This window comes from Meles meles, chromosome 4, assembly GCF_922984935.1.
Source record: "Meles meles chromosome 4, mMelMel3.1 paternal haplotype, whole genome shotgun sequence".
In the NCBI taxonomy this organism is placed as follows: Eukaryota; Metazoa; Chordata; class Mammalia; order Carnivora; family Mustelidae; genus Meles; species Meles meles.
Genome location: NC_060069.1, coordinates 41,351,696 through 42,384,871, shown reverse-complemented (window position 1 = coordinate 42,384,871; position 1,033,176 = coordinate 41,351,696). Strand labels below are relative to the sequence as shown.

Genomic DNA, 1,033,176 nt, shown 5'->3' with positions numbered 1-1,033,176 from the left:
ATATGGCAATGAGACTAGGAACATTTTCTAAAATAGAGGGAAAGATTCTGGCCTGAAGATTTTACTGAGCAGTACACAGTTGTAGGTAAGAATGTGTGAATGAGTGAGGGTCATATCAGACCTTCTAGAAGCATGAATGTCTCCCTTCAGGCCATATGGTCTATTGATTAATCTATCCAATGAACTATCATTCCCCCATCCACCTATCCACCTACCCCCTCACCTGTTGATCTAGACAATTATCCACCCATCCACCCACCCACTGATCTACCCATCCATGGCTGGAGCAACTGTATACATGGCCAAGACCACCTCACCCGAGCCAGATACACCTCACCAATCTCAGAGCTGTCATTCCAACAGAAATGAACTCAGCCCCCACCCTCAAACTTTCAGGGTGAAATCAGACCAATTCTAGAGCCTCCTTGAGTTCAGGGCTGGGAACCAGAATAGGGGTCATTTCTCAGAAGTCTCTGGGAGTCATGCTAACAAGTCCTTTGACTTACACAATAGAGTATATCCTGCACAAACATTATAAATCAATGTGGAAGTTTGAGGTTCAAGATTCTTTTTTCCTTCCTCCCCCCCTCCAGGTTTCTGACTGAGGGAGTATATCTAAGGATGGGAAATAACGTGACAATTTATGTATTAAACCTGGACAAGGGTGTAGGAGCTATAGTGGGGAAGGCAGCTGAGGTTAGAAGGTCAGCGTTTGGGGTAATTCAAGGTGTCAGAAACATAGGAGTGAGGCAGTGGGAGGCAAGAGAATTATGAGGCAAGACCAGGTCCTGAATGGGCTTGCAGCCCACTCTGTGTGCTATGAGAATGGAAGGCTGAGAAATGATCATAAAAATCCATCTCAACATTTTATGGGGCTTCATCAGAAGAACCTTGTAAGAACTAAGTGAGCATGATCCAGGAACCACACAACTCTACACCTCCCCTGACACGTCTTGCTATTCCTGCCCTTCCACGCTGGAGACGGGGTGAGTGGGGTCTCCCACCCCTGAGGTCAGAGCCAGTGAGGGTAGGGGCCGTGGAAGCAGCCATGAACTCTGCGAGGGCAGGGACCGGCTGCTTGAGGCCCCCGTAGCGGGTGGGTGTGGGCCATTAAGGTGGGAGGGGGCAGGGTTCAGAACAGAAGGAACAGAGCACTCGTCCGGCACTGCTGTAGCAAGTGGCCTAGAACAGCACAATGTATCTCTTAGTAAGTTCAGGAGGCTGGCCATCTGCAAGGGTTCTCACAGGGGTAAACCCAGGGCATCGGCAGGGCTGTATTCCTTCCGGAGGATCAAGAGGAGAATACTTCCTGCTTCTTCCAGCTTCTAGAGGCCGCTGGCAGGCCTGGGTGGTGGGTCCGTCCATCTTCAAGCCCGCAGCCGGCCACCGCCTGCACTTTGGCGTCTGCTTCTGTCACCGCGCCTTCTCCAGCTCTGCCGTTTTCTTCCCACGCTTCTGAACACCCGTGTGGGATGACATTGGGCCCCCCGGATAATCCCGCATATTCTCGCCATCTCCGTATCCTTAGCTGAACTCCATCTGCAAAGCTCCTTTGGCCACGTGAGAAACTAGTCACAAGTTCCGGACCATCCGTGGGGGCCGGGGAGCTGGGGAAGGTGCGCAGGGGGACAGCTGAGGCACTGCGACAGAGCCTGAAGCATCCCCCCGCAAGACTCACTTCGAGTCACCTCACACATGCTGAGGAGATGTGAAGGGAGGAAGACATCCGGGGGACTTCTTGGGGAAGCTTTTTTTTTTTAAATATAAACATATAATGTATTATTAGCCCCAGGGATACAGTTCTGTGAATCGCCAGGTTTACACACTTCACAGCACTCACCATAGCACATACCCTCCCCAGTGTCCATCACCCCACCACCCTCTCCCTCCCTGCCTTCCCCCTTATTTTGTTTTGTGACATTAAGAGTCTCTTATGGTTTGTCTCCCTCCTGGTCCCATCTGATTGCATTTATTCTTTTCCTACCCCCCAAACCCCCCATGTTACATCTCCACATCCTCATATCAGGGAGATCATATGATAGTTGTCTTTCTCCGATTGACTTATTTCGCTAAGCGTTATACCCTCTAGTTCCATCCACGTCATCGCAAATGGCAAGATTTCATTTCTTTTGATGGCTGCATAGTATTCCATTGTGTATATATACCTCATCTTCCTTATCCATTCATCTGTTGATGGACATCTAGGTTCTTTCCATAGTTTGGCTATTGTGGACATTGCTGCTATAAACATTCGGGTGCACGTGCCCCTTCGGATCACTACATTTGTATCTTTAGGGTAAATACCCTGTAGTGCAATTGCTGGGTCTTAGGGTAGCTCTATTTTCAACTTTTTGAGGAACATCTCTGCTCTTTTCCAGAGTGGTTACACCAGCTTGCATTCTTGGGGAAGCTTTTGAACCAGGTTGGGCAGAGGATATGGAAAGCTTGTGAAACAACAGAATGAGGTTCAAAGACAGATGAGACAGAAGGAGCAGAGCAAGAGAAGGCAGGTCTCACCTCCAACCCCACCACGCTTCTTCCTTCCTTTGCCTTTTAAGTGGACTCACCTGGAGGGAGTTTGGTGTAGTTGCAAATTCATGGGATTCAGGGAAGCCCATCTTGGTGCGAATCCTGGCTGTATCCCTTGCTAGCTCTGTGACCTCAGGCAGCCTTCTGAACCTTTCCGATCCTCGATTTCCTTCTCTGTGGAATGGGAATTCTAATTTTGCCTGCCTCCAAGTGGTGTTGCAGGCTCCAAATAAGATGAGATGCGCCTTACTTGGGAGGAAATGGAGGTGGAGGAGGCGGCGTAAGAATGTTCTACCGCCCCTGCTGATGCCACGTCATTCGCCATGGGGAGCACAGAAAGGAAGAAACAAGTCTACCCATTGCTGCAGTGATTCTTGGCATCTGCGAGCCTGAAACTTCAGAGCAGACTGGAGTCCCACAGCTTCAGCAGGCCACACTGGATCTTGTCCACCACAGATGTAGCGGGACACCCTCCCCAGCCAGCAGCGGGAACTCTGCTCCCGCACAAGAACCAGGAGAGCCGGCCTCCCCCCAGTTCATGCCTCTTCCCCCACAACCCCTCAGTTTCTCAGACTCTTCGGCCACATTCCTACACCACTTCTCCTCTCGGGCTTCTCCCTTCCCTTCCCAGAGCGTTGGGAATTTCTATTAAACATCAAAACCCTACTGACTTTCCTTTCTTTTGAACCAGGGCTTCCCTCTAGAGCAAAGAACCCACTTTCCTGCTGGGTCTTATCCCCTCATGTCCACACAGAGCCCAAGAGGACAGGATCAGATATGGTGGTTACATGGGTGTGTGTATGTGGGGGTGGCAGTGGGAATTCTGGACTGTTTGCTCTTCTCCGGAGTTGGGGAACGCAGAAGTCTGTACTCACCACACATTCCTCGGCATCCCCACATCTGGAAGATGTGCCTGGGTTCCTTGAAGGGAGCTCATGAGCAGAAATAGATGCCCGTTTGAGGCAGTGAGTGGAGGCATAAGCCCCAGACTCTTGTCAAGTTCCTCTTGTTGGGGAGAAGGTCACATTCAAGTAAAAGGCAAAGCAGATGGCAAGAAAGGCCCCCCAGCATCAGGGGGTCCCCAGTTGGCTGTGCTCCTGGGCAAGCAGTCCATTAGGGTTGGTGCTCTTTCTCTGTTGCCTTGTCTGATGGGCTGGGAGTGAGTGGAGGACGGATAGCTGTCGGCTCCTCACTGCCATTCCCTGAGGTGAGGGGGGCCACAGCCTCCTTCTAAAAGACGCAGAAGCAGTTCTATACAGGAGTTCTGTAAGGGAGAGCCTGGGTTTTTTTGTTGGTTTTTTTTTTTCCCCCTAAAGAAACTGGACTCACCAAATGTGAAGTCTCATTTACAATAGGGGCCACGTGGTCCACATCAGGTTCACTTTGGGAAGCTTAGACGGTGAGTGACATTTCAAAGGATTAGCAGCCACATCCCAGCAGCAGCAAGCAGGCTCGATGAACGCTGATTTTTGCAATGTGACATGCAGCCTATGTGATAAGAGGCTGAATGAAGATGGAGAAAACAGCCCTGCTTTCATATATGAACCGCAAACTGAAAGTCACAAGGACAGATGCTCCAAATGGCAGTGTCAGTTTTGAATTGGGCTGCTTGTCAGATGGGGTATTCTGTGTAACTCTGTGTGTATTAGTTGGGCTCGATTTGCTGCTGTAACAAGCAGCCCCCAAATTTCATTGACCTGACACTTCAGAGATTTATTTCTGGCTCGTTCCAGTCTGATGCAAGTCAGAAGGGGGTGGGAGTCCTCTTCCCCATCATTCAGGGACCTAGCCTCCTTCTGTTTAGTACCTGAGCATTGTCTAGGCAGGCAGAGTCTTCCCCTTGAATTCTTAACATCCAGCTGGCAGGTGGAAGAAGGGGCCCTTCTAGGGAAGGGGGCCCTAGAAGTTTTAGGGCCCAGGGCTAAATGGGCTCATATCATTTCCTCTTGTTTTCCATTGGCCAGCACTAGACATACAGATGGTCTAAATGAAAGGACTGGCTGAGAAATACAGAATAGCTTTGGTTTCAGGAAGGAGAGGAACCAGGTTCGGTGGGCCCTGGTCGCTCTCTGCGACTCCCTGCCACTGTGCTGGGGACGGGAACAGCTGTGATGAGTTTCTTATTGATGGCAAATGAGTGCTGTCTTCCGATCTGTTCTTACACTTAAGCCAATGATTCTGCCATTCCTTAAACTGTGTGTAGAATTCCATTTTCAGTGTCCTCTTCGGAGCCCTTGAATACTCTAATGAATGGCAAGTCTTTGTCCTTTGAGGGTTCATTTGGGTTTCTGGAAGCATCTAAAATCACTAGGAACCCGATCTGGAAATACGGGGAGCAATTAAGCTACATTTTCTTCTTTGGGTCAAAAATGAAGTGTGACCATAAAGTCAACTGACTCTTGAGGCCATTTCCAAAGTTGGGATCCCAGCATAACACATTTTGAGGACTGACAAGACCTCTCAAAGTGCTGACTTGATAGCATATATTTAGATAAACTGTGTGGGTGTGCATGCGTGTGTGCGTGAGTGTGCGTGCACATGTGTGTGGTGAGGGACGGTGGCTATGCTTCATACACTGTCTTTTATTCATGATCTGTGTTGGTCTTTTTTGCCTGACCAGATTGTAAGACCTTCGGGAGTACAGGTGTATCTTCACTTACAAATCATCCCAATTTGTGGCTTTAGATATTTTTCCTGTGCTCTGTCAACCCATGCAACCTATCATGGATTTGTTCAGTCGCTCGCTTAGTGTTTATTGAATGTCTGTGTGTGCAAACCCCTTAAAAAAAAAATCAGACACTGTGAAACCAGATGACAGCCGTTGCTTCTGCAGCTCAGTCCGTAGGTGCTAGAAGAAGAATGTTCTGGGATGAAGGAGCAGGAATTGGGTACAGACTTCTTGGATGGCCAGGAAGGGAGGAACTGGGCTTGGAACAGACTACACTTGGATGTTTCAACCAAAGTGCTCTGGGAAGAGTAATTACCGGCAAGATTTTTATTAGACTGAAGAGACTAGATTAGCTCTTCTCTGGACTCACGTTTTATTTTTCGGCTTAAACTCCATTCCCTGGAAAATCTTCATGTCTGTTTTAGAATTAGTCACGTTATCCCAAGACACCAGACCTGAGCTTACCTCTTCCTTATGAGCAGTAGGAAGAAGCGTAAGACATAGGGTGGGCTGCAGTTCCAGGAACGAATTTGGGGAGCCCATTGTTCCATCATACAGCTGCATTCAGGGGTGAGGTGGTCAAGCCTTATTTCTGAAAGTGTGATCCTCAGCTCACGAATATAAGAAATCATCTGGGACTTTTTTGCTGAATGCAGATTCCCGGGCCCTTCCCAGACCTCCTAAATCAGCCAAGGAACATACATTTTTTTTAAGATTTTATTTATTTATTTGATAGAGAGAAATCACAAGAGAGGCAGGCAGAGAGAGAGGAAGGGAAGCAGGCTCTCCGCTGAGCAGAGAGCCCGATGCAGGACTCGATCCTAGGACCCTGAGATCATGACCTGAGCCGAAGGCAGCGGCTTAACCCACTGAGCCACCCAGGCGCCCGGAACATACATTTTTAAGCAACCTCCCCTCCCACCCCCAGGTGATGCTCGAAACTTTGAGCATCCCAGGTAGAAAGGCTTTGGGCTACGTGAATCTGGGACTAGCTGTCTTTATGAGCTCCAGGCTGTGTGATGGGCAGTAGCCCTCTCAGGCCAGGGCTTCATGTGATGTCTGCTGGGGAAGCATGCTGGTCTGTGCTGGGGTCCCATAAACTGCACTATGGGGAGCCCCTTCCCCATGGGCCACAATGATTAGCCAGAGACAAAACGCCTCAGAATATTGTCCCACTAAGAACAGTGGAGTTGGGCTACATCGCCTCGTGTGTGCACGTCTGTGCACAGGGCTATGTGTGTGTGTGTGTGTGTGTGTGTTTGCAGCTGTGAGTCTGTTTATTTCTAGAATTAGATATACACATTCTGTTGTCTTTGCCGTTAGTGGGTACAACCCTCCCCTTACCTTCCACCTCTGTCCCCACATCCTCCCTCCCTTCTAGTCTCACCTCTCAGGATGCTAGGGCTCTGTGGTCGTGGTGTTCATCTGCAACTGGGGTCCTGCAATTGGCGGTCAATCCCTAAAAATTAAATAAGAAAATCTTTCCTAAAAAAAAAAAAAAAAGAAAAAAAGAAAATCTTTCCTGAGCTGGGCATTCATTTATTATTCATTATTCATTATTACTATATGTCTATTCATATAGACACCCATATTCCTTGTCCCGTATGATCCTCGGAACAGCCCAGTGAGGTAGGCACTATTTCCCCCATTTTACAAAGGAAGAAACTGAGGCTCGGGAAAGTATTCTATTCAAGATCCCATAGCTAGGCAGTGGCTGGTCTGGATTTGAACTCAGATCATCCCTCGGTCACTGTCCACAGTCCCCATGGAGGACAGTCCAGATCCGATCTCTCTGGAAGCTGCCAGCTGCTCACCCTTTACTTCTAGAGCAGGCAGCACTGGCAGACTGTAGCCCCATGAGTCAAATCGAGGCCAGAGCTGCTTGTTTTTAACTGAGATGAAATTCATGTAAAATGAAATTAACCATTTTAACCACCACCTGTTTTTAAATAACATTTTATAGAAACACAGCCGTGCCCATGAGGTCACATATTGTCTACGGCTGTTTTTGCACTACGGTTGTGGAGTTGAGCACCTGTGGCAGACACCATGTGGCCCACAAAGCCTCAAATACTGACCATCCAGCCCTTTCCAGAAAGTTTCCCAGCCCCTGCTTTTGAGAGTTTTGACATGGATCCAAGCCCTTGGGAATGAGTTTTCTCAGACATCTGTCTGTCCGTGAAGAAGTGCCCTTCCTTCCTAAAGGTCAACTCTCCCTCTCTGTTGTAAGCCATCCTTCTGTACCTCACGGACTAGCTCCTTTTCCTCCTTATTCCTCCTGTTTCCACCACCCACAGGTCAGCCCTGGCTAATACACACCTGTGCCTGGTCTGTGGCGTGCCACGCCCTTTTTCTTTTGGGCCAAATAACTAGTATAGATGTTTACACCTGGACATCTCACGTTCTCTCCCCGTACTTTCCCTCTTTGCCTTCCACCATCCAGCATCCGGCTTCTACCCTTCGGTTAGCCTTTTAAACACATCTCCGTGTGGATGTCTCAGAGCTCCGGGAAATTCATATAATCTTACCTGATGCTAAGGCCATGTTCTCCAGTTATCCTGCTGTCTCAGATTAGTTTGTTTCTCTCTCTCTCTTTCTCCTTACATCGGTTCTGTTACCAAACCCTGCTACCTTCTTGGGTTGCTCTCTTCTTCATTTCCACCATTAATTCTTTGGTCCAGCCCTACATCACTCTGGAACATTACAAACGCTCCTGACTGGTGTCCCTCCCTCCCCCTTCTATGTTCGGTTTTCAAATACCGGGAGCTCAGGTGGAATCAGATGCTTGGTGTTTGCCTTCACCTTTCTTTCCAGAGTCCTCCCCGACACTCCCTGTGTCATGCTGAACACGGGGTCTCTGTGGCGCTCAGCACCCGTGTCATACTCCTCCTTCCACTCAGAACATTCTCTTCTGTTTGCTTTGCTTGGCAAACCCCCTCGGGAAAGAATTCTGATGTCACCTCTCTAGAAAGCTTTCTCCAGCAAATCCTCAATGTTCTTAGAGGACTTGCTTCAGACTTTTGTAAAATGGCATGTTATACTTATTTGTAGATCTGTATTTTCTTCTAATCTGCTGGTTAGACAAGGGCAGGGACTATACGTATTGTCCTCATCTCTGTGTACCCAGAGCCTGGTATGGTGCCTGCTTGTACAGAGTAGGTGCTCAATAAATACTTCTCAAGCCACTTTTTTTTGCTGAAGCTCTAGAGAGAGCAGATACAGACGAAGGGACTGAGAGACTCAAAGGAAAGGAGCATGAGTTTTGTCTTTATTTGGGGTCTGGGTTTTTTTTTTAAAGGATCGTGCTGTGGTGTATGTGTCCTCTCAGGCATCCAGGAACTGGGGAGACCCAGGTGTTATTCCTTGGGACCAGGGCGTCTTGGTGTGGAGATGTCTAGCACTGGTAGTGCATAATTACCATTTCTGGTGCTCCTAAATCCTGTGTGTATTATGGAGTTCCACCTAACACTTTTTTACTGGAGGACTTCTTTTTTTTTTTTTTTTAAGATTTTATTTATTTATTTATTTGACAGATAGAGAGAGATCACAAGTAGGCAGAGAGGCAGGCAGAGAGAGAGGAGGAAGCAGGCTCCCTGCTGAGCAGAGAGACCGATGCGGGGCTCGATCCCAGGACCCTGAGATCATGACCTGAGCCGAAGGCAGCGGCTTAAGCCACTGAGCCACCCAGGCGCCCCTGGAGGACTTCTTTTTAAGGTTTTTGTTGTTCTGGTATTCTGGTAATGAATTCTTTCAGCTTTTCAATGTCACAGAAAGTTTGGGGTTGTTTTATTGTTTTGTTTCGTTTTTATTTTTTTGCATTTTTGTTGCGTTTTGTTATGCATTTTTTCATCATGTTATGTTAGTCACCATACAGTACATCATTAGCTTCTGATATAGTGTTCCATGATTCATTGTTTGCGTATAACACCCAGTGCTCCATGCAATCCATGCCCTCCTTAATGTCCATCACCGGGCTAACCCATCCCCCCACCCCCCTCCCTTCTAAAACACTCGTTTGTTTCTTGGAGTCCATAGTCTCTCACGGTTCATCTCCCCCTCCAATTAACCAGCCCCCCTTCCTAAGTAGGCTCCATGCCCAGTGTAGAGCCCAACTCAGGGCTTGAACTTATGACCCTAAGATCAAGATCTGAGCTGAGAACAAGAGTCACATACTTAACTGACTGAGCCACTCACGTGGCTCAGAAGTCTGTATTTTTAAAGATGCTTTGTCGAGCCACCATTTTGATCATATCCCTCTACTGCGGAAAGCTTCCACTTGGTCTCTGTGTCCTGCTACATGAAGTTTAAGGCAGTGGTTGTCTACCCCGAATGCACATTAGAATCACCTGGGAGCTTCAGGAGACTCCTAATGGCCCGGCCCTACCGAAAGACTCTGATTAGGTACGTGGGTTCTAGGGACCACCATTTCGTAAAAGCTCCCTGGCAATTCTCCTATCCAGCCAGGTTTGAGAACCACCGGCCTGATGCCTAGTTTTCAAGACTCCCATCCATTTCTCCGTCTGCATAGGAGTTCCCGCTCGGTACCCTTCTCACACATGCGGCCTCTTCCCAAATCCCTCTCTCGCGCAGACCACCCTCCCCTCCCCACCAGACGAGGGCAGGGATCCTGTCGGTGGCCTGCACCTTCAGAGCACTGAGCTGGGCCGGCAGTGTGGGGCTGCTCCCTCAGGGTGCGAGCCTCAGAGCACAGGGTCTGTCTGGGTTGGGCAGAGAGGAGGAAGAGCTGGGTGGCACTTGTAGCGCGTACCCAGGCTGCCTCCCCACACTGGGGCGGCAGCACTGCCCTACACCAACAGTGACTGCATGTTGGCCCAGAGCATAGGGCCTCAGACTGGTTCTGCTCTGCAGCAGACATGCAGCCCTATTTCCGGTCCCACACTCTTTTCCAGTTCTCTCCTTATGAAGTGGGGACAGTACAGAGGAGTGGACAGGGCACCGGGCTGCTGTCTGAAGAGAAGTCCCATCTTGGCCTTCTGTGTGTCTTCCATGGGCCTATCGTTCAAGTCCCCGAAGCCTTGTCAGTGACATTTTTATTACTCCCCAGATGAGCACGCTCGACTGTCAGGATACTTAGAAGGAACAAACGGTGTCGCAGGCCACGTCTCCACTTGCTCCTGTGAAACAAAGACCTTTGGAAACAGGACATCTTGAGACATTTATTATCTTTTACCTAGTATTTGTTATCTTTGAGACCTTTACTTACCTTTTATGGTCCACAGTGGGTCAGAGATTAGAGAGATCTTTTGTCTAATGGAAGTCACAGGTTCAAATGTTCCTTTTTGCCAATTTTAAAAACAGATAAATCAAGAGACTCCTAACATATCTGTTATTTAGTTTAACCAATACTGAGAGAAGTCAGGATGGCAGTGACCCACAGGGGCAGAGAGTGGAAGGGAACACAGGTGTCTTTCCCTCTGAGTGCTGAGGACACAAACATTCTATGAGGGAAATTCGTGGAGCTCTGTGGGACATGTTTATGGCATGCCACGGGTATACTTTTTCCTATGTATATCCCATTTAAGTAAAAAATTCAAATAGTTGCTCATGCTCTTGGGAGAAATTCAGACAACACAGAGAAGTACACAGATTCTTCAACCAATTTTGAATATAAAACCCAGGGAATGTAAAAGTTGATTCCACAGGGCGCCTGGGTGGCTCAGTGGGTTAAGCCGCTGCCTTCGGCTCAGGTCATGATCTCGGGGTCCTGGGATCGAGTCCTGCATCGGGCTCTCTGCTCGGCAGGGAGCCTGCTTCCCTCTCTCTCTCTCTCTCTCTACCTGCCTCTCTATCTACTTGTGATCTCTCTCTGTCAAATAAATAAATAAAATCTTTAAAAAAAAAAAAGTTGATTCCACAAATATTTTTTTTTAAACGCCTTTAGTTCTATTGAACAGTTTGTTAGAAGAAACAGAACAGAGAAGGAGAGAAACACTGGGTGTGAGTTGATTGGAAGAAAACCATACAAAGAGGAAAAAAAACAAAAAACCAAACCAAACCCCCAATGGAGAAGTAGAAAAATGGATGGGCTGAGAGACACTCAGGAATATCAAGTGAGACGTGGAGAAGAGACAGAAAGAAGCAGAAACAGCCCCATCGAGGAGACACCCAGGAACACAAAGCAACAGAGAAAGACCCAAAAAAGTGGGGGGAGGGTGTGGGGGGTGTTAGAGAGGCAGTGAAAACCCCTAGCCTCAGAGAGCAAGGCAAAGAGGAGTGGCGGGGGGGAAGGGCGGGGGGAGTCCAGCTGAGAAGGGGGACGTTGCCCCTGATCACCAGCTGGACTCTGAGTTGTGGCTGCATGTTAAACAGCAAGGCAGCTTGGCAATCGCAGTGCATCCCCAGTGACTCTGGATCAAGGCACAGCCCTTGGGAATGTGCTCATCCAGTAATTGTCGACTTCTTGACTGAACGAAACGATGTCTAAAGACCCAGGCTCCTCTGCCCTCCGTGGGAAGTTCACCTCTGAGTTTTCTGCTCTTCCCCTGGGCCCCCTGCCACTTTGCCCAGTGTCCTGGCATCCTAGGAATTTCCCTGCTTGCTCCGGGGAGGACTTTTCATGCTGGAAGGTTTTGCAAAATAAGACCGCTTTATCAGAATCCTGTTGCGTCGGAGAATGTTCCTGGCTCATTGACGTTTACAGTGTGTAACCGATTTTATCGGAGGAATGTTGTTTGGAATGGAATGGTCCTTTCAGATGGGCAGACAAGAAACGGAAGGTCATTCGAGGACCCACCCCAAGCTGTCTAAGTGGTTACTCCGGGTTGCTGTATGTGATGCTTGGGAGCCTGGCCAAGCTGTGAGCAAGCCTTCCTCCCTGGAGGAGGTCCCGGCGGTCTGCAGCGGGACTGTGGTGTTTATGGCTCACCTTGGCCTTCAAGGCAAACGCACCCGCGGGTGAAGGCAGAGCGAGGCCTCCCTAGGCCTGGGGCCCAGCAAGCAGCCCAGCTCACCCGGATAACATGAAACCATTCCTGATATGGCAAAAAGGGGACAGTAAGCCTTCTCCTGAGAGGTCAAAAATAGGAAGATGGGTTTGTTCTTTTAGTTCTTTTGTCAAAATCCCAAGGCACCCCGTTTCCGGGGCTCTGAGCAAAACGGTGCTGGTGGGAGGGTGGGGCTTGAATTCTTTGTCCTCTGTTGTAACCCCTAGTGTTGCCAGGGTCAGCAGCTTCTGTCTGAAAGGGTTCTTGTACTGAGTGGGATGTAGAGACTGGGACAGGAAGGGGAGGTCATGTGAGGTCAGAAGTCTTTGTTCCTGGTGGGAGGGAACTTACCCCAAAGTGGGAGAGGACTGAGGTGCCCCTGCTCAGGTCAGGGATGCTGGACACTTGTCAGCAAAGAGAGGCAAGTTGGGAACGGCTCGTGCTACTGGTTACTCTTCAGTAATTTCTGTGAGCCCTTGACAGGGCTGGGCATTCTAACACATTTCTCACACTCGCTCTGATTTCCAAACATCTTCATTGTGGTAGGTGGAACTGTGTCCCCAAAAAGAAATGTTCAAGTCCTAACCCCTGGTACCTGTGAATGTGACCTTACTTGAAAAGGTCTTTGCAGACATAATCAAGTTAAAAGGAGATTATCCCGAATTAGGCTGGGTCTAAATCCAAAGACTGTTTTCGCTGAGAAGAAGGTCATGTGAAGACACGGATACTGACACACGTGAAGGGGCAAAGGCCATGTCACCAGAGCGATGTGCGGACACGCCAAGGAGCACCAAGGCTCGCCGGCAACCAGCAAAAATTAGGACAATGCAAGGAAGAATTCTCTCCTAGAGCCTTCAGGGGGAACGTAGTCCCCCTGACACCTTAGTTTTGAACTTGGGACCTCCAGATCTGAGGGAGGATACATTTCTGTTGTTTTACTCTACCATGTTTGTGGCACTCTGCTATAGCAGCCCTGGGAAAGAAATTATATTCGTGTTCCTCCAGACTTCCAGTCCCTCAGCTCCCCTGCCCCCACTCCAGTCCCTCCACCCTTAGCAGATAGCCTTGTATTTGCTATTTTACAAAGAAAATCGAAGTCCTCGGCCAGAAACCCAGACCCCTTCGCTGTGCCACCCTCTCTTCTCGCCCCCCCCCAAGGCCAGTCCCTCTGCCTGTGCTCCCAAGTCTCAGAACCCTTTATCCTGCCAACCACATTTCCTCTTTCTTAGAGCTTTGATTTTCTCTCTCCCATGTACACCCTTTCCATGTTCAAGTTCTTCCCCTAAAAGCAAGAAAAACTGCCCTACTCCTTCATTCCCCTGTGGCTGCTGTCCTGACTCATTCTTCCCCTTCAAAGCCAGACTCTCTAGAGACTTCATTTCTTCGTCTCCCGCTCCTCCCTACTCGCTCTTCTGCTGTGTCTGCTCCAATTGCTACACCGACACCTTCCTTATTATGGCCACAGGGGACTTCTGTGTTGCTAAAGCCATTGGGGGTTTTCGGTGATCACCTTACTTGACCTCCTGTCAGGGTCACGCACTGTGAACCACCACCTCCTTCCCTTCGCTCCAGTGACATGACCTTTTCCTGGGCTTCCTCTCACATCTGAGTGGTTCTTGCCCCGGCTCCTCCCGGCTCAGTCTCCTCACCCCAGCCATTTCTTGTTGCAGCACCAGGGCTCATTTTTAGGCTCTCTTCACTTACTAGAGTGTTCTCTATTCTTGATGCTCTCATTCCCTTGTAGGCAGATCTGGACCTCTTCTCTCAGCTCCACATCTGCACATCTGAAGACACACTTGACATTGCCACTCAGACGTCTGAGTCACCCAGACCCAAGTCCAAAACAAAGTTCATGGTCTTAACCTCAAGGATCCAGTTCTCCTCCACCGTTCCCTCTCCTTGGGAACAGTGCTACCATCCATGCAAACATAAAGGCCGGAAACTCGGGAAATCTTTGACCTCTTCTCCCACATCCTCCACACCCATCAACATACCTTGTGGATTTTGCCTCCTACAATCTCAAGTCCATATTCTTCAGTATACTGATCTCTATCATCCTTGTCCAAGAACGATCATTTCTCACTTGGACTCCAAGTGTTCAGGCATCAGCTTTCATGTCTTTCTAAGTCATTCCCCATATCATAACCAGAATAATGATTTCCAATTGCAATTCATGTCAATCCTCACCCCTTTCTCTTCTCCACTCCCACCTCACCCTACCTCCCCAACTTGAAACCTTAAAATGGCTTTCCTAAATTCTTAAGGTAAAGCAAAAACCTTTAAAATGGGCTGTGAGGGTCTGTGGGACCTGGTTGCTATCAGGATCTCCAACTTCACTTCCCTCCACACTCTTCCTTGCCTGTACTCCAGCCACATGGGTTTTCTTTTGGTCTTTTAAATGTATCCCAATTCTTCCTGCTTCAGGACCCTTGCACATACTGTCCCTACTCTCCCTTGCCTGATTTTCAGCCTGCATATTAATGGCCTACACAGCTTTCAGATGTGGCTCAATCTCATGTTTACAGGGACATTGAAGAACCCCCCCCCCCCCCAACAAGTATTCTCTTTTAGGGCACTTCCCACAGTGACAAGCTTCCATTTATGTTCTTTTGATTACTGTCTGTCTTCTGCAAACCTTTAAGGCCTATGAGGTCTGAGACTCACCCAAAAACCAGAACAATCCTAGGCACAGAGTAGTTACTTAGTAAATATTTGTTGAATGACTAAAGAAAAGAAAGAAGGTAGTATGTTGGATTCTGGGAATACAAAGATGAATGAGGCATGGAACTTCCCAGAAAGCAGCTCACAAATTGGAATTGGGGGTGGGAGGGTAAAGCAGATGAGAGGATGACTAAACAGACTCAGGGTGTAATGAGGTGATGAGCACACAGCAGAGGCCAGAGGAGACGGTACTGCCTGGGCCCCATCCACCACCCCCAGATGAAACTCTATGCAGGTGTCTGTTGGCTGATATCAGCCCCCAAGGATCCTGGTCCTGGGAAGTCACTGCTCTGCAGCCGCCCCTGCACCCCAGCCATGGCCATGCCACCCCACACTGCCATGAATTCTACAGGGCACTGTCCTCGGGAGCTGGGCACACTTTAGGCCTGTTCAGAGTGCAGTGTTGTTAAAGGCTCTGGTTACAGTGTGGAGTACTTCAGTCAGAAGAATTCTATGCCTTCCGGACGGTGACCTCATCGTATCCTCAGACCAACCCAGGGAAGCAGCAAAGGGTAATGATTTCTCTCCCCACTCTACAGGTGGGGAGACTGAGGTCAATGGAGATCACTGGACCTGGCCAGGGAGTGAGAACAGCTTGGGAACAGAACTTGGAGGGAACCCAAGGCCCTCTCTCCAGGATCCGCCAACCACACCAGTTGGCAGAGGAGAACTCCTCAGGCCGAGGACGAGCTGCAGCAGGAATCTGCAGGCTTGTTTACTTTGGTGCAGAAGGACATTTCGTCACCTCTTGGAACCACAGAATGCTAACACAGATGGGCCCTCAGAGATCATCTGATTCAATACCCTTGTTTTAGGCAGGAGGAAACTGAGGACAGAGCAATGAATCTCCTTTGCCCTCTCTTTCCTCTCCCTGCCCTACTGATAGTGAGTAGTAGGGCAGAGACTGCTAGCTGTCTATCCAGATCCCTTTTCCCCTTCTTTGTCTCTATGCCTAGGCTCTATTTCCCAGACTCCTTTGCAGTTTGGGGAGCCACGTGACAAATGTTCTTTCTGGTAGGATGTGAGAGGAAGTGCCACGTGGCACGTTCAGGCCCAGCCTTTTCAAACCTCCTGTGCTCACATCTCCATGTTCTTTCCATGTTCTTTTGACTTCCGGTAGACTGGGATGTCAATTCCAAGGACAACTTCGGAAACCATACATTAGAGAAGGACAGAGCGGCCATCATGTGGGTCCTGGGAATGCTGTGTGGAGAAGAGCCACATGCTCACCTGAGTGCCTACAGCTGCTAAGAGAACCAGAGGAATAAAACATTGGTCACGCGAAGCTGCAGCATTTGGGGGAGGCCGATTCAGTACGGCAGTCTGGCCTAAACCCAATCTAGCTCACATAGCAGCCAGATAAGCCCCTGCAAAGCTCCCATTACAGGCATCTTTGGGTGGTGAAGACACAGCCTGACTGTGGAGCTCGCTGTCGACCACTTTGGAGGGTCCCCACTCCCACCTCTGGAGAGGTTAGGAATGTCTGGCTCCTGCCTCACTCAGTCTGGGAACTGGGTCCAAGCCAGCTCCCCAACCGATTCATTTTAGGTCAGTAGATGCCCAGGGCTGGCATGGATCTGAGATGTCATCTGATTTCTCCCCTGGCTCCAGTAAGGGCCTCTTCCAATCCATCCACGGTGACCAAAAATCATGCTTCAATTTTTATATCCCTGGGCAGAAAAACACCACAAACGTCCTTAAACGCCTGTCTCTTACCTCCTTGCTACGGTGTCAGAAGGTCTTTACTGCACTGTAAAACACCAGAGCTGGAGCACACCCTTAGCAATCATCTCAGACAATCTTCGTTTTACAGATGAGGAGACTGAGGTTCGGACCACACAGTTAAACAGCGGTCAAGTCAGGAAGGCCCAGCTGACTGTTCTTTCTAAGGTTCTCTCTGCCTCCAACTCTCTCTTGCTGTTTTCTCTTCTTTTGTCCTAGAAGGTGATAGAAAAGTGCCCGGGGCCATTTCACTGTGATCAATCTTTCCACATTCTCCTGGGTCTCCCCCTTCTCATCCCCAGGGGAAGCACTTCCCAGCTGATGTGAGTTTGGCTATTTCTTTTAGAAGACAAAGAGAAGATTAGGGAGAGACAATCTGGGATGCCTGGAAGGGAGGGACATGTCCAAGGTGCATGTTTGCTCCTTGGGCCTTGGTAGTCAATGCAGACTCCCTAGGGATCTCTGAATCCGCACAAGAAGCCTGTAAGGGCCATTAAACCCTTGAATGTGACTGGTTGCCAGGGAGGGCAGCCTGTGCTATGTGAAGAGTAAGAGGAAGGGAGGGCGTGGTGGTGACCAGAACCTCCGAGCACAGTGTCTTGGCCTGTTGGGGCTTGTCTGGCTGCATCTGGGCAGCTGGGCAGCTCTGACTGTTAATATGAGAGTAAGATCCTAAGAAGTTGAGCTGGGGACACGAGAGCAAACCAAGTTACTTATGGGGGATCATTATATGGTCCTTTCTTGGAAAGACCTGAAAATTCCATGTGAGAGCCCTGGCAAGTTGGGTTTGTTTTGTGGTTCTTTACAAACGAAATAAAATAAACCCAAATGGTTACTCCCCACTCCCCTGTTTAAGGTGAAGTTGTTTATACACGGCATCCTTTATGTTTTCTGCCAAGTGACTCATTTGGACTGAATCACTAGAAAGTGGGCCTAGGTCCATCTGCAGCTGCTCTGGACACCATGATCTGCTCATTGCCCTGGAGGTGGGGGTCATGGAGCTCTGGAGACAGCAGAGAGGAGTGAAGAAATGGGGTGGGGTGGAGAGTCAGGCTTGAAAGGGAAGGCCATACTCATAGTTTCCTGAGCATCTGGTGGCCAGGGAGTCCCTGATGAAACTGACGAGATTCTCCCAAGAGCTCCAGTATTCATTTCAGTTGAGATATCATCTAGGTTATTGCAAATTCTGGATTGTGGGACCAGAATTAATAATGCCACACAATCCTTTTGACCAAATTATTTTCCCATTTTGAGCCCCTTTTTCTTCAGCCTAGAAATAAAGAGACTTGCAGTCCCTAAAATTTAGACATTTTTTTAATCTTTTATTTACCGGGAAGGAAAGGGATAGGGACACAAATGGAACTTTATTTGCCAGGAAATTTTATTTTCACTGAATCTTTGAATCTCTCCCCTGAAAGTATTCATTTAAAATTCAGTGATCTCTGTGTGTCCCTTTGTTTAATTTTTTTATCTGCAATCCCTTTTCTGATTATGAAAACTCATAATGCCATGCCCGAATTCATTTCTCTTTTCCCGGTGGCCTGTTTGGGTGTCCTGGACGTGACATTTCTGCAGAACTCTTGGTGTGAGCCAAAGGCAATGGTCCCATGGGGATGGACTCCAGACTTGAGAAGGCTCTGGAGAATAAGGTGACTCCCGCGTTGGGCACAGGATGAGGTGTTAGGCTTGGCAGCAGCGAACCCAGCACCAGTCCTGGGGCCTGGAGGAGGAGTGGTGATGGTGGAAGGGGAGGGTGGCAGTTCCAATTAGCTAGGGGCAGTGCCTCGCGCGACGGGGAGAGGGGAACAGGTTCCACTTCTCTCACGCACCAAAGCACTTTGTACAATCTGGTTAGTGCTAACCACATCACCCAGTACCCGCTTTTCATCCACTTACTGGGCATTCAAGGGGTTGGGAAATTCCGGTCCTGATTGGGAGGACTCGGTTTTTCTGATTTTTCTCCCACTGGCAGAGCAACCCTAATGGGGGTGGGGAGGGCGTATGTGTTTGTGTGTGTGTGTGAGAGAGAGAGAGAGAGAGAGAGAGAGAGAGAGAGAGAGACCAAAGTTGGCCGGCTGTGCGGACCTCACCCCGCGGTCCCCGGCCGGCCCCCGCCCCCTTCCTGCCCTCTCCCCGCCCCCGGCCCGGCCGCGCTCGCCCGGTGATGTCAACCCGAGGAGGAGCCGCCCGCCCGCCCGCGGCCCGCCCGGGCTAATTAGCATGTAGCGGCGCCGGGGCCGCCTCCGCCTCCGCTGCGCCCGCCCGCTCGTCCCCGGCCGCCAGCCCGCGGCTCCCCACAACTTTTGAGGCGGGGACTGCGCTCGCTGCCTCACTTCGCTCACTTCCCCGGCCCCGCGCGGCGCCCGCCGCCCGCTTCCCTCGCACCCGCGGCCGCCCCGCGCCCGCCCTGCACGCCGGGCATGTGAGCGCGGGCGGGCGCCGCCACCATGGCCTCGCCGCCGCTCCCGCGCCCGCTGCTGCTGCTGCTGCTGCCGCCGCTGCTGCTCCTGCTGCTGCTGCCGCCGGCCGCCCCCGGTACGCGGGGTTGGCCGCCCTCCCCGGCCCTCCGCGCGCCGAACGGGGCGCCCCTCGCAGGAGCGGGGCTGGCGCTGCCGCCGGAGCCCGGCCCCGAGCGCGAGCTGCCGCCCACGCCGCCGCCGCCCACGCCACCCCGAGAGAGCCGCGGGCTTGCGTCCCCCGGCCCCAGCCGCACAGCCCCCGGGCCGGCCGCCGCCGCACGCCGGGGACCCTCGCGCCGGGCCCCCAGAGGCGGGAGCGCGGGTGAGTGAGAGCCACGGCCGGGCACCGAGGAGCCTCGAGCTGGGGGGCGTGCGTGCGCTTCTGGGCCGCATCCCCCGCCCTAGGCCCTCCTGCGAGCTGGGTCCCGGCCGGGGCCCCCCGCTGACCCGGGTCGCTGGTGGGGGCGGGGGGTGGCCCAGGGGTGGGCAGCCTGGGAGGGCGGCGAGCAGGAGAGTGGCTTTCCCAGACGCTTTCGCCAGTGGCGGGACTGGGGGTGTGACCGCCCTGTTCTCCCCCCACCCCTTGGAAGAAAACTTGTCTTCCATGGTGCACCCCAGACCTCTCCCCCCCAACACCTCCCTTTGAAAAATAGAAAAGAACCGAACCCCCCACCGCAAACCTTCCAAAAGTGCTTCTCCCACCTCGGCGGTGATAACATCTTCCCGTCAATTCCCCAATTCCGTTCTTTTCCTGTAGCTACACAGAAATGACCTCTCCAGGTACAGAGCCTAACTTTTAAATATACCTGATTTTTAAGGGTTCTAGCCTTGAGGATATTGGAAAGGACAAAGGATGTAGTTGGAAAGACAACGCTCTACTGGTTCACTCTAAAAGCAGAGGAGGGGCTGGGGCGACGGTGTGGAGGTCGGGGGTTGCAAGGGCAAACCCCTGCTGGGCAAACGGTGAAACTGGACTGGCCCTGAGCCTTTCCTCCCCACCCCCCCCACCTCTTTCCTTTCCCAATGGGCCTCTGCTCCATTCATAGCCACTGCCTATCCTGCTCAGAAAGGGACCTGCCCCCTCTCCTCTGGACCTTTTTATGCATTTTCTTCTTTAGATCTGGAAGAAATGGTTAGGACCCGGTGGAATTCCAAACACAATACCATTATGACCTTGGGAATGTCACCGCTTTTGATCTCAGTTTCTCCATCTGTGAAATGGAAGTGATGATTCCTGTTCCCCCTAGCCTCCTAGTTATGGCATGACAAAATGAAAGTAAAAATAAACGACAAGTGCTTTGAGCAGTCAGCAATGTGGTGGTGTTAGCCCCTGCCTTCCTGTGAGTGACACAAGGCATACCCTCTCTCTCAGGGTTATTCTGGAAAAGCAAGGTTGCTAGCAACACCGGTATTGATTTGAATTTTAGGTGAAGTTTGAGAAGATTTCCTAATTGGCACTTCATTTAAGTTTATCATATCACGGGGCGCCTAGGTGGCTCAGCGGGTTAAAGCCTCTGCCTTTGGCTCAGGTCATGATCCCAGGGTCCTGGGATCGAGCCCCGCATCGGGCTCTCTGCTTGGCTGGGAGCCTGCTTACTCCTCTCTCTCTCTCTGCCTGCCTCTCTGCCTACTTGTAATCTCTATCTGTCAAAAAAATAAATCTTTAAAAAAAAAAAAAGTTTATCATATCACACACACTATCTGGTATAGGAATTAGCTGGCTTCATTGAACCTAGGGATGCTTCCCTTACTTAAATAAGAAAAAAGTTAAAAAAGAAAATGTCAGACCCCCAGTAAAAACTCAACTCCGTATTCAGTAGTATTCCGTCATTGCAGAATGCCTTGTGCTTGTGAATTTCTAAGCCACTGGCCCAAGACTGAGAAACTCGGAACGGTAAGGGAAGGGATGGGAGAAAGAAGCTTTAGAAGACCGATCAGAGACATACCCACTGTGACTCTAACTTCAGATGACTTACAACATACATTGTTTTAAGTTCCATGGGAAGGAATCAACATGAAAGAGAACATTCCCAGGCTTTCCCACACTAGAAAAGTAACTAAGGAACACTGTGTAGTATGTTTTGAGTTTTCTAAGTGGAGACGGAGTACAGGGGATCGAGGCTCTTCCAGAGGAGACACCCAAGAACTGGGGGAAGGTTTCTCTGGTTGGTGGCCAGGCATTCTTAGCTGCGGAGTCCCATCTTATTAGGGATGGGTGGAGGGATGCTGATTTGTGGGGACACTGGCTGGACAAGGCCTGCACTCGAGTCTCCTTCCTTTTCACAGCTGGGTATCCCTACACATCACAGAACATTTGGAAGCTGAGAGCCATGGAGGCCTGGGGTGCATGAGGCTTTGGAGGAATGCACATGGGAGTCCCTAGAGCAGGTAGCAGGAGCCAGAGTAGTCTAAAACTTCCCCTACCTAAGTGGGTCTCTCCTGGCACCCCCACAAATCCCACCCAAGTCATGCCTGCTCTTCAACAGACCAAAGGCAGAATCTCAGGTGGGATGTTAGAAAGGTGAGGTTAAGAGAGGAAATTGATTACCTGTTGAAAACTGCTAGAAGCTACTAACTGTGGCTGAGGATCCAACATGACCTGTGCTTGGTTTCTAGTGGTGGTTCAAACAACTTCACTTAGAGGGGAAACGGCAATGAACAAGAGCTAGCAGTAAGTGATTTCTGTGAGTCTGTAGTAACGTCTTTGTTTTTGGGGGAGGTGCTCACTCCTGCTGGTAATGAGCCCCAAGTCTTAGAAATAATGTGCTTCGTTGGATTGTTGGGGAAACTGCCTGCAGCCCCTTCTGCTGTGGGCATAACAATGGTCCGTGCCTGGCACTCATGGCTGGGGCTTCTGGATACGTGGGTGTCAACAGCAGGGGCCAGAGATGTCCTTTTCTTCCTTGGGTGCCATTTCTAGCCCTTTTCCTCTTGGCAGAGGGCAGGACCCTCGCTGCTGAGTAAGTGTACTTGTGTTCCATCTGTGGGGTGTTTGCCTGCCTTCGTTGCCAAGTCCCCTACTTGTGTACCCACCTATCACCCTGCTGACTGTTCAGATGAAATTCGTGGCTGGTGTTTGAGCTGGTGGAGATGGAGAAGATGCTAAGTCCTAGAGATTTTCTTTTTCTTGGTGTGTGTGTGTGTGTGTGTGTGTGTGTGTGTGTGTGTGTGTGTGTTTGAACAACTTAGGGCTTCTGAGCTGCAGCTCTGAGTGCTTAAGTGTATATGCCTTGATTTTTGTGTGCTCCATGGACCGTGATTTAATGGTGAGATCTGCAGATGAAAGGGGATGAAAAAGGCTTAAGTCTTAATGAGAATCAATGCAAAAGGAAAGAACTTTTCCCACCCAAAGGGGAAATGACGCTGAGTAGCTGAGCAGCCAGCCCAAGGAATAATAATCTTAGAAAAATGCAGCTCCCTGGAGCAAAGGAAGCGCTGTGAGCCCGGCCCCTCCTTACATAGCTGTCCCCTGAAGTGCTCTAACTTTTCAGGCCAACTAGCCGGAGCTGCAGGGAGAAGCATGACAGGGGGCAGCGGCCCAGGCTGGGCGGGAGGGGGCCCCAGAGGGAAGAGCATGTGCTGAGGCTGGGAGGGGTCATTGTGGGGATTCCTGAGAAGCCCACTTGCATTGATGCAGGCTGCTCCAAATAGAAGAAGTATGTGGGGAAAGGGATTCTCTGTGGCGTGTGTGTGTGTGTGTGTGTGTGTGTGTGGTATGTGTGTGGTGTGTGTGGTGTGTTTAAAAGCCACATCCTTTTAACCTTGCAAGAGCCCTTTTACTACTTCCCTCGATGGACGTGCAAATGCTGAAATGGTATTTTCTGCCCAAGACCTGAACCATGTGGGTAGAGGAAGAACAAAAGAGGTCTGGTGCCCAGCTGGGCAGTGACTGCATACCTAGGCTTGAGGGGTTGGGGAAGGAGCCTGTGCGGTCCCCTGTGACTTCAGTGGCCCTGCCGAGCCGGCTGGGAGCTGTGTTCTTTGAGCTGACTTGCTGCCGTCTCAGAGATTCTCACAAAGCGAGCAGAGAACAGATGGCAGTTGTCGCTGTTAGCCGCTTACTGCCTTCTTCCATGGCTTTGCTCTGCCCACTGCACTTCAGGGGAGGAGACCAGTTTGGGGTTGTCCTTGGACTTGCAGCCTTTGAGCACCATGGGGTCTGGTTGGCGCTTTCCCATTTAAGCCTCAAAAAAGTCCTGGGAGGGATAGCTCTGCTCCTTCACAGTGGTCGAAACGGAAGCCTGGTGAGGTTGGATCACACAGTACACGGAGGAACCAAAATTCAGATGGGTTTGACCAGATTCATTTGTTCTCACCACGGTATCGTGCAGCCTCGGTCTTCTCGATGGGATCTCCAGGACCAGTGCAGCATGCTGCTTCCTCTCTTCCTTGGTCCCTTGCTCCTACCCTTTCCTGGAGATCAGGGCACAGAGGCAGGAGGAGGCTATGGAAGTGGTGGTGGGTGGGGACAGGTTGTCCTGCAGAGTAGAGATCCAAACCAAAAAAAATGTTTTTGGAAATTGCTCAAGACAAGACCATAGGTCTGTCTACATGTATGAAATATCATTTTATGTATATATGGTGAATTGTGCCCTCTCTGTGTGCCAGTCCATATGGTATTGATGGCAGAGGTTACGCTGTTAATTATGGGCCCTGCTGAAATGAGTTGATGATGTTCTCACTGGGCTCTGTGCTGGGATCGTGGCTGATGTTATGCGGCAGCTGTTACGCAACCCCGTTCACTAGGAGAGGTTGGATGGTACCCCGATTCAGAGGCGGTGAAATCGTTTTCTTTCTAACGGCTGTGCATGCCCTCTCCGACTCATTCCCTCTTCATCTTGCACAGACAGAACAAAGATGTTTCTATCCTGGCTTTTCCCTCTTCTTTTGTTGTAGTGGGGCCGATGTGTCAGGCTGTGTCAGTCTGGCTAATCTGTAAACCAGAAAACACTGATAGAGCCCTTTCTATGTGTGGGGAGCTCTGCCAGGTGATGTGGAGCCCCCCACAGACGGGAGTCTTATTGGGGCATCAGCATCCACACTGGAACCAGTAAAATGATGGTGTGTTAGTGATCCAGAAAGGTCCCAAGGAGATCACACTGACCGAAGGAATGGTGTGGAGAGAGGTGACTGGAGAGGTGGAGTGGCTGCTGGGGCCCGGAAACGTAGGCAGGAGGAGAGCGTGGACTGGGATATGGATAGCACAGAGAGGGTAGGGTATTGGCATCAGCAAAATCCCACATACTACAAAACTCAAGACCGACTCCTACTCCCTCCCCTTTCTTTCCCTTCCCTTCCCTTCCCTTCCCTTCTTAAAAAATTTATTTATTTTAGGGATGCCTGGATGGCTCAGTTGGTTAAGCATCTGCCTTCAGCCCAGGTTGTCTTCCGGGGGTCCTGGGATCGAGCCCCATGTTGGGCTCCCTGTGTAGCAGGGAGTCTACTTCTCCTTTTCCCGCTACCCCTCCCCACCGCTTGTGCACTCTCTCTCTCTCTTTGTCAAATAAATGAATGAAATCTTTTTTAAAAAATTATTTGAGAGAGGGGCACCTGAGTGGCTTAGTTGTTGAGCATCTGCCTTCGGCTCGGGTCATGATCCCGGAGTCCTGCATTGGGCTCCCTGCATTGGGCTCCCTGCTTGGTGGGAAGCCAGCTTCTTCCTCTCCCACTCCCCCTGCTTGTGTTCCCTCTCTGGCTGTGTTTCTCTATGTCAAATAAATAAAATCTTTAAAAAAAAATTATTTGAGAGAGAGAATGTGCAGGGGTCATGAAGGGTAGAGGGAGGGGGAAGGAGAAAATCTCCAGCAGACTCCCCACTGAAAAGCCCAGCTAGGGGCTCCATCCTACAATCCTGAGATCGGGACCTGAGCTGAAATCAAGAGTCAGGTGCTTAACCGACTGAACCACACAGGTGCACCTGAAAAGCTTGACTTTTTAACTGGAAGTGGTCAGTAGCCAGGAAGTCCAGGGAAGAGTGCACTTGTTAGGGTCCAGAGTCAGTGGAGTGAAGACCAGACTGGAAAGGTGGATTCAGGCCGATCATGGAGGGCTTTAAAGGCCTGCTTGCAGCGTTTGTTTTCATCTGAGGAGCCTCTGAGAGCTCTTGAGGAAGGAGCAGTCCTGTTTGCTTGGTCAGTGTTCCTTTGTGCTTGGAGCTGGGGCTCGCAGATGAACCACACGTGGGTCTGTCCTTCCTACAGTCCGGGACTTAATTCAGAAATCTGGGAATGCTAGCAGGCAGCTTATCAGCATGTTTGGAGGAAAGCACTGAAGGCATGGACTAGAATGGGGGCAGTGGACATGGAACGGGAGCAAAGCAGGGACCATTTCCAGGAGGACGGCCGGAGAGCCTGGTGATTACCTGGCGGAGGGGATGATGGCGTCAGGGTCTTAAATGAGAAGCTGACAAGCATTCAGCATGTGTCTCCTTCCCTCACCTCTGCATCTTTGTTCTGGGGGAGCAGGGAGGGGACTCCAGTTGCTTCTGCTTCTCCACAGATCGCAAATCTGCCCTCACAATCTCCACGGCTCTGTTTTGCTCTCCCTGCCTCCATGCATGCTCTCCCTCTGATCCTGTTCACAGGGCCCAGGGCAATCTTCTTAAGTGTAATTCAGGTCACCTCACTCTCAGGCTGAAAACCCTCCAAGGGCTTTGCATTGTACTTAGAATAAAATTTAAAAAAAAAAATAAAAAATCTAGGCTCCCTGCTGGGATACCAGGTCTGCAGCCCCTGCCCTGCTGACTCTCCAGCCTCTTCTTGGCTGCCTTCCCTTCTAACCATGCCAGGCAGTTGCATATAACATGCCAGACCCCATCCTGTCCTGCAGACTGGGTGCACGGTGTGTGCAACCGTCCTCTAGGCAGAGGGAACAGCCAGTGTGAAGGCCAGAACAAGCTTTCATGTCTTGAGATTGGAAAGAAGGAAGACCGCTGTGGCTAGATCACGTACGGTCCTGAGAACCAGTAGGACAGTCAGATTTGCTGCTTGGCCCCATGAGGGGTTTTAGCAGAGGAGTGACGTGGAGAGGAGACTGGGTAGACAAGGCAGGAAATGAAGGTGGGAAGGCAGGGCTAGTTCAGGGCCTGACACGTGGTAAGCACTCACGGTACTTGTTGAGTAAATGGATGCTAAAGGGAACCATTTATGATAAAGGGAAAATAGGTCCACATAGAAAAATTGGAGGTAGAAAGAAGAACGCATGCTTGCAGTAATATTTCTCTGACTGAGCAGCCCTCATGTTCTTGAATCTTTGAACACGGGATGGGCAATACCTTCCTCATACTTTACCTCTCAGTGCAATAGGACAGCGGACTAGACAGTCTCCCCAAGCCGAGGGAGAGTGCAGACGGCAGAGGGGCTGCGTCGTTACCGTGGGGCAGTCTGGGGTGCCTGGGCTGGGGTGTTGCCGTGGTGGGGGGGGGTCTCTGGAGTTCGGGGTTTAGATATATGTCTCTAGTGTGTCTGTTGCTTGCATTCCTGCTCCCTTGTTGGCCCAGGAGCCCTCAGAAGGCAAGGATGCCTCTCCCTGTCAGTCAGGGGCCCCCTCCTCTCTGACATTTGTTTCCTCTGGAAGCCTGCCTTGCTGTCAGTCAACAGTGAGGCCGTGAGGTGACATTTTTGACTGAGGCTGAAGACAAAAGTACGAGCATTGAGGTATTTCCAAGCTCATCGTCATCTTTGCCTTTTGAAAAGTGTAACATTAAAAAATAATAAAATAAGGAGCGCCTGGGTGGCTTGGTGAGTTAAGGCCTCTGCCTTCGGCTCAGGTCATGATCCCAGGGTCCTGGGATCGAGCCCCACATCGGGCTCTCTGCTCAGCAGGGAGCCTGCTTCCTCCTCTCTCTGCCTGCTTCTCTGCCTATTTGTGATCTCTGTCTGTCAAATAAATAAGTAAAATCTTAAAAATATATATATAAAATAAAAATAATAATAAAATAAAAATCATAACATTTTATTTTTTTCTGATTATGTAAATTTTATATGTGTAGCATATACGATTTGGAAGTTACATTAAAATGAAAGCAGCAAATGAAATATCACCTATATTCCAACTACTAGAAGCATATTAAAACATTAGCAATTATTATAGTTCTCAGTTATAAGGAATATAAAAGTATATATTTCAAAATAAGATACACAGGGGTGCCTGGACAGCTCAGTCCTAAAGCATGTCTTGATCTTGGGGTTGTGAGTTTGAGCCCCACCATGTAGAGCTTACTTAAAAAAAGTAGGGTACACACCCCCGCAGCCCCCATATATATGACACATGTATATTTCCGTATGATATCCAGAAAGGATACTGTCCCATTATAACTTTTAGCTATGTCTTTATTGGCTATATAACTGTTTCCAATTATTTACTGTCATAAATAATGCTGTGATGAACATATTTGTGCATCAGTTTTTATATTTGTCTCTGATTATTTGCTTAGTGTTAATTCCTGGATGTGGAAATTGTTAAAATTCCTGACCCTACTACCGAACAGTACCAGATTATTTCAACAGCATTGTATGATTATGTAGATCTCACCACACCCTGTGTATTACCAGGCAGTTTGATTAAAACACAGTACATTTCTCCTGCCTTTCTTTTTTATCCAGATGTCTTCAGATAATGATGTGTGTTTGTGTGTGTGCATGCATGTGTGTGTGTGTGTGTGTGTGTTGGGTGTGGCCAATCATAACATCTCTCTACTAACCACATTTCTGGAAGTTTCTGGGGCTCCACCTCATTCTGTGGTCTGAGTCAAGTTGAAGAGAAGATGTTTTGGTGGGTGACTGACTTTGCGGGGTATCTAACTAGCAGGAACATGGCAGACACCGCTGATGGAGGTGGGTTCCTCCAGAGTGGGCAACAGCCCTCTGCCATGTTGTGTTAGGGGGCTCTGTCTGGGCAGGAAGACAGCCGAGCCAAATGCTGTGGGCAAAGTGGCCAGGCAGAAGGGAAACACAGTATTTTAGAAAGAACTGGAATGTAAGATTTGTGGTGGGGCAAGAGAATGCCACGGAGACCTTCATATCTTTCTAAATGAGAGTCATTTCATTGGAAGTAATTGATCCTTTAAATTGTGACATACAGGGCAAAATTAGATTTCAGTTTTTGGTCTGTAAGAACATTTTGAGAATTCTCTTTACCTTCAGAGAATCCTAGATTCTCTGGGTTTGAAGGACCTTTATAAAGCTTTCTTGGGGTGCCTGGGTGGCTCAGTTGGTTAAGCCCCCGACTCTTGATTTCAGCTCCAATCATGGTCTCAGGGTCCTGAGATCGAACCCTGTACTTTGTGCTGGGCATGGAGCCTGCTCAGGACTCTCTTTCTCCCTCTTCCTTTTCCCCTCCCCTCCCCTCCTTCTCTCTCTCTCTCTCTCAAAAAACCTTTCTTCATTCATTAAACGATGGACTTATTTCCAAACTAAGTAGGGAAAAGGGCTCTCACTCTTTTGGCTCATCTACCCTGGTTGATTTCTAGCCAAAGTGAGTAAATTTTACTTTGTGCTCAGAAACTTTTGGTCTCTTTGTTCAGGACATGGTACAAGATTAGAGGTCACCTTAGATCGGGAGATATCTGACAAATCCAGACGCTTCCAATGGAGTGATGTGACTGGCTGCATTTCACAGACACAGTTGTTCCAGGGAAGTTCTGGAAACCAGGGAAGCAATTTCACAACCATGACAGTGACAGAGCTATAGCTCATTGTGGAAGTGATGCTCCAGCAATGGGAGTGGCCACAGGCACCAGAAGGTTCAGGGTCAAGCTTGGCTCTGCCTCTTAGACACGGGGTAACTTTGGGCCTATTGCTTCCTGCTCTGGGCCTTACATTTTCTTACTTATGAAATAAAGTGTTGGTCCATCCCATGCTGAAAGCTTTATTTCTAAGGGTATCAGGTTTATCTTGTGAATACGTTCTGACTTCCATGATGCTGGCCTGACATGTGAGGAGACTCAACACCTGGCTTCCTAGCTGAGGGTCCGGGAGCTGTGGAGCCTGTGTGAGGGACACCTGTGAGCCTGCTGGACCTCTAGCTCCTTGAGAGGAGGACTGGGTTATATCTGTCTTCAGCCTTGGCCCAGGAAGCATCTGTCCAGCTGGTGGCAACCCACTACGCAGGTGATACTGCAGCAGCATCAGCTCCCACGTGACCTAGGGCTCCTATCAGAAGATCTAAGGAGCTGCTAAGCCCATCTCTAAGTCCACACACACTGTTAAAAATGGACACATTCCTTTTGCTCTATACTTTGGTTCTGGGATACCTGAACTTCCTGGTATTCTCCTGGCTTTCCCACCCCATGAGAATGTTCGAGGAAGGCTACCAGGTCAGGTGGTGTGGCAGGCAGGCTCTGTGCTCTCCGTTCCTGCGGTTGCGGGGGCCTCAAGGAACAACTTGGATCTCACTGAAGACCCTGAATAACAGCAGCCCCTGTGTCTGCTGGGAAGCAGCTGGGCTACTGGAAGACAGATCTGACACGGTGACAGATTTCTGCTCAATGTCTTTGATAAGTCGGGAGATGAAGACCAAGGAGGAAGACAGGTGACTAGAAGAGGGGGAGGCCAGGGTCAAGCTCACTGGCTGTCCTTGTCCATGTGCATTGAAGCAGTCCCTTTGGAGGACAGAATAGCAGGAATATAGGAGAGAGACACTGGGTTGGAATGGTTGGACGTTGTTCTTTGCACAAGGTTGTTACTAGTGATTATCATGAATTAGGCTAGTACTGAAAACCACTCCATTTTTCCTTTCCTTAGTGGTAGAGGGAGATGGAAACAGCTCAACCTGGGCATGAATGTCATTCCTGTAGCCTCTGGGCCACAAGGAATTTTGTTGTGCCATGCAGTGAGACATGTTCTGGAATCATCTCTTGCCAGGGTGTGGATAAGAGTTCTGTGGCTTTACAGTCATGGCCCTGGGGAGGTCCAGGCTTGGGAGGCTGGCAGCCTCTGTTCAGACTTGTAGACTGGGGGACCTCGGTGGGTTACTCAGCCTCTCTGTGCCTTTGGTTTCTCATCTGTCAAAGGGGCTATTAGTGGGCCCTACTTACGGAATGTAAGTGTCCTCTATCCCTGTGAAACAGATTGCTTGTTGCTGGGGCAGGGGAGCTCTGTAAATTCTGGGGCCATGGTGATGCTGCTGAAACCAATGCCTGTCTATCCTGACCTTTGTACTGATGACAATATGCCCTTCACCTCCAGGTTCATTGGATGGGGGACAAGTTCTGAATGCAAAAGGCTCAAGTCCACCTTCCAAGGACATTTGTTCCTTGATCCGCCTACCCTGACCCTGGGCCCTGCCAGCCTCACTTCTTGGTATTCCTAGAACTTTCTCTCCATCCTTAGCTTCCAATGCAGGAAGGAAAGAGCAAGATTTGAAGACTTGAAGTCGGGAAAACTAAGTGCCACCAATATAGCCCTCACCCATAATCATCTGAAGAGACTGGCTTAATTAGGATTCAATAAAAACAGTATGTGAGGGGTGACTTAAAAATAATAGGCCTTTAAAATCAGAGTAGGACCTCTGGGGCCAAAGGGTAGACCTCCTTCAGGTCAGAATCTTTGGAGGTTATTGACGCAGCCCTCAAAAAGCATTTGAAGGAGTCGGGAGTGACCTGTGGAGCCAGTGTCTGGGTCACCAGCAGCTCACTGGTGTTTTCTTTGCCCTTAAACCTCATCCCGGAACCAAAATGGGGTCACGTATCTCAGTCTCCTGCGTCAGTCATTAGATTGGGCTTTGGATTTTTGTCTGTTTCCAGAATAACTCAAATCCGTTACCAGGGGATGGAAATGTGTCATTATTTAGGAAACTCGAGATTGTTCCTTAGGCTCTGTTAAAGATGAGAGGATCTTAGGAAACAGCTTGAGGAGTAACAGTGTTACTGGAATAAGTATGGTCTTAAAGGGGTCTCTTCCAAGAGGACCATGTTCATTGGCAGGTGAATTCCTGTGGTTGACTGGCAATTATTTAGAATATGGCCATGCCTGGCGGTGACAGCGTGCTGCTGTGTGTGGCCACAGGCAGGGTTTAGGACAGAGAGATGCCAGTGGCAACTCATGACCTCTGACGGTCTTAACCCCTTCGCCTTCTCGCTACGTCGCCCGGGACATCTGCCTCATGTCCCTGGGTCTTCCTTTCCCTCTGTTAGAATCGGGGCTAATGATACCTCTCCTGCTTCCTCGACAAGGCTTTCAAGGAGGAGGAGGAGCAAATATAATTATGACTGTAAATGCACTTTAAATGCAGACACAGCAAGTAATTTGAGTCAGAATACAGGGAACTGACTATGAGCCGGGCCAGGCATCCCATCTCTGAGTCTGTTGTCATATCTGCAAAAATGAAGACTATACTGCCAGTTCCGTCCACCTCACAGTGCTGCTATCGGGGTGAGATGAAAGGTCATCCTCGTGGAGAGGTGTTGTAAGCATGCATCGGGCCTTACTATTATTACTCCGGATGAGGAGGGTCTTCAGCAAGCAGGTACATGTGGGCAGACGAGTAGAAAGTAGGAGAGGAGGGAGAGAGAGAAAAAGAACATTCTAGAAAATCTCACTGGCCTCTTTTCAGTCTGCCATCTCCGTCCTGTCAGCGGCTTCCGGTCTGGGTGACTAGCTCTTCCATCTCCTCTACCTCCTACCAAGTGGGATGTTCTTCACAGGCCTGCCCTTGACCTTTCACCTGCAACTCAGTTTAGTGAGTATTTATTGAGCAATTCCCAGGAACCAGTCTCTCCTAAAGGAAGTAGAAATATGACCAAATAATTTATAGTTGTATAACAAGATAAAACAGTAGTTGAGAGGGAACGAGTTCTCCAGGAAAGGCTTCTTGGAAGTGGTGTTCTCTAGCTGGTTGTGAGAAACAAGTCAGATTTTGCTAGAAGCCCGAAGGAAAGGGAGGGCATTTAGGTAAGGAGGTCCACAAAACAGAGGCATGGAGGGAAGACACAGCATGGCTTCCCCTGTTTTCTCTGCGGGGGTGATTCCCACAACTACCTTTCTTCTCTTCACATATCCAGGTCCCTGCCTGGATTTGGTAGGTTCAGCCACCTACCAAACATGTACACATGTATCGTGGTTCACTCTCAGCACAGTAGATAACCGTTGTAAACGCAGACATGTCACCCCTTCCTCCCCAAGAACCTGCCCTCCCTTTGCTTGTTTATGGGCCCATTAGTTTCTCCATCACACATTCAGAGCCTCGACTATCCTTATCTTATGGCTTTTTCTTTTTTTTTTTTTTTTTTTAAGATTTATTTATTTGACAGATAGAGGTCACAAGTAGGCAGAGAGGCAGGCAGAGAGAGAGAGAGGAGGAAGCAGGCTCCCAGCCAAGCAGAGAGCCCGATGCGGGACTCGATCCCAGGACCCCGGGATCATGACCTGAGCCGAAGGCAGAGGCTTTAACCCACTGAGCCACCCAGGCGCCCCCTCTTATGGCTTTTTCTTACTCACATGGGATCTACCGACTCTTCCCTCCCTCCTTTGCTTTTTTCTTCTGATCTTGTCCATACACTTAATTCCTTTTGGACAGTGGGCCCCATAGGCTGCCAAGATGTGGTACTTGGGTCCTGAAATGGCAGTTTGAATCCAGGCATCCTTAGGGAGATGCCCTGGAAGCCCACCTGGGGAGCCCTGCCTGTGTCTCCTTGGCTTGCCCTTTCAGATTAGCTTGCCATTTCCCTGTAGCTCTTTGTCTTTTTGTCTTTGTCTTGCGCTTTCCTTTCTCATCCTTCATTCTCTTTTTTTATTTCTGGGTTCTGGGGTTTTTTTGTTTGTTTGTTGATGTTTTTTAGATTGACCTTTGGAGTCAGACAGACCTGGGCTGGGTCCCAGTGTAGTATTTGCTATGGAATCTTGGGCCATCTACTTGATCTCTCGACACCTCAGTTTCCTTATCAACAAAATGGGGGGTAATAATGGCGCCCACCTGCCAGGATTGTGGTGAGGATTGACTGGGACAGTCCCTGTGAAATGCCTGGCATGGTGCCTCGTCCGGGCTGCTGCGGTCATCATCCTCCTCGTCGTCGTCATCGTCGTCTTCGTCATCATTGTCATGACCCTGCTTTGGTCATTAGTCTCCCTAACTTTAATCTCTTTTCTTCTCTCTGTAGGTTTCTCCCTTCCCTTTTTGTTTCATTTCTCTTTCCTGCCCTCTTCCTTTCTTCTCCCTTGATTTTCTCTCTTTTTCTTAACTAGCTGGGGCATACAGCTGATTTAAAGGATTGGTTATGTTTGAATTGAGTGTCAAGTTTCCCAATCTTAATTGTAAAAGCCTATCAGTAAACTTAGTTTTTTAAAGATTTTATTTATTTATTTACAGAGAGAGACACGGCAAAAGAGGAAACACAAGCAGGGAGTGGGAGAGGGAGAAGCAGGCTCCCTACAGAGCAGGAAGCCTGATGTGGGGCTCGATCCCAGGACTCTGGGATCATGACCTGAGCCAAAGGCAGACGCTTAACAACTGAGCCACCCAGGTGCCCCGCCTATTAGTAAACTTTAAATTTTGGTCTTTAAATAGGTTTTATTCATGCAGCCCCAAGGGCTCCCACGGGGCTGGCCATGAGAGCACCGCACCCTGGGACAGGCCGTGACAGCCCTGTCCTGCTCCCTTCCCGTGCCCCTCTCAGTAGGCCCTCCATGCTGCGGCATCATCCCACCATCCAACACAGTAAACTTTCCAGACAAGTGATGTTGCTTGGATTTCCTTAGAGTCCTGGGCCCCATCACACAGGGCTATGGAGCAAATTCACGGCAGGACTCAGCCGAAGTCAGGGGGCCATGCACAGTGTGTGAAGGCCCAGGGCCACATCTCATTTCGTCCTCCCGCCGGCCTCCCTCCCACCTCCCTCTTCCTCCTCGGAACCAGGATGTTTTTCCTTTGGCCTTTTTATTGTTTTGCCAAGCTGGCGGCCCTCCTTTGGTGGAGCTCTGCCACCGGGCTTCCTCTCTGGGTGTAAGCGAATGTTAGGGTGACAACACTGGAGACAGGCCTGCTTCCTCGTCTCCCCCCAGCTTCACTTCCAGGTACCACGGGCCCCCTTCTCAAACCTGCCCCTGCCCAAGAGCCTCCTCTTCAACCCCTCTGCAGGGTGTTTATTTTCAAAGGATGAGGGGGGGCAAAGAACACTGGGGCACCAGATAGACGCGCCCAGAGACAAGATAGCGCCGTCCCCCACCCCGCAGAGAGAGGCAGAGAGCCTTATTTTACTTACTTAATTGAATGGGAATCATCTGATCTGACCCTGGGGCTTTTTCTCAAGCCCTCCTTTTTTTTAAGCCTATAGAATTATTTTTAAAGCAAGGAGCATGAGGTCGGTCACATTGGAGTCCTCCTTCTTCCTCTCCTGTCGAGGTTGGCCTGCTTCCCTCCTTAGCACCCCCAGGCCACCTCAGAGGCGATTGTGTTTCTGGAAACCTGCCCCCAAACTCAGAGGCTCCAGGCCAGCCCCACCCAAGGTCACGGCTCAGTCCCCCAAGCCTGCCTTGCTCCCCAGAGGATGCTCAGCTAGACAAAAGCCAACTGTCACAGGGAGGGGAGGATAAGACGCCTGGTGAATTTTATACTTTTCATTACCAGAGGCTGTTCCAGCGGGATCTGTTTTTAAAAATCAGATCATTGGGTCTCAAGTCTAAACACTTCTTAATGTGTACAGTTTTTCTTAGGGCTGCTCCTTTCAGGGCAAGAACAAGGAAGGAAATGAAACTCCCCGAGAGCCCTGGACAGTCCCCGATCGAGGGCTGCCTTTTGTTCACACAAACTCATTTGGCTCCTAAACGTCCTCCACCCAGAATCATTACATCCGCAGCAGTGTTTCAAAACACAGCCCAGAGCAGCTTAGCCGAGTAGGCGGCTGCCCTCCGGTGAGATCGAGCCACCTTCCCTCCATGCCCCCAAGGTTCCTGCCTGCTCCCACATCTCCCACCTGCTGGCCATCCGGCAGGAAATCCCCCTTGTTGGGTGGATTCCTGGGGTGAAGGGGGTGATCTGGAGAGAGAGTGCAGCCTTGGAAGGGAGGATGGGATTCTGGTCCAGCTGTGCACCTTCCAAACTCCCACAGCACCTTCTCCCCCCAGCTGCGCAGCTTCTCACACCCCAGGGCTATCAGCATTGGCATCATTCAGCTCTCTTGGAAGCAACAGGTCCCTTGAGATAAAGTCCACAGTGTCTTATGTGTGGTTGATGCTCAATAAATATGTTTTTTCTCATTGCGGCAAAATACACGTAACATAGAAGTCGCCATTTTCACCGTTTTCAAGTGTACAAGCTCTTGGCACTGAGTACATTCACAATATTGTACTCCCGTCACCACCACCCATTTCTGTCTCATCAGCCCAGATGGGAACTCATTAGGTCAGGACTCCCCATTCTTCCCTCCCCTCAGCCCGTGCAAATCTCTGTTCTGCTTCCTGTCTCTATGACCTTCCTTCTTACCCGTACCTCATGTAAGTGGAATCATATAATACTTGTCCTCTTGTGACTGGCTTATCTCACCTAGCATGACGTCTTCGAGGTTCATTCATGTAGCAGGTGTCAGAATTTCCCCCCTTTTTAAGGCCGATTAATACCCCGTTGTATGTAGAGAGCCTGTTTGGCTTATCCATCCCTCCATCAATGGACACTTACATTGTTTCCACCTTTAGGCTATTGTAATAATGCCGCAGTGAACGTGGGTGTCCAAACATCTGTTTGGTTCCTTGCTTTCAATTCTTTCGTGTGTGTACCTAGTGGTGGAATTGCAAGGTCATATGGTAGTCCTATGTTTAAGTTGTTTTTTTTTTGTTGTTTTTTTTTTTTATTTGACAGAGAGAAATCACAACTAGACAGAGAGGCAGTCAGAGAGAGAGGAGGAAGCAGGCTCCCTGCGGAGCAGAGAGCCCGATGTGGGGCTCGATCCCAGGACCTGGGATCATGACCTGAGCCGAAGGCAGAGGCTTTAACCCACTGAGCCACCCAGGCGCCCCTATGTTTAAGTTTTTAAGGAATGGCCAAACCATGTTCTGCAGTGGCTGTACCATTTTCTGTTCCCACCAGCAATGCGTGAAGGTTCCAATTTCTCTAAGTTCTCACCAACATTTACTTCCCTTTTTCTTTTTCTTTTTTTTTTCCCCTCCCTTGGTAATAGCCATCCTCATGAGTATGAAAGTAAACATTTTTTTAAAATGTATAAATGCCATTCACTGGCTGTATTGTGGACTTGGAACTGTTCCTGCCCCTCTTGGGCCCTGTTTGTCATCTGAGGTCATACTACTTGGTTGCTATGATTCCTAAGGGCAGGGGTCACTTTCGGAGAGGGATGGGGGCACCAAGGTTAACCCTGGCAATTTCCCAACTTCAGGTAGAATGAATGATGCAAAACACTGTGGATGCTAGCTAGTGAAGCAGGCTGCATGCCACCAGTTAGTTAGGGAAGAGCTGGCTGAGCTTCTCTCTGTCCCCATTGGTTTCATTTGGGTGTGGTTAACTAGCAAAGACCCCAGAAAGAAGGCGTGGGTCCCTGGTCTCCACTCTGCCATTTAGTTCTGGGTTACTCCGGGCAGGTGACCTCAGTGCTGGGTCTTAGCCTTCTTTTCCTAAAATCGGGTAAGAATTCCTATCTTACCTGCCACTCAGAATGTCAGGATGTAACAGGATAATTTAGCCCCTCTGAAATTATCCTGTAAAAAAAGTACTTCGCAGATTGTAAACATGTGGGATTTCTTCATTAGATCTCTGAGAATAGGGGCAAAATTCCCTTCTCCCATAAAGTTCCTGTGGACAGTGTCCTCCTCCTCTTGTGGTTTATAGACATCTGCCATGCCAAAAGGGGAATTAAAAAGGGAGCTTTTTCATTCTAATTCAATTCCTGTGTGAGCAATTGAATCTGAAGAAAATCTTTTCAAGTTATGGAGAAATTCACTATCACTGGTGTAAGAACCCATGCTGTCACCTATAGCCGTGTGGCTAAGAGACACCCAGCTCTCCCAGGTGTTCTCCAAGTTGAGGGATCCCAGGAAAGGTCCAAGGGGAAGCCAGAAACAGGAAATTTGCAGCTGGACAGTCAGTATCTTACTGTTCCAGAACCTTCCCTCATGAGCCTTAACCCCTAAGCAATCTGAGCTTCATCTTCTGTCTGCCAGGTGACGCTCAGGAAAGTCCCGAGGGCTTTGTTTGTCGAATCCCCGGCTTTTCAGCCTTTCTTCAGGCCTGGCCGAGCCTCTCTGCTCTGTCCTGGGTACTCATCCCCTCCCCGACTCCTACTTCTAATTCATCCTAGCCTTCCCTGGTCTTCTCTGTCTCCTTCACTGACTCTTTTTCTCTCTCTGATCCAAAGTTCCTCTTAGTTCAGTCCTTGACCCTCACTTTTCCTTTCATACCCCTTATCCTTCCTTATCCTTCCTCCTAATTGACAGTCCCAAATTTTAACCAACCACCTGTCAGACATTCCCACTTGGAAGTTATGTCACTTCTAACTTCCTATTTTGAAAATAGGCTTTTCTTGTCCCTCAAACTCATTCTCCATTCTGCCTCCACTCTTCTTTATTATCATTCTTTTCATGACCCGTGAAAATTATCTCTGAGGAGCTGATGTTAGAGGTCTTCTTGCTCAGTCTTCCTGCTAGTAAGTGCAGCTGTCCTCAAACCAAGTCCGGCGGATTCCACAGCCCATGTGACGCACACTGTGTCACTCTCAGTGAGGAGCAGGGCAGTGCAGATAGGCTTACCAAAGGAGTTTGAAGACCAAGGGATACTCTCCTGACCAGCGCCTTAAAGCCCCATGTCACGGAATAAGCTGGGATGTGTTGGAATGAGACCTGGGTTCAGGTTGTGTCATCTGCCCTTGACCGCATGACCTTGAACCCCCACTTAACCGCTCTCCCTCCTAGTGCCCCCAGGTGCCACGATACCCACTTGACCGGCTGTCGTTCTCATTAAATGAGATAAATGCCTGTGAGAACACTCAGCACGTGGTAAGCCGTGAACCGACCTTTGTGAAATCTGAATCCAAATGGGAGGAAATGAAAATAAAGGCAGGCTGCTCTCACTCTGCCACAGAGCCCTCCCGGGAGCCGGGGGTGGTGCCACGGGGGGCGGGCTGGGCCCTCTGGGAGGAAATCGCCTCTTCAGATGACACAGCACACGCCCTGTACACACCCACTCCACCGCTCAGAAACAATGCAAGTTGAAAACCCCCAAATCACGGGGTGGGTGGTGAGGAGTGGACTCTGTAGCAGCCGCTAATTAGGAAATCCTACTCCTGGGCTGGGCCAGCATCCCTGATGTTGGTTTACCAACAGATGTTTTGGAACATTAAGACACTATAGAAGTGGAAGTTGTCAACTTGGGGGGAGGGGAACAGTCAAAAGCAATCAAAGTCCCTTGTTAACTGAATAGCCATTCACAGTACAAGGGAAAGCAAGGGCTGACCCAGGGGGCTGAGGCCAGAGGGAAAGATGGTACCTCCCGCTCAAAAGATACCTGGGGAACTGGGACATCTCAGCTCCAGTGCGAGGCTGGTTGGTGTGGCTCAGTTGCCGTGGCATGTGAGTGGGGTGAGAGCAATAGCCTCCGACCATCTGGGGAGAGGGATGAGCGAGGTGAAAGGTGCCAGCCTCCGGGGGCCCCTCCCACCTCAGAGGCTACCCCTGAGCATCTGGGAGCACACAGTCTCTTCTCCTCACTCCCCGTCCGGCCCAGACTCCGAAGCCTGCACCGTACCTTCTTGCCATTTCTCCAGGGCCATTTCACTTCTCTACTAAGCGCCAGAGTAGGTTCCTGGATAGCTTCCCCTGCCTGTGGTAGGTCCCTGCTGACTCCTGTCCACTTTACTCTGAATTTCTCTCCCCCTCAGGGTTTACACCTGTGCTGAATAGGGAGCCACACGGAAAACAAAATTCAACCAGGGTAACCCTCAACCACTCAGGGCTTCTGAAAGGACTTATCCTTGCACCTCAATAGATATTTTAACATTTGACCCATTGTTGTCCCCAGGTTACCAAATGGAATCATGGAAAGCACTTGTATGTCCACAACGAAAGTGTCTGGTGTGCTGCGTGGTTGGCAAACCCTTTTCTCAAGAATAGTTCATAGGCAATAAGAGAAGTGAAGAGACATCCAGAGCTAAATGGGGCAGTGGGATACTGTCCTTTTAGAACCCTGGGCCAGTGCCATCAGGGGCTAATCATGCCGGAGGTGGGCCCAGCTCTCACCCTGGGCCTCCCCAGCCTCTCTCTGCACTTGCTAGGAGAGCGTCGCAGAGGAAAGCCAGAACGAGGCCCCAGCGTTCCCTCAGCTCCTCAGCCCACCTCAGTCCTTTCACTGGAACTCTCTGAGCTTCCAGGAGAGTTTTCACGTCTGCGGCCACCTCAGCTGCCCAGAGAAGGGTTGGAAGACTGGGAAGTACCTGCCAAGGTCGTCTCTAAATGTGTTTGTTCAAACTTGACAGACCTAGATCCCCTGAACAGCTCTCACAGATGCGGCACTCACTACGCACCCGATACTCTTGGAAGCTCCCCCCTCCCCGCCCCGTGTGTTCTCTGTCACAGCCCCGGAGGCCGGTGCTGTTACAGATGAAGAAGCCAAGGCACAGACAAATTATGTAACTTGCCAAAGGTCACCGAGCACGTCCACGGTATAACAAGAAGTCTAACGCCGACAACCGACTTTAACTAACCACAGTCTGTGCGGTACCCACTGCTTCTCTTGTGAAGCACTGGATTTCTAGATCCAGGCAGGGAGCTGCAGGCAGGCTGTTTTCCTTTTAGAAGACAGGCTCCTGTAGAGAACACAGTTTCACAAGGTCTGGGGAAAGCGAGCAATTTTTTAGTGTTGCCTCATGTGTTCCTTGGGGAAGAAAGGGAGAGAGCCCCAGGTGAAAAAGGACCGTACAGGTAGACGTTTCTCATCAATCCAGGGGGCCTTGGCACCTGCTACTGAGGGGAGGAGGGTAGAAGTGGCATCACAAGCCCACAAGTCTCTGAGGTCAACGGGACCCAGCAGTGGCAGTACCGACCAGGGCTGTGTTTGGTCTCTAGCTGCTGTAGCGAGATGGTTGTGGGCACCTGTCTTTTTTTTTTTTAAGATTTTATTTATTTATTTGACAGAGAGAGAGATCACAAGTAGGCAGAGAGGCAGGCAGAGAGAGAGGAGGAAGCAGGCTCCCCGTGGAGCAGAGAGCCTGATGCGGGGCTCGATCCCAGGACCCTGAGATCATGACCTGAGGGGAAGGCAGCGGCTTAATCCACTGAGTCACCCAGGCGCCCCTGGGCACCTGTCTTTGATCAGGCCGCCAGCTGTGGCCATGACAGGTGCTGACCGGCTGGGTACCCCGAGGCGGGGTGGTCCAGACGCAGGTAAACCTTCAGCCAGGTAGTCCAGGCCACTCACGTGCATATGTTTCAGAAATTGCTGGATTCTGAGCAAATTGAGTGAGCCACCTTTATGTTCAAAGTCTGCAGGCTTTACCTGCCTCTGGGAGCAGGTCTAGGGACCAAAGAAAGGCTGTTATAAGTGGTTTCCAGACCTGGAGTCCCTTTACCAAGATTCCAGCCTTTCTGTTGTTGTTGTTCTTTTTCCTAGGAGATGCATTTTTTTTTAAAACATATACTTTTAGTAACATAAGATCATAGGGTACAATCCGTTTTTTAATTTATGTCTTCACTTAACAGTACAGGGCAAGCATAGTACATATCTATAACTATCAGTAATATATTTTGACCATCCCTTTAAAATTCTGTTGTCTCATAATTAAGTTAACCAACTTCCTATTGCAGAAATTTAGGTTGTTTCCAATTTTCATTATTATAAATAGTGCTGCGATAAACTTCCCCATGCCTGAAACTTTGCGTACATCCTTAGTAATTTCCTTGGAATTAATTTCCAGAAATGGAATTTCTGGGTAGAAATATATGCCTGTTTTTAAGGCTTTTTGTGGTGGATCGCTAAGTTTCTCACCAGAAAGAATGCTGTGTGGGACTGCCCGTCTTCTATGCCCACAGTGACACGGCATCTTAACTATTTTTTGAGTCTCTACCAATTTGATAGGCAAAACGAATATATAAAAAGCTTGAAAAGTCTTTTCTAGTTTGGATTTGTGTTTTCTTTCTCTCCAGCAACACTGTCATGGATTTACTCCCCAATCATACATTTTCTTCTGTGAATCACATGTTCTTGTCCTTTGTCTGTGAGATTTCCATCTTAGGAATTTGAAAAGCTTCTTTGTGTATTAAGGATGCTGAACTTTTGGTTGCTTGGGTGGTTCAGTTGGTTAAGCGACTGCCTTCTGCTCAGGTCATGATCCTGGAGTCCCAGGATCAAGTCCCGCATCGGACTCCCAGCAACATGGGGGGTCTGCTTCTCCCTCTGACCTTCTCCCCTCTCATGCTCTCTCTCACTGTCTCTCAAATACATAAATAAATAAATAAATCTGAAAAAAAAAAAAAAAGAATACTGAACTTTTATCATGCACTGCAGACATTTACCCCGGCTTGTTATCTGATGTCTTTAAATTTAAATTTTTATGTTATATCAAACTCATACGTAGTTTAAAGATCCAGTATGTTTTATGAGGCTGGTATAAAAACCCGACCACTCCTACCATCATCGTTTTCTGTTTCCCAGACTGAATCACTTTAAACCCCTGTAGCAAGTTCTTTCAGTAATCCTTCCATACCTCTAAATAACGGGCCTATATTGCTATTTACTGAGTCATTGTTTTGGTTTTAGGCAATATTTGTTGGTTTCACTCAATGGAAATTTCATATTATTGAAAGCTCTACAAGTTGGAAGTGATACACCCTCTTTCTATTCTTTAGGGTCATTTTGAGGAACATGAAAATGCATTTCTGACACAATTTAAGGTCACTCTTCAAAACAACATGATTCCGATTATCCCCTCCTGACTTATGCGCGGGTGTTCTCCAGGATTTGTTCTATCTTGTTTCATTAATCCCACAAATGAGAAATTATTTTATACCTTCAGTGTTGCTTGTGTTTATATGCATATGTACCATTTTCTTTGCTCGTTATATGTTCTTGCTTCTTTCGACTTTTTACCTAGCATGGTTTTTCTTCTGCTTGAAATAAATTCTCCATAATTACCTTTAGTGGAGGTGGTTGATAAACTGAAATTTGACTGAAAATGTTTCTATTTTGAAAGTTAACCTGAAGATATTTTTCAAAGATAGTTTACTGAGTGTATAATTCTGGTTTTTCCTCTCTCAGCACATTGAAAATATTTACCTATTGTCTTTTGGCTTCCATTGTTGCTGTCGAAAAATTAGCTGTTAGTCTAATTGTCATCTTCAGTAGAAGATTTGTCTTATTTTTTCCTTCTGTTTTGTTTTTTTTTTGGTGTTTAGTTTAGTTTTGTTTTGTTTTAAGTAGGCTTCATGCCTAGTGCCCAGCACAGGACTCAAACTCACAACGCTGAGATCAAGACCTGAGTTGAGATCAAGAGTCAGACACTTAACCAACCAAGACACCCAGGGACCCCTCCCCTCTGGTAGTTTTTAAGACATACTTTGTCTGTGGTTTTCTGCAATTTGACTATGATGTGGATTTGTATTTTTGTTTTATTTAGTCTCCTAAGAATTTGTTGGGCTTCTTTAGTTTACTTGATTCATTTTTATCCATTTGGGAAATTTCTGAGCCATTACCTTTTTAAATATTGCTATTTCTCTCTTTTCTCTCTGGCCCACTGAGAACTCCAGTTATATATATGTTAGACTTTCTCACTGTATCTTCCTTGTCGCTTCATCTCTTTTTTGTATTTTCTATCTTTTTTTATCACCTGGGCATTCTCTCATGATCTGTTTTATAATTATTAGTTCTTCTTTCAATCATGTCTGATCTGTTGGATTTCCTAATTTCAGTTATTATAATTTATTCATCTCTAGAATTTCCATTTAGAATTCTTTCATGTCTTTTGGCCATTATTCATAGTCTCTCTCTCATTTTCAATTCTTTCTTTTCATGGATTTTATATTCTTTGACTGGTAATTCCAATATTTGAAGTCTTTGCTTGTCTGGGTTGCTGACTTTTGCCCATTGATGCCTTCTTTTCCTTATATATTTTGTGCCTTTTGATGTTGATCGATCTCTTTTTCCTTAAAATCGTATCAACAAATGATAAAGTTGGATTGAAGGTATGTTCGTTTAGAGAGCATTCACAATTATTTTTTGCTGAGCAGGAGCCACTGTATTTCAGAACCACTTTTCCTTCCCATTAATGAAGTATATGTATGTATGTGTGTGCACATATGTGCATGTGTATTTGAGATGTAATTTACATACCATGTAGTTCACCCTTTTAAAGTATATGATTTAGTGGTTTTAGTATATTCACAAAGTTCAGGACCAATTTTAAAATACAACCTCAGCTTGAGGTTTAGACCACAAAGGCATTGTGAATTCATGCTGCACACCCACATGAAGGCTGCCTTTATGGTTAAAAATTCTTGAGTGAAATTTACTTTTCTTCACCTAAAACTGAGATCAAAAGGGCACCTTTCCTTGCTGTCCTGTTCTGCGGGGAAAACTGGTTTTCTGTGTGCCTTATAGATATGGTATAACCCTCGTCCCGGCTTTCTACAGGAATTTCCTCAGGGTGCCTGGGTGGCTTAGTCAGTTAGGCATTTACCTTTGGTTCATGACATGATCCTGGGGTTCTGGGATCAAGCGCCATGTTGGGCTCCCTGCTGAGCAGGGAGCCTGCTTCTCCCTCTACAGCTCCCCCTGCTTGTGTTCTCTCTCTCTGTGTCAAATAAATAAATAAAATCTTTAAAAAATAACAAAACAAATAGTCTTTAAAAATTCAAACCAAATTAAAAAAAAGAGAGAGAGAGAGAGTTTCCTCTCAGACTCCCTTCTTAAGAGTTTTGTCTCATATCTCCTATATCCTCTTGGTAATCAGAACAGAAGTTCAAGGTCACAGAAGTTGAGCAGGTGTCCCAGGGCAGCTGCCAGTTCTGGAATTACCTCACTTCTCTGAATTCCAGCTCTTGGTTCATATTTGGTCTTAGAAGATTTGATTCTTTACTTCCCAACTCAGCAATGTATTTAGAAAAAAATTTTAAAAATACATTATTTAGCATATTTGGTTTGTAGTGGCAAGGTTATTTGGGACAGTGCAAGAGTATTGTCTGCCTTTCTCTTTTGTTGATCGTGTACATTTCTTTTTCTTTCCTCTGTCTCTAGCCAACCCTCCAGGGAGACCGCGTGGTTCACTGCTAGCCACAGCTTGTCTTTGTGTGGCCCTTCTGTTCTTTTTGTGGGCTGTAGTGGAATTCCTTGAGCTGATTGAGGACTTTCCCAGTTCCTTGAAGAAGGCCATCTTGCTGCTTCCTCAGAGACTCAGCCATACGAGCCTTAGAGGCTCAACAATAACCAAATCTCAAACTCATCTTAAGCCTATAATAGAGTGAAATTCATTTTCTTCCTCTGCTCATGGCTTACCAGCTTCAGTGTATGGTTTTTGAGTCCTTTCTACCTCCCCACAATCACTTTTATTCTGACATCTTTTAAAACTAATTTCTCTCATTGTGCCCAAAGGGAGAGAAAACTTCCTCAAACCCTTTCTTCACCTTCTTTCTGGAGGCCAGCTTGCTGTGCAGCTCAGATAGGAAGAACAAGGGGGAACATATCATGTGGGTCAGTCTCTGGTCTCTGTAACACCCCCACCCCCGCCAGTCTCAAGATTAATTTAGGGACTTGGTGGCTGCCCCTGGAAACACCCCTCCATAGCTCACTGCCAGCTAAATGTGGGACTTGCCTGTCTGGGGCTGGGCCCCAGAAGAGCCCAGATGCCTGTGCAACTTCCCTCCCTTTTCAGGAAGTTTCTGTTAATTATCACTTACAGGAAACAGAATAGGAAGCATGGAAACAGCAGTTCTCAAGGGATTTGGGGAGAAAAGTGTTCCCTTAGGAAAGTTTGTTAGAATCTCTTATGGAAGATTTTTAAATCACCACGCCTCCAACCCCAATAAGTGAGCCACACTTCTGGCAGGAGGGGACCAGAGTGGGAAATGCTGAGAACCACTGGTCTAGAACTACACTGTCCAGTATCGTAGCTACTAACCACGTGGGGCTATTGTACTCTTGAAGTGTACAGCTAGAATAATACTCTGGATTTTATCAGTGTAATACCAGAAAAAGAAGACAAAGTATCTCAATAATCTTTATATCAATTACATATTGAAATGCTACTATTTTAAATGTCAGAGTATGTAAAATATTCATTAAAATTAATTTCACCTGTAATTTTTTTTAATTTGTTTTTTTTTTAAAGATTTTATTTTATTTATTCGACAGACAGAGATCACAAGTAGGCAGAGAGAGAGGAGGAAGCAGGCTCCCCGCCGAGCAGAGAGCCCGACATCGGGCTCGATCCCAGGACTCCGGGATCATGACCCAAGCTGAAGGCAGGGGCCCTAACCCACTGAGCCACCCACGCGCCCCTCACCTGTAACTTTTTAAAATAAAGTTACATACATGGCTTGCATTCATGTCTTACTTTATACACCTCTTAATGCTGATCTAGAAGATAACTTGTTCCTTTTGGGAAAGTGTGTGTGTGTGATATTTTGAGCCAAAACGTTGGTTCAGCTGTAGTCTCTACTGGTCTGATGGTTGGCCATTTTTGCCTGACTCATACAGATAGAGGTGACTTCATTCATTCCTGCAGAGGTTTCTCAACAGTGCCCACAGGCCCTGATCCTAGGCAGAAAAGAAGATTGCATTCCCAAATGAGGAAAATAAAAATAGGTTTTTAAAGGAGCCATGTAATCAGCAATAATTTTAAATGGTCCTTGTCCTCATTGCTTTCTCTAGAAACTCATTAAACTCTGTGCCCTCCAATTAGCACATGTATTTCCTATTCTCTTCCATATTAGTCTGGATATCCAGGGACACGTCTCTTAGAATGTTCTTTTGGTGTGATCTTCAGGAGCTGGTACCTTAGCTGTGGCAGGCTCTGGCTTGCAAGCCATTTCTGGGTCATGTGCAGACATCGTCAGGCGGCCTTCTTGGGTTGGACTCGGGCGTCCGACCTGCCTGCTCTGACTCTGAACCCCCTGCCTTGACAAATGGCACTTGACACCACCGATGACCACCTCTGTGCCCAGTTTCCCCACAACTTTTATAGGACCCTGATGTTTTTAACAGTGCTCTCTTTGCCGCCATCTAGGACAATATGACTGCAAATGATCACTTCAGTATATTTTCTGACTAACCTGCATCCATCCCTAATTTATCAAGGCCAAATAACAGTCCATATGAATAAGCAACCTTTCCTTGGCACCCCTGCACTGGAGATGAGGGGAACCCAAGGATTTGCTACAGTACACTTTGTTCTGCCCACTGGGTACTGTGAGAGTTCAGGGAGCAGGCTGCCTGGTGACTGGGGCAGGGAGCATGACCCCCTGTGCCTCCTCTGCCTCCCTTGCAAAGTGGGGAGGATGAGAGCACCTTCCTCGACATTGTGCAAGATTGAGCAAATGAGGGCACCTTGAGAGCTTACATTGATCGGTGTTTGGCGCACACACACACACACACACATGCATGATTGCTGTTCAATCCTATTTTGAAACCTATTGTTTTAATTCAATAATACCTGTAGAATATCTTTATCTTATCTTATAACATTATTTTAATACCTCAGAGTATCCTTTCATATAGATATACTGCAACTGATTTACTTGATCTCCTACTGTAGGATTTTCAGTTTTGTTTGTTCCTTCCTTCCTTTCTTTTTTGCTATTATAAACAATGACATCATGAATATCAGTGCAGCTAAATTTTTCTCCACATTCTTGAGTGTTTCCTTAGCATGAATTCGAAGAAAACAGAATCACTGCATCAAACCTATTTATATTACTGAGGTTTTGGTAATATGGCCAAATCCTTCACAGGTTTTCCAGAATTGTGTCTGTCCCAGCCCTGATCCCCTGCCTGCAAGAGTGGGTGTCAGGATGGAGAGCTAGCTGTCTGCTTTTACCTTCTACCACAGGGGAAACACAGTTCACAACCTTGATGCTCAGAAGTACTTCCTTCCTTGTTCTCACACCTGACCCGTACCCCCCACACCCCTTCCTGAGCCGGCCCAGCCCCCTGAGCTGCTCCCCCCTGAGCCCCACACTGGTCTTCTTCTAGTGGTTTCCATCATTTATTCCACTTCCTGTAAAATTCAATTCTACCCGGTGTTGTTGCTTCATAATTTCTCCCACTGGACTGTCAGAACAGTTCCCAAGGAGGAAAAAAGAAAGGTGAAATGATTCGATCTGCATCCACTTCCTCACCGATACATCTGCTCATGGCTTTTCTGAAGGTTTCCTTCTTTTTCAGAAACCAGCGAGTTCTCACTGATCCATTTTCTTATTGTTTCAGCCGCTGAAAGGAGCAGTTGGACAGAAAGTAACACTGAATCCCACATAGAAAACATCACCTTTGATCAGAACCAAATGGACTTTTCCACAGTGGTCTCCAAGGAGGCTGTGAGGACTCGGATCCCCACAGAGAACCATACTTCTTCAGATGCTCCAGAAAACTTCACTCCACAGACCGAAGCAGCAGATGCTAGAGGAAGAAACAACTCTTCCTGGAGGACAAATTTTACCACTTCCCCCACTGGGGCTGACACAGCAACAGCTCTGACTTCCCAGAGCCTCGCCAGAGGTGAGTTTGTGCCAGTGATGGCCTGTTTCCTGCAGGTATGTCCCCTCCTGGAAAACGAAGTTTCTGCATCTCCCTCTTCCCCTGCCTGAGCCCGGTGCCCATCCAAGGGTCCCGGGCTGTGGGTCCTGGGCGGTGCAGCTCAGGCGCCCTCTGTGGCTCGCTGTGATTAAGTGAGTTCGCAGCATAGTCCGCGTGAGGGTGCAGATTTTGCCTGGAGGCCTGAGCAGTCCCGTGGAGTTGACATTCTATGGCCAGACTGAATCCCAGTGACACCGGTGACCGTGCCACACACCGCAGTCTCCAAGGGAGGTGTCAGGTCTGGTCCGGTGGGCCACACAGCTGCGTCTGTGTGCACGTGGCTCCAACGGTAGTTCCTGCTTCAATCTGCACAGCTCAGCGGGTTGGCACCTTGTCACGAAAGGTTTCAAGAAGGGGCTGGGGCTGGATGTGCAAGATTTGCCTGGGGAAGGGAAGACAAAGAAAAGTGGCACCAACTGGGTACCTACTGCACACCCACACATCTGTTCCTTCAGTTCTCACGGCAAGCCAGTGAGGTCACATTATCTTCATTTGAGGAATTTGGAAACTGAAGGCAGGGAAGTTAAGTAATCTGAGGTGTCTAGGTCAAACAGCTCATAGGTTTTATGGTTGGGATTTGAGGCTCTCTGTGCTTCTGAGCAAGGTAGAAGGAGTAGCTGAGGAGTGGGGTGCACACACCACGTGAGGAAAGAAGAGAAGCTGGGTCTCTTTTTTTTTTTTTTTTTTTTAAAGATTTTATTTATTTATTTGACAGAGAGAAGATCACAAGTAGGCAGAGAGGCAGGCAGAGAGAGAGGAGGAAGCAGGCCCCCCGCGGAGCAGAGAGCCCGATGCGGGGCTCGATCCCAGGATCCCGAGATCATGACCTGAGCCGAAGGCAGCGGCTTAATCCACTGAGCCACCCAGGCGCCCCAGAAGCTGGGTCTCTTTGTGAGGCTGGCTGGCCAGTGGCTTCCTATGGGAGGGGGTCGGTCCCACATGGAGGAGAGCACAGCTGTGTGGTGGGGGTTAGGGGCAGTCACAAAGGACTTTGAAGACCAGGCCAATTAGATTTGGTGTGGTAGGAAGAGTCACCGAAGGTTTTTGAATAGGGCAGTGACATGATCACAGCAAATCTGGGGACAAGTCGGCTGGCAGGCAGGTAGAAGACGTCTGGGGTGGGAGATGGGGCAGAGGGAACCTGGAGTCAGGGGACCACCCAGGCAGATCCGGGTGCCAAGATCCATGGCCTGGTGGTCTCAGGGGCGGAGAGAAAGGGATTGGTAAAGACTCTTCACAAAGGAAAATTGATATGACTTGGTGACAGCCTAAAAGTAGAGGGTGAAGCTATCAAAGATGACCCCATGGTTTCCCGAGCTAGTTCCAGGAGGTTGAGTGGGGAACTCCATGCTATAAGGAGTGCAAAGGACAGTATTTTATGTTCCATTCATGAGTGACTGATGTAGAGCTTAAAACTGCCCAGGGTGCCACCTGAGGGTGCTGGTCATGCAGATATTGGAAATTTTGTTTACGTTGACTTTAAGTCAGTTCTGAGACCAGCTTTGTGGAATGTGAGTGACGAGTCATGGGGATCAGAATCGGGATCTCTGATTCCATATCGTCTGACACTTAGCTTCATTGTGCCCCTTTTATAAATGACCACTAAAAATGCTATCTTTGTTGGTGAGATCTGAACACGGGCTTTGTCTTGGTTTGCGGTCTTTCCTTCAGGAGTGAATTTGTCGTCGAATGAATAATTGCTCCTCATTTCTCCTCACAGAGGTCAGAGGTGAGCCCACTGCCCATTACTCAGATGTTCGGAGGTCTGGCTGATGGAATTGTAATTGTTACTCTCTGCTTTCAGCTCTGGGAACACTTCACTTGCCATCCAGCTCGGGGTCCGAAGGAAGAGCTGACCCTTCCCACACGGAGAACGCAACATCCCGGGGTTCCCTGGTGAGAGGAAAGGGGCTTCCGGAAGAAGTGACCATGCACAGCCAAGTGGCTACCACTTGGGTTTTAGGCCAGTCCCCTCCTCCTGCTCTGGAGATGGGAGAAGAGATCACGGTCTTAGGGAAGAGAAACACCTCAGGCCCGGCGCTTTCCTGGCTGCCTTTATCCAGGACGCTGGCTTCCTCCTCTCCCTCAGAGCCCTCCTCAGGTGAGTGCTCCTATCCCAGCCTCCCACACGGATGTCATCCAGAATAGAAGTAGTAGATGCACACAGCTCCCTAGTAACATCCCTGTCACAGGGGCTGAGGGGAAAAGGCATTAGGGACAAATGCAAAGTATTTGGGGGCAGAAGTACCATCTGTACAATGTATCTTTGTCCTGAAGTCCATCTTTAAAATATGTTTTCTTTAACTGCATAAGGAGGAACATTAGAGTGGGTCTAATGGCTGCTCTAGGCCCTTTGTGTCCACCATCCCCTGCTTGTCCCCCTCTCCCCACATATACTAAGAGTTGTCAGTGTGTCTCCTTGCACAAGAGGCCACGCTTTGGGGTGAGTGAAATGGTGAGTGTTGTGTCATTTGATTAGGAGATAGATTTGTGTTTCTTCATCATTGCAAAATCGCTTCTTGCAATGGCAAAGATAACATAGACATTTTTCTGGGTATCTTTAAAAAAAAAAAACCAAAGTGCAAAGATAACAGATAGACATTTTTCTGGGTATCATTTAAAAAAAAGTACAAAGATAACATAGATAGATATTTTTCTGGATATCATTAAAAAAAAAAAATAGGGGCGCCTGGGTGGCTCAGTAGGTTAAAGCCTCCGCCTTCGGCTCAGGTCATGATCTCAGGGTCCTGGGATGGAGCCCCACATCTGGCTTTCTGCTCAGCAGGGAGCCTGCTCCCCCCCCCCCAACCCTTTCTACCTCCCTCTCTGCCTGCTTGTGATCTCTGTCTGTCAAATAAATAAAAATCTTTTTAAAAATAAATAAATAAATAAAAACAAAAATAAAGTGCCCGTGTTTGCAAGACAGCCGGCAGGGGAGGCCTCTCTCCTCTTCAGCTACTAGTCATCAGTTAAGCTCCACTCCCCACCCCCCCCTCCCCCTCCCCCTCCCCCCTCCCCGCCCCCACCCGCGCAGGTATTCCCTTCCAGCAAGCCTGTTCTCAGCCCTCTGAGCCTATGTGCCGTCCACCCTGTCACACCAGGGTATCCAGCATCCGTCTCCCCAGAGGCACTGTGATCCTCTCCCAGGCTGTGTCTATCACTCTCTTAGGTTCCCTGCCATCTCAGACCACTGTATGGTTGGTAAGTAATGGGGATTAGCATGTGCCCCAGTATCACAAGGCTCCTCCAGCGTCAGGCTAAAGAGAATGCTGGAAACTCTGCCTGTCTTTTCCCTTCTCTGAGGTTTTGTTCAGAATCCGTGTATGCTGCATGTGTTTTTATCCACATGCCTGAGGAAGCAGGACAGAGAGGGCTGGAAATCGTCTTGGAAACAGAGATTAGGTTGCTTCTGAAATTGCCATTTCTAAATTTTCATAGGTCAGGATTTAGAGATACTTTGAAAGACTAGGGGTTTGGGTTTATGTCACCAAAGCAAATACTGAACCTGGATATCCTTTACGGAATACCTAAAGCAGGCTGTTTCTCCTTTATATACTACATAGAGTTTCTGCTGACTGCATATGTATATAATTTATGATTCATGTCTTTAGGAGATTCCTTTTAAGATTATTCTTAAACATTGGTTAGATTGGATAAAAGCTATGAGCCTGTTTCTAGCTTCAAAGGTCTGCGGTTCAGTGATTTACAACCAACTTTACTAAATGGTAGAAAGGAAGTGTTTTCTAGGAAGCTACACTTTGATTCTGGTCAAGGCCATTTAATATTTATATTTTAAAACAACCCACTAATGTGGTTTATATTTTGAAAATCAGCCTATGTTTCTAATTTTCCTGGACTTGGCTCTGTCATCATCTAGATTTTTCAACATTAAAAAAATTAGTTGGCCCTCAAGTTCCTTGAGCATTTGTCATTTTAGAACCTTATACTTGCAGGGGTGACTGACAGAGTCAGTGGACCATGTAACTCTTGATCTCAGGGTTGTAAGTTCGAGCCCCACATTGGGTATAGAGACTACTTAAAATAAAATCTTAAAAAAAAAGAAAAAAAGAACTTTACACCTTTAGTTTTTGGGGTTTTTTTTAGATTTTTTATTTATTTATTTGACAGACAGAGGTCACAAGTAGGCAGAGAGGCAGGCAGAGAGAGAGAGAGAGAGGGAAGCAGGCTCCCCGCTGAGCAGAGAGCTCGATGCGGGACTTGATCCCAGGACCCTGAGATCATGACCTGAGCCGAAGGCAGTGGCCCAACCCACTGAGCCACCCAGGCGCCCTACACCTTTAGTTTTTGAAGAGTTCTGCCATATCGTTCCTACTCCTTGAGTCTTTCACTGAGCATTTCTCTTCCTTTTTACTAACCTGGGTATTCTGTGCTATCTCGAGGGCCACCTCTTTCAAAAACTAGATGCTACATCACGCTTTAGGTGCTGCTAAATGAGGGAATGTTAAATGACCCATCTGGGTCTAGCCTCCCAGCCTCCCCACTCCCTGGAGAGACTTGAAGCCATATGGGAAACACAGCTCTGTGGGGTTAGTAACGGCTCACCTGTGAACCAGAGCTCTGGTATACCTCCTACCAGCCCTTAAATCTACATCCCGGGAGCTTACTATCTCGGCCTGAGCCTGACAGCGGGATAGAGGGGCAAGCGGGCGTGAGCTCTGAGAGCCAGCGGGACTTGCCCGAGGCAGACCTGGAGGCGCCTCACCTGGCTGGCACTCTGTACAAGGGAAGCGGAGGGGGAGCGTGGCGGGTGGGAGGGGGGAGGTGTGCCTGTTGACACTTGGCAACTCCATCCACCCGTAAATGTGACCCAGAGAAAGTTCTGGCACTTAGAGCAGTCCCATGAGTTGTGCTCTCTTCAAAGTAAGCTTTCACACAGCCGCCGGGAGCCTGGTCCAGAGAGGATGGGGCTCTCTAGGAGAAACATGAAGGGATTAGACCCCATGATCGTAAAGATCCTTCCTAGCTCCAGCCTCTGTTACTCCCAACACACCCGGCCTTGGTATTTTGTGCTCCTGTCCCTCCTCGATCTGCTATAAAGAAACAGAGATTCAGCACAGCCTCATCTGCAGCCTGGCCAGCCAGGCGTTCTCTGCTCCCCAAAATAAGTGATATGCCAGGAATGTATGCTTTAAAGCAGATATAGGTCCAGACTGCTAAATCAGATTTTTAAAAAGAGATCAGGAAAAATAAATAAATAAATAAATAAATAGAGATCAGGAGTCATTTGAAATTATTTTTCTTGCTGCTTTATATCTTTCTGTACTTTCCACATGTTCTGCAAGGACCATGTGCTATTGGATCACTGGGGGGAAAATAAGTAATGCAACTAACAGGAAAAGTTCTCTTTGGAAGGCAGAAAGAGATATGTATATGTTGAATTGTGTGAGAATGGCTACAGTTGAACACTAAATTTAGCCTTGAGCTTCCTGGAAACCAGGGCACAAAGGGAAACTGGGTGGGGCACGAGACCATTGTCAGATAAAGTAAGCAGACAATTTCATCCATAGGCAGGCGTGTGTTGGGGGCCATGAATGCTAAGACGACTGTTCATGTAAGGAGTGTTGAGAATCCTAATAGAAAATGCTGCCGATTGCTGTTTTGAGGAAATTGTGCTAACGATCTTTAAAAGGCAGTATTTTATATAGATTCTCAGTAGGAGTTCAGGGTATAATAATGGATCTCAACTCATGAAAGTCTGTGGGTGGCTGAGCCAGTGCGGTCCAGGTAAATTGCTTTGTGGTGATTTCACTTTGTAAAGGAAGAGAGCATAAATAACTCAGGAGATTGTAGATGTAGCATATCTTTCTCAACCATCAGCTGCTTCAGCTGGGTCTTGGTCAGGTCCTGGACAGCTGTCAAGCCAACGTTGAGCATTCGCTGCACGCCTGAGGTTCCAGCATTTTGTGGTGGGGTTGGGGTGTGACCCATACACTTTCATCAGATGTGTGGGGCATTCTTTATACCTCCTGTTCTAAAGATTAGGGAACGTGGCTCATGGATCTTTAAAAAAAAAAATCATTGATATAAAAAAGAGAGAGAGAGACAAACCAAGAAACAGACTCTTGACTCTAGAGAACAAGCTTCCCAATTTTGAATGGGTGCTTCAGGGGTAGAAATGAGCAATGGACGGTGGTTATTAAATAACCAATATTGCTGGCCCATTGATTAGAAACATGGTAAATTTCCCCCTAGATGTATTCAGCACAGAGACTAGTGTAAGGGGTGACTCTCGATGAGTTTGACTAACTGTTCTCTCTTTCTGGGAAGAGGCGCCACTTGTATAGAAGTACTCAGTACAGGACTCATAACTTCACTGTGAGAATTCAGTGGGACTATGTCTATCAAGTACTTACTTAGCACAGTGTAGAAGGGTGTATGTAAGACACCGGCACATCGAACTGATCGGTAAATGGCAGCTTTTAATAACGGCGGTGAGATGATGAAGCAGTGTTCCACGGAGCCTTGGTCAGGGACAGCATAACCATTGTCCTTTTGTGGTCTTCAGTGTTTGTGACTTCCGTAACTGTGTGTCTGTGGCCATTGATTTGCTGTACAGGTACTCAGGCTGAGTCCAAGTTAACCGCCACTGTGCAGTGAATAGATGAAACCCTGCAGTTGGCCAGGAATAGCAGTGGTTTGAAAGAGCACCCCGCAACTGAAGAGCTTGTAACTTGGCAGGGTCAGACGATGGCTCTAATGACGTGAGGCCTGAGAAGCTAAGTGGCTAGTGAGGCTTTGGGGCATGTCTATATTATGCGTTCCTTTTTTTTTAATACTAATGGATTTTTATTTGTTTGGTTTTGCTTTTAAGTAAGGGTGTGTTCAAGTAGGCTAGGACTCTATTTTGGGGTCCAGTCTATTTTTTTTGTTTGTTTGTTTCAATCACTAGCTGTGTGGATTGCTCCCGTCTTCGATTTGCTTTCCTTAAGGCCCAGTGAGCAGAGCCGCAGGCTGTGTTCTAGGCGTAACTGGTTCTGTGGTTTGTACAAGAGTCAGAGGAAACTTTGTGTTTCCTGTGCTCCCCCTCTCTCTAATTATATTTAATTTTTATTTGTGCTTTTGGTCACAGCTACACATAGGACTGGTCTTCAAGGAACCATTTTTTTAAGATTTTATTTATGCATTTTAGAGAGAGAGTGCAAGCAGGGGAGGAACCGAGGGAGAGGGAGAGGAAAGGGGAGAGAATCTCAAGCAGACTCTGTACTGAGCACGGAGCCTGATGCGGGGCTCAGTCTCACGACCCTGAGATCAGGACCTGAACCAAAACCAAGAGTCAGACACTCTACCGACTGAGCCACCCAGGTGCCCCTTTAAGGGACCAGTTATAATGAGAACTTAATTCTTCCCTTTCTGGGTTGTAAATAACAGCTTGAAACTTTTCATTATAAAGGTATAAAGTACTTTTATTACTTTTGGCTTAAAAAGAAAAGTGTTTTTTCTTGCCTTTGGATCTTGCCGGCCATGTTTCTTCCCACTCACCACGCTTTCCTGCAGTTTATTCCTGTTTAGAATGAGGACGTCAGGGTCCCCTCTGGAGGCCAGTTTTCAGGGTGTCCTTTGGAAAGTTCTTTGTGGAAAGGAGCCATTAGCAAGCCACTTTACTTCTGTGGAACAGTGCATATTTTGACCAAAATGACCTATTTTTGAGGCTCTTGAGAATTAATACCGGTGTCTGCCATCCTTTTCATCAAAAAAGTGTTCTCACGGGTCGCCTGGGTGGCTCAGTTGGTTAAGTGGCGGCCTTTGGCTCAGGTCATGATCCCAGCATCCTGGGATCGAGTCCCACACTGGGCTCCTTGCTCGGCAGGGAGCCTGCTTCTCCCTCTGCCTCTGCCTGCCACGCTGTCTGCCTGTGCTTGCTCTCTCCCTCTCTGACAAATAAATAATAAAATAAAATCTTTAAAAAAAAAAAAAAAGAAGTGTTCCCACCCTGGAGTCCTTGATCTCCCAGGGGCCCACTGGCGTGGTATGTAAGCTTGAGAGCCGGTCTCCAAAGCCTCATGAGGCTGACTATAATTATGGGACCTGTTCACTTTTGGATGGAATTAAATCAAATCAGTGTGGTGACATTGAGTATATCTTGCTGACTCGAAGCTCTGTTACTTCTTTTTTTTTTTTTTTTAAGATTTTATTTATTTATTTGACAGAGAGAGAGATCACAAGTACGCAGAGGCAGGTAGAGAGAGAGGGGGAAGCAGGCTCCCTGCTGAGCAAAGAGCCTGTTGCGGGACTCGATTCAAGGACCCTGAGATCATGACCTGAGCTGAAGGCAGAGGCTTAACCCACTGAGCCACCCATGAGCCCCTGCTCTGTTACTTCTTAAATGCAGTTCAGTTAATAGTCTTTCAAAACCTCAGGTTTACGTGGCCGTGAGTTGGGAAATATAGAGAACCCTTGATGCGGACAAGGCCCGGAATTACTGCTCTAGGCTAATATTATTCCCACTGTGGTCTGCAGAGCCCTGGCCTCTCCACGGATGGTCTGGGGACAGGGCTTCTGGAACTGCCTTACTTTTATTCATTTATATATTTGGGTTTTAATCTACAACAGCATTTGAACAAAAGGATCACATGGCTAAAATGAAGCAAAACAAAAACCTATACCTTATCAAAATGGCCTCTCCCTGTATAATCTCTAAGCTGGAATTCCAGAGTAGAAGTTTTTTCCTTCCTCTATAAAAACCAAGGCAAAGAATGTCTAGAGGCTTTCTCCCATCTTCCTTTCAGCTAGAGCCAAAGCTTTCCAGTGTGCTAAGTGAAGGACCTCACCACTTCCTCGCTTAGCTCTGTGAGAATCAGAGCCCGTGAAGAGAGAGCGTCAGATGTGTTTATCTATATTTAGGTCCACATTATCTAGATTTATGCAACAAAAGGTATTAAGCATTATTTGTATCTAGATACATCCCTGATTTTCTTAAACCCTGGAGTAGTGTTAAAGCGTATTTTCTTCCATTTTAGCTTCCGGAAGCACAGAGGAGCTCAACAACTCCACTATTCTCCCAAGTGCCTTGGCGAGTCAGAGAGCGAGCAAGCGTATCGCCACCATGCTCCCCACTGGTGTCCCCGGGATGCTCCCGTCTTTAACCGTCAGCCTGCAGCCCCTAAATGAGACCGAGAATTTCCCCAAGGACTCCGAAATTGCCAGGACTTCAGTATCGGCCCATTCTTCACCCTTTGAGGCAGGATTGCAAAGAAATAGGGAAATAATCAGGAATCCAGGAAATGGGGAATTCATCGAGCCATCCACAGAAAATGGATTTGGCCTTGCATCTTCCCAGGTCTCCGTGGGATTCTGGCAAAATGATTCCCCAAGTAAGTATTTAATCTTCACTTGATCTCTTATGGACATTTTAAAAAACTGTTGAGGGGCACCTGGGTGGCTCAGTGGGTTAAAGCCTCTGCCTTTGGCTCGGGTCATGATCCCGGGGTCCTGGGATCAAGCCCCGCATTGGGCTTTCTGCTCAACAGGGAGCCTTCTTCCCCCTCTCTCTCTCTGCCTGCCTCTCTGCCTACTTGTGATCTGTCTGTCAAATGAATAAATAAAATCTTAAAAAAAATAAATAAATAAAAAACTGTTGGGTTGTCTTGAGAGATGGCTTCATGACCATTTGCCATCTCAAAAATAAATAAATAAAAGGGAGTGTGTTCTCAGCTAATGCCATCTCTTCTGTCTGGTATAGCACATTATCACATTTTTATTTTCATCCTTATGAGAACATTGTGAAGTCCGTCAGACAGGCATCATGCCCCCTGCTTTTCTATAGGCGAGGAAACAGGCTCAGAGGGTTGAAGAAGTGAGGGCGCGGTCCTGTCGCTTGATCCGAGCAGAGTCGAGAGATCATCCTCGGAGCTGGCCCTGTGGATGGCTTCTTACCACCTGTGGGATTGTCCTCAGTGAGAGCGGGCCTGTTCTTTCAGACTAGCTGGAGTCAGCTTATGCACAGGTTGTTCTTCCGAATAACACGTGCAGATAGAAGTACAGTCCTTCAAATTCATCGTTTCAGTATGCACCCTCTAGTTTATTTTTTGTTTGCTCTACTTGAAAATTAGAATTACTAGTGGAAAAAAAAGAAAGAATTACTAGTGGAATGGCTTGAGAAGAATGCCTCTGAGCAAGCCCTTTATGTAGCACATCATGTATGTTGGACGTAACACCCTCTGTCCTTTGACCCCTTTGGGGGAAAGACAAGAAAACACCCAAGCCTGCAAGTTACTCCGCTACTTAGCACATTCTCTTTAAAAGCTCCCTTCTTCACTAGCGCTTATTTTTAGTATTGCTATCTTATTGACACTGAAAAGGTTTGAAATAATTATCTAGACTGGGAAAATGCCTGTCAGGTCACCCGAATAATATATAGTCTACAAGGTCCTCGCGAAGGGGATCTTTGCTTAGGGAGGACGCACGTCTAGGTTGTTGGGGAATCTCTTTCCCATCTGTGTCATGGCCTTTGTTTCCCTGACCCCTTCCAGCCTTGGGAGGAGACCAGCTTGCCAGCAGCTCGGAGGCAGAGCTGGGAAGCCCCATGTCTCGGACCGAGGCCGCATCCAGGCCCGTCCCGTCGGGCAGAAGCAGAGACAGCACGGCGCGCTGGTTCCTGACCGACAGCAAGACATCTGCAGATGTGACAGGAAGCTCTACTTCCTATCCCGAAGTTGTGAACGCCTCAGTTTTGACCCACTTCGCAGCCTCTGCCCCCGAGTCTAGAGGAAGTGACAGAGCGCCGGGCCAGAGGAGCTACGCTGCACCGGCCACCGAGTCGTTGTCCTCGTCCTCCTCAGAGAGCCTGGATTCCTCAGCTCCGCGTGGTGAACGCTCAAGTGAGTGTCCCCTTCACAGGACTGCACCCCCCCGGGGGGCGGAGGGGCCGGTCACGGAGCTGCTCCAGAGGCCCTTCTGCTGTCATCATTCCCAGGCCGTTCTCCCAGCTGTATAACCCCACTTTTTTTCTGGTTCATCTCCCAGGAGCTAATCTTGCCACCGGCCCCTCCCACACACAGACCACACACGGCCCACCCCACGCCCCCAGGCCTGCCTTAATTACACAGCTTCTGGAAGGTCAAAATCTCACCTTCTCGGTGAGTTTTTGGGCACTGTTCTCGGGCACTGTTGTTCACCCCAGGCCTGGACATTCCTCAAGAGCAGCTCTCCCTCCCCCTTGTTTAAATAGCTTGATGGAGATAGAATTCACATTCTGTGCAGTTTGCCCAAACTGTACATTTCAGTGGCTTTTGGTGTATTTGCAGAGTCGTGCAGCCAGCACCGCTAATTCCAGAATGCTTCCACCGCCCCAGAAAGAAACCCAGCGCTCATCAGCACTCGCTCCCTGTGCTCTCCTCCTCCCGGCTTCTGACAACCACTAACTTATTTTCTGTCTCTGCGAATTTGCCTATTCTAGACAGTTGTTGGGGGTTTTTTTTTGTTGTTGTTTTTTAAGATTTATTTATTATTTGACAGAAATAGATAGAGAGTATAAGTAGGCAGAGCAGCAGGCAGGGGGAGAGGGAGAAGCAGGCTCCCCACTGAGCAGGGAGCCTGGCACAGGGCTCGATCCGAGGACCCCAGGATCATGACCTGAGCCGAACAGATGCTTAACCAACTGAGCCACCCAGGTGTCCCTGTTCTAGACAGTATGTGAATGAAATCCTACAACCCATGGCCTTTTGTGATTTTCGCTCTGCATACCATTTTCAAGGTTCATCCCTGTTGTTGCCTGTGTTAGTACTTCCTTCCTTTGTATGGCTGATTTGCCACACTGAGTTCATCCTTTCATCAGTGATCGCACGTGTGGGGCTTTCCAACCTTTGTCCATTATGAATAATGCCACCGTGAACATTCTGGTACAAGTTTTCATATGGACATGTTTTACTTTCTCTCGGAATGGCTGGGTTATAGGGTAGCTCTGTATTTAACCTTTGTGGAATTGTCAGACTGCGTTCTAAAGTGACCGCACCATTTCGTCTTGCCACCAGCAACGTGCGTTCTAGTTCCTCAGGGCCCTCCCCCAGCACTTACTGCAGATCACCTGTTGTGACGATGGCCGTCCTCCTGGATGTGAAGTGGCATCCCAAGCGGTTTGGATTTGCATGTTCTAGCTAATGACATTGAGGGTCTTTTCACTTTGGGGAAAGTCTACTCGGATAGGAGTTTCTTTCTATAGTGTCTGGACCCGGTATTCCTAGTCCTCTATCAGATACTCCATTTACAGATGTTTTCTCCCATTCTGTGGGGTTTCTTTTTACTTTTTGACAATATCATTTTTTGCAGCACAAAGGTTTTTAATTTTGATGAAGTCCAATTTATCAATTTGAGAACACTCTTTCTTTGATGGTCCTTTTTAATAATGTTTTTGGGTAATTTTACCAACAATTCTCAGTCACCTTGTCAAGGTGAAGTGTGTGCTGACTGAAGCAAAAATGCAGCAATTTACCATTTAAGTAAATTTAAATTAAGTAAATTTAAGCCCCTTAAATCTGTACCTCTTTGCCACAGATAATGGGGGCTCCATTTCCCCCATATGAATGTCCTAATTGATGGGGAAAATTAGCATTTATTGATACCGATGATGGAAAAGCATATGCTTATTATGAAAGAGTACTACATGTATGGGTGGGGAATGTTTGTGTTTTTTCACGTATGCACGTGGAAAGTGCAAGCTCTGTCTCCTGGACAAAAGAGTTCATTTTCCACCCTCACAACATGGGGCTCAGAGTTTTCTCCTTCTCAAACCGGGAGCTTAGGTACCATGCCCTTTCCTGTGTGCATCTTCTGAGTACCATTACCCTTCACTCCATAGTGTGTACTCAGTGGGTTTGTGTGGGAAAGGTGATCTCGGGGTGAGCAGGTCTTAGGGTTCAGATAAGGAATAGCCTCATTCCCGAAACCAGCTCACCGTCAGTTCACCTAACGCTTTATCTTGTTTGCTTTGAATCAGTCAAAGCAGACTTCTTCTGCCATCCAGCCTTTCAGAATTCTTGGTCTGTTCCTTTTTCTGGGCTTGGAGGCAGCCCCCGGTTTCAGGCCACGACTCTCTGCTTTCTTAACTCTGTAAGCCTGATGGGGTTGTTTGCCTAAATTCCATCTAAGAGTCTTGTAATCTCCCCAGCCTGGACCTTGTCCCCTCTGCCCAGGGAACTTGTACTCAGATACACTCAACCCTCAAGCCTCTCCTGGCGGACTTCCCATGGGTCTCCTAAGCCCTTCAGCTTGGTCAGGTCACATCTCTCCCTGCTTCCTGGCTGTCTCAGCACTTGCTGTGTATCCCTGTCCCCACACTCATTCCTGCCATTTAATGCAAACCTACCATAAAGAGAGCTTCCCTAACATGAAGCTTACCTATGTTTTCCATGAGGTTTTAAGAGCTAGTCTGGGGGCACCAGGCTGGCTCAGTCGATAGAACATATGACTCTTGATCTCGGGGTCGTTCATGAGTTTGAGCCCCATGTTGGGTGTAGAGATTACTTAAATAAACAAACTAAAAAAAAAAGAGCTAATCTGGTCTGGGAATAGGAATAAGAACTGGGGAAAGAACTTGTTTTCTCATAGAACCAGATTATGCAGTATTTAAGCTAGGAAGAGTTGGACCTCATTTCCATAATTTCTGAGAAGAGTTTGTTTGATAGTCTAATATATGAGTCTTCAAGCTTGTAGCATAATACACGCAAGAAAGGAGGAAAAGGATATTTATTCACACATCACCTGTCCCATTCTCACCAAGAAAATAAATGCATTAAGAAAACAAAACTGGGGTGCCTGAGTGGCTCAGTGGGTTAAAACCTCCGCCTTCGGTTCAGGTCATGATCCCAGGGTCCTGGGATCGAGCCCCGCATCAGGTTCTCTGCTCAGCAGGGAGCCTGCTTCCTCCTCTCTCTCTGTCTGCCTCTCTGCCTGCTTGTGATCTGTCTGTCAAATAAATAAATAAAATCTTAAAAAAAAAAAGAAAGAAAACTTGGGGCACCTGGGTGGCTCAGTCAGTTAAGCGTCTGACTCTTGGTTTTGGGTTTCAGGTCGTGATCAGTTAAGTGTCTGACTCTTGGTTTTGGGTTTCAGGTCGTGATCCTAAGGGTTGTGAGATTGAGCCCTACATGGGGCTCTGGGCTCAGCGGGAAGTCTGCTGGAGATTCTCTCTCTCCCTCCCCACTGCCACTCCCCCCGCCACCTGCTTGTACCTGTGCTCTTGGTTTTTTGCTTGTTTGTTTTTTTAAGATTTTATTTATTTGATATACAGAGATCACAAGTAGGCAGAGAGGCAGGCAGAGAGAGAGGAAGGGAAGCAGACTCCCTAACGAGCAGAGAGCCCAATGTGGGGCTCGATCCCAGGAGCCTGGGATCATGACCTGAGCCGAAGGCAGAGGCTTTAACCCACTGAGCCACTCAGGTGCCCCATACCTGTGCAGTGTGTGTGTTCTCTCCTCTCTCTCAAACAAATAAATATTTTTTTAAAATTAAAGAAAAACAACATAGAACAGAAAATAAGCCCATCTTTAATCTCCAACCACCGTGCATTTCTCACTGATGAGTTAAGGGAAAAAACTAATGCTCTAGAAGAATGATAAGCGCCATGTCAGTTTAGGCCCTCCGAGGAGGAAAAAGCCTTCTGAGTAATAGGGGGAGGGATCTCCCTCCTGGACCTCATCAGAAAATCTAAAGCCCCCGTGGGCCAGTCAGTCTTTTGCTGGGCATCCCCCATCCCCACTGCCGCCACCAGTTTCCCTGACATAAGCTCCCCGAGCAGAAATACAGTATCGGTCCTGTTCACTGAAGTAGTAAACCTTCCCACCAGTCCCCAGTCGCCTGAACGGGTATGCTGATCTGCAGTGCCTCTTGAGGTTTTGGTCCTGAGACGGGTTTGCAGGGAGCACCACATTGTGGTTTCTCACGTGGGGGCTTCAAGAAAGACCCGGGAAAACCCAGGTCACTCCTGGGACTCCCACACGGTGCTGCCGCTCCAGTCCTGCGCTGACCCGCCATCTCCTTTCAATCCCCTTGCAGCCACTGAAGACAGTCCAGGGCCCGGAGGCAGTTCTGAGGTGGAGGAGAGGACTTCCCAGGCTCACCACCCGCACACCTCAGCTACTTTCACTGGGAATGGAGAGCACACGCTGCGGTCCCTCACCAACGCCAGCACGACTTCAGGGGAAGTGGGGCACTCTGTGATAGTGCCTAGAGAAACCGAGAGCGCCACCCAGCATGGGAACGTGACCGTGACTGGTGACGCCCGCTTGGTCTCAGGTTCCCTGGCAGCCTCGCCAGCTCTGGGAGGTGAGGAGCAGGAACTCTGCCCACATCCCTTCAGCTCACCTGTCAGTGTACCTACAGTTCTAGAATGATCAAGTTTGCTTGATCAACCCAGAAAGTACCTTAGAAGCTCTGTCTGAAGGGAACTTTCTGGATTCTCCCACTTCCCCCCACTTGCCTCAGCCATGTGTGATGTTGTCTGCCAGGATGCCTGGAATAAAGGAGACCGGCCAGTCGTGGCCAAAGTCAATCTCCTGGGAAAGAAATATCTCATTATCATTATACAGAATGGAAAATTGGGAGGGTTTTCCTTTTTCCATTTAGACATAACAATTGTTCTATTGGGGTCTTAAGAGCTTTTCAGATACCAGTTTGCTTTTATCAAAAAAAGCATGTGGAAGGAATTTGGACCCATTCCCTCTTCTTCAGCCACTGGCCCCACTTCTCTTTTATTACCGTTTCCATTGCCGCCTCCCGCACTCCTCCCAGGTGGTAAAAATACTCCGCACAGACTCTGTGCATTCCTGCCTGCCCACACCGCTCCTCCAGAAAATCGCCTCTCCAAGGAAAGCATTTAGGATGTGTTTGGGAGATTTCTTGTTTGTCGAGTTGACCTAACTTTGGTTTTTCCATTTGCAGTCACCGGAATTAGCTACAATCAAGTGAGTGGCACGGATATGGAACAGGGGACTTCCAGTGACTACACGGACCACACCTATGTCTCATCCACTTTCACCAAAGGAGAACGAGCATTGCTTTCCATTACAGACAACAGTTCATCCCCGGACTTAAGGGAGAGTTCTACCTCTTCTACTAAGATCTCAAACTCCTCACTTTCAGACTCTTCTTCCTCGTCTCAAGCTCAGACTGGAGGAAGGAATGTGTCATCCTATGACAGGGAGGACGCCCAGCCTTCCACTGAGTCGCTGGCTGTGCGCACAGCCAACGTTCCCTCATATACGCCCACCATCAACATGCCCAACACTTCGGTTCTTCTGGACACTGATGCTGCATTGACTCGTGACTCTTCTTCTTCTTCTTCAGGCTCCCCTTTGCCCCTGCCCTCAGTGTCCCACTCCCACCAGTTGTTCTCATCAGTCTCACCATCAACCAGGGCCTCTGCTCATCCACTGCGGTCCATTCCCGATGCGCCCACACCCATGTCTTCCTCACCACCGCCCTTACCAGTATCCCTGACGGCCTCTACCCCTGCCTCACCGTCTGCCTCCCAAACAACCCTACCACCTTCACCTCCTACCCTGGTCCTGCCCGGAGCCAGAGACACTCCTGTGACCTCAGTTCAGACTGAGACAACAGCATTATATGTGGCAATGCTCCCCAAGAGTCAAACAGCAGATCCTAAGAACCAGAGTAACTCACAACCTGAAAAAGTCATTACAGAATCAAAGCCACCAAGCCCAGAGTCTCTGCCCACAGAAGCCACCGAAGCTGTAACAATGAGGTCTACACCAGGGATCGCTAGGCCCTCGACCTTAACAGAGTCCTCCACTCAGCGAACCCTTCCAGCCACGAGCACCAGCATACCCCAGACGTCTCCAGCTTTGACAACCACCATTCTCCAGACCTCTCTTCCTTTCAGCCCTGTGTCAACCAGAGCAGCTCCGATGGCTGACCCTACAACAGTACAGACTACGGCTGAAAAACAGCTCTTGCCAACCAGCCCTGAAATCCCAGCACCGCAGATCTCCACAGAAAGGGCTGTCACCACAGAAAGGAGCCAGGTGCATGGAGATGCTACCAGCCAATTGAGCCCCCTGACCAGTGTACCCACATCAGTGAAAGGATTGACCCCAGGGCCTGGTGTGACGGAAGAGTACAGCCCAGCTTCACATCTCCTCAGAACATCTCCTCTCCCAGTCACACACACTTCCACGGCTGAAGTATTGACTCCTAAATCTACCACGTCCGCTGCTCAGAGCAGCACGCGGTTGCCAGAAGTGTTGTCATCTCCAGCCGCAGGTAAAAGGCAGTCACACAAGCACACTGGGGGCTGCACAGGCGCGGGATTTGTGGGCACGTGTGGTAAGGGCTGCTCTCTGCAGTAGGTCAGAGTCTGGGCTGTCACCTCGTCAGATAATGTCATGGCAGTCCTCTTCTTCTCACCTCAGAGTTCCCAAACTCTTCCTAAAGCATGAGGGGAGGATGCCGTTGGCTGTGCGTGGTATCGGTAGATAGTGCCAGTGTAGCTTGTAATGCCGCAAATGGCAAGAGTCTTTTAAGGTGCCTTGAAGTCTTCCGAGGCTGCAGCAGGGAAGTGATGTGGGAACTGACTTTGGAAACACTGCAGTCAAGAAGCTTCAGGTGACCTTTCTCAGACACCGCGTGATTACCCCCTACTCCCGGGTCAGAGCCCTGAGCTTCTCTTCTCAGATCCGGGAAGGTTTCTCCGGATCCGAGGGAAGCCTAGGCTCCTTGGTCTTCCTGGGAGTGTGTTGCTAGTTGACAAATGTAGGAAAGGGACATGTTCCGTAAAAGGATGATGAACAAATGTTTTCCGGTCGTGATAGGTGACCCGAGCTCCTTTACACTGCCCTCAAGCTTATCTTTGTATTTGTGTGAAAGTGGCCAGTACGGGAGAAATAAAGCCATTCGTGTGACTCTTCATAATTTAAGGAAGAGTGGGAGGAATTAGAGTGAAAGATCTTTCAATGTCATGTTCAGAATTGTACCTTTGGCTTGTCCAGACCCGAGGAGGGAACACTGCTGCTGGTGCGGGGCTGACAGGGAGCCTGACAGCCTTAAGGAAAGAGGAAAGAAGAGAACGCTTTGTAGTGACTAGAGCAGGGAGCTCAGTCAGTGTCCTGGTTCCGGCCAGTCGGCCACGGCCAGCCAAAGGGCAGGAGGGCCATCACCACCCCTGCAGCCAGGCCCCCACGCCCGCACATCAGCGATGCCTTCTTTGTGCCAGCGATCCGAGTATCTCTGGGACACGAAAGGTGGACTCTTCTCCGGGGAGGCTGGGAGCCCTGCTTCGGGACTCCAGGAGGAGCGTCATTTCCTGCCAAATATATTCCAGGACCAGACGGAGCATAATTCACAAATCTCCTTTAGAGCCGATTATGGTCATTACAATGATAACTGTAGGGCAGAATTAACAGCATCATGGCTGGCTGTCAGGATGGTTTTTCTGACAGTGTCGATGGGACAGAGTTTGGTTTTGGAGGGGCCGTGCTCCTGTCGGTGATTTTAGGGATACATAAAGCAGCCTTCTGGAATAGGAGCACCATCTTTAGGGTTAGCTCTTGTTTTTTTTTTTTGTTTTTTTGTTTTTGTTTTTCTTTTTGTTTTTGGTGTTACAACTCTTGACTTCGGCCTCCTTTTTCTCCTTCTACCAGCGATTCTTCTGCTTGGAAATGATGCAGTTATGCTATGGGTTTTGACTCTCCTGAGCATGTGGCATAAGTCTTTAGTAGGCTGTCGTTATGTACCTGGAGCATGACAGTGCTGGTTCTCGACACAGAACCCAGGGTTCTGGTCTCCGCTCTGGGAGCTGGGAGTCCAAGGGGCCACCAAAGCCTGGGGGCCTTTAAGGCCTAGATGAGTCAGAGAGGGCTCATTGTTACATTATGGAAAAAGGGCACCGGAGTGCCCCACTTTGATGTTTTTCCAAACGATGGCACCACATGTAGAGGCCCGGTTATATTTTGAGATTTCTTTTTTTGGAAAGGAGAATCCTGGAGCAGGGAGGATGGTTAGTCAGGGACTTCTTCCCCTCGATGTGTGTTTTAAATTGGTATGGATTCAGGTAGACTTGTCTAAATGTCAAAGACAATATAACCATCAGTCCGCAACCCAGCAACCCGTAAGCATGTCAGCAGCATTTCGATTTGAACCAGTTCTTGCGTCCAGGGGTCTAGACACATGTCTAACACAAGTGTCCACTCACGAACTAGCGCCGGGGTCCCGTCTCTACCGCATCTCTTCCGTGCCTCTTGGGAACCTGTTCTATTTTAGTGGTGTGACCTTTCGTGGTAAGTCAACAGAAATAAGCAAAAATCAAATATTAGCCGGGAGAATTAAATATTTACCTAGAGCTGCTTTTACATTTCCTCTGTGATTAACTGCTTTATTCCGGGATGTGTTTTTAGTTAACAGCTGTGCCGTGAACCCTTGTCTTCACGACGGGAAGTGCATTGCAGACCCCACCGGCCGTGGGTATCGATGCGAGTGCTCACCCTCCTGGCAAGGGGATGACTGCAGTGTGGGTAAGAGGAAAAGTCACCCCCAGGGGTCTGTACCACACTACCTCATTGAGATCAGCAATGACACTATTTCCCTTCAAAGTGGAGGAGAGTAGGATTTTTTTTCTTAATTAATACCCTGCTGATTGGAGAGTCAGCATGCTTATGTGTTGTCTGCAAAGTAATGTCAGATAGTAACGTTGACAAGCCTCCATGCTCTGGCTCCATTCTGTGGGCCCCCTACACCCGTGCCACACTGGACCATCTACAGCTCCCTAAAGACCCCTCAGCTTCCCCGGCTCCAGCCTTCACTTTGTTGGTGCCTCAGCCTCCCTTCCCACCCATCTGCTTGTTAAAGTCTTTCCAGTCTTAGTTCAGATGTTATTTGCAACAGTCCTTAATTCTCCCTCCCGTCGAAATCTTCCTCTCTCTCTGTTCTTTCAAGTCCTGGTTTGTATTTATGTCAGCTGTCCACACAGCTGCCTCCACCCTGGACAGATGGGCAGCCCCTGGAGGACAAGGGTAGCATCCTTCTCATCTCTGGGCCCCAAAGCACCTAGTGCTGTTTGGCTCTTAGGAAGTGCTTACTAGACCGGATAATGATTTTGCTGTCTGCTGCGGATTCAGTATGGCCCTGTTTGCTCTCCTCTGCAGATGTGAATGAGTGTCTCTTGAACCCCTGCCCACCGCTGGCCACATGCAACAATACTCAGGGATCCTTCACCTGCAAATGCCCAGTTGGCTACCAGCTGGAAAAGGGAATATGCAATCTGGGTAAGAGAAGGAATCTACCTTGGAATGTATCCTGCACGACAATGTATTTTTTAAAATAACCTTTATTGTTTTCCTCCCTAAACAATGAGTATTTGTCCAAGGCAAAACTTAAGGAGTATAGAAAGAAGTGAAATTGCTACCTATTTTTTAATCACTTAGAGACATAGCGCCTTATTTGACATCTTTTTTAGTGTGCCCTGTATTTTTATATAGTTGAAACCATGTGGTATTTGTACAAACTTTGTATCTTAAACATTTTTCCATATTATCAAAAATATCCCAAGGGCTACATGGACATGCCATTATTGGCTCACAACACTATTTGCCTAACCATTCCACCCTGTAGTTAGGAAAAAATATATATCAAAGGGATCTTCTAAGTACATAGTAATAAAAAAATTTTTTTTGAAGGGAGAAAAAAGAGAGAATAAAACCCAGATTATCTTACTGCATTCACACATTCATTTGTAAAAGTGATCTTCACAGGCCTGTCCTTAGGCAGATACATTTTTATAAAGCTGCTGTAATTGGACCATTACAATCTGTCCTATTTCATTTCCTAATGTGATAGTCTTGAAACTGGTTGATTTTGGATATACTCTCCAGTTTACAGGTTAAAACGCAAACACAAATGAAAACTAAGATCCTGACAAGGTGCTAAGTGGCCAAGTTTATGCACCTGTTCGCTGAGAGGCTGCATTCCAGCCCACAACTCTCATCACATAATAATGTGTTCATCAGAAGAGCTTCCTTGCACATAGGGTCTAACCCTGCTTTAGAGTGCTGAGTTCAACACGTAACTTGTTGAAGAAATGAGAAGTGTGGAACGTAGAGTTATCTAAGCGTGATAGGGAAACTGGCAGGTAAAGTGACTCATCTTTGAATCATCTTCCATTGAACAGTGTGATACTTAACATGCAAAAAGTGCTCAGTAAACATCTTTTTGAGAGAACAAATGTCTGTGACCTTTATATGAATGCCTGTTGCCCACGGGCTGAGGGGAATCACCAGATATTTTAGGAAGCTTGTGTCAGATGACAAAACCCAAATGATTAGGTAATGAGTTTGATGTCCTTTATTTAAGGGAGAGCCACTATGGCCTGGGGGAGTCTGGGGTCTCACAGGCAGTGGAGCTCTCTCCCCGAGAGGACCTTGGGTAAGGATGAGTCTGTAGAGGTTAGAAGCCGGGTCACTTCTGAAACAGGGCCTGATTGGCTAGGGTTGCCTATCTAACCTTATTTAGAAGGATCAAGGACAAGGGAGTAAGTACCAGGCCCAGAAGTGACGTGGTTTGGGGGGCTTGGCTGACTGCACCCACGCTGTTCTGGTCCCGGGGAACATTTACAGAACCGCAAAGTTCATTTTGCTGACATGGCCTCCTGGGGGAAAGCAGCTTCGTCCTGGGCCTCGAAATTTATTTCAAAAACTTGGTACCCTACTAAATTAATGGTAGAATTTTGGAAATGGTTTAAAATACAAGGATCAAGTCAAAGCATTATTAAAGAAAAAACAATCTAGGCCTCTAGACATCTGTTAAAATCAAGAACTCCTCTTTCTCTATTAGCTTACTTGCTTTTGGGTAACCTATTCCATTTTGCTGCACCCTGGTAGAAATAGGCCTAGAGGCTTTGGTTTAAGAATAGAGAAGCTGGGGTGATCTTGTTTTGAACCAGTGTGAAAATCGCCCCTGCCAGGAGCCCCGCTGCCCGGCTTCCAGCTCCAGAGCCACCGGCGATGGCATAGAATCCCTCAGCCTCAATGTTCTCATCTGTAAAATCAGATTACCACCTGCTCTGCTTCCCACTCAAGGTTATTGTGAAGATCAGATAAAATAAAGTATCTGAGCCAGCTTGGAAAATGGTAGAGTTCTCCAGATGGGAGGTGTCATTTAACATTTAGTCCTCAACCTCTTGGCCCAGAATTGAAAGCAATGAAAACACCAGGTACTCCGAATACAAAGTAATCATCATGGATCTTTAAAAAAAAAAAAAAAAAATCATTGATATAAAAAAGAGAGAGAGACAAACCAAGAAACAGACTCTTGACTCTAGAGAACAAGCTGATGATTACCAGAGGGGAGAGGTTAAGAGGGATGAGGGAAACGGGATGGGGACGAAGGATCACCCTTGTCCTGATGAGCTCCAAGTAATGTACAGAATAGTTCATTCGCCGTAGTGTACATCTGAAACTCATGTGAGAGTATGTTCCTTCTACTGGAGTTGGAATTTAAAGCTTAATGAAATAAAAAATAAATAATTTAAAATATCATTTCTATCACCGATGTAAATTCACAGTTGAGCATGAAGTAGAAAATTCCCTTTAAGCCAGGTGAGGTAAAGTAGGCATGAAGATGTCCAAGTGCTGGGCAGGGGGCGGCAGCTGGAGGGTGGTGTGATGCCGTTTTCTTTTCTTTTTTTTTTTTTAAGATTTTATTTATTTATTTATTTGACAGAGAGAGATCACAAGTAGACAGAGAGGCAGGCAGAGAGAGAGAGAGGGAAGCAGGCTCCCTGCTGAGCAGAGAGCCCGATGCGGGACTTGATCCCAGGACCCTGAGATCATGACCCGAGCAGAAGGCAGCGGCTTAACCCACTGAGCCACCCAGGCACCCTTGTGATGCCGTTTTCATAGCTGCACGGAAAGCAGAGGCCACGTTCACTGTCCTGGTTCAGAAGAGGTCTGTGTACTTAACATTTCCGAGATGTGTATTTCCATCCCGGGAGTCTGGATATCAGCCTGGACCAGGGAGAAGGGTAGATGAAGGAGCGGGGTGGTGGTTCTGGAAGCCTGTGTGTCCAGGGTCCCCCAGGCACCTCGGATCAGGAGGAGGAGAGCCCTGCTTTTGTGTTAACAATCATCTTTCCCTTTTCAAGTCATTTAGCTTCATTGTTCATAAACATCAGAGGAACATGCAAATTAGAGCACGCTGAAATGCTTTCATTTGGCCAAGAATGTTTTCAAAGAGCTCCCTGCTGCTCAGCAAGAGTCCTGAGCAGCTGGCTTCACTGAACTGTAGAACAAGCAAAAAGATGTTAAATAAGGATTAAGGGCTTTAGACAGTAAGTATAAGATGTTAAATGTGTTCCCTGGCTCATTTGTGGGTCTTTTTCTTAATTCCGCAGGCAAGCTTTCTGTGAAGGAGCAGCCTTATGGGTTCCTGTGTTTTGGGTCTCTTTTTTCCCCCCTGTCCAGAGGGAAAGATAAGAATTTAGTATAAAGGAAGATAAGAGGCAGATATAAAGCAGGCTATACTAATTGTTGGTCGTCTGCCCATTTTTAAGTTCCATTCCCCCTCAGGCCCCATCAGCACAAATTGATGTTAAATACAAGTTTACTTTATGCACAAAATGGGCCTTGAAAGAAAGGCTGCTTTCTTTCGGGCCTGAACTCAACAATATCTTGAATTTGGGGCATGTGCATTGCCTGGCTTGTGACTGTGGGGCCTGGCAGCCTCCTGAGTGCCGGCACACCACAGATGTTTGGCACCTTCCTCCATAGCCCCTCAGTTGTCCTGAATCAGTGAGCTGATTTCTGAAAGTGTCTCTCATCAGCGATAAAGTGGGCATTTCCTATGAGTGAGAGGGTTGGGGGCTGATGGGGTGACGCTGACCAGAAGAGGAAACCAAAACACAACCTTGAAGCTGAGGGCTTCACAGCATGGGCCTAGAGGACAAGAGTGGTTCTCTGTGGAGAGCTTTCTCAGGCCTGACCCCACATCTCCTCCCTTCCTCCTGGGGTTGTATCATTTAAGCCAGCCGGTCTTTCTTTCTTCTTTGTCACATGCTTTACTTGGCATCGGTTATGTAGGCCGATCAGAGACCTATCAGAGAGGTCTCAGGATGGCTTCCCACAGCAGCCCACACAACGTGCAGAAGGCTCCTTGGCATTTTTGACTCAAAGGTTTACTCGGTCCGAGCCTCCTGCCCAGCTCAGTGGACACCCACCTTCCTGGAACGGAGCTAGAAGAGGGAGAGGTGTTCTCTACCCTCAAGGAGAAAGACATGCACCCAGACTGTCTTACAAGGTGCAATAAAGAGTGGCACACCAGAGACTCACAAACACATAGCCACGTGTGGTTGCATGCTCTGACAGGTTGTGTTTTCATTTCCAGTTAGAACCTTCGTGACAGAGTTCAAATTAAAGAAAACATTTCTCAATACCACCATGGAGAAGCAAGCAGACCTACATGAAGTTGAAAATGAGATCACCAAAACAGTAAGTTTTCCAAAGGCATCTTACTTCGAGTCCTTTGTTTTCTCCAACAGATTTCATTTGGAATTGGGAACCTCATGGGGATCAGCTATCTCTCCTAGGATATTCATTTCCATTATGTTTGGAAGGTAAACTTCATGGTGAAATTAAAAGCTTCTCAGAAATAGAAGGGAAGTGTTGAGAACCACTGGTGCCCAAGAGAAGCATTTCTTCCATGTGCTCTCACATGCAGCCTTTATCAGTGCCTTGGCGTTTCTTTTTCATGTGCAGACTCAGAGTCACAGATGGTTAGAAGGCATGCACCAGTAAGAACTATTGGCAATGAGGAAAGATCCAGAAAATCCTACTATCCCATCTGCAACTGACTTTCTCTCTGTTTCCAAACTTGGGGAGAAGGATGCTCTTTCTCCTCAGGGCAATGCCGAAGGTGTATCAGTTAATCCTGATTTTCCAGGGTTGAGAAATCACTGCATAGATTATCTAGGGGTCTTTGATTCCTCTTCTTTCCTTCTTTGCTTCTTTTTGTCAGGGGAAGAAAAAAAAAGAAAGAAAGAAAAATGAAAAAGAAAGGAGATGAAAATGAAGCTCAGATAGTAAATTTTATCTCTCATCTGCTACCTGAGTCTAAAATTTGGTGTTCAGAACATTGAAAATTGCCATTAAAATAAGTTTTAGACATTGATTAGTTTCTGATTTCAATTTTACTTGCTCTTTATGAGTAAGAGTATATTAGCCAAAACCTATAGGGTTTTATAGGACTGTAGATTTTATTTGTGTAAAATTTAGATTCCAGTTCCATTTCCGTATCAATGGAGCATTTACTCTACGACGGGCACTTTGCCAGAAGCCTCACTCCTGTAAGAGGTATTGTCTGCCCCTTTACAGCTAGAAGAGCAGGAAGCCCTGAAAGTTAATGACGTTGCCTGAGTTCATACAGAGCAGGTGCAACGTTAAGGAATAGTCCACTAGACCAGCCTCACTTCTGACACCATTTGCAAGTTTGGGGATCTCTCAGACCACCCTCAGATTTGATAATTCACTGTAAGGAGTCAGATCTTATGGACGCTCTTAAACTCATGGTTGTGGTTTATTACAGTGAAAAGATCCAGGTCCCAGTCAGCCATGGGAGAGTAACACAGGGCAGAATTAAGAAGGATTCCAAATTTGGCCCTTCCAGTTTTCTTTTACCCATGGAGTCATGTACCATGTTAACTCCTCTTGGCAATGATGTATACCGTATTCATGGAGTCCTGCTAGCCAGTGAAGGTCCCCTGAGCCTTGGTGTCAAGAGCCAATATATGGACATAATCAACTGCTCATATAGTTGACTTCAGTCTCCAGTCCTTCTAGAGGTCAAGCTGATACCATGTAACCCAAAGCCCCCACAGAAATCATGTTGTTAGATATTTGGAGTAGCCAAGGGCCTCTAGGTGGACAAAGGCAGGGCATTCCAAAAGCTTATTTGATGCCAAGGGCTAGACCTCTCTTTGGGCAAGGTTAAATTCTTTACCATACAGCAGGATATTATGTCTGCTAACCCCTTGTCACTTCTGCACAGTTGCCTTTGGTTGTGCTGTAGGTCAATATTTCCTTCTGGGGTCATACAGGGTCTTCGAACCTGTGCAGAGATTCAGTCCTTCCCAGTACACGGCACTCAGTGACTTCCCTGATTTGTTCATTTTCACCAGTGTTAATGTATAATTTATTAGTGATGTGACATCCCCGTGCCCAAGAATAGTGAAGAGTTAAGCAGTGACTAGAGAAGCCATTTAAGTGGCCTTCCCCAAGATGCCATTCAGTTCTGAAATGTGCCTTTTTTCTTTTTCCTTGGGAAAAAAAGTTCAAGTCGTTATACTATGAATAAATCATTGCCCTTCGGAATATAGAGCAATGTCACACAAAGCCAGAAAGGGTTTGCTAACATTCTCTGTTTGAATCCATCTAATAAGAGTCAGGTGTGCCTGACATACAGGCTTTGAAGACAGGCACGTCTGCATAGGTCAAGGTATTATGACTTTCTGCTGCACAGAAAGGATCCCCAGCCCCTACTATTGGGGGAACAGAAAGGCAGGCATGGAACTTTATGCCCTAGAGGGATTTTCTGCTTTCTCTGAGGGTACAAGGCAAACACAGGGAGAGTCACTCTTAATTTGCTCTCAACAAAGGGGCTCTTGACCCACGTAATGTGGTTTCCCGTGGAGATCCTTTTTGAAGAGGACCTATCTTTGAGCTAGGTCAACTCACTGTAGATTATGAGGGGTCTGTGTTGGACCTGCCAGACCTGGGGTAGCTGAAGCCTTTTCAGTGAGCCTTGTTCACTCTGCAAAGTCCAAATAAACAGCTGCCTCTGAGTTTTTTGAAACCCTGGTCTTAGAAGAGATCTGTTCCTTTGAAGATGTTTTGCATCCAAGGGTGCTGTTCTGAACATCATTTCCTGCCAAGATTTTCCCCACTGATTTACTATCTGCCTCTCTCCCTTTGTACTCAGGGAACAACAGAACAAGAGCAGGGAGGCATTTAAGAAGGGCACAAAAAAGGGACACCACTGCTCTGTAAAGCTGCCTGCTGATAACTTGAGGGCTGGAAAATGCCAGTTTTATCCTGAAAATAGGAAACTGGTTCCAGGTCTAAGGCTTTGATCTAACTCACAGTAACGACAAACCTATTTTTCCTTTCAGTTAAATATGTGTTTTTCGGCATTACCTGGTTATACCCGATCCACAGTTCATGCTTCTGGGTAAGTAACAGAATTACACTCCCTTGTGAACCAGTCTATATAAAGGGGAGATTATTGTAACATAGGCGACAGCAACAAAACGGGGCCCCGTTTGTCCAAGCCACAGAGTGACCTGGGGCCAAGGTAACTGGACCTCCCTGCTCTCCCACTCCCTTCCGGGAGAATGGAGATGCATTCATTTTCCAAAAACCCCGGGGCCCACATGGCATTCTAGGATAATTAAAAACTTACCCACTTTGCCAACAGGGAGTCCAATGCCATGGTCGTGTCCCTGCAAACCACCTTCTCCTTGGCCTCCAATGTGACGCTGTTCGACCTGGCTGACGTGATGCAGAACTGTGTCAACTCCTGTAGGTCTTCTGCTGAGGTCTGCCAGCTCTTGGGATCTCAGAGGCGGATCTTTAAAGGTAAGAGGATGGTCCTCTGGGAGGACCCTGCCCATACGGTTAGGTACAGGGGCACTTGGGGCTCTGGCCCCACATGCTGGTCACAGAGCCAGTCTATGTTTGAAACGGGTGCTCTGCGAGGGGCACCTGGGTGGCTAAGTTGGTTGAACTTCAGACTCTTGACCTCAGCTTGGGTCTTGGTCTCAGGGGTATGAGTTCAAGTCCCGTGTTGGGCTCTATGCTGGGCATGGAGCCTAACTGTGTGTCAAGCAAAAGGCCTTCACATGTCTGTACCTTGGTACACGTGTGCGTGCACACTCATGCATAGCCTTAAAGTCACCTGGTCTTTGGCACGCTGTCTCTCCTGTTTCTCCTGGACTTTGTTGGTGTGGGAATGGATGCAAGAGCTTTTGTAATGAAATCAGTCTTCTTGACCTTGAAAAGTTCCAGCTCTCTCTGGGGAGACAAAGTGACACACAGAATATACATGCTTATAAATACCTGAGATCTGCATCATGATATTCCATTAAGTAAACAAAACAAAACAAAACAAAACATGGCCAGTGTTACCCATCTTGTGTTTTTGCAAATGATCAATGCATAGAAACAAGACCAGAACGATATAAGCCAGACTCTACTCATAGGGCCATTCCTAACCCTTTTCTTACCCACTCTTTACCTGTTTTGTCAGAGTTTCTGCAGTACATCTGTGTCTGATGAAGCAGATTAAAAAGGGGATTATAGACAAGAACTTCACAAGGCAGATTTGGGTCTTAGAAAGGAAGTTTTACCTCTGGGATGGGAAAACTATACTATAATTAAAAGGGCTTGCTCACCAAGGGGGCTTGATTCCTGCTGCTGTCTTGTCAGCGATCAGAGTGGGCTCCGGTTAGCAAACTGTGCTGCCCAATTAGGACCTGCGAAGGATGCAGAGTCTGGGAGCCTCCCCGTCGGGTGTCCAGACACCAATGTAAGTTGCTGGGAGCAGGTTTGGTGCTGTTTCTGCTGGAAGATCCAGGATGTTCCTAGTGGCCCTGGGCTTTCTGAGCGCTGATCCAGAAGGCTCTCCTCACGGCCCTGTCACGGCAGAGCCTGGGAGCTGGGGTTACCCTTGTGCCCGAACATAGACGCTGGAACTCTAGCTCATTGCAAGGCTGGTTATTCATTTGGGGGAGAAAAGGAGCTAAGCTTTCTGGAACGGAAGCGGCTGTTATTTAGCATCAGTGGGGAATTAACTAAAAAGTTCACGCCCAGTTATACTGTGCTCTCTACTTGGAGGCAAGAGCTCTTTGATTTTACTTTGTTTCTCTTCCAGTGATTCAAAGGTCCCGGTTTTTCCTAGTGCGTAGGAAGGGGACATTTCAATTCACTGAATACTTAGAGACTACATCCTATGTGGTCAGCATTGTACCGGGTTACTTCTATGTTCCTAGTAAATGCATTTCATGTCTTGCAAATCAAGTGACCACATACTTGGAGTTGTAAGAACCTGCTCAGAAGTAGCCACGCCCACTCTCTGACCCCATTCTTTCTACTGCTTGGATGTGGCCTATGGGGAAGCTCCTGTCTTCCTTGCTTCCTTGCCGAGGTCCCATTCTTTGTTTTTTGTTTTCTTAAGATTTCCTTTTTTCTCAGAGCACTGTTAGGTTCAGAGCAAAATTAAAGAGGAAGGGCTAGAGTTTTCTCATCTGCTCCCCTGCCCTGACCTATACTGGCCCCCATTCTGTACCTCCCCTTTCAGAGCTCTTGAAAACAAAGACAGCCATGCATCTTGGCTGAAAACAGGCTCACTTCTCTGTTTTTCCTCCCAGTTCTTCTTCAGGTTCCTCTCTGTACCCAGCTCTGTGTCGTGCTCACCTTTCCGAGTGCAAGAGAGGTAGCTTGGATAAGCAGGGGCTGTCATGTTCTGACATCTGGGTGTTTCCAACATATGGGCCACACTGGGCTACACTGGGCTTTCCACTTCCTCACCTTCCAGAGGACCGCAGCTCTCATGCCTCCAGAGGTTGAGGGTCTTTGGAAATCCCCCAAGGAGTGTCCCAGCCTTGGATTTACATAAGTTCTCATTGTCTGTCTGGCGGATGTTATGCCCAGGAGCAACCATGGGAATTGTGGATGGAGAACAAACACATTGTCAGGCTTAAAATGAAAATGGGATTGTACATGGTTGCATTTGATGGATTTATGACAGAATGTTCTTTAAGGATTTTTAGGTTGGCAGTTCCTCTCTTGCAGGGGCAAGGCCAACTTTCTTTGCTTCTGCGCAGGGAAGGGTTGCTTTAGCAGGTGACTGGTATTTGCCAGCAGGCCGGATTCATGGGCAGGATGGAAGGAAAATGTGACATTGGCTTCCAGAAAATATCTAATCAGGCCAGGCAACTCAGGCTGGCTCCTGGACAAGGCCAGCGCCTGCCTTTTGCCCCAGAAGTATTTCTTTATATTAAGGCTTGAGGACTGGCAAAGCCTTCAAAAGTTTAGAGGAGGGACGGTGGGGGGTTGGAACCTCTGTAGTGCCAACTTCGCAGTGAGCCTCGTGAGGTTTTCCATTTTTCTAATTTTTCTCTCTTAAATACAATCTTTTCACAATAAACAAAGGAAATTCTATCACACACGCAAATGAATTTCTGCTTTAGCACGCCAGCTTCCAATGATAAAGACAGGAAACGCAGTGTTGAAAACCAAAGCTGTGTCCTAAACTTACCTCCCTGTGACCAGGCCATCCAGCAGGTACCCAGCCCTCGGACTCAGAACAGAAGGCGGATGCGGGGACCCCGTGTGGGTGTCCACTCTCATCACCCATAGTGGGGGCAGCTGTGCTATGATAAGAGCTGATTCCTGGGTTTTTTGTTTTTTTTTTTTTTTTTTTTTTTTTTGACAGAGAGAAATCACAACTAGGCAGAGAGGCAGTCAGAGAGAGAGGAGGAAGGAGGCTCCCTGTGGAGCAGAGAGCCCAATGCGGGGCTCGATCCCAGGACCCTGGGATCATGACCTGAGCCGAAGGCAGAGGATTTAACCCACTGAGCCACCCAGGCGCCCCTGTGGTTTTTTAATACATTGGTGTCTTCCTTAAGGTGGGAGAGCAGAGACCATGCCTCCTGGCACCATGTACACACATTGCCCTTCGTTGACATCTCCGGGTTGCAAACTTGCTGTTAACCTCCCAACAGCAAAAGCAAATCTCAGCGTCGCTCTCCCCTTTCCCCAGCTATGAAGATGTTACTGCTCGTTCTGCAGTTAGTTGCCTAGTTTTGTTCTACTGTGTACCCCATTTACATGTGTCATTTTGTCGAGCCTGTCTCAGATAGTAAACGTACCCTCATTAGGTCTCGTGTGTACAGAGAGGGTCTAATGTATACAGCCTTAGGGAGGGCCACATGCCCAGCAATGAATGCTTTTGGATAAGGAAATACTTCCTTGTCACCCACGACATGAGCACAGCCCACGTGCCCAGAGCTGGACAAGCCAAGTTGATCTCTGTGTAGAAAGTTTCCTTTGTTTATTGGGAAAAGGTTGTATTTAAGAGAAAAATTAGAAAAATGGAAAACCTCACCAGGCTCACTGCAAAGCCTGAAAGAGACACTCCTCTGCCCACGCCTGTCCCCCCATCGTGGTGACGGCCTGGAGACTGTGGCCCGACAGCCCCTTCGGCGTGCATGTGCTGAGCGCTGTGTCTGACCATCTCTGGGCACAGTGATGGAGCCTCCGAGATGGAGAAGCCCCAAGGAAACCTCCAGCGTAGCGGGGAGGCAGCCAGGAAACGTAGTGAGGGAACGCCATGCAGGCACAGCAGAAGATCTGCCCCGCGGGCCCTCGGGGTCCATGTGTGGGCGGCAGGCTGCCCTGCCTCGCCAGTGCATGGACTCCCTTGAGGCCTCAGGGACCCAGAGCAGCCCTAGACACACCCTCTGCTGGAGACAGGTCTGCGTCTCCCCACTTCCTCAGTGGCGCATGGCAACGGTTCCTGGCTTTGTGCTGGCTCCCCGGGGCAGGCCGTGGCTGCCGTGGCTGCTGGGGTCGGGATTTCTTCTGTCCCACAGTCTGCTTGGTGAAGGAATGGCAGAAGGGGCTCCAAGGGGGCCTCCAAAAGGAGACTTGCACCAGGTGGGCTTTTCAAGAAACCGTGCTCCGAGCCTCTTTAAATAGTAAGTTCATGCATCTTCGGGTTTGCAGTGGAGGTTTTGTTTTGTGTCACCGTCTTGTTTTTCTATTTCTAGCGGGTAGCTTGTGCAAACGGAAGACTCCAGAATGTGACAAGGAGACTTCCATCTGCACCGACCTGGACGGCGTCGCCCTGTGCCAGTGCAAGTCGGGCTACTTCCAGTTCAACAAGATGGACCACTCCTGCCGAGGTATCAGCAAGATCTCGGAGCTTCTGCAGCCCATCCCCGCACAGGGAAGATGCTTTCCTCTGCCCCAGACTCTCTGCTTGAGGTGTGACTGTTCCAATCTGGGGGTCACTTGTTGTCCTATTGCCCACAGCGGGATTGGACATGTTATCTCTGTAGAACAATAGCATTATCTCTGACGGGTGCACACTGCTCTGGCCAGTCACCCTCAGAGGAAAAGAAGACAGAATGGGAATGCTGATGGCAGTGCCTCTTCTTCCCCCCCCCACCCCTCCCCCTCTTAGGGGAAGTTAGGAAAATTATTGTTTTAGTTCCCAAAGATTGATTCTATTGTCTGCTAATCTTTGAAAACGGAGACCCAAGCCCAGAGTCAGGCCCGTCCCTTTGTGAGGCAGCTATGGTCTCAGGGACAAAGTCCTGCCAGGGATCAGGAGAGTCAGGAGCTCGGCTCTACCTCACAGACCACGTTTCTTCCTGGGCCAGACACTTTGCTATGCTGAGCCTCAGTTTCCTCTTCTGTGAAATGGGTATGGTGGTGCTCCCTTGGACATTCTAGGAATTGAGGAAGGCTGTGTCTAGGGAGGTGTTTTGTAAACCATCAGCTTTGGCCCTTGTTTTTCATCCAGGACGGGGCTGAATCGGTGAGTTCCAGGTTTAAAGTTTTCATGAAAGGTGTGAGGCCAGAAACCTAATTCTGCTAACCTTTTAGGTGAGACGTAAATTCATTCGGTTTGGAATAAAGGGTGCTCTGCAAGGATGGCCAGAAGGCTGCTGGCAAGTAAAATTCATTCAGGTCCAGTGCGCTGCGTCCCTGCCTTACAGAAAAGACTACTGGAATGTGTAATCCCAGGAAAAACGAGCAATACCAGGCCCTCGTGTGGCTGGCAGCCTTGCCTCACATTGGCATGTCTACAGCACAGGCTTCCTGCTCGGCTAGCACCTGCTGGTGACAGATGTACTGGACCCTGAGTGAAAGCCACATACTAGGGAAAGGTGACATGCCACTTCTTTCTATCAGGACCTCGCAATAGAGGACTGGCTCTACCAGGAGTAGATAAAAATACATCTTAGGGCGGTGTGGTCGTCCTGAGCTTCAGACCTTCTGACTCAGGTACATACACAATGGCTTTGAAAGTGCACACCCTCTGCTCCGCTCACTGGCCCCATACGGGGCTCTGGAGGGGAGGCTGGCCCGTGCACTGGCCAGCAGCCCTGAGGCACGGTGACCCCACAGCGTTGATTGGCACCTTTGACGCAAAGACGACGACGCTTCCTAGTTCCATCTTCCCTGGTTTAATGCAAAGTATTCCTTGCTCTTGGAGGCCAAGGGCATTGAGCCCCGCTTCGTGTGGGAAGGTGACCTCTGCTAAATCCATGTGCTAGGGTACTGGGGAGCTGGTGGGAGGGAAGGCAGGGTGGGTAGAAGTGGGGCCCGTGGGAGTGGTGGCCCCAGGACACTGAGTCTCTGGGAGTCTCTGACAGCCTCGAGAATAGCCCTGCCCCCCTGCTCTGGTGGCCCCAGCCACATGCCTATTTCCAACTCAGCGATTTGTTACTTATCCCGCTTGCAGACTAGCAATAGTGACAGCAGGACTGTGCAGGACTTTCCAAATGCAGTGACACAGTCTTCAGCAACCTTACGTTGATCAAGTAAGGACTCACGGTGCAGCGTGAGGATACCTTGACTGGCTCTCCGGCTTGTTGCCAAGGCCCTGCGAAGCCTTGTTTCTGCAGTATCCTTGTTGGTTAGACTTTTGTCCGTGGCTGTCAGGCCTTGGCAGCTGCTCCTCGGACCACAGCCTTGTTGGCTGGGTTCTGATGGGTGGTAGTGACATCTTCTGGCCATCGGTGCTGGAGCGCAGGGGAATTTAAAATAAGTCCCCTTTTGGACACCTCAGCTCTGGGGTCAGTCCTCAGTCTCAATGGGAGATAGAGGTATGTGGGTATGTTTTCTAAAGCTTTACATCAGTGAGCCTGTATTGTTCTCTGTTGTACACATATATACACTCCTTAGTGTCACATAAAAGCTTTGCAGTGGCTTTACCAGACTTGCAAAGCATCCTATAAAATTAAAGTGGGTGCCCTTCCCATTGAGGTCTTAACTTCGTTCCACCATGCAGGGCTTTTTCTCTCCCTAGGCTCCAAATGCCTTAAAAGCCAACCCATGTCTAGAACATGCTTAGCACATTGTGGGCTTTACCTGTCGAATTCACACATGGATGCCAGGGCAGCAAATATGGTAGGACAACAGTGCAGGTCTTGGGAACAAAAAGAATCTTGAAGACTCCACCACTTAATCATATCGAAAAGGCCAGAAGACCTCCACTGGCTTGTGTCCCGTGTCCGTAGGCCAAGCCCAGTCTGGTCACAAGCACTAGTTGTTACTACACTCATCTTGTCTTCGGTGTCCCCCGGGTCACAGTCCTGCCAGCGTGTGGAGAAGAGGAGCTGGGGTCTAACATTCCCTGGAGCTCTCTGGTGAGCTTTTCCTCCAAGAAGCCCGAGGACAATGCCAGGCCCACGGTGGCCCGCTGTCTTTGATGAGCGACCAACGAGCCCATTTGAAGTAAAGAAATATCATTATGCCAGGAAGTGAGGCCCCTTCTGAGGCCCAGTGAAAACAGCCCAGCCCATCAGCTCACAGGCGGGACACCAGATGGACATTCCGTCTGGCAGGATGACAGCCACAGGGTGGGATAGCTCCCACCGGGCAGATGAGGGCCGGGTGGGTCGATCTGATGTAAAAACATTTCCAGGAAGAAGTGTTCAGAATAGAACAGACCGGTGTGACATCAGCCTGGCCCTCGGTGCCGAGACGGACGGTAGTGAGTCACAGGGATGCCAGCAGTGCCTGGGAAGCTGCCTGCAGATGGAGGTGTGAGGCACCCAGGGCTGGCTCCCCAGCTCCCGCCAACCCCTGGAGCATGAGGACAGCCTGAGCACAGCGCTCCTCACACCCAGGAAGCAGGAGTGCTCAGCTGTTTCCTCAGAGGAGCCCCACCTGAGGAAGGCCAGCAGCGGACTCAAGCACGTCCAAGATGTGGGAGGGGGCCTCGTTCCTCCTTCCCTGCATGGGATATGAGTTTGCCCTACTTGGTTGCAAAAAATACAGAAAGACAGGCTATCAGGTCCCGCCTGTTTGCTGAAGTTAGGCCCCTTGGTCCCATTCTGAGCTTCCTGGATACCGGGGCAAAGAAAGAAATACGGTCTTACAGGGACCATAAAATAAAGTACAGTTGTTCAGAAGCATCCCCATCTTTTTAGGACTCAAGGCTCAAGAGAAATTTCTCTGGAGTGCCCTCACTGAGCGCTTACTGAATGGTATTGTGGCGGGTGGCGTGGTCCGTGGCAACTTGCCCCAGGTCCCGGGAGCTTTCCCAGCACGGCTGCTTGTTGCAAGAGACTGCGGCCCAGGACAAGTGTTTCTGTGGAGTGAGAACAGGGCGGGCCAGGTTTCCAGCTGGAGGGATCTGCCGGAAGGGAGTTACAGAGTGTGGAGAGCAGTGTTGTCTGAACTGTTCAGTCCACCCTAGCGATAATGCCGGTAATCTGTGACAACAGAAGAGATGGTGGGAACAGGCAGTGTCCAGCATCCAACGTGGAAGAAAGAACAGCACTGAGCGCATCCACAGCACTTAATGTCATCATGCGCTAATCTGCAGGGGAGGCTGTGGCACGTGGATGGGAGAGCACCTGTCCCAGCCCACAGGGTGTGCGCCCCTTGCCCCCAGCCACGCCTGCTGCGGGCACTCATGTCCCACCGTTAGCACCTGCGCTGTCAGGGGATCACTGCTCTACACCATGGACCTTTTCTTCTCTGGGATCTTCAATGCAGTGTACATCGTACATTATTCATGAATCAAATTTCTCTCACTTCCTGCAGCTATGAATTGGACAATGAGGCCATTTTTTATTGTCTGCTTTCATCCAAGCACACATTATAGCTCATGCTGTTCTGTCAGCTTATTATAGTGTTGCAAGTGTTCCGTGATCGGACAAATTGGGGAACTGCTGACTCCCAGCAATGGCTGGGCGACAGCCCTCCAGTCCATCAGCAGCACCAAGCAGAGGGTTCCAAGTTCTTTTCTGGGGTGCTGTGCTGATTAGCACTCCCCCAGATACATCCAGAATTCCCTGCACAGGCTGTAGATAGGGTGAGCATTCGCCCGTGGAAACTGAGGCACCCACCGGGACCATGTCCCAAAGGATTTCACAGCTCCCGCTTCCTCTTGGAAGGGACTGATGAGGCCAACAGCAGGTTAAAGGTTTGACCTACATTAAAGAAGATAAAGCATTTGTGTATATGGAAGGCTGTTACACAGGGGCCCCAGAGAACTTCCAAAAAGAATTATATTTGTTGGATAATAATTATAACTATAGTCATTTATTTGGTGGTAACTATGTGCCAGGCACTATGCTAAGCCGTTTGCATGCCTGATTTTACCTAATTCTTTCTAAGGAACTATAGGGTAGATATTACTATTTCTATCATGATCCCATATATATATATAGAGAGAGAGAGAGAGATGGGAAACCAATAGCCACCAATATGTTAAGAAAATTTTGTGATAAAATTAAGAGTTGAGCTGGGTGCCTGGGTGGCTCCATCAATTAAACGTCTGCCTTCAGCTCAGGTCCTGATCCCCAGGGTCCTAGGATCAAGCTCTGCATCACATCTCACATCCGGCTCCCTGCTCAGCAGGGAGTCTGCTTCTCCCTCTCCCTCAGCCCCTCCCCCTGCTTGTGTTCTTTCTCTCGTAAATAAATAAAATCTGTAAAAAAAATTTTTAAGAGTTGAGCTGGCAGGTTATAGATAATTCTAAAGCTATTTGTAGGCTTCTGGTTCTAGAATATTCTTGTGTGCTTTAAGGTGGCCAGTGTCTAATAATTGCCAATTTGGGCCAAGGGAGGTCAAGGGACATATTCATGGATTTTCCTTTTTCTCTTGCAGCATGTGAAGATGGGTATAGGCTCGAAAATGAAACCTGTATGAGGTAGGCTCTATAACCATTTTTTCTGATAAATTTGTTACAAACCATATCTTGAAGTTACTTGGGTAGATTGCCGCAGTTATTTCTTTTGATTTTTGAAACTAATTCTCATTCTTTTTCTTTGTTGACTTGCAGTTGCCCATTTGGACTTGGTGGTCTCAACTGTGGAAACCGTGAGTATGCAAAGATCTCAAGTTTCAAGGGGGCAGAGTGGGGAGTTTGGGGGAATAGAGGGCTGACATGGTCTCTGTGCACAAGGCGTGAGTCTCTTTCCCTCTCCCTCATGTCTCAACTCCTGTGCTGGGGGGTATGGGGAAAGCAGAACGCCCTCCAGGGCCTCCAGATCTGGCAGGGGAAATGAGTGCATTCCTAAACAGCCCTCACTGTGGAGTGTTAACACAAAAAATTAGGTGGGGGGAGGTGGGAGCAGGGAGGGAGGGAGCAGGCCTAGGAGACTAGAAGAGACTAGAAGCACCTCTTGGAGGGGATGGGATTGGAGGTTTTGGAAGGCTTTGAGTTGCAGGTGCGGAGGAGAGGGAGTGGAGGCAGAGGGAACAACTTGAAGGTCTCAGGGCAGCCTGGGTTGGTGCTGTTCTGGGGATGGTGTGTGTGGTGTGGCCTAGGACAGAAGGAGAGGAAGGCAGAATGGAGGATTAGTTTGGCAGAGTACACGCAGACCAAGCTGTTAGCTTGACGGCCAGCCGGAGACTTGAGACTCTAATCAGTATCCATTGTGGAAGCAGCAAGAGTCCCAGAGCAGGACCGCAGCTGATGGAGAAAATCAGGTCAGGCTGCAGGATGGAGGGCAGATTCAGTTCCTGGAGAAAAGCAGTTGTGACTCATTTCAGATCACTTTCACTGACATCTTTTGGTATCCAGAGCTGAGAAATTAATGAAAGAAATTGTGGGATATAGGATATAATAAGAATAATAACATTCAGTACTTTATTTGAGGAGAGTTTTGACCCTCATTCTATAGATGAGTGTGCCTTAGACGTGACCTCATAACATGTATAGAAGTGCCCAGTTCCTAGTACCCCTGACAGTTTATGTCTTCACTGGTATTTTCTTTGCTTATAAAGCTTTCTTGTTAGTAAGTTTCATTACTGCACTTTGAGCATAAATAAAAAGTAAATAAGATAAAATAACAAAGTAAAAAAATGCAGTACTCAACAGACATAAAGCTATGTGGGTGTGCGGGGCATGGAGCCACTTTGAGGCCAAAGTCTGGAGACTTGGAATTACATTCCATCTAGGATTTTTGGTGATTTGGGGCACCGGCTTGATCCTGATTACAACTAGCAAGAGGTGACAGTGGAGAGCCTAAGAGAAAGATGCGGGAAACGCTTCTAAAAGCAGATATATTTAGAGTCATATAGAACAGAGGGAGGAGATTACAAAATTAATGTTCTTTTCTTTCTTTCTTTCTTTCTTTCTTTCTTTCTTTCTTTCTTTCTTTCTTTCGTTCTTTCTTTCTTTTCTTTCTGTTTTTTTAAGTAGTGAGCTGAGGCCACAGCATGGTAGACAACCCTATCTAATTTAGTAATCCCTGAGGACACCTTGGAGCCATAAAAGCACTTAAGCACAGATTCATCACGATGGACCCAAATCATCACACACCGAATGGTGTTCCAGGCTATTGTGAACTGATTTTTACTCACAAAGCTGCTAACACCAAATTGGGGGGGGGGGTCCCTCACAGCAGGCGATTCTGACATTTTCCAGAATGTCAAACACCAGATATTAAGGTCTCAGTGTCCCAGGACTGCCCCGATTTCAGATAGTCCCAAGTCTGGGCCTCTGGTACTTCTGACCAGCCAGCTATAAATCCCAGATTCCCATGACACCTTCCTCATGTTCAGTAATTTGCTAGAACAGCTTATAGAATTTACAGCTACAGTAGAGTGGACTCACATGTGCAAGAAACTTAATGTTACCAGTTGATTATAAAGGATACAACTCAGGAACAACCAAATGGAAGACATGCCTGGGCAGGAATGGGGGCAGCTGCTCAGAACTTCCATGCTTTCCCAGGTGCCTCACCTTCCCGGCACCCTTATGTGTTCACCAGCCCAGAATTTCTCTGAACTTCATTGTTTAGGATTTATAGGGGGGTTCTGTTACCTAGTATCAATTGATGAAATCAATGGTCATCGGCCATTGGAAGCCGGAGATGGGAACTGAAGGTTCCAACCCTCTGATTGGTTCCCCTGGCAACCAGCTCTAGCCCCCACCCACTTCATTAGCATGAACAGAGGTGTGGTGGAAAGAGGTTTCTTAAAAATAACAAAAGATGTAACTCTCACCCCTTTCACTCAGAAATTCCAAGGATTTTAGGAGCTCCTGTGCTAAGAACTGGGAGTAAAGACCAAATAGGTATTTCTTATTATATTACAGTATCACAGGTATATACATGGTTTAATAAGAAGAGGAAGTTATGGGCACCTGGGTGGCTCAGTGGGTTAAGCCTCTGTCTTCCGCTCAAGTCAGGGTCTCAGGGTCCTGGGATGGAAGCCTGCATCGGGCTCTCTGCTCAGTGGGGAGCCTGCTCCCCCCCCCCCCCACTGCCTCTCTGCCTACTTGTGATCTTTCTCTCTGTCAAATAAATAAACAAAATCTTAAAAAAAAAAAAAGAAGAGGAAGTTATCATTCTTTAGACTTTTTAAACATTAAAAAGTAGTCAAAATTATCTTTTAATACCAGTGCTTGAGAAGGTAGCCTTCAGGACCTCTCTCTACTTGCTAGGTGGGACTGTGCCTGACTCCTGAAACACTTCATAAACTCATTAGAGCCTCAGGAAAAAAAAAAGTGGGCTTTAGTTTTTTGTTTTTTGTTTTAGTAGAAGTATAATCGCCACACAATGTTACATTAGTGTCAGGTGTATGACATGATGATCGGACAAGGGTATACGTTTTGCTGTGCTCGCCACCTGCGTCGCTCCCATCTGTCACCATACAGCACTAGTACAGTTCCATTGGCTCTATTCCCTATGCTGGACCTTTTATTCCTGTGACTTACTCATCCCATAACTGGAGGCCTCAGGACTTTTTTTTTTTTTTTTTTTTTAAGATTTGGCTCATATAAAACCCTAAGGATAGCAGTGTATGTCCTTTTCTTTTTTTTTTTTTAAAGATTTTATTTATTTATTTGACAGAGAGAGATCACAAGTAGACAGAGAGGCAGGCAGAGAGAGAGAGAGGGAAGCAGGCTCCCCGCTGAGCAGAGAGCCCGATGCGGGACTCGATCCCAGGACCCTGAGATCATGACCTGAGCCGAAGGCAGCAGCTTAACCCACTGAGCCACCCAGGCGCCCCTGTATGTCCTTTTCTAAAAAGTCACTAGACAAGCTTTCTCATCTGGGTCCGGGATCGTTATGCCTGTGTTCAGGAAGGTATCTGTGCTTTCCAAGGGCTGCCTGGGATATGGAATTATCTTGTTCACTTTCTCATGTGAATCTCCTCCTTTAAAACCAGAACCGAGCTGAAGAGCACTCTGAAACTGATCATAGAATCGAGTAGCCTGCACACAAAAATAGAAGGCCTAGAACTTTCAATGCAGAAAGAGGAGCCTGAATAGTCAAGCACAACGTTTAAGCTGTCTGAGACCTGTTCACCAAATGCTAGAATACTACAACGCAGTGACTGAGTTTTTTAGAGGAGGTTTTCAAGCTAACAGGTACTGATTGCACCACAAGCCTGCGGACCTGACTCTGAGAGGTCCTAAGTATTAGAAACAGAGAGGCTTTGGGACACCTGGGTGGCCCAGTCCCTTAAACATCTCCCTTTGGCTCGGGTCATGATCCCAGAGTCCTAGGATTGGGTCCCGCATCCGGTTCCCCGCTCAATAAGGAGCCTGCTTCTCCCTCTGCCTGCTGTTCCCCTTGCTTGTGTGCTGTCTCTCTCTCCCTCTGACAAATACATAAATAAAATCTAAATAAAATAAAATAAAAATAAAAAAAGAAACAGAAACAGAAACAGAGAGACTTCGATAATGTCACAGAGGATGGCTTAAGAATAATTTGAGGAGGAGCGCCTGGGTGGTCCATTTTGTTAAGCGTCTGCCTTCCGCTGGAGTCATGATCCCAGGGTCCTGGGGTTGAGTCCCCTATCAGGGTCCCTGCTCAGCGGGAAGCCTGCTTCTTCCTCTGCCTCTCCCCCTGCTTGTGCTCACTCTCGCTCACTCTCTCTTTCAAGTAAATAAAGACTTTGGAACAAAAGAGTACTTTGAGGGAGGGACGGAGGAAGAATCAAGGTACAGTAGAGTTGTATCACATGTGCAAGAAATAGACTAGAACACCCCATCAGAATGCAGAGAAGAGAGAGTGAGGGAAGCAGATGATTAGTGTGGCTCTAGGGTTGAACCAGGGAGCGGGAGGTAGGAGACGCCATCTGCCAAGTCCTCCTGGCGCCTCCTGGTCCTGACAGGCCTCTCGTGAGCCCGTATTTCAAACCTCCTTTTGTCGAACAGCTCTTTAAATAGGCTTTACCAGGAAAGGTTTCAATTCTCAGTGAGCGGAAGAGTGATCCAAGGAGGGAGAACGGATCTAGGGGAAAGCCCCACAAAGGGTTGAGGGGGGAGGGAGAGAACTGCCAGCATTGCTTTAAGAGGCACTTAGTGATTTTTTTTTCAGAGTTCATTAAATACTATATATGTATGGAGATGATATACCCCTACATTCATTGACCCTTCCGCAAGTTCCTGTGTCCCCCTGTTATGTTTGTGGGGTCTTGGCCGTAGCCAGGATTTCTCTCTGATTCTGAGACTTTGCCTTCCCCTTTCATCCACGTTGTCATCATTATGACCAGCAGAGGGCAGGCTTCTGTGTGGATGGCTCTCTCCCAGCCATGCTGTGTTGGTGACTTTGGTTAACACTTTGATGGTGTGGGGCTATCACTGTGTGATTTTGCTATCTGTCTTACTATTGATTAGCAATGAACAGTGACTGATAGTAAACAGCACCTGTCCCCACCCTTGTCTGAGCTCTCAGATCATCCCTCGGTGTTAAGGAATGGGGAACACCTGATTCACCCCCTCTGTGATGATGGCACCTTGAGGCATCTGTGGTTTGTCACTCAGTGTTTTGTGTCCAATTACAGGGCCCTGACCACTCACACTGTCACTTCTGTTATGGCCATCAAAGACAGTGAGGGCCTTCTTGGGGCTACAAGAAGCCCCAAGAGGGGCTTCCTTTAGCTGGAAACTTTACAGGCAAGAAATGCTTCTTCTCTGTGCAGATATCTTGGGGCACAGGCCCTACCCAAGCCCCGTGAGATGGAGAGCCCAGCTTTGTTCAGTCACAGTCTTGAGAGTCCCTCACCCCCACGTTCCTGGGAGTGATGCAACTTCACTGTACTCTGGGTTTATGGCCTGCCTTTCTACAAGTTTCCATTAGCTTCCTAGTTGTGCGCAGATTCCACTCCTTGTTGCTTCAAGCTTGAGGGGTCGGGACGAGCCCTCTGCCAAGCCTGTTAGACTTGGAGGTAGCACGAACCCAGCTGGACTCCCGCGGGCACCTGACAGGGCCGGCCACCTGCGGCCCTAGCACCCACCCTCCAGATCATGTCTGCACCTGTCCCTGCACTCCTTTTTATTTTCTTTCCATGTCACGTATGTCTTTTGATACTGAAGATTCACGCAAAGCTGCCTTCTCCCACTTGTCCTGGGCTCAGGATTCCCTTACAGACCCATCAGCAGAGGTGCCCCTGGCTTCCCGAGCCTCTGCCTGCGTTTACACCGGCTCCCCTCGCATCTCCCCCGTGTCTCTGTTTGCTTCCCGTCTTCCCTCTCTTTAAAATAGATTAATGAGGTTGTCTCATCATAAAATTAACACATGCCCATTTTCATTTTTAACTCCAGTTAATTAGCAATAGATCTAAGTTGAGGGAAGAAAACTGCAGTCCACCGTCTCCACACCCATTAATCACCACTGTTCACACTGCAGCATCTACACTGTCATCCACACTAAGTGTGGCACAGGCACTGGCAGCGCCGGCTTCACCTCCACTCCGGACCGACAGAATCCGAATCTGGACTTGAACTGGAGACCTCGATTTGATCAATGTACAGATTTGTATGCATAGTAAAGCCTAAGAAGCGCTGGTATTATATATCTCTCCAGAGATATATATGTATATCTTTCTAACCGAATATACTGTTTTATAGCCTGCTTTCAAGCCTAGTAAGCTGTGTAGTATTTCCATTTACGTCATTTTATAAGGTCATTTTCGATAACTATGGAATCTACTCGCAGATACACCATTCCCCTCTTGCTACCTTTTTAATGGTTTTTTTTTTTTGTTTTTTTTTAATATTCCCATTCTCCAAGCCATCTGTTTGGTGGTTCTTGTCACTTTGTGATTACAGAACTCACATAATTTTCCTAGGTTATCTTTGGCTGCAGACATTTTTACCTATCCCTTTTTTATGTTCCCAATGTGCCTTTTTGTAGGGCAGTCTTTCCACTCAAAGGTCTGTGTCCCCCTCAGCAGAGACTCCTTCCCCACCAGTCTCTTAGCGTAGCCTGAAAGGATTGAGAGCCTGTTTTCCCCATGTACAGTCCTTTTCCTCAGCTTCCGATGAAACTAGAACATTCAACTTAAAGATCCCCTACATTGTCTTCCCACCCATCCCACCGTCTGGTGGCAGGTGTATGAAGTATCTCAGAAGTGTGTTCAGGCTATTGTTACACTGGGCTTCAAAAAGATTCACACCAGCGGAAATGCTGTGTGTTGGCAGGAGTCCATCACTCATCACGGACATCCAGGATGACAACATTAAACTGCTTAGGAGAAAAAAAAGATAATCTTCCAGAAATCAGCTGGAAATCTCATTCATCTTGAAGCCAGCATCTCAGGCAGTCTTGCCTGACCTCATTCAATGTTGGAATGGAAAGCAAGCAGGGCTTGGGAGAGGGGAGTCCTGCTCTCCGTCTGCTCTTGGGCCTGTCCCCAGAAGACCTGTAGGTGTGAGAAAGACACATTTCAAAAAGCACAGAGATGGAATAGATGCTGTGAACAGGGATTCTAAAGGAAAGCTGATGCAAGAGGAATGGAAGGATTTAAAAGGCAAAAATTTAACTGTGCATTACTAATGAGCTCATTGAGGGGGGATATGGGGAGTACTAAATGAATTCTAAAATAAAACTAATGAGAGCTGTGTGGGTGGCTTAGTAGGTTAAGCAGCCGACTCTCGGTCTCAGCTCAGGCCTTGATCTCAGGGTGGTGAGTTCGAGCCCCAAGTTGGGCTCCACTCTGGGCAGGGAACCTATGTTAAAAAGTAATAAAAAGGTACGCCTGGATGGCTCAGTTGGTTGGGCATCTTCCTTTGGCTCAGGTTGTGATCCCAGGATCCTGGTCGAACCCCACATCGGACTCCCTATTAGGTGGGAAGCCTGCTTCTCCCTCTACCACTCCCTCTGCTTGTGTTCCCTCTCTCGCTGTTGTCTCTCTCTGTCAAATAAAAAGTAAAATCTTTTTAAAAAGTAATAATAAAATAAAGCTGATGTGGCCACCTAGAAAGGTCTGTAATGGGTTCAAGGATTTTAAAACAAGTTGTATTGGTTGGTTCAATTCTGACACCATTTCTGATGTGTGTTTTTTCCACGCTACCAAGCAATTTAACTCACTTCTGACACTTCTGATCTACCTGGACATAGCATCCGATCCCACAGGTGAGGGCTCAGTCCCGTCAGACTATCCCCTCCTCATCAGATGCCAGTTGGAAATCCAGGTGCCTGTTACTGTGCTTCTGAGCAAGCGGCTGTAGATCAGTGGTTGCCACCATCCCCCGGTTGGGTTGGATTAACCCGCTACAGCAGCTCACAGAACTGAAAGTAAATCATTTACTCACTAGATCACTGGTTTATTATAAAAGGATGTAACTCAGGATGAACAGCCAGATGGAAGAGGCGCATAGGGCAGGGCCTGGAGAAGGGGTGCAGAGCTTCTCCCAGCGAGCCACTCTCCCTAGCTCTCTGCGTGTTCACCCACCGGAAACTCTGCGGACTCTGTCCTTTTGGGGTTTTTTAGAGGCTTCATTACATAGGCACGACTGACTAGGTCATTGGCCATTGGCAAACTCAACTCCAGCCCCTCACCTCTCTCCCGGGCTCAGGGAGTAGGGACTGAAAGTTCCCAACCCTCTAATCACAGGGTTGTTCTCCAGGCAGCCCGCTTCCCTCCCCCACCAACCCCAGGCCTCAGGTGATTTCCAAAAGTCACTTCATTAATCTAACAAAAGACCCACCTTTCTATTCTCTTCACTTTTTGTTTTGTTTTGTTTTTAAGGTTTTATTTATTTTTTTGACAGAGAGAGAAAGCACAAGTAGGCAGAGCCGCAGGCAGAGGGAGAGAGAAAAGCAGGTTCTCCGCTGGGCGGGGAGCCTGATGCAGGGCAGGACTCCAGGACCCTGGGATCATGACATGAGCCGGAGGCGGCCACTTAATAGACTGAGCCACGTGGGTGCTCCTCTGAGGGTTTTAAGAGCTCTTGGCCAGGAAGAGGGACAAGACCAGATAAATATTTCTCATTATAAATCACAGTGTCACAGTTGGCTAAGGTTCTTCTGGAGTAAAGAAGCCTCGCTAGGGGCGCCTGGGTGGCTCAGCGGGTTAAAGCCTCTGCCTTCAGCTCAGGTCATGATCCCAGGGTCCTGGGATCAAGCCCCGCATCGGGCTCTCTGCTTGGCTGGGAGCCTGCTTCCTCCTCTCTCTCTCTCTGCCTGCCTCTCTGCCTACTTGTAATCTCTATCTGTCAAATAAATAAATCTTAAAAAAAAAAAAAAAGAAGCCTTGCTAGCTGAAGCAACAAAAGAGGGTTTGTGGGAAGGATTCTGAGGTGTGTCATGGAATTCCAGCATCAGAAGGAATAAGATTCAGGGAATTGTGGGGGAACCATTGCAGCTGGAGGTTGGGGCCTACTTTTCAGGGTACACATTAACACGACTCCATCTTCAGCTCTCACCTTCGCTCTTCACTGTGTCTGTGTACAGGCTTTCCCTCCTTCCCAGACCACGTAACTGAAAATAGACTCACCAGAGAGCTTCAAGTGTGTGTCGCTGGTTCGGCCATTTTGAAAGAGAAGGCGCTTGTGCTCTCTCATCTCATTCTCTCTTTCTTTTTACCAAATTGAGATTCCTCGGAAGGAACTGACTGATCCAACTTGGATCATGTGTTTACTCCCAGACCAGTTAGTTGTAGCCACGACTGACGCTATACATACAAGCATGACCCGCTCTAACCCTGTCCACCATAACCTACCCGTGACAGGGTGAACATTCCCAGGGAGGGGCTAGCTAAGTAGACCATCCAGCAGTAGTTTCCATCCTAAATGAGCACATAAGCAAGAACAGATGTAGCTTGTAGGAAAGACCAAGGCCCCCAATGGGCTCCCAATAGTAATGACAGCAGTAGCAACCTATGACCAAACCACAGAAAGAATAAAGAAAAGATAAAGACTGTGAAATACCAACAAATGTCAAAGAGAAAGTAAGGGTAAGAATTCCAAGTACATCATTCTGGAGAATCTCTTCAAACTAGAATGGATAGAATGGGCAAGCCTAAGATGACATTCCCCGCCTTCTGTCTCACCCTAATGAATAAACATTCAGAGCACCCACAAAACTGTAAATGTTATAGTTAATGCTGATTCAAATCCCATGCTCTTTTTTTTTTTTTAAGATTTTATTTATTTATTTGACACACAGAGAGAGAACATAAGCAGGGGTGGAAGGCAGAGGGAGAGGGAGAAGCAGGCTCCCCACTGAGCAGGGATCCCCATGCAGGGCTCAATCCCAGAACCCTGAGATCATGACTTGAACTGAAGGCAGATGCTTAACTAAGAGAGCCACCGAGGTATCCCAAAATCTCATGCACTTGTGATCATTATGTGGCCTCATAATAAAGTCAAAGTCAGTCTTAAGTTCAAAAAATCAGTTGTTCATGAACTGACTTGACAGCAGATTTGAGAGAAAAACAATCTGGATTATCTTGTCCATAAGCTGATTTCAAGTTCCCAGTAATAAGATCTAACTGCTAAAGAGCATCAAATATACTCTAAAAAATTGTGTGTGTGTGTGTGTAAGCATATGAGTAACAGTTGGGAAGTATAGGGAAGCACAAAGAAGAAAGAAGTTAGCCATGATTTCCCAAGGCAGTGCCAACTTCTGGGAACATTTCAGTAGATCCCCTCCTGGCAATTTATGCTCATGCACATGAGGTCTTCTGGCTGTCAGGACTGGTTCTTGGCTGCAGATAGTTTAAGAAGCACTGGTCTACTCCAGCTATGCCTCTCTTTAGACAAAACTACCTGTTCCAGGGGCGCCTGGGGTGGCCCGGTCAGTTAAGCAACTGATTCTTGATTTCAGCTCAGGTCATGATCTCAGGGTCCTGGGATCCAGCCCCCCCCCCACCCCCTACCTCATCTGGCTCCCCACCCAGGGGAGAGTCTGCTTCCTTCTGTTTCTCCCTCTGCCCCTCCCCCTGCTTGCGCAAACTACCGCCCCCATAGTAAATAAATAAATCTTTAAAAAAAAAAACAACTGCTTGTTCCAAAGAGTACTCTGCCACAGCTGCGGCCACTTGCAAGGGTCACTTCTAAAATGAGCACCTGCTTGTTTTGCTGGAAGTGGGAAAATTTGAACTTGGTGTGGAGGGATAAGCAGGAATAGACTTTCGTTAGGAACAAAGGAAGCCAGTGTAGGATTTTAAAGCTGAGAAATGGCATAATCAGACTTGTTTTTTTAAAGGAGTGGGCAAAATGGGGCATAGGAAGGTGAGCTAGGATGTGGTTCCAGTTGCTGGGTCAAAAGTTGATGGCGGTTTAGGGTGGTGTTGGTGGGGATGAAGAAATGTCAACAGATTCAAGAGATTTTGTTTAAAGGGAGACTTAAAGACGTGTCAGGAGGTGAAGGAGAGAATTACCTTATTCCATGGTTCGGCTTTGTTTCCTGTATATCTTAATACCGATGGTTTTTCAAGATAATCAGGTTTCTGTGTTATTTATTTAAATAAATGATAGCTAAATGGTTAGTTTGCTTTTATCACACAGTCCACTTGCTGTCAGCTCTGTGCATTACTGTGACTTTACCTGAATACCTGGAGAGCATGTAAATTCCAGTCATAATGTACTATAGAAAATCTGATTTTTGGCCCTTTTTTGAAATCCTGTGCCTTACAACCTGAGAATAAATTTTATTTCCACAACAACAAAAATCAACTGAATACTTAGTAGACTTTATTGAAAATACCATTTTGCCAGAAATATACCGGTATAAAACCATTAGTTAAAATTTTAATATTGTTCTTTACATATGATATGCACGTGCTTACTAGTATGACTGCTACTATCTGCTGGTTAAATTCAATTTGTATGTATCAGGAAACAACCCATTCCTGGCATGGTTCAGCAGTGATTCTCAAACTCTGAATTTAGTTGACCAGTAATATTTCTTATAATATAGGGTTCCCTACTTTTTATCTTATCAAGTAAGGACGTAAAACTAAATAAATAATTTTTTTTTTTTTTTTTTATGTATTTATTTGACAGAGAGAGAGATCACAAGTAGGCAGAGAGGCAGGCAGAGAGAGAGGAGGAAGCAGGCTCCCTGCAGAGCAGAGAGCCCGATGCGGGGCTCGATCCCAGAACCCTGAGATCATGACCTGAGCCAAAGGCAGCGGCTTAATCCACTGAGCCACCCAGGTGCCCCTAAATAAATAATTTTTATATCTACTATATCACCATCAGTTCAAAAAATGAAAAACAGTTAACACCAAAGGGTGGGAAATAGCCAAGAAATGATTCTCTGTTTTCTCCATAACTTTTTTAAAAAACAACTTTATTTTTAAAAAACAACTTTACCGGGGCACCTGGGTGGCTCAGTGGGTTGAGCCTCTGCCTTCAGCTCTGGTCATGATCGCAGGGTCATGGGATTGAGCCCCACGTCGGGCTCTCTGCTCTCTGCTCATCATCTCTGCTATCTCCTCTCTCTCTCTCTCTCTCTCTGCCTACTTGTAATCTCTCTCTCTGTCAAATAAATAAACAAAATCTTTAAAAAATAAATAAAAATAAAATACAACTTTACTGAAGGCATAATTTACACATAATAAAATGAACCCAGCTTAAGTGAGGGGGAAAAAAAGAATAGAATGGATAAAATCTTAGAAGACAGAACAGTTATTAAAGCCAAACAGATTTAGTTTTTGAAAACTTCATCCATATCCTTTAGTTTTTTCTTTTTACCTTGCGTTGGTAAAGATGACCTGGGGGCTGATCTACAGGTAGAATTTGGGTTCCACCCATTGTTCTAGAAGTGACTGAGAAAGGAGAAATCTTGGGGTGCCTGGGTGGCTCAGTGGGTTAAGCCTCTGCCCTCGGCTTAGGTTATGATCTCAGGGTCCTGGGATTGAGACCCGCATCAGCAGGGAGCCTGCTTCCCTCCCCCCACTCCCCACCCCCCACCCCCGCCTGCCTCTCTGCCTACTTGTGACCTCTCTCTGTCAAATAAATAAATAAAATTTTTTAAAAAACACTTTAAAAAAAAAAAGAAAGAAAGAAAGGAGAAGTCTTCTCCAAACAGTGCAGGCAGGGGAGGAAAAATCATTTTCTCTCTACCCTTCTAGAACTCTACTGCCACCCCCACCCCTACCTCAAATAAAAGACTTAGTAACAGGAGAAAAAGAAAACAATTTTAATTACATAGCACACACGGGAGCCCCACAAAGATTCGAGATTCAAAGGCAGCTGGATATTTGAGGCTTCCGGGCCCTTCAGAGTTAAGGAAAGGGCTAGGTATCCAGGCTGCCAAGGGCAGGGGTGGGAAGCCACCTGGGAAAATGAGAGGAGGAACTGTTTGGTAAACACAGGCTGCTGGGCCCCAACATCAGGCTCTCAGGTAAAAAGGTAAACTCTGAGCTGCCTTCTGGCACAGGCCCCTTTTCTAATGTAAATCTCCCTTAAAAAAGGGTTACTCCTGCTATTTTCAGAGCTTCTCCTGAGTCTCAGTTTCTCAAAAATAAACAGTACAAGGGGTGCCAGGGTGGCTCAGTGAGTTAAGCCTTTGCCTTCGGCTCAGGTCACCATCTCGGGGTCCTGGGATCCACCCCAGTTCAGGCTCTCTGCTCAGTGGGGAGCCTGCTTCCCCCTCTCTCTCTGCCTGCCTCTCTGCCTACCTGTGATCTCTGTCTGTCAAATAAATAAATAAAATCTTAAAAAAATAAATAGTTCAAAATAATAAGCATGCTAAAGAGGACTATTTTGGGTGGATATCCTGCCATTCTCCAACATAGCAAATGCCAGAGCTAGCATTGAGGAGCCCTGCCTGCCCCCCACCCCATGAAAGGTGAGGTCACCAGAGGAGGCAAGGTCTTAGCTGTGGGGCAGGGAGGGCAACTCTTCTTTTGTATTCAACTTATTTATTCATTACCTCTTAACTGTCTACTTTTCTCCTTTTTAACACTTGTTTAGCTTATCAGCTGATCACGGTGGTGATCGCAGCAGCAGGAGGTGGGCTTCTTCTGATTCTAGGCATCGCGCTGATTGTTACCTGCTGCCGGTGAGTCCCAGGAGTTCACATTCTTATTCACTTTGCCGCTGCTAAGCAATAGTCTGTGTAGATTTTAAAGAATGTTTGGGGTGCTTTACAGTATTAAATCATCCTGTGTAACGGAACCATTCAAAAAAGGAGAAAGGAAAATTCATGATAGATAGTGCCATTGAGAAAGGACAGCAAATGGGACTCTGTTTCCTTTACTAAAAAAAGAATATCCCTAAGCACAAGCAACAAAAAAGTGATTGATTGGACGTCATCAAAATTTAAAAACTCCTGTGCTTCAAAGAACCCTATCAAGAAAGTGAAAACACAACCTAGGGAACAGGAGAAAGGGTTTGAAAATCATATGTCTAATAAGGGACTTATGTCTAGACTGTAGAAAGAATTCTTAAAACTCAATAATAAAAAGACAACTTCATTTAAAAATGGGCAAAACACTTGAATAGGCATTTCACCAAAGGAGATGAACAAATGGCCAGGAGGCACATGAACTGACGCTCCGCATCATTAGCCATCAGGGAAATACAAACAAAATTGCCAGGAGACACCACTGCACACCCACTAAGATGCCTATTTAAAAACCAAGAAGGGGGGCGTGGGAGGATGGGGTAACTGGGTCATGGGCATTAAGGAGGGCACGGGCTATAATGAGCACTGGGTGTTATATAAGACTGATGAATCATGCACTTCTACCTCTGAAACCAATAATACATTATATATTAATTCAATTGAATTTAAATGAAAAATAAAAATTAAAAAACAAGAAAATGGCAGGCATCGGTGAGTCTGTGGAAGAATTGGAGTGCTCCTGCTCTGCTGGCAGAAACACAAAATGGTGCAGCCCCTCTGAAGGAGTCTGTCAGCTCCTTGGGAAGATAAACACCTTGTCCACCTGTGACCCAGTGTTGGATCCCCCAATAATGGGTCCGTGATTAAAGGAGCGAGACTGATAGAAAGCGAAGGTCAAGCAAAGCTTTATTTCGCGCCAAGCATCGAGAATCAAACGGACCGTCAGACCGACTGGTCCGGCCGCCCCTTACAGAGAGGGCGACCCCTCCCTGCCTTACAGACTAACTTTTATAGAGCAAAGGCCATGTGGTTGGGCCTGGCCACACACAGGTGGCCAGTTGAATTACAATTTACCCTATAGTATCTATTTGAACTAGCCTATCACCTTGGTCAGAAATAGCCCCCAAAAGGCGCCCAAAAGGTGGGCCCACATTCCTTGGTAGCTAGGGAGACAGTATGCGCCCCCACTATTGGATACCTCCCCCTGACCCAACTCATCCCTGCATTCGGGCCGTTATCTCCACCTGACCTGACCCACCCTTGTATTTGGGCTTTGTTACCTGGGTCTGGTTTCCCCAACTTGCTTTTAATTAAGTTTCCCTGGGGGTGGGCAGGGTCAGTTTAAGTTTTGCTGCATAAACAAAATCACTGTTTAACTGGATGGCAATGCTCTGGCTAAATAGACCCTTACACCCAGTACCCGCCCTCTGACGTCCACACCCTGGAAAGTGAATATGTACAGAAACATGCACAAAAGACCACCTCTCATATGATTCCATCTCTATGAACTATCCAAAATAGGCAAATCTCACAGACGGAGAGGTAGATTAGTGGTTTCCTGGGGCTGGCGAGTGAGGGGTGCGAACTGGGGAGTAAAGGATAAGAGGCTTCTTTTTAGGGTGACATAACTGTTGTAAACATTGATTGTGGTGATGGTTGCACACATCTGAATATACTCAAACCATTGGCTTACATACTTCAAAGGGGCAAATTTAGAAGCGAACAAAGATGAAGGGTTAGCAGAGCTGTTTCACTGGTAAGCAAACGGTAGTCGGCACATAGGGTGAGCATGCGCTCAGCAGCATGCTGGGCTCTGGGCTTCTTGGAAGCCAGTGCAGTGCATGTCTGCTGGGAAAGGAGGAGAAAGGAAGGAGTTGGTCCCTTCTGTGGGTGGTTATCTAGTCAGATAATGGAAAACTCTGACCTTTGATTTAGATGGTTATAAATGGCAGGAATTTTTCTGACTAACAGATGGCAGGAACCTACCAAAATAGCAAGTTATCTTTTTGACCATTGATAAGAAGGACACCATAAGATATCTTTCACCTTCAGAAAGGCTGCAGAGAGCAGTTTTCCCTAACTGTCCTTCTGGGAACCCACACCTCATGGTACTGCCTTTGCCTAACATTTGCCAAGTTGCCACCCAATCATCAAAGACAAACTGTGAGTGGAAATAAAATCCTGGGTAGGAGACCAGAAACTAGAGGGATTAAACCTCAAGAGGAAGTAAGCCTCCTATTTGCTAAGTATCGGAGAACCAGGTAGTGTGACCACCTGGAGAAGGAGCCAGTGCCTATGGGCTTTGGCAAAAGGGAAGATAGTCATGAATTACTAGGTCATTGTTTGAAACCGGAGGCCCCACCCTCCAGGGAGCAACACAGTGGCAGATCTGTTCTTGAACTTGCAAGAAGGAACAACGCCTAAGCCACATGCGGGACATTTGGTTTTATGACCCTGAGTCATTTTGTGCCTTCCCAGAAAGTTTATTTATAGGGAAGGGAGGCAAGAAGGAAGAAACTTCAGATTATTTTATCCAGGGCAAATATAACGAAAAATGTCTGCTCCTAGGCCCATTCCATATGTAAATCACACATATTTCCACCATTTCCAGCCAGGGAACCCCTCACAAGTAGGGGAGCTTGTCCTGGGCTTTCCCTGACCTGCTGAAATGAGAATGTGTGAAGGTAATATAAACAGATGGGCATTTTTGCAAATGAGAGAGCCTGGTTTTATGGTCAGTGGAATAGCTTCATGGGGTAAAAGGGCCCTGGCTGATGCGGCAGGAGGCCTGCACCTTATCCCAGCTTCGCTAGTAGCAAAACGTGACCTGAGGAACAAGTCTTATTTTTTCACAAAGCCAGAGCTGTCCGGTCCCCAGAGCCCATCTCTTAGTAAATTTTGGTGAAACCTACAAGTTTCCGTGTATATCCTGATCTTCAGGCAGGTTTAGAACCATAGGATTAAAGAATCCTATAGACCATTTGGCTCCAGCATTCTGGGAATTTATGACTCTGATTTCCCTGACTGCCCCCAAGATGCAATGACCTCGGTCCCCTGGAGAAGACTGCTTCACTATAGATAGCTATTCAAACTATCTGTCCATGGTAACCGGTCCCTTCCAGTTGGAAGATCTTTTTGCAATTTTTTTTCATCTAATTGCCTTTTTATTTGTTTTAGGCAAAATATAACAATAGTGCCATTTCTTCAGTGGGCATTTATAAAAGAATGTAATGGTAGCATTCTGTCTAATTTACCTTCTAAAATAATAAAAACATGCTTTTATAGATATTTCTATGAAATAGAAACTTTTTCATTTTACATTTCATTTAAATCATCAACTATTTTCCACTCTACAGAAAGAGTAAAAATGACATAAGCAAACTCATCTTCAAAAGTGGAGATTTCCAAATGTCCCCATATGCTGAGTACCCCAAAAACCCCCGCTCACAAGAATGGGGCCGAGAAGCTATTGAAATGCACGAGAACGGAAGTACCAAAAATCTCCTCCAGATGACGGATGTGTATTACTCGGTGCGTATCACTGTGCCCGGGGCAGCTCAGGCTCTGATCCCCTCTGAGAAGTACAGGGATTGTGTTTTGTGGTAAAACAAAGATAACTTAAGCTGCTTAAGGGTTAAAGAGAATGGTGGCCTGAGCCTCTTATTTATATAATTTAATATTCAACTTACTTACGATCTATTTGCATGGTATTTGTTAGTTTTGACATTAAGATCATGAAGGCTACTTCCCCCGACCGAACTCATTACTTTTATGGGGTTGTAGCGATAACCCTTCCTGGGATCAAATTTGCTTTTGAGTTATAAGATTGGAAACTGAAAGTTAGCAGAAAGAATTTAGTGGTGTTTAGACTGTGGCCCTCACATTTTCATCTCTTTTCTGCCCCACTTTACCTCCTGTGCTTGTGGGACTGGGAACAGGGATAAAGAGAACAATCCAGTGGCCTCCCCAGTAGCACTTCTCAGAGTTTTAGGAGATGTTGACTCAGTGGGTCTTCAACAGTGGGCCCCATCCAGCCCTGGACCGCATCATCTGGGAAGACGGTAGACCCCCCCGGGAGCTCTGGCTCCTTCTGTCCCACCTCAGATAACCCGTGCCCTGCCTGTTTCATTTCATGTAAGGTGGCAAACACAAATGGGGCTGTCTGAGCTGGGAAGTAAACAGACGTAGGTGACTTTTCATCCCACGTGGACCTCTTTGAGGTAGCAATAAATGTGAAACCTTGCCCCATGGGGACTTAACAGCGCTGTGACAGAAGTTACAACCCTGCTAGTTGCTATGGGGATGAACCCTGAGGGTTCAGACTTTGGATGGGAGAGGTTCATGCTAAGGAAGCTGTTGTTTCCATTGGACCCTTTGGAAAACTTGAAACTGGGGGAAGAATAAGAAGAAGTAAGAGGGCACCTGGGTGGCTCAGTGGGTTAAGCTTCTGTCTTCGGCTCAGGTCATAATCTCAGGGTCCTGGGATGAAGCCCTACATCGGGCTCTCTGCTCACCAGGGAGCCTGCTTCCCCCTCTCCGTCTGCCTGTCTCTCTGCCTACTTGCGATATTTCTCTGTCAAATATGTGAATAAAATCTTTAACAAAAAAGAAGAAGAAGAAGAAGAAATAAGGGAAAAGACAGACGCAGACACAAACTTCGAGCTGGGGTTAAGTGTTAATGTTTCCGTGCAAGTGCTTGGCTGTGTTCTCCGTGTGGGAAGCCCTGTTCCTCTCACAGCAGCCAGGTGTCTGCCGGTGTCTGCTGCCCGAGCAGGTGTGCCTGCACCCTCACACCTTTTGCCAGGGACTCTTCCCCTGTGCCTGGCGAAATCACACAGGGACAAACAGACCCAGGGCACCAGAGGACCAACCCCGGTGTGTTTCCGCGGAGTTAGCCCAAGAGTTGCCTGAAGTAGAAATAATCAAGAACTTAAACCAGCCCCATCTTCCTTTCAGAAATGGGCTGAGCAGTCCGTAGAGCCTACGCTTATGGTATGAAGCTGTCCCCTAAGTGAGAAGTCTGTCTCTCACAGTGGCTTCAGGTGTACCTCGGGCACTCCTAGGATCCATGTTCATTATATACTGTCTCCAGTGTTTTCTTTCTGCCAGGCAAGCATTTTCTCCTGGTGGGCCTCTCCTCAAAGTAGCTGTGTCATTTCCCCGTGAGCTGCTTTTGCACGTCAGCTAGGGAGCCATGGCCTAGGCTGGGATCTGGTCAGAGATGGCTGCCTGTTTCTGACGGCCTCCCACTCTGGGGTCCTGACTCCACTTTTGATAGGCAGTCCTATGACCTTGCAAAAGTCAGTTCCCTGTTTGTGGCAGGGACCTTAGTGCTGTGCTCTGCAAGAAAGACACTTTTTTTTTTTTTTAATGTCAAGATGATAATCAGGTAATAATTAATCTTTATGATAATTAGGATAATTAGTCCACATCTTTTCCTATATTGGTCTAAAATTGCTGGGCTGCCCTTGATCACTTTTTAAAATCTCCTTTGAAAATATGGACAAAGGTATGCCAGGCCCAACAAAGAGAGGGCCTGGGACTTCTAGGTCAGACCTTGCTCCACTAGAGTTAGCTGCCTCCCTCCTGGGTTTATTAAAACATAGCGTTCTTTTTTCTTCTCTTTTTTTCCAAAGGGGAAAAAAAAACCAAAAACATTAAATTTAAATCCATGAATAATAAATGCACTTCTCTTCTCTTCTCTCTGGCCACCAGCCCACAAGCGTAAGGAATCCTGAACTTGAACGCAATGGACTCTACCCGGCGTATACTGGTCTGCCGGGGTCACGGCACTCGTGCATTTTCCCTGGACAGTATAACCCATCTTTCATCAGTGATGAGAGCAGGAGAAGAGACTATTTCTAAGTGCGGAAGAGAGACAGACAGCCCAGCACTCTGAGCAAGTTGTGGGCCCTCCACGCTCAGAGGACTGCACCAGGGGGGCCAGCGTGCTCACGGGCTGCTCCCAGGACTCACGGAGCCACACTCCTGTGGCAAGCAGGAAGCAGCGGGACAGGCGTGAGGGGCATGACCACAGGGGAAGGGGACAGACGGATCCGGGACGTGGAACTGAGGGCTGCTCCTTGGGCACCTTTGCCCTTACTGTGAACATGAACAGGGGCCAGTCCCGGAAGTCCCCGAATGCGGCAGCCACCTCGGGGCCACCAGCCATGGGTCATGGGCCACGGGTTGACTCTTAGCCAGGGCATGTCTTCAGGCACCTTCGCCAGGACCCAGTCTTTCCTTAGTTTGCACTTTAGTCAATTGGATAGAGAAGTCTCTCTCCTTTTGGATTTTTTCCAAGACTGTTCCAAAAAGAAGGCCTCTTTTCCTCAGACCCTCCCATAGGCCTCAATCTGGTGATTAATTTACTGCAAAGTACAGGCTCTTTCGTGGTTCCCCTGCCCGGTATCTACATGCTAAACCACGGTTGAACATACCACTAAGGTTTGGAGATGCTGCAGGTGAGCACACAGTATTTTTAGTAGGTTCTAGGTCTTCTGCAGTTTCCATCCCAACCCTCAAAATGAGCAACTGAACTGTGCGAGGTATAGCACACACTCCATTTTGTAGTCAAGGTCACATTTATTTAAGAGTGTTTCTTTTTTTCCCTCCGCAGTTAATTCTCCCTTTTTCAAACAAGTCTGCATCAGGGCAAGACAAGTTGCATTTGCTTTTAATTAGAGGCCTCCCGCTGCCCGTAGTGAGGCGGGGCGCTGTGGGGAGGAGGCCCAGAGAGTCGCAGAGCCGAGGGCCAGGGTGGAGGGGAGGCGGGGGGCTTCTCTTCCCTGAAGCAGCGCCGGGTGCCGGCGCGGGACTCGGGACTCGGGACTCTGTCCTCCCCCGCGGAGGTCGAAGCTGCTATGTCTGTGCAGTAGAAATGGGAAGCCGAACGCAGCTGGGCCTGAGCGGGAATTCCGCCACTGAGGGAGAAGCACCCGGATGTGGCTGAGGACTGGGCTGACCGGGCACGGTCCACTTCCTGAAACCCTCGTGCTTTGGGAAGCCTGTGTGGGTTCCTGAGGAAGACCCGGGAGCTGGGATGGAGCCACACGTCCGTGAGTCTGCTTCCCTTCTGGGGCGGCTTCTGTGACCCTATCCGGGATCTTGCCCACAAACTCAGTGTTCTCTTTCAACTAAGGGCTCAAAGCTGTTTATTCACGGAAGAAATAACTTATTTTCTCTCATGCAGTAATTCGTCCCTCTTTATACTACTGCGGAGTCCCCTCCAGAAACATGGTAGTTTCAGTGAGCGTCGGAGAACTAAAGACTTCCGGCCAGTTTAGGCGTTGAGAGTTTGCCTTTGGAAGGAAGTGCCGCGTGTCTTATTTATTATGCCTGTGAGTTGGGTCCTGTGGGGGGAGGGGCACCCCCAGGGCGGGGTGTCTTTACCTGCTCCTTGTGGAACTGCGATTATTCCCGCCATGTGCTTTTGACACATCCCGGTTTGGGATGAAGTAAGGAGAACACGGTGGTCAGAGAAGTGTTCCCACCCTGAAGCCTGGAGCTTCTGGAAGCGGTCTAGCCTTTGGGGACAGTTCTGTCCTGGGCATGGTTGTTTCTTCAGAGTTCTCATCTCTTCAGAGCCTATCTCACCCTTACTGTTCTGTAATCCTCATCCTTAGCGTTCTAAGTGTCAACTTTTGTGTCCCCTGGCCTCCATGAGCCACCATCACTCTGCTGGCAGCAGGAATACAAGTCAGGTGTGACGCTTTTTAATCATTACATTGGACTCATCTCCTGAGATACCAATTCTCTTGTTGTCAGCGGATGCCAGCTTCAAATTTCAGGGCATCACCTTTCTGAAATCTCTGGGTCTTACCTCTTTCTGGGGGAACCAAAGGGCCTTCATGCCCCCTGGTCTCACACCTAACTGGAGAGCTCCGAGCTCCTGCCCTCTGCTCACCTAGGCCAACAGACTTGCCTCCCTGGTGAAGTGACCTCGCTTCCTGGCTCTTGATGCAGATCCTTGCTTATCCCCAGAACCCAGAGCCATGGTGGGGTGTGTGTGGGGTGTGTGTGTGTGTTCCCAGGCATTCGCAGCTAAAGGTGTCCGATGCTGTCTCAGCTGACCGATCATCTCCTGTGTCAGGACCAGAAGCTATAAGCTACACAGTTAAGTGTTTTGTCTCAAAAGCATTCTTAAGAAGAATGCTGAGGTCCGGAAGAGTGTCCTTGTGAGTTCCAAGAGTGCTTTCTTGTGAGTAGGTTTGGTGCGTGTGAAGTGGATTAAGAATGTTGTTTTTCTTTTACTGTGAAAAAAGGAGGCCTCCAACGATGTGAGGTTCAAATGTATCTCCTTGCTAGGAGGCTGTGGTGTTGGGGAGGGGCTGTCTCAAGAGCACGAAGGTCTAAGAAGGCATGAAAACCAGCATGACTGCTCCCCAGTTACATGTTAGCTGCCCACCCTGAGTGAGGAAGGGAGAGGCCAGCTGCACGTCTGCCTGGGGTTCAGTACCTCCCAGAGGGTCCTGCCTGGGCGGAGGGCAAACAAGCAGTGGGACAGCAGCAGCCTCTGGACTGGAGAGACAGGGTAGGGTGCGCCCCTGCAGAGCAGAAGCCCTCAGCTCCAGCGCGGGTGCTCCGTGCCTGCCCCTGACCCTGGAATGTGCGATTCGTGCCCATAGAAATGCCACAGTCCTGCCTCGTTGGGGCCCCACAGCTAGGGGAAGGTGGAAGGAAAAAGGGACAGTTAACTGCTCATGAGAGGCTTCAACTTCTAGAGGGCCGGGCAGTGCCTCAAAGCAGGATGGGAGGTGGGGGTTACCTGCCAGCCTCCTGGCCACTGTGGGTTTGTTTAAGCTGGGGCGGCGGGTGGGGGGAGGGCTCTTTCTCCTGTCTTTTCCTCGGCCCCACAAGCCAGCCCAGGGCCCTGGAGAGAATTGACGAAGTCTACCTGTCGTGACCCGAATCTCTGGTGTTCCCACCATGACCCGGCTCTGTGCAAGGCCCTTGGCCTCACCACACCCTGGTGAAGCATGCATGAGAATATCTGTTTCTTGCTCACCTGAACTTCCAGAGAGAATGAATATCTTGCCTTAGAGAGCCAGGATTCAAACCCCTCTACCTGCCTTGCCTTCCTGTGAATGCCTCACCATCCAAATGGACCTTATATGTCAAAGAGGGCAGGAGAGAGTGGGCTTATAATATACTTTTTTTTTTGAAGAACCTTAATATTATTAAGCATTAATTGAACTAATGACATGAAATGCAAAACAAAACAAAACAATGTTGATTCCTTTTTGAAAAAGTCCTTTTGGGTTCATTGCATGTAATTGCATCTATTTCTCGGACACATGAGGTTAAGAGTGGCTGGCTTGTGTTTAGCGAGAAGTGTACTGGTACGTGGCTTGGGGCGTAGGAAGGGTGAGGCAATGACCCAGGTTTCTGGCAAACACAGCCAGACTTAGATGCCCGCTGAGGGCCATTTTGCCTTGTGTTCGCGGGAAGGCTGTGGCTACCACTTATTAGAAGCATATTTTTGTGAATGTGATCAGAGTCGTGAACATATTCAGTTGAATGTCTTAAATGCTGAAAAATCTTCCTCCTTGGACGAAAATTTATTTTCAGAAGCGGCTAAGTCATTCAGAGTCAAGTATGTTGAATGGAGAGGGTAATTGAGCTGGCTGCTAGCATTTGGAATTCTAAACAAAGATGTGACTATTAAGTTTTCGAAGAGGTAGTTCTTAAAGTTGGTCCAAACAGAAAGGCAGCATCTTTGCAGGGCTGGACGGCTGCCTAAGAAAATGTTTCTGAAGGATGGTATTTATTCAGATGTGGAAGTTTCCAGAGCGCCTCTGAGGGATATACCGCGCATGTGGCTTTGTGGGGTCTCTGTGAAGCCGTCTTGCCCACTGGCCAAGGGCCCGAGTACCCGGTGACCCTGGGAACTTAGGCTGAAGAAGCTAAAGCCAAGCATTCTAGTTGCTTCTGGCTGAGTTTAGCCTAGCATGCTCCAAAGTCGGGTTCGGACCCATTGTTCTAAGATACTTACCCCAATCTCAAAATGAGAACACTTGTTTGGAGACAGGAAGAATGCAAAGTTCAGTATTTCAGTATTCTCTGTCTTCTTTAAAACTGCCCTTCACATCAGAGATATTTTTTCTATGGGAAGACTTTTGTGGGGATTAGAAAGGATGTGTCATTTCCTCCTTCCTGACCAAGCATCTTTCTGAGGTTCTTGTGTGCATTCATGGAAACAGATAGGGTTTTGTAGAGTTGTCCTTTGAGTGTGTGTTCTTTTTTTCTTTTCTGAAATCCCCAGAGAAGGAGACTGGTTAAAAGACTAGAAATATCAAAGTATTAAATGCCAGTGAATTTGTTGTGCTAAACTATCTTTTCATAGTGTTATAATCCATCCTGTTTGCTGGCAACTGCTCACAAAAAAGCCTGTGAAACCCAAGGGGACAATTTAGGTCTATAAACAGAGATCTTATACCAGCTTTGTCCCCTCGGCATTTTTTAACAGGACATTTCAAAAGATTTGCCTACTAGATTCTGGTTTGTTTGTTTGTTTGTTTAATTATTATATTTTTTAAGTACATGCAATGCAGGTGCAGAGTTCTTGCCTAGGAAGGATGGGACTGGATGGGGGTGGGAGGGAACCAGTCTATCCAGGAAACTAACCCAGATTTCTGTATTACCTTGGCCTGTTTCTTCAAAAAAAAAAAAAGGTTTTTCATCCTGGGTTGCTGTGAGTTTCATTAATGTTTGTGTTGTTGGACTTACGGTTAAATGAAGCATGTTGCTGGAATATGAACTTCTTGAGTTTTCACATTGTCCCGAATTCCTTTTTGCAAACCTTTAAACCTTAAACCCCTGGTCGATTGTGTTAAAACCATTATGAGAATGTTATTTAAAGTTGTATTATAATTGCCACCTCCACTAATTATTCAGTACTGTAGCAGCAAAGTATTATTTGTAAGAATCTGGTTATTTTTATACTTATATCTACTTTAAGTCTGGCGTTCTAGTCAGTAAATGATGCAATAAAATGAATATCATTTTCACTGTGCATTTTTCTCATAATAACAAGCAAACAGGGGGCAGCAGGTTACCTTTCACAAGTTAACAATGGAACTCTTCGGGAACCTCTTGTGTGGCAAACATAGGGACTGAGTCATTTCTGGATCCTCAGTGCCCAGCTCAGTGAGGAAATACACTTTTGATGATGGGTGGATGGACAGACACACTAAATGATTAAAAAAGCCTGACTCAGGTGTATAACACCTGCTGGTGTTTGCTTTCCTTTCTATGGATTGGAGAATAGATAATCAGTTAAGACGTTCCATATTTCCTCCTGAATGCCTCCCCCGCAACCACCCCACGCCATCTTTTCACATCTTGGAGGGGAAGGGGCAGGAAGCAAGCATGTCTGTGCTCCATGGCCGGGAGAATCTGTGGAACATGAAGACAGCAGACCACGAGACTTACACTCGTGCTGGCCGCAAATATGGCTGCCTGGCTAGATAGATGTTCATTAATTATTTGCTTCCTTCAGTTCCTCTCATGGCAGGGATGGTGAGCCTCTCAGACGCTGTATGATGGAAACCTTGGTCACTAGGAGAGGCTAACCATGTCGGCTTGGTGCCTGAGGGTGAACTTTGGGCACATTATATCAGGGTAGCAGTCCATCAGACAGCTTGGAGTGGGCATGACCAGCAGCACTCTCCTCTCCTAACCCAGCTGCCCCTCAACCCAGCTTTCTTAGCCCGTCCCAACGGAGATTTCAACAGGACCCCAAAACTGACCCTCTCGTTCTCCCACCCACCTCAGCGGGACATCAGAGCATTTCCAGGACCCACTCACCCGTGGTATTGTCTTAGGACCTAACAGTGGGTCTATTGCTGTCCACTGACAAGCTGGCCAGAGTGCTTGTCCTACTTGTGCATCTGACCAGATTTGATTTGCCAGTAAGCAAAGATCTAAAAAATATTTTTAGACTCTTGGACTTAAAGGACTTCATCAATGCACACTGAGTTGTTCCAGTTGCTTGGGAAATGACAAAAAATAAGGGGGGTAGTCCACAGTCCTTGTGTATTGGATCCTGGATGGCCAAGACAGCTCTGAATCCCCAGAACTGGGTTGTGGCATCCTGTAGCCATCTGACGTAGCAAGCATGAACTTCAGGAGGATAGAAGAGGGATGCCGGGGGCTCTGGAATGACTCAGTCAGTTAAGCGTCCTGACTCTTGATTTTGACTTGGGTCATGATCTCAGGGTTGCAAGATTGAGTTCTATGTTAGGCTCACACTCAGCATGGAGTCTGCATGGGATTCTCTCTCCTTCCCCCTCTGCCCCACCCTGACTCACCCCACGTAGCTTCTCTCTCTCTAAAATAAACAAATAAATAAAATCTTTAAGAAGAAGGGAGAGAGGAGCGCGTGGGTGGCTGAGTGGGTTAAAGCCTCTGCCTTCGGCTCAGGTCATGATCCCAGGGTCCTGGGATCAAGCCCTACATTGGGCTCTCTGCTCAGCAGGGAGCCTGCTTCCTCCTCTCTCTCTACTTGCCTCTCTGCCTACTTGTGATCTCTCTCACTGTCAAATAAATAAATAAATCTTTAAAAAAAAAAGAAGAGAGATGCCAAGAATAAAGATATTTCTTGATTTTTTATTTACCTTGTAAAAACTTACTGCACCACTGCAAGGCCTGGGCTCCAACCACTGGTACGAGACATTCTCTAAATTTCATGGCTGTTTTCCCAGATTGTGATCTCAGGCGCAAAGTGTTACTCAACTCTCTGAGCCTCAGAGTTCTGATCCCTAAAGCAGGAATAATAATGACTGCCTTGCAGAGTTGTAAGGATTAAAAGGGAGAATCATGTGAGAAGACTCTGTAAACACAGAAATGCAACACCAAGAGAACATACCGGTTCTCTACAGTAGTGAACTCCTGTCACCCAAAGAAAGACATCTGCAGAATTAATGTTTTCTCAATGCTGATTCACTAGTAACTGGCCCCAAAGACCTTGGACTTGCTGTCATTTCCCTCTTCCCTCCCCTCCTCCTGCTCCCCATATAACAAAGAGGTTAATGAGCCCAAAATTGGATATCTGTAAGGGTGGAAATTAAGACTGTCCTGTTGAACATTAGATGTTCAAATGCCACCTAACAGGCATTTGCTAAAACAGAATGAGTGAGTAAGTGAGAAGACGAACCATTGCAACAGAAGAAATACACTGAAATTGAAGGTCCTAGGGAGTCAGTCACTCTAGGAGCTGCAGGCTGGTGACTCCCTGATAGCAAGCGTGTGCACAACTATGAGGTGTAACTGAACAGGAATGCTTAGCAAGGATCTCTTGTAGCAAAGCCCAAGCAGGTATTTGTAGATGAAACACTTTATTATTTTTTTAAAGATTTTATTTATTTATTTGACAGAGATCGCAAGTGGGCAGAGAGGCAGGCAGAGAGAGAGAGGAAGGGAAGCAGGCTCCCCGCTGAGCAGAGAGCCCGAGCCACCCAGGCACCCCTAATGAAACACTAAAGATGTGCTAGGAAACCCTTCACCTGATGAGCTGGGGAACAAGGGTACAATGGACTAGTACTCAGCAAAGAAAAGGAACAAACCACCGCAGGAGGCAGGCCCCTGCTTTGGTCTCAGAACCAGGTGCTAAGTAAAAAGAGCCAGATGTAAAAGCCTTCATACCAGGTAATGCCATCTATATTATATTCTGGAAAAGATAAAACTGTGGGGGCAGGAAACAGATGAGTGGTTCCCTAGAGGTGGGGAGGAGGATTTCTGTGGTTCACTAAGGAAATGTCCAGCTTTCCTCCTTCCAGGCATGAGGTAGCATGTACTTCCCCACCTCTTGTGAAATACGGCTATAGGACTTGCTTTGGCCAGAGAAACATGAACAGAAGTGAAATGTATCCCTTCCGGGATGATGCTTTAAGAGCCAATGTGTGAGGTTCACTTTTCTCGCCTCCGCAATCATGGAAGTACACGTTGAGACGGAGCCACTGTTGTTGGCGTGGGACCCTGGCTCTCTGGGCTTGGAAACGTCCTGTTGTTTTGTTAAGGCTCTGAGATTGAGGAGTCGCCTGCCGCAGCATCACTCAGTCCATCCTGACTAGCGCAGCGCTCTAGAATTAACACTAGTCTAACTGTAGCTTATATGAATGGCTTGGTTCCTAGTTCAGTGCCTTGGAACAGTAATGATTATCACTGAAATTCTCCAACGAAGTGATTTTAGGTTTGTTTGGTTGGGGGTTTTGTTGCTGCTGTTTTGTTTTGTTAAGAAGTCACATTAGAGGGCGCCTGGGTGGCTCAGTGGGTTAAGCCTCTGCCTTCAGCTCAGGTCATGGTCCCAGGGTCCTGGGATTGAGTCCCACATCAGGCTCTCTGCTCAGCAGGGAGACTGCTTCCTCCTCTCTCTCTCTGCCTGCCTCTCTGCCTACTTGTGATCTTTCTCACTGTCAAATAAATAAATAAATAAAATCTAAAAAAAAAAAAAGTCACATTAGAAACATTCAATAGTGGCTAATATTTTCTAAGCCTGCTGCTGAAACTTTGTGATATATATGAGTTTTGAACCAGAATGACGTAGGTTTGAAAGAGCTTATTAGCTATGAGATGTTTTTTCTTAAAGATTTTATGTATTTGAGAGAGAGAGAGAGAGAGAGTGTTTACAAAAGGGGGGAGGGGCAGAGGTAGAAGCAGACACCCCACACACACCGAGCAGGGAGCCCAAGGCAGGGCTCGAGGCCAGGACCCCAGGATCATGACCTGAGCCGAAGGCAGAAACCCAACCAACTGAGCCACCCAGGTGCCCCGTGTGCTATATCTTGGTGAATTTCTTTACTGTTCTGATCATTAGTTTCCTCCCCTATAAAAGAGAAATACTAAGATCCTAATTTAGAGGTATGTGGAGAGGTTAAATGATAGGATGTCTCTCAAGTGTATCTAAAGAATAGGATCCTTCATTTAGCTCTAGCCTGGGTTGAAGCCAACATTGAATAGGTGTGGGTTATAAGCTCCCTAGTAGGCATACTTGAGACCAATGTCTTGTTTGTATACAACTAGAATATTTGTTCTTCTGTCTCTCCCTCCCGCTTACTTCACAGTTACCAAGTCCCACTGAAAGGCATTATCACAATGATATCAATAAGACAAAAGTTATTTTGAGCAATACACTATAATGTTATACTCCATGGGGAACTTGATCTATATATGGCCCAGTGATGACTAAGGAAATTGAGGAAAAAGTCTGTCTTCCTTGTCTATTCATACCATCACCCCAACCACAGAATTATCTTCTTCTTTACTTCCTTATTGGTTGGTTCACATTTCACTTTGAGACTGATTCCTTTCTAAAGACCAAGGGACTGGGGTATAGTCATCATAACCTGGGAAAACGAGAACAGGTTCGCCTTTGCTCACAGGTGTGACCTGGAGAGCAAGGCAGTGAGGTCATCACGACATGTGGCTTACAAAACCTTCTTTTTGAGAGGGGCTGCGCCAGGAAGAAGTCATTGCTGGGCTGAGGCCAAATGCATGAAATAAGTGGTCAGTTTTTCAAAGAGCTAAATTTATTCAACTTAAATGCAATGTCTTTTTTTTTTTTTAAAGATTTATTTACTTGACAGATAGAGATTACAAGTAGGCAGAGAGAGAGAGGAGGAAGCAGGCTCCCAGCCAAGCAGAGAGCCCGATGCGGGGCTTGATCCCAGGACCCTGGGATCATGACCTGAGCTGAAGGCAGAGGCTTTAACCCGCTGAGCCACCCAGGCGCCCCAAATGCAATGTCTTTAAGAGATACTGTCTTTTATACTTGTTTTTAGTTATAAAAATGTCCTTTATTTTATGAAACAGTGGTGATAGCAGATGGTAGTTCTTTTCTCCTTCCCTCCCTCCCTCCTTTCCTTTCCTCCCTCCCTCTATCCCTCCTTCCCCTTCCCTTTCCTTAACTTTCCTTTCCTTAACTTTCCTTCCTTAATTTTCCTTCCCTTAACTTTCCTTTCCTTAATTTTCCTTTCCTTTCCTTTTCCTTCCTCCCTTCCTTCCTTCCGTGTGTGTGTGTGTGTGTGTGTGTGTGTGTGTGCGCGTGTGTGCCCACATTACAAGTTTGGGACATATCACTAGTTTTTTTGTTTTGTTTTGTTTTTAACACCTTTGAATCTGAGAACCACTGACATGGTCCACCTGGGTCATTTTATGAAAGAGGAAATTGAGGCCCTATGAGTCTGAGTTACTTTTCTCAAAGTTTCCTAATGTCCCTGGTAGTTGTACAAGACAGATGCCAAGTCATGCTGTTCTTAGAAGATTGCAGGCTTCAGAGACATCTCCTGGGCTCAGATGAGATACTCACTAGGCTAAAGCCTTGAAAAAGCGTGGCATCCCTCACATCATAGTTGCCTCTGGTTTTTGTTTTTGTTATTTTTCCCCATTTTTATTTTATTTTTTAAAAGATTTATTTATTGGGCACCTGGGTGTCTCAGTGGGTTAAAGCCTCAGCCTTCGGCTCAGGTCATGATCCCAGGCTCCTGGGATTGAGTCCCAGGTCGGGCTCTCTGCTCAGCAGGGAGCCTGCTTCCTCCTCTCTCTTTCTGCCTGCCTCTCTGCCTACTTGTGATCTCTGTCTGTCAAATAAATAAATAAAATCTTTTAAAAAATTAAAAAAAAAAGATTTATTTATTTGACAGACAGAGATCACAAGTAGACAGAGAGGCAGGCAGAGAGAGTGGGGAAGGTAAGCCCCCTGCTGAGCAGAGAGCCTGACGTGGGACTTGACCCCAGGACCCTGGAATCATGACTTGAGCCGAAGGAAGGCAGAGGCTTTAACCCACTGAGCCACCCAGGTGTCCCCTTTTTCCCCTGTTTTTAAAGCTGGGTTAGTCTCAAGTATGAAAAGGAAGTCCCTTTCAACAGGACAGAGTCGAGCTGATCTCAGACTTCACAGCAACATGCAAAGCTTGAGGGCAATGGAGCAATATCTACAAAGTTACTCACTTCATGAAAGAACAAGGCAGAGACTGTCTAAAAGGAAAGATTTTAGGGAACCCAGCACCCAAAAAATTGCTCCATGGTGAAGTCCTGCCAGCCAAGAGAAAAATCAAAATACTGAACATAGGAATGAAGAAGCCATGAGGGTAAGCATTGAAACTGTTTAGCTTAGAACTAAGACTGAAGAAAGAGAATAAAATCTAGGAATAGAATAGAAATGTTACAAAACCCTGACAAAGCATAAATAATGTTAGTAACCAAAACAGTAAGTGTGGGAGAATGGGATGCTCTTTCCCTCAGTTTTCACAGCAGGTAGATCAATCCATACTGTTTGAAGTTAATAAGTTTTTGAAAATACTGTATCTCAGGGGTTTGTGCACAATACACACATATGTTATTTTATTGCACTTTGCTTTATTGCACATTTCAGATATTGCATTTTTGTTTGTTGAGTGAGAGCACAAGTGGTGGGGTGGGGGAGAGAAAGGGAGGGTTAGAGACAGAAAGAGAATTTTAAGCAGGCTCCTCGCACCAGCACAGAGCATGATGTGGGGCTTGATGTCACCACTACCCCCCCCCCCCCCCCCCGATCATGACCTGAGCCAAAATCAAGAGTCGGAAGCTCAACTGACTAAGCTACCCAGGTACCCTGCAGATACTGTGTTTTTTCCAAACTGAAGGTTTGTGACAGTCCTGCATCAAGCAAGTGCACATTTTCCCGACAGCATTTGCACACTTCATGTTTCTGTCACATTTTGGTAATTCTCGCAGTATTTTAAAGATTTTATTTTTTATTTGAATGAGCGAGAACAAGTGAGGAGAGGGAGAAGCAGACTCCCCACCAGCAGGGAGCCCCATGTGGGACTCCATCCCAGAACTCGGGACCACAACCCAAGCTGAAGGCAGACACTTCACAGACTGAACCACCTAGGCATCCCAAATTTTGCAATACTTTGAAATTTTTCATTATTATATTGGTTATGGTGATCTGTGATCAGTGATCTTTGATATTACTATTATAATTTGGGGGGCAACATAAAGAGTTGCCCATATGACATGGCAAATTTAATTGACAAATGTTGTATGTGTTCCAACTATTCCACTGATGGGCCGTTTCCCCATCTCTCTCCCTGTCCTCAGGCCTCCCTGTTCCCTGAGATACAACAGTATTGAAATTAGGCCAACTAATAACCCTACAACGACCTCTAAGTGTTCAAGAGAAAGGAAGAGTTACATGTCTCTCTCTTTAAATCAAAAGCTAGAAATGATTTAAGCTTCATGAGGAAGGCATGTCACAAGCTAAGACAGGTAGCCTCTTGTACCAAAGGTAGTCTACCAAAAGGTAGTCTACCAAAAGGTAGGCTTCTTGTACCAAAGAGTTAGCCAAGTTGTAAGTACAAAGGAAGAGTTCTTTTTTTTTAGATTTTATTTATTTATTTGACAGAGACAGTCACAAGTAGGCAAAGAGGCAGGCAGAGAGAGAGGAGGAAGCAGACTCCCTGATGAGCAGAGAGCCTGATGCAGGGTTTGATCCCAGGACCCTGAGATCATGACCTGAACCAAAGGAAGAGGATTAACCCACTGAGCCACCCAGGTGCCCCCAAAGGAAGAGTTCTTGAAGGAAATTAAAAATGCTACTCCAGTGAACACATGAATGATAAGATAGTGACACAGCCTTACTGCAGATACGGAGAAAGTCTGAGTGGTCTGGATAGGTCAACACAAACATTCCCTTAAGCTAAAGCCTAATCCAGAAAAGAGCCCTAACTCTCTTCAATTCTAGGAAGGCTGATAGAGGTGAGGAAGCTGCAGAAGAAAAGTCAGAAGCCAGCAGAGGTGGGTTCATGAGGGTTAAGGAAGGAAGACGTCTCCGTAACATGAAAGTGCAAGGGGAAGCAGCAGATGCTGATGGAGAAGCTGCAGCGAGTTCTCCAGAAGGTCTAGCTCAGATAACCCATGATGATGGCCACACTAAACAACAGATTTTCAATGCGGACAGAACAGCCTTCTGTTGGAAGAAGATGTATCAAGGACATTCCTAGCTAGAGAGGAGAAATCAATGCCTGGCTTCAAAGCTTCCAAGGACAGGCTGGCTCTCTTTTTAGGGGCTAATGTAGCTGGTGACTTGAAGTTGAAGCCCGTTCTCATTTACCATTCTGAAAATCCTAAGGCCCTTAGGAATTGTGCAAAATCTACTCTCCCTGTGCTTCATAAATGGAACAACGAAATCTGGCTGACAGCACATCTGTTTACAATGTGGCTTAGTGCATATCTTAAGCCTACCGTTGAGACCTGCTGCTCAGAGAAAAGATTCCTCTCAAAATATCTACTGCTCATTGTCAATGCACATGGTCGCCCAAAAGCTCTGATAGAGCTCTCCAAGGAGATTCACACCATTTTCTTGTCTGCTCACGCAACATCCATTCTGAGCACATATATCAAGGAGTAATTTCCATTGTCAAGTCTTATTATTTAAGAAATACATTTTGTGGGCACCTGGGTGTCTCAGTCAGTTAGGCATCTACCTTCGGCTCAGGTCATGATCTCAGGGTCGAGGGATCGATTCCCACATCAGGCCCCTGCTCAGTGGGGAGTCTGTTTCTCCCTCTCCCAGTCCCACTCCCTTTGTGCTCTGCCCCTCTTCTCTCTCAAATCAATAAATAAAATCTTTAAAAAAAATACATTGTGTAAGGCCACAGCTGCCAGAGATGACTCAGCTACCACGCTGATCAGTCAGCAACCACCAACATCAAGGCAAGACCCTCTGCCAGCTGAAATATTATGTCTTGCCGAAAGCTCAGATGTTGGTTAGCATTTCTTAGCCATACTGTATTTTTAAATTAAGGTATATGTATACTTTTTTGGTATAATGGTCTTGCACACTTTATAGATTATAGCATAGCATAAACATAACTTTTGTATGCACTGGGAAACCAAAATAGCCGTTTGAATCACTTTATTTTTTAAAAGATTTTATTTATTTATTTGGGAGAGAGATAATGAGAGAAAGAGGAAGCATGGTGGGGGATAGGGTCAGAAGGAGAAACAGACTCCCCGTTGCGCAGGGAGCCCTATGGGAGGCTTGATCCTGGGGACTCCAGTATCATGACCTAAGCCAAAGGCAGTCGCCCGACCAACTGAGCCACCCAGCCTCCCCTGGGTTATTGTGATATTCACGTTACTTGATACTCACCTTATTACAGTGGTCTGGAACTGAACCTGCAATACCTGTAAGGTAGGCCTGTACTTGCTTCCTTTCTCTTGAAGGCATGTTTTGGGAAATAGTATCTCTTGTAGTAGAGAAACTATTTTTTTAAGTTTAGAAATCATTTCATTTTTACCCCCAATTGATTTTTTCTTCTGTTAATTCCAATTAAAAACTAAATGTCTTGGGGCACCTGGGTGGCTCAGTGGGTTAAAGTCTCTGCCTTTGGCTCAGGTCATGGTCCCAGGGTCCTGGAATCGAGCCCCACATCAGCCTCTCTGCTCATCAGGAAGCCTGCCTCCCCCCACCCCCTGCCTGCCTCTCTGCCTGCTTGTGATCTCTCTCTCTCTCTGTCAAATAAGTAAATAAAATCTTAAAAAAACTAAACTAAATGTCTTGTTCCATTTGAAAACAAGAATCTATATTATCTCATACAGTTATCCCTATCCATCTATCTACCTCCACCCCCTCTCTCTCCATCGGTCTATACGCGTGGACAGAGATGTCTCCCATGGCATCCTCCACGTGTTAACACTGCTCACTGGATTATGGGTGGCTGTTCCCTTCCTCCTCAGGCTTTTCCATGTTGCTTGAATTTATTTAATAAGGATGAGTGATTTTAATAAAAACAATAAAATTATTAATTTTAAAAAAATAAGATGATGGGGCCCTGGGTAGTTCAGTCGGTTAAGCATCCCGACTCTTGGCTTCGGCTCAGGTCATGATCTCAGGGTCCTGGGATCAAGCCCCGCATTGGGCTCTATGTTGGGTGTGGAGTCTGCTCAAGAGTCTTTGCTTCTTCTCTCTGCCCATCCCCCTGCTCACATGCTCACTCTTTCTCAAATAAATAAATAGAATCTTTAAAAACAAAAATAAAAAATGACAAATAAGATAAGGACAAAAATATATAATTTTCAGAATTGTTGAAGAATATGTGTGTATATATGTACACACACACACACACACACACACATACACACGGTCTAGCACACTTCCTGGCATATTGTAGGCACTCAGTGGGCAACTAAGTGCTATTATTATTGTTTTCTTGGAGAGAAGAAGAGTCTTAAATTTTCCTGACTGTAACAATCTCCTGTATTAGTTGGGGTTCTCAGTTGCAGAGGTGGGCCTCCACTCCCTTTGGCTTTTTTAAAGGCTATCAGATGACTCACAGAACTCCAGCAGGGACTCAGAGGATCCCCAGACAGGAACAACGGCCTCATCACCCTGCAGGAGTGCCCCATCAAAGACAACCTGGCTGCTCCCACTGCTCGGCACAGACCCTACCGCTCCCACCACGGACCCCAGGCAGGAGGCTGACACCTCAGCTGCTCATCCTTCCAGAGACAGGACTCCATCTGGTGCTGCTTCCTTTCACTTCTGTCTTGTAAATATGAGTCTTGTGCCCGTGCCCCCAACTGATGGCACCATGTCAGAGGCCTGCATCCCAGGGGCAAGAGAGGCTGTGTAAGCAAGGTCTTGGCTTCTACCTTGGAGCCCCAGGACTCATGATGGAGGAGACCCCCACACATGGAATAGGTAGTCAAAGACGCCGGACAGCCTCAACAGGGCAATCACCATCAGCACCATCTCTGAAGTATCCCTTGCAAAGCCTGATGATCCAAAGACCAAAAAGATCTCAAGAGCACTTGAATATTTGGGTGAATAGTTTCCTTATTTATCCACAGGTTCTGCTAATTCATTGGAATATGTTTACATAAAATTCTAAAATCTCAGAGACCTCTCAATTCTTAGCTAACAGAGGGGCAGTGTTGTTATACAAACTAAGAAGAGGGTATAAAGAAAAATATTTAAAAAGCAAATGAGAATGACATATTTACAGCAGATACGATGGAAGGAGGTTAATACATATGTTGATGCTCCAAACCTCATACCAATTACTTAAAAAAAAAAACCAAAAACTGGGGTGTCTGGCTGGTGTAGTCAGGAGAGCATGTAACTCTTGATCTTGACATAAGTTCAAGCCCCGTATTCAGTGTAGAGCTTACTTAGAACACAAAGAACAAACAAAAAACAACACTGAAAACCCAACAGATACGTGGATAAAAGACATGCACAGATGACTGACAGAGGAGAAAGTGCAAGAAGACCGATGATACAGAAAATATTAATTTTCACATAGTGCTGAAGAGGAAGGGAGACTACCCCTGTCTGGAGACCAAGCATTTTGCATATATTCTTATTTCATCCTCAAGCCCATAAGCATGTTAGATCTCATAGTCGCCATGTTGTAAGTGAGAAACACGATGGTCGGAAGGGCTGAGTAGCCTGTTGACCAATATCACTTGGTGTGTTCCCTTCAGGAGCACAGAAATTAGAACCACAGGGGGAAGATTAACATGACTCCTGCACAAGGATGACCAGTATCACTTGGCAACACTGGAGCTGAAAGACCAGGATCCTTTCGTTCACCAATCTAGTGACTGGTGTGATTCAGACCAAACTCTTTCCACTTCTGAAATTAACAAGACCTAATGCTAATGAGAACATGGTGGAAAGGTCCATCTCATGAGGGACTGTGGGTAGGTGAGTAAATTAAAAAATCCTTTGAAATCTGTCAGTATTCATTAAGAGTCGTAAGAATTTGATTTCCATTGACCCAGATTCCACTTTGGGAGAATCTTCTGTTAGGGAATAATTCAATATATGGAGTGTTATGGGCAAAAAGATATTCATCAAGGATTTAAAAGAGTGAGCAATTGGAAATAACCTAAATGTCTAGAATTATCTAATTCAACTGGTAAATATTTATTTACCTCCTAGTAAAAGATTATATAGCCATTATAAACATGCTATACGTATTATAAAGAGAAATATTCATATAGTTTTTTTAAATCTTTTTTTGATTATAGCTGACGTACAATGAATACTACATTAGTTTCAGGTGTATAACATCGTGATTCAACATTTACATACATTATGAAATGATCACCATGATAGTACAGTTACCATCTGTCACCATACAAAGTTATTACAATACCATTGACTATTTCCCTATGCTGTATTTTTCATCCCCATTCCTTATTTATTTTATAACTGGAAGTTTGTACCTCTTAATCCCCTTCACCTATTTTACCCATCCTTCATGTTCTCTCCCATCTGGGAACCAACCACCAGTTCTCTGTATTTATGAGTCTGCTTATTTTTTGTTGGTTTATTCATTTGTTTTGTTTTTTTAGATTCCACATATAAGTGAAATTGTGTGGTACTTGTCTTTCTCTGTCTGACTTGTTTCACTTAGCATAATACTCTCTAGGTCCATTCATGTTGTCACAAATGGCAAGATCTCATTATTTTTTTTTTAAATGTTTATTCGACAGAGAGAGATCACAAGTAGGCAGAGAGGCAGGCAGAGAGAGAGGAAAGCAGGCTGCTCGCTGAGCAGAGAGCCCGATGCGGGGCTCGATCCCAGGACCCTGGGATCATGACCTGAGCTGAAGACAGAGGCTTTAACCCACTGAGCCACCCAGGCACCCAGATCTCATTATTTTTTATGACTGAGTAATATTCTGTTGTCCACATTTTCTTTTTCCATTCATCTATTGATAGATACTTACATCACTTCCATATCTTGACTATTGTAAATAATGCTGCAATAAACATAAGGGTGCATGTATCTTTTTGAATTAGTGTTTTCATTTTCTTCAGGTAAGTACCTGGAAGTAGATTTACTGGATCATAGGGTAGTTCTATTTGTAATTTTTTGAGGAACCGCCATACTGTTTTCCATAGTCCCCATGCCAATTCACATTCCCACGAACAGTGCACAAGGATTCCCTTTTATTAGCCTCACCAACATTTGTTATTTCTTATCTTTTTGATACTGGTTATCCCAACTGGTGTGAGGTGATATCTTATTGTATTTTTGATTTGTAGCTCCGTGATGATGAGTGAGGTTGAACATTCTTCATGTGTCTCTTGGCTATCTGTATGTCTTCTGTGGCAAAATACCTCTTTAGGCAGGTCCCTCTGCCCAATTTTTAACCAGATCGATTGTTTTCTTTTTAGTGGTGAGTTGCATGACTTCTTTATATATTTTGGATATTAACCCCTTATCAGATATATCATTTGCAAATATCCTTTCCTCTTCAGTAGGTTATGTTTTCATTTTGTTGATGGTTTCCTTCATTATGAAAAAGTTTTTTTTTTTTTTTTAAAGATTATTTATTCATTTATTTGACAGAGAGAGACCACAAGTAGACAGAGAGGCAGGCAGAGAGAGAGAGAGAGGGAAGCAGGCTCCCTGCTAAGCAGAGAGCCCGATGCGGGACTCGATCCCAGGACCCTGAGATCATGACCCGAGCCGAAAGCAGCGGCCCAACCCACTGAGCCACCCAGGCGCCCTATGAAAAAGTTTTTAATTTGATATCCTTTCAGTTGTTCATTTTTGCTTTTGTTGCCCTTGCATGAGGAGACAGATCAAAAAAATATTGCTAAGGCTGATGTCCAAGAGTTTATTGCCAATGTTTTCTTTTAGAAGTTCTATGGTCTTAGGCCTCACATTTAGGTCTTAATCCATTTTGAGTTTATGTGTGTATCTGGTGTAAGAAAGTGGTCCAGTTTCATTCTTTTACATGTAGCTGTCCAGTTTTCCCAGCACCATTTACTGAAGAGACTGTCTTTTTCTTACTGAATATTTTTGCCTCCTTTGTCATAGGTTAAGTGGCTATATAAGCATCAGTTGATTTCTGGACTTTCTATTCTGTTCCATTGATCTATGTGTCTGTTTTGTGCCAGTACCATACTGTTTTGATCACTGAAGTTTTGAAGGATAGTTTGAAATTTGGGATTGTGATACTCTGGCTTTGTTCTTCTTTCTCATGTTTGCTTTAGCTATTCAGGGTCTTTTGTGCTCCCATACAAATTTTAGAATGATTTGTTCTATTTGTGTTGAAAAACACTACTGATATTTTGGTAAAGATTACATTGTAGATTGCTTTGGGTAGTACGGACATTTAACAAAGTTAATTCCTCCAATTCATAAGCATGGTATATCTTTCCATTTATTTGTGTCTTTCTTTCCTCAGTGTCTTATAGTTTCAGAGGGTAGGTCTTTCACTTCCTTGGTTAAATTTATTCCTAGGTATTTTATTCTTTTTAAAGCAGTTAGAAATGGAATTGTTTTCATAATTTCTTTTTCATTATTAGTCTATAGAAATACAACAGATTTCTGTATATTAATTTTGCATCCTGCAACTTTACCAAATTCATTATTGTCATATTCCTACAACCTCCTAAACTATGAAACAAGCTGAAAATCACCTTAGAACACGAGAGGCACTGTCACGAACATTGCTAAGAGAGTAGATCTTAAAAGTTCTCATCACAAGAAAAAAGTATTTTTGTAACTATGTGTAGGGATGGATGTGAATTACACTTACTGTAGTGATCATTTCACAATAGAAACCGAAATCGAATCAGTATATTATACACCTAAAACAAGTACAATGTTATATGTCACTTACACTTCAATTGAAAAAAAAAAAAAAAAAAAGACAAGGTCTCCTCCTGAAAGAGAAGGCAAGTGTGTGGAGGGGTTGAAAGGAGGAGAGGAGAGAACATCTAGAGGAGCGGTTGAGGAATGGGGAGATATGGAGTGGTACTGGACAGAGGTTGGGAACAGTGGCTTATGGTGGCAGCAGTCTTCCATAAAATTACTTCCCCCAGGGCGCCTGGGTGGCTCAGTGGGTTAAAGCCTCTGCCTTCGGCTCAGGTCACGTTCTCAGGGTCCTGGGATCAAGCCTTGAGTTGGACTCTCTGCTCAGCGGGGAGTCTGCTTCCTCCTCTCTCTCTCTGCCTGCCTCTTTGCCTACTTGTGATCTCCGTCTGTGAAATGAATGGATGAAATCTTTAAATAAATAAATAAAATAACTTCCCCATAGGAGAATTCAGCAGTGGGTAATAGAGCAAGAAGGGGGCCAAGGTTGGCCTGGAATTAAGGTTTTGTTTAGTAGGGGCCACCAGGAGGGGAGGGTACCGGCTGGAGGACTTTTCTATGAGTTATAGCCTGTGGGTCTAGACTTAGAAGCAGGAAAGCCCAGATGACAATGAAGGGCCGACCAAGGTTAATAGCTTTAGTCCATAAAATATATAAAAAGCTCATATACTGTAATTATGACACTATGAATAGCCCTTCCCTTCCTTAAAAGCCCTTCCCCTAAAAAAAGAGACAAAAATTATGAACGGGAATTACAAATAACCTAACAAATATATGGAGTCTGTTCACCCTCATAGTGGTCAAATCAATGAGAACTTAAATACTGAGGTATAATTTTTCACCTATCATGGTAGGAAAGAAAGCCTAATTTTTTTTTTCTTTTTTAAAGAGGGAGAGGGGTGTGGGGTGAGGGGAACAGAAGGAGAGAAAGAGAATCTCAAGTAGGTTCCACACCCAGCACAGAGCTCAATCTCATGACCCTGAGATCACGACCTGAGCCAAAATTGAGAGTTAGACATTCAACCCACTGAGCCACTCAGGTGTCCCAAGGACAACTGTTAAAAAAAAAAAAAATGAGGGCACCTGGGTGGCTCAATGGGCTGAGCGACTGCCTTCAGCTCAGATCATGATCCTGGAGTCCGGGGATCAAGTCCTGCATCGGGCTCCCTGCTCAGCAGGGGGTCTGTGTTTCCCTCTGATCTTCCCCCTTTCATGCTTGCTCTCTCTCATTCTCTGTCTCAAATAAATAAATAAAATCTTTGAAAAAAAATGAAAGTGCTTCATGCCGTGGAATAAGAGGAAAACTTCAGGGGTGTTAAGTTAATGTAAATCTTTAAGAAGATAACTTGGCAACAATTTCTCAAAGCCTTAAAATGTTTACCCCTTGAATTAGTAATTTTACTCCTGGGAATTTATACTGAGGAAATAATACAAAAGAAAAACAAAAAAATTGAGAGAGGGACATCCTTTGCAGTTCCTTGCCAGTCAACATTACACTGGAACCCAAAGAACCAAGTCAGGTTAACCTTCAGGAATAATGAAACCTTAGGGCTATGACTGTCTCATGAGGCTCTCTGTTCCCCCAGGTGATAGACCTCACAATAAAATAAGCTTTCTCAATCTACTTCTCCACAGAGGCAGGTCAGTCAAAAGGTTCCCTAACTTGATTGCAATTACTCCTGCATTTCTGTTCCTCCTCAATTTCTATTTTTAGCTTTGTGGTTACCACCCACTAGACTATGAACTCCTCAAGGGCGGTGATGTTAATCTTCTATATCTATCTTCTATCGACCTCTGCACCTTTTTGCTAACACTTACATAGAAGGTGCTTCATGATTTGGGTAGTATTGGCTTTCATTTCAGTCACCCCTCACTCCATCATCTCCCATCCTCTACCCTCTTCAGTCTGTGCATTTGGCTGAAGATCAAGTTGGTCTCTTTGTTCAGTTACTTTATTCTTAAGTATCCTTGTGTATGTGCCAACCAGTTGGCATTTCAGAGGTGCCATGTTTATTAAGAGACTTTTGCATCACATACCTTAAAGCAGCAAGGTTCAAGGTCAAAGCTCTCTGGGTTTATCAGCATAATAACTTTCTATAACACTTACCAATAAAGGGATGTGGCAACACGTGGGTAATAAAATATGGTATGGAATCGGCTGACTCATGGAAAGTTGAAACTGGAGAGTAGCTTAGGAAATGATGGTTTCGCTACACCCACCACTCCAGTTTTGCAGATAAGGAAACTGAAGATCAGAGAGGGGCAGATTTACCAAGTTTACGTAACTGGTTCATGGGGTGGTTGAGATAAGAGTCCAGGGTCTAGTCATCCAGTGTATTCTGATTTCTATGTCATCAAGAGTTTGTGTCATGAGAACAGGTGAGCTGCAGAAGCGTAGGAGAGAGGGCAAGGCCAGCAATCCCAGCTATGTTGAGTGACGTGGCACAACTCCATAGTGGAGGGAGAAGTTACCAGTAATTCTGTGAGGGGGCCTGGCTGGAGAACGGGGGCAGGGATGTGGGGCAAATGTAGACAGGTGTCTGGATGGCATAGGAATGGTGTGGCATGGTGAGTAGAGCATGGCCTTTGAAAGCTGGAATGTAATCCCAGGGCTGTCACATATCCCGTTGTTACTTAACTTCTCTAAGACCCAAGTCACTACTCTGTAAAACTTGCCCATAGAACTGACTTCTCAGGGCTGAGTTGCAGGAGACAATGGATCTATGGTATTATTTGCTCAGTACCTGGAGAGAGCTCTAGAAGATGGTGGTTTGTGCCATTCTCACGGAAGGCAAGACTTGTGGCCTTGTGGTCCTTCTAGGAGGTTAAAAGTGAGCACCGATCCCTACGTCAGTCTTCAGGATGCTTTCGGACAGGGATGAGTTCCTTCCCTGAAGAGGGAGGACCTAGCCCTAATGGGCAGATGGCACTCTAGAGCAGACTCAGCAGACTATATGCTGTGGGCCAAATTCAGCCAGCTGCCTGTTTTTCTGGGACTTACAAGCTAAGAGTGATTTTTACATTTTTTAATCACTAAAAAAGAGAGAGAGAGAGAAGAATCGTATTTTATAAAATGTGAAAATTATGGAGAATCCAGATTTCAGTGTCCACAAATGAGGTCTAATGGCAGCCAGTCACACACATTTGTTCGCGTATTGGCTGTGGCTGCTTTCATGCTGTCGTGGCAGAACCCAAGAGTCAAGACAGAGATTCTGTCTCATTACGTCACACTGCTCCCCAGCACTTGGCACACATGGCAGTGATGCAGTTTGAATTCAACGGTGTTTCCAACACCATGGGTATGGTCTTACCAGGACATTTTTTTTTCTTGTTTAAATCACCAATGCAGGGCACCTGGGTGGTTCAGTCAGTTAAGCATCTGCCTTTGGCTCAGGTCGTTATCTCAGGGGTCCTGGGATCCAGCATGGGGCTCTCTGCTCAGTGGGGAGCCTGCTTCCCCTTCTCTCTCTGCCTGCCTTTCTGCCTACTTGTGATCTCTGTCTGTCAAATAAATAAATAAAATCTTAAAAAAAAAAAGACTTTCAGCAAGAACAGACAGCTGCTCAGAGAGCTGAGAACACTGGGAAGAGTATCAATAGTCAATTAAAGAATACCTTTGAGTGGCTTTCCCTGGGCTCTTGACGATTGATAAATGTCACTAGGATTACTCAGTTGTTTATTCAAGGAGTCAGTGACAAGTTGGAAGTGACTAAAGAATTAGCATCTGTGGAACAACTATAGGAAAGAATATTTTCAAAATGAAGGGCTGCCTGGTGGCTCAGTCAGTTAAGTGTCTGCCTTGGGCTCAAGTCATGATCCTGGGGTCCTGAGATTGAGCCCCATGTTGGACTCCTTGCTCAGTGGGGAGTTTGCTTCTCCCTCTCCCACTGCCCTTCCCCCCATGCATGTACACATGTGCACACACTCTCTCTCAAATAAATATAATAATAAATATATATATTTTATATAAATATGTATATTAAACATAAATAATACAATAAATAAAATCTTTTTAAAAATGGAATTATACCCTTTAAATGGGTGCATTAAATCTCAATAAAGCTTTTTTTTGAAAGAATATTTTCAAAGGAACTGGAAAACACTATTTCAGTATAAACCAAAGTACGATCTACTAAGATATGTTACAACTGAAGGTGGTAGAAATAAATATGGAGCAGAAAAAACTATAGTTGGATTCACTTACAAAGCATGAAAACATTAAGCATTTAAAGCTTATGGTAGTTTGGGGTACCTGGCTGGCTCTGTCAGTAGAGTGTACAACTCTCCATCTTGGGGTTGTGAGTTAGGCCCCACATTGGGGATAGGGTTTACTTAAAATAAAAGTCGGGGCACCTGGGTGGCTCAGGTCACGGTCCTAGGGTCCTGGAATCGAGCCCCATATTGGGCTCCCTGCTCAGAGGGGAGCCTGCTTCTCCCTCTCCCACACCCTGGGTTTGTGTTCCCTCTCTCTCTTTCTGTCAAGTAAATAAAGAAATAAATAATTTTATTTAAAAATAGATAAAAGTAGAGCTTATGGTAATTTGTTCAATTATTCATGAGTATTCTGTGGGCAATATTTCAATATATCACCTGTTAAAGAACAAGTAGTGTCAACAGCGAACTTCATTTGCTGCCAGTTGACTTAACCATCATTGGGTCTGTGCATTTCTCTTTCTAAAGAAATTTTTTTTTCTTAGTTTTTAAGGAATCTCTAAACCCAGTGTGGGGCTGGAATTCACAAGCCTGATCAAGAGCCACGTACTCTTCTGACGGAGATGGCCAGGCGTCCTGCTTTTATCAGATATAGAAGCTGGTATCCTGACTTACCCTACAATGAAGCAGTTTGATGGCTCAGCAGTTGTGAAGTTTTATTGGAAGTTTTTGAGTGCAGGGCTGAGATTAAAATCTTTCTGAGTGAGAAGAACCACTCTCGACCACTATTACCAAACAAGAATGGCTTGTAAAGTGATCTTTTGCTGAAAACCTAATAATGGTTCCTAGTAAACTCAGCTTGTAATTGCAAGGCAAAAACAGGAAAAACAGTACTTACAAGCAGATTTTATATTGTGGTAAGGTCATTTGAACAACTGATGTTGTATGTAAGTCACAAGTAATATGTAGCTGTTTTCTATACATCCCCATGTGGTCAAAAGTTAAAATGAAAAGCAAGATCTTCTTTCCCAGACAAAATTGCAGCCAACATATTTTTTGAACTTAAACTACAGTTCCGGTGGTGTTTTTCAGACTTCATTACAGGAAGAAAATTTCTATATTCCAAAATCTGTTTTACTATGTAATTAGGAAGAGCATCTTCTTAAATTTCAATTGGATGAGATTAGTTTACAATATAATGACATGCTAAAAGGCAACCACCAATAGGAGAATTTAATAGAATTCTATAACTGTCTTCTCAGCAATGAATATGCTCAATTAAAATTATGTATTCGTGGACTGATGTCAGCATTTGGCAGTACCTATATGTGTGAACAGACATTTTCAAAATGAAATACATAAAATTTCATTATACATCAGCATTAACAGTTGAACATTTGTGATCAATTTTGATGATGGGGAACCTGATTTCGAACCTCAATTAACAAAATACTGTCCCCGCCAAGGAATTCCACTCTTCTATTAGTAAACTGGTATTATCAAAAATTGTGCTCAGTTATTATTATATTTTAAATTTCATCAATAACATTTATTTTGGAAATGTGTTTCTTTCCTCTGTAAATGTCTACATAATATCCTCAATTTTGCCTCGTGGCCCACAAAGCCTAAAATACTTAGTATCTAGCTCTTCATAAGAAGTGTTTGCTAAGCCTGATCTAAGTAACAGTCTTACCTGTGCTATTATGGATATAAATATACTTCATGGTTTTGAGTTAATAGGTTTAAAGTGTATATGGAGGCATGTAGTAGGTGCTTTTTCAAAGTAAGTTATTAATATTAATAACTATATTTCTATAGCTTTTCTGAACTATACAGAATTGTGGTCCTTACCAAAGGTTGTCTGTAGGCAAATAAAAATGTCCTTTCAGACAGCCCTCTCTAAAAGTGCACTGGTGTGGTTTCTACCTAATCACCCCTGCTCAATTTATTTATTTGTGTGTTTCTTAAATTAAAAAAAATTTTTTTTAACTTTATTTATTTATTTGAGAGAGAGAGAGAGAGAGAGTGAGCAGGGGCAGAGAGAGACAGAGAAACATACTCCCCACTGAGTGTAGATCCCAATGTGGGGCTCGATCCCAGGACCCTGAAGTCATGACCTAAGCAGAAGGCAGACACTTAACCAACTGAGCCACCCAGGTGCCCCAGGCTCACTTTCTAAAATCTTTTTCTTGGGACACCTGGGTGGCTCAGTTGGTTAAGCTACTGCCTTCAGTTCAGGTTATGATCCCAGAGTCCTGGGATCAAGTCCCACATCAGGCTCCTTGCTCAGTGGGGAGCCTGCTTCTCTCTCTGCCTGCCACTCTGCCTGCTTGTGCGTGTGCTCTCTCTCGCTCTCTCTCTCTCTCATAAATAAATAAGTAAAATATTTAAAAGAAAAATAAAATCTTCTCCTCCTCCTCCTCTTAATCCTGCTCCTCCTCCTTCTTCTTTGCTTTCTCTCCTTCTTTTTTGTAGCAGCTTTATTGAGATATAATTTATATACCAAACAATTTGCTCATTTAATTCAGTGCATCACCACAACCAATTTTAGAACATTTCCTTCATCCCACAAAGAATCTTGTACTTTCTCCACCATCATCCCTCAATCCTCCCTCCTCCCCCACATCCCTAGGCCATAACTAACCCACTTTCTATCTCCATAGTTTTGCCCATTCTGGGCATTTAATATAAAAGGAACTATCTGATACGTGATCTTTGGGGACTGGCTTGTTTTACTCAGCACAATACTTTCAAGCTTCACCCACATGGTAGCATGCATCAGAACCTCTTTTTATGACAGAACAATATTCCATTGTATGATGTACCTATTTTATTTATTCATCGGCTGATGGACACTGGGCTCCTCCTAGCTTCTGGCTGTTATGAATAACGAACGTTCATGTGTAAGTTTTTGTGAGGACATATTGTCATTTCTTTTAGGAATACACCGTGAAGGGGTGCCTGGGTGGCTCATTGGGTTAAACCTCTGCCTTCAGCTCAGGTCATAATCCCAGAGTCCTGGGATCAAGCCCCTCATCAGGCTCTCTGCTCGGACGGGAACCAGCTTCCCCCTCTCTCTCTCTGCCTGCCTCTCTGCCTACTGGTGATCTCTCTGTCAAATAAATAAATAAAATCTTTAAAAAAAAAAAAAAGGAATACACCATGAAGAAGATTGGCTGGGTCACATGGTGACTCTGTGTCTAACTCTGAGGAACCATCAGAATGTTTCCCAAAGTGGCTGCCCCAGTTCTGCATTCCTACTAGCAGTATGTGAGCGTTCTGGCTGCACATCTTCACCAACACTTGCAATTGTTTGTTTTTTATTATTATGAGAGAATTAAAAATGAGCTGGATATCACTTTATAGTCTGTAGGAGGGCTATGAGATGAGGCTCTGGGGAAAACCACCTTCCTCCCCACTCCACACTGGGTCCTCATAGAGTCACCACCCTGGGAGCCCAGCTCTCAGAGCCTACCAGGGTGTTGCCGCTCAAACTTGAAGTTTTCCTCAGAGCCCAAAAGGTTCCCAGATATTGTGCCCTACTGGTAGTTTTTCAGTTCACTAATCCACACATTTACTTGACCCTCCAAGAAGGCATTATTGGGAAATGTGGAAGTATCTTTTGAAGGACTACAAATGCAGGCAGATGATGACTAGGGAGCTTGCCTCAGAAGGATGATATCGCTTCTTGAGAGAACTTCTGCCGAGACTGCTGCCCACCTCCCGCCCTCCATCCCTATGATTTATGAAGACATTAGCGGCCTTCTGGGAAGAGGAACCAGGGCCACTGGGAGAGAAGTCTCCAGACAGGAAGGACAAGGGTCCCTGGAGAGGCAGGTCCCACACCCAGGGACGAGGCCAGAAGGGAGAGTCGTTTCTGGTTCTGCCCTGGGAGGCAGCTGCTTCCCTGAGTGGAGGAGAAATGGGGATTTCTGTCCTTGCCAACCTTACAAATAAAATAGCCGGTTATTTAACCAGCAAAATAAGCGTATGTAGGAATAACAGAAGAATTGGAAAGTATGGCAGACCACAAGCAAGTCCAGAAACAAAGAGAAGGGAATGTCAGCTTCTATTAGCTTGTAGAAAGACATCAGGGAAGATTGTTTTGAACACAAGTTCACTGGAGAAGAACAAGAGTTGGAGGTTAGGGTGGTTTCTCACTGGCTGCAGGTCCTGTGCTGTAGCTGGGGCAGGGATCTTCCTTCTTTTTCTTACAAGCAGGCAGTGAAATTGCTCTGTGAAAACTGTCCCTCCCTTGTCAAGAATGATCTTCCTTCTTTCTGCTGGTTATACGGGCTGCTGGGAGTGGTACGCGCATGACAGAGCCCATTCAGGGCTTCCCAGCTCGGTTTTAAACGAGTTCTCTTTTATTTCCACACCGCTGAAGAAAGTCAGCCAGGGGAGTAGTGCCCAGTGTGTGCTGACTTCTGCCGAGTATTGCCCTTACCCTGCCCTTTGCAGTGTTTTGAGGAGAGCTTTTCCCGTTATACACGCTCCCACCTCATCAGGAATGCGTCCTTAAGCGCTTTGCACAGAGTTACCTCAGAAATGCTCATTTCGGTTCATCACTATAACCTTAGAGCCTGGGACCGTGTCTGGCACGTATAGATAGATACTCTAAAGTATTTGGTGAATGAAACAAATAATGTAAACTCAGCACTGGCAGGTGGAACCCACCCCCAGTACCTCCTGGTATATGTTATGTTGTAGTTTATTCACACTTAGTAAAAATACAGTATTGTTGAAATTTTCTTTTGGGATGATGACTACATTGTATTTTTCTCAAGAATTCACCAAACTTGTTTTGACCAAGCTCAGTCTCTGGACATTTATATAGTTTTGCATTTTTTTCTTTTTCTTTTTAAAAGATTTCATTTATTTGAGAGAGAGAGAGACAAGAGAGCATGAGCTGGGGGTGGGCAGACTGGGGGGGCGGGGGGGGGGAAGGAGAGGGAGAAGCAGACTCCTCACTGAGCAGGGAGCCTTCCATGGGGCTCAGTCCCAGGACACTGAGGTCAAGACCTGAGTGGAAGGTAGACACTTAACCGACTGAGCCACCCAGGTGCCCCATTTTACATTTTTTTCTTTGAAAAATAATAGTGATACATCATTGTACCAATGTCTTTGAGCACATGTCTAGCTATTTCCTTAGGACAAATTCCTAGAATGGAATTATTGATCAAGGGATATTTCCATATTCTTTTCTTTCTTTTTTTATTGAAGTATAACTGTACAGTATTATATTAGTTTCAGGTGTACAATATAGATTCAACAATTCTTTACATCAGTGCTCATCAAGGTAAATGTCCTCTTTAATCCCCATCACCTCATTCATCCCTCCCCTAACCCAACTCCCTCTTGGTAACCATTAGTTTTTTGCTGTAGTTAAGAGTCTGTTTCCTGGTTTCTCTCTTTTTTTTTTCTTTGCTTGTTCATTTGTTTCTTCAATTCCACATATGAGTGAAATCATATGGTATTTGTCTCTGACTGACTTAGTAGGACAATACCCTCTAGGTCCATCCATGTTGTTGAAAATGGCAAGATCTCATCCTTTTTTATGGCCAAATAATATTCCATTGCATGTAGATCATATATGTAACGTATCTTCTTTATCCATTCATCTATGGATGGACACTTGGGTTGCTTCCCTGTCTTGGCTGTTGTAAATAATGCTGCAATAAGCATAGGGAGCCTGTATCTTTCCAAATTAGTGTTTTTATTTTTCTTACTGAATCATATGGTAATTCTATTTTTTTAAAGATTTTATTTATTCATTTGACAGAGAGATCACAAGTGGGCAGAGAGGCAGGCAGAGAAGGGGAAGCAGGCTCCCCGCTGAGCAGAGAGCCCAATGCGGGGCTCGATCCCAGGATCCTGAGACCATGACCCGAGCCGAAGGCAGAGGCTTAACCTACTGAGCCACCCAGGTGCCCCTGGTAATTCTGTTTTTAATTTTTGATTTCCTCTTTGATTCCTTGGTTGACCCATTCAGTGTTTAGTAGCATGTTATTTACCCTCCCTGTATTTGTGGTCTTTCCACATTTTTCTTGTGATTGATTTCTAGTTTCCTACTGCTGTGGTCCAGAATGATGCATGATGTGATCTCAGTCTTTTTGAATTTATTGAGACTCGTTTGGTGGCCTAACGTGAGTTTGGCTGCTGGGACTGCAGGCACACTGGTATGTGTGTGGTTACCTTCTCCGCTCCAGGGCATGAGCTGCTTTGGAGGGACTCCAGCTGAGTGGTGCAAGTTGGGTGGGGTAGCTCTACGGGAGACCTTGGGGGTGGGGCCCCTGGGCTAGCCAGCTAGGTGGGGTGTGTTCCTGCTGGTTCTGTGAGTGTCCTGCTGTCCTCGCTGGGGGTGGAAAGGAGAAAGGTGCGTTCAGCCCTTTAGTTCTTGGAGAAGTCTCCTGAAGAAGCCTGCCCCTCCAGCAGTCATTCTGAGGTTAGTTAAGTAAATCTCCTTCACATATACCTAGGGCTCTGTTGAACTGCTGCTTCTTTGCTGTATCTGAATGGGGTTTTCTGGCGCTTCTTAAAGGGCGGGGAGTCTGTTTCCTCTCACCTTCAGCTCTCCCAGAGCTAAGGCTGCTGCTATTTTTTTTTAAGATTTTATTTATTTATTTGCCAGAGAGAGAGAGAGAGAGAGTACAAGAGAGCACAAGCAGGGGGAGCAGCAGGCAGAGGGAGAGGTAGAAGCAGACTGACTCCCCGCTAAGCAGGGAGCCTGCTGTAGGACTCAGTCTGAGGACCCTGAACCAAAGGCAGACTCTCAACCGGCTGAGCCACCCAGGGGTCCCATGCCTGCTGATTTTTAAAGGACTCAGAGGTAAGCCCTGATTATTATAAAATTTGGAGAGTTAAGCCCCCCTGGTTTTAAAGTCAAATGTTATGGGTAGTGGTGTTCCCAAGGCAGGTCTCCCAGGGCGGGGATGGCATCTGATCCTCTTGCTTCTTTCTCTCTGCAAATGGTAGCCCTCCTGCTTGGGGTTAGTCCTGTTGGGGGTTTGGTTCCCAACCTGTCTCTGCCGCTCCTACCCTTCTTTTTTTAAAAAATATTTTATTTATTTATTTATTTGAGAGAGAGAGACAGTGAGAGAGAGCATGAGCGAGGAGAAGGTCAGAGGGAGAAGCAGACTCCCCATGGAGCTGAGAGCCTGATGTGGGACTGGATCCCAGGACTCCAGGATCATGACCTGAGCCGAAGGCAGTCGTCCAACCAACTGAGCCACCCAGGTGTCCCCCCTCCTACCCTTCTTGATGTGGCTTCTCTACAGTTCCCTGTGGAAAGGCTGTTCTGCCAGTCTTTGGGTTGGTTTCAGAGTTAGTTGCACTGATCTGGCTGTGACCTCAGCATGTCTATGTGACGAGATGAGCTCAGGATCCTCCTACTCTGCTGTCTTTCCAGAAGTTGGGGTATGTCCATTTTTAAAGGTCTGTAATATGTATTGCCAACTTTCCCTTCCCCCAAAAGCTGTGCATAAGGTCTGTTTGTCACACACCATTGCCAACAGCAATTTTTATCATTCTTTAAATCTTTGCCCTAAAACAGGCCTGTAGTCATAGTATTAAATCGGTTCCTAGTGCTGAGCAGCCTCTCAGGTCATTGCTTGTGAGTACATGGTGAGGTTTTATTTAAAATTTGTCATAGAGAAAACCATTCCTTAGAAAGCCAAATCAAAAATTCCTTCTTAGAAAAGACATTTCTTTTTTTTTTTTTAAGATTTTATTTATTTATTAGAGAGCGAGAGAGAGCAAGCCCACACAAGTAGGGAGGAAGGGGCAGATGGAGACAGAGAAACAGACTTCCCATCGAGTGCTGAGCCCAACATGGGGTTCAATCCCAGAAACCCAGGATCATGACCTGAGCCAAAGGCAGACGCTTAACTGACTGGGGCACCCAGGTGCCCCAGAAGTGACCTTTCATAGGTAACTTGACCAACAATCAAAAAGAATTCTGGTTAAAGATTATTAGGATAGTTGTCAGTTGAGTTCAAGCCTTGAATGTCAAATTAAATGTCATTAACCTCCCCCATAACTGACAGTCAGCTGGGGTATAGGAGCCAAATTCCCAAGAATAGGCACTTACCTGATTAAATTCTATTAGAAAACAACAGAGGTCAGCTCCACTGAGGTTTGGGTTAGCTTTCTCTTTTTCTAGTGTAATACGACATTTTTCCTGGTGCTGGCAGTTTGTATTTCTTTTTTAGGTAACTTACTTGTTTGCTTCCACACCGCCAGTAAGTCTGAAAGACCTTTTCTTCAAGTCACCCAAGGATGTGTTCTAGCATGGTGACTTCTGGCTGTCAGACAATTTTGTACCACCTTCAAGATTCTTGACAAACTACATGCTGTCTTTACTCTTTCTTCTAGAATATTGTTCTTGAAATTGGCTTATTTAAGACCTAAATTAATGTGAATTTTTTTATTTTTAAGATTTTATTTATTTGGGGGGGTTTGGTATGCAGAGGGAGAGGGACAAGCAGACTCGCTGCCGAGCAGAGGCCTGACACAGGGTTTGATCATGGGGCTCAGTCCCAGGACCCCGGGATCATGACCTGACCTGAACTCAGATACTCAACTGACTGAGCCACTGAGGCACCATATGACCTAAATGAATTTACTTTTTTTTTTAATATATTTTTAAGAGTTTATTTATTGGGGCCCCTGGGTAGCTGAATTACAGTTTGGGCAGAAAGGGAGTATCCGCACCTGCGTGTAACAATCTCCCCCCACCCCCACGCTCAGTGAGTAGGTGAGATGTCAAGCTACTTCCTGGGGAAAACCCCTCCATACAACTTCTCCAAGAGCTTAATTCCAGGAGATAAGGGAGTGGTGATGTCAGAGAGGCAGAGGGGGGCCTGAGCCATAGGGAATGTGAATTTTATTCCAACAACAGGAAGTCATGGGAGCATTGAAGCAGGAGAAGGCAAAGAGGGTTCTTGGTGGTCTCAGCTAAAGGAGTTGCTCTCCCCACCTGACCACAGGCCCCCAGTTCGTTTCTTCCATGACGTTTCTCACAACATGAGCTTACTTGGCCTGTTTGTTGGTTTGGTTGTCTGTTGTCCACCTTCCTTGAGACCTTCCTTGCTTTATTTCCTCCTTTGTGCCCTGCAGAGCGGATGGCACATAGCAGGTTGCTGGGTAAACATTTATGGAACAAAGGAAAGAATGGGCAAATGCCATTCGGTTTGCTCGAGGTGCAGGGTCCAGGGAATGCGAAGTAAATGAGATATGGTCCTGGGTCTTCAGATTCACAGTGTTTTTGGATAACTTATTTCCCAAAAGTTGGCTATCACAATTGAATGATTTGTAGAAGAGAAAATAAAATTCATAAAGCAATGTGAGGAAAATACTCTTCACTCATTTCAAGGACGTGCTACTAGCAAAATAAAATGCAATAACATTTTACATCTTTAAAAATGCTTGCGTGGATAATATCCAGTTCTGGTGAGGGTACAAATAATTCTGTAAGCTTACAAAGGCTATATTCCCTTCAAAAGGACATTCAGCAACAGATAGTAAGAGCTCTAAAAAATGGTTTTGTGGGGGGCACCTGGGTGGCTCAGCCGGTTAAGCATCTGCTTTCAGCTCAGGTCATGATCCTGGAGTCCCGGGATAGAGTCCAGCAACGGGCTCCCCATTCAGTGGGGAGTCTGCTTCCCCCTCTGGCCCTTCCCTCTCATGCTCATTCTCTCACTCTCTCTCCAATAAGTAAATAAAATCTTTTTTAAAATGTGTTTTTTTGACTGAGAAATTCACTTCTGGGACTTCACCCTAAGGAAACACTTTCAGATAAATGCAGAATTATATGTACATACTATTAATACACAAAACAACAGGGATGAATCTCAGAATAATTATGCTGCGTAAAAGAAGCCAGACCAAAAAATAAAAATCCCCAAACCCAGTACATCTGTATGATTCCATTTCTATAAAAGTCTAGAAAAAGCAAACTAATCTATAGTGACAGGAAGCAGATGAGTGGTTACCTCAAACTGGGGGTGTATGGAAGGACAGGCACAAAGCTTTTGAGGATTATGAGAACATTTGGTATGTTGATTATGATCATCATTTCATAGATATATGCCCATATCACAACTTTAAAATAATTACATAAATTATTATATATAAATTGTACATATGTACATTATACATAAATTGTAAAAGAAAGGACTGATATACACAGTAATATGGATGAATTTTGAAATCATTGTACTAAGGAGGAGCTTCAGACATAGGCTAGTACATACCCTATTACTCCATTTATACACAGTTCTAGAAAAAGCAAATTAACCGCTAGTGACAAAACGCAGGTCAGTCGTTGCCTGGGGTTGGGGGTGGAGGGAGGAATGGGCAGCACAGGGGCAAGAGGAAACTTCTGGGTGTGAGAGAAATGTTCTGTATTGTGATTATAAAGGTGGTTTCACATATATACACATCTATTAAAACTCACTGAATTTTACATTTTAAAGGGATCCATTTATTGATGTACGTTAGAACTAACTCAGTAAAGCAAATTTAAAAAGAGAAAAGGTGAAAAAGAGGCTTTGATTTAACTTCTGGGACCAGGAATCCTTCAAGCTGAGAGTAACAGCACGGGGTGTCTTCGTTTGGGAAAAATATTTAAATAAGCCTCTTGGCTATATAAGAGTAAACCCCAAATCCTACTCCTGAACGGAGACTTTTGGGACCACAAGAAAGCAATCTTCTCTGTAATAATATTAAAAAAAAAAATTGGTCTTCACTAAGGTGAGAGGTAAAAACTGGCTAATATTCCCAAGGGGTGGCTGGATTCACCCTCTCGCAGGCCCGGGCCATGGGAGAGCTGTTGTTCTGAGCTGTAGGGAGGGAGGGCTGAGTTAAGAAGCCCCCTCTCTGAGTGATGGGCCTGGTTCCCCGCAGGTGGCGAGAAGTCAGGGGTTCAGGGACAAGAAGTGAGTCGAGGAGCTGGGAGCAGACGGCCAGCCAGGGAACAACCAAGGAGTATAAACATGTAGTCATCTGTTTTAAGTTTTTCCTTTTTTGCACTAATTTCCCCCTCCTGGAGTGGTCACCCCCAAGCCTTCAGTAAAGTTAGGCTAAGTGCTACAGTTCGAGATCGAGTGTGTTTGAGGGCATGAATGTGGCGCCTTGTCTAGGTAAAGTGCTATGTGGAGCACTATGGAGAGCCATGGAAGCCTGGAGACAGGATTACAAAGTTGCTCAAAGTGGCCTTCAGGGAGGCCGACCAAAAGCTAGGCCACAGTGTGGGGAAACCACGGTAGAGCCCCCCCAGGGATTCTTGAAGCTACGGTGGGAGGAAACTGCATCTCCACGTTCAAATGGCAGGGAGTGGCCCACAGATGCTCCCATGGGGTGTTCAAAGGAATGGTGACCTCTTAACAGGTGGTTGCCCAGGGACAGTTGGGGTATAGAGATTAACTGCTCCCTCACCCCACACCACCTCCCAAGGATATTTAGGCTGTTCTGAACTATTTTGGATTATAATAATTTGGATAGAATATTTTGAACAGAAAAATGTTCTCTAAGGCCAGGCCCACTTCTTTTATCTCAAAAGCTCAGAAGAGACCTACGGCATGGGACCAAACCCCAACAAGTAATTGCCTCTGGCTCACTGACGTCAGTTAATGACTGGACTTTGCACCCAAAAGCGAGTTAAAAACTAAAGACGGTTGAGGGGAAGTCATTTCCTCCTTAGATCGCCCAGCGAGAATGTCTAAAATGAGAGCCCTTGCTCACCTCACTCTTCTCAGCCTCCTTTTTGCAACCTCAGGTAAGAAACATTTTACAGTTTTTTTTAAATGATTGCTATTTTTACATTTTATTTTTTTTTAAAGATTTTATTGATTTATTTGAGAGAGAACTGGCACAGGCACAAGAAGCAGGGAGGGGCAGAGGGAGAGGGAGAAGCAGACTCCCAAGCAGGGACCACCCCCCCCCGCAGGACCCTGGGATCAAGACCCTGGAATCATTACTTGAGCCAAACAGATGCTTAACCTACGGACCCACCCAGGTGCCCAACATACTTACTATTTTTAATTCTTTTAATCACATTTGCTGTCTTGGAGCTAGAACCAACAGGCTTACTGAACCAGTTCTGTGGCCCAGCAGGCTATTTTCTGACTCTGCTCAAAGACACAGGGCATTTAAGTCTGAGATGAAGAAAGACAGAGCAGAAGTCAAGGGGCCTCTGCACTATGGGGTGTGGGGTTCAGTAAGTCAGAGATTTGTCCTCCAGAGTTCCTCAGGCCAGACAAGCACAAATCAGTAGATTCAAAAGGCCTGGTGCCTGGTAGCCCTTCCTTCGGCCCCTACAGGGTCTGGTTTAATTTCTGGTTCTAGCTAGTGTCAACAGTCCTCCGCCTGCTTCTCCATAGGAATTAAGGCTTACCTCTGGGCAAATCCCTAAACCCCTCTGGGTAGTGGGGGGCTCTTCTGTCAAATGTGGATACTTGTATCAATTTCACAGTTACTATCTGGCATAGGGTAGGCCCTTGTTAGATGAAAAGAGAAGCAGAAATCAATCGGTCAAGATGACCAGGTGGTAAGCCATTTCCTTGCCGCTAGAAGGCCCATTGTTTATCTCTTTAACCTTCAATGACTATTTGAGCCAGACCTGTTAAAGGTGAAGACCCAGATTCTGTCGGGGGTGGGGGGGTGGGGGGCGCTCACAGACCCAGGGGCCATCAGCAGTTTTTTGGTTTTTGTTTTTTTGTTTTTAACTATGACGGTTTAGGAATTGCTTCCTCACTAAAACTTGTTTTGTTTTGTTTTCTCACTAAAGCGTTTAATAATTTTTTTTAACCGGTTGTCAGTGTCAGAGTTCTTTGAGACAGTGAAGGGTTCCGGAAGACTAATCACTGGACCACTAAGAGTTTACTTTTCCATGTGTTCAGGGATTCCTAAGAGTTGAAAAAAGGCAATTCTGATGATCACTGTAGCCTTTAGGGCAAAGATCATCTCTATTCATCCTACTCTTTAAAAAAATTAATGTATCTAAAATTATTAATGGTAAACATCACTAGAAAGAAAATTTGGGAAGAAGGTTTAATACATACTTAATGAAGTATTTGTATTTCATCTTTTTTTTTTTAAGATTTTACTTTTTTGTTTGACAGACAGAGATCACAAGTCTGCAGAGAGGTTGGGGGTGGGAAGCAGACTCCCTGCTGAGCAGAGAACCCAACTCGGGGCTTGATCCCAGGACTCTGAGATCGTGACCTCAAAGGCAGAGGCTTTAACCCACTGAGCCACTCAGGCGTCCCTCATCATTCTTTTAAACATGCTCCCTTTCCAACCCTCCCTAAAATGCTTTATAAATGGGAAATGAGGACTATTGCCTTAAACTGTAAAGACAAAAGGAGGCCATTTTCGGGTAGTAACAGCACCCCCTGCTGGCGCTTTCAGTTGTCCTCACAGAGGACTACTCAGGAGTGTTAAAAAGCCAGATTCATAGTTAGCAACTGTAGGACGGAAAGATGTAACTTCTTGGTATACATATTAACTTTTCATAACAGATTTCAATAACATTTTTGCCAGTTTTGTCTGTTTAATTTTTAATTTTATTATGGGGATCTGTGCGTGTGTTCGAAGCAGCCCTGTGTTTTCCAGTTTGTTTGTTTTTTCTAAGATTTTATTTACTTGTCAGAAAGAGAGAGAGCACAAACAGGGGGGTGGCAGGCAGAGGGAGAAGCAGGCTCCCCGCTGAGCAAGAGAAACGATGCAGGACTCAATTCCAGGACGCTGGGATCATGACCTGAGCCAAAGGCAGATGCTTAACGACTTATCCACCCAGGTGTCCCATATATTTTTATTTTTAATGTAGTCACGTATATTTGTTTTTCAGAAGAGCATGATTGGGTACTCATAGTATGAAATAGTAGCAACTGCCAGTATATATTGAGTGTTCTGCCTTCTGAAACTTGGTATCTCTATTCCCCCAGCTGTCCAGTCAGACACATCTGACCCCCCTTCAGACGCAAGTACACCTACCACCACAATAACTCCATCTGCTACTCCAACAACTCCGTCTACTGCTTCCACAGAAGCACCATCTACTGCTTCCACAGAAACGCCATCTACTGCTTCCACAGAAACGCCATCTACTGCTTCCACAGAAGCGCCACCTACTTCTCCCACAAAATCTCCGTCATCTACTACTGCTCCCACCACACCAACTGCACCCACTCCCACGGTTCCAGACTCCACGGTCACGCCTACGCAAAGTGAAACAAACACAACTGCTAAAACAACACCTACAGCTGCCACTAACACCACCACCCCTGGAAGTGGCAGTTTGGGCTCAACTGCTACTTCTCCAACAAGTAATGGATCGACCATCACCTCAGGCACACAGAATAATTCCTCAGAGTCTGTTACTTCAGTGACTTCAGGCAACATCACTTCGTCCACAATCAACACCCCAAGCCCCAGTCCCATAGGTAAGAGCGATTCCTTCCCTCAGAGACTGCTTACTTGTGGAGCCAGGACATTGTGGAGGACGGTAGGTAGGTGTGTTCGGCTGGCAGAGAGAAGTGGGTATAAAGACACCCAAGGTTTCCCTGACCATGAACCCCTGGAATTAAAAACACTGAGTCACAAAGGCTAGTAGTGATGGCAGAGACTCTAAAAGCTAAGCCACAGTTTCATTCTGCTCTCCTTTCCTTCCCACTTGGTGCTTGAAGCTAGATGTGGAATGTTTTTATGAGTATGGACATTATGCAAGCTACTTCTCCAGGAGATTTTTTAGAAATAGTTTCAACTTCTCTGAGAAGGCCAGATCCCAACAAGCACTGCCTTGCCAGCCACACTTGTCTAGCTACCTGATCTACCCAAGGAAGTAGTCTGTTCTTCCCTGACTCCTCAAGAGTATTAGTGAAAAGTGGGACATTACGATGGTGGATGATCACAGTCTGGAATTTGAGTTAATTCATGGAATTGGAGCCTGAGGGATAAAGTGCCAAACAACAGCAGTCCTCAGACAGCCCTAGACAAGGATTGGGGCCATTGTCCAAAGAACAGATGTTTTGGGACAACTAAGAGATGGCAGTTTGACCTCAAGCCAACATTATTGAAACTACTTGCCTCATTTCCCAAAGTTTGGTCTAGAATAGGGGTTAGCCAACTTTATCAGTAAAGGCAAACTAGTAAATATTTTAGGTTTTGTGGGCCACAGTAGGATTTCTATTGGAACTACTCCCCTCTGCCATTTTAACACAAAAGTGGTCGCGGTCAACATATGGTATACTAGGCTCATTTTTTTTTTTTTTTTTTTTTTTACTGGTATACCAGTAAAAATGCTATTTACAAAAACTGAAGACTAGGCAGATTTGGCTCATGAGTCATAGTTTGCCAACCCCTGGTCTAAAATAATCCTCAGATCTAGGCTTGAAGGGTCTACATGAACCCTGTCATTTTCAGGGAAACTGAGGCCCAGTGAGGGCAGCAACTTGCCCAAGGTCAAAAAGTGAGCTGATGTCCCCCTACACTGACTACTTTTGGTTTCCCCAGTGTTCTTTGACAGATCTGAAAGATGGATGATGAAGCAAGTGGAGCTAGAGCCTGTACAGGGCACCTGGTTCCCAGTCTGCTTTCATGTTTGAAGGGCCCACTCTGAAGGCCAGGCCACCTGGGGCACAGCTGCAAGACCAGCTCCACTGGAGTCAGGAAAGGGAGCTCTTCGAAGCTATTCCTGCTTACCCAGACATTCTCCTGGAGTAGGGCAGCTTGCCTTGTGTCGTGGCCCAACCACTAGCTCACTGTGGGGAGGGGAGCAAATTCCTCTCTCTCTCTGCTTCAGCTTTCCCAGCCATAGTAAGGTGTGACTGAGCTAAATAGCCACCAAAATCCCTTCCAGCTGTACCATCCTGTGCCCTTATTCCTGGCATGGAAGACCAGCAGACAGGTCTCTCCTTTACTGCTGGAAAGAAGCCATACCAGGAGTTATTTGTCTGGTGTATCCTGAGTGGAGTTGACTCCATTTCTTCCCTGGGATTGTCCAACGCTTCCTTGCTTACTTACGGCTGAGCCTTTTTAAAAAACCCTTTTATTTCACTTAAAATGTTAACTCATGCCTTGTTAGAGAGGTGGTGGCCCTGCTGTTTTTTATGAGATACTAAGTGCTCAAGACTTGCTTTGTCCCAGGATGGCTTTTTTTTTTAACTCTTTAAAAAAAAATTATTTTAATAGACTTTATTTTTTAGAGCAGTTGTAGATTCACAACAAAATGGAGAGGAAGGTACAGAGCTCTCCCATATATTTCCTGCTTCCTCTCGTGCATAGCCTCCCTCATTATCAGCACCCCTCCCCAGAGGGTACATTTGTGACAACAGATGAACATTCACTGACGCAGCAGCATCCTCCAAGGTCTGCAGGCTATGCTAGGGCTTCCTGTTGCTGCTGCACATTCTGTGGGTTTGGACAAATGTATAATGTATAATGTATAATGACTTGTATCCAGCGTACGGTATCGTAGAACATTTTCACCGCCCTACCAATTGACTGTGCTCTGCTTACTCATCCCCAAACCAGCCCCCCAACCCCTGGCAACCAGTGATCTTTCCACTATTGCCACTTTGGGTATGGGTGTCCATGATTTTGCCTTTTCCAGAAAGCCATGTATTTGGACTCATGTGTTAGTCTTTCCAGGTTGGCTCCTTTCACTCAGTACTATGCACTTAAGATTCTTCCATATCTTTTCATGCTCGATGGCTCATTCCTTTTTAACTCTGAGTAATATCCCACTGTCTAAATGTACCCGGTTTACCCATATTACCTAGGGCAGAACATCTTGGTTGCTTCCAAGTTTGGGCGATTACGAATAAAGTGGTCATAAATTCTCCTATGCAGGTTTTTGAGTGGACACGTTTTCAACTCCTTTGGGTAAATACCAAGGAGTGCACTTGCTGGATCCTATGCTAAGAGTATGTAAGAGATTGTCTTCCAAGGTGGCTGTACCATTTTGCTTTCCCACCAGTATGAGAGTTCTTATTACTCTGTATCTTCATCGCACTGTTTTGTTTTTGATTTCTTAATACAAGTGCGTTAGACCCACAGTTAGGGAAGGAAAGAAGCTTAAACAGTGCAAAAGTATATGCAGTAAGCTCCAGATCTCCCTCCTATCCCAAACCTCTAGCACACAGACCCCTGCTCCCTTCCCCAGAGGCAACTTTTGTGGCCGGTTTCTCTTATCTTTCTCCAGAGGAATGTGTGCAAATATAAGCATACATACTTAATATGTTTGTGCATATCCTTTTTTATCACAAAAGAGAAGATGCTCTACACATTGTACCTTATATATAGTTTTTTTTTAATTAACAATTTTTATTGTAGGTTCATAAGAACATTAACACTTCTTACCAGTCACTCGAACTTTTCTCGAATCAAAGCTCAGAATTATTTCATTTTACAGAGAGGGAGAAAATGGCCAGCCAAGTCAGCTGTCTTCCTCTGACCTAACTCTACTCCCGGTTCCTACCACTTCTCCAGAGAGAAGAAAGATGTTGTGCCCTACCTGGTCTGAGAGCACCAGCCAGTGGTGTAGAAACCATTAACCATTGCAGTAATTCCCAGCATCCATTCAAGTCATCCACTCAGAAAGCCGGGGGTGGGGTGTGCCCTCATCACTTCCTCTGAGAATTTTCACTGAGTTAATTTGCAAAGTCCCCTTACCATTCCTTTCCTCTCTTTGTGTGTCTGTATACCTTGTATGCTAACCCAAAGAGAGTACCTCATTTCTTTTTGGGGGCTTCCTGCCTGTCATTCCCTGTAAGATAGGTATGCATACTTCCCTAGAAAATAGGATGCTTTCTTTCAAATGGTACTAGGAAGCTCTGTCTAGTGTTAGAGGCCAGAGATGCTAAAGATGGAATGAGGAGACTGCTGTTTCTCTGAGCAGACTCTTGCCCACCCACCTCTGTCTTTACTGTTGACAAGCGCCTGGCTCCAGAATTTCCACAACTACCTAGAGGCACCCGCTCTTCTAAAGGTGTACCGCGGATTAACACAACCAAAGAAAAGAACGTGCCTAGGAGGCAAGCATGAAGATTTTTAAGTCTGTTTCTGGGTGTAATCTGTTGTCATTCTGTGGATTTGTAACCTCTTTTTCCTCTCTCAGTTCCCATCAATCCTTGCCAAGGAGATCCCTGTCGAGATGGTTCTGCATGTGTTAGCCTACACAATAAACATTTTTGCCTGTGCTTATTAGGATATTACTATGAATCTTCCACCTGCAGGAAAGGTGAGTTATAAGGGGTGAACCCTGTAGAGCTGCATTTCAGACCTAAAGTGGAGTAGAAAATGCAAAATAATGTAAACAAGAGCTTCCAGAGTAGTAGAAGTAGAGGATAATTTATGGGCAACAGAGGCTCCTGCTTTTATCTCGGTGGAAACTACAGGGACCACAAGGATTAGAGAGAGTCCAAAAGCCAAACAGGTGTTCATATTTCAGCACTAATAATCTCATTTCTGGGATCCATTCTAAGTAAATGACCCCAAAGATAGGTTTGTGCATAGATATTGGCTGCAGACTTTTTTTTTCCTTTTAAATAATCAGTAGCATGAAAACCGAAAAATGACTATCAATGAAGATAACACTGTTTTCAGAGAGTATTATACAGTCTCTGAAAGCAGTAGTTATGAAAAAAAATAATAGTGATGGGGAAGGCGCCCATCTGGCTTAGTTGGTAGAGCATGCAACTCTTGATCTCAGGGTCATGTGTTCAAGCCCCACATTGGGCATGTGGAGCCTACTTGAATGAATGAATGAATGAATGAATGAATAGATAGACAGTGACGAAGACTAGGTAATATTTGGAAAAATTCTTATTATGTAACAACAGTTAAAGAAGACTCATGGAATGATGACAATGTAAACTACACATGGAAAAGAAGAGCTACGAGAAATACACCAAAACAAAAATGGTTGTGTTGGGTTCGGTGAGATTTTGGGTCATATTTTTTATCTTTCCAGACTTCCCATAATATCATCCATGTTTAGAATTTTTAAGAATAATCTGTGTTTTAAACAAAATGTAAATTGATCCTCTTTACATTAAATATTATAAAAAGATTCTGCTTAAATTTCAGGAAAGTTATTTCCTGGAAATGTTACAATGAAAGTATCAGGAACATCTGGTTTGGAAGATGGAAATTCTATGGCCTATCAAAAATTACATACTGAAATTACTGATTTTGTAAGTATTTTCCAACCCTTTTTCCCTGTATAAGTGTTCTTCATTCTAACACTTTCTTGCAGCACGTAGGACTGGTGTTCAGGTAGTACACACTGGTATAGCTATCCCAGTTGCTGAAATAGTGAAAGGCGCCCTTACTCGTTGGTAAATTGCAGCTGTACTGAGCGCCCTGGTGCCTGGTTGCCCAGGTCCTCCTCTGGGACCCTTGGTCCTCCCCATGATCTGCACCTACATGGGTAATACCCGGCATGGCAGAGGGCCTTTAGAAGATTTCTCCAGCCATGCCATGCCCATTGATAGAGAAGCTATTAGAAATTTTTTTTTTTTAAGTAGCCATGCCCAGAATGGAGCAGTTCATGGGGCTTGAACTCATGACCCTGAGATCAAGACCTGAGCTGAAATCAAGAGTTGGACGCTTATTGAACTGAACCACCCAGGTGTCCCTACAATAGTTTTAAATGGACACATCAAAATAATACTGTTTTAAAATAAATTATTTTCATAGAATTGGTGAGAAAAAAAAACCCTGAAGGTTTTTTTCCTTTCTACAATCAAATTTACGTACATTTCTATACCAGTCTGGCTTTTTTTTTTTTTTTTAAGATTTTATTTATTTATTTGCCAGACAGAGCACAAGTAGGCAAAGAGGCAGGCAGAGAGAGAGCAGGGGCGGGGGGGCGAAGCAAGCTCCCCAAGGAGTAGAGAGCTCGATGCGGGGCCTGATCCCAGGACTCTGGGATCATGACCTGAGCTGAAGGCAGAGGCTTTAACCCACTGAGCCACCCAGGCACCCCCCCTCCCTTTTTTTTTAATGTTTAGTAAAGGAACTCTGTTTGAATTAGTATCTGTCACTTTTCTCCACTATTAAGAATCTCAAAATGAACAATAGCCTGATTTCATTTAGATTACTGTGAGTGAGTGTGTCTGCGTGAAAAGGAATGGAAATCTCCAATCTGGAACCACAGATATAGATCTGAAGGAGCTTTTACAGGACCTTCAGCCAATGTTTCTGAAAGTTCAGCTTTAAAGGGAAAAAACAGTAGCTTGTAAATATGTCTTAGAACCCTAAGTGGAGAAACCCTTATAAAAACTAAAGAAGACATTGAAGACCATATCTTTCAATTCAGAATTATTTCATTACAAAAGAGTTTTGCGAGCAGAACTGGTAGAACATAAAACATCATTGTCCAGATGATTTTACAGATAGCATGGAGAGAGCTAGTGCTCATGACCAAACAGCCCTTGCCTGGTGCTGCTAGGATAAAAACCATGGCCTTGGCCTTAGCCCCTTGTCATACCACCTGAGCACGATGGGCCAGCTGACCATGACTTACCCTCTCATCCCGGACCTACATTCCAGCTCACCCACTTGGATGATACTCAGTATATTGAGGATAGCAACATCAGTGTGTTCCTAATTCCAGGGAATCCCTGTGTTGTCCAGTGGCTTCACTGAGCAGCGGCCACTATGTCGCCTAAACTTGCTTTGGATATGGGTGTCCAAAAGACCCCTCCTGCCCTTCAGATACTAGTTTTAAGACTTGATCTCAGTCAGGTCTTAATAATTTCAGAGGGACCAGGAGGGGATAGAGCATTCTTCTAATTTTCAGGAAGCTCTTCTCCTGAAGGGGATAGCCAGAACTCTTTTGCAGCTTCCTGGAGACAGAAGAGAGAAGCAATTGACTTTCTTCAAGGTCCTCTTAGCAGACACTTTGTAGCCCTGGGGCTTCCCAGCTCAGGCCCTGCATGTCTCACAGGGTCCATTATCTACTCAGCTGGATCCAAACAGTCTACAGAGGGATTTGGAGTTCCCCTGATGTGTATGTGCCTGGCGTTTTATGTGTAATATTTCAAATTCTCAAAACAGCCCAACGGAAGGGATGGTACTATGGTGCTATTTTGCTGATGAGGCCATCAAGGATCAGGAAGGTTAAGTGACTGTAGGTCACCCAGCTGATGAGGGAGGAGGTAGGGACTTGAACCCAGACCTCCAAGCTGCTTCTCGAACTCCTCCTCACCTGCTGGCTGTGTTGTGCAGTAGAAGCCTGGCAGGCCTGTTTGGGTAACTCCTGCCTTGTCCAGACTTCAGTTTGAGACGTGTATATCCCAACATCCTCAAAGGATAACGTGGAAGATTAAAAAAAGAAAAAAGAGAGACACATTTTCCTATGCCAGATGCTAATTTTGTAATCTCTCTTCTTTGGGAATAAGAAAATTAGATGGGCTCTGGTCAGTAGGCCAATGAGAGGGACTTTGGAGGTCATCCATTGAACTTCCAGGCCTCTGATGGTTTACAGAAATACCAGCTGCTCCTCGCATTTAAAAGAATTGAAAAAGGCATATAGATGTGTTCTGGACATCTGGACATAAGGCTACCCAGAAGAATTAGAGCATCAAATTTATTTGAATTTGAATTTGACTAGAAGAAAAGAGAAGTAACATCTTTCTAAAATGACATTGTTTACCATGAAGAGAAAAATAATAAAAAGTCATGGATTATAAAAAGTTTACACCAACCCAGTTCAGTGATATGTGAACCCAGTTCATATGATAAAATAGGGAGGCTGGGGCCTGTAGAGGGGAAGACTCGTCCAAGGTCATGTCTTCCACATTTAATCCATTCCGTCATCTGTCTGCCAGTGTTTGTGGAACATTTCCTGGGGGTTGCCCTGTGCTGAGTGCCCTGGACTAGGGGAGGATATGTCATCAGAAAGAGAAAAAACACCCTATTCTTGGCATTAATGAACTTAACATGCTTATTGGGACCCTCACCCCAACCCCATCTCACCCCACTAGAGGTTCCAACTTTATCTCTGGCCCTTTGCAAGTATCTGGAGTTGTCTGCCTAGAAAGACGTACATGCTGGGGCCGCACCCAGCTCCCAAAGCCATGGGTCACATATTCCATCTCACTGGATACACACTGTAGCCCCCTGTGGTAGGAATTACTCTCAACTCCAGGTTTCTGAAGAGAAAGGTGAAGTTCAAAGCCATCGTGCAAAAGCTGACACGGAGAAATTTGGCTTCAGATATCCTTCCCCGTTCAGCCTGCTCCCTTCTGAGCCACGCTGCTTCTGAACATCCCTGTGTAGACTCCTTTCTTCTCCCCATCCTGGCACCACTGCCTAAAATGCTCTAAGGCTGGTCTCCTTTCTGAAGCTCCGCCTGGTTCTCAGCAACCGGAAGTGTCTTTGAATTTGTGTGGTAGCTTGTGTTGCCCTGTGGCATTCACCTCTCCCCACTTCAGGGTGTAGTCCCCTGACTCATCACGGGGCAGGACCCGCCTGTCTCCGCCATCTGTCTGTGGCATGATGCCTTATCAAGGTGGGCGATTAAAGAAGTGTTCCCTAGGGGAATGGAGGCCTGCATGAAGCGTGCTTGTAGAGAAGTCTTTAACAGACATGCAAACCACATATGCAAAACTCCACAGAGACTTTGAAAACACAAACTGAGTAAGTTGGGCACCTTATTTTTAAAAGTATGATCACTGATTGGGCTGCGTGCCTTGAGTCTTTTTCCTAGATAACCTTGACATTTCAGAACCGTATTAGTGTAAAACAAAAATTAATCAAAAGGTGTTAGAGCCCATGTAAGGGACAGATTATTGTGATGAGCCACGTGTAATTACACAATGAGGTTAGAAATGTATTTGTGTGAAAACTCAGATGTAGTATCACGTTTCCCCCCTCTTTGTGGTCATTAATATATCTGTTCGCCTTCCTCCACAGTTTAAAACCGTATTTGCCAATTCTGATTATGGACAGACTGTGGTTGATAAAGTAAGGTAAGTTTGCTATGGACAGATGGGATACTTGGGAGGCTGGTGTATGTTTGCCTAACTTCTGGTCTTCTCTGAGTTCTCTGAGGCCCTTCAGTGGCAAATCATAAGAAGAGGTGGTCAGTCTGAGCACTGGAGAGGGCTGTGCTTCCGGTGTTACACTGGCTCTGGCCTGGAGGGGCCAGTGGTAGCTCGGGGAAGCAAGATGCTGTCTGCAGTTGTCTCCTTAGCAACCTGTACATGTGGCCCAGGGTCTCCCTCCGACCAGTTGGTTTGGTTTCATTCCTTGGCTAAAACTACCCCTGGTCAACCCCTAGAATGTGCATTCCAGAGGGCTAGGAAGGGAAGGAATGGCTCACGGTCATCTCTTTTCTCAGGGGATGGGAAGTAAGGGAAACAGGAATATCCCAGTCACAACCTAGCTACTAAGGGGCCAGCAGTGAGCTCTTTCTGCAGGAATAACAAGCAATTACTGAGCGTATCCATATGCAGTGACCAGTGCTGGATGCCATCTGGGGACCCAGAGAGGCAGAGGAGTCTCACAAAGTTATTGATTCCATCGTGGCCTTCTCTGAAGCATATCAATACACGTGCACTCCAGGCTGGGGAAAGAAGGTTCTAAGGTGAATGGAGTTGTACGGAAAAGGCAGCCCTAATGTAGTTACATTTTAGGGTTTTCCTGTCACAGCTGTCTTGATGAGCTTTGTCAGATCTTTGTGGAATAAGACATGGCATACCTGTTTGATACACATACATTCGGAGAAGACCTCCTATAAAGGTGGTGAGGTTGGAGCTTGGCAGTGAACAAGGGACCAATGCAGTTGGTAGCCAGGAGGCCAGCGAGCAGCCTGATGGGGGAGGCACGGGGCTCACATGGTGAGAGCAAGCCGCCGGCCGAGGCCCTGAAGCTGGATGTGGGTACACGGCAGACACCTGCTGGAGTGCCGTGCATTGTTCCTGTCTGTGTCCCTTCCGGAATAGGGAACCCTACAAGTGTGATAGAGAACTGGTCCCATGGGGTCGGGGGGGGTCCCTGATACTGTTGCATACATTCCCTTTTTTAAGGACTTACTGAAAGGGAGCCAGGAGCATTCAGAGGCAACCTTCTACATAAGAGAGGGTTTCGGAGCATCAGCTCGGGTACCCCAGGGGATGTGCAGGGCCTTCTCTCACCTAGAAAGGCATTTCTTCGGCTCTGGTCCAGTGCTCTCTGCTCCCTGAGCTCTTTTCTCTATGGCACCAATGTTGGAATTAGAAGGATCCTCAGAATTTCTCTCTCAAATCTCTCTCTGGAAAGAGGAGGAGACTCAGCCTTGGGGAAGCTGTGACTAGTCTTGTTACAAGCCTACTGCCCTCATCATTTATGCTATGTCGTTTGTCATTAAATATGTGGTGATTCCATTGTTCCTTTCATTGTAATATCTTGCCCCCTAAATTGGAGCATGCTCTGGTAGCTTCTTTGAATGAATTGTGCATGGCATTTCTTTCCTATCCCCTCTGCAAAAAGACACCAGAGATTTCTGGTCATTTTTCAACTGATAAAGAATGACTTGTATCAAATACCCTTTTCTCACTGCCCTGTATATTCCCCAGCCACCCCTAAATCCTATCATGAATGAATCGTTTTACTTTAGAATCTGAAGCCCATTTTGTTTTGGGGGACTTCCTTTGGTGGTGACCGTTCCTAAACACAGAATTTGTTCCGATTTTGGATTTTCTCGATTGTCCTGAAGAATTAACATAGCTGTAAACATTTCCTAAGTGGGTTGGCTATGTTTCCAAGCTTCTGATGTTTATTCAAAAGTCAGAATGGAAAAAAAAGAAAACAGGAAAAATATTATCATGAGTCTTAAAAATGCATAGCCAAGGTTGAAGAGGGAAGGAGTTTTTGAAAGTCCTTTTTTCCCCTCCCTATCTCTTTTAGTGGTTGTATCACTTATTTCCTCTTAGACAATGGAAGGATTAGAACTTGGCATGGCGGTTCTTGGGGCTCCAAACTGTAGTGCTCATGTCTTGCTCATCGCAGGCTCTCAGTATCTGGGGCTCTGATGGTGTTCTGTACCCCTGCTCCCTACGCCCCACCCTCCCTGTTTCAGTGTATCACGGGTACCAGCTTAGCAGGAGACCTCTCGATTTTCTACAGAAGGAGGCAAGTTTCAGATGTTCTGTGTTCTACTTCTGGTTAGCTGCAGGCTTCTAGCTTCTAAAAAGGATTGTCCATAAGTTTTCTCATATCCTTCAGCAGGACATCATTTGGCTAGAGATTATTGCTGAGCACACATTGAAGAGAGCCAGATCTCTGGGCCCATAAATCGCCATCTTCCTGCACCCTCAGGCCCACCATATTCGGGCCCCAGTTATGGATGTAGGATAGTGGATTGGGACTAGAGCTGGGAGGGGTGCCTGGATGGCTCAGTTGGTTGAGCATCTGCCTTCAGCCCAAGTTGTGATCCTGGAGTCCTGGGATCAAGCCCCACACTGGGCTCTCTGCTCAGCGGAGAGTCTGGTGCTCCCTCTGCCTCTGTGATCTCTCTCGCTCTCACTCTCTCTCAAATAAACAAATAATTTTTTAAAGGGGGGGGCGGTGGTGGTGTGCCTGGGTGGCTCAGATGGTTAAGTGTCTGCCTTCCACTCAGGTCATGATCTCCAGTTCTGGGATCGAGCCCCATATCAGGCTTCCAGCTCAGTGAGGAGTCTACTTCTCCCTCTCCCTATGCCTCTCCCCCTGCTTGTGCTCTTTCTCTCTCTCTCCCATTTGAGTAAATAAAATATTTTTTTTAAAAAAGGACTAGAGCTGGGAGACTGGGGAGTCTGGGAGGTTTTGAAGACCGGTCTGTGGACCCTTTAGTTCAGTTCATCAAGGGATGGATTCCTTTCATTTTCAGCATCCCGTCTTCAGCAAGATCAGAGATGCGTGCTGGCGACAGTGCTGTTGTGGTTGAGGTCTTAAACATCTTCGCAGAAACTACAAAAGAAAATGAGAAGACTGTGTCTGAAACAATTAAAAATGCAATTCAAAACAGCACGAGTGATATGGCATACAGTCGTAAGCATTCAGTACTTTTCTTTGAAGTCCCTTGAAGACCCACCTTTTTGTAAACATTTCTATTCTCTGTGAGAAAGGGGGGAAGAAAAGCCGGAGACTTGAATCCACAGATGGGTCCTGTTCCAGTTAACTAGTCATTCTTCCTCCCTCTCTTCCTTTGCTTGGTTCTAACCTTTCCAGCCGCCCCTCAACCCAAGTCATCACACTGACTGATTAGTTTGCTTCTCTCTTTGGAAGATAGGAAGATAGAAAGGAGAAACAAGAAGGCTTTATACCAAGTTGTAGCTTCCAGATAATCCCAGAAAGACTTCCTTGCCCTGTTTCCCCTTCAGGCTGACTCGTCAGCCCCCAGCACAGCTGGAACAACTCACTTTTGCTGTGTTACAAAGCACCCCTAAGCTTAGTGGTCTGAAACAACCACCATTTATTTGTTGCCCTGCCGTAATTCCCCTCCCTATTGTCTTGCTGACCATATTTTGGAATTGTCTTTGCCTCTCAGCTCAAAGTCTGTGTGATTATTACGGTTGTGAACCAGAGAACGAGCAAGACAACTGTAACAATGGTTTGCTGTGTAAATGCAAGAATGGGATGGAAAGACCTAACCCCCAGGTCCCTATGTGTGTGGGTGAGTGCTCCACTTGCTTGTGTTTTTCGCAACCCATGTGTTCTCTCCTTTTGCATTTGCAAAATACGAGCTTTACTGCTCACGTTTCCATGTGCATTCCAGAGTCTGAGGGGTCTGGGCACACACGGACCTGGTGAGGTAGCTCATATGCCTCTTACACGGACTGTTTGGGTACGCAGCCAGAGAGCACCTCGCTTTACCCAGGAAAAACAGTATTAAAAAATCATGTTCTGTGGCATAGTCCTTTGGGGGTCGAGGGGGTTGTTTCTGAAAATAACTCAGAAATTTCCTTTTGAAGCTTCTGCTGTCAGGTGTCCCGACACTTGCAATGCAGACCACAATAAGCAATGCTTAGTGAACAAGAACACTGGGGACGCTGAATGCATGTGCCTGCCAGGCTACAAGGAAATTGATGGCGGGATCTGTCAAGCGTAAGAGAAGTCACTCCTTTCTCATCTTCCCACAACAAGAGCTAGCCACAAGGGATAGAATGTATAGCATATGCATGGGTTGAAGTGCTGCCATATGTTGGTAGGTGTAAGAGCACCATCCTGTAATCGTTATCGGCATTGATAGTTCCAGAACATTCTCTGTGTGCTGGGACCGTACTAGGTAATACGCGTCACACAGCAACACTGTCAGGAACAAACTCATTTCCCATTTGCCAGAGAGCAAAATGAAGCTCAGAAAATGTCAGTAACAAGCCGCAGCTTCCAGGGCAGCAGTTAAGGGGCAGAGCCACGTAGCCTTGCCCCTGAGGGGACCCATGATGCTCCGTGCCTCTGGGCTTCAGCTTAGTTTGAATTGCTGGATCTCCCCGAAGCTCAGAGGATAGAGGGTTCTGTCAATAGGAAATGGGACCACTTGGAATTGTGTCCCCTTTTCTGCCTTCCAGAACTCCATGTAAGGTGCTCACCTGGAAGAGTGGGAGCACAAGGAAAGGAAAGGAAGAGGAAGTGGAGAAGGAGAAGGGGGAGCAGGTAGAATGAAAGGCAGATGGAAAGGAAGACATGGCAGTTGGGTGGGAACTCTGATGTATTCCCCACAGAGACTCTATATCATGGTTTCCATTCTTGTATCTTAGGTGTGCGTTTGGTTACAGTGGAGTTCGCTGTGAAGACCGTGAGTATAAAAGTTTTGTTTTGTTATTAAGCTTCTGAGAAATAGGGAACACATTCAAAATTCTGCCCAGGATTCAAAGTCCCTGGTTCCCTTCAAAAAGAGCTGGAAAATCTGCCTGCAGTCTCTGTTCTGCGTCATGCCAGCCCATGCCTGCCTTGCGGTCATGGGCAGCAGCCCCCCTGTTAAAGCAGAAAGCAGAACCCAGCCCAAGAGGTGGGCTCTGGACTTGGCCAGACCAGAGGAGGGCATCCTGTCATTCTATTCATTTCCTCTTACTAGCAAGGATAAAAGACAAGTATATTCCAAAAATGTTTGCGGTCGTAGGAGAGCAGGACTAAAAACCCTTTAAATACTCAAGTCTTTTTGTCCCCAGGCTGTTTACTAGCTTGTGATATGTTGTTGCCAGTTCAGTTGCTTCATTCTGTCCCACACTCCACCCCCACAGGACTGGGACAATACTAACTTTGTATTTTTGATTATATTATATTTTAAATTTTACACAATGAACTAAAGACAGATGATCCAAGATGGAGGAAACATTACTGTTGGCCTCTCAGCCAGCCACAGAGTTGGTGGTGAAAGTGCTCTCAATTTCTACTGTATTTTGTTGCAAGGCAGGGTTTGCTAAGACTTTTCTTCCTTCTGGGCTTCTGGTGTGCATACCTACAAGATGAGAGGTTGGACCAAATGACCTTTGAGGTCTTTTCCAGACTAGGACCGCACCCCAGGAATCCAGGTTGGAGGTGGCATATATGGCAGTCACGAAGCTGAAAGAGACAGAGTGTTCTAGAACAGCACTGTGCAATGGAAATGTAATGGAGCCTCATATTTAACTTCAAGTTGTAAAAATTCTAAGTACATTTCTTAAAGAGAAATAAGTGAACCTGATTTTAATAACATTTCACTTCATGTATCAAAAATATTTTTCAACATGTCATCATTGTAAGAGCTACATGACAAATTTTGGTTTTTTTCTCTTGGTGTTTGAAATCTGCCATGTACTCAGGCCACCTCATAGCCACATTTGCAGTGCTTGATAGTGCGAGAGAATACGGGTAGCCATGAGCCCTTCCCCCACTGATTCTAGCAAGCCTCTGTTAGTGAAAAAATGTAACTCCAGCCTTGTTCCCCTGCTTATCAGCAAGACAAGACTCGGTGGGCAACCAGAGGCAGCAGAGCTTAGGAAGGGATGCATCCTTCCATTGAGATCTTATCTCCACAGAGCCCAGGAAGGCCCTGCCCCCAGACCGTGGCTGCCTCTGTGTCTATAGTCTTCTTTTATGTGACAAGACAGCCTCTTTGATTGGATTCTAAGGACACAGTTGTGGGGGTGGCGCTAAAGGAGATGAGCCACCCCTCCCCCAGCCTGCCACCCAAGCTGCCCCTGGTGGGGGTGGGAACTGCTGGGAGCACAGGGATCTGTGCAGTACCCAATGGGGGTTGCTTGTGGGAGGCTGTGCCAACTCTTTGCTTTTCCTTTTCAGAATTTCAGCTGATCCTCACTGTCGTGGGCAGCATTGGTGGTGCCCTCATTCTCGGTCTGGTGATCTTGCTGATCGTCTTAGCAAGGTACGGAGGGGACGCGTCCCTTTCCCTAGGGCACATCACCACCAGCATCATGCTCAGGCTTCTAAACATACCCAGTCTTGCTGGGGCAAAAAAGGGGACGGCGAAACCTCTCTAATACTGTTGGCTTTCTCTCTACCTTCATTTGCTTTGGCTTATGGAAGCCATACGTGATTACTGAAGAGAACAGAAAAATGTGTAAAGGAGCACAATTAAAAAATCACTCAGAACTTAACTACCCTGAGACAACTAATACTTTGGCATATATCTTTCCAGATTTTTTCTTTTCAGATGATTTTTTTCCTTTTTTTTTTTTTTTAAGATTTTATTCATTTGACAGAGGGAGACACAGTGAGAGAGGGAACACAAGCAGGGGGAGTGGGAGAGGGAGAAGCAGGCTCCGTGCTGAGCAGGGAGCCCAATGCGGGGCTCGATCCCAGGACCCTGGGATCATGACCCGAGCTGAAGGCAGATACTTAATGACTGAGCCACCCAGGCTCCCCTCAAATGGTATTATAGACATAGTTTTGTGTCCTTTGTGTGGGTTTTGTTTGTTAGTTTTTAGAGAGAGACAAGCACGTGCGGGGGGTGGGAGGGAAGATAGAAGGAAGAATACCAAGAGCTTGGAGCTCAACTCAGGGCTCAGTCTCATAACCCTAAGATCATTACCTGAGCTGAAACCAAGAGTCAGACATTTAACCAACTAAGCCACTCAGGTGCCCCATCCTTTGTGTTAAAAAAAAAACCAAAAAAAAACAAAAAACATTGTTGAACAGCTTAACAAGGTCTGTTTTTACTTAATTTTATAATGTAACATAACAACCCTTTTCTGATGGCCCTGAAACTCTCCATTAGTAGTTTTCAGCCCCACTCATGTTGTCAAGGATCATTCGTCAAGGCCCTGGGCCCAGTACCCTGTGGCAGGGGCCCGACCTGGACTTCAGCTGAGCCCCGTGCCTTGTTTTCTCTGCAAAGCCATTTTGCATGTGCCTTAAGTGCTCTTCCGAAGAACTTGAGTAGAGTCCTTTCATTTATTCAACAAATATTTAGATAAATTTCCCTGCATTAACTGGGAGAGAGAACACCGTTATCTCTATTCCATTCAAAATGTGCCAAGTGGAGATGCACTTTGGTAAAAACAAGCTGCTTATGGGTGACATTTCGCTCATATCTTATATTTTGGCAAAAGAGGTATTTTTGCACAGTAATATGAGAGGATAAATAGATATTGTTTCTTTTTTATTAGTCCAGTTTGATACTAACTTTTCCCCGAAGCCTTTATTACAAGGACGCAAAGCTGAGAACCAGAAGTGTGACCTTCCCTCTTCTAGGAAGATGGCCAGAACATTCTGTTCTGGAGCAGGGCTGTCTCCTCCTTTTGTAGGAGGATTGCCTAACTGTCCTGGGTCTCCAGCATCCTCAGGGGCTGTGTGTGGAACCTTGTAACCCCACGACAGCTATGTTTCTCAGCTCCTGCTTCCTGCTGCAGAGCGAGGCTGGCTCCTAGTTCAGCCTCAGGTTCATGGTTCCTGGGAACACATCAAGAATTATTAATTGCTTGCCCATTCCAGACGGAATGAAGCTTCTCTCCTCCTCTCCTTCTTTCCTTGGTTAGACAGGAGTGCTCCCAAAGGGCGGGAACTCTGCCATAGGTTGGGCTGGCTCCCAGGTTCACAGGGTGAGTGGGTCTTCCCTTATGACATTTCCGGTAGGCGACAATCATTCTGGGAGTACCCTGTGGGCATCATTATTATTATTATTTTTTAAGATTTTATTTATTTATTTGACAGAGATCACAAGCAGGCAGAGAGGCAGGCAGAGAGAGAAGGGGAAGCAGGCTCCCCACTGAGCAGAGAGCCCGATGCGGGGCTCGATCCCAGGACCCCGAGATCATGAGCTGAGCTGAAGGCAGAGGCTCAACCCACTGAGCCACCCAGGTGTCCCAGACATCATCATTATTAGCAAAATTTGCATGAGACCAACAGAACTGGATGGCTGTGTTGGATCAGTGTTAACATTCTGGAGTTAATGGTTACAGAGAGCTTTTGAGGAGACTGCCCTAAAACTTAGGGAATGTACAGTGAACAAAGTAGTGAAGCATTATGGGTAGTGGGGTGTCAGGTATAAGTGCTTATTCTTAATGCTGCAGAAATGGTAACAGTTGGGGAATCTGGGTGGGGAACCCATGGAAGCTCTATATAATTTTTGGTGTGTACCCTATATGTAAATTTGAGATTATTTCAAACTTGAAAAAAAATTTTTTAAAAAGAATACGAACATTTGCTTCAAGGAACTTTCTGCCATTGTCAGATCCTAATTCTTGTCACCCTTTATAGCTCAAAGAACAAAAAGAAGAATATTGAAGAAGAGAATTTGATTGAGAACGACTTTCAAAATCTGAGACTGCAGCAGACAACAGGCTTCAGCAATCCCGGAGCAAATGGGAGCATCTTCCCTAAAGTCAGGGCAAGTATGCCTGGTCAGCCACAGAATCCCTATGCGCACCAGAGAAGCTTGCCTCGCCCTGACTACTAGGTGAGTCAGCGGGCTGGGGAGGGAGTGGAATGCCCAGGGCAGCGCAGGGACAGGGACCAGGCCATTGTATCTTCATGTCCTGGCCGCAGGTTTTTCTTTGTTTTCGCTTTCTGATCAAAAGGGAAAGATCAGAGAATGCCCCCTCCTCTTGTTTGTTTTTGTTTTTTTGTTTTTTTTACTCCCTCTTACCGTTAAGTGGCCACCACTCGGTCCCTAACACTGACCATCTACGTGACTTATAGACACATCACTTAATTTCCCTGGCCTTCTATGTCCTCAGCTATAAAAAAGAGAAACAATTTAGATGCCCTTAAGGTCCCTTTACATTATAAACTTTTCCGGACAGGACTCCAGTCATTGTGATGACAATTTCCAAGCTGTTTGAGGATCTAGGATCCAGGTCAGGGAAGAACTGTTGGACGTAAACCGGGTTCTGTCCCATCCTTCTAGCCTGCCTATATCAAGGCAGATCTCTCCTCTCATCCCCCTAGACCTCAAGGCATAACCCAGTCAGTTTCTACAGAGATAAGGCAAGTGGAGCTGGTGCTGTTTTATCTCCCTTGGGAGGACTTTCAAGGAGCATAGCTTGTGTTCATTAGATTTGTATTGGATAATTGTCCTGGCCTTGCTTGCTGTGGTCTGAATGAATCTTTAAGAAGCAACTTTGATGGGGAAGGAAGCCAAGGGAACTGAGCTAGAAGGAAGGAAGGTGTGGGGGGAGAGAAAAGGGGGCCAGAGAAGAGAGAGGTTAAAAGAAAAGCAGCAAGGGGAGAAATTACTTCCTAAAGAAGCAAGAACAGGGGAGGAAGGGAGAGAGGGAGGGGTGGGAGAAAGCCTAGCTTCCAGAAGAGTCAAAAAATAAAGAGGGTGGAGGAGGTGAAGGCAGCTGGAGGGTGGCAGAGGGGGCTGAGGAAGGGGACAGGGGCTCCGCGTTCTCTGTGCACATTTCTCTCCTGCAGACTTCCCTGGGCGAGCGCGCTGCCCACTGAGCTCTCAAGTCCCTATGACCGTTCTGGGAAAACCTGCCTTGTTTCTGTTTTGAAATTCCATGATTTATTTTGCACATGAAGTTTTCTTTAGTCGTAGAAGTCATTAGTTTCATGTGGGTACAAGGGGTTGACTCACGAGGCGTGCCATGTTGGGCCAGACACATGGTCTAGTCCTCAACAGCCAAGAGCCCGCGTTCTGTGGGAGTGCCTACTGGCCCCACCCAAGGGGAACCTTAACGGGCAGACTCCTTACAAACCTCCCTTCCTCCTTATGGGGGAGCCTTCACATCAAGCATGCTCTCTAAAGAGAACGCCTTAGAGGCAAAAGTAAGCATGGGATTTAGAGCGTGGGTTTGACGCCTTGCCCCTTCTGTTAACTCATATCAGCTGTGTGATCTTGGGTAAGTTATTTGACTTCTCTGGGTTTGTTTTCTCATCTGTGACATGGACATAAGGATTTTTATCTCATAGGATAAAAATCAGATAAGCTACTATGGACAGAGAACCTAGAACAGTGACTGTTCTAATTTAAAAAATAGTATTCAAACAGTGTTACTCGAAGTAATGGTACGCGTGTATTAATCTTTCTTTCTCAGATAGATCTGTTGTAGTACTTCTTTTCTAAGAGTTTTGTTTTGTTTCTTTCCCCATCTCTCTCTTTCTCTCTTTTTGTCTAGAATGGTAACAATTGGGGACCCTCCATGGCCCTCGACCCAGTGTCTGAACTTTTGTTTTGAGTGTTTAAAAGACTAGTGGAGAAGCAAGCAGCCACGAAGATCTGCCCTTCGGAATTCCTCTGCCGCCCAGCACCCAGCCTCTCTGGATGGAAGTTGTGACTGTTTGCAATGGATGCCGCTTGTTTGCTACGCACCTACCAAATTAAATGCACATCGATGCTATTAGCACTTGTAAGACACATGATTTTGTCCAATCAGTACAATGGTTAGGTTGGTTTTTTTTTGTTTCCTGGTGGGCAACAATAACCATTTCCAATCTAGAGGAAAGCCCCCAAGATTGTTGACTCCCGGGAGAATGTGGCTTTGAGTTGATCCTCTGCAGATCTGTGACCTAATTCTGAGCGACTCTTAGGCGTCAGCTATGGAGGTCCCAGGGCATGGGAAGAAGTACCATCTTTTAAGGTTCTCGGGCTCATTCTCTACTAAGTTAAATAGGATGCTACTTCTGTCCCTCCAGTGTAGGCATTTCATCACCCTTGCCTCACGGGGAACCTGTGACCTGGCCTCACACCAAGGACACAGAAAAAAAGACATGTCTCTCAGCCTGCCCGGGAGGGCAGGATCTTTTGATGTTAATTAGAAGGCCCAGACTAGAACTAGCCACCGTGGAGTACATTCTAGAGTTTCTGAAATGCCAGGAACTGGTAGAGGCAGAGGAGGAAAACACAAAAAAACCGTAGCCAAGAGTAGGAGGAACAGAGGCAGAAGGAAGCTGGGCTGGGAGTATGAGTACAGGACAGTGCACGTGCAGTCCACCTTGGTCCTCAGATCCCCCTCCTCGATGAGCGAATGGACATTTCCTCCAATTCACGTCCTGCCCACAACTTGGAGCCTAAGGAAGTGTGAAGAGAACACGCCAGGAGTGAGAGCTGGAGGGCACTTGGAAATTGCAGATTCTGTCTGGCTGATGGAGAAAGAGAGAGCTTCTGCTTGGGCTCCGGATGTCCGGCCTCAGGACGCAGACTCCAGAGCTCCTTCGTGGAGGCCTCGGCCGCCTCTGTGGCCACCAGCGTGCACATAGCCACAGCCAGCGCACACTTTCTTTAATGTTAATAATGTCCTTGTTTGTGTCTAATGTCTGGTCCTCTTACAAATTATTTTTATTTGTTATTATTATTTGTTCTTACTATTAACTGTAAGAGGTAATGAATAAAGTGTCTTTGGTAGATGGTGTTCTTCCTTGTATTTGGGTCCACAGAGCAGTGAGTCCATCCGTCCTTCCTTCCTTCTTTCCTTCCTCCCTCCCTTCCTTTCTTTCTTTCCTTTCATTTAAAAAAAAAAGATTCACATTTACCTTTAGAGAGGTTAGAGTCAGTCATCCTCCCCGCTCGGCACGGAGCCGACATGGGGCTTGATTGCACTGCCCTGAGATCATAACCTGAGCTGAAATCAAGAGCCTGACGCTCAACTAAATGAGCCACCCAGGTGCCTCTAGGCTCACATCCAATAACAGATATGACATGTGGCAAAACAGACTGACTGATATCTGCAGCCCTCGTTAGGGGCTGTTAGACCACCCAGGGTAATTTTTTAATCGTGTAGTAGATGTTTCTGGCTGTTGTCCCATGAACATCCTACTTCTCTCCCATTACGAAGCTGCCAAGCATTTTGGGTGGGACCATTCTGACCTCCAGCTCCAAGGGCCCAAGCCAATCAGTGGAACCCCATTCCCCCTGTCGCTGATGCGTTTAGTGAGCACATGGCTAAGTGGATTCAGTTAGAATAAAGCCTAGGACACCTGGGTGGCTCGGTCAGTTGGGTGTCTGCCTTCAACTCTGGTTGTGGTCCCGGGATCCTGGGATTGAGTCCTGCATCAAGCTTCCTGCTCAGTGGGGAGCCTGCTTCTCCCTCTCCCTCTACCTGCTGCTCTGCCTACTTGTGATCTCTCTCTCTCTGTCAAATAAATAAAATCTTAAAACTAAAAGAATAAAGCCTAAATTTTACTAGGAGGCTTGGAGAAAGAGAAACTCTTTGTTCTCTTGACAAAGTGGGCTTAAGGATGTGAGGCCTTGGACTGCTTCAGTTTTGCTGAGCTGATGTTCTCTTAGCAGACCATGGAAAAATGGGGCGGGAGCCCTGATCAGACCATGTCTGAAGCATCTGGAGTTTACTGTTGGTCCACTGTGTGGAGCTGAAAGCATCCTCACGGACACCACTTGGGTTTACTCTTGTGTTCACAAGGCTAGGGGGTAAATGGGATTAAAGAAACATTCTTAGGAGCTCTTAATACCTATAAAGACATTAGCTATTCATCAGGTCATAGCAACAGAAGTAATGTAGATGTAACAAAATAGTTGACCTCTTTTTTTTTTTAAAGATTTTATTTATTTATTTGACAGAGAGAGATCACAAGTAGACAGAGAGGCAGGCAGAGAGAGAGAGGGAAGCAGGCTCGCCGCCGAGCAGAGAGCCCGATGCGGGACTCGATCCCAGGACCCTGAGATCATGACCTGAGCCGTAGGCAGCGGCTCAACCCACTGAGCCACCCAGGCGCCCTTTAAAAAAATATTTATTTATTTGAGAAAGACATCAAGAGAAAGCATGAGCTGGGAGGAGAGGGTGAGGAGGGAGCCTGACAGGGCTAGATCCCAGGACATGACCTAAGCCAAAGGCAGACTTAACTGACCGAGCCACCCAGGAGTCCCAGATTGGTTGACCTTGTATCATGCTATCACAGACTTTATTCCTGACCTGCATGTTACCTCTACATTTAAGGATGATTTTTTTTCAAAGATTTTATTTATTTATTTGACAGACAGAGATCACGAGCAGGTAGAGAGGCAGACAGAGAGAGAGAGGAAGGGAAGCAGGCTCCCCACCAAGCAGAGAGCCCGACGTGGGGCCGGATCCCAGGACCCTGAGATCATGACCTGAGCCAAAGGCAGAGGCTTTAACCCACTGAGCCTTGGGAGAGAGTGTGTGAACATGGGGGTAAGGGAATGGAAAAGCAGACTTGGGGATCATAACCTGAGCCGAAGGTGGACACTTAACTGGCTGAACCACCCAGGTGTCTCTACACTTGAAGATTATTCTGGATTCATTGTTAGAAGTAGACTGTGTGAACCTCTCTTCTAAAGAGCCCCCCCTTCTTTATGGCATACTGGACCTTAGCGTGCCAGTTTCCATCACTTTGCAAATGTCCTGGGCCATACGGACTCTGGCTTCATGACCAGAGTATCACCCATTTTTCACAGACTCTTGTTGCTATTGTTTAAATAGAAAGAATTCTCTAAATATAATGTTCATGAAATGACATTCACATTCAAAGTTGCTTTTGAGTCTTACATAATATGACCTACAATTCATTTGTTTCTGCTCACTGGGAACTTGGTAAAGTTTTCCACACTTACTGTCCGCCAGCCTTGGAGGGCTGTTAGAACAAACGTTCTAAGATGTGAATCTGGTCACGATGCTCCCTTGTTTGAGGCTTTCAGGGCTTCTCCACTGAGAGAACAAAGCTCATAGAACTGAGGCAGACTCTCGTGGCTCATGTCTCCTGGCGACCGGGCTGCCACCACCAACTGCTCCAGCTTTGCTGAATCTCCCCACCCCACCAGAACCTGCTGTCCTGCAAACACACCTCCTCTTCATAACTCCATTTCTCCACTCATGCTGTTCCCTGCGCTGGGAAAGCCCTTTCCTTAAAATCTTATTTTAAAAAACTCGGTGGGGGGGGGGGTGCATCTGGGTGGCTCAGTCAGTTATGCGTCTCTTCAACTCAGGTCCTGGAATCGAGCCCCGCATCAGCCTCCCTGCTCAGCAGGGAGTCTGCTTCTCCCTCTGCCTGCCACTCCCCCTGCTTGTGCTCACTCTCTCCCCCTCTCTCTCAAATAAATAAAAACTTTTTAAAAAGCGCCCTTCCCTTCAACTGTCTCATAATCACCTCCAGCTATCTTGATCAGCTAAACCATCATCTCCTGTGACCAGCTTTTCCCAATCTCCCACAGCCCTCTCCAGGAGAGGTACGCCTCCTTCCCATCCCAGCAGCACCCTGAATCTACTTCCCTGGGAAGGAGCTGGCACACGGTGAGTCTGGGTTTCCTTCTCCCCAGGACAATGCCTGGCATGGAATATTAAGTAATTGTGAAACAGCAGTGTAAAGCCGGCTCTCCCCGCTTGGTCTTGAGTATGTTCATTACATGGTGATGGTTCATTGTGGTGATGGTTTCACAGGTGCGTCAAAACGTGTCCAATGGTACACTTAATATATGTACAGCTTACTGTATGTCCGTTATATATCCACAAAACTATTTTTGTAAGTGGGGAGTGGACTCTCACACAGGGGTCTCTCTGACCTTGATGGAGGCATCCTCTGATCACGGCTCTAAGACGGGACAGGAATGTGCACATGTTATTCTGCTGGTCTCTACACTGGAATGAAGGTTCTCTGAGGTCAGTAAAGGGGGAAATGAGCTGGAGATGGGACACTGCCCAGCCAACGGCAGATCTCAGCTGTACATTGGTGTCACCCGAGGTTTAAAGCTCACTGATGCCTGGGCCCTAGAGCACTTCATTGGTCTAGGGCAGCTTGAGCTAGGGATTGCTTAAGCCCCCCGGGGTGACTGGAATGTGCAGCGGATTTTGAGAATCTCTGTTTTAGATCAGCGAGTGGTTTGGCGCCCCCAACCCTTCCCAGCAACTGGGCAAATTTCGTGGCCAGTAGGTGGCGCTATTTCCCTTGACTTTCAGAAAACTTCGGCCCAGGCAGCTCTGTCATAGGCACCCTTGACATCCTTAATTTTGATTGCACTAATAATTTCCCCTCGACTTTTTCCTGGTCTCTTCAAATGCTCGTTCTTGTGCCAAAGAAACATGAATGTTAGTTCACTCTCATAATATTTGCGCCATTTTTACTGGGTCCTTAGAGATCAGACATGATTCCCTTTATTGGCTCTAAAATACCTGAGTATTGAAGTAGTATTAATATCATATTATGGTACATAAGATTTGATACAACTATTCAAATAATAAAGGTTTTCTTTCTTTCTTTTTCTTTTTTTTTTTTTTTCTTTTGAGTGGGGAAGGGCAGCGGAAGAGGGAGAGGTTGAATCTTAAGCAGGCCCCATGCCCTTCCCTGAGCCTGATCTGGGTACTATCTCAACCCTGAGATCATGACCTGAGCCGAAATCAAAGTGTTGAACACCTAACTGAGCCACCCAGGCACCCCCATCAATGTTTTATTTCATGGTGATTTTCCAAAGTAAAAAAAGGAATCCATTTTCACAGAAAAATTCTTCAGTTAAGAAAACAAAATGTCACCAGTGGGAGGTCTCTTTCATCCGCTTTCATGAGGTGAGCAGGTCTGGATGGGTTTTTTATTTTTTATTTTTTCCATTTTCAAAATTTAAATTCAATTAATTAACATATAATGTGTTATTAGTTTCAGAGATAGAGGTCAGTGATTCATCAGTCTTATATAACACCCAGTGCTCGTAACATCACATACCCTCCTTAATTTAATGCCCATCACCCAGTGACCCCATCCCCCCACCTACCTCCCCTCCAGCAACCCTCAGTTTGTTTCCTATGATTAAGAGTCTCTTATGGGGGCGCCTGGGTGGCTCAGTGGGTTAAAGCCTCTGCCTTCTGCTCAGGTCATGATCTCAGGGTCCTGGGATCGAGCCCCGCATCGGGCTCTCTGCTCTGCGGGGAGCCTGCTTCCTCCTCTCTCTCTCTCTGCCTACTTGTGATTTCTCTCTGTCAAATAAATAAAATATTAAAAAAAAAAAAAAAAAGAGTCTCTTATGGTTTGTCTCCGTCTCTGGTTTTGTCTTGTTTTTGTCTCTTCCCGTATGATCTTCTGATTTGTTTCTTAAATTCCATATATCAGTGAGATCATATGATTACTGTCTTTCTCTGATTGACTTATTTTGCTTAGCATAATACCCTCTAGTTCCATCCACATTGTTGCAAATGGCAAGATTTTGGTTTTTTTTGATGGCTGAGTAATGGATGGAGAGGGAGAGTAGAGCCGTGTGTGTGTGTGTGTGTGTGTGTGTGTGTATGTTTGTGTGTGTGTACCACATCTTATTAACCTATTTGTCTGTCAGTGGGCATCTGAGCTCTTTCCATAGTTTGGCTATTGTGGACATCTCTGCTATAAACATTGGGTGCACGTGCCCCTTCAGATCACTACATTTGTATCTTTGGGGAAATACCCAGTAGTGCGATTACTGGGTCATAGGGTAGCTCTATTTTTAACTTGTTGAGCAAACTCCATGCTGTTTTCCAGAGTGGCTGCACCAGCTTGCATTCCCACCAGCAGTGCACCAGGGTTTCCCTTTCTCTGCATCCTTGTCAGCATCTGTTGTTTCCTGACTTAACTAATTTTCTGGCTGGGTTCCTTAGAGAATGAGGTTGGGGAGAGGCCTGGTACAGTATGGGGGTCTTCCCCTCAACCTCCATGCTATGAAATATGGCTTCTTTTATTCAAAGAAACTTGGGACAAAATCATCAAGGACTCAGTAATTCCTGTAAGCCTGATTTTCTGAACCCACAGCGATGACATATGGCCCACTGGAATAATTTTCTTCTGCCTCCAGGTGAGACTAGGAAAACATTCTGCAAAAGTCTGTTCTGGAAGGTTTGGATTAGGTATCGAAGGATGAGTCAGAGTTTACACGATGGAAAAGATCAGGGATAAAGACTTCTGTGAAGAGGAAACACCAACGTGCAAAGGTGAGAGTGTTTTTGAGGGTGAAATGCCGGGTCTGGAGCAAAGGGCCTTGTGTGTTATATCCCCATTGGATTCCTGGACTTTTGGTTACACCAAGTATGTACACTGCCTTCTTTTTCTAAAGAGCAGGCTAAATAGCTACAATTGGTAAGGTATTTACTCAAGTCCTGTCTTCTATAATAGTTATTTTAAATTTTTTTAAGATTTTAATATATTAGAAAGAGAGCGAGAGATCACAAGCAGCAGGGGAGAGTAGAGGGAGAAGCAGGTTCCCTGCTGAACAAGGAGCCTAAGGCGAGGCTCGATCCCAGGACCCCAGGATCATGACCTCAGGATCAGGATCTGAGCTAAAGGCAGACGCTTAACCAGCTAAGCCACCCAGGCATCCCTCAAGTCCTGTCTTCTGAGGTAGAGTAACTTGCAAGCCCTCAGTGGTCTCTCTGGAAGGAGGGAGCCCAGCTTCCTCAAGTTATGGCTCACGTGCACTCCGCCTCGGGTCTGGCTTGGCTCTGTCATGCGCACCACTTGGAAAGCAGTGACTTGGGTGACCTCAACTAAGAGCCACAACCCCCCACATCTAATTACATTTTGGCCTATTGATCTGAGGGTAAAAGGCCCTGTGTTTGCTGTCAGTGAAGATTTAATTGTGACTGGGGACGGATGCTGGAAGGGCATGCATGGCACTCTGTAACAGAAGGCCCGCTGTAACCCTGGAGGGCCACCTTTTGGACACGACTTAAACGACTAGTAGGTCAGAGCTATTGCCCTTAAAAGTCATTTAGGTCTGCCTCCCAAATTTAGGAAGTACCAGGAAGATTCAATCAATAATTATTGAATGCCTACTATGTACCAGGAATTTTTAGATGCGTTTACAAATTTAACCCGCACACAGATATTTTCTAAAGTAATCACAAGACCACCTATTAGATGACATTGCACTTTAGAAAATATTAATTTATTACTGTGAATTTCTTTAAAATGCACTCAAATTATATTAAGACCATGTCGTAGTCACACTGACGACCAGACATTCCAAACGAGGCAGGTGTCATATCATAGAACGGAGAGGGGTCCCTGGAGTCAGGGAGCTCAGCTCTGTCACTTGTTAACACTTCTCCAAGCCCCAGTGTCCAAATGGGGGAGAATAAGGCATGTTTTATGGCGGTTATTTGTATGAACGATACGTACTCGTCTGGGCACCATCCTCTGGGCCTTTCTGAATGTGCAGACCCGTAGAACTGCATTCGTTTTCGTGAGGAAGCTGGAAACCCATGGAACTATTTGGAAATAGAATGGCTTGTAAGCCAGGGAGTCTCCCACACCTGTGCAACCAGGCTCCTACCTCCTTGCGCCGGAGCTGACTGCTATGCTGGACTAACCCTGGAGCTCTGTGTCTTGGAGGCTGCCATGCTGGTCTGCTGTGATTCTTAGCCACATTTTAAAAAAAGATTTATTATATATACACACACACATATATATATATACATATATATAGAGAGAGAGAGAGAGAGAGAGCACACATGCATGCTCACATGTGTGGCAGGAGGGGCAGAGGGGGATGGAGAGGGAAAGTAGAGCCCAAAGTGGGGCTCAATCCCATGACCCTGAGATCATGAGCCAAGCTGAAATCAAGAGTCAGATGCGGAACGGATTGAGCCAACCAGCCGCGTTATTTATTTATTGGGGGGGGGGAGAGGTAGAGGGAGAGAATCTTAGGCAGACTCCCTACTGAGCTCGGAGCCTGCTTGGAGCTTGATCTCATGATCCTGATATCATGACCCGAGCTGAAAGCAAGAGTTGGATGCCTAACCAACTGAGCCAGCGAGGCACACACCACACCAGCCACATTTTTTGAGTAAAGTGAAGCATGGCTTCTGGAAGCCTTGTGGTTGGAAGGTCTATTTGAACCTAGGAGGAACCTCTGGAGGGCACTGCAGACATCATGTGTTATGATCTCTGAAATGTTAGAGCGGACGTTGACCTACCTCTACCCAAGCCAGGGAAGAGGAAATTACCGAAGAAGGAGCTTACAATCAGAGTACCTTAGCTAGGGAGTTGATGGAGGCTCCTGGGACATCACTTAAAGAGCCAGGGCAACTATTTGCAGAGGTTCCTCTCCAAAACAGGTCCTCACAGTCTTCCCACTTTTCCACCGTTAAAGGGCAGTGGCTTTTTGAAGGACACTGTTGGTACAACAGGTTATGTAAACCAGAGCCTGCTGCCAGGTGCCAAACACATCTGACTTCACAAGTAGTAATTACAAAACCAAGTCTGGCATGGGCTAGAGTCTTCTCTTTCCACACAAGCAAACTGAGGTTCAAGGAGGGGCAGGAAGTTACATGGTTGTTTAGCTAGGTTATGGCATTGAGACTGGAGATCACTCCTTCCAACTCGGAGCCCAGATCTCTAGTTTTTCTCTACTAGCCATTAAATATGAAGACTATATTCTTTTTTTTTTTTTAAGATTTTATTTATTTGACAGACAGAGATCACAAGTAGGCAGAGAGGTAGGCAGAGAGAGAGGGGGAAAGCAGCTCTCCGCTGAGCAGAGAGCCCAATGGGGGGCTCAATCCCAGGCTCCTGAGATCATGACCTGAGCGGAAGGCAGAGGCTTAACCCACTGAGCCACCCAGGCGCCCCTGAAGACTACATTCTATAAAAGGACAGCAGCCCCTGCACAGAGGCTAAAGTTGGGTCCCAGGCTGGTGCTTGATGCCTCCTGCAGGGCTTTGGCCCATGGCTTCTTGCAGACCCAGCAGTTACTTCATCTCCACCCCCAAATCTGGCCCACCAGAAAGAGGTAGGAGGTCAGGAGCTTGTCTTACCTTTGGAAGAGCTGTAGAACTCCTAGCTAAGCATTCTCTTAAGGACCATTGATGGAGCTAAGACAAGGCAGAAGAGAGAGGCAGGAAGGAAGTGGGAGGTAGCAGGTAAGGGAATGGAGTGTAGCTGAAAAGGAGGACAAAAAGAAAATGGTACTCAAGTGGCCAGGGCAGAATGCTGGCTCAGCTTTCGGCAGCATGCCCAAGTTACTGGCTTCCTCCTTCCGGTCTGCAGATGTCTCCGTCCTTGCCTATGTCCCTGGTGTTCACTGCTTTCTGTCCCTCCTCCTACTCTGTGGCTTTTACCCACGTCACATCTCTATGGACCACACCTGCTCCCTGTGTGGGACACCTGTGTCCTTTCCCCATCCCCTACTCACTCCTTTTTTCCTGCCACTTAACTCTCAGTCTCTAGATATAATTAATTTAAAAGGAGTGTGTGTATGTATGTACCCCTGTATTCATTCATTATACTTTTTATTGAAATAATTGGAAAAGAGGGGTACCTGGGTGGCTCAGTGGGTTAAAGTCTCTGCCTTTGGCTCAGGTCATGATCCTAGGATCCCTGGGACCGGGATCGAGCCCCACATCGGGCTCTCTGCTCAGCGGGGAGCCTGTTTCTCTCTCTCTCTCTGCCTGCCTCTCTGCCTACTTGTGATCTCTGTCTGTCAAATAAATAAATAAAATCTTTAAAAAAAAAAAAAGAAATAACTGGAAAGGAATCTATGCCTTTAGGTGGTATGAGGTAGCTTCTAGAAAGACAGAAACAAACTGTGATGGCTTTGTTAGAGTGGAAAAGGGGCATTTAGGGAAGCACACCAATGGTCTCTTCTGGGTAAAATTGCCCTACGGACAATTTTAAAGAAAAGTTTTCTAAAAAGAAAACACTCATGCCAAAATTTGTTGAAAAACATAACAACTTTTACTGTAATTTTATTTATGGTTATTATTTTTAAATGTTTTAGTTCATGAAAACCAGAAAACATATATTCCTTCTCAAAAATACTATCTTAAAAGTACTTTCAAAACTACCTTTTGAAAAATTGCTCTCAGAAAGATATAATAATGAATGTTTTCAGAATTGATAATTATATAAACAGAGAGGGTGGAAATACACAGCTTAGGGTGTCCTGGCTACTTCATAAAATAAATTTCATGATCACAGGTGTTACTTAGCTTCAGAGAAACACATGTGTACATTAAAAGCAACAACCACAAGCAGAAACCCCTTTCCTTATTGTTGAAAATCTCTGTCAAGACCTGTTTTGTATTCCATTTCTCAGTGTGCAATTCTACCCACCTCAGGCTTGGCATAACCCCAGTGTGCATCCTTAACTCCAAAACAAACAAAAATCACTAAGGGACCTGCTAAAGGCCAGTTAACATCGTAGGCTATTTTCACCAAAATGGGACCTGGTATCCTCACCATGACTCACCATTTGCTCATCTCCTGTGTTTATCCATTACCTGGAGGTTGCCTTTAGGTCTGTTTTGGTGGTCCTTTAGGGGCTGTAAACTCTGAGAGTCAGCATAGGGATTATTTTTTCCTAACCAGGACCGTTGTGTACAGGAGGAGAAAAACCCATTAGGAACAGGTCATGATCCAGTCGAGTCCCGCATCGGGCTCCTTGCTCAGCAGGGATCCTGCTTCTCCCTCTGCCTGCGGCTTCCCCTACTTGTGTTCTCTGTGTCAAATAAATAAATAAAATCTTTTAAAAAAGGGAACATTTTCCCACAAAAAGAAATAATTTGGTATTTTTAAAGTAAAAAGTTAGTATTAACATTAAAGAAAATTTTATGTATGTTTCATAGCCCTATTAATTGCTGCAAAAGAATTTTGTAGTATCCTGCCACCAGGGTCCTTCATTTCTTGCACTGTTACAAAACCTAGGTTAAAAGAAGAGTGAATTAAGCACATTACCTAAACTAAGGTGAATATGGTAGGGTTGTCTTCCACTCCTACCTTGAACTTTTCCCCCTGCATATTAAATTATGACTACGTATTGGTAGAAGGTTTTTGATCTGGATTATAAATTGAATTTCAGAATATGACAACTCACTCTGGAAGGGAGTTAGCGTGTAAACCTGAATTGTGAAATAGAGGAAGTTTTAACTAATCGATTTTTAAGTATTTTTTTTAAATTACAGCAAAATGAACAGTACATAAAATTTACCATCTTAGCCATTTTAAAGTGTACAGTTCAGTGGTGTTAAGTGAACTCACAATATTGGCCACAACCCATTCATTTCCAGAACTTTTCCATTACCCCAAACTGGAAATTCTGTACCCATTAATTAATGACTCCGTATTTGCCCCTCTCTTCAGGGCCCTGGTAACCGCTATTACACTTTCTGACTCTATGAAACGGTCTATTCTAGAGACCTTAAATAACTAGAATCGTACAATATTTGTCCTTTGTGTCTTGTTTATTTCGCTCAGCATGTTTTCAGGGTTCATTTGCTTTGTGTCTTGTTTATTTCACTCAGCACGTTTTCAGGGTTCATTTGCATTGTACCATGTGTCAGAATTTCATTCCTTTCAAGGCTAAATAATGGTCCATTGTATATAGATACTACATTTTGCTTATCCATTCATCGGTTGATGGTCATCTGAGTTGTTTCCACCTTTTGGCTATTGTAAATAATGCCACTTTGAACATGGGTGCACAGTTAGCTCTTTGAGTTCTCTTTTTTTTTCTTTTTTAAAATTATTTTGGGTATATCCCCAGAACAGAAGTTGCTGGATCATGTGGTAATTCTATGTTTAACTTTCTGAGGACCAAACCCTGTTTCATTTTAATTTTTTTTTAAAGATTGTTATTTATTTGAGAGAGGGAGAGTGTGCTCATGCAAGTGTGAATGGGGGAGGGGTAGAAGGAGAGAGAGAGAATTCTCAACCTGACTACCCGCCCCCCAATGTGGTACCTATCCCCCAAGCCATGATATAATGACTGGATTGGACTAGTCGGGGAGGATTTACCTACTGAGCCACCCAGGCACCCCCTGTTTTAAAACTAATAGGAATCAGGGGTGCTTGGGTGGCTCAGTCTGTTCAGCGGCTGACTCTTTCTTGATTTTGGCTCAGATCATGATCTCAGGATCCTGGGATCACCACCGCTCCTTGGGCTCTGGGCTCTGGGCTCCTGGCTCCTGACTTAGTGGGGAGTCTGCTTGAGGATTTTCTCTCTTCTCTCCCTCTGTCCCTCGCTCCCCACACCCCCTCACGCTTGTGTATGTGCACACACACTCCCAACTAAATAAATAAATATTTAATGTAATAAATAAAACTAATAAGAAACATAAAGTTTCTCTGGGTTATCCTTGCTCAAACTTTGAGAGTCAAACCCAGTCCAACCAGCAGTCTCCTGCAAGCCCAGAAGCTCAGCGACGATCAGCAGTGGGTTGTGTCCAGGGCAGCTACAAGGGAAGCTGTTCCAGGAATTGTGAAAAGTGCTGCCAGTCTCCCCTTCCTGAGGGCGTGCGTAAGTGTACCCTGACTTTGCCTATTAGAGGACGTCAAAGCATTTGAAGGGCATTTCTACCCTCCAGCTTAATAAAAAGAATGAAGAGTTCTAGAACAGGCTAAGAGCCACAAGCCAGAAACCAAAAGCTTCAGAGGGATTAGAAGAGGCATTTTCAAAGTAGTTCTAGGATAATGGAGGATGGGAGAATGCTTAGGGCAGGTCTGGGCAGGCTGGGAAAACCAGGTGGGACAGGACAGGGGCAGATTTGACTGCAGCACTTTCCAGCACTCTGCAGATTTGAGACTGCAGTCTAGGTAAACAGGGGTCTTTAACTCCCTGTTCCCCTGTTATTATACTATCTATTATAATTTCTATTATACTTTCTGACCCCATGAATTTGCCTATTTTAGGTATGCCATATGAGTAAAATCATACAATATTTGTCCTTTTGTGTCTCATTTATTGCACTTAAATAAGGGTCTGAGCTGTGAAACACCCTGTTAGGGGTGGGGAAGGTGATGCACAGATCAGACATCAAAAGGCTTAAAGGCTGCTAGATAAATGCAAATTAGTATGTTTATTGATGCAATATTTACCTGGTTTTTGAGACCTTCCTTCCATCTCTGCCAGAGAGATCTTCTAAAATCACCACTTGGTACATGACAGCTCCCCATTCAAACTCTCTCTCCAGCTTCCTATTACTTATGATCTGTGCCTCCCAAGGCTGGATAAGTGTTGCTCCCAAGGCCTCAGATAGACCCAGGGAAGCCTCTGCAGTACCACTTCTACTGAAAAGTATTTGGGAATGAGTGTGACTGTTACATCAGAGCAAACATGGGGATGTTATGGAGTGCAATGCTGGCATGCAGGTTAAGGACGAAATGCTGGCTCTCTGATTTGGAGCTCTGCCACTAGGCACAGCATATTACAGTTACTTCCTTGGGCATCAGGGCCCCACCGGCAGAGTCTGGGAGTGGAAGGGGGCACAAATGAAGAATAAATTATAAACTCCTTCATCTGGGCTATTAGAACTATCTCCCGCCCGGCCCCTGGGAGCTATCCCTTTGCTCTTTACTCCTTAACTGCTTCTGTTTTTAGTAAAGGCATTCTGAGCCTTTCGGCAGGTATCCCAGCTCAGTCATTTCCTCCCGGAAATTAACACCTCTGTGCCTCACTTTTCTCAACTGGGTAACAGTAGGGTTGTGGAGAGGATTCTGTGAGTTAAGGTGGTAATTTAGAACAGTGCCTGGCTAGCAGAGCGTTCTCAGTCCGTGCCAGGCAACCTGTTACTATTGCTTTCCAGACGAAGGCCACCTCTTCCCTTCCTGCCTATGAACCACTCGTGTTCATCCGTTCATAGAAGTCCAGCCCAAGCCCACCTGTCCCTTCGCGCGCGCTGTCAAGGGAAGCTCCTCACTCTCGGCTCTCGGTGGCCATTTCAGAACTTGCTCAGATGGAAGGGATCATCTAGCCCGAGCATCTGTTTATCAGTTTAGCTCCACGAAAACCGCCAGCGTAGCGAGATAAGGAAAGGGAAGGATAGCGGCATGTCGTCCAGTCTCGAATCCTCGGAAAGGGCAAAGCGCTGTTGAGGGAAAAGTGGACATTGCCTGGGCCTCCACGCCCCGCATGTCCTCCCTTCCCGATCAAACGCGTCTCCTTGTATTACACCGGCGGGCGCCTCGGTCGCTCCTCTCGCGAGCGCGCGGCCGGCAGTGCGGCTTTGGGAGAAACCAGACGGCCACGGCGGGGTCTCACCGTCCTGCTCTCCCTCCCGAGGTTTAGCAACCCAGAGTAATGGGGGCCGTCCTCCGCCCCCTCTCCGTGGCGCCTGGCTGCTAAGAAAGCACTGCGAGACCCTCCCCACCGCCTTTGCGCCCCCGCCCCGCCGCCAGCGCTCCGGAAGGGACTTCCACCTGGGAGCCCCCGGCTCCGCGTCCCGGGCGGGTCCCCGCGAGGGGCGGAGCTGGCCCAGCCCGGAGCTAGCCCCGCCCGGCTCGGCTGTAAACTGACCGTGTGGCAGCCAGGCGGGAGCTTGGAAGGAGGGAGAAGGGGAGGAGAGAAGAGGGTGGAAAGTGGATCCTGGCGGGCGGGAGGGAGGAAGGGAAGGGGCGGAGGCGGAGGGCAGAGTGTGGCTGAGCGTCCCGGAGCCCAAGTCGCCGTCCCATCGCGGATCCCGCCCCTCCCGGGCCCAGAGCCGCCCGCCGGGCTGTCCAGAGCCGCGACCTCCCCGCCCCCCACCCCGATCCCGGGCAGCCCCGGGACTCGGCTGCGAGCGCTGCGGGAGGGATGGTGGCGGCGGGGCGCGGGCCAGCGCAGCCGCCAGCTTCTCCAGCCCGGCCGCGGGCGCTGTGAGCCGGGCATGCGGCTGCGGCCCCCGGCCCTCGGCCCCCGCGCTCCGGCCCCGGCCCTGGGCCCCCGCGGAGCCCGCCGCCCGCGCCGCCGCTGAGGCCGGGCGCCCCCACCATGCCGCGGGCCCCCGCGCCCCTGTACGCCTGCCTGCTCGGGCTCTGTGCGCTCGTGCCCAGCCTCCCAGGTAAGCCGGGCCCTCGCGGCGCAGAGAAACTTTGTCTGGCGAGCAGCCGCCCGCAGGCAGCGTGGAGGGCCGGGCTGGGGGCGCTGTCGGAAGGGGATAGCGTCTTTTGGGACCCCCAGGTGGGCGAGTCGCAGGGTACGGTCCGGCGGGGAGCTCGCGAGGTGCGTGTGCCGCTCCGCGCGCAGCCTGCAGCCGCCCCGCTGTAGTCCGCCGCCGGTCAGTCCGGGCCGAGGAGGAGCCTTCCCTTCCTGTGTAAACAGCCTTGCCCGGCTGCCGACCGGCCCGCGTGCGCCCGCGCCCAGTGCCGGGGGAGGGCGGCCGCCAGCCCTCCGCGGGGGCCGGGGCGCCGCAGTCCCAGGCACAAAGCGGCCCTTGTGGCCGGCCGGGGGCGGGCGGGGTGCGGGGAGGCGCCGACAGATGCCGCGGGTGCCCCGGTGCTCAGAGAGGCGAAGGGCAGCAGGGCGGGGCGAGAGACCTGGAGTCCTGGCTCGAGCCGCGGCTACTCCGGACCGGGTCGTCTCTTGGAACTGCGGGTGCTCAGGGCGCCTTAGCATGCCCTAGGGTTTCACTGCACCCAGGCCGACCGCCTGCCTTTAAAGTTGTAATCCCCTCGCTTCCTCCCCCAAGCCACCGCATATCCCGGGGGAGACCGGCGTCCCAAGTCACAGCTCCACCTGGACTTCCCGATCTGATTCCTTCTGCCTGGCTTTATCCCGGGACTTACACGCACTCGTCCCCCGCACCCCCAACATTCCCCTAACTCTGGGGCGTTCTGGAGGGGAGGGTTAGGAGGTGTGCGATTGCTTTGGCGCGACTCTGCCAAGGGTTGGCAGCTGCGTGAGGAGCCCCCAGTTACCTGCTGTTAACTTTTCCGAGTTGGGAGGCCCCAGAGGGAGGATGCTCTGTTTTGCGCCTGGCTGCCAGGCAGATAAGCTACCCCTAAGCCCTCCAAAAAAAGCAGGAAGTTCCGATCTTTCCCCTTTCCCGGAGGAAATAATTGTGTGCTGGGGTGCTTCGTTGCTCCGTTGGCTTGCACACCCAAGATACTTGATTGCTGTTGTGCCTGGCTGCCAAGCGAGAGGGGTCTGTTCTCCCGTGGCACCTCATTTAGGAAGGCAGTTGAAGGTTTACCCCTGAGAGAAGGACGGTTCTGGGCACACAAAAACTTCCTTTACGCTCGAATTCAGACTTAATACTCTAGCAAGATTTCTTTAATGGGAAAATAATCACTCTGGAGCTTGGAGCAGATCAGTGGTTTCCAAACACCCATCTGGCAGCCAGCGCCCATCAGTGTTTTCCTGCGTCCTCAGGGAAATGCAAAGAGAAAGATGAAGCTGGTGTCAGACCCAGGAGTTGATCTTTGGCAGTGGTTCCCTGCCTCACAAGGACTGCCCTTCAATTTGAAATCATGTCTTTTTTATTTTTGGTGGGAAAACTTATTTTAATGATTTATAGTGATGATAAAGGTAGTTTTTCTTTTTGGCAAAATAAAAAAATCTGGCCATCCTGTGTAAAGAGGCCATCGCTGCCTCTTTTTCTGTTTGTTTTCTTCTGTTCTGTTCTTCATGTTCCGTGAAATCCCAGAGTTTGGGAGTTGCTAAAGGAGAGGATTTCTACGTTTCCCTACAGCTTGACATTCTCTGATTCTAATAAAAACTCAAATGCTTCCAGTTGTGAAGAATTCTTTTCATATATTGCTTTGCATTTGCGTTGTGGTTTCTGTTTTTCACAGTTCACGTGCATCTTCACGACCATCTCCATTTTTTCCGTCGGGCGCCAAAGGGTGAAGTGACTTGCCCACTCTCCTTGTCCGTGATCTCAAAGCTTCTCAGTCCAGGCCCCTTTGTCCCACATGACGCAGCTTAGGCCGGGAGAAAAGTGTGGAGCCATCGTGGTTTCTCTCCAACTCTTTCAGAGCCCGCTTTTCTTCTGCTGTTGCTGTGTGAGAGCTCAGCCAGCCCACTGCGGGCCAGCAGAGCCAAGGTACAGCAAGCCCACCGCTGGCTTCCAGACCTGTCTTCTCCCTCTTAGCCTTGGAGCTTCTCAAGGTTAGACGGGGCTGACTCACATCTTTGTGATTTCTCCTAGTGCCCCAGTGTTGCTTCCAACAGAGTTCAAAACGGTTTTCCTTTCCTCTTCCTTCCCTTCACTTCTCTCCCTCTCGAAGCACCTCTCGAAGTACTTTTTTCCCCAGAGCATGTTTCCTGTCTTGCTACTAGGAACATGATTGGAAAGAAAAATCTTCGTTGTCCAGTGGAAGAAGGAGGTGACCTGCAGGGCCATGCCTACCCGGGTGTCCTGAGACGGGGGGCCATGCTGTCCCATCTGTTGCTTTCACCACACTTCCATCCCTGTGCCTAACCCAGCAGAAAACAGACTTTTAATTTAAGAGGGCTCATTTCAAACAAGTCGGTGCCAGGCTGACAACCACCCGGCTGCCCTTGTCCTAGGTTATCTCCTGCTCTTCTCATCCCGTGGCCCAGAGACTCCAGACAGGACCTTTGGACACAGAAACCTTCCCACAGAACCAGAGAAAAGTTTCTCTGGGGTGAGGCCTTTGCCCTTCCAGAAGGAAGGGGGGGAGCATGGTATTGATCTTGCTGCTGGGACTGGAGAATGTTTGCTGTCATCGTTCATGAAAAAAAAAAAATCAAATGTTCTTTCGGGAAATGCCCTGCAAATTAGAATGCTCTGAATCTTAAGAGAGAGCCCTTTATTCTGTTCTGTGGGCTCCTGTTGGCAGCACTCTCCCCTGCACCACAGGTTCCAAGGCCTGTGAGGGGGCTGCTGGAACTGGGCCTTGGCTTTGCACCTCTCTCCAGGTGACCGGGCCTGGGTTTAGAAATAACAGGGCAGCAGGGTCCAAACAGTGGCCTTGGTTTGGGGACTGCTCTTTACCTCAGGTATTTGCGTTTGAGCCCCCACCATCCTTGAATGAAGGGGGTGGTTTATAAAGGGGATTGAGGCAGAAGAGGGCAGGGTCTAATTAGGTCTAATTAGTATTCTCCTTCTGCTTGTTCTCCGTGCTTATTGCGCTACTGAGGCAACGGAGAATTACAATATCTAAGTAGTTGGCAGAAGGCTTTCTGTGCCTGCCTGCCCTGGTTACTGGTTTCACTTCTTCAGCTGGCTCCTGGAACTGTTCTGAAAAGTTTGAACGATATCAGTAACCCAGCACAGTTACGCACTGCTTCAGTAAAGGCGTCATATTCATGCAGCGGCGTGCAGCTGGGTTCTTGGGGCCGGGGGTGGGGGTGGGGGGTCTCTTTTTTCTCTTTTCACAGGTGTTTTCTGTTGCCTGGGGCAGGGGGAAGGCTTCAGAAAGCCCACTGCTATAGTTTGTTTGCTTTCTTTCCCGTGGCAATGGGATTAGTGGGCTTTATAGATAAAAAGGAATACTTTATTTATAGGCACCCACTGTTTGTGAGGCTGCTTCTTGCTTCTGTTGAATGCAGGGTTTGATTCCTGGGCCACCTGGTGAAAAGCCTGCTCCAAGGCAGGCCTTGACACATCCCCTATGTGGTGGGGGGGGGGGGGGGGTAGGGGATGGGGGGTGGGGGGGGACGTGTGTGGCACTCAGTCCTTACTGGATTCCCTCCTCCTCCCTCCTCCCCTAACACCACCCAAGTCTTTCCCCTCCCCCCGAGATGGGGCCTGCTCCTGCACTTGTCCTCTTTCCTTGTTTGTAGCTCTCACTCAGAGTGATTCTGTTAAAACTCAAGTCAGATCCTACTGCTCTGGTTAAAACTCTCCAGTGGCTTCCAGGAGTCCTGACAGTGTCCGGCCAGGCCTCTGCATGCACTCTGACTTCCCTGACTTTATGTTTCTGGCCATTGCTGCTGGTGCCCTTAGCTCTCTCTGTTCCTTGCAGCGCAGCAGGCCCCTCCTGGGGCCTGGGATACCCCCCTCCCTCCCCGTAGCTGCAGAGCCGGCTGCCTCCATCCTGCAGGCCTTTCTTGGTGGTCTCCTGCTCAGCTGAGGTGGCCCTGGCCACTCCCAACTCAACCTCCTGCCCCACATTCCTCCAGCCTCTTTTCTTTAGGGATTTTTCTCTGCAGCCCTCATCCTCTCTGGTGCTCTCGGATCTTGTGTACGGTCTGTCGCCTCTCCCGCCCCCAAGGAGGATTCTCCTTCGACCAGAACCTTAAGCACTGTGAGAGCCGGGAGCTGTTGATTTTCTTTATCATTGTGTCCTCCCTGCTTAGGATGGTGCCTGAGGCACACGGTTCAATGCCTGGATGAACTTGAGTCTTGGGGAGGGCGGGTGGGGCTTGTTCTGTCCTCTGCTCTTTGCTGCCTGCTATAACCAGTCTGGAAGTCAGAGACTGTGCATGCAGTCAGTGTACTAGTAGGAAACATTCTGGGAGAGAGAGATCATGTTTCAATGTGTCAAGGTGTCTGGAGCTGGAGGAGGTGATAGAGGCCATGGACTGCCCGCCTGAATTGCCTGCAGGAGGCTACTGAGGCCTGGAAAGGATAAGTGACGAGCCAGAGGTCATGGAGGCAGGAAGTGGCTGAACCAGTGCTTGGATCTTTCCTGCCCCGGGCAACCTCTCCTCGCCCCCTAATTGTAGCCCAAATGTCCCCTCCTCTGTGAAGCCTTCTCTGCATCCTTTAGGTAGGTGGAATTGGCTTCTCCTTCCTTTGCTCCCATAGCACATTTTGTGAGACCACGGCTGGGGGCGGGGGGTGGGGGGAGAGGGAAGGAGGTCCCCCTCACCTGCTAGGTGGCAAATTGCCCAGGTCTCATTTACCTTTAGGTTCCTGGTACAACTGCAATGGACGCCTCTATCCCCCTACCTTATGGTTTCAGTATATTTAGAAAAGCCCTCAACTTTCTAAAAATGTAAAGCAGTTTTAGATTTATAGAAAAATGGAGAGGGTAGTACAGAGAGTTCCTATGTACCCCACACCCAGTTTAGCCTATTATTAATGTCTTCTCTTAGCATGGTACATTTTTTTTCAATTAATGAATTACACTGATACATTATTATAAACTAAAGTTCATACTTTATTTTATTTATTTATTTTTTGTAAGTAGGCTCTATGCCCATCATGGAACTTGAACTCGTGACCCTGAGATCAAGAGTCCCGTACTCTACTGACTGAGCCAGCCAGGCTCCCCTAGAAGTCATACTTTTCGCAGATTTCTTTCTTTTACCCAGTGTTTCTCCTGTTCTAGGATCCATTCTGGATGCCACCTAAATTGAATTGCCCTGTCTCCTTAGGCTCCTCTTGGCTTCGACAGTTTCTCAGTCTATCCGTTTTAGATGACCTTGACAGTTTCGAGGATACGTTTTGTAGATTGTCCCTCTGTTGGGATTTGTCTGATGTTTTTTCTCATAATTAGACTGGAATTATGGGTTTTTGGAGGAGGCCATAGAGGTAATGAGTTGCCTTTTAAAAAATTATTTTTGAACAGATAATATAGTCACATGATATTTTTATGGTGTAACAGCTATACAGTGAGAAATCTGTTTTCCCTTCTTATTGCCCATCAGTCCAGCATGTTGTCCTGACCCCTTCCTGGCACAGACTCTCCCTGTTAGGTTTCTTAATGTATCCAAAGTGTTTTCTATGTGTGTGTTACAAATGTCTCTCCCCATATGTTTATTGAACGATAGCACTGCCCAACTGTTCTGTGTCTTGCCTTTTATTTTTGACTTAGTGCTATGTCAAGGTAAGCTTCCTGTCAGCATCTAGGGAGCACACACATTCTTTTTTGAAGCTGCATCTTATATGCAATCATATGAATTGGGGTTTTAAAAATACAAGTCCTGTCTGTCAAGCTGTACATTCTGCAGCTGTGTGATGTTCAGAAAGGCAGTCTAAGATGGGAACTGAGATCAGGCCTTCCCAGGGCATATTTACAGTTTATGGTAACATCTTTGGGTCAACGACTGTTCAGTTGCTAGGTTCTGAACCAGAAACATTCTGTCTGCCGTGTGAGTGTGTGTGTGGAGGGTGATTCAGGGTATGGGGAGAGGCACTCCAGTGGCTTGTCACTTTTTAAAAATCAAAACCAAACAATAATGAAATGTTTTTATTTTCTGTTGTCTTGACAGCCGTGACTAAAATGTAATTTAGGACCACGGGAAGCCCACTTCCCACTTGAATCATGATGGTGACACATACAAACTGTTCTGAATATCACGATCTGTTACTGTTCGTGTGTTTTGTGGGGGGAGTATACACCCTATGTCTTCATGATGCTTTTCCCACTGTCCCAGCTGAGTAGCATCCTGTCCCTTCTCCCCCTGCCAGTACCGGGTCCTTCCAGCTCCGTACTAGTTTCTGTTCTCCCTCTGAATGTCTCGGATCAGGAAGTTCCACCTGCTGGATGTGTGCTTTAGTAAGTGTTGTCTGACCTTGGACATGTGGGGTGGACGGAAATGGGAAGAAGCTGCCTGGAGGGATGCTGGCAGGAGGCCCCTGCAGGACTCTAGACCAAGTGCAGAGGGCTGGCTTGGGCACTGTAGGGCAGGAGGGGGCAGGCAGGAAGGGCTGGATTAGGAGAAACGTTTCATACATCTTGAAGGAATGATCAACCGGACATGCTAGCTGCCTGGATATGATTGATGAAAGAGAGCAGTGAGTCATTGAGTTTCGGAAGGAAAACACATTTTTAGATTATGGTTTGCAGTAAACCCTGGCTTCAGAGATATTAAGGGCTGCAGGCCATTGCAGTGGGGCTGGAAATAGTCACAGTGCAAACCAAGAAAAGATGTGGCCACCGTCTGGGCCACCAGTGCCGATTTCCATGACCTAGACACGACACTTCGACATTTGTGACTCTAGCTGTTTGGCTTTTTATTCATTGCTTCCGCCCTTTCAAAATGCTGTCGGTGCCGAGTGACTCACCCAGCCGAATCCAAACTCTGCAATATTATTAGGTGGAGAGAGGAGTGATGCCAAAGGGAGGAAGTCTGGCACTGTGGCGCCCATCAGCGCCCGACCTAGGCTCTGGGTTCTGGGAGTGCCTGTCCTTACCTGCTGCCTGGCACCCTGAGTTCCCTGGGAGCAAGGCTTGGCCCAGCCATCTCCATCTCCGTATTTTGCTAGCATCCCCTAGTCCAGAGCTTAGCATTTAGTACGCGCTCAGTGCAGGCTTTCTTGAATTTGGATGTGTCCCAGTAGCAACCTCATTCCAGAGGAGTCATTTTGGGTGCAGTAAAACGACTTTACTGTTGCCTGTGAATATGCGATGGTAATAGAAGCAGTTAGTAAAGCAGGACAATAAATATTTTACAGTCGTTCAGTATGTTTTCATAGCAGATGTCTGTCATATCCTTTGAGCCACATCAGTATTACGTCCAAGATCTTTTAGGCTGGCAGAGGGGAAGACCAGAGCCCCTTCTCTCTGGGTCAGAATGGAGGAGCCCTGAGCTCAAGACTCATGATCCAAATTCCTAAAGCTCACTGATGAGGCCCTGGTTATTAGAAAGTGGTCTTTGTGAATTTCTGTGGGTTGAAGCAGAGACATAAATGAGACACCTGACTTCAAATCCCTCCCGGACTGAGGGCCTGTTATAGCTCCTTGCCAGAACCCTGGAATTCACTGGTTATGTGTCCCCGAGTCTGGGATGGTTTCTGGATTGCCAGGCATTCCCCACATGGGCACTCGCTAGGCAGCAACCCTTCAGACTTCTTTTCTTTGAGACTGAGCTCCTTTGTTTCAAGTCACTTACTCTCGTTTTCATCTCTAAGATGAGCTGACTTGACTACCTCATTTTAATAAGACATTTCTAGTTCTGAGGGTCTGCAGTTCCATGATTTTATGGAAATGACTTTACGCACCAAAGGAAATGATTGCCACAAGGGCCCGAGTTTGTACTTGGTAAGGAGAGCAGGGGGAAAGTCACTTTTATCCCCAATATGACCCCCCTCACCCTACATTTGGGTTTCTGACAGGTGAGGAGATTTGACCCCAAAGTAGAACTGGCATTTTCAAACTCTTTCTGCACACACTTTTTTTTCCCCTTAAAAGCTTAAGTGCCTATTTAAAAGTCATCATGTGAGTAGATTCACATTAAAATGAGAAAGGATTTTGTCAGGGCAAGCAGGAGGCAGGCAGGCCCAAATTCCCAGTGGGGGTTGGGTTCGGAGACCTTCTTAGTGTTTAGATCCAGGAAGGGCTCTCCTTGCTGGAATGAGGTTATGCATGGTGGTTGGTTCCAGCTTGTTTCTGCTGAGAAATGTGTTCCAAGGCCAGGTCTAGCACCCAGGAGGTCCTGGTGCAGGCCTGGTGGTGAGATTGGGGTCCCCCAGCTCGGGGGGTGTGGTGGCTGATTGGGACCAGGGGCTCAGAGTTCAGGATTGAGGTCTCTGCCTAGGGGAAAGCATCTGATTTACCTGCTCTGGGACTCCTAAGCCACCCCTCCTTTATTCCCAGCATCTCTGGTCCTGCCAGTTTCTCCTCCCTTCTATCCCGGTGGCCATTCTTATCCCAGATAGTATTTGTTCCCTCTAGTGTTCCTCGGGATGACACAGTATGGCTCCCTATCACTTAATTTCTGTTTTTACTGCTAGTGACAGGGAAGAAGCAGGGAGTTAACATTAGCAAATTGGGGAAATGCTACATCTTCAAGATGTCTTGCAATAACTGTTCTCCCCTTTCCCCCCAGATCTTTAAAAAAAATTTTAATGCCTATATTTTTAAAATTTTGTTTTTTAATTTAAATTCAGTTAGCCAACATACAGTACATCATTAGTTTCTGATGTAGTGTTCAGTGATTCATTAGTTGCATGTAACACCTGGTGCTCCTCTCATCATGTGCCCTCCTTAATTCCCGTCGCCCAGTTACCCCATCCCCTCACCCCCCTCCCCTTCCACAGCCCTCTGTTTGTTTCCCAGAATCATGAGTCTGTCATGGTTTGTCTCTGTCTCTTATTTCTTCCCATTCAGTTTTCCCTCCCTTCCCCTATGATCCTCTGCACTATTCCTTATGTTCCACATATGAGTGAAACCATATGATAATTGTCTTTCTCTGTTTGACTTATTTCACTTAGCATAATCCCCTCCAGTTCTATCCATGTTGAAGCCAAAGTTGGGTATTCATCCTTTCTGATGGCTGAGTAATATTCCATTGTATATATGAACCGCATCTTCTTTATCATGTCAATGGCCATCTTGGCTTCTTCCACAGTTTGGCTATTGTGGCCATTGCTGCTGTGAACTTTGGGGTGCATTTGTCCCTTCTTTTCACTACATCTGTGCTTTTGGGGTAAATACCCAGTAGCGCAGTTGCTGGATCGTAGGGTAGCTCTATTTTTAACTTGTCGAGGAAACGCCATACTGTTTTCTGGAGTGGCTGCACCAGCTTGCATTCCCACCAACAGTGTAGGAGGGCTCCCCTTTCTCCCTCTCCTCGCCAAAATTTGTTATTCCCTGTCTTGTTAATTTTAGCCATTCTAACTGGTGTAAGGTGGTATCTCATTGTGGTTTTGATTTATACTTCCGTGATGACCAGTGATATGGAGCATTTTTTCACATTTCTGGTGGCCATTTGTATATCTTCTTTGGGGAAATGTCTGTTCATGTCTTCTGCCCATTTCTTGACTGGCTTATTTGTCTTTCGGGCACAATAATTGTTTCTATGGTACAATAATTGTTTTATGAACTTTGTGGAGTTCACTATATTTTCTCTTCCATTCTCCCTTTTAATCTTTTTGGCTCTGCTTTCCCGTTACACGTTGGGCCTTTCTTTGTATGGCTGGTGGCTCTCCATTTCTTTTTCCATTGATTCAGTGGGCCTCTCTGCTTCTAACAGTCGAGGCAAAGACTAGGAGAGACAAGTGGGTCCTGTAGGGCTATGAGGGCTGAATAGAGTCATTTTCATTCAGAGAATAACCAACATGTTCTGCTCTTGATCAAAAGAAATGTATGGGGGCGCCTGGGTGGCTCAGTGGGTTAAAGCCTCTGCCTTCGGCTCAGGTCATGATCCCAGGGTCCTGGGATCAAGCCCCATCAGGCTCTTTCCTCGGTGGGGAGCCTGCTTCCCCCTCTCTCTCTGTCTGCCTCTCTGCCTGCTTGTCATTTCTGTCTGTCAAATAAATAAATAAAATCTTTTTTTAAAAAAATAAAACAACAAACAAAAGAAATGTATGCTCGACCTTTGAGGAAGGGAAGAGAAGGGACGATAGGTTTCACCAAGGATACCTGTGCCGTTGGCAAGGTTGAGGAAGGGTGGGACAGGCTGTGGGGTGGGGAGTTGGCGGGCAGCGGGTTTTACTTCACCACCACAATTCAGCCTGCTTCCAGGTGCCCAGATTAATGCAAGAGAGGGGGTAGGGTAGGCCTTAGTTGGAAATGAGTAACTTCTACAATGATAGAGAAGTTTCCTTCTGATCTTGGTTTCTAGATTTGATCAGGGATGGGTTTTAGATTTGATCAAGTGCCTTTTCATTACCCAGCCAGGTGATGATAGGATTTTCCCATTTGACCGAATAGTAGGTATACCGAATTAAGGAATTGTCTTTATCTTAACCCACCATTGTATTCCTTGGGTACATTCTTCTTTAAGGGTTCTGCTGGCTTCTTTTGGTGCACTTGGATTTGATGTGATAGTACTTGATTTAGGATTTTCTTTCTTATGCCTGAAGGTGATCAATCTGTTCTTCCTTTTTCTTCCTATCTTTTTTTTTTTTTAATTTTATTTGTTTATTTGAGAGAGAAGGGGCACAAAGGGACAGTGAGAGGGAGATGCAGACTGCTTGCTGAGTAGAGAACCCCATGAGGGACTCAATCCCAGAGATCATGACCTGAGCGGAAGACAGATGCTTAACTGACAGAGGCCACCCAGGCGCCTGTCTGTCTGTCTGTCTGTCTTTCTTTCTTTCTTTCTTTTTCGTACCATTTCTTTTTGTCATTTTGGGTGGGTTAAGTGTGATGAGGCCTTCACTGAGGGAGGACCTACGTGTTATGGGGGTGGAAATCCAAGTGGGTCCAGGAGAAGAAATGGGAGTTGCTAACACAGTGTGCATGCTTTACAAACCACCCGTGGGTCGCCTCAGCCGCTGTGCCTTAACCTGCCTTTGGCCCAGAGGCCGGTACCCTTCAGCCTTGCCCAGACTCCCTGCTGAGAACAGACGTGACTCCTCCTCCCACCGCATTCAGAGGCTTCATCAGTAAGCTTTATGGCCAGGAACCCGTGAGTGCCTCTCTCTCTCTCTCTCTCTCTTTCTCCGAAGGTCTCAACATATGCACTAGTGGAAGTGCCACCTCCTGTGAAGAATGTCTGTTAATCCATCCAAAGTGTGCCTGGTGCTTCAAAGAGGTACGTGGTGGTGTGTGGTGGGGTTGAGGGGGTGGGGGAGTTGGGGGGGAGGGTACGGGGTGGGGGAAGGTGGCGGTGGGGGAGGGGTGAGGGGAGGGAGTAGGGGGCGGGCTACGCCCAGCACCCCAGTTGACGGTGCAGAGGAGGGGTGAGCAGATTCTGCAGGCTGCCTCTTCTCTTTCCGAGGGCAACGACAAAGCGGCATTTTTAGAACAGAAATTCAGTCGGGTCTTCAGATGGCGTTGAGTGTTTTAATCCTATTTTAGGAAAACAAGACCTTCCTTCCCTTTTGTAGGGGAGCCAGTTATGACTCTTGTCCAGTTTCCTGCGATTTGGTAAAAGATCTGAGCATGTGAAGGGAGTTTGTTGTATAAGAGTTGAAAACGTGGGCGGGTGGGTGGCGTGTGGATGGAGGCCAGTCATCTTCACGTGGCTTATGTGGGGATAGGAGTATTATGACTCGGCCTTTGTGATAGGATTAAAAGTCATGGTTGCTGTTTCTTTAGGCCCCGTTAAGAAGGGTTACAAGTTCGGGGAGATGTTAGACATATTGCCACCATAAAGCAGTACAAACCTCAGAGTGCGGTGAGCTCATCAGCAAGTGATCAATTTCTAAAACTCCTGTCTTGACGGAAATTTCCGGCTCAACTTTTGAAATTGTTTAGAACCACCAGGCACAAACTCTCCTTGCATGAATGTACTGTTAAGGTGGTTTTTTTTTTTTAAGTTTTATTTATTTATTTTAGAGAGAGAGTGCTCAAGGAGGGAGTCGGGGGTGGGGGGGTTGTTGGCCAGGAGCAGAGGGAGAAGGACAGGCAGACTCTGTGCTGAGGGCAAAGCCCGACATGGGGCTCGATCCCCTGACCCTGAGATCATGACCTGAGCTGAAACCAAGAGGCAGACACTTAACTGACTGAGCCACGCAGGCGCCCCTGTTAAGGTTATTTTTTAAAGAAGTTGAGACCTGCCATCTTGGATTGGCTCAGTCTTTGCTGTTTGGTGTGCGGTGCCCGTCAGGACAAGAGATGGCCTGGGAGGCTGAACATCTTTGCCTCAGTGCAGCCTCAGAGGTCTGGGGATGGGTTCAGCCTTCGATGGGGAGCCCCATGAGTACCCCACACCTTGTATATAGTATTGATGAAAATCGAAGGCTCAGAGAGGTGATGTGATTTTTTTTTCAAGGCCACACATGGTGCCAAAGCTTGATTTTAGAGCCCAGGCTCTTACCCTTCGGCTACCCGGCCTCTTACATGTGACCTCTATGGAATTTTTTCTACTGGAGAGTAGGATTAAACTAAATAAATGATTCCAACCACAATAAGTTTATTCCAATAAATCTTCCCAATATATGAAAACGTCATTGTATTTGTGCTTAATTGTGTAAGTTGTGAACTTTCTTTAAAACCTTTCACTGGCATTGTATGTCCCAAGTTCCATGGCCCCTTTCTGCCTCCCCACCATTGCCCCTTGCCTGCCCCCAGCACTTTAGTCAGAGGGAACTACCTGAAGATCACCAGAGAGCCCCGCCTTGTGGACGCCCTCATGGTTTTCCCTGTGTTGCTCCTTCGCCTAGAAGGCCTTCCTGGCTTCCACTCCTTTTCCTGACCAATGTTTTGTCATCCAGTTTTCAAGAATCAGCTCAGAACTCATCTGCTCTATGAAGACTTTCATTGTTTTTCCTAGACATGGCTGTCTACTTCTTCATCCATCAGTCTGCCCAGGCCCTTTGGTATGAGACTGTCTCTGTCTTCCAGAATGTTAGGGCATGGCTTTTATCTATTTTCTTCATTGCTACATCCCCAGTACCTAGAGTGTTGTCTGGTTGCTCGATAAGTATTGACTGAAGGATTTCACTGGATTGGTATTTATTGTGTATCTCCATGTACAGGCCATGACCCCCTCTTCGTCTCCCCATATTCCTTACTTCCTTGGATAGCACTGATAATCTTTTATTGTATAAATTTGTTTTCATGCCCGTGACTGACTAAATCGTTGTCTTCTTGGAAACCAAAACTATGTCTTATTCATCTTGACTCCTCAGATCCAGCCCAGAATCTGGCAGAAATTCATAGTTGATAAAAGAGATGGGCTTGGGCGCCAGGGGGGCTCAGTGGGTTAAAGCCTCTGCCTTCCACTCAGGTCATGATCTCAGGGTCCTGGGATCGAGTCCCACACGGGGCTCTCTTCTCAGCAGGGAGCCTGCTTCCCGCCCCCTCTCTCTGCGTGCCTCTCTACCTACTTGTGATCTCTGTCAAAAAAAAAAAAAAAAAAAAAAGATGGGCTTAAACAACATGTAGTTAGAAAACCAAAGTTATTTTTAAATTTTTTTAAAGATTTTATTTATTTGAGAGAGAGACCGCATGAGTGGGAAGGGGGGGGCAGAGGGAGAGGGAGAAGCAGGCTTCCTGCTGAGCAGGGAGCCCAATGTGGGGCTCCATCCCAGGACCCAGACATCACAACTTGAGCTGAAGCCAGATACTTTACCGACTGAGCCACCCAGGAGCCTCTAGAAAACCCAAGTTTGAATCTCAGTTTTGCCATGCTTAGTTCCCAGTTGTGTGATGTGTCAGATGCTAGTGACAATTGCCGCCCTCGGCAATTCCAAGCGTTCTTGGGAGTATAAAATGAGACGAGTGCATGAGAGCACTCTTGGATGGGACTGCTGATGAACGGAGTGAGTGTTACCCAGCACACTGCCACTGTCATCCGTGGTATCGTCTAGTAAATGGAAGCAGTGGGACCTGGAAGCCAGGGTCCGCTGTCTGCGTTAGGTTCCTTCCTTTCTTGTGCTAGTGCTTCTGGGAGTCTGATATGCTGATATTGACAGTGAATGACGTTATCTCCAGAAGCCTTGCATTTCCCGGGCCCACACCTGGATTCCCTCTCTAGCCCAGTGGGTTCCTGGGAGCTGGGCTTACACGGAGGCTTGGTCTTGGCTGCAGCGCTCCCTGTGATGCCTGCGTGGGAATGCAGCTTCCCATTTTCTTTGGGGGGTTGAACTGCCCCCAGGATGTGATGTGTTTCAGGGAACTGGGTTTGGACAGTTCAGGAATGCTTTCTGGTTGACTTCTGAACTTCAGCAAGACAGAATAAGTGTGGTTGAGTGCCTTCCTAACTGTACGTGCCAGGGTGGCATCAGAGAAGTCAGGTATCTGCCACGAGCATATGACGAGTGTGCACTGAGGCAGGGTCCCTCTGGGATGGTGAGGGAGGGCCAGGCTGCTGACCGGCTTGTTTGTGTGGATTCTGCCCCGCCCACCTGTTGTGGCCGCAGGTGTGCGGAGTCATCAGGAAGCATCCTCCATCGGGACTCCCAGCTCTTGATCTCGTAATGCTGTCTTATTTTACTTGAGGTGGGGTGGACATCCTCACTCTGCGTTTAACATTCCTTGTAAACTAATTCCACCTCCTCTCCCTCCTCTGCCCTGCCGTTCCTGTGTTCCCTGCAGGTATTGAATTGGAGTCGGCTGGCGTCAGGCTCCCGCTCAGCACTTCTTGCTGTTTTCTATTCCATTCTGCTGCATGCCCCCCCTTTTTTTTAAGGTTTTATTTTTGGGGCACCTGGGTGGCACAGTCTGTTGAGCCTCTGACTTTTTTTTTTTTTTTTTTTAATCTGAGCGAGAGAGGAGGAGCAGAAGCAGGAGGAGCCACAGAGGAAGAGGGAGGAGGAGAGGCCCCACTGAGCAGGGAGCCCGATGCGGAGCTGGACCCTAGGACCCTGGGATCATGACTTGAGCCGAAGGCAGCTGCTTAACTGACTGAGCCACCCAGGTGCCCTGAGCATCTGATTCTTGATTTCATTTTGGGTCATGATCTTAGGGTCGGGGGATGGAGCCCTGCGTTGGGCTTCGTGCTTAGCACAGAGCCTGCTTGCGTTTCTTTTCCCCTCTCCCTCCCCCTTCACCCTGTGCTTTTCTCTCTCTCTCTAATAAATAAATGTTTTTCAAAAATTTGAAAATAAAAAGATTTTTTTAAAAGATTATTTATTTATTTATTTGACAGACAGATCACAAGTAGGCAGAGATGCAGGCAGAGAGAGAGGGGGGAAAGCAGGCTCCCCGTGGAGCAGAGAGCCTGATGTGGGGCTCGATCCCAGGACCCTGGTACCATGACCTGAGCCAAAGGCAGAGGCTTAACCCACTGAGCCACCCAGGCGCCCCAAAAAAGATTTTAGAGTTGCCAGACTTTCTGGTACTCTGAGACCAGGAGTGTGGGAGGCCGCCTCTCCTTGCCAGTCCTTACCTGTTCCCATGGCACCCCTCACCCCTGTCCCTAATTCATTCTTCATGACACCTCCTTGGCCCTTGCTTCTCAGCCAGTGTGAGCACTTAGGGCGCTGTTGTCCTGCACAGGATAAAACACACAACAAATTCCAGCAGTGTATCAGCCATTTTGTCTGCCCCTTTTTTTTTTTTTCCCAAGTGGAAATCTGCCCCTGATCTCAGCTTGTGAGCCTCTCAACCCAGCTGGCTGTGAGAGGAATTTGTAGGGCAGAGTGTGTATATGCTTTTCCCGCAAGGCCCGGGGCAGCCCGCCTTCTCTCCACTCACACTTCCTGGCCGATCACCCAGTTACGTCGCTCTTCCTACATGCAGGGAGAGCCAGGAGACTGGATCCAGCTGTGTGCCCAGGGAGATTGGGAGCACAGGGTTCATGCTGGGAGCAGGGGGGCCAGTGTGGCTTGTAGGAGGATGGTGGTTTTGGAGAAGTGGGCAGGGCTGAAGGACCCAGACTCCCCGTGAGGGTAGAAAGCAGAGTCGGTGGGAGCAAAAGAGGAGAAGGAGACAGGCTACAAGATTGCATGCAGGGCTGGGGAACTGGGGAGCCCATCAGGCATGATGGTGAGACAGCTTGAGGTGATGTGGCCTTGGCCAGCACAGGCTGCTGAAAAACCAGAGGGAGAAGGACCAGGGAAGCACGGCCACGGGCTTGTGGTGTGTAGATGGAAATGGGGTTGGAATGGAAGACGGACGACTAGGGAAGTGTGGGCTGGAGTGAAGGGTGTTTGCCTTGGAGATAGACATGGAGAAGCAGAAATGAAGAGGTCAGTAGGGCTGGATGCAGGAGGAAGGAGACCATTTATAGGCAGGAAAGCAAGACAGTGTTAGAGGTTAATTGGACACTTAGTGAGGTCCAGGGTCCCCAGCAAGAAAGCTGGGACAGCTAAGCCAAAACCACACCAGCATCCTGTTGTACAGCTTAGACAAGACCACAGTAGCATCCCGTCATGGGCCAAGTGGACTTTCAGGGGAAATTATGGTGGCCCGAAGGGCTATCAAGGGGACATTGCCTGTATTCTCATTTGAGCTGGGAGGAAATGAAAAAGAAATGAGCATTTGCTTTAGCTCACATTAAATTATAGATTCTTTGAGAGAAAAGCTCTTTTTGGTCATGAAAGGAATAATCGTGGCCTCTTGTAGATGCTTCATAAATATTTGTTCAGTGAATTAAATGAGCTGCCTGAAAGCTGACAGAGGGACTTCTCCATCCCTAGGCAGAGGTTAGTGCGCTGAATGAAGCCGACTGCCCTGGCCAGGGTGCGAGCACCAGCTTGCACCGCAGGGAGAGAGGTCTTGGTGAGCAAAATGTCCCGGGAGTTAGGTGTTACAGTGTGACAATCAGCAGTGGAGCTCGTCCTGTCCTCCACATCGTAGGTGGTGGAGGGAGGCAAGGGGAGCAAGTTCCAACAACGTGCAAAGGCCAGTGTTGTAGCAAATGAAAAGGGATTTACTTTTGGAACACTTCCCTTGTCTTTTTATATTACCGCAGGGTGACTAAAAGCCATAAAAGATGTTTCAAGTTCCTGTTCCCATTCTGATGCTTCTCTTGGAAGTTTGCCTGTAATGCCGTTTCCTTTTATGAACCCTCCGAGGGTTCCTGGAGGCATTCCTGTAGACCGTGGATGGACGGATGCTTCCGCTGTGAGCTGAAACTCCTTCCAGCTCAGAGATCAGGAGCACCTGCTCGCGGTTGTGCTGTGCCCCACCAGGAGCCCTTCCTGATACTAGTTTCCATGTTGAGATGAAGTCTCCCCCCTCCTTCGGTAGCTGTTTTTCTGCATAAGAAAGAATATTTATCCTCTCACTTTGAGAGGTGGCAGGCAGATCTCTGCCTTGGGGGCAGCAAGGAAACAGTAAATTCAGAGGGATGGGGTCTGGGGACCCAACATTGGTTTCCTGCTGCACATTCAGCTGCGGCCTTGTTGAGATGGAAGGGAGGCCAGGCAAAGAGCACTGGGGTCCAGGCAGCTGAAGCCAGGTGACCTTGGGCTTCTCGGATGAACTTAGGCATGAACTTTGGCATGTGGGCCTCTGATTCCTCACCCACAGAGACCGGGGGCTGGCACCCGAGGGTGCCTCCGAGTCCGTTCCCCTTGGAACTTGCTGTCTTCTGGCATCTGAACGACGACCTAGGGAAGAGCTCAGGTGTGGAGGGGGAGGAGAAGCCCTTGGGCGTATGGGGTCGGCACTCCCAGTTGGGCCTACAGTGTTCTCTGTCCTTTCCTTGGGCAGCAAGAGATGAGTCGTGGCTCTGTTCAGACTCTCTGCCAGATGGACCTTCAGCTATGTGGGAATCTCAGAGATAGCTGCCTTCCTCTCAGAAGGTGCTTCACACCTGCCAAGGCCAGAGGTGCCTCGGGGGTTATCTTCGAGGCTTCAGACCCCAGGACAGTGACAAGATTCAACATACAGGTAAAGATGTCCCAAAGGCCGTGGAACACATCAGTGAAACCACTGGGCCCACCCCAAGTAACAGGACACTGAGCTTTGTGAACTAGGACAGGGTTGACAAACCAGCGATGGAGAGCGATAGCACTGAGACGAAACCTAAATTTGGCACAGGTGCCACAGGAGGGTGTCCCTTGCTGTGTGTGCAGCTGGGACTGCTGAGAAGGGGGCTCCCTGTGTTGTCCCGTTGTTGACTTGATCGGCACTTCTGAAGTCACCATATGAGTTGGCAGTTTGTTTGTTTGTTTTATAGTGGTCTCTGTGCCCAGCGTGGGGCTTGAAGTCAACACCCCTAGATCAAGAGTCTCCTGCTCTACTGACTCAGCCAGCCAGGCGCCCCACCACTTACAGTTTTAATGTGGTCACCAGTAGTTCTCCTGCTGGCAGTCAGGGGACGATACAGAGGTTGATGGGCCTCCCTTGCCCGTGCACTGAACTTCGGAAAGCCATAAGCACTGGAGTGGACGTTTATCACAACCTCGGAGAATATTATTAATGAGAAATATGCTGGTACCAGTGAGGGGGATGAGGAGAGCTTGCTTCTAACACCCTAGAGATTAAAGAAGCCGCAGAGTCTCTAGAGTGCGGGTGGAAAAGCCAGACAGGCAGGCCCGGTTGTGATTGGCATGGGTGTGGCTATCTGATTTCTTCAGGTCTGGGAAGGGTGACCTGGGCTTTAAGTCTCCTGGTGATCTCAGCTGTGCGTGTCCCCTAGCCAGCAGGTGGCCCCGTACAAGTTCTCCATCAAGGATGGCTCGTGTCTGTCAAAGACCCCTTTGAGCGGGTTGACCGGGAAGCTTGGGTGAAGTTCACTGCTAGTGCAGGTGTCCCGGTGGTAGGGTGTGACCTCGATGAATGAATTGCCAAGGCTGTGGATTAACAATCATGCCACTACCTGCTGCGTAGAGGGAAGCAGGTCGGCTCTATGACCTGGTCTATTCCAGAATGCAGGCTGCTCCCACCAGTGGGAGGGGTGTCAGGTTCCCATCACTTCAGGGACACCACAGATGATTTCATGGCCAACCTGGAGGCAGAGTTTTGCACTGGAATGCTCAGGACACTGTACCTTGACTACCGGAACTGGGCCAAGCACAACCAGCTCGTCAGAATTGGGGTCGCTGGCAGCAAGTGCCAGGATGCCAGAGGCCAGCAAGAAGTTCATGAGCAGGCGAGCCCCTTCCAGCTCTGGACAGCCAGGTGGACCTCCGCTGCAGGTGGCTCAAGACAGCAGACCGCTACTGCGGGGCCCTCAGAAGTTACTCCTTCCCCCCATCCCTTGGCTTTCTCACTACTTTATTAGAATTTCTACATCAGAGTCATGCTTGTCCATTTGGAACCCAGTTTGGAAAGCCTAGCTTTGAAATCTTTTATCATTTCAAGGATCATCATTTTAAGCTGGGGTAATTATTTTCTCACCTGATCCACAAGTGTCTGGAGACACTTAGACTTATGGCACCGTCCCTGAGGTTGACAGGCAAGGTCTCCAGGGGCTCAATATATCAAAACAAACAAACAAATAAATAAAATTAGATTATAAAATAAACAACAACAACAAACCTCACGGAGGCCCAGAACAACCCATCTGGTTTCACTTATATAAAAACACTGCAAATTCTTCTTGACTTCTTGGTGTTGAATCTTGCGAAGGCTTGAATAGGGGTTGGCTAGCCCTGGAGCCTTGACCATGGTGAAGGGCGAGTCCCGTTGTCTCTGTGCTTCTGCCAGCCGTCTGACTCCTAACACAGCGGGGAGGACACTTGACTCAGTTGAGGCTTTCTGACAAAATGTTATAGAGGCAAGAGGAAGAGATCAGCATCAGAACCCCTCCAGCTATCAAGAGGGTGAACAGGGCCACCAGCAATGGCCTCCAACCAGCTGGGGGAGGCGATCTGCTTTGCTATATCCACCAGCGAGAGGGTGTTCGGAGAGCATCCTGGATTTGCTTTGCTGTTAAAAAATTCCCTTACTGGATGGGGCGCCTGGGTGGCTCAGTGGATTAAGCCGCTGCCTTCAGCTCGGGTCATGATCTCGGGGTCCTGGGATCGAGCCCCGCGTCGGGCTCTCTGCTCCGCGGGGAGCCTGCTTCCTCCTCTCTCTCTGCCTGCCTCTCTGCCTACTTGTGATCTCTCTCTGTCAAATAAATAAATAAAAAATCTTAAAAAAAAAAATTCCCTTACTGGAAAACAACCAATTCTTACAAAGTACCATATTTTATAATAGAGTATATTATTTCATTTTAAAGTGGATTGCCTTAAAGTCCTGGTGCCCCAGATAAGGTTGGGTAATCCTGATATCTAGCCTTCTCCTAAATCCATCTTAAGAAAAGGAAGTTTTTTCTTATCAATGTGGCTTTATTGCTCAAACTAAAGATAATAAAAGAAAAAATGTAATTTTAGTCCCTCTACACTAAGGCCTCAAACTGTATTTTTAAAATTTTTTGTTTTGAATCCTAATGTGGATACAATTTTATTTTCTGATCTTCTTTCTTAGCATGTTTTGGACTTTCTTTTCAGTCTTCATAATTTTGAATGACCATGTCATCTACGGAGGTGATATACCATGTTTTTCTTATGGTTGAAGGATTTATGTTTACAAGTTTATACTCAGTATGTATCTTACAGAGTTCCCCCCACTTTTTTTTGAAAGATTTTATTTATTTATTTGACAGAGATGGAGACAGAGCATAAGGAGGCAGAGTAGCAAAGAGAGGGAGGAGCAGGCTCCCCACTGAGCAGGGAGCCTGATGTGGGGCTCGATCCCAGGACCCTGAGATCATGACCTGAGCGGAAGGCAAATGCTTAACGACTGAGCCACCCAGGCACCCTCCCCTCTCTTTTGATTGACGTCTTGTGATAGATTGCTGGGACTCGACCACAAAGGGTACAGTGTTTATTGCCAGGTTGTCTCGCAGAATGGGTGTGTAATGCCTGCACAGCAGATGAGTGGATGACTCATAAGTTAACTCTTGATTGCCTGAATGATGACCACTTGTCTACTTACATAGTATCTTTATAACATAAAGATTGAGTTGAGTTGTGCAACGGGCCATGTCAGTTACTTTCCTCCCGCTAATTGTCCAGACAGGCCCATTTTTTTAAGGAGAATTTTGATCATTAAAGTAACAGCGAATCCAAACCTTTTTATTATGCATTTACAGTTTGCGAAGGGCTTTCGTATCCAGTACCTTCATTAACCCTCGTAATCCTCAGCGAGCATTTGGGGTATGTGTGATCGGTTTCACCACTTTCCGACAATGAAAATGGAGTGTGGAGTGTTTCGGGTACAGGCACTAGGTGCTGTTGGGTCCACTCCCTGAGGTGCTGTGGAAAGACAGCCTGACCATTCTCTGCCCTCTTCCTTTGTTGCTGCCTCTAGGACTTCAGCAGCCTGCGCTCCCGCTGTGACTTGAAGGCAAACCTGGCCAGAAATGGCTGCGGGGGTGAGTTTGAGAGCCCCGCCAGCAGCACCCAGGTCCTGCGGAGCCTGCCTCTCAGCAGCAAGGGCTCCAGTCCCGCCAGCTCAGATGTCATTCAGATGACGCCACAGAAGATTGCCCTGAACCTGCGGCCTGGTGAGCGCCATGAGGAGGGGTGGGCTAATGATGGGCAGGTGAGCAGGGACAGGCTGAGAGCTGAGCCCACAGAGGGAAAGGGCAAGGCCTGGCCCAGGCCCCGGGAGGCAGAGTAAGTACAAGGCCCCTGTGGACAAATTGGGATCTTTGCTATCTGTTTGATTGAAGTAAAATGTATATAACATAAAACTGAGCATTTTAACCGTTTTAAGGTATATAGTTCAATGGCAGTAAATACATTCACCATGTCTATCCCACTACCTGTCTCCAAACCTTTTTCATTTTCCCAGCCTGAAACTCTGTGCCCATTAACGCTCATTCTTTTTTTATCTTCATGAGAGAGAGAGAGAGAGAGAGAGGCACACGTGGGGTGGGGTGGGGCAGAGGGAGCAGGGGGAAGGGCAGGGGGAGAGGGAGAGCAGCAGACTCCCTGCTGAGCAGGAGCCCTGTGATCCTGAGATCATGATCTGGGCCAAGTGGGCCAAAATCAAGGAAATCAAGAGGCGTAAGCTGAATGGCCTGAGCCAGCCAGGGGTCCCTGAACACTGCTTCTAGCTTCTACCTGCATCCTCCCTCCCGCAGCCACCATTCTGCTTTCTGCTCTGATGAGTTTGACTACTCGGGGTGCCCATATAAGTGATAGTAATCGGACTCATACAAAACTTTTACTTTTGTGTCAGCCTTTTTTACTCAGAAATGTCTTCAAGCTTCATCCATGTTGTCGTGTGTGTCAGATCTGTTCCCTTTTTAAGGCTGAGTAAAACTCCCTTGTGTGTCTTTACTGCATTTTGTTGGTCCGTTCATCCTCCAGTGGACACTTGAGTTGCTGCTACTTTTGGCTGTTTTGAATGACGTTATGGCCTTTTGTGGGAAGACACTGCTAGGTTTACTCCCTAGTTAATGCACGTTTCTCAGGAAGGTGCTGCCTCCAGGAAAATGTATTTTTTCTTATCAGCAAATTCCACTGGAGTCCATGGCATTCTGAAGGGAGAAACTTTTAGAGTATTTTGTTTTATGACCCTAGAGCCCCTGCAAGCCCTAGCATTGGTTGTGATATGAGGAAACTAATGGATTTTGTATACCTACCATGTGCTGAATGTGGGCTTACTCCTAGGTAGCTAAGACCATTTTACATGAGGAGCGACCTGCTCAAGGTCTGCCAGTTAGAAATGGTGACTCTGGGGGCACCTGGGTGGCTCAGTTGGTTGAGCGACTGCCTTTGGCTCAGGCCGTGATCCTGGAGTCCCAGGATCGAGTCCCGTGTTGGGCTCCCTGCTCGATGGGGAGTCTGCTTCTCCCTCTGACCTCTCCCCTCCCAGTCTCTCATCCTATCGCTCTCAAATAAATAAATTAATTAATAAAAAAAAGAAAAAGAAATGGTGACTCTGATTCCACCCCAGCTCGTTGCAACAACAAAACTCATGACTTTCTCTAGTTCACCATGTTTTAAATATAATACTCTACATACTGGAATTGTGGAAGGTCAAAAAGTGGATATGCATGTGCTTAAATTAGAAAGTATCACATTTTGAGGGAAGGTAGCCTATTTCCAAATTCCTTTGATTTTCCTCCTTTTCTTCCATCTCATTGCCTAAGAAACCATGGCAAAAACTACTCCCAGATGGTTTATTTTGACTCCAAGGCCGCTTGGAGCCGGTGGCAAGGTCACGGATGTGGTTGGCCATCTGGGGTTCTAGCGCTGGCCCTGTCCCTAGCTGGGAGGGCCTGGGCAGTTCACCCCACCCCTTCGCATCTCAAGGGCTTTGCCACCTTCATTCCTTACAGCCACATTCAGAAGCTTAAATGAGAATTCTTGTATACGTACACTTTAAAAAGTCAAAATTACCATTATTTTTAAAGACTAGTGGCCAAAGATGCAGATCCTGGAGTCAGCGAGGTCTAGGTTCGAATAGCCATTCTCAGTGTCTCAGAGACCGGATTTCGCCCAACGCTGCCATCATAAGCGCTTAATGATGCTTGTTGTTGCTGTCTTCGTATATTTGAAACATGTTTTATTCTGGGGATACCTGGGTGGCTCAGTCATTAAGCATCTGCTTTCAGCTCAGGTCATGATCCCAGGGTCGCTGGATCGAGCCCCACATTGGGCTCTCTGCTCAGCGGGGAGCCTGCTTCTCCCTTTCCCACTCCCCTGTTTGTGTTTCCTCTTTTGCGCTGGCGTGCTCACTGTCTCTCTCTCTGTCAAATAAATAAATAAAAATCTTTTAAAAAATGTTTTATTCTGCTTATTGAATTGTCTTGGAAATAAGAAAAAAGGGGGCACCTGGGTGGCTCAGTGGGTTCAGCCTCTGCCTTCAGCTCGGGTCATTATCTCAGGGTCCTGGGATGGAGCCCCGCATTGGGCTCTCTGCGCAGCGGGGAGCCTGCTTCCTCCCCCCCCACCCCACGCCTGCTTATGATCTCTTGCTCTCTCTGTCAAATAAATAAATAAAATCTTTAAAAAAAAATAAGAAACAAAAGGAGGTGTACGCGACGGTGCTGTACAGAGAGGCACAAGCTACTGGATGGCCAGGGATTAGTGCGGGGATTAGTTGAGGCTGCTATTTTTACAAATGTCCATGATAATGACACTTAGCCTTGTTATTTGATGAGCTCCCACACAAGAGAGGGCAGAGCCCCTGCAGAGCTGTGTGAGTGGGTGGAGAATAGTCAGCTGAGCCTCTCTGTGGGCAGCTGCTTGGTGATGTCCTCTGGGTTAAGATAACTCATCTCCATCTGTGCAGACTGGCCCAGGGTCAGAGGCTGTGACCTAGATGGGGATGTGGGAGTTGTGGCAGATGATTAAGGTATTGGAGCATCGTGTGGGATGAGAGTAGCTATCAATTAAAGTGAATGATGTTTCTTCTTTTGTATTTAATTACAGTGTAACAATAACTTAAAGTCTTGAGAAATCATCCACTTTCATGCAATGTCGCTTTTCATTTTTACTAGACCCTTTCTCTATTCACATGTTCAGAATTTTCATACATTCACATTGTATTTGTAACCATACACTGTCTTCACTTAATCATTAGCAAAGACCAAAATTCACACCGCCAACCAAGTTTATAGTTTCAGTCATCGTCAGCAGAGGTTTTTAACTTAACACTTTTGAAACTCCTCATTTAGAATTGCTCTCAGAGCCTCTGATTTTCTGAGAAATATATTCCTTCAGGGTGGCAAATCCTTATCCTTTAGGGTGGATTTAGTTTAGGAAGGAGCTAGAGGTGACACCAAGTCAGACATGCCACAGTTTGAATTCTGCTTAGAATCAGAATGAAGGTCACAGTCACATGTGAGGCAGAGAGACTGTTGTTTGATTTGATTTGCCAGGGGGCTCTTTAAACAGCCTCCAACAAGGAGCTAAGGAAGTGAAGGCAGCCTCCTTGGGCCAAGTTCTCCCGGCATTAGACGTATGCACAATATTGATTTATGCCTCAAGTTTAATGTATGTTCATTTATGGAAGAAGGAAATCAGCCTTATTTTGATATGCCTGTGGTGGTTGTTGGAAAGAGCTCTGAGTCATCATATATATAAGAAAGGTTTCCTTTTGCCTATTTGCCTATTTGCCTATATACAAGAATAGTCTTGGAAATAAGAAACAAAAAAATGGGCTTAAGTGGCTCTGCTAGACAGAGAGGCACAAACTGCCAGATTGCCAGGGATGATTATGGGATTAGTTGAAGTTGCTAATTTTATAAGTCATAGTATAGTCATATTTCCTGCTAAACATTAAGATACAGTTTCTGGTACTGGAAATAAAATGGAAAGCATGGTCCTGTTTTTTTTTTTTTTTTTTTTAAAGATTTTTATTCACTTATTTGACAGACAGAGATCATTTGTAGGCAAAGAGGGAGGCAGACAGAGAGAAAGGGAAGCAGTCTCCCTGCTGAGCAGAGAGCCCGATGCGGGGCTCGATCCCAGGACCCTGGGATCATGCCCTAAGCCGAAAGCAGAGGCTTTAACCCACTGAGCTACCCAGGTGCCCCGGTTCTTTTTTTTTTTAATGATATATATTTTAAAGATTTTATCTATTTTTGCAAGAGAGAGAGAAAACTCTAGAGCACAAATGGGGTTGGGAGGAGGGGCAGAGGGAGAAGCAGGTTTCTTGCTGAGCAAGGAGCCTGAGGCAGGACCTCGTGACCAGGACCCTGGGATCATGACCTGAGCCGAAGGCAGAAGCTTAACTTTAAGTCGTTTAAGCCCAATATGATCCTATTTTTATATAAAATCATGATGTGGGTGCTGTATGTGAGCTCTCTGGTTGTGTGGAAGGTGTGATAAGAGAGCCAGTTTCCGGAAGGTCAGGGTGTTGGAGATGTTGGCTGCCCAGTTAAAATATACCCAAACTGTGAGGACGTTTGTAGAGCTGAAGACTTGGAGGAGATCTGATGAAAATGGGAATTCCTAAAGGTCTAGAGTCTTGTGAATCTCTTTGTCACCTGAAGCCAATGAAGCCTCTTAAAATCTTGAAAATTTTAATATTTTTTAAGAGACAAACCCCAGATATTTCTTTGGGGAAGAGAATGTTACGTTGCAGTAAACAGCAGTTTACCAAGTGCATAGTCAGCCTCAAGGTAGTTACCCCTGACTCTGCTGAAGGCTTCAGATCTAGGGGTTGGTTTTTCCATTATTGATTTCTAGAAATCCTTTTTTGTCTCCTCCCTGACCCTGCTCCCCTATACCTCATAACAGATATTTGTTGAGCGAAATGTAACACTTTGCCAGCCTTATCCTAATGACGAATCAAAGATAAGCCTCAACATAATATGAGTGATACTTCAAGAAAGCAAAGTTATTATTCCAGTATAAGCCTGGGGAAAAAAGATTGATTTTCCTCTATGTGGAACTTTTTGTTTTGGTTTTCTTTCTTTCTTTAGATGTGACTCCCATCCCATGGAAGTCACCATTTTATTTTTATTTATTATTTTTATTTTTAACAATTTTATTTTTTAAGGTTTATTTATTTTTCTAGTGATCTCTATACCCAACGTGGGGCTCAAACTCATGACCCTGAAATCAAGAGTTACGTGGTCTTCTTACTAAGCCAGGTAGGCGCCCCAGGTCACCATTTTTAAGTAAATAATTCAGTGGTTTGTAGTATATTTGCAACATTATGCAGTCATCACCATTGTCTCATTCCAGAACATTTTCCTCACCTCAAAAAGAAACCCTGTATGCATTAACAGTCACTCCTTATCTTTTCCCTCCCAGCCACATTCAGTCCTAGGCAACCACTAATCTACTTTCTGTTTCCATGGTTATGTCTGGCTTCTTTCACTTTGCAAAATGTCTTCAGGATTCATTGATGTTGTAACACTTGCCAAGACTTCCTTTTTATGGCCAAATAATATTCCTTTGTGTATGTCTAGATATGCCGCATTTTTGCTGATGAATATTGGGGCTGTTTTCACTTTGGGGCAATCATGACTAATGCTACTGTGAACATTCGTGCCCAAGTTTTTGTGCAGACCATGTGTTTCCAATAATCTTGAGTATATAACTAGGAGTAGAATTGCTGGGTCATGTGGTAATTCTATGTTTAACTTTTTGAGGAACTGCCAAACTTTAAGCAGGATTTTGTATAAACACAGGATCACGTTTTCCATTTTGTTTCCAGTCCTGGAAACTGTATGTCAGGAAAACAATCTTAAAAAAATTCTTAACAAAGGATACAAACTTTGGAATAAAGCTTATTGAAATGGTGAATGAAAGCCTAGCGGTGGTTTTGAAGCATTGGGACAGATAGAGTTTACTTATGTCATTAATTTTCCTCGATCCTTTAGTTCATTGACTAGTAGCCTTGTATTTTCATGTTAAGTGTTTTAATCTGAAATAATCGTGGGCTCACAAGAAGTTGCAAAAGTATTAGTGTTCTTGTAGACCCCTCCTGGCTTTCCCTGGTAATAATGTTACATAACCGAAGTGCATACTCAAACCAGGAAATTGACACTGGTTTGTGTTAATAGCCCTGTTAACTAACCTAGGGTACTGGTTGCTTTTGAGCCCTTTTCCCAGCCCTTGTATGTGCTACTTTTTATCCCGCTCCTCCCCGGCCCTACTTTGAGGTGCCGGTTACCTCACTTAGGTGTTGCTTCTGCCACCCAGACCGACAGAATACATTCTTTATTATAAAATCTGAGAAAGACCTGATGGAGGCTGGATAAGAGAGGTTGGCTAACACACGGTGTTTGTGCCTTCCCTGGAACATTTGTAAATTGCAATCCTGACCCCCAGTTGTGATGGTTATCAGGAGGGCAGGGTCTTTGGGAGGTGATTAGGTCATGAAGGTGGAGCTCTCATGAATGGGATTAGTGCCGTGAATTATAAACAGACCCCAGAGAGCTCCCTCCTCCCTTCAGCCTTGTGAGGACACCGCAGAACGCCTGCAATCTACAACCCAGGCTTGGCATTCCTAGTTTCCTAGTGCCCTTGGAGAAAAAACAAACAAAACCAAAACCCAGTCTTAGTCCTTTTGGGCTACTCTAATAAGTACCCATAGACTGAGGGCTTATAAGCAACAGAAATTTCTCTCTCAGGGTCCTAAAGGCTCTAAATCCAAGATCAGGGTGCAAGCCTGGTTGAGTTCCGGTGAGAACCCTCTTCGGGGCAGACACTGGTAGAGGCCAGTTGTGTCTTCACATGGTTCCTTCCTTCGTTCCATCTGTCCAGAGTCAGAATTCTGCAGTGGGGAGTGGGGTACAGTGGGCAGGCACCCCAGCCTTGTCCTAGACCAGGGAGGCAATTCTTTTGTTCTAGGTCTGGATTTAATTCTGGGATACTAATTACCTTCCACTACAGTAAAGAGAAGAGCTAGATGATGGTCCTAAGGTGTACACCTGGGCCCTAATTCCTATTCAGCTGCGGTCCTGTTTGTAATATAGTGGATTTTAATGTGCTGCTGCTGCTTTCAGTTTTTGGCACAGAAAGGTAATTCTGAGGAATCAAAAACTACTTACATTTATTTGGGCACGGCAAGCATCTTGTTATGGGTTAGAATACTACTTTGAACATTTGGACAAAAATCAGTCTTAAAAATACCAGAAGTTCTTGGTGGAATTCCTTCCTTCACTCTCTCCTCACTTTTTTTTTTTTAAGATTTGTTTATTTGTTTATTTGGGGGGAGGGGCAGAGGGAGAAGGAGAGAATCCTCAAGCAGACTCTTCAGCTGAGCAGGGAGCTCCATGCGGGGCTTGATCTCACCACCCCGAGATCATGACCCCTGCCTAAATCAAGGTTTGGCCAACTGACTAAGGCATCCAGGTGCCCTGACTCTTTCTCTCTTCCCCTTTTTTTTTTTAAAGATTTTATTTATTTCTTTGAGACAGAGAGAGAGAACACAAGTAGGCAGAGAGGCAGGCAGAGAGAAAGGGGGAAGCAGGCTCTCTACTGAGCAGAGAGCCCCATGCGGGGCTCGATCCCAGGACCCTGAGACCATGACCTGAGCCGAAGGCAGAGGCTTAACCCACTGAGCCACCCAGGCGCGCCTCTCTCTCCACTTTTTTTTTTTTTTTAAATATCTTTTTTTTTATTTGACAGACAGAAATCACAAGTAGACAAGTAGACAGAGAGGCAGACGGAGAGAGAGGAGGAAGCAGGCTTCCTGCCGAGCAGAGAGCCCGATACCGGGCTCGATCTCAGGACCCTGAGATCATGACCTGAGCTGAAGGCAGAGGCTTTAACCCACTGAGCCACCCAGGTGCCCCTCTCTCTCCACTTTTGATTGAAGGGAGGGCATAGAGAGAGAACAGACTTTAAAAGTACATTTCAGGTGGTTGGCTGGTACATGCCTGCAGGAGGAGAACCGGAAGCGGGCGCTGATCCGCCGCTGACGGTGAAGGTGACAAGGGCTCTGCTCTTCGCTGGACAGGTGGAGGTGACATGTCTTGAGTGGTGCAGAACTGTGTAGCTGGCCGGACTGCTGGAGTGGCTGAGCGTCCCTGGTTCTGGAAGCGTGTCCAGAGATGGAAAGTGGGTTGCAGACTTTCTGCACGTGGCGGCGGCCTCTCTTTCAGTCCGCTGACCTTGCTCGTAGAGGGGCTGGGGCACTGCTGCTTGACTCCCACGCTTAACACTCACGCTGAGACTTGGTCCAAAAATGTCGGCCCCTCCGAAATCTGCTGACAGAACATGCCGTTCTTGCCACGGCCCCTTGAGAAGTGTGTAGCATCTAAACTCAGGGATAGCTGAGGTAGCAGTCAACCCTCATTCCCAACGCTAATGATAACACCCTCCTTCTTACACCCTCCCCTTTCTGGAAAACTGAGAGAAATACTTTTGTTTAACATTGGCAGCCCCCGAATGGGGAGGGGTGTGTGTGCTTTTCAGTTTCTCTGAATCTGATTCTGAGAACCAAACTGATTCTCTAAATCAGTTTCTCTTAGAATTTGATGTCAAGAGTTTTCTCACTTCAGAGCAGATGCCTGCTGAGCACACACAGATGTGTGGTCCCACCTTGTTTCCCTTTCTGGAAAATGTGGAGTTAAATGTAATGCCCAAAGCTATAGTCATTCACACTCCTCAAGTTTCTGGCAGAATTTTCTGTCTCGCTTTTTATCCCTACAGGAAATTGCTTTAATAACTGGCTTCTGGGGGGAACCCAGGTGGAAGTCTTCCTGGCGTAGAGGCATTTGTATGATGCTAGGATACGTTGTCTTGTTTGATCCCCACAGTAATTAACATCCTCCCATTTTACCCGTCTAGAACTGAGATGAAAATTTAGAGGAGCCTGAAGTCTCCCAAAATCTCGGTGACAAGGTCTGAATTCCAGCTCAGCTCTCGTTCTCCAAGCCCAGTACCCTCTGCTCTCCCACAGGCACGTCCCCAAGTCCAAGCCCAAGGAAGTTTCGGACTTCCTGGTCCTAAAGGGCTCATTAGTGCTGTACTCACAGTCCACAAAAGTGGATTCTGGATAAACGAAGATGTAGTTGGGAACTTTGGGGGAAGGGCATAGATGACAGAAAATGCAGAAGCCTTTCTGAAGAGGTCATGGGATTGGACAGACTGGACAGAACAGACATGCATCATAGGCTCTGCCCGTGGGTGGTCTGTGGTCTGCCTAAGCCAAGGCCAAGGAGGCACTCTCCTTCCCCAAGTTCTCTTCCCTCCTGCCCCTTCCCCACCATGATGTGTCATCCAGGACTGGGGAGTGCTCAGTGCTGGGACGTGCTCAGTCTTTCTGGTGGGACAGAGGCAGAGGCAGACACTGTAGCCGTCCAGAATTCATTTTGGAAGAAATCTCCAGCATTCTTCTGCTTGAGTCAGATTCTGATGGTTTTTAAAAATAGGCTCCTATCAACAGGCAACCCAAACTACGTCAGTCTCGAGGAAGCTAGAGTAGTACACGCAAAGACAGGTCCAGGGAAGCAGGCTCGGTGCTGTCACTCAGGCAACAAATAGTAATTATAATAATTATGCTTCATTTATGCAGGCCTCTGCTGCTTACAAAACATGTTCTCCACATGAGCTCTTCGTAGCCTTAATCAGGACTGCGCTGTTATTTCCATTGTATCCCCAAGGGCACCGAGGCTCAGGTTGCACCCGTGGTCAAGGGACGGAGCTGGAACTTGGTCCTTTGAATCTCTGTGGTCTAGTTAGTGCCACGTGCTTATCTGGGTGGGAGGAGGAGAGGGAGCACACGGGATTGGGGTCCCTATCCTGCAAGTTTAAGAGGACTTCTGCTTGCTGCTGGTCAGCTTAAGGTGAGAGACGAGCTTCCCTGGGTGGTGACTGCCCACAGACCGGCCGTGGACTCTCTGGGTAGGAAAGGCGGACTTCACTGTTGCACCTCTGAACACAGCGTGTCTGTCCAGAATTCAAACGTGTGTACAGCTCTCCTGCCCAGAGAGTTGAAGGACATCTTGGTGCCTCTGAAAAACGAGTTAGCTCAAGGGCAGATAGAACTACTTGGTATGATTGCTTCTGGAAGTTGGCTCTAAATGATGTGTTTTTAGAGCCTGTGAAATGATTTAGCATCATTATCCTGGCATGAGTCCCCGGGTGTGGCGCTGACTTGGGCCTTCTGTAAGCCCTAGGAGGGCTGACATGGGCTTTTCTCTTCGTTTCTTTCCCTCTGAATTAATTCCTCCTTCTCTTTTGTCTCTGACTCTTACTGTGGAACCAAAAATTATTTTCTCTTTCTTGTAGCTGGTAGACAAATATAGTAGTGTTTTTTTTTTTTCTTTTTCTCTTTCTTTTCTCCCTTCATTCTGATGGTGCTAAAATTTGGAATTTGTCTTCCTGTATTTATACATATAATTTCTGATGATAATAATTTATGTCTGTGATATCCCAGTGTCAGATATGCCCAAGAACTAAATACTATTGTTTATAAGTGGCTAGGGAAATAGAAAAAGTGACAGAAGCGTAAATATTTTTGCTCTTTGGGGTATGTGAAGGAATCGTGTGTCCCCACTTCCCCTTGCCCTGTACCTCTCTCTTCCCATCTTATTTCTTAGTCACCCATGCTAGTACCTCCTTTTGTTTATTCCCTCTTTTCTGTTTCATTCACACCTTTACAATCTCCTCCCCACCATGTTTGCAACTTGGCCGCTCCTTTCTCTGAAGTTGGTGTGTGGTTGGTGGGCGACTGTCTCCTGATCTGCGTCCATGGAATTGTCTGGTTCCTTGTCCACCAACTGCCCTTTTTTGCTGACAAAACAGAACAGCACTGAGGAGAATAGTTGTTAAAGAGTTTCCTTAAAAATCCTGAGCCAAAGGGCTCCTGGGTGGCTCAGTGGGTTAAAGTCTCTGCCTTCGGCTGAGGTCATAATCGCAGGGACCTGGGATCCAGCCCTGCACTGGGCTCTGTGCTCAGCAGGAAGCCTGCTTCCCTTCTTCTCTCTGCCTACTTGTGATCGCTCTCTGTCAAATAAATAAATAATCTTTAAAAAAAAAAAAATTCCTGAGCCGAGTATTTGGAAAGAGAGCCTAGAACCTAGAACTTCCCCTTCAGCACCGTAATGCCACTTCCAGGAACAGTATTTCTTCTGAGAGGCATGCAGTCACTAAAGAAAAGTAAGGGGGACCGGCTTTAGAAGCAAAATCCATCCCTTCAGTCCCCAGCAAGTTGGCTGACCTCTAACGAGCATGGCCTCTCTGTTGGCACAGGTGACAAGACGACTTTCCAGCTGCAGGTTCGACAGGTGGAGGATTATCCTGTGGACCTGTACTACCTGATGGACCTCTCCCTGTCCATGAAGGACGATTTGGACAACATCCGGAACCTGGGTACCAAGCTCGCTGAGGAGATGAGGAAGCTCACCAGCAACTTCCGGTTGGGGTTTGGGTCTTTTGTAGACAAGAACATCTCCCCTTTCTCCTACACAGCGCCGAGGTACCAGACCAATCCATGCATTGGGTGAGTGACCAGTTGTCCTTCTGTTGGGTATTTAAGGGTGGAAGAACAGAGTCACAGGAAAACTTATCCCAAAGAAAGGACTAAGGAGGACTTAACGGGGGCAGTGGGGGAGCAGACTGATCAGTGATGACCCAGTTCTGTGCTCCCACTATGTGTGGAGACTTGAACAGTTGCAAGGCTGTAGGAAGGTTGATGATCATAGCTCATTGTTTTCCTGCCTGTCTGACAACAGCACCATTTTCCAGATGAAGACAGTGCTCTCAGGAGGTGAGCACCCAGGTGTTCAGGGAAAGAGCAGGCAGGACAGTGGAAACTTTCCTCTTGCTTGGGGTGCCTGAGGTGCTTGGGGAGAAGTGAATTATTTATTGTTTATGTAAATAGAACTCACATTGACAAAATGAAATGGAACTGCTGTGTTTTAAAGGTATGACTTTTTTTTCCCAATGTAAGTCAAGTACTCCAACTAGAAAATATTTGACAGGTTATTTGAGAGCAGGAATTTCTAACTGCCACAACAAACAAATCCAAAAGTATGTCACGGTAGAAGTTTATCTCCTGGGGTGCCTGGGTGGCTCAGTCGGTTAAGCGTCTGCCTTCGGCTCAGGTCATGATCTCAGGTTGAGCCTCACATCAGGCTCCCTGCTCAGTGGGGAGTCCTCTTCTCCTTCTCCCTGTGTAGCTCCCCCTGCTTGTGCACACGTGTGCTCTCTCTCTCTGTCAGATAAATAAAATGGTAAAAAAAAAAAAAAAAAAAAAAAGTTTATTTCCTGCCCACCTAAATCCAGATGGGTCTCCTGATCAGTGGACACCTCTCTTCCAAGCAGGGTCTCAGGGACCCAGGCTCCGTGTGCCCTGTACTTCTTCACCTTCCACATGTGATTTTGAAGTTCCCTGTGTCTGGACGATTGCTCAGAGGTGGAGCTTATGGGCCAGGGCTGAGTGGCTTTTACTGCTTCTGTGCCTACATTTTATCAGGTTGAAGGGAGTTCTAACAAGGAGGCTGGAAGCTAGTTTGGCTGTGCCCAGGAAGAAGAGGAAGCAGGACTGGTGACCAGGACTCCTCTGTCGTGTACTTGTGATAAGGCATGGGGAGGTTGGGGGGTCACAGCCGCCAGCTCCCCTAAGGCAACCTCTGGGTTGGTTTGTTTCTAGTCTTGTAATGGTTCCCTTGAAATGTCAGGATGATGTGGTCTGTGACAACGAGTGGTAACTTCCAGCTCTTTCTTTCCCATCCCCACATTCAACTCGAGTCAGGCTTTGGGCTGTGAGGCCCCAGAGTCATTACTGGACAAGAAACGGCAAAGACTTAGGTTCTTACCAAGTGTCAAGCACCACATGAAATGCTTTGCACCATATGGGTCATCTCATTTAAATCTCATGACAGTCTTTTGAGGTCCCTCTGGTAGATGTGAGCCATGCTTCGCAGATGAGGACACGGATACTTTGAATAAAAAGCTGACCCGAGATTACACCACTAGTAAGGGGGTTCTTGGAGCATGAGTGAAGTCAAACTGTTTCAGAGTCTGTAGTCTCGGTGACACTGTGCTTGCTTTTGCCCATCCACGTCACACGACAGCACAGAAGCTCCTCCTGAGTCCAGTCCAAAGGCCAATACCCATTCCCAGACCACCTGATCCTCAAGGAACTTGCCCAAGGGCAGTGTTGGGCAATGCTACTGTGACACACAGCCCCTGCATCGCCATGGCTCAGCACCATCTAGGTTTATTTCTTGCTTGTATCAAGTCTGGTGAGGGTTGAGCTGCTTTTCCTGATGGCTCTCCTTCAAGCAGCGATTCGGATCCCAGCCTTTCTGCCTTACGGTAGCATTTTCCATCCTTGGGTTACTTGGCTGCCCCAGGGAGGAAGGGAGCTGTCCCCTGAACCTGCCCAACTCCCCCGCTTATCTTCAGCAGCCTCAGCAGCTCCCAGCCCTGCAGTGGGCTGGGTGGTCGGCACGTGGTGGTGTTCGTGCTGATAACGGATGTTCTCCTTCATCTTTCTGGACCCTCTGTGCACTCTCCTTGAAGCTCCCTTCAGCCTTCCCTTAAGGCTTGGGAACTGACACAGGGGTGGGAAAATCAATGAATAAGAAAAAGGTTTAAGTACAAAAGTGAATCTAAGTTCCTTAACTGGGAAGAGGCCCAGGTGTCATCATTTGCTGGGTTTAGCTTCCTCCTGGCCACGGATGACTGCTGGCATTGTTAGTCTGGTCCTGATTCCAAGGCCCCTTCAGCCGAGTCTCAGTGCCAGAGGTCCTCTGGTTGGAGTTTTGCTGCTGACCAGGTGCAACAGCATCCTAACCAAAACTTTTTTCAGGGCGCCTGGGGGGCTCAGTCCTTTAAGCATCTGCCTTCAGCTCAGGTCGTCATCCCAGGGTCCTGGGAGAGAGCCCCATATTGGCTCCCTGCTCAGCAAGTGGTCGGCTTCTCCCTCTACCTACTGCTCCCCCTGCTTGTGCTCTCTCTCTCTGCCAAATAAATAAAATCTTAAAAAAAAAAACCAAAAAAACCCAAAAATCTTTTCCAATTCATCAAGAATAGTGATGCTGTCTACTTTCTTTTTCACCTTTGTCCTGTGAGTGGGCCCTGTCTGCAGACAGAGGGGAGTGTCTCCACAGTCATTTTCCCAGGACCCTCCTCCTTTCACTGTGAGATATGCTACATTGGAAGCCTGGAGAGGATGAAGGACTGACTCTGGGAACTCAGCATTCGAATATTCCAGGTTGTTACATGCTGCTTTTCCAGAGTCCCCCTCTGGGCCTAGAAGGCAGAACCAGCTGTGGACAGTGAAGGTCTTCACAGTGAGCACGGCCACACTGAAAGACTGCAAGACAGGAAATCTAGTGAAGAATGGGAGTTTTGAAGGAAACATCAGGGCCCAGTTAGGCAAATCTCTCTTCTCCAAGCTGCGCATCACATCAGGGAGTCACTCTGTGGCTCAATGAGACAGGCCGAGGTTAATCTCAGCCAGGGAGTGGACTGCGGTGGGGTCCCAGGTCTCGGAGATTCCCGCTGCTTGTGGGAGAACAGCACAAGGTGGCTGTTCCAGCCGGTGTGTGCTTTGTTTGCCTTTCTGAGTTTCAATGGCACTGTGAATTAGTTACCAGCATTTAAAGAAACAGAAGATCTAACTAAGAATGACCAGGATTGGAGCACCTGGGTGGCTCAGTCGGTTAAGCGTCTGACTCTTGATTTCAGCTCAGGTCATGACTTTGGGGTGGCGGGATCCAGCCCCACGCTGAGTCCTGCTTCGGGCTCCGGGTGTGGTGCAGGGTCTGCTTACCTCTCCTTCTGCTCCTCCTCCCCGCTCACACTCTCTCAGATAAATAAAATCTTAAAAACAAACAAACAAACAAAAAAAAAAACAAAAGAAGACGAACCAGGATTTGCAGGTTTTCTAGAACAATGGGGAGGTCCGGTGGTGCTGGGCTTGAACCCCATGCTTGGCCACTGCTGTCCTAACACTATCTTGTGTCCCAGCTGGCCCACCTTGCTGGTTTGCTTTCATCCCTGGCTCGGGGCACACTGTCTGTGATCTTGCCTGTGCTTTTCCCTCAGCTAGTGTCTGGGGGAAGGTCACGGGGTTCTTCAGGCTCCAGTGGCTCCTTCAGTTGGGTTTCTCTCCCCTGTGGGAGTGAGAACAGCAGTATCCCCCAGGAAGTTTTGGGAGGATAGAGTCAGGAGGGAGGGACTTACCACCTCTGTGGGACACCTCAACGACAAGAGAGCTAGATTTTCATGGGGCTTTCCTGAGGTTTGTCCTTCTCTTGCTCCAGACATTTCTGCCAAAGAATCAAAGCCCTGGACTCATCCCTTTCTATCTTAGAATGTGCTAGAAATGCTAGAACTGAAGTAAATAGTACCAGGGCTGCCATAATAAGAAAAAAAGACATAGTATAATTTAATCATCAGATTAAAGAACTGTTTAATTGCTATTCTGAGTAACAGGAAGAGTGTCACTGGGAAAAATCATGTCATGTTCACTGATACAGGATTTGAAGATGAATGCACTGTGTCATCTCTGGTCCCCAACATACTTTCTTTTGCCAGGGGTATCAGGCTGTTGTTGAAATATATGTCATGTCTCAGGGCTCCTGGAGGTGCAGTAGGTTGAACGTCTGACTCTTGGTTTCGGCTCAGGTTGTGATTTTGGGGTTGTGGGATCGAGTCCTGCGTTGGTCTTCGTGGGGAGTCTGCTTAAGACCCTTGCTCCCTCTTCCCTTCCCCACTCCAAACTTGTGTGCATGCTCTCTCGCGCTCTCTCAAAAATAAATCTTTAAAAAAAGAAAAGAAATACATGTCATATCATATTTATATGTGGAATCTAGAAAAGCCAAATTCATAGAAACAGAGTAGACTGGTGGTTGCTGGGGGCTGGGAGGTGGGGGAAACAGGGAGACTTTGGTCGAAAGATACAGACTTCCACTTAAAAGATGAATTTGTTCTGGGGATGTGATGTAGAGCACAGTTACGATCGTTGGCGATACTAGACTTGGAACACATACTTGTATACTTGGAAGTTAAGAGAGTAGATCTTAATGTTCTTGCCACACACACACAAGTGGAAATATACATGCGAAAATCTGTACAATTGAGATAACACATTTCATCCTTCATTATTTGTTTTTCTTACCCTTCCTGCATTTCTTCCAAGGGCTCAGAGTCTTCCTTCCCCACCCTGATGGGATGATTCGTTGTCTTCTGGCATATCTTGTGGCCGATGAGAAGTCTGCTGTCCATCTGATGGTTTGCCTTCTCTCTGGTGGCTTTTAATATTTTCCTGTGTTTTTCCTATTCTGTAATGATACACATTTTAGTGTGTCTAGATTGAACTGACTTTCCTTTACATTGCTCAGAATCTGGTCTGCATGTTTAGCCCGAGAATACATGTTTTTATTCTTGACTATTCGTAGACATTTCCTCTTGGACGCCCCCCTTCATTTTCTAACACTAATTTCCATAATAGGACATTTCTTCTAGGCTTCATCCATACACTGATGATTTGTTTTTTCTGTCATTGACTGTATTTTTCAGTTGGTTCTATTCCAAACTTCTGTTTTTGACACCGATTTTTTTCTCTCCGCCCCCGCCGCCCCAGCCCAGAGCCTTCTGACTCTTTTTCCTTCTAATAATACCCTGTTTTAGCTTTTGGTATCTATTCTCTCCTCTCCTTTGCTGTCTGAAGTACCTCGTCTTACCGTGCTTCGATCATTCTGTTACCCCGTTTCTAGAACAGCAGCTCTTCCTGTTTGTTGGGTTTGTGGACCTTCCTTCCCGTGGCTTGTTTCTTGTGGGGTCCAGAACTTCGCCATCCGCTTCCTCGCCAGCCCTGCTTTTCCGCGGAGCATCTCGGCCCCTGGCGTGCCGGCTGGCGTGTCTGCCTGCTGCCGCCGGGATCCTCTGGGTCTCCATGGGACAAGTTTTCCTGTTCGTCTCAGTTGGACACTCCTTCACCATAAAAACAGTGACTTCTGACTTGCTCGGGTCTGGAGTGAACAATTTTTATGGGTGATTCATCTCGCTCTGGGCCTGGAGTGGCTCTTCCTTGCTTCTTTTCCAGGCCAGTGGCTGGAATTTTTGTCTTTGACGTTGGTGACAGAGCAGCGCTTTGTGGTGCTCAGCGTTGGGCGGAGAAGCCCCGTTCCCCGGCTCCATCTGTCCCTGTTCGACTCCCGCCCCCAGCCCTTAGGACCTCCACCCGATCCGTCCTGACACATCCCGGATCTCCTCGGCCTGAGCTCTCCCCAGGCCCACCTATCTCCTAAGCGTGCTCATTTGTTGAACGATTTTTTCCCCCTTCATTTCTGGTACCTGGGATTTCCCTGCTAAGCTTCCATATTAACATTTACGTGTTGACAGTTTGACAGATTTTATGTTATCCAGCAGTTCTAAATATTTGCAGTAAGAAGGGAGCTCTTTCCACATCAGCTTATCCCGTAATGTTATCCTGAAGCTTTGGATTGTTTGCTGGATTTGCCTGGATCTGGTGTCTTTAAATTGCAATCTGTTTTCATATGTACGTGCTCCCCTCAGGCAACTTAAGCCTATGCACTTTATTTACCTAGCTGCTTCATGATTCTTAATTTAGTAACTCCCTATACATGGCCCTAAACAGGGCTCTCCGGGCAGACACAAGGTGCGGGTTTGAACGTTTCTCGGCGTTAGGCCCCCAAACACCCAGACCTTCAGTTCACTCAGGCCTTCCAGGGGTTAAATTAAATAACTAGTCACAGAGGACATTGTATTTTAGTGACTGTGAGACATTCAGTGGGACAAAGCTGTCTCCTCACAAAGAGGTGACTGATTGATTATAGTAATTTCTCTGCCATGAAGACTTCTCTCTGGCAAACACATTGTCTAGTTCCTGATTATTTAATAGTAATTCTTCAGGTAAAGATAGACCTACTTAATGTGGCTAGTGGGAATGAGAGGGAAAGGGTAAAAGATGCCAAGCTCATTTTGGTGAGCTTTCCACAGCTTCTCCGGCTTTCTCACTGAACGACAGTTACTGTCCTGCTCCTCTCCTCCCTTTCCTCAACCCACTTGATGAACCAAGCCAACACACACACACACACACACATGCACGCACACACGCCTGAAGTCCCATTTGTGCACCAGAACCACACAGAGAGGCGTAGTGGCTTGGAGGAAGGGAGTTGGTGTATATATACTTCCCCCTGCATCTGTCCATTTGTCCGTTTGTAATAACTGCTGATGGGACCGCCGCTCCTTTCCTTCTTCCAGCCGGGAATAGCATTTCCATGACCTTCCCTTCATGGCAGAATGAAATGGGGATAAAACGTTTGAGTGGCCTGGGTTCTAGAACGCGCAAGGCTTAGGTGAATTGAGAAAGAGGGAGGGAGTGAAACAAAGGGGAGGCAGATGTAGAGAAGCAGGCAACTCCCACCCTCCATCCAGAAAGAGCCAAGTGGCAGTGGGGTCAGCTCTGTCCAGGGCTGATTTGTTGTGGCCTGGTGGACAGAGGACACACCGCAGGTCCCACGGGAGAATGGAATGGCCTCTTAGAAAGCTACAGGTTGCCTCTCACTTGGAGAAAGGGAGCCTGTCCAGACCTGCCCTGGATGCTGCTGCTTGGCAGCAGTCAGGCAGGATCCCCTAATAGTTGCTAAGCCTGTTTCCCTTCCCATGCACATGGCTTAAATTGGATTATAAAGCCTTACCGCCATGCCTCTCCATTAGTAGTTTTTTTTTCTTTTATTCTGAGAGAGGCCACACACCTGCGTGGTCTCTTTCAGTCTGCCTTCCCAGCCTCCCCTTGGCCTAGCCTCACCCTCATTCCCCCCCTGCACTTCCCCAGCCTCCCTGTGCTCAGGCTCCCCATGTTTTCTCCTACCACAGGGCTCTGGCGTGTGTGCTGCTCTGTGCCAGGACCCTCTCCCCTCCCGCCTCTCCCCTAGAGAATCCATTTGTGAAACAGCGTAAGGCCTCTCTTCCTATGTCAGGGAGATACGGGATCTAACTTCCTCCAGGTATGGGGCCACTTGGTGCTACAGGATTTTCTGTCCCCTTAGTGCCCACAGTTCTTGGTCACGCCAGTTCGGAGAATGACGTGGTAGACCAAAGAGTGGTGGGCAGCCAAGCAAGTTTACTGAGCAGAAGTACAAAGCTCCCGGAGAGGGAGGGGGACCCTCGGAGTTCCTGAGTTTGAGGGTTTTTATGAAGTCTTTTGCAGAGCTTTCTTAAGCATTCAGGGTGTGCTGAGTCATGCCAATCAGGGCTTTGGTCACGTTTCTGTCTACCTGTTAATGTCCACGTGCTGATGGTCCTTTTTATGCTGACATCTGGGGGCTTATGTCTTAACTGCCCCTTGCCAGTGATAGTGACGCATGCTGTTGTGGTTAGCTATCTTATTTTAGAACAGTTTGCAGAGGTCATTTCTGCAAAGGCTGCAGAGTAGAATGTTCATGCAGTCCTGTCTAAGCTGCCAAACAGGACATCAGTGCTGTTTCACTGTAGCTATCCTGACTCCATCTTTGCTTGGGGACCCCGGCCCTGACGCCCTCACTGTCCAGCTAACTCCTAACATTGGGATCTCTACTGCAGACTGCAGATGAGACTGTCCGGTCTTGTGGGAGGAAGAGGCAGTGCCCACCTGCTCTCGAGATGCCGTGCTTGCCTCTTCCCCGGCTGCCAGAGCTAATCTTCCATTTGCAGATGGTTAGTTTCTGAAGGATTTCTGCTGCATTGAGGAGAGCTGATCGTTTATCACTGCACGATTTACCAACACGTGAAGTAGCGGAAAGAATCCATTCACTCCTGTTCCATTGACATGTGCTCGTGCACCGGGATGTCGCGGTGTCTCTGTGTGGGTCGGCACAAAGGGGTTCTGCGATGTTTTGGCACATGGCGTCAGCAGAGGGGATGTGGGAAGCTGGCTTCAAAGCAGACCCCCATTCAGGCTGCTCTCACTTGACTTTGCCCACCATCCCTGGGCAGAAGAGCCTGCCTTGCTGTGCTGCCTGGGCCGTGGTGCCTGTGCCATGGGTCCCCTGCATCTTTCAAGGCCCACGGCAGGGCTCCCCCATGTGGAGTAACCATGATTATTGCTGCTTTTTTCCAACCGTTTGTCCATTCCGTTCACTGAACAACCTGGATATGCCGACTTGCCTATAGCTTAGGCCTTGATGTTTGTAGAGTAAGAACCTTGTTGTTTCTCTTTGCTCCATGCTGCCTGTCCCTGGGGCACACTGCAGGAGGGTGGGGAATACTGACTAGGGCTGCTCGGAGGGTGGGGAATACTGACTAGGGCTGCTCGAAGCGCTCCGTGAGCACACTGAGTGCTTGGTGGTTCAGGATTTACTTAACAGTGCTAGAAAGTGACTCTCCTTTTCTTTCTCTCCAGTTACAAGTTATTCCCAAACTGCGTCCCATCCTTTGGGTTTCGCCATCTGCTGCCTCTTACAGACAGAGTGGACAGCTTCAACGAGGAGGTCCGCAAACAGCGGGTGTCCCGGAACCGCGACGCGCCTGAGGGGGGCTTTGATGCCGTTCTCCAGGCGGCTGTCTGCAAGGTAACTTTTCTTACTGGTGCCATCCCTACGTGTGGGCGGGTGTTGGCACTGCCAGTGGGAGGTGGCAGATTTTGAGCCACCCCAGCCTGCGGTTCCTGTCCATTCTTCAACCAGAGGGTGAGCTCAGGGGCCCTTGGGGAGATGCGGAGCAGTTCCGTCCCGTCGGCTGGGGCTCAGGGACCGGGCAGGGTTGGTGCATGTCTCTGTGTCAGGGTGTGGCTCTGCGCAATGGGATGCTGTCTTTGCCAGAAGACAGCTGCTCTGTGTTTATATTTTAGCTCATCTGCTTCTTTTCAGGGGAAAAAGGTAAAGTTCAAGCCCTGTGCATAGAAGCTTGTTGAGCTTTCTGGCCCAGTTTTGGTAAATCTTAAAGATCGCTGTATGAGGGAATCCAGCTGAAGAGGAGAATTGCGTGTCGTCTGAGGTTGCCTTTTTGTTTGTTTGTTTTCCCCACCAGCTTTTTCTGTGATATATGAATCCAGAGGGAGGACATGGACTTAGGTCAGAAGTGAACTCATGCTTTGAGAGGTTCCAATCTCAGTGAAATATATAAATGGAATGTTGGTAATAACTTCATTTTTTTTTTTTAATTGGAGTAGAGTTGGCACATGGCGTTACATTAGTTTCAGGTGTACAGCATAGTGGCTCGGTAAGTGTGTGCATTGTGTTGTTGTGCTCATCACGGGGCGGCTACCGTCCTCCACTGTACAACACTGTAATCACACCACTGACGTCATTCCCTACGCCGAAACTTTTATCCCTGGAAGTTATTCCTTCCAGAACTGGAAGCCTGTATCTCCCTCTCTGCACGCTTTTTGCCCATCGCCCCCTCCCCACTGCCCTCTTCTCTGGCAATCATTAGTTTGTTCTCTGTATCTATGGGTCTATTTTCTGCTTTTTGTTTGTGTGTTCATTTGTTTTGTTTTTTTGGATTCTATATAAGTAAAATCATATGGTAATCGGTCTTTCTCTGACATGTTTTACTTGGTGTAATACACTCTAGGTCCCTCCATGTTGTCACAAATGGCAAGAGCTCATTCTTTTTTTATAGCTGAGTAACACTCCAGTGTGTGTGTGTGTATCTAACCATTTGTCTGTTGATGGACACTTCAGTTTTTCCCAAGTCTTGGCTATTGTAAATAATGCTGGAGTAAACATGGGGGGTACATAGATATTTTCATCTGTTTTCATTTTCTTTGTGTAAATACCCAGTAGTGGAATTACTGGATCATACGGTATTAATGTTTTCAATTTTTTGAGGAGCCTCCCTCTGATTTTCCAGTGACTACACCAATTTCTATTCCCACCAACAATGCATGAGTTCTTTTTTCTCCATATCCTTCCCAAGTCTTGTTAGGTAATAACCTTTTCTTAAGTTAATTTCTACAGTCAAAACAACTCAGTAACAACAACAAAAGATTAAAAAAAAAAAACACTTGTGAATTTGCTATCCCCGCACATACTTTTATAATTTTTCCGTAGTAGTCAACGTAGAGCATGTGTAAATGATGATGCTCTTGAGAATTTTGGTGGCTCAGCAACCTTAGGGCAATCCTTGGGACCCCTGTGTTTGCGGAGGGCTGGGAAAGAGGGCTGGAACTCAGTTTGGAGAGGCTGCTATTCGAATGCTAAGTGACAAGCACTTAGTTGCCCACTTACCTAGTTTCTGACCTCAGAGAGTGTGTGTTCAGGGTGATTTTTTCTCTACTCCATCCTTGATCGAGTGCTAAGAGAGCCACGGTTGCCCTTTCTGAAATAAAAAATGGAAATGGTAGACAGGGAGGGGTAAAGGGAGGGAGATGGGAAGAGAACCCGGTCTCCTTCAGTCCTCTTCCTGTCCCACAGCAGCTCTGCTGTCATTCACTGCGTCCTTGGGCCGCCTCTAGAGGAGGTCTCACCGTGGCTCCTGTCCAGGACGGCTGCAGCGTGACCCTTCCCAGCTGCTGGCCAGAGCCACACAGTCTGATTCAGAGGCTCCCGGTGCTTCGCGGGAGTCCAGGAAGGCCAGACGGAACATACCTAGAACGTGTCCAGCTCTCAGTCGTTAGTTACCATGTGTCACAAAATGGGCCACTTACGGATTTGCTTCAGAAAGAAAAATTACATCTGGCACTCAGACTGATGGTATGAGGTGTTGTCTTCGTGGGTATTCTGCCAAATCGACTTCTTGGCGGGGACAAACAATGCAGGGAAACAAGATCCCTCTCATCTCCCCGTCCTGAGAATTTTGTGGATTTTCTTTTTTTGGAGGGAAGAAATCATCTTGAAGGCTCCGGGGGAAGAATGCAGCGATAGGACTAAGCGATGTCAGTTCTGTTAGTTCTGTTAGCATCATTGGCATGGCTGATTGAGTGTTGGAGGCACGGGGGTCTCCGAGAAGCCTCTGGATCCTTTCCTTTGCCTACAGAGCCTTCCTGTACCACCCCAGGCCCCTGCAAATCTCCTTGCCTTTGGAAACTTAGTATTTCAAGACTTGAGCATTTCAGAGATGCTGGCAGATGTTTTGAACTCCTTGCGTGGATCTGGTTTGTGAATTGTTGCCTGAGAGGCGCTTCATGACCATGTTTCAGTTTTATGTCTGTTGCCATTTCCTCCCACCATGGCCTTGGCCACAGCAGGTACCTGGAAAGTTAGTAAGTGCTCACAGTGATCTAGTCTGGGAGCCAGCAGCTTCTCCCTTACTATTCCTTTGCCTGTATGCTGTTGGATTATGTTTGGGGACATATCCAGAAATTTTCTTTTTCTTTTTTTTTTAAGATTTTATTTATTTATTTGACAGAGAGAGAGCACAAGTAGGCAGAGAGGCAGGCAGAGAGAGAGGAGGAAGCAGGCTCCCCGCTGAGCAGAGAGCCCGATGCAGGACTGGATCCCAGGACCCTGGAACCATGACCTAAGCCAAAGGCAGAGGCCCCAACCCACTGAGCCACCCAGATGCCCCCAGAAATTTCTTTCTTAACTTGGAATCACCTGTATAAGAAATGTCATCCTTCCTGGTTCACCATACCCTTACTTACAAAAGCCAAATACTGGAAATAGATTTTGGCTTACCTTTTGATGAAAGATTATGTGACTATCATACTCTTAAAGGACAGTTAAAGACTTGAATTATTCTCAAGATAAAGTAAGCGAGGAATGGAGAGCAAGTCACAAAACAGTATAGGCAGACGACATTATTTTGGAAACAAAAGAAAGAAGAATGTGGAAAAGATTGGAAGCAAATAGAAGCCTTGACAGTAATTCTCTCTGGTTATAGGACTGTGTGTGGCTTTTGTTTTCTTCACTGGTTTTTGATTTTTATATTTACCTACATTTTTACATTACTTTTGTATGATTTTTTTTTTTTTTTACTTAGAATGAAACATCTCAAACATACGGAAGTAGAGAGAACAGTGAAATTAAACCCATGTGATGTCGTCTGTCTTTGACAGTGACCAACTGCTAGCCCACCTTGTTTCATTTATGTTCCTCACCGTTCTCTCTTCCGTTATTTGAAGCAAATCCCAGCTATCAGTTGTTTCAATGATATTTAGATTTTGAAAGATAATTAGATTTTGAGAGTTTTTTTGGTTTTTCTTTCTTTCTTTTTTTTTTTTAAGAGCTAAGCATTTCTGACTTTCTTTACTGGGTTTTCTTCTGCCTGATGATTGGCGCAGGTTCAGATTAAAGGCTGTTCCACTCAGTCCTGCAGACCGAGCATGATGGAAACTGTGCCTGGAGAGCAGGGTCATGAGGGCCAGAGCTGGCAGGACAGCCATCTGTGCCCCCATCCCACCCGCCAGCAGAGTGTGGCCAGCAGAGCGTGACCGTGAGCCCTTGAGCCCTTGGAGATGAGCTGATAGCAGGCTTAAGCAGCTCACACGGGCCTCTTTGTTCTGGTTTCATTCTCACCCAGGTTTCCCCCCCCCCCCCATAGAATGTTATCAGCTTGTGGGATTTAGGGCTATGGAATGTTCACATGCCTGACCTCAAATCCCACCTCTGTGGCTCGCTTTATATTTCTTGGAAAGCTGTTCTTTCAGCAAAAAGAAGGGAACTATTTCTAGTTAGGATTCCATTTAGGATAAGGACCCTGATTCTACCCGTACAAGTCTTTGCCCCGCAGCAGGTCACATTGATGTGATAGGCCATTTAAAAGGCGTCCACAGCTGAGGGAGGCTTCTGTCCTCAATGCAGGCATTTTTTCCAGTCTTCTATCTGGCTAGGTTGGATAAAGGAATAACGCTACTGTTCTTACTTTCTTATGTTTATCTAGAAACCGTGCTCAAACCTTTCTTGGTCGGAATAATAATTTCCCCATTACCGCTTTTATTGCTCTCCCAGGACTTTCTAGAAGTTGACTCTAGGTTGTTTATTCTGAAATTGTGTAGATAGAAGTGTGTTGAGTGGTTCAGACTGGAATTAGGGTTGCTTTCCTGTTCTCCCTGAGCTGAGCCTGCCCTTGGCCTGGGGGGATGTGGGAGGGTGGCCCAGGAGCTCTGCATTCCAAGTTGTCACTCACCCCTTTGTGGTTGTTCTTGGTTAAAGAGGTGACCTGTGAATTTGAGCTTGGCCGGGCGCATCCTGGCTACATGGGGTCCTAGGGGCAGCTTTCTCCAGTTAGACAGGAAGTAAGATACATGCGACCAAGCACATTCCCCTTTTGTCTTCAGCTTCTAGGCCCCCAGCTTTTATCCTGAACAGCCTTCAGCAGACTTTGTCTGAATATTGATTCTCTGACCTTGCACTGTCTGTTAAATTTTTAAAGCATTATATGTCCTCCCAGAAATAGGTGGATGAGTCAGTCTCAAAGCAAACAAAGTAAGTTACATGCTGAGTAAAAAGTCTGTGGCCTGGCTTGGGTCCCTTTATGCCTTTGCTGGTGAGAACATTCTAATCTAGAATGGAGACACGGCCCCAGAATTGCTGGGCACTCTGGCAAGACTTTCTGCAGGAATCCAAATTCTGCGGACCCCTAGAAACAGAATCATTGCTGCCCTTGTTCTGCCCTCATCTACACTCCAGGCGTTCTGCATATGTTCTCTCTGAGGCTCAAGCAGTCCATCAGGGTATTGGTGGTGCTGGTGGCCGTCCCCAGCTGACTGGGAAGGAAACTGAGCAGCACAAGAATTCGTGAAACTTGGGGCGCCTGGGTGGCTCAGTGGATTAAGCCGCTGCCTTCGGCTCAGGTCATGATCTCAGGGTCCTGGGATTGAGCCCCGCATCGGGCTCTCTGCTCCGCAGGGAGCCTGCTTCCTCCTCTCTCTCTGCCTGCCTCTCTGTCTACTTGTGATCTCTCTCTCTGTCAAATAAATAAATAAAATGTTTAAAAAAAAAAAAAAAAGAATTCGTGAAACTTACTGTTAGTAAGAGGTAAAGCCAGACTTTGAACCCGATCTGGTTGATTCTAAAGCCCATGCCCTGACTGTTAGCTGGTGCCTGGTGCTTTGGGAAATAGTGACAGTGCCGTGCAGAGCAGGGAGGACCCAGCTTTGAGTAACGTCGTGGGATCAAGCTCAGCCTCTTGTGCTGCTTACTGGTTCCATGAAGGCCAGCTGACTGCTCTGGGCGTCAGAGCGCTCATCGGGAAAGTGCAGGGAGGTGGGATTGGAGGCAGGATCTCTAGGATATCCTCGGTTGTGCTGGTCGGGGCTCCTTTCCCTGAAGGACTTGCTGTGGCCCCTCCCCCTTTGCTCAGAGCCCTTGTGTTTTTTTTTTGTTTTTTTTTAAGATTTTTTTTTTTAAGATTTTATTTATTTTTTGACAGAGAGAGAGAGAGAGATCACAAGTAGGCAGAGAGGCAGGCAGAGAGGAGGGGGAAGCAGGCTCCCTGCTGAGCAGAGAGTCTGTTGCGGGACTCCATCCCAGGACCCTGGGATCATGACCTGAGCCGAAGGCAGTGGCTTAACCCACTGAGCCACCCAGGCGCCCCCCTTGGTTTGGCTGTTCACTCTTGAGCCTCCTGCCAGGGCAGGGCTGCAACAGATACCTGTAGAGGGTAGGAAATTCCCCGTGCCAGGAGTCAGGCACAGCTCTGAGAGGTTTCCACTCTGCTCTCTCCTCTGTCCCAGCCTACCACAGAGTGGATTTGGGTTTTGGGGGTTCTGTTTTTGGGTTTTTTCCCCCTTCATTTGCCTGATTTCTTTTAAACCTTAGATTTGTGTGGTTTTTCCAAGCATGGTTTGAGAAACGTATGTACTTCTCGGAGAAGGCTGCTGTCCCTGACACTCAGTGTTACCTGAAGGAACTCCCTGTCCTGTTCCTTGTCCTCACAGCCTGGGTTCTCCATCAGCATATGTGAGGGGCTTCTGCTGGCAGACTGTACCCCAGTTTGGGGGACTTGTTCCCTCCCCATCATGTGTGTGCTTCCTCTCGCTCAGTGTCTCGGTGAAACACCAGAAGTCTGGCGCCTCGCAGTGGCCCAGGGAAGCCTCAGGGAAGCCTCAGGGACCGTGCATGCAGGTGTGCGGGTGCTCTGTCTGAGCCCAGGTGGCTTTTTTGCCCGAGGTGGTGAAGATTCTCCTTGGCTTTCTAGTTTGCAGGTCCTTGCGGTCTCCTGTGCATTTTTGAATCATGTCACTGTTTTGATCCCTGAGGCGCTGTTTCCTCGTTCTGCCTGGTGCCTGTAAACTGCACTTTGGGTATCGGCCACCCTGCCAACAGCTGCTTGTTGACACAGGGAGTGGGAACACACTGTTACAACTCCACCCAGGTGGGGATGGGAGCTTTTGTCTCTTTGGGTCCTCCAGCAGAAGCCTGTAGTGCCTGTTTTGAGGGTGTTCACATCCCTGGACTCACTTGGCTAATGAAGGCAGGGGAGAATCATCCTGGGGAGAGGGTAGGAGGCCCACTCCATGACTGAGGCTAGGATATCACTTTTTCATTTCAAGTTAGGGGCTCTTCACTGCTTTAAATGTCTGTTGGGAAAGAGGAAAAGAGACAAGGAATGATTCTTGGGTTCTTCTGGCCCTGTTCTCTCCCTAAGCCTCCACCCCTGCCGTCTGCATTCCCGCCACAATGACCTTGATAGTGACCTTGACTCTTGTACTCTGATTCAGGTAGGGCCGGTTGCACGTGTTGTTTTCTCTGTTTGCAGTACTCCTCCCCTGTATTCCTGCTTTTCTTTCTTTCTTTAACTTTTTCATTAATAAACTTTATTTTATGTAAGAGCAGATTTAGATTCACAGCAAAATAGGGCAGAAAATGCAGAGTTTCCATATGCCTCCTATCCGTACCCCCACTCTAGCCCCATTGCCCCTCCCCCACCAGCAACATCCCCACCAGAGAGGTATATTTGTTACAGTCCGTGAACCAGCGTTGACACATCGGTATCCGCTGAAGTCCAGAGTTAACTTCTGGGTTCACTCTTGGTATTGCACGTCCCGTGGGTTTGGACCAATGTACAATGACATGTAACCCCCATGATTGTATCACATAGAACCCCTCACTGCCCTGAAAGTCTTTGCTTCACCTCTTCATCCCTCTCTTCTTACCCACAAACCTGCTTTTCTTTGAATGTCTAGTATCTGCCTACTGATGTTTCAGACCTCCACTTTGTGTTGTGTGTCAGGGAAGCCCGATGGAGCCTCTTGCTGTGGTCAGCGCACCAGACTCTTGGTCACATTTACTTTAGTTACCGTTTCTTTGTGTTTGGGCCACTCCTTGAGTGATGTCTGCCTCCCCTTCGAGACAGTAAGCCCCCGGAAGGCAGGGACCCCATCTCTTTTCTCACTACTGCATTTCCCTAGCACCCAGCACATTGCTTGGCACATAACAGTCCCTCGTTAAACATTTGGGCAGCAGGGCGCGTGGGTGGCTCAGTAGGTTAAGCGTCTACCTTCGGCTCAGGTCATGAGCTCAGTGTTCTGGGATTGAGCCCCGTATCGGGCTCTCTGCTCAGCAGGGAGCCTGCTTCCTCCTCTCTCTCTGCCTGCTGCTCTGCCTACTTGTGATCTCTCTCTGTCAAATAAATAAATAATATCTTTAAAAAAATTGGGGGAGCAAACAGAGGCTTTGTTCTCACAGATTCCTTTATGCTTCTAAGTTTAGGCACCTGCAGGTCCCCTGGCTCCAAGCCCCTCCACCCTCCTGTGGGACGGGGCTGCCTCCACGTCATTCACAGAGCTTCATATGTTCAAGAGAACCGGAAGTAGTATTCTCCCACTCAGCAAGTGTCTATTGGTCCACCTAGTGAGTGTTCTGTGGCAGGGGCGGTGGGAAGAACGAAAGAAAGATGGGGGAGACGTCCCTGTCCTCGGGGTTTGATTTGAGCTCACAGACCCAGCAGAAGGTAGTAACAACCTCTTTGTAAACATTAGCAGGAACCATATGAAGTTACTGATATTTGATGATCAGTGGTATTTGATACTTGACTACTAATAGTTTCTGCTAAAAAAAGACCAACTTCGTGTGGTTTAGCTTCATACATTCCAAACGTTTCTCTTCTAATATTTGGATTGGACTCTCCCAGAAAGTCCACATCAGACAAGATCTGTTGCTTGGGCTTGGGCTTGGGCTTGAAGGGAATGTCTCAGTCCTGACTCACAGGCCAAGATTTCTTTTCCCCAAGGAAAGAAATACTACACTTTTGCCCTCCTTAGGTTTAGCCACAGAACAGATTTTAAAAAGAAAAATGTTCATTGCAAAGTATGGATGGAAGCAGGAAAAACAACTAATGGGAACATGATTATTGTCATAAAGTGACAGAACTAGACTTGAATGTCGGCATGATTGGGGAAGCCAGTCACAGAACTAACCTCCGTTTTCCTGATGTGTCGTATTCGAATTCAGACTCGGTGGTCCCCAAGCTCAGATCTGCTGTGTGGTCAGCCTGCTGGCCGGTCAGATCAGCCCCCTTTCCATCCTCGTTTCCTCCCTCAAACATGTTTTCTGTCCCAGTGCTTGCCCGAAAGGGCAGTGTGCAGTGTTTTATTAATACTTCTGAAGATTTGTGGCGTACTTACTGTGTGCAGGACACCATGCTCGGTGCAGTGAGGATGCCTGGATGACTGAGCCCCAGCTCCTGTCCCTATGAGCAGGACTCTGGCTGGAAGGCAGGTGCTCACCCGACAACCTGCGGGACCCGCGGAGCACAGAGCCAGCCCCTGAGGACCTACTGACCAAATCACAGCGTTCTTCTGCTTCGGGGTGTTCCCTTGTTCTCTCTGCCTCCTGGTCTCCCCTGCTGATGATGTTATTGATTACCATTGGTTTCGTGCTTTGTGAGAGCCAGGCTTCGTGCCAAGTACCTCAGAAGGGCTTATTTTACTACGTCCTTTTGAATGTGGTTTTACTATCCCCTTCGGACGAAGAGACATGCCTAGGAAGGTTGAGCATTTCTCAAGGTTTTTCCAGCTAGAAATGACAGAGCCGGAGCTGGGACTGGACCCACTCCCCCAGCTCTGTGGCCGGAGTTCTTCACCTTGGCGTGAGAGTGCCTGCTGATGCTGTGTCCCACAGGAGCACAGGGGTGGGAGGCGTGTGCTTCCAAGGACAGCAAGTCCTCATCTAAGGAACCATTGCAGTTTCCCACGAGAGGAGGCCTGACATGGTCCCAGGGGAACACAGTTGCACATGCTGCTGTTTCTCTGGGACTGAGTTTCTTGTTTATCAGGGAAAGGTTACCACGTGGCTCTGTCCGCCCTCAGGACTTCCCAGGGAGACCTCTACTGCCGTCCCACGGTTGGAACTGGAACGCTGGTGGAGCCCAGCCCTTTGAGCGAGCATGCTAATCATTGCCGGTGGCTTCCCTCTCTGTAAAATGGGAACTCTGCTCCTTCTCACTCATAATTCAGTGGTTCTGCCCACAGACAGCGCTATGGTGAGACACTTTTTCAGACGGTGGGTCTTTTCCAGCAACAAGGGAGCACATGGCTGGAGACGGAGGCCAGTGGGCTGTATCAATACCTACATGTAGGGTGAGCATTCACTTTAATTAGATTGACCTTGAGCTCTCCAAACCCAGTCACTTAAAGCCAGTGTTTGCATCCTCACTGGAAATGCCCTGGGGATGGCACATTGATTCCAGGCAGCCCTTGTATGTGAGCACCGTGTACTGGAGAGAGCTATGTGTCGCCTCGGAACAAGCAGGCCAGCCCACATTCAGGTGGCTTCCATCCCTGTTCCTTAAGGCAGCCGAATGGGACATCAGCTTTTCTCCAGTTCCTGGGAACCAGCATTTCAGGCCTTCCCAGACTCTGTTCTGTTGGGGCAGTCTTTTTTTTTTTTTTTTAAGATTTTATTTATTTATTCGAGAGAGAGAGAAACAGAGATAGCAAGCGAGAGAGAGAGAGCATGAGCTGGGGAGAGGGAGAAGCAGGCTCCCCACCAAGCAGGGAGGCTGACATAGGACTCAATCCTGGACGCTGGGATCATGACCCAACTGGAAAGCAGACACTTAACCAACTGAGCCACCGAGGTGCCCCCTGTTGAGGCATTCTTGAGGCTACCCTTCTCGCTGGTCATGCCTGGCTGTGGTCACTGTGTGTAAGCAAGTCACTATGGAATGGATCTGGAGACTGACAGGCTTCATGTGAGCCCATCAGAGGATTCAGCGCCACATGCAAGAGCCCAGTCCCAGCCCCGCTTTCCTCTGTGAGGTCAAACCCCGACCCGGGAACTGCATGTGCCTGGGATGGGGGCGCTGTGTCTAAGATGCACGTTGACAGTGAGAGAACAGAGGAGGTGAGTGAGTGGATGGTGCTGGACTTGAAAACCACATCTTAGGAGGAGTCAGTTAAACGTTGACCAGGAGGAGAGACACCAAGGAAAAAGTACATCTGACCTCAGACATCATCACAAAGGAGGGACTAGACTTCTCCGGATGTTCTGGGGGGTGGGGGTGTGCTAGGATAGCTGGAGGGAAGCAGGTTCGAGTTCGAGGTAAGGGAGAATTTTCTAACAAAGATCTCTGCTCAGCCGTGGAGTGGACTGCTGGATGGGGCGGTGAATATGTGTGGGGGCCGCCTGTGCACGTGGTGGGGACACCAGAGGAGAGCTCCCTGCACTGGGCGGGAGCCAGGACAAGACCCGCTCTGGGACTCCTTCCAAACTTCAGGTGCTGCATCTTTGCTGAGTCACTTTCTGGAACCAGTAACCACTAGTGCATTTGTTCTTGGACTTGCCCGTTCTAGCCTGTCTTCTGTCACTCCCAGCAGGACACCGTCTCAGCTGCCTTTCTGTTTGGCTGTCATGACCATGAACTCTACCGTGCACACTCATTCGTGTGCCAAACACAGCTTCTTTTGAGCTGGTGCCTAGAAAAGCTTTCCCTGCTCCCAACGGCTTTTCCATGGGGCCACCTTACCATGGGGTAGAAGTAGGGAGGGGGACCTAGAGACAAACTGGAGGTCGGCAGGGGAGATGGAAGCCTATTCTTTTTCTAAAGATTTATTTATTTGGTAGAGAGAGTGAGAGAGGTGGGAGGGGCGGGGAGAGGGAAAGAGTCTGAAGCGGATTCCTCGAGGAGCAGAACGCGGAGCCCACCTCCGGGCTCGAGATCACAACCCTGAGATCCCGACCTGAGCTGAAACCAAGAGCCGGAGGCCTCACTGTGCCACCCGGGTGCCCCTGGCAGCCTGTACTTGATCTCTTGAGTGACGCTCCTCCTCTGCCACACTTTGCAGTCCCCGATGATGACAGAAACCACGTCCTCTGCTGCCCGGTCCCCATGCTGTCTTGGGCCAGATGTTAGATGTAAACAAAGCAGCAAGTTTGTCTTCACTCGAGGAGCCAGTTTGTTCATTTTCTCAAAGTCAGGAAAGCCTGGTCTGCCGTCTCTGTTCCCACTTCCCCGTTTTGTGGACTCTGGCCTCCTCTTCACCGTCTCACAGAGCCCCAGGGTCACCAGACTGGCTCCCGGCTCCCGGTAGCCATCCCCGTGGCCTGCCCAACCTCTCCCTGCTCTTGCTCCCGCTCCCAGAGCTCGATGCAGACAAGCCAGCCTGTAGCCCTTCATGCTTCCCGTGTTTAGGTGTTTGCACTGAGATGCCAGTGAGATTGGAAGGCATGGTAGAGAGCTGTTGGGATTGTGAGTGATTGATAGGAGAGGTCTGACCCTGCCAGGGCGGGCTGCGGCGCCTAGCTCCGACTCTGAGCGTGTGCTCACCTGCTCGTTCTTCCCCGCGTGCCAAGCACGTGCTCCCTCCAGTGCTCTTGCTCTTCTGGGGGTGGGCCCTGCACCCCTTTCTCTCTTCCCGCACCTCCAGATCTTCGCTGCTGAGGACAAATTCCCTGCTGAGTTCTCCACCCTGGGAAAGTCCTCTCTGGCCCCAGTTTGACAGCTTGGTCCCCACAGAATAGGTAGACGGTTTGCCTCAGGGACCTGGATGGAATTGGAGATTCGTGGCTTGGGGACCATCCGCCTAGCCACTCATTACTCCTGCCACACACCTGTAGTCCACGGATGGCTGCTTTCCACATAGTGTGGTCTCCTGCCTGTGTGGGTTGCCTCCCTGGAACAGCTGGGGTATGCTGGGTCATGGTCACACCTCCCGGGGAACTGTAGGCAGGTGGCCTGGAGGAAGGTGGGAAGTCGTGGGTAGCATTGCCCAGGGGCTCTGGCTCAACACAGGAATGAGAGAGTTGAGAGTTTGGGACTAGCTGGTGCTGTTGGGGAACCAGAGAAGATGAAAAAGGTATTTCCAAGGTTTCTGGAGAAGGCATGTGAGAGACCCGTTGTCAAAATGAGAAGCTTGGGGGGTGGTTGATCTGGGGATAAAGATGGTGCTGCACCTTCAGATGAGCTGAATTCTGAGTGACGGCAGACAACTTGGGTTTTGGCGCAGACCTGGGAGGAAAGCTCCAGAGAGAGGTCAAGTGCAGGGTGTTTTTGCCAGTCATCCAAGTAAACCTCCACAGAGCGGGGCAGGGGGCGGAGAGTGTTGTCTTTGACCTCATCCACCTGCTGGGAGAGCAGCCAGAGGGCAGGAGCAGGATGGGGCTGTGTGCCAGACAGGGCAGGGGGGCTCGAAGGAGTTCCGGATTGTCCCAGAGGCCCCAAGAGCAAGGCCTGCGGTGGCCATGGGATTGGTTCTTAACCTGTGGCACATGACACTCATCTGGGGACCTTTAAAAACCCTGACAGCTGGGCCACAGATCAGCCCAGTTTGATCAGCAGCCCTGGGCATTAGTGTTGGTGAAGCTCCCTAGAGGAACCTACAGTGCAGCCAGGACAGAGAACATGTGCGCATGAGGGAGGGAGACGGGGTCCAAAAATTACTCTCTAGGGGTCACATGGAGACAGATCAGAGAGGACAGGAGGATGCCCCTGGGAATAGACGGGGCAGCAAGTCCCCTTGGTGACAAAAAAGGTGAGGTCACCTGAGCAAGTGCAGGAATGGGTTTGAAGGTGGAAACAGTTCTCGTGGTGAATTTGATGCAGGTCTGAGCAAAGAGCCAGGAGAAGTTAAGTAAATCGCGACCTTGGCCCAATGCCAGAGTCGGGTATGTTTCCGTCCAGCCCAGCCCCTGAAGTTTTCATCTCGTGGCTGACCTCTATGGCATTTAATGAAACTGGCTTTTAAATATATTGTTTTTACCCTGAGACATGGAGGAAAATGTAGCTACATAAATAGGTCTAGGTTTTCTCCCCTTCTCTTAATTTTTTTTTTTTCTAAAATGAGAATGTGTTCAATCTAAAAGTATAGAAAATGCAGGTGAGCAGAAAGTAGAATAAACATCGCCCATGATCCTACAGGGCAAAGATAAGACTGTGCGCTTCTGAATTACAGAGGGGTCAGGGATTTGCAGCTCCATGGGAATACTGATTGACGGTCATTGTCATTTTTAACTGTTCACTAGGTACAGGCCACTCCCGTGTGTCATCCTCTCAGACAGCCCCATTTTGTCAGTATTCTGTCAGTATTCTGTTATCTCCTTTTTATGAAGGAGAAGCTGCCCGGGAAGGATTGAGTAACTTGCCTCAGGTCAGAAAGACAGGTTGAGGCAGGTGTGGGGCTGACTTGGGAGGGAAAGGATGGGGCCCCTTGCTGCTGTGTGATGCTGCCTCTGACAAGAGAATGTGTCCGAGCTGTGTTCCCTCCCACATTATGGACACGGGGTCTGTTCATGTCATTTCTTGTAATTGAGACTTTGTGAGCAAACCAAGTCTTCCTTAAATGCAACAGCTTTATTGAGGAGATATATATATATATATATATATATATATATATATATGATGTATAACAAACTAGACATATTGAAAGTGTACAGTTTAAGAAATTTGACACGTTTCCACACCACCTGTGAGATACACACACACACAGCCCATGATCAAGATAACGAACATATCCTTCCTTCTCCAGGGAGCATTGGTTCTCCTTTGTCATTTCTCCCTCCTCCTCCTCCTCCTCCTCCTCCTCACCCCAGGCAGCCCCTAATTAGCTTGCTGTCTCAGTACTTGAGTTTGCATTTGCTCAAATTGTCTATATTCAGCATACCTGCTTTTTTGGCCTGGTTTCTTTCACTGAGCGCAGTGATTTTGAGACTTACCTGTTCTGTCGAGTATCTCCATCCTTCCTTTGTTAATAGAATTCCACTGCATGGACGGACCACGGCTTGTTCATCCGTGTTTGGCTGGCTGGGTGTTTGAGTGGTTTGTGATATCTGGTCGTTCTGGCCTATTGCAAACAGCTGCTCTGAATGTGTGCGTTCACATGTTTGCGCGGATGTTCGCCTTTGTTTCTTTTGTTTCTGTAGCTGGGAGTGGACTTGCTGGGTCATCTGGTGGGTGTTGAACCTTTTAAGAAACTGCCAGACTGTTTTCCAAAGCACACGTATCATCTTATGTGGCTTGCGGCGGCGTGTGACTCCACATCCCCCTCAGCATTGGATGTGGTCGGTCTTTTTCGGTTCAGCGGTTCTTTTAGGTGTGCGGTAGAATCTCATTGAGGTTTGAAGTTTTAACTCAAGGCCTTTTTCAGCTTCTCTGTGTGCCGTCCTTCGTCGCCCCTGGGACCATGGCGGAGCCTCCCACGTCCAGCAGTGTAAGGCCAAGGGAGAAAATGCAGAAATTAGTACCAGTCTTCGAGTAATAACCGCAGACCCTTTGTGTAGCCCCTCTTTTATGTGCTGAGAGCTTTGTAATACATTATGACTACACCCAGCTTCAGCCCTGCAAAATAGGATTTCCTCCATTTTTGTTGCGGATGAAGAAACCAAGGTCGAGAGAGGCATCTCAGAGCAAAGCAGGTTTGATTTCAGCCTCATCTGCTCAAAAGCTCGTGTACTCTCTCTCCCATGCCACACTCCATCCTGCAGCTGTCCTTTCTTGAAAAAAAGCAATCTGCTGTCCCACCATTGCTGTCTGCCCCAGACATGGCAGACAGAACTTAAGCCTTGCAAATAGTCCAGGCGGACTGTAGGAAAATTATTTCTAACGTGAATTCTCTCTGGAGTCCCTGCTTACAAAATCTGAGCCCCAAAGCCTGGGCAGATAAATAAGCATGGCTAGACTCATTCTCTGCAGCCCGGCCTCTGGGCCAAGTCTGTTAATGCCACTTACATAATAAGAGTCTAGGTCAGGGAAAACAGAATTATTATTATCAGGCCGCACCATTCTTTGTTTGTAGAGCTATTTCTGTTTCAGATCCAACCTTTCAATTTAACAAACATTTATCTTGGACTTGGCAGTCAGAAGTTGAGAGACTACTAAGTATTTTAATATTTTATTTATTTATTTTGACAGGCAGAGAGCACAAGTAGGCAGAGAGACAGGCAGATAGAGAGGGGGAAGCAGGCTCCCTGCTGAGCAGAGATCCTGGGTCGATCCCAGGACCCAGATCCTGGCTCGATCCCAGGACCCAGAGATCATGACCTGAGCTGAAAGCAGAGGCTTTAACCCACTGAACCACCCAGGTGCCCGGAGACTACTAAGTATTTTAATGAATTCTTTCATTTCTCTCTGTGTGTGTGTGTGTGTCTCTCTCTCTCTCTCTCTCTCTCTCTCTCACACACACACACACACACACACACCCCTATCCCATCCTCTCTCTCTACATGATTGGCCAGTCCAGCTTTGTGAGTAAGAAAGAGATCCCCTGAATGGGGCTTCTCTGGTTCCTACTTGTTCATTGACCTTGGGCTAGTGACTTAACGTCTCTGGACACCGCTTTCCCCATCTTCACGACGGCGCTGTATTCCCTGCATTAGAAGGGCTGCGGTGAAGATTAAGTGGAAGAGTGGAGGTGATCAATAAATGTTTACTGTTATTCCTGTTTTTACTAACAAGAAGAAAAGCTCTTGAGGCATTAAGTAATCTGGTCAAAGCTACACAGGTAATTAGGGGTGACAGCAAAATGGAAATGTCCATCTCGGGGCACCCAAGTTCCACACTGTCTGTGCCCTTGCTGCCAGCCTCCTGTAGGTCCCTACAAGCCCCCAGGGAAGCTGGCGCGGAAGAGAAGGCGGAAGTGGCTGACAGACCAGTGTTCACAGCCCAGTCTTGGGAAAGTGGTACTTGCTTCTGAAAGACAGTTGGGGGCATAATGGAAAAAAGATCCTGCCTGTCATCTGGCCCCCAACCACATTATGGTGTATGTTGTTTCAGCTGCTCTGACTCTCTTTTTTCGAGAAAGTCCGGCTTGTTTCTCATGGTTTGCAGTCATGCCATCATCATAGTATGGTATATGTTGTTTTCCACTTAATATCACACACGTTTACCCAAAATGTCATACTTTTTGTGGACATAATTTCTAATGGCCAGAGAAGAGATCTCTGCATTTACTTAACCATTCCTGAATAAGCGTATTCACGTCTTTCCCTGTGCCTCACTACTGGTGAAAACACTGCTGTGCGTCCTTCGGGAAACTCCTTGCAGACAAAGTGCCTTGAAGTAGAATCATCAAGTCAAAAGATGTATACTTCTTTTTTTTTTTTTTTTTAAAGATTTTATTTATTTATTTGACAGAGAGAGATCACAAGTAGGCAGAGAGGCAGGCGGAGAGAGAGGAGGAAGCAGGCTCCACGCTGAGCAGAGAGCCCGATGCGGGGCTGGATCCCAGGACCCCGGGATCATGACCCGAGCCGAAGGCAGAGGCCTTAACCCACTGAGCCACCCAGGCGCCCCGGGTGTTTGTTTTAAGTCACATTAATGGGGGATAATTTACATAGAGTAAAATTCATCCTTTTGGGCTCAAGTCTTGCAGCCGCTCACAGTGAAGATAAGGGTTATTTTCCTCCCCCAGAAAGTTCCCTGGCATCCCTTTGTTGCTGGCCCCTCCCTTTACCCTCAGTCTTTGGCAACTACGAGTTTGTTTCTGTCCCTATGTTTTTGTCCTTCCCCTAGTGTCATATGAATGGAGTTAGCACGTGGCCTTTGGACTCTGGTGTTTTTCACTTAATGTAATGCTTCGGAGACTTGTCCAGGTTGTGTGTGTGTTAGGAGTTTGTTCCTTTTGGTGCAGAACAGTCTCCCATTGTACAGATGTACAACATTGTGTCTCTCTGTTCACCACTCGGTGTCTCGACTTTTTGATGATTTTGAATAGCTCTTATAAATATTTGCACAGAGGGGTGCCTGACTGGCTCTTTCTGACTCTTGATTTTGGGGCTGTGAGTTCAAGTCCCACGTTGGATGTAGAGATTCCTTAAAAATAAAATCTTAGAAAAATACATTTACATAGAAATCTTCATGTGAGCATAATTTTTCATTTCCTTTGGGTAAATACCAAAGAGGGGGATTGCTGGGTTGATGGTAAGTGTATGTGTAACTTTATAAGAATCTGCCAAGCTGTTTCCAAAGTTGCTGGAATGTTTGTATTCTCACTAATGATTACAAGAGTTCTAGTTACACCATATCCCTTCCAGCACTTGGTATTATCAGGGTTGGTGTGGTAGTTTTTGGAGTAGCTATCTAGTGCATTCTTATTGTGGTTTTAATGTGCAGTTCCTTCATGCCTAATGATGTTGAGGACCCTTTCATGTGCTTATTTCCATCCATCTCCCTTCTTTGGTGAAATGTCTGTTCAAGTCTCTGTCTTTTTAAATTCAGTTGTCTCTTTTCGTACTGACCTACGAGAGTTCTTCAGGTGTTCTGCAGACAGGTTCTCTATCAGATTTTTATTTCTTTGCAAATGTTTTCTCCCAGTCCACACCTTCTCACTTCATTTTCTTAATGGTGTCTTTCAAAGAGCAGATGTTTTTAATTTTGATGAAGTCCAGTTCCTCAATTTTTATCCTGTGAATCATCTTATCTAAGAAATCTCTTCCTATAGGAAGGTCACAAAGGTTTTTTCCTTTTCCTTCAGAATCTTTTAGTCTTTTTTTTTTAATATTTTATTTATTTGACAGAGAAATCACAACTAGGCAGAGACGCAGGCAGAGAGAGAGGAGGAAGCAGGCTCCCTACAGAGCAGAGAGCCCGATGTGGGGCTCGATCCCAGGACCCTGAAATCATGACCTGAGCTGAAGGCAGAGAGGCTTTAACCCACTGAGCCACCCAGGTGCCCCAGAATTTTTGTAGTCTTAAGTCTAGTTAATTTTTTAATCTCTTTAGTAAGAGGTATGGGTTGAGCTTCATTTCTGTCCATATGGATGTCTAATTGTTCCAATACCTTCTATTGAATTGACCATCTCTGTGTGAGTCTGTTTATCTCTGTCATGCTCCACCATCGATGTTTATTGGCTGTCTTAATTGCTGATGCTTTGTAATAAGCCTCGACTTTAGATAATGAGTTCCTCAACTTTGTTGTTTTTAGAAAATTATGTGGCTAGTATCCGTGATTTGCCTTTCCATATGAATTTTAGATTAAACTTAATTTTAATTTAAATTAAATTAAAAACTTTAAACTTATTGGCTTTTGATTGGGATTGTGCCAAGTTTATAGGTCAATCTGGGAAGAGATGACATCTCAGTAACATACTTCTGATCCGTGGAAACTAACTCTGTACATTTTTTTAGGTCTCTGATATTTTTCTAAGGTTCTTAATACACTATGTCAGATTAGAGGTTTTCTACTTTCTTGTCAGGGTGGTTAGCACATTGTTGTATCCTCGTGGATAGCAGATCCACATTTTTCCTGCAAAAAGTGCTGTTGGTTTACATTCTGCCCCCGCCCCCGCCCCATCCTTTTTTGGAGGGGAGATCAGAGGGAGAGTGAGAATCTTTTTTAATTTTTTTTAAATTTTTAAAAATTTTATTATTTTTTTAAGATTTTGTTTATTTATTTGACAGACAGAGATCACAAGTAGGCAAAGAGGCAGCAGAGAGAGAGAGGAGGGGAAGGAGGCTCCCTGCGGAGCAGAGAGCCTGATGTGGGGCTCCATCCCTGGACCCTGGGATCATGACCTAAGCTGAAGGCAGAGGCTTTAATCCACTGAGCCACCCAGGCGCCCCGAGAGCGAGGATCTTAAGCAGGCTCCATGCCCTGCATAGAGCCCAGCACCAGGCTCCATCTCAGAAGCCTGAGATCAAGACCTAAGCTCAAACCAAGAGTCAGATGTTTCACTGAGCCATCTAGGCGCCCCTATGCTCTCTTGATTATGCTTTGTCTCCTAAGCATCCTGCCCTCCCACACTCCATGGCTTATAATGTGCTGCTCTATGTATTTCACAGTTTTAAGCTTTTTTTTCAAGGATTTTATTTATTTATTTGAAAGAGAGAGAGAGAGCACGAGTAGGGGGGAAGGACAGAGGAGGAGGGAGAAACAAACTCCCCACTGAGTAGGAAGCCTGACATGGGACTTGATCCCAGGACCCTGGGATCATGACCTGAGCTGAACACAAATGCTTAACTGACTGAGCCACCCATATGCCCCTCACGGTTTTAAACTCTTTATCAAAGTCTAATATTATGTGCAGAAAACAACATAAGAGTGCATTGCTGTAAATTTTCACAAGGTAGAAATACCAGGTACCAGGTCAATAAACAGAATATCACCGGCAACGCAGAAGCCTCCTTGTGACTTTTGTCAGTTATTAATGCCCCCTGGTTGTGCCTCCAAGGGGAACCACTGTCTTGACTTCTAACACCACAGATTAGTTTTGTCATGACTTAGATTTCATTGCTGTCAGAGACCTAGGTTTCTTGTTCTAGGTCCCCAAAATGTAGTTGCCCTCCCTTTGTGTCTTTGCTAGTGCCTAGAACACCCACCACCCTCTTCTGCTTCCTCCATTTCTTCTTCCAGCTTCCTTGAAGAGCCCTCTGTATCCTTCTAGCTCAGCCTACGTTTCAGGTATCCTGGGGAGGCTTCCGTCTTCCCCCTCTCCCATTTCCATTGACATTGTATGTACCTTCATTAGCATCCTGGTAGTGATGTGTTGGAGTTGTGATTCCATTTGCCTGTAAGCTCTTTGGGATCTGGAATAAGCTGTTTTGTGGACCCCATTCCATAGGGCCTGCCACATAATAGGAGATCAGCAGTTATATGTTGGATGAATGTGGAGAGTCGAGGAGACTGATTCCCCAAAAGATAAGTTCCTTCTCACAGGAGGCATCCTGCTCTCAGTCCTCATTGGCTTCTCTTCAGTCTCTTTTTCTCCCTCTCATTAGTCTGATATTTTGTGATTTTTTTTTTTCCATGCTGCTTTTGGAGCACATGAGAAAATGTTATAGTTCTTTAAGGCTGTTAAATTCATCAGTATGGTAATAAGAAAGACGGTGATGCCCTCAACTCCCCACCTCTCTGAAGGACAACAGCCCTTGACTCATGAAGTCTGTGAACTCAGGCTTTGGCTTTCCTGTCAAGTGTGCATGTATAGATAACGCTCAGCATGTTTAATACTTCATGTGTTCACTCTGCTACCAACAGAGTGGTTTTCAGGATGCCCGTTTACTATTTTGTGTAGCATCAGAGCCACAGTGTCTCAGTCTGAGAAATAGAGTCTTTCCCTTACAGGTGTTCAGCGGTGCCTCTGACTAGAGTGGATGCAGGAAGCAGAGAAGGGACGACAGAGCTAATCTGATTGACCTTAAACACTAAAGTAGCTCAGTTAGTTTACACCTACCAGACTAGATGGCAGATTTTACCAAATCCTCCAAAGACAGATCCATTAGTCACTGGAACACTCAGTTCTGAGCAGTTTGTGTCTTGCTGGGGGACTGAAGTGTTCCTTACCGGTCTTCTTAAGATAAGGCCAGCCAGCCTGAGTGCTTCGTGGGGGGTTGTGTTGAGGAGGGCTAAGGCTTTTCTGGGGAAGGAAGCTAAAAGGGGAAGCATCGAGAAGGGTAGCCCTCAGGTGTAACTGAAAGGAGCAGGGAAGATAGGATGGTGGGGAGGGAAGTTCCAGGCACATGGGCCAGTATGGGCCCAGCTGTGGAGATCTGTCTCTGTGCACTTAGGCTTCCTCAGTCCCGGCTCTGTCTCTTCTCAGCTCTGTGGAATCCTTCCTCTGGTTTCGATGAGTGTCCCCCAGCTGTGCATGTAGGGAAATGCCTCTGATTCAGTTCATGACCCTGGGCGATGGGTCCGGGCCCTGTCCAATGTCCTGGGGCAGCCTTGGGCAACAGTCAGAAATGCTTGGCACCAATCAAGTTCTGTCCTCAGGAGAAGATTGGCTGGCGAAAGGATGCTCTACACTTGCTGGTGTTCACTACGGACGACGTGCCCCACATCGCGCTGGATGGAAAACTGGGGGGCCTGGTGCAGCCGCATGATGGCCAGTGCCACCTGGACGAGGCCAACGAGTACACTGTGTCCAATCAGATGGTGAGGGCCGGGCACCCCAGCCCCGCTCCCGTGCTCCTATCCACGGACCAAGTGCTCACCTGGCCCTCTACTCACGGGCTTTCCAGTCTGTTCTGGAAATTGGGTTTCTATGCCATCTCCCCCAGCTGGGCTTCCAGAACTCCTCATTAACTTAGAACGTTTCTCACAGATTTCTGTAGCTGCTTCATCTTCCCGCCAGTGTGCACTTAAATGCAAGCTAGTTAAGGAAAAGGTGACCGGGGCAGACAGGATAGATCCCAGAGGATGGAGGTGACCTTAGAGGAGGGCAGGGACTGTGCTCCTGTAGAGATCAAAACTGGGACAGAAGCTATAGGGCAAAACAGTGAAGGTAAACCTTTGTGACTTCTAGAACTGAGCGTCCTGGGGCACAGAGTTCTGTCGGGTCAGGACTATGGCTGCAGAGGTGTGCACAGAATAGGAGGCCTCAAGGACCTTCCACTGTCCATAGTCTGTGACTATGACCATGTCATCTAAAACAGTTGATGCAAAATTTCAAACATATATTAGTAGGTAGACCAGTGAAATGAATTCCTATATACCTGTTTCCCAGATGCAACAATTAGCAAGATTTTGTCTTACTGTGCAGTAAAAAAAAAAAAAAGTCTGTACCCTTTTCCTTCCCAAATCCATTCTGGTGTCTGGCTAGAGAGAAATATTTTATAACATTTTTTGCTGGGCAAACCCATTTTCTCCAGTTTCAAGCCTCACATATTACCCAAGAATAATGAAGTCTGGAAAAAGGACTCATAATTATAAAACTTGATAACTGTAGAGCTGGTAAGGACCTCTGTACCTATCGTTAGCCCTTAAAATCATTTCTTCGGGACATTAAAATCCTTCGGGACTGCCTCTCAGCCCCCACCCTCCCCTCCTCCCTGGCTCCCCTCCCCCACCACAGGCAGCCTCTTCTGCCTATTCTGAGTCGTGAGCAGGCCCAGCTGCTGGGCTTAAGAGAAGGAAAACAGGGCAGGGAGATAGGGAGGAGGGGTGTTCGGGAAGAGAGGGAAGATAACAGGAGCTGATGGTAGGGTGTGGTGGCTGGGGGGCTTGGGTGCTGTCCTCTCTGTCCCATCCGGGCTGGAAGGATAGAGGGAGACACACATCAGGTGTGGGACTCTCCCTCTCATCACGTCTCCATTCTGACTTACGAGGGATGGGGCAATGCATCTAGTTTGGGGGGTGCCATAGGGTCCTTTCCTGAGATCTTGGTATATTTCCCCAGTCTGAAGCTTGCGGCTGGGGCTGTTATTAAGGGTGGCCAGGGGAAGCTGCTTTTCCCAGCAAGTGATGAATTCCCAAGTGCATGCTGGAGCCGGGGGGCTAAGTGTCTCATCCTGTTGGAAATGTTACAGCCTTGACCTTTTTTTGCCTTGGCCCTAGGACTATCCATCCCTTGCCTTGCTTGGAGAGAAATTGGCAGAGAACAATATCAACCTCATCTTTGCGGTGACAAAAAGCCATTATATGCTCTACAAGGTATGCCTGGAGGGAGTGAGGGAGGCTCATGGCCTGATTCCAGGGCCCCTGACGATCCCAAGGTGAACGGGTGATTAGAATGTGGGGTGGTGGGGTGAGGAGTATTAACAGCCTTGCTCTGTGTGGGAGGAGATCCACAGGAGGGCTGGACTATAGCCCTGTCTTGATCTAGTGGAAAATAACAGTATTGAAGAATCTATTAGCATTCCCCTAGATATGCATGCCTTTACAAGCAATGTAAACACGGTATCTAGTTTGATCCTGAAAAAAACTTTGGAAATAGTATGAGCTCCCATTTTTCAGGTGATGAAATGGTTTTCAGTGTAATAGGGAAGGACAATATAAAATAAAAATGTATGGAAAGAAAACGCAGGCAGTGGAGCAGGCTACATGACTAACTCCAGTATTCGGAGTTTTACGCCTTCTTTGCCGAGTAAGGGCAGACCAGGGGCTTAGTCTGAGACAGGAATTCCCAAAGATGTCTTGAGTGAATAGAGGAGTCTGTGTATGAATTGACTCTGTCTATGAGACTTTTCCTGGGTCACCCTCTAGACCGTCGTTGTAAGCTCCCCTTGTGAATGCGTTCTTTCTCACAATCTAGGCAAGTCACCTTTTGAACTAGAAGTCTCCCAGTTGCTCAGGGCATGTGTGTGTAAGCGAGATGTAAAGCCCAGCTCCCCTCTGACTTCTTTGGCTTGAGAAGTTACGAGAACTGAATCAGCAATCCTTCTCCAGCCCTGCCCGCCGCTTGGACCAGCCAGCCCCCATCCCCTCTCCAGACTGTTCTTAACTGTCCCCAGAAGAACCTGTGTCTGTGGTCTTCTCTTGCTTCTGCCTGAGATTATCACTGATCAAATGCCACTTGCATCTGCTTGAGTTCTTTCTCTTCTTGTAGTCTGAATCAGTTTTAGAAGATGAAAACAAGGAATGAGGATTGTTTTCCTCATCTCATGCAGTGGAAGATAGCAGGACAAAACCTGTCCGTTTACAAGGAACATCTCTAGAGGGATCAGTTGCACAGACTAGACTGGGTATGTTTCCAGATACCTCAAGACAGAAGCAGTCCACCGCGGCCTAAGAACGGCCTAAGCCGTTCTTGCTTGGAACCAAGGACACCTTAATCAGGGAGGCGGCCCAAGGCAGGCTGAGGGCAGTGGGAGTTTCTGGAGGTCTCTGGCAGTCTAACACATGACCTACTCAGGTGTAAGGACAAATGAGAGAGGAGAGGCAGCCACTTCAAGGCTGCCTGCTGTGCCCAGGATTTTACCCAGAGATACCCAGCTGTCCGTGGGAAGCCACCACTCACGTCTCAGTTCCCCATTCAGGGAAGAGGCCATAGACTCTTGGAAGAGCTTCCCCCTTTGCTCCTGCTGAAGACATCCAGGGCGTCCTTGAGCTGAACCTGGGAATACAGATCTATGTAGACTTGAGGAAAGATGGCAAGGATATCAAGACTAAGTTGCCCATAGAGGAGGATGGAATTCCAGAGAGTTGCCTGTTGTGGGTCGGAGGGGAGAGGTCTCCTGAGAGGAGCAGGACATTCTGCTTCAGGAACAGATCTTCCCAGGCCCTTTGATGCAGACCTTCAGAGGTTGGTTTTCCACATGTCTGCGGCCCTGGGCCAGGTCCTCTCACCTTGCTTGTGACGTCTTCTCCAGTTTATGATGTGAGAGAGTGTGGCGCTGGGGGCTCCTTACTGGTCTAGCTCAGGAGAGCAGTTGGTATAGAAGGGCAAAATTGGCTTATATTTCTTCTTTCTTTCTCTCTTCTTCTTTTTTTTTTTTTTCCTAAGAATTTCACAGCCCTGATACCTGGAACGACAGTGGAGATTTTACACGGAGACTCCAAAAATATCATTCAACTGATTATCAATGCGTACAATGTAAGTCATCAGTTTTTCCCCACTACCACTGCACCCCACCCCACCCTGTCCCGCTGAGGCTCTAGGAGCTGACGTGCGCGTAGGTGGGCTGTGAATTAGGCTGGCGTGTGTGGCTCTGCTTCCTGCTGCCTGTCTCTCTCTCTCTCTCTCTCTCTCTTTCTCTCTTTTTTTTTTTAAGATTTTATTTGTTTGACACAGAGAGAGAGAGAGAGCAAAGCAGGGGTAGTGGCAGGTAGAGGGAGAACAGGCTGCCCGCTGAATAGGGAATCCAAGCGGGGTTAATCTCAGGACCCTGGGACCATGACCCGAGCCAAGGCAGATGCTTAACTGACTGAGCCCTCCAGCATCCCGTTGCGGCCTGTCTCATGAGTTTAACACCTTCCTCCTCCACTCAGGTTTGGGCTGAAGGTCATCCTACTTGCTGTATCCTCTCCCCTCACCTCTGCCCTCTTGATTCTCAACAAACATTGAACCCAGTGATCAGCAAATGGCTTAGTCAGACTCAGGCCAATGGCCCCTGGATATGCCTAGGTTCTGACTTCATGAAAACTTGGGCCCACGGGAGCACTATGCTTGAGGCGGGGCACAGGTTTTCTGCACCTGCCCGATTGCCCAGGTGATCCTGCCTGCATGTTGGCAGGAAGAGAGAAGCACGCCCGCTGACTTCGCCTCCCAGTGGGCAGGGCAGTCAACATTCCCCAGGCTCTTGGAGCTCCGCAGAGAGCTGTGGACTGCAGCAGACTCTAAGAATCAGAGGCCCTTTGCCTGCCCACTTAGGTCTGGTTGTAATCAGGGCCTTTCAGAGGGAGGCTGAGAGGGCCTGGTGAGTTCTGTGCTCTGTAACTCGTCACCCAGACTTGGCTGCCTGTGAGCCGAAGTGGAGCACTGCCAGATGCGCTCCAGCTGTCCCTTCCTCATGCCAAGCCTGTTTCCGGGATTCCCAGACCTTTCTCCTTCCTATCCTCCTTTCCCTCAGTCTGTGGACCCAGGAAGCACTTGACTCAGACCTACTTTTCTCAGGAAGATGGCAGGCCCAGTTTCTCGTGCAGGCAAGTCTGGACGCTCAGCTGGCCCCTCCCTGCAAAGCCCAATGAGGGTTGTAGCTTCCAGGGTCCGCCCAGCCCCTCATGGGGCCAGCTAATTCCCAAACTGGAATTGAGTGCCTCTTCCTGTTAAAACAAAGTTATGCATAAAGTAAATACAGTTGAAGTAGCACTATTAGTCCTAACCTTATGTAAAATAGACATTTATGGGCTAACCCGGGATCCACTATGGCATCACACGTGTGGTAGAAAAACCACCTTCCCAGCCGTGACTGATGTACAAGCGAGTGTTTGGAGCTCTGCGTCTCCAGTGTTGACTTTGTCAGACTACTGATGCCGTCCTGTTCTGACTTACGAAATATTGCTCAGCTGGACCAGGAGCCAGAGGTTGTGCGCTTGCCGCTGGGGCACTCCAGGGCCGTCACTTGTGTCTCCTGGAGCTTCAGCGTCGGAAAGGCGGTGAGCTGGAAGGCAGTGAGGATTTGTGGATGGTTTTCTGTCCTCTACCCACCCCCACCTTCTCGTGCAGTTAAGGTCCTCTTCTCACAAATGCTCCAATCCCCCCTCACTCCTGGAACTTCCTCTTGAGAGAAACCAAAGACTTCCTTCCCTATCTTCTACCCCATTCCCCACATACGACATCCTCTTTTCTGTTCTCTGATTTTTAAGTCTTCACCAGACCCAGCAGGCCAGGGTTTCCGGGTTCACCTTATCTTCAGTGGTTTTCACACTTCCATGGTGAATGGAAAGAAACCTACCAAGAGCCTGTCTGAGAAAAGATCGTGTGGGGGGGAGGGGCCCAGGCCTGCTGAATGTCGCCTCCTTTCTAAAGGCCATTCCTTGCTGGGAGCCTTTTGGCCTCAGCCTCTGGACACTGAACTAAAGGAGTCAGAGTGAGAGCCAGAACTCCCACCTGATGCTGCTGGACCCATTGTCACTCTGTGTGTGTGTGTGTGTGTGTGTGTGTGTGTGTGTGTGTGTGTGCACTTAGCATACCTAGCTCTGGCTTTCCTTCCACCTGCTTCTCTCCCTGGCCTGGGTCTGAACCCAGCTGTGACTGGGCCATTTGCTTCTGTTTGTGTTACCTTGCCGTCTCGGCAGTTTGTGGCGGATTCCATTGGATTCCATGTGAGTCATGCAACAGATGACTAAGTTTGGGTGTTGACTCCGACCCCCCCGAGGGAGCTGGCCAGCCATCTGTGGGGACATTCTGAAGAGATTTGGGGTGAAGCACATGCAACAGACGAAATAGCTGTGGGACTTAGTGAGGCTGAGGAGGGAGCAAGATGGGAAGGGTGTGTGTAAGTCCGTATCCTACAGACTCAAGTCTGTTGTAGACAGCTCTCATACTGGGAAGTCTTCAGCTCTGGGCTTTGATTTCTGTATTTTCGTTTGCTGTGCCAAATTCTTCATTGCGAGAGATCACCAAGTCTCCTCCCAAGGGGGTTTGGCAGCGTGGAGCTTGGCCGTGCTGTTGGTGCTGGGAGAGGTTCTCTTCTAGAGCCCGGAGGGCGGCTCCGGGTGCTCACACACAACACACCAGCGTTGTGTCACATTGAGAAAGAGGACTAGGACTCCGAATCATGGTGGTGGGGGTGGGGGGGGCGGGGGGGGCTCTTTTCAGAGTGGGGGAGAACAGAAGGAGCTGGAAACTGCTAGCCTGGCATGTGGAGGTAGTAGGAGAGGCTGTGGTAGATGTGTCTCCGGGTGGAGCACGTGTTTCTCTTTTTGTCGTTGCCATCAAGTCTGTGCCCACCCGTTCCACAGCTGGCCTGACTTAAAGCAACTGCAGCTGTGACCTAGCCTGCCTGAGTATTTTAATAGCCTTTAAACTTCTGGCATCCTTGACATTGTCTCCTTGCCTTAGGATGAGGAGTGAGGAAACGTCTTCAGGAGCAGATGTGATGGGAGTTCATTGAATTTCAGGCATCCTGCAGAGGTCATCATGTGCAAGAACTGCATTGCCTGAAGCTTGGATCCTCTATTTTTTTTTTTTTTAAGATTTAATTTATTTATCTGACAGACAGACAGGTCACAAGTAGGCAGAGAGGCAGGCAGAGAGAGAGGGAAGCAGGCTCCCTGCCGAGCAGAGAGCCCGATGCAGGACTCGATCCCAGGACCCTGAGACTACGACCTGAGCCGAAGGCAGAGGCTTAACCCACTGAGCCACCCAGGTGCCCCTGGATCCTCTATTTTATGCTCCATTCCGTGTAGTCATTTATTTGGTCAACAGATATACGCCAGTGGCCTAATGTGTGGCAGACATCATGTGTATCTTGGGGGGGGAAAAGTAAACAGAGCACAGTCCTGTCCTTTGGGAGCCCATAGTCTTTCGCAGGAGATAGACCCATAGGACCAGAATGAACCTGACTGTCACTACTTTCCAAGGTCAGAACACTGCAGAGAGGAGGCCTGGTTCTGTCCTGCCTGCCAGCAGCTGAATGACCCTGGGCAATGCCTTTTCTTTGGCCTCAGTTCCCACTTCCATAGACTGACAGGTTGAACTGAATAATCTCCACGATTCCTGTCCCCTGCCCCCAACATCTTAAGAGTTTCTGATTCCTGTAGGGAGCAGGAATAATACAAACTTTAGATCACAATGCAAGGCTTTGGGGTCTTAGGGCCAGAATGGAGCATAGATTTGATTTCCATCCATCATAGTTACCAGTTCATTCGATAGGAATCCCAGTCCCCAGTGTTCTCTCTCCCCCATCAGCATGTCCAGGAGGCAGCTCCAGCAGATCATGGGGAGGGAGCACCAGTGTTTCCTCCCAACGTCGTGTTGGCAAGACACGGAAGCCTCGTGTTTCATGTGACTGACCCTGAGTCATTTTTTACAGCGCTCCAATCTACCTAGCCCTTTTTTGATACACTGATTTGCCTCATTCTCATAGTTATTCACAATTAGAAAATATATATGTTTTCATTATTACTTTTTGTTACGTTATGTTAGTCACCATACGTACGATATTAGTTTCTGATGTAGTGTTCCAAGACTCATTGTTTACGTATAACACCCAGTGCCCCATGCAGTACGTGCCCTCCTTAATACCCATCACCAGGCCAACTCGTCCCTGTACCCACTTCCCCTCTAAAACCCTTGGTTTGTTTCTCAGAGTCCACAGTCTCTCATGGTTCGTCCACTCCTCCGATTTCCCTGCTTCATTTTTCCCTCCCTTCTCCTAATGTCCTCCCTGCTATGCCTTATGCTCCACTAGTAATTGAAACCATATGATAATTGATTCTCTCTGCTTGACTTATTTCACTCAGCATAATCTCCTCCAGCCCCATCCATGTTGATGCAAAAGTGGGGTATTCATCATTTCTGATGGCTGAGTAATATTTAGCTATATACAGAAGTATGAAACTCTACCATTCTCTTACACCTTACACAAAGATAAACTCAAAATGGATGAAAAACCGCAATGTGAGACAGGAATCCATCAAAATCCTAGAGGAGAACATAGGCAGGAACCTCTTTGACATCGGCCACAGCAACTTCTTTCAAGACACATCTCCAGAGGCAAAGGAAGCAGAAGTGAAAATGAACTTTGGGACTTAACCCTTCTGCACAGCAAAGGAAACAGTCAGCAAAACAGAGAGGCAATCCATGGAATGGGAGAAGATATTCGCAAATGACACTACAGACAAAGGGCTAATATCCAAGATCTACACAGAATTCCTCAAATTCAACACCCAAAAAACAGATAATCACATCAAAAATTGGGCAGAAGACACGAACAGACACTTCTCCCAAAGAAGTCCTACAAATGGCTCACAGACACATGAAAAAATGTTCATCATCACTAGCCATCAGGGAGATTCAAATCAAAACCGCACTGAGATAACCAGCTTACACCAGTTAGAATGGCCAAAGTTAACAACAACAGTTGTTGGCAAGGATGTGGAGAAAAGGGAACCCTCTTACACTGTTGGTGGGAATGCAGGTTGGTGCAGCCACTTTGGAAAACAGTGTGGAGGGTCCTCAAAAAATTACAAATAGAATTACCCCATGATCAGTAATTCCATTACTAGGTATTTATCCAAAGGAAATGGAAACACTAATTCGAAGAGATACACATACCCTTATGTTTATTGCAGTGTTATTTACAAAAGCCAAGATACGGAAACAACCTAAGTATACAGTGGATAAGATAGATGTGGTGTATATACACAATGGAATATTACCCAGCCTTAGAAAAATGGTAATTGTGCCATTTGTGAAAACATGGATAGACCTAAAGGGTATTGTGCTAAGTGAAATAAGTTAGATTGAAAAAGACAAATACTATATGATTCTACTCATAAGTAGAATCCTTAAAAAAAAAGAAAAAAAAAGGCAGAATCAGATCTATAAATAGAATAAACTGATGGTTGCCAGAGGGGAGGGGAGGTGGGGGATTGGGCAAAATGGGTGAAGGGGAGAGAGAGGAAGAGATACAGCTTCTAGTTAGGGAATGAGTAAGTCACAGGAAAAAAAGGCACAGTATAAGCAATAAAAAAATTTTTGACCTGCCTCAAAAATAATTTTAAGTTTCTTCCACTAGGTCTGAACCCCTTAGTACAGCTGCCATTAAAGCACCCATCCATTCACTCAACAGAAGCTTGTGTTCAGTACTAGGGAGAAATAGGATACGGCTCTGGGAGCTCCCCGCTCAGTGAGTTCAGGAGCTTTGTAAAGAACCGTGTTCAGCAGAAGAGCACTGTGTATGTTGAGAGGTACTCATGCAACTCTCGGCCGGTTGAGGCTGGCACAAGAGGAAGTGGATTTAAGAGAGTATTTTTAGAGTTGTAGAAGCACTTGGACAATTTGTTACAAAGGGGGACACTATTTTTTGCAGAGAGTATTTTCAACAAGCCATTAATTTGTTGGAAAAACTGCATATTTAACTTATTCGAGTTTAGCACTACAGGCTCAGCAAAAGAAAAAAAAGAAAGGAAAAAAAAAGCCACAAAGAAAAGAACCCAAAAGAGCAAGAGGCGGTTCTGCCAGCCATCTGTTCAATGCCATGTTCCCCGAAGTTTACCTGAGAGGAGGGTGCGGGCCTCGGGGTCATCGCTGAACTTGGGGTCCGTGTATCTGTGTATAAACAAATTTATTTTTTGTAAAATGTGGACCCTAGACCCAAGAGAGTTCCTTTGCCCTGAGTCTCCAAAGTATGCCCTCTTTAGAGATTTTCAGTTGCAAGTTTTTCAACGTACAGGCGTGCAGAAATTTGCACAAACTCTTCATAAGCTAAATAGCTCTGAGAATCCAGCACCCAGATCAAAAAACAATATTACTAATACCCAGAACCACCTAATTGTGCCCTCTTCCACTGTTTATCGCTCCAAGGGCAACCATTAATTTTGCCTCTTTTTAAATGTCATATAAATAGAATCATACAGTATATATCCTCTTTGGGTCTGACTTCTTTCAGGCAGGCTTATAAGATTCGTCTATGTCATGGTGAGTAGTGATACTTCATTAATTGTTACTATATGGTGTTCTGTGTGAACACACCTTAATTGTTTTGTTAAAGGTCTCTTCTACCATTGACAGGCATTTGGGTGGTTCTGGTTTCTAGCTGCTGTGGACAGTGTTGCTGTGAACATTCTCATGCGTATCTCTGGTCAGTACGTGTCTCTGTTGGGTATAAGCCTACGGTGAATTACTAAGTCCAGGGTTGGTCCAGGCTTTGGTAGACAGTGCCTAATGGTTTTCTCGAAGCTTGTACCAGTCGAACTCATACCAGCAGAGTGGGGGTCCAGGGGCTCCACACATCTTTCCAACACTTGATATTTTTTGTCTTATGTTTTCTGTTCTGATGGGTAACTTTGGCTTGACTTTTATTTCATTCACCATCTTGAGAACATTATCCCCATGTAAGATACTATTCTTTCAGAATATGATTCAAAACTCAGTGAACGTGGCCCTCATCTGATGGAGGGTGGGTGTGATTGCAAAGATCGGCCAGGTGGATTCCAGGAGAAAGTGCCTGCTGAACTGGTTTGGAAGGTTGACAAGATGCTAGCCAGGGGAAGAGAAGAGCCATTGACTGAGGGAACACTATCCCAGGCCCATTAAACCACCAAAGTCTAGGGAGCACATGGCAAGATTTGAGGAGCTGCGTGTCCAAAGCTGAGTGGACGAGAGGTGACTCTGGAGTGGTGAGTGGGGACAGAATATCACCCCCCAGAAGCAGATAAAGTTACCATATGGCAGATGGACCACTGTCAACCTCTCTGAGCTCACAGAGGGAGAGCTCGGGCCAGGTCTAGCAAGGTGGGGTGTGGTGTGCAGAGAAGGGAAAGGATGAGGGATGGGCCATGAACCAAGCCCAGTGACTTGCCTTGGCCTGAGGCTCCTGAGTTAGGGACGGTCCTGTGGGCCTCCGAGGACCAGTGTGGAGAACATCTCTGCTGCAGCCTGCACTAAATGGTTCTGGCTCTGTCTTCTCTCTCTGTTCAGAGCATCCGGTCAAAAGTGGAGGTTTCTGTCTGGGATCAGCCTGAGGACCTTAATCTCTTCTTCACTGCTACCTGCCAGGACGGTGTGTCCTACCCCGGCCAGAGGAAGTGTGAAGGCCTGAAGATTGGGGACACAGTAAGTTCTCACCCCCCACTAAACCTGCTAGCGTTGGTCATCATTCTTTGGCTTCTGGTAACTTTTATGACTTATCAGAGTCCTTTCGGGGCTTATATTCTGTCTTCCAACTCTGCGTCGTGGGGGGTGCCTGTTCTGTGCTGTGTTTCCAGGGTGCAAGGTGGACTTGTTAGAGGTCTTCAGTCAGGAGGCAGCACCCGGTGCACTGCCGCATGAGACTTCCTCAGGCTGACGTTGTGCCCTTGGCGTTTGAAAACATGATCTTCATTGGGCAGGAATGAAATTAGGTGGGAGAGTATGGTGGGAATCAGAGAACTGGCCTTCATTCCTAGTCTTCGACAACTTGTTCTGTGCCTTGGATAATCTGACCCTCGCTTTTTCCTTCTGCAAATTAGGAAAAAAGCCATCCACCTCTTCTGATTTGATCCGATGGGGTGGATAACCACAGCGGTGGAGGGCGTAGAAGCTTTGTGTGGATTAAGGGGCTGATGAGGAAGAAAAACAATGAGTTTGCTCTGTGTTCCTCACCACTTCCCTGCGGGGAAGGTAGTTTTACTCAGGTTAGCAGGTGAGAAAAGCAGAGCCAGGGCTTTCTGGCTGTGATACTGGTACCCTCGACCACCATTCCCTGGCCTCTTGCTGCCTGTGATTCTGTTCTCTCCTGTCTGTTCCAGAGGGTTCATTTTGGATCAAAGTATGATAGCAAAGAAGCGGGGGGCCTCCGCACCGGGAGCGTGGCTTATTGAGTGACTTTCCGTGCCTTACCTCATTCAGTGTGCACACCCCCCCCCCGGCTTGTGGGGAACGGGGCGCTGTGCTCACTGCTGCTGGGCATCCTGAGGTTGGGGAGCGTCACAGCCTACCCGAGATCCCCCAGCTAACAAGCGGTGGGCGTGTAACAGACTGTGGTCACTGACTAGTCATCCTTACCATGGAGGGAATAACCCGTGCACCGTCGTGTGGGGGTTGATGACGGGCCCTGTGCTGCTTCCAGTAGGGACTTCGTCTGCTTCCTGCAGCACCTGTAAGATAGACGTTACTTCCCCCCCTTGATGTGAGGAATACTGGGGCTCCCAGGGGAACCTGAGAAACTTGGCCGAAAGTCCTGCTGCTGTTGAGCCGCAAGTACCCAGTCAAATCTGAAACTCCTGATGCCAGAGTCCGCGTTCTGCCTCGTGCGCTTGGGAAGGACAGCTTTCTAGGAAGCCCGGGGTGGCATCCTTACCACCTCTGTGGAGACACCCCTGTGTACAAATTTGGGGTTTCTCTAAGCTCAGGAAAGTAGGGACATTGTCTAGAAGACAAAAAAAGATTATTTTATTATTTAAAAAAGTTTTTTTTAAAGATTTTATTTATTTATTTGAGAGGGAGTGAGAGAGATCACAGAGGAAGGAAAAGCAGGCTTCCTGCTAAGCAAGGAGCCGGACGTGGGGCTCGATCCCAGGACCCTGAGATCATGACCTGAGCTGAAGGCAGATGCCTAACTGACTGAGCCTCCTAGGTGTCCCACCAAAAAGGTTCTAAATGGCATTTTTTCCCACAAAAACAAAAAAGCTCAGATGTATTGGGATGATATAGAGAAGCTGAAACAGAGATGGAAGGAAGGTGCTTCATCCACCCTGATCGCCCTGGACAGCTCTTCCGCACGGGTGGGCCAGCAGCCTCCCTGCAGCTCAGAGAGAAGCCTTTCGCTGTTGTCTTGCTGTCCAGGAGGCCACGGTCACACGGCCTCTGGCTCTGCTGCATGGAGGGGTGGAGTTCTTACTTCCCGTGGGTGGAAATAGCCTGGCACAGAGTAGCGTGGTTCCCCTGTCACAACGGACAAGATGCTGCCGCCAGCGCCATGACAGCCCATGAGAAGCAAGCTCGTGCAGGGCCCTGCGACGCAGGGGCAGAACCAGCCACGTAATTTGCGGGGCCCAGTGCCAAATCAGAATATGGGGTCCTTGTTCAAAAATACAGAATTTGAGGTACGCCTGGGTTGCTCAGTCGGTTAAGCCACTGTCTTCGTCTCGGGTCATGATCCCAGGGTTCTGGGATCGAGTCCCACACCAGGCTCCTTGCTCGGCAGGGAGCCTGCTTCTCTCTCTGCCTCTGCCTGCTTGTGTGTGCACTTTCTCTCTCCCAATCTGACAAATAAATAAATAAAATCTTAAAAAAAAATACAGAATTTGAAGATGACAACAGCAAAGAAATAACCTGAGCACGGGGCGGGGCCTTTCTGGGTGGGGGGCCCTGGGAGTGCATAGGCTCAGCACCATGGAGCCAGCCCCAGCAAAGGAATGAGCGGGGGCTCTCCCTCGGCCCCCCTTCTGCTGAAGGAGAGATGCATTTATGCACTTCTAGCTGGGACCAGTCTGATTCCCTTAACCCTGGGCCATCTCTCAACCTCTGTCCCTCCTCCCAGACTGAGTTTTCTTTAGAGGGCTCACACCTGGGCTCCAGCGGCCAGCTGAAGCCAGGGGCTTCAGCTCCCGCTCCTGAGCACGCGGGCTCTCCCGCTAACGGCAGTGTCCAGGGCCAGTTGGCAGAGGAGAACACATGCAATGAGTCGGCCCCACAGAGGGTGAGGTGTACAGCTCCGCAGGCTGGCCATGGTGTCCCAGCGGCCCCAGGGATGAAGGATCCGCATCACAGAGGGGTTCTCTTTGAGCTGAGGAGCACGAGTAGGGGTTTTCCAGGTGTGGGAGGGAGGATGGGGAGGTCCCATCCTTGGGCATACCATGTGCAGAGCAGTAGGGAGTCTGAGGGTGTGAACATGCTTTGCCCTTTTGCAGGTGGGAAGCAGTTGAGGGGAGTGGGGTGGGGTCTGGGGCAGGCTTGGGCGGTATGGGCAGGACGTGGGGGCCAAGCTAAGGTATCTGACTGTTACTTGGGAGGTGGGTGTTATCCTTCAGTGCCAAGATTTGGGAGGTCCGTGGACAAGTTGGGGAATGGCAGGAGATAGGCAGATGGGCTTGGGGACTTACTGGAGAAAAGCAGTCAGGGTATAACTGTCGTTGGGTATCTCTGGGTCTGGCCTGTAGGTGAGGACATGGGCCATGGTGGGGGCTGGGGGGAGGTGGGTACAGCCTCGGGACAGCTGGGTTCAAGTGTCAGCCAGGTGAGCCTCACCCCCTCATAACTAAAGCTTCTTGAAGAGCAGGGCATGGTGGGGGCGGGGGTGGGGCAGGCAGAGGCTTTATGGGCACTTCGAGCCAGAGGCCCTGGTTTTATGACTCTTCTGTGTTCTCTGGGTTAAGAGATCTCTCCAGGCAGGAAGCAGAAGAGGTGGCAGGGGATGAGGGACAAAAGAAATACTCCTTAAATAAAACCTTCAAAGTGTCAAATCCGATGAGGTTCTCTTCTCCAGTGATTTTGATTTTTTTCCCTAATTTTCCACCTCTGGGCCCAACACCAGCTAGGGCTGACCCAGTGGGCCCAGCCACTAGGAGTAGGTTTGCTCATGAACTGACTTCGACAAATCAGTATGCAAGTGACCAGCCGCACAGCAAACACTAACGCCCAGTACAAAGGACCTAGTGAGCCCCATCATGGGCTTCCCACAGTGTCCCCCTCTCCTGTCCCCTCCTTTGGGGCTCTGTAGTCCGTGTCCATGCCCAGCGCTTTGTTTCAATGAGCTCCTGGTGGACTTGGCATCTCTACAGCCCCGGGTTTGGTGGGTTTGGGTGGGGGCTGGGTAGCCCTTTTGAAAGCGTGGATCAGGCCAACAGTCCTGCAGGGAAACCACGAGCATCCCAATGAGGCTTAAATAACAAGACTGGAAGGGAGGGAGGGCTGCTATGGCCATGACCTTCCTCTGGAATCTCAGAGTGGGAGATGGAAATCTCTGGGAACTGGGGAGCCTTGAGTATCAGTTGAAGTCCGCAGTAATCAGGGAAAAGTCTCCTTCCAGCTGCTTGACAGAGGCCGGATTCTTTCCTGACCCCTCAGGGAAATGGACTCTGAAAGGAGGGTAGCAGAACAGATTTACTTGTTGTTCCTGAAGTGCTTTTTATAGCTTTCCTGTGCCCAGCAGGACCTGCGAGACCAGTGGCTGAGTTAGACGGAGTCACTCTCTGCTTATCAGGTGGCTGGCCACATGCCAGGGTACATGGGCCTGACAGCTAGGGCCTGGGTTAGACCAAAGCTTTGGCTGAGGAAAGCCACCAGGACTGCCTAAAGGCCATTCTTCCTCATTCCACCAGCCAGGCAGACAGTCTATGAGCCTTTCTAAATCCTGGGTCACTGGCTGCTTGCACTGATCCCGGGGCTCCTCTGGCTTCTCCACTTACTCCCTGGCAAACACAGGCACACTGGGAAGACTGGGGAGACCGAATTCTCTTGTTACTTTGTCCCTTGGTGCAGGCAGGTTTCCCTGGGGGCAGGTTCTGCTCCCAGATGGACACTCCTCGCAGTCTTTCAGTAGTTAAATCCCTGTGGCTCTTGGTCTAGCTTCTTTCTTTGCCGCTTACTCCATTTCTGAGCCCCAGACGCCTTTGGGAGACAGAGACTTTTCATTTAACAAGCCCTATACCACTGTAGCCCCGGGAAGGGGTAGCGTTGAGCAAGTCATGGCTTCTTTCCCAAAGCAGGGATGTTGGTCTCTGCGTTCTTGACGGCCCTGTGGGGGGCTTTGGTCAGGCACCCCACCCCCTTCCTGTCTGGAGGTTTGAATCCCCTCTAGCCCAAGGCAGGTAGATTTGGAGATGCCTCTGGTCCCCCCCCTTACGGATCACCATCTTGCAGTCCCTGCAGTTAGCTGGGCTGCCTTGCCCTCCGTCCCCAGACATGAATACTGAACACCTGCCATGTTCCCACTTCCAGGAGAGGATGTGCCGAGAGGAGCCAGGTCCCACCCCCACCAGCTCTGTGACCAGCACTAAGCTCCCTTACCCACCAGCCCTGTTTCCTCTCCAGGAAATGAGAATACCTCTTCTTAGGGCATGTAAATGAGACACTCATGGAAATGCCCAGCATAGTGCCTGGCACATGTAGGCATTTGTACCCCGGTAATTAGTCATGTTTGTTGTCATGAGGCAGGGTTCAGTTCCCAGGTGGGTCCTCATCTTGTTTCCTTACCTCAAGAGCCCACCTATACCTCAGGTCCTTGAAACATAGCCTGTTTCTCCCTTTGCCTCCTTCCACCATCTGTGTAGACCTGGAGAATGTGGGTGGGCTAGTCCCAGCTCTCTGCAGCTGGTTTGGCTCTCCCAGTGTCCTCTGACTCTGGCTGTTGGTCATCATCCTCAGCTCACCTGTCTAGCAGCAGCTTCTGTGACACCCCTTGGCTGAAGCTGATTCCTGGATGTCCGTCGTTGGGTCACCTGGAGCTGGGCCTACTGCCAAGTGGGAATTTCTCTCCAGGGCCTGGAGCGCTGGGTCTGTCTTCCCGCTCAGTCTCACCTGTCCCCCCACCCCCCGGTGTCCCTAGATGTCACAGAATCTGAGGGGAGACCTTTTAGAATTAATAAAGACCCCAAAGTGATAGGGCTCTACAGAACATTTAGAAAAAAAAAACATGTTTTCACTGTTCTCCAAAATACACCTCTTTGTTACCTGAGAGGCCGGTAAAGCCAGTTATAGATGACTTTCAAAAAAATCAGCTTTAATCCAACCCGAGTGATTAATGCAATTAAGAACAGCAATAGCTAAAAGTGGTTTCTAACCCCTTCTGAACCTCAGAACGACCTAAGGGGCCTTTTGAAAAATAGAGCCATCCGGCCAGACGCAGGGGGTCAGTCAGTGGACACCCCGGTCTGTTTCAGGAGCACCACTGTTCGGGGAGAAGTGTTTCAGGGTGGCATTGGGTCAGGGTGCGTCAGCTGCCTGTCTGCAGACCTCCACAGCTCTGGGCCCTGAGGGCAGCCTGGCTAACCAGCCACACCCGCTCCTGTCCCAGGGGAGCCCACCCTTGCTCTCCTCCCCTCACAGCCATGTGGGCAGATGATGGGGTCTTTCCCATGAGGCCATCCCCAGCCGGCCCACCTGGCTGCCTGTTTCTGGGGCAACCCGTGAGCGGCTCAGGGGTCAGCGACACTTCTCCACAGGCTGTGCTTAGAAAGAAAAAGTCTGTCCCTGTGTGTGGCACGCTCATCAGTGATGACGCGGAGCTGTGATTGGGGCTGAGGGGTGCAGCTGGGAGGACCAGTGCGAGCAGGAACCCGGGGGTAGAGGGAGCCTTCAGGTGTGTATCATGGTGAGGCAGGCACCCTGGCAGGGACCCTGGGCCCTCTTGTCCTTTCTCCAGCAGGAGAGGAACCCTTTCTGCAGAGGGGCAGGCAGGTGCCAGGGTGCATGGGTCCCTGTGCGCCACGAGGTCAAGGGTGCAGCTACCTCAGTGCCTGGCACAGAGGGGATGCCGGGAAAGTATTCGTGGGAGGAGCGGGTAGGGTAACGCAGAAACGCAGGGGAGCTAGAACCACATGCCCTGGGCACACCTGAGTGCTGTCGTCCTGGGTACAGTGAGGGCGCTCGTGGATCTGGGGGAGCCTCGTCTGCCTCTGGCCTGCAGCCACAGCTCTCCATCGAGGACCTCAGGGGTGCTTCCCCCAGCTGGGCCTCTGGGTGGTGGGGAGGCCCTAACTGGCCATGCCAAAATGTCCCCTCTCTCCTTCCCACCCAGGCGTCCTTCGAGGTGTCGGCGGAGGCCCGCAGCTGCCCCGGCAGGCCCACGGAGCACACGTTCACCCTGCGGCCCGTAGGGTTCCGGGACAGCCTGGAGGTGGGGGTCACCTACAGCTGCCAGTGCGGCTGTAGCACGAGGGTAGAGTCCGACAGCACCCGGTGCGGTGGGAACGGGACCTACGTGTGCGGCCTCTGCGAGTGCAACCCTGGCCACCTGGGCACCCGCTGTGAGTGCCGAGAAGGGGAGAGCCAGAGCGGGTACCAGAACCTGTGCCGGGAAGCCGAGGGAAAGCCCCTGTGCAGTGGGCGTGGGGAGTGCAGCTGCAACCAGTGCTCCTGCTTCGAGAGCGAGTTTGGGAAGATCTACGGCTCTTTCTGCCAGTGTGACAACTTCTCCTGTGCCAGGAACAGAGGGGTCCTCTGCTCAGGTAGGCACCCTGTGAGCACATTAAAACTCTGGTCTGGGCTCGGGCACCCCTAGGCATCCCCCGCCTAAAGGGTGCCTTGTACTAACTAACCACTGTCCTCCTGGGAGAAGGCGAGGGTGAGCCTTGCCCGCCACTGGGCCCAGGAATGGGAACCTGTGTGTAGAATATAACAGTAGGAGGACCTGCCGTGTGCTGAGAACTCCTAGAGTCACAGGGGTATGTGGGGGTCATCCAGGACTTCCTTGCACAGCATTCCTGACAGGTAGGTGTTTAGTCTCTCCTTGATTGCCTCCTGGGACGAGGAGCTCCCTGCGGCCAGTAGTGGGTATTCTCTTGTTAGACATTGCATTTGTCTCCTATTGCTGGTCTGACGAGTCGCTGTAGACTTCGTGGCTTCAGACAACACCAGCATGTTCTGTTACTGTTCTGCAGGTCAGAAGTCCACTATGGATATTATTCGGCTGAAATCCAGGTGTCAGCAGGGCTGCATTCCTTTTGGAAACTCTAGGGGAGAATCCGTTCCCTTGCCTGTTTCGGCTTCTAAAAGCCATCTGCATCCCTTAGCTCATAGCCCCTTCCTCTGTTTTCAAAGCCAGCACTGTGGCATCCTCAGATCGTTCTCTGAGTCTGACCTCTGGTTTGTTGTCCCATGTCGTTCTCTGACATTCTGCCTCCCTCTTACAAGAAGCCTTGTGATTATGTTGGACCCGCAAGGGTAATCCCAGAGTCTCCCCATCTTGAGAGCTTTGACTTAACCACATCTGTGAAGTCCCTTTACCGTGCAGAGTAACACAGGCATGGGTTCTGGGCATTGGGCTGCAGTCATCTTGGGGGGCCATCATCTGCCTCCCACAGACATGGTTTGGAAGCTTCTTTTGATTGAACGGAAAATTGTTGTCTCAGTCATTTCCACCCACTGATTCCCATTCTAGACCCTGTCTTCCATATGACAGCCTGTCAACCATCTGAAAATTTCTTTATGTTTCTCTGTTCTCTTTTCTTTCTGCACTAGACACCCCGTCTCCTCCTCTGAGGACTCCATCAGTTTGTTAAATGTGCTCTCAGCCCTGAGTATATTATTTGTCATTCTGGAGAGTTCCGCTGAACAGTTCTGTGATCTGGACGTTCCTCTTCCATGAACACATCCTAACAGGATGCCCACTTTCCCTTTTCTCTCCTGTTAAATAATCACATGATACTGTTGAGGTGATCTTTAACTTCACTACCAAAAGCTGAAGGGCTTTAATTTTCCAAGTGAAACATAGTCAAGCCCAGTTTTTGTTGTGTCCTGTTTTAGCACTTAAGCTTTTTAATCTACGTGTAAGACTTTCCACGGATTCCAGTTAAATTACAGTTTGGCAGTTCCCATTCTGAGAGCTGCATTCCGATGAGATACTGTAAAATCACGTCTCCGCGGCAGGGGGGAGGCGGGAGGCATTCCTTCCAACTCCATGCTGCCTGCAAACCCAGCAAGTGGAACGATTATAGGCAGGAGTGTGGTTCCTTCCGTGGGGTGTTCTCCTTTGCTGGGATTCCTCCCTGGAGAGTGGTCCTCCAGTTGGGAAGTATTGACTTGAAAGGAACTTTGGGTATTATAGGGAAGATAAAGCAGAAACATGGGAGGCAAATCAGAGCATTTAAATGACCTGTCCCTGTGGGAGGAATGACCATCCCTCTTCGGAAGGAGCAAGTGCCGAGGGTGGCCCCCGATGTGCATCAGTAAGTGAGGCTTCCTGGGGCAGACCACAGAGTGAGGCAAGTAGGAGTGCACGCATGAGAGCGGTGGGACCAGCATGTTCACAACTGGCACTGCTCCAGAAAGTACAGGGCATGTGAAGGTCATGGAGGAATGTCACGGGTGGAAGAATTGGGATTTGATATGCTGACAATGGAACAGGGATCCTGCCCTCAGACAATAGACTGGGATTTGGTAGATGGTTCTTTTTTTTTTTAAAGATTTTGTTTATTTATTTGACAGACAGAGATCACAAGGAGGCAGAGAGGCAGGCAGAGAGAGAGGGGGAAGCAGGCTCCCCGCTGAGCAGAGAGCCCGATGCGGGGCTCCATCCCAGGACCCTGAGATCATGACCTGAGCCGAAGGCAGAGGCTTTAACCCACTGAGCCACCCAGGCGCCCTGCTAGATGGTTCTAACTGAGTTAGCAGAAAAAGTCCTTAGGATCAGGCAGGCCTGGGTTTAAACCCAGTAATACCACCTGCTGCTTGTGCCACTTTGGGCTCAGAGCTCCTGTGAAGCATGAAGTGTGTGTAGACAGCACCTGGAGCCCAGCCTGGCACAGAAGCCTGGCTCGCCGAGCACTGGGTCCTCTCTCAGTCCATGCCACCACCTCTGGGCAGGGCTCGAGGGGCCGCCGCCGTGAACCGCCAGGCCATGCAGGAGTTCCAGCGTGGTGGGTGGACTTCCCAGTCCCTTCACCAGCACCATAAAAGCTCCAAGGAGCCTGCCAGTGCCTGTGATGGCTTTTAGCAGTATTTTTTTCTTGTTTGAAATGTGTTAGTAAATAGTGTCATGAATCTGTCCCTCCCTTCCCCTCAGGAGCCAGAAACAAGCCTCTGAGCCGTCTTCCTCCAGAAGGCTGCTTGTGCTGTACTGTGTCCGTTATGGCCTGGGAGCGCGGGCTTCTCAGTCCGCCGACGCGGGCAGATTCTGCCCCTGTAATTCATCAGCCTACTGTCCCGGTTCTCTCCCTCTCGTACGTTTGGTTTTCCTGTCTTAAAATGCTTCCCTGCCCTTCGTTTCTGCATTCTTTTGAAAATTGAAGAAGATGTAGAAGAAGGACCTGGCGTGCTACGTGGTAGAGGCCTCCTCTACGTCCCTCAGATGTTAGGTTTCTCTGTGTACAGCGCAGAGCCTGGAGGTGCAGGGCCCGCGGTCGATGAGGCGTGAGTGGCCTCAGCAGGGAAAGCTTGTTATTTTGCAGGAAAGGATATTCTATAATTGAGAGAATACCCGGCTTTTTTGTTCAGCCACCCGAACTCACCGTTCTGAGTTATCTTGCATTTCAGAATTCTGCCCGGTGCTGTTTCTCTCTCTTCACTGCACACAGTTCTGCGGTGTTGGGAGACTCTCACGTCCCTGCGTAGAGAGAAGGGAGATTCTCGAAGCCCTCAAGGCTCCCCCATACACAGTACTTCCAGTCACTAACATCTCAGGGAGGCTGGGATGGAATGTCTTTCCCCCTCAACTGGAAAGCCATACACACTTGTTAAAGAAAATTTGAAAAACGATGCCATTGATAGATGTGTGGTCCGTCCTTTTTGTCTGCCTCCTTTTTGGTGACCAGGATTAATTTGGACCATCTGATCCACCTGGAGGAACTCCTTCCTCCCACACGGTTCACATGCCTCCCTTCCAAAACTGTGCTCGCTCACATAGCTGCAGAATTATTCTTAGGTTTAGAAGAGTAGAAAGAAATGAAATAAATTGTTTGTAATTCCATCAGTCATACTTTAAGAGCTTAGTATCTTTCCTTCTAAACTTTTTTTTTCCTGAGTTAGTGTGTCTGTGTCTGTACAATTTTGTGTCTTGCTTTTTTCAGGTAATATAATATCCTAGGAAGCCCTTAAGCTTGAATGACTTTGATACCTCATTGACTGGAACATTTTGACTCTCTTTCCACTGCAACCCCAGTTACCCTCTCCACCCTTTCCCTTGAAGAGCAGCAGCTAGTTGAAGCATGAAGCTATCCAAGTCTTCGTGGGGAAAACAGTTTCTGGTGTGAGGTCATCGTTGTGTTTGCTTATTTAGTAAGGACTTTAAACTGAGCCTGGCTCCAGGCAGGACTAGTTCCTGTACATGGATGGAGCACCCCGCTCCTCCTTTCCTGTCTCTCATGGGGCAGCGGTGACTGGGTGGGTGCTGGGTTCCAGCTCCCAGTTCCTTAGCACACGTGGTCAGCTCAGGGCTCCCGCTCCGCAGCCTTGCCCATGGGTTTCGAGCTCTTGGGCTGCTGCTGCATTTGGGGTTTTGTGGGAGAGAAGTCTGTTTCCCAACAGCCACCCTGGTCTGGAAGGTGCTGACTCAGAGCCTCAGGAGCAGCTGACTTCAGCACTCTCTCACAGTCCTTCCCGCCCCTCTCCCTGCAGCCTGGGCCACAAGGGGCCGTGTGCTTGTGGTCTGTCTTCATGCGGGGGCTCTGGCAGAGCCAGGGCCAGGCTTGGCAGTGGGGACATCCTGGAGAAGCTCCTTCCGCTTCTCTCTTGGTCTCTTTGTCTGTCAGAGGCTCACAGTCCCTTGTCCCGTTGCCCTCCCCCTCCCCCCAGAGGAGACCGAGGGGGAATGCGAGAGAGCCCAGGTTTTAACATGTCATGAGGCATTAAAGTTAGCAGCGGAGCAATCGGACTAAGGTCCGGAAGCAGTGGAACAGCTTTTGTTACAAGTTTTGGCACGCATCATGCCAGTGTGTGTGCACTCAGGGCTGTTGTGTTTCCCTCTGGTTTCTAGAGGCAACAGAACCTAGAGAGTGGTTCTGTCCACAGACTGTCCCTGTGTGTGCAAAGGGAGCTTTTGGGAGCCATTGTGAGGTTTCTGTTCTTCTGAGTCTCATGAAATGTTGACCCTTCAGAATCCCTCTTGTTCCTGGAACAGAAGTAGGACGTGGTCTGTATAGTTGTTCTTAATGGAATAAAAGATGATTGCGCCAGCCTTGCTCTTTGCCGGTTACCATACCCAAACAGTGCATTTCCTGGGATGTGAGTTACTCCGTTGTGGTAAACTGTTGAAATCAGTCTCAGCCCTGAAGTTTTCAGTACCCTCCGTACTTCGAATGACTGCACTGGGGTACACTGAGTAACTGGCTAACGATCAGCCTGCTTCTTGGGTTTCATATATTGGGAAAACTTAAATAGGATATGGAATTTTGAACAGAGCCCTTTTGGTCTTGTGAGTGCAAGACCCCAAAAGTACATCTAAGGGAGGTCTCAAATATTTTACTTCCTCTAATAGGCCATTCGGCCAGTTTTTATTTTATATATATATTTTTCTTTTTAATCTAGATTTTTGTATAGATACATAAATCTTTTAATACGTGGCAGGCAGTCAGAGGCTAAGGGGCATCTGGAGTTCTCTCCTAAACATAAAACAATGGGAGCCACGGTAGTGGCATCATTGCCAGTGGCTAGAGCCAGGCTCCGGGTCTGGGCGGATGGTTTCCAGAACGCTTCATGAGGCTCTGTGACTCCTCTCCAGTTACAGCCTCCTCTGACATTAAGGCCTGGTTTTAGACTTCTCGATTCTTGCCAAATGAAACACCTCCTTTGGCAGTAGTTATCCAGCTATGTTTATAAAAGTCCTTCTCACCATATTTATCCTGTTTTTCTTCAGAAGTGTACTTTTCACACTCAGCATAAGTATCGCGGTGGCCGTTCCTGGGCCTGTGGTCACAGTTGTACCTTCTGCCACTGCATCGAAATTTGCATATTTCATAAATGGCTCTTGAGAGGACCATTTTGAGCGCACCTCCACAACCAAGGCCTCGAAAAGTACCTTTTGAATTAAATGACACATTAAATGTTCTAAGAAAGGGGCCTCTTGCCGGGATTGCTACCACGGTGCGCCTCAGTTGGGAGAGCCTAGGAAATTCTTCAGGTTTTCGCAATATGTATCTATCTCTGCTCGGTTTATTGATGGTTACCCAGGTGCTGACGGCAAATATAAGAACACAAAATATATGTATTTTCTAGAGATAGGGCTTCTTTTCCCCAAGGGAATAGCCACATCACAGTTTCCCTTACCTGCTGTTACATAAATCCGAATTATGCACATGACAGCAAAAGTTAAGAGACTGACGTTCCATTGTATGGAGGCTCTAAGAACAGAATTCGTTACAGGCTTCTTCAATAATTATGATTGTAAGGAATGCTGTACCCCTCATTAGTAAAGACACTTCCATGGAGACCATTTCCCAGTGCATGTTCAAGTCTGGATTCTAAACCTGGCACTGCCCCTTTCTACCTCTGTGACCTTGGACTCTTGACTTACCCCCTCCCTGACAGATACATTCTTTTAAGTTTTTATTTAAATTCCAGTTAGTTAACACAGAGTATAAAATTAGTTGCAGGTGTACAGTGTAGTAATTCCAACAGTTCCATACAACACCCAGTGCTCATCGTGACAAGGGCCCTCCTTGTTACCCATCACGTATTTCACCCCACCCATGTCCCTCCCGGTAACCCTCAATTTCTGCCAGATTTTCTTATCTGTCAAATACCCCAGAGAGTTGTGAGCATCAGATAGAACAACGTCCAGGGGCACCTGGGGGGCTCAGTCAGTTGGGCATCTGACTCTTGGTTTTGGCTTGGGTCGGGGTCTCCGGGATGTGGGATCAAGCCCCGTGTTGGGCTCTGCGCTCGGCACAGTCTACTTGAGATTTTCTCTCTCCCTCTGCCCTTCCCCTTCACATACACACTCTCTCTCAAATAAATAAAATCTTTGAAAAAGAAAGAAAGAAAACAACGTTTATAAAGCTCCTTGGACAGTGTGAGTAAACATCACAGTCTGGTCTCCCCACCCCACCCCTTCCTGGAAAAACATTTTCTTCCCCAAATATAAACTTCAGAGACATTCATGGCATAGAACAGGTTGGTTTCAGAAATTCTCAACAGGCACCCCATGATCAAGAATTCTCTAAGAATTCCATCTGTATCCAGACATTGCTCAAGTTCACTTGAAAGACAGAAAGGTACCAACATTTAGGGCCTAGCTCTACAAGGAAACAGTACGTCTTTCAGACTAGCCACTTGTACCAGATACGCTGGACTGCTTGCCTCGGGTCAGCTAGCTTTTTGCAGCTTGTGATTGGAGAGAGTTCTTTGGGAAAACCAGAGCGTAACAAGTACCCAATGTTAGTGCGGCTACAGATAAGGAAACTATGCTCTCTGATTGCAGGTCATTTTGTTTTAGGAAGGTTGCTGATTTCATCTCATTCAGTAACAGCTCGCTGAGCACTGTTCACATGCCAAGTGTTGTGCTGGGTTCCAGGGTTCCAGAGCTGGGGTTGCTTGAATTAATTTGCCATTGTTTGTTGCCCCTAGAATTTTCCACTTCTCAGAAACTTGCTGGGATTTAGGAATGAGGGTATGAATCATTCATGCTTCTGCCTTTACCATGCATTCTTGTACGAGATCTTGAGAGACAAGGGATAGAATACTGGGAAGCCGTGTTGAGAACCTGCCTTGTTCCATGCTCTGAGCTTAGCTCTGGGAATGGAGTTTTCTTACTGCCCTTGCTCACTGCCCAGATTTTGTTTCTGCAAAGATCATAAGCAACAATTCACCAGTGATTCTGAAAAATGGACTATTCTAAGCATTGGATCACACCTCACTGCCCTTCTCTCTCTATTTAAAAAGGAAAATGTGCAAGAGCAGCCCCTGTGGTGAGGACCCTGTGCATGCCTTTGAACTTCAGGACTGATCCTTAAGGGCATGACACTTGGCTTGTGAAAGAAATAATGAATAATGAATAATGAAACTTAAAAAGCAAAGGAAAATCCTAGGAAGACCATGAGAATGCAAACAATAAGATCTTAGTCATGGGTGGTATTAGTTTTTGGATATTATAGAATAACACATTAGACAATTTCCCATTCTTAGTTAAACTGAGCACTTAAGGGTTGGTTTCATTTCTTGGTTGTTGAGCCATAACTTTGAGTTTGGTCTTGATTTGAAAACTGTGACATAATCGATTATAGGCCTCTGCTGCTCGGTGCCTCTGGTGGGGTGGGGTAGAATTGGATGCAGGAACCCTGTTGTCGCTTGGGGGGAGTGTCCATGGCTCTAAGAACACTGACCTAAGAATACCACCCAGATGCAAATGCTCCCTGGTGTCTGGAAGTTGCTCTGACTGAGTCTGACCTACTGCAGCTTTGGCTTCCTCTGTCTGGGACATCTTCCTAAACCCTGACTGTTGCCCTCTGACCCAGAGAATAGGGTCTCTCCAATTACTCCATTTCATAACCAATACCCCAAAAAGTTTTGATCAGGTGACCCCACCATCTCTAAGCTAAAGAAATATACTTCCCAAGTTAGTATATTATTTTAGCATTTTGCTTTCATCATGTTCCCACAAAATAGTGGGATTATTTGTGTCCTGGTGCCTTTCCTAATAGCATCAGTCACACACAGTGGATCAACATTGTATTACCTGTTGAATGGTTTACACTTGGGGAAACTGAGACCCAGAACTGGGACTAAAGGTCACTGTGATTCTTTTAAGTAGGCTCCATGCCTGGTGTGGAGCCCAACGTGGGGCTGGAACTCATGACCCTGAGATCAAGACCTGAGCTGAGATCAAGAGTGGGACACTTGGGGCGCCTGGGTGGCTCAGTGGTTTAAGCCTCTGCCTTCGGCTCAGGTCATGATCTCAGGGTCCTGGGATCGAGCCCCGCATCGGGCTCTCTGCTCAGTGGCGAGCCTGTTTCTCCCTCTCTCTCTGCCTGCCTCTCTGCCTGCTTGTGACCTCTCTCTCTGTCAAATAAATAAATAAAATATTTAAAAAAAAAAAAAAAAAAAAAAAAAAAAGAGTGGGACACTTGTCCAGATGAGCCACCCAGGTGACCTATATGATTCTTGATTAGAGATTCAGACCAGGAGAACCTTGCAAATAAATAGTTACCTCATTTCTACCTAATTTTACTTATTTCGATTAGCATGGGGCCCTTCCCAAACCTGTGAATTACCAATCCAGCCTTCGCCACCGCCACCACCCAAGCACTGAGCCCACATTTTCCAAGTCTTACCTAATCAGTGCTGTTTATTTCAGTCAAAATTTTAGGAAACATTTAGTGTCTGTTTTCCTGAGTGAGTGAGTGTCTGGGTTGCATAAGGATGTATCAGACGCAGCAGGTGAGGCTGAAGGACACATGTGAACCAAGGGACTGGCTGAGGTACCCATCCTTTTATGATGACTATTTGATGGAAGACAGAATGTTCCTCTTCGTATTCAGTGCGTGTCTCTCTGTTGTTATTGATTATGCTGAACCCACTTTCCTGACAGGAACCTCTGTTCGCCTGTTCTAATTTATAAACCACTTTTGACGTGAATGATGTCACTTAGTTGTTGTTACTCTACCAGGCTATTGATGTGGCTGTTACTGATCCGACCCAAGTGAAAGAGACTGTGGCTGAGAAGATTGGCCTGTTGGCCACACTTCCCACCAGCGGTTGACCCAACGCCTTGACCCAATAAAAACCCACCCCCCCTAACCTTCAGGGGTATTCTTGGGCAGCTGCTTCCTGCCATCTTGTGGCTTGGCTGGGCTCCTGGCAGCCAAGCTTCAGCGTGGCCCACTCATGTGACATTCCAGACCAGCTCTGTCCATTAAGAATGCTGCACCCGACTCTGAACAGTGGCCAAATGAGGGTGGAACATGGCAACTGTTAGCCAACCACAACACGACAGATCTCCAGGTTGAAAATAGTAATCCTCTCATCCTGTTGCAGTGATCAAGAGGGTAGCAAATTCATGTTTCTCCAGATGTGGTTGGCATTCCCCCAGAAGTGCCTGCCAGGTGGATTGGGCAAGTTAAGCCAGATTCAAGCTGTTGATCTGAGAAACCTCTGTTTCTTTTGGCCACAAGCCCTCTGTTTTTCTTTCTGAGTCAGCATTCCTTAGGGTCCTGTGAGGACTATGGTTCATCTCACTCAGCTGTTTACAGACTGCTCTGAAACTGGAAAGATGAGTTCATTAAAGAATACAGATTTTTCTACCTCCATCCATTGCTTTAATCTCCTGTGATTGGTAAGTTGGGCCAGAGACCAAGTCCTTTCCTTGCTGTCCTAATGTGAAATGCTATAGTAATTCAAGGGACTTGGCAGCCAGGCATCAGCATTGAGAAATTGGGTGCTAAGACAAGAAGGGCAGAGGCATCCTTTGAGAGGGCTGTTGCCTTGACAATGGAGTCTTAGCTTTCTGGACAATGCTGTCATCTCAGAACGTAATGCTGAGGTTTGGAGAAGCTTAGCTTAAAAGCAACATCACCTCACTTGTTTAGCGGTGGTCCCATTTTGCTGCTCAAATACAACATGAATGCAACATACGGTCCAGCAGATGAAGACAGAGGGTGAGGGGCTTGTCAGGACGTTGCCCCTTGGGAAGCACCATCAGTTGACCTTGTTAGGGGTGGTTCATTGACATGAAGCCAAGGACAGAGGAGCAGCTAGCCCTGAGACGGAGGGTGCGTCATTGTTCACGTGTCTGAAGAGCCTTTGGCTGGAGAAACCTGAACAATATGCCAGAGCAAGAGTCTGGGGCAAAGCCTGTGACTTCTGCTTGACTGTGACCATGACCTGCCAAAGGAAAAAGAACTCTTAACCATTTTTTCCTCATGGTATTCTAAATCTCTGGATTTCTTGGACATGTGTTAAGAATTTGAAATACCTCAAGAATCACATGTGAGTTCGTAAACCTCAATAGTACTTCTCTATTCCCTTTCTAATTTACAGCTTTGGATGTCTTCCCTCAGGGCTTCAGGCTTGTCCTGATGATGTTCCCAGCCTCTAGCGACATGTTCTGAGCATCTCCTATGTGCCTGACAATTCTAGGCATTGAGCAAACAAAAAGAAAACACCATCTTTGATTTGTATGGGTTTGCAGGCTAACGGGTTGAGGCAAATGAGTAAATAAACAAGTATGTCCATGTGATAAGTGATTTTATATCTACACTTTCCTCTTTTTTTTTTTTTTTTATTTATTCGACAGAGAGAAATCACAACTAGGCAGAGAGGCAGGCAGAGAGAGAGGAGGAAGCAGGCTCCCCGCGGAGCAGAGAGCACGATGTGGGGCTGGATCCCAGGACCCTGGGATCATGACCCGAGCTGAAGGCAGAGGCTTTAACCCACTGAGCCACCCAGGCGCCCCTATACTTTCCTCTTAATGAAGTCCTCCATTAGCTCTTGAACATGCTCAGGTCTCTTCATTCTAAAAAAAATAAATAAATAGAGAAAGAGAAACCCTAACCTCCCACTTCTTACTTCCCTTTCTTTCCCCCATACTCACAGCTGTATTTCTTTTTTTTTTTTTTTTAAGATTTTATTTATTTATTTGACAGAGACAGGTCACAAGTAGACAGAGAGGCAGGCAGAGAGAGAGGAGGAAGCAGGCTCCCTACTGAGCAGAGAGCCCAATGTGGGACTCAATCCCAGGACCCTGAGATCATGACCTGAGCCGAAGGCAGCAGCTTAACCCACTGAGCCACCCAGGTGCCCCTCGCAGCTGTATTTCTGAAAACATTTGTCCACCCCCAGTCCATCCTAACCTCAGTCCAGTTTGGATTCAGTCTTCCCAGATCCCTAACAGCCTTGTGCTACTACAGCTCATAGACTTTTTCAGCCTTGGTCTTGACTTTCCTGCAGTGGTTGACGCTGTTGGCCATGCCCACCTTGAAATGCTCTCTCGTGTAGTTCGGCCACCACTTTGAGTCCCCTTTGTAGGGTCCTTCCCCCTAGTGACCCATTCAGTGCTGGTGTGGCTGTCCTCTCCCTCATCGTGCCCATACTGTCCTGTCGCCCAAACCTGCTGCTCAGCTCCTTTCAGCCACTCGACTTCTTGACATCTCCACTGGGTGTCTTAAATGCACCTCAGTCTCATGATGGTTCAAACCGGTCTCCAGCTCTTCCTCCCGGCCGTGGTTCTCATTCTCCTCATCTCCCCTTTACACAACCAGAAACCCAGGAATCATCCTTCTCCCTCCCTTCTCACTGCCCACATTCCATCTGCCAACAGGTTGTCCCCTGACCGCTTATATTTCTTCCAAATTCATCTTCTTTCCCTCTCCTTGACCACCCTCCTGGTCTGCCTGCGAGGTGAATTCTGCAAACCAAAACACGCCAGTGTTCAGCACCTCGTACGTGTTTTGCAATGGCCAGAAACTGGGGTGACTCAAGGGGGGGCCTGGATGCTGGTACACAAAATAGAAATGCAAAAGCTGGGCTACAGGTGATAAGGAGCCAGGAAAGGGCTCTATGCCAGAGTGTCATCACGGTTTACATTTTAGAAAAGCCCTGTGGCGGCCACGTGGAACCTGAGTTGGGGGAGGGACAGGTGCACCGTGGGAAGGCAGCCCAGTGGACACTGCCTCCAGGTGAGGCTCTCTGCTGACCTCAAGCCACAGGAGTTTGTTGTCAGGCCATTTGGGAGCCAAAGGATAAACTTAAACTCCTTAGTCTAATAGGCCTCCTTCCTTCCTGTATCCTCAGACATCCTCCTCTCCCTCCTGTCTGTCTGTCCATCCATCCGTACCTACATGCATACACTAGGCCTGTATCTGTGTCCCCACCCTTGCTTCCCACTCTGGTACATCTCTTCTCCGCGGATACTTCCTCTCCTGGCTGCGCAGTGTTTTCATCTTCACGAATGATCTCATGCAGCATTATTTTTTTGCACCCAAAATGCCTTCTCTCTTCGGCCATTCCAGAACCGATAGCTGAGCCTGGAGCCCATACAAGCGCCCCAGATTTCTCCCTGCTCCGACCTTGAGCAGTATTATGACAGTGGGGGGTGGGGGGGGACTGTCGAGCCCTCCCAGGCTGCTGCCTTTACTTTACGGAAGAGGCCAAGGGGCTTAATGATCAGTGATTAAAAGAGCCATTCTTGGGGCGCCTGGGTGGCTCAGTCTGTTGAATGTCCGACTCTTGGTTTCAGCTCAGGTCACGATCTCGGGGATTGGGCTCCATGACAGCTCCGAGCTCAGCACGGTCTGCTCGAGAGTCTCTCTCCCTCTCGCTCTGCACCTCCTGCATGCGCTTTCTCCCTCTCTCTCTAAAATAAATCTTCAAAAAATTTTTTAAAAAATGAAAAGAGCCAGGCCTGGGGGTGGGCCTGTTGCACATTTTCAACTCCACTACCTGGGCTGCTTGAGCATTTATGCTAGGTACTGTCCTAACTTGTGTCGCTTACTCACGACTGTGCTACAGAAGCCGTGCAGGTAGTGGTTAGGAATGTGGGCTCCAGAGTTAAACGCATGTGGTTTAGATCCCTGCCCTGGCACCTACTTGCCCTGCAGCTCTGGGGAAGTTACTTGGCCTCATGTGGCTTCTGTGTGCCTCATTTTCTGCCCCTGAAAATCGGGTGGCACAGGGCCATTGGGAGGGCTGATGGGATCATCCACGTGAAGTGCTTTAGACAGTGCCTGCCCCCAGTGAGTAGGTTAGGAGACTCTCTCTAGGTTAGGAGGTCTCTAGGTTAGGAGACTTTAAGCATGGCTTGGTGTCTCAATGCAATGAAAAATCGCTTAAAGGCAGTGAGCTGTCCCCTCTCTGTGGCACATTACACAGAAACTCCCCTATCCTGTTCAGTAGACAAGGTGCGATCCCCCTTTCCCTGATGAAGGAACTGGACCGAGGCCCAGAGACAGCAAGTAGGTAGCCGAGACAGCCCTGCAGTGTCACTGAGAAAAGACATCCCCAAAGCGAGCCATTCCAAGGCATCTCAAGTAGAGTGACAAGGATAGGACGGAGCCGGTCAGAGAGCTGAGCTCGGGGCTTGGTGTGGAGCGAGGCCGCACCGTGCTCTCATCGGGGAGCAGCCCTTCCAGGGCATGTTCTCCCATCAGTGACCGCCCTTGGCAGGAGAGCACCGTGTTCACGGACTCAGAAAGCCCGTGATGTCAAGGGTACACCTGTCGAGAGTGACCTGTCCAGAGGGTTATTCAGTGGTTGCTGGGGTGCCTGCAGCCAGGCTAAGATCATTTGCATTTCAAAACTCTCCATTCTTTACTTTTTCTGGAACCAAAGTCAGTGTACAGAGGGAAAGTTGAAGTAGTGGGAGGGGATTCCCACGGGACCAGACTCAGAGACACCCCGACACCAGTGGGCGGCACGGGCGTGGTAGGGACGCGCTGAGCACGTGAGAGGGCCTGTTATGTAACGGACCTGCTTGTCGGCACGGAGAGTACTTCCTAGGAGGGATTTCCCCTTCCTGCTCGAAAAGCCCCGGCAAGGGAGGCCGTGCCCTCTGGAAGCCTGGATATGTGTTTGGCCCCAGAGAGGTCAGCCCTCGTCTGGCTTTGGTCCTACATGACTCCTGTTTGTGTCAGGACGTCTGTGACGACAAGGGCCCTGTCTGTGGTGTGTCCACAGGCTCAGAGCGGGGACTCCGGACATCCCCCCGCCCCCCGCTACCCCTGACCCCCCTGCCGGGTTACAGGAGGCAGGACCGTGGGCTGTTCTCCTGGTTGCCGTGGTGCCCTGGCTCGGCAGCTGTCAGTACCCTGCCTCTCACAGACACCGGTGACTGGAAGCACATAAAGCTGGCAGTTGGTTTCCTGCTCTTTTTAAGCCGATTGTTGGGAGAATTCAAGACCCGACTTTGGTGACACAAACCACCCAAATGAGCAGAAAATTTTCAGAACACACCCCTTTTTTTTCCTTCTCCACCACTTCCTGTTTATAGGCTGCCTCTTCTGAGAGGAGGGGAGACTGGGGGGCAGACAGAGCTCTGAGAGAGGGGTTGCTGGGTCTGTGAGGAGAGGAAGCAAGGAAAGAGAGGAAGTGAGCAAGCAGTCTGCTTGTGTGTGGGGGTGTGGGGGCCACTGACTGGAGAGAGGGAGGGAGGGAGGCAGGACCAGGAGAAAGAGAAGGGGAACCGGGCTTAGTTCTCCCTCCGCTCCCTAGCCTTCAGAGAGCCAGAGTAGACCCTCGGCAGGGACTGGAGCTGCTGCCGAGGGAAGCCACAGTGTGTTCCAGAGCTGGATGGAAACTATGTGGGGCCAGCTGTGGAGAGACAGTTTGTGCCCTGAGGGTCTGGTGTCTGCCTGGTTGTGACCCCTTGCTCCTGCGCCAGATGAGAACGGGGAGAAGAGAATCACTTCTTGGTTCTGCCCATCTCAGGCTGCCTTCTTCCTCCCTCAAGCCCCGTGGCCCTCAGGCATCTCCTCTGAGGTCACTCCATGCCCGTCTGGGTCCTTTGCAGGCCCAGAGTCCAAGTCCAACTTGGGGATGGAGGGGAGTGGTGGCTTCCCTCCTGGGCGACCCTGTGCTGCCTCAGATGTACCTCAGAGAGCAGCCCCAGCAGGGCCATGGCACTCTTATGGTGTCAGGCTCCCCACCAAGGTTCTAGAGGCTGCTGAGCACCTGTACCAGGGCCTGGGTGTTCTCGCCTTGGGTTGGACATGGATAGGTAACTCATGCGAGCTTTTAACCCTGCAGTTTTGGACCCAGCCTCAAAACTTCCCCTGCTTTCCTCTGAGATCTGCTCCGAGCTCCCTTCCTCCTGTACTCCCACTATAGCACCAATGATGCGGAAGCTAGCCGGTGTTTATCGAGCGCTTACTATATTGTAAACGCTGACTGAGTGCTTCATGTAGGTTAGGCGATTTAACACATACGACAACCCAACGGGGAGGCGTTTTTAATCAGCCCACTTTACAGTGAGGAAACCAAGATACAGGGGGTTAAACATCAGTAACTGTTGGTAAGTGGCAGATTCCGGAGGCCAGCTCAGGCGTTCTGGTTCTGAAGCCACGTGTTCACCACACTGCACGGCCCTGTTTTCCCAGCGTTTCCCTGTGTCCCCATTCTCCACCACCTGTGTTCCATGGTAAACAGGCTCCTCTTCATTCTGAGCCCCTGCAGAAGTCCCCACTGCCCCCTCTTTCCTGAGACGGGTGGGCCTTGAGAACAGTGGGTGGGGACACTAGTCAGCAGTCTCCCAGCTCCTCAGGGCCCCCTTTAGATCCTTGCTTTCCACCTCCAACCCCCTCCCCGCCTTCGAGGGTGTACCATCCAGTTGCACCAGCCTTGACTTTCCCCTTCCCTGTCACTTACTGACATCCTGGCCATTCCTTCATTCCCTGAAGACTCTGGTGGTGCCTCACGCGCGCCCCTTCCCCCAAACCCCACGGTCCCTGCATCTCCCCTTGACGCTGTCCACTGCGTTGGTGTCTACGTTCCCGGCTTGCTCTGGTGGCAGCTCACAGCAGTTCTGGCCCATTTCCTGGGCACCCCCATGCCCCAGATACCGAGTTAGGGCTTTACCTACAACAGCACTGTATTTCTTAGCACCATTTCCATGAGGAAGACATTGTCCTCATTGACGATGAGAAAACAGATCTTCCGATGGGTTTGGGGGCTTGCCTGAGGTGACATAGTAAATGGTGAGGGACAGACTTGAACTTGGCTCCATGTAGCCCCTCAGCCTCTCTCAACTCGGCTGGAAGCTTGAGCATCCCACTCCGGCCACAGCCCTCCCCGCTCCGCTTGCCTCCCCTTCTCCCTCATCTCTCTCTGCTGTGATCTCTCCTCTTTAGAGCTTGCCATTCCCTCGATCCTCTGTTTCCCTCCAAGTCTTCTCTCTTCTGAATCTTTGTCTTCAGTCAGAAGAGTACGCAGATGAATCCCATCTTCAGAATATCCTGTCTGCCTTCCTCCCGGTCTCCTCCTTACCTTGCACAACCAGATCACGTGTGGGAGCTTGCAGCCGCCTCTCTCCCGGCTGGACTCTGCCCTCAGCCCTGCGGACTGTGCCCAGACCCGGCAGCCCCTTGGGATTTGCCCTTCTTGATCTCTTGTTGCCCTTGCCAGGCCTTCCCCTCGTGTCCCTTTTGGCTTCCAGGCCCCTGGTGCTCCTCTCTCCTCTAGCAGCTCCTCCCCAGCCTGCCCCGAGGGCGCCCCTTCCTCTTAATAGTCGGCATTCTGTTTTATAAAGGGAGGGAAGGGGCCGTGGCTTGGCCCACAGCCCACACAAGCACCATTGTGCTGATGGAACTGTTGAATTCTATGGAGCTGAAATTCTGTATAAATAGACACATTTACAACTTCCTGTCCATTTAGCTATCAATCATTCTAACGAAGGTAGTAGTAATAATAACTTGCACGTGGAGCGAGCCACAGCTTACAGAGTGCTTTCACATGCCCTTCAATATCCCTACCTTTGTGCAGTGAAAATATTTTTATGTCTGCACAGTATGAAATGGGCATCATTAAATTCAGCTCAGTCTGCCAAGGCGCTGGGGGCAGCATTATAAACGAGCTGTGTTCTGCTGAAGAGTTCTTGCGTAGGCCCTCTGGGTGTTGTTGGCCAGGAGCAAGTCCCCAGTCCCCCATTTAGTTTTACTGGCGATTGGTAGGTTATTGATCCTTGGGACGAGGCCAAATGGCCCTTGTTACTTTAATAATGTGTTCCTTTCCTACTAGGGCATTAGGAGAGGCTAAGGGCCACCCGGAAGATGTGGGGGATCTCCGTGCATGCAGCTTGGGGGAAAGACAGGTTGAGGCCCAGCTGCAGGTTCTGAGACATTTGGGTCAGGTTAAAGTGTAACCAGACCAGCCTAGTTTTGGAAGACCTGTAGGGGTCACGCTTTTTAAATGGAAGCTTTAAACCACGACGGCCAGTAGCTGTATCTCGTGTGCTGGCCCCACAGCTGGTAGAACCTGCTTGGAGTACTGTGCTGGGGGGAGGCCAAGCCAAGGTCGGCCATAGGCGGGGAGGAGGATGTGGCAGCACGAGCCACATCTGTGCCATAGCTGCTTCAGGCTGTATTCGAGAGTCCAAGAACTGCTTCACAGCCTGAACTGGGGTGAGCCCAGGAGCTGCTGTTTCCCTGATTTGGCTTGTTGGGACTTGACTTCAGAGTTGTCAAGTATTTGAGGCCCAAAGCTGCATGGAGAAGGGTTTTCTGTTGTCCCACAGCCCCTCAGCAGCTCCCCATTTGCTTGCTTACTCCACTGGAGGGGGCCGGGGCTGTCCGCGCTCTGTCCGCCCTGCAGGAGGTTTGCACGCTGTTTCTTGTCGATGTTGGCTACTCAGGTGTTGTGGGAGGCTTCCTGCAGTGGCTCATGTCTCTGGTGGTGAGTCCTGTCCCTCTCCTGCCCTTGATCCCCGACTTTCTCTGCTTGAGCCTGGGTCTGGGGCACACTCAGCTTCACTGACCTCTGGCTGGGCTTGGGAGCTCTTGCACCCGCAGGGTATCAGACGTACCCAACGCAGCCAGGCTTATGGCTGATCTGGCGTCACGGGGGAGAGTTCAGAGCCGCGGGCACCCTTGCTGACCTTCTCAGCAAGCAGATCCCATCACTTCCATGCCCAGGCACCGTGGGGGACAAGTCTTGCCTTCCGCACACACACATACATCTCACCCAAAACCCAAGTCTTCAACAAAATACCCGACCTCATCTCCAGAAGAGGCACTTCGGAATACGAGGTCAGGTTGTATTTGGCTAGTGTATTGCTGCCACACACAGAGCTGGGAGGGAAACAGCCCTTACTTTGTGAAGCAAAGCAGGGTCTCCGGCGGGGGTACCATCTTGCTGCTTGTAAAGACAGCACTGACCGTGCCTTTTGCTCTTTGTGTGTTTGCTTTATGGGAAGGTGTGATGTACAAGCTGCTGGAGAGCACCAAGGCTATATTAGAAACCTACCCCAGAAGCACTCACCTCTGCAGCTCACTTTAAAATCCATTTTGGAAACTACTGATGGGGAAAGAGGGGTGAGTGGGTATGTGATAACCTGCGAACAGTGGAACGTGGGTGGCAGGTACACAGACGCTCACCGTACAATCCTCTCAACTTGGCTGCCAGGTTTGGAAATTTTCATAATAAAATTGTGTGTTGGGGGGGGATTGCCCCAACAGTGACCCATTTTTAATTGAAAACAGGCCCTTGACCAGTGCGGCCCCTGAGGCTGGAGAGGGAAGGGGTTGTGCAGATTGGATCCATTTCATTCGGGAAGACTTCCCATGGGAGGTGGTTTCCTGCCTGCCCCGGCTCAGAACCCGTGCTGTTTACTGGCTGGGTGACAGGAGGCTGTGCAGCCCCCTCCCGCCGTGCGTGAGAGCCCTCCGGCCCCCTGCCCTTGCCTGGGGTAACCCTGGGGCAGGGGTGCTGCTCCCTCCTGGGCCTTACGTCCACATGCCAGCCCCCAGGCAATTGAGGGGCACTCCCAGCCTCCTGCTGACCGGGGCCTGGCTCTCCTCACCTTGCCCAGAGAGCTGCCATATGCCTCCGTGCTGGCTGGGAGATGGGAGGGTGCTCTGTTTCTGCTGCAGCTCTGGGCCCCGGTGCAGGCAGACAGGCTGTCTGGCCCGGGAGGGCTGGGAAGCTCGGGCTCTCCAGATGGCCTCCCTCCTGCCTGCAGATTCTAGGCACTGTGGAGCAGACAGAGCAGAAGGGGGCAGGAAGTGGCCAGTGAGGAAGCTCTTTGGAATGAGGTCCTGACCTAAATTGTGGGTCACGCTCATTGCTGGGCTCACAGAAGTTGCTGGGATCCAACTACCTGGGTAACTGGCTCTGGTGTGGAAGTAAAATGCAAGGCCTACACCTGTGTGACGCCCATGGCGCTAGTCTCCTGTAGGCGGAAGCGGGTGCTCAGTCATGCCAGTTCTTACAAGACAGCATCCGGAAGGAAAACAGTAATAGCATAAGGGTGAAGTGAGAGTTCACTTCAGCGGAGCAACGGAGAGTGCTGCTTTCTGCCTATGTGAGGCCAGAGGTTCGAGAGTTCACGGTCAGGCCCATGGTCCCCTTGGACGTTGTCGTGCCCCGTGCTTTTCACTGAGCGACACATTCACTCGCTCCCACTTACACACGCTTGTCCTCCAGGCTGAGGGAGCCTCTGCCCTTGGTGCCTGCAGAACCTCAGGGGAGGCCCAGCCCCTCCTGCCTTGCAGGCTGGGACAAGGGTCCCTCCTGCAGAGGGGAGCAGGGTGCCCCTCAGCTGGCTGTCGTCTCGATGTGGGCCTGCTCTGCCCCCTTTTCTCCCGAGAGGCGGTGGGCGCTGGAGGTCCCACTCCTTGGTGCGAGTCCTGGCTCCCGGCCGCTGGCTCATGACCTCCAGCAGGCCTTCATCTCTGTGTCTCGGCTACATCAGCTGTGGAGGGAGGACGCCAAGGGTCCCCGCGCGGCACAGCTGTCGGAACTGCTCGCGTTTGTGGAGGCTGATGGAGGTGGAGCGAGGGCTGTTCGGCTAGCCTCCGCAGCCCCCACACGCACTCCGGGTCTGGGGCCAGAGCGAGAAATTAGCCTCGCTGCCCACTGGGCCTGTAACAAATTACCACAGAGTGAGTGGCCTTTCACAACACCGGTTTATTCTCTTGAATTCTGGAGCTCCAAGTCTGCAATTGCTTCCACTGGGCTAGAGTCATGGCGCTGGCAGGGCTGGACTCCCTCCGGGGCTCTGGGGAGGATCCCTTTCCTTGCCTTCTCCAGCTTCTTGAGCTGCATTCCTCACAGTTCTTGGCTCTCCAGCCTCTTCCTCCATCTTCAAAGGCCGCAGCTAGCATCTGGCTTCTATTGTCCCATTGCCGCTGCCTTCTGTGATCAGATCCCCCTTGGTCTTCATCTCCTGTGGATGCTTGTGATGGCATCGGGGCCATCTGGAGAGTCCAGGAGACGCTGTCATCTCGGAATCCTACATCTGCAGTCTCTTTTGAGGTGATGTTCACAGGTTCTGGGGATTAGGACATGGACCTATTTGGTGGCTGTTCTTTACCTGACAGTTGAGACAGGAAGAAGCTCCCTGGGGTCCCGGTCCTGTGGCATCCCTTGGCCAAATTCTGAACAGCAGGCAGCACTGCCCCAGGCCTGGCTGGGCCGCACATGCTGCCTGGACCCCGGCTGCCGAAGCCTGTGGGCACTGGGCCCTGTGTGCCCAAACAGCGCTGCAGGACACCATCCGGGTCCCTGGCCCTTAGTAGGGCCCAGGGGGTGGGTTTGGGGTTTGTGCAGGCAGGCGCTGACATGCTACATGTGTCCCTTTAGGCCATGGCGAGTGTCACTGTGGAGAGTGCAAGTGCTACGCAGGTTACATTGGGGACAACTGTAACTGCTCGACAGACATCAGCACATGCTTGGCCAAAGATGGCCAGATGTGCAGCGCCCGTGGGCACTGTGTGTGTGGGCGGTGCCAGTGCGCGGAGCCAGGAGCCTTTGGAGAGACGTGTGAGAAGTGCCCGACCTGCCCAGACGCTTGCAGCGCTAAGAGGTAACAGCACCCTCACTCCCGCTTCTCCCCCAGATGAGGCCTGTCTTCCAGCCAGCCTCTTCCTCCCACCCCCCACACCTTCCACTGCCTAGTCGTGCAGGGGAGCGAGACTCTTACGAACAGTAACTCGGTGTTAACTACACTATATCGTAGAATAGTGTTCTTGAAATGCTGGTTCCATGGGGATTTTGTAAGGAAATAAAAACAGGACAACAACAAAAAAGAATGCTATTCTATTCCCCAATTTAGAAGTTACCAGATCACTGAGTTCAATTAAACCGGTTTTGGTACCAAAATAGTGGCTTCTCAGAGCCGTTCGAGTGTTACTGAGCTTTTCAGAAGGGCCTTTAGGACACGTCTGGTTTTCCAACGAGTTTGATCCCCTCCCTGACATTAACATTTCCCAAATACTGGTTCACAGGATGCCCGTTTGGCAAATGCAGCTTTGAACAAAACATAATCAGAAGGTAGATTGGGTAGGAGGGCATCCGACCTAGATAAGGCCTGCCAGCAGCAAAGCACAATGGCTTGTGAATTTTCTGCTCCATTTATAGAGATAATGGAACATGGGCCCTGTGCTGCTGAATGCAGGGATTGTCCGGACAATGGGCACCCGGCCTCCGCTGCCTTGGCCACAGGGTCACGTTCCCTAGGCTGACCTCCAGGTGGCTGTGCCCTTCACCCTCTGCCAGAGTGTGAATGTGCGGGAATTAGAGGGATTGAGGAGCTATGCCATCGGGAAAGCAAGAGTGACCGTTTCTCTTGAATTTTGCTAGAAAAAAACAGCTGTGTCAGCACCACCCATGCTAAGGGGCCTCAAGTGAGGGAAACGGGCACAGATAATCAGAAACAAATAATACAGACATCGTCTCTCTTTGGCGGGGGAACACAACTGTGTAATTTTCTTTTGGCAGATTTCCCCTCCAAATGTCTGGCTTAGGCTGATAATGGAAGGAGTTCGTGCTCTGTGAGCCTGCCGTGGCTGCTGGGCAGCCCTCGCTCCGAAATGTTCTGGGTGGCAGAACCCCTGCTTGGACGTTTGCCTCAAATAATCCAGGCATGGGTAATTGAAAGCTGGCTGCAGATCGAGAGACAAGATAGGGTCAGATTTATTTTGTGTAATTGGAGAAGAGCAGGGGAGAGTAAGGGAGAAGAAAAACAGATCTACTTTAGACCTGCTCCGAGTGGAGAAATAACAGAAATCCCAACAGAAACCTCCCAGGGGACGAGGGTAGGGTCCTGGATCTGGAGCCCGAATGGCTGTGTCGCTCTGAGCCTGGAGCCACAGCCATGACCCGCTTGGGATGGCGGGAGCAGGAGGGGCCCTCCCCCAGCTCCCCGCGGCAGAACTGTCAGGTGTGTGCTCCTTGTCCATGGGGCACCCGAGAGGAAGGGGGCGGGCAAACGAGGACAACACACATGGAATCAGTAAAAGTAGATAAAGCCCATTTCTTTCCTCTGGAGCCGCAAGGCAGTGTAGGTTTGCCAGACGTCAATTAAAAGGCCCAACAGCCTTCGCTTTAGTCAAAATGGCACATCCCAAGCTGCAAATGTTTAAGACCTAGAAAACATAGCACTTGATAATCTCTTCTCCATTAAGTAATACCAAAGCAACATCGAGAGCAGGGAGATGCTGTAAGGAAGCCACTGTTCCTTTATCTCTGGGCCGCACTGACCTTCTCTTTTCTCAGCCCAACTGCAACTGTTGTTTTAAACACTTTCCCTCTGATAGTGACTTGCAGCCGGCTGTTTTTCTACTTGCTGTTTTGCCAGGAACCACCAGGTTTTGAATGCCTTCTGTCTTCCCCCCTCCCTGCCCTGGGGTTTCAGAACAGCCAATCTCCACTTTCTAGCACTAACCAAACATACCCTTCACCTTGGGTGAGGTCACACTCAACCTCAGCTGATTTTAATTAACAGGCTCTCGGAGTAAAGTCTCTCTCAGCAACTTGTTTGTTTAAAAGGCCAGACTTATTTTAACACGTGACTACAGTATATCGCAAGTTTCAGCCCAGTGCGTGGAGCATACGAGTTAGACTGATCTGTCCACATGGTAATTAGGGAATGTTTCTTGGACGTGGCCCTGTGGTTGTTTAACAACAACCGGGGTTGCAGCTGGAAGGCTCGGGGAACCCTTGCTGAGAGGGAAGGTCGGCCGGGCGGGGCTTTGCAGCGTGTTCATTCAGGAGGCCGAGCTACACCGGGGCTTCCTGGCCCCCAGCCCAGCCTCAGTGGCCAGCCCTCTGGGACTCTGGCCTCAGGGGAAATGCAAACAGTACAACTTGTTTGTAAGTCCGCAGTGTTTCCATGAGGTCGTTCCCTGGGAAAGTGAGGACTTGGGAGGGGCTTACTGAGAGGCAGGGCCCCTGGGCGCTGGACCCGCTGCCTCCACTTCTCCCAGGCCCCCTCGCCTCCCCAGACATAAAGAGGGTCCTGGAGAGGTTCTCTCCGACTCCCTTCCCCTTCGGTGCTCCCGCCGCAGTTTCTCCCCTGGGAATGTAGTATCCGGCCTCGGTCTCAAGGAATTAAAAAAACAGATGATGATAACAAAGGCCGTGCACAGTGGTTGTACATTCTTCTGTGTTTTTGCCAGAGAGCTTTCCGGACACACAGCCTCGTTGGTCCCCACGGACCTGTGGGGTGAACAGGGCGGCACGTCCTCCAGGTCTCTGCGGGGTCCCCGCCTGCGCCGTGCACTCTAGGCTCCTGGGCCCTCACCCAGGCTCCTGAGGAAGCCCGTTTCCAGGGTGCTCACCTTCCTCGCAGGCCACCAGGAACCATGGGCTCCCCACCAAGGGCCTGAGAATTCACCGTCAGCTGGTTGTTCCACCTCAGACCACCCCTCCCTGGAGGTCCGTTTGTGCTCCCCAGTCCCACCGCGGCCCCACACTCCACCACCGCAGGCTTCACAAGCCCTTGGTCAGAGCTTCGCGGCTCAGGCCCCGCCTCCTCAGGAGTCGTCGTCTTCCCCCGCAGTACACCACAGGTCAATGGGGAGTACCTGGAGCTGGGCTGGGCTCTGGGAAGGAGAACTGACCCTTACTTGAACACCGTTGTTAAGCATTTTCACCCAAAGACAATACCTGTTTAAACTGCGCACCCCGACACGGGAGGAGAGGGGCTCAAAGTGTCTTTCTCACCTAACCCGATTTCTCCAGAAGGACCCTGTTGAAATGGAAACCTGGGAGGAGGCTGTGACCCCGTAGCCCCTACCGGAGGCTAGTGTAGACCAACTCACAGGGTGTAGCCCAGCTCACAGGCAGGCTTCTCTGGGAGGGAGAAGGGGACTAGAGCCTGAGGGGCTCCTGGGCAAGAGCTTCATCACCCTCACTGTGAAGCCGAACCCGGAAGCCAGGCTGTGCCCTGGAGACGTGGCTCTCACGGGTGTGGGCATGCTCTAGAAGCAGGATTTTCTAGAAAGGCCTATGGAGAGTCTAATACGGAGGAGAGTCGAGGGCCCTACGATCGTGGGAACTGGGGCAATGCGGGGCAGTAGGCACTGGCGGAGGGTTAGGAGGACCCCTGTGCAAGGCCCAGAACGCCGTGTCTTCCTCGCCGTGATGTCTCTTGCTTGGGGCACGCGCTTGCCAGCATCAGATGCAGCAGAGTGCAGTGGGTTGGGCTCCTGGGATCTGAACTTGAAAGATCTCCAACCCGAAACTCAACATGGAGGCCAGACATGCCTCTAAACTCACACGTGTTGCTCCGAGGACCCTCTGGCGGCTCATGTGACAGCAGTCAGAGGCCAGCAGAAGCCCTTAGGTCAAAAATGTGAAGCTAGGACAAAGTTAGAGCCTCCAGGGCCCAGGCCTGGCAGGAGGGCGGGCCACGCACCCCTGGGAGCTCGGCTGCTGGTGGGGGGGCTACTGCACAGCCTCTAACACCGGCATTTATCCCCTCTTCTCCAAAGAGATTGCGTCGAGTGCTTGCTGCTTCACTCGGGGGTCCCGGCTGAGAACCAGACCTGCCACAACCTGTGCAAGGATGAGGTGGTCACGTGGGTGGACACCATCGGTGAGTGTGCCCCAGCGGCCCTGGGCTGCCATCCCCTTCTGTATCTTGGCACACGCCTCAAGGCTTCCTCCCCCGGGGGCGATTCATTGGTGCCTGGTGGGGAGCAGGGCAGTTCTAGCCTTGGGTTAGGAACCACAGCGTCAGGGTCCTGGGCACTTCTGCGGGCTTCCCAAGAGGACTTGGGCTGCCTGTGCTAGGGTGTGAGTTCCAGGCCCTCTGCAGGTACGACCTCCTTGTTCATCACTTTCTGTGCCATCCCTGGAGTCCGGCCCCTTCCTAGCCACATCTCTCAGGCTCTCTGAACGGCGGGTATGTCAGGACAAGCTGTGTTAGCTGCTGTAACAGACACACCCCAGGCCTCAGTGACTTAACAGAATGTAAGTCTGTCATTGCTAGTCCACTGAAGACATCCCTGGTTGGCAAGGCCTTCTGTGAGGTCGTTCTGGAATGCAGAACCTCTCTGCATGAAGGTTCCACTCTCCTCAGGGTCCTTGGAATCCTCTCCACTCGTTAGCTTGTGGGGGAAGACAGAGTGAGGGATGGCGTGAGATGCTTCTGTGGGCTGGGCCTGGAAGTGATGCCTGGGGTTCCCACCTGCATGTCACTGGCCAGAATTCAGTCATCTGGCATCATTTAAGCTGCAAGGGTCTCTGGGAAATGTAGTCAAGTTGTGTGCTGAGGAGGCAGGGAAACCGTGTTTGATGAATGACTACCGGGTCTCTCCGCCACATTTGGTCTCTGCCTGGTGCAGCTCTCACAATGCTGCAAGGCCTCAGAAGGGGCTGAACTCTTATGCGGCCGGATGGCATCTGGGTCCCTGTGCCACCCTGTCTCTTGTCCCCGTGGCAGACATCTGTTCCTGCAGCTCTCACTGCACCTTGCTCTGTTCTCTGGCATGGCAGCTCTCGTTTGAGGCTTCTTCTCATTTGAACCACTCCAATTTGACTCTGTCCATCCGTCCCTGTGCCTTTGCCTCTGGACAATGTCTATGAGTCCGTTTCTGAGTGGGAGCCCACAGGATGCTCAGACGGGAGTGCACAGACCTCTGCTTTCCACTGTCTCTGGGCTGCCTCCGTCCCTTTTCCAGCACAGCCGTTGCTGTCCCGGCTGAGAGTCTCTAAGGGTAAGAGATGCAGATCACATCCCTTAGCCGTGAGTGCACGTGGCTGACTTGGAAACTGGTCTGAAACACTGTAATTACACAAACCAAAGCAGCCCTTTGTTGGAACCCTCATGCATTCTGGCTGCGACGTAAAATGGCGCATGACTTTGGAGAAGTCCGGTGGCTTCCTCCGGTTAAACAGTTATCACACAGCTCAGTGAATCGCTCCAGGGTATATGCATAGGATCACAGACAGCACGTTAACCAAAACTTGGGCATGAATGCTCATAGCAGCATTATTCATAGTAGTCAAAAGTTTGAAATAACCCAAGTGTCCGTGAACCGATGGAAAGCTAAGGTGGTGCATCCGTCCAGGGGAAGACGGTGTGGGGTTCTGATACGTGCTACAGAGACGAATCTTCCAGGTATTATGCTGTGTGTGAGAAGCCAGACAGAAAAGGACATATATCGTATGATTCCATTTACATGAAATGTCCAAAATAGGCAAAAGCACAGAGACGGAAAGTAGGTCAGTGGTTGCCAGAGGCTGGGGAGAGACGGGGATTAAGACTGACTGCTAACAGCAAGGGTTTCTCTTGGGGGTAATAGAAATGTTCTGGAATTAGATGGTGAGAGTAGTGATACATTGTCAACATACTCAAATGACTGAATTGTACCTAAAACAGTGGGGCGAGGGGACAAGACTGTGTACCTCGACAGGGGTTCTGCCTCTGAGGCCCCCTTGCTGGCAGCCTTGCCCTCTACCTTGACCTCAGCTGCTGCGGGCTCCTGGCCCCAGCCTCCCATCTTGGCCCCGATGCATGGCCTCTGTGGCCTTCCTCACTCCTGCCCGTGGTTCTGACTGACCGCTGTGGCCATATCCTAGCTCCTGAGGATACTGAGTTGTGCATTTAGCTGACCCTGGCTCGTTGAGCACCTGCTGTATGCTGGGGCTTGTGCTAGACCAGGCAGGCCCACACGGAGCCCAGGGAGTCTGGGCTCACACCGTCTTCCTGCCACTACATTTTTCTGCGTGCTGCGAAGACTTGGCTCCCAGCACGGTCTGCCCGCGCACCTGGGGCAGCAGTGGCCCTCACCCAGACACGCAGGCAGGAAGGACATGGCCCCACCTTCCTGGGGTCCTTACCTGACACACTTGCTCTGGGGAAATTGTGACTTCTCAGTAAAATCCTCCGTGGGAAGGTGTCCACTCAGATGGACTGTGTATCCTTCCCTCTCCTGGCTTTTCTCACACACACATACACTCGGCCAGGCCAGGCTTACGGGTAGGGGGGCTGGGAGAATGGTCCAGGCCCTCACCTTTGATGACCACACTGACTGGTCTGGTTCCCGGTTAAAAACCAGTGAGAGCAGTGGGGTTGTGAAGGTGAGAGCCGAAAGGCATCTCACACAGCCACCACAACCCACTGCAGTTGCTCAGGACCCACTGGCCATTGCTGCTGAATGTCCCCTTCCCCTTCCCTACTCCCTTTCCCTCCTAGAAGTCAGTCTGACTCTTGCCCACAGAAGCCTTGGAGTGCGGGTGATGCCTGGACAGGGGGCTGGGACTCTGTCGTGTCAGGGGAACAGCTGTGTGGGGCCAGGCGGGGGCTGCTCCCTGTGGAGGAGCCAGACCCCACCCTGGCCTGTGGTGCTGGCCCACGGCACCCTTGTCCGAAAGTCCTCATCACCCTCTGTGGTCTTTGTGGGTTTCCATCCTAGAACAGAGCCACGGACACTTGGCCACCGCAGCGGGCTCTCAGCCAGTGGACTCGACTGTGAGCTCTTACCTGGGCTCGCAGGGCATCGGGATGGCCCTTTCCTTTCTGCGTCCCTTTCGTGTCCAGGGCAGTTCAACGTCCCAGCCTCAGCCCGGAGCAGCTCACCAGTGCTCCCCCTGCTTCCTGTCCTGCCCCACACAGGGGAGGTTGGCAGAGCCTCTCTCGCACTCCCCAGCGACTGCTCGCGCCCCAGGGGGTTCATGGCCCCTGAGCAACCCACACTGCGCTGGGGCTGCATCCTTGATGGCAGACACCCCAGCTCCTCGTAAAGGCCCAGCATCCCCTTAATGTCTCTCGGCACCCGCTTGCTTAACCGAGGTGCTCGGCTCCGTGCCGCGGATCAGCGCACTGGGTCGCTCAGAGCAGACACTTGTGCCCGGTTTTCTTCCAGTGAAAGATGACCAAGAGGCTGTGCTTTGTTTCTACAAAACCGCCAAGGACTGTGTCATGATGTTCACCTACGCGGAGCTCGCCAGCGGCAAGTCCAACCTGACCGTCCTTAGGGAGCCAGGTGGGTCTGACCGGCGAGGAGCTCGGCTTCTGACTCCTTTCCCTGCTCTGGGCTTGTCGCCCGCTGTCCTCCCTGCCTCTCCAAACCGCCCAGGGAGGACGGTCAAGACCAGGGGCTAAGGCCACCCCTACCCAGCTTCTAGACTTTGGCAGAGAGGTGGGCCTGCGCCTGGGGACCCGCTGCGGTTGGGGCTCGAGGTCACGGTCTGGAGGCACGGGAGCTAGAGTGTCTCATCTCGGAGGAGCCAGAGCGTTGGGAGGAAGAGGCCGGGGCACACATTTCACCAGAGGTGGGGGGCGGGTCGGGTGTAGACTGGCAGGGCTGGGTGGGCCCCGCTTGCCTCAGGGAGCTTCAGGGTCCACACCCTGCCGCCGCGCTTTCCGTCCATGACCCGCCATCAGAGCTCTGGGTTACATGGCCCTGCTCCGCTCCAGGGACCTTAAGGAGGTCCAGCCTTTGTGGAAACAATGATAATTCTGCCTCCTGCTTTGGACCCAGGGACTAATGGCCTTTTGTTTTGGAGTCATCAGGGATTCTAGTGTGACCCCTTTTATTCCTCTCTGGAAGGAGGGAGCAGGGGTGAGGAGAAAAAGAGCTGCTCCCTTCAATTTACAGCGTGGCAAACTGTTTTTCCAAATTGAGCCAGACCACATAATGTGGCTCCTCGGGGCCAGCGGCAAAGGAAATGCTGTGCCCAGGATGCAGGCCTGCAAGAATGAGGCTTTGTCTTCAAGCGCTGGCTTTGCGGTCCTTTGAAAATAAGCACATTCGCTGCGAAGGGCCACCCTAAGGGCTTACAACTGTTGGCTGGCCCGCCGCCCAGCCCTCGTGGGTGCAGCTTCGTGCAATCTGCCGCCTGCTGGGTCTGCTCTGAAGCCATTCACAGGAAGGCCGGGACCGGTCCAGTCTCGAGAGTGGAGACCAGGCCAGGCTAGGCCTGGGCACTCAGGCGAGGGGAGATGCTGCTGGGCACAGGGGGCACATGGCCTGTGGGAGCGAGGGGGCTAGGCCTGAGATGGGGATGGGGTGGCATGTGTGGTCTTGCTTTCCTGGTGGCTCCGCTCACCCCTCCTCCTGGTCCCCTCCAGAGTGTGGAACTGCCCCCGATGCCACAACCATCCTCCTGGCTGTGGTGGGCAGTATCCTCCTGATTGGGATTGCGCTCCTGGCCATCTGGAAGCTACTTGTCACCATCCATGACCGGAGAGAGTTTGCAAAGTTCCAGAGTGAGCGGTCCAGAGCCCGCTATGAGATGGTAAGCCAGTGGGATGCTAGTTATAGAGAAAAAGTCGGGCTTCGAGGTCTGGTTGAGGTCACACAAGCTTTAAAGCCCCCTAACATCTTTGACATTCAAACCAAAGAAACAACACCTGGGAGGCGGTGTGTGGCCAGGTCAGGATGGTGAGAACACACGACCCCGGAGCGTGGGGGGCCCTGTGCAGAGCCCCACAGCAGACCCAGCTTAGGACCCTCATAGAGCAGAGGCAGAGGCGTGGCGCAGCCTCGGCAGGAAGAAGCTGGATGGTCCTAGAGAGACCACAGACTCAGTAAAAACCTCAAGTCCTCGGAGTCCCCTACGGCGTCTGTTGTGTGAGTCTCGTCTCCCCAGGCAGACTGCTCTTTCCCATAGAACTGAGTGCAGTGAGCACCCCGAACCCCTAGTTAGTCTCTGTTTAAATTGGAAGGGACTTCAGAGATCATCTGGTCAGCCCCTCATTTCAGAGATAAAGAGCAGAAGCTCTGAGACCTGGAGGGTCTTTCCCAGGGTGCGATAGTCAGTGGCCATACAGGGCTGTCACCGCCTGCATGCTCGGGTGCAGCAGCACCCATCCAGGGTGACGGATTGAGGAAGGGTCTCGAACCCTGAATATGTGTGTTCGAATGAATGGACACCCATGTCCTCCTGCCTTCTGTGTTCTCTAGGCTTCCAACCCTCTATACAGAAAGCCCATCTCCACACACACCGTGGATTTCACCTTCAACAAGTTCAACAAATCCTACAATGGCACAGTGGACTGACAGCTCCTCAGAGGGCCAAAGGGGGCTGATGAGAAGTCAGACTGATTGGCCTTGGACAGCCGCTCAGCTGGATCACAGCCCCCTGGAGGGACAAGCACAGACAGCTTCCCAAGAGCCTGGGCCGGGAGCCCACTCCCTGCCCCAGAAGGCGGCCAGTGTGCTGCCCAGCTGCCAGGCCACGGCCACACCAGGCAGCCACCCCTCCAAGCCCAGGAAAAGGCCGGGGACCTTGGCGCTTTCAGCTTTCTGCACCACAGCGAGCTCACCATCTCCGGGGATAGCTGGGGGCCTAAGCCACCTCTCCCTTCCGGGAGGGCTGATCCTCCAGCCTGGCCAGAGGAGAAGGCTCTTGGGAGCATTGGAGTGTACAAAACCAACACACGCTCCTGGCTTTTCTCGTGTTGATCATTTTTATATGAAATAAAAAGATCGTGCATTTATGGTATAGTTCTCATTGCCGCGAACTGTCTGCCTGATCTATCGTTACACAGGGGTGTTGGTGGTGGGATTATCGAGATGCCTGTTGAAGGCACATAGTTGCAAATGTAAGTTTTCCAATTCTGTCCGTGTTCATTTAGTACTTTTGTAATGAAAGGGGAAAAGTTTGGGATTGAAAGTAAAGATTAAAACCAAAAGATTTTGTGTTTGCCTGACATTCTCTGTGATGCCTGTATTCCTCTCTGAAGTGGTCTTAAGTGGTATCCCAGTGGGGGTTGAAAAGGCTGTGTCCTTCCTCAGGGGACCCAACACAAGCCAGTCCACTGTTCTAGACCAGGGCTCTTCAAACAGGGCTCCATGGAATGCTCAAGGAAGAGCTAAGCCTGTGCCTTAGGACCCTCCCAGTTCTGGTGTAAAGAAAGCTCCACACTCCACACTGTCTGCCCTGTTCCAAGGTCCTGATGCTGGAAATGGATTGTGGGCATGAAGAAAGGTCAAGATGTGACTCCACCCACTTTCCACATGGAGAGCAGTTCCCTTCCAGTGCCTTCCCCAATCAACTCCCATCTTCCAGTTAGGCCTAGAGCACAAAAACCATTTTAGTGTGTTCTCCTACAGGTCCCTAAAGTGCTCTTAGGTCCCCCCAGATGGAAGGGACCTGACAAATTCTCTGATCCTGTCTCCATCCACCCAGGACATTAGCTAATGACAAGCGGGTCCTGAGGCCCAGGTTTCACCCCTGCCTGAGGGCTGGCCGTCTAATACCTGCTGGCTCAGATAAAATCCCGTCACTAATCCGGTTTTCTGCTCTTGGCACCATGTCTAGGCTGCTAGGCCTTCATTCCAAATGTATCTGTCCCTGGCTTTGGACTGATGTCCCTTCCTTCCTTTGGGCAAATACGGAGACAAGTGCCTGTCAGTAAATAAGGCCTCTCACCTGGGGCAAATACAGACGGATTCTGATTTCCTCTGTTCTGTGTAATTAGGATGAAACCGAGACCTCGTGACCTGGTGCAGCTGCCTTAAAACCTTCATTGTAATAAAGCCAAATGTAAGTAAATATATAAAAGAGATAAAAAGGTGACTTTCAGACTAAATTAAGAAAAACACGGTTTTGGGGCGCCTGGGTGGCTCAGTGGGTTAAAGCTTCTGCCTTCAGCTCAGGTCATGATCCCAGGGTCCTGGGATCGAGCCCCGCATCGGGCTCTCTGCTTGGCAGGGAGCCTGCTTCCTCCTCTCTCTGCCTGCCTCTCTGCCTACTTGTGATCGCTGTCAAATAAATAAATAAAATCTTTAAAAAAAATTACAAAAAAAAAGATAAAAACACGGTTTTGAAAGAAACTGGATTTGTCTTCTGTTTGTAGGTTTCCCAGAGACAAATCATTAACTTGCTTGCAGGCTTATTTTCTATCAGGCAGCTCTGTGAGGGCACGCAGTAACCGAGCCACAGGCTCTGAAGGATTCTTGGCCCCTGCTGTCCACCCGACAGAATTCATCTGTGACATGCACCGTGCCCCCAACCTGCTGCTCACAGTGCCCTGCTGCCCTCTGCTGGAGGCTCCGGGGGCTAGCTGTTGAGAGACCTGCCTCCTGAAATTCTGACCCAACCTGTTACTCTCTTCCAGCTTCCTTAGCCATTTGTCCATGCTAGCACCCCGCTCCCTCCCCCGACACACACCTGTCACCACCAGCACTCCTCCATGGACACCAGTAACGGAGCAGGAGCTGGAGGTGGACTGCGGGCGCTCTCACACCGTGGGTGGACTGGCACTGCCCTTCCTGCGACTGCTTGGACACACACTGGAGTTCTAAAGACGGCAAAGGGACTTGCAAGGAGCACCTGGCAGTCTCTGGAAAAGTCTTTCCTCCTATCTGGAAGCATGGTTAGGGATGCACTTGGAAAGAAGGAGGGGTGGGGGTTATTTGCATTGTAATTCATCTATAGTAATTAACTATACCGATTTCCAAATGGTACTTACTTGTATTAACTGATCTTGAACTTCCCTAATTGCAAAAGTAATACAGAGCAAAGATAGAAAATAAAGAAACCATAAAGAGAGAATCTTTTATAATCATACCAAGGAGGGTAACTACTCTAGCTTTTTGTGTATGACTTAAGTCTTTATATATATATATATATATATATATATAACTTTAACCAAATTAGGATTTGACTATCGGGTTTTTTTTTTTTAAGATTTTTTATTTATTTGACAGATCACAAGTAGGCAGAAAGGCAGGCAGAGAGAGGGGGGAAGCAGGCTCCCTGCTGATTGGAGAGCCTGATGCGGGGCTCCATCCTAGGACCCCAAGATCATGACCTGAGCCGAAGGCAGAGACTTCAACCCACTGAGCTACCCAGGTGCCCAACTATCACTCTCTTTAAAAGGACCAGAGTACCCTCATTCCACTTGGTTGACTAGTTCTTAGTCAAACTAAAGTAACAGCCACGTCTTTGTGGGAGAAGAGATGCGTTTTTAAAATTTGTTTAATTAGGATCGTGGCTTGAGGTTGATTATCATGAAACCCGGGATGGATTACAGGTAACAGGGAACAGATGGGGAAATGGGAGGGGAGGAGGGGCCTTTCTCTCTATTCAAGATTCACCTGTTAACTGGCTCGCTCCTCCCTCTCTCCAGAGGGTTTCCAGCATACAAGCTCCAGCTTGCTTCCAAGAAGGGCAGCTGGGGTGCTGGGCCGCTAGCAGGGCTTGGGGACTGACTGTGAGGGGCCAGTGGAGGAGAGGAGGAAGCTGGCAGTGCTTGGCTAACTCAGCAGGAGGTGAGTGTGGGACCTTTCCGTCCGAGGCACCGAGGGCTCCTGGGAGGTGTGTGCTGAGCCAGCACTGGAAGTGTGGATAGGGCGCGTGGAGCCCGCAAGGCTCTCTGTCCACCTTTGCCTAGTAGCAAGCGCTCAGCTGCGGCTTTCAGCGTGGCTGTGAGTGAGGCCCTCTGCTCCCTCTCCCTGGGGCCAGTGGCTAAGGAAGCCTGCTTTGGTTGGTCCCACCTGGCTTCTGTCCTCCCCCAACTCAGGACTCCCAATGTCCAGGCCTCAGACCCTGGAGGGAGGATGCAAAGTGCAGGGAGGCCGGACGGTGAGAGGTGGTGGGTGCTGGTGGGAGAGCTCTGTGTGTAGAGCCCTCCTTCTCAGCTCCCAGGGCCCCTCCTGCTGAGCTCCTGGCAGCTTTGGGAGGAACTCTGGGATGGTCCTGACATCAGCCTGGAGTGACAGCGGCCTCTGAGATGGTCGGGTGATGTGTCAGTGAAAAGGTCTTCATATCCACTTTCTCTCGAGTTCAATGCCAAGCAGTTCTGATGCTTCCTTTTGTCATATGATGGGACCTGCAGGATCGGGCCCGTTTGGGTGTCTTGATTGTCAGGAAACTGAGAACTAAATGCAACAGAATATAACTTACCTTTACTTCTCATTGAGATCCTGACCTCTCCCCTGACCTGTCCCCTCCTCTGCCCTCCCCTCTTCCCCCTCCAGACATGCTTTTGGACCCTTCTGACCATGTCCTGCTGCTTCATTTCTTCATCGTAAGGGCCTCCAGTTCTTGCTGCATGAAGGCAGGATCTAAACTGGAAGAACCAAGCCCCAACCTTCTAGGATGGGCGGTTCCTTAACCTTTCTGTGTTGTGGACCCTTTCAGTGTTCTGGCAAATGCTTCTTACTCCTTGTTAGAGTAATGCATGTAAGTGTGTAAATAGGTTACATACCCAAAAGTCTGGCCCAACTTATCAGGGCAGCTGGTCACCCTGTACCATCTTAGCTGGACTCCAGAAACACCCTAGAGAGCTCACCAGTTAAAGTTTTGTTGGTCTCACCTGCGAATAGCAAACCCCTGAGAATAAAAGCAGCCTCTCTTCTTCATTTGACCCTCACAGTAGGAGAACAGGCTGATCAGAGAAGATATTTCCGCATTTTACAAAGGATTAAATTGATGTCCATCACCCCAGGGTGAGAGGGTTGGCAAAGGAGACTCCCCCTCAGGGACCCCATCTTTACGTTGACGCTCTTTCCTCCGCACCGCACCTTCTGAAAAACGTGTGACAGGCTTCTTATCCTAGAGCTCACATGTAAGTGAAATCCGTGGTACTTGTCTTTGTCTGTCAGACTTATTTCTCTTAGCATGATACCATCTAGGTCCATCCATGCCATCATAAATGGCAAGATCTCATTCTCTCTTATGGCTGTGTAATATTCTATAGTGTATATACGTGCGTGTGTGTACACACATGGTGTCTTCTCCCTCAAGGAAAAAGCTTTCCATTAATAGATGTATCAGTGGACACTTGAGCTGCCTCCATAACTTGGCTATTGTAAATAATGCTGCAGTAAAATAGGGGTGCATGGATCTTTTTAAATTAGTTTTTAAATTAGTGTTTTAATTTTCTTCAGGTAGATAGCCAGAAGTGGAATTATTGGATCATATGATATTTCTTTCTTTTTTTTTTTTTGAGGAACCTCCATACTGTTTTTCACAGTGGCTGCAATTTATATTCCAGTCACTGTAGGTAGGGTGCACTTTTCTCCACATTCTCACCAACACTTGTTATTTCTTGTCTTTCTGATACTAGCCAGTCTGACAGGTGTGAGGTAGCATCTCACTGTGATTTTGATTTGCATTTCCCTGATGTTTAGTGATGTTGAGCATCTTCTCATGTGTCTTTTGGCCATCTGGATGTCTTTGGAAGAATGTCTATCCCAGGCTTCTGCACACTTTTTAATCAGTTGGTTTGTTTTTCTTAGTTTTGAGCTGTATGTGTTCTTTATATATTTTGCATATTAACCCCTTATCGGATATGCCATTTGCATATATCTTCTCCCACCCCATAGGTTGCCTTTTTGTTTTGTTAATGGTTTCCTTTGCCATCCAAAATCTTTTTATTTTGGTGTAGCCTCAGTTAGCTCACATTTGCTTTCCTTCCCTTGCCCGTGGAGACATCCATAAATAGTTTGCTAAGGACAATGTCCAGGAGATTACTGCCCGTGTTTTCTTTTAGGAGTTTCATGGTTTCAGTCCTCACATTTAGGTTTTTAATCCATTTTGAGTTTATGTTTTGTTTTTGTTTTTGTTTTAAGATTTTATTTATTTATTTGACAGACAAAGATCACAAGTAGGCAGAGAGGCAGGCAGAGAGAGAGGAGGAAGCAGGCTCCCTGCTGAGCAGAGAGCCTGATGTTGGGGCTCGATCCCAGGACCCTGAGATCATGACCTGAGCGAAAGGCAGAGGCTTAACCCACTGAGCCACCCAGGTGCCCCGAGTTTGTTTTTATATGGTGGAAGAACATGGTCCAGTTTCACTCTTCTGTGTGTAGCTGACCAGTTTTCCCAACACCACCTATTGAAAAGACTCTTCTCCCCATCATACATTTTTACTCCTTTGTTGTAGATTAATTGCTAATATAGGCATGAGTTCATTTCTGAGCTCTCTATCCTGTTGCATCAATCTTTGTGTCTGGTTTTGTGGCAGAACCATACCATTTTGATTACTAGCTTTATAGTAGATCTTGAAATCTGAGACCATGATATCTTTGTTCTTTCTCAAGATTGCTTTGGCTATTTGGGCTCTTCTGTGGTTTCATGCAAATTTTAGGATTTTGATAAAGTTTTGGTATTTTGATAGGGATTGCACTGATTCTGTAGATTGCTTTGGGTGGTAGGAACACTGTGATATTAATTCTTCCAAACCATGAGCATATAATCTCTTTTCATTTGTTTGTGTCATCCTTAAATTCTTTCATCAGTGTCCTAGTTTTCAGAGTATAGGTCCTTCTCTTCCCTGGTTAAATTTATTCCTAGGTATTTAATTTTGGGGAGGTGCAATTGTAAATGGGATTGTTTTCTTAATTTCTCTTTCTGCTACTTCATTATAGAAATGCAACAGAATTCTGTATATTAATTTTTTATCCTTCAACCTTACTGAATTCATTTATCAATTCTAATAGTTTTTCTGGTGGAATTTTTAGGTTTTCTACCCATATGGTATCATCATCTGCAGAGAATGACACCTTTATTTCTTCCTTACCAATTTGGATGCCTTTTATTTCTTTCTCTTGTCTGATTGCTGTGGCTAGGACTTCCAGTACTATGTTGAATAAAAGTGATGTTGAATAAAAAGACATCCTTGTCTTGCTCCTGATCGTAGAGGAAAAGCTTTCCATTTTTTTTTTTCCATTTGCAACATTGGGTATGATGTTAGCTGTATGTTTTTCATACACAGCCTTTGTTATGTTGAAGTATGTTCCCACTAAACCCATTTTGTTGAGAATTTTTTCATGAATATATTTTGTCAAATGCTTTTTCTGCATCTATTGAGATCATTTTTTTTATCTTTCCTCTTATCAATGTGATCTAATCATATTGATTTGTGAGTATTGAGCCACTGTTGCATAGGTAAATCCCACTTGATCATGGTATTATTAATGGTATTTTTAAAGTATTGTTGAATTCATTTGGCTGATACTTTGAGAATTTTGCATCTATTTTCATTGGTTTTTGGTTTTGTTGTTGTTGTTCTTGGTAGTGTCTTTAACTTGGTATCTGGGTAATGCTGACCTCACAGAATGAATATGGAATTTTTCTTTCTATTTTTTGAAATACTTTGAGAAGAATAGGTATTAACTCTTCTTTAGATACTTGGTAGAATTCACCTGTGAAGCCATCTGATCCTGGGCTTTTGTTTATTGGAACTTTTTTGACTACAGATTCAATTTCATTACTAGTAGTAAGTCCATTTAAATTTTTTAGGGGCACCTGGGTGGCTGAGGTCATGATCTCAAGGTCCTGGGATCAAGTCCCAATTGGGCTCCCTGCTCAGCAGGGAGCCTGCCCTTTCCCATGCCCCTGCTTATGCTCTAATAAATAAAATCTTTTAAAAAAAGTTTATTTCTTCCTGATTCAGTTTTGAAAGGTTGTATGTTTCTAGGAACTTTATCCATTTCTTCTAGGTGGTCCAATTTGTGGCACATAACTTTTTGTTGTAGTCTCTTATAATTCTTTGTATTTCTGTGGTGTCAGTTATTATTTCTTCTCTTTCATTTCTGACTTTGAGGACTCTCTTGTTTTTTTCCTTGATGAATCTGGATAAAGGTTTATTGATTTTTGTTTATACTTTTCAAGGAAACAGCCCTTCATTTCATTGTTTTCTTTTGTATCTCTTTCATCTATTTCTGCTCTAATCTTTATTGTTTCCTCCCTTTTCTACTAACTTTGGGCTTTGTTCTTATTTTCTAGTTCTTTTAGGTGTAAGGTTAGGTTGTTTGAGATTTTTCTTGTGTCTAAAGATAGGTCTATATCACGATAAACTTCCCTCCTAGAACTGCTTTTGCTGTGTCCCAAAGATTTGGGCCTACTGTATTTTTTTTCTCCATGTATTTTTTATTTCCTGTTTGATTTCTTCCTTGACATATGTTGTTTACCCTGCATGTGTGTTTTTTCCAGATTTTTTCTTGTAATTGATTCCAGTTTCATACTGTTGTGTTTAGAGAAGGTGCTTGATATGACATAAACCTTAAATTTACAGAGATTTGTTGTATGTGATCTTTTCTGGAGAATGTTCCATCTGCACTTGAAAAAAGAGTGTGTATTCTGCTGTTTTTGAATGTTCTCTATGTATCTGTTAGGTCCATCTAGTCTAATGAGTTGTTCTAAGCCATTGTTGCCTTGTTGATTTTCAGTCTGGATGATCTATCCATGATGTAAGTGGAGTGTTAAAATCCTATGTTATTATTGTACTGTCAATTTCTACCTTTATGTTTGTTCATTAATGTTTGCTTCATGTATTTAGGTGCTCCTAGGTTGGATGCATAGATATTTACAATTGTTATGTCCTCTTGTTAGATTGATTCCTTTTATATTATGTAATGCCCTTCTTTGTCTCTTGTTACAGTCTGTCTTAAAGTTATTCTGTCTGATAGAATACTGCTACCTTGGTTCCCTGCTCCCCCTCCATCTCCCATTTGCATGTTTTTTTCCATCTCTTCACTTTCAGTCTGTATTTGTCTTTAGGTCTGAAGTCTCTTGTAGGCAACATATAGATGGGTCTTATTGTCTTATTATTTTTTTTATCCATTCAGTCATCCCTTGTCTTTTGATTGGTACATTTAGTCCATTCACATTTAAAGTAATTATTGATAGGTATGTACTTATTGCTGTTTTATTAATTGTCTTCTCTTCAGGTTGTTTTTGTAGCTCTTCTCTGTTCTTTTATCTCTGCTCTCTTTCCTTGAGGTTGATGGCTTATGTTAGTGTTTTGCTTGTATTCCTTTCTCTTTATCTGTATATATCTATTAAAGGGTGTTTTGTTTGTTTAAGTAGAAGTAGACTCCAAGCTCAGTGGGGAGACCAATGTGGGGCTTGAATTCACGACCCCAAGACTGAGACCTGCGTTGAGATCAAGAGTTGGATACTTAACAAACTGAGCCACCCAGGCACCCCAATTACAGGTTTTTGATTTGTGGTTTCCATTGGGTTCATAATACATCTTATGCATATAGCAGTCTGTGTTAAGTTGATGGTTAAGTTCTAACACATTTGAAATGCACCAAACTTCTACTCTCCCCTCCATATTCTACGTATGTCACTTTTTATATTTTATTTTGTGCATCTCTTGACTAATATTTGTGGGTATAAATGATTTTACTATTTTGACATTTTAACCTCTATACTGGCTTTGTAAGTGATTAGTCTACCTAGTTTACTCTAGGTTTGCTCTTACCTGTGGAGTTTTTTCTTCATGATTTTCCTCTAGTTATGGCCTTTTCTTTCCACTTAAAGAATCTCCTTTAATGTTTAAGGCTGGCTTACTGGTGATGAATGCCTTTAGCTTTTGTTAATTTGGGAAAATCTTTCTCTCTCCTGGATGTAGAGTGTTGGTTATTGGGTTTTTTCCTTTCAGTGCTTTGAATATATCATCCCACTCCCTTCTGGCCTGCAAAGTTTCTGCTTAAAAATCAACTGATAGCTTTGTGGGGTTTCCCTTGTATGTAACTGTTTTCTCTTGTTGCTTTAAAAATCTCTATCACTATTTTTTGCCATTTTAACTATTACAGGTCTTGGGGTGGACCTCCTTGGGCTGATTTTTGTGCTGCCTTGATCTGGATGTTTGTTTCCTTCTCTGAGCAAGTTTTCAGTAATTATTTCTTCAAATAAATTTTCTGGCCCCTTGTTTTCTCTTTTCTTTCTTTTTTAGTTTTCTTTTTTTCCTGTTCAGCTTAGTTGCTTTCCTTACTGTGTTTTCCAGATCCTGGACCTATTTTTCTGCATCATTTAATCTGCTATATTTTTTTTCTTTCACTTATTGAATTCTTCAGCTGTTTTTTCATATATTCTATTTCTTTTTGAAGTTCTGAGTTCATATACTCTTCTCAAGTCCAGTGAATATCTTTATGACCATTACTTTAATTAGGCATGTGTTTATCTCCATTTTATTTAGCTCTTCTGCTATGATTTTTGTCTTGTTTTCATTTGGGACATATTCCTATATCTCATCATTTTGTCTAATTGTGTGTTTTTTCTATGTATTAAGCAGGTCAACAACATCTCCTGGTCTTAAAAGTAGTGGCCTTTTATAGAAGAGTTTGTGTGGTGCCACAATCTCTGCTGGTCACCAGGAGTAGGTGCTCCAGGGGTCTCCCCCGTGTGGGCTGCATGTGCCCTGCTGCGTGCGACTGAGCCATGGTTGCGTTCAGCCCAGCCAGCTGCAATGGACTGCTTTGTCTCTGTGGGTACACTGGGCAGGGTTTGTTCTCTTTGCTGTTGAGAAGCCTGTTTGAAGCCACTTTGGACTCCTTGGTGGATGGGGATGGCAGTCAGACTTGCCGTCTGCAACTAGCCTGTTACAATCTGGGGCAGGGCTTGCTCCCTGCCTGGCTAACTGAAAGGCTCCAGTTGGTAGCCAGAGATGGCCATCAGACTCACTGTCTGCAATTACTGTGTCTGCCACAGTTCAAGCAGCCATTTCTTGTGGAGATATCACTGAAAGCAGCCAGAGGTGGGGACTGGAAAGGCTGATTCTTGGTGGAATACAATTTTTGTCTTTCTGGTAAACAGGGCTAGATATGGGAGAGCTGCAGCACATTGTTAAGTGTATTGATTAGCTATTGTGAATAGCTACATACAGTCCACCTCAGAATTCCATGGCCTACAATAATTAGCATTTATTATCATGCTGACAGGCTTATAGACTAGTCGGGTCTCCTATGGAAGGTTGTTGGTGTGGACTCTGCTCTGTTTTCTCTTACTCTTCTGTAACCTCTGGGCCAACCAGGGCATGTTCTTATGGTGGTGGCAGAGGTGAAAGGAGGGTGAACGTACATGAGTCTGTTTCGGAACATGTACGCTGTCACCTCCACCCACATTCCATGGGCCAAAGTAAGTTACATGCCCACAACTAACACCAGTGGGGGTTTGGAAATATTCTCCATCTCAAATGGAAGGAATTACTGTGTCCCATGGCAAAGTGTATGGATCCAGGTAAGGAGGGAGAATGGAGATAATAGTAGAATGGCCACTTTAGTTTTGGTACTTTCTACTGAATTCTGAGAGCAATGGAAAAACATGTCTCTCAAATTGAAACTGAAAACGAAGGAAAAACTGGCTCAAGTCTCTTACGATGGTGTTTAAGTCTTTTTGAAAGTTTAGAACCTAAATTCCGTAATGACCATGACAGTGATAGTCTGTTTCACTTCCTATGTTCAATAAATACTGGCTGATTGAATGGTGAAAGGATACACATATAGCTACAAGTCTACATATAGACATAAAGGGGTGAAAAAGTTGAATGTATCTACCTCTACAGAAAAGGACTTTGAGAGTATAACAAAAATAACCAAACTGGAGTCAAGATACAGATTCTCGGGGCGCCTGGGTGGCTCAGTGGGTTAAGCCGCTGCCTTCGGCTCAGGTCATGATCTCGGGGTCCTGGGATCGAGTCCCGCATCGGGCTCTCTGCTCAGCAGGGAGCCTGCTTCCCTCTCTCTGCCTGTCTCTCTGCCTACTTGTGATCTGTGTCTGTCAAATAAATAAATAAAATCTTTAAAAAAAAAAAAAAGATACAGATTCTCATCCTTACTCTGCTTGTAATTAGCTCTTCTGAAAACTTCTGCAATCACTCCTCATTGTACCTCAATTTCTTCAGCTGTGGAATGGGGTGATAGAATCAGATGATCTCTGAAGTGCTTCCAATTTCAGTCTCCTAAGCTTTGGCGATTTCCTAAGATTCTAAGTCACCACTTCAGCTGCTGGCAGATCCCATTCTACTGGCTACATACCCACCGTACTTCTGCACCACCAGCTTCCACCTGATGGGCCTTTTAAAAGGCATAGGCTCAGTGCATCTTGCTCGCTAGTGTGGGTAGGAGTCTGAGCCCTGCAGAGCCCCATGAACAAGGAGTCTAAGAAACACTCTAAGCTGCTGTAGCCTGACAGAGAATCATATGACTGGGCTTAGGATTAATGGTTAGGACAGTCCTGTCCTCTCAGGGCCTGCATGTGTCACTACCTGTCTCCAGGCTTCCTGTTATAGATGACAGTCTGCTACTAGTTTGATTCTTTTCGTAAATCGTCATCCTTGAAGTTCAATCGTTACATCTAAGCCTATGCCTTTAACTCTTGCCTAGAATTTAGGGGGCTCTTTTAATCTGCAAACAAGTATTTTTTTCAAAGTAGAAATTGTCTGTTATTCCCAAAACGATTTCCTTTCCTCCCAGAATGTCTTTTTGTTCATACATCTGTCCAAGGCTCTCATCTACTCCTTTGCTATTTTCATTTCTTTGTTCTGAATTTTGATGACTTCTTCCACTTGATCTTCCAGCCCATGAATGTAGTTCTCAATATTATCATACCATCTTTAAATTTTCCATCACACTTTCAAATTCAAAACTAAAATTATTTAAGTTCTCCCAAAACTTGGGTCTTGTTTTTGTTATTTTGGTCTCTGAAGTGTGATGCTTCCTGTGGCAACTCATTTGTACCAGAAGCCTTGTGCTCACGAAGACTCAGAAACATTTTGCTGGGCCCCATTCCAGGTACAGAAAATACTGCAATGAATTTAAGAGTGAATCCCTGCTCTCTTGGAGCTCGCACCTGTTACGGGAGCTTTTCTTTGCTTTCCTCCCCTGGTTGCTGATGTCCTCAGGCACATTTTTAAAATCTACCCTTGCCCCTGTACACCTTAAGAGGTGGGGCAGACCTTCCTGGAGCAGCAAACCTGTGGCTGGTAGGAGGCCTACAGACTTCTAAAGGCCGGCATTACAGTAACTAGGACAGTCTCTCAGAAACCTGTTTCTCTTAAGCAAGGAAAATCCAGCTGACCCTCTAGTGTACGTACACACACACACACACACACACACACACACACACACACACACACCCCACCCCCACTTCTTCTAAGTCCTGACAGTCTCTCAGAAACCTGTTTCTCTTAAGCAAGGAAAATCCAGCTGACCCTCTAGTGTACGTACACACACACACACACACACACACACACACACACACCCCACCCCCACTTCTTCTAAGTCCTGAGCCTCCTCACTGTTGTTCCATCTCTCTACCTATCTTAATGGAGACAATACCCAGCACCTGCCCTCTTCAGATATCTGGCAGAGCCTGTGGTCATGCTTCTAGGCTTTACTGAATGAACCCACCAGCCATTTTTTTGTTCAGTAGAAATGAGTAAATGGGAGCTGAGAGGAAATAACATTAAAGGTGACTTCAGGCTGCCACCTTCACCCTCCAGTGCCTTTTTTCAGATACTTCAGACAGTCCTCATGGGCTTTTCCCAGGGATGACTCCCATCAACATGACTAAGACTGAACTGGGACCAAGACTCTAGGTCTTTGTTACCACAGGCTGCAGTGATCAATGAGCCCCCAACTGCAAATGCCACCCCAGCCCTGCTCAGACAAGACTCTGAACATGCAGGAGGCAGCCATTTCAAAACATTCACTTAAGCTCATACCCTTTATTCCCTTCCCTCTAGATGCTTCCTGAAAAGACCAAAGAAATATATAGAATTGGGGGAAATCATTTGTTTGGGACCAGGGGAGAAAGGCCGCTCAGCTGGTTAGGGCACGTGCATGAAGGTGGGGCCTGTGAAGGTGGATGTCCCTGCCCCCACCTAGCAGGAACCCAGGCCTGGTGATCACAATGTCAATTCTGTGGCTGGGCTTTCTCTTCGTTTCTAGTGAAGGCTGACTGCCCTGTCCTCCACAGCTGGGATAATTAAGTAGGATCTTGGGCAAACCTTCAATGGAACCTTAGATGTCTTGACACTGCTTTCTTTTTAAGTAAACGAAAGAGCAGCCTGTCTACTTGTCATCCACGTCAGGCAAGAGGAAGCCACAATGGGTGAAGCACAGGTCCACAGCTGCTGCCTCAGTGAGGAAATGAGTCAGGATGCCTCACCCTTGGGTGAAATGAAAACCAGATATTGGCTTCAGGGTTATAGCTACCATTATCTTCCCCCTTTCCTCCCTCTGGATACCTCGACTATCACTTTTATGTAGGAAAGGAAAATAACTAATATTTAAATATTATTTGGGCATCACATAAGATACAGAATAGAGGACATGTGAAATACTGTCCTGGTTTGAGCCTTCTGAGATCTTAAAATTTTTGTGTCACAGCAATTAATCAAAAAAGTCTGATATACAGATGGAGGGAAATGCTCAAATATGAAAGACCCCAACACACACAGAACTGTGATTGTTGAGAGCATCAGTCTCAACAACAACAAAAAAAGCTTGAACATGAGTTTTCTATAATAACAATGCAGTGATTATTCATCATCCCGTATTTCCTAAAGATTGTGAGATATCCAGAAGTCATTCCAACACAGAACCCATGAAAGAATCCAACCCATTAAGTGTTGCTTGTTATTTCAAGCCAGTGGATCTCAGGAGACCATGTAGCTTTTTCACAACAATGTATCCGAGACACTCAAATACCAAGTCTACTCAAATAAGCTTCCCAAGCAGCTTTTCGGTACAACTCAGTTGCTTCCAGACGATTGGATGCTGATGTTATGCCCCGGCCTACAATGATGATATCAGAACCTCGTTTGCCAATAACTTCGTGGGGGCTGTTGTACTGTTGGCCAAGACTATCCCCTGCAAAAACACAAAAGTCACTGTTTAACATGATACAAAAAAAGAAAGAATGAATGAACCCCCCCAAAAACAGAACACAAAACCAAGAAACCAATCAAATCAGTTTCCTGAAAATGAATCTAACCAGCTTTAAATAAAAAGGTGCCATAGTGCTCTCCATGTCCCTCCTGGATAGCAAGTGATTAAAAGCAGCTGAAGGGACTCCTTAGATATGCCAGAGATCCCATGGCAGAGGAAGATGCTAACCAGCTCCTCTACAGTGTTGAATTTTAGCCCATTTATATTGTTAACAGTATCAAAAACTAGTAAACCTCTTATGTTGCCAAGAAAGGTTCATTACCAAAAACCAATAAAAATTGGCATTACAATCAAAGACACTACTACTACTACACATCTCAGAATCACTGTTAAAGTGTTGGAAAATTCCTCAAACCTCTAACCGGACCACACCAAAATGAGTCTTCCTGTGACAACCTCATCAAGCGCTCAGACTATATACTATAAACCTTAATCCTTAATTTTGACTTTTTACTTCCTTTACTCTATCACATTTGTGTTAACTTAAGTAATTTACCTTGTTCTCGGATGATCAGCCATGTTGAGTCTTCTCATGTACCTGTTGACCAGCTGCATGTCTCCTTTGGAAATATGTCTATTCATGTCACTTTTTATGAGGGTGTTTTTTTTGTTTTTTTTTTTTTTTAATGAAATGTGTAAGTTCTTTATACATTCTGGATATTACCTTTTTATCCTTATTTGATGTATTATTTGCAAATTCCTTCCCCATTCAATGGGTGCCTTTTCCTTTATCTGATGGTTTCCTTTGCTGTGCAAAAACGTTTTAGTTGGATGTAATCTCAGTATTTTAGTTTTTGTTGCCCTTGCTTTTGGAGACTGCTCCAAAAAAACTGCTAAAACTAATATAAAAGAGCTTGCTGCCTATGTTTTCTTCTAGGAGTTTACAACTTCAGATCTCATATTCACATTTTTTTTAATCTTTTTTTTTTTTAAAGATTTTATTTATTTATTTGACAAAGATCACAGGTAGGCAGAGAGGCAGGCAGAGAGAGAGGAGGAAGCAGGCTCCCTGCTGAGCAGAGAGCCCCATGTGGGGCTCGATCCCAGGACCCTGAGATCATGACCTGAGCCGAAAGCATTCCATTGATCTATGTGTCTGTTTCCACGCCAATAGTATATCACTTCAACTACTATAGTTTTGTAATTATAGTTTGAAATCGGGGAGCATGATATTTCCAGGTTCATTCCTCTTCCTCAAGACTGCTTTATTTGAGGTCTTTTGTGGTTCTATACAAATTTTAGGATTCTTTGTATTAGTTCTGTTAAAAAGTCATTGTTATTTTAATGGAACTTGCACTGAATCTGTAGACGGCTTTGGATATAGTATGGACATTTCATAATTCTTTCAATCTGTGAACACACAATATTTTTCTATATATGTGCATCATCTTCAACTTTTCATCAAGAGCTTAACAGTTTTCAAAGTACAGGTCTTTTACTTCCTTGGTTAAATTTATTCCTAAGTATTTTATTCCTTTGGATGCAATTGTAAATGGGGTTTCTTCTCTCTGTGATAGCTTATTTGTGCATTGAAACAACTGATGTTAATTTTGTAGCCTGAGAACTCCACTGAATTCATTTATTCTAACAGTTTTTGGTGGACTCGTGTTTTCTGTAGAGACATACCTCATTTTACTGCACTTCACTTTACTGTGCTTCACAGACACTGCATTTTTAACAAATAGAAGGTTTGTGGCAGCCTTGCATTCAGCAAGTCTCTTGGCCCCATTTTTCCAACAGCCTTTGCTTACTTTGTATCTCTATCACATATTGGTACTTTTCACAGTATTTCAAATTTCTTCATTATTGTTATATTTGTTACAGTAATCTGTTTTGGGGCACAACAAAGTGTGCCCACATAAGATGGTGACCCTAATAAATGTATGTGTTCTGTCTGCTCCACCACCAGCCATCTCTCTCCCTCTTCTGGTCCCTCCCTATTCCCTGAGACACAGCAATACTGAAATTAGGCCACTTAATAACCATACAATGCTTGAAGTGTTCAAGTGAAAGGAAGAGTCACATGCCTCTCACTTTGAATCAAAAGCGAGAAATGCCTTAGTGAGAAAGACATATTGAAAGCCAAGATGGGCTGAAAACTAGTCCTCTTGCAACAAAGCTGTGAATGCAAAGAAAAAGTTCTTGAAGGAAATTAGAAGTGCTACTCCACTGAACACATGAAAGATAAGCAACACCACCTTATTGCTGATGTGGAGAAAGTTTCAGTGGTCTGGACGGAAGAGCAAATTAGGCACAATACTCTCTTAACCCAAAGCCTAATCCAGAGGGAGGCCCAAATGCTCTTCAATTCTAGGAAGGCTGAAAGAGGTGAGGAAGCTGCAGAAGAAAAGCTGGAAGCTACCAGAGGCTGGCTTAAGAGGTTTAAGGAAAGAAATCTCTGTAACATAAAAGTGTAAAGTAGGGGTGCCTGGATGGCACAGTTCAATGTCTTACTCTTGGTTTTGGCTCAGGTCATGATCTCAGATCCTGAGATCAAGCCCTCATCAGGTTCTGCGCTCAGTGAGGAGTCTGCTACAGTTTCTCTTTCCCTCTCCTCTTGCCCCTCTCCAAAGCACACTCCCTCCCCCATATATATATATCGAGAAGATCTAGCTCAGTTAATGGAAGTGGCTACACCAGATTTTCACTGTAGATTAAACAGCCTTCTATTGAAAGAAGATGCCATCTAGGACTCTCATAGCTAGAGAGAAGTCAGTGCCTGGCTTCAAAGTTTCAAAGGACAGACTGACCCTCTTTTATTGGGTGCTGATGCAGTTTGTGACTTTAGGTTGAAGCCAATGCTTGCTTACCATTCCAAATATCCTAGGGTCCTTAAGATTTATGCTAAATCTACTCTGCCTATGCTCTGTAAATGGAATGATAAAGCCTAGATGACCGCACATTTGTCTATAACATGGTTCACTGAATATTTTTTTTAAAGATTTTATTTATTTATTTGACAGATAGAGATCACAAGTAGGGAGAGAGGCAGGCAGAGAGAGAGAGAGAGGAGGAAGCAGGCTCCCTGCCAAGCAGACAGCCCGATGCGGGGCTCGATCCCAGGACCCTGGGATCATGACCTGAGCGAAAGGCAGAGGCTTTAACCCACTGAGCCACCCAGGCGCCCCGGTTCACTGAATATTTTAAGTCCACTGTGGAGACCTACTGCTCAGAAAGATTCCAAATATTACTGCTTCCTGACAGTGTACTTGCTTACCCAACAATTTTGTTGGAGATGTACATGAGATTAATATTGTCATGCCTGCTAAAACAAAATCTATTCTGCAGCCCATACATAGATCATGGAGTAATTTTGAATTTCAAGTCTTATTTAAGAAATACATCTCAGGGGCGCCTGGGTGGCTCAGTGGGTTGGGCTGCTGCCTTCGGCTCAGGTCATGATCTCGGGATCCTGGGATCGAGTCCCGCATCGGGCTCTCTGCTCAGCGGAGAGCCTGCTTCCCTTCCTCTCTCTCTGCCTGCCTCTCTTGTGATTTCTCTCTGTCAAATAAATAAAATCTTTAAAAAAAAAAAAATACATCTCATGTGGCTCAGTTATTTAGGAATCCAACTTTTTTTTTTTTTTTAAGATTTTATTTATTTGTCAGAGAGAGAGAGAGGAGCGAGACTGAGCACAAGCAGACAGAGTGGCAGGTAGAGGCAGAGGGAGAAGCAGGCTCCCCGCCTGAGCCCGATGTGGGACTCAATCCCAGGACGCTGGGATCATGACCTGAGCCAAAGGCAGCTGCTTAACCAACTGAGCCACCCAGGTGTCCCAAGAATCCAACTCTTGATGTCCACTCAGGTCATGGTCTCATGGGTCCTGAGATCAGGCCCCATATCAGGGTCTGCACTCCGTGGGGAGTCTGCTTGAAGATTCTCTCCCTGTTGCTCCCCCTACTCACCCTCAGGTACGCATGTTCACTCTCTCTCTAAAATAAAAAATATATATATATATTTTTTTTAAGATTTTATTTGACAGAGAGACACAGCGAGAGAGGTAACACAATCATGGGGAGTGGAAGAGGGAGAAGCAGGCTCCCCACAGAGCAGGGAACCCAATGCAGGACTCCATCCCAGGACTGTGGGATCATGACCTGAGCCAAAGGCAGATGCTTAATGAGTGAGCCACCCAGGTGCCCCAATAAATAAATAAATCTTAAAAACAAAACAAAACAAAACAAAACAAAGCTATAGCTGCCAAAGACTGATTTCTCTAATGAATGTGGGCAAAGTAAACTGAAAACCGGGAAAGGAGTCACCATTTAAGCTGCCATTAAGAACATTTGCGGTTCACGGGAAGAGGTCAAAATATCAGCATTAACAGGAAGAATTTGGAAGTTGCTCTAGCCCTCATGGATGACTTTGAGGGTTCAAGACTAGTGGAAGAGTAACTGCAGATATGGGGGAAATAGTGAGAGAACTAGAGTTAGAATTGAAGCCTGAAAATGAATGTGAATGAACTGCTGCAATCTCATGATAAAAGCTGAACAGACGAAGAGCTGCTTCTTATGAGTAAGCGAAGAACCAAGAAAATGGCTTCTTGAAATGAAAACTACTCCTGTCAAGATGCTGGTAAGACCGTTGAAAGGACAACAAAGGATTCAGAATATTACCTAAACTTAGTTGATAAAGCACGGTTTGAGAGGATTGACTCCAATTTTGAAAGATGTTCTACTGTGGTTAAAAATGCTATCAAACAGGGGTGCCTGGGTGGCTCAGTCAGTTAAACATCTGATTCTTAATCTCAGCTCAGTTCTTGATTTTGGGGTCATGAGTTCAAGCCAAGCCCTGCGCTGGACTCCACATTGGATGTGGGGCCTATTAAATAAAACAAAAAACAAAAACTATCCAACAGCACTGCATGCTATAGAGAATTATTCATGAAAGAGTCTGTTGATACAACACACTTCATTGTCTTATTTTTAAAAATTGCCAGAGCTGCCCCAATCTTCAGCAATCACCACCATGATCAGTTAGCAGCCATCAAAACTGAGGCAGGACCTTCCACCAGCAAAGACACTGTAACTTGCTGAAAGCTCGGATGATGGTTAGCATTTTTTAGCAATAAAGTACTTTTTAATTAAGGTATGTACTTTGTAATTTTAGACATAAAGCTACTGAACACTTAATACTCTACAGCAGAAACACAACCTTTAAATGCACTGTGAAACCAAAAGGTTTACTTGACTTGCTTTATTGCAGTATTTACTGCGGTGGTCTGGTACTGAAGCTGCAGTACCTCTGAGGTGTTTCTGTGTATAGTATTACATCATCTACAACTACTGAGTTTGACTTTTTCCTTTCTAATTTGGATGCTTTTTATTTTTCTTGCCAGAATGCTGTCGGTTGGACTTCCAAGGCTATGCTGAATATTTTTTTATTGAAGTATAATTAATAATTAACATTAGTTTCAGATATACAACATAATGATTTGATATTGATACACATTGCCAACTCATCACAGTAGGTATAGTCGACCATTATCACCTTGAGTAATGACAAAAATATGTGTGTGTGATGAGCATGTTTAAGATTTACCCTCTTAGCGGGGTGCCTGGGTGGCTCAGTGGGTTAGAGCCTCTGCCTTCGGCTCAGGTCAAGATCCCAGGGTCCTGGGATCGAGCCCCACATTGGGCTCTGCTCAGCAGGGAGCCTGCTTCCTCCTCTCTCTCTGCCTGCCTCTCTGCCTAGTTGTGATTTCTCTCTGTCAAATAAATAAAAATATTAAAAAAAAAAAAAAAAAAGATTTACCCTCTTAGCAACTTTCCAAAATGCAATACAGTATTATTAACTACAGTCACCATGCTGTGCATTACATCCCTCTTTTTGACACCCTTCACCCATTTTGCCCCCGCCCCAACCCCAGGCAACCATTAATCTGTTCTCTAGATCTATGAACTTGTTTTAGATTCCACACGCAGTGAGAGCATATGGTATTTGTCATTCTCTGGCTTATTTCACTTAGCATTATGCCCTCAAGGTCCATCTATGTTGTCACAAATGGCAAGATTTCATTATTTTTATGTCATAATATTCCATTGTGTATATATATATTCTATTCATCCACTGGACGCTGAGGTTGTTTCAACATCTTGGCTATTTAAATAATCCCACAATGAATACGGGGGTGTATGTATGATTCTTAGTGATTTTGTTTTCCTTGGATTAGTACTCAGAAATGAAATTACTGGGTCATACAATTTTAATTTTTTGAGGAACCTCCACACTGTTTTCCATGTTAACTGTACCAATTTACATTTCCAGCAACAGTGTACAAGGCTTCCCTTTTCTCCACAGCTCTCCCAGCACTTCTTGTCTTTTCGATAATAGCCAATCTGATAGGTGTTAGGTGCTATCTTCCTATGGTTTTGATTTGTTTTTCCCTGATGATTAGTAATACTTTGTATCTTTTCATGTGCCTGTTGGCCATCTGTATGTCTTCTTGTAAAATGTCTTTTCAGATCTTCTGCCTGTTTTTTAATTGGATTTTTTTTCTTCTGGCTACTGAGGTATATGAGTTAATTATATATTTTGGGTATTAATCCCTTATTAAAGATAGGATTAGGAAACTTCCTCCCATTTAGTAGGCTGCCTTTTAATTTTGTTGATGGTTTCTTTTGCTGTGCAGAATCTTTTTAGTTTGATACAATTCCACTTTTTAATTTTTGCTTTCGTTGCTTTTAGTTTGGGTCAGATTAAAAAAAAAAATCACTGCCAAAACTGATGTTTTGAGCTTAAAAACTATGTTTTCTTCTAGGAGTTTTATGGTTTCAAGCCTTAAGTCCTTAATCTATCTGGTATTAAATTCTGTGTATGGTTTAAGACAGTGACACAGTTTCATTCTTTTGCATGTGACTATCCAGTTTTTCCAACACCATTTTATTGAAAATAATGTCCTTTCCCCACTGTAGAGTCTCAGCTCCTTTGTCATAAATTGACAACATATGCACGGGTGTATTTCTTGGTCCTCTGTGTTCCACTGATCTATGTGTCTGTTTTTATATCAATATTGTTTTGATTACGATGGCTTTGTAATTATATTTTGAAATCAGGGAGTGTGATGCCTTTAATTTTGTGTTTTTTCTCAAGATTGCTTTGGCTATTTGGGGTATCTTCTGATTCCATACAAATATTAGGATAGTCTGTTCCATTTCATTGAAAGATCCCACTGGAATTTTCATAATGAATGCATCAAATCTATTGATTAAGTAGTATGGACATTTTAACAACATTACGTCTTTCAATCTGTGAGCATGAGTATATTCCCATTTATTTGTGTCATCTTCAATTCTTTCATCAGTGTCTTCCAGTTTTCAGTATACAGGTCTTTAAAACCTCTTTGGTTAAATTTATTCCTATGTAATTTATTCTTTTTAATGCCATTGTAAATGTGATTGTCTTAAATTTCTCTTTCTGATAGTATGATATTAAGTGTATAGAATTGCAACAGATTTTTATATCCTGCAACTTGACTGAATTCATTTATTTAACAATTTTTGGGTGGGGTCTTTAGGGTTTTCTATAAAATACATAATCTACAAATAGTGACAGTTTTATGTCTTCATTTCCAATTTGGATGACTCTTGTTTCTTCTTCTTGACTAACTTCTGTGGCTAGGACTTTCCAGTACTATGAAATAAAAGTGGTCAGACTGGGCATCCTGGTCTTGTTCCTGCTCTTAAAGGAAAAGCTTTGATCTTTTCACTGCTGAGTAGGATGTTAACTGTGGGCTTTTCATACATGGCCTTTATTATGCTGAGGTATGTTCTCTCTATAACCACTTTAAATCTTTATCATAAATGGATACTGAATTTTGTCAAATGGCTCTTTCTGCATGTGGTGAGATGATCACATGATTTTTATCCTTCATTTTGTTAATGTGGTATATCACATTGATTTGCAGAAGCTGAACCATTCCCGAATTCCTGGAATTAATCCCAGCTGATCACTGTGTCAATTTTTTTAAGAGTTTATTTTAAAGAAAGAGAGCATGTACCTGCAGGGCAGAGGGAGAGAATCCTCAAGCAGACTTTCTGAGTGTGGAGCCTCATGCGGGGCTCGATCCAAGAACTATGAGATCATACCTTGAGCTGAAACCAAGAGCTGGATGCCCAACTGTGACTGGGCCACCCAGGTGCCCGGGTACATGATCCTTTTAAGATATCACTGAATTCAGTTTGCTACTTTGTTCAGGATTTTTGCATCTTTGTTCATCAAGAGTATATTGGCTTATAATTTTCTGTTCTTATGGCACTCTTGTCTGGTTTCAGTATCAGATTTTGGGGCCTAAAATATTATCTAACCTGAGGAATGTTCCAGGTGCACTTGACAAGAAAGAGTATTCTATTGCTTTTGGATGGAATGTTCTGTATGTATCTCTTAAGTTCATCTGGTCTAATGCATTGTTTAAGGCTGATGTTCATTTACTGGTTTTCTGTTTGGATGATCTATCTACTGATGTAAGTGAGGTGTTAAAATCCCCTACTACTCTTGGATTACTGTGTATTTCTCCCTTTACGACTGCTGATATTTGCTGTTATACATTGAGGTGCTCCTATGGGGGCCAGAATATTTACAAATGTTACATCCTCTTGTTGGACTGACTCCTTCATCATTATGTAATGATGCCCTTGTCTGTCTCTCATTATAATTTTTTTTAAAGGTTTTATTTATTTATTTGACAGACAGAGATCACAAGTAGGCAGAAAGAGAGGGAGAAGCAGGCTCCCCGCTGAGCAGAGAGCCTGATGCGGGACTCGATCCCAGGATCCTGGGATCATGACCTGAGCTGAAGGCAGAGGCTTTAACCCACTGAGCCACCCAGGTGCACCTCTCATAATTTTTGTTTGAAAGTCTATTTGGTCTGATAAAAAGTGTATGTCTTTTGGTTTCCACTTGCATGCAGTATCTCTCATCTCTTCATTTTTAGTCTATGAATGAAGTATACCTCGCTTTCATGTGAAGTGAGGCTCTTACAGGCAGTAGATGGATAGGTCTGGTTTTTAAAGTCCTTTTCAGCCGCTCTTTTGATTGGAGAATTTAGTCCATTTAAGGTAATTATTGTTAGGTATGTACTTCCTGCCATTTTAAAAAATTGTTTTCTGGCTGCTCTCTGTTCTTCCCTTGTTCTCTTCCTTTGTGATTTGATGACTTTTTTTTTTTAAAAGATTTTATTTGACACAGAGAAAGAGAGATCACAAGTAGGCAGGAAGAGAGAGAGGGGGAAGCAGCCTCCCGGCAGAGCAGGTAGCCCGATTCGAGGCTCGATCCCAGGACCCTGAGATCAAGACCTGAGCCGAAGGCAGAGGCTTAACCCACTGAGCCACCCAGGTGCCCCAGTGTGATATGACTTTTTTAAGTGGTATGCTTGGATTTCTTTATCTTGTACATCTACTGAAAGATTCTGCTTTGTTGTTACTGGAAGGCTTACATTTAACAACTTCACATGTATTTTAAGTTGATAGCAAATTATGTTTGACAACAGTCTAAAGCTCTAAATTTTTTCTCCATCTTTTACATTTTTGAGACCACACTTTTAAGCCTTTCTATCCTACCTATCCTTTAATTATTGTAATTAAAATTATTACTTTTGTCTTTTAACTTAGAAGGGACTAATCTACTACCTTCACTATATATTTACCTTTCCCCATGAGATATATCCTTTTATGTTTTCTTGTTACTAATTAGCATCCTTTTGTTTCAGCTTAAAGAAGTTCATTTAATATTTCTTGTAAGGCTGGTTTAGTGATGATTAACTCCTCCTCTAACTTTGGCTATTGTGGAAAGCTCTTATCTTTCAATTCTAAACTCTGTTGAGTACAGTTCTTTGTTGGAAAATTTTTCTTTGAGCACTTTGAATGTATTTCACCACTCCCTTTTGGCCTGCAGTTTCTGCAGAAAAATGTCTTACAGGAGTTCCCTTGTATACATACAAGGAAGCTGTTTTGTTCTTGCTGCTTTTAAGAGTCTCTCCTTGTCTTTAACTTCTGACATTTTAATTTTTTGTCCTCCAAGTTTTTAAATTCCAGCTAGCTAACCTACAGGGCAATTGACATTTTGTGTCTTGTAGTGGACTCTTCGGATTCAACTTACTTGGAACTTTCTGGGCTGGCTGGATCTGGATGTATGTTTCCTTCCAATGGTTAGGAAGTTTTCAGTCATTACTTCTTCCAATAATTTTTCTGTCCCTTTCTCGGTCCTCATTTTGGGACCTCTATAATGTAAATGTCAGTCCACTTAATGTCCCATAAACTATCTTCATTTTGCTGCTCTGATTGGGTGACTTCCCCTACCTTGTCATCAAGTTTACTGATCCTTTTGTTTCATCTAGTTTGCTACTGAACCCTGCCTATTTCTCAGTTTAGTTATTGTATTCCTCAGCTCTGGGACTTCTATTTAGTATTTTCTTTTCTTTTTGTTGAAATTGTCACTGTTCATCCATTTTTTTCCTGAGTGTGGTAAGCATCTTTACAACTATTACTCTGAACTCTTTATCAGGTATTTAATTAGTTTTTCTGAGGTTGTGTGTCTTATTCTTCATCTGGAACATAAAATCCTTTGTTTCTTCAATTTGCTTGTTGACTCTGTTGGTTTCCATACATTAGATGAAATAACCACCTCTCCATGTCTTGGAAAAATAGGTTTGCAAAGAAGATAAACTTTGTGTTCAAACCTGCCCTCTCAGCTGTCTCAAAGCTTTGTGATTGTTCAAGCGGTCTACTGTATTTTCAATGGCTCCAGGCTGTTGGAAATATGCCAAGACTTGTCAGTGTCCCAAGGAGAAGGACTTTAGCACCTAGATTCAGGCTAATTGGAACCCAGGCCCTCAGGCACCAGCTTTTAAAATCAACTGTATATAGTTTTGTGAGACCACAAGCATAAGCCCCACTGGCCACCAGAGCCAGGTTATTTGGAAGTGTCTCCCCGGTGGCAGTAGTAAAAATCAGGGCCCCAGATGTGCATCTACCCTCTTCTCTGGGAGACATGGGCAAGGTCTAATGAGACAGAGGGAGAGTATAAAGATGGTGTCTACCAGCTTTTTTCCCTGAAAAGAGCTCTGCGGGTCACAGATCCATGCCAAACTGGAAGCCTGCCAAGATCTGTCCCTTGTGTAAAAATATATACAAAGATGTTCACTGCTGGTAAAAGTCTAAATCTATCAAGAGGGGAAACGGTTAAACATATTACAGCCCAATTATAACTAGGAAACACTGTGTTATTAAAGGTAACTCTGGATGTGGAAATACAATGTAACCTCACACATACAAAACATTCTCCCACTCCCTGTGTGTTTGTTGAGTGTATGCAAAGCAAAGGTCTGGAAGGATACTTATATGATGATCTCTGGAGAGGCAAGCTAGACTGGGGAATGAATGGTGCAATGAGATGGGTATGACTTCTACAAGAATGACTAGTATAAAATCTACTTTTTTCAATATTTTTGCAGGTAACTTCTGAACACCTGGCAAATTCCACTGAGGCGTGACACGCTAGTTGTTTTCATTTTAAATAGTTTTGCTGAGAACCCTCCTGCTCAAAGTTCCAATTTCCAACTTCTAAGAAAGAGATGGAAAACTGGATAGAATAAACTCCCATAACTATGATAAGCAATTAACCAATTCAGGAAAAATGTTTCTAGGTCCTGATTTCTTCCCCATTCAAAACCAAAGCCACTTTACTGGTCCCATAGGGCATACAGAATTGCTTATTTTGGGGGCACCTGGGTGTCTCAGTGGGTTAAGCCTCAGCCTTCAGCTCGGGTCATGGTCTCAGGGTCCTGGGACCAAGCCCCACATTGGGCTCTCTGCTCAGCAGGGAGCCTGCTTCTCTGTCTACTTGTGATCTCTATGTCAAATAAATAAATAAAATCTTAAAAAAATAATAAATGCTTATTTTTATAACCCAGTTTACTTCCTTTACTACAGACTATATTTGTCCTATTTTTAGCCGCTCTAATTACTTGTCTCAGACTGGTAAAAGCGTTAAGTTTGAGAGACATGAAAGAACCATATATCCCCAGGCTTGAGAGTCACAATAGACATTATTAGCAAATCAACAGTTCTGCCAGGTCCTCTAAAAATCAAATACTGGATTTGGTTTAGCCTAGAACATTCTTCCTTGATCAAAGACTACCCTTTAAGGCAGCATATTTGGAGTATTAGTTGGGAAAAACTAAACTAAAATAATCAGTTTCTAGGCATACTTTAACAAAAAGTAGCTTTTTAAAATTTCACCACAATTAGACTGCAAGCTCTTTTGCATATCTAGGTCAGTATTAGCAAGCCCAAGGGCTCATTCATTACAGTTTTTCTCTTTAGCAAATTTGTAGTGACACAAAATTTTATTGTGGGTAAAGAAGCATTTTGGAAAAACCAAGACCAATAAATAGATTTACCTCCTGCTTCTAACTGAACTCCTGGAGTCAAGTGAAGAAATTCTGGTTTCATGCTTACTCGGGAGCCAGAAATAAAACCAAGCACAAATTCAGGATGCTCCTCTGCCATTCTAACCTAAAAGGAACATAATAGGAAAGTAGTTAATTACACAGAGTTAACAGTTCTACAAGTAAAAAATCAACTCCATTAGTAAAAACTTTTGCTATTTTATAAATGTCTTCTCATTTGATATGAAACTCTTATCTAAAACAGGTAATCTTAGATATGAATCCACATACTTGATCCATTAAGACCCTGAGATAACCGTTTCTCCCAATTAATCATACCTTAAACATAAAAAAAGACTCCTATACTGTGTCCATCTAAAACTGAGATGCTAAGTAATAATGCTTGCAAACCTACCTACTTCTAGAGAGGCTAGGTGGAGAGTACTCTAGAATACATTAATAACGGTAGGAAACCAAGCTGAAGACATATTGCCTACCTACACAGGGTACTGCTCCATATCCAGACATCCATCATGTAAAAACAGTAATGTCAAGAGCTAAAGAAATCGCACCTTTTACCACATTCCTTTAACATCTGCCAAGAACTGATCTCCACCATTTCTATATCATTTCCTCACATTTACAGAAGTTTCTCTAGAAGGTTTTTTTTTTTTTTTTAAGATTTTATTTATTTATTTGACAGAGAGAGAGATCATAAGTAGGCAGAGAGGCAGGCAGAGACAGAGGAGGAAGCAGGCTCCCTGCGGAGCAGAGAGCCCGATGCGGGGCTCGATCCCAGGACCCTGAGATCATGACCTGAGCCGAAGGCAGCGGCTTAATCCACTGAGCCACCCAGACGCCCCTAGAAGGTCTGTCTTATTTGGCTCTTCTGTAAGGTTCCTATGTACTATTTGTGTCACCAAGTATTACCACCTACCAACAAGCCATATCTTGTCCTTGAGCCAGACCCAGACTCCCAGAATGCCAAATATTAGCACTGACTCATGGACTCTGCTAGGAGGGGTGGGAAATCAAATTTACGGTCAATTTAGAGGTGGGGTTAAAATGTGGCCCCAGGGCCAAATGATTTCTTCACAGCTTGACAGTATTTGAAATAATACAAATAATAAATTCCCATGAAAAAATTAACATTGTTAAAATTCCTGTTACTTTTAAAATTAATGGTCTTTAAGATATCTGTAAAGGAACTTTTTAACTAGATAATTATCCATCTCATTTTATTCTGGTGTGCAGGGGTGGGGGTTTGGGACTAACATATATGGTGTTATAAGAACTTTTAATAATGGGGGGTTGGGGCGCCTGGGTGGCTCAGTGGGTTAAAGCCTCTGCCTTCAGCTCAGGTCGTGATCTCTGGGTCCTGGGATCGAGCCCCACATCGGGCTCTCTGCTCAGCAGGAAGCCTGCTTCCTCCTCTTTCTCTCTGCCTGCCTCTCTGCCTACTTGTGATCTCTGTCAAATAAATAAATAAAACAAATCTTTTTTAAAAATGGGGTTAATGGAGAAAACACCATCAGAACTCCAGAACTTTCCCACACAATACCAATCAATAGTAAAGACTGAAGAAAATAAAACTACATCTGGACTGCTGTGATGAGAATGCAACTCTGTTGACTTGGGAGATTCTGAGAAACTGCACGTCTGGAAAGAAACCCTTCAATTTCAACACATGGCAAAATGGAAAAACAAAAGACAAAAAAACCCCAACTATCTAAAGCCCAGGTAAGGACAGGCAGACATTTGGCCAAATACTTGTATCTCAATGTTTGTATCTCTTAAGTGCCCACTACAAGATATAAAATGTTATTATCTGGAAACTCTAGCCTCCTAGCTAGAGTTACTGTTGCCCTAACAGCTGATTTTTTGGGGGCAGAGGTTCCATAAATCAAATTTGAGCTGTTTTCTTTCCCTGTCACTTCAAGCACAACAGTTCTGGCCTTCTGCACCCTAGCCACTCTGTCACTTACCGCTGCTTTTGTGTAGCTGCCTGTAGCCAAGGAGCCAGCAGAGCTCATCTCCGCAATGAGCAGGCATCCCCGCTGCAAAGGCAGGCCAACTTCACTCAGGCCCCGCACAACTCCGGAGCCTGGCACCACGTGAGCATTGACCAGATCTGCCCAAGAAGCAATTTTAAAGACACCACCTGAGAAGTTGAAAAGAAGACAGTTTTCAAACAAAAACCACCAACTTTTTGCCCAACCAACTATAGTCTGCAGTAATCTCACAGAAACATGCTAATGAACCAGAGAAGCACTTTGAGAACTGCAGTGATTCCTAGGGGCCCTATGGGTTCATCCGCAAAAAACTGTTCATCTGGTGGCTAGTTGAAAGCACACAATGAGCTAAAAGTCTTACAATTTCTGCACTTAGTCATCAGCAACACTGAGAAGACTGGTTTTCCTTGCAGGCTGAAGCTTTTGACCACCAGTAAAACATGCAAAGAGAAATGGAACTCCAGTAAAGGGGGGCATCTGATGCCAAAGATACCAGCATTCTGAAATTCCTCTGAAGATGACCAATGTTCATTCTGCAGGAATCTCTCAGCAATTTTACCATCCCTCAAAGGTTCTACTGTTCCTTAGGTCTCTTATTTCAACAGGCAACTGTGTTCACTTTAAAAGCTAACAGCAATACCCCTAATCAATTTCTGAAAAAACTACATGCAAACCTGAAGAGTTTATGTAACTTTCACATCAGTTGGTAAACTGAAGCAAGCAATGTGATGATGGCAGAACATCTTAAGCACAGGGAAAAAAAAATCACAGACAAATCTATCCTAAAGGAATAGCCTGAGCACAAGCATGTGTTACTTTAAGAAAAACTGCTATCTCTAAGATGCCTTTAAGCGTTAACCTTTCAGGGCACCTGGGTGGCTCATGATCTCAGGGTCCTGGGGTCGAGCCTGCATCAGGCTCTCTGCTCAGCAGGGAGCCTGCTTCCTCCTCTCTGTCTGCCTGCTTGTGCCTACTTGTGATCTCTCTGTCAAATAAATAAATAAAATCTTTTTTTAAAAAAAGCGTTAACCTTTGAACAGACATTTTATCCCGTTATTTAAGTAAAAAAAGCTCTCCTATACAATATTACAGAACTACAGAATGGGTAGAAAATTAAGTAGATTTTTTAAAAACCAATATATGCTCTATTTTGAGCTCCCATTTAACAACAAAAAAGTATGCCAATTGGTCTTTTTTTTTTGCCAAAAATAAATGTTACAACTTTACACTTTGATTTCACTGTTTTCCATATCTGCAATTTTCATTTTTCAAATATTCAGAACTCATGGGTATTCTGCCAAGGCCAACACCCGTCATTTTCGTCTGCTTAACACCTGTATCCCTTTCTTTTGGCAACAGCACACCCATTTTCTTTGGGGAAACTACCTGTGACCACAGCTCAGTTAAAAAAATTTACAGTTAACGACCTCGCATCACCAGAAGCATGGCCTATTATTACCAAGCTAGTAAAGGTATTCTTTAACCCAGGCTTGAGTGACTCATTTGGGATAGGCATGAGGAGTGTGCCTACCTGAGAAAGAGGTCAAAGAGAGAAGAAAGCAGAGCTGAGAGGTGACAAGAAGGCAAGTTCAAAAGACTTGCACTTGAGCTCCTAGATCCAACCATGCTAGGCAGACTCTTCTACGGCTGGACTTTCAGTGATGGGAGTCCATACATTTCCTTTTGTTCTTCGGGCAGTGTAAGCTAAATTTCTATTTTTGCAGATTCTTAAATAACGCTTACCTTCATATTGTTTTTTTACTGTGTTTCCTATATCTGCAAATTTCCGGTCTTCAAATATTAAGAACTCATGGCGTTTTGCCAGAGCCATTAATTCCTTCATCACATCTAAAGTAAAATCATTCAAAATATCCACGTGAGTCTTGAGTATGCAGATGCGGGGTCCTAAAGCATCTGCTAGCTGCAACAACTCTCTGGACTCTGAAGTATCAGCAGACAGACAGAGATTGGTCTCTTTCTTCTGCATAAGCCGGAGAAGCTTCGCCGCAACTGGGTGAATCCTAGGCAGCTCTGCACGTGCACCAAAGCTGAGTTCTCCAGGAGTTTTGTTTACAGGAAGGAGTGAATTATTGTGATTAGCTGCCACAAAAACATTCTCCTGAATAAATCTCTTCACTCTCTCAACCATCTCTGCATCAATTTTTTTCTGTTGCTCAAGAATCTCCAGCATTTTGGACAATGTACACACTGAGTGGAGATGGATCCCACGCGCCTGCAACTTGTCTCTGCCTCCTTGCTCTCTGTCCAGCAGCACTATGGCATCAGTAACCTTCAAGCCCTCCTTCTGAAGAACCTCAACAGTTTCCAAAACACTAGATCCACTGGTAACGACATCTTCAATGATCAAACAGGTTTCTCCTGGAATAACAGCTCCTTCTACAAGACGTTTAGTACCTAGAAAAGAAAACATTGTTGACTTCAACTTAAAAGTATGTATTTCAGCCAACTCAAGATATATCTGGCATTATAAATTTGGCACATGTTTATGAAGAGGTAGATGATCTAAACCTTATGTTCTGATAATCTATTTTTTAAAAAGAGTTTATTTAAGACAGAGAGAGAACGCGCACAAGCAGGGAGAACAGCAGGCAGAGCAGGCAGAGGGAGAAGCAGGCTCCCTGCCGACTGAGCAGCCCCATGTGGGACTCGATCCCAGGACCCTAGGATCATGACCTGAGCTGAAGGCAGCCACTTAACTGACTGAGCCACCAGGCATCCCCGATAATCTACTTTAGAGCTACTTTATCTTTATTCCTGATAAATCTTCAGTGAGCCATGATTACCATGAGTTCAGTGTTCCCCTATCTCGAAATTGTCAGTTACATATAGAGAATATTTATAGCAAAACTAGCAAACTAGGGGAGCTTGGGTACCTCAGTGGGTTAAAGCCTCTGCCTTTGGCTCAGGTCAAGATCCCAGGGTCCTGGGATCGAGCCCCACATCGGGCTCTCTGCTCAGTGGGGAGCCTGCTTCCCCCTCTCTCTCTGCCTGCCTCTCTGCCTACTTGTGATCTCTGTCTGTCAAATAAATAAATAAAATCTTAAAAAAAAAAAACTAGCAAACTACTTTATAGTGTAAAAAAACACCACTTAATGTGTTCATGATCAAAATTTTAAATTTAAATATGGAGTTTCTTAAAGATAACCTAGATCAAGGAAAGTTATGAAACAGTAACCCAATACCATCAATGAAATCATTCCTTTATCCACCAACAAACAGCTCATTACTCAAGATCAGCCAAATACTGGTCTTCTGAGGAAATAAATACAGCAGGAAAAATATTCAGCAACCATTTAGATCCATCACTACAACTTTATGAATTATATAATGCAATGTGAGTACAAGTACTTCCCCACCACAACCCCCACCACAGACTACTTACAGATAGACTCATTTTCTTTTTTTTTTTAAGATTTTATTTATTTGACAGAGATCACAAGTAGGCAGCGTGGAAGGCAGAGGGGGGGGGAAGCAGACTCCCTGCTGAGCAGAGAGCCCAATGCGGGGCTCGAACCCAGAACCCTGGGATCATGACCTGAGCCGAAGGCAGAGACTTTAAGCCACTGAGCCACCCAGGCACCCCTAGATTCATTTTCTAGAGACTTATTTTCTAGTTTCCACTATCAAATTTGTCTAATATCAATATCTAATACCAAAAATATCATTTTAAATGGAGAATTTCAAGCAAAACTAGACAAGTGTAACAAACCCTCTAAATACCTCACCACTTAATTCATGGTAATTCTTGTTTCAACTACATCCCCACCTCTCTTCCCTCCCTTCATAATTTTTAGAAGCAAACCCCAGATGTCATGATTTTCATCATAAAATTTTTTAGAATGCATCTTGTAAAAGGTAAGGACTCTACAAAAAAAAAAAATCACTAAGTACGGGACACCTGGGTGGCTCAGTTGGTTAAGCCACTGCCTTTGGCTTGGACCATGATCTTGGGGTCCTGGGACGGAGTCCCACATCAGGCTCCTTGCTCAGAGGGGAGTCTGCTTCTCTCTCTGCCTCTACCTGCTTATGCTTGCTCTCTCTCACAAATAAATAAAAATCTTAAAAAAAAAAGAAAAGAAATACTGTCACACCAGCATAAAACAAAAACCCCCATTAATTCCTTAATGTCACCAAGTATGAAGTCAGTTCCAATATTTTTAGATTGATTTGTTTTTATTTTTTTAAGTTTTTTTTTTAAGTAATCTCTACACCTAATATGGGGCTCAAATTCACAACCCCCAAGGTCAAGAGTCCCAGGCTTCTCTAAGCCAGCCAGGTGCCCCTAGACTGATCTGTTTTTAAAGCAAACTCACATGTATAAAACACACACCTTATAACCTACTGCCAAGGACCCATGAAAATATCACCTTCCTTTAGAGAATTTTATGTGGCATTTCTCTTTATGCAGCTTAAATTACAAACATACCATGAAAGTATGTGCCCTTAGAACATTCTGCTGCCAAGAGAAGGACTGGTTAAAAACGTTAGGTTTAACAGATACGGTCCAAAAATAAAGCACTTTTTTACATTGTTTATTCAATATAAAACATTTTACCCCTAGAATCTAAAGGAAGGGAAGGTGATTTACAGTAAGAGTTAACCAATTCCAAAAGACCTATGAAGAATATCCAAGGTGACTTTGGCAAACATCAGTCAGTGCCTAGAAGAAAAAAGTCCAACATTATCAGGTTATGTATCAACTTTGAAAGCTTAAAATACTTTTCTTTTACCATAATCCTTTGTTTCTTTCCTTCTAATAAGCATTGGAATTTGGTTGGTTGAACAGATAACTGTAGCCAACGGTAAAGCTGTATAAGGTACTCCACACACAGTGTCAAAATTGATTCCTGCATTTTGGGCAGTCTGAAATAAAATATCGGCAACCTGCAAGAAAATGAACACGTAAACTGTATATTATTATCTTAAATGGTGTGTATAAATCATGTTAACACAACATTAAAGACAGTAATAAACCAAAAGCAGGTAGACTCAAACTTGATCAGAAAAATATGTATGCCTTTTTGTTACATGACCCTCTATAAATCCCAGTTTGCAAATATAAAAACATAAGAATGACCCCACTTGCCTAGACAACTCAGGGTCTGCTCTAAGGGCAACACAGAATGTTGACCCCAAAGACTAAGAATGGCTCCCAATTTCCCTTAATAATTTATTATGATGTGACTATCTAAACCTTTCTGTATACCTGCTACATTTTCTGCCTGAAAGAAGTCTTTATTGAAAAGTTTTGGGGGGGTGCCTGAGTGGCTAGGTCTGCTTGCTCAGTCATTGAGTGTCTGCTTTCCACTCAGGTCATGATCCCAGAGTCCTGGGATCCAGCCCCCCATTGGAATACCTGCTCAGCGGGGAGCCTACTTCTCCCTCTCCCATTCCCCCACTTGTGTTCCCTCTCTCATGGTCAATCTCTGTCAAATAAAGAAATAAAATCTTTAAAAAAAAAAAAGAAAAATTTTGGCGTGCCTGGATAGCTCAATCAAATAAGCAACTGCCTTGGGCTGAGGTCATGATCTTAAGGTCCTGGGATGGAGCCCCCATGTCAGGTTCCCTGCTCAGCGGGGAGTCTTGCTTCTCCTCCCTGCTCATGCTCTCTCTCTCTCAAATACATAAATAAAATCTTTTTTTAAAAAGTTTCATAAGAGAATACTACTTAATTTGCATCAAAAAAGTAAAATACCTAGTAATAAATTTAACCAAAGTAAAAGACCTATACACTGAAAACTTTAAGACCCTGGTGAAAGAAAGTGAAGACAGAAATAAATGCAATTGTATCCCTTGCTTATGAATTATATAAATAACTCATAAACCTCAATAACAACAAAAACAACCCAGTTTAAAAATAGACATTTTTCCAGAGAAGACAAATTGCCAACACTTATATGAAAAGCTGATCAGCATCGCTAATTATCAGGGAAATGCAAATCGAAACCACAATGAGGTTTCACTTTAACCTTTTTAGAATGGCTACTGTCAAAAAGACAAGAATAGGGCACCTGGATGGCTCAGATAGGTAAGTGTCTACATGCAGCTCAGGCCATGATCCCAGGGTCCTGAGTTGGAGCCCTGCCGTAGGCTCCCTGCTCGGTGGGGAGTCTGCTTCTCCCTCTGTCCCTCCTCCCACTCATTCTCTCAATCTCTCTCTCAAATAAATAAATAAATAATAAAATCTTCTAAAAAAGAAAAGGATGGGGCACCTGGGTGGCTCAGTGGGTTAAAGCCTCTGCCTTCAGCTCAGGTCATGATCCCAGGGTCCTGGGATTGAGCCCCGCATCGGGCTCTCTGCTTCCTCCTCTCTGCCTGCCTCTCTGCCTACTTGCGATCTCTGTCAAATAAATAAATAAAATCTTAAAAAAAAAAAAAAAAAGAAAAGAAAAAGACAAGAATAAGTATCAGCAAGAATGTGAAGGAAAGATAACTCTTGTGTCCTGATAGTAAGAAGTTAACTGGTACAGCCACTATGAAAAACTGTATGGACATTCCTCAAAAAATTAAAAATCGAACTATCATATGATCCGGCAATTTCACTTCTGGTTACTTACTCCAAAAAACGAAAACTCTAATTTAAAAAGATACATGCACCCCTATGTTTACAACAGCATTATTTACAATAGCCAAGATATAGAAGCAAGCCAGGTGTCCATCAATAGATCAACAGAGTATTACTCAGCCATAGAAAATGAGATCTTGCCGTTATGACAATATGGACAGACCCTGAGGGTATTATGCTGAGTGAAATAAGAGACAGAAAGACAAATACTATATGATTTCACTTATATGTGGAATCTAAAAAAACAAAAGAACAAACAAACAAAAAACAGAAACAGACCCACAATTACAGAGAAAGACCTGGTGGTTGCCAGAGGGGAGGAGGTGAGGAGATGGGCAAAATGGGTAATGGGGAGTGGGAGGTATAGATTTCCAGTTATGGAATGGGAATTAAAGGTACAGAGTAGGGAACAGTGACAGACAGTAGTTACACTTGTGATGAGCATAGCAGGTAGTAGAGTAGTCCAATTACTGTTGTACACCTGAAACTAATATAATTATTAATATTTTATATTAATAATATTATAACATTAATATTATTAATATAATAATTAATATTCTCAGAGAGAACTGGAGGTTACCAGAGCAGAGTGGTGTGGAGGGATAGGAGAAACAGCTGAAGGGGATTCAGAGTTTAAAATAAATGTCGGGGCGCCTGGGTGGCTCAGTGAGTTAGGCCTCTGCCTTCAACTCAGGTCATGATCTCAGGGTCCTAGGATGGATCCCTGCATCGGGCTCTCTGCTCAGCAGGCAGCCTGCTCCCTCTCTCTCTCTGCTCCCCTCTCTGCCTACTTGTGATCTCTCTCTCTGTAAAAATAAAAAAAATAAAAAAAAAAAAAATAAATGTCACTGGAAAGAAAAGTACAGCATAGAGAATATAGTTAGTAATATTGAAGTAACTTTGTATGTGAATAACTACACTTACTGTGGCGAGCCCTTCAAAATGTATGTAACTGTCAACTCACAATGCTGTACACATGGAACTAATATATGTCAACGATACTTTAATTAAACATTTCTTAAAAAGGAAAAAACCCTAAGGACTCCACAAAAAACTATTAGAACTACTAAGTGAATTCAGTAAAGTTGAAGGATCCAAAATCAATATACGAGTATCTGTGAGTTTTTTAAGATTTTATTTATTTGAGGAGCATTTGTATAGCTCAGTGGGTTAAGTCTCTGCCTTCAGCTCAGGTCATGGTCTCAGGTTCCTGGAATGGAGCCCCATGTAGGGCTGGCTCTTTACTCAGCAGGGGGCCTGTTCCCCCCACCCCCGCCTGCCTCTCAGCCTACTTGTGATCTCTCTCTATGCCAAATAAATAAATAAAATCTTAAAAAAAAAGATTTTATTTATTTGAGAGGAGAGACAAGGAGAGTGCACGAGCAGGGGCAGAGGGAGAGGGAGACGCAGACTTCCCTGCCAAGAAGGTAAAAAAAATCTGAACACTGGAAACTGTAAAACTGATTAAAGACACTGAAGATGACCCAAGTAAATGAAAAGATATATTATGCTCATAGATCAGCAATATTAATTCTTGCTAAGATGTCCATATTCCTCAAAGGGAATAACAGACTGAATACAGTCCTTACCAAAATCCCAACAGCATTATTCACAGCACTAGAACAAATAATCCTAAAATTTATGTGGAACCCAAAAGACCCCAAATAGCCAGAGACATCTTGAGAAAGAACAAAGCTAGAAGTAATCATAATACCAGACTTCAAACTATCTTATAAAGCTAAAGTAACTGTAACAGTATATTACTAGCAGTAATATAGTAATAAAACAGACACATAGATCAATGGGACTGAGAGTCTGGAAATAAACCCACTCACATACAATCAATTAATCTACAACAAAGGAGGCAAGAATATACAATGGGGAAAGACAGTCTCTTCAATATACAGTGTTGGGAAAATTGGAGAGCTACACGCAAAAGAACTAACTAGGCCGCTTTCTTACACCATAAAGTCAAAATGGATTAAAGACCTCAACCTAAGAACTGAAGCCATAAAACTTCTAAAAAAAAAACACTGGCAGTAAACTGTTGGACAGGGGTTTTAGCAGTATTTCTCTGATATCTCTCTTCATGCAAGAGCAACAGAAGAAAAAATAAACAATTAAAATACTCAACATAAAAAGCTTCTGTATAAGGAATAAAACCATCAACAAAACAAAAAGGCAGCCTACTGATGGGAGAAGATATCTGCAAATGATATACCCAATAAAGGGTTAAATAGAAAATATATAAAAACTTATACAACACAATACTGGCAAAACAATCCAATTATCCTCCTCTCTTTCTGCCTGCCTCTCTGCCTACTTGTGATCTCTGTCTGTGAAATAAATAAATAAAATCTTTAAAAGGGGCGCCTGGGTGGCTCAGTGGGTTAAAGCCTCTGCCTTGGGCTCAGGTCTTGATTTCGGGGTCCTGGGATCAAGCCCCACATGGGGCTCTCTGTTCCGCGGAGAGCCTGCTTCCTCCTCCCTCTCTGCCTGCCTCTCTGCCTACTTGTGATCTCTGTCTGTCAAATAAATAAATAAATAAAATCTTAAAAAAAAAAATCCAATTAAAAAATGGGCAAAGGACCCAAATACACATTTTCCAAAGGAGGACATACAGGTTATACAGAGAGCCAACATGCACATGAAATGATGCTCAACATCACTGATCATCAGGGAAATGCAAATCAAAAGCACAAAGAGATACCACCTCACACCTTTCAGAATGGCTATGATCAAAGAGATAAGGAATAGATGTTGGAGAGGATGTAAAGTTTAAATAAAATGCAGCCCCTGTGTACTGCTGGTAGGAATGTAAATTGGGGCAGCCACTTTGGAAAACACTATGGAAGTTCCTCAAAAAACTAAAAATGGAGATGCTATACAATCTAGTAATTCCACTTCTTGGTATTTACCTGAAGAAAATTAAAATACCAATTCGAAAAGAAAATGCACCCCCATATTATTTACAACAAACAGGATAAGGAAGCAACCTAAGTGTCCACAGATAGATGTATAGAGATGTGGTATATATACACAATGGAATATCACTTGGCCATAAAAAAGAATGAAACCTTGCCATTTGCGACAATAAGGAGGGACCTAGAAGGTATTTACTATGCTAATTGAAATGTCAGAGAGAGAAAGAAAAATACCATATGATTTCACCTACATGTGCAATCTAAAAAACAAAATGAACAAACAAAACAGAAACAGACTCACTGACACAGAAAACAAATTACTGGTTAAGAGTATGGAGGGGCTGGAGGGGCTGGGGAGGGGGCTTGGTGAAATACATGAAGGGGATTAAGTGATAGAAACTTCCAGTTATAAGGAACTCATGGAGATATAATGTACAGCATTGGGTTTGTAGTCAATAATATTGATTAAAAAAATCAATGCAAAATACACACCAAAACATTAAAAAAAAGTTTCCTAAGCACAGACCCTATTGTGTGAGTACTAGTTTATAATATCCTTTCCCATATAAATCATCACATTTTTTTTTTTTAAAGATTATTTATTTATTTATTTGACAGATAGAGATCACAAGTAGGGAGAGAGGCAGGCAGAGAGAGAGAGAGAGGAGGAAGCAGGCTCCCTGCCAAGCAGAGAGCCTGATGCGGGGCTCGATCCCAGGACACTGGGATCATGACCTGAGCCGAAGGCAGAGGCTTTAACCCACTGAGCCACCCAGGCGCCCCCATCACATTTTAAGGCTAGAATGCATCCTCTCATCCAACACCACCGTATTTAAAAAAAAAAAAAAGGCAAACTTATTTGAGAACTGCTTAGTGAAGGGGCACCTGTGTGGCTCAGTCAGTTAAGCTTGTCTGTCCTCTGCTCAGGTCATGATCATAGGGTCCTGTGATCAAGCCCCACAGCAGGCTCCCTTCTCAGTGGGGAATCTGCTTCTCCCTCCCTCCATCCCCACCCTGGCTTGTGTGCACTTGCGCTCTCTCAAATAATTTTTAAAAATCTTAGAAAAATTGCTTAGTGACTGATCAGATCTCCCATTTTTTTTCACCTGTACTTTTTTTTTTTTAAAGATTTTATTTACTTATTTGACAGAGAGAGACACAGCGAGAGAGGGAACATAAGTAGGGGGAATGGGAGAGGGAAGAGTGGACTTCCTGCAGAGCAGGGAGCCTGATGTGGGACTCAATCCCGAGCCGAAGGCAGACACTTAAGGACAAAGCCACCCAAGCGCCCTCACCTGTACTTCTAGACTTGAAAATTCTGTGAATATTTTTATTATTATTATTTTTAATATTTTTATTTATTTATTTGTCAGAGAGAGAGAGAGAGAGCAGAAGCAGGCAGAGGCAGAGAGAGAAGCAGGCTCCCTCTGAGCAGAGAGTCCGATGCGGGACTGGATCCCAGCACACCAGGGTCATGACCTGAGCCAAAACCAGTGGCTTAACCAACTGAGCCACCCAGGCGTCCCTGTGAATATTTTTAAGTTGCTAAAGATTTAATTTAATTTCTAGAGTACTAAAAAATTATATTATCCTAGAACTGCTGTCACTCCTTTGCATGAACACAATGAGATCCAAATGCTATAGTGATTTGATACTGACCACCTCCATTTTATTTCTAAAAGATTTTTTATATATTTATTAGTGATATATATAGGTATATCTATATATAGTTATACATGTTATATATAGAGAGAGCATAAGCAGGGGAAGCGGCAGTGGGAGAGGGAGAAGCAGGCTCCCAGCTGAGTAGGGAGCTTGATCCCAGGAACCCAACATCAAGACCTGAACCCAAGGCAGACACCCAACAGAATGAGCCACCCAAGTGCCCCAACCATCTCCATTTTAAAAAATATGATAATGCTGATATGAAAGCTGGAAAAATTTTACATTTTTGAAACTCATATTTCATCCCCTGTCTGCACAGAATTTTATTCTAATGCAATTGTTTATACTTGGAAAACTTTTAGGGGGCGCCTGGGTAGCTCAGTGGGTTAAAGACTCTGCCTTCGGCTCGGGTCATGATCCCAGGATCCTGGGATCGAGCCCCACATCAGGCTCTCTGCTTAGCGGGGAGCCTGCTTCCACCTCTCTATCTGCCTGCCTCTCTGCCTACTTGTGATCTCTGCCTGTCAAAAAATTAAATCTTTAAAAAAAAAAAAGAAAAAGAAAAAGAAAAAGAAAACTTTTAGTGATCACTATCATACTTCTCCATGACAAAAATATAAATAAATTCAAATTTAAAACTGTAAATTTTCTATTAATTCCCATGACCATAAATCTCTAATATTAAAAAATGTGTTATCGGGGCACCTGGGTGGCTCAGTGGTTTAAGCCTCTGCCTTCGGCTCAGGTCATGATCTCAGGGTCCTGGGATCGAGCCCCGCATCGGGCTCTCTGCTCAGTGAGGAGACTGTTTCTCCCTCTCTCTCTGCCTGCCTCTCTGACTACTTGTGACCTCTCTCTCTGTCAAATAAATAAATAAAATATTAAAAAAAAATGTGTTATCATTACAATTGTTAGGGTGGCTCAGTGGGTTAAGCCTCTGCCTTTGGCTCAGGTCATGGCCTCGGGGTCCTGGAATCGAGTCCTGTGTCAGGCTCTCTGCTCAGCAGCGAGCCTGTTTTCCTGCTCTCTCTGCCTGCCTCTCTGCCTACTTGTGATCACTGTCAAATAAATAAATAAAACTTTTAAAAAATGTATTATTCTGGAAATACTTTTCTTAGTGAGATGAATGGTAACCCCCATTTGTTTATGTATCTACTTAACCCACTAAGCCACCCAGGCGCCCCTATGTATCTACTTAAACTGAGTATTCCTTACAACTACGAAGTTAGAGTTTAGTGTAAATTCTATTGAGTTTTTTGGGGGTGCAAATACTGAAAAATCCTGTTTCCATAATTAAGTAGATAGAAAAGGAGTTCCATTATAGCTACGTCTCTCAATGTTTTCAGCTCTTGAGTTAACTACCAAAAATCACACACACACCAAGATCTAGTATCAAAAAGCAATTTTTAGGGCACCTGGGTGGCTCAGTGGATTAAGCCGCTGCCTTCGGCTCAGGTCATGATCTCAGGGTCCTGGGATCGAGGCCAGCATCGGGCTCTCTGCTCAGCAGGGAGCCTGCTTCCCTCTCTCTCTCTCTCTGCCTGACTCTCTGCCTACTTGTGATCTCACTATGTCAAATAAATAAATAAAATCTTTAAAAAAAAAAAAGCAATTTTTAGTCATCTGTCAACCGACTTGTCAAAAAAAAAAAAAAAAAAGCCTGTTTTTCATTAGAAGACCCTTAGTCATTCACCTTCTCGCTACGGAAGAAATGAACTATAGTATGATTCTTGATGGTGAGAATAGTTCAACCACTTAAACTAGTGTTTCAATCCTTTTTTATCATAACCTCACAAAGTAGGGTTCTCCAAGGGTGAGAATAAACCCTTAGGTGGTGGAGGAAATTCCTATCTTCTTGATAAATCTTCCTTGAGGATGGATATGTTCTCTAACTGCACTGTCCAATGTCCCACTAGCCACATGTGATTATTTCAATTTTAGTTTTTAAAGATTTTATTTATTTCACAGAGAGAGCATGCATGAGCAGTTGTTGGGGAGGGGCAGAGAGAGAGGGAAAAGCAGACTCCCAGCTGAACAGGGAGCCTGACAGTGCTCAATCCCAGGACCCCAAAGGCCAACTGAGCCACTCAGGTGCCAGGATTATTTCAATTTTAAAATTCTTAATGCCCAGCATTCACATGTGGCTAAGTAGCAACTCTACTGGACACCACATTCAGATCCTTCTATTCACTGTGGTCAGCAGTTCTGACTGGCAGCTTGTTAGAAAGACATAACCTCAGGCCCTGCCTTAGATAAATTCAAATCAGATTATGCAGTTTAACAAAATTCGCAGGTGATTCATATTAGTCAAATCATTAGTCAAAGATTGAAACACACTGTACTCAGTTAGAAACCTCAATTTGTACAAAGTTTTTCCTTATTTTGACCAAAACTGTGCCTCCATGAGATGGTTATCCTCTGGCCTTCATTCTTGCTCTTGGCCACAAAGTGCAAAATCAAATCTTCCCTTCTAAGCAAACAACTCTCCCTAACACGTAAGCAGCTACTAAATTCTTTCCCTATCCACCTTTTCTTTTGACCCCACATCTTATTTTCTTAAATACAGAACTCACTGGACTATTTCTGTGCTGTCAACAGTGCTCCAAACTGGGCTTCCTGACTCTTGGAAAGCACGGATCAAAACCAGCAAGTCAATGAGCAGGCTGCTCTCTAGGTCGTGATAAGATAAAGAAAACTCTCAACTCTTTCTGTTTGTGGGCTCTGCTCCTGATCTCCCAGGGAAGCAAACCCTCAAAGCTTGGGCTCTATTTCTGCCCAAAACATATACACACTGCACATCTGCTTCATTTAAAAAAAAAAAAAAAGTTATATTCTAAACATAAAGAAAAATTTAAAAACCTCCTTGATTCTCATAAGATTAAAGTCATATAGTCTTCTACACACAAACGTAAAACAAAATGTGTAACTTTCTGAAGCCTTTCACCATGGTGATTCCAACTACGTAAAAACAAAAACAAAAAACCATATATAATCCTGCACCAAATGTTCTTTCCCTAGACAGCTCTCTTCTTTCTGAAGATTATGCGTACCTAGAAGCTGTCCTAACTGGGCCCCGAATGAAACTCTGCCCCCTCCCTTTAAAATTAATTTTAAGAAAGGTCTGTTCATTTTGCATCAACGGTCCCCAAGAGCCTAACAGTTCTTGGCCTCTGGGTTTCCCAAATCGACTCCCTAGGACCACAGTAGGGTCGGCTGCCTGCTTGGCTCTTCTGCTCTCACCCACAGCCCAACTCTTTCAGCCTCCCTACTTCCTGGTCCCCATTCAGGGCACCCAACCCCCGGGCGGTTACCTGACTCAGAAGACGCGGTCGAGACACGATGCCACGCAGATCGATGTAAACAGGGGAAGAGAGCCCGCTCTTCAGTACGAAGTTCCCAAACTTGAAAGCCTGCACGTCGTACAGACCCGTTACCAATGACCCCAAAGCTGCTTCCGCGGCTGCCATCTCCACGCGCTCCCGGGCCCGTTCCAAACTCCAAAGCGCGCCGGGTTTGCGGCGCCTCGATGGCGTCACCCAAGGAAGCCCCGCCTCTTCCGCCGCCTCTTCCACCGCCTCTTCCGGCGGCCCGGGGCTCGCAGGGGCCAGATCCGGGATTTAAGAGGTTGGTGGTGTCTGGTGGCGGTAGTGCTCCGCGCGTAGCGCATGGTGTTTCGGCTTGCTGCCTGTGGATCGCGTGGCTGGAGTTCAAAGCTCCGAATACCTAGATTACCTCCGAGCCCCAAAACCGAGCCTCTCTAGAGAGGTTGTGTAAATCCTCCCCGTTTTCTAGCTCAGTGACCCCTTAATTATCTACTGCCCGGCGCAGACTGTAGTTATTTGCCAGTATTAGCCACGACTCCCCCCTCTCTTATACCCCTGCCTCCTCCGACCCCGGTTTCACCAGACAATAAGGTCTTTACTCAGTTCTTAACTAGCTTCATGGCATCTGGCACATGACAATGTCAGAGCAAACTGCCCACGGGACCGTAAAGCGCTTTGCAGGTAGTGGTTCATTACCTCTTCTGTCGGAACTGTGTGTCCCGGGAGGAGTGTGTTTATTCCCCCTTCCAGTAGCTCAGCTGCTTGGCAGGTGCTGGTAAGTGTACAGCAGATGAGGAAGGGAAGGAGGAGAGTGGAGGAGGATGAATTGCTCCGTATCAGAGTTATCCAGGAGGATAATTTTGCCAGCCAATCTGAATATCCAAGCGTATTTGGTCTTTACAAATAAACCCCTTAAAGTGGGGGGAAATTCCCGTTATGTGTAGAAGGCAATACTTTAAGGGAAATTACCCTTAAATCCGTAGGGCTCGTGATGATTACTCATTAAGTCGATTCTGATTTCTATATTTCTAATGTCTATTTTTTGGCGAGATTGTGCTGACCCGCCAGTGAAGAACCTATGCTTTTGAGACTTGTTTCTTGTTTCAAATAAATGCAGTAAAATTTTGATGAAATAGAAGCCATATGTTAAAACATTTTTGTTCTTATTGGCAAAGTAAACTAATCAAAACACTTCAATCTCTAACACTCTACCTAATGGCCACTGTACTCGGAATCAGTCTCATTTACACTTGTGTGGCACCCACAGACCTGATCATGTCTGTATAGGCTGATCCAGACTAGGAGAGCACACACCATGATGCATAAATTTGTCACATCTAGCTCAAATGGCCTGGCTATTTTTTTTTAACAAAGTCAGCACATGGAATACCAGAATGAAGTTAATAACACACACCTAAGACTTAATTGACTTTTTTTTGGGGGGGGGGGAGTTAAATGTCTTAGAGTACTTCTCCAGGCTACAAAATTGTTTCTTTCTTTCCAAAGTGCTGGGGGGAAAAGTGTTGTAATAATAATGTGCCATTTTCAACTTGTCAAAGGCCTTCATATATTTGGGGAGGAGAAAAAAATTACTCTTTCCTTTGAACAATGGTTTTAATTAGAAAGAAAAGAAAAAAGACCACCAGAAATAATATCTTTAGTATAGTATATTTATAGGAATGCATAACTTGTGAGATGTACATTTTGAAGTTTCATCCATAACTTATAACATTTACTGTAGTAACAACAAGACAGCAGGTCATCACTTTTCAACATTACACGTGAGTGATTTTGACTTACAAATAAAATATTTACAACCTACCTTTACAAAACGACATTGTGTGCATACAAAATGAACTGCAGAAAAATTTAAAAATAATAAGACAACCAAAAACCCAGAAGATACACTTAAGGCAGACCAGCAAGACACTGAAATAATTAAGGCTGTGGAATTCTTCTGCACCTTGAAAATATAGAGCTATTTATCAATACTGTGGAGTGATTTTAAATCAATTGTTACAAGCCTGATGGAAGTATGTACTTATATGTATATGTGTAATGGTCCCTATGGGGAAACCTATCCACTTATGGATTAAGGCCCTTTATCTGAGGCCAGAGAAGCCCCCTCCAAACTCTCAAAAGACTTGGTGGGGAGGGGGGGTCACTCAAAACCAAGAGGTGCCAATGCAGTTTGCAAACAAATAATTAATAATTCAAATATAAAGAGACTTCTGACCCTAGGTAAACAGCCTCAACGATGGCCCCATTATGTCTCAGGCTTTGTTCATTTGGTTTTGTGGACTTCAAAGGACAGCAAACAATTCCCAGCTGAGTAAGCTCCAACTCCACCCATCAGCCCTAATGGTTTTGAATGGCCCTAAATGGTTTTCCAGCAGAAAAACTGACCAACCTGGGCTGTCTTCAACTGGATAGATTTCTGCATATGAGCAAGAACATATACATACATATTATACACTATGTACATGTACAGATGTACATATATCCATATTTTCCAACAGTTTGCACTTTGATCACTGCTGTTCTCTGACTAGGATCTCATTCTGACGGGTATGTTTAGTTATTCAGTCTTCACATTTGTCCTAACTACTGGTGTTACTCACCTTCCCCATAGAGCAGGCTGGAGTTTGGCAGAAACAGAAGTAAAAGCACCAGGGTTAAAAAAACTCAGACACAGAGATGACAGATATGGCTTAAGTTAGTAAGAGAAGATGTAAGTTTCATAACCACGGTCTCTGAGATCATGGTAAAAGTCCCCATAATACTCCAGGATGTGGATTCATTTCTTGATAGAAGTCAGGCCTTGATGGAACTCTTCTTAATGCTCGCTCTCCCTGGGCTAGCAAATTGGCTTGCTTAAGTTGGGACGCCAGGAATTTTATTTGCACTTTTTCCCCACCACTCTCCCTTTTTTCAACTATCCTCACCCTCTGAAATAACAGCTATCTGAAGAAACAGTTGCTCATGTGAATAAATCGGAACCCGACTGTATTTTAGAATCTCCCAGCAAACAGGCTGACAAGAAAACACAGTAGCCTATGAGTATTTCAGGCTTTCACAAGTATTAATTTCAAGAATGTCCCTTAAAGAGAAAATTTGCCCTAGAGTAATTGCTTTTTCCTCTGCTATAACTTCTACAAACATGGAAAAATGCAGAAATGTTTTTCTTTGAAAATATGGCCTATGATATTTCTGTGTTCTATTTCTATATGGATTTCTCACATGAATAATATTTCCTATTAAAAGTGTCTAATGCTATAGACAAATTTCAGCTCTTTTTAACCCTCTAGAAATAATGAAACGACTGAAGCCTTACAGTTTTTAGAAAATAAATATTAACACAGTAGCTTTCGTTTTCTTAGTGGAGTATATATAAAACCTTGTCTTTTCTAAATCCACCCCAGATTTAATTATTAATTTCCCAACGATCCCTAGACTTTAAATAGTAAATAGAAAAGCCATAATGCAAATAAATTCATTGGAAGCCCACATACTATGTTAGCCTAACCCACAGAGATGCTACACAGGAGAAAAAGGAGTAAAGCCCACATTCCTCGAAACTGAACAAGGAAGTGGTGAGTTGGCACTTTTGCCTTACTACAGAGACCCTTTAGGTCTGTAGTATTTCCTCCTCTATCAAATTTGTGGGACAAAGTTAATTTAATATGCAGAGATAACCACCATCTAATTTATAATGCCTTTGCTTCCTCATGTTCTCACAAGTTTAAATTTCCCTGCTCTTTTACGTAGGCAAGCAAACAAGGAATGCCTAGCTCTTGGGCATTAAATCATGGATAGTATGGGAAAGCAAATATGCCACCCCTGAAACATCTAATTATTCTAAAAAGAAAAAAAAAAAGATCCAAGGTTTTCCCTCCGAAATTCAGCAGTTCAGTTCATTTCTGCGCCTGTGCGTATAATTTGTCTCTTACAATGGATGCCGGTGAGGTTCTGAAGAAATGAGTTGTGATATCAAACAGTATTTTATTCTCATTTCTGCCCTTCCAGTGAGGAAAGTGGCTGTTTGCGTTCTTCTCCATCAATTTTTCCAGAGCGTAAAGCTTGAGAAGAGAGAGAGCAGCAGTCGCTTTGCAGGGCATCCTACTCTGCTCTGCCGCCAGAAATACCGGAGAAAACAGCTGATTCCCGAAAGACCATCGGCTCTCCTAACCTTTGTCTGTAGACAAGCTTTCAAATGACTGAAGTTACAGGCTAAGACCAAATAACATTTAGACAAAGAGCACCTGGTACTTCCAATTAGAATCAATTTACAGAATTTAATCTCATGAGTTTGCAAAGGGTATCCTAAAATATGAATATTGAAAACCCGGAATGTTCAAAGTTACTGTTAATAAAATTCTCAGCACTGGCAGTGTGTAGCACTTTAAGAAAATCAAAGTATTCTCTAGACATCCCAACTATGCTATTTTTGCAACATTCCTACGAGATTAAAGCCCCGCCTCCTCCCCCCCTTCCCATTTTAACAATGGGGACATTTGGGACAGAAAAAAAACAAAGACTTTCTGTAAGAAAGGACGAATCAGGAATAGCTGAGGTTGAAACTCAAGAATTCCTGGCCTCACCCTATATCCAGATGTTTTCATTTAAAAGATATTTTAACATAAAAAAAAATGCTGCAGTATCAGTCAATCTAGATACAATGAACTTCTTTATCTCCCAACCTCCCCTCTGAAAGGCACTACTATTTATAAAGGCTTTGTGAACAACAAAGTGGTGAAGCCAGCTTTTCCTCTGCTCCCTCTACTCCAAGAGTGTTTATGGCTGTGAGAGTCCAGAAGGACATCCTCCAACATTACTTTTTCTTAAAAATTTTCCCAACATTCAGCTGTACGTGGATATAAGTCTATTTAATTTGAAATAAATGTTAAAGATGCAGTAAATCATTACATCTTTAAAAAATTATTATGAGTTGTCCCTGATCTTTTCCTTCTTTCTGCATCCCACCCTGACAAAACAAAACAAACCCCAAAACTCTATGCAAAGAATATAAGCCAGGCAAGAAACTTATGACTTTAACCGACATTAATTTTTCCCATTTCAACTGGAAGTTCACACTAATTCTAGTTTTGATTTCAAGAACTATGACAATATGGCAGAAGTGAACCATTTTCTCTTCTCCCCGTCTTTCTACTACAAAGTCATAAATATCTGCCAAAACAGGTACAAGAAACTGGTTTCTAATCCTTCGTCCCTCACTACGGCTGTCCACAGAGCAACCTCAAGTACATTTCCCAGCCCCACCTTTCTTTCCAGCGGGCTGTGGAGCATTCTCAGAGCAGGACTGCTATCTTACTCCTGTTGGGGAAGGAGCAGGGGCTTTGGAGACAGTACACCTCTCTGCTAGTTTTCTTCAGTGACCAAGCTATATAAAATACATGCCCTTTTTTCTTGGGGCGTCTATTAAATTAATTCTACTCTAATGATTGTACTTTGGCTCCAGTTAACAGAATCACACTACTTTGCATTTCTATGTCTCACCTCTTCCATCTCCTCACTTCCCCAACATGTGTACTAGGAGGGAGGGGAGATTCTGCACAAGCCCACACCTGGGCTGTCCCAACTCTCATGGAGACGCCGATATAAAAGCTTTGGCTCTAACAATCTGTCAGCTGCCTTCCTGCAACACGGTTTCGTGAATGTTTCTCCTGTGTCCTCTGTGCACCACTGTCCGAGGCCCTAATCTTCTCCAGCAGAAACTCAGCCCATCTCTTCCATGGTCATAAAAACTCGAAAAGACTCAGCAGGGAGTTCTTCAGTCATTGTGCACAGTGGATGAAACAGACCTTGCCAAGCCACACTCCATGGGTGTTTGGAATCCTCAGCACCTGCCCTCTGTCCCGTGACGAGCCCTAGGGACCAGGCATTCTTCTTTTAGGCTAGAGCTCACAATGAAGACATGTTTACTAAAAAAAAATTTTTTTTAGTAAATATGTTTTAAATTTTAAAATATCATATCAGATAGCATTTGTATATACATGTAGATCTAAACGGAGATTAGGAGGGTTAGTCAGGGGCGGGCTCTGAGGGAGGGTGCCTTGGTGACCCAGGGCCATCCAAAACTAGGAACCAAATACAGATGAAATCAGTTTCCGCGTATTTGGTTAATCCTAAAAATACGAAGTGCTACCTAGTCTTATTGCTTGTACTTCTTACTAATTGATTAATCTATAGTCTCGGATGGGATGAAGTGGAGGATGGATGAGGAAGGTGACTCTGAAACCGACGGAAAAGAAAGACGGGTACTTTCAATTTTACATTTCCACTGTGGGAAAAAGTATTTTTATATATTAAAGTTCAGGCTTAATGTCTACTATCCTTTTCGTTTAGATAGATGTGTAATTCTATTTATCCCTCATAAACTCTCTGCTTGCACAATTTTCTCAACCCTATTATAGGAGAGAAGCAGCGCCATTAAACCTGATTTGAGGACAAACACTTGAGTTATGTTTTTAAAATAATTTTGCATAATAGCAATTTTCAAAACACATCCTAGAAAACGAAAGGTGGATCATGGACCAACAGAAAAAAAAAAACCAAAAAAATTTTCCCCAGAAACCAAGAAAGAAAAACAACCATGAAATGTCCAGGCTGATTTTTTTGTTTGTTTGTTTTCCACCAGCGTGGGGAAAAAGGGCAGTTCATAATCACCTTGTGTGGAGAATACGCACCAGAAAGCAGCATTGGCCTCAAAGTGCAATTAGTCCTTTTGGTCCAGAGAAATATCAGCGGCTGCGTGGTGATAGGTACGGCAATCACAGTTAAAACTCAATGCTCTGTCCGAGTGATGTATCAGATTTTATTCCATGGCTTCAAAAAGGACTTGGGACCAGGCCTTTAAAGGCCTATATGGCTGCCTCCTTTTGGTAAGCACCCCTCAGCTTCCAGAAGGGGTCAGAAATAAAGCAAGCCAACTTTCTGAGAACTGCCTTCTACAGCTGCAGAGGAAGTCAGAAAGTGTTGTTATGTTGTTCATAGGAACGGTAGGAAAGTTTTCTATTTGCCCTTTTGTGTGAACCTGTTTTATTCATTACCTAGTTCAAACCGAGTGTAGACATAAAAATAGCCCCACAACTCTTAACTGTATTTGGACTTATTTCCTGGCAGACTTTCCTGCCAGATAAACTCTGAGCTGCCAGTGAATTTGGGGGTAGCGTTTCATATACAGAACCTATGTTAATCAGATACTCGTGACTGAGAGAAAAAGCTTCTCATTCACAGATTGCAAAAGGGTAACATTGTTTTCTCTTAATGCATGGGTTCTGGTAAGAGATTTCTATACAAGATTTATAAAATGCTCTAAAAAACTTGTCATCTTATTGTGCTTAGTCAAAACAATGTAATGCTTCAATAAATAAAGGACTGTGTTAATCAGAGTGCTCAAAGTTACTTAGGATTGATGTCATATATACCTCTATATTATAAAACTCTGAAACCCGAATGGGATCTATTTTACTGTGTATGTGTATCCTATTAAGAAACCGTATCGAAGTAATCTAAGCCAGAAGAGTGGACACACGTGACATCTCTGTTAAACAGAACTTTCTTGCTTCCAATTTTAGCAGGGTCAGAAACCTTTTATGCTCGCTACTTCGAGCTGCAGCTTTGCCCAGTTCGGCACCCGTTGTGGAACTCACTGTTAAAATTTCATAACGGCTCACATTCTTGGTATCCTTGCCCCCTCTCTTTAACGCTCAGGGTGACTTTTCGCATCTTTGTCTTCTAAATGGCCTTCTGGAAAGCCCTTGGGTTGAGGGTAATTTTGCCGCTGCCCAGACCCTGAATAGCCACGGACAAGGTTGAAGAGGTCCGTCTCTCAAGCCAGAGAACTACGTGGAGCAAACGATCAGAACTATTTACAGACATTCAGTCTTGCTTTGGTTCACACTGCACTTCCACGTGGAACCCCCAAGGGCTAGGAGACGGCTACGTCCCTTGGTTGACCCGGTTGACGATGTAGCTCTTGACATTGGGCACAGGCCGCACGTCGTTCTGATGCTTGCGGCGTTCTATGAAGCACGCCAGGCGGGAAGTGTCCAGGGGGATCTTGGAGTAGCTGCCGTTATGGGGCTGCAGCCAGGGGTGCTGCAGGCACGTGGCTGCCGTGGGCCTCCTGCGAAAGTCTTCCTGCAGGATCACGTTGATGAAGTCTCTGGCGGCATTGCTCACGCCGCAGAAGTATTCATGTGGGAAGCTGAAGTCCACTCTGCACACATTGATACAGGTCTCCTCTTTGCTTTCGTCCAAGAAGGGGGACACCCCACTCAGCATGACGTATGTCAGAACCCCGATGCTCCAGATGTCTGTGCCCAAGGAGACTGGGATGCCTTGGATCACCTCTGGGGCGGCAAACTCAGGGTTCCCCAGCAGGTGGTGGATGTGGAAGTGACCCGAGATCTGGACGGCATCCTCCAGGTCAATGAGCTTCACCCGAGGCACTGGGATGCGTAGGTCAATGAGCAGGTTTTCAGGCTGAGGAGACCCAGGCAGGAGGGAGAAGAGAAGGCAAGTTGAACTCTGTCTCGTCTACCAGTAGGACTCTGGTGGTTCAGACATGGCTCTGCTAGTCTTTGGGAAAGCCTACAGAGCACGAGAAATTGCCTGTGCAAAGTGCCTGGTTGCCTTCAAACTAGACTAAATTCTGAGTTGGGGTAGTGTTTCAGAGAAGCTGTCTGACATTAAAAATCACATCTTCTCAACTATCCCTTACTTCTGCACCGACTCAAAAAAAAAAAAAAAAAAAAGAGTGGGATATTCATTTTGGAAAACAGGGGCTTCTCTTGGGCACTGTAAAATGACATTTGGGATGCCTGGGTGGCTCAGTCGGTTAAGCAGCTGCCTTCGGCTCAGGTCATGATCTCAGGGTCCTGGGATTGAGTCCTGTGTCAGGCTCCCCACTCAGTGAGGAGCCTGCTTCTCTTTCTGCCTCTGCCTGCCTCTCTGCCTGCTTGTACTCTCTCTCTCTCTCTATGACAAATAAGTAAATAAAATCTTAAAAAAGAAATCAAGACTTACTTAATTAAAAAAAAACCTGACATTTATTGGCTTCCTTCTAAAATGTTAGATGAGGTGGGAAGATCTTCCCTACCTTCCCTCACCCCAGATGTCATGGTGACTCTTGGTGTGTTCTCATTAATTCACTTGGAACACACTGGAATTGTGTGATGACCTAGTTCCTGTCTTAAAATTTGTCAGGATTCTAACCTAAGTACCTAAAATGAATCAGAATGGACCTCCCCAAGGGTAATGACTGACAGGCTGGACTTGGCTACTTCCCTGCAAGTGCAGCTCTTGCTTATTACCTTTATGTCCAAATGGGCCACCCTGCAGTTGTGGAGGTACTGAAGAGCTTCCATGATGTCCCGGATGTAGAAAGCAACTTTCTCTTCCATCAGCTCATCGTGATTCATAAGGTAGTCTAAGAGCCGGCCATCGTCCATCCTGAAATCGGGGAGGAATTGGCCAAGGAAATACGTTTGTAAAGAAATGGAAAAATAACATACACCGATCGGTCAGAGCTCCAGAATCTCTCCTCCTCCTGCTTATAGATGAAGATCGATGTTCCCACACATGTGTATTTTAGTTAGAACCCAAAGTTAATGTTCGGAACTAAAATTAACAAGCACTAATTTCAAAGTTATCATGTGATGTGCTGCACGGGAGAAACATGGGTAACCTTAAGACACATTCTACGTTGTTAAAGTTAAAAACCACTCACGAGGAAAGAGGTCTGACCCCTCTCTAAGAGATTAGTTGGCAAAACACAGAAAGTCTTCAGAGGGAGAGAGAGAGAGAGGAGAGCACGCGCTCTTTCAATATTCGGATAACTGGAAACTGGTGGCTCTATGCCTGCAAATATGTTTTGCAAATTGCTTTTATTTGTCAGTTTTTAGCTGGGGAAAATGGAAAGTGGGTAAAGCTTGTCCTCGGCATTCTTGACCCTTTTCGGGATCCTTTGCCTTGTGAGCAATTTTCCGATCTTAAAAACCGTGAGTGAGAACACGGTAGAGGGAGCCAGCCAGATCCAGATTTGAGTCCTTATTCTGCCAGCTACAGGCTGGGGGTTTGGGACAAGTTGCTTAAACCCTGTGTTGGTTTCTTCACCTTTAAACTGGGAATAACAGCAATAAGACTGACTTCACTCCGAGGGCTGTGTAAGAGTCAAGCGGTATGCCTCATCAGTAGCAGCCTGAGTGCTCAGTAGTGTTTTCAGGTCCCCTGTACCCTCCTAAGCATCTGGAGTGACCAAATGTCAGACAGCTAGTCCAATGTGCACTGAGCTGTCAAAGGTACATTTCTGGGAAAGACTTGAGCCAGAGGTAGAAACCACCTTTGAGCACAGCTGATCTCCCCCCACCCCAGCCAGGTTTCCACTCTCTTCTCTAGGGTGGTCCTTCCCCCTGATGTCTTCTCCTGCTTTCCTTGATAGGAGTGAAGCCTAGGACCTGGCGGGGGCTGAGGCGGGAGGGATGAGCATGGAGTGGAGGGGGCCTGGGTTTGTGAGGTGCTCCCCCCGTGCTTCTTGCTGCACTGCTCTGAGACCCACAAGCCCTCGCACCAAGTTTACCCTCAGAGCTTTTGGGAAATGCAGATGCCCGGGCCGCACCCTAGCCTAGGCCATCAGAACATCTGTTGCCTAGCAGAGAAAAGCTCTACCAGGGATTTGGATGGCCACCAAAAGGATGACCTCTGGTCACAGCATAACCAAGATTTAGCACAGGGTTTACCTTGGGCGCTATCTATCCACTCATCTTTCCTGAATTTCCAGTCCAAAAAACACTTTCCTATGTTCTCACACAACCTTCTCCAAAGCACGTTTCTTTCTCAGCATTTACCATGTTCAGCTGAAATCATCACTTAGGGATCGGTCCTCCTCTTCAGGTTTTGAACTCTTCAAGGGCAAGAACCACCCCTTTTCACCTTTGTTCCTTCCATCCTGGCCCAGGTCCTCGAAGCGGCAGGCACACAGAGTGTGCTCAGTAAATGTTTGGTAAACTAACTCAATACGCTATTCACCTCATTTAATCCCTGTAATGTCTCTGAGAAGTGGAACTAATTCTTCAGACTTCACAGATGAGACCCCAGGCCCGGGAATCTAAAGACCCTGCCCCCAAATCTCAGAGCTGGGATGAGCGCCCAGGCTCTTCATTCCAAGAATGGCTTCCTTCCATTGCACCGAGGCAGCCTGGTAATCAGCACCTTCCCCCGGAACAATGCAAGCTGGCGAAACTGAAGGGGCTAAGATTCTGGGTCCACCATATTATCTTGATATACAAGTGATAATACTTGTATAAGCCCTTGATATTGGGTTCTGGAAGGCTCTCTGTAAGGGTCTTTGTTAAATCCAAAGTGACGATTGATCTACTACTACGCAGCTATATAATGTATCACAAAAGAAGTACAAATATAATACAGTTGGTTCTATCTTCTGTTTCTTTTCAACGAATTAAAAAATGTAGCCGAAGATGTTTGTTTTTTGGCTGTCTTTTTTCCAACATAAATAAATGTATAGGGGACTGCCTCAAAGGCCCTCATCCACAAACACCTAGACAAACAAGCACACAAGAGTCACAGTAAAATGACAGCTGGAAAGCTGTACATGGAGGCGCTTCTCTTCTGGACAGAGGCTCCCGGGGAGACATGCGTGGCGCCGGTCTTGGGGCAGGGTCATCAGCACACATCTGCTGACATCTCTATGAGGGCTCCGTCCTCCTGAGAGGACTCTGTTCTCTTTAGCCTCTGTTAGATCTCTGTGAACCACAGGACACGATCTCTATTCTTAGCCTGGGGTAGTAGGGGGGCAGAATGTGCTTTATTGGATGTGTTCTAGGGCCAAGTATGCAGATGCTTGAGTTCCTAGAAAATCTGGAATGAGTGGAATATTTTGAAGGTCAAGGTTCCACTTTAAAAGGAATTTCTTGGGTGGGAATCATGGCTGCCATGTCAGTGGGTTGATGCACAAACCCCCTTTCAGTTCAGCCCCACCCCTGTCAACAAGCCTAGGGTCCATACAGTCTTCCTAAACCCCTGTCCAGCCCAAGAGTCCATAGTAGAAAGAACATGAGAATCTGAGGGACAGAGATACACAGGTTCAAGTCCCAGCTTCTCCATTTCCTAGTGGTAAGGACCTTCTTTACCCTTGATTTTTCTAATCTGTAAACGGGAACCACCTTCTAATAAAACAGACGGGAGATCACACATGACATACAACACTCCGTACACAGCGAGACATTGTATAGAATGTAACCGCTGTGGGTGGGGGGGGACGCGAAGGAGCCCAGACACTGGAGACAACCGAGACGCCTGTACTTACAGCTCCAGAATCAGGATGTAGGACGTGGGGGACTCATAGGTGTCATGGAGAGTGATGTACTGCGGGTGTTGCAGGTGCTGAAGCAGGGCAGCCTCGTGGGCAGCCTGTTCTTTTTTCTTCATTTTTTTGCTAACGAATTTCACCGCGACGTCCTTCCGCGTAGCTTTGTGAATACACTTCTTCACTATGGAGAAACGGCCCCTGGAGAGCAGAAGGCAGAAAGCATTTTGCTAAGCTTCCTCCATCAACCAGGTATTATTTTATTCAAGGATCTGTAAAGTCTTCTCTGAAGTGGTCAGACAGTTACACTTATTAGGAATCCTACTTTCCTATTTGAAATGATCATGTGATCTCTCAAGAAAAGCCGTGTTTCCTGCCTTAGCAATTCAGGAATCTCTGAGATGCAAAAAAACTCATATCCATTTTAGTCAACAGATTTCTCTCTTGCTTTGAAATATCAACCACAAGTTCAGTTTTCTAAGCGGAGTATATTTCTGTAAAATACAATGGTAATAAAAATGTGCAAGAAGGAGGAATTCTACTCTATGATCATTTCAAAAACATTTCTTAAAGAGGCAATTTTTTACTTTTATATTTATTATCTTGGTATGACAGAAACTTTGACTATACACAAAAGTAGAGAGAATGGTATAATAGATCTGCGCAGCCAGCAGCCAGCTTCAGTCATTATCAGCATTTTGCCAACCTTATTCCATCTCTTTCTTTCTTACCTCTTGCCTTTTTTTCCCGTGGTATTTTTAGCAAAATCCAGATACCATGTTATTTCACTCATAAATACTTCAGTCGTTTCTAACTGACAAGGACACTGAAAAATGTATAACCAGCATGCCAGCTTCACATCTGACAAAATTAGCCACACCTAGAATAGAATGGTTCCCAGGCTCAGCTGTAGCCCAGTAAGAGGTAGTAAGAGTGAAGTAGAAGAGGGAACTGGTCAGCAATGGGAACAGGGAAAGGGAGTCAAAGAGGTGACCAGCAGTGCCCATCCCAGGTCTGTCCCTGAGATACTGTGGCGTATGAGTAGAGGAGTCAACCATCCAAAGAACAGGCCATTCCTCTAGCAGAAATGGAGGCATCCAACACCAGAACCACCACAAAGATGGTCCAACTGACTCCTTGACCTGGCCCTGTGCTCACCAAGCGACCTTCTGACAATAACAGTCAGATTAAAACCAGTATAGGTTTTCTCAAAAGAAGAGAATATGCTGGGGGCACCTCGGTGGCTCAGTCAGTTAAGTGTCTGCCTTAGGCTCAGGTCATGATCCCGGGGTCCTGGGTTGGAGCCCTGCTCAGCGGGGAGCCTGCTTCTTCCTCTCTCTCTGCCCCTCCCCCTGCTTATGCTCTGTGTGTGTATGTGTGTCAAATAAATAGATAATAACAAAAAATCTTTAAGAAGAGAATATGTTAATCGATAAAACAAGTATTTGACAAATACTAATTGAATGCCTATTATGTAGCAGACATCATTCTTTTTGTATAGCAAGTAAATATTTGGTTGAACTGGTATTTCCATTCTATATCATAAATTAATAAATTGCCATCTCTCTCTCTTTTTTTAAGTAATCTCTCTGCCTAATCTGGGCTTAGACTCACGATCCTGAGATCAAGAGTTGCATGCTCCACAGAGTGAGCCAGCCAGGCACCCCTTCATTATGTTTGTCTGTCCTTCCTTCCTTTTTTATTTTTTTTTTTAAAGATTTTATTTATTTATTTGACAGATAGAGATCACAAGCAGGGAGAGAGGCAGGCAGAGAGAGAGAAAGGAGGAAGCAGGCTCCCTGCCAAGCAGAGAGCCCGATGCGGGACTCGATCCCAGGACCCTGAGATCATGACCTGAGCCGAAGGCAGCAGCTTAAACCACTGAGCCACCCAGGCGCCCCTTTCCTTCCTTTTTTAAAGATTCTATTTATTTGAGAGAGAGAGAGAGAGAGAGAGAGAGAACACAAGCAGGGGGAATGGGAGAGGGATAAGTAGGCTCCCAATGCGGGGCTTGATCCTGGATCATGATCTGTGGGAAGGCGGACACTTAACCCACTGAGCCACCCAGGGGCCCCTATACCTTAATTTTTTTCTTTAAATTGTGCTCATCCAAGTTATGCATCCCCATGATTTAAAAAGTCAATTAGCTTTAAGGTTTCTTATTAAAACTAATAGTATCCCATCCTTCTACCCCACAACCCCATTTTCCTTACTTGAGAGGCAGTTTAACCTATCAAGTAATTATATTTTAGCTTACTCCTGGGGGAGTCTATGTTTGTGTGGCTACTTCTTGGTGTTTCAGTTTTCATTATAATCTGTTGACACCCACTCCGAAAAGGGAGATGTTAGCCTCTCTCCTCTCTCTGTCTCTACCACATGACCATTTTCCCCATCCCCCATCCCCCCGCGGAATGATATTTTAATCAATATTCAGTGTTTCCATTATTGCAACTAGGTCAGGGCTAGTCGAATTTGCAGCTCCAGTAAACTATGAATATTTTCCTTTTTGTGACAGAATTCAGGCCTCATTTCTGACAAAGACTGCCCCTTATGAGAACCATTCAAAGATTAGTCCGGGACTAATAAGTCACTGCAGGGTGACTGAGTGATGGTTTATGGCATAGTTTGTCACTCAGGCCTTGCTATGCTTCTGTGGCTGTGTTCTGTGCATAGTTTGAAAGGAGCCCAGGATCTGTCCTGCTCCAAGCACAGAATTAGAGATCTCCTTCCTTAGCTCTCTTCTCACTGAGATTTCCCACACATTCTTTGGCTCCCATGGGCCAAAGAATGGGCCCGATTTTATAGATGGGATTCCTTCAGAGTTTTAGTTTCTTGCTTGGGTTAAAGCAATGAGAGAGAAAAAAAAAAAAAAAAAAAAGAGAGAGAAAAAAAAAAAAGCAATGAGAGAAAGAAAGGAGGGAGGGAAAGGCATTTTCCTATCTCTTCAGCTCAAAGAGAGTCCCCTTTCCTGTCTTTTGGACAGAAAGATGAGTTTTCTTTGGAGCTGTCCCCTGTACATGTTGCCCAGTTCCCTGGTTTGGCCCGCACTTGGGTTAAAGCCCAACAAACGAGCCAGAGAACTCACTGCCACTGTCCCTGACTTTCCTCAAGTTTTCACTTGGCTCCCCGTTTTCTGTGTTCTTTACTTTTCAGAATTCTGAGGTAGTTGCCTTTTTGTACTTTCTCCAGGGATTCTGGTTGTCATCAGTGGGAGAGATAGGCCACAGTGGGTTGACTCTCTCTTGGAGGGCACTGGAAGCTAGCTCATTCTACAAGTTGGGGACTAAATGGTGTTTGGAAGTGCTCAGTGTGAGGAGTGGAGCCTGTCAATTCGATCTTCACTATAGCGTGATCTGAGTGGACTATTTAGTTGGGAAAGCTCCAAAGTCAGGATCTTTAAGACTTTCTTCTTGGGCTGATCGGAATTCCCAGAGAAAGAGCCTTGTACCTCCTGCCTAGATGGTGAAGCCACGGTTGTCCACTTTTGAAGGCCGGGTGGTTGAGAAAGCTGGGGTCCCGAGTATCCAGCGTGGCTACAGTGTCCTAAGGGGCCTGTCTGCTGGAAAGTTCTGCTGCCCCCAAGTGTGCCAGTGTCCCAGAGACGAGAGGTGCTCTGTTTTACCCCGTCTAGAGAATGGACCCCAGCCTTTTCCTGCATGGGGAGAGACGATCCTACAGCTGCCTCCACTGGGGAGGAGATCTGAAGCATGACAAGCTCTCACACAGTTTCAGCCACTCCTTCCCATGTCAGCATCCTCTTTACACCGGTTTACAGAGCTACTTGATGCGGCCAGTTCCCCAGCCTTCGGGGGATTCTGCTGCAAAAGTTGCACTGGTTCTCACTTGACCCCACAACTGGTTTGGACTGAGTTCCTCGGGTCTCCTAGGTCATTTGTCACTCTTTCACTTGTTTTCTGCTTCAAACGTGTTTCTAGAGTATCTCTTCTTCCTGTGTCCTCAGCCTTACATGCCCGATTGGGAAAATTCCTTTAGTGGAGATTCAGTGAAGTCTCAGGACAGTGTGAAAACAGATGGCTGGGTTCAACCTTCCATCCTTGCCTGGAGGCTGGGCCCTGCTATCTTTTTGGACCCTATATAGGTCACCAGTCTGCATTCCCAGGGGACAATTCTCTGGCTTCTTCACATTGCTGTGGTGTCCGTCTAGTTTATTTCTGGCTAAGCCTGCCATGCTCAAGTGCTCTTTCCTTCTGTAGATAGACTTTAGCAGTGATGATATTTCTTTATGCACCATGGTTTTTAAACTACTTAATTACCAGAGAGCTATTTTTAACAAGATAGTTATATAGGCCTAGAATTCTAGGTTTAAGTTCAATGGAGAAAGCTGACTCACATCTATGGCCGGTAGATACATGTGGTATGTCTCACATCAGTATCTACATGTTTTATTTCCCTTCTGTTTATATGCAGCATTTTTCTTTAAGATTTTATGTATTTATTTGACAGAGAGAGGTCACAAGTAGGCAGAGAGGCAGGCAGAGAGAGAGGAGGAAGCAGGCTCCCTGCCGAGCAGAGAGCCCGATGCGGGGCTCAATCCCAGGACCTGAGTCCTGAGACCATGACCTGAGTCGAAGGCAGAGGCTTAACCCACTGAGCCACCCAGGTGCCCCCATGCAGCACTTTTAAAGGACTTGTTGAAAATAGGAGGACTGTACTTGGAGGAGAGGAAAAGCTTCAGATGGTTGGGGATGTGATTTGAAAAACAAAAACAAAAACATCATTGCCCTGAACAGATCAGAAACTTGACCTCCCCTTTGGGAAATACTAAAACATCTATCTCTTCTAGGTACAACACGCCTTCGCCTCTGGTTCTCAACAGCAAATGCATGTCTGGGGAAGGAAATCACTGGAGCATCTGAGCGATACAACTAGTTTCCTTTAGAACCAGGAGTGGAGTCGATTCCTTACTTGAGTCATATGGAACTTCACAAAACTTGAATATAACGGAGCAGACTAGATTTCAATGGCTAGAGCTTATTTTTGACAAAAACTGCTGCAGTGAGAAATCACATATGCTGGTAAAACACACACAGGCTTAAGAATTGGGTAGGCCAGGGTTGGAATCCTGACTGTTCTACACTTAGTGGTTGCAAGACCTCGAAAAAGTTACTTAACTCCCCAAGCCTGGGTTCCTTTCCTGGGAATATACTCACAATGTGGCAAGGATTACACTAAATGGCTCTCGTGTAATATCTTCATAGTATCTGCAACACGATATAAGCATCACCTAACACCATGTAAATTTCCACTGGTCTTTTTCTCCCCCTGGTCACACAAAGAAGAGTGAAAGGAGAGCGAACGTTGGTTTTTGATGGAGGGTATTATGGTGAAAGGTCGTGAATGACATTGTGACTCCTGTCTAAGAAATGGGAATAGCAAACATTTGGGCTGTTTCCACAACTCCTGTCATAACCGCCCTACTCAGGAAAAGTTGTGCTTCATTGAGAGACGTCAATCAAAGAGATGATGGTAACAGCCCACCGTTAGTGGGTGCTCTTTTTTTTTTTATACATTCAGTGGGTGGGGGGACTTGTAAGAACTCCCCACCCTCTCACCTAGAACATGTGCAACCTAATGCACACACAGAGATGACCTCTTTTTTGTCTCTTTCGATCAACTATTTTATGGGACAGGTGATAGATTTTTTTCATTGTTTTGTTAAAATCATATTTTTCTTTTTTTATTTTTGAGGACACTTTTCTACTCAAAATAGAGATAGATTGTGTGACTGAGTGTGTGGGTATGCGTAGGGGGGACTGGACTGGAAATATCCATAAAACAATGTGTTGGACTTGACACAACCTGATTATACCTTCTTCTCAGGAACACATGGAACTTCGAACAAAAACTGACCATGTACTGCAAATAAAGCAAGTCCCAGCAAAAGTCAGAGTCAGTATCACATAGATCAAGTTCTTCAACTACAATGTAATTAAGTTAGACATCAGTAACAAGAAGATGATTTGAAAAAATCTCACACAGCTGAAAAGTTAGAAGTATTTCTATTACAATTAGGTCAAAGAAAAAAAAATTATAGTTGAACTGAATGATAATGAAAGTGCCACATATCAGAACTCAGGAGACGTAATTAAAATTGCAATTTGAAGAAAGGTTTAAATTCTTATATTAGACCAGAAGAAAGGCTGACAGATGATGAGTGAAGCATCTAACTTAAAAAGTTAAAAAAAAAAGCAGTAAAAATACACAAAAATATTCTGTTTTTTTTTTTCTTACTAAAGAGGGAATACATTTAGTGAGGAGAAACAAACAACAGGAAAAACAAGTCATTATTCCGATATGATGATGTTAACTGCCCATGAACGAAGGAATAGAAAACGGAGTCATTACCTTCCAATTTCATTCAGCTCAGTATAAGCTGAATCAAAATTTTCCTTCCAAGAAATGGTGGCACCATCAGCAGCAGCATCTTTGGAAGAGAGAGAACCCATTTATGATACTGAGGAAGTCATATAAGAATAAAGAAAAGATGAACAGAAAAGCTCCTGCTTTGCCCCAAAGCATTCTTGTGACCAAATATGGAGTCTAACTCGTGGGAAAATGCCAGGATTCTCTGAAATGTTATTTTTAAAAATATCATCCAAGGGGAGGCCGACATGACAGAGTCATATCCCCCCACCCCCACCACCGGCGCTGTGTCATCTACATAACCAAAGAAAACTTGGGACAATCAGAGATGTAACCTCTGGATATTTTAAAATAGAAATTTGGTAGAACAAGTTAAAAGAGAGAGAGAAAAACACATGGAAGGCCTAGAAAAGCCAGTGAGAATCAGGGCCGAGGAGGGATGCAGCGGCAGCTAGGGGAAGAGTTACAAGGGCCCAGAGGAGGAAAGGAGGGCAACAGGCTCAGAGCATCCTAACCACTTGTCCCTGTCACCCCGCTCCCTCAGATAGTGAGGGGCTTAGCTGGTATACCGAATAGTGTAGCTTAACCCAAAATACAGGCCTGAGCACAATGTTCGGCAGCATTACCTTATTTGAGGTGTTAATTCCTTGGCAATGATTTACACACGCACACACACGCGTGTGCGCACGCCGGCAGCGCAACTCATCTGACCCGGGCCACCTCAGGCTGCCCAGAGCACAGTGGGGCTGAGGCTCAGGTGCCCTATTTATATTGAATTCTGAGGTCCAGGGCCAAGGTTTCCCAGTGTCATGGGTCCAACGGAACAAGGCTGGGGCGGGCTGGGGAGCACTTCCAGAGTCAGCGGGGGTGGCAGGGGATGGGCTGTAGCTGGAGGCCCTAGAAGGTTTCTGCAGCCCCTCTGGAGACTCTGGGATCCCCTTAACCCAGAGACACATGGGTCTGTTGTCTTTGCAGGGCCATGACCTCCTCCTCCACCCCAGCACACACAGCCCACTCCTGTACGACGGAATACCTCTCACTACTTGGAGATTTCTTCAGGCTAACAAGTGTTAGCCTCTCTCTCTCTCTCTCTCTCTTTTTAAAATATTTTATTTATCCATTTGAGAGAGAGAGAGAGCGTGAGAGGGGAAAAGGTCAGAGGGAGAAGCAAACTCCCTATGTAGCTGGAAACCTGATGTGGGACTTGATCCTGAGACTCCGGGATCATGACCTGAGCCAAAGGCAACCGCTCAACCAACTAAGCCACCCAGGCGCCCTCTTTCAAAATGTTCTTGGGACCAAGGAGGTTTGGTGAGATAGGGAATAGGTGGTATTTGTAAAATACTCACGCGCAGCTAGTTATAGGTGTATCTTAATTATTCAACATATCCACCTAAAAATGTATCCACCTTGAGGGGCCCCTGGGAGGCTCAGTTGGTTAGGGTCTGCCTTTGGCTCAGGTCATGATCCTAGAGTCTGGGGATCAAGTCCCACCTGGTGCTCCTGGCTCGGCGTGGGGGGGGGGGGGTCTGCTTCTCCCTCTGCCCCTCACCTGCTTGTGCTCTCTCTCTCAAATAAATAAAATTTTAAAAAATATTTTATTTATTTATTTGACAGAGATCACAAGTAGACAGAGAGGCAGGCAGAGAGAAAGGGAGGGAAGCAGGCTCCCTGTTGATCCCAGGACCCTGGGATCATGACCTGAGCCGAAGGTAGAGGCTTTAACTCACTGAGCCACCCAGGTGCCCCCAAATAAATAAATTTTTTTAAATACTCATTTTGATTCAAATCTTTTGAACAGCTTGCCTTCCTCTCCCCAGCTTAAACTGGTGAACAGGGCTGTCTCTGATGCTGCGAGGCACACTTACACCTGGCAGGGGTTCCCAGGGGAGACGAGGTTTGGCGTTCCCAAGTAGGAAAAGGGGCGGATAGCATCCAGGTGACTATGACTCCTGCCCGCCCCTCTCTGTTCCTGGGGACACACGCGAGGGCCCAGGGACCCTGGAAGGCTCCAGGTAAACACGGGTGGCTGACCTCACTTTTGCTCCAAGATGGTTGAAATCACACTTTTCTTCAGGCCTCTGAAATGTTACTTGACCGAAGCCAGTGGCAAATCCAGGTTCCCCCCGCATGGTGGCCTGCCATGCCAACGGCCAGCCGGCACCCGTGAGTGGGTGAGCCGCCGAGGTGCCTGGCCTCCCCCGCCTGGGGTGCAGGGAAAGGCCGGGACTCACCGTACTCAGGGAGTCGCACAAACTCCGAGGGCTCGCTGGGAAGGCTGATCCCCCAGGGGTTGCTGGCGCTGACTCGGAACTGATAAGGACTCCCAGGACTGAGGTCCTCGATGACGAGGTAAGTATCCAAGGTCGAAGCCACGGACTGCTGCCAGGCCTGGGAACCTAGTGCACGATTTCCGAGGAGAGGGAGAGAGAAAAGCCAAAGAGCCATTGTTTCAAAGACCTTCAGCAAACAAAGAAAGGGAAGCTGACTCATTCCATTCAAGGAACAGCTGTGGTTACTGATTGGGCTCTGAAAGCCCGTGGGCCACCTGTGGCAAATGACTGACTAGGTCCTGAGGGGTGTGAAAGCACGTGTGAGAGTGAGAAGACGGAGAGGTACAGAATTTACAGGGGACCCTGCGGCAACTTTTTAATAAGGCATAAAAATATATTATAAATCACAAGATGAGAGGAAATATGTATTTGTAAGTGGAAACAAACTAGAAGTGAACAGGCACTGAGCCCTCCACGCATGTCAAGTACCATGCCAGGCGACTCTCTCATTTCCCTTTCACACCGAAATCCCCAGACACCCTGCGGGGTCGGGAACATGAGAAACGGAGGCTCAGAAAGATGAAATGATCTTCTCACGAGAACTGCCTGAATACGATGAGCTAAGGACTGAACTGCGGGGTTGTGGGGCTGGTTGGGGGGAGGACTAGCTTGGTGAGACGTGTCCCCAGCTCAGCTTGAACACCTCTGTGCGGAGGGGGGAGAGACCCAAGAGTGAACAGCTTCCCGAAGAGGCCATAGTAAGCAGTTTCTTAACTGCACGGAGCCTGTTCGGTGAAGGAGGAAGAGTTGAGATACTGAGAGCGACCGCAAGCACAACAAATGATTTTGGTTCTGGGCACGAACGGTGGTTGGAAATTCAACTGTGTAATGCATTGCGTGGTTCAGAGATGAACAACTAGAGCTAGCGGGCAGCTTCTTATGTAACTAATTTTTCTGGATAACCGATGGCAGGTTTGGGTATTTCTGACTGCTGAACTAATGTATGCACCCTCACCATGTAAATGCAACGAGTTAAAAAAAAACAAAACACAGCTTTTTAAAATCACTATACACATGTCTGTATGTATGTGAAATTTAGAGATCACACAAAAGGTATATGCGATCTCTATTTATGTATGTGGTCTCTAAATTTTGTGTGAGGTGCGGGTAAGGCTCTGCTCACGCTACCCTGGTTATCACTCTGGGAGAAAGAGTACGGATTTGCGAACCTGACACGTGGGTTTAATGCCAGCCTTGCCTCTTACCAACTCCTACCTCCTGTTCCTTAACTTTCTTCAGGCCTTAGCCTCCTCATCTGTAAGAGGGGCCTGATTGCCCGTCTGGGGAATAGGGCTTATTAAGGACAGAAGTGCCCAGGAAGGCACTTTGAAATCTACCAGGAGTCATTATCAGTTTGGTGAAAACCACTGCTTGAAGTTAGAGGTCAGAAGGCGGCTTTAGTCTGACACGAGGTGTTTATGCTGAGTTAGAAGACACAAGAAGGAACACCTGATGAAAAGCTTGAAGGCAAGTAGTTTACGACTCTGAAGGACCTCGCCTTTGGAGGAAGGGAAGCAAGGGAAGAGCAGGGGGAGCCAGCTCACCTTCCTCTCTGTACTCCACGGTGTAACCAGAAATCGTGCAGTTTCCCGTGCTGGAGGGAGGCAGCCAGCGGAGGATCACGGAGGTGCAGCTTCTCTCCTGGGCAATGGGGCGGTTAGGGGCCGCCGGAACACCTTCGGAGATGGAAGTTATGGTCAAGTGCTCTTTCTGCCGAACTTGATATTTTGCACCAAGGTTGAACGTTTCCTAGGAAACGTGCTTCCCCCTGTCTCAATTATTTCCTACACCCTTTCCACCCAGTGGTATACCTTTCTCCAGGCCCTGGAGAGGCCTGGCAGATATGCTTTGGGGTTAGAAGATCTTTCTCGGGCTAAAGACTGCACGCTGGAGATTAGGCTGACGGAAAGCATGCAGGAAGTTATGGCAGGCCACAGATTGCCCTTAGCGAAGATTCTTTCTCTCCCCTTTGCTGGACTTTGGGATTTCACAAAGGACCTTTTCTTCCCCAGATCTCAGGGAACCCTTGTAATGTCCACTTAAAATAACTGATGCACATAAATTCATAGAGACAGGAAGTAGAACAGTGGCTGCCAGGGGCAGCGGGGGCAGGGAGGGGAGCTGCTGTTTTAATGGTTAAAGGATTTAGTTTTGCAAGATGAAAAGAATTCTGGAAACTGGCTGCACAAACATAGGAATGCATTCAACACTGCAGAAGGTACATTTAACATTGGTTAAGATGAAAAATGTTATGTATATTTTACCATAATAAAAATATTTTAAAATTATAAAAGGTGTTGGATAAACAGAGAGCCTGTACCTTGCACTTTAACTGTAGCAGATGTGGACGTGGTGCCATGGTCATTTGTTGCTATGCAGGTATAAATCCCACTGTCTTGGGGCATCAGGTTGCAGATCTTCAAGGTGATTTCCCCTGAATCACTAGGGACACCAAAAGGATGCTCTTCAGACTCTAGTAATGACACAATTGACTGATGGGTAAAATCCCAGAGGGTGGGCATGTGGGGTGCTGAGCTGAATCCTCAGGCCCGAGGTCTCATCCCAGCTCTGGGACTTCCCTACACACCTTGGGTGGTCACCTTGTCTTTCTATATTCCCATTTCTTTATGGGGGGGACATTCTTGCCACTCACATCTCTCATGTGTGTTATATAAAGGGCAGAGGGATAGAAAAGGAGTAAAACGAGATAAGAATTAGAATATGGTTTGAAATATATAAAGTCCTATACAATATTACTGGTATTATTACCACTAGCAGTTTTGTCCTAAATATTTTCAGTCTCAAACATCGATAACACACTGTATAAGAAAAGGGAGGGGCACCTGGGTGGCACAGTGGGTTAAGTGTTTGACTCTTGGTTTCAGCTCAGATAGTGATCTCGGGGTCTTGGGATTGAGTCTCAAGTGGGGCTCCATCCTCTGCATGGAATCTGCTTGGGATTTTCTCTGTCTCTCCCTCTGCCCCAACCCCTCACACTCACGCACTCTCTCTCTCTCTCTCTCTCTCAAATAGATAGGTAAATCTTTAAAAAAAAAAAAAAAAAGGGATGCCTGGGTGGCTCAGTCAGTTACGCCTCTGCCTTTGTCTCAGGTCATGATCCCAGGGTCCTGGGATCGAGCCCCACATCAGGCTCTCTGTTCAGTAGGGAGCCTGCTTCCCCCTCTTTCTCTGCCCCTCCCCACACTGACTCCTACTCTCTCTCTCACTTGTTCTCTCTCTCTCAAGGAAATAAATAAAATCTTTAAAAAAAGATTTAATAAACAAAAAAATGGAAAATGGAACAACTGAGAATGAAATGTTTAAGTATTTCAAATTCTACTAGGGGACCCTCAAAACAATTACATGAGGGGCACCTAGGTGGCTCAGACTTCAAGTGTCTGCCTTCGGCTCAGGTCATGATCCCATGGTCCAGGGATCGAGCCCCGAGCTCAGCAGGAAGCCTGCTTCTCCCTCTCCCTCTCCTACTCTCCCAGCTTGTGTTCCCTTTCTCACTGTGCCTCTGTCACATAAATAAATCTTAAAAAAAAAAACAAAACGTGAATTAAGTAAAGGTCGAATTTCGCCACTAAATGCTAACTTCCCTGGTAGTTCCCGTCTGGGGTCCAGGGCACCACAAGGGAAGCCCTGCTCAGAAAGGATGACATGCAGCAGTCACAGTCAACCCCACTGCCAACCCCCTGCGGAGACAGATGAAGCCTTCTGCTCTTCGGGACCCTCACCAAACACTGACTCCCCCACTAAGTTCCATGGGCTCGCTAACCTCAGGACCTGGCCATCCCCGGCCATCATTGCTGGGAATACCATTTCATATGCACAAAACTTAAGTTAATGGATGGGAGTTTGATTCTAGGTGATTCTTTGATAAATGCTTAAGCACTTAAGGGCTCATTATTGCTTGTCCACTGTAAACAGCAGTACACAATAAATACTAACAGAACGATTAGGAGGCAGTCAATCAAGTTTTTTTTTAAATAGGCTTTCTTTGTGGAAGCATGTGTATGGCTGGATTTTCTGTTTAACATCACATATTTTGGAGCAAGTCTTTTTTTTTTCTTCTAAGAAAACTATTCTTAGGTTAACGGAGGAATTCAAAAGACCACTGTTTCTCAGGATCCTGACGGGCACAAAGAAACACCAGGATGTTGGGATGTGAGACCCACATTCCTCCCATGGGGCTGGAGCCTTTGCCACTACTGCTGACACCGAGATTCTCTTGGGGATCCTTGGGGAAAGATCAGCCAGTCGGGTGGATGTGAGTCGGTGACTGTCAAAGCTCTTTGAAAGTATGGCTCATGCCTAACCCGAGATAGAGAGGGGTATGTTTTTATTTGTTGAGTGTGGGTCCAGAATGTAGTCTTGCCAAACTGTCCTTGTAGGTGCAGGTATGTCTACGTCCTGCTCAGAAGCACGTGACCACGTGCTGGGCACCCCTCCCCTCTGACCTGCTCGTGGCAGGGAGCAGCAGGGGCTGTTCTACATCTCCCAGCCCTGACACACCATTGTGAGAGAGCACACTTTCCTGAGCTGCCCATGGATGTTGACTCCATTTCTCTCCTCCTCAAGGCCAAGTATTTGGGCAAGAATAAGCTCCAGGGCACCCAGCCCCCCTCCCCCCAGAGGCTGAAGAACCAGAACAGGGGCTGCACCAAGGTGCTGGTGGTGTCTCTGTGGGGTGATCAGCTTACCAGGAGGAGACGGTGTATGTGGCTGAGCTGTTGTCCGTGTCAAGGATGTTCTGGTCTGGCCCCTTCCAGGTGATGGTGGGCTTTGGCCGCCCACAGACTTTGCACTGCAGTGTCACTGTGTCCCCAAGCAAGCAGGTCACATCCACTAAGGGCACAAGGAATTCTGGGGCCACTGTGGTCAGATGGACGTAAAGCATCATTTAGAACAAACACAATAGACAGCGGTTTTACACCACTCTCCCCGCCCACGCACGTGTAGTGATTCAAATGACCTTCAGCTTAATACTGTCAAGTCACCCGTGATCCATGAAGAAGGGTTTTAAAAGTAAGAAATGTTTATTGCAGAAAATCAGGAAATACAGTTAAGTAAAAAGAGGAAAAGTCTCCATGATGTCTTGATACAGAGGTAACTACTGCGAACGTCTTGGTCTACATCCTTTGGGCTTTCACCAACACCGTTTTTCTTATACAAATTACACATAACGCAAGTCGTGGCCTTCTCCACTCCCACAGTGTATCATGCACACCTTTCCTTGTCCACAGCACAGAACCACATCCCCATTATTTTCCGCCTCTCCCTCAACGGCTGGATCTGCCACAATTTATTGAGCCAGTCCCCGTGTTCTCGATTCGACTTTGTAACTCACCTTCTTGGATGAAATTTGGATTTAAGATCTGAAAAACACAAAGAAACAGAAAATTGCTTAAATCCTAAGCTACTAATGGAGAACAGGAGACTTCTGCCGTCTTGAGTAAAGGAAGTACAATTTAGGGAGACGAGCCTGGAGGCCAGGCTCTCTTGCTTGCGACCGTGTCAGCATCGCAGGAACAACCCTGGGCACCTGCTCTCCTCTCCTTCCTGCTCTGGTTCTTCACGTTCCTCTGGGTGACCCAGGGTCCCACGCAGGTGTACCATGACTGCAAACTCTGCTGGCTTTAGCAGGCCCCTTTCTCCTGCGTTTCACTTCCCTAGGGGCTCATCCTCCCTGCCAAATGCATAAAAGCCATGCTCCCTGCCCGCTTCCATCTGCACTCGAGGAATGAGTTGGCACCGGGTCTTCCCAGCCTCATAGGTTTTCAAAAACAGAGCACCAGAGCTGTATCAGACTGAAATAGCCTTCCAGAGGCAGCCCCCTCACCCCAAACAGGGGAAGATCCTCTTCAAGCAGCTGCACGCAGAGCTTGTCTGGTTGCGGGGCAAAGGGAAGGTCATACCCATCCATCCTGTCCCCAGCATAGGGCAGCTTGAAAATCACCTAGGGGTTCTAGCCCTTTTGGCTTTGTCTAGCTGAGAACACAGACCTAGACCAATGAAGCGACCTGACCTTCACATGGCTGGTTGGCAAAGACACATTGGAAAGGCTCCCTTGTGACCCCACGGATCTTCACAGAAGATGGACTCCTGGCCAACTAGCCATGCTGAAAAGTCACCCTTTCTTGATTTTCTTTCATCTTCTGTTTTCCCTCTCATCACGTGAGTGCAGGTTAAAAAGCTTGGCAGGGTGAATGAAACATCGGTTTTGGAGTCAGAAAGCCTGGGGCTCATCTCCTTTGTTTCATGTGATAATCACTTAAGATTTATTACATCAATTTCCTGCCCTATAAAATGGGGATAACTAATAAATACTGCGAAATGTTATTGCAAAGATGAAATGAGTAGTCTAGGTCAAGTGCTTGGCACAATGCTTGACAAATAGCAAGTATTCAGTGTTTCTGTTGAAGGAAAGAAAGATAATCTAATTCTAGTCATCCTCCTTCTGCAAAGCAGCCTACTGTTACAGTGGCTTTTCTCTAAGAGTTTATGGTGTAAAATTCTTCTCTCCCTCAGAAAAGAAGCCAGAGAGCTCACCTGCCTTACCAATGGCTCATTGTGGCATTCGTACTTATCTCTCCATAGTTACTCCTGGCGTATGTGAACATGGTTTCTATCTGTTCTTCCCTTAATCAGGATCCATGTGAGCCCTTTGGAACAAAGTTGCTATTTTCCCCCTTTGGGTTCCCCTTTGCCAACCAACTACCCACATACTGCACCCAGCTCTTTCCTGAAGTGAGCTGCGGAAACCTCTCGCCATGCCAAGTCCTGGGGCTGCCCCATCTCAAGACTGACCTCCGCAGTGCCCTCGGCTAGTCTCAAAGGTCACGTACACCACTGCCCCACCTTCCTTTAAATCAGTGGTTCTCAGTCCTTTACCCTGGCAGCTTTAAAAACACAAAAAATCAATGCCTGGACCTCAGACCAAAGATTCTTTTAGTTGGTGAGAAGTGGGGCCAGGCATTGGGTCTTTTGAAAGCTGCTTTGGGGGAGTCAATGTGTGCCCTAGTTTGAGGAAAGCCGCTGTAAGCCCCCTCTATCCAAAGGAACTGGTTTTGGAAACCAACTCACTGCCCCTGAAGTTTTTCTGGAGTGGGGCGGGGAGATGTGGGGGCATTTGGTAAAAGCTGCTTCCCCCCCCCCGCCAAGAGACCTCCCCTCTTTATGAGGACACACGGGGCTGTGGCAGGGGACAGCCCGGGCACAGGGTGGGCAAGGTGCTGAAGGGTCCACAAGGTCTCCCCCTGGCTTAAGCGAGGCGGAGAGAACGACATCTGCACCATTCATTTCACAGTCCGAGAAAAGGAGATGAAAAATATTTTCTAAACGTTATCGTGGCTTCTCACAGGGTGGCGAGATCAAGGGTGGCTTTTCTCCAGTTCAAAAAACATTGTCTCCTCCTCCAGGCTGGTGCAAGATTTTACTGATCCAGAGATGCTGGGATGGAGGCTCCAGCCTCAGGATTTATAAGATGTCTGAATTTTGGGTGATTTTTTTTTCTTTCTCTTCTTACCTGGGCTTTCCAAATATCCTTCAGTCCGTATGTTTCACTTTTATAATCATTTTCAAAGGAAAAAAGAACACAGCGCTATTAGACTGTAAGTTCCTTAAGGACCAGAAGATGTTATTTTTCTTGGACCTCTGGCCCCTAGCGTGGCTTCTGCTGCGAAATGGGCATTTTATACACGTTGGTTGAATGAGTATTTGACCTTTGTCCTCATTCCAGTTCTTCCAAGAATTCATAAACAGAATCTGGAACTAGGTCCATATGATCTATAAAATAATGACTTCAGGGTATATTACTAATAATATTTGATCAGAGCCTGTTTTCAAACACAGATGGAAAGCAAACTTTTGGGGAATGATAAATAAAAACAAGAAAATCCATTGCCTCTGAGAGAGGAGGTTCTCAGCAGCATTCCACTCAGGAGCGAATATAAACTCCAGGAGCAGACAAAGCACATAGTATCCAGACCCCAAGCCAGACACACTCTCTTGCCTTGGACAACATTGTTAAGCCTCTTAGGCTTTAGTTTTAGCTGGAAATTGGGGATAATGGTGCCCACCGGAAAGCTTGTTTGATGCAAGTGCTGATTTGTTCCGATAAAGATTTATTGAGCTGGTCTTTGGTTGTGGCCCTCAGCAACATGCTCAGCACCCTCTTTGGGCCAAAAATCTGGTGGGGAAGATGGAATTCAGTGACCTCTGCACAGCTTCCAGGATGGGGCCTGGCTGACAAGCCTCCAACAGACGCGGAGCTCTGTCTTCTCCCTCGCCCCACCTTCCCTGTCAGGACTTCAGCGTAGAAACGATCTGGGAATGTTACCAGCTTTGTCCAGTGTCCTGTACTTCCCATCCCAATGGGAAACCACAAGGGAGTCAGACAGTGATTACATGCAGGGAGGGACAGGGAGGAGACAAATGACATATGGAGGAGACAAATGGCCCATTCCTTCATTGTAACATTTTAAGTGGGGTTTCATAAATCTGTGCCGTGGTAGTAATTCTATAAAACAGCACCCCACACTGATGCAGAGGGAATTTATTGACTTAGTCCTCTTTCCCATCACTCCCCACTGAATTCAGGGTATTATTAAACACATACATTATTTAAAAATCACATCTTCCTAATTTGGAGGTAGACTTAGTGGGAATTTGGAGAGAAAGGTTGCCAATAAGGCTACTTGTAGGTTCTCTACCTAGAAGAGGCCGGTGGAAGGCATCGGTCTTCATTCCTCTGTTGGCCGACCCAAGCACTGCCGATAATGGCAATAACACCAGTGGTTTGTGTAACACCACGTAGTTGGCATAAACCACTCACAGACTCCTTCATTCACTCATCCTAAACTCTGGGAGGATGTACCAAGCAGGTGTGATTTGTTCCCATTTCCAGATGGGACAGGGAAGTTCGTGTAAGGTCACACAGTGCTCCTTCCACCATCCGTGCACAGGCATGGCCTTGGAAAAGCATTGTGACACTTCGTTCTTGATGTCAAAGCCCTGCCTCCCTACCTTTGCTCCCAACCTTGCTCTTCATCCCATTGCTACCTAGTCCTCCCCTTTAAACTCCTTTAGCAAGGACCAAGAGCCCGGCTGAAGGCCATGCTAATGCTTTTTCTAACTTTGACTCTGGGTGATATCCATGGAAGATTCCTCCCTCATTTTTCCTTTTTCTACTTTGAAGCAAGTTGGGTTTTGGACTGGAAGAGGGCCACAGCAGCCTCCTCACACTGCACTGGAACAGCCTAGGTATTTGTCTGTGGTTCCCTGTGGACTACGAGACCCACGTGGGCAAGAACCTTGCTCACTGTTGTTGCCTTGGAGCCTAGCACAATACCTGGCACATAAGGGCTCCACTGGTTATTTGTCGAATTAATCAGTCAGTCAAGGGGTGGGATCCTAATTTGGTGGGAGTTGAGAAAATGTCTTGCCATGAACTTGGGAGTGTTTTCCTGTTTCCACCATTTGGAATGGGACTTGTTCTGGAATCTCATCAGTCAGTTCATGCCTGAGAGGCGATATCTATCTTTTCTTCCTCCCTGCTCTTCCTGAGGCTGGTACCTAGGGCTCTGCTCCCGTGCTTCTGTCTATCACGACATCTTCCCTGCATGCCATTACCCTACCAGACTCACGAACCCTTTGAAGATAGTAGCCCTTTTCTATGTTTTATGCACCATGAAGCCATGCTGCTTAACATAGCATCTTGCACATAGCAGAGGGCCAGGTATGTGTCCAATCAAATTAACCTACCCAATTAGAAGACTAGAATCTAGGCCTCCTGACCACCTTGTCTAATGATCATTGTTGGTGTGTGCCGAGACCTGAGATACCCCTGCCCGGGGCTGGAAGGGGTAATCATAAGCTAACACATATTTCTTGAAGCCTAATGTTTTCCTTCCTTAGAAACAGTTTGAATGTCCGCAGAGAGTGGTAGATGGAAAAGAGCAGGGAGCTGGAATCAGAATGGATGTAAGGCAAGATGACACTTGTACAAAATGCACATGTTCTCTCTCTGGGAGACGCAAACCCAAGGGGATGAGGCTGCTATAGACAGGGCTTGGGAATCTGCTTTTATCTGAACAGCAGAGGGCGGCAGGTGGTCGTGCTTCCTCCTTCAGGGAGCAAAGAACCACCACAATGTGGTCCCCCAGCAACTTAGTTTCTTCCTTCTGGAGAGAATTCCAATTGTCTTCTTCAAAACAGAAGGGCAGCGAGGGAACGGGAAAGAGTTATAGGTAAAATCAACCAGCCCTGAATAACAAGCTAAGCTTAAAGAAATGCTGAGTCTCTTTTTCTTGCCAGTCAATGTCCAAGATTCTGGCCCCATGTCCTGAGAGTGAGGGCAAATCCTTGTCTAGAAAACCAGGTGCCAACTGACTCCAGAAGGAAAACACCCCACCCCATTTTTTCCCAATCCCTCATCACTGCTCACAAAACACAGTTCAAAACTATGTATATCTAGAATGCTGAAGGAATCAAAATGGTCAAAAGAAACCCAACCAAATGTTCTAAACTCATCTCAGAACTACCTTCAATGAACCCAGAATTTGTATAGCCAGCCTTGTTTTTTTTTATTGCCTTTGTGTTTTTCATGAGAATCTCTGTTCAGAAGAGGAAGGGAAGGGATTTTATTTTTTTTATTATTATTATTTTTAAAGATTTTATTTATTTATTTGACAGACAAAGATCACAAGTAGGCAGAGAGGCAGGCAGAGAGAGAGGGGGAAGCAGGGTCCCTGCAGAGCAGAGTCCGATGCGGGGCTCGATCCCAGAACCCTGGGATCATGACCCAAGCTAAAGGCAGAGGCTTGAACCCACTGAGCCACCCAGGCCCCCTGGGGGAAGGGATTTTAGATGATTTTAGTGAGGAAATGTGACATTGAAATGAACAGATATAAGAAAGTCAATTTCTAAAAACTTAGGTATGATTTCTGGTGTGGAGGTTGAACCCTTACTGTTTTTAATCAGGCCAAACAAGACACAGTTTTCTAAATGTTTAGAAAATATCCCTACCTCTGCTTATCTCTAAATGGACATAAAGATGAAAGCAAGACACAAAGATGTGAATGTAACACAATCCCAAACAACAGTGGGATTGTCTTTGAAGTAGCTCCTTAATTCCCAAGTATTTTCATGACTGTCTAGGTTCTAGGTCTTTTTTCTTCAACTTTGCCTTTCCCCCCGCTTTAACCCATTTGTGATAGAAACATTTTAAAATTTCCAAATGTATAAGTTTTAAAAGTTATTTTTGTTTCTGGTTTTTAACTTAATTGCATGGTGTTTGGAGGCTTTAATCTATAGGATACTCATTCCTTGATTTTTGATGAGACACGGTCCATTTTTGTAAAAAGTTGTGTGGGTTCTTGAGAAGAATGTGTAAGTGTTGGCTGTTGGGTACAGGTTTCTAAATGTTCATGTTTCAAACACATTAGCTCTTTTATGGGGATTTCTTGTCTGACTCCTCTTCCCACCCCTCCTCAGTATTTTGGTTAGAGAACATTTGGCATGTCCTTGAAAATAAAAAGGACAAAAATATGACTTTAAACATAATAATGAAAAAAATTCACCACCCATCCCACAAAGTAGTCAAAGCAGGGGGTTTATTACTGTGCATGCAAGGGTCTCCTGTGCTCTCAGTAGCCTGGAGGTCTGTTCAGAAGGGACTGGGTGAGGGGTGCTGGTCCAACTTCCTTTTTATACATCCCATGTCCAACTTGGAAGTCATGATCTTGACCTTGGATAAAGGCTTTATGGATGAATGCTTTGAGGTCTCATGCATTAAGGATTTGAACCTCCTCATATTCCTACCCCCAAAACGTCTTTTACTTTTTAACTCTTGTTCACCTACTCCTAGGTCTACTGCAACAGTCCTCCAATAGACCTGCCTGACCTGCTGTTGCTAACTCAGGTGCCAGCTACTTTCCTAAAGTGCAGAATGAGGGACACCTGGATGGCTCAGTCAGTTAAGCATCAGAGTCTTGGTTTAGGCTCAGGTAATGATCCAGGGTTGTAAGATAGAGTCCTACATCGGGCTCCCCACTGGTCATGGACCCTGCTTAAGATTCTCTTTCTCCCTAATGAAACACATGGACTCTGCTTGAAAACCTACTTTTGCTCTCATCATCCAGTGGGTCAAGTCCAGGCTTTCTAGCAAGTTTCTCAAGGCCCTCATTGCTTGGTCCCAAATCATCTGCTAGGCTTTGTCTCTGACAAACTCTTCTCACATACTAAACCCCAGCTACCCAGACCATATACTCTTCTTGAAATGTGCCAGGCACTTTCAGACCTCAGGCCCTTTGCTCCTGTTCTCTTTCTACTTTATCCTTCTACCAGATTGTTTAGCAGTCCACCCAGCCCATACACTGCCATCACATGAAGACAATGATCATGCTTCCTGGAAGACACGGGCTGTGAGAATACACAACCTTAGGAAAGTTACTTCACCTCTCTCTCTGTGCTCCCCTTTTCTCATCTGTAAAACAGGAATAATGATAAGAGTACCTATGTATTGACCCTGTTGGGAGGAAAGGACTCAGCAGAGCCACGTACATAGGGAAGACTGATAAGTAATAGCTCCTATTATTATCAGCCCAGTGCCTGAGTGATTGTGCAAATACCCACTAATGAATAAATGCATGACCCCGTGCCTTTTAATAGATCATGTTGTGAACTCTGCTATGTAATATGAACATTTAATCAAGCCTGCCTCTTTCTATGTGACTGCACACTTCTTAAGCATGGGCCCTGATCTTACGTCATTTGTTGACCCTCCATTATACTCACTGTAATGATTTTATTACTCACTTTTGATAAATTGAACTGACTAGGCTATCACGTGGAGTGAGCCTGTAGGTGAAACTCGACAGTACAGGCTTGGGGAGGGAGGTGGTGGCTTTTGCTTCTCTAATAGCTGCTCTTAGAGCAACTTCCCCTGGGTCAATGGCACCTCATAATCTCATTAATGGACAACGCAAATGAGTTGGGTGAGGCCTCCAGACTAGGGTAGGAGTGCCATAGGACACACATGACTGGGGGGTGCTGAGTGACTGTACTGACCTGAGAAATCCATTCAGACTTTTCTCCCATATGATCAGATCTCCCTTCTTGGCTTCTGTGGCAGGACTCTGGAGTCACAGGGGAAGGGTACGGGTGAGGCCAACTCATCACCCCCAAGGTCAAGGGATTTAAAAAGTTGCTGAGGAAGAAATTCCCCTCCATCAAGCATATGTGCAACAAGGGAGGGCCTGAACCTTCTTAAGGAAGTTCCTGAGCCTCATTGAGCAGATCTCCTTTGCATCACATGCCAAGTTTGGCCTCTCAATGCATCACCATCAAGATCAGCTTTTTTTGAAGTAATCTCTACATCCAAAGTGGGGCTTGAACTCATGAGCCTAAGATCAAGAGCTATATGCTCTACAGACTGAGTCAGCCAGGTGCCCCAGGCCTGCTTTTTTTTCCCCCAGACCTGCTTTTCGGTTGGTTGTGTGGACAATGACCTCTCTGACTCTGTTTCCTCTGGGAGGGTAAGAAAACCCCATCTTCATAGGGTTGTTCGAAGGAACAGGAACATCACAGATGTGGATATGCAGTGGAAGATTTTCTTATAATTCCCCCAGGAGAGAGAAATGCCAGCTCTGGCAAGCTAAGTGCCCTTCCCTTAGTGGCACAATATAAATCAACCTGCTTGTTGAGTTAGAACAAAGCCAGGCAACGGGAGTGAGTCTCCAGGCCAAACCCATCAGATATATTACAAAGAAAATATTTTGTAAAAATAAAAAGGCAGGAATGTGATGCCTCACTTTCTTTTCTCCAAAGAGCTCTTTTCATAAAAAATTTCTTTTTATATAATGCATTAACAGGCATCAGTGGAAACACACTGGCGATGCCAGAAGGTCAGTCACCTGACTAGGGGTGTAAAAGTTTCCTTCAGTCTGTCTGGCCAGGTTATTTTGAAGCTCTGAATCTGGGACAGGGAGCCAAAGCAGCTGAGGTGGGAGCAGCAGGCTAGCTCTTTCAAGATGTAGAAGCTGGGGCTGGGGAACTGTGGGTACGGAGAAGGAAAGAAGGGTCAATTCTGGCCACTCAAACCCTTCCAGCGCTGGGAGTGGACATTCCGGTCCGATCTCAGGAATAAATGTACCCAGGCCATTCCTGGCACACTTCCTTCAAAGCAAATTTCAGGGTCAAGGCATAGATACTCCGACTTCTTCTGTTGGAGGGTCTCGGTGTTTTCAGTCAGAAGTTCAGGACAGCAAAGGGTCTCAGAGTCCACCGATATCACACCTTGGATCCATTTGGTGCTCAAAGGGTACTACATCGTGTACATAAACACCTGTACCCTTGAGCTGTGTGACCTCTCAGAGAAACCCGAGGTTCAGCAAGTCTAAGTGGCCCTTGCCTCACAGTTGACATTACCCAGACTCCAAATCAGGTTTTCTGACTCCTTTTCCCGCGTTCTTTCCATAGGGATACTTTCCATGTGCCTTGTGTGATTTTTTTTTTTTTTTTTAAGTAGTCTCTACATCCAACGTGGGGCCTGAACTCACCACCCCAGCATCGAGTCGGATGCTCTATCGACAGAGTCATCCAGGTATCCTATCTTTGTGTCATTTTTATTTAAGTCATACTTAAGCCCTGGAAAGCTGGGATGAGCACATATGATATTCCTCTTTGTTGAGCTGGAAAGTTGAACAACAAATCCACACATAAAACTTGGCACTAGAAGACAGGTCTTCTCAGCTTCCAGGATCTGTGTCTTAGATTAAGAACAACCTGGAGATGGGGGAGCAGTTCCTCCCACCCACCCACATAAGGATGGTGGAGGTGGGGGAGTGATGTCCAGGGAAAGCCACGATCTGCCTTCAGGGAAACTTCTCATTTTCAAACTGAAAGATATAATTTCTCTGCCTCAGTTTCCTCTTCTAAAAGTCTTTGAAGGGGCTGGGGGGATGGAGAGGAATGGGGAGTTATTGTTTAGTAGGTACAGTTTCAATTCAGCATGAAGAGAAAGTTCTGGAAATGAACAGCAGTGACAGCTATCCAAATTGTGATAGTATTTAATGCCACTTAAAAATGGTTAAAATAGGGGGCACCTGGGTGGCTCAGTGGGTTAAAGCCTCTGCCTTTGGCTCAGGCCATGATCCCAGGGTCCTGGAATGGAGCCCCACATGGGGCTCTCTGCTCAGCGGGGATCCTGCTTGCCCCTCTCTCTGCCTGCCTCTCTGGCTACTTGTGATCTCTCTCTCTCCCTATCAATAAATAAATAAAATCATTTAAAAATGGTTAAATAGTAAATTTTGTTATGTATGTTTTACCACAATTAAAAAAAAAGTATATAAATAAATGGGGTGTTAACTGATAGTTTCTAAGTTTCTGTCAACTCTGAAAGTCTACGATTCTTACCCTGACTGGAAATTTCCTTCCAATGTAGCTTTGTCTTTCCAAGTGCTTTCTCTCCCTAGTCTCTCACAACGCCCTCCCACAAGACCCCAACTCTGTTCTTAGGCAGAAAGGAACACTCTGAGCTGTCTTGCAGTTGGCATAATGACCGAGGGTAAGGTCTGGATTTAGTCTGCATCGTGGATGAGGCCGGCTCCTTATTAAATGACTGGGGCAGAGATGGAGCATTTTTGGAATCATGACTACCTCTTATTTTGATGGATTGATGTTCTCTGCTAAAAGTGGCATTGGGCTTTTGTCTTAAAACTAAGATGCATTTATTTAATTAGCCTTGACATAAAAGCTGGATGGAGAAACCTTATCCCTGAAGATGAAGGCCCAAGTCAGGGAGGCTGGTCAAGGCCTTTCTCCTCCAGCTCACAATGTAGGTGTGTGGCAGTTCTAGGGCTGGAGGGCAGGTATAAAACCCCATCTCAAAGCAGTCCTCAAGACAGTTTTCTGAGATGGCAGAGGTGTGGGAATCTGCCTCGCTGGGTACTACGAGAAATCCAGGACAGCTCAGGGAGGATCCAGACTTCTCAGAGGAGGGCACTGGCTCACAGGATGGATATGAAGCCTGAACCCTTGAGCCCTGGCTCCCGCCTGGGGGTCTGTGCAGACACTGGGGCAGGGGCAGGCCTGAGAAGCTGGCAGGTGGGCGTGTGATGCTAGCCCACCATCACACCTCATCAAGAAAAGGCAGTCAGCAGTCTAAGCTGTACTGGAAAAAATGAATTAATATTAACTGGTTCCCCAAATAGCCCAGAGCTTGATTTTCGGCCTGATTGGATTCTTCTTCCATGTAGAAACGTTTCTCTTATATATAATATCCTCTTCTCCACCAGCCTCCAACGTGTAATCAGCGCAAGATAAAGTAAGGTGAATAATGCACAGACTCGTGCCATTTCCAGACTAGCTCTCTCTGAGGTGTGGTCACGGGTCAACAGGAGCAAGGGGGTGCCAGACCATGAGAGGATCTGCAGACGGGGAGACAATCGTGCAGCAGCTGGCATGCCAGGAGTGGGGCGCGGGGCGTTTCTCTACCTGAGAAACTTCACAAGCGTTTCTCCAGAGGGGAAAGCAAAGGCTGGTACAATAGAGCAGAACTGCCTCCTTCTACAATGTGCGCGGTGTTCCTGGGAAGCCTTGGAAATCAGATTCCTAGGATTTGGGGTGCTTCATTTCCCTCTTCAGTAGCTTTCAAGGCAATGTCTATAAACCTCCATGAAATGGTATGGTGGGACATAAGCCAAGCCTGAGGGTAGCAAGCAGCTGGTTTGTAAGCAAAGATGCAAGGAAACTGCTCCTTAAAGGGACCCTTCAGTCCACCAATTGAGAAAAAGTAAAGAAAAGTAGTGAATTTGGTAGTGACAGATGTGCGGAGGCAGGAGAAAGAGCCGAAACACAGCTCGGGTGGGAATCAACACACAGGCGGCAGGTCAAGCAGTGGAGAGGGCCGGACTCCATGCCCAGAGACCTAGCGTGGAGCAGTGCGCTGGCTGCAGGGGCCGGCGTGGCGGCTGGGACCGAGCACAGGGCTTCAGGGCACAGGCCACGGTGTGTGTTTGGGGGGGAGCAGCACAGCTCCCCAGGGCACAGGGACTGTCAACAGCCAGACAATGCACATCACAGTGCTCAGGTTCAGAAGGTAAGAGTGAGGTTGGGGGCCAGGCTGGGCCTGGTAATGATGCCCCAACTGACCAGTGAGCAGCCAGGGGCCTTCAAGAGGCCCAATTGCTTCTCAAGCCGGGTCTTTAAGGAAATGCTCTTTCCTATGCACCCCTGGCCATTTTCCCCTCTGCAACAAACATCGCGATGACGTTCTATTTACCTATCCTGTGGGAAAATTCTCATGTTGAACAGGCTGACTTTCTGTGTCTCAGCTGTTTTTTGTGTCTGAAAATTCTGAGCTAGCAGTGCCAAGATGCCTGCGCTCCCTCAGCACTTTTTGTGCTGAGTTAACTTGAACACAGCCATATACTGCCCAAGAGCTCACTGGCCCCTGAAAGGATCTGTATGGAATATTCAAGGACTGCATGCACACCTCCTACAGAAACCTTGGACTGACCAGAATATTTGGCTCGTTTCTAACCACATACCCCCTCCACAGTGCCAGTCAACTGAAATGTCTGCCTCGAGTATTGTGTTTGAAAACTTTCCAGACATGCATCAACACAACTCATGGCTTTCCTCCATTCAGCATGAACATCCTACGGCTTCTGCTTATGCATCCCAAAGCGCCTCCCTGGGACCCATCGCACTCAGTCTATGCGAAGGGCTGCAAGCCTGGGATTGCTAAGTGGCAATCCCACTAATGGCACAGGTCTGTGCATTGTTCACCTTACTTAGAAATGTGTTCAATTCACAAAGCAGGGCTAATGCATGTGTGTGTGTGTGTGTGTGTGTGTGTGTGTGTGTGTGTGCTTTTGCTTATCTAACCATAGAATGGAGCATCTGATTACATCAGTTAACTTTCTCCTCTTGCATTGCTCACCTGGCCCCATGAGGCTCTGGGCCCACTTCTTGCATTAAAGAGCAGGGTGGGAAAGCCACTTTTCTCTCCCCATTCCACTTGAGCTGAAAAAGGTCCCAAGTTGCCGTCTAGATCACAAATACCTGGCTTGTCCCTCCCTGTGCCTGGACTGCCTCTGCTTGCTGATGACATCTGTGACAGAGGCCAGCAAAGCTTAGACTTGGAGGGACAGGCATCACCAGGGGTCTACAAGCTGATAGGTGTGGGCTCCATGGGAGCTGGTGCCTATCCGAGGAAACACAGGGAAAGCAGAGCCAGAAACTTCCCCTGGCTTCCTCATTCTCTAAGATACATTTAGGCTATGAGTTCCAGACCCACTTTCACCCACGGTGGGGCACTGACACACACCTGATGAATTTAGCTCTGTGGCAATACCCACATCCATAGGCAACCACTGTATCCTGGCAGAATGCCTACTTTCAACCACTGGCTCTGACCTGATTCAAAGCAACTGGCATCTTCCATAGCTGCCTTACTCCTTCTCAGGCAGAATGGTTTTTCTCTGGTTTTCTGGTGGTTGACTTAATATGGTGGTGGATTTCTTTGGGATTAGGTCAAATTAGAATAAGAATAATAAAAGTCCATCCAGTTAAGTGAAAAGCTTAGGTCTCTAAAAAGGAAAAGATTTTTAAAAATACTTATTTTGTACTCAGAGGAAATCTCTAAATTTTAATTCATTCCTGGTGATGAAAACACAGATTTGGAGAAAAACATTTCCATTTACTCTGAAAGAAAAAATGGCAGGGAAAGCCAGGCTCATGTTTGTGCTAATTGTCTAGGGTTAGTAAATTTATGAGGGTTATCCCTCAGTGGCAAGCCATGTAGGAGTCCTATCTCTCTAACCCAAGATCGTTTCTAGCCAAAAAGGGGCTGGAAGTTGATTTCATGTTCTTGGTGGAGGTATTGGTTCCAATCCCATACCCTGGAGCCCTACAGTATAAGAAAGGCCTCTGACAATGTTTTAGTCTCCCCATCTCTAGAGAGATCGCTGCTAAGGTTACAGAAGGAGGCCTTTCCCAGGGCTGTTTTTACTTCCTGGTGGGACAGACACTGTCCAGGAGCTCTGGGGCCGGGCAGAGGCGGGTCCTGGGGCTGCTACAATCACTCATTTGCTCTCAGCCAGCCATACCCAGTAACTAGGGAGCAGGTTATCCACCAGACCACACCTAGTCCGTGATTTTGCTGGAGCCTCAAGGGAGAAATAGGTTCTAGTAGAAGAACCAGATGAAGAGGATTAAGGGGAAAGTAAAAGAGGGAAGAGAGAGGAAGGAAAAATAAAAGAAGAAACTAAGAGTTCTTGTCTTTCAGCAGGCAATCTGCCACTCCTCATAAGGCCATTTTCCACAGGAGGAAAAAGAGCTCTAAGTTTCCAATAATGAAGTTGGATATTTTCTACACAAAGCCACGCCCACCAAAGAAGGAAATATTAAGCAAGCATTCAGGAGAACCAGAAGTTTTACTTAAAAAAAAAAAAATCTAGGTCAAGTTTTCTACAAAAATTGAGCTGAATCAATGTATTTTTTGTTTTTGTTTGTGTTTTGGGGTTGGGAGGGGACACCCAGAGATGTTCCCACATCACCATTTATCCTTGACTGACCGGTCACTTCAGCAAGGTCACTGTTAGAGAACACATTTAAAAAGACAATCATTATAGCAAATAGGACAATAGCTGCTTCTACCTCCATGCTAGTATTAGGGTCAAGATCATCACACTCTGACTCCTCGGAACTGTTCGTCTCCTTGAAGGGCAGCATGAAGAGGGGGAAGAAAGAGAACATAGTTAGAACACAGGCAGCTTTTGCTGGAGAGTGAGGAGAACTTCAGAAAGGCACGAGCAATGGAATATTGGGCTGAGAAAAAAACCAGGTGCTTCTAAGGTGGGGTTGCTGATCACCCAGGGGTGGCAGCATGCTCTTTTCAGGGGCGGGGGTGAGAGCGGAGGCTGGGATCGTGTGCCGCCACACATCTCACGGGAAACAGCAGTGGAAGAGGCAATCACATGAAGCATGAGTGTTGTAGAATTTAAACTCTTGTCTTCTGTGAGGCTGGATTTCCCCGAGGAGAGTGAGGGAGGGAATAGAATTTCTTTTTCCCAAGAAGGACGTTCTTTGTTTTGCTCAGGAAGGGGAAAAAGTGCCAGGTTTATAAAGCTGTTCAGCATCAGCAGTCTGATTCCCATCATCCAGAGTCAGATCTTTTCAGAGGGCCCAATGTAAAGAAAACAGATCACATCGCTTCAAGATTTGGGGGAGGGGGAGCACAACAAGGGTCTGCTGAAGCTTAGAATCAGTGGGTTCACAGCAAGAGGAGGATTATTACAAAACAGTAACTTGGGCTTTGCCGATGTGCCTCCCCTTCCCTGTCCCTGTGTAGGCCTGAAAATGATGTCGTCTGAATTCTGGGGAAAAGAAATGAAACTTTACCAAGGCCATAGTCCTCAGACTTCACAGGGTTGGAGGTTTGGCAAACACCCCTAATCTCCTTCCCCTGCGTGTATTTTCAAACCTAGGATACTGAATAGGCAGCTTTGAGAACTTTAGTATGAGTCCAGCATCTTGCATTTTTTACAACAATAACACTGCAGATAATTTATTATAAAACATGTGCACAGTATAAAGAGAAAGGTATAAAAGAAAAAAAAGATACTTACTTATTTGAATCAAAGTTGCCAGGAGAAATAAAAAATGAAAAATAAATTGATCTTGCATGCAAAATCCTGCTAAACTACGTCCCCTCTGGTCCCCACGCTGGGAAAGAAAAAACCCCATCCACCCAAATTGCCTCGTGAGATGCTGTAGGGTGGGACTAGGTGAGAGTTGGGACACAGCTCTGGAAGACCTTACTCACTTTAACAGAGACTTTGTTGCCCAGAATATCCTTGGGTTTACGAGGCCCTGTGGCTTCATTTTTACCCGTGTTCTCCACTTCCGCCCGCTTTCTCATTCGTAGAGTATGCCATGAACATGACTTCCTGTTGTACCAAAAAATGCACCAATCAAAATGGCAGGTCAGGGCAGAGTGAGGTGGTGGGTGGGCTTGCCACCCTCGGGTGAGTCAGTAGGTGAGGTCCTCCAGTCAAGCCCCAGCTTCAGAGGCCCCAAACCCGCACGCCAGCTCCTGTGGTGGCTGGTAGTTGATCTTGCCTCCGATAGGCAGTGAGTGAGGATGAGCTCTGACTCCTCCTGAGAGATGTGCAAGGTTGGCTGCAGCACTTGAGGAAAATATGAGTACTGGGTAATTAAACTCTACCAAGGAAAGTTTTTATATCGTACTGAAGAAGCCTTAGAGGACTGAGGAATTCTCTTCCTGAGCAGTATGGTGGAGGGTGGAAGAATGAGGTTGGGGGGGGGGTGTAAAACAGAAAACATAAGAGAAGTAGATTTTATAGTGCATAAGCTATTGGTACTTTCCCAGGACCAGAAAGAAAGACCCAAAAGGATGATTTTGAGGTTTTCATCTCATTATTTATATTTGGGCTGTGGCTATTCCCGAACACTGTAGTACAGAGAGGATTTTTTTTCTAGAGCATTTGACTTAATACACGGTTGAACACAACTCACTTCTCTGACTATTTTAGGATGAAGGTCTATGTCTTCCTTGTCACTCAGGTGTTTGTGAATAAAGAACTCTGTCGAGCACTAAGAGGTCCTAGAGTTTTCCTGTTGGGAGAAGACCCATTACGTGCTCTCAGGGTGGTGGGGGCAGCAATACCCTAACTTCTTCCTTCCCACTAAGGGGTCTGGAAGCTACTTCACAGACATGTAAAGACAAGCTCAGAGCAGAGCTTTCGAGTTCCACGTACGTCAGGACAAAGACGTCAAAAGCCAAGTCACAAACAGCATTAATGACCCTGGGCAGACATCATAAATTTCAGGAGTGGTCACAGAATTTGGATGAAAGTCTATCATTGTCAGGAATAAGTGAGGCTGGCCTCCCTTCAGTGTCTCCTTGTCAAATTTAGGCCTTTGCAGACAGAGCCTAATGAAAAGAGCTTTCGTTAAGGGAAAGGGGCACAGGGCGGGGGGAGAAACACACACATAAGATTTAGGAGGAAGGAAAATGTTCTAGTATTTCAGGAATTTTAGGATGTGCCGAAGTTGTCCAAAATACTTATTGCTAACACACATGTTCAATGATCACCTTTTTGAATAGGAAAGAGCAATAATAGTCAGTTCTCAGATTTTGGGGGTAAGGGGACTCCATCAGAAAGCACGGATCTCTTGGCCAGACCTTCTCTTGAACCTCCTGAATAGGCAGGCTCCCTAGCGTACCAGCAACTCCCTTCAGTTGTACCTGAGCGAGAACCAGTCCTGGAAAGTGACTTTAGACACTATCACTGTTAACTTCAGACATTCACCTCATATCTTTACCCCCAAAATCCACATCCCTGACTCAGTCTGGGAACACCTTGAGTCAGGGAGGTCCATGCTGCAAAGACTCCTAGGGTGGACAGATAGTGAATGCGTGTGTAAATCTGGGGTGTGTTCCTACGTTTATTAACAACCCTCTGGGTCATTCGGCATGCTTGATGAGAAACTAGAAATGTTACAAATAATGTTCAGAACAAAGACTCAGGGTAGTATAAGTGGTAGGACAGGCTCAATTTCATATTCTTCCCAGAAGTCTTCATCATGGTTTGGGGAGCTTCCACTTCTTGGCCACAGGCCCAGGAACTCATGTGGAAAGAGGGTTTCAGTGACATTTATGCTGGAGGCATCACAACCAATTCTGACTCTTGTGGTCCTAGTATGCCCTGGGGAGGGTGCGGTTAAGTGTCCTTCACTGATAAATAGTGACAACCAATCCAAGTCTGTGCCTCTGCTCCACTCCCACCAACCCTTGTGCAAGAGGAGATGACAAGGAACCGGCATGACCCATTCGTACTTGGATCTGTTCTCTTTTGCCCAGCCTGACATCCCTTCTACCTTCCCTCTCATGGAAGGTATGAAAAAGTGACCCAAAGACACAAAAGTGAGGAGGAAGTGTTGAGTGCCTGCATAATTAGGTCACAAATCATGACAGGTTAGCTCTATAGTCACAAGGTGATTGACTAATAAAAACTTCAATGCTTTGAGGGCCTTTTTTTCCAAAGCTCCTTAAAAGGTACCAAAAGCAAATGTCTTTAGAATAAAAGAACTTAGGCCTATTGTGCCTTAGAGGCCACCACTGATTTCAATCTGGGCCTGTCATTACTTAGAAAGGCCAGGGTGTGGTTGGTCACCTCTCCCCCAAGCTAGAGAAAGGGCCAAAGAAGTGCTATTCCTTTGGTGCCCCGTCCAGCTCTCTGGTGGGGAATTCCTTCCACCTTTACCATAGATGGCCACACAGCATGGGGAACAGGGGGTGCAAGTCAAGCACGGCCTCATACCCCAGTCATGACATTATGTCAGCACCTCAAGGGTGCCCAGCGAGATGGAATCCCATCTGTAACCATTCTACATCTCAGGGGTAGAGACAGAGATATTATAGGGGCTCTTGAAGCGAAGGCTACTATTGGAGCTTTAGTGACTGAAGCCCTTTTTGTGTAGGAAAACACTGCCAATGCATTCAACCGATCCCTAAAATACAGAAAAGAAAAAAAAAAAGAGTAGTTTGCATGTTTAAAACTCACAGAATAGTGAAATAGGGGAAAAAGGGTCAACTAGTCTTTAGCCTCATTAAAACATGCTCATGGTGAAAATTTATTTTACATATTTAAAATAGTACATTTAAAATTATTAGTTACATTACAGGTACAATGATGAACATTGTGACTCTCCATTTATATTGCACAACCTGACTTCATCCATATGGGGTTCTTTAAATAGTGCAAAATACTTTATACAGGAATGTGTTCGGAAGGGTCTTCGCAACCAATATAAGGAAAAGAAATATCTTACAAATTACCATGAACATATATTAAAGTGACAGGGGAGGGGAGAAATTAAAAAAAGAAAAAGTTACAATCTGTACAGAGGAATTGCCACAGACAACCAAAAAGTTCCCTCTCTCCTGGGAGAAGCAGCAGGCCTCTGACCTATATAGGTCTGGCACTCGTGCTAAGGTAAGTTTTTGGTGTCAATCAGAAAAAAAAAAAAAAAAAAAAAAAAAATATATATATATATATATCGGTAACTTAATACAATATAAATAAAGTCCAGTCCAGTGAATCCTGTGGTGGGTCAAATGGAGCAACGGAAGGCATGCCTTTTGTCATCTAGGGTTTCAGTAGGGTTCTTTTCTTAATGGGGGAGGGGAGGGAAAAAAACGAACAGAAAATTATAAACAAAAAGGAAAAAAACAAAAAACAAAAAAACCCACAGCCACCACTGTCAACAACAACAACAACAACAACAAAAGCCCGGAACAATCCAGCCTGGCTGCCCCATGCTGTGTGTGGCTCCAGCACTCAAACATTAGTTCCCGTGGCACTGTCGAGAATAAGCAGCAGGAATTCCCTAGCATGTGTTTGCAATTTTTGTGTTCTTTGTTTGGTTTTGATTTTTTAATCCACACACTCCTCTCCCGGGGAAGCCAACAAGGCACTTACTTGATGCTTCCGTCACTATTTTCTGTGGCCGCTGTGGCTTTGGGGAGGGGCGCCAGGACGCTGCCCGGGACCCAGCCCTCCGCCGCAGGGGAGCAGTCGCTGGCGGGCTGGTACACCAGGCACATGCTCTGCTGGTTGACGGCGAGGACCTGGACCACCTCACCTTGGCTCACACAGATTTCGTTCTCCTTCAGTGCATAGTAATCTTTGATCACAGCCATGGATGAGGTCCCATTGCAGCCTCCCAGGTCGCCCTGCTAGGAGACAAGGGCAAGAAGGACACGGACACGAGGAGGCCGGTTCACATCCCACTGTGTGGTTAAAGGCCAACCCTCCAACATCAGGATAAACAGCAGACAGAAAATTATCTTGAGTGATAAAATGATTATCTATAAACATGCTTTGAATATCTATTTTTTATAACAATGTTGCATATAATATTATAATCCAGGGTGAATAAGCAGAGAACTGTTTAGCCTAGGGAAAGGTATAAACACCTTCCACCTGGAAGCCTCCCTAGCATGCAACCTTCCCACCAGCATCCTCTAATGCACGGAAGAGTGTGGCACAGGCACAGATATACATAAGCACCTGGGCAGAGTGACTTTGGGGCAAAGGTCATGTCAGGGTCACAATCCCCCAGGGGAAAGCAGACAGACCCTTCGAAACATTTTTTCTTCCTTTTGTAAAAGCATTGGTCTTATGCTACATTCTAATCTTCTTTGAAGCAGGACTAACAATGAGACATTTGCCCAATTCAAAGGCAAGACCATGACCTACCCTGACCCAACTCCAGTGGGAACAAAACTCTGGTCCCACCTGTATTCATTAATACAAGAGGTCCTGCCTCTGGGGACTTTTCATATGAGTATACCAGGAAAGCTGAATCTTGTCCTATACCTCGAAGTAATCTGGCTACCTCACACAGCATGATCAGGACAAGAAATTCCTCAGTAAGTTTGACAAAAGGCCAACATGGCTTCAGTTAACTCACAAGGTTGTTTTTTTGTTTGTTTGTTTGTTTTTAAGATTTTACTTATTTATTTGACAGAGAGATCAAGATCACAAGTGGACAGAGAGGCAGGCAGAGAGAGAGAAGGGGAAGCAGGCTCCCTGCTGAGCAAAGAGCCTGATGCAGAGCTCAATCCTAGGATCCTGAGATCATAATCTGAGCCAAAGGCAGAAGCTTAAACCACGGAGCCACCCAGGCACCTGCAAGGGGTTTTTAATGTAGAAAATCATTTCTAGGTAATGTGATGAAATAGGTCAGTACAGTTATTCTAATGCAGAATTGAACTTAGACATTAACAGTTGATTTAAAAAAAAACTTATGGTAGTTTTTATTAACAGTTAATTAAAAACTCAATATCATCTAATAATTTGAATAAAGCAAATAAAACAATAAACCAGAACATTTAAGTGAAAAAAAAAATCTTCCTATTCACAGATACATTAGGTTCTATAGGGAACTGGGGCCTAATGAGATTAATGAATTTGCTAAGGCTCTAGAACAAGTGAGCTGCAGAATTTGGAATGGAACCAGATTGCCTGGATTCCTAATCTAGCACTTTTCCCATTTATTCTCATACCTACCACTTGGTAGGGTCAAAACAGCTGTGCAGACGGGGTCTATAGTTAATTCTATGCTGCTGCCATGGTGATGTCTGAATTGTGGATTATCTGTGAAAAATGTCTCATCCAAGTCTGCTGCTCCCGTTCACACACAGACGAGCAATCTCCCCTTGCTGCATCAGCCAGTGGATGGTAAGCTCACTTCAGCATCTCGTCATTAGAAAGAGTGATCTCTTTAAGATGTCAAACACTAGAGTTGTCACTTTCAGTGATTCAAACCACAACTACTCTATTTGATAGAAGTCAAAATTGCTGCTACAGTATTATCTTATATTTGCAGTTTCTGCAGATGACAATAGCCCTTTAACACAGAGTATCTGAGCAGAGGGAACTGGTCTAACTCACCAGTTCCCTGTGCTCAGATACTCTGTGTTAAAGCAGGGGAAGAAAGAGAAATAATTGAGCCTTGGCTGTATTTAGTGGGTTGCTTCTGGTCAAACGAGCAACATAAAAAGAAGCTACTTCCTCAAGGGAGCTCAGAGGTTGCGCCCACAGAGTGGTGAGGGTGGGGGTGTGGGGCTGTCACTTACCTTGCTGGCCTCGAACTTGTCCCCAGGCTGGTGGTAGTCAAACCCTGGACTGCCATTAGAGGTAGATATCTTCAGGGGTGGCAGAGGCGGGTTATAGCTGGAGCCCTTTGGGGGCTTCTCAGAGCCCGTGGGGACAGAGGAGTATGGCCTGGGGCTGGCTTGGGGAACCCTGGATGGCTGGGACCTCATCACGGCCGTGCTCCTTTCTTTCCGCTGGTACTCAATGGGTGACTGTAGGGCTGCAGGGTAAGAGCGGATGGTTACTCTAAGCTCCGGGAATCCCACAAGGATTTGGAAGCTTATTACACACAGACTTTGTGCCAGGCATTGTGGTATTACATGAGGAAGACACTAACCTTGTTTTTAAGGAACTTATAATCTCCTGTGAGAACTAAGAAAGCTACTTTAAAAAGGAAAATGCAGACATGAAGTGATGCCCTATGTGAGGTGCACAGTGTTGTGCAAAAGCAACAACAAAGGCTTTGTGTGTGTGTGCGTGTGTGGGTACATGTGCGTGTAGGGCCCCGTGGGAGGGGTGGTGACATGCTTCAGACTCTGTAGGATATAGGCAAGTGTGAAGTGTGTCTGGGGAACCGGAAGGAGTCAAAGGACCTGCAGGCCATGCGTCTCCATGGAGGAAGAGGAGATGAGACAGGAAAAGGAGGTTACGGGTGCCGTGGCTGAAAGATCAACAAAGCTAGGCTAACGAGTCTGGGTGTAATTCTGAAGATCACGAAAAGTGATTGGATTAAATGAACTTGAACATTTTAAATTCTCTCACCAGAGCCACATCCAAAGAACATTAACCTTGTGGCAGCTGGGAAGAGGGATTGAAGAGGCTGATTCAGAAACCTTGAGATAGTGACCAGTGAGACCCAAGCAGAGCAGAGCCAGCGAGAATGTAGAATGGCTATGGGGTGGCAAGTGTTCTGGAGGGAGATGAGACTCTGCCACAGCCTTGGTGCAAGGAGGAGGCAAGAGCTGAGGGCCACTCCAATTCGGAGACGGGTAGAATGGCAGTCAGTGGAACTCAGGAGATAGAGGAAAGATGTGAGCCTTGTTTTAGAGTTTCAGATAAGAAAGTTCCAAGGCCCGAGTACTAAAGAGGGATAGCCAAGCAAAAGGCATACAGGTCAAACTCTGTAATAATGACTTCAAGGGCTGGCCCACTTTTGTCATTTTTATCAGGATTCTCTGTAACAAGTATTTAAGTGGGTTAACAGCTGGGGCCTTTCAATTATAGGGACATTTCTACAGTGATAAGTATGTACTTCAGTAGGACCCAATACAGGGCCACCCTTCTTCCTCTCTGAAGTCACAGGAGGGAAATATTGGCCCTGCAATGCCTGCACATGTCTCTATGAGCAAAAGGCTGGCTCCTCTCTGTCATCACAGCCTTACCCCTTGAACGTATCAAAGTATCAGCCAGAGCTAACAGCCTTTCTCCCTGGAAAGTATTCTGTAGACATTAAATATTTAAGTATTGATAATCTAGTTCAGTAATAGCTCTATAACGCACTATAATTAAGAGAAAGGTCTCTTGGAACCATGTAAAAGTCTGGACCATGGACTAGACCCAAAGAAATGCAGTTCCAAGTTTTAAGTAGATGGCAAAGAGTTTTGAAGCAGGCCTTATCCACCTGACTATATGAATCAGTACCTATCACATGGAACTGGGGTATTACCTGTTTATAGATATAATAAATGTGCTGAAGTATTTCAAAATAATATGGCTTTTTAAAAACTTTTTAAATTATTTTTTTTAATATGGCTTCTTAAATGAACTACACAGACAACCTTTATTTCCACTTCCACTTCCACTTGTCTCAGTGTGCATTACTCAGGTCTTAGGATCAGGGAAGCTACAGATCTCCTGGAAGGGTTTGTTTCTGCCTGATATATAGCATCTTATGCCTGATCCTGTTTCTTTCTTTGCTTTGTTTGCCAGGGAGCTCATAGATAAATGTGTATCCCTACCACCACTGACTATATGGTAATTTGTGGTTAAAAGCCTAATTTTAAGTTATATAGTTCTTGGTTCAAGTCCTTGTTCTATCACCTATGTTTTTGTGACCTTGGACAAGTTTATTAACCTCCCTGACTCCTTTCTCTCACCTGAAAAATACAGGATAATAGGACTCACATTTCCATGTGACCTGAGGATGAACTGTGATGATACATGTGAATACATGCTTAGCATTGTGCCTGGCTCAGAGAAAGGACTCCATGTGAGCCATTGTTGTTACTTCCATTATTGCTGGTTTCAATTTTTTCTTATTTGTCTTCTGTACTGAATTGATAAACTTAAAAATCTCATTCCAGCTTAGAATCTATCAGAAATTCTTAACCACTAGATGTAATTCGATAAATGTATTTTATATATGTGCACCTTCTACACAAATTTTATCAACATAGGTGTTAATTCAAACTTCTACATTCAGAAACTGTAAACTATAGACAACTCCTACTGCTATCCCTCAGGGCTTGGCTGGTGTTTAATTTTAGACTTTTTAGAATGAGAAAGAGCCCTAGAGATCACAAAGTTTTTTTTTTTTTTCCCATCAAACTGTCCTACAGTTGGGGGATTAGAGGGGATGACCCCAAAATACTCTCACACTTACAGTGTGAAATTGCTTTGAAGTTTCATGTTTATCTTGCTGTATAATTTCTTTTTACATGTTTTAAAAAGTAATACAATGTGTTAAATCCCTTACTGTGCAATTAGACAGAGATTGCAGGGAACTGTGCCATGCTTTCCTGCTTCTACTACTAGAGCACATGCCAATGTGGGCAGAGTAGACTGTTTCTCCTTTTCGCAAAAATGAGCCAACAGAAGCCCAGAGAAACATCATGACTTGCCCATGGTGTTCAACTGGTATGTCACCTTCAATCTTTCCCCACAGCATTCAGGTTGCTGCCGGACACCCAACAAGGGCTGTCTGCGCCACGTGAAGGAGTCCAGATTCTCTGGCAAGAGATGACACATTAGACACTGGACCTGTGTGTGTGCGTGCATGTGTGTATACACACAGGCATGTGTGCTTGCTGAGTCTGTGTGTGCATATACGTGTGTGTACATATGGATATATGCGCTTGCTGAGTCTGTGTGTACGTGAGTGTACATATGGATACATGTGCTTGCTGAGTTTGTGCACGTGTATACGTGTGCATGGATATGTATGTATGTATATGTATGGGTAGATGTGCTAGCTAAATCTCTGGGGTAACTTCATTTCTGGTGACATTCTGCCTTCACCTGCCAGCTCTGTTTCTGCTCAGAAAGACTGCTGAGCACATCAACTTGAGAGACGAGCACTAGTTTAAAACCGTACGCTTCCTGTCACATGCTAAGCTCAACATGGAGACAACCCCAGCAGTGAAAAGAGATAAAGAAACATAAACAAGGTAGCAGCACCATTTGACTTCGGTTCCCACCACCAGTTAGGGGACTCCTGCGGGGTCCGTAGAGAGCTACACATTCTGTGTAATATGAGCTCTAGGAAGTAGCAGGATATCACTGAAATTTAGAGTTTAGGGATCACCTCTCCTTTGAAAGGGCTCAAGCTGGCTAGCAAGAGGACCTATTAGGCTCTCCCACTGATCTGTCAAACTCCCAGTTATCACTAGATCACACCAGAGAGCCTGTGAAAACACCAGCCATTAGTCACGAAATGGGAAAACATAGGACACTGCTAGTCAGACCCTAAGACAAGGTGGAGGTGCCCAACTCAGACTTCAGCCACAATCATTACCAGCTGGCAGTGGTGGCCACAAGGCATCTACCCTATGTCTAGGCTCTAAGAGAATAGCTCTTCTTTTGGAAAGATGAGGCATCTTTATCACGTTCCATCTATTCCACTGACATATCCAGGTTCAGAAAAATTCTAAACAAAGTGTTTCTGAAAACCCCAAATATACCATCCATAGAAAATGTCATCCGGGCTCATGAAGTCACTGTTAAGGCCAGACCCAAGGAAGTTCAGAGGTGTGGGGTTCCCTGACATTGGCCCTGTTAGAAGCCAGAACCAGTACCTACCATTTAAGAAGTCTCGCTGTGTTTCTAAGACTTGATTGATGTCCTGTACCCAGGCCTGCTGGATGTCCGCATTGGCGGCTTGCAGAATGACCCTCTCAGAAGTTTCTCTATTCATGAGCGCAAACTTGCAGGGGTCATTGTCCACGTTCTCCTCCAGAACCAAGTAATTCATCTGGAAGAAGCCAAGTTGAGTCTTTTCATACTTAAATGGTTTAAAAAGAAAATCAACAGCATATTACAGCTCCTCCAAGTTTTTATTTCAGGAGACATTTCCAAAATTTTGTCCTGGATCTAATAGCTAAATACTTTGGTTTCTGACTCTTGAGTAAATGACGTGATCCTGGAGAACCTGCATGATCCATAAAGCCTGCATTCGGCCTGTCTCTTTCTCTCAAAATATGTAACCTTCACATCCACAGCTTCTTTGGCTGGAAGAGTGCCACGGTTCTGAATCTGTACTCACTCCACGTCTCTGTCCTCTGGAAGCAGCTCCCAGGACTGGTTCTGTCCTTCCCTCTGTTATCCCCAGTGGGAGCCTTACCTTGATGCTCCTTTTGAACATGTAGCCCGGGGTGAGGGAGCCCTTCCTTAGCAGTTCACTGAAGATGACGATTTGTTCAAAGAGGAATACACGCCTTTCCTTGGTCCGGGACTGCATGCCTGTGTCCATCTCAATCACATAGAACGTGTCCTGCTGTAGCAGCTTCCCCTGGGCGGTCAGGGTGCCCTGATGGAAGCAAGTACTGGGGTGAGGGAGGTAAAAAATAGGGAAGGGGCCACAGCCTTCTGGGTCCACAAGACTGGCCCCCCTGAGGACACAGACAACAGAACTGACACTAAAAGGCCTCAAGGCACTAGTAAGAGACTGAATTAGGACCCATCCATTCAGGTCAGGGACATGGAGCCCTGGGGGTTGGGGTCAGAGGAGAAGGCTAGAAAACCACTAAGAAGCAGCCCTAAGAAAATTCCAGAAGGGAGGAAGATAAAATGATTAGCTAAAAAGTTGTTCAGGGATTATCCTGGCTCTTCTTATTTTTTATTAAAAGGATAACAGAAAGTGGGTGACATCTGTAGCCTTTCTGTCCTCAGAACTCTGGGAAATATTGCCTGTCTGGCTCCCTCGCAGCACAGGCCAAGGACCTCGGGTACTCTTATGGCTACAAACCTAGAACCAATCTGTGACCAAGGGGAATGATGTAGGCAGGACCACAAGTAATCTAATGAGCTGGGCTCCTCTCCTCTCCTTCTATTATTTCAGGATGGAGTCTTAGTTAGAATTAGTCTAATTCTGAAATCTTAGTCTCCTGCTACCTATCAACAGGTACCATTGGGAGTACCATATACAGGTCCCATGTTTTAAAAGCTGGCAGATATTTTTCTGGGCCCTGTGATCTTCTTAAAATGCCTTGAGCTAGCAGGCCACTTTCTAGCCTACAGAGGAAGAGCCTATTTGGTTTGCCAGTTTCTAACTTGATTTTCAGAGACATCTTCACATTTTCAAAGGGCATTAGGCTCAACCCAGCAGGTCTTCACAGATGCCATTGGAGAGTCTTGCTTTCCCCACTGTTCTGCAGCAAGAACACGCTGACACCTGATATTTGATAGCAGCCAGAGGGCCTCCTCTGAACTACACTCTCTCAGGTGATGGCTTTTGCCCTTTAGTGAAAATGTGGGTCAGTCTCTGCACACGATACCTTATTCCAAACAGTACCCAGCACAGGGGTCATTTTTCTTTCCTGTTCCCAAGAAACACCTACCCTCTGCTTGGATCATGGCTCCTTACTGTCAAGGTCAGCAGCCAAACAGGCTTATCTCTACCCTGGTCCAAAGTTAATATTAAGCCAGTGATCAGCTAGCCAGGAAAGCTCTAAAAGCTCTATTAACATTATGTAAGAGCCTGACCTGTGAATTATAGCCCTGCCAATATTGAAGGGAAAGCTAGACAATGTAAAAGAGAGAAAATGTAAGTCAGAGACAAACTTTTTCCAGGCCCAAAGCCCTGGACTTCAGAAGGGATGGTAGGATGTTCATGGTCCTTCTGAATTAGTGGAAGGAATGCAAACCAAATTCTCCGAGACTTGATGGAAAAAGGAGGTGATGGTGCTTGACTGAAAAGGAAATAATCGTGCAGTCTGCGTGTGGCCTTCTGTGTACACAGGTGTTCATGCACAATGCAGTTCCTGTGGAGTCTAACGTGAGTTAGCACGGTCAGATGCTGAGTTCCTGTCAGTGGTCAGTGCCTTCAAAGACCAGGAGAAAGTCAAGCCAGACTCCTCCTCAGAAACATGTAGACATCAAGACTTAAAAGCAAAAGGAATTACTTGGTTTGTTCAGAATAGTTTTAGACCTAGCATAGCCTCAAGGGAAAAACGATGAACTTCATCCAGTATGACTACTGAAAAGCTGTAAGAACTCAGAGTATATTTCTGCTGCAAAGCCCTGCTTTGCAGACCTGAGATGCCTTAGGTCAACCATGGAGAAATGGGAATCTACAAAAAATGAACAAGAAAGAAAACCCTCCACATAATTCCTGGTCACAGGAACAAAGTGGTGGCAGACAGACACAAGGAAGGGCTGAGAGAGCAATGAGGATACAAGAACTGGGCTCAAGAACATCAGGAATCCAACTCAGTAACCCAAACCTGAATGCACCATCTCCTAAATTTACTTATAGACCAGTCTGCCTTATTTTTATTCTGTTCTATCCTAATTTTTTCAGGGAGAAAAAAGCAATTATTTTCTTTATCATCTCAACTTCCAGGAACCCTGTTTCTTTAGAAAGGAATAATAAAATCTTAGGTTGCAGAATTACCAGGAAACAGAATTAGAAGACCCACATCTTTCTCTAAGGGGTTCAACAATTATTAAATGCCAATGACTGTGTCAGTTCCAATCTTATCATATTAATATTAAAAACAGATGATATGTAGTTAGCATATGAGGTTTGGGTATAAACTAATGGTAGTCACTTATCAAGTTTAAAGTAGGTAAGCCCATTTTTTCTTCAAAGGTTCACTGTTATGGAGTGAATTGCTCAACCCCCACTTCATATCTTGAAGTCCTGACGCCAAGTACCTCAGAATGTGACCACATTGGAAGACAGGGTCTTTACAGAGAGAATCAAGTTAAAGTGAGGTCATTAGGGTGAGCTCTACTTACACATGATTGGTATCCTTATAAAAAGGGGAAATTTGGATACAGAAAATGTACAGAGGGAAGACACAGGAAGAATGTCATGTGAACATGAAGACGGCCATCTATAGGCTAATGAGAGAGGCCTAAACAGATCAATACCTCACATCCCTCAGAAGAAACCATCACTGCCTGCACCTTGATCTTGGACTCCTAGCCTCTGGAAAAATGAGATGATAAATTCTGTTGTTTAAGCGACCCAGTCTGTGGGACTTTGTTATGGCAGCCCTAGCAAACTACTTTTTTATAACTATCAGTTATTTACTGAAGCCAAAATTCTAGGGACATCTAGCTATTTCTCCTAAGATTCCATTCTCAATTCAAGCTCCTAAGATTCTATTCTATTTCAAAGAATAGAAATGTGCACGTGCTTTAAAGTTTTAAATATTTATTTAACTAAAAAACCAGGCATTATGTAGACCTAGAACCTCTCTCTCTCTCTCAAAAAAAAAAAAAAAAAAAAAAGGGTGTCTCATTTTCCCTCTGGTGCTACTTCCATTCCATAGTCGGCTCTCCCTCATATTCCCCACGCTCACATCTCAAGAAAGGAAGAAAAGCAGAGGTCACTGCCAGGTGCACAGTTATAAGGAATTTCAGGTCTTTCCAATCCCCTTGGAATTGTGACTCTAGCTTGGTGGACTGCTCTGTAGCCTCCACTGACTGTCCTATCACTGGATATCCTAAATAGATACGTATTCTGGGCCCGTGAGCCAGAGGGCCTGGCACAAAGGCACAGATGGTGAGTGGAGGTGGCAGAGGAGGCACAGGGCTTCAAAGGGAAGCTGCCTCACGGCCCCGGCTCCTGCTGTCCAGAAGAGAGAAGCATTCTTAAGGGCTCACCTCAAAGCCCTGCAGGCGTCCCAGATTCATCATGTCATTGCAGCGTTTTGGAACAAGGCACATTAATTCCACGGCTTTCTGTGGAGAGAACGCAGCAGCTCAGGAGGGGGATAAGCACTCAGGCAGGAAGCTTAGGGCAATTCCGTGCTGGGAGACAGGGACCTCTGAGGGGCTCCCTAATTCTAGGAAAGGACACTGGTCCCTGCTGCCCACTCCTAGAGTAGTATGGGATTTTCTGTTGGGATGTTGATCATTTGCGCCTGGCTCCAGATGAATCAGTGACCACATGTGGGAAGAAAGCTACCCAGCCAGCTTTTTCCTCCTCACTTTTATTTACCAATTCTCATTCCTTCTCATATTTTATTTCTTCTCTCTGTTGCTTCTTGGCTGCCTAAGCAACAGCTTAGCCTGGCTTGTGAAACACTAGAGGTTTTCACCTAAAATAACCTGCCAGAATGGTCTGTAACCTCTCTGGCTTAAAATAATCCCCATGGTAAGATTGTCTCAAAGGACTTCACTTAGGGACTAATCAATCCTCCAGGGTAAGGGAGGGAGTGAAAACAGGATGTTTTATGTGTTGAACTCAGATAGTACCTGGATTCATGGACAAAATGGCACACTGAAACACTGAATCTCTGAAGGACGTTAGAAGACTCAAATATTGCACCCCCTTCCCACCATATGCCATTGGAGCCACACTGAGGAGATGAGTGCAGTGAAACTCTGGTCTGTTCCAGGACAGAATTCTCAGGTTCTGGAAAAACACTCAGTGTGTTTATTACTACTTGCCATTCCCCATCCTGTCGAGCAGCTGTTGGCAAGGGGCTCTCACTGAGAAGACTCCGCCTGAACCTTTGGCCCTCGAGAGCCAGTTCTTCCCCCTTAGAGACAGACATCCAACACTGTCACCGAGAATAGCCAGTGCCATGAGCATTAGACTCACCTCAATATCAGAACACTCCAAACCAGCCTTCTCACTGTATCTCAGGAAGTCCTAGCAAGGTGGGGGTGGGAGGGAGCAGGGAAGGTGCAGAGTGGAGACATCAGTTAGGAAAACAGAGCACTACAAAAAATCCAGCATCATAAAACCTGCGATGACACCCAGATGACTTTCCTCCTCAACAGACATGGCAGTGCATTATAGAAGCTGAGACAGGAACTTATGAGTCATATTGGAAACATGGAGAAAATACCCAAATACTCAAAGATTAAAAGCTATGGGCAGAGGAGGAGAGGGTGAAATGGAAGAAGGGAGAGGGAGGTTCTGAGCAGGAAGTGGGGCAGGGGTGGGGGTTATGTTCAGAAAGCCTGTGAGAAAGGAAAGTTCAATCTCTCTCTTCCATTTACCTCATATTCTGTAAGACAAACCAAATTAAATCATTTTAAAAGGTAAAATATGATCAAATTTGAGGTATTACTCATTTAAGCTCCCCAGGGCCTCGCCTTGGCTTTTCTTTCTCCTTGTGATCACTCTGATTTTATGTTACGGTTTTTTATTTTTTAAAGATCCCAAGTCCGTGATGGTGACAAGGGAAGAAAGTGAATTGAAAGAAAAAAACGAACTAACCACCAACCTTATAGGCAGGAGTGACATGCATGTAGTTTATATGGAGGAAGAGCTGACATAAGTCAGGGACAGGGGAGATAACAGCCCACAGATGCACCCCACTTGTTCATGGGAAAGGTGTGGTGGAGACACAGCCTCCCGCTGACCTACTCCCCATCTCAGAATCTGAGAGGACCCTTCTCCGGCCCTGACTCAGGCTCACAGCTCTCTTACCTTGAGGAGCAACTGGTATTTAGTGATTCTCTGAATGGGCTTGATAAGGAAGTCACTAAGTGTCAGCCTTTGGTTGATCTCCTGTTTCACCTCCTGGAACACAAGAGAACTACGTTAGAAGAAAAAGGAACCAAAGGACTGGGGTCCCCGGGGTTAGGGGGCAAGGTGAGAAGGACAGGCCTTCCCTCTGGCCAATGGAGTTTTAGAATCCTCAAACCAGGAGACAGGGACAGCTGCCCACACAGCTGCCACCATGCTACTAACAACACAAACCCGCCACCTTCTGCATGTCAGGCACTTCCCACCCAATGTCCTCACTCCAGCGCAGGGGGACACGCTGGAAGGAGTATTCTGTTCTCTGCTGTCAGAAGGCTCCTCCTAGGGCAGGGGCCTAACGGACGCCACCCTGGACACAGATCTGCCAACAGATGGAGGAGGGCTCTCTCTGAGGCACAGCCTTGCTTTCCAACAAAAGCAGCACTTCCGGGGCAGTGCAAAACAAACACTCGCAGGTGCTTGACAGAACCTTCCAGAATGCAAGCTGAGAGCCTGAGGGGACTGCGAGTGCCTGGCTGAGGAGGAAGGGCCTCCACCAGCACTCCCCCAGGACTGGGGGGGCCGGTGGCGGGCACGGTCTGCGCTGGGGTTCGGAAGGAGGGTCGAGCTCCTGAAGCCGCGTAGGTGTCCCCGTCGCTCCGCACACCAGCCGCCTCATTTTGTCCAGAGCAAAGCCGCCCACGGAACCTAGGTAAGGCAGTGGCCCTGCTGAGGCAGCGCTCCCTGCCCTGAAGGGGGTCCCAGCGCTGTTGGGGGGCGGGGATGGGTATGTGGCTGGCGTTTCTGACTGCGGCTGGCTGCCTCGGGCTGCCCTTCTTCCCCGACCCCGGATGTGCGAAGGCGGAGCAGCTTACTTCGAAGTAAGCATCGTACTCGGCGACGATGTACTCAGAGCGCGGCTTGTTCTGGCAGTACCACACGTAGATGTGCAGCTTCCTCTCCTGCAGAGGCAGACGAGAGGCGCTCAGGAGGCCGCCCCCCACCGGCCCCTCACCTCCACCCCACGCCGGGCTCCGCAGCATGGGACGGCGCCCCTCCCCTGCTCAGGGGACACAGGCCCTTCAATACCATGGATACAAGAGTACACGCAGTAGGCAAGCGCCCATCTTTCAAATTGCCAAGAAGGTACTCCCCCCTCCCACCCGGCGAAACAGCAAGAACTCGGGTGAGAAGGCAGGCCAGGGGCAGAAGAGAGGAGGAACTTTCGAGAGCACGCAAGGGAGCTCGGTGGGAGGGGCGGGGCTGGGCGCAGAGGCTGCTGGGAAGCACTCACGTGTTTAATAAAGAGCTGGGCCAGTCTGTCTTGCTCCTGGATACATTTTTCCAGTTCAGCCAGGAAAAAACTAAAAGGAGGGGAGGGCGTAAGGGAAGGAGGCCACCTCCTTCAGAACTGTATTATTTGTCCATGAGGAGATACATGACACTAGACTCTCCCCCAGGCCTACCCTACCCCTGAGGTCAGATGCAGGGGAGGATGGGAGGGTCCTGGATTCCCAGGGTACCCTGTCCTTGGGACAAGGTGGCACTTACTCCTTATGCCAGTCATAAATCTGGTGAATATTTCCAAACACGATTTTATCCTTCCCTCGCATGTCCTCAGGGACACCCTTTTCTTCTATTCTCTTCATGAAGCCCTGTAGAACAGAGGCAGCGATGAGGAGGGCATCTTTACCAGAAAGCTCCCATGCCAAGCCTCATACACCACAGCCTGGTGTAAGTGCCCACTCTCTTCCGGAGCCTGAGGGCAAGCTCTTCCGTGGTCTCTCAGTGTTTGGCCAGGATTTCACCCGGTGCAGAGAGACAGACCCAACTTTGATAAAGTTCTAGGTCCCTTTCTTTGTCTTCAGCCCTCTTAAGAGAAAGTCTTTTTCATCCAAGTATCTAAATGCCCTTAAAGTAAATCCCTAAGGAGAGCGCTGTTTCATTTACTGTAAGTTGACTCCTAACTGTGGACTTGTCTGTCTTGTCTTTTGGGTGGATTTTTCTTGGTCTGTCCTCTTGGTAGCCATAACATTCTCCTTAAAATCTAAGGAGACTCTAAGCCCCAAGGTTTCTCTAGGAGTGCCCTGCTTGTGCCCATGGTGACTCGTAGGTCTGAAGAAGAAATGTCCATATGGTTAAACGCCATATGAGGCTCTTGAGGTAGTAAGTTAGTCACCTAAAACAAGGTGAAGGGACTCAGCTCTAACCAAGAGGCTCCCCCAAACTTGAGACCCCATCTCCCTCTGAATCTTTTATGATACTTCAAGGAGAAAAGAAAAAACCCTGCATATTATATTTGATCTATTGTCATTCTTAGTTTCATTCTGCAAATACCCAGAAGTATTTGCACATAACCCACAAGTTAAAAACACCTCGGCCCAGGTAGGGTCCAACATGCCCCTGCAGACCCACCTTGAGCCACATACTCACCTCCACCACAATCCCCAGATCCTTGACATAGTCTTTTTCCGTCTGTACCAGCTCATTCAGGACAAACCTGAGCAGGAGATTAAGAACAATGAGGGTTCCTCTTCATTGCAAAGCAAGAAATCTTCACACTTAAGTTGGCAGGAAAGATACTTTGGCGCCTTTATGACAAGACACTTTGACAAAACAGAGTTATGAAAGCTTTGAAGCCAAGGCCTCACCAGGAGACTTTCCTTCCTTCATTTCAACTCTATTCTGTGATTATTAAGAGGAGAGAGACATTTGCTTGATAACCAAGCTTTGAGTCCTCAGAGACACCAACAGCAAGTGAAGCTTTCGAGATACAGAAGCTACAATGGATAGTTGTCCCTGGTAACCGGCCTGCAAAAGGTCCAGTCAGGGCCAGAAAGGTTGACTGCAGGTCCCCATTATCACAGCTTTCAAAGCAGTAGCCTCCCCTCTCCCCAGCAGATGTGGGGGTGTAACCAACACAAGGACCCTTGCTTTCTTGGTCTCTTTCTTGTTAATGATTTCCTCCTCTGAGACACTGCTTTGTGCCAGCCCTTCATCTGAAACGTCTCATGCTTCTATCAAGGTAGGGAGCGTAAGCCCTGTTTGTTTGTTTTTTAAAGATTTTATTAATTTACTTGAGAAACAGAGATCGCAAGTAGGGAGAGAGGCAGAGAGAGAGCAAGGGAAGCAGGCTCCCTGCTGAGCAGAGATCCCACTGTGGGGCTCGATCCCAGGATCATGACCTGAGCAGAAGGCAGAGGCTTTAACCCACTGAGCCACCCAGGCGCCCCTGTAAGCCCTGTTTCATTCAGAGGAAGATATTGAGGCTGTGTTGCCCATGATGATGAAGTCCATAGCAGAGTTGGGATCTGAACCTATTATGCCAGAGTCCAGAGACTCTGCTCTTCCACATCACCTGCTGCCTGGCAAACTGCTTAGACTGGCTCTCTGGTGCCCCTGAGGCCTCAAATCCAAGGGCTTCTCTTTCTTTCTCTCCAGAGAGTAAAGAGCTGGACATAAAATACTCAGGGCTGTGCACGGGGGCAGGCTGGGTGCCGTGCGGCTTACTGGAGTCTGACTCCTACTACCTTTTTTGCCTGGAGCCACACAACTGCTTATTTGGCCCAAGGGGTCGAAGGGACCCCAGCATAAGGGCTGTAAGTGTTCTGAACGCAGGAAGCAATTCATCTGGAATTCTTGATCTTTATGGCACAGAGAAGCCAACAGATCCAAGGGTCTGGGCCTCAAGGCGATGGGGAGAAAGCAAAAGGAACACATGCTTCTTTATCAGCATGTCCAGTACTTCCAACCAGTTTCCTCTCTCTAATATACACAATCCACAATCATGTGTTATAGGCCACAGGAAGGAACTGGCAAGGCCAAATAAAAGCATTTAAATATATCTTTAGCATGGCCCACGTTACTGCTTGGAAGAAAGTGGTAAAAACCCACAGGAAAGTGGGAATGGGAATTTGGGGCTGGGAGGGCCCTCTGGAGATGAAGTCCAGCTCCCTGTCTCCAGGCGATATATTTATCCTATGCTATCTGCTGACAGATTGAGGGCTGTCTTGGGCTTTCCAGCCTCTAGGGAAGGGGAGTGATTAGGCTAGGTGCTGCTAGTGGGCCAGGCATCACTTCCTTTGAAGGCCCGATGAAATACTTGGGGAGATCATGATGCATTAATGGACATTCTGAAAAAGTCCATGAAAGATATAAATTATAAGCAGCACAAGACAGACCATGATTAATTGCCAAATAAATTGAAATCATAATAAAGCTTTTTAACAAATGCTCAATTCTTATTAGTAAAGGTTATTCACAAGGTAAATGTTATCCTTTGGCCCAACTAAACTTCTTCCAGCAACAGGTCAGACCTATTTCTAACTTCTGTGTTTCACAATGGTGGGGAATGGTCTTGCACAGGAAATCTCTTAGAAGCTTTGCACTGGCTATTCCCTCAGCCAAGAACACTTTTCCTCCCTGGCTAATGGCCATAGCTAATAGCTTCTTTCTTTAAGATTTTATTTCTTTATTTGACAGAGATCATTTTTTGACAGAGGCAGGCAGAGAGAGGAGGAAGCAGGCTTCCCGCTGAGCAGAGAGCCTGATGTGGTGCTCAGCACTGGATCCCAGGACCCTGAGATCATGACCTGAGCCAAAGGCAGAGGCTTTAACCCACTGAGCCACCCAGGCGCCCCTAATGGCTTATTTCTTACCTGCTTCTAGTCTTTGTGTGTTAAAATCGCAACACGGTCTCAACCATACTCCAAATCTCCCTTACTATTTTTTTATGTTTCCAGCTTCTAACATATTTATTAATCTATTTTTATTTTGTTTATTGTGTAATTTCTCCCTTTATAGTGTAGACTTGTCATGAGAGCAAGGACTTTTCTTTTATTCCTATTTTTTGTCTAATTCACTGATGTATCCCATACCTTGGTGCACAATAGGTATTCAGCACCTACTGTTCAATGAGTGAGGGCCTAAAACTTGAAGACAATCAAGCCCACCCTCGACTTTTTTCTTGTCCTGGACAAATAACTATCTGTTTTCATCTTTTCTCCACAGAGCTCCCATTTAACCCTTTGCTGTCTGGACTGAGTCTGCATTCTCTGTACCTCGCCCCCTCCCCCCACCACTCCCCTTTCGCCTCACACAGAGTTCACATTTAGACATGTATCTATCCTCTCTTTCATCATGGCCATAAGTTACAGCAAGAGCAATGAGACACTGTAATGACTGGGTTTTCAGGATAGCTCAGGATGTGGAGAGCTGTGGAGTCAGGCAAAAGAGTAAGAAGAGGTAAAGAGAATAAAAGAGGCAACAAACTTTGGCCTGTTGGAGCAAGATCAGACAATAGCACATCTGGAAGCAGGACAATGGCTTACATGAGTGCTCATGGGCCTGTTCAACCCAAGTGACAAGAGCAGTGACAGGCTTTGCCAAGGACCACCTGCTACCCTGAAGCAGATCTGAGTTTTGGTCGGCTTGACAAAGGACTGGAACATTGGCTCCACCACTGTCTCATCTGTGTAAAAACGACCCTGAGAGGCTAAAGAGAAGCAGCTTTATACAAGTTCTAAAAAATTTCCATGTAGGGATGGTATTTTTTCTACCTCTATTCCATTCTTGGGATTCCCCTGAGTACCCATAAAGTTGAGGGGTAAGTTTGGAACTGAAGAGACACTTGTTCAGCTCAGCTATGAGGTGACAACCCTGCTTGGAGGCCGGGCCCTGGCTATGATGTTTCTCCTCTTGTTTCCTAGGAGAGAAAGTCATAGATGTTCACTTTGCCGGTTTCCAGGCAACAGAGGGGCCTGGCCTCACTCATTTTTGCTAATCCTCACATCTGTGACTAGGCTAAAGGAAGGCGAGTCTGAGGGAGAAGGACAGACTAATTAGCAAAGGAATCAGTTCTCTAGGCTTTATAATCCCTCACACACCAGGCCACATCCAAGACTCACCAAGCTGTGCTTCCAACATGGAATCAAATCTGAAGCAAGAAAACTAAAGTTTCGGAGGAACTATGGTTTGGGATTAATGGTATCTGATATCTTCTCGATCATCTCAAATAACAGAAGATGGCCTTGACATTAGGGTCGATAACTCAAACCTTATATAAAATACGGGTTTTTGTGAAATGGGCTGCAATGTGAATTTTATTTACCCCCAACTATTAAAAAAAAAGTGAAGAGGTTCTCTTGGAGCTAAGCACACAAATGGATGCCAATTTAAAGGGTTAGGAAAGGAGTGGAGCTAGGCCCTGGCCAGCCAGCACAACAGAAGCCTTTCCTAGATACGACTGCTCTACATTTTGAGAAATGTTTCCTCAGGTGAAACTCTACCAGACTTTCTGCCATGGTTTCTCTAGTATGGGACCATAGTAATAGTCTCATAGTTCCCTGCACTTTGTTGTTTTCCTTTTGTCAGTATGTGCTATTTCGTTTTTAAAAGAGAGATGTATTTATTTATTTATTTAAGAGAGAATGATAGGGGGAGAAAGAGAGCGAGTGAGGCAGGCAGAGGGAGAGGGAGAAGCAGACTCCCCGCTGAGCAGGGAGCCTGCTGGGGGCTCAATCCCAGGACCCTGGGATCATGATCTGAGCCAAAGGCAGATGCTTAACTAAGTCGGTGCCACTGCAGTGCCTTGTCTATCAATGTACACTGGATGGATCTAGGTCACCTTTACTTAGAATGAACGGTATCTGTGGAAATACAGTGTGGGGGACCCCTCTGTAATCCTCCCCAAAATTCCTCCAACCTCAGCATGTTGTCCACCATACACGTGCGTACTAGGGTAGTATATGGGAAAGTTACTTACATTCGGCCTCTCAGGGCCTTGGCTTTCTGTTCTTCTTCCAGGTTTCTAGGAGGTGTGGGTGGAGTCATCCCCTCATTCAGGCAGCCTACAGGGTCTTTCAAGCTTCCCCGGTATGAGCCTCCTTCTAGACTCTGAAAAGAGAAGAAAAACAGCCTGAGGGACGCATACCTTGAAAAGTCATCTGGAGGCCCTTGTGTCCCCTCCTGCCTAGCAGCAGCCAACTTGGTAGACCAGTAGCCAGGGCTGTTCTCACTGAATGTCAGTGAGGCACCAGGAGGCCAGGTACTCCCCTGTCCCTGCAGCAGACTGCCCAGAGCTGCTGCCTTCTTGGGCAATCAGGATAAACTTGGCATCATGTGCTGACAATTTCCTGACATAATGAAAATTGTCAAAGTGACTTATATTTGGGTAAGAGCTGCAGAGGTAAAGATAATCATTGAGATTCTATACTGATGAAGCTGTTAAAAAAGAAAATTAGTTGTGAGACCATCAAATGCCAATCGATAAGGGGAGGGTAGTGACAGGAGAGCTAGTTGGGTCAACTCCTGTTTGTTAAATCAGCTACCTCCCCCCCCCCCCCAAGATGCCAATGAGATGTAGACATGAAGAGATCAATAGATTTAGCCTTTCCTAAAAATATCTTTCCTAAGGTTATTTGCCAAGGTTTTCTTTCATTTATGAATCCCTTTAATTTCTTTTAATTAAGGTGCTCCAGGATTGAAAAACAAGGTAAAGATATTAATACAGTACTCTAGAAAGACTTAAGGGCAAAGGATTCTAACCCCAGATCTGCTAGCCATTGGATGATCTTAAGTGAGACAGCTGCAATTATTCCATGTGGGCTTCATTTTTTTCAATTTTCAAGTCAGATCTCTCCTTTCTACAGATTTCTAAGGAATTGAAACAGACAATAGTTGTATAACCCCTTGAAAAATTAAAAATATTCTACAATGATGAGCTCTACCTCCCAACCCCCAGAGCTGTTAACAAGGATATTAAAAAAATGGGGCCAATCTTAGCATTTTCACAGGTGTCCTTGAAGAAAGATCAAACAGCAACACTTAGCATTTCATAATGGAACTTGGCAGAAGCAATGTGGATAAACAGTAAGCCTGGAGATCAAGGTCAAGGTGAGTGACTCTAAAACAAATATGGGTGTCTAACCCAAACTACCCACACAAGAGGCCTATTTACAACAGTGGCTCAAAGGAAAAGCTTCACTTTGGAAGTCTTCGAAAACATCAGCCTTAAGGTTGAAGTCACAAAGATAAAAAAATCTCCAAAAAGGTGGGAGAAACAACAGGCTTCAGCCTGGTGTTAAACAGCATGCACTTGGAGTATCTGTCTAAATTCTCATAGCTGCCGTAATTCAAGATAGGATAAATACAAGTAGGAACAGTCCAGAGGAATGAAACAAAAAGTAAATGAGGTTCCTAATGGGTCATTCATTATATAACAGGTGCTGGATATTAAGACTTAAAGCTGAGGGGCCTCTGGGTGTGTAATTCAGTTAAGCGTCTGATTCTTGGCTTTGGCTTAGGTCATGATCTCAGGGTCGTGAGATCAAGCCCCATGTTGGGCTCCATGCTTAGTGGGGAGTCTGCTTGAGGTTCTCGCTCTCCCTCTCTCTGTGTCCCTCCCCTACTCTCTTTCTTTCTCTCTCTACAATAAATGAATAAGGGGAGGGGCTGGGTGGCTCAGCTGGTTAGTGTCTGTCTTCAGCTCAGGTCATGATCCCAGAGTCCTGGGATCGAGCTCTATGTTGGGCTCCTTGCTCAGGGAGGAGTCTGCTTCTTTCTCTCTCTTGGCCATTCCCCCTGCTTGTGCTCTCTCTCTCTCTCATATAAATAAATAAAATCTTTAAAAAAATGAATAAATCTTAAAAAAAAGTCTTAAAGCCGAAAAATTTAAAGCTGAGAAGTGATGTCAACCTTCTTTTCCCCTACTCTACCTCCAAATCAACAAAATGTACCAAGGGCCAAGCATGAATTTGTTACCAACACCAGAAACTAGAATTAAGAAATAGCATCTTATAGGGTGGCTGGGTGATGGACATTGGCGGGGGGAGGGCAATTTATGTGCTATGGTGAGCACTGTGAATTGTGTAAGACTGATGATTCACAGAACTGTACCCCTGAAACAAATAATACAGTATATGTTAGTAAAAAAATTTAAAATAAAATTTAAATAAAGAGCATTTTCAAGCTTGAGAGAGAGAATTTCTTTTAACTTGTCATGAAGTTATTTTACAGGACAAGTAATCAACTGTGGAAGTTGTTATCCTGAGAAACAGCATAGACTATAAATATAGAAAGGTCAAGGAGAGTTTAGCTAAATTTATAGATTCAGGATCTCTAACCAGTTATTAAGGAAATGAGAGTGTCTGGTGCTGGGGTCTGAGAAGCCAGTGGACAGGCAGGCTCTTCAAGACATGTGACCTGTTCCCTGGTGCCATGGCCAGAGACAGGCTCCCAGGCAAATGGACCCAGCTGGTAACTGATCTGATTACATGCCTTTTACTTCTCCTCCTCCTTGTCCTGTTGTCCTATTACAGTCTTTGTTCTACAGCCTGATGGCTGGCAGGATGCTGACTGCAAGGCCCGGGCAAACAGGCTTCCATCTCTGCCTACAAGGCTCTCCTGTGGAACATATAGCTTGGCATGGTCCTTTTTCAACCTTCTAGAATGAAGGACCTCTGAGGAGCTGAAATGTCATGCAGGGAACTATGTTCCCTATCTTCCTGTCTGACCTGTTGAATGAGCAAAAAAGCCCAAAAAGACTCTCTGCAAAGGGGTGAGTAGGGCAGAGGCAGCGAGAGAGGAGGAAGAGAGAAATAAAGGGTCTGGGTGAGCTGTAGTCTGGGTAATGTGCCTCCTAATGGTGTTGGCTATCAATGCTTATCACTCAAATGCCATTCTCTCTGATGACAGGCTTCCGGGGCAAGGGGGGATCCTGGGTCCCAGCCATGGGCAACTGGGGGCAACCTGCCACTGTCTGCGCTGCTCCTGGTGGAAGGCAGGCAGCAGGGGCTGGTTTATGGGTAGTGGGAGCTTCTGCCCTGCCCAGGGCTCAGGCCACCACAGTCTCAGCAGGCAAAGGAGAAGGTGCACGAGGAGAGGGCCACAAAGTGCCTCTAGCTGGTCCAAGGCCATGGAGCAGAAATGCAAATAGGATTCAAAGCAGTAGATTAATTAGGGAGGAAGGCTGTCCCCCGCTAAAAATGAACACATTTCCTGTCTGCTGGATTGTGGATAAAATGCCCCTCCTTGGGACTCCTACAAGCACCTTTTATACATCCCTGCACACTAGTCATGACACAGCACTGCGACCCCTCAATGGTTTGTACTCCAGCGAATATTCATTGAGCATCTACTACATGCTAAATATTTGCATGCAGAAATGAAGATGAATACTATCTGGCTTCCCACCCTCCATAATCTAAGCTATCATGGGTACTGTTCTAGACAGAAGGGGTACCAAGAAGGATGAAAAAAGGAGCAAGATGCTCTCTGGGGGAGAAGGGGGTAGAGAGGGGAGGGAAAGGAAGAGGCAGTGCTTGAACTGAGTGTTGAGTAAGAGGATTTCGCTGGATCCTCTGATTGAGAGAGCATTCTAAGCAGGAGCAACACTCTGAGTAAAGGATCAAGCTGTGAACCTACCCAGGGCAGCCTGGGAAGCTGAAAGCAGCCCACACAGGTAGAATATATATGGAGTGAAAGTGGCAAGGGGTGGGGGAGTGGTCGCAAGTGACTGTGTATTGTGTGAGTTTGGGGGAGTGAGTGAAGGAAGAGGGTAGGAGTGAGACAGACAACCCGGAGAAGTATGCAGTGTCCCATCACAGGGAGACTTGTGTGTTGCATTAAGCAGTAGAGACTTGACTTTCTAAAACCAGTGATGAAGGGTGTGAAGCAGGGAAGTGACGTGATTGGATTTAAGTTTTAGGAAGATCAGTCTTAATGTTTCCAAGGGCTTTTCATGACTTGGGAAAATGTCTCTGATATGACTGTAAAGGAAAAAAGAATGTCATTTTTCTATACTCTCTAATTAAGTATATTATTTTTTAAAAATGCCTAGGAGAGAGGCATCTGGGTGGCTCAGTGGGTTAAAGCCGCTGCCTTCGGCTCAGGTCATGATCCCAGGGTTCTGGGATTGAGCCCTGCATTGGGCTCTCTGCTCAGCAGGGAGCCTGCTTCCCCCTCTCTCTCTGCCTGCCTCTCTGCTTACTTGTGTTCTCTGTCAAATAAATAAATAAAATCTTTTAAAAAAAATTGCCTAGAAGAAAATATATCAATATTTCAGCACTGAATGTGTCTAGATAATGATATTATCAGTGATAATAATTTGTGTTCCTACCCTTGTCATTGTTCCAATTTTTCTTGAATGAGCCTATATTGCTTTTATTAGCAAAAAAAAAAAAAGAACTATTAAAAAGTTTTTTAAAAAGAAAAAAGAAAAGAGAATCCATCTGGTATTCATGTAGAGTCACAGAGGAAATGTTGCAACAGTCCAGGAGAGGGTTTTGAGCACTAACCCTAGACTGTGAGCTCCATTAAGGAAGGTTCTGTGCTCAGTGCCAGAGCTGGCACATGGTAGGGCTCCAAGAATTCACTGAATGTACTACAGGACTCTTGGGGAGAGGTCAAAGGTCATCTGATAAAACAACAGATAAGGGTGCTTGTCGGGCACCACACACACCAACCTCCTAGCTGACCCACCCTGTTCTAAAAATTTAAATAATATTCTCTGGACTAAAAGTACTAGATCAGAATCATCTCCAGACAAATTAAGGGTGGAGATGGGGAAGAAGATAACTGTATAGTAAAAAATGTCATGTCTGGGCAAATGACATTTCAAGTTTGTGACTTTGTCTTCAAATTTTTTTGGTGGAAATTGAAACTTTCCTACTTCACCAAGCTCAGGAACCTTTTCCATAGCGGAAGGCCAGAGGCACCCAGTGCCTGAAAACACACCCCTCCACCATGGGTGCAATGCGGCCATTATTTCCTCCCCTCTGGGCTCTTTGGCTAACTCTACCTTGCCACTGACCAAGCAGGCTGATTCACCTAGAGGTGAGCAAAGCACAAAGACATACAGATGCAGTGTGGCCCGAGCCATGTTTTGTGGCCCACAGGGCTGGCCTAGGGAGGTGAATGCTATCAAGTGGGAGAACCAGAGGGCAGGAAGCCTTGCTGAAGCAGGTAGACACATTCTAGGAAGCCGGGCCACTGGGTAGACTGAACAAGAGCTCAATCCCGGCCAGCCCCTACCCCAAAGGTAGAGGAGAAATACCATCCCAAGCCCAGGGAACTGCTGCGACATGCCATGACCTGAAGACAAGGGCTCAGATAGGAGGCATGCTTTCTGTTTTTGTTTTGTTTTTGTTTTTTTAAAGATTTTATTTATTTATTTGAGAGACAGAGAGCACAAGCAGGCAGAGAGGCAGGCAGAGATAGAGGAGGAAGCAGGCTCCCTGAGGAGCAGAGAGCCCGATGCGGGGCTCGATCCCGGGACCCTGGGATCATGACCTGAGCCGAAGGCAGAGGCTTTAACCCACTGAGCCACCCAGGTGCCCCGGAGGCATGCTTTCTGGAGGCTTGACCTGCATCTCAGGCAGGCTGTGAAATCCTGGGGCTGTTTAGAGACACACGAGACTTTCAGAGACAAACAGGCTCTTATTCCTTGAACTTGAGACGTAAAACCAGATCATATAGATGGTTAAGGTATAACCCTGCCCTGTTCACCCAACCGCTCATCTACTGGCTCACACACACTGTGTCCTCACTGCCCAGGACAGGGCTATGAAAGGGCTGGCTCTGTTGCCTCCCACCCCCCCCCCCCCCCCATTAACACAGATCCCCGATGAGGTGGCTAAGAGCTAACATTCGAAGGGTGCTTGCTTATCATTTTACAAAGCACACTCACACCTACTCAATCATCATGGTATCTCTTTTGAGATAAGATTCAGTTGGACAGAATCCCTGCTGATAAAGGAGATAAAAGAGAGGCCCAAGTAGACTAAGTAACTGCCCACCGCAATACAATAAACAGCCAAGGCGGGACTACAACCCAGGTCTCTGATTCCCTGCACACCCACCACCATCACCACCCATCCTCACATCTAGGAAAAGTTTTATTAAAAATCACACAGGGACGGGCACCTGGGTGGCTCAGTGGGTTAAAGCCTCTGCCTTCCGCTCAGGTCACGATCCCAGGTCCTGGGATCAAGCCCCACATCGGGATCTCTGCTCAGCAGAGAGCCTGCTTCCCTTCCTCTCTCTCTGCCTGCCTCTCTGTCTACCTGTGATTTCTGTCTGTCGAAAAAATAAATAAAATCTTAAAAAAAAAATCACACAGGGAGGGGCGCCTGGGTGGCTCAGTTGTTAAGCATCTGCCTTTGGCTCAGGTCATGATCCCAGGGTTCTGGATTCCAGCACCCTATGGGGCTCCCTGCTCAGTGGGAAGCCTGCTTCTCCCTCTCCCACTCCCCCTGCTTGTGTTCCCTCTCTCACTGGGTCTTTCTCTCTGTCAAATAAATAAATAAATAAAACATCTTAAAAAAAAAAAATCACATGGGGAGGGGCACCTGGCTGGCTCGATTGGTAGAGCATGTGACTCTCGATCTCGGGGTTGTCATTTACTTAAAAAAAAAAAAGAAAGAAAAAATCACACAGGGAAAGCAGGGAGAGTCCTTACACCTGGCTTGGAGTTAGAGAGACTATCTTAATACAAAATGTGGAAAAAAAATGTGTGAGATCTGTTTGGGGGGAGGTGGGTGGGCATCTTCTCTTAGTAAATAAAAGCAGTGATTCAAGACCAAGGCTGGCAGATGAGAACTCGGAAGTGTCCACTGATGTCCAGAAGAACTTGTCAAAGGAGTTCCGGGGGAAGCTTCAAGGGTTTTTGTCTGTATGGAAGATGAGCTGGAGAACACCCACCCTTATTTCCTACCAGCAACTCTGGGGCAGAAGCCTTGGTGCCGTCATGACCACATGACCATAACATACCAAGGGCAGCTCTGGGGCTCCGAGACACAAGGGATCTCCAGGCTTTTGGGCGGAGCAGAATTCGGTGCTATCTCTTTCTACTATTTCCCAAAACAGAAAGTAGAAAGAATCAAAGCCCTAGATATGAAAGTCCAAGTGTGCTAGATGCTCCTGTAAAATTTCCAGACTCTGCCGGTTGGAAAGGAACTTATTACCTCATCTCATACTGAACTAAGATAACTTCCATCCACAGGTCTATGTTCCACCCTCTGGAGCAACAAAGACAGAGACCAACCCTTCTTTTCCACAGCAGTCCTCAATGAATTCAGGACAGCTCTCACTAGCCTTCTCTCTCCTAACTTCTCCCCTCATTTAACCCAGTACCTTCAACTTCCCTTCAAATGATGTGGACACCACATGGTACTGTTCACATCCTCTGGGGCCCTTCCACTGAGTTCAGGAATACTTCAGAATGCTGCGTTCAGAACCTGATACATGACTTACATATATTCAAGGCAGGTGTGGGCTGAAGAACTTGGAGGACAAAGGGGTTGTTACTCTACTTGATTGTACATTGTACTTTCACTATGAACACTCTGCCTATCTTGGCAGCTATCACACTGTTGTATTCACAGTCAAATAAAAACTCTGGAACTTTCATAGGTTCTAGGTCTTATCCTCATCTCAGCTAAAGAGCTAATGAGGAATAGGAATACAAGTCTCAGAGGTAAAAATGCAACTTGGGATTCTCCAACAGGCCTGGGGAAACCACCACACACTGCTGCTTCATTGCTCTCCTACAGCGGGTACATACTAAGATGGGAGGGAGGAGAAAACAGAGGAATGACAAAAGATCAAATTTTGAAGAGAAGATTCTGAGAAACCAAGCTGCTGCTCCCTCAGTCCTCTCCATGATATGGGGTTGGCGTTACTTGTTTGGCCAAAGAAATCTCTATAATTCTGGGTTCACTGCAGGTCCTCAAGGAGTAGTTATTGGTGGAGGGACAAGTTAAAGTTCTTATTGTGGAAATGTACCACAGAGCAACCACTCATCGGATAGAGGTTTGTTGAGGGCCTGTTAGAGGGCTGATCTGCTCCAATAACACCCTCCACTTCCCCTCTTCTGGGAAACTTGCTCTCATTGAATTCTTTTTTTTTTTTTTCAAAGATTTATTTATTTATGTCAAAAAGAGAGAGACAGAGAGAGAACAAGCAGGGGGAGAGGCAGAGGGGAGGGAGAGGGAGAGGAGGAAGCAGACTCCCTGCTGAGCGGGGAGCCAGATGTGGGACTCGATCCCAGAATCTGGAGATCATGACCTGAGCTGAAGGCAGACACTTAACCGTCTGAGTCACCCAGGCGCCCCAACTTCTCAATATCTGCCCTTACCTGTTTAATACCAAACACACCGATCACACAACTCGAAGGGCCGTGGGGACTCCCAGAGTGCTCAGGGGGGCAGTAATTATCAGGATAAAAGGTAATCGAAAATATACAAAAATACAGCATTTTGGAGACAAGTGTCTACGGACGTATGAGTGTAAAAGCCTCCTGTGTACTAATGGAGGAGGGAAAATCATGTCCTAATCTTGCTGGGTAGGGAAGCTACACAGACAAAGATAATGAAAAGATTAAGATACTTTAACAAATAATGCAACAGAACTATCTAAGAGCTGGCCCCAGCAGTGTGTGGCTTACATAGTAATTGGCATGGGACTGCAGAGGAAATCTGGCCTGGGCTGGTCAGGGAAGCCCTTCTGGGCAGATGAGATTCCAGTGGGGCCCCAAAGGACTACTGTGCTTTAGATAAGCAAAAATAAGAGAGGGAATGTTCCAGAGAAGTAGGGTGGTATGAATAGAAGCTTGGGGGGAGGAAAGCCAAATGCATGAGAAAAACAATTTGGTTGGAGCAGAGTTCATCAACCAGAGTAAGTAAGTGGTGGTAGGCTGCCTACAAAGTATTAGAATAGTGGTAAGTGTGAATTTTATCCATGGAATATTTTATCCAGTGAGTTCCAAACCTTGATCATATACCTCTATCAGGAAACTAATTTTGGCCATACATTGCCCAAACATGTAACTTATTTATAACTTGTATTTTTGTGCTACTGTGTTATCATTACGTGCATAACAAAATGTACCCCACATCATTTTTTAAATGATGAAGAGATTCTAAAACTGTCTTCCTGCACCTCAGTGAAGAGTCTTGTGTTCCTGAAGGCTCCCCACCCTGCAGACAACCATGGAGGCAAGAGGAAGGCAGTGACCCTTCACTGAGGAGGGAGGCAATGGCAGAGCATGCGGAAGACCTGCCAGGAGACGGAGGCCTGAGAGGGAGGCAGAGGCCTGAGAGGGAGGCAGAGTGGGGCAGGAGACTACTTCAATAGTCCAGGCATGACGTCAGGGCTCAGGCACAGGTGGTGAAGGGGACAATGTAAAGAAAAAAAACAAAGGATGATCTTTAAGGAAAAACATTGTTAGACAGTATTTGGATCATGAAGAGGGTGTGTGGGTCAGTGTGAAAAAGAAAGGAGAGCAAGTGGGGAGTGGTCGGAGAGGCAAGTTTGAAAAGCCAATGGAGTGCCCACACGAGCACTCAACTCCTACCAGTGAGACAGGGAGAGTGACCGGAGACCTGACAGCCCTCAAGAACAGTTAGATACAGTTATTGAAAACATCAGCTGCAAAATTCTTTCTTACTTAGGATGGAAAACTTAGAAGGAGAAGAAAATCACGTGTTAAATTTCATCAGTATTCTCTAAGCTGGGAGATTTGAAGATGGTGTTACTGTAATCGGAATTACGATCGGGCAGCGTTCCCTGCACGGCATCCAGCATTTTCCTCTAATTGCTGGGCCAAGGGAAGAAGGGTTTATATGGTGCTGATTAGCAGAACTGTCCAAGAGAAGTCTGGCAGAAGCACAAACATTTATCCTAATGAGAGTTCTGAGAAAAACCAAACGAGTGACACAGATGAGGGTGAAGGGCAAGGAGAATGCTTTAAATTGTCATCCTGTAGGAACACACGTCAGTGTAAAAACATGGTGTAGGGGAATAACATTATCCAAAAACAAGCTCTTTCACCAGCATGGAGCCCAAACCCTAAAGCAGCCAGACCCATAATCCTTCTCTGCGGTCATCTGCTTGGCCCCTGAGATAGTCACAAGCTAGGCCAGTTTTTAGTAGCCGTCAGCTCGGCTGTCCCCCATGATGGGGGTACACACCAGCTCCCCTCATCTCCTGCGGTGAGAGAGCTACACATTTTGGCCCATCCCCTTTATAATATCTACTATCTATATTTATAGATATATATATATATCTATAAATATAAATATCTATATTTATAGATAGTAGATATTATATATATATGTACATATACATATATATACACACACTATACATACTATATACTATATATACTATGTATATAATATCTACTTTTGCCAGACTCTGCAGGCTAGAAACTTGCCTGGGGTCCGCAAATAAAATTATCTGGTACTTTCAAAGACCCAAATCATGTTCTGTGTTTCAGTAGCCGAATTAGCTTTAGGGCTAACCAGACACACACCAGTCACTGTCCAAATGCTGCATCCCTATGGTTCAGCGGGCCAGGCTCAGAAAGATGCTGTTTTATGTTGGATACTTTTTCCCTTTCATTAGTGACACAATCCCAAAAGGGCACAATTGCCTATGCCCATTCAAAAAAAAAAAAAAAAAAAAAAAGGAGCTAAAAAGACTGTGGAGCACAGGTTTTTTTGGAAACCATCCTTAGCTAGAAACAATCCTACAGGAGGAATAAGGACAGGTGCAAAGGAGTTCATAGCAGACAGACGCCAGACCCTGGGAGCCACATGGAGGTAAGACACACACAGAACTGCCTCCAGGACCCCCACTTACCAGCTTGCTTTTGACCAATTGTTCTATTGCACTGACAAGGTCTGCAGCAGAAGGTACTTCAGTGGAAGCCTGCCGGGCTGCTAGCAAAGAGGAGGACTGCAAGACATTGAGCAGCAAAGGAAAAGCAGATTAGCAAGGAATGAGGAATAGCAATTAGGAAGCAAAACAGCAAGTCCACAGCTCAAGGCAGGCAAGGGAAGCAAAGCTTTATGTTTAGAGGCAAGAAATCACAGAGCAAGATAGGAAGTGGTGTGGGTGTCAGACAGTCCTGCTTGATCCCTTGTCAGGAGTTCTGGCCAGCCGCAAAGCAGGGATGGGACTAGGCTCTCCTTAGGCAGGCCTCCGGAGGAATTGAGGGCAGAGTTTGCTGAATTCCTGGGAGGCCAACAGGTAAGGCCTGCACCCACTGTCAGCAACAGGGGGAGAGGGACAGATAGAACTTTGGCCACAACAGGGCTGCCCATTGCTGTTCCAGGGTATGAAAGGGGTCCATAAACCTGGCCTCAAATGTGTCCAAAGGAGAGAAACTGTCTTTGCTTTACTTAAATACAGATTTTAAACATAGATCTTCAGTGTGTATCAAGCAAAAATTTTAGGGCAGGGCACTTAAAGACCAGGAAGCTAGAAACCCCCTGCCCACTCACATGCACACACGCACACACGTGTATGTGCGCACACATACACACACACACACACACACACCTCCCTCCACAAACATAGCTGTTTGTGTTGCTCCCGAATTGAAACATGTGGATATAATACATGGTTCTAGCAAGGAGTTGAGTGTCTCATGCTAGAGTCACCAGGGACTGTCCTATTCACAGTAAAAGGAGGCTCAAGCCAAGGGCCTGCCCACCATCCCCTTGTACCAGCAAGAAGCACTGACTGGTTCATGTGGCTGGATGGCCAGTGATGTGGGGAATCCTGCTCATGGAGGGACAGTGGTTTTTATCTTCCTTCTCCTACCTGAGAAGAAATTGGGGGAAAAATGGTTCACCCTGCATGCATGTATGAACTTTTCCCCCTGGCACAGCCAAGCAGAGGGCAACTGTGCTCCCTGGGCCCTGGACACATGTTCCTTCAGTCTTCGACACTGATCATCGCAGAGATAAAAAGCTGAAAGTCCTGGCCATGCTTTGGCTTCAAGTTTGTCCCTTACATTAGGGGGAAAAGTTTCAAAAAGAAGCTACTTTCTGTCTAGTTTAAGAATTACTCTAGATCTTTGCTTCTGAGATGGGGTAAAACAAAGTCAAATAATAATTAAGAGAGGGAGAGAACAATACTCTTTCTCCTCTTCTGGGGAATGCAGGAAAGGAGCTTAAGCCTGTTTGGAAATCCAAGCTATCAACTTTTTGATTTAGTAATCCTACCCCTGGGAACTTATCCCAAGGACAGAAGTCAAAAGAACAAATGCTGTATGTACAAAGTGATCTGTAGCAGTGTTATTTAGAGTAGCAAAAACTGGAAACAACCTAGGATATCCCAAAACAGACTGGCCAAGCAAATTATGCTATATCGAATAAGGGAAATACTCCTCAGCTATTAAAATTGTAGTTATGAAGATAAAATTAGTAAGATTTTTAAAAATATTAAATAAAACATTGAACATATCAAGTATATATATTAAAACTATAAAAATAAAACATACACGCATATGAACAAATATTAGAGGGGAACATGCAGAATCCAGGTGATTGTATAACATTAAATAGGTAGACTAAAACATTCCTTACAGACTGTTGTAAAAACTTATTTTAATAAGTTCAACTCTAATTGCTAGAAGTTTTGAGGCTCCCCAAATGTTTCAGAAAAATAAACGTACAGAAATCAAACAGGCAGGGCTGAGGAGGGTGAAAGTGTCTAAAAAGGGACCATTGCCATCTGTCCTCTTTCTGGCTAACAAAAAGGCCACACAAATGTCTGGGGTAAGTCCGCCTTTTCAGTTAAAGATTATCCAGAAACAACATAACATCCTCTTCCCCCAAACAAGCTGTGTCTGAGGGAATTTGAGGGGGTGGGTCCATGACCTTTACTTATCACAGGCCAGCTGGCACCTCCTTGCCGAGGGCCGTGTGGGACAGCTAATGCTGTGACAGGAGCGTCCTTCGCCCCACACACGCGATCACTGTTTGTGGAACATTTTACAAGGGAAGGCCTCTGGGAACACAGCCGGTTGGCTCCCGTGCAGACCTCAGTGTGGAGTGTGGGCGCTCCTGCTCCTAGGAACCTAGGATGGGCCTCACACCACACTTCCCGCTACTTGTCCTTCCAACGGGGCCACCAGCATCACTGTAGGAGGGGCCAGCGCTGTGCCTGGCTCATGGCGGAGTCCCAGAGCAGGGCAACTGTCATAGTCCTGTCCCTAGAGTCTCTCCCTCTTGTGTGGCACCTGGGAGACCTCAACTAATGTCTTTGGGTTCGTGACCCAATACAAAGTGGAGGGAATGAGCTCCAGGATGGGGCTATCACCGGACATGCTGAAGCATGGGCAAGCCGGAATTTTTGAACTGCATCCCAGGTGCTGGTGGAAAGATCTGTTCCCCATCCCTGCTGGTCCCCTGCCCCACAGGAGCCATTCCACTGCAAGGCGGTGCAGCAGGGAACACAGGGGGCGCCCTTGGAGGGACAGCTGAGCCACCACAAGCCACTCTGGAAAGAAACCATAAAGGACAGCTAAAACCCACAGAGTCAAGGGGACAGAGACAAAGAGAAGGCAGGAAAAACACACTGAGGTGAAAGCAGGGTTTGCTAGGAAAATGAGTGACGGAGTGTGCAGTTAAAGCAGCCCCGAGCCTTGGCTGGTACTGGGCAGCACGTCCTAGCTGAGTCTCTAGAGCAATCAGGGTGATCGCTCAGGGATTCGAGGCCACACAGACATCCATGCTCTAGGTACCCGGGAGCCTCCGCATGCTCAGGAGCCAGAGATTTTACAAGACCAAGCACGCGACAGCCTGCATTTAGGTTTCCCACCTTTCTCAGCAACCTTCCCTCTCCCCTTAGCAGCATCTCCTTCCCTCCCGTGCTTGCAGAATTTCGGCTTGACCAGAAGCTACTGCTATTTGGATTTTAGAGTTCACTATAGGGAAAACGATCAGCAAAAACACAGTTCAGAAGTCAGGTACAACAAAGGGATCTCAGCCTGGAACCGCCCTCAGACTCCTTGTGAGACAAACAGTTCCTTTTAGGATTTGCAGTGTCCGAAGACAGAGCAATTACCCTCCATCAACAGGACAAGACACCAGTCCCACTCTGGGATTACTGCACGTGCCCCTCTGCTGCCCAGAATGGAGTCAGATCTCCAGGGCAGGGGGAGGGTAACCTACTGAATATAGACAAATCTCCATCATTATAGATTCAGAGCGAGAACAAGGGAGAGAGAGTATTACTACCCCCACCATACACACAAGACAAAATCACATGTATTACACGTCTTTCAAGGGAGAAAGTAAAGGAGTCCTACCATCTCATCCTGCGTAGGGTCATTGTCAAAGATTTTCATAGGAGGCGGGAGAGGGGTGTGCGACTCTTCGTCTGGCTCATCTTCGCCCCAACCTTTCTTATTCTTCTAGAACAAAAGAGCAGCATTAGTCATACAGTCCTCTGTTTCATATAGTTAAAGACACCAACTGTTTAGGACTTAGAGGTTTTTAAAAAAGCAACATATAAGATACCCTCCTTCCTCAACAAATCCTTATTTTTTCAGCCTCACTGTCCTCTTCTGTGGAATGGGTGCACCTTCATCTTAAAGGACAGTGAGGTTAAAATGGGGGAAAACACACACACACATGACAAACATCGACCTTGTTAATCAGGAAAAAGAAAAAGCTGAGAGTGGTCAGAGAGAGCCTAACTTTTTAAGCCTTTGAAGGACTATTAAGCCACAATCTGAGTATCACCAGGCTCCCCTGTCATCCTCAGAGGGAGAAATGGCAAATAGCCTAAAATTACAAACAGAGTCTGGTTACACAGCAGGAAAAATTGCTTAGCCCCATCAGCAATTAGAGCAGGTTAGTTGGCTAGAAAAAAAGCCGCTCTCATTCCCCCAACTAGAACATACCCACTGTATTTTATTTATTTATTTATTTTAAAGATTTTACTTATTTGACAGAGAGGTCACAAGCAGGCAGAGAGAGAGGGAAGCAGGCTCCCTGCTGAGCAGAGAGCCTGATGTGGGGCTCGATCCCAGGACCCTGAGATCATGACCTGAGCGGAAGGCAGAGGCTTCACCCACTGAGCCCCCAGGCTCCTCCACCCACTGTATTTTGATTATAGAATCTTGGCTTTGAAAGGGACTTCGGAGGTCACCCAATCTGACCTCTCGGCTAATACAGGGACCTCTCCAACTGCTATGTGAGGTCATACGGCGTCCCTGCCCCTTCTAGCCCGGGTGTCTATTTTCATGACCGCTTGCTCATCACTGGTTGACTTCCATTCAAGACCCTTTTTGGGCTGCAACCTGGCCTTCTGCAAACCTCTGTCTGTTAGTCGTAATTCTCCCCTCTGGAGCACCTGGAGTTGTCTATTCCCTTTGACATGTGGCACTGCTCGAGACAACTGAAAACAGTTATCCTCTCCCCTCACAGCCTTCTCCTTCCAAGGGAAATGGTTGACCTTCTTTCATTCTTATTCTCAACTAGCAGGTTTTGATGTAGTCTTTAGTAAAAGCAGGGGATTAGGTGACCAAATGGCTCCCCTCGGGCCCAGGCCCCTATCTCCAAATCTGTCAAAATGTTGTCTATCTGCTGGAAATTCTAGGTGCTAGTCAGTCTCCAAAATGGTCACGTGTCAGCCTGGCAAGATCTTGTTGGTACAAAAACTCAGATTGCTTGGGCTCAAGAAAACAATCCACTGGGAACTTGAGATGGGGAGGTTTACAGAACCTGGGGAAGGAGGCCCCTCTGATGGAGGCTCCAGGGCCACGTGTACGTACCTCATCGGCACTGTCTCCCTGAGGTGTCGTCTCATCCCCAGGCTTGGGAGAGCCCAGGTCGAAGCTCTTCCGGCCATCTCGTACTTTTTTCTGCTTCTTGATGTTTCCATCTGCTTTCCCGCTGTTGAGCCGGCGCACAGGACTGGTCAGCCACTTCTTAAGGGTGTTGGTGGAACGCTTGGGCCCGGGGGAGCTGTGGATGGAGTTCAGGGAGGGCTGAGACTGGAGGTTGGCCACTGACTCAGACTTGCCTCCGTTTTCACTTGAGGAATGAGAGTATGCATCTGAGGAGAAAGAAAAGACAGACACAGCCTTGTCAGAAGCAGTTGGGGGGCGGGGGTTGCGGCTGGGAGTAAGACGGGTCCATCACTCAGAAAGCTGGGACACAAGGCAGAATGTCAAGGCCCGCTGCAGACCGTGGTCAAGGCAGCCCTCTCTAGAGGTTAACAGCTGACCCTCACTGAATTTTTAATGTGCAAGGCACTGCTCTGGGAGCTGTGGATATTGGAGTGAACAGAAGATAAGGACTCCTACCCTCATAGAAAAAAAAAATCAAGATCCTAAGCAAGAATTACCAACCAATAACCATGTTATGGGCCATCTATTAGGTAGTGTATTTTAAAGACATTTAAGACCTAGGTTTTATTTTCAAACACCTCTTATCTATCTACAGACAAAACACACACACACACACACACACACACACACTCTCTCAAAGAAAAAGAGAAAAGAACAAAAGAGCAAGACAGAGCATGCAAAGCAAAGCCAAATTCACATAGTAGAATGTGATTAATTGCCATAAGGCTGGTGTGGACTCTAGGTGATAAGCTAGCAGAGTTCAGAGAGAGGTCAGATCAGTGTAGGCGGGAACTGGGTTGAAAGGGTTTAATGGAAGAGATGTGTCTGAGTAGAAGAGAAGGGGAGAAGGAATTCCAAAAGGGAGAGACAGCAGGAACCAAAGCATGAATATTGAAAAATAAGTTAAGACCAGCCCATAAGGAGATCCTCTGCATGAAACAAAGGTTTGATGGAGAAAGAGAAACTGGATAGAAAGATGGGTGAGGACATTTAATAATAAACTAGAAGTGTCTGACTTTTATTGTGGGACTACCTGGGAAATGACACAATAAAAAGGTGTTTTTTTTTGTTTTTTTTTTGTTGTTGTTGTTGTTGTTAATTAATCTGGTCACAATATACAGCATAGCCCTGGGAAGGTGGGGTCAGAACCAGAAGGCCACACTAGGGCAGCACACAGGGGTACAGAGGAATGAATGTGAGGCATTCTAAAGCACAAAGGGTCTGGATGACAAACTGAAGGTGAGTTACTTCTCTGTGTCTGCTGCTTCTCATTACCAAAGTGGTCTTAGAAGAATCCCTGACCAGCTCTGCCTTGACCCCTCATGGGCCCGCTGTCCCAGCACTGGTTTGAACACTGATATTTAAACCAAACATATGACTAGGAATTAAAATCAATTACTGCAGTGGTTTTTCATACCTATTCCTCTCAAAGACTGAATCACCTTTTCCTGTAATGACTTCATCCCTAGACCTGGCCTGGAGGACAAAGCTGGCTTTAGAGGCCCTCTGGCCCAGACACAGCCAGTAGAGAAGAAACAAAACCCCCAAGGAAGGTAGATAAATACTTTTGCCAATGAAGAGCTGTCTCCAGCTTTTGTAAGTGGTGGATCTTGAGGGCCCCGAGCTTAGGCTCTTGACCTTATGGGGACTGACTTTGACGTTGCTAGAGTTTTATGTGTACTTTGGAAAACAATACCTCAATGTCTGCATCTAGAAGCCCCAACACTGAGGTCCTCAAGTCCCCTGGTATAAAGGACAATTTACAGGGTTGTTCTGCTCAGGGAACATTTGGGGATCCACTGACTTGGCTGGCATCTCTTTAGGACAACACTGTAATCTTATCTCAGGGAATTCCTTGCTGGCTGTGGTCCTGGGTATGTTGACATTATTGCTGAAGTGTTTGGTGTGGGTCAGACTCCTGTTCTAGAAGCCTGGGTGATCAGCATCTCCCTGCACTGGCAGTGGAACCAGGGCCTTTCTCTTCTCTTTCTGCTGATAAGCTGCAGAAGCTTTTAATTCACCAGATCCCTGGGATACCACATGGCTCTGTAAAACCAAGCCTTCAAAACATAACCAGCATGTACGGTGTCAGCAGAACTGGAGGTCCGAGGGTATTAACTGTGCCTGCTTCCTAGGCAGGGCAGGTGACTGTCCAAATTCTCTGCTCCATCACAAAGCATAGCCTAACTTTGAGATTCACAAATGTGAGTCTTGACTGACTGTCATTCCCTGTGGTCATGCGGTTCTGCTGTGGGTCATTCTGTATAAATGAATGGCAAGAGTACACATCACAAAGTACAAATGAAAAATCAAGCATGTTTAAAGTTTATCTACTGGAATCGTATTTGTTGGAATCAAATCAACCATTTAATCACAGCCCACATAAAAGAGAATTCGAGTGTTGGAAGCAATCCATAATTCATCTAATTAGGGTCCCAAATGGAGACAGGACCGTTTTTAAATCACTTTGGTGTTTTTTGTTTGTCTCTTTTTGTTTCTATTTTCCAGTTTTGATATAATTGACATATAACACTGTATTAGTTCAAGGTGTACAACATAATGATTTGATATTTGATACATCGTGAAATGATTACCGCAGTAAGTTAACATTCATCACCTCACATAGTTAAATCTTTTTTTCTTGAGCTGAGAAATTTACTAAATTACTTTGAATGCATGTTTTTAAAGAATGTGGCACTATTTTGTTTAGAAAATTTGTACTTTATTGCTGCTTTAAAGAATAATTGGCACGCTGGGGCGCCTGGGTGGCTCAGTGGATTAAGCCGCTGCCTTTGGCTCAGGTCATGATCTCAGGGTCCTGAGATCGAGCCCCGCGTCGGGCTCTCTGCTCTGCAGGGAGCCTGCTTCCTCCTCTCTCTCTGCCTGCTTCTCTGCCTACTTGTGCTCTCTCTCTGTCAAATAAATAAAAATAAAAAATCTTTAAAAAAAAAAGAATAATTGGCATGCTATGCTCATCCCATCTTTGGAAGATGACTGCAATTAGCTGTTCAAGGTTTTATTCTAGTACCTTTCCAGGCAAAGTTAAGTGACTGATTTGTAACAACTGCAACAATAAGACTGCTATCAAAGTTTTCCAAGCTGAGGTAGTTGCTATTTATTATGATACTTGTCATAGGAAATAGAAGATTAGTGTTTCAGGAAACCAAGGCTCATAATTGATGAACAGCAGAGAAGCAAGACTTAAAACCAGATCTCACTCCACTGTGCGTGTGTGCGTGTGTGCGTACATATATACACATATGTATATGTATGTATACATATATGTATATGTATGTACATATATACATATATGTCTATGTATGTATACATACATGTATATGTATACATATGTATATATGTACACACACAACTATTTATTTAAAGATTTTATTCATTTGGGAGAGAGCGAGCAGAGAGGGAGAACACAAGCTAGGGGAAGGGACAGAGGGAGAGGGAGAATCAGACTCCCTGGTGAGCATGGAGCCTGACATGGGGTTCGATCCCAGAACCCTGAGATCACTACCTGAACTGAAGGCAGATGCTTAACTGACTGAGACACCCAGGCACCCCATCCATGGCACATATATTAATCTTATTCCTACATCTGCATTTATTTTATGTATTGCTTTAGTTTCTATGATTATTGTAAAAGGAGCCTCAAACTGCTAGTGTATTTAACATTTCAAATATAAGATTTATCCATGTTCAGTCATGTAGACCTTGTTCACTCATTTTAATTATTGAATGATATTCTTTCATAGGATGTATCATTGTGTTTGTAACACATTTTCCTAAGGATGGATATTTAGGTTGTTATACACAGACACACAGACACACAGACACACAGACACACACACTTATCTGAAGTAGTCCTGACAGGTCTCTATTTGTGAGAATTCCTCTAGGGCAGGGTTTCCTAAACTACCTGTGGTCAGGAAGTCAAGGACCCATTTTTCTTATTCTCAATCTGTTTCAGATCAAAACTTTTATAAAATACAAAGCGACACTCTTAGATACAGTAGAAGTATCATATTGCTATAAAAGCTTCTAAATGCTTATTCTCACTTCTTGTACCTGTATCTCCCTGTGGACTGGAAACAAATGGCTGGCAAACCTTTACAACGTGCAGATCACACACTGAGGAGAATACACACTGCTCTAAACACTAAAGCATTCAGAGCACGTATCTCAAGGTGGACGTGCTGGGCTTTATAGACAACACCTCACCACCTTCACCAATTACTGCCGGATTGCACTCTGAGTTACTCTCATCAACTGTGTACACAACTTCTCATCTCTTCCAATCATCAATGAAATGAAAAAGCAATCTACCAGATGGAAAAAAACTGGCAAATCATTTATCTGGTAAGGGGTTAATACCCAACATATATAAAGAACTCATACAACTCAACACCAAATAACCTGATTAAGAAAACAGGCAGAAGATCTGAATAGACCTTTTCCCAAAGAAGACATACAGAAAAGATGCTCAACATCACGAATCATCAGGGAAATGCAAATCAAAACCACAGTGAGATATCTCACATCTGTTACAATGGCTATTCTCTAAAAGATAAGAGATAACGAATGTTGGTGAGGATGTGGAGAAAAGGAAACCCTTGTGCACCACTGGTGGGAATGCAAACTGGTGTAGATACTATGGAAAACAGTATGAAAATTCCTCAAAAAATTAAAAGCAGAACCTCCCTATGACCTAGCAATTTCACTTCTGGGTTTTTATCTGAAAGAAATGAAAACACTTGAAAAGATACATGGACCCTGCATTAATTTCAGCATTATTTATAATGCCCAAGACAGAGGTGACTCAAGGAATGGATATGGAAATGTGGTACCTGTGTACACAGGAATATTATTTAGTCACAAAAAAGAAGGGAATCGTGTTATTTGTGACGACCTGGATGGACCCTGAGGGCATTATGCTAAACACATTAAGTCAGACAAAGAAAGATAAAGAATGTATGAACTTACTTATATGTGGAATCTAGGGAGAAAAAACCCCCACAAACTCATAGATACAGAGAACAGTTTGGTGGTTGCCAAAGTTGGGCGAGGAGGTTGGGCAAAATGAGTGATGGAAGTCCAAAGATACAAACTTCCAGTTATAAAATAACTGGGGTGTAATGTCACAGGGATGTAATGTACCATGTGATGACTACTGTGAATATTGCTGTACTATATATTGAAAGTTGCTAAGAGAGTAAACCTTACAAGTTCTCATCACGGGAAAGAAAAACTTTTAACTGTGTGTGGTGATGGGTGCTAAGCAGACTTATTGTGGTGATCATTTCACAATACATACAAGTACTGAATCATTATACAGTATACTTCAAACTATTATAATGTTATGTTGGTTATATTTTGATTAAAAAAAAGAAAAAATTCTTATCTTCCTGCATTCTCTTTGATGCTTAATTATGTACATCAGCATATAATTTTCCACTGGAAAAAGTACATGTCTCCTTCCTAACCAAAAGCACATACTTAAAGGAAATAAATTGAAATTAAAGCAGAATGTCTCAAGAAGAAGAAACAAAAAGGTAAAAACCAGTGCCTCTGGATCAGTAAGAAATGCGCTCTGTAATTGGCATCTCAGCCACAAACTGGGAAAATAGGAAATTTGTTATGGGAATCTCTGAGGTTGAAGGTCCAACTTCATAGGCTCTGAGTGGCACAGCTTACCTGGTTGGTCATGGGAGTATAAAGATACTAATGAAACCAAGAAAGTGTAAATAAATAAACCAACAGACAACCAGGGCTTATCCATCAGCAGACTCACACACTATTTTTATCCCTACTTTCTTCAGTTCCCAAGCCACCTCTCTAACCCACCTGATTTCCTCCTTAATAGCTGAGAAGACAGGCTGCTTGGCCACACAACACATTCCAAAGCTTAGTCAATGATTAGAGAGTTCTTGACCTCAACACCCATCCCTTCATGATATTTCATTGATGTTGATTAAAAGGGAAATTCTCCCGGCATAATGGGCCTGCCTTGCTTAAATGACCTCAGAACAACCCACTGGTGCCTCGTCAGTGGATTGCAACAAAGGGATGAGCTGGCTTCTGGACCAGCTACGTCACTAACCAGCTGGACAGCACTCAGACGGATTAGACAAGATACACTCAAAGCCCGGCTCCACCCCTGGCCAGCTGTGTGACTCTGGTCCACTTACCTAATCTCACTGTATCTCAGTTTCCTCTATCAGTAATGAAAGATAATATTAGTGTCTACCCTATAGGATTGCTATTAGGATTAAGGAGTTAATATTTTTAAAGTGCTTAGAACACTTTAGACCCATAGAAACAAGATGTTAAGTTAAATAAAAAATCAATAAAACCATAAAAAGCTCCCTTAATTCCATGACTTTGAGTTTATTTTGTTTTTTTTTTTTTTCATCCTATCTTATGTCCTTCTAAAGCCTAGAATAAATGATTGAAGGCCATTTTTAGCTTCAAAGAGTCATGTCTCCTAAAAGCGACGAAAAAATGCTACCAGCTGCCATTCCGGGTAATTTTCCCTTCTCATTTTAGGGAACCACTTTTACGACCACTGCCTGAAATCTTGTCCAAGAATAAGGTGGCCAAATCCTAGGGCTCCTTGGCCATGGTTGTCTCTCTCTCCCGTTATTTGGAAGTGGAAGCACCATAGGCAGTTCCCTGGAAACGACACGTGCCTCCTTATCTATAGGGTGTCTCAGAATGGGAGCTGCAGATGGGTTTTATGACCAGGCAACTGAACAACTGCTTTGATTAGGGTCTCAAATACCATCATGGGTTTAGAATAAACATGCCAGTGTTATCGGCTTCAGCCTTGGGGCAAGCACTCCATGATCTCAGGTATTTTCATCACAGTAGCATGTTTCCAAGCAGTACCGGAGAGGAAAGCTGTCTGCTTGATGTGAAGAGGAAAAGTGGAACAAAGCTCATGAGAATACGTGCACTGAACACGTCCCAACAAGTCCATTGTCTAGGTCAAACCCTGTCCTTCTATACTTGGCTAGGCTTTCATTAGCTACCAAAATAAGAAGATAAATGTGTGCAAATGGGTAGTAACTCAATATACTAGAAATTTGCCATATCTTATACAGCCCATTTATAAATTCTATTACCTTTTTGAAAATTTTCAACTCATATTTATTTCACTTTTACATTACACCTAGGGAAAAAAAAAAAAAGCTTTTACCCTTAATAGCCTGTTGTAAAATTTGCAAACCTATTCTGAAAGCGGAATACAGGGGGTGCCTGGGTGACTCAGTGGGTTAAGCCTCTGCCTTCGGCTCAGGTCATGATCTCAGGGTCTTGGGATCGAGCCCCACATAGGACTCTCTGCTCAGCAGGGAGCCTGCTTCCACCCCTCTCTCTGCCTGCCTCTCTGCCTACTCTCTCTCTCTGTCAAATAAATAAATAAATAAAATCTTAAAAAAAAGAAAGCAAGCAAGCAAGCAAGCAAGCACAAGTCATCACAGAATGCACATGTAGGAAATGTCAAAAGCCTTTGGCTGCTTCCCCAGTATGGCCACCCACTATTTCTCTAATCACAAAATACTGATTCACCAGGCTTCTTCTCACTGACCTCAATGCAAGCTGAAAATAAAGGATTATAACTCTCAGACAAAAAGAGAAGAGAGTTCTATTAGTTTTGGGGGGGCTACCATCCCCAAAGACGAGGAACAATGTCCTTGAAAGGGCAAGGCTGGGACCACAGAGAGCATATGCATGTGTAAGGTCACCCAAGCTTTCCGTGGATTGTGAGTACCCTTGATGCATACCTCACTAAGCTAGCCACCTGTTTTCTATACTGGCTTAAGGAACACAACTCAAGAACAAAAATCTCATTCTCAGTCCATTCTTCTGGAGTTCAGTGATGGTATTCAACCACACCCTAAAGGCTGTCTTTTAAATACTGTATTTTATGTAATTGCTAAAAGATACAGAATCTAGTTGCTCTGTATTAATCATACCTGTTTTATCTAGATGGCCAATGGCTCTATAAATGTACTTATATCACTCTATTTGGAAGCTTTGACTCCAATGGCTGAAATCAGAAGAAAACACAAAGACTTCTAAAATCTGCTAGATATTTACAGAAGAGTCCTTTAACCTCCTGTTCTTTTGTCTGGCTTTAGTTCCAATGATACTAGAATAATTATAAACTCATTCTTACTGCCTTCTGGGGCTTGAGCTATATAAGGCAAATGCATTTCAATACATCTGTCTGCAGAGATTAGAGAGCCAAATACTCGTGTTTTCTTCAGCTTTCTATAAATATTTACTTAATACAAACATTATAAAGGTATCATATATATATTTTTTCTCACACTGGAAATTGCACCACTAGAGAAAGGGATGATGGGAATGTCAAGGATACAAATTCTTTGGGTAATAAACACGTAAATCCAATTGTTTGTAAGCAGGGACAGGAAAAAAAACCTACAGTAAGCATTAATATATCTCTCATGGCACAAGATAATGACTCTGACAGGTCTTTTACTGGAACGCTAATGAAAGCCAATCTCCTGGTTGTGTGTTTAGCTGAGGTCCCAAGGCTGTGCATCACCAGTTCCTGGAATGGCTGGCTTCCCACCAGACCATTTGGTTGGCCATTCCGGTGTCTAGACCACCTGGTGCCAGAGGATGAAGAAAGCTGCTACAGTCACAGCAACAGGAGAGGGGAAAGGAAGATAAGCAGCTTGGTCCAGAAACATTGTTTCTTTTCTTTTCTTTTTTTTTTTTTTTTTTAAGATTTTATTTATTTACTTGACAGACAGAGATCACAAGTAGGCAGAGGCAGGCAGAGAGAGAGAGGAAGAGAAGCAGGCTCCCCATCAAGCAGAGAGCCCGATGCGGGGCTCAATCCCAGGAATTGGGATCATGACCTGAGCCGAAGGCAGCGGCTTTAACCCACTGAGCCACCCAGGCGCCCCGAAACATTGTTTCTTAACACTAGGAAACGTGGTGCCCTTACAATTCGCCCCTACCGGGGCACCTGGCTGGCTCAGTGGGTTAAGCCGCTGCCTTTGGCTCAGGTCATGATCTCAGGGTCCTGGGATCAAGTCCCGCATCGGGCTCTCTGCTCAGCAGGGAGCCTGCTTCCCTTCCTCTCTCTGCCTGCCTCTCTGCCTACTTGTGATCTCTCTCTCTCTGTCAAATAAATAAATAAAATCTTTAAAAACAAACAAACAAAAAAAACAATTCGCCCCTACCACAACTTTAGACTAACCTTGGCAAACACCACTTGGCTCAAGATCTCTTCACCAACACTCAAGTCTCAAATACGTAGTCCACACCCCTGCCTCCTGCTCACTATCCTGCTTTTATACTTAGTTCAGGAATGTCTTCTCTGATGAATCTTTTGCCAACCCACCCTTCTTTATCTCACCACTTTACTTAGACTTCATGTGTTTTATAACTTATTTTTTTTTTTATATCTAAATCCCTAGGGATTTGGAAATTTGTGTCTGCTTTTTCCCATTAAATAGGGTACAAAATGAAGGATCACTCTGAGCCTAAACAGCACATTGTTTGAGCTCAATAGACAGATGATAGTTCCTTTCCACTCTCTCATCCCCATCTCCTCCTACAGTGCTGATCCTACCTGGTAGGATGTACAGAGATCTGAGCCACAGGGATTCCAAATCCAGTGGCATCCACATAGGGCAGGAATTCTTTTCATCTTCAGAGCGCTTGGGGACACAAGCCCTTAATACCAGGGTCTACTCCAACAGACTAAACAATTCCCACAGGGGTGAGAAGTCAGTACCTTGGGCTTCAATCTAGATAAACTCTTGCAAATTCTACTCTAATTCAGCCCAGACCCCACTCAACTACTCCCAGCTCCTTCGGTGCCCCCCACCCCCGGACTTCCATCAGGACACCTTGGGAAACAGAGGGTAAAATGGCTGTTTCCAACTGCTTGTCTTCATAGTCTCCCTGGCTTCAGTTTCCCCCATGTAATATTCTCTCTGAGCCGGAACAGAGGGAGGAGAGCCTTAAAGGGCAATGAGTCAGTACCTTCCTCCCGTCCAGATAGGCATGTTCCAAGCACGCAAGGCCGTGCTGTGACATGTTGTCACACTGACAAGGACTAAAAATTCTCTCTATATTTCAGGGGTGGATTCTGAAACTTGACATATCAGATCGACAATCAGTGAAAGCAGATCTGCTCTTCCAAGAGTAAACATTTTAGATATTATTTCCATTTATATACCCATTTCATTCTCTCAGACTTGTCCACCACTCTGCAGAGGGAATGCACATTTCTTCTACAGTATAGTGTAGAAAATTCTCCTAAAGGGCTTCTGAACTGCTCAAAACATAACCAACAAGAGAGCATGGTGAAACTTGACAAATCTAGACTGAAAAAGGATATTGCTACATTCATATAAAACTTAAATACAGACTTTAATTTGAGATGAGGTTTCTACTTATGATAGGGCAACAAGAATCAGCAGATCAGCAGGAACTGAGGTCATCTGAGATCGGCGTTCATCGGTAAAGATATCTTGAGCTCAAGGAGGTCATCAAATCATGACCCAGGGTATCTGCCCAGCCCCAAGCTTGGGGTAGCCATCTCCTTACTGCCTCACTTTCAGCCCTCCTAAGCTCCATATCTGACAGGTAAAACAAATTTCTCTGATGAAAAAGGTCTGCTGCCCAGCCCAGGATGAATCTACACCCAGATTTTCTCTTGGACCTTCAAATAACCTTTCAAGCACGTTAAATGAGCTCCACAAAACAGTTTAACCTATTCACTTAAATAGTAACACTTTGCACTTTTCAGACTGTGAGAATATAAACAAGTTCAACCCTAGTAATATTCCCAAAGCTCAAACTAACATGATACAAATTACTGAATGTAATTGAAGATTCTCTCAGAGGATGACCAAAGCTGCCTTTCACATTTAATCTCCTGCAAGCAGATTCTTCATTCACAAAGACATCTGCGTGGATATTTTTTTTTCTATTCCTATAGTCGCTGACTTAATTCAGATCTTTTAAATCTACTTGCTTTAACTACGTAACAGCCTCCAGCCGGCTTCTCTGCATCTAATCTCTTCCTCCTATCCATTTGACATCTCTCTGCTACCAGAACAATTAGAGTGGTCTGTACAAGTCACCTGATCAATCAAAACTATCTTGTCAGTCTGCTATTTAAACTACTCCATGGTCAGAACTGCCCACCTTTCCAGCTCTATGAGCTTCTATTCTTTGACAATCAGTTTCCCAAACTGTCCCCAGACCAACACTGGAAGCATCATCTGGGAACTTGTTAAGAAATGCAAATTCCTGGGTCCCGTTCTGGAGATCCCGAATCAGAACCTATGGGGGTAGCCCAGCACTCTGTGTTTCAACAAGCCCTCCAAGTAATTTTGATGTATGCGCAAGTTTGAAGATGACTATTTTACATGAACCCCCCACCTCAGTCTAATGGTTCATTTAGTCCATTTACGTGGTGTTCCCCATTGCTCGTGTCACCTTGCAGCCCCTGTGCTTGTTGAAAGCCCACCTAGCACTTCTTGGATGACTAAGCCCAGCGTGTTCTCCTTTTTCTGTGAGAATACCCCTTGAGCCACTCATTTGGCACTGACAATGTTTGTTTACATGCCTTCACCTGCCTAACTCTAAGGACGGTCCTGGAGGACAGCGATGTCCTCCATCTTTGCACCTGCAGCACGAACTCTTTGGGGATAGAGAAGCCCATTCAATGGCAGAGACGAATAGCTAGGGATGAAGAATGATAAATTATTGGCGCCTCAGCATTTTTAGCTCAGAGACCTCTAAGAAAAAGCCAGTGTTGGTGAGGGATTCCATCTCTTAAACTTAGCAAGGTGACTACGAACATGGGCTAGTGTTTCCTGTTCTGTAAGAAGGTCTGTGTTGCCCAGGCCATTCAGAGGGGTCAAACAAAGTTAATCGTTTCTTTACAGCAAGACTTCTTGGAATCTTTACTAGGCGAATTAACCTGTCGGGCAGATGACGCTTCTCTGAGGGGGAACACAGACCATTTACAGGGGTCTAATAACGTGTTGTGGAAAGCAGCGTGGTTAGCATAGATCCTGGCGATTGTTCCCCCTTGGTCTAGAATACAAAAGGTGAATCATGTTCCTGAGGATGGTCTCCTGACAGCAGGGTTACCGCTCAAACTCAAAACCTCTCATGAACACTAAAGGAGGAGCTAAATTACAGTCCAGTTATTTTCAAGTTCAGTGCCATCACCCAGGGTCGACCCAATAGTCAGTGGGAAGCCTGTCCCGGATTCAACTTACAAAGCCCTTCACCAGTAACCTAAACCAAAGATGGCCCTGCCAGGCTTAATTACAGAGGTGCAGGGAAAGAGTTAAGCAGGGTGACTCTGGAAAGTTTAAGACTGTAATTAAGCGCTACTTAACTAAAACTGTTGCAGTGGAAAGTCTCCTAGGGAACCCGAGGGAAGAAGAGGGGAAATTGCATACCTGGAAGAAGAAACGAGGGGCTGGTAGCTAACGACTGCGTTTTCAGTGTCCTTTTTTGGGAAAACTACACTGCGTGCGTTTGGGAGGGACTGGGAGGAGGGAAGAGTATTAGGGAACAGAGTATCCTGGACTTAACATAGTTTGAGACCCCACAGGCTTAACCTGGCCCTGTCTGCCCCAAGCACCTGTGCCAAGTGAGTCCTCCTCTGGGTCCTTGCTACTTGCTTAGAAAAAAACAACTAACTGGGGCGCCTGGGTGGCTCAGTGGGTTAAAGCCTCTGCTTTCGGCTCAGGTCATGATCCCAGGGTTCTGGGATCGAGCCCCGCATCGGGCTCTCTGCTCTGCGGAGAGCCTGCTTCCTCCTCTCTCTCTGACTGTCTCCCTGCCTACTTGTGATTTCTGTCTGTCAAATAAATAAATAAAATCTTAAAAAAAAAAAACAAACAACTAACAAGCTGAGTTCCGTCCCAGCTGCACGACCAAGAGTAACGTCTCATTCTACGTGGCTCTGCCCTGCTCTTTGTGCGGCAATGCCCTCGTGCCCCGCCTCCTGGGCCCACCTTCTTGGACCCAGAGCCCAGACTCTAAGCTCAGGGGTGCATATGACCAGGAAAAGTCACTGCCTGGCCTCCCTGGGAGTGAGATTCATGATATGATCCCATGGCTGCATTTCTTGCAAACTTCTTATTCTGACATAATTTCCAGGTTAGAGAAAAGTTGCAAGTATTAGTCCAAAGAACTCTTATACACCCTTCACCCAGATTTCCCAAAGGCTAACAGTTTACCGCTTGCTTTTTCTTTTCTCTTACCTGCTCTCCCCTTTTCTGGACCGTCTGAGAAGTTAGAAAGAAGATTGCTCTTGATTCCCAAATACTTCAGCATATGTTTCCTACAAACATGGGTGTTCTCTTACATAACCACAGTACGTGGTTCAGCAAGTTCAGGAATTTAACATTGCTGCTCTCTTCAAATGTTGCCCATTGTTCAAATGATGTCCTTCACAGAGAAAGGTCATGTCTTTCATGACTTGGATATCTTTACCAGCGTAGAGCAGTTATTTTGTAAAACATCTCTCAGTCTGGGTTTGCTGGACGTTGCCTTATGATTAGATTCAGTGTGTTTTTGGCCAGAATACCCCTGAAAATGATGTAGCATGCGAGGAGACACATACTATTGATTTGATCCAATTCTAGTGACGTTAAGTTTGATCCCTCGGTTAAGGTGGTATCTGTCCCTGGCACAATACTCTAATCCATCAAGTTAAATTGCATATTTGCTCAGTGCGGATATTTTAAAATTCTGATACAAATCAACCGTGAGTGATGTTTGAACACAATTCCTACAGACAGTACCCAATTCTATTCATGAAATAATCTCCTGGTCACGAGTATGAGGGGAGAATAATTTTCTACTCCACTGAAAACAAATTTAACAATGTATAATGAAAATGGTGGCTTTGCAAAAGACTAGAACTAGATTGTTAAAACTGTACAAGTTGCGCTTTACTTGCCCTTTAAAGTTGACTTTGGCTTTGTGGGCACACAATTATCAGTCAACTTTAAGGGTCCACATGAAATTCACACTCCTAAATGGGGATTCCTAAAGCTAATTGGGGGTCAGGTTGTATTCAACCTATGAGTCCTTTCTATAGATCTTGAAATTGTCCCTGAAAATGGTGCTGTGGGTTTGGGGGAGCCATAAAATGCTGGCCAGCTATGTTAGTTACCTACAGTATTTTGTTAATAAATACAGAGAGGTCATGACTCCAAGATCCTGGTAGATGCCAAGGCATTTCCTAACTCTCAAGTCAAGTTTGAGAGCATTAAAGATGGGAGAAATGACAAGTAGGTGCTATGAGAGTAGATCAGTGAGAACCTTAGAAGCTTCGATGCTGGGCTCTACTCTAGAAAACACTGAAATGGGCTACATAACTGTTGTAGCAAATAATAAACCCTGAGTGCATGATGAGCAGGATAGAGAGGCTGAGTCCAGATGATACTATGGAACCCTAGAAAGGTCACCTCCTAATTATACCACATACCTCACTTGCATAATTGGGAACCAGAATTTCCCTTTGGTCAGCACAGTGTCTTTTTTATTTATTTATTTATTTATTTATTTATTTATTTATTTATTTGATAGAGAGAGATCACAAGTAGATAGAGAGTCAGGCAGAGAGAGAGAGGGAAGCAGGCCCCTGCTGAGCAGAGAGCCCGATGCGGGACTCGATCCCAGGACCCTGAGATCATGACCTGAGCTGAAGGCAGTGGCTTAACCCACTGAGCCACCCAGGCGCCCCAGCACAGTGTCTTTGATGTGGGTAAGATAAGCTGACACCCTAGCCTCTAGGCATGAGCTAGTTCCTGAGATTTACCAGTAGTATTTTAACTTCCCTTTAATCAGGAAAAACATCCAGAGTACTCAGTGGACTTGTAGGGAACAGTGTACTTATTCACCTAGGGCAGGGGTCAAAGTTCTGATGTCTTCAAGAGAAGGTCAACATGAGAAGGCTTTGGACATGGATAGTCAGAAGAGGGATGCATGGCCAAATGGAGAGTATAAGTCAGCTAAAGACATGTATGTTCATATTTTAAAAAATAAGCCACTCTTATTGGCTGCCACTCTGCTGCCAAATACTCTGCCAAATACTACACATTGGGACCAAAGGCCCAAGGGCTGCTACTTTGCCATGCCTGCTCGGGGTGACAGGGCCATCTCCTCTTTCCTACAGCAGGAACCCCCCAGCTTCATGATCAGCAATGATTGCGATGGGGTGTCACCCAGCACCACAGATACCCCTGGAGACATCCTTTTCAGGAAAGATACACAATTAGACCATTTCCATGAGAGTGCTTCTTTCCTAGAAGACAGCCTAGACCTGGCCCCATTATGATGACCCTTTAATTACTTAACTGCTAGGTCCTGGCTCAATTCATATAGCCTTTATACTTGAAGATATTGTGTTATTATTCCTTTATTCAGCAGATGCTTCCTGAGTGTTATCTCTGTGCCAGGTGCCACTCCCGATGTTGGGTGATAGCAGTGAAGGAGACAAAGTCAAGTTGATGTTCTAATTGGGGCGGCAGTGGGGTCAGATAATAAACTAATATGAGTTTTTAAAATTTCCAATACTGTCGAACACTATTTAGAGAATTAAACAGGCTTTAAATAAATAAAAAAAAAACTCATTAAATTAAATGAGTTGTAGAGGGCCTGGATACTGTTTTCAGAGTGAGCAGCTGCTTACAGTCTCCCTGAGGTAAGCTGAGATCTGAATGATAAGAAGGAATGAGCCATGTAAAGATGGGGTGAAGGCCTGCTGCCAAGAATACAGTCTGGGAAGATATCCTAAGGCAGAAATAAGTTTGGGATGTCCAAGTTACCTGAAGAAAGTTCTTGCGGCTGGAGCACAGGTGAGGGGTGGGGGATAGGAAATGAAGTTGGGAAGGCAGGTGGCAGCTGGACCCAGAGCCCTGCAGGCCAAGGCAACAAGTTGGAACCTTATCCTAAATGCAATGGGAAACCATTGGAGGGTTTTCAAAGAAGCTGGGGCGAGGGATGATTTTACTTTAACTGACAAACATTAATTCCTGATTGGTCCACGTTGTGCAGCTGGATAAATTTGTCCTGAACTGGAATCACCTTTCTATCAAGAATCACCTCTTCTCCAGGGCACCTGGGTGGCTCAGTGCGTTAAGCCTCTGCCTTTGGCTCAGGTCATGATCCCAGAGTCCTGGGATTGAGTCTGGCGTTGGACACCCTGCTCAACGGAGAGTCTGCTTCTCCCTCTCCCTCTGCCCCTCCCCCTGCTCTCTCTACTTCTCTCTCTCAAATAAATAAATAAAATCTTAAAAAAAGAATCACCTCCTCTTTAAGGATTTGGGAAGAAACGTCTAACCAAATATGGATGAAAGGGAAATACCAGGATACTCAGATTTGTTTTCTGGACAAAACACTCCATATACAGCTCACACACACAAGACTACTTCATTCCTTCCTACTGTCAGCTTGTGTTTCCAACACCTATGTGTCACCTGATCTCTCAACTACATTCTTCTTGCTATGGTCTAACACGCCAAGCTTCGGGTGGCATTATCAATGAGACATGCTCCCACCTCTGATCTTGCTAATCTCCCTGCCTAGAAAGTTCATCCCCCAGAAAAACTTTCTTCTCTGCCTTCAGGTCTTCACTGAAATGCCATCTTCCCAGTACAGTCTCCCCTGAACACTCTGTGTAAAACTGCAACCTCACACCCCTAAATGCTGATAGTCCCTAATCCTTCCCCTTTTATTTTCCCTGTACCATTTACTGCCATTTAACTTGCTGTAATAACCATGTCTTTTTATTTTCTGTATTCTGATGCTTTGCTACCTTCAGCCTTGCTGACATGGAGGGACAGCCCTTCTTCCTAGGGCTACCTAATTTCTAGACACGGCAAACAACTCAACTGGAACTGTGACTTTCATACGCAAACCCTCCAAAACAGAGCCCATACCCCCAAACCATCTTCTTCACTGGGCTCTGCATTTTGGGCCGCTCTCCACCTGCCCTAAGCACCCCAGGGCTAGGAACCAGACAGCTAGGGAGAGGCCCCTGCACTCTGGAGGCAGCTGCAATGATTCAAACTAGCCAATCCTAAGCCTGATTTCCCTGGCTAGCCTCATAAAGGCAGGGGTCCCGCGGTTCCTTCTTCTCTCTGCCTGCCAGCAAGCTCAGTGTTTTCCTCTGCGGCCCTGCATGGTGGCAAAGTGACCAGCAGACTGTCTTTTCAATGGCAGGCATCTCCTCACCTGTTGGCCTTGTTGAACTGCACAGTTTTAAAAGTACCTACCACAGAATTTACTTTTATTGTCTCTCCTTTTTTCCTCACTAGAACATCAGCTCCCTGAAGGCAAGGGATTTTTGTCAGCTTTTGCTCATTATTGTTTCTAGCACTGAGAAGAGCGGCTGACATGAGTGCTAGAACATTCAATAAATGTTTGTTGGAAGAGATGTCCTAGAAGATGATCAGTAAATATGTTCTCAATATTAAATGAGGAAAAAGGAAGCCAGGATGCCGGTTTGTGTGTGCACACATAACTACAGGAGGCAAGGGGTGGAGGGAGGCGACCTCGGGATTTGAGTTCCAGCTCTGCCTCTTGGCCCTTCTGAACCCAGGCTCCTTCATCCATAAACCAGGAGAAGCAACACCTACCTGTGAGATAAACATGCACACTTAGAGTAACAGTGAAAGGTCATTACATGACAATAAACAGAGATGACAGTGATGACAGCTGAATGACAATAAGCAACGCTGTGTTGCAATGCAGTCATGCCTGTGGGGCCTGGGAGACGGCCAGCCCCTTCTGGAGCCATCAGACCATGGTGCATTGCGTCCCTTGCTCATGAACCTCTCACTCTCCTTCCCCAGACAGCAGCAAAGGGAGAACGCGCTTACTCCTGACTGTCTTCCACGACCTGCCGCTCCTCACCAGTCCCAGATGCAAAAGCAGATCCCAGCAAGGGCAAACACACACACACACACACACACACACACACACACACACGCACGCACGCACTCACAGAGGTGTATGATAAGCGGGAATAGGTTCCTGGCATGACACACAAGGTGTTCATGAACTCAGGCCTAAGACCCCAGAACTATCAGACTCACATGAGAAGAGGAACTCAGGCCTAAGACCCAGAACTATCAGACTCACATGAGAAGAGAGGATGAATTTCCCACCCATTTCTTAGTCTGAAGTTAGGAAGTACTTATGACTTCAGAAGTTAAAAATACTTAACTGAACCGGAGGACCTGAGAAAGAGTCAAACTTTCAAGCTTTTAATGGCTCTATATTTCAACTGTAATACAGAGCCATTATAAGAAAAAAATAGAAGAAAACTGAGGTTCAGGAATCCTACCATCATGTGAAAACTACACCTATACCACTTGGGAACACGTACCTCATCTCTGGATGAGTGTGGAATGAATGAACTGAAACTTAGGCCCAGGTGACCGTTCCCCAGCGCACAGCACCTTCGGCTAAGTCTCAGGACCCTAGGCAGCCCGAATGCTGCTCAGGTATCTTTCATCATAGAGTAAAAAGAACACTGGGCCACACCAAGAATCCCAGGGGAAGATTCTAGCCTCACTGCTAACCTGCTGCATAGTTTCAGGCAAACCCCGATCTTGCTGGGTTTCAGCTTACCAACTGACAAAGTGGGAGAACAACTCCAGATTACCTGCACGAGTCTTTTTTTTCCCCTTTAAAACTCAGAGAAAGAGACAGAAGCCTACATCCTAAGCTGACTTTCAGATGCCATTACTCGAGGGTAGGGATGACATTCAAATCCTGCCCTTTGACTGCAGTTCTCAGATAGGCCCGTAGCAGAGAAAGCAGCTCCTAGAAGTCAGAGTTAGAGCCTGAGCTGGGGAAAAAGAAAAACAGAAGGTCCGATGATAACCTGAGAAGGTGAAAGGGGCAAGGGGATGCTTTTTGGTTTCCTCAGATTTCCAGTAGGTCAGGCTCATGCCTGATGTAACTGCCTTCCACTGACCACCCCTCCTGGGCAGATTGGGTGAGCACTCGGTCTCCAGGTACCTGTTCCTCACATTCATTTTTCTAGAACCTTAAAGGGTGTGAATTTATAACAAACATTCAAAGGTAGCACCAGAGACTGAATCTGTAAAACTGTGGGGAAATGCTTAGACAACATTAAGTGAAAGAACCAGGATATGATGTTGAGTATAAAACTGAACCCCTCCACCACAGTGTACATATAGAAAAAACTGAGAGAAAACTACAGTCAAAGCTGTCTAGAATTATAGATGATATATTTTCCTTAATTTTTCCTATGTTTTCCAAATTAAGTTTATAAATACATATTACTTTAAAAAGTACACAATATGTAAATACACGTTCATGAAATCTCAAACAATACCTTAGAAAATTGCAGAGTAAAAAGTCCTCCTTCTCTTTCCAATTTCTTCTCAGCTGTTCCCCCACACCTCAGTACCACTCTGTTATCTAGAGGTAATCATGGCTAATATAGGACTTTCAGACCATTTTCTTTCTTTCCTTTTTTTTTTTTTTTTAAAGATTTTATTTATTCATTTGTCAGAGAGTGAGAGAGAGAGCATGCACAAGCAGAGGGAACTGCAGGCAGAGGGAGAAGCAGGCTCCCGGCTGAGCAAGGAGCCTGATCTCAGGACCCTGGGATCGAGAAGGACTCGATCTCAGGACCCTGGGATCATGACCTGAGCTGAAGGCAGCCGACTGAAGGATTGAGCCACCCAGGCATCACTCAGACCATTTTCCATGCACTCACACACATGCACACACACACAGACACACACATGCCCACAGTTCTTGCACAAAGCAGTTCATGCTATACAGTTGAAAGTTTCTATACATTTTTTCACTTAGCAAGTGTAAGACTTTTATGTCTTTCTTTGTTTGTTTTAGATGGCTACATCGGGTTTCACAGTAAAACTGTATCATTCCCCTATTGGAAATAAAGATGCTGCCCATCTTCTTGGTAGCTATTACAAAAATTATCACCTGAACGTCCTGGGACAAACGGAGAAATTCAGAACTTTGTTAAAGGTATATTCTTAGAAGGAGGTCAAAAGATACAATATATTTTGAATTGTATAGATTCTGCCACATGGCCCTCCAGAAAGACTGTTTTCAATTTGTATTCCCACCACTATACAACTGTTTACTTCTCTACCCCCTTACCTAAATTGTGTTAATCTGAAGGGTGAAAATAATCCTATTTTTATTTGTATTTCTCTGATTAATACTGATATTATCTTTTCAAAAGTTTATTGCTTTTGTAAGTCCTGCTTGTTTCTAACTTTTCCTGTTGGGTTGTTGGCTTTTTTCTTATTGATTTATAAAAACTCTTTATGTACTCTGAGTATTAATCTTTTGTCTGTTATGTAGGTTGCAAGCATTTTCTTCCAGTCTATTAATTGTCTTCACCTCCTTGCCTGAAATCTATTTGTAATTTATTTTTATGTATAATGTTATTCAGGAACATAATTTACCTTACTTTAATGTCAGGGAAAATATTTTAAAGCAGAAACTTCAGGAGCGCCTGGGCGGTGCAGTCGGTTAAGCCTCCCACTCTTGGTTTCAGCTCAGGTTGTGACCTCAGGATGGTGAGATCAAGTCCCATGTTGGGCTCCACACCAGCACAGAGTCTGCTTAAGACTCTCTGCCCCTCCCCCCCAATATGTAAATCTTTTTTTAAAAAGTAGAAACTTCAAAAAACCTGTTTTATATTTATCTTATAAGCTTCCCATATTTTATAAATCAAAATTATGGAATTTTTAAGGAGACATGACCATGAGAAAGAATGAAGAAGCAGCCTGCCACACATTTCACGGCCGAAGTATGAATGACGCACCATGCTGTGGGCTTGTTAGGCTTGCTAGCCGTGTAAGAGGCAGATCTCGGTTCCCATGCTTCTCTGGGCCACATGTCACCATTGTGAGCCCCCATTCAAGAAAGGATATCACTGAAGACTAAGTTTAAGGACCTGTGATGTCCCATCTGAGGACAACACGGTAATTACTCTAAAGTTTAATTCCTCTCCTGCAAGAATTTCAATAAATGTGATTTTATTGCTCTGTGTATTTTAAGTTCCAGCATATTCAGGTTCAGTAAATATCTGCTGAATGAATGCATAGTTGCGTTAAGTCAAAGTCTCGGGAGAGATTAGAAGCTGTGTCAAGAATAACATTCTAATGTGTGTGTTTGGAGGAGGTCAGTGCAGACCCAGGACAGGAAGAGGTGACCTTGTGACCCTGCCCCCATCAAGCCCAAGGACAACAGGGCAGGTGGAGAACAGAGAGTCCTGGGACCTGCTTGACAGTGTGGGTGGCCTGGCATGGTTGTACGTAGTGATGCTTTTGTCCACTTAGACTTCATTGTAACTTAGAATTTTCTAGTTGCAGAAGTAAATCACGTTACTGTAGGTAGGGATTTGGAAAAAATCAAAGCTTAAAGAAGAGGATTAAAAAAAATCATTCAGAATCCTTCCATAGAACGTGCTTCGGCAAAAGTCCTTCCAGTTTCTTATAAAAATCACTCTCTTTCTCATGTACTTAGCCTTTTCTGGGGTATCACTTTAAAGTTTATTGTGATAAAATATATATAACACAAAAGTTACCATTTTAACCACTGGTACATGTACAGTTGCAATTACCATTGTCTGTATATATGTTTTATATGTTGTTCTTTAAAAAAAAAAGATTTTATTTATTTATTTGAGAGACAAAGCAAGAGAGAGAGCACAAGTGAGGGTTGGGGGTAGAGGAGAGGCAGAGGGAGAAGGAGACTCCCCGCCGCGCAGGGAGCCCAATGCGGGGCCCCATCCCAGGACTCTGAGACCATGACCTGAGCCGAAGGCAGACGCTTACCCAACTGAGCCGCACAGGTACCCCTACATTTTACGTGCTGTTCTTTATGAGAACCTCCAACATGACAGACATGCTAAGCATTTCAGGGCTACTGTCAGTAACATTTGCACACTCCAGGCACATAGTTAACTTAATATTATGCCCATTTCGCTGACAATGAGCATGTGGCATAGAGAAGTTAAGTCCCTATGGCAGGTTACAGAGCTGGTAAATGACAAAGCCAGTATTCAGGGAGATCTGCTGGACCCCAAAGTCTATACTCTTACAAGGTTTTGAGCCCTATCTGGAGGAAGGACCCCAGTGGGGGTGGGGATGAACATGTCTCCATGTACCCATTATCTACACGCCAAAACTAACTGAAAAATAGCCAGTTCAAATTTCAAGTTAGGAAAACTCGAAACATTTCCACCCCAACAGAATGGAAATTACATGGTGCTCATTCTCCTTACTTAGTGGGATAATTTATTTGAATGATTATAAAAATATTTATAGGGCTTTCATGAGCTCATCTGTAATCTTCATCTCCCAGACCTATTTTCCACAATCAGGCACCTCAACTTTCAATTCTCCTTCTACAAGGTTATGCAGAAAGCACCTTTGTGGTTCAGGAAGAACAACGGAGTCCCACAGTGGTACGGGGAGCAGCTCTTGCCAGAGCTCAATGGACGACCTCCACGCCCCCACGCTGGAGAACACACTGTTCAAATCACACAGCGAGCCTGAAAAATGAGAAAGCAATCCCGATGATCTATTTTTTTGGAGTTCTTACCCGGGTGGCTTTTGTGTCTGCCACCGACCTCACCCCAATTGTTTCAGAAAAAGGATCTCTTAGTGATAGGATCTAAGACCAGAGCGCACCACCCAGAATCACGTGTGTGAGCTGATGCTCATTCCCTTGAAGCTAGTGATGGTTCTGAGAAAGTCCTTCTCAAATAAGATCGCCAGGCTCTCTCTGGCAGTGGTTTTCCCTAGCTTGGTATGATGTATTATTCTAAGGGGGGGAGGCGGGTGGGGCAGCGTGATGCAGAGTCAGAAACTGTGAGGTAAAGACACCTTCTTCACTCCCTCTTTTTACTCTCATCATGGTCAAAGTCAAAATAAGACGAGTTTTTAAAGCAAAGGAACCTGGGGCGCCTGGGTGGCTCAGTGGTTTAAGCTGCTGCCTTCGGCTCAGGTCATGATCTCGGGGTCCTGGGATCGAGTCCCGCGTCGGGCTCTCTGCTTGGCGGGGAGCCTGCTTCCTCCTCTCTCTCTCTCTCTGCCTGCCTCTCTCCCTACTTGTGATCTCTATCTGTCAAATAAATAAATGGAATCTTAAAAAAAAAAAAAAAAAAAAAAAAAAAAAAGCAAAGGAACCTGAGATGAGCAAAGGGAAATGCTGAGTTTCTGTGAGGCAGAACCCAAAGCAAGGACATATGTGTTCAGTACCCGTGCTTCAGGGCAGGGGGAAGGGACACTCCCTTTCAGAAATTGGCCAAGTCCATCCCACAGGTCAGACACCGCTTGGCCTTTAGGCTGCTCTCCCCTGGGGAAGTCAACCCCTGCATGTTGACATGGCCTGAGGGCAGAGACAGGAGTCAGAAGGAAAAAAGGTGGATGGACAAGGCAGGGGGAGCTATATTGTCAGTTACCTGAGTCAACAGGTGGGCTCTGGGACCACAGGAGAGGTCTGTGAATCCTAAACCAGAATTCAGGGCGGTGGACATAAGGGAAGAGCAAAATTAATCCCAGTAAACCATGGGCTGCAAGGCTACCGGGAGAAGGCAGGTGGACCAGAGCTCCGGGAGGGCCGTGACAACCACAATCAACCTCCTCGGGAGAGTCAGTGCTATTTTAAGAGACAAACAGTGTGACTGTGGTTAAAGATAATCACAGTCAGATGTTGGCAAAAGTAGACAAACATTTCTAGGCCTCTGCTATTTAGGGTATAAACGTGTGTGTGTGTGGATGCCAGGCAGGGCTTATGTTAAGATCTGTGGCGGCACAGGGTTTATGTATGCAAATAAAAGTAATACCCGACAAGAAAAGGCTGCTCCTGGAACTGCTAACCCATCCCATAGCTTCAGGGACAGAGTATGGAACTGCACCAGATTCCAGTATGGTAATAAAAAGTATAACTTGACACAAGGATCCGAATCGAGTTGGGGAGCAGGGTAAGTGGGAGAAAGAGCAGAACACGGAGAGGAAACCAGGATGTAACTTATTACCCACATGCTCCTGGGAGAAAGTTGAATCTCCCTGAGCCTCAGTCTTCTCACCTGTGAGATGTGCAGGCTGACCCCCAGAAGCTGGAGACCAAAGGAGATGCTAGAATCACACATAGTAGATGGCTAGCTATTCCTCATTTCCAGAACATTCCACTCGTACCCAGGACTTTACGTCCTTCCTCGTGCTATTTTCTTTGCCTAACTTCTTAGATGAAGAATATCCCCCCTTCAAGACCGAGCTCCCGTATCCCTTCTTCACAAAGTCGGCACACAACCTCCTCATTCCTCCAGAAGGGCAGGTCATGCTGTCCTCTGGGCACGTACAACCTGAGAGGCAGAGGACGGCAGTTATGCTCTACCTCACCGAGGTTTCTCATTAGATCACAGGGCCCAGAGGTCAACACAGAGGACACATGCTGGCTGCCTCCCCAGTACCCACTTCTCTTTCTCCTTCATAGGAGCATCCCAGATTATCCAGCTTTGTGAGTAGAAACCCTATTCCTCTTCAGTCTCCACCTCCAGCCCCAAGCCCAGAGGTGGAGCCAAAAGTCACCTGTGTCTTTCATTCCGTGGGCCATGGGACCAATTCAAGGATGGGAACATGACCCCACTCAGCAGAGACAGGCCTAAAAGCAGTAAATCTGGGGGACTTTTGACTTCCTTCTTCCCAGCAAACCTGAAGATCTATAAGTGAGTTTCACCATAGCAAAAAATAATCTAAATCCAGCTGGTAATACATTTAACCAAAATGCCAAATTTCTGTTTTTTGCCTAAAATTGATAAATGTGGTGACGGAATACAAGGAGTTCTGACTGGCTGCTGATGACAGAACAGAAATTTCTGACCCATCAACAGCAGACCAGATATTTACCCAAACACAGGCGATAACTGTAGTAACCAAAGACAGACTAATCTGATCTAAGAAGATCAGCTTTGGACGTGAATATAGGATAATAGCATATATTAAACTAATAATTGAATATAAAAACTAATAAATACAAAGATCTTTATAGTGACCTGCTGAAGAATTGCTTAATAACCCCACACACTGCCTCTGGGTATAAGGAGGAGACCTTTTACCTCTTTCTTAATAAAAACTCTCACCCTGAATCAGCCCTAGGACCCACCAGATCAGCAACTTGTTTGAAACAGGGACACTCCTAGCAATCAAAAACTGAGCAAAAGGCTAAGTAATTACAAGTCTAAGTTACGAGTCTGTTTTCCCAGAGAGTTTTGAAAAATATTCACTAATACCCCAAACAATTTAATGGTTCACCGAAAACTACTGCCTTGTAAGTCAGAGAAATATCTGATAACGAGAAAGAATATTATCGTCCATAAATTTACAGAGTGCATTCTACCTGCCAGGGAGCCAGGAGCTATACTAGGTGTCACACAGAGTCCACACCTTTTTTATTTGAATCCTCACAAATACCCTAGGGACAGACACCCGTATTTTCCCAAGGATGCAGATGAAGAAATTGGCATAAAAAAGTTCAGTAACTAGACTAACACAATGCGCTTAGTAAGTGCTAATGCCAGGACAGACCTAGTCGGACCCTCCCTCATCCATGCCCTTCCCTCAGAGACCAGACCTAAAAGAGCAACTTGCCTGCACAACTCCTCTGGTTTACTCACAGCAAATGACAGATGAGCACAAGAGCCCCAACTGGCCCATGCTCCCTCCCTAGTCAAGCCCCTGTTGTGATGGGCATGTTCAAAGATTGCTAGAACCCCAGCTCCAGAAGCCCTGTAACTCCTCTGTAAGCTCTTCTCTCAGCTGCAAGAAGCCAAGGCATTCTGGAAAGACATACATTCAAGGCAGCCTCTCCAAACCTGCTTCTACATTACTTCCAAACTCTTGTTAGTGATCAAACTGAAAAATAAAAATTGTCCTATTGAAGGGGCTCCTGCCTGGTTCAGTTGGTAGATCACATGACTCTTGACCTCAGGGTCATGAGTTCAAGCCCAACACTGGGTGTGGAGATTACTTAAAAAAAAAAAAAAATCCTATTTGAGTCCTAAGCTGATGCCATTCTAAAAATGCCATATTGGGATAACTGGGTGGCTCGCCGGTTAAGGTCAGGTCAGGCCCCTGGGATGGGGCCCCCACATTGGGCTACAGCCTGCTTCTCCCTCTCCCTCTGCTACTCCCCCCAACCCCCGCTCGTGTTTTCTCACTCTTGCTCTCTCTCAAATAAATAAAGAATATCTTTAAAAATGCCTTATATATATATAGATATATGTATGTATGTATATATACATGACATCACATATGTATGTATGAATTTTATGGTACAGGACGCTTATCATGACTATAAATACAAACTAGATGTGTGACTAAATTATAATGAGCTAAATTTTGCTTTGCACTTACACATTTTTGGCATAAAAAATGTGCAAAGGCATTCTACACCTAGAATTACAGACACCGCCCCTGTCCTATGTTTGAGACATGTACCCATTGATGCAGAAAGAGACTCAAGCCAGACAGGTAAACAAGAGTTGAAACCTGTACAACACGAAGTGCAGATCACATCTCGTGAAGCTGGGATCAGTAATTGTGGAAGAAGAGACAAGAGCGAGCACATTAATTGTGGTAGAATGCTTGGCAGGAAGCCACGGTAATTACAAACCCAGGTGAGTTACATCACGGATACTTTATAGTGGGAGGAAACTGAGAGGGTGGAGAATTTGGCTGACCTTCTCCCCAGGAGCCGGCCAAGCTAGCATAAACTCTAATAGTCACCAGGGATGAACATACATCTCCCTGCCCTGAACATCTTCTCTTCCCCCAGGGCTGATCTGGCCTTTTGGGAAGCTCTGCTCACCTTCTCTTTACACTCCTACACACACACACACACACACACACACAGCCCTGAGAACAGTCCAGCTCTGATTTTGCTCTTGCAGCCCTAGCTTGCATATGCTGGCAGAAGGTCATGGTTAAATTTAGACCTGACCACCTCACTGGGAACGGGCTGGGAAACTGGCTGTTTGAAGAGATCCGTAGACACTCTCGTAGAGTTGGCTGCTGCCACTCTAAGGTGGAAGCACTATTTGGTGGTTAGGATGTAAGGTAAATTGAGAAGAGGGTAGAATTTCCTGACCATAGCACACACACAAAGAAAGGAACCTAAAAATTAGAAAGGCTGGAAAAAAAAACCCTTGAAAAGTTATTGAGGTCTTCCCCTGCTTTCATACAGAATCCAAGTAAACAGATTTTTTTTTTTTTTAGATTTTTTATTTATTTATTTGACAGAGAGAGAGGTCACAAGTAGGCAGAGAGGCAGGCAGAGAGAGAGGAGGAAGCAGGCTCCCTGCAGAGCAGAGAGCCCGATGCGGGGCTCGATCCCAGGACCCTGAGATCATGACCTGAGCTGAAGGCAGCGGCTTAATCCACTGAGCCACCCAGGCGCCCCTAAACAGATATTTTTTAAAATCCTTTTGTGAAATGGGAATTGGAAAAGATCTCAGAGTCCCCTGAGTACAGTGTGCCACATGTTGTAGAGTCAAGTCTCCAACATTGCCAAGAGAGGGTCACTTAGCCTCAGTGGAGACCTGCCAGCATGCATGATCAGTGGTGTAACCCTGTGGGAGGCCGCTGAGGGGGATGGCAATGCCTCCGAGCAGAAACTAAGCCAGCTGGGAAAGCCCAAGGTATGGAACAGTGAATGAATCTGGCCCCTTTCCCTGGATTCCAGGGTCAAAATATGTAGGAAGGGGGGCTCTGCTCATAAGAAGAGAGCTCTCCAATTCATGAATTAGGAAGGGAAGGCCTCACCAATGATCCTTTATGGATACAGCACGGGTTTCTCTGGTGTCTGGGGACCAAAGAATGGCACCCAAGCCCTTGAAGGAAGCCAGCTTCACGCAAGGTACCAAAAACATGAACTCTAGAAAACTGTCTGGCCTTATGCTTCTTTTATTCTCCTTCTCTTGTGTTCTCCCATAATATTTAGCAAAACCTTTTGGAAAGGCTCTTTATTTATTTTTTTAAAAGATTTTATTTATTTATTTGACAGACAGAGATCACAAGCAGGCAGAGAGGCAGGCAGAGAGAGAGGAGGAAGCAGGCTTCCCGCTGAGCAGAGCGCCCGTTGCGGGACTCGATCCCAGGACCCTGGGATCACGACCTGAGCCAAAGGCAGAGGCTTTAACCCACTGAGCCACCCAGGCGCCCCTGGAAAGACTCTTTAAACTGGGTCCAGAAGGCAAATAAAACCCATGTGGGGACCAGAAGCATGGTAGTAACAAGACTTTTGACACCTATGTTAGTTTCTCAGACAGGGTTCCTATTGTCCCAATCTAAATTCCACTCCCACCAACAGATACTCTCATGCATGCTCAGAGAACAGTTGGAACAAGGGATGCGCTATCTCTCGCCCCCTCTACACTGCAGTTCATGAAGGCAGGGCCATGTCCACTGTGTTCACTGGCTATGATTTCTGACTATTCCCCAGTCTTGGAGGAGTCAGAAATGACCAGTCCAGGAGACCTTGGCTAATGCCCCTGGAATACTGCGGAGCAGACATACTGGATTCCCCAGGAAGGTTTTGTGGGAACCTGATTAGATGAGAGTACATTGGCTATCCAGACCTGGCTTCAGATTAACCTGACCTTCCAGTTTGCTTGGAAGGTCATAGGAAGGCCCCTTGAGATGTCTCAACAAGGTCTCCTGTATTGACTAGTTCCATTTAGAGACTTCAGGCCCACAGTACAGACCCTGATTTCATTAGAGCCAGTTCCAGGTTCTGGGAATCCAGCTGCAATCTCAGAGCAGTAAAGTTCCCCCAGAATCCCTCCAGACATTTAGAAACACCAGATGTAAGTGGACACCGTGGGGCAGATTTCTACAGGAGAAAATCTAGAGCCGGTGGCTAGGACACAGTTCCAGGAACCTAAGAGTGATTTCGGATTCACAGGGCACCTCAACCCTTAGATTCCTTCCAAGGAGCTGGGTCTCCTCTCAGATCAGATCTAGTGTTCCTACCCTCTGCGTCCCTCCAAAACAAAAGGGCAGGACTAGTCTACATCTCATCACCTCTTCTACAAAAGTACAAGCAGAATGGTACCATTTTATAAATTACCAGTTCATACCTGAGGTAAGTTGCTTCTCTCTTTCAAAGTGCTCTTCTTGTCGATAAAACAGAGATCTTTATGATCTGAGATGCTGTAAAATTCCAGTGTTCGATGATATATAATCAAGACAAGCTATGTATACAGTGATCTCTAGACAAAGAGGGAAATGACGGACAGCACTGTGCTCGGCCAGGCACCTGGTGATGCCTATGAGGACAAACATTAGGATCACAGACGCTGCCTGGAATGATAAAATTGAACACTCACACAGCTTTCAATTAAAGGACAAAGGAGTTCAGCCTGGGGCTCTACACACCCACCTACTCACATCTCCTGCATCTCCATCCCGCCTTGGCCTGCCAAGCTACCCATCTTCCCCCTCAGACTCTGGGCGCCTGCCAGAGGCAATACTACCTCTGTCACATAAAGGAGGAGGGCTGACCAGAAGTCGGTTGGTGGAGGGGTTAGGGGGGTTGGGAGATGGGAGCCTGTTGTCACTCTCTTCCTGCTCAGGACTGTTTTTAGGATCTTCCCAAATTCAGGATCTTCCCTAAAAGTTGGCTTGTCTGAGCTCTGGGGGACAACTTGCAACTGAAGCCCTTGTCTGTCTCCTCACAAACTATGTCACTCAGAAATGAAAATATGTAACTGCTTCCCTTGAAAGTTTCAGTTGGGAAGGCCCATTGGCATCTGGTTCCCCATCAGAGGGACTGCCTCCTCCTGGAATTATGGAGATGGCTGAGAGGAGGGCCTAGCATCGGCCCTTGGGATGGGATGGAAACTTTCTACTCTGGCACATCAGTGTATCATGTACTATGGGCCCTCGGATAGCTCCATTCAACAGAGATGCAGTGCAAACCATAAATGTGAGCCACATACCTAATTTTATTTTTTATATAATATAAAATAATTTTATATAATTTTTATATAATTTAAAATTTTCTAGTTCTCTTGAAAAGTAAAAATAAACAGGTGAAATTAATTTTAACCTATTGTATTTAATCCAATAGCTCCAAAATATTATCATTTCAACAAAAATCAATATCCAAATTATTGAGATTCCCATACAATGTTTTTTTTTGTACTAAATCTTTGAAATCTGGTATGTAATTTGTGGCCTTCAGCATATCTCAACTTGGACTAGCCTCATGTCAATGATGTCCCACATATGGCTAACGGCTACTGAATTAGACAGCACAGCTCTAGAAGGCAGGTCTGACCAGTTTTCTTCTGTGGTCCCCAGCCTGTCCAGGGTGCTCTGCTCTCCCTATATACTCAATCCTTTATTTATTTATTTTTTAAAAAGATTTTTATTTATTTGACAGAGATCACAAGTAGGCAGAGAGGCAGGGGGAAGCAGGCTCCCTGCTGAGCAGAGAGCCCAATGCGGGGCTCAATCCCAGGACTCTGGGATCATGCCCTGAGCTGAAGGAAGAGGCGTTAACCCACTGAGCCACACAGGCGCCCCCTATACTCAGTACTTTAAAAACCCCTTCTTACTTACCCTTTAGGGCCCAGACAGAACCTTGTATCTCCTGAGAAGTGCTCCCACCAGATTTTGCATAATTACTTTATTCAGCCGTCAGGTAGGACCCTGAAGTATCTTTCCTTTTATTGGCTTCAGCAACTATTCCTCCCTCTTTTTTTTTTTTTTTTTTTTTTATTATTTACTGTTTCATATTTATGGAGCAGCTCCCAAGTTGGATGGCAAGATCCTTGAGGGGGTGAAAACATTTTAAATTCTCTACTGTCGCTAGTCCAGTACCTGCCACATGGTATTCAAATATTTAGAGGCCGATACAAGAACTACAAGAACTGCTCAGCTCAGTTTCCCATATGATGAAGGAGCTAATAAAATCATTTGAATGTGACAGTTGACAGTTGGTACAATTCTATGCAGACTTCTACATACTCGGTAATGTAATAATAATCCAACAGTTACATAGAACTTACCAAGTGCCAGTTCTTTTTTTTTTTTTTAAAGATTTTATTTATTTATTTCATAGACAGAGATTACAAGTAGGCAGAGAGGCAGGCAGAGAGGGGAGGAAGCAGGCTCCCTGCTGAGCAGACAGCCCGATGATGCTGATGCGAGGCTCAATTCCAGGACCCTGGGATCATGACCTGAGCCGAAGGCAGAGGCTTTAACCCACTGAGGCGCCCCCCAAGTGCCAGTTCTAAGTGGTTTACTTATGTCAACCCCTCTAAGCCTCGTAGAAATCCCAAGACTAGATTCCTTGATCATCTCCGTTTTTCAGATGAGGAACATGAACAAAGGATTTATATAACTTGTACAAGGTCACACAGATAAAGTAGCAGAGCTGGGATTCAAACTCATTTCGGCTCCAGAGTCCAAGCTCTTAATCATCATGATATATGGCCTCTCAATCTAGCACAGATATAAAATATATTTGTTATAACCTGCATATCAGTATGTAGCCTATGAGTCAAAGGCTCTCAGCCAGGGTGCTCCCTTATATAAAAAGAATTAAGTTAATTCAGAAAATGTAAACAGAAGCAAACAACAGGAGAGACATTAAATTCCTTGGTCTCAGAGGATGTTTCTCATAAATTCTCTTAAGACAAAGAACAGTACACTCTTCCTTTCAAAGGGTGTGAAACAGGGAGTTTAACTGGCAACAAGTAAGTTGTGAAATTCTGGATGCTCTTTGATTCAGGAACTCCATTTCTCGGGATTTATCCTAAGGAAGTAATGAAGGGTGTGCCAAGAATTAACTCTAAGACTTAACTCTGAGACTATAAGCAATAATATAAGTATTGCTTGTAATAGCCAAAATTAGAAACAACCAAAAATAGAGAGAATGAAAATTAAAAAAAAAACAAACCATATTTAGCATGGTTAAATTGTGCATCTGGTATTATACTGATAAACCAGTTCCTTGAATAAAGCAAAAAACCTTGATTTGTGGTATCTGGCTGATCTCAAGGTACCAATGGTTTAACAATCCTCTTTCAAAACTCTGAATATTTAATAGGGGCACCTGGGTGGCTCAGTAGGTTAAAGCCTCTGCCTTCAGCTCAGGTCGTGATCCCAGGGTCCTGGGATCAAGCCCTGCATCAGGCTCTCTGCTTAGTGGGAAGCCTGCTTCCTCCTCTCTCTTTCTTCTGCCTGCATCTCCACCTATGTGATCTCTCTCTCTCAGTCAAATAAATGGATAAAATCTTTAAAAAAAAAAAACAAACCTCTGAATATTTAATAATCCCAACCTGAGCAGAGCTGGCTCTAGCATTTCATTGAAGGCATACAGAAAAACATCATAGAAGTTGTTCAATATATAACATGAAGAAAGTTTATAACACTACTATGTTATATTTCTTTTTTTTTTAAGATTTTATTTATTTATTTGACAGAGTGAGATCACAAGTAGACAGAGAGGCAGGCAGAGAGAGAGAGAGGGAAGCAGGCTTGCTGCTGAGCAGAGAGCCCAATGCGGGACTCGATCCCAGGACCCTGAGATCATGACCTGAGCTGAAGGCAGCGGCTTAACCCACTGAGCCACCCAGGCGCCCCTATGTTATATTTCTGAACAAAAAAAATACATACATGGAAAAAAGGTTAAGAGGATTATTCAAAATGTTACTATGGCTATCACTAGGTAACGAGATTTTATTTTCATTTGTTTATATTTCTAAATGCTTTCCCAATGTTTATATATGATTTTGCTAGGAAAAAAAATAATCAAGACTCTCTTTTCCGGTTACAATAATTTTTAAATACCCTATTTTCAAAGGTATGTCTCAAATAAATAAATAAAAGAAAAATCCCTAGGTCTGCTCAGTGAAAGCAAGTGCACGATCAGTCAGAAGTTGAGGAGTGAGATGATTCCTAATACCACAAAAGAAGAGAAGCGTGAGTGAGAAAAAATATGCACTCGGCACAGTGCACACTGATCTCCTGAGGAATAAATCACACTTTCCTGGTAGAGTAAATCATACCTCCTAACGAAAGGAAAGGGGCAAGGCAGGGAGTGGACATACATAAAACCCAGGACAAGGATCAGTCTGCTGTAGAATCTGGTTCTAGAAAGATCTATTTCTTCACCCAAGGCTCATCCTCATGTTTTTTCACCAAACTTTAAACCATTATATTAAATCAATACTAACAATTGTTGAGTTCAAGTCTTGTCACCAGGGAAATACTTTGGCGCCATTAAAAATATACTGGTGGGGCCCCTGGGTGGCTCAGCTGGTTGAGCTTCCGACTCTTGATTTTGGTTTAGGTCATGATCTCAGGGTCCTGAGATGGAGCCCCAAGTCAGCCTTTTCACTGAGCATGGAGTCTGATTGCCCCTCTCGCTCCCCTTCTGTCCCCCTCACCACCTTCCCCCAAATTAGTCTTTAAGTAAAAAATCTAAAACACACACACACACACACTGGAAATACCTCTACCTGGGAAGATGTTCAAAAGATTAAATGATATCAGGTTATAAAGCAATATATAAAATATGAGCCCATTTATTAAGGGGGTAAACATATAGAAAAGACATATTAAGTAGTTAAGTAGTTGTTTCGAGGTAGTTTACATTATTTAAGTTACACAATTAAAGGATTACTCTATTAAAGTCATTAAAGTCACGCTATTAAAGTTACACTTTTATGTTATTAAAGGATTACACTATTAAAGTTACACTTTTATGGTCTTTTTGTTTGCCTAACTTTTGTTTTTTGTTTTTTTGTTTTTTGTAGTAAGCACAGTTAGAGTAATGAGGAAAACAAAATAAAAAGCAAAGGATCCTTAAACAGAAAGAAGAATGCCACAACTTCCCTTACTGGACCCTGGGGGGCTGTAAAGTTCACGGAATATGTCAGGGATTCCTAACTCCAACCTTGTCTGACAAGTGAAAGTGAGTCATGCAGGGGCCTCCTCCACTTCTCAAAGCAAGAATCCCCAGGGAAGCAGGATGTCTTTTGTTACAGAAAGCTTTTGCTGAAGCTGAGGGACTTGGGGTGGGGTAGATAGGTCTGGGAAAGTTGGAGAGAGGAAAGAAAAAGAGCAAACAAACAAACAAAATCCAAGCCACCTGGAGGGTTTGTTAAAACAAGGCTACTGGGTCTGAGGCAATGGGGCCAAGAATCTGCATTTCTAGCATGTTCCCCAGTGACCAAATTCCTTCAAGAATTTCTGCTCTAAGTAGAGAAAAGAAAGGCACCGCACAGGTGTGAGACTGAGGTCCAAAATTTGTGCTGAAGTGGAATGTTTGTAATTCTTTTTTAATTTTTTTGAAAAGATTTATTTAAGAGAGCACACACACACCTGCGTGTGCACAGGGAGGTGGGGGCACTGTAGTGGCAGAGGGAAAGAACTCAAGCAGACTCCCCACTGAGCACAGATGCTCCAAACTAGGCTCCACATGGGGTTCGATCTTAGCACCCTGAGATCATGACCTGAGCCAAAATCAAGAGTTGAATGCTTAACTGATTGAGCCACTCAGGCACCCCTGCAATTCTTCTTAACAGTGGGTCTTGGTTCCCCTTTGAACAGGGAGTGATATTATCCTTTCTCCATGGGAGCAATATGGTGGTTCTAAAAGCAGGAGGGCAGAAATTGGGAAAGTCCTGAGAGCCTGCTACACCCAGTGCTACAAGAGAACACACACACACACACACACACACACACACACACACACACACGATTACAACTAATCCTGCCCCCCAAGGAAAGCAGATACCTGGAAACAGAAATGTTTTACGAGGTACTGTTTCAATGTAGCAGTAGAAGGGGTTTCCCTTCCTTTCAACTTGACAGTTCCCTCACTGTGGTCACCAGGAAATTGAGAAAAATGTGGAACAACCTGTTCTGTAACTCTGATCTTTGCTCTTTTGCCTGGCTGAGGCCAACCTGGCAACCTTCTTGTTGTCTCCCAGGTGTGACCAGGGCTACCCTCCTTCCAGGAGGTTTAACACAAAAGGCTGCTTGTCAAAAAAAAAAAAAAAAAAAAAAAAAAAAAAAAAAAAAAGCTGCTTGTCAGCTAGGAAAGATATCCTCCATTAGTCACTGGACACACCCGGTGGGGAGCCAAGCTACCCATGTCCCCTATCTACAAGAAGTACCAAGCTTATGGCCAAACCTCAGAGCCTCAGGGGCTGCTGTGGGCAGCAGGTGGTGATTTTTATCTAGACAAAAACAGCCTGGAGAAGAGCAACAAAGTTTGCATACGATGAATATGCAATAAATGCTGGCTGAAGTGAATAGAAAAATGTGTATCATCAGATCATTAGCCAAAATCAAAGGGCAGCCAAGAAGTGGTGTGTTTTACATAAGGTACGTTCTCAGGATCTGAACGTTAATACTGGTCTAGTTATGCTGCAATTCTTGGATCTTGTGTTTTCCCCCAGATTAGAGTAACTCAGGGATGCTTAGGATTCTTGCCAGTATCTTTTTTGGAATGTTCTTTAATGTAACACACAGAGATTGTAATACTAGGAGTGTTATGTGTTTCTTTTTTTAAAATTGGTTTAATAAAAATAAGGAGGAAATCCCTATCATACTTCTAGATCACAAACTTTCTTCCCCCATAGTTACAATGCCACAGAATTGAGGCGCAGTTGACAATGGCTTGAACTGAGGCCATTAAATTGGCATAGGAATGTAGATTTATGGTTTTACCACCCAGAGGACCCTCAAATATTTAGGTAGGAGTCCCCTGAGGATAGGGCCCGTATCTAGTACTACAATTACTATTACCATTAGTAGCGACCTTTTGAAAAAGACTTCATATGCTTTGTGCTATGCTAAGCCCTTTACATACATTATCTTAACTAATCTTCACAACAGCCAAATGGGGTCAGCACCATTAGGATTCCCATCCCCCAGTGCCTAGTGCTGGGCTGGCAGGCAGTCAGCACATAAACATTTGTCAAATGAATTAAAACACTGCGAGCTACATAAAAGCCAGCTCAAAGATAAAATGATAGGAATGCATTTCATTGGTTCATTTCCACCTGAAAGGGTACATTTCAAGAAAAGGGATAAGAAAGGGGGGGAAGGGACCTTCTGAATTAAATTGAACCCGAGGGGAAAATGTGAACAAATATTTACTAAGAACACGTGCACAAGCTGCTCTGGGACAGAGAGAGATGTGACCATCTTTGCCTTCCGTAGTCTTGGGACAGAAGAGGACTTCAAAGCAGACCAGGCAGGTCAAGCTCCAAATGGCTCCAGGCAATGCAGTCATCCCCCAGAACTGCCGATAATCTACAGTCAACACCTAAATTCCAGCCTAGGGATTGCCTCTACCCTTCCTGGTTGGCTCAACCTCATCTGCGCCCGTAGTAGGAGAAACCATATGCCCACGAAGACAATAATCACACTGAGGGAAGAGCACAGGAAAAAGGCTCCAGTTCTGACCTGCTACTAAGTGGCTCTCAGTGTCCTACTCTATCAAAGAAGATCTGTTAAATGATCTCTTACTCTCTGTGATTTAGCCCCTTTATTTGAGAGGCCCTCTCTTGGGTATCAGATCCATGCTTTTTCTAGGGCCCTCCTTTAGGAAAAGTCTAAGAGGGCAGGCCATGCAGACACTCACTCATTGAAAGAGGAGCAGGACTTCATGGATGAGGAATACCTTCAGGGCAGAACTGACCAGGATCAAGATTCTCAAGGGGAACTATCATGAAGGAGAATATCAATAACACCTCTCCGGGGTCAGGTATGACTCCATTAGGGGGCTTGGAAGTGAATCCCCAATGTTCACTTTTATTTTTCAACTTTAAAATCACTTTGCATAAAAATACAGATACAGAGTATGAATTTTTACCTTTTTATTTCACATTAGGACCGACCAACCTGTAGCACATGGAACCACGGGGGTGATGTCTACAGCATTTTTGGTGATTGCAGGACCTACAGCTGTAGCAGAGGAGGGCTATTTGGGTTCTGTTTCCAGTTTCCACCTCATCCCACCAAACCCAAACACTCCTATTTCTACAAGGGACATACAGTTGGCAGTCAGTACTGTCATCCAGGTAATAACTGACATCCTTCTTGCTACTCCCTAGTCAGAGAATCAGATAGGGGAAAGGAAACAGGATTTGGGTTAGGGGCCGTTGGTGTGTGTGTTAATTCTCCCCATGTCTGGGTATCTCCCCAGGAGGCAGAAAAACCAAGAGATACACTGGAAAAATATACATGCTAAATGGTTGATTCCGCTTTCTTTGTGGTACAGGTATGTCCCAGGAGATGAAGAAACAGAAGAGTATGCGCATTAAGGCCCCAAGGATTTTTGTGCTTTTGTGGAGCGGTGAATTAAGTCACTAATAGTGCATGTCACAAGGGTTTCTCTTTGAGGTTACCAGCACCTTTCTGAAGGAACTTGATGTCATGCTTTCACACGTCAAATTCAGTCTATAAAATAAGCTGTATTCATTTATAGGCCAAAGAATAGACATTCGCATCAAGTCATGAGGTCCCTGCGCAGTCATTCTGGGAAGAGGTGGGGGAAAAGAGAGCTTACAGCTGACGATGACGTGGGATGCCCTGCAAAGCCCCACAGCCCTTACCCCGGCCCCATGATGTCAGACTCCGGCTGGAACCCAACTGCCCTTGTGGTGAAAAAACCATGGGAATGTGATCCGAGCGCCTCCCCTCTCGGCTGATTCAGTCCGGTTCAGTCACCGCTCCTTCCTCTCTTTCTGAGAGACTCAGATGCCTGAACTGGGCACTTGCATCATAAACGGGGACACACAGTGGCACGTGGGCTTGAGATGCAGGGCAGTAGTAACAGTAATAAACAAATATAAATAAACCCTGGGCATACTGTGGAGAAGCAGAGGAGGACAGTGATCGGGCAGGGTTTCCAAGAAAGGACTTTGGTCCACACACCCGAAGTTAATTACAAGTGGACTAGAAAATTAAAGGCTCTAAAACTGGCTTTCACCTAGCAAGGTCAGAAAAAATGTCTGGGCTCCATGATCTTAGAAGTCACAAATTCCAGTCTGTAGCACAGAACTTAGCAATATCCTGGTGATTTCCATTCCTTTTTGTCTCTGAAACAAGGTGCTTTTTAAAAATTTAAGATAACTGAAGAAGAATCCAGAGCTGACCCACTTCTTCCAGCTTAAAGGAAAGTCTAAGTAGCCAGAGCAATCCCGAAACTTCCCACAAAGTGTGACATCAATGATTAATCAGCCTTCAGACACATATACATGCTATTAGCCCCTATTTGGCCCTTTTTCACTTCCAAAAAGGCAGTTATAAATGTATTTGCTATCTTTCTTCCTTTTCACCTCATCTCTGTTTTCATCTTACCCCAGGTTTTCAGTTTTCCTGCCCTTCTGCACCAATTTCAGAGGAGGGAAGAAAGATCACCTTGCATCGAACCCCTTTACCATCCTTATACTCACTAGAACCAAAACCCAAGAGAGACAATGAGATAGTAGCTTTCCTCACTTTTCCAAATCAAAAGACAGGCTCAACTAGTTTCTCCCACATTTTCCTCAAATATGATATTTAAAGACCACACAGCTCCATCACTAAGACCTTGACTCTCAACCGTGTGCTAACAATTACAACCACTTAGGGTTCACCAGAGAAAGTCCAGTATGCCTCACTTAGCTTTAGGTTGGCCAAAAATAGCCAGAACATTCTACTTCCTCTTTTCCTCAGACTTCAGAAGGTCTTTTCTTAGATTTTTCCTCTGCCCTTTGAATTCTGAGTGACCGGAAGCCAGCGGGGGGAAGACCCCTAGACTTGGGAACTGTAGTAGTGGGTTCCGACCCTCCGGTTTCAGAGCGCAGCTCCTGGAGCAGGACAGCCAAGTTCTCTAGGGAGAAGAGAGAGAGGCCAAACAGCCAGCTGCCCTTATTGAAAAGGGGAAGCTGCCTTTCAATTGTATGAAGTCTGTACAACCAGAGGAACTGGTTCAACTGAAAAGAGAGGCTGCAGTCCCGGGCGGCGCTGCCCTCCATGCCCGCCAACCTCTCACACTTCTCTGAGCCCTTCTCCGTGTTGCAACTAGGCAACTAGGCAAGTTTCCGGGGCTCTGGGCAAGGTGTTCAAACTCAGTATAAGACCTATCTTTGCAGTCAGCTTCCGAATAGAATAGATGCCTCTAGTCTCCACTGGGCTCTCTCTTTTCTGTTAGAGCAGACCTAAAGAGCCTCAGCATAGTGCCGCATACCTCATACACAATCGTGATCTCCCTGCCCAGCTGAGGCCCAGGGTTCTTTAAAGGGTGGCTACCTCGCTGCCCCCCATCTTCCTCAGATCTGAGCCCCAGCTTGCCATCTTCACATCTCACATCTGGGAAGGAGTCTGGAGGAAAGTGGGAGAAGGTGACTAGGGACCCACCTCTGTTACTCTCCTTTCCCTTTTCAAGCAGCTTTCATTGCTTGGGTCTCTTGCTTCCCTCAATCTTCAGCTGAGGGTCATTGGTCTCCTCCTGCTCTGGCTCTGGCTCCTGCAACACCCCCTTTTCTCCCACACCCCCTCTGCAAGCCGCAGAGCCTACAGCCACTGCTTTCCCAGTCCTGCAGGCTGGAGGCTGGCTCCCCCAGCCCCCATCTCCTAGGCCCCGGAGCAGGAGGGGCAGCTGGGGCCATACACAGAGCCAAGGGATGAGAGAACCCAGAAGAATTCCTCTGCAGGCAAATTGGGGCTGCCACACATCTGGATTCAAGCAGGCCCCTGCAGGGGCTTTAGAAAAAGCACTACCCAAGTCCCCGAATTCTGCCTTTTGACAGGAAATGGGCTCCCAAGAAATCCTGCTTGGAAACCCTTCAGTCCTCAGAGCAATCCCACCCACTCAGAGATTCTCTTTGGCCATTTCCTGCCTTCTCTCCCTTTTAATGTTCCCTTCCTTCCATTCCCAGCCTTGGTTTTGAATGTTTCTGAACTAGACTTAGATTCTGGTGAGGGTCCCAGGCCTTCTATGATTTCTTCTCCATCCGAATTCTGGCTTTTAGAGCTGGCTACCACGAAGTTCCAGGCTGTTCTAATTAAATGCAGAGACCGAAAGGCTAATGCTGGCATTATGAACTGGGAAAATGTCCTTCGGCTTTAATTAGTTGTTGTAGCCTTCTATCAGCTTAGGGTAAAGAACTTGTCAGGGTTCTGCTCTGTGTGTGGCGTAGATGAGGATGATTAAGGGTTCTTTGGATGAAGTTTATTTATCAGTAACTCAGAGAGAAAGTTCTATTAGGACTTTGTTAAATGAGGATGAAGCCTGAGACGGGGAGCATTGTAAATGGGGGTGGAGGGGAATTTCACCCCAAGAGGTGAAAGTTAAAAAGGGTGAATATCAAGTGAGGGGCTGTATTCTCCCTTCTAATCACACAGAAACAAAACCTCTCTTCCCCCACCCTCTAAGCTGAAATGTTAAAGTGACAGGAACAGCTTTAGGAACATATGGGCACTCTGCCTAGGAAAAGTCCCATTTCTTTTTCAGGAGAGGCTCCACAATTGATAACCTTCTCTCTGTGACCCTTCTCACCATCTTGTTTTGCAGGCTGATTTTGGGGAAATTAGTTGCTTCCTGCCATCTCCTCAACAACATTAAAATTAGCAGAAAAATTAAATACAGGCCTAATTGGGTACACAGAGAGTTCTTGGTTAATTAATGAGCCCAGCTCAGGCCCAGAGCTGCAAACCCAGCGAGCCTGCGAAAGCCCCAGCAGAGAAAAGCAAAAAGCCCGCTGCAGTCCCAGAAGAAAATTGTCACTTGGCAAAAATAGTTCCCAGTGTAGAGACAAGTGTCAAACACATTCCTATAGCTAGGAGTCACTAGTTAATCCCTCAGCTGAGATCCATATGTAAATGAGAGCAGGGAAGTGCGCCTCGGCCACTACAGGGACACACAGCTGCGGGGGCCCGAAGGGAGGCTCCCCCACACAACTCCCCTCCCCCCGCCCCCCGCAGGCTGGCGTCCTGACATCCAAAGTCGCTGACAAGTAAGTGACTGAGATGCCAAACTGCAGCTCCGCATCCAAGTCAGAAGCTCCCCGCCGGCGAGCCCGCTTTCTGCTGGGGACAAGGACGCGAACGCGGGACCCAGCGAACCCCCTCGGCCGCGCCCCCCCCCCCCACTCCTCCCTCCTCCCCCGCCGGCCCGGGCTTTGCTAAAGGAAGGCGCGAACGGCGACAGCACTCACCTCTGCAAGGGAGGCAACAGCAGCACTTCACGAAGAGCCACCCCAAAGAGGGACCTCGGGTGTAAGCCCGGTCGCCGCCCTTCATGCTGCCTCCTGGCCCCAGCGCTCCGGCATGGCCCACGCCGCCGGCAGCGGGTGGGAGCGCGGCGGGCAAGAAACTTCAGCGCCGCGGCCGCGAGCCAGTTCCCTCCCTGTCCCCGCCGCGAGGCCGCCGCTCTTTCTGGGAGCCAGAGCCACTTTGGGGAGGAGGGGCGGGGTGCCGGCGGCGAGGGAGGGCCTCAGGGGGCGGAGTTCCAAAGTCCAGCTGTGCGCGGGAGTCCCCGCCAGCGGCCGGGCTGTGGACGCTGGGGGCCCGGGCTGGGGTACCCACAGCCTCCGCACACAACAGGTGCTTAGGGGCTCCTCCTTGCGCGCAGTTTCCCGTCCTCAGCTTTGGCTTAGCGTATACAACCAGAGGAGGCCGAAGCGGTAGGAGAGGAGCGGATTTAGAAGGTTCAAGACTCTAATGCCTTTCCTCTCTCACAGATGCCCCTTCTCCTTCACCCAGTCTCGGAAAATGGACCGCTTCCTCTGCATTGAAACACCTTCACTTAACTCTTTTCTTGCCCTCCTTTTACTACTTAATGCTCATCATGATAATAGCGCCTGAGTTTTTTTTTATAGGCTCCCGGCCCATAATAATGTTAGGCCAAAGCACTCCGGATTTGAAATCGCAAGCCCCAAATTCAAAGCTGTTTTGTTGCCTACTAACTCTCTGACCTTAGGCAAAGACACTTCACTTTTTTGATCGTCGAGTTCCTCATTGAAAAAGTAAATAAATAAAAGGAGGAGAAAGGATTGTTAACAGGATTGCTAATAGAATTTTAAAAGACATATGCATGTAAGCACCTGTTAGACATTTAATAGTTCATTTGGGTGAATGCCTACAGAGAAACTCCAAAGATATTACTCAGGGTGGAGGAAGACTTCCACTTACCATCTCCCCACCCACACTGGGTCTATCATTCCCTTCCTTATATCCCTAAGCTTTTCTTTTAAAATATTTTTCCGGGTGCTCCGTGGGTTAAAGCTTCTGCCTTCGCCTTCGGCTCAGGTCATGATCCCAGGGCCCTGGGATCGAGTCCCACATCCGGCTCTCTGCACAGCGGGGAGTCTGCTTCTTCCTCTCTCTCTCTCTGCCTGCCTCTCTGCCTGCTTGTGATCTCTAAATAAATAAATAAATAAATAATCTTAAAAAATATTTTTCATATTTCATGGGCACACTTACACCCCTCACTCGTACCAGGAAGCCCACCGGCCTCACACCCACAGGATCCTCCTATGAACCACTGTGTTTATCACTCACAGGTCATCTCTCCCATTCTTTCGTATCCAGATTTAGGTTTCTGGAACCATCCCACACTCATAAAGTAGAGAAGGACTATCAAGCAGAAAAAAGGGAAATCTGTGAGAAGGATTAAAAAACCAGAAACTGACCACTCAGGTAACCAATTCCCACCTACAAGAAAGACAGCCAGGGGCCAAGCCTTTTAGGAGTTACCAGGATTTGGGCTTCCTCTCTCAGTTTGAACCATGTTTAGATCTGGGTGTTGCAGCATCTACCACACAGCTGGGACGCAGCAGATGCTCAGGAAATAACAGCAGCACAACTTAATGAATAACAGTAGCAAACATGTATTGAGCATTTATTTGTGCCAGGCCATGTCTTAATTGCTGACTCATTTATGCGTGCACACACACAGAGAAACACACAACCCTTAAAATGTAGGGTCCTCTTCCATAATGCAGGAAACTGAATGAATGAACCATGATGAGGCTTTGATGATTTGAGTCTAAAGAGAAGTTCTAAAAAGCTTCCCCCCATAGGAACAGTAGGACCCAGAGTCAAAATCTTACTTTTAGTTCTGACACTTCCACCTCCCTGATAGCCTCTCCTGGTGAGGATTATATGAGAATCTCATTGTTAAGTAGGAAATGTGCCCTGGCGCTCCACATGCAAAACAGAGAACTAAAAGTTCCAATTGCTCATGCAACCCGCATTCCAGATTTCTGATTTGCCGATCATCCTGACTGTAGTCAGTCTTATCTCTTCAGCCTCAATGAATTCAGGATCACAGTTATCCTGGGTTCCAGTTCTGACCTACGGCAACCAACACATACTGCTGTCCAGTTCTCTCTTCTGTATCACCAAAAACAAAAGCCATTTGGTTGTCCTTGCCAGCTCAGGGCAGAAAACTGGCTAGGACCTCAGCCCTTCTAAAAGTGAGCTTTATTTGCCTGTGATCCCCTGCATAGGGGCCATGATACAAGAGTCTATATTTAGTCCAGCCACCTAATCCACCTCTCTGGATACTTCTGGGGCATTCTGACAGGAATTGAAAGATGCTTCAAAATTTCTTGGTAACCACTTATTTTTTCACTTAAATCTTCCTTCTGGTCCTTTGTGTTCAGGTAACACTGATCATTTTTCTGTCATAATCCTTTGCAAGAGGCTGGTGACATCATCTTGCAGAAACTGGCTTGAGTTTGATGTTTGTGGAAGACCCAGCCCTTACTTCAGAGATTACAGTATGAGTAGACCCTAAAGTAGTCTTAGTCTCTATGAAAAGAATCCATCAGACATTTGTCCACAGGTCCTTATAACTTGAGAATCCACCCTACTCTCAAAGGCATAACACATTAGGACCACCTACTCATCTTAAGTTGATGTGGTCAACACATTTTGGCCATCCTGGAGATTCACTCAGGTGTTGGGCACCAATAACTCAGAGTCCCATCGCCATCCTCATGCGCCTTCCAGAATGAGCCCAGTGTTGTCTACAACCCAGCAAGGAAATCTTGAACACCAATGGGACACTGACCCATGGCAGACTATTAAATAATTCAACAAATACTTTTTGAATGCCTACTATATGCCAGGTTCTGTTCTAGGTACTAGGTCTACATTGGTGAACAAAACCAATCCTAGTCCTTGTGGAGCTAGTTGCTAAGATAGACTCACCATAAACGTGAAAGAAAAGGGAATCAACATCAGATATGTGACCAAGTTTTGAGTTGAGGGATTTCAGAAAATAGATGTCTGATTCTTCTAATCTGCATCTAGCTGTTTTATGGTAATTTCCTCAGGACAATTTAAGGGGGAAGGTAGGGCAATGGTTATTAAACACAGAATCATAAGAGAAACTTTAAAAAAAATCTAGGCATTCATGTATAAAAAACTCACAGCTAGTACCATATTCAATGGTGGAAAACTGAGAGCTTTTCCCCTAAAATCAGGAACAAGACATGGGTGTCCACTCTCATCATTTTTATTCAATATGGTACTGGAAGTCCTGGCCACAGCAATCAGAAAAGAAAAAGAAATAAAAGGCGTCCAAATGGATAAAGAAGTAAAACTTTCACTATTTGCAAATGACATGATACTATATGTAGGAAACCCTAAAGACTCCACCCCAAAACTACTAGAACTGATAAATGAATTTGGTAAAGTTGCAATATACAGAAATCTATTGCATTTCTATATACTAATAATGAAGTAGCAGAAAGAGAATTAAGGAAACAGTCTACTTACAATTGTGCCAAAAATAATAAAATACCAAGGAATAAACTTAGGCAAGGAGGTGAAAGCTCTGTACTCTGAAAGCTATACAACAAAGATTAAAGAAATGGAAGATGACACAAATGGAAAGATAACCCATGCTCATGGTTTGGGAGAACAAATATTGTTAAAATGTCCATATTATCCAAAGCAACCACAGATTTAATGTAATCCCTATCAAAATACCAGCAGCATTTTTCACAGAACTAGAACAAATAATCCTAAAACCTGTATGGAACCACAGAAGACCATGAATAGCCAAAGCAACCCTGGAAAAAAAAACCAAAAAAACAAAAAAACAAAGCTGGAGGTATCACAATCCCAGATTTCAAGATATACCACAAAATTGTAGTAATCAAAACAATATGGTACTGGCACAAATATAGATACATAAATCAGTGGAACAGGATAGAAGCCCAGAATAAACCCATGATTACACAGTCAATTAATATTCAACAAAATAGGCAAGAATATGCAATGAGAAAAAGACAGTCTCTTCAACAAATGGTGCTGGGAAAATTGGACAGCTACATGTAAAAGAATAAAATGGAATCATTTTTTTACACCATATAAAAAAATAAACTCAAACACCTAAATGTAAGACCTGAAACCATGCAAATCCTAGAAAAGAACACAGGTAATAATTTCTTTGTCATTGGCTGTAGCTACATTTTTCTAGATACATCTCCTAACACAAAGGAAATCAAAGCAAATATATATTGGGAATACATAAAAATAAAAAGCTTCTGCACAGCAAAGGAAACAGTTAACAAAACAGAGACAACCTACTAAATTGGAGAAGATATTTGCAAATGATATAGCTGATAAAGGGTTAGTATCCAAAATACATAAAGAACTTAATCAACTCAACACCAAAAAAAAAAAAAAATCCACAAATAATCCAATTAAAAAATGGGCAGAGGACATGAGAGGACATTTCTCCAAAGAAGACATCCAGATGGCCAGCAGACACATGAAAAGATGCTCAACATCAGTCGGTATCAGGGAAATGCAAATCGAAACTACAATGAGATACCACCTCACACCTGTTGGAATGGTTAGAATCAAAAACATAAGAAACAACAGGTGTTGGCAAGGATGTAGAGAAAAAGGACCTCTTGTGCACTGTTGGTGGGAATGCAAACTGGTGCAGCCACTATGGAAAACCATATGGAGTTTCCTAAAAAAATTAGAAACAGAATTACAGTATGAACCAGTAATTCCACTAATTGGTATCTACCCAAAGAATACAAAAACACTAATTCAAGAAGATATATACATCCCTAAGTTTACTGCAGCATTATCAATGGCCAAATTATGGAAGCAGCCAGGTGTCCATCAATAGATGAATGGATAAAGATGTGGAGATATGTGTGTATGTGTGTGTATGTCAACCATAAAAAAGAATGATATTATGCCATTTGCAACAACCTGGCTGGATTTAGGTAGTATAATGCTAAGTGAAATAAGTTAGTCAGAGAGAGACAAGTATCACAAGATTTCATTCTACCAGATGGGAGATGGCGGGGGGGGGGGGGGGGGATGATGGGTGAAATAGGTGATGGGGATTAGAGAGTAATCATCATGAGCACTAGGTAATGCATAGAACTGTCGAATCGCTATACTGAACACCTGAAACTAATATAACACTGTTGATTTTATGGGAATTAAGATAAAACAATTCTAGGCATTAGATTTTTTTTTTATTGCTGGTTTTTTTTTTCTAAAGATTTTATTTATTTATGACAGAGAGAGATCACAAGTAGGCAGAGAGACAGGCAGAGAGAGTGAGAGGGAAGCAGGCTCCCTGCTGAGCAGAGAGCCCGATGCGGGACTCAATCCCAGGACCCTCAGATCATGACCCGAGCCGAAGGCAGCGGCTTAAACCACCGAGCCACCCAGGCGTTGTTGTTGTTCTTAAGGCCCCCATAGGTGATGCCAGGGTGGAACTAAGTTTAAGAAGTGATGCCTAGGTCTTCCTCCCCCAATCTCCTACTAGAGATTCATATTAATTCACTTTGGGTGTATCTTTACTTTAGTAGTCTTAAAAGTTCCCCAGGTGTTTGTAACATGTAGCATAGTTTGGGAACCAGTAGTGCAGTGTTTTTCAGACTTAAGTATGTATCAGAATTACCTAGAGGGTGAGTTAAAGCACAGATGATTGGGCTTTACCCCCAGAGTTTCTGATTCAGTAGGACTGGGGTGGGGCATGAGAATTCGCATTCCTATAGGTTACCCAGAATGCTGACGTTGGTACAGGGGTCACACTTTGAGAACCACTAATGTAGACAATTTTCCCCATGTGTTTGCAATCTATGACCCTTCTTTTTGTAACAGCATCTTGGTTTTTCTTTGAGGAAGCAGCCCTCCATTCTCAGACCACATTTTTGGGTATACTGACATCCTTCCCTGTCCACCCTCCACTCGAAGCACGGGTCCATGAACCTGGGCTCAGCCAGTCAGTCACAGGGACTGATTCAAATTTAACAAATGACCCAATTTTAGCCAAGGAGCATAAACCGTGAGAGCTTAACAAGAAGTCCTGGGAGGGCAGCAATCTCTTCCCACGAGATTTCTAAGTTGGTGTAATGTTAGCCTGAAGCAGCTGGAGACCATCTGGCCATAACCACATAGGAAGAAGCTGCCTGAGAATAAAGTCAACATGGAGGAAAGAGATGAGAGCCAGAGATAGAGATGAGAGACTGAGAGAGACTGAAAGACAGACAAGTTGGGGGAGAGGTCTGATGATATTAACTGAATAACCAGATAAATTTTTTCCCAAAGGCTTATTGTACCTTGGACTATGCACACCCAGATAAACTCCTTTATGCATAAGACAATTGAATGTCTAATTTCAGGGTTTCAAACACCTATCCATCCATTCCCAAAGTTCAGGCTAAGAACCCCTGAGCTACAGCATATATTTTTAGAGTGTTCTTAATTTCCAAACAGATGGCTGAGCCTCACTCTTATTTGGCAGAGTTTGTCTAGGTGGGGCCTCCTCCAAAGTCCATTAGGCTTTCTATCCACTTGTGTGTTCACTTCATGTCTTGTCTGCGTTCTATGCCACAGTGAACACCAAAGAATTCCTGCTGGTCTTAGCCTGCAGACCTACTGGGCCTGTGGACATACACCATAATGCAGGGCCTGAGACCAGGGACTAAAGGCACTGCCCTCTCCTCCATGTCAGCCACAGGCTTCAGTAACACTGGAGGGTGGTGACCTCAGACATCTGCCCTATCCACCAACAGATGTATGTCCAGTGTTGTCCTTTAGGCTTCTTCTCTTCAGATTTGCAAGCACAGAGTTCTTCAAAATCACCTCCACACATTTCTTAGCGTGAGCCCAGCCGAAGACAGTGCCCCACCTCAGATCAGGTAGAGTGCACACCTTCTACATACCAAGCCTGCGTAGTCACTGTGTAGGCTGTGGACGTGACTCCTGGTGAATGTGGAGACAGACCCGGGTTTCCTCCTGCCCCTTGGCCAGTCCTGTGCCTGCCTTTTCCTCCTCCAGCAAGGACTCTGATTTTTAGCACCCACTCCCAGAACCTGATCCAGTTTCAGATCTACAGTTACTTTTAAAGCTCTGCAAGAGATTTCAGTGTCAAGTCAGGGCTAAGAACCACTGACCTTGGGGCTCATGACCACCTACACCCTGGGATAACTTCCTGCATGGTTGAGGTGGAGTTTAGAGACATCCGCACTGGGATGTTTTCACTTCCTCAAACCGACAATTGGCCCTTCATTCATTCTTCTGCTGCCTGTTTTTCTCTCCAGGGGCTAATTGCAAGTCCCTTAATCCTCATCTTCCCCATGTGGACTTCTAACCTCTGAACTTCCTGATTGTGGATACCATCCTGATTCCCTTTATGACTGTGGCTCAGAACTCTAAGATGGTTACTGAATGTTTATTCAACATATGGTGGGGTTTTGACCATCTATCTGCAAGTCACTTAGCTCAATTGTATATGGGGGTTTGGGAAATTTATGGGAAATAGAAATCGAATAAGACATGTACCCTGAACAAAGACAAAGAAGAATGGGGTGAGTTCTGGAAGAAATGCAGTTCAATTTTTTTTTTTCTTTTTCCTTCTTTCTTTTTTTTGGGGGGGGGGCAGAAAAAGGGAACTAAAGGCAGACCAGGACTGGGGCATAGGTAGAGGTTTTGTCTTTATGTGAAAAAGAGGAACTGAGATAATCATCACAAGTAACCAGAAACTCTTCAGACTAGAGATTGGAGGTGCAAAGTGTGCATCACTTCTGCATTTAATTTGAACTCCAAATATGTCTTACAGAACTATATAATGTTCATATGGGTAACTATTCCCAGGCAATATGTGCCATCTTAATAGTAATGTCTACAGAAAAAGGCATGAGTGCCAGCATTAGGCACGGTAATCTCTTCTCTGTCATGTGGTTTCCCCACTGCACCATTGCTGGCCCTGTGGGGGCCACAGACTCTAGAGATGAAAGCATCCCTAAGCTCATCCCATATGTGTAAATGGGTTCCGTGTGTGCCCACCTGACACCTGTCTGCCTCTTTCTGCCACCTCACTCACACTCAAGAACATGAAGCCCCAACATATCCTGTCAGTCTTCCTCTTTGTTTTTAGGAAGGAAGTCTCACTGATCACTCTCTGGTCTGAACCAGGCCCCAGGAAGGGAGGGGGAGGTCTAGGCCATTTCGATGAAATCAGTGGGATTTCACTGAGGACAGAGGGGTCTCCCCAGAGCAGCCAATGCTGTTGTCCCATGGAGACAAAAAGGGAGAGCTACGGGCAGCGAGGACAGGTTCCTGGAGATCTGTGCTGAGCAGCCGCCTGACCTCAGGAGGAGACAGGCTATTTATCAAAGTGAAAGATGACTGATGCTGGAGTTGCTAAAAACAAACCCTTCCAGGTTTTATCTACTTCCAGAAATGCTTACTTCTAAGTAGGTCAAAGTGTTCCTAAAGTAGGGCAGTAGCAAGTGCCTGTCTATCGCTTTGACTGAGTTCCAATTCAGGGAGGCTGACCACCGCTACGCGGCCATTGCAAGGGATGGCCGTTTTGGTCCGACCCTCGGCGCCCCCTGCCCTCCCCCTCCTCGGTGCAGGAGGAGCAGGGGCAGCTGGTAGACCCGCGGGGGTGCCAGGCAGACCTTTCTCATACATCAGATGCAAAGTGGATTTTGCTTTGACATAATTCAGGTCAGTTTATTGAAGATTTCAATAATAAGAGGAATGTGGAAGGCACTGGGCATCCCAAATAAATGTGAGGTACTTAGTCCATGTGCCCCCAGAAAGGACTTCCTGGGAAACAGGAATACGAAGATTTCCTCAGCCAAAACTCCTGACTGACATCAGAACACTATTCCCTGTTCCCATCCTCAACCTCCTGCTAAAGCTTAAGTCAGCTTCCACTACAGTTTTTAGGTGATAGAGAACACAATGAACCTGGTGCTTCACACACAGACTCCTTAGAGGCCCTTAAAGAATGGTCCTCTTCCCTTCCTCCTTCCTTCCTTCCTCCCTCCTTCCTTCCTTCCCTCCTATCAATATTTACCGAGAAGTTCTCATCTACCAGCCACTGTTCTAGACGCTGGGGTTAGAGTAATGAGTGAAACAGACAACACCCCAGCACTTGTAGTGGATACTGAGGGGGTGGGACAGTGGGAGGAACAGACAATAAATGTCAACAAATGTTACCATGCGGTGATAAATGCAAAAAGTAAAACAGGGAAGGGGGTACACGGCGAATTGGGAGGGTGGGATTTCACCAGGTGACATTTGAGTGGAGACACAAAGGACGTGTGGCAGCCAGCCATCCAGGTATCCGAGGACCTGCAGGGTCTGGAGTGTTCCAGGCGACGGAACAAAAGGTACGGGTGCCGGGGAAGAGTGTGTGTGGCTTGACCGGGCAGTAGCTCCGTCAGGCAGGTTGGTCATGAGAGTGGGAGCACGGGCTAGGGAGAGGATGGCCCCACTAAACCTGTCCACATCCTACTCCTTGGAACCTGGAAATGTTATCTTCTAGCAAAAGACACCCTGCAGATATGATTAAGGACCCTGAGATGGGAGGTTATCTTGGAACAGGGAACACAATCACACAAGTCCCTAAAAGCAGAGCCCCTTTCCAGCTGTGGTTGGAGGGAGACAAGGCTGTGGAAGAAAAATCTGACATGCAACTCTGTGGGCTCTGGAGATGGAGTAAGGACCACAAGCCAAGGAATGCAGGCAGGTCCTAGAAGGGGGGAAGTCAAGGAAACAGCGTCTCGCCCAAAGCCTCCAGGAGAAATGCAGCCCAGCTGACACCTTGATTTTCGCCCAGTGACCCCTGCATGGGGCTTCTGACATTCAGAACTGTAAGCGAGTAAGTGTGTGTTGTGAGCCGCCCTAAGTTTGTTGTGATTTGTCCCTGCGGTAAAGGAAGACCTCGCAGATGATGTCTGAGAGCGGGCTCTGGGTCAGGATTGGTAGGAGCCGCCTTGTAGCCCCAGGAACGACTTGGGGTCTATTCAAAGTGAGACAGGAGCCAGGGGCCTGTTTTGTGCTGAGAAGGGTCTTCAGCCCTACACGTCCCCTCATCCCCCCCAGCAGCAGGGAGCCGGCAAGGCTAAGTCTCTCTTGGCCCCTCTGAGCAGAAAGGGAGGAAACCAGAGAGCTTGGTGGCCTGCAGGGCCTTGTTGAAGGTGAGGCAGATGACCCTATGGAATCCGCTGCGCTGGCTGGGTCTAGGGCGTGGTGGTGGGAAATCTGACCGCCCAGTCCTATACCCAGCACAAGGACAAAGAGACGGACAGGCCGCTCAGTGAGGGGCCAGCCTCTCTGCTCCCCTAGGACAAGCAGCCGGTAGGAAATACAGCACCAGATAGAGGCTCACAGACTTTTTACACGTTGCCGGGTTTGGGTTCAGGTTGCAGTTTCGATCCTACAGGGGTCCCGGATGAGGGGAAGTTGTTCTCAAGGTTCAAGCAGAACCTTGAGGGGAAGGCATTGAAGGGGCGAGAGGAGGGTCCCGACCACTGTGTCTGGCCCCGCAGTGTCAGAAGGCCAGAGCCGAAGGCCACTCTGGGTGCCTCCGGGGGCTGCTGCTGGCCGCCTGTAGGACCCTTTTACTTCTGAGCTCTTCCGAGCACATAGGGCAGGCCTGTTCCCAGCAGCCAGACCACAGCGCCCTGTTCCTTCTCTGCTTTGCGAATCCCATTCCGTGCCAGCGTTTCTGGCCCCTTTGTTCTTTGGGGGTAGTGGTTTCAGCTGAGCCAGCTCTTGTAAGAGCAAGCCGCCCTGTCTTCTTTTAGGGGGACATTCGGATTGCTGGGGTGACCTCTCCTCCAGCCTCTCCTTGGAAGGCAGAGGCGGTGGCAGCCTCTCTTCTCTGGGACTGAATCCCGAAGCTCTCATCCCAGCTCCGAGCCCCATCTTCTGGCTCAGGAGGTTCCGAGGAGCTAGGCGGCTACTTGAGTCTCACCCTTCCCCCCTCGGGATGAGAAGGGGTCTCATCTTCACGTAGACCTCACAGATTTGCAGTGGACACCAGAAGGCAGGAAAACATGCTCTTGAAATGGGTGTTTGGCCTAAGCTAAGTCACAGCAGGCTGGCTCTAGAAAGGAAAAAGGCAGGATCTCTCCGAAGGGCCCCGGGGAAATCCGTTCTCCCATGTCCTCCTCCTGCTTCAGCTATACTGGGAGGCAGTGCCACAAGGGGCTCTGTTCAGAGGAGGTTGTGGCCTGGCCTGACACCTTCCTATGTGAGGCTTCAATTCCAAGCCCTTTCATATCCTAAATAATACCGGATGGAGAGTAGCCCACTGCAGGTTGGACATTGCGCCCAGAACAAAGTAGGCCTGGGGCTCACATTCCAACTACCCTTGCTTTCTTTTATTCTTAAAAAAAAGAAAAAAAAAAGTGAGGGGTGAGGAGCCTGGACTGGATGGCCCCTACATCTCCCACTTCCTGAAACTCCATCTGGTGTGGGCTCCCAGACTGTTGGTCAATACTCACTGTTCTGGCCCATCCCATTGAGGTGGATATCCCCACACCCACCCCAACACAGGACACCTCGCACCGCCCTGCATCACACAGGTCTGCCCGTCTCTACAGTGTGATCCCAGTGCTTCCTTCAATGACCACTGTTCATCACTGGAAGAAAATAGGTCACTGAGAGGGGCAAGCCAGGGAATAACTTTGAATTTTCCGTTCAACTATTATCAGATAGGATCTCAACCCTCTGGTACAAGGTAAAAGAAAGTTAGAAGAGAGGAGTAAACCATTATTTGGGGGGGAATCCTCCTGCTGGTAGTAGCCTGGGGGAAGGGCCCAGGATAAGCCAGGAATAGAAACTGAGGGAAGTGGGGTGCAGGTTAGAGACATTACTGGGCCCTTTGCAGAACCTATGCCTGGGAGGAGGGTGCCTGGGTGGCTCAGTTGGCCAAGTGTCTGCTGTTGGCTCAGGTCCTGGTCCCAGGATCTTGGGATCAAGCCCCACGTCAGGCTCCCTGCTGAGTGGGGAACCTGGTTCTCCCTCTGCCTCTCTCCCCATCTGGCTTGTGCTCCCTCTCTCTTGCTCATTCTCTTTCTAGCAAATAAATAAAATCTTTGAATATGCATGAAACTAGAAACCAAACCTGGACTCTGTGAACAACCCTGGAAAGGATTCCAGCTGGAAATACCCTAGACTCACTTCTGTGAAGTTGTCAGAGCCAGGACAAAGAGCAGGTAGGGAGACCAACATTAAATGACCTCTGGGGAAGTCCTAGGCTGGGAAGTCTAACATGGGGAAAAGCAGTACTGTTGCCCTTTTCATAGACTTTGGGGATCTTGCCCAAGAACATGAGCTAGTCAGCAGCTGAGCCGGGATTCAGACCTAGGTCAGGACTCCTGGTGCCTCCACACCTGTCATCGCTCATCTTTCGGCCTGCTGCTACAATCCACGGCAAAGCCTCGTGGTAGCCAGGCCTCGTGTTTCATCCCAAACATGTTTCATCCTAAAACGTGTTTCATCCTAAAACAACAACGTGACCAACCTTACAGTTTAAAAGCACTTGCACTGGGGTGCCTGGCTGGCTCCGTCAGTACAGCATGTGACTCCTGATCTCAGGGTTGGAGGTTCGAGCCCCATGTTGGGTGTAGAGATTGCTTAAAAAAAAAAAAAAAAAAAAAAAAAGAAAGAAAGAAAGTCTAAAGAAACCAAAGCATTTTTACTTAACAAGGCCACCTATGAGCCTTCCAGCAACTCTAAGATACAGGTATTTTTATCAGCTTCCCTTTGCATAGGTGTGGGACTAAAAGGGACCTTCCACTCACTCTTTACCCTGTCCTCTTCCTAGCCCATCTGGCTCCCTGAGAACCAGACCCTTGCCTGTTTCCTCAAGGATGTGTAAGTCCACTTCTAAGAAAAAGAAAGATGACTGTAATGCATTAGATTGAACCATTTCAAATTGCTGATATTCAACCACTTTTGACTAACAAAAATGTCAATTTCTTGTGGTTCAATCTAATAAATTAGACCTTGAAATGAAGATACTGATGCTAAGGGTGGATTTAAGGATTAAGCATAGGACCCCTCGGGTCATTGCTCTCAGCTACTAAGGATGCCCACCTGATACGGAGAGAAAAAAGCAGACATCCTTAGGCCTGGAGGGGATCGTGCAGGCAACTCAGGAGGATAGGGACGAAGGGTAGTAAACATGCTCTTTTAGAATAAGCAGCAATAGGAGTGACTGTAGGGAATAACCAGGAAGAAAGACGAGCCCACAGAGAGCCTCCGAGTGGAAGTTGGTCGCCTCTAAGCTGTGCCCAGAGAGAAGACGACTAGATCAGAGGTGCGGGTGAGGGACTAGAAGGGGGTACTGGATGTGCAAGGGGGAAGCTGGACAGATGCAAGTTCCTAGATCCAAGGATGGTTAACGCCTTCAACTCTGGTCATGATCCCGGGGTCCTGGTATTGGGCCCCACATTGGATCCCCTGCTTGGCATGGAACCTGGTTCAGGGAGCCTGCTTCTCCCATTCCCACTCCCCCTTCTTGTGTTCCCTCTCTTGCTGTGTTTCTCTCTCTAATAAATAAATAAAATCTTAAAAAAAGAGAGAGGACTTTTAAAGCCACACAGACATAATCACTCTAAACAAGTTAGGATTGTTGAATTTAATCCAAAATATTTTGTTCTGTCCTAAGGAATTAATAAAAGATATATGTAGAAAAGGTACAGAAAAACTGTACCTTAGGAAATAAGTGTCTAACATTATACATGCAAATTACTTTGTTCTAGATAAAAATCAGGAGATGCAGCATGAGAATTAGGAAGGGTGGGGGGGGTGTTCAAGCAGGGGAATGGAGACAGGAGAACAAGAGGAGGGATGGGCAGGAAGTATCTGGGTTTCAGCATGAAGTAAGAGGAATTCCTCACCATCAGAATCGCACTAAAATGCAGCAGGCTTCTTGTGGAAGTGATGAGCTCCCGGTCTTTGGGAGTGCTCAAGTAAAGCCTGGCTGGACCGTCAGAGACATGCGGGGGGGGCTCCCTATATTAGGGAGAGAGTCAACCAGAGGACCTTTACTGTGCTTTTCAATTCTAAGCTTCCAAGAGGCCATAAGAGCCAATATTCTGAAACGAAAGGAAATCTAATTGAGGGCCACTTTTATTCAATTATAAAAAGAGAAATTTTAATTCTAGCTTTTAATAATTCTGAAAAATGACCAAGAAAAAATGACCAAGAATCTCTACCAATGCCTCTCCATGTGTCTTAAAAACACACTTCTCTTTGAGAAGTATCAGCACTCAAGTTTGTTCCATTTCTCATGCAAATGCACTATGTTTTGGTTTCCTTTGTTCTTATCCTGCAGTATTGTGTTTTTTAAGGACAACTTCACTGCCATTTTTCACTGCAAACATCCTGTATTCAGCTATGTTACTCTTAAACATGATTTTGTGGGCTAGCCTGGGAACCCATTCCCACCCCTACACATCACTCTCACCTGAGAGTGGCTGTTCCTAATGCAGAAAGGCCCTGAAAGTTAAGACACAGGCTTTTGGCAGATTCTCCAGGAGTCAGGAGGCAGGAGGAAACTGACAGCAGAGGGGACGGGAAAGGCCCATTTTGGTTCCTGGCAGCAGAAAGTACAGTAAGTTCCCATACTGCAGAAAATCTGCAGGACAGGCTGGCCCAGCTCCAGGGTTAGGCTGGCCCCTATCAGAAGTGGTCCCGGTTTGGCCTACTAGTCCGAGGGCTGATCAGAGTTTTTCTGCCCCAGCTGGGGACACCAGGATCTTTCTAGCAGGCAAAGCACCCACAGAATAAAACCTGTGTGTCTGTTTCTACTAACTCGGGGGACGCAGGGCACACGAGGCCAGAGGTGGGAGGGAGAGTAAGAGAGCAGCGTGTCTGGCCACCTCTTCCTAAATGTTCATCCAGCTCGACTGCCCTTAAATAAAGGGCAGCCTCATCAGATGGAGGCACAATGAACTTGAGTGCCCGTCCCAATTGGCTTCAGAGTTAGGAGGTCACAACTCTGGTTCTTCACCTTTGGTGAAGAGGGAGACCTCAGGAAATGGACGGACTTGGCTTCAAATCGAGGTCCACCACTTGCAAGCTACGTGACTTTGGGCAAATTACCTAATCTTTGCAAGACTCACTTTCCTTGTGTATAAAATGAGAAAATAGTGTTGTTACTCATCTTCAGACACTAATCCAGAAACCTGGCCCACAGGAGACTCAGTAAATGTCAGGCATTTTAATGAGTTGGCTACAGACTTCATGTAAGTCAATAGCGTCACAGGCTGGCTCAGCATCTCCAAGCTGTTGGCGCCATGGGCCTCTAGAGCCCAGGTGTTCGCCACTGTCCTATACCTTCATACCCTCCACAGCCTGGGCAAGCTGGTCCTGAGGCCAGCAGGGTGGTGATAGAGAACTCATCAGGAGATGCCACAGGAAAACAGTCCCTGCAAAGAAGGCTGCGCCACCCTGGGCCACTGCCCCTTGCCTCCAGGACATCAGTTCGTATGGCTCACTTCCCTGGCCTCAGTTTTGCTAAGGCAAGAGGCCTTTCCTTATTGTTTCTCCAGGCACACAGGTGGAGTCAAAGACGCTGTGCAGGAAAGGAAAAGGTACACAGATATCTCATCTGGGTGCATAGAGAAAAACCTAGACTGGCTTTTGGAGCCTGGGGCAGAGGCACTCAGGACTAATGCTGTTTTCCCTCCCATTTAAACCAACTTTAAGTATATGGTTCAGTGGCTTTGAGTCACAACATGCCCATTGTGTGACCACCATCATCATCCATCTCCAGAACTTTTTTCAAGTTGCAAAACTGAAATTCTGTACCCATGAAACACTAACTCCCATTCCTCTTCTCCTTCTAGCTGCTCATAACACTCATTCTGCTTTGTTTCTACGAATTTGACAGCTCTAGGTACCTCATATAAGTGGAACCATATGGTATTGGTTCTTTGGTGACTATGGTTTATTTCACTTACTATAATGTCTCCTTTGTCCATTTTTATTCATTTTTTATTTATTTTATTTTTAAAAAAATATTTTATTTATTTGACACAGATAGAAAGAGTAAGAGCACAAACAGGGGGAGCAGCAGGCGAAGGGAGAGGGAGAAACAGGCTCGCCACTGAGCAAGGAGCCTGATGTGGGACTCAATCCCAGGACCCTGGGATCATGACCTGAGCTGAAGGCAGACGCTTAACCAACTGAGCCACCCATTTTTAAATAAAAAAATTTTTTTTTTTGTTTTTGTGTTGTAGGGGTTCTTTATATAACTTGCATATTAATCCCTTCCAATTCATCTTTACTGTCTCCTAGTGAAGGCAGCTGACCCCCTTAATCAGGGACTCTCAACACTCGTGGAACATCAGAATTACCAAAGAACCGAGGAAATACTGACACCCGGGACCTGGGTGGTTCTGAATTAACTGGTCTGTGGTGGGCATGTAAGGCATCAGAAGACTTCTCAAAAGTCTCCTTTGAGTGGTTCTCAGATGTATCCGGAGTTGAAACCACTGCTCCAAAGTCTCTTCCCCGCGGGAGGCGCTGCCCTCCCCCACTCACAGCTGAGAAAGTGAGAGGGGATAGATTAGGAAGAGGAAGAGGAATGACGAGGCCCCCTGTGCCCAAGCCCAGGGAGGATGGCAGCAAAGTCATAGGAAAGGCATGCCCCCCTCACTTGGTCACACAGTGCTATCATCATCAGCCCTGCCACCAATGTATCAGAAGGAAACAACCAACCACTATCTCCTGAGAAGGGGCAGGAATGACAGACAAGAGAGAAGCCTCAAGCTGCCCGGAAGCCCGGTGGGCAGAGTGTGCGGTGGCAAGCTCTGGGCAGGGAGGCGGGAGCCTTGGTTCTACTCCAGCTTTGCCATCAACTTTCTCTGTGGCTTCTGAGAAGCCAGCTCGCTTTCCTGTGCACAGGGGTGCCTCTAGAAGAAAGGAAACTGGGTAGTGCCCTGCTTCTCAGCCCTGGCTGGACCTTGGATCCACCTAAGGAGCATTTAAAAAACACTGACCCTCAGGTCCCACTTCAGAAATTCTGAATGCAGTAGTTTTAGGTGGGGACTGGATGTTGTCATTTGGTAAAGTTTCCAGGTGATTCTACATAGCTAGGGTTGAGAGCCATGGTCTAGTTGTTCTTCCATGTGCCCTCCTCAGTGTTAACATTCTGAGTTTCTTCTGCCTCCATTTCTGGGGGCGCTGGTCATGGCCTGAGCACTCACGTTGCGCTTGGTGCATCCTACAGATACTGCCCTCTCACAGCCCACAGGCACACTGACCTGATGCTCTCTGCAAAGGTGAAGAGGACTAGTTCCCTTCTAAGAACGGAAAAAGAAACAGATTCTGACCTCTAGTGACCTGGGATGAGGCCACACCCCCAGAAGAATGCTTTATTCTCAGTCCAGCTGTGCATTGTGAGGAGGAGCACCTGCTGGAGACAGATCAGCTGGGAGGAGAAAATGCCAGGTGGCCAGCAGGCAACTGAGTGGGACGGGAGAAGGAGTTTCTGCTAAGAGGCCAATACTTTCGGCAGGCCCGGCAGAGGGAGGCACTTTCCAAGCTGGGGAGGGTGGGTCCGCGAGGGCACAAACTTTCAGAAGAGTCCTTGTTAGGATCCTAAGGGCTACTCCCTGGTGCCTCAACTGTCAGGACTTGGACCCCCGGGTGTACTGAGCCCACACGGGGAAAGGGCAGTGGGAGCTCACAGGCTGCCCTCTGAATGCCCCCATCAGTGGCCTATGCTTAGAGAGAGGAGAACCAGCCTGCAAGCAAATAGAACCAAAGAAATGGGTGGTAGGCACTGGTAGGGGACTGCCTTTAAGAAGCATGCAGGCTGGTGGAGAGAGCTGGAAAGTTCCATGCCTGCCTCCCTCCCTATCTCTTGTCCTCTCTTTTCCATCCCTCCTCCCTAGTGTCCCTGGTCCCTTACCTCTCCACCATCCCCCCTCCCACTAGAGGTCTTGCCCTGGATCACAGACCCCATCTGACAGCTCTCTGCTTCTGCACTGTGGGTTTACTCCTGCCATGTCCTGCAAGCAGTAGGGACCCACCTGGTGGGTGGCCAGGAGGAGATCCAGGGTCCACAGGCTGGGGAGGCCAGGCCTACATCTGGAAGTCCCAGCTCTTCTCTGAAAGTAGAGCCATTCCTGATGGAACCACCCGTACCTGCAGACTCCCCCCGCCCCCCGAACAGGATGTGCTGTCCTTGGTTTTGTCTCCAAAGATGGGGGTCCAAGAAGGGATGTGGGGGAGTTTGTAGCTATTTTGCTGACTGACTAACGACAAACAATGTAACAACTAGACCACCTATAGCATGTGGGCGGGGCACTGTTCCAAGTGCTGTGTGTACTTCTCATCACCCCGCCCCTCACAATTCTTGCCCCAGTTTCCCCTCAGTCAGACTTCCAACAGAGCCACATTCCTGTTTCACGGATCGTCTCTTCCCTGATACCATGAGTTTCTCCAGTGGTGACCTCAAAGAACCCAGGGCCGTACCCACAATTCAGACTCCACGCAATTTCCTGACCCCGTCCCTCCCCGGTCTTCAGAGAAAAGAGGGAAGTAGGTGATGGCTGAACTGCAGGAGAGGAACACGTGTGTGTGTGTGTGTCTCTCTCTCTCTCTCTGTGTTTAGAGAAGAGAATCAGGTTTTAGTTCCCAATTTTCTCCTGGTGGAAAAACGCCAGGGCCACTCTTGGAGGAGTCAGGCAGCATGAATAATGCAACCTGCTACCGCCATCTGGTGGATGAAAGGAGGAAGTCAGGCTGTGGAGGCGGACCAGATGGAATTAGAGAAGCAGGACTATTTCAGAAGTGTAATTAGCCCTCTCAGTACCTACCAGGAAGTCTGTAGTGGGTCTCCGTGGTGACCCTGGTGTCCCTGCCTCCCAACAGGTCCCTACCCTCTTTCCATGTCATAAATACCCAGCACGGGTCTGCACGGAAGGCTCCCCTGATGTAGATCATCTGGCCAGTTAAGAAAATAATTTCAGAACCAGGAGAACTTGGTGCCGCTCTCTGGGCCTCAGCTTACTCAACATAATGTCCCAGTGAAAGCCTTCAAAGCCCCTGGCAGCCTTGTCTTTTGAAGTTAGTGGTTCTCATACTAGAGTGAGCATCAGAGTCCCCGGAGGGCTTGTTAGAACACAGACCATTATCCCCCTACCCCCCCAGGCGTTTCTGACCCAGTAGGTCCAGAGGAGAGTCTGAGAATTCGTGTTTCTAAAGGTTCCCGAGGCATGCTAATGCTGCCAATCCAGAGACACCCTTCACCCTGGAGAATCACTGTTCTAAGTAGTTCAGTCAGTCTCCTTGGTGTGAGGGGAAAGTGGACAAACAGGGAGTTTATAGAAAATAAATAACAGAGCTTATATAAAACAGAAGCCAGGGCTCAAATAACTTATCCACTAGAGCTCTGTAAGTAAATGTCTCACACCCTGGTGGGGCTGAGGGGAGCGTCAAACCCTCTGGGGAGCCCAGCGTAGCTCTGGAACGGGAGTGTGGGTCAGTGCAGAAGGGAGAAGGCTAGGCGCTGGCCACAGGTACAAGAAGATTTTTCTGAATGTCATGGGAAAGCTGGAAGAGATCTTAGAGGCGATCCAAGTCAGCTTTCATTTTAAGATGGACTCACAAAGGTTACATGACTTTTCCAAAGCCACACGGCCACTCGATGGCTCCTTCTCTTCACACTCCCAACCTGTTCCCTTCACAAGCAGATCCCAGAGGAACCCCACAAGGCCCAATGGGTTCACGAGACAGGTTAGTTCTGTGACTTTCTGGGGTTAGGGTGGGCCAGCACCCCAGCGGCCCTCTGCACGTGCCCGCCCCCTCAGTTCCCCCTACCTTTCACCAAGGGGAAGAAGCAGTCCATCTCCACGCTGCTCCGGGAGTGGGAGATGCACAGGGCGCTGCTGGGAACCAGGCCCTCCTGGGGGGGGCTCCGTTCCGTGGTACGGACCAGACACCAGCCCGGCCGCTCGCTGGGCCGCTCCAGCAATTCCACCGTCTGTCCCACCTGGATGGTCAGCTCGCTGCTGTGGCCCGCATTGAAGTCCTGGAGGACCACGGTCAACTCACATCCACCAGAGAGCTTGGGGTAGGGCGTGGAGTGAAATGGGGGACGGGGGATGGTGGGCCAGAGGGGAAGGGAGAAAGGATGCGTGCAGAGGAGAGGAGGAGAGGAAGACAAAGGGGGAAAGATGGGATCCAGAGTGGAAAGAAGGCAGAAGATGGAAAAGGGAGTGGGAACGGGAAAGAAAACAAGAAAATAAAGTAATTGACACAATGCCATTCAATCATCCCGACGCTTTAGCTCAGGCCACAGTCTGGAGCTTGCCCAGGATGGAGCCTGATTCTAAATCCTTCTTGTTTGCCTGGAGTTATTCTCATTTTCCTTTGCTAAGCTTCCAGCTAACTGTGCCCTCTGCCCCCTTCTCCAGTAAGTCTCTTCACTTTTTTACCCCATGCCCGCCCCTGTGACCTCCCTCCGACTCTGCCTGGGCACCATTTCTAACTCACTCATTTTTACATGCTTTTAGTTGAAGTTTGGGAATAATGGAAGAGACGATCTCCTTCCTTCTAACCTTTGCAAACCTTTAACCTTTCCCCATCCCCATCCCTAGCTGGACCCATCCGCCGAAAACAGAGGCTGCCAGTGACACAGAAAAGAAGGAGGCATCAAGTCAAAGGAGAAGGAGAACGGAAGAGGAATAGAATTGGCTTCCTATAGCCCAGCCACTGGGGACCAGGGAAAAGAATGGGAAGGGAAGAAGAGAGGTCACATCTCACCTAGGAACCATCCTCAGTGCCACGTCACGCCCTCCCCCTGGGCCTGACCCTTCCCCACTGGACTGGGTCTGAGGCAGAGCCAACAAAACTGGTGGGAGAGGCCCCAGGATAGGAACCACCTCTTCTAGCTGAACACCAAGACCTTCACTTCTCACCAGGAGGAACCACGAGTTATTAGTTTGTCTCACAGAGCTAAGCACAAAGCCTTTCCCTTGCAACAGCAGCTGCACCTGCATCTCTAATGGGAGCCCCCAGGGCCCGTGATGTCTGCACCAGCAGCCCTACTAATGCACTAGTCCAGAGACATGGTGTAGCTATTTCACCTACATCCTGGGAGGCTTCTGCTGAATGGAAAACACAGCGAGCACCCAGTAAGTGCAGAATCAACAGTCCCACCAGGCCTCAGAGTTCTGCACTCAGGACTGAGAGAATTTCCTATTAAAGGAACTTGAACGTCACAGTGGGTTTGAGAAGGCTAAAGCATGCATCAGACAGACAGCTGCCCAATGTATCACCATCAATCACTGGGCAGGGCGCCCGCTTGAAACACATGTCCATGGATGGGCATGGTGCTGCCACGGAGACTGGAGCGGGAGGAGAAATTTGCAGGACAGAAGTCCTGGGAAAAAGAGACAGAAGTAGAAAACACGGCTGTTGGCTCATTTCCCCATTTAACTTTCTCGGTGCCATCAGATGCACAGACTCTCCCCCAACCCCACCCCATTCCCTTCTGGCGCTCTCTTCCTCAAAGCATCATTTTGAGAATGAGATGTCATGGGATGGTGATACCTCAGGTCTGTAGACTCAAGTACCTTCACATTAACTCTCCACTTGGTCCTCGCAATGACCAGGTGCTGTCACCATGTCCGCCTACGCATCAGAACTTTAAGCTCAGAAATGTCAAGACCATTGGTTGGCACAACGAGCGTACATAAAAGGTGCCTAAGGAGTTTATTAAACATGCAGATGGCTTGGCCATCTCTCACTTGCCCTAGTCCCCAATCACAGATTATGATTCAGGAGACCCAGGAACGCCTCATTTCACAAGACTCCCCCAACTCATGATTCGGAAAAGGGGGTCCCTGAGATGCTGCCTGAGAAACACGGGCCGGACGGTTTCCCACGATCACCCAGCTGGACTTGAACCCGGCCCCAGACCACAAATTCCATGTTCTTTATACCACATACCAGAGCAAATTATGTGTACGTTTTAGGTATGTTTGTGGTTGGAGGGGGTGGGAGGCAGGTGGAGAAAAGGCATCGCTGGCCTGTGCCATTGGTCTTCTCAGGGTTGGCTTGGCCTGTACCAAGTTGCTTACACTTTCTGGACTGCAGTTTCTATTGTGACCGGAACACTACATAGGAACAGCTACATCACAGAAACACAAGTTTCACTGAGCTAATTTCATTAATACTCTATATCACTTTCTTTTTTCCTCAGTTGCTGCTGGCATCCCACTAAGATGATTCCACTTTCCACTGATGGAAATTTGCAGTATTTGCAAATTCCACTTGTAGGATGTTGGACTAGATGACCACAAAATTTCCTGCTAACTCTGAGAATTTCTATCACTGAGCTTCGATGGTTCATGGAGTCACTCCTCTGTGCCAACCTCAGGATTCTCTCCCAAGGTCAAGTGTGCACAGGGCCTGAGATGCAACTTGCAGCCCTTTCAGAGACGGAAATGGCCCCTTTGCAGACTGTTGCAGCAAAGCAGCGGGAGCCTGAGGTCCCAGGTACAAATAGCCCAGCAGGTCACCAGACCTCTGTGATCAGTTTCTTAGAAAAATACAAGTGCAGTTTTCTTTTCTAGCAGTTCTACGGCATGTCAGCAGGTCTGTCGGGCAGAGCCCTGGGGTCATTACTTTCTCTTCCCATCTGGTAAAGGCCCAGTGACCGTGTCCCCCCCCCTCCCTGTCCCTTCCCCTATGCCATGCTGCCCTCTGTTACAGTGGCACTTTCAGAAGGTCCCCATTTCTCTCCCCAAGCTGATCTCTGCCCCAGAAAATTACAGCGGTCTTCAGAGAATTTTGCAAACAACATCTTTGTTTTCACCTCATTCTTCTCTTGCCCACAGCCTTTAAGAACTGTTTCAATGTCCCCTGCAAATCTTTAAAGTGTTGCCCCAGTGAACCATGTTCCTTTTGACAGGAAAAGACCAAGGGGTATGGAGGGAGGGGGCCCAAACCCTCTCCACCGCAGACGTCTCAGGTGATTCGACAGGTGTCAGGAAGGGCTATCACACCCTACTCAGAACTCCAAGGCTGCATCATATTCATACTGGTTATTTTCAGACTATTGGCTATGGATGCTTAACTTCCAATCTACCAATTCGATCCCACTCTAGATCCTAAGACCAAACTTACTCTCATGAGGGAAATGCTGGGAGCCTTGAGTTCATAGCACAGACTCTCAGCATGAAGTCAGGTGCTTCTGAGTCTTCTCTGACCCCGCACCCCAGTTTCTATAATCTTCTCTCCCTTATTCCCTTCACTGTGTACCCCCACCCCCCTGCCCAGTCTCTGACTTGGCCCCTTCCTGGATGCTTCTCAGGTGTTTTCTTTGCCTAGCTCCCGAGGCCCTAGGCAAGGGCCTTGCCTAGGGCCTCCTAAACCTTTCTGATGGTAATCACTACTTAGATTTCTGCATGACCCACCCCAGGCCCTGCTTCGGAGTCCTCATCTTCTCTTCCCCCCCTTTTTTTTGCAAAAAAAAAGAAAACTTTTCCTCGCTCCCATGGGAGCTAACCATTTCCTGTGGAACCTGTTCCCATGTGCCTGGTCCCTGGGTGGAATTTGTGTCCTACCCCCATCCCTGCCAGGTGCTCCCAGGTGGCCTTCCCTCCAGCAGGTACCATTACACACACAGAGAAGATTTCATAAACATCCTCATTCTTACTCATATTGACCAGAAACTACTGTTTCCGTTTAGGTCCACTTTTGCTTGATTACTATTTGGACATTTCCTGAGCTCCTTTGTGTATAAACAGCAGGAGCTAGATTACCCCTAAGAACTTCCTCATGTTATGGAAAAAGATTTGATTATTCTCTGTGGGGTTTCTAGGAATATTCAGAGAGGTAGAACACGAACCACCCAGCATTCTACTATTGTCATTTCAGGACCCCAAGCCTCTACCTGCCCCTTGGTCTCCACCAGATTCTCCTGAGAGCTATGGACTCTGGAGTTCCTTAGTGGTGGTGTGACCAGGTGCAAGTTGCTTAACATCTTGGTCTCAGTTCCCTCATCTGTGGAATGGGGTATAACAGGATCTGCTTCACAGCTTGCTATAAAGATTAAATGGGATATTTTTTTTTAAGTTTGCTCCATGCCCAACGTGGGGTTTGAACTCACAACCCAGCCAGCCAGGCCCCCAATGAGATAAATTTTTTTTTTAAGATTTTATTTGTTTAGAGAGAGAGAGTAAGCAAGTGTGAGTGAGGGAGGGGCAGAGGGAGAGGGAGAGGGAAAGAATCTCAAGCAGACTCCCCGCAGAGTGTGGAGCCCAATGAGGGGCCCCATCTCAGGACTCTGAGATCATGACCTGAATCGAAATCAAGAGTCGGATGCTCAACTCACTGAGCCACCCAGGCGCCCTGAGATAATATTTTTAAACCACTTAGGACAGTGTCATCAACAGACTAAGCTCTCTAAATGCTTGTTTATAAATAAATTCTAGAGGTATTAATTAATTATTATCATTATTTAAATTTGAGGGGAAAGTTACAAGTAGAGAAGAAATGGTAAAAAGGAATTGAATGTCTAGAAATAGACTGTACCAGATGTAAATAGGCAGGTAAATTATTATGAAAGTAAATCAAATCCTTTTCTCTTTTTATAATCTTAATGGAGTCTTGCCCTAACCCAGGCCAATGAGAAGAAGTGGCCTGGAGGATTCTAGGGAAGGTGACTCGGATGCCTTTAAGAGTCTGCATTGCTTTCCATGCACTGTCCATCTGAAGAACACCCCTGCCCAAGAGCCTGACAGATGCCCACAACACCTGCTGCCAAGCCTGCTGACCCAGTGCTTCACCCATCAGATAAGTCTGACTTCCACCCTCTCCCCTGGCTGCCTGCCCTCTGATTCACTCTAATTCCTCGCTGACCCTGCGCCACTCCTGCCTTCCCCGTGCTCAGCCAGGGCTTGAGGCACAGAGTTCTCTGCATTAACGCCTGCCTGTGAATGGCAACGTGGGAGGCCAGAGCTGGCCTTAGAAAAGCATGAATTTGGGGGCACCTGGGTGGCTCAGTGGGTTAAAGCCTCTACCTTTGGGTCGGGTCATGGTCTCAGGGTCCTGGGATCGAGCCCCACATGAGGCTTTCTGCTCAGCAGGGAGCCTGTTTCCCCTACTCTCTCTGCCTGCCTCTCTGCCTACTTGTGATCTCTCTCTCTGTCAAATAATAAATAAAAAAATCTAAAAAAAAAAAAAAGAAAAGAAAAGCATGAATTTGGAGCATATCTATTTGGTGCGGTTTTACGGCACCGAGAAGCCCTGCCAACTCCTGTTCCAAACAGTCCTTCTCTCCCCCAACGGCTCTTGCACCTGCTGCCGGTGCCTCTGATCCCACAGTCAGAGATGCATTTCATTAGATGACGTTCTCACCATGAAATGTGTCAATTGCAAAAAGATGAGAAGCAGCATATAGGTGACATGCAATCGTTCTCATGTAGCTTTAAGCATGACTATGTTCATAACAGCATTCTTTTAAATGAGAAAACAACTATAACATCGAAAAAAACCCACCCTAAACTAAAATACAAAAATCTAACAGGAAGGGAATGGTTAAGTGATTATGATATATACACTAATATATATACTGGCAGTCATTAGAGATTCATAAAGCGTTATAACAGCTACAAGTTGCAACTATAACTAGGTGAAGAACATCACTAACAACAACCATATTCATCAGAAATTAACAGGAAGGAAATTCACCAAAATGTTAAGACTGGCTTTACTGGGTGGAAAACTGGGTGATTTCACCCCCCTTTTCTAATTTTTAGTATTTTTCTTTAAAGAATTTTTTTTTCTTTTGACAGAGATCACAAGTAGGCAGAGAGGCAGAAAGAGAGAGGAGGAAGCAGGCTCCCTGCTGAGCAGAAAGCCCAACTCAGGGCTTGATCTCAGGACCCTGGGATCATGACCTGAGCTGAAGGCAGAGGCTTAACCCACTGAGCCACCCAGGCGCCCTTCTAGTTTTTTGTATTGCCTGATATTTCTGACCTAAGAGTTATTTCATAGGTAAAATAACAATAAGAACTTGTATGACAAATCAGCAATGGAATGGGGGTGGTGGTGGAATGCAATATTCCAAGGAAGCATAATACTTTGAAGGGGAAAAAGGGGCAGTGGACAGAGGGATAGTTCCTAGTTCTGCTCCAGGACCCCTGTGTGAGCCTCAGGAAAGCCCTGAGTTGCTGATGATATTTCTGTGTAGAGGCTTTAAAATCCATCTCTAGAAACCTCTGTCCCCGCAGTCCTGTGAAATCCAGATGAGCTCTTCAGAAAGGAGGTCTCTTTATGTGAGTTTAGTGTTCTGTTTCTACCCCGACTGAGATTTGAAACAGGTGTAAAGCAATGTCTGGGCAGCAAGACACACTCACTGTGGAGCCCTGGGATGCCCTCAGTTGGCTGGTTGGTAGCCTGTGTTGCTGCCAAGTTCAGTTACCAGTCTAAAGCTGAAGAGTGGTTTCATTTTTGTTCACTGGAGCAGGGGCTGCTCTGACTGCAACTGACGGAGCTTATGGGTTTAGCTGGTTCCCCAGGGGCTAAGAAAGAAGGCAGAGCCCCAGAGAGGCACCGAGCGTGGTCTGCGGTCAAGTAGAGGTCTCAAGAATTGTGTAGAAATTAATAGCGGGAAGAATGCAGGAGCGGGAATCGGGAGGCCCCGGTGCGGGTGTGGGTTTTATCTGTGTGTGGCACTGGGAAAATCCCTGCCCCTCTCTGTACCTGAACTTCCTCATTCTTAAGATGAGGAAACTGGATTTCAGGGGCCCTTCCAGTGTTAATATTCTACGGGTGAAGTAGCTCCTGTATTCACTCATTAACACACAACTCTGGTTAATTTTTTTGAGCGCTCGTCACTAACATCATTAGTGGATTGTTTGCTTATTTGTTGCCATATTATGTGTCAAAATGTAAGATCCAGGGGCGCCTGAGTGGCTCAGTTGGTTAAGTCACTGCCTTCGGCTCAGGTCATGATCCCAGGGTCCTGGAATCGAGTCCCGCATCGGACTCCTTGCTTGGCAGGGAGCCTGCTTCTCTCACTGCCTCTGCCTGCCTCTCTGCCTGCTTGTGTGTGCTCTCTTTCTCTCTGACAAGTAAATAAATAAAAATAAATAAATAAATAAAAATGTAAGGTCCAGGAGAGCAGAAGCCTTCTTTGTCTTGCTCATGGTTCCATCTCCCAGGTCTAGAGTGACACCTGGCCCAGAGCAGGTGATCAGCAAATACTCATTGAGTGCCTGAGTGCGGACAGCCCGCAAGCTATTGCCTGGTCCGCGGCTGTGAAGCATAGCCACCACAGCCAAGGTCTCCTTGCACTGGTTGGCCACCTCTTCTTGTCAGTGTGTTCCAGACCCCAGAGTTTATTTGTTCAGAACCCCTTTTAGAGAAGCTATCTCCCCCTCTGATCACTGGCTATATCTTCATTAATTCCCAAGTGTGATAAAAAGGACACAAGGAGGGGGAAAGATATAAACCACCAAGAATAAAGAGAGAGCAGACAAGAGGAGTCAACATTTTTTTCGAATAACAGGAAGTCCCTGCAAGAGTGGGTTCTGACCCAGGAGAATGGAGATGAGATGCAAGTTCCTATCATTAGCCCTGCACGACCCTTGGAAAGGCCCAGGAAGTGGAAGCCACAAGGCTGCACTGAGGGTTGGAGTTCAGGTGGGGCTGAAAAGGGAAGAGGGGTTGTAAAGGAAGTACACCCCTACTCCCTCTTCTACAGCATGTACCCTTTCCTGAAAAACTGACATTTACTGGAGGTCCACATACAGAAGAGGGAGATCAAGCCACCGTCCTTGTTCTTGTTGTCTCCCAGGATACTGGCAGCCAAATAGAAACACTTGACACACACTTGAGGATCTTTTCATTGGAGAAACCAAAAAGACGTACGGGTACTCGAATTCTGACATTTGGAGATCCCTTCCTTCACTGCAGAGTGGAACCTTCCAGTAAACACACTCCTGTTATACAGAGTATCCACTCGGCTTTTTTGGTGCCTCACTCATAAATAGGAATATGATCCAGCCAAAGATCCCCAGACTTTGCAGAAAAGCCCCAAACTAAACGAACAAGAAGGATCAGGCACTCTGAGGAAAGGAGGTGCAGGCAGGACCACGACACGTCAGCAACACAGTAACACCCTCAGAGAGGTAAGAAGGGCACTGTTCCCATGAAAACAGACAAGCTGCTGCAGACAGCGGGGACATTTCAGAATGAGAAAGAGCTCTCAGAAATTACAACTGTGGTGGAAATGAAACATTTCACGCATGGGTCAGGAGACAGAGTCAAAGAAATTTTCCAGAGAGTAAGACGAGAACAGTGAGAGAGGAAAATAAGAGCAAAAATGTAAGAAAATTAAAGAATCAATCCAACAGGTATGAGACAGACAGAATGAAAAGGAATAAATAATCAAGAAAAATTCCCAGGACTGAAGGGCACAAACTGCCAAGCCGATACAAGGTTCCAAGTGCCTGCCGTGATGAATTTTAAAAAGACCTACTCTGAACTGTGTCAGGACATATCGGCAGTGAAGAGAGCATTCTAAAAGCTTTTGGTGGGGGCGGGGGAGTCAGGTAAAATCTAACAAATCAAGAATCATGATGACAGTAGTTTTCAACAACAGCCTTGGAATGCTAGAGAAAATGGAGCAATTCCTTTAAAATTCTGAGTGGGAATTATTACCAATCTTGAATTCTGTGTCCAGACAAAGTGTCAGTCAAGATGAGAGTACACAAAAGGTCTTTTTTAGACTTTCAAAGTCTCAGAAACTTGCCTTAGGAAGCATTTGCTGAGTGGCAACCATTATGATTAGCATGTTGGTTTCTCGATTTTTCTCTTTTATTCTATTTCTTTTTTTGTCTCTCTTAATGTGATATGCTTTTGGTAGATACAAACTAAAATTAATTCCTTCATTCCCCTTTTAAAAAAACGAGTTAATAGGTAAACAGATTTGAGGAGTTCCTGAACCACAGAATTGCTTTTTATTTAGCAAAGCATTAGTCCAGGCCTATGTGTCAATGTTCTAGTCAAAGCTATGAAACGTGCAGTGAGATGATGGTACTGGTAGGCAGATTCACAGCCTAGCTAAGGTGCAAGGGACTCTGAGGTTCATCTAATCCAATCCCCCTATGTGAGAGAAGAGGGAAATTAATTCCCCAAAGAGGAAGGACTTACGTAAGGAAGATAGTGTCTGAAAGATGGTAGGTACTTAAGAAACATTTGTCAAATGAATGAATGTGTTAGTGGGTAAGTAAATGAGTTAAACCAGAGACTGTCCAGTGCCCTTAACTCACAGGTAGAAAAACTGAGGACCCCAAGATAGTTGGTAGCAGAGCCAAGACCAGACTTCAGTTTTCAAATTCTGGGGTCAGAACACTTCTCACTAGACTTTGCTAAATTAATGACTGCTGTCACACTTAATGTCATAAGGCCCTAGGTCCACACTTGCACCTAATGTATTGATACATGGACTGGTGTCAGTATGGGAAGAGGATTTTCAAATCCAAAGCTTGACAAAGCTGCAGAGGACATGAAGCTGGGAGAAGCAGTTAAGATACGGATCACAGACACCCAGGACCTTTGTGAGCTTTCACTCTAATCTCCCACTCAAGGAAGGACCCTTTTCACGACAGCTAGCTCTCAGTGTTATGACACTCTTCCCTCCTGGTAGACTGCTGCGGTATTCAGAACACTTTCTTTGCTTTTGTAATTTCCATCCATGGTTCTTAGTTGTCCTCTAGGGTTGTACAGAAGAAATCTTCCTTTCTTCCATGGAGTTCTACATATGCGAAGACTAGATGGATAATTCCTTAAGTCTTCTCTTTTCCAACATTCCTTCTAATGGCTCTCAAACGTGTAGTTTCTGCCGTTTTCATCATATTCTTCTGGATGAGCTTCAGTATGTCACTGTCCCTCTTGACAGGGACACCTAGAACTGAACCCAATCCTTTAGACCTAGTGTGCTCGGCACAGACTAAGCCCAGGTCTCACATCCAGGCCTAGATACATCCATCAGTGTGGTCTGAGAGTCTTTTAACGGCTGGTTTCTATTGAGCACGTAACCTAGTAAAAACCCCAGTGTAACTCACAGGGTCTTCTCAAGTGAGCTTCTTCCCTTTCTCTACTTAAGGCTTTAACTCAGAGAATTTTCTATTTATCTTTGTTAACTACAAATTTCTAACTAAAGTGTAGTGCTCTTGACTCGCTAATCTATCAGATTAGAGATTACTTCGCTTTGTGGCATGTGCAAATCTGAAATTTATGCTTCAATGTGTTCGTCCAAGTGAGAGACAAACATGGAGAGCTAGGTAGGAACAAGGACAGAGCACACAGGCACTACTCCTAGGGTCCTAGCAGACAGGCACCATTTACCCGGAGAAGGAACGGGATTTGCTCGGGGCATAATTAACACCAGCATGGAAGTTACAGGGTCTCAGATTCGGCTTAACTTAATGTTTATTCATTTGTTCATCCAACAAGAACTTACTGAATGCTGGTTGGAGGGTTAGAGCTCTCCAGCGAGGGAGGGAGGAAACGCAAACTGATGGCGAATTCTGTTTGCTCTTTATCTCTGTACTCCCTGTCCGGGCTTCCGAGACCATCCAGGCTGGGCACAAGCTATCAGCAGATGTGGCCGGGAGGAAGCACAGCCTGCCAATGAATGGAGGCCTCTGCAGCCTTGACCCCTCGTCCGGAGATAAGGGTCCTGACAAGGGGGACACGGCTCCTCGCTCCTTTGTGCTTCCCCGAGGCTGCTTTCCTGATGTCCTGCCTGTAGGAACCTGGGCAGGAGGGCGCTGTCCTACAATACACACCAGAGTTTGGGAAAGAGGAAAAAGCCCACGGGACTAGTGCTGAAAACACATGGTGACCTGCAGCAGAGGGCTGAGAGAGGTGGCTGGGAGAAGCCGGGAGTGCAATGAGCTGCTCTGCTGGTACAGAGAGCCAAGAAATTGTGGGCTGCCCTCAGGCATTCTCGCAAATTGTCCTCTGAAAAGTTGAGCTCCACGGGCCATCTGGCCAGAGACCAGACAGGATTTCAAAGAAGTGTACAAGGTCATCTGACCCCAGGCATTCAGACGTGGGTCACCACTTTCCATTCTGTGGGTCATGGGGCCTGGGGTCAGACTATTCGGCTTGAATCTGTCTCCATTGTTACTGTCTGTATAACCTCCAGCAAGTTAGTTAGCCTCTCTTTGGCTCATCTTTCTCAACTATAAAATAGAGAAAACACGAATCATTGCCAGGATTCTGTGAGTTCACATGGGTAAACCCTGACATGCTTCACATGCTCAAGAAATGTTCTCTCTTGGGGCGTCTGGGTGGCTCAGTGGTTTAAGCCACTGCCTTCGGCTCGGGTCATGATCTCAGGGTCCTGGGATCGAGTCCCACGTCCGGCTCTCTGCTCTGAAGGGAGCCTGCTTCCCTCTCACTCTCTCTGCCTGCCTCTCTGCCTACTTGTGATCTCTGTCTATCAAATGAATAAATAAAATCTTTAAAAAAAAAAAAAAAGAAATGTTCTCTCTTATTCATCCAGTCATCATAACTTGGCACGTACCCAGGACATGTTTCCCACACCAATATTGTGTGTCTCGGGGACAGAATTCCATTTCTAAACCAGCCCTAATGACACATATTGAGAAACTGGCAGACTGGAAAAAAATAAAGAAAAGCAACCATATATGACCACGCCCAGGGTTAAAAGGTTTTACAGTACAATTTAGGCTACAATTTCCCTATGTAGGGCCATGGATATGAATGTCCTTTCTTTTCCCACACTAGGGCTCCTAGAGAAGCCACAGACCACATCAGGCTAGGCAGGATTTCTTGGAATTATTTGCCAGATCAGGTGCATAGGCGAAACGGTAGAGGTTGAGATATCCACTCGCATATAGAAAATGGGCAAAATAATCCCCGGAAAGAAGCCATACTTCCCCCTGGTTGACCAGAGAACCCCAGTTAGCCTGATGACTGTTATGTTATCTGAGCACAGGCTGCGAATCTGCCAGGACCAGAATTGGGAAGACGGCATAGGTGAAGTTTAGGGGTGTGCTGTTGAGTGCCCGGGAGGGGAACTTGTCTCAGAAAAGGGGCCAGCTAGCTGCTGACAGCTGGGGAGTGGATTCAAATGCACATTCATAAGAAGCAGATTCTAAATGCTTTAACTCAGAAAGCAAACAGCCATAGAGTACCCAGGCCCAAAGAGATGCCAGTGGACATCTGGTTAACTTCCCATTTTCAAGCAGAATGAGATAATAATGCACACCTGTATGACCTTTTACAAAACTCACAGACATCAGTCTGATCCTCACAGATCCCATAACTTGCCATTATAATCTGATTTTACAGAAGAGGAGAGCGAGGCTCAGAGAGGTGAACTATCTTGCTCAGGGTCACACAGCAGCAAATCACAAAGGCAGGACCCCAAGTTTTAATAACTCAGTTCCGTCATCCATGTACTTATTTGCTTACTTGCCAGCCAGCCCCTAAGCTGTACACAGGATACAGACGGCTGAAGCAGACAGTCATGATGGCCCCGCCATCGCCAAGGTTACTGTCCTTTGGGGAACATCATACAAATACCCCAAGAGTGACAACAGGGGAAGCATGGGGTGCTGGCCAGGGGATGAGGCGGGCGGGGGGGGGGGGGTCCCTCAGATAGTGATTTGCTTTTCCCAGTACTGACTCCCCGGACCCCTCCACTGGATATGGCCATGGCTGTCTCTCCTCAGAGCTGTTTCCGTTATTAGCTTCGTTACCCGCCCGGGCCTGAGTTGATGAGAACTACTCACTCCCCTGCTTATCCACCAGCTGGTGAGATCCCGGAGTGTCTGCCCTGTCCTATGCCAGCCTGTTCAGTTTCACTACTCCCTGGCCATCCTCCACTGTTGGGTACCACCCTGGTAGTGGGAACTAGAGGAGATGCCCACTGTCCAGATGAATGATCCAGAACATGTGCCCAGCAAGGAAGAGAGGAGCATTTTGAATGAAGGAGTTCCCAGAGTCTCCACCAGCGTCTTCCTTGAAAATTGTCAAGCCTTTGTCCTCAGTGAATTACAGACTCACCCTTATCCTTGATTGTCTCCTTGCCTGGTCAGCATGAAGAAGGGCCTTTATCTGTGACCTACACTTCTTCCTTGTCCAGGCTTCCCCATTTATTGAGTGAGTCCTAATGGGGTTTTCTGCTGTCTGTTGCCCTTGGCTCTTTTTCTCCGGGACTGACTACCACCCCTGTCTCCCGTCTGGTGCAGGGCACTGGATCTTTCTTACCACCGCCTTCGGGCATGGTGACCAACTGTCAGAATGTGCCCTTTGGCCGCTGCTTACTACCTGTACCCTTGACCATGTGCATGGTCTATGATTCACCTCCATCTTAAGGACCTCTTAACTTTCCATTCAGATTAGCTCTCTGGGAACCCAAGGGCTAGAGCTCAGTTTTTAGTGGTGTGTAGTGGCCACTAGAGGGAAGCAAAAGCTAGGATTTACTAAAGGAACGGGCCACCCTTGGGTTGCTGGAACCAAGGCTGGACCCTGCCCTGGATGGGGAACACCACGGGCCCACCCATGTGGGAAACAGACAGACAACTGTTTGGTGCCTGGCGAAGGGTAAGTGCTCAGTAAATGTTTCCTGGATGAAATTCCTAGTTCTAGAAATGAGAAAGCAAGTGACGTGATCACAAAATTAGTTGGGGTCAGGGTCCCATCTTCCCCATTCTCAGGCCAGGGTGCTGTTCCATCCCATAGTACATCAGCCCTCCTCCTTCTCTGCCCCTTCCCTGCTCCTCCTCTGTGGGTCAACTCAGGTAAACCGTCTCCCTAGCCAAGTTCAAATTTTGAAACCCTTCTGGATAAGCAGTAGACTGTTTTCTCTGTCCCTTATTCCTAATTTGTCACTGAGTCCTGCCAGGTTATTAAAAATCTTTTCTTGTTTTCTGGGTAGCTCCCTTGCCATTCCAGGCCCTCATCAGCCACATCCCTGTCTCCTCAGGGTCTCCTTTCTCCCATGTTCCACCTTCATGTCCTCTGTTATTTCATAATTTACATATAAATTTGCATACAAATTCTACCAGCCTCCTCCAGGCATTCACAACTCTCCATAACCCTCCCCAGCCACCTGGTCAACTACTTGCCCATATATTTGTTCTCTTTGGTGTTTTGATGGTGCCCTGAATATGTCCTGGTTATTACTGCCTCTGGACTTCTTCTTTTAAAAAATATTTTATTTATTTATTTGTCAGAGAGAGAGAGAGAGCATGAAGAAGCGCACCAGCAGGGGGAGAAGCAGACTTCCTGCTGAGCAAGGATCCTGATGTGGGACTTGATCCCAGGATCCTGGGATCATGACCTGAGCTGATGGCAGACGCTTAACCAATCGAGCCACCCAGGTGTCCCTCCCTCTGAACTTCTGTTGATGGGTGTCATTCTAATGGAAAGATTCCATTTTGCTCTCCAGACCCCATCTTACCCAGTGTCAAAGGTCATGTGCAACTCTAGGTTCCCCACTATCTCACACATTCTTTGGCAGTGGTCTCCACAGAGGGCTTTCCTCTTCCTGGAACTAATCTTGTCTGCCCCATGTGTTTAGATACTCTCTCAGTCAGAAAGAGCACTCACTTTGGGTGGTTCGTGTCTAGGTGTATATATTATAAAACGTTATATTTCCTGGCTATTTGGCTTGGCGACTGAATACTCATGTTTAAATTGTCTCCTTCATTTGATCAATTTTCTCCTATTCAATGGCATTGTATCAACAATGGATCATCCCAGAGTTCTGTGTTTGGTACCAGACAAAATTATTGTGTGTGGGACATCATAGCATTTTTCTTCAAAAGTTTTAGTTTCTTGAGTTTTTTTTTCCCCTACCAAAAATGTGCCAATATTTCTAACTCAGAATCTGTGTCTCAGTTAGTAGTCATGGCAATGGTGTAAGGGGCAACTGGTAAGGCTGAGAGTTCACTGCATGGCAACATGGGGGTTTATAGTCCGGATTTGGAACTCAGCACCCCTGACTGAGCCCAAGTTCCACCACTGACTAGCTATGTTGCCTTGGAAATGCTAAAAATACAAGGTCTGCCTATGCTTTAGTTCCTCACCCAAAACATTTAAGTTTTGGAGAGTTGCTGTTTTGATTAAAGATTGTATCGCATGTGAAGCATGTGCTGTCCCATTAATGGCTATTGTTCTTTTTACTGTTTTCATTTTTCTTTTCTTTTCTTTTCTTTTTTTTTTTTTGAGAGCGAGAGAGAGAGAGAGAGAGAGTGAGTGAGTGAGTGCACCCGCATGCAAGTCGGGGAGGGGAGCAGGGCAGAAGGAGAGAGAGAGAGAATCTTACGCAGACTCCGTGCTGAGTGCAATTCTGGACTGGGGCTCAGTCATACGACCCTGAGATCACGACCTTAATTGAAATCAAAAGTCAGATGCTTAACTGACCGAGCCACTCAGACGCCCCAGCTTTCATTATTATTCGGTGTGACTGGCTGAGTCACTAAGTGTACATGACATAGTCTCCTTCCTTTAGAGAGAGAAGGTACTAATTTTATTTTTGAATTTTTTTTTATAATGTACATACAGAGAAGTGCACCTATCAGTTCAATGAATTTTCTCAAACTGAATACATCTATGTGATGAGCACTTGGATCATGAAAGAGAACGTGAGCCTCACTCACACTCCCTCCAGGCCCTATCCTCCCCCAACCCATTATCCATAGCATTTTATTAAAAAAGATTTATTTTAGAGAGAGACAGAGCCCATGCTAGAGGTGGGAGGGGCAGAGAGAGAAGGAGAGAGAATCTCAAGCAGACTCTGTACTGAGTACAGAGCCTGACACAGGGCTTGATCTCATGACCCTGAGATCAGGACCTGAACCAAAATCAAGAGCTACCCAGGTGCCCCATATATTTTTTTTTTTTTTTTTTTTTACCTGTAGTGAAAACATTAAGCATGAGATCTGTCCTCTTAACAACTGTTTCAGTGCACAATATGGCACTGTTGACTCTAGGTACAATGCAGCAGATCTCTAGAATATAGGATACTCCCTTCTCTACCCCCTTGTCCCACTGTGCTCAGTGGCTATGAGCAGTGGAGTTTCAGCAGAATCATACAATTTTGGCTTTCTCTGATAGCTGCAGGAGCTGGGGCTAAAAATTATGGGAGAGTATTAAACTGTAGGTCCAAATGGAATCTCTGGGCTAGAATAAGATTTAACAGCTATGGCAGAATGCAAAGTCAAGCTCACAGACCCTCCATGGACTAGGGAGAGATGAGAATTTTATTCTCCTTTAACTATAAATCAACGATGTCAAATGTGGGTCATGAGCAGCCATCCATACAGTTCCAACAAAAGAGAGGAAACACCTACATAGGTGTCTTTAAAATGTCATAATTCTTTCTTTGTGCCCCTCTGTATGTGATTAGGAGTCTAGCATATAGAAAGGGCCCATGTGATGAGATGGAATTAAAGAAAGCTGATGGCCCCAGGAACACATACCATCCTGGCTAGAAGCTCCTGGTGGTAGCACGTAGGTGGACAGCAGATGTCTTTAGAGAAGGACAGAAATTTGGGTGGCACTTGCGCAAATTACAGAAACTTGGGGACTGCACCTGTGGAAAGGCTCTTAGGCCTTACATTTTAGCAAAAAAGGACAAGAATGAGCTCTTAATTACAGAGATGGTAGTAGTGCCAACCTTGGGATATATTTGGTGTATTTCAGACCCCTCCCCCCCAAAAAAGGGGAGGGGAAGTCTCCCTGAGCTGAAAACTTTGGTATACAAGTGGGAAATCACAGCCCCCTCTCAGCACCACAACAGGGGAGCCCACCCTGAACATTCATTCACCCTCCTCCCCACTTTCTTGGGTCTGCAGCTCCGGGTAACACATGGAGTTCTGAACAAGAGAAGCTCAGCTCTCAGTCCTGACACAAAGCTACACTCGTCTTCCAGTGTTCACACCACCCCTTCCAGAAGGTCTGGTCAACTTCAAACCAGCTTGGTTTCTGAAGGTGAGAGACTGCCTAGGTTATCTTAGGCAGACATAAAGGTAGAAATTCTTCTCCTTTAAGGCTGACCTCAAGTTACTCACTCACTCATTCATTCATTCACCAAACATGTATTGAGCATCTTCACCCGTGGATTCACAGCCAGGATAGAATACAATCCCCAGATAACCTGCCTCTGGGCAGAAGGCACTGGGAATTCAGTCCCAGGGCTGCTTCTCTTTCAGCAAAGGGCAGGAAGCAGCGGTCCCTCACTCGCTGGACTTCCAGAAACAGTCCTGTGTCTCTATGTGGGGCACTCACACCTCAACACAGGTGTTGCTAGAAGCTGTAACATGGATTTTTTTTTTTTTTTTTAATCTCAGCAAGTGAAGTTTGAGAAAATAAAGACACCCTATACATCAGGGAAATGGAAAATTACAGCCAGAAATTCATGATTCATTCCCGAGGCATAAAGCCACGAGTGCCACAAGTGCCACCAAATCTCCAAAGGCCAAATATTGACCTCAGGCTCACTGGTGAAGGAGGGAGAACATGTAAGACCCCCAACTGTGAGGGAGTTTTGCCCTTCCTATGCCAGAAAGAGAAAATGAATGAAATGCAGTTTGCTATGGTAAAAGAGTCAGTAGTTTTAGCCAATGTACAACAAATCCGTAGTATAGGAACTATAGGGCCCTTCCTAGTATGTTCTTAAATATAGCCGGACCAGAAGGAAACAGCATGGACATCTCCTCTGGCCTTCAAACTTTAGTGGATCCCTTTTGTACACAATAAAATCTTAACCTTGTTACAAGCATCCTCTGCCACACCTGCTTGTCAGTCCTTCCTTCTGCCACAGCAACCTACAGCCCACAGTCGTAGCCACAGACGGCACTGAACATCCAAGCACCTTGGGTCAGCTGTCCCGTCTGCCTGCAATAGCCTCCCTCCAGGTCCCGCCTGCTATATTCCCCTGCTCCTTTATGGTCCAGCTCAATTTCCTTACCCGCTGATTGGTTGGTTACTTGAGTTATTCATTCAAAAAAGTGTTGTTGAGTACAATGTGCCAAGTACTCCATTAGGTCCTGGGGTTCAGCAGTGGCCCAGAAAACCTCTTCTACCCTCCTGGAGCCTGCATTCTTGTAGGGGAGGCAGGCGGTAAACAGGAGAATCAGGCAAAGTAAGCAGAACCTTGGAAAGATAGTGGTAAGCACGAGAGAGAAGAACAGAGCATGGAAAGGGTAGAGGTGTGTGGGTGGTGGTGGGGTAAGCGGAATCTAATGGTTCTGCAAGGATTTCCAAACCCTACCACCTCCGAAGTCTCCTTCCCTACATATTCCCTGGTCCCTCCGCTACAGTATCAGCATCAGCTTCTTCGTGTTTACACATGTGGGTGGGGCTCTGCGACTGGAACTGGAGCCCCCAGAGGCTCTGCATCTTCAAACTCCAGCCCCCCATATGCTTTCCTCCGGAAACTTGCTCAAAGCCACACAGTTCACATGGTGTGTCCGGAATTGGGAGAGAACTGTGTCCACAGAAGTCAGAATCTAATGCATCCTTCTTCTGTCTTTTCCCCTTGGTGCTCTTTCCCCTGCAGCTTTCCCTCCTTGTTTACTTTCCTGTTTGCACCTGGGGTTTTCTTAATACTCTCCTGAGAAAACATCCTCATAAATTAATTTCCCTCCCACTAATGACTTCTGAATAGGACCAACCTCTCATCGAATAACTGGGGGAAAAAACAAGATCTCTCATGGCAACGCATTTGCAGAGAAAATAATTTATTCAAACTGTGGGGTTTCAAAAATATGTCCCACAGATCCTCTGGTATGCCACCCTTCGGTTTCCTCTACTTGACCGTGGGCGGGATTTAGCGGCTTGGATCTAATGAGTGGAATATGCTGGAAGGGAGGCTGATGTGTGCCTTCTGCAGCTGGGATGTAAGAAGAATTGCCGCTTCCTCCTTGCTCTCTGTGGTATGACCAGCTGTGAGGAGGCCAGCCGCCGTGTTGTGAGCTGTCTTGGAAGCAGATCTGCCACCCAACCCCCACTCTCCGTCGGACCTTCAGAGACTACAGGTGTGGTTAGTGCCCTGACTGCAACCTCCTGAGACACTTGGAACCAGGGCCACCGAGCTAGGCCACTCTTGGATTCCTGACCCATGGAAACTACTGTTTGTTGTGCAAAGTCGCTAAGCTTTGAGGTAATTTGTTTGGCAGCAATAGATAATTGAGTGAGTTCTGTCCTGGTTCTGACTGATCTTCAGGAAGTCAGTTAACCTTGCTCAGCCTTAGTTTCTCAGTTGTGAGTAAAGTGGGTTTGGGTCAGAAGGCTCGAAGCGGTGCCAGGTCCCACACCCTGTGTTCTCCAAACAAAACTAAAACACTCGAGGGACAGTGTAGTTTGGGCCAGCTGTGTATAAAATGTACCAGTCTCGGTCTCTCTGGGGATATTTCTGCAGATTCAGACAGCAAAGCGGTCATCATCTGAACCCACAGATGGAAGCCGGGTTCTGAGAGGTGATACTCAACTTCGAAGGGGAGACACGAGAGTCCCACACACAGAAGATTTCAGGCTTAGGAGGAGCCTTGGGGAGATGATAAGCTTTCCATAGGTGTGATCTTACTAGCTGACAGTATGTTTCCATGAGTAGCAGTTCACTAAGAGCTACAGATGGGAGGTGGAAGCTCAGAGAGTTTCGGGAAGTTGCTCAAAGCCACACAGTTCTTAAGCTCCAGAGCTGAGAACTGAACCACAAACCCTCTTGCTGCTTTCTACCTTCCGTTACTCTCAGCTGTCTCCCTGACGACTGGCCTGAGGGCTACACTGGGCAGGCTGAGGACAGGCTATGGCTCTTTCTGGAAGAAACTGTGCTCCTTCAGGCTGCTGCCAGAGTTCCATTTCCTAGGGCCTGATTTCATTCTGCCCCACGCCTGTGGGCGGCCACCCCAGATGGGGGTCTGCCCTTGGGTGACCGCCCTGAATGCTGCCAGGGGCAAGGGACACGGCCTGGGGCAAAAAGATGAGTGTGGCCAATTAGATTCCATCTTGCAAAAAGGTTTACTCAGAAGTAGTAAGAGAACAATACACTTAACCTAGGACAGTAAAGGTTTTTGAGGGGAGAAAGATGTGAGCGGCCCTAATGACCACAGGCAAGTCAAGATTTTGCGGGAACAGCAGCTTAGACCAAGTGGTGGCAATAAAGTGAGGAAAAGGCATATCTGGCGTGGAACCTGGAGACAGGGGCTTGAACTGGAGCCAGAAGCGAGGTCCCTCCCACCGCCTGGATCCAGGACCATCCTGTGGGCCCTGGCTCCGCGGAGTCCAGATGGACTGTGGCCACTAGGATTTGCTTGCTATGCGACCCTACCTCATCAGTTCTCCTCCCTGAGTTATCTGCACCGTGATCTCACCCTGCAACTAAGAGAATTTCACTAGCATTGGTGTGGCTGGCACAATATGTAAAAACAAAACTGTGTGATTATAAAATTCCCAGAGGCACAAGGGGTTTTGTTTTCATTTTTTTTAAAAGCAAAACACACACCCAAAGACCTTCTTCGTGGATTCTGACCACCGAACAACATAAAACACCAGCGACACCAAAAGCGGTGTTTCGTGGCACTGGGATACACAGGACGGGAGCCCTCCTCCCTCCCCAAATGAGCTGTGGCTATGAACAAACCAACCGCTTTCCAGTTTTTAAGAGATTGCTCCACACCTTGCAAAAGAGGTATAATCTGCTCATAGAAATACAAAGACCAGCTATGACCTATATAGGGTTTGAGTGGCATATGATTAGAGAACAGGTTTGTGAGCTTCTAAAGGCCACTTGTGATAGGCATAAACTAGTGCCTCAGAAAAGACTGCATTTTGGGCAATGGTGCCCTCTGAGTAGCCTTGACCTGCCAAAAAATGGCCCTTTGTAGCACCAGGACAGACAGATACAGTGTAAAGTTCCTGGCTGACAACGCAGCGTCCTGGATGCGGCTCCTAGCTCTGTCACTCAGTAGCTATGTGTCTCGGATAAGCAATTGCAACTGCCTCCATCTCTAAAACAAAAAACATGGACTAGAGGATCGCCAAGGCCCATTCCTGCTCCGGAAACTGTGTGTGATTCAAAGATTCTCAACTGCTCTGCACAGCTGGCAGCTTAAGCAGTCACTCACCATACCCAAATGAGGACCACATTACCACAGAATGCCTAGAAAACTCCACACACAAAAAAACCCAGAGCACATGGTCTGGCCACGGGGTATACTCTCCACAGTCAGAACGACTTTAGTCTATACGTGGATGCATGGCTTCCCTAGGGCTGTTTTCCTTCTAGAAGGGCCTGAATGGGTGACAAAAAACAAAAGGGACTTTTTCTGCATGGCTCATTTCTTATCTCAACTCCACACCCAACACGGGGCTTGAACTCCTGACCCAGAGGTCAAGAGTTGCTTGCTCCCCTGACTGAGCCAGCCAGGCAGCCTCTTATCTCATTTATATTTAAGATAATTCCAGGTCAGAAGTGTAGAAATACATACAGTTTTGACCTCTTGCCCCCCCCCACCTTTTTTGTCTCTTCGCTTTTTTCTAAAAGAAATCTGGAAAACCTAAGCCTCGTCTGGCTTCTTTGTTTCAGGTTTTCTTATAAACACACTGGTGGCCAAGATGCCCTTCAACAGACGAACGGATAAAGACGACATGGTCCATAATACAATGGAATATTATTCAGCCATCAGAAAGGATGAACACCCAACTTTTGTATCAACATGGGCAAGACTGGAGGAGATTATGCTGAGTGAAGTAAGTCAAGCAGAGAAAATCGGTTATCATATGGTTTCGCTTACTTGTGGAACATAAGGAATAATGCGGTGGACATGGGGAGAAGGAGAGGAGAAGTGAGTTGGGGGAAATTGGAGGGGGAGATGAACCATGAGAGAATATGGACTCCGGGAAACAAATTGAGTGTTTTAGAAGGGAGGGGGTTGGGGGGATGGGTGAGCCTGGTGATGGGCATTAAGGAGGGCACGGACTGCATGGAGCACTGGGTGCTATAAGCAAACAATGAATCATGGAACACTACATCAGAAACTAGTGATGTATTGTATGGTGACTAACATAACATAATAAAAAAAATCAGTCAATTTTTAAAAAACCCACTGGTGGCCACACCCTGCTCTTTATTCAGCACCCCACCAAACCTCTAGGCAAATTATTTACATTCCCCTCCAATTTTGCTTTACGCTAACCCTGCAGCGCCCACTTGCTGGAGGCGTGCGGGGCGCCGCTGGTCCCAGGGCCTCAGTGACTCGTGAGGAGCTGGTGCACAGGTCATTCATGGAACTACCGTCATGCTCATCATTTCTAATGGAACAGCAGTTCAGGGTTTTAAAGCTTCCGGCCTGTTACCCCTCCACTGGGAAAGGATTTGTAACTTTAACTGCGGCCTCTTCCCCACAGAGGATCAGCGCACTTTAGAAAGAAAATCTACCAGTCCCCAGCAGCCCCAGAGAGCCTAAATGCAAGAGGGTGGTTTGTTCTGCGTTTTAATATCCCTGAAACATGGTGGTGAATGGCTCTAAAGCCATTTTAGGATACCCTGAAACCCCCATCTGACTGTTCCTCTCAGCTCCCCTTCATCCACAGGCTACAGACCCCTCCCCACGGCCCCCCTTCTCTGAGAGTGACATGCTCAGCCACTGGGACTGGCACAGTGTGGCACTCACATGGTAGACTCCACTAGCCCCCAGGACACCATGAGACAGCACGGCGGAGAGGCAGGTAGAGCCCTAGGCCAAGAGTCAAGAGTCTGGGTGGCCACTGGTTCTTGCCCTCCATGGCTGGTGATCCTGAGCAAGACGGCAGATCTTTCTGGGCCTGTTTACTCACTTATTAAGAGAGCACTGCGTATGTGGAAAAAGATACATAAAAAGGCATCCTTGAGCTCTGCCTTCGTGTTCTGATTCACAGTTTGTCCTTCACTGACTCCCATGGTGGCCAGTGCCAAGGACTGAGCCCACGGGTGGGTGGTGAGCAGCTGCAGCCACTGAGCGCTGGGGCCTCTGGGGGCCCCACCATGTGCTCTGCTACATGTGGCCATTTGGAAAGACATTCTGCTTAAATGTCCTTATTATCATTGCCATTCTGATATTATAATACCCTCCGAAAGAAACGAGGGAAAAGTCTGTCTCCTTCCTGCTCCAGACACAGCATCTTTAGTTCACATTTAAAAATGTCTCTTGCTGTAAGTTTTTTCATGGAAAATTCTGTTCTCTTCTTTTAGTGTCACCGTGTCCCAGAAGAGTCAGCATTGCTTTAATAACTTCTAAATGTCAGCCAGCTTATCCATAGCGTACACACGTACCTTCCTCCTTGACCACAATTATACCGAGTGACCACTTCTTGACTACTTAACTAAGAGTAATAAAGGCCGCTCTTCTCTCTGTCCCTATCTCACGCTGTTCCATGCCATTCCCCAGTTCCTGTGGCAAGGTCATTCAAAATCACCCCACTGTCTGAAGGAAGGCAAGTATGAGAAGGCACATCTTGCAATGTCAATTTAAGAAAAACACACCATGTTATATTTGTACTTGTCAAAACCACAATGTTATTTAACCTAACGTGTTTGCCTTTTCGTTCTTGCTGTCAGCAAACCCGAAGATGAATTCACTTCCAGCATGGCAGTGGGGACTCGGACTGCTCAAAACCCCTTGCTCATTCCTTTTCTGAGTCCTCATCATAGGATTTTCTTCTAAACCCTTTACATTCTATATAAGCAAACAAACTACTCATCAACAGGAGGGAGTCTTGCTCATGACTTTCTGAGTAAAGAGAGGTCATAAAATGTGAAGGCTCTCTCCTTCATTCTTTACCTATTCCTCCGTTGCCTAGGGAGCCAGGCTCAAGTCCCCGAGCATCTAATTTAGGGTCTCTGAGATCTAATTCCTCAATCTTTCCAACTCATCTGCTACCAGACTGACCGTCTGCTCCAAGTCACAGCGACACTTGCTGATTCCCAATATACCCAACATTTTCCCAACTCCCTGACTCATATGTATGGCATTTTCTGTCCAGAATAGGTTCTATCTCCCTCTGCCAAGCCATACTTCTCTCACCTTCTGGAAATCCTTCCCCACATTCATGCCCAGCTCAGATGCAGCCCCATTCCTGAACCCGTCCACAAGCAGTTCCAAATAACTCCCTCCCTACCTTTCTAGCGGAATGCCATTTGTACACCTTACAGCATGTTCTTGCCTTGGATATTTGTCTATATTCCTGCATCTTCCATAGGATTGAAAGTGATTTAACAGCATAGCCTGCGTGTTTTGTAAATTTTTCTTATATAGAGACGATTTTCAATTATTGTTGATTTAAATTTGCTGAAATAGATGGAAAGTGCTATACTCTGATTCCTCACATTTTTGAAACTTCTACATCCCCCGTTTCCTCCATATGGACTCTCTTGTGTTTATTTTTGAAATTCTCCATCTTTCTTAGACTTTTAGTTAAAATCTCAAGTACTTTTGGGAAATAGGTGGAGTAGGTATTTTATTTTCTTTTTAAGATTATTTATTTATTTATCTGACAGAGAGAGATCACAAGTAGGCAGAGAGGCAGGCAGAGAGAGGGGGAGAAGCAGGCTCCCCGCTGAGCAGAGAGCCCAACACAGGGCTTGATCCCAGGACTCTGAGATCACAACCCAAGCCGAAGGTAGAGGCGCAACTCACTGAACCACCCGGGCGCCCCTGGAGTAGGTATTTTAAATGCTGTTTATTGGCTTGTGATTTTGGACTTTTCATTGGGCCAACATTAATTTTGAGGAAATCCCTCATAATTTTTTTTAAAGATTTTATTTATTTATTTGACAGAGAGAGAGAGAGATCACAAGTAGGCAGAGAAGCAGGCAGAGAGAGAGGGAAGCAGGCTCCCTGCTGAGCAGAGAGCCCACTGCGGGACTTGATCCCAGGACCCTGAGATCATGACCTGAGCCAAAGGCAGCGGCTTAACCCACTGAGCCACCCAGGCACCCTCTCTCATAATTCTTTAAAAATTACTTCATTTAAAATATATTTTATAGATCAAGAGGGAAAAACGCAATGCTCCTTTATGATATATGAAAAGAGGAGTTATGAGTCCCAGAGACTTTTGCTATACTCCTATACTCTTCTGTACAAGATAAGCACAGGATGTGGAGGACGGAATGAGAGAGATACACGACAGATTGCCACTACCTATTTTTCTGGTAGTATGAGACAGTATGGCCAAGAATTCTAGGTGCCTCCCAAGTCCATTCAGCCCTGACTTCTTAGTAATGAAGATTCATTTCTTTTTGGAGAGACTGTACATTGCCACCTACTAAAAGAGTATTTTCCCCAGGTCTCCTTGCAGCTAAAGTAGCTATGTTATCAGAAGTTGGCCAGTGGGATGAAAGCCCAAGTGCCACCTACAGCTAGTCTCCTTAGTGTGGGGGTGTGTGGGGGACACGGCTCTTCTTCCCTGTGGCGCAGTCCATTCCCTGCAACACCTGCCATCTTGGAATAGGAGTTAGAGCACATAGTGGAGGAAGGAGCTAGAAGGAGCCCGAGTATGGATGATGCTATGGGTCTTTTCCACCAGTCCTAGATTACTTATCCTCAGGTGTCTGCTATGTGAGAGGAAAAAAAAAAATACCAAAAATAAATTTCTCCTTAGTTAAGCCAGTGTCCTTTGGAGATTTTGTATGTAGCTAAGTCTTCTAATCCTAACTGATACAGGTGAGAGGATTTTTTTGAAGGTAGAAAGGGGAGTTTTGGAAATGTTTTTTAAATCTTCATGATTTTCTGATCAGAAAGGAAAGGAAGTTCAAAAGCAGCTTGGATCTGAGGACCACATATCTTTGACCAAAGAAGACAGGGAGTGAGGGGATGCCCCAGAATCAGTTAGGAGAGCTCAGTTGACAAAAAAGCCTGTAACATGGATGCTCTGAAACCCAAGTGACCAGAAGAAACTGGAACAGATGGAAGGGCCAAGTACTCAGGGGTCAGGCTGCGGCCATCTTAGAAAACTCAAGGACTGCTGGTACAAGCAGAGCCCAAAATGTCTCATCTAACAGAGAAGATGAGAAACAAGCTGTAAATCAGCGTAAGAAGTAAATATGGGACAACGTAGAGTGGTCGACAGTGACTGAGGTTTTGTGAGAATATCTGTATATCATATACATTCTTCTCAAATTTGCTTCATTTTCTGTATTTTAATGTTCACAAACTTAATATTTACAAGAGTATTTCCAAGTTTACAGTTTTCAAAACATCTTTACATGAAATATCCCCCTACCTTCCTAGTTGACTGTACAATCATGTACTGTTTTGTTTTGGTTTTTTGTTTACTAGGAAGACTCTTTCTGATGCTTTCCTACTGTTAAAAGACCTACTTAGTTTCCTGGTAGGAGCTACAAAAATTGCAGGACACCTGTGGGTGATGGGATAATTAGCCTCTAGAGGACTAATCTAGAATTTTTATTTATTTATTTGTTTGTTTGTTTTTTATTAACATATAATGTATTATTAGGCCCAGGTGTACAGGCCTGTGAATCACCAGGTTTATACACTTCACAGCACTCACCACAGCACATACCTTCCCAATGTAGTGATGGGTATCAACCAACTTCGCTTTAACCCCAAGCATGGCAATCTGGTATCTCCATCAGTCTTTTCTTTGGTTGCTTTGTTTATTCTCCCATGATGAACTTTAGTCCTGCTGCCTGTAATCCCTGCCTGCCCATGTGAATGCAGCCCTCTGCTTATGTCAGGCCTCATCAGAGGCTCCCCTGCATGCTAAGTATTAACTCCATACACCTTTCCCAGCTTGCATTTGTCTGACCTGTCCTAGTATCCAGTCTTCCGAGTTCCAACCAAGAGAGCCTTTTTGTCCTTTTTTGGCTTAAACTCTTCTGTTCCTGCTTCTGAACCTTCGTTCAGGCCATGCTGGATGCATGAAAAATGTTTTCTATTCATTTGCTTTGCCAACCAACTCTTTCCCATGCTAACCTCACAGGTTAATTTCCTCCAGGGAGTCTTCCTGAACAATTAGGAATTAGGTTTCCACACATTCATCCGGTTTTCAACCACAGTCATTTCCTTAAATTTTTTGCCATTTGATGGAGGAATATGTGTTTTCTTTTGTAATTTACATGGCTTTTCCATCTAAGAGAATCGTGCCCCAAACACAATTGTTTGTGTGTCCTTTCTCTAAAGTTTCACTGCATGCAGAGAATCTGTTCCTCACATCAGCTTTCTTTCTCCCTCATCATCCATTCTCTCATACGAAGTTGTTCCGAGCTAACAAAAACTGTTTCCAAGATGCAATTTAACCACCCCCTCACTACATCATCAATGTCCTTGACACCCACATAAGTGAGATGTGTCCTTCTAAGTGCATGGCTTTATTAAATTAGCATTATTCCTTATTTATTTTCTGTATTTCTTTATGCTTGCAGGAACTGGAACAGGAAACCTAAAACTAATCCTGCTTCTACTGGTTATATGAACTCAGGGCTGGGTTTTTTTGTGTGTGTGTTTTTTTTTTTTACTGTTATGAGCTTTAGATTCTTAATCTACAAAATGAAAATTATGAGGGATTCTTCTGGATCTAAGATTCTGCCATTCTGAATCTATGAGTTAATTCCCTACTGGGACTACTTCAACCACCTGGTGCTGTCATCCAACCCCAAACACCTCCACCCCTCACTCCAAGCACAGGTGGCAGTTCTTTTAACTTATTATTATTATTTTTTTATTGCGTTTAGCACATGGCTAACAGTTTTGATACAATATGGAAAGAGAGTTAAATATACTTAAATGATTGAACAAATATGCAAATTTCAGAGACAGGGAATAGAGGGGGAATGTGTCCTGCGGACTTCCTAATCACTGCAGGTCTTCAGAAGACACATGACAAGGAACAATGAGTTCTGTCCCTGTCTCCTTCTAGGAAAATTGCTATATTAGATCAAACCCTTCCATCAGGAGAAGCTACATTTCATTTTCTTTCTTTCCTTTTTTCTTTTCTTTGTTTTAAAATAGCTTTCTTTTTTTTTAAGATTTATTTATTTGTCAGAGAGAGAGAGAGTGAGCACAAGCAAGGGGAGTGGCAAGCAGAGGGAGAAGCAGTCTCTTTTCTCTCAAATTCAAAAAAATATTTAAAATACAAAACAAAACAGAGAGGGGGCGTTCATAACTTGCTTGTTTACACATAAGGAACAGAGACTCAGAGAGATAAAGTGATTTGCAAAGACAAAGAGCTGGGACCAGAACCCTTCTGTTATTGGTGAATTTGATACCAGGCTGATAGTTTCCTTCTCCACCCCAAGTTCTGCCTTCATCTTGAGTGACTTCATCTCTCTTTGGGCAGCCCCTCCAGCACCTTGGGGCCTCTTGGTTCTTTGACCTCCTGGTCTCCAATGAGCTCCTCTTTCACTCCACTTCCAGCAGCCCCCTTCCATGGTCATACCGTGAATCTCACTGTCACCACTTTTGACCGCTCTGACTTTCACAACACCACACAGACATCTTCCTGTCTTTAGCAGCATTCTACACATTTCGATAGGTTGTGTTTTTATTTTCATTCAATTCAGCTCATTTCCCTTTCGGTTTCTACTCTGACCCATGCGTTATTTAGAAGTGTATTATTTAGTTCCCAAATACTTGGGAAATTTCCAGATATCTTTCTGCTACTTATTTCTAATTCTATTGTGGCAGAAAACATACTTTGTATGAGGTGAATCCTTTTAAATGTATTGAGACTTATTTTATGGCCCACAAACAGTTCCTTTTGGTAAATATTTTATGAGCATTTGAAAAGGATGTGTATTCTGCTATTGTTGGGTAGAGTGTTCTATAAATTTTCTTTTAAAAATTTTATTTATTTATTTGACAGAGAGAGAGAGAGAGAGAGACAGTGAGAGAGGGAATATAAGCAAGGGGGGTTGGGAGAGGGAGAAGCAGGCCTCCCGCTGAGCAGGGAGCCTAATCGGGGCCTGGGACCATGACCCGAGCTGAAGACAGACACCCAATGACTGAGCCAACCAGGTACCCCATGTTCTATAAATGTTAATGAGGTCAAGATGGTAGACTGTGTTCAAGTCTTCTACATACTTACCGATTTTCTATTTATCTTATCAATTATTGAAAGAGGGATATTAAAATCCCTGGCTGTTGGGTGCCTGGGTGGCTCAATCGGTTAAGCATCTGCCTTTGGCTCAGATGATGATCTCAGGGCCCTGGGATCAAACTTCCTACTCAGCGGGGAGTCTACTTCTTCCTCTCCCTCAAACTTTCACCCAGCTCATGCTGTCTCTCTCTCTCAAATAAATAAAATAAAATTCCCAACTGTAATTGCTGATTTGCCTATCTCTCCTTGCAGTTCTATCAGTTTTTTGCTTCATGTATTTTGAAGTTCTGTTATTACATGAGTTAGAGTTTAGGGTTTTTAGGTCTTCCGGACAATCACTATGAAATATCCATCTTTATCCTTAATATTTTTTGCTCTGAAATATACTTTGGTTGATATTAATGTGGCCATTCAAGATTTCTTTTGGAATAATGTTAGGATGTTATACTTTTTTAAAAGTCCTATTTGTATACTCATATTTAAAGTGCATTTCTTGTTGGCAGCATATAGTTTGGTCCTTTTTTTTTTTTAATTTACGATGGTAAGTTCTGTCTTTTAGTTGGGATGTTGAAGCAATTTATATTTACTATGAGTATGAATACGGTAAGGTTTGAGTCTATTTTCTTGTTATTTGTTTTCTGTTTTTTTCTTCTGTTTTCCTCCCTTTTCCTTTCTTTTCTGCTTTCTTTGGATTACCTGAGAATATCTTATGATTCCATTTTATATCCTTTGTTGGCTCATAGGGCCTATAGGGCTGAATTCTATCCCTCCCAAATTCATATGTTGAAGCCCCAAACCCCAATGTGACTGTGTTTGGAGATAAGACCTTTATGGAGGTAATTAGGGTTAGATGAGGTCCTAATGGTGGGTTGCTAATCAAGTAGAATGTGTCCTCATAAGGAGTGCAAAGGACATGAGAGCCCTCTCCACATAAACACAGAAGAAATGACCATGTGAAGACATGGGAGGAAGGTGGCATCTAGCCAGGAAGAGAGCCCTTATCAGAAATGAAAGTTGCCAACAACTTGATCATGGACTTCTAGCCTCTAGAATGGTGAGAAAATAAATGTGTTGTTTAAGCCACCCAGACTGTGGAATTTTGTTGTGGTAGCTCAAGCAAACTAAGACACTTTACTGGTTATAACTCTTTGTTCTGTTATTTCAGGATTGTGTTAGGATTTATAGTATATATTTTTAACTTATCACAGTTACCTTCAAGTGATATTATACCACTTCATGATAGCATCAGAATCTTATAATACTACAGTTCCATTTTTCTCTTCCCAATGTTTATGCTATTATTGATGTACAGTTTACTTTACATATATTAAAAGCCACACATTTCATTATTATTGCTTTTGTTCAAATATTCAACTATTTCCTTTAAAAATAACTCACCAGACTCTTCATCTAAATTTTCAAATTCATTAGATATATTAACTGTCTTCCAAATTAGAGCAAATGACAGTTTTCCAAATGTTTCAACACTGCACAATATAGATGTCCATTTTTCTGGTCTCCAGTAATCACTCCATCCTCACCACACTTCCAAAGCCAATAGCATATATTTTGTTTTTTGTTGTTCTTCTTTCACTTTTAAAAAATTTTGGTATGGCAACATTCTAGTTCTAGGTAGCAATTTCTGTATTAGCTTTGCTGGAATAATAAACATATCATGCATAATAAAAGTGTAAGGGACAAGATAGCTTAAAATGATTGCATTTTATCTGACATTAAAATTTCTAATACCAGCTTTCTATTGGTGAATTTTTGCCTTGTGTACCTTTTTCCATCACTTTATTTTCTATATCACTGTTTTAGATTTGTATCTCTTATAGAGTGTGTACCTGGATTTTGTTTTAAAGATCAAATTGGAAGGTATTTGTATTTTAATCAATATATTAAATCCATCTGCATTTATTGTTTTAACAATATACCTCTTTCTGACTTTTTTTGGCTTGTATTTTCTATTCACCATGAATTCTCTTTACATCTTTTCTTTTCTCTCAGATTGATAAAGATCACTGTATTCTCCTTAACTTTCTTCAACCATTATTGAAAGTATATAGTCTATTTCTATTCTTTTGGTGGCAATCCTTACATTATCCTCACAAAAGTTTATTTTTCCAACAAACTCTAAGTTAATTCCTACTTTTATCCTGCTCTGAGGTCAGACAAGGATCTGAGCTTGTTTAACCCTCTCTCAGATCACTCCATTTTGTTTCAAGTAGTACTCTTTTTATTCTTACTATTTGCACAGAACATTAAATTATATTTACCACAATGTTTTACTGTTTCTTTAACTTATAATTTTTTTGCATTTAATCCTTCCCTTCTGAGTCCATTTTTCTTTTTGCAAAAAATTGAGAACTTATGAATATTAAAATCTCTGAGTACTTGTACATCTGAAAATAAATATCATTACCTCACCTTCACCTTCTTATCTCACCTTCTTAAACTATAATTTTGCTGGGCATAGAATTCTAGGTTATAAGGATTTTCTATTGGAACACTGATGCTCTTATGGTATCTCTATTGTAGTGGATGAGAAGCCCGATATCAGACTGATTGTTGTTCCTTTTGGGTAACTGGTTCTTTCTTCTGTTGTTAAGATTTGTTACTATTCTTAATTTTCTCTAGTTTCACTACAATGTTTCTATATTTCCTCAGTTTTGGAAAATTCTTGGTCATTTTCTGTTTGCAAAATGTCTTCTTGCCATCCTTCTCACTTTACTCCAGAATTCTTAGTGAAATTATTTTTCATCCATCTCTTTTATCTGGCTGTGCTCTAAGAGATTCCTTCACTTCTGTTTTCCAAATCAGTAATTCCTCTTCATCTGTGTGAATTCTTGTATTATAGTCATTTGCTTCTATTTTATATACAGGATTCTTCTCTTACCACTTTGTCTCTTTTATACTGCGCTTTGTGTATAAATCTTGTTTCTTTACCCTGGAATTTGCCATTTCTAGTGCTCTTCATTTCTTTGTGTAGGTCCATATGTCCCTTTTGGTATCATTTCCTTCTCTGTAAGGATCTTCCTTTAACATTTCCTATAGTGTGGATCTGCAGGCAAATAATTTCCCCCCCAGCTTTTATATGTCAGAAAAAAAAAAAAATCTTCATTTTCCAGAGATATTTTCACAGGGTATAGAATTCTAGACTGACATCTTTCTTTCTACTTTCAGTATTCCATTCAGGGGCTCCACTGTCTTTTCGCTTGCCTTGTTTTCAATGAGAAACATGCCCCCCCATCCATATACTTGTGGCTTTGTATACAGCGTGTCTGTTTTTCTCTGGATACTTTCAGGATTTTCTCTTTTATCACTGTTTTTGAGCAATTTGAGTATGATAGGTCTTGGTACAGTTGTCTTCATAGTTCTTGTGTCTGAGGTTTATAGGGATTCCTGGATCTATTTTATCAAATTTGAAAAATGTTCAGCCATTATTATTTGAAATTTTTTCTGTTCCTCTTCCCCATGGGGAATTCCAATTACATGAGTATTAGGCCACTTAGTTATCCCACAGGTCACTGACACTTTTTTTTTTTAAGATTTTATTTATTTATTTGAGAGACAGAGATAGTGACAGAGAGCATGAGCTGGGGAGAAGAGGGAGAAGCAGGCTCCCTGCTGAGCAGGGAGCCCAACATAGGGCTCGATCCCAGGACCCTAAGATCATGACCTGAGCCAAAGGCAGGCGCTTAACTGACTGAGCCACCCAAGTGGCCCAGACATTTTGCTTTTTTTTATTAAAAAACTATTTTTTTTCCATGTGTCCTATTTTGGATGGTTTCTATTATTATGCTTTCAAGTACACTTAGGTTCTCTCCTGCAGAGTTTAATCTACTGTTAATCCCATTTGGCTATTTTTCACCTCAGCCACTGCAGTTTTCACCTAGAAGTTTAAATATGGATTTTTCTTTATGTCTTCCATGTCTCTATTTAATCTGAATGTATGAAGTACTTTATTTATTTTTTAATTTATTTATTTTCAGCGTAACAGTACTCATTGTTTTTGCACCACACCCAGTGCTCCATGCAATACATGCCCTCTCTATTACCCTCCACCTGGTATATGAAGTACTTTAAATAGTAACTATTTTTATGTCTATCTCTGCTAATTGAACATCTGTGTCAATTCTGGCTAAGTTTCGAATAATCTCCCCTCCTCTCATTATGGGTCCTATTTTCCTATTTCTTCGCATGCCTGGTGATTTTGGATTGGATGCCAGACATTGTGGATTTCTGGATCCACAGAAATGGATCCAGAATTGGATGCAATCTCATGATTACTGAGCATTGGATGCTCAATATTTTTGTGTTCCTACTATTTTATATCCCTAATTGTTTATAAGTTTTGTCCTGACATGCTGGTAAGTTACTTTGACAGACTGATCCCTTTGAGACTTGTTAGGCTGAACCAGAGCCTAGTTTGTTGAGGGCTTACTATTCCCCAGTATGAAGATAAGACCCTTCTCAGTGCTCTACCTGATACCTTGCATATTTCAGATATTCTGGTCTGGCTGGTGGGAATAGGCACTATTCCAGGCCTGGGTACTTCTTCACTCTATTTCAGGTAATTCTTCCCCATCCTGGGGAAGTTTCCTCATCTGCATGTGCTGATCACTATTCTGATGAATACCTGACAGGCCCTCTGAAGATCTCTCGAGGTGTCTTTCTGTGCAGCTCTCTTCTCTCCAGTCTTCTGTTCCATGAAGTCTATCTGCCTTGGTCTCAATGGACTTCCTGATCCATCTTTTAACTCAAGGGACACCCTGTTCTAAACCTGGAAACTTAAGGCAGCAAGCTAGGGTATGCATAGGGCTCACTCTGTTTGTTTCCAGTCTCTCAGTGATCACTCTGTCCTTTGTTGTCTGATGTCCAGTGTCTTGAAAATTGTTGTTTCTTACATTTTGTCTGGTTTTCTGGTTGTTTGGGGGCAGGGAGTGTGTATCTAGCCCTTGCTGCTCTATCTTGGACAGAAGCAGAAGTCTCACATCTTCTTTCCTAACACAACTTACTGTCCTTCCAATTTGCTTATTACTCTTACTATGATTTTTTTTTTAAAACCCTATTGGGACCTCTAGTATATGGAGTCCTCTACTTTCTCCCAATCCATTCACACTCTTCCTTTATCACTTTCCTTCCTCTGCAGCTTGGTTTTCATGGTCCATTATTTCAGTAATGCTCTTGCCAATGTCCTCAATTTAGAAAAACATAATGTTTAAGCATGAATGAAATTTAGAGGTAACTTCCTATTATTTTCCAGTTTCACAAATGACAAAACTGAGGTTTTCAGAAGATAAATGATTTGGCTAAAATGTTTTCCAAAGCTCATACAGATGCTTAACAGTAACAATAGGACCCAAACCAAACTTCGTGACTCCAACCTAGGGTTTTTTCCATCCCACAGCAGCACTATATTTTCTTGCCCAGGTCTACTTGTATCCAATATTCTGTGTTTGCAGACAATTTGAATATGGTTTATAGTAGAGCTTGTCCTAACTTCCCAGTGATAACATAAACTACTTAATGTTGGGGTGACCACAAGATTTCTAGAATAAGGTCATGCAACCTTATAACATGACTTATAATAGGAGTGATGTGGCTAATATATAAAGTAATAAATTAAGCCCTAAGATATAGTAGGGCTCATGGCCCTCTAGACTCATCAGGGCACTGTACCCTCACAAATTGGTTTCCTAAGTCTGGAAAAAGTTTCAAGAGCAAGAAGACTTCTCATCCCTATACTCTAATTGGACATTAACATTAACACTTATCCAATGTATATAGGGACTAATAGTCATGGACAAAGCCTAATGCAAGTTAGGGGAGTGGGAGTAAACAGACAACAAACAATTAGTTTACATGAATAACACTATTTCAATGTACGGGCATAATGTGTTTTATTGTGCTTTGTTTTATACTGCTTTGCAGATACTATACTTTTATAAATTGAAAGTTTGGGGCAACCCTACATTAAGCAAGTCTATTGGTACCATTTTGCAATAGCATTTGCTTACTTTGTGTCTGTGCCACATTTTGGTAATTCTCACAGCATTTCAAACTTTTTTCATTATTATTATATTTGTTATGGTGATCTGTGATTAGGGATCTTTGATATTACTATGGTAATTGTTTGCTATGAACTGCATCCACATAAGATTAAGCAAACTTAATCAATAAATGATCAATAAATGTGGTGTGTTCTGACTGCTCCATTAATGGGCCATCCCTCTCTCTCCCCTTCTCCTAGGCTTCCCTATTCCCTGAGACATGGCAATATTGAAATTAATAACCCTACAAAGCCCTCTAAGTGTTTAAGTGAAAGAAGGAGTCTGTATATCTCTTACTTTAAATCAAAAGCTAGAAATAATTAAGCTTTGTGAAGAAGGCATGTTGCAAAACCAAGATAGGCCAAAAGCTAGGCCTCTTGCACCAGTTAGCCAAGTTGTGAATGCAAAGGAAGAGTTCTTGAAGGAAATAAAGAGCACTACTCCAGTGAACACAAAAATGATAAGCAAGTGAAACAGCCTTATTGCTGATTTGGAGAAAGTTTCAGTGGTCTGGGTTGACGATCAAACCAGACACAACATGCCTTTAAGGGGCCTTAACTCTCTTCATTTCTAGGAAGGCTGAGAAAGGTGAGGAAGTTGCAGAAGAAAAGTTGGAAGCCAGCAGAGGCTGGCTCATGAGATTTAAGGAAAGAAGCCGTCTCCATAACATGGAAGTGCAAGGCGAAGCAGCAGTTGCTGATGGAGAAGCTGCAGGAAATCCTCCAGAAGATCTAGCTCAGATAATTCATGACGGTAGCCACACTAAACAACAGGTTTCACTATAGACAAAGTGCCTTCTGTTGGAGGAAGATGCCATCTAGGTCTCTCGTAGCTAGAGAGGAGAAGTCAGTGCCTGGCTTCAAAGCTTCCAAGGACAGGTTGACACTCTTGCTAGGGGCTGAAGTAGTTGCTGACTAAGTTGAAGTCAGTGCTCATTGACCATTCCGAAAATCCAAGGGCCTTTAAGAATTATGCTAACACTACTCTGCCTGTGCTCCATAAATGGAACAACAAAGCCTGGATGATAACACATCTGTTTGCAATATGATTTACCAAAAATTTTAAGCCCCCTGTTGAGACATACACTCAGAAAGGATTCCTTTCAAATATCACTGCTTATTGACAATGCACCTCTCTCTCTCACACACACACCAAACATATACCCATCTGTTGAGTAGACCCAAAATCTGAGACTCTGAGTTATAGCCTAAATCTAAATATCAAGTTAAGAGCCAAAATGTAAATTATTTGCAAATATGACTTGATGTTAACTGCTAATGTAGTCATTCTGATGTTCTCCAAATATTTTTAGCCCTCTGCCTTCTGGACATATAGCTCAGCTGCTTTTCCTGGCTCCTGATGGTTTTGCAGGGCCATATGACTAATTCTGGCCATTGATGCTGAGTCATTTCCACACTGGATCATTTAATTGTGGGTTAAGAGCCTTAAGAATTCTCCTTCTGTCCAGGACGGTAATTGCCAACTTTAGAAGCTGGTCTATCAGCCAGAGCCTGATTCCCCTATGATGAATAGACCCTGTGCCACCCCATTCTGAACATATAATGATAGCAAGAAATGGTACTGTCTTAGTGACAGATATTAGTAGGACTTCAGGGACACTGGAAGAGTGGTAGGAAAGATGAAGTTAAGAAGCAGAGAGAGTTGCAATGGGGCCATTCGGAGACAAATATGGACATATATAAATTGAATGTAATTTGTGCAGACCTACTGGCTTTTATTATTGTTGTTACTACTACTACCATGACGATGATTATTACTTCTATTATTAGTTTTTTAAAACAACCTAAAGATTACTGCTATTACATGCTATGATTCATTCTTGGTGTTGAATATATAGAGGGAGGAGAGATCCTTCTAGCTTTTGGATCTCTAAGGCTAACAGGTATTCATCATACACGGTGTGAATTTTTGTTGAGTACTTATATTTTCTCACATAATAGTTAATAGTTTGTCGAGTACTTATATTTTCTCACATAATAGTGAGAAGCTATTATAGTTATATTCCTTGTTGTACTTTTGAAACAGTCTTAAAAGTCAGTGAAATCAAGCTGAAGGTGAGCTTCACTTGCTTATTGGGGGAACTGGCATCAGATGTCACTGTTGACCATCTCTTGGGCTTACTCACAACAGATGCATTAATTCTCACATTTTCATTTCCCGGAGTTTTAGGAATGCTTAATAAGAGTCATGGGCATGGGGATGGGACAGGTCAGAGAGGAGAAGTGCATTTTCAATCAACCCTATTTTTAGAACTTTAGTCCTCATTGGTGACCACCACTTGAAGAAAATCAAGTGAGAGACATTTTTCCAAATTGACTTCTCAGAGCAATTGTTTCTTTTTCTTGGACATGTGTTCTGTTGGGCTTATTCTCTTCTTTATTGCTCCTGGTTCTTGGTGTTTCCCCCTTTTTAATCTTCCCATTGCCATGCTTGACTAAAAATGCTATATAGAGTTCCAAAAGTCAAGTGCATTTAAAAACTCATGGGTGGTAATACAAGAAAAATTGTTGAGAAAGGAGTTGGCATTTATCAGAATCCTTTAAATTGTCAGTGACCAACCTCATGGAAGTTTCCCACACCTGGCGGTGCACCTGGGTTTCCCTTTGCTCCTTTGATGGCCTTGAAATTTCTTTGCAAAAATTTTTTTTAAAAGATTTTATTTATTTATTTATTTGTCACAGAGTGAGAGATAGAGAGAGAGCACGTGAGCACACAAGCAGGCAGAGCGGCAGGCAGAGGTGGAGAGAGAAGCAGGCACCCTGCTGAGCAAGGAGCCTGATGCGGGACTTGATCCCAGGACCCTGGGATCATGACCTGAGCCAAAGGCAGTGGCTTAACCAACTGAGCCACCCAGGTGCCCTCTTTACTAAATTTTCTATTGCTTTCCCTATTTATCAATCCTGGCTCTCAATCCTAGATTTTAACTTTCCTATATGATCATGCACCAAACCTTCTACTCTTGTACTGTCTGGTTGGAACAAGCAGCATGCTCCTTGTTTTTTTTGCCAAGTATGACATCATTCTGAAGAACTCCTTCCTACTCCCTGGCGGTGCAATGCAGGTGTTTGCCTACCAGTTTGGGGGCATTACAGAATATTTCTCTGTATTTCTGCACACTAATATTCTCTATTATGAAATTGTATTTGTAGTGCTTATTCTCTATCTGGCACTCATACAGACAGTAGAGATACAACAGTGAAAAAGCAGATACGAATACTTGCCCTCACAGAACTTACCCTGTAGCAATGACAAATCCAATTACTAGTATGATTCGACATGGATCCTATAAAACAGCACTAATTCTTTATCCAGCTAATGACCTGCATCTACATGAAGCTCAAACGTCTTTGCGTTCTTTCTTACTTTTAATTTTAGTTCACAACTGCATTTTCATCAAAATAGGCCAAAAGGCGGTCAACCCATACCAAGTGTGGTTAGAAGGCTCCTGCAACCTATGTAACACACGTTGCTCCAGGAAAGCAGAAAATAACCAAATGCCACATTTGATTTCTCATAGCCACATGGAAAATGTGATTTTGTTTGCCATTTTATTTGCCACCAATTGGCTCCTGGACCAAGAGCTGAGCTGCAATGAACTTGTCCCACACAGCCATTTTCCAGAGGGCCTAACCACTGCCATTTGAGACTCACTTTTCTAAATAGCTCTGGAAGGCAACTCTCTGGACTTGGTTTTACAGTGTATCTCTCTAGATAAAGTTTTGCATTAGATAGGAGCTATCACACGATGAACATGTGTGTGCATTCTCATGCACATGCTAGTACTCTGAGCTCCTCTCTCATTTGTCTTCAACCTTAAAAGCTTGTCTCTTGAGGGCAAACTCATAGCCGGGAGGAAAGAACGAGCTTCTCTTCAACCCCCCGGTCTGCTGCTTATGTTTAATGAGTCCTCAGTGGGGTTTGGCAAGAGGAAATGGGGAAACTACATTTACACCACAACTGGAATTAAGCCATCTTCCCACTGTCAGGGACTCAGATTGAGGTTGAACAGACCCATTACTTGAGCCCAAGAATCAGATTCCTGTCCCAAGACTCCAGCCTGAATTCCTAGACCTCTTCACTGGGTCTCCTAGGACCCGGTGCTGTTTGTGATAGAACAAGGACTCACTCTGCCTTTATACTGGTGACTGGGGCTTGTCCCTAAGCCAGCATGGTTAGAAATTATTCCTCCTGCAGCTGCTAAATCTTTATCAAGTTAGACTTGTGTGGCCCTGCAGTCTACTGGGGACTGGGGAGGGGGGTAGTGAAAGGGAATTCATATTTTAAATCTATTAAGGACAAATATACAGTACCACACTTCTCAGAATCTCCAATGCCCCTTTGAGCTTTCAGATTGAGTACTGTTTTTCATGAAGTCTTGATTCCTAGATTCATTTTATATATAGACCATACATGGATTTATTTTTAAAGATCTCAGCATATGAACTATGAAGGATGTTTGGTCATACTACAGGTGAGGTCCTTATCAGTCTGAATGGAATCCAGGTTCCTCTGACCAAGCCTAATACCACAACAGAAAGGATCCCTTGGGGACGCCTGGGTGGCTCAGTTGGTTAAGCAGCTGCCTTCGGCTCAGGTCATGATCCCAGCATCCTGGGATCGAGTCCCACATCGGGCTCCTTGCTCGGCAGGGAGCCTGCTTCTCCATCTGCCAGTGCTCGCTCTCTCTCTCTGACAAATAAATAAATAAAATCTTAAAAAGAAAGAAAGAAAGAAAGAAAGAAAGAAAGAAAGAAAGAAAGAAAGAAAGAAAGAAAGGATCCCTTGGACTGGTGTAGACTGAGGGAGTAGTCTGGAGTCCCATTTGACTTCCGGGGCACACTCTTGGACATCCTCTTGGCTCCAGTGGAGGCATGAAGGCTGGGGAAGAGGCCATCCTCCCTGAGAGCTGCTATCTGTTCCTAGGTAAGACCACTCCTCCTCATATCTTCATGTTTGGGAAGTAAGGGAGAGAGATTCCTAAAACCCCATGTGTACTCCTACTCGAACCCCCACACAACCACTCCCTCCTCCAATATTCACAGCCTTATCACCACTATGTGACTTGGGAGCATCTGGATTAATTTCATTATACTTCATATCCCTGCTTATGTCAGTCACCAGACTTAGATCCTCCCCTCACTTCTTCCCTGATCCCCTGTACTTCTCATATCTCTCTGAAGCTGTATTTTTCTGTATGGCCTGTTTCATCACCTGCCACTTTATATATTTTACTTATTTATTGGTCTGTTTTCCTACCAGAATGTCAGCTCCATAAGGGTAGGAATTCTTCTCTGTTTTGTTGTTGTCTAAAATAGTGCTTGGCATAGTAGGTATTCAATAAATATTTGTTGAATGAATAAATGATGTGATGATATCTAAGTATTTACTGAGAGTCACTAATTATTGACAATATCCATTTTCTTGTTTTTTGGATGAAAGACTCCCTTATTGACCTCTTGGATGTACTAGCATTTCCCATATTCTCTGGTAGTTGAGGGGACCCTCCAGAATCATTACTTTAGCCATAATCCTTGACACCCCTCCTTCATGTTAAACATTTGCTGAAACAACCTATATGTCTAATGTAACTATTGATACTATCCCATCTCAATCCTCTACAATCTCCACCTCTGCTCATATATTTATTCTTTTATAAGACATTTAATCCAGGAGAAAACAGCCAGGTTTCTGACTATTATAGCCAAATTCGAGGCTATAGTAACAGGAAACAGGCCTATGGGATGTTCTAAGCAATCATCTTTGTAACGCCATCAGACTTGCTGGGCTAATTACCTTCTCAATTTAATTTCTGAATCATTCATCCCTCAGATGCTAGGAATGCTGCTTGATGGCCTCTCCTACAAGGCCTTGCACCTGTCTGACCCTATCAGCCGTCTTGCCCTGTGCCATGAAGCTGGAATGTCACCACTTAACACTCTGCAACACTAACCAATCAGTTGGGCCCTACAAGGGCCTCCCTCTTTAATGACCTATTCCATCTCTAAGCCTGCCTGTGTGGCCATGCTGAGTAGACAGAGAGTACTTAGATTACTTGTGATGACTTGGCTTCGAGGTCTACAACTATGGCTCTCCAACAAATGTGTTGGCTGCATATTCCCAGAAAAACCAAAAAATAAAGCAACATGTAGCATCTTCAACATCAAATGAGAATGTAGGAAGAGTCCAGAAAATACAAAGCCTCCTATTTCCATCATTACCTTCCAGCTGGCCTTGGATGAATCTGAACTGTGTAAATGAATTTTATTAGTGACTTGCTCCTCCCAGGGCCAAGACGCCCAAGCAAGTCCTCATGAATCCATGTAACACTAGAGCAGTACCCAGAGTGCCACACGTCTGGGTCACTCTCTGAGTAATAGTGCCACACCAACGAAATCTAAATCCTCCTTTTACATCATCTGTATTTCAGTTCCTACTCCCACCCTACTACATCCTTTTACCCTGATGGGTATCATAACAACAACTCAGCAAAACTCAGCACGGCAAAATCTAAAAACTCAAGGCTATGATTGGGTGTAAGGCCCATTAAAAGGTCACCACTGAAGGCAACAGAATCCCTGAACATCCTTACAGATAGAGTGACACTCCTTATTCCACCCCAGAAACTCAAGGGCAGATACATAGAGACCCCCTCCCCCATCACTGCTCTTTCTGAATCCTCTAGATTCTCCCTGTGGCTATCACTATGCTTGATCACACCCACCCAATGCATGACCACACCCACCCACAGTTGACCTGGCTCCATTGTCATGCCCCTGGCACCCCATGGTCACTGTTAAGACTGGATATAGCACCTGCTCAGAGAAAATGCCCTCTAGGGCCTGGAGACACTTGCAGAGCTGGCAGAAATAGAGTTCATAAGACAGATCTGAGACCCAGCTGCCTATCTGCCCTGAAACCCCATCCCCTCCCAAGTCCCCTCCCTTGGGATTCTACTATTCACAAAGCCCAACCTAAAGCAGAGTGGGGGCAGAGCCTGAGCAGCTACCTGAACGTGCTGAGGGAGAGAAAGGGGAAGCACATTCAGGTGGCCCAGTATATAGGGGGAAGCTGTGTTAGTGGTCTTCCTTGAGTTAATTGGTTGGCAGAACTACAACCTTATCCTTGCCTTTCTGCTGTACTTTCGGTTTTCTAAACTTGTCTTCCTCTTTGGATTATGAATTTGGAATTGATATAAAGGGCTCACATCCTCACAAAATCCTTTTTGCTGGTGCCTCCAACACCTTTCTATGTACATGTATTTGTGCATACATATGCACACACACCCACACACCCACATACACACACATTGTCAGATTATGGCCTGCATCTCTTCTTCTCAGGGATTCTCTAATACTGATCCAACTAATTGAGTCTTCTGCGTCCCACTCCACCTTCCCCAACCCCACCTATTTTCTTATATGCTCAGTCCCTGTGTTGTAGTGGGCATGAACTTTTGTTTTAAGGAATAGTCATTTTTATAGCATGCTTGGGAGTCTAAAACTCAGAAGAAACACATTCACACTGGATCTTGCATCAATATGGAATTCCTAATCATGCAAGCTTTATGATCCTCATATATTCCATTTGTGACAGTCCACCAGTAGAAATCAACAGCAGAGTTTAGATCCTGTTTAGATCCCTGTTGCCATGTTCTTGGGCTGCTTAAGCATATCTCCACATGTGTTCAGAAGAGGGAGCCAGGCTCCTTCCTTACCCCACGCTCCTCCTTCCCGGGTACATCTTCTTTTCTACTGATGCCTATTTTATGTTGAAACTAAAATAACTTATCAGTTAGCTTTAATTGAGCATACAGTGAATAAAAAGAAATGGGAGAAGTTCACATGGCTTATAATATGTATCTAGAATATACTCGAATGTTAATTATTCTATATAATTTACAGAGTGATTCTATTATATGCTATGTTCTTTAAGGATAGGATTATTCCCTTTTTTTAAAGTTATTTTTTTTAAAGATTTTTATTTATTTGACAGAGTTCACAAGTAGGCAGAAAGGCAGGCAGAGAGCTAGGGGGAGGGGGAAGCAGGTTCCCTGCTGAGCAGAGAGCTCAATGCAGGGCTTGATCCCAGGACCCTGACTGAGATCATGACCCAAGTTGAAGGCAGAGGCTTAACCCACTGAGCCACCCAGGCACCCCAGGATAGGATTATTTCTAACTCAATTTTGTAGCCTGTTCAGTGGCTCTTAGAGAGTCTGGTATGTAGTAAGTGCTTAATAAATGCATATAGAATAAATGAGTGGTCTCAATGGCAGTAACTGAAGGAAGATGAAGGAAGGAATACCAATGGGTTGAGGGACAGATGACGGCAGTTTTAAAAATAAAACTTTTATTTTTTTATATTTTTAAAGATTTTATTTATTTGTCAGAGCAAGAGAGAGCACAAGCAGGGGAGCCACAGAGGGAGAGGGAGAAGCAGGCTTCCCACTGAGCAAGGAATCGGACGTGGGACTTGATCCCAGGACCCTGAGACCATGACCTGAGCTGAGGGTAGGCACTTAACTGACAGAGCCACCCAGGGGCCCTAGAAATAAAACTTTCAAAACCTTGGGCTCCTGGATGATCAAAAACTGTATGGAAGCTGAAGAGAGACAGCTTCTTGTAACTCATGGGACACTGTCTATGAGATTCAATGAGACAGCGCACTCTCACTGTGAGAGTGCAGTGCAGGACTGGAGAAAATAACCAGAGGAGCACGTACGGGAAGGGAGAATTTTTATTTTTCATGTCCCATGCCCATGATTTTTTAAAAAAATATTTAAATACTTAAGAACGTGATTCACCAGCCATCAGATTTAACAAAACCCACTCTCATTCTGCTGTGTGCTTTAGTGATACAGAAAACTTTCAATTATCCCTGCTAATGGAATGGAAGCAATGGTACATATAATCAAAATGCCATTTCTATTTGCCTTGGAAGTATGATGTGTGCTTTTCCCCCAGCAGGTTTGCTTTCATAAAGATTAGTTCTAGCGTAGCCTAATATTAAAGTGAGTTAGCGTTCTCTCTGTATAATATCTGGTAGTAGAAGAGAAGAGATGTGTTTACGGCAGAGGAAACTCATGCAGGGCTTAGTATTTGCCACAGTTAATCGCCCACGTGGATAATCTACTTGCAGCAAGTGGGATTTTAAACAGAGCAAAAGGCAAAGAGCGACTCTATGTCCTGGATTTCAATGACCCAGAGCTGGATGCCCTAGGAGAAAGCTGTAGCTAGCGTTTTGAAGAGTGTTAAAGGAGAAAGAACACTGGACGAGGCATAAGGCCACTGGGGTTCCTTGATGCCAAGGGAGGCCATATAACCTCTTTGTGTCTCAATTTTCTTACCCATAAAATGTAATAATGACACCTGTTCTACCTAATGAGCTAACTGTGCCAAAAGAGAACAGTGGGCTAAAGGACTTGTAACAGTACTAAATGCTAAGAAAATGCAAAGCATTGATAGACAAGCAATGAAATATCGTTGTTGCAACTTTTCAGGAACTGTCCCTTGCCCGAACTCCTTAGTGTTTAGGATCTTGGGCTGTAGTTTCTGAAACTTTTCCCAATTACAGTAGTCCCTTTCTTGAGGATCCTGCTCTTCAAGGATAGCTCCTCTGATAACCCCCATGCACTCTAGTGAATAGACATATCCTTTCTTGGGTCATAGTTTCATTTTAACAGGGACCTTCCAGCTATAATAGATTAACCCAGTGGCTCTCAAAGTGTGGTCCCTGGGTGAGTAGCTTGTTAGAAATTGGGAGCTTGTTAGAAATGCAAATTCTTGGATCTAAGCGCATGTACTGATTCACAAACTCTGGGAGAGGGGCCCAGCCATCTCTTTGAACAAGTCCTCTGGATGAGTCTGATACACAAATTTAAGAACCCCTAGATGACCAAAGGAGGATAAAGCAAGCCAGGAATTGGGCTCTAGGACAGGCTAATGACAAACTTTCACTTTTCTGAGGGAGGCAGGGGAAGGCTTATAGGACTCTTCACATCCTACTGCATAGCTCTGTGTGTGTGTGTGTGTGTGTGTGTGTGTGTGTGTGTGTGTGCATGCGCATAAAATGCTGATCTGGAACACCATTTTCTCAGGTAGGTCTGTCTTTTTCCCAACCACCCTAACAATGCATCCCTTCCTTGGAGACTCCCTTACCCCCCTTTCCTGACTTATTTTCCTTTTTAGAACTTACCACCTTCTAATATGCTCTATTACTTGCTTCTCTGTTTTGTTTGTTGTCTGTCTCCCTGGGCTACAATATATGCTCTCCAAGGGCAGTCCATTTTGTTCAGTGTTGTGTCCCCAGCTCTGAGAACTGCACCTAGCAGCATTAGCAGGGACTCAGGAAATGTTTGTTGAGCTGCTGAACTCAAGAAAGAGGTTTTTCAGGAGCTTAGAAACTACTGGGGTCAGACCAAAACACTGAAACACCAGCAAGCATCCTTACTAGGCAAAGTGGCTACAGCATGGGAATCTTGCCTCTCTGTCCCTGCTTTGGGATCTGAAATAAGTCTACAAACAAGCCTTGGGTACATACCATCCTTGGGGATTTGGTTCACGATACTGTTTATCATTACAAAATGTGTTACCTGCTTATTTCTAGGGATGGGAAGAGTGCACTGATTGATCAACATATTTATCTGGGTGTTTGGGACTGGGGGCAGTCTACGGGCACGCGACAAACTACAGTGTGACATGGCAGGGAAAACAGCAGAGTCTGAGAATGAAAACCAGGAGTTCTAGTCCTCTACCTCTAACGTGCTGTGTGGCCCTGGGCAAAGTGCTTAGCATGTCTGGGTCTCATTTCATTTGCTGATCTCAGTGATTTTCATTTGCAGCAGTTGTTATTATAAATCCATTCATGTGTTACTTGACTACAGTAGGTCTCCCCTACTGGCAAGCTCCATGAGAACAGGGTTGAGTCTATATTTGCCCACCTAGATCATATGCCCAGCACTTGTAGGTTCTAGGTATTTGCTAAGTGAGCCAAACCCTATGAAAGCCAAAGGTGATCTCAGCCTCATCAGCCTGTACTCTGCACAAGTATGTCACAGGGACATGGATGTGGGCTACAAAGACCTGGACTGGAAGAGACCTCCAATCACACAAGGAAGAGCAGGATACTGGCTGTGACCACCCCCATTCCCAGGGCAGACAGAAGGTGTACAATTCATTAAGGTGAAGACCATGGCAGTGCACAGGGGAGAGCCCAAGCTGGACACTGTGGCATCAGCCCTGTGGTTTGAAAAAGCATGCATCTGGATGAAGATCAGAGACCTAAATTCATAGACCCGCTATCTTCCAGCTTTATGACTTTGCACAAGTTATTTACTTCTTTTAGTTTTAGCTCTTCATCTAAAAAATGAAAACAGAACTGCCCGCCTCTCAGGATGGCTGTGAAGATTAGAGGAGATGATGTATATCAAGTGCCTTCCCAGCACCTGCATGAGAAAGGTGTTCAGTAAACAGAATTCTTCTTGTCTGGTTCTGCCCTTCTGGCCCCTTATGAGGTTTCTAACAATGCTGCCTTCCCCAGAGAACCAGCTTCAGTCGGTTACCAGCTCATTGCAGCACCCTGGCCAGTCTGGCTCAAGGGAATAAAGATTGAGATAAATAGTGTTTTTCAAAATATCTGCCTTTGGAGATCTATATTTTCTTCTTTTGCTTAATGAGATTTTGAGATTCTAACTTGCTATGGCGTGAGAGCAAAAGGTGCAATTTTGTAGACAAAATTTAACTACTCATCTTTTTTTTTTTTTTTAAGATTTTATTTCTTTGAGAGACAGAGAGAGCACAAGCAGGGGGAAGGGCAAAGACAGAGGGAGAGGGAGAAGCAGGCTTCCCGCTGAGCAGGGAGCCTGATGTGAGGCTCGATCCCAGGACCCTGAGACCATGACCTGAACTGAAGGCAGACTTAACCCACTGAGCCACCCAGGCGCCCCTACTCATTATCTTTTGAATGTGCCGAGAGTTATCACTAAACAGAACACAAATGAACCTTGCTTGTCTCTCTTTTCGGCTGCCTTTGTCTCTCCTTCCACCTTGTTCCCTCCCTGGCCGAGTGAATTATACTCCTGCTCCTGCCCTGCCACCTCCACTCCCTCCCTCACCCCCGCACTCATCCACTACATATGGCCATCTTTATTCTGGAAAACAAATTCTGCTGCTAGGCAACCAGAAAACAAAATTGCTGTGGTCGACATGATTCTTATTAATGACCACAATTGCAGAAGTGCCACCAGCACGGCATGCCATACATACGCTCCTGCGTCTGTCCCCAGCTAGCCAGATCTTTCCAGAAAGTGGGATGGGTGGATTCTTGGTAGGAAATTAAGGGCCTCAGCACCCAGCAGAAAGTATTTATAAATCACTGTATATCACAGCCTGCTTTAGAATCATTTTATTAGAACACATTCAAGAAAGTGACATACGGAAAAAAGACAGCAGCAATTCTCAGTCATGCAAATGCCCATGTTAAGGTTCTCCATTGGATTTAAATTCAAGTACAAAGACAGTCCTTTCCTGAGCCAGGTGCAATTCCAGGGAATGACACTGTGAATCGAGCGCGCGTTTCCTCCACAAAGTTCAGAACACTGAACAAGTCCCATCCTCACAAGACTGTGAGGTACATGGAAGTGTAAACTTTCAGGATCTTAAGGACCCCTTTACCCAGCCCTCCCCCATAACCCAGCTGGGGGAAGTGAGCCCAACGTCGGGACCTTTTAGAAATAAGGTTTAGTCTACTGAAAATAAAGCAGTGGGCCTTAAAAAATTAGAAAATGAGTATATATATATACATATATATATATGTAATGGAACCATCTTTGCCTCCTGACTTGGTGTGGGGTTTCCAGCAAACTCTGTTAGGGGTTGGGGCTCTCTTGAGTGTCTTGGAAGCTGGAGGACTTTTTAAACTTTTAACTTTTTATTATGAAAAATTGCAAACACATACAAAAGTGGAGAGAATGGTAGAATGAATGGCCATGTCCCCGACCTTCTAGTCTCAACAGTTAACCAACATGGAGCCAGTTTGTTTCCTTTATTTCTTCGCCCACTTTCCACCCACCCCTGACAGGGTAATCTGGAAGCACACAAAGGCTAGGAGGGTGGTCTTTGAACCAGAGACTTCAGGGGTGAGTGAGGTTAGAGGAGCTGGAAAATCCTGACAAAACCTGGGCAGGCTGACGCAGATACAACATGTGTTGGGGATGTGGTTGGGCCAATGTTTGGGAATAGCTAGAGTCAACCCTCCTCTTCTCTGCCATAAACCATCCCTTGTTCCTCCTCCCTCTTTCTCAGGATGTGGGGGAGGTAGATTAGATTAGAACAATGGGTTTTCTAGACTGGGGGCCACTGACAACAGAGATGTCAATCTGGAGAAAAACTCCAGAGGTAAGTATGTCCCTCTGCTGAATGTGCCCACTCACACTGCAGACCCCTGGGGCAGTGAGGGCCTGAGCAGCCTGGTGTTTGGATTGGGGAGCCTGGGGAAGTAGCTTGGGTCATGGGGCCTCTCACAGGTCCTACTGTCCCACCATTTTCAACTTTGGAGGGAAGCTCAGCAACCTCGAATCGCACCCAGTAGAGAAGCAGGGACCCTGAGGGGCAAGCCCATGGCCCAGATGGGCAGATTTTGCTTGGAACATGTTACCCTCTGAGCAAAGGCTGTACCCCACACCAGCCCTGCCAGAGCAGTCTCAAGAGAGGTGGGTGATGGGAGTCCAGGTGGGAGGTCCCAACGGCGGCACGGCTAACCCGGTGAGCTGCAGGGACAAGTCCCAGGCTGCGCGCTAAACGTAAGTGGAGAAAGGATCTCCAGGTCCCAGGTGCCACCGAGGAGCAAGGTTGCCATCCTGTTAAGAAAAGGGCCGGGGCTCTGTGATTTGCATATGACTTTGCAAAAATCTGCATGAGATCCCGTAGCCCTTTATAGAAAACAGAGTTAAATCATCAGTGCAACCTACTGTATTTCTAGCAACCCAAGGCACAGAGTGCAACCTGGCAAATACACAATCATTTTTTGAGAAGAGGAAATGGAGTGAGCAGAGTGCTATGTAGGACATTCCTTGGTCTGAAGATTCAGAAGAAGCCAACCAAGTCCAGGATCCAGATGAGGATCGCTGACTGGCCACTTTCACTAATTTTGTCAGGGCTCCAATCCATATACTTTTCCGTGCAATAGCTCCTGGTTCAGTGGTCCCGCAGTGGTTTCCCCCACACATAAAAGCAGGAGGAGAGCCAGGAAGAATACAAAGAGGGCTGCATTAAATATGAGGTCCTATGAGTGACCCTTAGTGTTTATCTCATACCCTTATTGTTTTGTTTGTTTCAACTCTTTTAGGATCCCTGTGCCTGCCGGCAAGTCTTACTATGACATTCATTTGGGGGAAAGAAACTGAAAAAAGTTAACCCATTTATGTAGCAGATCTCTGGCAGTAAGTGACCTAAAATTTCTGATTTCAAGTGTTTCCAGGGTCTATGACATGTGGTAATCTGCAGTGTTTCCAAGGCATGTGGTTGGTTTGTGAGGCTGCAGGGCTGGCTGAGGGAGTGGATTACTGAGAGAGGGAGGGAGCCTGCCAGAGACCTGGCTTCCATATTCTAGTGTGGCCACACACACTCTACTTGGCACCAGAATGATGGAATGTGTCCTTAACAACGGCCCCCTCAATGAAAGTCAACTTCTAGTGCTATTGGAGGAGTGAAGTATTTCTAAAGAGCAATGGCTCAACCAAGAGAAAAGTTCAGGATAAATTAAAGAGTGTGATCTCATATTTGACTGTGGCTCAGCTCACGGTGCTAAAGGCTCTGTCATACTTGCCATATAGAAATGAGAAAACAATCTCAACCTTCCTTAGTAAGAACTCCAGCCAGGCAAAAGCTGTTCATTAAAGGAGAGAAAATACTTCAGCATCAAGCTAAAATGGTAGTTACCCTGAGCTGTGAGGAAGATGGGGATAGTCAGGATCTAGAAGGGAGAGGAGATTCTGAAGAAAGCCAGGAGCTATACACACGCATTTGTGAAGTCACTCATGGAAGGTACTGGTGACCACTGAACTCACCGTGGCCGTGGCAAGAGGGTCTTGGGAATTTTGTATCCCATTACATTAGTCAGGAAGACAGTGGACACCTGGTTGGCTCACACCACAATCCACTGCCATTACCAGCTTAGTTTACAGATGTGCTATAAGATCTGCAGAATTGATTGCAGTGGCAGAACTTAACAGTTTTATAAATGCTGAATTGGACATTTTGTTCCTTACATGGTTCTTAAAATTCTGAAGGGGAAACAGTTTTAGAAAATATTTGTATTGTCATTTATTAACATAGCTAATGCTCACCATCATTTTTACTGTCACCATTATTCACAGCTAATATTTGTTGAGCTTTTAGCATGCGCCAAGCAAAAGGCTGGCTGTCCGGCAGGCATCATTTCTCGTAATTTGCACCACAACTTTATGGGGTGGGTAATACCATTACCTCCATTTTGCAGACTGAAGCCCTGAGAGGCCCTGCCCAGGATCAAACAACTGGCGGTGAAGGGAGTGAGATCTGTCCTGTGGTTGGTTTGATTCCAAGGCTATTCTTAACCACTGTGCTATGTTGCCGCTTGGAAAGGGGAATCCCTCTCCTAAGCGATATTTGTACATTTCTATGTTTGTGGATTTCAAAAGTCTGGCAAAGCATCTCACATATTTTGAGGATCCATTTTATCCTCAAGGACCTAACTAGAAGTGGTTTGGGTCACTTCATTCTACATATTCCTTAGGTTTTGCAGAAAAATGTTTATCCCCCTTTAAGCCTAGGTTGTGATTGTCTCTGTGCACCCGCAAATGTCTGATGGTTTGATATGTGAGACGTCTAAGAAGTAAAGACATGTCGGCAAACTGAACGCTTGTTCTCTAAAACCCTGAGAAAATATAGACACATTAAATATAGGAAGCCATTATTTTATATAGCCCAGTTGGTAACATGAAAGTGTAGTGAATACCAATGCATAGCTTTTAGCTTTAAAAATGACAGCCATTCATAATCTCATTGAGATGATTTTCTAAAAATCTGGCCTGAAGAAAGGATTAGTGGGTAAAGTTTAAGTGTGTGTGTGTGTGTGTGTGTGTGTGTGTGTGTGTGTAAAAAGGCCATTAAATTTTTTTTTTGAGATGCAAAAGATTTCTATTATTTAGAAAATAACTCCCAGCTTGGAATTTGTGTATGTTCCATATCCAATCACCATATACCTTGGTCATTTTGATTCAGTAGGCCAGGGTAGGGCCAGAAGTTATCTTTTAGAAATACTTCCCTTGTAGTTCTGCGGGTTGCCTGGTTTGGAATCCTTTAGCACAGAGACCCTCTCTATGTCCTGATCACTCCATTGCTGGAAAACCTGAGTTTTGCAGTGTTTCGACTGTGTTTTCACATCTGTCAGCACACACTGTCCAAAAGTACTTGCCTTTGGCATTTTCCAAGAAGGGCAAGAATTAGTGAGATCCAATTCATAGGATGGTGGCTTTTATTAATAAGACCACCCTCATATTCTTTTATTTTAGGTGGGGAGGGCCCTGTGTGGGCATTTTGCCCACCTACCACTATTCAGGTACAGACCCCTTTGTATGAATACTTTGTATAATAGAATGCAGGCTCCACTCTAATACTAGACATAATAGAAGATTTCTGAGCTATAGAGAGATGTTCTGCAGATCCTGGGTGCACAAGAGACAGCACTGGGCATCTAGTGGTAGAAAAATAGCCACAGATGGGGAACATATTTATATGTTATAGATTTATACCCTTTCTTGATCCATAAAGAATTTGAGGCAACTAGTCTCCATTATATTTTTAAATGCTTCTTCAGTTGACTATATGTTCTGGATATTTCTGATGGAGTAGGACACCAGTGAGGCAGGAGTGTGTCCGAATTACTACTCCCTTGGTCAAGACATAATAAAGAGCTTCCTCTATGCTCCTGATTTGTGCCTTGCTCCATGGCATCCATGGAGCATGGAATGCTCTTGGTATTTTAATTCAGGTGTGTTTCATTCAGATGATGGGGGGTGGGGACAGTAATGATAGGACTCAGAGCATTTGGGCTATAATATTACTTTGTGTGTTTTGGCCTGAATTATCCGATCATTTTCTTCAGTGAGCTCATCCAGTGGAAGGCAGTGTGCATAGTGGACATCAGAAAGACCTGGGTTTAAATCTTGGGTCTGCTGCTTTCTGGTTGTGTGACCGTGGGCAAGTTAATGAACCTCTCTGAGTGACATTTTCCTCATCTGCAAAATGAGGACAATGGTACTTACCTTGAAGAACTGTTGTGAAGACTGAATGAAAGGGGAGGCATCGAATGCTTGGCTCCCATGAGGGGCTCAGTGAGAGCGGCAGTTGTTACTGGCAGTTGCTTATGCTCTGAACGGCTTCCTGGCAGGCAGCCTTTGTGCTTTCCTCGGCCTGCCCAATACATATTCTAGGGATTTCTATGAGAAGGGCTGTGTCTTTCCCGTTAGCTGGGGTGGCAGAGGCATGGGGTATTATCCTTGATGGGGACTTTCTGTGCTCTCTTTCCAGGACACACAGGGAACTCTGCAAATACTATATTAACTGGTTTAAAAGAGCTTTTCTCCACCCCAAATGTCAGACTAGAGCCTGGACTGGAAATTTTCCTTGATGTAGCCATCAGAATTAAAAATGGAGATACAGAGGAGTAAAAATGTTGAATCGTGCACACATGAAGGACATAAATACCGTGAAGTGTATCTTTAGTTTAGTTCTTTTTTAAGCACTGATGTGGTGACCTCCTTATGTGTTCTTTCTTACTTTCTACTCTGCCTGAAGGCTCTCCTTTTGGCTTCTGAATGTCTGTATGTTGCTCCTGCTGACCCCAGGCTTCCTCATCCAGAATTCTGCCAGGAGCTTACGGAGGAGGACCGGGCGGCCTCGCAGCTTAGTGACGAGCGGCAAGGCCTGGCACGGGGTATGGAGTGCACTCCCTCCCAAGCGACAGGTCAGGCACTCCCCACCTCTGGAGGACCACCCCAGTGGAAAAAAAAAATCAGTTATAGCAGGGGAGAGTCCATCTCCCTGTTCTTCCTCTTTCTATTTCTCCCTCTGCTCAGGGAGTCCTCTGAGAGAACCACGGAACTAGGCAGTGTGGGAGAACATCCTTGAAAATATTTGTTTCATGTAATTTTTTTGTTTTGTTTCAAATTCAGAAAGGTTAGAAATTGCCTCTTTACCAAGAATTCTTATCAGAAAACATTCCCTCTTCCCTTGGAATGTGGGAGCTGAAGGGAGAGAGGAAGGTGAAGGGTGGGGGAGAGCTGGGTCTTGACCTAATGATGAACCTCCTATTGGAAACCTTGCTATCCATGCAGGTAACCCATTTCCTTCGTGAAGGCTCTCTGTGTCCTCCTCACCTGGGTCCCAGCGTTCCCATGCTTAGTCACTCTGGAAACCTCCCTCTCAGGAATCCCAGGGGCTTAAAATCGAACTTGAAACATGTCTGCTTTCTGTCTCTCCCTCTGCATATCTCTCCACAGAATCTCTTCATAAACTTGAAAGTATACTTTCAGCTTTTCCTCACCTTTTCCATACTTTTGCTAAATAGCTGTGTTTGGGGAAAAATCCTGATGAATTCCTTATCTCTGTGTCACCCCCAACGGGCCACTCCCTGAATTTTCCTTCTCTTTCCTTTCACCATCCAAGGCTTCCGACCTACACAACCAAACACAGTTCCTCAGCTCACAACATTGGCCCATCCTACACGTCAGCCCAAATTCACTCTGGTCACTTTCCCTCCTCTTGAGATACTGAGAAGTCAATCCCCCTGTTTCCTACAAGGTACCTGCTTGTCCCCTTGTCCTTGGTTCATGCTGAGGGTGGACCTCATCAGCCATCTAATAATTGTGTTCCTTCCTGTCCTTTAAAAATGACATTGATTAGGGTTTTTTGGGGTTTTCTTTGTTAATAAAAGTGATTTTTTTGTCATAGAGAATTTGGAAAAAGCCACCATCCAGAAATAATCACTATTTACATTTTGGCTTATTTCCTTCATATATACATACATACACACATATATGTATACACATATATATGTACATATGCATACATAAGCACAAATAGCCAAACATATATACACACACACATTGCCTTTTTATGTTTAAAACAGAAAAGTTAGCCTTTCCTATTTGGAAGGGAAAGGAAGCCTCCCAAGCAGGTGGGAAGGAAAAGAACTGTATACTGTACGTAGGCTCTTTACCTGGCCAGCCACAGCCAGTGGCCTTTGGAGCCCATGACTAAATAATGGTTTATAACGTCATGGGCCTGGTGGCCTGATGGCCAGGGGCTATGTCCAAGAGATCCCTGCCTCCCAAACCACACAGATGGATATTTCTTAGAGAGTGTATGGGAGACACATTCAGAGACACACAACCCATAAATATACAAAAACGGAAGTTATACACATAAAACATATTATTTGAACGAGTCTTTTCTGGGCACGTCTGAAATGTCTAACTGTATGTCAGTGCACTGTGGAGAGCAGGAGCTATCACGTGAGCCTTGTCTTTATGGATCTTGGGACTCAGTGGCTGAGATAAAAGCTAATCCACAGAAAACACCACAGAACGGGAAGGAGATGACATCTCAAGAGGTGCTGAGGGAAGGGACCCCAGAAAATCATCTAATAACGAAAGCTTGTTTCAACAACACTCTTCCTGAGGTCAGAAACATGTCTATCAGTACGGAGAGATAATTTTGGAGACACAGTGATGTCTGTGATAGGTTGGTAGACAAGGGCAATTATTATTTCAAAGATCATTATATTTAGTGAAGAAAATCATACAGATAATCTACCAGAAAACATGTATTAGGGGAAAGGTTTGCGGACAGCAAGGGAGCCAGAAGAGGGGCAGGACCAAGGGCAGTAATGGGACAGCTGGGAACAGGGGGCTGGATCCCAACGTGAGGGACAAGGGCTAGAAACACAGATTTCTCAACTCGTTATTCAGAGTGCGATGTTATGCTCAACAAAGTGGCAGATACCAAGTAAAACACATAACGTATGCCCTGAATGTTAAAGCACGGTATTTGACTTGCTTGTGTGAGTGTGGATAGGGCTGAGGGCAACACTGGCGGCCGAGAGGTGTGATGAGAGAAGTGGGAAGCATTTGTATGAAGGAGGTACCAGTCCAGCTGGCAGTGAAGGCTGAGCCAGATGGGATTATACACGTCAGGAAGCATCACAGGAGACCGGCATAAGCAGGAGCAAACATGACGTGACTGGGGGCATTCAATTACCATTACTGTCCATTATGTACTACGTGCTAGATGCTGTAGCAGACAGGAGAGATAGGAGCATCATGAAGACCAAGATATGATCATCAAAGAACTCACAATGTAACACGGGAGAGAGATATGCAGGCAACCACTGATTTGATAAGTGTTATCTGGTAGAAACATACAAGTTGCCAATATTCACCCATTTTTTAGACACACAAAAATGGCAGTTTCATTGGATCCAATCAGAAGTAGGTGCATTATAGTATGCAGAACAGATAAAGGTCTCTAAAGGATCAGGTGTCAGAAGGAAAACAATATAAACATTTTGGAGATGGGCCTGGACATTATCCTTAGTGCACGTGCTACTGATGGCTTTTAAATGAGTGAGACACTGAAAGAGAAGCTTTGGGAGGATGAATCTGGTGTCAAGAGAAAAGATAAGATGAGAAAAGAAAAGAAAAGATAAGATGCTGGAGCAAAATCCTAGAAAGCAGGGAGGCCACTTAGGAGGATACTGAAACAATTTCTGCAAAGGGTAACCAAGGCCTGACAGGGAGGTGTGACAGAGATTTTGAGGGACTCGTTCTCAGGATGTGGCAATAGACAGGGTATGAGAGAATTTGGCCCCGAGCAGGGAAGTCAACCGGGTTACTAGTTTGAGAGAAGAAGGAAATCACTTTTTGAGACTGAAAGCGAGGAAAAGTCAGACATCCAACTGGAAACACAGAGGCAACCAGCTGCGAAAACGTGTCTAGCACTAACCCTGCTCCTTATGTGTCCATTTGGTCTTGAAGTTGCTTGTTGATTGTCTGGGTCCTCAGTAGTCCTCAGTAGAACCCCATACACGTGAGGACTGGCCTGTTTTGTTTGCCTGCTGTGTCTCCAGCCTGGCACAGTGCCTGGCACATGGGCAGGGGAGTCACATGAATAAACTCCTAGGAAAATTGCCATGAGGAGTAAAGTCACTTTAGAGCTATAATCTTGGAATTTTTGTCAAGAACATCAGAGCTGAAGGAACAAAAACTATGGCTGGAGGTGGGGAGGAGGTAGAGAAAGAAGAATCAGGAGTGAAGTTCAAGGGCAGCCCTCACTGGAGCATGAGGTAACAACACGTGTTGGGTGGCAGAGGGACGGGAGCTGATTGCCACCGTGCGGGAAAAGAGATGTTGGAGTGATATACCCGAGTGGGTGTAAAGGGTGGATTCAGAAGGCTGTGGATGGGGTAACATGAGCCTCTTTCTGAGTCTAGCGAAAGGATGAGAGAGTAAGATGACTGTGGTACATCTAGGTGAAGATAAAAGTTACCGTGATGAAAACAAAAAACAAACACTCCCCCGCAAACCCTTAGTGTTTCTTCTATACTAATCAATAAATTCTAAAGTCCTTTGAATAGTGTGCGGCATCTGTTGTAATCTGACCCAGGCAAACCTTCTGGAACCTTCCAGAACCTTCTAGTCTTATTTTTCACAACCCACCTCACAAACCCAGAACTTCAACCAGGCATATCTACTCTGCACAACCCAAACTCATCCTATATTTCTTTTTCTCCCTTACTGGCTCTTACTATTTCATCCATGTAGAATGACCTTCCTCTGCCCTCCCTCCCCAACACTACCCGGATAAATTCTACCCACTTCGTAGAGTCTAATGCTGGAACTTCTCCAATCCTCCCCAAACTAAGATTTTGACTTTCTCAATTACATTGGTCCCAATTGCTAGATCTCTCTCTTACCCACACTGCCAAACATGTTACCGTACGTTTATTTGTTCTTCAGTTATTCCCTTCACAAATATTTCCCGAGTCAGTACTTGGCTAGATTTGGTGATGCAGTGGGGATATAAAATAGAAATCCCGCTATCCTCCGTCTGGTGGTGGAGGCAATCATATAGCCACACACATGCTTATGGTCATGGTGTCAGGAACTGAGAAATAACAGTCCAGAGTGTCGTGAGAGATGTGACTTGGGGAAGGGACTTAGTCAGTGGGTCAGGACAGACTAAAATCAGAAAGAAGAGAGGGTAAAAGGGGTGGACTTAGGCATGGGAGGAGAGAGAAGCTTCCAGGCAGAGAAAACACAGGCCCTGGGCCGGGTAGAACCCTGGCACATTCAAAAAAGGCCAGGCAGGCTGCAAGGCAGGACACCAGAGGAAGATGGCCCCTATGAGGCCAGAGAAGTGGGTTGAGGCCCAGATCATGCCGTCACGTCAGCTGTGTTGAAGATTTTGATATTTATCCTAAGAACGAGGGACACTAGTGGAGGGCTGGAAGCTGCAAAGCCATGTGGGCAGCTTGCATTTTAAAAAGATCACACTGACTGCAGAATGAAGAAGAGAGTGGAGGGAGGTAAGATAGAATGTCCGGAGACCGGCTAGGAGGCTTGGTTCACAGGCCATGTGTGAGAGGACAGTGGCTTGCCCTAGAGTAGCTTATACAGATGCTCAGTAAATGCCAAGGGAGGGTAGTCATCGGTCTCACTGGAGTCAATCACTAGGACTGAGAAAAGCTGAGTTTCACCTTTACAGATCATTCCACTAAAACCCCAGTCATCACAACCTCAGCTCTCGAAGAACCCCTTGGGCAATGGGCCTGTCAGGATAATCAAGTTTTCTGGATAACTAAAGGTAAACACCAACACTTCATCTCCCCAGTTTGACCATTTTTATAAATATCTTTTCATCTCTGACTTCTTAAGCAGAATACATTGAACATAATTTCCCATTCTGTTAATGGTTACAAATACCAACATGAGTAATAATGATGGTGCAGTGCAGGGTACAAGGGAGTCCTCAGACAGGCCTAGTCATGATGCTCTCTTGATGCCCTTACTAAATGGAACCAGACTGCTGGAGTTTTAATTCGTCCATCAACTTTTGCTTTCAGAGGTTTTCTGCTTCCTCACTCACTGACAGTAGCTCAGGCTTTGTGGTTATTACTGGGTCTAGACAGAAGTAACTGTCTCTCCTTCTAATTTTCTTATGGGCTAAGTAACTAGATGGCCGTGAAGGTAAGAATTACATATAAAATCAGGATTTGAGAGGCTTTCCTGTGAGCATACATGTTTAGTTCTGCTATGTGAAGACTTCCTTCCTATGTCTTGGATCTATTTGTTGGATAGCTAAGTTTCAAATCCAATATACTTATCACCCTTTTCCCTAACAAATTGCATTGCTTTAGTTGTATAACCCATTATATAATGGATGGCATTAGACAAATACATTTCAAAAAGTCAAGTAGTTCTTATTCTTTCATTGCAACAGAGGAGTAAAGTTTAGGGATAGACAGAAACCTGCATTATATATAACGTTTCTATGTTGCTATACTATTCTGAGGAGAAATAAGTGGTGACTTTTATTTTAAAATTCTAAATGTAGGAAATGTTTCCTATGTGACATTAAAGAAGTTCTAACTTAAAAATATATTGAAATTTTATGTTTATCAAGACAGAATAAAGAGAGTAAAAAGATGAGCCACAGAGAGCAGATATATTTACAACATTATAATCAATAATAGACTAGTATCTAGAATATTAGTATCTAGAATATGAAGAACTCCTAAAAATGCATACAAGAAACCCCTAGACAACTCACTAGATACATGAGCCAAAGGCTTGAGCAGGGCATCATAAAAGAAAACCCAAAGGCCCAATAGGGACATGACAAAGTGTTCAGTCTCATTAGTGATTAGTGAAATGCAAATTAAAACCATAAGCAGAAGCTATCGCATCCCACTAGACCTGCAAAAATTTTGAAGTCTGATAATAGCAAGTATAGGCCAGGATGCAGAGAAACTGAAAATCTCACATAAACTGGTAGGAGTGGAAATTTGGTACCGGCATTTGGAAAAAAAGTTTACACCAACAAGTAAAGTTGAAGATATGGATATAGATATAACTTCTTACTTGGCAATCCCTTTTTTTGTTCACCTACAAATTCCACTCCTTGCTTTATACCCTAGAGAAACTCTAGCACATGCACACAAGGATACATACACAAAATTATTTACAGCAGTATTGCTCCAATAGCCCCAAACATCCCGTGTAGAGAATGGATAAACTGTGATATAGTCATACAATGGAATACTAAACAACAATGAAAATTAATGATCTATACACATCAGTGTGGCTGAATTCCATAAAAATCAGTGTTGTACAAGAGAACACACACACACGTTTGCAAACATACAGTATAATTCCAGTCATATAAAACTGAAGAACAGCTATGCTGAAACTACATTGCCTGGGGACACATACAAAGAAGGTAAAAATATAAAGGAAAGCAAGGCCAGTTTATTATGATGCTAAGAGAATGATTACCTCTGGGGAGAAGAACAGGGTTGTGAACAGGGAGGGACACATGGGGGCTCCTGGAAAGCCGGCAAGTCCTGCCTCCATGACTTGCACGGTTATTTCCTGCATATTTGCTTTATAATTATCCGTTCAACTGCCTAGGAGTTTGTAGGCATTTTCAGCATACATATTTTAACTTGTAAAAAATCTAAAAAGTTTAATGTATACCAGAGGTTTATAATTAGGAATGTACTCTATGCATAGAGACAAAAGCATAACTAACATTAATCAGACAAACCCACAGGTCGCACTTGGGTAAAGGTGTAGGTTAAATACTGTTTAGGTTTTTAAGTGTATTAATAAAAATAAGTATATTTCAATAAAAATAAAAGAAAATAACATAGTGGCAATATTATCAGTTAAATAAAACAAACCAGAGCACTAATGAATAAGGACGATTTTTAGAGTACCTGTTATCATATTGGAGAAGATAAAAATATCGATGCTACACTAGGTTGCAAGACTGTGGGGAAACCGGCCCTCTTACACCCAACTTCAGGGAGTACAGGCTGGGACAACATCCACACAGGGTAATGTGACAACGTCTATTAAAATTTAAAAGGGATAGTTGTAGATCTAGGAAGTTACCCTGTTAATATACTCATGATTCACAAGTGTGAGAAACTATATCTGTACAAAATTACTAATTATGGCCTTGTTTGTTGTGGCAAAAGATTGGGAAATCCCATATACCCATCAACAGAGAATGAGTTAAAAAAATTACGGTAGTGGAATGCCATGTAGCCATTAAAAGGAATGAAGCAGCACTATGTGACCACTGTATGATCACCCAAATTTGTTACATCGAAAAAGTGTAAAACAGTACTTAGTGTACGCTGCTACCTGTTTCAATATTTTTAAGAACAATAAATAAATAGGAGGCTTCATGTTTTTAAAGAATCTCTCGGGAAGAATGCCTACATTTTGAAACACATGCATGTATTCCTACTTTGGAAGTTCATGTCAGGTTAAGAATCTTGAATGCATATGCTTAATGAAATACAGGTTTATTATGAGGAAGTATAAGAAGATTTTGGTAAAGATTCTAATGATTTTTCTGAACAGTTCCCATCAGAGCAAATAGCCCATTTAAAAAAAGAGTCAAATTCTATATCAAAACAAAATAATTCTCTTGATACAGATGTATCCATAGGACTTCTCCTTTATACACTGTCCATGATTAGAATAACTATTTTGGGATCAAAACTGATACAAAGGAAGAGAAACAGAAAGGAAGATGAACTTTAAGGCCAAGCTCCAATCTCACTTTCGGTGTAGAAGCCATCCAATTTGCCAGGCTGAATCTGTTGCACAATGTGGGTATGTTTCTGTTATAAAACCTAGCAGAGTGTGGTCAGTATGTCTCTCATGTGACATCTTCTCTTTGAAATTTCTGGGGTGCCTAGCAAAGCAGCTAGCATAAAGGAAGTACTAAGTACAACTGACCCCTTTCATAAGTACATGAAATGTGTCCACATTGCCATGTTTGGCATCACATATAAGACACATGTGGTGTGCAAGGACAGACGTTGTTCTTATATAATCTGAATCTCCAAGGTATCTTGCCCTTGGCAGACAATAAAATTCCACTGAATAAAAGAATGAAATCACTTGAAATAATTTTCAAATATATTTGAAATAATTTTCTACCTTACCTCTAATTGCATTCTTCTTGGCTCACAGATCTTTTTCACTTGGTCATGTGTTGGTGGTTGTGCCAACTAGTTTCCTCTTTAAATAATACAACCAACTGAGTGGTTTGGACTTCACGCTCCCGTTAGAAGCACTGCCTTGAGTTTAAATGCTAGAGAACATATCCTAGAAATCTTTCTCTTTGGGGATTTTTCAAAAATTTTTTCATGAATGCAATAAAGGTTCTTAATATCCTGTGTGTTAAAGGTATAAAAATTGTGACTGCTCTTGTTTTGGGGGACTATGGGTACAGTGGGGGAGGAGAGGAGAGCCGGACTCTGCATTACAGATTTCAGTTTCCATAATTCAAAGCACCTCCCTTAAACAAACCATTTGCCTCCATTCCTCATCCCTTCACATCCTCTTTTTAAAAATAAGAATTATTTTCTTCTTCTGTTTTTAAGAAAAAAAAAAAACCCTCCTTCTGATATTCCTGTTTTATGAGAGAGATGAAATTTAGAAGCATTTGGGGGTTATGCTAAGTATTTCCTACTCTTTTCTCTTTGTCTAGACTGTCTGTCCACCTGCCATGAACATAGACTTTCTCTAATCAGGAGTGTACTGACTGCAGTCAGAGCCCAAAGACAGTGTGTGTGTGTGTGTGTGTGTGTGTGTGTGTGTGTGTGTGCATGTGTGAGAGAGAGAAAGAGAGAGAGAGAGAGAAATCTGGGATTCTAATTTGAAATGGTTATGAATTAGGGAATTAAAAATTGTAGGACTACCTTCAGGTATTCCCAAATGACCTTTTTAAAAGAAATGCTGAGTTCTTTTTAGATAAAAGCCGCAATGGTATCAGTCACAAAGACAAAAGTTAGTTCCGGTTGAATTCCAAATGCCTTAAAGTTGAGCATATTCAGGCTCACATCAACAGGAAAGAGATCAAAGGAGGAAAGCAAGGAGTTTTGTTTTGGTCACTGCCATATCCTGTGTGTCTAGAACAGTGCCTGCCATATAGGTGAGCTTATTAAATGGCTGATGCATTTGTGAGATAAAAAGTTGGCATCCATCAAAACCCCGAGGAAGAGAAAAGATGATGCATTTTTCATCTTCTCTGGTGCTCACTAAATCATGTCTTCACATGTATGTAAGTCAGTGACAGCAAACAGCAAATAAAAGTTTTTAAACCCCATTCCCGCATCTCAAAGAGGAGCTGACAGGAGACAGGAGACAGACAGTGAAAGTTAGAGGCTTTTTTTCCTTCCAGTACATCATCAGGTTCAGAAACAATATAAGCCCTTGCCACTGGTACAGGCTGAGAGCAGTGTTCAGGGGGCACTCACTAAGCATTCCACGGCCAGCATCACTAGGGGCCACGCAGATTAGAGGAACGGCTCTCCCGAGCTTGGAGTCAGTGTGTGTATCTCCCTGCAATTACCAAGTTCAAACAGAGCCAAGAAGAGCATTTAAAAAAGGACAGGAGATGAACATTCTGAACTGGGAAGACTCAACTTGCAGCCCTTACATCTGGGGAGGTTGAACACTGCCCCCCAGCCCTGATACACAGCATGGTCAGGGCCACCTTGAGGGGAAGAATGGACAGACGGACAGGTAGGGCTGAGGGTCTGCCTGAAATGAGGGAAAGGATACCTCTCACAGGTCTCCTGTGCATAGTTCTGCATCTTCATCGCCCATAGGAAGGGCGATGAGGGCAGAAACGGGCCACTGGCCCTCAGAAGGCATCTCCTGCTTACCACCCCAGGGACAGGCCTGGAACCAAAGTCCCATCCGCACTGTGGCTCCTTAGAGAGGGCCACTATGGGGGGGGCGCTCATACGGGCTTCTCTTGACAAGGCCGTGCTTTTTGGCAGTAAGGATCCCTCACCTCACTCCAGCGCCACAGACCCTGAGACGCACACGCACCCGTTCTGTCTACCACAGGGCACTGACTGCGGCACACAGGTGGGCGGCAGCCATCCGCCATGAGGAAGCAACACTCAGCTGACAGGCAGCTAAACCCCAAGCAACCATTTCTGATCTAAACTCAAGACCAAGAAACAGGGTAACAGTTACCCATTTCCTACCCAACTGGCTTTTCCCAAGAATCCCATGCTGTGGCCACAGAGAACCTACGGCATGTTTTCACGGCTCTGGGTAGCTCCAGCTAAAAGCACAACCACCACTTTGAAGCCCCCTTCCTCAGCTCCACCCATTCTAGGTTCACGGCTGTGGCTCCAAATACGCATTTCCAGCAACATTTCTGTTTGGCTTTTCTGAAAGAGTTAATTTTCTTAACCGCTGGGAGGGCTCACCACCAGACAGCGTACTCTGGTGTCACTGCTAGTCATCCATGACCTCAGCTTGCTGAGAGCAGTATTTCTCATAGCCTGTGTCCCTACCATTAGCTTTATTTTTAAAAAGATTTTATATATTTATTTGAGAGAGAGAGAGCAGAGCAAGAGAGAGAGAGAGAGAGCACACATGTGGTGGGGGAGGGGCAGAAGGAGAGGGAAGCAGGCTCCCTGCTTGAGCAGGGAGCCCCATGTGGGGCTCAATCCCAGGACCCTGAGATCATGACCTAAGACAAAGGCAGACGCTTAAACTGAGCCACCCAGGCACCCCTACCATTAGTTTTAATAACGCATTCACAGACATTTTGTTCTGTACCGAAAGAGCCTTTTAACTAACACAGAAGAACAAAAAGGCAAGTGATATGCCAAGAGGTCTGTGCAGAACGCTCCAGTAAATCCTTGCTCTGAGAGCCGTCACTTTTCTCTCTCTGCCCTCGGGCCCCCAACCTGGGCCATCTCCCCACTCACGCCCCTCCTCCCCACCAGGAGGTGTCTGGCAGGAGGCATACTCACTTGGGTCTTGTTTGCCTTGGACTGTCGCCAGCTAATCCACTTTAACATCTTGGCTTCCTCTCAAGTTTGCTTTCTCCTTCCACCAAGGTTTTTAAAAACAGAGTTCATTTTATGCCAGGCAGCGGCAGGACTCACTGCTCCCAGGCAGCTAGGAGGCAGGGATCAGCCTTTTCACAACTCAGTGCTCACTGCCAAGCTCCTAGGGCCCAACCAAGAAGTTGCCTTGAGAGGCCTGAAGACTCTGTCTAGGGCAGGATCCCTCTCCCACCAAGGTCACTCTGTGAGTCACAAGTTCTTGGTATCAAAGAGTCTGTGATAGGCCCTGGTACTTAAAGGAAAGAAGTTATCTTTCCCTTTGGAAAGAAGATTATTTTCCCCTGCTCTGCCCCATGCCAGACCCAGAGGTGCTCAGCTGGACTCTGGAACCACTGTGCAATTCCCTAGGGTCATTACAGATTGGCCCGGGCCAGGGCAGGGGGTGTAGAGGCTGTCAGAGAAGCAGGTAACAATAGTTGTTTTTGCTTACAAGGTTCTGAAAGTTAAATGATCAGGGTCACTATGAAAGTATTATGTTTTTAATCCAATTTAACAGGCAGGAGATTAAGCTGGGGTTCAGTCCTAGGTCTGCTATTAACTAACCGGCTTTGTGACTCTGAGCGAGTCACTTTGTTTCTTTTAAACATGTCCATGACGGCAGAGGGATAGATATCTCTAAAATTCCTTTCTTCCCTGAGCGTCTATGTCTTCGAGGTCCAAACTCACCCCTATTCAGATGGGGCCTGTGGCTGCCCCAGCTGCTACCACACACAAATCTGATCTACTGGCAAATCACCTTTTGCAGTTCCTCTATTTCTGTGACGGATCTCTGGGCCCAACAGGCTCTAGAACTGAGGAGATGCCCTGTGGCTGCCGAGTTCTAAGCATCCTCAGAGCACTTCTGGGCTCTTCTCCCTGAAATCTGCCTGTGCCCAGAGAGCGACTCGTGGGGGCTGTTGCTTTTGAAACTTACTTGCTTTTCCAGATGATTGGCAACTTTAAAAGTGGGTCTCTCCAGGCAGCTTTTTAAGCCATGGGCCAGCAATCAAAATAGTAAGTAAAATAGTGCCATCGTGATTTTGCCCCGTGAGTCCAGGTTGAGTTTTCCAGCAAAGTGTATTTCACACCGGTTGGTCAAGTGCAACAGCTGGAAGCCGTCATTTATTTGAGGAACTTCTCATTTAGAGGAAAATCTGCGACCTCAACTCCTCATATTTTATGGTTTGTTCTGAAAAGCCAGCACATTGCTACTGTGTTGAATGCTGCTTAGGAGAGGACTAAGCAGTGTTTCTGGGGAAGCAGGAGACCCCCTGCTGGGCCTTGTCCACCACTGCCTGTCCGCCCCGCATGCCCCCCCCCCCCCCACCGTGCCGGTCCCCACTCCCCCACCACAGGTACTGGACTAAGAATAAAAGCTATTTTCCAACCTAGTCCTGGCTTGTGTTATTCAGAACACTGTGGAGAAAACCACCGTTTGCACTGAAAATCTGGAAGTGGAGATGGCATTTTTCTCACTTTACAGTGACTAGCGAGTCCTTGAGCAGAATCAGGATGCCTCTACCTATGATGCATATAGCAATTCTGACCCACAACCTGCTGTCGAGATGGGCCGTGTCTGAGTCTCAGGACCATTCAGCTGATAAAGTCAAGTTTAGGTTTCTGATGCATCCTCTCCCAGCCCTGGTAACTGAAGGACAATGATATACTCCTCTCGTTTATTCAGGGGCTAGAAAGTGTTTTGTTACTAGATAGGATGTAACATGAATCTCTCCCTATAAAGAAATATTTTAGGGCCCTCAGGTCCCACTGAGACAAAGGGCAGGGTAGCAGAAGTGCCGAGGGATTGCCCAATCACACCTTCTTTCGCTTCTAGTAGAGAGCCTTCAATGGGCTGGATCTCCTGCGGGGGTTCATCTGCTCCAGTGACACAGCTGTCTCAGCTAACAAGCTGTCCCTGTCATGTTCTGGAGACTCAGCCTCGGGGGGTGGAGGGGGTACCATCTTGATGGTTTTTAAGAATTTGTCAAACAGTACTACCTTATGTGAACTGAAAGCATGTTCGTTAGTCCTGACACTGAGGAGTCGCCACATTTCCAGATGTCTGGTTATCTCTTCAGGGGCAAAACCCAGTGATCTGTGGGCCCTTAACACTCTAGGAAGCTTGTTGTCCATTTTCTTGCATGGGAGTGGCTGGTGGGAAACCACATGGGGACCCATCACACATCTCCTGTGCTCCAGACACTCCTTCCTGCAGAGTCATTGCATGACGGCAGGGGCTGGGCAGAACCTTCTCTGACCACAGCCCTTACACCCAGTGGCTTGCTAAGTGCTCTCAAGGTGCAGGCATCAGGATTACCAAATTCTGATAAACCAGATGAGGCTCTAGGGAAGTCTATTCTCAGAAGGCTCCCACAGCTGGGCTGCTCCATCACTTCGTATAGCTCTCTTCTGTAGGCATCCTCTGACTCTCCCCTTAGCGAGGGCCCTCACTCTTTCTAAGCTGAGCCTTCCCTACCAATCAGCAAAACGACATTTTGGCCAGGACCCACTAAAGCGATTTGACCGTATGGTTTAAAAACTATTAAATTCGATCCCGAAATCTCCAGGCTTCTTCACACAGTTCCCTGTCCCCCTTCAGCACATTGCCAGCATCAGACCACCTCGTATCTTAGATCATATTAGCTCGTATCTTAGATCATATTAGCTTGTTACAGAAATTATTTGCTTAAAACACAGTCAGCTCCGGGATAGTCACAGGATATTTTTTTGCCCTTAGAATTTTTATAGAGAATAATATCTGCAATTCAATTTCACTTCAATTTCCTTGTCTCCAGCCTGGACATGTCTAGAAATTCAGAGCAATGTTTTGATGGAGAGTATCTCTACTAGGATGGGTTTGTAGTGTTCAATTCAATAAGCATTTATGGGGCAAACCCAGCATGCCTATCCTAAATGGTAAACAGAAGCACAGGGACCAGCACGGTGCAGGTGGGGGCTTCTGGACCATTAGCTGGAAATTATGTGGCAGACATCCATCATGTTAAACTGCCGCCTCATTACTCCGGCTCACTTCCCTAGAATTCTAAAACTCTGTATCTCTTTGAAGTATGGTTACAAAGTCGCATCGCTTCATAATACACAAACAGGCAAAACTCTCTACAGTGCCCAGGGGAGCAGAGGCATAATTTTGGGCAGAAGAGAAAGGGTCTCAGAGAGCAATTGAACAAGGCAAGCACACCCCTTTGCTTTCACAGCAATAAGACTTTTGCATGTGACAGGTACAAGGGAGAGCTCAACCATGCAGAACCACTGAGGGTTAAACCAAAGTAACTTGGGGAAAAAGTGACTGATGCTAGTTCCTGAAGTGCCCATGCTGGTTTTGTCAGCATTTAATGAAAAACTAGGAATTTTAAAAAAGATTTTTATAAATTTTATTATTTGACAGAGAGAGACACAGTGAGAGAAGGAACACAAGCAGGGGGAGTGGGAGAGGGAGAAGCAGACCTCCAGCGCAGCAGGGAGCCTGATGTGGGGCTTAATCCCAGGGTCCTGGGATCATGACCTGTGTGGAAGGCCTACGCTAACGACTGAGCCACCCAGGCAGCCCAGAACTAGGAATTTTAGATGGATTCCTCATCATAGACAGATTCACAAGGCAAGGAAGCCACCCCCAGATCCTCTGTTCTAGAGAAAAGGGGCTGAGCATTTGTCTTCTGCCCGCAATATTGTCTTTCTAGCAAGAACTGGGATGAAGCCACAGAAGGTTATGTTTACCTGATAAAGCTGGGAGATGTGGCTGATATGCTAGACACAATAATTTATATTGAAAATATGCTAGAATGCCGGGATGGAACTAAACAGGAGAAAATCCAATCGATACAAAGTATCCCAACACTCAGGTTATTAAAATCAGCTGTGCCACCCGAAAACAGGCATGGAGAGCTCAAGAGCCAACACTGAATACCACTAGCACACAGGTACCATGGCAGGGAGGAAGCTAGGCGTAGCAGCCCTGGAACAAGAAGTGGTACTCGTACTAGTTAGATCACTACCTGCAGGCTTAGGTATAGTTCTGGAGGCCCCACTTAATCATTCCACACTGAAGGAAACCCAGAGGAAGGCAGCCAGGATAAGGGAGGGCATGAAAATACATTAATACAAGGAACAGCTGGAGAAACTGAGGACTTCTGGACAGAAGATTAGGAGAGAAGACAAGACAACCATCTTCAAGTATTTACAGCCCAGGGGCTGCCATTGGCCCAGGATGGTACAACTTGGGGATTACAAGAATAACTGACAATATTTAACTAGTAAAATGACCCGTGAGCCAATGCTCACAACGAATATCTAGGCTTTGGACCCTAAGAGCCAGCGAGTGGAAAGAGGAGTGGAGTGGCTCTGTTTCTAGACAGCTGAGTTGAGTCTACCTCCCTCAGGGTGCAGTGCAGAGAAGAACCCGCTGACAGCTAGCTAATGAAGGAAGAGGGCAGAACCCTACCCAAGAAGTAGATCCTCACAGCTCGTTAAGTAATTGTGTTCTCTTATTCAGAGCATCTGAACTTAGGTTTTCCCCTCGGCTAATGGTGGGAAATGAACCCTTACTGCATGTCGAACAGGTGCCAAGCAAACGTGTTTGTCTTGCAGACAGGGAAATTAAGGTGCGGTAACTCACACAACAGGACACAGAGGGTAACCGCCAGAGCTGGGTGTGAACCCAGATGTGCCCAAACTCCTTCCACCCACCACAGCACACGAAATACACACAAAATGATCGGAGAGGTGCCCTAGGACCCTGCAGCTCCTCAAGTGGTTCTGCCATGGCTCTTCTATGGTGACATTTTCCCCATCTGCCAGCACTGCAGTGCCACTGTTCTAGTTCTCTGGATTAGAAGAGGAAGACTGGGGTCTTTCTAGAAACCTACTGTTAGGATGGCCCTGATCCTTGCGAAGGGACTCTGCCCTATTTCCTCACCCCCACCCCCACAGCTGCCCCTGTTTGCCCTTTTCTTGAATATGGCTTGGCTTTCCTGAACCAGCCCATTTTTGTTACCCTGCAGATCTTCAGAGTCTGTTCACCTGGCCACTTGGAAACCAACAGAGAGTCTCCCGGTCTTCTGGTACAGTTAGGGGAAAATGTAACACTGTCGAGAACATCTCTGAACTCAAAGATACCACTTCGTGGCTTGTCCCGATAGAGGGGAAAGTAGGGGAAGGACACATGGCTTTCTTGTTATCACTGTTCTGTGTCAGAAAAGTAAGAACATTCTAAATTATAGTGCGTGCTCACAGACAGGCCCTCTATTTTATCCTGAAAGTGTGACTACTTCTAGGTGGATTTTTCAGGTTTTCTTTATAGAATACAGAATCTTCTCATCATCTCCAGACCCCACTGCCCATGTTTCCCAGGGCCTGCGGAGGGAGTTGGGGTTCCTGTTCCCAACAAGCCAGATTCTCCAGCTGACTAAAGCTTTCTGCTTGGAGGTAAGGAAACTGCTAGGGTTCTTGAGCATATTTAAAAATACAACGTCTGTATATATTTGGCTGCTTTCAGACCAGCTGTTTTAGCTGCTTCCTGATTTCTGGAACTTCTGGGACCAGGGACCGTGTTCCTTCTGTTCATTCATCCCACAAGGCTTTCCTGAGCCTCTGTGTGTGCTGCAGGCCAGGGACAGCAGTGAAGCAGACAGACGACCCTGCCCTCATCAAGTCTTAATGGCCTGGCTAGAGAGACACACATCGAACAAGAATTACACAAATAAGGATTCACATTCAACAAACAGCCCACATCTCTCTATAGTACCCAGCACAGAGCTCGGCACATGGTAGGTGCTTTTTCAAGAATATGTGACTCATGTCTTTGTGGAATGTGCAGAAAGACTGACCAGCTGAGTTCATCTTAGTGTTGGGAGCACAACGCCTTGACCTTTGGAGTGAGAGAAAAGCATGACAGTGAAGCAGAATGATTTGGGTTCTAGTTCCTGCTTTTCCACGAACTAGCATTTTTCCTGGGTGGGTCACTCGGTCTCTGGGACTCTGTTTCCTTACTTGCAGAATAATATGTAAGTAACCAGGATTCTTCACAAATTGTGACATGCCTGCCATCGGAAGTGTTCTCATCTAGCCTCACTTACCTTGCCAGAAGACAAGGAATGGCTGGAGCCCAAGACAAGACACATGGCTCCAGCACAGGGGTCTCTAAGTCAGGGCTGTGGGAAGATGCAGTAGCAGTAGAAAGGGCCAGAACCCCTAGACCATGAGACTAAGAGGCTCTCTCTGAACATGGGAAACATTGCATTTTGCTTCCCACCCACTGACTGTTTAAAAAGAAACATTCATAGGATATTCTAGGTTACATTTCTAAACAACAGATCAGAGGAGAAAGGAAAGTACAGGAATAGTTTTCTTTGTATGTTTTTACAAGTAGAAAAAAACAATTTTCCATCCACTCTGATAGTCAAAAATGGCTTAGAAACTTGAAGGCAGGACATCAGACAGAATTACCTCAGAATTACCTCAAATATTCTTGAATACTAGTCTAGAGCGTGACTTAGCACTGTGATCTTGGAAGGTCTGAGGCACAGTCTTTTATTTATTTATTTATTTATTACCCCAGTAAGGAAAAAAATTAGGAAAAATCCTAATGAATGCAGATCATCTTCAAAAAACCCATAACATAGAAAACAAAAAAACGAAGCAAGGACACAGCCCATTGCCTGAGGCTGAGGGACTAGACCAACACACTAGGTCTTGATAGACTAGGGCCAAATCGTCTTTAGAAATCCATCCCTTCATTCACAAGATCACTAACATGAAGCAAAAGGTCATCTCATACTCAATGACCCTGAGGTAAGCAAAGGAAAGTAGGGTCGGAGACTAAAATCTTCCCATCCCTGCTGCAAATTTAGACAGCTGAATTCTTTCCCTGACTTGAACAAATACACTGGGTTTCTTTGCTACCTTCTCTTTTCTCGTACTCTCCTTCAGAGCTCCAACTTTCTGCTTACTTGCTCCAAAATATGAGAGACCAAGTGACCAGGCTTTCTTGCAAAGACTACTACATCCCTCCAAGCTACTTCCCACACCACCTCTTGGTCCTCTGCCCCTCAGGAACTGAGCCCCAATACTCTGGCCAGAGGAAGGCATAGTTTCCACTTGAGCCCCTTCAGATCGGAGGCTCCTATCAACCAGCATCTCTGTGGCCAATTGCCATAACATTGGTCTTGGTCTAACTTCAGATGAGCCGATTCAGTTATTATAAATATGAGACAGTCACAGCCACTAAGGTCTCAGGAAACTATCCCAGCCTCAGGGGTCCTGAGGTCCAGCCTCCCAGGAGGCAGAGCCACCCAAGCAGCCCAGGCATGGCATCTCCGGAGGACAGGAGACCCAGACCCTCTCACCCTTCCCCCTTGCCACACCCTCATCACTTCTGCTAACTCCCGTGACAGGGGAGTTCTGGCTGATCACCTGGTCTTCTCTCCCCTCAGACAGCATCTCCACACTGTGACATACCTCCTCCAGCCCTGCTCTTCCCACTCTGGCTGGCACAGAGAGTCAACTGCTCCTGAGTTGGCCTCCATAGTGGGAGAAGTTCCTCTGGGGGTAATTCTCCAGGGGTGGTTAAGCCAACAAGAAGTCTTAGGGGAAGGAAGCTAGGGACACTGTCCTACCTTGTCACTGTCCACTGTATTCTGAGAGGTCCTGGAGGCGATGGAGATGGTATCTGGCTGGCTGCTTCCATCCCCTTGGCTGTCAACATCCTCCACTCCGTCCCTGCAGGAAGAAGAGGGAAAAAAAACAGGGGTGGGGGTGGGGGGAACCACTGTGGGTTTAGAGCACACAAGGATTTCCAGCTGGGCTGGCAGAGCAGAGCCTCTGCACTTTCTAGTAGGGATTTGTCTAAAATTATCCCACTAAAGGGAGCAGGCCTCTGTGATTTTCAAAGATGTCGCCTCTTGTACTTAAAAAGCACACAATCCCTATGCTGATAGCTGAGCGTGAGATGGCCCCTCCATGACTCCTCTGGCCCATGGAACAGAGGAGATAATGATGTATTTATTTTTTTTAATGGGAATGGGTCTACAACATGCAGTTGGAAGAGGTCCATTCCACTCAGAACTGAGGCTTTGACCCAGCTGACCAGGTGATGGCCCACAATCCCAGAGTTCAAGGTATTCAAATAGTTTTTCTGCATGCTGAAGGAGGATGGGGGCTAGTTTATAGCTGGCCTATAAAGAAAACAGAACTTTTTTTTCCCTTTTGACTTGTGTTTCTCCTGATGAAGAAAATGACATGAGATATTTCTTCCAGGGGTGATAATCTTTGGGAAGTTGCTGGTGTTGGAGGCTCAACTCCTGGGTATGGAGGAAGAGATTACTTCCTTCATTTTGGTGGGTCTTGTGGGTCTCGTGGGTCTCGTGCTGTTTGTGATGACTTCTTATCAACACAGAAGGCCAAGGCACCATCGCGAAGACCCTAGATCGTACAGCAGCTTCCTCAGTCAGTTGTGTTCCTGAGCACCCGGTGAGATAAGCTCCTGAGTGCGCTCCTGGCACACAGAGCCCTTCCTGGGCCACTGGACCAATGTCCCACTCACACAGCCCTTCGATTCTCCAGCGTGAGAATTAGGTCTCAATCCCACACTGAACCCATAGCCAGGGCCAAGGGCGATTAGGTGACTGGGAACTGGTGAAGGCTGAACGGTCCATGTTGGGAAAAACTGAAGGAGATGTGGGCCAGGACTTGGATAAGTGAGCACAAAGAAGGTCAGCTCTTCCCACGGAGGCTTATGAAAGCCCCACCTCTGATGCTGCTTCAGTAGAGGTCATGGCGTTAGGAACGGGCTGCCTGAGGGTGACACTGTGTGGGCAAAAGGCCCCATACACAAAGTCGCCTCCCAGAGTCTCAACAATCACATCTGGTGTATGTGGATACGTGTGCGCAGGTGAGCATGCATGTGACCCACGTGTATATACACAGTAGCTCCTAGCCACAAAAGGGTCTTCTCCTACCTAGACTGCTTCGAGGTCAATGGCCTTCTCACCACCACTTGCGGGGCTGGGAAAGGCCAACTTATTTTAATAATATAAGCCACACATTCGTAGGAAGGAAGATCTGCGGTAGAACGAAATTATGTGATGCATTTCAAAACCAAGAATAAAGGCCTCTTGGATCATGTGCTGTTTTAGATATCTGGGCTGCGGCTCCCCGCCATTTGCCTATAGTTGAGCATTGACTGTACGTGGTGCTTCCCACCCTTCTGGCCCAGTGTGGGCCCTTCTGGTCCACTGCAGATGAAGCCAGCTCTGGGGGCGGCAGGGAGCCCATCCAGGAGTGGGGGTGGCGCTCTCCAAGCCAATTCACTCCTCCGCACACTCTGTCCCCACCTCCTGGGAGCCGAGCTAATAAAAAGACAGGCAGCCCGACTATTTTCCACAGACTCTGCCCAGGGTTTCACTCTCTTATTTCAGAACAGTGACAGAGAAATGGTGGGAGGCATTTCCAAGAGAAGTCCATCTCATGATCTACAGATGTTCAGAAAGGGGCTGCTTCCCAGAGAGACTTGAGCCAACCTTACCTAAATGTCCATCCTCTCCTGCGTGCTCCTGGACATTGAGTTTCTAGACCATTTCCTCTCTATCTTCTTTATTGAAGCAGGGGCTTCCTGAAGCAGGGCAGGGCCCTAGAGCTAAACTAAATCTGGCCCTCCCCTGGACTCCGGCCATGGATAACTGAAATGAAAATACCCCCTCCCCCGACACAGCCCTGATTTGTCCTTCCAGCACTGAGCAGTGACCTTTTTCTGGCCACGCAGGTCTTGGGCTTCCAGCCCATGGAGGTATCTCTCCCTACCTCAGTCACACCCTTTTTTGGGCCATCAACTCCCTTTGTACTAATGCTGCTACTCCGCAGGTCCTCAGGTCCATGCATCCTGGCTGGCACCAGAAGGTCAGCTAGGGATTTAGTCCATTCAGGAATAGGAAAGGCAAGGAAAGGCAAGCCTGTTACCACCAATGACCATTACCCCCAGAACTGTTTTCTTTTTTTTTTTCAGTATTGACATGATGTTTTTATATGCTCTCTTTTGAAGTGCCCTTTAAGAGAGTCCTTGTAGGTGACTGTCACATGGAGATTTGAGAAATAGACACTGAGGATGTCTTCCACCAGTGTAGGGCAAGTGGGGTGAGGAAGGTACCAGAGAGGTGAAGATACAAAACCTCAGTCCCCTTTTGCCCAATCACCTTGCTTATCTCAGGTAACTGACGGTGAGGACTCCGGGGGACAGAAGAGCTGCAGCGACAACCCCATCACACCAAGCCCCTGCTCTAACCACATACAAAACTTCCATCCTGTCTAATCAGTCCCCTCATGGCCTACCTCCCTCTCAAAGCCTTCCCTGGACTCTCCTCTCTAGTGCTCACCTAAAGCCCCCCTCAATGAATTTTTACAGCATTTACTGTCTCCACGGATGGCACTAATCCTTCAAGTCTAACTATTCCATGTGAGAGATACAACCACTAGAGGGTTCTCAAGGCCAAGGGCTCATCGTGTGCTTCCCCTTCTCTTCTCCGAGCACCTACCAGTGTCTGTGAAAGATGAGGTGCTCAGTGCAGCTCTGCTGAAGGCAACTGACAGTGACTGGTGAGATGCTCAGAGAGGAGACTCCTCATCCTAGTATATGTGCTGCCGAAGCGAGCACGGAGACTCCTCATCTTAGACGGGACTTCATGGAGAGGGGCGCCAACGGCAGACTGCACTGCCCCTGTGGGAGCAGAGGGAGACCCCACTCCCACTCCTGGAGCCTGTGAGGCAGTGCTTGTTGGGGGAAAGACGCTGGTTACCTCTTACTATTGTTCCTCTGTTTGGCTGGTGTTTTGGGGAGTTGAATCGGCTCCTTTAAAGCTCCTTTCAGGTGAATGATCCTTTCTTGAATCACCTCTCGAATGTTCTTGATCCACTCCTGCTTGGTTTCTATGTTGGAGGCCTGGAGTGCCACAGAGAGAAAGAGTAAATACCCCATCTCCCTTTGCCTTGCCTAAAACAGTTCTCCATCCTTGTCCTGTAGGCTTATCCCATTATTTTCAAGGACACAAAATGTTTGAGGAGCTCATTTCTCATTTTACATGCATGACTCTTCAATCCCAAGGACACACTCTTCAACTACTAGAATGGGGCTAAGACCGCAATACTCAATATTGTACATTGTACTTGTACAGGAGCGATTGTCAAAGTATTTCATACTCTGTGTGGCACTGACCAATACTGACAATGGCCCTGGGGCACCTGGGTGGCTCAGTTGGTTGAGTGTCTGCCTTTGGCTTGGGGCATGATCTCGAGGTCCCAGGATCGAGCCCTGTGTCAGGCCCCCTACTTAGCGAGAGTCTGCTTCTCTCTCTCCCTCTGCCCCTCCCTGCTGCTTATGGTCTCTCTCTCTCAAATACATACTGCCATCTGTCTGGGGCTGGAGCCTATGTAGTAGTCCCCTGCTGGGCCAGGGATGACTACATCAGTTGCTAGAGCCTGGGGAGGTCTGGGCAGCACTGGGAGGGGTAGCAAGGGAGTATCTGAAGTCAGTGGCTATTTACCAAGTGGTACAGATCCACACCAGCACATTCAAACCCCAGTATGGCTACATCCATAGGTCTGCGCTGACAGAAAGTCAGTGCCGGGTGTTTAGCCTTGTAAACATGTTCACTGAAGGCACTTGTACCATTTCGTGAATCTCCAGTTTGTCTTTGTAAAATTGTTTTCAGGTCATTCTGCCTCATGGCTGCTAGAGCCGGGCTGACAATTCAGAGGGAACAATGTGAAGTGTTTGTCACGGTTGTACCACTTCTTCCAGGGTGGCAGCCACCCCAATAAACAAACGTCTGGTGGGAGCCCTGTCCACGGGAGCCCCGTCCGCAGGACCCCTTCTCGGTTAGATGCATGTTACCACAAGCCCCGAATCCTAAGCTGTGTGTGCTCTGGAGAGCTGGAATGACTCCTTAAGGCTGTCATCTGGTGAAAAGCTCTTTCTCAGCACTCCTTTCAATCAACACAGTTGCCAAGCTAGCGTGATTTACTAGAGCTCTAGAACCTAAGTTCCTGGAGGATGAGTCCGTCTCTCATACTTAGTTACAAGCAGCCCTGGGCAGAATACCTTCTCTGTAGGTGTTCAAGAAAAAGCATTGGATGGATGTGGAACAAATCAAGGTACCTTTTGTCAAAAGGTCAGTTGTCCTTGCCCTTAAAGGGGACATATGGACAGAACATACTTAAGTGGGCCCTGCTGAGACAGCCCAGCTGGCTGTTCCCTGCCTTGCTCCCTCTAGGAGGGGAAGGACTTAGGAGACCACCCGTCTTTGAGATTTCAGGCCTACTTCCATGATAGAACTTGGTTTTTAATACCCGTGGGCTACTGCACTACCCATGGAGTCTCCAGGCCCCAGCTTTCCAGAAGACGCCGCCGCCTCCCTCTGCCCTCCACCTGCTACCCGCAACCCTGTGCCCTTGGCCGGCTGGGAGCAGTACTTACCTTCAGTACTGTTTTATTATCTGAGGAGGGGGTGCGCCCAGACCACAAGGCGAATTTGCAGGGATCACCTTCTACGTGCTCGGTCACACCCAGCTCTGAGGTCTGTAGACAGGAAATGCCTGTGAGAGGCGGGGAAGGGGAGGGCAGTGGGGAACTTAGGGCTGGGGTGGGAAGGGAAAGGCAACAAAGAGGAGAGGACCGAGGGAGGGGCTTCTGTCAATCAAACTTCAACAGACTGGACACTTCCATCTTCTACCTGGGATGAAAGGAACTACAAGCACCTGCCAGATTAGCAGGCGGCAGGGAGGGAGGGTGAAGAGGGAGGCACTAAAAGCAGACAGCAAGAAGACTGGTGAGCTCTAAAATGCAGAAGGGGAGCCGAGGGGGGCAGCTTTCCAAATAGGAGGCCTTTTCATTTGTCCAGGATGGTTTTGGTGTGGCGCCAGGGGAGAGATGAGCTGAGTGTTCGAGAGCCCTTTCTGCCCGAGGGCTCTAGGACAACAGGGAGACTTGCCTGACCCCACCTGCCCCACCTACCAGTAGCTTGTTCTTGTAAACATATTTCGTGTGTCCTGAAGAGTCCTTGATCTCCTTGCTAAAAACCAAGGAGATCTCAAAGAGGAACAAGTGCCGCTCCCGCCCCTTCCGGATCAGCGACTTTGGGTCCCACACTTGGAAGGCATCCTGGAGAATCAGCTCTCCCTGCACATCCAGGTTCTCGTCGAACCCTGAAAGACACCGTTTCCGCCCCATGGAGTTTCTCTAGCGCCACTTGGGGGCCACGTTCCACTCCCATCGCAGAAAGGTTTCCCCTAGGAGCCCTCTGTTCCCACAATGAGAGGAATCCCCTCTCCGCGGATTCCTGAGCCTCCTCAAAACTTGAGGAGACAGCTCTAGGGAACAACGAGCAGATCCCCTTTCCCGCACCAGGTCTCCTACACATAAGCAGGATTGGCGGCATCTCCGCATGGCCTGGGACCTCCTGCAAGGGCAAACCCCATGTACCCCTCTTCCTATAGCTTCCCACTGACTCAGAGCACTGAGTGGGGCTGCAGGCAAGCACTGCAGGATAGGGGAGTGCCCTTGACTCCACTTTATTTGTCGCTGCTTATTTCTTATATTCCATTCCTAGGACTCTTCCCTTTGATGGCTCCTAAACAGTGCAGTGCACGTGCCTTGAACAGTCACATTTATTCCCCTTTAAATTTTAACAGAGGTTCTGAAACTTAGTATGCATAAGAATCACCCACAGAGCTGGTCAAAACCCGATTCCTACCCACCCCTGCCCTGCAGGGAGACTGGGAAACTGGGATTCCTTAGCTGTGGGGTGGAGCCCAGGAATCTGTCTTTCCGACAAGTTCCCAGGTGTTGCTATTGCTGGTCCTCAGATGGTACTTGGAGCAACTGGATTCAGAACACAGGGCAGGGACTGGCTGGAGGAGAAGGGTGCTTGCAGGGGGAGGATACCCAGGGCTGGGGACAAGGATGGGTGCCAAGAGAACAGGGTGGAGAAATTATGGCAAGAGGAGTATGTCCAGATGGCTAGTGCTCAGTCCGGAGAAGGTCACCAGGGCTCAACTGCACGGAGAACTCCAGCCTCCTCTGCTCAGGGTGGCCCAGGGAGTGGGGAGATCAGATGGAGCCTTCTAGACGGAGGGTGGGGACACGGGGTGGGGAGGAGAAAACACAGCCCACAGGTCTGCAGACTTGCAGCAGAGGGCACTCCTGTCCCTCAGCACCTGTTTGCCAGGCCAGACGGGGATGCCAAGTCTGAGCTCCTCTCGCAACCCCAGCCCTACTTGGCTGATCTGCATGTCTGTTCTGTGGTGTAAGAGCACTGTATTGGAGTTTCACTCTACCCAGTCTCTGGGTCCCAAGAGCATGGTTCCCATGGACTACATGTACTTGGGCAAAGTCCTCTCGGGTCTGTCTGGCAGGACATTTCTCACCTGCTAGGAGGGGCAGAAGGGCGGTGCACACCCACGCCAGTGTACCTAATGCCATTGAGCTGTACACTTAAAAATGGTTAAAACGGCAAGTTTTATGTTATGTATATTTTATTGCAATAGAAAGAAGAAGGGCATAAGGCTGGAGACCATGAGGGCACGTGCGTGTGTGTGTGTACTTACGTGCACACAGGATTTCTACTCATTTTGGTGAGCAACACAATGCCAGTGCCACGCAGATGAACAGGACTGCTGCGGGGCAGGGCTCTAGCACATTTTGGGTGAGGAAGATAGGCTGTGCTAGACTGCCTCACACGCAGCAAGTTGTCTACGCACCTGAAACAACTTGGTCCTACCAGGAGGCAGGTATTGGTTGAGCTGGCCCCTGTGGAGCTCCTCTCACACCTCCTGAGGCCCAATGCCCTGAAGACCCCTGCCCTCCACTTGCCCTTTCTCCTCTCTTCCAGCCTTGCCCCTTGCCTGACTTCATGCCACTTCCCTCCCACGAAATAAGCTCCCTGGTCTTAGGAAAGGAGGAGGCTCCCCTGGACAGGCTGTGAGGACAGACAGCTACCTTCCAGCATGCTGACATGCATGGCATCATTGGCTTTCTTTGGGACACTGAGCATCACCTCCAGGCCATCCTTGAGCTCCCCCTTCCCTTCTTCACAGCAAGTTAAAAGTTCCTGGGGGAAAAAGTCCAGACACAATTAGAACCATTTATCCCAGCTTCCCCACCCTCCCACCACCTAACCCACCAAGATGACTGTAGACCAGGTTCATTCTCTGTAATGGTTCCCTCTAAGCGATAAGGAGAGTGGGGTGGGATGTTTTCTCCAGAGAACTCAACAATTTTTTTCCCAGACGGAGCTTCCACAGCTCCATCTAACCTAAACTAACTCAATTCAACCCAACTCTTCAATGCCTAGCACTGGAAATCAGCAATCTAGGGCATTCTCTGTCACTTGGTTCCCCTCCTGGAGAAGAGAGGACTCCTAGCACAGCACACAAACAGAGGGTCAGTACTGTGGAATCACAAAGAGAAGACAACAGGCGTGCAAAGAACGCACAGCACTCATAGGTCCCTGGACGTCTATGGCTAGCACCATGTTTATTTACATCCTTCTGCTGCCTCAATGCTGACTTGCGCCATACTGGGAGCAGCCTGGGGTTACAGACCTTAGAGGTTTACAGGGTTTCAGAGTTATAAAATATTTTTAGATCATATAAGTCAGGAGTTCCTAACCTGAGATTGGTAGATGGGATTCTGGACTAGTTCTTTTTGAATCTTAAATCTAGACTCCAAGTCCAGTATTCCATCTGCCATGCCAACCCTGTCCCCCATGACCTCCATCACACTGAGACTTCCCAGAGCATGCCCTCTCTTATTCCTCATTGAAGGCTAGGATATTATTATCTCCATAAAAGACATATAAAAATTATAAGGGCCATTTGAAATGATTTTCCCCAACCCGGAGGAATGTTGGCTTTCATTTTTCCTATGAGGGTTATTGTAAATTTTGCTCATTTTGATATGGGGAAGGAAACAGGCAACAGATCTGCAATTCATACTCTCTCCTTCTAGGGGGTAGGGGGAGTCAGGGTATGGGTGGATGGGTAAGATGGCCTTCCAGGAAAGAAAGAAGTTGACCAGATCAAATCTTGTGAATGTGTTAATGTCAGACCTTCCGGCAAATAAACTAATGGTACTAGCTAACAGGAGAGTCCTTATCTATGGAATGCTTCCAGTAGGATATATCTGGCCTAAGACTTCTTGTGGTAACAAAAACCTGAATCTATGTCTTTAGGGCATAGCTCCCCGTAAAATATTATAGATGTTATGCCACTATCTGAGTAAAAAGTTAGTATATTTCATAAACAAAATGGCTCTCTTTGGGGTAAATGATCTGAAACAACATACACCATTGGGAAGGTTTGTATGTTGGTCTGGGCTACAGTACATTCTGAGGTTCCAAGAAAGGACTTGGAGCTATTGGTGGTCCTAGACTTCTCTGTGCTTTATCTCTGCCTTGGGATTATTTGTATCCTTGACATTATTAGTCAAGCTTTATACTTGGTAAGATATCTGATTACTGAGCATCTGACATGAACATCCAATCCTTTGTGTCATCTCAGATACATTTCCTTATGAAGAAGGGAGCTCTGAGTGTCCAAAGGAGAGATGAACTACTTTGAGCATGTTTGGGAGGGAGAAGTGATCTGTTCTCAGCTCTGTCCTTGGCTCCAGCCAGTATAATAGGAAAAAATTGTTCAGAAACCTGCATTTACTTCTACCAACCTGAAGTTCTCTGATTCTCCCATCCCTTCCCTAATTTTCACCCTCCTGACCTTGTTCTCATATATCCTCAAAGGAATTTCTAGGCAGAAGCATAAGAGACAAATATGAAATAGGATTCAGTGTGCAACAGAAAACACTAATTGGTTGGACACCACCTCCCCTCGCCCCCCGCCCCAGCCCCAAAGCAGTGTGGCAAGTCCTCTGATCAGCTAGCAAAGCCAGAAAGTTCTCCTTGGATCCTTGTTATAGTTGATATTAAGAAGAAGGCTCCACATTTAATTTAGACTCCAAAAGGACAGCTGTAGCAGATTTACAGAGAGAATATTGAACAGCAACTGACATACAGTTTTTATTTTCAAGCAACACCCAAAGTGAGGAGCCCCAGAGGACACTAATAATTAAATATCAATATATTTGGAATAAAACTATCTTTATTGAGAGAATAAATCCCACATTATTTATTTATAGTAAAAGCTCAGCAAACTATTTTTCTTTTACTCAGCGGGTACTCTGCTATCAGCACATTTATGAGTCCTAATCACCTTAGTAAGTCATTTTTCCCCAATAATTTTACAACTTCTCCACAGTCCAATTCCCACTACTTCATTTTTTCCCCTTCTCAGTTACCTGCCAATCATTTCTTCCTAAGACACCCAACTACAGAATGAAGACCTAGCACCCACCCCTCCCATCGCCTAAAGCAAAACACAGAGCGGCCTGTCCACCCTCCCTTCCTTCTCCTGTGTGTGTCACAAGGCTCTCCTGGGAACCTCAGCCCCGCAGAATTCAAAGGGAGAGGTGAAAAGCTATATTTCTTTTAGAACTGGATCTTTCTTATTTAAGGCACCAGCAGTGTGGATGGGTGAGCTTCTGTTTTGTTTTACTTTTTAATTTATAGCCCCACCGACTCCTGAAAAGGCGTTGTGATACTTTACATTTCATAACCACAAAACTGAATTTTAAAAAAGTCTTCTGGTACAAGAAAAATCATGAAAGGGTCAAGCATTAAATGGGCTAGGGAAGGAGGGGATGATTATACACAGGAATCTGGACTAAGGACAAAGTAGAAACAATATAGTCATTGTAGTCATTGTAACAGGACTCAATGCTAATTATCTAATAGTCAAAGGTGAAGACGGAGCGAAAGCTCTTGCGATTTACAGGTAGAGGGCACACCAATGATTTTGGAGAGAACACCCGTACCTGACTCTGAGGTCTTATACAAGGAACTTGAAAAAACAAAGAGGACATCTTCAAAAACAATTCTGTTAAAACAGTCAAGATGCTCTGCACATTGTTACTTCTCACACAAGGCCTCAGTAAAAGCCAAGGGCATGATGCGGCATGGTAATTCTCTAAGGCATCTCTGCAGGGATGGATGACTTGAGTGCCTGGAAGCAGAAGCCCAAAAAGTCTCTTCTTGGAGATAAGGCAAGAGGACTTTGAAGGTGGAGGCCAGAGGACCATAAGGGGGTTGGGGGGGACTAGTCTGTGTCCTGACACAGAATGGGGAAGAGGCCCTGCTCTTATCATGGAACCATGCAGCTAAGCAGGGAGATCCCTGGGGCCTGATGGGGCAGGGGTCACACTCCAGGGTGAGTAGAAACCTAGGTTTGAAACTAGACTGGTTTTCAGGCTCTGTGAAGCTAGAATATGTGAGACTCCACAAGCATCTCTACACGTGAGTTGAATTTCAGCAGATTTTCTCTGGAAATACACTACTTAGAACATGCCTCTTGCTACCCCGATGTCCTCTGCATTTGAGGAGCCACTAGCAAAATACTCAAACTTAGGGAAAACCCCACCCTTATCCCTTGATAAGGGATAAGTGGTATACACTGGTGTTACATAATTGCTTACAATACCGATTTCCCAGGCTTTCTGTGGGGGAAATGCCATCTTTTCAGATGGTCAGTGTATCTTTCCTTAAGAAGAATCAGCCCAAATTGCTTAGTATTTCATATCATTTGGTAATTTAAATTTTAAAGAGAATATTTTGGAGGAAATCTGAATCTTTTGCTTGGCTCCAAAAGAACCCTTACCTAACATATGGGCTCCTCCAGACACAAGTGTGCCATTGTGTTTTAATCTGCACTGTTTGAGGGTTTTCTCTTAGAAACCTCATAGTCTTGACAGAGATTAAGGAAATGGTAGGTGCCACCCTGGGTCTCTATTGCCTATGTAGACTGGCACTGCCCCGAAGACCTTGACCCCTGATCCTATCAGAAGCAGGGGCCGCCAGGAGGAATCTGCCCTGGCTGGGGCGGGGGTAAGGGCAAGTGAGGCCCCATGTGTCAGCCAGTGCCCCTGGTGACAACTGCTCCAAGTTGTGCAGTGGTAGGCAGGTGTGGAAAGAGTTACGACTTATTCCTGTTCTCATGTCGCCTCTGTTCCCCAACAAATAAGAACCCAGAATTTCCTGGGATAGTTTACACAGTCTGGGAGACAGCAAAGCCCATGGGGTTCATCTCTGAAGTTTTGCTCTAGGTGGAGGCGAGGTCTTGAGGGGGAAGCTGTCCCATCCTCGGGCAAAGCGGGGCCTCCCCGGATTGGTAGTGTGGGAGGGGGTGACACAGAGGGGAGGGCAGGTACCTTCAGGAGCAGTTGGTACTTGGTGATCCTCTGGACAGGCTTGATTAGGTAAGAGGAGATGGAGTTGGCCAGACCATGCCGCTGCTGTATCTCCTGCAGGGGTGATAATGGGCGCCATTACACACAGAGGGGTGGGTGTGTGCACGTGTGTGTATGTGTGTGTGTGTGTGTGTGTGTGTATGTGTGTTTGGGGAGGAAGTAGGCAATGTGAGAAGAAAGAAGAAGAAAAAGGGTAGACACTTATGAGGAGCCGTTCTTTGATGGGGAGAGAAAAAAGAGAGACCCAGATGAAGGCATAAATAGCAGAAAGGAGAAATGGCGAAAAGGGAGAGAAAGCAGATTCGTGTGACAGAAATGGAGATGAAGAAGACATGGGGAAGGATAACAGTGGCAAAAGGAAGTCAAGAGAGCAATAATAGACAGAGTGGGGTGGAAGTAAGGGGAATAAACCCAGAGTGGAGGCACTCACAGGGGGACAGCAGGATGATGAGAACAAGGGGAGGCAGAGAGCAGGGCTCAGAGGTCTATGTCCATGGCTCCAGAGTCTTTATCTCCTTACAACAGGTCAAGGGCAGATCTCCTTTCCACCCTCTTCCTCTCCACCTTCAACTTCCCCAGGATGGAATGCCCTCTGCATTCCCTACAACTTCCTTATTGTGACCCATGACACCTCCCTCATTCCTCAGTTCCCCCCTCGCCGCCCCCCCCCCACCAGGCCAGAGACGGTGGAGTCCCTGTTAGTTGTTTTAATTTGTGTTATCCCTGGTGACAAGTCTTTCCTCTCCACACCATTTGCACCCAGGCAACGGCCATGACCTCCAGCTGCAGTTTGGGCCTCTAGCCTCTTTTTAGTCCATTCTCCATCCTGCCTCCAAAATGACCTTCCACTCCCCAAGGTGTAGGCACTGTGAAGGGCAGCGAAGGGCCCACGTGGGCCCTGCCTCAACAGCCTTACCCATGCACATAAAATAGCAACAAAGGAGATGCACAGAGAGGAATGGCTAGTCCAGGAGTGGCAGATGGTTCAGGAGAGATAAAGTCTTCAGCTGAGGTTCAGAAGATAGCTGGGGGCGGGGGGGGGGGGGGGGGGGGAGGAAGTGCAAAGCTGGATAAATGGCATTCTACAAAGAGAAAACCTATTTAAAAAGTCCACAGGAAAGAATCACTATGGATTTAGTGATAATGGGGACAATGCCGAATGGTACAGAGCATGCATACCTAGAGACCAGAAAAAATGAAAAATGCAGTTAGATAAGCGAAGTATATTTAGGTCATTGATGGCGTTGAGCTAGATGAAAAAAAATCAGTATTTTGGTAGTGAGCTTCTCAATGGTAAAGTATTGTAGATCTTAAATAGAAGAAAAACGTGAAAGCACTCTTTCAGAGAGAGTCATATAAGCCTCATAGCAAGGGTGGAGGTGGGGGTATAGAGGCAGAGGGACTAGCTAGGAGGTTACTGAACAATCCCTAGGATGCAAACATGGAGTTGCCATGTGATCTAGCAATTCTGCTCCTAGTGATACGCCCAAGAAATGAAAACATGACCTTACAAAAACTTACATATGACATATATAGCAGTGTTACTGATAATAATGAAAAAGGGAACACAACCCAAATGTCCATCAATTGATGAATGGAAATATACGATGGGTTACACACACCTACACAACGGGGTATTACTGGGCCATAAAAAGGAATTCAGTGCTGATACACACTGTAACACACATAAGCCCTGAAAGCATTATGCTGAGTGAAAAAAGTCACAAAAGAACACATATACATGATTCCATTTCTATGCAATGTCTGGAACAGGTAAACCTATAGAGATAGAAATATGAATCAAAACCACAATGAGATACCACTTCACACCAGTCAGAATGGCTAAAACAAACAAGTCAGGAAACGAGAGATGTTGGCGAGGATGTGGAGAAAGGGAAATCCTCCTACACTGTTGTTAGGAATGAAAGCTGGTGCAGCCCCTCTGGAAAATAGCATGGAGGTTCCTCAAAAAGTTGAAAATAGAGCTACCCTACGACCCAGCAATTGCACTACTGGGTGTTTACACTGAAGATACAAGTGTAGTGATCCGAAGGGGCACGTGCACCCAAATGTTTGTAGGAGCAATGTCCACAATAGCCAAACTATGGAAAGAACTTAGATGTCCATCAACAGATGAATGGATAAAGAAGATGTGGTCCATATATACAATGGAATACTATGCAGCCATCAAAAAACCCCAAATCTCGCCATTTGCAAGGACATGGATGGAACTAGACAGTATCATGCTAAGTGAAATAAGTCAATCAGAGAAAGACAATTATCATATGATCTCTCTGATATGAGGAATTTGAGGGGCAGGGCAGGGGGTTGTGAGGGTTGGAAAGGAAGAAATGAAACAAGATGGGACCGGGGAGGGAGAAAAACTGTAAGAGATTCTTAATCTCACGAAACAAACTGAGGGTTGCTGGGGGATATGCCGGGAAGGAATAGGGTGGCTGGGCTATGGACCTTGGGGAGGGTATGGGCTATGGTGAGTGCTGTGAAATGTGTAAGCCTGATGATTCACAGACCTGTACCCTGGGGCAAATAATATACTATATATTAATAAAAAATAATAATCAAAAAAGAAAATAGATCATTGGTTTCTTTGGGCTGAGGAATGGGGGGAGGATGAGGTGGGGATGACAGCTAAAGGGTGTGGGGTTTCTTTCTGAAGTGATGGAAATGCCCTGCAATTGACTGTGGAGATGGCTGGTCCTATCTGTGAATATATGAAAACTGAGAACTTGTTCACTTTAAATCCACTTATAATTGATAGCTACAGCTCTTTCTATCCCTCTAGGTGTGTAACATGGGCTTGCCCTGAGCTAGGGTCAGTGAGAACAAAGCACTGGGAGGAATACAGGAAGCACTTTAAAGACCCCCAAGATAGGACTTGCTATGTGGCCATGGAGGAGGGTGGGAAGGGAATTACAACAATGATCGCATTCCTGCCAACTATCCCAGAAAGTAGCAACTTTCTCACTCATCTGCCTCTTTCCCAGAGGTGTGCAGTTAGAGCAGGACTTGTCTATGGATGATGGGCAATCTAGAGGGCAGCACAACTCTCTGGGCCAAGGAACACTGTGAGTTCACCTGGGGAATCTGGCAAGACAGCACAGGCAGTAACACACTGTGCTGGCCCTCCCTCTCTGCCAGCCCTGGGAAGGCTGCATGTGGGGCAGTGAGGAAGTCCTTGCCTCTGGTGGCTGGGGCAGCCCAACCATGCTCACTAGTCACCATAGCATCAAGCATCATGGCCTCCCAGCTCTCACATCTGAGGTAGAAAATTCTGGATCATGGGAATGTGTGTCCCTTTCTGGAGCGTCAGTTTTCTGTGGACTGTTTACAATAATGGATACTAAAAGACAGTGTAATGAGGGGCTTACCTCTTTTATAGAATAAGGGCCTAGAGCAGATATTTTCTATGTGTAGAATTTCCGTTGGAAAGGGAAAAAGTTAAAAATATTATGTATTCTGGGGGCACCTGTGTGGCTCGGTGGGTTAAGCCTCTGCCTTCGGCTCAGGTCATGATCTCAGGATCCCGGGATCAATCCCTGTATTGGGCTCTCTGCTGAGCAGGGAGCCTGCTTCCCTCTCTCTCTCTGCCTGCCTCTCTGCCTACTTGTGATCTCTCTTGCTCTGTCAAATAAATAAATCTAAAAAAATTTTTAAAAAATATTATGCATTCTGGAAAGCTCTGGGAATAATCAGAAGAGTTACTGCTCTCCCTCCCCACCTCTCTATGCTGAGCTCTAGGGACTTCTACCTCATGGACTATCTTTTCTGGTTTCCAGCAGCTCATTGGTCACTACATTAGAAATGGGGGAGGGAGGGAGGGATAGGGTGCAAAATTTGGGGGTATATCTAACTTACTAGTCAAAATCTAGAAATTGGCTAGAAACAGGGATATGATGAATGAAGGACTAAAGGAAAATACAGATTACCATCATATACTATGATGTGTACAAAAGGAGCCAGGCAAATCATCAGCCAACCTCAAGGGGCCCACAGGTGGGAGGAGGTGTGTGTAATGGAAGGGTACACTGTGAACCTGCCAAAAGGCAAATTGTTACCAATGCTATAAGACAGATACAAAGTATAACACAGGCATAGAGAAAGGGAAGGATTCATGTAGGAAACATTTGACCTTTAAAGGATAGAAAGAATTCTGAAGAGTGACTGTGTGTGTGTGTGTGTGTGTGTGTTTGCTCGCGCGCACACACACACACACAGAGGTAAGATACAGAGAGCACTGCGAACAAAGGTGAGGAAGCAGAAGAGTCTGAGGCATGCTCAGAGCACAGGGCGTGTATGTTCAGAAAAATGCTAAGTGGAAGACAGGACACAGAACGTTTAAAACTTCACAGAGACCCTTCTGGATACTGTTGTGAATAACATCTTAAGAAAAACACATTGTTGACAAAGGTTAATAGTGGTAATAGAACATCCAATATGATATCCAATAAATTCTGATACCAAGCTAAAGAAGTACTTTTCTCGAATTTTCCATTTTATTTTTTATCAAATCTAACCTCAACAAAACTCCAAATTGGGATGCTCAGGACTAATTCTCTATTAACATTTCATTTTAAAAATTCATGTATGCTTTTTCCTTGTCTGGCTTTCTCCCATTCAAGGGTCATTCCTTCATGGAGAAATAAGACACTCGTGGAATCATTTCTGTTATGGCAGTACAAGGCTAGAAAGATGCCCAGAGGTTTATTTTGTAGACTTGACTACAGGAATGACATTTAAATGTCTGCATTTCCCAAGGCGCCTAGCACACCATCTTCCTGACAGGAAATACTCCAATATTTATGGGGAAAATGAAAGCAGGAGGCAGAAAGACCGAAAAACATGAAAAAGTTCTGAATTTCACGTTGTCGTTTCTTTTTCTTTTTTTTTTTTTTCACGTTGTCGTTTCTGATAGGACTAGCGTAATGGGTGTCACTGTTACAGTCTCTCTCTCTCTCTCTCTGAACTTTCTTATCTCCCCTCATTTCTTCTCCTTATTCTTCCCTTGTATCCTGTATCCGCCCATTTGATTCTGTTTACCTTGGAGCTGACACTGTCACCCTCCAGGGACCAGCACTACGGAGACTTAGAGCTTCATTCACAAACAGCCCTGGACCCTCATTCTAAAGCGAGGGATCAGACAAGGCCCCTGGGCGCCCCCTTCACTTGGCTTCCATTACAGCACAAGTGCTCAGCCCTGGATTTGCTTACTCTCACCTGGAAGCTTTAAAAACTCTCAAATCCAGGCCAAATCCAAGCCAATCATATCAGAATGACAGGGGTAGAAAACAGGAATCAGCATCTTTCAAGGCTCCCCCGGTAATCCGAATGTGGTCAAGGTTGAGACAATCACACTGGAGTAGCACCTCTCACACTTGAGTGGGCACCGGTCCCTGGACAGCTTCTTAACGCTCAGATTGCTGGATTTTAGGGGTGGAGTTTCTATTTGACAGACCTGGGTGCGGTGAGGGTCCAAAAGAGGCATTTCTAACCAGTTCTCAGGTGACGTTGATCTGGCTGGTCTGGGGACCACACTTTGAGAACCCCTGCATTGGAGGGAGCTTCAAATGAAGCAGAAGTGAAACATATTAACTGCCGTGCCATCACTGGTCTCCTCTACACATGGGATTTATGGCTAGCTCAGTTTGGTGTCGAGGCATGGAGGGCAAATGCGCCTTGTCTAAACCCCCAGCTCTTGCGATGGGATGGGGTAAAACAAAAGATGAACACAGCTTTTGTTTGTCTCCATGCTTTATCCACGAGATAGAGGTTTGGGTGGCCAAGGAACAATGAGCAATAAAAGGATAAAAACCCATTTTCCCAAAGTAGAGAAGCATTTCTACCCATTCATCCATGGCTCAAGAATGGAAAACTATGGCTTACATCAAAGAAGGTGCCTGCATGCTCCAGGATCAGCTGGTTGGAATCAGGCTTGTTTTTACAGTAGGTGACGTACATCTGAAATTTGTCTGCCTAAAAAGAACAAAGGCAATCATAGATAAGCATCCATCCCTTGCTCCCTTCTGTTGTAAAGGGCCCAGCAGGGGTTGTGCGGTGAAAGCCCTCATATGTTGTGTGGCACAGGATTACCTGTGGCAAATGTTCTGGGCTTATCAGGCCCATGTTCCCCCTCAGAAACCTTGGGGTGCTTTTCTCCTACCTGCAGGTGGAGAAAGCTTGCTGAAAGTGAGCTTGTTTTAATCCTAGTCTGTGCTAGAAGGAATCAGAAAAACCAATTCACGTAACTTATTTTGAAATTGGATGGAATTTATTTAGACATTATCCCTTTTTTGGATTTCCTACAATGGTGCTTCCCCTCTGGAAACACTGAAAACATTTGCTCTAAAAACAAAAACCAAAGAATGCAAACAAAGTTGCCCTCAGCAGTAGATGTGCTTGTATTCCAAAGTTCTCCGTTGGGGGTAGTTGGTAGGCCATGCCAAAGCCAATGATCCAGGGGAAGGAAAGCAATGTGACCCTTTGGGGAAGGGCCTGAACAATGAGTTCTAACCAGATTGTTACTGCAAGCCAAGAACCTTGAGCTTGGTAAAAATTCATTTTTTGTTTTTCTTAGGCCCCTCCGGGTTAGTGCTACATGTCCTTACTCCCGGGAAAGGTATGTGTATTTCAGCCACCAAGTACCTTTCCCGTTTGTGAGATGCTGCCAGTGTTGGTGCCCACAGAACACTTGGGACGTCCTCCTCTGAGAAAGCAGCCCAGCTATGTGTTAATTATCGCAGGTCTCATTCATGCCAGCACTCTGCCAAGTGCTTTTCCTATATATTAACTTCTCTGGTCCTCCTGAGAACCCTGTGCGGTGAACTCTATTATTATCATCCCCATTTTACAGATGCGAAACTGTGGTTAAGTAACTTCAGATTCCCACAGCTAGAAAGTGGCAGAGCTCAGGCCAGCTGATTCCAGGCTTCCTGGTCATAACCACTGGTTTTCAATACACTGAAACAACTTCTTCTACCCTCTGATGTGAAGATTATGAGACTTATGAAAATCACCTTGGGATGATTCTTGGCAAAATGCGCATACTTTATGTAATCATCAAAGGTTTTCTGAAACCGATTTTAGGGTTTATATACTATGTGGGAGGCATTTATCATCCCTAAGACATGCTGATAAATCATACTTACGGTTGATTGTTAGGCAGATCCAAAATCTGTATGAAACAATTTGTAAACAAACAAACAGACACCCCAAAACCCTTCACTTGTTTTTTCTCTACACTGGCTCTCCAAGGGATCATACATTATTTGTTTATCATCATTAATATGAACTGTGCATGGGCTCGCGTATTTAGAGGTAGAAAAGTGTATTAACACAAATAAGATGGTAGTCTACGGCTCCTTAAGAAGTAAGACTATGCCAGGAAGAAAATGTTAAGGTTTTGTGTTAAAAAAACAAACAAACAAACAAACAAACAACCCAGGTCCCAAGTTGGGGGACTGGCTGTGATATTTACTACCTGCCAGTGGACTAGTCAACCTTCTAGGTCAGCTGAATTGTTTTCCCCTATAGAATATACAGCATAACCACAGCCCAGCCTAGTGCATAGGCTGTTGAGAGCATCAACTCTGAATCATGAAGACACTTTGAACAGTAGCCCATTTTGAGTGGAAATTATGATGAGATAATTATTAGCTAGAACTCCTGACCCTGGGAAGGAGTTCTACATCGAGCTGCATTTAGTATCATAGGCAGACCTCCCTGGAGATGCCTGTACTCCGACCATGAATCTGAGCTCAGAATAACATGGTGTGGAGATGCTAATGAAGACTAAGATTTCCATTTATATAATCAGAACCTGGTACATTCAGGCCATTTACTTGGTCCACAACAATAGCACCAGGAAAGAAAACGATCAGATACAAATTTTGTAGGTCAGAACTGGGATGAATACCCATGGAATCTTTTCTTCCCTATTAAGGAAGACTATGTAACCAATTGTTCGGTGGATTCCTAAAGGTCTAATTGCCCAATCCTTACCCTGCAAAAACAAACAGAACAAAACTAGTGCATAGAACCGGAGTAGTGTGTCTATCAAGTGGTGATGTTATTCCACTCTCCCGATGTCTCAAATTTTAGAAAGTTCACGAAGAACTTTATGTGGAGCTTGGACACAGTGTCTAAGGACTTTTCCCAAGAAGGGAAATGGGATGGACTGCTTCTCTCAGATCTACTTCTGCCTCTTCTCCAGAGTCCCTGGTCCTGTGTTAGAATGTCAGTGACACCAATCCTCAGCTCAGGCACTGAGCAGTGATACCATCCGACACCGTCTGCACTCCTGGGAAGTATGGCACAGTGGGAGAAGGATTTCAAGTCAGTTACCCAGGTAACAAAGCAGTGTCCCACATCCTCAGGCAGCTGCTCGTACTTCTCCAGCTCTTTGAGGAAGATGCTGCAAGGGGAGAGAAAGTCTGGATCAGAGACATCTCTGTATTCTGTCTCACTCCCTAGTCAGAGGATGATACTGAGGGCATACACTCTGCATTATCTACACAGGGCTTTTCCACACTCTAAGTGATACATGGTGAGGAGTGGTTTTAAATAGATCAGAACTGATTTCATTATAATTTATATTAACTGATTAAATAGTACTACTTCAAAATGTATTGTTTCCCTTAGGGATTTCTACTTCTCGGGCTGAAAAACAATTAAATATTATACTTGTGTTGGGGCTTTCATTTTAACTGCAACTATGAATCTATTTTTTATGCAAGTAAACTGAACACATCATAACAGTTAAAAATATATATAAAAATATATAGAATATATATATATATATATATATATATATATATATATATAAATATATAGAATAGACATCAAAAAGAATGAAATAAATATCATCTATGATCCCAGAGATGAAGTGGAAACATTTTGAATCCTGCAAACTTCTTTCCAATTCTTAGCCTCCTTCTCCTGGAAGCTACTCTGTGCTAAAAACTCTGAGTTAGTGTTTCCGAATGCAGACATCATCAGGAAAGAAAATTCAATGGGGAAAAAGTTACAATATAGTTGAAAACTGAATTGAATTACTATGGAATCATCTGCCATGGTGGGTATCCATGCCCTAGGCTTCTATCTTTGTGAAGAAATAATGAAGGGTTGACTAAAACAACTTCAAATATGTTAAGCAATTGGTTTGAGCTTAGAGAATTCAAGCTCTAAAGAGCCAGCATCACTGGAATGGAATTTGCTTTTTAACAATCGCACAGAGGTTTTAAAATAAAAAGTAATTATGATGCTGGGGGGTGGGGGAACGTACTGATGGAAATGGAAGACGTAATCTTTACAAAATGCAATGTGACAATATCTACCAAAATTTTAAAAATGTACCTATCTTGTGTTTCTGCAACTTTAACCCTGGAAAATTTCCTATATGTTTTAATTTACGTATGTATAGGATGACATAAACACGTGCATTCATGAGGTACTTCTCTCAATAGTAACAGGTGGTCTGTAGGTGACAAAGTAACCCATACATCTACAGAACTGGATATTACACAGCTTTAAAAAAAATGACAAGGCTTTCTGTGTTTTCATAAGAAAGATCCCCAGGGCAGGCTATTAAGTAAAAAACTGCATGATGTGGAAGAATTTATATAATATGGCCACCTTTGATCTAAATAGGGAATATGTATTCTTATTTCCACCCCAAGAAACTAATGGTTGAAGGGTATAATGTCAGTTAGGAAAGATAAGTCGTGAGATCCACTATATAGCATCAGAGTACCTACAGCTAACAATACTGTGTTGTACACTTAAAGTTTGCTTAGAGGTGAAATGTTACATTAGGTGTTAATAATAATAATAACATAATAGTTATTATTGATAATAATAATATAACATTATTGATAATAATTATATTGAATTCAATATTGAGTTGAATATTGAATATATTGAATTAGACTGAAAATAATGATAATGATAAAAAAAAGGAAACTTTGGGAGGTGATATGTCCATGGCCTTGATGATGGCAATAACTCCATGGGTGCACACTCATTCCTAAACTTATCAAGTTGTATACATTAAATATGTACAGCTTTTTACATGCCAATCATACTTCGATATGGTGGTTTTTAAAAAAAGGTCATTACCATAGGAAACCAAGGAAAGGCACAGGGTAAATAAAGATAGTAGTGGGTTGGACTTCTCAATCTATATTTTTAAATTTCAGTTTGATTTTTAAAATAATTCAAAAATTAAAAGATATAAAGTAGTTCTAAGTCATTGCACCACTTCTATCTTTGGGAAAAACAAATTTTATTGATTTGACTTACTCTGCCTGGCTCCTATCACCTAAGCATTCTGGGAGTATCTTATAATTACAGTTAGTTATGGGTTCTGTGTAAGTGTTACTTATGTTCCCCCCATCAATGGCATAGGAAGCTGTTGTTTTTAGTTTTAGTCCTATGTGGAAGGCTACAGTGTTAATGATTGGTGGGATCACAGAGATATAATTTTTTGTCCACTTGTGATGCAAATTTTTCTGTAGTAAATGGGCATTGCTGTTGTAGTAAGAAAAACTCACTTAAAAATTTTGGGGGACTCCTAGCAGTACCCATTTAATGAAATCATCCTTCCCCTCACATGTGAATTTTAGACCATCCTCATTTAAATCATGGAATGGAAGTAATTATAATGCAATTTGGGCTTTCAAAATACAAATATGCAGTGCTTGAAAATCAATAAGGTATCCTATTTCCCACTACTTTTAGAAGAACTGACATACATGTGTTTAATATGACTTCTACAATAGAAATAGGAGAAAAATTATATAATGCTGTAATTGAGGATCAATTTTTTTTTACCGGGCCAGAAAGGAAATATCCTGTTTTTGCTGCAAGAGAAGCAGTCTAGGGGCACCTGGGTGACTCAGTCGGTTAGGTGACTGCCTTTGGCTCAGGTCATAATCTCAGTGTCCTGGGAGTAAGCCCCACAGTGGGCTCCCTGCTAAGCAGGGAGCCTACTTCTCCCTTTCCCTCTGCCCCTCCTTCCCACTTGTGCTTTCTCTCAAAGAAATAAATAAAATCCCCTTTTTTTTTTTTTTAAGAGAAGCAATCTGGTTCTCCACCATATCACTTCATCACTGAATTCTAAGAGATATTTATTATGTGGTCCTTCTCTACGAGGAACACTAAGTAATATAATATATAACATCTTCAGGAGTAGTTTTCCAGAAGGTGTTTATATGGTCACTCAATTTAAATCTCAGTGAAGACAATGAATGTCATGATGGACTGAATAGGGCCTGGGGCGGGGACTGGAATGGCTTGGTGATTGGGGAGAAAATCTTTTTGTTTTTTTAAAGATTTTATTTATTTATTAGACACAGAGAGAGAGATCACAAGTAGGCAGAGAGGCAGGCAGAGTGGGGGGAGGGAAACAGGTCCCCCGCTGAGCAGGGAGCCCGATGCGGGGCTCGATGCGGGGCTCTATGCGGGGCTCGATCCCAGGACTTTGAGATCATGACCTGAGCTGAAGGCAGAGGCTTAACCCACTGAGCCACCCAGGCACCCCTAGAGGAGAAAATCTGATGGGCTATTCTAGGACAAGGATTGGTGAAAGAAAATGAGAGATTTTAAAGAAGGAAGGACCCAGGAGAGAGGCCCTGGAAGATGAGACAGAAGGGAGAAATGGAAGAACCTAAAGGCCCCTGGCAGTTGGGATGAGCCGTCTCTGCTTCCCCATCTCAGGATCTCACTCCAGTCCCCTCAGCTCTGACCCCCATGGTACTTACGCTCTTCTACTTTATCATCAAAGAAACTGTAAAACAGCCAGATCATGACATTCCATACAGGAGACAATTCAGGGAGCATTTTCTTCTTTCCTTAACTTATGACCCAAGGTCATTGGCCTGGTTGTTTAAGGTTAATTTTAAACAAATGGTGGTAATTATCGCGATAGAACTGATCATTATCTAACTGCTGAAGACAGTGCTAGGAATTTTCTTTAAAATCTCGGCGGTCTAAATAGAGCAATACCATGACTTCCTTGATAGTAGCTATCAAAACCTATGAGAGGATGCTCAGTTTGACCATTCTCAAGAAATGAAAGCACTATAAAATGAATTAAATGGATAGAATATTATTTCAGTAATGAATGTCTTTCTGGAAAATGAAGGTTTTTAGCAGCAATGGCCATTAGCCCACCCTTCTACTGATCCTGTGTCTCACTGTCCTTTCCTCCCACAGTCAAGCACAAGTTAAAGAACCAGAGTTCACTCTTAGAGCTGTGAGGGGGCTCTTCCAAGGCTGCATTTCCCTCATCTTTGAATAACAACTTCGTGAGGTTGTTGTGAGGATTTAATAAATCCATGTGGGTAAAGAGCCCACCCCAGTGCCTAGCATATAGTAGACAGACACTACATAAACAGGGTTTCTTTAGGACCCACGCTTCCCAATATTAACAAACTCATACCCTGATAAACATACATATTGCACTTCTCCCCACTTGTGGAGACTCATTCCTAGGGAGCTCTCCCCTAGGGAGCCCCTGCTGGAAAATCTATAGTAGGTTACCTTCCCCTAGAACATATCCTGGGAAATCTGGATTGAGTGCTACAAAAATTAGATTCCAAAGTCACAGTCATTAACATTTGGGAAGTGCTGGGCTGAACTGGTCTCTTTACTGCAGGGCTTCTAAAGACCTATAAAGTGACGAGGAACATGAGAAGTGTCCATAGTAGATACAGTGTGCAATGCTTCCCAAACTTCTTTGCAAGTTCTGGGGGCAGTATCAGACTCTGTCTCAAGGAACACTCCTGGAAAACCCTAGTGGGCGGTCCCCATACCTGGCTGGGCACTACCCTCTCGGGTTTTGGATCTGAGCCTCTGCATTGACCAGAAGAACTCCCTGGGTAATTCTACTACATCCAGTCCATAGGTCAGCATTTGAAGGCAACTGCCTCAGATTCCATTGTGCTTCTAATTGGCAGATCCTATAATGACTCTGTATGATTTAATTTTTTAATAGAAAAAAACTAAAACTTAGAAGACTATCTTGTGCTGGGCATATCAATTCACAGCCTTGAGTAAGATATTCACTACCATCTCAGTGTGATTGTTGAAGGCCATGTAGCAATATTAAACTCTATTCTGCTTTTTGATTTAAAGCTTATGAAGATGGTAGATTACATAACTCTCATCCATATCATTTCATCTACTTCAAGTAGGATGAGTTTAAATGAAAGCACGAGAGGTCACGACACTCTTCACACACTGGCTCTTCCATAGCCACATTTAGGTCCTCCCCATCTCAATAATTAAATGTAATGAATCATGAGAGAACAAGCAAAGCAAGTAGTTTCAGTGTTTATGTGAATGGCTGGGGTTCTTTTTGAAGTGCACAAAACTTTTAAAGAAATGTCAAAATCTAAGCAAAGTCATTACTCTATTAAATGACCATGATGCAATTTTTGTGCGGTTACTTTCTGAGGAAAATCCCTCCCTCTGGCTTCGTACAGAATCTGGGGAATGAAACCTGTAGCCTTTACTGACAGAAAAGCTTTCTGAGGCTTGTGATTAAGTACTACGGAAACAGCACCGTTCCGGAAGTACCTTGAGTCATTCTGATTTTGTTCTTTTCTCCAAAGGTAAATTTGGTCTCTGGTCTCACCACTTCTGGAGAAGCGTATCCTTCATGGGAGGGCTCTCAGTGTGGTCCAGAAGATGGCCCTTTACATCAAGGGTGCGGTCTGTATTTAAAGGAGAATGTATTTGATGATCTTGTGTTGTGTGTGTGTGTGTGTGTGTGCACGTGTGTGTGCCTCTCATGCGTGTGCACTTGTTAGAACGACAGAGGTGGTAGAAGGGGAATGAGAGTAGGGGCTCTGGCGAGGAGGAGGAAAAGCACAAGGAGGAGGAGACATAAGGAGATAAAGCTGAAGGTAGGGTGGGGAGAGCGCTCTCTGGCTCATGGCTTTTCAGGTAAGTCCCGGGCTTTGCCTCCTTATCAAAGCAGGGTTGGGTTACTGTTTTCATGGGAGTGGAGCTAGACATCATTTCTAAAGAATCACTTGTGACTGACAGATTCAGAGTCTAGCACATAAGAGGGTGTAGAGCACAAGGGCTGAGGCAGCTAATAAGCATGGGACCACCACGAAACCCAGGAGAGCCATGTGCATTCCAGGGAAGGTGTGGGCAGGTTTGTGGAAGTATGGCCATCAAGTTTGATCACCTAGGCTGAGCCATGAGAGTTGCCCTTCTCCATCCCTCCATCCACACCAGGAATTTCAGCCTGAATGAGAAATGAAGGGGAGGCATGTGCATGGCCGGAATTCTGCTCCATATATTTCCCACCCTCAGGCTCCAACCTCAAGGGGCACTTTACCTTGCTGCCTTGCTACCTGTTGAACATGTTTTGTTAATACCTCCTAATTGGGTTTAACTTGTATGATCAGAGGAAACAAAAAGTTCCTGCATAGATATGTAACAGGTTTAATGTTAAAATAAATATTAAAAAGTGAACCTCCCATGGAATGTTATTCATGTCCCTTAATGTGCTGTTCAGCAACTAGGAATGGATACTAAGCAGTCGGTTTGTACAACTAAAATTAACATGACTTTGATACATCCAACTGAGTATTTAGAGTATGTCTTGCCTTGGGTATGACCCAATACCTATGAGCAGCACCAGTATTAGCAGCTGACTGAAAAAACCACCACCAACAACAAAGCCACGGGTAAAGTTTCATAGGGCCCTTCTGATGGGTGGGGTCAGACCTGCAACCACGTACAGGCACATGGAGGTATGGGTTTAAGGCCCAAGAAAAACTCCAGCAGTCTTTCCCTTCTTCTTACCCTGACCTTTGAATATTAAGAAAGTGACAATGTGATGTAATAGGGAGTTATGAAGACCTGGAATCTTTTGGCTGTGCTACCAATAGGCATGGGCAGGTCACAAACCCTTGTAAGCTCCAGTGTCTGTAATACACAAGGGAGAGGAACACAACTAGATTATCTTGAAAGGTTTTTCCCCAGGCTTTCATATTTTGTAATTCTGTGATTTCTGTAAATGGGATAAAACCAACATCAAGGGCACTTGGATGGGAGAAGAACATAGAAGCACTGAAGAAGCATATTTTAAGCAAGGGTGTGTGTTGGGAAACGAGAGGAGAAGCAAAGGAGAAAGCAGTGGCCTGCAGTGCGTTCTGTAGACTGGGCTGTAGGCGGCATATCCCTTCTCTCGCCACTGGGTGGAGCCAGCTCCTCACCTTGTAGCTGCAGCTCCTGTTTCTAGGGCTTGTGTTAATTTAGGGGGTGGCAACTAGCATTAAAAAAGGGGAAGGAGAAACAGAAACAGAACCTAACCCAAATATCAGAATGTATCACACACAGTGAGGATGTTATTCTGAAAAACCTAATTTCCCTATTATATATAAGCATGTGCGTCTCAGGACATAACATGTTATCTTTTTCTATGGTTCATGATGAAAAAAAAATGTTTAATAAACATCTTGCTGATTTTCCCATCCAAATGTGATGGTGGGGATGCCTGGGTGGCTCAGTTGGTTAAGTGTCTGCCTTTGGCTCATGTGATGATCCCAGGGTCCTGGGATGAAGTCCTGTATCAGGCTCCTTGCTCAGTCAGGACCCTGCTTCTCCCTCTGCTTGTTGCTCTCCCAGTTGTGCCCCCCTCCAACAGATAAATTAAATCTTTTAAAAAAACCTCAAAACCAAAATAGAATGGTAGCCCTAGAGAGGTCTGGGTCTCTATCCATTTCTCTCGCCACACTCCCTTCTGCCTCTAACCTCCCTGACTGCTTCTGCCCTCCCTCCTCTCCCTCTTCTTCCCCTTGTTATCCACCCACTTCACTATTCTCCGGCACTTCTCCTCTATCTAGGTATTTGATCCCTCTCACCCCCCTCACTCTTGCTCCCATCCCTTCCTCTGCGCCTCCCCCCACCACCATTTCTGACCCCAACTACCTCTACCCTCCATCTCTCCCTTCCTCCACATCAGTCTCATGGGTGACAAGACATGGCTGAACTGGCGATGGGAGGGCCAGACCTCGCCTCACTCCTGACCCAGGGTTGAGACTGACTCACAAACTCCTCCTGGTGGCCTCTGTCAGCTTCCTTGCTAGACTTGGCCACTCTCCTCCCTAGAAAGGCCTTTGTTCAAACTTCCCTCCATCATTAAGGCAGCCATCCCTGGCTGTAGAAATCCTACCAGTTATTTAAAACCCATCTCAGGGGCACCTGGGTGGCTCAGTGGGTTAAGCCTCTGCCTTCGGCTCAGGTCATGATCTCAGGGTCCTGGGATTGAGCCCCACATTGGGCTCTCCACTCAGCGGGGAGCCTGCTTCCCTTCCTCTCTCTCTCTGCCTGCCTCTCTGCCTACTTGTGATCTCTGTCAAATAAGTAAAATCTTAAAAAAAAAAAATCCTATCTCAAATGCCCTCCCTTCTGTGAGGCCTTTCCTATTTTCCAACTGAGGCCATTTTCTTTGCTCCTTTTAACCGCATGTGTGCTTCCCACCCCCTGAACACAGTACCTATAATAATAATTCCCATGCCTTGGGGGCAGAGAGCCTGGGTTCGATTCATTCCTTGGTACCAGTTCTAGCTCCAAACTAGCATGGGGCTGGCCCAAGAGGGAACTCTGGGAAGATGATGGAAATGTGGGCCTGATCCAGTTGTTCCCTGGTGTTTCCCATCACTTCCCCCAGCTCTCCCCTGCCCTGCTGTACATCAGCCTCGCTCCTGGCTGACCCTGGCTACCTGCTATCCTGCTCGACTGACCTTGGCCTGGCTGGGGCTCTCAACTTAGCCCCCCATAGCTCTGGCCCTTTTCCCTCAGCCTTGAGCCCAGGAATGCTGGGCTAGGAGTACAATGGGTGGAGGCCTAGGCCAAATCTTAGCTTCTGGCCAAGCCTGAAGAGAAGACGTGTACAGGGTAGGTGGCCCTGGTTGTAGGTCCTTCACTTGCCTTTCCAACCCTTGCTGAAAAATGACCTGTTTCAGGTAATTATCGTAAGGGTGTAGGACGTGGACGACATACCTGCAGAAGTAATGGGCTGAAGTATGCCTCAGACTTAGAGATCCACAGAGAAGCTGGTTAGATATGAATCAAACCAACCTGCCTTGGCAGTCCCGGCTGATGGTCTATGGAGTGGGGGGAGGGGTGAGAGCACAGACCCCCAGAATCCACACCGAATCTTTAAAGGGGGAGAGGGTGTCCCAACACCGGGTAAGTCTGGTTCCTCTCTGGGTCTCAATGTCCTTAACTATAAATGAAGACAGTTGTACTTGGTGGTGAGGATGACCCTCGGAGCCCTGACAGCAGAGATTTTATAAAAATGTTATTGCTAGGACTCCCATGCAAATAACAGAAAAATAACTGAAAACCAAAAAGTAAAGTTCAGATTTAACTAAAAGTGATAAGCATTTTAAATGAAGCTGAAAATCTAATCATCAAGGCAAACTGAAAGAGAATATTTATTTATTTATTTATTTTTTGAATCACGAGTTGTAGGTTAGTCCAAGTGTGGAGACTGTATTAAAAAAAAAAAATCCACTACTGTTTGGGGGATCTATTTATGGAATATGCTGTCTTATCTGAAAGCTCCTAGAATGCTTGGCAAAATACAATAGAAATGGATTTAGGTCTTGTGTTTCTAAGTTTCATTATCTTTGTGATTCTATAAAAAGGAGACATAGTATGAAAATGGGAAGATCAATACTAATTAGCTGAGAAATGTAACATATTCACCATAACCCCCTCCGTCTAGGTAACAACTTCCTAGTGACTCAGCTAACTGTGTCATTCAGGTAGTGTCAATCTCCAGCTCTCGGCCTTCCAGCCTTCTCCCTCCCTCCACCCTCCTTCCCTCACTCTCTGGACTATAAGAAGACAACCTGAGCTGTGTACTAGAAATGAGAGAAGTGTGTTTGCTGTTAGATAGCACTTAACAGTTACTTGGTAAAGAGGCAAATAATTGGGGTTAAAAAGTGACTACTTTAGGGGCGCCTGGGTGGCTCAGTGGGTTAGGTCGCTGCCTTGGCTCAGGTCACGGTCTCGGGGTCCTGGAATCGAGTCCCGCGTCCGCCTCTCTGCTCAGCAGGGAGCCTGCTTCCCTCTCTCTCTCTCTCTCTGCCTGCCTCTCTATCTACTTGTGATATCTCTCTGTCAAATAAATAAATAAAATCTTTAAAAAAAAAAAGTGACTACTTCACAAGTATTCCTAAAAAACAAACAGGTGGGGCGCCTGGGTGGCTCAGTGGTTTAAGCCGCTGCCTTCGGCTCAGGTCATGATCTCAGGGTCCTGGGATTGAGTCCCGCATCGGGCTCTCTGCTTGGCAGGGAGCCTGCTTCCCTCTCACTCTCTCTGCCTACTTGTGATTTCTCTCTGTCAAATAAATAAATAAAATCTTTAAAAAAAAACAAAAACAAACAAACAGGTGTTTTAGACTGTCATACGGTCCTCCCATTAAGAAGCTCCCGGGAAGTTTGTATCCAAAATATATAATTTAAACAACTCAACATCACCCCCACCAGACAATTCAATTAAATAAATAGGCAGAGGACCTGAATAGATATTTTTTAAAGAAGACATACAGATGGCCAAAGACAACATGATAAGGTGTTCAATATCACTGATCATCAGGGAAATGCAAATCAAAACCACAATGAGATACCACCTTACACCTGTCAGAATGGCTAAAATAAAAAAGAGGAGGGGCACCTGCATGGCTCAGTCAGTTAAGCATTTGCCTGCCACTCAGGTCATGGTCCCAAGGTCCTGGGATAGAGCCTGCTGCTCCCTGCTCCCTGCTCACTCCCTCTGCCCTCCACTTGTGCTCTCTCTCTTACTCTCTATCTCAAATAAATAAAATCATTTTTTTTTAAAGATGAGAAATAACAATTGTTGGTGAGGATTTGGAGAAAAAGAAACCCCAGTGGACTATTGGTGGGAATATAAATTGGTGCAGCCACTATGGAAAATCATATGGAGGCTCCTCAAAAAATTAAAAATAGGGGGCGCCTGGGTGGCTCAGTGGGTTAAGCCGCTGCCTTCGGCTCAGGTCATGATCTCGGGGTCCTGGGATCGAGTCCCGCATCGGGCTCTCTGCTCAGCGGGGAGCCTGCTTCCCTCTCTCTCTCTGCCTGCCTCTCTGCCTACTTGTGATCTGTGTCTGTCAAATAAATAAATAAAATCTTTAAAAAAAAAAAATTAAAAATAGAAATACCACATGACCCAATAATTCCACCACTGAGTCTTTACCCAAAGAAAATGAAAACGCTAATTAGAAAATATATATGCAGCCCTATGTTTACTGCAATATTATTTACAATAATAATAAGCCAAGATAAGTAAGTAACCTAAGAGTCCATCAATAGATGAATGGATAAGGAAGAAATGGTACACACACACACACACACACACGCTCACCGCACATGCACACACACAGAGAAATATTACACAGCTGTAAAAAAGGATGAGACTTTGCCATTGGCAACAACATGGACAGACCTAGAGGGTATTATGCTAAATGAAATAAGTCAGATGGAGAAAGACAAATACCATATGATTTTACTCATATGTGGAATCTGAAAAAAAGCCAAATGAATAAACAACAAAAACCAGATTCGGAGCTATAAATACAGAGAACAAACTGATGGTTGCCAGAAGGAGAGTATGGGACAAGGGCAAAACAGGTAAAGAGAAGGGGGAGATCCAGGCCCCCAGCTGTGGAATGAGGACATCACAGGCATGAGAGGCACAGCATAGGAAACACAGTCAATGACACTGTAAGTGTGTTGCATGGTGACAGATGGTAGTTATGGCTGTGGTCAGCATAGCGTACTATATAAGCCCATTAAAGCAGCCTGTTGTACACCTGCAACTAATGTAACATGATGTGTCAACCACACACACATAACAAGACTGAAATTCATAAGAAAGCCCCAGGAAACTCCTTCATTCAGATATTATTTTGCTATTAAAGTTTTAACTGTTAAGGATCTGGCAGTGATGGGGAAAAAAATCATACCTAAGAGTTTTCCCTATTTTGAGACCTTCACAAACAGAAGACCTAATTATGGCACTAGCCCGTAGGTCTGTAAACTCATTCTATTTTTAGTCTGTGTCCATTCGTCCATCCATCCATCTATCCGCCCAACAAATACTGACTTAAAGTGCACTGTGGGGCAGAGCTAGGCATTAAAAGACATAGGTCTTTCATGGAGTTCACATTTGCTGTATTTTCAAAGTTGCCTTCATTGCCTTTTCGGCTCTTATTTATTAGTGATATTAGAGGTATTATGCTTTTTTCAGTTAATCAAAATTTGCACGGCATAAGGAGAAAGCACATACTATGAGAAAAGTCTTAGCCTTCAGATCCTATAGATTATTAAGACACAGCTTTATTTCCTTGGATATTCCTTTAAGTTGTGAATAATTTAAAACACTAATTTTTTTTTGCTGGAGAGCTTTCTATATGCTTTGCAGAATTCCTTTCTTTTTAATGCAGGATACACTAATTATTCAAGGTTATTGCTAATCTCAGTTATTATGCTATATTATAGCATATAGCATATAACTGGCTGTGTTGGCCTCTATATTGGGATAAAGGATCATTGGCATCGACACTGAGTAGCCCTTGACCACTGGGATTTTGGGTGTTCTTTTGCCTTTTTTTTTTTTTTTTTCCCCAGTTTATCTGTCTTCTTTTACTTTATGCTGGTAATATCAAAGTGTTTGCTCAAATTCGTGACACTTATTTACTAAGTTACTATGGTCTTAGAAACGATCTAACCATCTAACAAGACTGTTAAACAATTTAACTAGAGGTAAGGTAGCTGTTAGGGAGGATAGAAAGGTCCTTCTATGAAAAGATAAGAACCTTGGGGCACCTGGGTGGCTCAGTGGGTTAAGGCCTCTGCTTTCGGCTCGGGTCGTGGTCCTGGGGTCCTGGGATCGAGCCCCGCATCGGGCTCTCTGCTTGGCAGGGAGCCTGCTTCCTCCTCTCTCTCTCTCTGCCTGCCTCTGCCTACTTGTGATCTCTGTCTGTCAAATAAATAAATAAAATCTTTAAAAAAAAAAAAAAGAAAAAAAAAGAAAAGATAAGAACCTTATCTTTGTGATATCTCTTTTGGCTGTTCAGAGGCTGGTTTTTATTTTCTTCTTGTTTCTTTATAATGTTATAAATAGGTAACTTTGGCTGGGTAGCTGTGTTCTTGATAATTACATTAATTCTTCTACAGAATGTAGGCTTCCATGTGGCTTGACTTTTTTTTTTAAAGGGCTTCTGAGAACTATACTTTGCCACTGGTAGCTATTTCAGCTGTTTAAAAATTACAAACTGCTTACTATGGCTTATTAGCGTGGTATCATGAAACAAGAGTAAGTGGTAGATACTTTGTTACAACTGGTCCATTTTGACATGAATATTCTTTTCCCTTCTACATTGATTTGGCAAAAGCAGGGCTCCCCGAAAGTGTATGCTGTGATCTCTAGGCTTCCATACTTAGTCATTTTGGTAAGAGTATGGGGAAAGTGAGACTTGTTGACTAAATCCCAGAGACCATAAATCAAAAAAGTGAAAGCACCCTGCCTTACTGCTTACCAGTCCAATGTCTTCTCAGATATTCTGGGGGAGATGGGGTAATGCTGAGCGGGACTCAGAGGACAGAACTGGGGCTCAGTGGTCAAGAATGGCTTTACTGGGATCTTATTAAAGAGCCATGAGGAAAGAATATTTCTATGTCTGAAGATTTCCAGACAAACCAAATGGAGAGAGCTAAAATTTGTGATTTAATAACAAAAAAAAAAAAAAAAAAAAAAAGACTGGGAACTTTTATTAAGTACTCCAGAAAGTCGGAGGTTTTTTTCCCTCCTAGAAATGACCGGTTTTGGGGGTATAGCTCAGGGGCAGAGCATTTGACTACAGAAATGACTGGTTTCATAGTCTGACAGGTTAAGATGTCATAGAAGCTACACATTTGGTGTTCTTTTAAAACTGATGCCATTTGATGACATAAGAGGGTCGATGAGAGAAGAGTGGGTCTCCACGTCTTATTTAGACCTTTTAGAGCCCAGGATCATTTTGTACCAAACTTTTGCTTGCTCCCAGTCATTCCTAGCAAAGGTCCATACTGAGGTCTTATTTTCTACAGCTGGGCTGTCTACTCTGATAGCCACTTGCCATCTAAATTTATTAAACTGAAAAAAAATTAAATATTCAGTTCTCAGAAGCACAGTTCACATGTTAAGTGTTGAAGGGCCATGCGTGTCTAGTGGCTATCGGACTGACCAGCCAAACGTGGGCCATTTCCATTATGGCAGAACACTGTATTGGAGAATGACGTTCTAGAGGCTTGCCTCACCCCTACACAGGGGGTGAGGGTCTCACCAGGAACTCTTGGGGCTGGCTGTTTTATCTCAGTAGCTTCGACGAGCCTGACTACAGGACTTCCTCTGAACTGTGTCCTACAACTCTGAAGCTCTACCTCTTGGCCCCTTTCTGAGACAAGGTCCCGAGAGAGCTCTAGGACCTTACACTTAATCCTGTGTCTTCAAAGTCCCTGTCTTTGTATTTTGAAATCTGAGTTATTTGCGTTAATTGCGTCGGTAACTAACCAACCAATGTTCTGGCTGACTCTGTGAACAATGGAACGTCTGTAGTTTGCTGTAGAAAAGACCCTTAAATTGGGAGCTGGACAAACGGAAGTATGAGGCTTTAGGGCTCTATGGTTTGACTCATCTCAACAACACACAGAGGGCCGATTGATGTTCTCCCCTATAAGCTGTCAAGAAATGTGTTCCATTAGGTATTTTGCTTATCTATCTATTCAGTTTTTTTTTTTTTTTTTTTTTTTGGTTGAGGGTGGAGGTGATGAAGTAGCTAGGGAATGGAGGAAGTATTTAGGTTGAAAACAAAAAAAACAATGGAATTTGAAGCCCAAGGCCCACAGGGCAGAATGATGAGCCTTAGATGCATGTCAGAATTTCCTAAGATTTCACTGAGGAGCCTACTTTTATCTCCTCGGAGCTTGGTAATCACCCTGATTGGATATGAAGGTGTTGCCAGTTAGGTCCCTAAGGAGACCTGGGACAAACACTGCTGAAGACTCGATGTCACTGTCTACAAGTGACTTTGGACAATTGTGGAGAAAGAGGGTTGAGTGAGAAAAAAGTCTGAGCAACTGACTTAGACAATTCACCATGTAAGATTTACCAATCAGCTTGGACCCACTCATTGGAAAGCCCTGACGATGGGCATTCACAGCCCTACGTATGCTCTGGGGAAATCCTCCACCAACCTACTTGTTATGAAAATCGTAGATCTCCTGGATGTTGCCAAAGATGACATGTTCCTTATTAAGGATCCCGGCGGGGATCTCCTCCACGCCGCTTGTCATTTCCCACAGGTAGGTCTGTAAGACAGCAACAGCTTCATCATGGGCAAGAACTACAAAATACAGGCAAAGTAAACAGGTCTTCACACTGGAGGGGTTAAGACTCAGACCAGGCTTGCATGTGGAGTGTGAAAAGTGAGATGGTTAGATACCCAGAAAAGGAAGAAAGAACACCCAAATGTTCTATTATTTTCAACCGTTGCCAGGAAAACTCACATCCCGAGCTTCACCAAAGCACAAACTGCACATCCCTCTTACTTATTAAATGTGTGTGTCTGAGTGTGTTGGGTGGGGGTCGGGGGTATAGCTTTGCAGACTCAACTGAAGTTCATTGACTATGTCATGGTTTTTATTTAGAATTTAAGTCTCCTGTAAGTTTTGCTGGGTCCAACTCCAGTCTGAGAAAAGTTCTTTTCAAAAGCATTTTAAGCTCCCAGGCAAATACTATTGACTCTGGGAACAAGATTTCCTCTGTTAGCTTTTATCTGTGAAGTCTAGGAGAAGACAAAGAGCACTGAACTTCTCTCAAGGACTTGACGCTGGCAAGGCTGTCATTTTTCTAATACAGCTGTGTACTGATGACTGCAAGACTTACCTCCAAGCACTCGTGTAAGTCCCTTACATAAGCCTTCTCTGTCTGTAGCAATTCAGCCATAATGAATCTAGAAGGAAACAAATGGGCTTTTCGTTGGTTCAAGTTATAATACCTCCCTCCCTTCACACTTCACTCCCCCACCCCCGGCTTTCATGACATTTCCGAACGACCCACGTTTCGACTTCACCAACATGTCTCTTCCTTTCTTCCAAACTCCCTGCCTCTGAGTATTCTCCCCAGAGTCCCTGTCACTTTGACCCCTCGTTCTGTATCCCTCCAGCCTGGGTGTGTTCAGCTAGTTCCACATTCTCTCCCTTCTCTGCCCCAGTTCCACCGCTGTGTGATGCCGTGCTGACACACATGTGCTCTGGATTGCACGGGTGTGTTGCGTGCGTACACAAGCACGCCATACCACTTATATTCATTTCCCAGCTGCCTGCCTTCTGCTCACAGCTCCCAGAATGACGATTTCTGTTCAGCAGAACTGCTGACTTTTACCAAAATGCTCTGCAGTTCCATCAGTTAAGCCAGGTTTAAAAGCCAGGTGCCCATGCCCCAGACGCCGCCACGGAGGCTGGCGGGTAGCAAACTTCGTCTGTAAAGACCCAGACAGTAAATATTTGTGGGCCCTTAAGTCTCTATCACAACCACTCCACTTTGCTGCTGGAATGTGAAAGGAGCCATGGACTCTATGCAAAAATAAATAAATAACTAGGTAAGCGTTGCTGTGTTCCGACAAGACTTTATGGACACAACAGAGTTTCATCTAATGTTCACGCTGCAAAATATTTTTCTTCTGGTATTTTTTCAACCACTGAAAAATATAAAAAATAATTTTGCCCTACAAAACAGGTAGGGAGGTCAGATTTGGCCTGTGGGCCACAGTTGCTGACCTCTGGCCTAGATTACCCCGTGTGCTTGGACACAATTTCGAAGTGGGCTTGCTTACAACCCACACGGCAGAGCACAAGTTAAGGATGTTGTGACTGCTCTTCATTCTCTCCTAAAGGAAAGCTTGAGCTCTGTACCTGCAAGGAGAGGGCTCCCTTCCTCTTGGGCCCCTGAACACCACCATGTTCCCGGGGGGTTATTACACTGATGATGCCTGGCTTCATTGTAGCATACCGACTTCATTTGCTTTCTTTCACAGATTTTTTCTATAAATGGTGCTTCTTAGCTGACATGTGATGTAGTAATATCTAATTGAGCCAATGTATAGATTTATACATTGATCTTAGGCGATGTCAGCTTTTCATGGTAGCTCATAATGAAAACCCTTACTTGCAGGTGTCTTGGTCTTCACATGAAAATTTTGAGAATGATTTGCCCCCAAAGTGTCCCCTGTTGGAAATTTCACAAGAAATATGAAAATGGGCAGCATCTTTTTCCGGACCTTTGTCTTTGTAGGATTTTCCTTAAAGTAATCCATTGCGCTAGCAATGACCTTTCCATTAATATTAAAGTAGTGATTCAAAAAAAACATATCTTTTGCAGGAGTTCATTAGCCATTCTCTTACTATTCTATGCTATTGGAAGAGTGGAAAGGGCATGAGCTTTGAAGTCAGACAAATAGAAACTGAATTATTATTTTGTCATTTACTGGAAGTAGGACTGGCTTTTCAAGTCTTAGACTCCTTACTTATAAATAACAGCTGACCACACGGGTTGTCGCAAGGATTAAATAAGATCATATAAAGCAAAGTTTCTTACACGTTGCAGGTGTTTGGTAAATAAGAAAGAAGGAAAATCAGAAGGGACATAATCTGACATGCTTTAAAAAGTTGTCTTTGGTTCCACTGCCTTGGGTTTCTGGTATTCCTTTACCTTGTCCTTTTTCTCCATCTGCTTCCTGAAGTTTAACCTGTCTTCTTCATAATTCAGCTCCATTTCCCTCCACCCCATTTTGTTTTCTTTTCCAGCTGTCCTTTCCCATCCTCTGGCTATTTGGTGTCCCAGAGAGAGTGCAACAGGAAGATTTGGCCAAGGACAGGCTCTTTCTTTCCCTTCGGGTTATAGATTGAATTGTGCCACCCCACCCCCCATTCATATGTTAAAGTCCCAAACCCTAGTACCTGAGAATGTAACCTTATTTAGAAATAGTCCATTACAAATGTAAACAGTTAAGATTGGGTTATAGTGGAAAAGGGTAGGCCCCTATTTCAAAGTGACAGGTGTCATTAAAAAGGAGAAATCTGGATATAGGTATATATTCAGGAAGAATGCCATGTACACCTGTAGCCAGCCATCTAGAGGTAAGGAGAAAGACCTGGAACAAATCCTTCCCTCCCAGCCCTCAGAGGGAATCAGACCTGTCAACACTTTGATCTCAGACTTCTAGTCTCCAGAGCTGTGAAGCATTGTATTTCTGTTACTTAAGCCATCCAATTTGTCATACTTTGTTACAGCAGCCCAAACAAACTAATACACTCCCCAGATAAAACACAAGCTCTGGACTTTGCAGAACAGTTTCAGTTTCTCCAGCTCCAAGGGACCTGTGGTCCTACTTTATTTTGATAAGAACAACTACATTGTGCTTCTTAATTTTAGGACATACTATTTTTTTTTCCCCCAGCACTACCCAAAAGGAATCTTTCAAAATATTCTTCATAAAGCCCTTGGAAAGATCGCTGGGCATGTGTAACTTTCTAACACCAATATAAGGAAAGCGGAGCCATCACGAAGTGGTTTGTAAGGTGGATATGGTTCATTGTTTCCACTATCCAATGCTCTATAATTCTTGATTAGTGTGAAATGTGGGTGGAAGCACCATGTCTGTCTATTCCAACCTCTGTGGGTGGTCGTGAGGACACATGAAGTTGTCCAAAGGAATATGTAGCAGTGAAAACCAAGCATAGTCATGAGGAGGTTGTTACGTGGGTAGAAGCTCCCCAAAACATACTCTTTCTTCCGGGCTGACTTCCGCTTCTCTTCATTGACTTCGTGGTTGGCGTCCCGTAGCTTGACCTCACGATCTGAAAGGCTTGCTGGGATGATGTCCAGCTCTAGGTCCTTATTGTCCTACACAGAAAGAAATTGCAGAGGTCACCTTGCAGATGCCTTAGGAGAGGAACTCATCAGAGTCAGGGGAGGTGGTAGAAGGCAAAAAGAGAGGAAGATACAAGGGAGCAGGTTGAAAAGACAGGGAATCCCACAGATGTCCACCTACAAGTCCTCTTCTTCATGAAAAATTTTTTTCAATTAAGAAAGGTATAAAATGTTCAGGTCAAATGGTCAGGGCTAATATCCATGGCAAGGAAAAAAATAAACACATTTAATAATTAGTGTCCTATTTCCCCAATGACTTTAGTTCTGATTAATCTAAATGCATACACACACACACACACACACACACACACACAATTAGTCTAAAATTGGTTATTAACCATTAAAATAGATGTGAAACAGAAATACATACAGATATAAGAAAACTTCCACTTGTCAAAGGAAAATAATAAAAGCCAGTATTTTTATTTAAAAAAGCAACTTCCCTTGGAAAGAGAAAGCTAAATGATAGAATAATTATTAAATTTGTCCATCCCTGCTTATTTCAAACACTGTTTTGAATTTATACAAAAATTTTTTCCTTCAGGAAAAAAAACTCACCGTTTAAAGCCTAGGGGAGGTGTTATTATTTCTCCCAATTTAGTGGTTTAACCAGTTCACTCTCTAGTCTGTTCTGCTTCAGAGCATCAGTCTATTTAAAGATTTAAGAATTAGAAATCCTAGGATTAAACTGCCAGCCTATATTTAGCTCTTAATTCATAGGTTACTGACCTCTATTACAAAGAAGAGATTAAAAGTCAGTCTTCCCTTGATTCTTGGCAAACAGTATCTCTTTTCAGTTGAAATGTCCAATAGCCTTTGCACAACTGCATCCCTTACTCCTAAAAGAACACTATTTTACATCCTGGGGACCCTAACATTTGCTGATTAACATAATTGGGTTTGGAAGATGGCACTGATGAAGCCAAGATAAAGGGCTTAGTCCTCAAAGTCAACAGTTAACTCTACACATGGAAAAACTCTGTTCTGTGGCCATGGGCCCCAGTGCCGGCCAGCCAGTTTTGCTATTTCGCATTAATCATGAGGGTCTGAAGGCCAATGGCTTATCAAGATCCATCCCCCCAACTAGAAAAATCACACAAGGCAAGCGTTCTAGGGGTCAAGAGCTCAGAAAGACTATTCCGGAAAGCCCACTTTCCTCCATGGTAATGAGAGAGAGGCGCGGTGCCCAGAGAGATGAGAAGGGAGGATGTCCCAGCTGGGCAACCCCATGCCTACCTCCGTGTTGACGCCTAGCGCTTTCTCCAGAGAGTACCGGTACTTTCCCATCCTCAGGGAGAAGTCTCTGTAATGCTTGTCCACCGTGGTCACCCATTTCCTGATCTCTGTGGCATGAATGTGGCCTTTTTCCACAAAGCTATCAGCCAGTTGAATCAGAAGCTTCACCTTCTCCTTTGTTTGCTGTCCCAAAAGATGGTCTCAAGTTACTAGATTTATGCTCACAGCCCTTCACTCCCATTCCCCTTTCCATCGCTCCCATCCCCCTTTCCTTCACTGCAGCCACAGATACTCCCTGCCTGCCTGGGTTTATAGCCCAGCTCTGCCCCTAGCTGGGAGGTCTTGAACAAATTACCTAAATCCTCTCTGTCTCCGTTCTTTTATATACAAAACAGGGATCATAATAATCCTCTGTCATAGGGTTGTTGTGAGCATTTCATGAGTTGATCATGCAGAATGCTCAGAACAGTGCCTGGGGCACAGCGTTCACATTAGCTCAGGAAGTGATACATGTTAGCCATCATGATTACTGTAAGCATCTCGTACATTAATATGGTCCTTTAGCAGGTCACAGAATAGGTTAATGTCACATCTGAGATTCATTTGAGTCTTAAAGCTTCTCTAAAATGTGGGTGGCAGGAGGTGGTGTGGGTCTCCTCAAACCACACATAAAAAAAGCTGAGGCTTAGAGAGGCTTAGGGCTCGTCCAAGTTCATCCCACCTGTAAGTGAATAATAGAACCTATTGGCTTCTGGACCATGGAGCCTAGTTCTCTTCCCTCACTGCACCAGCCTGAAGGAGGCTTTGTCAACAGCTCTGGTGGCACATGCTAGGATCTAAAGAAATCCAATGAGCAGATTTCAGAGTAAGGTCTGTCCCTTTCACCACCAGGATCTTGTCTTTAGTTTCCATTAGAGAGAGAGAGAGAGAAACAGAGAAAGAGAAGAGTTAATGAAGCTAATATCTATTATGGGGCTAAGGAAGGTGAAGTTCTGATATATATCGGATTAATTCCATTTCTAGCCAGGGTTTATTCAACACTTACTCTGTCCACACCACTCTGCAGAGGGCTGTGGGAACAGGCTTGGGGGGTAAACAAAAGAAGAGAAAAAGATACTCATTTTCTCCAGTCTATATCTCTAGAGGGGACAAGATTGTCACGCAGAGTGGTTAAATAACTCAGGGCATTATGAAATTGAATGTCAACATGAGAAGTATGTAGAGTTAACACTGCAGGAATTTTAAAACAGGAAAAAATGAAGGTGTGAAGGTGGGATGACATGTGTAGGAAAGGTCCTGTGGGGAGGAGGGACTTACGCTGGGAAAGATACGGAAACAAAGGAGATGTGCAAAGAAGTAAACACTTGCTCATCTTTTATCCTAAGGTTGGGTTTTGAAACTCCAAGATCAGGGAAGCTTGATTAATTTCAAGAAAAAGGGAAGAGCATTTGAATGCTATTCAGAGAAATAAAATTATTACCTTTTGGATTGGAGGAGAGGAGATTCAAGTGTTGTTGTTTCTTTTTTTAAGATTTTTAAGATTTTTAAAGATTTTTAAGATTTTATTTACTTATTTGAAGAAGAGGACCCTGGGATCACGACCTGAGCCGAAGGCAGATGCTTGATCAACTGAGCCACTCAGGTGTCCCGGAGATTCAAGGTTTGGATCATCCTAAGATCTAGATAACTGAGGAAACTGAGGCAGAAAATCTCTGGAGCAACAGCAGAACAGACAGAAGAGCCTTTCTTTACTCCATACTCCTCCCTCACTTTCCAGGCTCATCTACAGACCTCCTACGAGAGACTGATCCCCTCAAGAAATGCCAGAGAGGGACAGCTTCTGTCCGGAAAGGCAAGCAAGGCCAGGGACATGTGGGCTCCAGCTCTCCAGAAACTCACACACTCGAGCCTCCCTATCTCAGGACAGCAGGCTGGTCCCCAGGCTGGGAGACAAGGGCCCAGAAGAGCTTTGTCGTGAAGGAAAGAAGATGGGTCTGAGGATATAAGAAGTATCTCCTTAGCCATCATAAAGCAAAGAAAAACATCATGGGAAATTGGTTAAGAAAAGATCCCTAGTAGCCTAAGGATTTCTAGCTTACTGCAGTTAGGGTTTGTTTTTTTTTTTTTCCTTTTCTCCTGAAAAAAAAAAAAAAAAAAAACGTTATAAGGTTTGCTATTTATTGAAAGCAGAAATTAAATTTTTTGCAGCCATAATCAAGAAACCTTTATGTAAAACGCTTGAAAATATGTATTCGCATGAATACTGTTACACTGAAAAAATAAATAAAATGGAAAAAAAAATATGTATTCTCTACTTTCGGTAAAGAGACTTTGGCATGAAATGGGGGTTTTACAACCAGCTGGTGCCAGCAGCCCTCCTGGGAGCTCCATCACCAGAAATCATATCCTGAAACATGGAACTTATAGTTCGGATGCAACAAGGAGAATGGTTTGTGGTCAAGAGTATTCCAGGTATGTGTGGAACCTGGGGGAGCAAACGGACAGTAAATGGCCTGGTGTAGACAAGCCCTCCTTACGTGGCCTCACCTACTGGAGAGCTGCTGTGCTCTCCACAGCCCCTAAACACCAGTCATGCCAAACCTCACATGCTCTTCCGGTTGTCATGGGTGGTTCCTACTCAGACTTTCTTTCTTTCTTTCTTTCTTTCTTTTTTTAAGATTTTATTTATTTGACAGATCACAAGTAGGCAGAGAGGCAGGCAGAGAGAGAGAGAGAGAGAGAGGAAGAAGCAGGCTTCCCACCAAGCAGAGAGCCCGACTTGGGGCTCGATCCCAGCACCCTGGGATCATGACCTGAACCAAAGGCAGAGGCTTTAAACCACTGAGCCACCCAGACGTCCCTCGGCCTTGCTTTCTATGCAACGACCTTCTCTCCTCTCCTCTCCTCCTCACAAGCTGAGTGGGGAATGCCATTCCCAGCATCCCCATGGTGCCACACCATGGGCTACTTATGTGTCTCCTTCTTCAGACTGTGCATGTCTAAAAGGGTTCCATCTTATTCATTTGAGTCTCCAAAGTCTAGAAAATAGTAAGGCATGTTGACTAAGTGAATTAGTGAGTAAATACTGGGTTTGGAGGTAAGTAAAGTGGGACCAGCAAGAATTGAGGGTTTATGCTGGAAAAAATTCTAACCCGTACACGGGACCCCAACCATGGCCACAGCACCTACTGGGAGTAGTATGAAGTGATTTCTTACAAAGGAGGGACCATGAGGGCACCATGCAACCTGCCACATGCTTGGCCACAGCTGATGAGATCAGAGGTAAAAACCTGTCTCGCTGGGGCAGCCATCAAGATGTAGCCACTGACTTCTGTGGCATCCTAGCCTAAACTCTCAATCTAAACAGGGGCAGGGGCAATGTGCTGGGTCAGTTAAGGTTATTTTTCTGGGGATTTGAACAGCATAGGGAAGTGGGTAGGTGGCAGAAAGGCAGAAATGAAAATACAGGCAGCCGCCACGAGAAGGGAAGGGCAGGCTGAATCACAGTAACAGTGATCACCTATTCCTGATCCTGTCAAGAGATGACCAGACGGGGGCGGGGTGGGGAGTTGCTGGAACTGCCCTTGGTGTAGCTTTCATGTCCAGAGGTAAGACTATGTCACATTTTTTATTCTGCCCATCAGGCTGAGTCATTTGGATTTTCTCGGACTCCTGGGAGTTCAGCCCTTGCTTCTCTCTTCTTTTCCACATATAGCCATACAGTATCTTTTCCATTTCATAACTCGAGCCAGTTTGAAACTCAAATCTTGCCACCAAAACAGAGTAACTTATCTAGACTGATAAAATGGGGGTCAAATTGCAGAGGCCTCTGAATGGTAGGGTCAGAAGTAAGGGTGTGATCTAGCGGACAAAAGGGAGTCTTTACACATGAAAAAATGTTCATCATCACTAGCCATCAGGGAGATTCAAATTAAAACTACATTGAGATACCACCTGACACCAGTTAGAATGGCCAAAATTAGCAAGACAGGAAACAACGTGTGTTAGAGAGGATGTGGAGAAAGGGGAACCCTCTTACACTGTTGGTGGGAATGCAAGTTAGTGCAGCCACTTTGGAGAACAGTGTGGAGATTCCTGAAGAAATTAAGAATAGAGCTTCCCTATGACCCTGCAATTGCACTGCTGGGTATTTACCCCAAAGATACAGATGGAGTGAAAAGAAGGGCCATCTGTACCCCAATGTTTATTGCAGCAATGGCTACGGTCGCCAAACTGTGGAAAGAACCAAGATGCCCTTCAACGGATGAATGGATAAGGAAGATGTGGTCCATATACACAATGGAGTATTATGCCTCCATCAGAAAGGATGAATACCCAACTTTTGTAGCAACATGGACGGGACTGGAAGAGATTATGCTGAGCGAAATAAGTCAAGCAGAGTCAAGTATCATATGGTCTCACTTATTTGTGGAGCATAACAAATAACATGGAGGACATGTGGAGATGGAGAGGAGAGGGAGTTGAGGGAAACTGGAAGGGGAGATGAACCATGAGAGACTATGGACTCTGAAAAACAACCAGAGGGTTTTGCAGGGGCGGTGGGGGGGGGGGGTGTGGGAGGTTGAGGAACCAGGTGGTGGGTAACAGGGAGGGCACGTACTGCATGGAGCACTGGGTGTGATGCCAAAACAGTGAACACTGTATGCTGTAAATAAACAAATAAAAAAAATGGAAAAAAAATAAAAATAAAAATAAAATAAAAAAATAAAGCAAAGGAAAAAAAAAGGGGAGTCTTTAAGGGACATAATTCATTTGGACCTGGAAATCTAGAAAGGACATCTCACTTATCTTGGGCTTCATGGGTCCCCCTATAATGTTTGTTTTCCTCTTTCCATTTTGGATGCTATATAATCTGCTAGAAAACTCAAAGGTAAAAAAAGAAGGGGTCAGTAGTTCTATTTCTTTATTTCCCCTTTCTCTTCCTTCCTCTCTTTGATCAGTTAATATCATAACATCTTTCCCTAATCAGTGAACCCTATGCTGAATATAATTTATAAAAAGCCTCTTGGTGTCTTTTGCACATCTCACAGGTCTTTAAGATTTAGCCTTCTTGATATTATTCTTATAATCTCATTATCATCTTCCAATTTGCCTTTCATTGCTGATATTCCTTGTATTTACTGACACATTCTTTGTCGACAGGAAGTTATTGAGCTCCCTGATGTGGGTAAACAGTGCTCTTAGGATAGATCTTCACATTCATTCCAGAGGCGGAGAGTTTGTTGTTATATATGAGAAACTAAAGCTTTCAAAAACGTCTATTGCTTGTGAGCTATATTCCTCTTGATTCTGAGAAATGCAATGTCCACCTTTTACCTGGACTGTCCGGATTCTCCTTTTCTCAGTCCAAACCACCTGTCTGACAAGCCCAGTATCCCCTTTCCTCATGGCCTGAATTCCTGAATTAGCTAACTTAGTTCAGCTCAGGCTCCAGTCACTTTTGTTATCACTTAATTCTCTCTTGTTAAGAAGAATTAAGTCCAATTTATCTCAAAGCTTCTTTCACTTTCAGAGATAAAATGACCATTTTAAAAAAGTGTTTTTCTTTCCTCACTGGGATGATCAAAACCCTGATGAGATACCACTGGATACCCTCCAGGATGGCTAGATGAAAAAGACAAATGCTAACTAGTATCGGAGAGGAAGTGGAGAAGTTGGAACTCTTCCATCCCACTGGTGGGGATGGAAAATGGCACAGCCACTTCAGAAAACAGGTCAGCAGCTCCTCAGAAAGTTAAAGAAGAGTCACCCTATGGCTCCGCCATTCCACGCCTAAGTAGATCGCTAAGAGAACTGAAAAAATAGGTTTACACAAAGGCTTGTCTACAAATATTCACAGCAATACATTGCTCATGGTAGTCCCAAACCAAAAACAACCCAAATGTCCATCAACTAATAAATGGATAAATAAAATGTGGCCTGTCTTTATAATGGAATATTATTCAGTCATACAAAGGAATGAAGTACTGATACAAGCTACACCATGGATGAACCTTGATAATATTGCGATAAGTGAAAAAAGTCAGATACAAAAGACCACATATTGTATGATTCCATGATTCTGTTTATATGAAATCTCCAGAATAGACAAAGACAGAAAATAGACTCGTGGTTCCAGGCCCGAGGGTAGGAAGGAATGGGGAATGGCTGCTAATGGCTACAGGGTTTGTTTTGGGGGTGATGAATATGTTCTGGAACTGGATAGTGGCAATGGCTGCACAACCTGTGAATATACCAAAACCAACTGATTGTAAAAATTGAGAAACCAAAGAACCTAAAAAAAAAAAAAAAAAAAAAGAAAGAAAAAGTTTTGCTATTAGAAAGAAATAGATTATCTATTTTTCGGGTGTTGAGTTTGGTAATCATGTCAAAAATGGGCAGAAGACATGAACAGACACTTCTCCAAAGAAGACAAATGGCTAACAGACACAGGAAAGAATGTTCATCAGCCATCAAGGAAATTCAAATCAAAACCGCATTGAAATACCACCTTACACCAGTTAGAATGGCCAAAATTACCAGAACAAGAAATAGTAAGTGTTGGAGAGGATGTGGATAAAGGGGAACTCTTTCCCCTTACACAAGGCTGTGCAAGTTGGTGCAGCCACTTTGGAAAACAGTGTAGAGATTCCTCAAAAATTAAAAACAGAGCTGCCCTGTGAACCTGCAATTGCACGACTGGGTATTTACGCCAAAGATTCAGATGTAGTAAAAAGAAGGGCCATGTGTACCCCAATGTTCATAGCAGCAATGACCACAATCACTAAACTGTGGAAAGACCTAAGATGCCCTTCAACAGATGAATGGGTAAAGAAGATATGGTCCATATATACAATGGAGTATTACTCAGCCACCAGAAAGGATGAATACCCAACTTTTGTATCAACATGGACGGGACTGGAGATTATGCTGAGTGAAATAAGTCAAGCAGAGTCAATTATCATATGGTTTCACTTACTTGTGGAGCATAAGGAATAACATGGAGGACACTAGGAGAAGGAAAGGAAAAGTGAATTGGGGTAAATTGGAGGGGAGACAAAGTATGAGAGACTGTGGACTCTGAGAAACAAACTGAGGGTTTTGGAGGAGAGGGGAGTGAGGGCTTGGGTGAGCCTGGTGGTGGGTGTTAAGGAGGGCAGGTATTGCATGGAGCACTGGGTGTGGTGTATAAACAAAGAATCTTGGAACACCGAAAAAAAAAATTAAGATGTTTAAAAAAAGAAAGAAATAGATTTCTTCCAGCTGTCCAGATGATTAAGCTTTCCTCCCATCACGTGTCTTGACCTCTTATAAAAATTGTGAAACCCTCAACAGGAAAACATCTTGTATATTCTTCTAACCAGACTTTCTACAGCCTACCACAGTAAGAAAAATTTTGTTATCCTCTTATCCCCACTTGAATTCTCTTTATATTATTTTTATTCACATACTTGTGGATTGCTATGTAGAAAGAACCTTTTTATATTCCATGTTTCTTCGAGTTGATGTGTTTCTTCGGAGCAGAGTATAATAATTCAATATACTCAATACACTCTATTGGCCTGCTTAGTCCTGAAGGCCACCATATTTACTCTCCTGTGGTTTAAGGTCAATTTGGTTTCCATTTCCAATTCACTTTACTGGTTACAAAGATGACAATCCAAGTTGGCTGGTTAAAGGAGGCTTGCCTCTGGGAAGTAGGGCTGGAGTGGAAAAGGAGGCTGTTGCCTTTTATCAGAAGCTCTTCAAATGGATTCGTTATCCTATAGATATCCTAATAATGAATAGCCCCAAGACTTGGAACATGTCAGAGAGGAAAATGAAACCCCATTACAGAGTTAAGTTAGGCGGGTGAGGGAAGAGAAAGAGCCAAAGTAATAGAATTATATTAAACATAGATTGGGGGAAGGAAGTCATTGAAATCTACTCAAACTTCTTTACTGCCCATGTTCACAGATACCTGCAGCCTCTCTTCAATGCACAATTCGGTCACGTAAGTGAATAAAGTGTGGCTCTTTTCCTTTGGGATCTTGCTGGCTCACATGGGAGATACCCTGTCACACAGATTACTGGAGAACAGGGTGGTTCGTGGCCACAGGATCACAGAGGAGGAGGCACTCCAATAGAAAGTTGGGGTCTTTTTGGAAACTATAAACTAGAAGGAAGAAAATGATATTATAGGCAGAAAATGGTATAGAGGAGGTAGAGAAGCAAGAAAATATAGGATGTATCTCTCAGAGGGTAGGAAAATACATCCATTCCTCTGGAGCATAAAATTTGCATGAAATAATAATGAGGCTAATGCTGGAGAGGTAAGGCGGTACCATTGTGGAGGCTGTTCACCTGAAGGTGCTGGCGAGCCACTGAAGCTCTCAGACCGGGTGGTAAAATGACTCACCCAGTATCTTACAGATGAACAGCAATGATGAGCAGGATGGACAGAAGGAAGGAAAGGCCGCATGCATGGAACCCAGTTACGGTGGTTACAACGCAAATGAAAAAGAGGGGAAAGATGGAAAGAAAAATTTTAAATAGACTAAATAATACATTTCCACTTAGGTTACAAAGATTCTGGTCCTAGGAAGTTCTACTACAATATATGGGTAGGAACACCAGAGGATCTGATACCATCCAGCTTCTTAATGACTCATTATTGACGCTAGTTTGAGAGGGGCAGATAGACACAGAATAGGTAATTCAAAAGCTCTTTTCATTCCGTGTATCTGCCACCTTCCTAGTGCTGTTTGCTCTCGTTGGTATTGAAATGAGTCTCTTATCTAAACTGACAGCTTTCCACATTGAATGGAAAAGCCCCCAAGCTCACTGGAATGCAGAGGAAGTTTTCCCACTATCAAACTTTCATAGCGTAGGAGTCAGAAAGTGAGTAACCCCTCCTGAAGGATCCATTCGTGAATGAGGCTAAGGTTTGTCACAGTAAACTAGAGAAAATTTGCCTTCGTGTCAAAGTGATCCCTGGGGAGGACGGGCATTAACACATCGCCCCTGCCCAGAACCCCCACAAAAGCAGCTCTCATCCAGGAAGAGCATCTGCCCTGTGAGGAAGTGATGCCAAGACAGGCTCCCCCATGGCAGGGAGCCCAGCATGAGGACCGTGGAAGCTACAAAGAGCAAATGGAGACAGATCAGATTTTCATTCCAACCCAAGGGTCCCCAGATCAAATCCTGGCTGTGAAAACACATTTCCTCTGACTCTAGCATTTTCTGCCTCAGTGTGAATAGGGGTGTGAGGGTGTGGGCTGTGTGCGCCAGTGCACATTTTGCTCCCCAGAGACTCCAGCCTGGCTTGTTTGCAGGTCTGAGGCCAGATGGAAGTAGTCAGTTCAGGAAGTAAGACCCTGGTCATCTTTGTGAACACGTCCAGAGTCATCAGTCTATAAGGCAGACTTCCCAAACCATTCAAACACCAAGAATACGTGGGTCGGTGCAGAGGTGCACACAGGCAGTGCACATGTCACATGAATACATCCCTCTGCCTTACTGGGTCCGAAAGAACACAGCAGAGTCTAGACCTGGAGCATGAAGAGGAATATTTGGAAGCACAGTGTGCATGAGCTGGCCTCCCTCACATTGATACTTCATCCAGCGGCTGCGATTCTCTGGGCATTCAGCGTCAAAGGAGACCACCCCACCCGCCCTGTGGTCAGCAATTCAGGGTAGAGAGGCTGTTCTCCCTTCTGCAGCATGAACCTGGCCAGACCGGGGAGTGCTGGAAGACATGGGGAGGGCTCCGGAATGCTTCCTACCTTGGCAGGCACCCTGAATTCCCCATATTCCTTCAGCAGTTCCTGAGTCTCCTCTGTGGTATCTCCCGTGGAGGTATGTGTTGAGAGGTAATATTCACCTGTTTCTTGGATCCAGTCCAGCGCCTGTGGGAGAAAACAACCCACCCAGTCCCCAAAAAGTCAGCTGTCCATAGGAAAACATGCATTGCTACGCTGTTTGGCACAGTGTGACAGACCCAGGAAAGGCTGGCACATTTTGGTCAGCATGTAGCTTGGATACTGATTTTATGACTGAACCTTCTCCCATTGACTCAGAACATCCTACCAGTTGGAGAGTGTCTCATCCACTGGCCCTCATCTTCTAGACCAGGCTCAGCATCGTGCACAAGTTAGGGCCCAGCTAACCCCAGCATCTCCTCCCAGCTCCTGGTGCAGCGTGCTTGGTAAAAGCTGAATGACCAGTAAGAGACGGTCCATTCTCTTTCCTTTCGTCCACACCACTGCCCGTATCTACTCTGCCTGCTGCCATGACCCTCTTCTGGTCTGTCCCTGTGGCCATCTTGGTGACTGTACCATCCCCTGAACAGAGGAGAAGCCAGGAGAACCATGGACATACCTGCTTCGCGCTGCGCTCAAACACGACATATTGCTGGCACTGGTCTAACCGCCGCTTCTTCAGGGTCCAGAAGTGCAGGACACGGTTCTCCCGCTGTAAGAGCTCGCTCAAGATGGCTGCGGGGCAGAGGAGATGAGCACTGGCTCGGGAAGGCCCCAAACCCAGCCGGCCAGCCGCTGGTATCACACACCCCAGCTGCCAGGCACCTGTGACTTTCCAGCCTCCCAAGGGGACTAATCCAGGTCCCCAGTGTGAGGACAGGAAAGCATTTCCCAGAGGGGAGCAAGATCAGAGGGACTGAGGTGAGAGCCTGGCCATGAGGCTCCATCAGTGAAGGGACAAAGAGCATGACCCTAGGGGAACTTAAAAGGGATCCTGATTCTCTTCATACCTAAGCCTGTCCTTGATGGTAAGAGACCTTGGGAAGTGTCAGCTCTTAAAATAACAACTAACTCTCTTGGACCTGGAGCCTATAACAGCAAGGGGACTTGATAAGAATCCCAGCCACTCTTGGGTTCTGTGAGACGGTGGGACAGGAACAAGAGCATGAGGACCAGTGTAGCTGCACAGGTAACTCGGCTCATGAGCCGCACTCCCTGTCCTGTAGGGGAGGCTGTGCACATGGCACCCGAACAGCAGGGCCTTGATTTTACAACCTCTAAGTCACAAGCGTAGGGAGGCCATATTGGAATCGTGTCTTCCTAGAACTGTGTCTCTAGGTCCAAATTCCCGTGTTGCTGTGGATCCGATCTGATCACGAGCTATTCTCATGTTACCTCTAATGATGGCAGGTGAGAGGACATGCACAAGGCACATAGCCCCATGGTGGGCCACGGCAGGTGTCCATCCATGTCCTGTCTCTCCCTCCTCCTGTCACTGCAGCAGCAGGTGGCCACGTGCCCAGATTCCCTATGTGTTTAATAGTGTGCTCTGTGCTGGAAGCACTCACAATTCGTCTGTATTATGTCTGCCTCCAGCTTCCTGCTAACTCTGTTATATACTAATTCACACTAATGATTTGAAAAATTACTACTTAGTAAGCACTCACTCTGTGGCAGGCACATATTCTCACAATATCCTGTGATGCTCGTACCATTATTACCTCTACTTACAGATGAAGGCAGTGAGGTTCAGAGAGGATAGGTCATTGCCCAGGGTCATTCAGGAATGTTTGACTTCAGAGCCTGGGTCCTTAGCTGCCTTGGTCGTCCCGGTTATAGGGGCTGTGAACACATACTACTGTGCTTTACAAAAAGGGGCACCTGCACCCCAGTGTTTACAGCAGTCATGTCCACAACAGCTTAACTATGGAAAGAGCCCAGATGGATAAAGAAGATCTGGTAGATAGCTACAATGGGATATTACTCAGCCATCAAAAAAAAATGAAATCTTGCCAGATGGAGATGGAGGGTATTATGTTAAGTGAAATAAGTCAGTTGGAGAAAGACAAATACCATATTATTTCACTCATACGCAGAATTTAAGAAACAAAACAGATGAACACAGAGGAAGAGAAGGAAAAATAAAATAAGACAAAAAGAAAAAGAGAGAGAAACCCTAAGAGACTCTTGACTATAAGGGAACAAACTGAGGGTTGCTGGAGGGGAGGGTGGTGAGGGGCTGGGCATTAAGGGGGGCACGTGATGTAATGAGTCCTGGGTGTTACATGCAACTGATGAATTACTATAGTCTATCCCTGAAACTAGTAATATATTGTATGTTACCTAAATTGCATTTCAATAAAAAAATTCTTTTAAAAAAGGGTACAACCAATTTGCAGTGCTTATACTTAGAACTTTTTGTGCATCCTCCTGGAAGTTTGATTCTCTAAGGAAAGAATCTCTTCCCTTAGGCTGAGAACTTTTACAGGTCTCAATTATTCACCAATCCCTATATCCATGCCTTTATTAAGTAACTTTTTAATTCCTTCCCAAAGAGATAAATCCTACTTCCTCTCCCCCCACCCCCAGGGTTCAGCTATGTGACTTGCTCTGGCAAAGGATTGTTAATAGATATCATACAAGCAGGAATTTAGTGTGCTTGTGCACTTGACCTTGGCCTCATCACTATAAGAAGTTTTCCTGGGTAATCGCTTCTTCAGCTGAGGTCCCGGAATTAATACATGTGGAGCAGACAAGACTCCAACATGTAGTGAGGCACTAAGCCAGCCAGGCTGGCAGAAACGCACTGCTGAGACCGGCCAAGACAGCTAGTCTCCAGCCAACACACAGTGACTTGAACAAAAAAATGCTGACAGTTGTGTGGCACTGGGCTTTATGCCATAATAATTGCACCTGTAACAAAAACTTAAAATAAGTGGCACTGGCCTTAGGTCCAGGTAGCGGATAGACAAGAAATGGGTATGGGAGAAATTGCCTGTACCTGCCCGTAGGTCCCTGCTCAGGAGGAAGCCTCGTCTGGGCAGAGACAAGTGAGAAGCAGTGTTTACTTTAATCTTTCTGTCTCCTAATCAGAGCTTTGCTGACTGCAGAATCTTACAGGGTGGTTAAGAGAATCAACCCTGATGAGGCAAAAATCCTAAAGAGTTTCAGATTACATTTCTCTCATTCTGGAAAGATTTCCCAAGGACAATAACCTGCCTTCACCCCCATGAAGCTGCAGCATACCCTGCTCTTTCTGTGAGCCCAACGCTTGCAGCACACTGAGGTACGGGGGGCATGGGCTCGCCCAGAAGGCAGTTGGTCTCACCCACACCTCCGCCACCCCAATGCTAAGTCAGGACACGAGCACTGTAGCATGCATGGTGGCCAGCCAGCCACAGGGTCCCTGGACCTCAAATGGGGAGCACCTCTGGAAGAGGAACCCTGCCTGCCTCTTCTCCATAGGGAATTTTATTACTAAATTTAATTCTTCCCAGTGGCCTCTGATCTTGCAGCCTCCTAAGCTCTCTGAGCAGGGAGGAAAGCCCTTCCTAAGGCAGATCAGCTTTGCAGCCCTCAGCCTGCCCCAGCCCTCACTCCAGGTCAGTTTCAGCTCCCTCCCTGGCCTTGGTCTCTAGGCTGGGAGCCCTCTGCTGTGTTGAGATGACATTTGTTAAATTCTTCTCCTGCTCAAAGGCTAATTTCTGCACGGTCCAGCATAAGCGATACCACCGATAATAATTTAAGCTTAATATGGTCATCAATAAGCAATGATTAAAGGTTACTGATTTTTTAATGTAACTGTAGACTCTATAGAATTCAGAGAGATATTAAAGATGTGCTGGACCAGTAGTTATCTAAATTTGACGTGCACACAAATCATCTGGTTGGGACTGGCAGGAGCCCTTGCCAAAATGCAGCTTCTATTTCAGTAGGTCTAGGCAAGGCCTGAGGTTCTGTTTAACAGGCTCCCAGGTGATGCCAGGGCTGCTAGTCTGGGGACCACATTTTGATGAGCAAGAAGAGTTCAGATGCCCATCATTTTAAAGTAAGAAACTTGAAGTTTTAAAAGCTCACATAGTAAGTAACAAAGCCAGGATTAGAAGTTGGTTTCATGATTCTCAGTGTGTGTCTTGTTTCCAGGCTGTAAGAAAGCCTCATCTGTGCTCCTCAGTATGTTAGCCACAGCTGGCTACTTATACTTCAACTAAGAAACGGTCAATAGAAGGAAACATTTAGTTTTTCAATTGTCTTAGCTACATCAGTCAGGTGCTCAGCAGCCTATGTGCCTAGTGCCTACTAGATGCACAGGGTAGGTATGGACCATGTCTTTTCCTTCAGAAAATTCTGTGAAGTGCTGCTCTAGATTAAGATAAATGAAAAAGTGCTAGGGAAATTTTATCTTCATCTTTCTGATGCCCTTTTAAACACTGCCGATCCCCCCTGCCCCCACATCAAATGTCCTCTTATCTAAGGAGAAGCAGCAGGAAACGTGAGAGTGCACAGCGACCAGGTTCACAGCCTCTGGTCTGGGCTGCTGATGTGGCCTGTGGCTGGACACTCCCACACTGACCTTTCACTTGCTGCTCAGGTCCCCGGGTGTGGCTGGCGGCACTGGGCATGCTGACGTTGTTCCTGTGGATGTACTTGAGGAACACTTCCGCATTCCGCCGGGCCAGGGTACAGGCCTGAAAGAGACGAAGGTGTGAGGAGCCCAGCAGGTGCATGGGGTCTGACACTGGGGGAGGGGCACCAGTGGACCAGTTTCTGGAGCTCTGGGTGAGCAGAGCCCTGAAGGCCACTTCTGGTTCCCAGACACTCCCATTCTAAAGCAGGAAGCTCCCCTTTTCGTGATGTAAAGAATTACTCCCTAGGCCTCTCCCCTTTCCATCCCAGAGGAAAATCAGCAATCAGCCATCCCTTGACTACCTCTCTTCATAGGTACTAACGTCTCAGGCTGGTTTTCCTCTGCCACCAGAATGCCTCTTAGAGGACCACTGGGGTAAGCCACTTTCGCATTTAATTTATTTTTATTGATTTATTAATTTATTTGTTTATTATTTATTTATTTGACAGACAGAGATCACAAGTAGGCAGGCAAGCAGGCAGAGAGAGAGGAGGAAGCAGGCTCCCCGCTGAGCAGAGAGCCCGCTGCAGGGCTCAATCCCAGGACTGGGATCATGACCCCAGCCAAAGGCAGAGGCTTTAACACACTGAGCCACCCAGACGGCCCGCATTCATTTAATTTAGACTCAAGAAAGCAAATTTGGTAAACAAGCCTATTAACCACATATTCCATATCTAAATGGAAGTCACCTACACTTAAAAAACTTATTTGTCCATAAAATCCGCCCCAGCTCAATAACACTAATATCTTATTGCTGGGAAATATGGATCTATACACAGGAATAAGAACCACTATGCTACCCTCTTTATGACTCCCATTAGCTGTGGATGGCAGAGAGGACAGGTCACACTCTCCTTGTGCCTGGGGAGGAGACCCAGGTCCAGAAAGGGCAGGAACCATGAAGCACATCAGGGCTGGAATCTATGACTATGGGCAGAGTATTTCTAGTTCCTCTCAAGACCACAGAATTTCTGAATTTCTTTACAGAGCATAATTTTTTCTGTTGTACAAGTCTAGAGACAGTATAAGCCTCCCCTTATCCCTGGTTCTCTTCTCTGCGGCGTCAGTTACCCACAATCCACTGCAGTCCCAAACCAGGTGGTCCTCCTGAAGCATTGTCCGGTCAGTGGTAGCCTATCCTTACCTCATATTGCCTATGTCATTTCCCTCACTTCGCCTTACCACGCAGGCATTGTATCATCTCACACCATCACAAGAGGGGTGAGTACAGTGCAGTGAGATATTTTGAGGGAGAGACCATATTCACATGACTTTTATTACAGTATATTGTCATAGTTGTTCTACGTATCTCTCAGTTATCTATTATCAGCTGTTCATCTCTTACTGTGCCTTGTTTATAAATTAAACTTTATCATAGGTGTATATGAGTAGGGAAAAGCAAGGTATATGTAGGGTTCTACACTATTCACAGGTTCAGGCATCCGCTGGGGGTCTTGGAACATATTCCCCATGGATAAGGGGGACTGCTATTTACCCTAGTCTACTAATTTTTAATCTACAGTTTCTAATATTATCTAGATGAAACTGTCAAACTTTAATACCTTTGACATTTAACAACTGATTCTCTAAATTATATAGTAAAAAATTATTTTAAATTTTGCATTAACAATGTGGTTTCTGGGAGCTCTGGTAAAAGATTTTTGGGTGGGTCCATCTATTGTGAGGTCCATGAATTTAACAGCTGGATGGTGGTCCAAAGCTAAGGTATCCAACATAGATCAACTAACACACCTAAATGGGGAACTCAATAGTCCATCCATCAGACATTTAATTCCCACAGTCACAGGGAATTTTTCACCTATGATTTTAGGCACATATGGAAAACGTTAGGCCAGAACATTTTCTTCTTTCATTCTTCAAAAGAAACATGTCATTTTATGAAGTAATATCTTTACCTCTTTTAAAAGTCTTTCATATGCTCTCCTTCGGTCACTGTTTTAAACTTTGTTTTATGGTAGAGAAGACTTCTAAAATCTTTGCACCCTGTATAGAAGACTTTTTATTTAATCTTATTGGTAAGAGCTCATTGCTAAGGATTCTGACTGAGTGTGGGTACACACACCTGATAGGAGGACAGTAGGGAGAAGCCATCTCAAAAAGAGAGAGAGAAAAAAAAAGTGAAACTCAAAGGGGTGGTCAAGTAGAAAAAATCCCTAATAAAAGAAAGTCAGCTAATTACAGAATTATAGAAAAGCAGTGGCAACATGTCAGGGTATAAAAATTCTCTTTGTACTCTCAGAAACCTGAAAGGAAGCAGAACATGAAAGCAAGAAATTTGAGAGTAAACAGAGCTTAGATAAGTTTTAACACAGATGACTCTGTTGGAGAGATGATCAAAGGCTGGAGGAAAGAGGCTTACTAGGACTTTCCACACTAGCTGAAAGCCTGCTCAGAACAGGACTGTGCTTCCTCTCTGGGAAGCTGGGGCTCTAATAAGAACAAAACAAACAAAATGAGGTATTTCTCTCTTCGTGCAACAGAATAAACGGTGTTATATCCAATGATTATTGATAATTGCTAGATTGGCAAATAAATAAGGTGTCTAAATTTATTTAATTCTTGCCCTAAATTTTGCATCATCCATTTATACAATATTTAATACTGTTTTATATCTAGACACACATATATATATATATGCATGTGTGTGAGAGTATATATATATATATATACATATATATAATTTTTAAAAAATTTATTTCTTTTAAGTTATCTCTACACCCAATATGGGGGCTTGAGCTCACAACCCTGAGATCAAAAGTTTGCATGCTTTACTGACTGAGCCAAACAGATGCTTCCAAGGCTATGTGTTTCAATTAAAAATATTTTCATAAACCAAACATAACTGGGTGAAACTGTGTTTTTCTCAATTACCAACATCAATGAGATATCAAGATATTCAAACAGGCACCTGCAGTAATGGTGTATAACTGTCTAAGTATATAGAAAGTAAGGGAGAGAAATAATGTTGGAAGCATAACTTTTCAATCTTCCAAATTAACCAGCCAATATCTTCTCTATAAATGCCTCCCTTTAGATAAGAAGTGAGGAAAAAGAGAGGGATGGAAAGCCCATATGATGAAACGTGTGTGTGTGTGTGTGTGTGTGTGTGTGTGTGTGTACATGTGATCTTCAATGACAATGTGCTCTGACCTTAAGAAAGGCCTCCTTTTGTTCCAAATGTTTGCTGATGAGTGGGATGACATGGTCGATCTCTGCTGCTGGTCCCAGTTTATCTCGTCCGCCACACCAGTCCTCGTCTCTCCGGTATTCTTGCTCTAAACTCTCCAGGACACTACAGACCTAATGAACCATGGAGGAAAGTTTCAGTAAATTAACAGTGTTTTCTGAGCACCTTCAGCCAACAGAACCCTATGCAGGTGACTAGTTTCATTTGAAGTTCAGTCTGTAGATTTAGAACATGCGGTGCCTCTGGGACATGGAAGGGAAGTCCAGGACACAGCTGAACTCAGGAGACAGGTTAGGACTGAGAGATGGATTTTGGAATCATTTGACAGTTGCTGGTTGAAGGCCAACATCACTTAGGGAGAGTATACAAGAGAAGAGAAGAAAAAAGACCAGTAATTTGGGGGGGTTTCAAAGTGTTCTTTATATATTCTACCACTGGAACTTTATGATAACTCTGTCAATGTGGCAGAGCAGGAAAATGAAGTTTAGAGAAAATACTACGCTTAGGCTTGTCCAACCATCCACACTTGCCCTACAGGAAGTAGCCCTAAACAGAAGTGAAGGAGGAAAAGGCTTGTGTTGTGGGACTTATGGGCCATAAGTGAAATGTTTTCTTTCCCCTCCCTTGGCAAAAATAAGCCCGCAAAAATATCTAGAGGTATTGTCATAAGGCAGTGACATCTTCAGACCTTCTATTACAAAATAGACGTTTTGTTCAGAGGATAATATACTGGGTTAACTTAAAAAAAGAGTTGTTCTCCAAGTGCTAAGAGGTCATACTCTAAAAGCAAAAGCATTTTGAATGGGACTTGGATGGAAGATAGGTTGGGTGTAACAGAAGGGGACCCAGGGCAATCTTGTGTCAAAGTCTAGGGAAGGATGCAGAAAATAGAAACTCATATCCTTATACTTTCCTTCACTAGACTTGGAACACTTGGCTATGGCAGGGGGTGGGGAACAGCTACATATCCCATGTCCTCTTTGCCTGAGAAAGTCATCCCTTTTGAGGAAGAGTATGGAGTTGGACAGGATGTTTACTGAGCGATGAATTGAGCTAAAAGATGTCCCAGGCAGCACACCCCAGTAGCCAACATGCTCCCATGTCATGAGAAGGCCTGGCCCTGAATTCTGACTCCTCTAGCACCACACACCTCTTCTTATGGAAGGCATGAACATGTATAGGAGGGCCCAAATCTTGAGAGAAAATGGATTATAGAGAAGCAAAAACTTTAAAAAGGCATAGTTAGGTCCCATGATAATACTGGACTAAAAACAACTTGGGAACTAGAAGAAATGAAAAGATTATCAAACATAAATCTTTCAATTTAGCAGCTAACGAAACAGAGATTTGGGTCAGTTCTGGGTCAAATTTCCTGACTTTAATGTAGTGCTTTGTCCCCTTCAGCGTCTAGACCCATCAAAAACTAAAATTTGTGTGTGATACTAGACAGGGCTTTACCCTCATTTAAAAAAAATTGGATATAGGTATTTCCTGCTTTCTACAAGTTCACATTAGTACCTGTTTTTGCTAACTGAAAGAAATATGAGGTAGGTTTTCACTCTTATGATAAAAGGTGAAAGTAGCATTCAGTGTTTGTGCTGCGGTGAGCTGTGGGGCTGTTCTAGAGGCAGTACACATCCTGAGCAATGACAGTGGGCCCCCCAAGCTCCTTCCCCAGGTGTAGTTCCTGGTGAAGCAGCATCTCAGCATCCAGCTGCCACAGCTCTGAACTGTATCTGTGACCATCTGTGATTTACCTCGATTTATTCTGTGTAGCTGTTAGCAAGATGTGTCCCTAAGATTTCAGAAAGGCCTAAAAGAGGTTAATTTTTAGGTCTGGGAATATTAAAAAATTTTTTCCATATAAGTAAATAGTCATTGCTTCTTTGTATCTGATTTCAGCTTATAGAAGTTTTCATAGGAACACTACTTTCAGATAGCAGGAGAAGCCTGCTTTCAGTTATCTGGCATCATTTGTTGAAGACTTTGCTTTTGAACTGTTTTGTCAAAAATCAGGGGTGCCTGGGTGGCTCAGTGGATTAAGCCGCTGCCTTCGGCTCAGGTCATGATCTCAGGGTCCTGGGATCGAGCCCCGCATCAGGCTCTCTGCTCCGCAGGGACCCTGCTTCCTCCTCTCTCTCTCTGCCTGCCTCTCTGCCTGCCTCCCTGCCTGCCTCTCTGCCTACTTGTGATCTCTCTGTGTCAAATAAATAAATAAAATCTTTAATAAAAAAAAAATCAGCTGCATATTTGTGGGTCTACTTTTAGAATCTCTACTCTTTTTCCTTGTGTCTATTCTTATGTCAACATCATTCTGTCTTGACTATTGTACCTGTAGAATAAGTCTTAAAATCAGATAGTGTAATTCCTCCAACTTTCCTTTTTCTTTTCAAGATTGTTTGGCTATTCTTGGTTCTTTGTATTTCCATATATATCTTATAATCAGTGTATCAATTTTTATCAAAAAGTTTGCTGGGGTTTGATTGGGATTCTGTTGAATTGATAAATTGCCTTAGCCTGCTGCTCCCAACTCTGGGGCCATCAAGGCACCATCAGTTGAGAACGGAGAGAAGCTGTGGAGGTTGGAACACTGGCCACAGGGCCCTCAGACAGGCATGTTATATTTACTCCAGATAGACTTACCCATGGTCCCTGTAAGTCACCCAGAGGAGAATGTTTCTCTGATCTATTTCTACCAGGGAACAATTCCAATGAGGAACGTGTTTTACATGGAATACAATTACGTCTGTTTTCAACCTATTTCATGAAAGAATTCCCTGAAAGCACCCAAATCAGTTGGAAATCCTCTTAGCCCTTGTGCATATTACTGTATAGATGGGAAAGTAAGGGCTCTAAATCCTTGTCATCCCACTGTGTGTGCATCTCCTGCCTTTTCTCCCGCAGCTGCTCTATCCCACCTGCTTGGCTCATAGCCTATGGAGGAGAGACGGCTGTGTCTCCTCCGTCAGATGGAGAGCCCCATGAGTGAAAGAGCTGTATGTTTTCCAAGCACAGGGCCTGACTGGGGCACCCCCAATGATGCTCTGTGGATTCTCACCCTACTCTCCTGACCTTCATTGGAGGCACAGACTTCCCTGCCTCACTGATGTTGGCTTGGCCATGTGACTCATTTTGGCTGCAAGGATGTTAGAGCATGTGGCACACTTGGAGATTTGGGATGCAGTTGCACAGCAGATTTTGGGCTCTTGTACTCCTACTCTTCACCATAAATGTGCCTCAAGTAGCTGCTGGTCCAGGAGGCTGAGAGACATGAAAGCAGATCTAGACCAGACATCCAGCTTGAAGCCCAGTTCTACCGAACTCGGTCAAGATCAGCTGAACTCAAATACTTAAAAACAAAATGTTCATAGTTTTATGCCACTGAGTTGTATGGTAATTTGTTACACAGCATTATCATGGCAGTAGATGGCTGAGACAGCCCTCAACCTAGTGTTCAGCATATACCTAATATCTCCTTCAACACTTAGATCTGATGAGGCTGAGATTTTACAAGAAACAAATCACATGGTTCACTTCTTTAATGGAAAATATTATAAGGAGGCTAACTGTAGTTACTTTCACGTCATTATTCTATTCTCAAAGGCTACTGCTGAGAGGACTAGCTGCTTCTTGAGGGAGATACTATAGGTTTGCAGTATGAGGGGAAAGAAAAACCCTCCACCAACATTAGTCCACCATCTCCCATAGCCCTTCCCTCACCTGTTCAGAAGTTTTATAAAATGCCACAGAGGCGTTGACTAGTTTTAGCCGGTCTTCCATCTTCAGCATGAGCTGCTGCCAGTGGAGGGCCACTTTCTCGGCACATTCCCGGATGGCGTCGGCGTCATAGTGGCCAGCCTGGAGCAGTGCCTCAGCTTTCTGCTGTACCTGCAGGGCGCTCTGGTGCGTCTTCTGCAAGGAAGTGGCATGAAAGAGGGACTGGGCACAAGGGGAGGAGAGAGAGGTCCGTGGGAACAACCCAGGCGTGGTACGGGAGGGGGTGGAGTGAGGCGTGAGTGGAAAGATGCAGAAAAGTTAAAGAGCTTTAAATGGTGGATTCAAACAATTTGTTATGACGATTAATACATCATTGTTTTTAAAGCATATTTAAAAAAAAAGAACATCATGCGTTTTCATTAACCGAATGCTCTGGACCCCAACTCCTGGCCCCACTCTCCTTCTCACGTTACTGGCTCTAAAGATGTCTCCATTTCTGTGGTAGAGAAACAGCAGTTGTGTATACATCTGCTCCTGATTGGTTCAGACATTAGTCAATTTCTCTTTTCAAATCTAATCATAAAATTGTTCACTGTAGTTAGAGTTTTCAAGGAGATTACTGCTGTAGTCCCACTTTACAGGTCAAATAAACACAGTATGTAAGAAAAAAACAACTCCACATAATACAAAGTTCAGCCAACGGTGCAATCATTTTAAACATTAGCTGAAAAGGATTCCAGTAGAAGGACTGGGCAGGTTAATAAAGCCTAAGAGCAGCATCTTACCATTCCTTAGCTATCCCACAAAGGGAACAGAACAGCATAGTACATAATTCAGCTCAATGTGTAATCCCTACGTTATTACATTACTTATGTTTGCCTTTAGGATAATATATAGAGATATATACAGTGGAAGGTTTATTTTCTTATTCAAGCCAAATGTGGTTTGCATTCTCAGAGTTCCTATTAACTGCAGGGCGGAGGGGGAGACCAGGCTGGAGGACTGGATGGCAGAGATAGAGAGCCAAAAGGGAATAAAATTTACTGAAATAAAGTATGGATGTGGTTGAAACATAGGACTTCAAAGACCTAGTATTATCTCGACCTCAACTGCTAGGATCATTTTAACTCAATGGTGCAGGGCTGACTTGGCCTCTGCACGTTTAAGAAAGTATAGCTCAGCTCCTGGTGAAAAGGGACAGCTAGTGGCCCAGTAATTTACTGTAGAATTACTTCTGCCCTTCTTCTCTGGCAGCAGTGCTGGGACAGTTCCCAAGAGCTGATCCATTCTGCACTCCCTGCGTGAGTACAACCTCCCTCCTTTTCATCCCTACACCACCAGCCCCCTTCACCACCATCCTAGACTGCAGTCTGCACAGTCCTGTTTTCACGCCCCCACCATCTATCACCCATCTCCTGGCTTCCCTTCCCTGTCTCTGGAATCTGTACTCAGTGTTTGTTATGTTAGCGTAACTGCCTCTAGTAACCTAGACTCCTTACTCCCTTGTTTCTCCACTAAGTCAGCCCTCGATAGTGATAATCAGATCAGTATTTGAGTTCCTAAATGTTGAAGATGGTTAGAAAAAGTAAACTTCAAAATTAAAAAAAAAAAAAAAAGTAAACTAAGAGTCAGAATGATCCTCCACAAATTCCTGATTTGTCTGTTTTACTTATTGGCACCATTTTCTTTTCCTGTCTCCTAAATAGAGGGGAACCCCAAGGTGCATTCCTGGTTTTTGTTCACTTCTATGGAACTCTTATCTATACCCATGGCTGCTATTACTTCCTTTTTGTAGATGTCACCCAGTATTCATCTCTCACGCTACATGGGACCCTCATCTTTAACTGTCTTTGGGGGTAAGTGTGAGCTGCCCACCATAATTCTCACTCCAATTCAGCAGCACTGATTCAATTGCTCTAGCTGCCTGCCCCATGTTAGCCTCTTACAAAGATGAGTTCTTGGTAAAAGAAGTGAAAGATCTTCCTGGAGAGAGGAGGAAGGCTCATCAGTGAATGCAAATGGCTTGACTACTCTATTAGAGCATCCTGCTTCCTCCCAGACATCTTCTCAAATTCCAATTAAAATGAAATCCCGCCCCCTGGAAGTATCTTCCCACGGCAGTCTACCATTGGTGTTGATGGTGCCCTCCTTGTTGTCACCTGGGTTTACAATCTGGACATCATTCCCGACTGCTGTTCCTCACCCCAAGTCCCAGTCCAACCCACTGCATACCTAGACTTCCATAGTGGTCCCAGAGCTAGCCTCCTTGCCTTCTACTTCGAATCTATCAAACCTATCCCTCACATTTCCAGCACATCAGTTGGTTCTCTGTAATAGGAAGTGCTTGGGTGAAGTGACCCCTAACGGTCTTCTGGCTCCAAAACTCTAATTTTGTGTTTAAACATCATTCCCTTCTCCCAATTCAAAAGCCTTCAGTCATTCTTCCACTGCTATAAAATTAAGTCCAAACTTTGAAGGATGTCCTTAAAATCTCCTCCCAATGTAGTCTTGAACGACTTCCGTAACATTATCATCTACTACTTCCTTAAAAAAACCCTCTGCAAACACACCCTGGCTTATTTTTTTTTAAATTTTTACTTAGAGGAGTACTTTAATAGCTATTATCTAATTAGATTCACATCGACCCTGAGAATGGTTAGAGCAGGACTTTTTGTTTTGTTTTGTTTTTATTAACATATACTGTATTATTTGTTTCAGGGGTACAGGTCTATGATTCATCAGTCTTACACAATTCACAGCGCTCACCATAGTGAACTTATTTTTGCTACCTTCATTCTTCCTGCCTTTTAGTGAACACCCCTTACACTCTCCCCATCTATGTTCCAGTTGTCCTTTGAGACTCAGCTCAAGTCTGGTCTCCTTAAGAGAAGATTAAAGAGTACACGTATTATGATGAACACTGAGTAACGCACAGAATTGCCACCTCACTGTATCACACACCTGCAACTAACATGGCACTGTATGTTAATTACAGTGGAATTAACAATTTTGGGGGGGGAAATTAATAATTTTTTAAACGTTATATTTAAAAAAAATTCTTTTGACAGCTGGAGACTCGCTAAACACTACTTTTTCCTGAACTCCTGTATCACTCATTTAATATATCTGGCTGATTCTCAAGGCAAGCATGACTTTAAACATCACTTTAATAACTGTCATTTATCCAAGGGTACCTGGCACTGCACTTATGTGTATTTTTTTCGAGTTCTTACAACACCACGACAAGGTGGATGTTATTATTCCCACTTCATAAATTACAAACCTGAGGCTGAGGCTGGCTGAATGACCTGCCCCAAAACATACAACCAGGGGGTGATGACACTAGGGATAAGATTCAGTTTTGACTATTCCAGTGCTCATTCCCACTATATCACACCACATTATTTAATCTCCAGAGTTAGAATGGTATCCACAGAGCTTCCTGCAGAGGAAGGGTTCACCAAATGAACATTAGTGATTATGATAATTAACTGGCTTCTCCTCAGTATATGAAACCAGCATATAATTGTCATCAAAACCCCATGATTATGTCTTTTTCTCTGGGAATGAAGGACTAACTCTAATTGTCCTATAATTTAGACTATGTAATAAATCCTCTTCCTTATTCTGAAACTCATTATCATCTGACAGTCCTTGGAACTCCATCCCCTTTAATTTCCAAATGACAAACTTTTATGCACATGACATAGTCTTTGCTTTGATAAGCCTGAGTCATTATTATGCATTTATTTCTATTATTATCAAATCCTATTGAGTGTTATATCTTTAAGACATGGATTACCAAGGATGTTAATACATGATGTTAATGTAGGAGTACATGGAAGAAAATTGAACCAAATCAATTGAATTTATTATCCAGTTTGAACTACTTATTCTGCCATAATGCTTATGTTTAAAATACATAAGAGGATTTCAAATAAAGTTGATTTCAAAACTGAGCTTGTCCCTTTGATAGTCACAGTTCTTGAAGACACATGAGCCAAACCATTTTGCATATTAACAAATAATAATTTGGGTTTGTTGATAAAGCTATGCTTCTGGGTGCTATGTGCTGTTCTCTGTTCTAAATGGTTCTATTTTCCTAAAACTCAGAATACTTGAGGTAAAAATTCTGACCTTCTTTGGGGAGACTAAAGCCTTTAAACTGGTGGTTCAGTCAATTAAGCGGCTGCCTTTAGCTCAGGTCATGATTCCAGCATCCTGGGATCAAGCCTCGCATTGGGCTCCCTGTTCAGTGGGGAGCCTGTTTCTCTCCCTACTTGTGCTCTCTATCTCTCTGTCAAACAAATAAATAAAATCTTAAAAAAAAAATAAACACAACCTTTAAACCAAAAAGTCCACCCAAGCTAGGGTGAGCAGACATCCTAGTCTGCCCACGATAGTTCTAGTATGTGCCTATTTTTCTAGCTGAGTTGTTACTAATTCCCTTCTTCCCTCTTAGAAATATCTCAGTTTTAACAATAAATTATCTAGTCATCCTTCCCATAGCTATTTTGTTTCCCCTTATGGAACCGAGGATTCTTTCTTTGGGTCCAAGAAGTTAAATTATGTCCTCTATCGGCAATCACTAGGAAGGCCTCCAGTAAGTAATGACCACCCAAACGGGCCAAGTCAAACTAGACTAGTTAGATCCCTTTCAAATTGCATAAATCTTCCCTGGCATATCTTTCCCTTGATGCAGAACCTGGTTTAAACCAACACTTTTAGAGAGAAGCACAAGGCCACCTGGAGAAGAAGCAGATTTGAAGTTCATTCTTTTTGCTACGCTGTAGACCTGCCTACCCTCCATTCCCTTGATCTTCTGGAAATCCTATCTGCTCTGCCATCTCCTCTTCAGACCATAGACATATACTCAACAGGGGCCTCATGGGATCTCAATATCAACTCCAAGAATATTTGATCAAGTTACACCAATGTGATTAGGGACATACCTGCTTAGTAAGGTTCTATTCTGTATGGGTGCAACAGCACTATTACAAATTAATACATCCTGCTTATGTAAGTGGTAGAATTTGGTCATTGCGCTAACACTGCTAATGCATACACCCACTGTTTTCCACTCGCTCGCTGAAATGCTCTAGTACGTCATGATACTTGGTTTTATTGGCCCAATATTTGCTTATGGGACAGGAAAGTTAATTACCTTCACATTTGAAATCAATGAGGGGGTGTGGCCAACAGTGGTCTTCTCTCTGCCTCGCACCCTCACAGCTTCATGCCACGCCCCCAGTCTATCTGCCCAACCTCTGTTCATGCTGCCTCTCTATGGGGCTTGGACCACTGTGTGCCTGATTCTCAACTGTGACCCCAATCCAGATTTTTCCTTGGTGGTGAATAGATCTTAATGCTTTTATATTTGTGTATGCCAGTAAACTGAGACAGAGGCAGCTGATGATAATAAAGCCTCTCTCCTCTGCTGAGTTCCTTCTTAGAAGATGATTTGCCCCCCCCCAAAGAAAGAAAATGATTTGCCCACACTGTGCGTGCAATATATAGTCTATTTTAAAATCTCAAATCCCAGGCAGTAAACCACTATTACTAACGCTTCCTAGAAGATAGCAGGCATCTTATAGAAACATGCCATTTATGCTAATGCTATATTTACACATACAAGATGGTTCCTAGTAATCAATCTATAATAGTTTAAAAATGGCTAGTAATCAGTTGATTACTGTATTAAAGATATAGGCACAAAGAGTTAAAATTTTATCATTGTTATGAAAAATTCCCCTTAACAATCATTCTTTTAGTAAAAGATAACACTTCACATTTCCTACACATTCAAAAGTGGGTTGAGTTTTAAACAGAACCACAAGTAATGAATGACTTTGAAGGTTTCTCTCTGTTCCCATTGGTACTGAACTTACTTTATTTTTAATATGGTTCCCATGTCCCATTTCCTGCTCCTTTCCCCATACCCCTCTAAAGCAATCAGCTCAAGTCTCTTTGGGAAGAAAAATGTTCTAGTAGAAAGGATAATTAAAGGTATTATTTAAAGCAAGATGACAAAATTTAGATTATGGGAAGAGGTATTTTATTTTAAAATAGCCTTTAAAACAAGTGTCAGTTGGTGAACTTCTGGTTTCAGTTTATTCCTGAAATGTGGCTTCGATCAGTGGTACTGAACAACTATTTTCAGGGAAGCAAGCTATCTAGTGCAATCTACTCCAAAGCTCATTGTTCTCATTAAAAGGCAGAAACTGACAATGAAATCTATATATTACATAGAAATCAAATGTTTTAAAATGGAATGCTAATGTATTAATGGCTTTTGTAGTTGTTTACCCTCAAAGTGACTTCTAACCTTCTGGCTTCACATGTCTCACATGGTGCATAGTCCATAATGTCCAAGTACTCAGTATACCAGGGGCCTTATGGGTAAGGGTGCCAATAAGTAACCAAGATGCACATTTGTGCTGTGAACACTCATCTTTCAATAGGAGGCCTCCTTGGGGTTGGTGAACTCCTGCGTTTGCTTCCCCATCAGTTCCTGGGTAACAGGGAGTCTACCTGGACCACTTAACTAGAAAGAGTAAGGGCTTCACTACCTAAAGGAATGTCCACAGCACGAGGAATCCACCTGCCTGGGGTGCAGAGCAGAAAGGGGAAAGGAGGCCAGAGGAGTCAGATTTGGGTGTTACCTCGATTGCTAGTTGGAACTGCTCGTGTTCCCGCTGCAGCTGCTCTGCTTCGGACAAAGAGCTGGCGTTGACCAGGCTAGCGTTGAGCATTGACTCCCCATTGCGGATCCATCCCAGGACCTGGGAAGTTAGGACAAGAACACAGATGAATGGCTTTTGCAACCTCCCCAGAGCTGTGGCTTTCTCCACTGGGTCCTTAAGTCAGACCTTGCTATCTTCTGACCGCACTTGGAGAGAGGACAGGAAGGCTCTGGATAATTAAAATGTTCATCTCTGCCCTCTAACCTGGCACTTTGTGCTATAAGGCACTTATTGTAAGTATCAACCTCATTCTTAGCTACATATATTCCTTTCCACCCTTATTACCTCTCTGTTCCAATTTCCTTACCCATTTAATTTGAACATTATCTGATTGTATTGTATGTACATTTCTGAAGTTCTTGCTAGAATGTAGAATGGTTTAAGTAAATAAATTCTGTATATTGGCATTCTTTTCTCTCTTTAAAAACCCAGTTCAGATGCCAGCTTGAATCTTCCAAACCCAGTTACTCCTGTTAGAAATAGCTCTCCCTCCCCCAGTACCCCCATACCATACCACCTTTGTGACTCACCACAGACCTCCTTGTTCAGTGGTTTTGACCTACATTTCAACATCCCACCATACCTCTTCCCCCAAGATTAAACTTCTGGAAGACTAGGGCAGTATGAGTCATGCTTTGGTCTCACACAGTGCCTAGCATGGTGCCTTACAAATGCTAAGTATGCAGTAATGTTTTTGAAAAAGGGAACAATTATCTATCCACAATACCCAAATTACACCTGAATGGAGGGTCCAATGTCCTGTGCCTTACAAGGCAGTTAAGAAGAGACACATTTGAGCTCTGACAGATAAACAACCCAAAGAGAGGAGGAAGGAGAAACAAACAAGGAAAACAGCATCAATAGTCCATACAATGGATCATTAGAAAAAGGGGGAATAAGTTATAATTGGCTTAAATTATCTAGAGGCAATGGCTAGGCTAAGTAAAATTTCTAGGTGACCTTAATTGGTACTGGGGGAAAAAAGTTCAGCCAGGGAATATTAGAATAGAAGGAGAAAACAGTGGAAACTGTCTAGACAGTCCTAGGTGAAATGGGCATGTGGCAACTCTCCAGCTAAGATCTCGAATCGAGTGCAAATAATCACGCTGGAAGAATCAGGCCTTGAAAATACACCTTGTGTCTGGTCACCATAAAAATTGCTAAATATTTTCTTTATTAGGGAGTCTAAGAGTTTACTTGGAGAGGAGATAAAAATTCTTCTGAAATTTCAAGATCAGTAAATATCATCCATCTGTTACTTCAAGGAAAGGAGAAGATACCACAATCTGTTTCAGATTTTTGCAGATTTTTTTCCTCCTCTCAACTTTTTCATGCTAAACAATTAGAAAAATACTAAGCCTGGTCTCTCCTATTCCATAATCCTCACAAACATTTCTCAAATTTCCTCCTTAGGCAGAATATGACTGATGGCATATTGTACATGGGTAACAGTGGGGCGAAAGTCCTGCTGAAGCTGGGCTGTTCGGATTGAGATGTTAATTCATGGCCAGTCTGGCAGATTGTGGATGAGATGCCAAATCTATAAAGCAATTAGTGGCAGATCTAACAGCTCCGAGTGTATGTGTGAAGTCTCTGATGCCAGTGGTGTGCTGGGGCTGGCGGGCTAGAGGTGCTAATGACTTCCAAAAGCTGCCTGTAAGTTTGGGTACACGCATACATGGACGGTATGCCCAAATGCTTCCGCTCTTTGGAAAATGGAGCTCACAATGTATACTTTGAACTATGCAAGTCCTTCTGCCATGATTCATTGCGTTTTGCTTGGTTCAAGATTCATTTGAGGGTGTCACAGAAACATTTACTTTGTGTGCATCACAAATCAACATTTGAGGGGCAATTTGACTCCCTCTGGGCTTCCTGAGTCTTGCCGGCATCTGTTCTTCTCTAGTTTCAGCCAACTGGAAACATCAGTTACAGCTATGGTGGTGGGGATCTCCATACACTAGCTTTCCATTTAGATATCATAGGCTTCAGTCTCTATGTCTTTCTTTAAGTCATGCCATATTCTTGATACACTTGTTCATTTTTATTTCCCAAATGCTGTTTATAAAGGCATCCCAGGTATCTAAAGCAGGAGTTTTTATTTTAGGAAGATAAAAATGCACGTTTTTATTCCATGGCTTATGTTCAGGGGTGGGACTAATCCCTATAACTGAGTCTGTCCCAGAAGCAGGACGGGCACAGTGAAGAAACACCTGGCCTTTTTACTACCTGGCAAAACCACCCAAGCCTCTGGGCCTCAGTTTTCTCATCTGCAAAGTTCCCTTCTTCCAAGCAGGGTAGATGCGGCATGTGGTAAGACAGAAAGGCTGGTGATGGTAGAGGTGGGGATTTTTCGTTTTGGAGCAAAGCTAGGTAATGCTATGATTCTTCATTTACTCCTCTCACAATGAGAAGGAAAAAAGTCTAGGGCTACTGACTTTTGTTCCAGGATCTGTAGTGCTTACTGCCATACTCTGATGTGATGTAGGAACCCCAGCTGTTTTGTTAGCACCATTCTCTGTTCTCTGACCAGTTGACAACTCTTGTTGGTATAATTTTCTATTTCTGTCATCCTTTACTTTCCCAGTTCATAAAACTGGTTATTTATGCTATGAGCATCCAAATGAGGGCAAGGGAGTAGAGGAAATATTGTAATAAAGATGGTAAAGTGTTTTTACTAATCCTGTATGGTCTCAGAAACATCATGTGAAAGTGTTCTGCAAACCATAAAATGTAACGCATAATATGAACATTTTATGTTGATCAGTTATCTTAGGCAACAATTTACCTATAGGTGAGATGACTTTTAAGGGTCACTTTGAAGGGTCACTTTGAATCCTCACATTCCACACTTCTTCCAAAATTAAGACACACGCCCTACAACCACAGGCTACCAGAGAAAGTCATGTCTATAAAAATGAGGGACCCAAGGAGTATTGCTGATTGCTGCTCCGGGACTCAGGAGCCAGCTAAGAATTCAGCTCAGTCTGAACTGAATGTGTGAACTGACAATGGGGACCTACACTTTCTTCAGGCCAAGAAAGCAGGGGCCAACCCCAGTGAGAAGACTGGATGTGGATGTCCACAAATGATGATGCCATCTAAGTGAGGAGGGCTGTCCCCTGTAACCGGCAGGCTGGGAAGCTGCTCGTATATGGCTGTGTTTTCTCTAGGTCACGCTGACAATAGAGCTATGAGGAGACCCTCAAGGCCTCTGACGGTAAGACCTGCTGTTGCTGATGACTTACTATAAGGCTTTTCTGAAACTCTGGCCACAGGAGAAATGGCAGGTCCCTCAGAGGGTATCTTGGAGCCTGGCATATTTCCAGCACTTCTTAGCTCTAAAGAGTCACAGTGTATGAGAGTCTATGCAATCGTCCTTCCTGGTTCTATAGACTGTGACCATGGGTCTTCTTAATTTTCTGTTTTTTTTTTTAAAGATTTTATTTATTTATTTGACAGAGAGAGATCATAAGTAGGCAGAGAGGCAGGCAGAGAGAGTGAGAGGGAAGCAGGCTCCCTGCCAAGCAGAGAGCCCGATGTGGGACTTGATCCCAGGACCCTGAGATCATGACCTGAGCCGAAGGCAACAGCTTAAACCACTGAGCCACCAGGCACCCCAACTTTCTCTGTTTTGAAACAAATGCTCATCCCTTTGGTCATCTCTCCCTTGGATCGACCCTGATTCCTTTCTGCCTTTATGAACAGCACAGAGAACTTAACAGAGCAGTATTCTTGACAGGATAATACTTCCTCCTTTGTTTTCACTGTTCATTTTAATCGTAAGTAAATTTTGGCTTTACTTGGTCCACAAGGGTAATTTAAGTCAGAGTCTTTAGTAGACAAATAAGTATGATTTCTTTTCCTATATCTTAGAGCCCCACTAGCTTACAAATCCATTTTGGCTTATTTTCTGCTAAAGACCCTGTTCTGCAGGAATACATATGGAAATTCACTTAGTTTCATGCATCTTCTTGGATTATCTAATAAATGTGAGGTCATCTTCGCCAGAGTAGTAATTTTCCTGGAAAACAGTCAAGAGCATTCTGTGGGGCTGGGGAGTGATCTGAACTATTTTTCTAGAAGGACATCTGAGTGGTCTAGGGTCCCAGACCATGGGCTGTAATCAGGGGAGTGAATTCCCTTAAAGAGTCAGCATTTCTCCAGAGGTGTCTGGGCCATCGATCTAAGATAGAGAGCCGTATGTAACCCTAAAAGAACATCAGTCACATTAAATAATTTCATTTGTTCTCAACCTTGACAATAATTTTCAGTCTGACCTCTGGGGCATCATCTCCCCTCAAAGCCTCAGTTTAACATAATGGTGGTATAACTACACTACAGCCAAATTTAAACCTCCCGTCTACAGGCTCTAATGCCCAACTGTGAAGCAGCACATGGCTTTCTCTTTTCATCCCCATTAATGGCATTTTCAATTAAGATGTCCTTTTTCTTTCTTTCTTTTTTTTTTTTTTTTTTTTAGTATATTCAAAAGAGAAACTCTCAAGCTTGGGTCTAAATTTAGCTCTGCTGATCAATACTGACATCTAAATTAACTCCCTCTTTCCAAGTGTCAACAGCTTCCAAATCAATATTTCCTGCTCCACCAACTTCCATCAAAACACAAATGCCTTCTCCGAAACTGGATTGGACGACTCCGGAAAGAAAGAGCCCTACACTGACAAGGAAAACAAGTTCACCTAATGAGGCATGGTGGCTTAACAAAGCAGCAAAATCCCTTGGCACCTCCCAAGGCCACTGTCCTTCACAAACGCCTTCGTGGGTTTCCTGCAGTCTGACTCAAGCAACCCAGTATGGGTTTGAACTATAATCCCACATGTGTCATCCTCACCATGGTGGGGAGAAGCAACTTTCTCCTGCAGAGAAATTTTCTGTCCTCCAACTCAAGAAACATTGAATAGGAATGTACTCAGAGATCCATCAAGCCTGGAGTATTTGTACATAGACAACCTACTTCCCCATATGACAAACTACCTATCATCACTCCAACTCCCCACCCTATACGGAATGTATACTCAAAGGATAAAAAAATCATTTCCATTTTCACACCAGTCAAGGAGAACATGAGTAGGGAGTTGACTTTACTACTAATGGTGGAACAAAATTAAATACAAAAATTAAAAACCAGGAACAAAAGTATCTATTTCATTTCACAGGCAAATAGGAATGATTTTCCTGTTATTTGTTTTGTTCAGATGATCTCTCCTGCCCCCTTTGGTAGGCGGGAGTAAGAGTATATGAGCAGTGGAGGGCTCCTGTGACCTGTTGGAGCCTGCTGACCCATCAGGTAGGGGTCATCCTTTCTACCAGGCCCAGGGCATGCTGTCTTCTCAAAGGTGGTGCTGTGGAGGCCAGGAATATCCCAGCCTATGCCCTGCTAGAGGGCTTCTTTCTATTTCTCCTAAAGCCCTCGGGCAGGAGTGGGGCCCAGGAGAGGCAAACCGTGGGACTGTTGATAAAGGAAGCACAGGCTCAAACTCCAGCTAACAGGTCAACAGGCCCTGGGAGCACCAATCCTGTGCTATCTCAGTTTTCCACCTGTAAAATAAACATACGCCCCCTTTTCCCATAGGTCTCTTCTCTTAAAATGAGATTATAAATGAGAAAGAACTTCTCATCTAAAAAGTAAGTACAACCATTATTACCAAGAGTCTCAGAATTTGTATACTCATCACTGCTCTGGGTCTGCTGGGATTTCCACCATGTCTCTCCAGAGATTTGGGTGTGACCCCAGTGTAATTACACAGAGAACAGTCTAGATGGCAGCTCTGTGATCCAGCCTGCCTCGGTGCTCAGTGATCTCACCTGAGCTGAGGACAGACCTTTTAGCACAGTGGGTGCAGGTTCTGGCTGAGCACTGATTGAGAGAAGTGGAGTAGAGAAGACAGTTTTGCCCACTATAATAAATAACAGTATAATAGCGAAGACCGAGGCATTAACAAGAAATACTTGGAATATAAGAGAACAGCAATGATTAAATAAAATAATAGCCATGGTGCCTAAAAAAAAATGCTTAATAGGAAAAAGTTTCTTGGCTTGGGATTTTTGGGTGGGGCTCTGCCTTCAGGGAGCAGGGGTCTGGATTGCTTGAAAGAGTGTGGAGCAGAAGAAACTATCATGGAAGTGCTATGGAACCCCCCCTGCCAGGAAGCCCTCCTAAACCAGTAGAGGGTGGTGACATGCTCTTTGCTCCCTGTGACCATTGTCTGGTGACCTCTCTAAGTTTCAGTGGCCTCATCTGTAAATCGGGAATAAGACCTGCTTCAGAGAATGGTTGTGAGGCTTGATGGAGAGATGGGTGTAAAAGGTTCCCAGCACTCAATAAATTTTACTATTATATATTTGTATTTCTTCAATACCACTGTGTAAATTTAAAAAATCTCCATTCATTATACTGATAATTAAAATTTAGTCTATTCATAATATAAATATGTAATATTTTTAAATGCGTCATTGGTTCTTGCATTTTCCTAGACGTTCCTAGAGACCTGGGTAAGTCCTTTGGTAAAACGGCTAGTACAATATCTCATACAGATAACAAAATCTTCTCTTTCTCAAATTGACTTTAATAGGGCAAGACAATTTTCTTATAAGCTGCCCCTGCATATTGAAAAGAATGGGGGAAACTGCCCCCACTGACTCTCAACTACGTGTTAGGCCCTGCACGAGGCACTCGGGGGCCCCACGTTAACCAACGGGGCTCTAAACCCTGACCATGTTTATTGACATGGATTTGACAAGGATGTGCGTTTCACACAAACTGTGTGTCAGGCTGGAGGACGGAAAGGAAGAGAAGAGGCTCAGCGACTGAGGATGACTTTGGAAAGTTCCGAATGCTCTCGTTAGATTGTTAGGAGAGAAAAAGGACGCATTTGTAGTTTGCACCTTGCACCATCAGATCTGGTTTTAGATGCAACAGACAGCAGCCTCGCTTTCAGAATCCCAACCACCACTCCTTCACTTACCCATTTCCAAGTTCCGGTGACACCGGTGACTCTGCACGCTTTCCCCCAACACCAGGAGCAGGCCCGGGGCCTGAGGGGAGCCCAGACCGAGGGTGGACCGTGGAGGGGCTGGGCTCACCTGTTTGACCTCAGCCTGCAGGTGCCGCAGCTGGAGGCACTGTTCTAGTCGCTTATGGGTCTGTTCTGCGTTGAGCTCCAATTCGTGTTGCTTCTCATGGAGGAACTCCAGTAGCTCTTGCACCTGGGCTGCCAGATCGATGTCTTTCTCACAGATTAACTCAATTCCTGATTTAAAAAAAAAAGGAAACAAGGAGAAATGAGGTGGTAGGACCAAGACCCAATTTCCTGTAAGATGCAAAGGAAAGCAGGAATGCGGAAACAGCCAGGAGCATTGCCCTCCTGCCTTTACACATCCCTCTGGGAAGCTGGACAATGTCAGAACGGACTTTTGTTCAGGGTGTCCAAACCATGCCACCTCTTTTGGATGATCTGATCATTTGCCTGGGATCAGCTGGAGTTACGGAGAGAGGTGATTCTCTGGGAGTCCACCCCAGAGAAGAAAGCCCTTGGCAGTCCCTGCTGGGGGATTTGCTAGCACCTATAATATTCACAAGCAAGGCTCTGGACCATATTGGGAAATACGAAACAAAACCGAAAATGACCTGTCTCAGGAGCGTCTGCCAAAGGCACACTTGCTTAGCTGGTCTGATGCAATTTATACTCAGATGGCAAGTTTGTTCTGATGAGAGTCTCTGGGCAGGGGGATTTTATTAGCCAACTACTCAGGCCCCCTAAAAAAAAGCAACTCTTAGAAATACATGCTAGCTCTCATACATTTCTTCAACACAGGCAAACACTGTTGATAAACACACCCCAGCAATACCGCAGGGGTACTGAGTGCTTCTCCATTTACAAAAACCATGTTAAAGGTGCACCCACACAAGGAGAGTTTGCTCACCGTTCATTCTTCTGATTTTTCAAAACAATGAATAAGCCCAGTCAGCCACTGGCAGGAGCTCCCAATGTTTATGGATACGTCACCCAGCATTAATTAACTGCCAACTGTCTGACCTGTGATGGGACCTCGAGTCAATACCCCCAGGCGAAAGCTGTGGCTCCATTCTTTGTCCACCTCCCTCTCCACCTGCCTTTTTCTTTTTTTAAAGACTGATTTATTTATTTGAGAGAGAGAGAGCGAGCAGGGGGAGGGGAGAGGGAGAGAGAATCTCAAGCAGATTGCATATTGAGCACGGAGCCCAACACGGGGCTCAACCTCATGACCCTGAGATGCGACCTGAGCGGAAACCAAGAGTCGGACGCTCAACCGACTGAGCCACCCAGGCGCCCCTTCCTTGTCCTATATGCCTCTCCCAACACACAGGTGTGGACACACACACACACTTTCTCTCCAGCAAGCTGATGCTTGTATTTATCCATCATCACCAGCAGGATTAGAGCAGCCTTTCTCAAACAGATCTGTGTTTTGGAGTGAGGGGACCGCCTTGGTTATCAAAGGCCTTCTTGTCTGCTAGTGGCTTGAATTGGACTCCTACCTTAGCTCCTATAGGCTATGTGAGGAATGTGCTAGCTTTGGAGCCAGGCCTGCGTCAGAATCCTAGACACGGACAAGTTATCTAAGCCGTCAGAAGCTTTGCTTTCCTCCTGAAATAAACAATTTTACATACCTGCCTACCTCATGAACTCTCTGCTCAGGAGCTCGCTGGGAGGATTAAATGAGATAATGCAGGTGGAGCCTCTGTCACATAAGATCGTACACACAGGCCCATAGCTGTCCTGAGTCTTGACTCTTCAGCTCTCAACTCTCTGCCTTCTTGCATTCATACCCTCTTGGTTGCTATCTGCCTCCAACTTGATGAAAATGGTAATTTGCTGTATTGTTTCTTGGTTCTGACTGATTCAACCTTGCCCAGACCCATAACTTTGCAAAAATCCCAAGTCTGAGTTGCTTGCCTCCTTCTGATCCCTGACTCCACCCGACTCTGCAGCTTCTCAATTCAGTCCGGATCCTTTCCCTGGCTCCCCATCCTGTCGCCTACGACCCAGGGCAGCTGTGCTCCTGAGGCTGACAAATAGGGACCCAACCATCAACGGGGATGGGACTAAAATTCCCGAAGGGTAATGTATTTCCACGGGGATCACACCCCAAGGAGCGTGCCAATCTCAGGGTATAGTCACCTAAAAATAAGTCCCCTCTGGGAGACTTCCCCAACATTCTGACTTACATCATCAGAAACTCATCACCACCACCAACACACCTGCCGGATAGGGTTGGGGGAGTGTAAGGAGAGTGTACGCATGCAAGGGAAATTCATTTCTAGAGGCAAAAATAGTGTTTTATGTAAGGACAATATGGAAGAGTGGAAAAAACTTCTGGTGTTACGTGGTAATAATTTCAGTATCTTTTCATGTTTATTTTTTTCTACCAGTTTCATAATTCCAAATCCCAGCTCCTGGAATATCTGTGGGAGACAGAAGAGAACAGCTTGTTCTTTTGGCAGTCAGCTCCCTCCGGTTCCTATTTTCAATTACCAAGAGGACAAGGTAGAGTATCTCCTTGACTGAAATAAAAAATAAGAAGAAATACAAAAATTTCTATCTCTGCAGTGCCCAGCACAGTGAGATGACCCTTGACTCCCATAGTGCCTTTCTGGAAATGTAATTCAAGCTCCATCTGAGGGAGCAGAAGCTCTTCCCTGCTTTCAGCCACAATGCAGGTTTTCTCCAGATCCTTTTCATTCTGCAGGCATCTCTGGTGTTTAGTATGCTGAGCTTGGGCAAAGTGTCTTTTTCTGGGAAGCCCAAGGCTCACCTCTGCCACCTCGCATGTAAATGGGCTCTCTAAGCCAGTACGCTTGTCAAAGGGGCCAGCACTTGCAGAGGACACCACCCCCAGCCGACTCTCAGCCTGCCCCAAGACTCCAGGCCTTCGCATGCATCTACCTCCCGTGGTACTGTTTTATGGGGGATGAACACAGGAAATAAAATGGGGGAAGACAACGCCTACTGCACTTCTGCTCTCAACTGCACGTCGTGCTGTGGAGGGAGGGAATGGGAGGAACCCAAAATGGCACCTAGGAGGATGGAAATTCACTCCTCCCTCCCACTGCCCACACACGTCGACGCAAGTCCCAGTCAAATCGCATTAACTAGTAAATACCCATCAATCCACAGTAAATAGTTTGCTTGTGTTCACATTACTGTTCTCCGTCTATTCCCAGTCCTGTTTTCCTAGGGGCTCTCAGAAATGCAGCAAGACGTGTGTGCTCTTTCCATCAAAGAGGGAGATACTGTGTCGGTGTCTTTAGGGCAAGCTGTACTGATGTGTTCCACAATGTTCTGTATGCTTCGTTCCCTCAGAATATTCCTGTTCGGGGTGGTTCCTTATTAACTTGTTCCTGTTCTCGCAGGAATGCAGGCTCCCTTGGTGCCAGGGCCACACATCTTCTGTATCTCTGTATCCTCAGCACCAATACAGTGCTTGGCTCAAAACACCCAACAGAGAAGGTCTTCTGGTGAACACCTGGCCTCTGCAGGGAAGGGCTCAGGTCATATGCTGTGGTGGAAAGCACCTGCGAGCTCTGAGAAAGGACAGACTTAGGTTTGAATTGATGTTCTGCCCCATTAACAGTGAATCTCTGGGTTCTACATCTTCTCTGAGCTTGGGTAAGGACAATTCCAACGATGGTTTCTGGGGTGTTGTAGGACATAGTGAGATTAGGTACACACAGTGCTGGGCATTTAGTAGGCTCAAAACATCCATGTTTCTACTTTTTACAACATATTTGTTATTGATTACTAATAGAACTGCAAAATGGCTTGTAAAAATATAAATATAAAATTGTACTGTGAGATATTTATGGACTTGCTCAGTGTACATCATTAGCAACTGTGATGGTCTGGGTGGTCTTAGACCAATGCTCTCAATCTTGGCTCACATTAGATCTGCAGAACTTTAAAAATCACCATGTCCTTAGCCATACCCCAGAGCAGTAACAGGAGACTCTCTGTGGGCAGGACCCAGGTACCAGGAAGTCTTAAAGTTCCAAGGGTGATTCAACATGCAAACAAGATGGGAAGCCACCGGGTAAGGTGGTACCATGGCCAGCAACTCGGGGACAGAGATATTCTTTATGCTATACTCGGTCAGCAGAATGGTTGACACTGTGTTTGTTGATGGCCCAAGAGTACAGCTAGTAATGTCACTGTACTTTCCTCTGCTGCCAGGCTGAGGGTACCACTTTAACTCCCTCAAGGAGAGAGTGGTGGCTATGGTCTAGGGTAAGATCTAGCTATTCCTGTCTATGCTACCTGGAGGTGTTCTTTGTGCCTTCATATCAGCCTGCCTCAAAAGTTCTGTATGTGATTCTGAATCTGCAGCCAGACCAAGAACTCCTGTTGTATATCTACATTCTCTTCCCCTCCACTCAGCTCCCATCAGATCCACATTCCCATGAACTCCAGAGTAGCTTCCATTTTGGAAAAACACAGGCCTTTTCTCTCCTTTTATGATGCAAGTGAAATTATTTGTGGCCCTTATTTTTTCCTACATCTGTTCCACCCACATTGATGTTCACTCCATTAACTAAGCAAATACTCTTACTGAAAACATGCAATGTACCAGACATCAGCACTCTGCCAGATGCTGGGAATGGAAAGAGAAGGAAGAAAGAGTCCTGTACTCACGCTGCTGGAGCAGCTACAGGAACACATGGCTGCAGGGGAAGGCAGTGCGAGCTAGAACACAATCGTAACAAATCACTAGCTACCAAGCTTTCTTGAGCCCTTACCATGCTCACGCATTATTGCCCTGCATTGCCATGATGACCCTGGAAGCTGGGTATTCTTATGACTGCCGTCTTCTAGGGGAAGGCGAGGCTTGGAAAGACTGGATAGGGAGAGTGTGGTCAGGTCCCCCGCCAGGCACTGTTCCCCTCCCAGCCATACTCTGAGCTCTATGCTCAAGAAGAAGGATTCCCACCAAACTTCATTTGTTTTTTACTTATTTTCAAATGCTAGGGCTGGGTTCTTCCCAACGCAGTAAAAACTTTAAGTATCATTGCCACAAATCCCAAAGATTTTTCATTTAAAAACCTTGCATAAAGAAAGCTTGGTGCTTTGATTAGACCACAAAAGCAGCACATCCACGAGATGGGCAGCTCGTCTGATTCCTCAGGCCACGTGGAATAGTCACGTGGTCAGACTGCACTGGAGAGACCTGCGGCCTAGCCACTGGGGGTGGGTAGGCTGACTCATCATGGGAAGCACGAACTGGAGGGGACTGTAGGAATCCAGGCCCACCTCCCACACTAGACAGAAGAAGAAAGGTCTAAAGAGAAAGAACAGAAAATTTCCAAAGGCAGGCGGCTAGCTGATGGTGGAACTGGACCTTGACTTCAGCCAGCGTGTCTTCTCCAACTTGACTCTTTCCAGCCAAACCTAGCACCTCCCCACTTCCACCACCTGGCCGAAACAGAAAATGCTACAGCTTGGAGAGAATGATGAGCAAGTGGAGCAAGTGTTTCTGTTTCGCCTTCTGTTCCTAAGGCTAGTGCTGACTTGAGCAAAGACTTTGCTTTGGTTAGAGCCGCTGGCACACCAGAGGGATTTAGTGGGACCTGCTTCAATGTCACAAATTGCACACCCAAAAATAAGTGTGTGGCACTTCCTACTTCCATTTAATCCTACCAAATCAAAGCATAAGCCCTTCATTAATTCATCACAGAGGGCTAAACAACAACCCAAAGCTTAATTTTGTTAATTGTCTTTTTTCGAAGACAGCAGTTTATTTTACCTTGAATTCAAATATAGATTATTAGACACATACCATCAATGACTAAGACATTTGCTGCCTCAGTTGGGGGTCTCTGAAGTCCTACATTCCTCAGCCCCCCAGGGACAAGACCCTGCCCCACTGGGCCCACCCCCAACCTCCACCCCACCCCTCAGCTCCAGCAGAAGCCTGCTCTCCCTTCCTCCAAGCCAGAGACAAGGTAGAGGCCTCCTTAGCAGGACCCAGTATTCAGCAGCAGATAGGAAGTGAGCATCCCTGAAAGCCCCAGATGCATTCCCTTCGAAGCCTCCTGGACTATGCCAGCTGAACAGCTACCCCCGGCTAGCTGGAGTAGGAGCAGGGGAAGAGCCAGTCCCAGCACAGAGGGCTCAAGAGGCCCATCAAGTCTCTTTTGACAAAGCCCATTTCTAGATCAGGACACTCGGTGTGGGCAGCTCATCTGCCGGAGGTGTTTTCACCCATTCAGCCCGAAAGGTGCAGGAGGCTGCCGAGCACTGCTAACCTACAGTCACAGGCCGTCTTGAGGGACAGCCAGCTCCTGGTCGGCTTTCCGTTACCATGGATACCTGGCTCTTGGGACAGAGAGGGGCTTGCCTGGGTCACACCAGCACCTGGGTACAAAGTGCTGCAGTTTCCAGCAGACCAGCTTCCCCTCCTGCCAGATGCATCAATACCAAGGGACGAAGGTTGAGCACCCCTGCAAGGCTTCTCTGTCCCAGCCTCTCTCCCAGGTCCTGCACATTCTCTCAGGGTTCCTAGCCTTAGCTGGGCACCAGCTATCATGAGCCTCAGGAGCGTAAGCTCTATCTTGAAACCCTGAGTCCAAATAAGGTTCTCAGCTGCAGAGAAAGGATCATGGTTCCCCCTCCTTCCCTAATAAAACCTTGAAGATGCATAAGCCATTGCCAAGCATGTGTCTCAAACTTTCGCAGGCACATGATTTCCCTGGAGATTTTGTTAACACACAGATTCAGACTTGTAGATCTGGGTTGAGGGCTGGGATTCCTCTACCTTTCTAATGGGCTCTTAAGCGACGCTGGTGCTGCTGGTCTGGGGGCCCTCACTTTGAGAAGATCCTAGATTTGTGGTGCGCCAGCACCCCCTGGAGGGCTTGGCAGAAACACAGACTGCTGGGCCCCATCCCAAGAGATTCTGAGACAGCAGGTTCTATGGACCCTTAAACTTGCCGGGGGTTCTCAGCCCTGGTTACACTGTGGATCGCCTGAGGAGGTTTTTGGGCTGATGCCCAACTCCCATTCAGATGTAGTTAAATCAGAATCTCTGGGCTTCAGGCTTAGCACTGCCATATTTAAAAGAGCTCCCAGTGCCCCCACCGCTCCAACCCTGAGACACTGCAGTGGGAACGGTCCTTCCTGGACTATACTGTGTAAACAAGCCCGGGCAGCTGCAGCTGTTCGCAACACAAACAAAGATTCACGGAAGGATGATGCTGAGCAGCCAAACAGAATTTACCAGACTTTCTTTTCTCCAGTTAGAGTTAGAAGTCTCTTTGAGTGCTGTTATTTATTCTTTCAGGTCCTTAAAACAAACACTGTCCCCTATAGTCCCGTTTGGGGGCTAACGTCTGCTGGGAATCTCATGATTCTAAATATCCTTCAGAGTCAACAGGGACATGGCCAACTGTGTTTTTAAGAGCTGATGGCCTGAACCCCCGTCTGCCTCTTCCCGGAGGGTGAAGAACCAGAGCCAAGGAGGACCCGGGGCTGGGGGACAGGCTGATGGCAGGGTGGGGCGTAGAGACTGTGTCCCAGCACTCTACTGGCAAGTGTTCCTGTAAGTGACTTCTTGTCCTCTGAACTAGCTGGACCATGGGACTGCCATGGTTCTCTCTGGTTCTAACACCAAAGGCCATTGTGGAGAGCACTAGGTGTCCTAGGAAGGGTTTGTGCATTTGCTGGAGAGACAGTGCATAAAGCTTGAACATGAAAAGAAGTGAAATCTGGGTGACTCCGCCATGGTTTCTTGAGAGGTTATAAAATTCTATGACCCTGCCATAAATTTTTATCAGCACTTCTAACACACACAGACCGGTGATTAAAAAAAAAAAAAAAAAAAAAAGGTGGGCGGCTTTCTGAGAGGCCTGGAGACCAGGAGCCACCCTGGGGGTGGAAGACAGGTGAGGGGGCTAGGGGGTTGAAGAGCAAACATCTATAAGTTTGAATACAATTCACACCGTGGGTTGGCTGCTTCTGGAGCCTGCCTTGTTTGCTTTTGGAGGCTGTTTTTTCTGAGTCTGTGCAAGTTTGTTTTCCCCATTCTCTGCACAGCACCAGGAGACCCTGGCCCTATCCTCTTCTCTACCAGAGCCTAATTGGGCAATCTCACACAAGTGATGCCAGTTCTCATGCATCAGTTTTCTTTAAAGTGGCAAACATCTCTGTCCCCGTGTCTGGGGGAATAAAGCGGATGAGCAGAGTGGCCGTGCCGGCTGCATTCAGGCCAACCTGCTTGTTTTCATTGTCTCCCTGTTGCAAGCAGGAGGATGGGGGAGCTCACCCACCTGAGGCCTGGACCTCCATGATGTACTGGTGCAGATCTTGCCCTTGCTGGATGACCTCGAAGGTCATGTTGTTCATGGCTAGCTTCCGCTCCGTGTGGCGCTGCAGCCGCTGCTCGGCCAGCGTCAGATCCTCCGTGTTGAAGTCATTCATCTGCCGGAGCAGGTCCTCATTCCAGGCATCCAGCTCTGCTGTCACCTGTAAGGGAGTGACTGTCAGGACCGGCTCACAGGTCCATGAGAAACTGCAAGACTGAAAGCTTAGTCGCCAAGCCCATCCTTGGATCCTTCCCCACTTTGCGGGTATCGTACTCCTGAATCCAAGTGAAGCCCCAGGGCACGCCTGTCACTTCACTCTCCACGTGTTTCTATGTCTATAGCGCAGCTGACAAACCGCAGCAAATGCTGGTTAAGTTACAGTCAATCAAGTTTTTGCATATGCCATCCTGTTCCACCACCCCACCCTCATGACCTGGAGAGGCAGGTAGGTAGAGGGGAGATCTCCAGGTGCCTCTTATCGAGAAGGAAGCTGGTCTTGGCTCAGACAGATGCAATCTGCCCAGAGCTCACCCTGCTGGTGAGGCACACGCCTGCGGACAGAGCTCAGTTCTTCTGACTGCAAAGGCTTTGTCCGCCATACCACAAGGGCCACCCTAAAAATCGCATCACTGGAGAGGACCTCGGAAAGCAAATATGGAGCCTCGCTCTTTACGAGACACAGAAACTGAGGGTCGGAGAGACCTGTGAATGGCCGGAGATTACACATTCAGAGCTGGTGTCCATCAAGCCCGAGGGTCTCCTCGTGGTTCCCTTATTCAATCATGCAGGATGCTCTCTGCAAAGGCTGACACCTGGACATGGTGACTCAAGGTGTCACCAGACTGCAGATGTCTAGAAATCCCAAGCAGATTATACGCTGTCAAAAGGCATAATGATTCTACTGAAGATGGAAGCACGTAATGAATGGAAACTGGTCTCTCGTGAACTTGCTAACTGGTTCCTGCCCTACACCCTCGCTCATGTGACCCCTGGTCCACCCTCACAGAGGTGAATGCCCAGAGAGACTGAATTCTACACTGTTTTTACAAAAGCTGCACTCCCTGACAGGACCTCAGCAGAGCTGAAAGAGCACTGGCACGTAATCTTTGAGTCAGATAACTCCTCTGATATGTTTACAGGTCCACTGTCGCATGCTCAAACCTGCTCGGTAGCCCTGGGATGGCCACGTCATAGGGACTATCACTTCTTGTCTGAGACGAGGAAATGAAAGCCTCACCCCCCCAGCAGTGGCACGATGGCCTAGGCAGCCCAGGCACAAATCCCAGAGCCCCTGCTCAGCAATTTGTATTATGGTGTCTCCCCCACACCACTGACATGGGGCATGACCTCCCCAGCTGACCAGCACTGCCATTCTGGGAAATCAGGGGACAGGGAGTGGGGGAGAAAGAAAACCAGCTTGAGGCAGCTGGGAAATGGCACACTTAACATCCCTCGCTGGGGCCGTGCAGACTAGGATGGGAAAGGCGAGTGGTTTGGTGTGAGAGGCTGCCATCTGGGGCACACAACTCCATTTGTGTCTAACAGTAAGACCTTTCTTCATGGAAAGGGTAGTTGCTATCTTGGAAGAAGAGATGGGGGGAATTGTAAAAATACCATCTTTATTGTCCTAGGCTCCCATCTCATTGCCCCACATCTTTTCAGGTCAACTAAGGAACCCATGGAGCTCAGTGGGAAAACCTATTATCTACTTATCCTGGGGAGTCCTTGGGGATCTGGAAACCAGCAGGTTGACACGTAAGACAGGGTTTTGTTGTATCCCATCTTTGAAAAGGACTTCATTCTCTAACTAAAGAAGGAGTTAAACAGAGAAGAATAACAGAAATAATAGATTTATAATTTATGGGATGAATAAGCCTATCTAGATGAGGCCTCTAAATATATGTTTTTCCTTCCTGCATTTAAAAAAGTTGAAGTACGATTTACATATGATATGATGCATATATTTAATTAAGCACTCAGTTCTAGGAGTTTTGACTCATTTTATCCATCCATGTGGCCATTACCAAAAACAAAATAGGAACATTTCCATCAGCCTAGGGAATGCGCTGGTTGTACCCCTTTCCAGTCAATTCCTGCCCATCCTCACCCCCTGCAGGCCTCAGGTACCACTCTCTGATTTCTATCACTGTGGATGTAGTTTTGCCTACTCTTGGATTTCATACTAATGAAGTCATACAGTATGTACTCTTTCAGGTCTGGCTTCTTGTATCCAATGTGCCACATTTAAGATTCATCCACGTTATCATGTGTATGAGCAGTCCATGCTTTGCTGCTGCTGGGTACTGTCCCATTGTGTAGACAGACTACAGTTCACGTATCCATTCTCTGGCAGATGGCCACTTGGGTTGTTCTCAGTATTTGGCTATTATGAGTATGGCTGATGTGAAAGTTCTCATTCAAGTCTTTCTGTGGCCACGGGTTTTCATTTCTCTTGAGAGTTCCCTAGGAGTGCGATCATATGGTTCTATGGGCGGTGCGCGTTAGACATTCCCAACAGCAATTCTACATCCAATGGGAATATATGAAGGTTCCCCTCACCATTATCATCAGTCTCTGTAGTCATCCTGGTGGGCATGAAGTGATATACCAGTATGGTTTTAGGTTACTAATCATGATGGGCACATTTTTATACACTTACTGGCCATTGGTATTCACTTTTGTAAACTGTCTTTTCACGTCTTTTCTGAAAAGAGGTTAATTATCTTTGGCTCACGGATTTATAAGAGCTCTTAATATATGTTAGATAAGTCCTTTATCAGATAAATGTACTGACAATGGCCAAATAACAGTGTTTTTTTTTTTAACCTACTTCCTGGCCTGTAAACTAAGAGAGATGAGAATAAAACTAAGACAACAAGCATGAAAGGAAGAACCTGTCTTTTCTTTCAATTTTAGTTTTCATTTTGTTTCCCGGAAACTGAGTCTATGCAGGGTCTGTTTGCTGCTGGAAGGACCCCGAAGGGGTCTGAAGGTGGGAGTCTGCGGACTGCAGAGTGTTGAGAGTCCTTGTGAGGAAGGAGAAGCAGAGCAAACCTGAGCTACTTCATTTGAGAGAGTGAGCCTTAGAGATCTGGCATCTTGGGAATCTGAATCTACCAAATGTGAAATATGTTTAGCATTCTGAATCTGGTGTTTCTGTATTCTTTCCTCTTCCCTCCCCTCCTCTCCTCTACCCTCACCACCTTGACATCATTAGGCTGAGGGCCCTTGCCTGTTATGAAGCCCAAAGAATAAGACTTTCAAGGGGCCATTCAGCAGATCAGCCTGATTCCTAAGACAAACTTCCCAGGTTCTACTCTCTTTTCTCTCTGTTTGACTCACTCTTCCCATTATCCCCAAGCAGCAATGCCCAGATCCTTGCAATAGTCTGATCTGTGTATTTCTAATATTTGCTGGAGTTTATTTTCTTTCCTTTTTTCTGTTCTTCTTCCTGACCTTCTTTCAGGGTACAAGGCTGGCACACAGCAAGAGCACTTTTTTTTTTAATTAAAAACCTTCATTTTTAAACTTGAAGCTTACCTACTGTTAATAAACAAACCTCACTTTCCAGCCTCACCTCATGTTCTGCTACAGAAACCAGTCAGCCCGTTACTCGTGGACCCTGAGAGTTGGCTCCCGCCCTCTCCAACCTCTTTCCCTGCTGTGATAGCCTTGAAACGTTCTTGTTTTTTCTCCCAGTCTGCTCAAATCTTCACCGCCCTTCAAAGTACACCCTCTGACGTGAAAAGCTTCATGACCATCCCCAGACCTAAAAGTTTTTCTCTGGCTTATCTCATAATATCAGACATAGACTTGTTTGCCCATACAGAGACTGTGAAAAGAAAATCCGGGGAATTAATTCAGCTATTTAACTCCATTTGGAAAAGAAACCTGAAAGAATTTGTTCAGGGCAAAAAGTAGGGCCTGAACCAAATGAATGAAAGATAGAACACGAGTTGCCCACAGGGCATTCAGCTTTCAATCACTCCATTTTGCTTTCTTCTTCCACTCAATTAGGTCCATCTCAGCTCCGGCCCACTCAGTTCCCCTCTTGGCTCCAGTGGCTCCTGTCTCCCTCACTCTCCAGAATTAACTGGAGCATTAGGATACAACAACCTCTTTGAGAGATACATTGGCAATATTTCTAATCTAACAACTGTCTACTCTAGAGCCATAGCCATAAGGGAAATCAGAGAAGGAGTGAAACAGAAAGAAGGGATAAGAGGTAGTGGGAAGTGGGAAGGCTCACTTCAAAATAAAGCCCAAGACTTCCCTGCCAGATAAGATTTACTGAAACCAGCATTCTTTAGGCACAGACTGACCCAAGGGACTTGGCGTAGCAGCTGCCTTGGGCTCTGCTCTGAGGGTGCCCTCTCCACTGGCTCCTCCCACTTTTTGGTTCCTCCCCTGCCCCTCCTGATGTTTTATTCTGTGCTTGCCTAAATCAAAACTCACCTGTCATCTTTCTTCCCTTTTCCTATGGTCTATTCCCCTCTGTTTGGTTCTCTATTATCACCTGCGAAGTTGGAAACCCCACTGTGTTGTCCTTTTCTCCAAATCATTTGAAGATGCTGGTAATCAGGATGATGACGACCATGGGTTGAAGAAGGTATTGACCTTGTGCAGACATATTTCATTTATTGCACTTTGCTTTATTGAACTTCCCAGATGTTTTTTGTTTGTTTGTTTGTTTTTACAGACTGAGAGCTTGTGGCAACCCTGTGTTGAGCAAGTCTACTGGTGCCATTTTTCCCCACAGCATTTGTTCACTCCAGGTCTGTGTCACATTTTGGAAATTCTTACAACATCACAAATTTTTCATGATTATTGTATTTGTTGTGGTGATTTGTGGTCAGTGATCTCTGATGTTACTATTATCATTGTTTTGGAGCACCACGGACCACACCCAAGTAAGATGGAGAACTTCGTACCTGTGTTCTGACTGCTCTGCCAACCAGCCATTGTCCTGCCTCTCTCCCTCTCCTCAGGCCTCCCTATTCCCTGAGACACAACATGGAAATTAGGCTAATTAATAACCCTGCAATGACCTCTAGTGTTCAAGTGAAAGGAAGAGTCCATACGTTTCTCACTTTAAATCAAAAGCTAGAAATGATTAAGCTTCATGAGGAAGATATGTTGAAAGCCGAAACAGGCCAAAAGCTAGCTCTCTTGCACCAAACAGTTAGCCAAGTTGCAAAAGCAAAGGAAGAGTTCTTGAAGGAAATTAAAAATGCTACTCCAGTGAACACATGAGTGATAAGAAAGCAAAACAACCTTTTCGCTGATACGGAGAAAGTCTGAGTGGTCTGAACAGAAGGTCAAACCAGCAACAACACTCCCTTAAGCCAAAGCCTAATCCAGAGCAAGGCCCTAACTCTCTTCAATTCTAGGAAGCCCAAGAGAAGTAAGGAAGCTGCAGAAGAAAAGTTGGAAGTTAGCAGAGGTTCGTTCAAGAGGTTTAAGGAAAGAAACCATTTACATAACAAAAAAGTATAAGGTGAAGCAGCAGATACTGATGGAGAAGCTGCAGCAAATTATCCAGAAGACCTAGCCCACATAACTCATGAAGGTGGCCACACTAAACAACAGATTTTCAATAAAGACAAAACAGCCTTCTCTTGGAAGAAGATGGCACCTAGGATTCTCAAAGCTAAAGAGAAGTCAATGCCTGGCTTCAAATTCTCAAGGACAGGCTGGCTCTCTTGCTAGGGGATAATGTGGCTGGTGACTTGAAGTTGAAGCCAGTGTTCATGGACCATTCTGAAAATCCTATGGCCGTTAAGAATTATGCTAAACCTACTCTGCCTATGCTCCATAAATGGAACAACAAAGCCTGGATGACAGCACATCCACTTACAACATGGTTTTTCAAAATATTCTAAGTCTCCTGTTGAGACCCACTGCTCAGAAAAAATATTTCCTTCAAAGTATCACTGCCCACTGACAGTCTGCCTACTCATCCAAGAGCTCTGATGGAGACATATGATGAGATTAATGTTGTTTTCATGCCTACCAACACAACATCCACCGTGAGCCCATGGATCAAGAAGTACCTGCAACTTTCAAGTCTTATTATTTAACAAAGACGTTTTGTGGAGCTACAGCTGCCACCAATAGTGATTTCGCTGATGGATCTGGACAAAATACATTGAGAACTTTCTGGAAAGGATTCACCATTCTAGGTGCCATTAATAACATTCATGACTCGTGGGAAGAGGTCAAAAGAACAGCATTCACAGGAGTTTGGACAAAAGTTGATTCTAACCCTTGTGGATGACTTTGAGGGTCCAAGGCTCCAGGGGACAAGTAAGCACAGATGTGGGAGAAACAGCAAGAGAACTAGAATTAGAAGTGGGGCCTCAAGAAATGGCTGAACGGCTGTGATCTCGTGATAAGACTTGAATGGATGAGGAATTGCTCCTTACGGAGGAGCAAAGTGGTTTCTTGAGATGCAAACTACTTCTGGGGAAGATGCTGTGAAGACTGTCGAAATGACAACAAGAGATTTAGAGCATGACATAAATGGACAAGATGAAGCAGCAGCAGAATTTGAGAGGACTGACTCCAACTGCAAAGGAACCTCTACTGTGGGTAAAATGCTATTAACAGCATCACATACTGTGGAGAAATTATTTGCACACACATTATGTACATTAAGGGCCAAGTGGGAAGGCAGGATCCTGGGCATTTCATTGTGCTGAGATGTTCTGAAATACATGGGCTGTCAACTGCAAGATGAGCATCTTTCTGTTTTATGATGTCATTATTTTTATTAGGATGAGAAAAGTGAAAGCTAAATATTCTCCACTGACCTACAAGTGTTAGGTGATAGGGAAAGACATACTGCCGCTAAAGAGACAGTCTTGTTGCATGGGAGGAGTTATTTGAGCTATAATGGGTTTATATACTGATGCAGGTTACCACTGTGAAACTAGAATTCACCCAAATATCAGAGCCATTTATTCTTCTTGTCTAGTCTAGTACTTTCTTTTCTGAAAGTTCTTTTTGTTTATAAAATCAATTTATAAAATGTCAAGATAGTGAATTCTAATATAGGTTATTTTAAAGGTCTATCTGTATCATGACATTTCTTTTTGCTTTAGACATATATATAAAATTTGTCTAAAGAGTTAAACTATTTATTTATTTAGCTATATATAGATCTTTGGGAATATCACAAGAACTTCTGGGAAAAGCAGAAGGATTTGGCAATAAAGAAATCTACTCAATTGTCTCATTTTTGGCAAAATCACGTAAAAGCATATTGCAACATGCCGTAATTGATGAGTTCCAATGTTTAGTTACCTAATTTTTATTCCGGTAGATAATCTGTGTAATTGAATAATTTTTATGAACAATTTCATGTTCTTTTCTTCATTAACATTATGATAAAACAGGGACCTTAGGTATAATCATGACTGACCTTGAAGAAGTCTCGATTGGATCCTCAGTGGTTATTTTGTCCGTATCTTTGGCTCTTAATGAGTTTGAGACCTGTGGGAATCTAATCTGTTTTGAAAAGATCTCCCCTTTGTTGAAGAGCTCCTACAACATATATTGTCCACTCATTCTAGTACTTATCAGAGCTTGAATGCCAGTGTTTTTCCTCCTGTGTAAGCTAAATACCTCATTCTGGAGATTACATCTGCCTCCCTCTCCTGAATCCGCAGCATCCTCGCCAGAAATAAGAAGTATACACCATTTGTATCTTGATAATGTAACCTGACTTCAGGCTCACAGTCATTACAGAGGGATCTGAAAATTCCCACCTTTGATAATTTACTCCAAACAGGTGACTTGCCAGAATAAGAAAGCTGTGTGATTAATCATTGTTGTTTTGTATTTAAGAAGGAAGTTGGTAGTAGAACCCCTCCCCACCCAAACACACAATGATGCTGAAATCAATTTGGCAAAAGTCTGGAAGAGACTATTAAATTAATATTTTGTGTTGGCTTTGGTTTACTTTATAGAACTTTTTCTGCATTTCCTTCTCAAAGGAACTGGAGCACGTTTAAAGAATGCTACAGTGATCCCTAGGAGCAACCCACAAAAAGGGATCTCAAATAGATCTCAACTTTCTTGTTATAGTTTCTGTGTTGGTGGACTTGAGGTATATTACGAACATGGAGCACAGCATGGCTTTGCAGAGCCTGACACGGTATCTATAGAAGAAGAGGTTATGAAAGTGGACTAGAGGATGTGGTCCTTAGATGATCCCTAGGCAACACAGTGACCGTGCAGTCCGATGGCCCTGCATCATCAGAGGAGAACTTCCATGAAGCACCACAGGGCCTGCCTGACTGGGCCAATATTTCAAATAGCTACAATGTTGAACCAATATAAATTTACCTTGATAGGATGATGAACTGGGCCAAGAAGAAAAACAGTACAATTCGAGAGGGAACATACATAAAAGTTTCTTTTTAAGTTTTTTTTTTTGAAAGTCAGTGTAACAGAAGCACTTTGAAAAAACAACCAGGCGCTTTTAAGGGAGCACAAGTATACAGAATACCATAATGCCACAGAAGAGGCTCCCATCTCCTGGGCCACTCCAACAGAGTGCCAGCACCCTACATACACACTACACCCAGGTGTATGTAGGAAGGTGTGGCTAACTCACCCTCAGTAGAGGGCAACCAGGAGAGTTGGGTGTCTGGAAACCACGTCACATCCAGAAAGACAAGAATAAATTGGGATCTGTGCCATAGATGATGAAGAGGATGAAGACAAATAGTCACCAAATTTTTAAAGTCAAGGGGATTGTAGAAATAACTATATAATCTCAACATTTTTCAGGTAAAAGAGAAGGAGCCTATGATGACCATTTTCAATTGTTTTTAAGGCTGCCAAATAAAAGAGGGAGCAGATTTATTCCGTTTTCCAGAGAGCAGACTAGGATCAAAGGTCAGAAGGGTGGAGATTCTAGTTCCATACACTGATAAAATCCTGAGCTCCCCTTTCTGCCCCTGTCCCCCCAAACCTCACTTACAGAATTTGGAGATATCCCGGTAGAGGCTAGGTAGCATCTCCTGGGGATGCCAAATTCTGGCCACCAACTTTTACCTGTCGTCCAGGTATAATCTCCTTAAGAAACTTTCCATGGGCAGCCTGACTAAACTAAATATTCTTACCTCAGTGTTCTTATCCAACTGTCAGTCTCTCTCTCTGCCGCAGAATTAACACATTGTATGGCGATTCTGTTTCTCTGTTTCTCCCCAGCTAGGCCCCGAATGGCAAGGACTGTTTGTATCCTCAACGCCCAACATCCTTTTTTTTTTTTTTTTTTTTTTTAAAGATTTTATTTATTTATTTGACAGAGAGAAATCACAAGAGAGGCAGGCAGAGAGAGAGGAAGGGAAGTAGGCTCTCCGCTGAGCAGAGAGCCCGATGCGGGACTCGATCCCAGGACCCTGAGATCATGACCCGAGCCGAAGGCAGCGGCTTAACCCACTGAGCCACCCAGGCGCCCCCCAACATCCTTTTTGATTCATATTAGGTGCTCACTAAATGTTGACTGAGTTGGATTTCTGTCAGGCAAAAGGCAGACTGAGCAATCTCTTTCAAATATGAGATGCTAAAGGCGTCTTGAAGAGTTGAGACCACCAGTAAATTGTAATCAGCTGTCTGTCCTCAAGGCAGGACTTCCCTCCTCGAAGGCTATCTTTTCCCCAGCCTCAGCCTAGCCACAACTTGTCCCAATACAAACTCCATATAGAGTTGGCTGTTCCATTCCTTACTCAGGCTAATAATACAGATTAATTTGCAGGTACACCGAACAAACTTTGTGATTATAGAGTCAAAGATTTAAAAGAAAGGCCATAACTGTGGCCCATTTTTCATAAAGTCCCCTATGTAGAGTATCTTTCTTGGTGTCATTTCTAGTATTCTATAATGTGAGTATGCCCGCCCCAGGGGGCGCCCCAGATTATCCACTGAAAACACAAAAATTCTCCCTGTATAAATATGCATCTGTATGTGTATGTATATCACAGGCACACATATTTGATTAAATCAGTAAAAAAGATGCAATGTTTCCCTAGACCTTCGCGGACAGACTGACACTGGAATCCCACTATAAGCACCAGCAGCCCGACGGGTGGGAAAGGGTTCCGCCAGGAGGGCGGAGGGCAGGAGGGTGGCTCATTCATCCTGTTGCTTTCGGGGGAGTTCAAATTATCGCTCTTTACAAGCACCCAGTTAAACAGATTTATCTATTATCTACTTTTAAGCAAGCTTCACAGAAAGATGCATGGCTTATCAAGTTTCCTGCAAAGAAATTGCAGTCTGAGGACAATAATATGCATGAAAGCACATGAGAACTTTTAATTCTCTGTCAGCCACTTTGTGGGGTAAAGAAATAATGATGATCTAATCAGATCTGCCACGAAACTAGACCAAAAAAATAATTAGAGATGATCAAGGTGGTAATCTGAAATATGGAACCACAACTTCTAATGAAAAAGCTGAATTTCACCCTAAGGGTACCCTGAGTTCTGAGATTACGAGCCAGTGATAGAACATGTGTACCATTTATAAACTAATATATGCAAAGATAGGGAGTTGCAAGTTCAAAAAAATTTCTTAAGAGAGTGCACGATCAAAAGAGTTTGGAGACTCCTGGCCTGTTATTGCTTCTAAAAACTTTTTTTTTTTTAAACTTCTTTTTGATCATTCTGGTCAATTGTAGAAAACTTTGAAATGCATGGGAGCTTCAAAAGCAAGGAAATATCACCCATATTCCTACTACCACAATGTAATTATTCACGTTTGGTGAAATGTCTCTGCCATCACAAGCATTTCATATAAAACGTCTTTCATGGGGGGAAGCTGAACGTATAGGAAACACTGTACAGAACATTGTGCTCCCCCATGGGTCACTGTATCTAGTCTCCATGGAGGTTAAGACGGTCTGTCAGGAATGCAGCTGCAGTCCTGGCTTTAGAGCAGTTGCCTACTACATCTGGGTAAGCTTCATTCTTGGTGGGGGCGCCCTATGACCTCAGCCCAGGTTATCCTGTGGGCGCCACACACACCTTACTGAGAAAAAGGAGTCTGGCACAGCAACTCCCGTACTATCTTAATTGTTAAATTAATTAGCCCATCTCAGCCATCAGTGACATGGTTAAGGCGTCATGCTCAGATTCCCAGATGTCAGGCGTGCAGGCCTGCTCTGGTTTTCAGTAATCCCCAGGAATTCCAAGTATGTCCATCAAATGCCTTCCTCCAGAGAAGGACCCCATAGCTGAAGGTTCTGCAGAGACAGCCCCTGTCCTGGCTAATGTCAGCTCCGACATGCCCCTCACTGCCGAAGCCGCCCTTGGTTTCCTACTCTGGCTCTTCTCTAGATGTTTGCTCGTCATCCCCCAACAGTGAAACACTGGCTAGTATTTGAAATAATCTCATCACCCTCAAAAATAACTTCTGACAATCTGAGTTGAAGCAGAACTTTTTCACAGGGTTGGCAGGATTTCCATTTTGATCTGGGATGAAATGCAGCACTTCCCAAGCTTTGGGCCACACCCCAGATGGGGCACAAGACCCCTTCTAAAACCTGCATGTCGTTGCCTAAACCAGAGGGTGCTGAACCACGTCACTGTTTTTATCTCCCTCATTTTATAAGACCCTCATACGAAGTCCCCACTTTTGCTCTCTACTACATATCAACTATTCACGTTGTTGTGTGGTATGGGGGCTGCGGGGGCGGGGGAGAGCATTTGTGTATAACACCAAGGCTGAAGAATTCAAATCCTGTAACTGAAACAGCAAGGTCCTCTGGTGCAACAGTTAAATAGGAGCCAATTTTAAAGTACTGGATTTGCAGTTTGCTTTGTTGTTTTTGTTTTTTTTTAAAGATTTTATTTATTTATTTGACAGAGAGAGAGAGATCACAAGTAGACAGAGAGGCAGGTAGAGAGAGAGGAGGAAGCAGGCTCCCTGCGGAGCAGAGAGCCCAATGCGGGGCTCGATCCCAGGACCCTGAGATCATGACCTGAGCCGAAGGCAGCGGCTTAATCCACTGAGCCACCCAGGCGCCCCTGCTTTGTTGTTTTAATGGATAATTTTGGCGTATCCTCTGGATTGTTTTTCAGGAGTGAGAGTGGATTTTCCCAGAACCGCTATAGGCAAACATACCCTAGTGATGCCCGCCACCCCCTCCGGCTAATGTCAAGGGTGCAGTTCATGGCAAAGTGAAGCTATTGGCCCCATTCTGCAACTAAGCCAGCAACTGTGACCTCAAAACCATGTCATCTAACAAAATAAAACCCAAACATCCAAACCCTCAGATGGCTTCCTTCCACTTAAGCAGTTTTTGATGCAGACTGGGAATGACAGGAGAGTAAACAAAGACTGTGAGAGCAGAATCACCACACCTGTTCTCTGATTTCCCAAGGGATACATTCACCTTCGGCAGGCACAGCGGAGCTGGGGAAGGATGGTGGGAACGCCTGGGGCTGGGCCTGGCAATCAAATGGAACTCTGTTTATTTTGGGGGGCCTCACTCCCGAGTACCAGAGATTAACAACACATACCCTCTCTTTCCTGTCTTTGTTACCTTGGTCACTCCAGCTCTATGAAATTCACCACATTCTCTCTGCTACCCGCCGAAATCTCTAATTTTCCACTAGTATTTTTATGGTTCTTTCAACATATATTTGTAAGTATGCATTTATTTTTCTTAAAGTTTGTTTAAGTAATCTCTACACTCAGTGTGGGGCCTGAACTCGTGACCCTGAGATCAAGCAAGAGTTACACACACCTCCAGCAGAGGTGGCCAGGTGCTCCACAACTTACGTTTTAATAGTACTTGCCCCCTGACATCCTTTTGAGTGTAGGGTCAAAGTAAATTAAGTAAAAAGTACATATAAATTCACCTAAAGTTATAGAATAAGTTGGAAGGATAATCAAGATATAGATTTAAAGACTTATCTTTTCTTCTTTTCCTTTGTGCCACAAACTATCCAGACCACCCCTTTTTCGAACAGGTAGTCTTAAGCAAGAAATTGCAGTGGCTTCCAGGGAAGGAAAGGTAGAGGTGTGGTTATAAGAAGAGACAGATCATTAAGATAGTAACGGATAGGAAGGATTACTTTAGGACTGCTTTCCTCTTATATTTCTGATCGTCAATATAAACCTTGTTGGTCACAGAATTGAAGAAAAGAGTATCTTTTGCTAGGACAATTCTCTGGTCCTGCCTGGGACTGGGATTGGGATACGGGAACTGCAACATTGGGGGTGGGGTGGGGAGTCCTTTCCTTCCAAACCAGTTTCATGACGTTTCCACAGATACTGTTAGGAAGATCATTCCCAGACACCCAGAAGCCCAAACTGTTAGGAGCCCATCGGAATGCAAAACAATTTTTTTTTTTAAATGATGGGTGGAGAGCAGCTTTCCCTCATACCACACCAGCAGGAGCAAAGATAGTGCCTCTTTAATTTAACCCTTTCCCATCCCTGAAAAGGACAAAGTGCCTTGGGTGTTGGACACTCTTCACAACCCAGGAACCCTACTGGCCTGGCTTTAGTTAGTGTTTCAAAGTAGAAAATAATAATAGGTGGATATTGCGTGGAACAGACATTATTAATAGGCATCACAAAGGGGATATAAATATATCAGAACATCCAATTCTGACCTTTGCGGAAGGAACTGAGGAGTCCATGAGATGAACCAAGATGGCCTTAGCACAGACTTACCTTCTTGGTGAGCGCAAAGCAAATTAAAGAAAAGGTCTTCCTCCCTGTGGCTCCTGACTTCCTGACTGCTCTGTGATTTCATCTAGCTCCTGACCTCTACTCATCAGCTGAGGAGGCCTCCGAATTTTAACACCTACCTGCTCCTGAAGCTAAAGGACCCAATGGCTAACTCAAATAGCAAACGTCATGGTCTTTTAGGAAACAACGTACCAAGGGTCCAAATAACCCCAACAAAAACCTTCTCGATAAAGCCATTCCCAGGCAGAAAGTGAAACAGAGAGACTCTCTGCCTGGCAGAGCAGGTGAGGACACAGGAACGGAACCAGGTACGTGGATTGGGAATCCGCTGACTCTGCAAATAGATCAAGGCACCATCCCCTAGAATTCCCATAGGGTCCTGCCCGATGCCCCCTTGCCAGCCCCAGGCCGTGCCCCGTGCCCCTGAGCAGGAAGCAGGCCCCTAGGTGGTGCCCCCAGGACTCTCCCTGACTCCCCGCCCTCTCTGTCCGCGTGCCCCGCCCCCGCCTCTACCTCGATGGTATACTGCTCGAAGATGCGCAGCTGCAGGAAGATGTCCAGCTTGATCCTGCGCTCATGGAACAGCTCCTCCATCTGCACCTGGGCGTCGTCCAACTGCTGCAGGACTGACTCGACGTGGCTGATGGAGCTGCCGTGGGGCGTCTTGTTGTTGGACACAGCCGAGTCCCTGCGGCATAGGAGGGGGGAAAGGCCTGGCCATTTTAAAGGGATATGGGGGCAGGGGGCCTTCCTCCTCCGAGCAAGGGGGTGTGAATGGGCTGAGTCACTCAGGACGTTTCTCACACTCCCCCTGCGACCCTGGGACTCTCTCTGGAGCAGGCGAACTGATGACTTGCGTATCCTCTCTGAGGTTCCCCGCAATGCAGCGCTGAGACTAGCCGCTCTCCTCGTCCAGGCGGAGAAAGGGATCAGACAAGGGAACATAGGCGAAGGGCTCTCAGAGGCAGAATGCGTTAGGGAAACGGACCGGTGCCACACATACATGCAGCCTAGGATACACAGATTTAACATGCACACGTGCACACGCATGACAGTAAACACAATGGGCACAACACGTAAGAGTAGACAAACTAAAGGCACATAAAAAATCACTTCCTGGTTTAAATAAAATGAGATCACAGCTACCAAAATTCCTCCTCCACTTCACAGTACCCGTGCTGCCACACAGGCTCCAGGCTGCTGTGAGGAAAGCATGGGATCCAGAGACCACAAGCATAGATTGAGCCCCCATTCTGACACACAGGGGCCTGTGGCCTGGGGACATCACCTCCTGGAGTCCCAGCAGCCTCCTGCCAAGTCCACTTAGTAATGCCCCACCCTGCTCACTTCGTGCTTTGCTGTCAAGTGAGACTGTGCCTGTGAATGTGCTCGGTGACCAGAACATGCTGTGTGAGTGGCTGTGAATCCTGAAAGGACACATGAGAAGTGTCACGTGCCGATGGGGGCCCAGGACCAGCTGTGGAGAGTAGAGGGTAGGGGCACGATAGGCTGGGGCAACAGCAAGGCTGCCAAGAGGATGTGTCCTGATTTGGGCGTGAAAAGGAGGAACCCAGCCAAGCAGGTGGGAGGCCTGTGCTCTCTGAGCAGAAGAGTCTATGCTAAAGTGGCAGGGAGGTGACAGGTCATAGAGGGGAACCACAAGAAAACATACTGAGCTGCTCAGAGAAGTGAGGGGGTGGTGAGGCCTCCAAAGAGATAATTATAATAGGTCAGTTACAGGTGTTAAGACGTTCAGATTCTGGGGGCCCTGAAGCTTGCAATAAAGGGGCACGTTCATTATCTTGTGGCTTCCTGGTTTCTTATACACTGTAAGAAGTCAGAAGAAAAGGGCAAAATCATCAGCAGGCTGTCAGCCTGTGTCTGTCTCAGAAGCAGCTGTGTCTGAGTTCATATTGTTTCTGAAGGGGTATAAGGCCCATGGTCAGGAACCCTTCCTTCTGCCATTCTGAGAGCTCCCAACGCTGGCCTCTCTGGGCACCAAACCCAACCAGGAATGGAACATAAGGCAGGTACTCTATGCTCTGCTTTATGCATTTGTTGAGGACTTTGCTGTTGGAAGGATATGCTTGTTCTTTCTGACTGCTCCTCTCAGGCTGTGTCCTGTCAACACAGCTTCCAGAAGGAAGAGGATCATCTCTGACCATGTTGCGCAGCACCAATGTCAGTGTCACACTCACCAGGAGGCCCAGAGATGATGCCAAACAGCCCGAGATGCGTCGATGATGAGTGCCAGCAAAATCACAGAGACCAAGAGAAGATGTGAGCTCTGCTGGGCAGGGGGCATCTGCCCCTCTCCACCAGGCATGGTTCACATCTTTTCCCCTTTGATGGGCTTTGAAATCAAGGACGGCTCCTGGGGCTAGAGTCAGGCTAGTGGGGGCGCACACGGTCCCCAGTGGTTCTTGGTCATACAGCTAGCTACGGTCCTCTCGGAAATCCATGGCATCTAAGCTGTAGAACAGGCCTTCACCATCACAGAGTAGCCCTTGGCCCTTAGGCAACATGTAAGGTTGGCAGGTGAGAGCAGTGGTCACCCCCACGGACCCAGCCCACACAGAACGAAACCCACTAAGCTTTCGAAGAGCATTTGGAGAGGAAACACAAAACCATCACAAAATTCTAAAGCTGACAGAGCTCCTACAGCGACCCCCTTAATTACACAGATGAAGCAGCTGAGGGCCAGAGAACTTAAGTGACAGCCTGCTATTTGGAATTTTTTTCAGAAGCCAGTAACAGTAGGGTTTCTTAGATAGGCAGACAAAACTCATATATTATATATTAGTAAGATGAACTGGGGGAGGAAGGGAAAGAGGCTGTCTTGTTAGTATGCACCAGGAGGACTCAGAAACATCCCACCTGCATGTTTGGTATAGACACGATTAATTTCCCACAGAAAAAACGGGTTGGGGCTATCTCAAGGTAAGTTCTCATTGTTTGTTTAATTGGACAACCCGTAACGGGGGGGGGACCCTCTCCAATTCAAGTAATTCCTTCAGGCCCTAAGGCTGGCCCGGGACTTGCTGATGAGACTATTTCTGTCTGGGGCTGGCAGAGGTCCCAATACTCGGTGATTCTAGGACACAGCAAGTCCCTAGGGGCAGAAGACATCGTTAGCACCATCAAGTCCTACTTATACAGCACCTGGGCCCAGAGGTGGTGCTGAGGGCTGGCTCATGGCCTGTGACACCTTATCTGAGGAATCTGTGCCCTTGACAGGGACTAGATATTGATGACAACAGAAAGGAGGCAATGTTGTGGGTGATTCTAAATGAATGTAAGGTTTCAACAGGATTTTCCTTCTTTGTTATGTTTGTTTAGGTTGGTACAGAGGGAGTTGTATTTTCTGGGCAGCAAGGAATGGTGGAAAGGTCATATGTGAGCAATGGAGAACAGAATGGGATAAGGACACACACTCTCTAGATCCCCATGGAGCCAAAGCCAACCGTTTTTGCCACCTGGGGCACTAGCATTCAGGGTTCAGCCCAAGATCAGAAGCCAAATGACATGGTACTCCATAAAGGCTATTTACCCACATAACCAACTACACCATAATTCTTCATGAAGATGCTATTTATTTCCTATTGAATGTGGTTAATTTTTGTGTCTGTGTTACTTATTGATTGCTGAATAACATCATGAATAATACATAATTCTCTGAAACATCAGAGTTTCTTCATTTCCTATTTCATCCTCAACTCAAGTTGGATATGGCACAGGCATTTTTATATCTGACAGATGGAGAGACTGAAGCTCACAAGAGACCACAAAGCTGGCTGTGGCTGAGCCAAGACTGGGACATGACTTATCTCACATCTAGTCGAGGGCATTTCCCACTGGAGAGCACTGCCCATGCTGACCTGGCCTCGCTGGGCTCCCCTAGGGAGGGAGGCGCTGACCTGAGCTGCTGGATAAGGTCTTCGCCTTCCTTGATGACGTTGAGCGTGGCATCTAGAGTGGCGGTCTGCTGCTGCTGGAACTGTTTGATCAGTTCCTGGACCGCATCCACTGAGTCCGCACAAACGTCCTCCAGCATCTCCTTCTGAAGGTCTTCCATCCATGTCCACAGCTGTGGGGGAGAGAGCAGAGACCCCACGCAGGGCAGACAGGAGAGGTCAGGGCTGGGGCCAGGGCCAGAAAATCAGACATGGGACATGCAACCTACCCTCCACCAGTCAGTGTGATGTCAGACTGTCCTTCTCACCTTCATACCTATGTTTAAATTCATTACACATCTCTGTTAAGTTCACTCTGTTAAGTTCATTGTTTCTGTTCCTTAAGGATGAGAACCACCCCAGGCTTCACTTCCCCGTGGGTCAATGAAACTTGCCATCGTAGAGCAGGGCGATCACTCATCTTGGAGACACTAGGAAGAACAGGGGACTGCTAAGGGACATATATTATTTCATCTTTCAGAAAGGAGGGCTGTGCATACTCCAGACCGCTAGATGTTGATTTCTAGAAATGTACCATGACTTTGGAAGCATGCAAAAAGGAATGGGCTGCTCAGTAATAACCAAATGAAGAAGGGGCGCCGGGGTGGCTCAGTTGGTTAAGCCACTACCTTCAGCTCAGGTCATGATCATGGAGTCCAGGGATTGAGTCCCACACTGGGTTCCCTGCTCAGTGGGGAGTCTGCTTCTCCCTCTGACCTCTCCCCTCTCATGATCTCCCTCTCTCTCAAATAAAAAAATAAAATCTTTAAAAAAAGAGAACCAAATGAAGATTAATTTTTAAAAGATGTGTCATGCTAAAATATTTTGGTCTTTTCAGGGGTGCTAGGTTGGTTAGAAGGTTGAATGCTAAAAATGTACCTTATCTTAATTTCAGAGTAAGGATAAAACATTTCCCCCATGATATTTAAAGCACTGAAATGCAGCCAGGGTGATATTACTGGTCAGGCAACTTTAAAAGAGCTAAGAATAATGTTGTGAACAGAAAAAGTACTGGAAATGATGAGGAGCTGGACTGAATTACTGAAAACTCATGTACTGATAACTCTTCTTCATACTGAAACTAGGTCTCCATGGCCTGCCACAGGGCTCCATTTCTAATACTCCTACCGAGCATGCGCACAAAATGAGGAAGGGAAAGATGACTCTGATGCTTACTTAGAAATAAGGAACCTTCACCTGGCTAGCCAGAAAGATAAGCTCAGGGCTCTACCAGGGAGAAAACAAAACAAAACAAAAAATAGTATGGAGAGAAAATGGAGAGACAGAATCAGATGTAGATTTTGGCCTAGTCTTTTAACTCATGGTGTCTTTGAATAAATCATTCCATCCTTGGCTCTCTATGACTTCATGTGTAAAACACGTAGCCTGATGTAGGACTCGATCCCAGCACCCCAGGATCATGACCTGAGCCAAAGGCAGACACTTAACGACTGAGCCACCAGGCGCCCCTGAACACATAAAACTATTAATAAGCCCTTGGCATTGTGATGATTGCTATAAGGGATACAAATTACTATTATTCAGTGTTCCTGTCATTTAGTAGCTTACAATCTAGTTGTAATTCAGTTTATTTCCTTAAACCCCCCCCCAAAACCCTTTTTTTGTTATAAAAACAGATGGCAAGTTTTCCAGACCATGGAAGCTGGGATACATATTCCTAAATGTATGAATGTATTTATTTCAAATTGGTTTGAAACCAGGAAACCAGGAAGTTCAGGGTATTGGTCGTTGTTGGTTCATGTTATTTCATGTTGCCATTTGGCCTAGAAAGCAAAAGCATTTTCTACAGGTGCTGAAGTCCCTGGGTAAAAGATAATGGGTTTTCTGAAAAATTACTGTCCAGACAGGCAGTAGAGCATAATGGTTAAGAGTTTCAAGCCCCAAGTTCTACCATGTATCACTTAGACAATCTTGAGCAAATAAGCTACCCTCTTTCCACCCCAGTTTTCCTTATCAGTTAGAGTGACGATAATAATAGTGTTTACCCTCCAGAGTTATAATATTACTAATAAGTTGATACCATGTGTGTGTGTGTCTGTGTGTACATACACACAAATAAGTGAGTTATATCCATATCTATCTATATAGATACCTGTATCTATATCTACCATTTAGAAACAGTGCCTAGCATAGAGGAAGTGCTAGGTATTATATTTAAAAGATACTTTTGATGCAAGCCATCTCCAGTTCCCACTAGAAGGCAGCAGGAAAGTTTGAAGTACTCCTTCATTTTGGAATTAGTAAAAGATCAACACCAGATTTGGTCTTTCAGTGGGCTAGGTTGAGCTGTTTTTGCTGCTTTATCCTGGATGTCTAAGGAAAGCCTAGAGACTGGAAAGTCTAGATATTTCTAAAGGAAAGAGAGAAAGAAGGGAAAGAAAAGAAAAGAGAAATGAAAGGAAAGGGAAAAAAAAGAAAGGAAAGGAAAGGAAATAAAAGGAAAGGAAAAGAGGATGTAAAGAGAGAGATAAAAGCAGTAGATACCAAACAAGTCATATAAGACTTGATTAGAAACCTGAAAGAAAGAAGAAACAAGAAGACTTGAAAAGAAACTTGATGTGTTAAGGGAGGACAGGCATTGAGACAGAAGACCCATCAGGGTAAGGCTGGCACTTGTTATTAGAGGAATAAGAGACAGAAAAGAGGCTTATAGGGATCTTGAGAATTTTATTTGATTTAAGATAATTCTGTTCTCAGTACCATCCTCAAGCTATTTTAATGGCTTCATAGGTCTTTTCTTCTTCTTTTTTGTTTCTCCACACCCAGCTCCCAGTGGAGCCCAATGTGGGGCTTGAACTCATGACACTGAGATCAAGATCTGAACTGAGATCAAGAGTCAGACACTTAACTGAATGAGCCACCCAGGCACCCCATTCTCCTATTCTTAATAAAACTTGAACACCTCTGGTGTAGGTCTAGGGAAGAAAGCATCATTTTTTTTTCTGAGGAAATCCACCATGCTTCATGGCTCTCCCTCCTCCTGATGGTCATGCAGCTAAAGAGCAGGGTTAAAGAAACCGACCATAGAAATTGCCAGATAAAATTGAGACATCAGTGTTATAAACAAAGGGACTAGGGAAAGACAAGGGACATCTGAGAATACACTCTGATCTCTGAAGTCACTGTCATTAGAAAAATGTGTCCTCCCCCCAAACAGTCTTTGACTAGTGAATTGAAACTGATTTCTCACATTTCTAGTCACATATTCTATTACATTATAAACAAACTTGTCTAAGGCAGAATCAAACCTACTTGCTGCTAAGGAAAATCAGCTAAGAGATAAATGATGAAGAACAGTACTCGGTGCAGCTCAGCCCAGTGGTTAGCAGGCTGATAAGAAAAGGAAGCACTGGTCTACCTTCAGGAGGATAAAATGTCAAACAAAATTGCTTGTGATTAAAGAGAATTTGGCTTAGAGCTAGAGAAGGGGACTATAGCACCAAAGACAAAACATTAGTGACATCTTTCTCTATCTGTCCTTCTGTTACAAAAACAGAAGAAAAGGAGCTCTTGAATGAAACTGATATTTACTGGTGATAATTCTTGATTCTGCCTCTGTTGGCTACTCCTTGAGCATGGGAAAATGACTTTACTTCAGCTACTTCATATTGAAACTGGTGAGTGTGTGCACGTGTAGGCATGTGTATGTGTGGGCTCTCCAGCTTGTCCCTAAAATCCCTTCCAGCTCTAATTTGCTATGGTTTCTCTTCAAAGGCTGATGTCAAGAAGAGGGTAGCAAAGAAATGGCTTTCTAAACTGAAACACAGTAGTCACAGCTTGGACACAGACACATCCAAAATCCAGAAACTTTAGCAACAGTTTGAGGATAACTATGATATCAAGTTAAGACACTATTAGCACCTAGAAAGCTTGAGTTGTGAGCCACTTGCAATCCCACAAGGTCACACCCACACAAGTGACTATAGGAGCAGCACATTTAAATCACAAGCTCATAATATGATTTTTTAAAAAATTTATTTATTTGACAGACAGAGATCACAAGTAGGTGGAGAGGCAGGCAGAGAGAGAGGAGGAAGCAGGCTCCCCACGGAGCAGAGAGCCCGATGCAGGGCTCGATCCCAGGACCCTGAGACCATGACCCGAGCTGAAGGCAGAGGCTCCAACCCACTGAGTCACCCAGGCGCCCCTCATAATATGATTTTTTGAATAAGGACCTCTGAGGCGTACATAAAGTAGACAGAAAGGAACATTAGTGTCCCTAAACTATGAGTAAGGGCCAATATTCCATTTCCTAGGCTACAATTTTCTCATCTGAATGTCCTGTGGGTTTCCTTCTGTGTATGTGTCCATCTGACTTACCCCTGAAGAGTATGCCTAGATTGCTTTGAAAAGAATCCACATTAGAGCACCACTTCTATTAGTAATTTACTAGTTATCAGGCAGCCAGTGAAACCCAGTCAGAATGGTCTCTCCCTTCAAGCTACCACAAGCAATGATTGCCAAAACTAGGTAAACTCACAGAGTGTGTGAGGTAATCCTGTTGTTCTCCATTTGGTTTCTCTCCCCTAGGGTGCTCCTTTTTGTCCTCTGTGTAAGGAGAGTCCAACATATTAGCACTGCATCTTTTCCTTCAATCCACTGCTTCCAGAATGACTCTCATGTTTCAGCCATTTCCAGATGCTCTTCTTGGTCAAACACACCTGTAGTGTGACCCATTCCTTCAGGGCTCTGCTCTTTGGTTGGCAATGATTACTGGTCCATGTGGACAGATGCACTTAGGTGGCTTTATGTGTTCTTCTGCTCAGAGAACACATGTGGTTGTGGCCCCAAATACCTGTATCCAAACAATGAACCTAATTGGAGAAGTTCTAGAACCTTAGCAAAGGTGAAGTGGATGGAGCCTTTGAATGTACTACATAAAGTTAGTCCTAAGAGTAAACCGGGGAGTTCGGGAGCCCATACTGCCTGCAGAGAAAGAGGAATGGAAAAAGGCAGGAAGGGAAGGGCAAGGAAGGAAGACACTAGGAGGTCTGTAGAACTAATGAGGCTTACGGATGAATGGTTACGGAAGAAGGTAGTCTACTGTACCACTTTCCTCTGCTGATAGGCGGTTTACCTGCACAGCTGTGGAGCACTGTGCTGGGACAATCCACAGCCCTAAGATGTCTCACAGATATAGCTCCACAGGGTGAACTGCCCTCCCCTCACTTTGAAGAGATCGTTTTTCTTTGGCATCCACGACCAGCTTTTATTTCTTAAACAAACATCGTGACAGTTGGCAGTTGAGATGGAGGACAAAACGATCTTGTTCTTGCAAGAATCATTGTTTTGGAAGACAGATTTCGTTTTGGTTCTGCGGTGGGTGGGGAGAGGAACATGTGTTCATATGAGTGTCTGAGGTGTTTGTGGGATGTGTGTGTGTGTGTGTGTGTGTGTGTGTGTGTGAGTGTGTGCGTGCCTGTTTGAGCAGAAAATAGCACGGAAGAATGATTTCACAAGTTTAGAAACAAATAGAAATGGGCATTTAATTAAGCTGTGTAATAAAGAGTCGAAGTTGATTATCTTGGCCACATTCTTTAGTTAATTTGACTCTCATATTATTACTAGAAAAATATGTAAAAATGGATACTTTGAAAGCCCAGCAATTGCAGTATTTCCATGGAAACGCACAAGGAAAGAGAATTCTGTCTGGACAATCTCTGTGGAACAGATGACACTTGCTACAAATGCCTTCTCCCTGGACAAAGAAAATGAGGACTTGGGTAAATTCTTCTCCTTACATTCTCCCTAGCTCTCAAGACCAGCAAAATGCCAGCTGCCCTCCTGTCCCCAGGCAAAAACAAGCTATTGGGAAGTTCAGCACAATAGATATGAATAGTTGAGGCTCTGTGAACATAAGAAGGTCCCAACACATGTTTGTCGCCTCTCTTTATAGTGTAGCTCTTCACTCCAAAAAGGATGACAAATTTTATTTTTGTAAAATAACATTAATTGGGATTGTTATGGATTTCCAATTAAACATGTCATTGAACGGAAGATATAAAACAAAGGAATGCAAAAAAAAATTAAATCACCCATGCATTTAACTTCTTTGTATACTTCTTTCTGGTCTTTATTCTATGTGTGTATCAAAATTGTGATCGTGCTGGATATACAGTGTTCTATATATTACACTACAAGCCCTTTCTCATGCTATTCATGATCTTTGACAATGTGATTTATAATGACTATAATATTTTGCTGGCTAGATGTACTGTGAATAGTATAATGGATCACTCAACATGGACTATTTAGTTTTTAATTATTCAAATTATGAAGAACACTGCAATAAAATGGTTAGAAGGTTTTAACTTTCCAGACTCCCATGGTCACTAAGAATTCATGATGCAGGGCCAAAAGGATTAAACACACTGTTCAGTCTGTAGAAGAAATGGGCTTGGAGGGCATCTTTCTCATATCTTCCTCCTGTTTCCTCTCTGATCCTAATTAGAGTAATCTTTTGATGTAGGAAGTGGGAAAAAGTAAAATTATGAACTTCAGCCTGGGGAGTCACGGGAAGCCTAGGTTAAATCATTTATGAAGGCGGATGTTCAGTTCCTGCCCAGAAATCTCTTGTACAGGGGGCTCTACCTAATTCCTTCGAAATCATATACCACAACAACATTCTATTACACAGTGGCATTAATGCAAAAACTCAGGAAACGACTGATGCAGATAGAAAGGAAGAAAGAAAAGGAAGGAGGAGGGGGCGCCTCGGTGCCTCAGTTGGTTAAGTATCTGACTCTTTATCTCAGCTCAGGTCTTGATCTCAGGGTCATGAGTTCAAGCCCCACAATGGGCTCCACACTGGGCATGGAGTCTACTTTAAAAAAAAAAAAAAAGGAAGGAGGAAGAAATTAGCCATAACTAGGCAGAAAGGATCTGTGACAGTATTTATCAGACAGTAAATATCAGACAGTATTTATCTGCCTCCCACACCCACAACCTAGCAACACTTTGCATTTCTCAGCTAAGATCTACCCTTCCCATCAAGGCCCTGTTTTGAGGGTTGAAAATGTAAAGAGGAAAAAGAAGGATAAGGAGAAGGAAGAACAGCAGAGGAGGGGAGGAGATAGCAGAAGAACATGGGAGGAGAGAGAACAGCAGAGGCAAGCACAAGCAGTCTTTAGGAAGACACATAAGGTCTCTGCGGGTGAGAAGCTCCATCACGACATAGACAGACTCTTTTGTGAGCCTGAGTTTCCCCGTTTGAAACCATGTTTAAGAAAATCTAAACCATAAGATGATCATGACAATTCCATGTGTCTGGCAAGGAGTAGGTGCCCAATTTAAAAAAAAACAAACACTACCTATTATGCATTGAGTGCTTACAATGAACCACATCTTAGGTCAGGGAAATCATCTGTATTATTTCAGACTTACTCTTATTTATTATTGTTATTATCACCATCAAATAAAGAAGATGAAAAGAAGAAAAAGAAAGGAGTCTTGAACACTAGAACTATAAGGGGGTCTCAGGACCACTGAATCCAACTGCACGATTTTATAGATGGGGCAACCCAGGGCCAGGGGCATAGTGATCTGCATAAGCTCACACAGTTGTTGTTTTTTTTGTTTGTTTTTGGTTTTTTTTTTAATTATGTTATGTTAGTCACCATATAGTATATCATTAGTTTTTGGCTCACATGGTTCTATAGCAGCAGACTCTGGACTAGAATCCCAGTCTTCTAGGTCCATGCACAGAACATGGAGATACAGCTAACCTAACCTCACCCATCACCTCCCTGGGCAGCGAGCACCCCCACAGCCCTCACAGGAAACATGACTCCTGTTCATTCATGCTCCATTCCATCACCCACAGGCTCATAATTAGAAGAGAATACACAAGACTTTGCTTTCTGAAACCATTATTAAGAGTCAGGTGAGCCCCAAGCAAGCAGACAGTCCGGCAGGAAAACCTGGATTAAAGCTAATCCCCTTGCTTTACAGACACTCATCAGAGAGTGGCTGTGGGTCCCACAGAGAGGAACCAGAGCCATCTTCAGGGAGCTCGCCAGCCCTCCATCTGCCTGGGGAAATCTCAGTTTAGAAAACATTATCTTTTCATGTTTTTCTCTGATAGGCACTGCAATGATTTGCATTCATTCCCACCAAGTGTCAGAAAAGCCTATGAAGTAGTAACAACCAGGCTTCTTAATGCATTTCAAATATCAAAAATCAACTTAATTAAGCAGGGTTAATTTTTTTTTCCTGAGAAGCAATCAAACTCTAATTAATACTCTATTAAAATGAATTCCTGGGGGAACACAAGCATGCATACACCTAATGAGTTCATCTGCCAAGGGTGTTATTATAGAAGATGCTCAGTGTGCCTCCTCGCTGGCCACTTACTCCATTTCAGAGTGCGCCATGTTAATCAGAAATGAAAAGCAATTGCAGGTTTGCAGCCCTCCTCCTATCTATGAGGCCCTCCGCCCTGCCAATAGTGTAACCTAATCCATCCTCCCCTCTCCCCTCTCCACTCTGTGAATGATTCAGGCCGTACTTAAGCCCAGCTGGCTTCCTTCTGCATGAGGGTAAGTTCCCCTTTCCTTCACCGGAGGCCACTCCACCATCAGGCAAGCTGAGAACCAACTCGCTTTAACATCAACCCTCTGGCAGACCTCATTAAGGAGATTTAATCCTCTGTTTTAAAAAGATAAAAGAAAACACAGAACACATTTGCAAACTCTGTATGCTTCTTGCTGGTAGCAAAGATGATCAAAGTTCTGCTGGACTGATTTCTGACAGGAAACAGCAACCAAGAGAAAGTGGGTCCAGGGTGGGAAAGGAGTCTGCGATGATACATTTCCTTTTGCCATGGCTATTTCTACACCAGCTGAAGACTGAATGCTCTAGCAGACTTCGTCAATGACCTGTTTCTGTGGCCCTCCCCCCACCAGAGATGAGAAGGGAAAAATTTTGTTCCATTCTGGTTGAGACCTAAATACAGGTTATCAGGGGCAAATTGTGTCATCACTGTCAGGAGCCTAGGAACCCTAAGACCACTCGGCCCCTGGGGCATACAAGCCAAGCTCGCCTTACCTCTTTGGTGTGTGTGTGGAAGGAGACAGACATGTCCAGGAGAAGCTTCCGCTGTTCCACCCGGCGCACAAAGTCCTGGATGCGTACCTCCAGGTGTCGAGCTGCCTTGTAGATCTCCTCGGGGTCACATTCCCCCGTCTGAGCCAGCTGCTCGGCGGCTTCTAGGAGCTTGTCCGCATTGGTGTAGGTATTCTGCCAGCAGCAACAGTGAGCGAAAGTCAACTTGCAGTCACTGACTGAGCTTTGCGCCTTCCCCCAGCCCACCCGGGGCTGCCCAGAGCCGCAGCGCAGGGCGTAGGCGGGGAGCCCACAGCTCCCTGATCCAGCACGGAGGAGCTGAGTGCCAGGCTCGCCCGCCGCCTCTCAGCGAGCTAGCAGCTTGGCAGCTTGGCACAAGTGGGCACTAGCTAGGTGCCTCCTCCGTCCCTGAGATTTCTCAGAGGTGGGATGTCCCTGGGAAGAAGCGAGGAGGCATGCGAGAACCCCCGTCCCCGTGCACTGTGACTCCCCACCCTTGCGAAGTTCCATCACTGCCTTTGCATCTCAGGCTGTAACTGCCAGAGTCAGAAATACCTCATCCACAAAGATCGTCAGTGTTTCTATGCGAGAACACCCGAGAAACAATAACTGGGAGACTTGTTCGACTTTTGCCCCCAAGTTCCCTGTGACTACTGGTGTTTATCTTCTGGAACAGAGCTATCTCTTTGCAGGGGAAGGAGTCAGCAATTCCAGGGAGCTGACAGAAGGAAGCAGCCACGGTCAGAAAGAGAAGATGCAGGCTGTTCCCTGTGCATCCAGTGAAGGCTTAGTGTTTGTAGGAAGGCTGGGGAGGAGCCTGGCCATCTTAAGAGACTGCCTGCACTCGCATATTGCCACACGCGCACACACACTCCTCCAACCCCTGTCTGTACACACCATGGTATTCTCTAGAGCATACCAAAAGGCAACCAGCTTGTAATTATTATTCATCAGGACAGGAGTCACTACCTTTGTAAGAGTAATGCCACGGACAACTTTTCCTCAGCAGGCTTCCCTTAAAAAAGATCCTGATATTCCCTGCTTGAGAACTGGTGACTCAAGTGTCTATCATATTTCTTAATATCCCTACAGTCATGCAATGCCCTATGGAGTGGTTAATAAGTGGTGACTGGTGAGGATGCAAATCTGGCAAAAGGAAAGTATCAAATGCACAGTGAATGAGAACGGAAATGGGTTTATGAGTAATGACTTGGCCTGTGGAGAAGTGCTCTTTAGTGTCCGTGGAGTTTTCATTTTTTATTTTTGGCGGGGGGGGGGGGGGTGGGTTCGGTTTTGTTTTGCCGTTTTTTTTTGTTTTTTTTGTTTTTAATTTACCTGAAGATCCGGGCATTAAAGATTGAATTGTACTCCTTGTACTCCTTGCCCCCAACCTGAAAATTCCCATGTTGAAGTCCTAACACCCAGAACCTCAGAATGTGACCTTATTTGGAAACCGAGTCATTGCAGATGTAATTAGTTCGGACGAAGTCCTACTGGAGTAGAGCGGGTTCCTAATCTAACATTTGGAAGGGGAGGCGAACCATAAGAGACTATGGACTCTGAAAAACAACCTGAGGGTTTTGAAGGGTCAGGGGTGGGAGGTTGGGGGAACAGGTGGTGGGTAATAGGGAGGGCACGTTTTGCATGGAGCACTGGGTGTTGTGCAAAAACAATGAATACTGTTACGCTGAAAAAATAAATAAAATGGAAAAAAAAAACCAAAAACCGACCAGTATCCTTACAGAAAGAATGCCATGTGAAGATGAAGCCGAGATTGGGGCGTGCATCTACCGGGCAAGGAATGATAAACATTGCCAGCAAACCGCTAGAGTTAAGAGAGGCAGGGAACAGATTGTCCCACATAGCCCTCAGAAAGAACCAATCCTGTTGACACTTCGATCTTGGACTTCCGGCCTCCAGAACTGACAGACAATACATTTCTGTTGTTTAAGCTCCCTGGTTTGTGCTGCTTTGTTATGGAAGCCCCAGAAAGCTAATGTGCTGGGGTCAAAACTTTCAGAGGCTGTTGACACAGACTCTCGGTTTTACTGAGGAAGATGGGCAAGCCTTCAGTAAACACTTGTCATGGTTTTAAGAAATACTTAGAGAGGTCCCAGTGGCTACTTAAGGAACGGTTGTCTGAAAAACAATGGCCTAGGCAAATGTTGTCCCAATGCAGGTGAGTAGAGTGGTGGTGGGACTTGAAAAGGAGGAAGAATCCCTTGGTGCCACTTAGGAAATTCATGGAATTGTGGTTGTCCACAATTTCTCGTAAATATACCCAGAGCAGATGGAGGGAGTTTTTCGGTTTTTTGTTTGTTTGTTTGTTTTTTGTTTTTCAGGAATCCCTCATATTTTCTATCTTAAACCCTACAGAATTTCAGGAAACCCCAAAGAAACCCACAGGTTGTGACCTCGTATTTTCTAGGCAAAAAATAAATATTTGTGGCAAAGCCACAAATGTGGCAAAGCTCTCTGCTCAGCGGGGATCCTACTTCCTCCTCTCTCTCTCTGCCTGCTTCTCTGCCTACTTGTGATCTCTGTCTGTCAAATAAAATATTTTTTAAAAAAGTCAATAATTATCGAATAATTTTCACATGCCAAGAACAATCTAAAGATTTATATGTATATTAACTTCTTAATCTTCCAAAATAACCCTATGAAGTCAATTCAACCATTAGCCCCATTCTACAGATGAAGAAACTGAGGCACAAATCATTTCTGGTGAAGGTCACATGTCTCATAAGTGACAGAACCAAGATTAAAATCTTTTCTGGTTTCAGAGACCAAGCTCCAAACTATTACACTATCCAGTCAGATGAAGAAGGGCCTTGGTGTGCCATGCTGAGGAATTTCACCCCAAACACAGCGGGAAGCCACTAACAGTTCTAAATAAAGGACAGATGTGATAGGTATCTAGTATAGACCCTGTCCTGCCTCTCTACAGAGTGAAGGCAGGATTTAGCAGAGAAGGAAGAGGGCTTCTCATTGACACGATTCCCTTTTCTTTATGCTCACAGTACTCTATGTTTATCCATTTCATGGCCATTATCATCCCTATAGTAACAACATGCTCCCAGGGGTATCTCTCTACTGGTCTGTGAGCTTAAATGTAGGTTCCATGTTTCATTCATCTTTGGTTCTTCATACCAGGAACCATGACTGGTTTATTATAGGTACTTGTTAAATGCTTACTGAATGAACAAGGCACAGAGATGGGAATGAGCATGGTATGTTTGGATAAGCTGAATCAACCTGAATAAATTAGACAGTGGTAAGAAATGATACTGGATAATGCAGAAAAGAGAAAATATATTTTATAAAGAGAAAGGGATAATAATGACAGGAGGAAGGGCAAGGGAGTCAATGCTAAAAGCTGGGCTCCCTGCTTTACCTGCTGCCTGGCCCTCCTCCCTATCACTACCAGAAAGAGACTCTAAAAAGCAGATCCAATCACATGGCTCTTCTACTCAAACTGTTCAGTGGTTTTCCACTGCCTTTGAGGGTAAAAATTCCTTAGCATGGCATGCCAGGCCCTTCTTCATCTGACACTTGCTTTTTCTCAACAGCTTCAGCTCACATTTATCCCCTACAGCTTAGCCCCTGACCTGCTGTCACTACCAGAAACTCATTGCGCTGAATCCTGCCTCTATTCTGCCTGAGATGCTCTTCCTCCACTTTTTGTACATGACCAATTCTTACCCTTTAAGGCCCAGCCTAGGCATCACTTTCTCCAGAAAGTCCATCCTCATAGCCACTTCCTACACAAAGATGTGCTCCTCTGAGGTCTCAGAGTAATCTGTGCCAAGCCCCTCCTTGGTACCTGCCATATTCCAATGCAAATATTTGCCTTTCTCATCTGCTTAGAGGAACACAATGTCTTTTATCTCTTTCTGTTAGTGCCTGGCACCAAGTAAATGCTCCATAAATATTTAGTGAATGAATTAATAAATTAAAGAATACATCACTCCCCAATCAATCCTAATATTCAATCCTTGGCTCTCTTCAACTACTTGGTACAAGACCTTACATGCTAGAATTCATATTCAGTGTTCAATCCCACTTGATTTATTCTACTTCCTGATACAGTCCTGAAATAGGAATGTGCTTAGAGAATATCAACTAGAGTATAACCAAAGCACTTCTGCTCACCTTCTGACCAAAAAACAGCAGTTTCTGCCCCAGGTTCAGGGTTGGACTTCACTCTGAGTACATACAGTTCCTAGGCATTATTTGGTTTCCAAGCTTCCTAGCCTCTGCCTTGTACTTGATCCCTTAACAGAATTACCCAACTGATATGTCAAAAATGGGTAGACGAGCTGGGTTATTGATCCTTCAGCTACTGAGGCTTTCAAGAAGGGCCTGTGGTCATCCTGAGTCAGACAACTGGGACACACAGATAGCTGTAATTTCTGTTCTTCTCTCCCAATCCCTATGTCAACCAGGTAAAATGTCCTAGATAATTCAGGCCTTCAGTCTACCTTCCATTCAACCTGCTGCAGCCCTAGCCCATTATTTATTTATTTACTTATTTTTGCTTTTTCCTCATGGAAGAAAGAGAACTAGGATAACTTGTCTCTACTTATCTCTGGATTTTGACATTAGTGAATGGCAGACAAATCAGGGTGATAGCCCGAACTTTACACCTGAATAGTACTTTACAGCTGACAAATTTCTTTCACCTTCTTTCCTTACCCAACCTAGGGCAGATATGCAGAGAATGCATCTGTGTGTGAGGACATGAACCAAGGCTGGGGAAAATAAAAAAAAAAACCACCTGAAGGAATTAAAGGTAATGGCACCCACTATTCACACAAGGCTGGGAATGGTACCTGTTTCCATCAGGGACACTGGAAAACCTCATGAATCATAGGATATTAGGTAGAGTACTCAGAAGATTCTTGCCTCAGCAGGGGCAAATAATTAGCCTTAACCTAGCTAGCACTGCTGTGGTCCTGCTTAACAAATTCTGTAAGACCTGAACAGATCAAACTTTTTTCAAGTAACTTAACTATATCCCAGAACAAAGCTTAAGAATATTTATAAGAATACAGAAATATTCAGCAACCAACAAGGTAAAATTCACAATGTCTGGTGTCTAATAAAAAAAAAACCACTAGATGGGGATGCCTGGGTGGCTCAGTGGGTTAAAGCCTCTGCCTTCAGCTCAGGTCATGATCGCAGGCAGGGTCCTGGGATTGAGCCCCGCATCAGGGTCTCTGCTCAGCAGGGAGCCTGCTTCCTCCTCTGTCTCTCTGCCTGCCTCTCTGCCTACTTGTGATCTCTGTCTGTCAAAATAAAAAACAAAAACAAAACCAGAAAAAACTACTACACATACAAAAGAGCAAGAAAATATAACTCATGATGAGGAGAAAAATCAATCAAAACTGACCTACAACTGACACAGATATTAAATTAGCAGATAAAGCTTTTTAAAATGGCTATTAAAATTGTATTTCATACGTTCAAAAGTTAAATCGAAAAACAGAAGATACTAAAAAAAAAAAAAAAAGAGCTTGCACTTGAAGAGATGAAAAATATGCTGGATGGTAGTAGGTTAAACAAAGTAAAGGAAAGATTACTGAACTCAAAAACATAGCCAGAAACTATTCAAAGTGAAATGCTGAGAGAAAAATAATTTTTTTAAATGAAGTATCAGTGAGCTGTGGGACAACTTTAATAAAGCTAACACCCATGTAATTGAAATCCCAAAAAGAGAGTGTGGGAAGCAGAAAAGATGTTTAAAAAAATAATGACCCCCAAATTCCAAACTTACTAAAAACTATAAATCCACAGATATAATAAACTAAAACTTAACCTAAGAAACCCAAGGAAAATTACACCAAGGCACATAAAAATTGAGTCAAACCAAGTGGAAAAAAAGGAAAGGAAATCTTAAAAGTGGTCAGGGGAAAAAAGACATGTTACACACACACACACACACACACACACACACACACACACAGATGTAAAGTTGACAGCAGACTGCCTACAAGAAACAATCCAAGAAGAAAATAGTGGAACAATATCTTCACTGAAAGAAGGAAAAATCCTGTCAACCTAGAATTCTATGTCCACCCCAAGTATTTTTCAAAAACAAAGACGAAATAAAGACATATTGAGGCATATGAATCTGAAAGAATTCTTCACTAGCAGACTTGCATGACAAGAAACATTTAAGGAAGTCCTTCAGGAAGAAGGAAAACAGTACCGGATGGAAATACAGATTCACACATTGGAATGAAGAAGAACTCTAGAAATGTTAATTACATGGGGGAAAAAATGTAAGATTTTTTTCTTATTATTTAAATCTCTTTAAAATATAATATAAAAATAACAATGTAGCATGGAGTTTATAGCACATGTATAATAAAACATGACAACAATAGCACAAAGGTCAGAAAGGGAGAAATGGAAATGTACTATTATAAGGTTCTTATATGTAAAATGGCATAACATCATTTGAAGGTGAACCATAATAAATTAAAGTCATATACCATAACCAACCCTAAAGCAACCATTAAAGTAACAAAATAGTTATAGCTAATAAACCAACAAAGGAGATAAAATGTAATCATAAAAAATACTCTGTTCTCATGATAAGTACATTCTTTAATCCCCATCGTATATTCCCCTCATTCCCCCATCCTTGTCCTCTTTGGAAACCATCAGTTTGTTCTCTATAGTTAAGAGACTGTTTCTTGGTTTCTCTCTCTCTCTCTCTTTTCCTTTGCTTGTTTGTTTTTTCTTAAATACCACATATGTGTAAAGTCATATAGTATTTGTCTTTCTCTGACTGGTTTATTTTGCTTAGTTATACTCTCTAGCTCCAGACTAAAAGTACATTAGTGCTTTCCAAGGGATACTGAGGCTGAAGTGATTGCTAATGGTTTCAGAATTTCTTGTGATGAAATTGTTCCAAAATTAACTGTGGTGATATTTGCACAATTCTGTGAATATACTTGCAACCATGGAGTTGTATACTTTAAAGGGGTGAATTGTATGTTATGTGAATATATCTCAATAAAGCTGTTTTTAGGGAGAAGGAATATTCTATTAACCCAAAACAGAAAGAAAAAGGAAGATAAGAATAGATGAAAGAAATAGAAAAAACATAACAAGATGATAGATAAAACATATCAATAATCACATTAAATATAAGTTGTCTATATACCATAATCAAAGGGCAGAGATTGTCAGGTTGGATTAAAAGGCAAGCCCCAACTATGTGCTGTCTACAAGGAATACAGTTTAAATGTAAAGACACAAATAAGTTAAAAGTAAAAGGGCAGAAAAATTGCAGCATGATAACACTAATCAAAAGAAACCTGGGGTGGCTTTATTAATATCAGACATAGTAGATTTCAAAGCAAATCATATTACTGGGGAAAAAGAAGGTCATTTCATAATGATAAAGGGGTCAATTCATCAAGAGGACATCATAATGCCAAACATTTATGCACCTATGAACAAAGCTTTAAAATACGTGAAGCAAAAGCTGACAAACTTTCAAGAAGAAACAGACAAATCCACAATCATAATCAGAGATTTAATACCCCTCTCCCAATAATTAAATAGAAAAAGTAGATAGGAAATTAGTAAGGATATAGGAGATGTTAAGACTTGATCTAGCTGCTCTGTCTAACATTTATTAATACTCCATCCAAAAATAGCAAAATACACATTCTTTCTAAGCCTTTACAGAACATTTACTATCAAAGAACACAGTATAAGTTTATGAGGTGTCTACAGGTGTGCTAGGCATTGTATCAGGCTCCTTATATACATTACCTCTAAACTTTAGGATCAATTTTAAGGTGGGCATTATTAATTTCATTTTTCAAATGAGAAAACTGAGGCTCAGAGAGATAAAGTAAGATGTTTGAAGAATGCTCCATAGCTAGAAAATGGCAAGCAGGGTTTCTGCGGCTGTCACCTTCAGATACTTTTCACTAAACCATATATCTCTCTAAGACTGAATGTAAAATCTCTACCTCCTCTGCTTCCCTGTTACTTTGCATTTTATTTGTTCTTATGACTTTGATTTCTAAATTATGATATTGCAATTATTCTTTTGCAATTGCTATTTTTTGTTTTGTTTTGTAATACACTTCAAAGTGCATATGGTGACTTCCAGAGAAAACTGCATTCTCTTTGAAGGAAAGAGTCCTATCTTACTCATCTTTTCTATCTGAACTACTCATCAATATACCTGAGGTGCAGCGCTCTCCTTTCAATCGGCACCGAATCCCAAAGCTGTGCAGCCCAGGATCTTGCCAGCAGTAAGGCTTGGAAATGGATATTTACCTTGCCTTCTAATGTAGGTAGTATCCAGTTTAAGAATGAGTATTGACCTAAAAGTTCCTTTTGTAGATTCTCAACAAGATCCTAGCAAACAGGATCCAGCAGCACATTCAAAAGATTATCCACCATGACCAGGTGGGATTCATCCCTGGGTTGCAAGGTTGGTTCAACATTCGCAAATCAATCAGTGTGATAGAACACATCAATAAGAGAAGAGAGAAGAACCACATGGTCCTCTCAATTGATGCAGAAAAAGCATTTGACAAAATCCAGCATCCGTTCCTGATGAAAACGCTTCAAAGTATAGGGATAGAGGGAACATTCCTGAACTTTATAAAATCTATCTATGAAAGACCCACAGCAAATATCATCCTCAATGGGAAAAAGCTTGCAGCCTTCCCGTTGAGATCAGGAACACGACAAGGATGCCCACTCTCACCACTCTTGTTCAACATAGTATTAGAAGTTCTAGCAACGGCAATCAGACAACAAAGAGAAATAAAAGGTATCCAAATTGGCAAGGAAGAAGTCAAACTCTCTCTCTTCGCAGATGACATGATTCTTTATATGGAAAACCCCAAAGACTCCACCCCCAAACTACTAGAACTCATACAGCAATTCAGTAACGTGGCAGGATACAAAGTCAATGTACAGAAATCAGTGGCTTTCTTATACACTAACAATGAAAATAACAGAAAGGGAAATTAGAGAATCGATTCCATTTACTATAGCACCAAGAACCATAAGATACCTGGGCATAAACCTAACCAAAGAAGTAAAGGACCTGTACTCGAGGAACTACAGAACACTCATGAAAGAAATTGAAGAAGACACAAAAAGATGGAAGACTGTTCCATGCTCTTGGATTGGAAGAATAAACATTGTTAAAATGTCTATACTGCCTAGAGCAATCTATACTTTTAATGCTATTCCGATCAAAATTCCACCGATATTTTTCAAAGAGCTGGAGCAAATAATCCTAAAATTTGTATGGAGTCAGAAGAGACCCCGAATTGCTAAAGAAATGTTGAAAAACAAAAACAAAACTGGCAGCATCACGTTACCCGATTTCAAGCTTTACTACAAAGCTGTGATCACCAAGACAGCGTGGTACTGGCATAAAAACAGACACATAGACCAGTGGAACAGAGTGGAGAGCCCAGATATGGACCCTCAACTCTATGGTCAAATAATCTTCGACAAAAAAGGAAAAAATATTCAATGGAAAAAAGACAGTCTCTTCAATAAATGGTGCTGGGAAAACTGGACAGCAATATGTACAAGAATGAAACTCAACCATTCTCTTACACCGTACACAAAGATAAACTCGAAATGGATAAAAGACCTCAACGTGAGACAGGAATCTATCAGAATCCTAGAGGAGAACATAGGCAGTAACCTCTTCGATATCAGCCACAGCAACTTCTTTCAAGATATGTCTCCAAAGGCCAAGGAAACAAAAGCAAAAATGAACTTTTGGGACTTCATCAAGATCAAAAGCTTCTGCACAGCAAAGGAAACAGTCAACAAAACAAAGAGGGAACCCACGGAATGGGAGAAGATATTTGCAAATGACAGTACAGACAAAAGGTTGATATCCAGGATCTATAAAGAACTTCTCAAACTCAACACACACAAAACAGATAATCATATCAAAAAATGGGCAGAAGATATGAACAGACACTTCTCCAACGAAGACATACAAATGGCTATCAGACACATGAAAAAATGTTCATCATCACTAGCCATCAGGGAGATTCAAATTAAAACAACATTGAGATACCACCTAACACCAGTTAGAATGGCCAAAATTAGCAAGACAGGAAACAACGTGTGTTGGAGAGGATGTGGAGAAAGGGGAACCCTCTTACACTGTTGGTGGGAATGCAAGTTAGTGCAGCCACTTTGGAGAACAGTGTGGAGATTCCTGAAGAAATTAAAAATAGAGCTTCCCTATGACCCTGCAATTGCACTGCTGGGTATTTACCCCAAAGATACAGATGTAGTGAAAAGAAGGGCCATTTGTACCCCAATGTTTATTGCAGCAATGGCTACAGTCACCAAACTGTGGAAAGAACCAAGATGCCCTTCAACGGATGAATGGATAAGGAAGATGTGGTCCATATACACGATGGAGTATTATGCCTCCATCAGAAAGGACGAATACCCAACTTTTGTAGCAACATGGACGGGACTGGAAGAAATTATGCTGAGCGAAATAAGTCAAGCAGAGAGAGTCAAGTATCATATGGTCTCACTTATTTGTGGAGCATAACAAATAACATGGAGGGCATGGGGAGATGGAGAGGAGAGGGAGTTGAGGGAAACTGGAAGGGGAGATGGACCATGAGAGACTATGGACTCTGAAAAACAACCAGAGGGTTATGAAGGGGTGGTGGGGGGGGGGTGGGGGGGTGGGAGGTTGAGGAACCAGGTGGTGGGTAATAGGGAGGGCACGTACTGCATGGAGCACTGGGTGTGATGCCAAAACAATGAACACTGTTATACTGTAAATAAACAAATAAAAAAAAATAAAATAAAAACCCGAATGAAACTAAAAAAAAAAAAAAAAGTTCCTTTTGTAAACCTCTTTTTTTTTTTTTAAAGATTTTTTTATTTATTCATTTGAGTGAAAGGAGAAAGAGGGCATGGGCAGGGAGGTGGGTCAGAGAGAGAGGGCATGGGCAGGGAGGTAGGTCTCAGTGAGGAGGGTGCCTGATGTGGGACTCAATCCCAGGACCCTGGGATCATGAACTGAGCTGAAGGCAGATGCTTAACTGACTGAGGCATCCAGGTGTCCCCCTTTGTAAGCCTCTTATTTAACACTGAGAATGTAAATGGGAGTTAGATTCCCAGGATAAAATAAAGAAATTCAGTTGAGCACATAATATGTTTAAAATTTGGTACTAACATAGTACATCATGTACAATCAACCAACATTTATAACTAGGCTGATGTAGGAAGATGTTTTTCAGTTTTCATTCCCAAACACCAGGCACACATTTCTTCTCCATTTGCTGGCTCTCACAGGGAGGCAGGGGATAGACTCTGGCAATGGCTAAGTGGTCTTTGGTGGGAAGCAGTAGGAAAAAAGGAGGAAACTGCTCCTGGTACCAGTGACGATTAACCCACCATATTACATCTGCTAGAAGGACATCTTCTTACAGTGTTCAGAATAAAGGAACAAATGATAGTTGCCGTCATTAGGGCAATTTGTATGTCCAAACAAGGAGTGTCTAATGAGTAGTCCTAATTAGAGGCTCCTTAAATTGGAGTCTCTCTGTACAAATATTCAGTCTATTAATTGGGACTAATACCAAAAATAACTACTACAGATGTCAAAAGCTCCCGACATAAATGGCTTGGGTGTTGAGATTATCTCTGGAAACCTCACTGCTGGCTGTATCACAAACACATACACAATCACCACCCTGTCCCATTCTCACACGCATTGCTGCTTGCTAGGAGCATTTTCTTCTCTCTATCTGAAATGCTGTAGCCTCTTTTCCTATTAATGATAAACAGTGTATTTCCAGAACTCCACATATTTTAAGTAAAGCTTTTTTTTTTAAAGTAAAGTTTTATTTTCCTACAGTCTAATTTTTATGCATTTAAGAATGTACCGAGATCTAGGAATTCTGAGAAAAGAATAGCAGTTATTTTTCTCTAGGGTGTTCTCTCTTTTACTGACCCTTTTCTTTCCTTCGAATCGCACCAGCCTTCTTCATTTACATGCTATACTTTGAAGGAACTTCAGTGTTTTTCCTCTCAGCTACAGGCTAGAGGCTAAATATCTATTTACTAGCAGGCAAGAGAACAAAAGAATAATGAAAACTGTTAGCATGTGATGTATTATCATCTATCTATTTAATATAACAACAACAACAACAAATAGAAACAACTTGCTTTCTGGACCAAAAGAAGGGTGGATCCTAGAGGTTGCCAAAACAGGTTATAAGGTATGATTTGACAGGAAACATCAGGTCTAGCTTGTAAGAAAGTCTGGTCAGTTTCCAGAAAATGTGGCCATGACTAGAGGGCTGAGACAGAAAGCAAGAAAGGACTTTGTCCCTGACCTTCCCCCTTCCTGTGCTTCCAGGGCCTGGAGAACAGCAGAAGGTAGACACTGGGCTATAGGCTGGGCCTGGGAGAGCCAAGACTGGTGCTCGATGGATGATTGTGCAAAGAGGGGGGAGGATTAGAGGCCAGAAGCTGGCCTAGAGCCCCAGGCTGGGACAAAGGAAAGGGTCCTAGGGAGCTGAACAATCAATCAGGAAGTCAAAACCAGGAGAATGCCATGCAGACACAAAGCTCTGAAGACTGAGGAGGGAAGCGTTTCATCTTCTTCCTGCTGAATAGGCCCCAGATGTAGCCAGCTGGATTCCATATTGCTAGTAAGCAACCTACCACTCCCAGAAATTGATAACATGGTTTCCACCCTGGCCACCCTTCCCTCTCCTTCCTTTGCCAACTCTCCTTGAATTGGCAAAATAATGAAGGGGAACACGTAAGCAAAACAGAAGAACGTGGGCAAACATTCAAAAAGCGAACAAGGTAGACCTAAGTGTTCAGACACGGATACGTAGATTGCCCAGTTATCATGGCCCTGTAGAAGTTCATTCTCACGTGGATGTCTGCAAGCCACGGAAACAAGCAGGTGGAGAGACTGCATCCCCACAGAACAAAGATGAATAGGGCCACCTGCTGCAGGGTTTGGCAACTTAAGACATACTTTGAGGGGGGTGGTGTACCCAAAGCAATGTTCTCTTTCAAAAGATATAACTTTGCAGTGTTGCTGTTTTTCCTGGCTTCCATGTTCTATGTCTGGCTTCCAGTGGGAGGCAGTGGGTGTGAGAGGGGGAAGGCAGGGCTCTGAGGAGACAAGACAGTTGGCTTGAAAATACTGCGGAAATCCTGCAGGCTAGGGGACTTACTTTTCTTTTCTCTCCCAGTCCTAAAGGGGACAGAGAGGGAAAGGCTGGGCCTGACCCAGGGAAATGGGGATCAGATAATGGGTTAACAAAGCAGAGGCTCTACCCTACCCACACTTCTGCTTTGGCCCAGTTAGCACAGTGTCCCTTCAAATCCCTCCTCCTCCTTGGTCAGATGCGGCCCTGGGATCGAAGGCACAGACCCTCTGGACTGGAGGTATTCCTGCTCACTTTCCACCTTTGCAGACCCTGGACTCCTTCTACTGCCCTATTCTGGCCTTGGCTAACCTCCCTGGGTTCGAATCACAGATTCTATGGAAAGTGTTTCTCAACAGTAGCACTACTAATATTTTGGGCCAGACAATTCTTTATTTGGGAGGCTGTTACAGGTTGAATTCTATTCCTCCAAAAAGATTGTGTTGAAACCTTCACCTCAAGCACCTGAGAAGGTGACCATTTTTAAAAATAGTGTCATTGTGGACATAATTTGTTAAAATTAGGTCATACTGGAACTGGGTGGGCTTTAATCCAATATGACTAGTAGCCTTATAAAAAGATGGTCATGGGGCCTCAAAACACTTTTTCTGAAGATGGCACCAAAGATGAAGAAGGAAGTTCTGCCTCCCCCAAAGCAGGGGCTAAAGCAAAGGCACCAAGGGCCAAGAAAGTGGTACTGAGAGGTGGCCACAGTCACAGACAAAATAGAGATGGACATGCTGCCTACTTCTGATGGCCTGAGACATCACATCTCTGAAGGCAGCCCAAATATCCTCAAAGGGGCACCCCCAAGAGAAACAGTCTTGACAACTATGCAATCATCAAGTTCCCCCGACTACCTAGTCAGCCATGAAGGAAATAGAAGACAACAACTCACTTGTGTTCATTGTGGTCAATAAGCAGCAGATTAAACAGGCTCTGAGGAAGCTCTATGACATTGAGGTGGCCAAGGTCAACACCCCAATCAGGCCTGATAGAGACAAGAAGGCATATACTTCCACGGACTTCTGACAATGATGCTTCAGATGTTGCCAACAAAATCAGGATCATCTAAATGGAGTCCAGCTGGCTAATTCTAAATATACATTTTTTCACCATAAAAAAATGGCCATGTGAAGATATAGACACAGGGAGAGCACCATGTGACATGAAGGCCTAGAATGGAATGATACAGCTACAAGCCAAGGAACACCAAAGATTGCCAGCAAACTATCAAACTCTAGGAGGGAGGCCTGGAGCAGATTCTCCCTCCCAGCCCTCAGAAGGGATCAACCCTGTGGATGGACACCTCGATCTCGGACTTCCAGCTTCCAGAACCGAGATAATTCATTTCTGTTGTTTTAAGCCTCCCCCCCACACCTCCAGCTTGTGCTACTTTGTTACAATAGCCCTAGGAAATTAATACAGGGGATGTTCTTTGTACTGTCCAATGTTTAGCAGAATTCCTGGCCTATACCCACAGGATGCCAACAGCAGTCCCCAGATATAACACCCCAAAGTGTCCCTAGACATTGCAAATGTCCCTTGGGGGAGCAAAATAGCCTTCTCTTTGAGAACTACTGTCTTAGATCATAAGACTATAGAGGAAGCCCTACAGAGGGAGACCATACTACTTCCTCAGCTTACAGTGCTTTTCTGATAATCTTTAGAAGGCAGAAGCCTTGGGCAATCATCTAGTACTGTGGTTCTTTTTTATTTTTTAAAGATTTTATTTATTTATTTGACAGACAGAGATCACAAGTAGGCAGAGAGGCAGGCAGAGAGAGAGGAGGAAGCAGGCTCCCTGCCCAATGTGGGGCTCGATCCCAGAACCCTGGGATCATGACCTGAGTTGAAGGCAGAGGCTTTAACCCACTGAGCCACCCAGGCGTCCCTAGTACTGTGGTTCTTACAGGACAGAATGAGGGGGTAGATAAAGGAGCTTGGGGGAGAAAAGCAGTATCCAAGCCCTAAGTCAAATAACTCCAATTAGAATGGCTGCGGGTAGGGGCGGGTGTACGGTAGCATTTTTTTTTCCCCATTTTATTTATTTTTTTCAGCATAACAGTATTCATTGTTTTTGCACAACACCCAGTGCTCCATGCAAAACGTGCCCTCCCTATTACCCACCACCTGTTCCCCCAACCTCCCACCCCTGACCCTTCAAAACCCTCAGGTTGTTTTTCAAAGTCCATAGTCTCTTATGGTTCGCCTCCCCTCCCCAATGTCCATAGCCCCCTCCCCCTCTCCCAATCCCACCTCCCCCCAGCAACCCCCAGTTTGTTTTGTGAGATTAAGAGTCATTTATGGTTTGTCTCCGAAGAATAAATGAAACAAGATGGGATTGGGAGGGAGACAAACGGTAGCATATTTTTAAAAAGTTATCACTGCAGCCATTATCTAAAGTTAAAACCACTCATCTAAGGGCAGGACTCAAAGCCTGGGCTGAAATTCGGAGGTGATAGAAATCTAGTCTTTTGCCTTAAAATAAAATTGCTCTAGTCTTTGAATGAATAGTAATGCTTCTGAAGACCAGAAAAATTTAGAACAAAAGATTATAATGGATTTAATACTGTGCTTAGAAGTTGAAATATAGTAACTGTGGTTTATAAAAGCAAAAACTGGAAATAACCAAAATGTTCAACAATAGGGGGCTGGTTCACTACATGGAGGTATTGTTACATGATGCCATCATTACAATAATGTTCTGAAGACTATTTAGTGATCTGAGGAAGTGTTCTTGATGTAAGATTAAATGAAAAAGGCAGGTAAACCAAAGTATCATTTTACCTATCTACCTACCTATGTACCAGCAATAAAACTACTACTCTAGGATTTTGATAGATTCCTGCCTCCCGTTCAGGTCTTTTATCCATTTCAAGTTTATCTTTGTGTATGGTATAAGATAGGGAGTAACCTCTTTGACATCGGCCACAGCAACTTCTTTCAAGACATGTCTCCAAAGCCAAAGGAAACAAAAGTGAAAATGAACTTTTGGGACTTCACCAAGATCAAAAGCTTCTGCGCAGCAAAGGAAACAGTCAACAAAACAAAGAGACAACCCACAGAATGGGAGAAGATATTTGCAAATGACACTACAGACAAAGGGCTGATAACCAAGATCTATAAAGAACTCAAACTCAACACTCAATAAACAGATAATCATGTCAAAAAAAATGGGCAGAAGACATGAACAGACACTTCTCCAAAGAAGACATACAAATGGTTCACAGACACATGAAAAATGTTCACCATCACTAGCCATCAAGGAGATTCAAATCAAAACCACATTGAGACACCACCCTACACCAGTTAGAATGGCCAAAATCAACACAACAGTAAATAGCAAGTGTTGGAGAGGATGTGGAGAAAGGGGAACTCTCTTATGCTGTTGGTGGGAAAGCAAGTTGGTGCAGCCACTTGGGAAAACAGTGTGAAGATTCCTTAAGAAGTTAAAAATAGAGCTACCCTGTGACCCTGCAATTGCACTACTGGGTATTTACTCCAAAGATGCAGATGTAGTGAAAAGAAGGGCCATCTGTACTCCAATGTTCATAGCAGCAATGGCCACAATCACCAAACTGTGGAAAGACCCAAGATGCCCTTCAACAGACGAATGGATAATGAAGATATGGTCCATATATACAATGAAGTATTATGCCTCCATCAGAAGGATGAATACCCAACTTTTGTATCAACATGGACAGGACTGGAGGAGAGCATGCTGAGTGAAATAAGTCAAGCAGAGAGAGTCAGTTAGCATACGGTTTCACTTACTTGTGGAGCATAAGGAATAACACAGAGGACATTAGGAGAAGGAAAGGAAAAGTGAATTGGGGTAAATCAGAGGGGGAGATGAAGTATGAGAGACTGTGGACTCTGAGAATCAAACTGAGGATTTTGGAGGGTAAGGGGGCGGGGGGTTAGGTGAGCCTGGTGGTGGGCACATACTGAAGGGCACATATTGAAGGGCATGTATTGAAGGGCACGTATTGCCTGGAGCACTGGGTGTGGTGCATAAACAATGAATCTTGGAACACTGAAAAAATAAATTAAAAAAAATAGAACTACTACTGATCATGACAGTTGTCATTTTGGGATCCACTTACAAACATTATTACATGTGGTAGATTATGTCATTGTCTCAAATTACAGATAAGAAAAGTGAGGTTTGGAAAGACTAAAAAACTCGAATAACCTCACAGAGCTGGTGAAAGGCGGATGCTAGTCTGGAATTCACCTTTGTTTCACCCTATGCAAAATATTCTTTGCATTCTGCTGTGCTAAATAAAAATTTGCCAATAAATATTAAGAGTTTTTATAGGATTATCTCTGAGTGATATCAGCAATGATTTTTCTTTTCCACTATTTTCTTGTTTTCCGCATGTCCTATGGTGAATATGTATTAATGTTATAAGCAGAAGACATGGAAAAGTCACGTAAAGTATAAAAATCATATACACATTCTTCAGAAATCATTCCAAAAAATAAACAGAAATTTTTATATCTACATATGTTTGCTTATTTTTGTATGTGTAAGAAGAATGATGTGCAAGATAACTGTGATTACCTTGGGAGGGAGGGAAGGAGGAGTAGAGGGATAATTAGCATTTCTATTTATATATCTTTGCAACATTTCACTTGTTATTACAACAGACAGGAATCTCTTTCAAAATATGAAAAATACCAAATAAAAGACATTTTAAAGGAAAAGATAAGAATCCAATATATTTTTGTAAACAAAGTACATTTGGAAGTACAAATAGATTTCATTACAAATGTATTTAGCTTAGGCATGGGTGCATTTCCTAGCTCTGGGATCCTGAAGACACTACTGTCTGACGAGCCACAATGAAACATAATTACCAAAAAATGTAAAATCTCTCTGCATCCCTTATCAAAGATGTCATTTTTCTCAGTTTGGACTTCATGACATTGCTCATCAAAGCTTGAAAGAAACATGATGTTGGTATGACATGTATATGCAAAAAAGATTCAGTTCAAAATACTCCCCCCTATGATGTCCTTAGAGATCATTCTCGCTGGGCACAGTGCCAGCCATCAACTACCCACAACCCTGAATTGTTTTCCTCCATAGTCAGAAGTAAGATACATGTCAAATTTGAAAAGACTTAATAGTGAGACAAGCTCTTGGACAATACCCCCAAGAGCTTCTGTGTGGAATGGGGCTGTATGGTCTGGTTGCAAGCCTGCCTTATCATTACGGTGTAACTATGGAAGCCCTGCGCCAGTGGCGTGGAGCCCACAGCAGCACACTGACAGGCCAGGGCCAGGCCTTCAGAGGCCTTTGTGTATGATACTGACAAGCTGCTGTGAACTGAAATGCTTGGGGCTCTTAAATGAAAACCATCAAAATAAAGATAGCCTGACCCAAACGTGAAAGGAATTAATAGGAGAGATCTTGTTATTCTCTTCTGGTCTGATGGGTCCATTCTAGGACTGGGATTTCAGTGGGTTAGAAAGGCTAGGTCGCTTGGATCTCAGCTTCCCCAGGTGTGCTGTTAGGCTCATCACCACCATCATCATTGGGGAGAAATATGGCTGTTAGCCACAGGGCTGCTCCCAGGCCCACAGGGAGTGACACACACTGCTTGAGGGGCTGTATTCCCCGGTCAGGCTCCCCTGAATGCAAGCCTGCCCTAGAAGGCCACTGCAGTGATGCAAGAAATTCTCAGTGAGGGAAAAGGAAAACCTTAGCCTCTGAAGGGGTCCTGGGTGTGTCTTTTCTACTCAGGACTGGGATCAGTGAACATTGCCATGTGCCCTGATGTATCCAAATAAAAGGGTGAGTTATATTCAGAATGCTCTGTATACAAAGCATGGGGAGTTTAAGCTGTATTTCAGAGAGTTTACCATCAATAAATGTGAAATTTGAAGTTGCAGCAAGAAGCAATTAAGGTTGAGCCTTAGTTCTCTAGGAAATTAAATTATGTAGAAGAGTTCATTCTCCAAGGACGCAAGAGAAATGAGGTCTGACAGTAGTACAAGGTGGTGATATAATGCTGAGGGCACCCTAGGTAGCAGAGTCATTGGGTAAGATGGAGAAGCCAGGAGAAGTTTTCAGAAGGAGGTGCATTTTTGAGCCAACTCTGAAGTCTAAAATGTGAAGGCAAAGGAGGGGGGACCTGCCAGGCAGGGCAACAGGTTGGGCAGAGGTCCAGATCAGGAGGTCAGGATGATGTGAGGGGCTTTGACAAGGAGCCGAGAGAGATACAGTCCTGAGGGTTTTTCCTTCTAGCCAGGGTTGGAGAGGAAAAGCTTGTTGGGGGTATACAGCAGGAGTGGCTAAGGGCTCTCCAGGAGGAAAGGCTACCTGTCCTTAGAGAAGCATAGTTCAGGAATCAGAGAGCTTAGATACCCTGGTGTCTTGGTGGGACAAACACCAGACGGTTGCTTCATAATGTCGGAGGGTGGCGGGAAGGGGTGTAAGGGAGGTGGGAAGGCCAGAGGAAGGAGACCTACATGAGGAATGGGGCCACCTGCTTCCCCTTCTCAAACAGGGCTGGATTCAGAGATCTGCTTGAAGTCAGAAGAGACACCTCTACCCACTGAGGACTAGCCAACACAATCAGTGGGTCCTCTGAGACCTCGGGATCCCCAGTTACCAAGAGAAAACAACATGTTCTTTCCATTTCCTAGCCTTAGGAGTTTGCGTGAAGAGGCTCAGCCATGGGTGCATTTCCTCAGTTGGATGAGAGAGACTGCAGGGGATCGAGGTCTCCCCCAACATGGCGGTCCAGAGAAAGGAAAGAATCTGAAGAGCTGCTGATGGGATCGTGAGACAGGGAAGGATCACGAGGGTCAGGCTCACATCCCATCGTTTGCTCCATTATCTGGAGCTCTTGAGTGTTCCTGACTTTCATGGGCCCATAGCTATCTTCCATGACCACAGACCATGCCCATAACCCTCATAGTCATGAAAGCCTCAGCAAGAAATTCCATGCAAAGTCACCCTCAGCGCTGTAAAAGGGCAAGTTAAGTAACAGGGTTATGGAATGGTCACACAATGAATAGCAGCAAGCTCGCTAGGAGACGGGGTCTAGCGGGGCATCAATCATCTCACTGAATCCTGTGAAGGTCGATGCGAGAGCCCCAGTAGAGCAGCAGGGCTATCTGGAAGAGCCGGGCAGGGCTGGGGGCAGCACCACTTTGGGGCTGGGCAGATCCCCAGAAGCAGGGCTTTCCCTGTTCTTTCTGGTTAAAAGGGCACGTGAGATCAGTGGCCAAAGCGTACTCCATACAAAGCATCATGTTTCCATTTTCATTTCCAAATCCACTTTTGACCCCAAAGTCTCCCTGATCTACACTTACACAAACAACAGAACAAGGCTCATTAAATCAACAGCTCTAGCTTTAGAATGTGGGAAGTCTCCCCAGCTAAACCGGCTCCGCATGGGAACCTGGCCCTCAAACCGTGTGTGAAACCTGGGGCACAAAGAGTTCAGTTAAACTCCGAGACTGGTCAGCACATTGACTGTCTTGGGAGACACCCAGTATGGGGCCATATCATCAATCTTTTCTGTATCTGTAGTTCCGCTTTCCTGAGCGAGTTCCAGACGTGATCTCATCCACTACCCTTATATCCCCCGAATAACAATGATGATAATTCACATCTGCTCAGTGCTCTAGACTTAAAGTGCTTGCTTTGAAGTATATGTTCTCTCATTTAATGTCCACTTCAACTACAATGGGATAAGTATTGTTCCCATTCTATAGATGTAGAAATGAGGTTTGGTGAGTTAAATGATCTGCAAATGCAGGTGGAGAAGCTCTGGGCCTTCTAGCTCAGGCGTTCCCATCCCCAAATCCTTCTCACTGGATCTTTTGCCTCCCACAAGGAAGATGGGAGCAAAAACCTGTAACTCCCATTTTACTGATGGGGAGATGTTAAGTAGCCTTCATGGAAGGCATTGAGTAAGGAAAGAGAATCTAGGGAATTACCCTGTGTTGGGGCCATCCAGTACCAACTTACCTGGCCACCTGAAGCCATGATGGGATGTAATTTCTTGGAATAAATCTCAAACCCTATCCTTTCTAACTTTATAAAAACTGTTATCAGAGTGATAGCTATGATGAGTGGGTCAGACCCAAAGTTTACATCTAAATAATGCTCTCTTCTCTAGCTTTATTTTTTTTTTAATTTTTTAAAGAAGATTTTACTTATTTATTTTAGAGAGAGAGAAAGAGAGAAGAGAGTGCAGGCACAGGAAAGGGCAGAGGGGGAGAATCTCAAGCAGATTCTGTGCACAGCCCAGGGGATCAATCTCCCAACCCTGAGACCATGACCCTGAGACCATGACCTGCGCTAAAAATCAAGAATTGGACACTCAAATGACTGAGCTACTCAGGTGCTCCAGCTATATGTTTTAAAGCAAATGAGACTGACCTTGTGAATTCCCGAGACACTAAAGAGTCCATAATCTTAGGCAGAGTCCAAACCACATGAAGAAGAAAAACTGAAACATGCCTGTCACATGGATTTGGACTTCCCTTTTTAGCCTCACTTCCTGCCCCCTTCCCTCGATGTTATTTTCAAATTCTAAGCATATGATGGACTAAAGTCCACCAGAGTTATTTCAAGCCTTACTTGGCATTGCTGAAGCTCAGATACATTATACAAAAGAGCCTACAGTGTGAAACACCATGGAGATATGTAATTACAGTGGAGGTTGCCAGTACTCAGCACGGTTGGCTCCTAGAATGTAGCGGGTCTCTGAAACTCAAAGGGCCATGCCTAGGGCTGGCTGGCATTTGCCCATGTACACCAAGACAAATAAAGTCACCAGTCCCAATGAGACTTGGATGTCCCCTGATGTTATAAGACGCCGTGAGAGCTCAGCTCCCTCTGTCCCAAACCTGGCTTCCTTTCCAGGTGGAATAACTCAGACGTAATGCTTTATTCCTGCCAGTACTTGGCAGCAGGCTTTTCTCCTGTTAAAAATGTATTCTAAACAAAATTAGTTCATGAAAATGCCTCTGGTTGCTCACTGGCAGAGAAAAAAAAAGACATATCTGCTTGGTGGGTTGTTCTTGTTGGTGATATGTGTTTTATTTTCTGGTTTGTGTCATATATAGCCTGAAGCCCTTTGGGGGCTCTTAGGGGCTGGTTCCTGGCACTTGTCATCTGTCCTAGCTGCCTCATCTGCCAGCAAATTCTCCGAAACCTCTATCCTTCAGCCTAGACACTGCTGATCTGGTCCAACACCCCAAATGCCACAGCAAGGGAGCATTCACCCCATGGAGCTCTCAGGGGTTCGGGAAAATACTGCTCACCTGAAATACACCTGGGCCAGAGCTGAGCACTGTATGCTGGACCCTGACTGAGTCCCTTTTTCAGAAAAGATAGGACAGACATGAAGGGAGAAAAGTAGAGGAGGAGAAGGGGAGAAAAAAGGAGAAGGGAAGAGGAGGAGGAGGAGGAAAGAGGCTACAAAGGCCACGTTTTGAAGCACTCCCCACTACCACCACTCCTGCCACCACTAGTCACTCAGCTCCACTCCAGCCGGGACCAGAGAGTCCTCCCAACATTGCTGTTCACGTGCATCTACGGCAGGCAGCAGGAGAGCCTTGGAGGGCACTTATAAACTGCCATTTTCCAAAGCTTTCTCTTGGTAGAAGATTCTGAATCCTTGGCTTAAACTCAGCCCTCCATTTTTAATGCTTATTTTGCCTCTCTTTAAATATTTATAATTGTACCTGGTTTTAATAACCTATAATTATAAATTACCAGACTCTGGGAAAGAGTAAGAAGTCTTCATGTTAGAGACTTCATCAAAAAAATAAATAACATAGATTACCATGGTAATCTGCAATGCCATAGCAATTGATAACAGTGTATCCATTACCATGGATATATCCTTAAGTGAGAAAAGCCAGTGATCAATATACCCATGTACATATGGGAAGAATATCTGGGAGAATAAATACCAATGTATTAGCTACTGTTAGACAACTGAGTGGGTGGATTATTTTTGTTCCTGTTTGTCTGCTTTTCTATATTGAATATGTGCAATTTTGTAATTAAAAATAAAGAATATAAATAAAAATAAAATGGAGACATTGTTTGGGGAAAAACTCGCCAAAGGATTGTTGAATAAGCTCTGTTTTTCCTACTACTCTGAATGCATGTGTGCTAGAAGGGCTCTGGGGTCAGCCCACCTGGGTTCAACTTTTGCCTCCTGACCTTGAAGGATCCTCCTCTCTGGGCCTGATTCTTCATCTGGAAAATGAGGATAAATTAACACTTACTGTAAGGGTGGTCTCAAAGATCCTATGAGCTATTCTTTACAAAGTATGTGTTGAATAAATGGCATTTTCTTATCATTACTTGTTCTGATAAGCTTTACTTAATAGCACAGGTTTAGAACCTTGCAAATTCTTTTCAAAGTATTTTTATCCCCCTGTATGCAAATCCGTCAGCCCTCCCTCTAGTGTTCAGTACAGCCAGCACTAGCTTCTAGGGCAGCAAGCACACTCCTGAGGCCCATGGTACTCAGTGTGTCACAGAAATGGAAAGAAGAGGGAAGAGAAAGGAAATCGATTTGGTTTCTCTTCATCTGGGCAGGTTGACCTGTGCTGAAATTAATTATTGGAAGACACAGTAATAAATGGTTTGCTTTCAGAATCAATACTGGGCAGACAGGAGAGCTTTCCTCTGGAACAGCCTTCCCTGTTTCCTTTCTAAACCGTGTCAATGCTTTCTGAGAGACGGTAGCTTTATTCCTCCCATCCAAACATTATTCTCATTGTGCATGGAAATATGTTGTCATGCTGTGGAACTCTAATGGTTACACTCTTGGTACCCTTCTTCTTCTTCTTCTTCTTTTTTTTTTTTTAAAGATTTTTACTTATTTGACACACAGAGACAGAGATCACAAGTAGGCAGAGAGGCAGGCAGAGAGAGAGGAGGAAGCAGGCTCCCCGCTGAGCAGAGAGCCCCATGCGGGACTCAATACTGAGACCGTGAGATCATCCAGAGGCAGAGGCTTAACCCACTGATCCACCCAGGCGCCCTCTTGGTACCCTTCTAAGGAGGGCACCGAGTCTGAAAATTCTCTAGAATGGAGAGTACTCTCACTTGGTGCCCAGACTCTTTTCTTCCTTCTCCCTTTCCTGGGGCCCTGTGGCAGACTCAGCTCCAGCCCAGTTTCAGAAATCAAATGGAAACACACATCTCATCAATAGACCTCCACAGCAGGTCCCTGTGGCAACCATCCAGCCCTGTGCCCGATGCCCAGTTTGGATCCTGTCCCTAAGAATCAGTCCTTCCTTATCTGATGTCCCAGGAATCCTGCCTCCAACTTGCAGCCTAGTAGCTGGAGCCTTGCTATATCTATTGAGAGCCTTCCCACAGGCAAACTGCCCATTCTCCTCCTTGCATCTCTGAACACATTCACTCCTGGATACCCAGTGCTGGGTACCCAGTACCTACCACCCTAGGCAGAATGCACCATTATTCCATTTGTTTCCTTGGTTCTGGTTGGTCAAATTAGACGGACATTTCTTTCATAATGTTTAACCTGAAGGTCAGGCTTCTCAGTACCCATAGCTGATCTGTCCCCTTGGCATATGTATGGCATATCGTATGGCACAGTATGGTATTGGCATAAAATCAAATATATGGATGCAGGGGACAGAATAGAGAGTCCAGAAATAAAGTTGCACTTATACAGTCAACTAGTCTATGATAAAGGAGTCAAGAATATAGAAAAGGGAAGAGACCTACTCTTCCCAACATGGTTAAGCAGCCCACACCAAGCTGAGTGTTGACAGAGGACAGCAGGGTACTTATAACCCAGCCTGGAAGAGCCTGAGGCTTAGAGGTATTCTATCATCACCACCCCATGGTCACCACTGCTGCCACAGAGGCCACTGTTCATCAATCATCTCCTATGAACCAAATTCTCTAGTAGGCACTTGCATATGTTATTTCCAACAGTCACATCACTCCCCAGGGTAGCTGTCCCTAGGTCCAGTTTAGAGAAGGGCACTGAGCCTTGGGGAAATAAATGACTGGCCCAAGACCAATACATAGCACAGGAAACCATCAGCAAAACAAAAAAGCAACGTACTGAATGGCAGAAGACATTTGCAAATTACATATCCAATGAGGAGTTGCTATCCAACTTCTACAACTATAAAGAACTTCTACAACTCAATACCAATAAACCAGATAATCCAATCAAAAAAACCACCAGAGGACCTAAATAGACATTTTCCCAAAGAAGATATACAAATGACCAACAGACATAAGAGAAGGGACCCAACATCACTAGGCATCAGGGAAATGCAAATCAAAACCACAATGAGATATCACTTTATCTCAGAAGGGTTAAAATAAAAAACATGAGAAATATTGGCAAGGATATGAAGAAAAAGGAACCCTCATGCACTATTGGTAGGAATGAGGCCATGTAGCCACTGTGGAAAAACATTGTGAAGACTCCTCAAAAAATTAAACGTAGAACTACCATATGATTCAGTAATTCCACTACTGGGTATTTACCCAAAGAATACGAAAACACTAATTCAAAAAGATATTTGTACCCCTATGTTTACTGGAGCGTTTTTTTCTAATAGCCAACATATGGAAGCAACCCAAACCCAAGTGGCCATTGATAGATGAGTGTAAAAAGATGATGTGGTGTGTGTATATGTGTGTATAAAGGAATATTAATATATATTTAAAAATATTTATTAAAGGTTCTTAATGGAATATTAAGTTATAATAATATTCATATAATGGAATATTACTCAGCCATAAAAAAGAATGAAATCTTGCCATTTGCAACAACAACTTAGAAGTTATAGTGCTTAAGTGAGAGAAGTCATTCAGGGATATGCAAATATGACTCATATACAGAATTTAAGAAACAAAGTAAATGAACAAAGAAATAAAGAGACAAAAAAATGAACTCAAATACAGAGAATAAACTGGTGGTTTCTAGAGGGTAGGTTAATGGGGGGGAAATGGGTGAAATAGATAAAGGGATTAATAGAACGTTTATATTGATGAGCACTGAGAAATGTATAGAATGGCTGAATTATGATATTGCACACCTGAAACTAATAGAAGACTGTATCTTAATCATACTTGAATAAAAAAATTGTAAAAAAGAAATACCTAACTCGTTAATGTTATAAGGATTAAGTGAGTTAGTATAGGAAAAATAAAACAGTGTCCAGCACACAGAAAGTACTCGGTAAGTGTTATGCTACTACCATTATTGTTGTTGGTGTTAGGGTCTCTTCAACAGGGGGAAGCAAAAAGTATCTATCAATGAACATGATACACTGAATCAAAAGAAGTATGACTAGATGAGCTATCTTGGACTTAGAATGAATATACTGAACATAAAATCAGTATACAGTATACTTTTATCTAATTTACTTTCTGGGTATTTGCTTTTTTTCCCTTTAAAATTCTTTTGGAAAAGGCCAATATTATTCATCTCTCAAAAAAGAATTTTTGCAAGAGAGAAAGAACTTCACTACATGTAAGCTAAAGAGGAAGAGGGTTAACAATACAGTATGATGATAGCTATCCCAGCTGGAAAAATCATGGAAACTTAGTGGGGCTGGAAATGCACATAGTAAGAATCACCATTTCTTCTTGTCAAGATTGGTTTCTTAGGACTTCAACTGAAATTATTTTTTAGATTTTTTTTTTAACTTAAAAAAAAAAAACATGGAAGAGTCCAAAAACCTCACTCAAAATATGACACCAAAAATGCTTCTTGCCAAGTGTCCAATCCTGGGCAGGGCCATCCATGTTGATCCCAGCTCAGTGCAGTCTCACTAATTTTAACAGGGTGCCTCTCAGGCCCCAGGCTATAAGGTTCTGGGGCTGTGTTCTTATGAATATTCATCCAATCTACTTCTCTTCCATTTATCATGAATTGGAATTGGAAGGGATCTCAGAGATAATCGGACCTGATATCCATCCCACAAAGAAATCCTCTCTGTACCATTCATTTACTTTTTCAAGTGCCAATTGCCTGTTAGGCTCCCTGTGCTAGGCATTGAGATAAAAAGACTAATGAGACAAAATTCATGCTCTAAGAAAGTCACAGTCCAGCTGGGGAGTGAGGCTGGCATAAAATTAATGATGACAGGGATATGGCTAAAATAAGTGGATGCCTAGAAAAGGGGCATTCAACCAAACAGTGGAAACCACTTCTGAGAAGAGAAGATACTTGACATGATTGTTTCAAGATGAACAGAAGCTGCCAGGGGTGGTCAGACTTAAATAAATGGGAGTGATGAAAGAGCAGACAGCAATGACACTTGAGAGCATGGGATGTTCAGGTACAAACGGGGACATCAGGAGTATGGGGGGGTGGTAAAGGGAGCACATGAGGGATAAGAGACAAAGCCAGAAAGGCAGTAGCCAGGTCATAAAAAGGTTTATGATATCAATAGTTTGATGGCTTAAGTTTGATGGCTTAATTTATGGCTTAAGGACTTAAGGAGACTATGATGAGTCAGGGAAAACAGGAGGATAGTGTGACAAACCAAAGATGAGATAATGAGACTCTGATCTCAGGCAGTGGCAACAGAGATGAGAGGAAAGGGACACATAAAGAGGTAGCATCAGCAGGACTTTGCAAGGATTCATGAGGTGTGAGAGCAAAGTAGAAGTCAAGAATGACTCCCAAGTAGAAGTCAAGAAGTCAAGAACAACTCTCAAGTTTCTGGCTTGAGCAACTGGGTTGTTGGTGTCCCCCCTGGCGTGGGGAATACAGGAAGAAGAACACATCTGGAAGGAGTGGAAAATGATAAAATAAATTTTGGATACACTGGATTTGAGAACGCTCCAAGAAATCTAAGTAGGTGTGTCCAGAGGGTTAACAGGTTTATGAATAGGTTGCTCAGGGGTGAGATCAGAGATAAGACATGGATTTCAGAGCCATCAGACTAAGGGTGGCAGTTGAAGCTAAGACAGAGTATAAAATCATGCCTGGGGTGTACTGTGAGAAGAGATGGTCTGAGGAAATCCTTGGGAAAAGGGAGAAGAGTCCAAGAAGGACCAGCCAGAAAGACAAGGAAACTAAGAGAGCATGGTGTCATGGAAGGCTGGGAGGAGAGAATTTAAAAAGAAGGAAATGGTTGACAGGGTCAAATGCCTTCCGAAGACCATTTAATATCTGAAAAGTGTCCTTTGAACTTAGCAACAAAAAAGCCTAATTGAAGACTTGGATAAGATTACTCTCATTTGCCCAGAGGGAACAGAAGTCTAACGGCAGGGGTCAAAGTGCATCTAGGAGATGAGGAAGTAGAGGTGGCAAATAAAGACTCTTCTCTCAAACACCTGGGCTATGAAGGAAAGGAGAAGCACAGAGAAAGCAGTCTAAACTACTAGAAAAGATAGTTCAAGTTTCTTTTTACTCACTTTTTTGTTTGTTCATTTTTAAAACAGGAAGACTTGAGGATTTTTATATCCTAAGGGAATAAAGGGTCACCTCTACCGGAAAACCTCGAGTGGTAAGAAGCACATGACATCACAAAGTATTTCATTCTGATTTTGGTCAGCTCAGAAAAAAATCAAGTATGGGTTAGAAGTTATATCTGAATGAAGCTAAAATTGGCTTCACTATCCCTTCCATCCTTATCTCTTCTACAGGAAGCATTCAACTATCAAGCCTAATGCTCTGCCTTCCATAAAACACTATTTACTCAAAACAGAATATATCCAGTTACTTGGATTTAACTATCCTAGCAGTCTTCTCACAATCAAGTACAGTTTGCCAATATCCTTTTGAATATATATTTTCTCAAATTAGGCACAATACTACATATGTGATTTAAATAGCCAGTGGGTAGATAAATCCTTACTTCTTTGGTTTAGAGATTATACAGTTGACCATTGATCAACAATGAGCTTGAACCAAGTGGGTCCATTTATTTGTGGGTTTTTTTTTTTTTTTTGGATAAATATAGTAGAGTCCTGTAAATGTATTTTCTCTTCCTTATGGTTTTCTTAACATTTTTCTTTTCTCTAGTTTACTTTTTGTAAGAATATAGCACATAATATATATTAAACATAAAAATATGTGTTAATTGACTATGTTATCAGCGAGTCTTCTTCTCAACAGCAGGCTATTAGCAGTGAAGTTTCTGAGGAATCAAAAGTTATATGCAGATTTTTGACTACACAAGGGGTGGTGCCTGACCCCTGTGTTATTCATGGGTGAACTGTGTTATAATTTATACCATTACTCAAAAGCCTTTACTATTTCTCTCTGCTTTAAGAGCAAAGTCTAAGCCCTTTCACCTCTTAAGGTCAATGTTTTTGAGAGTCTAGACACAACCTATACTCCTTTGAGCTTTTCTACAATGATTCGTTCTCTTTCATGCAGAATCTTCGACTCTCAACAACATAAAGATGTTTTATTTACAGTGTCACAAAATTTACAGGAGATGCCAGGAAATTTGAGGACTGTCATCACCACCATGTTTTCCCTTGAACCGGAAGCAAAATCAGAACAGAACAGCATTTCCCACACCCTCATTGTGATAGAGCAGACCGTGGTCCTTTCCAGTAGCAGTCAGTTTTTTTCCCTCTTCATATATCTCTATTACTTCTCCATATTGTTTACTACCCTCAGGTTTGTAGATCTCATACTGATGTGATCCCTTCTGATATATGTTCATCCTTCCTGTTAGAATGAGTCCTTCAAACAAAAAATCCTCTTCTCTCACTGTTTTCTAGTTATAAGCTCAATACCCTAAAGTCTCAGGAATGGTTATTATATTTGTATTCTGGTATTAAAATTTAAGTACATTATAAGTATATATATATTATAATGTTTTTACATATATACATACATATACACATATATGTGTATATATATAGGCAATTGTATTTGTATTTTCCTACCTAAGATGACCTAAGGGCATCTCCTTCACAAGGTGCTTCTTTCTATGTCACCTCTATGGTGCCCCACATTACTAGGATAATTTTCTCCTTCCACTTCAGAGTTCACTTCCACCTTTCTAGATAGAGCAGCAAAGCTTTCTGCCAGACCTTCCCCAATCTTTACGAGATGCACTCTTCCCTTACCAGAAGTCCATCATCCTGGCTCTGTAGGGTATACTCCAGAACACTTCTGAAACCACCATCTACATAGGCAGCCATTTGTCTTTCAATGTCTCCCCTCTTTTCCACAGTCCCTGCCATCACATGGAACAAGAGATAAGAATGTCACCAGTGCTTTCGAGTCATTCAGTTCACTACCCAGAACTTAAAATCATTAGGAATGCAGTATCAATTTCTTCTGAATGTGCCATTTGTTCCATAGAGGAAGCACTAGAAGTGGGAAGGTCAATTCATGGTCTTGATAAGAGGTTCTTGGTAGACTATAATATCTTGGATATTGGCTCTGATCCCCTCTCAATTTCCACATCAAGTGTATATAAAGTGACCTTCAAAACCCATAGTTGGGAGTTCTCCAGAATATAACCTATCTTTCCTCTTCCTGAGAGAGGTCCCAAAAGCCCTCCCTTCAGCTAATGCAACTTTTCGCTGGTGTTCATGGAGGGAATGTCCTGAATCCCCTCAAGTGGGATGAATGCCATGCAAGATCCAAAGGGTAATAAGATTGTTCTTCATTTCTTCCACTTGCCCACCTCATGACATTAATTTCTCTGTATTTTCCTGGCTTTCTTCCTCACTATTTTTTTTTTTTCATCCTGCTGAAGAAACTTTTGTCCTCTCTAAGAAGCTGGAGTGTGAAACAGCATCTGTTGAAGCTTTCCCACCTTTCCCTTCTGCTTGCATCTGCAGTTGCTATAATTGGTCACCATCTCAGGCATGAAAAGAAAGATGGAACTTACTCCAAAGAGCACCACGCCATCCCCTAGGCAGGCATATTTATTGGATCACCCAATGAACTAATGGTTTATCTTGGTTTCACTGAAAAGTGCTCCTCGAAAACCCTGAAAGGATAAAGATTATGCTTCCTTTCAAACCATGGGACTTCTTATAGGGTTAGATATGTTTAATGCATGTTTCTCTTTGGATCATGATTTCCTCAAGACGGAAACTGTTATATCTCTTTCATTTCTCAAGGTGCCCGACAAAGACTTGATGGGCTTGGGAACTGATGAGTACTACTGTCTGAGGGCAGGGGCTTTCTACTCCTATGGATTCCCTATTCTAACTGCCCTTGGAGCTCTGGTAAGTTAGCTGATTATATCTTGATGATCTTTAACAGGTAAGGTCACTGATAGGTCCACTAAAATGCTTCCCTTCCATTTTGCCTACTGTGACCCCAAGACTCAGAATGATTTTTTTAAGTGTTTTCTATCCAAGTTTGAGAAAAAAAGCAAGAGTCAGACAAACAACTAACCAGACATTGTTGAATGAGGTGCTTAATTGTACAATATATATGTGTGTGTGTGTATATATATATATATATATATATATATATAAATTTATATTTCTTTAAATCTTCCTTTAAATGGTCTGTTCTTTCAAAAATGTTACACAAAAGCTATTTAATATGCTTAGCTTTAAATGTGATTTGGTGCTTTGAGATTTTAGATAATATATATTTGAGTGCAAATGATGGCTAATATTTACTAAGCTAGCTTACAGAAAGTCTGGCATTCCAGATAATGAGGTCATAAAGCAGACCACTCACAGAGCCCGCACAGCTGCTATCTAAACCACAGGCACTTGAGTACTTTCCTTCTGAGTAATAGAAAATATCTCGGGACAAAATAACAGTACCATAGCCCATACTCCCTCTGGGCAGATGTGGACACGTGTATCCCCTTACAGTCACACTATGACGGGCAGCAACTCTAGCTTATGCTTGTTTATACTCCTGATAATGACTACCGTGCAACATAAATATATAAAAAAATATAATAAGTATCTTTTCGGGCACCTGGGTGGCTCAAATGGTTGGGTGGCTGCCTTCAGCTCAGGTCGTGATCCTGGACTCTCAGGACTGTGTCCCGCATTGGGCTCCCAGATCCATGGGGAGTCTGCTTCTTCCTCTGACCTGCACCCCTCTCATGCTCTCTCTCACTGTCTCACTCTCAAATAAATAAATAAAAATCTTTTTTAAAAAATATAATAAGTGTCTTTGGAAATCTGATGAACTCTATAGCCTGAGTCATGTGATGAGTTTATAGGCAACTTAAGTAAAGTATCTACAAGGACCAGAAGGGTACCCACTAGGGCCCAGGTCTTCTATCTGAGCACAGAGAATCTCAGTAGCTTGGACTAAAAATATTTATAGAGACAGACCCCCTCGTGCACACTGGCCCCAGACTCTCCCACCTGTCTGTCAGGAGCCTCCCCTGGCAGCAGTAAGTACCAGAGGGGGTGGGGGCTGGAAGCTCCCTTCCCTTTCAGCTCTGCTTCCAGGGAGACTATTCAAAGGGTGCCATCTGCAGGATGGAGCGAGGACCATAAATACTTCGTTTCCTCCAAATGATCGGTGCATTTGTTTAAAATGTGTTCAAGAGCTAATAAACACAAAATGTAAGGTCATGGCTTGCTACATTAATTCTTCCCAGATATAACTGATATTTCTACTATTGTCTTAAATGTCTTTACATGATCTCCAAAGCAGAGGCGTATTTGTTCCAGGAGTTCACACTGCCCTTGAGCATCTCTCTGTGCATGGGAGGACTTGCTCTTCCCTGTAGAAGGGGAGCATCCCAGGGGTACAACAGGTGCAACAGCTCCCTTCCTGCTTTGATTCAAGACAATTTTTTAACTTGAATATAGAGAACGGGTGCTCAGAATTTTCTTCTCATATCAATCAGCCTCAGGTTACGGAACCATAAAGTCATGACATTAAAAGAGATTCCTCCGGGGCGCCTGGGTGGCTCAGTGGGTTAAGGCCTCTGCCTCCGGCTCAGGTCATGATCCCAGGGTCCTGGGATCGAGCCCCACATCGGGCTCTCTGCTCCGCAGGGAGCCCGCTTCCTCCTCTCTGCCTGCCTCTCTGCCTAGTGTGATTTCTCTCTGTCAAATGAATAAAATATTAAAAAAAAATCTTATAAAAGAGATTCCTTCACTGAATCATGACCCTCTGTAGGACTGGCTACAAGTGAACCCCCAGCCTCATACTCCTCACCATTTGTGATGTCCTTCCTGACTAGATCTCTTAACCAGCAACCCCAACCAACAAGCAACAAGAGAATCCCTGCTTGAGCTCTATAGCATTGATCTCTGACTCAAGAATTGTCTAATCCTGATTAAATCCTCTCCTTGCCTCCCGGTGGCCCTCACTTGATCGAGAACAGAAGTAAGAGAGAGAGAGAGCACGCCCTTTTCTGCCTGGATCATCTCCTTTCTCACCACTTGAGCATGATGATCAACTTGCATAGAACAAAGCGGATCTGAGGCTGCTGCCAGCCATCTGCCTTTGCCGCAATCACGTTGGTTTTCCAATGTGGACTACCAATTCCAGGATGCTAGGCAGCTCCACTCCCTTCCCCAGAGTAGGGATGAGAAAACAAAACAGGACTTATTACCATACTAAGAGATTCATCTCTAAAGACCGACTTACAGGGCAATATGGCAACTTCATGGCCCCTTACTTATGTGAGTCCTCTGTTGTCTACATCTGTCCCCTTTCCAGAGGGAAAACTTCGAAAAGCATGAGCCCTTTAGAAGGTAGAACTCTCTCTCCTAAGAAAGACACCATCTTCCCTGAAAGCAGGGACAGGGAGAAGTGGATTATAGCAAGACCTTACTCACTGGCAGAGCCTGGGAAAAGTTGTATGTCAAATGGAATGGCCACCGCAGCATCTCCTCTCCACACCCCCGACTCATGCTCTTTGTTCTGTACTCTTCATGAGCCAACTGGCACTTTGAAATGATTTTACACTCAGGTCCCATACTTCACTAAGGAAGGGCAGCATGAAGTTGGGGTAAAAACATGACTCTGTGGTCAGACAGACCTGAGCTTGAAACCTAGCAGAGCTACTGACAAGCCAGATGGTATGGGCACACTGAAGAATTTTCTGAGCTTTAGCGTTCATCTTCTATAAAACAAGGCTAATACTATCCGCCACTCAGGACAGGTGGATAAAATACATAATGGAAACAGGCTCTCAAAAATGTGTCCATTCTTTCTTTCTTTTTTTTTCTTTTTTTTTTAAATATTTTATTTATTTGACAGAGAGAAATCACAACTATGCAGAGAGGCAGGCAGAGAGAGAGAGGAGAAGCAGGCTCCCCACAGAGCAGAGAGCCCGATGTGGGGCTCAATCCCAGGACTCTGTGATCATGACCTGAGCCGAAGGCAGAGGCTTAACCCACTGAGCCACCCAGGCGCCCCCCACTCTTTCTTTAATATGAATTTAAGTGACTATGCCTCTGCTACTGATTGGAAGGCACTGTCCCATGTGAAAGGCTTAGGAGGCACCAGTAAGAAGGTAGGGGAGCAGTTGGGAGAAGCCAGGTTAGAGTCCAGGTGGCAGCCAAGCTTCCTGAGTTGTAACAACACACAAAACAATAGTGCCCTCAAGGGCCGATAACCAAGGCTGACATTGCCTCTGAGGCTGCAGTAGGAAGGAGGCCACAGGGCACTGGCTAGCTCAGGGCTGTGGGATATCCTTTCTGAGCGAGGAAGGGCTGAGTCACAGGAAAGCCAAGGGGCAAGAACATCACAGCTGTGGGATGGCTCCATCCCAATAGACTGTCCCAGACACCACAACCCCACTCTCAGCAGACAGGGAGTCCACGCGGCCCTGTCCCACCCTTTGTCCCCTGACAGCAGAAGCACCCAGAATGTCTAGAAACTCAGATATTTGAGGTCTGTGCTATAACCAGAGGCCTATATGGCCCATGTCTATATGACATGCGTGTGATCCAGCCCATTCTGCTGAAGGTCTTTGTAGGGATGAGGCTTGTTTTTTTTTGTTCTTGTGGTGGTAGCAGAATATACATAATGTAAAACGTTTTAAGTTGAGTGGCATTAAATAAATTCACACTGTTGTGCCACCACGACCACCGTCCATCTCCAGAACTCTTTATCTTATAAAGTTGAAACTCTGGATCCATTAAATAATAACTCTCTATTCCCTCCCTTGCCCCAGCCCCTAGAAACCATCATTCTACTTTCTGTCTCTATTAATATGACTACGCTGGGTATTTCATATAAATGCACTCCTATTTGTCCTTTTGAGACTGACTTATTGCACATAGCATAATTTCATCTGGTCACTTGGGTTACTCCCACCTTTTCGCTATTGTGAATAATGCTGCTCTGAACATGGGTATACAAGAATCTTTTCACATCCCAGCCTTTAATTCTTCTGAGTATATATGTAGAATCAGGATTGCTGAATCATATGGTAAGTCTATGTTTAATTTTTTGAGGAATTGCCATACAGTGACTCCATCACTTTACATCTCCACCAACTGTGCACAAAGATTCTATATGAGGCTTTCTTTATTGCATGGGTTGGGTCTAATCCACATCCCCACCAACTGTGCACAAAGATTCTATATGAGGCTTTCTTTATTGCATGGGTTGGGTCTAATCCACATCCCCACCAACTGTGCACAAAGATTCTATATGAGGCTTTCTTTATTGCATGGGTTGGGTCTAATCCATCTGTATTCCCAGCTTGAGGTCACTAGTGACTCAGTCTTTCTGGCACCTGTCAGGCCTCTCACATTCCAGAACACACTTGGAGCTTCCTTAGAGATGTGGTTTGCTCCCACCACTCTACTCCCTTTGGTTCTTGGCAGGGGCTCACCTTTGGCATCCATGGCTCACCCACAGTTTTGTCTGGGGCTGGTAGCCTCCCGGCATGGGGGCTGGCACTCTGTCCGACCCCCAGGATGACACCCACCGTGAGGACTGCCCACGTGGTGGGATGGGAGCTGGGCCTGGTTACAGCTGTGGTAAACGCTAGCTCTGTCATCCTCCCTCTTGTCCCCTACTGATCCCCCGACAGATGCCCCTTCCCTGCTTCATTCTTAGGTCTTAGTTCCTACTGCAACTGATCATGTCTGACAAGATAAATGGACAGAATAATACTTCATCTTGAAGATGAAGATGCTCAGGACCCATGGAAGAACTCCCCAAAAGAAACAAATAGAGAGAGAGAGAGAGAAATATAAGGGAGTTAGGATAAAATTGAGGGGCTTCAGGCTCAGAACCAAAACCCCTCTTCTATCCCTCCACCATGAAGCCAAATGGTCAAGGCCTCTCATGACATCTTTGTGTAATTAGATAAAAATGCCCTTTTGGGATCAGGTTTACAGCTCAGCTAAAAGACAAAATATTATGCCATATTCTCTGCGCACAGTCAGCCTTGCAGAAGCAGGTGCCATCTCTTCCTCCGGATCCTGGAGGACACACAGTTCTGCAAGCAGACCTAAGGCTGATTTCCAGCTCCCACTTGCCTGTGGTGATAACCATAAGCAGTAGTTCTGGGCTGTCAATGTTCCCAATGTCAGTTCTTTCAGCGGTCACCACCTTGCGGACAAGACATTTACAGATCCTGCTGGCAGGAAGATTTTCTCTGAAGACCAGAAACTGAGGGACTATCACTCACCTAGTGATCCAAGAGCAGACAAGTGTATCCTTGCATCAGGCAGGAAGGCAGCCCTGACTGGGCCCTAAACCAGACCTGCCTCAGCAAATACCAAAACTGCAGCCCTGGCCTCCCTCACCAGCTACACACACACACACACACACACACACACACACACACAACCACACACAGCTGCTCACCTGAGCCACCTCTTCGAAGTCATCGTGCCTCTTCTGCAGGGCCCGGGCTCGATGCAGCGACTTCCCCACCCCGGTGTGTTTGCTGAGAAAGGCCTCACCGTGGTTTTCAATCCAGTCCAACACCTGTTCAGAGAAGGAGGACAGAAACAATGACTCCCGGCAGAAGGAAAGCCATGTGACAACAGCAGCGACCGCCAGTGTCCTGGAGTTCCCATCCCCATCAGAAAGCAGCAGTCCAGCTGAACATGTTCGGCCCACCGTGGACCCAGGGATTTCTTTACTGTCATTGGTGATGTAATGCTCCCACCCTTAACTAAAGTCAACTCATCCTTGATTGCCAGGATAGTCCCTCATTACTCTTTCAGTTTTCCCAGGTTTGATTAGGCCATTATTTTAAACAAGCTACACAGACTGTCAGGCACAGTTTAGGCCCCTCACTAACCCACTTGGAGTTAGTGACCCACATAAAGTCAGACACACGGGCAGAAAATGACGCAGTGTCAGCTCAGGGAGATTCCTCGGCCCTGATGGCTTACTCATCCCTTACTTCCCCATAAAAATGCTCACAGCAATGCTCACAGGGACCCTGCCTCCGTGAGCTCCTGGGACGCCCTTCCTAATCTCGAGAGGAAAGTTGGCACTGGTTAGGCCCTACCTGGCTGCTCCAGAGAGTGGTCACCAGGACAACTGTCCTTTCTGGCTTCCTTCGCCCCTCTCCTCCAATCAGCCCCAGCCACCCAACCAAATAAATTAAGGTCTTACATCCTAAGGTCTTTAGTATCTATGGTTTCTCCTGGGAAAAAGTGGAGATCCCATGTTTTTCTAGGCTTCAGATGGAGTGATTTGGCCTCGGGACAGTTCCCTTGGTATTTAGAGAAGCTGGAATAGACATGACTGGAGCAGTAGAGGGATGAAGGAGGGGATGCCGAGAAGGTGAGAAAATATGTTGTCCCGAGGGGCACTGGACAGGGGGAGTAGAAACCCCTTAGCAGAAGCCTTGAAATGGAGGGAGCACGAAAGCCTTTAAAGTCTGTTTTGCATTCACGCCTATGGCCCAACAAACATGTGCCTCCCAGAGTAGGCACTCAGTAAAGCAGGTGGCCACAATTAAACCAGTTAGAGTGTACAGCCACACACCTGCTAGAGATCCTGCCAAGACAACTGAGCCCACTCTATTCTGGCTATTCTGGACTTAACCTGAACATTTGGTTAATGATATGCTAGCCTTCTCAGGTTCGAGAAGGACTTTCTGGAAAAAATGATCTAGATGAACCAGGCCTGTTTTAAAGGATGCTTAAGGGGGGCCCCAGGTGCTCCATCAGTTGGGCACCTGCTTTCAGCTTAGGTCATGATCTCAGTGTCCTGAGACTCTGCTTCTTGTCTCCCTTTGCCCCACACCCCCGCTCTTGCATGTGCACATTCTCTCTCTCTCAAATAAATAAATAAATTCTTAAAATAAATAAATATATAAATGAAAGGATGCTTTAGTCCATTCCTCTGTTTCTTCTACAGGCTGCCCCATGGCAAGCAGACAGACCAAATAATCCCATGAACGACAGGCATGGGAGTTCCGTCTCCAGAGAATCTAGTCTTTGGCTTCACTTTCTTTAACATTTGAAATAAGTTACACCTACAATTGCACAAAGTATGGAAGCCTTCAAAGTCCTAGTGACACTACCACAAGGCGCACAACAAGATGGATATTAGGTCAGAAATGTACGCAAGAATATAAAAACGAGATTTAACAAACATCTGTTTAACAAAACTGGAATGTCAGACAATTGCCCATTAAAAAGGAGAAAAGAAAGGCTTTTTAGAAAATGACTATATAAACACTGGGTGTAGAGATTTAAATATTTTATATAACAAATTCTGGCAATATATGTTTTTAATATTCTAGAGAGGCATGTCTGTGAAAAGAAATTGCAGTAGTAAATGAACTGGGTTTTTACCTTTTGCAAACACTGAAAGGCAGCACTGAAAGGAAATCTAAATATCCCTTTCTTCGAAGAAAGGAGAGCCCACATCTCTCTAGAATTTATGTATGGGGGAATTTCAGCAATAACAACAAAAATCAGGAGAGTGCATTTTTACTTGACTTGACACAACGTGAACCCACAATTTTCTATTGAAAAGAGGATGATGAACAACAGCACACAGGTCAAAGAGAAATATTTCTAGTCACAAAGTTTTCCATGTCTTACATACAAAGTGCAGTTTTATAATCTTTATGCATATTTAAACCTTTGTTAATCCCATGAAGTGAAGCTTATGGATAATTTTGATAATTTTTATATATTAAATTTATGTTAATCCCATGAAGTGAAGTTTATGGATATTTTGATAATTTTTTAAGATTCTATTTATTTCACACAGAGAGAGAGATCACAAGTAGTCAGAGAGGCAGGCAGAGGGGGAGGGGGAAGCAGGCTCCCCACTGAGCAGAGAGCCTGATGTGGGTCTCAATCCCAGGATCCTGAGATCATGACCTCAACCCAATGAGCCACCCAGGCACCCCATTTTTTTTTTATTTTCACACCAGGCACCCCAATTTTGATAAAAGCTGTCTTGTGGCTTTTGATGATTTCTTCAGAATTTATGACAGATTTTCAAATTACAATTTTATTTTCTTAGGTGTGAGCAGTTAAGTGTGACCTGCTTGTCTGGCAATGTTTTAATGAGTTTATTTTATTTCATTTTATTTTGCATTTCTAGTTTTAATAAAATTTGTTATGCTAAAACAAATGAGTTTAAGAGGCTTTCCATCTACTGGTTCACAAATGGTTAGCTTTTATACGCCCCAGGGGTAATTTCACAACTTGTAAACTTCTCTCAAAAAGCAATTTGTGTTCTATTTAAGTTCTTTTGCTTTCTTCAAAATGTAAATTCATTGTCAGTTAATGACACTTAAGTTGACTTAATTAGCTCTACCTTAACCTCTTAAAAATCTATTATTCATATTTGATAGACTTTTATTAGCTTAAACATAATTTTGATTGCTCTGTGATTTTACATTGTCCCTATCTAGTCCAGCTTCTGTCATCAGAACCGAAGCTGTGAGGAACCCATGAGCAACCTCAGTGAAGATGCAGAGACGGCACAGAAATCAATTTAACAAATAAAATGGCAAATGATTTAGCATGTGAACAAAATTACTTTAATAATCCATAGAGACTGAAAAAGTACACGAGGATAGAGAAACAATCTCTATAGGAGGTATTGTTTAAAATGCTGATTTCTGACCATTTTTTAAAAAAGATCTTATTTATTTATTTGACAGAGAGAGAGAGAAATCACAAGTAGGCAGAGAGGCGCAGGCCCCCTGCTGAGCAGAGAGCCCGATGCAGGGCTCGATCCCAGGACCCTGAGATCATGACCTGAGCCGAAGGCAGAGGCTTAACCCACTGAGCCACCCAGGTGCCCCGTGATTTCTGTTCATTTTGTGTTGGACAGTTTAGTTGGAGCCAGGCTTATCTGACACACATTGAGCCCCATGGTCTCTTGACCCTGATTCCATGTCCCCCAGTTCTGGGAGTACAATCTAGCTTTGCCCCAGAGAAATGTGCTTTCTGAGCAGACACCAACAGTGTCTGATAATTATATCACACCCTGCAAATTAACATTCAGCACTGGAAAGCAGGCTATCCCACAGTTTCTGGTACATCCCAGACTCTGGACATCACCAGTTGAAGACTAAATTGCATTTCTAGGCAAATCCCTGGAACCATACTGAACTGTATGCGCCCACCAAGGCACCCCACACTAGCTACCCCTGTTTAATTCTCTCATCTACAAAATTTTATTTAAAATAATCAATTATCAATTTTAGTCAAGATTGGACAGGAGGATAGCTAGTAATACCTATGAATGGCTTTGAATTGGTTTTCAAGTGTTTCCAACATAGAAGGTTTTACTTTTTAGTTTGTGCCTGCGGGTTCTTCAGTGAGCAAAGAAGCACATGGGGGATGTGAATGTCACTGGCTTCAGACAGATACTTATTAGTCTTATTGTGCCCCAGTGCTGGGCCCCAGAACAGCCCAGGATGCAGTATTAAACAAGGCAGGCAGGGTCTTGACTCTGGGAACCTAGTCTATGTTGGGAACAGGCACCGCACAGGAGATCACACAATTGGTCATCAGTTGCAGTGGGGAAAGGGCCAACAATCAGGGAAGGCCTCTCTGAAGAAGTGAGGGTGTAGCTGAGCGCTGAGTAGGACTTAACCAAGAGGATGACTTAACCAAGCTAGGAAGGAAAAACATCAGCATGACCCAAGTAGTGGTAAGCGGGTAATGAGCCCAGAGAGGGCAGGAACCAGAAATGCTGAGCCCTGGTGTGCCCAGTCAGATTCCAGGGCTCGTCCTAAGGGCCACTGAAGGGCTGGTGCAAGAATAAAGACCTACATTTAAAAGTTAACTACTTTTGTTTTGTGGAGAATCAGAGGGAGGCAAGAGTAGAGGTGCGGAAACAGGACATCATTGCAGAAATCCTGACAGGAGGCGATGGTGGCTCAGATGAGCCCAAAGGCAGTGTCCGTGAGTAATATTTGGGGGAGAGAACAGCCAGGATTTGGTGGTTAGGTATGGGGGCCATAGTGGGGCAGGTGGAAGGCTGACCCCCTGGGGCACAGCTTGGATAACTGTGCGGAAGGAGGATCTGGTCACGGGTACAGAAGCAGATGAGTTATGAGGGACAGCACAGAGATAACAGATTCTTCCTGTTTTCTTTCCATTTTCATACTTGCGCTCTGGTTCTGATAAATGACAGTTATGCCTGTGAGCTTGAGTGGGAAGTAGCACCCAGTGATAGTTGTCAATCTGATTCTGGCAAGATGTGTCTTTAGTTTCAAAGAAGCAATTTTATACCCTTGGGTTTAAAAATAAGTTATAAGGTGTTAATGTAGTTGGATCCTAAAATTAACAAAATAGGGACACCAAATCCATTTGAAAAACACAAACTTAGACTTAAATGGAATTAACCTGTGCATTCTTGAAGGGGCATTTCACTGGGACATAGTTTTTTTTGGGGGGGGTCCCTTAACCTGACATGCAAAGTCTTCTGCGGCCACCTCACCCCTTCTCAACCTCACCTCCAGTGAGTCCCTGCCTCACCCCTGAACAACCCAAAAACTGCTTCCTGCTTCCTGAGTTCTGCTCTCACTACTTTCAACTTCACTTGAAATGTCCACATCCTTCCTCCTCCCTATCTTCGACTCCTTGTCTCCTTCCTACTCATCCTTTAAGCACCATCTCAAAATCACTAGTTCTGGAAAGACTCCTCTTTAATAACCCAGCCAGGGTGGGGTGGTGTTACTCTCCCCTGATTCTGTTCCAACCACAATTACTGCCTCCAGGCTTGTATCTCCCACTAGACTCTGACCTCCTTGTGATTCCCAGACTCACAGCACAGCATGGTTTGTTACAACGTGTTGAATGGCACTCAAATCCTGCTCATCCCCACCGCACGGCTTTGGGGTGAATGTGTCAGCTTCACGCTCCCCTTCTTCCCTCTGGCGTAAAGCCTCTCTCAGTCTGCACCTGGAGTTCTCCCCTTATGTGTCTCCACTCTCTCCACTGCCCCACTTGGCAGGTGGTTAGTCCTCGGGCTTAAGAAGGATGTGTGGTTTTCCCCACTGTATGCTACCCTTCCACCAGTCCTCCTGCACCCCCACATCTCTCCCAGCATCGCTCATGCAGGAGATAGCCAACGAATGCTTACAGCCTTATACCCATGGGCAGTCAAGTACAAATGTGGTTGAGGCACCTGCCCCGCCATCTTGAGAGATGCTGTCCCACTTTGTTCGGGAGGGGACCAGATCTGTGCCCTGTCTTTGGGAACAGAAACCCAGGACCTCTGGCCACTACAGCAGGCAGGCGGTCTTAAAAAACAACTTATAAAGCTCTTCCTCCTTTCCCATGCCCCAACTACTCAATCAGAAATGAGTCCTTTTCAAGAACAGTCTTTTCCAAGAGAGAAGCTCACATCCTCAGCGGATGTGGGAACAGCCATTATACATAATTCCCTAATCACCCCCTGTCTTCCTCATCTAATTGTGTTTATTCCAACGAGCTCACAGTCAAGGCAGGGTACTTTTCAGGGTAGGAGACAGTCTCTTCTAGTTGCTAAGAGGAAGAGAAAAAGTCCTTTTGAAGAGAACTATTGATATTTTTTTTTCTGAACAATGGCCATGAATGCAATTGAGTTAATGGGAGAAAATTGAGGGCCTAGCTGCCTGCTATCCTGGGACTCCTGATTTTTTTGGCTCTGCTAATGGGGTAGAATCTTATTGTTAAAGGAAACCCACAGGGTCATTCAGCCCAATGCAGGAGGCCCCTGCATTTAGAGATACCCACCTTCGAAGTTTTAAGCTCAGATCTAAGCTCTACCTACGTATACAAGTACTTTGGGCTCCTAAAGCATCAATAAATTGTGGCCCCATCACGATCATCGTAACTTAGAGACATCATCCTTGGGATCAAAAGGAACCTGGGCTCTGGTCCCAGCTCTGTCCCTAACCAGCTGTGACCTGGCTCCTCTCTGGACCTCCCTGCCTCAAATGAAAATGCCAGATCAGACCATCTCCCTAGCTTCTTCAACTCAAATATTTCATTTTTTTAAAAAATTTCATTTTCTTAATTTTTAAATCTATCTTTTTTTATTTTATTATGTTGTGCTAGTCCCCATATAGTACGTGATTAGTTTTTGATGTACAGTTCATTATTTTTTTATATGGAGGGAATAGCAGCTCCCTTCCTCAGAGGAAGAGATGATTGTCCAGGAAGGGTTTGCTCTTTGTTCAGCTCTGGGCCAGGGCATTGGCTCATCACCTCTGTGTTACCTCACCCTATCGCTTGGCTGCAAGTCTGAGATGCTTTCTTATTACCCCCTTCTTGTACACTGTTTCCACCACAACCAGCCCAAGCCACCATCTTTCCTCCCTCACTCTCTACTGAGTGGATGGTAACACCACGGTCTTTTTCTAAGACTTGTGGCATTACCATCCACTTATTAGCTGAACCTAATTCTTTTCAAAAAATTTTTTAAAGATTTGTTTATTTGAAAAAGAGAGAGCCCTCGAGAGAGAGCATGAGCAGGGGGAGGGGCAGAAGGAGGAGGAGGAGAAGCAGACTTACCGCTGAGTATAGAGCCAAAGCAGGGCTGGATCCTAGGACCCCGAGATCATGACCTGAGGCAAAGGCAGACGCTTAACTGACTGAGCCACCCAGGCACCCTAGCCAGACCTATTTCTTTAAACATAAATCAATTCACGACATTCCCTTTACTAAAAACTCTACCTTTTTCCTACCACACTTAGAAAATCCAAATGCTCTTCATAGCTTATACGGTCTGCTTTGATCTGGACCCGTTTCTTCAAACGTCTTACCCTTTTGTCCTGCTCTCTATTCAACGGCAGCTTTGGCCATTCCCCCATTTTCGGGAATGCCCCCAGCTCCTTCTGGTGTCAAGGACTTTGTAGATCCCATTTCACATGCCTGGAACGTCTTCTTAAACACATCCCCAGGCTTATTCCTTCAGCTTTCTGCTCAGACATTACCGGCTATCACTATATGACTTATTCCACATCCACGTGTTTGTGGTGGCATTTTCTTTCTATCTCCTGAATGTAAGCTCTACATGGACAAGGCTTTGTTTGGTTCACAGCTGGGCTCTCAGAGAGCATTTGTTGAATGAATGAGTGAATGAACTCATCCCATCTGATCTGAGAACTTCCTGTGTGATTAATAGAAATGGAGACAATTTACAAACACATGTGGAATCAGAATCCCAACTCTCTGATTCCCTCATCTAGCTCCCTCCAATCAATCCTCTTATTTGAGACAGGTTACTAAGCCTGTGTCATAGTCTGATCCACAGTAAAACGAGCCACAAGTTCTTGTTGTTTTAAGTAAACTGAAGAACTCCTCACTCGCTCACAGGAACCTCCCCCAGCCGCAGCCTCCTAGCTCCTCAGAAAGCCGTTATCCTGAAACCAATGAAAAAGAGCGCACACACCATCAGCTGTCTACAACGTGTTTTGTTCTGTGAAAGGCTCCAGTACACACAGTGTGTGAGCGTACCCAAGATACTTCAGCACAGCATGATTTCTCTCTCCTGCAATAGCACAGTGAATGCTAGTCCCCACGAGGAGTGGCGCACACGATGCAGCACCACCGCCCCGTCACCTGAGCTGGAGAGCTTGTAGGTGCCACCTGAAATGCCCAGTTACCAGCAAGTCATTTTCTGCCCCTTCTTTGGTACAATCATGATCGAAATAAATGACTTGCTACAGCAGGAGACGCCATCATTTTTCCAAGAAGCATCAGCTGAAACTCATTAGCAGGTGTCTGTTCTTCTCCTGAGAATTGTGGTCCCTTCACCAGATAGATCAATGCTGGGGAGAAGCTGGCCTGGACACCTGAAGCCCCAAAGTTTCAGCTGCCTCCACTCTGCCACTTTAAAGTTCTTACGCATCACCTGGGGTTCTTTTTAAAACGTAGGTGAGGAGGTTCAGGACAAACCACCCCCACCGCCCCTTGGAATGTGCCACTTTGGCACGTGGATTATTTTGAGCTGAAGGCATTTGAGCCCCTGTGGCCTCAAGAGAAAACTTGTATCCTCCCTTAACTACTCAGAAGAATCTAAATTGCAGGTCTTTCCCAGAATAAGGGTCATTAGCAAAGATAAATTTTATCTGAGTAACCCATCTGTATGGCAGGGCAAACATCTAATTACCAAACATCTCCTCTTCTTCTGGCCCTGTGAAGCACATTCCTTCCTCTGGAATCCCAGACCCCTAACCTCTTCTCCTTAATTCAGAATGAGATATATACCTCATTTTGCCTGTCTTTGGAATTTCCATGTCTTTATGGATTCCCCATATGCATGCCTACTAAATTTTATTTTGCCCTGTTAATCTGTCTTGTATCAATTTGATCCTTAGTGCAGCTAGAAGAGGAGACAGCAATTCTTGCCCCCGTAAGAAAGGGACAGGACAGTCTTGCTCCCTGATGATACGCACCACCTTACTGACAGATTCTGGATCAAAAAGTATGTAATAGGGCTAGATAATGTGTTTTTATAACAAGTTTCCCATCCTGAGCAGATGATTTTTTTTTTTAAGATTTTATTTATTTATTTGACAGATAGAGATCACAAGTAGGGAGAGAGGCAGGCAGAGAGAGAGAGAGAGAGAGGAGGAAGCAGGCTTCCCACCAAGCAGAGAGCCCAACACGGGACTCGATCCCAGGACCCCGAGATCATGACCTGAGCTGAAGGCAGCAGCTTAAACCACTGAGCCACCCAGGCGCCCCATGAGCAGATGATTTTAATGCCAGGGGTTCAAGGACCAAACTTTGAAAAATGTAGTTCTACATTTGTACCTGATAACCTCCCTTGTTTTCTCAAATCTACCCTTGCCTCATTCCCTAGTTCCTGCTCTCTGGCCACAGGACTACTGTGGCTCCCAGGGGCTTCCTGCTCCTTTCCGCCTGCACCAAATCCCCTAACACCTTCTTTCTCAGAGTCTGTTTCCTCAGCTCACATCTTTGATTAGTTCCCCACTGGTGACACAGTGTGAGTCTTTTCTTCTTTAGCCTGGTATCCAAGGCTTCTGAAATAGTGTATTGAGGTCAAGGACAGGTTGAGAATAGGAGTTATCAGAAAGAACGGACCCTGGATGGGAGTTGTCTTCTCAATCTTTAACACAATAAGAGAAAAAGTATTGAGGACATTAAAAGTACTTAAAATGTTTGTGGATCAAGAAAGCCCTGAGGCTCAGTGACCCCTGGGAGGGGACTTCCTCTCACTGCCTCCCAGGCCCCCATAGCCTCACAGCCCTGCAGGGTGGAGGCACCCGGGTCCTTCCTTAGAAGGTGCTCACCATGGAATGACTACTCTTCAATCAGAGAAGAGTTTGCATTCAGAAAATCAAAGTAAGCACCAAGGGACAGACTGTGGTAGGGAAGGGTGGAAAGGAAGGCAGAAAGTAGGGCAAAGAAGAATGCGGGGTTAGAGGTTTGCGGGGAAGAGTATAGAGTGCGAGGGGTACTAGAAACCCAAGCAGTTCATAGGCAGGAGGGTCTGAGCATGTCTGAGGCAGGCCTCTAGGGCTCACTCCCTAACCTTGCCAATTCTAGGTAGGGATTACTTGGAGAAGGTGGGAACAGACCCTACAGTGCCAGCCACCTATGGCGGAGTGATAGAAAGCTCCCTACAAGACCAGCAGCATCAGAAATGCTAACGTTGAGGATGTTTCCCTACCTTCACTGCAATCAGAAAGCAACTGCGATGCGCAGAACCCTTTCTCCCCTCTCTCCCGTCCCTATCGCCCCCAGTGCAGCTGAGCCTCAACCCTGCTTTCTTTCTGGGTGTTCACGCTACCCAAAGAATCACCTACCATCTATGGTGTATTTCAATGGATTATGACCATGAAATAACTTACCTGAAAACTGTACTACTCCTAAACACTAGCATGGGCAAATGGATATGATTCAAGACACATTCTACAAAGGAAAACATCATCAACGCTGAGTGAAGATTGTGGAAAACAAATGAGGACGGGTAATGTCTGTTCTGGGGAAATCTGTATCAGAGATAGACGACTACAGAAGGCAATTTCATTATGATGCAACTAACGGTGAAGAGTGTTTGGGTATGATTATCACTTGTTTTGTCCCCTGTGGGTCTTACTGGACAAGCAGTTTGAGGATGATTCTCAGCGATGGGCAAGTCTCATACTCTGGGACCAGGGCCCTTTGAGCAATGAGATCCCATCACTAACTTACAAACTCCTCAAGGGCAGAACAATATTGTTCTGTATTTCTGGATTCCCGTCACCTAGCGTGATGTCCATGGTATAGCAGAAAGGCTAAGAGCAGGACCCAGATGTAAGATGGACTTGGATTTGAATTCTCACTCTGCTATGTGACCTCAGGCAAGTTTCTTTAACCTTTCTATGCCTCAATTTTCTCACCAGTAAGATGGGAGCCAAACTATCACCTGCCTCCCAGGGAAGATTAAATAAGAAAAAGCAAGTGAAGAGATTAGATGTTCAATCATAGGTACTCAGAAAGATGATGAATCCTGATCTTTGAACCACACAAACTTTTATACACAGGTTTAATTCCAGTAACAAAATCTCAGGGTTGGAATCCAACCCTCTCTCTGATATTTGGATCCTCTCTGCCACATACCCAACAAGTAAGCAGTTGGCATTTCAAATTTTGCAGGTGGTTCTCCCTTGTGTGTGTTCCCTGATCTCTCTGGGACTACACCCAGCACACTCTCCTCCTTTGCTTTAATCCTTTCTTACAAAAAGGGTTCATCTCTAGACCCATCATCATTCTGGTCACTGTTTTCTAACTGATCATTCCATGTGCAACCCAAAGCGCTCATCTTTTATTATGCAAAGCTGTCAGTTGGATCATACAATGTCCAGACTGGTTTAGTATGATTAAGGGGGCACAATCACTGGAGCTAGTAAATGTCTGAATCTCTGCAGTTTGAAAAAATCACTCTCAAACCCTTTTTACATATTCTTTGGCAGGCAGAGCTGACATAGTAAAACCTGTAATTCTCCATGTGAGGCTCCAGAAAAACTGATAGAAACAGGTGAGATTCATTTGTAAGACAGGAACTATGGACTTTAATATTAATACAGTCATTCAGAAGGGAAAGTCATTGAGCCTGATAAATTCTGCCATCACTGCCCCTTCCTAGCTCACCTGACCGGACTGCTTATAAGGCATTGTTTTTAAGGGAGGGCCTTGGAGCTTCAAACATCACTGTCCTATCCATACCACCGAGACCACTCCTCACCCTTCCTGCCTTACCTCCCCCCACTGCTCTGCCAAGAGTGGGCATCCAGTTAGACTCTCCCTTCCCTGCTCCCTGGCTGTCACTTTGCCCTCTGCTTCCTGGCCTTCCCTGGGAACACCAACTCTATTTCCTCTGCCTGAGCTCCAAGAACCACTGCTATCCCACTCCAACCAAAACGAACATTCCCTACTTTGACTCTACCGGCCCACTGTTATTTTGCTTCTTTGGCTCTGAACCCGGACAACTGTATGCCATTCATTCATCCTTCAGTGCATATGTCTTCTCTCAAGTGAGGGACCTAACTCCCAGCACAGGGCCTTGCATACAGGAGGTGTACTAAAACATTTCATCAGTTTGTTCTTGTAAAAAACAGAGGGAGAAGATAAAAAGAGGAAAGCAAAACAAGATGGCCTGCAGAGAGTATTCAAAAAACTGTTACTCTAGTTAGGGAAAAAATGGAATGGACACCGTATCTGTAAGAAAGATCAAGAATCTACCTACTCCTTGTTCTTCTCAGTATGAAGTCAGGTTATCTGGGCTGGGAAGTGGTCCCTCACATTCTGGGAACACAGAGGAGTTAGAGGAAGATAAGAGACAGAAGTGGAGATAGGCTGATGTTGTCATGGGTGCCCTGTTTGGCTCTTGCTCGGTGCTAACCCATTCTAAATAGGAAAAACAATAGCACTGAAAATTATTCCGCTAGTGATACAAAAGCAGGTGTGCCCCATCCACACTTTCTGCTGCTCCATGAACCCCAGTTCCAGTTTGATCCTTATAGACTGATTTCCACTGCCTTTAAGCCCAGCAGGGAAGAGAAACCTGAGCACATCTGTTGGGATTGAATCAAGGGAGAGCAGCCACAAGGGTGATGTGCCAGGCCAATTCTGACCGCAGAGGTTTCAGTGGTATCTCTTTGTCACTGGTGTCTATCCTTGGTTTTCGTCTTCCTGCTTTACTCTGCTTTGGGCCCTTAATGGGCAAAATATTCCTAGTTGGGCAAAAACCATGCCTGGAATTGGCAACGCGGCAAGCAGGCAGGCAGGCAGGCAGGCAGGCAGAGGCTGCCTCACTGTCCTGCCCTCTCCCTCAACCAGCTGGCATTCCTGTCTCTGTCTTCTGTCCCTCCCTCGCCTTCCTCTTTCTCTTTCTCCTCCCATCCCAAGGATGTCAGTTTCTCTGGTCTCCATCTTCAAATCTCTCTCCCTTCCTTCCTCTGTCCCCGTTGGCTATCTGTCTCCCTCTTTTCCCTGTTTTGGGCTATGTGCACGTGTCGGTCTGTATTTCCCCTCTCTATGGAAGCACGCATATGTGCTTCCTGTCTCTCTCCCTGCTCTCCTTCTCTGTCCACCTGGTTGCTCTCTTGTGTGGCTTTGCTCTAGGCTATCTGGACTGAGCCAGAAGACTCAGTTTCCAGTCCGGGCACTACATGAATGAGCTGCGTGGTCACGGCCACGTTATTTCACATCTCTGGACCTCAAGTTCTTCTCTCATAGGTTAGATTAGATGGTCTTTCAGATCTCTGACAGCTCTGAGACTTGATCACTGAACGAAACAGAACTTGGCAGACCCCCAAAGCAGTCACTATTTTCCAAACAGGAGAATCAGGTGGCGTTCCAACAGCACAAGCACCAGAGGGCGCCCAAGTCCCACTCAGAGGATGGGGCTGCTGAACCAGACCCCACTGATAGAAGCCTCCCTTTCTGCTATGCCGCCAGGGTGCTGAGCCTTGTCCTGGTCTCTCATTCAGTCCACTAGGATAGGTACTATGATCATTCCAGAAGCGCCAGAGGTGGAATCCCTTGACCAGTCCTGCAGCCAAGACTTGATAACAGGATTTATGCACCGGGGTCTGACAACAGAGCCAGTGTTCCTGGGCAGAATCCTGTATTCTTCCAGCCACGGACACTTGCTCACCAGCTCTACACTGAGGCTGCTGAGTCAACACCTATGGACCCCGAATGTGCTCAAGAATCTTGGGCCCAGACCATACAGATCTGTCGCTTCTCTCCTCCCTCCAGACCCCAACTCTGACTTCTAGTGCCTACAACTCTTCCATCACTACTCTACGGCCCTGCATACCGATGGCACATTCCGCTCGAACTGTTCTTTATAGTTTCACATGCGTATGTCTTGTTCTAATGAACCAGGCATCTTGCCAGAGCGTCACACAGTGCGGTTCCAGGCCCAAGGCAGAAGACAGAGCTTTCCGAAGAACTGATGAGCGCCAACAGACTTCGTGAGCCCTGAGGCCATGTCCCTATATCCTCCACCTTGTCTATAAATACCTGGGAGCCGTGAGACGTTCCCATCAGCATCCCTGCAGGCAGACTGCAACTACACATGAGCAATTACCACACAGGCCGTGGAGGGGAGGGTGTCAACGGTGTCCACCCCACAGATACAGGAACTAGGGGTCCTCTGATCATAATTCCAGCTCAAGTCAGCAAATATAAAGAGAATCCCAGCTTCATGGCAGATAGAGCCAAGAGTTGGGAGGTACGCAGAGAAGCAGCAGCCATGGTTTCTACTCTTCAGGAGATAGAGAATCGATGAGATGAAACATGCAAAATAAAGATGGTAAGTATATAATGTTTCTGGGAGTCAGGAGAGCCAAGTCCAAGTCTTTCACCCTAACTGTTGAGTACCTCACATCCAGAAGACCTCTGACACACCAGCTCAGATACCTGCTAGGCACCAATGACTGACTAGGAATAAGCCAAGCACTGGAGACCCACCAGTGGATTCGGCAGCCCTCGCTTCTCCACACTCGCCTGTGCTCCTCTGGGCCAGTGTCACTGACACGGGGAGTGGGAGCCTATGTGGGACAACGGGGGAATGAAGTTATGTTCCAGAAGTGAGAGTCACACATCCAGAACAGAACAATGGAATTACCATCCTGGGGATGAACCTATCACATCTGAACCCATCACATAAACATCATAACCTTCTACTCGCTTTTCCTCAGTGCCAACGGTATGATCGGTATGGTGGAGATGAACTGATAGCATCTCAATTCCAGAAATACTCTCATTTTTTAATTAACATACAATGTGTTATTTGCCCCAGGGGTACAGGTCTGTGATTCATCAGGCTTACACACTTCACAGCACTCACCATAGCACATGCCCTCCTCAATGTCCACCACCCAGGAAATACTTTCATTTATAAGAGCATGAAATAGAATAGCCCCAGGTGTAGCTTTTACTATTCTTTCTTCCTAGATTCCGTGTGGGTGTCGTGGTGGCCACAGAAAAGTCTGGATGTCACCTTCCTGCTGGGGAGGCCTTTTGCCCGCCCCTCTCGCAGCCCCTCTGCCCTCTCTCCAGTGTCCACCCTGGGGCAACAGCCACGGAACCAGTGGGAGGGCAAGGAGCACACCAAGGACACCGCACAACCTGCAGCCAGGTTCCCTCCACGAGTCACTCCATATTCCCTGAAATATTCACAGGCCCGTGTGTGCCTCTGGAGGCTGGCACCTCACTCCGTCTCAATCACAGATGGACTCCGTGCTCCCCTATGCCCCGGGATGATATATTTATCTGGAGAGTTCCAGATGGCACGATTAGGCAACTGATTCATTTGCTTGTCCATTCCCGGCAGGCCCCACAAGGGTTTGGGAGCCGGGGCCAGCACATAAATGCCCTTATGTGCCCTGAGCCTCTCTCCTGAGGCTCAGGTGTTGCCTCTGATGACTCAGTCAGTTGTCCCAGCCTGGGGCAGCAGGGGTGCCTGCAACAAAGCTGGGCAGCCCAAGACTTGGAAACGCTCCTGAAGGTCTGTGTACTCCCAGGACTGGTCGCCCAGTGAACCCCTTCCCAGAGGGTGTCACGACCAGTGACAGGATGCCCTGCTCTCCCTCCCCCCTCCCTCTGTCTCAGGGCACCCAGCACTGGGGCCCCTCCCAACAGCAGCTGCAAAGGGGACCACACTCCAAAGACATATCCTGCTGACTCTTGTGTTCCCTGTGTATTTCAATACACTTTTTGATTACAACTGGCCGAGTCCACAGAGGGTAGAGAAGTGTGAAATGTTACTTTATATGTACAAACTTGAAATTATGTGCTGGCCACAATAAGGTCTGACAGTTTGAGTGCCCTCACCCTTGCCTGTCACTGTGAAATCAGCAGGGAGGTGATGTTAGGTCCCAACTTCGGTCTTCAGCTCCCACCCAGCTCTCCATGCCCCAGAATATCCACACCAGAGCAAAGCTCCCAAGGGTCCCCAAAGAGACAGAGAAAATATGAGGGTATTCGTGGCAAGGCTTTCCTTTCATGGTTAAAACATAACCATATCTTTATCATTCATGGTAAAGGGAAAAGCTATGACCGGTCTAATAATGCAAAAAGACAGATTAAGCCAGAAATAACCTCTAATCATTAAGAGCCCGTGTTTTCAGTCTCGTTTGCCAAGTAAGACCTGGCCGAAGAATCCCCTGAAGGTCCTGTACCCCAACCACACCCCAGCTTCAACAGACTACCAGCATCCCCGATGGAGAAGTGAGCTCATGGTGCGTGGTCCAACTCTGACAGTGCTCAAATACCAGCCCCCTGCACCTCCACCCTGGACTCATCTAGAAAGCTCCTGCCTGAGTGAGGGTGAAGCTCTCCCCCAAAGAAAACCAGCCATGCAACCAGAAGGAAGCGTTCTATCTCCCCTTCCCCACCCCAGAAGGGAGCCGGCCCATGGTGGGGGAGGCTGCTTAGGCAAGAAGTCCAGAGGGTACGTGTGGGGTGGGGTGGGGGGCAGCTGGGGCTGAATGGCCCCCTTCCCTCCGGGCAGCAGGGGTTTCCAGATCTGATCCCCCTGGGTCAGGGCCTCGAGCTGTCTGCCTGCCCAGGATGCATGCCCTGCGCGGGGCGGCCCATTACCTGCTGCACATCCTGCTGGAAGACGCAGAGCTGCAGCCGCTGGTGGAGCCGCACTTTGCGGTGCTGCCAGATGCTCTCGAGCCGCCGCTGGTGGTGCAGCACCTCGTGCACCACGTCTAGCACCTGGTGTACCGCCTTGGAGTAGTTGGCTGTGGCCGTGAGGGACTCAGAGTTCCCAGGGCTCAGGGGCCGCTGCAGCACATCCAGCAGGGCTTTGCCATCCTGGCTGACCTGCAAGAGGGAGAGGTCAAATTGAGGGAAGCTAGGAGCGGGCAGGAGCCCAGGGCGATGGGGAGGGTTGGCTGGCTGGAAGGCTCCCTTGCGGGGACCCAGAGTCCCAGGTCACTGGAGGCATGCACCAGCCAGAGAGGCCCAGTGCTCAGCCCACAGCCTGGGGGAAGGCAGAGCACCCGAATCCTGGGACAGGGGCTGCTCAGTCAGTGTCTTTCCCCACCCTTGCACTGGGCAGGGACTCCCTCTGCCTTGATCCTCTGTCCCCAGCACTCAGAACAGAGCCTGGGCTATCACACGTGGTACATCTTTTGACTGATTCACTGGGTAGGTCAAGTGGCAGAACTTCAGTTCAGAAATGAAGCAAAATATAAGTTAATGCCATAAGCCTCTCTCCCTCTTTCTTCTTCATCTCCTCAACCTAGCTCTGAACATCTTAATGTGTGACCAGAGGCAAGTTACTTATATTCTCTGGGCCTCAGTTTCCTTGTCTGTAAAATAGGGATAGAAAGGGGACAACCTCATGGAGTTGTGGTGAGGACTGAGCGAGTTAACATGGGGAGTGTTCAGAACAGGGCCCGGCAGGGAGGACTGGCTCCTAATTCTGTTTTCACCATCAGCATCTTTATCAGCACCATTTCTCTCTCCTGTCTTCCTGATTTCCTCCTCATTTTCTTTTATATTTACACTTCTTTTGCTCTCCTTCTATACAACTTCCTTGATTTCTCCCGAGAGTGGTAATATCCCCGTCTTTCCAGAATATGCAGGGTTAAGGGAGGGACCCTGAGACGATAGACCCAATAGTCATGCTCATATGTTCCCCAACATCCATCCTCAGTGCTGAGACCTGTGGGGCTGACAGCCCCTGTAATTCCTTATTGGAATCTAGGTACAATAACAGGCACCGGTATTTCTGGAAAGAGGAATCATCTGATCAACACCTGTGGCTCTCCAGTGCTGGCCGAGGACCCAGTAGACCATGCATCTTTTCAATTTAAACCAGTGGTGACCAGGGATTTTAAGGCCCTAAATTGATTTGGTTAATGATTAAATCAAAGTTGGTTTGGAGTTGAACAGTCTTTCCCTTCTAGCAAGGTGGGGAAGTAAGCCTGCTCCTACCTCCTGCCTTACAATGATGAATGAGGAGCTATTTGCTGGGCTCCAGCCTCCCTCCACCCCACCCTCACATCTGATGATAGCTTGCTAAGGGTTCGGCAACACACAGGCATCTGTTACCCCCTGCTCATGGGGCAACAGAAATGGTGTGGGGCTGGGAGGACAGGTGACTAAGAGGAATACTAGGCAGAGAGTACTGTAGCTGAGACAGGAGAAGAAGCCTGGCTGGAAGCATAAAGCTGGCTAGATGACCACCTCTACCCACATGCCTGCCTCCAGAAATGCATTGCCGGGGAGCAAGGGCTTCATCAGTGATACAAAAGTAACACTCTCCAGAGATGTGAGTAAGACAAATAGCCTGTGGCCAAACCCAGGAGAGCTCCATTCAGGGAACTCCGAGCAGATAGGCTCTTTGGCACTGTGCTATGTCCAGGTCCAGGGTGGTTTGAGACGGAAGGCCAAGTCCTAAAATCCAAGTCAAACGAGCTCTATCTCTCTGCCTCAGCCTGCAAGTGCAGGGACAGGGAGGCAGGGACAGCCCACTGACCTCTGACGTGGGCTTGGAGGGAGCATCTGTGTCCCCCAGTGCTGGGGCCTGAGAAAACACAGGGAGAAATATCGTGTCATTCTCTGACACAAACGCCCCCCACCAAGTGTGAAATATGTAAGCCTGATATGAATCTCACTTGTGCGCTCTATGTTCATGTCTTACGAGGAGTAAATTTAGAGATTCTGGACCCATGGGCATTCTTGACCCACAGATCTTTTCTAAGAGAAAGCCTTGGGCCATTTGAATCAAAGCTGATGAGATCAGATCTGGCCCACAAGTCCTCCCCATTGCCTCCTCTAATACCAAAACACAATGCCATTTTTTTCAGCACTAATTACTGTCAGGCATGGGGCCATGGACATTACATGGGCACTATCTTTGTAACCCTTCAAACAATAGGCAAGTGTTATCACCCTCATTTCACAGAAGAAAGTGAGGCTTAGAGTACCTAGGTAACTTGCCTGAAGTCATGCTGATAAGCAGGGGGTTAAAAGTCAAACTTTGCTTTGACCTTGGCAAAAACCTTTACTCTCACCCAGAAGCCCTTGGTTCTTTGACTTCAGCATGCGTCAGCTTTCCCCAGGGTAACATTAACTAAAATACAGGTTCCAGGTCCTACTTCTTCACATTCTGACGCAGTCTGAGGTGGAGCACAGGAACAAGTCTGAGGCTGGTGGTCCCAGAAACCACTTGGAGAAACACGGCTCCAACTCACCTTGCCGTATAGGCCAGATGTGAATTCACTTTCCCCTCCTCATTCGGCTTCCTTAATAAGCCCATCTCTTTATGGCCCTCAGCCTCTCCCTCAGAATTCATGCCAGTTAATCAACTCACTCACTTGAGTATGTCCAAAAAGATGCACCCATATAACCCCCTTCCTTTTCCTTGGAAAGCAAAAGACCCCCCGTACCCCACCTTCTTAACTTGAACCATGCACCCAGCCTTAGATTTTTCAGTGAAATGGTCTTTTAACTTGTCCTTCACTTCCGTGGCAGCTTCTCATTCCTGCAAACACTTCTCTCCACCCCATGGTGAGTTCTCCTCTGCACTTTCTGGTGAGAAAATGGGTATTTGTTGACAAACTACTTCATTAAAGGGGTGGCAGGCCTGGCGTGTATACATCCACCCACCAGCCAGAAAGCACCCTGAGGAGCACAGCCTTGCTTCCTCATATTTGTGTCCCAGGGTAGAGAATGTGATCTTCACGCATAGGGTGAGGGAAGTGTACGTGCGTGCGCATGCACACACAGGCCCGTGTGCGGCAGGTGGAGCCTATTGAAGGCCGCATTGTCTCTGCTTCCTGGTTGGAGATCTCATTATTCATAGCTCAAGGATCTTAAAGATGTCTCCAAGGGGAGAGAAATGACGTCTTTCTTCTTGGTCCTACACAGGCTATTACACAAGGTACAGGCCAGTGCTCTTGTCGCTAACCCCCATCCACACACCCCACGAGCCCCACGTGTCCTGCGTGGTCCTCACCTCTGTGTAGGCCTGGGTCACCTGCTCATACAAGGACTGGTGGTGGTGGATGGCCAGCTCCAGGTCCTGCATCTCGGAGGGCAGACCCCCCTCACTGCACATCTTGCACCAGGCGTCCACTCCCGACAGGAACTGGAAGGACATAGCAGCTGCGTCAGTGCGGGAGCGCTGGGGGCAGGCGATGGACCTTGGGAAGAAGCATCAGGACCTCTGGGAGCCTCAGAGGCCACTGCAGAGGGTGGAGTCTTTCTCTTTAAGTCTACAAACATCAACCCCACGAAGAAGCCGGACGCGGCACCTTTGTAGGAAGTGTGGTTTCCACAAACAAGGATGACTATTGTGAAACCACTGGGGTGCGAGCCACCTGTGTGTTCAACAGGCTGTACCCACACACTGGCTACAATGTGTGGGGACAGCTCACTATCTTACGCGTACACCTCAGAGCTTCTCATCCTGTGCACACTCACAGGCACACGGGAAAGGCTTCATGCCAGGTAAAATGGGATGATTCTCCACGTGGACAATGGGTTGTGAGGAAGAAGAGAGAAGAGCTCCTACAAAGCCATCAGGTGCCTCAGGGAACTTGCAGAGGCCATTCCCACAGGGGATGGAGATGAATGCTCCCCAAGCTCCCCACTGTTGGGTCAGTATGCTTTGGGCTGCGGGAGGGGAGGGGCAGCTGAGGGGACAGACGGCACCATGACTATGGCAGCACTGGTTCCTGGGATGTGATATAGAGATACAGATCTCGACAGAGAGCAAATTATTTAAAAATTAAAATCAACAACTGTGGAACACCCTGAGTCTCCATGCACAAAAGGTGAGCTAACTGAAATCACTCAGATTTATTGGGTGGGAAAACATACCTCTAAAATGCAGATAATTCTTCACCCAACAGTCTGGAATGGTTCTGTCTGTGATTCCTCTCGCCTGGGTGCACAGCTCCATTTAAATTAATTGCCTAAATACCTTTTTATCTCGTTGCCCAGAACAGCCCATATGAGGACAATAAAGAGCTGCCTAAATGAACACATAATAGCCTTGAAAAAATAGCCTCAAATCTGTTGTTTGGTGTGTGTTTGTTTTTTCTCCCCCAGCTAAAAGGAAGCAGGGTTTATGAGTTTCCCTAGAGGACCGGTACCACCTGAGGAAATTGCATTAAAAAACAGATACAAATAAAATTGCTTCTGATCCAAAGCAGTCTAAGCCAGGCAACATCAGCTAGACGCTGACTCCGCCCATCACTCCCGGGTCTGGCATTGCACTTTCCACAACCCCTGGACTTCCAGTCCGGTGTCCGTCAGCTCACAGGTGGCTGCCCTGGGTGGTTTTTCATTCTGGATGTTTTTATCCCATTAGGCCAGCCCTTAACAATTCTGGAAGCGTGTTGGGTGCCATCCAGCCTCGGACTGCGTATGCTTGCTAACATCTAAGCAGCTTCTTTGCTCCTCCAATAACCATTTCATGGAGGAACCTGAAAGCAACTTGACGTTCGTCTGTCAACCATGGCAGAAGCACCTCTCCAATGCCCTTTGGATTTCTCTGTAATACTCTAACAGAGTATTCTAAGAATCCTACAGCAGACCACAAAATGGTCAGCTCAAGGAGAGAAAGGCAGGGATACAGGAAGGGAAGCACTGAGTCTCCCTTGCCAATCTGGACAAACTTTGAACAAAATGTGCAAGTGGTAGGGTTGAAGAGAGAGCTGGAGATTTGACATGAATGTTCTCCTGGGCCTGGGCACGAACTAGTCATTATAAGAAATTATCACCATGATCCTTAAAAAAAAAAAAAAAAAAGATCTAGATTCCTTTCAATGTGTGGGGCTGCCCCTGCCTTATGACACAAGTATTTCAGTCCTTGGGAAGGTCTCAGAATTTCTCCTTCACCTCACACAGGTGAGGGAAATATAAACATATGAGGATAATATGTTGCATAAATACAGTAGTAATGTCTAGCATTTAAAAAGCATAATAAGCACCTTACATGTTCCATCTCTAATTCTCATAATAGTGCTGTGAGATTTATGATTATCTTGCATTAGAGATGAGAAAACAAGCCAAAAATGGTGAGGTGACTTGCCTAAGAGTTAATGATTAGAAGCTACATGTGCCTGGCCACAGAGCCTAGACTCTTCCAATTATCCCATGCCACCTTCTGTGTTAGGTGGGCCCAACGCAGGGAGAGATTTAAGGTATGACCTCATCTAGGCCTCTCCACCATCTGTATACTACCCAAATGTCATACAAAGAAAGGAATTTAGAGGTTAAAACCACAAGCTTTAATGTGAGACACATCTCAGGTGAAATCCCCAGCTGTTCATGGATTGTGTGATTTTCACAGTGGTGTGTTAGTAAATGTTTAATCACCAGCATATGTGTGTGTGTGTGTGTGTGAACACACATAGAACATAAGTAATAATAAAATGTAGTAAAGTAACCAACAGTGATGAGTTTTGAGTCTCTATTACCTTTGTTTTTAATATATTTACTGTAAATTTATATAATTTAGCTTTAAGTAATGGCTACATTTAATAACCGGTTCACAAATTTCCAGAACATTTCACATTTGGCTCCCTGTAGTCTGCTTAGAGCCAGCTCCAATACACCACCGGTTCCTGGGCAGGTCACTAATCTCTCTGAGCTGCCACGCTCTTCTCTGTGAAATGGGTGAGTAATGTCACTGACCAATGAAAGAAGTAAATAGAAACAAATACTTATTATTTTTATCCACTGTGTAATTATTACATTAACGCTATCCATAGCAAATGCTTCATGTAAGATTAATTTTCCCTTGCTCTCAGCACTCAGTGATCAGTATCTAGATTCACCCCTTCTGTCTATGCTCTGGGAATGTGGTCAACACATATGCGCACGCACGCACACACACACACACACACACACACACACACACACACACAACCATAAACTACCAAACAGAATGTAAACAGCTCTAGGTCCCTTCTTATTGGGATGTTAAGCAAAGCCACCTGGAGTGACCAATGTGTCCTTGTGTACACAGGAGCAAGGAAGCTGGTAGAACACAGGTTACCATTACAAGGACTCAGCAGGGTCTTGACTGTTTCCAGAAGAGAGGAGGGGCTCTCTACACAGACAGTGCTTGTGCTCCCACCTTATCAACCAACAGCCCCCACAGCCTCTCCCTTGGCCTCACCTGCTCAGCCTTCTGGTGGAACACTGCAGACATGGCGAGGATGGTGCTGCGTTCATCCAAGGCAGCCGCGAAGCTCTTCCACTCCTGGTCCAGCTGGGTGGAAATCTGCTTGATTTGCTGCGAGGCATAATGACCGGCCTCAGAGAGGCGGGAAGCCACGGACATGATGCGGTTGATGTTGACATAGGCGTTCTGGGAAGCAGAGGAGGGAGAGTGCTTAGTGGGGCAAGCTAGAATGACACCCACTGAGCGCTTTTGGGCGTGGGTGAGTATTTGGGGAAGGAGGCTACTCAGAACAGAAAGTCCAGCCATCAGTCAAGATTTAAATGAAGAGAGCAAATGAAGAGAGCAAATGAAGAGAGCATATTGGAAGAACATTCTTCCAATAATAATTATGATTGGGTAGGTATGCTATGTTATGTGCTCTGTGTGTACTAGATCCTTTTAAATTTTACATCCTGGGCACCTGGGTGGCCCAGTTGGTTAAGCATCCAATTCTCGATTTTGGCTCAGGTCATGATCTCAGAGGGTCCCAGGATCAAGCCCTGCAATGGGCTCCACACTCCACGGGGAGTCTGCTTCAGATTCTCTCTCCCTCTCCCTCTGCTCTTCCCCTGCCTCTAGCTCTGTTTCTAAAATATATAAATAAATCTTTTAAGAAAAAACAAACAAAAAAGAATATTCTTCCATGCTGAAAATCCACGTCTGAAACTAATGATGTACTGTATGTTGGCTAATGGAATTTAAATTAAATTTAAAAACAAACCAAAATGGTGGAACCCTTTCTTATCCCTACTAGACTTTGAGATATTTCTCTACCTAACTCCAACAAGGCATCTGTGGGTTATCCCCAAAAAGCATTTGTAAGGCTCTCCTGGCCCTGCTGACTTCTCTCATCATGTGTTTTGTTTACAATCGTTCCCATCTTTGATTGCCAATTAAAAATTCATGACCATGTGTGCTGTTTCCTACCAGGCCAACAGAAAACCCTCCAGGAAGGAACAAGGCAAAAGAAAAACCCCACAAACATCAGACAGTATCGAGCATGATTATTTTTAACTGCTACCTCCTATTAATTGTCTGAGGTGTCAAAACAATCAAGTAATATTGTGGCATCCACGGGGAGATTTTCTGAATCACACAATGTCTGCCTGAAGAAGGACTAGGGCGGCGAGTTGCTTGTGCACCTTTGTTCTTTGTTGTAAATCTTCTCCACTGACAAGAAATATTCTTTAGCAATGGTGTTTTCTCCTGGTTCTATTATGAGCTCAGGAGTAGTTCATTAGTATCGGGTAAGTGAAGGTTCTTTATTTTCCTTCCCCTCCTCCTTCATGTTCCCTATTCATCTTAACTGTCCCTGTCCTCAAGCCCTCCATCCCAAACCTGAGCCAAGTTGATAAGGTCTCTGTTCATTTAAAAGGCCTCTGTAGAAGTTTAAAAGGTTGAGTGTAGTGCTCAAACACAAATTCATCCTGATGTCTAATGATCCCCATGTGTAATCTCTTTCTTTAGTCTGACCTAAGACCTTTCTGATGCAGTACATTTCCTTACCAGAACTAGAATATTACTCTTGTTATTTGAAGTAACTATCCTTCAAAGATTAAGGAATCATTATCAGCCTTGTTTTCTGAGTTAGGACACAGAATCTACTTAAAATTAAGCTCTATTTATAGAACTGACAGAAAAACCAACTCTGTACTTGGAAAAAGAGAGAGAGAGAGAGAGAGAGAGAAAAGGCATGTACTGATTTTAATAGTTTTGTCTTCTAAGGGAATGACATATGGATTCCCCCAAATTTCCTGCTTGTGTACTTGTCTTAGTTTGGGTTGCCTCCAAAGCAGACCTTGAGACAAGAATTTGGGTTGGATGACTTATTTGGAAGTGACTACAGAAAGCAAGGTGAGGGAGAGGACAAGTCAAAGAAAAAAAGGAAAGAAAAATGAATAAAGGATGTATTTATTAATGGGTTAGTTCTACAAGCAATTAGAGTTATCCCTCCTGACATCTTTTTAAGCAACTGTGTAGAACAAGTTCAGGCTGTCTCACTGGGAGGTGAGGTATATCTGGGGAATTTATGCACCAAGTCTGATTGCTCATGGTTGAGGGTTCTTTGGAATAACTCCAATTTCCAGCCTGACCTACACACAGGCCAAGCACATCTCCCAGGTCAGAGAATGACCATGGGCAGAAAAAATACAGGAAGCTATCAGTTTCTATGGGAGTCACCTGCCTTTGACTTTCAGGGCTGGCTGAGGAGATGCAGGTGTGACATTGACAGTATGTCATAGAGCTGTCCTTCCAAACTGGATTCAAATCCTGAAAACCTTCTTCCCCACCCCAATGTATCCAGATTTATCTAGTGTTATTGGGTTTTCCTGTCCTGGGAAAAGTCTTTGTGTGCTTTGGCCAGATGGAAAGCAAGGAACGTAATAAGAGCTGGGCACTAACTTCTCCCAGGGTCCCTCCTGGACATCTTATGGAAGCCCGGCCCTTTGTCATCACTGCTTGTTTACATTCGCTCCCCACAGAGAACAGAGGGAGGCACACTTCTGCTCACTTTTAGGAAGAACCTTCTAGCTCTTAGAGATGTCTAACTGTGGCTGCCTCTGGAGGCTGTTAACACTTTGTCACTCATTCAAATATTTATGGAGAGTTGGCCAGGCTCCTTGATGGGGGCTGTGGAAGATCAAAGAGGAATGAGACAGGATTCCTGCCCTCAGGGGCTCACAGCTGAGACAAAAGAAGTCCTCAAATAACTGCAATTTAGAGCAAAATGAAGTAAGTGTTTCTAAAGAGGCGGAGGCAGCTCACTGTGGGGGTGCGGAGGAAAGGGCTCAGAACCACTAGCAGTGATGTTGGGAAGGGGCTTCCTGCACAGAAGGGGGTGGTAAGGCTGGCCATCCTCCAAGGCCTCCTTCAACCCTGAAGCCTGTGATCACAAATGAAAGCGAAAAACAAACAAACAAACAAAAGACCACAACCTACATTTCACATTCTAGAGACTAGCACAGTAAATGCCTTTTTGTTTCCTTATCAGTGGGCAGAGAAATGTCTTACTAAAACTAACAAATGATTATGCTTCACAAAAGAAGTAGAGGGAGTAGTCCTTACAATACAGGGATAAATAGAATGTTGACTCATGAATTTGCTCATTCTTCTTCCCTATAGCCCCCTTTCAAAATACCAAAATACTGCAGGCAAGTCATGTGGCCCAGGTTCATCATCATCACCTTCTTCATCTTCCTTCCGCCTAGAATCTGAGACACATGCATAGCTAGATTCTAAACCGCAGCCAAAAACCAAAAGAAAGGAGAGGAATGGTAGAGAAGGTCTCCAATGACTCAAAAGAAAAGAGCAAGGTTAAAGAGCTGGGTTAAGAGCGAATAAACAGGGGTGCTTAGTCATTATGCATAAGTGACATGTCATGGCCTTTGGTCAACCATCCCTGTGGTTCTTCTGTGTCACTGTTTAGGCGTCCATTAAGGAGCATTTGGAGTCATGTTTGTCCTGGAGACGTGGCCAACAGGAATAGATATTTTCATTCTTTACGACCTTTCCATTCCCTACCAGGTGCCTCCTCCAAGCCCTCTAATCTGGCCCTGCTATTCTTCCTTGTCAGCCTAAAATGCCCTTCCATCTGCAGAGCTGTCCATCAGTCAGGGGCATCAAAGTCACTTGGCCAGGAGCTGGGACACAAGAGTTCTTCTGGTCCAGCTCTAACACTCACCTAAGATGTTACCTGCCTCCCCTGTGCCTCAGGTTCTTTATCCTTAAAAGGACAGTCTTGGACTAAATAATCTTAGACATTCTATTTGAGTAAGCAGGATCAGTTCCAGAAGGAATGTAGAAAGAACTTAGGAGGTCACAGTTTTCTTCTTTCTTATTTATTTATTTAAGAGAAAGAGAGGGAGTGGTGGAGGGGCAGAGTGAGGGAGAGAGAATCCTAAGCAGGTTCCATGCCTATCACAGAACCAGACATGGGGCCCTATCCTACAACCTCGAGATCGCAACCCGACCCTAAACCTAGGGCAGGAGGCCCAACCAACTGAGCCACCCTGCTGCCCCTCTTCCGTCTTATCTTCAGTGCTGAATAAGGGAATACTGACTAAATCTTTTCTCCTCCCCAAACCCTCTTCTATGGAGAAGGAAAGGCAAAAACTGAAGTTAACTGAAGTTACCCTTTGAGGGTAACTCAAAGATTTCAAGTGTCCATGTGCAACATGGAAGTTTTCAACCAAAGAGCAACATGATCTGATTTATGCTTTTAAAAGACTGCTGTGGGGGTGCCCAGGTGGCTCATTCGGTTAAGTGTCTGCCTTCAGCTCAGGTCATGATCCTGGGGTCCTGGGATCGAGTCTTGCATCAGTCTCCCTGCTCAGTGAGGAGTCTGCTTCTCCCTCTCCCTCTGCCTGCTGCTGTATTTGTGCTTTCTCTCTCTCTCTGTCAAATAAATAAATAAATACAATCTTTAAAAATAAAAAAAATACAAGACTGTTCTGTGCGCTCAAGGTTCAGCAAGGAAAGTTCTGCAAAGGGTGAGACAGAGACTAGCACTGCCTACAGCCTTGGCTGTCCACATGTCTCAGCCCTTCTTCCTGGTTCTGCCCTCTGGCCTGTCATGTGTGGGCCACGGCAGCAGCTGGGCTCCCTCCCGAGTTCTTCAGCCTCCAGGGGACCAAGGACCTGATGCTCCCTTCCCTGTCTCCTCGTCAGCCCCTTCCCCTGAGCCAAGCTTCCTAGACTAACCAGTATCTGGTTTAACTGGTCAGAAGTGAGTAATGTTACTAATAATTCTGGCTTCAAGAGTATTTTCTTAAGCCCTTACCACAAAACTGCTTAATTAATTTAAATCCTCCACATATATGCAGTGCAATTAATGTTATCAGTATTCACCTTATCATGTAGTCCAAGATGTAAACAGGATCTACTCAGCGAAATGCAATGCACGTGTAGCACCAAGTAGGGAATGACCCACCCCGTCCTACCTGCTGTCCTGCCAAGGCCTCTCCCTCCCACTGTCACTTTGGTCACAAATGGAAAATATAACTAAATTGTGGCAAAAATCTCGCTAACTCAAAAGCTCTCTATACTTACATCCTGCCTCCTTTTGTTGCCTAAATTCTGTTTCCCTGTTTCATTCCTGCAGTCATTAATTGGATGTCACAGGATGGATGGCCCTTCTCCCAAGGCCTTGCCCCCTGCTGTGAATAACTGAAATCAGCGAAGCAAGCGGTCACCCTCCTGGAATAACCAGTTGGCAGAATCTTGACGAAAGTTTTTGGTCCTTCCAAAATGTTCTCACTTTGAACCTGGTTCCTGGCTGCCCTCACTGGCTACAAAACAGGCAAAGTTGCTTGCAAGATAATCATAACTCTCCATTTAAAAACACAGCTAAACTTCCTCCCTAAACGAAGTTTCTTTCGCAGTACTCTGAAAGAGATACTGGTTCTTCTAGAAATAATCATTTGATAAAAGCTATCATTTTGGTAATCCTAAACCCTGGGCCAGGGGTTGATGGCAAGAGCAGATCGTTGTGTATTATTGGAATCCCATTGACTTCACTCTTAAAAGGAGGGCTGAATTTTACACCTTGGTCATAAGTCCCTATTTCGAAAAGAAAATCTCTCCCATGGGTTACATGAGATGACATAAAGCATCTAGTCTTTTGTCTGACATAGAACTGGTAACTCGAAGAGTGACATCTCTTTTCTCTCATCCGGTTCCAGAAGGCTGGTATGAACTCACCAAATTAAGTGTGAACCAAATCCAAGTATTAGTAAAAAGCATAACAAACAGGAAAATCTATCAACTATTCCAACAAGAGGCAGATACTTCAACAACCCCAAGTCCCATTGTATTTCACAGAGAACATGTCACAGTGCCCCCTCCTGTCCCTGGGGAGGAGTCTCTTTCCACAGGAGCCTGCCATGTGTGTCCAGCCCTACAGCAGACAAAGCTGCTCTCATTGCTTGCTGGGACACTGCCCCGCACACCACACTGCTCTGCTGGCAGGGACCCTTTCCCTAGGGTTCAAGGGTCCAGGCCCTGAATTGTCCACAGGTCTTTCTTTCACCCAGAGAGATCAGAGATTCAGAACCAACAAGCAACTCACTCTGTGAGCTATGCCCTTGTGACACTCACAGTGTCCTTTCATACCTTAAGGTGGAAAAGCAGTGGTCTTGGTCTCTCAGGATAGCCTTCTTAGGGCATTTCCGCTACTTTGGCATATCCCGAGTACAGAAGCAGGCATGCCTTGTCCTCACAGAAGGCAACAGATCCTTTACCTCATCACTGACCCTGCTGTCAAAGATGACAGAAGCTTCCTCCCCAGGCCAGGCCTGCAGCCCTTCACTTTGTCATCGAGGGGCAATGCTTCTCATGTTCAGAGGCAGAGGGGAACAACCGAAGAGCAGTCTCATCTCTGGGAGGAGTGAGTTCTGTACATAGGGTTCTTAATTCCATTCCAGTGAATGGGCTGCTGCTTTTAAATTATTATTAGGAAAATGGAAGTTGTGATCCCTTAAGATCAACACAGGAGGTGAGGCACAACAGCCACATAGGGGCTACCTTCCTGAAAGGGGCTCAGTCCAGACACGCCCCGGAGGACTTGACTCTCCAAATCCAAAAGTCAAGGGAGGGCAGCCAGGCAAACACCTGGCCGAGGGCTGAGGTACTCAGCAAAATCACTTGGGTCAAATGCAAAATGAAAGTTAAATCAAAATGCTAAACACAAAATATATAAATAGTAGGGCCTCAGCTGAGAATGTACACATTACTAACATTATGTACACCAGGGAAGCACACCCAAATGTTACTAGTTACTGAACGCTTACTTTGCACAGATATGCATGGTGGTAGGAACTTCTCTAGGCTCTTTTTGTCATCTCAATTCTTTTATGTATAGAGAAATATTTTTAAAAATTGGGGGTGATGTATATATTTTTAGTAATCAGAGGAAAATGTTCTAAAACTACACAGAGGAAATATACAGTATCTTATCCCCTAGCTCTTCTTTTCACCACTGATGTTATTATATCAAAGCATCAGCTATCTATGGGTGTTGGAACAAAGAGGAATTTATATCCAACCTTTTATCTTTATCGAACTTGTTCTTTCTATTGAGACACAAAGGTTGTTTCTAGTTTGGAGCTTTTTTCCTCTACAAATAATAGTAGGGATTGTAGAATATTTTAAATTTTAATAGATTTGGTATTTTAAATATTTTTTAGTTTCACAAATTATTTTAATGTATCTTTAATGAGTCTTGTCAGGTTGCTTTCCATACTAGCTGTATTTACTCCTCCATCTCTTTTTACCTTAATAAAGCTTGTATTGTTTTTTTTAAGTATGGCACAATTTACTACCAGTGAAATAGGTAAGTTTTAATGAACAAATACTGCTTTGGGGCGCCTGGGTGGCTCAGTGGGTTAAGCCTCTGCCTTCAGCTCAGGTCATGATCTCAGGGTCCTGGGATCGAGCCCCTGCATGGGGCTCTCTGCTCAGCAGGGAGCCTACTTCCTCCTGTCTCTGTACCTGCCTCTCTGCCTACTTGTGATCTCTCTCTCTCTCTCTCTCTCTGTCAAATAACTAAATAAAATCTTAAAAAAAAAATACTGCTTTAATAAGGAAAAGAATATAAACATACTTCATTTAAAGTTTTTTAGAAGCCAAAATCATAGAATAGTCTCATTTTGGAGTTAGAGAAAAACAACAATGACAACAATAAACCCAGACATTTCTTGAATCCACCCAGGAGGCGTTTGAAATTTTGTAAAGTCAATTACGGGGTATGTTCCAAGTCACTGGAAGAGATGCTGATGGGGAGTAGACCCCGGGTTCCTGATTCTTAGTCTGCATGACCCCTCTGTTTATAGCTATCTTTTTCTCATGCCCTGCAGCTTACATTAATTTTTGTTTTGTCAAACTCAGAGAGAGCCATAAGAAAAATACTTGGAGATCTGCCCACACAGTTTTCAGAGGCTTCGTGAGTAGTGTTCAGTATCAGTGAGAAGATAGTTTGTGCCAGAGCAATGGAAAAAGCTGAGCCTCACCTCCTCTTTCCAGCTTAATGACACCATATGTATTGCTTCCATCTTTGCTCGTATCAAACCCACTTTGGGTCCTGATGCTGTTAAAGCATCAGTTTATGATTAATTAGTTTAACATTACCATGTAAACCTGCTGATCCCACCTCAAAACATATGGCCACTGGGATAGTAACATCTGGAATAAGAACTGTCCATGCTTGAAACTCTACTACAATGGCTCGGAGATGTGACGGGCTCTAAATGAAACGTCCAACTTCTGCCTCCCACAAGCCACAGGGTGCCCTCAAGGAGGCCAAATAGGGCAGTTGATGGATGACTATCTGGTCAGGTCTGGCCAGACAGTAGGTCAAACCATGTGGAAGCCATCTGTCATTGTCAGGTGGAGAGAGGAAATAAGTTGGAGCAGCCCTGGAGCTCAGCAAAGATAACATTGGCCTGTGAATCCCTCTGTCCCTCTCGCCTGGCTTGCTGTAGCAATGTTTCCTCCAGCAATTGCTTCACAAACCATTAAGCAGCCATGAAAACAAGTGCCTGGCCATATGTCCAAGGGCCAAGGAGACCCAAGAGCAGATTTCAGTCAAAGAGAAACCAGTCTCCCTCTCCTTTCTCAGCCCTGAGTGAAACTTCCTCAGAGGGGTGAGTGCTTTTGTAGGAGGCAGCATTGTGGGATTCACACGCTAGGGAGGAATGGGTATGGCTGGAATCAGATCTGGGACACCACTGGGGAAAAGTGGCTGGGATCAATGTAGCTCTTCTGGGTTAGAATATAGTAATTTCAGGCTGCCTTTACGATTGAAATCAGAGGCTATAACACTTCATGGAAATATACTTACCAATATTTTCTCCCCCAGATCTTTCTTGAGTAGGCCTGGCTATTCAGAGCTCAATTTGTGCATTGGCACAACCTGGGATCTGGTTAAAAATGCAGAATCTCAAGCTTCTTCCCAACTTTCTGATGAGAATCTGCATTTTAATGAGACTGTCCCAAGTGATATGCATGCACATTAAAGTTTGAGAAGCTCCTTAGACAGGAACTCTGAGAACAAGGAGAACGGTTTCTTCTAGCACTTCTGACCCTGACAATAGTACTCGAACATTTGCCAAGCACAACATTCTGCCAAATGTTTTGCTTAAAATGCAAGATCACATCTCATCCTCATAACACCCCTGGCAAAGGTACTATCATTATCTCCCCCATTTACAGACGCATTGGTAAGGCTCTGAGAAATTGAAAAAACTTGCCCGTGGTCATACAACCAGGCAGGAAACCAACAGCAACAGTTAGCACCTCGTGCCCATGCTCTTTCCACCACGCTGTTTTACTGTGCCATAGGTGTGAAAGCAGCTGGGCTGAAAGACTGTCCCTAAAGGGAGAGAGGAGATGATGAAGAGAAGTTTCTACCAAAGATTCAAAGACTTGCATCTCAGAGAAGCAGGGCTCCTGGAGAGAGAATTCAATAAAAATTTTCACATTTCTGAAGTCTCCCCTGTGGGGCCCTTGACTTGTCCATGAACTTCCAAGAATAGCCCAACTTTAAAATCGGCAGGAGCCTCTTGTCCTCTCCCTCCCTGGAGCAATAATCTTCGCTTGAAAACCCAAGGTCAGTCACCCTGAAGAATAGGTCCCTGTCTCTGCAGAACCTCTGGAAAGCTCAGGATTAAGGCAACTCTTTGTTCCTTTAATTGGTATCTTGCTTTATTGCTGGAGTTTATATCTGCTGTCTTATTCAACTATTCATTCAACAATGCAAGACACTGTGCAAACAGGGAATAAGGCAGACAAAATTCCTATGTACATGGAGCTTACATTTCAGAAGAGTCAGAGCATACATTTCATTAATAACTATTTCTAATAACTATTTACTATATCTTTCTTATCTCAATTCTGTATCAAATATAGCTGAGAAAAGTGTAGTATGTGATGGGTCTGGGAAATCAAGGCAGGCTGACCCTTGAAGTCAGGGGTGAGACCTGAGCTCATCCCTGAATGAAGTGAGAGAGTGAACACATGACTGTGGGCAGGAAGAAGCTCCAAGGTAGAGGGGACAGTGGGGGCAAAGACTACAAGACAAGAATGCCCTTGGCAGGTTCGAGAAATGGCAAGAAGCCCAGGGTGACTGGAGCACATGAGCAGGGGGTAGAGGCTGGGATTTGAGAGGTAACTGGGGACCAGACCATGTAGAGCCTTGTAAGCCATGTTAGAGGACATCAGCTTGTATCCTAAGAAGGATGGGAAGATGTTAAAGCATTTTTGAGTAGAGGAGTGACACAATATGATGTATCTTACCCTTGGCAGGAACATCAGGCAGTTGTGTTGAGAATGGACCATAAGAGAACAAAGGTAGAAGCACGGAGACCAGGTAGGAGCAACAGCAATAGCCCAGGCAGGACTGATGGCAGCCTGGGCCAGGGTGGTGGCCATGGAGGTGGTGACAAGTGACCAGATTCTGGATAAATGTTAAGGGTAGAGCCAAAAGAACTTACTGATGAAAAGCTTTTTGCTCTTGCTCATTTGTGGGCCTCCAACTGTGTCAGTCACTCCAAACTCTGCTTTTTTAAATGTTCCCTTCCCATATGCTTACCTGGTCCTGACCTCTCAGTTCTCAAACTCGCCTGTATGTCCTTGATCAATCTCTGTCCCTTTTCTGGTACTCCTGACTGGCTACCACCCATGCCCGAGAATGGCATATGCAATGTTACTGCTGCATATTATTATCAATATTTTATATTTGTGTCACGGTTTACAGTTTAGGCCCTTCTATGTACATTATCTCATCTGACGTGCTAGGTTTCATAGACCATTTGATGCTTTTCATTTGGCTCCAGGAGACCTCAAAGAAGAGGCATGAGTCAGCTTTGGCTGAATTTCAGACAAATTAACTCCTTGGCAGCTGCAGACCTGTCAGAGAGCAGGCAGTGGCTGCATGTGAAAATTTATATTTCTAAGAATGTGTGGGTAAACTGAGTCACAAGGCTCCAGGCATGCACACCACGAGGACCCAGCAAATAACCCGAGGGCAAGGAACATGCTGACAGAAGGCCCCAGAGAGCAGTGGACTGAAGCCAGAAAAGAGGTGCCAGGCTGTGGACAGAGAATCAGGAGTGAGGAGAAAGAGGGAAGTCTGGGGCCTGGAGGGGGTATATGATTAAGAGAGAAGGTTGAACCAGGCCTGTGTCAGCCACAAGTCAGAAATCGGAGTGGTCAGTCAGGCCCTGCGGATCAGCTCAGAGCGGGCTTTCAGAAGGGACTCAGTTGGCAGGCATCGGGTGGGAAGACCGAGAAAGCCTCAGCTGCAGGCAGCCAAGGAGCTTCCCTAGGTTTTTCGTTGAATTGAAGCCAATCCCCCAAATGTAGCTGATTTGAGACCGGTGGACAAAGGCAAATGGGGCACCTAGAAAGATTGAGGTAGGGAGCTAGGAGCAGCGAGTAAGGACAGCTACTCCTTTTCTCGGGATCCTCCTGACTTTGAAGGGAAATCCTCACCTTCAGTCCCAGAAGCTCATCATCCAGTAGTTTTCGAGTCTGACCCCTGCCTATTGTCAGTTGCTTTTCTCTTCACCCAGAGCCAGTGACTCTCAATCTGGTTCCCAACCTTGTACCTATTTCCTGGGCTCCACCTCAGCACAGTTAAATCTGAATCTAGGACGGTGGGGCCAGGATGGGGCAGCTAGGGTGAGGACTGCTGCCTTAGCCACGTGCATTGGTTGCCCCGGGGCCCCCCTCCAGACCATCTTCCTCTTGCCTTAGGACAGGTTTAATGCTGACAATGGTGCCAAGAGCAAGGATTCATAAATGGATACTGAGCAGATCAGAAAATAAAATATAATCCTCCTACTGAGTTGGAAAAAAAGCAAAATTCACCCACATGGCTGTTTGTGGAGATACAAACACTACATCCTGTTCAACTTGATTTGTAAGAATAGGTCTGGCTGGTGGTATGTGCAATATTTTACAAGTAGAGGTTTCCTCAGAAGGCCTGCCTTAGGAATCCCAGTGTTGACAGCAAACACAGGATCACATTCACTCTTGTCAGGGAGGGACACATTTTAGTTGCCTTACTTCCATCTTTAGGATTAGAACCTCAGAAAAAAAAAAAAGATGCTCGAGAACAGGTGGAATGTGAAAGATCATCCAGTCCATTAGTTTCTGGAATGTAATATGCATCACCTGGGGACCTTGTAAGCAGCCAGGCTCCCAGGCCCACTTTTGATAGAATCCATTGCTTTCAGCCCCTGCCTTCCAAGGATTGTTTAGCTTCTGCTAGAGTCACGTCCCATAGGGCTTCTCCAGAAGCGAAGGTCCTGCCTTATGAGTTCTGCATTCTTGCTGTGCAAACTCTGTTCCAGGTTGGCAACAGATGCTGTGGCATGCCTAATATCCTTAATTTATCAAACAAGTATGTATCAGCACTTCATTCTTTTTATGGGCAAATAATATTCCATTATATGCATATACCATATTTTCTTTATCCATTCATCAGTTGATGGACAATTTGGGTTATTTACACTTTTTGGTTATTATGAATAATGTTTCTATAAACACTTGTGTACAATGTATGGACATTTTGTGTAACCATATGCTTTCACTTCTCTTAGATATATATATAGGAATTGAATCATTGGGACATATGGTGACTCTATGTTTAACTGTTTGAGTAACTGCCAGACTAAATTCTGAAGTGGCCACATCATGTTACACTCCTTCAGTGTATGCAGGAAAGTAAGAGGGTTTGGATTGCTCAATGTCCTTGCTAACATTTGTTATTGTCTGACTTTTTGATTATAATCATTCTAATGGTAAAATGATATCTCATTGTGGTTTTGATTTCCATTTCCCTGATGACTAGCAATGTCAAGCATCTTTTCATGTACTTATTGACCATCTGTATATCTTCTTTGAAGACATGTCTATACTGATCCTTTGCCCATTTTTTTGAATTTATTTTTTCAGTGTTCCAAGATTCACTGTTTATGCACCACACCCAGTGCTGCATGCAATACGTGCCCTCCTTAATACCACTACCAGGCTCACCTATCCCCCCACCCCTCCCTTCCAAAACCCTCAGTTTGTTTCTCAGAGTCCACAGTCTCTCATGGTTCATCTCTCCCTCCAATTTCCCCCAATTTACTTCTCATTTCCTTCTCCTAATATCCTCCATGTTATTCCTTATGCTCCACAAGTAAGTGAAACCATATAATTGATTTTATCTGCTTGACTTATTTCACTCAGCATAATCTCCTACAGTCCCATCCATGTTGATACAAAAGTTGGGTATTCATCCTTTCTGATGGAGGTTTAATACTCCACTGTATATATTGTCCTTTTTTTTTTTTTTTAAGAAAGCTCTACGCCCAACATGAGGCTTGAACTCATGACCCCAAGATCAAGCATTGTGTGCTCTACTGACTGAGTCAGCCAAGTGCCCCTCCTTTGTTCATTTTTTAATTAGGTTGTCTTTCTTACTGGGTTGTAAGAATTCCTTCTATATTCTATACACAAGTCCCTTATCAGGTAAATGATTTGCAAACATTTTCTCCATTCTGTGGGTTATCTTTTCACTTTCTTGATTATATCTTTTGGAGAACAAAGTTTTAAAATTTTGATGAAGTCTAATTTATTTGTTTTTAATTTAATGTGAAGAAAGGGCCCAACTTCATTCTGTTGCATGGTTGTTCCAGAACCATTTGTTGAAAAAACTGTTCTTTCCAGATTGAATGGTCTTGGTACCTTTGTCAAAACTCAGCTGACCACAGACACACAGGTTTATTTATAGACTCTCAATTCTGTTCCATTAATCTATATGTCCATCCCATGCTGGTACCATATTGTCTTGATTACTATCGCTTTGTGGAAAGTTCTGAAGTCAAGAAATAGGAGTCCTCCCACTTTTTCAAGACTGTTTTGGCTATTCTGGGTCCCAAGTAATTCCATGTGCTTTGAGAATCAGCTTCTACAAGCCAGCTGGGATTCTGATAGAAATGTGCTGAATCTGAAGACTGATTGCCATTTAACAATAAAGTCTTTCAATCCATGAATATGAGATGTTTTCCCCTTTATTTAGCTCTTTCTTTCAACAATGTTTTTGTAGTTTTCAGAGTACCAGTAGTACACCTCTATTGTTAAGTTTCCCAAGTATTTTAATCTTCTTGATGTTATTGTAAATGGAATGGTTTTCTTAATTTCATTTTCAGATTGTTCATTTTAAGCACGTAGAAATACAATTGATTTTTGTATATTGATTGTGTATCCTGCAACCTTACTGAACTCATTTATTACTTCTAATAATTTTTTAGTGGATGGCTTGGGATTTTCCATATGCAAGGTTATGTTATCTAAGAATAGAGATAGTTTTACTTCTTCCTTTCTTGTTTGGATGCTTTTTCTTTTTCCTGAATAATTGCCCTGGCTAGAACTTCCAATATTGAATAGAAAGTGACAAAAGCAAACATCTTTGTCTTGTTCCCAATCTTAGGTGGAACATATCCAGTCTTTAATAATTAAGTATGATATCATATGTTGGTTTTTCATAGATAGATGCCCTTTAACAGGTTCAGAAAGTTCTCTTTTATTCCTATTTAGTTGCTTTTATTATGAAAAGGTGTTGGATTTTGTTAAACCCTTTTTCTAAGCTTACTGAGATTATCATGTGGTTTTTGTTTTTCACTCTACTGATGTTAAACCAACCTCACAATCCTGGAATAATTCTCATTGGTCGTGGTATGTAATTCTTTCTATACGTTGCTGTATTTAGTTTGCTGGTATTTTACTGGAAATTTTTGCATCCATACTCATTAGCAATATGGGTCTGTATCTTCCTTTTCTTGAGCGATGTTTTTGTCTGGTTTTGGTATCTGGGGGTATTACTGGACTAATTGAAAGAGGTGGAAAATATTCTCTTCTATTTTGAGGGAAAGCTTCTGAAAAATTAGCATTAATTTTTCTTTAAATGTTTCTTAGAATTCAGTGGTAAAGGCATCTGGGCCTTCATCTCTGCCCATTTTACCTAAGTTTCTGATTTACTGGCATACAATTATTTGTAGTACTCTTTTATAACCCTTTTTATTTCTGTAAGGTTGGTAGTAATGTCACTTTTTTCACTTCAGATTCTAGTAATTTTGTTTATCTTGGTCATTCTAGCTAAAGGTTTGTTAATTTTGTCGATCTTTTCAAAGAACCAGCTTTTGATTTTACTGATTTTTCTGTTGTTTTTCTATTCTCTAATTCATTAATTTCAACTCTAATCTTTACTATTTCCTTATTTCTCCTTGTTTTAGGTTTAGTATGTTCTTTTTCCAGTGCCTTAAGCTGGGATGCTAGTTTATTAATTTCAAAATTTTTAATACAGTATTTATAACTATGAATTTTTCTCTAAGCACTGTGTTAGCTGTATCCTATAAGTTTTAGTATGTTGTGCTTCATTTTCATTCATCTCAAAGTATTTTCCAATTTCTTTTCTTTTTTTAGAGGGAGAGAGAGTGTGTGTGTGAGTGGGGTGGGGCAGAGGAAGAGAGAGAATCCCAAACAGGCCCCACACCCAGTGGGGAGCCCAACATAGGGCTCAGTCTCACAAACCCGAGATCATGACCTGAGCCAAAATCAAGAGTTGGACACTTAACTGACTGAGCCACCCTGTTGCCACTCCAATTTCTTTTTTATTTCTTCTTTGACTCATTTTATACTTAGGAGTGTGTTATTTAATTTCCACATATTTGCAAATTTCCCAAATTTCTTTCTGTTGCTGATTTCTAATTTTATTCCATTATGGTCAGAATTATATTATTTTTATCCTTTCTATTTATTGAGGTTTGTTTTATGACCTCATACATGATCTATTCTGGACAATTTTCATGTACTCTTGGGAAACATGTATGGTCTTCTGTTGTTGGATGAAGTATTCTAGGATGTCTCTTAGGTCAGTTTGGTTTATAGCCTCTATTTCCTTGCTTCGGTTTTCCTATTTTCTCACTGATCTTCTGTCCATTATTGAAAGTGAGAGTGTCAAAGTCTCTATTATTGTAGGATTGTATTCTCCCTTACTTTCTCTCAGTTTCATTTCAAGTATTTTGGTGCTCTGTTGTTAGGTACTTAGATAACTGTTATATATAAAATATCCCACTGTATCTCTAGTAACATTTTTTTGTTTTGTTTTACAGTCTATTTAAAAGCCTGTTATTAATGCAGCCACTCTGGCTTTCTTGTGGTTGCTATTTGCATAATACATCTTTTTCCAACCTAGTTTTTCCAACTAGACAATCTATAGTTCCATCTTGTTGCTGTTTCTTTTTTTAAAAATTCAGGCTGACAGTCTCTACTTTTGAGTGGAGTGTTTAACCCTTTCACATTTAATGTCATTATTGATATAGTTGGATTTATGTCTGTCATATTACTTTTAATCTACATCGCATTTTTTATACCTTTGTTCTTCCTCTACTGCTTTCTTTTCCATTAGGTGAATATTTCATAATGTAGCATTTTAACATCTTTACTGATTTTTTTCACTATATATTCTGAATTATTTCCTTAACCACTGCTCTAGAGCTTACTATACACACTTCCCTTGTCAGAATCAGCTTCAGATGTAATTAATTCCAGTGAGTAAAAATGTTATTCCTATATTGCTCTATTCCCTTTCTCCCTTTTTGTGATATTATTATTATATATATTATGCCTATAAATGCTACAAACTTAAAGTTAGATTGCTATATTATCTATTTTATACATGTCTTTTAAAGAAGTAGAAATGAGAAAAAAAGAATGTGTATATTTACAGCTTTTGTCATATTAACCTCCTTATTTATCATTTCTGGGTCTTTTCATTAGCTCTTGTGGATTCAAATTACCATAGGAAGTAATTTCCATATTTCAATACAGCTTTGTTCCAACTCAACACCTGTGCTTTACTGGCACATATATTTCTGTATGTTAAAGGCCCAATAGCACATTATACACATTTTGTACAATTAATTTTTAAATCAACTAAGAGAAAAAGAAGAAATATGCATTTATGTTGTCTTTTATAGTTACATAATTACCTTTACTGGTACTCTGTCTTTTTGTGTGGATTCAAATTACTGTTTAGAGTCTTCTTTTGTAATTTCTCATAAAGTGTGTCTGCTGGAAACAACTTTTCTCAGTATTTGTTTAGCTGAGGATATCTTTATTTCACCTTCATTGTGAAGGCTAGCTTTGCTAGATATAGGATTCTTGGTTGGTAGTGTTTTCCTTTGAGCACTTTGAATATATTATCTTACTTCCTTCTGACCTCCATTGTTCCTGATAAGAAATCAGCTTTAAACTTATTGGAATTCCGTTGTGACAAGTCAGTTTTCTTATGCTGCTTTTAAGATTTTCTCTTTGTCTTTGCTTTCAGTATATTTTAGAGGGGGGAATAGGGGGAGAGAGAGAGAGAATTTTTAAGCTCCACTCCCAGATGGGGCTTGATCTCAGGACACTGAGACCATGACCTGAGCTGAAATCAAGATTGAATGTTTAACCAAGCCACTGAGCCACCCAGGTGCCCCTGCTTTCACTATTTTTAGTATGATGTGTCTGTTTGTAGGTCTCTTTGCAGTTATTCTCCTTAGAGCTTCCTATGCTTCCTAGCTCTGTAATTTTTTTTTAATGAATTTGGGAAGATTTCAGCCATTATTTCTTCTGATTTTTTTTTTCTATTCTATTCTCTCCTCTCCTTCTAGTACTACCATTATGCATATGATGGTATATTTACTGTGTACCATATTTTTCTGAGGTCCTGGTTTTTTTCATTCTTTTTTCTCTATTCTTCAGATTATATAATTTATATTGATCTATTTTCAAGGTTGCTAATTCTCCTGCCGATTCAAGTCTACTATTGAGCTTTCTAGTGAATTTTTCATTTCAGCAATTGTATTTTTCAACTCCAGAATTTCCTTTTGGTTCATTTTTATAATTTCTCTTTACTGATATTCTCTGTTTAAGGAGATATCAAACTTTCTTTTACTTCTTCAACCATTGTTTCCTTTAGTTTCATTTTCTTAAATTTAAGATCAATTAGCCAACTTATAGTACATCATTAGTTTCAGATATAGTGTTCAATAATTTATCAGTGTCATTAAAAAAACCACTTGTAATGGCTACTTTGAAATTTTTGTTAAATCTGACATCTGGTCACTCTCACAGGCAATTTCTGTTGCTTGGTCTTTCCCATGTACACTTTTTATCTTTTTTTCTTTTTTCTTCTTCTTCTTCTTCTTTTTCCTGGTCCTATTTTTCTGTTCCTTTTCATGTCTTCTTTTTTTTCTTCTTCTTTTTTTTTTTTGAAACTGGACATTTTAGATAGTATATTATAACACTCTGGGTCCTCATCCCCCACTTCTGGGGCTTGTTAATATTATTTGCTTATTTGTTTTGTGATTGGCTGGACTATTTTAGTGAAGACTATTTCCACCTCAGCTCCCACAGTGGGTGCGCTCTGATGTTCCCCAGGTGGTACTGCTTTGGGTATTCCCATGGTCACCCTGGAATGAGAATGGTTTTGGTAGTGCTCTCTTTAATTTTCTCTTTCTTTGACCACTTGTAGCTATTAAATTCCACTAATGGCCAGGTGATTATTCTATTATTTTCAAAATGTCCTGGGGCATAAAAATGCTCCTTAGACCTATCCAACCAAATTTAGTCTCCTTTGAAGGGAGAGTCTATGAGGTCTGTGTTTGAGATTTGTTCTGTCCCCAGAAGTTTTCTTTCCTCAGTTCTACCACATTAGCCTGCCTACTATTTATCCGGTATCTCCAATGACTCTACCAATCTTCTCCCAATTGTTTTCACCAGAATCTCCTTAACGGTATGTTTGACACTGCTGTTGGCTTAAACTTCTCTACTCTCTGTTGCAAATGAGGTCAGTTCCCTTAGGAAAAGACTTGGGAGTTCTCTGTTTTAGTTTGCTTCCACCCCCCAGGCAAAATCTCTGAGCCGTGGTTCTGGGGCTAGAGTATGGGACAATGGTGTACTTCTTGAGTGACACTGTCGCCCCCACCCCACTTTAGTAGCCTAAGGCCTCAGTTTGCCTCTCCCAGCATGGAACCTCTGCCTTACAAGCTGGGGCAAGGGAGATTGGGGCCTAGGATGCTCAGCAGTGTTGGACCTATGGGAGAACCTCCATTCCATGAGTAGGATCTAGGCAGAAGAAGGAGATCCCCTTGCTTGGCCACACTCACCCAGAACTTAGCTTCAGCAACAGGTTGTTTGGGACAGGATAAGAAATGTCCTGTGATGACAGTCCTTCAACTGGGAGCTGGGGGCCCTGTGTTCTTGGTTTCACCAATTTGGAAGGCAATTTCATCTTAGTGAACTGGGAAGGGAAAGGGAGAGAGGGCATCGTGGTTCAAATACCGCAGACTCAATTTCTTGTTGAGTTTTTGTAGATTTTCTTGAATAAACATTTCTTCACTTGTTGAACGCACTTAGGACCATTTCCAGAGACTTTAAACAGCTGTTGTAAAATAATTATCACCAAAAAATAATTAAATTAAATTAAATTATTTTTACCAGTTCCCCTAGAGAGTGGGTCTGTGGAGCTCTTCATGCTATCATAGTGGAAGTGGACTTTCAGAACTTTGATGTTTTATTTTTAGGGAGTGACTGTTTCATACTTAAAGATTCCACAGAACAATAGTTCTCTAACTTCAATGTGCATATAAATCACCTGCAGTCAATCTGTTAAAAATGCAGGTTCCTAGGGCCCCATTCTCCAGAGATTATGATTGCCTATGACTAGGGTGGGAGCCAAAAGAAATATGCATTTTTAGCAAGCTCACTACATGATTCTTCTTATTTAATATCAATTTATTTATTTGAGAGAGAGCTTGTGTGAGTTGGGGGAGGAGGAGAAAGAGAGAGAGAGAGAGAATCCTCAAGCAGACTCCCCACTGAGCACAAAGCCCCATCCAGGGCTCAATCACAGGACCCTGAGATCATGACCTGAGCCAAAATCAAGAGTTGGATGCTCAGCCAACTGAGCCACCCAGGCATCTCTCACTATGTGATTCCTTGAAAAAAATTGTACTATAAAGAAAAATGCTGCACACCAGACAAGATAGATCTCTTTTTCTTCCTCCTCCTCCTCCTCCTCCTCCTCCTCCTCCTCCTCCTCCTCTTCCTCTTCCTCTTCTTCTTCTTCTTCTTCTTCGTCATCTTTTACTTCTTTAAACAGGTTCTATGTCTACTAAGGAGCTTTGCAGCTATGGCAGGATAAAATACAGGCTATTTAAACATCACAATTGTGTGTGTATGTGTGTGTGTGTGTGTGTGTGTGTGTGTGTGTGTGTGTGTGTTTACACTGAAATCTAGAAACATCATCATTATAAAAAGTGCTCCCTGTTTGGGGTTGGGGAAGTGCTATAGAATCATGGTTTGGGGATGCCAAGCATCAAAGATCACAGATGACCCCAAAGCAAGGCTTCTCAAATTGGGGTCAGGAGACCTGCCTCAGCATCTTTTTTTCTCATGCACCAGATCTGACTTTCCTTTGTTGCTACCATTTTGTGATTTTCCCTCAAAACAAAGAGAAAGAACACCACAGGTTTTGCTCCAATTGGTCTGATTTATACACAAATGGCAATATGTGCCTCTGGTGAACAAATTAATAGGATTAAAGCAGCTATCAAACATGCTATAGCAGAAAGGATTCCTACCACCCAGCTGCACACGGTTATCACTAATGTGAATCCTCACAGTCATAATAATAGAAAATGAACATCATTTCATATTTTAAAACTCTAGACAGAAGCCATTAGCAATTTATTTTTTTCCCAAAGAATCAGCTAATTAAAACTGTAAATAAGCTGCATTACGTTTGGATTTATTCCTGTGAGTGTCTTTTTCACGAAGAAATAGAATATGGATGGCTACATGACTGTTTGATTGCATAGTACAGCTCAACCATACTTCCATCTGTCCACACTCTTATCAGAGAAGGCCACACTCAGAGGAAAGAGAATTTGTGAGAAAGGATTCCACAACGACAGGCAGAATTTAGCAATAGGAGGGCCTCAGACAGCTCAAGAAACCTGGCTTTCTGAAGCACTGTAAGAAGCCTGAGAATATTTTCCTACTAGATTTAGTAGGTAGGATGATATTGTTATTGTTATTATCATTATCATTGCTGTTGTTATTCTGAAGATCAAAAAACTAGAATTTCCCAGTGGGAATTGTAAAAAAACAAACAAACAAACAAAACTTATTATGGCAAAAATCCATAGATCAACCAATTTTAACCTTTTTCTTTCAGAGTTGCTCATGTACCTTACTCAGTAGGATAACACTCTCCCACTCTTGGTATGTTAATAATTGATGGCCTTTATTGGTACCAATCCATTGATAGAACTTAGGAAATTTCTGGCTTTTCTTCCATGATTTAATGATATGCAATTATTTCTCAGCAGTGGTCACCTTAGCTGGAGTTGGGTCTTTAACCAGTTTATAAAATTAGACACATGAAAACAAAAACCTGATATAGTATAAGTTGGTTGATTTTATTTATAAAACAATATACCTAGAAATTCTTTAATTATGAGTTCTTTGATCCATCACAGAGCCAATTCACAGACCATTAATTACTATCAATAAAAAAAATAAGCTTTATGTCAGGGTTGACTGTCAATTAAAAAATGTATCTGACTCCTCATTTAAATTGAGTTTCTTTTATTATACTCTATTATAGCATACCTTACTCTTCCAACATAACACTTACTGGTTTGTAATTATATATTTATTTTTGAGATGATTTATTAAACATCTGTCTCTCCACTGGACCCTCCATGGGGCAGACCATCTCTCTTTTGTTCACCACCATATGCCCACTATCCAGTATAACAACTGATCCTTAATTATCTGGGGAATGAATGCATGAAGAAATCATGAAGTTCTTAAGATCTTAAACTGGGGAGGTGGACTGAAAGGCTTTAGGATACTCTTCAATCCCCTGAAATTATCTAAAAAAAATAAATGCTCATATACACATTAATCTGGGGAGAGGACCCACAAGCTTCCTGAGATTTCTAGGGGTCTGTGACCTCCCCAAAAGATATGGAGTCACTAGCCTATTTCAGCAATGAATACCGAAAGAACTTACCTATAACCTGAAACAAAGCACGCTACATGTGCATTTACATGGGCAGATTTGTGCGTATATGTATAGGTGGGTGTATAATTTCCAAGAACAGAAAGAGAAATGCCTCAGTGAATTTACAGAACAATCCACAATCCCACTTCTCCTGAGTAGTGGATCCTTCTATAGTCACTGGGCTCGAGCAGTAGCTGCTTGCATTCATCTGTTTCTTGGCAGCAACATCCATCACTCAGGCCAGAGAAAATGAGTCTGTAATTCCCTCCTTTCACCTGTTAGGGATGCTGACATCCCTCTTTGTGGGAGTTGCTTTTACTAACAAACCTGTAAACCTACGGGTTAACAAAGGCACAGAGGCATGTTTATAAAGCACTGGTGCCCAGACAATTTGGTCAAACAACCCTGGGATGTCCCTTGCCTTGCCCTCCAGCCAGAGAGGAGAGCCAGCCTAATCAGTCCAAGGAGGCCTCTGCGAGCGGCCTGCCTTCACAGTCGGCCGTGGGAGACCATGAGATGCACTGAACATGCTAATTGGCTGTTGTATACTAAATTTCCTCTTCTCTCTCTCCCAGCTCCACAAGATATTTCCCTTCAGTAAATTTCCTCCCTTGTTTTTGGTCCTGAAAATGGAGACTTCAGAAGTCAATTTGTCGGGAGAAAGGTTTCTGTTGTGCCATTAACTTTCAGTGATCCATATGAGCAGAGAGGGGCTGCGGAGCAGATCACTCAAAGACAACTGCTCTACTTAGCTTTGTAGTTTCTTGTTTTGAGGGGCTTGGTGGCAGACTTGCCTCCCTAATTACGTTTCTCTTCGCTTCTTATCAAAATGAGTCTGTCTGCCTTAGGGCCAAGCAGTTGGGCGACATGAAGATTCTGACACAGAATTTGTCAAACTCACCAGGGGAAGCCCACAAGGTACCCAGATAATCAAACTTGACTAGATTTGAGTTCACATTCTGAATCACCTGTGATCAATTGCTTTGCTCCTCTGTGACTAAATCGAGCCACGGATGGGACATAATTATAGGAGACTGGTTGGACAGAAATGAGTCCTTACATGCAGATGAAGACCCAAGTCTGTTGTAGGTACAAACTGATAACAAGATCACTGTTGATGTTTTCCCTGCCTGGTCCCACAACCTGTTATTCTGCAGCCACAGTTATCTTACTCTGCTAATTTCATGATGATCATCTCTGTGACCTCTCCACCTGGCTACGGTTCCTGGGGCTAGTCATCATGGCTGTTGGCAGATACCTCACATTTTCCTCCCTAGCACGTGGTAGGACCACATATGCCCACCCAGCAAGTTCGACGTGGCCGTATGCCTGGTGGTGGCTTAGGAGGTGGGATGTGTCACTTCTAAGCAGAAGCTTCAAAGCCAGCACGTATCGGACAGGCAGCAACATCTGAGGCAGCGGCCTCTCTATCCGCCTGAGTCCCAGGAGCCTGTGATGAGCAGAGCACCTCCCAGCCAGTGATGGGCATGTGATAGGCCCAAGAAATAAATCCCTGCTGCTTTATATGAGTGAGGTATTCGGGTTCTGTTAACTCAGCAAATCTTTATCACTGCACATTTCAGGCGGCACCATGATTGGGTTATTTCCCTAACTAGACACCATACAACTTAAGGCCCAATTTGTTTCTTCTTCAGTACATGAAGTCTGGTACACAGTGTATTTAAAACAACCTGGTAGAAAATGAAATTCTCTTGCTTTTTGGCCTCCGTGATCCTCCATGTTTACATTTTTCTAATACCTACTCCCTTCTCAGCATCGCTGGCTGAAATAAGGTGTCTTTGGGTTCAGGTGGATGGATGGGAGCTATTCTTTCGGACAAAGAGCACTAATAGGAAGAATGGGCAGAAGATAGAGTGAGGTAAGTTGAGGCATAATTAGGCTACAAGCATTTTGAATACAGTGGGTTCAAAGAGCAGACAAGATTTTGAAAAAAGTCTTGGGGCAACCACGTGGAAAAAACAGTATCCCGGAGTATTAGGTTTACAAGTGATCATGGGTTTTATCTGAAATAGACTCCTACATCACATCACCACCATCATTATTATCATACCAATATTAACTGACAACCTGCAATGTACCAGGCACAACTCCAACTGACTTTACAATTGACTCATCGGCTCCTCACAACAACCTTACAAGGTAGCTATTATTTCCATTTTATGAGTGAATGAAGAAACTGAAGGACAGGGAAGGGAATTCCCTATGGCCACATAGCTAGCAAATATTCCTCTGTGAATTCAGCGTCTGCTTGAACACTCTGCAGCCTGGGGACTTCACTAACCACCAGTGCATCCCGTCTCCCTGAGTCATGTCCTGCCTCCTCCTCCAACTGCACTCCCCTGGATGGTCCTGCCTCCTAGACCAACACAGAGCAATTCTAGCATTCTCTCTCCAAAGGCAGCCCTGTCAATATCTAAAGACATCACCTGCATGTCCCTTAAGGCTCCCCTTTTCCAGTATAAACAGCCCCAATTCACTCAACTATTTCCAGTGAAATGTTTCCAGTGAGCCTGAGGTCCCTCACCATCCCAGCTCAGTGACTCACATATGCCAGGGACCATAAGATGTGGTTAAACCAGCAGAATGGAACCGGCAACTTTTCCTTATCATCCTGTGCTGAGCAAATGCCTTCTACAACCCCAGCACCTTCCTTCCACCAAGCAAAGCAGAGTCCAGAGGCAGAAATGGGCCATAATCTGCTACAGGCACCGCTGGCTGACCACACGTCCTGCACACAACCCCATGGAGTGCTAAAGTGGGCATGTACAGAGTCCCTCCCGCTTACTCAGGTCTCAAGTCTGTTTCTATCCCGCCCCCTTCCCAACCCTCCCCTCACTGTCCTGCCTCCAGAGGTGGTGCTGAGAACGCCCCCCACTCACCATGGAATCCATGGCCCCCCACTCACCATGGAGTTCATGGCGAAGTGATTGTGCTGCGTCTGGAGGTCTAGGGCATGCTGGTAGCTCACGCCGATCTCTGTGTGGCTCTGGAGGAATAACTCCTTGTTGTGGCTTATCCAGTCAAACATCTAGAGGGGACAAGAAGGTATGGAGTGGTCAGAAGGGCCATGGGCCCAACAGTGCAAAACTCTCAGAGCTACTGGAAGGAAAAAAGAGTCCTCCCGCTGGTGCCCAGTGAGAACCAGTCATTATTCTCAGAGTTGGGGTGGCCCACAGCCCAGTTTCCCAGGAAAGCCCTCACTTTTAGCATAAGGATGCATTATCAGCCTCTGTATTACTGTATAGAGCCAAAGGGAAAAAGAGAAAATGAGTAAGAATCAGGGAGATGGCAGAAGCAGCTGTTTTATTGTCCCTATCAACTGCTTTTTGTAAAAACATTTAGAAAGCCTCAAAAGGGCCCCAGGCTTGCTTTGGGGACGGGGCTGAGGGGCATGTGGTAGCTGAATCCATTCCCTACTGCAGTAGAAGAGAGAAATCCTTGTTGGAAGCAACAGGGTATCCTAACATGCCCTGTCCCATATCATATCGTCCAATCACACACATTGTTGCATCAACTCTAGACTATGCCACCTTTTCTTGTAACTCAGTAATCTCCCAATTCCAGGGTTTCTGTTATAATCCATCAGGAACCAGAAGAGGAGGATTTTAAGGATAGGCTGAGTTCTGGCTGGCACAGTGAGCACTGAGCTATCTCCCTCCTCCTTAGCTCTGTGCCCTAGTTTTGTTTGTCTGTTTGTTTGTTTGTTTAGGCTTTTACCTCTCTCCCAGGCAGCCCACACACATTAAGGGGATGTGACCAGAACACCAATTCCAAGGGAGGGATCACTCTAAGGGTTATCCGTCCTTGGGACATCAGATATAAACCAATCAATGTAGGACATTTCCCAGCCAATGAGACTGTCCCAGAAACAGGAATGCTACCTGATTCGGTACAATAAAATATGGGGGAGGGGGGTGTCTGCCTAGAAGCATCTGGGAAAACAGACCCTACTTCTTAGATATAATTTATCTCCCTCTGATACTGTCATGGTGATTCGGAGCCTCAAATTGTTGCAGTCATTCTGCGGGCAGCTTAAGGGTGAAGCCCATGAGAGAGAAAAGGTATAGATCCCTGATTGAGCTTTTCCTGATCTCTGCCTTGTCTCTGGACTTCCTCGTACCTGAGCCAAGAAATCCTCTTTATCATTCAGGTATAGTCAAGTGATATAGCCAGGAAAGGTGTGAAGCCTTTGGAAAAAAGGACTCCTCTACTTGAACTGAGGCTCCATACTTGGGATGGGCTCAGCTGCAGGGTAGAGCATGGAGGGAGGAGCTGAGCACAGGTGCAGGCTGGGCAGTGGCAAAGATGGCATCTGCCTTCCTGGAGGTAGGAGCCCGGACTCATTTATTATTTCCCTTCGGATAGTAAAGTGACTTTACTTTTTCAGTTATAGTCAACCAACATTTGCAGGACGCCTGCTATGTGCCAGGCACTGTCCAAGGCAATGGAAAAGCAAAAGTGACTAACATGTGGTCCTTGAGCTTCAGTGGGTTAAAGCCCAGCATGGAAAGCAAACAAGGACTCAGATATATTGTTAGTACAATGTGGCATAGGACTTGAATAAAATCATGACTTGAAAAAAATCTCTATCTAGATAAAGTCCCATATGTTCTACCAAGCTAGCAGCTACCTTAATGGAATGAGGACAAGGAAGGGCAGAGAAGGCTTCCCAGAGGAGGTGCCAACCTGAGCTGAGCCCTCAGGTAGTTATTAGCCATGCGGAGATGAGAGGGATGTGAGCTCCAGGCAATGGGGAGACCAAAGAAGCAGAACTCAGGGCAGCCCAGTGTGTGGAGGGCTCTGAAAGCATTCCAGCTGTGCTTCTGAAGTCTGAAGTGAGACGATGGGGCTGGAGAGGTAGCCAGGACAGCCGACCATGGACAGCCCTGGAGATAGGCTTTAGGAAACCTGGACTATATTCTGTGGCCAGCAAGCAGTGTGGAAGGTTTTAAGCCAAGCAGTGAAGTGTGACGTGAGCTTTGACTGCATTGTGGGATGTGGGCAGGAGGGGCAGGGAGAAGGGTTAGAGGCTGTTGCAGTAATCCTGGTGAGGGGTGCAGTGGAAACCTGGAAGCCAGGCTCAGGGATGTGACAGGGGAGTCTGCAAAGTAGGCAGGCTTGAGAGCTCCTAGGAAAGGGATGAAGATTCCTAATTGTCTGGGGAGGGAGGGCGAGGAAGAGCTAAGGAATAGCCAGGAGTCTGGCACGGCACCCTGGGTCCTCATAGGAAAGTTGCCACCACAATTGCTACCTAAAGAGGAGGTAAGAAGCTGGGATGGGAGTCGGGAGATAGTGAGTTCTGTGTTAGATGTGCCAAGTTTGACAGGCTTACGAGAGTTTCAAGCAGAGGTGTGCTGCGGGCAGTGAGGCTTCTGTGTCTGGGGGTCAGGAGAGAGACATCCAGGCTGTGACAACTTACACGTGAGTATAAACCCATCACCTTCTGAAGGCACACATGTGTGATTTGGAGGCGATTCTCTTTTTTGAATTCCCCACATCACTCCCAGATGCCTATCTGGATAATAAAGAAAGGACGAAAGAGTCTCTCTTCACTTCCGGGTGTCAGAGGACGTTTCCGGCAGGGGGCTCCTACAGAGGTTGGGCCAACATCTGCTGTGTGCACTAGCCTGGGTCCGCCAGCTGCAGTCAGTCTCACGGGGACTTTGATTTTTCCCCCCTCAATTATTATTAAGGATAAAGGAAAAAGAAGACAAATGTCCCAGGAGTGTGGAGGAATCTTATTCTGTAATTTTTGGTCTTTAAAATTCTGCCTCTCAACCCCATTTTAAAATAATTTCTCATCTCTTTTCTTCATTGACAAAAGAATCAATAAAGTTAATGAAACTCTGAAATGCCTGAAGTCCGCAGAATTTGTGATGAAAAGCACTCACTCCACATACTTTCTTGGGTATCCCAGTGGCTGAGAAGTGACCTTCCCTGTACTTTCTGTTCGACAAATTTCTAGACATAGAAACCAGCAGTGGAGTTCCCTGCTAGCACCAGAACAATGAGATTGCTTGGTGCCAGGTCGGGCTGGACTACAGAGCAGGGATTGCTGGATGGGGGCCAATTAGGGTGGAAAGGAAAAGAAGGGAACTAATGGACAGGCAAGAGCAGGGAGCACTGGAGGAACCATGCACCTCTCTGAATGGGCTTCTTGTGCAATGTCAGCTCCCAGGCCATTCAGCTGGATTCTGCCTCCCATTTGGAACCTCCTAGCAGCTTTCCAGAGGGATTCTGGCAAGATCAGCTGTGCTAGAGGCAGTGCTCCGAAGAGGTGACATATCTCTGTAGCTGGGAAGAAAGAAAAAGAGCTACTCTGGGGACCAGAGAGTCCCATGTGATATCAGAAACCAGAGTCTCTCCAAGGCGCCTATTGCCTAAGAGACAGTCGCGAATCTTCTCTGGGCCTGAGTCTACCACCTCATGGTATATGGCTTGCACCCTTAAAGGCCTGGTTGTCTGCAAGCGTCACGGTCATTTCTGCTGCATTCAGTGCCTCTGGCTGTGGAGAGAATGCAGGTACATGTACGCACACATGCATGCGTGTGTGCACTCATGGGCAAGTGTGCAGCGAGCAGGATGAGGTCTCGGCTGGCTCCAGGCTTGGTTCTGCCACTAACTCCCTATGAGACTGTGAGCAAGTCTCATTTTTGGGTTCCTCCTCATTTGCAAGGGATACATGGTTCCCAGAAAGGAAGTAAGCTCCTGCTTTAGATTCAAGCCCAATTTGGAAACTTACGAAATATATTTTTTTTTCATTCAGAATAAAATAGTTTTAACAAGTCTCCTGGATCAGAAGGTATGTATATTCATTGCTGCAACTTACATTTCTAACTTTTGAGGTAAAGAATGACAGTGAGAAAACTGGCATTATTTGATAGCCAGAGAAAGGCAATTTGTTAGTCTCAGCCCTGATACTTGTCTGGGGTGTTAGAGTTCAGAATGTCAGTGCAAAAAGCATTGTGTCTGGGCTCTTGGCACTGATGCAATAAAGACTTAGAGATCAGTGTCCAAAATGAAAGCAGAAAACTGTTTTTATTAAAGCAACTGTACCCTCTCTAGGGGAGAGCAGGCAAGGTTCTGTGAGATGGAGCCAGCCCCTATGTTGTTTTGGGACTGCATACTTAGTGGGTCTTTCTGGGCTGGGAGGAGTGGTCATGTACAGTGGGGTTATCTCTGATACAGGCTGTTTCCAATCATTTTGGGGCTCCTCTCACAGGTTGGGAGGGGGAGTTTTTGACCTTATAGGGTTGGTACCAGAACCATCCTGGCAGTCTTTCTCCATAGGGCAGGCTGTAACTGCAAGGCAAATACATTATAATGAGTCTAGGGGTGACCGTGGGGCAGAGGTGGAAGAGGAAAGCCTGCTCTACACCTTTGGGTCTCCATCTGTCAGTCCTAAGGTCTTGGAAGGCACAAGGTCCAGATGTTGTGCCCCAGGCTTCTAATGTGTAACATATTTATCATCGTCCTTGTGTCCAGCTCAGGAATTGTCTACTACTCCCCCACTTTAGGACTTTGAAATCTTTCAGGTCAAGGGATGATGGTTCCTCCCGCCATTCTTTCCACTGCTTGTACGTAGCTTCTACATAACATGTCTGTTCAACACTTTCATTGCATCCATCAGGACTATTTTGTCGATGGGAAACAGGCACAGAGAAGCGAAGCCCAGGGTCTAGAATTCATTCACTCCACGCAGCACATATTCACTGAGTGCCTGCTGAGCCAGGCACACAGCTGTAGGATGTCTTGTGCCTGGTCTCCCCAGGGCAGTTACCCCCCAAAAGGCAGCCACCAGGGCCTGTGAGACTCCAGAGAAGGTAACATGTTATCCTTCACATAGGGCCACTCCTTCTCCAATACCCAGCCTGCTCCTCTGCCTCACCCCTGCCCCACCAGGGCCTGGGACAGCTGATTCAAACAGCTCCACGAAACAATAAATATTTCTCAAGAGAAGTGAATGCATGAGTGAGCTGGCCACAGGCTAAACCCCAGACAAGCTGGCCTGCCTATGCTCCCTTCCAGCCAGGTCATTTTATGATTTGATCTGTTTGAACTGGGTTCTCTGGAAGACACTTGAACTAGACTGACCCAAAGACCTAAAGAAAACAAACAAACAAACCTAAAGAAAATATCTCCACAGTGGTTTCAAACACTTTCATCTTTTTTTTTTTTTTTTTTGAGAAGCTACAAATGGCAGGTTCAACAGAATGCAATATAACAACAAAATTCCTCCAAGAGGAAAGTTCATGTCTAGATAATGAAATTTTACCTCTTTGTTTAGAAACTAACATAGTTTTGTCTCATTAAGAAGATAGATGTTGCATGTAAGCTACTTGGGTTTTGTGTTCTTTTTTTCTTTTTCATGTTTTGCTTTTAACTAAACTAAATGATTTTTTTTTTAATGCTGGCTAAAATTCAGTGAAAATATAAAAATCTGGTTCTTTTTTTTTTTTTTTTTTTTTGACAGAGAGAAATCACAACTAGGCAGAGAGGCAGGCGGAGAGAGAGGAGGAAGCAGGCTCCCCGTGGAGCAGAGAGCCCGATGCGGGGCTCCATCCCAGGACCCTGGGATCATGACCCAAGCCGAAGGCAGAGGCTTTAACCCACTGAGCCACCCAGGCACCCTTAAAAATCTGGTTCTTTTTTTTTTTTAATTCCTTTATTTGTTTATTTACAGCATAACAGTGTTCATTGTTTTGGCATCACACCCAGTGCTCCATGCAGTATGTGCCCTCCCTATTACCCACCACCTGGTTCCTCAACCTCCCACCCCCCCCCCCCCGCCCCTTCAAAACCCTCTGGTTGTTTTTCAGAGTCCATAGTCTCTCATGGTTCATCTCCCCTTCCAGTTTCCCTCAACTCCCTCTCCTCTCCATCTCCCCATGTCCTCCATGTTATTTGTTATGCTCCACAAATAAGTGAGACCATATGATACTTGACTCTCTCTGCTTGACTTATTTCGCTCAGCATAATTTCTTCCAGTCCTGTCCATGTTGCTATAAAAGTTGGGTATTCATCCTTTCTGATGGAGGCATAATACTCCATTGTGTATATGGACCACATCTTCCTTATCCATTCATCCGTTGAAGGGCATCTTGGTTCTTTCCACAGTTTGGCGACCGTGGCCATTGCTGCAATAAACATTGGGGTACAAATGGCCCTTCTTTTCACTACATCTGTATCTTTGGGGTAAATACCCAGCAGTGCAATTGCAGGGTCATAGGGAAGCTCTATTCTTAATTTCTTCAGGAGTCTCCACACTGTTCTCCAAAGTGGCTGCACTAACTTGCATTCCCACCAACAGTGTAAGAGGGTTCCCCTTTCTCCACATCCTCTCCAACACACGTTGTTTCCTGCCTTGCTAATTTTGGCCATTCTAACTGGTGTCAGGTGGTATCTCAATGTAGTTTTAATTTGAATCTCCCTGATGGCTAGTGATGATGAACATTTTTTCATGTGTCTGATAGCCATTTGTATGTCTTCATTGGAGAAGTGTCTGTTCATATCTTCTGCCCATTTTTCGATATGATTATCTGTTTTGTGTGTGTTGAGTTTGAGAAGTTCTTTATAGATCCTGGATATCAACCTTTTGTCTGTACTGTCATTTGCAAATATCTTCTCCCATTCCGTGGGTTGCCTTTTTGTTTTGTTGACTGTTTCCTTTGCTGTGCAGAAACTTTTGATCTTGATGAAGTCCCAAAAGTTCATTTTTGCTTTTGTTTCCTTGGCCTTTGGAGACATATCTTGAAAGAAGTTGCTGTGGCTGATATCGAAGAGGTTACTGCCTATGTTCTCCTCTAGGATTCTGATGGATTCCTGTCTCACGTTGAGGTCTTTTATCCATTTTGAGTTTATCTTTGTGTACGGTGTAAGAGAATGGTCAAGTTTCATTCTTCTACATATCGCTGTCCAGTTTTCCCAGCACCATTTATTGAAGAGACTGTCTTTTTTCCATTGAATATTTTTTCCTGTTTTGTCGAAGATTATTTCACCATAGAGTTGAGGGTCCATATCTGGGCTCTCCACTCTATTCCACTGGTCTATGTGTCTGTTTTTATGCCAGTACCACGCTGTCTTGGTGAACACAGCTTTGTAGTAAAGCTTGAAATCGGGTAACGTGATGCCGCCAGTTTTGTTTTTGTTTTTCAACATTTCCTTAGCAATTCGGGGTCTCTTCTGATTCCATACAAATTTTAGGATTATTTGCTCCAGCTCTTTGAAAAATACTGGTGGAATTTTGATCGGAATGGCATTAAAAGTATAGATTGCTCTAGGCAGTATAGACATTTTAACAATGTTTATTCTTCCAATCCAAGAGCATGGAACAGTCTTCCATCTTTTTGTGTCTTCTTCAATTTCTTTCATGAGTGTTCTGTAGTTCCTCGAGTACAGGTCCTTTACCTCTTTAGTTAGGTTTATTCCCAGGTATCTTACGGTTCTTGGTGCTATAGTAAATGGAATCGATTCTCTAATTTCCCTTTCTGTATTTTCATTGTTAGTGTATAAGAAAGCCACTGATTTCTGTACATTGACTTTGTATCCTGCCACGTTACTGAATTGCTGTATGAGTTCTAGTAGTTTGGGGGTGGAGTCTTTGGGGTTTTCCATATAAAGAATCATGTCATCTGCGAAGAGAGAGAGTTTGACTTCTTCCTTGCCAATTTGGATACCTTTTATTTCTCTTTGTTGTCTGATTGCCGTTGCTAGAACTTCTAATACTATGTTGAATAAGAGTGGTGAGAGTGGGCATCCTTGTCGTGTTCCTGATCTCAACGGGAAGGCTGCAAGCTTTTTCCCATTGAGGATGATATTTGCTGTGGGTCTTTCATAGATAGATTTTATGAAGTTCAGGAATGTTCCCTCTATCCCTATACTTTGAAGCATTTTCATCAGGAACGGATGCTGGATTTTGTCAAATGCTTTTTCTGCATCAATTGAGAGGACCATGTGGTTCTTCTCTCTTCTCTTATTGATTTGTTCTATCACATTGACTGATTTGCGAATGTTGAACCAACCTTGCAACCCAGGGATGAATCCCACCTGGTCATGGTGGATAATCTTTTTAATGTGCTGCTGGATCCTGTTTGCTAGGATCTTGTTGAGAATCTTTGCATCCATATTCATCAGTGATATTGGTCTGAAATTCTCCTTTTTGGTAGGGTCTTTGCCTGGTTTGGGGATCAGGGTAATGCTGGCTTCATAAAAAGAGTCTGGAAGTTTTCCTTCTGCTTCAATTTTTTGGAACAGCTTCAGGAGAATTGGTGTTATTTCTTCTTTGAAGGTTTGGTAGAATTCCCCAGGGAATCCGTCAGGTCCTGGGCTCTTGTTTTTTGGGAGGTTTTTGATCACTGCTTCAATCTCATTACTAGATATTGGTCTATTCAGGTTGTCAATTTCTTCCTGGTTCAATTTTGGGAGTTTGTAGTTTTCCAGGAATGCATCCATTTCATCTAGGTTGCTTAGCTTATTGGCATATAACTGTTGGTAATAATTTCTGATGATTGTTTCTATTTCCTTGGTGTTAGTTGTGATCTCTCCCTTTTCATTCATAATTTTATTAATTTGGGCTTTCTCTCTTTTCTTTTGGATTAGTGTGGCCAATGGTTTATCGATCTTATTGATTCTTTCAAAAAACCAGCTTCTAGTTTCATTGATACGTTCTACTGTATCTCTGGTTTCTACCTCATTGATCTCTGCTCTGATCTTGATTATTTCCCTTCTTGCATGTGGAGTTGGTTTGATTTGTTGTTGATTCTCCAGTTCTTTAAGGTGTAGAGACAGCTGGTGTATTCTGGATTTTTCAATGTTTTTGAGGGAGGCTTGGATGGCTATGTATTTCCCCCTTAGAACCGCCTTTGCTGTATCCCATAGGTTTTGGACCGAGGTGTCTTCATTCTCATTGGTTTCCATGAATTGTTTAAGTTCATCTTTGATCTCCTGGTTGATCCAAGCATTCTTAAGCAAGGTGGTCTTTAGCTTCCATGTGTTTGAGTTCCTTCTGAACTTTTCCTTGTGATTGAGTTCCAATTTCAAAGCATTGTGATCTGAGAATATGCAGGGAATAATGTCAGTCTTTTGGTATCGGTTGAGTCCTGCTTTGTGACCCAGTATATGGTCTATTCTGGAGAAGGTTCCATGTGCACTTGAGAAGAATGAGTATTCTGTTGTTTTCGGGTGGAATGTTCTGTATACGTCGATGAGGTCCATCTGGTCCAATGTTTCATTCAATGCTCTTATTTCTTTATTAATTTTCTGCTTCGATGATCTGTCTATTTCTGAGAGAGGCGTATTAAGGTCTCCTACTATTATTGTATTCATATCAATATGACTCTTTATCTTGATTAATAGTTTTCTTATGTAATTGGGTGCTCCCATATTGGGGGCATAGATATTCACAATTGTTAGATCATCTTGGCAGATAGTCCCTTTAAGAATTATATAGTGTCCTTCTGTATCTCTGACTACAGTCTTTAGTTTAAAATCTAATTTATCTGATATGAGAATCGCTACTCCGGCCTTCTTTTGAGGCCCATTGGCATGAAAGATGCTTCTCCATCCCTTCACTTTCAGTCTGGGTGTATCCTTAGGTTCAAAATGGGTCTCTTGTAGACAACATATGGATGGGTCCTGTCGTTTTATCCAATCTGCAACCCTGTGTCGTTTTATGGGCGCATTTAGGCCATTCACATTGAGAGTGATTATTGAGAGATAGGTTTTTATTGACATCGTGTTGCCTTTGAAGTCTTTCTGTCTGAGATTGTTTCTATATTTCTGTTCAATGATATTCTTAGGATTTTTTCTCTTTTATAGGACCCCCCTTAATATTTCCTGCAGTGTCGGCTTGGTGGTTGCATAGTCTTTTAAGCCTTGCCGGTCTTGGAAACTCTTTATCTCTCCATCCATTTTAAATGTCAGTCTTGCTGGATAGAGTATTCTTGGTTGCATGTTCTTCTCATTTAGTACTCTGAATATATTTTGCCAGCCCTTCCTGGCTTGCCAGGTCTCTGTGGAAAGGTCTGACATTATTCTAATGGGCTTTCCTCTGTACGTAAGGAGCTTTTTTGTCCTAGCTGCTTTTAGGAGGGTCTCTCTTGAAACATAATTCCTCATTCTAACTATAAGGTGTCGTGAGGACTTTCGAGAATTTAAAATCTTGGGAGGAAATCTCTCTGCCTCTAGTACATGAATGTTGTTTCCATTCGTGAGATTGGGAAAATTTTCATAGACAACTTCTTCCACTATATCTTCTAGACTTCTTTCTTTTTCCTCCCCTTCAGGGATTCCAATAATTCTGACGTTGGAACGTTTCATGGCATCGTTTATTTCCCTGATTCTGTTTTCGTGGCTTCTGAGCTGTTTGTTCCAGGCTTCCTCCTGATCCTTTCTCTCTATCTGTTTGTCCTCCAGATCACTAATTCTATCTTCTGTCTCAGTTACCCTAGCTTTTAGAGAATTTAGATTAGATTGGAACTCATTGAGAGCATTTTGAACATCATCCCTGGTGGCTTTCAGTTCTGCCCTAACATTGTGAACATCATCCCTGGTGGCTTTCAGTTCTTCCCTAATCAATTCTGTTTGGTCATCCATGGCTTTCTCCAACCTAGCTATTGCCTGGATAATTGTTAGTCTGAATTCCTTTTCTGACATATTGTCTATGTTGATAGCCATTAGCTCTGTTGCAGAAGGCCCATCCTCTGTATTTTTCTTCTGTTGGGTATTCCTCCTCCTAGTCATTTTGGAAAGAGATGACTGAACAGATGCAGCTGGACTTATTGACTGTGGTGCAGTCAATGTGCACCCTGGAACGCTTCTGTGCAATCAGGATTCCCCACCCAAATGAGAGAAAAAAGAAAAGAAAAAGAAATAGAGAAGAAGAAAGAAAAAAAAGGGGGAAAGAAAAAAAGGAAAAAAAAAAGAGAGAGAGAGAGAGCTAGGAAAAAAAGGGAAGATAAAAGAGAAGGCTCAGCCCAAATGGGCCACAAGGTAAGATTTATGAAGTATACAAACAAAAACAGACAAACAAAAAGACTGATAAAAGTATATGACAAGAGAAAAAAATATATATATATAAGCAAAAATAAGGGAAGAAGCTCATCAGAAAGAACCCCAAGTATAAGATTTATATATTATCAGGACAAACACAAATTCACAGAAACACTGACAGAAGGAAAAATTGGGAGAGTGGTTATAAATTCTCAGTGTGGGTGAGGAAGGTTATTTTGATTCTTCCTGAAGGTATCTTGATGTTTTTGTTAAGGGACTCAACTTTCCTAAGTTATAGGGGGATTAGAAACTGGTTTGCCCATAGGGGTAGCATTGATTGGGGAAAGGGGATTACCTTGAAGTTTAACTCTATATGAATAGTAGAAAATAAAAATTAAAAAAGAATAAACTAGACTAAACTAAGTTAAAATTAAAAAAGAATTAAAAAAATGGAAAAGCAAAAGAAAAACACGGGTGTATGTATCAAAAAGTTCAGGTTAGAAGGTTATTAAAGAATTTGATGTACTGGGCATCTCAGTATGGTGGTAAATAGGTTAAAAAATTATCTGTATCTGTCACTGGCATCTTCTGCTCCTGTAGAGATCCAGATGTGTATAATTCTGATCTCAGGCTGATTTCATGGGTGGTCAGAGTTCTTTGGTAGGTAATCAGCTCACTTTAGGGTACAGGTTGAAATGGTGCCTCCTCCTACTTCCCCGCCATCTTGACCCTCCCTAAAAATCTGGTTCTTAATATATAATAAATGATAAAAAGAATCTATATAAATGCAAAATGGGAAAATAAACAGAAACGTTTTCCCCCTGTTCTTACAAAGATAGAGAGAGCTAAAAGGTTATTATTGTTCAGTTCTGTTTTTAATGAAGCATAAACTATTTCATAGAGCAAAGAAATTAAATAAGAATCTTGGGCTTATTTTCCTTCATTTGCCAAATTTAGCAGTGGCATCGGATTTAGAGTTTTAACTTTCAAAGCACCTTACCACCTAGTGTTAGTATTTTATACTGCCTACAATTATAGATTATATTGGTCTTAAAGTTGCTCATACTCAGCTTTGATAAGTTGATTAAGAGGATAGAAGGCAACCAAAGGATTTTCTTTGCCTAAATATGCACATTCCAATGTCACCTGTGTCTCCTTGACCCTGCTTATATACAGGAGTGACCCAGCCATAGAAGCTTATGCCATAACTATGTTAACAAATCCTTGTTGGTGAACGTTGCTATGCTTGGGATGTAGGGTGTGTGGTCAGTTCAACAACAAGCTTTTATGTGTATTATGGTACAAAGAATAGAGCCTCCAAATACTGGGCTCTAGTACAGATTGGTCTGAGTCTCCATTTCCTTATCTGCAAAATGGGATAACAACCGACACTCTTTGGACCTTAGGGTAATAGTGAGATTCAAATATGATAACGGTTTCATGCTTTAAGTGCTACTTACCTGAGAGATTTCAAAATCCATATAATGAGCATATTCTAATATATATATATTTCCCTAATGTTTTCATTTAGAGCACAAAACGGATGAAAGGTATGGATTTAAAACTGCAGTAAGTTCACTTTCCTGCAAAATCTCTGCAGGCTAATAGAAATCACACCTGCACCTCAGATACAAACACATCCTCGGCCTACCCTCCCCAAGAGGCATCCCCACAGCGACCACAGGGTGCTCTGAGCACAGAGACACCTGTGTACCCTCCCACCTCCTCCACCTTCACATACACAGAGGGGTGCTGGGGGTGCCCTTGCCCACACAGGACTCAGAGACAAGTCCATCCTCTCAGAGTTATGCTTGAGGGCACCAGTGCCCTCCTGCCCTACCAGTATGGCTCGACCAGGACCTCACTCTCTCCTGTCTTGCTTCCAGACCCTCCCTTCCCCACCCTCTCTTCCATCCTCAACTTTTTCACTCTTAGGCTCAGTCTCTTTTGATCCTCATGGTTTTTCACTCAGGAGAGACTACTATTAAAATGCAGCATGCCTGCAGCTCCCCCCTGGAATTAGGTGATTGTGGATACAGAATCAGCTCAGTGAGAAGCCAAGGCCCTTTGTGATCCTGACCCAGGGGTGAGATCCAACCTGAGGTGGGACAGGAGAGGTAGAAAGGGAGAGGGAATGAGAAGTGTGAGGGAACTAAAGAGTAATGTCTTCACCTTACAGTTCTACAATCACTTGAACTCTAACTGATGCCGGGGCATAAATTCTCATGCAAGCAGGACAACACACAGACACCAGGACCCTTAAGACCCTTCAAGCCTGGTTTGCAATGATCTGTTCTCCAAGGATTGCAAGCTCTCCTGCTAAGGGAAAAAGAGAGCAAAGGGAGAAAAGATAAAGGACCCCACATGTGGACCTAGTTTCTATGTTCCTAGAAATCCTCCTGGAGAGTTTGACACCTCACCCCATCTGTATCTGCAAGGCTTGCAGGTCACGGGCATGCAGAGTTCTGAGGGACCATCTCGACACTGGTAAAGCACAGGCAGTTAGGACTTGTGCCTGATAGATGTAGGTGTCAACAAATATCTACTGAGGGAGAGGAGGTGCTCTGGGTTCTGCCCATTTTCCTGTAGGTTTCTGACATGTCAACTGGTGGACTTTCATATGTTGTATAGAAGACAAGCAATTTTTATCTTTCACCATAAATCCAGCTGCTCTAGGGAAGCCTGGTTACCTGGGAGACCCTATCACCAAATCAGCCAGGATGCCAAATAATTTCACTGACCAGGCTCTCTCTCTAACCCATAGACATGCTATCAATCCCCTAGCATGTTTCTTAAACTTTTCATACTTGAAATTCCCTAATTCCTAAATCTCAGATCTAGCCTTCTAACATGTTGCTCTCATCTAGAAGAGTCCCAGTTTCTCTATAAAATAGACACATATCCCACTGTGAGCAAGGAGTGAACAAAAACTCTTTCCCCTTCTGCATGCTAATCTGACCATCATTTAATATCCCCATTCTGTTTCCCTGGAGACAGGGGAAGACAGTGTGCGATAACATGTTACGAAATCACCATTGCCTATGGTAAGAACACCCACCGTGACTGGTAAACTCTATCGGGCCTGGAGAGATGATGGATGAACTATGAATACCTGAAGGGGACACCATCCCTTCGGCTTCCCAGAGTTTAATAACTCCTGTAACCGGCACATCCGTTGCAGGGGTCCTGGCAACTGTGCCAATGAACCTGTTACAAGAGATGCTGGTTCCCATCAGGCATGGAGTTCATAAGCCAGGTCAGCTTCTGCAGCTGCCCGCTGCGCCTCCCGTCTCCTTGCAGCTGAGCCGGACTGCTGCAAAGACTGTTCTATTGTTAAGCCATGGCTCCCATGGTCTATCGTCCTGAGTAGACGAGTGTGAAATGTCGTCCACAGTCAGAGTGTGTAGTCGCGTCTAAGGAAGCTCCCTGCAGGTGTTGCCTCCATATTTCAAAGCCAGACTATACGAACAGCAGCACTGTACCTCTTCTTGTCTTGCCTTTCTCCATCTGCCTCTCTCATTCTCACCTTCTCTTAGTGATGGAGCAGTGACAGCGGTAACAACCACTCACATTTGCTGAATGCTCACTATGTGCTAGGCACGATGCCAACTCATTTAATCCTCTTAAAATCATACTCATTGCCCAAATATTAATCCCCAATATTATCCCTTCCATTTTTACAGGTAGGGCACAGAGAGGTTAATTAGTTTTGCCAAAGCCACACTGCTAATGAGCGGCAGAGCTGAGATTCAAACCCGGGAGGCAGAGTTCCGGGGCTGAGGCTCTTAACCCTGTTGCTCCACCTTCCACTGTGCTCAGAGCTTCACTCCAGCCCCCTCTTCTATCACCACCAGTCTTCTAGAAGTATTCTTCCCCTGCTGCCTTTGTTTTCCCTCCACCCACTTCCTCCCTAACTCCTTGTAATAGGCTCTACCTTTTACTACTGCCTTAAGTCTGCACCCACAGGAAAACCAACCATCTCCGCCTTTCTGAGTTCTTCCTTCTGTCACTCCTTCCCTTTGGTCTCTCATCACGGTCTAACATGGACCTTTGTGAAAGGGAGTTATGAAACTCCCCTTCTTTGGCCCCTGCACCAGGTCATTTTCAGGGGCAAGCCATGGGCTGCAGACATGCCTCGCATCCCCCTCCTGCATTCCCATGCCTCCACCCCCCACCCCACACACCCGTGGAATTCTCCTCGGAGCACCAGTGTGTCCACACTCATGCTCCTCCCAGACATCTCATGTCTCCGCCCAATAAAAGCAATAGAAACACTCTCAGTTTGAAAGCTGACCAGTCGTCCAGTCCTACGCTGATCTATCCAAACATGCCTCTTGCTCCTCTCGCTGGCCCTTCAAGACCTCCCTTTGTGTGCCTCACAACCTGTGACAGTCTCATAACTTGACCCTAAGCCCTCTGCCTTTTATTCACCAGGCTTTGCCCACCTGAAAATCCATCGAGGCTCGCAGCCTCAACAACATGAGTAGTGCTCCCCATTTCATGCACCAAGCTGTATGTGAGGTACTGTACCAAGTACTTGAGTGGGTGACCTCATGCAGTCCTTATAATAAGGCTGCAAAGAAACTATTGTTCAATCCGTCTTAAACATGCTGAAAAGTCAGTACGAAGAGTTGAAGCAGACGGCCAATGATCCCACAGCTTAGAAGTGATGGGGATAAATTTAGAATCCCAGTGTCCATCTGAACCTAAATCCCATGAAATTTCTTCTGCTCCAGGATTCCCTCTAAGCATGACTTCCCCGATAACAGACAATACCAAGTGTGTGCTGGGCTCTGTACAGTGAGCTTCATAGCATCGTCTCAGTCCTCAGCCCTGGGAGCTAGTGGATGCCATCATTACCACCTTGTCGTAGTTATGGAAATGGATAAACTACTTGGCCCGTATCACATAATGAAGACTCAAATGGGGCATACTGAAGGCTCAAATCTAGGTCTGCATGACTCCAAAGTCTATGCTTTTAAACCCACTATCAAACTGTCTCCCAAACAGACACTTAAATTTTGGACTATTCTTGGTGCCTTGACTCAATATGAACATCCGCTGGATGTTCTGCAGCATCTCCCACTACTGTGCCTTTTCTATGGACTCTGACCTTCCTCTGACTTCCCACATCTTCATCCCATTCCCCAGACCCCATTTGTTCTTTCTTCCCTCAAATAACTCTGAAATATGCCCTTTATCTTCCATTCCTGCTGCTACTCACCCCCCACCCCCTCCTGCCTATATTACTGCCATTGCTTCCATATTGGTCTCCCCAGACTCCAGTTTCTCCCTTATACCAAGCTATCTGCCCCCACTGGGTTCACTGCTCTCATATACTGCTTCACCATGTCATTCCTCCAGTCAAAACACACATGCGTGTAAAAACACACCCAATTATTGTCATCTACAATGCAAACAAAATCCAGTCTTCTTGTTCTGGCATTTGAGGCACTACTTTCCTCCTTGTCTGGTCCAAATCTGCCTTTCCCTATTATTTCAGACCATGTCCTACACCAAGCCTGCTTTCCAGCCATGTGCTATTCACTGCCATGCAAATACATCATTCTGTACTCATGGCCACCCCCATATTTGTGTTCACATCTTTCCCCCCTATGAAATGCTCCACACCCAAATATTCAAATAATTTCCATCTTTCGAAATGCAATTGAAGTGTCATCTCCTCATAATGCCTTCCTTGACCAACCGAGCCCACACTGATTTCTTTCTCCTCCAAACTCACTGTTCCAGTGTCTCCTGCAGACGTTCACAAACCTAATTCAGAACTATCTGAAGTGTTTTTGTAAAAAAAAATATATATATATATATATGTATATATATATATATATATATGTATATATATATAGCTTCCTACGCTTTACTCTGAAGATTCTGATTTAGCGGAGCTCTCTAGGTGATTCTGCTGCACCTGTAAGCAATGGTTCGTGTGCAGACTTATGGCCTATCCACAATAGGTAGCTGGTATCAGACATAACCCTACCATCTATAAACAATTTGAAAGTGCAGGTCAATAACCAACAAAGACCAAACACCCATGAAGGAAGAGAAGCACACAATGGAAGCCCTTTCTGGAGCAGGGAAATAGGAACTCAGTGGAGAGCAGCAGTCTTGATGGGTATAAGCAAACAAACAAACAAACAAAACCCAAAGTTTAGAATTCAGGCTGGTAAGGTGGTTGGAATTTCCAACAGTGGACAGTGTATTAGGGTATTAGGGAAGAGGGAGCTAAAAGAAGGAACCCTAAAAATCTTCATTAAAATTTCCTTCAGGTCTTTGGGGAAATCCTAAGTTATGCACATGCAAGGAGAAACTCCAGAAAGTCTGCAGAGAATGGCTGTGGGAAATAGAGAATACTGGGATCTGAACAGAAATTTTAGGTTACACAGTGCTGGGGAAATGTTGGGAGCTCTAATACAAACAGTGCAGAGAAACACTGGTGAACGCTCTGGGCACTGAGTTGGGTCCACAGAAAGACCAGAATATAGGGATAAGAACCATATCCTAAGAGCAAGGGCTGCACCCTATGATTAATGAAAAGATGGAAGTGTAACTGTCATAGCAAAGTCTAAATCAGGGCTCATTGGGATCAAAATCTGCTAGTAAGTTAACTGCATTCCAGAACAAAACTCAAAGTTTGGAGGAAGGTAACCTAATCTGGAGTCTCTACAGTGCATCATCTGCAGTTTCCAGTATACAAATTACAAGCCATATGAAGATGCAGGGAAGAGTGACTGACAACCAAAAAAATAAAAGCCAACATAAACAGACCCAGAGATGACCAGGCTATGAATTAGAAGGTAGCACTTTCAAGACAATCATAATTCACATTTTAAAGAGAATAGCAGGGAAAGGGACAAAATGAATTAAAAGATGGAACACTGAAACAGAGTCCAGATTTCTGTTTCTTGCAGCCAAAAGCACCCAGATATAGTCACATGCTTATGATGCCTAGTACAATATTTTGTTCAATTAGTGAGTACCTACTGTATCCTAGACATTGGATGAAAGACTGATGATAAAAGATCAAGTCAGAGTCTATGAGGAAGATAAATGTGATCAGTATTCTGTCAATTTTAAGTGTGAAAAGCACTATGAAAAGTGCTACTCGGGGCGCCTGGGTGGCTCAGTGGATTAAAGCCTCTGCCTTTGGCTCAGGTCATGATCCCAGAGTCCTGGGATCAAGCCCCACATGGGGCTCTCTACTCAGCGGGGAGCCTGCTTGCTCCTCTCTCTCTGCCTGTTTCTCTGCCTACTTGTGATCTCCGTCTGTCAAATAAATAAATAAAATCTTTAAAAAAAAAAGAAAAGTGTCTACTGTGGGCTGACCCCAGAGGAGCCCCTGATCCCACTTGGCAGAGGTAGAGGTATGGAAAAGCCTGAATGACTTCCAGAAGGTGGCAACAGCTGAATAACACTTGAAAGACAGCAGGATTTGGTCAGGTGAAGATGTAGATGGGAAGGGCATCTTAATGAGAGGACATAATTTGAGCAAAGGCCTGGAGGCTTCAAACATGGATTAGAGAGGAGGTACCCGGAGCTGCAGGGCAGGGAGTGAGGAGTGAGAGGTACTGAGAAAGGATGCTAAAGGAGAAGGGAGGGGCCAGGACACAAAGGACAAAGGTTGGAAGGCCCAGGAACTGTTCTTTGTTTAGTCTGCAGTGGAGAACCACTAAAGGGCAATAATATGGTCAGATTTGCTTTTAACCCTGACTGGGGGGTCTACCCTGAGGTCCCCAGATAGACAGTGACTTACCTCACTGCGAAGAGAAGTCTGAGCCAGCCCTGATCTCACAGAACAAAATCAACTAGCACATTACAGACTTCTCACCAACAACTGTGGCTTCTCCACACCCACCCACCCCCCTACACTCCTTGTTCTTATAAACCCTTCAGTGTCTGGGTCAAAGAAGATAAATATAAAGGAGGAAATAAAGAATATATGAAAAGTGCAAACACATAATAGAGGCTGAATGCATGCCACTCCCTTTCCACTTCCCCTGGGTTTAGACAGGACAAGCCGGCAGTATTAAACGTAGTTGCTTTCTGATAAGAGAAACCCAGGCTGCAAAACTTCATGCTCAGACCACACACTGCCCTTGAGAATGAGCCGTAGCTCAGCTCTGCCTGGAGAAGCACAGACTCCTGTTAGGCCTTAAAAGGCCACTGTCCTCACTCTTGCCTTCCTCATACTAAGTGAAGGGATGAAACGTCTCACCCAAGTCCACTAGTAACATAAATGTTTCGGACTTTAAATAAGCGGCTTTTTGTATGTTTCATTTCCAGTCTGTTTGCCAGGGTGAACCAAATTCCCTACAGCAGGGTGATACGCATAGTACCTTCCCTGTGGGGAGGAAGAAATGGTCATCCAGGAGCCAGCAAGTCAAGCAGACGAGAAACAGGACGAACCGAGCCGGAGTCAGCCCAGGCAGCCCTGGGATATTGACTCTGAGTGGCCAAATTCCTTCCATCTGAACCACAGATGCTGATAAAACATTCTTAGCACTGGAGTGAGAAAATGTGCTTCACTTACTTCCCAAAATGTAGAATTGAAGAGGTCAAACTCTATTTAATCCAAGCTAAGAAAATAGTGCCCAACTTTATCCCAAAGCTAAATTTAGGCATAAACTGAGATCTGGCCCTTGGCAAGTTAATTTAGATGAGCTAATGCTTGTTCCTGGCATACAGGATGCACTCAGTAAATGGTAACTATTATTGTTACTGCAAAAATGGAGCTTCTGCTGGATGTTCTCATCCAGTCCTCCCACGCATCCTAAAATCGGCTGTGCCAATCACTTGCACATCTGGGAGAAAAAATTCCACATGGGCTAAGGAGGAGGTGGCCCTCCCTCCAAGGGTCCCTATCGGGGGAAGGGGGCTGCTGCCATGTTGACACTGCGTGTGCTAGGTGGGCTTGAGCTCCAGCTGAGGATGAAAGCTAGCACCCCCACTTTTCCCTTCCACCCTCTTCCAGCAGCGTCAGCTGTGGGGCCCCGGGGAGGCTAGAGGTGGCATGGGAGACAAGCTCAGGAACATTCAGGAAGAGGGGCTTGGTCACGTGTCCTGCTCCATGACCCCGCCTGTTAGAGCACACCCTGCAGGTGCTCAGGAAGAACTCAGAGAAGGAAGCCCAGTCACTCCTCCAAACCCTCCATTTCTTTAACAGTCTTTTCAGAGGACTGTGGCGAATTCCCATGTTCAGATCGTGTCAGCTATCCCTACGATCAGGGCAGAAATGCAATAAAGAGACCACTCATGGTCTAATGCTTTGATCACCACGCCTCATGCTCCTGTGCCTTCAAAGAAATTTACACTTAGATTTAATTTAGTCACCCTTCCTTCTCACAAAATATTTTGGGATTTCTTTCCACGCACCCCCCACCCCCATCCTACTGTCTTGATGTGAAGGCCTTGTGGTTCCCTTAGCTCCCTTTCCCCCTCAACATCCAATCAGGCACCTGGCACCCCACTTTCTCCAGAGTTTGCCCTTCTCCTTTCCATTCCCAGGCTCACCTCATCTGCTCACACTTGGATTAGTCTAAAAGAACCAGAACTGGGGGCCAGGCCTCCCAATCTCTGCCCATTGCTAGATGAAGGTTGCTAGAACCCATTTATAAGGGAGAGCCTGGGTGCAGCGTCCCTTGAAGCCACTCAGCAGTAGGTGGCGCTCTTGTGTCAGCTCAGAGCACAGCACACTCTGTCAGGCAGCCTGGGGAGTGTTGACAGTCCCACAGTCCCCTCTTAATTTAGCACAGACTGTATGCCTCTGGGGAACACTGAGGTATCTAAAACACCGGGCCTGACCTCCAGAAAGCTGCAATATATCTGGGGGAAGAGACCTCTGAGTGTAAAGCTACAATACAAGATGAGTTGGAACAGTCCAGTTTGAGAGGGATGGATAAAGGACTATGGGAAGACGCCCAGAGGAGGAAAGACCACTTCCGGGAGGGAAGAGTGAGTGAAGTAGCACTGGAGTGGACCTTCCGCTAGGGGAGGGTTTCAGTAGGCAGAGTGGGAGGGAGGTTGGTCTAAAAGAAGGTGTGAGAAGGTGGGACTGTGCAAAGCATAGAGGGCCTGATTGCCCAACTGCAGTCTCACTCCCCATTCTAGGTCTTTCTAGTTTGCACCTTCTCCTGACCCCTCATGACAAGGGTGAGCTCCCTGGGGAAACCTCCTAGGGCAAGACAAGTACCACTCCAGGGTGGGGCTAGTCAGTCTGCTTGATCTGCATGGAGGAAACCAAACATCCCTTTTTCCTCTGTACCAAGAAAGGGCTTTATCTTCTTTCACATCAGTAACCATCCCCATAACAGGGCCTTTCTTGTCCTGGAAAGGCTCTCTGAGAAGGGCTGGAGGTGAGCCGAAGAGTAAGAGAGTAGGGTTTCTTAGTGAACAAGGGCTGGGGAACATGGGTGGGCGGGGCGGGGGAAGCTTTTCTGGGATTCTGATAAAGAGGGGTTTCCTCCAAGGGAATTATTGTTCCTTTGCATGTTTTACCATGAGTTTTCTGACTCGCTTCTAACAAAGCTTTGGCTCTGCTTGGGAATGATCTCAGGGAAAGCCATGGGACACAAGGATGGGGCTTTGCCCATGAATATCCTTGACCTGGGCATACCTACCTCTGGATACCGGTAACCTGTCAACTCAGCACTTCATACTAGAAAAGTCTCTCTATGCATACATGTGAAAAGACATCCTCTTCTACTCACATATGAGACAGAGACCCATTTGAATAAGAAAACATAATTCTCTGGATGGGCAAATACCTTGGAGTTTCAGACTTGCTAGCTTGAACTACAAGAAGCAAGTCTACCTACACACGAAATCTTTTTCTCACTTGTGGAAGTGGGATCAAGAGGGATCAAGTGGGATCAAGGGCCCAAGCTGTAGACCCGTCCCCATTCCTTTTCATATTTGAAAAACTGGCCCCAGGAATGCCAGGTTGGAGGGTTTAGAGCCCACGTCAAGTGAAAATAGGCCAGGAGAAGTGATGGAAGTTCATCTGAAGCAGAGAAGACTGGGAAGGTCCATGAGGACCGTCTCCAAGTCACCAGAGGGCTGCCCTCCAGGAGAAGGAAGAAACCCAATTCTGGGGGATCCTCAGGCAGACCTGGGACCTCACAGTGGAAGCTCCAGGAAGAGAGATTCTGGCCTGGTGGCAAGAGGCCTTTTTTTTTTTTTTTTAAAGATTTTATTTATTTATTAGACAGACAGATATCACAAGTAGGCAGAGAGGCAGGCAGAGAGAGGTGGCGGGGGGAAGCAGGCTCCCCGTTGAGCAGAGGGCCTGATGTGGGGCTTGATCCCAGGACCCTGAGATCATGACCTGAGCCGAAGGCAGAGGCTTAACCCACTGAGCCACCCAGGCACCCTGCAAGAGGCCTTTCTAACAAACAGCGCTGGGTAACAAAGAAACAGGGTGCTTCACAGAGCTGTGGCTTCATCAAACCAGGAGATACTCAGCAAAGTCTAGAGGATGCTTGTCAACTAGGGAAGCCCTAAGGAAGGGATCAGACCCTCCGACTCAGAGATTCTAGCATTCTAAGATGCTCCCAGCAGGCCCTGAACTGTTCACCAGATTCCAGCTTTCCTTATGTCCTCTGGTTACACAGGAAGCAGTGTGACTAGATTTCCAACCCCCTGTTGTAACTCCTGGTAATGGACATGGCACGGACATTGCCCTCCTGTACTCCTCCCCTGGAAACCTGACCTCTAGCCTCTCTAGAAAGTGGCTGTTCCCAGAACCCACCCTGGACTTCAAGGCTACTATGCCTTTGCTCATGCTCTTTCCTCTTTCTTCACCCCAACTTCGGCTGAATATTTCCATCAATGTTGCCCACCTTCAAGTGATAGGTACCTGGATGGACTGTCTCCATGCGGCAGTGCCCCCTGCTCCAATGTGGTAAAGCCTGACTGGAGCTCGTCTGCCAGTTGCCTGCTCCAGCCCAATAGCTGGCACTTGTTTAACTGGCTTATCTTCAGCAACAGATCTTGCCATCTGGGTCACATGCCTTCATCTCCCTTTCCTTCTACTGGCAGCTGATCTGGTATCTACTGTTCACTGACTAGTTCCTTCTCAAGACCCCCTCTTGGCCTCTCTGGGCACCAGGTACCTACCTTCCCTACACACTGCCCACTGTCTGCTCAGCACCCATGCCTCTCTTCCACTCCTGATCCCATCTATGTCCGTGGCCCACCTTGAGTCTACCTCCACAAACCCACCGTCTGTTGGGTACCTACTGGATTCTGGGCATGTTAGATAGTATATACACATTTTCTTTAATCCATACCAATCCTAAGGCATTTATGAAAATCTACATTTTGCTGATAACAAAACTGCTCACAGAGGTTAAACTGGACACTGAGAGCCATTCAGCTCACGAGGGACTAGGCTGAGATCCAAATCCTGGTCTCAAAGCCAGGTGCAAAGCCAGAGCTTTTTCTAGAAGCAGTTGCTGGGTCTTCTTTTTCTCTTTCTGCCCTCCCGAGGAGGCCTGAATCACATGGAGCCCTCCCTTAGTTCCACGCAAAAAAGGAAGCAGGACAACAAAAGGAAAAAGAAACAACAGTTTCAGAGAGAATGGAAGCAAAAAGAGTGGGGCTGAAAGGGGTACAAGCACAAGGAGGGAAAAGGTCCCAAATGGGAAAGGAAGGAGAGGGGTCCAGGGGAGTAAGATAAAGATGAAGGGAAGGAAGGAAGCTGCATTCTGTAAAGTAAAATGCCTTGACTCAACTTGTTTTTCCACTTAATAACGTGTACCTAAATGTCTTTTTGTTCTTCCAAAAATGGTACTTAAGACATTCCCTCCAGTTCCCCTACTGGAGCAGAGCGGACAGGTTACCTTTCTTCTTGGGCCACCCCCACTGTCTCCCCACTACATACTAGCCATCCCCTAAACCCTAACTCCTGACCAGTAAGCAAGAGAGACCTAGATATCTACCCGGACTCTAACCACTGGAGTGGGCACTTTCTGTGCCATCCTTTTCTTACAAGTATCAGGAATCCCATCAGTGCTAAGCCTGATTTTCCCTAAGCTTCCCTACATGATTCCCCCTGCCCAGGGCCTGGGTGGGAGACAAGGTCCCCAGCACCTAGCAGAGGACCTGGCACATGGGAGACGCTCAACGTCCGCTTATAAATGAGTAAATCAATGATTCTCAGTTACTTCCTGGGGCTTCACACAACGCCTGCCTCTGATCAGAACCTTCTCTTTCAAGCTCACCTAAATTGGTACAGGCAGAATCAGTATGACAACCTGGATTTTGGAAACATTGTTAACGTAGTATCCCCATTCTCAGTTCTACGGGATCACTGTGGGGTCCACACGTTCTGTAGGGTCCATTCCTAAGTAGAGGCTGCACATGCAGGCTGTTCACATATGGCTGTCTGGTCTCACCCCTTGCAGCCCACATGGGTGATCTGGGAGGGATTGAAGTCCTCCTGATTCCTACACCCCCACTCTGAGTTCCTCCCAGGCCTGCCTCTTCTTATCTACTCTCCACACCCACAGGCCTACAAGCCTTCTAGAGGCCTGTGACCTCCACATACAGCAGGGCCGAAAATGCAGGAGAGGGAGAAAGGATGGGAGGAGGAGAAAAACAGCTTTGGGAGAGCACACTCACACATGCAGCCTGCAGAACACTGTGACTTGGATTATTTTTGGAATCTAATGTTTCTAATGTTCAAGGGGAGGAAATGAGAAAAAGTAAGAAGAGATTCCCAGGACCAGCAGGCTGGAAATAATACAGGACACTGTGTCCTGTGTAGGGGCGGGATGCAGACACACTTCCTCGCCCTGAGCCCAGTAAGTGGGGGGTGGGGGGTGCGGGGGCCATGGTTTAGGCCCCAGGAGGAGGGAGGGCAGGAACAAGAGGGCACCAAAGCCTTTCTCTAAAAACAGCAGGAAATTACAAACCGCCCAGTAAAGACCTTGGCCTCTGGCTGCCGCAAGGTCGAGGCTCTTTGAAGCCACCCTCCCAACAAGAAGGGTCAGGGGACTGAACCAGAGACTGGTGGGCACACACCCTGGAGTCCTGTCTGGGGCTTGCTCTTTGACCACAGCAGTGGTGAGAACCCCTACCCTCCATTGCCTCCCAGCCCCTCAGGCCATCTCTTAGGTTGCTGGCTGGCCTGCGGGCCCTTCCTCCTGCCGGGCAAGGGTGGGTGGGTGGGTGGGTATGTGTGTGTGTGTGTGTGTGTGTGTGTGTGTGTTGGAGGAGGGGGTGGAGCCCTGGCCTCAGGGCAGAAGGCTTGGGCTTCCTACCTGCCCCCCCACCCCACCCCCATCCAGCTCTCTCCCAGGCACACTGCCCAACCTCACTGAGTCTTAGATCTCCCATCTATGAAATGATGCCCTATTCACCCCTGCCTGGCCTGCCCACATAGTAGTAGGAGACCAAATGATGTACCACCAACTGTAGGACTCTGGGTGGGTCTCTACTCTGGGTCAAAGTTTTCTGTATGAAAGGAAGGGCTGGACCACAAAATCTCTAAGGTCAGGGGTGTGAGAACACTTGAAAAACCGACATTCAAAAAAAATATTCTGTATTATAATTGCTACAATGGTACTTCAGTTTGACAAATGAGTGTGGAGTCATGCTCACTGCTGGCTTAGGGGCGTGCAAGTGTGGCGAGGAGAAGCAGCAGTGGGCCAGTGTCTGGTGGGAAGAAGAGGCAGGGGAATTTCTCCACAGGGGCCCTACTGGTTCTCATAACTCCAGGCGGGATGCAACTTATGGGTCTTGCTTTGGGCCCTGGGGTATGATCAAAACTGTTTATACCTTGAAGGGAGAGGGCAGGAAACAGCAGAGGATACTTTGCCCAGGGACAGGGCATCCTGGGGATGTCCTGAATTGCTAATGTGGTTAACAGGACATACAAAGAGGGAAACACAATAAGCACGTAACCCTTAGCACAGAGCCCTGCTACCTGCCACGATGCCTTTTGCCCAGTGGGCCCCACAAATATTTTCTCACGGTAACATGAAAGTCACATTATTTTGTTTGCACAGACCTCCAAGGAAATCAAAATGCATAGATGTGTTTCTTGGATGGACTGTGGGGAGTGTTTCTGGCCCCATGCATGCAGGAGAATAAGACAAACACACTGAGCTATAATACAAGGCAGAAGGTGACAAGTGTCTCAGATATAGAAGGTGTATGAGGAAGGGGCAATCCTATCTCCCTGGGGGAATCACTTTCCTCTGTGACTGTTTTCCCAGAGACCTTTCCTGTGGCAGTTCCCCCAACATGAACCCATCAGCTATGACCCCCATTTGACCTAGGCGCACTTCTCTGTACTTCAGCCAAGGGCATCACACAACCTAGTGATCTTTGGCCCCTGCAAATGTACATTCTAACTGCCGACTTCTTGCAAAACTCAATTCTTGATTTGGTTTCATTTAGGGATCACTGAAAATTATCTAGAGCAAGTCCAGTTGGAAGACAGCGTCGGTGACGCTCTGCATGGTCTTGGCAGGCCCCCAATGACTGAAGAGGAAGGCATGACTGACCCAGCACAGGGAGAGGGAAGAGAAGCCCAGTGCCGGCATCTCCACACACCACCCCTTTCGATTCTCATAACAAGCCTGGGCAGCTCGGCAGCAGCAGCTCAGGAAGTCTTTTTTTTTTTTTAAAGCAAGACCAGAGCTCTATAGATGATGGTTCTATTTGCTGAGAAAAACTTATATTTCAACACTAAACAAGGTGACAACCTCGAAAACAGAAAAGCCTACTGTAGATTTTTAGGGAGAATGAATACCAAAAAGGCAAAAATTATTACAGGATTGCTGAGCTATGAAGAGGCTTAGATATCATTAGTATGGCAAGCCTGAAAGAAGAAGTGGCAAGCCTGCTTGGCTGGGGTGGGTGGGCTCTTTATCAAACTTTATCAATCTGGAGATTCCTTTTTTTTTTTTTAAGATTTTATTTATTCATTTGAGAGAGAGATTGAGATAGAGCACGAGTGGATGGGAGAGGGGCAGAGGGAGAAGCAGGTTCCCCACTGAGCAGGGAGCCCAATACCGGGCTCAATCCTAAGACCCTTCTATCATGACCTAAGCCAAAGGCAGATGCTCAACCGACTGAGCCCCCCAGGCGCCCCTCAGTCTGGAGATTCTGACATATGCCCTGACAACCCTGAGCTCTACTACCACCACCACCCTGGCCTCTGACATGACCATGCACACACCCTGCCACATGACTTCTCCCATTCAAAGATATTTTCACAAAGACAAAGTGTTGTTCAAGAGGACAGTGTGATGTAGAAGCAGGAGAAAAACCATAAGACACTGAGCTAGCCCAAATTCTCCATCCTCATTTTTTGTGGGAACCTAATTGAAGGTCAGAGATGAAAGATGTCCTTAAGGTCTCCCAACTGGTAGAGTGGCCCCTCAGAATGAATCTGAATCCCTGTACAACTCTGTTTTTGCCCAGACATGGCACCCTTAGGTTGCATGGAATTTCGGCATGCAGGAATGAATATGCAGGAAGGCATTCAGAATATGGCTCTCCAAAGCACACTTTGCCACAGGCAGCATGGTGAGACCAGTCTCCTCGAACCAATGGTGACAGTCTCCTGTGAGCTCACACCTTGGTTGCGGAGGAGGTGGGAACCTAGATACCTTCCCGACTAAAGGTCTGGTTTGGAGCGTGTTCCCAGCGCAGCTTTACACACGGAACAATCCTGTGCTACATGAACCAATAACGAGCATGAGTCCAACACTGGAAGCCCTGCGGAGTAGCTCCATCCACAGAAAGAATACACTTCTTTCTAGAATGGCTTTGGGCAAGACTAGAGCACGGGCCTCCTGGGTGGACATCAGGATTAATTCAGGAGCAGAGCATGTGAAGGTTTCTGTATCAGTTAAGTCTGTTATACGCTAGAGCCCTTCAAGGCACTTCTTTCCCGAGAAGACTGGAAGATGGTGGGCCTTCCGCACACCACAAGATGGACGGTGCAGCAGCTTCCTGATGTTCTGATATGCGTCACTGATGTTGGCACATTGCTGGGCATCGTGAGGTCACAACATCTGTCATCAGGATGACAAGGCTGGGTTCCTCACACTGTGTGGAAGAGAGACTTTCCGATCTCAAGGTCTTTTCCAGCTCTGCCATTCTGAGATGCACCTAGGCACCCAGGAAAGATGGGGTGGGGGGCGTAGCTCAGAAGGATCCTCCATGGAAGCAACAAGAGGATGAGGAACAAGTCTACTGGACCTTCATAGCACAAACCGCCCCCTGCTGGGGAAGAGGCCTCCCTTCTCTCTGGCAGTAAGAGATGACTGCAGGGCAGACACCCCCATCACATAGGGTCTGGGTGGCTGTGGGGGCAAGTGGCTGTGAGTCAGGTCTGCAAAGAGAGCCATAACCTGCACCTGCTAATGCGGAGCAGCCCAGCTGTGGTCAGGCAGTGCAGTGGAGGACGGGCCCGTGAATCAGACTGGAGGGCACAGGACCGAGGCACCATGCATCTGACGAGATGAATCGAGTGCTACTCGAATCACCTCTCAGTTGCTCAGTTCTCTCACAGTTTCCTCATTAAGGACTTCCTACCATTCCTGAGCTGCAGCATTCCCTCCTTCTCTAAAAACTCCCCAGCTGTGGAGATTGTGCCTAGGGCAGGGGGTGCACAGAGCAGACATAACTAATAATAACTAGGAGTTTGTGACAGCTTGCTGTCCCAGGGCACAAATTCTAGCCTACTCATCTTTATCCCAGTGCCTTGTTTGGGGCTCATGACAGCTGCTCGACAGAAGTTTATTAAATGAATGGGTGGCCTTCCTTATGAATTATCTGTGGAAGTGTCCCTCCTCCAGAAATGTTTAATTGGCAGAGAAAATGGCTCCCTCCCCACCCTACCCCCAAGATGAGGAAGAGTCATTTCAGAGGTCAGGGGAAGGTGGGAGAGAGAGATGGCTTCACTCTCCAAGGCCAGCTGGTAAATGGGGAGCAACACCTCTTATTCAATCCCTTGGAAACAAGCCCTCACCCCACAGAGCCAGCAGGGAGACTCTGCACTCACCCCCTCAAAAAATAGTAGCTGGGCGGTCACCAGTCTCCTCAGTTTGCTGAGAGTTTCCCAGATCTGGAAATGCAGACCTCCAACAAGCCTCCCACCAGAACGGAGACTAAGCGGCTCATGCAGTAACTATTTCCTCACACTCTTGTTTAGATGTGGATCCGTGCACACAACCCTTACCCCAAACCGCCAGCCTCCTCACCCCCCTTCAAAAACACCAAATAAGTCAAGGGCTGAGGCACTTGGTTCTGTACAGATATTTCAAATTAATCTTGAAGCAACTTAAAAGGACTATTTTTCTCTCCTGCCCCACACCCAGCACATTTTCTGTGTCAGCTGGGTCAAGCCTGAGCCATGTTTTCATCACTGACTCAATATCAAAATATTCCTGGGCTGCCCTTTTCCATCCTCCCTTCACTGACCCTGTTTCATTTTTTATATTCTCTCCTCTTCCTCTCTACACACACCAACATACCACACATGTGCCACACACACACACACACACACACACACACTTTTTATGGTATGAACACACCATAGGATATGGATCCTAAACTTAGAGTCCTGCATAGAACTGAGGATTCTGTATTTGGATGGGGGAAAAAATACGCCTTGATTTTCACTAGCCTCGAACTGAAATACAGCATTCCCTTCAATTCTGAATGTAGGCAGCAAACTACATTAATGTCAGCAATATTCATGCCTCTGACATTGACAGAAAGACACGCATGTTGCCCTGAAAGGTCATACATGCTCATCACTACTACAAAATTATGGCAGTTATAAGACTTCTAATAGAGCTTGCTATTTCACATGTTCCTAAACAAGTATAAAAGTTACTGTTATTTTTAAAAACGGAGTAACTGTACTTCAGTAATTATTTTACACGCCTATATATTACTTTGCATCCATATCACAGAAAGGTTAAGATCCCCTGCTGTCCAAAGAGGATTAAAAGGTGGGCTTGGAGAAAGTCCCCAGGGGGCTCTGAGGCAGTGCTCAGTGGTAGCATGAGGCACCCACCCTGGGAGCAGATGGCTAGCAGGGCTGTTGGGCCAGAGTTTGGGTGGGCTTGGGAGACAGACCCACTACGGGCTCTATCTAACCCACAGTGCAACTTTGGGCAAGCCACTTCATCTCTTGGAGCTTCCAGTGCCTGTCAGCATCCATTCTGAGTTTCCTTCAACTGTGAAATGGAGCCAATAATACACCATAAGAATCTACGAGCATGAATTGAGAAGATATATGTGTGGCAGAAATGACTGCTTGGTTGACTGGGGCTTGGCTGACTCTAGAAGGTCAGCTTTCCCTACCTGGGGATTTCTGAGACCTGGGTGTTTTGTTTTGTTCTGCTTTGTTTTTGAGAGAGACACTATCTGCCCTATGAAGGCTTCCCATAACCTTGAGCTTCAGAGATGCAGTGAAATGCTTCCAACAGAACACTTCTAGGCAGACCTGAGTCTCCTGCCTCCCCTTCTGACCCTGGCTCTTTGAAACAGGCACCTGAACCAGACTGCAAAGCAGATTTCCTGCCCCAGAGCAGAAGAGACCACAAGTTAAAAGGAGATGTCCAGACCTTTCCAATATTCATCACAGGAACCAAAGTACTGGCCTCTGACTTCACAGAGCAGCTGCTTCTGCCCTGGTGTCTCTCCTCACGTGCTGAGCAGTGACAGGGATTCTGTAGTCCCAGGCACCCTTCCCAGGGTGGGGCAGGACAGGGCTGGACCTCAGCTGCCAGGCCACTGGGCAAAGAGGCCTCAGGAAGGCCAGTGGGAGACCTCGCAATGCCTAAGGTTGTGCAAGAAACCCCTCTACATGTCCCTTCTCAAAACTGGCTTCCAGGATGTTCAAGAGTTCCTTTGTGGAAAGCAGCTATGCAGTCTTTAAAAATCACATGTATTGATTTTCATCTGCTTATGAACTATGAAGATTAGAAAGCACAAAAAATGAGAGCGAAATTAAAATCAACCATAAGCCTGGCCCCTTGAAATCAAAACAATTAGCACTGTGGTGAGTTTTTTCCCATTTACACCTACGTTGGCATTCTCACATAAATTGGGATCATAATTCTATACAGTTTTGTAGCCTGATTTCATTACTTACAAATACCTAGAGACATTTTCAATACAGGCTCTTAAAAGACACAAAACCATTATATCAGACACTGTCTGTAAAACTCACAGGTGACTGAGACGTCATGGTATCACCAAGAGTAGTGTCATGCATTTCAATATACGTTCTCCCCAGAAAACTGATAGAAGGAAAACCCATTTCACTCTTCTTAAAGTGCCTATTATGTTTGAAGTCAACTCTCTTCTTTAGCTCGGAGAGAATCTAGAGAAGACACTTTTGTGTCTTCGGCAAAGAGGCATATGCTCTATTTTTCTTTTTCACTTTCTCCTATGTCCCCTGATAAGGGGAAAGCTTTGAAAATTCACTGCTGGAAAAATGGGGTCTTGCTTGAGAAACTACTCAGCAGCTGAGGAAAAATCTCAGAAAGAAGTGGTATGGAAGGAAGAGCCCTGAACTTCAAAGGGAAGAAAGCGGGATTCATGCGTCAAGTCTGCCATTATAACCCCAAGATCAAAGAGCACCCGTTTCCCTGCCTGTCAGCAGAGGCACCACCACCCATGTCCAAGGATCAAAGGGCCGCACAGATTAAATAAGATGCCGCCTGTGAAAGTGCTTTGTCAATGGTAAAAGACACTGCGGGACAATAATCACTAAGTTGCAACAGTATTATTATTTTTGTTGCTGAGCCGGCTTGGCCTACTCACTGCACGCCCTGGCAGGGGCAGTGTGCAACAGTGCAGAAGTGTGGACCATCGAGTTGCCTGGCACTGCTCAGGTTGGCTGTTATTTACCTTGCCAGGTTCTTCATCTGTAAAATGGGATAATGATAATACACCTATTTCCTAAGACTCTTGAGATGATTAAACTGCGTTAATTTACACATAGTGCTTAGGACATTACCTGGAACATAATAAACACTATATAAGGGGAGATTTAAAGTCAGTGATCAATGACCAAATATATGATGTGGTCATATATATGACCAAATATATATGATCAGTGACCAAATATATATGAAATAGATCAGCCCAAACCAGTAGGCACATTTTCCTTTTTTTTTTTTGAGAGAGAGAGACAGAGAGAGAGAGCATGCACAAGCCAGGTGGTGGAAGGTAGGGAGGAGCAGAGGGAGAGGGAGAATCTCAGGCAGGCTCTATGTTCAGCTTGGAGCCCCACAGGGGGCTCAATCCCACACCCCAGAGATCAAAATCTGACCTGAAATCAAGAGTAAGCCACTCAACAACAGAGCCACCCAGGCGCCCCCAGCAGGCCCATTTTTTTAAAGCTTTCCACAAAAGTATTAATCAGGAAGTTGGACTAGCAGCCTAAGTTTCCCTCAAAAGCTACGTGCCCCCTCCTCCAAGTGCACTCCGTCCAGCAGTTCCCCTCCTACCTTCTCGGCGTCCTGCTCAAAAAGCCGCAGCTGGAAGCACTGGTCCAGCTTGAGCTTGCGCACGTGCCACATCTGGTGCAGGTGCTGCCGGGTGGAGTGCAGCTTGTCCAGGAGGCTGGTGATCTTGGGCACCAGGCTCTGGAAGTCGGCGCTGCCCGGGATACAGTTGCGCCCAGAGAACCCATCGCTGCAGCGGATACACTGCAGCAGCCGCTGCCCCTCCCGGTCCAGCTCCTCCACGGGGGCCTTCAGCACCTTCTTCTTGAGCTGCGTGTGCTCATCAATGAGCCGCCGTGAGCCTTCCACGTCCACAGGGAACTCCTTCCGGGCCAGCATCTCCTGTAGGTCCTCGAGGCGGGACAGCAGGTGCACGGCGCTGTTGAAGAACTCCTCCAGGGAGAGTCGCAGCTCAATCCACTCCTCGTGGTTATAGTCCAGGGAGCCGTCGAACTCTTCAGTCAGCTGGGAGGGGTCCACCAGCTTCGTGAGGCCCTCCACGGACACCATGCTTGTCTGTGAGGGGCAGACACAGAGAGGGGGACTCAGTGATGCGGGGGCAGGTAGGGTAGAGCGTAGGCAGAAGGCAAAAAGTCAAGGGCAAAGACTGAGATCATCCACACGTTAATGACCACAACCTGCCTCAGAAAGGGCAAGTATGAGAGCACACAGCCCGTGAGGCAGGAGCCACCAGCTGGCCAAGGTCAACATTTCAGTGGACTGGCTAAGAGTCCAGCACAATCTCTTGGGCCTCTTATTCCCTCCAAGACTCACTGGTAAGGCCACAATAGCCAAGGAATCCTGAAATATCAGCTCCTGCCATGCAGCATATCATAGGATAGGTGAAGAAGCAGAAGCAAGAAATGTGTGGGTAGCAGAAGGGGAAGGGAAAGGGGGAGCTATGAGAGAGGTCTGGCTCACCTCAAAGATGAACTTGGAGCTGCCAAAGTTGGTCTTCTGCTTCTGCCAGAAGTTGTCGGGTTTGATGATGAGGGCCACATGGATCTCAGCTGGAAAGGCTTCCTGCAGCGTCTTGAGAAGGGGCTTGATGAGGTCCCACTTGGAGCCCCGCATGTCAATGATGACGGTGAAGCCACGTTTGCACACGTCCTCACTGCAGGGAGGTCAAAGGTCAGGCATGGTCACTCTGGGTGGCTGAGACTTTGGGGAACACAATAAAAAAACACCCAGAAGAGGGGTGCCTGGGTGGCTTAGTGGGTTAAAGCCTCTGCCTTCAGCTCAGGTCATGATCCCAGGATCCCAAGATCTAGCTCCCTCCACATCGAGCTCTCTGCTCAGCAGGGAGCCTGCTTCCCCTCTCTCTCTCTCTGCCTGCCTCTCTGCCTACTTGTGATCTCTCTCTGTGCCAAATAAATAAACAAAATCTTAAAAAAAAACAAAAACACCCAGAAACCCACATTCCTTTTAATCTGGACTACCCCTCCAATTTCACACCATGTCTCCTGGCTGCCTTCCAATCCAACTCAAAATGCACTGCCCCAGAAAACCGTTGCAGATCAACCCCATCTGAGCAAGGGCATTCTGGCTGCTCCAAGTACTTAGCAAGTTCTCAGCCTTCCCTACAGTCAATTGTACTTGTTTGGATGTTTACTGTTCAAGGGTCCTAATTGTGTTTTACTTTTTTGTCTCCTTTTCTTGCTCCCGGCATGAATCATGCTTTCCCCATTTGAATGCAAGCTCTTTAAAGACAAGGACCCTACTGCCCTTAAATGTGAGATGGAAAGTCTTTGGTATGAGTTCTGTCCTTTCCTATGCCCACATCAATGACAGACACTGGTATGCTTTACCACTGAACCCAAACTGGGCCAAAAAATTCTTTTTCCATAAAGGGCTCTGGGCTGAGAGAGAGGAGCAAAATGGTGAAGGAGTAGGAGACCTAAACATCGTCAGGTCCCAAGAGTTTAGCTAGATAGTTATCAAACTACTCTAAACACCTACAAACTCAACAGGAGATAGAAGAGAAGAAGAGTGGCAATTTCAGGAACAAAAAATCGACCACTTTCCAGAAGGTAGGACCTGCAGACAAGTGAATCCAAACCCACAGGAAGATCGACCGTGGGGGTAGGAGCTGGCCCCTGGCAAGCAGCAGAGCAGGGGAACACAAAATTGGAACTTTTAGAAGTCTTCTACGAGGAGGGACATAGCTCCAGTGGCTAAGTTGGGGGGGGGGTGGTAGAATTCTCACAGGTCTCAGGATCTTCAGGATCACAGAAAGACCAGGGGTGTCTGAGTGTGGCAGAGCTTCCAGGTATTGGAATAGGGAAGCCAGCTACAGAGACGGAGCCGAGGAATGTGCTTTCAGCTCGGGGTTGCCATAAACCATGATCCGAGGCAAAGTCAGACCACTACTTTTCAAGCAGGGACCCCAAAAGTGGCAGATCTGGAGAGATGCCCTCGTTCCTCCACCAGGAGGAGTGGCACAAGAGCATGCTTCAGGAATCTGCTGGGTTTGGAGACTCCAAAAGGGGCTGTGCGCCAGAGACAGAAATGCTCAGTCACAGGCTAGGTGAGCAGGGAGTGTGGCCGAAGACCTGGGAGACAGGAGGGATTGACTGAGGAGTGGGATCCTGAGCTCTCGGCTCATACGGGGCTGGAGATTGGGATGCCGCCATCTTCATTCCCATCCTCCAAAGCTGTATGGAAAGCGTTCAGGAAACAAAAGTTCCCAAGATGAACCTGAGCAGATTACTTAGCCTGGTCCCTGGCAAGGGTGGTGCAATTCCGCCTTGGGCAAAGACATTTGAGAACCACTGCAACAGGCCCCTCCCCCAGGAGATCAGCAAGAACATCCAGCCAAGACCAAGTTCACTTATCAGTGAGAACTGCAGAACTCCAGAGCTTAGGGAAAGCAACAAATAGCATTCATGACTTTTTCCCCATGTTAGTCTTCGAAGTTAAATTTTTTTAATTTTATTTTTTTCTTATTCTATTTTTTAAATTTTTCCTTTTTCCTATTTCAATGTTCTTTAACTATTTTAAGTTTTCAATACCTTTTTAAAAACTCTTTTTAATTTTCATTGTTATAGTCATATTTTATCTCTTCATTGTATTTAATATTATTTTTTGTATACTTTTGTATCCTTTAAAATCTTGGGATACAATTTCTTCTAATAGATCAAAATATACCCTAAATCTACTGCATGGCTTTCTTCAAGCCTCCAGCCTGATCACATTCTTTCCTCTTTTTTTTTTCTTTTTTCAACCACTTCTTATCAATTCCTTTTTTAGAATCTTTACAGTCATATTCCATCCCTTCATCATGTTTACCCTTATTTTTGTATATATATATATATATATATATATATATATATATATATATATATAAGTTTTTCTTTAAAACTTGCGAGGCAGTTTCTTCTAACAGAACAAAATAAACCCAAAATCAAGTGTGTGGCTCTGTTCTACTCACCAGTCATATATATATATATATATATATATATACATATTTTTTTTCTATTTTCTCCCCTCCCCTACCCCTCATTTCAGGTCTCTTCCGATTTGTTAGTGTATATGTTTCTGGGGTCATTGCTACCCTCTTAGTATTTTGTTCCCTCATTCATCTATTCTTATCTGTAAAATGACAAGGCAGAAAAACTCACCTCAAAAAAAGAACAAGAGGCAGTACCAATGGCTAGGGACCTAATCAATACGGACATTAGTAAGATGTCAGATCTAGAGTTCAGAATGACAATTATCTAGGTGCTAGCCAGACTCGAAAAAAGCATGGAAGATACCAAAGAATCCCTTTCTGGAGAAATAAAATCCCATTCTGGAGAAATGAACTAAAACCTAATCAGGCTGAAATTTTAAAAAGCTATTAATGAGGTGTAATTAAGAACGGAGGCTCTTCCTGCTAGGATAAATGAGGCAGAAGAGAGAATTAGTGATATAGAAGACCAAATGATGGAGAATAAAGAAGTTGAGCAAAAGACAGACAAACAACTAATGGACCATGAGGGGAGAATTCGAGAGGTAAACGATACCATGAGATGAAACAATATTAGAATAATTGGTATCCCAGAAGAAGGAAGGGGGGGCAGCAAGTGTATTGGAGCAAATTATAGAAGAGAATTTCCCAATTTGGCAAAGCGAACAAACATCAAAATCCAGGAGGCACAGAGAATCCCCCTCAAAATCAATAAAAATGCGTCCACACCCTGTCATCTAATAGTAAAACTTACAAGTCTCAGTGACGAAGAGAAAATCCTGAAAGCACCTTGGGACAAGAGGTCTATAACATACAATGGTAGAAATATTAGATTGGCAGCAGACTTATCCACAGAGACCTGGCAGGCCAGAGAGAACTGACATGACATATTCAGAGCACTAAATGAGAAAAATATACAGCCAAGAATATTATATCCAGCTAGGGTGTCATTGAAAATAGAATGAGAGAAAAAAAGCTTCTAGGACAAACAAAAACAAAAGAATTTGCAAACACCAAACCAGCCCTACAGGAAATATTGAAAGGGGTCCTCTAAGCAAAGAGAGAGCCTAAATCTAACCGACCAGAAAGGAACAGAGACAATATACAGTAACAGTCAACTTACAGGCCATACAATGGCATGAAATTCATATCTTTCAATAGTTACCCTAAAAGTAAATGGGCTAAATGCCCCAATCAAAAGACACAGGGTATCAGGACGGATTAAAAAAAAGAAAAAAAACAAGACCCATTGAAACACTCTCTGCAAGAAACTCATTTTAGATCCAAAGACACATCCAGATTTAAAGTGAGGGGGTGGAAAACAAATTACCATGCTAATGGACATCAAAAGAAAGCTGGAGTGGCAATCCTTACATCAGACAAATTAGATTTAAAGCCAAAGACTCTAATAAGAGATGAGGAAAGACACTATATCATACTTAAAGGGTCTGCCCAACAAAAAGATCTAACTATTTGAAATATCTCTGCCCCTAACATGGGAGCAGCCAATTATATAAAGCAATTAATAATAAAATCAAAGAAACACATCAGCAATAATACAATAATGGTAGGGGACTTTAACACCCCCTCACTGAAATGGACAGATTATCTAAGCAAAAGATCAACAGGGAAATAAAGGCTTCAAATGACACACTGGACCAGATGGACATCACAAATATATTTAGAACATTCCATCCCAAAACAACAGAATACACATTCTTCTCTAGTGCACATGGAACATTCTCCAGAATAGATCACATCCTGGGTCACAAATCAAGTCTCAACTGGTACCAAAAGATTGGGATCATTCCCTGCATATTTTCAGACCACAATGCTCTGAAACTAGAACTCAAGCACAAGAGGAAAGTTGGAAAGAACTCAAATACATGGAGGCTAAAGAACATTCTACTTAGGAATGAATGGGTCAACCAGGAAATTAAAGAAGAATTTAAAAAATTCATGAAAACACAACTGTTCAAAATCTTTGGGATACAGCAAAAGCATTCCTGAGGGGAAAGTATATAGCAATACAAGCCTTTCTCAAGAAACAAGAAAGGTCTCAAGTATACAACCTAAACCTATTCCTAAAGAAGCTGGAGAAAGAAGAGCAAAGGAAGCCCAAACTCAGCAGAATAAGAGAAATAATAAAGATCAGAGCAGAAATCAATGAAACAGAAACCAGAAGTACAGTAGAACAAATCAACGAAACTAGGAGCTGATTCTTTAAAAGAATTAATAAGATTGATGGGGCGCCTGGGTGGCTCAGTGGGTTAAAGCCTCTGCCTTCAGCTCAGGTCATGATCCCTGGGTCCTGGGATCGAGCCCCACGTCGGGCTTTATGCTCAGCAGGGAGCCTTATTCCTCCTCTGTGCCTGCTTCTCTGCCTACTTGTGATCTCTATCTGTCAAATCAACAAATAAAATCTTAAAAAAAAAAAAAAGATTGATAAACTCCTGGCCGGACTTATCAAAAAGAAAAGAGAAAGGACCCAAATTAATAAAATCATGAATGAAAGCAGAGAGATCACAACCAACATCAAAGAAATACAAACAATTATAAGAATATATTATGAGCAACTATATATATAAACTACCAAAACTGAGCCAGGAAGAAATAGAAAACCTGAACAGACCCATAACCAGCAAGGAGATTGAAGTGGTCATCAAAAATCTCCCAAAAAAACAGAGCCCAGGGCCAGATGGCTTCCCAGGGGAATTCTACCAAATATTTGAAGAAGAATTAATACCTACTCTCCTGAAACTCTTCCAAAAAATAGAAATGGAAGAAAAACTTCCAAACCCATTTTATAAGGCCAGCATTCCCTTGATCCGAAAACCAGACAAAGACCCCTTCAAAAAGGAGAATTACAGACTGATATCCTTGATGAACAGGGATGCAAAAATTCTCACCAAAATACTAGCCAATAGGATCCAACAGTACATTAAAAGGATTATTCACCACAACCAAGTGGGATTTATTCCTGGGCTGCAAGGTTGGTTCAACATCCGCAAATCAATCAATGTGATACAATACACTAATAAAAGAAAGAAAAAGAACCATATGATACTCTCAATAGATGCTGAAAAAGCATTTGACAAAGTACAACATTCTTTCTTGATCAAAACTCTTCACAGTATAGGGATAGAGTGTACATACCTCAATATCATCAAAGCCATCTATGAAAAACCCACAGTGAGTATCTTTCTCAATGGGGAAAAACTCCAAAAACAAAAAAACTTCTAAGGTCAGGAACCTGGCAGGAATGTCTACTCTCGCCACTGCTATTCAACATAGTACTAGAAGTCCTAATCTCAGCAATCAGACAACAAAAAGAAATAAAAGGCATCCAAATTGGCAAACAAGAAGTCAAAAATCTCACTCTTTGCATATATGATATGATATGTTATGTGGAAAACCCAAGGACTCTACTCCAAAACTGCTAGAACTCATACAGGAATTCAGTAAAGTGTCTGGATATTAAAAATCATTGTACAGAAATCGGTTGCATTTCTATACACCAACAGCAAGACAGAAAAAAGAGAAATCAGAAGTCGATCCCATTTATAATTACACCCAAAACCATAAGATACCTAGGAATAAATCTAACCAAAGAGGCAAAGAACCCATACTCAGAGAACTATATAATACTCATGAAAGAAATTGAGGAAGACACAAAGAAATGGAAAAATGTTCCATGCTCATGGATTGGAAGAACAAATATTGTGAAAACATCTATGCTACCTAAAGCAATCTACACATTTAATGCAATCCCCAACAAAATACATCCATTTTTTTCAAAGAAATGGAACAAATAATCCTAAAATTTATACAGAACCAGAAAAGACCCCAAATGGCCAGAGGAATGTTGAAAAAGAAAACCAAAGTTGGTGGCATTACAATCCAGACTTCAAGCTCTATTACAAAGCTGTAATCATCAACACAGTATGGTACTGGCACAAAAACAGACATAGATCAATGGAACAGAATAGAGAGCCCAGAAATGGACCCTCAACTCTATGGTCAACTAATCTTCAACAAAGCAGGAAAGAATGGGCAATGGACAAAAGACAGTCTCTTCAACGAATGGCATTGGGAAAATTGGAAGCCACATGCAGAAGAATGAAACTGGACCATTTCCTTCCACCACACACAAATATAGACTCAAAATGGATGAAAGACCTCAATGTGAGACAGGAGTCCATCAAAATCCTTGAGGAGAATACAAGCAGCAAACTCTTTGACCTCAGCCACAGCAACTTCTTCCTAGAAACATCGCCAAAGACAAGGGAAGCAAGGGCAAACATGAACTATTGGGACTTCACCAAGATCAAAAGTTTTTGCACAGCAAAGGGAAGAGTCACCAAACCAAAAACAACTGACAGAATGGGAGAAGATATTCACAAATGACGTATCAGATAAAGGGCTAATATCCAAAATCTGCAAAGAACTTATCAAACTCAACACCCAAAGAACAAATAATCCAATCAAGAAATGGGCAGAAGACATGAACAGACACTTCAGCAAAGAAGACATCTAAATGGCCAAAAGACCCATGAAAAAGTGCTCAACATCATTCAGCATCAGGGAAATACAAATCAATACCGCAGTGAAATAACACCTCACACCAGTCAGAATGGCTAAAATGAACAAGTCAGGAAATGACTGATGTTGTGGAGGATGCAGAGAAAGGAGAGCCCTCTTACACTGCTGGTGGGACTGCAAGCTGGTGCAGCCACTCTAGAAAACAGTATGGAGAGTCCTCAAAAAGTTGAAAATAGAGTTACCCTACAACCCAGCAATCGCACTACTGGGTATTTACCCTAAAGATACAAATGTAGGGCGCCTGGTGGCTCCATGGGTTAAGCCTCTGCCTTCGGCTCAGGTCATGATCTCAGGGTCCTGGGATCAAGCCTCACATCGGGCTCTCTGCTCAGCAGGGACCCTGCTTCCCCCCACCTCTCTGCCTATCTCTGCCTACTTGTGATCTCTCTCTCTCTCTGTCAAATAAATAAATAAAATCTTAAAAAAAAAAAGATACAAATGTAGTGATCCGAAGGGGCACAGGCACCAAATGTTTATAACAGCAATGTCCACAATAGCCAAACTATGGAAAGAACCTAGATGTCTGTCAACAGATGAATGGATAAAGAAGATGTGGTGTATATATACAAAGGAATACTATGCAGCCATCAAAATCCCAGAAATCTTGCCATTTGCAACAATGTGGATGGAACTAGAGGGTATTATGCTAACTAAGTGAAATAAGTCAACCAGAGAAAGACAATTATCATATGATCTTTCTGATATCAGCAATTTGAGAGGCAGGGCAGGGGGTCATGGGAGCAGGGAGGAAAAAAATGAAAGATGGGATCAGGAGGGAGACAAACCATAAAAGACTCTTAATCTCACAAAACAAACTGAGGGTTGCTGGGGGGTAGGGGAGGGACAGGGTGGCTGGGTTATGGACATTGTGGCGGGTATGTGTTATGGTGGGTGTTGTGAATTGTGTAAGATTGATGATTCACATACCTGTACCCCTGGGGCAAATAATACATAATAAAAAATTTAAATTTTTAAATTAAAAAAAGGGGGACTCTAGGCTGATTCTATCAGTTGATTATCAATGCTTTGTGTACCATTTATTATATTTAAAATGTGTAACTTGTAGTTCAAACTGTATTAATTTTTTTTAAAAATCAGGGTGCTGAGTTGTGCTGATTGCTCTTAGATGGCCAAGGGTGGAACATGGATATAGTCCAGTTTTCTCATGTACTTCCATTACACCAGGTGTAAAAAGACATGTTTCGGTAAGCTAAGAGAGGGGAAATTACTCTTGAAATCAAGGCCAGATGAAGTGACAGTGACTGTCTTGAAAACCAAAAAGTAGTCAGGCTAAGTGATTCAAGATATTGCCATACAACTTATTAAGTAGCAACATTTATTTCAGCACTTGGACTTCAACTGTAACTCCTAAGAAAGGAGTAGGGGAAAAAATGCAGGTCAAAATAGTTAAAATATGTCAGTTTGGAAGAAATTCTATGTTTTGGGAGTTGGGGGTCTTTCCTTTCAACGTTCTTAGTTTATTTAACCTACATATCTATTCTAGAACTCAAAAGAGATTTTGGTTAATTCAAATTTTTATATAAATACTGGTGTAGTATTACCTTAGGATGTTTTATTTAGTTTCCTATTTCCCAGATAGCACTTGCTTAAACCACTGTGCATGCTGGGTGACCCACAGATGTGTCCCACCATCCATCAATCATTTAGAGCTACTGGAGTTAAGACCACAATTGGAGGATTTAGGCCGCAAAAGGAAACAAAGCCCCTTTTCAGGCTTCATTCTCAAATCTCAGCCAGTGATGAGAATGTCAGACTGGTGAAGAGACCACAGCCCGTTCTTAACTTCATTTGGCTTGACTCATATTTGCTGCAGGCCCACTGTGTCAGGCACTGCAAGGTAACCATGGTCTTGCCTTTCCTTAGAGATGAGCACCTTCCTTATTCACCTGCTCCTTGGGCTCCACTGCTGCCACTGTAGTCCTGCTGACAGGCGAGATCTCCGTCCCTAACAACAAACAGTGTGGCCACCAAGAGCTGGAGTGTGACTATCCCTGTATCTAACATGGTGGTCAGTAGCAGCATACACACTATTAACTAATAATCCCTGACAACCAAAAGTAGAAATCAGGCACGAATACTCTCTATGAAATTCTCTCTAGTTCAGGAGATGGGGACAGATGCCCAGGGGCTGAGTGCTGAGAGCTAATCTAATTGGCATCTTTCTATGAGAACAGCCTAATCTCCCAAGGTGCTCAGTATGTCTGGCTTCAAGGAAGGAGCATGGTTGGGGGAGGGAAAAGAACTTTTTACCAATGCTTATTCTATGCCAGGGCCTGGGGTCAGGCAATTGACACCATTGCTTCATTTTATCCTTACAATAACTTATAAACTTGGTCTGATTATCTCCATGTAAGAAATAACTGAGGCATGGAATTTGCCTAAAGTCAAATGACCATTAAGTGGCTAAACAGAGAGTCAAAACCAGGACTTTAAAGCCCACGCTCGGGTCACTGTATCGTATTTTATCACTCTATCACTATATCATATTATATATTTATCATATTACACTCAACCACATTGCTACTACATGTGTTTCTGTGACTGGGGAGGAGGGGGTTAGGGTCCATGATGGGGGGTTAGATTAGGATGCTCACAGGAGATGAGAACAAGGAGGACAAGGACTCCAAGTACATGCCCTCCATTTGGCAGTCTGTGTGAAATCACAAAATCACAGAGGCAAGAGAGCATGGCATATTGACAAGTTCCAGCAATTCCCTTTGGTCTGGGCACATGGGTAAGAGGCAGAAAGTCATGAGAGGGGGCTGCTTCACTGCTTCAGAGAGCCCTGTTCTGGGTTCTGATGCTCCTCTTGCCCACCCTCCCCTCACCAGGGAACAAAGCAACTTGCCACATAGAGTCTACCCACCTTCTAGACTAAGCTCTTACTACCTAAAACCCTAAAATTCTCTGCCCAAAAGACTCTCAACCTACTTCCTGGGCACACATGTACCTCTTCTCTGGGTCCATTCCCCCAAAGACAATACTTCCAGTGTGAGCACAGGGATGTGGCTAGAACACAGATATGTGAGCTGGGTTGTCCACACACATACAAGAAGACAGACCTGGGGGCACCTGGGTGGCTCAGTGGGTTAAGCCGCTGCCTTCGGCTCGGGTCATGATCTCAGGGTCCTGGGATCGAGTCCCGCATCTGGCTCTCTGCTCAGCAGGGAGCCTGCTTCTCTCTCTCTCTCTCTCTCTCTGCCTGCCTCTCTGCCTACTTGTGATCTCTCTCTGCCAGATAAATGAATAAAATCTTTAAAAAAAAAAAAAAGAAGACAGACCTGGGCAGTGGGCAGAGAAGGGAGGCGACCATGGGCTAGGGGCCAGTCTCCCTGGATTGCCAAGTTCTAGCATGGAACTCAGAGCAGTCCAACCAATCTAAATGTGAAGTCGGCCTCCTAATTCGCTATGAAGATATATTTGTCAAAGCAGAGGGTAGATGCTTTATTTAACAGCTGTTAGCCTGCTATACTACTTTTCAATATTTACACAGAGGTTATATGGGTTTCTCTTGCTGTGGGCATCACAACGTTAAAAGGAGGCCTTCCGAGAAGAGGCAGCAATGGAGGCAGACCCCCAAATCAGGATGCATGTCATACCATGGCAGTGTCATACCAGGAGTGCTGGATTTATCCTAAGGGCCATGAGGAACCACCGAAGGGTGTCATTCAGGGAAGGGACAGGAACAGATTTGGAAGAATCTCCCTGCCGCTGTGTAGAGGGAAAGTAAATCCGGGTTGGCCAGAGGGAGTGGTCAGAGTGGAAGCAGAGAAGCCACCTCCTTTGCATCTTTGTTAAAATGTCTTCTACATACGGGCCCCCTTGGGCCACCCTCTTCAAAGTTACGGCTGCCACCTAGCACTCCCTACCACCCTTCCCCTATTGACTTTTCTCTTTAGCACTTATTACCATCTGGATCATTCAGTTGACGTATTCACTCCTAGTCCATCTTCCCTCACTGGTAAGTAACATCAGGGAGGGCAGGGATTTTTGTACTGATTTCACTGCTGGACCCCGTAATGCCTAGTACAGTGCCTGGCGCATGTTAAGACTCAACAGACTGAGGCAGCAATTAAAGGCATGGAATCTAGAACCAACCTTCCTTGGTCTGAATCCTGGCTCCATCACTCACTTATTGAGGAACCTCAGGAAAGTTATGTTTAACCCCTATGTCTCAGCCCCTTTACTGTAAAACAGGGATAAATGTGAATGGGAATAACTACATTACAGGGTTAAAGGTTATGTTTGCTCATGTACATAAAGCGCTTACGAGGGTGCTGGAAACACAATCTGTACTTTGTAAGTCTCAGCTGCTAGAAGAGATGATGTGCATGTCCCACCCCTTCACTGACCACGGCACCAAGTCTGCAGCTACAAAAGTGTTGCCGCAAGCAGCTCACACCCGAGCCCATCTCTGGAGACTTTCCTTCGGCTGACGGATGACCCTTCTCCGAGAGACACCTGGGCAGGGACAACCCCATACCAGGTCATGGGGGTGGGAGGGCACTGCCTTCCTATTACAAGATGCCAAAGCTCACACCTTCTACTTCAAGGTGGAGTAACTATGAAGTGGATTCACACTCCAGAGGCTTCTCATTCTGTCTCCAGCTAGACTACCCGAGACCACATCCTTGCTGGGTCCCTCCTCTTCCCTCCTCTGCTTATCCAAGTCCCTTAGAAGTTTTTCTGAAGAGAGTGCCCTTAATAAATCATTCACAGCTGAATCTCCATCTCAAGAAATACAGCCTAAAATATACATCTATGAAAGTCTTACATATATGAAATTCTGAAAGCCATTTGATATGTGGTCTGGAAATTTAAAGCAATCCAGGTTGCCAACTGTGACTCAAGAATCATACAGTGCCTGGGCACCAAATAAGCATTCAGTAATATTTGCTGAATGAATACATTCATGAACTGTGTTAGATAAGCACAGGAGTGACAGAGCACCCGATGAAAATGAGTAAGGTGAAAAGAAACTTCTGGAGTCAAAGATAGAACTTAATGGGACTTTTCTCAGTGTTTAAGAGATGGGAGAAGAAAGCAGATGAACTGGAGGGGAAAAATGCAGAGAGGTTAAGGAAAAACCAAGAGAGGAGTGAAGTCAGAGAAATCAGGGAAGACCAGGTTTCAAGGAGGAACTGCAGCCCCAAACACTGCAAAGAGGTAGGTGGTTAACTGAGATCAGAACTTGAGTTTAGCAAGGAAGAGGTGTTGGTGCCATTGGTCAGGGCAGTTTCAGCATATTAGCCCAGAGACTGGGAGGAGCCGGGAAGCGGTCTTCCTACTTGATCTCTGAGATGATTACAGGAAATATCAAAGTAAGTCACTCTGGAAACAACCAGGGTCTCCACATGGCTCTTTGGTTACCCAAGCCTCCCTGCCTCCAGACCTCTTTTCCTCTTTTCCTCTTATCCTCTTTTCCCATTGTATATGGGGAGGATGGAAGCATAGAAAGATAAAGTTTGGAACAAAAGGCCTTTGAGTCCACTAAGGAGGGGAAAGGAGAGTGAGTGGCCCTTCCCATCTCCCACACACCCTACTGTAGAGAAAGAACTCAATTGCTGCTCACTCCCTCCTGCCCCATCTGGGGCAGGGACATGTTTCCCATGTGGGACTTGAGAGCTGGACCCCCTTGGCCAGCTTCACACCCTTTGTGATAAATCACAGCCCCTTCAAACTGCACGGTAAACTGTTTCATGAACTTTCCGGAGCCCTCAGGCCCAGGTCATAAACATATACTTTATGATTGATCGGATACGTCTTGTATTCAGTTCTAGACCATTTATTCTTTTGTTCCTTACATGTCACTGGAGCTATTTTCACTCAGCCAAGTTGTAATATCCCAAAAAAGCATTTGCAGTACTTTGTGCCAAGGTTTCTCAAACTTTAGTGATTTTCATTACCACCTAGGACACTTGTTTAAAAATGCTGATTCTGGGAACCTCTTGCAGGTATTATGATGAAAATCAGTCTGGGATGAGACCCAGGAGGCTCCCCAGGTGCTTCAAAGATAATACCTTGACTCTCTTAGACTGTCTTAGGTGTGACTTGTAGGATTTTAAGGATAATTCACTTTGTCTAAATCAGATTAGAAGAGGCTTCAATAAACAGTGGGTAGCACACAGGCAAACAGTCAGGGCAAGGTCTGCAAGGCATACCAACAGCTATGCTCTACAGGGGCCTGACAAACATGCTGGCAGGTTTCTCTATATATATCGTCATGTTCTCTCAAACGGAGTCATTTATTGGAAGCACAGGCTTGGGAGGATTTCTGTCCTCACAGTGCACTTCTCTGGTTCTTTTTGCAAACACTGAGCTCCTCCTCTTTTGGCCTAGAGAGGCTTTCCCTGAAGGGCCTGGTGGCTGCCTTCCCTAACATAGCAATCTGTGCTCCACCACACACCTGCTGGAGATCTGCCTTCCCAGGCTTCCTTCTCTTCTTCTAAATTGCTTGTTAAATCATTATGAAGTTTCTGCATCTTATCATACACCTGACCTGGCAGTCTTATCGAAAATATCTGGGCAAGTTCTGGGTTACCTCTGGGTCCCCCAGGCCCTGCCCCCATCTGATGGCCCCAGAGTTGTCTCTTGATCCACGAGGCTGTGAGCGCTGCAAGGGCTGTCCCAGGCCTGGCCGGTACAAGTATGGAAGGTCTCAGTGGTGGGTGCTGAGGAACCAGTGAATAGGTGTGTTACCACTGACCCTTTGTGCTCCTGGCAGCCCCCCATGGCAATCAGAAATCACAATTTAGCAGCACACTGTTGAACCCAGTCCCCCAAAATGGTTTTATTAGGCATGACTGTTATTGCTGTTTGTATCACATTCCAGTGTCTTTGGAGGAGGCTTACACTCACCATTCTTTAAACTACTTTCAGCTCATTCACACACTCATATGGTCTGTCCACTTGTTGGCTTTTGGATCTGCTTCCTCTATTTTAGTTGTTGTTATCATCCCAGCCCTATTTCACACATTTGAGGACTCAGTGCCTTTAGCTTGGGGGGCAGGGATTAAGATACGAATGCCTCAAGCTAAGGGTTGCCCTGGGGTCTGAACAGAGGGGCGGAGTACCTGTCAGCCAGGGTTTCACCCCGGGTTACAGCTTTGGCCTCCGGAAATACCACATTCTCCCAATCACTGCTCACAAATGCCCCCCGCCCCCCAGGTCGCAGGCCAAGTGAAGCCCAGATCAGCCCTCTGCATTCCATCTGGGCCACATCGGTGAACCACCCTGGATACCACCCATTCACATCTGGCTATAGGGTCAGATTCAAACGCCACCTTCTCCCTCGGGTTTTCCTTGATCTCTTCTGTCTGAGAGATCTCTCCTTCGCTAACATAGACAACATGTTATCCATGCCTCTCTCAACTGCAGTATTAGTTTCAATCTTGTACTGGACTTTGACCTCTCATACCTCTATGCCTTCCTGCTTGCCCACACCAACCCCACCTTTGCCTAGATAACTCCTAATTTAATTTCAAAGCTCGTTCACATGCCTCCTTCTCCAGGAAATCTTTCCTTCCTGATACATTTCTTCCCATTCCACTCCATCCCCACTGGGATACAATTTCTTCTTACACATTGCCATAACCTTGTCCTTACTCTGCATGGCAGCTGTCCTATATGGGGTAACTGCAGCCAAGCTCTGGCTGATTGATTTCTTTTTCCCTCACAGGCACTTATGTGGCTTCAAAATGAGAGCCTAGTTATGACGGTGCTTCATAAATAATATGGTGTCATGTAAATTGTATTGTATTATCTATTAGTTCATTAACTTATTCATCCAATAAATATTTACTGAGCCTTTGCTCTGCAGTTGGCCTAGTGTTAGGCACTAGCAACATAAATGTGGACAAGACAGAAACATGAAGGTTACATTCTATGGGGAGAGATGGACACAAGATGGTGGCTAGATAAGGAGAATAAATATAAATTCTGATAAGTCTTAAGAAATTCTCATGTGGTCTAGACAGGCCACTATGAGGAGCTGACATTTAGGCAGAGAACAAAACTATGAGAAGGAGCTAGTTAAGGAAATGCCATAGAAAGAATAATATAGGCAGTGACAACAGCTTGTGCAAAGGTCCTGAGGTGGAAAAGAGCCTGTGTGCTGGCTGCTCCTCCATTACAGGGAGGAAACTGAGGCAGCAAAGTTCAGTAAGGAAGCAGGAGACCAGCAGCTAGATCTAGGTTGGAGCTCTAAATCTGGGGAGCTCAAAAACTCAAGCTGGAGAGAAATAAAAAATGGGAGCCAAACAAATGAAACAGAGCAGCTGTTTTTGATTAAAATAGGACATACATATATTAATGATAAAAGCTAATTTTACTGAGCACATGAGAATCTCTGTATGCCAAGCATTATGCATGCATTATCTTATTTATTCCTCACATGAACCTCACATGTAGTTGCTATTATTTCCCCACGCTATAGTTAAGGAAGCTGAGGCTCAAAGAAGTTGAATAACTTGCTTAAAGTCACCAGGAAGAGCCAAAATCAGCATCTGAATCTGCTCTGTTTGATTCCTGTATCTGTCATGCCACCTTGTCTCAGAGAGACAAAGACAACTTGAGCTGGAAACAACTTTAATGCTTACTCCTGCGAATCCATCACTGGTTTTCCTCCAGTCTAAAGTGAAGGATTCACAGGATCATGTATTAAAGTTGCTTCAAGCTCAACTTGTCTTTGTGTCTTTCTTTTAAGAGCTGAGGACAGCAAGTTCCCAAGCAAGAAAGTGATTTGCTCAGGGCCACACAGTTTGGGCGGATGTTTTGGTCATCTGCACCAGACATCCACATGTCGGTTGACCTGCTTCCAGTCTTCTATTAAGCCACAAGAGCTCTGGAAATGAGAGGAAGAACAATTCTCCCCAACATCAGATAATCAGGGATGGAGGTCCAGCGTACCCTGTGTTGAATACTAAAGCCCCTTCCCAGGAATGAGGGCCAGCCTGCAGTTGCTTTCCACTGTGCTCTGGCAGCAGGGGGATGGCCTAACGTCCTGTGTCCCAGCTCCTGGGATGCCACCTGAGATTTATCCTATATCTATCAATGTCCAGCAGGTTCTCACTTGAAGCAGCTCCTGGAAAAAACACAACACCGACCGAACCATCCTGACAGCAGGTGGAGGGGCAGAGATCCACAATGAACACCACACCAACAGCCCAGGGAAAGGGGCAACAAGGTTTTATACTTAGTGGGTACCTCTAGGGGCTTGGTGCAAGTTGTGCGGTACAGGGTGTCACCAACACAGGGTGTCAGGATCCTAGCGTTGGGGTCCAGGAAGGCTCAGTGCTTGGGCTATGATGAAGCAAAAGTAATTTTCTTTTTTTTTTTTTTTTAAGATTTTATTTTATTTATTTATTTATTTGACAGAGAGAGAGAGATCACAAGTAGGCAGAGAGGCAGGCAGAGAGAGAGGAGGAAGCAGGCTCCCTGAGGAGCAGAGAGCCCGATGCGGGGCTTGATCCCAGGACCCTGAGATCATGACCTGAGCCGAAGGCAGCGGCTTAATCCACTGAGCCACCAAGGCGCCCCGCAAAAGTAATTTTCAAATCAGACCTACTCACCAAGTCATCCAGGGAAGGTGAGAAATTATACACTGTGGTAGGTAGCTAGACTGGTTCCTGAGCAGTGGATGACAAAAAGGAAGGACAAAGTAACGGAAGTACTTCCCGTGTAATGAGAGCAACATGGGCCTACCACACACAGCTCTGTCCCTATAGGTGGAGGCCGACCAGCATCTCAGGATGATTTGGAAGGACGGCTGGAGAAGTCTTACCCACCCTGTATGGACAACCTTTAAACCCTGGAGATAGTTCTCCATGAACAGAAAGAAACCAGCAGAGGGAGGAAGAAAGATTAGCCCCAATGAGTCCCCCACTGCACCCTTTTCCCTAGAACTCTGCTGTGCCTTTGTCTCCCTAAAATCATTTCATGGGCTGAGTTCTCCATTCTGAATTTGAGCAGAAAGACAGGTCCCTGGAGCTCCAAGGAGGAAAAGAGCCCCCTAACCCATGTGTGTCAGAGTTCTCATGCCATGCTCTGGCCCTAGAGAGTCTCCAGCTACAGGATCCAGATTTCCTTTCGATTCTGCATCCATCACTCCGATCTGGGTTAACCACTTTCTACTCCTCACTGCTCTAATAGCAGTCCTCTGCAGAGTGCCCCAAACCACACCATACCCACTTTCTGAAACAACCAGAAATCAGCAGATGGTAAAGAAAAGTGCTAAAGACACATTAGCACCTTCTTTACAGTTTCTAATTGGTATAATCAGAAGTGGTAAAAAGAACATTGGAGGAGACAGTGCCTTACTGAAAAATGAGCCACTCTCCAGGGAACACTGTGTGGTGAAGGAGTGTTTCCTGGCCTACATAGTTCTCAGACTCGCCCTTCACAGAGGGCAGGGCTCTTGGATGGCTGGGTGGCTGACAGGCGGGAGAGAGGAGCTCTGAGAGGTGGCAGGGCCCCCTGGCCTGTTGTGCACTTCTCTTGGCTGGCTCACAGGTCAACTACCAGCTGGCTTTTTGTCAAGTTCTCAGAATCCATGTCAGTACATCCAGAGGTTTTTATTTAAGTTTCTTATTTTTTGTTTGTTTCTTGGTTTTTGTTTTTGTCTGTTTGCTTTATTGGAAGACACTTTTTGTCCACTTTCCCAGGTCATGATGATTCCACGGAATTTGTGCCTTTTCTACCCATTTAACAACACATCTTTTGCACCTGTGCCTCTGACTTGTAAAGGGAGAGCTGTGGAGGCAAAGGTCAAAGGTAATGCTTTGTCCTAAATCAAAGCCTCAACTCCTCCTCCGGAAAGTGAGAAGACTGACTAATTGGCCTGGGGCTGGAATCAGTCATCTTTAAAAGTTCCCCGGTGGTGGGGGAAAAAAGTTCCCTGGTAATTAGAATGCACATCCAAGGTTAAGCCACTACTTCAGCAAAGATTCTGCAATGTGCCTGCCCTGTTTCCAGGTCTAGGAGCTTCCCCTGGCTACTCCCCCAGGCTCAATTCTTCCAGAAGCAAACTCAACTCTAGCCCAACTCAGAGTCCCAGGGAAACCTCACAATGGAGGCCAAATGAAGAAGGTTGCCATTTTCCACCTCTTTAAAGTCTGTTGCTTGATTCCACTCAAATGAAGCTGTTTAAACAAACAAACATTGCTGATCGCAAATGTGCCCAGTGCAAGGTTATGGCTGATTCTCTGTCTTCCCCTCTCTGCCAACCCAACCCCACCCCCAGGATGTAGCGAAGTACTAAATGGCACAGACTCAGGCTTGCTGATTACTCCAAGCATCTCCAGGTATGGCCCTAAAAGGATAGGCCTGATGGCCTAAGAAACACACTAGGACCTCTGTATCTGCATCGTGACTTGTCCTAGATGCCACCTTAAAAAAAAACACTTACTAAAAAGTCAAATCTGCTCAGATAGTCAAAGAGAGTTCCAGAAATGGCATGGGTGACAGCAAGACCAAGGTGATAGTATACAGCCTTCCAAAGGATGGCTGTCTCAAAGGGGCCAGCCAGGGTTAGCCACACAGACCCTGTGCCCTTGCTAATGGGCAGGTCACCTGACCATCTCACAGTCTCTGAAATGTAACTTCCATTCACCAAAGGAAGAGTCCCTGCTTTCTAAATTGGACTGGCTTGGGGGCAGGACATTTAGAAGGAGCTACTCTCGACTAGGGGAAGAAGAGCTTAGAAACTCCCAGAGAAGGACAGAACAATTGCTTCTAGAAGTCTGGGGCTGGCTGGCCAGAGAGGGAAGGCAGCAGAGGAGCATGTTCCGGGAGGCTGTGATGGAAACTGACATGTCGACTTCCCGGCAGCAGCCTCCTGTCCCATTTCCCACCCTGCCCCCACAGAGCTGTTCCTCCCTTCCTTCTGGGGCATTCAGAACATGAGGCAGAAACAAAACAGAAACCAAAGCAGCAGAGGGAAAGAAAGGACAAAATGGAAACTGAAACCACAACCTTTCCACACAGCCCTCCCCTGTCCCTGTCCCCGCCAGACAAACTCCAGGGCCCTGCTGCTCAGGCCTTGCCCACCGCCCCTCCTTTCCCCCACAGTCAGGCTGGGTGCAAGACAGTTATCTCTTAACTAGGAAAAAAAAGTCATTATAGTTACTGCCCAGACATCTGTAAGGAGTAAACTGAAAATCAGGTCCACCTTCCTGTCTAACCACAACGCCTTTGTCACCCCAACAAAAGACTGAAGGAGCTTTTCCAAAAAAGGGGAAAGAAAAGAGAGGGGCATCAGAGTGAGGCTGCAAGGCGGGGCCAGGGCTGCCCATCCCCACCACCAGGGCTGCTCCCTCCTGCCAGAGGACAGAGCAGTGATTCTTCCTTGCTCACCCCAGTCCGTTGCTATCACCATCCCTTCTCCTGCTGCTCCCCAGCTCTCCCCACCCTCACACGGGATCCCCCACTCTCCCCTTGGGCTTCAGTTTCCTGGCAGAGCTGGTGGAATCCTCATTAATAAACCACACGTTTCCTCTAGGAAACAGTCTTTGGTCAAATTGCACCTGTGCACACTTTTACTCCCCACCCCCCTTCTCAGGTAATGGTACTTTCTCGAAAGCCCAGCACTATTTATCTACAACAGAGGCAGATACATGCCCAAACACACCCACCAACACAGACACCCTCAGCTACCCCTCATGCAGTCACCCCTGCATGCCCACTGGGCTTTACCAACATAGGAGCTCTCCTTCCCACGGGGCAGGAGAACCTCATCCTGCAGCCAGCCCTCCTTTTCCTTCCCTCAGGCACTGAGCCAGGGCTGCCCTGGCCAAGGGCACTGCTGAGGTCACCATGACGTATGTGGAAGAAAAACCCTGTGAGCTTAGGCACAAGTGGGGAGCCTGAGAACAGCAGGGGAGGCCACAGACAGCCTGACATAAGAACCCGAAGAAGAGAGGCATGTCTGGAATTAGAAACTAAATAGGGCTCTAATGGTTTTTGTTTGCACCTGCAGCCAGCTCAGAGGCTGGAGAAGCTCGTGTGTGTGTGTGTGTGTGTGTGTGTGTGTGTGTGTGTGTGTGTGTGTAATAATAATAATCCTCTGTTTATGACTGTGGGGAGTTCCTGACCTCGAGCGCATGCCATTCTGGGGGCCACCTACTGTCCCACAGGCTCTGTCCAGGTCAGGGGGCAGCTCTAGGTTGCAGCTGGTCCCAGCAATACCACTGGCCAGCTGGGTGGCCTTGGGCATTTCCCAGCACTCTCTGGATAGGACTTCACCCTTTCAAAGTAAAGGGTTGGATTGGCTGATCTCTACAGCCCCTCTTGCCTCCAGCTCCAGGATTCTGATCTACCTACTTCTTTAAAAATCCAGGTCCTATTCTATGCCCAATCAGTTTTCTCCGGTTAAGCCCATTTACCTGGCATGCCTGTTGAACCATTACCCTGAGAATGTTCAATTTTGTCATCTCCAATGGATCCTGGAAACTCAAACACACCGGAACCCTTCCCAAGGGCAAGAACTGGTTTCCCTCTCATTAGCCAATGTGTTCAGGGGGAGTATGAAAAAGCTAGAGGATTTTCAGCTCACTCTCTGTGTCAGTGCACAGGTAAGAGCTAAACAATCCTATGCATACGCAGAATGAGCTCTGGACCAATTTGCAGGCATCGGAGTGGACTTTCGCACCACTGTCAGGGCTGGGTGAGGGCTGGGAGCGGTTCTGGCCTTCCTCCATGTCCAAAACAGGGAGTTTCCCTTCAGCAGATGGGTTGGAGGCCTGAGTTTCAAGCAGAAGCAAACAGCCTGCCCTGGGGCATTGAGTGCACATTCCCTTCCTGGGAAGGGAGCTGGGACACAGGGATATGTCACAGCACTAAGCTGAAACCTTGCCCCAGGCACCAGGCCAAGAGGAGTTTCTGCGCAAAACCCGGCACATGAATTACTATCATTGCTAACAGATGAAATTCCAGCTTAAAATGGCATGAAACAGTCTAACAGACAAGAGGGGTTAGGGGGTTTTGAGTAGTTCTCGGAACCAAGGCTGGTCTTTGCCTGACCTAGAATGGGATGGGGCGGGGAAAGAGGGAGTGTCTCAGAGGAAAGGGCCAGGCCATCAGGACACACATGCGGATAATGTCAGTAAATCATCCAGAAAACATTTGTCTGAGTCATCATGGCTCTGACAAAGTGTTCCTGTCTGGGTGCTGGGAGAAGCTGGGTTGACTGTCACACTTGCTCCGTTTGGAAACAGGCATACTCTGTGATGAGACAGAGTCACTTCCGGTTCCCTGGCATGCACCCCTCCCCCCCACCATGCTCCATCTTCTGGCCGAGGGCTCTGCCTTCTCTCTGCCATAGAGCCAGTCTGTCCACCCCATCGGTACTGCCTGTGGGTCCAGCCCCTTACACAGGAAAGAGGACATCCTGAAGGAAATCTGCGTCTGCCGTCACTGACTCCATGTCTGGAAGACAGAACCTGGCACTGGCCCCGGGGGTACTAGGCATGAGACACTGCCTGTCCCCTCGGTGTAATGGAACCCAGCCAACTTGTGAGGTACTGCTCTACAGAGTCACCCACCAGACAAGACCCACCATCTCTGCCCTCAAGGGGCTCACCACCCATCCAGGAGAAAGGCTTTCTGTGGACAGTCAGAACTTGTAGAAGCAGGGCCCATCACCACTTTCTAATGAATTTTCCAGATTCCAAAGTCGTTTTCAAGTTTTGTTCAAATTCTGTGTTCTGCTTCAGTGATGGATGCTGAACTTTCAAGAAAGAAATACTTATGAAGGTTTTTTTTGTTTTGTTTTTGTTTTTGTTTTTTAATCTAAAGCAATCCAAGAAGAGATGAGATGGAGTGGAACAGGGAAGAGGAGGGATGTTCGTCTTTTACTAAAAGTGACCATGGCAAACCGGTATAGAGGTGTTTTGCAACTAGTGAACATATTCACCAGGCTTATACTCTCAGCCACAAAAAAGGCCTAAGTAGTGGTATTGGTCTTGTTCTCATCTTCTGTGCTCAGAGACAGGAAAGTGTCTAAAAAGGAAGGTTAGAAAACACAAATGAAGACTTTTAACTTTAATTTTTGTGACTGATGAAAATAGCAAAGGGGACAGTGACTTCAATCTACCTCAAAAACAGACTCAAAACAGACTCAAATACAAAATACAAAATAGACTAAAAAAACAGACAAATAGGAAGGATTTTTTTTTAATTTGAACAAAGATTTGACTTCATAAAAGCAAATTTAAAATTGGTATAGATATACCACATTATTTAGGCATCACCCCCCCCCCCAAAAATAGCACCATAACACTTCCCAGTTTCAACTGGCAATTTTTATATACCCAAGTTAAATATTTCCATAAATGTTATTTTATTAAATATTTATTAATAGTTTTCAGAGAAAGATGATATTAAACCCATTTTGTAGTTGGAAAAATAATTTTGTTACTTAGTGCTTACTCAATTTTCCATGTTTCAATAAAATTTTAAAAATGTAAAGCCTGAAAAAAATGTAAACCCTAGATAATCCAAGGTCTACTGAGGAGAAAGTAGAATATTACCACTAAGAGACTCTAACAAAACCCATCTGTGTCCTTGGGTAGCTGACGAGAGGTACTCCACCACTTGGTGGCAGCACACCTAACATGCCAGCATGTATACAATAAAGCCAATCTTTCTAAAAAAATTAATTTTATAACATAAAATGTCAGTATCTAACATACGCCTAAAAATGTACACAACCCCAAACACCAGTGAAGGGCACACAATAAGAACTAACCAATGACAGGTGAAGCAGGAAATATAAAACTTGTCAAAAACAATCATATAATAGAGAAGAAAAGAAAAACTGCCCCAGATCTAGAACCCACTAAGTGAAAAATACATCGTTCTTCCCCAGCACTAGCCTGTCTCTCCAGCATCTATATTCAGGGAACTCCCTTATTTCCGACATTGACAAATAAATCAGAACTAAATTCAAATCATCCTGATCCTCTAGCATGAATTCCAGAAAAAACCTGAATGCCCTGGGACTTATTTCACACAATATGTTGCAAGGTACCTAATCAAGGTGGCACCAGAAATGTCAGCTTCCTAATCAGCCTGCTACTGGTGAGCCAAAAGTGGCAGCAGCCTAAGGCAGAAAATACAGGGCCACTAAGCCTTAGAGGCTCGTTCAGCATCGCTACCCGGAGAAAAATTCCAAGGAGCCCTAACTTGGAAGGCAGATAAGGACTTCAGTGCAAAGGAACGCAGAGGAGGTTAACAACCACTCTGAGCCAGGCCAAGAACTGACTGCACAACCAGCCAACAAGCTGAAACACATCCAAAGGCAAAACTAAAAATTCGTGGTGGGAAAAAGCAATGAAGTCCTTCTAGATTTCATGTCAGATCCAGACTTTAATGTTTGGTTCCCATTAAGAGGCCTATTAGCTCAGAAAAGTAGAAAGAATCCTGACCTGAGAGACCCCCAAAGGGCAGGTCCTGTGACCAACTCCTTTACTCTTTTCAAGATCAGGCTTAGGTGCATAACACATAACACTACATTATGGTTTCTTGATGATGGTAATAACAATGTTTGCACAGTGGGGCCTGGTTATTGATGAGCAAATAAACAAATCTGGAGAAATGTCAAGACTTGGAAGTCTCAGGCAAGGCATATTAGAAATATAAATTAGGAAATTTGGAAAGCAATTTGGCAATGTGAATCACCAGCCTTAAAAAAAAGTCTATGATTGCCAAAAATCTATCCCAAAGAAACCATTTAAAAAGTAGACAAAAGGGGCGCCTGGGTGGCTCAGTGGGTTAGGCCGCCGCCTTTGGCTCAGGTCATGATCTCAGGGTCCTGGGATCGAGTCCCGCATCGGGCTCTCTGCTCAGCAGGAGCCTGCTTCCCTCTCTCTCTCTCTGCCTGCCTCTCTGTCTACTTGTGATCTCTCTCTGTCAAATAAATAAATAAAATCTTAAAAAAAAAAAAAGTAGACAAAGGTTTATACACAAAGGTGTTTACTGGGAGTTATATACAGCAATGAAATTTCAAAAATGACTTAGATGTCTAAGGACAGCATTAATTAAAATATAATACATCCCAAGACACAGTATTATGCATAAAAAAGTGTTTAATGTTAAGAAAATATTCTCATGCTATAATGCACAATGGAATAAAACAAGAAGAAAATTAAATAAGCAACATAATTCAATTTTGTTTTTTAAGAGTTCTAAAGAAAAGGAAGGGAATATGTCAATATATTGATTGTTCTCTCTACATGGTAGGGTTTTAAGTATTTACTTTAATTCTTTAGATTTTTCTGCACTTATTTTCTACAATAAAGAAATGGTTTTCTAATTAATAAAAGAGGTCAAGACTTTATCACACTACTAGACATACATGTTAACACATTCTGTACTTCTTGTTAATTCTGCTCAGTGTTTCTGACCTCACTACTATCACTGATATTCCTGCTAGTTCTATCCTAACCATCTCCCAGAGCCTGACTTTGGCAAAGCAGTACTAGGGGTAAGGAAAGACAGGTGGCAAAACAAGGTCTCTACTTTTCAGCAAGGAAAGGGAAAGGCCTTCTGTTTACCGTCAGCTCCTTCTTAGTGCCAAGTCCTGGGCGAGGCTCTGTCCATGAGTTCTCGTGTCATTCTCACCGTTGTGTTTAGTAACCCCACGCCGATTTTACAGGTGAGGATATTCATCAGCAACCATGCACATTTCTTCTCCCAGAACAGAGGTTTCTGGGTTCATTCTTCTTGGGCTGGAACCCCCTGCCTCATTTCCAGGATCAGGTACTTTCCCTCGAGCTCTCTAGTCTTTCCCTCTTCTCTGCTAGTTCACTACTGTTAGCTCCACTCCCACTGATTCTATGTCCTTCCAAGGGTTACAGTGAAGATGCCTGAGCAAGACAAACAACATTCCTCTCTCCATCAGGAATGCTTTGTCCAATGCTGGGTCCTTGATTTATCCCCTAAAGGCATTCACGGGTTCCTGGAATAACCAAGCCTGCTTCCCATAGCTACTTCATGACCACATGGTTTCCGCCTCTGATCATCCAGGTTATTGTTCTCCAGGGAATCACAAATGCTTGTCTCTACATTTGAAGTATCATGGCTCGCTCTGCCTCTTCCACACACATAGTTGCTTTCCACAGGGTTTCCCCGAGTCCCTCTGGCCCTGCAGCCCCTAGAGAGCTGTGCTGGCCAGACCTGCTGAGTCCATCAATGGCAGGGAAGTGTGGTCAGGGAAGTGGACCAGCTTCCAAATGCATATCAGCAGAATGCTAATGCCAGAATGCTGCTTCTGCTGCCAGAGTAGCATGGAAGATGAACTGGACAGGTGGCAGAGCGAAAGAAAAGCCTCAGGCCCAGGGAAACTGAATGGGACCACCGTCTCTAGAGGACAATAGAGACCAGGCTTCATGTGCATGGTCCCTGCCACTGATAGTTTTTTACTCATCTCTCTAAATAGTTCCCATGGTCCTAAGTGCTTCTGTATTTTCACTACATCTCTGTGTTCTTTGGTCTCTAAAGCCTAGCTGACTGTCATCAGATAGTCATCATCAGATATGCATAAATGAGATATAATGAGCATAAACGATGAGCATTTACATGTCTATAAGAAAAATACCCGGGGGAGAAAGTCCGAGGCACCCCCCCCACAGTCACCTGCACTGTCCCACATACTCCACTCACCATGGCTGCCTTAACCAGCAGAAACCCAGGAGTGATGCAGTCGCCATCTGCATTCTTCCCCTGTACGCTCACACTTAGAACCCAAAGAGAACCTTAGAGAAAGCAGGTTTGATGCACAGATCATTGCTGCCCATCTTCATTACACCTGTTTGCCCCCTCATCTCCTTACCACCCTCTTCCGTTGTCCTGTTCCAACCCATTCTGTGGCCTATCTTGCAGCATCGACCTTCCTACCATCCCCAGATCTGTCCCCTGCACTCCATTGTCATGGCCTCCTTTTCACTCTGGCTCCTTATCTCTTCAGTGGATAACAGTTCAAGCTCTGGTACTAGAACATGTTAACACATTCTGTACTTCTTGTTAAGTCTTGTTAACTAGCTTGTACTTCTTGTTAACCAGCTGTAAGTTATATTGGCTGTATGTCCATAGGCAAGCTACCTAACCTCTCGGAGCTTTAGGCTTCAGTGCCCTCATATATAAAAGAGGAATAATCACGTCCACCTCAATATGCCGTGAGAATTAAGTTATGCATGCAAAACACTTGACTGTTCAATAATGCAGGTTAAAGTAATAATAATGGTCAGCATTTATTTATTACTTAATAGATCAGTTTCAGAGGTTGGACGCATTAAGTGTTCTTTTGTCACTCAAAATCACATTTGAGAATTCATCCATCCTGCTGAATATCACAGTAGTTCAAAAAAACTTGTCAAAGAGAACTACATATGGTATGATACCATTTTTATAAAATTCAAAAACAAGCAAAACTAAACAATATACTGTTTATGAAAACATGTGTTAAACTATACCCAAAAAGCAAGAGAAGGAGAAACACAAAACTCAGGACAGTGGTTGTTTCTGGGGGGTTTAAGGGGGATCGGGGTGAGGAGTCATAGGCAGCTTTAAAAGCAGACATGATACTCTGCTGCTGAAGTTGGGGGTGAGCTCTCAGGTGTTCATTATTATGCTTTGTAACTTACAAACAAATTATATCTATTCCTTAATATGTAGCAAGAATTACTAGATATGTATTGTATATATACAATTATTATTGTTGTTGTTGTTATTATTATTATATTATTATTATTATTATTATTCTTTAGGAGACAGACCAAGAAGTACCAAGCACCTGGGTGCTACAGAGAGATTGCTAGATAATTTCTTTTCAACACTCTCGTGAGATGGGCATTCTTATCCTAAATTAAAAATCAGAATACTGGACCAGAAATGTTGAGTATCATGCCCAAGGTTTCATCCCGTGCAAAATATCTTCCCTTTGCCCCTCCAAATCCGTTCTCCATCCTCTCCCCTCAACCTGATGCCCTGGGAGGCTGACCCACATGGACTGCTTTGATATCACCAGCTCTGGCTGCCTTCAGTCCATGACAAACAATGACAGGAGGTCAGAGAATGGGAGGACAGTGAAGTAAGTACAGATTCCCCTTCCGCCCATCATGGCGTCACTCAAGGCCACAGCTCTGATCAGGCAGCCCTCTCACACAGATGTCTCCCTCCAGATTCTGGGAACTGCTCCTCACCTTGCTCCTTCAGGCCTAGACGTAGTTACATCTCCTGTGCCTGCAGATTCTAGCCTTGGGATACTGGGGAATCCAAATCTGCATGATTGTAAACTGTGCCTTCATTAAACTCTTCTCAGATCACCCAGGTTGAGTGGCCATGTGCTTCCTTACTGAGAAGCGGCAGAGCTGGGATCTGAACCGCCGTGCCTTCTATCCTAGGATGCCTCTCTTCCCTTTGCTGTGAAGGTCTGCACAGCAGCTCTGATGAAGGTGACCACTAATGAGAGCAGTTACTTGTGTGATTTCACATTCCTCAGCAGCAGAGAGGAACACTATTTGCTCTTCAGGACTTGTGTGACGCACAGCTTAACAACAGGGACACTTAACTGCTATTGCTCAAATTTGCATAGAACCTGGGAACTATAACAGAAATGATAAACCCTCTATACATAAGCAAAAAATAAATTTAAAATGAATGTGAAAAGGAGTAAGTTGAGGCCAATGTTCTCATTGGTCCTATTTCTGGACCTTCTGTCAGTACTCCCCATATCCTCCTTTAACTGACGATTCTAGAACAAAGGGCAGGATGTCAACAACCCATTTCAATAGTCCCTTCCAATAAAACACATTCAGTGATGACAGTTTGGATAGCTTGGGCTTTCTAAGGCTGAGGATAGTGGGAGGAAACCCTTGCAGTTTTTACCTCCTCATCTTCTAACTGTCTTTCTGGCTCTTTCTGCATATTTCAACTTTCTGGTGAGGCTGCATAGAGACAGGGCTGGCTATAAGCCCAATTTATCTCTTGCTGAAATCAGTAAAATAAGAGCAAGTGTTATCAAATAATAGGCTGTGAATATTGGCACCTTGGTTTGATTGGCATTACAGAATATCCCATCTTAATTTCTTGTCATCTTTCCTCACCAGTATGATATCTGCCTTTTTTGCCAGACCACTTAGCATCTCGCTGCACTGCTAAGAGCAGAATTAAGTGGTAGACACATCAAGGGGCTAACAACTGGTGCCCTCAGAAGCAGCAGAAAGATGGTCATGACAAGGCAGAATAATGAAGACGATGAAGAAGAGAAATTCAATGCAACAAAAGTAACCCAGGGTTTGTTTGTTTGTTTGTTTGTTTGGTTGGTTTACTAGCTACCTAGAAATTCCTATTTCAAGCATTTGGTCAACTCTCAGTAATCACAGTGGGTAGGTTTTCTACACGGTGAGCTCTGCCTGGGCAATTATTTACTCTCAGGCTAAATGTTCTATCCTGGCTCTCAATTTCTAGGAACATTCATCAGCTGATTCTATCTGAGTATTTCCTTTCTTTTCCTTTCTGTACAAAGTAGCTACAAGAAAATAGCAGACCAGAAGGATTAAAAAAAGTAAGTCAAGTATAGCCTGGATGACAGTCAGAAAAGATAACACGAGAGCCCACCAAGATGCCTATCTGGGCCCTGGCTCATAGTAGGCAGTCAGTAAACATTTGTTGAATTCAGTAAACGGAGTTATTAGCAAGTTGAATTGGAAGACTTTTCAGGCCTCTTCCCTCTCTGATAGTCTGTGATTCCTCAGAAGAAGATGACAGAGGGGCGCCTGGGTGGCTCAGTGGGTTAAAGACTCTGCCTTCGGCTCATGTCATGATCCCAGAGTCCTGGGATCGAGCCCCGCATCAGGCTCTCTGCTCTGCAGGGAGCCTGCTTCCTCCTCTCTCTCTGCCTGCCTCTCTGCCTGGTTGTGATTTCTCTCTGTCAAATAAATAAAAAATATTAAAAAAAAAAAAAAGAAGAAGAAGAAGATGACAGAGAGTGTGGAGAAGATCCTGAGTACTCAAACCTGTCAGGAGCATGAAGAAGAAGTTGGAAAGGACTTACCTCAGGCCAAGATAGATCCTAAAAGATTGTAACTAGGGCTGTTCCAAACTGTCACAGTCCAGGATGATCCTTGGTCCCAGCTGACACCCCTAAGTTCCCACCCAGAGTCCAAGGGGGACTGGAAAGCAGTTCTCTTAAGATTTCAGATGTAGATACCATCTGAAGTGAAATTCCAAGCCCTAACTTATTTAGGGAGCCTGAGAAAAGAAATGTATGTTGGTGGGAGTGACAATACTCTGTTTTGATGTCCTAGATTTTATGACTTTTTTTTCCCCCAGTACCATAGAAACATAAAATTCAGGATAAGAAAGGCTCTTAGAAATGATCTAATCCAGCCTCCAGTCAAATGGAAGAATTGTCACCCCATCTCTATGGACAGGAAGCTCACTTTCTCCAGAGGCAGCAGGAAGACTGCTGGACAGCTCCCACCTGGGCAGGTTCTTCCTGCCTGAGTCCCCATCTCTAACCATGCCTGCTCCCTTCTTTTTGCGGTAGCTCTGAAGTCAGGAACCACTTTCCTTCCATTTTCATTCCTGCCAGAAAACATCCCCCAATCCTTCACCTGCAGAGACACAGTTTGTGGACCCCTCAATATGCTGCTCCCATGACAACACTCTAAGGGCTCCAGGTTATTTTTAAAATGGACTGGCAGGGGCACCTGGGTGGCTCAGTGGGTTAAAGCCTCTGCCTTCGCCTCAGGTCATGATCCCAGGGTCCTGGGATTGAGCCCCTCATCAGGTTCTTTGCTCAGCAGGGGGCCAGCTTCCCTTCCTCTCTCTCTGCCTGCCTCTCTGCCTACTTGTGATCTCTGTCTGTCAAATAAATAAATAAAATCTTTAAAAAATAAATAAATAAAATGGACTGGCAGAGTTCCATGTTGCAGAGTTGAATGCAGTGGTTCCAAGTGGTCTGGCCTTCACAGAGGGTAGTGGGACTATTTCTTCCCATTCATTTCTCAATTTCCACAACCACCTGTTTAATCATCCATTCTAGAATGGTGCCAGAACTGGCCTCAAGATGACTGGTTCTTTAGATTCTGGGATCTTCTTTCATCACCTGCTGGTCCTTATTGGCTTACCTTCTGCTGGCCAGCCCATCTTGGGTGCTATCAGCACAGTCATATAGTGTATGTACTGCCCTTTAATGGCTACTGGTTTGCACTGGTTAGAGAAAGACCCAGGTTTTACTTAACTTTATCAAACTTTATCAAAATGTCTCCTCCTGCTCACCATGAATGCTCAGTCTGCCTGGCATGTAGAGGTTCTAAATATCTGTTAAACAGAAAAAGAATGAATAAATGCATGAGAGAATGAATGTCAAATATCACCTACGGATGATTATACCAGTCTGAAGAGCACACTCCTCCCCGACATGAGCCTTTCTTTCAGCCTCCTGAGCCAGAACCCTGAGTGGGTCATTTGTTCTCATCAGTATCATCGACATGATCTTGCTGTTCATTTTCATGGCTTCCCTTCTTTCCCAAAGCCATGGCTAAGCAGAAGAGTGGCAAAAACCATCTAACCTGCCAAGTTCTTCAGTTTCCCTCCCCAGACTTCACTGTCTTTGGAACAATTCTGCTCCACATTTTGTTTCCAACAGTAGTCACATGTGACAACAGAATTAGGAAGTGATGGGTGGGCATGACTAGTTGGTAAGTTCCGCCACTTGCCACTTGTAGGTGCTCACACTCCTGGTAAGCAAAGACCCTCGGGACAGAGGTAGCAGGCCTCTAAAAACATTTTTTTTTAAGATTTTATTTATGTATTTTTCAGAGAGAAAGAGCATAAGCAGGGGGAGTGGCAGGCAGAGGGAGAAGCAGACTCCTCACTGAGCAAGGAGCCCAGTGCTGGACTTGATCCCAGGACCCCGGGATCATGACCTGAGCTGAAGGCAGACGTAACTGACTGAGCCACCCAGGCGTCTCTCCAAGAACAATCCTTCTCATTGAAGATGGCAACAGGACACTTGCCTCCCACCTGCCAGAACCTGTGAAGAACATTTTTTTTTCCTCTCAGGGGCACAGGACGCAATGCCTAGGACCACCGTCTGAGAAGCAGAGAGCTCACATCCAGTATATTCCTTCAGTGTTAAGGTACTGTGACCTTCCTCTCGGACCCTCATGGGTTTCATTCCCCTTTACCCCCTCCTTTTTAATTGCTGCCCATCTGTTTTGTCCCATCCTTGCTGAACAAATCATAATGAAGAAAAGTGTTCTTCCAATACTTCTACCTTCTATCTAGAAGGTAAGTGCGCATTAGCTGCGGGAATGTGATATTCACACCAGAAAGAAAAAATGCACCCTTCATGTTTCCTGGGACCCCAATTTCTTCTGGCTCTAAAAGAACTGAGAGTTCATCATGGGTCCCCATGAAAACTTCTCTTGTAAATTGCTTTAGAAAATGCCTGGCTTTATGCCTGTTAGTAATATACTTGGGAAAGGTGCTTTTAAAACTGCTTAGCTCCTAGATGACTAAATTGCTAAATTACCTACATCAGTCATGGGTGATTTAGTCCATCTCCTTGCCTCTGAGACAGAAGGGAATATTTCTTCTGTACAAAGACTTCCAGGGGGAAAAAAAAAGTATTATATTCTATTCTTTGTCCAAAGACCCCACTCAAAGTTTAGATGTTCTTCTTCGGATATAACCCAAATCCCTTTCATTGGAACTTAAGACCATTTATCTCTCTTCTGACACCCAGCAGACTATTTGACATCTGTTTGTGCATAGCATTCTGTGGGGGCCCTTCAGGGGTTCTCCCAATTCTAATCAATATCCTCCAAGCCCTAGATGACTGCTCTTCAATCCCCTGTACCACCTACCCATCACTGTCCACCAATCCCTTACATTTGTCTCCCTCGTAGCACTTTTATTTTTTATTTTTTTTATAAATTTTTTTGAAGATTTTATTTATTTGACAGAGACAGCATAAGCAGGCAGAGCAACAGGCAGAGGGAGAGGGGGAAGTAGGCTCCCTGCTGGGCAGGGAATCTGATGCGGGACTCAATTCCAGGACCCTGGAATCACAACCTGAGCCAAAGGCAGACATCTAACCCACTGAGCCACTCAGGCGCCCCTCCCTCCTCCCTCGTAGTACTTTTAAATGTAGTGATTGCCTCATTGGACACCTGCTTCAAGAACCTAAATCAGCACTTTCTTTTTTAAAAAGATTTTATTGATTCGATAGAGAGAGCAAGTGAGAGCGAGCATGAGTTGGGGGGTGGGGAGAGAAGGCAGAAGGGGAAGCAGACCTCTTGCTGAGCAGAGAGCCCAATGTGGGGCTCGATCCCAGGACCCTGAGATCATGACCTGAGCCAAAAGCAGAGGTTGAACTGACGGAGCCACCCGGGTGTCCCTAATCAGCACTTTCAACAATTATCCAAGGTCTCCCAGCAGAGGCAGAACTGAATATGGAGCTCCTCTTTGTAATTTACTAATTCTCCTATAAAATGCACAGATAAGAAAGAAGAAGCTTCCAAAAGCCCAAGGTACCACTTCTTATTTGCCATGACAAACATTTGACAGGCTCCAGCTCCACTAAATGGCAGAGAACAGAAATTTTTCTGGCCAAGGGCAAGGATGGGAAAGCCCTGGGACAGGGGTCAGGAGGGCAGAATTCTAGGCCAGCCACTGCCATGGATTCCTGTGAGCAGCTCTCATCCCCAGTGACCCTGATTCCTAAGCAGAGCACAACACATAGTTGCCGAGACTGCTTCCCAGGGCCCTTTCAGCTCTCACATGCTGTGATCTGAGTCTACAAAGGCCTCTCCTCTCCCTTCTTTGAAGATATAGGCCATGGCCTCGACATGTGTCTCTCTACCACCAATGTGACCAGCACTATCTGGAAATACTCAGAAACCCATGTTTCTCAACCTGTTAAAATTATCATCGTTCCCTGCCCCAAATGAGCTTTTAAATGCTTTTTTTTTTCTTTAATTGCCCCACCCAATGAAATTTTTTAAAAAGATTTTTATTTATTTATTTTAGAGAGAGAAAGCATGTGAGCAGGGAGAGGGGCAGAAGAAGAAAGAGACAGTCCCAAGCCAACTCCTCACTAAGCACGGGCCCAATGCCCTGGGACTCTATTCCAGGATCCTGAGCTCATGACCTGAGCTGAAACTGAGTCCGATGCTTGACTGAGCCATACAGGCACACCCACCTGGCAAAATGTTAATACATAAATATACTGTACATATTTTTAGGTACAGTACATAAATGTGTGCTTAATACATTAAAAACCAAGGTTTTCACTAGCCCCCCCCAACCAATTTTCATTCCCCTTGGAGGCAACATTAACCCTGCTGAAAAGGTGTGACCTTGACTGAGCGGAGGGCTGCAGCTAGCTGTGGAACACTAGTACAGTTATTTGCCCCAAACTCCAAAAGCCATAAACACATTCACAAGCCAGAGGTTTTGAAGATAATCCATTGCACAAGCCTGAGTGGAATCAGCCAGACTTCCCGCTTCCCTAAGGAAAACAGCAACTTCCCACCCTCCTCCCCAGGCCACAGTGCCTCCTGCTCCAGACCCTGCCCTGTTCTCACCTCTGCCCAGGGCTCCCACTCCGTTCATGTGGGTCCCAGCAGTAACAATGGGAATGATGAGAACAAGGTGAACTCTGGGTGATGTTGTTCCAGGAATCATTAGCATCCACTCCAAGCGTAGAAACAACCAGGCCCCTGGCAGGATGAAGCCCTCATTCCAACACACTTGCATCAGCCCCACTCCCCACTCCCGCCTCAGCAGGTTGTTCCCCTTCACCTTACCTTGGCACACTGGCCAAATAGGTCACGAGTTTCCGCAGGTCTTCTTGTCTTATTCTGTCATGATTGCTGCGAGCAGGGAAGGTCAGGATGGGTCCACCTCGCTTATCACGGCCCCCTGCAGGGAGGAAGCAGAGGGCTGTTCAGAAAACCAGCCAGAACTTGTGTGCTGAATAGCCGTCTGAGTGCTGGAGGAAACAGGCAGAAATACCGTGCCTGGAGAAATGCCGTCACTGGTCAAGTGAAGGGCATGGGGTTTGGATGTGGTTAACATGAGTAACCTTAGTCAAGTCTTTTGACTTCTCTAATATCTCACGGCAAAGTGCAGATGAAAATACTGATGAGCCTTTTACAGGGCGGCCCCGAGGACTGAGGAGCTGGCAAAGGGGAAGCACTTTGAAAAGTAAAGCCCTCTCCAAATGCCAGATGATTACGAAGGTGATGACTGCTCTTTCTGAGAACACAAGCTACTGAATGGGCTGTAGTCTTTGGAAATTTAACCTTCAATTCACTTCTCTTTGCAGACCTCTGTGAGGTAGAACGGCTCAGGATTAACCGACTACCCTGCTGAGAAACCCTTCAAGCATCCATCCAAGACACCACTGCTGGGAGGGTTTTAGATTCATAGAAAGGATATTAAGTGTTCTCTGCACAGCCAAAGATCCACCCCTGCCTGTCTGCCTGCCTGAGGTGCCACCTGTCACTCCTGCTGGAGGAACACAAGAACCTTTATCAGAAACAAGGATGCTCAAGGTCTTAATCACTGCAAATGTATATGTACGCACTATGATTATAAATGTTTTCTAAATGTCACATTTTTAAAAACCAGGAAGGAGTATAGTGAAATGATGATTGTTGTTGCTATTAGAAGGCTGAGATTTTGCATGGTTGCTTTTTCTTTCATTTTTTTTCCCCTAAACTTTCTATTCACTATTACTCTATCCTTTAAAAATTTGTTCTTTAATGGGCATTACTAGGAAGCAGGACCAAGGCTTTCAGGACGGTCACAGGGGACAAAGCTAAGGTCTGTATTTACAGGCCCTGATTATTACACAAAGAAAACCTCTGCATCATGTTCACGGACTCCTGAACACATCTCAAGCAGCTGCCGGATGTCCTCCAGGGTAGAGACCACAAGGGGACATAATACAAGAAGGAGGAGGCATTGGCATGGCCATCACCAATTCTGGAAAAGAAGCTTAAGGCTCAGCCCTCTGAAGAAGGAGCTATTCCAGGAGGAGACAGAGCCTCCCAGGGTCTCCATCCAAGTCCAAGTATAATGTTTCCCTCTGTTGTAGGGTCTAGAAGCCATAAAGACAGAAGGGAGACTTGACAAACAAAATCCAAACCATTCCTGGATTCCTCCTGAGGAGGAAATGAGAAGACTGGAAAGAGAAAAGGATCAAACAAGATCAGGGCCATTGAGAGATCTGACCTGATGAAAAAGAAAAAAATGTTTCAGCAGGTACCACCATCATCCCCAGCCCCACACTGGAGCAGATTCCTGTAGACACACCACAGAGTTGGACCTGAACCCCCCACTCCATACCACAGGACTGGCATTTCCCAAAAGCTGGGAGCATCTCGTATACCCTCAACCTTCCTCTCTAGCCTTGACCCACCCTAAGGATTTTCACTCTTAAATGGTTTTAACTGCAGTTGCTGCCTTTCTTCCTGGCCTTCCATGGATACAGTAGACCCAAGAGAACATAGGGAGCCCAGGCTGATCTGATTGGCAAAGGCTCACTAAGGCGTTTAGAGGACTGCTAGCACTGCACTTCCTGAGCTAGAGCCAGGTCTGCCCTTGGAGGGGGAGTATCATAAATATGGCTGGGGAAAGTTCCAGATGGCAGAGGAAGGGGAAGAAGGGGGAAAAGCCTGGGCAGTGCAGCTCCCCCCCCCCCCCCAGCCTTCAGGAAGCATGGATAAAGACTGGAGACTGGGCAGTAGGATCAGTCAGGGGTTTTTCAGAAAGGAGATGACCTTGTAAGAATGTAAGAATGTAGGAAGTGGAGCAGGAAGAAGCATAGGGAAAGATAGTCATTGTGCTGGAAAGAGTGGGACAATGGGTAGAAAGAGGCCTCAGAGCCCATGCCAGGGGAGGGGTCCTGCTTCCTTCTCTGAAGCATGCTGACAGAACTCAAAGAGGGAGGAGGAAACAGATAAAGTAAAGAGAGGGAGGAACTCAGCCTGCCTGGGGGACACTGTTCTTTAGGTGAAATAGCAGACTAGCCCACCTACCAAGTCAGGATAGGCTTGAGATACTGGGAGAAAGGGGAGCAGACTATACCTGGCCAACATCCTTAGAGAATGAACATCAGGCCTGTACATGAGGTGGGCAAAAAGAGATGAGACAGGGAACTGGGGCATGATGAGAGCTCTGTTGTAAGGTCTAGCCATGGTGTCCAAGTTAGGCTCTAACTTGAGTGGAGGCAGAATAAAGCTAGTGCATGCACAAGTGGGGAGGGCCCACGGAAGGTAGGAGATGTCCTGCTTGATCATGAGTTCCTAAGGAAGAGGGGACAGCAGATCTTTTGCTCATCTGATATCCATCCTTTCCCAATTTAGAGGGAAACATCAGAAAGGGTCAAAGGTAACAGATAAAGGCCACAGACACATAAATCAAAGTTAAGACCTTGCATATGCATGGCCCACATAAGGAGGTAGAAAATTTGGTACAAAGAAGGCTGAACAGCTATGAAGGTGTAGTATTTGATGGATAATTGACATGGGCACTGAAATTACAGAGGGTCATAAGCAGAGGTGAAGAATAAGAACCCTCTGTTGAAGCCTGTGTGTCTTACGGAGGTGGATCTCAGAGGGTATGAGACAAAAGTGGCTACAAAAGTAGCCACGTTTTGAAAAGATGATACAGATGATGGCAGGGTCCTCAAGGGTCATTCCTTCACTCATGACATTCCTGCTGTGGACCTATGTATGAGAGGCTTTGGGGCTAGGAATCACAGGACTGAGATAAAAAGGAAGAAAAAGGAAGGAATGGTGTGATGTTCTAGAAGGCATAGGGGCAGGACAGGACAGGGTTGGGGAAGAGATAAAGGCTAAAGCAGGGGGAGTTAAGTCTTTCTTGATTGAGCCAGAGAAGGAATGGTGCTCAAAATTTTCAGGGGGCTCCAGTTAGGGCAATTGGGAGAGGTGGGGAGTTTGGGGGGTGGGAATAAGAAAAATACATTGATGAAATTATACCAAAGTTTGGTCCATCTAACAATAGTTCTGAGAGATGTTAATGGATGATTTTTTTCAAGGGAATGAGGTTACTCTGTAGTTTGGAGATGGTTTCATGTGTTTAATGGACATGTGCTTTAATGAACATGGCAAATCTCCAACATGGCAAATCTCCATGAGGCAGCCATAATATGCCTTTCCCAAACATCAGATTATAGAACCCCTTTTTCTTTTTTGAGGCTCATTTGGTGGAACTGTTGTTCTATGGAATACACTTTGGGAGACATGGATCTAGGGTCTGAGATCATGCTACAGCAGCTGCCTAGAGAATGCTGTTGGTAGGAGATAAGGAGACAGAGAGGGCCATCAGGTGGTGGCTGAGAGGAGGGCATGACTGCACATAAAGATAAGAGAGGTGAAATGAGCACCGTACAAGTAGCTTGCATAAAAGGCACAAATGGGTGCTGCAAGTGGGAGGCGCAGGTACTTAAACGGAGCCAAAGAGGGCAAAGGGAGGCACACCGGCTGTGAATGCAGAGCAGAATGACGGAGGCTCCCTGAGGCACAGCCACAGAGCCTGTCACACACACGTGCACACGCCCACACACAGAAACTGGGGAGCTGCACTCACTGGATTCTTCCAAATGTGTGTTCCCATGACAGCATGCTTTCCTTTGCCCTGGCCACACTGGGGGGACTAGCAGACGGGGGGGCAACAACCAACAGTTTGCTTCTCTGCTCACTACCTTCCTTCACAGAAAGAAATGCAACTGCAACAATGCATTCCTCACTTCTGGGTTTCTTTGTTTTGTTTTATTCTTATGTTTTTTTTCTTTTAAAAGTTCAGGTTATAAGAGGCTTTATTGGTTTGTTTCTTGTTTCTGTTTTGTTTTTTTTGTTTTGTTTTGTTTTCCAGATGCAGCCAGCCATTTCCCTCACATCCTCAGCATCCTTCCCGGGCATGGAAAGGCAATGTTCCCTTAGCCCAAAAGCTCCTGGCGCTGTGCACAGATGAATAAGATGTACCCTGGGCTGCTCAGCCCACATTAGTACAAGGGAGTGAACTGCATGCCCCAGCCCCCTTGCTCCTGCTCTGGGAAACTTCTACCTGCTTCATGCTGGACCATCTTCCTGGCACATTAATTCTGTGTGGTCCCTTAGGACAACTCTTTATAGTTGGGAAGGTCTTTTCTAGGGCTGGCTGGGCCCGGCCTCAGGGCTCCAGCTGAACCATCAAACAAGGGTTCCCATGTCAAAGTGTACTGCATGTGCAATCATAGGTCCTGGACTGATGCAGAATAGGATGGTGTTTGGAGGCTCAGCATTAAAGCCAGAAAGGCTTCTTAGAGGAGGCAAAGTAGGAACTGACTTGGGAAGAAGAGAGGCTCAAGCTGGAAAAAAATGTGAGTAAATCAGGGCCAGTAGAGGAAGTTCAGGCACAGGAGACATGGGAGGATTAGCGGGATACCAAGCGGACAGGAGGGACATCAAGTTAAATGAGACTAAGAGCCATAAAGAAAAAGAAGAAAAGATTGGATTGGCCTCTGCTTGGGAGTAGAGAACACACAATAGAGGGCTGTGGACCACATCCTAGAGCCAGGCTATGAGCAGCAGCAAAAGTCGGGGCCTAGGGCTGCCCAGTGGCCCTCAGGACTTCCACACAGGGTCCTCCCACATGTCCAGCAAGCACTCTGATCCAAGCATGCGAGGGCTTCAGAGGTTGTCTTACCCATACCTCTACTCATACCAAAATCACTGCCATGTGGTCCTGCCAAGGGGCTGTTCAAGCGTGGGCTTCAGCATCTTCCGGGACAGGGGTTCACTACCCGATAAGATACATAAGCACCTAGCACTAATGTGGAAAGGCAGTCTCTCAGCCAATGTCACCTTACAGCAACAGCAACACTAGTATCACTACTAATAATAACAAGGAGTACATTCTGTACCTCACATACTCCCATTACATACTCTGCCCTCACCTCCCACCTCCACACTCCCAATCATCATCAGTCTCTCATCTTCCCTCTCAATAGGGAGGAGACACCCGCTGTTTGGTTTCTCCTCCCCAAACCACCTCCTCTCTCTCCCTTCTCTCCATTTTGTCTGTTGCCCATCAGCCAGGCCAGCAGCAGCTCTGGAGTGAAGCCATACACTGCGAGACGGTACTCGTTTCTTCCCTGTGATCCTACCACCACTCCTTGTGGACCATCAGGATCACCCAGAGCCAAATGCTCAATCCAAAAGGCACGGGCACTTGGGTATATTTCTTTAAATGTGATCCTTGTGGGCATTGCCCTTATCCCGGCCCCTGCGGGAGAGTCTATAATGGAGGTCTACGGTGGAGCTCAGGAACTAACATCCACAGTGATGGCCGGTGCTCCTGTAGCTTGCCTTCAGTTACATCATAGGCCACCAAACTCTTCTTAAAGGTCCGTATAGTAAACACTTTAAACTTATGGCCATCTGGGCTCTGAGGAAATCACTCAATGCTGCTGTTGTAGTTAGCAAGCAGCCATTGACACTGCCTGTAGCAGGCTGAACAGTGGCCCCCCAAAATATCAGGTCCTAGTTCCTGGAACCCATAAATGTTAGCTTATTTGGAAAAGAGAGTCTATAGCTGTGACTATTCAAGGATCCTGAGATGGGAAGATTACCCTGGGTTATATGAGAAGGCCCTAAATGCAGTTACAGGTATCCTCGTTAGAGGGAGATCTGATGCAGACAGAAGAGGGAAAGGCAATGGCACCACAGAGGCAGAGATGGGAGTGACGTGGCCACAAACCAAGGAATGCCAGCAGCCACCAGAAGCTGGAGGAGGTAAGAGGCGAGTTCTCTCCTAAGAGCTCTGGAGACAGCACAGACCTGCTGATACCTTGGTTTCAGACCAGTAAACTGCTTTCAGATTTCTGGCCTCCAGAACCATGAGAGAATACATTTCTATTGCTGAACACTACCAAATTTGTGGTAACTTGTTACACAGCAGTAAGACACAGCAATAGGACACAAATACTACCTAAACAAATGCACATGGCTGTGTTCCAATCAAATTTTACTTACAAATTTGTAAGCCTGTGGCTGGCTCACAGGCTATAGTTTGCTGACCCCTGAATCAGACATTAAAAGATACAGGTGCACAAGATGGGTTGGAGAGAAAAGTCGGAAATAAATATTTGGAAGCCATTATTCAGAAAAATAAATAGATACAAACACTTAATTGAGTTCCCTTTGCAAGGAAGGAGAGATAAAGGGGAGCCAGAAAAAAATTATCCTCTCCTATCTGATCCACTCAGAGATGAACCCAAATAAAACCTCTGGGAGTATGTGAGGTAAACAGACTCCTCCAACTAGAGCATTTTCCATAGGGACCTCAGTGGCCCATGAGGGACCTGACTGGCCTGGGAGAGGTTGGGAGGTCAGGTGTATGTGTGGGGGTGCAGGTGAGAGGCTCCCACCCATGGTTGTGAGTGTCCCCCAGAGCACCCAGCTGGGGTCAGTGCTCCCTCTCCTGTTTCAGTCTGCCTCCGGAGCAAGGATGCAGCCAGCCACGCCGAGTGCCACACACCCCCCAACTTCTCTCACACACCACGAAGCAACTATCTAGATGCATGTGCACACACACATTCTTCCAGGTCCCTTACAGAGCAAAGTTCCACAGACACTCACCAGACACGAAGGCCACTTTTTCCTTTAGGATGGGAAGGACATCAGAAGCTTTCAAACCATCATTCCGAAAAGACCCTGTGGGATGACAAAACAGAAGGAATTGAGATGAAAGAGGTCAGATGGCTGAATCCCTGGGTACCTCCCTCAGCACCCCAACCCCATCACACGCCACAAAGTTGTGCCTTGTTCAGGTGCTACAGCCCAGCCCAGTGGAACCAATGGAATGGGAGAAGGTCCACAACACAGAGGACACTTCCACATGACGCCAGGCCACGCAGGTGTCCCTTCCAGGGAGAGGACAGTCTAGGTCGCCCCCACCACACATACAAAGTTCCGTGCCTTGCAGGCAACAGCCACAGCCCTGCTGCTGTGGGCAACTTGACGACGGGGCTTTTTAAAAGCCACTTTGTACCTCTTTGCCTAGCATGGTGTCTGGTACACTCAGTAAACACCAATGGAACAGGTTAATTAATATCAGGATGGACCACAATACCCTAAGTAACTGTTTTTGCCTTTCCTCTACCTGGCACAGGGACTCTTAAGTTTTCATTGTACAAACTGTAAAAGTAAACCACCATATCCCTAAGTGGGAAGCAAAATTGAATGCAATAACCCTTCTTCCTCCTCCCCCTCAATGGCACCCTCAGCAGTCCACAACAGACAGGAGGTGGGGAGACACCAGTCTCCTGGAAAGGAAATGCACTCCCTTCTTCAGCAACTCATTCTCTGCCTAAATCTCCCTTCTCAGCTGCAGAGTCCCTTCTGGGGTTCAGCTGACTTCCTATTAAAGGGTTGGAGGCAGAGGCCTGGGGCTCACATAGAATGGAAAATAATGATGTGCCTGGAGAAACAATAGCCTCAAAGGACAACCCAGCCCGGTATGAGTACAAGGCACGTGGGAAATGAAGCCCCCGCGTGCACACACAGACACACGCACACACAAAACCGCGGCCAGCCCACTGCAGCCTTACATTTAGCCCAAGCACCCCACAAAGACTCTCAGGGAGAGCCAGCCCACTCCCTGTGAGCCGTAACTGGGATCGCTGCTGTGGATCACCACCAGGGACATCACACACAGGGACATCGGAAGAGAGAGGTTCTGTGTCAGCTCAGTGTAACAGATGAGGACCATCGGCAACCGTTCGGGTGCCTTTCTCGGCATGGCTTACTCCCTTGTGGTCCCAATCAGATAGTCTGCAGAGAAACAAACTGGGAAGATGGTCCCCACTCAGGGCTCTCTCAACTTCTAAACCCTGACTGCTTCGAGACTCGCCTGGGAATTCTGGCAACAGCCCAGGGTTACGATCACTGGCCTAGGGAAAGGAAATGAGCCAGCTGTACACTCAACCAAAGAAGAGGAGAGATGTGTCTCCAGAATGCCAGTCTGCCGTGGTCACGGTTATGCCTTAACCCCAGACAAATTCCCAAAGTGTCTCTGACCATTTCACCTATTTCTTCTTCATTTTTTTGGCCACATGAAGTCAGTGAGCCTTTTCATTCATCAGTCGCTCCCCTTTGCTGGCCCACAGGACCTAATGCTGGAATAACCCAGTACAAGGCTCACTTTGAGAAGAACGTGGGCCAAAGAAGAAGAAAAACATAACACAACAACAACAACAAATATCTAACGATAAGCATTGTTTGTACAGATCTTTACACTCTGACCTTATGTCCCAACACAGAAACTATTAAATCTCACTACTAGAAACCATTTAGAGTCCATATAAATTATTATAGAATTTATAAATAGACACATAGGTTGTTTTGTTTTTCCCAATTCATGCAGTAAGATGTTTCAGCTTCCTCGGCAGGGGAGAGTCCAATCCAGCTCTACCGATGAGACAAGGATCACCTTTAGCTGGTGCATGAGATGTTTGTATAAAAGGACGCCTCTGCGTTAAAACAGCCTGTTTTCATATGTGAGATACATCTTTGTATACATCAGTTTTAAAACAGTCTCCTCTCTATCACTATATCACCTTCATTTCTATTGCAAAAAATTTTAATAAGAAAAGTTAAACTTTGGTCCTGTCTGCTTTCAGATTTTTTAGGAGTTCAAAAAGAGGAAGGCCCAAATGAATGAGATTTGACAAGAATGACATAACCCTCTTTTTTTCAAAACACCTGTCCTATTTTTTCCACTGTTCTTCCTCTCCCCCACCTCCCTTAAAGTATACAAGATGGCTCTAATTCCACGAAGTCCCCAGACATTAAGGAAGACCTTGGAATTCATTATAATGGAAGCATAAGATTTCCTATCCTACCCCCTCATGGCTCCTACCTGTGGAGGGAGAGCTAGAGGGAGCACTGAATTCTATCCCTCACACCCCACCCATCATGCCCTCCCTCTTCCTTCTCCCCTCCAGACTCTAGGGTCTGAGAGAAAGGCAGTGACTTGTCCCCGCAGCTTGCAACCATTGGCCATTGGCCCGAGTAAATTTCAGTATCTTGGGTTGGGCTGGTCTAAGATTCCCAAGGCTTCCTCTTCCCAGGCCAGAGTCTTCCCCCATTCAGTTTAGACCACAGCTGAACTACCTCCCAGGTTGTGAGCCTACCATAAGAAAACCTAAAGTGTCTAGATTTACAAAATCCTTAACTAGGGGATAATCAGTTCCAACAATAACAAGATTTTTCACATTATAAACGGATTTGCTCCAGGGTTTCTTTAAATAAAAGTTGCCTTAATGGTTTGAATTAGTTTTTCATTTGCCAAAAATTGAATTACAAACAACTTTTCAACAATATATGCATTATGTAAAGCCAAGTAGAGCTAACCTAATTAGCCCAGCAGCTCAGAAGTTTGGCGACCTTGAGTAGAAAACCTATTTGCACTGGCTGAGGGTCCTATGTATCAATTCCCCCCCCCCCCCCGCCCCTGGCCCCTGTGAAGCCAGCTGTCGGGATATATAATAAAGGAGAAGTCCATTGAACATTAACTTAAACAGGACCAATGAAATAGCAACATGTTTTCACTATCAGGTACATGTCTGGGCAGCCTCATAGAAAATGTTCAATAAATATTTGATGAAAGGATAAAGAAATGAATGAAATGGTAACCCTTTCTCAAGTGACATGCACAAGGTCAATGGCCTCATCTGTCACACCAAGGGCTGGTGATCCACATAGACGATCCCCAGGGTCCCACTGAGCTCTGATAGTTTGAGGCTTTTTAAACCTTTTCTTCATATTTATTGGCCTTTAATATCCTCAGATTATCAGATCAATATGCTTTGAAAGAAAGTACTGGAAACAAACTCCCAGTAAGGTTCAGTGTGCTTTGGGAAGATAAACAACTCTTCCCTGGCCTCACAGTGCATTTTTTCCCAGGAATCAGTTTCAGGGTCAGGATGCCCAAGACACATCAGCCCATTTTGCGGACAGCCCAAGTTACCAAAACGGAAGGCTAGTGATGGAAGAACTTCTGTGAGGCACCCATACCTCAGAGGCGGCAGGCAGACCTGACCTGCACTTGCTATCTCTGAACAAAGTATATTAGATAATAGCAACATTACCCACAAACTCTAGACCCACTGTAGATCAGCTTCCCCCCTTAAAAGAAAAGCCTGTTGAAACAGCAGGCCCCTTGCTAGATCTAAAGAAAGACGGAGAAGAAATAAAAGCCCCTGTGCTCTTTGGCGTTACTGTGCAGGGTGGGGGTTGGGGGGGGGGCCAGAGGGCACCCTCAGGGACCTGACCTAACGTGAGTTTCCTGCTTTCTCTTAAGGACAAAGGCATGCTTCGCTGGCATTCAACACTAATCCCACCCCATTTGTGTCCTGCTGTCGTCAGAATTACAAGCCTGCTGTTCGGTTAATTAGCAAAGTTGAAATTCTCCGCATCTATTAGGGAAGTAAAAATTACCACAGCCACCTCCCCAGGATCGCCAGCGCAGGACTTCTCTGAGCCCCACTTCTGCCACGTCCTCTCTCCAAATGTGTTGTGCTTACATTGCTGCTGCCTGTTCCCTTGACCTCTTCCTAGTCAGCCTTCCCCACGCGGCAAAGTGCACCTCTCCCTCACCCCGGCTCCCAGCCTTTGCAGGACCCCACGTGGCAACAGCAGGACTGGCCCTGGTGTCAGAGGTCCTCCATCCGTTGTTTCATGGTTCAGGGATGGCGGGGAGGATCCTAGGGCAGCTTCGTGCCTTGTGCCCCATTCTAGGCTCCTCTAGAAAGCAGCGCTGATTTCTACAAGTAAAGACACCAGCATCTAAGTTTTGAGCAATTGGAGGTGCAAGCCACCAGGGTGCCCATGGATTGTTCTTTATTTCTTTTCGGTTCTCAGCCATACCCCCTTAATGTGCACTTACTGAGAAGTGACTGTGGAAGTATTTTAATATTATCTCATTGCCTCGATTGGGCCTGACCCTGTGTCACCTGTGCTCGGGTAGGTCTCCAACTCATTTTCCCCTTCTATGCCAGTGTGTCCAGCATGGAAGCCTTGATCAGAGTGGCCCTGACTCACTGAGTTGCTACACAGGAGACATCTGGTTTCAGCTGAGAGTTCTAAGAGCTCATGAGACTGAGCCTTAGTTTGGGTATAATTGGGACTGTTTCCTATTCCCACAGTCATTTTTCCATCAGTTTTTCATTGAGCACCTATTATGTGCTAGGCCTTACGTTAGGCATGGTGGTTCTTAGACAAATAAGCAAGGGACCCCACTCTCCAGGGGGCTTGCAGGCAGAGATGGACAGGTATGCAGATAGGATGGCGAGCTATTATCAGAGACAGGACGTCACCTGTACAGAATGCAAGAGAACTCGAAAGGTGCATCCTTAAGCCTTCCTACTCAAAGTAACAAGCCTCCCCACCAACTAGAATCTTGCTAGAGATGCATAATCTAGGCCCTACCCCAGACTGCAGAATCAGAACCTGCATTTTAACAAGAAACCCCAGTGATTCATATGCATGGTGCATTTGTGGAAGATCTATACACCAACATCTGTCTTCTATTCCAGAGCTGCCTCAGAGGCAGAGATGGATACAAGCACGCTTTAGCCTAGTCTAAACAGAACCTCTCAAATCTGATCTAGAGCTGCTTGTCACCCCTCCCACCTCCACCATGGGAAGACCCCCTCATCATGGCCCAACGATCCCAAAGACTCAGTCACTTCCCTGGAACCCATCATCCAGATTCAGCTCTGGAGCAAAAAGGCTATGGGAGAGATAGAGGAGTTTCCCCTCCAGGGCACTGAGACTGGACCATGTCTTGTTTTTTGGCGGTCAGAGTGGTTATGAATAATACCTGACCAAGCTGCTCAGGATTTTGGTAGCTTAACCCAGTCCCTCACGTAGCAGATATTTTAGTTTCACAACAAATCTCCTCACTACCCCAACCCTCAGAGCCCTGCCTTCTCTAACAGCTCTCAGTATCATACATACATTTACAGACCGAGACGCCATCTCTGCCATGGCCCTGGAAGACAAGGAGCCAGTCAGGTTTTTGCCCCTTCATCACACCTGCACTCCCACCCACGGGTACAAAGCCCTGAACACGGGGCAATACTGGATGAGAAAGAGGGGAAGGAGAGGTGTCCCCGCCCTAGAGAGCTCCATACCTAATGAGAACACAGTGCTCGTCTCAGGCAATCATCTTCCTGGGAGGGGAGACCCAATTTCTGCCCTCTGAGAGTTTTCAGCCCAGTAAAATATACCTAGTGCCCATTTCCCCTGACACCTGGAAGCTACCAGACTCTGTAGGAAAAACAACTTCCAGTTCTGAGGTTCTGATGAAGACCCTCCTGCCCTCCCCCAGCCTGGCTGTCCTATATCCCCTATATCCTGATTATTAGTGCCACTACCCACTAACTTACCCAAACAGAAACATGGGAGGCCTCCTAAACTCCTCCCACTCCTATACCCCCAAATACCAATTCAGTTGCTTGGTTCTGCTGATTCTACCTCTTTTATCCCTCTCAAATCCATCATTTCTTCTGTGCAGTTTCCCTGACCTTCCCGTCCAGTTGAGCCATCCCTAACTACATCTTGTACTCTCTCTCTCCTGAAAGTCATGTCTATGTTTTCATTCTACTCACCATTAACAGATTCCGACACCCTGGGATAGGGACCATGTCTTACTCTTTGCCCCACCCCAGCACTTAGCACAGTGTCTATCATGCAAAGGAGACTCCAGAAATACTGGACTGACACTGAGTATGCACAGTACTAAGAAGACAGAGAGTAAAAGTGGTGAGTAGGAAGCAAGGAGGTGGTGTTTGAACCAGGGTTCGAGTAAGGATAGGACCACAGAATGGTGTCCCGGTGGCAAGCAGCATATGCCAAGGCAGAGAAGATGGGGTGAGCAGAGCATGTGCCAGAGATGGAGAGAGTGTGCAGGCTAAACAGTAAAGAAGGGTTAGGGAGTGATGGAAAGGAGGGCATGGAGATGGTAGTTGGGCTCTCTGATCGCAATCTGAACCTGGATATCTCAACAGGGCAGGTTCCTGGGAAGGCAACAGCAAAGTTGTGGCTGCAAGTGCCTTCAGAAGCTCAGAGAGCTGGGACTGCATCACCGCACAGGCCAGAGTTGGGTGGCACCTGGCTGGTCCAAAAGGAAGGCTGTGGGTCCAGAAAAGAGCTGGAACCAGCAGGCTCTGACTGTAAACTTCATGTCACATTCTACTGTGTAAGGAGCTGTGGGAGGATGGGACATGTGACCCTTGCTAAAGTGGGTGCTAGAATGTGAGGGCTGGGGGCACTGAAACTGTCTCTTTTTATCTTCTCCTGAAGTCCAAGAGAAGCAGGAACCATGCTTGTTTGTGAGGTACCTGCCAGGCCAGTAGGAAGCTGGGAGTTTGAGTAAGACCCCATGAAGATTCAACATGGAACTCAATCATAGAGGAAAGAGACTTAAGGACATGGTCCCTTCCGTGGAGGGACTAGATGGGCAATGCCCCGGGGAGAAGACACTGTCAGTACACCTGGGGTTGGGAAGGAAGTCATTGGTAGGCAGAGGCGATGATCTCCATTCCCCTCACTGTCCCTTCTCTCCTTCCCGTCTTTCCTGTACTAACACACACACACACACACACACACACACACACAGGGCAGATGGAGGTGAATGTCTCCTCTCCTCTTTACAGATGCTAATGAGCTATTGAGGAAATTAAGGAAACTGGCTGTTGGAAAACTCCTCCAGAGACTATAAATAAGTCCCTTGGAACTCTAGTGAAAGCAACTGCCACTGAGGCAGGAAGTGCGCACTGACAGGTAGGAATCAATCTGGCAGAGAAGGAGACTGGGCAGCTTTGTGTCAGCAACAGAACGCACAGCATGGTGTAGAGATCCACCTGCCTCTCCCCTACCTGCAGATCCATCCGTGCCTCTTCCTACCCTGGTCCTTCGCCCTGACTGTTTCTACCCCCATCTTCATCTTTCTCTCTCTCAGGCTTCCACATAAACTCTAATCGTGGCCAATTTCAATATTAATTTTCTAAAGTCAATATTAGATATAAAGGCCTGGCTAATGGGCTACTTTTGAAGAGCAGAAATTTGTAACACCGTTGCTAAATTAGCTGCGTTAAAGATCACTAATAATTAGCACTTTACACAAGTGGGTAACACCTCTCTAAGCCCAGCTAATGAGCAAACCATTTCTGTTTATTCTTCACAAGATTTAATATTAGCTGAGTTGAGACCTCAGCTGCCACACACACAGGCTCACTCATTCCCCCTCCCTCACTCCCCCTTCCCTGGAAAGCTTGACAACATTCAGTGTTCTCTGGATACAAGAAAATGGCCACTTCAGAAGAGATTATGTCTGACCATCACTTTTTCAAAACTGAGTCTTTGCTAACTGACTAGGTTGTTTAAAGTGCTCGTACCTCATGGATAGTAGTGATGGTGGTAGATTTATTGTCTTTTTGCTACACTGAGTATTACTTTTAAATGGGTCCTCAAAGTAACACAGAACATTAGCCAGTGATGAATTAGGCAGTGATGAATACGAATCAACTGTTAAACATTCACAGTATATTTGCTTATATATTCAGAGAGAGTTACAGAGATATTCAGAGGTGGAGGCAGAAAGTGTGTACTGTGGTTCAGACATATAGAAGGCTTAGTCCTTGGGACCCTCACTCTCAGTCCCTTTCCCTCTTCCCCAGTGTGTGTATTTGAATTTTAATTAATTTTAATTTAATCAGGACATGACTTCAGGTTAGAGATGAAATTGTTGATCTGAAAATCCAGCTTTGGCCTCTGTCACTGTGGAACAGCAGGTATGCAAACACAAAATGGTGCTGTACCTTCCCACTAACCCCCCACTCTGCCCTGCTCCCCAGAGCTGACTGCAGAACTCAGAGCAGGAGACCCTCATAGGCAGCTCCTAAAACAGTTCCTCTCATCTCAGCGCAGAGCTTCTCTCCACTCCTACCTCCAGACTTTCTGACTCCAGGGCTGTGCCATTCTTGCCCTAGTCTTACTACCCATCAGTGGAAGCAATGCCACAGGGACAGAGTGGGCACAGACTGGACACAGGTCCATCACAGACACGAAAGACCTAGGGCCAGAGTAATGACCAGGATTGTAGAATTGCAAGAGTAGCCTGACAGGTGAGAAAACTACACCCCGAGGTCATATTATTGAATAAAGTTCAGCAGACTAAAGCATGTCCTCCCACTTCAAGGACATGTATGCTGCTGTCCTTGGTACTGAGCTAGTTGCACAGTCGCTACTCAGAGCGACTGCTGTCCAGCCAGTCCTAGGATATACGAATCAAATGGCTAAAAGGCAGAGATGAAAGAGACATTAAGATATATCAGAGAAATAAACAAATACAAAGACACATAGAAACTGTGTGTTGAAGGCACACAGAAACGGAGAGATTACTGGAGAGAATTAAAAGACTCTTTTGATACTCTTTTTAAATATTGCAGTAGCCAAGAAAGGTCTGAGTACATCATACACATGCACACACACACACATTCCCCTCCCATGGAAATGAGACAGCATAAACTCCTTATGGATCCTAATACTATGTTTTTCTGGTTAGTCATATATGTGGTAGATGGACTGGCCATGGAAAAATTCCTAGAGTTTTAAGCGATTTTTAAATCTTTCCTTAGGTTATTACCTTGGGTATCTAAACACTATGCAATTCAGTCTGACAAATATTTACTGAGCACATATATGTTTCAGGCAGAGTTCCAATCACTATGGGTAAAATGATACAAAATGTAGAGATCCTGAGTCTGTGGGACTTTTAGTCTAGGGGGTGAATCAAGCAAATCAACATGTAATTTTAATATCATATAAGAAATACAAAGATAGAGGTACATGCAAGAGACAAATATTCAGAAAATACCAAAGGGATGATAAAACTCAAACTCTAAGACATTGTTTAAAAACTGAAAAAGCAGTATCTAGAAGAGAGACAAAGGGTTATGGGATCCTCAGCAAGGTTCTAGACCAGACAGGACAGTGGTGAGAATCAAGATCTCTCTGGTGGGTTTAGGGGAACACGGAGAAGGGTTGCTAAAGCATATGTTTTCTCTTTTCCCCATGACCTAGACCCTCTCCAGAGTAACAGAAAGATGAGTTAATGTTTGCCAGAGATAAGCAACCAAGCATACCCTGTGAACCCAGCATAACCAGGAGCCAGCATAAGCTAGGAAAGGACCAATTTCAAGACAGTCTGGCTCATGATGCCTGCTACTTCTTCAGAAAGAAGTGTAACAATATCAAGTGCTAAATAGGACACCAGAGTAATCCAAATATCTCACAAAGCTAGAATTTTTCTCCAGAATTATAGAAAACAACAAGAAGGGAGGGACACTGCCTGCAAAGAGTTGCCTGGGTAACTCTCAACTCGGCTTACCAGAAGACATACTAAGCCACATATTCCAGAAGCACCTAGTAAACCAAACCAACCTTCCTAATCCTGCCTCAAAAATGTGTGTGGTTGGGGAGGGCCATAAACCTCATGAACCTGCATGCCAATTATTGCCTATATGTCCATGACTACTCAGTTTTCCAAGAAAAGAATCTGTGCAATTCTAATTTTCTCCATATTTTCAAAATGGATCTATGGTTCCCTAAATAGCTGAGAACATTTGTCTAAAGCAAGGTCAAAAAGAGATCTTACAATCTCTCTTGAGCTCTAACCACTGCATCCTATCATCTACCATCTGCCCTACTCGTGGTTCACTCGTGGTTCACTTTCTAACACTCATGGACTAGATGGAAAACTGTGCTTGGGCTGGCAGAAAAATTAACTGAAAAGGAATGACTTAGATGCCTCAGCTTGAATAGAAGGAAACTGAGGCAGACGGTAGGAAATGAAGTCTAGGTACAGGACCCCATTCTCTAGGGATAAGGTCAGTCAGAGCGGGTGCTCTCACTGTGGTTATTGCGAGCCAGAAGTGAGGTTCAGTATGAAAGGAGTTTTACAGATCCCTTTAGGAATTCTTTCCCTTTAGGAAAGAAGGCTTTCCTAGAAGCCTTCCTATTAGAAGATTCCCTGGCCTCTAACCCCCGCTAGTAGAGGGAGAACAACTTGACCCAAGTCCCTTCCTAGATCCAGGAGGGGTTCTGGTAAAAGTTAGAGCCAGCAGAAGGGGTCTACAAAGTTGCTTAACAAGATCTCTTGGAGGTTGGTGGGGAAAAGAAGGGGGTTCTCAAGGGTTCTGAGGTAGGCAGCCCCAGCAGAGCATGCCTGGCCACTATCTGCTCAACAAGCTGGTTTTTTGCATGAGATGAGGAGCTCCCCCAGGGCAGGCACAACCTGAGAGGCAGCTCACAGCCCTGAGTAAAGCCCAGGCTCTGCATTCAGAGAGAACCAAGTCTCACTCCCAATTCCAGGATGTATTAGCTGTGTGTCCTTGGGCAACTTACTTAACCTCCCTTGGTCTCTGTTTCCTCACCAGAGATTTAAAAACAACAACAACAACAACAACAACAACAAAAAATACTTCACAGGCTGTGGTGATAAATAAGAGACAAAATCTATATGAAGGAACCATACACATAACTGATGGCTAAGTAAATATAACACCCCTTAACTTCTTCCCTGTTCATCTTGGAAGCCTTAACATGCGGCTTAGTACAACAGATGTGTATAATTAAGTGTTGATTATGTCAAACAAATGGTGAGTGTACAAGTTGAATAAAGAAAACTCAGTAATAAAGTAAACAGCAGTTGAAAATGCCTCCTCACTTTCTCACTGCATACCTATAAGCCATGATGCTCACACTCATTCATGGGGTACTTCCGAATTTTTATTTTTTCTAGCCCTTACCCGTCTGAGTTGTTTGGCAAGGGCTCCAACCTTGGCTCCCCTAGACAGTTTCCTCAGATGTAAGGAAAGTCTCTTATGCTCAAAAGAAGACCAGCTGCTAACAGAGTTCAGCAACTACTTGCCCCTTCCACCCGTGTCCAGAGGGCTATGGTCATTGGCATCCCTCCCACTGTGACTTCTATGTGTTGGAGCCTGTAGCTGCCAGCCTCATTCTTTCTCTCCCAGCACCCCTCCTACTGCCTTTATGAGGCTAGGCTCCAGAAAAATGTACATGGGTCCACATGGCATTTCTCATAAGTACCTGTACCCCAAATGCATGCCAACGATAGGTCACTGTCTAAGATGAAGCAGCCCTAATATCTACCTTTAGGTGAAATATTCATAGCCCCATAAGGAATCCCAGCTGCCTGCAGGGAAAAAGAGTAAGAGACCCAAAGAAAGTCCATGATAGCCAAACTGTAAAAGAAGCCCTTCAACAGATGAATGGATAAAGAGGATGTGGCCTTGGGGCGCCAGGGTGACTCAGTCGGTTGAGCATCTGCTTTCAGCTCAGGTCATGATCCCAGGATCCTGGGATAGAGCCCCATATCAGGGTCCTTGATCAGTGGGGAGCCTGCTTCTCCCTCTACCTCTGCTGCTCCTTCTGCTTCTATTCTCTCACTCAAGCTCTCTCTCTCTCTCAAAAAAAAAAACACAAAACAATGTGGTCCATATATACAATCCATATGGATATCCATATCCATATGGATATACATATTGTATGTCCATATATACAATAGCCATCAGAAAGGATGAACATCCAACTTTTGCATCAACATGGATGGGACTAGAGAAGATTATGCTGAGTGAAATAAGCCAAGCAGAGGTAGTCAATTATCATATGGTTTCACTTATTTGTGGAACATAAGGAATAGCCTGGAGAACATTAGGAGAAGGAAGGGAAAAATGAAGTGAGGGAAACGGAGGGGGAGACGAACCACGAGACTATGGACTCGGAGAAACAAACCGAGGGTTTCAGAAGGGAAGGGCTGGGGGGATGGATTAGCCTGGTGATGGCATTAAGGAGGAGCACTGGGTGCTATAAGCAAACAATGAATCATGGAACACTACATCAAAAACTAATGATGTACTGTATGGTGACTAACATAACATAATAAAGAAAAAGAAAGAAAAGAAAGTCCAGGCACAGTGGGCCTTTTCCTTGGTTGGCCTTGAACTGTCAGGCCATTGTGAATGGGGAGTTCACAGAGGAAGAAAAGCTAGAGGTTGCAGATCTGGGTACCGAGGTATAGGGAGTGGCAAATAAAAACCCAGGTGAGCCAGAACTTCAAATCTACCTGATAAGTAGAATAAATGATCAAAGCTGCTAAAATTCTCTGTTCCAAGTTCTCTGAAACTATTTTCTTCGTCAATTCTCTAACACTTTGAATTTTTCCCAGTAATCAGAGCAAAATACCTCCATGAGACCGGGAAACCTGGTCCTCTTTGCTCTTTTCCAGCTCCCGTTAGAAGGGGAGTCCTTGCCATGACCAGGGAGCCATGAGTTTGCCTTGTCCAGGGATGAAAATGCACATATACTCAGTACACAGATCGCATGCCAGAGACTAGAAGAATGTTAAGGTGGGGTGTAAAGATGCTTTATGACTTTATACTATTGAAAAAAAAACACAAAATCTCAATGTTCAACCACATAGGACTGGTAGAGTAATCCACGGAATATCCACTATATAGAGCCATTAAATATGATACTACACAAGAGTATTAAAGCCATGGGAAATTTCACGGTCTATTGTTAAGTAGGAAAAATAGATTATAAAACAGCATGTACATACTTATCCCAGTTGTAATACACTGGTGTTTGTCTATGCATAAAACTACATATATACATGTACACAGTGGTTATCTCTGGAAAATGGGATTATGGTTAATGTTGTTAATTTTAATGTTTTCTTAATGTTTTTGCTGTCCAATTTTTTTTATTTTTGAAATAATTCAAGAAGAGCAAATTCCCTCCTTTGTATATTAATCTTTCATATATAGGATCTTTGGATAATATTCATGCATTTAAAAAGTTTAATAATTAGGTTGTGGTCATGATACCATGTGCAAACAGCATTTTAAAAGTAAACTTATTTAAAGTTTAGGGTAACCATGTTCTACAGCTTTCAGTCTATGATGTGATTCCATGACAAATAAAAAATGGCTACCATTCATCACAGATAAAGTTGTCTTACAACTAAAAGAATGAAGTCCAAATAAGCTGTAAAAAGAAAATTAATTTTTCATTAAATGTCATTTAAAGATTTGCCAGGCATGCAAATAGAGTTTATCTCAGGAATGCAACACATTAAAGAAGATACAAGTGAAATTAAATTCAAATAAAATCAACATGTTTTTGGATTAAAAAGCTAAATATTATAGCAGGTATCTGTTAAATGAATCTCTAAGTACCTATTATGTGCCAAGGGGATTTTCAACTAGGCATCCATTTGGAGGAATAAATGGATGAAAGTAATTAAACATTTTTTGGGGGGAAAAATGAATAATGGGGTGGCTTGCCCTACTAGATATTAAAATATATTTTTTAAAAAGTTACATTATTAAAAGGTGGAACAGACATAAGAATTAACATACAAATGAATGGAGCCTGATTCATAGACCTAAGTCAGATCTGGCATGTTTAAGAACCTAATATATGATAAGGAAAGAATCTAAATCAATGAGGAAAAGACAAATTATTCAAAAGTGGCACTGGAAAAGTGAACTATTTGGGGAAAATAGTCAAGTTAATTTTTACAACTTCATACCATACACAAAAATAAATTTCAGACAGATTAGAAGCCCAAATCTTAAAAATGACATATAAGAAACACTTTAAGAGGAAATATGGGTGAGTAAATTTAATTGATCCCTGAATGAGAAAAGAATTGTCTGGGCATAAAAGCATTAAAAGAAATCAGAAAGAAAAATACTGATGATTTTATCTATAGAAAATTTAACACTCTACATCAGAGTAAAAACAAAATTTAAGAATATAAATGACAAACTGGGGAACATATTTACAATAAATCTAACAGAGAAAGGATTAATACTACTCCCTGTTTGAAAAACAGGCAAAGAATATAAATAGGCATTTCAAAAAAGAAGAAATGGCTAATAAACATAAGAAAAAGCAGTCAACCTAATTAGTAATCAAGGAAATGCAAACTAAACAATGAGATGTTTTAAAATCCATTAAATCTGCAAAGATTTTGAAAAGGCAATAATCCTCAATGCTGGCAAGAGTCCAGCACGAGCCCTCCCTGCCATAGTTCTGCTAGTGCAACCTTTCCAGAAAGCCATTTGGCAATATGAATCATGAATAACAACACTGTCCACAACCAATGACCTAGTAATTCCCTTTCTGGATGTCTATCCTGAGGAACTGAGGAAAACTGAGGATAAATATTCAAGGACAAGGAGTTTCAAGTAGCAGCAGTTTTTATTGTGATCCCGAACTGCAAACAGCCTAAATGTCCAACGGAAGGGAATGAGTTAGACAATCTTGAAATAGTGTAAATAGTTTAACTTAAAATTTAATAGAAGAATGCTCAAATACGTAAAGTAAAAATTAGGATACTAATGATACATGTACTATATATGCTAGGTTGAATCATATGAAATTTAAGACATAACTGTTTTTTTAACCTTCAGAAATAGCAATTTGATATGATCCCAAATATGGATATAAAGTATTTCTGGGTTTGGGGATTATGGGGATATTTCATTTTCCTCTTTATACTTTTCTATCGTTTTTAAACTTTCTGCAATGAATATGTATTAAAATGTTAAAGTTGTGTAATTACATGAAGATCATATAAAGAACACCCCAACCTCAAATCTATATTAAGCCACTTCTCTGCTTTCTCTTGCCTAGAGCTTGCAGTCCTCTGCCTCTTTGATCTTTTTCATCTCCATGCTCTTCATCTTTGTCTTGCTTTTGATTTATTTGCATGTTCTATAAGTCTCAAATTTTATATGATTTCAGTCAAGCATTTTCTGCTTCATACCATATGGCCTGAAGAGTACTCCCACTATAGATGCATTCATATTAAAATGCAAGGATGGGTAGAGGACAGTTTAGATCATGAGGCTATTTAAATTTTAATTAAATAAAGTTTAAAATTCAGTTCCTCAGTCACATTGGTCATACTTAAAGTAGTTAACGGCTACATATTAGAGAACACAGACAGAGAACACTTAAACGTCATTGCAGAAAAATTCTATCGACAGTGCCAGTCATTTGGATAGATAGATACCCTACAAATGGTGAAGTTCCTTGAGTACAGGGTCTGTGCCAAGAGCTCTCTTGGAATGTACTGGGAATGCTCTCCATACCCTATAACCAATGACTGAGTTAAAAAAAAAAAAAAAAAAAAGCCCATGATACAGCCAGTGAAGGGCTTAGCCAGCAAGGACCCACGGTCCATAAACATAGACCTGCCATGTAGGAGAGCCACAGAGTTGGTCAGCCTTGGTTTAAGTACATGAGCCTACGGAAAAAACAAGTGACTTCTTCTCTACCTCTTTTTTTCAAAAAGTATGATTGTTAACTTTTGAAACTTGATCTAATTTTCCAATGGGAACCAAAACTTTCAGTTACTAACTGATCAGGCCCTCTGGATATTTTCAACACCTGAAGTTCTAACTATATACAAGACAAAGAAAAGAATCACATTGAGTTCCACTGGCTCCGTTAAGAGTGATTGATACAATTAATGCTTAGAGCTAATAAAATACTCAATGAACATTTGGTTTCTTTTCTGTAGGCTATAGGTATATTTTTGTATTTGTTCACAGCTTGCAGATAAAATAACTCATGTTGCTATTTCAATTTTAAGACATTTTTCTCCTAACAATAAAGTTCTTTCTTGCTCTGGAATGCCCTAGTCCCATTTTCTACATGGAGGTTTTGTCAATGTCCAACACACACACACAAAAGGTCACTGTTTCTCGGTTTTCCCATTTGCAGAATATAAGTAACACCAATCTCGTAAGGTTATTGTGAGAATGAACTGAGATTGTGTTCATACCTTCTGACTAGTAGATGGCAGGTGTCCAGTAAGATTGAGTGAATGAGTGAATTAATGAAGTGCCTGGACTATGTGATTGACTTGTCACTGGACCCAGCTGTACAATCCTGAAGCAGAAACCATTCACAATTTAAGACAACCATGCTCATGCTGTCAGCTCCTGAAATTGTAGACAAAATAACTAGGAGGAAATAAGCTGCCTTCTGAGAGCATGTCTTGCAAATTCAGACTAGGTAGGGACAATATAGTTCCCATGGAAAAGAATCTTCCCTCCAACTCTAAAAGTATCTGATTCTGTGTTTGTGCAAATGGCAAGAATAGTCAACAATCTAATCATTCCAGCCTTGGGACTCCATACCTAAAATCCTTATATCAAAATCTGTATGTAGACTTGTGAGTATTTACCATCCAACAACAGGTACCCAGGTGTGTAAAGAGCAACAGAGTGATAGTTCTGGTATTGTTCAAGGCTAATACCATTCCTGACCTGAGAAAGAACATACTACACTAGGAATCTAGAGACCTGAGCTCTCTTTGTGCCTTTTCAAAGTCTCTTCCACGTTCTGGCCTTCATTTTCAATACCAGTAAAATAAACGAGTCAGACAAGATGATGATTAAGTCTGTACCCTCCCTGGCTGTTCCATTCCCTGATTCTACTGCAAGAAGTTAGAGAAGAGGACAGCCCAGGAAGAAATGGGAGAACCTCAGGGGTGAGAATCACGCTGGGGAGATACCATATTTAATTAATGTAAAACGCATCATTAGTTTATGTACCATTAAGAAAGAAAAAACTGTTGCAATTAAACTACTACACACCATAAACTAGAAGATATAGCCTGATTTCAGAGATGGCAAAATGTGGGGAGGAAAATGGCATCTCAGAATCAATGGAATATGGGAACTAGCTAGGCACTTGTTACATTTTAGGCATGGGGCTAAGTGTTCTATACATATTATTTTATTTTACCCTAAAACAACCCTGTGACATAGAAATGTGTGAAAGATCAGCATTTTACAAAGGAAAAAAATGAGGTACAAAGCATTTACAAAATTTGTCTAAGGTCATCTAACTAGTCTACAGAAGAGGTGAGATTTGAACCTACAAACATTTCACTCCAAACTCTGTCTTCTTAACCCTTAACCCTTTGAAGAAAGGCCGCAGCATTTAGTGCAAAGTGAAAACGAGTTGTCTGATAGAGATAAGGCTAAAACGTTAAAAATTTTTAGCATACATTAACAGAACTTACTAGGATAAAATACTCAGGACTCGAAGGGACTTTAGAGATAATGTAATATAAGCACATGCTCTACGAAGAAACTCAAAAGTCCAGAGGTGTTATGTCATTTGCCCAATGTTACACACTCGGTTGTGTAAAAGCTAGGATTCTAGAATTTGCCCTATAATAAGATCAAGCTCACAAGTCTATAGTTTCCTGAATCTTCTCATTCTGGGCATTTTCCCATCTCCAGTCAATAACTTCTTAGTGATTTCCCTGTGATCACCCAGGCAAGTTCCTTCAGTGTTCCAGAACGCAGTTCCCTCTGGCCTGAACTACAGAGCCATTCCCAAAGCAGTATGCAGAGGTGGACAGAAAGCTGGACTGGGTTCTAACCCTCTTAGTTCTAGGATCCCAGAGTGCTTAATTCTTGGTGCCTTGTGAATTCATACATAACATGAGCCTAATACTACCAACCTTACACACAGACAATGTATAGAGTCCTGGTGATCCATAGCTGGTAGACAATCCATGGCGGTTATTATGGCCATGATGCTTGAAGTAGCTTGGTGCTTTGACTATTCCCTTACCTTTCCTGACCATCAGTTCATGTATGATAATCTGTTTTTCATTTTCCAATTTGAAGCACGTTTGCTTAGCTGGAAACAGCAGCAGGAGGACAACATGTCTGTATCTCTGTTTTCATCTCCCTTTACAACAAAACAACTTCTCCCAGAAGAAGGACAAAACCCTTCTCTACCATTACTGTTCACAAGTTTGCCTCCTGTGGCTTTAATCCAGTCCCCTGACCTTCCTTGAAATTTTTGTATAAGGCCTTTACAAATCGACTGTCTTGAAGAAGTCCCTTTCCTTGTATGATTCATCCAATTTGTCTTAAAATGAAGGCCAACCTCCTTCCAAAGTGGGGGCAGCCCTCAAGATTTCACAGTCACTTGAAGCTCAAGGCCAAATCAATTTATGCAATCTTCCAACCATTGCAGGTTGACTACCAGTATAGAAAAAAAGCTTCTTCCTTTCTTCGTAGGGATCTTTATGCTTCTAGTTACATACATGTTAGAAGACAATGTGCGATAATTATATTGCAGGCTGCCTGGAGAAAGGACAGGCCCTCAAGCTGGGATGTGGAAAATGCCAAAGAAGCTGAGTAGCCAGGATGTGGGCTGACTTAATAGACCTACTTTCCATTTTAAAGACACATAACTGGGGGGAAGGCATGTGCCCAACCCCACAGTTAACCACCCAAAAAAGCCCAGCTGCTGTAACCAGCAGGCATGACCAAGGCACCCCTACTCCCCTGGTGATAGCTAACTTCACAAAACACAGGTTTTGTAAATCACGCATCACAAGAGCCCCAATTTTAGCTCATACCCTGCTTGGGTGTTGTTTTGTTCTTGCTGCTTTTATGGAACTCTAAGGTAGATGTTTGCTGCTGTGATTAAAGGTTACTACCTAGGTACAAGCTTCCTAGGTGCCTTAACATATCTTATTGATTAATTTTCACAACTATCCAATGGGGTACATATTAGTTTCCACATTTTATGAGTGAAAGCTAAGGATTAGAGAAATCAAGTAATTTACTTAAAGTCGCAGAGCTAGGAAAGCATGAAGACAGATTTTGAACTCAGGTCTATCTGTCTCATTCCAAGACCTGTGCATAAAACCATGTGGGTCTGTCTCCTCTAGTTCCTGAGTCACCCTGAGTCAAGGCACATCCAGAGCTTCAGTCCCTATAGGACTGGGATCTAGCCATGTTTGGTACAGTCCCAGACATAGAATTTGATGTGTCTGGGATGAACCTCCAGCCCTCAAGTCTCTATGGAGTCACAGGGTAGCCAGACTGGCTGAGTGCCTTGGTTTCCTGCTGAGCACAATGGTTAGTACTCTGTTATGAGCACTGTCCTCTGAAACCTCACCTGACCAGTTAGGGCCTCACTCATCCCTTGCTGTGACCCTCTCCTGGCACTCCCTGGGGGAGGGAAGTAGGTCTGAGTCCCTATACCCCCAAGTCACTGTCTGGGGGCCTCCCAGGAATGGATGGATGCCTCATAGTATAGGACCACAGACTCACCTGACCCTGTGTGTCTCCTACCACTTGTAAACTCTGGGACACCTCCCTCCCAGGACTGCCTGATGCGCCCTCACCCACCTTAGATGGTGGTGCTGGCCTTGTTGTGATGATCCACTGAATCCTAACTCTTTCATTGCTGACTATTGTCCCACAGTCCCTGAGTCTCAGCCAGACATTCTGCCAACCCTTTCAAAAGTGTCAATGCCAATCTCATTTGAGGTACAAAGTTCGTTTTCTTCATATAAATAAGTGACTAAAACAACCCATAAAAGACTGAAGCATTTCAGACAACAACTACAATTGGCTAAATTAAAATGAAAAGACTCACGAAACTCTCCACCCCACTGACTGCTAATGATGTGGTAATTATAAACACGGCAGCAAATATTATTACCAACTTCAAGTGTTAACTTGAAACCAGCTGGTACAGTCAGCAAAACACTCCAGTCCTGGAAAGTTTGGAGAGCTCTTGTAACACAGTAAATCCAGCAACTGCAAATGTAACCTAGATGAAATCTCTGTCTGACCTTAGAAACGCACTTCTCAAACTGTCACGCTACCCAGAATACCCTCGGGACTAAACACAAGAAGTCTTCCATGGTGACCCAGATTGGCCTAGCTACATGGTGGCAATTGTCTCCACCAAGCCATATAAGGATGGATTGGAGATTGGCCAGGTGGTCACCAAGCCCATTGCTTCTTTTGAAGGATACAAGTCTGACACTTCCTAGCCTCACTTGCAATCAGGAGCAGCTATGTGACTGAGCTCTAGCCAATGGAAGATGGGAAGAAGTGTTAATACACCATTCCCAGGACTGGACCAGGAAATCATCCCACACTCTCTCCCATCCTGTGAAGGCTGGATGCAGAGGTTCCAGGAGAGGACTCCAAGGGATAGCAGAGTCACTGAATGGAAGAAGCATGGGTCCTGGGTTTTCATCCAACTGGGAGCATCTGTAGTGGACTGCAATGTGATCAAAAAATTGCTTCTATTATGTTACCCCTGATAACTGCAGGTTATTACAGTAGTCAACCTGTGCAGACCAATAAGCAGAGAACACTGACACAGTTGATATAATTTTGGAAAAATATTAGTGTAGTAAACTGTGGAGACTGAGGAAATCACTTTCTATCCCCATTCCAAAGTCTTCTGTCCAATGTCACTATGTTCTGTAAAGCATGGACATGGTCTCTCTCTCTCTTTCTTTTTTTTTTTTTAAAGACTTTATTTATTTATTTGACAGACAGAGATCACAAGTAGGCAGAGAGGCAGGCGCGGGGGGGGGGGGGGGGACGGGGAAGCAGGCTTCCCCGCTGAGCAGAGAGCCCAATGTGGGGCTGGATCCCAGGATCCTGAGATCACGACCAGAGGCTTATTAACCCACTGAGCCACCCAGGTGTCCCGACATGGTCTCTTTTGAAAGAAACAAGAATACGTTAGTGATCTGGGTACAAAAACTGCAGGAGAACCTTAAAGAGAAGAACAGTAAGGGTGCCTAGGTGACTCATTCGGTTAAGCATCTGCCTTTGGCTTAGGTCATGATACCAGGGTCCTGGGATTGAGCCCTGCATCAGGCTCCCTGCTCAGTGGGGAGTCTGCTTCTTTCTCTCCCTCTGACCCTCTCCCTGCTTTGTGCGCTCTCTCTCTCTCTCTCACTTGCTCACCCTCTCTCTCCAAAAAAAATAAATAAAAGCGTTAAAAAAAATAAAAAGGAGAAGAATAAACACTGGAAAAAGGAAAGTTGGGAAGACTTAGCTATAAGCGACCAATAGTCAGCCAGCTCTCCACTATTCTCTCTGAAAGAACCCACCCGTGCCTCTGACAAACACATGTGAAAGTAACAGGTGAACTTTAAAGAGCCAGATGAACACAACTACTACCATAGTTCTGCTTCCATATCTAAATCCTTGGGGCCTTGTCTCTCACCCAGCCTAGCTCCAGTTGCATCACCAGCCACCAAAAGCTGTTTCCATTGCGATGGCACCCAAAGTTTGAAAACTTCCAAGTTCTCAACTTTGTGTCTCCACCATGTTGGAGAGGGGAATAATCATCTTCTTCATACCTAACATAAGCCAGACCCATATACAACAATTGTAATTATATACTATTATATATGTATATTATAATTACAGTAATTACCTCATTAAAACCTCTCATATTCCTTCTTGAGGTACTTATCGTTTCTGAATCTATCTCTATACCTATCTGTATCTCTATAGAGATAGATACCGATAGGGGAAGATAGATCAAGAGAAACATTATTTCCACAAATGTGGAAACTGAGACTCATAGAAGTCAAACGATTTGCCCAAGGTCACACAACGGGTAACTAGGATGGTGAGGATGATTTTCCTCTATGCGAACACCATAACCGATGAGAACACTCCCTTAAACGGCTATTTACCCCGGCGATGTGCTGGAGCCTGCTGTTCTGGCTCCTAAGAGTCAATGTAATTTTCAGGATTTTTGCCAACTGGTTGTTAAAGAGGTTAGTAGCTTGAAAAATCTGCCACAGACAGGAGTATTTACACAATGGAAATCAGCAAATGTTACAAATGCTACAATCAAGGCTTTATTCCCCCTGGGAAACATTTCCTAGCACATCACAATTTTCTATCTTGTTTTTAGAGAAAGAGGGGGAGACACTGAGAGAAAGTGAGAGTGAGTGAGAGAGAGAGAGAGGACCTTAAGCAGGCTCCGTGTCCAGCACAGAGCCTGACATCAGGCTCAATCTCACATTGATCATGACCCTGAGATTATGACCTGAAACAAAATCAAGAGCCAGCCGCTTAACTGACCGAGCCACCCAGGTGCCCCAAACTACAGCTTTCCATTTGGACCAATATGGCAAGGCAACACTGTTCCTTTGTTGAGATTTCCAGGAATAAGAAGTAGAAAGAAATAGACCCCGATTGCAGACTTTACAAACAAAAAATTACAAAAGTAAAGGCAAATGTTACAAAGATGTAAAGAATGAGGCAGAAATAAGTGTTCCTTAGCATGGCTCAAGCTGCTGACAGTCACTCTCCTAAGAAGATAGTAAGGAACAATTAGGAAAAATGATTCTGGTTGTAAGTGGGAAGACAGTTAGATTCTGGGGCAATGTGGAGAACCACTGTGGAAAGAAAGATTTTAGAGGTTTAGCTTTAAACTAAGGAATGAGGGAGGCACAGCAAGCTTCTTGAGGTAAACTCTGAAACAGTGACTTTTTCTTAACGAACACGAAATTAGCACATTAATGCAGAGCACAGATAATCCACGGCAGAAAATAAAATTGCATGATACATTCCAAAGCTACAGGTAAGTGACTGGATGATCATCTTTGATCAACCGCACATGATGTACCCTCTGCAATCAGAGTGCACCTTAATTTGCTACCCAGTATTTGGGGAAAGGAGCATAGAAGCTTATGGAAATTTTAGGAGGAGTCAGCCTGCCTTCACTTTTTTCTTTTTCAGGAAACATTCTACATGTGGGAAATAATCTCCATGTAAAAAATAAAGACATTGTGTTTTTCTCTTTGGGGCCCAGAGCAGTTGTTCTCAAACATGGCTTATCATCAGATATGGTTGAGAGAATTTTTTTTAAAACACAGAGTCTGGTGTTTATATTTAAATTTAGACTCAGTGAGTCTAAGAAACTGTATGTTTGCCAGATCTGAACTGAAAAGACTTATAAAGTCATAACAGCAAAACAATAATTACAAAGGTTAAAGGATCCTAAGAAGAAACCTAAGCAAGGTTGGCCAACAGACCCAAGAACAGCCAGGGAAGGGAAAAGCAGTTCAGACAGAGGGTCGGAACAGCATTCCTTGGAGGTGTTGGAGAGGTTATACTAGGAGCCGGCAGGACCCTGAGTATAAGGAAGACTAATTGTCACTTGTTAACTATGATTGGAGGGCAAGTAACAACATCTCTAAGCTTCAGAATCCTCATTTGTAAAACGGGAAGACTCAAACCTACATTGCTAGGCTACTGGAGAATGGAAAGCACCTGTTACAGTCCCTGGCACAGAGGAGGTCACTGTCAGGTGCTGCCCCATTACTATTTTCTCTTTTGCACCTTTTGGGAACATAATCCATGCTAAAGCATATAGAGCTGCTGAAACTGCTGCCTGGATGCCTCCAACCACCCTCCTCCCACAGTGGACTCACAGCGGACTCACAACAATCTTCATTGGATGGCAGAGGAGGCTAAGCACTGCACCTGTGGTCAGAAAGCAAGAGAGTAGCTTTCACTTGGCTCTGCCCTCAACTTGCTACATGATGTTGAATAAGTCTCCCATTTCCCTTGGTCTTCATTTCTAGCCCTTACAAATGGGCCACAATCAAATAGACCCTGTCTCGGCCAGAAGCTCTAATGAAGAGCCCAGGAGAATGGGTTAATGTGAAAGCTCACACAGCTCAGGGATAACGAGCCAGGCTGTCACTGTCCCCAGGAGCTTTCCCTCCCCAGTCAGGAAGACTGTTGGCACCCCCAAACTGCTGCACTGAGCTTCATCTAATTGGAGGCTTGATGACAGATGACACCAAGCTTCCGGGAAACAAAATGATCTCTCCAGCCCCAGGACTCTGCAGTGAGGAGGGAGGATGGGAAACTTCCCTGGAGGAATTTAACCAAGGTTCCTGGGGGCAGCATATAAAACATTAATGAACCTCAAGCTACCACCAGAACATGTCAGGGAGTAAAGGAAACAAGCAAAGCTAAGGAAGAGTGGAGAGTGCTGCTGGCCCAGTCTGCCAGCTGGCCCAGCACACTGAAAATATGGCCGTGGAAGACCACAGCAGCCCCGAGAGCTCCGGAGCTGGAGAGACTCTGGAAGATTCTCAAGGATTAAGGGAAAAGCACTTTGTTCTCCACCAGAGAGGAAAGGAGGTAAGTTTTGAAGAAAAAGTGACAAAGCAATATTACTGGGGAAGGACCCCAGTTGCATTTGTTCCAAGAGATAATCACAAGAGAGGCAAACAAATGTTGCAAGAGGAGAAGGCAGGCTGGTGAAGAGGGGAAGGGTAGACAGGTCCATAAAAATGTAGCCTGAAAGACAGGTAAAGAAAAAGAATGATCAAGAGGAGGAGGAAGGGTTCAAAGAAAATTAGTTCAAACTCTCATTAAAGGAGTAGGGTAGAGCGTTGCCACTTAACACAAAGAGAGAAAATTCTAGATCTTTAGGCTGACTTTTTTTCTAATTTAAATCTTCTGAATCACTTCCATGTAAATGAAGTCCACCAAGCACAGGAGGTTCCACATTTCCACCTCCAGCCAGCTCTGAAGTCTTTGTTTTCCCCTGCAAGTAAAGGTGGGTGGGAGATGGGAGAAGGTGAGAAGGACAGAATGTGGCAAGAAGGGCTCACCTGGCCCTAAGCCTGCTGATCAGATGAGCCTCACTGCCTGCAGCTCCAGATCACAGCTCCAAGGCCTGAGTCTAAGTATATAGCCCAGGTAAAAGCCACTTTTTCCCAAGATGGGAGCCACATCCTTGGAGGAACTCCCTTGGTTGCATTTATGGATTTAATTCATACCAAATTAATTAACATGTCCTTAAAAGTTATACATTCTCCAAAAGTAAACATTCTCAAGTCCACCACTTGTTTAGGTTCACTGTTTTCCATCAGATCTAGAGCTCCTAATGGCAAGTCTACATTGCTCCCTTCCCATCAGGAGCTTTGGGGGAATGGAAATCACACCCAGCAACCTGCACAGACCCAGAAGAGCCTCCATACACTGGGACTTTGTAAGTGCTTTTGATGAGAAGGGTATTTTAAACCCCTGTTTCCCCCAAGGATTCTTCTCCAGGAAGAGAAAAGTTCCAAAAACAAATAATATCTGTTAATAAAGAAAACATACACAAGGCTCCAGTCTTCCATGTGGAGTGCCAAGACACTGGGGTGACCAGGACCTCAGCCAGCCAGAGTCAAGGAAAGGCATTGTTCTTCCTGCCATGAAGGATGGCCTCCACCTCACAGTGTCTCCACCACCCTCTGAGCCCAAATTCAGTTGGTACTTCCCAGACCTCACAATCCTGCATTGGTTACAATTGTGTCTGACTAAGAGTAACAGAAAGCCCTACTCTAATGGCTTAAATAAATAAGGTGCTTATTTATCTCAAGCAAAAAGAAGTCTGGAGCTAACAGTCCAGGACTGCCTCAGTGGTGATTATCTTCTTGATCTACTATCTTTGCATATGACTTTTGTCTCTTGTCACAAGATGGCTGCAACACCTCCTGGCATCAAGTCCTCATTCCAGGGAGGAAGAAAGGTAAAGAGCAAATAGCTTTCTCTTAGGATGACTCTATCTTTACTTAAGAAGAGAAGGCCTTCCCATTGACTTGAGTCTATATATCATCAATAGTCAGAATTGTGTCACATGGTCTTCCCTCATGGCGAGGGAAGCTAGACATTTCAGTAGGTCACCTTCCACCCTTTATAATAAACGAAAACAAAGGGATAAGGTCATTGGAATGGATGTTAAGGACACCAAACTGCAGTATCAGTGCCACACACACAGATACACAAATCAGAAGGATACTCAGACCCTCGCAAGATGGATGGCGTGGGATGCCTCTCAATTATCTGCTCTCTCAAATGTGGAAAAATACACCCCCCACACCCCACATACCTTGCACTCAGAAAAGCCTCTTAGGCTTCCAAATGTGACCCCTGTCATTGAACATACAGAGGTATTTTGCAGGCACTCTCTCGTATTCTTTACCACAATAAGCATGGGTATGCCATCCCACTTTTATAGATAAAGAGGAAGAGGCTCAGAGGTTAAGTGACTTGCCAAATGTCCCACGGCTTATAGGCGGTAGAATCAGGTTTTGAACTCAGACGTCCAGCCTCAAGCCAGTACTCTTTTTCATTACCACATGGGTCATTCTCATCACGCTGCATGCCTGACTGTTGCTGCTGCTGCTGCACCCCCTCTCCTGTTTATGATGACCCTCTCCTGTTTTAAGGTTTAGGTGAATGCCAAAAGAGCAGATGGGTCCTGGGGAATCTGGCAAAAACCATAAAAGGCTGAAGAAGATCAGGAAACTCTCACTCTCGCCAACAGAACATGCATCTTGGTAAGATGCTCTCCCAAATGTCATCAAAAAGAGATTCTAAAAAACCAAATCCAAGAATGGAAGATGTCTTCCAGGAATCATCCTCTCTCCATCTCCCTCCCTCCACCATTCTCAAGCAGCCAGAGCGGATTTGGAAGTTCTTCGGTACGTCCAGGACCACCTCCCTGCTGCACATTGCCGCTGGGGCTCACCCTTGCTCAGGCTGGCTGCGTACGCTTCCAGTAGATGACTTTTCTAAGGCACAAGAATCTCCTGGCCACTGTTCTGACTTCCACACCAGACCCTTCATTCCTTAAGGAAAAAGGATGGTGTCTCCCTAGCATCTGCATGGTGCCTGGCACATGGTAAGTTCTTAATGATAAAAAGTGTTCAAATAAATGAAGGTAAAACACCAATCCTTATTATAGTCTCCGTACATTTCACTTTGCTCTCTCCAGAGTGGAAAAAGAAAACAGTGGGTCTCTCCTGTGTGTGCCTCCAATCAGAACTCCACAGATCCCAGGGAGGGTAGAATTTGGGCCATTTGACACAAATCCAGAAACCTTTTAGGCTGTAAGGGCCCCACAAGGCTGAGGTCCACAGCACTAGAGGTGATCTTACTGTATTTCTGAGGTGGGTGGGGTGTGTGATAGAGGAAAATGGGCTCTGAACTTCTAGCAGGCAGGTTTCTTGGTACAAGAAAGCAGAGGAGAAGGGAAGAGGGAAGCGGCCAAGCCTAGGAGCTGTAAGAGTGAATGCCAGGCACACACTGGTGTCCACACTCCTCCTGGGCCCCCAGGCAGGTTTCTAGTGCCATAGTCATACAGGCAGCCTGCACTCAGTTTCAGAGCCCCCTGTCTCTGGCCTTCCCTTAGCTTCTGTAAGTCTGCCCCACCACCTTGCTTTCACTCCTGGCATCTGTCCCACCCCCACCCGTCTTTCCTAGCACCGATCCATCATGCTTCCATCATACTTCCCACAATGCTTTCTCAGGCCCTTCCCATTGCACTCCACAGACCCTGTTGATAGAGGAAAGGATGCAGAAGCCAAAGAAGCCTCTCAAGCAGCAATTCCTGGCCTCTCTCAAGTCAATGACCCCTTTGAGAATCTGGGGAAAGCCACAGACTTTTGTCCTCAATTACACATAAACATACCACCACAAAGTTTCTATACAATTATAGGAGCTGGACAGATCTCCCAAAAAGCCCATTTGTGGACTTGGAGTAAAGACTCCTGGTACAGAGGAGGTCATGCACAACTCTTGTTTTAGGACTGTTCCCTCTCTGGGAGAATCCCAGGAGCTCAGTTGGCACCTCTCAGTTTGTCCTCCCCTCGGGGAAGCATTTGGAACAGTAAGAACACAAATTGTCTCTTTGATCCCTCCCACCTCACAAGTTTTTGGTGGGGGAAAAAAAAAGCTACAAAACAAAAAACTGCTGAGTCCTTACTGTGTGGCAAGCAGTGAGAAGCCAAAGGACTTGGTATACATTTTCTGGAAACCTCATCTTTACCATGAACTTGTGAAGTAGGTATTATCCCATTTCAGAAGAGGAAATCAGGCTTCAAGAACTTAAGGAGCTGATTGTGGTCACACAAACAGTGAGTTATGCAGGGCAGAATCAGACCAGGGCCTGTCCATTTCTGCTTTTGTTAGCACCACAACCTGGAGAGGTCCCCAGGCTGGGTTACCTTTAGGAGTAAGTAAAGGAAGGCTCCCCTGGGTGTCCAGAACCAACCACCCCTCCTTCCATGTTGCTCAAAGCCTTTTTGATTCCACAGTCAGAAATCTAGCTAAAGAAAGAAGTGACACCTGTGGTTATGTGTCCGTTTCTCTGGTTCTGTACAAACGGGGTATTGTTTTGTGGGCAGTGCACAGAACGGTCACCTGAGTTAGTGAGTGTGAACCAGAAGTGAGGTGAAGGGAACACTCTAGGAGGAAACAGCAGAGAACAGCTGAAGCAGGGGAGAGAAGAACATGCAGGGGAGCAACTCTGCAGAGACAGCGAGGACAATCAGCAGGAGGATGGAAGGGCTCTTCCTAGATAAACTGTGTAGCAAGAAAAAAAGGTAAGAACTGTTAATTTCCTTCCTGTGCACAACACTGCTGGGACCCAGGGTCAGGACAGAGGTGAAGGCTTGCCTCTCAGGTATCTGCTGATGGGCTGGAGCAGGGTGGGGGTTGAGAATGGCATTTAGAATGAATTGCCTACACATGGTGGTCAGGAGAGATGCTGAAGCTAGGCTGGAGGGTGAGTCAGGCAGAGGACATCCAAAAAAGATGTTGCCCACGGCTATCAGAGTGCATGGCTAGGAGGGCCAGGGGTAGGGACGAAGCGGAGGAATGGTTTGGAAGAGTCTAGAATCCAGGTGGCAAGATGGAAGCAAAGGAGAGGAGAGATAAAGACTGCGTCCTGGATGTGTTTACAACCAGCACCCGGAGCCTGCTTTTAAAGCCCAGACACAAGGGCTTGATAAACCAGAGGGCTGGGCCTGACTGAAGCACCTGGAGAAGGTGGGCGCCTCCTCCTAGCATCACAGATGTTCAGGAAACCAAATAAAAAATGTAAAACATAGAATGTACCTAAGAAGCTTAACATGTTATGGGTCTGCAGGATACCATGTTTTTCAAAAATAGAATGAGATAAGGAAAATCTAGTTAATGATATCATTACGGATGCAAAGATTAAATAAGGATTTATAATTTTTTTAATTAAAAAACCTAAATGTTCAACAATAAGAGAGTAGTTAAATAAACCATGGTTGGAGTGTATAATTGTTTGGTGTTTAAGGTCTGAAATCAGACCGCTTAGATTAAATTCTGACTTTGCAACACAAGAACTGTATGACCTTTGAAAACTCCTTAAATTCCTTATGCTTATGCTTCCTCCCCTGTAAATGGGCATAATTACAGCACCTGCCTCCTTGGATTGTTATTTAGCATACTGCTTGATATATTCTTAGGTAACTGTATAGCAAGAAATCATTTAAGAAACGTTAGCTAGAAGCACTGTTGTCACTAGGAAGACGCATTCATAAGACAGAATACTATTGAGCCATTAAAAATAATATATATAGGGGCTCCTGGGTGGCTCAGTGGGTTAAGCCTCTGCCTTTGGCTCAGGTCATGATCTCAGGGTCCTGGGATCGAGCTCTGCATTGGGCTCTCTGCTCAGCAGGGAGCCTGCTTCGCCCGCAACCCTGCCTGCCTCTGCCTACTTGTGATCTCAATCTCTCTGTCAAATAAAATAAATTAATAAATATTTTTTAAAATAAAAAATAATACATAGAAATATAAGATGACAACATGATTACAAACAATGTGTTTTAGGTTTTAGAAAGCAGATTATGAACTAAGTATTCTTTGTTTTTGTTATTCACATGTTTATATACATATCTATAATGTGTGTGCATATATACAAATATGTGGATGTATTTAGGTAATTAAGAAAATGAGATGAAGATTCAAAAACAAATAGCTGAGAGAACGGTAAATTACTTTTGCCCTCAGAAATGAAGAAAAGACCAACTTCAATACGACCCAAAAAAAAAGCTCTAAGGGAATATGCTCCTGAGGAATTTCTTTGATGTGAGCTTAGAGAGAATTCCTGGCTGTCACTGCAGCCCCTCTCCCAACCTGCCCTTCTCTCTCATCTTCAGTCCGTGAAAAGGGATTTGGGTCTCTCCAATCTCTGAGCCAGGCAACTGTAGTTCCATTATTAGTAGTATTATCAATAGAACAGCAGCAATGCCCCGAGAGGGATGCCACCTGCAGCTTGTCTCAGTCTGAGATGCAAAACCTCCTACGAGCCAGGAATTAAATGAGTAAATCAAGGGTGCTCACTAGAGTCACACAGATCAGGGGAGGACCACATACACTGGGCAGACATAATCGAGGGGCAATTCTAGGGGCTCTCGGGTAGGGCCAGTGCAATCATGGAAAACACTGGAACTCTTTCCCATTCGTTCCCATTATTCAGAGTGGACAGTTGGGGAAAGAGCTCCTGGCTTTAAGGACAAAGCTAGCTATGAAAGAAGGGTCCTCGGTTCCCCCCACTTGGTCTGTGGAGCTCTTCCTCCACCGGAAGCAAAAGCAAAAGAGCACTTGTGACAAGAACCAAGACAATGACAGGAGTGCACTAGAGTGCAGGTGGGTTTGATGCAAGTGTGTGAAATTAGATTTCTGGCAGGTCGGCAGGCCTTCACAAGCTTCAGCAGCTGTCCTTTTGTGTGGAAGCATGGACAAAGCACCCCATGCTCTCTGCTAAACTCGGCTCCTCATTGTTACCCAGACAATAGAGTGAAGAGGTCGATGCAGTGGAGGAAAGACAGGGGCTCTTCCGAGCCTAGAAATGCGCATCCAGGGATCATGATTCACTGCCTCTCTGTATTTTAAAACTTCCCCTTTCATGGCAGGTTGGACAAGATGGTGGCTCTCTAAGGCCCTTGGGGAGAAGGAAGAAAAGATTTCTTCCATCCTCCCACCCTGCCCACAAAGGGGAGCCTCAGGAGGAGGTACTGGAAATGTCAACATGCTCTATTATAGCTCTTCGAAAGCCAGGGCTGCTCCCCAGGAGCCCACTCCCCACCACCGACAAAGTACTTCTATATACACCAGCAGCTTGATCCTTACAGCGGGGGAACTGGTTACCCTATCGGCTTACAGCAGACAGCATCCTAAGGAGCATGTCCCACAGGAGGTCTGGAGAAAGGAGAGTGACAGTGTTGGGGGAGGAATGAGTCCCAGTGAAGTCTCACAAGCCCTTATGTGCTAAGCTAAATTAACTCCAAGAAAGAAGCTGATTAAGGTAGGGCTACAGTGAAAGTTCTGTCGCATCTTCTGAGTGTAGACCATTTCTCCCTCAGTCTTAGACTCCTCACTAATTCTGCTTCCCAGGTCTCCATTGGTAGTAGTAACACGCCATCTTTGCCAACAAATTCTTATAGGTATTTGGGGCCCACAGACATCTGCATGTCTGCAGTGCATGCAACAACCATATACACATGTTCTCATGCTTGTCACCTCTCCCCAAACCCCTGACCTCAACCATGACCACCTTTTCTCCCTGACATTCAGGTCTAATCTGCTCAGAGTCCTCAAATACATAGCCTTAGCAGACATACTCTCAATACCAGATAAGGGCTCACCCAGAAAGGGAATAGGATCAGGCTGAAATCTGAGAAGTCACACTGACCCACAGGCTCTGATAGCACCTGGCATATAAGTGGCCCTGGGGGAAGGCTCAGTACTCCTTGGGTTCAGCTACGCCAGGAGACATACCTTCAAACTCATCCCAGATGCTAACTTCTCCTGTTCTTATAGAGTACGCGATCTACAGGTTCAGTAATACAGACATGGAGTTTTAACAAGTGACAACCCACATCAAATGATTATTTATTTCCATGGTCACCTACAAGAAAGTTCTAATCTGAACTAAGAAATAAGGGTGTAAATCTTTCAAATACTGCATTTCACTCCAGGAGATAGATAGTATTGTTGCTACCATGTAACTGGGGCCTAGGGAGGCTCCTAACAATTTTTTTAAAGATTTTATTTATTTATTTAAGGGAGAGAAAGAGATAGAACGAGTGGTGGCGAGGGGCAGAAGGAGAGAGAGAGAAGCAAAGCCCCTGCCAAGTAAAAAGTCCAATGTGGGGCTCGATCCCAGGACCCTGGAATTATGACCTGAGCCAGAGGCAGACATCCAACGGACTGAGCCACCCAGGTGTCCCAGGAGGCTCCTAACTTATCTGTCATCATATAGCTGATAGAAGTGATAAATCCAGGATTAGACCCAGGTCTACCTGACTCCAGAGCCTCAATCTATACCTTCCTTCCCCTGGAGCTCCTTTCCTATCCGCCAGAATTACCTAAATCCTGGAAATAATAGTTGTTAATAGTTGTTTATATATAGTTATATGTAGTTTATAATAGTTGTTTATAGTAGTTGACTCACTACTCAGATGGCATCACAGAAATAGACTTTGGGGGACCAGTCCAGCTCATATTGATCTCTCCCTCCTCTGCTCTTTTATTACACTTACATAGTCTCAAGTACTCCACCTAGCAATTGACTTCTGTTACTCTTCTACTCTCTCTAATCGCTTCATATGTGTCCATTGACTTCCTAACCAGTCCCTGCTCCAGGCCATTTCTTCTCTCCATTCCCCCACTATGCCACAGGCACTGCAAGCACTCAGTGAATGTCTGTCAACAACTAGTTTGAGAGAGATGCAAACCTAGTTAGAACTCTCTTTTTAGGGGACAGAATTTCAAAAGTCAGAATTTTCCCTAATTCTACCTCTTTGGTTCCTTTCATAAGCTCAAAGTGGTGCCTATGAAGAGTTCTACTAAAGAAATAGGAAAGTGCTTATGATAAAATGTCAAGCTAAAAGAGATAGGATGCAAAAATAGATACACTGTGTGAGCTCAACTATGTAAAAAAAATGCATTAAAATATTGGAGAAAATATATTAAAGAAAAAGGAAAAATAAAGACTGGAAGGAAATACACCAAGGGTTAAAGAGGGGTTATTTCTGGCAGGTGGGACTCTGAAAGATTGTTATTTTTCCTTTTAGTTTTCTGTCTTTCTTTTGGAAATGTCAGAAATTGCACTTTAAGGAAATTCCAGAGTGCCTGTTAAATTGGATGCTATTTGTAGAGAAGTTAGTGGGAGTGAGATTGGAAATGAAGAGGTGTATGCAGTTAGTTAAATTAGGAAAAAATATTAAAGGAATATATCATTCAGGGTTCAACCAGGTAAACAAAAATCACTCCAGGAATTAAAAACAGAGGGAATTCAAAGCAAGAAATTGGTTACCCAAATGATAGAAGAGCTAAGAAGTCAAACAGGAGGGGTGCCTGGGTGGCTCAGGGGGTCGGGCCTCTGCCTTCGCCCAGGTCATGATCTCAGGGTCCTTGGATCAAGCCCCGCATCGGGCCCTCTGCTCAGCTGGGAGCCTGCTTCCCCCTCTCTCCCTCTGCCTGCCTCTCTGCCTACTGTGATCCCTCTCTCTCTGTCAAATAGGTAAATAAAATCTTTAAAGAAGAAGAAGAAAAAGAAGAAGCAGCAGCCACCAAAGAGGATACAGGGGAAAACAACAGATTACCAGGAGCCAGGGTCACCCATGGAAACTGGAACCAGGAGAGCTGAGCTCATTTCTCTCACCCAGAAAATGTGGGAATATGGGGGGGAGGGGAGATACTCCCACTTCCCCTTTTCCCCTGCCTTCCAATCTCTTGTTAGTGTCTTCCACTGAGGAAACTCAGCCATGAGCCAATGCTCATGGAGCCTGAGAAATGTAGTCAGCAGACAGAGGTTGGCATCTGCAAAATAGGGCAGGGCAGGAGAATTTTTGGGGTAGAGGAGATCTGAAGGCAAACTGTCCCAGAACCAGCATAAAAGGGGTAAAAATTAGATCAAATATTAAATGTGTCCTAGGTCAGATCAGGAAAGCGTAAAAGTATATGTGTTGACAATTTTCTGGGGAACATAAATTCTATACACTTATAACTAAATCAAGGCAACCACAACTTCTCATTTAAGAGCCAACACTAAATAACAGGGTTTTCCAAATTTCCTGATGACAAAAGTCCCCTTGGGCCACTTGTTGAAAACACACACACACACACACACAGATTCCCTAGCCCCTCTCCTGGAGATATAGATTTGATCTGCCTAGGCCTGGGTGTGGTAGGTAAAAGACGGTAACAAATTATTTGCTATCTTCCCATTTAGAGACAGAGTCTAATTCCTCTTCCTTTGAATCTGGGTTGGGCTTGCTGACTTATTTGACCAAGAGAATGCAGTGGAAGGGTCATTCTGGGACTTTGGAGGACTTGTAGCTCCTACCCACAGTTCTTCAAACATTCAAATTAAGAAAGTCAACTGCTGGGGCACGTGGGTGTCTCAGTGGGTTAAGCCTGTGTCCAATAAATAAATAAAATCTTAAAAAAAAAAAAAGAAAGAAAGAAAGTCAACTGCCACACAGGAAATCTGACTATCCTGAGACCACTGTGCTATGAAGAAGCCCAAGTTAACCATGTGGAGAGACCACATAAAGACAGAAAAAGTGGCTGGCCAGGCCAACTGTTCCCCCAGGCTTCAGATAATGGTATAAAGAAACCATCAGGTATTCTACCCCCAGACATAATGAGGGTATGAAGAGGGGCAGGAATCTAGCTACAGTCAAAATTGAAGCCCCAAACATATGGCCCCTGTGCACTGGTCCCAGCTGTCTCTAACTACAGGAGCCGTCCTTGAAACCCCAACCATTCTGGAGCAGAGATAAACTACCCACACTGTACTCTGCCTGAATTCTTGGCCCACAAAATCATGAGCATAATAAATCAGTTGTTGTTTCATATCATTAGGTATTGGGTCAGCAGTAGATAAATGGAACACCTGGCCAGATCTGGCAGCCTTCAGAGGTGACCTGGTATACCCCCGGCATTCCTCAAGTAGGGCTGTGTTCCAAGTAAACCTGCCCAGAGATGAATATCAGGGTTAGTGATAAAGGGAAGGTGGAAAGGTAGCATCTTGAAGTGACAGTGCTCAGGCCTATAACTCCACTGGGGAGAGAGTCAGAGGCCTTGGAAGGATTCAAAACAGGAGTTCCAGCCACCCCCAAGATTCCTGTTTGTTTTAGTTTCTGGGCTTTCACATGAACTCTTTGTATATATAACTTACATAAAACCTATAATCTTAGAGAGAGAGGCACTTCTATCTCCTGCCTCTTATGCACCTTTCAAAATTCCTAGAATTCTTTGCCTGCTCTGAGCTGACATCATATGCAATATCAAAACTTTCAGACTTGAACACTTCTGGGTGCTTGGCTTAGTGTCTCAGAACACTCTCCACTCCATTCCAAGTCAAACCTGTGTGCTCAGCCTTCCCTAGAGCATGTAACATATAGTAAAAAGACCAAGATAGTCTCATTGCAACACTTACTCGCTGGGAGACCTTTGGTGTTAGGTATTGGGAAACAAGACTCTCTGTCCTCTCACATTTCTATACATCTCATGAGTAGAAGCCCTGATAGCTTTTGTTCCAGACTTCCTTTCTGAGGATGTTCATATAGTGTACAGCTTTGGAGGACAGAGAGGCAGAGAGTGGACTTGTCTGCTGACCGGTATAATAAAGATGTCTCCCTCTAGGATGAAGGTTGGGCAGGTTTGCTTGCAGCTGTTTTAAAGACTGTTGTTACCTAAGGTCAGAGATCCTCATCTATGATGCAAGCCCAGTACAAGTGCAGCACCCACTGGGGCCCTTGGGGGATGCTGGGGTAAGAGGTGCCAACACAAATATGCTACAGCTGTGCTGCCTGTTGTGATGAATGCCTGTTTGCCATGAGTGATGAAGTCCTTTGTCTCTGACCCAGGAGTCTCATGTCTTCTTCTGGCACTGAAGACTCTGTGGTAGGCTCAGTTGCTAGCTGGCATGTAGGTAACATCTCAGGCCCTTCACGGTTCTTGAAAGTAGGTAGCAGACTACATGTGCCTCTCCCCCAAGACACCTGCTCCAGCTCTCTCGCTCTGCCTGTCCAAAGTACTTCCTCCTGACGTACCCTTGACTACAAAACCCACTGTCTGTGCCGGCACAAGACAAGAGAAGCTGAAAGCAAATGTAATTAAGTGACTAATTCGAGTGCTAGGCACCAATTTCTGTCAAAAGCAGCCACACTGAGGGGATAATGATACTAACTAAAACACCTTTTGCTCTGAAGGGAAATCTTTTCAGAAATGTCTTTTTCCCTACAAGAGCTTTTCTCCTGACCCTGCATGACTATTTCCTTATTGTCTTAAAAATCCACGTCCTCCAATCCTGTATCTATACTTCAGAACTGGAGTTTCTTAAGGGCATTGTAAAACATGCAGGTCCCTGCTCCATCCCAGACCTACTAAATCAGTCTCTGGAGGTGAGGCCCCGTCATCTGCATTTGAAACAAATGCCACGGGTGATTCCCAAGTATGCCAAAATTTGTTCTAAACACCACAGGCTCAATCCTGACTGCACAATGTCTGGGCTTCAGCCCATATATTCTCATCATTTTTTCTGAAGTGGGTGTAGGCATGAGATTTTTTTTTTCATGCTTTCATAGGAGCTTCCATTTGTAGTCAGGGTTGAGAACCTCCAATCTATCTACCCTATTACGAATAGGAACAAAGTAAAAATGCATATACTGGGGACTTGCCTACAATATTATTTCATTCTAGTATCGTAATCACCTTTCAATAAATTCATTTAGTTCTTCCTCCTTCAAATATACATCTTAAAAACTACCCCCACTTTGTAGCTTTCTAATAATCACCTAAATCAGAAATCTACCCCCATGATATAGATTTAATTGGCCCATTCCCTTCCTTTTTCTCCATCTTGACACTCCAAATAACCATTAATACTTCATCTATCCAATAATCCCTAGGCATCTTGCTAAGATATCTACAGAAACAGAAGCCTGGCTTATTATCCCACCATTCATGGTCAATTCTTTATGCTTCCCTCCTCTCTGCCCCATCCCTCAGCACCCAGACCTTCAAGGGGACAGAAGCTGGGTTGAAGATAGCCTTTCTTAGCAGAAGCTTAGGAACATTTACTAATGAAGTAGAGTCTGAACAGCTGCAGAAGATCCTTCCCTCCTCTTCCACACATCCCCTGTATCTGGATGAGTGGCCACAGTTCCTTAGAACTCTATTTAAACATTAAATTCAGCTGGTCGATATGGAAGGCCTGCCTCCCTCTTACTCTGCTCCTGAGGGTACCACTTAATAAAGGGATCTTGGGTATCTCTAAATGTAAGACATTTAATTCTTTATGGGATGGAGAAAGGAGAGTGATATAAAGTCTCTATTCCATACTGTGGAAGCAGGAATTTGTCTTCGGGACTGCACAATCTACACGCACCACATTCTAATTGCTGTACCTTCCAGAAAGATACCACCAACATGAACTCTGGGCAGTGCTGCCACAACATCAAGGTCTATCTGTATAATAAACCACGAGCCATTTCTTCCAGCAACATTCCCCTCATCTGCCATGCCTGCCCAGAAAAATAACTGTCCCCACACTCTCTTCACAGTCACCTCTGTCAAAACCATCACTGAGAAGGGATCTGATAGGACTTAATCTTGAAACACCACTCAGATATTCTGAGGGAAACATGTCAATGGAATGTTACATTAATGGCTGAAATTTGGGTGTGTTAAACTAGCTGGAGAGACTCTCTAAAGGAACAAACAGAGAGAGAGTTTTTATTCCCAAGGAAAAAAGAACAATGGGGCGCCTGGGTGGCTCAGTGGGTTAAGCCTCTGCCTTTGGCTCAGGTCATGATCTCAGGGTCCTGGGATCGAGCCCCGCATCGGGCTCTCTGCTTGGCCGGGAGCCTGCTTCCTCCTCTCTCTCTCTCTCTGCCTGCCTCTCTGCCCACTTGTTATCTCTCTCTGTCAAATAAATAAATAAAATCTTTAAAAAAAAAAAAGAACAAGTTTATTAGCCTTAGGCCCTGCCTAATGAATATATAACATGCAGGAAGTTATCAGAGTTCTTAGCATTTCATTCAGTAAATTTTTAAAAAATATTTTATTTATTTATTTATTTGACAGATTGAGAAACAGCAAGAAAGGGAGCACAAGCAGGAAGAGTGGGAGACAGAGAAGCAGGCTCCCTGCTGAGCAGAGAGCCCGGTTCAGGGCTCTATCCCAGGACCCTGGGATCATGACCTGAAGGCAGACGCTTAACAACTGAGCCACCCAGGTGCCCCTCATTCAGTAAATATTTGCACCTACTTCCAATAGGCTCTGGTTGGGCACTGTGTGGATTCAGTGATGTTTAAGACAAGGTCTCTCCCTTCAGAGAAAGCTTCTGCACAGAGAAGAAAACAATAAACAAAACTAAAAGACAGTCTACTGAATGGGAGATATTTGCAAATGACATTCCTGATAAAGGGTTAGTATCCAGAATATATAAAGAACTTATAAAACTCAGCACTCAAAAAACAAATAATCCAATGTAAAAATTGTCAGAAGACATGAACACACATTTCTCCGAAGACACTCAGAGGGCCAACAGACACATGAAAAGAATTTCATCATCACTTACCATCAGAGAAATGCAAATCAAAACTACAATGAGATGTCACCTCGCACCACTCAGAATGGCTACAGTCGACAACACAAGAAACAACAGGTATTGGCGAGGATGTGGAGAAAGAGGAACCCTCCTGCACTATTGGTGAGAATGCAAACTGGTACAGCCATTGTGGAAAATAGTATAGAGGATCCTCAAAAAGTTAAAAATAGAGGGGTCCCTGGGTGAATCATTCAGGTAAGCATCCAACTCTTGATTTCAGCTCAGGTCATGATCTCGAGGTCGCAAGACTAAGTCCCATGTCAGGCTCCACACTGACCGTGGAAGCCAGCTTATGATTTTCTCTCTCCCTCTCCCTCTATCCCTCTTCTTCCCCCATGAAGAAAATTTTTTAAAAAGTTAAAAATAGAACTACCTATGTTCTAGCAATTATACCACACTACTAGGTATTTACCCAAAAACCACAAAAACACTAATTCGGAGGAACACACGCACCCCTATGTTTCTAGCAGCATTATTTACAATAGCCAAGATATGGAAGCAGCCCAAGTGTCCATCGAATGAAGAATGGATAAAGAAAATGTGGTATACATATATAATGGAATATTATTCAGCTATAAAAGGAATTAAATCTTGTCATTTGTAGTAACATGGATAGAGCTAGAGAGTAAAATGCAAAATAAGTCAGTCAGAAAGACAAATACCATGATTTCACTCCTATGTGGAATTTAAGAAACAAATGAGCAAAGGGGAAAAAGAGAGAGAGAAATGAAGAAACAGACTCCTAATTATAGAGACCAAACACATGATTACCAGACGTGAAGGGGTGGGGGATGGGGGAAACAGAGGATGGGGACTGAGGAGTGCACTTGTGGTGATGAGCACTGGGTGTCCTATGGAACTGTTGAATCACTATATTGTACACCCAAAACTAATATAACACTGTATGTTGGCTAACTGGAATTAAAAATAAAAAATAAAATTTACTGGGTCATAAAAAAAGAAAAATTTTAGAAGATACAGAAATGGTCATAAGCACGTCAACATCACTAATCCTTAGGGACTTGTTAATCAAAACTATAATGAGGTATCCCCTCACACTCATTAGGATGACCATATAAAAAAAAAAGACAAACCAGAAATTAACAAACGTTGGTAAGGATCTACACTGTTGTGGGAATGTAAAATTGTAGGTTTGCTGTGGAAAATAATATGGCAGATCCTCAAAAAATTAAAAATAGAAGTGCCACATGATCCAGCAATTTCACTTCTGAGTATAAACCCAAAAGAACTGAAAGCAGGGTTCTGAAGAGATAATGGTATACCCATGTTCATAGCAGCATTATTCACAATAAGTAAAATGTCTAAGCAACCTAACTGTCCATTGATAGATGACTAGATAAGCAAAATGTTGAATATACACACTGGAATATTATTTGCCCTAACATGCTTACAAACCAGGTCAAAATGAATACCCAGTGGCCTTGAAAATAAAAGGCAGAGAGGGGGCTGACAGCAGGGGATGGACACTACTACCTCCATCCGAGTGCTAGAGGTGAGATGAAATGTTCTGGGCTGACACATGACCCTTGGGTTACCTTGGGTCTTCCTCTGATCCTTTTCTCCCTCTTCCCTGGCTGCCTTGTGGGTTTATGAGGCAGCTCTTCCCTACCACATGACAGAGGGCAGTTGGCACTGTCCGTATGCCAGGTTAGCTTGGGCCGGGGCATCCTATGGTTCAAACCCTAATTAGAGAACAGGAAGGAACAAACACTGGAGTGACTACCAGCCACACAAGAGGCAGAGCCAGAAAGAACTTCCAAAGAAAGGAAGACCCTCAGCCTAGATCCTAGGAGGATCACAGCACATAGGACTCAGTGCAGAAGCCCCATAATTAGGAGCTTGAATTAGAGCTTTGAGAGAAATACAAAAGTGACAGAGAAGAAATGAAGCCCACATGAGTCTCTTCTGATGGAGAAGGGAGAGAAATTCAAGGAACCTAGAGTAACAGGGGTCCCTAGGACAAGCTTTGGCCTCAGGCATGAGACAACGGGCTGGTAAGGTTGATTTCCTCCAAGGTTTCTATCTTTGCTTGTAGATGGCCTTCCTCCTCCTGCCTTTTCACATGCTTGCCCCTGTGCACACACTCACTCCTGGTGTCTCTCTGTGTGTCCTAATCTCCTTTTCTTATAAGGATACCAATCCTGCTGGATTAGGGCCCACCTGATGGCTTCGTTTTAACTTAATCAGTTCTTTAAAGGCCGTATCTCCAAATTCAGTCACATTCTGAGGTGTTGGGGTTAGGGCATCAACATATGAATGGGGGGATATAATTCAGTTCATAACATATATATATATAACTATATATTCAATATTTTGAACATTTCTGCCCCTTTCCCTGATCACTTTATGTTTCTTTTTATGAGTTCTATATTCGGTATGAAAATCTCTAATGAGGAAGAACATCTGTGAAGATGCTGTTTTGGTCAAGCTGGTAGAGCAGCACAAGGAACCAGGCAGAAAGCACATCTCTCAGGACTGGAGACCAATAGTGAAATGGCCAAAGAGCCACTAGATGGAACTACATGGGACTGGGCCACCAGATCCTCCGATCTTCCAAGTCCTTGTCTTGGTTAATGCTCCCTACCTGTGGCAAGCATACTCTAAGACTGTGCCCATCAGTCCTCCTAGTTTCCATACCCTCACGAAATTCCCTCTCCTTGACTATACACTGACCTGAGTGACTTGCTCCTTAACCAACAGAATACTGGCGGAGGTGACAAGATGTTACTTCCACGATTAGGTTGCATACAACTGTGACTTCCATCTCCTGGAACACACTTTTTATCTTGGCTTTGATGAAGCAAGTTGCCATGGTGGACAAACCCACATGGCAAGGAACTGAGATCAGCCTCCAGCCAACAGCCAACTAGAAACTAACATCAGCCGTCAAGCAACTCTTGAGGAATGGCCAACAACCATTAACTGAATTTAAAGTGGATTGTTTTCCAGTGAGGTCTTCACATGAAACTCCAACCCTGGATGCTACCTTGACTGCAGACTTATGAGAGACTATGAGGACCCTGTAAGCCATTTCTGAACTCCCAACCCACAAAAACTGTAAGAGAATAAATGTGTGTTATTTTAAGCCATTAAGTTTTGGAGTAACTTGTTACTCAGCACTAGATAACTGATATATTGCCCTAAAGCCCTCTCTCTAGACCCCAAGTGTTTGCCACCCTATTGTTTCGACTTCTGACCAATTAATATCTTCTAGTATCCACATCTGTATTAAATTCACTGAGGATAATTTTATCTTGTATATGATTTTCATCAGATTGACTTTTCCTACTGCAAAAAGATGCAGTCACTATAAGCTACTCTTGGGATACTAACAGCCAATGTGGAATCTGGTAACCAGATTCTTATAGCCAATCTGCCATAAGTTCACTATACTCCATCTCTAAAACATCTGGCACTCACTCTCCCACTTGAATTCGTTTCTCTTTTCTACTTCCTCCTTTCTTCCCCATCAGAGGAAAGACATTATGCTCTTATATCTCTCAGAGGAATCACGTTCCACCACAAACTATATTTTCACAGCATATACGTATCCATTCCAGATCTGTCTCTCTTCTTTATTTCCAGTTCTTTTCAAATTACCCCAGGAAAAGATTTCTTTCTCCCTGCCCTCTACTTTCTCCTCCCTGCTTTGTTCCATTTTGGGGCCAAAAATAATCCTAATCATGGCTGATAAGTGCAAGCTCCATGCCAGGGATTTACATCTGCATCAGAAAAAAACAAGGAACCATGCATTTAGAAGTAAATTAAAGCTAATAAAGAACCAAAGCCAACAACTGATACTAAAGCCCCTGAAAGCACCCCAGATTCAACATCAGAGCTGCTACAAAACTGTAACCACCCACCTCCTCATCATCTAATTTAATTTAACCTGCTTTTGATCATAAGCAGCTTTCCAGAAAAAATGAAATAGGACTTCTCTTTGCAGAGGTTTTTCTATGCTTACTATTAAAACAATGTTGCTCTCTACTTTTTTTTTTTTTTTTCATTGCAAATGTATGATATGTGGTGAGTTATTTTGGTCTAGCCTGGGAATGCTTAACAACTATACATAAATGTGGGGTTTTTTTTTCAGAAAAGCACAAGACGAGTTCTGGCACCTGACTTATTAATGAATTTTTAGAAATAACCCACTTATAAGTTGGGGGACATAGATACATGTAGAGTGACAGTATTATTCATTGTAGAAAGCAGAATAAGAGATGGGGAATGTGTAAACCCAGTCAAGGGGCCAAGTTGGTCGCCAAACTGTGGAAAGAACCAGATGCCCTTCAACGGACGAATGGATAAGGAAGATGTGGTCCATATACACGATGGAGTATTATGCCTCCATCAGAAAGGATGAATACCCAACTTTTGTAGCAACATGGAAGGGACTGGAAGAGATTATGCTGAGTGAAATAAGTGGAGCTGAGAGAAAGAACAGAGAGTGAAGCTGGGGGGGAAGAGTGGGAGGACGATGATATTCAGTGAGTAACTAATATGTGAAGGGTACTGACCTAGAGCTTCCTCCTATTACTCTACTGAATCTTCACATCAGTGCTGGGAGGTAGGTTATCCTCTCCTGTCACATTTCAGATGAGAAGGCTGATTCTTAGGGAGTTTATATGACCTGCTGTAGGTCACACAGTTCATAAGTGGTGGGGCCAAGATTCCAGCTTGGCTCTGTTTGAAGAGCCAACAAGAACCTTCTTTCCATTTCCCTGTGCATCCACTCCCTTCTTTTTCTTTTCTTTTCTTTTTTTAAGAGTTTATTTATTTATTCGACAGAGTTCACAAGTTGGGGGGGAGCAGGCTCCCCACTGAGCAGAGAGCCCCATGCGGGCTAGATCCCAGGACTCTGAGATCATGACCTGAGCCGAAGGCAGAGGCTTAACTCTCTGAGCCACCAAGGCACCCAGTCCCTTCTTTTTCTAGGTTAAGAAAAAGAAGATGTTCCATTATGCTGGTGAAAGTTGGGAGAAGGACATACTAAAGCACAAAACTAAACTGGCAGAGAAAGTCTAGGGAACCAGAAAGTTTGTATTTCCCCAAATCATGGAAAACTGTGTGGTCTTCAGGGTAGGAGCTGGAGGACTGGAGAGGCTGGGTCTGAAACCACTCAGGGGCACTAGAAAGGGAACACCAGGGCACTCTTTCTAAAAGTCATTTGCAGCTTCCCTCACAGGTGAAAAACAGAGCAGCCCTGGCAGAGAAGGACAAAGGTAAGATCAGCAGCTGAGAAGCCACAACTATGAAACCAAGTAAGGCCAAACACACTCCCCCACACCGGTCACCCTGGGCTCAAATGCACCATTGCACAGATCAATGTTGGGGTGTATGATTATGGTTAGGGAAAAACAGAGGAGAGGGAAGCTAGGCTTAATGAGGAAGACACAGCTGTGCATCCTGGGCATTCGTTTCTTTAAAATGTTTGGTCTGAAAAAAATTATCTTCCTTTTACTGCTTGCTTAGTGTTGTTTAAACATCACCCTTTTTTTTTTTGTATTTTTTTAAAATTTATTTTTTTCAGCGTAACAGTATTCATTATTTTTGCACAACACCCAGTGCTCCATGCAATACGTGCCCTCCCTATTACCCACCACCTGGTTCCCCCAACCTCCCACCCCCGCCCCTTCAGAACCCTCAGGTTGTTTATCAGAGTCCATAGTCTCTTATAAACATCACCCTTTTAATAAAGAGGCATACTGTGGACCCAAGAGAGATATAAAAACTGTGCTATTCTTTTATCTCAGGCAAACACTGGGATGCCACTACTTGGACCTGCACATTTGGGTGGAGCCCAGATCTTTTGGAAGAGCCCCCGCATCCCCCGTGGTGCTGATGCAAATGGTCCACAGCACACTTCAGGAGACGCTGGCTTGGTAGGATCCAAGTGGGGAAGTGCACCTATTACATAGCAATGCACTGAATAGATTAGGACAGCTCTCTAAGATATGAGGGTTAGAAAACTTTGGGGAAACTGCAGAGGATAAGAAACTTCTGGGGTCCTAAAATAAATTACCTCCAACATGCTTCGAACCCACTCCTCACCAGCACTTCATAATTTTCTTCTGATTCCTTATGACCCCCTCCAAGCTTCTGACTCATTAGGGAACCTTACCTCCCTATTTTGCCCCCAGCTAACTGCCTCTTCTGATATTTTTACTAGACTACAGGTTGTAGTCAAGGTTACCAGGAAATGTTTAAAATGGGTGTAAAATGCTTCTGGGAGGCAACAGAGGGCTCTGCCTGGGTCCACGTTTGCAAAGCAATAGCCTTGCCCTGAGTGCATAGGAGGTGATCAGCCTTCCCCTGGGGAGGTCTGCATCTGCATGGAGCAGGGGCCCAGACTCCTAAGTCCTCTGGAAAGTAAAGAAGAGAGAAAAAGAAAGCCAGCTAGTGTATCTGCCCCAGCAATGCTGCAATGCCCACCTGGGCATTCTGTACCTCTAACCAGAGAAATCACCTCCACCTCTTCTCATGGGTGGTCAAGGGACATTTACTAAGTGCTCTGGGCCCTTGGGACCCAGTGGGCCTCTCTGTCCCAGGAGTCTGACAGAAAATCAGTCTGTTGTCTCCTTTGCTTTCTGGATATTATGGATGCCCATCAGGTAGGAGTCTGAATCAGGTGATCTGAAGAGTCCCTCTTTATAGCAACACTCTGTAATTCCTTTTAGCCACAGTCTGAGGGTGCCATTTTGACATGAGGCAAGAAGAAACTGACATAAGGTCAGAATATACAGTCACGTCCCAAATTCCCTTGAAAACAGAGGAGAGCTATAGTATGGTTAATCCAGAATTGGACTTTGTTTTTCATCTGGGAAAACCAAGCCAGACTGGGAAAGTAACTTATACACAAGGTGATACAGTTGATGGTTGAACTGGGTTGAAGCTGAGACTCCTGGCTTCTCATGCTTGTCCCCTTCCACCATTTAGGTCCACCACCTTTGGCTTGACAGCGAATGCCCTGACTTTTGGCATCAGCAGCTGCTTTACCTTCTTGGGGTATTTGGTTCCAGCTAATATCCTAAAGAGTCAATATCCTAAGCACACACCAGTCAGATGGTTAGGATAAGTGACATGACCACCTGTTGAGTGGCAGAGAGAAACCAGCCCCGGATTCTATAAGTCACCATAAATATATCACAATGTGGATAATCTATATGTAGAATCCCGGGTAATAAAAATGACCACTTCACCAAATACTTTTAGGGGGCTCCTTAGGATGGATTCCCTGGTAGCCCCAATTATCCCACTCGATATTGTCCCAGGCAATCCTGATACAACCCTGGGCTGTCAGGACTCTCAGAGGTGGAGAGCAACTACAGATATTGTCTGTGTTAGGAGATGGATTGAGGCGAGCTAGACAGGAGCAAAGCAGGACCAGAAACACTGGCCAGAAGGCTTCTGAGGCACCGAGGCATAAGGTAAAAAGTGAGGATGAGGAAAAAGGAAAGGATGCAGGCAGAGGTTATAAATGGCTACTGGATCTGAAGACTAAGATGAGGGAGCCATGGGAGAGAGAAAATCATGAAGAAACTCAAGGTGTTAAGTCTGAAGGAAGGGGGGCAATGGACCTTGGGAGAAGAGGCTCAGTTTAATTTTAGACATGTCAAACAGGATATTCATAGGGTCCCAGAGCAGAGAGCTAGAGAAGAGAGCTTGACATAAAGACATTAGCAGGGTGGCCACTTCCAAGGTAGTCCTGGACATGTAGCCGTGCACACTGTGCCGGGCACTCAGTGCCTCAGGCGTTGTGTGTCTTACATTGCTAATATTCTGTAAGCATCTAGAGGACAGAGAACGTGGAATGTCGTTATTCCATGGGCATTACCACACACAGCACAGGGCACATGGAAGCCCAGAACTAAGCCTCCTCTGGCCACACACAAGCTGAGCTGTGTCTTCCACTGCAGGGCCCCACACACTGTCTCACCTGCCACATTATTCTTTAAGACAACAGAAGTTCAAGTGGCCCAGGGCCATAAGGCATTGGTTTTACCAGCTGCCCTCTTCTTTTGGGAGGACAATATCAGATGTCCACAGAGACTGACCAGGCCAAAAAAAAAAGGGTGGAGGGACTTTCTATGAATTAAATTCTGTCACCGTTTTCTTAATTCTGAAGATGGTGACAAGCTCACAGGACCTGAGCCATCCTCCAAACATCTTTCCCGTCAAGGATAATAAGAGTTTAAATCAAGAAAGGAAGAGTTTCTCTGACCAATGAGGGAAACTCCAGGCCTGTGGGTGAGTCCTTGGCCACAAACCCTTCTTCTACCTTCAACTGAGGTCACGCACACAGATTTCTCCTGGGCCGATGTCCAACTCTCATTCCCACCCATGTAACCTTCCTATCCCTCCCCACACTTTGATGCAAAATTCCACTATTTGTCTTTCTATACCTACCCCTGCGAGGAGAATAGCAGGGTTTGCACCTCTCTTTCAAGACACCTGGTAAGGGCTAAGCAGAAAAGATGACAGCTAGATGCGGACATAGTCCTCAAACAGGTGCATCCAACGTCTACAGTTATTGTCACTCAGGAACGTATTTAAGGTAAGGTCTATCTCTTCCCTTCTTGTCTGAGGCAGGAGCCAGCAAGGATGACTAGAGGCAGAGAATGCCTAAGAAAGGTACAGGCCTCCATTCTCCAGAAGGTACCACAAAGCTCCCCGTTATCAGGTGAGATGGGGTTTCCCAGTGTGGTTTACTCTACCTTCTTTATATGATCAGGAGCAAAAGCCAAGAGCCTGAGGTCTGGAACAGATCTCAGCAACAACATCCTGCATTCACACCCCAGGACTCTACACCCAGTGCACACTCACCGGAAACCTCCAGCATGCCCACAGGTTACCTCCTTCCTCTCTCTTGTGGGTAAGCTCTCTTCTGGATATGCTCCATTCACTGGGAGTCTGGTCAGGTCAGGCCTACTCTGCGGGGTGGGGGGAACCGGCAGAGACCTGGTACCGAGCCATATGCAAGAGGACCTGAGGGGGATCTTCCGCGTGCACCCTTCTCCAGAGAGACAGCTGTGATTCCAGACTTCTGCACACTATGCCCAATGGCCTGACACCTTGAGGGCTTAGGAGGAGCCCACCTGGCTCCAAGAAAGGAGTCTGATGTGGAAGTTTCTGGTAGATGGGTCCAGGAGAGACAACCCAAACCTAAGAGAAGACTGGCAACAACTGGATAGCAAGTAAGCCTTAACCTAAAATGGAAAAATACTGTTCTCTTTAAGAGTTCTCACCTGACTGCTATAGTAAGTCTGCTGGAACATCGGGAACCCTGTGGCAATAATGAATGGTGGGTATTTTGTACTTCACAGAATCAATGAATAAGATTTATATATATTCTTCTGAGTTTCTAGAGAACCTTTATCTCTGCCTGGCTGAGGACGTCTGAGGCCTTTCCCTGGTGTCTTCAGTTGGCACTGAGACGTGTCACTCCAAACAATAGTGAACCTTGGCCCCGTCTTTCCTACTGCCTTTTCCCCCCAATTACTGGGCCAGGAGGCCAAGGCAAAGTCAAATGAAGTAGAGGAAGATTTGGTGCAATGGTTCATTAACTCCTACTTGTCCCTCATCCCCCCAGAACTTCAAATCATCATAAGTACCACCTCCACAAAGTAGTTCCATCCTCAAATACTAGGAGAAGGTGAGCGTCTACTCCCAATTCTGTGGGCTCTTTGTCCGATATATTCCCCTCAGTCTGGCATACCCATGTCTGCAATCTAAACACAGGCCACCACTTCAGCTCTGTTCTCCCAAATTTTCTCCCTCTAAATTTATTATTCTTTTTATTCTTTATCAAATGTATTTTGATATTTATTATAAAAGCAATGTATGTTCATCATAATAAATTTGACAAATACAGTAGACATAGGAAATAAAATGACCTAATATCTCAATCCCATTCCTCATGAATTAACAGTATAAATAATGTTTTTACACATTTCCTTCCAATCAAGGTGCTATGCATTTTTCCTCCCCCCACTCCCCATATGGATAAGATAGCCTTATTCCCCAAGTAGGTCACTTACTAGTTGTATGACCTTGGATGAGTTACTTATTTAATCTCCTGAAGCCAAACTTCCTGGCTAGAATGACGGCAGGGGTGGAAGCTGATTGTGGCAGTTCTGCTCATTCCCATTACATCTGCTTTTCAACAAACTGTCACTGAGACCAAGGATCAGATTTGTCAATAAGGATATAGGATTCAACTTCTGAAATTCACATGACACACAACTTTTCCGAAACACAGTTGTCACATCCCAGGAGGCAGGTCAGGTCATTCAAAGCATGGAGTAGTCTTACTCTGCCACACTGTGGGGACAGCATGAGCCCAGCACTCAGGAGCAGCAGTACACAAGTGTTGACAGGGTTGAGAATTATTGCAAAGCTATCACTTACTGTGCACCTGCTATACTCAAGGAACTCTGCTAGGCTCTTGGCAATTTTTTTCCTCCTGTTCTAAACAAACTTGCAAAACAAACTTCTGATTCCCACCGTCCAGATAATTAGGGTAAAAAGCTTGCTCAAGACCTCAGATCTAGAAGGCCCAGGGTCCCAGTCCTCTGCACCCAAATCCCATACTATTGCCCTAAGCTGAGATATGCTTCTCGGTGCATCATTTCTGGTTGATTCATTCAGTACTCAAGCAGAATTTCTTATTCTATAAGGTAGACTTTCTGGCTATTTTTCTTAAACTTCCTCCTCCGGCCTTTCTGCAAGGGACTAGGATTAGCTAGGTGGACCCATTCTGACCTTCTCTGCTCACAACAATCATGACAGAATAAAATAGGAAGACTGGGGGAAATGCGTGACCTTTTGGCCACCATGCAAAGGTAAGGACAGGGGTGTGGGAGTGAGACTGGGTTGATTCAGGAGCTCTAAATGAGGAACTTGAGCTCATTCTCTCCTTGTAATAGATTCTTATTCCTGGAGCATCATCACCCATCGTTGAATGAATGACACCTCACATCAAGCATATAAAATAGATATACCTAAATTATGGATGAGCAAACTAAGTTTCAGAAAAGTTAAGTAACCCACTCAAAACCATTGGCCAGTCACTACTAAAGCTGGACTGGCTGAACCCAGGTCTGCCCAACTCCCAAGCCCACACTCTTCAACTCCACAAGCTGCCTTCTTCACTGAGTGTCTAAAAAGGTATGGAAATAATGCAAATTTTTGTGGGGAGGATTCTTAGGACATCCATCAGAACATTTCCCAGATACCCCAGAAAGATGACTATATTCAGGAACCCTGATGGCAACTGCTTGCAGTTACTAAATCATCTGCCTGAGAATCCAAACTAATTTCCTCTCTTCAGGCAGGAATTCCTCAGGGAACATGCAGTTCAAACTTAAGAGAGGGTTAGAAAACCAGAAGTCCTCCTATGATAGACTGTTTACCAGTGCTGGCCCCACCAACCTCCCATTCATTTATGTGATGTGATTTTGCCTCTCCTTCCATCAGGTGGTGGAGTTAACCTTCCTGCCCCCTGAATCTGTACTAGTATGAGACTTTCCTAAACTCAAAGAATACAGCAGAAGAGATGCTATGGGACTTCCAGGCCTCACCTTCAAAAGGTCTTCCAGCTTTGGCTTCTATTCTCCTGGAACATATTTATCATCAAGTAAGGAAACTTAGTCTGGTCTTCTGGTGGAAGAGACACCACAAGATGAACAGAGAGAGGTACCCAGCTGATAACCAGCACCAAATGCCAGACATGCTAGTGGATCCACCTTACCTATCCAGCCCCAACCAAGCTCTCAAATGACTATAGCTACATGAGTGATCCCACATGAGACCAGCAGAAGAACCATCCATTTGGTTCCAATCCCAATGACTGATGCATAGAACTGTAATTAAATAAACAGTCGTTTTCAGCCCGAAGGCCTGGGTTGTGTGTGTGTGTGTGTGTGTGTGTGTGTGTGTGTGTGTGTTTTACACAGCAAAAGATAACTGATACATCTTCCGTTTGCCTCTGGGAACACTTTCCTCACTTGCCCCTCTCAGCAATAACCAGCCACTAACCAGTGAGAAATCTCCTTTGGTTCTAAGCAACCCCTGTGTGGGACTGCTCTTAGAAGCTTCTTCCCGATAATCACTTTCATTCTGTGTATATTTATGCCATCTACCCTCCAAGCCCAGCACTGTGCTGGCCGACATAGGGTATTCATGAATGTATAAGCTAAGGACTCTTCCCTCAGTGAACTCATTACAGGTATCAATAATGCAAGCCCCCAAAAAGTAGCAACACAAAGCAAAACGTGAAATACATAGTTGAGCTGGGCACCACAGCATGTGTCCATGGTGGGCAGAAGGGTGAATAAATGGGCAACATGCAAAAAGGTGCTTTGGGGTCCAATTTCCCAAATCACCTTACAGAGGATTACTCCAAGGCGCAAATGCATCATCACCTCTGAAAGCAGGGGTAGCAAAAAGAATGTGCGACCTGAGAAAGATTGTCAAGTATATTTCAGACAAGGCAACTGATGTGGCTCATGGCCTGAGACCCTGCAGGCTTCAAGAAACCCTAAGACTGGAGCCAGATATAGCATACACAGCTTTGACTGCATAAAGAGGAACCAAGCCCAAGGTTTCACAAGGGCTCACAAAAGTGTGAAAGGTTTAGAGACTTCTTTTATTGACATACAATTTCTCTGCGTGTACTCAAGAGGAAAGTGTCTTCTTCTCTCATATATCAAGCTGTTGGTCACAGTCAACAAATCCCTCTTGCCTTCTAAAAGAATTCTTTTAGTTGAATTCCTTAAGTTGATATTTAAGGGCACTCCATGATCTGGGGCAAAAGATCTAGAATCTTAATCCTGGCACTGCCATTTATTCACCCTGGAAAGGATACTCCACATCTCTGAACCTGTTTCTTAATCTGTAAAACTGGGATTTTACATGCATAGGTCACAGGGATATTATGAGAGGTAAAAAGACATAATTAAGTGCCTAGTATTGTCCCTGGCACGCACTAGCAGTAAAATTCCTTCCCAGGGTTCAACTTCCTCCATCACACTCAGAGAAGACAGATCTCTTCAGAAAAGTTTGTGGGAAGCCAGGGAGGAGGCAAAGTTTCCTTGGTATAAAGGCATCTTGAAGTTGGATGTGGTGAAAAGGGACCTAGTGATGAACTAGGCCTCTGTGTCATTTGTTTCTTTTTTCTTACTACCCATCCCAAGCACATCTTCACGGCAATCAGGTATCTAACTAAGGCTTTGCCAAGGCATTTTCTGAGACGGGAACATAGATATGCTCATGGTCGAGTTTCACCCAAGCCAATCCTACTCCTAGCCCCACACTTTATACCCAACAATGGGCATTTGCCTCCTGTACTCAGAACACCGATCCCACACTGGGACTCTTCTTACCTCCTTCTCCCATTTCTTCAGTGGAAAGAGCTCTCTAGTCTTCATTTCTCTAGTGCCACTCCAGCAAGATACCACTTCCACATCCCATCAGGCTAACTGGGAGTCCCAGAGAGAATCACCTCCCCCTCTTCCCCTACCTGCTCCTGTATTGACAGGAAAGTCAGCCCACTGTTGGCAATAACTCCTTCTTTTTCTTTCTACAAATATACATTCATATTCTATAGTAAAAAAAGAAACTGAACAGGACAAAATTTCCATCAGAGATCAATCAATCAATACCACTGACTGGAGCAGCATTTCACTGAATGTGAGGCACCAGGGAGCCCTGGAGATCCTCCTCCCCTCCCCCCAAAGTACACAAGCTATCCCTCTGTCAATCTCTGGAATTTCACTGCAGGAGTAGCTGTAGATTGTCTACAAGTACCACCCCCATCTAACTATAGCCCACAGCTGGGGAGAAGCTATAGCTGCTAAAACATCAGCCACTGACTCAGAATTAAAGAGAAACAGGTTCCTTCATAACTCATCCTATAGGGAGGACCAGCAAGCCAAACTCACCACTATCCCCATCCTGTCATTTGTAAAGTGTAGTGATTCCCAGTCCTCATAGTTGTTCCATTGCTCCCATCCAAATCATAGTTTCGACCCCTCACAAAGGGAATGGAAATAATTTGTTAAGTGACTCAAAGTGTCAAGCCTTCTGCTTGGTCCTTTATACATCATTCATTCCTACAACATCTCTGAGTAAGGCATTATTACTTTCATTTCACATGTAAGTAAACTAAGGCTAATAGAGTCCAAAGATAACACAGTCAGTAAATAAAATTTGAATCAAGGCCCATGTAGCTCAAAGGCTATGACTTCATACCCAAGAGTCAACATGTAGCGTTGTACTCTCTTAGTATGTATTCTAAATACACCAGCCTTTGTGTGGAAGTCTGTGCCTTTATCACGGGTTTCCTACAGCTCCAGCACAGTGCTATGTGCTTGGAGGTGGTGTTCACAATGGCAACAGATGAAGTTACCTTCCAAATCCTTCCCAAAGCCCTCTTCCATCAGAGGCCCACTGAAACCTAGCCTAAACAGAGGGCATGTGAATGTAGTCACCACATTCCTCAAAAGTAATGCCTTTTATACAACATTTAACACACTACGTTGTCATGACACAATGCCATGAGTTAAAACTAAGATGAAAAGACCTGAGAGGAAGTAGAGGGAAAGCCCAACCAGGAGACATGCAGAGAGGGTAGACAAAGAGTCACCTTCTCTGTGAGCTCCCTCTTCACCTGAGAAAGAAGGTAGCACCACTAAGCTCCCTAGGTAGGGAGCTTCCCCTAGTTTTTGAACCTGGCTGAGCCCCTCATTCAAGCCCACCTCATGACCTCTCATAAGGGGAGGTCACCACCAGCTGGGGGCTCCCTTAAAGCCAGCACAAACACATCTCTTCCTAGCAGAAATCAACTCTCCTTGCTCTTCCCCGAACTCTCCCACGTTGTCTAACCAAGGTTCCCAGAGCTTGGACCAGGTAAGGAATCAGTTGCCAATGGCAACCAAAACCCACTGCTTCAAATCCAACTTCACTTCGATTGGTTTGGAGGGACGGAAGTCAAGGAGGAGTCAGGACCAAGCTGCCTTTGTGTCTAATACTTTCACTTCACAATCACCATGCCCAATACTCATGTAAGTCTTTAGCTTTTTAAAGGGCTTTCCAGTAGCATCTCATCATCTCTTAATCTGGCAGACAGGAACTCCTGCAGTTGTTCTGTCCCTCTCCACAAGCCTCAGGACTTTTGGAGACCAAAAGACTTTCAGCAGAGGAAGAGCAGAATATGACCTTCCCAATACAAAGCCATAGAATCAGTCAGCCTTGCAGATGGGTAGGGCCTTAGCAGCTCTCTCACCAAACTTCCCTCATCCATAGCAGAGGTGCCCTGTAAACCAGCACTGTCCAAGAGAACTTTCTGTGCTGATGGGAAACGAACATATTTGCTCTGTTCAAGACAGACCTCACTCGCTAGTTACATGGGGCTACTGATTACTTGAAATGTAGCTAATGCAATGGAGAAGCTGAATTTTTAATGTTATTTTAATTTTAATGAAGTTTAACTTTAATAGCCACATGTGGGTAGTGGCTACTACACAGGACAACACAATTCTGCAGCAACTCAACCAGACCTCACTGCAATGGAAATGTACCACCTCAATTTGCCACATGGCATTCTGCATACCAAAGAGCATCCTGGCATTTTACAGAGCAGATACTGCCATGTGTGCTGAATGAACTACGAGACGAAAAGGCTAACTGGATTACCCTTTGCCTACAGTTTGGATATTGATCATTTCAATAACAAAACACTTACATATCCTTGCAGACTGAGCAGGTTGGAAACAGAGGAAGAACTAAAGACCCTCTAGCCCAACCCATTTTATCCATGGGAAAACAGACATGCCATTCCTTTCTCCTCAGACTGTACTTGACTCGTGTTTTCTAGCGAGTCGTGTGTGGTTGTGTGGCTCCATACTTGCCCCTAAATATTCTGACAACCTGCCCAGGTATTTTGTATCTCTAGGTATGCCAGGGGAAGAGCACAACTGGAGAAAAGAGATTACAATTCCCACCATCACCATCAGCCACCAGGATCTCCTCCTCAGTGATTTCACGAGGGACCCAGAGGTCAGCAGTAAACTGCAGGGAAAGGGCTAAGGTGGTTCTGGGCCCAGACTCGGCATGCAGAGCACTGTGGCTCCTCTCTTAATTGCCCATTCTCCACCTTCACTTGTCCAGTCACCTCTTTGAAAAGCCCCTGATTTGAATGTTCATTAAAAAAAAACAAAAACAAACAAACAAAAAACCTGTTTTCCTCTCATTTTAGTTTAGAGCAGCAGTCTCAGTTTAAATTTGGGCTTCAAGGCAAAATTGTCTCCCAGAGCAATCTCTTTTCCTTTGTTACTTGCTTTGTTATTTGCTGCAGAGGGGGAACCCCCATTGGTGTGGGTACTAGAAATGGACATTTTGAAGTTATAGAAAGAATCTACTTTTCTCATAAAAAGAAAATACATCTTTTTCTGTTTTTTTTTTTTTTTGAACTGGACATTAATAAGAATACAAAGGCATGTCAGCCTAATTTTTATTATAGTTATGTAGAGATCTCCGGTCATACTGTTAAGGAGAAACGTCTATGACATGTAAACATTTATTCACCAAGCACTTATTGAACACCTTCTTTCCAGTCACTATGCCAGGCATAGCATTATCTTATAGAAGAGATAAATAACATTCATCCGTTCAATATTTATCGAGCCCCTACTGGACAGAGAAGTTCCTATCTTCATAGTACTTACATTCCAGTAATGGAAGTTTTTCAATACTCATGTGTACAAAATAAAACTATCACTTCAAATACTGTAAGTCCCAAAAGAACATAAAAACAGTAAGATAGGGGCGCCTGGGTGGCTCAGCTGGTTGAGCGACTGCCTTCGGCTCAGGTCATGATCCCAGACTTCCAGGATCAAGTCCCACATCGGGCTCCCAGCTTCTTAGGGAGTCTGCTTCTCCCTCTGATCTTCTCCTCTCTCATGCTCTCGCTCACTCATTCTTCCTCAAATAAATAAATAAAATTAAAAAAACAAACAAACAAAATGGTAAGATAGAGAGTGATGAGGGAATGGGGGTGTGCTACTTGAGCTATGGTGGTCAGGAAAGTCCACTTTAAAGGAAGTGACATTTGAGCTAAAGCCTGAATGTTGGGAAGGAGTCAAATGAGAGGATGAGAGATGCCCCAGGTAGAAGGAATCACATTGCAAAAGCCCTGAGATAAGAACAAGCTCCACATGTTTTAGGAACAGAGCACTGGTAAGGTTGAAGGGGAGTGAACAAGTGGGAAGAGTTTCAGAGAAGAGGTCTGAGAAAGAGGGAGGCTCAGATTACACAGGGCCTTACAGGCAAGGTAAAAGGTGTGGATGCTATTCCTAGAACAATGGGAAGGCACTCGGGAGTTTTAAACGTGAGAGAGAGATGATCAGACTTATGAATACAAATGCATACAATTATGGATAAAATATTTACAATATAGGAAGACAACTACAAAGCAGGCCATTACAAAGTATTATAGGAACTATGCTAGTAAAGAAACCTGTAGGAAAGAAGAGGCCCCTTAGGGTGATGGCATTCCAGGCCATCACAGCAGGTGCAAATGTATGGAAACGTGAAACAACACTGTGAACATGATGGCATGCAGGAGGGCCCACGGGTGGTCAGTCAGCACGGAGGCCAAGTAGGTGTGAGTCACCCCTGTGAGATCTTAGACATCAGTCCCAGAAATTGAAATCATTTTGTAGGCCACTGGTTCTTGACTTGACTCTTAAAATACTGGTATCAGGCCCCACACCAGACCAATCAGATCAGAGATTCTGAGGTGGGAGGGCAGGCACCAGTATATTTAAAAGCTCTGTGGGAGATGCTAATACATAGCTAGGTTTGAGAACCATGCTGTAGGTGATGACTGAGGGGCCCTGCAGGGTTTGAGATAAGCGGTAACAATTATTTATTTTCCATTACAAATTTGTTTTTCTAAAGATTGTATTTTAGCATATGGTATTTTTAAAGTATAATAATACTCAAGCAAGATGACAAATTAATTACCTACATTTGCATTTAAAAGTGCTGAACATTGACACAAACGGAGTCACAAGTTTCCACTCCTCCTGAACTCTAGCTCTTATGACAGTTCATAAGAAACCTAGAAACTTCCAAACACAGGAAAGTATCAACAGTACAGAGCTGGTGGATTTTAGAGCCAAAGGTACTCCTGAGAGACCCATGACTTTACAGATACAAAAAGAGAGGCCCAGAGAGGTGCCCAGGGTCAGCAGCAAGGCCAAGACTACCCAGGGTTAGCAGCAAGGACAGAACAAGACCCCAAGCTGTTTCTACCTCGCCATGCTGCCAACTTATTTCAAGAAATGCCATCCTAATTTCTGGACTGGCATCTTTCACAATATTAAGTAGATCATGAAAGAGCACTTAATTTTAGAAAAGAAATGTAAAAGCAGAAAAGGATGGGTGAAAAAAAAGGCCAAACTAATTAAATACAGTTTTTGGCACATACTTTATTTTTCAGGTTATCCCCTTAGTTTATGACTCCTAAAGTTACTGCTTCTTCTCATGCTCGCTTTTGCTATTTCCATAAGTTTCTATAAAGTGAGAATTTGTTCAAAGTACTACAAGTTTTCTACAGGTTGGTGATCTTATTCAAGGCACATATTTCAAGACGCAGACACATATTTCAAGACGCCAGCCTCTGGAAGAGAGAAGAGTTTGAAGCAAGAGACATAGAAGACTGGGTTCCTTCCCCATGTGGCAGGATGCATTTCAGGACAGAATCCCCAGCTCTATGTTAGAATCAAGCCCCTGAGCATTGTTCGAGTCTACATTTGAAACACCATTCCCACTGAAAGCTGAACTATACTGTACAGTTTAACGGTACGTGAAGCGAAAGCAACGGCAGGGCTGGCTACATTTATATCACCACCTCTGAGCTCTAAACCCAAGTTTCACATAGCAGCAGTGACCAACCATGTGGTTCTTCTCCATTTCTTGATGAAGTCTTTCATTTGACTTTCCTCTGGACAAGGTGGAGGAAGCGCACTGAAGTTTTAAATGCCAGCTGAGTTTGTCGGAAACAGAGGTAAAGGATGTCTCAGCCATGGGCACTGTCCAATCTGGATGCAGCGAAAGCCACAGAAACTGACTTTGACATTTAAGTGTGTGAGTCCTGCAGTGAATCCAAAAGATAGTGCTTCTTGCTACTCACAATGACCAAAGAAGAGACTAGGTTCAAGCTGGATGGTATGTCAGCTATGAAAGCTATGACCATCCCTAGTAGAGGTAGATAGTGCAAATCAGTCAGCAGAAATAGTGGCTTGGCCAGGCTTGGTCATGCGAAGATGGAAGCAATTCCTTAGGCATCAAAAAAATCAGTTGAGTAGCCCAGGAGCAAGACTACATACAGATGAGCTCAGGAGAAGGAGAACAGAGCTTGGAAGTTGGCCCAGAGCAAGCCTATAAGTGAGCTCTGTGAGGTCCATGGTAAAGGGCTGACCAGTCCAAGGGTGGTCACTTCTGACTTTAAAGGGACGGAGCTCAAGACAAGCATCAGTATGCTTCTTCAGCCAGAAATCCTCTGAAATTATCTCCACATCTTCTCAGGAGATACCCAAACTCTACCGCTGTCTGGAATAGAGGTAAGGGTGCCCAGAATTCGGTCTATCTTTCTAAACTGTGAAACTACACTTTACAATCCTTTAAGATCTTTGGATATTACTTTCATGAATAACTGAAGCGTTTTGTTTTAAATTCCCAAAAGGACATCACTACTCTACATTATCTAGTTTTTTCTACAGCCTCTCAGAGGCTTTTGTAGACTTATCTGATGTTTTGGATCCCTGAGTAAAGGTCCTAAAATAATTCAATGTCCTATTGTAATATTTATACATTTCTTCTTCTATTCTTATATTGTTTCTTTTTTTTACTTCTTATGCAACTCCAATTCTAGAACATTTTATGTGTCTTAGCAACTATTCTTCTCTCCTATCTATTTTTTGGAGTGCATTCAGCTTATAAACACCTGTACGGACACCAACAAAGAATATACTTTAATGTCATGGGCAGATTGAGGCTATAGCATGAATGTTCTAATGCTGTATGAGGTGAGGCCATGTTTCTCCAGACTGCTTTCGTACGGCTTGCAAGGTGATCTTTCAGAACAAAATACTTCACCACTCTTCTCTGTAAGACTTCATCTATTCCATGGATGGTGGTTCCTTTCTACTTTTAATGCATCTGGAAACACAAAAGATGATTCCAGTGTCACTACCAGGGAATTCATGGTTCTTTCCCGCGTGTGAGTGATCAACCACCCATCGGTGGGCAAGTCCTGCAGTAGCTGCTTACTCCTCCGGATGCTTCCATTGCCTGTGCATGTCCTCCCTCCGAAGAGGCTGGCCAGGAATGTCTTCTGGAGCCGGGGCTGGTGTGCCCATGTAACCTTATGGCCTACATCCACTCTCAGGCACTCATCCCAACGTGCCAGGAAAACATAGAGCTTTTTTACTTTTATTTTCATGCATTTATTTTTCTGTCCTTCTCATCTTCAAACGTTCTTATCTGTGCCATGTTTTAAATAGAACTAAGGGGACAGTGGGTGGCTTGCAATTGTTCCCTGCACGGTCCTGGTCAGGATGCTGTGGCTTCGGACAGAGGAGCAACAGAAAGTAGAGACTTGGAGAGCTGGAAGTGGGTGCTGGTGTCATCTCCATCCTGCACCCCCTTTTCACTCATGAAGAACTGTTTCAGGCACACGAGATGCCCTTGGCCATCCTCCTCTCCTGCAGACACCCTCATTTCCAGTACGGTATTTGGAAGTCAAGCTGCTGCTTCTTTGGAAGAACCTGCAGTGAGCAAGGTCTTCAGGTGCAGGAAGGAGGGTCCATTTGCTAAGGAGAAAAAGACAAAACCGTAGTTGGTGCTTCTCTCGTTTCCAGGCAATCTTCGCCATCCTCTCTCACTCTAATAACAGCCCCTTCCACGGGCACTAGGCAGGATTCCAGCTTTATACCAGCTCTGAAGGCCCCGCAGCTCAGGAGTGAGCCTGGGTGTTTGATTTTGCCTTAGAGCACGGACTCATAAGAATTCAAATATGATTTACATACATTATGGAAATATGCCACTGGCGCTAAAACAGACTATAATCATCAGAGTTCAGATGAATTGAAACTCTTACCTTTTAGAGGGGAGACATCTCTTTTTTCCTGTGTGAATCTCAAAGTGAAGGGCCACAAGGGGCTGATTTCCGACTTCCTTCCAACTCCTACACCTTCACACTGGCTCTTACTCCTGCCATGCAAGGCAGTGAGCTTCTTGTTTTATAATCTCCACAGGCTCCAGCGAGAGTCCATGCCACCCAGACTTTTAAGGCCTAGTTAGGAGGACTGGCACTTGTCCTCCAACCTGTGGAGCAAAATTCAACAAGAAGAAGCCCACAAGGAAGGCACGGATTTTCCCTATCCCCAGCCCCCTCTCAGGACAGTGGCCACCTGCCGTGAAGGCAGAAGCCCATGCAGCCTGTTCCCTCTGAGAGCTCTGCCTGGCTCTGGGCCTGACTCCGAATCATCTGGCATCACGGCCACTTCTACATTAAACAGTGTTCTGCATCACTTTCGGAGCTAACTTAGAGGAGCCACAATACAGGTTTCAATATCTGAGCATGAAAATATAAACATTTTATTTGGTGCTAAAATGAAACAACTTCTCAATCCAGACGGCATCCATCTCTCAGCCACTTTCTGAGTTATTCTCTGAGCCGTCAGCCTATGGGGGACTGTTCAGAAACTAAGAGGCCACCAGGCAGTATTTATGCCTGTGGTTTGATCTCTGGAAGCAGCTCAGAGCTAGGAAGAGGAGAAAATTGGGAGGTAATCCTAGAAGGTTTTGATGTGGAAGCCCACAGGCCTGCAGAATGAAATGTTCTGGGAGGTGTGCAAACAGCTCTGGCTTCCGGGAGCAAAGTCTGGGCCAGAGGAGCAAGGTCTGTGATGGCATGAGACATTTTTAGTCGAGCGCCTGAAGCCACATGGGACTCCCATGTTCCGGTGCTGTAGCTGTAAACCCACTTGCACCCTGACCTCCTGGGATAAAGAGTGAATTGGGTACCAAAGGGAAGAAGAAAGAGGAAAGCATAGTGCTGAGGAAGGGGCATAACCTTGGTGCAGAGTTAGAGCCAGATCCCATGTGATTAAGTACAGTTTAAGGTTCATCCCAATTCCCAAATTGCCATCTAATTTACCCACTCCCACGGGAATTTCAAGAGCCACCCCAAAGTAATAAGAATAATCCATTGTGTTAATTGAGTCCTGGTAAACAGGCTAATTCCTCATAATGACTGCAAATATGAGCGCTGACCACAAAATGCAAAACTTACCCTATCACACCCAGAGTGTCAGATTTCCTTGGATGTCAGCTCTGTCCAGTGTTTACATCACTTTGTTTTTTGTCGGGAGGTGCTTGTGATTTTGTGTGTGTGTGTGGTAAAATATACATAACATAAAATTTAGCATTTTAACTATTTGTAAGTGTACCGCCAGTTCAGTGGCATTAAGTACTTGTACGTTATTGTACAACTGTACACAACCATCCGTATCCAGAACCTTTCAGTATCATCCCATACTGAAAGCTGCATTATTTTTCACACAGGTCATGAGACACCCCAGACCCCAAAGGTCTTCCTGTGCTTGTATTCTAAGATACGATATTATACAGCATCTTAAGGTTTACAAAGTGTTGTTCTTCCATGCACACATCAACCTATATGCCTTCTGCAAAAGGGAGAAGAGCAAATTTCTGCAATGGGGAGAGACTTGCTGAAACAGAACAGTGACAACAGACGGAAATGGGGTAGGCTTTCCAAGGGCATCCCATTTGTACCTCATCACCTCTAACACCGAGAGGGAAGAAGAGAGGGTCCACAGTAGAGTATGTCTAATGACATACTCTAAGAGCAAAGCTGTCTTTTGTCCCACCCTCTACTTCATGGGGTTCTCACTGCTTTGAGGACAGAGACTAGAGCTGCCTGGGGGCCCAGAAAGAGAAGGCAGTCTCATACACATACATGGCACTCCTTACAAAAGCCAACTTGAGTAGTTCAGCACTTTCTCTCCTCTCTTTCCCTTGCACCAAACATTCCCACACTCCATCACTTTTTCACAAGATTACCATAATAAAATCCTCCCCACACCCTCTTCCCAGCAAACACCTCCTCTATTCCTAATGATCATTTTAATGGGATTTCTCCTACGTAAAAACGGAAGCAACCAACAGACCCTGCCTCCTGTGATTTCTCCTTCCTACACTTCATAGGGATGGTTCTGCCCATGAGTGGACTCTATGGATTTCCTAAGGCTGCCACTAGAAATTACCATACACTAGATGGTTTAAAACAAAAGAGAGAAAAGAAAAACAAAGAAAACAAACAAACAAACAAAAGACAAAAAACTAGAGGGGCGCGGGGGTGGTTCAGTGGGTTAAGCCGCTGCCTTCGGCTCAGGTCATGATCTCAGGGTCCTGGGATCGAGTCCCGCATCGGGCTCTCTGCTCAGCAGCGAGCCTGCTTCCCTCTCTCTCTGCCTGCCTCTCTGTCTACTTGTGATCTCTCTCTGTCAAATAAATAAATAAAATCTTAAAAAAAAGAAAACAAAACTAGAAATGTATTCTCTCACATCTTAGGCCAGAAGTCCAAAATCAAGGTCTCAGCAGTGCCATGCTCCTATCTAAGGCTCTAGGGAAGAATCCTGCCTTGCCGCTTCTTCATTTCTGGAGCTCCTGACAATTCCTGGCATTCCCAGGCTTGTAGCTATCTCACTCATCTCTGCCTCCACCTTCCCATGGCCTTCTTCTCTGTGTGCCCTCTGCTCTTAGAAGGATGTTGTCTATTGGGTTTAGAGCCTACCCTGATACAGCATGACCCCACCCGACCTTAACTAATGACACTGCAAAGACCCGATTTCCAAATAAGGTCATATTCTGAGGTTCTAGGTAGATATGAACTTTCAGAGGATACTTATTGAACACCCTACACTTATCTTATATCTTTAAGATATGTTAAATCCAATTTCTTTTCTGTTTTTGCTTTTGCCTTTAGCCCCTGCTCTGTTTCAATCTTGTTCTTGACTACTTTGTTGGAAACTTTTCTGAGGCATCTGCCTCCATTCCCCGTACCCTGTTAAATATCTCCAAACTTCACTTTAAAATCTGTGCATGGCTGGGTGTTCTACACAACTGATAAATTATTGAACACTGAAACTAATGATGTACTATATATTAGCTAATTGAATTTAAATTTAAAAAAATAAATAAAAATAAAAACTAAAATGGGTGCATGCATGGATACCAAGTCAAGAAGGAAATAATCGTAAGTTGCCCAGAGAGCGTTCACTATTGCAAGTATCCATCTCTCCCCGTTCATCCACGAAGCAACGGGTGCCCATCTCACATTCAGAATTGTGCTGTGGGCTATAGGGGCTCCTCCCCTCAAGGGGCTTAGTGCCCACAAGAGAAGTGAGCTACCGCCTAGCTCAATGAGCAAGGAAGGTGAAAGTCAAATGCTGAAGGATGGAGGATACATGTACAGGTGGAGCACAAATGGCAGGGGCAACCTGGGAAAAGGCCTGAAGGTACAAATAAGCCTGGTGTTTTCTGGGGACTGTGAACCGAACACATCTGACTACACAGCAGGCTTTGCTGCAGAGAGGGGGCTGGATCAGTGATAAGGCTGGGAAGACTACTGTTTGTAGATGTGCACCTGATTCTATATAGGGCCTTGAGTCCAGGCCATGAGGACGCATTAAGGGTTTCTAAGCAATTGCAGAGTTTGACTAAGTGGTGTTCAGGGAAGCCAGATCTAGTTGGGTGTACATGACAGACTGGGAGGAGTAGAGAGTTGGCAAGGAAGCCCTGGCTGAGAGCCCAGTTAAGAAGACAGGCTTCAGGGCCAGAGCTTTATTCCTCTACTATCAGCGACTCCCCGTCCACTGCAGTAACCTTCCATCAGACTCTCAATCAATACAGCCATCCTGACATGGCTGGGGGTAGGGCACCCGGCTGGCTTCCAGCCCTCCCTTCCCATTAACATGATGAGTTGCAGAGGGCATGTCAGGCAGAGCTTTCAGTGAATTCCAGGAATGGAGATCCCCTTCAGACACAAATCCCTGAAGAGAAGCTCAGGAGTGCTTTGCAAATCAACACATGAACTCTTATGGACAATGGTCTGTCCAGAGAGGGCAGAATCGCCATCTCAGCTCAGATCCTGTTTTTTCCCCACTGTTAGGCTTCCCTAGGACTGGTGCTGAACTCCACAAGGCCCATCTCTGAGCCTCTTCTCTTGCTTTAGGCCTTCTTAAAGAAATATGCGCAGAAGAGGGTAGCTCCAATTATCATGAGAACGGCTGGCTCCTTTGACTTCGCTTCTCAAGAAAAGCTTTGTACACCATCACAGGAGGTTTCCCCTGGCTCCACACCCACCGCCATCCTTGCCAGACTACAGACCAGCCCAGAGCAAGAGGCCCCGGGAAAGAGCTGCGGCAGGTGCCTGCAGGGGAAGGGGCAGGCATGGAATTTCCTGAATGCAGCCAAGGCAAAGGCACACTCTCCACTTCCACCTGCTTTTAAACTGCAAGCTCAAACTTCACTAGAAATAGATGGTACATGGGACAGGAGCCCACAAAGAAAATAACTGTCCTCCAGGTTATTTTCACTTTTTTAGTAATCAGTCTAATATGAAAGACATAGCAACTTCCACCCCCTTTATTTCTGAAGAGAGATGCAAACAGGTGATTTATTTGTACTAAAATTAAACTCCCTCTGTGTGTAGCTTCTTGATGGTATTCATATACTGAATCTGATTCATACTTTTGATGTGGAAAGGTTTTATTAACATAACTACTTATCCCAGCCCACTCCCATTGGGATTCATGGCTCTTGCCCAAAGTACATTTTGGCTATTTCAATAGTACCTTAAATTCTGGCACAGATTAATGTCTCATGACAAGCACATTCACAGATTCTATGAGAAATTCCTGGCTGTCCCTGGGCAACAATAATGAAGCAAAACTGAAAGTAAGAAACAGCCGTGACTACACAAGAAAAGACCCCCAGATTGAGGAGTCTAGAGACCCGGGGTCTTATCGCAGCCCTGTGCTCCAGCCACTTGAGTCCTCTGGGTCTCTGGCTCCTCATCTGTACAAAGAGAATGCTGGCCTCACACAGTTCTTAGCTCTCTTCCAACTCTGACTTCCTGTGATTGTAAAAGACATTTAAAAATATCTCTAGGGAAAGAAATCTCACAATATTATTTAGTCATGAGGAGACTGAACTAATGATATCTAATATCTCTGGGTTCTAAAGTCTGTTATTCTATTATATACAATGGTCTTTTAATGTGCAAAGATTAGTAAAAAGAATTTTTTAAAAACAAACAAAACAGAAGTCTCCTTTTTTAATGCCCATTCTAAAAGAACTGAAGGTAAAGAATCTAAAATAAAATCTCCAGCCATTCTGTGTTCACACACAGAGAAAGTGGGTGGATGAGATCAAAGCTGTACAACATCTGGGGTGGCAAAGACTTGTGGTAACTGGGACTGTTGGCTGACTGAAATAAGACACGACAGTTATGAGACACTATACAACAGTCTTAACTCCATATTACTGCTAGACCTCTTGCCATAGAAGGAGCCCAAGATCCCAACACATCAATGACATTATGCAAAAAAAATCCATCCTCTCTTGACAAAGGCACAGCAAAGTGGCGGACCCTGGAGTATCAGAACAGCATCTCAAGCATCTTAAGAACTTAGGTGGGGCACCTAAGGCCTTCAGCAGGAGCCCAGTTTGGATGTTACTGTGCAAAAACTGCTCTCCAAGTTAAAGTCACCCTGTTTAACAGGACTTAGATTAGTTCAGGTAGCAATGGAGGTACAAAGAGGGTACAATATAGGGACAGACAGTTAAGACTGATCACCAAATACTCCACTGAATCTGGCCATGACAGGGAAGAGAGATGGGTGAGAGGTGACGTCAGGTGATCAAGCATCAGAAAGGTTTTGTCAGGCCGCAAGTTTAAGGAGAGACTATCACTTAACACAGTCAGAAGTAAACTAAGCCCTTAAGGACTGGGAATAGATTTTGATTGCTGGTATGCAGAAGATGCTCAACTGTGGGTGTTGACCACATGGAAACTTACAAAGAAACTAACTACTGCTCCATTGTTCTCTGAATAATATTTCCCATTCACGGCAGCTCAGATTGCTAGGTCAGCTGCAAGAGAGGGACATGGGAATAAGGGGTAACTTTCTAAGCTTAAAGGTACCAGGACCAGGTTCATGTCCCCTGGAAAAAGGATCCCACTTCATCAACCACCCTGGGTACCCCTGATGGAAAGGAGCTGTATTATCTGGATGGGTTAGGGATCTATGAGAGAGTCAATGTCCTCCATAGTCTAAGTTGGGTGGGACTCTTGGAAAAGGTGGTACTCATCTACTTGAAGAAATACCCCTTATCATCTATTTGAAGAAATACTCCCTTAGCAGCACCCCTTACCCAGCTGTTTCAGGGTCTTAGAAAAACTAAAAGATTTCATGTTGCTGGAAGTAATTGGACACAAAGGGCCCTCCAGAGTCATTAAAATGAGTGAGCAATTAAAAGCTTTGGGTGTCTAATTCCCGAGTACTTAGATCATGCACAAGTGATGAACCCCAAGAATAAGCACCAGCTGAGTCTGTTTTCAGGGAAAGTGTTCCTTATTATGAGGAGAACTAGCATTAGATAAAGTAATGATCATTTTCAGCTTAATATTTTGAGAAATCATATTTAATTTGAAGCTAGGTATTGCATTCCTTCAAATTCCATTTCTTACGACATCCCCATCTTCCAATAGAGAGGACAGTCAACCAACACATCCTGGATTCTGTTAGAGGTCCTTTATTTGGAGAAGCATATCTTAATACAGTCTGAGTCCATGGGTTTTATATCTGGAAAATTTCTGGACCTCTGATCTGCCCTGGCCTCTCTTAGCCATCCATGCCTGTGTCAAGGATTAGCTAACCACTTATTCAATACAATCACAGTGTACTCCCAATTATTTGGCAGGACCTTCAAATTTTAACACCTGGAAACAGACCCACACATGGTTTATGACAAAGTGCTGTGGGGAAAAGATGGTCTTTTTGAGAAATGACTCTAAGCCAATTGGATGGCAAAACAGGAAGAAAAAAGTGAAGAATCTTTCCTTAACCACACAGGAAAAGCACTTTCAAATACATTACTGATCTAAATGTAAAAAGTAAAATAGTGAAGTTTTTACAGTACCAAATTTAGAATAGACAGAGATTTTTTAAACAAAACACAAACCCACTAATCATAAAAGAAAATATTTTATAGACTGGACTACATTAAAACTATTAATGTATATTCATCAAAATACACCATGAAGAGCATAAAGAGGTAAGCCATAGACTAGAAGGAGATATTCACAATACACTTATCAAAGGATTCATATCCAGAATATATAAAGAACTCCTACAACTGAGTAAGAAAATGCAGCTAATTCAATAGCAAAGACAAGGCAAAATAACTGAAGATTCCCTTTACAAAAGATGGCACCCAATGATCAATAAACATATGAAAATGTTCTTGACTTCATTCACCATCCAGGAAATACAAAACAAAATAAAACTGAGCCATAACGTGGCACTACCACACACCTACCGGAAGAGCTAAAATTAAAAAAGACAAATAATACCAACTGTTAGCAAAGATGTGGAGCAGCTAGAAGTATCCTCTCTGCTAGTGGAGAGGTAAATTGTTACAACTACTTTGGAAAAGTGTTTGGCAGAATTTAACTAAAGCTAAACACACTCATACCCTATAGCCTGGTAATTTCTCTCCTAGATAAATACTCCGCAATACTGGGTGCATGTATTCATCAACAGACCTACATAAAAGTATTCACAGCAGCTTAGCCCCAACCTGGAGACAGCTCAAATACTCAAGTATTTATGAAGTAAAATGGATAAATAAATTGCAGCATAAATATAGACTAGATTGTTACACAGCAATGAGTGTGACGTGTAATTGCTGCACTCAGCATGGATTAATCTCACACAGGTAATGCTGGACAAAAGAAGAGAGACGTGAAATAGTATACACTTGAAGATTCTATTTATATAAAGTTTCAAAACAGGCAAACTAATCTTAAGGTGCTGGAAGTCACCCTGGCGACGGGCCTTGAAGGGAGGGATTGGTAAATGGAAGAGAACACTGGGGGCCAGCGTTTGGGAGTAGCGTCTGTTTCTTGCTGTATTCGCTACTCAAGTGTGCTCACTAGGTACAAATTCACTGAGCTAGGATCTGTGTACTCTTCTGGATGTACATTATACTTGATTAAAAGTTTACAGTACGAAAATATAAATGCAAATTAAATTTAAGACAAAGTCTATGTGGGGGAAAGAATACATGAAAACTGACTTGCAAATCCAAACTTATTAAATGACAGTGAAGTTGATACCTTCTTATTGTTCAGATTCTTTTGTTCTAAAATGAAAACTGGCTCTTTTATTTAAGATCTATGCCCCTCCTTCAAAACGAATTGGAAGCCACAGTCTTATTTATTGAACAAATACACACTCGAGGCCTTTTTAGTCTTCACTGGAAGCTTTTAGGACATCAAAATTGTTAAATTTGTTTGGTTTACTTTTACTTTTTTCCCATGTTAATATATGGGTTTTTAAAAATGCAATTTTTCTTGGCTAACACCCTCTAATAAAGATTAACAACCCTAATATTTACATAGCCAGCAAGCAAATTCAGCTGAGCCGAACAGTTTACCCAATCAGAGTCTTCAGAAGGCTTCAGCCAGTGGCAATCTTTCAGTTCTAATGGGCTCATGCTCACTGGACAGGGAAGATACCGAGCAATTATCTCAGTACTCCAAGCCAAGAAACACAGCCATGCTGTTGGGGGAGGGTGTGGGCTAAGTGACATGTGGGACAGAGAGCAAGCCTGCTCTAGTGAAACAGAACCTGGCAGGCCAGAAGGAGTTCATGGTTTCCTACCTAGAACATGTGCGCTGGCTTCCACCCCTTTTGAAGGAAAGCTTTTCCAGGAGATGGGATCATTCTCTTTTACCCACTGAACTTAAATTTGTACAGTGTCCATGGTTTACAAAATTTCCTAGACACTAATATCATATGAGTCTCTTGTTCATCCTAAAAAGAAAAGAGGGGGGTTATTACTATCCCCTTTTTGCTCATGAAAGAACTAAGACTCAGAACAGCAAAAGGACTCCTTATAGCTCCAGCAACGGCAAGTCATACAGCAAGGACAAAGCACTTTCAGGCACAGTGCTCTGTCTCCTGTACCATGAGGTCTCCTGGCTCTCCTCTGAGCCTGCTAGTGACAATAAGAACACAATCCCAAGACTTGAAAATAGGCTAGGATTATTAGACATCGGGCAGCAGGCAAGCTGGAAACTAGACCCAAGCCCACAGACAGTGTCCACACCTTCAGGATCATGCATTTGGAGGCATTAGGAAAAAAAAGTGGGCTGGATATGAACCAGGACTGGGGGCAATTAGCTGTTGAGTGTGACCATGGTTAGAATGCTTCAGTCTGACTGTACCACAGAAAGGTCATCAGCAATGGTAGAAACATGTGCCATGTGGGGAGGCTTTTCTGCAGATAGGAAACTGACACTTCTGGGTTTGAAACATATGAGATACAGTTCTGAAATTTGTTCACGAATATGATAGGTTTGGGTTTTGCTAGAGATAGTATGTTTTGAATACCAACAGTATAAAGAGCAGCGGCTTTAGAGTCCAGTAGATTTGGCTTTGAATCTCATTTCTACTTTTCACTAGATATGTGTCCCAGAACATGTTACTGTGCTCTGATGAGCTTCAGTTTCCTTGACCATAAAATAGTAATGATAATACCTACACATCAGAATCATTGTGAAAATGGATGAAATAATAAATGTAAAGTTCCTGGCATGTAGTAAACAATAAAGAAGTATTACTTCCTTTTTCTACTCCCTACCTTAAAAAATATCAGTTTGGATCTTCCTTAGCAGCTAGGATGAAATAAAAATATAAATCATCTAAAGTCATACCTTACAGGATAATCATATATGAATATATACTAACCTTCTAAGATGGCTCCATTGAAGAACCTTGACTTATTTTTTTTTCTTTTTCACCTGGAAGTGATCATATTAACTCAGTGCCCACGTCATTCCTGTTTCATTTTCTGGAATAGAAATTGCAATAATCTTCTCCTAAATTTCAATCTAAGTGATTAACATGACAAAAACATGTCAGCTATAGTCAGAATCCAGCTCCAATGATTTTCTCTAGGACTGATGTTGCCAAATGCTGCCTGAAAGAAAAAAATGAGTGTCTGATTGCTAGGTGAGGTCCAAATGTTGCTCTGGACAAATACCATAGGTTACCCAAAGAAGCTGAGAGAAAGGGTCTTATATATCTGGCTACCTATGACTTTCTTTTAAAAAAGCAAATACAATCTTTCAAAATCTACAGGTATTCTTCCATTAAAATCTTTTGCTGTCACCTCAAACTCCATGAATACCCTCTACCCATCAACTGAGCCCTCCTCCCAACCACCCTATTTCTATCTATACCTGCACGTTCTTTGACTCTCAGAAATAAGAAACTGGAAGGACTCCTATTTAAACATATTTGGTCCAATGTTGAAACGTTTCCACTGCATCCCTGATTTCTTCCAGTGTAGAGGAACTGACTACTTCCTTGTTGCATTATTCCCATTCTTAGTAAAGTTCTTCCATAAATCCATCTGGGATGTTTCTCCTTATGTTTTCCCTACCCCCACCCCCATTCACTAATCCTGGTTCTGTCTTCAAGAGCAATAGGGGGTACACAGATCAATCTCATTCTTCTTCCACACTGGAGGCCCAGCAATATGGAAGACAGCCATTATGTTTATATGTACGTTTCTGTTCTGAATCAAACATTCAATTCAAAAAACATCTGCTGAGGGTCAACTATGTGCCTTACACTGCTATAGATGCTAAGACGGGAGAACTAAATAACATATGGCATCGACATATAAGATGGTCACACTAGTCACAAAGAACAATCTGGATGTGACCTGGCTTCCACCAGGAAGCCTCTCCCTTTCACCCTCTCCCTCCTCCAGATACACTATGGCTTCTTGATGCTTCTCTTCAAGCATGGTACCCAGAATGCGGGAGAAAAAAAACTGATAGTTACGCTGCGCTCCTAGGTAATTACCCAAAGGAGCTAAAAGCTATGTCTACGCAAATACTTCCACATGGATGTTTGCAGCTTTATTCAAAATTGGCAAAACTTGGAAGCAACCAAGATAACCTTTTAGTTGGGGAGTGGATAAACCATGGTATATCCAGACAATAGAATATTATTCAGTGCTAAAAAGAAACGAGTTGTTAAACCACAAAAAGTCATGGAAAAATCTTAAATGCATATCGCTAAGTGAAAGAAGTCAACCTGAAAACCCTACATTCTGTATGATTCTACTATGTCACATTCTGGAAAAGATCAAAGTATGGAGACAACGAAATCACTGGTTACCAGGGGTTAGCAGGAGAGAAGGACAAATAGACAGAACACAGGTCATTTTTACAGCCGTGAAACTACTGTGTCTAAACCATAATGGTGGATACCTATCATACTTCTGTCTAAACCTATGGAATGCACAACAGTGAACCCTAATGTAAATGATGGCCTTTGAGTGATAACGATGTGTCAATGTAGGTTCATCAACTGTCACAAAGGCACCACTCTAGTGAGGGATGCTGACAATCTGGGGGGCTGTGAATGTGATGGAGGGGACATGGGGTAAAATGGGGGAAATTTCCGTATCTTTCCCTCCGTTTTTAGGTCAACCTAAAACTTCTCTAAAAAAATAATCTTTTGGGGCATCTGGGTGGCTCAGTGGGTTAAAGCCTCTGCCTTCGGCTCAGGTCATGATCCCAGGGTCCTGGGATGGAGCCCCACATCGGGCTCTCTGCTCAGCAGGGAGCCTGGTTCCCTTCCTCTTTCTGCCTGCCTCTCTGTCTACTTGTGATCTCTGTCAAATAAATAAATAAAATCTTTAAAAAAATAATAATAAAATAATCTTTTATTTTTTTTAAAGATTTTGGAGCCCTGATGTGGGGCTCCATTCCAGGACCCTGGGATCACGACCTGAGCTGAAGGCAGAGGCTTTAACCCACTGAGCCACCCAGGTGCCCCTAATCTTTTAAAGAAATTAATAGAAAAAAGTAGATGGGTGAGTCTATGGATTATACCAATGTCAGTTTCCTGATATTATACTAGCAGTGGGATATGCTGGAAGAAGCGTGCACAGGAGCTCCCTGTATGTTTCTTTGTAACTTCCTATGAATCTTTATTTAAAAATTAAAAGTTTAAAAATAAGTGGATGGATGAGCTGCCACTGGCAAAGGCTGCTGATGAGACAATTCAAAGTCCAATAAAAGGCCCAAACCAGGGTGGGTTCATCTACAAAATATCCCTGGAAATGAGCACCAAGGAGAAGAAAGAAGACTGCCAGCTAATGGTCCACGCCCTGCCCTCCCCAGAACATAGGGTATCTTTCTGGAAGAACAGCTCTGAGTTCTGTGATCTGTATCTGCAGAGCCTTCTTTTCATTCCTATTCTGGAATGTCTGGACAGGCAGAGTCTCTGGTCCATGCTCCTTGTCACCTGGAGGGGCTATGTGGAATGGCAGTGAGGGTTCGTGAACCATCAGGCTCCAGAGTCCAAAACGTCTGTCTTAAAAATTCAGGTCTACTAATCACCAGCAGCCATAGTGAGCTGTGCATATTAGGCTTCCACAAAACAGAGATGGAGACAAGCACTATTATCACATAGGGCTGTGAGAGGAGGCAATGAAATAATTTCTACGAAGTACCTATAAAACTCTGGCATCCACCAAAACCTCAAAAAACATTTGTGGTCTGAGAGCCTCCTGCATGAGTTAGGTCCGGGTTTTTAGGCTACACTCTAATTCCCTTTGCAACACTAAAGAGAAGTTCTACTGTTCTCCCACTTGCTGGGTACCTCTCCGGTTTGCCATGATATCTCAAATATTCCAGCTACTCCATCCAAAGCTCTTTCAACCATCTGCAGTAAAGAACGAGTTTGGTTTTTGTTTTTTTCTTTCATTTTTTGATTACAATCTGCCATGGACTGGTCCTTTCATAAAATACAATAAAAATGAATTACTAGAGAAATGCAATTTTAAAAACAAAGTGTAAGCCCCTTTTAAAAAAATTTTTAGTTTCAGACAAAATTACTCTGGAAAATCACCATAAAAGTTTATCAATGCTTCCTTTCACTTTCTCTCCTTCTCATTACCAGCTGACAATGAACAGTGGACAGAGCCAGGCCACGGACTGCACTTCAGGTAGTGCCTCTCTGGTAGCTCCTTTCTCCACACTCCTGATGACGTTAGTCACAAAACACAACTAAGTACTTGGAACCTCCATTTTTCATATCAGTGTAAAATCCCCAGCTAGACTGCATGTTCTCTGAGTGCCAGGTCAGTCCACTACGCCTTAGGATTGGACAGATGATTCAGAGGGGCTCAAACCCTTGCTGATAATCACATATTAAACAGCCATTAGTTACTCCTACTTTTTCACGATTTAGACAACTCGATAGCGTATTTGTGAAAACCTCCTCAAGGAACACATTGTGTCCCTTTGGCAACCCGCCCTACTTGCCTGCCCTCCGCCTACCTGTGTGAGGCTCTTTTTCATCACCTGCTTTAACTCCATTTAACCACAAGGCACCAAATATAGTCACTGTTTCTCTTCCACTGAGGGACAAGACAGAATAAATCACAGAAAATCCCATTCATCAGGAAAGCTGGCGCTGGCTCACCAGTGAACAATCAAGGAAATGGATGCTTATGTTAATTTACTTCCAGGGGACACTGTTATTCTCACCTCTGTGTCTCTCTGAGGCTGAGCCCCTGATAGCTGCTCAATAAACATTTGTGCAAGCCAGCTGCATCTCAGCAGCTACAGGCCACACTGTCAATCCCGTCCCTTGGCAGGCAACAGCAGAAAGGGCCCTCAGCAGAAAGGGTCAATGAGTGGCTATGTTACAGGAAGGAGCCTCGGGCTCACCTAGACCAGTATTTTTCTATCCTGGCTGCTCGGTAGAATCACCTGGGGAACCTAACTACCACGGCTGCCTCCCAGATACAGATTTTTTTTTTTTTTTTAAACGTAACTGTTCTGGGGTGAAACCTGAGCATCAGCATTTCTTTCAGATTCCGTAGGTAATTCCAGTGTGCAGCTAGGATGAGAAACTGCTGCCTTGGAACGCCCTTACATTCACGCTGGCACTTAGTAGATGTTCCTTAAATGTTTGCTGAGTGGGTGAATGGCTCAATCAATGGATTGACCCATTGATTAATCTAACTTGATCCACCTGGATTCCAATCCAATTATCAGAATGAGTCTGTAGCAAATGTGGCTCCTGTCTCCTTAGACTCCTCACCTCCAGTGTGCATCTCCTCCCAAGGTCCAGTCTTAAACTCTGGCCAGAAAGCACTCCTCTTCCATTCTCTTGTTGGTGAGAGGGGGGCTTGTTTCTGGATCACTGGTGCAAGGAAAGCACAAACTTAGCTCATCTTCACCTTTTTCAAGCAGGAAACTCTCAAGCTTTCTCAAATACACACCCAGAAGGCCCCCACAAATACCACTGGCCTCAACTCATACAGGATGGGAACATGTTATCTCATCTATTTTGTGTTTATTTAGTGGTTGTTCTTTGATTGTTTTTCTGGCAGTCCGTGGGTCCAGGATGCTATCTCAGACAACAGACTTCCAGAGCACAGAAGCCCAAGAACACTTAGTACAAAGTGACTGGTTTGTAAGAAGTCTAGTAAATGGATGTTGCTGTTGCACTGCTCTAGAAGGGAAGGATGGGGGGGGGGGGGGGTTGGGCAGTGTGTGAAGTGAACAGGAAAAGAGGAATCAATGTGATATGCAGGCCTAGAAAGGGACATGAGATGCTGGCTGCCCACCGTGGGCAGGCACAGGTGACACACGTGAGGAGGAACTGTCCACCGCCCCATCCCAAGGGATAGGGAACAGCTAGCCAAACTTCAAGTTCTCTGCTGGGAATGTGTGCCTGGGGTTGCCCCAGCTTCTGACCCCTGGCTGCTCCCCAAGCTGCGGCCACTGCTGATGCTATTTTTAACTGAACAGCAGCCTCCTCTTTTCCAGCTTATTTCCATGGCCCCAGAGGAGCCACTTAACTTTCATCCTCCCTCTGGACCCTAAACCTCCACTCCCACCCAAGGCTTACCCTGAGTCAATTCAGGATGCTACATTGGGATGTTTGGAAAGAGATGAATGTAGGGTAGCCAGGAAGTCAGTTGTGAAAGCCAACACTTACTTTTTAAACCAAGGAAAATAAAAAGGAAATACATTAGCTCCAGGGAGAGCACTTCCTCTAGTACCCAATAAGCGGATACTTGCCAGGTTCCCCCTTCTCTGGAGGCCTGCATATTGATGGTAACCCATCACTAGCACTAACAGGTATTTTCTGGTATACTTCTGTCTTCTCATTAAAAAGGGAAAAGAAAACTTGCACTAATATGGGCACCCCTGTTTCCTGACACTCTGTTAGATTCTATTCATGGTTTTTCTCACAAAAACCTTACAATCCATGAGCTAAGTTAAGCGACCCGCCCACGGTCACACAAGTTGCAATTAGCAGAGCTGGGATTCAAATCTAGTACTTTGTGACTTCAGCTTCCCTCTGAAAGCAAGCCTCACGCTCCCATCACCAGAAAGAGTAATCTATCCCCAGCCTGTTAGACCATGAGCTTCACAAGGCAGGAATCATGAAGCCCCATTACACTGGTATCCACTGGGCTCCATAAAACATGTGGGTTGACTGAACTACCAGCTTCAGAAAAGAAAGAGGAAAACATAGCTGCCATCCACATGCTGGTAGAATATGAAAAAATATGTGCCTTCATTTCCTCCACATGTTTCTTAGGTGGCTGGAGAAAAAGAGGAAGGTATCCATCAAAGAGTGGTCAATTACAGACCATCCCAGAGTCAGTGATAACATTTCCCAGTCTGAGAAACACCTCTCAACTGTAGGGATTCTGAGAAAATGATTCTCATCATCCAACAGATACTTATTGAACACCTACTATGTGCCAAGGAGTCTATTAGGTGTTGGGGATAGTGAAAAAAGTATTCAGCTTCTGTCCTCATAAAGCTAGTAGCTATAGGGGGAACAAGGCTGGGCTTCAGAGTCATGGGTGGGGTAGGGGCATCTCCTGACACACTACCTTAAATTTAGAGCTCAGGCAGTTTTGTGGGAGGAGAGGGAGAAATAAAGGAAACCAAACACGTTGCTATGCAACCAGGATGATATATTCTTAGCTGGAGCAGGCAGAGCAGCAGCATGGCGCAGGGAGTGGGTGGGGGGAGGAGAAATGGGGGAGGTCGCGGCCCAGGAGTGCCGAACGGGAAGCAAAGTGGTGCACAGTGAGCACCGCTGCTGAACACACAGGCTTCTCCCCTGGAGCAGCTCACAGCTGGACACTGCACAGAATCATGGTCACCAGAGGTAGCAAGATACTGTGGGGACAGCCCCCGGAACCAGAGAGAGAGAGCCTCCTGCCCAGCTACAGAAACCCTTGTTCTTGGACCTGAAGTTAGCCTACCATTATTAAATCTAGGTCTGTACCGAATACAGAGAATAGCATTAAAGCCCTGTATGTGTCCCGCCTGGGGGAACACACGTCCATCAGGGGAGTGAGACACACATGCGTAAACAGAGCACCAACAAGGATTTCTTAAGCACTTCCTCCATGTTCCTTCTGCAAGGGGCAGGATGTGTGGGGCTGAGGGAGGCTCCACTATGGGTCAGGGCATGCAGAGGACAGCATGGTGCTGACAGACACCTGCAGGGACTCAGGCCCGAGTGTTAGACCCGGCTTGGCCGTCCATAGGTTCTACACAGCCTGCAGCAGGGCTCTTTGGGCCTCAGTCTTTGGATCTCTGAAATGAGCAGTTCCGATATGGCTGAATCCCTGATACTATAAATGCAAAAGGACTTCAGAGACAGCAGAACTAGTATCAAATGGGATACTCAGGAAGTGCCTGTGCAAGAGGGAGGACTTGACGATGCCGTGGGGGGGATCCTAGTCTTTGCTGAGGGCCTATTGTGCACCCCTACCTGAGCATAAAGAACTGTTTCCCCATTTTTAGTATATGTGCTGCCGAAGCAAGCACAACTGTTTCCCCATTTTTAGAGTTGAAGAAGCCCAGCCTCAAGGAGGTTCAGTAACTTAACCCACACAGCTAGGAATAGCGGGTGCAAGATTCAAACCCAGACCCACTGGTTCCCTGGCCTGTGCACTTTGTACTGGATCACACTGCTTCTCCAAGATGGTAAGACTTGCATCAGAATGGGCAGGAGAAGGACTGCAGGAAGCAACAGGCACAAAGACACTGGCAGGCTGAAAAATGGCCAGGATTAACAAGGGGCAGTTCCTATGGATGAGGACCAGGGCTGTGAGTGTGAGGAGGGTTCAGTGAGCAGAAAGAAGGGGAACCAGGCAGTCCCTAGCATTGTGCCAAATGCTATGGAAAAGAAAATGGTATATTAAACAGTCCTTGCCCTGAATCAATTTGCAACCAGTGTGATAAAACGTGAAAATTAACGATTTAATAATAACTGTTACAAAAATTGCCAAAGTAGTGATACAAAAATAAATCATAGCATGGTTTAAATGGATGAAGTGTTGTTTCTGATCTGGGTGGCTGCTGGGGTTTGGTACAGGAAGGGGACTGGAGGTAGGCTTTAAAGGATTCAGGGGGAGGGTGGGTGGGCATAGGGGGAAAAGGTGAGGACCTCTGGGACAGAAAAAAATCTCATCCATAGGAAGAAAAGCAGGAAACACACTCTGTGGAAGACCACTTCACTTAGAAGAAGGAGCTGGTGGGAAACACTACTAACCAACTAGGTTGGGTGAGCCAAGAGGGCCTCTGCTGAAGGAGTGAAGGATCCAATCCTTCACCAGAAGGCTATGAGAAACCACTGGCCATGCTCAGGCAGAGGAAAGAAATGGTCCACAAGGAGTTTAAGGAAAGGAAGACAGCAGAGCTCAGAGAACCAGGAAAGGGGCTGATAATAATGGATGACAAGGGTCCCAACTAGGCGTCGGCACTGAGGATGGCAAGGAAGGACTAGTCTCCCGGATGCTTCAAGGATGACCAGAAATGTCCTAGTGATCGGTGAACAGGAGAAGGGGCAACCAAAATTATCCTCACTGCAAACCGAGACAATGAGAGTCCCATATTCAGAATGGGAGAAGTCCAGCAAAAAAGAAAACCTTGGGGGGGAGGGTGATGACGAGGTTGATCAACTTCCTATTAGACATTCTGTCTAAGGTTTCTCTAGGATATTCAAGTGAAAAAATCATGAATCACAAACCCAGGAAAAGGAAACCTGAGGCTGGGGGAGGGCAGGAGGGGTTACCCATCACCCAGGGTAAGACAGCCCTCCGCAGCTCCTTAAGCCCCCAGGGAAGGTAAATCAGCTGTTCTGTGAGTTAAGAACTGTACGTACTGATAAGAGAAGTCACAAGGAGAATGGAAACCATCCCTGAGCCAACATTTAATTATTCCCATGAAGAGAGAAAGAGAAGCTCTCAAACAGGGTGAGGCCCAGGAGAATCTAGTCCACTTCCCTCTCTAAGCAGGACTTCTTCCTGTTTCTAGTGAGGGATCACCAGCCTTGCCAGGGATAGAGGATCACAGGGGACCTTGCCCAGCATCTCGGTACAGAGATATGGGATAAGACCTTGAAGTCAGAAAGATCTGGGTGTGAATGACAGCTGTTCCACCTGAGTGTGCATGGGCAGGTTGCCCAACCTGTCTGAAAAGATAGACAGAGAAGTGTCTTAGTGTCAGGTACCTGGCATAGTGTAGGACATACAGATGGTATCAGTTAAGTGATAGTTCTCTTCACCCCCACCTGAGAGCAGGCTTTTGCATTCCCATTCAGTTCTCAATGATACAGTTTTTCCATTGATATTTACTCAGAGGGCCTAGTTAAATGCTCTGGGACAGCACAAAATATGTCAGTTTCCCTTTCTACTGGCCAAATATTGATCACGTTTCCCCCGAAGCTGGGTTTCGGGCACCACAAACTGAATTCCATCCTCATGATAAAGTTGGACAGACATACAGCAGTGGGGAGGGGCTATGCATTCTGTAAATGCAGCCCAGGGCTCCCAAAATGTCAACTCCACCTGACTGTCAATAGCAGCTGAAATTCTGCCATCAGAGGTCTACATCTTTAGTTTAACATGCTTCTTTTAAATATCAAACTCTCCCATGAGGAAAGCCCATGGAGCTGCTACCAGTCAGTCATAAGTTACAAAAGGTACATTAATTTATCAGCTGCCTAGGAGAGCAAGAGTTTTGATGCCTTTGGAGAGGAAGAGGGGGTCATTTTGGAGCTGAGATCACGGGTCCTATTTGGGGAGGTCGAAGTGAGTCAGAAACCAGAGGGCAGAGGGGCCTGAAAGAGCAAGCTCACAGCTTCACTGGGGATCTGAATGAGAGGGATCATAAAAGAGACAACCTGTTGGCTGGAGTTAGCCAACAATGACAATGCGGGACGGACGCTGGGGTGTAATATGAGAGTCAGTAAGGCAGTACGTCCCTGCACTTCCCAGACCAGAAGGCCATCACAAAACACCATAGAAAAGCCATCTCCACTGTCCATAAAACCAAAATAAACGTGATCAAGGTACACCAGGAGAGACTGAGGTGGGAGCCAGGAAGCACTTCCAGATAACACGGAAAATCTCACCTCTGCTTTCCTCGCCCCTCCCCCCACTCTCCTGAAACTATTCCTTCAAAGATGACTCATTATCTCCTAACATCCAAACCCCAGGGTTCTACCTCCCTCCTTAGCAGATTAAAGGCCAATGCCCACACCTTCCTTGAAACCCCTGTGGAGGGAAGCCCAGGAGCCCTGGTGTGACCACTCTTGTTTTCCTTCTCACTGTGCACTCTCGTTTTCCTTTTCATCGCAACCCAGACTCTGCCTTGCTTCTCCCTGCACTTACCCCCTTGTCCCTGAGGGGCCACTGTCCAGCAGTTCTCAGCAAAGTGGGAAGGACTGGTTCCAAAGGGTCTCCACTACACAGGGCGTCACACATGGCCAGTACATAATAAGCTACACAGTAATAGAAGCAGTTAGTGCATCAAAATGTTGGCCAAAGTATGGCTCAAGAGGATTACGCTATAGAAAGCCAGAGAAGGTCCAGCTTTTTTTCTGAGGAAGACCGACTTACACAACATCAACACCTGGATTTTCACACACAAACACCCACTCAGCATATTTTCTCCAGAGAACAACTGAAAAGGAGTGCTGTCAACCTCAAGGCCCTCTGCCTCCTTACTCTCGTCCTCCTGTATCCAAGGAGGCACGGGAGACTGCATCACCACAGGGAAGTTCCCATGGATGGAACCCGAGAGGAGAGAGCTTCTCTGCCTCTCCTCCTCGGGCCAGCTTCTCCAGCCCCTCCTGCTGCAGGCCCTCTAGCATCCTCCCTGACCCTGCCCTAGCCTGAGATGCACCAACTGTCTTTGCAATACATTCATTCTGCCACCCTACAACTGTATTGTAGGTACCGAGATACAGACATAGATGAACAACATCATAGAACACTATCTCCTAACCTGTGGGCCCCCTCACCTCATCGCCTTCCCTTTCCTTCCAGCCAGGTACCATGGCAGTGTTGCCAACCTCTCCCCCAACAAATGGGGAGCTCTCGAGGGACCAAGGCCATGATGGAGAGCCACACATTGGTCCCTGACTCCTCCTCCCTCTGCATCCACCACTTCCCTTCAGCACCCAGCAGGGAACACCCAGTGTTCACTCTGCCCACATAGGCCCCTCCCCACCCCTGTTCATGCTAGTGACTGAGGGATACAGAGAACCAAGGGGCCCCAGAAGCATCATGGAAGGGGAAGATGTGACTACATGGGGAAAGGTGGAAGGAGAGATGGCAAACAGGGAAGAACTGGAGGAATTTTCTGTGACCTCTGCTGTTCCTGATATATGCTATCTCAACCACCCTTTTTGTCTTTGGCCCTGGCCCTGATCATGAGATAAACCCTTTTAACTGCTCCTCCACCTCTGCCCATTGAGCGTGGAACACTGAGATCTGTCAGATATTCTGGGCACCAGAACCCATGCAAGAAAGTTGCCAAGGCAATAGAACACTCCCCTTTGGTATAAATACTCATGGGTGATACCCCTGAGGAGTAGAGCACAGACCCCTCCCTCTCCTCTTTTAGTCAGATCTAGCAGACTTCAAAGTTAGGGGAGCCATGACTGGTTTTGACGGGGGGGTGGAGTAAGGGGTCCCTCCAGACCAGCTAAGTCACTAAGGGACAATCCGGCAGGGAGAGAGGACTTTGCAGTTCTGACTGAATGCTCAGCTCCCACTGGGCCCAGAGGTGGGCATGGAGGCAGAGAAGAGATTAGAAGGGTACAGGTGGCATGAACTGTGGGAGGGGACTTCTGGAAAACCACAGACCTAGGACACAGCACCCAGATGTGAAACCTGAGATGCCAGTGTGCTGCAGCCACTAAGAGATTTGGGAACTTATGCTCTGGCTAGAGCTGCTTTAACCTCCCCTCTTTTTTTTTTTTTTTCCACATCTTAATGTTTATGCCTCTTCCAGGCTAACGCTAACCGTTGGCCCAAGGTCTAAGGGTGCACACGTGCATACAGACACCCAGGAAAGGAAAGGGGTTTATTTCCACGGGGGTGGGGGGGGCATTCAGGCCACAACAGGGCGGATCACAACAAGGGCCTGCTAGGGCAGTTCTCATGCTGAAAGCAGATACAGGTGGATTGGGGCAGAAATAGTGCAGGACAGCAGACAGACTGCTCTGGCTACTTTCCCTGAACCAGAATCAGCTGAAGGCACATGCCAGGGCCAGCAGAGGCGGCATCGCCACATGAAAAGACACATGTTCGCTGATGTTTTTATACCTTCTTTCATATACTCACACAGGGGCATGGTCATTCCTGTCCCCAGTGCCCACAGTCCACAGCCCAGGCAACGGGACAGAAAACTGGGAGCAAAGAACAGGAGCCAGAAAGGCGATCTACTGTGACCCAAACTGTCATGACCCACTCTGACTTCGGTCATGAACTCTGCTAAGTTCCCTGGTCCCAGGGGTCACTAATAGCCATAGCCAACAACCTTTAGAGCCAAGAGGAAAGGAAAGAAAAGGCAAACAGCCTGCTCAGTCCACCCAGCTTGGCAGTGCCATTTTCCTCAGGCAGAGGTCACTGAGGGGCTGGCCATGGGCAGGGCCTGGCTCAATGTTGTCTGCTGGTATCAAAGGCCAGGCTGAGGGGTGCCTGGGTGGCTCAGTGGGTTAAGCCTCTGCCTTCAGCTCAGGTCATGATCTCAGGGTCCTGGGATCGAGCCCCACATCGGGCTCTCTGCTCAGCGGGGAGCCTGCCCCCCCGCCTGCCTCTCTGCCTGCTTGTGATCTCTGTCTGTCAAGTAAATAAATAAAATCTTAAAAAAAAAAAAAAAAAAAAAAGGCCAGGCTGGTTGGGAGGGCCTGGGAGCTGCCAGAAGCATGTTTAGGAATCACCAGGGTATCCCTGCATTTATGGTGACAGAGGCTGAGCCACCCAAGTCTGAGGGAGCCCAATTGTCTTCTTTGGGGGGGGACCTCCCTGGAGGAGTGCCATATGGCTCTCATTCCCTGCACACCACCTTGCCCAGCAATAAGTAAAGCAAGTCTGGGAAGGGGTGGCCTCACTGCAGCCAGCTGTGGAGGGTCAGCACTTGGTCAGCACTTGACTCCACAGAGTCAGCAAGAAACATGTCAAAGTGGCCATCAGGCCTACAGCCATGCCACCAGCCCTCATCGATGACCTCAAGGCCCATGATGAGATTCTTGGGCTGGAAGATTTCGGTGTTCCCGACTGCCTGTGTGTGGTCCAGGGCCCGGGCACGGGGCCATCTCCCACTCAGCCACAGGTAGTGGGCCATGAGCTCAGCCAGCCACTCAGGGCTGCAGCATCACGGCCTCCACAGAGTCTCCTGCTCCAGGGTTCCTCTTCTGTCTGTGCTGGACCTGGCAGGGTGCTGGGCACTGGCTCCTAATGCAGATCTTCCCTGGGCCTTGAGGAGGCTGGGGTGGCCCTCTGCTAAAGCAGGTCTTTGGTTGGCCGGGCTGCTTCTGCAGGAAGGGACTCCTCGGTTTGCCTGGCTGGAGCTGGGGACAGATATGGCCACGGCCCTCTCCTTCTGCTTGAAAATCTCCGGTGCGTGTGCTGGCTGCTGACAGGTTCTTGTTTCTCTGTGTTCCTTGAAACCACTTCCTGCTGCTCACCCTTCCTCTGGGGTCCAGCCTCACCGCCCAGCTCCTCCCAGCAGCCCTAGTCCAGGTGGGAGGCCTCCCGCAGCTCCTGTACCCAGCGTTCCTGCCCCAGCGGCTGCCCCTCCTCCTCTGCCCACTGCTTCTCCTCCAGCCTGAGATTCTCTTCCTCCTTCTCTGGTTTGGCCCAGAAGCGGTTTCTGCCACACACACGCCCCCCCCTTTTTTTTTAAGATTTTATTTATTTATTTGACAGAGAGAGATCACAAGTAGGCAGAGAGGCAGGCAGAGAGAGAGAAGGAAGCAGGCTCCCTGCCGAGCAGAGAGCCCGATGTGGGGCTCAATCCCAGGACGCTGGGATTATGACCCAAGCCAAAGGCAGAGGCTTTAACCCACTGAGCCACCCAGGCACCCCTCTGCCACCCCTTTTGATCTCAGATATGGCCTTGGTCTTCTGGTACACAGAGCCCCCTGGGGCCTGGGGGACCATGTCCTAGAAACTGCTGCTCTCTCTGGGGAAGGCACAGCTGGTACCTGAGGCCCCCGGCCACCTTCTGCATGACACACTCAGGCTCCATGTGCTCCATGGTCCTCACATTGATGGTCACGTGGGCCCCCTTCAGAAAGCAGCCATAAGGCTGACATGGTCTGTGCACACTCCCTTCCACACATCATTGACACCCTCACCTGTCCACTTGATGAGGACAAACCTGAGCAGGCCAGACTTGGGACTCTTCACCCTGCAGAAAGCATGCTTCACCTTCCCGCTGTTGAGCTCCTCCACCATCTCCAGGCACCCTCCCCAGTGCCCGCCACCGAATGTCATTGCTGCTACCCTCATAGGTAAAGAAAGCCTAGTAAGTCGGGAACTTCTCGGTGACCACACCCATGCAGGCCTCCTGCAGCACCCGCCTCACCTGGCTCAGGTTCACAACCACAGTCGACCCCACCGGCCCCATGTCACCGCCACCCTGACCTCCCTTATTTTCCATACTTCCTCCCAGACCCACAAAAATACAAATTACACAAGAGACAATGCTAGGATCAAGCATCCATGTCCCAGTGCTGTTCAGGGAAGCCTGTGTCTTGACCCCTGCCCTAAGCAGACACCATTCCATTCAAATGTCCATCTCAGCCATTCCCTGCATCCAACCCACAACCAGAGCATCATCTTTAGCCCATTCCCTTGTCTAGATCCTAGTGCTCCCATCTGTAAAAAGTAGTGGAGGGGAGCTTTCCTCTCCTCCTTCCAACCTCCAATATTTCCATAAAAGAAAAGAAAAAAAACAAGATGAAATTTTACATGTGAGGACTTCTTGGAGAAACTCTTCTAAGAAGTAGTCAGTACCAGCAGCCCTACTGTCAGAAGGTATTGTTTCTCTCTGATAGGAAACTCTAATGACCAATGAGTCCTACCCTCCTCCCAGAGGTGAAGCAGATATGAGGCCACCCCTTTAGTTCTCCCAGGCTCCCTGACAGTGGGCTCAGGACCATGGTAAGAGGATGGGCTTTGCTACCAGGTGAGCCAGGGTTCAAATCCTTGGACAATTTGGTGAACCAGCATCTACTGAGTGCCTACCTACTCTTGTCCCAAGGGGTCAGGGGCTCTTAGAGTGTGGTGCTCAGACCAGCAGCAGCAGCAGCAGCAGCAGCAGCATGTGGGAACTTGTTAGAAATGCAAATCCAGGGGCGCCTGGGTGGCTCAGTGGATTAAGCCTCGAGTCATGATCTCAGGGTCCTGGGATCGAGCCTCGCATCAGGCTCTCTGCTCCGCAGGGAGCTTGCTTCCTCCTCTCTCTCTGCCTGCCTCTCAGCCTACTTGTGATCTCTCTCTCTGTCAAATAAATAAATAAAAATCTTTAAAAAAAAAAAAAGAAATGCAAATCCATGGGCCAACCTCAGACCTGCTGAATCAGAAACTCAGAGTGGGGCTGGCAACTTGTGTTTTAACAAATTTTCCAACTGATTCTGATACACAAATTTGAGGACCACTGATCTAGACCCTGGGGATACACAAAAATGAAAAACCTAACATCTAGACCAGCAGTTCTTGTCCCTAGCTGCACATTAACATCCCTGGGGAACTTTTAAAATAATACCAAAGCCTGGTCCCATTCCAGACCAATTCCCTTAGAATCTCCAGGAGGGGACAAATAATCATATTGCAATGTGTAGAGAGCAAAGATTGAACAAGTGTACAATGAGAAGAGAGAAGGCAGTGAGGAGATCAGAGGAAGTGGCTTCACTACATGTGCCTCTCTCTTCTCATCTGTAAAATGGGGGTCATAATAGCTGTCTTCCATGAGATGGTGTACATAAATGCCTGGCATACAGTTGATGCATTCGTTTTCTCCCTCCCCTGGATGAGGCCCTTGCGGACTCTTAGCTCAGCAATCAGACTGAAGAATTTAGAATGTCCCTTATATCAGTTCATCATCAAGAACCCCAGCCATGAAGGGGAAACCTGCTGGCTGTTCACAGCTTTGGCCAAGAGGTCTCTCCAGTAGCCAGCAAGATATCCCCAGTGTCTTCAGTCCCTGTTCTGAAAAACAGCCTGAATCCTTGGGAACCAGACCGTCCCCAGAGGGCTGCTCAGAGGCCCGACCCCAGCTCTAACATCCTCAACTCTTTCAAAGAACAGCTCTTTAAATAAAACAACTTTACAAAGGCCATTTGAATTACACAAGGAACACATTGTCCTAATCCCACTCTTCTCAAACTCTTTTTGCCTGTGGTTCCAGGCAGGTCCACTGGCTTGGGGTAAGCTCTCTCCCCATCAGGTGGTCCTTCCTGATGCAGACCCTCTCATTATTCTATCTCCCTGCCCAGCAACATCTGAATTCAGGCTTATAGGGGACTTGGCAATAGTCCCAAATCAGCTCACCCTCCCTCCCCACAAGGCAAGGAGTGGGTGTGCAGTCACAGAGAGTGCCCTGGGTTTCCTGTAATGCTGCAGACAAGCAAGCAACCCACAACCTTCCTGAACTGAACAGAGAAATGGGGGAATTCCTTGTAGCTGCCTCCTTGGGCTCTATGCGTATCCAAGCAGATGCTGAAAACATTTCTGGTCTCCTCTTGAGAACAACCTTTGCTGTCATTTCAAAATAAACAATAAGCAAACTGTGTCATTACTTTGTAGGCAAACCTTGGTTTTTTGGTTTTGGGGGTTTTTTAATACTAAAACCACTATCACTAAGTTTGCCCAAATTTGATTCCCTCTTTCCCTAGATTTCCCCCAAATGAAGCTGGGTTATTCACAAAAATCAAATTAACCTTCAAAGAACAAGGTTCTGTCACCATTAAGGATAATTCAGGGAAAAAGAAATCTGCAGCACCACACTGGAAGAAAACAGTTTCCAGAATACAGAGCCCACAGGGTTTGATCATAGGTGGCATCCCTGGCCTTGAGTCCCCCTCAGGGGGTCTGCTTTGAAGGAAGGGCCACTTCAGGTGGGAGGGACAGGGAACCAGTCAGTGTGCCATCATCTATGAGAGGCTTCAGAAAGCAAACTCCAGGGGCACCTGGGTGGCTCAGTCAGTTAAGTGTTTGCCTTCAGCTTGGGTCATGATCTCAGGGTCCTGGGATCAAGCCCTACATCACATTGGGCTCCTTGCTCAGCAGGGAGCCTGCTTCTCCCTATCCCTCTGCCTGCCACTCCCCTTGTTTGTACTCTCTCTCTGTCAAAAGAATAAATAAAATCTTGAAAAGAAGGAAGGGAGGAAGGAAGGAGGAAGGGTGGGAGGGGGAGAGAGAGAGAGAAAGAAGGAAAGAAAGATAAAGAAAGGAAGAAAGCAAACTCCCACACCAAATAAAGGAGTGGCAGAGGGGACACAGAGAGAAGAAGGGACAATACTTCAGAGAAAAGGGTTTGGAAACCCCAAAAGCAGGAAACAGGACCATTCTCCAAAGAGGTGGTGGGCTACCAGGGGAGAAACAGTATCTTCAGAGACCAAGGCCTGGCCTAGTTTCCTGCCCCTGACTCACAGAACCCCCACAGAAGAATCTGGAACATGAGACAGGAAGAAAAATCCCTGCAGAAATGGTTGCAAAGGAACAGGAAAAATAAAGGTGCCACACAGCTTTTCTCCTGTTCCCTGAGCAATAATGCTAGGCCCTGATTCCCTCCCAGACACTGCCAAGTCACCCTCTCCTGGCCCCATTACCCCTCCTCTTCCATCCCCAAGTCCTGCCACGTGCAAAATAAGACCTCTGCCCAGGCTGGCCTGAAAAGAATGAGATATTTTCTCCTTGGCTCTGCATTTTCATTCAGCCTTACAAGCTCAGGCTGGGCAAGAAGCCTGCAAGTGTTCGTGCTACACCCCAGTGCTCACTGGTCAACTGGCCCAGCAGCCAGACCCGGGCCCCAGGAGCGCTGATGGAGCTGCCCGCACAACCCTTAGGAAAACATGGCCGAAACCAGAACATGACCCATGTCTGGCTTTGCTCCTCAGTGCATGCTGGGCTGGGACTCTAATGGAGCAGAGGGAGGCAGGCAGGACAGGGCAATAGTTGTGTCATTCAGCAGCACCTGGTCATTGGCACTAATGGTGCAAAGAGATACTGGGTAATCAACATGATGGATAATCAATAACCCGGCATAATAGACATTAGTGTTAGGAGACAACATGACTTTTCACAGCAGAGTTATGAAGGACCTATTTGTTCAAAAATGAATCTGCCTCGGGGCGCCTGGGTGGCTCAGTGGATTAAGCCACTGCCTTCGGCTCAGTTCATGATCTCAGGGTCCTGGGAACGAGCCCCACATCAGGCTCTCTGCTCCGCAGGGAGCCTGCTTCCTCCTCTCTCTCTCTCTGCCTGCCTCTCTGCCTACTTGTGATCTCTATCTCTGTCAATTAAATAAATAAAATCTTTAAAAAAAAATGAATCTGCCTTATTCAAATTAAAACAACATTGAGATACCACCTGACACCAGTTAGAATGGCCAAAATTAGCAAGGCAGGAAACAACGTGTGTTGGAGAGGATGTGGAGAAAGGGGAACCCTCTTACACTGTTGGTGGGAATGCAAGTTAGTGCAGCCACTTTGGAGAACAGTGTGGAGATTCCTCAAGAAATTAAGAATAGAGCTTCCCTGTGACCCTGCAATTGCACTGCTGGGTATTTACCCCAAAGATACAGATGTAGTGAAAAGAAGGGCCATCTGTACCCCAATGTTTATTGCAGCAATGGCCACGGTCGCCAAACTGTGGAAAGAACCAAGATGCCCTTCAACGGATGAATGGATAAGGAAGATGTGGTCCATATACACAATGGAGTATTATGCCTCCATCAGAAAGGATGAATACCCAACTTTTGTAGCAACATGGACGGGGCTGGAAGAGATTATGCTGAGCGAAATAAGTCAAGCAGAGAGAGTCAAGTATCATATGGTCTCACTTATTTTTGGAGCATAACAAATAACATGGAGGACATGGGGAGATGGAGAGGAGAGGGAGTTGAGGGAAACTGGAAGGGGAGATGAACCATGAGAGACTATGGACTCTGAAAAACAACCAGAGGGTTTTGAAGGGGCGGGGGGGTGGGAGGTTGAGGAACCAGGTGGTGGGTAATAGGGAGGGCACGTACTGCATGGAGCACTGGGTGTGGTGCAAAAACAATGAACACTGTTTCGTTGAAAATAAACAAATAAAAAAGAAATGAATCTGCCTTTCCTGAACACAAAGATGAGGAATGATAGAAAACAGCCACATAAAAAGAGAAAGTCAGCTCAGGATTTAAAATTGACTACGTAACACACATACAGAAATAACTGAGAGTTAGCTGTATGAGGAAGAAACATAGGAAGTTAAACCTGAGAAGAACCTAAGACATCTAGTGTCCCATTTTACAGATGAGAAAACTAAGGCCCAGAGAAGTGAGGTGGTATCTCATGTCATAGAGCCATTTGGTAGAAGAGCTGGAATGAGACCTGAATATCTAAGCAGAGCACTGTTCATTCTGCCACCTTGGTCCAAAGGCGTTCCCTTGGAAAGAACCATCATTCTAAACCCCTGATGCTTGCCCAGTGTGTCTCCTAGACCCTCAGACGTCTTGGCACTGGCTGTGTCTGTAATCACCATATTTCCCTACACACAAGTCACCCTTATGTGCTACTGACTACCCTAGGCTGAATACCAAAATGATTCATGAATCACTGCTTAACTGTCTGAAGTCACAACATGGTCTTTGATGGCACCTCTTCATATGATTCAAATCAGTAGCTAGGATCAATGCCCTCACATTCAAGTCTAACAATCATCTTGGTATTTGGGTGACTCTTGATTTTTCCTAAAACTCTTTGACATTGTACCTAACATGATGGTCACCAAACCCTGGGGGTTAAAGTTGAAGGAGGGATTGAAATACCTATTTCATAAACTTCCTTGTGGAACTTACCCGTAAGTAAACAGCTGGAAAGAGGGGTAGAGAGACTATAACAGAAGCCTCCTGACTTCCAGACCCGAGCTCTTTCCTGAGCAAGTTGAGAACAGGAGTAAGAAGCTAAAATTCACAAGAAGCGGGGACGCTGGGGTGGCTCAGGGGGTTAAGCATCCGACTCTTAATTTCAGCTCAGGTCATGATCTCAGGGGTCATGAGATCCAGCCCCATGCTGGGCTCTGCAATGGGCATGGAGCTTACTTAAGATTCTCTCTCTTCCTCTCCAGCCTCCACACACTTGCAGAGTGCTCACTCTCAAATATATAAATAAATAAATAAAAATTAAAAATTAAATAAAATTCACAAGACGCTTCAGAGGCTGGTCCCCTAAGGACACTGATAACCTGTAGTCAAACAGAAGATACCAGGGTCTGGGGCAAACTACTCAGAGTCATACTTCAGCAATACCTCCTTTTGCTTTCTTTTCTTTTCTATTAAAGTATAACTTGAACACAGTCGAGTATATAAATCATAAGGGAAGAGCTGGGGAAATCTTTGCACATGTATGTACTGATGTAACCACCATCCAGATGGTGATGTAGAGCATTTACAACTACCCAAAGGCTCCCTCATGCCCCCTTCCAATCAAGAGTAATCTTTATCCCACCTGTACCCCACAAACCAGGTTTCACTTGTTCCCAAACTTCATATAAATGAATGAGTGTAGTATATATACTTTCATATTTGGCTTGTTTGCTTGACATTCTGTTTGGAAGCTTCCTCCATGCTGTTAGCTTGCCAATAGGATGCTCTTTAACACTCTGTTATATGCTGTATAACACTCTGCTGCAACAATGCACAACAATGTATTTATTCATTCAACTGCTTACAGAAACCTTCTGTTTGTTTCCAGTTTGATGTAGTTATGAATAAAGCTTATAGGAATGTTCTTGTACATATTTTAATGAAGATAAACCCTCATATCTGTTGAGTATATCCAGGTGCAGAACTGTAGGGTCATGGGGTATACATAAATTTTTTTATAATTTTTTTCAAAAGTGATTGCACCAATATACACTCCATCAGCAAAGAGAGTTCTTAGAACTCCGCGTCCCCACCAGCACTTGGTATTATTGGTAAAGACTCTTCTTTAAAGTCTCACTGGGAAACAAGGTATCCCAGGTCAATTTTCAGACAACTGACATCAGTCTTCAAGTAGCTTTTAAAAAAAACTCTTAACAAATTTACCTCTTGAACAGAGTAAACCACCTAATCTTCATCAGACCATACTGAGATGTGCAGAGAGATATCTGCCCCTGTATTAAATATCTGGGGATTTCACTGTCTCCTCCTTCCTGGGTAGATGTCACTAATGTATCAGCAAGCCATACCACCTCCCTTTAATCGCTGTTCTAGGAAATATTCAAGATGGCCCAATCAGGAACTTTAATTTACACACAATCACAAGTAAGTCCTGATCTCAATGTGTATGGGCTTCTTTGCTGCTATAAGGCTATTTCTATCTTCTGAATGGTGAAGGTTGCCCCATAAATAAGCAAGTTATTACTCATTTCATTTGTTTTTATGTAGCTTGGCAAATGTTACTCAAACAATCTAAGCACATACTTAAGCACATATTTTAGGTTACTGAGCTAGACATTCTGGAAGTCTCTAAAACAAAACAAAAACAAAAACAACCAATCACCAGGCTTTCTTTAAGGGAGTAGGGCCCTAGGGTAAATCACATGGAATATTGTCACCTGCCTTCCTCCTTTCACTTTACCCAGCAAAACTATTTCCCAGATAAAATGAGGTCAAAAAAAAAAAAAAAAAAAAATCAGCCATGGCCTTTTCCCTTGCTTTTGGGGAAATCAAGTCTTAAGGGAATGAAAATGGAAGAGGGAAACAGTCCTGCATATAGGGCCATGGTAACAGAGTAAATGGGTGACTGAAGGTAATGACGATAATGCCTAGTTTTCTCTTGGGACTTGGTCAAGCTCAACCTTATCCTTTCCTTCCCTGAGCTCTGCCCACCACCACCTTCCTTCTCTTCAGCTACTTTCTCTTGATGCCATTGCCCAAATGACTGTAGAGAAACGTGCTATCCAGTTCACACTTTACCACCAAGTGCAGTGTCCAAGACAAGACATATTCTCCAACTTCACAAAATATACCAAACTTAAAGAACATCTCTATGGTGTTCGCTACATGTAAGAAGATGTTACTGTGGACTGGTATGTGCAGGCAGAGTGGATGAGTCTCAAACTGCTCCTTAAAGCGGGTAAGAGTTAACGCAGAACAGTGGAGCCCTGGTAGAGAGCACTTTGCAAAGGACAAGAGTAAGAAGAAACATGGGACCTTTAGAGTCTGTATACAGGACAAGCCAATCTTTAGTGGCTTTCCACACCACTGTGCTGCTGGGCCCTGACTCAGCTACCACTCCCGCAGATGGCCTGACTCTCTCATTAAAACAAAAGCTCTCTGAGCATAGTGACTGAGAATTTTAGGGACTTGCTTAGAAACATTCTCACATGCGCAGACAGATGAGGCCATTCTACAGCCCTCAGTTTCTCAATTCATGGTTACTGAATTGGCTCTCTAGATGTCAAGTGCAAGTGACAGAGAACAGCTCCCTGGCTTTTCTGGGTTGAAAAGCTGATTCTGTCCCTGCACGGCAGGGTAACCATGTTGACAGGGCAGCTAGCATTGGGTAGTGACGGATGGGATAAGGAACAAGGCATAGGAGAGTCAGACCCACAAAGTGACTCTAGACCCAGACCCCTTTGGAACCAGTTGAAGAAGGCAGAGAGAGCATCTGAGTAGGATCACAATACCATAGCCACCCACCCACATGAAGACACACTTCTTAGATCACAATGCTCCCCTCTGTTGAGCTTACTCTTTCTCTGGGTATCTTTCTGGGGCCAAAATCAAGATTTCTTAGGAATCTAAACTCTTAGTCCAACCTGAGGGACCACTGACTTCTTGTCACTTGGTTTAAATTTTCATTTGGTTTTCCTTATACTGTCAACTCCTAAGGAATATCTTTCTTCTGGCTAGACCAAAAGTAAAACTACCACTATTCAATGCGTAAAAGAGGATTGGGCAAGACTCCCATTCTCCCCTCAGGCTTCTGTCCTCATTACTGTTTGGTAACTAAATAACCTTTGTAGGAGACCCATCTTTTTCAGAGACAAACATCTTTTAAGAAATTAAAAAAAAAAAAAAAAGAGGGGGGCAAGGAGTAGCCATCAGTTATAAACAAACACAACATTAGTTGAAAGCATGTATTTCTCAACATTACAGTCTTCTGGTTTCTCTGTTCATTAACTGATCTTATCCTACTGATAAGTTTGACTACAGGTATAATGAACAACTTGAGAGAAGTCAGAGTCAGTGCTGACTCAGACTTCTCAGAGAAGTCAGTAAGTGCTGCTTGAGGGCAGGAAGTTGGCCTTATTCACTGCTGTCTTCCTAACACTTACTTAGAGCTGCTCACACACAAAAAGACTTACTAAATATTAATGGAGGGAATACATAAATGAAGAAAATAAATGAGTAATTTGAAACATTGTATGTACATCAAAGGCAAAATTTTTTTTAAGTTCTTATTTAAATTCCAGCTAATATACAGTGTAATATTAGTTTCAGCTGTACAATACAGTGATTCAACACTTCCATACATCACCCAGTGCTCATCACAACACATGCACTCCTTAATCCCCCTCACCTATTTCACCCATTCCCCCCACCCACCTCCCTTCTGGGAACCATCAGTTTGTTCTCTATAGTTAAGAGTGTTTCTTGATTCGCACCCTCCTTTTTCCCTTTGCTTCTTGGTTTTGTTTCTTAAATTCCACTCATGAGTGAAATCATATGGTATTTGAGTTTCTCTGACTTGTTTCATTTAGCACAATATACTCTAGATCCAACTATTTTGTTGCAAATCACAAGATTTCATTCTTTTTGATGGCTGAGTAATATATATATATATATATATATATATATATATATATGCATACACACACACACACACACACACACACACCACATCTTCTTTATCTATTCATCAGTGAATGAACACTTGGACTGTTTCCATAGTTAGGCTATTGTTGATAATGCTGTTATAAACATCAGAGTGCATGTACCCCTTTGAATCTGTATTTTTTAATTCTTTGGGTAAATACCCAGTAGTGCAATTGCTGGCTCATAGGGTAGCTCTATTTTTAACTTTTTTGTGGAACTCCATACTGTTTTCCAGAGTGGCTGCACCAGTGCATGAGGGTTCCCCTTTCTCTGCATCCTTGCCCAAAGGCATAAATTCTAAAAGGACACGAAATAACAGACAGGTTGTACCTATAAAACTGTGGGATAAGAGTAACAAATGAAGCATAAGAGAAAGAAAACAAAATTAAGGACACAAGGATCAATCAAAAAGTCTAAAGTGTTGCCAAATAGACTGTGGTAATAAAAACTGCTGTCCTCAATTACCTGAATGACTTCAAGCACAAATGAAATTATATAGCTCTGTATTACTCATGAGGGCTGACCTAAGATCAACATGCCTAAATTAGACAAAGTCAGGTTTCCATTACATAAAATCATTTACTAATAATTAGATCTGTCCAGTAATAAAATGAGTTGTCTTGTGGAGTCAGGAGCACCTTGTCATGGAAGACGGGATCACCACCAGTCAGAGATGGTCCACAGGCAATTCCTGCCTGAAGTGGAAGTTAGACTCAAAGGACACTAAGACTTCATCCATAACTAACATTCTACTAATTTAGAATGTGTGGTCACAGGGAATAGAGTCAAGCAAAGCAGACTTTCTGGAAGAGGAAAGTTTGGAGTCAGATTGGGAGGAGGTGACCCGGAACAGCAAGTTAGTCATGAATACTTTAAAAAAATAAGGGCACTTACTGAAAAATCCTTCTGATGCCTGTCTTTTCAAGTATAGAAATTTTCACTTATGATTTATTAAAAAAGAGATGAGATTACTACCATGAATCCTGGAGTGTGAAACCTAAAAAGCTCACTAAGGGGAAGAGGATTTTAAAAATCACCGAGAATAACTGTGTCATGTACATTTTAGGGCCCATGCTTATTACTCTCAGAACCATCTGTTTAGAGTAAATTGAGACCTTCCTAAACCGGCAGGGAATCCTAACCTGGATCGAACTGAAAAGAAAAAAAATCTTACCAGATACTTAACAAGTAGATGCAACATGCAGAGGCCATGGAGTCTGAAATTAAAGGAAGCCAACAACAAGACAAGTCTAACCCACAAATCTGTAACCAATTTGAAATTTGTGAATGATGGTCTCTGAGCTGCCGCCATAAAAGTGCCCATCCTGGCAGCCTTGGACTTCGTCATTATCGAAGCAGGGGTCGTTATTTTATGAATCCTATATTGTAGCTGAGCCAGACAGACAACAGCACCTTCTTTCATTTTGCTTGAATAACGACCAAATATAAGTCACTTTACTATGACTTAAAGAGCATTGTGCCCATCTGTTCACAATTGATGGGAATCATTGAGGGGTGGAAAGTGCCAGGTACTCTTGGACAGCTCTATGGAAGTGGGTCAGGGGTCTTCTCAGCGATTTGCCATGTGACAACACTCCCTTCATCTGTGAACATATGGACTTGATGAAACTGTCACTTGGAGAGCATGGTACAACAGGGCTTGGGCCATTCCATTTCCATGAGAAAGTTTACCTAAGTTATAGCAAGGGAATAGCCTTTATATTCCGTGCTACATCATGAGAAATTCTTGTAAGCATTTAACTTTTGTTATCTCTCTAGGGAGAATCTGGCTTTGGCCATCAAAGGAAAAGGGAAAGTTGGGACTAGATGTCATTGCTGTCCACCATCTTGAGTTTAAAGCAGGGACATATATCATCACAAAGGAAAGGAGTGGCCAGGTGATGTCCTGAGACCACAGACAGATGTCCATTGTCTGGACATTTCCTCCAGTGGGGGTAGGAGGCAGGAAGGGCTCTCAAACATTTCTCATACATTTGAAACAGTCCAATGGTTGAATGAGAGAAACCTCGCAAACAGTGGCTGGAAAAATAGTCTGGATTATTTTTCAACATAATTTTCAATAAAAAATAGGGCACATATTGTATGGAGCACTGGGTGTGATGCATACACAATGAGTTTTGGAACACTGAAAAATAAAATAAAATAAAATAAAATTCCAAAAAAATAAAAAGTAGAAGTACACAAATACTTTAAAAAAATACGGGCACTTACTGAAAAATCCTTCTGATGTCTGTCTTTTCAAGTATAGAAATTTTCACTTATGATTTATTAAAAAAGAGATGAGAATCATTCATTTCAGCCTGGCAAAAGTAAGGAAGTCTCTCTTAACTCTCAGCCAGGAACTCCCCAAACCATGATCCTCTTTTATTCCACCTTTCTATAGTGAACATCAAGGTAAGCCATGAAGGCAGAAGAGATGTCACTGAAGTGTACTGGAGTCAACTGGGAGCATTGGTAGATGAGATGTTTGGCGTCTTGGTACAAGCTGGCAGGATATCTCCTTTTTCTCCACACCTACCTTACACAGACAGGGCCCAAAACAAGATGGGGCCACCAACTCGTGGAGCCACCATGGCTACAAGTAGCACAGCCTGGTCCCTGATGGCCCAAGTGCAGCTCATCCAGATTCTTGACATCTTTTCTCTCCTCCTAAGTATTTCCCTGCTTGCAGTATATGGAAAGCATTTCTAGGAAAAGGGGATTATGTTGTAATTTAAAAATAAATGTTTGTTTTTCTCCTGATTTCAATTATTCAGACCCTCAGTGCCCTTGACTCCCCCAGCCTCCCTTGCATACCCAGGAATAAAGAACAGCGGGCTTGAATACTGATGTCTACCAACACTGCCAGGAACACAACATGCAGGCATCTGCCCACCACACTCATGGCTTCTCCTTTTCATGACAGCTCAAGGTCACCTGCTCCTGGAACTCTTGCTTACTCACTACACTGGCTCTGACCTTGCGCCTCCCTCTTCACGATATTAGCATCTTTGAGTCATGTCATGCATATTTGTTTATTCTCATGATTAGGAACTGACAACATGAAATAACAGAACAAAGCAAAAGGCCCTGAATTCAAGGCTTGGCTTCTTCTTGCTAGCTGGGCCACCTTAGGCAAAATCTCTTAACCTGTTTGAGCTTCAGTGTCCTCATCTGGAAAAGGGTGATGATAATAATTGCCCTACCTACCTCAGAAGGCTATTATGGATTTCAAATGAGGTAACACATAGGAAAGCTTTTTGTATGCTGTGAAGAGGCTGCTTCTGCTGGTGGTCGTGCAAAGACTCTATCTCTGCCTTACACTTACAGCATCTGAGATAGGCTTGTGCTTCTCTGCGGGTTCAGCGCAGATTTGTCTTAAACGCCATTGAGTCCTCTCCTTGTCCCTGCAGTGCTAAATACAGACCCTCTCCCTAGCTTTACCGTGTGTGCTCAGAAGTAAAGTTTCCATGCACATCATTGCAGAGAGGCCCACTGAGAAGGGTCTTACACTCTGGTTTCATGCATTCCCACACATGAGACACGATGGCAGATCCAGCCCTCAGAATCTGCTCAAGGACACAGTAGCAGCAGCAGAGTGGTGGCAAGCCTCCTCTAGCAACACCGGCCACACTGGGACATCTGGTCCCACTTCCCAAAAGGTAAGTCATCTCCATGAGGCCAGGAATGTTTTCTCCTTCTCCTTAGCTCCACCACCTGCAGAACTTCCATTATAAGCACTGCAGCCAAACTCCCTGGCACCACTCACCTCACCATTTGGCAAGCTTAACAGTCCACAGTTCTCTCATGGGGACTTATTTTTACAGTCATAACTAAAATCTCTGACTGCTGCACAGAAAGCACCTGGGAAACCAAAGAGAGAAGGATGCTACATGACACTGAAGCCGCCGCTTGCCCATCTTCCCTGCAGCAGTGTGCTGCCGGTCTCCTGCTTTCTTCCCGGGGTGTCTGCGAGCAGGTCTGCCTGAGATGAGGAGCACTTACAGTGACACTCACTCACTCCACAACTTCAACAGTGGACACCTAGAAGCAGCTCCTCTGCTTTACAACGAAGCAAATTCAATAATTAATGGCCTTTTGGAGAATTTCAATCCACAGTCTCATTCAACAGGGCTTCAAAGGCATCCCCAAACTACAGAAATGCTGCAGGTAAAAATAAATCACTATTTCTTGCGCTTTACTTCGTGGGCCCCCGAGTCAACCTTTTCCTAATGGTCTGATAAAGAAGGTAAGAAATGGCTGAGTGCTCCTGAGTGACTTTTACAATATTTTATAAACAGGAAAGAGAAATCAATGTCAGAGTGCTATGCAGGTGGCAGTGATTTCTCCCGAAAAACCTGAAATGCCCGCTCCAGGACCACCCAAATTCTATCATGTTTTAAATACCTCGCTCAAGCTGGACTTCTTCCATAAGGCTTTCTCTGATCACTGCAGACTGGCAAAATTCATCCGTTCACTCAGTATTTATTTATTGAGCATTATATGTACCAGGCACTGTGCTGGCTCCTGGGGAGAGATCAATCTAAACAGTCAAAATATTTGTCTGGTGGCTCTGTCCTCTGATCTACTAATAGAAGTAATGTGTAGATACCAGCATTAAACACAGGCTTTCACAAAGAGCATTTTTCCTGGAACTCCTATTATTCTTGACTTTACAATATAATTATGAACATGTCTTTTTAAGCAGTTTGAGGGTAAAAGCATTTCTGATTTCTTCATGGTCTGCTAAGAGAAAATGCTGCATAAATAAACACTGAATGAACACTTATCTAATCATGTCATATAGGTAGATCAAGAGATAGATCTATATGTGTGTGTTTAATTTCCCCCTCTATCTTGTAAGTTTCTTCAAAGACAAGAATCTCTCTGTTAATATTTCTGTATCTTCTGCAGCATCCACCCCAGGGCTGGGACATGGCTTGTTCTCAGTACATACTTAGTTGAATTCAGTAATTCTGCTAGCAGTGGGGGGTTCCCCTTCCATGCCAATCCCGTTAATCATACCCTAGATTTAGAAAATGGGAAGCCCAAGGCCAAGGAAAACAATATAGTCAGCTCTAGTTACCTACATTCCCCCAACATGCTGGCTAAGCTTTCTCCCAGACTTGAGCACTGTGTTTGTGAGGAAGGAATAAAGTCATCTTTCATCCAGGAGGACTGACATAAGCCACCTGTGCATTCCAAGAAGAAAACCAGAACAAACTTGGAGCCACAAGCCTGACTTTAGACAGCAAGACCACCCATGGAAACATCCATCATGTGATACACAGGATCTGCCTGCCAAGAGATCATGAACCCAGGAGTCAGGGCCACACACCCTGTCAGGGGTACAGCTGCAGCCAAAGCCTGGCCAGAAAGGCCAGAGACCCAGGGTCTCCTCATTGCCCCATGGACACAAGCTTGCTATCTTTTGGCCCAGTCTCTCAAAATCTATCTCTTAGAATAGCCAGCTCTGCTCTCATCACCCTTAGGGGATGCCACAGCTGATGAAGTCAGTAGCTTGAGCTGACATCTTCAGGGAGATGGACTAATATCCTTCACAAGCCTAGGTGAAATCCCATGAGATGATGATGCTCTCCCAACCCCTACAGGCATCTGTGAGTCCTACCACCTACCTCACCAATGAGTACATGATTAGCACTGGCTGAGCACACTCAGCCAGCACACCAGGAATGGCATAGAACATCTGTGTGTAACCTATAAGGGCATTAACCCAAATCAGAGAGTTCTAAGTTCTAGACATACTCATAGGATATCTCAGAATTTAACATTTGAAAGTCCGAGGCATTTATACTAAAGCCATCCTCCTCGTTCCCCAAATTAGAAAGTACCCCAGGACCTTCAAAATCAACATAAATGATCAAAAATTAAATTCCCTTTTCCATCCCAGCCATAACACAAGACTTTGCTTCCAGATCTGAGCAGTCTGACTCCTGCTCGTGTTGGGTCAGCCTATAAGCACTCCTGCCTCCTTACCCATCTTGGTGACCCTGATGGATCCTGAGGAAGCTGCTCTTGGAACTCAGCAATGACATTTAATCATGCAAAGCAGTGAGCTGACTTCATTTTTCTCAATAAATATTTCATTGAGATTCAGAGAAATAAGAGAAACCTTATTCATGAGATTTATGTTTGTCTTAATGATTCACAGCATAATTTATTCCAATTAAATATTTATTTTAATACCTTCTTGAGTCTGAAAACTTCTGCCCATTTATCATCAATCCCCTCACAGATATGGAGACATGAGGAATAGCCTCGTTCTTCCCCAAAGGGGAAGTTTTTCCTTTCCAGCCCCCTCCAAACGGGGAGCCTGAGCCATGCCTGATTTGCCCCTGACACAACCCCTGGGGCCCTGTGGGTCAGTCTCCATTCCCTGCTGCCTGTCACTTGTTCTCAACCCCATCGACATCCTCAAAGCTCATCCTGCTCAGATACGTCTCTCAGACACAAAGTCCCAAGAAACTCTGTAGAACAAGGCAGAGGTGAGAAGAGTGCCGGGCACGGCAGGTATAGTAAAAAGGAAACAGGAATCCCAGTAAGGAGCTATGAGTTCCAATTCCAATGTCACCACCTCTGGCCATTTCCCACTCGTACCATGCGGAAATACACGGTCGGAAGAATCAAATGAGATGATGGAGGAGCTTTATAAACTGTAAACAACGACAGCTACCTCCCAGTGGTGTCGTAACAAATGAAAGATACGTTTCTGGTATTCAGGACAAACCTGGTATATAATATATGCTCAAAGAAGACATAGTTATAAAAATAAGAGAAACAAAATTTATTTTTAAAAACTGAAATTTGTTTACTTTTATTAGAGTTCCATAACTAAACAGGCCTCACCGCCCAACTCGTTTGCATGTGGCCTAAGAAGGTGTTCCTATTATTCCCATACAGTGCTGCACAGAACTCTTAGTAATATCCAGAACTGTGTCGGGGCAGAGAGTTTCTGTGTGTGTGTGTGTGTGTGTGTGTGTGTGTGTGTGTGTGTGGTCTCTTGCTCCTTAAACTGTTCATATTTACACACATCTTCACAGTCTCCTCAGAAAACTCCCCCTCAGAGATGGCATAATCCCCCACTCTGTTGCTAAAACTTCCCTGGATCTGAAGAGGAACTCCTCCTGTGACCTTCATGGGGAGAAGTCTCTGCCCCTCCCACCCTCTTGGCCCCAAGAGCAGCCGCCATCAAGTGGCAGCCAGGCCGTCTGCCATCTGTGGTCCCTCTGGCCTGACCCCAGCTGAGAGCTCACCACTCAGCCTCCCTGAAATCTGGCTCCTGGCACAGATGGAAGTGTCTCTCGCATCCCCGTGGAATGTTGCTTGGGTCCACCAAGTGCAGCAGTCACTCTCAGGGACCGCACTCTTCTCTGCCTCCCTCCACGCCACCCTCAGGGAGGCTTCCTGGATAACACCTGAGAGGAGGTGGGAAGGTTCCCAAGGCAGCTTGAAATCCAAAGAGATTTTACCTTTCACATTAATTAAATGTCATTTCTACAAATTTTAAATCCCTAGCACTATGAAGAAGATTTACTATGCCAAAGCAGAAAGGGCTTCCAAAAAGCAATTACAAAAGCTTATAAGTTAATAATGGCTTTCTACCTTGTACTACTAGAGCTAATTTCATTATCTGAGAAACTAAAAACTGATTTCAGTAACTTGGTAAATGCCCCAATTGATAGCTCCTGAAAGAACAATCCTCTACCACCACACCATGCTAAGTGTTTCTCTCCTCCAGGAAGCCGTCCCAGAACACTCCCACCACATCTGAGTCATCCATTCACTCTAGACACCACCCACTCCACTCCACACTCACACCCACACACACGCAGCCTCTGTTCCTCTACTTCTTCCGGAGCCAAGCAATCTTAAATTAACACCAGGGTGCATTATTTTCACACTCATTAAAGGATTAGCTGAGGTTTATTAGCTCAAAAGAATGAATGAACTGTTCTGGGTGCCAAGGCATTGCCAAGGTAAGAGAAGTTTTGGGCAGACAGCACTTTCCTAGTACCTTTCAAATCACACCAATTCTGCCTTTCCCAGAGATGATGCTTAAGAAATGTTTAGTTATTTAAATAATCAAATAATTTGCTAATTTGCTGATTCTTTCCCTACCACATGCTCAAGGAAAAAAAAACCCACTGTTTTCCTTTTTCATAAGAGAGATTTCCAGTATAGACCCCCAGCTCAGGGTAGCAGCTTAACTTGTTCACACACTGGCCAGTAGCCCCCTCTCTCCCTCTGAGCTACTGCAGGTCAGAATGAAGCTTGCAGCGTCTGAAACCTGATCTTCCATCTGCCACTTGCTCTTCCATCTGTCACTTCCACAGTTCGAAAGGGGGCTGGGGGCTGGAAGACACAGAGAGGTCTCCAGGGATCCAGTTGGCAATGAGCAGATGTTAATTTGGACATCAAACAGGATAGAGGTAACTCTGCTTCAAAGCAAGAAGAGGTCAATGGTCATAGCCAAATATATTTTCATGGCCAGAGGAGATCCCAAGATGTCACTGAACAGTCCAACACCTCATTTTTCCTCCAGGCATCTAGGGTATAGGCATTCTCATCCCAGTGTCCAGAGGGAGGAGAGAAAGAATGTGAGGTTTAGAATAAGAAAACCTAGGTTAGAATCCATTATACATGCTCAATGACTTGGGCAAGTCACATAACTTTATTGAATCTCAGTTTTCTCATCTGTAAAATAGGGACAGTACTACTGTGAAGTCTGAGATAAGCACCTAGGACAGTTCCTGGCACATAAGAAGTACATAGTCCAAGTCCAAAAACTAAACTGCAACACAATTATCAATGGGCCATTTTCTCTGAATTATTTTTCCAGTAGAAAGACTTGATTTTTATGGTGTGTCTATACTATTTTTGCTGGCCCTTGCATGACTAATCAAAAACTATAGAGAGACTACCAGCTGGAATGGAAGATGCAGGCTCTACTCATGTCCAGGAGCCCTGCTCACATCTGCCTGTGCTCAGTGAACACTCCGCTGGCCACACCTGCCAGAGAGAAGCTATTTGTCCAAAAGAGGGATGAGAGCTGAACCACAGTCTTCCCCTCATGAATACAGTGTCCAGGCCAACTAAGCTAACAGCACCATAAGGATATTTTAAAGCATCACAGTCACTGAAAGTTAAATCTGCATCATACCCTTCATTTGGATACAGAAGTTTTAAACCACCAAATTTGTTTTCTCCATAGACCACATCCTGGCAAATAGATTTTTCTTTAAAAATGCAACCCCATCTTTGTTGACAATCCTGTCTTCCACACTGAGAAATATTCCTGGAACCACGGTCTGTTTCTGGAAACCGATTTAAATTTATGAAGCTGCTTGTATTTATGATAAAATGGAAGCAAATCTGGCTGAAGCAAAGACCTATATTCCAGAGATAACTGACCATTGATTTATTAGTTGCTGCCCCTAACTAACACCCAAACAACAAGCTACCCCTTGCTCAACCTCCTTGCAGGAACCCCGGGTCATTCAGAAGCATGGGGAAGGAGCTGAAAAAGTAGGGGAAGCAAACACTATTAAATCAAGGGACACACCCTCTACAGCCAAGGTCAACACCCAGGAGGGGCAGCAGGCCTTGGACAGTGGCGGAAGGACTCCACCCACACAGCACTTTGAACAGAAGCTCTCTTCCAACTGGAGGCATAGAGCTGCTAATCTGACGCACACCCAAAACAGAGATGTGGGTAAAAATAAAATTACGACTGCTCCCGTGAGAAAGCCAGGAAGAGAACATATTGAAACAATCATGGCCTGAAGCCCTGCCCAACACCAATGCTACTAAGTGACCTCAGCCAGGGATAGGAGAGGATTGATCAAGTTACTTTCCTTGCTCGAAATCTCCCAATAGCTGCCCATAAACTACTAAATAAAATCCTAAAACTCTATTGTGGGACATAAAGCCCATTCAGCCAAACTTTCCAGCTTTCTTTCTTATTGTCCCAAACCCCCTGCACAGAGGCTCACAATGAGCATACACATACAACCTCCACATCAAGACCATTTTCCCAACTCACCAAACCCTCCCACTCTGTACCTTTCCTCTGCAGCTCTCCACCAACTCCAAAAGTGCAGATTTTACCCATCTTCAAGGCCTTTCAAGGTCAAATCTACAGCTGGAATTCTCTTCTCTGCTCCACAGCATTTTCCAACTAAATAATCCTTTCCCTTTGCTATCATTTCCATAAAGACAAAGACTGCCTGTCTTATTCACTATCAGTATAGTACCTCCGTAGAATAGGTATTCAATAAAAATCTGCCAATTTAAGGAGTACCTCAATGCCAAGATTTTTCTTCTGTAACTTGAGTTTTCTAGCCCTCACCAGACAAGATATCCCCTTAGCAGAGGCAGCCTTGCTATGGGCTTGATTTCCTTTCTCAGCCCTGGGAAGGTCTTATCCCATGATGTCCAGGAGCCCTGCTCACATCTGCCTGTGCTCAGCGAACACTCCACTGGCCACACCTGCTGCCTCTTCTCCTGCTCTGGCTGCCCGCTGCTGCTGGCACATGCTGAAGGTGCCCACTCTGAGGGTGCCAGCAGCCCACCCATAGTGCTGCTCCAGCACTCTCACACCCCAGCACTCCAAGTGCTGGACCACCTGAGTTCCCCAGAGTCCCCACCGCCCTGGGACCAAGCCCTGACGGAAGTGAAGCCATTCTTTCCACTCTGTGTTCACAAGGTGGCATCCTCTGTACCCGTATGTCACACAGGGTCTTCATGAGAACAGTTCCTTCGACTTCTGCACAGCACTACTCTCCCGAGGGCTCAGATGCCATGCCATGGGCTTGGGGCTGGCTTTGGATGAACACGTGAGAAAGAAAGAATGTGGTCTCTCCAAACCCATTTTCCTCTTCTGCCCTTTCAAAGCCATCATATAAATAGGACCCACAGGCTGCATGACTCTGATGAAATGGCCAGGACAGGTCCAGTGGCCACAGGGTAGATGAAGCTACAGTCCTTTGCCTCTGACGTGATCTCTCACCCAATCTGCTGCTCAAGCCTCATCCCTCACACTGTTTGAGGGCTCATCAAATGCTGACCATTACTACCGCCTGGCCTATTTAGAAAGCAAAGCCCTTCCTCTGCCTTCCTCTTCTTTCTGTGCTTCTGCCGGGGCCTACCCTACCCTTTGGGCACCTCCAAGGACCGGCTGCTGCAGCCCCTCCCTCTCAGCACCAAGACAGGCATTTGCCTTGGCTTTTGGCTCCTTCTCTCCTCAAGTGGTCGATAAGAATGGATTTCAGCGGATACTGCCCAGGGCCTAAAGATTCATCAATGCACAGGCCCTCTAATGACTGCCAATTAGTGTGTCCATTATTCTGGGCTGGGTCGGCGAGCCCTTAATCTACTTAATGGAGAAGGAACTCTGGCGAGCTGGGAAGCACCTTGAGCTGCTGGTGGACTGAGGCAGCAGGGTGACCGGCTCCTCAGAGTGTAGCCAAGCTCAGCTGCCTGGGAGGTAGCCTCAAGGGGACGAGGCAGGGCCTTAAAAGGAGATACTGGTGGATTACTCCACTCCTGCAGGAAACACATCCCACCCACAAGGTACAGAGGGCAGCCTGAGGCTGAAGTTTCCTCCAAGGCCAACAGCCAAACTTCAGGGCAAGTGCAGGATGGGCTTTGGTTCCCTCCCTCACATCTAACTCTCAGATGCCTCTTCTCAAAGTGCCAGGACTCAGCCCTCCTGGCCCATTCTGTGTCCCCACCCCTTTGGGACCTGCCCCACCCTGAGGTCTCCAGGCCTTACCTCCCCTCCTGAACATTCCACTATCCCCTTCTCATCCAAAAGTTCGATCTTAGGCAATAAGGGTTAAGAATTAATAGCTAACATTTATTGGGCTTTTTACATGCATGACATCCCTTCATCCATACAATAACACTATGAGATAAATACTGATATTGTCAGCATCTTATAAACAGGGAAACTGAAACCTAGAGAGGTGCCCAGCATTACAGAGCAGAGTGGTGGAGTGGTGAGCCAATCCAAGCCATTTTGATCCCAAAGCTTCCTAATACTGAACTATTCTGCACACTGCCTAAATAGAAAGTCAAACAGCAAAATAAGCCTACCATTTGTACAATACTACCCAACTTTAGTAAGTTTTAGGTTTTTCTTTGGTTTTTAAAGGAGCGTGGTCATGCAAATCAATAGCTTTAACTGATAGAGTTTAAGGACAGTATGGAGGTGATAAAAGGGACAGAAACTACATGTAGTTTTCTTTTTTTTTTTTTTTTTTTTTTTTAGATTTATTTTTTTGACAGATAGAGATTACAAGTAGGCAGAGAGGCAGGCAGAGAGAGAGAGAGGAGGAAGCAGGCTCCCAGCCAAGCAGAGAGCCCGACGCGGGGCTTGATCCCAGGACCCTGGGATCATGACCTGAGCCGAATGCAGAGGCTTTAACCCGCTGAGCCACCCAGGCGCCCCTACATGTAGTTTTCAACTCCACATGAAACTACCTCCCCAAACCCAGCTGTACTCATCTGCCCAGGACCAAAAATAGCACTCCATGAACACTTTAAATCTGCTTGGCACACCTTTTTGTGTATCTTCTTTGAGGGACTCCCAAGAGCTAGCAACCTGTGGCAAGTGATGGGCTGAGGAGGGGAACTTCAAAGATGAGGTCAAGCCGTAGACATGGGATATGGAAAAGAGAGGAAGGGGAGATGGATTCTGAATTTGTAGAAGGTACTGGTTCAGGAATTGGACCTCTTCTTCTCAGGTGAAAACTGTGGAGGGTCCAGTTGGGCACAGGGAATAAATGTCCCTGCCTCCGGGCCTTTGATATCAAAGTGAGGATGTGGAGCCCACCTGGTATTCCAAGACCTAGAGTAAGCCAGCCCTCAGGAAACGCTGTCTTTGGTACTCTCATACCTCACCTCTGTGCCTCCAACCCTGCTCTAGGTAACAAGGGCAGGTATATTAGAGCAAGGACAGCCTTCCAGTCCTTCTGGAGAAGTGATCCTGTGTTCCCAAGGTCTGTGAGGATTCTTAAACCTTCATATGATCCTTCTTCTACCAGGAACACTTGCAAGGAACCAGCTCACCCAGGGGAGCCATATGACTCCTCAGATAGATTCATTTTTAGGCAATATACATTTATAGAAATAATTTATAGTGTGATTAAATATTATGAATAAATTTCCAATAAGGGCATTCTATCTACTATAGAATTTTGGTTTTTTAGTATTTTTGATTTAATCAATTTTGATCACAGGCCATATCATTTTTTTTTAAGTTACAAAATGAGTTTTCAAGGGACATGCCCTAAGTACTTCTGAACCCTTTCCATTAGTGTTTGGCTCTATGTTTTTCTGCCTCATTCAAAGCATGTAGGTCCCTAACTAGCCCAAGAAATATGTCTGCAACTCTTAATCCCTAACTCCAGCTGAGCATAGAGGATTGCCTATCCAGTAGCAACCCCTCTCTTCCTTGCTTATGGAACCTAGATTTCATTTAGGAATCAGCATCCATGAGCCTTAGGAGAAGTAGAGACCCTCCCAGCCCCACAGCGTAAATATTAATTATGTTATACCAATCATGAAAATTATATCCCCTTCCCAGTGACTTGCTTAGGAATTCGTGGTAAAATCATGTACTTTGAGGCATGAGGAAAACTCTCCCAAGGGACATCTGGGATAGGTTTTCTTGCTCTTAAAAAGACCTATGTGAGGGGCACCTGTGTGGTTCAGTGGGGGTGTCTGCCTTTGGCTCGGGTCATGATCTTGGGGTCTTGGGATCGAGCCCCATGTTGGGCTCTCTGTTCAACAGGGAGTCTGCTTCGCCCTCTCACTCTCCCTCTGTGCTCTTCCTCTCTCTCTCTTTCAAGTGAATAAATAAAATCTTTAAAAAAAAAAAAAAAGACCTACATAGATACATGCACGAAAACCAGGCTTTCTCCATGTGACATGTGGCACAGTGGCCGCTATCTTGGGATTATAAGGAATGAAGGAATACAAAGAATTGAGGTCCTGATATCTCCATTTTTATAATGGCAGGCTGAGAAATTAGGAGCAACCCTTCCACTAAAGACAATCGTGGGTTTTGGGTTGTTTTTTTTTTTCAATCTTTCTAAAAGCATTAAAGAGCTAAGAAAATAAGAAAGAATTACTAGGCCAAAACCTAGGAGAAGAGGAGAATCCAAAGAGGTAGGTCCAAAACACAAAGCAGCATTTTTCCCTCAGAACATTGGCCAATCTGCAAGAAATTGTGATAAAACTAGCTATGCTTTTGACAGCCAGTATGGGAAAGGGGAGAAAAATAAAAATTCTGGGCTTTCTCAAGGAAGGGACTCTGATAAAAAATACTCCACTCTAAGCTGGGCTTCCTCCCAGAGAGGGCTTCACCCTTAATGTAAAAGTAACCAAGAAATAAACCAGCTCTCATGGAAACTTGAAACACAGCTACATATTATCTGTGCCCAAGGATCCCCAAGCATTCAAGCATTGGTTTAAGGTGGAATTGGACTGGTAGTATTTGTAAGTGTCTGGCAAAAGAAAAATGATCATTGCAGGAGAAAGTTATCATTCTAGGCTTCAATTTATTATCATAAAATAGTTTTCAAAAATAATGGCCAGGGCACAAGCAAAGATAGCGCAAGGGGAAAAGACACCATGAGCAAGAATCATCAGAAGCAGCAGACTCTAGAAAAATACCCACAAAGACTCCAGATACTGGAACTATCCAACTAGAGACTATAAAGCAAATATACTCACAATGTTCAGAGAAACAAAAGACAGACTTTAAAGTTTAAAGAAAACATGGGAAAAAGGTGATTTGAAAAAAGAATTAAATAGGGATTCCAGTACTGGAAAATACAATACTTGAAATTAAGAAATCAATGAATAAATTTAATTGCAGATTAGACTTAGCTAATTAGAAAATTAATAAACTGGAAGATAAATTAGAGCAAACTAGGACACACCAAGGTGAGATAAAATATAAAAAATATAGAAGTAACAATAAGAAATATAGAAGATACAGTGAGAAATTTCAACTTCAATCAATTTCAAAATTGATTCAAATTCAAGAAATTTCTATCATGTGGTATCCCAAAAGGAGAAAAGAGAAAGAACAAAGATAACGGCTGAGAATTTTTCCAAAAGTGGTGAAATGCAACAATCTATAGATGGAAGAAATCTAATGAACTCAAGATGACTAAATAAGAATCTGGTGACGATATTGACCCTCTTGAGTTAACAGCCCACCTTCTGAACTTTTTGTTAAGAGAAGCAGGAGAAGAAGCAGGAAGAGAGAAGTGGGTGAAGTATTTATTGTTTCAGCTATTTTGAGTTTAGGTTCAGCTTACCTGAGGCCAAAAGCATCCCAAAGGATATTCATAGTGATGATAAAGTAGCCACCATTTATCTACCATATATTGAATGACAACTACGTGGCATGTATTGCATATGGATTTCTGTTCTGTGTAATTCCTCACAAAGTCTTATAAAGTAGTAATATATCAGTCAATACAAGCACAGTAGACTACGGATACCAGACACCTCAAAATCTCAGCAGTTTAACAGAAATATGATTATTGCTTGTTTGCTCTACATGTTCAACATGGTTCAACAGAGGGCTCTGCTCCCAGGTATTCAGCATCGCAGGATGATAGAGACTTTATCCCAAAATAGCTTCTATAGTCAGTGAAACAGTGGGAAAATGAAGCAAATAGTATATTGGCTTTTAAAACTTCGATTTGGAAGTGAAACACATGGCTGAAGGTATGGGGAAGTACAATCTTACTGTGTGTTCATAAGGTGGAGAACTAGAAATACTAGTGAATACTAATGACTACTGTAGATAGATATTACCTTAATTCTTCAAGCGAGGAAGGTAAAGCTGAGAGAGGTATTTAATACTGGTTAGAGAGGAGTGGACAATGCACTCCTTAACATCTTCCTGAAGGTGATATTATGGACATGACTATTTGCCCTTTGGTGATGGGGTTAGTAAGAAGAAAAATGAAGCAGTGATATGATCTCTAAGGAAACAGAGTGCATAGCTGGGTTTCCTCACAGTCTATCATAGAATCGTTATCCTCAGGGGTAGAGTATGGGATCAAGGCAGCTGGTGATGGGGTGGGAGGAATATTCTAGTCCTTCCCTTGTTCCTTCTGCTAAGTAGGTCCTTCCCAATGTGAATAAAACTGGACTACAATTGGCCAGAGAAAGAGTATTTACACATATACTAAGGGTCCCCACTATCTTATATATTCCAGGTGTTCAAGATGTGGTTAAGAGGGGGGAAAATAAGCCCACATAATCAAGTTGGCCATGCCAAGTTTCTTAACTTTGATCTCTGCAGATTCAGAAACCTGGTCAAGGCAAAGGAGATGTAAACTGAGAGAGCTCTTAACCCACCATGCCCAAACACAAGAGAAGGGACCACCTTGTTCTCTTAGGTCCTCAAGGCCTTCCTATGACGTAGATTTTCCAGCCTGTAATGTGCAGAACACTCCCCACCTCCTCCCATTCCTACTGATGACACATGCACCTCCCCCCTCCCAGTACCCCACATCTATTGGCAGGCTCCCTCGGCTGCCCTTCCTGCTACACATGTCCTGCCTCTGCCAGACCTGTCTAGCCTCCTGCAGACACAGCAGCAGCTGTCTGAGATTCTCTCCCTGTGGCAAGGAAGGAGTCAATACCAGGGTTCTTATTTATTTATGTGTGGGTTTATTCCTTCCCAGGGATGAGGCAGTGGTTAAGGGGAAGAAGAGGGAGGAGGCACAGGGAAGGAGGGCCCAGAAAAGAAGCTGTGGTGGGCTAGAGATTGGCAGAAGAAATGTCTCTATAATTTGAAATGCTTTCCAACCACACTGTCTCTAACTGAGCCCCCTGGGGTGAAAGGTCTGTGTTTTACTGGGGATGAGAGTTTATAACCTTAATTATGCCTCGAAGCATTTGGCTGTGTTCATCCTGAAACTTCAAGCAAGGAAAAAAAATGTGGTTTCCATTACAGTGTCACTGAGGGACTTGTACTGGGGTTGGGATCATTAAAATGAAAACACTGATGAGTAAGCCATGGCATTTTGTCTCCAAGACTTACGTCCTTCCTCCACCCCTAGTCCTGTACTTTATTTTGAGACAGGCTTAAAATAGTCTATAAAATATGGAGCTCATTATCCCATCTAACAGATTTCATTTGGCATGAATGTAGATTAAAAGCCCCATGCCAATTCTTCCTCCTAGCCTGGGTTTATAAGGGAGACACTCCTCTGCTTTGCTCTGGGCTGGTTTCTTTGGAACTCCTTTCTGCAATAGACCAGGGGAGCCAGGAGGTGCCACTTCCAAATCCACTCGGCTCATTTTTCATGGTAATAACAAGGGAGGATGGAGAAAGAAATACGGCCTGTTTTGGGGGCTTCTTAGAAATTTTGCCTGAGGTCTTAAGAAGCTGGATCCAGTCTAGACAACCCTCAAACCCATGAATTCTCCAGCCTGCCCATTCTTTCACATTCAATGACTTTGTCAGGGACACTGAGCTTGTGAAAGGGGGAGGGACTGGGTTGAAACCACAGGGAAATATAACGGAGAGAGGCCTTGTCTAGGAGTTTCTGTTTCCTGGCTTCATGGGCAGGCTCAGCCATAACTAAGTACATGGCTCCAGGAACTGAAATCCTCTCTTCGGGCTCAGTTTCCTCATCTCTTAAATGAGAATTCTCTTCCAATTCTGTCTCTTCTTTTGCTGAGGGTACAATTATGGAGGTAAAGAGGATGAGAAACAAAAACCTCTTCCTACCACTGATCTTGTTTGGCCCAATACTGTATCTTGAACCAGTAAATTCACTTTTTATCTGATAAAGCTCCAGACTTCTCTGATTACACCTTGCCTCTGAATCACCAGAGTGTTTGTACTGCATTTTCTCTCACCCAGAATGCCCTTTTCCCTTGCTCTACCCAAATCCTTAAAAATCCAAATACTCCCAAGGACAGTGTGTTTAATAGAAGTATGTGCTGATGGCTTGATTTATGTCTTTACTGCATTCCATGCACAGGTGTCATCTCTTCTCCGAGAGTTTCCCACAAGGCCCAGCATAGGGTTTTGTATAAGAGGAGGGAGGAGGGACTGATCTCTCGATTTCACTGGCAGGCTTACGGCTCTCCACTCATTTATCATCCCCTCTGAGCCGGTCAGTGGCAGACTAGACAGGTGATCAGCCTTCCTGGCACCTCACTCCTGTACTTTCTAGTTATAGGCTCTCTCTGAGTCCCCTCAGTTATCTCATCTATGCAATAAAAATAACACCACCTACATCACAGTGTTGTTGGAGGCTTGAATGAAGCAGGTGAGGACCTCTCCGAGGTCTTGACCCAGCACACCTCGCCCGTCTCAGCCCATGGCACTGCCCACTCTTCTGCTAAGAATATCAAGGCCACCTGAACTGCATTTCCTCTTTCTTCTTCTTCTTCTTTCTACTTAAAAATAGCTTTCTAAGCACCTCCTTCCACCTTCCTTCCAACGGAGGAAGCACTCGCCTCCTCCGGTCTACCACTTCCATCTGTACTCTTCCTTCAACCCATCCCTCCCTCCCCCAGGTCACTGTTGCACTTTACAGCATTTATCACAAGCTCTTATTATAAATTCAACTGTTGCTGAACTTGTGTATTATCTGTCTCACTCACTGGAATGTAAACTTCAAGAAGACTTCATGCCTTATTCATGCCGTATCCCCAGCAAATAGCACAGGGCCCAGAATGCTGTCGGCACTCAATGAATATTTATTGAATGGATTAATAAATCCATTTCTGTACATCATTTTCAAACTTCTCCCTGTCATTGCCCCACCCCATCCTCAAATCCATTCGGGCCTCCCTTTCTTAACAAAACCATCATTTGACCCTAAAGTCCCACCAACCACTATTCTATTTTTACCTTGCATTTTCTGACATATTTCTCAAACAAACAATATGTGCCGGCTGCTGCCTCATCTTTACCATCTCCTCCCACTGCAATCTGGTTTCTCCTCACCAAGACTGCTGAAACAAAGCTGTGAGTAGTCACCAAACCCTTCAATGTTGCCCCACCTCCCCGTCGATAAGGTTCCCTTACTGTCCCTTCTCCTCCACTCTCATGAATTTATTGTATCCTGGCTCTCCTCCTACCCTTAGGAACACTCTCATCACTTTGATCCTGTCTCCCCATGTCTACACTCTCCAAGATCAGTCTACACTAATCACACCTCCCCCCTGTACTGTCTTCCCTGAACTACTATCAATTTCACTATCACTTTTAGGCCAATCACTCAACACCATGCATCTGCTACCCTAACTGCTCTCTAGAAACATAGACATACTTCAGTTGCATGAAGGAACTAGCATTAGGTTAGATGATGTTACACTTCTTCATATTTTTAGCCCCTGGTGCTGGTGCTATCTGTATTCCCAGTACCTACATTCCCTCCTGCCTGGTATGTGGAAATCATTCAATACATTTGCATTCAATACATTTTTAAATTAAATGCTGATATCCTGCCATTATTTGCCTTTAACCTGACATGCAAGCAAGAATCTTCACAAGGTAGCCCCAGCCTATCTCTCCATGCTTAACTCCTACCACACAGATGCCCCCAAAAGTCTGTACTCTCTGACTTCCAGTCTCATAACCAAGGACCACTGAAGCTTAACTCAGTTCTGTCCTTCTCATGTTACCTGCCATTGTAGTATCTGTTGTGTTATTTGTTATTGTCCACGTCCCTCACTAGACTATAAAGTTTCATGAGTACAAGAATACTGTTATCTGGGGCGGATTGGGTGGCTCAGTGGGTTAAAGCCTCTGCCTTCGGCTCAGGTCATGATCTCAGGGTCCTGGGATTGAGCCCCACATCAGGCTCTCTGCTCAGCAGGGAGCCTGCTTCCCCCTCTCTCTCTGCCTGCTTCTCGGCCTACTTGTAATCTCTCTCTGTTTATGTCAGATAAACAAACAAAAGCTTTAAAAAAAAACTTAAAAAAAAAAAAAAAGAATACCATCTTCTTCAGCATTGTATTCCCAGAGCCTTAACAGGGCATAGCCTATAGTAGGCCCTCAGAAAATGCTTGCTGAATGAGTGAACACTTTTTCTTTCATTCAGACTAATTATTTCTCCTTCTTATTATTGTATAGCACTCCTTTAGCAATTCAACCTGAAACAATGCCTCGCAGCACCATGCGGCTATATTATAGGTATTACAGGAATATTATTTTGCAGGTGTTGCAAGTATTGTCCACACAGAACCGTGGAACCTTATGGCTGGAAGGGATCCACCTTGTAAGTAATCCATTGTTTCACAGACGGGCGGACAGAGACTCACAGAGGTTACAGATAGATCTCAGTCTTTCAGGAGTTTGAGCTCCAAGCTCTCTGAGGGCAGGAAGCCTACTTCCTACCCTGCAATGCTCCCTGCTGTGCCTAGGCCCTTAGGAGATACTACCGCCAGTAATAATACCAACAATATTTATTGCTTTGAGGATTCTTTAATAACAAGCTACCTCCATCTGCAAGGTGAAGGGCAAATTCATCACTTGCATTGAGAATCCAGTTGGCTTTCTGATCATCCAGGGACCCAACTGTCCCACTACCCCTTGGCTCTCAGCAATCACTGAATATGCCACGAGAGCAGAACAGGCCCTGGGAAGCCATGACACACCAAGAAAAGTGCTGCTCTACTGTTCTCACATCATGGTAACCTCCACCCCACTGGATGGAAACACCACCCACCCCGGCACCTCACAGAACAGCTATCAGTGTCCTTCCCCCAGGACGTGGCCTAGATATATCTTGTCTGGTGATCTCACACCACAGACAAGACATCCCAGCGATAGACTCCATCTGGGCTGACAAGGGAGGCGGACAAAAACCCCATTTAAACACATGTGCTGGAGAAAGAGAAAAGTGGGTGTCTCCCCACCTGCACCATAGCAGGTAGAGAAAGAACTCAACCCAGATGGGAGTCAGGGGTCCTGGATCTTGACTCTTCCCTTAGCAGCTCTGTGACTTTATTTTTTTTTTATTTTTAAAGATTTATTTTATTTTATTTATTTGAGAAAGAGAGAGAGAGCATGAGAGGGGAGAGGTCAGAAGGAGAAGCAGACTCCCTGCCAAGCAGGGAACATGACGTGGGACCTGATCCCGGGACTCCAGGATCATGACCTGAGCGGAAGTCAGTTGCTTAACCAACTCAGCCACCCAGGCACCCCAGCTCTGTGACTTTAGCCAGGTACCTAACCTCTATAAGATTATATCCCATCTGTGAAATAGGGCACTAAAGTAATCTATCTTGGAGAGAGACCATGAAGACCAACAGGAATAAGACGTTAGAATTGTCAAATCATTACAGTTCTCTTTTTTCTTAAGAATGCCATGATAATCAGGACCTTTCCTTTGTTCTCTGGAGAGTTCAGATACTCTTCTAGCCAAAGTGACTTATTAGAAACCACCTTGAACTAGGTGTGTGGGTGAGAATATAAAGGGGTGGTGGGACAAAGACTTAAACTCGGAGAAGCTCTGCTCCCAGTGGAGGGAAAGGACCCCACCCCCACCCTGGGAGAAGTAACTAAGCTCCTAAAAGTGGCAGAAATCTGGGAGAATCACATGTACTCCCAAGCACTTCTTCTATCCAGGCGATGCTGTACACACTAACTCCTTCGGCACCCACAACAGACACATGAGAAGTGTCTTGCTACTCTCCATAGGAGCACACTGTGGGCCATGGAATAGTGCCCACCTGCCTCCAAACAGAACCAGGTAGAATGGATTGGGGGAACTCCTTCTGAGGGACATAAGGGTTGCCAGGTTTAGAGGGGGAAAGATGTGGATTAACTATAAGAAGGAGAGGCTTGCGCTGCCTTCGGCTCAGGTCATGATCTCAGGGTCCTGGGATCGAGCCCCGCATCAGGCTCTCTGCTCCGCGGGGACCCTGCTTCCTCCTCTCTCTCTCTGCCTGCCTCTCTGCCTACTTGTGATCTCTCTGTGTCAAATAAATAAATAAAATCTTTAAAAAAAAAAAAAGAAGAAGGAGAGGCTTGGAGCAATTTTTGTGGAAGCACAGAAAAATACGGAGGTTTCTGGGGAGATTCTGGTGTGGAGCAACAAAGAATTGTCTGGGATGGCATTTCCAGCTGTGCTGTGTTCAAACTGTTTATTGGACAAGAGACTTGGTCCCTTTAGAAAAGTAGCCTTGTGCCAAAAGCCAATCAAATAACTATAAGAGATACCTATTTGCAACTTTAAAAGCTAAGTTAAAGGGCACCTGGTTGGCTCAGTTGGTTAAGCATCTGCCTTCAGCTCAGGTCATGATCCCAGGGTCCTGGGATCAAGCCCTGCATCAGGCTCCCTGCTCAGTGGAGAGTCTGCTTCTCATTCTCATTCTCTCTCTGTGCTCTTTCTCTCTCTCTCTAAAATAAATAATTAAAATCTTAAAAAAAAAAAAGGAAAAGCTAAGTTAAAGTAACTTCTTTATGTACTGTATGAATATTCCGCTCAAACTGGAACGTGATTACAACCCAAACTCCTCTAATTAGAAAATCCCCAGTGCAGGAGAGCCATCCAACACTTTTCATGCACATGCTGTGTGCTTTTCTCTTCTTTTTCCCACAGACCACAGGAGGGAAGGAGTAAGTCATAAAGGCTGGCACAAAGCAGCCACACGCCAAGCTGGGCACACATATGCAATAGTTAACAAGAGCAGGACAAGCCAAAGCCAGGTGGGAATCCCAGAGTCCATGGTAGTCAGGACTGGCCACAAGCAGATGGACTAAGTAGAGACACCAAGTCTGACCCAGTGAGGGATAAGAGCCAGAGAGATAACTGAGCAGCAGACCACAGACAGGGCATCAGGACAGTGATGGGAGACCAAAGGCCAGGAGGAGGGCTAGAAGCATGGGAAGGATGAGATCAAAGGTCAGGATGCGTGAGAGCCACAGCCATGAGGCCCAGATGCCTCTTGACCCTACACTGTACCCAGCAGAGTCAGTTCCTGGATTAGAACATTTAGGAGATGCAAAGGTTGAGGCAAGGGAGAACAGCTGTACAGGGAGAGGGGGGCTTTGGTGAGAAACAGAAGATTCCTGGCTGAACTAGAGCCCAACACTGAAGGCTTTAGGAAAGTTACTCTCTTCACTGCCCATCTATCTGGAAGGAGAAAGGGAATTTGTTTCTGGAATTCTAGACGAAAACGGGCAATGCCCAGCTGTTGGGAGCTATACTAAGAAGGAACGAAAGGTGCTTGACATCTGCAGTGACAAACTATCATCACAATCTCCCAAGCCCTAGGCAGCCAGAACAGAGCCAAAGCCCCAGAGCAAGCTGGGGCCAGAAAACATCCTGCACATAGGTAAGGTCTGTTCCCAGAAATATGAAGGAAAGGCAAGATTTAGTCAGGCAGTGATAGAACATGGTTGCAGTGAAGCCTCTGAACAAAGTTGCATGAATTATACTCAAAAGATTGTGTTCATTCCTATGTTGAGTCTTGTGTTTATTATTTTCATATAGTGACTGATTTTCTCATTTCTTCCATTATTTTGCTGAAGAGTTACTTTTGCCTTTACTCTCTGTCATCCATATTACAGAACAGCAATGAGCAGTCCTCAAGCCCAGCTCCATCAGAATCACCTGCAGAGCCCTTAAAAATGCCAACACCCACCCCCCTTCCAGCGAGTCTAACTTAATTGGCTTGGGGAGGGTGGTGGGAAGGGAGGAACGGGACACTGCACTTTCTAAGAGCATCTGGGTGATTCTAATGTACATCCAAGGGTAAGACCAGTTGGTTTCTGGTCCAGAACCCAAAGCACTGTGTAGTAGCTACAGGAATAAGGACAAAGCACCAAGAAATTAGCCATCTAAAACCTATGTTGTAAAGTCAACATATCACTTAAGTTTTCCACACATCAGTCATTTATGAACTTCTGACACCATATTGCCATATTCATATATCTTACAGTTATTTCCTCGAGAGTATTTTAAATCAACTCCATTTTACTTATACTTATTTTTTTTTTAAAGATTTTATTTATTTATTTATTTATTTGACAGAGAAAGACACAGCGAGGGGAGTGGGAGAAGGAGAAGCGGGCTCCCTGAGCAGGGAGCAGGAGCAGGAGAAGGAGCAGGAGCAGGAGAAGGAGAAGCAGGCTGAGCAGGGATCCCAATGTGGGGCTTGATCCCAGGACCCTGAAATCATGACCTGAGCCAAAGGCAGGCGCTTAATGCATGAGCCATCCAGGCGCCCCGATTACATTTATTTTTAAAAAGAAACTAGTGGACTGAGGGTAAAAACAAGTTGATGTAAAAAGACAAGAGTGAAAGAAGACAGGACGGGGGCTCCTGAGTGGGAAAAGTACACGATGCAGGTAGCAGGGAGAGTCTTAAGACCCAGGATACAGGGCAAAGTGAGCACAGGCATAGGGTGGGGAGAGCAGGAAGCCTGGTAATGGATTGGAGACTAGCAGAGAAACGCCAGAGAATGGGGTCACAGGCAGCAAGTTGTATGAGGCCGTGCCTGTAAAGGAGCCCTAGGGAGGAAGAAGGGCTGAGGGGGCAGGGTGGCTGGGTGGGGCAGGCAGCTGGGGCCGGAGATGAAGGCAGGGTGGAGCGTGAGACCCAAGCTGGGCTGGCGAGGGGAGGGGCTCTCTGGAAGATGAGTGGGGCTAAGGAGGGCCTGTGTCTCATGAGGTGGGGGGACAGCAGAGCATTAGCAGATGCTGGACAGAACAGATTATCTGCTGGACAGGGCCAGGCAGTGACCAGCAAGAGGTCCTCTGGCAATGTCTGTAAGTCACCTGAAATCATCTCATGGACAACCAGCAGCAGACTTTCCCTACAGTGAGAAACACTGCCCAGTGCCCTGTGAAGAAGGAGCCACCAGTCTTTACACTCTTCCTCCTTCACTCCAAAATAATTGCAGGTAAACAAGGAAACGTAAGACCCCACCTCATGTGTCGGGGCCCCATGGAAATGCCAAAACTCAACAAACACAAAAATCGATGTTACTTCTCTTCTATACTAATCGTGTTTCTTATCTGTATGAGCTCCTTTCCTTCCATGGACAGTCCCCACCACAGGAACCATGTCCTCAGTCACTGCCTGGCAGCAGAAGTGACAGACGTCTAGTAAGAAACACCGTAAAAACAGCGGGGGCTATTAACAAAATAACCCATCAAAATAATCATGTCTGAGCAAGCTGGTAGTTCCTTACCATACAAATCCCTACATACAGTGAATACAGCCCTGAAAAACAATCCCATTTCTTTTTTAAGGTCCCTGCCCTTAACTGAACAATGATGGGGGAGACAAAAGGTTTGTCTGCAATCACCGAGCACGCACCATCAGTTCTCAGTAAAGTTTATTTCCGCTCCCTGATGTGTTCGGTTTCCTCCCTCTTCCTAGATGTGTCAAATCACAGATTCATTTATCCCTCAGTCACAGCCAAGAGAATGACTCAGGCGCCACAGAGCCTGTCGATTATTTCAATTTCCTAGGCTAAACTCATCATTGCCCACTTCTCATTTCTTATCCTCTCCTTATTTTCTTGAGACCTGCTACTTTCGAGATGACACGAGGCATGATAATAATGAGGGTGAAATGACACGAAATCCAAAACAGATGAAGGGAGCTAAATTCTGGTACACTAAAGAGAGATCTAAGAGAACTTTGTTCACTGCCCAGAAGGACGGGCTCATCATTCATCCATCCATCCATTCAGCAAATATTTACCGAGCATTTCCCATGAGTTAGCTCGTCTACCATGCCACTGTCTATACAAGGCTAGCTAACATTAACTTCTAGAGGGAGGTTCTACAGCCAAAACTTCTGCTTGAATACAGATGTGGGTGTGCACCCATATGTATGTGTAATACTAAGATACTCACTAACCAGAACTGGGCAGCCCCTGAAAACCTAGAGATAAGATATTTTACACAGTCAGGAGGTGCTAGTCTAAAGCCCCATAATAAAGAAACTCCTAGACACACTGTTTATGAAAGACCATAAACTTTCAACTGCACCCATCCAGGAAGACAAAAGTTCTGTGGAAGAACACACGATTCTGGCAACCAACTTCTGCTGTCCAGGGACACGGGGTAATCCATCAGTTTATTAACCTGACATTTCTAAGAACGCTGGATACTTTTACATGCACTAACATAAGAAATGTCCCCCAAATTCTGTAATACAGGTATTGGTATTAATATTCCCATTTTTCAAATTAACAAACTGAGGTTCCATTTGAGAGCAAACCATGTATTCAAGGGCACTTAGAAAGTAATGGAGCCAGAACTTGAATCTAAGTTTGCAATCTGTGGATTATTTTTCTAAAAAGTAAAAATAAATTATTATTATAGCTTACACAGTAACACCTAATTTCTTCTTACAATTTTGTTTTAATTCACGTAAGTAGAAATTGTCTCTAAGCCTCTAATAATTCTTAATTACACTCTTCTCTGGTCCTGGTTATTACATGCCACCTGTCCCTGTCTTTCTCATGATGTCTGCATGAGAGTGAGAATGAACTGTCCTGGTGATAAAAACTAACCTCAAAGGGTCACTTTCTTCATGCCAAGCACTGGGATAAAGTACTTTACTTGTAGTTTCTCACTGAAGCCGTGCAGGAACGCTCTGAGTCAGTGCTACTAGTACCATTATCATCAGCATCCTTGTTTACAAGGAAGGAAAGGAGGCACAGAGAGTTTAACTTGCCTGAGTTCACACAGATAAGGGGGATTCACACTCGTGATCTCCCATCGCCTCGTCTGTGATCTCCACCTGTGAGAAGTTCTGGCTCTCCTAACACTCTCTTCTCCTCTCCAGTCCCAGCTCCCACCGACCTGTTTCTCAGTGCCAGCGAGAGACTGCCTTTCACATGTGCTGGTTTGGTTTCCTCCATCTTTGATTTCTCCCCGATAAGAGCTCTGGTTCACCTGCTCTTGGCAGCTTTCTGCTTCCACCTGGTTGACCTCCCGGCATACCTAAGGATGTTCCCACTGGAGAGGAACCCACCTTGGGGTATATAGCAGGGCTTCCCTAGGACCAGCTTTTCCATCAGGGGTTTGAGCTCATTCTTGCCAAAACCTCTTAAAGGAGCCAAAGCTTTTAAAAATAGCCCTCCACGATTTTAAAAAATCAATTATTCAACCAAGTTAACAGTGGCTTTCCCTTAAACAGAATATTTGGATTTGCATCACATTATCAGAATATTTAAATCACATGAATATGTGAGGGTAAAATGTATTAAAGTCAGATTAACCTGAGGAACAAAACTGACTCGCCCTTTTCTTTCTACAAACTACAAATTCTGAACCAGCTGTATCTACAGATAATCCACAAAGGGAGCTGTCCTCAGCACAGGCGCTATAATAGCTCCATGATGCTGAGAAGTGTGTGAAGAGGAAATGAACATTTACAAAACACCTATTATGTACCAGATGTTATGTGTTTTACAGGTATAAATTAAATAATAATTCCACAACAACCCTAGCAAACAGGTCTTCCAAAGCCCATTTTACAGATGGGGAAGCAAGCTCAGAAGAGTCACATCAATCAGCCGAAGATCACAGAGCTGGTAAGTGGCACAGCTGAGATTTGGGTCCTCCATCATCATGCCCCCAGGTTCTTGCTGCAGGGACCATTCTCCTCACTACACTGCTTCTCAGAGTGTTGTATGGAAAGCCCTGTAACATGGGGCTTAACTCTTTGACTACGGTACAGAGCTTGATTAAAAGAGAAAAAAAAAAAAAAACCAGCAAGAAATGAGATCCTGATATACAGATGCTCCCAAATGGCCCTGGGATCCCAATTCCCAGCTGGGTCAGCAATGACCCAGGGAAAACAGCCTTTCTTTACTTTCCACGGGCTGGCCACGAGCCTGTTTAATTCCCTGTTCTTTCTCTTGTTGTTCCCCGCTGCCCGCGCTCCATGTCTTTCCGAGCGCGCGCGCGCGTGTGTGTGTGTGTGTGTGTGTGTGTGTGTTTCTGCCTCCATCTCCCCTTCACACGCGCACGCACACAAACGCACACTCACTCAGGAATACCTCGATCCAACAGCCGGAGCAAGCGAAGGTACCAGAGATACCACTGGTCCCAGAAGCGGTCCGTCATCCCACCCTGAAGTCATCCTTCACAGCCAGTCCCTCAGCAGAGCCTCATCCCACCACCACCGAGTCGAGGAGGCCAGAATTCCTTGACGCTGGGCTCTCGCGCAGCCTGCTCTGAGCAAATGCCTGCCTGTGAAGACAGCCACCAGTCCTCCCACACAGAGGCTGACTGTGCCTGAGCTGTTTCGCAGCAACAAAGGAACAAGTGCAGAACACCGCCGCCTTGTGCAGACCTAGCCTGCAGGGGCCCAAGGGGAGGTCAGAGATGCAGGGGGAGGGGAGCCAGCAGGGCTGTCACAAAGAGGAGAGGTGAGAGGTGGACTTGGGAATGAAAATCCACACTCTAGGCCACGTCTTGAATTTCATTCCAGAATCTCTCACCAACCTGGCTTCCCCTGCCTCCCACACCAGAGGCCAGCAGCTCCCCTAATGGGACTGGAGTAAGAAGGGAGGAGCTCAGCCATCCAGGACTCTAAGACCAGCCCAGAAAACCCACAGCCTGACTGACTCACTCCACAAGGACCACAGACACTCCTGCTCAAGAAAGCAAGGTCCACAGGAACAGAAAAGGGCCACAAACCCTTTCTCCCTACGTCCTTTCAGGGATCCTCTGTTACAGTGGAGATAGAACAAGCTCTGGAGTCACCTAGTCATGGGTTCAAATCCTGCTATCACTTAACAGTTGCTTGGCCTCAGCCAAGTTTCTTCAACTCCCTAAGCCCCAGCTTCCTCCGTATAAATCAGAGAGAAGAACATTTGCCCCACAAAGGTATTGTGAAGTTCTCGGGAAAGGAAGGAGGCACCATTTCTGGGAGAGTGGAGCTCAAGGGTTTGTCCCCCTTCCCTGCTGACCCCTCTCCTTTTCGCCAGCTTCTCAGTTCCCACACATCCATACATTCTGTGGTTTCCCACCTCCCGGCCCTTGCTCCTGCTCTTCCGGACATTACCATGGCTTCCTCTGATTTTCCCAATGTCCACTTCAAATGCCACAAATCAGGTGCCAACCCAGGTCCTCCCCTTTATAGTCCATTTCACTTTCTCCTTGTATAAGACTCTGCTCCCATATTCGATCACAAAATACATGAAGATAGGAAGTGCTTTGTAACCACCATTGTATCCCCCAATGTGAACTTTGCAAGTGCTCGAGTATTTACTGACTGAAGGACGAACAGGCAAGTGAGTCTGGGAATGCCACACAATTTCATCCTTTCTGTTTTTTTTTTTAATTGAAATTCAATTAGCCAACATATAGTACATCATTAGTTTCAGATGTAGAGTTCAATAATTCATCAGTTGCGTATGACACCCAGTGCCCATCCCATCACGTGCCCTCCTTACACACCATTTCATTCTAATGGCAAAGAGTAGCATGCACCATGGCATCCGAGTCCCTGGGCACACCCTAAGGCGTACAGGAAAACGACAGGGCTCTCTGTGTTGCCCTGCTGGGAGCCCATTTGACAATGGACTGACTGGCCACCCGCAGGGTGAGGCTGCACCCCTGGTGACCAGGAGGCCTTCTCACAGAAATAAAACCCAAGGGGACTCTAGGTCCAGGACAACTTTGTTCTCTAAGCCCCAAAACTACCCAGCCACAGCTTTTTCCACTCAGCCCATGACAGTAATGCCTTCTCACTCTCCTAACAGAAATGTTGGCTTCCCTGGCCTCCTGGTCTCTGCTGGGCAGCTGGTGGGAGCAGTCCTCCCTCAGCATTTGCCCTTCCCAGGAGCTTAGGCCTCCCAGATGAGACAGGCCGCAGATTGGGGCAGAACTCAGACTGAGGAGGAGGCTGAGGTGGGGGTGGGGCTGGGGGTGGGTTACAAGCTAGGAGGGAGGGAGAGAAGAAAGCAAGTGTGGCCATAATCTCCCCCCTCCCCTGCCACCCCCTGCATCAGCACCACCACTGCCTCATGGTCCCTTCAGAAAGGGCAGCAGTGGGACCGAGCAGACACACTGCCTAAAAGCCACCTCTCAGAATCTGCTAGTATTATTTTGTTATTACCTTAAATGGACAAGACTTCTGCCTGTAGTTCACACAAGAATGCAAGCCCCTCCTCTCTCCAGACAGAAAGGCACTGACCGCGGAGCCTCCCCCTTCCTTCCTAAGCAACAGAATCCATCATTCAGGTGTAGCCAGTACTCTGTAGCCCACATTCATCATCTCCTCTGGGTCTCTGAGCAGCCCTGCAAGGTGTAGGATAGGGATCATTCCCCCCAGGCTACAGCAGAGAGAAGCCGCCTTCCAAGAGGTTCAACAACTTGCTTACCATCGAGTGCCTAGTAGGTAGCTGGGCTGAGAAAGAGATCCGTACCATCTGTGTCCTCCCAAAGAGAGTTTCCGGGACTCTGGAATGTTCCCTGAGGAACTGTGACACATTTCCCAGAGCAATGGTAACCCTCCCAGAAGGGCAGGACCTGGGGAACAGGGCTGCTTCCCAACAGGGGGTTCCTCCAGGACACACCACGGGCAAGCAGGCCTCACTAATGCCCGTTTACACGTGTCTTTAGCTCCTGGCTATGGCTGCCAAGGGAGAGTATCTCCGCATAAGAATGCTGAAGGAGGCTTCCTATAACACAACTTGGGAGAAATCTGAAATGGGGGGGCCGAGGAAGCCACACATGGCTCACCCACCATGTAGGTATGAGGCTGAGGGAAGACAGAGATGGGCTGAGGGAAGAAGGTTCTGGTGACTGTGTGGACACTGTGTAGACCAGAGTCCTCTGTTCCATGACCCACTCTTGGCTTAGAGAAAGCAGCTGGCCCTGTTCCTCTCCCTCTGGTAACCAAGGGCAATTCCACACAGCTTTGTTTTCAGAAAGAGAAAGGAAATAAATGTGTTAAAGAACAGTATGGGTGGAAGCACTTCCCCCACAAACTGTGAACCTAGCAACATAAGCATTACCTGTTGGGTCAGGCCCAGGATGAACCCATTCAGCTGGGAATTTTACTAAAACCAGCCCCAATCAATCAAGCTGGGCTCCTTAGAGCTCCCCGGCCCACCACTGCTCATTTCTCCAACCCCCATGGAGCCTCCTAAGCCTTAGTGTAAATGCAGCCTCTCCGGTCGTTGAATAAAACAGCGAGTTGCCATTTAGCTGCAGGGCAATTAGAAATGATGGGGGACTGGCCAGGACATAGCTTTATTAAGTTTCGTTGGCGTTATTTTCTCTTAACAATGCTTTCTCAGTGGCTGCTTCTTTCATCATGGCCAAAGCAAGCATGACCATTCCCACTGGTGTGGTCCCTCCAGCCTCCCTAGCTGGCTACAGGGACATACTCTCCAGGGACAAATGGCCTCTCCAGGTCAGCAACGGCCTGTCCATTCCAGAGGGCTAATGCCCACCGAGAGGCTCACTGGTTACTCGATGTCACATCATAGATATGTTGCCTTCTCTTCAGTGTTCCTTCTTCTTAACTTGGCACTGTTCTTTCTCCCTCTCTCCACCCGCCCCAACATGAAAACACTGTGTTCCCGATCAGATAAAGCAAGCACAGTGTATGGAGCAGAAGGCAAACAGCATGGAGGGAGGAGAGAACCAATCGTGTCCCCAATTGTTCCCACTCATCCCCTGGGACGATGACCGCCATTCCCACAGCAGCACCGGCCAGCTCCTCACACACACGGGGCCATGAGACAAGGGAAGGCCACACAGGAGGCAGTGTGGATGGGTACCAGAATGGAGACAATCCGCCAACATGGAGTTCTTCCCCCCGCCCCGCCAGGAAGTGAGCTCCATCAGGCTGCCATTTTGCCCTACAAGCTGTGCTTCAGTTGCAACATGAATCAAACACTCCAACAGACACCATCCTCAGCCACCTCCCACACCACTTCTGTCCCCTGGCGATGAGCACCCTAGTGGTGGAGTGAAGCCTATGGCAGCACATTCTCTGAGACACCATCCATGGGGTGGGAAGGACCCCAACCAAGCTCTCCTAGGAGAGCCTGGTGTGCCCAGGTGAAGAGGCTCCTTAGGTCCACACCTGAGGACAGCACCTATGACGAGTATCACCTATCAGGTTGAAATTCAAGTCCACCTCTCCCAAGAGGCCGTTCCCAGCTAACCTCATTCCTTCTCTACCTCAGAGGCTCTCAGAGTTTAATGGGCAGCAGAATCACCTCAGAGGGTTTGTTATCCATGCAGAAAACTAGGCCTCACTCCCAGAGGCCTGCATATTTAACGAGCTCCCCAGACGATTCTGTCCCCAGCTCTCCTCTCTTACACCCAGCCCTGACTTTATTTAACTCTTCTGGTTGAATTCTAGTGTGGACCCATCTCCCCACACACCCCAAGAGTCCCGTAAGGAGGGAGATTCTGGGTCCCCTGGAAGGTAAGGGGAGGTCCCACCTCCCAAGGCCTACTAGAGGGCCCTAAAGGAAGGGCTTAAGAAGCTGCCCGCTGGGAGGGGGAGAAATCAGCCTCATCTCCCCACAGGCTCCAGAAAGCGCTCATTCTGCCGTGGGTCCACTGCACATCTGCACAATAACTTTAAATGTCACCTCAAATATCAGGCCAGGCAGCAGGAGGGAAAGGCAGAAGCTAATTAGCCTGCCTTGCCCTGGCTTTTGTGTCGCTTTCATCCTTGCTCACCTCTAGCCTCCATTGAGATCTTTAACTCTCCCTTGGCCAAGGGAACCCCTGCTCATGAAGCCTGCACACAACCTTTCATTGCACAGGGCACTAAAGCAAACTGTTTAATGGAGGAGATGCAATCCCTCCTTTCCCTCTGCTCTGAGTATTTACAGTTCTTCCCTCCACCCCTGCCACTCAATAGAACCCCACGTTGCCCTGAATATCCAACCACAGCACGCCACCCCCAAACTCCCACCCTCTGCCCCAAGAGCCAGACTCATCCTCTCTTTCTCTGCCTCTTCAGAGCTTACCCATCCCAGGTCTGTGGAAAGTATCATGAAAATCTCAACCCCTCTAAGGTTCTCGTGATGAGATCTTTACATTTAGGCCCTTGGGGAGTATTTACATTTTGGCAAAAGATACTGCTTCAAAGCAAGGGGGAAAAAAGCTCATAAATACAGAGAACATACTGGTGTTTACCAGAGGACAGCAGGGAGGGCAAATGGGTGAAAGTGGTAAAAAGGTACAATATGTCACGGTGTCTGGGTGGCTCAGTCAGTTAAGCATCTGCCTTCAGGTCAGGTCATGATCCAGGGTCCTGGGATCAAGCCCCACGTTGGGCTCTCTGCTCAGCAGGGAGTCTGCTTCTCCCTCTGCCTCTGCCCACCACTAGCTCCCCTGCTCGTGCTCTATCAAATAAATAAATAAAATATTTTAAAGAAATAAATAAGTCATGGAGATGTAATGTACAACACAGTGACTATTGTTAATAATACTATATTGCATATTTGGAAGTTGCTAAGAGTAGGTTTTAAAAGTTCTTATAACAAGAAAAAAAATTGTAACTATGTATGGTGGTAGACATTAACTAGACTTATTGTGGTGTTCATTCTGCAATACATACAAATATCAAATCACTATGTTGTACGCTTAAAACTGATTTGTCAATTATACCTCACTAAAAAAAGAAAATGGAAAAAAAATAATATGGTATGTTTCTACCACCATCGGAGATGCTAAATTAACATCTTTCTCTTTGTTAGCAAATTAACATTTAATTTTGAGGATGTTTGTATATGTACATGATCTGGTGTTAAAGAGCTTAATTTGTGCAAATTATGATTTGGAATGACAAGCAAATTTATTCAATTGTTAAAAAATTTTTTAAAAGGCGGGGCACAGAAGTCTGGGCCTTAGATAAGCAGTGTAGTGGCAGGAGATAACAGCGGCAAGGAGAAGCATCCATGATGCTCTTCCTTAAGCCTCACAGGCATTTGCTGTTAAGCCATCCTGATGAAGGCAATTCACAGGAGATGGTTCCTCTACTATTCTCCACAACTCACTCCCCTGACCTCCGATTTCATACTCAGAACATCATTAGCTGGTAGGCACCTTCTCGCTCTAAAGCACCAAAATTATAAAGTAGTTCTTCTTGAAGAAAAAAAAAAGCCACTATATAGATGGGAAGAACACCTCAGAACCCGACCCAGGAGACCTAGGTAATCAGCCCAGAGAGTTCCTTATTATCTCCTGTGTTTCTCTCACAGCCAGAAAGGTGCTGCCTCCATCTTACCTCCACTGAGAACAGTGTCTTCACCCGAGGTGGTATGACTCAAAAGACCGCAGGGCACCTCAACCTTGGGGTCCGTTCACCCAGTGAGTTTTCTCTGAACTCTTCCTCTCATATCTTAATTCCCGCAGTTCACCAACACAGAATCAGGAAAACCTACCTCGTCAGTCACCACAGCTGAAATCTCACACCTCGCCCAGCCCACAGGGAGTCCTACTGTAGAGAATTCTCTCCCTTCTTCTCTCTTCATCTCATGCCTTCTCATCTCCTTCAAGAACTTTTCCAAATAGCCCCCCTCCCCATCCCCAGATCAGACAACAGACTATAATGACCTGGGTTGAAAATAATGAATATGAAGTTAAACAGGATCAGAGAAAGCCCACAGTCCCATCAGAGGAATACAACATCTTGGTTGGCATAAATCTAGAACTAAATAAACATCTTTTTCTGTACTCTAATGGGGTTTTTTCTTTCAGGGAGAATGTATAATCTGTGAGTGCTCCATGGGGCAACCCACTATCACATCAGAACATCTGACACACCTGAACACCCTCACCCCAGCTCCCCACCCCAGGAATGGGTAAACAGAGTAGCTACACACTGACCAAATTCAATTCTCTCTTTCTTGGCCCTCATGTTCAAAAAGAAAAGAATCCGTTGCCATGATCACTTTTCAGCAAATGAATTCTGCTTATGGCTCTTAAAAATAACTAATTCCCATGACTCTATAAATAATCTCTTTCTAATCTGTTTATACTGCTAATTTGAAGTCTTCTCGGTGTTGGGAAAGAGCCTAAGCTTTGGAATCAGACCAAATGGGTTCAAATCCCAAATTTCAAATCCCTTCTTCTAGCTGAGTAATTCGAGACAAATCACTTAACTTCTGTACATTTAACTTTCTCCATCTTTTAGATAAAGATAAGATTGATCTTACAAAATCTGAATGACCTTCAGGAGGAAAAAAACAAAATAACATATAGAAAATATGAAGCCCTGTCCCTAATATATACTGGGTGCTTCATGAACTTGGTGCATTCTCTTACAATAGAAAACAAGCTCCTATCAGGTTGGAATTCTCAAAGCATACGACCTGAGTAGACAGATAAACCAGAAAAAAACAAAAACAAAAAAATCCCCACTGTCAGTTTTGCCACTGAGGACAACTCTAAGCCGAGTGGCCCTTCTGAAGCCCTGAGTCGGGGACAAGTCATAACACCAGATGCCTGATCTTTACCCACCCTTCAGGCAGGGGCACATTTCTGGATCTTACTTATCCAACTGCCCCAATTCATCTGGCTTCTTCCCTCTGCTGCAAGGTTGGAAAGTTCTAAGAAAGATTCAATTATGAAAAATCCTTTGGGCGCCTGGGTGGCTCAGTGGGTTAAGCCGCTGCCTTCGGCTCAGGTCATGATCTCAGGGTCCTGGGATCAAGTCCCACATCCGGCTCTCTGCTCGGCAGAGAGACTGCTTCCCTCTCTCTCTCTCTCTGCCTGCCTCTCTATCTACTTGTGATCTCTATCAAATAAATAAATAAAATCTTTAAAAAAAAAATCCTTTGACTATGCCCATAGGAACCATGTGGATGACCCTCTACATGGAGGAGGTGGGAAAGTCTCTGGAGCTCCCAGCGTGAGTTTCCCTATCCTCTGATGTGATACGGCTTCCCTGAAAGCCCACCAGTCTGGCCTCGTAGCATGTACACAGGAAGGCCTTCTTAAGGATAGCCATGAAGAACAAACTATCCAACTTCAAGAAGAAAAGTTTTTATAGTCTACAGGTGGGAGGTTTCTCCTAAGCATTTATACACAAAGCTCAATATATTGACTTGTATTGGGTTTATTTTTTTAATCTCTCAAAGTATATACCAATAACATAAGGAGAATAAGGGCTGGATGACAGCAGGGAAAGGAATGCTTTTCACTGTACATATTTTTTTTAACATCTTAATTTTATTTTTTTTTCAGTGTTCCAAGATTCATTGGTTATGCACCACACCCAGATTATGCTGAGTGAAATAAGTCACTGTATATCTTTCTACACCATTTGAATTTTGACCTTTGGACTATATCACCTAACTTTTTAAAAGACCTCTTAAGAGGGGGATGGGGGAATGGTTGAGCCCAGTGATGGGTATTAAGGAGGGCACAGATTGCATGGAGCACTGGGTGTTATATGCAAACAATGAATCATAAAACACTACATCAAAAACTAATGCTATACTGTATGGTGACTAACATAGCACAATTTAAAAAAAAAAAAGATGATGGAGTCAAGAATAAATAAAACTGTTCTTGGAGTCTAGCTGCCACGTGGTGAGAAGCTCAAGCCACATGGAATGGCCCCACAAAGGAGAACCAAAGATGGGATGAGAACCCCAGTGAGTCCCAGCCCTACCCACATCAACCGGCTGCCATATGAGTGAGACCACTCTGAAGCTTCCAGCCATCCCAGCACCCAGGCAGATACCACATAAAACAGAACTGTCTGGTCAACCCTCACCATCATGAGAAAAAACATACTGCGGTTCTAAGCCACTAAGATTGGGGGTGGCCTGTCACAGTGCAATGAATAAATGAAACATGGAGTCATTGGTGAATGGAGAACAGTTACAGCCACAAGACTGGATGAGATCACCGATGAAGCATTGAAGAGGATTGTGCCTTATTTCACCTAGAAGACAAAAGCATGCCTAGTCTCAGGACTGTATCTTTTTTCTTTTTTAAGATTTTATTTATTTATTTGACAGAGAGAGATCACAAGTAGATAGAGAGGCAAGCAGAGAGAGAGAGAGAGGGAATCAGGCTCCCTGCTGAGCAGAGAGCCCGATGCGGGACTCGATCTCAGGACCCTGAGATCATGACCTGAGCCGAAGGCAGCGGCTTAACCCACTGAGCCACCCAGGCGCCCAGGGCTGTATCTTTTTATCTACCTATCTACCTATCTTGAAATTGAAATTCTGAAGACAAGATTGTCACAGGGGATGTTTAATTAACATGCTTGCTTGCATCTTAAAAAGAAGTCAGATTTTCTCTGACAGGAAGTAAATATGTCTGATTTGGTTGCTTGCTTTGACAAAAAGCGCTGCCTTTTCCAATTGTTAAATTTGTAGCTCCAAAAGCTTGAAAAAATATATTTAAGGCTGTATAAAGTATACAATATGCTAGAAAATATATAATTTGCAACCATTTAAATGTGTGGTTAGAAAATGTTTAATGTCATCTTAAATGTGTGTGTGGGGTGGTGTGTAGTTTTCAATCTTCTTTTAGGACAGACACAAGTAAAAAAAATCTGAGAAGCCCACTGAATTATCTGTGGTATACCCTCACAACGGAATATTGTGCAGCCATTAAAAAGAAGAATGATGAAGGGGAGGCGAACCATAAGAGACTATGGACTCTGAAAAACAACCTGAGGGTTTTGAAGGGTCAGGGGTGGGAGGTTGGGGGAACAGGTGGTGGGTAATGGGGAGGGCACGTATTGCATGGAGCACTGGGTGTTGTGCAAAAACAATGAATACTGTTATGCTGAAAAAATAAATAAAATGAAAAAAAAAGAAGAAGAATGATGAGGCTTTCTGTAAGTTGATATGAAAAGATCTTCCAGACATATTTTGGGGTTCAAAATGCAAAGGATAGAACAATATAGTTAGTATTCACTTGCTCTTGATAAGAAAGGCATAAAGTAAGTATGGATTCCAATTTGCTTGTATTTGCAAAAAGAAACACTGGAAGGTTTAGCAAGAAATTAAGGCTGACAGTTACCCATAGTGGGAAGGGGTTGGGTAGACAAATATAACAGTCATATAAAGACCTTTACATATTATATTAATTTTTGAATAGTGTGAACTGTAGGATTTTTTTTAAGTCTTCACAGGAAAAAATAGGAATAGATAAAATTGCAAAAATAGGAATAATGCTAACAGATAATCTAGGAGACAAATATTCGCTACATTGCAACAATACATCATACAAAGGATTTAGTATCTCCAACGTACAAAGAGCTCCTGAAAAACATTAAGAAAAAGTCAAAACAACTCAGTACAAAATGGGTCAAGAATATAAATGGGCAATTCACAGAGAAGAAAAAACAAATGACTGATAAAAAGTAAGAAGATGCGGCACCTGGGTGGCTCAGTGGGTTAAGCCTCTGCCTTCGGTTGAGGTCATGATCTCAGGGTCCTGGGATCGAGCCCCACATCAGGCTCTCTGCTCAGCAGGGAGCCTGCTTCCCCCTCTCTCTGCCTGCCTCTTTGCCTACTTGTGATCTCTCTCTGTCAAATAAATAAAATATTTCAAATAAAATTCAAAAAAAGAGTAAAAAGATGCTAACTTTTTTTTTTTTTAGTAATAGCATTTTTTTTTATTTATTTTTGTTTATTTACAGCATAACAGTGTTCATTGTTTTGGCATCACACCCAGTGCTCCATGCAGTACGTGCCCTCCCTATTACCCACCACCTGGTTCCTCAACCTCCCACCCCACCCCATCCCCACCTCTGCCGCCCCTTCATAACCCTCTGGTTGTTTTTCAGAGTCCATAGTCTCTCATGGTTCATCTCCCCTTCCAGTTTCCCTCAACTCCCTCTCCTCTCCATCTCCCCATGTCCTCCATGTTATTTGTTATGCTCCACAAATAAGTGAGACCATATGATACTTGACTCTCTCTGCTTGACTTATTTCGCTCAGCATAATTTCTTCCAGTCCCGTCCATGTTGCTACAAAAGTTGGGTATTCGTCCTTTCTGATGGAGGCATAATACTCCATCGTGTATATGGACCACATCTTCCTTATCCATTCATCCGTTGAAGGGCATCTTGGTTCTTTCCACAGTTTGGTGACCGTAGCCATTGCTGCAATAAACATTGGGGTACAAATGGCCCTTCTTTTCACTACATCTGTATCTTTGGGGTAAATACCCAGCAGTGCAATTGCAGGGTCATAGGGAAGCTCTATTTTTAATTTCTTCAGGAATCTCCACACTGTTCTCCAAAGTGGCTGCACTAACTTGCATTCCCACCAACAGTGTAAGAGGGTTCCCCTTTCTCCACATCCTCTCCAACACACGTTGTTTCCTGTCTTGCTAATTTTGGCCATTCTAACTGGTGTTAGGTGGTATCTCAATGTTGTTTTAATTTGAATCTCCCTGATGGCTAGTGATGATGAACATTTTTTCATGTGTCTGATAGCCATTTGTATGTCTTCGTTGGAGAAGTGTCTGTTCATATCTTCTGCCCATTTTTTGATATGATTATCTGTTTTGTGTGTGTTGAGTTTGAGAAGTTCTTTATAGATCCTGGATATCAACCTTTTGTCTGTACTGTCATTTGCAAATATCTTCTCCCATTCCATGGGTTGCCTCTTTGTTTTGTTGACTGTTTCCTTTGCTGTGCAGAAGCTTTTGATCTTGATGAAGTCCCAAAAGTTCATTTTTGCTTTTGTTTCCTTGGCCTTTGGAGACATATCTTGAAAGAAGTTGCTGTGGCTGATATCGAAGAGGTTACTGCCTATGTTCTCCTCTAGGATTCTGATAGATTCCTGTCTCACGTTGAGGTCTTTTATCCATTTCGAGTTTATCTTTGTGTACGGTGTAAGAGAATGGTCGAGTTTCATTCTTCTACATATCGCTGTCCAGTTTTCCCAGCACCATTTATTGAAGAGACTGTCTTTTTTCCATTGAATATTTTTTCCTGTTTTGTCGAAGATTATTTGACCATAGAGTTGAGGGTCCATATCTGGGCTCTCCACTCTGTTCCACTGGTCTATGTGTCTGTTTTTATGCCAATACCACGCTGTCTTGGTGATCACAGCTGTGTAGTAAAGCTTGAAATCAGGTAATTTGATGCCGCCAGTTTTGTTTTTGTTTTTCAACATTTCCTTAGCAATTCGGGGTCTCTTCTGACTCCATACAAATTTTAGGATTATTTGCTCCAGCTCTTTGAAAAATATCGGTGGAATTTTGATCGGAATGGCATTAAAAGTATAGATTGCTCTAGGCAGTATAGACATTTTAACAATGTTTATTCTTCCAATCCAAGAGCATGGAACAGTCTTCCATCTTTTTGTGTCTTCTTCAATTTCTTTCATGAGTGTTCTGTAGTTCCTCGAGTACAGGTCCTTTACTTCTTTGGTTAGGTTTATGCCCAGGTATCTTATGGTTCTTGGTGCTATAGTAAATGGAATCGATTCTCTAATTTCCCTTTCTGTATTTTCATTGTTAGTGTATAAGAAAGCCACTGATTTCTGTACATTGACTTTGTATCCTGCCACGTTACTGAATTGCTGTATGAGTTCTAGTAGTTTGGGGGTGGAGTCTTTGGGGTTTTCCATATAAAGAATCATGTCATCTGCGAAGAGAGAGAGCTTGACTTCTTCCTTGCCAGTTTGGATACCTTTTATTTCTCTTTGTTGTCTGATTGCCATTGCTAGAACTTCTAATACTATGTTGAACAAGAGTGGTAAGAGTGGGCATCCTTGTCGTGTTCCTGATCTCAACGGGAAGGCTGCAAGCTTTTTCCCATTGAGGATGATATTTGCTGTGGGTCTTTCATAGATAGATTTTATGAAGTTCAGGAATGTTCCCTCTATCCCTATACTTTGAAGCGTTTTCATCAGGAACGGATGCTGGATTTTGTCAAATGCTTTTTCTGCATCAATTGAGAGGACCATGTGGTTCTTCTCTCTTCTCTTATTGATTTGTTCTATCACACTGATTGATTTGCGAATGTTGAACCAACCTTGCAACCCAGGGATGAATCCCACCTGGTCATGGTGGATAATCTTTTTAATGTGCTGCTGCAAAAGATGCTAACCTTTACTAATGATTGGGGAAACACAAAACAGCAAGCCACATTTGATCTATCCCACTAGACCTATATATATAAAACCTGGTAAGACGACAAACTGAAACAGTGTTTCAGAACTCAGTTTGACAGTATCTATCAACATTTCTAAAGTGTATAGCCTTCAGCCCAGCAATCCTATTTGTAAGACTTTCACCTCCTGCAATTACACAATGCACTGTGCCCTGTAAGAGCCAAAAAAGGCAGGTAGGGCTCCTGGGTGGCTCAGTCAGTTAAGTGTCTTACTTCGACCTAGGTCATGATCTTGGGGTCTTGAGATCAAGCCCATTGTCAGGCTCCCCGCTCATCCCTCCCCCTGTTCGCGCTCTCTCTCTCCTCTCTCAAATAAATCACTAAAAATCTTTTTTAAAAGAACTAACAAAGGTAACCTAAATGTCCAACAACAGGGAGTAGTAAGATAAATTATAATACAGTTACAATACAATCTAGGTTATACTTTGAAACTTTAAAAAGGACAAGCAGTTTTATTTGTAGTGACATGAAAGAATGTCTATAATATATCACTGGATAGGAGAATACAATTTATAAAACAATTTGAAATAATTCATATTATCCAATTCTTGTGTGAGCATAGATTATGGGTATGTAAATATACAGACACACTATGAGTATGTATTTCAACATGCATAGGAGTTCCGATAGGATATAACCAAACTGTTAACAGTGGTTATCCCAGGGAGCAGGAGAAGGTGGTTAGAAAATTATAATTTTATAAAATTTTATGTTGTTATCATTTTTTACCTTAAGCATTTGTACCTTTGATAACTTTCAAGGCATTTAATTAGTCAGGCTGACTGAAGTAGCAGCTCAGGCCTTTTCTGAAAAATGGGTGCCTCAGGGCCAGGCCACAAGCTCCTTCTTCACTTCCCACTCACAGGATCTGGAACATGATGGTCTCCAGAGAACGCACGGGTCATAATAACCAGCTCCCTGGACTCCTGTACCTGTCCACTGGTTAGAAGACACAGTCTGTCCCCCACTTCACTCCACACGCTGGCTCACCCCCAGAGTCTGGATGGCCGCTCCATGACCTTACCCAGCATTCAGTACAACCCCAACTCCCCTTGCCTAGTCCCTTAGTGGCCACTTAGACACCTTGTGGGACTTCTGTCACAGACGGCAACTGTTTCGTGCCAAGTTCCCATTCACCAAGGGCAGTGATTGTCCAGAGCTTCGTGGAAAGTAAAGCTACCCTTTTCCCCTTTGTATTAATAAATATCTTTGAGACAAATAAAAGAAAAATTCTGGGCCCACACACAGGATGGATTGGAAATAGCGGTGCTGTCAATTAGTGGCGTCTGCCAGGACACGGCAGGAAGAGTGGTGAGCATGTGAGCTCTCCTGCCTGCCATCCCTGCCCTTGTGCGCCGGGCTGTGACTCGCTAACTCCGATACCTGCAGAACTGCCGCCTCTACGCAGTGTTAGACTTGGGTTGTGGTGAGGGGATGGTAGTGGGAGGTGGCTGGGGGCGAAGGAGGATGACGGCAGAGTGTGACTGTGTCATTAAGTGCCATGTCTATCAGAAGACCAGGTGAGGGCGTGGTGAGTCTGAGGAGGTAGAAGGAGCCTCCAACAACAGGGGGAACATGCGTTCCCAAACAGCTGCAGACAGAAGCCTCTGAACATCTGGGCATAGTCCAGGCCAGAAGCAAGCCTGGAGGTGGGTTCCATCTGTCCGGGCTTACGGAGTTCCTTATCCCGAGGACTCAGCAACTGTGACCACGTAAGAACTGGCCTTGCACAATTTTGTAATGTCCAAGTGCCCTATTAATTGGGAATTCACTCATCTTTCCTATCCCTGCAAACAAAAACGGGGGGGGGACCTCAAACCAAAAAATTCTCAGAACTTCACGTGTTGTAACTAAAAACACTCAATAAACAAAGCCAGTCCTTGGGCTCCCTTAGGGAGTAATTGTCTAAGAATGCTCCTTTTCTTTCAGCTGGTAAGAGAGAGAGAGAGGGAGAGGGAGAGAGAGGGAGACAGACGTTTGTGGAGTTCATCTTGAAAGCATTAATTTTTCCAAACACCAATGTGCGGTTCGTGCATTTTTCCTGCACAAACGGCAGCAGGCAGTGAGGAGGGGGCTGAGGACACCCTCCATGCAGGGTCTGCCTGTGGGGTTTCAGAGGAAGTGGTCATGGTGACGCCCCGGGGGAAGAATAGGACTTCAAGAAGCAGGGGCCCAGGCACCATGACCGGCCCCAAGAAGGGGTTGCACAAGGCCTGTGGTGCTGACAACTTGGGGTAGATTACCCTAACCCCAAGGGAAGAGAAGAAGCAGAACCAATACCTCCACCCCCTTTCAGGACCATTCTCTAGGGGCTAAACTGGCAATTAACCAAAATGGCCTTCTTCCTCACCAGTCCCTGACAGCCTACAACCCTGCCAATCACACACTGGCCTAGCCTTAGGACAGGCTGTCCACTTTTCAGGTAGAGGTCTTTAAACCACATCCCCTTCTTCTCCACCTCATTTATGGATGAAAGTGAAGAATGCAGTTTGCTCATCCATTCTTAAACTATTATTTGTTGCCCCAAGTCCATCCTCTCGAGGAAGTTAAAAGTTGAGGGCATTCTCCTCTGCAGTCTATGCACAGAGGACGAAACACAACAAAACCATCCACTGAGGCACAGGAAAGTCTCATCACCTTCTGAGGAGAGCAGATTCAACAATTAGGGTACACTAGAAGCCCGCTCAGTCTTAACCAGACATTCTCCAAGCAGATTACTACCACCAGGACAATGCAACCACGTCCCAGAAGTCCCACTGGAAATCAATGTCACCCCCCAACCCAGACTTAAATGCTTTCTTACCACCAAGATGTCATATACCAATTCTAGTGCTTATTAGCTGTATAAAACTGATCAAGATACTTCATCTAAATAAGGATGAAAATAAGCATTTTTAGGGGCACCTGGGTGACTCAGTCGGTTAAGCATCCAACTCTTAATTTGGGCTTAGGTCATGATGTCAGGGTTGTGAGACTGAGTCCCGCATGGGGCTCTGCACTAGGTGTGGAGACTGCTTAGATTCTCTCTCCTCCTCTCCCTCTGCCCCTCCCTCCCCCCACTCTAAAAAGGAAAAAAAGAAGAAAAAAGGTTTTAAGTTGAGAAATGGAAAGGGCTGAGAAGAGTACTTGGCACACAAGAAGTACTATATATGCACTACAATTATGATCCTTCACTCTCTATGTTAAGCTATCTCTTCCCTTTGGACCATTGCATATGTTCTTTCCATGCTCTGGAACACTGTTTCCCACCCTATCTTCATGGGGCTCTCTGTGCTAATTCTCCAGGTCTCTAGGAAGGCTTCCTTTATATGGGCTGGGTGTCCCTGCACATACACCATCACACCCTGTACATCCCTGGTATCATATTCTATCCCAATCATCTACATGTCTATCTCCTCAACCAGGTCCTTCATCCATAGTGCCTGGCACAGAGAAGACACTCGATAAACAATGTGTTCAATGAAAGGATAAATGAATGAGGCATAGGTGAAGAGCACCTTTCATGCATCCAAGTATTTGCCACACCCCAACTCTGTGTCATATCCTGGATTACACTTGCAAATACGCAAAGGCCAGAACACCCAGGCTGCTCTCCAGAAACTCATGGTCAGATGTGCAGTTTTTGCCTTTTACCAATAACTCGAGAAAAAAGATGAGGTGAGTGTAGCCCAGCCCAAGAAGGAAAGTGTGGCTGTTGGAGGGGAACGCAGGTAGAGTTCCCTAGAGTAGGGTATGTTTAACTTGAATGAAACAACAAAAGCCCTGAACCTAAGATTCTGTTTGTCATCCCTGCATGTGAAGAATAAATGTAGCTTCGCTAAGAAAAACAAAAGAATAATAATAAATAATTGCACCTTCACTAAGAAAAACAAAAGTTGGACCCTTCTTTATAAGGATGGTTTATTTATCCAAGTATCAATCTGCCTCTTTCCAGAGAAACACTGCTCAGTCACTATATCCATGCTGTCTGCAGAATATCTTCACTAGACTGTAAACTCCTGCAAACAGAGATTGTAGTTTATTTTATCATAGTATATTTTTATATCCCATCCCACTCCTGTCTTCCCTGAGCGCCAAGCACCTAGCACGGTGTCTTGCCCAGGGTAAAGGAACATTTCAGCATACAAGAGGAACGAGTCACTCATTTGGTATCATTTCTACCATTCTGCATTTCTCAGCATGCTGTTTTAGAGTTTTTGTTTTGTTTTGTTTTGTTTATCAACTTAAGGGAAAAGAAAAAAAGAAACATCAGGAGTTAAAGGAATATCTGTTGTTCCTTCTGCTTTTCTCTAGTGAAGCAGAATGGGCACCACCACAACCCCACCCACTTAAATAAAGCCTGCTCAGGGATGCTGGAGATCTACTTGGCTATGACTTTGTCAGAAGTCTTTGATAGCTCAAGCTCACCAAAGGGAAAAAAGGAAACAGAATTTCTACTTATAGTAAGAAAAAGCCAAAGCAACATTCCCTTTGAGATTACATCATAGATACCTGAGGTTATGTTTTCCATTCTAGTTGCCCTAAAAGTGAGGCAACATAAGATCTTTCCATCAATGAGAAGTCCAAGGCTGCCTACCTCCAGAAGGACACTGGGGCTCCCAAACCCCAGCCCCGGGAGCAGGGGACTCCAGAGCTCTGCCACCCACTGCAGCTGCGGCAGTGTGACTGCACACCTCTTTGGGATGATTTCTGGAGACCCGTGCTACCTCTGTCCTCCATCCTCCATGCCAGGACTCTGGTCCCACCATCACTACCATTTTGAGGGCTATCTGTGGCATGTCATATCATGAATTTCAAAGCCAGATGAAAGTGACCTGGAAATTGTCTGCCCCATCATTTCTATCCTTCTTATGGATAATGCAGAGAAAGCTGGTAAGGCCTGAGGCTCAGAGAATGTCCTTTTACCATGAGTACCAGAGAGAGAAAACATGCACGGTTGACTTTGTGTCAATCGATGGACATACACGTTCACACTGGCCTGTGGGTGCACCCATGCGAATACACCTCCATATACATTGTCAGGGCAGACAAATGAGTCTGAATAACATTGGGAATGCCACCCTAGGCCCTGAGCTTGTCGCTAAGGCAGCTGCGTCTCTGCCGTCAGATACAATCTCCCTAGGAGACTATGTTTGGAAACATAGAGGTAAAAAGGACAATTTGGAGACAGAAAGCTTATTTTTTCCTGATATCTCTGAGACTGAATGCACCCATACATGGAGATACGAAAAAACACTGCCTTTAAAGTGTCACTGAGACCTAGTCTAAATGACACGGGCCTTGGAGCAATGTGTGCCATCCTCTCCTTCCTCCATGACAAGCCCATGAGAATGAATGGTCAGAAGAATGTAACAGAGTGTGTGTCTGGATATCTGCTAAAGCTTTGACAAATGTCCCCCACGATATTCTGTAGATAAGACAGTGAAAAATGAACAGGATAAGTATCTCGTTGTGGGGATTGCTACAGATGCACTACAAGGCCCAAAAAGTGTTTATTAGAATACGGTGAGTTTTAGGCGGGATGCTGGTCTCTGGTGATGGCCACAAAGCTCTTCCTTTGACTGCTGTGTTTAACTTTAAAAAAAAAAATTATTTCCCAAGATGACAAGACAAAAGATATGTTTATATTATGGGCAGATGATACAAAACTGGTATGGCGGGTTTGATACTATAATAGATGACCAAAATCACTAGGTAAATTTATTTCAGCAGATTTGAATACTAGGTCAATATTAACAAAGCCAAATTTTATGTCTGAGAACAACATTTTAATAAAGAAATGTACATATCCCTAACCTAGTAACTCCAGTCCTTTGTATCTACCCTAGAGAAACACGTTTATGTGAGTGCTTGTTCATGAAGCTCACTGCTGCGTTGTTTATAATGTTAAAAAATATACATAAAAGTAAAAAACAGAAACAAAAAAGAATTGTTAAGTCAATTATGGAATATCCACAGTGAGAAATACCATGCAGAAGATGTTCAAGACATGCCATCGCAAGAAGAAAAAGTTGCAGGATGACAGAAGAATGATATGCTAACCCCAGACATATACACATTCAGAAATTTACAAATTTAAGTATATTTGCATATGCAAATACACAGACTGGTCTGCAAGGGCCCCTAAAAACTGCTATCAGGATCTACTTCTAGGGAGAAACTAAGTTGTTGTGAAATCAAAAAGGGTACCTGCAACATCAGAAATTCAGAATGTATTGCATTAAACTGTGTAATTTAGCTTTCTTTTTAAAGTAAAGTCTTACTTGTATCTTTAAAAAAAAAACAAGTTCAAAAATATGAGGAAGGGCACAAATTCTTGGGCTTTCTATTACAACCTAAAAGGGGTCAGCACTGTGGAAAGATTGCACAAAGCTAATCCATACCACACAGAGTGCATTCAAAGTTTGGTGTGCAGACAACCTGCAAGGACCAGGGATCACTAAGCTGGTCATGTCTGCAGCACTGGGTTGGATCCAATACTGACAGCACAATTAGGCAGAGACACTGGCAAAGTCAAATGCAACCAGAGGAAAGAAATGCCTATGCAGAATCTAAAAAAGCATGGCTTAAGAGTAATGACTGAAGAAACCATGACTGTTTAACCTCAAGACAAGAATATGGGGGGATAGATAGGTTCCTTCAAATATGGGGAGGGTTATTAAGCAGATGATGCAATAAACACATATTTGGGTGTTTTCCAGGGGTAACTACTAGGAAAAATAAATACAAGTGATTCTTCCTATTAAAAATAAATTTAAAAAAGAAACATTCTAACTAATAAGAATGAATGACAACAGAAGAGTCTGTCAGGCATGATCATGAGCTCCCTGTCACTGGAAGGATTCAAGTAAGAGATTCTACAGAAAAAGATATTGGATTACATTAGAAGCAAAACTATGTAAACTTTAAGATCTCTAACAACCTCAATATTCTATGATTCCATATTTTGGCTGCAGAATCAATTTTCTTTTTTTTTTGTATTTATTTTTTTTTTGTTTATTTACAGCATAACAGTGTTCATTGTTTTGGCATCACACCCAGTGCTCCATGCAGTACGTGCCCTCCCTATTACCCACCACCTGGTTCCTCAACCTCCCACCGCCCCGCCCCTTCAAAACCCTCTGGTTGTTTTTCAGAGTCCATAGTCTCTCATGGTTCATCTCCTCTTCCAGTTTCCCTCAACTCCCTCTCCATCTCCCCATGGGGCAGAATCAATTTTCAATCAATAATGTACCCCATCAACTCTAAATCCCACAGGTGGTGTACTCTGCCACCAGGTGGCAGTAAATGCCTTGGACTCTGGGTCCTACACGTTAGATGTGGTGAAAAAACATTTGCAGTTTGTCAGTATTTTTTAAATTTAAAAAAATAATAATAATAAAAGAACAGATGCGAGCATTCAGCCTGTAAGTAGCCCCTCGCAAAGTAACAAGTATAATTCATAATTTTTCTGATGATTCCATCACAATGATTCTTTAGCACTTGGTTTCCTCTTATGCACTTCTTTTGTACAGGGTCTACAAAGAGACCCTTATCTTCTGTGGCCTCCTCTCTTTGGTGTCAAGTTTCCTGACTTGCACACAGTTCCAGATCCCTGTGTCTCCTCTTAATACAAAAATTCCCTCTGCTTCCTCCGCAGCTGCAGACCATGTCTGCTACTACAGTCTTTCTTCCCGACCTAGGAGAAGAACCGACAGGAGAATCAGGGAAACACCCCAGCCATTTCCTGCTCCTAGCTTTTAGGCCCCTATATCCACACAGCTGAAGCCACAGAACAAGCAAGCAACAAACAAAAACAGAGCAGGCGGAGTAGCTGAGTCTCCACCCTGACAGCATGAAAGTATATGATTATCTTTTCCCAATTAGAAGAGAACAATCTCCCACCCAGCTCTTAAAGAAAAGAGAAGTAGCCACAGCTGTAGACTTGGGGTGTGGCTTAAAATTTGAATACAATCAACAATCCTTGTCCTAGGCCCTAGCAACTCAAAATTCTGTTAACACTGCCTTGGTTACAGATCACTTCAGAAACCCTGGTTTCCAGAGAGTATTTTGGTAAGAGCTTGTGACTGAATGCAAATGACACAAGATTTTTTTAAACTTAGATTTAAAGTAGGTTCATCACAATAAACCATATGCTTGAGTCAAGGTCCTACTCTTCTAGCTAGTCTCAGGTGAAACACCTCTTCTTCCAGGAAGCCTTCAGGAGCCTAAGATTATGTTGTTGCTCTTAATATATGCCCCTAATAGCACCCTGCACCTGCCTGTCACAGCCCTGTACCTGCCCCCATCATAGCCCTCCCTGCTACTGCCTTATCACAACCCAGTACCTGCCCTACCATAGCCCTGAACCTGCCCGATCACAGCCTTCCATCTGCCCTACCCTGTACCTGCCCCATCACAGCCCTCCAACTGTCCTACCATAGCCCTGAACCTGCCTCATCACAGCCCTGCACCTGCCCTATCACCATCCTTACCACATGTACTTCAGTGGCCTCTGTACCAGCCCATTTCCCCATTACACTGAGGATCCATGAAGACCTAGACTGTATCTGCTTCTTTTACAACTGAATCCCCTAAACACAGTAGGACACAATAAATATTCATGAGACTATTATAAACATACACATTATCAATTAACTAATTAATGTGAAGCCCAAGTCCAGGCAGCTGTTCCACTGAGGATAATATTCATCCATTCTACACTCATTTCCTGAGTGTCCCTTGTGCCGGTATGGGACAGGATGAGTCAAACCCAGGCCCAGCCCTTCGAGAACATGCAGTGGAGAACGGAAGCCAAGACAATACATAAATACCTACTGTGCAAAGCAGGCACAGCAATACCAGAAATGATGGATATTAGGGAATGGGGAAACAGTGGCCAAGGCACGGGGATCACCAAGAAGTTCAAAGCAGCTGGAACTAAATCTAAGGGAGAGGTAATACTGGAACCAGAGCCTGAAGGTTCTTCAATAACGCCTTTAATTAAATAGCATGTGCCAGGCTAAGTGCTTTAGATTCATGATTTCATTTATTTTTTTTTAGATTTTATTTATTTATTTGACAGAGATCACAAGTAGGCAGAGAAGCAGACAGAGAGAGGGGGAAAGCAGGCTCTCCACTGGGCAGAGTCCGATGCGGGGCTCTATCCCAGGACCTGGGTCATGACCTGAGCTGAAGGCAGAGGCTTTAACCCACTGAACCACCCAGGCACCCTGATTTCACTTATTTCTTGAAATGATGCTATGTAAGGCACTATTACAGAGAAGGAAATAAGCTCAGAGAAGTCAAGAAAATTTCCCAGGGTGGAACACCGGCAAGCAGCCGAGCTGGAATCCACACCTAAGCCAGCCTGATGACTATGGCAGCAATGCCATGGTGCTTTGGAACCTGAGACACCAAGTTAAGGAGTTGTTACTTGATCCAGTGGACAACGGGGAGCCACTCTGACCAGGAACATGCTAAGGTCAGAGCATGTGCTTGGGAAACTTAATCAGAAAAAAATGGAGGGAGTGGACTGGGCAGTTAGGACTGAAGTCCACCGCAATGGGCCAATGTTGTATAGTGAAATTCCTGACCTGGGAGAACAGTAGCAAGACTGGAAAGTTGATTCAGAGCTGAGGAATTCCAGAGGAAGAGCAGACACAGTGAGGGTGATCCCAAGGTGCACACCTGAGTCACCGAGAGGATAGGGATCCAGAAGTGTCTCGTGCATGCTGCTCCAGAGCCTCTGTGTTGTGCAGGTGTGTGCACATGTATGCAGGGTCTGTGGAAGGGCTACAGCCCTATGGGTGGGAATATGACAGCTTTAAGTCCTCAGAACTCCAGAGCAGGAAGTGGCCTAAAACCTCCCCACTCCTCACCTTCTCCCCAGGCATTGCTGCTAATTGCAAAAACTCCTGGAATTCCCTTAGCCACCCGACCTCCCTCTCCCACCCCTGGGGCATCTGAGCCCCCAGCAGCTCACAAAAAGCACAGGAGTAATAAGAGTGCATGAAGCTTCACACAGTCATGTCCACCCAGGTATACTCTACTCTAGCCAGCATGCCTTAGCACAGAGAATGCCTGGGCTCAAGCCAGCACCAAGAAAGAGAAGAGGGCCAGATAGGAGCTATGGGTCCCAGGCAGTAATTCTGATTGCCCATAACCTTGAGCCAGAAGTTTAACGTCTCTGGATCTCAGTTTCCTCAACTGGAAGATAAGCAGTTTGGACCAGAATCAGAAGTTGCAAACTGAAGGCCAGCAGGCTAAACTCATCCTGCAAATGGACTTTGACCCATACAATGTCTTTTAATTGAATTAGTTTCAACATTTAGAAATCAAGCTATTTCACAAAGAAAATGCATATTTGAATCCTCTCTGAAACAAGATCTGGCCACAAGGACGTTACATTGCCAGGTGGCATCGTTGGCTAGAGCTGAGCAGCTGCTGTCACCCTCAGATGAGGCACCACTCTCCAGTTTGCCACAGTCCCTGCCACCCCCTACTGTTCCCTGCTAGTCTCCACTCATCACCTGTTTGACCCACTTCGATCCTTCATACAAAAGGTCTGGCTCCTCTAGGAACCTAAGAAGCTGATCTAAAAGATCATCATTATTAGGCTCAGGAATTGGGGAAAGTACACAGGAGCAAAGAGAAGCTGGCAGTCAGCTCCCCACAATGGCAGGTGCAGGCTTCTCAGAGAAGTGGAGCCTTGCTGAAGCTGATGTGGGTTCATTAACATTTGTCAGGCCTGCCCACCATCCCCCCAACCCCACCCCACCAAGGAGGAACAAGGCGGATGACATCAGCCTTGGACACAGTCGGAGAAACCCCATCATGAAGCAATTTGCTTCCCCAGCCACTCTAATTTAACAATTAGCTTAACAACCCTGGTCAGGCACTTGCTGCTGGAGCAGAGAAGCAATTCCGATCAGCAGCAGCTTCGGCCTAGAAGCTTCAGGAAGCCCGCTCCCCCACTGCCCTCGCTTCAGCTGGGTCTGCATCCGCCACTCACACACATAGATATTCTAAATATCTCCAAAGAGCTTCCACCTTCTCTTTGAAACTCCCAGTTGGACTCCTTGGAAACTCCCCCCTGTCGAAAATCAGTTTCTTCTGCTACAACTTCAGCCCATTCTCTCAGTCTGTCCTACAGAGATTCTGGTCCCATCACAGGAAGCCAACCAGGCCAGTGTGTTTAAGTCAATCACTTCTCTGGTCCCTTGGGGTGGGCATGGAAAGGAAGCCTGCATAGAGGCCACACTGCTGGGAGAAGGATAAATTCACAAAGCTGGCAGGTTTGGGACATTCTGGGCACAGATCTGAATTCCGAGAACCAGTCTAGGGAGCTGGTTTGCCCTGACCCGGACAGCATGCTCAGCTTCCCATCTGCCTCCCAGAGGGCCTCTCGGTGGAATGCACAATACTTCCCTTACCCAGCTTGTCCTGTTCCTGCCTCCAGGTCCTTTCTCAAGCTGCACCCTAAATCCCAAATGCCAAATTTTAGAGAGAGACACACATGCTGGTATGGGAAGATTGAGAAGAGTCCATAAAGTCACAAGTCCACAGAAACTTGGAGGCTAATTTATTTATTTATTTTAAAGATTTCTTTCTTTATTTACTTATTTGACAGAGAGAGAGACTACAAGCAGGGGAGCAATAGAGGGAGAGGGAGAAGCAGGCTCCCTACTGAGCAGGGAGCCCAATGTGGACTCGATCCCAGAACCCTAGGATCATGAGCTGAGCCGAAGGCAGATGCTTAACCAACTGAGCCACCCAGATACCCCAAATTCAAAGCTATTTTAAAATACAAATCAATAATAAAATAAAAAATAAACTTAAATAAATAAAAATCAAAACCACAAGGAGATACCACCTTATACCAGTTAGAATAGCTAAAATTACAAGACAGAAAACAATAAATGTTGGCAAGGATGTGGAGAAAGGGGAAACCTCTTACACTGTTGGTGGGAAGGCAAGCTGATGCAGCCACTCTGGAAACAGTATGGAGGTTCCTCAAGAAGTTGAAAATAGAGCTACCCTACAATCCAGCAATTTCACTACTGGGTATTTACCCCAAAAGCATAGATGTAGTATAAAGAAGGGGCAAATGCACCCCAATGTTCAGAGCAGCAATGTTCACAATAGCCAAACTGTGGAAAGAGCTGAGATGTCCTTAAATAGATGAATGGATAAAGAAGATATGGTTCATATATACAATGGAATATTACTCAGCCATAAAAAGGATGAATACCCACCATTTATGTTGATATGGATGGAAGTGGAGGGGATTATGCTGAGTGAAATAAGTCAAACCATGAGAGACTATGGATGTCAGGAAACAAATGGAGGGTTTCAGAGGGGAGAAAGGTGGGAGGATGGGGTAACAGGGTGATGGGTACTAAAGAGGGCAAGGCGTGTTGTGATGAGCACTGGGTGTCATACACAACTAATGAATCATTGAACACAGTATCAAAAACTAATGACATACTCTGCAGTGGCTAACTGAACGTAATAAAAAAAAAAGACATACACAATTATCATATGGTTTCACTCATATGTAGAACATAAGAAATAGCACAGAGGACCATAGGAGAGGGGAGGGAAAACTGAATGGGAAGAAATCAGAAAGGGAGACAAGCCATGAGAGACTCTTGACTCTGGGAAATAAACTGAGGATTGCAGAAGGGGAGGGGGGTAGAGGATGGGGCAACTGGGTGACAGGCATTAAGGAGGGCACATGATATGATGAGCACTGGGTGTTATATGCAACTGATAAATCATTGAACACTACATCAGAAACTAATGATGTACTACAGGTTGGCTAATTTTAATTTTAAAATTAAAATTAAAAAAAAAACTATACAGGAAACATAAATAAAATAAAATATGGTATTAGAATTCCAGGATAGAAGCAGGGAGGCCAGAGCCCAAAATAGCAGACCCTCAAAGAAGAAAGCATCCCTGCATGACTAGGTAGAAATTTCAAAGAGGCTGTGGAAAAAGAAATGGCACATAAACATGGAACAATGTCCCAGGAACTTAAGCCAAAAATAAAAATGAGGGATTCCAGCGCCAAGGTCAAGCATGGAAGGCTGTTCTGTTCTTCCAAAGGGAGACAGTGAAATGGAGAATTAGGGGAATCAGCTGGTAATATTCCTGGTATGGGAGGTGTCCTTAAAAATGGAAGTCTTCCCAGCTTGTCCGCCGCAATGGACAGGAGTGAAATCAGGGTTGATGCTACAGTAAATGCTCAGGAACCTGACTGACAAATGAGGTGTAAATAAATCACCAGGACCATATGGTGACCACCTGGGAGTCCTAAAGGAATTCAAGGGCGAATGTGTGGAGCTGCTAGCCAAAATGTGGAACCTCTTATTACAAAGTCACTTGTCCCCTAAAACTGCCAGATTACTCATGTAGCCTCCATTCATAAGAAAGGATCCTGGGAGCATTCTCATTTCCACACCAGGAAAACCAGGAGAACATATATGAAGAACGGGACGACTGAGCATGTAAGCATGACCTGTCAGAGGAAAAGACAGGTTGGTTCTTAAAAGAGCAAAACATGTATATGAGTTTTTGAAAGAGTAGATATGAATGTGAATTAAAGAGATTCTATGGGTGTGTTTGATAAGTTCTTTATAGATTTTGGATACTAACCCTTTACTCCATATGTCATTTGCAAATACCTTCTCCCACTCTGTCCATTGTCTTCTGGTTTTGTTGACTGTTTCCTTTGCTGTGCAGAAGCTTTTGATCTTGATGAAATCCCAATAGTTCATTCTTGTTTTTGCTTCCCTTGCCTCTGGAGATGTGTCTAGGGAGAAGTTGCTGCAACAGAGGTCAAAGAGGTTGCTGCCTGTGTTCTCCTCTAGGATTTTAAAGGATTCCTGTCTCACATTTAGGTCTTTCATCCATTTTGAATTTATTTTTGTATTTGGTATAAGAAAGTCCAGTTCATTCTTCTGCATGTCATTATCCAGTTTTCCCAACACTATTTGTTGAAGAGACTGACTTTTTTCCATTGGATATTCCTTCTTGCTTTATCAAATATTAATTGACCATACAGTTTTGGTTCCATTTCTGGGTTCTCTGCTCTGTTCCATTGATCTATGTGTCTGTTTTTGTGCCAGTACCATACTGTCTTAATGATTACAGCTTTGTAATACAGCTTAAAATCCAGAACTGTGATGCCTCCCATCTTTTCTTTTCTTTTTCAACTCCACTGTGGCTATTTGGGGTCTTTTCTGATTCCATACAAGTTTGATAATTATTTGTTCTAGCTCCATGAAAAATGCTGATCTTTTACAGGGATTCATTCCATATGTAGGCTGCTTTAACAGAACTTATCAAACTCAATACCTAAAATACAAATTATCCAGTCAATAACTGGATAGAGAACATGCATAGACACTTTTCCAAAAAAAAGATATCCAAGTGGCTTATAGACAGATGAAAAGGCACTCAACATCACTCATCATCAGGGAAATATGAATCAAAACCACAATGAGATGCCACTTCACACCTGTCAAAATAGCAAAAATTAACAATTCAGGAAATAACAGTAATTCAGGAAGATGTAGAGAAAGGGGAACTCTTTTGCACTATTGGTGGGAAGGCAAACACATGCAGCCACTCTGGAGAACAGTATGGAGGGTCCTCAAGAAGTTAAAAACCTACCCTATGACCCAGCAATTGTGCTACTGTTTACCCAAAGGATACAAAAATGCTGATTCCAAGGGGCACATGCACCCCAATGTTTATAGCAGCAATCAACAACAGCCAAGTTATGGAAAGAGCCCAAATGTCCACCAACTGATGAATGGATAAAGACTGATGTATATACATATACATACATACATACATACATACATACATTCATGTGATGGAATATTACTCAGCCATCAAAAAGAATGAAATCTTGCCATTTGCACTGATGTGAATGGATCTAGAGAGTATTATGCTAAGTTAAATAAGTCCTCAGAAAAAGACAAATATCATATGATTTCACTCACAAGTGGAATTTAAGAAACAAAATAGATGAACATAGGGGAAGGAAAAATAAAATAAGATAAAGAGGGAGGCAGACCATAAGAGACTCTTAACTATAGAGAATAAACTGAAAGAAGAATAAAGGGGAGGTGGGTAAGGGGCTAGGCTAAATGGATGATGGGCATTAAGGAGGGGACTTGCTGGGATGAACACTGGGTGTTGTATGTAAGTGAGGAATCACTAAATTCTACTGCTAAAACCAATACTACACTATACGTTAACTAACTTGAATTTAAATTTTTAAAAAAGAGAATCTATGGGTATAATTTACATAAATTTCCAAGAAACGATTAGCAAGGTATTATAGTAAAAAGAATTTTTAATTGAAGTATAGTTAACACAGAATTTTAGATTAGTTTCAGGTATACAACAGAGCGACCCCACAAGTCTATGCTTACTCTGTGCTCACAAGTGTAGCCACCACCTGTCACCATACAATGCTATAACACCATTGAGAATACTCCCTATGCTGGACCTTTTCAAAAGGGAACACTTTTTTTGATTGAATAATGATATATTAAGAAAAACACTTTTTCAGGGAAGTGATTGGAGACCAGAAACATAAGAATAAACTGACACTTCTTCAAATTGAGAAATAAAAAATGAGGTTCTTATGACATCAACACTAGAACTGGTCTTATGTAACATTCTTATAAATAATCCGTTAGAGGGCGTTGGTAGTGAGCTACTCTATAGGTCTACACTCTTCCAAGCAAGAAAAAGAACTGCTGATCCACAGGAATGACAGCAAGGTCTTTTCAGACTCTTGGAGCTGATGTAAAAGAGGCAACTAAGTTTCAGTGTGGTGGGATTTCTTTGCACCATGACATTTCCTCAGTCTCCTTTCACCTTTCTCCAGATAAGATGAATTCTGGGCTCCATTGCCCAGATCTTATGATTGTGAACTCCAGAACCTACATATGCCTGGAAAATAGGAACCAATTCAGATTTCATTCAAAGATGATGCTTCTGGCTAAACTAAGAGAGAGACTGCTGCATTTGGTTAAACCCTGACCAGTCAGGCCAACAATGGATCAGCTCTTCTTCCCTTACCTGCAATACACTGAAAGAAATTCCAGAGTGCCCAGGTGGCTCAGTCACTGAGCACTCCCGATTTAGGCTCAGGTCATGATCTCAGGGTCGTGGGCAGCTTTGTTTCTGTTATTTCCATGTTCCTAGGAGATTTCACTGCCAACTCCATGAAACCTCCATGGACCAAACTCCCCCAGGCCAGGATCCTCATCTTGTATTTTATTTCATGGTTCTTCAGTGAGAAGAGGAATTCATTAGCAGCAGACACTTCATCAATGGCATTGATTGACTTGGTTATTGAAGCTGCAGACTTTTGCTTTCATTATCAGGAAAAGACTACTTTCAGCATGGTGGTGGGGCAGCGACTCAAGGAACAGATCAAAAGAGAACAAGAGCAGGAAGTGTGCACTGAGCCACCATCTCTGCTTCCTTTACAAGGACCTGAAGAAGGACTGAAGGAGGAAATGTGCCATGTCCCCGGGTTGTATTTAGAAAATTGATATCCACTACTTGAAAAGAACCAGCTCCTCTTCCACTACATTTATCCTGACCAATATCTTCTTCTCCTTCCCTGGTGTCTTAACAGCCCATAGAAGAAAATTCCACTTTAGTTCTTAGAAGTTTGGAGCCTACAGTAGAAATAGGTCTTATTCCACAAATCACAGACTCCTTAGGCTAGAGAAGATCTTCACGAGGTGTTTCAGGAATCCCTCTGGTTCAAGGACTAACATGCCTGAAGAAAACTCTGAAAGAGTACATGCCTTGCCAGTTGGGGGATTCTTGCCTAAGGCTATCTGTCTCTAAGCATGAGCTCTTTTCATCGGTATTGCCTTGCAGCTCAATTAAACCCAGACCAAAGGAGCAGAAGACATGCATGCCACAACCACACAGGAAGGCAAGAATCCCCCAACTGGCAAGGCATGTACTCTTTCAGAGTTTCCTTCAGGCATGTTAGTCCTGCATCGGGCTCTCTGCTCAGCAGGGAGCCTGCTTCTCCATCTCTCTCTGCCTGTCTCTCTGCCTACTTGTGATCTCTGTCTGTCAAATGAATAAATAAAATCTTAAAAAAAAAATCTAGAAAAGGCTTAATCAATGGCTGCTCTTATTAACAGGGACTGTCAGCTAACTTGAACCCTATAAGGAACATTACCACTACAGAAGTCACCACCAGGTAACACTTGATGGGCCTCAGAATGCCAAGCATCCCAGCACACCTAAACAGACAGGAACACCATGCCTCCATGCCATTCAACCAGACACAAGACCACTTCCCTCCCCTTCCTGGTCTTCCTTCACATGGAAATGCTAATTCCTGAGTCCAAGTTTTAAATGTGGATAGAAACCCTTCAAAAACAGACATTAGCATTTTGGGAGGCTAATAAGGAGGGATGGGGAGAATGGTAGTGCAGAGAGCAAGACAATGCAGAAACTAACACTAATTAAAGTTATTTCAATCACACAATTATATTGTAGGAGGGACTCTAGCAATCCTTCGGTGCAACCCTCTCATTTTACAGATGGGAAAGCAGACCTAGAAAGGAGAAGGGACAGAACCAAGCCAATGACAGACTGATCCTAAAACCAAGAACCCCTGACTGGGCAGAGGGCTTTCGTGATCCTGCGCTGCACACCTGAAGCTAACAGATGAGGCAAGATAGCAGAGAAAGGAACACAAGCTTTATTTAGCTTCTACGGTATAAACACAAGCATAAGAGCACTAGGACTTACAAAAACATTCCCAGCTGTCCTCCAGGAGTTTAACATCTGTCTAGCTGGGAAGAAAACACCTGGCACAGGAAATAAGAATAGTGAAAGAAGGTTTGTGATGACAAACCCTGGGGTGCATTCAAGGAGGTCAGAGATGGGAATGCAGTGGCATCACAGAAGACTTTTTTCCTACCTGGAGTGGGACAATGCTGCCACCTCACCGAATGCAGACTGTGAATAGACCACGGCATGGCCGGGATGGAAGGGACATTCAAGCAAAGATTCCAGCACGAGCAAGGTCTTAGAGTCTAGACTCAGCCTGGTATGTTTTCAAGCCAGTAAAGCGAGCCCTCCGGCAGGTTAAGGACCTGGTACCTGCATACTTGGCTGCTTCCTGGCCTGCATGGAGCATGGAGCTTGGTGTTCCGAGCAGAAGCCCTGAAGATTCCAGCTTTCTCGGCAATCAGTGTGGCACTGAGGTCACACATACACACCTGCGTGCACACACACAGCAGGGCTGTGGAGTCGGCGCTCGGATTTCTCTCCTCCTACATGCTCGATGACCCCAGGGAATTCTCATCTGGGCTCCAGACTCTGACCACTCCATCACTGAATCAGTCTTCATCCCTGCTCTCCACAAAGGCCTATCCAGCCATTCTCGGGGCTACTGTCTCTGCCCTTACTGCCCACATGCTCTTTTGTAGCAGTCTGCCCATAAGCCTCGGAGAGAACGTTCCCAGAAAATAGAGGTCAAATTCGGCTAACTTTGCCAAGCTCACCTGCTACCTTCCTTTCACTTTTCCTACATTCCTTTGCCCCTGCCTCAGTTTCACCACCTTATTTTATCTTATTGTTGTGCCTATTTTATTTATTTATCTTAAATATTTTATTTATTTCTTTGACAGCGATCACAAGTAGGCAGAGAGGCAGGTAGAGAGAGAGAGGAGGAAGCAGGCTCCCCGCTGAGTGGAGAGCCTGATGCGGAGCTCAATCCCGGACCCTAGGATCCTGACCTGAGCCGAAGGCAGAGGCTTTAACCCACTGAGCCACCCAGGCACCCATGTCGTGCCTATTTTAGATAAGCTGCTGTAACTCCCTTTTCAAGCAAGGTGGTCTCTAAATGCAGGCTTGCTAGGCTAGCCCATCTGTACGGCAGCCAGGCAAGAGTGGCTCTCCAGTCTCTCCTCCAGGGACAGTACGCAGGCACGTGCACGTGCATGCACACACACATGCCCCCAGCACTTCAGGCCTAGGTCAAATGTCACCTTTCCTATAGACTATTCCCTAATTCCCCAGGTAAAGCTCCTCCTATCCCCATGAGCTTCAGCTGCATGTGGTATCTACCCTCTTACAGCAGTCACCCTATTCCACACTGCAATCCACTAATAATTTTATTACAGAAAAGTAGTTCTAGCATGTCATTCCCTCAGTCAAAAACATTCAGTGGCTCTCCCACTGCACTGTGAAGGATTCTCTCCCTTTGCCATCAGTTTACCTCTAGTTTGATTTCCTATTCTGATCCTATACACCTGCTAATCCTACTTTTTCTCAAACATGCCCTGTTCTTGCTACAAGGAAATGGGGAGTAGCACCTTCTTGTGCTTTCTCCAACTCTATCCCGGGGCTGTGCACTAGCTAGAGGGACATACACGGAGACACAGCTCTGGGAGATCTCCTATCTCTTAGACATTTTAATTGTTCCCTGAGTATTTCTTCCTCCTCCTCCTCCCAGGTCTCTATGAATTTATTTCCCCCAGGGCAGTGCAATAGAAAGAACATGGACCACAGAGATAGACATGTAGACAATTTCTTGGTTCAAATCCTAGCTCTGCCATTTAATAGCTGTATGATTTTAGGCAAGTTCCTGGCCTCTCTGTTTCTTTACCTTTAAAATAGAGACCACAAACGTTATTTTTTTTCCATTTTATTTATTTTTTCAGCGTAACAGTATTCATTCTTTTTGCACAACACCCAGTGCTCCATGCAAAACGTGCCCTCCCCATTACCCACCACCTGTTCCCCCAACCTCCCACCCCTGACCCTTCAAAACCCTCAGGTTGTTTTTCAGAGTCCATAGTCTCTTATGGTTCGCCTCCCCTTCCAAATTTTTTTTTTTTAATAAACATATAATGTATTTTTATCCCCAGGGGGTACAGGTCTGTGAATCGCCAGGTTTACACACTTCACAGCACTCACAATAGCACTTACCCTCCCCAATGTCCATAGCCCCCTCCCCCTCTCCCAATCCCACCTCCCCCCAGCAACCCCCAGTTTGTTTTGTGAGATTAAGAGTCATTTATGGTTTGTCTCCCTCCCAATCCCATCTTGTTTCATTTATTCTTCTCCTATCCCCCTACCCCCCCATGTTGCTTCTCCATGTCCTCATATCAGGGAGATCATATGATAGTTGTCTTTCTCCGATTGACTTATTTCACTAAGCATGATACGCTCTAGTTCCATCCACGTCGTCGCGAATGGCATGATTTCATTTCTTTTGATGGCTGCATAGTATTCCATTGTGTATATATACCACATCTTCTTTATCCATTCATCTGTTGATGGACATCTAGGTTCTTTCCATAGTTTGGCTATTGTAGACATTGCTGCTATAAACATTCGGGTACACGTGCCCCTTCGGATCACTATGTTTGTATCTTTAGGGTAAATACCCAGTAGTGCAATTGCTGGGTCATAGGGTAGTTCTATTTTCAACATTTTGAGGAACCTCCATGCTGTTTTCCAGAGTGGTTGCACCACACAAACGTTATTTTAAAGATTAGATGTGATACTTGTGAAAATGCCCAGCCTTATCCCAAATACTGGAAGGTGCTCAATAAATACAAGGTATGATGACTGATGACTAGTAACCTTGTTATTATTCACACTTCAGGTCATAAAAGACAAAAGTAGAAAGATTCCCACATCATGACCTTGGTATCCAGACTCAACACTGGCACTGCTCAGCCCTTTCCAAATCACTATCACATTGCTTCCTCCTTCATCGAGTGGAAAACTAGCCACACTAGTCCTTCCTCAGACAATCAGTCTGTGGGGGCTCCTCTTCACTCCTCCCAATCCTCCAAGCTCCATGATTTTTTTCCTTTTGTAAAAATGATACATTCTATTAAGGAATAACATGGAGGACATTAGAAGAAGGAAAGGAAAAGTGAAGGGGAGGAAATCAGAGGCGGAGACGAACCATGAGAGACTGTGGACTCCCAAAAAACAAACTGAGGGTTTTAGAGCGGAGAGCGGTGGGGGGATGGGTTGGCCCGGTGATGGGTATTAAGGAAGGCACATATTGCATGGAGCACTGGGTATTATATGTTGTCAGTGAATCTTGGAACACTACATCAAAAACTACTGATGTATTGCATGGTGACTAATATAACACAATAAAAAGAAAAAAAAAAGATACATTCCAAATACTTCTGTCAATAAGCACTATTCAACTGTTGGGGGAAAGACATCTAAATCAATGAATACCCAAACTCCACCATCTTCTCTATCATCTCCAGACATGGAAGGGGGCAGGAGGTCTTGATGTCCAAGTGAAAAATAAACTGTTATTTTGTGATGCAGGCAGGCAAGCAAAGGGGGTTTTGTTTTAACTGCCTCAAATCTGTGTCTCTGGGCTGAACAAAAGTATTGAGTGTGTTCTGTGGAAAACATGGGAGGGATCATTAGTACTAGATGAACTCTAAAGGCTAAATCTCACTCCAAAGCACACTCAGCAAAGAACCTCCCAGGGACTGAGAATGTTAAGTGCAGTTTGGGGCTATCATGGTGTCACTGGGCCAACCAACCTTTTTGGTTTAGTCCCATTTTCACAAGATGATCAGGCCTCTTCAGTGTCACAACCTGGCATGATGTCCCTGAGGGGCCAGCTATAGAAAAGCAATGTGTTACACTGAGTGGAAGCTGCCAAGGGCCCTGAGTTCCATGGATGGAGATGAAAGAAGACCATGCCCCTTCCCCAACTTCAGGTGATCCTAGAACTGAGATCCGGTTGAATAAATTTATCCAAACTCTGTCATACTGCCCCTTCATGAAGGAACTGTCAGAATAGCTGCCCCAGCTTAACGGAGGCACCATCTGTGGAGCGGAAGCCATGTCTTCCCTGGTACAATAGTAGTTGGGCCCTCTGGATATCAGACCTGGGGTCTGGCCTCCTGGTCATCACTGCCAACCAGCTGAGCTAAGAACACAGGTCCTGAGAAGACACATACAAGACATCAAAAGGCAGGTAGAGGGGCGCCTGGGTGGCTCAGTGGTTTAAGCCGCTGCCTTCGGCTCAGGTCATGATCTCGGGGTCCTGGGATCGAGTCCCGCGTCGGGCTCTCTGCTTGGCAGGGAGCCTGCTTCCCTCTCACTCTCTCTGCCTGCCTCTCCGCCTACTTGTGATCTCTCTCTGTCAAATAAATAAATAAAATCTTAAAAAAAAAAAAAAATTTAAAAAAAAAAAAAAAAAAAAGGCAGGTAGGCAGTCAGTAGACTATATGAAGAGCCTCTTGACTGTGTCTTCACATCTCATAGTTGGAGATAATCTAATGATCCAATTCTGAGACCTATGAAGATGGACAGATTGGGGTAATTTTAGTGAAGAAAAATCACCTGAGAGCCCTCTAGTTCCTTTTATCTTTGGAAATTAAAACAATGACCTCAGATTTTCTTTTAATCTCCAAAGCCTTGAAACAAAGGTACAAAATGTAAACATTCAGCCTAAATACTCAGAGTGTAATGTGTATTTGCTCTGTTATTTAAGAATGTTCAACTTGTCTCTATGGAAAACAAGAAAAACAAACAAAACAAAGATAGATAAAACTAAGTACAGGCAACGATAAGTAAGATAGTAGCTCACAAAGCATGTTAGACATAGAAAAAAATAAGCAAAGCATGCATGTGTTGAAGAGAAGCTAGGAAGGGAGGACCAAGTAGACACCTAACATTCATACCAGACATCAACTATTCGTTGGTGACATTCTTTCAGGCCTCATGGGTCCTCGGTCCAAGCCATGCCCACAAGATCCATAGCTATTCATCAGGACTGTTCTGGTCAGGCTTAACTCCCTAGGACCTTTCCAGAAAAGCAAGTATGTACTGGCCACAGGCAACTTTTGCCTTCTGTGCCCCTTGTTCACCTCTCAATTCTGGTTTCCATAGCCACATCATCAGCAGGAAGACTGATATGGCAGAGAGACAAATAGGACCTATGACCCAATAGAATACAGAAGTCAGGGATGTGGTCCTTCCACCCACTTGTAATCTAGCCTAAGTGCATAAACCTATCCCATGACTTTGACTGTGAGCTTTCAGTTCTATGACCTATGGAGAGGGTGCCTACTCTGTGTAAAAGCCCACTTAGAAGCCACCATTGAGTCAAAGTAATTTCCTGTCATAACAGGAATGGTTGGCATGACCTCGAAGAGTCAAGGTCAGGCAATGTAGAAAGGGAGGAAAGGTGTCAATTTCATGTTTGAAGTCAGAGTAGAATTAGAGCCTCAAGGAAAGATCATTTCACTGAGAGCCAGGCTATGCGTGTCCTCTTTCCAGCTCTGCCACTAAGAAGCTGTGGACAAATCACTTTACCTCTTGGGAACTCAGTTTTCTTATCTGTAAAAATGAGACAATTAGGCTAAATGATCTCTAACATCCCTTCTGGATCTCCCATTTGAGAATATAACCTCTGCTTCCAGCTTGCACGCCACGGATAACACTGTAGCCTTAGAAATTGTGTTTGCATCAGGCTGCTAGTGCTTATGTAGATGCAGAGAACTCCTGGTTCCTATATTAGCGACGGGGAAGGAACTAAGAGTAAGGTTAGGGCAAAAATGTTTTTCCTAAAAGCTTCGTATTTTCCTAGTAGACTACATGTCTGCTGTTTGCCCCTGCAGATCCACCCTCACCACTTTCCACCAAGTGTCAGGTACATCCTCCACACCTCTCCAGCTTGCTCCATGCCCTGTGAAGCTGAACTATTTGGACCACATCAAGGCTTCCTTGCCCTCTGGTACCCTGCTGAGTTCAGCTATTGGAAAGCCCTCAGCAAGAGATCAGGAGATGTAAGAAGAATGAGGCTGGGATAATTCCTACCTCTCCACAAACTCCCTGTGGGATCCTGAGGCTCTGATTGTGTCCCTATACCTAAAGTCACAGCTCCTTTTGAGGTAGTCCTCTCATAGACTCTCTGTCTCCAGGTTCTACTAACCACTCCTTCCCTCATTTCATTAGATTTAGGGGAACTAACCCCCCCATTACTAGTCCCTGCCCACACCTATGAGAAGAGCCCCTTCATAATCTTCCCCAGAATGCCCCAAATGGCTGGACCACCTGTTTGCTGCTGGGGTCCTGACTGGCACACCTAAGAGCCCATTTCCTCCCTAGTCCCATCACTGAACGATTGATTTACTATGAAAATCTATGCACTATGCAATTCTCATTCCAGGCTTTCTCTGGTGCAACTGAATTCCCAGACAGAAGCTGAGTTGTCCCGTTTCTCTGTAGCTCTCTTCATGACTACCTGAAAAATTTCTTGTTCCACTAGAAAAGAAAAAGCATCACATGGCTTAAAAACCCCAGCTCTGTGCATGGATGAGCAGCACAACATTCATGTCATTGCCTACTACACTCTTCTACCCAACATGGTGACTCAACAATTCTCCTTGGAGGTGGTCTTGTCACTCCTCACAGCAACATTTCCCTTCTCACAAGCTTCACCCTGACAACACCCAGCACACCCTTTCAGTAAAAAGGGTGTCAGCAGGGATCCTGGACCCCATCAAGCCCAGATTCATATTTGCCCCCCTTGACTCAACACAAACTTAAAGGTGACCCATGGTAGATGTTTTTGTCTGGCCTCCAGAGAAAAAAAATTTTTTTTTAATTTCAAAAGCTTTACTCGGGTATAATTGACATATAAATCTCTAAGATTTTCAAAGTGTACTTTGTGGTGATTTTTGATACATGTATATGTTTTGAAATGATTCCCCCCATCTCGTTAATTAACACGCCTATCACCTCACATAATTATCTTTTTTTGGTGAGAACATGTAAGTTCTACTCCCTTAGAAAATTTCAGTTATATGATACAGTGTTGTCAGCTGTTGTCACTATGTTGTACCTTAACTCCTCAGTCCTCAGACCTTATTCATCTTCCACCTCAAAGTCTACCCTTTAACCAACCCCTCTCTATTTCCCCACCTCCCAGCTCTTAACAACCACTTTTCCACTCCGTTTCTATGAGTTTGATTTTTTTTTCTTAGATTCCATAGATAGGTACCATGCAATATTTTTCTTTCTCTATCTGGCTTATTTCACTTAGCATTGTGCTCTCTAGGTCCATCCATGTTGTCGCAAATGGCAGGATTCCCTTCAGCCTCCAGATAAATGACTTTCTCTCCCAGTCTCCGTCTAAGCTTCACTTCTCAACTTCTCGAGATGGTTTCCTTCCAATAATAGTAGTAATAACAATAAAAGGTATTAGTTATTTACCAGACACTGATCTAAGCATCTGATGTACTATATAATTCAATCTGCACACAACACTTTACCATCCCACTCCATCTTAAAGAAGAGCAAATGGCACAAAGAGGTCAAACCATAGGTCAGGACTCAGGTCATGAAGTCTGGCTCCAGAGGCTTTACTTATTTTTTTTTTAGTGTTTTATTATAAAATATTAGAATAGTATACTATAGTATAACCAGTTCCCATATACTCATAACCTAAACTTAACAATTATTAACTCACTGCCATATTTGCCTCATCGTTTTTACAGTATGCTGAACTAAATTACAGATAGCATGACATTTTACCCATAAATAGTATAATATACGTCTCTTAAATATGAGGGCATGTTCTTATCCACAATACCATTGTCACACCTACCAAACAATAATAATCCCTTCCTATTATCTAATGACCAATCCATATTCTACTATATTTCTTCACAACACATGGGACACTCATGAGTTTGCATGGACTGGGTTGACCTTGTCTGAATTGTTCCAATTTAGTTCACATGCTGTATCCACCCCCATCACCACTATGCTATCTGCTCCTTGCTGTGCTTTTTTCCTCTTCAACAGTCTTTTTAAAATGAAACATCTTCTCTTTTACTCCAGTTCTCCTTCCATACAGTTCTTATATAAATCTAGTACAAAGCAGTCTTTTCCGAGTGGAAGGTACCAACCTCCCCCATGTAGCCAGTGCCCAGATGCAGACACAACCATAGAAGAGACACGTGGAAACAACACGCACGAGACCCAGCACTGCTTATGTCCACTGGGAGAGACTCAAGAAAGGCAGGAGAAGTGGGGAGGATTCCAAAGAGAAGGATGGGGGCAAGTAGTCTCACCTAGAAGGGAGGAAACTGTCCAATTTTGCTTCATGTCTTTTGCTTCATGTCTTTGCCGTGGGCACCCTTGTTCTGAAAACAACAGGTGTGTCAGGTGGAAAGGAGACAATGAATCATTCACAGTTACAGAGATTCTAGACCAAACCCAAAGCAGTCTCAGTGTATACACCATGTTCTTTTCCTTAGTGCCCAGCTAAGCAGCTCACACACTAGTCAGATGTCATCTTTGGGCACCCTCTCAAAAACCTTTAGACTTCCTCCCCATGCCCAGATAGACTGTGCATACTGATGAGGAAAAGGGGTCATCGTTACTGCTGCTTCAGACCTCTCTAAGGAAAGAGGAAGACGATGAAGGGAGGAGCGGAGGGAGAACATTACAGAGGGGAGAGCATCATCTAAATCCCCCCTACCTACAGTCAGGAGCTGGATGTCCCTAACAAAGCCCTAAGTACCTAAACATATGTCCTGCCTCTAAAGGGCTGCCAGAGGAATCACATCATCTCCTTCACTGAAATTTCTTACCATCTCAGCCCTTCAGACCCCTCCTTGCTCGTTAAGGCTTACTCAAAATCACCTCCTGAGTTTGGGGACCTCGTCTCTGCTTGCTTAGCATCAAATGACAACCCCACTGCAGGATGTGTCAGGATGAGCTGGAATTATCTGTTCCCTCGGTTGTCTCCCTGCTGCACTCAGAGCTCCTCAAGCCAAAACTGTGTCTTATTTATCTCTGTGCCCTCAATCCCTAACACAGGGCCTGTCAGTCGTCTGGTTGATCAAGATGAACTGGCTTCCAGCACTTCTCCCAAAACCACCTTCTGTGTCTCGCTAATGGCACTCGAGTGTTTCTTTCTTTCACTTTGTCTCTAAAAAAAAAAAAAATCCCAAATTTCTCCTCAGTAGTTTACTTGATAATGAAAGCAACTGGAAAACAGCACACATCTAGAAAACTTGTGTCTGGATATACAGAGAATGTAAGTCTGCCTCTTATTAGAGTTTTGAACATCAATTCCTTTATATCATGACTCCTGAAGAGTTGGCCCAGACTTTTTTGATCCTCAGTCAACCAAAGTCAGTGCTTAACATATGGCACACCCTCAAGAAATCCTTGTTGCACGGACCTGATGGTGTCCATGATCCAACCCCCAGAGAAGTTGACTATCTGCCAAATAAAGCTGCAGCGTGTTTGAATTATGTTAAGTAGCCGACAAAGTTCAAGGGAGGAAGAAAATTACTAATCCCTCCTAGAAATTAGTGAAGAGAAGGGTTCTCTTGCTTCCAAAATGTCCAAACATCTTGTTCGAAATACTGACATCTGTTTGCCTCCAGCTTGCCGCTCCCAATGTTTGCCAACTGGCCAAGAATATTTGTGTCTTTCCCAGCCATCTTCCCCCATCACACCCACATCACTTCCTTCCCAAGCTGGCAACTTCTCAGGCATTACCGGGTAAGCACTAAGCGGGCACCAAGGGCAAATACCCAAGCCCATGGAGGAGGCCAGGCCAATGCCTCTGCACCCTGGATGAGCCTACCATCAGTGTCCCAGTGGCTCCCCTGCCTTGCAAAAGTGCCAGTTGTGCCATCACCCCAGTCTCAGGCCCTGTTGCCTTCTCCTTCCCAACTTCACTTCTCACTGCCCTCTTAAATCACCGCCATGACACTATTAAATCCTCAATCCCAACTGCATGAGTCCTAGAGACAATGGCCTCTATTGTTTGACTGTTGACCACTCTATGCTCATCTCTCCTGGTATCCTCACCTTGAGCTATCCTGGCTCTCCTTTTGCCTCTTCAATGATGGTTGGATGTTCATGGGACTCCTCTCCACCCCCAGCCTTTAACTCTGAGCCAGCCTCATAGCTGAGCCATGGAGCCATCTCTGAATTCTCTCCTCACACTGCCCGTGCACTCCCACTCCAGCGAAGGCTCTGCTGACTTGTCAGAAACACCCTCTCACACTTAAGCCAACTACATTTTTCTTCCTTTATGTCCCTTGATGCCCTGACTGATTACTGAGCCTAACTCAGGCACTGCCAACCCAGAGTTCAACGCTCCTCTCTTCTGCAAGCTTACATCCCACAGCCTCAAGTGTTTTCTAGACAGCTGTATTTGAGTCGCCTGCTGTCACCACACACTAGATGTCAACTCTCTCCTAATTACCTCCCTCTCCCAAAGTCCTCCTTTCTTCCATTGTGCCCCATTTTTCTAAGGCACCAAGGAAGTGTGGGATGTTTAAAAAAAAAAAAGCAAGAGAAAATAATCATAAAAGACAACGAGTAGACATTTTTGTACTTGGAAAATACAGGAAAGTGTTAACCCTCACACTGGAACACAGAGGTTAAAAATGTGGATTTCTAGGTCCCACCCCTGGAGATGCCAATTCGGGAAGTCTGGGCTAGGGCCCAGCAATCTGCATTTTAACAATGTGCCCCAAGTGATTCTGACACAAATAGTCATAAGTCATATCCTGGAAAGATTGGGTTTTAGCAGTTGCATACAAGATAAAGCAGACAAGGCTAAAAATGCTTAAATGCCCAGGTAGCTTTAAAAAGAAGCAATAAACTGTTACAAAGTTCTGTTGCATAGGGATTTCTAGTAAAACCATAGAATCAGGATAAGACCACAGAAATTATCTGGTCTCACTTCCTCATTTCACAAAGGAAAACTGAGTCTCAGAGGAAGGTAGCTACCTACCCAAAGCCACACAAGTCTGTGGCATAGCTTTTAACATAAATGACAAAGAATGTCTTTTTTCCCATAGAAGTAAAAAATAGACACACACACACACACACACACACACAGGCTTAAACAGTACTTCTCAAATTTTAATGTGCAAATGAATTACATGCAGCTCTTGTTAGTATGCAGAATCTGATTCAGCAAGCCTGGGAGGGCCTGAGATCGGACATTTCTAACAAGCTCCAAGGTGATGCCAAGGTTGGTTTGCGGTCCCTCTTTGAGTAGCAAGATCTTAGAAAGTACAATAACAGTTCTTGTGCTGTTCTAAATCAACAGTCTATTTCTCTCCAGTGAGCGCCTGTGCCGCAGAAAGCAGCGTAGCCTCATTTCCTGGGCTGTGTGGTAGGAAGTGAGCGGACTAGCTGTGTTGCTGCCTCCAGATTTAGGCCACTGCACACCTACCGGCCTGCAGGGATGGAGCCCAGAACAAAACGGGGCTAACACACCTCAAGCCTAGGCCCTGGGACTGCACATCCATGTCGGGAGTATGGTGGGATGATGGAAACTGGGGATTTAGAGATGTAGGCACATACTTTTCTTAAAACCACATTTAATAAACTAGGAGGTTATTTCATTGGGGGAAAAAAACTTTCAAATTAAAAATAAATGTCCTTTTCTGGAAATGCATCACTTAGGTATTTTGTTGGGGATTAGGAACTAGAGATGAACGTAGCACCCTTATTGTGAACGACACTTGGATCACTCCCAGAAGAGAATGGTGTACTGGCTCAGAGGTGGGCTCTGCTACCATGCTGTCTGACTTCAAAACTTGGCACTGTCACTTATGTATTGTGGGATTTGGAGCAAGTCATTTAACCTCAGTGTTCTCATCTGTGAAATGGGTTTATAACAAGAATTCAATGAGTTGCTGGAGGGAAAGCACTGAGGCGATACCTGACACATGGTTAGATTCAATACAAACTGATTGTATTTCCAGAGATGTGAGAGCAGCCAGTGATGCCACAGTTTAGTGAATTCCTCAACCAGGGGGAGCTCAACTTGCTCACTCACAAGGCAGCATAAGCCCCTCCAAGGTTTACAGGCCTCTGTTGGAAGAAGAGACACACAGGAAGGTTACTGACTCAGTCTTTTCTATTTATCTTGGGGCAACTATAGGCAGTGTGGCCTATGACAGGGACATGTGTACTCAGTTGGCCATGTCTGGGTACTTACTACCCTCCTTAGCAACCCTCACCATTGGCTTCATGGGTGTGTAGTCACATGAGACCCTGTACTCAGAAGGCCCCAGGCTTAGGATTTAATGCTCTGTTGTGAACTCTCGAAATTCTTAATAATTTAATCTTTGAATCTGGGTCTGTAGGTGAAATCTGATGGGAAATGGAGCAGGTGCCAGAGGACTGGGGCCTTGGCTTATACACAGGCCACCTTCCAGGGACAGGCTCTCAGCTATCCATTTCCCTACACCCTGGGGCCCTGGGCCTTGCCCGGCCTCTCCATCCCCAGACCCTAGCAGGGGCCTGAGCACAAACATGGGGGTTGGGGGAAACAACATCACACACCCACACCCACAATGACCAAACAGGGCATGGTGGCAGCCATCACTCCTCCAGGCTGGCCACACCACAGCACGCTGAGTGGGCAACCCTCACCTGCTATCCAGGTGGCTAGCATGTCTCCATGGTTGCAATATCCCGGGGAGTAGCCCATCTGCTCTAGGTTGAGGCCAGGGCCCACGGGAAAAGGGAAGGGCCTGGATCAACCTCTCTGGCACTGGCCAGGGGGTCAGTCCCACAGCTGGCAGGACCCAGCCACCCAATGACAAGCAGGGAGGGGCCAGGTACCTGTGAGAGTCTGTACTTAGCTAAAGGAGCACAACACTGAAAAACACCATGACAGGTCAAGAGAGAGACCGTGGGAGAAGGGAAAGGCTTTATATTTTAATGCCTTTAATAGTACTTTTTCCTGTTTTTGAACAAGAGGCTTCACATTTTCATTTTGCACTGGGCCCCTGCTGGTCTTTACTATGAGCCCCCAGTCCCACCTCAAAACCCCTCTCCTCCTCTCATTTCAGAGAGGAAGATGTAGCCCCTTCTCATAAAAGGGATCTCTGACACAGGCTCTCATAAGTACAGATCAATCTGGAGAACAGTCAGTAAAGCAGATGGAGAGTGGAGAGAAAGTGTTCCTGGAGAATCATTGCTACCTGGAAGTGAAGAGGTAATTCAGGAGATGTCTGGCAACCTAGAGAATGGCAACTAGGCTGAGGCAATAAAAAGCATTATAATCACCTCCCGAAAAGACTCCCCAGCACTTATGCCATTATCCTCATGGTTCCCAAACTATGCGCCAAGGCACCCAGGTACCACAGCAAATTCATACTGGCTACATGGGAGGTTTCAATTTTTGAGGGAAATATATCAATGTTTAACATCTGTCAGACACCAAATGGCTAGCTACTAGCAAAAGATAGTTCTCAGTTTTGACATTCAATTATACTTCATTCCTTTAAATGACATCATATCTTTGCAAAACTGGATTTGGGGCAGTTGCTATGATAAAAAACAAACATCACACAATAATTAGTACAGAGCAGGAAATGATGGGAGTAATATCTAATCTGATTCCAAGGTCTGAGAAGTTGTGCAGTGCCCAACCAGCACATATGTCTCAGTAGTAAGTAATCGTGGTTGTTAAAGAATGAAATAAAAATACTTTTCTCTCAATTTATATGCATTATTTTTTCAAATGGCTACTACATTGTTAAGTGCTCATTAATGTTTTTGGACTTCACTTCTTCATGAACAGATCTATTGTCTTGTTTGGCCTAAGGGTGCCATGGGAAAATCAGTGGGACATAAAGGTACCATGTGCTCAGAAAGTTTGGGAACTTCTGCCCTACACAATCTCTTCTTTTTAGATAATGAAAGTCTCTGCAAGGGAAGGATTATGAGGAGCATATGCCCAATGGAACCTGAGCTGGAGTCAAACAGGTATTAACCAACAACTGACGCACTCTCTTTCTTGCTCTCAAAAAAAAAAAAAAAAGAAAGAAAGAAAAAGAAAAAGTTCTGGGTGGGGGATGTGTGCCTGGGGTAGCTCAGTGCGTTAAGCACCCAACTCTTGATTTCAGTTCAGGTCACAATCTCAGGGTGGTGAGCTCAAGCCTACGTCAGGCATGGAACCTGCTTAAAGTTAAGATTCTTTCTCCCTCTCCCTCTGTGCCCCATTCCCACGCTCTCTCAAAAAATAGATAGATAAATAAATAAATAAATAAATAAATAAATACAAACAAAAACAATGGACACAAAGAGACATTTCTCAAATTACATTTTAAAAAGCTACTTCCAAAATTCAAACTTTGACCTAGATGCTTAAAAAAACAAAACAAAAAACATTACAACTCTAGCCCTGGAGGATGATGGTCCAATAGAATAGGTTGAAGGAGACGTTAAGTCCATAAGGAAAGGATGCAAAGACAGGTATTAGAGGGAAGCTCATTGATTTCATTGGGCTGGATCAATTCTAGTAGGAAATCTCAGAAAAATCCAGTTGCAAGTCAAGACTACAAAGCCTGCAGGCAGTGCTGGGGCAGTGATAATGGCACAGATAAGGCTTGTGCTCTTTGGCACCATCAGATGCCTAATGTCCAAACCTGCAAGTTCAAGGGGGAAGAAAACAATAACCCAGAGGAGATTTTGGGTCAAAAAACAGCAAAGCCCCACCATGTTTACAGAATAAAAGCAAAGATAAATGGGCCTCTTCATGGTACAATCTGTTTTATCTGTGGCCAGAAAGAGTACCTGGCCCACCCAACCCATCAAAATCAGCTTACTGCCCCCAAGGACTTAACACAAAGATGTGGCATCAGCCAAAGAAACAGAGAAAGACAGGTAGTAGCTCTGTTATCATGAACTGAAGGGAAAAGTTACATATATGAAGACCCTCTAGGGCCAAAGGATAATGTTCTTTGGGGAAATGGGATGCCCCATGTCTGACTTTCTTGACAGGCAGATAGTTTGAACCTTCAAATTGTAAGTCCAGGCTTAGGGAATAGCCTGGACACAGGCAGGCTCACTAAATGGAGAAAACAGAAGGCCCATGAGGGGCAGAAATGGCAGCGCCTCATGGAATGACTTGATCCAGAGGGAGGTATGCAGACAGCAGCTGACCACATCAAGAACTGTGCCCAGCCAGGAGCACTCCCTGGGCTCCTCCTGCTTGGGAGCTGGCACCTGTACATGTAGGGGACAGGGACACAGGGAGGAGGTTCCTCAATCAGGAAGACTTCTGCCGCGGGAACTCACATCCATCTCTCAATATTCTGCAGCCCCTTCAGCTTCTGCAGCCCCCTGTGGATGCTGAGTGCATCTTTTACTGCTTCCCTTGACTGACCTTCTATCGTTTCACCTTCTTGGCTTTTATCTTCTTCCTCCTCCCTGGCCCTTTGCAGTCCCAAATCTGGGTTTGGGGTACTCTCTGACTTAGCCACCCTCTCTGGTCTGACTGTTGATCATTCTGAAATCTTAAAGAATTTCTTGACCTTTAAAACTTGCTTCTATTTCCTCAGTCCCAGTTTCTCATCCTCTGCCCAGCTTCCAGAATAATACTTGTGTCTGAAAATAGAATGGCAGAAGATGGGGTGTGGGGGAGGCTCTAAAAAAACAAACAAACAAACAAACAAAAACAGGATATGGTCCTGGAGGCTTAATGTCCAGAGGAAGGAGCCCTCTGACAACTGCCCTCCCCACCAGCTCTTGACCAAGCCAAATGTGGTAAAGGATAAATCAATGGAAGTTAAAACTCCCTCTAATAGGGAGAGAAAAGATCGGGCAGGGCCAGCCAAGACTAATATCTCTGGGGAAAAAGATTTGCCAAATATCCAATTTAAAGAAGTTGGAGGCTCTGAGAAAATTCGAACAAAATTTTTCTCCTTTTAAAAATCTTCTTTACAGACCAGGAGAGGAAACAAACCATGTTTAAGAGTAGTTGTTATAAATAGATTATAGCTACCCCCAAATTGTTCACTGTACTTTCTTAGGAAGCCCAATAAATATTTGGCAGGTCCTATGAAAGTATGAACTAAGGATACTGTAACTGGCTCAGAATTTATTCCATATAGCTCACCCAGAGATTAGCATGGCTAGGAGTTCAGCTATTGCTGGATTTCTAATGGCTAGGAACAGATCAGCTGGTGGCAATTTATTCCGAATGTTGTGTGTCATGTGCAAACACAGGGACCTCCCCGTGCCCCCCATCAATCTTTATTGGATCAGCATTTCCTCAGAGTTGAGATAAGCAAAGGAGGACCTGCTCCTAAGTAGATTCTCAAGAAGACCTCAAAATGACTTAGAGAAGAAAGGAACCTCAGTAATCATCCATTTCAGCACCTTCACTTAATAGTGAAGAAACTCAAGCCCAGAGAGGTGTGGTATCCTGCCCAAGAGTACACAGAAGGCCAGCACAGAGCTGAGAGAAGCACAGCCGGCCCTCAACTCCAGACTGGAGACATATGCCTTTGTACCACACTGCAGCCATAGTCTATACCACAAGCCAGCCAGCAGACCTGAGAAGGTCTCTGCTGACATCCAAAGCAAAGCAGCCTTCCACTGCTCATGTTTTGGGGTAAGTCCCCCCAAAATAAAATAATCATAGACAAATTTCCTCTCAAAGGCTGAACAGTATCTGGAAAGCACAGCCCCAACTACAACATAGACATGACATCATGACATGCAGGGCAAAGGATAGCAAAAAGTTAAACAACCCTAAAGGAGAGGATGAAAACCATAGGGTTAAAAGCCCTGACACTTAAAGAGATAAATTACCTCCTTTGTTCTTAACCTCCACAAAGGCTCTCCAGGAATTTGCAAGGTTCTCATCATCTAAGCTGATGTATGGGGAGATAAAATTGAATTCAACAGCCCAGAAATGGAAAAATCCCAGAGAACAAAGCCTCAGGAGTACACATATCAAGATTCCTGGAAGGAAGGAATAAAGTGTGTACCTGGATACAGAACTATTTAAATGCATAAGAATTTTAAAGTTTTGGCATGGAAAAAAAAAAATGGCACCCATCAGAGTGCTTGACAGAGCCCTAAAGGAATTGCCCTTCTGCTCTACATTAAAGAGATTTAGGGTTGGATTTCATCGTGCCATTTCTGGCATCAGGTCCTGCCAAATCTAGAGTTCTCTGGTCCTCGGGCTTCTGGGAAACCTAAGGGAGCACATGATTGCATACTTGGCTATGGGTCTGTCAGAAAGGACCCCATCTGAGCAGCTGCCTGGTCTTTCTCACAGGGAAAACTAAAAGCTAGGGGGAAAGTCACAGATATGTTTATTCAATGCCTAGCATAATGCTAGATAAAATAATTAGGATGGTCTGAAAAACATCTCAGAGTACCCCCTCTGTGAATAACAAATCAAATAAATATATCAAAAGAAATTCGACAGAACATACTGAAAGGCTGGAAGAGTTTAGGAACTGGGTAGAGAGAAGATATTAGATGACCTCCTTTTGGATTCAAGTGACATGTGCGATGGCATGAGCGGCGGTGAGGAGGACCCACTCTGACAATAGTTTAGCAGACTTCTGTGAACCCAGTATCCCTCCAGCTGTCCAACTGTCCTGGCTCAAAAACCAGACATTACAATCAGAGTCTATGAGAATTATAGAGAATTAAATCGTATAACCAAGTCTGCTGTGTGCCCCCCACTAGAAGTGATACATTACAGAATCTGTTGGGAAACGCTAAAAATCATTTTATATTGATTTATGTAAAAGTTCTTGCAAATGGAATCCAAAACCCGCATACATGCACCAAAAGAAGTAATTGCTACACCAGATAATGTGGAAGTTTTAGCATTCTACCCTTTGGGATGAGGAATCCACCAGACTTCCTTAAGTTCCAAAGGTTCTGAAGGTTAGTGGTTGATGGAATGAGCTAAGATATTTGTCATAACCCCGCTCATGAAAGAGCTATATTCAACTAAACTATAGACAATAAACCTGTAAGAAAACTTCAGTTGGACATACTGATAACCATAACCCACAAAGCTGAACTTAGAGTTAAAGTTAATGAATGCCAGTTATGACTTCCAGAATGTCAGGTTACAGGAAAAGAATATGTAACCATTCTCAGGGAGACTTTATTACACATCTCACAAAGCTTCAACTGCTGAGAAACAAATTAGTTCATCAGTGGCTAGTATAGCCTAGACCACCCTGGTGTACACAGGTCAGCTGACCAATGGCTTCAACTGTGGGAAAGGCCGCTAATCTGGTGTATGGACCCAGGCACAGTATGGTAAGACTGGCTGGCTAAGCACCATGGAACTCAGGGCTGCCTACTAGGGGAAAGGTCTGGGAAGTCCGTTCTGAGTGTCCAACAAAACTGCAGGGAAGCATCAGCTTCCCTGGGGCTGAAAGGAAAACTACCCCAGGGCTCCTCCCTGAGGTTTCCCCAGCCATCAAGTGAAGGACAGTCAGCATTTTCTCCATTTGCTTCTAGAGGTTTCTGCAAGCTTTCTAGAAATTAGTAACGGGAAAATGGGACATAGAGGAGGAAGTTGTACCACAGCTAATGCTGCAAAGACACAAGCTGCTCATCTGCAGCCATCTCTCCCCAGCTCCAAGTTTTCTGGTTGCCTAGGAACAGTCACAAAGCATACTGGGGAAAGTGGCTTAAGCATCCAGGTGCAGCCTCTGTGGCCATCTAGGCCAATTCTCAACCCAAGCCTGACTTTACATGTCTATCTGAACTTGCATTTGGCCAAAGGCCTAGGGATTTCCCCACTTTGCACATGGCAGACACTCCCTGGGAAGGGAAAAAATTAATTTGACACAAGCAATCAATCCCACTAGAATGTTTGTGCACATTGAGCCAAGCAGAAATGGATCCTAAAGGGAGCACTTCTGGGAAGTGATGGGAATTTTAATGCTGAAAAATGATACTGTGTTGAGAACCCAGTATGATGGAAGCAGCACACACATTTGCATCCACACACACAAGCACATATATGCACACACACAGGCATGCAGACTTACCATCCTCATGGGAGAAGATCTCTGCATATATCATTGTCCAGCCTTCAGTCATTTTGTTTATGTTTTATATTCAAAATGTTTAAAGAAGTAGAAGAATGGAGCAGTGCTAAACCCTTTTGCAGTAGAAAGCTCTAGTACTCTGTGAAATGTTCCTCTGATTCCAGTGTGATTCCCATGGTACCAGGTTTGGTGAAAGCACCATCACCCTTTATCCATAACCCAAGCCAAAACCCTGTTGATTATCTGAAACTTTACCTCCCCTTACTCTCCACCACCATTATATCCCCTGTGTCATCAACTATCTTTCAGTAGTCACCTAACTAGAATTTTCTTCTCCAGTTTTGCCCCTTCTTCCAGCACTGTCCTGGCCTAAATTATAATTATTCTCCATGACTTCAATCCTTTATGATTCCCCAGGGCTTACAGGATAGAGTCCAAATCCTGGAATATGAAAATCCAAGATCTCACATGCATCTCCAGTCCCTCTCACCCTAAAATGTCTAACTCTCTATGACCTGGCACAATTCTCTTTGTTGTCCTTTTCCCTGTGCCAGGAATGCCCCTCCCCACCCAGTCACTCTGGATAATGAGCTCATCTTCCAAAATGCCATTCAAGCACACTTCCTCTATGAACACCACCACATCTGCCTAAATAGGCTTCCCTACTCCCTGGTTTGCGTCCCTGCATTCCACTAGTGTAGTCATGATCATTTACCTGGAATGCTTTAGTGTACTTTTTAAAAAATGGAATGTTTCCCTCTATCAAAATGTGAGTTCTCTGATGGCCTAAAGAATGCACAGGATTGGGGGAGGGGTTCTGGGTAGAAGGAAATGTAGAAGAAAGCCAAGATTGCTATTTAATTACCTAGGACCTCCTTTTGAGATGATGTGGCTGGACTGGGTTTGCACATGCCCTGGGAAATGTAGATTTTGGATAGCTTTCACCGTCTTCTCCATCTGACTCAAAAGAAGACAAGTTCAAGGACACAAGCTGGCAGGAAGATCAGTAAGTTAGTCCTCCCCATGCCTTGGCAGAACAGCTCTGATGGAAACCTGAGGAAAGGCATTTTCTAGGGTATTAAGGTACATCTCTACTTACAGGCTTTGGATCCAAGGCCACAAGCTGAGGAAGTGGCCCAGAAGTCCCAGAAACTTGGTCTGTCTTCCAAATATTCTAAGGGCCAAAATAGTTTGAGGCCACTGCTGAACACCAGGATGACTCTCCCCCAAGGAAATTAGACCCCATCTTCACCAAGCAAGGCTGCTGGGTCACTTATGAGCTCTGACACCCCGTGGACTGACTCAAGCTGCAGAGACAAAAAGCCTCAGAAGGATGGAAAGTCTTCACAGAACAAGGGCATAATGTCCTGAGACTACTTACCACCTGGTTTCCCTGCTGGCTTTTCTGTTGTCCAGTTGGCTCAGAATGCTGTAGATGCATTCAAGCCCACTTAGCTCAACAAGCTTAGTCTCAGAGAGGGAAAGGGATTTACCAAGCTTATCAATAATAATACTGTTCTCCTGGCACCCAGCCCATTATTCTTTCTACTTGGACCCAATCACCTGGCACCATCGTTTACCTTCTTTTTTATTTTTGCTCTGTATTTTCTTGGACTGTCTGACTCATCAGTCTCCCAGTTTCTGCCACCTTCAGAGGGAATAGAGTTCCCATTTTCCCTAATCAAAATAGAAACTACTCATGGCCACTAGGGCTATGGTAACCCCGGAGCCTTGGAGCGGAAGCACTATGTAAAACACAGAAGTTGTCCTGTGCTAAAAGAAATGAAAGAATTTTAGTTAAAAACAACAAACAGCTCCACGACGGAAGAAGCAGAGCAACAAGCTCTGAATTAGACTTTATTTCTCTTTTTATTTATTATCGATTTAAACTGATCTTGTTTACCATGGCCCTTCTATAGAACATATGTTCATGGAAACTTAGGCTGATGCTAAAGGAATTAGCTTTATTTGGAAAAAGTAAAACTGACTAAACCTGACCATTTTAGGGGACTGCGGAGGCTCAGAAGGCAGAACCAAGCAAGGTAAGGGGACATGAGACCCAATAAGGCCTCGAATTCAGACATCAGTTGTGCTGACCAGATTGATGCACCAAGCTCTGGGAAAGCAGGCTCCAGCAGTGCAGCTCTACATATGACCCACTGCCACCCTCTCGCCCCTCTAAGACTGGGAGCTCCTTCCAGACAGAGGCACTTATTGTTGTACCACAGTGCAAGGGTCGTCAGAAGTGCTCACTGCACGCTTGCAGGAAGAATCCACATCGCCACACCCTTGAATGTTTCTGTGCACACAAACGCACCCATGAGTACAGATGGAATCCTCATGAAGCCGCATTTCTAAACTTTTCTCCCCACAGTTATTGGGTAATACTTTTCAAAATGCGTTTTTTTCTTTCACAGGTCCTTACATATATTCAACCTCCCTCTACTCTTCCCAGAAGCATCTATTTACCTCATGCAAGTTTAGGTTAGTTATAGTAGCAGACAAAGAGAAAGCATCAATGTTCAGCTCTTGACACCCAGGAGAGGACTTTTTAGTATACCGCTTGAATTCTCAAACAACCATTAACATATTAATATCCAGACTGGGTGGACTTAAGCCCTGAGGTCACTTTAAAGGAGAGGTAAAGAGTACTCAGGATGTGAGGTAAGAGAGATGCTTGCCATGAGGGAAGGATCAAGCGTCAGGGGAACACAGGAAAATTTCAGTCCAGGAAATCAGATACCAGGGTCTTAGCCTCCTCTTATATGCCCACCTCAATGCCCAATCAGGTTTTAGGGAGACAGCTTTAGAAGATAACATCCCAGTAAGTGTGAAGGCCCCAGAACATCCTGAAACCCCTTCTGAGGAAGCAGTGGGTCTCAGAATGTCTACCACTGAGTCACACACCAGGATCCACACGGTGTGGAAGTGAGGGGACAAAGACATAACACTGGCCAAGGTGGCCAATACATACCCAAGGTGGGTACGTATTTAGGTGAGCCAGGTGCAGAGCTTCTAAATTCTCACAGTTGGCACTGACTGAGCTGGGAACTGCATATGACTTTGTCCCCTGATGATGGTACTCAGAGTTGCTCAGAGGGTCAGTGACCAGACAAAGGCCTGGGGTCAGAACTTTGACTCCATAGGCAAATAGTCAGAATATGAATGTTAGTGCTGAGTCTCAACACAATACCCCAAAAAGAAAGACAGGTCTAACCACACCTTGGCAAGTACCAGTACAAGGATCAGACCAGTTATTATTCAGTAGCTCCAAGCACATTCTCTCCCTGCCCCCACCACTATCACCACAAGTTCATGTGTGCACCTCTATACACCCAGAGCCCATTCTGAAGAGAAGTGGGAAAGTGGGAGAAAATCTGGGTGACTGAGCAATTTATCTGAAAGAAACAATTGTCAAAAACAAAAAACAAAAAAAAAACAAAAAAAAACCCAACAACAACAAAAAACTAAGCCAGGAAAAGAAAGAAAAACAAAAACAAAAACAAAAACTGATACACAAGTCAAGTTGGGGTAGGGTCTCATGAGAAAGATTAGTTATACATTAGAAAATTTAAAAGCTACATTTCCTTCACACGTTTGGGTAATAAGGGGTAAGTGTGTAACTGAGCCGCACTGTCACCCATCAGAAAGCAAACCTCAACCGTTCAGGCAATTAGATGAACCACACTTCCACTCTGCACACATGTCTCTCTCTTCCCAAAGCAAATGGAACATACCATGAAACGTTTTATTCCATCTCTGGTGCTGCCAATTTCCTACCAGACATGAAAAAATGTACAGTCCTCAAATGCACTACGGGCTGTCACTCCCATCCAAGTCCCCTAGCTCAGCTTTCAACCACACTCAAAACCAAGGGAGAGCCCAGAGAGCGGCAGCTGACAAAAACTCCTTTCATTTAGTCATTTAGTCAGCAATTTTGTTTGCCGAAAGCATTCTCCTTCTATTATCTCACTTGATCTCATACTATTTTTATGAGGTATGGCAGTACAAGTATGTTTACCTCGTCCTTCAGATGAGGAAAGAGAGGCCCCATCTGTAAAAACGGACATGTGAGCTGGCTTGGCCCAGTCACAGAGCTAATTAATAGCGAGTAGAATTGGAAACCAAGGTTTCTCGAATCACATCCTTGGATTCTTCTAACCAAACACAGACTATGGCTTTTGCACACATAACCTAAAGTACTCCCATACCTGTGGTCTTGGAATGAACTTTCACTCAAGCCCACAGAACACATGTGGGGTGGTTTTTTTGTTTTTGTTTTTGGCTACTCATGACCTCAAATCTGGCTTCTAAGTCACTTAAAGGCACACAGCAAAAGAGGCTAATGCCCTGGATCATTTATTTAAATGTCACTAACAGAAGTGTCCTTAAACATTACATAGAAAGTTGTCCTTCAGGGAACAGGGACTGGCTGTCCTCCCTCTCTTCTGAGGATAAAAGCAGAAAAACACCCTGAACCTATAGTTGTCCTACAGTCACCTTTGAAAAGGATCAAATAATGAGTGACCCTTCTTGCTACTCTTTGGACAAAATAATGTCCCAGATCAAACACTGGCCCACAGAAAAGCTGGGTTATAAATGTCCATCATCAGGAGGATGGTTAAATAAAACATGGCACATCCACACAACAGAATATAGCACAACTCTCAAACAAATGAGGTAGAGTTAAATGTACTGACATGGAAAAAGGTCCATGGTTATAAAGCGATAAAAAGCAAGTTGCAGAGGGCGCCTGGGTGGCTCAGTGGGTTAAGCCGCTGCCTTCGGCTCAGGTCATGATCTCGGGGTCCGGGATCAAGTCCCGCCTGCATCGGGCTCTCTGCTCAGCAGGGAGCCTGCTTCCCTCTCTCTCTCTCTCTGCCTACCTATCTACTTGTGATCTCTCTCTGTCAAATAAATAAATAAAATCTTTAAAAAAAAAAAAAGCAAGTTGCAGAATAACAGGCATAGCATGATTCTCTTTTTGTTAAATAAAATAAGAAAGAAGGCTACACATTTGTATAAACAGGTATTTTTATATGCAACAGGCATATATGTCTGTTGAATTTATTTTAACATCAAGGAGGAAGAGAGAGAAAGACTATTCACTTCTGACCACAGATATTGTACTTTTTTTTAAAATATTTTATTTATTTATTTGATAGACAGAGATCACAAGTAGGCAGAGAGGCAGGCAGAGAGAGGAAGGGAAGCAGGCTTCCGGCTGAGCAGAGAGCCTGATGCGGGGCTCGATCCCAGGACCCTGAGACCATGACCTGAGCTGAAGGCAGAGGCTTTAACCCACTGAGCCACCCAGGCACTCCCAGATATTGTACTTTTGTTCTGCCTATTTCTTACAACAATAAGTGCCAATGCCTTTACCCCCTCCAACCAACAGATACTCTGTCTTTCAACATTATCCCCATATAAAGGTTTAATTGGCTTATGAATGTCTGATATATTATACATTTATATTAACAGGGAAAAATAGCTGCATTGAGGAAAAAGTCACTGCCCCCCTCCACAATTTGTTTTTCACCTTAATTAAATGATCAAAAAACAAATCACGGATCAAGGAAGAGAAACAAGGAAGCATAGGAAGCAAGACCCCAAGGAAATATCTCAAATTAACAAACAGGGGTTCTCTCTGAGTGATGGGATTACAGTGGCCTTTCTATCCTTTACACATGATCATATTTTCCAAATACTCTACAGTGAGCCAGCATTACTTTTATAATAGAAAAATAACTTTAGGATAAAAAGTAAATATTCTATGAAAGTATACCGAAAATCAAATCTATCTAAATGAAACCTTGCTTACCACTTTTTAAGTTAATTATCTTTTAGCTTATAGACAATAAACACATATTAAATGAATCAATGAATGAGTAAAACTCCCTTTCTGATGATGTCCAATTAGCCATTTTTTCCTTTATCACTCCCCACAACTCAACAAGTCCATAAATTCTCCAAAAACAGGGACTCTTTGCTGCCTATCTTTAGGAAGACCCTTAATACCTAGCATGATGCCTGGCACATGGCAGTCAGTCAGTCAATAGTGATTAATTAATCCATCTGTGTGTTTGAACTTTCTACTTGGGTTTTTCTGAAAGAAGAGTGCATCTTTAGTTTTCCAGTGCCTCTGAAATACATGAATACAGTAAGCAGCCATAAAAGGGGCCCCCTCTAATTAATCCAGAAGGAACAAGAGTTGTGGGCTATATTTCATGGTCAATATTGATTTCATAAGTCTTTTTGTTTAAGGTAGAATTGCCTGTCCACAAAAAAATGATTCTGATTCATTTCCTTAGTATAGTGTTTCATTATAAAACTCCCAAAATGACCTACACACCAATAAATAGCTTTTTAAAAAAAATCAAGACAACAAATACTAAACAAGCAAATATTATCCACAAGGCACTGATCTCGGTGTTGAGAAGAATACAAATAAGTCCAAAGCAAAGGGTATGTACAGCCTACGTGGGGACACCAGATAGGACCATTCTCTAGGGTGGGGCCTCCAAAAGGCCTAGAGTCATCAATGTTCGGAAAGGTCTGGAGAAGAGGCTAGTTTCCAAACAAGTCTGGTGCACACAACATCTTGTCCAAGTCACCACCCAAGAACTCAAGAGTCCACTGCTGTCGCCTCACTCCAGAGCCTCCAGGGCCGAGCGAGATGCAAAAGCCTGCACACCCAGCCTACTCGGAACTCAGATCATTCTTTCATGTTATTCTCACTCACTCTCCAGTGAATGGATCCGGTTCATCTCCTCTCTTCTCAGGCTCTCAGCAACCCTCGGTCTGTCAGATAACCTTTGCTCCCATTTTCAGAGAAGATGGGGGTCCATTTAATAAGAGCTCTAGCATCTGACCTATAAACCACCTGGTCTTTCCCCACAGCCACAGAGGGAGAACTCTCCTCCATTCCAGAGATAACCTCTCAACCAAGAATCTGAGGCTTTTCCAATGTTTGAGGAAGCTAGTGCTTACCCTGGTACCTCATCTGCCCACAAACTACCTTTTATTCTCTACCATTGTCTCCTCTCGCAAAATGTCCCTTCAATGAACAGTTCCCTTTTCTCCTTACGTTTACTACCAAGCTTCTGGAGCAGTGGTCTGTCTTCATTTCCACCACCTCTGCATCTGTTTCAGCCTCAGCAACCCCTGTCTTCAATGGGTCCCACACCCAACAAGTGAGGCTGTTGGTCCTTCCTTTCTACTTTTTTTTTTTCAAGATTTTATTTGTTTGTCAGAAAGAGAGAGAGAGTACAAGCAGGGGGAGCAGCAGGAAGAGGGAGAAGCAGGCTCCCCGCTGAGCAGAGAGCCCCATGCAGGACTCCATCCCAGGACCTTGAGATGATGACCTGAGCCAAAGGCAGATGCTTAACCAACTGAGCCACCCACGCATTCCTGCTTTCTACTTTCAACGTACAACAAGCAAGCCTTTTCACTGGGCTTACCATGCTACACTGCAATCGTTTGTTTATGTGACAGTCAATCCCACTAGACTGTTAGCCTCCTGTGGGAAAGATTATTTCTCATTTGTTTGTGTATTCCCTGGCACTTAGTAGGTGCACAGCTGGTATCTGACACTTAAATGAATGAGTACAAGAATGAATGAAGAGATCCACTCACTGAAATCCAATACTCTGCTAAAACTGATCAGTTCTTTGTCTAGTTCTCATCAAAAGTCATAATGATATTTAGCTGTCAAAATTCAGTGGTTGGAATCACAAAGAATGGCTAGAAAATCATACTGTTCCAGTATTTGGTTAAGCATTCTCTTTATATCCAAGTATCTGAGTATGTTATGTGTCAATGTACTGGGGTACAGAGAAGAGACTTAACATCTTCCACCCAACCTCCAAATTAAAGCTGTGACATTGCTCCCAATGGCACTCTGTCCTTCCATGGCCATATACCCAACATGGGAGTCCTGCCAATTTTTTTCCCCAACTGCTTCTGGAGCCACTCCTGCCTCTCCTCACAACCTCCTTTCCAGGACAGTAAGAAGTCAGAGACAAAAATCCCCCAGGAGACCCCCAGACTCCTCCTCCCAGCCCCCTTTTGTCACATCCAATTAACCATCTGCCAGTCTCCCGGGCCTCCTCCTAGGCCCACTGTCCAGCTGCCAACTCAATACTGTTTCCCCACCCCCACCACCCCCCATAGATGCCCATTGTCCCTCGTTGCGGGGTAAGAGTGTAAAAGGCCGGGATTTTAGCTACCTTCCCAGCCCCTGTCTACCATGCCCTGGGATAACTATAACTGCAAGCTTAAAAATTCCATCCTTAACTATATCTGCACTGTTAGGGAAAGGAGGGAACGGGGGAAGAAAGGGGGGAAGGAGGGAGGGAAGGGGGAAAGGAAAGAAAAGAGAAAGGAAGGTGAGGGGAGAAGGAAGCTATTGAAGCATGATAGTTTCATCATTTGGAAAATAAAAAGATTCATCTAACCATAAATAGATTAGATGTATAATATAGTCATATGTATACAATTATATTCTATTATTATAATGTAATCCCCTTTCTATTACTACTTATAATATGCACATATCTATCATAATATATACTGTATCTATACACATCAAGCAACTCTGAGAGGTAAGGATGATTTTCACCCATTTTACAGATGAAGAAACTGAAGCTTGGAGAGGCTATAACTTACACAAGGCCACACCACTGGTAAGTTCCTGATCAAAAACTAAGATTCTGGGACTGAGCCATATCTAAGGAAACTCTCACCTCCTCCTGCTCTCAGGAGTCTAAACCCAGTCCCACATAGGCCACCTTATGGTAATGCCAGCTCCTGGATTCCTACTCCTCCTCGCTCTGGTGGGCCGCATAAGACCCCTCACTTGAAGACGGCTCTTGGGTTTGCCCTTTTAGGGCAGAGAGTCAGAGGAAGTGCTCTGGGGCCAAGGAATGGCTGTGCTCACTGGCATCTTTCCTCTTGTTTCCTCCTCGTGAAGAAGAATCTAGAAGAGGCTCTCCCATAAGCCCTCCTCTGCTTCCTCTTTCTTCTAGGACTTCCAGAGACATTAAGGAAACTGGAAATTCAAGAGTAGGTCCCATCCCCAAAAGATATACTGCTTGATGGCCAGGCGTGGACCCCGTCTCAGGAAGCTGCCTGAGAGCTTCTTGCGTGGGTCTACCTCCCACTCTCCTCTCCTCACTCACCCTCCACTGTGGAGACTTGCCTCTCTCTGCCTCATACCATGGAGAAGATAATTCTGCAGACCCCACCAGAGGCTGAAGCAAATCCCACCTCCGCCTGCAAAAGAAAGCCACCAGCACTTCTAAAACGACTGCTAATTTAGGATCTCCCAGCCGGCTCCTCAGCTTCTCTGCCCAAGGGCCTCCTAGGGTCATGTCAACCCAGCTCCCATTTCACAGCCCTCAGCTTCAGCAACCCTTCCTAAGCACCCTACCAGCAGCCCCTGGACCTCCAGCCAGTGGATGCTCTCTCTAACGGGGCTGTTGATCAGGCATGTTGCACCCTCAGCCAGTAGCCTTTCCAGCCAGCTACTCTACTAAGGTCTGCCTACAACACCTCCTCCTCTGGCCCAAGGTTCAGCCCTCTGCTGACTTTGAGATCCACTCCTTCAGGTCCATCCAGGACCTTCCTCTATCCATTGCTTCTCTTTCCTAAATATTCATTCTCTTCCTCATGCTTGCCTTCTCGTTCCTCCCCACCCCTAGGTATTCACATATCTTCCCTACCTAAAAAAAGCCTCCCCTCAACCGCTACCCATCTCCAACTACCTCACTATTTTTAACCTTCCCTTCACAGCCAAACCTTTCTGTAGAGTCATCTATATGCACTCCCACCACTTCCTCCCATCCACTCACTCCCCATTCCCCTTGCAATTTGAATTCCACCTCCCCTACATGATTGAAACTGTTATTTCAAAGGTTACCAATGAATCCCCCAATTTCCAGAACCAAGGCTGTGTGCTCAGTTCCCATCTCCCTCAACCTCTCTGCAGCATTTTTCTTCAAGCACTGTTCTCCCCTGGTTCTCCTCTAGCCCTTCACTTGAGCCTACAGCCCTGGCCTTGGCCCTCTGCCCTTAAGTCTGTATATGCTTTTCATTTATTATCTCATCTATTCTGATAGCTCCAGCCACAACTTCTTACAGATATCTCCCAAATCCATATTTCCAGCTCTGGTCTCCCTCCAAAGCTCCAGATTCCCTTCCTTACCCGCCTACAGAACCAACACCTCCCCTAGCTTATTCACTGACACCTGAAATGCAACATGTCCCAAAGTAAACTCTCAAATTCTCCCTCTCCTCCTGCCTCCCTAGAGCTGCTCATCCTCTTCCTAACTCCTGATTTTCATTTAGGGTACTTCCATCCTCACAGTCACCCAGGCTCTAGACTTTGGAGTAATCCTTGATTACTGCCTCTTTCTTGATGTTCCACATCCAAGTTGCCAAGTCCCATAGACTCTACATCCTGGAGGTCCCTCACATCCACCCCCTCCTCTCCATTCCCACTGTGGCATCTCAAGTTCAGACCCCCCCAACCTACCACAGTGGTCTCCTAACCCAGTGCTGGTCAGTAGTTCCTCTCCATTTCCAATCGACTATGCATAGGGCTGCCAGATTTATCTTCATGATCATGCCTCCACCCCATCCAGAAATTTTTAGTGGCTCCCAAAAGGAAATTGCAAATAAAGACCAAACTCCGTGGCCTGCCATTCAAAGCCTTTTAAGATCTGGGAACCCAGTAAACGATAAATGTCACAATCAATCAACCTGGTCCCCACCTCCTTCTATGTTTTATCTCCCACTGATCCTCCCCCTATGTCCTCTGAGTCACATCAATTGGACCATTTACTGGCCCAAAGACACCGTGGGTCTTCATACCCCCTTTGAACACCATTCTAGCCTGACAACACAATTTCTGCCCTCTGCATCTGAATCCTACCCATCCTCAAGCCTCAGCTCTCTTTCTTGAGAACACGGTTCATCTGCCACTTTTCACTCTCCCACCTGTTTATCCTTTGTATCCATGTTTCCTAGCTAGTGTCCAGTTCCCCTCTAATAATGCCTTGGGCAGAAGGGGAGGAGACAAAGCTAATTCTCCAACAATTTCTTCTCTAATTCCTTGAATTAATTTCTCTGTCCTCCCAGCTGATTCTTTCTGTTCCTTCACTCCTCAGTAGATACCATTTCAAGCAGCTCTATTGATCCAACAGCCCTGTGGCCGTCAATCATTTCCTAGTTATTTTGCTGCCAGTCATTCACACACAAAGGAGTGGCAGGAGGAGTCTGAACTGCATGTAGACAGAGAAGGAGCAGGAAAGGACTGATTCACTGCACCCACCTGAGGCTTGGTGGAAGCAAGAACTCCATTCTCGCTAGGCTCCTCCAGAAGGCACAGGGCCGGGTGCCAGGGTCTGGAGGGCTGGGGCAGGGGGGTTGGCATTTTTATAGTTTTGTGGAGGGGGAAAGAACAGGAGTGTCCTGACTTGTAACAAGGGTGCCCCATCCAGTCTTCTCAAACTGAGAAGGACTGCTTTCATCCTGGACTGGAAAGGTCCCAGACAGGACAGATTAAATAAAATCATGCCTGTCAGAAGAGGCACTGATAGTAATAGAATGCTCACTTAAGAAGGAACCATCTACATATATTTGGATAGAACTGTACAACTTATAAAGACCTTTCACATATAGTATCTTCTTTGAGTCTTTCCGCAGCCCTATGCAGGAAAGTGGAGAAGGGGCTATTATCCTCCTCTTACACAGATGTTAAAGTCTCTTGCCCAAGTCATTCAGAGAAGTAGAATAGTGCAAAGGGGAGTGTTCACCTCCTGTCCTCTGGCCTGACCTTCTCAGCCTCCTTCACAGGCTTTGCCTTCCTTTCCCACCCCTTATATCCAAGTGCTCCCTGAAGGGGCATATTTATATCCACCCCCCCTCCTGCTCTATATACTTTCTTGTAATGATTTCATACACTCCCATAGTGTAGTACAGGCCCGCAGTGGCACCCCATAAATATCTGTCCAACCAATGATTGAATGAAAGAATAAAAGACAGCGGAATTCCAAACCCTAGCCTTCTGATTCCTGAACTCCATTATGTACCTCTCTGGCACTGTGTCCCACCCCATGGCAAAACCCCCACACAACACCTCTTCTGGAGATCCCCCAGCCTCTGTATAAGCCTGTTCACTTAATAATTTATAAAGCAGGAACAACAAGGGCAACCAGCTAGAATGTCTTGTGCTACCACTGTGTGTCAGAAATAACTAGATGCTTTTTACATGCTTTTCGTATTTAATCCTCCCGACCTGTGACATAAGCATTCTTAGTCTGATTTTTGCAAAAGACTGAAAATGAGAGAGATTAAATAATTTACCCAAGATTCTACCCCTGGTTAGTGCCAGGCCTATCTGATCCAAAGCCTATGATCTTCTGGCTGTACCAGGGTTTCTCAACCTCAGCACTATTGGCATTTGGGGTCTGGAAAATTCTTTATTGGCCTGTGCATTATAAGATGCTTAGCAGAACACTAGACCTCTACCCACTAGATGCCAAATTGTGACAATCAAAGAACTGTTTCAAGATATTGCCAAATGTTCCCTAGGGAACAAAACTGCCCCCAGTTGAGAACCACCAGACTACACCATACTGCCTACCTCTAGAAGCAAAAAGAAATTTTTCAAGTAAAGTGTCAATTCTTGGAGAAGGACCCCGTGGTCATCTGTTCTAGTATTTTACTAAAATTTATAGTCAGGGAGATTTTTATCACCTTCTCACCTTTCTCACTTCCTACAGCTTCAGTTTATTCCAACACCTCTTCCATCATGGAGCATCAAGAATGTATCAAAAAGAGACATTTTCCTTTGCTGCAAAAGAACCCACTCCCCTTCAGTGCCTGCATTACACAGATGGAGCAGTGATATTCACGTCAAGAACTGCCCACAATAGGTATTATTCCAAAATAACATCTTCTTGATGATCTGGACATGATGACGTCCAGTTCCTCTGTCCAGGTGGGATGAGGTTATCATCTGAGAGACAAGTTTGAAGAATCATATAGTGAATACCAATATACGACCACCTCGATTCAATAAGCGCTTACATTTTACCATGTTTGCTTTACCTATGTCAGGAGGAGGTGATTTGTTTTTGTTTCTGTTTCTGATGAATCACAAGCTTTTTAAAAGATCTTTTTCCTTACCTGCAAAGAACAAGTAACTTCAGTGGGGGAGACAAGCCTTATGTGTATGAGGGAGTTACAATACAATACAATACCGCTGATGAAGTGAGAAAATGAGTATAAACAAATGAGTGTCTTAGGAATTCAGAGGATCCAGTTGGTCCCGTGAGCTGTAAAGGCTCCCAGAAGAAGGGGGGAAGGGCTCAAGTCTTTGAAGAATGAGTTGGATTTGGAGTGTGGGAGTGCAGGGGTAGATGATGCCCTTGGGAAGTGAGAAGAGCAGCCTGGCTGGAGGTGAGCAATGAAGTATGAACTTGACACTAGGAAGTCACTGTAGGTTCATAAACCGGGCAGCAATGTGATAAAATTAGTGCCATCTGCCTGCAGGTGCTAATCTGGAGTGGGGGTGAGAAAGCACATTCCATGGGACAAGAAAGGAGGCCATGGGCAACATAACAGGTCCTGGACTAGAGCAGAGGCTGTAGATGAACAAGGGATGACGAAGAAAGATAATTCAATAGGATTTATTAGAGGGAAGAAACTCCTCACAGACAATACCAAGGTTTCAATTATCATGACTGGGAGGGGGAGATGAGATGCCCCTCACAGAATTAAGGAACACAAGAGAAGGAGCTAGTGCGGGGAGTTGGAAAGACATATAGAATTGAGTCACATAGCAGCAAAGACTCCAGATGAAACTGTGTGGATTCATAGGACCAAAGCCCAACAGAAAGGTAGAGGTAGAAGATATTTCCACAACTGTACTGCACTCTTTTCACTTATACTCTCAACACTTTTTTTTTTCCTTTAAGTCTCAAAAAAGGAGTTTTCTCCTCTGCTCACCAAAACTAAGCTCTTGTCTCACCTCTCCAGGTATCTAACACAACAATTAATCTAGCACCTTCAGTGTTTCCTGTTCATAAGCTTTCTCCCTTCCACCTACAAACCTCTTCTGACTCCCTGGCCAAAAAAAAAAAAAAAGAAAACTCCTTTTCTTGATACTAACATTTCTTCTGACTGGCACCCAACCTCTTTTTCCTTTCACTGATAAACCATGCAAGTAATGGGTTCCTACCTACCACCCCACATCCCTACTCTGTCTCTTCTAATACTGGGCTCCCAAGAAGTCACAGTAGCCTTGTGTTCATCACATCCAGTGACACTTATCTAGTGCTCTTCTTGCTTAAGCTGTTTGCGGCTTGTCTTCACATGAGAACCCACACAGACTCCCTAGGGTCTCCAGCATCAAGTCTCCTTTGTTTACATGTTACAAATAAGGGTTTTTCCCTTAAATTCTAACTTTAGTCCTTCCCTCTTCCCCCCACTCCTTCCATCCGACAGCCAAAGCTTCACGTGCACCCAGCCTTGACCCAGAAGTCTTCCAAGTTCACATCACCAGCCCGAATCTCCTGCCTATGCTCCTGTCTTGAGTCCCATTTTTTTCCACAAAGAAGCTCCAACTGGCTATCCATCAGTCATCCCTAGTTATCACTTCCAAAGCCAACATCATTATCTCCCCTGCAAACTGGTTCTTGTCCTCAGTCAGACATGTCAGTCAGCACACTGTTAGTCCTTCACACTCTCAACCCAGCTACTCCATTTCTTCCTGGGCTTACTTTTCTTCTCCCCTTGATAGCTAGTTTGTCAACAAATCTCCACAGATCTGCCTTTGAAAATGTCTCTCAGAGCTGTCCCTGACTCCCCATCCTTTTTGCCACCAACCCAGACCAAGATCCCTCCCACTCAGCTCTGAATCAGCGTCCTATGTCTCTAGATTCTCTCTCTCTTTTCTCCACTTCATCAATCACATTACCCCCAGGTTAACCTTTCCAAACACCACTTTGTTCAGGATGTCGCTTGCTCAAGAATCTACCGACTCTGAATCAAACCCAAATCCTCTTTTGAGCTTCCCAGACTCTCCCTACTTGGTCCTGCTCCACTTATCTATCCTTATGTCCTATAACTCCCTAACTTACCCCTTCTATTTGGTGTCCAGGAACCTCAATGTCAATGCCCCAAACCCCTCTCCTTTTACCTGTGTTGTTCCTCCCACTCTCCAGCCCCTTCAAGGACTACCTTTGATTCTACCTCTCTATAAGTTCTGTCAACTTTTTATCTTATAGAACCATAATGTTTACCAATTACTTACTCTCTAAGTGAGCAATAATTGTCGAACTCTTCTTAAAAGTTTTTGAGGTCAAAGACCACTCTGAATATTTCATTTGTATTCCACAGCACCCTGGACAGCAGAAGGCTCCTAGTAGGAGTTGAAAAGTCCTTGTTGGTTTTCTATTCTGACTGTTTTCTATTCCCAGTTCCCATATTTCACCTCCTCTACATCATAAAATAATCAATAAAATTATTGTGAAGGGATACACCAATCTATAAGAATAGTGGGTACCTGTGTGTGTGTATAAGAATAATAGGGTACCTTTGTGCATGTGTGTGCGCGCGCATGCAGGGACTTGAGATTTAGGGAATCTAGCTTACTCAGTTGGTCAAGAGAACTGAAATACCAAAATAATCAGAAGAGGACAAGTAAGGGATCAAAATGACAGAATTACTCGAAACATGCCTTATTAGAAGCAGAGTATGCCAGGGTTTTGGCAAAGCAATTGCCAGTCTGGTCATTATGCATGTAAAATTTTCCACCAGGAAGTAGGGGGTAACTTTAGTGCTAGGGACTTTGAAAATGTGTTTGAAGTTTTCTCGGTGGTTCAACTGAATAAATGTATAATCTGTCTGGCCTACCAGGTGCAGCGCTCTGCTCCATAAAGATGGAGAATCAGAAGGGAGAAGGTTGCAAAATATGGCCTTATTCCAGGCTTAAGAATCCTTAGTAAGAGCCCAGGCTAGAAATTAGAAGAGGTAAGATCAGGAAGCAGAGCACAGAGGACCCCATTGGGGGATGGGAGGGAGACAGTCCTAGACCCAGCCCCTGGCAGTATACACCCCCACTTGCAACTTGTTAAAGGTCACCATACATTTCCAGCCTTATTCATTGAGAATTTAACCTTTCTCTGATTCTAAGTGCACATCAGACCTCCAGGCCACCCCCGACCAAAAAAAAAAAAAAAAAAAGGCTACTCACAGAGGAAAGAGAATATCCTCAACAAGAGTCCCACAAGAGTCTGCTATTTATTCTGTGATGTGAGCCAGGGCTAGACAATGTAAGTCACACATTGTGTTTTGAAAGGCCCTGGGAAAAGTAACACATTGGACCATTATAGGCCATTAACACCATTAACACTGTGTGAAATTATCAAACCTCCAGAAACAGAACTCAGCTCCAAGGGCCTGGGACAGAGAATGGACAGGAATTAGTATTTAGATTGGGAGGAAAGGGGAAGGAGGAGTGGTTGCCAAAAGATGAAAGTGGGGTCCAGAAAAGGAAGGTGGGAAGGCTCACATTCCAAGAGTTATTTTTCCTCTAGAGCTAAGAAAAGACAGATTTGGCCAGAGATGGGAGGCAAGGGTGGTGGGGGGTGGGGGAGGATGTCAGGGGAGACCTCCTGACAAGTGTTTCCAGTTATCACTTAGGCCAGGGAACCTTTCCCTTAGATGCCAGGTTATAAACTTAGGTTAAGAGCCTCCTTAGAATCCATGTTTGGGTCCTGGGCAGTGTGAGAGAGTGTGTGAGTGCAAGAGATAGACTGATGGGGGGTGGGGGTTAAGAATGCATATATAGAATGCAGGTCTGGGGAAAAGGAAGGAGGGAGAGAAGTGAGGCTGAGCCCTGGGAAGCAGGAGAGGATAACAGGGGTTTCCTCTGCTTTTTCCAGGTCCTGGCATCAATCAGCTCTTGCCCTCCAGTTCTTTACTCTTCAGAACAACCAGAAAATGAACATATGGGCCAATCAAGTCTTGACTTCTAAAGCCACAAGTCTCCCCAGCAAATCACCCCACCCTCTTCCCTAGAGATGACCTCTAGGGCAAGGCAACAAGGTTAGGAAACAGATGGATGTGCAGAGAGCCTTCAGAGCTAACCTGATCCCTGACCCCAACAGTTCATGTCCTCTAATCCAACTTTTGGAAAGACAAGGCAGATGTGCAGCCTCCCCATAACTTATTGGACTCCTTGGGACAAAGATTCCAGACAAAATGGTTCCAGACGTGGGAGATGAGGAACTGCTGGAAGCCACAGGTAAATGGGAGATGGGGAATCCCTGGCCGGCAGAGAAACAGGGCCACAGGTGGTGGGAGACAAGGGGGTCTGTTCTGGGGAAGGGGCTGTGAAGCCAGGGACAAGAAGAGCTACAGACCTGGGGGAATGGGAGGGGGCAGGGACCGCGAACAGCTGTAAAGACAAATCTGGGGGCTCTGTACACCACAGGCAAGCAAAGATTCAGTGGGTGTGTATGAGGAGGACGCTAACTCACACTTCCAGGAATAAGTGGTTCTTACGAAAAGCTCATCCGTTCCCAGAACTGGAAAAGAGGAGGACACGGAGGAGGTCCGAGGCGCCCACTGCACTCCCAGCCCCGTCTGCCTCTCAAGTGGGAGACGCCGGCTCCCCACACGCACCAGGCATGACCGTCCTTGGTCCGCACGGCCGCTGTCAGCACCGTGCGCGACTCCCGGTCCCCCAGTGCCCCACTCTACGCGTCAGGGCCCCGGACCCCTGGCCCGAGAAGGGGTGCTCACCCGGGGCGGCCAGAGGTTGCCTGACAGGCGCTGGGGGAGGAGGAAGCCGAGGGAGGGGCCGGGGACGTCGGTAGCCGAGCCGCGCGCTGCAAAGTGATCCAACATCGCCCCATCCCCGCGCTCCGGGAGCAGGCGGCCGAGGGGACCGCCTCCCGCCTCCCCAACACCGACTCCCGCAAGTGGGGTGAACGCCGAGGGGTGCCTGGCTCCCAGCCCCCACCCCTCCCCAAAACGCAAGCAGCATTGTCATAACAACAAGAATCTCGGCAACTCCAGCCCGACGACAAGGACTGACCCCCGACACGCACACCCCAGCAACAGCCCTCCTTCCCCAAACTTGTCCGACGCGCCGCGTCCCAGGCAGCAGCCCTCCCCCCGGCCGCCCGCGCCCTGCCCAGCTTACCTGTCCGGAAAAAGGCGTCCACGTCCGAGTCGGCTGCTCCTCCTTCCTCCGCTGCCCCCTCCGGGGGGTTCATGACTGGGGGAGGCGTCCGCGGGCAGCCGGGGCCGACCGAGCCCGGGGCCAAGGGCTGCAGGGCGCCCGCTGGGCGGAGGGCGCGGGGCGCAGCGGCCGCGGCCGCAGACCCAGCGGACTCGCGGCTTCGAGGGCGGGCGGCTCGGGCGGCTCAGGCGGCTGGGGCGGCAAGGCTGGGGCAGAGGACGCCCAGCCTCCCTCAGGCGGAGGCGCTCGGCGGGCTGGGGGCGCCTGCCGCTGGCTCCCCCATGGTCCCCCTTCCCCGCGGGCGCTGGCCGCCTGCTGTCTGGCCGGGGCCGGGCCGGGGCCGGGCCGGGGCCGGGGTCCGGGCTGCCTGGGCGCCCGCTCTCCCTCAGCAGCGGCAGCTGGCTCTCCTCCTCGCCCGTCTGCTTGTCTCTATTGTTCAGCCCTGCTCCGCTCTCCTCTTTATTTTTCCTCCTCCCTCCCACCCTCCCTGTCTCTCTACCTCCTCCCTCCCTCGCTCTCTCGCTCGCTCGCTGCTTCCCTCCCTCGCTCGCTCTCTGGCTCCCCCTCTGGCTCCCGCCGCCGCCTCTCCGGCTCCTCCCCCGGCTCCCGCTCCCTAGTCCCAGCCAACAATGACCCGGGCAGCGCGGAGCCGAACTGTAGCCCTGGCCCCGGCCGGCCGCTCGGCGCGGGCCACCCGCGGCGCGGACGCCTCCCTCCCCCGCGGCCGCGCGCCGGCCTCTCCCGGAGCCGAGCCTGAGCCGCGAGCTATTGTTCGGGGCTGCGCTAGGCCGGCTTCCTGAGCCCCGCAGGAAAAGCCCCGGCGGAGGAGGCGGCCGAGGAGGGGGCGGGGCCGCCGGGCGAGTGCGGGGCCGCCGGGCTCGCCCAGGGGCTCCTCCGCCGCGGCCCCGCGCCCTGGTCTCTCGGTTCACGCGGTCGTGCTTCCGCCCCCGCTGCCTCCCTCCGCCCCACCCCGCATCCAGGTGTGTGAAGGAAACCCCGCGCTGCCCGCTCGCGTCCTCTTCAGAGGGGTCCCGAGCTGCACTGACCTGTCCCTAGGGGCTGGACTTTTCCCCCTCCTTCCTGACAAAGCTCTTGCCTGTCTCCCTCCCTTCCTGAGCCTCTCGCATTTTCCTCACCATCTCGCCTTAGTTCCTCTCTTTTAGAGCCTTTCGTTTCCTTTCCCCCCTCTTCAGCGCCCCTTTAAACATCTCTCCCTGTCTCTGTGACTCTTTGTCCCGCTCATTCCTCTTGCGACGTCTCCCTGCCCATCTCTCCCTCCCCCGTCACTCTCTTCTGTCTCTCATTTGTCTCTGCCCTGCCTCAGCACTTGGCCGGTATCTAGGAGCTCCTCTTGGACAGCTGTCAAAACTCCCTAATCCCCGGGGGCCTTCTCTGTTTTGTTCCTCTCCCTTGTGTGAACGGAGAGATCTAGTTGGCCAGGAGAAAGGAGGTGTTACAGCAAGCTGAATTTCAATTAAAGTGGGGAAAAGGGGCTAGGGAGGAATGGGGATGACAGCAAAAAAGAAAGCAGATGCTGTATGGGGTAATTAATGCAGTGATTGTATTGTGCCAATTGGTTTTTAAGCAATAATTAAACAATAATTAGCCAGTATTCTGTTTATACTTCTAGTGACTGCAGAGCCTACAGACCTAAGTACTTAATGTGGTGTGTTGGGAGGTGTTGCTGCTGTTTCATCCAGGCAGATGGAGAGGCTGTGGCCCGACCTAATGTGTTAAAACACACCTAATAGGAAAACCAGGTCCTGGTCTAAAGTTGATGGCCTGCTACGCACCAGCCAGAATCTCCTGGATCTATTTATCTCTAACAACCTACTTGAATCAAAGCTCCTGGGACCCTTCCAGATCTACTGAGAGGTTACCTCTAACAGCAAATAGAATGAACTAGTGACATTTTTAGTGAACCCTTTCTAGCTCCCTGTACTCATCACTTTCTTTACTGAATGTCACACATTTCTTTCTTAATCCACTAAAAATATAAATACAGTTGCCTGTCTTCAGTCCTGGATACATCTATCAGGTTTCATTTCTTTAAAATTATGAATAGTGACTTTGAGATCACTGCCATGAGATCTAATTCATCTGCCCCTGGTATCTTGAAATGCCTGAAAGCATCCAGACAACCCCTTGTCTGCCATCTTCTTTGACAATGAAAGTATTTCTTATTTGTCTTTTCTAAATTTTGCCTCGCCTTAACCCCTTGCCTAAACCCTGGCTATCCTCCCACAACCACACATGATGATGGAACTGTTATCAACAGCCACCGTTGTGCATACTGAGAACCAAAAGGCTGGCAAGAGTATTAGCTGATCCCAAATTCGAAGAAACATTACATGTTTAGAGGAAGGTTCGTATCAAAGTCTCAATAAATGTGGACTAGAATGGGGGGCAACCTTATATGATACCAATTTTTGAGAAGAAATTTGGCAATTTTTATTAAATATTTTAAGTGTTCGTAGCTATATTATTATTAGACAAAGAAGATTTCAGAGCAAAGAATATTACCAGAGATCAAGAGGGACATTTCAATTCATCAGATGGATGTAACAATTCAAAGAGTTTTTGCATTTAATAAGGGAGTTTCAAAATATATGAAGCAAAACTGATAGGACTATAAGGAGCAGTAGACAAATTCATAATTATAGTCAGACATTTTAATATCTGTCTCAATAATTGATAGAATAAGGAGACAGATCATCGGTAAGAATATGAACAGTGCAATCAACCAATTTAACCTAACTGACATTTATAGAATAGACTCCACTCAATATCATATACACATTTTTTCAAGTACACAGGTAACATGTAACAAGATAAACCATATGTTAAGCCATAAAACAAGTCTCAACTGTAAAAGAATTAACACAATGCAAAGTGGTATTATGCAAATTATACCTCAATTTTTTTTTTTAATCATACAAGGTATGTTTTCTGAGCACAATAGTATTAAATTAGGAATCAATGACAAATATATGGGAAATACCCCCAAATATTTGGAAACCAAATAATATGCTTCTAAATAACCCATGTTCAACTAAGAACTTAAAAGGAATATTAGAAAGCATTTTAAAGTTAATAAAAATGAACACACCATATAAGAACCTGTGGGAAACAGCTAAAGCAGTGTTTAGAGGGAAATTTAGGGTACTAAAATATCTACTTTGAAAAAGAGATCTCAAACTAATGATCTCCTGTTCTACCTTAAGAGCAAATGAAACCTGTAAGAACAGAATTATAAACGAGCAGAAACAATGAAATAGATAAATGAAAATCAAGAGAGAAAAATCAATGAAACCAAACGTGAGCTCTTTGAAAAGATCAATAAAATTGATAAACCTCTAGTCAGACTGAAATAAGGAAATAAGAGTGAAGAATCAAAATACTATTAGCAGGAATGGGAGAGGTGACATCACTAGAGATAATGGGGATGTTAAAAGAATAAAAGGGACTATTATGAACAATTTATGCCAATAAACTAACAATTTACATAAAATGGGCACATTCCTTGACAGACACAAACTACTAAAGCTTACTCAAGAAGAAACAGATAACTTAAATAGCCATATATCTATTAAAGAAATTAAATCTGTAGCTTAAAAGTTTCCCATAAAGAAAATTCAAGATCCCTGTGGCTTCACTGGTAAATTCTATGAAATATCTAACAAAAATATAATGCCAATCCTATACCCACTTTTCCAGAAAAGTGAAGAAAAGGAAATGTTTCCCAACTATTTCTGTGAGGCCAACATTAATCTTATGCCAAAACTAAATAAAGTCCAATTAAGAGAAGAAAAGAAAAAAAGAAAACTGTAGACCACAATCTTTCATGAACATAAATGCAAAATTCATGACAAAACTTTAGCAAATTAAATCCAATAATATATTTTAAAAAAAGATGATACAGGAGTACATGGGTGGCTTTGTTGGTTAAGCATCTAACTCTTTGATTTTGTTCAGTTTATGATCTCACGGTTGTGAGATCAAGCCCCATGTCAGGCTCCACATTGGGCACGGGGCCTGCTTAATATTCTCTCTCTCCCTCTCCCTCTGCACCCTCCCTCCCCCACTCTAAAAGAAAAACCAATAAAAAAATAATACATGATAACCAAGTAGATTTTTCTCAATGATGTAAGGTTGGTTTGACATTTGAAAATTTACCAATGTAATTGGTAAACCATACATCATAGGTTTTGTGTCCCCCCAAAAAATAAATTGAAATCTTAATCCCCAGTACCTATGAATATGACCTACTTTGGAAATAAGGTCTTTTCAGATGTAATCAATTATGGATGAGATCATTACAGTAGGTCCTAATCCAATATGACTGGGGTCAGTCTTCATAAGAGAAAAACTTGTGAAGATAGAGATATACAGGGAGAACACCACGTGACAATAGAGGCAGAGGTTGGAATGATGCATTGCACACTGAGGAATTCCAAGAACTGATGGTCACCCCCAGAAGCTAAGAAGAAGCAAGGAAGGGTTCTATGCAATTTCAGAGAGAGGATGGCCCTGCTGACGTCTGGATTTTGGACCTCTAGCCTCCAGAACTGTGACAAAATAAATTTCTGTTCTTTTAAGCCATGCAGTTTGTGGTATTCTGTTAGAGCAGCTCCAGAAAATTAATATACTATATTACAAAAGAAAAAGCATATGGTCATCTTAATAGATACAGGAAAAGCATTGAACAAAATACAGTATTCATTTCTGATCAAAGCTCTTAGCAAACTAGGAACTGAAGGAACTTCCCCAACTTAATAAAGGGCATCTACCAAAAAAAAAAAAAAAATGCTATAGCTAGTACCGTACTTGATGATGAAAAATTGTTTTTCCCCTAAGATCAGGACAAAGCGAGGATGTCCACTCTGACTCCTATTCAACATTGTACTGGATATTCTAACAAATACAATAAGACAAGAAAAGGAAATTAAAGACACCCAAATTAGAGAGTAAAATGTATAACTGTCTTTATTCATAGATAACATGATTGTCTATTTAGAAAATTCCATGAAACCTATCAAAATACCTCTAGAAATAATAATGTCTTTAGCAAGACTTTGGGATATAAGACCAATTAAAAAAATAAATCTATTTCTCTACACTGGCATTGAAAGTTTAGAAATTGAAATTTTAAAATCACTATTTACATTAGCTTGGAGAAATATTAAATATGAAGGCTAAGTCTGACTGAAGATATGCAAGACCCACACATTATAAACTATAATATACTGCTGAGAGGAATTAAACAAGATTTAAATAAATACTGCCTCATGAGTCTGAAGACTCAAAATGTCTAAGACATCAATTTTCCCCAAATTGATCTGTAGATTCATTGCAATCCCAAATAAGATCCCTGAAGGGGTTAGTGAGGGTGTTTTGTTTTGTTTGTTTGTTTTTTTACTTTATTTTGTTTTGGGTAGATATTGACAAGCTGATCCAATGCAAAGAAACTAGAAAAGCCAGAACAGCAGAGAAGAAAGTTGGAGAACTTACGCTACCCAAATTCAACACTCACTATAAAATTGCAGTAACCAAGACAATGTGACTTTGGCATAAAGACAGAAAAATAGATGAATGGAATAGAAGGGAGTCCAGAAACAAACCCACACACTTATGTTCAGCTGATTTTCAACAATGATCAAAGGGAATTTGGTGTTAGAAGGATGGTCTTTACAGTGGTGTCTGAACAACTGAAAACCAGTATTAGTTTCTGTAACCCTGTAACAAATTATCACAAACGCAGTGACTTAAAACCCAGATGTAACTGCCTTACAGTTGTGGAGGTCAGAGGTCTGAAACACATCTCACTGGGCTAAAATCGATGTATTAACAGGGATTTCCATTCTTTCTAGAGGTTCTAGGGAAGAATCTTGCTTCCTTGCTTTTCCCATCTTCTAGAAGCCTTCATTTGCTGTGTCTCCTTCCTTCTATCTCAAAACCAGCAATACAGACCAAGTCTGTCCTACACTGCCATCTCTCTGGTTCTCTTTCAGTTCCCCTTCCCACTCTTAAGGATCCCTGTGATTACACTGGGCCCACATAAATAAATCTAGAATAATCTCCCTATTCTCTGATTAGCAATCTTAATTCCATCTAAAACCTTAATTCCCGCTTGCCATGTAACACAACATATCTACAGGTTCTGGGGGCCAGAACATAGACATCTTTCGAGAAGGGTATTATTCTGCCTACATAATATCTATGCAAAAAGAAAATGAACTTAGATCAGTATCTCATACAATATACAAAAAATTAACTCAAAATGGATCACAGACCTAAATGGAAAACCTAAAACTGTAAAATTTCTGGAAGACATTGAAGAAAATCCTGGTGACCTTAGGGTAGGCAAAGACTTCTTAAATATGACACCTAAGGCATAATCTCTAAAAGAAAAAAAAATGATAAACTTAACTGCATTAAAATTAAGAAGTTTTGCTCTTTAAAAGGTATTATTAAGATAATGAAAAGACCAGCCACTGAGAGAAAATATTTGAAAATCACCTACCAAAAAAAAAAAAAGAATAAGAAGAAACTCACCTATCTGATGAAGGACTATATCCAGAATAAATAAAGAACTCTTTAACTTCCAAAATAAGAAAACAGATGGCCCAGTTTTTAAAATTTGGGCAAAATACTTGAATAGAAACCCACCTTAGCAGATCTATGGATAGCAAATAAACCCTTGAGAAAATACTCAGCATCACTTGCCTTTAGGGAAATGCAAATTAAAACCACAATGAGATGTCACAATCTATTAAAATGTCTAAAATTTGGGGCGCCTGGGTGGCTCAGTGGGTTAAGCCTCTGTCTTCAGCTCAGGTCATGCTCTCAGGGTCCTCTGAGATCGGGCTCTCTGCTCAAAGGGGAGCCTTCTTCCCCCCACCACCCACCCTGCCTGCCTCTCTGCCTACTTGTGATCTCTCTCTCTGTCAAGTAAATAAATAAAATCTTTAAAGAAATAAAATCAAATAAATTGTGTACAATTAAAAAGACTTGCTCATCTCAAATGTTGGTGAAAACGTGAAACAACTGGAACTCTCTTGCACTTCTGGTGGGAATGTAAAATGGTGTAAACAGTTCAGAAAATAGTTTGACAATTTGACAGAAATAGTTTGACAGAAAATAGTTTGACATGCACCTGCCATATAACTCATTCTTGATATTTACCGAAGAAAAATAAAAGCATATATCCATGCAAAGACCAGCACACAAATGTTCATAATAGTTTTATTTATAATAGCCCAAAACTGGAAGGCATCCAAACATCCATCAACAGGTGAGAGAATAAACAAATCACCATATATACTCACAATGGACTACTACTGGATAATAAAAAGGAATGAATTATTCCTACACCAACAATACATGGGTGAGACTCAAACTAATTATGCTGAGTGAAAGAAGTCAGACCAAAAATAGTACATACTAAATTATTCCATTTATATAAAGTTCTAGGAAATGCAGCAAAGTGATCTATGCTTGCAGAACTCAGATCACTGGTTGTCTAGAGATGACCAGAGGGGCATACTGGGAGAGGAGGACCAGGAGGGTGGGATGACAAAGGGGAACAATGAAACTTTTGGAGGTGACAGATATGTTCTTCATTGTGGAGATGATTGAATAGGTATATGATTATGTCAACACTGATCAAATTGTGCACTTTAAATACACCCAGGTTGGGGGCTCCTGCATGGCTCAGTTGGTTAAGCGTCTGCCTTCAGCTCAGGTCATGATCCCAGAACACTGGAATCGGGCTCCTTGCTCAGCGGAGAGCCTGCTTCTCCCTCTCCCTCTGTCTGGTGTTCCCCTTGCTTATGCTCTCTCTCTCTCTCTGTCAAATAAATAAATAAAATCTTTAAGTGAATAAATAAATGCAGTTTATCAAACGTTGAACATTTGGCAATAAAGCTATGTTTAAAAATACTAATTTTTGTTAAAAAGAATGTAGTAAAAGTATGTGCTTACAAGGAAATAGCAAATTAGTGGGAATTAAATGGGGTTTTCATGGTTTCAAAATATGGACGTTATATTTAAACATTTAAAATTTCATAACATGATTCTTTACAATGAAAGAGACTCATCATCTGGGGAGTCTTTCATACATGGAGCACAAGAACATCACGGTAGATGGAGGAGATATATTCATGTACAAGCATTCCAAAAAAAAACTCAATCTTGACAGACACTCCCTTCTCTCCACTCCTCTTTGAAGATTTAAAGAGGAAGGGAAGAGTGGGACAAGGTGGAAGAAATGTTTAGGAAGGGAGATGTGCCCAAAAGACTGGCCAGAGGAGTCTGGAGTCCATAACAACAGTTTAGGAGCAGGTGGTAAGCATGTCAAGGAGGAGGGAAGCAGGAGAGTGTGGAAGTCGATGAGAAGGACGGAGCAGTAGCATGTGTTGAAGGCTTGTATCTGGATTGGAGAAGATGTGGGCAGGAAAGAGGGAGTGGTGGGAAACAGGAGTTCAGGATACCTCTGTGCACGAGGCCACTGGAGGAATGCTGGCACAACTAACAGAAGAAAAAGAATCTGGGTGAGAAACCACACTGGGGAAAAAGAGGAAAGCAATTAAATAAGATATTATTTAGTCCACCCCTCGGTTCACTGATGAGAAAACTGCTAACTGGAGAGTAAGGTGACTTGCCCAAAGTCACCTGGCAGACCCTAGAACTCATGACTCCTCGGCTGGTTTTCCAGGCTGCTTCCCCGTAATGTGTGTCCTCCTACCTGAGGAGTCTGAGGGGTGAGGGGCATCCAGGTTTTCATGTCCTACCAGCAAACAGAACAGTCAGTGCAGCCCCTGGGATGGCTTGGGAGCTGGAAATATTGATTAAGGAGCCAGGAGTTGGCTGAAGCAGCAACAGCAAATGAGATAAAAGGTTTTCTATCCATTTCCATTAACTTTCCCTCTTTAGCTATATTTATTATCCACTTGTATGTCCTGCTTTCTACTCAAATTAAATTTGCCTTGGAAACAGCTCCTCTTCCTGACTTTTCTGACTTCATTATCCCAGTGTCATAGACTCAAACCCTGGGAGATTGCTTGGCCCCTCTGCCTCCTCTACGTCTTGCATCCATGCTGTCAGTAGGCCAAAGTTTTCCTTTGAAATGGCAGCCATTGCCCCCTTTCCCTCCAACGCTATCCTAGCCCAGTCCTTGGCTCTGTAATCTTGAATTTCTACAATAACTTGCCAACTGGCTTCCCCAGGCAAGGTGTGGAAGTAAAGCCAATACCCGAAAGAAACCGAGACAAAGTCACAGGAGCACATTGGCCATGGGGACAGGAGACAAGACTGTATTGGGAGGCAGATGGGTGCAAAATGTCAGATGCCACAGAGAAGTGAGGGGCAGCAAGGACCAGGACATGGAGACAGGATTTGGTGAGTGCAGGCTACAGGCAGCCTGGAGAGAGAAAGTGGAGGGCGGAACCTGGCTTAGCAGATGAGATGGGGGAGGGGGGTGGGCAGCGTGTGGTGAGGGGATTGAAAGCAGCAGAACTAAATCATCTTTCTGTGAAGTCTGGGCAGTAAAGGAAGACAGACAGACAGATAGCATAGTTCACCGGGATGAGCAAGTTTCCAAATGTTCATTTCATTTCAGTTTTCAGAATGAAGCTAGCTATGCAGACTTGAAAGACAGCTGAGAGAAAAAGAGGGCGAGAGAAAATTCGGAGGCTGGAGAATGATCAGAATCCCTCCAAAACTGGAAGGGTGGGTGACCTTCCCTGTTGTAGTGATCAGCCAGCATCCTGAGGGTTGGCCTGCAGAGAGGAAGCCGGTGGAAGATATTTGGGCCTCAAATCTTGATTCCCAGCCCTCAGCCCATGCGGCACAGGAAATTTCTAACACAAAGCTGCTTCCTTTGTCACACTATTTTCTGTTTGGAGTAAGCATAGGAAATAATCTGTCCTTTTAACAATTCCAAGGGAACGCCAAAACATCCCCTGGTCTTGGCCTTGCTCGATGTACAGTTGTGACAGAACCAAAGTTCTTCCTAACCTCTACTCTTAATCTTTCCTGCTGCAACTGAAGCGAATTCCCTCTCATCCTGTCTTCGAGGAGAAGCCCGCGGTGGCCAAAAAGCCTGACTGGATGAGGAGATCTGCGGCAGGTAAAGTAATATGGATTTCTTCCAGATCCTAAGGAAGTTGTCCCCATAGATTGCATACCCACATTCCCCGCCAGCCTTGCCTACACTGAAAAGGAGGGGGTACTCCAAAAGATTAAGGAACATGCAAATGTACCTGGATTTCCACTGATATTGTAAGAGAAGGACCTCTTTAGTCATCTCAAAGATTCAGATCTGAGGAAGCCGGAAAGAATTCTGCAGCTAATAAACTGAAGCATATCTTTAAGCTACCTAAGAAAAGTTACAAGCACTTAAGTAGTCACCAGATACATAATCCAGTCAGCCCCAGGAGCCTCTCTGTATCACTAAGTAGACTCAGTGGAGAGTAAAGTTTCTTCTTTGATGCCATCTTCAGAGGCTAGGAGGATCTGCCAAGCGTACCTTGGGGACACAACTTGTAGCAAGTGACAAGAAAGAAATCAAGACATCGAAAAGAAAGAGAAACAGATGAGGGAACCATAAGAGACTATGGACTCTGAAAAACAACCTGAGGGTTTTGAAGGGTCAGGGGTGGGAGGTTGGGGAAACAGGTTGTGGGTAATGGGGAGGGCACGTTTTGCATGGAGCACTGGGTGTTGTGCAAATACAATGAATAAAATGGAAAAAAAAAGGAATAAAAACAAAAGTGGGAGAGAGATATTGATAAGAAGAAAACAAGATAGGAGAGTGAGAGCTGTTGAGAGAGATGCGGAGCAAGGGAGAGAATTTCTTCCTCCTGTTCAGTTAGAGCAGAATCTCATAAATAAAGTTTTATTCAAATCCAGCCATGCCCATTCATTTAATTAGTGTCTATGGCTGCTTTTGTGCTGTAACAGCAGAGCTGAGGAGTTGTGACAGAGACCATAGGGCCTGCCAAGTTGGAAACATTTACTATCTGGTCCTTTAAGAAAGAAGTTTTGATGACTCCTAACTTCGGGTGATAATGTCATGATTTCCTCTAATACTAGTGAACTCTTCATGGTTCTTCAACTGTTCTTAATGCTAAAAGTTACCTTCAAAAACTATTATGCTGAAAAAAACGAAGGCTGGAGCCAAGCAATGGGAAAATTATTCAGAGCTATAGCTTAGAGAGTGACCAAAGCAAATTTCACCAAGATACAAAAGAAATTTCAAAGCTGAAGAACAAATCTGACTCTCAAAAGACTGTTAGGGATGGGAAATATGTGTGTGGAAAATATAATTTTAGCATTGCTAAATACTAATCATAAATCTATATACAGAAATACATGTGTGTGTTTCTAAGTATTACATTTCTGATATACATTTTTTTCTGACTAGCAGTTAGCAGTACACAATTTCCAACTGTTCTATGGAACAGTTCTAATATCCAAGGGAATTAAAGGAGTAGATCAATAGAATATTTGACTAGTAATGATATAAAATTGAAATATGGATAAGAGGTGAATTTAAGGAGAGTTTCCATTACTATGACATGAGTGTACCAGTTTGAAAGTGGTGTTTTTTTGTATCTCTATCCAATATGCTTGATACAGGAGACTTAGGAGGACAAAGGTTGAGAGCAAAGGAAGAATGCCACCTCACACAACTTGAAACAGGGTCATCTAGGCTGTTCTGGACCTTCTGCAGAGAAATTAAAGAGGCAGATAAAATCTCTATGTCCCCTCCATTTGGCTTATTTTTTTCCAATCTTATCTTCTTCAGATAACTCTTTCCCATACCCTCCCTGTCTATCTTTCCCATAGCCATCTCTGTCTATCTTGTCCTGCCTACACGCATACTCATGCTTCACCTCTTGCACAAGATTCTACATTTCATTCTCATTTATCTAGCAGTCCCTGCCCTGAATCCATCCCTAACTTTCTGCTCAAAGGCACAAACCCTGCTAGTTACTACCCCAAATCCATACCTCCTCACTACGAGAACGGCCATATTATTCAGAAGAGCAATGTGCCCAGCTAAAATGCTCACCTGTCCCAGCAACTTTGTAATAGGGGTGGTCCTGTAATCCATTTCTTGTCATGAGACATGACTCAGAGAGAGTCAGCTTGGGAGTTGGGGAAAGTGTTTGCCTTCTTCATGCAGACATTCCCTTTCTCTCCCACATGACTTTCTCCTTTTTCTCTCCTTCCTTCTTCCTTCCTTCCTTCCTTCCTTCCTTCCTTCTGTCCTTCTTTTTTCTTTCTCCTGTCTAGTCCACAAACAGGAGGCAAGAGGTAAAGCAGCCATCTTGAGGCCAGGAGGCAACAAAGCCATAAGCTAAGGATGGTGGAGCAGAAAGAGAAAAGGAGCCTGGGGCACTGATGCCATCTTGGCGCTGTTGCATATTCTTGGACTTCTCGCTCTGTGAGAATAATATGCCTCCATTTAGTTAAAGCCCTAGAGTCAGGTTTATTGATGAGTAGCATAATGCAATGCTTTGTCATACCCCTACTCTTCCTTCTACCCGGAAAATTGCTTTCTCCTCACCCCATAGGCAGTTTTAGATGTCCTATGCTTTCTCCAAAGCCCACATTAAATCCCACCTCTTTTTGGAAGGCATTCTATGACATCTCTCTCATAGTCACATAGGACACAACTGAAACCATTAAAATAGCATGCATGTATCAAGCCTGCTTGATGTCATAAATATTTATGTATGTTTATTCACAAATACCCCTGCTAGGTTGAGATCTGCTAAAGGCAAGGATTCTATTTCACTCATTTTGAATGCCCTGCAGCACCCAGCACATTGCCCAGAGCAGCCACTCAATAAAAGGCTGTTTACTTTGATTGGAGAAATGCTCCTTCCTTCCCAAGTGCATATTATGGGTCAATTTAAAACACCTGGCTTCTATGTAGATCGGGTGAGAAAGTCAGCCAGTGGGAAAAGACTTTAGAAATCCCCATGATATTTTCACTATGTTTTGACAGTTTTGAAACTGTGCAGCCAATTGCTGATGGAAGGCCCAGATGTATAAACTAAGTTCAAAAGAAGGGATGGAAAGGAGATGATATTTAAAGCAAGACTGGACCTACATACCATCAAAATAGCATGCTGGTTTCACCAAACTCAACTTCAAATCTGTATCTCCTGAAGGTAGATTCCTATCCACAGAAGTTAATTTAATGTATTACATTATGATTCCAATAGTTTATTTATGTTGTTTGACAAGAAGTTCTTGAGCATCTACTATGTGCCAAGCCTAGAGTGACCAATCATCCCAGTTTGCCTATGACAGAGCGGTTTCTTGAGATGCCCAACTTTTTAATGCTAAGACCAGAGAGTCCCAGACAAACCAAAATGGTTGGTTTCCAAAAAGCTCTGTTTGATGTTGGATACAAAGCAGTAAAAAAAAGACAGAAATGGTCCCTGCCCATAGGGATCTCTACAGTCTAGCGGGCTTTTCTTTGTGTGTGTGTGGGGGGGGGGGGGGGCGCCAGCAATTACAAATAGGTTTGCACCCTTTAACTATACTTTCAAGTCATTAATGTTAGATTCTATTACACAGTAATCAAGTCCATCCAACACTTCCAGGTGCTATCACACAAATCTCTCAGCACAGCTGGCTGTCCGTGTGGAAGGAAGATGAAGGACTTTGGAATAGGAGAGTAAGCAGAAGTTCAGTTCATGAATGTGATCATTGTTCTGCCGGCTGTGAATTCCAACCAACTTTAATCACAGCCTGAGCCAGTTGTCTGTTGTTCTTGGATCAGCAGGCATACTCTATCTTCGGGTTCTCAATCCTCTTTGTGACACTAATTTTGACCTGTTGGGTGGAACAGTGCCTTCTTTGGAAAGGCTGGGAGATCTGAACCTTTCTGGGGGAATGTGGAAGTAATCTGACTGTGGCGTCTATTGATATGGCTATCACAGCTAGCTGGGACATAACTTTTTTTCCATCATTGTTCCATTTGCAATCCTCCTACAACTGTATGCTGGGTTAAAGAGAAAAACTCCTCTACTCTTGCATCAAAGGCCTATGGATGACTTAGTTTACCTCATAGAATGTCAACCCTTCTTCCAGATTGGGAGTATGAATTTAATAATCCGATGGTCCTATTCCCCATAGTCACCATCCACTCAACAAGGCTGAGGGTCCTGGTTCCTCCATTCCAAGAACTGGTGGAATACTTCTGACTCTATGGGGGGCTTTTCCCCCTTCAATCCACAGATTTCCATTCTGGTAGGCTTTAATAACAACTACCAGTTGGTTTTCTACAATTGGCTAGACACCATGCTAGTCATTTTTAAATCCATTATCCGATTTAAACTGCATAACAATTCAAATTGTTATTTGAATCATTATTCCCACTTCCAGATGAGACCCAGAAAGGTTAGGCTACTTTCCCAGGGTCACATATTATACATAGAGTAGAATTTGAATCCTACTCTGTCAGACTCTTCTGAGTTGGTTTGATGACCAGAAAAGGAATAGATCTTGTATGCTTGAAGGTAAGTGTGAGAACGTGTGCAGGAAGAAAAGCAATTTAGTGTCTGTTGCTTTCTAAATCTTGCCTGGGGAGGGGGCGGATAGAATGCTGCAAATCAGAAGGAAGGCTGGACAAAAGCCCTGGTCTACTGCTCTGCATTAGATCAAATGTAAACCTAGTTTGTAACTATATATGAGTTTGTGCTTTGAAGCAATAAAAAATAATTTTAAAACTGCCTAAGAAGGGTTTTTTAAGGGCAATTTTTTTTCAACAAATAAAACTAAAATGCTTAATTTCATTTCCATGGAACGTTTTATGGCAAAGATGCTCTAAGTAGCCTAGAATTACCCTCTGGAAAGATACAGATCAGAGAAGGGAGGGCATCCTCCTGGTCAGCTTTGTCATTGAAGTGCAACCTTGAGGGGCTAAGAACCTAACTACATCACTACCCATATGATCCATCAATGCAGTGGTGGGATGGTGCAGGGATCCCAGAAGGAGCGTTTACAAATGAGTAAAGTGATGCCTAGAGTCATGTGTCCTAGTTTCCAGCAAACCACCTGATTTATAGCAGGTGCTCTATAATTTTATTGAATAAATGAACAAATAAATAAGCTAAGTAGTTTTTCAGAAGGTCACACACCAGGGACAAAACTCCAATGTCCTAAATCTTAACTCCATCCTTCATCTATTTACATCATCCTCTAGGTGAGCTTGGCCAACTTTAAAGTGGATATTTGGATGTCAAAATGAATAGGGCACTGTGCCTACCTTAAGCAATATCAAAAATGTAATTAGAGATGTGGAAAAGATGGAATTGGTGAAGCCCTCCTGCTATCCAGATGCCAGGACCATTCAGTGCAGTTGGTTTGATTTCTAATGAACATCTGCTCCCCCTTACCAGTCCCTTCCCTCTTTCATACAATGCACAGTTCACATTACAAAGTCAACAGTTCGTTATCATGTGTGGTCATTCACCCTCTTGTTGTCTCTCCCTGGTGATTGTTTAATCTGGCTTCCCCACCACATTTCTTGGCTGCCTGCTCACTCCTGCCCCATCAGTCAGGTTGTATTCAGGGAATATAAAGACATAGAAAGCATTTCAAAGTCAATTATAACTGATTGGGTGTTTATCTACTGGTCTGGATTATCTCCATGCCCTATATAGATACACAGCACAGGCTGTTTGAACAACCATCCACACATTGGGGGACCTTCTAAGATTGGTACTCAGCTTTCCATTGTCCATGATAATAGAGGGGTGAGGAGTGTAGATGAACAGAAGATACATTTTTAAAAATCAAGGTATAATTTATACCTGTTCTAACTGTACATTTTAATGAGTTTTAAGGTATTGTATATCTGTGCGACCATCACTGTAATTGAGACAAAGCACATTTCCAGCATCCCAAAACATTCTCTTGTGCCCCATCTCAGTTAATCTTGCCCTCTCTTGGCCCCAGCCAACCAACAATCTACTTTTTGTCACTATAGATTAGATTTGTCTTTTGTAGGGTTTTCATATGAAGAGAATCATAGAGAATGCACCCACCAAAATTATTTTTACTTGACTTTGAAATAGCTTCTCCGATTTCCTTCCCAGTGATGTCTGGTTCAGGCTGATATTAAAATGAGTTCATGTTCCCTACACCCACAGTGATTTGACAAGGTGGGCAGAGCTAGGACTTGGAAGAAATCTGAGAGGTAAGAAGCGGAGGCCGGTGAGAATATCATTGGCAATGAGAAGAATGTTGGCTTTTAACAGCATTAGTAGAATATGACAAAGAGTGTGTGCCCACTTTGTGCCCTGAACCTATTTTCAGTGTCACTCAATACAGCTTTTCCTACACCTAACTGCCTAGGAATTTTGTGCTCTTTGCCTTGAATGGGCACTTTATTTGGAAACTCCAGACTCCAGCCAGACCCTCTCAGCCACGGAGTCATTGCACCCTCTGGTGTAAACCCGGGGATCTGTCACCCCTGTGGCCTGAGGCATTCCCACCTCCAAGGCCATCCATTGCCCACCACAGCGCAACATCCTCACCCCCACCCCCACCTCCCTACCCCCCACTAGGCTTTAGATTCCCCTGGCCCCCTCAAGCAAGAATCCAAGAGTAGGGAAGTGTCAGAGTCCCTCCAGCTGCTGTTAGGTTCCTGGGTCAGAGGCTGAACTTGTGAATACATGAACATAGAGGGATACCAAGAGATCAACGGCTTGAGAGAAGACAGGAACAGAAGAAAGGAAACCCCAGAGAAGACAGAGCGAGCTAGACATGAAAGATGAAGAGGTGAAGGGCAGAGGGACAGCCCCCAAAACAAAGCAGGAAGCAATAGAGGGATGGATTTTTTTTTCCATCTAGAGAAATCCTAAAAATTCACTCCTCTGGGGGGGAAAAAATTCACTCCTCTGCCCAAAATAAATAGATTCAGACCCAAGCTAGGAGAATCCTTGAAAAGTGGACTTTAACATGGAAATCCTGATGAATCTTTAAAACAACTAGTACCCCTGCGCCCCGCCAGGTATTGCTGGACCAGTTTAATCTCTTTAAATCTCCAATAACTTCAGCTATGGTGTTTAAAGTCTCATAAATCTGCATTAGCTTAAAATAGGGAAATATAAATCATGTTCAGGAGCTTAGGGGTAGGGACAGAAGATGGGCACCCTAATGCCATTTAAAACCACAGCACAGGCTTTTCATCAAATTATTCCAAGAGAAGCTGAAATGGAAAATGCTCAGGCTTCTGAGTTGTGGTTCCATAAGTTCTCAATTTGTTCTTTTTCCTTTTTTTTCAGGGGGTGGGGTGGGGTGCGAGGGAGTGTTGATGAGCTATGTAGCTGGAGGAAAAAAAAAAAAGTTGTAAAGACCTATCTTGCTTAGTCCTATTTTTACACAAAATAAAACCCAAAACAAACAACAACAATTTTAAAAAACTACTGCCAGAAGTCATTAGCAAACAGCACTATTTCTAGTAAGGCACCAACAAAAAATGATGTCTGGTTTTTGTTAAATGATTAATTCATGCCAAAAAGTAAAAATTGTGGATATGCTTGTACTAGTAATGGCTACATTTTCTTTTTCATTCCTACTATATGCCAGGCACTCCCTGTGTGAAGAGGGCTAGATATCCTCTCTAATTAAATCCTCATAGCAGCCCCATGAGAAATATTATTCTCTCCGTTTTATAGATAAGGAAACTGAGGTTCAGATTGTTTAAGTATCTCATCCAAAGCCACACTGCTGGTAAATGATGGAGCAAAAATTCAAACCCAGGGTTTGCTTTGGAAGCCCTGATCTTATCTACAAGGCCACCTCTCTTCTGTGGTACAATGGAGGCAGCCCACAGACCACCTGGATGAATCCCAAATAACATACTCTGAGATCGAATGTGCTTTCATCTCTTTCTGGACCTGGTCCAATGACCTTTTCAAACCCCAAAGCCTTAGAAAAGTCTGCTCTGTTAACTGAATCTTTACTCAAAGTTCAGACCCTGTAGAGAAAATCAGAGTTCCCCTGCTTGACATTGCTTTCTTCAAATCCCAATTTTCCTGTACTGATGTACTACCAAGGGATCCTGGGAAAAGCTCTGAACTCTAGTTCAGAGTTCCTCACCTATTAAATAAGGATCTAGAGGACCAATGTTCTGGGTTGTTGGGAGGACTAATGTATAGGAACATGGTCTGGAGATTGCAAAGGCCAGGCAATTGCTGGGTCTTATGATGATCATGGTACTTTAAATATAAGAAGGAGTAACAAACCTACTAAAGTCTAGTTTCACAGGGAAGAGAGAAGACATTGAACCACTGGGATGAAGGTCTGAATTCTTCAAAACACTCATGAGTGAAAGACATGCATTTGGAGGAGGGAAAATACACGTCCTTCTGCCATCACTTCCCAAACTGTTTTATTATTGGGGGGTATTAACAGATGTTTTCTCAGAAGGTCTATGGTCAAAGAGATTTGGAAAACTTCATTTCTCAGAGATCACAATGCACCTTGTTGTATTAAAAGTCCTGAGAATCCCTACCATAAAATACTCTCTGATTTACCCAGCAATTCCTAAACGCATGACCATAGGAACTTGAATTTTGGGTTTCCATCTCTCAAGCATCTCCCAGAACACCATGGAACACAGTTTAGTAGATGCTACTCTCCATAAAGATGGCTCCCCTAGCCTGCATGAGTACAACATCTCAGTCAACTCTTTCCTTCTTTCATTTAAAGTTCACATCACATCACAGTGAGGAGATTCCCCAACACCTTGAACATGTTTGCACAATACCAGGCCTGCCCAGAGGACAGTACGCACAGCACACCCCCAAATCTCTGGATGCAGGCCCCACTGCCTTAGACAAGAAGACAGGAATAAAAGGAAGTGTGGCTCTCTTCACCAGCTCTCCGGCAATGTGTGCGTAGTGATGCTAACTTATTCTGGAGAATTGTCTTAGTTTGGGGTCCTCTAGAAGCTGACCTTGGAAGAAGGATTTGAGAGCAAGTAGTTTATTTGGGATTTAATCCAAGGAAATACCAGCAAGAGAGTGAGGAAATGAGTCAGGGAGGGGAAGACAGCCAATAAAAAGTGAATTATGAAGCCAACCACACAGTGGACAACTATTGCTTAATCTTGCTGGGGCATGGTATAAAATGTACACCTCAGAATTACCCCACTCAAAGGATGAGGTTGCAGGGATATTTATGCATCAGTTCCCATCACTTATTGGTTGAAAGATGCTCTGGGGGATTGGGGACAGTTAATCTTCCAGAATGTCTGAACTGCCATGGATCTTAGGCCTAGCGACCTTCCAGGTTTCCAGATGCTTGGTCCTCAAGCACCAAGATGCAAATACTGGCAGGAGGAGGAGGTGTGGAGCACACTGAAATGGTAAGTCCTGAGTGATATGGATCTGCTTCCGTGTCTCTTACACTTGCTCCATATTTCCAGACAGAAGCCAAATTGGAAAGAAGTTAATGTGTCTTTACCCCCACTTCAAGTAACTGTTCATGTATTTTTGAGGTACAATGCAATGCTAAATGTGAACTTGAGCCCATAGTCCCAGGCCAAGAAGATGACTGAGCCAAGGACACAGGTGGCCACTGACTCCTCTTTCCCCTGATGGAGTGTCTCTCAGACTTTCTTCTGGCTCCCTACCATTGCTATTTCTCATTATAAGCAGTGATTCTCAGAAGTCAAAGGTAGGAGGAAGCCACATTCCCCCAGAGGTGGTACATGGGAATCTGTCTTGTTACTGGCAATAACCCTCTACTCCTACAGATTTTCAAGTCCAAGGGAAGTCTCTTATGCACTCAAGAGCTTTTCTCTTGTTTTTCATCTCTGTTCCCACTTATTTTTTTCTGGGACCACACTGATGTCTGTACCAAGGCTCGTGGCTGTAGGAGCTCCTAGAGCTACAAACCTCAAGGAATCCATGGTCCTATACTCCTCAGAGTCCTCCCTGGTTAAAGTCTTACTGAGTCTACATGCAGTGGGGACACTTCACCTGTATAGAACACTTACCCCAGGGTTACCAAGCACCTCTGTTTATGTTCCTCTGCTCACAATAGCAGTCGTGAGATCCTTTTCTTCAGATCCTGCTTGAGTTGTTAGAATTTGGCTCATCATAAATAGCCAGGAGAGACACCATGCCCCCTACTGATTCCCCCCTTTTTTCCCCAGAAACTTAAACAAAAACTTTCCCTCTCCCTTTAGACAAATCAGCCCCTGGCACACCTGCCAACTTCTCTTCGGTGGAATAGGAATAGGATAGGTGGATAGGAATCTCCTTGAGGTTCCAGATCAGACAGCTATAAATTGTCTACATTGTAGTAGCTACATAGGGGAAAACCACTCAAGTGGGATTTAAAAAAAAACTTTTTTTCTATATGTTGGTGCACCTCTGAGCCCAAATGGCTGATGATGTCTTCATGGGACTCCAGCTAAAGTTTGTTCCCATTAAAAATAATGAAAAACCCATGGATCCAAGAATCTCAGGGGTCAAAGGAGGAAGTTAAAATTATGCATAAGTGATATAAAATCTAGAACCATATAATTTCTAGAACAAAACAGGAAAAAAAATCTTTGCAACTTTGGGGGTAGACAAAGATTTCTTAGTATACAGAAAACAGGAACAAATTAAAAAAAAAAAAAGATTTGATAAATTGGACCTAAACTAAAATTTTTAAATGTTAGTCTTTGAAAGCTGGTTTTAAAAAATGAAAAGTTATGCCATAGAATGGGAGAAATTATTTGCAATACACAAATCTGGCAAAGGACTTTTTCCCCAGAATTAATAAAGAACGCTTACAACTCAATGATTAAAAATACAAACAGGGGCGCCTGGGTGGCTCAGTGGGTTAAAGCTGCCTTCGACTCAGGTCATGATCCCAGGGTCCTGGGATTGAGCCCCGCATCTGGCTCTCTGCTCAGCAGGGAGCCTGCTTCCCCTCCTTCTCTCTCTGCCTGCCTCTCTACGTATTTGTGATCTCTGTCTGTCAAATAAATAAAATCTTTAAAATCTTTTTAAAAAATACAAACAAAACAATCTTACTGTGGGCAAAAAATTTGAAGCAACAGTTCACCAAGGAATATATATGAATGGCTAATAAGCACATAAGAAAAGTTCAACATCATTAGTTGGTACTGTGTATTAGTCATTATACCAATTAAAACCACAATGAAATACCATTACACACCCATTCACATGGTAAAATATTTTAAAAAGCTGACCATACCAACTGTTGGCAAGAATGTGGGTCAATCTCCCAAATTAAAACACAGATTCAATGCAAATCCAAAAAAAAAAAAAAAAAAAAAAGAATGTGGGTCAACCAGAACTCTTTTAAGAATGCTGTTAAAAATGTAAAATTGTACAACCACTTTGAAAAAGCATGTATCAGTTTTTTAATTTTTTAAAAAGATTTTATTTATTTGAGAGAGAGAGAGCATGAGAGGAGAGAGGTCAGTGGGAGAAGCAGACTCCCTGCCAAGTAGGGAGCCTGATGTGGGACTCAATCCCTGGACTCCAGAATCATGACCTGAGCTGAAGGCAGCTGCTTAACCAACTGAGCCACCCAAGCACCCCTGTATCAGTTTTTTAAAATGTTAAGCATCTACATGTCATTTGATCCAGTCATTGAACTCCTATATATCCAAGAGAACTAAAGCAAACATGAAAGTTTTTACATGAATATTCATAGCAGCTTCAATCATAATAGCTCCAAATAGAAAATAAGTCAAATGTTTTTCAACAAATGAATAAAGAAAATGTCATATATTCATACAGTGAAATACTAGTCAGCAGTATAAAGGAAAAATTATTGATATGTCAATAAGATGAATGAATCTCAAAATAATTACATTGAGTGAAAAAAAAATTCAGACACAGAAAAGTACCTACTGTAAAATCCTATTTATAAACAGAACATCTAGGTGGCCCAGTTGGATGAGTGTCGGACCTATTAAGGGCATGATCTCAAGGTCATGATCTCAGGTCATGATCAAGCCTTGCAGCAGAATCTGTGCTCAGGGTGGAGTCTGCTTGAGATTCCCTCTCTCCTTCTCCCTCTGCCCCTCACCCCACTTGTGTGCTCTCTTTCTCTCAAATAAATAAAATCTTTTTAAAAATCCTATTTATACAGAATTCTAGAAAATGCCAACTTCCCTATAGTAACAAAAAGCAGATCTATGGATCTGTGGGGCAAGGGAAAGAGAGAAAGGTGGACTGCAAACATGGACAGGGAATGTTTGGGGTATGATGGAAATGTTCTATGTGTTGACTGTGCTGGTGATTTCCCAGGGGTATGCATCTGTCAAAACTCATCAACTGTATACATTTTGTCAAACTGTATACATTTACAACATGGCAAAGAGCATTAAAGAAGGGAGGGAGTTGGAAGCTGAGAGCCCTCATGTCCTCAGCAAAGTTCAGAGACCTCTTTATTGGATGGGAGGGTGGGTAGGAGGCTGCAGAGTGGACTGAGAGCCAGCCAGCTGCACTCAGAAGGGAGATCTCTTCTGCCCTTGAGGACCACTCATTGGTGATCAGTCAGAGCACTTATGAGCCCTGCACATATCCTCCCTGACTGAAAGTCTTTCCCCTCCTGGGGAAACAAACCCCTCATTCACTCTGGTATAACAATTCTGGGCTATCGAAGACCTTAAAATCCAGCAAGCTGACCCCTGGGTATACACCTGGGGAAGTTCTCCTAGGAACACAAAGAGATGTACTGAAGGAAATTCACTGCCACACCGTCGGGGGTAACCTAGGTGTCCAGCTCTAAGGAATGTACAAGTAAATCATAGTATCTGAACACACCAGGATAATGAGCTAGATTTCCACATAGCAATCTGGATTGATCTCAAGAACAGAGTTGAGAGGAAAAAGTAAAACAGAATGAAATTCATAGCATGATTCCATTTATATATTACACACCCACATAAAACAGTCTTGTGTATTTTTATAAGGGTGCTCATATAGCTAAATAAACATGTCAGATGGATTGGAAAGACTATATTAAATAAATCTGAATGGATGCCTAGGAGAGGAGGGCAATGAGATTGCGAATGGTGGATGAAGGGAATAAACAAGAAAATAAACATATTTTTCTTATAAAAAGAGAGTCCTTCCATGGATACATGGACAGATGATTATATTCTGTGAACTCAGAATGGGATTAATACAAGCATATGCACCTGAATTCCAAAGGATATAAGAAGAAAAGTTATAGACAGATGATCAATACACACGTACACATGTACACACACACACACACACACACACACATATACACATGCATACACACATGCTGTTTCTGTGTTTGTTTCCATATTCAAAATAAACTATGCTACCGGTATAGTCTATTAGTTTCCTATTGATGTTGCAACAAAGTACCACAAATTTAGTGGCTTAAAACAGGATAATTTCAGTGTCAGTTCAGTGTTGGTAGGAAGCCTAACACAGGTGTCACTGGGTAAAAAGCAAAGTGTGGGCAGGGCTTTCTAGAGGCTCCAGGAGAATCTGCTTCCTTGCCTTCTGCTTCTGCAGATGCCCTGCATTCCTTGGCTCAGGGCTCCTTTCCTCTGGCTTCAAAGCCAGCAAAGGCAGGTCTAGTTCTTCTTACATTCTTTCCCTGACTCTGACCTCCTCTTCTGCCTCCCTCTTCCACTTTCAGAACCACTGTAATTATATCGGGCTTACCTGGGCAATCAGCTGATTAATTCTCCTTTGCCACATAAGGTAATAGATTCATAGGTTTCAGGGATTAGGACATGGACATTTTGAGATCTATTATTCTGCCTCCCACACCTTTACATATGGCAAATAGCGAAACCACAAAACCACAAACTCTTTCTTATTGTGAATCAGTTATTTAGCCAAATAACAAAAAAATCTCCTGAGTCCTACTATGTGCCAGATCTCTGTGGTGAGAGCTAAGGTTACAGTTTGGGTCAGAGATTGGGAGTTTGGTCATTTTTCCTTCTCTTTCCAACAAAATTCCCATCCTGCCTTATTTTAGTTAAGGAATAAATGAGAAGTAATCTGATTAAGCTGTCCTCATTACATTAAATGACTGGCCTATAGAAACCCTCTAGGGAGACATTTACAGTCTTTGTAAAGGAGCACCCTAACCCAAGGCTTCTTAAACTTGCATGGGCATACAAGTCACGTGGGAATTTCGTCACATGCAGTTTTGATCCAGGAGGCCTGGCATGGGGTCTGAGCCTCTGCTTTTCAGACAAGCTCCTAGGCACTACTGCCACTGCCTATCCAGGAAAGCAGGTGGAGGAACAAGCCCTTAACTCAAGTATAGCTCTAATCCTAAGAAATCTTCAGTCTGATCCTGCCACCAATTCATCCTGAGGAAGGCTTACCTCCAAAGAGGTAATGGTAGTCAATAAGTCAACCACAGCACCACACTTTGTCACTATGACCAAACACCCACAGCAGAGGAGACACTCTGTCTTCTGGTCATAGTTTCCCACAAGAATGGTTTCTGACCAAGACTCACATTCATCCCAATATGGGGGTTATATTTTACAACCCTTAATATAATAATGAATCTCCAGGACTCCTAGGACAACATCCAAGGCTTATACTCCCCACCCCCAGGCAGTTACTAAGTGACCCAGGACCCAAATTCATACCTATTCTTGAAAATATGTAAGGTTCAAATTCTTTCAGGACTCGCCTACCAGACAAGGTAAAAAAGGCTGATAAGATTCAACTTGCTCTCTCTCATGGGGATTCAGTTTTATAGACTTGCTCCTCGGGGAGTGAAGGCGTGACATGGGCAGGAGGGCAGAGTAGAAGCCACAGAATATCTGTAGGTAACTTAAAGAATCTTTACAGGGCTCATGAACTTTAGTTAAGTACATGGACCAATGGGAGGACACATCACGGCCTGAAGCCAATTGATAATATAATTTGTAAGGTAAATGGAGGCAAGTTCCCATGTATACCACATGGCTCTTCTTGAGTTTGGGCAAAACTCCCTGATAGTACACTTCTGAATATGAATGTACTTGGATATACTCTGACCTATGACTTCCCTACACCCTTGTTTCAGTCTCAGAAAGAGATCACTTGGGAAAATGAAGCAGAACTAGTATATCTCATCTTCTTGGCAGAGTGCTTTTGTAGTGCTTCCCTCAATGCCTCTTTGAGGACCCTCCATTTCATGTTACCTCTGGGCCTCCTTCCTACCTTATCTTGGGTGGGTAGTTGCTAAAAACTCTCCTGTATGGCCTAATGCAGCTGGACCTCCCTGATGCAAATAGCACAGATCCAAACTTGGCAGTTGTGCAACAGAAAGCTGGTAAAAGGCATGACTCTGCAATACTGAAAGGGAGCATACTCTGGCTAGAACGGGACTTACAGCAATCCATTCAACTAGCATCTAAGCCGGATGTTCTCTAGCAGAGCTGTTCCTCATTGTAGAACAGATCGAATTAGGTGTTACTCTTCTCTCCGAGCCCAAGAATTCATCCAAGGATTAAGGTGTCGAATTTTATACCTGGCAGCAGCTTTTAAGACCCAGTTTACATATACCGCTGTAAGAAAAAAGACAAAGAAGTCTAGATAAGGGAAGAAAATCATTCAAGCTCAAAGGGTCAGTTCATAGCAGAGTCTATATTCAAAACCAGCTCACAGAGGTCAGGTAAGTTTGAGGTCATATGCCTAGTTGATGGAAACGCTGGGACTAGAATGGCCTCCGATTTCAAGACTTTTTTCCATGACAGTCTCCCTCAACCACAGCTAGAACACCCTTTCCCCACCCCGATTATGGATTCACTAATGCCTTTGAAGATATCCAGCTTGGGTGTTGGGGAAGGGGGTCAGTGGCGCTACCTGGGAATGCTACTGATCATGCCTGGTCTTCTTGGCCACAGTCCTATTTACCTTGCCACCTAATTCCATTTTTTATGGCTTAAGCTTTTTAGTTCTTCCTCTACTTAATCTCTCTCCCATGCACGATTACTATCTTGCTATTTCAGGTTTCTGTCCGGCTGGGTAAAATCTTCAGTCCTTGTCCTGGCACTGGGTTTTTCTCTTTGGATGTCATGTCATCTGCCTGGGGGGCTGGCTTACCTTCCTACCCCTCCACTGGCAGCTCACTCAGTTCTTCCCACAGCTCCACTTTCCACCACCGTCATACTTCCCACTTCCTCTCTCCCTTCCACTTCTCTCGGAATGACGGCTCCTGACTTTCTGGTCCCCACCCAAACTGGATGGCTTTTCTCCTTCTCCTTAAGGTGGGGGACAAGCCGTGAAAGCCCCAAATGCCATCTTTCATCTTATTTCCTATTTCCAGCACATATCCTATTTATAACTCTGCCTCCCTCTTAGCGGATTGACACAGCATTCTGCTTGGTTCCCAGAATAAATGCAATTCAAGGATAAGAGACAAGTCCAGGCTCCCAGGATTCTTCTGCAGTCAGGCATTGGTTAGGAGTTTTTTTGCCAGCATTTGAGAAATGTCTCTGATGGCAGCTGTGCTTCTCTGAGCCCATCTTCCGCCGTTCTGGAAATTCCTTCCATACAGGATTTTCTTCCTGGCAGATTTCCCTTCCTGATTATGTCTAGACCAAGCTTATATTAAAGGTGGGTGTTCTTCCCCTAACATACATTGACTGTACCATCAAAGATACTTAAGAAATATTCATTGGGTGAATGAATGTTGGCATATTAAGAACAGGTCATAATTGAGTTTGTGGAATGCCAATAAAGAATTATAGCTAATCCAGAAAGTCAGCAATACATATAAAAATTCACATTTATAAAACAAAACCCAATTTCTTATTCCACCCAATGTCTCTGGTGTCCTCATCACCAAGTCATTATAAAATCTGAAGGAAGGAGCAACACTGATAGGATGTCTTCCCCAATTAGGAATTATGCTTTGTTTAAATTATTTCACTTATTGTACAACCTCTGAAACAGGATTTTCATCCCCATGTGTAGGTAACAAAATTGAGACTCAGGTAGGGGAGCACTCTTGCCCTAAAAGAGTAAGTGGATTCAACCCAAGTCTATCTGCCTTCAAAGCTCATTTAAAAACCTGAAGAGAATGCTCTCAACATGGTATCTCAGGTTCAGCCTATGTCTCCCTGCTAGTTCTTCCTGGCTTGACACATAGTAGGTACTCAAGCAAAAAATTTGAATGAAATGGTCGGATATGGCATTTCAATTTAATTTCCTTTTTTTTTTTAAAGATTTTATTTATTTATTTGACAGAGATCACAAGTAGGTAGGGGGGCAGGCAGAGGGAGAGAGAGAGGGAAGCAGTCTCCCCACTGAGCAGAGAGCCTGATGTGCA

General features: G+C 45.3%; 5 protein-coding genes across 34 annotated transcripts; 3 read left to right on the top strand and 2 right to left on the bottom strand.

Annotated features, from left to right (window-relative positions):
• Positions 1-18,863: 18,863 nt before the first annotated feature.
• HEG1 (heart development protein with EGF like domains 1) lies at positions 18,864-109,280 on the top strand. Of its 2 annotated transcripts, none has more exons than XM_046002315.1 (18): positions 18,864-19,365; positions 47,388-47,675; positions 49,558-49,854; positions 56,732-57,085; positions 58,244-58,591; positions 62,763-63,032; positions 63,648-64,988; positions 67,118-67,234; positions 67,865-67,984; positions 72,096-72,199; positions 74,875-74,933; positions 75,180-75,340; positions 79,534-79,668; positions 84,617-84,659; positions 84,792-84,829; positions 98,118-98,205; positions 101,628-101,802; positions 103,987-109,280. In XM_046002315.1, the coding sequence occupies exons 1-18, from the start codon at positions 19,032-19,034 to the stop codon at positions 104,134-104,136; spliced, it is 4,422 nt and encodes a 1,473-aa protein (XP_045858271.1). In that variant the 5' UTR covers positions 18,864-19,031; the 3' UTR covers positions 104,137-109,280. The 2 variants fall into 2 exon arrangements, with proteins under 2 accessions (XP_045858271.1, XP_045858272.1); XM_046002316.1 differs by lacking the exon at positions 18,864-19,365 and adding an exon at positions 19,796-19,823.
• A 30,382-nt stretch (positions 109,281-139,662) lies between these two features.
• On the top strand, positions 139,663-162,786 carry MUC13 (mucin 13, cell surface associated). Its single transcript, XM_046002359.1, has 12 exons — positions 139,663-139,803; positions 141,974-142,471; positions 146,146-146,268; positions 147,117-147,223; positions 150,951-151,006; positions 153,886-154,046; positions 154,546-154,671; positions 154,970-155,102; positions 155,756-155,793; positions 157,278-157,362; positions 159,696-159,894; positions 161,561-162,786. Exons 1-11 carry the CDS (start codon positions 139,743-139,745, stop codon positions 159,892-159,894), a joined length of 1,587 nt encoding a protein of 528 aa, XP_045858315.1. The 5' UTR covers positions 139,663-139,742; the 3' UTR covers positions 161,561-162,786.
• A 13,852-nt stretch (positions 162,787-176,638) lies between these two features.
• Positions 176,639-289,755, top strand: ITGB5 (integrin subunit beta 5). Of its 2 annotated transcripts, XM_046001827.1 has the most exons (15): positions 176,639-177,118; positions 188,309-188,394; positions 198,498-198,693; positions 209,801-210,050; positions 218,913-219,081; positions 240,540-240,701; positions 242,103-242,198; positions 243,991-244,080; positions 251,575-251,709; positions 258,314-258,743; positions 279,451-279,673; positions 283,584-283,687; positions 286,962-287,081; positions 288,170-288,336; positions 289,005-289,755. In XM_046001827.1, the coding sequence occupies exons 1-15, from the start codon at positions 177,049-177,051 to the stop codon at positions 289,098-289,100; spliced, it is 2,394 nt and encodes a 797-aa protein (XP_045857783.1). In that variant the 5' UTR covers positions 176,639-177,048; the 3' UTR covers positions 289,101-289,755. The 2 variants fall into 2 exon arrangements, with proteins under 2 accessions (XP_045857783.1, XP_045857782.1); XM_046001826.1 differs by lacking the exons at positions 176,639-177,118; positions 188,309-188,394 and adding an exon at positions 194,911-195,086.
• A 12,659-nt stretch (positions 289,756-302,414) lies between these two features.
• Positions 302,415-332,830, bottom strand: UMPS (uridine monophosphate synthetase). The gene is made up of 6 exons (XM_046003270.1): positions 332,615-332,830; positions 322,880-323,033; positions 319,872-320,543; positions 318,102-318,277; positions 316,129-316,243; positions 302,415-303,653 (listed from the first exon to the last, which is right to left on the bottom strand). The coding sequence occupies exons 1-6, from the start codon at positions 332,768-332,770 to the stop codon at positions 303,484-303,486; spliced, it is 1,443 nt and encodes a 480-aa protein (XP_045859226.1). The 5' UTR covers positions 332,771-332,830; the 3' UTR covers positions 302,415-303,483.
• Positions 332,831-334,273: 1,443 nt separating this feature from the next.
• KALRN (kalirin RhoGEF kinase) lies at positions 334,274-1,006,280 on the bottom strand. 28 transcript variants are annotated; one of them, XM_046002920.1, is made up of 59 exons: positions 1,005,808-1,006,276; positions 815,980-816,054; positions 809,137-809,251; positions 775,174-775,366; positions 774,256-774,768; positions 741,666-741,788; positions 716,593-716,784; positions 713,419-713,550; positions 710,043-710,273; positions 693,361-693,483; positions 656,397-656,588; positions 647,256-647,464; positions 643,891-644,065; positions 629,632-629,827; positions 621,417-621,583; positions 614,232-614,351; positions 607,573-607,791; positions 603,816-603,965; positions 600,591-600,705; positions 596,637-596,752; positions 596,042-596,164; positions 586,278-586,460; positions 584,896-585,014; positions 581,997-582,063; positions 581,310-581,419; positions 566,363-566,432; positions 563,906-563,995; positions 557,966-558,058; positions 553,649-553,760; positions 551,666-551,856; positions 551,129-551,230; positions 549,453-549,595; positions 546,282-546,384; positions 474,107-474,353; positions 412,827-413,110; positions 411,357-411,461; positions 397,020-397,150; positions 392,690-392,756; positions 391,808-391,911; positions 391,551-391,620; positions 391,132-391,218; positions 390,221-390,313; positions 389,384-389,434; positions 388,441-388,518; positions 384,950-385,135; positions 384,409-384,580; positions 380,373-380,611; positions 378,211-378,467; positions 374,529-374,652; positions 373,361-373,420; positions 359,046-359,073; positions 358,399-358,570; positions 356,013-356,134; positions 355,237-355,368; positions 353,594-353,758; positions 351,342-351,420; positions 344,976-345,176; positions 341,965-342,103; positions 334,274-341,134 (listed from the first exon to the last, which is right to left on the bottom strand). In XM_046002920.1, exons 1-59 carry the CDS (start codon positions 1,005,878-1,005,880, stop codon positions 340,589-340,591), a joined length of 8,874 nt encoding a protein of 2,957 aa, XP_045858876.1. In that variant the 5' UTR covers positions 1,005,881-1,006,276; the 3' UTR covers positions 334,274-340,588. The 28 variants fall into 28 exon arrangements, with proteins under 28 accessions (XP_045858876.1, XP_045858877.1, XP_045858878.1 ...); XM_046002921.1 differs by having other exon boundaries at positions 378,211-378,464; XM_046002922.1 differs by having other exon boundaries at positions 411,357-411,458.
• Between the last annotated feature and the right edge of the window lie 26,896 nt (positions 1,006,281-1,033,176).

Bases quoted from the DNA above. Each gene is read 5' to 3' on its own strand.
- HEG1 (XM_046002315.1), top strand. From the start codon at position 19,032: ATGGCCTCGCCGCCGCTCCCGCGCCCGCTGCTGCTGCTGCTGCTGCCG. The intron at 19,366-47,387 runs GTGAGTGAGAGC...TTATTGTTTCAG, and splicing joins CCCCAGAGGCGGGAGCGCGG to CCGCTGAAAGGAGCAGTTGG. The intron at 67,235-67,864 runs GTAAGAGGAAAA...TCTCCTCTGCAG, and splicing joins AGGGGATGACTGCAGTGTGG to ATGTGAATGAGTGTCTCTTG.
- MUC13 (XM_046002359.1), top strand. From the start codon at position 139,743: ATGTCTAAAATGAGAGCCCTTGCTCACCTCACTCTTCTCAGCCTCCTT. The intron at 142,472-146,145 runs GTAAGAGCGATT...TTCCTCTCTCAG, and splicing joins CCCAAGCCCCAGTCCCATAG to TTCCCATCAATCCTTGCCAA. The intron at 155,794-157,277 runs GTGAGTATAAAA...TTTCCTTTTCAG, and splicing joins TGGAGTTCGCTGTGAAGACC to AATTTCAGCTGATCCTCACT.
- ITGB5 (XM_046001826.1), top strand. From the start codon at position 194,913: ATGAGTCGTGGCTCTGTTCAGACTCTCTGCCAGATGGACCTTCAGCTA. The intron at 240,702-242,102 runs GTGAGGGCCGGG...CCTTGGCCCTAG, and splicing joins ACACTGTGTCCAATCAGATG to GACTATCCATCCCTTGCCTT. The intron at 242,199-243,990 runs GTATGCCTGGAG...TTTTTTCCTAAG, and splicing joins GCCATTATATGCTCTACAAG to AATTTCACAGCCCTGATACC.
- UMPS (XM_046003270.1), bottom strand. From the start codon at position 332,770: ATGGCAGCCGCGGAAGCAGCTTTGGGGTCATTGGTAACGGGTCTGTAC. The intron at 323,034-332,614 runs GTAACCGCCCGG...ATTTTCTTGCAG, and splicing joins GACCGCGTCTTCTGAGTCAG to GTTGCCGATATTTTATTTCA. The intron at 316,244-318,101 runs GTAAGTGACAGA...TGTTCCTTTTAG, and splicing joins GCAGCTACACAAAAGCAGCG to GTTAGAATGGCAGAGGAGCA.
- KALRN (XM_046002920.1), bottom strand. From the start codon at position 1,005,880: ATGAACCCCCCGGAGGGGGCAGCGGAGGAAGGAGGAGCAGCCGACTCG. The intron at 388,519-389,383 runs GTGAGTCTAATG...TTCTCTCCACAG, and splicing joins TGGAGTGTTCTGATATTGAG to AAAGCCGTGGAATTAATGTG. The intron at 358,571-359,045 runs GTGAGTTACAAA...ATCTGACCACAG, and splicing joins TCCAAATTTCATCCAAGAAG to TGGCCCCAGAATTCCTTGTG.